Source organism: Hypanus sabinus, chromosome 4, assembly GCF_030144855.1.
Source record: "Hypanus sabinus isolate sHypSab1 chromosome 4, sHypSab1.hap1, whole genome shotgun sequence".
Taxonomy (NCBI): Eukaryota; Metazoa; Chordata; class Chondrichthyes; order Myliobatiformes; family Dasyatidae; genus Hypanus; species Hypanus sabinus.
The window spans coordinates 58,159,154-59,312,586 of NC_082709.1; the positions used below are offsets into that span (position 1 = coordinate 58,159,154).

Below are 1,153,433 nucleotides of genomic sequence, written 5' to 3' on the forward strand. Positions count from 1 at the left end.
GGCAGGAGGCAGTGAGTGGGAATAAAAGAGGCTTTTTCTGGTTGGCTGCCAGTGGTGAGTGGTGTTCCTCAGGAGTCAGTATCGGGACTGCTACTTTTCACATTGTTTGTCAGTGATTTAGATAATGGAATTGATGGCTTTGTGGCAAAGTTTGCGGATGATACGGAGATAGGTGGAGGAGTATGTAGTGCTGAGGAAGCAATGCAATTGCGGCAGGACTTGGACAAATTGGAAGAATGGGCACAAAAATGGCAGATGGAATACAGTGTTGGGAAATGTATGATGCAAAAGGAACAATAAGTGTGAACTATTATCTAAATGGGGAGAAGGTTCAAACATTAGTGGTGCAAAGGGATTTGGGATTTGGAAGGTTAATTTACAGGTTGAGTCTGTAGTAAAGAAGGCAAATGCAATGTTGGCATTTATTTCAAGGGGAATAGAATATAAAAGCAAGGAGATAATACTGAGCCTCTATAAGACACTAGTCAGGTTGTATTTGGAGTATTGTCAATGGTTTTGGATCCCATAACTCAGAAAGGATAAGTTCTCATTGGAGAGAGTGCAGGGGAGATTCACAAGGATGGTTCCAGGAATGAAAGAGTTAACATATGAGGAGTGTTTGGCAGCTTTGGGCCTGTACTCACTGGAATTTAGAAGAATGTATGGGATCTCATTGAAACCTACTGAATGTTTGAAGCACTAGATAGGGTGGCTGTGGAGAGGGTGCTTTCTTTGATGGGAGTATCCATAACTAGAGGGCACGGCCTCAGAATTAAGCTGCACCCTTTGGAACAGAGGTAAGGAGCACTGTTTTCGGCAGAGAGTAGTGGATCTATGGAATACTCTCTCACAGACTGCAATGAAGGCCAAGTCCAAGGGTGTATTTAAGGTGGAAGCTGATCGTTTCCTGATAGGTCAGGGCATCAAAGGATACGGCAAGAAGGCAGGTGTGTGGGATTGAGTGGGATCAGGATCAGCTGTGATGGAATGGTGAGACAGACTTGATGGGCTGAATGGCCTAATTCTGCTCCTATGTCTTTTGGTCTTATTATTGTCTAAGCCTGATTTATAGTGGTCAAGACTTAACTTTCTTCTGATTTATCAAATCCACCCAATGTTATATGTATTCAGGAAACCTGGTTGTTGCACATTTCAGTTTTTCTTTGCAGGATTATATTGTAATCAGACCTGAAAGGTTAGCTGGTAGAGCGGGTGGTGTTTCAAGTTTTATAAGGGAGGGGATAGGATCTAGAGTTGTGGCTGTGAATGAAGTGTATGAGGCACTTGTAGTGGAAGTATTTGATTCAACTGGTAGGGGTATTAGAGTGGTAAAGTTTTATACCCTTGAAAGCTCTCAATTGATTTGTTGGGAAGTGTATCTGGATCTAGCTCACTAAGGGTTGTATGGTGTGGGGATTTTAATGCACATAGTTCACTGTGGGGCTGTTCGCAGAGTGATGGTAATGGTTTGATTGTATAAGAATTTTTAGATATTTCCCATCTTGTGTGACTTAATGATGGGAGAGGTATGAGATTTAATGTTCATAATAGTTCTGAAACTGCTAAAGATTTAGCTGTAGTTTTGAACTGGCTGGAGTGAGTGAGTGGGAAGTCATGGGAGATGAAACATTGGTAAGTGATTACTTTCCTCAATTTATAAGCTTGAGTTTGGATTTGTAAAGGGACAGGAGAACTCTTTTAGGTGGAATTTTGGTAAAGCAAATTGGGAGAAGTTTAAGATCTTATGTGATGGGTGTTTGTCAGGGCTGAATGTTGAGGATGATGTGGGTGTCTGTATCAAAAGATTATGTCACATTATTCCTCAAACTGCAGTGGGAGTGATTCCTATTAAAAGGGGCACTAATAGACAAAGGCTGTACCACGGTGGACTGAGGAGTGTGCAGAGGCAATCAGGGAGAGAAATAAGGTATTTAGGACAGTTAAGAAGTATCACTCTCAGAGTGACCTTAAAGGAAAGTGGTGAAGATTGTAAAAAGGTTTACTGGAGGTCATACTCTGATAGTATTGGAAGAGATTTTAAACAGATGTTTGGGAAATGATTAAGAAAATGGGGGGGGGTGGGTGAATCCATAGGGCCAATAACATTCAAGTATTGATTAAAAAAGGAAATACGAGGTGTGATTGATAAGTTTATGGCCGAAGATAGAAGGAGTCAATTTCAGAAAACCTAGCACATTTAATTTTCAACATAGTCCCCTCCTACATTTACACACTTAGTCCAGCGGTCATGGAGCATACGGATCCCTTCTTTGTAGAAGTGGTTCACAGCAGGGGTGATTGATAAGTTTGTGGCCCAAGATAGAAGGAGATGAGTTATACAGTTCTCGTTACATGCATGTGCAGTTCAACTCTGAGTGAAAATGTAGGAAGTTTGAAGTCAATAACTCATCTCCTTCTACCTTAGGTCACGAACTTATCAATCACCCCATGCTGTGGACCACTTCTGGAGGTCCAGGACGCTGACTTCTACCAAGAAGGGATCCGTATGCACCACAACCGCTGGACTAAGTGCGTAAATGTAAGAGAAATAAATGTGCTAGGTTTTCTAAAATTGACTCCTACCTTAGGCTACAAACTTATCAATCACTCCTCGTACAATTGTTACCCGAATGGAGAAAGTTGAATTACTGGCTTGGTCATATGCTGCAAATCATAAATCAAGACAATTTAAGTGAAGAGGCTAAACAATGAAGGGATAAGGCTCTAAGTGAATACCATGATGTGTTGCAAGCCAGCTGTAGCAACAATAGTATTAGTGAGGTAGAGTTTTCTTTGTGTGAATTTAAGAAAGCTATTAATAGGACAGCTTAGATGCCTCAGGAAAGGATGATGTATCTTATTGTATGTTTAAACAAATGGCTGACAACTCTTTTGAGATAATAAAATTCTTGAATCAGAGTTTGGGCTATCTTCCCTCCTCATGGAAAATAGCAGTAGTAGTGCCTATTCCAAAACCCAGAAAACCCCCATCAGATCCTTCTATTATAGACCAATATCAGTAACAACCCATTTGTGTAAGCTTATGGAACTTTATGGTATTAGAATGGTTGAAATATATTTTGGAAAAAAAAGGAGATTATGGTGTTCTATCAGAGTGGATTTTGGAGGGTGGAGTGACATTGGATTCAGTTTTATGTTTGGAAGTTGATATTAGGAAAGCACAGATGAGTAAATAAGTTGTAATAGCAGTATTCTTTGATATTGAAAAAGTATATGATATGTTATGGAGGGAAGATCCTTTGTTTAAATTATGGAAATTAGGAGTCAGAGGAAGGCTATATAATTTTTTTTGTTTTATTTTATTTGGATGGTCGGTGCAGGTAAAGGTAGGTAAAGTATATTCAGGCGTCTATGAGATAGAGAATGGGACTCCACAAGGCAGTGATAGTAGCCCTTTATCATTTAATATTATTAATGATATTTTCTCTGAGATGGTTTCTGGGGTGAGTAAATCATCATCTGCAAAAAGTGGAGCATTATGGATTAGAGGTAGAACTGTATATAGGATGCAATTAGCAATCAATGAGGTCAAATAGATGTGGTTTTAAGCTTCCAGTAGCTAAAACACAAGTATGTGTTTTACAAAGGGTATCTGTAGACCTGCATTTGATTTGAAATTATATGGTCAAACTCCTGAAGTGACAGTGGTGAGATTTCTCAGCATGTGGCTGGATGATAAGCTGACTTGGAAGCACCAGACCAGTAAAATAATTGATCGAGGTAGAGCGGCTTTAAATGTCCTTGGGTGTCTGTGGGTTTTCTTGGGGTGCTACATAAAATCCTTTGTTGGCCATTTATATTTGTTTAATTAGATCTGTATTTGATTATGACTGAGTGGCCTATGGATCAGCTTCATCTTCAAATCTAAAATGTTTGGATGTGATGCAAGCACAGGCTCTAAGACTGTGTTGTGGTGCAGTAAGGTTGTTTTGTTTTGGCTTTACTGGTTGAAATGGGACAAGTGCCATTGCAGTTATGGAGTTTGAAGTTGTTAATATACTGGATTAATTTGAGGAGGCAGAGAAATGATCACTGTTAAACTGTGTTGGAAGACTGTTGGGAACATTACAAGAAGAGTGTTTTTAGTTTTGGATGGCTGGTTTTTTGTCACGCTAGGAATATTGGTTTGCTGGATTATGCGATATGTCCCACTGTCGCTTTCTTGGTAACCCCCACCTTGGTTTTCCCCCAATGACTTTAGTTGATTTTGGATTGCATGGTTTATTGAATCCCAAGGATCCTGGTATGCCTGAGAGTCTGTTGGTTCATCAGTTATGTTAAGGAAAATTATTGTGATATGTTAACCATTTTTACTGATGGATCCAAAGGTAATTTGACTGGGAATGTTGATATTGCTGTTTTTGGGCCTGAGTTACAAGTAACAATAAAGACAAATCTTACCAATCATTTATCAGCATATACTGCAGAATTGGTTGCCATCACATTGGGCTCACAGTGGGTGGAGGAAATTTGTCCTTGCAAAGTTGTAATTGGTTCGGGTTCAAAACAGGTCATTCTAACAGTGGGTCAGATTTACTGCTGGAAGTTCTTCAAATTTTATTTCTTATTCAAAGTTTTGGTTTACATGTCTTAATGGGTTCCTGCACATAGAGTTGTTGAGGGGAATGAGCAGGTTGATTACTTAGCTAACAAAAAGCTGTTACAAGTCCGACTGTGGATCTAGACCTTCCACTTAGCAAATCAGAGACTAAGCAATTGGGAGGACTAAGTATTAATAGATTATGGCAAGCCTTGTGGGATAATGGGCATAAGGGGAGACACCTCAACCAAACAGTTTTATGGGGGAAGGGAATGTATTGACTCGACTTAGAATTGGGCTTAAAATTTCCTTTTATCTTGTTGGAAAACATCACTCTGGGGTGTGCAGGTGTTGTCATCATTATGAAACAGTTGAACACCTTTTACAACGTGAAGCGTACAAGGTTGAAAGACAGCAAATGCAGGCTGTACTACTAACTTTGAGGGTTGATAGTTTTCATTTAAAACTTTAATTTAGTTCACAATATTGTCTTTCATTAGTTACAATCTATAGGACTTTTGGGGTAAATTAGTTTTGTTTGATAATGAATTAGTTGTGGTTTTATTTCCCAACTCTATACCACACTCCAGTCCAGTTGGTGGTGTTAATACACCTTTAAGTTGGACTGCCAATCACCATTATAAGTCAGAAGAAATTAATTTGGGGTATCATATTAAAAGGGGGTGAATACTTGTGCAATCAATTATTGTTTTACATTTGTAATTAATTTAGATCATTTTGTAGCGATCTGTTTTCACTTTTTCTGTTGATCAGTGTAAAAAAAAGTGACAAATTAAATCCACTGTGATTCAATATTGTAAAACAAAACGTGAAAACTTCCAAGGGTGGGGGTCAGGAGGGTGAATACCTTTTATAGGCACTGTAACTCTATGAACAACTGCAGATTTAAAATGGTTCTGTGTAAAACATGGACCTGGGACGTATGTTAATTGTAACTGGGCACATTGCTGAAGGGACATCAAACTCACCCTCGTCCCCCCCAGCACCAAACACAATGGTCCCACAGCCTCATCTTTGACCACCCATGTTCAAAAATGTTCAAAGATTTTTTTGTCTTACAAATACAAATGCAGCTTTTTAATGCTTTTTTTTCTCTTCAGTTAACACACAATCATGTTCTGGAGTCAGACAGCCAGAGACACGAGAGTTATCCTAACCGTAGTTTCACCTGTCAGATGTGGTGAGTATTGTCCACAGGATGGGTTATAACTCTGGTATAGCCACCTTTTCTTAACAAACCTCAGCTCCCACCCCCACACCTAACAACACCCAAGCAAAATGTGTTCATTAATTCAATGCCTGACAGCTGTATTGGAGATCAGATATCTGGAGATGATAGAAACTGGAGCCAAGAAACGATGGCCCAATTAGGATGGACTGTAATCTCTGTAATAAGCAAAATAAACACATCTTAACTACATTACAGTTTTATAACAAAAGGACCTGTCAAATAGATTCAGACATTTTCAAATTGAGGACTGATTGTTTTCTTCAGGAGTGGCTGCAGATGGGCTTTGTACTCCGTACATCATTCACCAGTTATGTCGCATTCTTTCAAGGACTCTTTACAACTTGTTCTCAGTATTATTTTTATTATTTGCTGTTTGCATATTGGTCATCAGTTATTGTTTACAAGGTTTATTTATCGTCAAAGTATGCAGATACAGTACAACTCTGAATTGTCTTCTCCAGATAGCCATGAAGTACAAATTGAAAAAATAAGAATCAAAACACAGACCCCAGAATCCCCTACCCCCTCTCCACAGATAAAAACAGCAACAGTAACAATCCCTGACTCCCTCCCCACGGAATAAAACCAGCAAGAACACTTCCCCTGCCAAAAACATCAACAATAACTATCCCTGACCTCCCCCCTCCCCCATGGAAAAAGCAGCAATAATAACAATTCCCTTCCCCCTCCCCACAGAAGAAGACAGCAATAAAAATCCTGATTCCCCTTTCCCACAGAAAAGAACACAGCAACAATAAAAAATCCCAGACCCCCACTTGCAGAAAAAAAGACAGTGACGATAGCAACACATCCCCCAAACTCCTGCCCTCAGAGAGTAAATACAGCAAGTAACTGTCTCACTTGGGGGGGGGGGGAAGAACTGCAATAGTGGTATCAACACACACACACGCCAAGAGAAAGAGAATGCTGAGAAACTGATGGGCATCAATATAAAGTACAGTCCAATCACACAAATCTCAGAGCATTGAACAATCCTTCCATGACACAGATCTCACAGCTGGTCCGAAGGGTGGCCTCCATTGGGAGCAATTGCCGACCCTCTGGCCTCCTTTGGGGGCGGTCGCTGACCTGCTGGCGTCTGTCAGGAATGCTTGCTGACCGGGTCCAAACACCTTCACCTCGATGTTTCAGTCTTCCTCACTGCTTTGAGATGGAGTCGTTCATGACCCTGCATCGTCTTTTGATTTTCTCCACGAGGCCGCTCTCTGGACATAGCACAGTGCTGAATCCTTGATCGAGATCCAAACTGTACGTTATTGGCACCAACAAGCAGAAGGTGTAGAAAAACTGAAATAATTTAAAAGATTTGCAATCTGGAAGGTGGTACTCAAGGAATCATTGTCTGCTGGTGCTGCCTTGACCAGATAATATAGTTGTTTGTAAATTCTGTTGTATTTCTTTATTTTTCTATAAATAAAAATGAATCGCAAGATAGTACAGTGGATTCTGGTTAATTGGGCCATCAGTTAATCAGGACAGATACTTATTTGAGACGACTCTTAAAGAACAAAAACAAATTGAGAAAATAGCTGGGATCCATTTCTTTATTTGGGACTTAATTGGGCCAGGAGAGTGTTGCTGAACAATTAGCGTTAGTTGCGTGCACTCGTGGCCATTAGACACTGCAGTGTGCTTTTGCAAACAGTTTTTAAATAGCATAATTTGTATGTGGTTGTGTTCAAAAAGCAGTGTTCTTTGTCACTGATAGAAATAAGCAGTAAAACAATTCAGAACCGTTTTGCTCACTGTGGTTTCAAGCATTCAGTCTTGCAGATGCCAGAAACGGCCGGGAGTGAAAATAAAACTACTTCACTACTTAAAGTCAGGAACCATGAAGAATTTGAAGGTATCAACAATCTTGAATATTGCAATGAAAATGAAGATTTGGAAGATACATTTGTTTAAAGGATTGTATGAAGGTAGTTCATGATCTATATAAGGTGTCTGAGCTGATTTTGCTCATTTACAGTCAATCAGAAGAATATGGCAGCATACACTGGATGATACTATTAGGAACCAATTCACAGTTTTGTAGTACTGCAATAACATTGGTATTGTTCTAATTTGTTCTGTATTTAATTTAAATACATAATTTGTTACTCAGTTAAATGGTGGTTTGCCTTTTTAAAAAAAATATATACCTTTTTAACTATTTCTCTGAAACTTCTAATTGGGGCAGCCACTTAATTGAGCCAAAATGTACTGGTCCCAATGTTTCCCAGTTAATCAGAATGCAGTGTATCTCAGATAACATATGTAATTTGATAATACATTTAACTTTGATCTCTCACCAGGAGCTATAGGTCTTGTAGACCTATAAATGCATCTATTTTAATGCTAGGAACATTGTAAGAAAGGTGGATGAACTTAGAGCATGGATTGATACCTGGAAATATGATGTTGTAGCTATTAGAGAAACATGGTTGCAGGAGGGGTGTGATTGGCAACTAAATATTCCTGGATTTTGTTGCTTCAGGTGTGATAGAATCGGAGGGGCAAGAGGAGGTGTTGCATTGCTTGTCTGAGAAAATATTACAGCGGTGCTTTGGCAGAATAGATTAGAGGGCTCATCTAGGGAGACTATTTGGGTGGAATTGAGGAATGGGAAAGGTGTAGTAACACTTACAGGGGTGTATAATAGACAACCTAATGGGGAGCGAGAATTGGAGGAGCAAATTTGTAAGGAGATAGCAGATATTTGTAGTAAGCACAAGGGTGTAATTGTTGGAGATTTTAGTTTTCCACACATTGACTGGGAAGCCCATTCTGTAAAAGGGCTGGATGGTTTGGAGTTTGTAACATGCGTGTAGTATAGTTTTTTGCAGCAATACATAGAGGTACCAACTAGAGAAGGGGCAGTGTTGGATCTCCTGTTAGGGAATGAGATAGGTCAGGTGACGGAGGTATGTGTTGGACAGCACTTTGGGTCCAGTGATCACAATACCATCAGTTTCAATATAATTATGGAGAAGGATAGGACTTGTCCCAGGGTTGAGATTTTTGATTGGAGAAAGGCTAACTTTGAGGAGATACAAAAGGATTTAGAAGGAGTGGATTGGGACAATTTGTTTGATGGGAAGGATGTATTAGAGAAATGGAGGTCATTTAAAGGTGAAATTTTGAGGATCTTTATGTTCCTGTTAAGTTGAAAGGAAAGTTTAAAAGTTTGAGAGCGCCATGGTTTTAAAGGGATATTGGAAACTTGGTTCAGAAAAAGAGGGAAATTTACAATAAATATAGGCAGCATGGAGTAAATGAGGTGCTCGAGGAATGTAAAAAGAATCTTAAGAAAGAAATTAGAAAAGCTAAAAGAAGTTATGAGTTTGCTTTGGCAAGTAAGGTGAAAGTAAATCCAAAGGGTTTCTAAGCTATATTAATAGCAAAAAGGATAGTGAGGGATAAAATTGGTCCCTTAGAGAATCAGAGTGGACAGCTATGTGTGGAACCGAAGGAGATGGGGGAGATTTTGAACAATTTCTTTTCTTCGGTATTCACTAAGAAGAAGGATATTGAATTGTGTAAGCTAAGGGAAACAAGTAGGGAAGTTAAGGAAACTATGACGATTAAAGAGGAGGAAGTACTGGTGCCTTTAAGGAATATAAAAGTGGATAAATGTCTGGGTCCTGACAGGAAATTCCCTAGGACCTTGAGGGAAGTTAGTGTAGAAATGTGGGCTCTGACAGAAATATTTCAAATGTCATTAGAAATGGGGATGGTGCCGGAGGATCGGCGTATTGCTCATGTGGTTCTATTGTTTAAAAAGGGTTCTAAGAGTAAACCTAGCAATTATAGGCCTGTCAGTTTGATGCCAGTGGTGGGCAAATTAATGGAAAGTATTCTTAGAGATGGTATATATGACTATCTGGATAGACAAGGTCTGATTAGGAATAGTCAGCATGGATTTGTGCATGGAAGGTCATGTTTGACAAATCTTATTGAATTTTTTGAAGAGATTATGAGGAAAGTTGACGAGGGTAAAGCAGTAGATGTTGTCTATATGGACTTCAGTAAGGCCTTTGACTAGGTTCCACATGGAAGGTTAGTTAGGAAGGTTCAATCGTTAGGTATTAATATTGAAGTAGTAAAATGGATTCAACAGTGGCTAGATGGGAGATGCCAGAGAGTAGTGGTGGATAACTGTTTGTCAGGTTGGAGGCTGGTGACTGGTGGTGTGCCTCAGGGGTCTGTATATATGACCTGGATGATGGGGTGGTAAATTGGATTAGTAAGTATGCAGATGATACTAAGGTAGGTGGTGTTGTGGATAATGAAGTAGGTTTTCAAAGTTTGCAGAGAGATTTAGGCCAGTTAGAAGAGTGGGCTGAACAATGGCAGATGGAGTTTAATGCTGATAAGTGTGAGGTGCTACATTTTGGTAGGAATAATCCAAATAGGACATACATGGTAAATGGTAGGGCATTGAAGAATGCTGTAGAACAGAGTGATCTAGGAATAATGGTGCATAGTTCCCTGAAGGTGGAATCTCATGTGAATAGGGTGGTGAAGAAAGCTTTCGGTATGCTGGCCTTTATAAATCAAAGCACTGAGTATAGGAGTTGGGATGTAATGTTAAAATCGTACAAGGCATTGGTAAGGCCGAATTTGAAATATTGTGTACAGCTCTGGTCACTGAATTATAGGAAAGATAGCAACAAAATAGAGGGAGTACAGAGAAGATTTACTGGAATGTTACCTGAGTTTCAGCACCTAAGTTACAGGGAATGGCTGAATAAGTTAGGTCTTTATTCTTTGGAGCGTAGAAGGTTGAGGAGGGACTTGATGGAGGTATTTAAAATTATGAGGGGGATAGATTGAGTTGACGTGGATAGGCTTTTTCCATTGAGAGTAGGGGAGATTCAGACAAGAGGACATGATTTGAGAGGGGGGCAAAAGTTTAAGGGTAACACGAGGTGGAATTTCTTTACTCAGAGATGGGTAGCTGTGTGGAACGAGCTTCCAGTAGAAGTGGTAGAGGCAGGTTCGGTATTGTCATTTAAAGTAAAATTGGAGAGGTACATGGACAGGAAAGGAATGGAGGGTTATGGACTGAGTGCGGGCCAGTGGGACTAGGTGAGTGTAAGCGTCGGCATGGACTAGAAGGGCCGAGATGGCCTGTTTCCATGCTGTAATTGTTATATGGTTATAGACAGTTCTGTGAGCAACCCAGGAGAAATATTACTGAACATTAAACAAAATGTGTATCTTCTATTCTGATTTGTTTGTCGCAGGTGAGGGGAAAGATTATGACGTCTGTTGGGGAGGGGGTGGAATTGAAGAGAAGAAAAAAAATATCTGCAGGAACAGGTCCAACTAAATTTGGCAACAGTAGTTCTATTCTTCAGCAGGCCTGCACTTGGACCTTTAAGTGGGAACAAGAATAAGAATGTGCTCTGCGACCCGAGTTATCTCTTGCTCCTTCTGGATCCACTTCAGTGTAAATCTAAAGAGATTTTTGGGGAGTCGCTCTGAAAGCAGATGGTCAAGGCCAGTACATTCAGCCTTGCCCTGAGAGCCCCTAATGGGCCCCATCAACCCCAAAGGTATAAGACTTGCACAGTGAAACTAGTTGTAATAAGGTGGGTAGTTGGCTGAAATTACAACAAAAGCCCATCAGATTGGAAAGTCCTGACATATGTCTGTTTATAAATGTCCCTTGAATCACTGACAAGCTTAGCCATTGTAAAGAGCCAGAAATATGCAGTACCTGTCACACTAAAATCTTAACTTCTGGGTGAGTTGAAACTCCTTTTTCCTCAGCAACGGGGAAGTGAGCGAGCTGGAATTTGTAACAGGTGACCTATCCAATATTACCTGCTTGTGTCACTTTGATTCCTTCCCTTATCCATTTAAAATGTATCATAAATGGTGTCTGTGCTCACACCAGGATCTACCAAGGATTGTTTGTGAAATATCTTCAAAGGAACTGGGATGTCCCTTTGATATCACAAAGAAGAGAAAATCTACAGATGTTGAAAATTGAAGCAACACACATAAAATGCTGGAGGAACTCAGCAGGCCAGGCAGCATATTTGCAAAAGAGCAAAGAGTTTATGTTCTGGGCCCTGAATGGTAGTGAGGGGCAGGGGTAGCACTTAGAAACATAGAAGCCCTTCAGCACAATACAGGCCCTTCAGCCCACAAAGCTGTGCCAGACATGTCCTTACTTTAGAAATTACCTAGGGTTACCCATAGCCCTCTATTTTTTAAAGAAACATGTACCTATCCAGGAGTCACTTAAAAGACCTATCATATCCGCTTCCACCACCATCGCTGGCAGCCCATTCCACGCAGTCACCACTCACTGCATAACAAACTTACCCGTGACATCTCTGTACCTACTTCCAAGCACCCTAAAATGATGCCCTCTCGTGCTAGCCATTTCAGCCCTGGGGAAAAAGCCTCTGACCATACACATGATCCATGCCTCTCATCATCTTATACACCTCTGTCAGGTCACCTCTCATCCTCTGTCGCTCCAAGGAGAAAAGGCTGAGTTCACTCAACCTATTCTTATCCTTACTTGTTCCACTTGTAAGGATTAGTGCCAGGAGGGAGATAGTGGGGAGGGTTGAATGAACAAGCAAAAAGTAAGGGGAAGAAAAGAGTCGAGGTAGCTGTGAGAGTCAGTGGGTTTATAAAAGATCATTAGGTAAGCCGTCTCCAATGATAGAGACAGAGAGATTGAGAAAGGGGAGGGAGGTGTCGGAAATGGACCAGGTAAATTTGAGTGCCGGGTGAAAGTTGAAGGCGAAGTTGATGAAATTGACGAGCTTCGCATGGGTCAGGAAACAGTGTTGATGCAGTCATTGATACAACTGGCCTGAGAACAGCAAACCTACAGTTTGGCTCTTACTCTGGTTTGCTGGCCAGTAAACAAAAATAATTCATTGTTATTTCCACCACAGTATCGTTGGAAGAAACTCCCATAGCTTGCAGAAGTCTGAAAAACAGAAATCAAAGTCTAATGAGTTTCAGATCATGTAATTTGTGAACACATTGGAATACATGGTAAAACACTTCCAGCATCTCATGCAGTTGGAGCAATGGGGTGGCAAATTTTGCCCCCAGAAATGTGTTAACCATATGCTCTGTTAGAGAGGTACAAATGCCCCATCAAATTAAGGGCCTTCAGACCTCCATTTGATGTATTTGTGTCATTCTATTGTTTAATTGGTACAAGTGGAATCTTTCCCTTTGCCTCCTCCACTTATGAGCTTGTTCCTGTTGCATATAAACTCAGCACAGGAAGTTAAGCTGGTCAATCTGTCAGATCAAATCTAGAATAGCAACAATTATTCCATGAGGTAATTTATATTTCCTAGAGAATTGTTTATAGATTTCCTTACTTTCCTTTTTATTCTCTCATTTAATGGAATATTCTTTTCCCTGTCTTTGGAGACGGTTCTTTACTGAGAAAATTGGAATTTTCTTTACAGAGTTTTACATAGATTTGGTTTCCTTGACAATTATTAAAACTATACAGGCACTACTGTCAGGATTAAAATCAATGGATATTTATCAAATAGTTTTACCCTAGAAAGGGGCACGAGACAGGGTTGTGTATGGTCACCACTACTCTTCACATTATATCTGGAACCATTAGCTCAATACATCAGACAAAATGAAGATATCAGGGGAATTACTATTAAAGGGACAGAGCATAAATTGGCCTGTTACGCAGATTACATTTTGATCTATCTAGGGCAACCAACATACTCTTTACCTAAATTGATGCAATTCTTTGAACAATATGGTAAATTATCAGAATACCAGATCAACATAGATAAAACCCAATTACTTTCATATTACTATAGCCCCCCCCCAAGAGAAATTGAAAGTAGATATCCCTGGGCATAGCAAACTGTCTTTCAAATATTTGGGCATCATTATGCCAAAAGATTTTGCAAAATTATCAGAATGTAATTACCAGACTATATATAAAAAAATTAAGATGTAGCAAGATGGAACCTAATTCCTTTTTTTTTCAGTCTCAGTTCAAGGATTGAATCTATTAAAATGAATATACTGCCCAGACTGTTATATCTCTTTCAGACCTTATCAATAATTAATCAAAATCAATTAAATGAATGGAACAACGTGTTATCAAGATATATATGGCAAGGTAAAAGGCCTAGAGTTCGTCTCAAAACTTCGCAATTAGCCAAGGAAAAGTGGGGGGATGGGGCCTACCCCCTCTTAGAGATTATTATTTTGCAGCACAGTTGAGAGCTGTGATATGTTGGTGTAACCCATCATATGACGCTCAATGGAAAAACATTGAGGAGCGGGTACTTCCCTTCCCCATACAGGCAATTTTAGCTGATAACAACCTGCAAAGGTACATAAATACTATTGATAACCCATGGGTGAAATGGACTCTTAAAATATGGAAAACTATTATAAAAGAATATAAACTAGAGGGAGATATTGCAATTCTTAAATAGTGTGCATTTGACTTGGATTTTACTTTGAATAAAGTGGATGCTAGATTTAAGGACAGGACAACTAAAGGAATAACAGTTCTTTGCAATATAATGAAAGAAGGAACACTGTTCAGTTTTGAAATGCTTAAAGAGAAACATTTATTAGAAAAACAAGACTTTTATTGGTATTTACAGATGCAACAGTATGTTAATAGGACGGTTAAAAATGTAACCAAGGCAAGTACATGTTTGATGGAGTTATTTAGAAAAGCATATAATTCAGATAACGGTAGTAGAATCATTTCAAGCGTGTATAAGGGTTTGTCAAATCTGAAAACACATTGAACTTCATACATTAAAACAAAATGGGAGAAGGAAGGAGGGATAATTATATCTGAGGAAGAATGGACAACAATATGGAGGTATCAATGGAAGTGTACCGGTTCACAGAAATGGAGAGAGTTCGGATAGAAAAATTTGATAAGATATTTTATTACACCCTCTCAGAAATCCCATTATGATAGTAACCCCCCCCCTCCCTGTTTGCTGGAGAAATTATGGAAATCAAAATGCAAATCATATTTTCTGGGAATGCCCCGTTATCAAAGACTATTGGAGGGGGATACACAAGGCATCTTTAAATGTGAAATCCCTTAGAAAGTAAGACCATATATTTTGGGTAGATACCTCAAGAGTGGTTGAAAAGAGATAAATATTTAATGAATATACTGCTGGAGGCTGTTAAAAAGACTCTTACAAGAGATGGTTATCACAGGAGAGCCCAACTTTAAATGTAGGATGGAAATTACAATGGACGTTTACAAAATGGAGAAGTTAACAGCATCTGTTAATCATAAGTTGGAACAATTTGATTCATTCTGGGAAAAATGGTTTAACTACATAACACCTCATAGGCCTGATTTTATTCTCACAAATCAATGAATATGTTGTTAAAAAAAAAGATGACTCCCTACTTGTACATAGTTTTCTCCTTTTGTTTGTTCTTTCTTTCCTCTCTTTTCTATAAGTGTGTACCTCAGATAGATATTATGTGGAGATTTGTGGCAAACATGACTATATGATATATATGTACAATATCTGAAGTACATCTTATGGAAATATTTGATGATGAACTTCAATAAAAAATAAATTACAAAAAAAAGAAAACAGATAGAAGCCCCAGGTCTGGTTTCACTGAAGCCCTGTGGATTTGTAGCATAAATTCCCATTATTCAAACCTTTTATAATAAAAGGGGTAACTGAGTTTGAATGTTTGTGGCAATATTTCATCAGGCCTGCAAGGGTGGACTTATTTTAGGTAGATGGCTTTCTCAGTGAGCTTTAATCGATTTTTATATTGTGAAAAGGGAAGGAAGGCACTTTAGGGAATATTCTGGAGTTAAAATGAATATAGCAGATATTAATTCAATCAAGCAAGAACCAGTCTTCACATTTTATTGTAAATTGCAAGCAACAAACTGAAGTTACAAGCCCACAGACTGAGAGAGATGGTTTACAAAAAAGTGACCATGGTATATTTGTACATGCATGAGTCAAATATTAAGACAATGGGGTTGTGTTAATTGGCCTGCATCAAACCAGGCAACATGGGCTACCTTATTTGCACCATTGTGACTTGAGTTCAAGCTGGCAGACCAGACTGATGTTGACACTTAACATATCAAACATGGTCACAGGTAGAGGCAATCAATAGTTTTTTGTGTACTCAGAGGCAGCCCTGATAACACTGATTGTAGGTGTCTGGCTCTTTGCCTTCAGAAGTTTTTAGACTATCTGTGTGAATTACTTAGTGACTAGGGTGTTTAAGCATCCAGAGGTGTTTCCCCACTGTACAGATGTAATATAAAGGTAGCATTGTCAATGCAAAATAATGAAGCATAAAATATTGTAACTATTGAGATTGTATTGAAGCACCTGCTGTTACCTTTGATCTTAAGGGAAAATGGGATGTACTTTTGGGTTGTAAACCTCTGTTGAGAGTCTCCATGAGAATGCCTGCTTGTTGTGATGAATAAAGACTTTCTATATCACCAGCTTCAGTATCCCTCCTGTGACTTTGATTACAGTCACACCAGGCAGTGAAAAGTCCTTGATAAAGAAATGTCAGCAGAGGCATCGTGTAACATTTGCTTCTGATTTCAGTAAGATTCAATAACTCTGTTGTGGTTCCCCTGGCGATTGACTTCAGTGGACAATAACCCTGGGCATAGTATTATGAAATCCTTAAAGTAGAGAAGGTGGCCATTTGGGACATACTGTTTGTTCCCTTTCTCCTCTCTTTCTTTGTTGACTTGAAATTTTATTCCCATCAAGTACATCAAATTCTGTTTGAAAGACACATCATGCTTTCAGACAGAGCATTGTAGATCATGCCAACCTTGCCTGACACCTTATTCTGGCATCCTCAGAATCAGGTTTAATATCACTGGCATATGTTGTGAAATTTGTTGTTATGTGCCAGCAGTACTTTGCAATACATAATAATAAAAACTAAATTACAGTAAGTGCAGTATAAGTAAATAATTTTTTTTGCAAAAAAAGAAAAAAGTGGTGAGGTAGTGTTCATGGGTTCAACGTCCATTTGGAAATCTGATTTCAGAGGAGAAACTGTTCCTGAATCATTGAATATGTGTGCCTGCAGCTCCTGATGGTAACCATAAGAAGGGGGCATGTCCTGGTGAAGGGAGTCCTAAATGATGGATGCCACCTTTTTGAGGCATCTCCTTTTGAAGATGCCCTTGATGCAGGGGAGGCTAGTGCCCATGACGGAGCTGGCTGAGTTTCCCACAGCTTATTTCAGTCCTGTGCAGTACCACTCCCCATATCAGACAGTGATGCAGCCAGCTAGAATGCTGTCCATGGTACATCTATACAAGTTCACCAGTGTCTTTGGTGATGTACCAAATCTCCTCAAACTCCTCATGGAATATAGCCATTGTCGTGCCTTCTTTGTGACTGCATCGATATGTGGAGCCCAGGATAGATTCTCAGAGATGTTGACACACAGGAACTTGAAATTGCTCACCCTTTCCACTTCTGATCCCTCTATGAAGATTGGTTTGTGTTCCCTTGTCTCATGCTTTCAAAAGTCCACATTCAGTTCTTTGGTCTTACTAATAATGTCAAGTGCAACATTGTTGCTGTATCACCTCTCAACCAGCTGATCTATCTCACTCCTGTACGCCTTCCTGTCACCATCTGAAATTCTGCCAACAATAGTTGTGTTGTCAGTAAATTTAAAAGTGGCACTTGAGCTGAGCCCAACCACAGTCATGGGTGTAGAGACAGTAGAGCAACGGGCTAAGTACACATTAAGTACACATCCTTGAGATGTGCCAGGGTTGATTATCAGCAAAGTGGAAATGTTATTTCCAATCTGCACAGACTGTGGTCAGACAGTGAGAAAGTCGAAGAACTAGTTGCAGAGGAAGGTACAGAGGCCCAGGTTTCAGAGCTTTTTGATTAGAACTGTAAGAATGATTGTGTTAAATGCTGAGCTGTAGTCAATAAACAGCAACCTGATGTAAGAATTAGTATGGTCCAGGTGATCCAAGACCACATGAAGATGATTCTTCTGTCAATGGATGTGGTTAGAATCTGGCTTTGTCAGTAATGCTGGAATCCTGATACCATTCTAGTAACTTTCTTCTGTTGTCTCTCCAAGGCCTTCACCTCCTTTCCAATCTGCAACATTATCTCACCAAAAACAGTCAGTTCAACTCAATAAAAATGATTTGCCTTTTAGATACCACACTAGCTTTCCTCGATTGATCCACAAGTAATTAAGTATATGAGGAGTGACTGGCTGGAACACCATGCTATTCTGCTAAAGAAATCCACTTTTACTCTAAATAAGTCACAGCGTAGCTCATTCCAGATTGTTTGTTGCTTTTACTCAACTTTCAATCAACCCCAGATTTGAGCATTAACTAATTGATCAACTAACTTCTCACATTGATGATGATTCTTACCTTTGCTCTGTTATTTCAAGTAAAGATTTAGCTGCTTCTGGATCTTTCTTCAGGAACGTTTGGTAACTAGATAAGGATTTAATAAAACCCATAATCCATGAGATAGATACTCGGTGCTTGATTAGAATATTGTCAACTCTGGAGGCACAAAAAAAGGAAAAGCAGTTCAAATACAAAACCAGAAAATGCAAAAGCCCAGCAAGCTAGATAGAATCTGCACAGAAATGAAAGTTAAATTTTTATAACATGTATTAGTTTTCACTAAACAAAATGTTTTCTTTTTAAAGTATTAGTAATGAGATCTTACTTTTAATATCTGGTGAAACTGTTTTCCAAGTACTTTGGCTTGATCAAACTAACCTTAAGTTTATGTTTGCTATTTAGTTAATGAAAATACATTACCTTTAATGAGATTGAATCCAATCTGCCATGTCTTAGCAAACACAAGGAAATCTGCAGATGCTGGAAATTCAAACAACACATACAAAATGCCCGAAATGTCGACAGTACTTCTTCCAGTAGATGCTGCCTGGCCTGCTGTCTTCCACCAGCATTTTGTGTGTGCTGCCATGTCTTAGCTCATTTCCCCATCTAATCAAATTCTTCCTTCAGTTTCATTGTCTTCTACAATTGTTCTGATATTACATACATAGTTAAGAGCTCTCTTTTAACATACTTAATTTTGAAATTTATGACTTCAGATTTCTTCTGGGTCTAGTGGAATAAAGAGCTTCTTAATAAAAACAACTTACTCACACACAGTAACCATCTCCTAATCCTATTCCCACCTACCCGCTTTCACTTAAAATTTCCTCTGTTGCCTTCAATAACCTTTAAGCTGTTATTTTATTACAACCAAGTCACACAAAACGCTGGAGGAACTCTGCAGGACAGGCAGCATCTATGGAAAATAGTACAGTTGATGTTTTGGGCCGAAACCCTTGAGCAGGACTAGAGAAAAAAAGCTGAGGAATAGTTTAAAAGGTGGGGGAGGGGAAAGAAAAACAAGGCGATAGGTGAAATTGGGAGGGAGAGGGATGAAGTACAGAGCTGGGAAGTTGATTGGTGAAAGAGATACAGGGCTGGAGAAGGGGGGGGGGGAGTTGGTGGTGGTGGTGTCTGATAGGAGAGGACGGAAGGCTAAGGAAGAAAAAAGTGGGGAGGAACACCAGAGAGAGGTGATGGGTGGGTAAGGAGGTAAAGTGAAAGAGAGAAAAGGGGATGGGGAATGGTGAAGGCAGGGGCATTATCAGAAGTTTGAGATATCGATGTTCATGCCATCAGTTTAAAGGCTACTCAGATGAATATAAAGTGTTGTTCCTACAACCTGAGGGTGGCCTCATCACAACAGTAGAGGAGGATGTGGATTGACATATTGGAATGGGAATGGGAAGTGGAATTAAAAGGGATGGCCACTGGGAGATCCCGCTTCTGGTGGATGGAGCGTAGATGCTCGGCGAACTGGTCTGCCGATGTACATTGGGTCTCACTGATATAGAATACTTAAAAAGATTAAAGATTAGTAGTATTTGTCACATGTGCATTGAAACAGACAAGAAATGCATTGTTTTTGTCAATGGCTAACACAGGTCAAGGATTTGCAGGGGGTAGCCTGCACAGCATCTCCATGCTTCCTGTGCCAAAATAGCATGCAGATGTTGGTAAGACAACAGACAGAATTGAGCATGGTACAACTAGCATCCTGAACTGCGTATATTTCAATGCAAGAAGTATCATAGGAAAGGCAGATGATAATGTTGATGAGGTAGCTCGTTTACAAACTGAGGCAATGCACAGTGAGGAGAATCTGTTGATAGGACAACATTGCAGTCAACAGGATGAGTTGCAGTGTAGAAGGTGGATAAAATCAAATGGGTGAATAAAGGACTGAATGTGTTGTATTTGAATGTGCACAGTACACGGATTGAGGTATCTAGCACAATTGCAGATTGGCAGGTGGGCATCACTGAATCATGGCTGAAAGAAGATTGTAGCTGGGAGCTTAATGTCCAAGGATACACATTGTATCAAACGGACAGACAAGAAGGCAGAGAGAGTGGCATTGCTGTACTAGTGAAAGGTAAAATCAAATCTTTAGAAAGAGGGGACATAGGGTCAGAAAGTGTTGAATCATTGTGGATGGAGCTAAGGAATTGCAAGGGTAAAAAGACCCTGATGGGAGGTGTATACAGACCCCCAAACAGTAGTAACAATGTGGTTGACAAATATTACAACAGAAGTTAGAAAATCCATGCCACAAGGACAAGTCATTGAGATTTCAATATGCTGGTAGATTGGGAAAATCAGTTTGGTGCTGGACTCCAGCAGGGCGAATTTCTAGAATGCCTAGCTTGTGGTTGTAGGGGGATCAGCTATTCTGGATCAGGTGTTGTGCAATGAACCAGAATTGATTAAAGAGCTTAAGGTAAAAGAACCCTTAAGGTTAGATGATCATATGATCGACTTCACCATGATATTCAAAAAGGAGAAGTTAAAGTCAGCTGTATCAGTATTACAGTGGAGTAAAGGGAATTAGAGAGGCACAAGAGAGCAGTGGGCCAGAATTCATTGGAAGGGAACACTGGCAGGGATGACTTCAGAGCAGCAATGGCTGGAATTTCTGCAAACAGTTTGGAAGGCACAGGGTATATACATCCCAAAGAGGAAGTAGTATTATAAAGACAAGATGACACAACTGTGGCTGACAAGAGAAGTCAAAGACAACATAAACCAAAAAGAGGGCATATATTAGAGTAAAAATTAGTGAGAAGTTAGAGAACTGGGAAGCTTTAAAAAACACACAGCAGGCAACTAAAGTCTTTAAAAAGGTAAAGATGAAAACTAGCAAATAATATTAAAGAGGTTACCAAAAGTTTCTTCAGATACATTGGGTGTTAAAGAGAGGTGAGGATGAACATTAGACTGCTGGTAAACGATGCTGGAGTTTTAGTAATGGTGAACAAGGGAATGGTGGACAAACTAAATAAGTATTTTGCATCAGTCTTCACTGTGGAGGACACTAGCAGTTTGGTGGAAATTCCAGGTGTTGGGGTCATGAAGTATGTGAAGTTACCATTACTAGAGAGAAGACAGATTTCACCTGGATCAGATGAAAGAGTTTCACCAGGGTTCTGAAAGAGGTGGCTGAATAGATTGTGGAGGCACTAGTAATGATCTTTCTAGAATCACTAGACTGGAAGACTGGAAAATTGTAAATGTCATTCCACTCTTCAAGAGACAGGTGGAACAAAGGAAACTATAGGCCAGTTAATCTGACCTCAGTGGTTGGGAAGATGTTGGAGAGAGTTATTAAGTATGAGATCTCAGGTTACTTGGAAGCAAATGATAAAATAGGCAGTAGTCAGCGTGGTTTCCTCATGGGAAAATCTTGCCTGACAAATCTGTTGGAATTCTTTGAAGAAATAACGAGTGGGATAGAAAAAGGAGAATCAGTTGATGTTGTGTTTGGATTTTCAGAAGGCCTTTGACAAGGCACCACACAAGACTGCTTAACAAGCTATGAGCCTGTGGTATTAGAGGAAAGATGCTGTCAAGGATAAAGCAGTGGCTGATTGGCAGGAGAGAAAGAGCGGGAATAATGGGAGTTTTCACCTATCACCTTTCCTGTCTGGCTGCTGGTGACTAGTGGTGTTCCACAGGGGTCTGTGTTGGGGCTGATTCTTTTTACATTATATGTTAATGTTGTGGATGATGGAATCGATGGCTTTGTTGCAAAGTTTTCAGATATGAAGACAGGTGGTGGGGCAGGTAGTTTTGATGAACTAGGCAGGCCACAGAAGGGCTTAGACCGATTAGGAGAATGAGCAAAGAAATGGCAGATGGAATACAGTGTCAGGAGGTGTATGGTCATGCACTTTGGTAGAAGAAATGAAAGGTAGACCATTTTCTAAATGGAGAGAAACTACAAAAACTGAGGCACAAAGGGACCTGGGAGTCCTTGTGCAGGATTCCTTAAAGGTTAATTTTGCAGGTTGAGTCTGTGTTGAGGAAGGCAAATGTGATGTTAGCATTCATTTCAAGAGGATTAGAATATAAAAGCAGGGATGTAATGTTGAGACTTTATAAAGCAATGGAGTGTCGTGAGCAGTTTTGGGCCTCTTATTTTAGAAGAGATGTGCTGAAATTGGAGAGGGTTCAAAGGGGGTTCACAAAAATAATTCCAGGATTGAACAGCTTGTCAAATGAAGAGCGTTTGATGACTCTGGGCCTGTATTCACTAGAATTCAGAAGAATGAGGGGTTACTTCATTGAAAGTTATCAAAAGGTGAAAGGCCTTGATAGAATGGAGGTGGAGAGGATGTTTCCTATAGTGGGGAAATCTAAGACCAGGGGATTATAGCCTCGGCATAGAGGGGCGTCCTTTTAGAATGGAGATGAGGAGGAATTTTGTTATCCAGTGAATGGTGAATCTGTGGAATTCTTTGCCACAGGCAGCTGTGGAGGCCAAGTCTTTATGTATATTTAAGGCAGAGGTTGATCGATTCTTGATTGGTCAGGGCGTGAAGGAATACAGGGAGAAGGCAGGAGATTGGAGCTGAGAGGAAAATTGGATCAGCCATGATGAAATGGCAGAGCAGATTCAATGGGCCAGATGGCTTATTTCTGCTCCTATATCTTATGGTCTTTCCACAGGGATTGCTCCCTCTGTGATTCCCTTGTTCACTCACCCCTCTGCACTAATCACTCTCCTGGCACATCCCTGCAAGCAGCCTAGATACTACACCTGTCCAGTCACCTCCTCCCTCACCTCCATTCAGGGGCCCTAAACTGTCCTTCCAGGTTGAGGCAACACTTCACCTGTGAACCTGCTGGAGTCGTCTATTGTGTCCAATGCATCAGATGTGCCCTCCTCTACACTGGTGAGGTCTGTCGTAAATTGAGGACCGTTCCGTTGAGCACCTCCGCTCCATCTGCCAGAAGTGGAGCTTACCAGCAGTTAAACATATTAATTCCAGTTCCCAGACTTGTTCTGACACGTGCCAAGATGAGCCCATCCTTACAGTGGAAGAGCAGCACCTTAGTCTCCAACCTGATGGGATGAATATCGATTTCTCCTTCTGGTTAGAAAAAGTTAGTACAATTCCCTCCCCTCTTGTATCTCACTCTGGCCTCTTACCTCTTCTCACCTGCCTATTACCTCCCTCTGGGTCCCCTACCCCTCCCCAACCTCCTATGGTCCACTCTGCTCTCCTATTAGCTTCCTTCCCTTCTAGCCCTTTACCTTTCCTATCCACCTGATTTCACCTATCACCTTTGAGCTATCCCCCTTCCCCACTCTTTATATTTTATCATCTTCCCACTTCTTTTCCCAGTCCTGATGAAGGATCTCAGACCGAAACATCGACTGTTTATTCATTTCCTTCCAATTGTACAAGGCATTGGTGAGGCCAAATTTGTTGTACTGTGTACAGTTCTGGTCATCAAATTATAGGAAAGATGTCAACAAAATAGAGAGAGTACAGAGGAGATTTACTAGAATGTTACCTGGGTTTCAGCACCTAAGTTACAGAGAAAGGTTGAACAAGTTAGGGCTTTATTCTTTGGAGTGTAGAAGGTTGAGGGGTAGCTGTGTGGAACGAGCTTCCAGTAGAAGTGGTAGAGGAAAGTTTGATTTTGTCATTTAAAAAAAAAATTGGATAGGTATATGGACAGGAAATGAATGGAGGGTTATGGGTTGAGTGCAGGTAGGTGGAACTAGGTGAGAGTAAGCGTTCGGCACGGACTAGAAGGGCCGAGATGGCCTGTTTCCGTGCTGTAATTGTTATATGGTTATATGCTGCCTGACCTGCTGAGTTTTCTCCAGCATCTTGTGCGTGTTGTTCTGGATTTCCAGCATCTGCAAAATTTCTCATGACTAAAATCCAATTTCCATCAGTCCAGATAAAGTCTGAAAAGTTATTCATCAAATCCTATTCACAATTATCTTTGATTATTCTGCAGGACAGCTTCTTAGCTAGAATATAACCGGAAGATCCTCTGAGATAGCATCCCACCTCTGGTCCACTCCGAGAATGATGTATCAGGAAAGGAGGGTCTTCAAACCTGCCTCAGTACCGGGATTCTGATTTAAGCAAAGCCTGTGTATAGTGAATAAAGTATCAATTGCTACCTCCGGGAATGATTATTCCAGTAAAGACCCATCTGAACTGTTTACTGCTTGTATCTCATACACAGGGGTGGCAAGGTAGCATACTGGCTAAACACAGCTCTTTACAGCGTGCCAGTTGTAAAGTCAGGGTTCAATTCCCATTGCTGTCTGTAAGGAGTTTGCCTGTTCTCCCCGTGACCACTTGAGTTTTCTCCAGGTGCTTCGATTTCCAAAGACACGCAGGTCGGCATTAGTGAGTTGTGCACATGCTATGTCGGTGCAGAAGCCTGGCAGCTCTTGGGGGCTGCCCAGCACAGTCCTCACTGATTTGATTTGATGTGATGACACATTTCGCTGTATCTTTCGATACATATGCAGCAAATGAAGCTAATCTCTCCTTAATTTCATTTTTCCCCTTCATCCCTCTGATTCAAATACAAGGATCATCAGGTTCCTTCGTACGGCAACATTTTGCACACTCATTCCCTTTAAATAATAACTTGCTTGCTTACTTCTCCCTCTAAAGTGGATAATCCTAATTTTCCCCACATGATATTCCATATGCCAAACTTCTTCCCCATTCACTCAATCCAAATAAATCTCTTTGCTGACTCTGTCCTCCTCACACCTCCCTTTGCATCTTCAGTGAACTTGGCCCAGGTGCTCTCAGTTCTTTCCTTTATGGTATCAATATAGACTGTTAATAGCTAAAGTCCCAGCACTGATCACTGTGGTACCACTCTCCCCCCCAAAACATTGCTAATTGACTCCTGATTAGGTCTTGATGAAAGGGTCTCTGCCCGAAACATTGATTGTACATTTCCCTCCATAGATGCTGCTTGACCTGAGTTGCTCCAGCACTTTGTATGTATTGCTCAAGAATTCCAGCAACTTCAAAATTTCCTGTGTTTGTGATTTACTAATTGACTCATTTAAATTGGCCATTGATTTTCTGTAAGTTGAACAATCCCTATTCATGTCACACTCACGTCCCCATCTACATCAACGGAGTGTACATCAGTGGAGTGTTTTTCAAGCTTCAAATTCCCTGGTGTCCACATTTCCAAGGATCTCACCTGGTCCCTGAACTCCTCCATCCTGATCAAAGAGGCACAACAGCACCTTTATTTCCTGTGGAGCATCAAAAAAGCTCACCTCTGTCCCAGGATACTGACTGACTTTTACCGCTGTACCATTGAGAGCATACTCACCAACTGCATCTCAGTGTGGGGTGACAATTGTCCCGTATCGGACCACAAAGCACTCCAGCGGGTGGTGAAAACTGCCCAGCAGATTATCTATACCCAATTGCCCACCATTGAGAACATCTACCATAAACACTGCCTGGGCAGGGTGAAAAGCATTATCAAGAATGCATCTCACCCTAACCATGGACTTTTTACTCTCCTCCCATCCCGTAGGTGCTACAGGAGCCTCCGCTCCCACACCAGCAGGCTCAGGAAGAGCTTCTTCCCTGAGGCTGTGACCCTGCTGAACCTCACATCACAGCGCTAAGCAGTATTGCACCCATGTTGTACTGTCTCAGTACTTCTATATTTGTGTGCTGTAGCACTTTTTATTTGCAGCTATTTTGTAAATAACACTATTCTTTGCATTTCTGGTTAGATGCTAACTGCATTTCATTTGGCTTTGTATCTGTACTCAGCACAACGACAATAAAGTTGAATCTAATCTAATACTCACAATCCTGTGTCCTACCTTGTGCAGTTATCATATATGTAGCACTGTACCAAATAGATACTTTTTTGATTCCAAAGGAAAATTAAGTCTGGAAATACACAGTGCCTATATAAAGTATTCAAACCCCCCCCCCCCCCCCGGAAATTTTCATGTTTTATTGTTTTACAACATTGAATCAATGGATTTAATTTGGCTTTTTGATGCTGATAAACAGTAAAAGACTCTTTTGTGTCAAAGTGAAAGTTATCTAAATTAATTACAAATATAAAACACTAAATCATTGCACAAATATTCACCCCCTTTAATATGACACACCACATCATCAATTGGTATTAGAAGTCATATAATTAGTTAAATGGAGATCACCTGTGTGCAGTCAAGGTGTTTCGATTGTAGTAAAATACACCTGTATCTGGAAGGTCCAACTGCTGGTGAGTCAGTATCCTGGCAAAAACCACACAATGAAGACAAAAGAACACTCCAGGCAACTCCGTGAAAAGGTTATTGAAAAGCACAAGTCAGGAGATGGATACAAGAACATTTCCAAGTCACTGAATATCCCTTGGAATACAGTTAAGTCAATCATTTAGAAATGGAAAGAATATGGCACAGTCGTGAATTTGTCTAAAGCAGGCAATCCTCAAAAACTGAGTGACCATGCAAGAAGGGGAATAGTGAGGGAGGCCACCAAGAGACCTATGAAAAACTCTGGAGGAGTTACAAGCTTCAGTGGCTGAGATGGGAGAGACTGCGCATACAAAACTGTTGCCCAGGTGCTTCACCAGTCACAGCTTTATGGGGAAGTGGCAAAGAGAAAACCACTGCTGGGAAAAAAAACTCTCATGAAATGTCTGCTACATTTTGCCAGAAGGCAAGTGGGAGACTCTGACGTCAGCTGGAAGAAGGTTCTACGGTCTGATGAAACCAAAATTGAGCATCTTGACCATCAGTCTAAATGCTGACTTTGGCATAAGCCAGACACGGCACATCATCCCTTCCCTGAACCATGGTGGTGGCTGCATCGTGCTGTGGGGATGCTCATTTACCAGGCCCTGGAAGGCCTGGTGAAGGTAGAGGGTAAAGGAACGAAGCAAAATACAGAAATCCTGGAGGAAAACCTGATGCAATCTGCAAGAGAACCACAGCTTGGGAGATTTGTTTTCCAGCAAGACAATGACCCCAAGCGTTTTTGTTGATCAGTGCCAAAAAAAGCCAAATTAAATGCACTGTGATTCCATGTTTTAAAACATGAAAACTTTCAAGAGGGGTAAATACTTTTTGTAGGCACTGTAATTACTTTGGATTCTGTTATCCACTTGTGGTGAACTGCATATACCTGTCTGGACACGCCCCACTGCTGACTGCTCCTGTGGCTCCTCCCACTGACCGTGGCTCCTCCCACAGACCCTGGTATAAAGGCGATTGGGGCCTGAGCCCTGCCCTCAGTCTCCAGGATGTAGCATGGTGGTCAACTACTGCTTGTTGTTTCTTCCAGTCAATAAAAGCCGATATCTCGCCTCCTGTCTCAGAGTTATTGATAGTGCATCACCACTCTATATGTTACATCCTCATAAATCTCTAGGGATTTGACAAGCATGATTTTCAGAGAGCCATACTGACTCTGGCCTTAAGAACAATAGAAATCGAGTATTTGATCATGCTAAACAAAATGGCCAAAAGCTTTCTGTTCTCTCTTCCCGGCTTCTTATTTCATCCCCTCCCCCACCCACTCATTATCTTCCCTCAACTGGCTTCACCATCATCTGCCAGCTTGTACTCCTCTTCCATCATCATTCCTTTTTGTAATCTCCACCCCCCCCCGACTTTCCAGCCCTCATGAAGGGTCTCAACCGAAACACTGACTGGTTATTCCCTTCCACAAATGCTGCCTGTTCTGCAAGTTCCTCGAACATTTTGTGTCTGTTACTATAGCTTTCTGCTTTGTTTTCATTTTTTTTTTAGTTAAAATGCTGAACATTATTAAATAGAATGAAAGAGAACTTAATGAAGTTTCTTCCTCTAGTGGGTTAGTCCTGAAGGGGGAGGGGTTATTATCTTAAAGTGACTGTTTTGCCATTTACAAATATTGGCAGGATTCCTACATTGAGTTTTTAAAGACAGTTCAAGAAATTTTCAATATTATCTGGTCTAACCTTTCTTTGTCTAAGAATGTAATAGCTTCAAATATTTCTTTGTATTTATTCCAAGACATCTGTGTTCTTTCACTCTTGTAGGGCTCAAATCTCTCAAACAGCTGCAAATAATTGATGAGAAAAATTATGCACTGTATTAGTCAATAACAATTGTTAAACTAATAACTACATTGAATGTTGGCAACAAAAAAGCATATCCTATATTTTCAAGCCCTGTAGCAAAATTGTGACTGAAGCATTTCTGGGACTTAGTTTAAACAAAACAAAGTCTGTTCACTAGTTTGACAGAAAGGCCATATGTTCAGTGAATTTCTAAAAGACAGAGCCTACCCAAGTTATGAATAGATTCCATTTGTACAAGTAGCCACTAGTCCATTTTATCCTAGAGTCTGAAAATATACAAAAATCCAGTACAAAACTACACAAAAATACAAACCAGTAATTCAGTTTTTTCCCTCTATATTTGTCATGTATTGTATTGTACTGCTGCTGTAAAGTTAAAATTTCACCACCTATGTTGATGATATTAAAACTTGGTTCTGAAAAATCACTGATTACAGTAACCATCACAGTATTGTAATGAATAGCACATCCAATAAGGAAGAACAATGAATAAATGGAGGGAGGGAGGGGAAACAAGTTCTGTCATTCATAGTGGTGAACATACTGTATGCCAGTGAGTTGAATTTAATAATATCATGGGAGCTTGTTTGTATGTAGAGGTGTCCAAAGGTCGGGTGTTTATAAACTGGGAACAATCTGTGGACAAAATGAAAATTAGCATTTGTCCTTTTGTCTACAGATATCATCAAAAATGATTTTCAGCTCAACAGTCCAGCGTGAAGAGGATAATGGAAAACTCAGACCAGTAACATTAGTTTGAAATCTGTGTGAAACATACTCGAAGATGAAAATACAGGAAAATTGCCAGAAACCTTGATTAAGGAGGTCAGAGCAGGACACTTATAAAACAATCAAGCAAAATTAACGTGATTTCATGACAGGGAAACGATGTTTGCCATATTTGCTTGAGTTCTTTGTACATAGAAGTAACATAAACAAGATAGCTAAGGGAAAACAATACATGTAGTGTATTGAGTTTCCAAAAGGTGTTCAATAACGAGGCCCATAAAAGGTATTTGCACAAGGTAAGAGAGCATGGGGTTGGGGTAAAATACTGGCACAGATAACTAATGAAAAGCACAGTTAGAATTAATGTGTGATTTTTGGATCAGTAATTAATGGGAAGTCCCAGAGGTCAGTGCAAGTACCTCAAATATTTACAATCAATCTTAATGATTTGTATCAAGCTGGTGAATTTTCTGTAACTCAGGTTTTCTAAAGTTTAAAAATGGGTCCTGATGAAGGGACTTAGCCTGATACATTAACTGTTTATTCCACTCCATAGATGCTGCCTGACCTGCTGAGTTCCTCCAGCATTTTGTGTGTGTTGCTCTGGCTTTCCAGCATCTGTAGAATCTCTTGTGTCAAAGTCAGTGTAACAAGTTTTGAGGAGGTTACAAAGAGTTAGTAAAGGGGTATGTTTAGCAAGTGGTCAAGAAGGTGGTCAATGGAGCACAAGATGGGGAAGTGCATGATCATCCTTCTGAAAAGAAAGAACAAAAAATATTTTTATCTCTTTTTAAAAAGGAAATTAGTCATGATATATTGTGGTAAAAAGAGATTCGGGTGAAGGTCCTAGTCCTTGCCATTATAAAGAAAGCACAACAGCGCCTCTACTTCCTTTGAGGTTTGTGCAGATTCGGCTCGTTATCTGAAACTTTGACAAACTTCCATAGATGCACAGTGGAGAGCATCCTGACAGGGTTCATCAGAGTCTGGTATGTCCACAAATGGAAAAGCCTGCAACAAGTGGTTGACAGCCCTCCCCACCCTTGAGCACATCTGCAGGGAGTGCCGCAACAAGAAAGTGGCATCTATCATGAAGGACTCCAACCATCCAGACCTGGTTCTTCTCTCTGTTGCCAGTGGTAAAGAGGTACAGGAGCCTTAGGTCCCATACCAGCAGGCCCAAGAGCAGTTATTATCCTACAACCATTTGGCTCCTGAACCAGCTTCACGTCACTCATCTCAATTCACTCTCAAGGACTCTACCACTCATGTTCCCAGCATTATTTATGTTCTGTTATTTGTATTTGCACAAATTTTCCTCTTTTGCACATTGTGTTTTTTTTGTCAGTCTATGTGTAGGTTTTCAATGACTCTTGTATCTCTGATCTACTGTGAATGCTGGCAAGAAGGGGCTGCACAGTGGCTTAGCGGGTAACACATCACTTTACTGTGCCAGTGATTCAGGTTAGATTCCCGCCGCTGTCGTATTCTCTCCCCTGGGTGTTCCTCTGGGTGCACACGGGTTACTTGGTCCTATGGGTGTCATTGGGCAGGAAGGGCCTGTTACTGTGCCGTATCTCAAAATTAAATTAAAAAGAATTTCAAATTAGTATATGGGGATTATATATGTATTTTGATCATAAATTTACTTTGAACTTTAAAATGCAGATACAACAAATAATCAGAGTGTGTGCTCTGTGAGAGATACTGCATATGAAGTAGAGACGTTTGGATCCAACTTTCCAAGGCACTGGTGGGACCGTAACTGGACTACTGCATACAATTCTGGGCTCCGTATTTACGGAGCTTGCAATAGAGTGCGTACAGAAAATATTTACTGGGGTGAAGAAGTTAATCTAATGAGGAAGAGCTTTTAATCATTGCAGTTTAGAATGAAAGCTAAAGCGGACAGGTAAGATTTTGAAGGACCGTGCTGAGGGGATTTATTCCCAAGTGGGGCAAAATACAACTGGGAGTCATATTTTCAGAATAAAGAGTAACCCATTTCAGATGCAGATGAGGAGGAAATTTTGTTCTCGGGGATCATAAGAGTTCTCTAACTCAGTGAGCTGTGTTGACAGAGACTTGGAATATGTCCATAGTAGAGACTGATAAACACCTGAACTATTTCATTCAAGGAGTTTAAGGACAAAGCAGAAAAGTTGAAGCCAATGTTGGATCATGATCTTACTGTGTGGTAAAGTAGTTTTGAAGGATCAACTGTTTTACAGCCTCTCCTGCTTCTTATGTTCAGCCTTACTGGTCTAATCACAATATTGACATAATCTTACTTGTTGAAACTAAGATAAATGTTACGCAAGGCATAGAGTAAACATACAGTTGGTTTGGAAATTTAAGATTAAAACTCATACCCTGATAAGCAATAGAAATATACCTGACCACTATAACGTAAAAGCTTTCTGAGAATTTCAAGAGACACAAAGACGTGCCTGTTTCAGTTGCAATGACATTTGACCTCTTACCTCTTCCACAATCTGAGTCAGGTGCTCAGAGCAGTTGTTATAATGCATGGCAAATGGAAGTTGGTAGTTATGGAGAGCCAAGCAGCCCTTTGGCTTCAGAACCCTGTCAACCTCCTTAAGGAACGTCTCCACATCAAACCAATGTGCTGCAGCCGCCGCTGTGACCAAGTCAACAGAAGCATCCTGGAAATCTAGCTTCTCCGCCACACCCTGTCTGTGGAAAACAATCACACGTACAGAGATACAACATTGTCAATGATCCGCTGGCTTCTATGGGAGGGATCTGATTCTATTTCAAATATAAAGAAATATCTATTGGCAAAAAATTAATTGGCTACCAAACTAGGTTGGATAGTTCCAATGTTTTGGCTCTGCAAAGATAATTCACAATTCACGTACAAGATGGAAGAAAGTGCACTAATTTAGTGCAATTTATGCTATTGGACAAATTGTTTACTCTGATAGCATATGCAGTCACACCACAAGTATGCAGAGCAGGTAGTGGGTGTCATATTACACAATATTGATTGACGCCAACCCCGCCAAATGGGCCAGGAAGATCCAGTTAAACCAGTGCGATTATTATGCATGGATTCCTTACATATAACACAACCCACAACTGTGTAATATGAAGGGATCCTCAACCATCAGTAGTTCTCCCAGCGACTGAGTTGGGACAGAGTTGCGTCTGTTCACTTTGCACTCTCAGTACCACAGGGAGTGAGCTCTCCATACGTTAATTCACATACTTTGGCTCAAGCTAGTGCTTTGGTGGAATGTAACAAGAGGGAGGAGGAAGAAGGGAGCAGGAAAGGCTGACTGGTGGAGGGAGAGGAAAGGCTTCTCCGTACCAGGGTTTATCCAGCGGCATTGTAGAGAACAGCTTTGTGAGAACAATAAGCAGCACTTCAGTTAAGATGATCTGAAAGTGGGCATCTTGCCCATAACATGCCTTTCAGCCGCCACCACAATCTGTTACCAGCACTTCACTAGTACCTCTGCTCCATTCAAAACGTACAGATGGGCGAGAGTGCAGCTGATTATATGAAGCATCATCCGGCACATTCCTCTGACAACTGTTCTCCTGCATGTTAAAGCCAGTTACTGGAATAAATGATCTCTGAATAACATAAACGTGAACAATCACAAGAAAGTTACAGCAACTCTAAAAACCTAAAGAACAATTGCTTATTAACTCATCTCCACTTACAAGCAGCAAGCTGACATCAGAGCAGTAATTGAAGGCTTGACAGGAGATAGGAAATATGCAAGAGCAGAGAGTGATAAGTCTTGGAGTCAAAAGGGTGAGGTTTGCCAGAAGGAGTTGAAAGAGAAGATGAATAATCTCTCTTCTTGTACCCACCCTGTCACTAATCCCTTACATTACATGTGTCAGGACACTGGAGCAGAGATCCAATCGCAGACCCAGTACTGTGCACACGGTGATATAAATTGAGTAACAAATCCCAAGGTGCAAACAAAGTCAGGCTCAAAGTTTAGTCAGAGATCAAAATATCCAGAGAAATCCAAAAACCAGAATTGGGAAACAGGCAGAGTAAACACACACACACCACACACACACACACACACACACACACACACACACACACACACACACACACACACACACACACACACACACACACACACACACACACACACACACACACACACTACAGACACAAATGCTGGAAAGGCTCAGGAAAATTCACTGGCACAATCTGGCAACAAACAGGTGAAAACACAGAACTGAAATACACTGAGCAATAAACAGAGAGGCAGATGATAGGTGGAGCACAATGAGACAGAAGTGGCAGCAAAACAGGTAATAATGAGAAGCAGATGAGAGATGGCGTACTCAGTAATACGGGGGCCGGAGTAGAGCAGGAGCGGGGACAGGAGCACATGGCAATACAAAACTACAGAATGACGGCTAGGGAGAAACACACAAAAAGACGAAGTTCAGCTGGAGGTACTGACAACATGGTCTATGAGGCCAAGAATATTAATTCTTTAGCTGAACACCCAGAGGTTGCACCCATTTTACAGTTTTCACTTCTATATCCGTTTTCACCCTAACTGGCCTTAAAAAATTTTTCAGTTTATATCACTAATTTTCAGCACACGCATATTAAGCGATTACCTATAGGAAACGTTATCGAGTCCACATGTCTTCTTGGCCTCTTCAATCTGAGCCTCGCTCACGTCAACTCCAACCACGGTGTCAAAGAAAGGAGCTAGTCCCCTGGAACTCTGGCCAGAACCACAACCCACATCCACTGCAAGGATGAATGGCTTCCCCTTCTGTAAAGGGAAACATGGTTCAGCCAAACACTTCCCACTCCGCTGCAAATACGTCCTCAATAACACATACACTTGCACAAGATACAACTGCACCTTCAGCAACAAATTGGACAGCATCTTTAACGTATGACTCCACAAAGTATTTTATAGGAAGAAGACTGACCCATATAAGGAGATGTTTGGAAAGTGAGAAGTGAAGAGGGTGAGAAGTTTTGAGATGTTATGGCTTGGAAAGCTGAAGACAATTCTGACAGAGGTGAAATAATGGCAGTCAATGTTGTTGAACTGGAAAATATAGACATTCTAGAGGTTGCAGAGGTACAGAAGAGCAACACTTTACATTTATGTCCCCATCTTTGAACCAACTGCAACTAGAAACAGTTTCTCTCCGAAAATTCTATCAAGTCACTGTGATCTTGCAGGACAAATGAAAAATGTTTAAAAACTGCTCACTGTAGGAGTTCTGAAATAATAACAGAAAATGCTGAAGGTTGTCGATAGGTTAGGCAGCATCTGTGCAGAAAGAGGATTAACATAGCAGGCAGAACTGGAAAGGAAAATCAAGTTTCCTCTCAACCTTTGCTATGGGGAAAACCATTATGGCTATCACAATAGTTATGCGATCACTCAAGCTGAGTATGATGTTCTAAGGGGTTGTCTATTGGTGGGCCCTCAGGTGGCTGTACAGGCCAGTCCAGGATCCACATATTCTTGTGCAGTGTGGGCACGAGTAAGTGGTGGCTGTGGTTAGTGGTTGGGTCTTCTGGTTGTTCATTCTCTCCGTTCACAGCTGCTGCTTGTTCTCTGTGGCATAACAGTGGTCGTTCTCATGTAGCACAAATCCCTCTTGAACAGATTTCCTCCAGGTTGATCAAAATGGAGAATGCCTGTGCATGACTTTGCTCAACGTGGGGAGTCCGATGTGAGGGTGGCCACCACATGGTCCTTGACAGGTTAGTGTCAGGGTCCAGTGGCATGATGACTCAAACTCCTCACTGCTGCAGCCTTCCTCTACTTTCACTGCCATTGTGATGCATGGTCATCTTCTGCCCACTCCACCTCTGAGGTTTTGGTTAGCAGCTTCTTTGTCTAGAACACCTTGCTTGACAGTGCCATGGTAACACTACCATAGGGCATTGCTCTTGGGATCTCAGGAACTCATAAGCCTACCCACCATGACAAGGTGACAAACCTCAAAGAATGGTTCACAGTATTCCAGATGTGACATAATTAATATCAGTGCCTATCATACCATATACGTTTCTGTATTTATGCCTCCTCTTATGAAGGCCAGGATCCTAAGTACTTTACTATTAGGACAGTTTGGTTCCAAGGAATACCTTAGAGGAGGAAAGAGAATTTGATTGGTATAGGTATTTGTAAAGTAAATTATGAAAAACAAGCCTCTTGATAACTGAAACTACAGCTGCCCGAGAAGCCACACCACCAGGTTCAGGAACGGTTATTACCCCTCCACTGTCAGGCTGCTGAACCCATAGAGACAACTTCACTCAACTTCACTCGCTCCATCACGGAACTGTTCCCACAACCTCTGGACTGCTGAGTATGTACTTTCATTAATTTTATTATGGTTATTGAATTTACTGAATATATCCAGTAGAAAATTAATCTCAGAACTGTATATGGTGACATGTACCATGTACTTTGATAATAAATTTACTTTAGACTTTGCCAGTGGTGAAAAGATTAAATGTCCGAAATTTCAGATACCTTAAAAGATTGTTTTGTTTGCAAATCAGATCTCTTTGATATTAGGACCCAGTGCCATTTTAAGAATGTTGAATGGGTATCCAGCTCAGTAAATCACATGAAGGACAAAGAAAAGGCTGTTTAAAGTTATCAATGTAGCTAATAGCTCTCCTCTGCATCCCACAAGAGACTTCCACAAGATGGCACCGTAAGATTCTAAATTCCACTGCAAGGGATTTATTGCTAACATGTTGAAGGCCGGGTTGTCACCCTTTCCCATTTTAGGAGGCAGTTGGTCATCAAAATGGGAGGCACAGAAGTTATAACAAACAGAAACTCTCAACTCGTGAAATGGTGAAATTTTATGGCAGATGTTATTCTTTCCTCTGCATACAGGTAGAGGCTAAAGCAAGGCTCTGGAGACGAGGACATTAAAAGATGTGGTCACGGGAGCGGAGGAACAGCTATGGGCTTTGCTTCAGATTGGTGGACTGGGCTGTGTTCAAAGTAAATTTATTATCAAACTACAAATATGTTTCCACATACAACCCTGAGATTCATTTTTTTGCAGGCAAACTCCATAAACCCATAGTAGAATAATAACCATAATAGAATCAACGAAAGATTGCACCAACTTGGGCATTCAGCCTATCTGCAAAAGACATAAACTGTGCAGATACAAAAAGATAATAATACTAAATAATTAAGCAATAAATATTGAGAACATGATATAATGAGTCCTTGAAAGTGAATTCATAGGTTGTGGAATTTCAATGACGGGCTAGTAAAATTGAGTAAAGTTATCCCTTTGGTTCGAGAGCCAATTGCTTAGTGGTAATAACTATTCTTGAACCTGGTGCTGTGAGTCCTGAGGCTCAAATCCCTTCTTCCTGAAGGCAGCAGCAAGAAGTGAGCAGGTCCTTGTTGATAAAAGTCCCTGATCATGAATGCTGCTTTCCTGCAATAACATTTTGTGTCGATGTGCTCAGTGATGGGGAGGGAAATACCCATGATGGACTGGGCTGTATCCACTACTTTTTGTAGGATTTTCATTTTCAAGCATATTAGCGTTTCCATACCAGGCTGTGATGCAGTCAGTCAGTATACTCTCCAGTACATGTATATAGAAGTTTGTCGAAGTTTTAGATGTTCATGGTGAATCTTCGCAAACTCCTAAGGAAGTAGAGGTGCTGCAGTGCTGTCTTCATAATTGCACTTATGTGCTGGGCCCGGGACAGGTCCTCCAAAATGATAACATCAAGGAGTTTAAAGTTGATAACCCTCTCTACCTCTGACCTTCCGATGAGGACTGGCTCACAGACCTTTGGTTTCCCCCTACTAAAGTCAAAAATCAGCTCTTGGTCTTGTTGACATTGAGTAAGAGGTTGTTGTTATGACACCACTCAGCCAGATTTTCAATCTCCCTCCGAAATGTTGATTCATCATCACCTTTGATTGAGCCAACGATAGTGGTGTTGTCAGCAAACTTCAGTATGGCATTGGAGCTGTGCTTAGCCACAGATATAAATGTACAGTAAGCAGGGCAGGGGGCTAAGTACACAGCATTGTGGTGTACCTGTGCTGAAGGAGTCTGTGGAGGAGATGTTGTTGCCAATCCAAACTGATGGGGTCTGCAAGTGAGGAAATCATGGATCCAATTGCACAAGGAGGTATTGAAGCTTATTGACTAGTTTTGAGGAGATGATGGTATTGAATGCCAAGCTTTAGCTGGAGAGCATCCATATGTTTACATCTTTGCTGTATAGATGTTCCAGGATTGAGTGAAGGGTCAGTGAGATGACATCTGCTGTGGACCTATTGCTCCAGTAGGCAAATTGGAGAAGATCCAAGTTGCTTCTCACGCAGGAGCTGATATGTTTCAGAATCAGTTTTAGTATCATCAGCATATATCGTGAACTTTGCTGTCTTTGTGATAGCAGTACAATGCAACACATGATAAGAGAAGAAATTACAGTAAGTATATAAATATATTAAATAGTTAAGTTAAATAAGTAGTGCAAAAATAGAAATAAAGTAGTTCATGGGTTCATTGTCCATTCAGAAATCTGATGGCAAGGGGACGAAGCTGTTCCTGAATCATTGAGTGTGTGTCTTCAGGCTTCTGTACCTCCGACCTGATGGTAGCAGTGAGAACAAGGCGTGACCTGGGTGATGCTGAGCCCTAATGATGGACAGCACGTTTTTAAGGCATCGCTCCTTGAAGACGTCCTGGATACTGTGGAGGCTAGTTCCCACGATGGAGCTGACTGAGTTTACAACTCTCCGCAGTTTATTTCGATCCTGTACAGTAGCCCCACCCCCCATACCAGACAGAGATGCAGCCAGTTGTAACGCTCTCCACAATGCAACCGTAGAAATTTGCGAGTACTTTTGGTGACATACCAAATCTCTTCAAACTCCTAAAGAAATACAGCTGCTGGTGTGTCTTCTTTGTAACTGCTTCAATAGGTTGGCTCCAGGTTTGAACTTCAGAGATGCTGACACCCAGGAATGTTAAATTGCTCAGTCTTTCCACTTCTGATCCCTCTATGAGGACTGGTGTGTGTTCCCTCGTCTTACCCTTCCTGAAGTCCACAATCAGTTCTTTGGTTTTACTGACATTGAGTGCAAGGTTGTTGCTGCAACACCACTCAACTAGCTGGTACATCTCACTCCTGTATGCCCTCTCATCACCATCTGAAATTCTGCCAATAATATGTTGTATCAGCAGCAGATTTATAGATGGCATTTGGGCTGTGCCTTGCCACGTAGTCATGGGTGTAGAGAGAGTAGAGTATTGAGCTAAGCACACACCTCTGAGGCACGCCAGTCTTGATTGTCAGTGAGGTGGAGATGTTATATCCCATCTGCACAGATTGTGGTCTTCCAGTTAGGAGGCTGAGGATCCAGATGCAGAGGGAAGTACAGAGGCCCAGGTACTGGAGCTTTTCGATCAGAACTGTACCTTGCTTTATCAGCAACCTCCCAAAATAATTCATCACATTGAATGTAAATGCTACTGGATGATAGTCATTGAGGCAGGTTACCATGTTCTTCTTAGCCACCAGTACACTGAAGCCTGCCTGAAGCAGATGGGTACCTTAGACTTCCAAAGCGAGAGGTTAACAATCTCATGAAACACTCCAGCCAGTTGATCTGAACTATGGATCAGAAGGAATAAACTATGGTTGTCACAGACTTTATAAAAACAGTTGTAGGCAAGTGTAGCCCTACAAAATCATTCAGAAATTTACCCAACCAGAGGCCCTGGATGAACCATGAGATCCACAATCCGCTGAGGCCAGATCAGAGGTTTCAAGTCTGGTGACCAAAAAAGTTGCAAGAGGTTCAGATACGATCTCCGGAAAACCATCTCATGAGTAAATTGGTAAATCCGGACTAAGAATGAATCAATGAAGGATGCTCGATGGCAGTGGCAGGGCTTGAATGCTATCACCTCTTACAAAGTGACATCAGGATGACAACAGGGCTTTGTTCCCAGATGAATTCAATGCCTTCTATGCTCAACATGACTGTCAAAACATAGAGAAACTATCACAAACTCCCACAGCCCCCGATGACATTGTGATTTCGGTCTCCGAGCCCGACATGAGGAGGGTGAACCCATGGAAAAAATCTGGCCCAGATGGGATATCTGGCTGAGTACTAAAGACCTGTGCTGATCAACTGGCAGGAGTGTTCATTGAGATCTTTAACCTCTTGCTTCAGCAGTCTGAAGTATCTATCTGCTTCAAGGAGGCTTCAATTATACCGGTGCCAAAGAAGAATGTGGTAACCTGTCTCAATGACTGTCATCCAGTAGCACTTACATCCACTCTGATGAAGTGCTTTGAGAGGTTGGTGATGAAACGTATCAACTCCCGCCAGAGGAGACACTTGGATCCATTCCAATTTGCCTAACGACACAACAGGTCCACAGCAGATGCCATTTCATTGGCTCTTCACTCAATCTTGGAACATCTCGACAGCAAAGGTGCATACATCAGGATACTCTTTATTGACTACAGCACAGTGTTCAATACTATTATCCCTCAAAACTAATCAATAAGCTTCAAGACCTCCTTGTGTAATTGGATCCTTGATTTCCTCAGTTGCAGACCCCAGTCAGTTCATATTGGCAACAACATCCCATCCACAAGGCTGTGTGCTTAGTCCCCTGCTATACTCACTTCACAGTTAATACTGTGCGGGTAACCACAGCTCCAATGCCATTCTGAAGTTGGCTAGCAATTTTAGTATCATAGCCCAAATCAAAAGTAGCGACGGATCAGTATATATGAGAGAAGATTGAAAATATGGCTGAATGGTGCCTAACAACAGCTTCTCACTCAATGTCAGCAAGACCAAGGAACTGATCATTTACTACAGGAGGAGGAAACTAGAGGTCCATGATCCAGTCCCTGTCGGGGATCAGAGGTGGAGAGGGTCAGCAACTTTAAATTCCTCAGTATTATCATTTCCGAGGACCTGTCCTGGGCCCAGCACGTGAGTGCAATTACAAAGAAAGCACGACAAAGGCCCTACTTCCTTAGGAGTTTGCAAAGATTCAGCATGTCATCTAAAACTTTGACGAACTTCTATAGATGTGTGGTGGAGAGTATATTGACTGGCTGCATCACAGCCTGGTACGGAAACACCAATGCCCTTGAACAAAAAATTCTACTGAAAAACAGTGGATATGGCTCAGTCCATCATAGGTGGAGCCCTCCTCAGATGTCGCAGATGAGGAGTATCCATCATCAGGGTCTCCTACCTCCCAGGTCATGCTCCCTTCTTGCTGTTGCCATCAGGAAGAAAGTACAGGAGCCTCAGTGCTCACACTATCAGATTCAGGAACAGTTATTACCCTTCAACCATCAGGCTCTTGTATCAGTGGGGTTAACTTCACTGAACTTCACATACCCGTCACTGAACTGTTCCCACAATCTATGGACTCACATTCAAAGACCCTTCATCTCATGATCTCAATATTGATTGCCTATGTATTTATTATTATTGTTATTTCTTTTTTCTTTCACATTTGCACAGTTTTGAACACTGGCTGTCCACCCTGTTGGGTGCAGTCTTTCATCAAATCTACTATGGTTGTTGGATATACTGAGAATGCCCACAAGAAAACAAATCTCAGGGTTGTGTATATATGTACTTTGATAATAAATTTACTTTGAACTTTGTACTTTAACAGTTGAATTCTGCCTTTCATCCAAATTACTAGTCCTTTTGCCATGTCTTAAATTATAGGTGATTATTGTCAAATGTGGATGACAGTTCAAGTTTGTGGTTATTCATGTGTACATATGTACACTGCCAAATGAAACAATGTTCCTCTGGACCAAAGTGCAGAGTACAGTACATTTAACTCAGACACAACACATAAAGTAACATTTCCACAAATAATCTAACAAATAATAAAATATATTCCAGAATTATGAAACTAGATATTCTTTCTAATAGAACCATTCAATGTGTACTGTTCCTTTAGAAGAATTAAGAATATCTCACTTTATTTTCATGACAAAGTTAATGATCTTTCCCTCATGCCTTGGTACAAATTTTAATCTCTCATGGGTAATGAGGCATGAACCAGCAGTTTAAAGTGCAACTGAATGAACAGGGTGAACAGAAGGAAACCTTTAAAACTCCTTTATCTTTTAACTTGATGCAAGCATATGTTTATGCACCGTTATTCACATTTTTAGAGATTCAGTTAAAAATAATCCTGATTTAATTGTGGCTTCTGTTAGCATGTAAAAGATCAGAATTCAAAGCTCTTTCCTTTTACTGCAGTGGTCAGATGCTAATCTTATTTCCTGGCATTTATCTCCTATGTTTTTTTAGTTCTCTCACCTTTTTCTCCAGGTATTTGAGGATGAGGCTGTTAGTTTCAGTAGGTGCACAGGGTCTGTATTTCTGATACAGAGCAGCATGTTCCTTCCCCTCGAAGAAACATGTGGCCATGCTTGTGTGAAATAAAACAACCAAACTCCTCACCAGCAGGCGTGTTAAACACAAGTAATTCTCTGTCTGATGAAAGATCTTCCACTTGAAACATTAACTCTGTTTCTTTTTCTGCACAGATTGCCCGAGTGCTTACAGCTTTTCCTGTTCAGTATTCTTACAGTCACTTTTCTCATTTGTCAGATCAGCAATGAAAAACCAATGAGCTTCTGAGGCAGCTCCTGGCCTCTCCAGCCCATTGGTTCTTTCATTTCCCTGCTGTCAGTTGGCAAACATATCAGTATGCAGCTGAAGAGGGCAATGTGGGTGACCATGAATAGAGAAGATTAAACTCAAGAAAATTATTGCCAGTTTGCTGAGTTTATTGGAAGTGCCTTTTATCTCGCTGAAGCCGTACTTATTGAGCAAGCAAGTCGTGTGAGGAGGAGTTACACAGAATGTCTTGAAATTATAAAGTACTTTTAAAGAACGTTGGACTAGATCAAACTGCTGCATAGTGAATGAGGTGAAATGAATGCTCCTGTGTACCATGTTCAACAATTACATTACAAATGTTAATGAAAACATCTGCAACACCAACTGCAAGGGTTAACACCCGATTCACATAATTTGTCATAATACTTCCTTGCGCATGAAGCTAATTAAAATAACAATAGAAATGATTTTGTTGTTGTGGGTGTTAATGAACAGCTGAGACAGGTGGGGGAAGTGTCTTAAATCTCCCTAAGGCTGGAATACCCCTCAATCTGATTAAGGTCAGAATAGCCACATCACTACCTTGCTGAATTTATATCTTAAGGACCTTCCCACCTACCCAAACTACCTGACCTGAACTGTATCTGCTGAAACCAATTTGGATAAGTTCCGACCAGGGACCCCACAAAGCCTCCAGCAGGCACCCCGTCCTGCCCAAACTGCTCAGTGTGACACCTTCTGTCACTTAGCTGTCTTGGTCCTTCTGAAATTCTTTGCTGTCTTCGCTGGGACTTTAAACCACTCACTGAGGTGAAAGTTGATAGATTCAGCTCCTAGCAGACAATGCCAGATAAGAAACTATATTTTTTACTGGCAAACAGCTGGTCAGAAGGTGAGAGACTTGACTTTTGCCGAAGCATTCTGCTGGTAGCAACCTTCCAACCAGAAAAAAGAGATACAAGCAATTACTTCCTATTGGTAGATTAGACTGGCCCACCTATTGACCTATTGAACTCAATTGACTTTATTTCTTAGATCCTTCACATACATGAGTAAAAATCTTTGTTACATCTTTGTTAAATGTGCTATGTGCAATTATAGTAATTTATAATAAATAGAACAGTCAATGTAATTTAGAGTACAGTCAAATCAGTGTGAGTTCATCAGTCTGATGGTCTGGTGGAAGAAGCTGTCCCGGAGCCTGTTGTGGTACCGCTTCCCAGATGTTAGCAGCTGGAATAGATTGTAGTTGGGGTGACTCGGGTCCCCAAGGGCCCTTTTTCCACACCTGTCCTTGTAAATGTCCTGAATCATGGGAAGTTCACAACTACAGATGCACTGGGCTGTCCGCATCACTCTCTGCAGAGTCCTGCGATTGAGGGAAGTACAGTTCCCATACCAGGCAGTGATGCAGCCAGTCAGGATGCTCTCAATTGTGCCACTGTAGATTTCCATTTCATAGTTTTCTTGATGTTTCTTTGTGCCAGTGGATGGCATTGTGAATGGGAAACGTTGTGGCATTTCCTGAAGTTCAAAGCCTTACACCACTAAAATCTATTTACAACACTTGCAGGGAAACATTACAGGTGGGTGGCATTTGGGATTGTTTATAGTTAAAAACCACAAAACTGTGCTGGGAACTTCGCCATTAGTGCACCTGCCATCAATGGCCATCAGTGCCTGTGCTGATGTTGAGTGGACGAGGCAGCTTCATAGCGTGGCTTCATTGGAGAGCCACAGCAGAACTTGCAGAAGGTCAATGCTGCCTTTTATTTTTGTATTTGTAGAAGGAAACTGCTTAATTGATGAGATCTAACTGGGTATTTTCAGAATATGATGTTGTACGCTCAAGCACCAGCTAAGGTCCGCAGAGTGTGTTAGAATTAACAAGGAATACTTCATCAAGTATTGAGGTGCTGTGATACTCATTCAATGGGTAGTGTCAGTGGTGACAGAACTCCATTTTTGGAGATATCATTTGGCAAGTCACTCAAGGCAAGCCGGTGACCAAGGGGAAGAAGACAAAGAATTAGCCAATATTTCCTATATTTTTATGCTGAGTAACGTGTTACGAATGTGAAGCAACTCTGAGGGGCCGAAGGGTACAAAGTCGCCCCCTCCTTTTCAAGAATCGCAAGATCACTATTATTTCGAGTCTGAGACCCAGGAAATGAGAGAGAGAGACATCCAGAATACACAAGGTTTGGAATGTGTCCTGGCCTCAGTGGAACGAAACCACTGATAACGGCCATTGTCTCTTGGAGACGGAATTGTGTATTGAGTACTGTACTATTCATTGAAACCCCTCAGGGGACAACCAGAGTGGTCTGGTTGAGGGATTGTATCATCCCAACCTGATTGACATCTGAGACCCCGTGAGTAAGGATAAAAGAGGGTCTGGGGAACAACCCCTTTAGACGCACCAGGAGAAACGCTAGAAATCCAGTGACAGCATTTGATAGCGAAAGCCGGTGGAGGCTTGTGTGCGTCCTTCCCCTGCCTGGGTTGGCAGGCTCACCATGGCAGAACGGTTTAGCTAAAGGAGAGGTCACACTTGAACGGCCACAACAACGAGACACCTGACGGATCGAAATCATAAAGGAAAACCAGCAAGTTATTCTCCTAAATCTCTCTCTTTCTCCAACAATTGCAACACAGCAGTCCCCAACGGCTGCAGCCTGCATGAACTGAACGAACTATATATTTCCATCGGACAATACATTTATCCCCTAGACAACGATAGGGCTTATTTCTTATTGATTATTATTATACCTGCACTTTTAGATTTAGTTTTGACGACGTATATTAGCTGTATATTTGCATTGATATTATTTTTGTGTATTTTTACTAATAAATACTGTTAAAAATAGTATCATCAGACTTCAATGGATGTCTCCATCTTTGCTGGTAAGTGACCCAGTTACGGGGTTCGTAACAACTTGGGGATCTCGTCTCGAGATTTGATACCAAATTGGAGGGCCAGTGAATCTGGCTTTTAAGTCCAAACTTGGATCTGGTTGCACAGGTAACCAGACGGGAAACCAGCAAAGATGGACGTAGACAAAGTTATAGAAAACCCGACTCTGGAGGCGCTAGAGGCTGCCACAAAGTCAGACTTGATAAATATTGCGAAAGGACTAAATCTTGCAGAGGTGAGGTTGTCAATGAAAAAGCAGGAGGGTGCGGAGGGCCATAACTCAGTATTATATTGTGAAGATTGTGTTTTCGGCTGAGGTATTGGAAAATATCCCTGACAAGGTACCAGCTAGTGGGACGGCTCAGTTAGAGTTGGAGAAATTGAGGCTGGACGTGGAACAGAGGAAAAGGGAGTATGATCTCCAGCTAAAGGAGTTAGAGGTGAAAAGGGAGAAGAAAAGAGCTGAAAAAGAGCAGGAAAGATCTGAAAAGCAGAGGGAGCATGAAATTAAGTTAAAACAGCTGGAAGCAGCTGAAAAGGAGAAGGAAAGAGCTGAAAAGGAGAGAGAAAGAGCTGAGAACCAAAGGGAGAAGGAGAAACAGAGGCAACATGAGATGGACATGGAGAAGTTAAGGCAAGAGCGAAGAGCTCAAGGGTCAGACCAAGAGGAGAGATTTAATGTTAGTAGGGAGTTTAGGTTAGTACCTCCATTCGAGGAGACGGATGTTGATAGTTATTTCTTGCATTTTGAAAAGGTGGCAGTGAATCAGAAGTGGCCCAGAGAGCAGTGGGTGGCGTTGTTACAAAGTGTGTTAAAGGGGAAGGCACAACGGGCATATGCGGCATTGTCCATGGAGGAGGAGGAGTCTGAGAAAGTAAAGGAGGCCATTCTTCGGGCCTATGAATTGGTACCTGAGGCCTATAGACAAAAGTTCAGAAATTTAAAGAAAGGGTGGAATCAGATGTATGCAGAGTTTGCCTATGAGAAGGGCGTGCTCTTGGATCGTTGGTGTGCAGCAGAAATGGTGGAAGAAGATTTTTGGCATCTCAGGGAGTTAACTCTGATTGAGGAATTTAAAGGTTGTGTTTCAGATAATATCTGGATGTATTTGAATGAGAAGCCGAATAAGACCATATCCGAATTTGCTAGGTTCGCAGATGAATATGCCCTAACCCACAAGACAAAGTTTTCCTCGAATAAGAGTTACCAGAAAGACCGTGGGAATGGTAGAGAAAGCCCGCCGGCTGAGGCAGAGATCCCACTGGGAGCTAGTGGTGAAAATAAGGAGGAGGAAAGGCAAGATGGCAGGAGGGGTCCTGGCTTGACCTGTTTTAATTGTGGAAAGGTGGGTCATATTGCATCTAAGTGCCTTGCTCCGAGGAAGGAGACAGGAAAAGGGAAAGCAGCAGTCCCTACAGGATGTATTGTGGTGATCAGTAAATTGACGAGAAAGCCCCAGGTAGACAGAATATGAGAGGGGCCTGAGAAATTTATTTCAGGAGGAACCGTGTCTGTGAAAGAGGGAGACACACCAGTTCCAGTGCGGATCTGGAGAGACACTGGAGCTGAGCTGTCATTGATTCGCAGTAAGGTACTAGATTTTGGTCCCAAGATTGGAGAGGTAGCTTTGAGAGGCATAGTAAAAGGGACAGAAGCTGTGCCTTTGCGTAGGATCATAAATTGTGAGCTGGTATCTGGACCAGTTGAAATAGGGGTGCGATCAGAATTCCCGAGAGCTGACATAGACATCCTTCTGGGTAATGATTTAGCTGGTGGGGAAGTTTGGTCGGCCATGGAGCTGACGAGCCAGCCTGTAAGTGTTGAGGACCCGCCCCTAGATACCACGATCTATCCTGTATGCGCGACCACTCGCAGCATGTCGAGAAAGGCAGCTGAGAAAGAGGCCAGTATCGATTTGGCCAAGACGGTTTTATCGACCCTGTACCAAGAGGGGTTAGAGTGTGGTAAAACGGAAAATAGGGAGGTGAAAGAGTGTAAGGGAGAGGAGGTAGACCTACCCTTAGCCAGGAGGGAATTTATAGAGGCACGGAGTAAAAATGAGAATCAGATAAGGCTGTTAGAAGGTCCAGGGTTGGACATGGATGATCTGTCTGGTTTGACAGAACTGTTTGAAGAAGCTGAAAATTTTAAATGTGTTCCCGATAATGAAATGAGGGCAGTCCTAGATGAAAGGGATGCCATTACCTTGAAGGAGTCTGTTGGGTTGGCAGATGAGGTTGTTTCTGCCCGCAGGGTTGAATTTACTCCGGAAGGGAGTTGCCCAGAGAGTAACTGGGAGGATCAGGGGAACTTAGAATTTGAAAAGGGGACGGGAAGAGGCAGATGTCCCGTTTGAATGTGTTCAAGATGTGGATGCAATTGGTACTGAACCTAGTAATGGAACCCAGGAAAAGTCTGAGGTATTTGATTCAGTTGAAAAGGAATGCAGTCCTTGTGGGTCAGATGTACTTGGTTCAGTGAAGAAAGGGTTAACCATGGTACTAGTGGGAAGTGAGAATTCCCAGTTGTTTGTGTTCGAAGGTGTGTTAAAAGTTAGTGAGGAGATAAAAGGTGGTGAGGTGAATATTATTATTGAAGGAAAAGGGAAAAGCGTAGTTCCTAATTTGAATGAAGAAAATTTAAAGTCTGGATTGATGCCAGAAGCAGCCACCAGGCTACAGAGACAATGGCTTGGTAACGTGGTGCCTGCGAATCAATTACAGGTTGATTTGGACTGTAAAGGTGCCCCACTCGCTAATGTTATTGAAGGGTGTGCTGTGAAGAGGCAGAATTTGAAATATTGTTTGGACAAAGAGGGATCGCTTGCAGATTTTAAACTGAAAACCAATAGAATGAAGGGTCCTGAAGATAAAACTAACGACTTGCTTAAAAATAAAGAATTGTGTGGAAATTCAGCAAATGGGCTAAGTTTGGAAAACATTGTTGATAAAATAACTCCTATGAAAGGAGCATAAAACCTATTCCACATTGGTATACAAGCTAACCACATGGGAGTTAACTGGAAAAGGGGCGAGGGTTGACGGGATGCCACTTTAAATAACAGGATCTGGTTTTAAGGGATTTCGACAAAGCATGTAACTAATAAAGACAACACAATGGAAGATTGACTGTTAAGTTTGAAAGTAAAATAAAGATTAGTATTTGCATGAACTTTTGTAGTATACACGTGATCTAAGATCACAACCCTTTAGTTTTTGTTTGCTGAAGAAAAGGAATAAAAATAGGTGGTTATTAAATTAGAGTCTGATGCTACACAAATTTATTAAGGTACAAGATATTAAGATAAAGGAAATGATAATGTGCTCGCTGACTGTTTATCTAGATGCTGAATGGAATGTATAACTGTATTACTCTGTAGTGAAAAAAAAACGCTTTTGTATTGTGTTAGATTCTGAAATCCTGTAAGACTCTGTATTAATTAATTTTTACCTGTGGCAAAAATCCTAGAAGGAAGGGGGTGTTACGAATGTGAAGCAACTCTGAGGGGCCGAAGGGTACAAAGTCACCCCCTCCTTCTTGAGAATCGCAAGATTGTTATTATTTCGAGTCTGAGACCCAGGAAATGAGAGAGAGACATCCAGAATACACAAGGTTTGGAATGTGTCCTGGCCTCAGTGGAACGAAACCACCGATAATGGCCATTGTCTCTTGGAGACGGAATTGTGTATTGAGTACTGTACTATTCATTGGAACCCCTCGGGGACAACCAGAGTGGGCTGGTTGAGGGATTGCATCATCCCAACCTAATTGACATCTGAGACCCTGTGAGTAAGGATAAAAAAGGGTCTGGGAACACCCCCTTTAGATGCACCAGGAGAAACGCTAGAAATCCCGTGACAGCGTTTGATAGCGAAAGCCGGTGGGGGCTCGTGTGTGTCCTCCCTTGCCTGGGGTGGCGGGCTCACCACGGAAGAATGGTTTAGCTAAAGTAGAGGTCACACTTGAACGGCCACGACAACGAGACACCTGACAGATCGAAATCATAAAGGAAAGCCGGCAAGTTATTCTCCTAAATCTCTCTCTCTCGCCAACAATTGCACCACAGCAGTCCCCAACGGCTGCAGCCTGTATGAACTGAATGAACTATATATTTCCCCTAGACAACGATAGAGCTTATTTCTTATTGATTATTATTATACTCGCACTTTTAGATTTAGTATTGATGACGTATATTAGCTGTATATTTGCATTGATATTATTTTTGTGTATTTTTACTAATAAACACTGTTAAAAATAGTATCATCAGACTTCAACGGACGTCTCCATCTTTGCTGGTAAGTGACCCAGTTATGGGGTTCGAAACAAATGTTTTCACAGGCTAACACATTCCAAAGCTGTTATCAATGAAACATTTGATATTCTGTTAGAAGGCTGTTGTGTGTGTAAAGGGGGTATCTTCTTTTTCATTGTTACTGAGTATGTTACTCAGAATGGCTTCTTTGTTTTGTTAAAAGTAGGAATGTTTTTTTGTTGCGAGAGAGTGCTGGAAGCTTGTGTAACCCCCTGGGTCGCCTCAGGCTCGCTCAGCTCACTTCCGTCTAGGGGGAGCAGCCTTCGGCTCAGCCAAACTGGGTAATCAGCTGGTGTGGATGCTGTGTGATGTCCCCGCCTCGCCCAAAAACAGACAGCAGCAGATATGCAATTAAATGAGTACGATTTATATAGGTTACTATAACTAAGTGACTAATAACGATACAGTATATATGAAGAGAAAATTAAAGAAAAGGCGCCAAACTTATCAAAGTCCAAACCACTTCGTGCACAACCGTTGGAGCTCAATTACTGAAGTCTTCTGGCCTCCATTCGATCCCCCCCGAACTCCTCAATTCGCAGCTCAGGACCATCCGAAGTGGTCAACCAAGCACATCTAGCATCATCTCCTCTCCTCGGGGTACCTCCTGGCATTGGACCCCCCCCCCTTGGGGTCCATTCCTCGCCCCGTTTACAGCATCGCGTCCTCTCTCTCTCGACCCCCTCGCGCCGATCTCTCCAAAAGCCCGCCAACAATAGCTTACAGACTCAGAAGAAAGAACAACATTAATCCCAATTGGTTAACAAAGGAATACAATTTTCCTTATCAGTAAATTTTAACCCAAACAAGCTTCCAGCACTCTCTTGCAACAAAAAAATTCCTACTTTTAACAAAACAAAGAAGCCATTCTGAGTAACATACACAGTAACAATGAAAAAGATACCCCCTTTACATGCGTTTAATATTTCAGTAGTATTTGAGTAATTTTGTATATTGTTTGATTAAGCATTCTTGCTCATTTTAGTAATTCACTATGGGTTACATGTAAAAATAAGTATATTGCATATGTCATGATGCTGCTACGTGATACCTGCCCACCTCGCTCTCTCGACTCCTTGTTTTTCTTCCAATTAGTTTAATGTTTTGAAGTTACAAGACATAACAGTGGCAATGAGGTATTTTTAAAATGAACCCAAGACAACTACCTACCATTTGAAGTGCAGTGAGACATTTGAGTTTTAAACTAATTGTTTAAAAAAACAGTGCAGCAAGTGAGAGAAGTGATCAAATTAAAAGAAAAGCAGAAAATGGAGGAGTTCATGGGTTCATAAACAATGAGTACTATGTGATGATAATCATAAAAAGAAGTGCAGAATTGGCTGCCTACATCGAAAAGATTGACATGTTCAATTGCACAACACGTAACAGGTTTTTGCATACTGATCAAATTGAACAGTATTTTGAAGTGAATGAAATAGCCAATGAGAAGTGAGTGCCTATTTTGCTGAGTGCATTAGGGGGACGAGCAAACAGTTTGCTTAGGCTACGTCCACACTACACCGGATAAATCCGTAACTGAAGCTTTTTCTCTTCGTTTTTACCCTCCATCAACACTAAAATGGTGTCTTCGCCCCCCGAAACTGGAGGTTTTCAGAAATGCTCTCCAAAGTGTGTAATTTTGAAAACGCCGGATTAGCCGGAGCAGTGTGGACGGGGTAACCGGAGAAATATGAAAACGCTGTCAGTGGGCAGTGCGCCATTTCATTGTTTTCTTGAACACAAGCTGACAATTTCAGAATGAGAAACGAGACTGATGCCAGAAGAGTTAGAAATATACTCACCAAATACTTTGACCCATAACTTACTGAATAAATAAGTATACTCACTTTGCCCTGTTTTCTGTCCTTGCTCGTATGAAGGTGGTTTACCTATTTATGCAAGTACTTCTCTGACAATAGATGTGTAACAGCCTCACGTAACATTGTATGGAAATACAAGATAACACTGACGCAGACGTGTTTTATACATTTAACAAGGTGCTTTATTAATGCAACAGCGTTAGTCAGTTTTTCAATGTTTGCCGTCAGCCGGGTCAATCTGTCCGTGAACTCCCTGTTGGTTGCCTCCGTACACTCCAGTATTTGTTTTTTTTTACTTTTACGTTCTCCTGCATGAAAGCCAACAGCTGTCCGTCATTTTAAGTTTTTCTAGTCTCTTAACTGCACAAACGCGCACTTTCACAGCGAGATTCGACACCAAACACGTTGCTTGTTTTTGGTAGATGTGCCCTGCATATGCCCAGTAGGAGGAGATTCGCCAAAATCTCCGTTTCAATGTGGACAGAGATATTCTTTTAAATGCCTAGTGTGGACGCCTATCGTTTTTACGCGAAACCGGCGTTTTCAAAATTATCCAGTCTAGTGTGGATGTAGCTTTAGAAGTTTAACTACTCCCACCAAACCAGCTGAAATCAGCTTTGTTTATATCGTGAACGTAATGCAGGAACACTTTGAAGTGAAACCATTGTTGATTGCAGAAAACTTTAGGTTTCATATGCAGAATCAAAAAGAAAGGAGTCTATTTCAGCATACATAGCTGAATTGAAGAGATTCTCTGAGCAGTCTCGGTTTACTAATGGGCTTAATGATGCACTAACAAATCGTTTAGTTTGTGGAATTGAAGAAGAAAGGATTCAAAATAGCTCCTAACTGAAGCACAATTTAAATTTTAAAAAGCAGTTGAAATAGCTGTATCAATGGAAGTGGTAAATGGAGACACAATTGAGTTGCAGTCAGGAATGAAAGTGAGGGAGTCAATGGAGAGACGAAAACAGAGAATTTGTCAGATGATGTTGTAAATGAGGAATCCAAGAGGAGAGATCATATCATAAAGAGAGCAATAGAAAGATTAATAAGAATACTCAAGTGAACTAAATGCTCCTTCCCACGATAAAGATGCACAAACTAGAAGAAAACAGAAGGAGGAGAAAGGCGTCTGGAGCTGTCAGAACCACTTCCAGCAGTCTCAGAGTCAACGCCTACAGCCACGGTGATGGAGACCCCAGGATCTGAGATTGTTTCACAGCCACAAGTCTCACCTCCCAAGCAGAGTGAATCTCCTTGTCAGGAAAGATGTTACCCCATGAGTAAGAAATTCGTTACCATGATTAAATCATATTGGGCCTGAATGGGACAATTTAAAAATTTACTATGCTGTGGACGTCTGTATATAGTAATTGTATTATATAATATAGTGTATATAGTTGAGATGCAATCTCTATTAAGTTGGAGTTTATAGCTAAGCGAGGAGGAGTTGTATTTTAATATTTCAGTAGTATTTGAGTAATATTGTAAATATATTGTTTGAATAAGCATTCTTGTTTGCTTTAGTAATTCATTATGGGTTATATGTAAAAATAAGTGAATTGCATACATGATACGTTACCACGTGATACGTGCACACCTTACTTAAAGTAAAGAACAAAGTAAGACTCAGATTTCTTGGCTCTTTGTTTTTCTTCTAGTTAATTTAATGTTTTGAAGTTAGAAAACAGAAAGGTAATCAATCATTCTCTAATTCCTGCTCTGATCTCTGTGTTGAGATCAAAGTAACAAAGTGGCTCCATTGTAGATTTGCTTGTCAAGATCATAGTTGTATTGATCTTCCTGTGACATTGCTTCTATGGACGCTGATATTCTGATTCAAAGGTTAAAGTTCAAAGGAAATTTATTATCAAAGTACACATATGTCACATATATTCATCTTCTGGCAGAAATTCACAGTAAATACAAAGAAACACAATAGAATCAATGAAAAAACGCACACAACGAAAGCAGGCAAACAACTAGCGCGGAATAAACTGCACAAAATACAAAAAAAATCCCTAAATAATAATAACAATATATAAATAAACAAGAAATATCGAGAACATGAGATGAACAGTTCTTGAAAGTGAGTCCAAAGGTTGTGGGAACAATTCCGTGATGGGGCAAGTGAAGTTATCCCCACTGGTTCAAGAACCTGATGGTTGAGGGGTAATAGCTGCTCCTGAACCTGGTGGTATGGGACCTGTGGTTCCTGTACCTTCTTCCTGATGGCATCAACGAGAAGAGAGCATGGCCTGGTATGTGGGAGTCCCTGATGATGGATGCTGCTTTTTTGCAACAGCACTCCTTGTAGATGTGTTCTGGTGAGAAGGGCTTTTTCCATGATGGACTGGGCTGTATCCACCACTTTTCCTAGGATTTTCTGTTCAAGAGCATTGGTGTGTCTATACCAGGCTGTGATGCAGCCAGTCAGTATTATGCTCCACTGTGCATCTATAGAAGTTTATCAAAAGTTTTAGATGACAGACCGATTCTTCACAAACTTCTAAGAAAGTATAGGTGCTGCTGTACCTTTTTTGTAACGGCACTTGTGTGCTGGGCCCAGGACAGGTCCTCTGAAATAATAATACTCGGAATTTAAGGTTGCTGGCCCTATCCACCTCTGATCAACTCATGGACCTCTAGTTTCCTCATCCTGTAATCAATAATCAGCTTTCTGGTTTTGCTGACATTGAGTGTGAGGTTGTTACTGTGACACCAGTTAGCCAGGTTTTCAATCTCCCTCCTATATGTATATTCTTCATCACCTTTAATTCGGTCAACAACAATATGGCGTTGGAGCTGTGCTTAGTCTCACGGTCATCTGTATAAAGTCCGCAGATCAGTGGATTAAGCACACAGTCAGTGCTGATGGAGATTGTGGAGATGCTGTTGCCAATCCAAACTGACTGGGATCCCCAAGTGAGGAAATCAAGGATTCAGTTGAACAAGGAGGTACTGAGGCCTAGGACTTTGAGCTTATTGATTAGCTTTTTGTTGAATGCTGAACTAGAGTCGGTAAAGAACATCTTGCTGTATGCATCTTTGCTGTCCAGATGTTCCAGGGTTGAGTGAAGAGCCAACAAGATGGCATCTGCTGTGGATCTGTTGTGTCGTTAGGCAAATTGGAGTGGATCCAAGTCACTTCTCAGGCAGGAGTTGATATGCTTCATCACCAACCTCTCAAAACACTTCATCACAGTGGATGTGAGTGCTACTAGATGATAGGCATTGAGGAAGGTCACCACATTCTTCTTCAGCACTGGTATAATTGAAGCAGGTGGGTAGCTGAGACTGCCGAATCAAGATGTTAACTATATCAGTGAATGTTTGAGCCAGTTGATTAGCCCAGGTCATCAGTACTCGGTCAGGTACCCCACAACTGGGCCGATGCTTTCCATGGGTTCACCCTCCTGAAAGATGCTCTCGTGTCAGGCTCAAGAGACTGAAATCACAGGGTCATCGGGGGGGGGGGGGCTGTGGGAGTTTGTGAAGGTGCCTTCATGTTTTGTCGATCAAAGGGAGCATAAGAGTCATTGAGCTCATCTGGGAGTGAAACCTTGTTGTCACCTATGCCACATGGTTTCGCTTTGTAGGAGGTGAGAGCATTCAAACCCTGCCACAGCTGTCCAGCATCCTCCTGTGATCCAGGTTTGGTTCGGAACTTTCCAGAAGCTGGAACGGCACCTTTGTACAGTACTCAGCTGGTTGCCACTGATCTGGCCCTCAGCAGACTGCAGCTCTCTTAGTTCATCCAGTACGTCTGATTGAGATATTGGAGCAACTGGGTAGTGTCAGTCCAGCAGACATTGGTGTCTTCTTCATAAAGGTGATGCAGGCATCCTTATCACCCCTGACTCAGACAATGTCACAATCTAACAGGCGCCAGTGTTTGGACTGGGGTTTGTTGGCATGAGATCTGGTACTTTGTGCCTCTGGTGAACAGGAATTGTATGACAAGAGTTTTGCTCTGTAACACCAATAACCAGCAAGGAGATGCCAGATGATATATAGATTCCCATCACACCCTTTCAGATATACGGTACTGTGCACCCTAGATTTATTGTGTGGTTTCAGATGGCACAGCCTCCTCAGAGCCCTGATCTCAACAGCAGAGAGGCTGTCTGGGATTACTTGGAGAGACAGAAGCAAGCAAGACAACCCAGGTCTGCAGAAGGACTATGCCAGGTTCTCTAAGAAGCTTGGGATAACCTGCCAAGGAATCAGTGGTACCTGGAGGAGAAAACTCTTGCCACCGTTTTCAAGGCTCTTCGTATGAGGCCATCATTAGACATAGGAGCAATATTGGGCCATTCAGCCTATCAAGCCTGCTCTGCCATCCCATCATGGCTGATGTATTATCTCTCTAATAAGGTGCCCTGAGCAGAACCCCTGTCCACCCTGAGAAACAGCCTTCCTCTTGCTGCATATTACTTTGAAAAGGATTTCCACATCCATCCAAGAAACCTGTGTATCTCTAGCTCCCTCTCCCTCAGCTTATCAGTCACCTGTGGCAGCAATGACATTTGTTGCTGTAGGCTGGCTGCCATGAAAATGGATTGAGTGTGGGCTCTTCGGAAACACTCGTTCTGTGTGTAAACCCGGCAGATATTACTTCAAGTTTGTTCTGCTAACTGGTAACACCAACATTCAGCTAAAACACATGAGGAGACAAATTTCCCCCCAAAAAGCCAAAATACCTGAAATTGTACGCAAAACGCTGGTTTTGAAAACAGTGTTGAAGATCATTCAAAAAATCCTGAAAGTGGTGCAAGAGTTCTCTCCTCCGGCTACCACTGATTTCTTGGAGGGACAGAGAAATCTTTGTCAAAGTACTCAGGAACTACAATGACGTTGGTGCAATCTCATTCATGTGTGACTAACTCATTCATGTGTTATATCAGCACACATATCTGATAGACTGTGAAGGGAATTTATAGCAACACACACACAAAATGCTGGAGGAACTCAGCAGGCCAGGCAGCAGTTATAAGAATGAATATACAGTCACTGTTTTGGGCTGAAACCGTTCATCAGAACTCAAAAGGAAGGGGGAAGATGCCAGAATAAAAAGGTGGGGAGGGGGGAGGAAGGGGGATGGCTAGAAGATGATAGGTGAAGCCGGGTGGGTGGGAAAGGCAAATGGCTGGACAAGAAGGAATCTGATAGGAGAGGAGAGTGGACCATGGGAGAAAAGGAAGGAGGAGAGGCACTAGAAGGAGGTGATGGGCAGGAGAGGAGGTCAGAGTGGAGAATGGAAGAAGAAGGAAGGGGGAGGAAAGAGAATATTACTGGAAGGAGAAATCAAAGTTCATGCCATCGGTTGGAGGCTACCTAGACAGAACGTGAGGTGTTGCTCCTCCACCCTGAGAGTGGTCTCAGCATTGCAGAAGAGGCGGCTGTGGACCAACATGCCCTAACAGAAATGGGGATAGGAATGAAAATCGTCAGCCACCAGGAAATTCCATTAGTGACAGATGGAGCGGAGGAGCTCGACCATGTTGCTCCGCCCCCCCCCATCCAATTTACATCTGGGCTCACTGGTCGAGGAGGCTGCTTCAGGAGCACCAGATACAAAAGATGACCCTAACAGATTTGCAGGTGATGTATCACTTCACCTGGAAGGACTGTTTGGGGCCCAGACTGGAGGTGAGGGAGAAGATGAGTGGGCAGGTGTAGCATTTCTGTCACCTGCAGAGATACGTGCCAGGAGGGAGATTAGTGGGGAAGTACAAGTGGACAAAGGAGTCATGGAAGGAACTATTCCTGAGGAAATCTGTGAGTGGGTGTGTGGGGGGATGTATAGATGTGTTTGGTGGTAGGGTACTGTTGAAGGTGGTGGGGGTTGTGGAGAATAATGTGTTGGATGGAGTGGTGGGCAAGGACAAGATGGGAAGATGGGGATGCCCAGGAAATGGAGGAGATACGAGTGAGGGCAGCATCACCTGAACTCTCCTGTGTTTTGTTTGAGTTACATGGAAGATCTGTTTGGCCCTTTATCTTTAAGGGGTGTTTTAAAGGAGAAGGATGTGCTGGGGAGAACTAGAGAGGGATTTTCACACCACTGAATCTTTAAAACAGGGATAAATTCTTAAATTTTTGAAAAACTATTCACACCTACTGCTTAAATTCTCAGCATCCACTGCTTACACAAAAGAATTTTGTCCTTCGTTGTAGTATTGTCAAACGTTGATTATCATGTGGATTTACTGAAGAGAAGGCAGAATCTTAAATGAATGCCTCAAGAAATATCAGACTTGTGAACTGTGCATAGAAGCAGAGCACAGACCAATGTGCAGACTTTGAACTGCTGACCTGCCTTTCAGCAACAGGACGGCACACGTTTTAATAACAAAGTGCATGTAGGTCACTATGGTTCAGCGGTGAAGTACAATCAAATTATTATAGTTTTATTTTTCAGGCAAACTACGTCATTGTATTAGAAACCACTTCTATAATTGAAGCCAACCGTTAAGTAATTAAAGCAGTGGGGAGGGGAGGATGGGCAAGAGTGCTTTTCGAAAGTCTGGTGCAGGTCTCCTGAGGACCCCCAATATTAATTGCTATCCAATTTACAGCTGTGCTTCAGTTCGCAAGCAAGTCTTTGTGCGTGATAATTCCTTCCTCAGTCTTCCTCTTTCCCTATTTAATACCCTCCTTAATTGCAACCTCTTTGACCAAGCTTCAGTTTACCTAACACTGCCTTCTGTTGTAGGTTTTATCTGATAACACTCCTGTGAAATACTTTGCATTCTTTTATTATGCTAAAAGAACTATGTAAATGTTATCTCCACACTGGAGAAAAGATACTTTTGAAGTATTTTTAAAAGTGTGACAACAATCAGTACAGTTGCACAGTGTCAGTTTGGACTTTGAGTTCCAAGGGAATGGGCTTCATTCCAGCAACTGTGATAAATTAGTTGAAGTTATTTAGGGCAAATCTAACTGAACAGAGAAGAGGGAGGGGTGGTCCTGATAGGAGTTTCTTTTTATGCACAGTGTAACTAACTGATGTTCTTGTTTACCCATACATTGGTAGTGATTGGGGTTGGATTTGGCAAATGGGAACTTTATGCTGAGAGCAGCGCACCGGCTATGAGATCAGAGTGTGAATCCCGCTGCTATCAATAAGGAGTTCGTACAATCTCCCCGAGACCACGTGGATTTCCATGGGGTGCTCCGGTTTCTTCCCAAATCCCGAAGGTGTACGGTTAGGGTTAGCGAGTTATGGCATATGTTATGTTGGAAGTGTGGTGACACTAGAAGGCTGCCCAGCACAACCCTCACTGATCTGACTTGATGCAAATGATGTATATTTCAATATTTCAACGTATCCTGTGGCAAATAAAGCTAATCTTTCATTTTAAAATTGCATATTTCTTTATACAGCTCCTCCTACCGTGTAATGAAAGTGAATATTCAACATTTAGTTGTTGAGGTATCCCTGAGGTGGAAAAGCAGCTGGAGGTTGGGTGTGTTAAAACAAGGACATGAATAGAAAGAGAAATGGCCTCTCGAGCCTGCTGTGACATTCAAAATTGTGCTTGATCCCCTACCGTGTATAATCCCCATAACCCCTGATTTCCCAAGAGCCCAAAAAACGGTCAATCTCAGCCTTGAACAGACTCATTAGCTAGGCAGCTATGACCCTTTGGGATAGAGAATTCCAAAGATCCACAAACTTGTAATGAAATTTCTCCTTGTAGCTGACCTGTAATCCCGAGGCAATAATCCTTGTCCCCTTCCAGGGAGAGAAAAGGCCCTTGGCATCAAACCTGCCAACTGCTCTCAGAATATCAGAATTTTAATGAAATTGCCTCTCATTCTTACATCTAGAGTAAAAGTTAGTTTTAAACTCTCCAGATATGTACCCAGAATAATTTAGTTCACCAATTTACTTCCCAGCTCTTTACTTCATCCCCTCTCCCTCCAGGTTTCACCTATCATCTGGTGTTTCTCTCTCCCCTCCCCCCCCACCTTTTAAATTGACTTCTCTAACTTCTGTTAATGCGCCTCCTCCCCTTCTTATACCATCCCTGACATTTTTAGTTGTTTGCCTGTTCTCCATCTCCCTCTGGTGCTCCCCCCCTCCTTTCTTTCTCCTGAGGCCTCCCGCCCCATGATCCTTTCCCTTCTCCAGCTCTGTATCACTTTCGCCAATCACCTTTCCAGCTCTTAGCTTCATCCCACCCCCTCCGGTCTTCTCCTATCATTTCGCATTTCCCCCTCCCCACACTACTTTCAAGTCTCTTACTATCTTTCCTTTCGGTTAGTCCTGACGAAGGGTCTTGGCCCGAAACGTAGACAGCGCTTCTCCCTATAGATGCTGCCTGGCCTGCTGAGTTCCTCCAGCATTTTGTGTGTGTTGATAGGTTAGGACTTTATTCATTTGAATGTAGAAAATTGAGGGGAGATTTGAAAAAAGTATATATACAAAATTATGAGGCTTATAGACAGGGTGAATGCAAGCAGGCTTTTTCCACTGAGGTTGGGTGGGACTACAACTAGAGGTCATGGGTTAAGGGGGAAAGGTGAAAAATTTAAGGAGGACATGAGGGAAAATTCCTTCACTCAGAGAGTTGTGAGAGTGTGGAACGAGCTGCCGAAGAAGTTTGAATGGCAGGGTTGTAGAGAGCTATGTTTCACATGCAGGTCGAAGAGAGTAGGCATTTTAAGTGGTTCAGCACAGACTAGATGGGCCAAAGGGCCTGTTTATGTGCTGTTCTTTTCTGTGGCCTCTGTAGCTCTATATCTGAGGCAAGTACTATATATCCTTCCCGAGAGATTCAGAAACAGAACTGTACTCAGCGTCCTAAGTGCATTGTTATTCACATTCCCAATTTGACCCCATGTAAGACTTAGACCCAATGCTTCAACATCAAAGCTTTTAAAGAGAGTTTAGCTTCATCTGCCACATGCACATTGAAACATTCTGTGGTGTTTGCTTCGAGTCAAATCAGTAATGATTATGTGGGGGGGGGGTTGCAATGCTTTCGGCACCAACACATCATGCCCACAATCACTAGCCCTCACTGTACGTATGTCTTTGGACTGTGGGAGGAAACCAGTCCACCAGGAGGAAACCCACACGGTCACAGGGAATACGTACAAACTCCTTACAGGCAGCAGAGTGTTAAACTCCACAAAATACATGGGTTTCTTGGAGGGTGCACAGTATATATTTTGCTCTAGTCTTGGTGGCACAGTGATGCAGCTGGTAGAGTTGGCGCCTTTGTTCCAGCAACCTGGGTTCAGTTCTGACATTTAGTGCTGTCTGTGCAGAGTTTGCATGTTCTCCATGTGACTGCACGTGTTTCATCCAGATGCTTGGGTTTCCCCCCATATTCCAGAGACATGCTGGCTGGTAGTTCAAGTGTCCTCTCTAAATTTTCCTTGGAATCTGTAGGACTTAGTGATGGAAGTGTGGGAGAATAAAATGGATTAGTATGGGCTAATGATGTTGGATGACTGACATATATCTGTTGAGTGGAAGGTCTTGTTTGCCTGCTCTATGATGATATGGGCTAAAGGTTTTGTTTCTGCGCTGTATGACAATATGAGTAGTTCGGCTATAGTTTAGACTGTGTTCATTGCCCTGCCAGCGCTAAATGAGAATTTTCTTCAGCATCAGTCAGAAAAATAGGTTTTACTTCTGCCTTCAGTTGGCAAGGTGGTAATTTTACAATGCATTGTACATTCCTTGAACTGAAGGACAGCGATAAGGGTTGTGCTGTCTTTACGACAGTTATTTAGTTTATAATATTTTCGCTTAGTAATTTATTCAATAGTATTTTCTAGTTAGAATTAGAAGTGTTTAAAGTATATTCATTGCATGTAAAATATATCGGCATGCGATGACGTCACATCCGGTTTCGCCGCGTCTTGTGGGAAAATACCGGTTTGAAATTAGCGCGAGGGTGGGGGCTCACCACGAGGCACACCTGAGCAGAAGTTGTTTTGCAGGCATGAGAAATCACAGTGAGAGCAACGCTGTAAGTCAATAGATAATCGATATATTGAACTAAGATGTTAATGCCGATCCTGTTAGAAGTAACGACGGTAGATAATGTTTATGCTTTCATTAGTTAAAGAGTCGCGGATAGTTTGCATGGAAGTGTATTTAAAGTAGTCAATGGAGCAGGTAAACTCTCCCTGTATACTGCACCTTAGTGTAATGTAGTTATAGTCACCTTTGCAAGTATTTACACTTGAAATGTGATATTAAGGAAGGAACAAATACTGTATCAATCTTGTATTGTTTTATCAACAGTTTTCACCATATGTTAATGTGAAGAGTGAACAGTAAATGGTTAATCTTACTGCGATCTGGTTCTTATTAACTGGTTTATCTCGACATTGAATTCGGCGTTATCAGTACACGCGAAGGAGAACGTTACAAGGGTGTCTTGTTCAAACATGGAGTTACATGGCAAGCAGCCAGAAATTAGGCTGCCACAGAAATGTACTAGCTCATAAGACACACAAACACCTGACTCTTCTCAATCTAATACAGTATGTGTATAAATGAATCCTGTATATGTTTGAAGAAAGGAAATAATCACAGGGAAGTAACATTATTAACATGTGTACTTAAATGCAAGGCACCCCAGTGACCTTTGCTGAATGGCAGGAGAGTGACATGGGCAGCAATAATGATATGTAATATGTCAATAGGTCAAACATCCGTGCAAGCCTGAAGATCAAAGTCAAAGTCAAGCCCAATGGTCAAAGTCTCTGAGTTGGTTAGTCCGGAAGTTGGGGGCCTGATTTCTGGGAACCTGAGCCAGGGAATGAGGGTGGAGACCTGTCTGTGTGTGTGGATCAGTGGGACAATGGGAGGGAGGAACGAGGACTCTTTTGTGGTTACATTGTTTTGTTGCTGTGTTGTAGTTGCTTGTGTGTTCTGCTGTACACAGTGGGCATGATACGTTGGCACCAGAACGTGTGGTGACACTTGCAGGCTGCCCCCAGAATTTGCTTAGGTTGTGTTGGTTGTTAATGTAAATGACACTTTTCCATTGTGGGTTTCGATATAGTCAGACTAGAAGGATTAATGATTTACAGAATGGACCAAACTGTGGACTTGGGTAAAGCAAAGGGAGGAGGTGTGTGCTTATGATTAATTCTTGTTGGTGCTCCAACTTGGCAATTCCATCAAACTCATGTTTCCCCAACTTGGAACACTTAAAGATCAAATGATTTACCTCAGGAATTCTCCTGTGTAATCCTGACTTCAGTTTACATACCACCAGTGACCGTAATCAAGCACTCACAATGCTGCACAATACTATCTCCAAACAAGAAACAGCCCAGCACGTAGGAGCAATTGTAAAGAAAGAATGGGAGCACCTCTACTTCCTTAGGAGTTTGAGAAGATTTGGCATGACATCTGAAACTTTGACAAACTTCTATAGATGTGCAGTGGGGAGTATATTGACTGGCTGCATCACAGCCTGGTATGGAAACACCAATGCCCTTGAACAGAAAAGCCTAGAAACAGCAGTGAACACAACCCAGTCCATCATGGGATTATTTTTACTGGAAATCAATATTCTTTGATAATAAATGTAATTTGAATCTTTGAATCAGGTTGGAGGGTACCCAGGGTGTTGCTCTTCCACCCAAGGGCGGCCTCACCTTGACACAATAGGAACAGGAATGGGAATTGGAATTAAAATGCTTGACCACCGGGAAACTCAGCTTGTGGCGGATGGAACGGAAGTGTTCAACGAAACGGGCCTCAATTTGTGACGGATCTCACCGATGTGGAGGAGGCTGCATTGGGAGCATCAGACACGATAGATGACCTCAGCAGATTCGCAGGTGAAGCGTTTCCTAATCTGGAAGGTGCCTGGGGCCCTGAGTGGAGGTGAGGGAGGAGGTGAATGGGCAGGGGTAACACTTAGGCCGCTTGCAGGGATAAATGCTGGGAGGGATGATGTGTTGGATACAGAGTCTCGTGGCATGGTTGGTAAGGACAAAAGAAACTCTGCCACTTTTTGGGCAGTGGGAGGATTGGGTGAGGAGATGCAGATGAGGGAAGAAGGGAACCCCTATTCTTTGAAGAAGGAGGTCATCTCTGATTCCCTGGAAAGGAAAGCCATGTCCTGGGAACAGATGCGGTAGAGAAGAAGAAACTGAGAAAAGGGAATAGCATTTTTACAGGACTTAGGGAAGAGGCATAGTTGAGATAATCATGGGAATTGGTAGGTTTATAAACAGTTTATCTCCAGGGATGGAGTCAGAGCGATCAAGAAAAGGAGGGAGGTGTCAGAAATGGACCAAGTGAATTTAAGGGCAGGGTGGAAGTTAGAAGCAAAATTGATGAAATTGACAAGCTCAGCATGGGTGTATGAAGCAGCATGACTGCAGTCATCAAAGTAGCAGAGGAAGAGGTAGAGAGCATTATCGGGGAAGGCTTGGAACATGGACAGTTCTACATTGCCAACAAAAAGGCAGGCCTGGCTGGGGCCCATGGGTGCCCACAGTACCCCTCGAGTCTGGAGAAAGTGGGAGGAGCCAAAGGAAAAGTTGTTGAGGGTGGGGACCAGTTCTGCCAGATGGAGGAGGGTGGTGATGGAGGGGAACTGGTTGTTTCTTTTATTGAGTAAGAAGCAGAGAGCTTTAAGGCCTTCTTGATAGAAGTGTATGGGACTGGACATCCATGGTGAAAATGAGGCGGTCAGGGAAAGTTACTGAGGAGACTGGGAGCATGGAAAGTGTTGCTGATGTAAGTGGGAGGGGACTGAACCAAGGGGGATAGAACGGAATCAATATAGAGAACACGAGTTCAGTGAGCCAGGAGCAGGCAGGGACAATAGGCCTACCCAGACAATCAAGATTGTGGATCTTGGGTAAGAGGTAGAAGCAAGCAGTGGGGGTAAGGGAACTATGAGTCTGGTGGCAGTGGATGGGAGTTCTCCAGAGCTGATGAGGTCAATACTCATTTCTCTCTCCTCACCTTTTTATTCTGGCTTCTGACCCTTCCTTTTCAGTCTTGATGAATGGTCTTAGACTGAAATGTTGACTGCTTGTTCCCTTCCATAGATGCTGCCTGACCTGCTGCATTTTGTGTGTTTTACTCTGGATTTCCAGAATCTGCGGGATCTCTTGTGTTTATGATCCCCAGTTAGTGCTGACCCTGCTGCTGTTTTTTACAGGAGACAGCTGCAGGCTTCTAAAGCACCTGCACATTTCGGGTGGCCAGACCAACTTAATATCAAGTTCAAGTTTAATTGTCATTCAACCCATACATGAATACTGTACAGTCAAACAAAACAGCGTTCCTCCAGGGCCAAGCTGCAAAACGCAGCACTAACAGCCCACAACACACATGGCACATATACAGAAGTTATGATAGCAGGAAGACATACAGTCACAAAAAAATAACATAGCCCAACTTGCTGATTGGCACAGCCTGTAGATTGATGGTGCAGGAAATATTGACTTGGTCCAGCTTGTTCCCCACTGAGCAAACACTAGAGGGCAGCACCAACAGGAGCCCCCAACCCACAGAGGCCTCTGCTCTCTCCCACACTGCCCCAGCATCTCCTCTCCTGGGTGACGGCAACAGGCGACACTATGGCACGAGGGCCTGATCAACTTCACTCACCCATCACTGAACGCTTCCCACAGTCTATGGACTGACTTTCAAGGACTCTTCATCTCATGCTCTGAATGTTTATTGCTTATTTATTCATTATTTTTTTCTGTATGTGCACAGTTTTTTAATAATTTGCACACTGGTTGTCTGCACTGTTAGTGTAGTTTTTGATTGATTCTATGATTTATTTTCATTGTTTGAGTCTATTATGGTCATTGGATTTATTGAGTAATGTAGAATATTACAAGAATACTACACGTGTTGAATCTCAGGGTTGTATATGGTGACATATATGTACTTTGACAATAATTTACTTTGAACCTTTGGTCTATGCAGCAATCAAGGCAATAACACAGCTCCTACGCTGTTGGTCTCGCCAATGAACCGGGGAACTGTACTTGTAGTATTCTACATTATCAACATCCAGCGGGGTTTTGCGATCACAATAAAAGTGTCCAGGACTATCATTTGCACTGCCTGTTGTACGCAACACCTCCTCTGCCCGACACCAGTGTGCAACAAGTCCAGACAACAACACAGTATGCAGCTCTGTCACGATCAAGCAACTCGCTGATGGGGTGGACCTGCAGTACTTGATGCTCTCAATATCCAACAGTGTCTTGAGATCGTAAAAAAGATGTAAAAGATGAGCGATCACACCTTTGATTGGACCCGGAGAGGCCATTGGGCTTCTGCGCACTGCCATCTTACCCGAAGCAATGGAACGTGTATGAGGTTGGAGAAATCTGTCCATCTCTCTCTCGGCTGATTTAAAATCAGGCACCAGGGGGCTCTATAAGCCACCAACATTGACATCCCCTTCTCTAGGGTCACAGCATGAGGTTGTGAAAGTGTATGTGGTCACCTGCACACAATACCATCATCCTGCCCTTCGTTCAGTTTGTTATCAGGGTGGCGTCCAATACCATCATTACATAAATATTTAACTGATCCTCTTTAACACTTCTGGTGACTCAAGTACCAAAATCAGCTCATTTCAAATAGTACCGCCCAACACAGGATACTCAATAGAGATATGATGGAGCCTCCTAAAGGTTTTGAAGATTATGAAGAGTGAAAAAGACTTTCAAGATAGCTGGCAAGGCAGTGAGAACAGTGAGTTAGAGCAACGTTTGAAAATGGAATTTTGAGGCACTAACCTCTGTATCTATTAGTGAAAAAATTAATTTCAAAATAGAAAAGGATATAACTGAGGCATGCAGATCAAGGCAATAATTTAAGCCTACTTTAAGAAGACCTCTGCAAGACACAATAGGCCAATTAACCCTTTTCTAATCTAAACTTCTGTGGCTCAAGGCAGAATTCCAGACAAAGACCTAGCTTTCTTGTTGGGTTGGACTTCAAGTACAGGTTGAGTACCCCTTATCCAAAATCCAAAAAGGTCTGAAATTTGAATTATTTTTTAAGTGCTGACATGACATCACAAATGGAAAATTCCGCAAGGTGCTGCTGAGACTGGCAGGCAATGCACCACAGACAGTTCTGAGAAGTGACCTCACATACGTAATGAACAGAGGTGAATGAAAAATAGAAAATCACTGCATAAGGTGAAAAATGAAGCTCTTGATCATGTACTGAAAGAACGGATTCATCAGCATCACAGTGAACATATATTGCTTAACGGTATGCTGATCAAAAGTCTATCACAACAACCTGAAAATTGAAGGTAATTGTGAATATTCAACAGGCTGGTACAGAAATTTAAGAAAAGGCACGGCATTAAAAATTTTTAAAGCATCTGTTGATCACAAAAATATAACACCAGAGAAGTCTATGATGCTGATTGTTTTTATAACTTACACAATGGCATTAAATTTTTAGATTTGCTGATGAAAATCTAACACCAGAACAAGTCTACAATGCTGATTATTTTTGTACCTTACATAAAGCCTAAAAAAATGTAAAATACAGTGTACTATAACCTTTTAATCAAAACACAACATCGTAGGTGGAGACTGAAAGCCTGCCTTAGTTTGTTGCTGTTCAACAGATGATTCAGGTAGCCTCCTGATGCTGTTGTGCTGTTTTTGTTACCCGGCACTCATCATATTTCCACTATATTAATGGTGTGTAATAATTTTTACTGTTAAGTACATGTGTGATGAACAAGTGTAAGACAAAGGGTGATTACCGGTAGCACATAGATTCAGAGTCAGAAATGATGGTGATCCCAAGCTATCTCATTATATATTCCAAAATCCAAAATCTGAAGCATTTCCAGCCCGAAGCATTTTGGTTAAGGGATACTCAACTTGTACCTGTTTTGAAATTAAAGTTTTGCTTTAGTGAATGTGTTTTCAAAATTGTAAGGGAACATTCGTGAACTGGCGGATAAACTGGAAATGATCATTTCTGCCTCAGAGTATATAGGAATTGCCCAGAGTCTTGTACTTTCAGGAGTCATATTTTGCATAAAAAAGAGATTGTTGCGGTTGTTGGAACCTGATTATTGCAGAACCAGGGGCCTAAAATCATAAGACCATAAGACATAGGAGCAGAATTAGGCCATTCCATCATGATTTATATATTATCCCTCTCAATCCCATTCCCCTGTCTTCTCCCCATAACCTTTGACACTGTTACTAATCAAGAACCTATCAACCTTTGCTTTAAATATTCCCAATGACTTGGCCTCCATAGCTGTCTACGGCAATGAATTCCAGGGATCCACCACCCTCTGACTAAAGGAATTCTTCCTCATCTTTAATCTATGGGGACGTCCCTTCTGTGCCTTCTGGTCCTAGGCTCACCCGCTGTAGGAAACATCCTTTCAATGTCCATTCTGTCTAGGCTTTTCAATATGCAATAGGTTTAATGAGATCCCCTCATTCTTCTAAACTCCAGTGAGCACAGGCTCAGAGCCATCAAAAATTCCTCATACATTAACTCCTTCATTCTCATGAACCTCTTCTGGACTCTGTCCAATGCCGGCACTGTCATGGTCCGGATCGGTTCCCCTTTAAATTTAGTTAGGTTGCGATCCGGACCATTGACGTCTTTTTCCCTTTTAATTTCGTTTCACACCTCCCTTGAACTTGGTATCAAGGCAATCAAGGTAATCTACCCACGACCGGAACCGGCAGCTTATAAGCCCCTGGCTTTAGCCGTTCGGGGCGAGTGTGTTAAGAAGCCTTCGCAAGTCGCCGCCGCTGTTACGACAAGCCAGAGTGATCCAGCCCGCATCGGAGTACCAGCAATTCACCTTCCGTCACTAGAGTGGGTCCGGGCAAGGTCAATCTACCAGGGGTGAGCGGAAGGTGGAGTCCTGACTCGTTGTCCATGTTGACCCCTCGAAGAAGTCCTGGCTCGATGTCCATGTCTACCCTTCGAAGAAGTCCTGGCTCGATGTCCATGTCTACCCTTCGAAGAAGTCCTGGCTCGATGTCCATGTTGACCCCTCGAAGAAGTCCTGGCTCGATGTCCATGTCTACCCTTCGAAGAAGTCCTGGCTCGATGTCCATGTCTACCCTTCGAAGAAGTCCTGGCTCGATGTCCATGTCTACCCTTCGAAGAAGTCCTGGCTCGATGTCCATGTCTACCCTTCGAAGAAGTCCTGGCTCGATGTCCATGTCTACCCTTCGAAGAAGTCCTGACTCGATGTCCATGTCTACCCTTCGAAGAAGTCCTGACTCGATGTCCATGTCTACCCTTCGAAGAAGTCCTGGCTCGATGTCCACGTCTACCCTTCGAAGAAGTCCTGACTCGATGTCCATGTCTACCCTTCGAAGAAGTCCTGACTCGATGTCCATGTCTACCCTTCGAAGAAGTCCTGGCTCGATGTCCATGTCTACCCTTCGAAGAAGTCCTGGCTCGATGCCTGATCTGAAGGAGGAGTCCTGGTTCAAGATTCCCTGTCCTGCGTTTTGGTGTCCATGTTTCTGGCTGCAGTGATCCATGGTATCCAAGTGTCTGGTGGCGGTAAATCAAGGTCCCAGTTCCCAAGTCCAAGGTCCGCGGCTGTCCATGTTCCCCCTGTCCAAATCCAAGGTCCGCGGCTGTCCATGTTCCCCCTGTCCAAATCCAAGGTCAGTGGCTGTCCATGTTCCCCCTGTCCAAGTCCAAGGTCCACGGCTGTCCATGTTCACTCTGTCCAAGTCCCAGGTCCCTGGCTGTCCATGTTCCCCCTGTCCAAGTCCAAGGTCCCTGGCTGTCCATGTTCCCACTGTCCAAGTCCAAGGTCTGCAACTGTCCATGTTCCCACTGTCCAAGTCCAAGGGCCGCGGCTGTCCATGTTCCCACTGTCCAAGTCCAAGGTCCCTGGCTGTCCATGTTCCCACTGTCCAAGTCCAAGGTCTGCAACTGTCCATGTTCCCACTGTCCAAGTCCAAGGTCCACGGCTGTCCATGTTCCCCCTGTCCAAGTCCAAGGTCCGTGGCTGTCCATGTTCCCCTGTCCAAGTCCAAGGTCTGCAACTGTCCATGTTCCCACTGTCCAAGTCCAAGGTCCACGGCTGTCCATGTTCCCACTGTCCAAGTCCAAGGTCCACGGCTGTCCATGTTCCCGCTGTCCAAGTCCAAGGTCTGCAACTGTCCATGTTCCCCCTGTCCAAGTCCAAGGTCCATGGATTGTCCATGTTCCCCCTGTCCAAGTCCAAGGTCCGTGGATTGACAATGTTCCCCCTGTCCAAGTCCAAGGTCCACAGCTGTCCATGTTCCCCCTGTCCAAGTCCAAGGTCCACAGCTGTCCATGTTCTTACTGTCCAAGTCCAAGGTCCACGGCTGTCCATGTTCCCCCTGTCCAAGTCCAAGGTCCACGGCTGTCCATGTTCCCTGTTTCCCAGTCCCAGGTCTGCGGCGATCCGTCCCTAGTCCGCTAGTCCAAGGTTTGTGTTTCTCTTTGTCCTCCATTTCCCAACCCTCTGTGTAGCGAATAATAAACACTATTTTATTGCACCTAAGAAAGACATGTTTGTGTCCTGCGTGTGGGCCCTCTCCCAGCACCCTTGTCCCCTCCTCGCCACAGGCACATCCTTTCTTAGATAGGGGACTAAGGCCACTCACAATACTCCAAGTGCAGTCTGACCGTTGCCTTATAAAGCCTCAGTATTACATCCTTGCTTTTATATTCTAGTCCTCTTGAAATAAATTTTAACATTGCATTTGCCTTCCTCACTATTTACTCAACTTGCAAGTTAACTTCTAGGGTCTTCTGCACAAGGACTCCCAAGTTGCCTTGGTATCTCTGAAAACAGTCCACTGCTTTATTCCTTCTACCAAAGTGCATGACCGTACATTTCCCTGCATTGTATTCCATCTGCCACTTCTTTGCCCTTTCTCCCAATCTGTGTCAGTCCTTCTGTAGACATTTTTGTAGCTCCTTAGGGCAACGTCCTATACTCAACCATAGTCAGCTGTGTTATCAATAATGGTCTCAGCCTGAAACATCGACTGTTTCTTTCTCTCCATAGATGCTGCCTGACCTGCTGAGTCCTCCACTATTTTGTGTGCGTTGCTCTAGATTTCCAGCATCTGCAGAATCTCTTGTGTTTATAATCATGTCCCCTGACTCATTATTACATAGGGTCAAATTATGAGTGTTTGCTGTTTCGCTGTGTTCAGTTCCATTTGCAATTCCTTAGCGGGGGAGAAAAAAGACATGCAGTATCCTCAAACACCAAGACCTGATTGCCATTCAGGCATTGAGTGAAAAGCAGCGAGTTGTCTTTGCTGTACAAGCGCTGGACAGTAATCATTCCAACACGAAAGAAGGAAGAATTCAACCTCATATTCAGATTGATGTCACCTATGGTGGTGTCATCACCTGGGCAGTTTATCCAGCTCTTCTCCCTGTAGTGTTCAATCAGTGGACCTCATCTACAGAACCTGTGTATGAGAATCTGTTCAACCTCTGCTGCCTACATAGGAGAACATAGTTGGTCTTCAATATGCAGATTATACCCGTTCGGGTGTGTACTTGGAGGCTGAGCTCCGAGTTATTATGGCCTCTTTTAATAAACTGACTTAGGGAATGGGCCTTGCAATTCAATGCACAAACAAAGGTATTTTATCTCTCTTCCATTAGAACTGAGGTATCTGGGAATACAGGTCCATAGTTCCTTGACCTGGTGTCACAGGTTGATGAGGTTGTAGGGAAAGCTTTTGGCACATTGCCTTCATAAATCAAAGTATTGAGTACAGGAGTTAGAATGTTATGCAGAAGTTGTATCAGATGTTGATGAGGCCTGAATTGGAGTATTATGTGCAGTTTTGGTCACCTACTTCAGGAAAGATATCAGTAAGTTTGAAAGACAATGGAGAAAGTTGATAAGAGTTTTGCTGGGACTTGAAGACCTGGGTGATAGAGGAAAGCTGAATAGGTTGGGAATTTATTCCCTGGGGTGTAGGTCAATAGGTCAGAGAAATGTATGCAATAGACATCCTGAAATTCTTTTTCTTTGCAAACATCCACAAAAACAGAGGGGTGACCCAAAGAACGAATGTCAGTTAAAACGTAAGAACGCCAAAGCCCCCTCCCCAACTTCCCCTCCCACGCACAAGCAGCAGTAAGACAATGACCCAACCACCAGCAAGAAAGCATCAACACCCCCCCACCAGGCACTCAAGTGTGCTGCAACGCATCGATAAAGACACAGACTTGCAGTTCCCCAAAAACCACTCGTTCACCTGGTAATTTGCCTCTCTCTCCCTAATAAGGAAAAAGGGGTGTCTCCATTTCACAGCGAGAGGGGAGACGTAACAAAGCAGCTCGCTGATCTGCGAGGTTAAAAGTCTGTTGTGCTGCTTTTTCTGAGCTCTGCGCCCAGAGAGTTGACCCCAGGAAAGGGCAGTCTTCCAGATACACAACCCCCGGCAACCAACCTGCTGCTCCCAGTGTTCTGTGTTTTCCTGCGACGCTTCAATCAAGGGCATCAGCCTAGAGTCAGCACGTCCCCAGAGCCACGGAATCCCAGAAGCCTGAAGGCGCGCTCGTCTCCCAGGATGCATCCTTGGGTTATCAAAAAGCTGCCGGTCGTGAGGCCCTGAGAGCGGCTCCCATTCTCGCAAAGAACTGAAGTCAGAGTAAAACTCCAGGTCAGGGTCTTGAAAACAACCTCCCCATCCCCACACACCCTGAACAGGAAAAAACAAGGTATCAGAAATAGAAATAAAGCTGTTTCCAAAGATGCCAGCAAAGGAGTTGCCATTTAGAACCATCTTAATTTCGTTCAACCTGTGTAGGAGAATGAGGGGTGATTTGATAGAGGCACTTGTAAATGTGGCTGGAATAGACAGGGTAAATGCAAACAGGCTTTTTCAACTGAGGTTGGGGGAGACAAGAACTAGAGGTCATGGGTTATGGGTGAAAGGTGAAATGCTTAAGGGGTACATGAGAGGGAACTTCACTCAGAGGACGATGAGAGGGTGCAATGAGAGGGTGCCAGTGGAAATGGCATTTTCAACATTAAGATAAGTTTGGATAAGTGCATAGATGGGAGGGGTACAGAGGGCTATGGTCCAGTTGCAAGTCAATGGGATTAAGCAGAATAATAGTTCAGCATGGACTGGGTGGGCCAAAGGGTCTGTTTCTGTGCTGAGGAGCTCTCTGACTTTACCCTCACTGTATAACATCACTGTACAACAATAAAGGTCTGCAACATATTATAATATTGACTTTACCACTTCAAAATCCTTATATGTTGACTTGAATCAAGTCCTGATTTCTCATTAAGTATCATCAGAAATTCATCCCCAGTTTAAGAGGTATATTAAGGACCACTTGAATGAGATAAGTGATCCTGCATCTCACCCATTTTATATCTGAACTGAATGTTCAGTCAAGACAGAAGCAGAATGATACAAGAACTAGTATCTTATTCTGATCAAATCCAGGAACCTATGAACAAAATCTCTAGGAAAATTCTTCAGCACTTTTTTTTTGAAAATGCAATGCTCTGCATTACCTTGAGAGCCTGCTTCTGATGACTTTTTCATTTTACCTTAGGATTGAAATGGGGAAGAGGCAGTCAGTCGAGTCTATGCCAGCTGAGTGTTCCCATCAGTACCATTTCTTGATTTATTTTCCTGTAGCATATTCTCACCTTGATTCTCCTCCCACTCACCTAAGTTAGTGGTGATTTACAGCCCCTTCCCAGTTCTCACTTATTAAACTACTTTAGTTTCCACAGATGGCATTTTGAGGAGACCATTGACACGCTTTCACAACTATAAGTCGCGATGCCTCAATATTCTGTGCATTCATCTTGCCAGAGAAACAGCAGATCTTCTAGGATCGACTAGATTCTGCTTATCCCTGCAATAGGAATTTGCTGTGGTCTGTTGGAGTGACATGCAATAAAGAACAACATTGAACAATTATAAAGAATTATATAACAAATAAAGTTGGAGGTTAAAATACAGAAATGTTATAGAATGAGCACCAATACGTAAGTAACTAGAATGGTTGATCTAATGAATTGCTTGGGGAAGAAACTTTTAAGATGGTGTGTACTTTCTGTTTTAATAGTCTCATAGTGCTTTCCTTAGGGAGCTTTTGGAAAAGACACTTTTCTGGATGGATAGATAGAACATAAAACATAGAAATTTACAGCATATTACAGGCCCTTCGGCCCACAATGTTGGGCCGACCATGTAACCTACTCTAGAGACTGCCTAGAATTTCCCTACCGCATAGCCCTCTATTTTTCTAACCTCCATGTACCTATCAAAGAGGTTCTTAAAAGACCCAATTGTATCTGCTTCCACCACCGCTGCCAGCAGCACTTTCCACGCACCCACCACTCTCTGTGTGAAAAACTTACCCCTGACATCCCCTCAGTACCTACTTCCAAGCACCTTAAAACTATGCCCCTCGTGCTAGCCATTTCAGCCCTGGGAAAAAAAAACCTCTGATTATCCACACGATCAATGCCTCTCATCATCTTATACACCTCCATCAGGTCACCTCTCATCCTCTGTGGTTCTAAGGAGAAAAGGCCAAGTTCACTCAACCTATTCAGAATCAGAATCAGGTCTATTGTCACCAACATGTGATGTGAAATTTGTTAACTTATCATAAGTTATGCCCTCCAATCCAGGCAACGTCCTTGTAAATCTCCTCTGCACTCTCTCTATAGTATGCACATCCCTCTTGTAGTGAGGTGACCAGAACTGATGTAGAGTTGTCAATGATTTTCCTGCCTGCTTTGTCCAGTGTGGTGATATCGTGAGTCAGGTGTCAGAACGTGATTGGACTGAGTTGTGAGCATGCGCAGAACTGATAGAATGTTCAGGAAGCTTGTGTGTTAAACGTGTTTGCTGTTTGCTGTTAAATAAAAGTTATAGTTTTAATTCTTCCAGAATATGGTTTGTTCTTAGTAACCCACGGTACGTACAAAGAACACAGTACAAAGTACGTACTGGACACATTAAAGTCCTGCAGTGATGGTAGACTGGAGCCAATGACAGTTCACTGAAGTGTCTGTGCTGTATATTGTGAGAGGATATTGTGGCAAATGGAACAGTAATGGAGGATGTGAGGATGCACTCTCTGATGGCACTGTAGAATTGCACCAGTGTGTTCTGAGGAAGATGGCAGAATTGTGGAATAACCTTTCAAATGAAGGCATTAATTCACTAATTTTGGCTGCAGTGGAATGTTATTTGATTAGGATTTAGTGGTATTTACCAACACTAACGCCGTGAGGATAGCTTTGCAGAGCCCATTCAGCAAGTCCTGTTAAATCTAATTTTGAGTCTGAGAGCATGTGGTCCTTCTGGTTTCGTTCCTATTGCTGTGTTCTCGGAAGGAATGTTGTTGAATCCATGCTTTCCCTTCAAGCATATCAGCACATTTCTTGCAGATGTTGGAAAGGCTTTGGAGAGTCAAGAGATGAGTCACTCACTGCAGGATATCCAGCCTCTGGATGTTGACAGTCGGAGGCTCGGTGATGGTAATGCCACTGGATGTCAAAGAAGGTGGTTCGTGTCTCTCTCTCGCCATTACCTGGCATGTGCCACAACATTACTTGCCATCTATCTGTCGACTGTTGAACATTGCCTTGCCTTGTGGCAGGTCTTATCTCAGGACAGCACTGAATATTCTGGCAAATAGCCCCACATCTGACCCCATGGAAATGGGGTCACCTGAAGATGCTGGTCCTAGGAAGTTTCTGTTTTGAAATTTTGTAGCAATGGCTTGAGGCTGTAATATTTTCCAAATCTGGTCTGATTTCAGATTTTAATATAGTGCCAGACTTAATCTATCCTCCACATACATAATTATTTAGTACAGACTAAACTCAACAATAACCTAATCAATGTTGGATTGAGACACAGGTTATTATTTGATCTCGAGATACACCATGGTAACAGCCTTTCTGACCCAATGTGTTTATGCCACCCAGTTTTACCCATGTGATCATTTAAACGACTAACCTGTACAGCTTTGGAATATGGGAGGGAAGTGAAGTACCCAGAGGAGACCGTAGGGCTCACGGGGAGAATGTACAAACTCCTTACAGACAGAGCTGGAATTGAACCCAGGTTGCTGGCATTGTAATTGCATTACGCTGTCTCCTGTACCACTGTGCCACCCAAGATCAGAACATTCAATGCATCAATAAATATAAAGTCACAAGGGATTCTGCAGATGCTGGAAATCTGGAGCAACACACACAAAATGCTGGAGGAATGTTGTGTGTTGCCTGATTCCAGCAGAGTGTGTGTGTGTGTGTGTGTGTGTGTGTGTGTGTGTGTGTGTGTGTGTGTGTGTGTGTGTGTGTGTGTGTGTGTGTGTGCGTGCGTGTGTGTGTGTGCGTGTGTGTGTATGTGTGCGTGTGTGTGTATGTGTGCGTGTGTGTGTGTGTGTATGTGTGCGTGTGTGTGTGTGTGTGTGTGCGCGTGTGTGTGTGTGCGTGTGTGTGTGCGTGCGTGTGTGTGTGCGTGTGTGTGTATGTGTGCGTGTGTGTGTGTGTGTGCATGTGTGTGTGTGCGTGTGTGTGTGTGTGAGTGTGTGTGTGTGTGTGCGCGCGTGCGTGCACGTGTGTGCGTGTGTGTGTGTGTGCGTGCACGCATGTGTGCGCGTGCGTGTGTGCGTGCGTGCGTGTGTGTGTGCGCGTGTGTGTGTGCGTGTGTGTGTGTGCGCGCGCGCGTGTGTGTGCGTGTGTGTGTATGTGTGCATGTGTGTGTGTGTGTGTGTGTGTGTGAGATTAACTATAATTATAGTTATTTTATTTTAGTTTTTCCTCGTCTGTCCTGATGCTTCTCACTGTGGCTTGATATCAAATGTGGTTTCATTTGACACTGGTGATGTGCCTTCTGACGTTTCATTATGCCAGTTATCACATAAATGGAAGTTGTCATCGTAGCTTGAAGTTGAGTAGCAGAAAAAGGCAGTGAAAGTTGTCAGATTATCTTTTTAAAAAAACTCAGTTCATTAGCATCCTTCGGAGTTGAGAATCTTTGGGTGGAGTAACTTCAGTCCCTCACAATGTGGTAAATTTTTAATGTGATTATGGCTGGCTCATGGGAGCCACAAACATTCCAGGAAGAAATCTAAAAATAATTAAACTACTGCCCTTGTAATAATATCAACAAATGTTTTTCCTCTCACTCATACAACAGTGTTAGGGTATTGTGGTACAGCATGAATATTCAAAACAATAAACAGACCAAAATTCCCATATCAATCTTTTTGTTTTCTAGACTGAGATTTCAAACAACAATTTTATTTGAGCAAGCTGACTGCCAGAAGAATGAATCATTAACAAACTTCTAACCCATTGATCTGGAATGCCCCTCTGCTGCTTTAGAGCAGACATTTGCCTTTCCTTTAAAGCAAGGTAATGCCACTAAAATAAATAGAGATAATTGTTTAGAAATTCTACCTTGTCGATGTGCATTGTATACTGTCTGTGAAATTCAGAGGCAGAGTTCATCTTGCTGACATTAACGTATGGCTTAAACACAAGTGATTCTGCAGATGCTGGAATTCCAGAGTGACACACACAAAATGCTGGAGGAACTCAGCAGGTCTGGCAGCATTTGGAGTCCTGATGAAGGTTTTGCCCCTAAGCTCCGACTCTTTACTCCTTCCCATAGACGCTGCCTGCCCTGTTGAGTTCCTCCAGCACTTTGTGTGTGTCACTGCTACACAGCAATGTTCAGAGTTACTGATCAGGGATGAATTTCTGAACAGTAGTGTTTGCTATGAGTCATTTCAGAGTCTAACTGTGTAAAGAGCACAGAATGAAAAGGTTCTTCTAGGTTTGCAGTTGAAACATGAAGAAGACTTTCAGCAGTGGTATTAATACTTCTTTCCTGATCTATGCCAAACAGTAACTCACACGACAAATTAGAATTAACTACAGAAATTTAATAAATACAACCTCAGAAATGTTTCTGTGGAGGGGAGCCAGAATTTAGGCCCTAGACGTACAAGGTCAATGAACTGCTTAGGGCAAATGTCTTGTTCTGTTAATAATATACAAATGGAAATAACTCAGTTTGTGTGAGAGGAGAACTGAAGATAAAGGCGTGAGACTGAGAAAGAGAGAGAATGAGTGAGCGAGGGGGGAAGAGAGAGAGAGAGAGAGAGAGAGAGAGAGAGAGAGAGAGAGAAATAGAGAATTTAGTTGGTTCATCAAAATAACCTAGTACTTAGGAACAAAGCTTTCAGTCCAATTGGTCTGTACTTTGTATTTATGTTCCAGAGAAATCTCCAACTGTACTTCATTTTATTGCTGACTGATAGCTGTTGGAAAGAGTCAGCACAAAATTAAATCACCAATTTTTTGCCTTGCCTTCACTATGAGAAGTGAGACTTACTATTTTCTGATTGCTCTTGGTATGTAGACTTTGCTGGCAAATCCATTTCTTTTTGGCTCTTTCTAAAAGCTTTAAGAATGTGGTGAAAATCCATCCTTCTGGAACACTGCCATTTCTGAGCTTCTGCAGTTCTTAGGGTATTGTTAGGCGGGGGGGGGGGGGGCCAGCATTTCGACCCGATGAAAATCAGGTTCAAAGAATCAGATAGCTAAAGAGCAGCCACACTTATTTCTGCAAATTCCTCACCTTCAAATGCCTGTCCAAATCCCTTTTAAAATTATTTATGGAATTATTCCCAAAGCCTTTACAGACTTCAGCTATTTCCTTTCTGAAAAATATTCTCACTTGCTCTTTGACTTTTGTGCCAAAGACTTCAAACGGCTCACAATAGATACAATTTCACCATCTTTCAAAATATTTCTGCATCTTGAAGAAGCTTTATGAAGGCATCAAACCACCTTACCATCCACAACCACTTGTGACATGAGCACCAGGGATACTTGCCCTAATCAGGATGGTGGGTGAATTAAAGAATTCAAGGGTATGCCCTGTACCTGGTTCTACATCCTTCAAAATGTAACCCGTTATGAATTTAAAGGTGATGTCAAAAAAGACAAGTTGAATTATTTCTATGTATGTTACAGTAAACTAATGATGGAAGAAATTAACAAAGTTCAAAGTTCAAATTTATTATCAAAGTATGTATACCATATCTAACCTTGATATTCATCTCCTTGTACGCAGCCACAAGACAAAAAACAACACAACAAAGACTGACAGACTTCCGATGTGCAAAGAGGACGAATGATACAAATAATCAGAATAAATAAAGATATAATACATAAAAAATGAGCCGCAGATTTCCCAAATCTGCGGAGTATGCTCAGCACTGAGGCAAGTTCAATTCAATTCAAGTTTAATTGGCATTCAACTGTACGTGAATACTCATGAATGCAGCCAACAAAACAGCGTTACTCCGGGGTCAAGATGCAAAACACAGTACCAACAGTCACACACAGCGCAAAACACACACAGGACAGCAGGCACAAATGGTATCACAGTCGTGCAATAAGAATCCCAAAACTCGCACCATCAATTCATGGTCGAGCACAATAGAGCCTGTCTCACACTGAGCGAACACTGGGGGGGGGGCAGCACCAACTCCAGGCTGCACACCGAGTCACACCGCCCCCCCCCCCCCCCCCCCAGTGGAACACAATCTAGTCCAGGAGCCCAGTGGCTTCAGGACAGCAACAGCTCCCAAACCGGATGACATGGGACTCCCACCCAATGGTAGTAGTGAGAAGAGAGGCACACAGAAAGTTCTTGCGTACGTATGAATGGAACAGTGCTATTGATGAAGACTACTGAACTAAATTCAGGCATTTTTGGTGAGTTTACTGAAAACGTTATCAACTCCACTGCTTCGAAATTAGGTGGTAATAATTGAAAATATCATATCGGTGGTCATTTCATTCCATTTTTGGTCATGAAAGCTGCTTTAAGTTCAAATAAATAGAAAATCAGAGTCACAGAATGGAAGGAAGCTCTTTGACTCACTGAATCAACTTCCAAGGAATAAGGCAAGGCTAACTGTTGTGTCACAGGAGAGCCTGAAATAAAGAAGGCGGTATGTACTGACCGTATATAAGCCAGTTCCTTCTGAACTTTTTATTCACATCTTCCACATGATATACATATTTTAAAATGTTCATCATAGCTTTTGCAAAGGTCCTGCAAGGAGATCTCAGTGGGGCGTTCAAAACCATAAACCTCAAAGAATTATTAGAAGCAAATTGGATCCACTAACAACTATAAAATGAGGGTGATTGACAAAAGGTATTTTTAGTGAGCTGCTAATGCTCTCGTGAATTCACAATATTATTTCATTCATAAGTATGCGATGATTTTGGAGTCGCTATGCACCAAGGGGCATCACGCCAGTCATGCTCTAAACAAGAGTAACTGTCCTGTTCTCTCCCCGGCCCTGTGAATTCTTTTCTCTCAGATGCTTACCCAGCTCCCTTTTTGAAGCTCTGGGTCTATCACTACAACAGCTAATGCAGTCAGCTCCAAAAACATTTCCCTCGAAGTCATACACCACCCTGACTTGGATATTTATTACCATTTCTTCATTGCTCTTGGCTGTAAATTCTGCAACTTCCATTCCAGTTGTGGGAGGTGCGTCCTCAGTTGTGTGTGGGTGTCTCAGTACCAACTTCCATTCCAGTTGTGGGAGGTGCGTCCTCAGTTGTGTGTGGGTGTCTCAGTACCAACTTCCATTCCAGTTGTGGGAGGTGCGTCCTCAGTTGTGTGTGGGTGTCTCAGTACCAGCTTCTCCAGGGAGAGGAATGAGCCTTGCCCACAGTGCTGAGTCCAATGTCCGCAACTGTCCATGTTCCCACTGTCCAAGTCCAAGGTCCCTGGCTGTCCATGTTCCCACTGTACAAGTCCAAGGTCCGTGGCTGTCCATGTTCCCACTGTCCAAGTCCAAGGTCTGCAACTGTCCATGTTCCCACTGTACAAGTCCAAGGTCCCTGGCTGTCCATGTTCCCACTGTCCAAGTCCAAGGTCCACGGCTGTCCGTGTTCCCCCTGTCCAAGTCCAAGGTCCGTGGATTGTCTATGTTCCCCCTGTCCAAGTCCAAGGTCCGCGGCTGTCCATGTTCCCCCTGTCCAAATCCAAGGTCCGCGGCTGTCCATGTTCCCACTGTCCAAGTCCAAGGTCCATGGCTGTCCATGTTCCCCCTGTCCAAGTCCAAGGTCCGCGGCTGTCCATGTTCCCACTGTCCAAGTCCAAGGTCCGCGGCTGTCCATGTTCCCACTGTCCAAGTCCAAGGTCCGCGGCTGTCCATGTTCCCCCTGTCCAAGTCCAAGGTCCCTGGCTGTCCATGTTCCCACTGTCCAAGTCCAAGGTCCCTGGCTGTCCATGTTCCCACTGTCCAAGTCCAAGGTCCCTGGCTGTCCATGTTCCCACTGTCCAAGTCCAAGGTCCCTGGCTGTCCATGTTCCCACTGTCCAAGTCCAAGGTCCGTGGCTGTCCATGTTCCCACTGTCCAAGTCCAAGGTCCGTGGCTGTCCATGTTCCCACTGTCCAAGTCCAAGGTCCCTGGCTGTCCATGTTCCCACTGTCCAAGTCCAAGGTCCGTGGCTGTCCATGTTCCCCCTGTCCAAGTCCAAGGTCCATGGATTGTCCATGTTCCCCCTGTCCAAGTCCAAGGTCCGTGGCTGTCCATGTTCCCGCTGTCCAAGTCCAAGGTCCACGGCTGTCCATGTTCCCCCTGTCCAAGTCCAAGGTCTGTGGATTGTCCATGTTCCCACTGTCCAAGTCCAAGGTCCCTGGCTGTCCATGTTCCCCCTGTCCAAGTCCAAGGTCCCTGGCTGTCCATGTTCCCCCTGTCCAAGTCCAAGGTCCATGGCTGTCCATGTTCCCCCTGTCCAAGTCCAAGGTCCATGGCTGTCCATGTTCCCACTGTCCAAGTCCAAGGTCCATGGATTGTCCATGTTCCCACTGTCCAAGTCCAAGGTCTGCGGTTGTGTGTGGGTGTCTCAGTACCAGCTTCTCGAGGGAGAGGAATGAGCCTTGCCCACAGTGCTGGGAACCTAAAAAGTGAATCAGCAAATCTTCTTCCCTTCTCCTATGTGAACGCTAGAAATTGCGAATGGAGTAAAATCCTGAAAATATTTCACATGGTCATGTTATGCCAACAATTCCAGTAAAGGCTGTTTGATGGGGATATAACACACTTCAAGTCAAGTCAAGTCAAGTCACTCTTTATTGTCATTTCGACCATAACTGCTGGTACGGTACACAGTAAAAACAAAACAATGTTTTTCAGGACCATGGTGCTACATTAAGCAATACAAAAACTACACTGAACTACATAAAACAACACAAAAAACTACACTAGACTACAGACCTACCCAGGACGCCAGGTCATGTTATGCCAACAATTCCTGTAAAAGCTGTTTGACGGGTATGTAACACACTTATCACACTGTCAACATCACTCTGCTCAGGAGCTGCTGCTGGGACTGAGTGTGATGACTGGAAAATAGTATACTATTATGTGGTACTTTTCAAAGAAGATTGAAGGCATTCCCTGTCATTTTCTACCTTTCCTAGAAAGCTCAGATTGAATCATGTATTAGTCTGAAAGAAACTCTTTTCCTAAATGAGTGAGCTCAGAAGCCCTCCGGGGGCATCTGCATTAGTATTGTGTGGGTTTGATTTCACTCCCAAATAAGAGCGCTAGTGATTTTGTCTTGGCCTGTCCACGATTATTCTTTTATCATGTAAATACATCATTCATTCTGTAAGTTAGGATAACTCATGCAGATCAGAAGATAACAGGGTGGCACAATAGTGCAGCAGTGAGCACATTGCTTTATAGTGGCAGCCATCACTGATCAGAGTTCAGTTCCCGCCCTTCCCACTCTCATGGGTTTTCTCTTTTCTCCCACACTCTGGAGATGTACAGGTTAGGACTGGTGAGCTGTGGACGCGTGATGTTGCCATGGTGACACTTGCAGGCTGCCCAGCACCATCCTCACTGATTTGATTTGACACAAGCGATGCATTTTCTTTGTATGTTTTGATGTGCATGTGACTAATTGTAGGAGCCATGCATCTGTTTTTGATCTGCATTGTATTCTGTGTTGTGTATATATTATGTGTATTATGGTAACAAAGCACATGAATGGTAAAAGCAAAGGGAATAAGTTACGTATTCGTACTTTGTTCTGGGTAGTTTGGATCTGGGATTGATGGAAATCATATCTTTGTTGACTGCTTAGTTACACTTAATTATGCTTAACTTTGTTTAATTGCATTTAAAGTCACTTAACTCTTTGATTAAGTCCACTTAAATACATTTCATATGGCTAGCTTTAGTTTCATAAATTTCATCGCTTCAAGATTGTTTTGCTAGTTACTAATAAAGGATCAAATGCAGCTCTTTGACTTTTGGGACATTATTATTGGAGCGATCACAAGGAAAGCGGTCCATGAGGGTCGCCAGCAGCTTTGTTTTGTTAGAGTTTGCCTCTGCACTGATCTTTAAATCCATGTTTATGTACTGGTAAGGAGGGTACCAGAAGTGATTGAATTGTACAATCTTAAAGTGGAAAAATTGGAAACTTTGATGTGGAAGTATTGGAAATGAGGACAAATTGTTCTTATAAAACTACAATGAATGAAGAAAACACTCACAGATTGTCAAAGGTATGATGACTGTCTCCTTCTGAAATACTCACCATTGCAAAGCCAGCTTTGGGTTAATTCATTTTGTTTCCCAGTGGTTTGGAGCAGGAGCTAGCAACACACAGCCTGTAGTAGAATCATGTACAATAAAGACCCTTCAGCCCGACCAGTACATGCTGACCACCGTGCCCACCCAGCCAGTCACAATTTCCTGCGTTCAGCCCATTTCCCCTGAGTCCCACCACCCATGCACCCATCCAACTGCTTCATAAATGATGCTGTTGTAACAGCCTCAACCACTTCCTCTGGCAGCTGTAAGGAAAATATTTTAAAATTCATTCCCTGTTCTTTTCTGATTCAGCATCAAGAGGTGTCTGCAAACAAAGGAGGCTCTGTGCGAGCATTCAAGGTTATAAGAAATTACTTTATCAGAGTAATGTAATGAATAAAATACGGAAAGAAAGCAAAACTATTGATAAAGTAGAAAGAGACAAAATAATATTTATCAACCAATTACCAAGCCACGCCACATAGTACTCTGCCAAAGGGAGCTACAAATGTCTGGCTGCTTTATCTGTCTCTCTCTCTCTCCTTTTCTCAATATCTTTGTCTCTATATCCAGTTCTTAGCAACAGCTGTGACCCAGCCTAAGAGAAGATTCCCACTTACACAAAGAAATTTCTCCTTTTTTTGACCCTTCAAGACCCCTTACTCAAATATTTTTCCAGACAAACATGTTTTCCTCTATTATCTGCTCTCAAGGCTGTAGACTGCTACTCACACAGAGTTCCCAAAGCCTTGCTGTGGACTGGTTCCCTTGTACTTTCTCAAAACATTCCCACATCCCAGACTAACAAGATTTTGTTTTACCGCCTTCTATTTGTGTTACACATTTTAGTATGTACCAAAGAGGAATCAAGTTTAACTCTTCGCTCACGGCCACTCATTCTACACACTCACCACCCTCTGTGTGAAAAGCTGCCCCTCAGGTCCCTTTTAAATCTCCCCCTCTCACCCTAATGCTATGCCCCCTGGTTTGAGCCTTGCCTACCCTGGGGAATAGGCTCTTACCGTTCATATTTCTATGCTCTCATAATCTTAAGCACTTGTGCAAGGTTGTCCGTCATTCTCCTATGTTGCAAGGAATAAAGACTAGCCCAGCCAATCTCTCCCTATAACTCAGGTTTTCTGGTCTGGGAAATATCCTCGTGAACCTTCTCTGCACTTTTTCATTTTTAACCATATCTTTCCCATAATAGAGCAACCAAAACCGTACACAGTACTCCAGGTGTAGCCTTGCCAATGACTTACACAGCTACAATATATTGACACGACTCGTAAGCTCAAGCTTTGACCGACGAAGGCCAGCGAGCTCAAAGCCCTTTTCACCACCTTGTTTACCTGTGAGGCTGCTTTCACCCAACAATGCATTTGTACTACCAGGTCTGCCTGTTCCATTACTCTCCCTATTGCCCTACTGTTCATAGTACACATCCCACTCTGGTTTGTCTTCTCAAAATTCATCACCTCACAAACCCTGTGATGAAATCCTTGTGCTAACTGATCAACATCCCCTGTAATCTATAATAACCTTCTTCAATATCTATAACATCTCCTAATATTGTGACATTTGTGAGTTTACTGATGGGACCTTGTGTATTTGCATCCATTGTTGGCACATGGCCAAGTGGTTAAGGCATTCGTCTAGTTATCTGAAGGTCGCTAGTTCGAGCCTTGGCTGAGGCTGCATGTGTGTCCTTGAGCAAGGCACTTAACCACACATTGCTCTGCGACGACACCGGTGCCAAGCTGTATGGGTTCTAGTGCCCTTCCCTTGGACAACATTGGTGGCATGGAGAGGGGAAAGCCTGCAGCTTGGGCAACTGCCGGTCTTCCATTAAAAAAAACCTTGCCCAGACTTGTGCCCTGGAAACTTTTTAAGGCGCAAATCCATGGTCTATCGAGACTAACGGAGGCCTACATACATTTGCATCCAAATAATTTTATAAATAATGGAAAACACCCACCCTTGTGTAATTGGCCTTCATTCCAAAAATAATCTTCAACCATCTCCCTTGGCTTCCTACCCCTGATCTAAACTTGAATCCACCTGACAAGCTTTCCTTGGATTCCATGGGATTTAACCTTCCATACCAGCCTAGCACATGGGACCTTGTCAAAGGCCTTGATAAAGTCCAGATAGACAAGATCTACTCTTCCGCTGACCTCTTCAAGAACTTGAAAAGGTTTGTCAAGAAAGACTTCCCATGCACAAAGCCATGCTGACTCCTCCTAATCAGACTGGTAGATCCTATCCCTGAGAATTGCCTGCAATAGCTTCCCCACCTTCCCCACCAAAGCTACCAGGCTGACAAGCCTGTAGTTCTCTGGTTTGTCCTTGCTACCTTCCAAAAACAATGGAATGATATTAGCCACCTTACAGTCTTCAGGAACTTCAGCAGTGGCTAACAATGAAGCAAATATCTTCTCTAGCCTTCCACAAAGACTGAGGATGCACTCAGTCAGGCCCTGGGGATTTATCCATCTTCATGCTGACGATACAACCATTGTTGGTAGAATCTCTGGTGGTGACAAGAGGGCGTACAGGAGTGAGATACACCAACTAGTGGAATGGTGCCGCAGCAACAACCTGGCACTCAACATCAGTAAGACGAAAGAGCTGATTGTGGACTTCAGGAAGGGTAAGATGAAGGAACACGTACCAATCCTCATAGAGGGATCAGAAGCGGAGAGAGTGAGCAGTTTCAAGTTCCTGGGTGTCAAGATCTCTGTGGATCTAACCTGGTCCCAACATATTGATGTACATACAGGTAGTCATAAAGAAGGCAAGACAGCGACTATACCTTATTAGGAGTTTGAAGAGATTTGGCATGTCAACAAATACACTCAAAAACTTCTGTAGTTGTACCATGGAGAGCAATCTGACAGTCTGCATCACTGTCTGGTATGGAGGGGCTACTGCACAGGACTGAAAGAAGCTACAGAAGGTTGTAAATCTAGTCAGCTCCTTATTGGGTACTAGCCTATAAAGTACCCAGGACATCTTTAGGGAGCGGTGTCTCAGAGAGGCAGTGTCCATTGTTAAAGACCTCCAGCACTCAGGGCATGCCCTTTTCTCACTGTTACCATCAGGTAGGAGGTACAGAAGCCTGAAGGCACATGCTCAGTGATTCAGAAACAGCTTCTTCCTCTCTGCCATCCGATTCCTAAATGGACATTGAAGCTTTGGACACTACCTCACTTTCTTTTAAATATACAGTATTTCTGTTTTGGCACATTTAAAAAAATCTATTCAATATACAAAACTGATTTACTTGTTTATTTATTTTCATGTTTTATTTTGTTTATTATTATTGTAGGGGGTTTCTTCTTTTATGTTACAGCTAAGGCTAATAAAATGCTTCTTTGTTATGGTAACTGGTGAGAGAGAGCTTTCTCTCACAGCTTGTTTGGATTATAATTACTGATAACGAGAAATGTATTCATTTGTTAACCAATTGGGACAGATGTTATTCTTCCTTGTGGGTCTGTAAGCTATTGTTTCGCAGACTTTTGGGGAGGGCGCGAGAGGGTTAGAGAGAGAGAAGATGCGATGCTCTAAACTGGGCAATGGAACGGACCCCGAGCAGGGGTCTGAGGCCCAGGATTTTCGGCGAGGAGAGGAGGCGAGGACAGATTCACGTGGAACATCTGGTCGGCCACCGTTGTTGGTCTCAGGCGGTGGGTCGAGGAGGTCAGAGGGGATCGAATGGTGACAAGAAGACTTCGTTAACTGAGCTCCAACGGTTGTGCACGAAGTGATTGAACTTTGATAAGTTTGGCGCCTTTTACTTTTCCTTTTATACTGTATCTCTATCTCTATCAAGTACATAGTTCCAGTAAGATCTATAAAGTGTAATCATTTAATCTCAAATGGTATACTGTCTGTTTTTGGGCGAGGTGGGGACATCACACAGCATCCACACAAGCTGATTACCCAGTCTGGCGGGGCCGAAGGCTGCTCCCCCCAGATGGAAGCGAGGTGAGTGAGCCCGAGGCTTACCAGGGGCCTACATTATCTTTCTCTCTCTCTGCTAGATTATGTATTGCATTGAACTGCTGCAACTAAATTAACAAATTTCACATCACATGTTAGTGATAATAAACCTGATTCTGATTCAGATGTGCTGTAGGGCTGCAAAAACCTCTTCCTTAATGATGTGAATGTTCCCCAAAGCTTCTCCACTTGTTTCCATTATCTCTTGAGCAACCATGATTTTCTCCTCAGTAAACACTGCGGTGAAACATTCATTAAAAACCCCACCTTTCTCCTGGGATTCAAGATGTAGGCAGCCATGCTGATCTCTATAGGACAGAAGATCAGAACTCCAGAACCAGACAGAGCTCAAAGCAAGCTGTTCCAATATAATAATGTCATCTCCCTGACAATTTGGAAAACTGACATGCTCAGATCACAAAACAGAGCCAAAACAATACGGCAGAGTGATTAATCGAGTTGAGAATGATGTTCTCCTAAGGGGTTGTCTATTGGAGGATCTTCAGGTGGCTGTAGAGGTAGATCTGGGATCCCCATATTCTGAGAGGCTTCCAGACTTGGTAATCCACTTTGTCACTTGCTGATCGCCTTGGGACTTAATCCAGGAGGTAGGGTGGATTCCCGTAATGGTGAATGCCAGTGTATGAATTTGTTTAACGTTGGGAGGCTGATGCATGAGCAGCCAATTCCTCCGCCTTCACTGCCATTGTGATGTGTCATCACCTCCTGCCAGCTCCACTGTTGAGGTCTTGGTTGGGTCGGGTCACTCGTTGTCTGGAAGTTGCCACCCCACCCCCCGATCTTTCTGCTCTGGCATCGCTCTCAGGATCCCAGGAACTCATAAGCCTCTCCACCACAACAAGGTGATGATCCTCGGAGAAGATGGATAAGCATCATCCAACCAGTCTACGTTCAACCATCAGCAACACTATCAATGTCACAAACACAAAATGCTGGAGGAGATCAGCAGCTCAGGCAGCATCGATTGAAATAAACAGCTGACGATTCGGGCTAGAATCCTTCATTAGGACAGGAAAGGAAGAAGGCAGAAACTGGAATAAGAAGGTGGGAATAAGGAAGTGAATACAAGGTGATAGGTGAAATCAGGTAAGGGAGAAGGTGGAATGATGAGAACTAGGAATAGGTGGAAGGGATAAAGGGCTGAAGGAGAAGGGATCGGATAAGCGAGGACAGTAAACCATGAGAGGAAGGGAAGGAGGAGGGGCACCAGAGGGAGATGATAGGCAAGTCATGAGGGTGAGGGAGGGGAAGAGAAGGCTGAGAGAGGCATCAAAATGAAGGAACTCTGGGTAGTCTCCAACCTGATGGCAGGAACATTGATTTCTCTAACTTCTAGTAACCACTCTCCTTTTTGTTACACACCTTGCCTTTTTCTTCTGGATCCGTAGATGCTGCCTGACTTGCTGGGCTCCTCCAGCACCTTATGTAAGTTTCTCAAGATTTGCAGCATCTGTGGAATCACTTATATCATTGACAATGTCACTAAGCACCTTTAATCTCCAAGAACCTGCGTGTGGAGATGAAAGGGGGTTCTGACAGGACCACCCGACTGCAGGATTCATCGAAGTTCTGGCAAAATCACAGATCAAAGTGAGGAACAAACAACCACACTTGATGTCAAGGACGGGTATAGCATCAGAGAGCCCGGATGAAACTGAAGTCAATGGTATCGGCGAAGTACTGAAAGGTGACAAGCAGAACCAGATTAGTGAGGGAGAGGAGAACCAGAATATGTGGTGTTTGGGTGGTAGCTGATGCGACCAGCAAGGGGAGGAGAGAGAAATGACCACAGGGAGTGTTGATTACCTGAAGATGGAAAATCCAATGTCATACATAGAACATAGAACAGTTTAGCACAGTACAGGCCCTTCGGCAGGCAATGTTGTGCCAACCCCTTAACAATCTAAACCTTCCCTCCCACATTTTTCTTTTATCGTTGGGCCTAAGAGTCTCTTATATGTCTGTAATGTATCCACCTCTACCAACACCCCTTCCAAGTCCCCACCACTCTCTTGTGTGCAACACCTGCCTCTGATAACCCCTTCCCCCTCCAACACCTTGAAGTTCATGCTAGTAAACAAAACATTCGTCATAAAGAGAATAAGGTGGATTTCCACATTTAACAATATCTCAAAACAAAGCATGCAACTAACCTCAGTAAAATGTTTCACTTTAGTTTGTCCCTTCTTTCCATTGTTGAAAATAATCATATCAGACTTTTGTCCAGTCTATTTGGTTGTAGACAAACCAGCCAGAATATGAGCTGCTGTTCCTTTAGCCATTTGGCCAATTAATTACATTCCTTATTTATCTGATTCCAACATGTGCAGGCTTTGTGGCAAAAAAGCACAACAGCGTCTCTTTCACCTTAGACGACTGAAGAAGTTCGGCATAAGCCCCCAAATCCTCAAGACCCTCCACAGGGGCACTTTTGAGAGTATCCTGACTAGCTGTATCACCGCCTGGTACGGGCACTGCACCAACCTTGATTGCTGGGCACTACAGAGAGTGGTACAGACAGCCCAGCACATCCATGGATCTGAACTTCCCTTCATTGAGGACATTTACAGCAGCAGGTGCAGAAAGAAGGGCTGGAAAAACATCATCGGGGACACCAGTCACCCCGAACATAAACTGCTTCCGTCTGGCAAACAATACCACAGCATTAAAGCCAGGACCAACAGCTTCTTTTTACAAGCCATTAGACTTTTAAACTCTCATGTCTACTTTGCGATGGAGTCACAACACAAAGGTTTTTACTCCGTCATGTTGTGGGACAGATGTAAGATTTAAATAAATTCTAAAATTCTTGCTTCAAGACTTTGTTACAACCTGCCCCCTCCCTACCCCCATGTGGCTCCAATTGACCCTTTCTTTCCTTTTTGCCTATCTGCCTCTACCTATTACAGATCAGCCACTGTCTCTGAGCTCCACTCGTCCCTCAACACCCCCCACCCCTGGCTCATCGTCCCTCTGCCCATCATTTCACCTAACATCTACCAGACGTTCCCTCAGACCCTCCCTTTCTCATGTTTATGCCAGCAGTCTCCGATCTACGCTCTCTGTCCTGTTGCAGGCTCTTCATCTGAAACTTTGACCATCTCTCTGCCCCCACAGACGCTGCTTGCTCTGCATTTCCAGCATCTGGAGTCGCTCTTGAATTTGCACCTGCTGACTCCCCTCCCCCAGCTTTCTTTCAGCTCCAGATTCCAGCATTTGCACTCACTGTGCCTCTGAGTTAATTTCAATTCATCACTATGGTTTTTTTCAGCTCATTTAAACGTGGCTTTGAATTTTTAAGTAAGGTACTGTTTGATTTATGGAGAGTAAGCACTGAAGGAGAGGAGCTGAAGTCAGGATCACTTCCCTAAAGATTTGATCTAAATTAATTCTTCTGATTTAAGCTAGTCACAATAATTGGTATCTTTTAATATGTAACCATGACTACTATGCTACGCATGAAAATGTTCAATAGTTGGTTAAATTTGGTAAGATATTGAATGAAAGAAATTAAATTAATGCTTTGGCAATTCTTTTTCAACAGTGCGAGCCCCATGTTCATACATCACCTTAATGTTTGCTTTCCTCTTTTGAAAGAAGGCACTTTGATAATCTTCTAATGCTAGAATTGGCTTAGCTGCACACCAGTCAGCCACCACTCCAACACAAAGGTAATTCAATTTCGCTACTGCTAACCAGCTTAGAAATACAGATCACGGTAATGGAGAAGAGGAAGCTGGGTTAGCAGCTTTGCTGCTGAGTACTTAATCAATGAAATATTTGATGAATAACTTCCAAGTGCATTTGCTTAATAATCTTCCAGCTGACAGAAGTAGGCATTCATTTATATTCATGAATAAGCATTGTTGCATTTATTTACTGCGAGAAATGTCCCCTGATAATGGCCTTGATAAATAAACCATGTCTTTAAATTCTTAATTTATCAAATGCATTTTTTTGAAGATCAAAAAAATCCCACAAAGCCATTAATTAGGGGAGCACAGGGAAAGGGTAAATATATATTCTCCACCAAGCAGGGTGCCAACACCAGGCCTAGGTCATCAGACAATGTATCTTGGAAGCGGTTTGAGGACAACCTAGATTGCATCTTGGAAGCTAGGTTGGCAGGATCTGTCTGCAGGAAAATTGACTCCCTCACAGCCGTTGTAATCAACTTTGCTAAAGAGTGATTTGTTCCATTGGAGAAGAAAGAGGATCTTAAACCATTAAGACAACCAAACAGGAAGGAAAAGGAGATTTGCCACCTGAGAAGTGAGATAAAGACCCTAAACAAACAATTCAAAAAGAAGATGTCAAAGATCTAACCAGCAAACTGCGGGAACAGATGCACAAGCTCAGGAGGGTGGAGGTTAAGGGAGAAAGAGAGGAGAGCGCAGTTTGTTTAAAAACCTATTCTGGTTCACCAGAATCTTCTCAGTCAGTGAAAATCTGGCACCTCAACCAGCTCAAAGCAGGAGGTAGGAGAATTTCTGCGGAAATCACACAATGATCTCTGTAGAAACAGGGACTAGAATTCAAACCAGGTCCAGCAACTGAGCTGAAGGTGGCAGAGCCCACGTGGCAGGAGTCTAGGCTATCATCAAGAGAGCAAAGTCACCTACCACCAGTTCCAAGTGATATACCTCTCTCCTTGGCAGCTGTGATATACCCTACAAGGTATGTAAGAAATGCCCAAAACTCTTCCAGAGGTTGTGGAAGATACTGAGAAAGATTTGGACCAAAGGCTGGAAAATGGCTGAAGGATGCTTTGTTCCCAAGGAAGATGATTCCTCTGCAATCATCCAGTTTAGAACAATCTAGCCTCCTTAGTGTGCAGTGCAAAATATTCTTCTCAGTGCTTGCAAGAACACTGAACTCTTACTTAATGGAGAACCACTATATCACCACTTCCATCCAGAAAGGTCGCATCCCAGGATTTTCTGGGTGCCTTGAACACACCTCACGAATCACCCAATTGATCTGTGGGGCCAGGCAGTAGAAAGACAACCTAACAGTTGTGTGGTTAGACCAAGCCAATGCCTACGGATCAATTCCACACGTCCTCATCCAGGTTTTCCTGGACAACTACCATATCCCACCAGTAACACAAGACATAGTTATTAGGAAGATTCATGCTATGCTTCACTTCAGCCCACTTTGCAACCAGGTGGCAAGATCTCCAGAAAGGGATTCCAACCAGTTGTACTATCTCCCCATCTTGTTTATCATGGGTATGAAACTCCTCGTATCAGAGCAGCAGAAATAACCTGAGGCCCGGTGTCGGAGCCCATTATCCAAACTACAATACATGGGTTTGTAGATGACGTAACTGTAATCCACGTCCAAGCAAGATGGGTATTGGAAACCCTGGACAATGTAGCTGCCTGGGCTAGGATGATCTTCAAGGTCAGGAAGTCTAGATGCAATGTGATCAAAAAGGGCAAGGTTACTAGCAAGTACAGGGACAAGTCATTTCATCCATAGCGGGCAACCCAGCAAAATGTCTTGGAAAGTGGTTTAATGCAGCAATAATGGACAGCACCAACATCACTGACACCGTAAACCAGACTGACAAGTGGCTGAAGAAGACCGACAAATCTGGACCCCCTGGTAAATTTAAGATACGGCTGTACCAAAATGGTCTTCTACCAAGGCTGCTCTGGCTTTTCGCAGTGTACGAGTTCCCCATGACCACTGTAGAAGGCATCGAAAGGAAAGTCAACAAGCACCTGTGGAAGTGGCTGGGGATACCCCAAGTCTTTCTTCAGTGGGGCTGTGCATAAGTTCAGGCCAGCTACAGCTCCTGTTGTCATCGGTAGTGGAGGAGTTCGAGGTGGCAAAGTGTAGAGTTGTGTTAATACTGAGGGGTTCCGATGACAAGCTAATAAATCAAACAGGAGTCACAACAAGATCATGCCAAAAGGGGGCTATCAACTTGGCTGTAGACCAGTCAGTGTGCTCTCTGCAGTTGAGAGACATCATTGGCAACCCATTCCTGGGACAGCAAGGAAGGCATCAGCTCAGCACACCTCCAGTGAGGGGGAGTGCTAGTGCAAGGGATAGGTGTGACGCTGTCCAGGCAGTGGTACAGAACTGCAAGGACGAAAGGCAGTTATCAAAAGCAGTGGAGTTGGAGTCACAGGGCACCCGGACGAAATGGGATCTTTCCCAGCGTAAGATCACTTGGGCAGAGCTTTGGAGACTGGAGCCCTTCTGCATTTCTTTCCTCCTGCAGTCCGTGTATGACACTCTCCCTACACCATCACAGCTGTGATCCATTGCTTCCTTTGAATCTGATAGTGTTGTGTGTTCGTAGCAAAGGGAACCATTCATCACGGTACGATAAAAAAAAAGACCTGTTTCATTAGAATTGTAGACATCTGCATAAAATATTTTGAAGTAAATCGGGGAGTTTTGTAGATTTTCATGATTCTGCATTTATAGCATCAGCACTCCCTTTCAAACAGTGTGCTTTCTTGAAATTAGTGTGGTACCTACATTTCCATCAAACTAATCATCTGTCTGTTGCTTCAAAGTCATTGTGATCCAACTTCTTAGCTAGCTCCTCTGACTCATTTTTATAGTGGTTCACCTCATCCAGTTACAATGGAAAATCATTGACCGAGGACCCTCTTCAACATCTGCATCCTTATCTTCACGTTTTCATTTGTGGGATGTTCCCTGTTATCCCTCGCGTAATGCCCATTTTTTTTGCACTTTATCTTGCTGATGTATCAAGCGTGCAATTGTAGATTTCAGCACTCCAGTTATCTCTGCCAGCTGACGATGAGTGGTGTTCGGCGGATGGTTTCTAGCTGGGCAATTTTTTTTGTTTGTGTCTAATCTTTTCATGGCAAGAGTCTCAAAAAATCTTTAAAGTCCAAATTAAAAATCACTGCTTTTTGAATTGTTATCAGTCCAAATGGATAACATAACGCAAGCACATACAACCGACACAACTTTTTGCTCTAAGCTCAGTGTAGTGTTTAATGGCCACACAAGTGCACGTGCTAACCGTCTCCTGACCCAGTTAGGTGGCATAATGTCTGAAATAAATGAAGGGAATCCCGGCTATTTTCTTGATTTGTTTTTGTTTTTTAAGAGTTGACCAAAATAAGTAGCTGTCCCAATTAACTGATTGCTCAATTAACCAAAATCCAAGGTATGTATTCCTTGTTGTAATTTATATCATATTTTATGTGTTGCACAGTACTGCTGCAGCAAAACAACAAATTTCATTATTGTATGTCAGTGATAATAGATCTGATCCTGGTTACACTAGACAACAATTTTTTTTTCAGAAGTGTTGCTTCCTCAGAATTTTTTTGTTATGATAGTCCGCTAGAAGCTGAACAGAAGCATAACTTCTGTATCACATAGAAATTTGGAGAAACAAGAAATTAACTTTTATTGAATATAATGTTTTCAATTGCATAATGGTGCTGATGTTTTGCAATAGTTCAACTAAGCTAAAAATGTTTTGTTGATGATTTTCCTTTGTCCTCAGTGTCTGAGAGCCGGCTGGTGGCATCAGCGCCGGAGTTCGAATCCAGACGGCTCCCTTGCACGCCTTCCAGCTGTGCTGTGTTGAGCATCGAGCTTGCAACTTGGCCTCATAAAAACAAGAAAGCCTGCTAAAAAAACCACCGTCATGACGGCGTCCCGATGACTCCACTCGGAGTTAAGGGCTTTCACCTTCTTCAGTGTGTGAGGCTTCTCGCTGAAGTGTCCAATAATAACCAGCCATCATTGATGATGGATTCCAGTTGCCCTGATACCGTTTCTCCATGACCGCAATGTCCTGGTGAAACCTTTCACCATGCTTGTCACTGACAGCACCAAGATTTGCAGGGAAGAAGGCTAAATGGGAATGCAGAAAGTGAATCTTTAGTGACATGTTGCACTTCATTGTTTTGTTTGCTTGAAGCATGTTGTCAACCAGCTGCACGTAGTTTGGTGCTCGGTAGTTGCCAAGAAAATTTTCAACAACATCTTTTGATGCCTTCCATGTGATTTTCTCTGGTCCCACTAGAAATTCTTCAAATTGCCTGTCATTGATTACCTGTTTGATTTGTGGACCCACAAAAACACCTTCCTTAATGTTGGCATCAGTTATTCTGATTTGAATTATGAATGAAATAGCAATACAAAAAAAAGGAGTGTGGTGGGAAATTCTCATGGTGATTTTCATGATCAGCAGCCTAAAATCCTTAAGGTATACCCAAAAGTATTCGGGAAGCAAAACCTTTGTTGTCCAATGTTACCCAGTCTCCACTTCAGTATTGTTCCTGTGAGCCGCTCTACTAAAATTAGTTTTCATAAACTAATATCCTAAACTACAAAAATAATCCCAATCAAAAATGATATTATTGCTTGAAGGGCCATTAGGGAACCTGAAGTTAAAGAAGTACTGTATAAATGAAAATATTTACTTTAATCTTGTGTTAGTTGCACTGTCCTGGCAAAACGAATCCAAGCACGATGAACTCTGCACTCATTGTCTCTGACAACTTTATTATTTCTGACTCTCAGCTCAGATAATTTGGTACCTCTAGTGAAGTTTTTCCAATATATCCAACCTATTTTAGAAGATCTGCCATGTGAATTCACTCTTCCTCTGCAATGTACATGGATGATACAGAAAATTAAACCTTGTGGGACTTCTTGTTTCTACAATAAAAAGGTATGTAAAGTCACATGTATGAAAAATAGAATTCACAATTAATAATTTACTGGGGCAAGTTATATGAGAAACCTTTTCTGTACACAGTGTTCTTAGATGTCAGAAGTAACTGACATTTGAAATGCTGCACGACGGAGGTTGTGTTCCAGCTCAATTATTGTATGATTAAATTGAATGCAGCCTTTTGTTCTTCTTGAATCTATTGTTTATTTTGCACAATTGTACAGTGACTATCCTCAGTGCAAGTGACAGTAACAGCAAAATTTCCTGAATGTAATAACATTCAACTGTTTACTACAATGAAGGGAGGAGTGAGTGCCGAAGAAGAAAACAGTACCTTCCTGAGGGATTCTTATTCTCTGTGAAGTATAAAAACGTGCAGTCGAACACTACTGCTATCGATATATATTTTATTTAGTCCTACAGGATGGACAGTATCCTGAGAGGATTTATTACTTACAAGAGTGTTTAACCTTCAAAAACTATTTCACCTGCTGCAGTATATCATGAGGCTGTGAAATGCCCTGCGGGGTTGCATATGTTAGTAGCTTATTAATACAGAGAATATTAAAAGAATGACTAAAAAAGCGAGAAAAAGATCTGTTTGAGTTATTAGATTTAAGAATGAAGAGGGCATTTGCTACTACAAGAATAGAGAAATATAAACTCACATGCTTATTTTAAGAAGGAAGCATAATGTACACAGTATGTACACAATGTACATGCAATAGTGTAGTGTTTGTGGATGATCGAGTTCAAAATTCCACAACCCAAATTTAGAATTCAAAGTAAATTTATAATCCAAGAACATATATGTTACCATATACAACTATGAGATTCATTTTCTTGTGGGCATACTCAATAAATCCAATAACCATAATAGAATCAATGAAAGACCGCACCACCTCACCAACAGTGGACAACCAGTGTGCAAAAGACAGCAAATACAAAAAGAAAGAAGAAAAAAAAATAATAATCAATGAATACATACATACATACATAAACTATAAGTATTGAGAACATCAGATGGAAAGTCCTTGAAAGTGAGTCGATAGGTTGGAGAAACAGTTCAGTGATGGGACAAGTGAAGCTGAGTGATGTTATCCCCTCTGGTTGATGGGTAATAAGTGTTCCTGAACCTGGTGGTGTGAGTCTTGAGACCCCTGTGCTTTCTTTTTGATGGCAGCATCGAAGGAGAACATGGCCTACATGCTAGGGTCCTTGACGATGGATGCTGCTTTCCTGTGACAATACTTGGTGTAGATGTGTTCTATGGTGGGGAGGACTTTAACCATGATGTACTGGGCTCTATTCACTACTTTTTGTAGGATTTTCTCTTCAAGGGTATTGGTGTTTCCATACCAGGCTGTGATGTAGCCAATCAATATACTCTCCACTTTGGTCAAAGTTTTAGAAGTCATGCCAAATCTTTGCAAACTTCTGAGGAAGTAGAGGCACTGCCATGCTTTCTTTGTAATTTCACTTACATGCTGGGCCCAGGACAGGTCCTCTGAAATGATAACACCGAGGAATTTAAAGTTGTTGACCCTCTCCATCTCTAAACCCCTGATGAGGACGGGATCATGGACTCCAGTTTCCTCTTCTTGGTCAGTAATCAGTTCTTTGGTCTTGCTGACATTGTTGTTATGGCACTACTCAGTCATATTTTCAATCTCCCTCCTTTGATTCAGCCAACTTGAATATGGCATTGGAGCTGTGCTTGGCCTCTCAGTCATAAGTACAAAGCGGATAGAGCAGGGGGCTAGGCACAAAGTCTTGTGGTGCACCTGTGCTGATGGAGATTGTGAAGGAGATGTTGTTGCCAATCCAAATTGACCGGGGTCTGCAAGTGAGAAAATCAAGGCGGCATTGAGGCCAAGGTCTTGAAGCTTATTGATCAGTTTCAAGGGGATGATGGTATTGATTGCTGAGCTGTAGTCAATAAAGAATATCCTGATGTTTACATCCTTGCTGTCCACATGTTAAGTGAAGAGCCAATGACACGGCATCTGCTGTGGCCCTCTTGTTCCAGATGGCAAATTGGAGAGGATCCAAGTCACGTCTCAGGCAGGAGTTGATATGTTTCATCACCACCCTCTCAAAACCTCTCATCACTGTGGATGTAAGTGCTACTGGACAAATCTAAACGATAATTGTTTTATGAATACTGTATTATTTTTATTCTATGATACTTTATGATGTCAGAAACACAATGTAAATGCAAGTTGTTGTCAGTGGGTATCTTTTTGTTCTTTTCTTTCTGTCTGAATTTATATTCTTTCCAGGAAGAGCCCACTTTCAAATGAATATTCCCGATGATGGGCACAGTGATTTATCCTGGCAGGAGCTAGTACCTCTGGGGCAGCAGATGGAACTCATCTCTGTATCAGAATAGTGAATCAAATTCACTATGGCATTATGTTTAACTTTACTCAGAACTGTCCATTCTTACAAAAATAGGCCTATTTTGGGAATATTCTTAAACAGCTGCACATGCTGTTATCTCAGTTGTTGTCTTTATTACTCTAGGTTTTGATGTAAAGTATTTGGATCAGGGATTGAGAATTTGTGATCATTTAATCCCTCATAGAGAAATAATTCAGTATTTTTTTTGTAGTTTTCTCAGAACCCAATCATGGAAACAAAGTGAAATTTAAGTAAGTCATTGGAGACTTCTGCATTATGTTAAAGTTCATGATGAAATATGTATGATCTGGGATATGTTTATGGTTAAAGAACAGAAGCTGAACTGTCTTTTATTGCACATAAAATGAAGAAGACAGGTTACCAAAATCTTATACAGTTAAAGTTGTATTAAAATCCAGCTCAATTATCCCCATTTTTCAATGTTTCTTGCTCTCAGTGATATGAGACCAATAGCTCTCAGCTGCTGGTGCCTTTTCCTTCAAACTTGCCCACCCCTCCTTCTCCGCCAGATGTTGGTGTAACCCTCCTGTCCTCAATAGCCAGCTGCTAATGGATTGGCTACCCATATAATTATTTACTCAAAATTCCTGCTAGCCTGAAACATGACAGGATTAGTGGGAGAATTCCTAACTCAAGGATTTTTAAATGTTGTGTTCAAGTTAAAGAAAAGATTTCCTCCGTTGTGACTTCAAAATGTTCAACAAGGAAACAATTTACCATGAGGGAATAGAAGGATGAATGGGAACCTATTCATGTTACCTAATTGTGTAAAAATCTGTCAAGGGGAACAAGCTAAGATTGTTTTTGTTACCACACAGAACACTTTCAGAGGTGTGGATTGCCGGTGAGCTCTGTCGGGGGAATGGCTTGATGGTTTTTTCGGGGAACTCTGCAAGTTTAGCCTTGGCCACACTTCTGATGCTGCTCAACCTTAAGTGGGAGAGCGGATGAGAAAGGAATACTGTTTTATCTTTCTCATCATTACCAAAACATTTTATGCAAGATCAAAGCCAATGTAGCTATTGAGTTGATGAGGAAGAAGTGCTCTGCGCTCCTTCCCCAATGAATGAATGAGAAGAGACTGGTCAGAATTAAAGTCCAGAAATGGGAAGGGGAAGAGGAAGCAGAGAAGAAACTGTCTGCAACACAGGCTGGTGTGGAGTCTCTAATGCACGGGATCACAAGCTGCAGTGGATTACAGACTCATTCAGGAAGAAGCTGTTCCTGAATCACTGAGCGTGTGCCTTCAGGCTTCTGTACCTCCTGCCTGATGGTAACAATGAGAAAAGGGCAGGCCATGGGTGCTGGAGGTCCTTAATAATGGACGCTGCCTTTCTGAAACACCACTCCCTAAAGATGTCCTGGGTACTTTGTAGGCTAGTGCCCAAGATGGAGCTGACTAGATTTACAACCCTCTGCAGCTTCTTCCGGTCCAGTGCAGTAGCCCAACCACCCCAATACCAGACAGTGATGCAGTCTGTCAGAATGCTCTCCACGGTACATCTATATAAGTTTCTGAGTGTATTTGCTGACATGCCAAATCTCTTCAAACTCCTAATGAAGTATAGCTGCTGTCTTGCCTTCTTTATAACTACATCGATATATTGGGACCAGGTTAGATCCTCAGAGATCTTGACACCCAGGAATTTGAAACTGCTCACTCTCTCCACTTCTGATCCCTCTATGAGGATTAGCATGTGTTCCTTCGTCTTACCCTTCCTGAAGGGCACAAGCATTGTTGAGGACACCTTCAAGAGTTGATGTCCCACCAAAGCGATATTCATCATTAGTGACTCTCAAAATCCAGGGCATGCCCATTTCTTGTTACTACCATTAGAGAGGAGCTACAGGAGTCTGAAGACCTACACCTAACTATTTTAGAAACAGCTTCTTCCCCTCCGCCTTCAGATGTCTGAATGGTTACTGAACCCATGGCCACCACCTCATTATTCCTTTAAATAAGCTATTTATTTCTGTAATTTATAGATTTTTATATGTTTTTTACACTGTACTGCCACTGCCAAACAACCAATTTCATGTCATTTGTCAGTGGTAATGGACTTGATTCTGAATGAAAATAGTAGACCTGGCTAGGAAAGGAGTCAGGAAGAGGATGAGGAATTGAGACTGCGGGTCAGAATAAGGAGGAGGGATATTGTCCAGGTCAGTAGATATCAGCAATGGCTAGGAGATTTCTAAAGTTGTCTTTGCAATGTAGTTCTGGTTTTCCCAAATGTAAATGGGGGTGAAAATAATTTTAATGCTCTCTTGGCAATTTATCATTAATTTATCATATTCCTTTGGATTACTTGTTTTCAATTTTAGAATAATGAACCCTTGCATGCTTAGATTTGTCTGTTTTAGAGGCTATTGCTATTTTTTTTGCTTACAATCCTATATCTGTGTCAGTTTCCAGAAGTTGCACTACATCATTAGCCAGCAGGTCCACAAACTTGGGGAGTATGTCTTATGAGAATAGGTTGAGTGAACTTGGCCTTTTCTCCTTGGAGTGACAGAGTATGAGAGGTGACCTGATAGAGGTGTATAAGATGATGAGAGGCATTGATCGTGTGGATAGTCAGAGGATTATTCCTGGGGCTGGGATGGCTATCACGAGAAAGCACAGGTTTAAGGTGCTGGGGAGTAGGTACAGAGGGAGATATTAGGGGTAAGTTTTTTACACTGAGAGTGGTGAGTGTGTGGAATGGGCTGCTGGCAGCAGTGGTGGAGCTGGATACAATAGGGTCTTTTAAGAGACTTTTGGATAGGTACATGGAGCTCAGAAAAATAGTGGGCTATGGGTAACTCGAGGTAATTTTTCAGGTAAGGACATGTTCAGCACAGCTTTGTGGGCCAGAGGGCCTGTATTGTGCTGTAGGTTTTCTGTGTTTCTAAACTTGTTCCATAGTCTCCTAAACTCAGCATTGACACTCACCCAAGTCAAAACCTCACAATAACTCAATTACTTCTGCCCCAGTGATTAGAAAATCTTCTCAAGACATGAATGAACTGAATAATTGGATAAAAAGATTCAGTTAAGCCATAATTAAATAGGAAGTTCTTTGGAAAACTTAACATTTAAAAGTTGGGGCAATGAACCAAGTTTACTCGGAATTGAGATGATGTGCCAGTAAATACTGACACTGATACAACAATAATTAACTGTTTTTATAGCTGGAGATTATTTTGTCAGAATCAGAATCGGGTTTATTATCACTGACATAAGTTGTAAAATTTGCCATTTTGCGGTGCCAGTCCAGAGCAATACATAAAAATTACTACGTTACAATAAGTATATATAAAATAAAGAACCAGTGCTAAGAGAGCAAAACAATTAACGTTGTCAAAGAACAACATCGGGTTAGAATTCTTTTGTGGATATCAAGTATTAATTTAATTACCTACAATAATACATACAATATATCGGAGAGGATCAGATTGCAAATTAAAACACTTTAATATGGGACACATCTGGTTATTCTGACTAATCGCCACATGTCTGCTGGATAATGCTTAATAGAAAACTGCTCCTCAAGCACAGGACAATAGCACCCTAATCCATTTTTTGTCTCTGCCTATAAGCCAGCTCGTGGACAGGTGTAGGCTGAATGAGATCATGACGTAATCAAATTCTTCAAAGCCCACTTCCTAATTTGTACCTCTTGTGGAAAGAGTCTTTCATCAGTCACCTACTTAAGCTGATTGCAAATGAATCCAAATAATCGCATTAATTTTATGCAATAAATTCTGGCTTGACTGCACTTTGCTTCTTGCTTCTCTTTTGTACCAGATTTATCAAGGACAGAAGTTTATACTACAGTGGATTCCAATTAATGGGGACACACTGGGGCCTGTACATTTTAGCCCAATTAGCTGGTTTCAAGGAAATAATTTTAAAAAGTACTAAAAAAAGACAAACTACTATTTGAATAAATGACAAATTGTGTATTTAAATGAAATACAGACCAAATTCAAACTCTACCAATATTACTGGTGGTTGTCCAGCGTATCCAAAGATGGCAGGAAGTCTGTACGGGAGAGCTTTTATGAGGGGTAATTGATAAGTTCGTGGCCTAAGGTAGAAGGAGATGAGTTATACAGCTTTCTTTACACGCACATGCAATTCAACTCTGAGTGAAAATGCAGACAGTTTGAAGCTAATAGCTCATCTCCATCTACCTTAGGCCACGAACTTATCAATCGCCCCTGCTGTGGACCACTTCTGGAGGTCCAAGATGCCGACTTCTACAAAGAAAGGGTCCGTATGTTCCACAACCGCTGGACTAAGTGTGTAAATGTAGGAGGGGACTATGTTGAAAAATAAATAAAATAAATTTGCTAGCTTTTCTAAATTGACTCTGTTTACCTTAGGCCACGAACTTATCAATCACCCCTCGTAAAGTGGAAAAGCCATTGCACTGGGCGGTTCCACTCTCTCATCCTCAGAAGCCCAGTCCAGTGGTATAAGCAGACGTCACAACTGGGGTCTTCCCTGGTGCAACCAATGACCATGACTACTTCTGCACCTCGTCCTGCCCTACACGCTCCAAGTAGTGTTGCAGAATCGCCTTTCTGACCATTGGATCTCACTCTAGATCTCATCCGCCCAGACGACTGGAGCTGACTTTCCACGCTAGGACAGGCATGTCCCTGTCTCACTGGGGTAGAGGTTAGCACAATCGCTTTATGGTGCCAGCAGGCTTCAGTTCACACCACTGTCTGTAAGTAGCTTGTATGTACACCCCGTGACCAGTTTCCTTCCATATTCCAGAGATGTACAGTTTGGGGTTAGTGGGCTACGGGCATGTTATGTTGGCATTGGAAGAATCGTGCCACTTGTGGCTGCCCAGCACAATTCTTGCTGATTTGACTTGAACGCATTTCACTGTTTCTTTTGATCTACATGTGACAAATAAAGCTACCCTAATTCATGAAGAACAGAACTGCATTTCTGAGCAAGGACAGCCAAGACTTGGGTGGAAACATGCTGGCGGTCATGTTGCCATGCTCTTTATGCCCTTGTCCTTCTAGCTGGTTGAGATCATAACCTTGGGAGAGGCTGCTGGATTATACTAGAAAGGGAACTGCAGAACTCCCGCCTCAGAGGATTGGGAGTCGAGGACATGAATTGTGAAGGTGGTGGATTCTCATCGCATTCTACAGGGGTTGTATCGAGAGCATCCTGAGCAGCTGCATCACTGCCTGGTTCGGGAACTGAACCACCACATTCTACAGGGGTTGTATCGAGAGCATCCTGAGCAGCTGCATCACTGCCTGGTTCGGGAACTGAACCACCACATTCTACAGGGGTTGTATCGAGAGCATCCTGAGCAGCTGCATCACTGCCTGGTTCGGGAACTGAACCACCACATTCTACAGGGGTTGTATCGAGAGCATCCTGAGCAGCTGCATCACTGCCTGGTTCGGGAACTGAACCACCACATTCTACAGGGGTTGTATCGAGAGCATCCTGAGCAGCTGCATCACTGCCTGGTTCGGGAACTGAACCACCACATTCTACAGGGGTTGTATCGAGAGCATCCTGAGCAGCTGCATCACTGCCTGGTTCGGGAACTGAACCACCACATTCTACAGGGGTTGTATCGAGAGCATCCTGAGCAGCTGCATCACTGCCTGGTTCGGGAACTGAACCACCACATTCTACAGAGGTTGTATCGAGAGCATCCTGGGCAGCTGCATCACTGCCTGGTTCGGAAATTGTACCATCTCGGATCGCAAGACCCTGCAGCAGATAGTGAGGTCAGCTGAGAAGATCATTGGGGTCTCTCTTCCCGCCATTACAGACATTTACACTACACGCTGCACCCGCAAAGCTAACAGCATTATGAAGGACCTCACGCACCCCTCATACAAACTCTTCTCCCTCCTGCCATCTGGCAAAAGGTATCGAAGCATTCGGGCTCTCACGACCAGACTGTACAACAGTTTCATCCCCCAAGCATTCAGACTCCTCAATACCCAGAGTCTAGACTGACAACTACATCACTTATTATTATATTGAAATTTGTCCTCTACTGTGCCTATTGTCTTGTTTATTAATAATTAATTAATTAATTATTGTGCTGCCCTGCACTGTTTTGTGCACTTTATGTAGTCCTGTGTAGGTCTGTAGTCTCGTGTAGTTTTTGTGTTGTTTTACATAGTCTAGTGTGGCCTTGAGTTGTCTCACATCGTCGAATGTAGTTTTGTGTTGTTTCATATAGCACCATGGTCCTGGAGGAATGTTGTTTTATTTTTATTGTGTACTGTACCAGCAGTTTATGGTTGAAATGACAATATAAAGACACTTGACATGACTTGGAGATGGCAGTCAAGCAGGTTGTATTTGATTTGGGTGGTCTTGAGCTTTTTGAAAACTGTTGGAGCTAGACTTATTCACACAAATGGTATCATATCATCTTCCTGCTCATTGACTTCAGAAGGGGAGTGAGTGTGGGTGCACATGCTGCCGTCTACATCAATGCTGTTCAGATTGAGAGGGTGGAGAGCTTCTCACGTTCCTGGGTTTGAACATCACCAATAGCCTGCACTTGTTGACATGTTCAAGTCATGGCCAAGAAAGCTTACCAACGTCCCTACTTCCTCAGGAGGCAAAACAAATTCGGCATGTCCTCATCGACTTACCTCCTTCTATCGCCACACCGTAGAAAGCATTCTGATGGATGCATAATGGCTTGGTATGGAACCTGTTCTGTAAATGACCGCAAGGAACAGCGCAGAGTTGTGGACACAGCCTAGCACATCAAAGGATACAGACACCCCACAGAGGACTCCATCTATAATTCTTGCTGCCTCTGTAAAGCAGCCAGCAAAATCAAAGAGCCCACTCAGCCTGGGCATTCTCTCCTCTCCCCATCTCCCAATGGGCAGAAAATACAAAAGCCTGGAAACACATACCTCTAGGCTCAAAGACACGTTCTATCTCACTGTTGTCAGATTCTTGAATGGGCTTCTTAAGCAGTACGTTAAGCTGGACTCCTGTCCTCACAATCTACCTCATAATGATCTTACAGTTCACTGTTTACCCGCACTACAGTCTCTCTGTTACTTTTACACTTTATTCTGCAATATTATTGTTTAATCTTATGGAACACAATGCACTGTGTAATGATTTGTTCTTCGTATAATCAAAATGCAAGTCAAGCTTCTTACTGTAACTTGGTATACATAGCAAAAATAAACAAAAAAGAGGCTTGTTGTTGGGGACACACACAAAGGAATGAATCTCGTCGGTTCGTGCTTACATCAGGCCAAAACAGACAGGATGGGCCAAATGCTGTAGCTGTTTTGTCAGGAAGGTGAGTTACTCACAGTAGAATATTCATTCTCAGACCTGCTCTTGTAGCCACAGTATTTATGTGGCCATCTTAACTGAGTCTCTGATCAATGTTAACCCTGGGATTTTGATTGTGCAGAACAGTGACGGTGATGTCATTGAATTGTCAAAGGGAGGTGAACAGTCCCTTTCTCGTGGAAGACATTCACTCTCTCTCATATGACAAACGTTGCCATTTAGCGCAAGCTTAAATGTTGCCTTTGTCTTGAAGCAGCTCATGCTGACATGCAGCAATTTCTGAAGAGATGAAAATGAAATTAAACATCACAAACATAGAACATTACAGCACTGTACAGGCCCTCCAGCCCATAATGTTGTGCTGACCATTTAACCTACGTTAATCTAACCTTTTCCTCCAACATAGCACTCCTTTTTTCTTTCATCCATGTGCTTACCTGAGTTTCTTAAAATGTCACTAATGTATCTGCTGCTAACACTATCCATGCGTTATTCCATGAGTAAAGAACCTACCCGACATCCCCCTACATTTTCTTTCAATTGCATTAACATTACGCCCCCTCATATTAACCTTTTCTGTCCTTTTAAAAAGATGTTGGTTATCCACTTTGTCTATGCCTTTTATCACCTTGTACACCTCTATCTAGTCACCTCTCACCCTCCTTCGCTCCAAGGAGAAAAGCACAAGCTTGCTCAGGTTTTCTAGTCCAGGCAGCTTCCTGGTAAATCTCCTCTGAATCCTTCCTATAAAGCAGTGGTCAGAACTGAACACAATACTCCAAGTGTAATTGTGCATTCATCAGTGAGTAATTTCGCAAGCAAGAGTTTTGCCAAAACAGCCGACGATATTTGTATAGCAATGTAAAGGAGCTGGAAAGATTGACTTTGAGCAACCATAAACAGCTTCCTTTTATGTGAAACTTGATTCCAGTCATCGGAGTCTTGTTCCCTTGATATCCTTTGAGTTCAGTGTTACTGGATCTCCTTGAGGCCACACTCAATTAAATGCAATTTTGACACCAGGTCAGTCACTCTCATCTTCCCTACAAAATGGCTGTAAACTGCTTTGTGTATTTCTGGCAATTGTGCGAAAGTCAGGTTGATGTTCTACCCCTGTGGCTTGATACAAAAAATAGCTGCTCTCAACTTGGACAAAATCTTTCAACTTATTCCCGTAGTCTAAAAAGGATTTGCTTCCTGCTGTGTCCCAGCCAAACTATAACTATTGCACAGCTGTGAAAATTGTGACCATTGTTCAGAAATCTCCTTCTGACATCATTTCTTATAATAGTACCCACCAGAGGAAGAAGCCGCATTTAATGTGTGGGTTTTGGACGCCAACAAGCAAAGTTTCTTGCTTGCATTCTGCTTCCTCTCATCTTTGTGCCTGCAGATCCCAGTAAAAGTTTTATATCACAGTATAAGTAATATTCCTAGTGATCAGTAATTTGTTGATTTAAGGACAGTATTTTGTGACGAACGGTTCCCTGAACTGCAACAATATGCATTGACAATCTGTGACAAGTGTGTGTTTAATACTTCTGTAATTGAGTAATATTGTAAATATATAGTTTGATGAAGCATTTTGTTTGTTTATGTAGCCCTCAGGTTCTGTCAGCTGTGCAAGTCTAGGGAAGCCAATCTCTCACCCCGCCAAACGTGTGAGATTGAGGTGTAAACTCGCCCGAGACCCTGTTTGGGTGGATGCTGTGTGATTTTTTACACTGTTATAAATCAGTACCATGAAATAACAGACAGTACACTATATACAATTAAACAATTTAGCTTTATAATTCTTCATTTGACTAAAGGGTTAGTAAAGAGAAAGCAAAAAGGGCCCATTTTAATGAAACAGCCTAATATACACAAGTTGGAGCTCACAGTTTCCACTTTGTCATTCCTCCATCAAATTCCCTCAGCTTAGCCAACTCATGGCCCTATTCCAAGTCCACTCCTATGATCTCTCCTCTCTTGCATCTTCTCTCTACCTTCCACTGAACAAAAGACCCGGATCACCTCGGTGTCAGGCACACAGCACGAAAACACACTCCCTGCATTGAACAGCTCACATTCCAAAGTACCCATTATCTCTAACTATAACCCAAACACTGCTTCTACAGAAAGGCCATTACATTAGCAGTGAAACCTTTCCCAGGGTGCTACATTTAAGCAATTCATTACAGGTTATATGTAACAGTACATAAATGCTGTATGTTGTCATCCCACCACGTCATATGTTTACTTAAAGTAAAATCGAAACTAAGACAAGTTCTCCCAGGCTTCCATCTTTTCCTTTCAATTAGCTTAATGTTTTGGAATTACAAAACAAAGCAAAGGTGACAAGGATGGTATTAAACAAACCCGAGATGACTGCCTACCCATTGAGGCACAACAAGATATTCAAGTAAATAAAAGAGTGCAGAACATATCCATTCAGTAAAGGAGACAGAGTTTAAAAAGAAAAGGCAGAAACCCGATGCATTCACAGGTTCATAAACAGTGAGTACCAGGTGATAATAAAATTACATTTAAAAAAAAGCAGAAATAGCTGGCTACATCAGAAAGATTGATGCACTCGATTGCACAAAAAATAACTGGATTTTGTACACTGAGTGGATTGAGCAGTATTTTAAAGCCAATGAGAAGTTAGTGTCAATTTTACTGAGTGCATTGAGTATAAAGGGATACAGTTTGCTTAGACATTTGGCTGCTCCAACCAAACACGCTGAAGTGAGGTTTGCAGATACTGTGACAGTAATGCAGCAGGAACATTTAGAAATGAAACCATCGTTGATTGCAAAATGCTTTAGGTTTCATAATCAGAATCAAAAGGAAGGGGAATCCAGTTCAGCATAGGTGGCTGAATTGAAGAAATTATCTAAGCATTGTCAGTTCAGTGATGGGCTCAATGATTCACTGAGAGATCATTTAGTTTGTAGAATCGCACAAAAAAAGCATTCAAAGACACCTCTGACTGAAGCACAACCTACAATTAAAAGAAAAGTTAAAATCGTTGTATCAATGGCAACAGCAGCCAGAGGCACAACTGAGTTCAGGACAGGAATTAAAGTGAGCAAGGGTTTGCATACACCAGACAAATGCAGAATTAAAGGCAAACTTGCAAAAAATACAACAAAATAGGACACTTACATTGAACATGTTGGGCAGACCAAATAAATGGACTGCACAGGGAAGAGAAAAAACTAGAAAGTTCAAGTTGAAGTTTCAAAAAAAGCACTATTCTGGATCCTATTGATGAAAGATCTGATAATGATCACAAGACCGAGTAGCACTGAGATTTACAATGTGAAAACTAGTAAGAGACAAGCTATATGGTCTACACCAGAAGGGAAAGGCAAATTAAGTAAAATGGAATTGGATGCTGACATCAGCTTTCCGGTCATTCCACAAAATGAGCTTCAACGGCATTTCAGAACAACTGAACTAAAGCCTGCAGATATCTAACTAAGAGTTTATACTGGAGAAAAGATAACTCCTGTGCGGATGACAATTGTATCAATTAAATACAACAAGCAACTAGCCACATTGGGCATGAGTGTGGTAAAACCAGGTGGGCTAGCATTGTGGAGACATGATTGGCTGTGACAACTACAACTTGATTAGAGATCCATCCACCATTGGCATGCCACATTCCTTGTAATAAAAACAACTAAAAGCAACTTAAGAAAGGTATTTGATGATGCCATAGCAGAGTTCAAGGATGGCATTGGAAAACTCAAAGATATCAAGGGTAAAATAGTGTTAAGTGAAAGTGCCATACTCATGTTTTACAAAGCCTATCTGGTTCCTTATACTATCCATGATAGAATCTAGTCAGTGAGCTAGATTCCTTGGAGGCTAAAGGAATTCCTTCCCAGGTTGAATGGAGCCCATGGGCAATGCCAGTGGTCCAATTAGACAAGAAGAATGGGTCTTTCAGGATCTGTGATGATTTTAAGGTCATTATCAACCCAGTTCTAGTGATCTGAAGGTTTGCTAGTCCGAGCCTCAGCTAAGGCAGTGTGTTGTGTCCTTGAGCAAGGCACTTAACCACACATTGCTCTGCGACGACACCGGTGCCAAGCTGTATCGGCCCTTGCCTTTCCCTTGGACAAAATCAGTGGCGTGGAGAGGGGAGACTTGCAGCATGGGCAACTGCCAGTCTCTCATACAACCCTGCCCAGGCCTGTGCCCTGGAAACTTTTCAAGGCACAAATCCATGGTCTCTCGAGACTAACAGATGCCTATCAACCCAGTATTGTAAATAGGTCAATACTCTCCACCAAGGATGGAGGATATCTTTGCACACCTTTCTGAGGGAAGCACTTCAGCAAAGTGCACTTAGCTGAGGCCTACCTACATGGAGATGGAAGAAGACTGCAAAATGTTTCTCGTCATAAACACTCACAAAGATCTTTACCACTATAATAGGCTTATTTTTGTAGTAGGAGCTGCACCTGCACTCTGGCAGAAAGCTATGGACCAGATGCTGCAAGGCTGCCCAGGCACTCAGTGTTACCTGGATGACATCATTGTTACCAGTAACAATGACAAAAAAATCTCCAAAACCTCAAAGCAGTGTTAAAAAGGTTAGAAGATTATGGGCTCAGAGCACAATGCAACAAATGTGAATTCTTTGAACCAATCCTTACTTACTATTGTCACACCACTGATGCACAAGAGCTACATAAATGTGCTGAGAAAATTCAAGCAGTGGTAGATACCTGAATACAGAACCACATGTTACAGTTGTGGTCCTTTTTAAGATTTGTCAAGTACTATAACACATTGGTTATGGTGCTCCACCTTTGAACTCATCAGTGCAGATCAGGAGGAAATGACAATGGGCAAAGCTGTGTCAAGTGGCTTTCAAAAAGGCAAAGGAGGTGGTGACATCAGACACTGTACTCACACGTTATGATCCACGTCATCCTGTGAAGTTTACCTGTGACATCTCACCTTATGGTACAGGTGCAGTCATGTGACATGAGAGATTGAAGTGAACGCTCCATAGCCTTTGCATCATGTTCCCTTACTACTACAGAGAAAAATTATGCACAGATTGACAGAGGGGCCTTGAGTCTGGTTTGGGATGTAAAATGTTTAACCAGTACTTGTATCAGAGAGAGTTTACCCTCATTACTGATCATCAATCGCTCGTGTCCATTTTCAATCCCCAGTAGAGTGTTCCACTAACAAAAGCATGATTGCAGAGGTGGACTCTGTTTCTTGCAGGACCCAATTTAAAGATCAAATTCAAGAGGACAACTAATCATGGAAATGCCAATGGATTGTCTCATTTACCCTCGGAAAAGGAAATAAATGAAACATTTACAAAAGACGACATTCCTCTTGACTTATTCGCCCTAATGCAAATCAAAAGTCTCCGTATTACAGCAGAGATGATCCAAAGGGAAACCAGAGAAGACCCCTCACTCTCTCAGGTCTAAATGGCTGGAATGTGCAGCAGAATCTCCAGTCCTCCTAGTTTTACTGCTGCTGGGATGAACTGGTCCTTTGCAGGGATTGCCTTATGTGGGGATGGAGAGTTGTTGTACCATCCTTGCTGAGAACTAAAGTGTTGGAGGAGCTGTATGATGGTCATCTCGGCAAAATTTAATATCCGCGTACATACACATCACAGCATACAACCCTGAAATTCTTTTTCCTGCAGGCATACTTAGCAAATCTATAGAATGGTAACTGTAAACAGGATCAATGAACAACAGACTGCGCAAATGTTCTCCTGGGCTCCTGTCTCTTCCTTTCAATTAATTTAATGTTTTGGAGTTACAAAACATAAACACAAACTTGAATAAATTGCACATTCTACATATGAGCTCCTCATGCCCTGTGCATTTGGAAAAGAACTCACTTCCTATAGTTACTTACACAAACCTTACACAACTGGTTTAAATTAATGGATTAGCTTTGAAGATGTTTTCTTTAAGATTTTAAAACCCAACCCACTCACTCACCTTGAATATTATTCAGTGAACCATTTCCCTTCCCACCCCCTCTTACAGAAGCAGACTGTGATTTTTTCGGGTATTGCACAAGTCCTTTAGAAAATGTTGGAGAATATGCTGCCAAGCTAGATTACATTTTCTGGTAGATTATCATGTTGGACAATAAATTAGCTATATTTCTGAAGATAATTAATGATAATTTTGTTTATTTCAATGTTCCTCATCCCTGGCCCTCTGATAGTCAACCCTTCTTATACTACTGGCCATTCAAAACTTGGCACCTTCCAGTGGCACTGCGCAGAAATGAGAGCTTGTATTTTAGACCTCGGTAAACATTCTGCTTGCTACAATTCTGCTTAGACACAATCCAGTCATCAAAGTTTTATTTTTAGTTACAAATATGCATTTTATTTTTAATCAATGCTTATAGATCACAAAATAGTACAAAACAGTGTAGGACTTTGGCCCACAATGTTGTGCTAGCCTTTGTGCTCATCCAGAAGAATAAGATGCATGGGATCCAAGGTGAATTGACCATTAGGATTCAGAGCTGGCTTAACCATTGGATTAATCTGACCCTTACCTCCCACATAGCCTTCATTTTTCTATCACCCGTGTATCTAAGAGTATCTTAAATGTCTCTAATGTATCTGCCTCTACCACCACCTCTGGCACGAGGTTCCATGCATTCACCACTCTCTGTGAAAAACCTGCGGCTGATAACCCCCCTCTGCGAGCAAGGTCCTTAATGAGTACCAGGTGGCCCCTGTTTTTCCAACATTTGCCTTACGACACCTCGCTGTTACCAAAGACCTACATTAGTTACCTGTTTTCGCTAACAGAACAAACATGAGGAAATCTGCAGATGCTGGAAATTCAAGCAACACACACAAAATGCTGGTGGAACACAGCAGGCCAGGCAGCATCTATAAGGAGAAGCACTGTTTCGGGCCGAGACCCCTTCGTCAGGTCTAACTGAAAGGAGAGATAGTAAGAGATTTGAAAGTAGTGTGGGGAGGGGGAAATGCGAAATGATAGCAGAAGACTGGAGGAGGTGGGATGAAGCTAAGAGCTGGAAAGGTGATTGGTGAAAGTGATACAGAGCTGGAAAAGGGAAAGGATCATGGGACGGGAGACCTCGGGAGAAAGAAAGGGGGGGGGGGAGCACCAGAGGGAGATGGAGAACAGGCAGAGTGATGGGCAGAGAGAAAGAAAAATACAACTAAATATGTCAGAGATGGGGTAAGAAGGGGAGGAGGGGCATTAACGGAAATTAGAGAAGTCAATGTTCATGCCATCAGGTTGGAGGCTACCCAGCTGGTATATAAGGTGTTGGTCCTCCAACCTGAGTGTGGATTCATTTTGACAATAGAGGAGGCCATGGATTGACATATCAGAATGGGAATGGGACGTGGAATTAAAATGTGTGACCACTGGGAGATCCTGCTTTCTCTAGCAGACCGAGAGTAGGTGTTCAGCGAAACGGTCTCCCAGTCTGCGTCGGGTCTCACCAATATATAAAAGGCCACACCGGGAGCACCGGATGCAGTATACCACACCAGCCCACTCACAGGTGAAGTGTCGCCTCACCTGGAAGGACTGTCTGGGGCCCTGAATGGTGGTGAGGGAGGAAGTGTAAGGGCAGGTGTAGCACTTGTTACGTTTACAAGGATAAGTGCCAGGAGGGAGATCAGTGGGAAGAAATGGGGGGGACGAGTGGACAAGGGAGTCGCGTAGGGAGCAATCCCTGCGGAAAGCAGAAAGAGAGGGGGGAGGGAAAGATGTGCTTGATAGTGGGATCCCATTGGAGGTGGCGGAAGTTACGGAGAATTATACGAATCAACCTCCTTACATTTCCTTACACTGTTATGAAACAAGGCAGCGCGCGGAAAAGGTGCTCGACAGCCGAGCTCCTCCCCCGGAACTTCCCCCGGAAGCCGCCATTGCTTAAACACGTGCCTGTGAGCATCTGTGCTTTGTGTCGATTTATTTTGTGCATCCATTAGCAAGATGAGTTCTAAGGTATCGGAAAAGCCTAAAATAGCATGTAAGAATGTTACACTTAGCGTAAAACTAGACATAATTAAGCGTTTCAATCGTGGTGAACAAAGTAAGGACATAGTGAGTTTGGCTAAGGGGTTGTAGAAGTTGACGAAGATGATGTTGAAGAGTTTTTGGCATCCCATGACCAAGAACTGAGAGATGAAGAGCTGATGAAGAGGAAAGGATAACAATTCAAGCTGAATGCTGAAGGAGAAGTTGTCCAGGAACTGAACGGGAAGCAATTGCGTGAGATTTTCGCTGCGATTGACAATACTGCAATGATTGCAGAAAAGTATGACTTTAATTTTGAAAGGGTGCGCAGGTTTAGGGCATATTTGCAGGATGGTTTGAGTGCTTACTAAGAACTGTATGATAGAAAAATGCATGAGGCTAAGCAGTCAAGCATACTGTAGTTTCTCAAGCCATCCACCATCAGCCACAGCAGACGATGAAGCTCGACCTTCGACATCGAGGCAGGCAGACATAGAGAAGGTGACCTGCCTGCCCTGATGGAAACAGACAACAATGAGATGACACCCCAGTCTCCCACCACCCCAACCTCCGACGACTCCGCCTAACACACCATCATCAGTGTCCGGACTGTCTTCCCGATTCCGGTAAGTGAAACTACACCGTACATTCATTATTTCTACTTTATATAGGCTGTGTATTCTTATGTGTTATTTGGTATGATTTGGCAGCTTCATAGCTTAAAGGTTACTACCGAGAGCGCTTGCGTGAGATTTTTGCTACGGTGGACAGTGCGGCAATAATTGCAGAAAAGTATTCCTATTTTATACAGTCTGTGTATTTAACTTGATCATTCCTGCTTTTACTATATGTTACTGTTATTTTAGGTTTTATTTGTTACTTGGCATGATTTAGTAGGTTATTTTTTGGGTCTGCGAACGCTCACAATTTTTTCCCATGTAAATAAATGGTAATTGCTTCTTCACTTTACGACATTCCGGCTTACGAACCATTTCATAGAAACACACCTTTGAATAGCGGGGGAAAACCTGGGTACTTTACATCGGTATTTACCAACGAGAAGGACATGGAGGATATGGAGATAAGTGCCAAGAGTATTAATATACTAGGGAATTTTGAAGTAAAGGAACAAGTTGTGTTGGGTCTCTTAAAGAGCATTAAATGTGGATAAGTCTCCAGGAGCTGATTCAGAATCAGATTCAGATTCAGATTCAGTTTATTGTCATTTAGAAACCACAAATGCAATGCAGTTAAAAAATGAGGCAACGTTCCTCCAGAATGATATCGCAAAAGCAAATGACAAAACAGACTACACCAGAAAATCCACATAATGTTTGGCAATCCCCAATCCAGAGTCCGGAGAGGCTGCTGCGTATTAATATCGCGCTACCATCGTAGTGCGTTCCCCGGAAAGGAGCTCCAAATCCACCAGACAAACAAGACCAAAATCTAAAGCTACAAGACCTGCACAAAACCACATAGTTACAACATATAGTTACAACAGTGCAAACAATAGCATAATTGATAAAAAAAACAGACCATGGGCACAGTAAAAATAGTCCAAATATGTTAAAGGACTATAAGTTCAAAAGAAATCACCACAAAGTTTCCACAAGTCCCCAGGGTCCGGACGGACTCGTCATCCCACGCACGCGGCAGAAGGGAATACCCCCGCTATGGACTTCCATGGCACCGCTTGACTCAGCCTCACAGATGCAGCACACAATGAAAGCTCCATCAAACCTAGCCTTACAGACGCAGCACACACCGAAAGCAAGTGGACTCCAAGTCCGTTGAACCTCCGAGCCGATGACCATCCCCTCCGGCACAGCTTCTCCAAGCTCCATCCTCTGCCGAGTGTATTAAGACGGCCCTGCCAATGACCATCGGCAACGTGACCCCAAGGACTGGGGGCCTGTTATTCCCAGCAGAGTCCTGGACCTCACAGCAGCAGCAGCAACGAAAGAGATCTTCCTGGAGATTTCCCGGTGTTTCTCCGTGCTCCTGCGTACGTTTTCAATCGATTATGATTGTGCACGGCACCCCACTTCACAAATAACAGATAATCAGTTCCGGAGTGGCCGCTGCAAGCTGCGTTGCGCCGCCATCTTGGAAATCGTGATGAAATATACTTCAGGTTATTGAGAGAGGCAAGGGAAGAGATTGCTGGGGACTTGACCAATATCTTCATGTCCTCTCTAGCCAATGGGTGAGGTCCTGAAGGACTGGTGAGTAGTTAATGTTGTTCCATTATTCAAGAAGGGAACCACGATAATCCTGGCAACTGCAGAGTCTCACATCAGTAGTAGAGAAATTAGTGGAGAGAACTATGATATTAAGGATAGGATTTATTAGCAATTGGAGATCCATGGCCTAATTGGGGAGAGCCTTTGTGCATGGCAGGTCGTGTCTTAGCAACTTGATAGTTTTTTGCGGAGGTGGCGAGGGTTATTGATGAAGATAGAGTTGTGGATGTCATTTACATGGATTTTAATAAAGCTCTTGACAAGGTCCACCATGGGAGGTTTGTCCAGAAGATTAAGATGCAAGGGATCAATGGTGAATTGGCCATTTGGATTCAGAACCGGCTTTTCCACAGGAGACAGAGGATAGAGTTTGAAAGCATTTTTACTAGCTGGCAGTCTGTGATTCGTGGTGTTCTGCAAGGATCTGTACTGAGATGTACTATATAAATAACCAGGATGAAAATGTGGATTGGTAGGTCAGTAAGTTTGCAGATGATACAAAGATTCATAGTGTTGTGGTTAGCATAGAAGATGGCACGGAACACAGCTGTATATGGATCAGTTGCAGATATGGGTGGAGAAATGGCTGATGGAGTTTAACCCTGCCAAATGTGAAATGTTACACCTTGGTAGGTCACAAGCAAAGAGAAAGTACACTGTGAAGGACAAGATCTTTACCAACCTTGATGAGCATAGGGATCTTAGAATTCAAGATCATGCCTTGCTGAAAGTGGTTACACAGGTTGGTAGGATGGGTTAAGAAGGCATATGGCAAGCTTGCCTTTATTGGTCAAAGCATTGAATTCAAAAACCAGGAAGTTATGTTGCAGTTTTATAAGTTTAAGATGTAAAGAAGTTTAAGTTATAGTATAGATTAAGTATAAGATAAGGTTTCTGGTTTAAGATGGCTCTGGTAAAACATAATAACACCTTATTGGCAGCAAACAGATCTACTAACTACTTTATTAATCACACATTATGAATGTAATCACACTTGATAAATGAATGAATTATGGGCTTACTCTCCAGTAACTGTCATTCCCCCCACACACACACAAACGGATCAGTTAGTAGAACTACAACATTAAATGTATGTTTCTACTGATACCTCCAACCTGTGCTGAAATAAATAATTTTCTGGAACAGCTATGAATTCATTATTCTTTATGAGTGATGAAATAATTTATTCCTGATTATAAAAAATTTGGGGGAAGTTTGTGCTGCACATTCCACCCATTGCTCCAGGTGAACTGCAGACTGAAGGTTGATTCTTGGCGTTCAGCCATAGATTTTACTGTGTACATTAACAGAAGCTTCTCTAGATCATGCAAATACTTCCTTCCCGGGTAGTACATTGAATTTGAGGCTGCATCTCTCCAGCTGCAAGGGCACTCAGTGGTGATGTGAAATTATTGATGTGTGTAAGGTGCTCTGCAGGTGGTTGACCAAGTTGCTTCATTAACCATTACGCCATCAGGATGGTATGCCCATGAAATCATCTGTAAGGCAAATGAATAATCTAAATGTTTACCTTGGATTATTACTGCAAATCCGTTTAGTACAAAAAAATGCAAGACTTTACCATCCCACACTCAATTTTTCAGCTAAGTTTGTCACATGGACAATTTCAAGTTAAAATTCTTGCTCTCATTCATGTCTGCAATCATGGGTTGTAGTATACAGCTTTAGAGGTTTCAAGTAATTACCTCAGCAGGAAGTACACATATATGCTTTCCTGTTTTATAAAGGTGTTTACTTCTGATTGTTTTGTTTGTGTGTGTGTGTGGTGGGCATGGAAACAGTGTTTGTTTGTGAATGCAAAAGTGACCAGCTGGAAAAATAGGCTGAAAAATGGCAGATCGAATGTAATGCAGACAAGAATCAGAAACGCGAGTATTTAATCGTATATCCATTGAGAGCTCTGCTGCCAGGTGAGTCACCACTTGAGGTGCCCAAGCGTGAGGTGTTGCACTTTGAGAGGGAAAAATAGAGTAGGACTTCCACATTGAACCCCGGAGCACAGAGGAGTGTGGTAGAACAAATGGGATCAAGGAATACAGATCCATAATTCCTTGAAAGTGGCATCACTGCTAGATAAGGTCATAAATAAGGCTTTTAGTACATTTGACATTCACAAATCAGGACATTGAATACAGGAGTTGGAATGCTTTGGTGAAGTTGCATAGACCTTGGTGAGGCTGAAGTTTGTGTATTGTGTGCATTTTTGGTCACCTACTTACAGGAAAGATGTCAATGTTTGAAAGGGTGAAGAGAAAATTCACATGAATGCTGCCATGGCTTGAGGTCCTGAGTTGTAGAGAAAGGTTGAATAGCTTAGGATTCTTTGGAGCACAGGCAAGTGTGGGGGGGATAAGACCATAAGACACAGGAGCAGAATTAGGCCATTTGGCCCATTGAGTCTGCTCTGGCTAATATATTATCTCTCTCAACCCCACTCTCCTGCCTTCTCTCAGGTAACCTCTGAAGCCCTGACTAATCAAGAATCTATCAACTTCCACTTTATCTATACCCAATGACTTGGTTTCCATTTCCATCTGTAGCAATGAATTCCACAGATTCACCACCCTCTGGCTAAAGAAATTCCTCCTCGTCTCCATTCTAAATGGATGTGCCTCTATTCTGAGGATATGAAGCCTGGTCCTGAACTAGCCCACTTTTGGAAATATCCTCTCCATATCCACTCTATCTAGGCTTTTCTATATTCAATAGGTTTCAACTAGATCCCCCATCATTCATAGAATATAGAACCCAGACCAGTACAGTCCAGGAACAGGGCCACACTGTTCTGCCAAACTAGCTAAGCAGCTAATCAAGAACACCCAAACACTTATCCCTCCTACCTACACAACACCCATATCTCGCCATCTTCCTTACTTCCACGTTCCTATCTGAACGGCTCCAAAAAACCTCTAGTGTATTGGCCTCGACCACCATACCAGGCAGGGCGTTCCAGACATCTATCACTCTCTGAGTGGAAAAACTCCCTCCCTCTGGTGTTAGATATTTCAACCTTGGGAAACAGATATTCCCTGTCTACTCTATCTACGTCTCTCATAATCCTGTATCAGATCTCCCTTCCGGCTCTGACACTCCAGAGAAAACAACTGAAGTTTTTCCAGCCTCTCATGACAGCACAGGCCCTCTAAACCTGGCAGCATCCAGGTGAACCTCTTCCACACCCTCTCCAAAGCCTCGATGTCCTTTCTATAGTGGGGTGACCAGAATTGTATGCAATACACGAGATGTGGCCTAAGCAGAGTTTTATGAAGTTGCAACATAGCATCCTGAATTTTGAACTCAGTGCCTCAAATAATGAAAGCAAGCATTCCATAAGCCTTCTTAACCACTTTATTGGCCTGTGTTACCATTCTCAAGGAGCTATAAACTTGGATCCCAAGATCTCTTTGCTCAGCAACACTGTTAAGGATCTTGCCCTTAACAGTGTACTGTTTACTTGCACTCACCCTACCAAGGTGCAACACCTCACATTTACTTGGGTTAAACTCCATCTGCCATTTCTCTGCCCATATCTGCAAATGATCTATGTCACACTATATTTTTTGTCAGTCTTTTAAACTATCCACAACTCCACTAATGTTGGTATTATACGCAAGCTTACTAACCCACACATCTAGATTTTCATACAGGTCATTTATGTACATCAGAACTAACAGAGGCCCCAGCACTGATCCCTGGAGAACAGACCTCCAGCTCAAATAAGTCCCATCAACCACTACCCCCGTCTCCTATGCACAAAATAGTTCTGAATCCAAACAGTCAGAATGCCACGGACCTCATGCATCTTAATTTTCTGGATTAGCCTCCCATGAGGGACTTTGTCAAACACCTTACTAAAATCTATGTAGACAACATTCACATCCCTACCTGCATCAATCTCCCTCATCACCTTGTTAAAAACCTCTATCAGGTTGATAGGACATGACTTGCCCCTCACAAAGCCGTGCTGGCCATGGGTTTCCAAATGCTCATATATCCTATCTCTAAAAATTTTATCCACCAATTTCCTTACGACTGATGTGAGACTCTCTGGCCTATAGTTCCGAGGATTTTCCCTTGTTCCCTTCTTAAGTAAAAGTACAACATTAGCCACTTGCCAGTCCTCCAGGACTTTGCCTGTGGCTAAAGAGGACACAAAGATAGTGGTTGAGGGCCCAGCAATCTTGTCTCCTGCCTCTTGGGGTAAATCCATAAGACATAGGATTTTATTGAAGTGTACAAAATAATAAATAAGGTGAACTTGTGTAGGATTTCTCCACTGAGTTTGAGACTAGAACAAGAGGACATAGGTTTAGGGTGAGAAGTGAAATATTTAAGGGAATCTGAGGGTGAATCTCTTCACTCAGAGGCTAGTGCAAGAGTGTACTGATCTGCCAACTGAAGTGTTAGATGTGAGTTAATTTATAATATCTAAGAGAAGTTTGATAGGTACACAGATGAGGGGTATGGACAGCAGTGATCTGGGTTCAGGTAGATGGGACTAGCAGAAGATCAGCTCAGCATGGACTAGATGGGCCGAAGGGCCTACTTCTGTGCAGTAGTATTCTATGGCCCTATGACTTGTCATCATAGTTTCAATGGAGAAAAAAAGCTTTAGAGTCTGAATTAACTAACATTACAAACAATCACCTGTCTGCACTCATTCTCTTTTGGTTCTTAAAAATCAAATAATGGGCCTGGATAGTGCAAAATTTGAAGTGGCGAGTGAGAGAAGGCATCATTGTGAGGTGGGAGAATTTGAAAAGAACAAGGCTCATCAGGAGTGAGTTTTATTTAAGCCAATTAAAAGGTGTAAAGGGAGCAGCCATTGTTAGAGTTAGAGTGGGAGACTTTGGCTCAGCTAGTTTGGGCAATAACAGGCAGATGTTCTAAGAAAGTTTCTAGTAAGTTTTTTTTCTCTTTCTTTGTCTAGGGCTAGTGCACTGAGAATGGGTCCAGAGTTAGTCGTATGTTCGTTGTGTGAGACGTAGAAACTCTAGGAGGCTTTCAGTCTCTCCGATAACTACATCTACACAAAGGTCATCGAGCTGCAGCTCCTTTAGAGACTGTTTTAAGGAATTGGAGCTGCAGTTCGATGACCATTGGTTCATACGGGAGAATGAGGAGATGATAAATAGGATAAATACACCTAGGACAGCTAGTAGATAGGAGTCACCCCTAACTTGCAGGAGACAGGAACCTGGGTGACTGTCAGGAGAGGGAAAGGGAGTAGGCAGCCAGTGCAGAGTACCCTTGTGACCATTCTCAATAATAAGTATGTTGCTTTGGATATTGTTGCAGGGGATTGATCTACTGGGGGAAGCCACAGTGACTGCGTCTTTGGCACTGAGTCTGGCTCTGTGGCTCAGAAGGGAAGTGGGGAGAAGAGGTGTACAGTAGTGACAGGGGATTCCATAGTTAGAAGAGAAGGCAGGTGATTCTGTGGATGTAAAAAAAGACACTCAGATGGTAATTTGCCTCCCAGGTGCCAGGGTTAGGGACGTCTCGGATCAGATCCACTGCATTCTAAAGGGGGAGGGTGAGCAGCCAGAAGTTGTAGAACATATTGATACCAACGACACAGGTAGGAAAAAGGAGGAGGTCCTGAACAGAGAGTTTAGGGAGTTAGGTAGAAATCTGAAAAACAGAACCCTCCAGGGTAGTAATTTCTGGATTGTTTCCTGTGCCATGTGCCAGTGATGGTAAGAATAGGATGATTTGGCAATTAAATGTGTGGCTGTGGAATTGGTGGCTAAGGAATTGGGTTTATACTTTCTGGACCATTGGGATCTCTGCTGGGGAATGTATGACCTGTACAATAAGGATAGGTTACATCTGAACCCGAGGCGGACCAATATCCTTGTGGGCAGGTTGCCTAGAGGGTTTAAACTAATTTGGCAGGGGAATGGGAATTGGAGTGATGAGGCTGATGGAGCTGTTGGTATACAAGTAGAAACTGTAGTGAGACTGCGAGGAATGACAGGCAGATGATAAAAGCAAAATTGTAGTCAGTTGGATGAGTTGAAGTGTAATATGGGGATAAAATTGAAAAGGGTGATGAATACAGGATGAAAAGTGTTATATTTGAATGCACATAATATCAGGAATAAGGTAGATGATCATGTAGTGCAGTTAGAGACTGGCTGGTAGGATATTGTGGGCTTCACTGAGTCGTGACTGAAAGAAGATCATAGTTGGGAGCTTAACATCCATGGATATGCATTGTAACGAAAGGACAGGCAGGTGGGCTGAAGGTGTGGGATGGCTCTGTTGGTTAAAATGTGAAATCAAATCCATCAAAAGAGGTGATACGGGATCAGAAGATGTGGAATCCTTGTGGGTAGAATTAAAGAACTAAAAGGGTAAAATACCCTGATGGGATTTATATACAGGCACCCAAACAGTAGCCAGGATATGGGATACAAATTATAACAGGAGATAGAAAAGGCATGTAAAAGGGGTAATGTTATGATAGTCATTGGGGATTTCAATATGCAGGTAAATTGGGAAAATCAGGTTGGTGCTGGATCACAAGAGAAGGGATCTGTAGAAAGTCTATGAGATGGCTTGTTAGAGCAGCTTGTGGTTGAGCAATTCCGGATTGGATGTTGTGTAATGAACCAGATTTGATTAAGGAGCTCAAGGTAAACAAACCCAAGAGAGCCAGTGATGAAATTTCTGGGGCCAAGAGTAGATTCTGAAAATCAAAATAATCTTTAGCATTTGGCTGAGTCATTTTCAATATGGCAAAAGGTCTAGAAATTAATATATTGCTTAAAAACAGACAGTGCTAATTAGTTCAGCCATGTCAATCCCTGCTCGAGGATTAGGAAGCAAAACGCTGGTTTGAAGAATTATGAAGCAATGAATAAGAAGATCACAATGAACAGGGAAAATAATGAGCTTAAAGGCAAAAAGCAGAGAGGATTTGTAAATATTTTATTGCATTTTTGGGGTAGTAGGCAATGGTGCTTTGATTATATATTAATAATGTAGACATGGGTGTGCAGGGTAACATTTCCAAACTTGTAGATGACATAATACTTTGGGAGTGTGGTGAACACTGAGAAGATTGATTGCATGAAGGCATACTGAAAGAACAGAAAAATTACAGGTCAAACCTAATAAAGACAAATAAAGACAAGAAACACCGTGGCAGGAGAAGTGAGGGAGAGCAATATAGCACAAAGGCACAGTAACAGATGCAGTGCACAGAGAGGTGACTTATTGTACATGTGCATAAGTGGTTGGGATTGTTGAGAAGGTGGTGACCAAAATTTATAGGATCCTGGAATTCATAAAGAAAGGCAAAGGATACAAAACAGGGAAGATATGTCGGATCTGTATAAACCATTGGTTCCTTCCCAGTAGAGTGGTTATCGTATCCATTTTGATATTCTGCAATTACTTTATTACCTTGTCCTTTCTCTTTAATTTTCTCTGCTTTCCGTCATCAGAACCTTTTTATCTACAGCTCTGATTATCTGATTTACTAGTAACCTGCTGAGGCCTATCCTAGCAGAACAACTCTCTTTTCCCCTCAATACTGATGTCAGAGCCCCATTCAGACCAAAGTCTAAGCCAGATATTTAATTATCTGATTTTAATGTGGATGTGGCTCACATTGTAATCCAGAGATTATTCTTGTGGCTGGTTATGTTGCTAGTTTGGACCCCGGCTGCTCATATCCCTCAGCAGGAATTTCTCCTTTTTCTTATTTGTGCCACTGGTACTCTCATGGGTCATGACAATCATATCTTTCCCCTGGCAGTCTAGTTGTTCTCAACACTGGCACCAAGCAAGCAATACAGCCATGGGGTCTTGTGTTTCTTGCTGCAGAGGACAGTACCGATCCCCCTAACTATACTTGTCCCTGTTGTTACTACTACATCTCTTTTAACTCCACAACACGAATACTCCTTGTACCAGGGTGTTGGTACACGGTCAGTTTGCTCATTGACCTGCAGTCGGCTCATCTCCACACAGTGTGATTGAAACATTACGCCAGTTGGACAAGTGCATGGGCTGAGGCTCCTGCAACGCCTTCTACATCCACATTCCTACCCTATTCACGCTCACTCATGCCCTCCTGTCACTCCAGACTGACCACTTCTACTGTGTTTATTCTTTGGATTGTGACTGTCTCCTGGATCAAAGTGTCTCAGTAACTTAACCCCCTGCTGATGTGGAACTTCCTCAAGCTGCAGATGCATATACAGATCTGGTCACCGTGGACCCCAGTGGTTCCCGTCAAAATAAAACCATAAGAGTTGGGAGCAGGCTTTCCTTTCTGGGCTGGAGGAGATGGATGCTGTTCTGTCACCCTATGCTGATATATCCGCATCACGATGGCCGATGGATCAGGTTTCGCCTTCCCTCAAAGGGCAGGTGGAGGCCATTCAAACTCAAGCTTATTCTCGACAGAACACTGTTGTCACCTGGTACAGGCAGGAAATGCCTGGTTACTTTTCAAGAATAGAGAGATGCCCTCAGGATCTGGTCACTCTCCATACTGCATGAGAAGGTGGATGAATCCCAGGAAAACATTGCTGCCCTTTGGGAACAAGTTGTTCTATTCCTGTGTTTGGCAAGTGCATGGAAGCATGAGGTCACAGCGCATGAGAGTCCCATGTCTTTGTGAGGCTGGATCATGTCTCCTCGCTCAGGATGTCATTCCTCCTTTCACTATTTGTCCTTGCCTAAACTCCACACACAACTACCCTCAGCTACAGACACAGATAGTGGGATGTTGCAGACAGAAGTCAGCCCTTCCAAGGAAGGAGTTTACCATCATGGGTGGCTGCTCAGAGAGGAGGGCAGCTGTCCAATGCCAAATGACAGCAACTACAAGGGCAACACTGCGCACTAGCACTTGACCATTAAACAAGCTGTAAAGCACTAAAAAAGGGGAAGCATTAGCAGGTCTTTTAAAAAATATCAACATCACCGCAAACTTTTATTTGGATCCATGCTTTCGTTTTTAATCTTCTGATCAAACGTTTAAGTGTCAAGTGGAGCAGGTGTGCAGGCTCCTGCGGAAGACACTAAAGCATTGTACAGTGTCATTTTTCATTGCAATGCTTAGCTCCCATTCAGCCTTAATCAAAGAGAGGGAGCTCATAAACAGGCATTGTTCCAGCACCAAAGGGAGCAATGTGACTGGTGTGCACAGAGCGCCCAGAGACAGGATTATAGGGAGACCCATGAGTCTGATGTTCCCATCCAACTCTCTTGCTGTGAATACCTGATCTGTAAGGGAAAACAGTTGGATGGAATGAGAATGTCATCCATAGATTTATCCATAGTGACGATTTTACCATTCCGTCACAAAAGATTCCAGTCAATGACATCGATTCTGGAGTGGATGCAATTATTGGGCCGGCGCGCTCCATCAGTCAGTTCTCTCATGGTTAATTCGTGTCTTAATTTCATTAATACCCACAGGCCATGCTCCTGGATCCCATTTCTTAACAGTCTATAACCTATTCGGTCCTGAAATTTTTAAACAATCCTCAGCCTTAGCAGTTTATTTCAGAGAAATTATAGAATAAAGTACTACTCTTGACTTCACTCTAGAATGGGCAACTTGTTTTTTATTGTCTTGTCTGTTTGGTCAGGGCTTCAAACAATCCCCTGCCTCCGTCCCATCTCTTTGTCCTATTTAATGCTTTAATCACCTTGAACACCTCTACTAGATTGTCCTCGTACATCTCTATACTTAGGGGTACACAAGCTGAGTCACTGCAATTTATCCTCTGTTCAAGCTCCTTAGCCTTGAATCTGCACTGCAGCCTCCATCTGAACATAGTGTATTGCATGGGCCTTACCCACCCTTAAAAAAACTATAATGCAGCTTTCTGAAATGTGAGATCCGGTACTTTTTAATAACCGCCAACATTCCATTAGCTATTTTAATTTTTTTTATCCTTTCAATAGCTGTTAGCAATTTTGAACATCTAAATGTCTCTGCTTCTAAGCATTCTGAAAATAATCCTTTTATCTTCATAGTTCATGATCTCATATTTCACTGGACTGAACTCCATCTGCACAAAATTGCCCATTCACAATCTTTCAATGTCTTTTTTTATAATATTGTGCTCTTGAAATCATATTAAACCCCCATTAAGTGTTTCCTTCTGCTGCTTTCATCAATCCAATGAAGATCACAATCTTCAATTGTGATGGTCACAGTACAGCATTATCAGCTTTTCCTTGTGTAATGCTGTGACGTGCCAGTTTCCCCTCATGATTCAATTGTAGATCTCACAGTTGCCAGCACTTAGCCCTATGGCTGCAGTCTTGGCTTTCAGCCATTAAAAGGACAAAACAAAACATAACCCTTCCAGCTACTGGATTGTGAAGCTGCTTAAAGAAGAGATGCGGGCACGGTTGGAGAAACATTGCACAATGGACTTGCGTGTCGTGATCTGATCTGTTTTGTTGCATTCCGCCTTGTTCTGCCAAGCATTGTGGGCATGCTCTGTTAGCACTGGAATGTGTAGTGACACTTGTGGGCTGCTCCCAGCACATTTGTATGTTGTGTTGGTTGGCGCAAACCTCACATTTCACCGTATGCTTCGATGTACATGTGATAATTAAATAACTCTGAATCTGAAGGGCTTGTACAGATCAGTGGAAACATTGTTTAAGGAAGACAAAGTCGATGTGCAAAGGATGTTTCCCATGGTGGGGGAGTCTAGGACAAGAGGGCACAGCCTCAGGATAGAGGAGCGTCCATTTAAAACACAGATGCAGATAAATTTCATTCGCTGGGGGTGGTGAATTTGTGGAATTCGTTACCACGGGCAGCTGTGGCGATCAGGTCCCTGGGTGTATTTAAGGCAGGACTTGATAGTTTCTTGATTGGACACAGAATTAAAGATTACGGGGAGAAGGCTGGGGAGTGGGGCTGAGAAGGGGAAAAAATGGATCAGCCATAATTGAATTGTGGAGCAGACTCAATGGGCCAAATGGCCTAATTCTGCTCCTTTGTCTTATGGTCCTATGGTTTAAGGTATTTTTTGACCTATGGGAGTACTGCAGGGCCACAAACAGGTGCTCCGGCAGGAGATTGTGAGGGGGATCTCCGAAAGAAGTAATATGACATAAGTATAGTCTGTGAGTATTGTCTATCAAAATCTGCATTCTGAGGAAACCTTAAATTAAACCAAGACATTACACCGGCTCCTGTGGTCTGAACAAGCACCTAAAGACTTCTTTCATTGAATGTGGACTTGGGTGACCTCACCACTTCCCCATTCCCTACCCTCCTTCATTCGCTAATGCAGCACTGATCAGAAAACTATGAAATGTGGCAACAGACAGAAATTATTCTGAGGCTATTATTGATAGCTTGCTGCACCTGCAAATGAACCTTTCGCAATTCATTCACAAATACTCCCAAGTCTTTCTGCACATGCTGCAGTCTTTTACCGTTTACATAATAATCTGATCTTCCATTTTTTTCTTTCCAATGTGGATAACCTAGCATTTACCAAGATTGCACTCCATCTGCCAGACCCTTGCCCACTCACTTAACCTATCTATATCTCCCTGCAGACTCTCCATAATCATTCAGTTGAGTGTCGTCAGCAAACTTAGATATGCTACACTCAGTCCTATCTTCCAGTTTGTTAATATATATCATGAACAGCTCACCGCTCACCACTGATTGCCAACCAGAGAAACACCTATGTATCCCAACTCTCTGCTTTCTATTAGTTAACCAATCCTCTATCCATGCTAATATATCACCCCAACTCTATGCATCCTTATCTTATGGGTAAGTCTTTTATGTGGCACTTTTTTGAACGCTTTCTGCAAATCCAGGTAAGCAACGTCCATCTGTTCATTAGATCCTCAAAGAACTCCAATAAATTTGTTAAACAGGACCTGCCTTTGCATGATGGATCCATTTCTTTCTAGGTGACTCGCTATTTCTTCTTTAATGATGGCCTCAAGCATTTTCCCAACTACAGATGTTAAACTAACTGGCCTATAGTAACCTACCTGTAGCCTACATCCTTTTTTGAACGGTGGCATGTTATTTGCTGCCTTTCAGTCTGCCGAGACCTGCCCAGAATCAAGAGAATTTTGGTAAATTATCACCAAAGCCTCAACTATAACCTCTGCCATTTCTATCAGTACCCTGGGATGCATTCCATCAGGACCAGCAGACTAACACTGACTTGGAAGTAATAATATTAATTAGGTTCTTGCTAGTAAATAAATAGCTATTTTTCAGATCAATGTAGTTCAAAATCAATCTGGAGAAAAATTTTGGACATTATTGACATGTATAAAAATCACTATTTGTACTAGAAAGAAATGTTTCTAGAAGCCCCAGAAGGTTCACTAGAAGTTTGAAGAGTGAATTTCCTGCCTGGAGCTACAAGGCCTGAAAATGGACGTAATTCTGCTCTGTGCAACACTATTTTTTGAAAATATGCAAATGAATTTCCAAGTCTCAGCACTTATTTAGACAATTTACTGTCCAACACTGAGCAAATAATCACTCACAGGTACTCACTGATGTCTAGTCTTGTCTCTTCTCTTCTGTACATAATTTATAGAAATTAGAACGTAGAAGTGTTTGTTTAATAACCAAGCCAAAAATCACCGGATGTGATGAAACTATCAGCTTTAACCTCAAAAAATGAAATCTACAATAATTTGTACAAATATCACTTGTTTACACCTCCAAAACTATAGCCCAAAGATTGACTAAGAATTTGTGTGTCTATTAACGGTTGATTGTCGTTCCGAAAGGAGAGGTTTGTCTGGGTATTACAGGAAAGAGGATGAGGAATTCAATGAGTTTCTGTGGATTTCCTGTGTGAAATACTTCCCCCTTCTCTTGAGTAATTGCAGCAAAACCACAAGTCCTTCAGAATTTAGCTTGCGGCACACAGCCAACATTGACAGAAACGCTTTCCTTTCAGATTTATCTAGAATTCACCAGCCTTTGCTGATGGTTCAATGACATGGTGAGTGTCAGTCCTGAGGGTCTTGTGCAAATGTTCAATCTCCAAACAGCTGATGCAGTAGTTAGGATTTCTAAGTCCTTGGATACAGTCCTGTCCATGATCAAATTCCATTGCTAGAGGTGGTTTGGTAGATAATAACAGAGTTGTGCTATACTTTAATTCCTCCCTAATTTCTGATTTATTAGTAGTGTAACCCTCGTGTTGGAATTCTCCCAAAAGGGAAAACATTGTATCTACTCATACTATGGAATTAAACATCTTCATTAATTAAAAAGTCCTTAGTCAGGATAATAGTCAGCTTTCTCTTTTAATTAAGTACCAATTAGTGTTTCCTGATTGCTTTCTCAAGAAATATCACTAAAATTGTTTGTTTATTTATTACTATGGTGAGACATTCCGGTATGACTACTGAATTTCTGACATTACCAATGGTGACCACACTTCAGGTGTAACTCATTGGCTATAAAATGCATAGGGATATTTTTGTCCTTCCCTGCTCATGGAGTTTGAGATGAATCTTGAGGATTGAAATGAGGAAGGCCCTCAAATGAACAATAAGTGATTTTAAAGTAAAATAGCAAAAGCCTTTGGGATTAAATAAGAAAGCCTTGTAAAACAATGATACACCATAACTGGTCACATGACATCATTGTTCTGCAGAACTGATATTGGAGAACCTCACATCAGAATGTTTATACACAAGTAAATACAGACTTCAGTTTAAAATACCCAATTTTTTAATTGATATCACTTAAAATAATGCCTAGAAAATACTGCCAGAATAAAATTTGACAAGTGACTTGCAGCAGATGGGATGTGTCTCACATTAATCCTGCAAATTAACCCTGAGAGTACTGAATGTCCTTTGTAATAATCAAAATACGAACAGGTGCCATATGCCAGAAACATTCTACAGATTGTCAACTAATATTTTGCGTGGAATATTCAGAGAAATAGTTGGCATGTTTAAATATTTATTAAATCAATTTGAATTATTCATGGGATTATCTTTTGTAATTCTGTCAAGGATATGATCTACCTTTAGGAGTTGAAGTTTTAATTGTGTTTAAATCTTGAATGCATAAATTGTGAATCTCCATGGGGATTCTTATTATTATCAGTGTAACATTGGTTGGACAGCTGTGAGAACTCTAGACAATAGTGAAAATAGTGCTTATGTCATTACTCCAAGGATTATGTAGCAATTGCTTGGTTAACTTACACCTGAACGCCTGGAGTAGTTCCTGGGCACTGCGCCTCAGAAAAGATTTATTGACCTTGTAGAGGACAAGACACCCCCTCGTGTATACATCAAGTGATCTGACTGAAGATTTTGTGATTATAGAATAAATGGAGGGAAATTAATCCTCATGAGGATAGTTCAGAAAAAAGATATTATTCAGTACTTTAAAAATAAAATTTATGACTGATGAAAAGAAACACTTCTTAACAGAAAAGTAATGATGAATTTGAAACTCTCACCCTAAGAAAGATGCTGGGGTTGGGATAACCAAAAATTTCGGAACAGAGATGGACGTTTTTATAAAAGGAAAAGGAAACCAAGATTGTTGATGTATTTAAGGTACCAATTGGCCATGATTAAAACGTAGAGGAAGATAGAGCAACTGGAGACCATTCAGTCTTAGATTCTTTGAAATCATGGCTGCTATGTTTTCACAGTAGATTTAGTTCGTTTCTCACAGAATGCTTGCAAGATCTTAGACTTAGAGCAAGCGTTTGCTTTATTTTATAGGGGGTTTCTATTTTTCAATCATCCACCATGTGCAAAAGATTTTGGGTAATTTCCCCTTCAAAAACCTCACACTGATTTTAAGGTTCCATCCCCTTGTCCTAGTCACCTCACCTGCATACAAAACCTTGATTATCCAATGAATGTCCTCTGAATTCCCTTTAAAATTCTATAAATCTCAATAAAAAGCCATATTTTGTGTTAACAAACATTGTTAACATTTAAATATTTCTTAAATCTTTTCCCTCTCACCTTAACCTGTGCCCTTGGATTCTTGATATGCCAACTCTCGGAAAAAGACCAAGGACATTCACACTACCTGTGCCCCTTTAGAAGATCATCACTCACTTTCCCTCACTCAAAGGAATAATATCCCAGCCTGTCTAACCTCTTCTTATAATTCAATCCCTTAAGTCCTGGCAGCATCCTTGTCAATTTTTCCTACCATATGGATCCTTATCAAAGGCTTAATAAAGTTCATATAAATCAGCCTACTGCCATGCCCTCATTAACTTCCTTGGTCACTTCGTCAAAAAACTCAATCAAGTTCGTAAGGCATGATCAAAGTCATGCTGACTACGTATCTTTCCAGATGTACGTAAACTTTTTCCCCAGAATCCTCTCCAGTAGTTTACCTACCTTAGATGTTAGACTTACTAGTTTTACAATTCCCAGAATTTTCATTGCTGCCCTTCTTAGAAAAAAGCTCTCCACTCACTACCTCCAGGCACTGGCACCTATGGCTAAAGGCGCAAATATCTTAGCCAAGGCTCCCCCTAGTTCTTTTCTGGCCTCCCACCGTCTTCTGGGGTAACTTTGGTCAGGCTCTGAAGATTTGTCTGTCTTCATACCTTTAAACACATCCAGCAAATCCTCTACTATAATGCAGGCTATTCCCGATGCGTCTCCATTTACTTTCGTAGTTCTGAGGCCTTCATGTCTTTTTCCACGGCAAAAAAAAGAGGAGAAATATTCATTAAAGGCTTTGTCCATCTCCTGCGGCTCCACGCAAAGTTCTTTAGTCTTTGAGGGGCTCTATTCTTCTCTGTAGTTGCTCTTTTTCCCTTTATATATTTACAAAATCTCTTCGGATTTTCCTTAACCTTCTCTGGCATTGTTATTACATGCTCCCTTTCCCCCTCCTGATTTCCTTCTTGAGGACACTTCTGCATCCCCTATACTCTTCCGAAGATTTACTTGACCCCAGCTGCCCCTGACTGATATGTGACCCTTTCTTTATCCTTGTCTGGGCCTCAATATCCCTCATCATCCAGGGTTTCCTACTCCTACAAGTCCTGCTCTGACTGTTAAATTCCAATTTGCGGTATAACTAGGATGACATTCCATTAAACATTACATTAAACTTAATTACTTTAAATAGCAGAGCACTGCATTTAATGATCCAGCTGTATGAACTACATAAGTCTCCTTGTACACCCATTTTAACTTTCTAAGAGCCTGTTTTGGTCCAGGTTGGATATCCTACTGTCTACTCGCACTGAAATCAATTTCCACAAATTTGCCTACTCACCTAATCTAACATGGTTTCTATATCATTTTGTGCTCCCATATTTTCCTTCCCACTAATTATTGACACATTTGACAGGCCTCAATAAATGACAATGCTGTGTAATCTAAATTGTTAATTAGTACAGTGAGTGAATGAGGCCCTGACACTGAAATTTACAATTACTTCCTTCCAATATAATTGCATATTTATTAGTGTTGCTACCTTCTACTGTCACTATTTACCCAGGACAACAACTTCCTTTGAATTCCATCAGTTTCATTTTATTATTGTATAACTTATAGAAACTCATACAAACCACATTTGGAAGAAAAGTACCAGTTGATGTGGATTATCAATTTTATTGTATAGCTGTTATACATATCAATACATTGGAAATAGTTCCAGAAGTAGCAATGGTAATCTTTGCAAATTCCAAAACAGATATTTTTTCACAATAATTAGTGTTTTAGATTATTTTAAAAGAAATTGAGATGAGTTGCTGGGTGGGGGGGGGGTGGTTTAGGTTAAGTTGTGGCCGTGTTTAATAGTGTCAGGAAGTGTTTAGAGCCATTATGGTAAAATAAATAACATTAGTAATTACACAGTGAACAAACAGATTTAATGCCTTTGAAATATAGTAATTTGTTTCACACAATATCAGAGGCAACAGTTCAGGTTGAAAAAAAGATAAAGGAAAGTAATAGCATTCAGTCGTGGTATACCCTCTGCATTTTTAGAGTTTTATCACTTAACGGAAGGTTTTGAAGTTTTAAGTGACTACAATGCAGATTCAACAGAGAACTGCCTATTATGAAGAAATCCATGATGAAGACTTGAGAAATTGTGGCTTTCTCATTTACGCCACACACATTGAGAAAAAAATGAAAGGATAGGGCATAGAAGGAAACTATTTACAGTCACTGGAGATGATGAAATAATTGCCCACAGACACACAAGTCTGCAGGATTCACTTCAGAAGTACATATTTGAAAAAAGCCAAATAAGGTGCTTTAAGTAAAATACTGGAGTAGTTATGTGATATTAACTGAGGCCTCAAGTGTAGTAACTGAGCCCTCCTAATTGTGGACATCAGTCTTTTACGTGATGCATACTTTCTCTTTACTTTTTATAATTTATTTTTCATAGTTCATTGTTTCATATTTCCTTACAACATGCAGCACAAGAAAATCCTTTGGCCCATTGGGTTTACACAATCCTATCAATTTCACTCCCCCACTTACTTTTCCATCAGCTATTCTCTCTTACAACTTCTCGTGGCATTGTCCACTTATGCTTCAGATGGTAATATTTGACAGTGATGAACATCATGACCAAACTCAATGTCCGCAACAGCATGCTTCTAGCAGGAGTGCACTGTGGGGACCTCTTCAGGACCATAAGACCATAAGGCATAGGAGCAGAATTAGGCCATTCAGCCCATCAAGTCTTCTCTGTCATTCCATCATTGCTGATTTATTATCCCCCTAAACTCCCTTCTCCCCATAACCTTTGATGCCATGACTAATCAAGAATTTATCAACCTCTGCTCAATGACTTGGCCTCCACAGCTATCCATGACAATGAATTCCACAGATTCACCACCCTCTGGCTTAAGAAATTCCTCCTCATCTCTGTTCTAAATGGATGTCCCTCTAATCTGAAGCTGTGGCCTTTGGTCCTATACTCACCAACTTTAGGAAACATCCTCTCCATATCCACTCTATCTAGGTTGTTCAATATTCAATAGGTTTCAGTGAGATCCCCCCTCACACATTCTTCTAAACTCCAGTGAGTACAGGCCCACAGCCTTCAAATGCTCCTCATATGTTAACCCTTTAATTCCTAGAATCGTTCTCATGAACCTCTCCAGTGCCCGCACATCTTTTCATAGATAAGGAGCTCAAAACTGCTCAGGATACTCCAAGTGCAGTCTGACCAATGCCTTATAAAGCTTCAGCATTATACCCTTGTTCCTATATTCTAGTCCTCTCAAAATGAATGCTAACATTGCCATAGCCTGACTTATCACTGACGCAGCCTGAAAGTTAACCTTTAGGGAATCCTGCACCAAGTCTCTTTATGTCCTCTGATTTTTCAAAATTTTCTTCCCATTTACAAAATAGTCTATGCCTTTATTCTTTCTACCAAAGTGCATAACCATACAATTCTCTGCACTATTTTCCATCTACCACTTCTTTACCCATTCTCCTAATCTGTCTAATTCCTTCTGAGCACATTCTGCTTCCTTAACACTACCTGCCCCTCTGTCTATCTTCATATCATCTGTAAACTGGCCACAAAGCCATAAATTCTATCAGCTAAGTCAACAACATATAATGCGAAAGGAAGCAGGCCCAACACCTACCCCCGCAGAGCACCACTAGTCACCAGCACCAGCATTTGAATATGCCCCCTTTATTCCCACTCTTTGCCACCTGTCAGTCAACCAATCTTCTAACCATGTTGGTACCTTTCCTGTAATACCATGGGCTCATATCTTTTTAAGCAGCCTCACGTGTGGCACCTTGTTAAAGGCCTTCTGGAAATCCAAGTAAACAACATCCACTGACTCTGCTTTGCCTATCCTGCCTGTTATTTCCTCAAATAATTCCAACAGATTAATCAGATGACATTTTCTCTTAAGGAAACCGCGCTGACTTTGGCCTATTTTTCTCATGTGCCTCCAAGTATCCCGAAACCTCATCCTTAAGAGTGGACTCCAACATTTTCCCAACCACTGAAGTTAGGCTAAATGGCCTCCCTCCCTTCTTAAAGAGTGGGGTGACATTTACAATTTTCCAGTCTTCTGGAACCATTCCAGAATCTAGTGATTCTTGAAAGATCATTACTAATGCCTCCACATTGTCTTCAGCTGCCTCTTTCGGAACCCTGGGGTGTATTCCATCAGGTCCAGGTGACTTGTCTACCTTCAGTCCTCTCAACTTCCCACGCACCTTCTCCTTAGTAATAGCTCACTTCTGCCCCCTGACACTCTCGAATTTCTGGCTTACTGCTGATGTCTTCCACGGTAAAGACTGATGCAAAATACTTATTAAATACTGCTGCCATTTCTCCCTCTCCAGAGTAATTTTCCAGCCTTGCCTCTCTTTTACTCTTGATATATCTGAAAAAAACTTTGTTTTCCTCTTTTATATTATTGGCTAGCTTAATTTCATATTTCATCTTTTCTCTCCTTAGGGTTTTTTAGTTGTCTTCTGTTGGTATTTAAAAGCTTCCCAGTCCTCTAACTTCCCATTCGTTTTTGCTCTACTCTATGCCCTCTCTTTTGCTTTTATGCTGTCTTTGACTTCCCTTGTCAGCCATGGTTGCCTCATCCTCCCTCTTTGGCATGTACCTCTTCCTCAGTGACTCAGTAACTCACCACATCCATTTTCTTACCCGTTTGATCTTTCAAAAGAATGAAAGCCAACTCTGAACAAAATATGATTTTCCCCTATTCTGAAATGATGTTGATATGAAATTATTTTTAGCTGCATCACACTTTCTGGTATGTGCAGGTTCACAACATAATTCTGTTTACATATTGGCACTGTATGATAAACTCAGTCACCAAGGTTGGTTTTGAAATGCAAAGAATTGCAGGCAAATATGGAAAAGAAATCTTCTGAAGTTGGAATTAAGATATTTGGTGAGGCCAATGAAAAGGATCCTTTGCTCTGCATCTTGCTCCCTGTAATTTATCTTTCATAGTGTGATTTAAGGTGAACTAAACATTTCATTTGACCTGATCCAAGAATATCTGATGCACTCACTGGGCACTGAAGCTCAGAGAGTGTTTCATTCCCCACCTCTGACATCTTTAAAGCACAGTAAAATTTTCCAAAAAAAATATACAGCCCAGACTTAAAGCAGTGCGGTGCTAACTAATTCCAGATGAAGTGCGTGAGCATTTCAGCCAAATTTCTGTCAAAGGTATGAGCTAGCATACTTATCTGGAAAAAAAGCCAGGTGCTGGAGTTCCAGAGAGAGAAAACGACAGGGAACTTGACTGAAGATAAAGGAAAACAACCAGCAGTGGTGGTGGGGATGGGGAGATATAAAAATAAATGGTAGAGAGCTAGAAAATTCCAAATCCAAACAGCAGGTTTATTCTCAATCGATCTGTGATTGGAAATTGAGTTAAGTAATCACATTATATCCCTTTAAACCATCAAAATTTTTCATTGTGAGGGTTCTCTCATGAAGAAGCTTATTTATGCTTCAAATCCTCCTAATATTTCTGCTACCTCTCTGCTTCTTTTGCATTTACTCATTCTCTTTGTCCATCTCTTAGGAACCGGCCTTGGATGAGAGCAATAAATAGCAACTCAGGACAAAACAGTTAAAGGAGCCTGAAATCTTGCAGTTGGGGCTCAATTACTCATGCCTTAGTCTTTTGATGTGTCATTATGAGATAGGTGTACAAAAAAATTAACCCTGCCATTATCCCGTCTGTTCATTCGGTTTTTTCCCAGCTGGGTGTTTTCGAAATACAGTAGTATTTTATCACAAATTTTAAAAATTATTTTTTTACAGAATGTGAACAGCACATGAAATGACAGCATGTACTATCATTCATGATTAATCCTAAACTGAGGAAGAAGAGTCACCATTTGATAGGCTTAGCACAAATATAGCCTGGACCAAATAAGGGCAAAGGAGAAAACAGAAAATTCTACAAATACTCAACCAATCAGGCAGCATCTGTGGGATGAGAAATGGGGGTCAGCATTTCAGGACAGAACTGAAAAGGAGAAAAAAATAACCTTGCAATGGTTTGTTCGTTGATTATTATTGTCATATGTGCATTGAAAAAAAGTGGTTTACTTGCCATCCATAAAGATGATTTCATCACCTCAGTACTTTGAGGTGGTACCAGGGAAAAGCAGACACAGAATGCAGAATATAGTGAAACACTCTGGTTCCGTCAGCTGCGTAAGTCTGAGGATGACAATCTCTGGCCCCACCAAAAGTGGGTGATTGAAGCACCCAACACTCCCCGTTTGTGTGGATGCTGTGTGATTCATTATCCTGTTACAAATAAGGACCTCGAAATAACAGACAGTACGTTGCATACAATTAAATGATTTAGCTTTATCATTCTTAATTTGACTACAGGGTTAGTAAAGAAAAGGGCCCATTTTAATGTAACAGTCTAATATGCACAAGTTGGGGCTCATGGTTTCCCCTTTGCTGATCCTCTTTCGATCACCCCGGGCTTCGTCGAATCATGGTCAAGTCCTACGACCTCTTCTCTCCGGTATCTTCTCTCACCAAACAAAAGATCCAGCTCCCCAGGTGTCAGGCACACAACACGAGAAACACATTCCCTTCATTGGGACGGCTCACATTCCAAAGCACCCATTATCTCTAACCATAACCCAAACACTGCTTCTATAGAAAGACCATCACGTTGGCAGTGAAGCCTTTCCCAGGGTGTTACAATAGTGCTGCAGAGAGGCAGGGGCAGGGAGTGTCTCTGATCAGTTATTTTGTCAATGTTCTCACCCTCTAATTGCTCCCATTCAATCATTCACCAGATAACCTCATTCCTCCTCCCCTCCCTGGAGTTCTACTAGTTTCATTTCTCTCCTTTCTGGTTCTCTAAGGTCTCAAACCTGAAATGTCGATTCTGTTTCTCTTCCCACAGCAGCAACCTGATCTGCTGACCATTTTGGTGTAGGTTTATCTGTTCACCCTTTAGATTTGATTTTCAAAACCAGCAGATTGCTTTCTTTGAAGAATATTGGTTATCCAAGTGGTTCTTTTCCAAAAATCTGGTAGCTTTGTGATTACTATAACTATCATCAGGTTTGTATTGCAGACTTACTTAATTATAAGATTTGATATAATTAGTTGTATAAGACGCTGGTGAGGCCTAATTTAGTGTGATTTGTGTTGTCTACCTACAGGAAAGATAGCATTAAGATTGAAAGAGTATAGAAAAAGAAATTACAAGGATGTTGACAGGATTTGAGGACCTGAGTTATAGGGAAAGGCTGAATAGTTTAAGACCTTATTCCCTGGAGAGTAGGAGAATAAGGAGAGATTTAATTGAGATATACACAATAATAAGGGGAATAGATGGGGTGAGTGTAAGCAGGCTTTTTTCACTGAGGCTGAGTGAGACTAGATCTAGAGGTTACAGGTTAAGGGTGAAAGGTGAAACATTTAAGGGGAACCTGAGAGGGAGCTTCTTCATGAAGAGGGTAGTGAGAGTGTGGAATGAGCTGCCAGGGGAAGTGATGGGTGCAGGTTTGATTTCAACACTCTAGAGAAATTTGGTTAAGTAAGTGGATGGGAGGGTTATGGAGGGCTATGGTCCAGGTGCCGGTAGATGGGACTAAGCAGAATAATAGAACTCTGCAGCACAATACAGGCCCTGCAGCCCACAATGTTTTGCCAGACTTTTAACCTACACCAAAATCAATCTATCCTTCCTTCCTCAATAGCCCTTCATTGTTCTATCATCCACATGCCTATCCAAGAGCTTCTTTAATGCCCCTAATGTACCTGCCTCGACTGGCAAGATGCTCAATGCACCAGTCTCTGGATAAAGAACTTACCTCTGACATCTTCTAATCACATTAAAATTATGCCTTCTTTTATTAGCCATTTCCGCCCTGGAAAACATCTCTGACTATCTACTCAATCTATTCCTCTTTTCATCTTGTACACCTCCATCAAGTCATCTCTCGTCTTCCTTTAGTCCAAAGAGAAAAGCTCCAGTTTAGCACAGATTAGATAAGCCTGTTTCTGTGCTGTAGTGTTCCATGACTCTAAGATTTTTAATCCCCAATTATCAAATTGGATCTCAAACTCTTGTAGAATAATGTATTCATAGTTTACAAGTACAATTCTAACATTTGCAATTTTCAGAGCTGGTAAATTAGAAACTGCTAATGATCTAGATCTTGTAACTAAGCTTAGTTTGTAAAAATAAAAAATGACACTGCCACACAGGCTACAGTACAGGCAGAGGTTACAGGCTATTGATCGATGTTTAATTTGCCTGTAATTATCTGATTTGGCCAATTGGTAGCAATTGTAAGGAGGCGGGAGACTCCAGTCTCACTTAAAAGATTCAAAACCTAGGCTAGCACACTCTGAGTGGTATGATGAAGTATCATCATTTGATGCCCCCATCTGCTCTCAAAGATGAATGTGAACTTCCACAGATACTTCTAGGTAGCTTCAGTCATATTTCACAGCTTCCTGCCCACTGTTTCATTAAAAGTGTTTCAGAAGCCCATTACACTCAAAGGAATCATTGCACCTTTTTCAACATTAGTAGAGAGCTTGGCTGCTTTCCCAAATGTACAGAGCTTCAAAGACTGCACTCAAGCACATTTATAATCCTCAGCTCTTCAGCAGTTGATCACCAGAATGTGATAAATGCCATCTTCCCAGCAAGCTCCCATGACAACTTCATTTGAAGTCAGTCCATCATGCCACCATTAGTTAAGAAGGCAAACCTTCTGCATGGATACTTCATAAGTAAGTGTTTTTTTTTTGCCATGATTCCTCACACCAGAGTATCAAACAGAGCAAAGGTACAATGAGAGCCATCCTGAATCACGCAACCGAGTGCAGAAATCCCCAGGTTGAGACGAGATTTTTGTTCACTTTATCAGCCAGTGGGTGCTTTACACTGCTCACCCAATAGGGTCTCCTGTACTAATATAATCTGCTGACGCTGCATAACTGCTTTGAATTGAGCAGTGTCCTAGCTGGGGAATATGTCAGAGGAGAAGGAAGACCCATTAGAAAATAGAGGGATATGCCTGAGTAGGAGACTGTCAGCATCCAGCTGATTCAGAGAAGAACAAGCCTACTTCGGGAGAGCTGCTGGAGACTGCTGACTTTCTCAGCTCACAGTGTAACTAAAGCAGAAAATTGCTGAGTATCTTCCTAACACCAACCCAAACAAAGTTATTATACGTCTTGTTTTTCAAAAGCTCTGAAAGTCCTTTCTCAGCTAAAATTAGCCACATTTTTGAAATGAAGCTATTACATGCTAGTCTTTTGGCATAATCCTTAATTTGATTTAACATGAACAAGACGCTAGCACCAACCTTGATATTAATAGTTACACAATATAAGGTCATTGACCTGAAAAGTTAATTCTGTTTCCAACTCCTTGGCTGCTATGTAGCCTCCTACATGTTTCCAGAACATGTGGTTTATGGCTCTGTTTTCCAGTATCTATAGCTCTTCAACTTTCAATTAAAACTTGTCTTATTATCACACACCTTGCTGTTAAACAGTAACATTGCTTTGTAGAACACTATCAAATTTCATTTCCACTTTTATATTTCTCTGTGAACACCACCACCTGCCATACTCACACCTTGGTCCTCATCATCCCATCTGTGCTGTGCCTGCATGTTTGCATGCGTTGTTGCATGAGGCACTGCAGATCACAAGACATGGGCAGTGGGAAATAAGGCTTTGTCCACAGAGCTTAAGAAGGAAATTAAGAGAGCCAGAAGGGGCCATGAGAAGGCCTTGGCGGGCAGGATTAAGGAAAACCCCAAGGCATTCTACAAGTATATGAAGAGCAAGAGGATAAGATGTGAAAGAATAGGACCTATCAAGTGTGACAGTGGGAAAATGTGTATGGAACCGGAGGAAATAGCAGAGGTACTTAATGAATATTTTATTTCAGTAGTCACTGTGGAAAAGGATCTTGGTGATTGTAGTGATAACTTGCAGCAGACTGAAAAGCTTGGGCATGTAGATATTAAGAAAGAGGACGTGCTGGAGCTTTTGGAAAGCATCAAATTAGATAAGTGGCCGGGACTGGATGAGATGTACCCCAGGCTACTGTGGGAGGTGAGGGGGAAGATTGCTGAGCCTCTGGCGATGATCTTTGCATCATCATGGGGACGGGAGAGATTCTGGAGGACTGGAGGGTTGCGGATGTTGTTCCTTTATTCAAGAAAGAGAGTAGAGATAGCCCAGGAAATTATAGACCAGTGAGTCTTACTTCAGTGGTTGGTAAGCTGATGGAGAAGATCCTGAGAGGCAGGATTTATGAACATTTGGAGAGGCATAATATGATTAGGTGTAGTCAGCATGGCTTTGTCAAGGGCAGGTCGTGCCTTACAAGCCTGATTGAATTTTTTGAGGATGTGACTAAACACATGATGAAGGAAGAGTAGTAGATGTAGTGTATATGGATTTTAGCAAGGCATTTGATAAGGTACCTCATGCAAGGCTTATTGAGAAAGTAAGGAAGCATGGGATCCAAGGGGACATTGCTTTGTGGATCCAGAACTGGCTTGCCCACAGAGGGCAAAGAGTGGTTGTAGCAGGTCATATTCTCCATGGAGGTCGGTCACCAGTGGTGTGCCTCAGGGATCTGTTCTGGGACCTTTACTCTTTGTGATTTTTATAAATGACCTGAATGAGGAAGTGGAGGGATGGGTTAGTAAGTTTGCTGATGACACAAAGGTTGGAGGTGTTGTGGATAGTGTGGAGGGGTGTCAGAGGTTACAGTGGGACATTGATAGGATGTAAAACTGGGCTGAGAAGTGGCAGATGGAGTTCAACCCAGGTAAGTGTGAAGTGGTTCGTTTTGGTAAGTCAAATATGATGGCAGAATATAGTATAAATGGTAAGAATCTTGGCAGTGTGGAGGATCAGAGGGATCTTGGGATTCGAGTCCATAGGACACTCAAAGCAGCTACGTAGGTTGACTCTATGGTTAAGAAGGTGTACTGTGTATTGGCCTTCATCAATCGTGAAATTGAATTTAGGAGCCAAGAGGTAATGTTGCAGCAATATAGGACCACACTTGGAGTACTGTGCTCAGTTCTGGTCACCTCACTAAAGAAGGTGGAAGCCATAGACAGGGTGCAGAGGAGATTTACAAAGATGTTGCCTGGATTGGGGAGCATGCCTTATGAGAATGGGTTGAATGAACTCGGCCTTTTCTCCTTGGAGCGACGGAGGATAAGAGGTGACCTGATAGAGGTGTATAAGATGATAAGAGGCATTGATCGTGTGGATAGTCAGCAGCTTTTTCCCAGGGCTGAAATGGTTGCCACAAGAGGACACAGGTTTAAGGTGCTGGGGAGTAGGTACAGAGATGTCAGGGGTAAGTTTTTTACTCAGAGTGTGGTGAGTATGTGGAATGGGCTGCCAGCAACGGTGGTAGCAGTGGATACAATAGGGGGAGACTTTTGGATAGGTACATGGAACTTAGAAAAATAGAGGGCTATGGGTAAGCCCAGTAATTTCTAAATAGGGACATGTTGGGCATAACTTTGTGGGCCGACGGACCTGTATTGTGCTGTAGGTTTTCTGTGTTTCTATAAAAGCACATGTATTGTTGTTTAAACATTTATCACAATCAGAATAAAAAAGAAAAAAAAACTTTTCCACAGCATTTTTCAGCGGCATTATTCAACTGTATGGGAACCTACAACATGTGCCAGGTGAGGGCCAGAGACAATGTGCAGCAGCAATTTAGTAAACATTCCACAGTGTAGCTAATTATAAACCATAGATCATAAGACATAGGAGCAGAATTAAACCATTCAATCATGGCTGCTTTTTTTTCTCAACTTTATTCTCTCATCTTCTCCCCATAACCCTTAATCCCTTTACCAATCAAGAACCTATGAATCTCTGTCTTAAATTCACCCAAGGACATGGCCTCCACCAACCTCTGTGTCAATGGTTTATCATCCTCTAGCTTTAGAGAATCCTCCTCCCTTCAGTTTTAAAGGGATGTCCCTCTATTCTGAGTCTGTGCACACAGATCTTATGTTCTCCTATGAATAGAAACATCATAAAACCATAAAATATACTGTAAGAGAAGAATTCAGCACATCAAGTCTGCTCTGCCATTTCACCATGGCGGATCCATTTTCTCTCTCAACCTCATTCTCATGCCTTCTCCCTGTAACCTCTCATGCCCTGACTAATTAAGAACATCTGAATCTCCAGCTTAAATACACCTGATGACTTGGCCTCCATAGATGGCTGTGGCAATGAATTCCATAGATTCACCGCCCTCTGGCTAAAGAAATTCCTCCTCAACTCCCTCTATTCTGAGGCTGTGCCTTCTGGTCTTAGACTCCCCCACTATAGGAAACATCCTCTTCAAATCCACTCTAACTTAGCCCCTTAACATTCAATAGGTTTCAATGTAATCCCTCCTCACTCTTCTAATTTCCCCATCAAATGCTGCTCAGACGATGATCCCTTCATTCCCGGAATCATTCTCATGAACATCCTCTGAACTGCCTCCAATGTCAGCACATCCTTTCTTAGATAAGGGGCCCAAAACTGCTCACAATATTCCAAGAGAGGTCTCACCAGTACCTTCTACAGCCTCAGCATTACATCCTTACTTTAATATTCTAGTCCTCTTAAAATGAATGCTAAAATTGCATTTGCCTTCCTCACCACTGACTCAACCTGCAAGTTAACCTTTAAGGAATCCTGCACGAGAATTCCCAAGTCCCTTCACACTTCGGATTTTTGAATTCTCTGCCTGTTTATTCCTTCAATTAAAGTGCATGACCATACACTTCCCAACTGTCTTCCATCCGGCACTTCTTTGCACTTGCTTCCAATCTGTCTGAGTCCTTTTGCAGACTCCCTGCTTCCTCAACACTCCCTGTAATGATCAGTGTGTGCAAAAATCTTGTGCTGTGCAGTTTTCTGTCATGTGACAACAACATGTGCTCACTGAATAATTTCTTCAATAAAAACAGTATAAATAAACAGTATAAATAAGATCTGCAGACAAACTCCATGTTGTCGACACCATCTGTATCAGAAACCAGAAAAAGAAATGTGCTTGTGTATAATCATGAAATATATTTAACATGCCAATGAGGTAGAGGATGACAACATTTTGTGTGCAGCTTAAATTCCTTTGTGTGCTAGTCGCAAAAGATATGTGCACTAAAATACATGCACATCTCAGAGGGAATATTGCTGCCCCTCCACATATTTTTGTATTGTCTACAAATTTGTCCACAAAGCCAGCAATTCCATCATCCAAATAATTGACATATAACATAGAAACAAGTAGTACCAACATTGACCCTTGAGGAAAACCACTAGTAACCGACAGCCAATCAGAAAAGGTTCCCTTTATTTCCACTCTTTGCCTTCTGGCAATCAGCCAATACTCTATCCCTGCTAGTATCTTTCCTGAAATCTCTTCAGATACCTCTTTCAGAATTCTGGTTTGGTCCAGTTGATCTATCTTCAGATCTTTCAGCTTCCCAAGCAACTTCTCCCTAACAAAAGCAATTGCACTCACTTCTGCCCCGACCTTCTCGAATGTCTGGCATGCTGCTAGTGTCTTCCACAGTGAAGATCAATGCAAAATATTTATTTAGCTCATATGCCATCTCCTTGTCCTCTATTACTACCACTCCAGTGTCTTTCTCCAGTAATCCGATATCTACGCTCGTCTCTCTCTTTTACTCTTCACATATCTGGAAAAAACATTTGGTATCCTCTTTGATGTTACTGGCTAGCTTAACTTCATATTTCATCTTTTCCCTGCTTATGACATTTTAGTTGCCTTCTGTTCATTTTTAAAAGCTTCCTAATCCTCTAACTTCCCACTAATTTCTGTTCTTTTATATGTCCCCTATTTTGTTTTTATGTTGTTGGTGGCTTTCCTGTCATCCACAGTTACATCATCCTGCCTTTAGAGTACTATTTCTTCTTTGGGATGTAATTATCCTGTGTCTTCCAAATTTCTCCCAGAAGCTCCAGCCATTGTTGTTTGCCATCATCCCTGCTAGTGTCCCCTTCCAATCAAATTAGGCCAGATCCTCTTTCATACCTCTATAATTACCTTTGCTCCATAGTAATACTGATACTTCTGATTTTAACATTTCCTTCTTAAACTGCGGGATGAATTCTACCATTTATGATCACTGTCTCCTAAAGGTTCCTTTGCATTAAGCTCCCTAATCAAATCCAGTTCATCACACAACACCCAACCTGGAATTGCCTTTCCCCTAGTGGGCTCTAAAAAGCTATCTCATAGGTATTCTACAAATTTTCTGTCTTGAGATCCAATACCAACTTGATTATCCCAATTTACCTGCATGTTGAAATCCTCCATGACTATCGTAGCATTGCGCTTTTGGCATGGATTTTCTCTCTCCTGTTGTAATTTGTAGCCCACATCCTGACTACTGCTTGGAGGCATGTGTATATCTCCCATCAGGGAGTTTGTATCTTTGCAGTTTCTTAATTCTACCTGCAAGGATTCTACCTCTTTTGGACCTATGTCATCTCCTTCTAAGGATTTAATTTCATATTTTACCAAAAGAGCCACACCATCCTTCTGCCGATCTGCCTGTCCTTACAATACAATGTGTATCCTTGGATGTTAAGCTCCTAACTACGATCTTCTTTCAGCCATGTTTCAGTGATGCCCATAACATCATGCCTACTAATCTCTAACTGCGCTACAAGGTTATCTACCTCATTCTGTATACCGAGAGCATTCAAATATAACACCTTCAGATTTGTATTTGTCACTTTTTGAGTTTGTCTCAATGTTACACTTCAACTCATGCCACTGACTGTAATTTTGCCCTATCATCTGCCTGACATTCCTGACAGTCTCACTGCACACTGCAACTGATTGTATAACAGTTGTCCCATCCTCAGCACAACACAAACCCTGGGGCCATTTTCCCTGCACTAACTATGCACTAACAGATGTACAATGAAGAAGAAACATACCTTGCCCAAGCCTGCTGAACCAAAACCTCCCTACTCTAATATTGGTCCACTCAAACAATGGCCATTCTTCACAGCCCTACCTTATTTTTATTAGCCCTTGCTAATAAATCGTGATTCATTTGTATTGCTAGAAAAAGCTGAAAGCCTGCAAATGCTCTTTTTTAAAACTCTTACCCTGACCCTTGTGTAGACTTCTCTCTTAATTCAATTGGGCAACGTGGAAAAAGCTGAATGCCCACGAATAATCTTTACATCCACCAAAAAAGCAAACTAATGGAAGAATTCAGCATGTCAGGCAGCATCTGCAGAGGGAAATGGTCAGCTGACATTTCGAGGCCCTTCACCTGGGCTTTCACTGGAGATCAATGTGTTACTGTGTCTTCAGCACACAGCTGCAACCTTTATCTTGGTTGGGAGTCATTTTACTTGAAACTGGAAGATTTCTTGGCCCACAACAGTGCAGGTAAATCTATTTCTAGCAAGAACTAAAGTTACTTCTCCAATTAGTATCTCTTTGTCGAGGACAAGGTAAATGAGGTGACAGAATATCTTTTTCCAGAGAGTTCAGGTTTAAACTGATTCTCTCCTACCAATTTAGACTGATTCTCTCCATCACCCCTAAAATTATATTTCTACTTCAGTTGTCTCCTGGTATCTCTGAGTGTGAATCAATTCCCACCAACTTTCAAATTCATCCACCAGGATATTCATTTAGGTCTAGAAAACTGCAGCTTAGTAACTATGCATTTGAATAGTCATATCATATGAGGAAGCAAAAGGTTCTAGAATGACTTCCAACAGTACTAACATTTAGTGGTCAGATTCTCTGGCTTAACATGAGTTAGCACAGGATCAGTTCTTGGGATATTTTCAAACTGTCAGTCAAATGCAATCGTAGGAATAATACAAATAAGTATAAAAGTATCTGATTATAAAATGGCCACTAGCTGAGGAACAAAATGGATTCTAGCTGCAACATTAAATGGATGTTGGCTCTGTACAAAGTAGAAATTACCAGCTGGAGCTTGAAAACAAATATTTTTTAAAAAACTGGCTGAAAATACATTAGGAGATTTTATCTGTGTCAGACCAGAAGAAGCAAGGAAATATCCTCATCAACAAAGGAAATTAAACATTGTGATCCATTAAATATGAAAAGACAACTTCCAAAAGGATCGGCAAACAAAAAGATCTCGTTACGTTAACCTGCCATGAAAATAATCCAGAAAAAGCAGATTTCAATGCAACTCCCTTTTTCTGTTTCTTTTATTTCAATAGGGAGCCAAAGAGGAACAGATATGGGAAAATGGCTTGTTGCCAATGTTAGGACAAGCCACAAGAAAAAGAATATCTGCCAGATAGGGTTTGATTCTGTTCTGTATCATTCAGCTGTATGGTGCTTATCCATTACTTGTGATTATTCAGGGCAGAGGCTGATGCAAAGCCAGCTGCGTGCTCCGGTGATTTGTAATGTTGGAATGCTGGTGATGCATTTAGATTGGGCTGTTGATCTGTTGGACTTGCACAAATAAGCTGCTTGCCTTTGTCCTTGCCCTCTCTCTCTGGGGAATTTACCTTTCAGCACCCTCAGAAATTGAGTGACAAAGAATAAAACATGAATCCAATTCTGCTGAAGGACAAAAGACAAAATGGCTTTGAAGATAATGATGTTACAGATTAGCCAGTTTGCTGAGCAGCATAATTTGATAGAGAAGCTTTCTTACATTCCATAAAGGCCATAATTCTACATTATCATGAAGCATTTAGAATTTCTTGATTTACATCATTTGCTGACAGAAGATGGAACATGATTTGCAAATGATAATTCTGTAATCTAATGCAAATGGAATTGTGGGTCAAGTATTTGATTAACTTAATGGCAGCGCAGAATCCTAAAGGAAATAGTTGCTTGAAAAACAGCAATGTTAAAAGATAGAGAAAACTGACAAGAGACTGGATTGCACTGAATGACTTGACAGGGAAGTATCAAAATTGAATGACTATATTCTAACATTCTATAACTATGATGCACAGTTTATGGGTCTAACCCAGTCCATTTCAGAATCTGGTTTAATATTGCTGGCATATGTCGTGAAAATTGTTAACTTCGCAACAGTAGTACATGATCATATGGAGAAAAATACTATGAATTACAGTAATTAAAAAATGTAGTGAGGTAGTGTTCAATGGGTTCAATATCCACTCAGAAATCAGATGATAGAGGGGATGAAGCTGTTCCTGAATCACTGAGTATGTGCCTTCGGGCTTCTGTACCTCCTCCCCCATGGTAGCAGTGAGAAGGGGGCATGTCCTGGGTAGAGGGTGACCCTAATGATGGACACCGCCTTCCTAAGGCATCACTCCTTGAGGATGTCTTGGATACTACAGAGGCCAGTGCTCATGAAGGAGCTGACAAGTCTTCGAACTCTCTGCAGCTTAATTCAATGCTGTGCAGTATTCCCCCCACCCCACCCCCAGCCCTGCCTGATGGTGATGCAGCTAGTCTGAGTGCTCTTCATAGTATATCTGCAGAAATTTACAAGTGTTTTAGGTGACACACCAAATCTTCTCAAAACTCCTAATGAAATATAACGGCTGTCTTGCCTTCTTTATAGCTGCATTGATATGTTGGGACCAGGTTAGGTCCTCAGTGATGTTAACACCCAGAAACTTGAAATTGCTCATTCTCCTGTCTTCTGATCCCTCTATGAGGACTAATGTGTGTTCCCTCGTTTTACCCTTTCTGAAGTCCACAATCAGCTCTTCGGTCTCACTGACATTGAGTGCAAGATTTTTCCCATGCCCACAGTTGCTCTCAGCACTTTCGGAAAGGTTGAGATCCAGTAGGAATGTCTATGATTGGCAGTGAACCTCATGTCAGACAAATAGTAATTTTAATGCTCTGGACAGGAGTCTGCAGAACTTTAATGTGACGAGTCACTACTGGTGATCGGGATGCCATGAATATCTGTGAAAAGTGCTGATATTCACAAACATTCCAAAGCAATTAAAACTATTAAAAATAATCAAACTAATAAACATTATTTAATAGTGTTAAATTTGTAAACTAATTATAGCATTAGAAACGCTTAACCCATAAAATATATTTTAACAAGTCATTAGCTCAATTAATTCCAAAAATCTAATTGAACTGAAACTTGCTTCAATTTCTAAGAGTTGTTACTGTCCTTTGAAATGAAAGAAGTTGCTGAGCTACATCTAACGTAATGTGTTTAGTACCCAAATTTCCATGTGTAACTGCTGTTGAAGCTGAAGGAAAGTGATCCTCTACCAGTTTATGAGGATTCTGTAATCAGAGGTCGTGTGGAACGATGGCACTTAGAGCCTTCCCTTTTGTACACAGTAAATGGTTCTCAAAAGCTGTCAACCTGTCCCTTGCTAAATTAAAAAAAAGAACTGAGCATCTTCTTATCACTGTTCTATAGCGTCAGGAGCTGAAGACTGCAATAACATTGGCTTTGGCTTAAATTCAGCAGCTGCATTTGGGAAGTTGATCTTTTATAGTTCTCCAGTAAGAGGACTGTTCAAGTTTTCTGATGCCACCAGTGTGGTGGCTCTAATCAAGGGTGATGATGAACCAGTATACAGGAGACAGACTGAATATTTGGCTGAGTGGTGTCACAACAATAACCTGTCACTCCATTTTAGCAAGACCAAGGAATTGATTGTAGACATCAGGAGAGGGAACCAGAGGTTCATGAGCTAGTCCTCATCAGAGGTAGAGAGAGTTAGTAATTTATTTTACAGGCAGGCCCTTCCAGCATTCCGAGCTGCACAGCCCAGCAACCCTCAATCATGAGACAATTTACAATGACCAATTAACCTACTCACCAGTACATCTTTGGACTGTGGGAAGAAAACAACACTCAGAGGAAACCCACATAGTCACGGGTAGAATGTACAAATTCCTACAGACAGTGGCGACAATTGAACCTGGATTGCTAATACCATAAAGCATTGTGCTAACCACTATGCTACCGGGCTGCCCCAATTCCTGGATGTCACTATTTCGGAGGACCTGTCCTGGACCCAGCATGTAAGTGCAATTGTGAAGAAAGCTCGGCAGTGCCTCTACTTCTTTAGGAGTCTGTGAAGATTTGGCATGACGTCTAAAACCTTGGCAAACTTCTATAGATGAGTGGTAGAGAGTATATTGACTGGCTGTGTAGAAACACCAATGCCTTTTAACGGAAAAGGTAGTGGTTTCATCCCAGTACATCACAGGTAAACCCCTCCCAGCCATTGAGCACATCTACATGAAGCACTGTCATCGGAAAGCAGCATTCATCAGAGATCCTCACCACCCAGGTCATGATCTTTTCTCATTGCCATCTTCAGGTGGAAAGTACAAAAGCCTCAGGATTTGCACTATTTGGTTCAAGAACAGTTACCGCCCCTCAACCATCAGGCCCTTGAACAAAGGGGATAACTACACTCACTTGCCCAGCCATTGAGATGTTCTCACAACCAATGATCTCACTTTAAGGGCTCTTTATCTTGTTCTCATTATTTATTGCTACTTATATTTGGATTTGCAGTTTGTTGTCTTTTGCATTCTGGTTGAGCTTCCACTGATCCACTGTCATAGTTACTATTTTGTCAATTTGCTGAGTATGCCTGCAAGAAAATGAATCTCAGGGTTGTATACGGTGACACATATCTCTCTTTAATCCTTTTCGCTCCTTATGGAGCATAGGGCCTCAACAGAAGTCCTCCACTTCCTGCGATCTCTAGCAGATGTTTTTGCAGTCTCCCAAGTTTGGCCAGCGGCTTTCAGTTCATCCAAAAGCCTACGTCTCCAGGTTTGCTTTGGGCGACCTCTTCTTCTCTTCCCTTGTGGACTCCATTCGAGTGATTGTTGAGTGACATTCGACTGGTTCTTCCTCAAGGTGTGGCCGACCCATCTCCACTTCCTCCTCCTTATCTGGAATACAATGGGCTCTTGGTTTGCTCTCTTCCCTAGGTCTAGGTTTGACACTCTGTCGTACCACTTGAGGCGGAGGATCTGCCGGAGGCATTTGTTGAGAAAGGTCTGGATCTTGTTGCAGCTGGTGTTAGTGGTTCTCCATGTTTTGGATCCATATAGCAGGATGGCTTTCACATTGGAGCTGAATATACGGAGCTTAGTTTTGACAGAGATGGCCGTAGATCTCCAAACAGGTCGCAAGGTTGTGAAGGCATGTCGGGCTTTTCCGATCCTTGCTCTGATGTCCTCATCTGTACCTCCTGATTTACTGATTTTGCTTCCAAGGTAGGTGAATTTGTCTGCATCTTCAGCTATTTGTCCTTCAATCCGTAATGGCTCCTCTTGTTTGTTATTAATGCGTAGAACTTTGGTCTTCTCCTGACTGATCTTAAGGCCTACTCGCTGTGAGGTCTCTCCCAAGGAATCTACTTTCTTCTGCATATCTTGAAGCCGGTGTGAGAGAAGAGCGAGATCATCTGCAAATGCCAGGTCTTCCAATTTCCCTGTTAACATCCACTGGATGCCTCTCTCTGAGCCAGCATAGGCTGTTCTTGTAGCCCAGTCGAGTACCACAAGAAAAAGTAGAGGCGACAGCAGGCATCCCTGTCTGACTCCAGTAGTGACCAGGAACTCTTCGGACAGTCTCCCATTGTGGATGACCCTGCATGAGAAGCCATCATAAAGCTGCTTGATGATATTCACCATCTCTTCCGGTACACCATAGTGTCGTAAGATGCTCCACATTGACTTTCTGTCCAGGCTGTCAAATGCCTTCTCGAAATCAATAAAACACACATATAGTGGAGATTGCCATTCTATTGTCTGCTCCACAATGACTCTAAGTGTAGCTATCTGGTCAATGCATGATCTCTCTTTCCTGAACCCTGCCTGCTCATCTCTAAGTCTCTGGGCAGTGGCGTCTTTCATCCGCTCCAAGATGACCCTGGTGAGAACTTTGCTAGGAATGGACAACAAGGTGATCCCCCTCCACTTGCCACACAGTGAAAGATCTCCAGATTTTGGCAGCTTAACAAGGAGGCTCTTCTTCCAATCTGATGGGATCTCTCCTGTTCTCCATATCAAATTCAGCAGTATATGCAAATAGTCCACCATAACCTCTCCACCCTCTTTCAATGCTTCTGCAGGAATGTTGTCTTCTCCAGCAGCCTTGCCGTTCTTCAGGCTTTTCAGGGCTTTTCAAATTTCTTGCTTGGTGATTTCACCTATATTGATGTTGTGGATCTCCAGGCTCCAGGTCAGGTGGGTTCTGTGGTGGTGGCCTATTCAATACTTCCTGGAAGTGTTCCTTCCATCTCGCCAGCTGATCTTCAACCAAAGTGAGCAGATGGCCTGTCTTGTCTCTAAGAAGTCTGTTGAAATTGCTTTTCTTCCCTCTCAAAAGTTTAGTTGTCGTGTAGAGTTCCTTGAGGTCCCCTTTACTGGCCGCAGTTTCTGCTTGCTCTGCTATTTCATTGAAGTATGACCTCTTGTCCTTTCTGAGCTGTTTCTTCACCTCCTTGGCTATCACGTTGTACCTGTTGGCAGCGATTTGTTTCTGTTGCCGGGTTCTGGCCTGATTCAACTCCTGTTTGAGCTTTTTCCTCTCCTCCACCTTCTGCCACGTCTCATCCCTGATCCAAGGTTTACTGTTGACTGGTGGTCTTCCCAGTATGTCTTCGCAGGCTCCTACAGTGGCCTGCTTGAAGGTAATCCAGGCGTGTTCCGCTGTTCTCTCATCTTGTTCCTCTACTTGAAGAGCCCCAAAGCGGTTTTGCAAGGCGATATGGAAATCTTTCTTGTTCTCTTCCATCTGTAGTTTTCTAACATCAAACTTTATTCGCGTGTTCTGTTGCTTCTTCTTGGCTGACAGCTTCATCTTCAGCTTTGCAACAACCAAATGTTGGTCAGATCCAATATCTGCTCCTCTTTTGGCTCTCACATCTTGCAATGAACTTCTCCAGTGCTGGCAGACTATGACGTGATCAATCTGGTTCTCTGTTTGATGGTCAGGCGAGACCCAGATTATCTTGTGGCAGCGTTGGTGGGGAAAGAAGTTACCTCCAATGGTCAGTTCATTGAAGGCACAGAAGTCGGTAAGGAGTTCTCCATTTTCATTCATATTCCCCAAACCATTCTGGCCCATCTCCCTCTCCCTGCCAGTGTTATCGCTGCCTACTTTGGCATTCAGATCTCCCATGACGATCAACATATCTTGCTTAGGTACCTTTCCAACTCCTGCTTGAAGCTGGGTGTAGAAGAGATCTTTTTCTTCTTCCTCTGTGTTGTTAGTCGGGGCGTAGCACAGGATAATGGATACCTTCTGGAATCTGGACTCGAACCTGTTGTGATGATACAGTCGGACTCTGCTCTATTGCCAGAATAGAGCAGAGTTTCTCCCATTTGCAGTTTGGTCTCACCAAAAGTATTCCACCTTGCTTCGCACATGCCCAGGAGTGTGAGGTGGTATCGGTTCATCCCCTTCACTGCCTGTGCACACCTACCTGTCTCCCAAAGCGATCTCACATTCCATGTTCCGATTAGGATAGATTTCTTCTGTGAGAGCAGCTTTGGAACCTCCATTTTGGTTTTACTCGGGTGAAGGAGGATTGTCAGCCCTGCAGCTTCCTGACGGGCTTGGTTGCAGCGCGTCATCAGCCTCCTGAATGGGGCCCTGCTTTTCCCGAGATCTGGGTTAGTGGTTGACAATCTGTTGACAGTTTCTGTAACAATTGCTTGTTTTCCGTGAACGGGTTGTTAGCCCATTGCACAACCCCCAACCTGGAGGACCAGGGGTTTTCTGTCAGGGTCACCTTCCCCTGAGCGATGGCATTTCCATGCTAACGAGCTCACCCTGCCCGGGTTTGAAATCAGAGCTTACCCTCTCCTAGATAGGCTGCCATCCAAGGCTAACGAGTCCTATCTACCCGGGTTTGGAATCGGAGTTCCTTCTCCTAGGCTATGTTGGTTCACAGCACCTTCTTCCATATTATCCGGTGCACCCCTCACACGAGGGATTCCCCCATCCACCACCCAGGGGATGCGCCTCAACGCCATATAGCCCCAGCGCGAGGGACACATATGTACTTTGATAATAAAATTTACTTTGAAATTTGAACAGTTGCCATGTTACTAATATGCAAAAAGCCCCAGAAGTGTTTTTGAGTGATCTGGTCTCTTGGGAATGAAACCAAATGAGTGGAACAGCCGGTGTGTAGAGAAAAAATGACACACACAAGTTAAGGAAGGAAACAAAAAACTTTATATGTTCTGTTTTACTTTTTCTTTCAGGATCAACGTGAGCCAAAAATGAGTAATATTCATGCACTTAGACAAGTTGCCACATTCTATTTTTTCCATTTTGTCTTATGATGTGGAAGAAAGCCAGTTCAGCCCATTGAGTCTATGTCAATTTGCAGAGAAATCTCAGTCCTAATCCCCTGCTAATTCTGCCTCTAACTGACTTTCTCCATGTTCTGATTACTTCCCTCTATATACTCGTGGCAATTCACATTTCCAATTATCCTGCAACCTCCCCATCTTTGAGATCTGGGAGGAAACCAGAGCGCACAGAGGAAACCTGTGTAGTGGTAGAGAAAAACAAGCAGACTCCACACAGACAGTACCCTGAGGCCTGGGCCGCACCCAGGTAACTGGAGTTTGAGGTATTGGCTCGATTATTGTTGATGGGTGAAAATTCTTGAATTTCTTATAAAACAGCTTTATAGGAAAACATTCAATGCAACTCTGTTTCTGGTTGCCTGCAGGACTGGAGTCTAAACTTGGCATTGACTGCAAAATGAGACTGGATACTGCTGGTTATTTGGGAGCTATATTAGCATAATGAATGTAGCATATTAGTGTGGCATATTCAGAAGACAGTAGACAGGTCATAATGTTAATTGTCACTGCAAAATGGGAGAGCAGCACTTCAGGTTAATGCCTATGTTAACCTTGCAAAGCTAACTATGCTTTGAGTAACTCGAAAGATACCCTGGCTGGACTACTGAACAGAATCGTCATCTACTCGTACAGTGCCTTGTAAAAGTACTCAGATCCCAACCCTTTGTTCACATTAATGAGCATTACAACCAGGGGTTTGGATCAATATTAATGAGAATTTTTATTTTGTGAGGCACATCATCCTTTTTTCACAGTAGAGACAAAAAAAGGTAAAATTCTTTTTTTTTGTAATTTATTTTTTTTATTGAAGTTCATCAAACAAACATTTCCATAAGGTGTATTTCAGTCATTGTACATATATATCATACAAACATATATATCACAAAACCTCCACAAAGTATTTATCTGGGGTATACACTTATAAAAAAGAGTGGAAAGAAAAAAACAAGCAAAATGAAAGAACTATGTACAAGTAGGGAGTGATTTTTTTTTACAACAGATTCATTGATTTGTGAGAATAAAATCAGGCCTATGAGGCATTATGTAGTTAAACCATTTTTCGCAGTATGAATCAAATTGTTCCAGCTTATGATTAACAGATGCTGTTATCTTCTCCATTTTGTAAATGTCCATTGTAATTTCCATCCATGTATTTAAAGTTGGGCTCTCCTGTGATAACCATTTCCTAGTAAGAGTCTTTTTACCAGCCACCAACAGTATATTCATTAAATATTTATCTCTTTTCAACCATTCTTGAGGTATATATCCAAAATATATGGTCTTACTCTCCAAGGGTAACAAAGATGTCTTGTAGGGCATTGTGTATCCCCCTCCAATAGTTTTTGAATACAGGGCAGTCCCAAAAAATATGATTTTGATTTCCACAATTTCTCCGGCAAACAGGGAGGTTACCATCATAATGGGATTTCTGAGAGGGTGTAATAAAATATCTTATCAAGTTTTTCAATCCGTACTCCCTCCATTTCTGTGAATTGGTACACTTACATTGATACCTCCATATTGTTGTCCATTCTTCCTCAGATATAATTATCCCTCCTTCCTTCTCCCATTTTGTTTTAATGTATGAAGTCGAATGTGTTTTAAGATTTGACAACCCCTTATACATGCTTGAAATGATTCCTCTACCATTATCTGAATTATATGCTTTTCTAAAGAGCTCTATCAAGCATGTACTTGCCTTGGTTACACTTTTAAGCGTCTTATTAACATATTGTCACATCTGTAAATACCGATAAAAATCTTGTTTTTCCAATAAGTGTTTCTCTTTAAGCATCTCAAAACGGAACAGTGTTCCTTCTTTCATTATGTTGCAAAGAACTGTTATTCCTTTAGCTGTCCAGTCCTTAAATCTAGCATCCAATTTGTTTGGTGTAAAATCCGAGTCATATGCACACCATTTAAGAATAGCAATATCTCCCTCCGGATTATATTCTTTTATAGTGGTTTTCCATATTTTAAGAGTCAATTTCACCCATGGGTTATCAATAGTATTTATGTACCTTTGCAGGTTGTTATCAGCCAAAATTGCTTGTATGGGGATGGGAAGTACCCACTCCTCAATGTTTTTCCATTGAGCGTCATATGATGGGTTGCACCAACATATCACAGCTCTCAACTGTGCTGCAAAATAATAATCTCTAAGAGAAGATAGGCCCCATTCCCTCCTTTTCCTTTGCTAATTGCAAAGATTTGAGACAAACTCTAGGCCTTTTACCCTGCCAAATATACCTTGATAGCATCTTGTTCCATTCATTAATTGAATTGATTAATCTCTATTGGTAGGGTCTGAAAGAGATATAACAGTCTGGGCAGTATATTCATTTTAATAGACTCAATCCTTGAACTGAGACTGAAAAAAGGAATCAGGCTCCATCTTGCCACATCTTCCTTAATTTTTTTATATAAAGGCTGATAATTACATTCTGATAATTTTGCCAAATCTTTTGGCATAATGATGCCCAAATATTTGAAAGACTCTGTGTGCCATGCCCAGGGGTATCGACTTTTAATTTCTCTTGGTGGGCTATAGTAATATGAAAGTAATTGGGTTTTTAATCTACGTTGATCTTGTATCCTGATAATTGACCATATTGTTCAAAGGATTGCATCAAATTAGGTAAAGAGTATGTTGGCTGCCCTAGATAGATCCATCATCCGCATAACAAGCCAATTTATGCTCTGTCCCTTTAATAGTAATTCTCCTGATATCTTCATTTTGTCTGATGTATTGAGCTAATGGTTCCAGATATAACGTGAAGAGTAGTGATGACCATGCACAACCCTGTCTCGTGCCCCTTTCTAGGGTAAGACTATTTGATAAATATCCATTGATTTTAATCCTAGCGGTAGGATTGTCATATAGTGTCTGCATAGTTTTAATAATTGTGTCTTGGAAACCAAATCTATGTAAAACTCTGTAAAGAAAATTCCAATTAACCGAATCAAATGCCTTTTCAGCGTCCACGCTTATCACTATTGCTTCAATTTTATTTTTTTGTATATGATCCATAATGTGAAGTGTCCTTCATATATTGTCTTGAGTCTGGCATTGTCATATAAAACCTGTCTGATCATTACGTATCAGTATGGGTAGAAACTCCTCTAATCGTTTGGCCATGATGGAGGTAAATAACCTATAATCTACATTAAGAATGGATATTGGTCTAAATGACCTGCATTCCATTTGATCCTTGCCTTCTTTCGGTGTAGCTGATATTACCGCTTCCTTCCAACTGGGTGGCATTTGTGCCTTTTTCAGAGCCCAGTTCAGTGTGGGGAGTAAAACAGGAATTAACTCATTTTTAAATTCTTCGTACCACTCTGCCGTATACCCATCTGATCCTGGTGACTTGCTTAATTTAAGCCTACTAATTGCAGCTTTTAATTCAACTTCAGTTATGTCAGCGGTCATCCTTCTATTTTGTTCTTTGCTTAAAGTGGGTAACTCTAGAGAATTCAAGAAGGTGTTAATTTGGGTTATGCTTCCCCCTGGAACTTTGGAATATAGCGTTTTGTAAAACAGTTCAAAAGCTTCTTGAATTTCACTTAGCTCATTTTTTATCATTTTCGTTCTTGGGTCCCTAATTCTATGAATTGTATTTTCTGCTATCTTTTTTTTCAGTTTCCACGTCAGTATTTTCATCGATTTCGATCCACTTTCATAATGCCTCTGTTTCAGAAACATTAAGTTTTTCCTGATTTCTTGCGTAGCCAAATTATTTATTTCATTCCTAATTCTTTTAATTTCCCTTAATGTATCCTGTGCCAAATTCAATTTGTGTTTTTTCTCTAGTTCCTTCAGCCTATTTTGTAATTCCTCTAATGTTTTATTCCTTATTTTTTTCTTATATGAAGATATCGCTATAATTTTCCCTCTTAAGACTGCCTTCAGAGTATCCCATAAAATGGGAGGTGAAAGCTCTCCATTATCATTAAATTCTGAGTAGAGACCAATTTCTTTTTTAATTTGTTCCTTAAAGTATGGATCATTGAGTAGACTTGAATTTAGTTTCCAAATAGTATTCTTTGGTTGTTGGTCAAAAATCAACAGATAAATATATAGGTGCATGGTCACTTACATCTATTGTCCCAATTCCACAGGTGTTTATTTTGTCTTTGTCTTTTCCAAATGTTATGAAATAATCTATTCTTGTATATACAGAATATGGAGCAAAATAATGAGTGTAATCCCTTCTGTCAGGGAAAAGGTCCCTCCATATATCAATTAAACCAACATCCTCAAAAAGTGTATTCTTATGTAAAGATTTTGTTTCATAGGTTTTTCTATTGGAAGAGTCTAAGTTTGGTTGTAATTGTAAATTTAAGTCTCCCCCACATATCAGGAGACCTTCTGTTTCCGTTACCATATCAGTAATTTTCTGAAAGAAACCAATATCACTTCCCGGGGGTGTGCATATATTCAATAGAGTAACTGAATTGCCATCTATATTCCCCCTTACCAGAATATATCTGCCTTCTTTATCTCCCATTTTGAATATTTTTTCAAAATTTAGCTTACTTGAGATAAGAATAGCAACTCCTCTCCTATGTCTTGATTTATATGAGGAGAAAAACAGATTAGTGAAGCATTTTCTCTTTAGTCTTTTATGCTCATTAATCACTTAAATAAGTTTCCTGTAAATATACTACATAGGCTTGTTCTATTTTCATTTTGGATAAAATTCTCTTATGTTTGATTGGATTTAATAGCCCATTTACATTAAAAGAAATGAATTTTACCTTGTCCTTAGCCATCTGTATTTATCTGTCAATGTATCATTGAAATTAGAATAAAACTTAATCGATCTACTCCCTGAACAAATAAGAACCAAGAAACGCAAATAATAACAAAAATGGCAATGAACGTTTGATTCCAAGGCTGAGGTCTCTAGTAGATGACCCTGCGTTGAGCTAGAAGAGATGTCCAGCTGTGGGGGATAACCCCTCCTACTTGTGAGTTGAGGGCCCCCATTGCAGTATTCATAAAAGTCAGTGAACAAATCCATTACACAGAAAAGATTTCCCTGTGTACTCCTATATATATAATATAGATATACACGCACACACAACAAAAAATATATATATTTATTTATTTATTTATTTTTGCATACACATATACACACACACATATATACATATACATACACACACACACATTACACACATACACATATTTGCACACATATATTCTCATTTTGGTAGGGGTAAAGGAGTAAGTAAGTGAATAAAGAATAACAACTAAGTAATATAGAATCCACATTATAATAAGTATTTCTCGAGATAGGTATATCACCGTTTACTTTTGCTTCTGTTTAGCTTCTCAGCATTTTTAAAGTTAGCCAAACCTTATGGCTCTTCTGAAAGGGGTGAGGACTGTCTTTGAGAAACTCCTGGTCTCTTCCTGATATGTTTCTCTTGGCCTCCTCCTGTCTCCTGTCTTCTCGATTCTCGCATTATTTCCCAAGTGGAGCGGGATAATTCTTCAGTCAGGCTTTCACTCGTTTTATGACAAACACTCGAAGTTTAGCAGGGTACGGAGTTTGAAATCTAATCTTATTTTGCTTTAGTACTCGCTTTACTTCAGAGTATTCTTTGCGTTTCTGGAGGACCACAGTGGGGTGATCTTGGCCGAAATATATTAATTTATCCTCTAAAAGCACTCTTCTTACCCCAGGCCCTTCGTAGAATCTCCGCCTTGGTGCTGTACCGAAGGAATTTAATTATAATTGATCGTGGCTTTCTATCCTAGGTAGATTTTGGGACTAGCGCGCGGTGCGTTCTCTCGATTTCCAGCTCCATAGCCGGGGGAAGATCCAATGTGTCCCGCAGTAACTTTCCGACAAACTCCGTCATAGACGGGCCTTCTGCTCCTTCGGGAACGTTGTAGATTCTGATATTTTTCCGTCGTGATCTGCCCTCCAGATCAAGCAGTTTACCTTCTTGGTGATGTATGATTTTTATTGTCTTGCTCAGTATCCGTTCCACGTTTTGAACTTGATCTTCCACCTTCGCAATTCGAGTCTCTGCCACTGCTATTTTTTGATTAACGCTGGCGAGCTCTGCCTTAATATCACGGAGCTGCTGCTTTATATCTTTCTGGACCTCCATTATTTCTTTCAGGATTTCAAAGATTTTCACCGCTTCGACTGAACAAGGCCCGGCGGCAGCCTCGCTAGCACACGGTCGGGTCAGAGAGACGCTCGCTGCACTCCTCTCGGCCGCAGGCTCCGCAGTGTCACTTTTTTAATTTCCATTTCTTCTCCCCATTCTTGCCCCTCTTTTCAGTTCAAATATTTTTTGAAAAATATTATATTTGATGGGTTAATGGGGTTTAATGCGTGTTTTTCTGGAGGAGCTTGTGACTTAAGTTGCCAATCTCGACAATGACGTCACTGGAAAACCCAAAAAAAGCATGGAAAGCTAAAAACTGAAATATCGTCAATTCAAAAGTCATCATCCCCCTTTGCTCAGTATATAGCTGAGCCACCTCTCGCAGCTATTACAGCCAGTAGTCTTTGTGGATAAGTCTCTATTAGTTTTGCACAACATGAGGGAGCAAGGTTTCCCCATTCTTCCTTGCAAACATGCTGTGTTGTGCCAGGTTAGTTGGGGAGCGGCAGTGGACAGCAAATTTGATGTCTAGCCAGAGATGTTTGATCAACATAAGGCCAGGACTGACTGGGCCACTCAAGGACATCAATTTTCTTCATTTGAAGCCACTCCATAGTTGTTCTGGCTGTGTCCTTTGGGTCGTTAATCTGCTGAAATATAAATTCCTCCCCAGTTTAAGCTTTCTGGCAGAGGCTAGAAGGATTTTATCCAGGATCTCTCTGTATTTAGCAGCATTCATCTTCCCATCAATCCTGACCAGATTTCTAGTCCCTGATGCTGAAAAGCTTCCCCGTAGCATGATGCTACCTCCACCATACTTTACAGCAGGATGGTTTTACCTGGCCGATGTGCAGGCCACATGTATCACTTATTGTAGAGGCCAAGAAGTTCCATTTTAGTCTCATCTAACCATAGGACCTTCCTTCACATCGGTATAGTATCTTAAGTGATGCTTTGCAAAGTCTTTGTGGGCAAGCATATGCTTTTTTTCCTTGCTACTCTTCCATAAAAACCCTTTTTATGCAAGGCCTTAGAGATTATGGAGCCAGGAACTTCATCTCGAGTTGCAGCCACTGACTTCTGCAGCTTCCTCAGAGTGATTGTTGGCGTCACATTGACCTCTCATACATTCTTCTCTGGTGACTAAGATTGGAGAGACAACCTGGCTAGGCAGTGTGGCTGTCTTCAAATTTTTCCACTTTTTCACGATAGACTGCAGCTGAACTCTGAGGTATGTTGGGTGCCTTTGAGATGGTCTTGTACCCTCCCCCAGATTTGTGCTTCTCCATTATCATTTCCCTGACTGGTTTTGAATGCGCTTTTGTCTTCAATTTGGTTTGGTCTGTTGAAAATCCAGCATACTGTTGGATGTTACAAAGAGAGATGGAGTATTTATTCTTATGAATTAATTGAAAAGTGGTGATCCTCCAGTTTTCTACATCAGCAAATTGGATGAATTTATGAGGTATTATACAGGATTGCACCTGAGGGAAGCTAGTATAATAATGACAAAGGGGACGAATACTTTCTCAGCCTCACAAATTTGGTTTTAATTTTTAATAAATTGTTGACAGATTTTGGAATTTTTCTTTTGATTTGACATGATGAACAATGTTTTGTAGATTCACTCAAAGAGTTCTACTTCAATATATTTCAGACAATGAGACAGTAAAATGGAAAATAGTTGTGGGGACACTGTATGTAGGTTGCTGATAGAGTTTTACTGACTGTTCAGATTAAATGATGGATTGGTGGTTTCTGAATAACTCTGAAGTTGATAAAAGGCCAGATGTTGTAGTAGCTTGGCTTGCATCCAAGGCTTCTGTGCCAACCAGTTGCTCCCAAAGATGAGAGTGCTGCAGAGCGGTGGGAATATCCAGAGAGCAGACAGAAGCTGCTAAAAGAGAAAGAAAAGCGAAACAGGGCCAAATTCACTTGGGATCTTCAGGGAATAATTGTCCTTCATAAACCTCCATAAGTAACCGTGAGTGAGTTTGTTATTTAGTAACAAGGTCCTCACTGAAACATGTCATGTGCTCTGGGGATAACATTGATGTATTGAGCATCTGTCAGTCTGGATCCACAGCTTGCTACACAAGGGGGAGATCACAGATGCTTTCTATTCCAGGAGTGATGACTGCATTTACATCAGCCCTAGCTTCAGGCTGCACCCGCTAACCATGAGAGACAGTAACCTGAGCTGACTGCATAATGGGCAGGCGCACTGACATTGTTTGAGTGCAGAGTGAGAGTTGTGAAATAACGATAGCTGTCAACCTGAGCAAGTTTAGTGGCTTTGTGCTTCCTGCAGCAAAAATCTCTGCTCAGGGGATGGGGTGTCTCAGCAATCTTAGTAATTCTATAGGTACAGGTTGGTGGACCACTGTGACACCCTTCAGCCATGATGGCAGCAATGTGAGCATGTGTGGCTGAAATCTGAGTTTACCTAATGGCAATCTTCGTTTCCAAAGCAACACCTTGTCATTGGATGGCATTTGTTTACGTTGCAGTACAAGATGAGGCATTGTTCTTTAGATCTGCCACGATGCTGAGTCATAGGTGAGTTAATGGCATTGACAAGCATTAAATTCTGGAAAGGAGCCAAGCTCTACACAAAGCCCTCTATGAGATTTAACACTTTATATGAAATGAATGGTTTTTAACTAACTGGGCACTCCTAAAAGCCTTTTCCTGTCATTTGTCCTTCCTATGGCCTCACCTGAAACCACTACAGCAGAGTTCACGTGCAGATTCCGCTCTGGCCATTTGGGACCTGTGTCGTAATTTTGCCCCTTCCTGACTGCGAACCAATCAGTAATCCATAACATGTTGATTGCTTGCTTTTGCCAATTTTTAATTCTATTTGGCATCAGTAGCTCAGCTGCAAATGTTAAGACTGTGTGACAATGTATCTTCATCTCTATCAGTTAGAGATTGGCAGGTATGAAGTTGTAGGCATCACTGAGTCATGGCTGAAAGAAGATTATAGATGAGAGCTTAACATCCAAGGATACACATTGTATTGAAAGGACAGGCAGGTAGACAGAGGGTGGTCTGTTGGTAAATATGAAATAATTTATGAAAGAGGTAACAGGATATGAAGGTGTAGAATCCTTGAAGGTAGAGCTTAGAAACTGCAGGGTAAAAAGATGCTGATAGGAGTTATATAAGGCCTCCAAACAGTAGCAAAGATGTGGGCTACAAATAACAGATAGAAAAGGCATGCCAAAGGGTAATGTTATGACAGTCATGGGGAATATCATGTGGTTAAATTGGGAAGATCAGTTTAGTGCTGGAAATCAAACGGGGGAATTTGTAGAATGCCTACAAGGTGGCTTCTTAGAGCAGCTCATGGTTGAACCCTCTAGAGGATCAGCTATTCTGGAATGGGTGTCGTGCAATGAACCGGACTTGATGAGAGAGCTTAAGGTAAAGGAACCCTTAGGAGCCAGTGATGGATTTCACCCTGCAATTTGAGGAGAAGCTAAAATCAGATTTATCAGTATTACAATGCAGTTAAAGGTAAGAGAGATGCTGGCCAAAATCGATTGGAAAAGGACACTGGCAGGGATGACTGCAGAGCAGCTAAGGCTGCAATTTCTGGGAGTAATTCAGAAGGGGCAGGATAGATATATTGCAAAGAAGTATTCTAAGGAATGATGACGCAACCATGGCTGACAAGGGAAATCAAAACCAGCATAAAAGCCAAAGAAAGGGCATATAATAGAGCAAAAATTAGTGGGAAGTTAGAGGACTGGGAAGCTTTTAAAAACCAACAGAAGGCAACTAAAAAAAGTAATTAAGAAGGTAAAGATGGAATATGAAAGTAAGCTAGCTAATAATATTAAAGAGAATACCAGAAGTTTCTTCAGATACATTAAGTGTAAAAGAGAAGTGAGAGTGGATAATAGACCACTGGAACCCGATGCTGAAGAAGTAGTAATGGTGGACAAGAGAATGGCAGACAAACTAATAAGTATTTTGCATCATTCTTCACTGCAGAAGACACTAGCAGAATGCTGGAAGTTCGTGATTGTCAGGGGGCAGAAGTGCATGAAGTTGCCTTTACCAGGGAGAAGTTGCTTGGGAAATTGAAAGGTCTAAAGGTAGATAAATCACCTGGACCAGATGGTCTACACCCCAGGATTCTGAAAGAGGTGGCTGAAGTGATTGTGAAGGCATTTATAATGATCTTTCAAGAATCAATAAATTCCAGCATGGTTCCTGAGGACTGGAAAATTTGCAAATGTCACTCCGTTCTTCAAGGAGGGAGAAAAACAGCAGAAAGAAAGTTACTGACTAGTTAGCCTGACCTCAGTGGTTGGGAAGATATTGGTGCCTATTATTAAAGATGTTGTTTCGGGGTACTTGGAGACACATGATAAAATAGGCCAAAGTCAGCATGGTCTCCTCTAGAAAAAATCTTATCTGACAAATCTGTTGGAATTCTTTGAGGAAATAACAAGCAGGATAGACAAATTAAAATCGGTGTATGTTGTGTACTTGGATTTTCAGAAGGCCCATTGTATTACAGGAAACATACTAGCATAGATAGAGCATTGGCAGGAGGCAGAGAGTGGGAATAAAAGAAGCCTTTTCTGATAGGCTGTTGGTGACTAGTGGTGTTCTGCCATAATCAGTGTTGGGATCATTTCTTTTTACATTATATGTCAATGATTTGGATGATGGAATTGATGACATGGTTGCCAAGTTTACAGATGATATGAAGACAAGTGGAGGGCAAGTAGTGTTGAGGAAGCAGGGAGTCTGCAGAAGAACTTAAACAGATGAGGAGAATGGGCAAAGATGTGACAGGTGGAATAGTGTCGGGAAGTGAATGGTCATGCGCTTAGGTAGAAGAAGTAAAAGCATAGACTGTTTTCTAAATGTAGAGAAAATTCAAACATCTGAGATGTAAAGGAAGTCCTTGTGCAGGATTCTGTAAAGGTTAATTTGCAGATTGAGTCAGTGGCGAGGAAGGCAAATGCAGTGTTAGCATTCATTTTGGGAAGACTAGAATATAAAAGCAAGAATGTAATGCCAAGGCTTCATAAGGCACTGGTAAAGCTTCACTTAGAGAATTGTGAGCACTTTTGGGCCCTTTATTTAAGAAATGATGTGCTGACATTGGAGCAGGTTCAAGGGAGGTTCACAAGAATGATTCCAGAAATAAAAGAGTTACCATATGAGGACTGGTTAATGGCTCTGGGCCAGTACTCTCCGGAATTCAAAAGAATGAAGGGGGATCTCATTGAAACCTATCAAATGTTGAAAGGCCTCAAATAGATTGAATGTGGAGAGGATGTTTCCTTCGTTGGGGGAGTCTAGGACCAGAAGGCATAGCCTCAGAATAGAAGGACATCCATTTAGAACAGAGATGAGGAGGAATTTCTTTAGTTAGTGGGTGGAGAATCTGTGGAATTTGCTGCCACAGGCAGCTGTGAAGGCCAAGTCTTTGGGTATATTTAAGGCAGAAGTTGATAAATTCTTGTTTGTCAGGGCATGAAGTGTTATGGGGAGAAGGCAGGAGACTGGGACTGAGTGGGAAATGGATCAGCCGTGATGAAATGGCAGAGTAGACTCAATGGGCCAAATGGCATAAATCTGCTCCTATATCTTATGGTCTTATGGTCTTCATCAGTTTCTTCTAATGTCTGGTTAAGTTACAGTTCTGGATTTACATAATAAAGAAGTGGAAAAGGGCAAGGCTGTAGCATAGGGATTATTTAGGGAGGACTGGAAGTAATAGGTTTGATGCAGGCACAGGGGGAAGAGGTGGCTCATATCATCTATAGTTTGTAAAATCAATAAGTATTATAGGATAAGAAATAGGTGAAGCAGGATTAGGTATGGGTATATCACTTTAACCTACTGCTTGTCTTGGATTCTTATGTCCTCGGCATTGCTTAATGCTACCACGTCTGCACCTTGCTGGCTAAAATCGCTGGCCCTGTCATCTACCAATTTATCCTGTATGAGGAAGATATGGACAAATGGGATCATGTAATGTTTTTGGGTGATATATCTGCCAGGTACCTCCTGTACCTAATAAAGTGGCCACTGGGTGCAGAATCAGAATGAGGTTTGATATCACTGGCATATGTTATGAAATTTAACTTATTGGCAGCAGTACAATGCCATACATGATGATATAGAAAAAAATAAATAAGTAAATCAATTAGAGTAAGTATATATGCGTATATTAAATAGTTGAATTAAAAATAGTGCAAAAACAGAAACAATAAAAAAGTGAGGTAGTGTTCTTGGGTTCAATGTGCATTTAGGAATCGGATGGCAGAGGGGAAGAAGCTGTTCCTGAATCACTGAGTGTGTGCCTTCAGACTTCTCTACCTCCTTCCGGACGGTAATGACGAGAAGAGGACATGTCCTGGGTGGTAGTGCCCTTAATAATGGGCACTGCCTTTCTGAGGAACCGTTCCTTGAAGTTATCTTGGACACTATGTGCATGTTCATGGTCTTCTGCTGCTTTAACCCAGCCACTCCAAGGTCGACATATTGTGTCTACAGAGATGCTCTGCTGCACACCACTGTTGTAATGTGTGTTTATTTGAGATACTGTCGCCTTCCTGTCTGGGCATTGTCCTTTGATCCCTCACATTAACAAAGTGTTTTCATTCACAAAACTTTTTTTTTGTTTTTGATTTTGCATCGTTCTTTGTGAACTGTAGAAAATCCCAGGAGATTGAAGCAAGAGGCTGAGAGTCAAGGAGTAAAGGAATCTTGGAGAGAAGTCATTTTCTTTTACACTGCCCAGGGAAAAGAGGCTAGACTGCGCAGGCGCGTGACATACAGTGCCAAAGGTTTAAAAAGGAGAGGAATTTTCGATGGTCTTTTTTAAATCGAAGCAAGAGGCTGAGAGTGAAAGAGTAAAGGAATCTTGGAGAGAAGTCTTTTTCTTTACACTGCCCAGGGGAAAGAGGCTAGACTGCACAGGCACATGACGTAGAGCACCAAAGATTTTTAAAAAAAGACCACCATATACAGCAGGCAGCAAAGTGAGAGGGAGCAGAATGGGATGGCTTTGGCTCAACAGGCTTTGGTGTGAACAGGCAGAGACAAGGGGAGGTTCCAGTAAGTTTTGATTTGTTTGTTTAGAGTAGAGAGAATTCCAGGCAGGATGTTGGAATGCTCCTCTTGTAGGATGTGGGAAGTCAGGGAGACCTCTGGTGTCCCTGACAACGACACCTACAAGAAGTGCATCCAGCTGCAGCTCCTAACAAACTGCGTTAGGGAACTGGAGCAGGAGCTGGATGACCTCCGGATCATTCGGGAGAATGAGGAGTTTATAGATAGTAGTTTCAGGGAGGTAGCTATGCCAAAGGAGCAGGGCACAGTTAATTAGGTTACCATCGGGTGAGGGAAGAGGAAAGGCAGGCAGAGCAGGGTTCCCTTGTGACCATTCCCCTCAACAACAAGTACCGATTTGGATACTGTTGGGGGGAATGCCTTACCTGGGACAAGCTGTGGCAGCCCCATCTCTGGCACTGAGTCTGGTTCTGCAGTGCAGAAAGGAAGGGCCAAGAAGAGGAGAACAGTAGTGATAGGGGACTTGATAGTTGGAGGTTCTGTGGTCATGACAGAGACTCCCGGATGGTTTGTTGCCTCCCAGGTGCCAGGGTCAGGGATGTCTCTGATTGCGCGCACAGCATTCTGAAGTGGGAGGGTGATCAGCCACATGTCATGGTACACACCGGTACCAACGACATAGGGAGAAAGAGTGAGGAGGTCCTGAAGAGTGAGGACAGAGAGCTTGATAGGAAGTTAAAAAGCAGGACCTCGAGGGTGGTAATCTCAAGATTGCTACCTGTGCCATGTGCCAGTGAGGGTAAGAATAGGATGCTCTGGAGGATGTACACGTGGCTGAGGAACTGGTGTAGGGGGCAGGGTTTCAGATTTCAGTATCATTGGGACCTCTTCTGGGGCAGGTGGGACCTGTACAAGAGAGACGGGTTACACCTGAACTATACGGGGACCAATATCCATGCAGGGAGGTTTGTTAGTGCTGTTGGGGAGGGTTTAAACTAGATTTGCAGGGGGATGGGAACCAGAATGCCAGAGCAGATAGTGGAGCAGGGGTGAAAATAAATGATGATAAAAGTTCAGGCAAAGTCACAAATAGAAAGTTTGTGTGCGGTGGTAATAATCTTCTGAGGTGTGTCTATATCAATGCGAGGAGTATTGTGGGGAAAGCTGACGAGCTGAGGGCATGGATTGACACATGGAATCACGATATTATAGCCATTAGTGAAACTTGGCTACAGGAGGGGCAGGACTGGCAGCTCAATGTTCCAGGGTTCCAATGTTTCAGACGTGATAGAGGCTTAAGGATGAAGGGTTGGGGGGTGGGGTGGGATTGGCTTTACTAGTCAGGGAAAATGTTGCAGCAGTGCTCAGGCAGGACAGATTAGAGGGCTTATCTACCAAGGCCATTTGGGTGGAGCTGAGAAACAGGAAAGGTATGACCACATTAATGTGGTTGTATTATAGACCACCCATTAGTCAGTGATAATTGGAGGAGCAAATCTGCAGAGGGATAGCAGACAACTGCAGGAAACATAAAGTTGTGATAGTAGGGTGTTTCAATTTTCCACATACTGATTGGGACTCCCATACTGTTAAAGGTCTAAATGGGTTAGAGTTTGTAAAATGTGTTCAGGAAAGTTTTCTAAATCAATATATAGAGGTACCGACTAGAGAGGATGCAATATTAGATCTTCTAATAGGAAACGAGTTAGGACAGGTGACGGAAGTGTGTGTAGGGGAACACTTTGGTTCCAGTGATCATAACACCATTAGTTTCAACTTGATCATGGATAAAGATAGGTCTGGTCCTCAGGTTGAGGTTCTAAACTGGAAAAAGGCCAAAATTGAAGAACTGAGAAAGGATCTAAAAAGCGTGGATTGGGACAGGTTGTTCTCTGGCAAGGATGTCGTTGGTAAGTGGGAGGCCTTCAAAGGAGAAATTTTGAGAGTGCAGAGTTTGTATGTTCCTGTCAGGATTAAAGGCAAAGTGAATAAGAATAAGGAACCTTGGTTCTTTAGGGATATTGGAACTCTGATAAAGAAGAAGAGAGAGATGTATGACATGTATAGGAAACAGGGAGCAAACAAGGTGCTTGAGGAATATAAAAAGTGCAAAAGAATGCTTAAGAAAAAAATCAGGAAGGCTAAAAAAAGACAGGAGGTTACTTTGGCAGTCAAGGTGAAGGATAATCTTAAGAGCTTCTACAGGTATATTAAGTGCAAAAGGATATTAAGGGATAAAATTGGTCCTCTTGAAGATCAGAGTGGTCAGCTATGTATGGAACTAAAAGAAGTGGGGGAGATCTTAAATGGGTTTTTTGTGTCTGTATTTACTAAGGAAACTGGTATGGAGTCAATGGAAATGAGGCAAACAGGTAGTGAGGTCATGGAACCTATACAGATTGAAGAGGAGGAGGTGCTTGCTGTCTTGAGGCAAATCAGAGTAGATAAATCCCCAGGACCTGACAAGGTATTCCCTCGGACCTTGAAGGAGACTAGTGTAGGAATTGCAGGGGCCCTGGCAGATATATTTAAAATGTTGGTATCCACAGGTGAGATGCCAGAGGATTGGAGGAAATCCTCATGTTGTTGCGTTGTTGTCATGGTCTGGTCCATGAAGTCTGCATTCCGGTCTTGTCAATGTCCTGTCCTTGCCTTGGTGGGGTAAGTCAGGCTGGCTTTGCTGTTACCCTGCAGTTGGATCTGTCCCTTCCTGTCCTTGCCTCTGTTGGGTAAGCAAGGCTATCTTTGCTGTTACCCTTCCCTTCCCTTCACCTTTCTCCTGAAGCCTTGCCTGCAATCTTGCCTGTATCGCAGTCAAGTTCTTCTGCCGGAGCAAGGCCGGGGCCTCGCTGTGTCTAGATAAGGAACTGTCTGTTGTTGTTTAGAACTGTGTTCATGCCTTTGCTAGGTAGGTCCGGCCGTTTGCCACTACCCTGTGTTGGGAGCCATCTGTCTGTGCTCTGTGTACGAGTCCCAGCCCTATGTCCTGCTCCCTAGGAGGGGTCCTGACTCTGGGTAGAGTCCCAGCCCCAAGTCCTGTTCCTAAGGAGGGGTCCTGGCTTTGTGTTCTGTGTCCCTGTGTTCCTGTCTTTCTCAAGACCAAGGCTCCGTGTTCAGGTGTCCCAAGATCAAGTCAAGGTTTTGGGTTCTTGTCCTGTCCATGTGCCTCATCCTTTGCAGGAATTCCACATCTAGTCATGCGGCTAAGCCTCGAAGAGCCCAAGCCTCATCCGAGCCCGAGTCAAGACCTAGGCTCTGGGTTCTTGTCCAGTCTCTGGCTCAGAGTCCAAGCCCAGCTCCTTGTCCTGGTTCTGCTTTCCTAGCCAAAGTCCTAGTCCAAGTCTGTGTTCCTGTCCCATCCCTAAGCCGAATCCAGTCCAGTTCCTAGTGCGTCAGTGTCTGTGTCTTGCATTTGAGTCTGCTCTCAACATCCCCCTTATGACAGTTGTTTATAAAAGGCTCTAAAAGTAATTTGGGAAATCATAGGCTGGTAAATTTGACGTCGGTAGTAGGTAAATTATTGAAAGGAGTGCTAAGAGATAGGATCTACAAGTATTTGGATAGACAGGGACTTATTAGGGAGAGTCAACATGGCCTTGTGCATGGTAGGTCATGTTTAACAGATATATTAGAGTTTTTTGAGGAGGTTACCAGGAAAGTGGATGAAGGGGAGGCAGTGGATGTTGTATACATGGACTTCAGTAAGGCCTTTGACAAGGTCCCACATGGGAGGTTAGTTAGGAAGATTCATTCGCTAGGTATACATGGTGAGGTAGTAAATTGGATTAGACATTGGCTCAATGGGAGAAGCCAGAGAGTGGTAGTGGAGGATTGCTTCTCTGAGCGGAGGCCTGTGACTAGTGGTGATTTGCTGATGATACAAAGATTGGAGGTGTAGTGGACAGTGAGGAAGGTTTTCAAAGCTTGCAGAGGGATTTGGACCAGCTGGAAAAATGAACTGAAAAATGGGAGATGGAGTTTTAATACAGACAAGTGTGAGGTATTGAACTTTGAAAGGACAAACCAAGGTAGAACATATATGGTAAATGGTACGGCACTGAGGAGTGCAGTAGAATGGAGGGATCTAGGAATACAGATACAAAATTCCCTAAAAGTGGTGTCACAGGTCGATAGGGTTGTAAAGGGAGCTTTTGGTACATTGGCCTTTATAAATTTGAGGATAAGAGTTGGAATGTTATGGTGAGGTTGTATAAGACATTGGTGAGGCCAAATTTGGAGTATTGTGTACAGTTTTGTTCACCAAATTACTGGAAGGATACTAATAAGGTTGAAAGAGTGCAGAGAAGGTTTACAAGGATGTTGCTGGGACTTGAGAAACTGAGTTACAGAGAAAGGTTGAATAGGTTAGGACTTTATTCCCTGGAGCATAGAAGAATGAGGGGATACTTGATAGAGGCGTATAAGATTCTGATGGGTGTAGATAGAGTGAATGCAAGCAGGCTTTTTCCACTGAGGCTAGGGGAGAAAAAAACCAGAGGACATGGGTTAAAGGTGAAGGGGGAAAAGTTTAAAGGGAACATGGGGGTGGCTTCTTCACACAGAGTGGGAATGTGGAATGAGCTGCCAGATGAAGTGGTAAATGCGGGCTCAGTTTTAACATTTAAGAAAAACTTGGACAGGTACATGGATGAGAGGGGTATGGAGGGATATGGTCCAGGTGCAGGTCAGTGGGACTAGGCAGAAAAATGGTTCAGCACAGCCAAGAAGGGCCAAAAGGCCTGTTTCTGTGTTGTAATATTCTGTGGTTCTATGGTTCTATCAGTGGTTTCTGAATTAATCAAACCACCCCATCTGGCACCAACAATCATTCCACAGTCACTTAGATCACATTTCTTCCTCTTTCTGATGTTCGTTCTGAACAACTGAAACTCTTGACCATGTCTGCATGCTTTTATGCATTGAGTTGCTGCCACGTGATTGGCTGATTAGATATCTGCATTAACGAGCAGTTGTACAGATGTACCTACTAGAGTGGCCACTGAGTGAGGATGGCAATGTGTGAGCTGTAAGCAGTGAACCTGACGTTCGCAACATTGCTACGCATGTGTGATGGGAACATACAAACATGAGATACAAGTCCTAGCTGGTAGATGAAATGTGTTTATGGTTCTATACAGAGATGGGTAGACACATGACAGATCAAATGTAATGTGCAAATGTTAGGTGATTCATATAGCAAGGAAGAAAAGCAAATTAACTGCGTGGCAACATTTGCAAATGGTTGCATGAGCAGTGAGAGTTGCAGGCCTATTTTCACATCGTTTCAAAGACAGCAAAACAAGTTAAGATGGCCATTAAAGTATTATGGATCCTTGGTTTTATAAATAGGAGGAACAAAGCTAGGAAGTTGTGTAAAACTGTCACAGATCTCAAATGATGTACCATGGTCAATTCTTGACAATATACTTTTAGGAAGGATGTCAAGGCCCTGAAGAGGGTGCAGAGCAAAATTACTAGGATAACTGCAGAGATGAAAAATTCAGTTATTTGGTGAGACCTGAAAAATGGAGGTTATTCTATTTAGTACAGATGAGAAATTTTAATAGCAATATTCAAAATTCCAAGAGTTTTTGATAGAGTAAATATTTCCAGTGGTAAAAATTGAATAATCAGAGGAAAGACATTTGTGGCAATCAGCTGAGAAAAATGGAGCCTTGAAATGTTTTATGCATCAGTCCTTTATGATCTGGAATGCATTGCTGGAAGGGAAATGTAAGCAGATTCAACACCAATTTAAGAAAGGAAACTGGATAAATATTTGAGGAGTGAGAAATATGAAGCAAAAAAGGACTTCAAAGAAAATCGCTGGCTCTCTGCGCTGAAATGAATATTATTATGCTGATTTATTCTACCGTTCTATATAAACTGCACACTAATCAGGCTGTTAATAAGCAGTTATTTTATCATGCAGCCAGGTTAGTTTACAATGATAAGTGAAGCAAATTAAAAAAAATTTGGAGATTCTCTAGCAGTCATATAAAATACACTGGATTTTCAAGTCAGCGACAAGCCTGTTATTCTCATGGGTAAAAAAAATACATTTAGATTTTGGTGATCTTGTTGGTTGAAAGTTAAAAGAGCAGCCGCCAAAACAAATCCTGAACATCATAACAGGAGGGAAAAAGGATCAGATGATTAAGTTATGGTTGTAGCTGTCAAGTACTTTTCCTTGTTTGCTGTGGATCCCACAGTAGTCAAGCCCTTTAATTCCACTTCCCATTCCTACACTGCCTATAGGCTCCTCTACTTCCATGAGATGCTGCTCTTTGAATCTAGATACAGATTAGAGGGACAGCACCTCATATTCCACCATGGTAGTCTCCAATCTGACAGCATGAGCACAGATTTCTCTAACTTTCGATAGCCGCACTCCTCCATCCCACTCTGTTTTCCCTTTCCCACCAACCCCATCATCTCTTCTTTCTCTTGTCCCGCCCATCACCCACACATTCCTCCCTCTGGTACCTCTCCTCACTTCCTTCCCTTTACTCCATGGTCCACTATCCCCTCCTATCAGATTCCATTTTCTTCAGCCTTTTGTCACTTTCATCCATCACCTCCCAGTTTCTTACATTGCTCCTGCTCTCTTCTCCCAACATCTTCCCCCTCTCATGTGCTTTAACTTAGCAATCTACTTGCTCCATCCCCTCCTTTTACCCTTTTATACTGGTTTTTCCTTTCCAGTCCTGTTGAAGGAACTAGATGTGAAAATTTGACTGCCCATTTCCCTCCATAGATGCAGCCTGATCCACTGAGTTCCTCCAGCATGTTGTGTTTTGCTTCAGATTTCCAACAACTGAAGTCTCTCGTATCAAAGTTATGGTTATAAAAGGCTTAAAACAATATGCATGCTTTGGAGACATTGAGAAATATTGAAAAACTTTTAACAATTTTAGAAAACTGTTAGAAAATGAAGCTCTTTCAAACCATTAAAACCCCTTAAAATTCTAAGTTTAGAATCAAAATCAGAATCATGTTTATTATCACTGATGTATAATATGAAACTTGACATTTTGCAGCAGCACTGCAGTGCAGAAGCATAATAATTACATTGTTACAAAAATAAATACATTGTGCAATAAATTACTAATGAAATAGTGCTTAAGGGAAAGAAGCTGCTCTTAAAACATTGAGCATGGGTCTTTAGGCTCCTGTACTTTCTTCTTGTTGGTGGTAATGTGAAGACAGCACGTCCTGAATGGGGAGGGTCTTTGATGATTAATGCTGCTTCTTCGAGGCACCAACTCTTGTGGATGTCTTCAATGGCGTAGCGGGTTGATCCCATGATGGAACAGGCTGAGTCTACAACACTCTGCAACCTGTTGGGATCCTCTGCATTGGATCCTCCATATCAGGCTGTGATGCAACCAGTCAGAAAGCTTTCAACTGTGCATCTGTAGAAATTTACAAAAGTGTTTGGTGACATCCAAATATCCTCAAACTCCCAATGAAGTAAAGCTATAGTGCATCTTCTTTGTAAGTACCTTAATTTGCTACGACCAGGATAGATCCTCTGAGATGTTGTCTTCCAGGAATTTGAAGCTGTTCACCTTTCCCACCTCTGACCCCTCAAAGAAGGGCGTGGGTTCTCATGACTTCCCTTTCCTGAAGTCTAGAATCAATTCCTTGGTCTTGCTGTCATTGAGTGTGAGGTTGTTGTTCCAAAACCACTCAGCCAGTCGACCTATTGCCTCCTCATCGCCTTCTGAGATTCTGCCAGCAACGGTTTTGTCATCAGAGAATTTGTAGCTGCTGGTTGATCTGTGCCTAGTCACACAGTCATGAATGTAGACAGAATGAGCAGTAGAATAGGCAGGCATCCCTGAGATGTGACTGTGATGAAGAGGAGATGTTTGTTACTACTGATCTGCACTGATTGGGTCTCTGCACCTTCCTCTGCCACTGGATCCTCAACTTCCTTTACAGATATATAAAGAGTAAAAGAGAGGCGAAGGGAGATGGTGGACTGCTGGAAAATGATGCTCAAGTGGAAGTAATGGGGGATAAAGCTGAACTGAATAAGTACTTTACATCAAGCTTTACTGTGGAAGACTGTAGCAGCATGCTGGAAGATCGAGAGAGTTGGTGCAGAAGTGAGTTCCATTGCTATTACTAGGGAGAATGTGCTTTGGAAGGCAAATCAGTCACATGGAGCAGATGGACTACACCCAGGGTTATGGAAGAAACACAGGCTGGGAGTACCGTGGAGGCATTGGTAATAATCTTTCAAGAATCACTAGATCTGGCATGGTACTGGAGGACTGTAAACTTGCAAATGTTATTCCACTCTTTAAGAAGGAAGGAGGCAGAAAAAAGGAAATTATAGGCTACTATGCCTGACCTCAGTTGTTGGGAAGATGTTTGAGTTGATTGTTAAAGATGAGGTCTGAGAATACTTGGAGGCACATGATAAAATAGGCCAAAGTCAGCATGGTTTCCATAAGGGAAAATCTTTCCTGATAAATCTGTTGTAATTTTTTGAGGAAATAACGGACAGGATCAACAAAGGAGTATCAGTTGATGTTGTGTACGTGGATTTTCAGAAGGCCTCTGACAAAGTGCCACACATTCGGGTTATTCCCACTCTTCTCCTCTCCCAACATCTTCCCCCTCTCATATACATTCACTTAGCAATCACCTGCCCTTGCTTCAACTCCTCCTCCTACCCTTTCATACTGGCAATGTTCCCTCTTCCTTTTCCATACGAATGAAAGATAAGAGCCCATGGCACTACTGGAAAGATACTGGCATGAATAGAGAATTGGCTAATGGGCAGGAGGCAAAGAGTGCGATTAAAGGGAACATTTTCTGGTTGGTTGCCAATGACTAGTGGTGTCCCACAAGGATCAGTATTTGTTACCACTTCTTTTTATGTTATATGTCAATAATTTGGATGATGGAATTGATGGCATTGTGGCTAAGTTTGCAGATGATACAAAGACAGATGGAGGGGCAAACAGTGTTGAAGAAGGTGGGAGGCTGCAGAAGGAGTTGGACAGATTAGGAAAATGGGCAAAGAAGTGGCAAATGGAACACAGTACAGTGTTGGGCAGTGTATGGTGATGCAGTTTGGTAGAAGGAACAGAGGCATATACTGTTTTCCAAACAGGCAGAAAATACAAAATATCTGAGGTTCCAAGGGACTTGGGAATCCTTTTGCAGAATTCACTAAGGATTAACTGTTAACTTATTGGCTGAGTTGGTGGTGAGAAAGGAAAATCCAATGTTAGCATTCCTTTCAAGAGAACTAGAATATAAAGACAAGGATGTAATGCTGAGGCTTTATAAGGCATTCACTTGTAGGATTGTGAGCAGATTTGGGCCCTTTATCTCAGAATGGATGTGCTGAATGATTCCAGGAATGAAGGGTTATTGGATGAGGAATGTTTGATAGCTCTGGGCCTGTATTCACTGGAATTTAGAAGAATGAAGGGGGTTCTCATTGAAACCTATCAAATGTTGAAATATAGTGGATGTGCAGAAGATGCTTCCTATAGTAAGGGAGTCTAGCACCAGAGAGTACGACCTCAGAACAGAGGCTTGTCCATTTAGAACAAAGATGAGGAGAAATTTCTTTCACCAGGTGGTGGTAAATCTGTGGAATTTATTGCCATGGTCTGTGGAGACCAGGTCATCGGGTATATTTAAGATAGAAGTTCACAGATTCTTGATTAGTCAGGGCATGACAGGTTACAGTGAGAAAACAGGAGGATGGACTTGAGAGGGAAAATAGGGCAGCCATGATGAAGTGGCAAAGTTGACCTAATAGGCCAAATGGCCTAATTCTGTTCCTACATTTGATGGTCTTTATGGTCTGTGGAAATTTGCATTTTTGTTCTCATGATGGTCTTCCATAGATTGTACTCAATTTCTTTTAAGATTCTGGTTTGCTGTTCTTGAAACAGCAGACTGCAAACCTCCTGGTTCACCCATGGCTTCTGGTTTGGGTATGCCTAGTATGTTCTTGAAAACACACAGTCCGTAATGAAGTCAGTGATGGCCAAGGCATATTCTTTCAGATCCAAGTAAGAACCCCTGAATGTAGTCCAGCTACTTATTTAAGGCAGTCCTCAAAATACTCCTCCACTTCCCAAGACTATACCTTCGCTGTTCTCACCGCTGGTGCTGAAGTCTTCGGGCTCTGTCTAGGTGTTGGGAAGAGAAATACTACCGGGTGATCAGACTTGTCAAATTGCAGGCACAAGACAGCACCGCAAGCTCTCGCGATGATGGTGTAATAGTGGTCAAGTGTGTTGGTTCCTCTAGTCCCGTGGGTGACATGCTGGTGGTCGTCTATCAGAGACTTCTTCAAGCTGATTGAAGTCCCCCACCATGCTCAGAAAGTCACCAATGTATGCTGTCTTGTCACTGTTGATCATACTGCTCAGCTCCTGCTGGGCCAACTTGGCATCTGCCAGGGTAGAATGTACACTGCTATCAGGATGATGGTGAGGAAGTCCCTCAGCAGATGGAATGGACAGCGCTTGACCACCCGAGGTACCAGGTCAGAGTAGCAGAACTGTCATGTCTGTGCACCATGATGAGTTAGTCGTGAAGCAAATGCCATTGTCTCTGCCTTTATGTGATAATGCTGTTGTAAGGTGCATGGTGAAGCCGTCAGGCTGGAATGCTGTGGGTGAGATGTGAAACAGAGTACACAACAATCCCTGATATCCCTCTGGTACTGCAGTCTTGCTCTAAGACCTCAAATTTATTTTCCAGAGTGTACATTAGCCAGAAAGATAGTAAGGAGGGGGGCCTTTGGGTCACGTGTTTCAGTTTTACCTCCCTGGCGGCCATATTTTCTGAGACAATGGAGATGTCCATTAAAAGCTACTTTAAAACTCATTAAAATATTTAAAAGAATAATATTCACAAAATTAATTTTTAAATCTTTTAGAGGGAAGATACACTCTTCTATACAGATCCTGCAGCTACATTCTATTCAAACCAAGGGGAAAAGGTCAGTTGAACCTCCTCTGGCAGAGAATTTTTCAGTGAGTCTGTAATATAAGCACAGGGTAAGTGGAAAAACATTTTTTTTGTTCAGAGATACAGAATGGTAACAGGTCCCACCAACCCAACGAATTGGCACTGCCCAATTACATCCATGTGACCAATTAACCTACTAGCCAGTAGGTCTTTGGAATGTGGGAGGCGACTGGAGCATCTGGGGAAAACCCATGTGGCCATGGGGAAAACAGACAAACCCATTCCAGACAGTGGCGGAATTGAACCTATGTTGCTAGCACTATAAACGTTACACTAACGGCTACACTACCATTCCACCCCTTATGTCACACCCTGAACAGTCCCGCAACATGGGGCTTCTGCCAGATTGATGGCTAAGCACCTACAGTAATTTTTATCCATATCCACATTCACACGCACACCCCCAAAATAGAGCAAACTGCACTAAGTAGGGTTATATTGGCGATAGCTGACAGTTTTGCTGAAATATTCCTACAAAATACGGGTTAATAACAATCTAATTTTGATTATAATTGACTATAAAATATGATCTCATAAAGATCTCTAAAATGGATTTAAGGGGCAATTAGGGTATGGAAATTCTGTATCTTGTCAAAGATATTCAGATCCTATAAGTTAAATAGCAAAATCTTCTGCAGGAGTGTAATATACAGTCCTTCCCAGATCCCTATAATTCTCAACTAGGATGTTACTGAAGCAGAACTTTGAAATTAATGCTCATCTCATTTACCATCAATTCTTTGATTGCTCCAGTCCAAGCTTAAATAATGTTAGTGTAAATGACCATTTTAAATCAAAAACTCTGACATTAATGTTCACTTTAACTTCTTTTGAAATGAATTTTTCAGTCAATTTTGTCTTCCCAATTCAACTACTGAACTAAATCATGTTCTTGTCTCACTTCTGCCATCAGGTAGAAGACACGAGTGCCTCAGGATTCGTACCACCAGGTTCAAGAACAGTTACTACCCCTCAACCATCTGGATCTTGAACAAAAGGTGATAACTACACTCATTCAATTTCTGGTGTTCCCACAACCAATGATCTCACTTGAAGGATTTGTTATCTTGTTATTTCATATTCTCGTTATTTATTGCTAATTATTTATATTTGTATTTGTAGTTTGTTGCTCATTGATCCTGTTTACAGTTACTAGTCTATAGATTTTGCGGGTATGCCTGCAGGAAAAAGAATCTCAGGGCTGTACATACTCTGATAATAAATTTTACTTTGAACTTTGAAGTCTTAATAATGTAAAATAAGAACTAGCTCCAAGTTATTGACTCTTCCTGCTGAAGATTACCGAAGATGACAATATAATTTATATAAAATACTTCAAGTGATAATTTGTAATGATATTGTAACAGAACATCATATTCTGTTGTAAATCCATGATAATCCTGTTTGTTATTACCAAAATTTCTCAGACTTGAAGGTTCTAAAATTCTAGAGAGATGAAATGATTGCAGGGGGAATCATCTTGGATAAGGTCCCTGATGATCAGAAGGAGAGGGGAAGCAAGGGACTTGACTTGTGGGGGAAAATTTTTGTCAGCATGGGAAGTAAAGGTAAAAGTTGAAACCAATAGAGGGGAGGACAGAGGCTTCCTTGTGGGAGCATACTCCTGCTTTCTAACACCTAAGGAATGCTGTAAAAAGCATTTACCTTCTCGAGCTGGTGATTTCCACTTTCCTTTTGCTAATAGATTTCCCTTCCCTGGTCAAGCTAAACTTAAATAGGGTTACTCTCCACATAGCTAAAGACTGATTAAAACTTGTTTGTTGTTTCCTACCTCTGCAAGTGGGTATATTTCACAACACTAACCCCAAGTTGATGACATAATTTCCACCTTAGAAGATTTTGAATACTCACATCTCATCTCCTTGAACTTCTGCCAACACCTTGGAGGTTAAAATAGAAAACAGTGATTCCATACAATGAGGCATTTATGTCTTGTCCATTGGTATTCTGCAAGACTGTTTACTAAGCAGAACTAATGATCTGATGTAAGTTGTTTTTTTTTAATAATTCTCAATAATGGAGAAGGCCATTCAGCCCACTGGATCTGTGCCATCTCATGAAGCTGCCTCGTCAATCCTGCTTCCCCATTTATTTCCCCACAACCACTTATCACACACGTGCCCATATGCAACTTTTTGATTGTCCCACCAGCCATCTACATTAAAGGTAATTTACAGCAACCAATGAACTTGCCAGTTTGAATGTCCTTGGGATGTGTGAGGAAACTGGTGCACCAGGGACGATTCATGAAGTCACAAAGAGAACATACAAATTCCAAGCAGACAGCACAGAAGGCAGAAATGAATCTAGGAAGCTGGAGTTGAGAGACTCCGTGCTTTGCTTGCAGCACCACGATTCATCCTTGTACTTGGTATGGAAACTTTTCAGAGGCAAGAAGAACTGTTAAAATAAATTGGAATAGATTGCATTTGTGATAGATTCACAGGTTCATAGAAACAGCAGGAGGCTTTTCAGTACATTGTAGTAATGCCAGCTCTTCATAATCTTGCCAGTTCTGTTCTCTTATCCTTTCCCACCTGCTCTGAAAATTATTCTCTCTTAAGTGTCTGTCCAAGTCCCTTTCAAAGGTAGTGACTCTATTTCTACCACCATTAGGGAAATTCATGTCAGCTTGTAACTTTTTCTCTACAAAAAAAAAACTTTCCTCATACCCCCTTGAACCTTTTTCTCAAATTTAACTTTGTGTCACCTTTTTCTTGAACCATCGTCAAAAGAGAACAGCTTCTACGAAGAATGATATTAACAATATATTTTCATGTGGTACTTTCTGAAATATCATCTTGATGCTATAAATAACATGACAACTCAAACTTGAAGTAAGTGCTAACTAAAGTCATAAGATTGCCTAAACCATCAGTGTCTCTTCACAAAACTACCTTTAAGTAGTGGACATATTTAACAACTGAGGTTCCACTGCAACAAGTTCCATTAATTAACAGTCAGGTTAAAAGAGCAGCAGAAGACAGCTTCCCCTGTGCAACACTATTGCTGGGAAGTCATAAGAAAAGTATTAGATACCCTCACTTAAATTTACTGAGATCTTCCATGTAGAATGGGAATAAAATTTACTGTTTATAATAAGAATAACCATGACCATATGGCTCGGCACAGTTCAAACGTCATCTATAAATTTGCTGTTAACACCAACGTTGCTGATTCTCAAATGGTGATGAAGAGGCATACAAGAGTAAGATAGATCGATTGTTTGAGTGATGTCACAACCTCACACTCAATGTCAGAAACACCAAGGAACTGAGGGTGGACTTCAGGAGGGTGAAGTCAGGAGAACGCACACCAGTATCAATGAAGGGTCAGACGTGGAAAGAGTGAACATCTTCAACTTGCTGGGTGACAACATCTAACGGGATCTATCTTGGGCCCAATACAGTGGTGCAATCATAAAAAAGGCATGCCAGTGACTCTACTTCATTCAAAGTTTATCACCAAGAACTTCTACGTATGTACAGTTGACAGCATTCAGTTTGGTTACATCACAGCCTGGTATGGAACGTCCAATGCATAAGATTACATGAGGCTGTAGAGGGTTGTAGGCTCAGCCTAACCCTCCTTCTCACTGAGGACACCTTTAAAATCCAGTGCCACAAAAAGGTGGCATCATCATTAAGGATTCTCACCACGCAGGACGTGCCCCTTTCATGTTACTACCATCGGAGAGAAAATGCAATAGCATGGAAGTAGCCACTCAGTGTTTTAAGAATAGCTTCTTCCCCTCCATCATCAGGATTCTGTATGGTCCATGAATACTGCCTTCTTAGTTCATCTTTGGCTCTATTTGTTTATGTTTTGTAGCTTATAATAATTTTGATGTCTTACACTGTACCACTGGCACAAAATTTTTAAAAAAATTCAGAGATAATAAACCAATTCTGACTTTATAGTTTATTTATAATAGAATTTCATTTTTAGTTTTCCACTCACATCCCTCTCTGATTCTTGTTCTTCCTTTACACTCTATCTTTATAACAAGTAATTTAAGTTGGAACTGCATAGGTTGCCCCTGGGAGGCTAAATGAAAAGGCATTAATCCAGTTGCTAGCCCTCCGTTTTTAATCAGTCCTGATTGAGTGATTCCAGAGATTGTAGTGCATTAGGGGGCAGTTCAAAGTAAATATACTATCAAAGTACATATATTATCATATACAACCATGGGATTCATTTTCTTGCAGGTGTACTCAAAAAATCCTTTAACCATAATAGAATCAATGAAATACCTTACCAACAGGACAGTGTGCAAAAGACAACAAACTTCAAACACAAAAAGAAAGCATAGAAATAATAATAATAATAATAATAATAATAAATAAGCAATAAATATTGAGAACATGAGGTGAAGTGTCATTGAAAGTAAGTCCACAGGTTATGGGAACTTTTCAGTGAAGGGCAGAGTGAAGTTATCCCCTCTAGTACAAGATTCTGATGGTTGAGGGGTAATAACTGTTCCTGAATCTGGTGACTCCTCTACCTTCTTCCTGGTGGCAGCAGCGAGAAGAGAGCATGTTCTGGGTGGTGAGGTGTCCCTGATGATGGATGCTGCTTTCCTTTGACAATGCTCTATGTAGGTGAGCTCAGTGGTGGGAAGGGCACTACCTGTGATGGACTATGCTGTATTCACTACATCTTATATTAAATCCCAACCTCATCAGCAATTTGCAAATCCCAGAGATGAATAAATATTACCACTTCTTTCTGTCAGTCGAGGCCATCAGACCTTTTGAGAGTCCACAACATTTTGATTTTTCTCATGTTCAACATCTACACTATTTGTGTGAAACATCTAGGAGTTCATCTGTGGCCAGAGATGCACTAATTCATCCGTCCCCTATTCACCAATGAATGGGTTGGTTTGGCAATCTGTTGCTTACAAAATCAGAAAGGCACACAGTCCCAAGGAATGGCAAATGAAGAATTGGATGCATCAGGGACCTGGGAATGTTAGGTCAGAGAGCTTCAAGAGTTGTTTTCGTCAGTGTTACAAATGGAAAAGTCTTTCTTTTCCATGCTGCACGTGTTAGATAACAGATATAGCTGAGATAGGGGATCATTGCGAGAGCAGTGGAGATTGGGGAGGTAGCTGGAATAGGAAGAGGGTGGAGGTGAGGGTCAGATGGCAGCAACTAATGAAAGTGGTGCCTGTGACTGATGGTTCAGGAAGTGAGCCAAAAACACGATTGGTCAGTTAAGAGTGTGTGATTGGCTATGGGAAGAAGGAGAACTTTGTATGGGGCTTGTGAGCTGGGGAAGAGTCATGTATCAGGGGAGTGTGAATGGTAAATCAGACTGCTGTGAGCAATTTTGGGAGGGGGACTAGTATACTGCATGGTGAGACGTGGTGAGTCATGAGTATGGAGAGAGTTGAGAGGATGTCGTGATTCAAGTGTTTACAGTTAGGCAGTGTGGATTGCATTGCTGCATTTTGGAGTTTGATTTGAGGAACTGAGGTTTTCAGTTTGGCTGGAGGCACCAAGCAGTTGAAACAGGCATGGGTAGAGTCACGCTTGAATTGAACTGAATTGTTTTGTTACTGGCACATGTACCAAGAGAGAGTGAAGAATTTTGTGCTCCATGCAGGCTGATCCTGTCATACATAGGTGCACCAAGTTTGAAAAATAGAAAACAGAATGCAGAATATATTACTGTAGCTACAGAGGCAGTGCAGTCCAGAACAGAGTCTGATTTATTAGATAGTGTGAAATTTGTTGTTTTGTGGCTCAGCACTACAATGCAAAGACCTAAAATTGCTGTAAGTTACAAAAGTAAGAAAGGAATAATGAGGTAGTATAAGAACAGAAATTAAGAGTGGAATAATTTCTGTTTAGAAATCTGATGGTGGAGGGGAAGAAGCTGTTTCTGAATCTCTGGGTGTGGGTCTTCAGGCTCCTGCATCTCTTCCCCTATGGCAGTAATGAGAAAATGCCATCTCCTGGGTGGTAAGAGTGTTCAGTGGTGAATGCTGCTTTCTTGAGTCACTGCCTCTTGACATGTCATTGATGGTGGGGGAGGTTGTGCTTGTGATGGACATGGCTGAGTCTACATTGCTTTATTAAATTCTGAAATTGCAATATCACTTTCCAATGACATGCTACATTTTGGTTTAGCAGTTCTCTTCAATGTCCCTCAGCCAAGGCTATCTGATAAATGTTCATATTATTTAGGAAACTTTACTGCACTTTATAACATGATGTGATAGTCAGTAGTAAGATCAGCATTTATTGTCCTTGGGAAAATGGTTCTGATCCAACTTCTTAAATTCCTGCAGTCCTACTGAAGGGTAAGGAGTGCATGATTTAGAACCAGCAGCAATGATTTATTTCTTTATGAGGCATGGTGTGTAAATTGAAGGGGAATCTACAGGTAGTCGGTGGAACAACTGCTCTTGTGAATGAACAAGAGTGTGAAGTGTGCATTTGGAGGAGTTTAGGTGAGTAGCATGTTAAAGGTGTGCACAGGACACTTGAAGCGGATCATGGTTGCATGTAGTAAGACCCAGCTGACATTTAAGCTGGTACCAAAAAGGAGTAACATTTGTGCCCAATAATGATCATACCCAACAAGAGAGCATCAATTCATCTACCCATGACTGTCGCTGGCAATGGCAGTGAATAAGTCTCCAATGATTAACCTGCAGTGTCCAGAAACATAACTGAATCATTTAGGTAAATGATTTGGTTAGAAGAAATGATTGCAAATGGAATTCATTATCGTGTAATCATCCGACCTGAGAGTGAAAGGAAGGTAACTGATGAAACAAGATGTTTGAGCCGAAGGCACCATCCTGAGTAACAGCTGCAACATTGGTCTGGGATGGGAAGATTGACTTTTAACAACTACATCCACCTTCTATTATCCAAGGTATGACTTCAACCATTGGAACATCTCCTTGATGCCCATTGACTGGTTTATTCACTGATACCACCTGAGGTTGAATGTACCTTGGCTTCAAGAGTACCCACTCAGTTCTGACCTTTGAAATACAACTCTTTGGCCCATGTTAGGTCAAAAGATGTAACGATCTCTGAATAGTCTTGGTGAGACCCAAACTGGGCACCAGCAGACAGATTAGAGACAACCAAATGAGGCCTTTGGCTGACTGTGATTATGCTAATCATTCAGCACAGGTCTACACTGAATCTATCTATTTGTTTGCCCTCTTGCATGCCTTCGACTTCCCCAAATCCCATTTTCCTGTACCCACTACGCTAGGGTAATTTGCAGTACCAAGCAACTGACAACAATCAGTACATCTTTAGCATGTGGAAAGAAAACCAAAACATCTGAGGAAAAGCCAAGCTGATCTGGGGAGAGTCTGTAGGCACTACACAGACAACACCAAGGTCAGAATCAAACCGTGGATCTGTGAAGCAATGGGGAAGACATATCCCTAAAGCATTCTCCGCTCATCAGCTGTTGAGCCGTGCACCATCAGAGTAGGAATGCAGAGCTTGGATCAGATGATTCTTCAACCACTTACCTTTGACTCACATACCAAGTCTGCCATTTAGTGCACACCCAGAGCTGTGTTGCAGCTTTGGCATGCAGCAACCTCGTTCCTAGATGTGCCTGATCCCCTAGCTTGATGGTGAGGGCAGAAGGATACGCTAGGCCATTCCTGTGGAAACGCATTTCTGCTATTGCTGTTAGCTCCCAAATGTCTCATGAATGCATCATTTTCAAAATTCGAAGTAAATATATTATCAAAGTACATATATGTCACCATGTACAACCCTAAGATTCACTTTCTTGTGGGCATACGCAGTAAATCCAAGAAACACAATAGAATAAGTGAAAGACAGCACCCAACGGGATGGACAAACAACCAATGTGCAAACGACAACAAGCTGCGCAAAACAAAAGAAAAATAATAGTAATAAGAAGAAGAATAAATAAAAAATAAGGCAATAAATATCAAAAAACATGAGATGAAGCATCCTTGAAAGTGGGTCCATAGGTTGTGGGAACAGTCCAGTGATGGGGCAAGTGAAGCTGAGTGAAGTTAACCCCTCTGGTTCAAGAGCCTGATGGTTGAGGGGTAATAACTGTTCCTGAACCTGGTGGCTCTGCTGTTAGAGACCACACAATCATTATAGCATTTCAAAGGTGATAGTTGGATCTTCTGTCCTGATAGTTTAAATTCATATAGGAAATTCTGCAACACTAGAATATACAAGAGCAATTATAGTTAATAAAGAATCCTTGTACTCAATATTATAATATGGCAAATGACACAGTGACTTATGCAATATATAAATCCCATGTACTGCAGTTATAATAAAGTCTTACTCAGTCTTCATAATTTTACTAGAGGAATTAATATCAGCCAGGCTGTCAGGAGGGAACCCCTACTGTTGTTTAATGTAGTACCATAACTTCTTTTAAATCTAAAATACAGAAATTCTGACAAAGTATCATTACTTCAGTATAGAGTTAACCAGGGAAGTTGTCCTGCCTTCTAATAATTAGACCAATTGAAAAACAGTAATTCAGACCTCTGCTTGGATTCAACTTGGTTAAAGTATAAATCTAAAGCTATACACCTAATTTGTGCATCGAACATGATTTCATAGGCAGAAAACATCCACAAGAAACAGTAAAAACAAATTGGAGACAAGGACAGTGCCCTTTTCCTGACATTCTGCCATATAAAGCACCATTCTTCGTTGTACTCCTAGAAAATGAGTTTCAAGCGTTGCTTGGCAGCTGTAAAAAAATTCAAGTTCAATCAAATTATACAAAAGACATTAAAATGTATATGACTCATTTCCTAGCCACTTATATTGTTGTTTTCTGTTAGCCTTTAAGGCATTTGAATCTTTGTATTAAAACACTGTAGTTCTGTGCAACTGCCCAAAGAAAATCGTCCTCATAAAGTGTGCTTGAAGGAAAATAAACGGACAGTCAAAGAAAGGTACTTGGTCATGAGGTTCTAAAAATAAACCAGGAAATTATAGGCCAGTGAGCCTGACATCAGTCATGGGTGAGTTAGGGAAAGTATTCTAAGGCACTGAATATATACGTATTTGGATTGGTATAGACTGAATCAGGATAGTCATCATGGTTTCGTCTGTGGTAGGTCATGTCTAAACAATCTTATAAGAGTTTTTCAAGGAAGTTACCAGGAAAGTTGATGAAGGCAAGGCAATGGGTGTTGTCTATATGGAAGGCAAGGTATTTGACAAGGTCCCACATGGAAGATTGGTCAAGAAAGTTCAATCACTCAGCATTCTAGATGAGGTAGAAAATTGTATTAGACTCTCGCTTTGTGGGTTAGGCCAGAGTGTGGTAGTAGATGGTTGCCTCCCTGACTGGAGGCCTGTGACTAGTGGAGTGCCTCAGGGATCGGTGCTGGGTCCATTTGTTTGTCATCAATATCAATGATCTGGATGATAATGTGGTTAACTGGGTTCGCAAATTTGCAGCTGACACCAAGATTGGGAGTGCAGTGGACAATGAGGAAGACTAACAGAGCTTGCAGCAGGATCTGGACAAGCTGGGACAATGGTCTGAAAAATGACAGATGGAATTTAATGCAGATAAGTGCAAGGTGTTACACTTTGGTAGGACCGACCAGGGTAGGTCTTACACAGTGAACGGTAGAGCACCGAGGAACAAAGGGATCTGGAAATACAAGTCTACAATTCATTGAAAGTGCCGCCACAGGTAGATAAGATCATGAAGAGAGCTTTTGGCACATTGGCCTTCATAAGTACAAATACTGAGGACAGGAGGTGGGATGTTATGTTGAAATTGTCTAAGACATTGGTGAGGCCTAATTTGAAGTATTGTGTGCAGCTCCTACAGGAGCTTTGTAAACAAGATTGAATGAGTATGTAGAAAATTTACAAGGATGTTGCCGGGAGGACCTGAATTATAAGGAAAGATTAAATAGGCTAGGACCTCACTCCTTGGAATGTAGAAGATAGAGAGGAGATTTGATAGAGGCATACAAAACAATGAGGGGTATAGATAGGGTACATTCAAGCAGGCTTTTTCTACTGAGATTAAGTGGGACTACAACTAGAGATCATGGGTTAAGGGTGAGAGGAGAAATGTTTAAGGGGAAACTTCTTTTCTCAGAGGGTCATGGGAGTGTGGAACACTGTAAGTGGTGCATGCCAGCTCAATTTCAACATTTAAGGGAAGTTTGGATAGGTACATGGATGGTAGGGGTGTGGAGGTCTATGGTCCCCGGTGCAGGTTGATGGGGGAAGGCAGTTTAAATGGTTTGGTGTGGACCAGATGGGCCGAAGGGCCTGTTACTGTGCAGTACTTTTATATGATTCTATGACTCTATGTTCTTATGTCTTCTTGAAGATAGTGCATGTCTCTCTCTGACCTTATAGTAATCAAGATTTAAGAACAAAAAAAATTAGTGCCTCCTGTGTAAAGGAAGCCACAAGAAGAGAAAGATTTCACCACTAAAGTATATTAACACATGAACAAACATAATTTTGACTGCTTCCTTAGTGCCTTGTCAGGATCATGTGATCCATTTTCATTGATGCTACATGAAATAACAATAACCAGCATAATTGCCAATGGCCAAGGCCATTGCATGTTCAAGAGAGGATAAAAGTTCTATCCAATTGTAATTGCTCCATAGGGCTACCACAATTTTGAGATGATCTTTTGTCTCCCTCAGGGAGTATAATTAAACATTCCATTTGAGCTACCCTATTATCCAATAACAGTTTCCTTCAGCTGTGCAACACTACCTTGGACTTGCAATGGAATTTCAGGCTAGATTGTAACCACAAGTCCTGAAATGTGGCTTGTGCTCAAATGATCAAATACTTAACTATGACGAAATTACAAAAATCAGAAAATTCTGACAGGTTGGGGACAAATGAAAAAGCCTGTAAATTTAACAAGAGTAACAACATTGTTAGTTGGTATCTTGTCTTTCAACAACTGCCATGCTTTTTCTGTATTTCATTGCTATCCAGAGAAGACGAATATCAGAGTTGTATTGCACATACATACAATAAAATTAACCTTGAACATAAAGGATATGAACCCTTATTTATATTTTTTCAATAATTATTAATAAATACACCTTGCTAAACTTTGTGACCTCCATGGAAAGTGTTCAGTTGCAGCTGCTGGAGAAATGCCACCAGATCATAACTAATATCTTTTTTAATATCAGAAAGATGAAAGAGTGAACAATGTTTGCAGTTGTGCAGCCCCATGGGCAGTGAAATTAAAGAAGCACAAGGGCACAAGGGTAACAGTTGTTACCATTGTTGTATATTAACATTTATTAAGCATGACCACTTAAGAGATGATTTTACATTGATCAGGTAGCAAGTGTAGAACAAATAAGTTATAAGCTCCCAATTTCTCCAGAATTTAAATTACTTTATGCTGTTCTTTCTAATATTTATCCTTCGTAACTACCTTAAGCATTCCCATTTTCAGTTCCAACCATCCAGCATTTTCATCGCAGTCTCAATAATCTGGTCAGAATCAAAATATGGTTTAATATCACCAGCATATGTTGTGAAATTTGCTATCTTTGCAGCTGCAGTACAATGCAATACATAATAATCAAAACAAAACAATGAATTACAGTAGAATATATATTTTTCTTTAATAGTTAAATTAAATAATTAATGCAAAAAAAGAAATGAAAAGCTAGTGAGATAGTGGTCATGGATTCAAAGTCCATTCAGAAATTGGATGGCAGAGGGAAAGAAGCTGTTCCTGAATCGCTGAGTGTGTGCCTTCAGGCTTCTGAACCTCCTACCTGGTGGTAGCAATGAGAAGAGGGCATGGTCTGGGTGGTGGGGATCCTTACTGATGGTCATTTCTTTAGGCACCGCTCCTTGAAGATGTCCTGGATACTATGGAGGCTAGTGCCCATGATGGAGCTCACTGATTTTACAACTCTCTACAGCTTATTTCAATTCTGTCCAGTAGACACCCCCCCCCCCCACCTCAATACCAGACAATGTTGCAGTCAGTTTGAATGCTCTTCACAGTACATCTGTAGAAATTTGTATTTTTGCTGACATACTAAATATCCTCAAACTCCTGCTGGTGTTCCTTCTTTGTAACTTCATCAATATGTTGGCTCCAGGTATGAACTCCAAAGATGTTGACACCCAGTAATGTTAAATTGCTCACTCTTTCCACTTCTGATCCCTCTATGAGGACTGGTGTGTGTTCCCTCGTCTTACCCTTCCTGAAGACCACAATCAGTTCTTTGGTCTTACTGTTGCTGAGTGCAAATTTGTTGTTGCGACACCACTCAGCTAGCTGCTATATACCGCTCCTTTACACCCTCTCATCGAGATCTGATTCTGCCAACAATAGTTGCATCATCAGCAAATTTATAGATGGCATTTGAACTGTGCTAGCCAAACAGTCATGGATAACATCTGCTTCCCTATCCTAATAATCCTGGTCTCAAATTTTCAATTTCATTTTCCCTATAATGGGGAACTCAGCCCATAAATGAATAGTTCTCATGCAAATACGTCAAATGTGCTTTAGTCCTACAAACCCTGTCCCAAAAAATTGCTGAAGTTTCAACAATCTTCCCATTTATTCTGCTCAAGATGGCGCTGAGCTGCAGTTCCCGCCAAGGTTGTGGCTGAGTCTTAGTTGTTATTTTTTAAGGTCATAGGGACGTCTTTGAGGACAGAGAGGGGAGTTAGAGGTCAGGTTAGGGTTTAGGGACAGGGATGTGGGGAGTTAGGCGTCAGGCCTCTGCTCTGCGCTTGAAGTCCAGCGATGTAGACAGGTGATGGAGGACATTCAGAGTCTAGGCATCTATTCCATGTTCGGAGGCCTATAACATGGATATGCCCCCGCTTCGTGTTCAAAGGCCAGTGGGATTGAATATGTCCGTGCGAACTGAAAGCACGAGGTCTGGACAATCAGCACTTCCAGTGTTTGAGCCTGGCATTCAGTGTACTGTCATTAGCTAGCCCAGGGGTTGATACCAAAGATCAGAGCCTGAAGGTCAAGTGGAAGTCCGGAAGCTGAAACCTGACAGCCGAAACCTGAAGAGTGGAGACCAGTCCTGGAGTTGGAGGACTGTCCGTGCGTGTGGGTGTGAGGGAGGGAGGAAAGTGGCTTGTTGCTTGTAGTGTTCAATTTTGTTGCGTTCTGTATCATTCTGGTGAGCATGTTGCGGCTGCTTTGTTTGTCACTGGAATGCGTGGTTGCCCCCCAGTACCTCCCTGGGTGTGTTGGTTGTTATTGCAAATGACACATTTCACTGTATTTTCTGATGCAGATGTGAATCAATAAATGTGAATCTGAGTTGAACAATCACAGCTCCATTAATCCTCCCAGCAATCACCTTCTCATCTATATTCATGCCAGACACATCTGATTAATCAATTTCCTCATGCCTCAACAACTTCTACCCTGTCACAATATTCTATGTCTAAATTATATCTTTATTCGATCCAACTTTTCCTTTTGTTCAATGGCTGTCCTAATGCAGAATGCAAAATTTCAGCTGATTTCCTAAGAGTCAGCATCAGCAGTAATCTTTCCCTGCTGGAACAGAGGAGGACATAATGATGCAGAGAAGAATGAGAACACTGCTATGGATCTTTGAGGGTAGAGGTAACCGGAAAATTGAAATCATATTTTCATATAAGTTTATAAAAATCTAGAGATTAGCAGTGCTACAGGTTCAATGTTATTTAGTTATCTGTAGCCTGCCCTGTAAAATGTTACTCTTCCATTTTAGACCACCTAGAATGCAGAAGGTTCTGTTATCAAAGAGTTTTGGCTGATAGCCATTGAAGTTCAGAGTAAATGTATTATCAAAGTACATATAGATCAGAATATGTAACCCTGAGATTCATCTTCTTATGGCATACTCAATAAATCCATAATGGTATAATAGCCATAATTGAATCAGTGAAAGACCACAGCAATTTGGCATTCAGCCAGTGTGCAAAAAACAACAAACTATTCAAATGCAAAAAAAGAAATAATAATAATGAATAAATAAGCAATAAATATTGAGAACACGAGATGAAGGGTCCTTGAAAGTGAGTCCACAGGTTGTGGGGACATTTCAAAGTTGAGAAAATAAATTTGAATGAAGTTATCCTCTTTGGTTCAAGAGCCTGATGATTGAGGGGTGATAACTGTTCTTGAACCTGGTGGTGTGAGTCCTAAGGCTCCTGCACCTTCTTCCTGATCGCAGCAGTGAGAAGAGAGCATGCCCTGGAAGGTGGAGGTCACTGATGATGGATGCTGATTTTCTGCAATAATGTTTCATGTAGATGTACTCAATTGTGGGGAGGGCTTTACCCGTGACGGAGTGGGCCCCATCCACTACTTTTGGTAGGATTTTCCATTCAAGGGGATTGGTGATTCCATACCAGGCTGTGATGCAGCCTGGCAGTATATTCTCAACTACACATCTATAGAAGTTTGCCAAAATTATAGAAGTCATGCGAAATCTTTGCAAATTCCTAAGGAATTAGAGGCGTTGCGGTACTTTCTTCATAATTGCACTCATGTGCTAGGCCCAGGACAGATCATCTGAAATAAAACACAGAGAAATTTGAAGTTTCTGACCCTCTCTGCCTCTGATCTTTTGATGAGGACTGGCTCATGGACCTCTGGTTTCCTGCTCCTGTTGTCAATAATCATCTCCTTAGACTTGCTGACGTTGACTGAGAGGTCGTTGTTATGGCACCACTCAGCCAGATTTTCAGTCTCCCAACTAAATGCTGATTTGTCACCACCTTCCCTCACTTCCCTCGGAGAGGCTGCTAGTTTGGGACGTTTCCTTCAGAGAGAAGGCTGCTTTGTGCCGCTCTCCTTGGAGAGGCTGCTGGTTCGTGTTACTGCCCTTGGAGAGACCACTAGTTTGTGTCATTTCCCTTGGAGAGGTCGCTGGTTCGTGTTACTGCCCTTGGAGAGACCACTAGTTTGTGTCATTTCCCTTGGAGAGGCTGCTGGTTCATGTTACTGCCCTTGGAGAGACCACTAGTTTGTGTCATTTCCCTTGGAGAGGCTGCTGGTTCATGTTACTGCCCTTGGAGAGACCACTAGTTTGTGTCATTTCCCTTGGAGAGGCTGCTGGTTCATGTTACTGCCCTTGGAGAGACCACTAGTTTGTGTCATTTCCCTTGGAGAGGCTGCTGGTTCGTGTTACTGCCCTTGGAGAGACCACTAGTTTGTGTCATTTCCCTTGGAGAGGTCGCTGGTTCGTGTCGCTGCTCTCGGAAAGGCTGCTGGGTCCTGATACTCTTGGAGATGTTATTGAAATCCTGAGATTTACGGGTTGGACTGTAGCTCATATTTGCCTCTTCCAGTTCTATGTTTATGTCGTGTTCTCACCCATTCTTTCTTGTTGCTAGTTGATGGTCTGGAGGTTTGGGGTTTGATGTTCTGACCTGCCAAGGAAGGGGTTGAGGGGGTTTGGGGTTTACGACATTTTGTTTCTTTCTCTTTTCATATGGGGGGGTTTACAACTAGAAGGTGAGATGGGGGGATTGATGTCTTTCCTTCAACTCTATAGTTTTCCATATTTTATGGCTGTCTTAGAGAAGACAAATCTCAGAGATGTATTCTGCGTATGTACATTGATATTAAAATGAACCTTTGAATATTGAACCTTTGATTCAGTATATGACAGTGGTGTCATTAGCAAACTTAAATGTAGCGTTAGAGCTGTGCCTAGCCTCACAGTCATTAATGTAGAGTGAGTAGAGCAGCTGATGGTAATTGTGGAAGAGATGTTGTTGCCAATCCGAATTGTTGGGGTCTGCAAGTGAGGAACTCAAGGATCCAATTGCACAAGGAGGTATTCAGGCCAAGGTCTTAAAGCTTATTGATTAGATCTGAAGGAATGATTGTATTGAATACTGAGTTGTAGTCAATAAAGAGCATCCTGATGTATGTACCTTTGCTGTCTAGATGTTCCAGGGTTGAGTGAAGAGCCAGTGAGGTGGCATCTGCTGTGGACCTGTTGGTCCAATAGGCAAATTAGAGCGGATCCAAGTTGCTTCTCAGGCAGGAGTCGATGAGTCGCACAAAAAATTAGATCCATTTTTGTAAAGTGTTACAGGCTATTATTATAACCACAGCAAATAAAGTGGTTTGGAATCCTTGTTTTGCAACTGAATCAGACATCCAATTAGTTTAAAAAAGATAACAATACAAGTGAAGCACAAAGATCCTGGTTACATCCAATTTGATGATTACACAGGCTAATAAGGAATGTATCCCTTATAACTATTCTGAACAGTTGCATTGCTACATACACAGAATTTTGGAGGAACTCAGCATCCATGGAAATGAACCGACAGGTGACGTTTCAAGCCAAGAACTTTGCATTGCTGGCAGCCTGGCTGTATTACCAAAAAGAGTTTAGACATCCTATCATGGCTAACCAGAGAGAGTTTATATGAATCAAGTGCATCCACAGCCACCTCATTCACTAGTATCAAATGTGGTTTCACAGAATTCATGTATTCATCCTTCACAAGTTGTTCTTACTTGTGCTGCATGACTCATTCACAAATTGAACCTTCCTATTCCTCCTTTCAGCTTTGTCACTTCGAAATCTGAAAAAGGACACGGTTAGCTTGATGCAGCTTAAGTCAATTAAGTATTTCTCAATAATCTTCTCTATATACATCAGGCTCAGTTGCTCAGGCCTTCAGGGTCATTTAGTAATTTTAGTTTAAATTTGCATAGTCTTCCAGCTTTGAATCTAAAGGATTATCCTGAAAACTTTGGTAATCTAAATGTAGGAACCCAAATGAAATAGAGATTTATTTTTCTCTTGATGTCTCATAGAAGCCATAGGGTTTCTTGAGAATACATCTAATGTTCATCAGCTCCCACCAGCTCCTGCATTTCGGGGGGGGGAGGGGGAAACACACACAAAGCTAAACTGGGCCATTGTTTCAATGAAATTATTTCTTCAACCAATTTTGACATCATATTATATTTAATTAGGGTGCTAGTACCTTCATTCAAGATGAGGTTTCAAAGGCCGGACATTTAAATGCTCTGTCTTCTCTTTCAGGTGAATGTAATACACTATTTAAGAAGAACAGCTCTCTGATGTCCTGGTTAGTACTTGTCACTCAGTCAATACCACAAAAACAGGCTATCTGGTGATTATCACATTGCTGCATGAAACTGACTACACACAAGCTATGTTACAATCCTGACTCCAATATAGTTAATGAGTTCCACAGTTCTGAAGTTATGAAAGCTTCTGTATAAAGTTAGGTCTTTTTTAATGAGTACACCAAATTGTACATGAAAAATAGTGTAATGGTCACTGGCAGAATGCTCTCAAGCAAGCATTTACCCATTTTACGGAAATCAAATGAACTAATAGAACCTTGTTTTCTCTTATTTGGCCTTTTTTTTTTAGCTTATATTCTTTTTCATAGCTAGCTTTAGTAGTTTTAATTAGATTGTTTCCAGTTTTTTTTTTGCTTGAGGATAATATTTATAGAAAAATTAATATTCAGAGATTGGTAATTACAGGATAAACAACTATCCCATTCAGAAAGTTTATGTGTGCAGAAACTTAACCCCAAACCCAGACAGGGAACTGTATGGAAATGTCATCTAACTTCGACAGCAGGGAAGTAATTGGGCACCCATAGCAGACATTCTTACTCCCTAACTTGAAATGCAGACAGCTTGTAACTTCATCCACTCTTATAGTCTTTCATCATACAAATGACATCAGCGTTCCATCTATTAAAAAAAAAATTGCAACTTGGCATGAAAAGTAAGGAAGAATTGCAATTATGTAACTTTTGTAGTCTGAGATAATTTCCAATGAAGTGCTGCTGAAGTGTAGCCACTAGTGTAATGGAGGCAAAGCAGCAGCCAAGATCCAAAAAACTGGAATGAGGACATTCTAGAATTATTCCCACATATTGGAAGTTAGAAAATCCAAACTCACCATTTAAGAAAGAAAATAGGGAACCACAGACTTGTTAATCTAGCATAGTAGAAGGGAAAACTTTTAGAATCTATTATTGAGGAGATGGTTGAAGAGCACTTGGAAAATAACATGATTATTGAATGAGGGGTTAGTGTTTGGGGCCTAGCTGTTCAGAATGATTTAGATGAGGAGCCCATGTGTAATACATCCAAGTTTCTGATAATACAGTCGCCAAGAGGATATAGAAAGGCTTTCATGAGTGTTAGCATGTGGAATATAATGTTGAAGACTGTGGAGTTGTCACTTTAATAGAAAAAAATATGAAAACAATATTTTTATATGGTGAGAAATTGAAAAATGTTTGTGTTTGAAGGGGCTTAGTGGTCTTTACAGACATCGCTGCAAATTAACTTGCAGGTGTAGCGAGCAATTAGAAAGATAATGGTATGTTGGCCTTTATAAGAGTATATGAATAGGCAAAATAAAGTTGCCTAACTGCAGTTATATAAGTGTAACCCTCAGGTTCATCTAGCGGCTTAATCTAGGGGAAGGCAGCCTCTGGTCTGGCCAAACTTGAGAAGTCTCGTTTGGGTGGATTCCAGTGAAATCAGTCCCGAACAATACCCTGGGGGCTCATCTGGGATTGATTTCGTTGGATGCTGCGCAATGTGTTCCTCTGTTACAAATCAGCACCATGAAATAACAAACAGTACACAATATGCAATTCAACGATTGAGCTTTATAATTCTTAATTTGACTATAGGGTTAGTAAAGAAAGAAAAGGAGCTCATTCTCAAACAGTCTAATGCGCAACGTAAGAGCTCACGGTTTTCCCATCTGTTTGTTCTCCATTGATTTCCCCCAGGTGTCGTCGACTCCCGGCCCCATTCCAAGTCCACTCTGTCCTGCAGTCTGTGACTTCCCCATTCTGGCATTTTCTCTCTCCATCTTCCGCCAAACAAAAGACTACAAAACCTTCTCTCAGGCACACAAGAAAGAAACTCAAGAATATTATGAACATGTTGTTCTCCCCATCTGAGAAAATATATACTCATAATGAAAGAGCAATAAAGGTTCACTTGATTGAGTTCTGGGACAAAGGAATTGTCCTAAGATTAAGCCTATTCTTTATAGAATTTAGAAGAATGAGATGGAATCTCATTGAAATACAAATTTTTTACAGACCTTGATGGGCTAGGTGCAGGGATAATGGTAGCCTCACTGTGGTGACTTGCATCCAGGTATCACAATCTCAGTATAAAAATACAAGATTTAACACTGAGATTATGGCAATTTTCTTCATTCAGGGATGAAAAAAATTCTCTAACCAAGTAGTTCATTGCTTTGTATATTTAAGACAGAAATTGGTAGCCTTTTGCATATTAAAGAAATGAAATGTTATTGTAATAGAGCAGGAAAGTGTTGCTAAAATGAAAGAACAGTCATAGTCTTATTGATTGAAAAAAATCAGATCAGAAAGACCAGAAGGCCTACTCCTGCTTTTATTTCCTGTGTTCATACGTATCGGACTGAGAGTACAGGAATTTTGCTTAACGTCTCACCTAGAGAAGAAGACACATCTAATAAAGTAACACTCCCTCATTGGGTTGAGTTCAAGCTAGAGTTCTGCACCAAGTTTTTGAAATGGAAAATGGAACCACAACCTTCTGACCCAGAGGTGACAATGTACCCACAAAGCCATGATAAATATCATGACTCAAGTAAAATCACAGTCTTGTGTAACATAATGTCCACACATTTTAATTCCACATCCCATTCCCATTCTGATATGTCTATCCATGGCCTCCTCTACTGTCAAAATGAATCCAAACTCAGGTTGGAGGAACAACACTTTATATACCAGCTGGGTAGCCTCCAACCTGATGGCATGAACATTGACTTCTTTAACTTCCGTTAATGTGACTTCTTTAATTTCCGTTAATGCCCCTCCTCCCCTTCTTACCTCATCCCTGACATATTTAGTTGTTTTTTTTTCTCTGCCCATCACTCTGCCTGTCCTCCATCTCCCTTTGGTGCTCCCCACCTCCCCCTTTCTTTCTCCCAAGGCCTCCCATCCCATGATTCTTTCCCTTCTCCAGCTCTGTATCACTTTCACCAATCACCTTTCCAGCTCTTAGCTTCATCCCATCCCCTCCGGTCTACTATCATTTCGCATTTCCCCCTCCCCCACTACTTTCAAATCTCTCAGTATCTTTCCTTTCAGTTAATCCTGATGAAGGGTCTCAGCCCGAAACTTCGACAGTGCTTCTCCTTATAGATGCTGCCTGGCCTGCTGTGTTCCACCAGCATTTTTTGTGTGTTGTTAACATAATATCCAAGTATCTTTCTTAAGCAACCAACTTGATTCAATGTAATCATTAAAATGTCCAAAAATACATTGACATCATTTTACTTTACAAAATGTGCAAAATAATATTTGATATCTATTATGTCTGGCCATATGGTGAATGCAATATTTTGTTTTGAGATCCAAACTGACCTAGATTGAAAGTGCAATTCAGCATATAACCACAAAATCGCAACAACTATAATAGTAAACACTGATAACCAGTAATCACAAATTGTGCCAATGGGTGAAGTGCTAGATATTGATAGATGGTCTCATCCATATTTCATTTGAGTGTGGCGTTATGAATGCATTGCTTGCTCTTCTAAAATTATGTTGCAAATCATTTTTTCAGAAGCCCATTAAATAGGATTGTAGAAAACTACTGTTTGATATTATTGTGTAAAAGCCAGGTAAATTGAGGGGAGATCACTGATCAAATTTGAATAGGTTTTTTCTTGGGATATCTCTCATAAAGCAGATTACAAATTGATCAAGCAAACATGAAGAATTGTAAGGCTATTGTTCTTTATGCAGATTGTCCAGCTGCATGAACTCAGTTGCTGAGTTTATTTACAGTAGAAAATATGTAACTACTAATGAATTTGAGTTAATTATAGTTTTATCTAAAGTGAGGTTAAAAAAATAACTGAGTTACAGAAGTGTTTGGTACAACAAATTTAGCAGTTGCTGGGGAATAAACTTTCGAGATCACCAACATCATGGCATTTCCATGTAGCTAGTTATTATAAGAGTTTGTTTCAACCCATTTACCCATCTAGCAAAATTCTCCTAACTATACCAATTGATTTCAGACCCATTTTTGGCCAATAGGATGCAAAACAAAATTAATCATTGTTACTATGACATTCTCATACAGTGCATTGAAAAAGCATTCATCACCCACAAATATTTTCACATTTTACTGTCTCATTTTTAAAATTTAAAATATATTGAAGTAGGATGTTTTGAGCTAATCTACAAAACATTGTGCATCATGTTAAATCAAAATAAAAATTCTAAAATGTCAACAATTTATTAAAAATTAAAAACCAAAATTGTGAGGCTGAGAAAGTATTCATCCCCTTTCTAATTACCACGCTAACTTTCCTCAGGTGCAATACTGTATGTTACCTTGCCAACTCACCCTATTTGTTGATGTAGAAAATTGGAGGATCACCTGAATAAATACCCTCTCTCTCTGTATAGACCAACAGTCTGGTAGATTTTCAACAGATCAAACCAAAATGAAGACAAAAGAGCATTCAAGACAAGTCCAGGAAATGATAACAGAGAAGCACAAATCTGGGGAAGAGTACAAGACCATCTCAAAGGCACCGAACATACCTCAGAGCTCAGTGCAGTCTACCTGAAAACGTGGAAAAAACATGAAACCACAGCCATACTACCTAGCTCAGATTACCCCTCCAAATGTAGTCACTGGAGAGGAATGGCATTTGTATGAGAGGTCAGTGTGACACCAACAGTCACTCTGAGTGAGCTGCAGAAGTCAGTGGCTGCAACTGGAGATGATGTTCATGGCTCCACAATCTCTAAGGCCTTGCACAAAAAGGGTATTTATGGAAGAGTGGCAAGGAAGAAGCCCTGGCTAAAAAAATATATCCGTGCCATAAAGTAGTGGTCTCCAACCCATCAATCACGATCGACTGGTTGACTTTTGAGACTTTCCCAGTAGATCCTGAAAAAAAAGGAAAAATAAATACACAAATACTTTTGAGAGATTGTTTCCAGGTTGTGGAGTTTTAGTTCCGTTCTTTCTGCCCAGTGCACATGCGTTTAGCTCCCCTGCACTACACAGTATAATTCAGTGGTCCCCAACCACCAGGCCGTGAGGAAACGATATGAGTCAGCTGCATCTTTCCTCATTCCCTGTCACGCCCACTGTTTAACTTGAATACACACGAGGTCATCAGTCACCTAAATGCAGTGACACCCTTGCACCAGGGATCACTGGTTGGTCTTGTGCAGCCGGCGGGAAGTGCTGTTGCTACTGGCCTGGAGCGCGGACAGATGGGCACCACCTCTAAACCTGTTCACCACACCGAATGTTCGTGAGGAACCCGGTGCTAAAATATTCGCAGACCTCATTCAGGCTCAGGGTTCAGTAAGTAGCAGAGCCACTACCTCGCTGTGATCTACTGAAATAAACTTTTGTCGGCCGATAGATTCTACAAGTGGGGTGGGCGTGGGCCTGTCGCACTCCTCGCTCACTGGGTCGGTCGCTCTCTCCGGACTGCGACTGCCGCGGTCCCGGTATGGGGACCTCCGGCCCTGACCTTGTCCTCTCACCCCACCCATGACCAGATGACCTGGCCAAGGTGTCTGGTGGCGGCCGGCAGGAAGCTGGGAGTTTGTCTAACGAGGCAATGAGGCCCTCAAAACTGCTTCGGTACCCTGAGTCCGAGCACCCTGCACTTAGAGACAAACCCGTTGAGTTTTCTGAGCGGAAAAAAAGGTGAGCAAGCGGGACAGAAGCTAAGTGCCGAGAGGCCGCAAAAACTAAATTGCGGAATAGACTGGACATAAGGAACCTGCTTCGAGTATCGCTGTATTCCGGTTGTGTTTAACCTTTCCCCCACCCCCCCACCCCCACCGTCAGCCGGTTGGCAAGAATATTGTCATTATTAAACCGGTCCGTGGTGCTAAAAAGGGTGAGTACTCCTGGTGTTTATACATTAATTCTACTTCCAGGTTGCAGGGTTTTACTTCTGGTTTTTTCTGCCCTGGTGCACATGCAGGTAGCTAATCGATCTGGGGTCGATCTTGCCTTTACTAAGGCCGAGGTAGGGGATCTTGGGCTTAAAAAGGTTGGTGACCACTATCATAAAGACTTTGCAAAGTGTCATTTAGAAGACATTGTAAAGACGTGGAAGAAAGTCTTGAGGTTGGATGAGACTAAAGTGGAACTTTTTGGCTTCAACACCAAGCAATACGTGAAGCGTAAAACTAACACTGCACATCAGCCAGGTAACACCATCCTGCTGTAAAGTATGGTGGAGGTAGCGTCAAGCTATGGGGTTGCTCTACAGCAGCCGGGACTAGAAATCTGGTCAGGATTGATGGGAAGATGAATGCTGCTAAATACAGAGAGATCCTGGATAAAAACTTGCTGCCCTCTGTCAGAAAGCTTAAACTGGGGAGGACGTTCATCTTTCAGCAGGACAATGACCCGAAGCACACAGCCAGAACAACTATGTGTTCAAATAAAGAAAATTGATGTCCATTCAGAGCCCTGACCTTAACTTGATCGAACATCTTTGACAAGAACTCAAGGTTGCTGTCCACCATCTCTCCCCAACTAACCTGGCATTGCTAGAGCAATTTAGCAAGCAGAAATGGGCAAATCTTGCTCCATCACATTGTGCAAAGCTGACAGAAACTGTCCAAAAAGTCTACTGGTTGTAATAGCTGTGAGAGGTGCTTCAACTAAGCACTGAGCAAAGGGGGGTCGGGGTAAATACTTTTGAACTGCTGACATTTCAGTTGTTGAATTTTAAATTTTTCATGCTTTACAATTTCCCCAGCTTTTGTTTTGGGCTCTGTTGTGAAAATAGGAGCACATGATTCACAAATAAGAATTCTCAGTTAAAACGATCAGATTCTCAGGTTGTAATACTCCTTTATGTGAACAAAGAGTTGGGGGGGGGGATGAATACTTTTACAAGGCACTGTAGTCCTTTTTTAAACTGTTTTAACATTCTGACACTGTAACAATGGATTTTAAGGGAGATTATGTGGATAGAACATCAAGTCACTGGCCACAGTAGCTTCTCTCACAGCTGCCATTTTTCTCCAGCAACAAAGTTTGGATGGGCAGCCTGACTAGGTGGGGTGGCTGTGGTTTCATATTTTTACCACCTTTTCAAGATGGACTGCACTGAACTCTGAGGTATGTCTGGTGCCTTTGAGATGGTCTTGTGCCAATATATTTTAAATTTAGAAAATGAGACAGTAAAATGTGAAAATATTTTTGGGTGCTGAATACTTTTTCAAGGCACTGTAAACCAGTACTGTATATGGTTTTAGAAACATCCAGTTTACAAAACACTTGCCTTAGGGAATTCTTCTAGAAGCAAATTCTTACGCAATTCGGGGACTTTTTTAGAGCGCTCTACATTTTTTTCGTAATTACTGTATATCATCACTCCCAACCCCATTCCATGTCCACCCTCTTCTAAGGAATGATTATTGCAACTCAAAGCTATTCTGGAAATTGACAACAGAATCTTGTCTGATCCCTGACTGAAATGAGCAAACACGAATTGCTGATTACAGTTTAAAATCTTACCCCCATCTTTCCAGTGAAAGCAGTTTTACAGAAATCTATGCTGTTGAACTGGTTGGTGTTTAGGAGGCAGACTTCAATACTGCTGCCAGAATGACAATCAGCAGATTGAACATGGCCCTGGAAAGTCAACTGCACATTCCTTGCTTCCTGATTCATCAGTCCAATTGTTGAGAGGCTGGAGTTGGGTAAGAAGCAGTTGGGTGTAGAGTGCTGTTGGACAAGAAACTATTGGGAGTAGGGATGCTGTTGGGCAATAGGCTATAATTGGGTATGGGGTTTCAGGCAAATGCATAGAGTTGGTTGTGGAGAAATGTAGTGGATTTGGGTGAATAGTTTCAGTTTGGGAGAGAGGTTAGTGATTGAGTGGGTGATTAGAGAAAATGTGAGTGTGGTGAGAAGATTGGTGTTGGGGAGAAAACAATGGTGTTGAGTTAAGGAAGCACTTGTGTTGACTGGGGGCTAGAGCTAGTGAAGGTGTATTTGGGATGTGCGTAAAGTTGTGAGAAAACTTGAATTTGGGAGAAAGCTTTGGGTGAGTGGTTGAGAATGAATGAAACGTAGTCGAACTATTTGATTAATTCAAGTTAGAGTAAAGAAGGGGATGGGAGTGGAATTAGATAAAAGGCAGTATTGTAAAGAGGCTGTGCAAACACAACCATCTTTGGCACTTCTCATAGCTCAACAATTGTCTCTAACTTGTCAAAATGCCTGTGCTGCAGCAGGTTTGGAAGATCAGAAATTAAAATTTTGAAGAACAAGGTCACTGTATTTAATCCCCATTGCTTAGGCACTGAATTCATCCCTCAAATGAACAGATGTGATGGAATGTCTGTGCAAGCATTTCAGCTTCCCCCAACTGTAACTCTACCTCAGCTCGTCCATTAACAAAAGTGCCTAGCTTATGCTTGTTTTAAATTCTAGACTATTCCAAATCATAAAAACTTAAGGTCATTCAAAGTGTTCTTAACTGCAGCAAGTTCTGATCAATCATACATTTTTTCATGTTGGATTGTGTTCTTGATTTACAGAGGGTGGAGCTTTGGATGACGGCACCTAACGGCGACTGCTTTACCTGCATCTTCGGAAACAGCTCTATTTCTATTTTAATATCTCTTCTTTTCCTTTTCAGGGTTCTTTTGAAAATCCTGACCTGGAGTTATACGCTGACCGGTTCTTTGCGGGAATGGGACCCACTCTCAGAGCCTCACAACCAGCCGCTTTTCGATATGCCAAGGACACGGCCTACAAGGACTAGTACACCTTCAGGGTGCCGGATTTTTGTAGCTCTGGAAGTGGGCGGATTCGAGGTCAGTGCCGCCCTAGAAAACTGGTGTGTCATGGGAGTACACAAAGGCGGAAAGCAGCGAGCTGGCGGCTGGCCGTGTGCCCAGAGACCTGAGATCTTTGGGCACAGAGCTCAGAAAAAAGCGACGCAACAGACTTTTAATACCATAAATCGTCGCGTTGTTTTGTTATGTCTCCCCTCTTGCTGTGAAATGGGGACATCTCTTTTTCCCTTATTAGGGAGAGAGAGAGACTGTGGTATGTCAAATTACCAGGTGAACGAGTAGTCTTTGGGATGCTGCAAGTCTGTGCCTTTATTGATGCTTTGCTGCACACTTGAGTGCTCAGTGAGGGGTGCCAATGCTTTTTTTGCTGGTGGGGGAGGGGGTCATTCTTTGGGGCACTCCTCTGTTTTCGTCGATGTTTGCAAAGAAAAGGAATTTCAGGATATATATTGTATATATTTCGCTGACATTAAATTGAAACTATTGATTACAAAATTCTTATGATTTTATGATTATGAATTCTTATGATTATCCAAATCATTCAAATAACCATTGTTTCCTGAGTTCTAAATTTGCCTACTGTCTTTCAAATCCTCCAGTATAGCCATGCTCCTTCAGACCTGTCCTCGAATATAATTGTCCTATCGTTGGAGATAATGTCGTCAGCACAGGCTGGGTAACTGCTTTCCTAAGTCCTTCTGTCTTAACTTTATTTTCTCCATTAATAGTCCCCTTATAATCTCCCTCTTCAGTCCTCACGAAGGGTCTCAGTCTGAAATGTTGACTGTTTGTTTCCATGGATGCTGCCCGACCTGCTGAGTTCCTCCAGTGTGTTGTATGTGTTGCTTTGACCCCAGCATCTGCAGAGTATTTTGTGTTTAAGTTAGACTGAAATCTTTAAAATTTACCTTTGATCTGAAAAATCAAAATGCCATCATATTATTTAAATATTGATTATTTTTGAAAATGCTTCCATGGATCTCTGCCTCTTTATCTCATTTTCCTCGTTTGCTTCTCTTTGCAGCGTCCATCTTCACCAATGTTTCTGTCAGTCACCATAATGATATAATAAGTGGTTCATTGTGAGAGTAAATAAACAATTCCATGTGAAGTTAAAGACACAAGTGAATGAACAACAGCTGTGGCATGCCGTTACATCCTATGAGGCAAAACCTAGCAAATGGCAGTGATGCTTCACTTCCCGATGAGCTCAATGCCTTTTATATATGCTTTGAAAGAGAGAATAACACTGGATCAGAGTGCATTCCCACAGCATCTGGTGACCCTATAATCACAGGCCCGCATTGGAACATCCTTCAATCCTAGCAAGGCATCTGACCCCTGTTGTGTACCTTGTCCACTGCTGAAAACCTGTGCTGACCAACTGCCTGGAGTGTTCAAGGACAACGTTAATCTCTCATTATTGCAGTCAGAGGTTCCCACCTGCTTTGAAAGGGCAGCAATTGTACCGATTTCCAACAAGAGCAGGGTGACATACTCACAATGCTGAAGGAATCGATGACTCTCATCTGGGAGCAATCGTATCTACAATAATAAAGTGTTCTGGGAAGTTGGTTATGGCTAGAGTTAACTCCTGGACCCTCTGCAGTTCACCTACAGCCACAGGGAAAGCAGTCTCACTGGCTCTTCACTCTGCTTTGGATCATCTAGATGTGAGCAAAATATCTGGCAGATCACTGTTTATTGACTACAGCTATGTGCTCAACAGCATTAGCCCCTCATCAGTAATAATCACCACACTTCAAAACCTGGGCCTTTGTACCTCTCTCTGCAACTGGATCCTCGACTTTCTTATCAGGTGGTAAAGATCAGTAATAACATTTCCTCCTCGCTGACAATCAACACAGCTACCCCTCAGAGATCTGTGCTTTACTCATTTACTGCTCTACTCATGACTGCGTGACTAAGCACAGCTCAAACACTATCTATGACTTCACAGATGACACCACTGTCATTGGTAAAATCTAAGATGGCAACGAGGTGTGCAGAGGTGGTTGTCACCTCAACAGTCGCAACTCAAAGTCTGCAAGACCAATGAATTGATTGTGAACCTCGGACTGGAAAAGTCAGAGCACACACCAGTCCTCATCAAGAGATCACCAGTAGAAAGGGCGAGCAGCTTAAAATTCCAGGACATCAAAATATCAGGGAATCTATCCTGGGCCAAAACTTTGATGTAATCATGAAGAAAGCATGTCATTGTAGCTGAAATTTGCAAGGAGTTTGAGGAGGTTTGATACATCGTTAATGACCCTTGTAAATTTCTAGAGATTCTCACTGAATGCATCATAGCCAAGTTATCATGAACCCTGCAGGCCTGTGTGCCTGAATTTGTTAATTGTTGTCTTATCTAGAATCATTAAGCACTTGTACTTTCTGTTTAATGGTGTCATATCTATTTTGACCAGCATGGGTTTTCCACGTACTGTGATTCTTTAAAGCGGACTCCCAGTTAGCGCCCATCGCATTTTGAGAATGATTCGTCTCACGGTATCACTCAGTCAAGCCACCGAAGTTCTGGTGGAATTGCTATATCTCCACACGGGAGTGTTTCACTCCTCCACAACTGGGTTCAGTCACTTGTCAGTGCACACCAGGGCCCTGGTATGGAGGCTCCAACGCACTACATTGTTAGAAGCTTCATATGAGAGCAGGCCCAGCTGGTTCCATCTCGGGGACAGCCCTCCCACCACTGAGGACATCCTCAAGAGGCAATGTCTCAAAGTGGCAGCAATCATCACTGAAGACTCTCATCATCTGGGACATTAGAGAGGAGGTACAGGAGCCTGAAGAACCACACTTAGTGATTTAGGATCATGACCACTACCACATTGACTCTTTTCTTTGCACCTTATTTTGCAATTTATAGTAATTTTATGTCTTTGACTGAACTGCTACTGCAAAACATTAAATTTCACATCGTGTGTCTGCGATAATAAACCTGATCCTGATTCTGAAACACCTTGAGATGTTTATGCAATATTAAATATGTTAAATGTGCAAATTGTTGTTATCAGGAAAGAGAAATGCATAATCGCCGATCAGTTGAATTCCTAGTTCCTTTCTGACCTCTGTTCTGACACAAGGGTCTTGATCTGAAACATCAACAATTATTCTCCACCACCAGTTCACCCTCCCCATATGTGCCCCCAACCTCAGTTCAAGTCAAATTTAAGTTCAGGTTTAATTGTTAATCAACCATACATGAATACAGCTAAACAAGACAGCGTTACTCTGGGGCCAAGGTACAAAACACAATACCAACAGTCATACAAAGCACCATAGCATGCGTAAAATAACAGTAAACATACAGTAACACACAATAAATGAATAACATAGCCCAAGTCCCTGAGTGTCACGTCCTGCAGATGGTTGGTGCATGGGATGCTGTTGGCAATAACCCACAGCAGTCAGATCCTGATGTGGTTAAAAAAAAAGTGCAGCCCACTGCTCAGTTGCTGCTCGATCCACTAAGTTCCTGTAACAGTTTGTTTTAATCTTGTTCCAGATCTGAAATTCTACCATCTGTAGTCTCTTCTGTCTCCATGAACACCTTATTTCTGCCATCCACAGTCTCCTGTGTCTCTATTAACACCTTACTTATATCGCCCTATTGTCCTTAATTGTTATATAATCGCTTTTATCATCAACCCTATTTTGTTTTTTCCAAAGCATAAAGCCTTTTTGATAAGATCATCAGAAGATAGGGGTTTCAGTACATGTTGTCCATAAAGATTTCAGAACATATTGACAAACAAGAGAAAATCTGCAGTTGCTGGAAATCCGAGCAACATACACAAAATGCTGGAGGAACTCAGCAGCGCAGGCAACATCTATGAAACAAAGTACAGTCCACGTTTTGGACCAAAACCCTTCAGTAGTACTGTGGGTTTTGGCCTGATACGGCGACTGTACTCTTCTCCATAGATGCAGCCTGGCCTGCTGATTTCCTCCAGCATTTTGTTTGTATTATTCAGAAGGCATTAAATAAGATTCTTAAAAAGAGGTTATCTAAACCCAAAGTTTTATCAGCATTGTTATTATCAGTATTACTGCAGATGCTGGAATCTGCAGCACAAAACCAGGTTCAACCACAATTACTACCCCTCAACCATCAGGCTTTTGAACCAAAGGGGATATCAGCACTCATTTAAGGACTCTTATTCCTATTATTTCACGCTCAATATTTATTGCTATTTACTTGTATCTGCATTTGCACTGTTTGTTGTCCGTTGACCCTGTTTACAGTTACTGTTGTAAGTATGCTGGCAGAAAAAGAATCTCAGGGTTGTATGTGTTGACACGCATGTACTCTGATAATAAATTTTACTTTGACTTTTGACTTTGAAAACAAGTCTGATGCTGAATCTTGACCTACAATGTTGACAAATCAAAGGTTCAAGAGCTTCAAAGGTTCATTTATTACCAAGTATGCAAGTCTGAAATTCTTCAACTCTCCGAACAGCCATGAAACCAAGAAAGAAAAGAAAGGCAGCACAATCATCAACCCTCAAATCCAACCTCCCTGAAAAAAAACAAATCAAAACGGATCAGGCACATTGACCTCCAAATCCCCTCCCTGCCCAAAAAAATGAACAAAACGGATCAGGCACATTGATTCCCAAATCCCTCCTCCTGCACAAAAAAATGAACAAAACGGATCAGGCACATTGATACCCAAATCCCTCCTCCTGCACAAAAGAATAAAGAAAACGGATCAGGCAAATTGATTTCCAAATCCCTCCACCCGCACAAAAAAAATGAACAAAACGGATCAGGCAAATTGACCTCCTAAATCCCTCCTCTTACCCAGAAAAACAAACAAAATGAATCAGGCACATTGAAAAAAAGACCCAAAAGCCCCTCCCAAAAAAAAAGCCAAGAAGATTGGGTGAAAAAACACAATATAAAAACTATAATACTAAAAAAAGAGTCTATAGTCCAAAGTCCAAATCCAAAATGCAGATAAAACCTGAACAACACTCTCTGCAGTGGCAGGCACTCCCCTCTGCTTCAATCTCCCTTATCGCTTTAATTGGCAAACAATGGGGCTTTAATCAGTGAAATGGAGCCAAATATCAGCTGACGTGCTATCCTGCAGCCTTCTTGCCACAAAGGTTGCTCACGCTGCCTCTGCCTCCCGGAATCTACATAGAGACTGCAGAGAGCTGAAGCTTCCAAACGATCTCTAAACAACAAAACACATGCTCCAACAGCTCCAGAGTCACACTCAAGTTGAGAAACAAATGCAAAAGACATAAAAAGAAGTTAAAAAGATTATTTATGATCTATCCAGAAGATGTCAACCAAAGGATCATTGCAAGCATGCGCCATCTTGACCGGAAGGTTCATTTCCTTACTTTCCACAGATTCTGCTCAACCTACTGAGTTCTTTCAGCAGTTTGTTTTCTTTTGCATTTGGAAAATATTAACTGATCAACATGTGATGTATGTCCCTCTCCATGTGTTTGGGTTTTTTTATTGCAATTTTTCTTTGATAATATTTGGTATTTCCCCATTTTTTTAATGATTCTTCTACAATGAATTCTCAAATGTGGAAGAAAAACTGGAACACACACAAAATGCTGGTGGAACACAGCAGGTCAGGCAGCATCTATAGGAAGAAGCACAGTCGACGTTTCGGGCCGAGACCCTTCGTCATTTCCCCCCCCCCCCCCCACTACTTTCAAATCTCTTTCTATCTTTCCTTTCGGTTAGTCCTGACGAAGGGTCTCGGCCCGAAACATGAACAGTGCTCCTTCCTATAGATGCTGCCTGGCCTGCTATGTTCCACCAGCATTTTGTGTGTGTTGTTTGAATTTCCAGCATCTGCAGACTTCCTCGTGTTTGCTCAAGAAAAACTGGAGTTGTGTTTTTACTTTTGCATGGTATAAAGTCTGAAAGTGCTTCAAATTGTTCAGACAGAAGAAATGTGCTGATTAACTAATGGGAAGGCAAAAATTGTGGCACATACAAATCAAAATTTCAAAGGTCAAAAGTTCAAAGTAAATTTATTATCAAGGTACATAAAGTCACCTTATAAAGCAAAATAAAATTTATTATTAGAGTATATATATGCCACCACATACAATCTTGAGATTTTTTTTCCTGCAGGCATACCTAGCAAATCTATAGAACAGTAACTGTGAACAGGATCAATGGACAACAAACTGTGCAAGTGCAAATATAAATAAATAGTAATAAATAACAACAGCATGAAATAACTAGATAAAGAGTCCTTCAAGTGAGATCATTGGTTGTGGGAACACCAGAAAGTGAATGAGTGTAGTTATCACCTTTTGTTCATGAGCCTTGTGGTTGAGTGATAGTAACTGTCCTTGAACCTGGTGGTATGAGTCCTGAAGCACCTGAATTTTCTGCCTCATTGTAGCAGCAAGAAAAGAGTATGGCCTGGGTGGCGAGGATCTGTGATGATGGATGCTGCTTTTCTATGGCAATATTTAATGTAGATGTGCTCAACGATTTGGGGGGGGGGGTCTTTACCCATGATGTACTGAGCCGAATCAACTGTCTTTTGTACGATTTTTTTGCTCCAGGGAATTGGTGTTCCCATACCAAGCTGTAATGCAGCCCAATGGGCACACTTTCCACCACACACCTATAGAAGTTTGCCTAGGTTTTCGAATCTCTGCAGACTCCTGAGGAAATAGAGGTGCTGTTGTGTTTTCTTTGTAATTATATTTAAATGATGGGTCCAGGACAGGTCCTACAAGATAGTGACTCCCAGGAATTTGAATTGACTGATTCTTGCCACCTCTAATCCTCCAATGAGTACTGGTTCATGGACCTCTGGTTTCCCTCTCTTGAAGTCAACTATCAGTTCCTTGGTCTTGTTGACATTAAGTGAGAGGTTATTGTTATAATGCCACTCAGATAAATTTTCAGTCTCCCTCCAATATGCTGATTTATCATCTCCTTTGATATAGTGGTGTCATCAGCAAACTTGTATATGGTGCTGGAACTGTACTTAGCCATACAGTTGTAGATGTTAAGTGAGTGGAGCAGGAGGCTAAGCACACCTCCCTGTGGTGCTCCTTGCTGATGGAGGAGATGCTTTTGCCAATCTGAACTGGCTGGGGTCTACATGTGAAGAAATCTGCAATCCAATTGCACAAGGGGGTATTGAGACTCAGGGTTTGGAGTTTACTGATTAGTTGAGAGAAGATGATGGTATTAAATGCTATGAGTTGTAGTCCATAAAGAGCATCCTGATATATGCACCTTTGCTGTCCAGATGTTCTAATGCTGTGTGAAGAGCCAATGGAGTGGCATTGCTTCAGTAGGCAAAATGGGACAGATCTGAGTCACCACTCAGGCAGGAGCTGATATGCTTCAACGCCAGCCTTTCAAAACACTTCATCACTGTGGATGTAAGTGCCACTGGGCAATAGTCATTTGGACAGGTGACCCCACTCTCCTAGGGCATCGGTATGATTGAAGTCTGCTTAAGGCAGGTGGGTACCACATACTGCCCAAGCGAGAGGTTGAAGATATCCTTGAACATTTAGTCAGCACGGGTGTCCAGTACTTGGCCGGGGACTCCGACCAGACCAAAAGCTTTCCTTGGATTCACTCTCTTATTAGACAGAATGATCTAGAAGTGTGGCAGTGTTAAAATGTGGTTGCTATTTGCTGTTAAATAAAAGTTCTAGTTATGTTCTTCCAGAATATGTTTCATTATTAGAAACCCACAGTATGGTGTCAGAACACAACATGGTGTCAGAAGTCGGTCTGGAAGAATGATACATTTTGCTAACATGGGAGAAGCGAAGATAATCGAAAGAAAAAAGAGTGCAAACTTTTTCATTGTTTGCTAACAGCTTTAAAAATGGGAGTTTTTCAACCCCCATCAGCACTTCAGCTGACTGGAAACGTTGCTGAAAACTGGAAAAGATTTAAACAGCGTTTTGAAATTTATTTATCGGCGATTGGAGCAGAAAATAAATCGGAAAAATGAGAGCTGCGATTCTACTCCACGTGATTGGTGATGACGCAATTGAGGTATATAACCATTTTACTTTTGAGAATGGAGATAATTTGAATTTAAAAGCGATAATTGTCAAGCTTAAAGCATTTTGTATGCTGAAGTGCAAATTGACTTTTGAATGGTACAAATTCTTTACATGCAAGCAGAAAGCTTGTCAAACGTTTGATCAATTTGTTACGGAATTGAGAAATCACAGTAAAACATGTAAGTTTGCAGAGCTGATGGACTCTCTTATTAAAGACAAAATTGTTTGCGGCATTCTGGATAATGCTCTGAGAGAAAGACTCTAAAGAGAACCAGACGTAAATTTGGAAAAAGCTTTGATCCTCTGCAAGGCTTCGGAAACCGTAATGTCACAGGCTAAAGAGCTTTTTATTGAGAGCTGTGTCGATGCTGTGGAAAAGTGCGAACATATTAGGAAAATAATAAAACGGCAACAAAACTGACAGAGAGCAAAACGTCATCTGTGGGTACTGTGATCACTGTGGGCGGCAACATCAGTCAAAAAAGTGTACAGGTAAATGTGCAATGACTGCGGTAAGGTTAATCATTTTTCACGCTGTTGCAGAAGTAGAAAGGAAATAAAACACGTAAATGCAGTGCTTGAAAATGAACGCAAGGAGTTTTATATTGATGCGCTTTGTGAAAACAAACAAAGGAAGAATGACTGGACTATGCCATTGCAAGTGAACCAAAACATTATGCAGTTTAAACTTGATACTGGAACACAAGTAAATGCTCTTGCAGAATCTGAGTTTAATGCATTAAAGTCAAGATCAAAGTTACATCAGACAAATATAAAAGTGACGGTATTCAGGTGCAGACATTTCGGTTAAAGGAACATGTGTGGGCAAAGTATCACACAAAAATAGTGTGCACACACTTTCATTTGTGGTCGTGTCTAAGAATGTACAGTCAATACGGGGTTTATCTGCCTGTGAGAGAGTGAATTTGGTGAAAAGAGTCTTAGTCCTGGACAGTGACACAGAGTCAGAATACAGTGACTTGATGAAAGAGTATGGGGACTTGTTCAAAGGGCTTGGTTGTCTTCCAGGAGAGCACACGATTAAAATAGACAACACAGTGCCACCCACAGTAAATCCATGCAGAAAAGTGCCTTTTGCATTGCGTGATGAACTGACAGAATGGAACAGCTAGGAGTCATTAAAAAAATTGATGAACCAACTGAATGGGTCAATTCTCTTGTTATTGTTGATAAGAACAATGGAAAACTAAGGATTTGCTTAGATCCAAGAGACTTGAATTGAGCCATTAAAAGAGAGCATTTCAAATTGTCACAGTTTGCTAATGCAAAGTACTTCAGTAAATTAGATGCATCCTCTGGATTCTGGCAACTTAAACTAGGTGAACCAAGTTCAAAGTTGTGCACCTTTAACACTCCTTTTGCCAGATACTGTTTTCTTAGGCTTCCATTTGGAATTGCATCAGCTCCTGAAGTGTACCATAAAACTATTCACGCGCTATATGAGCACATTGAGGGTGTAGATACTTCCATGGACAATATTATTGTTTGGGGATCATCTAAACAAGAGCATGATGCCAGATTCAGACAAGTCTTCGAGGCAACACGCAAGGCAAACCTGAAGTTGAATAAAGACAAATGTCAGCTAGGAGTGACTGAACTTACCTTTGTGGGTGATATCATCAGCAAAGAGGGAGTGCGTCCTGATACATTGAAGGTTTCTGCTATTGAGAACATACCAAGGCCGCAATGTAAAAAGGATGTTCAAAGGTTTATGGGAATGGTCAACTACATGGGAAAATTCATACCCAATCTTTCGGAACAGCTTGCTCCATTGAGGCAGCTAACAGAAAAGAAAAATAGATGGAGCTGGAATCATGAACAGGAGAAGGCATGGCAAAATCTCAAGAAAGTGCTCACTAAAGAACCTGTGTTGAAATTCTATGATGCTGAGAGACCCATCAAAATCTCATGTGATGCACCTCAGGCAGGCTTAGGGGCAGCATTATTCCAAAAACATGATCAGGATTGGCTACCAGTGGCATGTGCATCTCATGCATTATCCGATCCAGAAACAAGATATGCCCAAGTTGAAAAAGAATTGCTCAGCATTCTGTTTGCTTGTGAGAGATTTCAACAGTTTGTGTCAGGGCAATCTATTGATGTTGAAACTGATCATAAGCCTCTGATTGCATTGTTTAACAAAACTTTAAGCGACTGTCCTTTGCCAAATCAGCAAATGATGATCAAATTGCAAAGATATGCATTGAATGTGTCATACACACCTGGAAAATTCATGTACACGGCTGACACACTTTCCAGAGACAGTCAGGGATGTTATTGATGTTCAGGTATTTATTGAAACTGAACATAGAAACTGTACCTGTTGTTCCTAAAAAGTTGGAACTGCTGCGTCTTGAGACAGAGAAGGACAAAATTCTCAGTCAGGTAATACAAGATGGCCAGATATTAGGTATGACTGTACCTCAGTGGTACAAGATTATTGGAACCACAGATCAGAACTGTCCGTTGTGGATGGGATATTATACAAAGGTAGTAGAATTGTGATACCTAAAAGATTTTGAAAAGAAATGCTTGAGAAAATTCATGAAGGCCACCTGGGTATTGAAAAGTGTAAGAGAAAGGCACGGGAAGTGATGTTTTGGCCCAGGATGAATCAAGAAATTCCAGAATTGGTGTCTTCTTGTCAAATATGCTTTAAGTACCAACCTAGCAACCCTAAGGAGCCACTGCATCCACATCCTAGTCCTCAGAGATCTTATCAGAAGGTAGGTGTTGATCTTATGTAACTGACAACAAAGATTATCTATTAATAACAGGTTACTACTCATTGTTTCTTGAAGTGTTTGGTTTAAACAGAACAACAGTAGAGAATGTAATTACATGCATGAAATCAGTGTTTTTCAGACATGGTGTACATAATGAAGTTTTCACAGACAATGGTCCACAATTCAATGGTGAATGCATGAGACATTTTGCTCATGAACGGGGCTTTGTTCATACAACATCTCATCCATTTTTCCTTCAGTCCAATGGATTAGTTGAGAAGTCAATAGGAATTATCAAAAAACTGATGCACAAAGCAAAAGATAGTGGAGGTGATTTTTATAAAGCTTTGTTAGCCTATCATCGTGTTCCACTTGAATGTGGATTTTCACCTGCTCAGCTCTTGATGGGATGCCATTTGAGATCCAATTTGCCAACAGATGAGAGCCTTCTAAGAATAGAGGGAGGTGAACAAGCAAAAAAATGGAAAGATGAACACAAAGCAAAGCAGAAAATATACTTTGACAGATGTTCTCGTCCATTACCTGAACTGCACCAAGGAGATGAAGTGAGGACACAAGACAAAATGAACACATAGACACGAAAGCTGCAGTACTTGGAGAAGTACAACCCAGATCATACATGTTCCAAACAGAAGAAGGAGCAGTGTTAAGAAGAAATCGCAAAAACCTCAATGTCAGAGTTTCCATTAACTGATGCAGACCAGACAAAACATGAAAATTACAACAAAACACAAGAACTGTGTGAACCACTTGGAAGGTGTACTCGTGTTCGTAAACCCCCAGAGAGACTGATAGAGACATGTTAAATTATGCATTTGTTTTGATTAATGTTGCTAATTGTTTTCTTTTTAAGGAAAGGAAGATGTGGTGATATCACGTGTCACGTGTAAGAAAGTGATTGGAGGGAGTTCTGAGCATGTGCAGAAATGACAGAATGATCTAGAAGCGTGGCAGTGTTAAAACATGGTTTCTGTTTGCTGTTAAATAAAAGTTCTAGGTATGTTCTTCCAGAATATGTTTTGTTATTAGAAACCCACGGTATGTATGAAGAACACAACAAAGGCAGCCTGCACATCATCTTCAGATAATGAGACCAAAGGATCATCAGGAGACGTGGGGGTGTGCGATGGTTCCTCCCTGTTCTGGTGGTCAAAGCAAGCATAGAAGGCATTGAGCTCATCTGGAATCAAAGCTCTGCTGTCCCCTTTGTTGCAAGATTTAACTTTGTAGGAGGTTATGGCATTCAAACCCTGCCATAGCTGTCAAGCACACCTCATTGGTCTAGTGTGTTGGGACCTCTGGTGCAACTGGTTACGTGCTGGTGATAACTGGGCAGGGTTTTCTTCAAACAGACCAGGTTAAAGTCACTAACTATGATATGAAATGAGTTGAGATGGGCTGTTTCTTGCCTGCAGATGACATCGTGCAGTTTCACAAGTGCTTGCTAAAATCTGCCGGCCACTGGTTGTATATAAACTGTGGTCAGGATGATGGATGAGAACTACTGAGACAAATAGAATGGTCTATATTTAATCACTGGGCATTGGAAGTAGAACCCGAGATTCATTTTCTTGTGGGCATACTCAATAAATCCAAAATAGAATAATAACCATAGTGGAATCAATGAAAGACTGTTCCAAACTGGGCATTCAGTAAGTGTGCAAAAGTCACAAAGTGTGCAAGTACAAAAATAAAGGCATAATAATAATAATACATAGATAAGCAACAAATATTGAGAACATGAGATGAAGAGTGCTTGAAAGTGAGTCCATAAGGTGTGGAAACATTTCACTGATGGGACAAGTGAAGTTGAGTGAAGTTATCCCCTTTGGTTCAAGAGCCTGGTGGTTGAAAGGTAATAACTGTTCCTGAACTTGGTGGTGTGAGTTCTAAGGCTCCTGTACCCTCTTCCTGATGGCAACAAGGAGAAGAGAACATTGCCTGGATCATGGGGGTCCCTGATGATGGATACTGCTTTCCTGCAATAAAGTTTCATGTAGATGTGCTCAGTGGTGGGGAGGGCTTTATTTGTGATGGACTGGGCCATATCCACTACTTTTTGTATGATTTTCTATTCAAGGGCTTAGGTGTTTTCATAACAGGCTGTGATGCTGCCAGTCAATATACTCTCAATTACATACATATCGATAGAAGTTTGTCAAATGTTTGCAAACTCCTAAGAAAGTAGAGGCTCTGCTGTGCTTTCTTCGTAATTGCACTTATGTGCTGGGTCCAGGATAATTCCTCCAAAATTTAAAGTTGCTCACTTTCTCCACCTCTGATCCTCCCATGAGGACTGGCCCATGGACCATTGGTTTTCTCCTCTTGAAGTCAATAACCAGCTCCTTGGTCTTGCTGACATTGAGTAACAGGTTGTTGTTATGGCACCACTCAGCCAGATTTTCAATCTCTCTCCTACTGTAATGCCGATTCATCACCACGTTTGATTCAGCCTATGACATTGGTGGCGGCCGCTGAGAGATCCCGCTTGTTCTGGTGGTCAGAGCATAGATGCACAACAAAGCAGTCTCCCAATCTACATTGGGTCTCACTGATGTACACCAGTCCACACTGGGAGCACTGAACACAGTAAATGACACCAACAGACTCACAGGTGAAGTGTCGCCTCACTTGGAAGGACTGGTTAGGGCCCTGAATGATAGTGAGGGAGGAGGTATAGAGGCAGGCCCATTTTAATTCCACTTCCCATTCCCATTCCGATATATCCATCCATGACCTTCTCCACTGTTGTGATGAGGCCACTCTTGGATTGGAGGAACAACACCTTATATTACATTTGGGTAGCCTCCAACCTGATGGCATGAGCATCAATTTCTTGAACTTCCAGTAATGCCCCCCAAAAACCACCCACCCCTTCTCCATTTCCCATCCCCTTTTTCTTTGCTCACCTCATCTCACAATCAACTTCCCAGCTTTTTACTCATCCCTCACCTCCAGGTTTCACCTGTCACCTGGTGGTTCTCTCTCCCCTCCCCCCACCTTTAAAATCTACTCTTTAGCTTTTTTTCCCCGGTCCTGCCGATGGGTTTCGTCTTGAAATGTCGACTGTACTCTTCCATAGACGCTGCCTGGCCTGCTGAATTCCTCCACCAGAATCTGTGATTCCCTGCAAGTCAGCTGGGGGATCCAGAGTCTAGTGTTTGTGATTCCCCAAGGCTGAAGATGGCTTGGATGGGGGTAGGAGGACTGTGTATGTGCATTGGTGGAGGGTGGTGGCCAGGAGGAACAGGGCTTTTACACCGCTCTTGCTCTGTTGCTTGGCATGCTCTGTTTTGTTGTCGGTTCTTTGTTGTTCTGCTGAACATTGTGAGCATGCTCTGTTCACCAGAACTTGTGGGCTGCCCACAGCACATCCTTGGGTGTGTTAGTCGTTGACACAAATGACACATTTAGACCAGAAGACATAGTAGCCAAATTAGGCCATTCAGTCCTTCAAGTCTTCTCTGCCATTCCATTATGGCTGATTTATTCTCTCTCTCAAACTTATTCTCCTGCCTTCTCCCCATAACCTTTGAGGCTCTGACCAATCAAAAACATATCAACCTCATCTTCAAATACACTCAATGATTTGGCCTCCACAGCTATCTGTGCAATGAATTCCACAGATTCACTACCCTCTGTCTAAAGAAGTTCCTCCTCATCACTCTTTTAAATGCACATCCCTCTACTCTGAGGCTCTGCCCTCTGGTCCTGGACTCACCCACTATAGAAAACATTCCACACCCACTCTATCTAGACCTTTCAATATTTGATGGGTTTCAATGAGATCCATCCTCATTCTTCTAAACCCCAGCAAGTACAGACTCCGAGCCGTCAAATGCTCCTCATGAATTAACCTTTTTCCTTGAATTATTCTCGTAAATTTGCTCTGAACCCTCTTCAATGCCAGCGCATCTTTTCTTTGACGAGGGGCCAAAAACTGCTCACAATGCTCCAAGTCAAAAGCTGTGAAACAGAAGATTCGTAATCTGCTGAGGGATAGATCTTGGATAACCACACCTGCACCAGATGGACCAAGCTGCAGCTCCTCAGAGAACGGGATAAAGAACTGGAGCTCAGTGATATTCGGCAGGTGAATGGGTGACCACCAAGAGAGGGAAGGGAGATGGGCGGCTGGTACAGAGTACCCCTGTGGCCGCACCCTTTGATAACTATTATACTGTGTTGGATACCCTTAGGAGGAGGGGAAATAACCTATACAGGGGAATTGCAGTGACTGGGTCTCTGGCACTGTGGCTCAGAAGGGAAGGAGCTAGTGGTGAAAGGAGATTCCATAGTTAGAGGAGTTGCTAGGAGAGTCTGTGGACACGGTAGAGAGATCCAGATGGTATGTTGTCTCCCAGGGGCCAGGTTAGGGACATCTCAGATCATGTCCACGACATTCTGAAGGGGGAGGGTGAGCAGCCAGATATCTTAGTACATATTGGTACCAATGACATAGGAAGGAAAAAGGAGGAGGTCCTAAAGAGAGAATTTAGAGAGCTTAAAAACTGCATCTCCAGGGTAACAATCACTGGAGTACTGCCTGTGGCATGTGCCAGTGAGGGCAAGAATAGGATGATTTGGCAGACGAATGCATGGTTGAAGGACTGTTGCATGGGGAAAGGTTTCAGATTTATAGATCATTGGGAACTCTTCCGGAGAAGGTTTGACCTGTACAAAAGGGAAAGGCTACACCAGAACCCAAAGCGGACCAATATCCTTGCAGGAAAGTTTGCAAGAGCTGTTGGGGAGGGTTCAAGCTAATTTGGGAACTGGAGTGACATGGCTTTAAGCCTGAATGGGTATACCACAGCTTTCACTGATTTCTTTAAGACTTGTGAAACCCCACTGTTTTCTTTGGCTGCATCTGTCTAGGGAAGTCATACTCCAGTCCTGCCAAACCTGTGAGACTGAGACGGCTCTCCCGTTCCAGACCCTGGTTTGTGTGGATGCTGTGTAATTTGCAACCCCATTACAACTCAGTGCCAAGAAACAACAGACAGCACACTACATACAATTAAAAGAATTACATTTATGAATCTTAACTAAAAGGTTAGTAAAGAAAAGAAAGAAAAAATCAAGAAGGGTTCATTATAATTAAAAAGTCAAATGTGCACCAGTTGGAGCTCAATTCACTGATCTCGCCGTCTGGCTCCATCGAATCACGACCTCCCCACTGGGTTGTGCCTTACGAACAGTTCTCTCCTGTGTCTTCTCTCTTCCTCTCACGCTGAACAAAAGACCCAGCTCACATTCCAAATTATCCGTTATCTCTAAGCATAACCCAAACACTGCTTCTGCAGAAAAACCATTACATTAGCAATGAAACCTTTCCCAGGGTGTTACACTTGTGTGGATGAGAGTGTGCCTACGAGAACTTATAGTACATACACAAATCAAAAGCCATGGATGAACAAGGAGTTTCATAGTGTACTGACAGCTATTCTGTGGCATTCACATCTGTACAAGAAAACCAGGCATGGCTTGCAGAGAGCTATTTCAAGAGCTAAGGAACAATTCCAAGCAAGGTTGGAGATTAAATTGGATACACATCAACTCTGGCAGGGTCTGCAGGCCATTACTTCCTACAAAGTGAAACCTAACATAATGAATGGCAGCGGTGCTTCACCCTCACATGAACTCAACACCTTTTCTGCACACTTTGAAAGGGAGAATAAAAGTACAGTTATGAGAATCGCTGTAGCATCTGGTGGCCCTGTGACCTCTGATTCAGAGGCTGACGTTAGAACATCTTTCAAGAGGGTAAACCTTCTCAAGGCAAAAGACCCCCGTGGTATACCAGGTAAGGCTCTGAAAACCTGTGCCAGCCAACTGGTCAAAAGTTCCCACCTGCTTCAAAAAAGCAAGAATTATGCCAGTGTCCAAGAAGAGGAGAGTGAGCTGCCTTAACGATTATCAACCAGTAGCACTCATATCTAAGGTGATGATATGTTTTGAGAGATTGGTTTTAGCTAGAATCAACTCCTGCCTAAGAAAGGACCTGGACCCACTGCAGTTTTCCTATTGCCACAATAGGTCTACAGTGGATGTAATATCATTGGCTCTGCACGCGGCCTGGGATCACCTGGACAATACTATTCATTGCTGTTTATGGACTAAAGCTTAGCATTTACAGTTCTGATCAAAAAGCTCCAAAACCTGGACCTCTGTACCTCCCTCTACAGCCGGATTATTGACTTCCTCACTGGAGGATCTCAGTCTGTGCAGATTGGAAATAATATCTCCAACTTGCTGATAATCAACAGTAAGGATCTCAAGGATGTGTGCTCAGCCCACTGCTCAATTCTCTCTACACCCATGACTGTGTGGCTAGGCATAGCTCAATTGCCATCTATAAATTTGTTGACGAAAAATGGTGATGAGAAGGTGCACAGGAGTGAGATAGGTCAGCTGGTTGAGTGGTGTTTCAGCTTCAACCTTGCTTCAGCATTAGTAAGACCAAGGAATTGATTGTGGAATTCAGAAAGAGTAAGATGAGGGAACAAGCGCTGGCAGTTCTCATCAAGGGATCAGAAGTGGAAAGAGTGAGCAAATTCAAGTTCCTGAGAGTCAATGTCTCTGAGGATCTATCCTGGGCCCGCTATATTTCTGCAGTTACAAAGAAGACATGGCAGTTTGGCATGGGAAGTGGGAGCTCAATCAACTACATCATGAGCTCTAGACTCCCCAGTGTCCAGGACATTTTCAAGGAGCTATGTCTCAAAAAGTCAGCATCCATCATTAAGGATCCTCAACACCCAGGACATGCCCTCTTCTCATTGCTACCAACAGGGAGGAGGTACAGGAGCCTAAAGGCACACACTCAATGATTCAGGAACAGCTTCTTCCCCTTTGCCATCCAATTTCTGAATAGATATTGAAACCCATGAACACTATCTCACTACTTTTTTTACACTACTTATTTAATTTAACCTTTTAAATACTTCTTACTTTAATTTACAGTTTTTATTGTTATGTACTACAATGTTATGCTTCTACATAACAACAAATTTCATGGTATATGCCAGTGATATTAAACCTGATTCTGATTCTGCAGTCTGACCAATGCCTTATAAAGTCTCTATATTTCATCCTTGTTTTTTATATTCTAGTCCTCCCATCGCATTTGCCTTCCTTACCCCTGACCTAACCTGAAAGTTAACCTTCAAGGAATCCTGCACAAGTCCCTTTGCACCTCCGATCTTTGAATTATCCTCCCATTTAGAAAAGAGTCTTTGCTTTTATTCTTTCCACCAAAGTGCATGACCATACACTTCTCTACACTTAAATTCAATCTGACACTTCTTTGTCTATTCTCCCAATCTGTCCAAGTGCTTCTGCAAACTCTGTTTCCTCAACACTACCTGTCTCTCCACCTATCTTTGTATCGTCCACTAACTTGGCCATAAAGCCAGCAATTCTATCATTCAAATCGTTGATATACAATGTGAAAAGAAGTAGCCCCAATACTGACCCCTGCAGACCCACACTAGTCACTGGTAGCCAACTAGAAAAGCCCCCCCTTTATTCCCACTCTTAGCCTGCTGCCAGTTAGCCAATCTTCTATCCAGGCCAGTATATTTCTTGTAACACCATGGGCTCTTGTCTTGTTTAGCAGCCTCATGGGAAGCACTTTCTTATTTCTTCAAAGAATTTCAACAGATTTGTCAGACAAGATTTCCCTTTCAGGAAAGCATACTGACTTTTGCCTTTGTTTTTAATCATGCATGTTGAAGTACCCCAAAAGCTCATCCTTAATAATGGACGCCAACATCTTCCTAACCAATGAAGTCAGGCTAACTGGCCTATAGTTTCCTTTCTTCTGCCTCCCTCCCTTCTTAAGAGTGGAGTGACATTTGCAATTTTCCAGTCCTCTGGAACCATGCCAGGATCTGTTGATTGTTGAAAGATCATTACTAATGCCTCCACAATTTCTTCAGCCACCTCTTTTAGAATCTGCATGTTTCGATGTACATGTGAAAATAAGTCTGAAAGAAGAGAGAAGCATTGGGCTAGAAAAGAATATAGCACAAATATGCCAGAATTATATCAATGATCATAGAATTAAATGATCCCAACGTTTCCGCTTGCAGTGCCTGGAGGCTGAGCTTCAAGCCATCAACTTATTCAGCAGAAGCATTCAGGAGGGTGGGCCTTACACTCAATAGCTGCAAGACAAAACTGCTCATTTTATCTGCCTCCTGCTCACAGTGCCCTCCAACAATAAGACCATGTACCATTTATTTCTTGCATTCAGGAGCTTTCTCTTGGCAGACATTAATGAGAGAATTTTCCACTGGCTTCTGCATGGCAGCACTGAAAACGTCAAGACCATAGACCTGGCACAAAACTTTTCAACCAACAGGAATAACTCCTGCCCTTCTTTATGCTCTCAGAACTTGGCCACCCATAGCAGGCACATCAAGGTATTGGGAAAATATACCACCAATACCAACTTTGGAAAAATTCTCAAATTTACTATAATGTGAAGTGAACATATCAACATCTCCCAGCCCAATATCCCATGCATTGAAGTCTTGGTTACAGTCAGCTGCTCATGTCACTTACATGCCTGACACCAGAGTCTCGTACAGGGTGTGCCAGAGTGAGTAAGTGGGTCGTCTCTTCCTATGACAGAACTTGGAAATGAGTATCTCTCTAATCCAAGTTCTGTCATAGGAAGAGATTACCAGGCAGACAGATGAAAAGGTTCAAGGATGTCCTCTTTCTTCAAAGAACAGTGTTTCCTTTTCTCCATGTTCGATGTTGCTCTCACTCACTTCTCCCCCTTTTCCTGGACATCCATGCTCACCCTGTCTTCCTGTTGCCTTAGATAAAATTCCTCTTCTCATCACCTACCACCCCATGAGCCTCCATATTCATCATTCTCTGCAACTTCTGCCATCTTCAATGGGATCCTACCACCAAACACATCTTTACTTCCCTGCCCTTCCTCGTACTCTCTGCTTTCTGCAGAGATCATTTCATCCATTATTCCTTTGTCTATTTGTCCTGTCAGATTCCTTCTTTTCCAGCCCTTTGCCTTCATCCCTCCTCCCCCACCAACTGGTTTCACCTATCACCTTCTAGCTTGTCCTCTTCCCCTCCCCCCACCTTTTTATTCGGGTGTCTTCCCCATTCCTTTCCAGTCCTGAAGGGTCTTGGCCTGAAATGTCAAGTGTTTATTCTTCTCCATAGATGCTACTTGTCTTGCTGAGTTCCTCCAGCATTTTGTGTGTGTTGCTCCGGATGTGCTCAGTCTTCTTGTGGTAATTCAACATCAGTAATGGATTGTGATTTTCTGACTTCTGACTACATACTCAAACTGGAAGACTATTCAGGGTGGTATTGGGACTCAGAGGTGGAGCACTAGGAGCACACAGACACCCTTCTGTAATTGGTGGAAGGAAAACAGTTCCTTCAACTATCCACGTACCAATTCTGGGTTCTCTTGTACTATCTGTGGAGTAGCCTGTGGTTCCCACATTGGCCTTATTGATCACTTTAGGAAACACAAAACTAGATTGAAGATTATCCTTGATCCCAAAGGACTGGATAAAAAAAAATTATGAGAATAGGTCTCATAAATTTAAGTTTGAAATGTCATTCAAGAGGGGGGAGTTCAGCATTTTTATTTGATAATGGGATTAGCAGAATCAACTCAGAAAGAATAGTGGGAATTAGAACGCTGTCAGTCAATTGAAAATTTCAAAGATAAAATTTAGAGATTGTTATGCAGTATATTGAGAAAAGGCAGTTAAATGTTTTGAGGCAGAGATCAACTTTGTTCCAATAAAGCTGCAAGATTGTTCCTGTTTCTTTGTTGTTATGCTGATTGGATGATAAACTGACATTACTATCTTTGTTTGCTTCAGGCTATTATCTCTTTTGTCATTTAATCTGTCCTCCTATAACCCTTTCACAGGCCTTTTTGTCCTTTCTTCCTCCTCCATCTCTTGCTTTATCTCCACCTTTTCTCATTTTTGATAGAAGACTCGTAGCCTGAAACATTAACTGTTTATCTCCCAACAGAATCTGGCAGACTTAACATTTGCTTTTAGATTTGAAAAGCTACCATTATCTAGCTGACAAAACATGTATAATATGGATGCGTTATACCGATTATACTCTAAATGTGTATGTTATATTTCACTAGACTCTTATTTCAAATGTACTCGGGCCCCATGTACAGTAATTGTATTAAGACTACTCTAGTGTTCAAACACCTTTGCAAATGAAGGCTCGTGTCCCTCTTACTATCACTTAATAGGTTTTTACCTCTCCAACAGTTGCGTGGGGTCACCTACTGTATGTGCTCCCAATGTAGCCTCCTATACATTGGTGAAACCTGACATAGATTGGGGGCCGCTTTGTTGAGCACATTCATTCCATCCGGAAAAAAAAACAGGATTTCCCAGTGGCAGCCATTTTATTGCAATTCCCATTCCCATTCGCATACATCAGTCCATGGCCTCCTCTTCTGCCAAAAAGAGGCCATTCTCAGGTTGGATGAGCAACATCTTAAATGCAAGTGGTCAAAGTGCCACATCTGCCCATTCACCTCTCTCCTTGCCTCCATTCAGGGACCCAAACAGTCCTTCTAGGTGAGGCAACACTTCATCTGCGAATCTGCTGGGGCCGGCTATAGTGTCTAGTGCTCCCAGTGCAGCCTCCTCTACATTGGTGAGGGCCATCTTAAGTTGGGAGACTGTTTTGTTGAGCGCCTCCACTCCATCTTCCAAAAGAGGAACTTGTTGGTGGCTAAACATTGAAATTCCAGTTCCCATTCCTGTTCTGACATGTTGGTCTATGATGAGGCCACCCTCAAGGTGGAGGAGCAATGCCTTGTATTCTGTATGAGTAGCTTCCAACCTGAAAGCATGAATATTGATTTCTCCTCTGATTAAAAAAATTCCCTCCATCTTCCCTTTCTTCTATTCACCACTCTAGCCTCTTAAAAAGTAGATGCCCCTCCTCCTTCCATTCTGATGGTCCATTCTCCTCTCTTATCAGATTCCTTCTTTACCTTTCCTACCCACCCGGCTTCACCTATCAGCTTCTAGCTATCTTCTTTCCCCTCCCCCTCCATTTTATTCTGGCGCCTTCCCATTTCCTTTCCGGTCCAGATGAAAGGTCTCGGCCCAAAACATTGACTATTTATTCCTCTCCATAGATGCTGCCTGACCTGCTGAGTTCCTCCAGTATTTTGTGTGCCTTTCTTTATGCCAGCTCTCCACCTTCAGTCCTGGTACAGAATCTTGACTTGAAACATCGACAATTCGTGATGTTGCTGTGGTGAACTACATATACCTGTCTGGATATGCCCCCCCCCCCCCGCCCCCTGCTGACTGCTCCTGTGGCTCCTCCCACTGACCGTGGCTCCTCCCACTGACCCCGGTATAAAGGCGATTGGAGCCTGAGCCCTGGCCTCAGTCTCCAGGATGCAGTGTGGTGGTCAATTGCTGCTTGTTCTTTCTTCCAGCCAATAAAAGCCTGTAACTTGCCTCACGTCTCGGAGAGTTATTGATGGTGCATCAGTTGCTTGGCCCGCTGATTTCCTCCAGCAGTGTCCTTCTTGCTTCTGATTCCAGCATCTGTAGTCTAGTCTACCTGATCACTCCTCATTTCCCAAAACCAGTCTAGTGAATCTTCTCTGCATTTCCTGTATGGTAAGTGTATCCTTTTAAAGGTAAGGAGATGAAGCTGAAACTCAATACTGTGGGTGTGGTCTCACCAAGTTCAAAGGTACTTGCAGTAATTTATGTTGACACCTGAAATCCTCTTATAATAAAGACCAACATACTACTAGCCTTCTCAATCATTTGCTGCAATTGTATGCTGCCTTTCGACATATATATAAAAAGTTTGGGTACTGTTGTGCATCATCATTACCCATTTTAAATACTTTACTTTTCTAATTTGTGCTCCAAAGTACTCTAAATAACTTCACATTTATCCACACAATATTGGATTTGCCATGTTCCAGTTCACACTGTATTCTCTCCCCCTAGTCCCAATTCCATCTAGTTTTGTATCGTCAGCCAACTTCAAAATATGATACTTGGTCTCCTCAGCCCAATCCCTTTAGTCAAACCTTGGTCTCCTACAGTTCTGATCGAAAAGTTACAGAACCTGGACCCCGGTACCTCCCTCTGTAACTGTAGCCTCGACTTCTTAACTGGAAGCCGCAATCTGTGCGGATCAGAAGTAATGTCTCCACCTCGCTGACCATCAACACTGATACATGGGATGTGTGCTTAGCCCACTGCTCTGTTCTGCCTACACCCATGACTGTGTGGTTAGACACAGCTCAAGTGTGTTTGCAGAAGTTCAGATGGTGACGAGAGGACATACGTGAGTGAGATATACCAGCTAGTTGAGTGGTGTTGCAGCAACCACCTTGCACTCAATGTCAGTAAGACCAAACAAATGATTGTGGACTTCAGAAAGGGTAAGATGAGGGAATACACACCAGTCCTCATAGAGGGATCAGAAGTGGAGAGAGTGAGCAGCTTCAAGTTCCTGGGTGTTACTAATTCAATGGACCTAACCTGGTCACAAAATATCAATGCAGCTGTAAAGAAGTCAAGGCAGCAGCTATATCTCATTAGGAGCTTGAGGAGATTTGGTATGTCACCTAAAAAAACTCACATATTTCTACAAACAAGAGAATTTCTGCAGGTGCTAGAAATCTGAGCACACACAAAGTGCTGGAGGAACTCAGCAGGCCAGGCAATATCTGTGGAAAAAAGTACAATCAACATTTCAAGCTGAAACCCTTCAGCAGGTCTGGAGTAAAACTGAGGAATAGTTCCTCCAGCATTTTGTGTATGTTGCTTACATATTTCTACAGGGGTACCGTGGAGTGCATTTTAACTGGCTGCATCACTGTCTGGCATGGGGGGGGGGGGGGTACTGCACAGGATTGACGTAGGCTGCAGAAAGTTGTAAACTTAGTCAGCTCCATCATGGGCACTAGCCTCTGAAGTACAAGGAGTGGTGCCTCAGAAAGGCAGTGTCCATCATTAAGGGTCCCAACACTCAGCCATGCCCTCTTCTCATTGTTATCATCAGGAAGGAGGTACAGGAAACTGAAGCCACACACTCAGTGATTCAGGTATAGCTTCCTCCCTATTGCCATCTGGTTTTTAAATGGACATTGAACCCATGAACACTACATCATTACGTTTTTAAAATTTGTTTTTGCATTGCTTATGTAACTATAATATATATACTTAGTGTAATTCACTTCTAAAAAATATATTATCATGTACTGCATTGTATTGCTGCCGCAAGGTTAACAAATTTCACGACATATGCTGGTGATATTAAACCTGATTCTGATTCTAATCAATGTGGTAAATCATGAATAGCTGATCACAAGCACCGATTCCTCTGTTATATCTCTGGATACAACAGTTAACCGAAGAAAGATTAATTTAGTCTCACTTTTTAATTTCTGTTTGATAACCAATTTTAAATGCACATTATCCCTCAATCCAAAAGGTCTAACCCTGCGTATCAATCTCCTGCGTGAGACTTTATTGAAAGCTGGCTGAAAATTAAAAAAACACCACTAATGGTTTCCCTTCTATATATTCAATTGGATGTAACCTCAATGAACTCCATTAGGTTGGTTGAATATGATGTTATATTATAGAGATATAAACTACGCTGCTCACTCGGTAATTTGTGCTGGGATGACATTGTATGGGTACGACTGTGCTTTGCTGGGATGACATTGTATGGGTACGACTGTGCTTTGCTGGGATGACATTGTATGGGTACGACTGTGCTTTGCTGGGCACGTGTTAGAACTCTGCTTGTGAAAGGTATCTTTACTGAGACTGCGCTGTTGAGACATTTCCTGGATGGATTTGCATCGGAATTATCATTGTCCAGTTGGGGATTAAGCAGAATCTGAGCTGGCGCGACATTACCAACATGTGCTGGGTATCGGGCTGCTATAACACAGCTGGAACTTTGGGACTGTGCTGCAACTGTGCTGAGCAGAATTTTGCCTGAATGCTCTGGGCTGACATTGCCCGATGCTGGGTCAGCATTGTGCGGGTCTGAGTTCCTCCCGCTGGAGTGACTTTTGGAGCGTTGCTAGGCCCGCTTTGCCCGGTTGAGGGCTGCGCTGGGCTGGGCAGAGCCGGGCCGGGCCGGGCCGGGCCGGGCCGTGACGTCACGGGTAGTGCGGCAGCCGCGGCGGCGGCTCGGGATCAAGTGCGAGCGGGAGCGGGAGCGGGTCGGGGTTTGAGCGGGAGAGCCAGAGCTCAGCCGGGCTTCGAGTAAGTGCGCCGAATACGGGCCATTGCGGGAAACCAGAAACCCCAGCCTTGTGGTGAACCTGGTCCGGTCCGCTGGGAGACTAGCAGCGCGATGTGAGAGAGAGTCAGAGTCGCCGCTGCAGACAGCCACCCGCAGTCGAAGGAGTGGGGCAGAAAACACGGGCAGAGCGGCGGCTTATGGAGCAGATTCTCGCTGGATCCTGTGTCGAGACTGTGGGACTGTTAGCGGAGGAGAGTGCGTGCGAGGTGGTGGATGGTGGGTTGAGACTGTGTTATAGTTTGGTGCTTCCCCAACCCCTCCCCTCCTCCCCTGTTTTGGTGACCCTGCCTACCTCACTCTGTGTCCCTGTATGTGTGAGCGCTTCCCTACCCCTCCTCTCACCCAGCCGTCCTTGGGTTTCGGTGAAATGATGAATTACCAGCAGCAGCTGGCCAATTCCGCGGCCATCCGAGCCGAGATCCAGCGATTCGAGAGCGTCCATCCCAACATCTACACTATCTACGACCTGCTGGAGAGAATCGAGGACCCCATCCTTCAGAATCAGATCAGGGATCATGTCATCAGCATCGAAGGTAAGGAGTGTTTACGGACTAGGGAAGGGATGATCGTTATGGACAAATACAAAAAAAAATTAATGAATTGTTGGCAGGGGAAGAGAGACAATTACTGTAAAATGGATGACTGTCAAGAACTTTAAAGTATATTTTTCAACTTGCCTGTGGGCTGTTGTATAACCAATTTTCCATAATACCATGCCATTCAAAAATTCGAGAGCGTGTGAAAAAATAGTTTTATTTCACGTGGCATTATTAGTCAGTTTGATTCAGTTCTTCAGGTGGCATAACGAGTAGATTGTTGCATCTCGCAATTTGAGGCCTGTTACAGTTAGCTGAATTAGCTCCAGTTAGCTCCAATTTACTGAATGCAGCACTTATGTGCCAGTAAAATTATACTTGGGTAAACTGAAAAAGTTTTTAAAAATACTGTTTAATAATTGTTATGTGGAATCTTATGCAGCAGTTTGTTAGTGAATGAGAGAGTTTTTGTTTAAAGCCATGGTTAGAATTGTAATGATAAAATGTCATTCATGCGCCAGTGTATCCAGAAGGAAGTTGTCATTTGAGCCATCTGTCGCTGCTTTATGTTATGTTGAATATTTTTCTTATAGTGTTAATGATTAATGTTATTTTTCAATTTTGTTCAAATTGCATCAGAACACAAAATGGTCTCACTATAATAATCTGCACTAAACCAAAAGGAAAATAATATTTGAAACAAAATTGATGAATTTTACTTAATCTTCCGCAATGAATATTTACAAGAATGTAATAAAGGTTTGACTTGAACAAGTAAAACAAACTAGTTCATTTAAAACGTTATTGTTATATTATCATAGGCACAATCAGTGGTATATTTTCAAATTCATTTCCTTTTGAGTTCTTAAACTAAATGCAGTAGGATGGTTTATCACTAGGTAAAGATTGGTAACAGATTGCCAAAACAATAGATGGAATTTTAACGAGCAAGAGGACCAATATGCAATTGAAGAAGACACGCTCTGGGGCTGAAACCTGCGCAATTCAGGGGAATTTTAACTTCTTCAGACTTTTGTTAGGCTCTGTTATGTAATGCAGTGTTGTGTTAGGTGTATATGGGGAACCAGTAGCAAACATCACTATTATGGGAGTGTGAAAATTAAACTGCTGAGGGAATCTTCCTCATCAAAATATGGTGTCTGGGAGATTCTCATTTCTCTTGCATCAAATTTTATTATGTCTTTTTACATCAGAATGTGAATGGAACAAGAAACCATCTATAGAATAATATAATGAATGTGACCTTGGTGTACTGGTATAAATTATCTCTTAATGGCTGGATATAATTTAAGCATGTTATATCCCTTTGTGCTTTAGAACTGTGTCCCAAGCCAGTTAATTGAACTTGTGACTTCATTTTTTTCTTGCATTAATCAGTACATGAGCTTTGTGTAATTTTATATGTGATCATATTAGCCGCTTGTGACTTATGGATTTTTTTTCTCAGTTTTAACCTTATGTAGGTAATTGCTGATTTCAATGTTCTATTTTAATAGCCCTGTTTAAACTGAGGTAAGAATACTTACCAGACATTTAGAACAAAGCTGGTACAAACTTTGCAAGCTATATTTTTTTTAGAATAATAGGTTAAAGAAAGGATCAAAGAGGAGGAGGAGGTGGTTTAGTGGAATATTCTCCAGTGGCCGCAGTGATACCGAGCACAAAGGAAATTCATAGTGTTTTTTGGAAGTCAGCCATATCATCACCAAGACATTGCTGCAGGTGTTTTTTTTTGAGCCAAATATCTTTAGTTAGTGCTTCTAAGACAGAAGTGGGGATGTTTGTGTTCAGGATATTTTGTGGTAGCTGAGGCAGTTTCTGCACATAGGAAAGAGTTGTACAAAATTCAGCCATGAGCTGATTAATTGGAGTTGGTTTAAGCCGTTTAATGACCATTTCCAGTAAGAGAGTCTAAAGTGCTTCCCCTTGACATTCAACAACGTCACCGTTCCAAAACACCCACTGTCAACATCCTAACTGCGAACCTTGACCCAAAGCCTAACTGGACATTCTGTATGAATACTATTGCTGTAAGAATAGGCTGCTGCCTGTGGCATGATACAAGGCTGATCTCTTGATTTCCACAAAGCTTTTCCACTATCAGACTTTCAAGAATGCTCTCTCCGTTGCTTGGAAAAGTTTAGGGTCAGCAACATGCAAAGAAGTTGATACCTGGGACAATTGGATTGTATGGACCTTTGGATTTGCACTCTTTTCACTGTGTCAGAAATTTTTGACAGCAGCTTTGCCAGCATCCTTCACCTATGACCTCTACTGTCAAGAAGGATAAAGTCACAAGACATGAAAAAACATTACAACCTAAAATTCTCCTTCAGTCAGAGAAGTTGTAATCACTGTTTCTTCATTTTCAATGAAACATTATTCAGGGAATACTTACCAGCACTATGGATTTACCTTCAAATGGATTACAGTTATTCTAGAAGAACAGGTGACCACCAGCCTCCCGAAAGATATCTGAAGTTCACTGAAACCCTCTCTCACTGCTCGCCCTATGTGATCTCTGCTGCCGTCCAACTCTTCAACTAGGTGTACTCAGCCAGACCTGTTAGCTCAGCCTTTGGAAGGGTCTTGGCCTGAAGCGTCAGCTATAGATGCTGCCTATCTGCTAGCATTTTGCGTGTGTGGCTTTGGATTTCCAGGGACTGCAGACTTTCTCTTGTTCATGGAGGATAATTAGCAATATGTAACACATGCTAGTTCACACTGCATTAATTTTTAAAAAGCGTCAAAAGTGGCTAATACTTAAATCATGTTCTTGCTTTCTATGCATTTTTAAAGGATATTGAGAATTGTCATTTTTGTTCTGAAAATTAATTGCTCAATATTTAGTTAAATTACACAGTTCAGGAGGAAATATGTGAAAGTGGGATTGAGACAATATTGCACAGAGCAGTTTGGTATGATGTTAAGATGGAAGTGTTTCATTACAATTCAAATACCTCAATACTGATCATAAAGCTATGCTCATCAATAATTGCAGCACAGTGTCATCTGAAACTCTGATGTATTAATGTGACTGGGACGGGGGATGTAAAAAAAGATTACCTTTATTTGACATGTATACATCAAAACATTGAAACATATGGTGAAATGTATAGTTTGCATCACAGACAAACACAGTCCCAGGACATGCTAGGGTCAGCCCCGAAATGTTACCATGCTTCTGGTGTCACCGTAGCATGCGCACAACTTTGGAATGTGGGGAGAAATCAGGCACCTGGAGGAAGTGCACACGGTCAGAACATGCAGACTCCTTATAGACAGCAGTGGGAATTGAAACACAATCTCTGCCACTGTAAAGCATTCTACTGGCCACTGCACCATCACACCACCTGTTGTCATTATGTCTTATGGCCAGTGGTTAGGCAATACAGAGTTTAGAAGAATGGTGGGTGCGAATTGATTTTAGAAGAATACTGGACGATCTCATTTAAATATAAAAAATAATAACAGTGCTCAGTGTGATAGATTTGGCATGATGTTTCCCTGGACCAGAGGTAACAGATTCAGAATAAGGAGTCAGCAATTCGGAACTGGTGTTGTATCTTGAGAATTCTCTATCCAGAAAGTTTGTGGGAGGCTTGTTCTCTGGGTGTATTGACGGCAGAGATTGATATATTCTGCCTGGATATATTCAGTGACTGAGCCCAAGGAAATTGTGGGATGTCGGGGTTAGTCAGACAAGTGGTGCTGAAATAGCAGATCCACTCTGATCTGAAGAGTGGTGGAGGAGGAATGAAGGATTGAATGGCTGCCTCTTGCTCTGATTTCCTATGATCATATGTTATACCGACCCACTTAGCCTGATCAGCAATCATTCATTTCAAGGCTGAGAGGAGCGTTATAGCCAGATACATTTTTAATTCTCAACACAATGGACTCATCTTCAAATCTATAACTGTTTAAGAACTAATTAGCTTTAATAATGATATTTTCACTTTTATGCTTGTAAGCAATAATTCCTGGAAAAGCAGTTTCAAACTCAAATAGTTGGCTTGATGGAGAGTGCTTGAACTTTTTGCAGGCAATAGAGGAAAAATAAATGCATTTTATTGAGGTGTGAGAGAGAACAATAAAGAATATGTTTAATGTTCCTGGATTTTAATAGTGATATTTGTGAGCTTATTTCAGGTATACCTGCTTTTGCATTTATTCTATGCAAAAGGAGCTGTTGCACAGAAAGGATACCTGAGCTATCCACCAGTGGGAGTGTACTATCTACCTTATCTTTTCCTCATCTGAAGCAATAGACTTCAACAAAATACAAAACCGTGCATCAGGACTGCGAATGGAATGATGAGATGCTCAGCATAGAGAGGAGAAGGGGTGAAAGGATTCCGAGGCACCAATTGATGTTACTCAGCCTGCTGAGATCCTCCGGCACATTCCAGCATCTGTAGTCTTTTGTGTCTCTATTTCATGTTCAATATTATTAAAGACTTTCTAAAAATGCAAATACACATCAAATGGATTTCCCTTATCTATTCTACTAGTTAGTTCTGAAATTTCAGTAGGTTTTTCATAATTTCATGTTGACTTTGTCTATTCTTGTTTTTATTTTCTTGTATACATTAACTCAATCCTTTAAAATAGACTCTGACATTTTACCAACCACTGATTTCAGACTATCATTTTGTTTTTTTCTTTTTTTAAACAATGATGTTATACTTGCTGTCCTTAAATCTGTAGGAATTATTCCATAGACAGCAGACATTTAAAAGTTGAGAACCAGTATATCCAGAATTTCCATGGCGATCTCTTTTAGCTTTTTGGGATGCAGATATCATCCTTTGGATTTATTAGCATTCATTTTTCCATCTCTTATTTTCAACCTAATACTAATTCTCTTTAATACCCTTTCTTGGTTCCTTAGCATTTCTGTGAATTATTTGTGATTATCTCTGGACATAAATTATTTGTTCTATTATAACACCATTTCTTTATTCCTCATTATAAACACTCCTTTTCCTGAATATACATATGTATGTTAAGCTTTATCTATCTTTTGCATATGTGTAGAACTTTTTACAGTCCACTTTTATATTTTCTACGAGGTTTTAAGTAATTTATTTTTCCCTTCTAATCAAATTTTTGACTTTTTGTTAAATCCTTGTGCTGTAAATCCTCAGGCCTGCTACTTTTTCAGGTTGCTTTAGGTGCCCCTTTTAATTAAGGATTTAATACTATCCTTACTACGTATATAAGTCATGGTTGGGTTACTTTTTCTTTTTGTGTTTTAGTGATGTAGTTATTTTATCTCTCCCTTAAATGTTAGCCATTGTCTATCACTGTTATGCCTTTTTAATGAAGTGCCCTATCTGTCATTGTCATCTCACTCCTCATACCTTTTATAGTTTCCTTCCTTTGAATATAGAATCTTAGTTTTAGTTTGAATTGCTCCACTTTCCATTTTAATGAAGAATTCTGTCATGTTCATTCCTGCAGGATTCAGGTTATTAATGAAACCTTTCTCACTGAGCAAAGCAATGTACCTCAACTAGGAAGAACTGCTCAAATTGTCTTCTCAGTGGAGTTTGAAAGTATATGACAATAACTCAAAACAAAAGTATATTCTATACATAGAGGCATCAAAAAGGTCAAAATTCTGATATTTTGTTGTTTTTGTTTTGAACCAGAAGTTTTATGCTTATGAATAAAGGATTTGCACAATTTATTTGTATACTTTGCACAATTACAATAGTTATAAACTGGAATTGTCACCTGAAAAAACTTCTTGTTAAGATTAAAGAAAACATTCCATTGATTATAATAGTTTTAAAAGTACACTAACAAACTGCTTGAGACCTTTGCTTTAATTTTTGTATGATGATGGCAGCTACCTAAAAGGAACCAGAGTTGTTCATGTGTATTTTTATAATTGACATTCAACAACAGAAATTAATATACCAAAAAACCCAGAAATTTTGATTTCTGAGACATGGCTGTGCAAATTTTCAACTGAAATTTTAATGAGGGTGAAGAGAGCCAAGTGGGCCTTACTAAAATACTTGTTATTTACAGTAAGAATTTATCTAAGTTTAGCTTTGTCTAAGTTCCAAAGATCATAACATGTAAAAGAACTGTTTATTAACTGCTGTCAATGTTTTGCTTTGGGTGATTTAAAAAAATGAGTGACTCGATGTGCTTTTAGAGTATTACAGGGTCATGGTCTGATTCCACCCAAATGCATTTTTAATGCTAATCATATTAATGATATGTATCGACCAGGGTGAAAATGTATTTGGCTGAGTTAATAAGTTCACAGAAATACAGAGATCAGTAGTGTTGTGGATAATATAGACAATCTGTTGCAGATATAGGCTGAGAAATGTCAGATGGAGTTTAATCGGGCCAAGAGTGCAGTCTTTAGGCAATTAAGTGTAGAGTGCCAGTACTCTGTTAATGGCAGTGCCCTTAACTGAGTTGATTTGAGGGGCCTTGGGTCTAAGTCCATAGCTCCCTGTAAGCGGCTGCACAGGTTGATAGGTAAAGCAGGCCTGATGCCTTTATTAGATGAGGCACTGAGTTCAAGAGCTTGGAAGTTGTGTCGCAGCTTTGCAAAACTCTGGCTAGGCTGCATTCAATTCTGGTTGCTCAATCATAGGAAGTCTGTAGCTGTTCTGAAGAATGTGCAGAAGAGGATGCTACCTGGATTGGGGGCATGTGCTGTAAGGAGAGATTGATCAATCTTGGATTGTTTTCTCTGTAGTAGCAGAGATTGAGGGGAGACCTCAGTTAAGTATTTATTACTAGTTTAATTAATTTGACACAACATTGTGGAACGAAGAGCCACTTCTAGCGTTGTACTATTCACTGTTCTAGTGTCTTCACAAAGGTGTTAAGGCACATGTAGTGATACATTTACATGGCAGAGGACTTAATTTTGTATTTGATCATTTTAAGGCAGCAGATAAAACATAAGGGACAGCCAGTGACTTTGTTATATTACAGTAGGGCAGGCACACCACATAATGACCAGTGCACTGATATTTCCTCTTGTGTTAGAATATAGAAATGGGCATTATTTGAAAATTAAGGAGTTACTTATCAAAGAAGGGTGATGTGATTCTCCCCCCCACTTTGAATTTTCTGAATCATTGGAACTCTTCCTTAATCGTCAAAGAAGAGTATTTGATTATTTTTAAGTTGGATGTAGATCAATATTAGATTAGCAATATTAGGGGTGAAAGTTTACTGTGGATAGTCAAAGGAATGTGAAGCTGAGTGTTCTATCGGATTCATTATGGTCTTGTTGAATGGCAGAGTAATTGAGATGCCAAGTGACCTAACCTGCTCATATTTGCTCTGTACTCTGGAAAGGTCTAGAGAACGGTCACCTTGATTGGAAAGCTGAGTTAGCGACTCATTTCCACAAATTTGGCTACTTTACTACATTTTTAAAAAAAAATTTTTAAATTAGTTTTTCAAAACATTTTACAAATTAAAAACCCCAAATCCCAATGAGGAACATTAAAACAGTGCAAAATTAAGCATACAATAACAATATGCTACAAAGGAAGAGAATTTAGCAAAAAAAAGCACCTGAATTAAAGACAAGTAAGCTTAGTGTCCTCCCCAAGCCCCACAACACAAGAAAAAACAGCAGCAACTCCAGACCAACCACAACACAATATAGAGAGTATACGTCAGGACAGCCAAACTCCCAGACTGTGAATACACTCAGCAACAGAGGATAATAATGCCTTCTACCAGAAAAAAAAAGGAGCTGAAAGCAAGGGACCGAAAAGAAAAAAAAACCCTAGTCAAGTGGAAGGTTATGAAAGTACTCGATAAAAGGTTCCCAGACCTTTTGGAATTTTAGATCCGAATTGAGAACTGAATAATGAATTTTTTCGAGGTCCAAACAGGCCATGATGTCGTTAAGCCATTGAGCATGAATGGGCGGGGCAACATCTCTCCATCTGAGGAGGATCAAGCGTCTAGCCAGGAGAGAGGCAAAGGATAATATTCGGCATTTGGTCGGACCCAGACATAAATCTGTCTCGCCCCAAAAACCGAACAGAGCAATTAAGGGATTTGGTTCTAGGTGCTGATTCAGAATACACGATAACGTAGTGAAGACATCTTTCCAGAATTTCTTCAAGCTAGGACAGAACCAGTACATATGGATGAGAGAGGCCACGCCCCTCTTGCATTTATCACAGAGCGGACTAACGCTAGGGTAGAATCGAGATAGTTTAGATTTAGACAAATGGGCTCTATGAACAATCTTAAACTGTAAAAGGCAGTGGTGAGCACAAAGAGAGGTTGAGTTAACCGATTTGAGAACTGAATCCCAGCTCTCCTCAGATAAGGAGATATTTAAATCCTGCTTACATTACTACATTATCTGAAAGGACACTGTCTATATTGGACCAGAAAACGAACCTGCTTGCAATGGCTTTGAAGCTGATTATTCCTGTGGTCAAGATCTTTTCTCTTAAGGTATTGCTTAATGAACCACTATGCCTGCACTTTTGCTGACTTCCTATCTGATTTGAAGTAGTGATCTGTACATGGGTTAAGTTCTGACCATTCTTTCAATGTTCATCCATGTGTATGAGTTCCAGTGACTGAATTTGAAAGTACTATTGACTTTGTTATCAATTTGTGCTTAACTGTGTTCACTCCTTTTGAATGTGAAAAGTCTTTGGCATATCGTTAGGCTTTTCTATATTGTATGTGTCATTGACATTAATTTTCAAACAAAGGTTCATTACTGTTGAATGCAAAGCATGTATTTGCATCATTTCTGTTTCACCGTGTGCTCATGTAATCTAAACACTTTTTCCAAGATCGGAAAGTTTTCATCTTGTGTGCTTTGGCTATCAACAGACAATCTTCCATGCAAATGCAATGACTCACGACAAAGAACATTTTACCTGTCTTGGCCTGGAAAATGTTGGGAAAAGACTCAGAAGTATGAATAGAGCCCTTGGGTTTTTTTTTTGGGTTCTTTAACAATGTTAACTATTGGGTAGGCTTGGGAAATGTCCATTTTTCAGAATCCTTTTTATCTGCCAAATCCATGTACAATTGTGAACTGGGTGGTGTATATCTGTCATTCACCTTGATCCAATGGAACATTGTAGTGTCGACATCTGCAGAGTTTTGTTGGCCCTAGGAACAGTCCCATAAATATGATTGAATCAGTCTGTTCTGTATTCACAAGAACACCATTGTATTTTGTCTTACCCAGTTTCTTCCCAGCCTGACTCTTCACAGTATGTGGGACTGGTCTGAGCACGCCAAAGACTGGCTTTCCATCTTATCTATGTGAATGTGCATTGTACCTGTTATGTGAATTTAGTGTCATTGAGCATATTAATTATCATATCTTTCCAACAATGTGCCAAGGGTTGACTTCAAAACATTATCATTGAAAACATACTTCCAGTTCAGGTTTATGGGAAAGGACTAGTTGAGACAACTTAAAACTGGCTTGTTTTCATAATTATCTCAGAAGACCTATCCTGGACCCAACATTGCAAAAATTTTTGCAACATTGCAAAAAAAGGTGTCTCTACTTCCTCAGGAGTCTGAGGAGATTCAGCGTGTCATCAAATATCTTGGCAAACTTCTATAAATGCTGGTGGAAAGTGTGCTAACTAGCTGCATTATAGCCTGGTATGGGAACACCAATGCTTTTATGTGGAAAATGCTACAAAAGGTAGCGGATTCAGCCCAGTACATCTACATAAAACAATGCCATAGAAAAGAAACATCCATCATCAAAGATCCTCACCACCCAGGCCATGCTCTTTTCTCACTGCTGACACCAAATAGAAGGTACAAGTGCCTCCGGATTCGTACCACCAGGTTTAAGAACAGTTACTACCCTTCAACCATCAGGCTCTTGGAACAAAAGGGGATAACAACACTCATTTAAGGACTCTTTTATCGAGTTAGTTCATGCTTTATTTATTATCTGCATTTGTACAGTTTACAATTCCTGATGGTTACAGATCCTAGTTTCAGTTACTGTTTTATAGATTTGCTAGGTATGCCCATAGAAAAAGAATCTTGGGGTTGTATGTGGTGATATGTATGTACTCTGATAATAAATTTTACTTTGTAAAAACGAGAAAGTCTGCGCTGGAAATCCAAACAACATAGACAAAATACTGGAGCAACTCAGCAGGTCAGGCAATCGGCATTTTGGGCCAAGATCCTCCTCCAGGTTTGTTGCTATGCTGTGTAGCTATATTGTTGTTGAGATGTGAAATCTGGAGCAAAAAACAACCTGCTGGAGGTACTTGACATATAAAGTAGCATCAGTGAAGGGACATCATTTCAGGTTGAGACCTTGCATCAGGACTGATGGGGTGGGGATTGATGAGCAGGTGTGGGAAATGAGAAAGGTGTTTGGAGAAGGAGGCTGGTAGGTGCAGGTAATGAAAATTACTTTTGTGCAGATGGATCTGGATGGGGCAGTGCAGAGTGAAGGTTGATGAAAGAGACTGGAAGGTGATGGGTGGAACGGTGATGTGTGTGGAGAGGGCAGATGAAGTCAATTGGGAAGGGAGGGGGAGTTTCAAGAAATGGTGGGTGATATGTGGAAACAGGTGTGGTCTTTTGTTTTGGGCAGATCGAACCAAGTAGGGCAAAAGGAAAGGGAAGATAGATACAGAGTGTGGAAGGTGACAAAAGGTACCTGATAAGGGAGACATGATAAGCAGATGGAGACAGATTTGAGGGGGAGGGGTGTGGTGGTTGGATAGAAGGGTTATGCTAAGGGAAAAGATAGGTTTGTGGGTGAAGGAGATGAAGGAGGAAAAAAATCCAGTAAATGGGATGGAAAAGTTGAACAAAAAGCGAGAGAACCAAAATGGATCGGTCGGGATGAGAAGGGAACACATGGGGTGTGGTCACTTGAAATTGGCCCTCAAATATACCAGCCTATCCGTGTTATACGCGAGGGATATGTTCCTCACAGTTGATGCATAGTATGGAAAACTCATTATGTGAATAATTATTTAAATGGAGAACATAGGGATGTGTTCTGGGGGGTTTCCTAAATAAGTTTTATCTGTAATTTATTCACATTTTCATACCAATACAACACAAAAGCAGAGCCACAAGGCAGCATTCATATTATATTTCATCAATTTAAGGTAATATTCAACATAATAAATCGTAGGAAGTTAACATACTAGGGTGTACAGTACTCACTGACAGTGGTAGGTGTGTAGGCTCCGGGAGATGAGTAGTTGTGCAGTGGGCAGCTTTACGTGGATTGTCAGGATTATCAAGGACAGCAAGGGATGAAGGAAAACTCACAGAACTCTCTGGCAAGTTAGTGGAACTCTCAGAACTTTCTTCTTCATCGTTGTTATCACCTTCGGCATTGGAACACTTAAGCAGAATCAACCTGTCCTTTGCTGCCTTGAAACCTGACGCAGTCTTTTCATCCTTACTTATGTAAGTACATTTCGACATATGCTTTCAAAAAAGCCTGGTCCTGTCTGCATTAAACACCTGCTTTGGTGTGATGCCGAACTCAGCTATCATAGCCCACAACTACACAGGGTAGTGTCCAACAGCTTTGTGGTCAGCACTAACCTACTCACCACGCACAACTAAGTTGTGAAGCCTGTGATGATTAACAAACTTAAAAATCCATCCCCTACTTGCATTAAAGCTAACAATATCACTTGACACTTCCTCACTAGCCTCTGAACAAAGGTGACCATAAATTTCCAAAGCTTTCACACAAAGATGATTGGCACTGAGTGTTAGTTTTTTTTCTTTGTTTCTTGCTCAATGTACAAACTCAACATTTTCTCCATTTTTGTCATAATCTGGTGATGCATTTTGGTAACAATCTTTGAAGACACTTGAGATGAATCCATCACTGCACTTTTTATTTTCTCAGCAATTTCCTTTATGTTCCTGAACGTGGACTTACCCAGGCTGAAGTAGTGTCGCAGAGCTGAGTTACCTTCACCTGACGTGGCCCTGTTCATAATTTCCAACCTTTTTTCAAGTGTTAAAGCGGTTCTCTGCCTCTTGGCTGATGGCCCAGGACTTGACATAGGACGCTTTGGAGGCACGGTTAAATATTTCAAGCACAAAATCATTACACCATAGGTAATAACAACAAAAGGTTAAGAGCACAAGATCGCACATCCACACGCTGCCACTACCAATGCGAGACTGGAGGGAGTGAGACCATGAGGCGTGCGCGCATGGCTTGTTTTGGTGGAAAAGCAATATGTCTCGTCCCACACGATACAGATTGGCCAACGGCCTCGCATACTCCACTGCACACGCATGCGTAACTGAGTTTTGGACACATTTAAGGAGAAGTTGGTAGAAATAGGTATGACACACAACTGAAAACACATTGTCTGAAGACGCGTATAACGGGGATAGGGTGTATATGGTTGTGGTGGGACAGCATCCAGAATGCTATTGTTCATGAAGTTTCCCGCTACCTATACTAACAGTGGTAGCAACATCTAACAGTTGGGTAACAGCTTTATCGTGTGAGAGGTGGTTAAGCAGACTTGCATATGCTGTCCAATTTCTGAAGAATGAGGAGTAAAATTTATAGAATTATTGCAGGATTGGTGCTTCTTCCAGTGTGATATCTAGAATCAGGGTTTCATTCTCGAAGTAAAAGATGGGCCATTCAGGATAGAGGTGAAAAGGAGAAGGTAGAGAGCCTTTAGAATTCTTTTACCAGAAGGGCAGTGGATACTTGTTTGCTGAGTATATCCAGGACAAAGGGATAGATTTATGGAAGTTTGGGGAAGCAGGGAATATGGTGTCAGTACAGGAAAGTTGTAATGATGTCACTGAATGATGGAAAGCATAAAGAGCCAAATGGCTTCCTATTCCTTGTGTTGGGTACACCCACGTACACTTGTAATTACAGTGGATTCTGGTTAATTGAGCAGTCTTCCATTCGGGACACATCTTAAGCAGGAGACTGTTGCAGAAACAAGAGAAAATTTGCAGATGCTGGAAATCTGAGCAACACACACAAGATGCTGGAGGAACTCAGCAGGCCAGTTAGCACCTATGGGGGGGGGGGGGAAGTACAGTTGATGTTTTGGGCCGGAACTCTTTGGCAGGACTCAGAAGTTTCTAACCAGAGTGTACAATTTTTAAATAACAATGTCGGTTGCATGTGTTTCTGTTCAAAAAGCAGTCATTTTCCTTTTTGCCTCTGATAATTGGCAAGAAATTAGTAGTAAGCCAATTCAGAAGTGTTTTGCTCACCATGATTTCAAGCATTCAGGCTTGGAGATGCCAGCAACGGCTGAGACTGAAAAGGAAACGACTTCACTACAATATTGAAACTATGAAGAATTTGAAGGTATTCACAATAATCTTGAATGTTATAATCAAAATGAAGATTTGGAGGGTGCAGTTGTCTAAAGCATCGTATTATGGCAGTCCATTATCTGCACTAGGTGTCTGCTGATTTTGTTCATTTACAGTTAAAAGAACATGGCAGTGCACAATTGCACTAGATAAATTCCTCTGATAACTATTGGGGAACTAATTTTATAGAATAGTAGTATTGTTAGTGTTCCAATTTGTTCTGTATTTCACATTTCACTTAAATATATAATTTGTTACTAAGTTATACAGCAGTTTGTCTTTTTTATGTTTTTAACTGTTTCCATGAAACTTCAGCTAATTGGGTCAGCAGCTTAACTGGGCCAAAATGTAACTGGTCCTGAATGTGTTCCAGTTAACTAGAATCTGCCTGATTATGGTTTATTTGGAAGGCAACAGATTTAAACAATTTACTTGTTGAGATTTTAAATTGACAATATAAATGTTCCAGATCGTCTCTGACATTGTGATAATTGCTGCAAAGCCAGCATGTCATATGGTTCCCTTGTTTAACGAGAATTACAGTATGGTCACACAGATTCATAGAGAACAGCACGTCCATACTCAGATATACTCCGCAGTCTATTGAAGTAAAAGTATAAAATTTAAAAACGAAGATGGGTGCCATTGGCTTATATTGGAACTCAGTAAAAAGTGAGTAACAATAATGTTGAATGATAATTTGCTGTCTTTTGTTTGATATTTTAATACTTAAGACTTAATTGCACGTCTCACAATGAACGTGTGAGTCTAATTAAAATCGTGTGTGGCATCTGAATGAATTGTTTTTTAATCAATGTGGTGGTAACTGCTGTTGCTTTAAGGCTTTAATTATATAATTACTGATCTACAAAAGACCTGAGTCATGTGTAACACTTCCTCCAACTCTTCATATGTCTTTTGTATAGGATGGCTGTTGTTCGGTTTCCTAATCATCATTTCAGATGACAGTCACTTGTACTCTGTCTACTTGGCTACTTTGTTGGAAATTCTTGTGGCATTTTTAAAAAGCTGTTGTTTATAGAAATTCTTATCTACCATGACATTTTTGAGTCAAACAAGTTTTCCAAATCCACCTGTATGGACAAGAGATCTTTGTTATGGCTTTCAGAATGTAAACGCATTTGTTAGGCTTTAAGTAACTTGCATTGCATCTACCTAGTTATGTTAGGGCATGTTCCAAGCATCCAAACAGGAATAGCTGACGATAGTTTATCAAGATGTACTGATTAATAGCAGGAAAGTAACTTGAGACCTAATTGCTTTATTTATCTACTTCGGAAACAAATTTTGCTAATTCTGTTTTTTTTTACTGTAACCAGACTTCTCACATGTAGGCAGATGGTGGAGTGTAGAGAGAGTGGTGACATTATTTATGTATTCTGATGTACTGTGAATTATCCCCAATGTTATTTTAAGACTTTAGATTTTTACTTTGCTATTCAAATGTGTAAACACTGATTTTTCACTTTGAGGTATCTCAAGCTTTCCACAATATATGACACTGGATGCTAAGGGGTCAACACTATAATGAACAACAGCAGAACAATGGAGATCTTACCTTTTTGTTTATCAGCCAGAGCCAAGCAGTGCTTCATGAGCAATTGGTGCCAATAATGCAGGCTGATTATATTGGTTGCTGACTAACACTTAGTTGCTGGAGGCAGAGGAAGTGAATCATTTTTGTAGTGATCTGATTGCTGAGATGTGTGTATGTCAACTTGCTTCTGTATTGTAGAATTATAGTGAAAAATAGTTCTTAAATTTCCCACGAGCCAAACTTTTCAGTGATAGAACATTTAATGGCACCTGTCACTTCATTAGATTTGCTCTTTAAAGACCCTAATGGAAAATTACTGAAAATGCAAAGTAACTATGTTGCAGTAATGAGAATGGAGCAGGTAGCTATGGATGCCCAACAATCAGACAGGAGGATAATTAAGTAGGTAGACAAGAAAATTAAAGTGAGTGAATGCAAGTGGCAATGGTTAAAAAGGGTCTGGTTAACCTTGTATATAAAATATCAGAGCAATTGTTAGAGGTTTTGACATAGTGAAGTATTTAGGAATCTAGTAATTGAATTGCAGTAGTTTACAACCATGACACTGCTAAGAGGGTTAGTGAACTTGAAATGACAAGAGTTCCTGGTAATTTTATTTTGTATCCTACTGTACGAGTACATCAGTTTCATGAGATTGAATATATTTCAGTGATTAGATATGATTATTTTATGTCCAGTAATTTCCAATGTTGACATTTGTCTGACATTGCCTTGCCAATTACACTATAAAAATGAAAATGCATTACTATAATTTTAACATTAAAATCTGGCACATTATGTTGATGGATAAATGCATTTCATGGCAAATCAATGAATTTTGACAACTTTATTTTTATACTTACTAATTTTAACATTCAAGAGATTATAATAACATCTGATATAAATATTCAATCTGTTGATTTCATTGTTTTGCTCATTGACAAGGTTTTGGGAGGAAAACATAATATTGCAACATTTTTTTGAAAGATCTTAAGAATGATAATATCCTTTGTTGGAAGAGCTAACTGCAAATTAATTGACTAGGTCAGGGGTGGTGAACCTTTTTTTAACAGTGTGTGCCCAAATTGTTGAAAATTCTCTTTTGTATCATGGTAATTTTGAGCAGAGATTGTCATTGAGTTTTTCCCCAAGGAAAAGGAAGGAGTCCTGTTGCTTGTATACATGTATTCATTGTTTTACTGTTAATAAAAGTATAACAGATTGAAATAAATACAGCATTTTAGAAAATCTAAGAAAAAATATTAATCTTTTAAAACATAGCATTATTTCTTTATAATGTTATTGTACCTCATATAACTTGGGAATTGTGACTGCGAAATTAAATTTTCTTGGAGGAACTGAACTAGATACAGTATTTATCATTATTATCAATGAATATCCAGTGTTCTGTCCCAAATGATACAAGAAAAAATATAAGCACAACGAAGCCAATGCTAACTGGCCCAGCTGTTTACTTTTCAAATACTGAAGTGCACAAGATATCTGCAAAGATTTCAAAACGTAAATTTCAATGTTATGTGGTCTTGCTTCCATCTGATTGGCAACAAGCTAGTGTGGGGTATTTCCTGTGAAGACATGTCACTGTTCTCGCTTAGTAAAACACAAATAATTTGCCGCTTCATTTGTCAGTAAAGGTAATCAATATGTATCCTTTTTGTAGTAGTTATTTGAAAACAAACCAAAACCCCTGAGAGTCTGAGTACGGGGTGGTGGGGGGGGGGGGGGGGGGGAGGTGTTGATGCACTTCCAAAATAAGTTCAAAGATGAAAAAAGTATATTCGATCCCTTATTATGAAACCAGCAAAGACAGATGATCTTACAGCTTAAAAAAAAGAGACTAAAATTAGCAAAAAGTGAAATAAAAGTAATTATTGTTACAATTAGTGTAACCAAGTAGTCTAATAATGTTCCAATAAGCGGTCAACAAAAAAAAATCACCCCCAGTTCTCTCTTTGCGTCTAACTAGGCTAAACTAATGTAAGACAAAGCGTGAAATTGTAACTATACTCTCATATCACTCCCCAATACACATAACAAATTTCCCATTATAAATATGCAACACAAGTACATTACAAACTGAAAGAAAATAGAAACATGGCTCCTACAGTCCATTCCTTAATTATTACACTATAATAATTATAACTACATTACTACAGAAATAGGAGACATGAAATCTTCAAGGATAAACATCTTAACATTTATACAAATGTCACCTTTCTTCTTTCTTCTTCCAATCAAGTCTTGGAACATTCATCTAGGTCAGGGGTTACCAGCACTTAGCTCAGTACACAGTGATCTTTCCCACTACTCTCTGTCCAGTCAGTAAGTCAAGTCAAAATAATGAAGCTTCTAGATTTGTAGCTTCTCAAACCTCTGTCTCCTGCAGAATACAAATCTTGGTTTTAGGTTGGCGCAGACAGCTGGTCTTGGGCTTGATGCGCACCTGCTGCACCAATCCTCTTCTGTCTGGAAAAACTTGAATTACTCCTCCCACGATCCATGAGTTTTGAGGTGCTGTGTCATCAAATGTAAGCACAATGTCTCCTAGGAGGAAATTTTATACCTAACCATTTCTGGTGTTCTTGAAACTGTGGTAAATAATTCTTGGCCCACCATTTCCAAAACAAGCTTGACATGTATTGGACCTGCTTACATCTATGATAAGCATAAATGTCTTCCTTTTGGAATTCTCCTGATGGTAAGGATGGTGAAGTCTTCAGAAGCAATAGGTAGTTGGGCGTTAATGCTTAAAAGTAATTGAGCTGTGCCTAGCTACACATTTGTGGGTGTAGAGAGAGTTGAGCAGTGGGCTAAACACATATCCTTGACTTAGTTGTGCCAGTATTGATTGTCAGCGAGAAGGAAATGTTATTTCCAATCCATACTGGATTGTGGTCTCCTGATGAGTAAATCAAGGATTCATTTGCAAAGTGAGGTACAGAGGCCCCCAGGTTTTGGAGTAATCTTGTCATGGTTTGGAGGTGTGTGTACTTCAATGACCTAGAGAGCTAGGTTGGCTGGGGTCAGGGTTCTATGCTTTTGGCTTTTAATAGGGTCACCTATGATAAATGGGTCAAAGAGTAGAGGCAAGACTAAGAGTGGTCCACCATTCCATGTTCAAGGGTTTGGCTCAGGGCTAACGACCTTGACTGGTAAAACAAAACTGTTACACAAACATCAATGAAGAATCCTTCTACATCTGATGGAGACCTAGATGGAGGACCTTGAATGCTGCCCTAAATGGCACACTGTAATGGGCAGATGGTGGTGTGGTAATCAACAGACAGCAATCTGATATATAGGTTTTGTTAATGTCGAGATGATCCAAGGCCAACTGGAGAGCCAGTGAGAATGCATCCGCTGTAGACCTACTGTGGTAATAGGCAAATTGCAGCTGGTCTAGGTCCTTGCTTAGGTGGGAGCTGACTGTGGCCATGACCAACTTCTCAAAACGCTTCATCACGGTAGATCTGGGCCTGATGCCCTGAGAGGGTTCATCCTCTTTGAAAGATACTCTGATGTCGGCCTCCGAGATGGAAATCACAGGGTCACCAGATGCTATAGGGATTTGATAGGTGTAAGTTTATTCTCAAAGCATGCATAAAAGGCATCGAGCTTGTCTTGAGAGTGAAGCATCATAGCCACTCATGATATTAAGTTTCACCTTGCAGAAAGTAATGGCCTGCAGACCCTGTTGGAGCTGTTGTGGATCTCTCTGTAACTTCCCTTTGATTCCCTCTCTAACTTAAATCAAAAAATTTTTTTGCTCTTAAAATAGCCTTTCATAGATTGTATCTGGGCTTTTTTATAGTTCTGGATCATTGGTCTTGAATGCCACAGATTTAGCTCTCAGCAGACAGTGAATCTCCTGGTACATCCATGTGTTTTGGTTTGGGTGTGTTCACACCCTCATCCACACAGTTTTGATGAATATGGTGACAACTGTGGTGTATTCATTCTGTTTTGAAGACAAATCCCTGAATACTGCCCAGTCCATCAACTCAAAGCAGCTCTGAAAATTATTCCCATACTAATTTCAAGTCTTTGCATAGGAGAAAGGTAGATGATTTGCAATGTCCTGTCTATTCATTTAGACATCTTTATCCCCTGAAGGTTCTCTATGTCCATATCACAGCTCCAACTGATTTAGTTTTGAATCATTAGCAGATTTTTGGGATGTTGCACTTAATCCATTCATCAATGTCAATATACTATGGATTCTGTTTAAATGGGGCAGCCATTCATTTGGGACAGCGCATAAGAACAAAAGCTAAATTGAGAAAATAGTCAGGATTCCCTTCATTTATTTGGGACACTATGCTGCTTAATAAGGGCAAGAGACTATTGAACAGTTTCTAACTAGCAATATACACAAAATGCTGGAGGAGCTCAGCAGGAAGGGTCATGGCCTGAATTGTTGACTGTACTCCTTTCTGTAGATGTTGCCTGGCCTGCTGAGTTCCACCAGCATTTTGTGTGCGTTGTTTGGATTTCCAACATCTGCTGATTTTCACTTGTTTAAGCTTCTAACTAGTGATAGTTGTGTGCACTTTCATGGTCGTTAAGCACACCGTGCGTAAATCCATCAGTTTTTAAATAGCATCAGTTGATTGTGTTTGTGATCAAAATACAGTGATTTTTGTCACTGATAGTTGGTAAGAAATAATCAGTAAGACATTCAGAACTGGTTTTGCTCTCTGTGGTTTCAAGTGTTTAGGCTTGGAGATGCCAGAAATGGCTGGGAATGAAAATGAAATGATTTCACTACTTCAAGTTAGGGATTACGAAGAATCTGAAGTACAGTATCGTCAATCATCTTGAGTGTTAGACTGAAAATGAATATTTGGAGGATGCAATCATTCTAAAGCATTGTGTGAAGGCAGTCTATTTATTATCTGCACTAAGTATCTGCTCTGATTTTGTTCATTTGCAGTCAATCATTAGAATGTGGCAGAAGAAGTCCTTCATTGATAACTATTAGGAATTAATACACAATTTTATAGTACTGGAGATGTATTGACAGCATTCCAATTTGTTCTGCATTTCATTTGATTACATAAATTGTTACTTTTACTCAGTTAAATGGTAATTTGTCTTTTTTTTATACCTTTTAACTATTTCCATGAAACTCAGGCTAATTGAGACAGCCACTTAATTGGTCCAAAATGTACTGGTCACAACGTGTCCCAACTAACTGGAATCCACTGTATATTGTAACGAGCAGGGGCTCAAGTATTGAACCCCATGGCACCCTATTAGTCGTAGCCTCTGATGCGGGAAAAAAATACATCTTTAATTCTACTCGAGTATCCCAGCATATTCATAGTTTTAAAAGTTTACCGAATGTATTCTTCTTGTAATTCTGCACTAACAAAAGGGAATGAAGCTGAAAGAAAACTGAATTTGAAATAAAAAGCACTCCAAATCTCATAGAAGTAACATTTTTTGTACTATGTTAAGCTGAAGGAGATTTCTAATTATTTGACATTTGAAATGAGTATATAGAAGTACTCATTTCATTTGGAATATAAATTTTGAGTAAGGAAATATTCTGAATTGAGTTTATAATTGGGGGATGTCATATGGCACATTGCAATAAATGATTTGTCTCTGGGTGCCATTTGGGCTAGCAATAATTGTGGTGAGGTGTTTACTAGCTCAAGGTATATTCTGTGGCTCAGTGCATTTTCCGCATTGTGACGTGAACTGTTGCATTGTCTTTTTGTACATGATCATATTTGTGGAAGTGTATAATTGTAAATAATTATTGTGCGCATTTTAAGGAATGAAATGAGAGCAATTGAACTCAACAATTACTGGTGGTTTATTTAGTAGAAGTTTGCAAAGTCAGGCATTGTTTATAAATCATGCACATTTTTTAGTGATTAAGGGAGTTCCGGCTAGGGCTGGATGCAAGTTAGTGTATGTGGGAAGGAGGTGTATGACTCCAGCTTCCTGTCAGAGGTGCAGATATTTGATCTTGTGCATTTCTCTGCTACCTTCAGTCTGCAACAGGATATGAGAATATGTGGTCTCTGCAGGTGAAAGTTTAGATGGATTTAACTTTTCCCTTTCCCTGCCAACTTCCTTTCTTCTTAGTAAATAAACTGCTTTCCAGTTCGAGGGTTCTGTCTCGGATAAGAATAAAAGAGACCATTTGTCTAGTTTGTCATTGGCGCCTTGCTAAGTAAGTTGATTTCATTCTTGTCTTCGTCCAGTAACCACGTGTGGTGGACCAGGAAAACTGCCACTGGATAATCAGCAGCATCTCAGCCTAAGTTTACTTTGATTGGGAAGTTGACTTGAAAGTCTTTGAGCCACATACTGACTACTTTGTTCCCAGGTCTAAGGGAGGTAACATTGATATACCTGAATGAGGATGTGCAGAATATGAGGTTGTAAAACTGAATAGTTTATCATTATAACAACATGTATATTGCATGATTAATTTCAATCAATAAAAAAATGTAATACAATTGGTACCAAACATAATTCCAAGCCATATGACTGCTACATGATTATTGTCAAAGTGAAATTTACAGTGATATAGCTATGGATTAGTATATCTAATATGATTGATTCTTGGTTATCCAGGTCAATAAAGCCTCTGTCACCCCAAATAGATTTTTGGATTAAGCTTTTTAAAATTTCCAATTGAGAAAGCGATGTTGCTGCTTGTGGACTTTTGTAACACTGACAGAGAAGTTGTTTTTCTTCATGGTAATTTATCTATTTTCATTTTTTCCTACTATGCCACCAAGTATTATTTTTAATGAAAAGGCACAATGTTGCATCTATGCAGCTGAGTAATGTATTTGATGCCTGGCAGTATAATGATGGCAACTCAGTGTATTCCATGAGATACGAGTGGAATGATGGGTTGTCAGTCTGTGGGGAAAAATGTGGTATGGGTTGATCATGGATTTGGAAGCATGGTATATTTAATTGTGTCATTTCCTATTCTTTTATAAAATATTATTTAAACTGAAACTACAAAAGGCTAAATGATGAGGGAGGGGGAAGCAGAACACCTGTCTAAAGTTGACTGAATTAATAATTCTGCAGTTAAGAGGAAGTATTTATCCAACTTGCAAGCATTTATTTTTATTTTTACACCTTGGTGTTTGCAATTTCCATTCCAAATGTGTTTCATGTTCAAATGTTCACAGTTGTAAATAAGGGACGGCTTACTAGTTAAGCATAATAAAGGAATTACTAAGTGTGGGAATATGTGAATCTTCGTATTCAGCACTTACCTGCTATTTCAGTCAAGTTAAAATTGGGTGTGGGGGCAGTTAGCTTTTTGTTTTGTATTTCATTATAACATTGCAATGAATGGATTAAACTCTGAAGTAATAAGATACAGGTTGCATAAAATGCTTTGCTTCCTTTTAATGGTTGAGGTGGATTTCTTCAATTAAATGTGTAGCTTAGGTATTTGATTCAGGCATTTCAACGTAAAATGTTGGGAGTTCTTTGTAACTTAAAATTTTAAATTGCCTTGCATTTTTTTGCTGAATCACATGCTGAAATGTGCATTTAAGTAAAATTGATCAGGATAGCGTGTCTTAAATCTACACTTCCACTCAGTACCAGTCTTCCTGTATTTGTGATCCTGGAAGGGATTATGGAGCTGCTCTTGTGCCCCTTACAAATTGACAGTGGTTACCATAGTTGGTTGATGGGTATGTGTGCTGTTTTTACTTGTCACCTCTCGTACCCTTCTAATACTGGATGGAGCTTGCAAAGGTCTCAGCCCGAAATGTCAACTCTATTCTTCTCCATAAGATGTTGCCTGACTTGCTGAGTTCTCCAGCATTTGGTGTGTGTATCTACAGAATCTCTTGTTTTTAAATCTATTTTTAATCATCTTTAGTGTTTCTAATCAATTAAAACTCTGCTTTGTATTGAGTTGATTTTTGTCACACCTTCCTTCCAGTATTTGAATATCAGCTGTTGCTTAAGTGTTTCTTCCTGTTACTTGTGTGAAAGTTCTGTGTGCAAGCTTTAAAGAAAGGCTACCTACTTTTTCATTTAATGCTATGATACTGAACATTAATTTGGATAACACTCACTGCTCTTCGAGTTTGCTTGCGCTGTTCATCAACAACTTTCATGACATATGCCACTGATATTTAACCTAATTCTGACTCTCAATACCATCTATAGTAGCACTGTGATTTCAGAGTTTTCAGATACCTACGTGATTATTTTCTCACCAGCAATAGGAAAACCCATGTCAGTTAATGAAATCTCACATAGCAGAGCTGTCTCCCTTGGTACACCATCTACAGCTGCCCTCTATAGAGGATTTTACAGGAGTTAAGGATAAAAAATTATTGGCCATGATAACATAAGAATGCTAACAAGGCTAATGGCATTTACTATTATTACAGAGTAAATTGAAAGCAATTTCTCATAAATGCTGTATACCGATTTGAACATAGATATCAGAAAGTTGCTATTTGATTTGCCCTGCACTTCAGCAGACCTCACTTTCTCACCAGATCTGGTATTAAAGCATGAGATTAAGGGTGAATTTCCAGTATTTAAACTTAAATAGCTGAAGTTGTGACCACCAGTAGTGGGACAGATTTAGGAAAATGAATGAATTGGAGAAATATGAGTTAGTGAAAAGTCTCAGGCTTGAAGATTTTATTAATAATAAGCTCTTGAGTTTAAGTTCTTAGCCCTTAAGTTTAATGCTTTTTTTTATGTCTTTCTGTTTTAAAGTACTTGGCTATTGCTGCTGTAAAGGATTTCCTGAAATGTGCTTAAAATAACTTGATGTTTTGGATTTTTTCGTTAGACTTTTCTGAAACAAAAGGGTAAGATTTAAGCTCTTCTAAATTATCCCTGTGGACCAGTGATTAATTCAATCTTCTTGTTATAATCACTTAAGAACAGTGAATTTGGTCAGTGCCTCAGATATAATTAAGTGGGCTATTTTCTATTACCAAAGTACAGTATATTTGGAAGTGTAATCTGGATTTTTTTTGCACACAAGCTGGTGGAAATATCTAGCTTTCTGTTTTAATAGCTTGTAGATGCTTGGACAATTCAAATGTCCAAGACTTTTTAAATTTGGTTGTCAATGATATGGAGCAAAGTTTGATAAATTGAAATGCATATCATCCATGATCTAATGAAATGACTGAAAAGAAGCTGGAGTTGAATGCTTAAGCCTTTCTTTTCTAAGATAAGGTATATCTGAATGTTCTTATCCTGTCACGTGCACAATCTGATTATTTAATTTATTTTTGCAAATTATTTCTAGTAAGAAGTGATGTTTTAATGAAGTGCCGATGCTAATTTATAGACCTTGGTAATGTGTTGCCTTGAAGATGTAAGATCACAAAGGGCACAGATAATGAATTCAGTCAGTGGTTCATCATACAGATCGGAAAGCTCCTGCTTTGGCCCCCTTTGTGTGCCAGTTTATTTTATGGTAGTAGATGGGTACAAGGCAGTACAGTTTACCTTGGTGTTCCTGACTTTGCGGCATGACTTATTACTTACTTTTGATGTATCCCAACTTATTTGAGGTGCGAAACATGAAATTTAAGTAAAGAATTGTCCTTGATGCCCTTTAGACAAATTGTATTCATTTCTTGAGTATTTTTCATGCATGAGTTCAAGATGGCTGCAGATATCTATTGAAACAAATCACTGGGGAAGCAACACTTCGATAGAACAAGAAAATAGGAAAATGGCAAGTTTAACAAAAAAAAACAAGGTATTTGAAATTATTGGTATCTTTGTTGACCCTCCTTCAGGGTGTAAAATAGTAATTAGTTGTCAGCAGTTTCAAAATGTATGGCTCAACTTTGCACATGCACTATAAGATTCTTATTTATTGAGTAGGAAATCTTTGGATGTACAATAGATTTAATAGTAAAGAATGTTGAATGAACTTGTGCAGCACTTTGGCCACATTCTGTTATGATTGCCATATTTTGAATAGGATATTATGCTGCTACAAAATTAAGTGAAGCTTGCTATGTGACACTGAAGTTAGAGTGTTGAGTTCTGTAGAGAGAAATACTAAAGCTGATGTAGTTTCTATTGGGGAAGATCAAGATGGTGTCTCATTTCATTATGTTCTTTAGAAATATTGATGAGTTTAATCATTAAACATATTTTGGTACCAATAATGCAAAAGGAATCAGTTGAAATTGTAGAAAAGAAACTGGAAATGTGAAGATAAGTTAGAGAATATTTGGAAATGGGCTAACCACCTTGGTGACTGAGCTTGCAGTAGTAGGGAAGTTCCCTTTTACCTCCATCCCTTATTTAGAAGGGAGGGGGGCAATAGACAAGACATTATATGCCATTTAACTGGACTTCAATGGTTGGTAAGATGTTGAAGTTCATTGTTAAGGATGAGATTTTGAGGTACTTGGAGGTGCATGATAAAATAGATCAAAGTCAGCATAGCTTCCTTCAGGGGAAGTCTTGCCTGACCAATCTGCTGGAATCCTTTGAGAAAATAACAGGCAGGATAGACAAAGGGTGGTCAGTCCCCCCTCCCCTCTCCCATCTTTCAAATGTACTCCTCAGCTTTTTTTCTCTAGACCTGCTGAAGGGTTTCAGCCCAAAGCGTCAACTGTGCTTTTTTTCCATAAATGCTGCCTGCTGAGTTCCTCCAGCATTTTGTGTGTGTTACTCCGATTTCCAGCATCTGCATATTTTCTCTTGTTTGTCAGTCGATGTTGTTTACTTGGATTTGACAGGGTAAAAGCCCATGATATTACTGGAAAGATGCTAGCATGGACAGAAGATTGTCTGAAATGGCAAGAGGCAAAGAGGGGGAATAAAGGGGGCTTTTCCTGATTGGCTGCTGGTGACCAGAAGTGTTCTGGAGGAGTTATTGATGGGTCTGCTGTTTACATTATATGTTATTGATCTGGATGATGGAATTGATGGCTTTGTGGCCAGGTTTGCAGATGATACCTAGACAGGTGGAGGGGCAGATAGTGTTAGGAAACTGAGTCTGCAGAAGGACAATCATATTGGGAGAATGGGCAAAGAAATAGCAGATGTAGGGAAGAATATGGTTATGCACTTTGGTAGAAGGAACAAATGCATAGACTATTTTCTAAATGGGGAGAAATTCAGAAATTAGAGATGCAAAGGAACTTGGCAGTTGTCTTGCAGGATTTTGTAAAGGTTAACTTGGGGGTGGTAAGGAAGGCAAATACAATGTTAGCATTCATTTTGAGAAGATTAGAATATAAAAGCAAGGATGTAATGCTGAGACATTATCAAGCATTGACCAGACTACACTTAGAATATTGTGAGCAGTTTTGGGCCCTTTATCTAAAAGAAGATGTGCTGGCATTGGAAAGGGTCTGGAGGAGGTTCACGAGAATGATCCCGGGAATGAAAGGCTTAATCCACAAGGAGCACTTAATTCCTCATTGGAATTTAGAAGAGTTTGGGGGAATCTCACTAAAACCTATTGAGTTATGAAAGGCTTACATAGAGTGGATGTGGAGAGGATGTTTCCAGTAGTGGGGGATTCTAGGACAAGCGGGCACAGCCTCAGAATACCAGGCTGCCCTTTTAGATCAGAGATGAGGAATTTCTTTAGCCAGAGGGTGCTGAATCTGTGAAATTGATTGATGGATATATTTAAAGCGGAGATTGATGTGCTCTTGATTAGAAAGGCTGTCAAAGGTTATGGAGGGAAGGCAGGAGAATGAGGCTGGTAGGGATAATAAATCAGCCTTGATGGAATGACAGAGCAGACTTGATGGGCTGAATGGTCTAATTCTGTTCCTGTGTCTTATGGTGTGATTTCAAAAATAAATATCTGGAGATTGAGAAAGAATTGGGGAATACCTATGTGAACAGTGATGCATTGAAAAGAGCTGTGTGGAGTAAAATGCACTTCTGTCCTTTATTATTAATGGGATTATAATGTACTGGAATCTACTGATGATTTGGGCATGTCTTAAAAATTCAGCATTGAATAGTAGCCTGTAACTGCTCATGGTGAAAGTCACTCTTTTACGATGAGGGAACAAAGCTCATATTTTTATTTTCTCTCTTACTGCTATCTTGATTGAGTCTGACTTGGCAAAGTCTCACGTAATGCATTATATTTGTTTACTGGGGGAGGGAGAGCAGAATCCGTGGCTTTTTTCAGGTACAATTTATTAATTTTATTTAGAGATACAACTCGGTAACAGGGCCTTCAGGCCCAACAAACCAGCACCACCCAGTTGCACCCATCTGACCAATTAGCCTACTTTTCTGTACATATTTGGAATGTGGGAGGAAACTTGAACACCCGGAGGAAATGAATGCGGGCACAGGGAGAATATACAAACTTCTTACAGGCCGAAATGAACTGGTTTCTGGAATGGTCACAGCATTGCGCTAACTGCTGTGCTACCATGCCACCCCAATACGATTCAGACTTTTAAGCTATACTTTGGGTGCTATAGTCAAAGGACAGTTTCTCATGGAAAGGGGGGCATTATTATTTTTAAAAATTTGTTAACTTAAGGGTGTGGATGTTGCTGGAAAGCCAGTTTTTTGACTGTCCCAAGTTGCCTTTGTAAGAAGGAATAGTGAACTGCTTTCATGTCCTGCAAATTTGTAAGTGATTTATTTTATATTAAAAGAATTATTCCTGAGGTGGCTTTTATTTCATCACACCTCACCATGTTGCCTAGTTGTTCTTAATAAACTGAAGCATTTAAGCCTGTCTAATCAAACTTTTTTTCTGTGAGAAATTTTCTTTTTGAACTGAATGTAAAGCTGTGTAGCTGTACAGGAATTGCCATTCTTTGCACTGAACCCCTGGAGGAAAAGACTAGATTAAATGTGCCGAATTGCTGCATAATCACCTGTAGACTATTGTGGAGCAAATTTATTCCTGCTATTACAATATTGTATTAAGGGATACAGCTGTACTGTACAGTCAGTGTGATAAGTGATAGCTTGTTGGCATTATTGCAGATTTACAAGGAGAAGGAACAATATTACAATATTGTATTATTTTGAACAATACAAAAAATGACCTTGAATGGTTTTTAAAAAATGCTCTTGCCATACAAAATAGATAGAAATAATCTGTTTTGCCTGGCTGTATGTGATATAACTAAGCATATTTGTTATTCCTTGCTTCTCAAAAGAGCATTACGTTTAATAAAATGTCCCAGGTTTTGTGATAAAACTTGTAATCTGTTGGTTTATTTTCATTACTTAATTCTTTAACTTTTCTCTAGTAGTGTGGGCAGCACTTTGGTGTTTCAATGTTTAATCAAAGACAAAATAAAATATTATTCTAAGCTTTTTGAAAATGTGTAGATAGATTTTGAAGGAGTGTGTTCAACAGGATGAGCCAAGTAATTCTGAAGTGATGGCTAAAGGCATGCCTGTTTTTATGTACTTTTATATGCTGTTTAACTGGTTATTCATAAGCTGTGGAAAGCACCAATTTTTGCTTTGAATTTATATTGCACTTACAGTTTTATGAAATCTAACTCTTGAGCCAAACTGTTCCTGAGAAAGTATTTGGAAATCGAAATGGCTGTTGTGACTCATTGTTCTCTGGTTGACCTGTGACAGGGCATAGGACAAAAACTGAAATTGAAGCCAATTGTAGAGAAAGGCTGAGTATATACAGTTGTTTCAGTATTGCAGCTGCTGTTTTGAAATTGAGCAAAGCGTATTTTAACTGCTACTAGTAACACACCTCAAGATCCTGTTCCTGTACAAATGATAATGTGGGGATGTTGGTGTGCTTTGAAATGGTGTGTTCAGTCAGCCAGCAATTAAGGTTTTGGATAGAAGGGTGCTGGGTTTGAATCAGGCTATGCAGGACTCTTAATTGTGGGTGTTTCATTAACATCTCCAAATTTATGCAAGGAGCAGAATGATATAAGAGTGAGGTAATATTGGCTTATAGTAGGAACCATTTAATTCATCAACTTTTATTCTTTTTTTTCTTTTTCATTAAAACAGTGACTGGATTTGAGGGTTGGTAAAGACAGTGATCTAATTGTACTGTGGGAATGTAAGGAGGAACAGTTTTGTCAGAATTGAGCTAGTCTTTAGTTACCTGCTCTTGAATATAATCCTTGTTTAGTGTTTTAGCTTACATGCATCTCCTGTGGTTATTTTTGGGACTCCTATCAAATGTAAAGACACTGTTAATTCAAGTAGAAATTTGCTAATTAGTCTGAGAAATTAATGGCAGAATGCTAGTTAATAGTGGTGTACATGACTGAATTAAAGTTTATTATTCAAGCATGACAATGTTTTTGGGTATTATTTGACATAGTTAATAATTCAGCAGAGTGTGTCATTTTTATGAGACATATTAAATATAAATACAAAACTGGATCTTTCCAATGAGAATGGGTTATATTTTTGTAATGCACCATGCACGGACAATGACAAAGAAAATAATTGCTGTGTTTGAGTGACAAGAAATCTTGTTAGAAGAGTGATGTTTAATGAACCCATTATCTCCCTGGAACAAAGTTTGTGAAGTGACAAAATACTTCTGAAATTAATGGCTACTTATGTTTTTTTTAAAGAATGCCTATTAATCTTTTATATTTTGCTGTAAGTTTGGTCAGAATGCAAAATAAATTAATTTTGATTTGGGCTGAGATACTTGGGTAAATTTGCTTAATTGTCAGAAAGAGGTAGCTAAAGCCTTGTTTTAGAAGTCTTTTCTGAGGGCTGCTAGTGTTTGATTTTCTGTGAAGCATTCAATTCCTTTAAATTTTTAACGGCTTATTTATACAGTGGATTCCAGTTAATTGGGTCATTGGTTAATTGGGGCTGTCACTTATTTGGGATAACTCTTAAGGAACAAAAACTAATTGAGAAAATAGCTGTGATTCCCTTTGTTTATTTTGGATACGAAGTTGCTTAATTGGGACAGTTGACCTGCTGAACAGTTTCTAACTAGCATCAAGTTGTGTGCATTTGTGTGGCCATTAGACAGTACACCTTGCTCAGAGTGGAAAATCTTTAAATAGCACCAGTGGCATGTGTTTGTGTTCAAAAGGCAGTGATTTTTGTCACTGATAATTGGCAAGGAAAAAACAGTAAGACAATTCAGAACTGTTTTGCTCACTGTGGTTTCAAGCATTCAGGCTCGGAGATGCCAGCAATGATGTTAGACATTATGGAGTAAAGAGTTTTTAAATGGCATCAGATACGTGTCTTTGTGGCATGTTATCCACTTGGACTGACAGGTGCTGATTCAAAAAAAGCGGTAACTTTTGATTTAAAAATTTTGACTTTTTGCAGGAAGGTGATGAAGACAGTCCATTATCTGCAGTAAGTGTCTGTGCTGACTTTGTTTATTTACAGTCAATCAAAAGAACATGGCAGCGTGCACTGGATTAATCCTTCCGTCATTAACTATTAGGAGCTAAATCACAGTTGTAGTATAGGCAATGTTCTAATTTGTCCTGTATTTCATTTAAATGTTACTCAGTTAAATAATTTGTCACTCAGTTAAGAGATAGTTTATCTTCATTATTTTTAACTATTTCCATGAAACTTTGGCTAATTGGGGCTGCCGCTTAATTGTGCACTGGTCTCAACTAACCATAATCCACTATCTTCTCAAATTTCAGTTGCTGTTGAATGTTCCCTAGAATATAAATTGTGCAAATTGGACTGTCTTCATGACCAAGTTTGGTTTTGCATTGCAACCCATCATTATGGACGATCCAAGTTAGTGAGCTACAGTTCAGGATCAAATTTGTTGAAATCTATCCTTATGATTGTGATAAAGTCTCAATATTAGCTATTTGACCAAACACAAGTTAATTTACAGATTCAATTATGTAAATGTTAATGATGTAAAGAAGGGAAAGTACTGTTCCTCAAACTTGTATTGAGCTTGGCTGGAATAGTGTAAGAAGCCAAAGATGGGTCAGAGTGGGAATGAGATGGTGAATTAAAGTGACAGATAATTGGGAACATAAGGTCACCTAGAGGAACACAGAAGGCCAGTCAGCATCTATGGAAAAGAATAAAGAGTCGATGTTTCAGGCCAAGACCTTTCATCACATTGTGTATTTACTACTCATTCCTCTGGCCTCCCCGATTACAGGGCTGGCTTGCAGAATACCTCCATTCAAGAGGGCTGGGGAACCACAATATGGAAATTATCCATTATATGCTTTACCAGCGTCCTTTGTAAATTATGGTGGTTAGTTCGATGTGATTTTCTTGCTTCCACATCCCCACTCGAAATTGATTCATCAAAGAGAATTGCAGAGTTCTTCTGGCTTGCTTCTGATTGTCAGATTTAATTTTCTGAGATCCTCTTGTGCAAAGTACCAAATCTATAACTCAAAGATAATTGTTCAGTGCTGTAATCTACATTATTTTCATGAATCTTCATAAAGCTGTTGTTCTGATCTTGATGCAACGCTTAGATTATGTTAAGGTCTTGATGAATCTTAAATAATTTTATCCATTTTTTCATAATTTCAAATGTTTTTGTGAGAGAAAAGAATGATTTGGTTCTTAGTAGAGTCTAACATTTATGTGCATTATCTTGCATAACCAGAATTCTCTTATGGTCTTATTTTTATACTAGAGGTCTTACTATGTCACTGCATTGGTTTAATCTGGTTTTGCTATGTATCATTAGTGAATTGAATTGCTGAGTGACATTTTTGATTTATGGGCATTGTTCTCAGTCAGAAGAAAAACTTGCACGCATCTTTTAAATTGTATAAAATATCAATGTTGGCTGAGTTGAAGTCTTGGCTACTTAATGTGATGCAGTATTGTTTCATGTTAACAGTAACATGTCAGAATTGCATAGTTGATGTTGGCTGCATTACATCTTGAATGTCTGTTTTTCAGAAGCCATTTGTTGCCCTATAATAAATTGGAATTAGTGCAGGGATGCCATAGTGATAAACATACTCTTTATGTAATAGTGTTTTGAGGATTTATTTATCTTTCAAACTGGTCCACATGTGAAATTTATATTACTGACAGTACGGCCAGCACACTTCAGCAATGTAAAGGTTGCAGAATATCTTGAAATGCAGTTGAATATTTTGTCCTTTGGACCACAGCTTTAGACTCTGGTAGAAGTGATGCCTTCAGCTATTCATTGTCATCAGGGACTTCATTTCCAATGTGCTGTGCAGTCAGATATATCTGGTCTAGGTTTCTGTGCCTAGAATATACAAGATGCGTGCTCAGCTAGGGAATCGGCTTTTTCATCTCCACTCTATGTAGTTATTGTAAACTCTATGTTTTAAATGGCTTAGTGATATGAGATGATCTTGAGAATTCGGGATTGCTGTTCAAATAACTGTTACTTCATTCGTGCAGTTCAGCAGCGTGTTCATCAGTTAACTATGAGAGATTCAATGTGTGTTATTTAAAATGTAGAAGTATTTTTATAAATGTTGCTGTAAATTATTTTATGGTTTATGCTGAAACAATTTCAAAGGATTTTTTAATTGCTCATGATGCAAGAGAAACTTGGGCTCTTTAAGAGACTCCTTGGGATTATTTTCAAAATTTTTTTACATAATGGCATATGTTTTAATAAGTTCCTGTTCAGGTACTGGGAACATTTTAGATGTTATCCCTCAAATCAGCAAGTAGCTCCTATCAAAGTAAAAGATATTCTTTTATTCTCCTGGGTTTACGTTCACTCCTTTATCTTCTTGACCTCACTATTGTTTTTGACACTCTGTCACGCAAATCTCCAGTGCATATCTCATGTCTGTTCCTTTAGGCTATTTTCACTTGACTCTATTCTTAATTAATTAATCACAGTCGGAGTATCTCTTAACAATAGATTCTAATGTACATCTGTGTAGGCAACTTCCCAAGTAATCCATACACACTCAATTCCCTAAATATAACTACCACTTGTCGTCAAACCTTATTTGTTGCAACACACAAGTAAACTGTGACTAATATTGGAACTAATTATTAGCACTTCCACTCTTGACTATCGTGCTGGTGAATGTGTAGTCAATGGAAAATAAAAGTGAAAACCCCAGAGCAAGATCATTGTGCCAGAGGGACATCAGGAACTGCTGTATACTTTGCTTTACGGAAGCATGGCTCACCTTCGCCTTTTAGAATGCAGTGTTGCAGTTTGATGGCTTCAATATTCTCTGCAAAGTCTGGAGAGCTCAGTCTTATAAAGGTAGAGGAGTTGGAGTGTACTTTATGATTGACACGCCATGGCACACAGACGTGGTGGATCTGTCTCAGTCCTGCTCATCAGACCCGGAACATCTAACAGTCAAGTGTCATCCATTTTATCTGCGGATGTTTTCTGCCATCATCTTGGTAGCGGTGTACATTCCACCTCAGGCCAATGTCAGACAGGCTCTGGACTGTAATCAGCAGTCAGAAAACAGCATGTCCTGATGCCTTCCTGATCTTTGTGGGGGATTTCAATCAGGCCAGCTTGAAGAAATCTCTGAACAACCACCAACAGCATATCACCTGTGGAACCAGAGTAGCCAACATACTATTATACTACCATCAAGGACACTTACATTGCCAAACTTTGGAAAGTCTAATCCCCTGGCTGTACCTCTACTCTGGCATATAGGAAGGTACAAAAGATCTGAGAACCAGTGGTGAAGACCAAGGAGGTATGGTCAGTGTAGGTGGAAGAGTACTTACAGGACTGCTTTGAATCAGTGGATTGGACAGTATTCAGGGATTCATCTTTGAATGTGATGAATATTTCATCAAGAACTCTCTGGATGTGTGTGTGCTTTTAGACCATACTGGTCACACCCAAAGCAACCGTGGATGAACCAGGAGATTTGTAGTCTGCTGAGGGCTAGATCTGTGGCATTCAAGACCGGTGATCCAGAACTATACAAGAGGGCCAGGTAGTTTGAAGGTGAGAAAACAATTCAGATTTGGATGCACATCACCTCTGGCAGGGTTTGCGGGCCATTACTTCCTGCAAGGCAAAATCTAACATCATGAGTGGCTGTGATGTTTCAGTCCCAGGTGAGCTCAACACCTTTTATGCACGCTTTGAAAGGGAGAATAAAACTACATCTGTGTGAATCCCTGCAGCATCAGGTGACTCTTTGATCTCTGTCCAGGAGGCCAATGTCAGAACGCCTTTCAAAGAGGTGTTTGGCCCTGATGGTTTACCTGGCAAGGCACTGAAAACCTGTGCCAACCAACTGGTGGTAATGTTTAAGGACATCTTCAGTCTCTTACTGCTGCAGTCGGAGGTTCCCACCTTCTTCAAAAGCTGACAATCATACCAGTATCCAAGAAGAAAGTGAGAAAACGGACTTTTAAGATCGTAAACCAGCAGGTTGTTATTATGTCTCCCACTCGCTGTGAAAATGAGGGACATCTCCCTCTCCCTTGTCAGGGAGAGAGAGAACCTGTGGTTTGTCAAATTGCGGATGAAATGCAAAGCTTTTGGGGTAACTTTGGTCTGTGTCTTTGCTTGGGCTTGGTGATGGTACCTGTGTGCATTTTCTTTTTGGCGGGGGGAGGGGGATCGTTGCTCGCTGCCGCTTACGCGTTGGGGGGGATCTGGGGGGGCTTTGGGGTTCTCACCTTTGACTGTCATTCATTCTTTAGGGCACTTTTCTGTTTTTATGGATATTTGCGAAGGAAAAGCATTTCAGGATGTATATTGTATATACATTCTCTGATGTTAAATTTGACCTTTGAAGCTTTGAAGAGCAGCGTGGGCAGCCTCAATGATTACCGCCCAGTGGCACTCACATCTACAGTGATGAAGTGGTTTGAGAGGTTGGGCATGGCCAGAATCAACTCCTGCCTAAGCCAGAATCTGGACTCACTTCAATTTTTCCTATCACCTCAATCAGTCTACAGCAGATGCAGTCACAGTGGCTCTCCACTCAGCCTTGGATCACCTGGACTATAGCAATACCTATGTCAGTCTGCTGGTTATTGATTACAGCTCAATGTTCAACACCATCATAGCTTCAATCATAGTTCTAATCAACAAGCTCCAAAACCTTGGCTTCTATACCTCCCTCTGCAACTTGGATCCTTGACTTCCTCACTGGGAGACCACAGTCAGTGCATGTCAGAAATAACATCTCCTCCACATTGGTGCACCTAAAGGATGTGTACTTAGCCCACTGTTCTCTGTCTACACCCCCAATCATGACTAGGCACAGCTCAAGCACCATCTATAAACTTGCTGAAGACACAATTGTTGTTGGCATAATTTCTGATGGTGGCGAGGTGTACAGAAACAAGCTAGATTAGCTAATTGAGTGGTGTAACATAACAATCTTGCACTCAATATTAATTGGACCAAGGAATTGATTGTGCACTTCTGGAAGGGGAAGTTAAGGGAACACACACCAGTTCTCATCGAGGGATCATCAGTGGAAGGGGTGAGTAGTTTCAAGTTCCTGGGTGTCAACATCTCTGAGGATCTATCCTGGATCTATTCTGGATCCAACATATTGATGCAATTACAAAGAAGGCACTGCAGTGGCTATATTTCATTCAGAGTTTAAGGAGACTTGGTATGTCACCAAAGACCCTCGCGAGTTTCTACAGGTGTACTGTGGAGAGCATTCTAGCTGGTTGTATCATGCATGATATTTGGCTGCCATTGTGTAGGATCAGGAAAAGCTGCTGAAAGTTGTAAACTTAGCCAGCTCCATCATGATCACTAGCCTCCTCAACATCGAGGACACCTTCAGAAGGCGATGCCTCCAAAAGGCAACATCCATCATTAAAGACCCCCATGTCCCAGGACAAGCCCTGTTATTGCTAACACCAAGGAGGAAATGCAGGAGCCTGAAGACACACACTCAACATTTTATGAGCAGTTTCTTCCCATCCACCATCTGACTTCTGAATAAACCCTTGTACATCACCTCTGTGTTTTCTTTCCTGCTGTTTCTTTTACAGTACTTAATTTTAAAAATACATTACTTATTGTAACTTGTAGTTTTAAAAATTGTATTGCAATGTACTGCTGTTGCAAGACGATAAATTTCACAACATATGCTAGTGATAGTAAACCTGATTCTGAGTCTAGACATTGAATTTTCACTTGTTTTATTTTTGTTCAACTACAATCTATCAACTGCTAATCTCTTAGCTATGGTACAGATATCTTCTGTTTTAAAGTATTCTATTTTTTTTAAAAAAAGCCTTTTAATACATCTCTGTTCAAAATGTCTGAAGTGATTATTTTACAGGAGTTCCATATAAATGTTGTACTATCTAGCATGTAGTTATTTGAATAGAATTGCAGATTAAGAATATAATGTTAACAAGTTGGCAGGGATCATTTGGATTTGTACTGGATATAGTTTTTCAGGGCAGAAGGTAGAGGATAATCAATGCATATACCTATAAAAACCCCTACTGCAAAAGTAAACTATTGTAGGTTCTGAAAATCTGAAATAAAATAGAAAATATTTTAAGGTGATTGAGGAACGTGTAGGGGGTGAGTTTTATATGCAGATTAGTGAGTGTATGGAATGCCCTGTCAGGGGTGATGATAGAGGCATCCTCATTAGAAATATTAAAGAGGTTCTTGGGCCCATGAATAATAGAAGAATTTAGGGTTATATAGGATGAAAGGGTTAGATTGATCTTAAGAGTAGATTAAAGAGTTGGCACAACATTGTGGGTCAAAGGGTCTGTACTATGCTGTACTGTTCTATGTTCTTTTGGAACTGCTAAGAGAAACCCTCAGTGTTGTGGTGATGTCACGTGTCAGAACGTGATTAGACAGAGTTCGGAGCATACGCAGAAATGACAGAATGATCGAGAAGCTTGTATGGTTAAGACGTGGTTGCTATTTGCTGTTAAATAAAAGTTCCAGTTATGTTCTTCTGGAATCTGTGTCTTTATGAGTAACCTACTGTACATATAAAGAACAGAATATGGTGTCAGAAGTTGGTCTGGAAGAATAATTTGTTTCACTAACACAGGAGAAGCGAAGATAATCGATAAAAAGAGCGTGAACATTTTTGCTGTTTGCTAACAGCTTTAAGAATGTAAGTTTTGCAACCCCTATCGATGCTTAAGCTGACTGGAAATGTAGCCGAAAACTGGAAAAGATTTAAACAACATTTTGAAATTTATTTATCGGCGATTGGAGCAGATAATAAAACGGAGAAAACAAAAGCTGCAATTCTACTCCACGTGATTGGGGATGACACAATTGAGGTATATAACCATTTTACTTTTCAGAATGGAGATAATTTGAATAAAAGTGATAATCGACAAGTTTGAAGCATTTTGTATACCGAAGCACAATGTGACGTATGAACGGTATAAATTCTTTACGTGCAAGCATAAAGCTGGTCAAACGATTGATCAATTTGTTACAGAATTGAGAAATCAAAGTAAAAGATGCAAGTTTGCAGAGCTTACAGACTCTCATTAAAGACAGAATTGTTTGCAGCTTTCTGGATAATGGGCTGAGAGAAAGACTGTTAGGGCAAGATTTGAATTTGGAAAAAGCTGTGGCACTCTACAAAGCTTTGGAGATCCTGATGTTGCAGGCTAAAGAGCTTTTTATCGAGAACGGCAGTGTAGACGCTGTAAAGCGCGAACATATTAGAAAAAATAATGAAGCGACAACGAAACCAACAGAGAGCAAGACGTCATCTGAAGGAAAAGAACTTTGTGATCGCTGTGGGCGGCAGCACCGACCTAAAATGTGTCCAGGGTATCGGAAAGTGTGCAATAATTGTGGTAAGAGTAATCGTTTCTCATGCTGTTGCAGAAGTAGAAAGGAAATAAAACAGGTAAATGCAGTGCTTGAAATGAATGTGAGGAGTTTTATATCGATGTGCTTTGTGAAAACAATCAAAGTAAGAATGACTGGACTATGCCATTGCAAGTGAACCAGAACAAAATTCTGTTTAAATTGGGTACTGGAGCACAAGTAAATGTTCTTGCAGAATCTGAGTTTAATGCCAAGACCAAAGTTGCATCAGACAAATATAAAAGTGACTGGGTATTCAGGTGCAGACGTTCCAGTTAAAGGAACATGTGTGGCAAAAGTATCACACAAAAATATGGTGCACACGCTTTCATTTGTGGTCGTGTCTAAGAATGTACAGTCAATACGGGGTTTATCTGCCTGTGAGAGAGTGAATTTGGTGAAAAGAGTCTTAGTCCTGGAGAGTGACACAGAGTCAGAATACAGTGACTTGATGAAAGAGTATGGGGACTTGTTCAAAGGGCTTGGTTGTCTTCCAGGAGAGCACACGATTAAAATAGACAACACAGTGCCACCCATAGTACATCCATGTAGAAAAGTGCCTTTTGCATTACGTGATGAACTGAAAACAGAGCTTGACAGAATGGAACGGTTAGGAGTCATACAAAAAATTGATGAACCAACTGAATGGGTCAATTTGCTTGTTCTTGTTGATAAGAAAAATGAAAAACTGAGGATTTGCTTAGATCCAAGAGACTTGAATCGAGCCATTAAAAGAGAGTATTTCAATTGTCACAGTTTGCTAATGCAAAGTAGTTTAGTAAATTAGATGAATCCTCTGGATTCTGGCAACTTGAACTAGATGAACCAAGTTCAAAGTTGTGCACCTTTAACACTCCTTTTGCCAGATACTGTTTTCTTAGGCTTCCATTTGGAATTGCATCAGCTCCTGAAGTGTACCATAAAACTATTCACGCGCTATATGAGCACATTGAGGGTGTAGATGCTTCCATGGACAATATTATTGTTTGGGGATCATCTAAACAAGAGCATGATGCCAGACTCAGAGAAGTCTTTGAGGCAACACGCAAGGCAAACCTGAAGTTGAATAAAGACAAATGTCAGCTAGGAGTGACTGAACTTACCTTTGTGGGTGATATCATCAGCAAAGAGGGAGTGCGTCCTGATACATTGAAGGTTTCTGCTATTGAGAACATACCAAGGCCGCAATGTAAAAAGGATGTTCAAAGGTTTATGGGAATGGTCAACTACATGGGAAAATTCATACCCAATCTTTCGGAACAGTTTGCTCCGTTGAGGCAGCTAACAGAAAAGAAAAATAGATGGAGCTGGAATCATGAACAGGAGAAGGCATGGCAAAATTTCAAGAAAGTACTCACTAAAGAACCTGTGTTGAAATTCTATGATGCTGAGAAACTCATCAAAATCTCATGTGATGCACCTCAGGCAGGCTGAGGGGCAGTATTATTCCAAAAACATGATCAGGATTGGCTACCAGTGGCATGTGCATCTCATGCATTATCTGATCCAGAAACAAGATATGCCCAAGTTGAAAAAGAATTGCTCAGCATTCTGTTTGCTTGTGAGAGATTTCAACAGTTTGTGTCAGGGCAATCTATTGATGTTGAAACCTATCAAAAGCCTTTGATTGCATTTTTTAGCAAACCTTTAAGCAACTGTCCTTTGTGAACTTAGCGAATGATGATCAAATTGCAAAGATATGCATTGAATGTGTCATACACACCTGGAAAATTCATGTACACAGCTGACACACTTCCCAGAGCTGTGGATTCAACAACAAAAGACAGTCACAGGAATGTTATTGATGTTCAGGTATTTATTGATATGGTCATAGAAACTGTACCTGTTGCTCCCAAAAAGTTGGAACTGCTGTGTCTTGAGACAGAAGGACAAAATTCTCGGTAAGGTAATACAAGTGGTAATGAATGGATGGCTAGTTAATAAGCATGATTGAACCTCAGAAGTACAAGAGTATTGGAACTACAGATAAGAACTTTCTGTTGTGGATGGGGATATTGTACAAAGGTAGCAGAATTGTAATTCCTAGAAGTCTCAGAAAAGAATTGCTTGGGAAAATTCATGAAGGCCACCTAAGTATTGAGAAGTGTAAGAGAAGGGCTCAGGAAGTGATGTTTTGGTCCAGGATGAATCAAGAAATTCCAGAATTTGTGTCGTCTTGTCAAATATGCTTTAAATACCAACTTAGCAACCCTAAGGAGCCACTGCATCCACATCCTAGTCCTCAGAGATCTTATCAGGAGGTAGGCATTGATGTTTTTGTAAGTGACAACAAAGATTATCAGTTAATAACAGATTACTACTACTTGTATCCTGAAGTGTTTGGTTTGGGCAGAACAACAGCAGAGAATGTAATTACATGCATGAAATCAGTGTTTTTCAGACATGGTGTACCTGATGACGTTTTCACAGACAATGGTCCACAATTCAATGGTGAATGCATGAGACATTTTGCTCAGGAATGGGGCTTTGTTTATACAACATCTAGTCCATTTTTCCTTCGGTCCAATGGATTAATTGAGAAGTCGGAATTATCAAGAAACTGATGCACAAAGCAAAAGATAGTGGAGGTGATTTTTATAAAGCTTTGTTAGCCTATCGCCGTGTTCCACTTGAATGTGGATTTTCACCTGCTCAGCTCTTGATGGGATGCCATTTGAGATCCAATCTGCCAACAGATGAGAGCCTTCTGAGAACAGAGGGAGGTGAGCAAGCAAAAAAATGGAAAGATGAACACAAAACAAAGCAGAAAATATACTTTGACAGATGTTCTCGTCCATTACCTGAACTGCACCAAGGAGAGGAAGTAAGGATACAAGACAAAATGGACACGAAAGCTACAGTATTTGGAGAAGTACAACCCAGATCATACATGGTCCAAACAGAAGAAGGAGCAGTGTTAAGAAGAAATCGCAAAGTCCTCAAGAAAGAGCCGACTTCAGAGTTTCCATTAACTGATGCAGACCAGACAAAACATGAAAATTACAACGAAGCACAAGAACTGTGTGAACCACTTAGAAGTTGTACTCGTGTTCGTAAACCCCCAGAGAGACTGATAGAGACATGTTCAATTATGCATTTGTTTTGATTAATGTTGCTAATTGTTTTTCTTTTTAAGGAAAGGAATATGTGGTGATGTCACGTGTCAGAACGTGATTAGACAGAGTTCGGAGCATGCGCAGAAATGACAGAATGATCAAGAAGCTTGTGTGGCTAAGATGTGGTTGCTGTTTGCTGTTAAATAAAAGTTCTAGTTATGTTTTTCCAGAATCTGTGTCTTTATGAGTAACCCACGGTATGTATAAAGAACACAACAAGTGTTTCAGATTATTGACCTTTCATCAAAATCACTGGAAGGATACATAATGAGACATTAGTGCTGTTTCTCTTTGTAGGAGCAATTGAGTATTTTGTGCATTTTCTGTTTTACTTGTAAGCCTTGCCTGAACCTCGATAAACTGTGCTGCAGCTATTTAGCTGGCAGCTCATCACACAGCATATTAGTATTTAGGCCTCTGTGATGAATTCTAGTCCACTCAATATTTTATTTTTACAACTATTTTACTACTTGCACTGATAGTAAAATTATTTTAAAATAAAACTGGTACTACAAATTCAGGTTTTTATTTTGGTTTAATCTGAATAATTTCCCCCATCAGTTGTTGGGTAAGCCTTTGAGTCATGTGCACCGTCTGACACATGCAGAAACAAGATGTAGTTTTCCTTGTCCTATCTTTTTGTTCATGCTATTAGCCTCAGTAGTGAATAATTCATTTCTAGCATCACTAAACAAATCTTTCATTCCTTTTCATCCACGGAAAAAAAACATTAACCTTGTTTAATTCACCTGCTGAGTATTCCAGCATTTATTTGTAGTGATTAGGGAGTGTGGGCATCATCTTGGTGAAGTCTTAAATAATGACATGACTGGTTCTCAAGGAAAAAAACCTGAGGATTAATGCGATTTGATGAATCATAATAGGAGAAGTTGAGTAAAGGAAATTGTGTTGCAAATGGTACTGCCAGTATGTTCAAGTCAGTTGCATTTTCTGTAAAAAAATAAATAAATCAATTGGTCACAAATTAGAACAGCAATGTTGCAGTGCAGCAACGTAATGCTGTCAAAAAGAGGACAGATGAATGGTTTCCAAGTGTTAATGTGGTGTAATGGGGGTGACCATTAACAAGATCAGTTGGCAGGCAGCCTTACACACAGTTAAATTGCTGCTTGGCACAAGCAGCAACTTTTGGAAACAGACATGATTTTTTATTATATATTCTGTTTCAAGCAGCCATGTAGGGATGCATTAATCCATTTCCTGGTAGGCCTTTTATGAGGTAATTTATGGCAGGTGCACCACTTGGACTTCATTGCATGTGACCCAAGGTTCTATGTTACTTAGTGTACTTCCATTACAGAGTTACTTTATGTGTATTTTCAGTACTGTGGTGAACTGATTCTGCATAATTGGGTCACGGGGCAGCCATGATAAAGATTCTTGTTCTTTCATGTCATGACAGAGATAAATATCTGTTGCTCTTTTTAATGTGGAATGTGTGCCTCTCAGTTCAGTGTGAACTCATTGGAAATTAATAACTATAGCTGCAAGGCAAAGAAATCTCAAATGGTAACACAAAATGCTGGAAACACTCAGCAGGCCAGACAGCCCTTGGAAAGAAACAGCATTTATGCGCCATGCCATTTCATCCGACTGAAAGATGCTGGTGAAGAGCAATGGAATTGAATACTACAGCAAAATAATAAAGATTGACTGAATGACAGAGGGCTGATGGTGAAGTTTGGTGACAGGATACAAGCATAGATTAAGAACAGAGAGAACATTGGAGTGTTGGGTTGAGATCTAAAATTGTTAAAATCATTGGCTCTGGAAGGGCAAGAGGAAAGATATTATCCAAGTGAAATCATGTTATATTTTCAATCAAAACTACCTTTGATACCTACACTACACGTTCATTTTTGTTAATTAATACAGGCCAAATAATGAAACGCAGTCCTGATGAAGGTTCTTGGCCTATAACATTGACTGTTTATTAATTTCCATTGATGCTGCCTGATCTGCTGAGTTCCTCCAGCATCTTGTATGTTTTGCCTTGGATTTCCAGCATCTGTATTTTTCTTATGTTTGCAAATAATAATGAGCCAGTAGCTCATTCAAGTGGTTATTTTTCATAAATGGCTTTCCATTTTGATCATATTGTAGCGGTGTGCTACAAACAGCGCTAAAATTACGACACGGAGTCGGTAACTGCAGTCGAAGGAAAAACTTTATTCGAAAACTTCAGCCTCACTTTTAAGCCTCTGTCAACCGGCCCCCCATGGCGAAGAGGCTCCAAAGCTCTGTGCTCGCAAACCCCCGTAGGCTATCTAATTGTGAGTCGGTTCGCATACGCTAGGAAATGAGCCGCCACATAACCCCCCCCCAGAACCGGCGATACACCCCCCAATGTCCACAGCCTGGGCCAGAACCTGCTTGGGAGGTCGGCCTCTGCGCCGAGGCGCCGGAAACTCGGCCGGTTGCGCCAGGTCCACATGGGCCGGCTTGAGGCGGTCCACCGTGAAAACCTCCTCCTTCCCCCCAACGTCCAGCACGAACGTGGACCCGTTGTTCCGGAGCACCGTAAACGGCCCCTCGTATGGCCGCTGCAGCGGTGGCCGATGCCCGCCCCTTCGTACAAACACAAACTTACAGTTCCGTAGGTCTTTGGGTACGCAGGTCGGGTGCCGCCCATGCTGTGAAGTGGGTATGGGGGCCAGGTTACCGAGCTTCTCGCGAAGTCTGCCCAGGACTGCAGCGGGTTCTTCCTCTTGCCCCCTCGGGGCTGGTAGGAACTCCCCGGGGACGGCCAGGGGCGCGCCGTATACCAACTCGGCCGACGAGGCGTGCAGGTCGTCCTTGGGCGCTGTGCGGATGCCGAGAAGGACCCAGGGAAGCTCGTCCGCCCAGTTGGCTCCTCGCAGGCGGGCCATGAGGGCCGACTTCAGGTGACGGTGGAAACGCTCCACTAGCCCGTTCGACTGTGGGTGGTAGGCAGTGGTGTGGTGCAGCTGAGTCCCCAAAAGGCTGGCCATAGCTGACCACAGGCTGGAGGTGAACTGGGCGCCTCTGTCGGAGGTAATGTGGGCTGGTACACCAAAGCGGGATATCCAGGTGGCGATCAGGGCTCGGGCGCAGGATTCGGAGGTGGTGTCGGTGAGCGGGACCGCCTCTGGCCATCTTGTGAACCGGTCCACGATAGTCAGGAGGTAACGCGCTCCGCGCGACACTGGCAGGGGGCCCACGATATCCACATGAATGTGGTCGAAACGCCGGTGGGCGGGATGGAACTGCTGCGGTGGGGCTTTGGTGTGCCGCTGAACCTTGGCCGTCTGGCAGTGCATGCACGTCCTGGCCCATTCACTGACCTGTTTGCGGAGTCCGTGCCAAACGAACCTGCTGGAAACCATCCGGACAGTTGTCCGGATGGAGGGATGTGCCAAGTTATGAATGGAGTCGAAAACACGTCGCCGCCAGGCTGCGGGGACGACCGGACGGGGCTGGTTGGTGGTGACGTCACAGAGTAGGGTCCTCTCACCTGGGCCTATGGGGAGGTCCTGGAGCTGCAAACCAGAGACTGCAGTCCTGTAACTCGGAATCTCCTCATCTACCTGCTGTGCCTCTGCCAGTGCCTCAAAGTCTACCCCTTGGGAAAGGGCATGAACGGTAGGGCGAGAGAGCGCATCCGCCACGACATTGTCCTTACCCGAGACGTGCCGGACATCCGTTGTGTATTCAGAGATGTAGGACAGGTGGCGTTGCTGGCGGGACGACCAGGGGTCGGACGCTTTCGTAAACGCAAAGGTAAGTGGTTTGTGGTCCGTGAACGCAGTGAAGGGCCGACCTTCTAGGAAGTACCTGAAATGCCGGATTGCCAGGTAGAGCGCCAACAGTTCCCGGTCAAAAGCACTGTACTTGAGCTCGGGTGGCCGCAGGTGTTTGCTGAAAAACGCCAGGGGTTGCCAGCGACCTGCGATGAGCTGCTCCAGCACCCCACCGACTGCCGTGTTTGATGCGTCCACTGTGAGGGCGGTAGGGGTGTCCATTCTGGGATGTACTAGCATTGCGGCGTCAGCCAAAGCTTCCTTCGTTTGAACGAAAGCGGCGGCGGACTCCTCGTCCCAGGTAATGTCCTTGCTCGGACCCGACATCAGGGCGAACAGGGGGCGCATGATCCGGGCAGCTGAAGGGAGGAAGCGGCGGTAGAAATTGACCATACCTACGAATTCCTGAAGGCCTTTGACCGTGGTGGGTCGGGGGAAGTGGCGGACCGCATCTACCTTAGCGGGCAGAGGGGTTGCCCCGTCTTTAGTAATCCTGTGGCCCAGGAAGTCAATGGTATCAAGTCCGAACTGGCATTTGGCAGGGTTGATTGTAAGACCGTACTCACTCAGTCGGGCGCAGAGTTGACGGAGGTGGGACAGATGCTCCTGACGACTGCCGCTGGCTATGAGGATGTCATCCAAATAGATGAACGCGAAGTCCAGGTCCCGTCCCACCGCGTCCATTAACCGCTGGAACGTCTGTGCGGCATTCTTCAGGCCGAACGGCATGCGGAGGAACTCGAAGAGGCCAAACGGGGTGATGAGAGCCGTCTTGGGGACGTCGTCAGGATGCATCGGGATTTGATGGTACCCTCGGACAAGGTCGACCTTGGAGAAGATCCGGGCGCCGTGCAGGTTTGCCGCAAAGTCCTGAATGTGCGGCACAGGGTAGCGGTCCGGTGTGGTAGCCTCGTTCAGCCTGCGGTAGTCGCCGCACGGTCTCCAGCCCCCCGTCGCTTTGGGCACCATGTGCAGGGGGGAAGCCCAGGGGCTGTCGGACCGCCGGATGATCCCCAATTCCTCCATTCTCTGGAACTCCTCCTTCGCCAGTCGGAGCTTGTCCGGGGGAAGCCGCCGAGCACGGGCATGGAGGGGTGGTCCCTGTGTCGGGATGTGGTGCTGTACGCCGTGCCTGGGCATGGCTGCTGTGAACTGCGGTGCCAGAACCGATGGGAACTCCGCCAGGACCCTGGTGAAGTCGATGTCGGACAGCGTGATGGAGCCGAGGTGAGGGGCTGGCAACTGGGCCGCGCCCAGGGAGAACGTCTGAAAGGTCTCGGCGTGTACCAGTCTCTTCCTGGGCAGGTCAACCAGCAGGCTGTGAGCTCGCAAAAAATCCGCACCCAGAAGCGGTTGGGCTACGGCGGCCAGTGTGAAGTCCCACGTGAACTGGCTGGGGCCGAACTGTAGCTGCACCTGACGGGTGCCATAGGTCCTTACTGTGCTGCCATTCACGGCCCTCAGGGGGGGACCCGGTGCCCTGCTGCGAGTGTCGTAACTTGTCGGAGGTAAAACGCTGACCTCAGCCCCAGTATCGACCAAAAAGCGGCGTCCCGACCTGCTATCCCACACATACAGGAGGCTATCCCGATGGCCAGCCGCCGTAGCCATCAGCGGCGGCTGGCCCTGGCGTTTCCCGGGAACTTGCAGGGCGGGCGGCAACGGCGGGCTTCTGCGCCCCACCGCTGGTGGTAGAAGCACCAGTGTTCATTGGGCCGGGGGTTAGTGGGCTCTGCGGCCGGGCCTGGACTGGTTTGCTGCCGGGAGCGTGGCTGGGTGATCTGTGCGATGGACGCCCCGCTCACCTTTTTGGCGTTCCACAGCAAGTCCGCCCGGGCTGCCACCTTCCGGGGGTCACTGAAATCCGCGTTGGACAGCAGCAGGCGTATGTCCTCGGGCAGCTGCTCCAGGAATGCCTGCTCAAACATGAGGCCTGTGTGTCCCTCGGCCAGAGACAACATCTCGTTCATTAAAGCCGATGGAGGTCTGTCGCCCAAGCCATCCAGGTGCAGTAAACGGGCAGCCCGCTCGCGCCGTGAGAGTCCGAAAATCCTGAGGAGCAGGGCTTTGAATTCCGTGTACTTGCCGTCTGCCGGGGGCGACTGTACGAACTCCGCGACCTGGGCAGCTGTGTCCTGGTCGAGGGAGCCCACCACGTAGTAGTAGCGGGTGTCTTCTGAGGCGATCCGGCGAACGTGGAATTGGGCTTCGGCTTGCTGGAACCATAGGTCCGGGCGCTGTGTCCAGAAACCCGGCAGTGTCAACGAAACCGCATGAACAGAGGCGGCGTCGGTCATTTCTGGTCCAAAAATCGTTTGGACCGTCGGGGTCACCAATTGTAGCGGTGTGCTACAAACAGCGCTAAAATTACGACACGGAGTCGGTAACTGCAGTCGAAGGAAAAACTTTATTCGAAAACTTCAGCCTCACTTTTAAGCCTCTGTCAACCGGCCCCCCATGGCGAAGAGGCTCCAAAGCTCTGTGCTCGCAAACCCCCGTAGGCTATCTAATTGTGAGTCGGTTCGCATACGCTAGGAAATGAGCCGCCACAATATGTTATTTGCAGGTTTCTCTGGTGTTGCAAACACAAAGTCTGCAGATGCTGGAAACCCAAAGCATCACACACAAAATACTGCAGGAACTTAGCAGATCAGGCAGCATCTATGGAAAAGAGTGAACAGTTGATGTTTTGGGCTGAGACCCTTCGTCAGGACTGGAAAGGAAAGGGGAAGATGTCTGAATAAAAGGTGGGGGTGTGGGGAAAGGTGATAGGTGAAGCCAGCTGGTGGAAAAGGTCAAGGGCTGGAGAAGAAAGAATATGTTGGAATGGGATTTGTATTGTTTGACCACCGGGAAGTCCTGCTTGTGGCGGACGGAGCAGAGGTGTTCTTTGTTGAACCATCTACGCTGAAGGCAGTTTATGTAAAAACTAGCACTTACTAGGGACATGGGAGAAAACTGAGGCATGCAGAGGGAATGCATATGGCCTCCGGGCAAACATAGTCCAGACTGGAGGTCAGGATTGAACCCAGCACACTGAAGCTCTGAGACAGCTGCACTACTTGCAGCTCCACTGTGCCATGGAACTTACTTTCATTCCAAAAAAAACAGGTTGCAGAAGGAGAACTCAGATTGAGTTTTCAGCTTTGAATAGAATCGAGCCTTGTATGTCAAAGGACTTCTGAGCAAGATTTAGCAAATCCTCCACCATTTGATCATGTGCCAAAAATGTTCTTTTATTTGCTGTTCCAAAACTTTTAAACTGGTATTTAAAAATTACATGCATTTTTCCTGAAATATGCCCCTTGGCAATGTCTACAGAAATGAGATCTACTTCACATATATGTCAATGCCATTCAATTCTATTTATTTTGTTTAACGATACACTACAGTCAAAGGCCCTTCTGACCCAGTGTGCCCGTACATCTTTGTAATGTGGGAGGAAACCAGAGTACTCAGAGGAAACCCACATGGAATCGGGGAGAACATACAGACTCCTTACAGACAGTGGTAGAATTGATCCCAGGTTGCTGTTCCTGCATTGTCATCATACTAATTGCTATGTTATCATACCGCCCCAGTAAAGCTTCACAACCTTTTTTTGATGTCCATTGCCTTGGTTGGAATGCTATTTTCAGATTGAATGGCTTTGACTACATTTACCTAAATGTAGTATGCCTAGCTAACATTTTGATTGAAATATTGGGGGTTCAAGTCCCAGTCTGGTGGTGAGAGCACAGACGCTAGTGTGAAATGCCTGAGCAGAAGAGAGGGAATATTGCAAATGTTTTTTTAAATGAGACATGATACTGAAGTTGTACCTGCTCTATCAAGTGGAAATAAAGAATCCCTTTGTACCATTTTGTAGAGGATCTTGAGAGTTATTCCTGGTAGTAAATAGAAAGTGCTAAAAGTATGCAGAAGATCAGGCAGTTTTCTGTGGAGGGAGTCACAATTAGTGTTACAAGTCAATAGCCCTCATCAGATATGTTGAGAATTCCCAGCACTTCATTTTTATGTTGAATTTATCACATTTGCAATTTTCTAATTTTTGAATTAATTTTGTTTCCTGGCAATTATTTTCTCTTTAATACAAGAAAAATAGACTATCTGATTATTATCGTATTGCTAATTGTGGAACCTTGCTGTGTTTCATATTCAGATTTATTTATCAAGTCTTCACACTAAAATGTGTCGTTTGCTTCAACAACTAACACAATCTAAGGATGTGCTGTACACCACTCATTCCGGCGCCAAGATAGCATGCCCATAATGTCAGGCCTCTAACTCACAGACTTTCAACATCAATCCCAGGACTCACCAATCCTGGGAATTTGAGCTCTAGGCTTCAAGTTCCAGACTCACCCGGAACTTGCCAACCTGGGGGGAATCGTAGGCCTGCATAGAACTCTAATCCCAGGACTCGTGGACCCTTGGGATATCGCTGACCTAGGGGATCACCAGCACCAGTCCATGGGGCCCACCAATCTCTATTGTTGACCACAGGGATTGCTAGTTTTTGACCTCACCGTCTTCTGGCCATAATTTTTTTCAATATATACTTACTGTAATTTATAGTTTTTATTATTATTATGGAATGTCCTGCTGCTGCAAAACAACAAATTTCACATCATATGCCAATGATATTAAAACTGATTCTGATTCTGCCCCAACTCATCATTTTTACTACGCCTGATCTCCACCTACCCTCATCCCTGTCCCTAAAACCCTAACCTGTCCCCTAACTCCCAGCACTGTGCCCAAAACCATTCCATAAACCTAAAAAGCAATGAAATCTATGCCACAACCTCAAGACATCGCAGCTCAACTCCATCTTGTGTTAACTCATTGAGACTTCTCACATAGTCAATATATTCAAAGTGGCTATGAAAGTTCTTACCCTGTAGTAAGAAGGATAATTGAAAACACTTTCTTGGGTGGAAGTCCTTTATACCAACTAGAAGCTATGAAAGATGTCCTTTAACTGCAAGGCTTTCTTTCATGTGAAAGCATAAACTGAATATCTGGGCTTTATTACAAACTGCAGTTATCTTGCAATCCTATCTTCTTCTGATCATATCCTTAAGTTATGACATGAATGATGCAACACAGTTGGGAATTGGGGCTCCAAAGGTTAAAAGTAACCTTCCACAAGAAAAACTATTACACTTCTAGCTAATATAATTGAGGACAAATTTTTAAATCTATCTTTTGATAATTGAGAACAAGTGAGATGGTGTTTTTTGTTTGGAAAAGTTCTTCACCCAAAGAATTTTTATTATTGATATTGGTTGCCCCAGTTTAATTTGAACATTCCTTTAATTTCCCTTCTTGGGATCAGTTTATATCCCAATTCCCAAGAAGGGAAATGTAAAGGGATTTTCAAATTATCGAACAATTTCACTAGTTTCACATGCTGGCAAGATAATGCTAAAAATCATGCAAGGAAGACTCCAGCAATATATGGAACGGGAACTGCCAGATGTACAAGCTGATTTTAGAAGAGGCAGAGGCACCAGACAGCAAATTACTAACCTACACCGGATAATGGAGAAATTAAGGGAATTCCAGAAAAGTATTTATCTATGTTTTATTGATTACTCTAAAGCCTTCAACAGTGTGGACCAGAATAAACTATGGCAAATCCTTAAGAAATGGGAATACCTGGACATCTGATCTGCCTTATGAGAAACTTGTACGAAGATCAAGAGCAGCAGTTAGAACTGAACACAGAACAACAAACTGGTTCAAGATTGAGAAAGGAGTATGACAAGGTTGTAAACACGAGGAAATCTGCAGATGCTGGAAATTCAAACAACAACACACACAAAATGCTGGTGGAACACAGCAGGCCAGGCAGCATCTATAGGAAGAAGCACTGTTGCCGTTTCGGGCTGAGAGTCCTGACGAAGGGTCTCGGCCCGAAATGTCGACAGTGCTTCTCCCTATAGATGCTGCCTGGCCTGCTGTGTTCCATCAGCATTTTGTGTGTGTTGACAAGATTGTATACTGTCATCCTACTTATTTAATTTATATGCTGAACACATCAAGAGGAATGCTGGTCTAGAGGACTCAAATGTTGGAATCAAAATTGCTGGACAAAATATTAACAACCTCAGATATGCAGATGATACTACTCTAATGGCTGAAAGTGAGGAGGATCTGGGGAAGCTTCTAATCAAAGTTGAAAGAAGAAATTGCAAAAGCTGGCATGTTGCTCAATATTATAAAAACTAAGATTATGTTGACCAGCCCTATTAACTCAGTGCTAATTAATGGAAAGAAAGTGGAGGCAGTGATGGATTTTGTCTTCCTCTGTTCAAAGATTTCTATAGATGGTAACTGCAGCCATGAAATTAAATGACACCTACTTCTGGGGAGAGCAGCAATGGTAAATTTAGATAAAATACTGAAGAGCAGAGACATAACAATATCTACGAAGGACTGTATAGTCAAGTCTATGGTATTTACAGTTGTGATGTAGAGCTGTGAGAGCTGGTCTTATTAGTAAGGCTGAATACAAAAGAATCGACGCTTTTGATCTTTGATGCTGGAGGAAAGTGTTAAGAGTTCATTAGACCGCAAGAAGATCCAACAAGTCAATACTTGGAAGAAATATAGCCAGACTACTCAGGAGGAGACTCGGTTATGAGACTAAAGCTCAAATATTTTGGCCACATCAGGAGAAGACAGGATTCTTTGGAGAAGACTCATGTTAGGTAAAAGAAGGAGAGGATGACGGGCTACGATGGATAGATAATATTACTCAGACAATGCATATGACCTTGGGAGATCTTAGAGAGGCAGTTTCCAACAAGAAGGCTTGGTGTATAGGAGTCCATGAGGTCACAAAGAGTCGGACTCGACTTAACGACTGAACAGCACCAACAAATGCCCCAGTTATTTCCCCATTTATCATTACTTATTTTTGCATGCATAAACCTATCCAGTAAAGTTGCTGAGAATGATCAGGATAGAAAACCTTTCTAATGCTCATTCATCATTTAAAATAGATTATTTGTAAGACTTTTCCTTCTCTGTAAGGTAGCAAAACATAGTATAGAAGAGCAGAACAATCTTAGTCATTCAGCCGTCAGTCCTGTCTGAAATATGGTACTTGCTGTTAAGATATTTCTTCTTTGCAGACTTGTTTGGTTATCCTGTATTAACTCAGCTATGACTGTGGTATGCACTCCTCAGTCTTTGCCATCTTGGGCTTCTGAGAACATTTCCCCAAGATATGTGTGGCAATATATGGTAAAAATTATAATTGACTTAGCCATTTTGTTCTCATTTGATTTTCTGTCGTGTATTCTGCTTATTTGTATTATCCTTCCTTTTAATCCTGCAATATTTATTGGTTTGGTGGCTAGTGAACACGTGCTCATGATGGAGAATGACAATTGCATTGTCATTTCTACAGCAATCTAACAAATGTAATTAATCTGTGCAATGGATTACATTGAGAAATTAAGGAAGATTAGTTGTTACAATACTGTAGTTCTTGCTTTTCAGTTTATTGCCGTTAAAAAAAAAGCACGTTTTTATCAAGTTTTGTATGACATGAAGGCGATTAAATTGATATGGCAGTACACGTTTTGAATGGAGTTATCACATAGTAAATATAAAATTTTGCCTACCATGTGTTGCTTTTAATTCATAAGTTCTTGGGAACCTTGTCAAGATACCAGCTCCTCCCACTGTATCAAATCCGGTATAATGTTAATTACCAGTTTTTCAGCAGCAGGAATTAATAATAGTAATTGAGAATTTCATACTTAATTTTGTGGAACCTCTTGACTAAAAGCAGTTGACTAAGCTGTAGGGAGGAGTGCTGTAATTACAAGAACAATAGTTTCATCAGCTATTTACTTTTTCAATGAAAGTGCAGCATCGAGTTTAATGTTTAATGATATTAGCAAGAATAACACACCCTTTCCCTTTGCTCTCTTACCTTACATCTTTTCTTGTCTGCTGTTCCTTTGATTTCCATTCCTTGGCTAAGTAACTGAACTATGCTCTGGCTTTTAATGCTACAAAAAAAAGAGAAACTTTATCTTACCTACCTTAGCCTTGTATCACAACACAGAAGAAGGGAAGATGTTCCATTTTCTGCCAGCAACCACAGTAAGGAAGTTACCAATTAACACTGTGTGTACCTTGATTATCCTTTCTGCCTTCGGAATGCGATCACTTGAGTTGAGTATGATGCTCTCCTAAGGGGTTGTCTATTGGTGGGCCCTCAGATGGCTGCAGAGGCCAGTCCAGGATCCATATATTCTTGTGCAGTGTGGGCAAGAGTAAGTGGTGGATGTGTTTAGTGGTAAGGTCTTTTGATTGTTCAGTTTCTCCTTTTGTAACTTACCTGTCATTTAGTATCTGCAAGGAATTCCCAGGCTTTTCTACATTTATTTAGACTGAGTTTAGGTGAACCTTCCAACAGTGTTCTTGAATTCAACCTTTTTTTTTGATACATGCAAGAAGAGAAAAGATGCTTTAGAAATATTTTTGGTGAAGGAACTATAGGGCAGATGGTAAAGAATACATGAAAATTGAATCCATACACTTTTAGAAGTTAAGTGGAGTTGGCCAAAATCAAGGTGGTGCTGAGTTTGAATTTTACTGGCTGATTTCCCTTCAAGTCAACCAATAATCTAAGGAAGTATTGTGCTGGGGATTGGTTGTTGGTGTACTTGCCTGTATTTCAGAAAGGTCTTTAATTTAAATTTTAGCATTGTCACAATGGTTTTCAAGAAAATTTTTTAATGAAAAGCCATCGAACCTTTATCTGCTGCTGGAGTAGCTGAGTTATCCAACAACTTCTGATTTCATACATTAAAATGCTTCATTGAGAAATTATTTTATATCTATTAATTACTGTACTTTATAATTACTGTAGATATCTTAATTCATTAATAGAAAATACTGGATTTCACTGTTAATATTTGAACATATTTTTGCAATTTTGTGGCATTTAGAGTTGCTTTACATCTTTCCACTCCCTAGTTTGGAGTTTGAGAATGCCATACGTTCGGATACTGTTCATAGACTTCAGTTCAGCATTTAACACAATCATCCCTCAGAAACTGATTGGAAAGCTGAGCCTACTGGGCCTGAACACCTCCGTCTGCAACTGGATCCTAGACTTCCTGACTGGGGGACCTCAGTCAGTCCGGATCGGGAGCAGCATCTCCAACACCATCACACTGAGCATGGGGGCCCCCCAGGGCTGTGTTGTCAGTCCACTGCTGTTCACTCTGCTGACCCACAACTATGCTGCAACACACAGCTCGAATCACATCATCAAGTTCGCCAATGACATGACTGTGGTGGGGCTCATCAGCAAGAACGACGAGTCAGCTTACAGAGAGGAGGTACAGTGGCTAATGGACTGGTGCTAACGGACCTATCTCTTAATGTGAACAAAACAAAAGGGATGGTTGTTGACTTCAGGAGGGCACGGAACGACCACTGTCTGCTGAACATCAACGGCTCCTCGGTAGAGATCGTAAAGAGCACCAAATTTCTTGGTGTTCACCTTGCGGAGAATCTCACCTGGTCCCTCAACACCAGCTCCATAGCAAAGAAAGCCCAGCAATGTCTCTACTTTCTGTGAAGGCTGAGGAAAGTCCACCTCCCACCCCCCCATCCTCATCACATTCTACAGGGGTTGTATTGAGAGCATCCTGAGCAGCTGCATTTCTGCCTGGTTCGGAAATTGCACCATCTCGGATCGCAAGATCCTGCAGCGGATAGTGAGGTCAGCTGAGGAGATCATCGGGGTCTCTCTTCTTGCCATCACGGACATTTACACTACACGCTGCATCCGCAAAGGAAACAGCATTATGAAGGACCCCACGCACCCCCTCATACAAACTCTTCTCCCTCCTACCGTCTAGGAAAAGGCACCGAAGCATTCGGGCTCTCATGACCAGACTGTGTAACAGTTTCTTCCCCCAAACTATCAGACTCCTCAATACCCAGAGCCTGGACTGACACGTTACTGCCCTATTGTCCTGTTTATTATTGTTATGCCTGCACTGTTTTGTGGACTTTATGCAGTCCTGTGTAGGTCTGTAGTCTAGTGTAGTTGATTTTTTTTTCTCTGTTGTTTTTTGTACTGTGTCATGTAACACCATGGTCTTGAAAAACATCGTCTCATTTTTACTATGTACTGTACATAGCAGTTGTGGTCGAAATGACAATAAAAGTGACTTGACTTGATATTTCAGAATCTGAATCAGGTTTAATATCACTGGCATATGTGGTGAAATTTGTTAACTTAGTGGCAGCAGTACAATGCAATACATGATAATATAGAGAAAAAATAAATGAATTACAGTAAGTATCTATGTATATTAAATGGTTAAATTATAAAGTGCAAAAACAGAAATAATTTATAAAATGGATGTCCTTGCTAAATTTGCTGAACACATGGGTAAATTTCAGTAAGTAGAGGAGTTGACAATGCTGAATGAACAACGTAGGAAATTGTCTATGACATACCAGTATTCTGTAGGGAGTCTTTTTTTTTTTGACAAGACACTTTTCAATTTCTTTGGTAAAACCTTCGCTTGTTTGAAGGAGTCCAAGTAACCTGTGGCTTTAACTATTTTGGATAATACAGATCAAGCAGAAAGCAGCTTATCTGGGCACCTGTCCAATTTGTTTGGAAAGATTGGCCTATATAAGTAAAGTCAAAATATTTCTTCCAAGATCTTGTTGCCAATGTCCTTAGAAGGGTTAATTAAATTCTAATTAATATTATATCCTAACTGATATTGCTAATTGCGAAGGAACATGCCTTTGCACCGAATGCATGTTGGCACAATGTCTGTATTGTTCAGCTCTTTCATTAGAGTTTATCCAGCACAATACTGGTAGGACTGCACTTTTGGAAGTGCCATATTTCTGATTAGATATTAAAACAAAGTTCTACGTGGACCTAAAACATCCCATATTAATCCTTTGAGGAAGAACAGGGATATTCTCTCTTGTTTCCTGGCTCATAGCTATACATCAGAAAACAGCAATGAAACAGGTAATTTTTTCATTTAGTACTTTTGCTTTTTGTGTGCGCTTGCCATTCTCAGATTAGCTGCAAGTCCTCTACTTTGTTTCTCATATGTTCTGGAGTAGACTGGGATTGTGCAAAACACCCTTTTAATCTTTGTTTAGTTAAGTAAATGATAAAAAAAAAAAAAAATAGCTTGCCTTCCTCTGGGCCATTCTTTTTTAATATGGATAACTTCCACTGGGCTTTGAGATGATTGTTGAGACTGATGTGGGATCAGCAATTTCTACCACATACGGAGCAAGTCATGCTCAATAGAATGGCTTCTGGGTAGCTTTGGGATATTGTGCACTTCATCCTCAATTTAGCTTTGGCTTGTGCATGTGCTTGTAATAAGACTTGGGTGCTCAGTGCCTTCTTCGTTTATATGCCTGTATTTCCCATGAGTTAATGAGAACATTGCATTATTTCAAAGAGGCTTTGCAAATGCCTAGAAAGTGTTCCATCTGTCTTTGTATATGTGGCTGATTTCCCCTGTCAACCAAATGTGGTTTGGCACGATCAGATGCTTGATACTGCAGATATCAAATAAGGACACTGACACAGGACTTGATGGATGTGAGAAGACATCAATCGTAGCTGCTCTTGTGTGTTTTGAAGTGTCTGCTGTAGGGAACAGAAATAGCAATGCTCCTTGGACCATTAATTTACTGCTTGCTTAAGGTCTCAACCTTCAAGTGTTCTTCTTTTGTCAGCCAAGCACCGAAATGGATATTAGATTTTGTCATCGGCATCAGCTATTACAATGGGGTAGCTCCCTTGCCTAGCAAAGCCATGCATATTTTTTGGAGTCTGTAGTTGTGGAGTCAATTTTGTGCAGAAGGGACAGGTTGGTAGACAGTTTTTGTCTTTGTGCATTGGCCCATGTTTCAGCAAAGAAAACAGTGCTAATCTGGTCCTCAGTATCCATCGGTAAGCTTTGCCTGCAGGGCAAACTTAGGTAGTCTTGGCTGTACAGTAGAGATAATGAAGATGGAAGAGTTCATCATTCCCATCCCAGTACAGTATTAAACAGAGTTGATGAAATGGTACATCCTTGTTAAGCACTAGCCTGCACTGGGAGAGATTCCATACTAGAGCTAGAGAGATGAGAGACTGCAGGTGCTGCAATCTGAAGCCAAAAGCAAACTGGTGAAGTAACTTAGTGGGTCAGGCAGCATCTGCAGAGGGAAATGGACAGTTGACATTTTGGTTTGAGACCCTTTGCCTGGCTTGCTATCTGAAATTACTGATTTTAGTGCTGAGTCATGTATTTCTCTGTTGTAGCAGTGAGGCCCCTCTATAATTAACAATCGGATTTATCTTCTTCCTTGAATATAGTAATAATAACTTTTTCAGATCCTCCTGAGATGCTCTCCTCTATTAGCTAACTATTATCAAATGAGCCTCAGTGTTTTATAACCATATAAACATATAACATTTACAGCACAGAAACAGGCCATCTCGGCCCTTCTAGTCCGTACCGAACGCTTACTCTCACCTAGGCCCACTGACCTGCACTCAGCCCATAACCCTCCTTTCCTGTCCATATACCTATCCAATTTTTTTTTAGGTTTTGTAGTAGAAAAGCCTGCAGTTTATTCGTAGGTGCTAATTAGGGTGAACTCTGCAGCCTCTGTTGATTGGGAGTCACCAGGCTATCTATGAGGTACATTGAGAATAGAGATTTCTTTGGAGATCCTTGACATCTACGACATTGATTTTGTAGTACTTACATTTCAGTTGCCATTGTGTTGAGTTCAGGTGGTTGGAGGTTGGTATATGCTCAAATAACAGCTATCATGGTGCATGTGATCCAGATGTCCTGGTGACCTCTTAGATGAACAATGATTAAGTTTACTTGTTGTCAATGTTTATATAGGGGTTGTTTTTGTAAGGTCTTGCACTTGGCTTTCTGATGAAATCGTAATGGTTTTGACAAAATCACATTCTAAGCTTTTGATCAGGAGAACGACAGTGAGATTTACAAACCCCATTTCCAGAAAAGTTGGGATATTTTCCAAAATACAATAAAAACAAAAATCTGTGATATGTTAATTCACGTGAACCTTTATTTAACTGACAAAAGTACAAAGAAAAGATTTTCAATAGTTTTACTGACCAACTTAATTGTATTTTGTAAACATACACAAATGTAGAATTTGATGGCTGCAGCACACTCAACAAAAGTTGGGACAGAGGCATGTTTACCATTGTGTTACATTGTAGCGGTGTGCTACACGCAGCACTAAAATTACGACACGGAGTCGGTAACTGCAGTCGAAGGAAAAAACTTTATTTGAAAACTTCAGCCTCACTTTTAAGCCTCTGTCAACCGGCCCCCCATGGCGCAGAGGCTCCAAAGCTCTGTGCTCGCAAACCCCCCTAGGCTATCTAATTGTGAGTCGGTTCGGATACGCCAGGAAATGAGTCGCCACAACATCACCTTTCCTTTTAATAACACTTTTTAATCGTTTTGGAACTGAGGATACTAATTGTAGTAGATTTGCAACTGGAAATTTGGTCCATTCTTGCTTGATATAAGACTTCAGCTGCACAACAGTCCGTGGTCTCCGTTGTCTGATTCTCCTCTTCATGATGCGCCATACATTTTCAATAGGAGATAGATCTGGACTGGCAGCAGGCCAGTCAAGCACACGCACTCTGTGTCTACAAAGCCACGCTGTTGTAGTCCGTGCAGAATGTGGTCTGGCATTGTCCTGCTGAAATAAGCATGGACGTCCTGGGAAAAGATGTTGCCTTGATGGCAACATATGTCTCTCTAAAATCCTACTATACACCTCAGAGTCAATGGTACCTTCACATACATGCAACTCACCCATGCTGTGGGCACTGATGTACCCTCATACCATCAGAGATGCTGGCTTTTGCACCTTTCACTGATAACAATCAGGATGGTTGTTTTCATCTTTGGCACGGAGAACTGGATGCCCGTTTTTTTCCGAAAACTAGCTGAAATGTGGACTCATCTGACCACAGCACATGGTTCCACAGTCTTTCGGTCCATCTGAGATGAGCTCGGGCCCAGAGAACTCGCCGGTGTTTCTGCATAGAGTTGATGTATGAGTTCTGCATAGAGTTCCTCCTTGCGTAATACAGTTTCAAGTTGCATTTCTGGATGCAGCGACGGACTGTGTTAAGTGACAGTGGTTTTCCAAAGTACTCCTGAGCCCAGGTGGCTATAGTTGTCACAGTAGCATGACGGTTTTTTAGGCGGTGCCGCCTGAGGGCTCGAAGACCACTCACATTCAACAGTGGTTTCCGACCTTGCCCTTTACGCACTGAGATGTCTCTGAATTCTCTGAATCTTTTCACAATATTATGTACTGTAGATGTTGAAAGACCTAAATTCTCTGCAATCTTGCATTGGGAAATGTTCCTTTTGAACTGACTAACAATTCTCTCACAGATTTTGGCACAAAGGGGTGAGCCACGACCCATCCTTGCTTGCAAAGACTGAGCCTTTGATGGACGCTACTTTTATACCCAGTCATGATACCTCACCTGCTACCAATTAGCCTGCTTAATGTGGAGTCTTCCAAACAGTCCTTTCAGGTGAGGTACCACTTCACCTGCGAGTCAACTGGGGTGATATACTGTATCCGGTGCTCCCGATATGGCCATTTATACATTGGGGAGACCCGCTGCAGACTGGGAAACCGTTTCGCCGAACACCGGCGGTCAGTCCTCCAGCAGTGGTGGGACCTCCCTGTGGCCACACACTTCAATTCCACAGACCACTCCCACTCCGACATGTCTGTCCATGGCCTCCCCTACTGTCAAGGTGAGGCTGCACGCAGGTTGATGGAGCAATACCTTATCTCCCACCTGGGTAGCCTCCTACCTGCCGGCATGAACATCCAACTCACAGACCTCCGTTGATACCCCTGCACCCCACCCCCCCCTTACCTCCATCCCTATCTATCATTTCAGTCTGGTTTTCTTTCTCTCTCTCTTTTCTCCCCCCTCACTATAATCTCCCCCCAGCCCTACCTTTCTTTCTTTATTTCCCATAATTCTCCACCTTCCCCCTAGCCCATTTCCCTCCAACCTATCACTTCCTAGCTCTCTACTTTATCCCTCCCCCCACTTATCCCCCCTTGACCATCCCATGTTGCTTCACTCCTGATGAAGGGTTTCGGCCTGAAACATGGTTATTACCTCCTCCTATAGATGCTCTCTGGCCTGCTGAATTCTGCCAGCATTTTGTGTTTTTACTTGAATATTCTGTGCACTTTTCAATCTTATTTTAACTCTGTCCCAACTTTTGTTGTGTTGCAGCCATTTTTTTGCACAAATTCTAAATTTGTGTATATTTACAAAAGACAATTAAGTTGGTCAGTAAAACTATAGAAAATCTTTTCTTTGTACTTTTGTCAGTTAAATAAGGGTTCACGTGAATTAACATATCACAGATTTTTGTTTTTATTGCATTTTGGAAAATATCCCAACTTTTCTGGAAATGGGGTTTGTAGTTTTTCCTACTCTTTCGCCAACTGGACCATGTTATGTTTTGTCACTCCAAAATATTAAACTAATTAGAAGGAAAAGACAGGAGTCTGAAATGTGAGTCTAGTGTAGTTTTACTTTAAGCTAGGCGCACACGTATCATGTAGTAGCATCATGACATCTGTTATTCAATTATTTTTACATATGGCCTGTCTTAAATTATTTAAATGAACAAGAATGCTTAATCAAATAATATAGTTACAATATTACTCAAATATGATGAACTGATACAGAGGTTTGGGCCTACTCCAGTTGCTCTGGGGAACCGGATCTATGGACTCACTTTGGTTCAGAATACTGTTGCTTGCTTCTACTGATTGTATGATTTGTGCTTTTTTTCCCTCTTTCTCTATGCACTGGATGTTGGTCTTTCTTTTTTAATTTGGGTTCTTTCTAGTTTCTAGCTTTGTGGCTGCCTGTAAGCAGATAAATCTTAAAGTGTATAATTTATACATTGATAAATAAATGTACTTTGAATATCAAATACACAACAGTCCTCCCTGCTAAGCTATAAACTCTAACTCAACATAGAATGCATCTCCACGATATACAAAGTATACTATATAACACAATTACCATTCAGACACCCACAGAATAGTACATTTTAAAATTGGTCCTATTGAGGGTCAAGGATTTAATCGCTGTACAGGATTTTTTACTCTTGTGGGAAAACGTCTTTCCTACCAAGGGGGATTACTCCGCTTAGCAGGTGAGACTTGTGGCTATGAAAACAATCGCAGGTTCTGCAGCCTCCTCTGTAGTGGTCGTAGGAGTTGACCCTGAGACTGCAGGATGTGGTTCCCACAGCTCTGGGCAACTTTCTGTCATTTTTCTTCTTTTAGTTTGTGCATCTTGATCTTGGGAAGGTGCACTTAGTTCACTGGAGTATTCTCTTATTAATCTTTCTCTGGTTCCCTATACAATCTTAACTCTGCTCTTTGTTTCCTCATCTATAACATCATCTGACGAATCCTCTGTTTTCATATCTCCATTGACTCCTTCCTTTTTGGCCTTCCATTCATCCAGATGGACTTTGTGTCTACTTTTATAAGCAATTTTTGTCTCCCATTTGAAGTTCATGCGATAGCCTTAATGCTCTCAGGGTAAATTCTGTTTTTTTTTTATATACTCACAGAAGCCGAATGCTTGCAACTTTCCTGAAGCTCTTTGAACTCTATTCCAGCTTAAAACCAAGACACAGTTCACATGTAACTGCTTGATTAACGCATCAGAGGCTTTCTTAGATATGTTGCTTACGAAAACTGTTTTGTTGGCCCACTACTTTCATTTTTACACTTTCTCAGAGCAACGTGGTCTTTCCTTGATCCAGTATGCTTTCCAATCAGATGCACAGAGGTTGGCACCAACCCTGTTTTTATATACCAGTATAACTTCTTAGCTGGATATTTGCAGGCTTCAGTTCAGTATCTTTGAAATGGCATTCAAATACATCTTGCGGTATAATTGAAATAGCTGAGCCAGCGTCCAATTCCATCTTAATTTACTGTTCACTTCTGATGTTAGTCTTATTGCTAGACTACTGTTAGTTTTCACATTGCAAGTCTCAGTTACCCTGTCCTATGTTACTCTCATCATTATCATATTTTTCATCAACAGTATGCAGATTACAGCTCTTTTTGAAACTGCAGTCCAGTTATTTTTGGCTGCCCGACATGCTCTTTCTTTGTGTCCAACTTTGTTGTATTTTCTGCAAGTTTCAACTTTAAACCTACATTGGTCTGGTGTATGAGCCCCTGGCACAATGGTAACACAATTTGTTTGGCCAGGCAGCTTTCTGTTTAGACATTGCAATTTTGTTCACGCTGACCTTCATTCCAGATTGCAACTCAATTGTGTCTCTATCTGCTGTTTCCATTGATACATCTATTTTCAACTGCTCTTTTAAATGTAACTTATACTTCAGTTAGGAAGCATTTTTGAATGCTTACGTCTAAGAGTATTGTGTCAAGTTTTTGGTCACCTACCTACGGGAAAGATTAAAAAAGATCGAAAGAGTGCAAAGAAAATTTACAAGGATGTTTCTGGGACTTGAGAACCTGACTTTTATGGAAAGGTTAAATAGGTTATGTCTTTATTCCCTAGAATGTAGAAAAATTAAGGGAAGTTTTGATAGATCAAGTCAAGTCACTTTTTATTGTCATTTTGACCATAACTTCTGGTGCAGTACACAGCAAAAGTGAGACAACGTTTTTCAGGACCATGGTACTACATGAAACAGGACAAAAACTACACTGAACTACATGAAAACAACACAGGAAAAGAAACTACACTAGACTACAGACCTACCCAGGACTGCATAAAGTGCACAAAACAGTGCAGGCATTACAATAAATAATAGACAAGACAATAGGCACCGTAGAGTATACAAAATTATGAGGAATATAGATAGAGTAAATGCAAGCGGGCTTTTTTCACTGAGATTGGGTGAGACTAGAAGTAGAGGTCATGGGTTAAGGATAAAAGGTGAAATGTTTATCAGGAAGCTTCTTCATTCAGAATAATGAGAGGATGGTGAGAGTGTGGATTGAGCTACCAGTACAAGTGGTAGATGTGGGGTCAATTTCAACATTTAAGAGAAATTTGGATAGATACGTGGATGGAAGAGATATGGAGGACTATGCAGTCAATGGGACTAGGCAGATCAATAGTTTGGCACAGACTTAATGGGCCAAGGGGCATGTTTCTATGCTGTAGTGTTCTATGATTCTATGACTGTTTTAGAGTTTGGTCTTGGCCCAGGATTTGGGAGATCCAAGGTGACCAGGGTCTTTTGTGTGGACTTGTAGTGTAACATGCTAGAAAATGTAAAAATATAATTCTGTTTAGTAAAATCCATGACATCATGTAATATATCTTTTTTAAAGCTGATGCATCTCAAAGGCCAAATCCATTGACCTAAAGAAGCCGTATAAATAATTCATCGCACACGTATTTAATGAAACAATGTAGGGATATATCCTTTTATGATTAATAACATTAATCTACTCAATTATTTCTTATTCCATTCAATATTATAACTGCCAGTTACTCACTCTAACTGCATTGGCACAAGAAGAAAGCAATAGAAAAGTTTGCTGGCTTCCATTTGTTGTTGAAGTCACTGATACCTTCATTACTCTTTGTGACTTTGTATATCAAACCCAGTTGCCAAGATGTTCTAGGTGTTTCAGCTATCTTGTGTTTCATATGAAAATATTAGTTAGACCATTAGCAGAAAGATGCAAACAAAAAAGGGCTATAAGGAAGTAAACTGTTGTCCAATTTATCCAATTAATTATGATTTTTGGCTCATTCCTTTCTTTAACATTTACTTTTTATAGGTGATTTGATATTGTACAGTGATGCTACCCATTCCTATTTATGAAACATCTCCCAGCTTATCTTCTTGTTTTTGTCCCTTCTAGACCTGATTTGCAAAGCACTTGCATAGAACTCTTCCATGAACCTGCCTTAAGTGTTTCTTCATTCTGAAAAAAAGATGATTAAAAATTAAAGAATTTAAAAAACCATGTTGAATTATGTTTGCCTTATCATTGAACAGAGGAAATTTAATCACATGTTTGCAGTGACATAACAACATTCAGGCACAAGAGGTCTTACTATTACAAAGGTGTGGTATAGTCCTCAGCATACACACTTGCAGGTGGAATTGAATGATGTGCAGTCATCAGCAAAAAGAGCTTTGCCCTATGATGCCAAAGTTCATTGAAGTTGAAAATGGTTTGGCCTCAGAATTTGCCGTGAAGTAATCTTGCTATAACATACTTGGATCAGAGTGATTGATATATAATGACTTTAGTCACCTTTCTTTTTGTGAGTTATGACTCCGTCTGTTGCAGTATTTTCTTTGTTGATGCCTGGCAATCCGTTTTATTGGGATTCTTGGCCAAATGCTGTTTTGCGTTGGATTGTCAATGTTATATTTTTAATGTTAAAATAATAATGTGTCCATATCCAAAATGGCCCTTGAGCATATTTCCTCATTTCACATCCATCAGCCTTAACCACCACCCCAAACCTTAACCCTCACCAACATTCATATTAGGTCTTCTTTCTGCATCAACCAATCCAGTCTGTTACCACACTTAGCAAATAAGTAATCTGCTGCTGTGGAATACATCTTCTCACTCTCTTTCCCTTCCACCCATTTCCAGCATTGCAAAGTGAGCCTTCCTTCTATTAGCTATCTGGATTACAAGCAAACAAAAGCCTTTGACTGTATGTGCCAATTATAAACCAATAGTAATAATAAACCAATTCTAATGCAAGGTTATTTCTCAGTTGGGTTAACAGTCATGCACCTTCTCCTAGCTCTTTCCTCAGTAAGGAGAGAAAATGCAATACCAGACCTTTCACCACCCTCCTTCCCATTGCCCACAGCTTCAAGCATTCTTTCCAGATGATGTACTTAGGATAAAGGGAGTCCAACAAAGGATTCTGGAGTGTCTTGTTTGTTTTGAGAGCGGTTTAAATTGCTTCACTCTGCTTTTCTATCAGACTTTTTCTCCAGCTCTTTACCTTTCCCACCAGTTGACTTCACCTATCACTTTCTCGTTATCCTTCTCCCCACCCCCAACCTTTTTATTCTGTCATCTTCTCCCTCCTCTCCAGTCCTGATGAAGGGTCTTTGCCCAAAACATTGTTTACTCTTTTCCATAGATTCTGCCTGACCTGCTGAGTTTCTCTAGTATTTTGTGTGTTGCTCTAGATTTCCAGCATCTGCAGAATCTTGAGAATGACATAATTTTTGTTTGCCATGTTCAAAGTTCAAAGTGCATTTATTATGAAATTATGTATACTAAATACTGCCATGAGATTTGTCTCCTTGCAGGCAGCCACAAAACAAAGAAACCCAATAGAACCTTTTTTTTAAAAAAACAGTCAAACACCCAATGTGGAGAAAAGAACAAATCGTGCAAACAATAAAAAGTAAAAATGTGCAAGCAAATAACATTCACAACTAAAGTTCACGAAAGTGAGCGAAGCCATTTCATCACCGCATCCGGACCAGGAGCCTGTTAGTTTCAGCCCACAGCCTCAGTTCAGTGTAGAGATGAGTAAACTTCATAGAGTGTTGAGCTGAACACCGGCCTGTCCCTTGCCTCTGGCCCCTGACTTTCATTCTGCCCCAGCACCTATATCTACCAAATCTCAGCTTGTTCTTCGCACTTGGACCTTAGCCCTGCTGCTTTGATTTTTAATGATTTAATTTATAATATTTATTTATAAATTATATTTATGTTATAATTTATGTAATGTATCAACCTTCTATAAAAAGCCAATTTTTATTAGATTTATTCTCTGGGTATATATGTCCATGACAATAGACCCAAACTTGAGCTTGATATAAATTTTGAATTCTATGATATTGCTGATTAAGGATTTACCCAGCATTGGGACTTCAATACTACAAATAGCTGTTTCCCAAATACTAGGTGTGCTGTCTTTACGACAGTTATTTAGTTTATAATATTTTTGCTTAGTAATTCATTCGATAGTATTTTCTAGTTAGAATTAGAAGTGTTTAAAGTATATTCATTGCATGTAAAATATATCGGCATGCGATGACGTCACATCCGGTTTCGCCGCGTCTTGTGGGAAAGTACCGGTTTGAAATTAGCGCGAGGGTGGGGGCTCACCACGAGGCACACCTGAGCAGAAGTTGTTTTGCAGACATGAGAAATCACAGTGAGAGCAACGCTTTTTCACCATATGTTAATGTGAAGAGTGAACAGTAAATGGTTAATCTTACTGCGATCTGGTTCTTATTGACTGTGGTTTATCTCGACGTTTAATTCGGCGTTTCGTTACACGCGAAGGAGAACGTTACAGTGAAAAAGCGGCATTATCAGGTGTTTCAAGTGCTGCAATGTCAGCTCGATCCAGCATCAAGTCGATGGTGTCCAGCGACAAGGGCGGTAAACCGACATCAAGTAAGTCCACCCAGGCAAGAGCCAAGGCAGAAGCCGCCAAGGTGCGACTGCGTTACGCCAGACAAGAAGCAGTTTTGAAAATGAAACAGGCCACCAGAGAAGCCGAAATCCAGAAAGAAAGGGCCGCCAGAGAAGCCGAAACCCAGAAGGAACAGGCCACCAGAGAAGCCGAAATCCAGAAAGAAAGGGCCACCCGAGAAGCCGAAACCCAGTTGGAAATGGCAAAAATATCGACAGAGTTGCAAGTGCTGCAGCTAGAAAGAGAAGAAAAAGCTGCCATGGCGGAAGCAGGGTACATAGAAGAACCTGAAGGGTCGCGTGATCTGACCAAAGTAAGATCTACTTTAGAAAGGACCAGACTGGAACGCACAAGCGACTATGTACAATATCAAATAGACAGGCAGGCTCGTCTCCCCTCTCCATATGTATTCGATAACTTCCCCAGCTACGAGGAACCTCAGAGAGTCACAATTGCATCACATCCATACAAGGAAGAAAATTTACCCTCGCGGCTCCGTGATGAAGTCAAGAATGAAAGAACCGACAACGCTCCTTCACCCCCACAACAGGACGGCGGGGAGGGAGAGGTTCACTCCAGGACAACAATTGTCAGCTCGAACTGTACAGAAGTTTGCGGTCAAACTCAGTCAAGCCGTTCTTGTTCCAAGATCTGCCTCACTAAGGTGTACCCTAAAGAAGCACAACAAGACGTTACCAAGTGTAAAGTAACCGACGAGACGCTAGGTCAGTCAGTTTTCGTTCGAACCGAGCACGGAAACAAACTTGCACAATCAGCTCAAGATACCATTTCTTTAAAAACCAAAGACACCAAGGTCTTCAGAGATGAAGCAAATAATGGGGTTGCCCCATTGCCTTTCAGAGAACCAGCGCTCACCAGATAACAAAGAGCAGGCAGTCAAACGGTTCACGTCCTTACAGAAAACCCGGAAAAGGAAACCTGAGATGCAGCAACGCACCCGATTGGCCCACGAGGTACTGTGCACCCTAATGGCAGAGGTCACAGCCATTATAAACGCACAATCATTCCTACCTGTGTCTTCTGACCCAGAAAACCCCTTCATCCTTTCACCATCAACGCTCCTTACGCAGAAGGCAGGAGCACCTCCTCCACCAGGAGACTTCTCAGACAAGGATTTGTACACAAAGCAATGGAGACAAGTCCAGGCTCTGGCAAATCAGTTCTGGCCTCGCTGGAGACAAAAATATCTACCTTTGTTGCAACAGAGACGAAAGTGGACAGAACCCTGCAGGAATCTTCAAGTTGGAGACTTAGTCCTGCTCAGGGACAAGCAAATCGCCCGCAACAGCTGGCCAACGGCCAGAATCACTGCTACATTCCCTAGTGGGGATGGACATGTCAGGAAGATCGAACTGAAGACTACCGACCAAGGCGATGTGAAAATTTACCAAAGGCCAGTTACAGAAGTTATTCTACTTCTACCCAATGACTGATTAAGAGACTAAGTTTTGTACTCTGCTCATTGTGACCTTACGAAGGTCAAGCGGGGAGTGTGCTGTCTTTACGACAGTTATGTAGTTTATAATATTTTTGCTTAGTAATTCATTCGATAGTATTTTCTAGTTAGAATTAGAAGTGTTTAAAGTATATTCATTGCATGTAAAATATATCGGCATGCGATGACGTCACATCCGGTTTCGCCGCGTCTTGTGGGAAAGTACCGGTTTGAAATTAGCGCGAGGGTGGGGGCTCACCACGAGGCACACCTGAGCAGAAGTTGTTTTGCAGGCATGAGAAATCACAGTGAGAGCAACGCTTTTTCACCATATGTTAATGTGAAGAGTGAACAGTAAATGGTTAATCTTACTGCGATCTGGTTCTTATTGACTGTGGTTTATCTCGACGTTTAATTCGGCGTTTCGTTACACGTGAAGGAGAACGTTACACTAGGCTAACTAAGTTTAAATTCATTAAAATAAGTAATATATAGGTTAGGCTTAAAACAGTTGAATGGCAAAAGAACGAGTTGCCAGCGGAAGGTGTGGGTGTAGCTTTGATTGCAACTTTTAAGAGAAGTTTGGATTGGTCTGTGAATGGGAGGAGAGTGGATGACTGTGTTCCAGCTGCAGGTCGATGGGACTAGGCAGAATAACAGTTTGCCATGGATTAGATGGATTGAAGGTCCTGTTTTCATTTGGTAGTGCTCTGACTCTATGACCCCATGACTTTGTGACCACCAGAAAAATGGCTATTTTTTAAGAATGTGATTTTGGATATTCATATGTTGAACATGCTGTTTAGGTTCAGATATATTGGAAGATAGCCTGTGGCTCTGCAGTTGTATCACTAAATAATTGATGAGGGCTCTGAACATTTGCTATCCAAATTTCATATTATTGCTGCACACTCTGAGTGAAAACTTTTTTGATTTCTTAGCTTCATTTCTGGATTGTGTACCTCCTCAGTATTTTTAAGCTTTCCATTGTTGACCGTATCTTCACCTGCCCAGGCCTTAAGCTCAGGAAGTTTCTCTCCAAAGCTTTCTGTCTCTCTACTTTTTGCCTCCAAAACCTTTCTTTGACCTGATTTATGATCATCTATCATGTGACTCAAAATCAGCTTTTTGTGGTTCATCTTCCTTGAGTTGTCCAAATTGCAGAATAAATGCAAACCTGGATATTATTTGCATGGTTAGAATGTGTGTGCTAGCCTGAATTTATTTTCAGAGTAATAGATCATTTAAAGATGGAGTACATTGATGTGCTTTCCATTTTGAAGTAACTTGAGCATTTTATAATGGAGAAGAGGACTCTTGTATCTGTGACTCTTGGCTACTACCATATGATTTGGAATGTTCCATTGATAGCTGCAGTCCTTTAAATGTTTCACCAATCAACTGCAGCATGTGCATTTTACTTGAGCAGAAAATTTAAATGTGCAGCCTCATGAAAATACTTTGTAGTGGTGGAGACTCTGCTTAATTTGCATTTTAACTTACATTTAAAAAATAATTTGACCAAATGATTCAGAAGTGCTGCAGTGGTCCTTTACTTGCGGTTTTGAGGTTTTACAAGATCCGTATTCATTGCTATATTTTTGCTAATGGTCTGAAAACAAAATTGTTTTAACAGTAATGGTGATTGTGCATTTCTTTGCGGGGAAGGTTTAATAAACACAAGTAACTGGAAAACAAATGATTGCAGTGGTTATCAGATCAAGGTTGCTCAATTTCTGTACTTTGTTTTATCTGATACTGCTGAATTATTAAAGTTGATAGTACACACATACACATACTGGATATAACATACACTTGGGGGAAAATAATACCATGAAAAATGCTTGTATTCTTGAAAATGTGCTGGGAATCCAGACTAGAAAGTGAATATAGGCTATTTGTTTTAAAAAATACTGTTGCTAATTTTAAATGTCATTGTTTAAACATTTATTGACTTGTATTCTATATCCTCTACTGCAATGAGGAGATCAGAGGTAGAAATGGGGGGAAAATGGCTTGGGGGAATAGTTAGGACTGGTTCCTGGTATCTGTCCAATATTTATCTCTCGATCTACATCACAAAACAGATTCATCATCATGTTGTTTTTGCAAGTCTTTGCTGAGTGCAAATTGCCTTCCACAGCAGGGAATGCACTTCTTGCAATTCTACTTGTAATAGTATAATGGTAAATAAAGCTTTTTAACATGTATTGAGGTTTTTAAAGGTTAAGTTCAAGATGTTATCTGTGTGCAAGTGCTCTTAGCCACAGTGAGATTATCAGCTGTGACACTGAGAGTTCATTGCTTTCTCTAAGGATGGCCTGCAAGTCAGAGCAGGAACAAATTTGACCACTCCTGGTTTTGTGACTTTGAGGTAGAGAGCAGATTCATTCACTGATGAAAATAATGTGTATAAAATCTTTATAATCTGCTGTAGAGATGTCTGTGAAGTTGATTTTGAATGGAAATTCAAAACAAAAAATACCCTTTATCAAAATGCCTATTTCTATGTAATTTAGATGTAATATCTCAAATGTCTCAAGACATTCTTGCCATAGAGGGAGTACAGAGAAGGTTCACCAGATTGATTCCTGGGATGGCAGGACTTTCATATGAAGAAAGACTGGATCGACTAGGCCAGGGGTCAGCAACCTTTACCACTGAAAGAGCCACTTGGACCCGTTTCCCACAGAAAAGAAAACACTGGGAGCCGCAAAACCCGTTTGACATTTAAAATGAAATAACACTGCATACAACGTTTTTTATGCCTTTATGCTATGTATAAACAAACTATAATGTGTTGCATTTATGAAATTGATGAACTCCTGCAGAGAAAACGAAATTACATTTCTGCATGCAACAAAAACATTTTGAACTCCGAAAAAAAGACGTTGGGTTGAAGGTTACTTTTAAGTAAAATACTCAACGTCTATTTGAGTCCTTCTTGTATTTATGAAAAACGCCAAACTTAAATTTGCCGCCAGCAGCAAACCAAAAATAACATCAGCCAGCTGTCAGCCTGAAAAATAAAAGGACTATTTCACTGAACAATGAAAAAATATGAATATACATAAAATAATAGGCAATTAAAATATTTATCATACTTGGTTAATGGGATTTCTGCTCCTGGACCTCAGCGCACAGCGTCTGCACATCAGGGCTGTATGACGTCACCTTCATCTTTACACAGGATCGCAAGCTGTCATCTGTGAGGCGTGCGCGATGTTTGTTTTTAATAAAGTTCATGTTGGAGAACACCTGCTCACATACATATGTGGATCCAAAGATCGACAGGACTCCAAGCGCATACTTTTTCATGTTTACATAAATGTCGGGCATAGCATTCCATGTTTCGAACACAAGTTTGTCCGGTTTTGGAAGGTTTTCAATATCACTCCATTTGTGATTCTGAGCAAGAACGGCCTTCTGACGGGCAACATCTTCAAGGTCTGCTGTCAAGCGTCTAAACTTGGACACCCATATGTCTTTGTCGGCTATGTCGGCCAGTTCCATCTCAAGATCAGGTTGACTCACACCTGCCAATGCAGTCGTATTCAGTAGGGAAGGATCGATGCTTAAGGGAGTGACCGGGAAGGATAATGTGTTTTTTTCCTCTCTGAACTCACAGAAGCGTTTCCCAAACGATGTTTGCATTGCGATGATTGCAGAATGTAAATACTCCGAAATTATCATGTCGTGACCTTGTTTGAACTCTCTCAAATTGGGGAAGTGAGACAAAGTGCCTTTCTGTAAATCTCTGGCAAGCACTGTCAATTTGCGCTCGAATGCCAAAACATCCTCCAACATGTGCAGGGCTGTGCGTCCTTTCCCCTGAAGAGCTGTGTTCAGCGTGTTCAGGTGCGCTGTCATGTCTACCATGAAGTGTAGCTTTTCCAGCCACTCTGGCTGTTCCAGCTCAGGAAAGGTGAGCCCTTTGCTGCCCAGGAAAGTTTTCACTTCTTCCAGACACGCGACAAAGCGTTTCAGCACCTCCCCTTTGGACAGCCACCGGACTTTGTTGTGCAGCAGGAGATCAGAATATGCGCTTTCCATCTCGTCCAGTAACAAATGGAATTGACGGTGATTTAAACTTTTTGCCATTATTTTATTGACAATCTGAATGACAACATCCATTACTTCTGTGCATTCCGGAGGAAATGTTTGAGCGCACAGTGCCTCTTGGTGCAAGATGCAGTGAAAAGTCAGCAGCTTTCTGTCCAGCGACTTCTGCAGTAAAGCCACAAATCCCTTGTGCGTTCCCGTCATATTCGGAGCCCCATCAGTAGCTACTGACACCAGATGGGTGGTCTTTATTCCTTTGGCTCTTAAACAATTCAAGACAGCCTCACAGATGTCCTCCCCCCGTGTTTGGTCTTTTAGAGGTATCAACTCAATCAGTTCTTCCTGTGGCCCGGCAGAGTTTACATACCGGCAGAACAACGCTATTTGTTCAATATCACCTTTGTCTTTAGACTCGTCACAGGCAATTGAGTAGGCCACAGCTGAATTGATGTCTTTAATTTGCTGTCTTGTGATGTCTTCTGCCATTTTTATGGTTCTGTCTTTGACAGTCTTTGCAGAGAGGGGCATATCCCTGATTTTCTGCACAATTTCACTCTTGTTTTTAAAGTCCGTGAATAGATGTTCTGAAATCTTAATGAAAGATTCTTTTATATATTCACCATCTGTAAACTGCTTCCCGTGCCTGACTATTTCCTGAGCGGCAATATAACTGGCGTATGTCGTTGATTTTCCAGACTTCATCCATTTCTGGAAATGATTTTTGCTCAGATCAACCTTCCGCATCAGTTCCGAAACGGCTTTTTTTCTCTCATCTCCATCCGGATATTTTTGAGCAAAGGCTGCGTGTTTACTCTGGAAATGCCTTGCGACATTTGACTTTTTGTTGTTTGCTAGTTTCTCATTGCATATTAAGCATACCGGTAAACCAGTCTCGTCAACAGTGAAAGGAAATGAATCTGTCCACGTATCATTAAACGTTCTGTTTTCTTCAGTCACTTTTCTTTTTTTAGAATTCTCCATAGTTGGCTTACCTTGGATCGAAAAATTAAAGAAATCGCGCACTGGCGGGTGTCAGGTATTGGCAGTGGTGACGTATATTAATAGCGATAAAAACACGTTGTAGCGGTGTGCTCACGCAGTCAGTAAACTGCAGTCGAATAACTTTATTCGAACTAAACAGCCTTGCTTTTAAGCCTCCCTCAACCCAGCCCCCATGGACGCAGATGCTGCAAAAGACGCGTACTCACAAACCCCCGTAGGCTATCTCCCTTAGCCGGAATGCTGGCTAATTGTGAGCCGTTTCGGATGTGCCAGGAAATGTGTCGCCACACTTAGATTGTACAAGATCACCATAATCTTCAAATTTAGAATTACATTTCAAAAGCTAACAAACTAACATAAAATACATTTTAATTAAATACTGACCAATTATTTCCCAAAGCCACAGGGAGCCGCAGCACAGAGGTGAAAGAGCCACAAATGGCTCGGGAGCCGCAGGTTGCCGACCCCCGGACTAGGCTTATTCTCACTGGAATTTAGAAGATTGAGAGGGGGGGATCTTATTGAAACGTATAAAATTCTAAAGGGATTGGACAGGCTAGATGCAGGAAGATTGTTTCCGATGTTGGGGAAGTCCAGAACAAGGGGTCACAGTTTAAGGATAAAGGGGAAGCCTTTTAGGACTGAGATGAGGAAAAACTTCTTCACACAGAGAGTGGTGAATTTGTGGAATTCTCTGCCACAGGAAACAGTTGAGGCCAGTTCATTGGCTATATTTAAGAGGGAGTTAGATATGGCCCTTGTGGCTAAAGGGATCGGGGGTATGGAGAGAAAGCAGGTACAGGGTTCTGAGTTGGATGATCAGCCATGATCATACTGAATGGTGGTGCAGGCTCAAAGGGCCGAATGGCCTACTCCTGCACCTATTTTCTATGTTTCTAAATGAAAAAATACTTTTTTTAAATGTCACAAATATTTTAATGGAACTGTACTGGGAGAAGTAATAATTACACTGTTTCTCTTTGATTATATCTTTTTTTAAAGCCTTTTCCCTCCACACCAGAAGGAATCTTTTGACAGTTGGCACAAACATGTAACCTTTAATTGAACCATTGAGTCTTGGTAAATTATTAGACCAATAAGTTTTGAATCAGTATTGCAGTATCATTAGAACTTGTGTCCTAATCCTTTTTACTTGTATATGTGTTTGACCATGGGTCATTTGAAAAAAAACATTTTATGACTATTTCTCTTTTGAACTAAAATTACTAGGTTGAATATTTTAACGAGGTTGATTGTTTTTGGAGCTGAATTTTCGGTGACTGAGTAAAGGTGGGAGTTGATGAAGTGTAATGTTTGATGTGATTGTACTTGAGTAGTTTTAAGTGTTTAACAATGAATACAACAACTAATATTAAAGTGGTTTCACTCTCCCCCTGGTTTTGATTATGCTTTCTGCTCGGTTGAGCAATACATCCATAAAAAGAGCAGTTCATGTGTAAGAAGAAATAATTCAACAACTCAGCCTTTAATTACAATATTTTACCTAAGGATTTAATTACATAACAATAATCTTCATCATGGAGCAGTTGATTTTGGCAAATTATGCCAAAAGCACATCTTAATCTCACAGCAGGGGTTGGAATTAACAATTTCAACGCTGATACACAACAGATTTTAAGAACTACATAGAATTATTTTAACAGAAGTTATTAGCTAGTTATTAATTATGATGACTTGAGGAACATGTCTACAAGCTCCAAAAAGCAACATACTGCAGTTGTATTGGAAAATTAATTAAATACAAATGCTGGAAACATTCAACAGCTCAGATTGTCTGTTATAGAGGAGGAGGGAGTTAAAATTTTTGACATTTTCTCTGAATTTCTGCATGGCTTTTTCAAGGATTTTGTGTTCTATTTTAGGTTTGCTCAGTTTTCTTGAAAGTCGGACCATCATTTTAGCCTTCTGTTCCAATAATGTTTCTGTTTTGTCTGTTGAATGAGAGAGTAGCTTGTCACTAGTGAATTGCATTTGTTTTCATTATTATTGTGTAGGAGATACAACATATTAGAAATGAATATGATATTCTGATTTTTTTCTATATATTGTCAACTAGGAAAAGCAGTGAAATATCTAATAGTCTCTGACCTCTGTTGTAAGCTGTATTCCACAGCAACATCGTAATAATACATATGTTAGTATATTCCTTTGCTAGAACCCTTAACTCTTGACTCTTTCGTTTCATTCCTAGTTTAATAAAGAAAGCTTGCCTTTATTTAATCTGCTTATCTATTCATACCCTCAATTCAAAGACATTCATTTGTACCCTGAAAGTGGTTATTTACTGTGTTCTTTGACAAAATGAAAAGCCATGTGCCTTAATTTAGAAAATTATTCTTTTGTACGTATGCTATTGTGGTGGGTATGAAATTGTAAAAGTATGAACAGTGACATGGGTTATTTTGGTCATGTTAGTTTAGTCCTTGACACTGGGAATGCTCCCTGCTATTGGATATTGCGTCAGGATCTATATCTACCCTAGTAATGCACTTATCATTAGTTTAACATTTCATCTGAAAGTCCAAGTATCAACTAAGCTCGTGTGCTTAAGGATTTAGCATGAACACATGACTTGCCCACTCAGCAGGGGAATTATTATCTTGAGCACATCATGTGGGCTGTTATCATTGCTATTCTGAAGGACTGTGCTGTTATTTGGACATGTCATTCATTAAAAGAGGGTTTGCCTGAGGATGTTCAAGTGGATGTAAAAATTCTCCAGTGAAGTGATGAAACCAGTCTAAAGAAAACTATCTGAAATCTCCATCTATATCCCAGCTATCAAAACATTTGTGTTGTTTGTTGAACTTTGTTAGAATGGAACAGGGAATTCAGTTAGGAAGTTACCTTTGTAAAATCCTTTGAGACATTTTGAGAGTGTTTGAGGCATTGTGTAAATGTAAATTCTTTTGTTTCCCATAATTTTTATTTCAATTAGTAGAGATCTGAAAAAGAATATACTCATTTTAGATCCCAATTTCATTTTGGTGACTGGACTCGGGTGCAGGAGCTGCCTGAGATACTGTCCATTGATAGTGAGGGCTGATATATCAAGGTACCGCCTTACTACACCTTTATTTTTTCCATTAAAAAATATATACGTTATGAGAAAGTCAGCTTTAAATCTTAGTCAATAACTAGAAAGGATCTGTTTTTAAATTCCACATTGTCAAACCCACCTTGGTTGGTGAAGTATTTCATTCAAGTGTGTCAGGAAAGCTAGTCCGTGCCTCCAGTGTCAAGGATTATGTTGCAGCAGTGAAGCTGATGCTCTTTATAAACAAACCTGCTATGTGTCAACTTTTACAACTCACATTTTTGAAATTAATTTGGCCAATAACAAACATTAAGTGGGTAAAGGTTTCTTTCTTTCTTTTTAAATCTTTGTATTAATTTTCAAACATAGGCATAATGATAGTAATACAGAGAGATTGGGAATACATAATTAATAAACAGTATATACGAGTATAAGCTGTAGATAACACAAATGTACTAAGCCTCCCAAACTCATGATGTATTTAACATGATAGTAAAAAAAACATCCCCAAAAAAACCCCCAAATTAGAAATAAAAAAACTAAACTAAACAAAGCTGGGCTATTATATTACAATGGATATAATTAGTAATGTCAATAACTCTGCTCCCCTATCCAGATATTTAAGGATAATAAAAAGGATTCAGAAAAGGTCGAGTTACCTCATATGAAAGTGTAGGTAAAGGTTTCTGCTGTGTTATTTTGATCCTCAGCCCCATCAGCTCCTTTGGGGTTGCATTGTTGATTTTTGGTGCAGAATGTGAATTTTGTGCATTCTTTTTGCTGAGATGACAACAAACGGAATCACCCAGATTTAAAAATAAATTATAGCAGGATGCTGTTTCGTTTTTGCTGTTTCTATTGTGGATTTCAACTGGGAGAAAAGACAATGGAATTTGAGTAGTTCATCTTGCATTGAATGTTGTATGTACATGTAATTACCATGAGTTTCTGTACTTTGAGCTGGAGAGTATTGGCAGTATTCTTTGAAAATTGCTGAATCCTTTTTCATCTTTCTAGCTAACACCCAAATCCATCTTGCTTGCCAAATCTTTCATTGAGCTGAACACTGTAAAAAAAAAACATTTTTTTCCAGACCACGGTTTGATTTACAGTAATTTAGTGAACTAACGTCTGCAAACACACGGATCATTATTGCAAATTGATTAGTGCATATATAATCTCCCACAGCAAAAATGCCTTAATCTTGTTTTATACTTGTCCTCAGAAACTGACCATGCACGAAAAATGCCTGCACCCCAAGATATAGATGTATTACAGAGGACTGACCGTTATTACTTCTGAAATTACATGTATTATGTAGCAACGCATTTTCACTGTTTAAACTTTATTATATTTGCTCTCAGGATGATTTATTTTGGTATATTGAATGGAATTGAGAAAAGAACAGCATAGTACAGGCCTTTCAGACCTTATATTGTGCTAATATAAATCTACTTCATTATCAGTCCTCCCTTCCCACATACACAGCCCATAACCCTCCTCCTTTCTTGCATCCATGTGCCTGACTCTTTGAAATGTCCTCATTGTATCAATTTCTACTACAGCATGTTCCAGATACCCACCTCTGAAATCTCCCTTAAACTTTCCTCCACTCACCTTAAAAGGATGTCCTCTCAGAATCAGGTTTATTATCACCGGCATGTGTCGTGAAATTTGTTAACTTAGCAGCAGCAGTAGAACAATGCAATACATGATATAGACGAAAAAAACACAATAATTAACTATCAATTACAGTATATGTATATTAAATAAACTAAAATTGTGCAAAAAACAGAAATGCAATATATTAATAAGTGAGATAGAGTCCAAGGGTTAATTGTCCATTTAGGAATCGGATGGCAGAGGGGAAGGAGCTCTTCCTGAATCACTGAGTGTATGCCTTCAGGATTCTGTACCTCCTACCTGGCAGCAGTGAGAAAAGGGCACGCCCTGGGTGCTGGAGGTCCTTAATAATGGACGCTGCCTTTCTGAGATGTCCTGGGTACTTTGGTACTTGTTGGCTAGTACCCAAGATGGAGCCAATTAAATTTACAATCCTCTGCAGCTTCTTTCGGTCCTGTGCAGTAGCCCCCCACTCTCCCCCCCCCCCCAATAACAGATAGTGATGCGCGGTACATCTATAGAAGTTTTTAAGTGTATTTGTTGACATACCAAATCTTTTCAAACTCTTAATGGAGTATAGCTGCTGTATTGCCTTCTTTATAATTACTTCCATATATTGGGACCAGGTTAGGTCCTCAGAGATCTTGATACCCAGGAACTTGAAATTGCTCACTCTCTCCACTTCTGATCCCTCTATGAGGAATCCTCAACTTCCTCATCTGAATCATTTATAAACATCATAAAGAGCACATCGCAGAACAAAGCCCTTTGGAACACCAATATTTACCTACCTCTAGGTTGAATATGCTTCTCCTACCACTCACTGCCTTCTGTGGAATAGTGAATAGCTAATTCCAAATCTGCACATCCAGGTTTCCATGGATCACAATGCCTTGTGACTTCCTGCCATGGGGAACCTTGTCAAACGCCGTACTCAAATTCATACACGCCTCTTCCATCACTCTACCTTCATTAGTTTGTTTTGTCACTTCCTCCAAAAACTCGTGAGGCATGGCCTGCTTCTCACAGAGCCTGCAGATTATTGAGAAGTCACACTTCTCAACAACCAAGCATGCTGTGGAATTACAGTATGATTATACTTTGCTTTCTGAGCAAGTAAAGCAAGATTACAGGTCACAGACAGACTGTTTTGTAAGTCAATTTCTGATAGATAGCTTTCCACTTAATAGCCAGCATGACTTGGGAAATAATTTGTATTTGATTTCTTGTTCTGGTTAAGGTTGAGGTGAAATTTCTTCACTGTGAGTGCTGAACCTTGGGAATTTTTTTTATCTCAGGAGACTGTGGTGTTTTTATCTCAGATGTTTGAATAAACATCTTTAAGTTTATTCAAATCCAAAATAGATTTCTGAATACTAAGGGAATTGAGAGATATGTGAATGCTGTAGGAAAAGGCAAGTGTGGTAGAAGACCACCAATAATCTCAATAAATAATATGAACAGACAGGAGTAGGTGACCAATTCTTACAAATATGAACAGCTTTATGTGTGGCTGTGGCATATCTTCTACCTACTGGTGACCGACTCCTGATGGCCTAACGGGTTTATGTACAATGTGATATGCTGTTGACCTCTCCACTCCCTGAAGTCTTTAATTTACTTTGAAGCTGCTCATGTTATCATAATTAAATGGTGGTTTTACAAATTATCCTTTACCACTGAATTGGAAGTCAGAAGTATGAAAACAGAACGAGTTTGTAGCTGCTGACTCTATCTTGCACTCTTTCTCTTATTTTTAATTCTACAAGTGTGTTCTGCAGCTGGCGCACTGCTGTTGTTTTCCATTGTATAGTTACTATTCCTGTAGATTTTCCCATTGCTTGTATGTTGATATCCATGGGGAGCCTTGCCTGTCTGCAGACCAGGTACCCTAAATCCCTGTTCCCATTACACTTAGGCTCACACTTGTCATTCCCTATCTCTTTTTCCCCCTTACTTAAATTTTAGTGATCATGTACACACAGAGACCACGTTATTTTCTATCTTTTGTACCTAATAAAGAGGCCACAGAGTGTCTGTGTTCTCCTACTGCTGTAGCCCATCAACTTCAAAGTTTGATTTGTTGTGCATTCAGAGATGCTGTTCTGCACACCACTGTTGTAACGTGTGGTTATTTGAGTTATTATCACCTTCCCATCATCTGGAGCCAGTCTGACCATTCTTCTCTGACCTCTTCATTAACAAGGCATTTTCACTCACAGAACGGCTACTCACTAGAAATTCTTTGTAAACTCTGGAAACTGTTGTGCATGGAAATTCCAGGAAATCAGCGGTTTCTGAGATTTTTGGACCACCCCCTCCGGCTCCAGCAATCATTACACAGTCAAAGTCACTTAGATCATATTTCTTACCCATTCTGATGTTTGGCCTGAACGACAACTGAACCTCTTGATCGTGTCTGTGTGCTTTTAAGCATTGAGTTGCTGCTAGCAGGTTGGTTGATACTTGGATTAATGAGCAGGTGTATAGGTGTGCCTGATAAAATGGCCACAGTGTATATCTGAAGCTAAACATTCCTTCAGTTTTTCTTTGGATATGAATTATGCACTGTTAGTGATGTGCTCATTAATGACATTAAAATAAAAGTCACAGACAGCAACAAGATTGACATGCTCTTTGCAGCAGAGGAGCCTTTGCAGAAGTTCCTATTTCCTCTCCCTGACCCAGGCTGGTAAGATATAGAATTGAATGAGTTATTCTGGTCTGCTTCACTTGGTACTTCACTTGTACATTTATTTTTAAATTTAGTAGGTATTGACTCCTCATCTCTATTCTCATCACCAAGTTGAATAACCAGCTGGCTTTATTGTTCCTTATGTACGTAGAAAGTAATCCCGCACTTGCCTTCTGGTTTCCTCCTCCTTTTCTGTGCTCCAGTTGCTAGGTCCATTAGTATTTTCACATCTTTGTTATTATCTGCACTCTGTGGAAATAAAGTAAGATATTGTGTTTAGATGTTGTGATTGATGTGCTTGCTCTTATAGAAGCAAGTAGTTATTCTATGTGTTATTTACTTAATTGAGAAAATGAAACTATTTCTCAGTCTTCCAAATGGCAGTGAGTAATGGGAAGGAAAGGCAGGCAAGGATTTTATACTGCAACAGTGATAATTCACATTCTGTTCTCAGAAATGAGCGGGGCATTTGCTAGCAGCTGGATAATCAAGGACAAAACATGCATTCAGTCTCTGTTGGAGATCTTCATGGCACTGTATAGATTTACTATTCCCAAAGTCTAATCAGCTATTCAGACTCTACAAAAGGCACATGACTGCAGGATTCCATCTTGATAGATGCTTTTGTGCTCTTTAAAAACATGCATGTGAATAGTGCTGTTTGGGAAGGTTTGTATTGCAAAAAAAATGGCTGATAGGTACAGAGGCACTGAGCTCTCATTTAATTAGATCAGACTTTGAGGAGAAATATTGTGGTTGCAAGGCTGTAGTTTATCTATAGTTCCTTTTTGGTATAGTTTTGGTATTACTTTCTGGGCTTGTAAATTTGTGTGTTCCTAGTGACTCTTCATTTACACATTTTATCAATGAAGCTTTAGCCATTTTTTTTCTTGCTTTGTTTTAGCTTTATTTGATGTGATATTAATGTTGTTTTTGAGGACACAGAATGGCACTGTTTGATTTGTTAACTTAGTCACAGCAGTACTCATCCAATTGCTCTTGGCCTAAACACAACAAAGCTGACACAATAATTTATTACATCTACACGACCAATTTCATAGGTTATTAAAGGCCAATAGGGTCTAAGTATCATCCATTAATTTTTATTGGCACAATTTTTGTTGGTGAAAGGGCAAGTCTACGGGAGCTTAATGAAAGCATTAAGAACTGGGTGGATAATTAGTACTTTTACTTTTTGTGCAATCCTAATTTGGATCTTGAATGGTGGTGTTGAATGAACATCAGTGCAGCCGGAATCTTTGTTGACATTAGCGAACATTGCCAACCTGTGTGGATTCAGGTAACGCAGGTTTATTTTGGTGAGTAAAAGCTGAAGCCTTTTTCCTGGTTAATCTTTCTTTGAACCATTTGGGCATGATTTCATTCTGTGTGGGTAAAATATCATAGGAACAAAGGAAGATCATTTACTTCCCCAGATTGATTTCCTATTGTTAGGTCATGGCTGCTCGTTTACCCATGGTTTCTCTGCATCCGTTAGTAGCCTTAATGAAGAGATACCTATTGATTCAAATTTTGAAAATTTCAATTATCAGACTTCACTGATCACAACTCCGAAATGATTCCACAACCTAAAGACTACTTTCAAGAACTCTATAACTCAATGCTCTCTGTAATTTTTTATTTGCACAATTTACTTTTGTTTGCAAATTGCCTATTTGTCTGACTTCGTCTATGTATAGTTTTTCATATATTCTATTGTATTTTTCCTGTAATACCTGCAAGAAAATGAATCATAAAGTATATGGTAACATATGTGCTTTGATAGTATGTAAGAACATAAGAAATAGGAGCAGGAGTAGGCCATCTGGCCCATCGAGCCTGCCCCGCCATTCAATAAGATTATGGCTGATCTGTCTGTAAACCCAGCTCCATTTACCTACCTTTTCCCCATAACCCTTAATTCCCCTACTGTGTAAAAATCGATCTAACTGTATCTTAAATATATTTAGTGAAGAAGCCTCAGCTGCTTCCCTGGGCAGAGAATTCCACAGATTCACCACTCTCTAGGAAAAACAGTTTCTCCTCATCTCCGTCCTAAATCTTCTCCCCTAAATCTTGAGGCAATGTCCCCTAGTTCTAGTCTCACCTACCAATGGAAACAAGTTTTCTACTTCTATCTTATCTATCCCTTTCAAAATTTTGTATGTTTCTATAAGATCCCCTCTCATGCTTCTGAATTCCAGAGAGTATAGTTCCAGGTGACTCAATCTCTCCTCATGGGTTAACCCCTTCATCCCTGGAATCAACCTGGTGAACCTCCTCTGCGCTGCTTCCAAAGCCAGTATATCCTTCCTCAAGTATGGAGACCCGAACTGCACGCAGTACTCCAGGTGCGGCCTCACCAGTACCCTGTATAGTAGTAGCATGACCTCCCTGCTCTTGAATTCAATCCCTCCAGCAATGAAGAGCAACATTCTGTTTGGCTTCTTAATAACCTGTTGTACCAGCAAGCCAACTTTTTTGTGATTCATGAACAAGCACTCCCAAGTCCCTTTGCATAACAGCATGCTGCAATCTTTCACCATTTAAATAATAATTTAGTCTTCTATTATTCTTTCCAAAGTGGATGATCTTGCATTTACCAACGTTGTATTCCATCTGCCAGACCTTGGCCCACTCACTTAACCTATCTATATTCCTCTGCAGACTCTCCACATCCTCTGCACAATTTGCTTTTCCACTCAGTTTAGTGTCATCAGCAAATTTTGCTATGCCACACTCAGTCCCCTCTTCCAAATCATCAATGTAAATGGTAAACATCTGTGGGCCCAGCACTGACCCCTGCGGCACTCTACTCATCACTGACTGCCAACCAGAGAAAAACCCATTTATACCAACTCTTTGCCTTCTATCGGTTAACAATCCACTATCCGTGCCAATACACTTCCTCCGACTCCATGCATCCGTATCCTATTTTTATAAATAGGATACAGACAAATGGGTCTCTTGTGCGGCACCTTATTGAACGCCTTCTGGAAATCCAAGTATATGACATCCATCTGTTCCCTTCTATCCACTGCACTCATTATGTCCTCGAACTCCTGTAAGTTTGTCAAACAGGACATGCCCTTTCTGAATCCATGCTGCGTCTGTCTAATGGAACCACTCCTTTCGAAATGTTCTGCTATTTCTTCCTTAATGACTGCTTCAAGCATTTTTCCAACTACAGATGTTAAGCAAACTGGCCTATAGTTGCCCGTCTTTTGTTTACATCCTTTTTTTAAAGCAAGTGGCGTGACATTTGCTGTTTTCCAATCTGCTGGGACCTGCCCAGAGTCTAGAGAGTTTTGATAAATGATTACCAACGTGTCTACTTAACCTCTGTCAATTCCTTCGGCACCCTGGGATGCATCCCATCAGGACCAGGGGACTTATCTACCTTCAGGGCCTCTATCTCTTCAGTGACGGTAAGTTTTTTTTATCAAGGTCCTCACCTCCCATTTTGTCCATAACATCCTTCTTTGGCATATTAGATGTGTCCTCCGTGACGTGACGTGAAGACCAACACAAAATAGTTGTTCAATGCCTCAGCCATTTCCTTATCACCCAATATCAATTTCCCCTTCTTGTCTTCCAAGGGACCTACATTGACTTTAGCCACCCTCTTCCACTTTATATATAGTGGTATGCAAAAGTTTGGGCACCCCTGGTCAAAATTTCTGTTACTGTCAATAATTATGTGAGTAGAAGATGAACTAATCTCCAAAAGTCATATAGTTAAAGATGAAACATTCTTTTCAACATTTTAAGCAAGATTAGGGTATTATTTTTGTTTTGTACAATTTTAGAGTGGAAAAAAAAGAAAGGAGCACCATGCACAGGTTTGGGCACCCCAAGAGATTTGAGCTCTTAGATAACTTTTACCAAGGTTTCAGACCTTAATTAGCTTGTTAGGGCTATGGCTTGTTCACAGTCATTGTTAGGGATGGCCAGGTGATGCAAATTTCAAAGCTTTATAAATACCCTGACTCCTCAAACGTCCCACTGATCAGCAGCCATGGGCTCCTCTAAGCAACTGCCTAGCACTCTGAAAATTAAAATAAATGATGCCCACAAAGCAGGAGAAGGCTATAAGAAGATAACAAAATGTTTTCAGGTAGCCGTTTCCTTAGTTCGTAATGTAATTAAGAAATGGCAGTTAACTGGAACGGTGGAGGTCAAGTTGAGGTCTGGAAGACCAAGAAAACTTTCTGAAAGAACTGCTCGTTAGAATTGCTAGAAAGGCAAATCAAAACCCCCGTTTGACTGCAAAAGACCTTCAGGAAGATTTAGCAGACTCTGGAGTGGTGGTGCACTGTTCTACTGTGTAGCGACACCTGCACAAATATGACCTATATGCAAAAGTCATCAGAAGAAAACCTTTCCTGCGTCCTCAGCACAAAATTCAGCGTCAGAAGTTTGGAAAGGAGCATCTAAACAAGCCTGTGCATTTTAGAAACAAGTCCTGCGGACTAATGAAGTTAAAATAGAACTTTTTGGCCACAGTGAGCAAAGGTATGTTTGGAGAAAAAAGGGTGCAGAATTTCATGAAAAGAACATCTCTCCAACTGTTAAGCACAGGGGTGGATCAATCATGCTTTGGGCTTGTGTTGCAGTCAGTGGCACAGGGAACATTTCAGTGGTAGAGGGAAGAATGAATTCAATTAAATACCAGCAAATTCTAGAAGCAAACATCATACTGTCTGTTTAAAAAGCTGAAGATGAAAAGATGATGGCTTCTACAACAGGATAATGATCCTAAGCACACCTCAAAATCCACAATGGACTGCCTCAAGAGGTGCAAGCTGAAGGTTTTGCCATGGCCCTCACAGTCCCCTGACCTAAACATCATCAAGATATGGATAGAACTCAAAAGAGCAGTGCATGTAAGATGGCCCAAGAATCTCACAGAAGTAGAAGCCTTTTGCAAGGAAGAATGGGCAAAAATCCCCCAAACAAGAATTGAAAGACTCTTAGCTGGCTACAGAAAGCGTTTACAAGCTGTGATACTTGCCAAAGGGGGCGTTACTAAGTACTGACCATGCATGGTGCCGAAACTTTTGCTTCACGCCCTTTTCCTTTTTTGTTATTTTGAAACTATAAAAGATGGAAATAAAGTAATCTTGCTTAAAATATTAAAGAAATGTTTCATCTTTAACTTCATGCCTTTTGGAAATCAGGTAATCTTTTACTTGCTTAGCTACTCACAGTAACAGAAATTTTGACCGGGGTGCCCAAACTTTTGCATGTCACTGTATTTGTAAAAACATTTGCTATCTGTTTTTATATTTTGTGCTAATTTACTTTCAAACTCTATCTTCCCTTTCCTTATTTCTTGTTTAGTTGTTCTCTGATGCTTTTTAAAGTTTTCCCAATCCTCCAGTCTCCCACTACTCTTTGCGACTTTGTACACATGAGCTTTTAATTTGATACTAACTTTTATTTTCTTAGTTATCCAAGGCTGGCTGTCCCCACACTTACTGTCCTTACTTTTGACTGGAATATATACAGTATAGTAATTTGACTTTTGACTCCTTAAGTATTTTTGAATGGAGTTTCAAATTTCGTATACAGATTGGGAGAAATTGCTGAGGATTTCACTTCAAACCAACCAAATTCTAATTCTAGGAGTCTACTTTCTTAGTTACTGCTAGAGGTGTTAATTTCATTTTCCTGTTAAGTACCTTTATTATTTGAAAAACCTTGATCAAATTACTTGTTGTGTTTCTGGACACATGTGAAAGCAAACTAATTTAATAACTGGTTTTAATAATTTAATCCTTTAAGCCTCATTGAAGCCGCACAATACATTTTGCCTGAAGTGTGGCGTTCCTAAATACAATTATAAACAATATTTAAATTTGTATTCCAGAAGGAGGTCAGTGTGTTTGTGCTCATGAAATCCATTCTCTGTGATCACACCAAGGCCTTATACAAATGAAGATGAATCCTTACTTTATTATTTGCCCTCAAGATAGAGGATACCATTCCATGAGTCTTTTGCATTATCTTTGAGGAATTTTGCATATGGACATGTAAATCTCTTTGCTGTTCTGTGACGCCCATTGTTTTGGTTTAACAGTAATATTCTAATTTTTCTGTCATCCAAACTCAATAATCTGGCACCAAATGAAACATCATCATAGTGTAGCCCACTCAGAGCCCATATTCTTAATAATCTGTGGTCTGTGTCACTTTCAAACCCCAATATTAATGGTGGGTGTATGGAATGAGCTGCCAGAGGAAGTGATTGAAACTGGTGCATGAACAATGTTTAAAAGACATTGGGCCAGATAGATAGATGGGGAAGATTTAGAAGGATATGGACCAAAAGCAGACAAATGTGACTAACTTGGTGTGGGGGTGGGGGGGGGGCAGTGGACTTGAAAAGTTCTGTAACTCTACTTGTCCTGTAGTATTAACTGTGAATTTGTATTACAAGTTCATCACAATATCAATATAAGTTGAGGCTCTGGTACAGATATATGGGGAAGTTTACTTGTTATACCTTGATACTAACCTCTGTTCTTTCTTCTACTTCCTAGAAATTTAATCCAAGTCCTTCCTAAAATATTATTAGGAGGTCTGTGTATCATTATCCATTGCTAGTGACCTTGAAACATTTATCTAGGTTGGTAGTATTGAATCTTGCTATTTCAAGTCATTTGATACTTGTGCTCAGTCACACTGAGGTTCATGACAGACTTGGTAATTGAAGCTAAATTGCTATTAAATTGACAAGCCCATAGTTTATTGGTCACTCCTTCCTCCCTACCCCCCCCCCCAATTTATGGAGTGACATTGCAGTGTAACAATTCATAAGACCAAGTCCCAAATCTAGACTACCACAAGCTATTCCACTTCAAGCATCTGAGCTTTGCCCCCACCATGACCATGTGAGAAGTATTATTTCTTGGATATCTTCTAATCTAAATGACTTTTTTTATTTGCATTAAATTTCTTTCCTTTATATTTCTTTATAAGGATTGATTGCATGAGTAGATAATCCTTGTTTTCTGCTCTGGTGACATATACAAAGTACCATCTTTTTGTTAAGAGGTCATCAATTTGAAACATTAACCTTTTCACTCTATAGATAGTGCCTGACCCGCTGAGCATTTTTGTTTGCAACTTCTGATTTATTTTGCGAGTTCCTTTAAAAACCTCCCCTCAATAGACGCACATTCCTTTTTGTTGGTTTACTTTAACAAGAACAAATTCATAAGATTCCATTTATTTAGCAAGTTTACTCTTTTGTGAGCTGAGGGGTTTATAGTTGTCACATTGAGGGATTGGAAGCCTTGGGAAGCTAACATAAGGGTAATTGAACATTGTGCAGTATTGGATTTCTGCATTTAAAGTAATAAAATACAATAGCCCCTGTGTAATAAAATTTCAATTATTATCTTTTGTGATCCTAACAATTGTGGGTCATCTCTAATGCTGTTGTATACTGTCCTCCTAACGGGGAGCATATATGAGAGGGAGATCCAGTTTGCAACATTTAATCTTCATTGCATCATTTATGAGTAAATACACAAAACTCCCATTTTTTTTTCTCCCTCCTTGCATTCTACTGATAGCCAATACATACAACAAGATATTATCTCTTGGCTAGAGAGCTTTAACTCAAGAATCACTTTCAAGTGTGCACCTCCTGATGTATTCTCAGAAATTATTATCTCCCTGTGGTTCCCCTCCTTCCCTTTCTTCCATAGTCAATTATCCCCCCTCATCAGATTCCTCCTTCTTTAGCTCCATACTTCCACGAATCACCTTCCAACTTCTTACTTCATTTCCCCCTCTCCCATCTACCCATCTTTCCCTGTGTGATCTCACATATCACCCACTAGTACATACTCCTTCCTCTCTCTCCCACCTTCTTATTCTGGTTTCTTCACTCTTCCTTGCCAGCACTGATGAAGGGTCTTGGCCCGAAACATGAACCCTTTATTCTCCTCCATAGGTGTTGTGTTCCTCCAGCAAATTGCTGATCAAGATTACAGCATCTGAAGAATGGTTGTGTCCAAAAGTTAGATGTAAAGATGGCCTTAGCTTCTGAACTGAGGGATGTGAAAAGATAAATACTATTAAGATTTGAAAATGTGAACAGATTAGTGCAAGGGAACAGCACGATTTGAGCAGAGCTCATTACTGCAAAATCCTTGTATAACATTACTTCTTTAAATGGTAATTTCTTTAAACCTCATTGATTAAGCTGCATTTAGAAAACATGCAAAATGTTTCTTCTAATTAATTTACAAGGATTTTTACCTGGGACTTGGTATTGAACTATGTAACTGAGTCCTAATTAACATTATGAGTTTACTAATTTAGCTGATCTCTAAACAAGGTGAGGTTGAGGTCAGGTAGGCTTAGGTTTTTCTGTTGCTTCACTTAGTTGGAGGTTTGATCTTCCATGATGTACTGCTTTTGTATTAGAATAGGAATGAAAATGCTGGAAAATCTCAACAGCTCAGACAGTCAACTGTTGAGAGCATCTACATAAAACCTTGCCAAAGGAAAGCAGCATCTATTATCAAAGATGGTCACCACCCAGACCATGTTATTTTCTCACTGCTGACATCAGCCTCAGGACTCGCACCAGCAGGTTCAAGAACAGTTAATACCACACAATCATCAGGTTCTTGAACAAAAGTAAGGCTTGCACTAATTTAAGGATTCTTTTATCTTGTTATTTCATCCTCATTATTTATTGTTATTTATTAATTGCATTTGCATAGTTTGTTTACAGTTTATAGATCCTGTTTACAGTTACTGTTCTATAGATTTGCCAAATATGCTTGCAGAAAAAGAATCTCAGGTTTATATGTAGTGACATGCATATAAATTTTACTTTGAACTTGAAAATTTGAGTCTCTGTGGAAAGAGAAACAGATGTGTCTGGTTCAAGACCCTTAACCAGGGCTGATAATTCTGACATTCTTTCCACAGATATTGCCAGACTTACTGAGTGTTTCCAGCTCTTTCTGTTTTTATTTTAGATTCCCAGCATCAGTTGGTTTTTGTAGATTTGTTTTACTACTGGTGCTGTTTCCATCCAAAGTGTAAGAGAGCGGTAATTTGAGTAAATTCTGGTCATTGACATGGTTATAGTTGAGATTTGTTTATTATCACATGTACCATGGTACAGTGAAAAGTTTGTCTTGCATATTGTTCATACAGATTGTAAGGTAGTAAAACAATAATTGCAAAATAAAGTGCATTGCAGGTATATAATAAAGTTCAAGACCATAATAAGGTGGCATGTAAGGTCAAGTGTCCATCTTATGGGTGCTTTTCAGTAGTCTTTATAACAATGGGGTAGAAGCTGTTCTTAAGCCAGGGCTGTTCAAACTTTTTGTATCTTCTGCCCAATGGGAAACGGAGAGGGGAAAATATCTGCAGTGAGTGGGGGTCTTTCATTCTGGTGTCTGCTTTACTGAGATAGTGAGAAGTATAGACAGAGTCCATGGAGAGAAAGCTGTTTCCATGATATGCTTCACTGTGTCCACAACTCTTGCAGTTTCTTGCGGTCACGAGCAGAGCAGTTACAAAGTAGGCATCAATCAGTTATTATGTCAATAAACTTGCTTCTATTTAGCCAGAATGGTTTTGACTGTGCAATTTCTGTGTACTGGTTTAAGTTCTGATTGCTCAGAAGTTGAGGACCACAGCATCCTTTTCAGCTAAGTAAAATTATTTTTATAAAACAAATTAACAAATAAAATTAATGTGACTATTATGTTGTGGCTCAGAAAGTGGCATGATGCAATCTGTTTTCAGTGCTATGGAAATGAAATCTTTATTGATTTTGAATCAAAACATTATTTCAAAGCATTCAAAACATTATCTGTACAGCTATTAAAATGTATGTAAATAAAACCTACATCTGTAAATAATTATAAAATAAAAATGGATGAAGCAAAGTTCCTCCATATTGAGCACCTTAGAGGAAGCACTAAGTTGATGGACAGTTTTGCCCGTCAGCTCAATGCCTTGTCTTAGCCAATGCCTTGGCCAATAGTCTTGATCTTATCCTTGCCAATCTACCTGTTGTAAATGCGTCAGTCCATGACAGCTTCTGCAGAAGTGATCCCATCTTCATGCTGATGGGACCCTCCACTGTATTGTAAAACATTATTAAATGGATTTGACTCAGATATGCTTCGCCAAAACTGAGCATCCGTGAGACACCATGGACTTTTAAGAATAACAAAAGGGTATGCCACCTCAATTTGTAATCTCGGTGTGGCTTATCCTTCAATCCCTTTTCAAACTAGTTCATCATCTCTGTTTTTAAGAGGGCCAAAGGGAATCCTTGGAAGTCAACTGAAAAATGTGACTTCAAGTTGCAATATAGAAATGAAAGTATTCTAAACAGTATGTAATCGACAGAGCCAAGCTATTCCACAACTAGCAGATACCACCTACAATTTACAATCCCATCACATACTTACTTATGAAGGGTGTTGGACAACTAACAAAAAGAGAAGACTTCAAGACTATTCCCATTCGCCATGGTGGGGTGGGGGAAGACGGTGAGGAGAGTCGAGGCAGGGGGTAATAATGTTCAACGACTGACAGATGAAGGGTCTCGACTTGAAATGATGATTCTGTAGTATCACTTCATAGATGCTGCCTGACCCAGTGAGTTCCTCCAGTATTTAGCCTGATACTCCAGAAATTGAGATAAATTGCAGGTAATATTCAGTTCCATTTGCAACTATTCAGTAAAGAAATCAATTTGTATCTGTGTATAGAAATATGTAGGTAACATTCAGGCTCAGGCTGATAAGTGGCAGCTAACATTTGCATCTCTTAACCAATGTGAGTGAAGATTCATTCATGCTCTAATAGTTGATTGGTACCTTATTCATCCCCTTAAACAATCACTTCTTCCAATGGACCACTCTGGCTTTGGCTTTGGGTATATATCACATAAAATGTACTGGATTTACTTACCTGGGTTACTCTGACTGCAGCATCCAAACCTGTGTGGTTGGCATCATCAAGAAGGCAAAGAGTAGCAGGCAAAGGGCTCTGTCCAAGTTTCACACCATTCTGACATGGTTCACTATTCTTTCATCATTGTCTAGTGTTGAGTACAGAGAGACTGCAGTGCTTCCAAGATTGTATGTCTTTGCTATCAATGTCACCTCAAGGGCCAAACAACACACACAAAATGCTGGTGGAACACAGCAGGCCAGGCAGCATCTATAAGGAGATTCACTGTCGATGTTTCGGGCTGAGATCCTTCGTCAGGACTAACTGAAGATACAGATACTAAGAGATTTGAAAGTAGTGGGGGAGGGGGAAATGCAAAATGATAGGAGAAGACCGGAGGGGGTGGGATGAAGCTAAGAGCTGGAAAGGTGATTGGCGAAAGTGATATAGAGCTGGAAAAGGGAAAGGATCATGGGACAGGAGGCCTCGGGAGAAAGAAAGGGGTGAGTCGGCTGGTGTGGTATACTGCGTCCGGGGCTCCCGGTGTGGTCTTTTATATATTGGTGAGACCCGACACAGACTATGAGACCGTTTTGCTGAATGCCGACGCTCGGTCCGCCAGAGAAAGCAGGATCTCCTAGTGGCCAAACATTTTTAATTCCACATCCCATTCCCATTCTGATAAGTCTATCCATGGCCTCCTCTACTGTCAAGATGAAGCCACACTCAGGTTGGAGGAACAACACCTTATATACCAGCTGGGTAGCCTGCAACCTGATGGCATGAACATTGACTTCTCTAACTTCCGTTAATGCCCCTCCTCCCCTTCTTACCCCATCCCTGACTTATTTAGTTGTTTGTTTTTTTTCTCTCTCTCTGCCCATCACTCTGCCTGTTCTCCATCTCCCTCTGGTGCTCCCCCCCCCTTCTTTCTCCCTAGGCCTCCCGTCCCATGATCCTTTCCCTTCTCCAGCTCTGTATCACTTTCACCAATCACTTTTCCAGCTCTTAGCTTCATCCCACCCCCTCCGGTCTTCTCCTATCATTTTGCATTTCCCCCTCCCCCCACTACTTTCAAATCTCTTAGTATCTGTCTCTTTAGTTAGTCCTGACGAAGGGTCTCGGCCCAAAACGTTGACAGTGCTTCTCCTTATAGATGCTGCCTGGCCTGCTGTGTTCCACCAGCATTTTGTGTGTGTTGTTTGAATTTCCAGCATCTGCAGATTTCCTCGTGTTCATCTCAAGGGGTTGGTCCATAAGTGAAAGCCTTACCATAAAAAGAATATAAAAAAGAAAAGACCACCCTCGGCTGATTATTGAAACTTGAGGCAGAGTGAGAAGACGCCACAATTGCTTCTATTATGTGGGGGAGGTGTGTGGCTTTGTTCCATTTAACCTAGGTTCCTACTTTGTTTGTACAATAATTAACATGGTAATCTGTTTACTGCATGTGCTGCTGGTAATTGTTGGGTCTGTGTGCACCAGCTGTTTCACTGGGGTGCCATTTGCCACCTTCTGTTGGGGGCTGTTACTGGAAGATATATATAATGGTTGCAATCCAGACAAAGGTTAAGCCCAACATATTTGTACTGCAGTTTATTGCAAGAATTGATATAGTTTAATCATTTACATATTTTCTAAGAATTGGGAAGTTGTTCTGTGATGTAGTTAAGTAGTGTTGAGTGACTAGAGGTGAATTATTCCCGCTACACTTTCACAATGCCGATGGTTCAGTTTGCCTTATCTTCATTTTAGAGTGATATTGTCATGGAAGGACAATAACTCTAGTTATCTTGTGTCTCTCACTTCCATATGTTTTTTAAAATCAGATCACCCCTCAGCCCCCTTTGACCATTAGAAATATATTTATTAAGTTAAAAAAATTAACATAATTTTTCTTGTATAATTGTGTGCAAATTAGAGGACATTTGCCTGTCAGAAGAATGACTGTTTTCCATTCAGGCTGACTGGTGTTTTGCTGCAAAATTTGGCTGCTCAGAGTTCTGGGTTTTTTCTTTTTTTTGTGAGTCTAGTATTTCAATGCAATTAATAGTTATTTTAAGCCATTTGTTTAGAGTTTTATTGTTTTGACTACTGGAGAAAAGCAATTCGCAATCTGCTGTTGCTCTTTGAGTGAAAGCTTAGGGTCACAAGGAAATTCTTCTAGCTGACCAAGCAGACCACCGAGGCCAGAGACTGGACAGAGGAATAATGTGTAGCCATACTGATAGGAAGTGCCAACCTATTCGGACTGCCTGGTCCATCTTAAAAGGTGCTTCTGACAGTCAAAGGGGGCTCCATTTTGGGTACTGACCATCGTAGTATCCAAGGCTTCTTCAAGGAGTGATGCCTCAGAAAGGTGGTATCCATTACTAAGGACCCCCATCACGCAGGACATGCCCTCTTCTCATCAGAAAGCCTAAAGACACACACTCAGCAATTCAGGAACAACTTCTTCCTCTCTGCTATCCGATTTCTAAATGGACATTAAACCTATGAACACCACCTCACGGTTTGTAATATATATCATTTCTGTTTTGCACCATTTTTGATCTAATTATTTAATAATCATATATATACTTTAATTTTTTTCTTTATCATGTCCTGCTGCAGCTAAGTTAACAAATTTCATGACACTTGCTGGTGATAATAAACCTGATTCTCTTCTGTTTAGTTTTATGGTTTCTGCTTGTAAAAGTTTGTCAACCCTTTTATTTCCACACTTCCTTGCATGAAGCAGTATTTGAGTTCGCTTTTTTCCTTTGAAGTGTCAAAAATTGTCATCCATGGGTCTCTTTATTGATTGCATTACTTTATGTAAAATAGACAGGGATTTGTGAGCCTCCAAGGACAAACGGCCCCCTGAGGCTTGCAGGCTTGGTGCCAAGGCAAGAGATCATAATAAAGATGCAAAGAAATGAATGAGATAGATCAAACATGAGGAAATCTGAAGATGCTGGAAATTCAAACAACAACACACACAAAATGCTGGGGGAACATAGCAGGCCAGGCAGCATCTATAGGGAGAAGCGCTGTCGACGTTTCGGGCCGAGACCCTTCGTCAGGACTAACTGAAAGGAGAGATAGTAAGAGATTTGAAAGTAGTGGGGGGAAGGGGAAATGCAAAATGATAGGAGAAGACTGGAGGGGGTGGGATGAAGCTAAGAGCTGGAAAGGTGATTGGAAAGGAGGTGTCGGAAATGGACCAGGTCAATTTGAGGGCAGGGTGAAAGTTGGAGGCAAAGTTAATGAAGTCGACGAGCTCAGCATGTGTGCAGGAGGCAGCGCCAATGCAGTTGTCGATGTAGCGAAGGAAAAGAGGGGGATGGATACCTGTATAGACTTGGAACATGGACTGTTCCACAAAGCGAACAAAAAGGCAGGCATAACTGGGACCCATACGGGTGCCCATGGCTACACCCTTGGTTTGGAGGAAGTGGGAGGAGCCAAAGGAGAAATTATAGAGTAAGAACTAATTCTGCTAGACTGAGGAGAGTGGTGGTAGAGGGGAATTGGTTAGGTCTGGAATCCAAAAAAAAGCGAAGAGCTTCGAGACCATCTCGGTGGGGGATGGAGGTATATAGGGACTGGACGTCCATGGTGAAAATAAGACAGTGGGGGCCAGGGAACTTAAAATCATTGAACAAATTCAAAGCATGAGAAGTGTCACAAACATAGGTGGGAAGAGATTGAACAAGGGGGGATAAGACAGTGTCAAGGCATCCTGGGGCTTTCCTTCTTCCACCATTAACTCTGCTCTCAAACGCATCTCCCCCATTTCCCGCACATCTACCCTCACCCCATCCACCCGCCACCACTCGTGATGGGGTTCCCCTTGTCCTTACCTACCACCCCACCAGCTTCCAGGTCCAACATATAATTCTCCGTAACTTCCGCCACCTACAACGGGATTCCACTACCAAGCACATTTTTCCCTCCTCCCCCCCCTTCTGCTTTTCACAGAGATCGCTCCCTACGCGACTCCCTTGTCCACTCGTCCCCCCCACATCCCTTCCCACCGATCTCCCTCCTGGCATTTATCCTTCTAAGCGGAACAAGTGCTGCACCTGCCCTTACACTTCCTCCCTCACCACCATTCAGGGCCCCAGACAGTCCTTCCAGCTGAGGCGACACTTCACCTGTGAGTTGGCTGGTGTGGTATGCTGCGTCTGGTGCTCCCGGTGTGTCCTTTTATATATTGGTGAGACCCGATGCAGACTGGGAGACCATTTCGCTGAACACCTACACTAAGTCCGCCAGAAAAAGCAGGATCTCCCAGTGGCCACACATTTTAATTCCATGTCCCATTTCCATTCTGATATGTCTATCCATGGCCTCCTCTATTGTCAAAATGAATCCAAACTCAGGTTGGAGGACCAACACCTTATATACCGGCTGGGTAGCCTCCAACCTGATGGCATGAACATTGACTTCTCTAACTTCTGTTAATGCCCCTCCTCCCCTTCTTACCCCATCCCTGACATATTTAGTTGTTTGTTTTTTTCTCTCTCTCTGCCCATCACTCTGCCTGTTCTCCATCTCCCTCTGGTGCTCCCCCCCCCCCTTCTTTCTCCCAAGGCCTCCCGTCCCATGATCCTTTCCCTTCTCCAGCTCTGTATCACTTTCACCAATCACCTTTCCAGCTCTTAGCTTTATCTCACCCCCTCCAGTCTTCTATCATTTTGCATTTCCCCTCCTCCCCCACTACTTTCAAATCTCTTACTATCTTTCCTTTTGGTTAGTCCTGACAAAGGGTCTCGGCCCGAAACGTCGACAGCGCATCCCCAATGAGATAGATCACTTTTTTCCACTTTTATCACTTTTATTTTAAAGTTTTAAAAAATGCTGAGAAATCAATGGAGCTGATTTAAAATGGAACCTATTGTGTGTCATCTTCGCATAAACGACTTTCTTTTGAGTTTAACTCCCACACTTCCTTTCTCCGAGAGTTCTGATGTTAGAGAAAGCTTTCTCTCAAGCACTGGTCAGTGAATTCTGTAGGTGCTAACATATATCTGGAGCTCTTGAAGTTGGGATCAAATTGTGCAATCCTGTGAACCTTGATCAAATCTGTTTTTCCTCTGATTACTGGGTATGAGAAGGAAAGTTGGCTTGGCTAATCTTGCTGATGGATGCATGTAAAAAAACAGCTGGCCTATTTAATTAGAAGGGAGAAAATAACGGTTAGGGAATTTATTCCCCAATATTGTAAGCAAAATTAAAGGCATCTGTTTCTCCATAAGTATAGGGAAGGATTAAAATGAAATATTTATAATATAAGAAACAGTAGTTTTGTTGTACTCTGTAGTGGGAAACACCATTTGAAAAAATGGTACAAGTGTATTCTCTCCACAGGTTTCAGTCTGGTCTCTGCTGCTATGCGATATTCCTGGTAGAGAACTGCCGTACTCAGATGAGGGAGTACAGAGGGAAGGAATCATCTGTACTTAGTGTCCTTGTCTTGGAATCACTGGCTTTTTGTTGAAGGCAGTTCTTGCCAAGAATGTAAGAAATTATTAATTTTAAAATAAATAACTGTTTACTAGTTGAAGAAACCCTCTTCAGTTGGCATTAGCACTGGAGAACTGGGGTTGTAGTAATTTGATGCCATAATGTAATGAATGGTTTCAGGCACTGATAATGATTTCTGACCATTCCAGTGAACAGGATGCAAAGTGTGCCCTGAGTATTGGAATTGTCAAAATCAACAAAAGCGGATGAGGGTGAAGATGTCAAATGGACATTTACATTTCTGAATCTCTATGGTGATGCAAAGGTTAAGTATTGTTCTTTGTGATTGGGTTTTGCGGTAACAATAAAGGTCAATACAGAAACCATGGGGATGGGTGGGTGGATATTTTGTGACATGGTTTCTAATAATGGTCTCACTCTGCTTTGAGAGATTGCAGGCCAGAAATTCCCAGCATATGTTGCCGCCTAAATCATCCTTGAATCATTTTGTGTGTCCACCTGGTAATCTTTTGCTGTGACCGAGCTTGGAATAGAAGGTCTTTTTTATTTAGAATCCTTATACTGAGCTGAGCTTATGTGGCCTGCCCTGACAGAGTGTAATTAGGGCCTCGATGGAACTGACTTGATAAACCTGTGTTTCCAGAGTTTTGAAGGGTTTTTCCAGAAACAACATTTTGTCAGTATTTTTTTTTAACTGCCAAGGTGCCTACTGTAGATGATTCCCCCCCCCCACCCTCCACCTCTATGCAGAGATTACTGCTTCCCAGTGAGACTATTAGTTTTATACCAGGTCTGAGATCTTTATCTTCAAAAGCTTTCCTGGATTAACCAAAGGCTTTGCCGGCACCTTAAAGGTGATGGTTGATATCATCACCAATGTCTGCTTCAGCTAAGGTTGAAAATCTACCCATAACCTACTGTGGTTTCTATGTGATTCTGGATTTACCAATGTGCTCTACATTAAACTGGCCCTGCAAGGGCAATTAGGGATAGGTTCAAATCATCATAAAATGAATTTCAGTGTGGTGAAGAGAAAAGCAGAAGTTTTTCAAAGTTAATTTGTAAGATACACTGATACATGAAACTATTTGAGCATATAGTTTCAGCAAGAAACTTGGAAGGCAAATGTGTTGGAGTTCATTGCAAAGTGTGATCGGATACAGGAAATCTTGTCTCATTTGTACAGAGCTTGGTCACAACAGGAGCAGTTTGTCCAGTTGGTCTCTGTTCATAAGGAAGGCTATATTTGACAAAGTGATAATGCATCACTATAGGATAGCCCAAGTATTATGGGGCTGTCTTATAAGGATAGGTGGGCTCTGCTGTTTGTACTTTATAGAATTAGAAGTAATCTCTGGAAAATATATAAATTTCTCAGGGTGAGGGTTGAAATAATAAATGTTGTGTATTTCCTTCCCTTATTTGAGAACAGAGAGTGAGAAAACATTGTCTGAGGGTAAGGTGTTGTCATTTAGGACTCAAATGTTAGGAATCTCCTCCCAAAGTATGGTAGATGTCAAATTGTAGTTTATATTTGAGGTTATAATTGTTAGTGATTTGGTCTCAGAATTCAAGAATGTTGGGATCGTATGGGATTATGGTCTGAGGCTGAGAATTGGCCATGAATTTTCTGAATTCAGGTTTGAAGGTTTTTAATTCTTATATTAAACTAATTTTATCAGGAGGGAGAGTAGAAAATAATTACCTTTTTACTATCAAGGGAGGAAAATTAGAATTTTTCCAGAACTGCTGCTGCATATCTTTATATTGACATGAAAATTTTTTTTGTAAATATTCATTCTGACTTTGGAGGCAACAGTAATAACTGGACGGAAAATAACCTTACTAAAGAGTTAACTATAGTCAGTGGTTTTAGTGACAAATGGGAAGATCGGAAGTATGAAAGACAAAGCTGAAATTCAAGTAAGGGTTTGAGAGCAGAGAATGCTATACTGGTGAGTAGGAATTCAAAAGGGGATACTTTGCATCCCGATCAATAGCAAGTGTCCATAAAGATGAATAATTGACCTCATGTCATCAGGCCGTTAAAATTAATCTCAATTATGGTTAATTTTAATGTTTCATATTGCTCTGGGGAAAAATAAATTAGGTAGCCGGTGTGTTCTTGGAAGCAAAAAGGACGTGCCAGCAATATATTTATACAGCATCTCTAATTTAGAAAAGAAGTGCTTCCTAGAAGTATATTGAAGTAAGTTTGGCACCAGCCACATAAGATATTTGAAGCAGTAGCTGATTTGACTTTAAAAAAAAGCCACAGAGCTTACTATCATTTGGAGAGCAATGACTTTTAACAGGGTATTCTGCCACTTAGATGTATTTAGATCTATATTTTCAGCTCCAAACAACTGCCCTGGTTTTATAATGCACATACACTCTTCTACTATTCTTAGTTTTGAGTTTTTCAATTGGAGAGCTGATCATCAAGCACCTCAGGGAGGAATTTATAGATTCCACTATCCATCATATGAAGAAGTGATTTCTGACTTTTCCGAACAGATCGGTTCAAATTTTGAGTTAGTGTCTTTCCAGACAGTCCCATAAAACAATCTAAGCTTTTCTTTATCCTGCCCATTTTTAAAAAATCAATCACCTCAATTGGATTAATCTGTTGTCCTCCATATGCAAGCTTGGTTTAAAAAGACGTCAATTTACACATTTAACCCTTTAGTCCCAGTACCTTTCTGTTGAATCTAAGATGCAGTCTTTCCGAAACACAAATCTCCATTCTTGATCTGCAGAGTCCTTTCCTGCATGCAATACTTTCGCTAGGTGTAAACTGTAAGAACATACTAGCAGGCTGGCCAACAAAGAGGGGTTTCTGCTATAGCACATGTTCCTGTAAAGTGAATTGGATTTAAGTTGATTTGAATAATGGAATATTATTTGTATTACATGGGTCCAATTGGTTATATCATGTTTTGTATTGGGAACTAGAGAACCACTTGAGCATTTTATTTTGGAAATTTACAAGCAGAAATGAGCTGTTTTTGGGAGAAAAAGCAGTTGTAGGACAAAACTCTTTCCATGTAAATTCCTTGCAGAAATCAGACTTCTTAACACAGGTTTCTAGTTTCACTGCAGGAGATAATTGGAAACTGACAAGCAATCAATTCTATTGGCACTTCTGTAAGAATATTTTATTACACAATGTGATGTCCAGCTTTTGGGTATTTTAGCCTGCAGTAACAAAATAAATTTACAGGTCCTGTGGAAGAATACAGTGGATTCCAATTAATTGGGCCATCAGTTAATTGGGGCAACCATTTATTTGGGACAGTTCTCAAAGAACAAAAACCAATAAAGAAAATATCTGGGATTCCCATCATCTATTTGGGACATTATACAGACTAATTGGGGCAAGAGAATGTTGCTGAACTATTTCTAACTAGTATCAGATGTGTGTACATGCATGTCTGCTGGACACTGCACTGTGCCTAGAGCAAACTTTTTAAATACAGTAGTGTCAGTTGTGTGTGCTTGTGTTCAAAAAGTGATTTTTGTCATTGATAGTTGGTGAGAAATTAGTAGGAAGACCATTCAGAACTGCTTTGTACATTGCGGTTTCAGGCTTCTGAAGTTCAAAGCTCAAAATAAAATTTATTATCAGAGGACATACATGTCACCACATACAATCCTGAGATGCTTTTTCCTGCTGGCATACTTAGCAAATCTATAGAACAGTAACTGTAAATAAGATCAATGAACAACAAACTGTGCAAATGCAAATACTGTATAAATAAATAGCAATAAATAATAAGATCACGAAATAACAAGATAAGGAGTCCTTAAAGTGAGACCATCGGTTGTGGGAACACCAGAAATGGAATGAGTGTATTTATCCCCTTTTGTTCAGGAGCCTTGATGGTTGAGGATTAGTAATTGTTTTGGAACCTGGTGGTGTGAGTCCTGAGGCACTTGTACCATCTACCTGATGTCAGCAGCTAGATAAGAGCATGGCCTGGGTGGTGAGGATCTTTGGAGATGGATGCTGCTTTTCTACATCAACATGTCATGTCGATATGCTCAATGGTTCGGAGGGTTTCACCTGTGATGTACTTGACCAAATCCACTACCTTTTGTAAGATTTTCCACTCAAAGGCATTGATGTTCCCATACCAGGCCATATGAAGCCAATTGGCACACTTTCTTCCACACATAGAGATGCCAGACATGACCAGGAGTGAAAATGAAATGATTTCACTTCTACAAGAAGTTAGGAATTGCAAATAATTTGAAGGTATCGACAATCATATTAAAAGCTACAATGAAAATGAAGATTTGGAGGATGCAATTGTTGATAGCATTGTAAGAAGCTAGTGTATTATCTCCCACTAAGGTGTCTGCACTGATTTTGTTATTTACTGTCAATCTAAAAAAATGTGGCAGAGTACAGATACACTTGATGAATTTTTCCATGAATAACAATTAGGAACTAATGGAATCAGAATCAGGTTTAATATCACTGGCATCTGTCATGAAAATTGTTAATTTAGCAGGAACAGTACAATACAATACCTGATAATATATTAAAAAATAAGCAAATCAGTCTTTATTTTAATATATAATCTTTTATTATGCCTTTTTAACTGTTTCCATGAAATCAACTAATAGGCGCAGCTGCTTAAATGGACCAAAATATACTGGTCCCGACATGTCCCAATTAACTGGAATTTACTGTATCTCCTCTATTAGAAGTCTGAAACTCTCGCCCCAACACCCTTTTTACTATTAACAGAATTGAGTTAATTTAAATGTGATTTAATTAATTGTTTCTTTGCCATATTATTTTTCAATAATGTAAAATTCAGAGACATTAACAAATTCAGTGTCCTTGATAGTTGATTATGTTCGGGCCAGGGCTTAACTTGCTCTGAAGGTAATTTTAGTGGTGGGCCTCATACTGTAGTAGATCTGCCCAGACAATTGGCAGCTTATTTTCCAGTTGATGATTGTCCATCGAGAGACGAGCTCTATATAAGGTTTTTTTTCTTTGAGAATGGGCTTTTAGTGAACTTGGTCAGCTTGTGGGCCATGGTTTGGTGTCACCCACCTACCCTTGATTCCCTGGATCAAATTTTTAAACTTTTTGAACACGCATTTAATTTTTCCTTTTTTTGGCTCAATATTTTAGCAACTTTTCAAAATGGGGTTATTTACATCGTTATTTCCACTATCAATCTATGATATTTAATTTTCTTTATAATGCTAAGTTTACTGACTACACTGAATGTTGGATTTTAGAGCCAGTCTGAGTAAATTTGGAATTTAGCTTTTTGTGTGAAGATGATGGATGGCACACATAATGGAATTAAATTTATTTTTAACCTCTTAACTCTCAATTACCAAATGAGAACGTATGATTATCAATATCTCATCAGATCATTTGCATTTGAGCAATGTACTTCTTTCTTCTGTGCACATTTTGACTTTTGTCTAGTTTTGATATCTGAAGTTTTAAACATCTTAAAAATATTTTCAGCTCTAAGGAAGGGTCACTAATCTGAAACATTTGCCTCAGAAAGATGGTCAGTTTCTGTGCCAGCTCTGAAATAGTGAATATCAACTTTCAGCCAATATTTTGCATATATTCAAAGGAAGTTACAACATCATCTTAACAGCAGGGTACTAACTATTAATAATTTGTGTTTGCTCAATAATTCTTACCAGATAGCTTTGACTTGGTTAGTAAGAAAATCAACTGCTTGTATTTATAGGCTTGATATCTGTCATTTAGCTACAAATTCTGGTGTCCAAACACTCAGAATTCTGTCAGTGTTATACAGAATCCTTAAAAAATTAAGAATCGAAGAAGTTTTCTTGTCTCCAGTAACAAAAGTAACTTTTCAGTGAGCTATATCATTTTCAGAAAAACAAACTGAGAATTCAAAGATTTGTTATGAGTGTGCCAGCATCGAAGTAATGAATGTTCAATTAACACTATCAATAAAAAATGCCTTGAAGTTATGGCTGATAAATCAATGAATGTGGCACGTTGGCAGAATGTCATTTATCCCATCGTCCATATTGTTAGTACTTAAGAACAATCTAGCTCGTTTCTGTTCTCTCCTCTTCCTGTGGACCTGAAGATTCTTCCTTTCAGAATCTTAACCAGCTTGATTTTAGAGACTAAAACTGAGTTTGTCTCCATTTCCAGTTCTAACCATGGCAGTGCAAACCAAACACTAACCTTTTATTGCATAAGAATTTTTTTTCTCCCGATCTCACTTTTGGCTCTTTTGCCAATCCACTTCATTCTTTGTACCCCAGTTCTTGACTTCTCTGCCAACAGGAACAGTTTCAGATTGTGCTCATCATGTTTTTAAATAACTTCGATCATATCCCTTCCCAAACCCTACCCTACCCTACAATCAACCCCTGAGACCAGAGTCTCTAAATTTTGGAATTTTTTGGCTATATCATAACTGGATCCTCTTGAATGCATTTACAACTTTCTATAAGTGTGGTGCCCAGATTTTGATGAGTATTCCAGATGCAGCCAAGCCACTGTTTTTCCTTTGAAGGTTCATCACAATGTACTTTGTGTTTCTGTTCATAAAACCCAAGATCCTTTTAAAGTGTTTTAGGAAAAAAAAACTTTCTCAAGCTGCCCTGCCACTTTAAACAATACAGACACAGGTGCAAAGTAGAAAATTGAACAATTTATTTGTGCATGGCAAGTTCCCACAAGCAGTTTGACAATCATGAAATTATTTCAGTTTTATCTTTAGTTTTTGTTGAGTGATAAATGTCTACTGCTTTATAAGACTTAAGGCACAGGACATAGGACCAGAATTAAGCAATTTGGCCCATCAAGTTGGCTCCACCATTCCCTCTTGGTTGATTTATTATCCTCCTTAACCCCATTCTCCTGCCTTCCCCTGTAACCTTTGACATCCATACTAATCAAGAACCTATCAACCTCTGCTTTGAATTTACTAATATAATATAATTTACTCCACAGCCATCTGTGGGAATGAATTCCACGTAATGGAAAGTTTTGTTTGTTCATTGCTTAATATTAATATTAATTACATCTTTTATAGAAAAGAATCATTAATGTTGCATTTATAGTAGTAATTAGCCAATGTGCATTGGCAATTAAAAGTTAAGATTGTTTATTATAAGTTAATACCTCTCTAAAATGAGTATCACTGCTCAGTAGGACAGCTAATTAAGTTCCATTAAGTAGCGAAGAATTAATTGTCTGGATTTTTGAGCTACAGCTCACTGTGGGATAGCTAAGAAGTGAAACGTATTTTCCCAAATGTATAGTATGCATGTTGGCATTCACAGTAGTGATTTCATGCTGATATTCCATTATTTTAAAATGTGGGTTGTTTCCTGCAGTCAGGAGAATGAGCTGCTTTCATAAACTCTGCTTGTGCTATAGTTATGGAGTGAGTGCAGCTAAGGTTCAATTGTTTGATGAATTGTAGGGCTGATCTGAATGGTGCTGCTGATGACTGAAGAGAGATTGGATGATTGGGTTTACCTGCGAGTGGGAATGTCCAGAACTCGGATTCACAGCCTAAGGATATGGATCAAGTCATTTAGGACCCAGACGGAGGAGACATTTCTTCAGCCATAGAATGGCGAACCTGTAAATTCTTTACCATGCAGTGTAACAGAGGTCAAAACATGGATGTTGTTCTAATGGTTAAGTACATTGCAATAAATGGAGGGAAGGCAGTAGCAAGGTGCTGAATTTGGATGATTGCCCTAGAAGATATTGAATTGGTAGAGCAGGGAGTAAGTGCCACATGACCTACTTTTTTCATCGATTCTGGGTATGTGTGTAGTACTTTGTCAAAAAGATTCAGCCCGGCTAAGCTGACTGAGCAGTTGTCTTGCACATAGATTATCATATTGCTGAGCAGGGCAGGGTTGTAGAGAGATTCTTGCTGAGTATGTCCCAGATTATTTAATCACCAAATGCAGAGCAGTCTTGAATTGATTGTTGATAGTATGTTGTAATCCCTAGTGAGATGGTCACCAATTATCCAATATCTAATCATCTAATCCAATCTTCAGTGTTGAGGATGATTATTCTGTTCCTCAAGGATTCCACCATTTTGTAAGTTAAAGCATTGTGCTTACAATTCCAGTAGGGACTGGCCAATCCAGTCCCATAAAACTAAGCACAGTTCACCAGCAGTCCATTGCTTTTGCAAGTTTGATTTGTCTTGAAGAATAGATAGATCTTATCAGCTCATCTAGAGTGATGTAGTCCTCCATTACCTGCATTCACCAATAATCTGCCAGGTCTTGCTCCACTTTTTCTCTTCCTGGATTTACATGCTACTATTTCCTAAATTTCCTGTAAGGTAAAATTTAACAGCATAAATGGCATTGCCGCTTCAGTCTCTGAGCTCAATTTATATACGCTGTGAAAGGGAGAATAACATTTAGCCATTGTGACTCCCCATAGCATCCAATGACCTTGTGATCTCTGACTGACAGGCAACCGGAACCCTTCTAAGGTATCAGGCCCCGGCTGTATACCTGATGCAACCTGGTCAAGATGGTGCCAAGCATACACTTCGTCAGTCAACATCTTTCAGATAGCAAATGAAAATACCTTTTTTACTACTTTTGCATCTGTCTTTCACCTCAGATGTGTTTTTGGGACTGCTAGAGCCCGTGATTTACAGTTTGGAGATAGCGATTTAGCGCTTTGCTGTCTTCAGAAGATTCTGGGAAGTAAGTGCATACTCAGATGGCCACGATGTGAAGAAACTTTGAGCCGATGTTCGACTCCATTTTGCCGTTTAAAGTGTCCATTAATTGTTGATTAAAGCATTGAGGAAGATTAAGACGTTGAAGTGAATGCAGAAGGCAAGCAAGTGTTTCAGCCCTGACTGCATGCTTTTTGATCGCTGCTGGAGAAGGAGTCTGCGAGCAGCCTATTACTGTATGGCTCACTGTGGCAGGCGTGTAGGCCTGTCTGCCTCTTGTAGTGTCCCTCCCTTTCAATGAATGTCGGTGATGTTGGAGGATGGTATTGTAGTTCTGTGTTTATGGATTGGACTGTTGCATTTGTGGACTGTGGTTTTCAGACTTACGGTTTTTATATTGTGTGTGTTTTTATCGCCCGTTCCTTTTCTGTTTTGAGGGGATGGGGTTTGGGGGTTGATGTTCTATTTGTGTTCTGTTAGTTTTTTGTTCGGGAGAGGATTTTATTTTTGGGGGGCGGTCGATGTCCTGTTCTGTTTTGTGCAGGGGAAGGGGTTTGATGATCAGGGTATTGTTCTTTTTTGTACCAAGGTTTGATGTTTCTCTCTGAATGACTTTGATATTCTTTCTTTGTTTCATGGTTTTCTGAAGAAAACTAATTTCAGATTTGTATAGGAATACATGCTTTTATAATAAATGAACCTTTGAACCTGTGCTGATTAACTGGCTGGAGTGTTCAAGGCCACCTTCGACCTCTCACTGCTGCATTAGACATTTCACTTGCTTCAAAAGGGCATTGAACATACCAGTACCCGAGATGAGCAGGGTGAGCTGCCTCAATGACTATTGCCTGGTAGCACTCATATCTATAATCAGTTCTTTGAGCTTGTGCAAGGAGCAGGAGAACATTGGGCTCTGAAGTTTTTAGAGCATCTGAATTGGTTCATTATTGTTTAACAAGAGTTGATAACTGTTTAGAGTTTCCTGTGTTTTTTCACAAGTGACTAGCTCTTTGTAATGTGGTCTCCTGCTGTGTTATGATATACTTGTACACGCACTCTTGAGCAGACGATTAAAGTTGGTACGCATGTGCCGTTGTTTTTATCTGAAATATCTGTCTCGAAACATGGTGGCAGTGTTGGTGCTCGGGAAATTGCTTTTTTCAACTGCAGCACCTGATTTTTTTTCAACTTGCAGTTGGCGGCATAATAATAGCGCAACTCTGAAACATTGGAGGGTGAGCATAAGAGTAGAAAATTATCAACCGAGAGGAGTAACTAGCCACAAATAGAGATGGGTGCAGTAGCAATGCCTGGAGGTGAGGCAGCAGAATTTCAGCAGCACCCAGCACCTGCGGGTGACCCCGTGCTGGGGAACCATGGTTGGGGCAGAAGTCCTCTCAGCGGCATCTGCCCGCCACTGGCCGTGATGGTCAACTGGGGACTGATATACAGATGGAAGGCATGGCGGCAGATGTAGAACAAGACCACCATTGGATGCAGAAAGGATGTGCAGAGTGAAACTGTGTAACCCCATGACGAACCGCAGGTATTCTGTCGAATTTGTTGTGGTCACGGACGACTTTACACCATTGCTGGGAAGTGGGGCCTGCCAGCAAATGAAGCTGATTACGGTCAACGATGACAACTTTTGCAAGGTGCTTGCATCTACACTCAAAGAAAAACAATGCACACCAGAAGAACGCTATGTTTGATGATGCACTCGGGGAGCTTCCAGGTGCAGCCCACCTGTAGATTGGAGGAAGTTCAACCCACGGCGTTACCCCACGACGTCTGCGTCACGCTATGAAGTAGAAAGTGAAAGCTGAGCCTGCTCAACTGGTAGACCGCAAGGTCCATGAACCTACAAGGTGCGTTAGCCAGCTAGTGGTTGCAGAGAAGAAGAGCGGCAATCTTCCTATATGCATTGATCCTTGACCATTGAACAAAGCACTGAGGAGAGAACACTACTCCCTTCCGGTAATAGAGGACATTTTGCCAGATCTTGACCAGGCTAAGGTTTTCAGTAAGCTTGATATGAGTTTTGCATTCTGGCAAGTGAAATTGGACAGTGAATCAAGTGTGCTCACCACCTTCAGCACACCTTTTAGGCAGTGTAGATGGCTCAGACTTCTGTTTGGAATCAGCGTTTCATCAGAGATCTTCCAGTGCAGATTGCATCAGGCGCTGGAAGGACTACCGGGAGTGATCTGAGTCGCAGACGACATTCTGGTGTATGGAAAAAGGGAAACGCAGGGAAAGGCAATTGCCGATCATCACGTGAAACTTGAGCAGCTATTACAGCATTATGCAGAGCAGCATATCAGGCCCAACAAGAGCAAATCTGTCTTCAGAGCGACAGAGATACCCTTTCTGGGGCATCTCATCACAAGTGAGGGACTTCAGCCTGATAAAAGGTCGCTGACGTTCTCAACATGCCAGCACCCACAGATGTGCAGGGAGTGCAGTGACTGATCAGATTTGTCAACTACCTGAGCCGTTTCCTACCAAGTCTCTCAGATACCCTTGAGCCAATAAGACAGCTGACAAAGCCAGATGTAGCATGGGAATGGTAGGCTGAGCAGTAAAATGCTGTCTCCAAGGTCAAGCAGATGGTATCTGAAGCACCGGTGTTAGCATACTATTCTAAGAAAGAGCTAACCATCCAATGTGACACTAGCAACAAAGGCCTAGGGGCAGCACTCCTCCAGAATGGGCATCCAATCGCATATGCAAGCAGAGCGCTAATGGACACAGAAACGTGTTACGCAGCAATTGAAAAGGAAATGCTTGCAATCGTTTTCGAACTTGAACGTTTTCATCAATACACTTTTGGCCATTTCACAAGAACACTCTGCGATCACTAGCCACTCGAAATGATAGTTAAGGAGCCATTGGTGAAGGCACCAAAGTGCCTACAGGGAATACTTCTTCGCCTGCAGAGCTATGATTTCATCAAGGAAAGCTCATGCACCTCGCGGATACGCTATCAAGAGCAGTTAGCGGTACTCCAGGCCAGGAGAACAGCTTAGACAAAGTCAACATCCCATCGCAACTGCCAATCCGCGATGAACGTCTAGAGCAGATTGGCATAGAAGTAGCGAAAAATGACTCACTACAGATGTTGAAACGCATAATCATCAGCGGATGGCTGAGCGAATGTGACGTGCTACCAGAGCAACTCACACCTTACTATAGCTATAGGGATGAGCTCGCAGTCCAAGACAGCTTAATTTTCAAAGGTGAGCGTGTCATCATACCGCAAAGTGAGCGAAGACAAATGAAGGAAAGAATTCATTCATCGCATTTGGGCGTAGAAGGATGCCTCAGATGCGCACGCGAATGTCTTTTTTGGCCGGGAATGAGCAGCAACATCAAGCACTATATTGCTACATGTGATGTTTGTTGCACATATGAAATGAGTCTGCAGAGAGAATCGCTTATGAGTCATGAGGTACCTGCTTGGCTGTGGGAAAAGATAAGAGTATCTCGTCACCGTTGATTACTACAGTAATTTCTTTGAGGTAGACCTTCTTTGCGATATGACCAGCGCAGCCATTATTCACAAATTGAAGGCTAGATATGGTAGCCCAACATAAGTGGTTAGTGATAATGGGCCACAATATGCGTCAGTGGAGTTTCACGGGTTTGCACGAGAATAGGATTTTGAGCACTTGTGTAGCAGTCCCAGAAATAGTAAAGTGAATGGAAAAGCTGAATCAGCAGTTAAAACAGCTAAGCGGATCCTCAGAAAGAACAACAAATTGTGAGCAGATCCCTACCTCACACTTCTAGACCATTGCAACACACCTTCGCAAGGGCTCAGTGCGAGTCCTGCCCAGTGTCTGATGAATCGCCGCACACGCACGCTCCTGCCTACAACAGCGAGTTTACTGGAACCCAGAGTTGTACGTGAATACAATTGTATGAAACAATGCATCCAGCAGCAGGCGGACAATTACAACAAATCAGCCAAAGATCTTGCCCCACTCGACGAAGGGGATACAATGCACATGCAACCCCTGGTGCAAGGTAAAAAGAATTGGGAGAAAGCAATTGTGTGTTGGCGCCTTGATGAGCGTTCATACGTAGTTCAAACCCCTTCAGGATCGAAAGATGGCTGAGGAACCACTTGAAAAGTTAATCACACGCGATCAGGCAAAATCAGGTCAAACAACCGAGATCAATGACCACAGTGTGCCTACCGCATCAAATGCAATAGCCAAACACCAGCAGGGACTAATGACACAACACAAGCACTAATACAAACGTTGAAACATGCAAGTAACAAACAGGACTCGGACAAAACGGTAAAATCTCATTCTGGCCGTACAGTGAAAAGGCCACAATATCTAGAAGACTTTGTCCCACATTGAATAATTGCATGAACAATTGAACGATAAGTCCGTGACACTATTTGGCTTTTTAATGTCATGTTTATACTTAAAGAAGGAGCATGACTCATTTGAGGTTGTGTAGTTTGTAGTTTGAAGTTAAAGTCGAATTTTAGTATGTTTTATATTTTGTATATATGCTCATACAGACGGAAATAATGAGTGGTATGTATTTGTGACAGGCATAAGAGACATAAGGCATGATTAAGGAATGCTTTGAAAGTTAATATCATTAAAATATACTGGAAAGCAGCAGAGAAATTGAGTTTAATTGACAATACAATTGTCCTTTGTTTTGATAAAAAAGGGAACGTTATGATATACTCGTGAGCAGATGATTAAAGTTGGTGCGCATGCGCCGTTGTTTTTATCTGAAATATCTGCCTGGAAACATGATACTTTATGTTTCCGTTTATTTTGATAGGCTTGGGGATTCTGTGTTGCTTGTATTATTTAGGTGGACGGCTGATTAAGAGCTAATTGCGGGACCCTAGTTTTGAGAATGTTTTGTCTCAAGGAATCGCTCTGCTGAGCCACTGATATTTCGTTGGAATTCTTCTGAATAAACTATTGTCTCTGTTTCTACATTGGAGTCTGTCTCTCCTCCGCACTTGGGTTCTGACATTGCCAGTGTACATTGTGACACATATCTACTGTGGTGAAGTGCTTTGTGAGGTCATTTATGGCTAGAATTAACTCCTGCCTGAGTAAGGATTTGGACCCACTGCAATTTGCCTCAAGCCACATCAGGTCGACAGCAGATGCAATCCCACTAGCTCTTCATTTAGCCTTGAAACATCTGGACAAGCAGTACCTACATAAGGCTGCTGTCTATAGATTGAAGCTCAGTGTTAATCAGATCTTCAAAACTTAGGTCTCTGTACCTACCTGTAACTTAATCTTCATCTTCCTCATCAGGAAACCACAGTTAGTGAGGAACAGTAATAATATCTTTTCTTTATTATCCTTCATTAAAGACTGTCACAATCTGGGTCATGTCCTCTTCTCATTCCTACCATTGGGGAGCAGGTACAAGAATTTGAAGACCTACACTCAAAAGTTTTAGGAATGGCATCTTCCACTCCACCTTCAAATTTCTGAATGGCCTATTAACACCATCTTGCTATTTCTCTTTTGCACTGTTTCTTTATTGTAACTTAATATGTCAAATTTCACATCATACACCAATGATAATAAACTTGATTCTGATTCCAATCTAGTTCTTGCTGCAGTGTACTGATCAAACAGTGTTGTAGTGCTGCCCTCATTTGACAGACATGGTGTACTGCAGGCTAGTTTATTTTGTATCACACAAGAATTCTGGAACTCAGCTGGTCAGGCAGCATGTATGGAAATTAATAAGTAGTCAATGTTTTGGAATGAGGCTCTTTTTCGGGACTGGAAAGGAAGGGGGGAAACCATCAGAATAAAAAGGTGAGGTCAGGGGTAGGAAGATTAGCTAGAAGGTGATGTGGCTTGTGGCGGAGCACCTCGATATGATTAAATATTCCTGTTCAGCCTGCTACATCTGAGTATCACAACTGTATCCAAGGTCTGTACAGTAAATGATAAAGATGTTTGAAGGCGTTTGAATAATCTATTGCTGCCCAAAACCAACGGAAATAATGCCGACTGTGGCCGTAAGATCCTTGCTAGGAGGACTCATCATCAGAAAGAAGTGTGGCTGTCACTTGGGGCTGCAAGTGCGTTTTTTCTTAAAAAAAAAGAGGTTTTCAACTTCCATTATTGACTATCTTGCTGGCAAACATACAGTCTCTGGTGAATAAAAGCAACAATTTCAGAGCTAGAGTGCTGCATCAGAGAGATATTAGGGCAACATGTGTCCTTTGATTCACAGAATCCTGGTTAACCCCTCCCATACCAGACACAGCAGTTCAGATTGACTATATACTGTCAAGCTAGCACTGTTGAATCTCTCAAAAATGGGGTAGTGTATGCCTCATGATCAACTCCTCGTGCTATACCAATGTGTCAGTGATGTCCCAGTTTTGCTCACCAGACCTGGAATACCTTGCAATTAAGTGCCGGCCATTTTACCTGCTGCAGGAGATCTCTGCGATCGTTTTGGTAGAGGTGTGCATTCTACTTCAGGTCAATATCAAACAGACTGTAGATGAACTGAGCAATGTGATAAACATGAATGAAACCCCACACCCTTGGGGTATTTAACCAGGCCAGCTTGAAAAAGTCACTAAACAATTACCATCAACAAATCACTTGTAGTATCAGAGGAAACAATAGACTGGACCACTGTCACACTAAGATCAAGAGTGCTTACTGTGTTTTTCCACGCCCACACCTTGGAAATTCTGATCACAATTCTACTCTCTGGGTATAGGCAGAGACTGAATACTGCAGCATCAGTAGTGAGGACTAAGAAGGTTTGGACAAGGGAAGCACAGGAGTGTTTACAGGAATGCTTTGAATCGGTGGACTAGATTCATCTTAAAATCTGGATGAGTGTACCACGGTTGTTAGTGACTTCATTAAAACCTGTATGAACGAGTGTGTGCCTACGAAAACTTGCTGTATATTCCCAAGCCAAAAGCCGTGTATGAACCAGGAGGTTTGTCATCTGCTGAGGGCCAGATCTGTGGCATTCAAGTCTGGTGAACCAGGTCTGCACAAGAAAACTACGTATGATTTGTGGAGGGCTATTTCAAGAGGGAAGAGACAATTCCAAGCGAGGCTGAAAGTGACATTGGATGCATGTCAACTCCAACAGGGTCTGCAGGATGTTACTTCCCACAAAGTGAAACTCAGTAGCATGAATGGCAGTGATGCTTCACTCCTAGATGAGATCAATGCCCTTTATACTCAATTTGAAAGTGAGAATATAACTACAGCTGTGAAGATCCCTTTTGCACCTGTTGACCCTGTGATCTCTGTCTCGGAGGCCAACATCAGGCTGTCTTTCAGGAGGATGAACCCCCTCAATGCGGCAGGCCCTGATGGAGTACCTGGTAAAGCTCTGTAAACTTGTGCCAACCAACTGGCAGGTGTGCTCAAAGACATTTTCATCTTCCCATTGCTATGGTCAGAAGTTCCAATTTACTTCAAAAGGGCAACAATTATACCAGTGCCCAAGAGAGTAGTGTGAGCTGCCTTAATGCCTTTCATCCAGTAGCACTCACTTCTATAGTGATGAAATGCTTTGAGAGGTTGGTCGTGGCTAGAGTGAACTCCTACCTCAAGAAGGCCTTGGACCTACTGTAATTTGCCTATCACAATAGGTCTATTGCAGACACAATTTCAATGACTCTTCACATGGCCTTAGGCCATCTGGAAGATACAAACACCTATGTCTGGATGCTGTTTGTTGACTATAGTTTATTGTTAAACGCCATCATTCCTACCGTCCTGATCAATAAACTATGGAACCTGGGCCTCTGTACCTCCCTCTGCAATTAGATCCTTGAATTCCTAACTGGAAGACCACAGTCCGTGCGGGTTGATAGTATAACTCCTCGCTGACGGTCAACCCTGGCACACCTCAGGGATGTGTGCGTGGCCCACTGCTGTACTCTCTCTGTACCCATGCCTGTAACAGCTAGGCATAGCTCAAATGCCATCTATAAATTTGCCAATGATACAGCCATTGTTGGCAGAATTGTTGGAGACGAGAGAGCATACAAGAGCATGATATACCAGTTAGTTGAGTGGTGCCACAGCAACAACCTTACACTTAACATCAGTAGGAACAAAGAGCTGATTGTGGACTTCAGAAAGGGCAAGACGAGGGAACATGAACTGATTCTCAGAGAGAGATCAGAAATGGAGAATGTAAGCAATTTCAAGTTCCTGGCTGTCAGTTTCTGATGATCTAACTTGCCAGAACATTCTGACACGCTGCATTACAGTCTGGTCTGGGGGGGGGGGGGGGGGTGGGGGCGCTACTGCACAGGATCAATAGAAGCTACAGAAAGTTGTAAAATTAGTCCGCTCCATCTTGGTTACTATCCTCTGGAGTATCCAAGATGTCTTCAAAGAGCAGTGTCTCAGAAAAGCAGCATCTATTATTAAGGACCCCCATCAACCAGAATATGCCCTCTTCTCATTGTTACCATCAGGAAGGAGGTACAGAAGCCTGAAGGCTCACACTCAGCAATTCAAGAACAGCTTCTTCCCCTCTGCTATCTGATTCCTAAATGGACATTGAACCCAAGAACACTACCTCACTGCTATTATTTCTGTTTATACATATATACACTTACTGTAATTGATTTACTTTCCCCCCCCCTATATTATCATGTATTGGATTGAACTGCTGCCGCTGAGTTAACAAATGTCACAACATATGCTGGTGATAGTCAACCTGATTCTGAAGTCAGGAGGGTGGCAAAGCTAAAGGACTGGAGAAGAAGAATTCTGATTAGTGATGAGAGGCGATCATTGGAGAAAAGAAGGAGAGGCACCGGGGGAGATGATAGGCAGGTGAAGAGAAGTGGTAAAAGGCCAGAGAGGGGAATAGAAGAAGGAAGGAAAAGGAAGTTAAAATTACCTGAAGGAGAAAGCAATGTTCATACCATCAGTTTGAAGGCTACTCAGACAGAATGCGAGGTGTTGTTCCTCCACCCTGAAAGTGGCCACATTGTGGCAAAAGAGGAGGTTGTGGACCAACTTGTCAGAATGGGAGTTAATGTGGTTGGCCACCGGGAAATTAAGATGCATGGAACAGAGGTGCTTGACAAAGTGGTCTCCCAATTTATGTCAGGTCTCACCATAGGGACCCCGGCAGATTTGTAGGTGAATTGTTGCCTCACCTGGATAAACTGCTTGGGGCCCTGATTGGCAGTCAAAGAGGAGGTAAATGGGCGTAGTGGTTAGTGCAACACTTACTGTTTGGGGCATTGGAGTTCAGAGTCCAATTCCAGTGTCATCTGTAAGGAGTCTGTATGTCCTCCCTGTGGAATGCATGGATTTTCCCTGGGTGCTCTGCTTTCCTCCCACAGTCCAAAGATGTACTAGGTAGGTTAATTGGTCATTGTAAATTGTTCTGGGACTAGGTTTTAAGGTTAAATTCAGGCTGTCGGGGGGGTTGCTGGGCCAGCACGGCTTGACGGTGTGGAAGAGCCTACTCCACACCGGATCATGAAATAAATAAAATTCTGTCAGTTGTGGGGATATGTGCCAAGAGGGACATCAATGGGGAGAGACAAATGGACAAGTGAATCACAAAGGGAGCAATTCCTGTGGAAAGTGGAGAGGTAGGGCAGAGGGCAACTTGTATTTGATGGGAGGATCCTTTTGAAGATGGCAGAAGTTCCAGAGGGTGATGTGTTGGATGCAGAGGCTTATGGGGTAGTACGTGAGGACAAGAGGAACTCTATTCTTGTTAAGGTGGTGGGAAGATGGAGTGAGTGTGGATGTTTGGGAAATGGAGGAGATGTGGATAAGGGCAGCTTCAATGGTGGAGGAAGGGAAATGCTGTTCTTTGAAGGAAGAGGACAGGAAAGGAAAGCCTCAGCCTGAGAACAGATATGGTGGAGAATAAGGAACTAAGAAAACGGAGTTGTATTTTTTGGAGGAGACTGCACGGGAAGAGGTATAGTCAAGATAGCCAAGGGAATCAATATGTTTATAAAGGACGTTGATAGACAGTTTGTCTGTAGAGATGGAGACAGAGACTGAGAAAGGGAAGAGAGGTGTCTGCCTTCAGCAAGGTAGAGGCTGGAAGTTTACATTGGAGTAGCGAGTTTCACAACAAAGTCTGTTATGAATAACTTGCATTTCCTTTTTAGAAAAATTATGGTTAAAATGTGGTTTAATGATTTATCTTTCTTGTGCTATCCCATGGATTAGAAAATTGGCTAGGGTTTGCTTTTAAAGGCATTCTGTTAACACACAAGCACCTACCCTGACAGTCAATTATTAATGTTCAATCCCAGTCATTTCACTGTTCATAACTATGTCATTACAAATTATATTCTTAAGCTTACATTCCAGGTATGAATTTTGGTTGTTTTTTAAATATTTTCATTATTCCTGTCAGTTGAGACCTGCTTTCTTGCACAAGTCCTGACCAATTCATATGAGTGAATGCTTTGTATGGTTTAGGACCGCACCATGCAGTTCACATTTGCTGAATAAATTAGGGTAATAGTCTTAGGAGGTCCTGACTATTAAGAGGAAAATAAAGTAAATTCAAATAAAACTTCCAAGAAATTAAAATCTACAAAATGTCATGAACTAGTATTGAATATAAATTGTTTTCTCAGACGATGGTAAGATCAAGTTTTAAGCACAGAATGTCAGCATGTGTGTGAAGTATATGGCCCTTCCTTTTCCATACACAGATAATTAATGCAGTTTTTATTACTTAGATATTTTAGTATACAACATTATTTCATAATTTCTACATGCTACAGATTGCAAAAGATGATTAAAATCAGTTGAGCCGAGACTGAAGCATACAAGCAATTGAATATTGGGCTCAAATTGCATCTTACTATACGATCTTTATCCAGCCCAAGTGGGGCTGAGTATTAAAAAGGAAAATTACACCTGAGCAAATTCACCTAGAACTGATTATAGACTTCACAAGAGGGAAACCAGAGGTCTATGAGCCAGTACTCATTGGAGGATCAGAGGTGGAGAGGGTTAGCAGCTTTAATTTTTGGGTGTTACTATTTCAGAGGATCTGTACTGGGCCCAACATGCAAGTGCACTTGCAAAGAAAGCATGGTAGCGCCTCTTGGCGTTGATGGAGATTCAGCATGACATCTAAAACTTTGACAAACTTCTATAGATATGTAGTGGAGAGCCTATTGACTGGCTGCATCACAGCCTGGTATGTATATACTAATGCCTTTAAATGGTAAATCTTACAAAAGGTAGTGGATTTTGCCCAGTACATCACAGGTAAAGGTAGCCCAACCATTGAGCACATTGACATGAAACATTTTCATAGGAAAGCAGCATCCATCATCAGAGATCCTCACCACCCACGTCATGTTCTCTTCCCATTGCTGCCATCAGGTAGAAGGTAAAAGAGCCTCAGGACTCTCACACCAGGTTCAGGAATAGTTATTAACCCTCAACCATCAGGCTCTTGAACAAAAGGGGGATAACTTCACTCAGCTTCACTTGCCCCATCATTGAAATGTTCCCCAACATATGATCTCATTTCAAAGACCCTTTATCTTATTTTCTTGTTATTTATTGCTGTTTATTTATACTTGCATTTTCACAGTTTGTGGTCTTCTGTACTCTGGTTGATCTTTCATTGATCCTGTTACAGTTACTACTCTATAGACTTGCTGAGTATGCCCTCAAGAAAATGATTCTCAGGGTTGTATATGGTGATATGTATGTACATTGATGATAAGTTTACTTCGAACATTTGGGCAGCAGGATGTTTCCATCCAGCTTGCCTTAGTGAATGGTAAGCTGTGTGTATTTGCTGTTCCCCAGCCTTCTCTTAACTGGAGCAAGTACTCAAAGCTGGCTCCTGAGACCTAGCTTAAACATCCGCAGAGAGCTGGTCAAGCCATGTGCTCAGGTATCCTGACTATCAACCTGTCAGAGTGGCAATTTTGTGAATACTTATAATGTTAGCAATCCACAAAAATGATATAAAGCAATAAATCACACTAATTAGATTGATTATAAAATTTACATTATTAAATTTAAAGATTTAATGAAAGTATAACATTTTTCTATTGATGTTGAATCTATTAGTAACCATTCCCTTGCAACTGAAAGGAATTGAAATGAAAGGGGTAACTGGAAATGAGCAAAATCTAAATTGGCATTGGTTTTGTGCCAGTCTTCCAGTGCAGATGATGGGGATGCTGCTGGAGATGGTTTATGAGGTGTCCAACATCAGATATAATTGGATTAGCAACAATGAGGACCTCTAGCAAACTTTGATTTGTGCATTTGTGTGTGGCCCTTGGTAGAACTTAAGATTTATTTTTTCCTGGAAGAAAAGTAGAATTGTGCATTGCCGATGTAGATATATATTTTTAAAAATCTGACTTCAGAGAAGTAGCCATGTATTGTCTCTAAGATGATAAGACATAGGAGCAGAATTAGGCCATTTGACCCAACCAGTCTGATCTGCCATTGGATCATAGCTGATATATTATTCCTCTCAGCTCCATTTTCCTGCCTTCTCCCCATAACCTTTGACATCCTTACTAATCAAGAACCTGTCAATCACCGCTTTAAATTTACCCAATGACTTGGCCTTCACAGCCATCTGTGGCAATGCAAGAGTTAAGAAGGGGCAAGATGGCTTGACTTTCAGTCCTGTATTACTGGGTGGTTTATTGTTGAACCTGTAATATCTAATACATGTAGGTTACCCTGTGTTTGTTTGAGATTTTTAATAACTTTAATTAGTGACCATCTCTCCTGCTTTCAGGATAAATCTTTGCTGAACCCTGCTTAAGTTATAAGGTAGTTAAAATTGGATGAGCTGATTAGATGGGACTTTGAATAAGCTATCCATTAATATGTTTGTCATTGTGAAAACTTGAACTCTGATTAATGTCCAAAGAAAACACTTATTGTTGTTTATAATAATGCAAATTACATAAAATGTCTTTCAGCAGGGATAAAGCAAAGTGATATGTCTTTGACAGTCAAGCCCGGTCATTAAACTATTTCCAGCAGAGCATTTGAGTCATGGAAGCAATGCTCTGTACTGACTTCATCACAATTCTCTCCCAACTGATTCTTTATTTGCCTGAAGGGAACTCTATTCTCTTGAGAACAGAAGACATAGTTTTCCACTCTACCTGCTCATCAAAGGTTTCAGTTCGCCACCAGGAAACCCAAAGGTTGATATGTTATGAACTTCAATCATTTATTAACTGGTGCAATAAAAGTTCATGCACCAAGGATTTGTGTGTCATTTTAGTGGTAACTTGAAAAGTTCATTTGCCACATTGCTTCCAGGTCCCTCAGAAACTGAAAGTGCCACTTCAAGGACCCCTATGGCAGATTAAAATGACTTAATCCAGTTCCTTTGTAGATCTCTCTCGTTACTGTCTTTCTTATTAACTTGCCTTTGATTCCAAATGTGCATTGCTTTTAAAATATCTCAAGCTCAGAAGGATTATCAATATTCAGTATTTTTTGCATATCTGTTCAATTATCAACTGAGGAAATTCTAAATACATTTTTTGATGTGATTGTGAGGTGCAGTTTTCTTCGGTTATGCTGTTTTGTGCGAATCTGTGCTGCTGTGTAGCAGAGTAGTAAATGCTCTTGAGTGACTTGTATTGAAGGGATTTAATTTTCTGCCGGTAGTATATAGTTGTGAACAGCCACTTCCAGGTGCATTATTTACTTTAAAAATGCAGTATGTCTTTGAAATTTTTGATCAAATATTGAATGCATGTAATTTTTGTATTTGAAATTTTTGTCTATAATGTTGCAAGATATAAACTACTGAGTGTTATATTAAGTATATTGCTATATTTAGTTGGGTAGGTAGTGGATTATGTTTTTTTCAGCATGCAAATGGAGCGCACTTATAAATTTCAAACAATTGTGTTTTTTAATCTGTTGCTTATTTTTATTGACACACTGGATACACTGCACTCAGTTTCTATAGTGATTGTTTTACAGAATTTTCAAAACCAAAGGAGGATTTTAAGCTCAAAATATTTAAAAAAAAACAAGATGCTGGAAAATCTCAACAAGACAGGCACCATCTGTGAAATGAGAGGCAAAGTTTTGGATTTGCATTGCTTATCTGATTCATCCCTTTCCATACAGATGCTTCCTAATCTGAGTTTCCCTCCAGCATTTTCTACTTTTATTTCAGATTTCCAACACCAGTTTTTTTTATTATTTTAATTTTCATCTCATTATGTTTGTGTCAGCTCATTGGAAGTTTATCTAATACGTCTACACTTCTATCTTTCATATGACCCTACAAAAATTTCTTAAATTGGAGTATTTATCCAATTTGTTTTGAAATTTGAATCTACTTTCCTGACTCTTTCAGGGATGATGTACCACATCATCTTAATTTGTTGGATAGAATAAATGTTCTCATTGTCTTACTTTTGGCTCTTGCAGTGATTATCTTAAATCCATCATGTCTGCTTATAGACTTTGTCATCAGAAACAATCCTTGGCAATAACTTCTTCCTGTGAATGCTTTAAAAATCCCTCTTAAACTTGAAAAGCTCTGTAAAGTCTAACTTCCCTGATGTATTTATATCACTAAATTTGACTTTACTATTATCAAGCAGGTAAAACTTTACAGAAGGATGTCAAGGCTTCAGAGTAAAGTGTAATGTCAAGAATTGTTTACGCTGTTGTACTCCAGTCATGTACAATAAAACCAAAAATTCTGTACTGTTTTTATTATTAAAATTGGTGTGAATTTGAAACAAATATTAAAATAAGAAAGCTTCTTTTGTGCATTGAATGAATCTCATGTCAGAGATTTTTCTTTCTCTTGTTTTACCCACCAAACCTACCAATCATCTTTGTCCTAAAACTCTAAAAGCAAACTTCAGCATTCTATCTTTTACAAAAGCTTTTTTTATTTTGAGTGTTTATTTCAGGAATCAAATGGTATATATCATTTGTCCTGGGAGAGGCAGACACAAGTCTGTCCGTTCGGGAGCCGGGGTTGGATCAATCTTCGTCTGGCTTCTCGTCCACAGCCACTCCAACATGGGTGGCCCTGAGTTGGCATCGCCTCATGGAGTCCTTGAAGCACGTAAACCTCCACATGACATCAACGTATTGATCCAGGATACACTTACATTTCCACTAACACCAGCCAAAGTAAAATCTGCCTTACAAAGCATTAATTGGCAAAGGCCACTGGCATCGACGGTATCTATCCAAAAATGCTGAAACATCTTGGAGAAGAGAGTATCAAGTGGCTAACTAGCTCTTTCACTGATCCCATAACACAAGGAAAATAACCCAACATTTGGAAACGTGCCAAAGTCATTGCAATACTTAAACCAGGAAAGCCTGCAAACGATCCAGCAAGTTAATGACCAATTCCTCTTCTTTGCTGTACCTGCAAACTTCTTGAGTATATTATTTTATCCAGAATATTACCTCTGATAGGTCTTTACATACCAATCGAACAAGGTGGCTTTTGACAACCCCACAATACTAATGACCAAATTCTTGCACTCCCACCATACATCGAATCAGGCTTTAAGCTCAAAAAGAAAACTGGAGCAATTTTTATTGATTTATCCACTGCACACAACTCCGTTTGGAATCAAGAATTAATGTTAAAACTAGCCTGAATCATCCCTTGTGAAAAGATCCTACGTCTCCTCCACAGAATGACAGACACCCGTTCCTTCTTCACCTGCCTAAAGTGACACCAGTCGCATTGTGAAATTTTGCAGTGGCGCACCCCCCCACCCCCGCAAGAGTTAGTTCTCTCTCCAACCTTGTTCAGTCACAGTGACCTTGCTGAAACCGCTAAAACTCCCTGAAATCTTCTAAATTTGGATATGTGATGACTAGGCCATAGCCTCCCAGTTAAATGATGTTTGAAAAAATTCTTTGAAAAAAAAAACCTTACCCAAGATATCAACTTCCTATCCAACTAGTTCTCAAAGTGGTACCCAAGTATGAACGTCAATGAAACAGTAACTTCCATATTTCCGCTGAACAACCAAATAACCAAACTTCAACTTAATATCAAACTATTTGATAAACGGCTACCCAGAGATCCACACACACAAAGTACTTAAGAGTTGTACTAGGTCAAACTCTCTCATACAAGATCCACCTTCAAAATGTGGCAAAGAAACTAAAATCCAGAACAGCCGTGACCAGGAAGATGACAGGAACCAAACAGGGTGCTAACCAGTTAGTCCTACGAACATCTGGCCTAGCACTGTTTTCTCAGTCATCGAGTACTGTGCACCCGCCTGGGAGAGAAGTGCTGTCACGAGCGTCATCAATATACAGCTCCATACTTCTATGAGAATAATCTGAGAAGCCTTAAAATCCACACTGTTCCAATGCCTCACAACAATGATCTGAATACTACCCCTGGAGATTCGTAGAAGAGCAGCTTCAGCAAAATTCTGCAAGCATGTCCAAAATATGCCCAACAATATTCCAGTTCATTAAGATTGAAAATGCTCCTCGAACTTCCGACTCAGATCCTGAAAACCTTTCTACAACTTGAAAAACCTTGACTCCTATGACGAACACACTGAATGGTGCCAATACTGGCACATCAATATGTCTCTCCTGGTGGAAATCTGATTGATGACCCCACCTTGTTCCTCCCAGGCTTCACTACAACTAACAGAAAAGGCTGGACAGCCACAAATGGTCAACATGTCAACATGCCAAAAGAGTGCAAACACTACACCGATCAGGTGCCTGGCCAACCCCAGCTTTCATCTCTGGTGCCCTGACCCAGGACATCCTCCACCTGGCCCAAACGTGCCCACTCACCAAGATCTGAGACAGCTTTGCCATGGTCCATTTGATGTGGCCACGAGCTGCAGGAGTGGCTTGCCAAAAAACCAGTTAGAAGTGTGAAGAAAAAACACCTGCCATGCAAAACAACAACGAAGAAGTTCAGAGTGACCCAACATGCTCAGGAGCCAAATCACTTTTTGATACACAGCGTCATTATCATGTAGGAAAACAACAAAAGTTGTTGCTTATTCCCTCAGCAGGGTTGCACACATAGCAAAAGCATAAATAATTGGTCATTTCTTGAGTGTTTGACAATGACCAGAAACCAAAGTAACCACCAACTTTCCTCCACATGGGGAGAGTAGAATGTACAGTACTTCGATGTCCAGTTCAAAATGCCTTCAACTCTGATAAATGAAAATCAAGAAAATTGAGGATGCTGTAAATCTGAAATAAAAACACAAAATGCTAATAAAACACCACAAGCCAGGCAGCATCTATGGAAAGTGAAATGGTTACCCTTTCTGGTCTATAAAGATGAGTCCATCTTATCTATTCCCCTCACAATTGATAAATCTCTATAAGGTAACCTCTCTGCTTCCTTTGCTCAGGGAGAATACAGTCCCAGGCTACCCAGTCTCTCCTCATAAATCATGCTCTCAAGACAGGAGATTTTTGCCACACAATGTTGTTAGGCAATAGATTGCCAAGACCAGTGAATGGAGAAAAAAAGTACAAATAGATTGAATCTCATTGAATGGTGGTTTGAGAGGCTTGCCTCTTTTCCTCTCATTGTAGTTTCTCCACTACGAATAATGGGCAGAACAGAGTATAGCGATAATTTGTTTTTTAAATGCTGTACAGCTTTGCTCATGAGCAGGTGATTATATCCAGAAACTTTCATTGCCTTTAACTATTCAATTTGAATTCCACAAGGTGGTGCCAGTGAGATGTTAAAAAACCTACTGTCATAAAATAAAAGGTTATTGAAGCTCTTGAAGTACTTTTTTCTCAGAAATATGAGATCTAGTAAGTCCGTAACTTCTGCACCCTTTGTTTTTGTGGCTGTGGCCACTATATACTACAAGGCAAGGCTTGCAATTACTGTCTATTGCTAAATACCCTTGAAGGAATTGAGCTGCCATGTTGAACCATTGCACTGCTGGTAAAGGTGATTCCATGGCATTGCTGGGAAGGGAGTTCAAGGATTTAGATCTAGCACCATTGAAGGAACTTTGACATATTTTGAACTGTAGATGACTTTGAGTGGAAGTGGACCCTGTGGGTTTACAGTGTTTTGATGTGCCTTCTGTCTTTGTCTTTGTAGATAAAAGTGGCAAATTTAGGAGATGCTGTTAAAATTGACTTGACAGCATAAAAATTGTTAAAATTGAGAGTAACTGCCTTACATAGCATACATGTTACTCGTGGTGAATTGTTGGTGGAACGAATAAATGTTTTGGGCTGAAGATGGGGTGCTCCATCCTGGATGTTGTTGGGCACCTTTTTAAGTATTGTTAGAGTTGCACTTGTCTGAAAAATGGAGATCAAAGTTAAAAGTTCAAATAAATTTATTATCAAGGTATGTATATTGTCACCATATACTATCCTGAGATTGATTTTCTTGCAAGCATTTATAGTAGACCAAAGAACTACAATAGAATCAATGCAAAACTAAACACAAAGACTGACAAGTAAATAATGTGCAAAAGAAGACAAACAATACAAATAAAAAGTAAATTAATAATATTAAGTGGTTGTAATGTCAATCAAGGTGGGTCCATATTTTGTGTAATTAGTTCAGTGTTGGGGTGAGTGAAGTTATCTACGCTAATTCAGGATCCTGATGGTTGAAGGGTAATAACTGTTCCTGAACCTGGTGGTGTGGGACCTAAGGCCCCTGTATCTCCTTCCCAATGGCAGCAACGAGGAGCAAGCATGGCCTGGGGGGTGGTGGCCTGCATGATTCATCATCATGGGAAGGATTTGGTTTGCCAGGAGACATCGCTTGCTTCAGGGTACAGAGAATGGTAGCTCCTGTGGCATGGGGAGAATCCTGGTTCAGTGAAGAGGACCACACTGCAAGCAGCATTGGCAAACTTAAAGATTCCAGTCTGGTGAAGCAGCAGTACAGGAATAAGTGCATACTAACCAATGCGAACATCAGGATAGAGCTATGCGATCCTACACTCAATAGGAAACAACACCACTGTTGGCAGAATTTCCGATGATGGAAGTGGGATGTACAGGAGTGAGGTAGATTGGCTGGTTGAGTGGTGCTGCTGCAACAATGATCTTGCGCTCATAGTCAGCAAGATGAAGGAGTTGACTGTGGATTCCAGGATCACACTTGTCCTCGTTGAGGGGCCAGCAGTGGAAAGTGTGAGCAGCTTCAGGTTCTTGGACATCAACATCTTGAAGGATCTATCCTGGGACTGACATAGTGATGTGATCATGAAGCAAGCACACCAGCAGCCCTGCTATGTTTGGAGTTTGAGGAGATCTGGTATATCATCAAAGACTTTTACACATTTCTGTAGATGTACGTTGAAGAGCATTCTGACTGGTATGAAGGCACCAATGTGCAGGATTGGGAGAGGCTGTAGAGGGTTTTATAGACTTCAGAAATCATTTGGATTCTTTAAACTATAAACATGCTAGTATAAACCCAAAGTTAGTGAAAGAAATGGGGTTAGTTTCATGTCATTAAACTATTATAAAATATTAATTCTTGTTTCTCCCTTCGCAGATAATAATTTTCTTTTACAGTGTGCTGATGTATGTCTCCACAATTGCAACTTCAGTCTTTTTCAGTATCTTTAGTAAAATTTTCATATCTGCATAACTTCAAAGATTTTTTAAACATTATTTGAAATGAAATTGAACATTCTTAACATTTGATCAAATAATGTTTCAATTTAAGTATTGTTTTGGGATATGGTTATTAAAGCCAAGATTCAAAATATTTTAAACAATCTTCCTGACTAAACAACATCTCATTTAGAAGGTTTTGTATATGAAATTTATTTGAAAGGTTAGAACTGAGTCGTCTTCTCTTCTCACCAATCGCTTTTCATCTAACCAGATGTTAATTTGCTTAAAAGTAATTTATTCCAATTGTAAGACTGGGATAGAACTCTTTTATCTCTCTCTTCTGGCTGGGGAAACCTCAGGCTATCAAATTAGTACTGGCAGATTAACTGAATTAGGATTGCTGTAGTGTGTTGACTAAGAGATTGATCAATTCAGATTTTCTGCATATGGACTCCATTCTGTCTCCAGAGAACTGCCATGTATAAAAGATTTGGTATCTTTAAAAGATGCTCCATTGGCATACTAATTTGCTGAATCCTTTCTTTTTGTTTGCTGATTGACCCAATTTTGCTTCACCAGAGACATTGAGCAACATTACACACGAATTTCTTAAACTGTTGGCAGTGCCATTTAGCTAAGGGTAGGGAGGGAAGTTCACCTTTGGCAGTAACCATGTTTCCTGTGACCTGCCAGTAAAAAAGGATTTTCTGATTTTAGGAGTTGAAGAGAAATGTTATGTTACAGTAAAATTATTCAGGGTCACATTATATAAAAAAGAAACATTGAATCAGCAAGTAATTTTATTCTTTCTGTTTATATTTCTTTTGCAGTCGATGGGAAAAAATATTGGCGTTAAAATGGGATGCCAGTTAGGTTTTATTCAAGAACAATTTCATTCATATGATCAGAAGCAAATTATCTAATTAAAAGATGGATGTATAAAAGTATAAAGTTGACAAGTATTTCAGGTTCTGGTAGCTGTTTATAATTTCAAAGAATATTTTCTGCTTTTTGTGTTGCTGCTTGCATGAGCTACTGTAGTCCAGGGAAATATCTCATACGCCATATATGCGCAAGCAGTATATGCCATAAATGTGCAGATTGAATATATTTACCAGCCATGACATTTTAACTGCGAAAACTGATGAACAATCATGCATATTTATGCAATGCATCATAATGGAGTTTGTAATGTTGATCTTGGGCATTTACATGTAGAGATTTCATGAAAGTTTTTTTGCATAGGCTGGGAAAATGCAGTGTACCATACATGGAAATTTTGATGGAGCCAAACAGGGATACTTTCCTGTGACAATTGCAGGAATTTTTGGAAATATGCCCAATTTTGCAGGAGGTTGAGTTGAAATGTCTTCTGCATTTTTGTTGTACTGGAATTTCATTTAACTGCCCAAATCTGTAAAGTCCCAGTAGTTTAATGAGATTGCATTATGATTTGACAATATTGCATGAAAGCTGTTTTCCTTTGGTTTGTGATCTGTGATGTCATTTGAACAGAACCTCTGTGTTTACAAATCACTCTGCTCTGTATTAGGCTAGAGTTTTAAGTTGAACTAAAAGACTTATTAAAAATACTGAGCTTCAAAAGGAGGGTTTACTCATAATCTAATGTTATTGTGCTAGGCAGTCTTGGGACAGAAAAGATACTGCATTTAATATTGGGTTGCTTTTATATTGTGGACATTTATAATCAGCTTGCCTATTCTGGTTTCTAACTGCGTACCTCTGAATTAATGCTGAGGAAGAGGAAGTAGGTCAAGAAAAGTGTCCTTCATGCAGTGTTTATCTTAATTTGATGTGCTGTTTTGTTGTGTGTTAGCACAACACTACAACATCAGAGTGGAACCCAGATGCACTTAGTGTTTGTAATATATTTACATAATTAAATCCAGTAGATTTGGTTAAATAATTCATGTAAACTGTGGGCCCTGGTTTATGTAATTAGATCTCAGGGGTAATGGTGTTGACAGTTTATTTTGCCAGGTAATTCATAAAATGAGGTTTCTTTTACAGTAACTCTAAGGGGCAGATGGTAAAATTGTTTGCATGTCAGCCTTGATTTAAAAAAACATGGGAATTGCCCTTTATGAAAAATCGGTTGTTTTGCTATTGGTCAGTTTTTCCATAATGTATGGCTGTGAGATTGCCATATTCTCACTCTCAGCCATATGATTTTAACCAGAGCACCACCCCTACAAAAAATGATTTTGCTGCATTTGCCTACCATTGCTACACACGTAATCTCGTTCCACCAGTGCCCAAACTTCTTCATCTGCCATGGATGACCCATAGCTTACCGTCTGGTTAGACATGAAGTCTGAAGTTATTTTTGGGCCATATCACAATTTCTGCTGCATATGTTGTAATTTAGTTTTCTTTCCCTGCTGTTTCTTCCAGTTTAAACCAAACAACAGCGATCTGAGTGACAAAATAGTGCACAGATTGAGACACTATACAGACAGCCCTCCTTATTCATGGGTTCTGCATGCGCGGATTCAACCAACCACGGATCAGGAAAACCCAGACGTTCTTTCTCTAGCACTTGTTGTTTGAGCATGTACAGACTTTTTTTTCCTTGTCATTATTCCCTAAATAATACAGTATAACAACTATTTACATAGCATTTACATTGTATTGGGTATTATAAGTAATCTAGAGATGATTTAAAGTATACAGGAGGATATGCATTGGTTACTGCAGATCGGGAATCGAAAAAAAAACCTGAAGTTCTCTAAGTTGGAACAAGTACATCGATATTATTTAGCATCAGTTAGTCAAGCGTTTGTCTTGGTATATAGTATATATTTTACCTTTCTATGCATATAAAACACTTAAGAAATGTATGTATTTCAATTAAACCACTGTGTTGCTTAGTAATAATTGTAGCTTTCATTGGGGCAGGGCCTTCACATGCGCTATTTTTCTCACTTTATCCTTTAAAATTGTTCTGATCGTTGACCGACTGTAGCCTAACACTTTTCCAATGACTGATAGTGTTTCACCTCTTTCTGATCACTTTATTATTTCCACTTTATTTTCAATCGAAACAGAAACACTGCGGACGGCAGGTCCCGAGCTTCCCCGGGTCCTAAAGTCCACACACTGAGACAGGTTAAATAGGGGACTTGAGCATTTAAAAAAAAATCTGTTGGGGGGGGGGGGTCTCGAAACCAATCCCCTGCGGATAAGGAGGGCCCGACTGTACACACTGTTATTATGGAGACCACTGATCTCCATTCTTCTTGTGTCTCACTCCATGTTTGTACTACTCTGATAGCTGCCTGAACCTTCCATGATCTTTGAAGTCTTCATTCAAGAGTGTTTCTACTGTATCCTATCTATTTATGCTTAAATTACTATAACATCCAAAGATACCAACTTATTTTTGAAGGCACAGTACTTTCACTTTTGTAATTAAAATCAGTTCAAGATAATGGTTTGAAGTGTAAAACACTAATTTGAAAACTTTATTATTATTTTATTCAAAAATATCTAATTAGTTTGTCTTCCCTTGAGATAATGTATCTGAACTCTACCATATTCTGTTTATTCTGTCTAGTATTGGGACTTGAACTTGCTTGCAGAATGTCAATGATTGATTAACAGTCATTAAGCCGAGTAGGAAAATTTGCAGCAATTGGAAAATTGGAGTCACCCCCTCCCTTACTACCACAGTATGGTTGGAAGATGTGTTATTGTTGCATTGGCATTGTTTAGTATTAAATATACAGAGTGGTTCCCATTAAAATTGAAAATGTATGTGTATTCAACTGATGAAAGGTCAACCTAAAATGTTATTTATATTTCTTTTTTTCCGGATGTTCAGTGTTTGCAGTATTTTGTCTTTAGAGCTTCATTTCTATATGCAGACATAACCATGCAGGTGGGCTCTACTGTTAATTTCTAGCTCATGAACCTACAAAATCGTGTCCCAACTCCTACACTCAGTGCTGTGACTGATGAAGGCCAGTGCGCTTGTGTACTTGTGATGTGATTTGAACAAACTTTGTACTTCAACTCCTAGGTCCCTTTGTTCCATTGTAATTTCTAGCACCATACTATTCATAGTGCAAGACCTACTCTGGTTTGACTTTGCAAGATGCATCACCTCTCACTTATCTTTATTGAAATCTGCTTGCCACTTTCATCCCATTTCCCTAACTGATCAATACCACTTGTAATCTATGATGACCTTCCTCACTATCAGCAGTAAGTTTATGTCATCGGTAAACTTGTTGATCAAGCCTTGTGTATTTGCATCCAAATTATTTATATAAATAATTCAGCGGTGGGCAAGTTGTTGGCAAAGATTATGAGGATTTGGAGAGACATAATCTGATTAGGAGTAGTCAGTATGGCTTTGTCAAGGGCAGGTCATACCTTATGAACCTGATTGAATTCTTTGAGGATGTAACAAAACACATCGATGAAGGTAGAGCTCTGGATGTAGTGTATATGGATTTCAGTCAGGCAGTTGATAAGGTTCCCCATGCGAGGCTCATTTAGAAAGTAACGAGGCACGGGATCCACGGAGAACATGCTTTGTGGATCTAGAATTGGCTTGCTCGCAAAAGGTGGTTCGTATTCTGGATGGACGATGGTAACCAGTGGTGTTCCACAGGGATCTGTTCTGGGGCTCCTCCTCTTTGTGATTTTTATAAATAACCTGGATAAGGAAGTAGAAGGGTGGGTTAGCAAGTTTGCTGATGTCACAAAAGTTGGGGGTGTTGTGGATAGTCTGTAGCGTTGTCAGAGGTTATAACGTGACATCGATAGGGTGCAGAATTGGGCTGAGAAGTGGCAGATGAATCCAGGTAAGTATGAAGTGGTTTATTTTGGTAGGTCAAATTTGAAGACAGAATATAGTATTAATTTTAAGTCTCTTAGCAGTATGGAGGATCAGCGAGATTGTGGAGTCAATGTCCATAGAACACTCAAAGCTGCTGCATAGGTTGACAGTGTTGTTAAGAAGGCATATGGTGTTTTGGCTTTCATCAACCGTGGGATTGAGTTGAAGAGCTGTGAGATATTGTTACAGCTATGTAAGACCTTCGTTATCCCCACTTGGAGTACTGTGTTCAGGTCATCTCGTCACAGGAAGGATGTGAATAATATAGAGAAGGTACAGGGGAGATTTACAAGGATGTTACCTGGATTAGAGAGTATGCCTCTTAAGAATAGGTTGAGTGAACTTGACCTGATGATGAGAGGTGACCTGATAGAGGTGTATAAGATGATGAGAGGCATTGATCGTGTGGATAGTCAGAGTCTTTTTACCAAGTTTGAAATGGCTAACACAAGCAGGCATAGTTTTAAGGTGCTTGGAAGCAGGTACAAGGGGGATATCAGAGCTAAGTTTTTCACACAGAGAGTGGCACTGCTGGCAGCGGTGGTAGAAGCTGATGCAATACAGTCTTTTAAGAGATTCTTAGATAGGTACATGGAGCTTAGAAAAATGGAGGGCTATGCACTAGGGAAATTCTAGGTTTCTGCTAGAGTAGGTTACATGATCAGCACAACATTGTGAGCTGAAGGGCCTGTAATGTGCTGTAGATTTTTATATTTCAATGTTTATAAATAACAAATAGCAAGGGTTCCTCCACTGTCACTGGATTCCATTCATATAAGCAATCCTCACTTGCTACTTTCTACCTCCAAGTCAAATTTGAATCCACCTGACTAGTTCTTCCTGGCTTCTAGACCAGCCTACCAAGTGGGTCCTTGTCAACGGGCTTGTTGAAATGCAAATAGACAAGATCCTCTGCCTTACCCTTGCCTATCTTTTTGGTTACTACTTCAAAACCAAACTCTAAAAGATCCATCAAAAGCTACTTCACACACACAAAGCCATGTTGACTCTCCCAAATTAGGTCCTGTCTATGCAAATGCCAATAGATCCTATCCCTCAGAATTCCTTCCAGTAACTTCACCATTACTGAAACTTCCCCCACCGATCACCTCCCAGTTTCTCACATCGTTCCAACCCTGCCTACCTTTCCTCTCTCACCTGGATTGATCTATCACCCACCACCTTGTGCTTCTTCCCAACTGCCTAAACTCATTGTATGCTTCCTTCTTTTTCTTGACCAAGAGCTTCATTATCTCTTACCAACCAAGGTACCCTAATCTTGCCAGGTTACCCTTCACTCTAACAGGAATACACTGCTTCTGAACACTTGCTGTCACACTCTTAAAAACCTACTACTTGCCATTCATTTCTTTCCTTCAAACAAGTTCACCCAATTGTCGTCTGCTAAATCCTGTCCAATTTCTATGAAATTAGCTCTGCTGCACTTAAGGTCCCTAACCTGTGGAACTGTCCGAACCTTTTACAACACTCTCTAAAAGCTAATAGAATTATCGTCACTGGAGCCAAAATGCTCCCTGAAAGCCACTTCAGTTACTTGCTGCCCCAAGGTAACGTCTAGTACTGACTCAGAAAGCTTTCCTGGACACATTTCCCAAATTCCACATTGCCCAAGGTGACCCAGTCCATACTGGAGAAATTAAAATCGAATATTATTAATATAATAAAATATTAATATCTCCCAACCCTATCATTCTTGCAACAATGAGTAATTTCATTACACACCTGCTCCTCAAATTTCCACTGCTTATTGGCCCCAACAGAGAGACCCTTCTCTTGTTTCAAGCACTTGTTGGTTCTGTGTGAAGGGAGTTCATTTTAGTTTACTCTTCCACTTTGCTTCTGGTTTATTCAAGGCAGTAGTTCATTGTCTTTCTTCGATCAATTATCAGTGTTTTCCTGTATAAAATATTTGATGAGCAAGGATGAGATTGATCTGAACTGCAACAGAAACCAATGGTGTCTTAGAGTTTGTTGTGTATTTAATATTTTGGTAATATATGAGTAATATTGTAAATATATTGTTTGATTAATCCTTCTTTGATTACATAATACATTGCGGACTATATGTAAAAGTTCATAAATGGCATACGTCATTATGCTGCCATGTCACATGCGCGCACCTTGCTTAAGGTAAAACTTAACGTACATGAGTTATTCCTGGCTCTATATTCCTTTCATTTTGTTTTTATGTTTTGGAGTTACAAGATATAATAGTGTTCAAATTCATTCCTGAGTTTTGGTCACTTGGAGCAAAGCTTTGCTCTTAGACACAGGGCCTGCAAACATTAGGACAAAAAAGGTAGAAAAGTTAGGAAAATGGTGCACTTTGCAAGATAAATTGATCTTCTTTAATGGCTATTTGGCCTTAAAGAAAGGCTTGCATTTTTATCGTTTCTTTCACAGCCTTGGGATTTTCTAAATCACAACAATTTTTTTTTGCATTTCCTGTTCCGGTGATGTATGAAGTGTAGTTGGTTTGCAGAGCAAAATCCTATAAGCAGCTATTGGCTGATAATTTTATAATGCAATGTTGGCATTAATTTCAAAAGGATGAGAACATAAAAGCAAGAGTGTAATTTTGAGGCTCAGTAATGTAGTGGTGAGGCCTCATGGAGTATTATGAACAGTTTTGGCCCCTTATCTAAGAAAGCATGTGCTGAAATTGCAGAGGGTTCAAAGGTGGTTCATGAAAATGATTCTGGTGTTGAAAGGCTTATTGTATGAGGAATGTTTGATGGTTCCGAGCCTGTACTCACTGGACTTAAGAAGACTGAGGGGTGGGGGGAGGGGCACAATATTGAAACTTATTGAATGTTGAAAGGCCTCAATAAAGTGGAGGTGGAGAGGATGTTTCCTATGGCAGGGGAGTCTTAAGACCAGAGCGCAAAGGCTCTGAATAGAAGGTTGCCCATTTAGAACAAAGACGAGAAGGAATTACTTTAGCCAGAGAGTGGTGAATCTGTGGATTTTGTTACTACAGGTGGCTGTGGGAGTCTAAGTCATTGGGTATAGTTAAGGCAGAGGTTGCTAGATTTTTGATTAGTCAGGGCATGAAGGGATATAGAGAGAAAGCAGGAAATTGTGGCTGAGAGGGAAGTGGATCAGCCATGATGAAATGGTGGATCAGCCATGATGTACCAGTTAGTCTAATTCTGCTCCTTTATCTTATGGGCTTGTGGCCTAATGATCTTATCAGTCCTGATGAATGGTCTTGGCCCAAAACATCGACTGCTTATTTCTGGCCATAGATGGTGCCTGACCTTCTGAGTTCCTCCAACATTTTGTGTGTTGTTCTGGATCTCCAGTATCTGCAGAATCTCCAGGCCAACTCTTATTTTTGACCTGTGACGGTAGTCAAGTCAAGTCAAGTCAACTTTTATTGTCATTTCGACCATAACTGCTGGTACAGTGCATAGTAAAAATGAGACAACGTTTTTCAGGACCATGGTGTTACATGACACAGTACAAAAAACTAGATTGAATTATGTAATAAAAAAAACACAGAGAAAGCTATACTAGACTACTGGACTGCATAAAGTGCACAAAAACACTGCAAGCATTACAATAAATAATAAACAGGACAGTAGGGCAAGGTGTCAGTCCAGGCTTCGGGTATTGAGGAGTCTGATAGCTTGGGGGAAGAAATTGTTATATAGTCTGGTCATGAGAGCTCGAATGCTTCAGAGCCTTTTCCCAGACGACAGGAGGGAGAAGAGATTGTATGAGGGGTGCATGGGGTCCTTCATAATGCTCGTTCCTTTGCGGATGCAGCATGTAGTGTAAATGTCCGTATGTAAATGTCTCTGGTTAGTGTAGATACACTAACCAGAGTAAACGCCTTGCATCTGGTCCACAGAGTAGTGTAAGAATTTTATATGTTTCAAAGAGATTACCCCTCCTAAACTTTAGCCAATGTCGGGCCAATCTGAAAATAGCTCCTACCCACTGCCTTCCCACCCCCCCATCACTAACACTCCGAATCCAATCCCAAAACTCAATCCGGTGAACCTTCTATCACAACAAGCAAACTTTGATATGTTACACTTGGCTCCCCTCTTACAAATTATTGATATGCATCTTGTTCTAGTTGTGAGCATTGTGGAATTTTTTGCATGAATGTCTTCTAACCCTATAATGACCAATAAATTTCGAATGTGAGTACTGTCCATTCTCAATCTGCACCAGTATAATATTGTAATCCTATGTGCTCTAAACTTTGTTTTAATAGCCGCTAGTGTGGCATAATACTGAAGGCCTTCTGAAAGTCCAAATTAATTACATCCACTACTTCCCCATGTATCTATCCTGCTAGTTATCCTCAAGAACCTTTCAATATACTTGACAAATATATTTTTATTTTCATAAGTCGGTGCAGACTCTGCCCAATTCTGTTAATGATCTGCAGTCACTTCCTTCATGACAGATTGTAGTAGTAAACTGGAATCAAGTTTCCTTTTCTGCCTCTATCCTGTTTCTTACTTGTGGGGTTGCATTTACATCTTCCCTATAGGAACTGTTCTAGAATCTATGGAATTTTGGATGATAACCAATGCATACACTATCTTCAAAATGCCCCTTTCAAAACCCAAGAATTCAAGTGATTTGATCTTCACAATGTTATCATCTTCTAGTTCCATTCATTTCTCCAGCACTTTTAAAGTAGTACTGATTTATTTTATTTCCCTCTTAACTTGTGGACCTCAGTGAGGTTTTTAATGTGTTCCCTGAAGTAAGACAAAATATTTGTATAACTTTTCTGCACACATTTCCCAAAATCATTTCTACTGCACCAGTCTTAAGAATATTTTAATTTCTTCTTTTAAAGCGTCCCTCCATATTTTAAAGCAGAGGTTTGATATTTTGCTTATATGCTGTCTTTCCTTACTTACTCATAGTCATTCTTTGAATTCTGACATTTTCCTAATTCCCACCCTTATCACTCTTTTTGGTGGCATTAGAAACTTTTTCCTTTGATCAAGTATTAACTAGCTATGGTTGAACTACTTGTTAGGTTTTGTGCTTTAGAGAATGCATTTGTCCTAATTAGTGCATCTATTGCCTGTATGCTGTCATACCTTTTAACATAATGGACTGGCATTATTCCTATGTGTTATTCTTGTAATAAATGCCTCTTTGATTCTGGAGTGCTTTCTAAATAAATTGCAAAATCATTTCAAAATCTTGCATTTGCCTTTTAAACTTTGAAGTTGAGCTAAGATCATTGTGATGGACTTTTTTCTAAATACATGATGGTACTTCATAGCTACATCAGCATTATATGTTCTTACCCTTTTGACAGTCTTTTGAGCTTTAATTTAAATTGATCTAATTTATTGTAAGTTGATAATTGGGGAGACTCGCATTGGATTATTTTAGCACTTCTGTTTGCAGAGCCTTTTGGCACCTGGTGTGCTTTCAGTGCTGAGTTCTCTGTCAGCTTTATTGGTATGAATGAATCCATTATGCATTCCTCATTTGTGTTCTGTAGGGCCAAAAATGATAACTCCAGTTCACCTTGAGGCTGCATTGTTCAACTTGAGCTTTGGTGTGAAAGCAAAGTAATCGGCCCATAAGCCGTCTGCTTTTAGTGTACATCTGTGGGAGTACCTTCACTGGAAGCAGTGCAGCATGTCAAGGCAACAGCTCACCACCCACTTCTCAAGGATAATTATGGATAGATAATAAATGCTGGCCTGGCCAATGAACGCCCACATCCTGCAAAAAAAAATCAGGAAGTAAGACCTGCATCCTATTTAATCTCCCAAGAAGTTTGCAAAGTTCATCACTGGCCCAAAGGTAGTTAATGAAAACTGCAGAACATTATTTTCCTCTTGATTATTTTTGCATCATAGTGTCTCAGGTGATCATTGCCTGTGATTTCAATAGTTGTTTCTAAATATAAAACATGGGTTTATTCCACTAGACACAGGGCATTTCTTTCATTGCTGCTCTTGGCTGCTGCTGCTTTGATATTGTTTCATGTTCTCTTGTTCTGCGTACAGTATAATTAAATTCTGCCTGCCTAAGTTTTGCGTGTGTCAATGAAAGCAAACCAGCAGATGCTGAGGAATAACATGAGAGCAAAAATCTGGCAGAGCTTGAAAGACTGACTGTTGGAAATGCTGAATATGGTTGTACTATTTACTTGAACTAAGAGTGAGCTTGCTATAATTTGTGGTGCAGGAATACCTAACATTCCATTCCTTATAATATTTGTCAAATATCACTGCATATTGGTAATCTGTGAAATCCATTGCTCTGAACAACTATGTGAACAATTTAACTAGGTCACTTTTCTTCTTTGTCACATTCAGATTGCATAAGTGTACTTGTGCTTCTCAATTTGAGAGCTTATTTCTCTTTAGTGCATTCTATCTTATTCACACAGTTACTCTCTTGTCATATTCTCTTTTCCTCTCTACCCACTCTTCCCCTTCCCCCATAGTTATTGCTTTCCAATTCACTGTATGCCTGGTTGACAATCAGTGGTGGGCTGGGTTTTCTAATTTGCAAAATTTAAGAAATCTGATTTTCTCCCCCACACCCCCCAACCCTCCAAAGGTAAGTGAGAGATGGATCTGTGTGGGTTACAGATCTTTATCTACAAACACTGAAATGTCTGAGGTAAAACTGGGTCAATTGTCCCCTCTGATTTTAGCATACACTGAAATTTATGTGGCCTAGAAATACTGTATGCTTTGGGCTGATTCTGTTTTACAGTATTATTCTCTTATCCGATTGTAAGAGTAGCAAAATGAAGGCTCGGTCTAACTGGACTCTTGTTGCCAGAGGCAGAGAAGTTGGGAGAAACCTAAACTGGAAGATAAAATTACAGAATCATATAGAAGAGAGAAAGTATCAATTTGACTATGTCTACTAATCAAATTAATTGTCCACTTAGTCTTCTGCCTTGCACTTGCCCTATGGACTTGCAGTTTTCCTTTTCAATAACAATGGATTCTGGTTAAATGGACCTTCAGTTAATCAGGACATCCCTTTATTTGGGGAACTATTAAAGAACGAAAACTAATTGAAAAAATAGCTGGGATTCCCTTCATTTATTTGGGATACCATGCCATTTAATTGGGGCAGTAGACTGTTGCCAAACAGTTTCTAACTAGCATTAGTCACATGTGGTTGCATGGCTGTTAGACACACCATGCTTTGAGCTAATGGGCTAAAAATAGCACCAGTTTTATGTTCTTGTGTTCAAAAAGCAAGCATTTGTTATCACTGATAGTTGGTGAGAAGTAAGTAGCAAGAGAACTGAGTTCTGTTTTGCTCACTAAGGTTTAAAGCATTCAAGCTTGGGCATGCCAGAAACGGCCAGGAGTGAAAATGAAACAATTTTACTACTTCATTAAGTTAGAAACTATGGAAAAATTGAAGGTATCAACAACCATCTTGAATGTTACAATGAAAATGAAGACTTGGGGGGTGCAGTTGTTGACAGCATTGCATAAAGGCAATCCATTATCTGCACAGATTTTGTCCATTTACAGTCAAAAGTATACAATGCCGTTGAATTCCCCCATTGATATTAGGAAGTAATACTGTTCTAATTTGTTCTGTGTTTCATTTAAGTACATAATTTGTTATTCATTTTGTCTTTTTTAATGCCTTTTTAACTATTTTGATGAGGCAGGTGCTTAATTGGCCAAAATATACTGGTCCCAATGTGTTCCAATGAACTGGAATATGCTAAAGTGTGAAGTAAGGTTCTATTTGGTCAGTCGTTGTAACAGCCCACAATGCAATAGACTCAGTTTATCTGAGCCGAAGACAATTAATTAATCTTGTGCAAAAAATATTCTGAGGCCATGTGAAGTCCTTCTGCTGCCAGCATAGCAGATTTTGTGATGGCTTTGCTCAGAAACTAGTTTTATTTTTGCACTATGTTTGCACATTGAATTTTAATATGGTTTTATCTGCCTACACAGAGGGGATTCGGGAGAGAGTAGGCAGGATACCCAGAAACCATGGAGTGACAGGTCTTGTAGTTAATGAAATGCTGTCAATTCAATTCCAATGGTGTTTGTCACTGTGGTAAAATAATGGTGTTGTCAATATTGCATACACAGTGTGGCTTTTATATTCTCTGAATCTGGGTTTAGCCCAGCTGACACTATTAATGATGCTCAAGTATGAATAATTTTTAGATGGAAGCTCTGCCCGATGTGGTTGTTAATCGCAATCTTTGTCACGGGTATCAAATATGACGTTGCTTTATCTGGCGTGTTGCTTGTTACTGAAGTTATGGCGGTCTGTATCTATGCTGTGTTTCATTACATCAGTGTTCATGCATTATGCAGACAAATTTTAAAAGGAAATGCATATCCATGCCTCATTTGAAATAATTAGAAAAATAATGGATGATCGTGGTATCTGGAGGCTGCTGTCATGGCAACAGTGGCAGAAGAGCTTTATCTATTAATGAAGGAGTGCAAATTGGCTTGAATTATATTGTCATCAGCTGAATAGGATGGCTGATAATTTGAATTAAAAATGTTTTATCAGTTTTTTTTTTGTAAATTAAATTGAATGTACATAATATCCATCTACCCTGGTGTTCTTACACTCAACTGGACAAATGACTTGAGTTTTTAATGAAAGAGTGGATGCGAACATTGTCACAGGAGCTTCTTGTTTATACAGAAAAAAATGTTAAGTACAGGAGGCCACTCAGCCTATTTTGCTTGTTTCTACCTTTTTAGATAGGGCTCCTGTGTTATATTATTTGTTATTTCCTTGTAGCCTTGATACACAGTGCCAATAAAAGGTATTCATGCCCCTTTGGAAGTTTTCATGTTTTATTGTTTCACAACATTGAATCACAGTGGATTTAGTTTGGCTTTTTTGACACTGATCAACAGAAAAAGACTTCTGTGTCAAAGTGGAAACGGATCTTTATAAAGTGATCTAAATTACAAAATGAAGCACAAAATAATTGATTGCATAAGTATTCACCCCCTTTAATATGACATACCAGATTATCACTGGTGTAGCCAAATTTGTTTCATAAGTCACATAAATAATTAAATGGAGATCACCTGTGTACAGTCAAGGTGTTTCAAATGATTGTAGTAAAATACATCTGTATGTGGGAGGTCCAACTGCTGGTGAGTCAGTATCCTGGCAAAAACTACACCATAAAGACAAAAGAACACTTCAAGCAACTCCACGAAAGGGTTATTGAAAAGCACAAGTCGGGGTGGAGTTTCAAGATGGCGGCGTAAGCATCTGCCTTTTAGGCGCTCTTTATTTTTTTAACTATAATCACCCTTTAATTAGACCTTTTCGAACTTAATCATATGAGTTGCTACCTTTGATTGACCCTTTTTTCCTAAAATAATAGTTGATCTAATCTTGTCAAACCTAAAATGGCTACAAGTAAGAAATCGGCTAAGGATCCTGTATCCATCGACGCAATTGTTGGTCTTTTGGACACTAAACTGGATGTTAAATTTGCGGCTATGGAAAGTAAATTGGACAATAAACTGGATGCTAAATTTGCGGCTCTGGAAGGCAGACTAGAAGGTAAATTGGACAGTAAACTGTTAAGTTTTGAAAGGAGGATTACTTCGAAAATATCCGATCTTGAAGGAGTTGTTAAATCGCTTGAAACTAAGTTTCAGTCGCAGGCGTTAGAGGTTCAACAGCATGGAAATAAGATCACGACTCTTGAACAATCAATTTGTGAAAAAGCACGTATAATTGAAGTGTTAGAGAAGAAGATAGAGTCGACTGCTAAAACTTTAGATCAGTACAAGTTTAAAATTACTGATCTTGAAAATCGTTCTCGCAGACAGAATTTGCGCATCATCGGAATTCCCGAAAAAGTTGAGTCCGGTGATTTAACTGAATTTTTCTCTAAATTACTGTGGGAAATTTTCGGTGGTGAAGGTTTGAAAAATGAACCTGTTATTGACCGCGCTCACAGAGTTGCGAGGCTTTCGTCTGTGTCTGATAAACCACGAGCGGTGATTGTTCGCCTTCATTATCCTCGTGAGAAAGAGCTTCTAATTCGATTAGCTCGTAAAAAAGGTATGATCTCCTACAGAAATTATTCATTTCGAATAGTTGAAGACTATTCGTATGAAGTTATGAAAGCCAGGATCGCTTTTAAACCAGTGATGGCAGAGATTCATTCGTTTGGTTTTAAACAAGCTTTAATGTATCCAGCGAAGCTTAGAATGGTGCTGCCCGACAACAGTCTACACTTTTTTATCACTCCTGAAGAAGCGAAGAAATTTGTTGAAGAATATCGATCCTCTAGTGCAACTTGAACTATGAGTTACATTGAAGATTTTTTTTTTTGGAGAGAGGATGTTATTTCATTTTAAGTTTTAACCCTGGAAGTTGGGTTATAACTTCTTATTTTGAACTATGGGTCTGGGTCTTTTTTTTTACTACTATTATTATTGCTTATAGATGCTGTTTTAATTTTTATAATATCCTTTTTTTATATACGTTTGTATTTTGTAATAATGAATTATTTTTTTTCAAAATGTCGTTTCTTCTTCCCATAAGTCTTTACTTTTTATAAGCGTTTATTTGCTTGCCTGTATTTAGAAATGGAACAAAGGTTTTGAATTCTTTTTCTTTAGTTTTTTTTTTAAATATGTTGTAGTGTCTATTAAATCTTTTTTTTTATAAAAATATTCTATTTTGATAACTTTTTTACTATATTTTCTTATTAGATTGCTGAATTTATATTCATATTTTGTAATATGGCTTTCTCAAAATGTCGTTTCTTCTTCCCATAAGTCTTGGCTTGTGAAACGTCATCTTTGTATCTGAATATGGAATTTCTTTTTTAAAGGTGTATCACATTTTTAAACTTTAATGTGCATTTTTTTTTATTAATGATCTTTCTGGTTTTACTATTTTAGTTTTTTTTTGATTTGTCTGATATGGGTGTGTATGTGTATGTGTATATATATATATATATATATATGTAGGTATATATATATATATATTTTTTTTTTTTGCAACTCTATATTTTAATTGGGGTGTTATATAGTTTTTTCTTAAAAAATTTTCTTATGGAGCTGCCATCTTGAAATGGGGGTAATATTAGTATTAGTTTATGCGCCTGCCGCTTGGCTTTCTTTCAAAGGGTGGGGGGAGGGGGGAGGGATCTTTTTTCATGCTTTTGCTTTTTATTTTTTTGCTTTTAGTTTATGGGCTGACTTTAAATTGTTAATATTGTTGAGGTGTCAGGATCTCCGGTTGCTCCTGAATCAATTTTCCTTCTTCCTAAATTGTGGGTTATGTGTCTTTTTAACCTTTTATGATACACACAATTAATATTGGTATGATGGATAAATCTATTAACTTTATCTCGTGGAATACTAATGGTTTAAATCATCCGATTAAACGTAAAAAAATATTTAAAGTATTCCATAGATTGAACGCTAATATTATTTTTGCACAGGAGACCCACATTAGGAGGGAGGATAATCAACGTTTTTTTAGGTTCTGGAAAGGTCAACAATTTCACTCAAATTGTACCGCTAAAATTAGGGGTGTGTCTATTTTTATAGACGCCTCAATTTCGTTTACACATTATGAAATTATTTCTGATCCACAGGGTAGATTTTTGTTGATAACTGGTTCACTTTTTAATCGGAAAGTTGTTTTAGTTAATATTTATGCTCCAAACTTTGATTGTCCTGAATTTTTTAAACGTTTATTTACTTCTCTTCCTAATTTGAATGAATATATGTTGATTATGGGTGGAGACTTTAATTGTTGTTTGAATCCTTCGATGGATAGATCTAAACCTATTCGAACTCTTCCGAATAGATCAGCTTTACTTATTAATTCTTTTATGGTTGATTCTGGAATTACTGAAATATGGCGGTTTTTGAATCCTAAAGGTAAAGAATTTTCATTTTTTTCACATGTATATCATAGTTATTCTAGAATTGATTACTTTCTTATTGATCATCGTTTATTAACAGATGTTATTGATTGTAAATACGATTCTATTGCTATTTCGGATCATGCGCCTTTGAAGTTATCTATCAAGATTTCGGATTCTTCTATCAATACTAGATCTTGGAGACTTAATGCTACTTTACTTCAAGATCCAGAATTTATTACCTTCATAAAACAACAAATTGACTTATTTTTTTCAACAAACTATAATGAAGAGATTGATAAAGGAATACTTTGGGACTCTTTCAAGGCTTTTATTCGTGGACAAATTATTTCATATTCCGCTGGTAAAAGAAAACAAAGATATTCAGATATAGCTTTATTGGTGGATAAAATTAAAGAAATTGATAAGATTTATTCCGTTACTCCTACCAAAGAACTTTATAAGAAGAGAGTTGAGCTTCAAATGGAACATAGTTTATTATTATCTTCTTCAATTGAGAATCAATTAATTAAGACTAGGGCTCAATTTTATATTCATAGTGATCGAACTGGTAAATTGTTAGCTAATCAATTAAAAGCTATTTCGACTAAGCGACAAATTATTAAAATTCGTAAACAAGACGGTAATTTAACTACTGATTATAAAGAAATCAATAACACTTTTCAAGATTTTTATAAATCTTTATATCAATCAGAATTTGACGGTGACCGGTTTACGATGGATAATTTTTTTAATAATTTGAATATTTCTAAACTGATAGATGAAGATTGTAGCTTGCTTGATGCTCCTATTTCTATGGATGAAATAAGAGAGGCTATCTCATCAATGAATTCAGGGAAAGCTCCTGGTCCTGATGGTTTTATTGTAGAATTTTTTAAAACTTTTTCTTTATTGCTTTCTCCTTGGCTATGTGAAATCTTTAATGATGCGTTTGTTAAGAAGAGATTACCTCAATCGTTTTATGAAGCTACTATCTCTTTAATTCTTAAAAAAGATAAAGATCCTACCTTATGTGCATCTTATCGCCCTATATCATTATTAAATGTAGACTCTAAGATTCTTACAAAAATTTTAGCCATTAGATTAGAAAAGGTATTACCACAGATTATTTCAGAAGATCAAACTGGTTTTATTAGGAATCGATATTCCTTTTTTAATATTAGAAAATTGATTAACATAATTTATACTTCATCTCCTACAACCCCAGAATGTGTTATCTCATTAGATGCTGAAAAAGCCTTTGATAGAGTTGAATGGACATATTTATTTAATGCATTGAGAAACTTTAATTTTAGTCCTAATTTTATATCATGGATTAAATTAATATATTATAAACCTGTTGCTTCTGTTCTTACAAATAATTATAGATCCTCTTTTTTTCAATTATCTCGTGGTACGAGACAAGGTTGTCCTTTAAGTCCTTTATTATTTAATATTGCATTAGAACCTTTAGCTATTGCTATTCGTGAGTCTCCTAATATTTTTGGTATTACCCGTAATGAGAAGTTATACAAATTATCGCTTTATGCTGATGATTTGTTGTTATATATTTCTAATCCTAGTAGGTCTATTCCTGCTATTTTATCCTTGTTGGCTCAATTTGGTAGTTTTTCTGGTTATAAGTTAAACTTAGATAAGAGTGAGTTATTCCCTTTAAACGCGCAAACTTTATTGAGTGATAGGATGCCATTTAAAGTTGTTACTGATAACTTTATCTATTTAGGTATAAAAATCACCAAGAAATATAAAGATTTATTTGGACTGAATTTTTTACCTATGCTTCATCAAATTCAGCAACTTACTACTAGATGGTCTTCCTTATTTTTATCATTAGTTGGTCGGATTAATGCTATTAAAATGATGATTTTACCGAAATTTTTATATTTATTCCAAGCTTTACCAATTTTTATTCCTAAATCTTTTTTTGATAATATTGATTCAAAGATTTCCTCATTTGTTTGGCAAAATAAAAATCCTAGGTTAAGCAAAAGGCAATTACAAAAGTCTAAAAAAGATGGTGGTCTAGCTTTACCTAACTTTAGATTTTATTATTGGGCGAATAATATTCGTAACCTAATGTATTGGAAACTAGATTTGGATTCACCTGTGTGCCCACAGTGGGTAAATTTGGAATGTAGTGAGGTTAAGGGATATTCTATATTTTCCGTTCTTGGTTCTTTTCTTCCTATTGATTTAGCCAAATTCAATAAACAGATATCTAACCCTGTTGTTAAACATACACTACGAATTTGGTTTCAATTTCGCAAATTCTTTAATCTGAAAAACTTTGCTCTGGACAGCCCTATTTTATGTAATTTTTTTTTCAAACCTTCATTGACAGATCAAGCTTTTAGTATATGGAAAAGGAAAGGTATAAAATGTTTTCGTGATCTTTTTTTTGAAGGTACTTTGATGTCTTTTGATCAACTATCCAACAAATTTGAATTACCTAAATTTAATTTTTTTAGATACTTACAAATTAGAAATTTCTTACATAAAATTCTTCCATCTTTTCCTAATTCAACTCCATCGGATTTTTCAGATTTGATTTTTACTTTTAATCCTTGTCAGAAGGGATTAGTAGCTTTTATTTATAACATGATTATGAAGATACAGCCAGAAATATCGGATAGAATTAGACAAGAATGGGAAAAAGAACTTCGATGTAATATATCAACAGATAAATGGGAAAAAATTTTACAAATGGTTAATTCCTCCTCTATTTGTGCTAAACATGCTTTAATACAATTTAAAATTGTACATAGAGCTTATATGTCTAAAGATAAACTTGCCCGATTTTATTCGCATATTAATCCTCAATGTGACAGATGTCACTTAGAAGTGGCTTCATTGACTCACATGTTTTGGACATGTCCCACTTTACATAACTATTGGAAGGACATTTTTGATGTCATTTCCTCAGTATGGAATATCGATTTACAACCCCATTTTATTACTGCAATTTTCGGTATACCAAATGAAGATGGCAATCAGCTTTCCCCTTCAATCAGACGAATGATTGCTTTTGTAACATTAATTGCCAGAAGGTCTATATTACAAAACTGGAAAGAAGTAAATCCTCCTACTACATTTCAGTGGTTCTCCCAAACTATTTCTTATCTGAGTTTGGAAAAAATCAGAAGAACTATCTTTGATTCTTCAATTAAATTTGAAGAAACCTGGGGACCATTTATTCGACACTTTCATATGAATTAATTTGGCTTATTTCAGATCCTTTTCTCTACTTATACTTGTTCAGGTATGGAGTTCTGGAGTTTTTCTTGACACCTTTATATATTTATAAAGTGCTATTATTGCCCATGTTAGTTTTAGTTTAGTATTTTTGTTCATTATATATTTTCTCTCATATATAATTTCAATTTTTTTTTCTTTTTTCGACGATTATTTTTGTTTTTCATATATATTTATATAGACTTGATTGATTTATGTACCTTTTGTTGATGGATGTTTTAATAGGATATTATTATCCTATTACTAATGTAATCTCAAGTCTATTGAATCTGTAATCTATTCATTATTTTGTGTTGTTTTTTTTATATATGAAATTTAATAAAAAGATTGAAAAAGAAAGAAAAGCACAAGTCAGGAGATGGATACAAGAACATTTCCAAGTCACTGAATATCCTTTGGAGTACAGTTAAGTCAATCATCAAGAAATGGAAAGAATATGGCATAGCTGTAAGTCTGCTTAGAGCAGGTTGTCCCATGCAAGAAGGGGTTCAGTGAGGGAGGCTACCAAGAGACCTATGCCAACTCTGTAGGAGTTACAAGCTTCATTGGCTGAGATGGGAGAGACTGCACGTGCAACAACTGTTGTCCAGGTGCTTCACCAGTTGCAGCTTTATGGGAGAGTGGCAAAGAGAAAACCACTGTTGGGGGGAAAAAAAACTCACAGGAAATCTTGGCCAGAGTTTGCCAAAATTTGCCAGAGTAGGAGTCTTTGAAGTCAGCTGGAAGAAGGTTCTATGGTCTAAAACCAAAATTGAGCTCTTTGGCCATCAGAATAAACACTGTTTGGTATAAGCCAACACCACACATCTTCAAAAGCACACCATACCTACCACAAAGGATGGTGGTGGCTGCATCATACAGCAGGCCCTGGAAGGCTTGTGAAGGTAGGGGATAAAATGAATGTAACAAAATACAGGGAAATCCTGCAAGAGAATTGTGACTTGGGAGAAGATCTATTTTCCAGTAAGACAATGACCCCAAGCATAAAGCCAAAGCCATACAGGAATGGCTTAAAAACATGAAAGGTAATGTCCCAGATTGGAGGTGCATCTACAAAATACTGACTTGAAGGGGGTGAATACTTAATACAATCAATTATTTGTGTTTTATATTTGTAATTAATTTAGATCACTTTATAGACATCTGTTTTCACTTTGATACAAAAGAGTCTTTTTCTGTTGATTAGTTTCAAAAAAGCCAGATTAAATCCACGGTAGGATTCAGTGTTGTAAAATAACAAAACATGAGAAGTTCAACCAGGGTGGGGTGGGTAACTACTTTTGATAGGCACTGTATTCTGCAGATCTTGCACCTTGGAATGCAGTGTAATAGCTCTCTGTAAGTAGTGTCACAGGTAGTTAAGATGGTGAGCAACTTGTTTGGCACACTGGCCTTCATCAGTCAGGGCACTAAATATAGGAGCTGGGAAGTTATGTTGCAGTTATACAAGACATTGGTGAGTTGAAGTATTTTGCAGTTGGAGTATTTTGTACAATTTTGGTCATCTTGTTAGAGGAAAGATGTTACTAAACTGGAAATAGTTCAGAAAAGATTTACCTGGATATTGTCTGGACTTGGAGGGCCTAAGTTAAAAGGTAAGGTTAGGATTTCACTTGAAACCTAGGAGACTGAGAGGTGACCAGATAGAGGCTTATAAGATCATGAGATACATAAACATGGCAAAGATACATAGGCTCTTTTTTTTCCTGCAGGAAAGGGGTGCTAAAAGCAAGAGGACATTGGTTTGAGGTCAGAAGTGAGAGATGTGAAAGAGACTTTGGGGGCATATTCTTGATGCAAAGGGTGGTGCATATTTGGATTGAGCTGCCAGTGGTAGAGAAGGGCACATTAGCAACCAGTCATGAGACAAAGTCATTTTTATTTGTCCTATTAGAACATATGAAATAGAAGGTGGCATAAATCTTATAGCTTAATGTGGTCATGACTAGTCCTGAATCTCAAGCCCTTTCTCTTATGTAATGACTAGGTTCCTTAATTCTGAGTGATGATTCCTGGATAGATAAATTGGTTTATTGGTGTCTCATCTACTGAGGTACAGTGAAAACATGTCATGCATACCATTGATACAGATCCATTAATTACAACACAGTATCGAGATAGTACAAGGTAAAACAATAATAGAGTACAGAATAAAGTGTTACTGAAACAAAGGAAGTGCAGTGCAGACAGACAGTAGGATACAAGGCCTTAACAAGGGAGATTGTGAGGTTGAGGGAACCATTCAATAAACTTATAACTGCGGGATAGAAGCTGTCCTTGAACCTGGTAGTATGTGCTTCCAGATTTTTGTATCTTTTACCTGATGGGAGAGGGATAAAGAGAGAATGTCTGGGCTGGATGATGTCCCTGATTATGCTGGCTGTTTTCCCAAGGCAGCAAAAAGTGTCGACAAAAGTCCATGGAGGGGAGATTGGTTCCCATGTCCACCACTCTCAGTACTTTGTGCAGAGCAGTTGCCATTCCAAATTGTGCTGCATCTGGATAGGGTGATTTCTGTGGTGCATCAGTAAAAACTGGTGAGGGTCAAAGGGACATGTTAAATTTCTTTTGCCTCTTGAGGACGTAGAGCCACTGGTGCACTTCCTTGGCCATGGTGTCAACATCGAGGACAAGCTATTGGTGATGTTCACTGTTAGGAATTTGAAGCTCTCAACTCTCTTCTTGACCTCAGCGCCACTGACGTAAGCAGGAGCATATGCACCATCCCCTTCCTGAATTCAATGAACGACTCTTTTGTTTTGCTGATGTTGAAAAGAAGGTTGTTGTCATGATGCTATGTCACTCAGCTCTCTGTTTCCCTCCTGTGCTCTGGCTTACTATTTGAGATGCTGCTCACTACAGTGGTATCATTTGCAGATGGGTAGAGCAGACTATGGGTTTGGCATATTCTTAACAACTAGGTCATTTAGGGGAGCAGTGGCTTGAATTTTGCAGTTAATGCCAAGGAATCTAGTCTTAAAAAGAGCTTTCATCTACTCAGAAAGACTTGGCTGGTTCCGAAATATTGATAATGTCTAATCTGGATATGTCTTTGGATCTAGTACAATCTGTAGACTCCAGCAAATAAAATTGTCAAGTGGTTGATCCGTCAATAGAACAAGAAATAAATTCTAATTGTCTTCATTATTTCATAGAAAAATAAATGTAGATTGGTTCATAGGTATGGCATTAAGATGGAAGTTAATGGATGCTACATTGCCATGCCTGGTAGAGGTACTGGCTCGTAACTCTAGCAGCTTAGTTTCAGTATTTTGGTGTTGTCAGTGGGGGATTCATGAATTCTCCCCATATCAGTGTGATTTTCCTCCAGGTGCTCCAGTTTCCTTCCACATCTTGAAAATGTGCAGGCTGGTAGGTCAATTGTCGACAGTGAATTATCCCTGGTGTAGATGAGTGGTGGGAAAAGGGAATGTGGGAAGAATAGGTAATAGTAGGATTAGTGTGAAAATTGGTGCAGACTCTGGACTGAAGGGCCTGTTTCTGTGCTGTATTTCTATACAGATCTATGAAATACCATCCAATAAGTGTCATTCTGAGAAAATGCTAAACCACATGGATAATATCTTCAGTGCCAGAGAGTTTGTTTGGTTATATTTATGACTTAAATATAGTGCAGTGGTTTCAGTTTTATCTCCACATTTTCATTCTATTATTTTTGCATTTATAGTGCAGGAGGTTAAAGTTCACATCAGATTATTGATTGAATTCAGCTGTGAAGATTACAATAGCACAAACTGTGAAAAGTTACCACCAACTATCATTTCTTCATTTATTCTGTGGGTTGCAGCCTATTAATTTACTATTGTGATGTATGCCATGGCGGTTTTAGACCATTTACATCATACAATTGGATTTTATAGTCATGGAAACTCACTGTAGTGAATGTCATTTCACATTGTAACCCCTTCCTTTGTTTTATATAGAGATGTACTTAAATTGCAATTTAAAAATGTGTAATTGAGATTGAAGGTGCTTTTCAAATTGGAGTTCTTTTTAGGTATCGTGACTTTGTATGAATGAAGTTTAAAATGTATGTGTGTGAACTCACTGAAAATATATACTATAGAATTGCTATTAATGGACAGACAAATGTATAATAAATTTCCCTGTCGAATAGACAATAATACTGTTACATAAGGAGCAGATAGGACTTTGCAGCAGTTTCAATGATTAGTTTTTTTGCTAGGATTGCACATGAAAATTCGCCTTTACAATAAAGTGTATGGTTTTGATCATTAAAATTCTTTTAGCGCTCTGATCTTACCGATGTTGGAGTACAGTTTAGATTTTACACATTCCATGCTTCTGTGCCTTCATAACCATCCCAGCTCCATACTCTACACCTCCCTCACTGGGTGTACTTTTCATTTGAGATCTACTCTCACATTCCAAGGCCTCCTTAAGAACTGCCTGTCCAGCTGAGGTACTCCAAAGTTGTCTTTTTGCTCCTGTTTAGAGTTTCCTTTCAAGACCCCTTTCCAAACTGAGAAATTTTATTTTGTTAGTACTGCAGATGGACCGTTCGTGGGCAAAAGCCAAATTCACAGTATCTGATATTGACAAGAAGTAACAGAAAATAAATGGTAGTCCAGTTCCCAGTACAATATACCCTTTTATATGTATAGTAATTCAGCCCCTTAATAATTTCCTCAAATGTGCTGTGGTCTTTCAGTAGTTTATTTCCTGCCACCTAATTCAGGAATAGACTTGTGAGAAATTGAGTGAGCGGTACGTTCCATTAGGGCTCTGGAATCACAGCACCATTTCTCTACACATGGTACAAAATAAGCAAAAATGTGAAGATTGTTGGTCAGTTGCCAAATGCCTCTATTTAAGTACTTGGCCAGCATTTAAAATTAGGTCTGGTCATTACTTGTTTCCTTTAGTTCTGTTCAGCTACTATGGACGTGTGTCTTAGAGTCTGAATGAGCAGCAAAACAGTAAAAGGAGTATTTTTGTCAATCCAGGAATTCATCACTACTGAAATCTGTTGTTACTTGATTGTGTTTTAGAGGCTACAGATAAAAAGAGTCATAAAACTAAAGCTATGGTCTGCACTTAGATATTTACTACAGCTGAATATCTTTTTATGGTTTAAGTATTGAATGTGCAAGTGCACCATTACAATACAAATACATCCTTATTTTCTTTCTCGCCGTGCTTTGCCACCATGCAATTCTATTCTCCCCCATTGATGTTACATCAAAAGACACCAAAGAGTGGGGTACGAAATGAACACTTGCATCTCTCTGTTAAAGAGGATGAAATAGGATCAAAAATGTGGTGAAGGTATACTAATTGTTGGCAGAAGAAGTCAGGGTAGAACGCATCATAATTTGCTGTGATAAGTAAGCACAGAGACAGATGTTCTGCCCACAGCATTTGCAGTCTTCCACAGATGTAGAAGTGGTGCTAGACCTGCAGAGGTTTGGAGAGAGTAAGTACATCTGCTGTAGTCAAGTTGACATGGAAAGTCAAACACTAAACGGAGCAGCACAAGAACAGGCCCTTCAGCCCACAATGCCTCTGCCAACCATAATGCTAATCTAAACTAATCCCATGCGGTGTATCCCTCCATTATATGCGTCCATTTAAATACCTCTTAAGTGTTGCTGTTGCATTTGTTTCCAGCACATACCTTTGCAGCTCATTCCAGGTTCCTAAAAATCTGTGTTTTGAAAGAAAAAGCTTTCTTCTTAAATCTTCATTAAACTTTACCCCCTCACCACTAAAATATTGTGGTCAAGAAATTGACACCTCCATTATGGGGGAAAAATGTATCAGGTTACCCCTTGGCTTCTGATACTCCAGAAAAATCAGTCCAAGTTTGTTCTTCCTCTCCTGATAGATAATACTGACTAATATCCTGGTGAATCTCTTCTGCACCCTGTCAAAAGCCTCTGTGCCCTTCTTGTAATGTGGGTACAAATTACAGAGTCTCTGTATCACAGCCAGTTGTGGTGGGGGGGGGGGAGTGCAGCCACTGTTATATTTAATGAATTTAGTAGAGTTATTTGATGCCTAATAAATTAGCATCAAATTTATCATTTTGATATGCTTTTGATTTTCAGAAGGTGGTAGATGAAGGAACAAGGACACCAAGAGGGTCAGGTAGAGGGTTTGGTGGTTTGAGTGTATGTGGAGAGACGTTTGAAGAAGATGGGATCATTTGAGAAAGCGCACTTTAAAAGCTTGTCATAAACAGAGGGATATGGTTCAAAAGCAAGTAATACAAAATCTCCTAAATCACTTTTGGTCCCAGAAACAAGATTATGTTTAAATTTGATACATGTTTAAGAATGCGTATTAAGGATATGGAATGGGTAGAGGGGGAATTCCTAGAATATTAGGAATGTGGATTTTTCATTACAGGGAAAGACTTTAGGTGCTTTGGTTGGTCTTCAAACAAAAAAGCATGAAGAAATTACGGAGTTCAGCATCTTTGTGTTGTTAATTTGCCAGACTGAGATAAAGGGGATCGGAGGATGTCAAAAGCAATAAAAGAGCAAATGGTAGAGGCTTTGATCATTACAAAGATCTTCACCTAAAGGAATTAGAAACATAGAAAACCTAGAGCACAATACAGGCCCTTCGGCCCACAAAGCTGTGCTGAACATGTCCTTGCCTTAAAACTACCTAGGAATACCCATAGCTCTCTATTTTTCTATGCTCCATGTACCTATTGTTCCTGCCTCCAACACCACTGCCGGCAGCCCATTCCACGCACTTACCACTCTCTGCATGTAAAAAAAAAACAACAGCAACTTACCCCTAACATTCTTCTGTACCTACTTCCAAGTACCTTAAAACTGTGTCCTCCCGTGCTAGCCATTTCAGCCCTGGGAAAGAGCCTATGACTATCCACACGATCAATGCCTTTCGTTATCTTGTACATCCCTATCAGGTCACCTCTCATCCTCCATCACTCCAAGGAGAAAAGGCCGAGTTCATTCAACCTATTCTCATATCCAGGCAACATCCTTGTAAATCTCTGGATTGTTTTGGATGATTCATTCAGTCTTTATCCCAGGGTAGGTGAGAATAAAACTAGGAGCAGTTATAGTTAAGGCAAGGGAGGGAAGATTTAAAAGGTACCTAAAGGGCAGTTGTTCATTCAAACGGTGGTGGGTGTATGCCAGAGGAAGCTGTAGAAGTAGAGACAATTATAATGTTTAAAAGGCATTTAGACAGACTTTGAAGAGAAAAGGTTCATTGAGATGTGGGGAAAATGGGACTAGCTCAGATAGACTTCTTGGTTGGAATAGGTGAGTTTGGATGAAGAGCCCATTTCTGTGCTGTCTAACTCAAACTGATAAGGTGGTATTATTGTTTATAAAGAGGGAGCAAGAGGTGCACCAATGTCCTTTCAGTCTTTGGATGACTACAGGTTGCCAAAGATGAGGAAAGTAATGGATAAACCTCTGAGGGAACTATAGACCTTCATCTTAAAAAAATACAGAATCACAGATCTTGTAAGATACCAGAACACTTAGATATGGTAGCTAAGAAGGCATATAGAATACTTTAGTAGGCAAGGCACAGAATAAAAGAGATCATAATAGACTTGATTAGAACATTAGTTTGGCCACACTTCACTGCTGCATGCAATTATGGTAACCAGATTATAGCAGAGGTGTGACATTATTGATGGGGATCAGATTTATAAGGATGTTGTCAGGGATGGAAAAGTTTAATTATGACGATAGATCAGCTGGATCAACATTGTGTTCTTTAGAAGAGAGAAGGCCAAGGGAGATTTAATAATGTATGAAATTGAGAAAGATTGGTTAAGAAAGACTCATCTCAGGAAAGAAGTTAAATGGGTCGGAGGGTTCACAGGTTTAAGATGATAAGGATTGTGTGGGAAGTTGAAGTTTTACCACTCATTGTGGTGGGGTGGCCTGGAGTTTTATGGAGAAATGCAGGTTGAAGCATAAACTCCTGTGACCACTTAACAAGTTTGCTGAGGAACTCATAATGCATTATAATCCACAGTGGAATTGGTCTTAGTAGTTTATTATTGTTTGAATAACAATGATACATTGAAATGCATCCTCCTTTATTGTAAATTTATGATTGTACAGTAAAGGACAGTCAGCATGGTTGATTTTTTTGAAGAGTTATTAAGTATAGTCACTGAGTTAATATATTTGATGTTGGCTGCTTGAATTTCATTAAGGCCTTTGACAATATCATGGCAGATTGATCAGAGATGTGCAGGGAATTGGTAGCAAAATTGGTGCAGTGGCAGGAAGCAAGTGGTATTGTCTAATATTATGTGACTGGAAATCTGTTTGTAGGGTTTCACAGAGGTCAGAGCACCATCCTTAGCTTTTCAGTGTCTATAACAATAATTTAGGTTTAACTGTAGATGTTGAGATTAAGTTAGAGGATATGTGGTTGATAGTGAAGAAGAAAGCTACGTGTCGGTCCATGATGATAGGTAAAAAAATTGGGTGGGTAAAAGTAATTGATCTCATTCAATTCTGACAAATCTGAGGGAACATTTAGGAGGGATCGAAGAAGGAAGCAAATACTCAGTAAATTATAGTATAGAGGTTTGTAGAGAAAGAGGAAGACTTCGTAGTAAAAAAAAAAGTCATGCTAGAAACTGTAATGTTGAACTGGCTGTTGCTGGTCATGATGATATAGGAAGAGGGGCTCAGAAGAGATTTGTGAAGACGTTGCCAAAGATGGAGAACTTCAGCCTTGAGAGCCTGGGACTGACTTCTTTAGAGTCAAGAAGAAAGTTTGTTGAGATTATAAGAGAGGTCTAAAAATGCTGAACAGTAAGGAACCTCCTTCACTCTCACATGTCAGTAACTAGGAGGCACAGATGTAAATGAATTGTTAGTAGGATCAGAAGGGATTTAGTGGAAAATGTTTTCATCCTAAGATGAGTCAGAGTGATAGAAGCTGAAAACCTCATCATATTTAAAATGAACATTAAAGTGTAGAGCTTTCAACTGAGAGGATTTATTTGGTTGCATGGACATGATGAACTGAAGTGTCTCTTTAATTGTTGTAAATTATAATGATTCTATGAAGCTGGTAATTAATATTACTTACTACACCATTCAGTCAAGAGAAAGCCAGACCAATTGGCAACATTCCATTAATCATTTTCCAATGGCTCGGCAGGATGATACTACAGATCTTTTAGATAAAATAATTTCCCTAATTTTTTCAGAGCTATTATTTTCAGTTATAAAGTAGGATTCTTTGTGAAGTAATTGCTGAGCTTAATGTTGAGAGCCATCAATGGTAATTCAAGCACTTGAGTTCCATTTATTTTTACCTATTTGTTTGACAGTGTTCTGCATTTGTTTTCACATAAATTTATTAAAATTGTAACTGAAGTAGCTGATGTATAAAGCAACATTCACCAATATATTTGCTCTCTGTATATCTTTTGCTTCCACATTTATTGATCAAGGCAATGTGTTTGATGCTGAGATTATTTTCTCTTCGTAAATTAGATATTAAGTTTCAGAATAACCTTGGGAATTACTTTGTATAGTTGCCTAAAGTGTAATCTGTAAAAGTAATACTTCTTCCTCGGAACATCTTCTGATTTTCCCTTTTCCATTTACTGCTTTTGTCCAGGTACAGCCAATCAGGATTCTGGAATCTAGTAACTATCCATTCATGGATAAATTTCACATAGAATACTCTTCAATGATTTTAATCATTATACAAGTTAAAAATAGACTTGAATACAAACACAATAAGTGAAAGCTGGTGTATAATGAGTAAAGTTTAAAAATTAGAATTTGGTATCTTTGCCATTTTGAAATAATAGTGTAAGGAAGTATATACATGCACAAAGCTGTATTTTTTGAGCAGATAGTTTGCCAGAGAATAGGTATAGTGCAGAACAACATTAAAACCCCATTCAAGCCTTGTGCATTTAAGTATAACAATGACTACTTTGTAAAAACCTTAAATACAATCAGTGATATTAGTTGATTATGTAAGAGATGACTGTAAATAATACAATCCATAAAAACATGCTAGATCAATCCAAACGTGCTGGATCAGTTCCTTCCAGGTGAGGCACCTGCGAATTTGTAGGGGTTGTCTGTTGTATCTGGTGCTCCTGATGTGGCCTCCTGTACATCGGTGAGACACCACATAAATTGGGGGACTGCTTTGTCTAGCACCTCCGCTCCACTTGCCAAAAGCAGAATTTTCCAATGACCAACAACACACACAAAATGTTGATGGAACACAGCAGGCCAGGCAGCTTCTATAAGGAGAAGCACTGTTGACATTTCGGACCGAGACATCAACAGTGTTTCTCCTTATAGATGCTGCCTGGCCTGCTGTGTTCCACCAGCATTTTGTGTGAATTGTTGTTTGAATTTCCAGCATCTGCAGATTTCCTTGTGTTTGCACTTTCCAGTGACCAACCATTTTAATTCCTATTCCCATTCCCATTCTGACATTTCAGTCCATGGCCTCCTCTTATGCCATGGTGAGGCTGCTCTCAGGGTGGAGAAGCAACACCTCATATTCTGTCTAGATAGCCTCCAACCTGATGGCATGAACATTGACTTCTCCTTATGGTTTTTAAAAAAAATCCTTCTGCTTTCCCTCTTTGCTTCTTCACCTCACCTGCCTATCACCACCTCCTGATGCCCCCTCCTTTTTCCCTTTCTCCTATGGTCTACTCTTCTCTCCTATCAGATTCGTTCTTCTTCAGCCCTTCACCTGCCTTCATCTATCATCTTCTAGCTATCTTCCTCTCCCCCCCCCCCACCTCCCCCCAACCTTTTCTGACCTGGTGTCTTTCCCCTTCCTTTCAAGTCCTGAAGAAGGGTCTCAGTCCGAAGCGTCAACTGTTTATTCTTCTCCATAAATTCTGCCTGTCCTGCTGAGTTTCTCCAGCATTTTGTGTGTGTTGCTCTCAATCAGCTCACATTAGCTTTAGAAGTTCTGTGAATAAATCTAATGTTTGTGTCAATTCAATAGAATGACAGGTGATTCCATTAGTAATTTAATTGTCTTTACTGTAGAAAATCTGAGCTAATCTTTGTCACCATACTGGACTCATCTGTGAGAGCACGCAGACACAATAGCCTATTTCAGATGTGCTGCAATCTACCAATACTAAAACGCACTTCTGTTGTCTTCTTTCCTTTTTTTTATCACAATAGTTCATGTTGCCTGCTAGTTAATTCAGGTATTGCCTGATTGATTCTGGTTATGTCTCTGGTATACTCGATAATGATTTTTTTAATATCAACAAAAGTTATAAGTAATATGAGAAGTAGTAATTAAAACGGCCTTTTGAAAATTCAACTAACTGGATTAAATATTTTATAACCATTACTTTGTATCCATCTAAAAACCAAAAAATTATACAACATGCTGACTAGCAATGAAAGGCAAGTGAGCACCCATCTAAGTATTGTGCAACACATAACATGCTGGAGGAATTATGTGTTGCAGGAATGGATTTTCAATATTCCTGGATTTCAGTGCTTTAAAACGGATAGAGAGGGGGAAAAAGGGGAGGAGGGGTGGCATTACTGGTCAGGGATACTATTACAGCTACAGAAAGGGTGGGTAATGTAGCAGGATCCTCTTTTGAGTCAGGATGGGTGGAAATCAGGAACAGGAAGGGAGCAGTTACTCTTATTCTATAGGGCCCCTGGTAGCAGCAGAGTTATCGAGGAGCAGATTGGGAGGCAGATTTTGGAAAGGTGCAAAAATAACAGGGTTGTTATCATGGGTGATTTTAACTTCCCTAATATTGATTAGCACCTGATTCGTTCCAATGGTTCAGACGGGGCAGAGTTTAAGTGTGTCCAGGACGGATTCCTATCACAGTATGGATTATGATCAGAGATTAAGGGAGCTAGGGGTTTACTCTTTGGAGAGAAGGAGGATCAGAGGAGACATGATAGAAGTGTACAAGATATTAAGAGGAATAGACAGAGTGGACAGCCAGTGTCTCTTCCCCAGAGCACCACTGCTAAATACAAGAGGACATGGCTTTAAGGTAAGGGGAGGGAAGTTCAAGGGGGATATTAGAGGAAGGTTTTTTACTCAAAGTGGTTGGTGTATGGAATGCACGGCCTGAGTCAGTGGTGGAGGGAGATACACTAGTGAAATTTAAGAGACTACTGGACAGGTATATGGAGGTATTTAAGGTGGGGGTTATATGGGAGGCAGGGTTTAAGGGTCCGCACAACATTGTGGGCTGAAGGGCCTGTACTGTGCTGTACTATTCATGTTCTATGTTAATTCAGCAAGTCAAGCAACATCTATGGAGTGGTTGAAACTCATGACATTTTTGGCTGCCTGACTTGTTGAGTTCCTCCAGCTTTTTGTATGTGTTGCTCATATCATAACATAATTCAAGGAACTGAAGTAGTAGGTGGAAAGAGGGAAATATTTGCTGGTAGGATTAAAGCACAAAATCACATCACAGGGGTGAAAATTGAGATCCCTCTCCAAAATTAAAGTTGTGGTCAGGGTTTAAATGAAAATGGCTAAAACTGAAATTGAAGGTTTTTTTTTAAAAAAGAAAAAAGTGGTAAGAATTACAGAACCAAGGCGGGTAGGTGAGGTTGATACGGAATTGTAATCCAACTTTTGCTTCTATGTAATAAAAATACAAAATAATGGCCATGCTCAGCATTTGTGGAGAATGAGACAGACCTATATTTCCCAGTGACTGACATTTCATCTGCAAATAAGAAGGTCACTTCTCCCTCCTCAGCTTCTGTTTCCAGAAAGGCTACAGTACACTCATCATAACATCTAACAATAGAAAGAAATATTTGTGTTTTATGGCACCTTTCCTAACCACAACACTTACTAAAACTAATAAAATGCCTTGTAAATATTCATTCTGTCATAATGAAAGAAGCAGTCAGATAGTACTGAGCAATTTCTACAATCTTGGTGGTAATAACTGGATTATTCTGTTTTGGTGTTGATTGAAAGATGACTGTGGGGTCCAAAACTGATATGGGAAAGATGTAAATTGAGAGCTCTCTCCATGCCTGAAGAATGGTTTTAAGCTACTGTGTACACATACACGCATCTATTATGCCTCAGGGCTAGAATGGAGGCAAGTTTCAAAGGACTTGAAGCAACGTCTAGTAAACTTGCATGAAATATCACATTAGCTGATTGCCATGGGTTTACATTTTAACTTTGATATCTTAACTTTCATGTCTGATTTATTCATATTTTTTGAATTAAACATTACTTTTTAGAAGACGAGGGGTCATCTTTGAGTGATGCCTCTCAGAAGCCAAAATGATTTCAACTGCTATATATTATTCAGAAAGAATGAAAAACAACTGCCTTAAATTTGTGACTCAGATTCTGACCAAACTCTCAATGGGGAGCCTGGAAGAGTGGCTGCTGTAGATTGGGTAGGGTTGGAGCTTGGCTGTGGGGGTGGGGTTGTTGTTGGGGAAGTGATGCTGAGATAGGGAAGAGGATTAGATTACTCTGTATTGTGGGGTTTGGATGATGTTCTGGGACAGAGGAAGTTACTAGATGCTGGTGATTGCTGTTGATATGAGAAAGTGAGCGGATAATCTAGAAGGGGTGCCTTGGAGAGGGCAACACTTTTTAAAAGAGAGGGTAGGGGGGGAGAAGGATTTGCTCTTGGAAATGTTTAACGGCTGCCATTATTCTGCAAAGCAAAAAAGTTTACAACATTTTTACATCAAGTATCAAGTAAATATTATGTGTCAGTCTTCACTGGAAGTTATTAGCAGTATGCCAGAAATTCGAGTGTGTCAGAGGGGCAGGAGTGAGTGTTGTTGCTATTACTTAAAGAGAAGATATTTGTGAAGCTGAAAAGTCTGAAGGTAGCTAAGTCACCTGGACCAGATGGACTATACCCCAGGGTCTGAAAGATGAGGCATTAGTAATGATCTTTCAAGAATCACTAGATTTTGGAATGATTCTGGAGAATGGAAAATTGCAAATGTCACTCCACTCTTTAAGAAGGGAGGGATGAAGAAGAAAGGAACCTATAGGCCAGTTAGCCTGACCTCAGTGGTTGGGAAGATGTTGGAGTCCATTATTGATGATGAGGTTTTGGGGAATTTGGAGGCAGATGACAAAACAGGTCAAAATCAGCATGATTTCCTCAATGGGAAAACTTGACTGACAAATCTGTTGGAATTTTTTTAGGAAATAAGAGGCAAGATAGACAAAGAAGTGTCTGTGGATATTGTGTACTTAAATTTTCAGAAGGCCTTTGACGAAGTGCTGCACATGAGGCCGTTAACAAGATAGCAGCCCATGGTATTACAGAAAAATTGCTAGCATGGATAGAAACAAGAGAAAATCTGCAGATGTTGGAAATCCAAGCAAGACACACAAAATGCTGGAGGAACTTAGCAGGCCAGGCAGCATCTATGGAAAAGAATACAGTCGATGTTTTGGGCTGAGACTCTTCATCAGGACTGAAGGGAAAAAAGATGAGAAGTCAGAGTAAGGTGGGGGGGGGGGGAGGAAGAAACGCAAGGTAATAGGTGAAACCAGGAGGGGGGGGGAAGGGTGGGAAGTTGATAAGTGAAAGAGATAAAGGGAGAGCCACTTGTCTGTGGTGTTTATCAAATTGATTTTAAAAAATGATCATTTTTATCTGTCATGGCTATTGAAAGATAAAATAATTTTGCTACACTTAAACGTAGTGCATTACTTTTTCAGAGGTGGTGAAAGCCTGTAAGAAGGTGATTGTGAGTTGTCAAATCTGCCCAAGCACTAATGGGCATTAGATGAGAGATTTGGTTTTGCTGTGTGCACTCTGTTGATGGCCTGAGCATTGCTGTACATTCACACATTTGTTAAACAGCTCAGGCACAACTCGGCTATGAGCACAGATGTTAAGATAATCTTGGTCTTGAAGTTTTTAAACTACAGGAACATGGCTGTTTTAAAGATGGGTTAAAAATTAAATACCCTGGGCATGGATCGGAAACACTGCATCATTGCAAAAATTTATGAAATTATGTCCAAAGTGTATTAGTTTTTAACTTTATGTCAAGAAACTTTCAGGCTTAACAATACAATCTTTGTTATATTCTGCTTTTTTAGTAATTGTAGGGGTATTGACAGCTCCATCATATTATGGACGGAAGGGCATTTTAAAATCTATAGTGCTTCTGCCAGCTGCACACACTCTGTGCACAATTATATAATATGAATGTACAGAGGTCAGTGATATTTCATTCTGTTTATGTTTCATTACAATCTTTGCTTGAAGCTCAAGCAGAATTGATATAAAATGTTAGTGAGATTTGTCTATAGGTCTGTAATGATATAAGGTGTAGTATAAATCAGGAAATGAGATTGTATTTAGTAAGTGTAATAGCATAATCATGAAGTCTTAAATCTACATGTAGAAAATTAGTTGTTACTGTGAAGTGGCAAAATTCATGGGTCACTTACAAGATGTTTTTCTGGATCCATTCATTTGCTAGGTTTTGACCTGGCTGTCTCCTCTTTTTCATGGTGGCAGTGTCTGTATTATAGCTGCTGTGTTCACATGCAATAGGGGGATCTGCAATGTTAACTGTTTCTCTTTCCACAGATGCTGCCTGACCCATTGAATGTTTCCCACATTTTCTGTTTTCATTTTAGGTTGGGGGTTCAAGTGGCTCCTAGTGTCCAGGGGCTCAGACTTCATACTGAGAACTGAAGCTACCTGTGCTATTTTATACTTAGTGGCCACTTGTTGGGTGCAGCTGTACACCACATTCATGCATATATTTAATCAGCCAATCACGTGAGACCATCTCAATGTATAAAAGCATGTAGATGTGGTCAAGAGGTTCAGTTGTTGCTGTTTAAACATCAGAATGGGGAAGAAATGTGATCTGAATTACTTTGAACAGTGGAATGATTGTTGGTGCTAGATGGGGTGGTTTAACTATCTCCGAAACTGCTGATCTCCTGGGAGTTTCATGCACAGCAGTTTCCGGAGTTTACAGAAAATAGTGGGGGTGGGGGGAATCCAGTGAGCAGCATTTCTGTGGGGGAAAATGCTTTGTTAATGAGAGAGGTCAGAGAAGAGTGGCCAGACTGGTTCAAGCTAACTGGAAGGGAACAGTAACTCAAATAACCACACGTTACAACAGTGGGGTGCAGAAGAGCATCTCTGAACCATGCCAAACCATGAAGTGGACGGATTACAGCAGCAGAAGATCAAACTGGGTTCCACTTCTTGGATCTAATAAAGTTGCCACTGAGTGTAAGACCATAAAACATAGAAGCAGAATTAGGCATTTTGCCCATAGACTATTTGCTACACAGACTACAGCACTCTCAGCCACCTGCCTGCAATCTTACTCTCTCTTGAGGCCACTCTCCTAACCCTGTCGCTGGCTGTATTCCTAGCTGCAGTTTTGCCTCCTACCAAGGAAGTGCTTGCAGGGTATCTTGCAGATAACTGGAAATCTTTTGAATACAAATGAATCCTTCGTTGTGTTAATATTGACAGGTAACTTTTTATTACAGTTTTACTTTAGAGAAGCAATCAACGGTCTTACTTTTCTAAAGTGCTTCTCATAACCTCCAAGGCAGGCAAAGAAATATTTGAAAGCCACGCAATCACTCTCAAAGTCTGACGTTTGCAGCAAGCCTGTAAATAAATACGTTTGTAGTTGAATGATTGACCTTTCTTAAATGAAAGTCATGATATAATTGAAAGCCTCAAATTTAATGTGGTAAGCTTGACATTTATGACTATCAATTGAATCAGCTGGCTTTTCACTGAGTGGTATCTATTATCTGTCGTAGCTAATGTTAGCAACCTTCCTTTTCACTTTATCCGACGTTCTATTTGAGAAGCTATATGATATATACCATTCAATGGATTTTTACATTTATGACCTGTAACGTGTGATAACATTGCAGAATTGCTACTTTTACCTTGCTGTTCTGGCTGAAAACATCCTCAATTCAGGCCTGGAATTTCTGTATACCTGTCATCTGGCCTTTACTAACTGAGCAGTTGGGATCCAAATTTCTTTAGAACACATCCAACCATAATCATACCAAGAATTCTTCCCTGATAAAATATTACTGTGTTGCATGCAGATCTTTTAAAATGTTATTTTTTTTGTATATAGATTTTACTTTTTACAAAACAAAACCATGAAAGGATATCACCTTGGAGAGCAGTGTGTACATATTTTTAGGTGTTATAGCTAGACCTGAGTTAATTTAAAGGAACATTTTCAGGCTATCTCCAAAGGAACCAGAGGCAGTAATTTGCAGTCTTTTGTAGGATTTATATTCCATCACAGTTTCATTGTTCAGTTTTGCTGGTCTTTTCAATTGGCTTTAATGGAATTTTCCATAAAGTGTTTTGTTGATTTTTGTGTGGAAAACTTAAAATGAACCCAGGACTTTATACTTCCTATCTTCAAAACTTCCCCTTGGTCTTCAAAAGCTGCCTACTATATATACCAATAGACCACAATATTTTTGTGTGGAGTGGCAGATTTACAGTCTGTACCACTTCTGAGGGATACTCAGGAAAAATTGAATTATTTTAACTACCAATAACTGGATACTGATATTGTTAGCCTTGTTTGATTATACAAATGCTGTAGGTCTATCTGTTGTTCTATCAATTTCTTCTCTCAGTCACTACCTTCTCAACTCTTCAGTCTTTTCTGATCCTTCACCTCTCAGCATATTTCCGATGTATCTTTCCAGCCTGCCAGATCTTTTCCAACCAGTACTGCATCCCAGTGATATGCAGTGATACAAGTATACTTGCCAAAATTAGGAAGGCTTATGCTTTTACATTGAGATTAAATAGAATCGTAGAGAAATATTGCACAGATACAGGCCCTTCAGCCCATTGTCCATGCCAAACATGTTCACCTATCTTTTCCTAATTTCCTGTGTTTGGCCGATATTCCCACAGGCCTCTCCCCTCTATGTATCTATTCAAGTGCTTCTTAATTGATATTTACATGCCTCTGGCAGCTCATTCAGTACAATCATCGCCCTTTGTATGGAAAAGTTGCTCCTCAAGTCTCCCCATAGTTTTGGACTCCCCTACCCTGGGGAAAAGACATTGGTTCCTCTCCACCTTATCTATGCCTCCTATAACTCCGGGCCCTAAGTTCTTGGTAACATTCTTGTATATGTTGTCTGCAGTCTTTCCAATTTAACCACATCTTTCCTATAACAGGGTGACTAAAACTGTATACCAATGATTTGTACAATTGTAAAATAATGGTCTAACTCTTATACTCAGCACCCTGACTGATGAAGGCCAGCATGCCCAGTGCCTGGTGAATCACGCAGTCAACGTGTGATACTGCTTTCACCGAACCATGCACTTGCAGTCAGAGGTTGGGGGTGGCAAGATTGTCTCTGAATAATAAAGTAGTAACAAAGTTATAGGCTTCTTAAGGAAAAAGGGTGAGTCCTGTTGCTTATTTACATACATGCATTGTTTTGCTGTTGGTAAAAGTATAACAGAGACAGGTTGAAATAAATGAAGCATTTTTGAAAACCTGTTCAAAATTATTAATATGTATCTTTTAAAAAGAAAATCAAAAAAACGACAATTTCTAAATAATATTTTTATTTTACCTCATATAACATAAAAATGTGAAATTGTAAGACTTGGTGCATATTCATAGAAGATCAAAATAAGGAAAATAAACACACTTTTTTCTCAGTAAGGCTTTTATTGCTGCACTAATGATGACAAATATTTTATATCCAGCTTGTATTGTTTTGAGAGTTATGCATGTTTCATCATATTTTATATCCAGCTTGTATTGTTTTGAGAGTTATGCATGTTTCATCAATAATTCTACTCCTATAGTTAGACTTGACCACGTTCACCACTGAAAACAATGAATCACTTGAATATGTTGATGAAAATACTGTTAATGTTACAATTGCAAGATTTCTCAGACAGTCAAAACTTTCAGGAATGGAATTTCAAAGATTCAGAGCCTCATGGTCTGGATTTTTACGCTTTAATCCAGCCACTAACCAATCTTTCAATATTTTCTAGTTCTGCTCTTTAAGTTGAAAAATTTTTGCCTCCAGATTGAGCTGCTTTGTAAATCAATGAATTGCATTTTAAAAAAAATTATCCAAATCAGTCCACTGAAACATTTGCAAATTCAGTTTGTCTGATGTTATGCTGTCTGCATACTTGATAAATTTTGCAGTTTCTGCAAAATGATGCTCCAAAATTGCATCGGAATGTTCCAGTTATGGCTGTAACGGTTGAGACCCCAGGATGTTCCTGTTAGGGCTGTAACGGCCGAGTCAGCAGGGCCAGTCCACACACTTTGCCTGTTAATCTTTCCATGCTTTGTAAGAAGTTAAACGGAATATTCTTTTCCTTCCTTTTTACTGTACCCTAGCTATCCTGGTTGCGAAATTTGCTCGCACTGGCTTCTGTTTTATCCTATGACTTGTTCCTGCTCGGACTTGTGCCACACCCGCCAAACTAGTTTGTAGCACTGGCAAACCTTCCTTCAAGGACACTCATCCCTCTCTACCTCATTTGAATATATCTTTAAAACGAAAGAAGCTTTGCATTGAAACATTCAGTGAAATATGTTGTTGCGACAAATCAAATCAGTGGGGATTGTAAGGGGGCAGCCCGCAAGTGTTACTGCACTTCTGACACAAAACAATAGTATGCTCACAGCTCACTAACTCTAACCCTAATCCTAACCATAGGCCTTTGGAATGTGGGAAGAAACTGGAGCACGCGGAAGAAACCCGAGCGATCCCGGGGAGATCGTGCAAATTCCTTATTAATATTGGTGGGAATTGAACCATGATCCTACAGGCTAGTGCTGTAAAGCAATTGCGCTAACCACTATACTACATAAAAGATTATTTGGAGTACCATGTGCGTATTTGACTCCAGGAAGGGGCTATTTGACTTAGAGATAATACAACTCAGATTAACTCCCATTTATTTCTGGAAGGAGGGTGGTGGTTTGTCAGTTGAAGGGAATTTCTCAAATTGGTTTCCAAATGTCTTCATTTATTACACGTGAACTGGCTGGGTGAAGGTTGTGCCAAGTTGATGAAGCTTGATTTAACTTTGGTAAGAGGATACTGTGTGAAATGGGGAAATGTCATGATTACTGACAATAGCAACACACACAACATGCTGGAGGAACTCAGAAGGTCGGGCAGCATCCATAGAAACGAACATTCAACGTTTTGGGCAGAGACCCTTCATCAGAACTGAAGAGGGAGGGGACAGGGGCCCTATAAAGAAGGTGGTGGAGGGTGGGAAGGAGAAGGCTGGTAGGTGTCAGGTGAAAAACCAGTAATGGGAAAGATCAAGGGGTGGGGGAGGGGATAGGCAGGAAAGGTGAAGGAGGAATGTAAAGGGAAAGCACTGAGGGTAGTAGAAGGAGGCGGAAGCATGGGCGAGGTGATAGGCAGCTGGAGGAGGAGGCAGAGTGAAACTGGGATGGGGGAAGGGAGGGGGAGGGAATTACTGGAAGTTGGAGAATTCAATGTTCATGCCAAGGGGCTGGAGACTACCCAGACAGTGTATGAGGTGTTGCTCTTCCAACTTGAATTTGGCCTCATCATGGCAGTAGAGGAGGCCATGTATATCCGAATGGGAATGTGAAGCAGAGTTGAAGTGAGTGGCAACTGGGAGATCCTGTCTGTTGTGGCGGACTGAGCGGAGGTGCTCAATGAAGCGGTCCCCCAATCTGCGTCGGTCTCACTGACAATAGAGTGCTTTGCAGAGGTTTGTCTTTATCCTCATTGACTTGTATTCAATGCCTTGGTACTTTAAACTAACTTAAATGAAAGGATAGTCTTTGACTAAATTTGTTTGCTGTTGTTGAACCTGTACAAATTGCTTTTGATCAACATCTAAAGGATTTTCATGTCCAGAGTGCCAGTGCCCAGCTTGTATTGGAGTTTTGGAACTGAAGAAACTAGCAATTGGGACTAATGTGACATCAATCACAGGTTTTTATTTATACTGAGTTCTGATTTCAGCAGGCTGTGGCATATAGAGTAACGTACCCTAGAAATTTAGAAATTATCTCCATGTCTCCCCACTTTTGCATAAGAGTACTTTTTTATTGTGTAGTCTAATACTAACATTCCAATTCCTCAGCCTCTTAATGTGCTCCTCACTGTCAATATGTGTTCTGGAGTTCCATTGTATTCAATCTGGTGCTGAATGCCTAGCTAGTCGTGGACTATCTTTCCCAATATCCTGTGGTTTATTACCCATTCTGTTTTGTAAAATTTCTGTAAAGTACAAAGGCTTTTCATTACTTTGAATTTGCAACTTAAGTGGAAGTTGCTGTACAAAAATAGCACTTTATTTTCATCTGAAATTGTGGCATCTGGGTTATGTTGCTTTTGTACTTGAATTCTCATAGTGTTCAGTGGTGGGAATTTCAGTCCCTGGTCTCCATAGGGCTTTGAGTAGAATGGAAAGCAAGATGACTATGAGAGAGCAATCCATGAAACTGCAAGTTTTCTGTTTGAGCAATAGCCCCATGAAATCCTTTGGACAGTAATTCTGATGACTTCAGTACTGCACAGGAAGTAATCAGGAGCCAAACATTTAATTTTTATTGCAGACGACTTTAAGTGCACACTTACTGAAAGAAAAAGAATCTAAATTTCAGATGCAAACATGGGAACATACTTATAACCTCATGTGGACTATTAAAGGGGTTATTCCTGAAGTGAGTTCCAAATTTCCACCCTTGTGTATTTTATGTTTCCCCCCCCTTAGGAATTGAGTTAATGTATCTGACCTAACTAATTTTTGTTAATGCCACCTGTGAAGTAGACACTTAGTAATCAAATTTATCTTCTCGACCACATATTTCTTCTCCCAGTTTTTGTACTGGATACGATGCCTGTCTCTTAGTGGTATGAGTGTGGAGAAAAAATGTAAAATCGTGCGTATAGTTTCAATGCCTGACAAAATCAAATTTCCAATTTTTAAAACAAAACTTTGCTTTGGTATAATTATCAAGCACTGTTCATTAGCGAATGTAACCACCTTACTTAGTTTTCGTCACTACAGTTTACCCCATTGAAACTCCAATATCAAATTCACATGATTGCATTCAAATTCTTGTTCTGGTCGAACCTCTCCTTATCTGCAAGGTATTAGTTAAAACACAAAGAATACTATGTACAGCATTGGTCTTATTTAAGGAAGGATATTTGTGCATTGTAACCAGTTCAGAGAAGGCTCCTGTGGAATTTGCGAGTTTTCTTATGAGGAAAGGTAAAGTAGTCTAGGATTACGTTTGCTGGCATTTGGAAAAGTGAGGGGGATTTGGAGAGGATGTTTTCTCTTGTGGGAGAAATTAAACTGAGAGGTTACTGTAAGGGTTGTCCATTTGACATCAAAATAAACAAATTTTTTTTTCAGGCTTTTTTTTGGGGGTATTGTCACTTTTCTTCAAAAGACAGTGAAAATGGAGTCTTCCAGCTTTTACTAAGGCTGTGGTCAATCGGTTTTCATTAAGCAAGGAGCTGGAAAAATTGTGGGGAGGCATGAATGTGGATTTGAGGTAATCATGATATCAGCCACGATGATAGTAAATGGCAGGTAAAACCTGAGGTTCTGAACGGCCTGCTTTTGAGTCATAGGTTTAAGTCATACAATCTTTAGAACTCTGGCTTTCATTTAATTCACTCTCTCATTCCACATTTTCATTGCCCATGATTGGGAACTGTACATTCAGTTGTTTAGGTTATGATCAAAGGGATTTCATTACATAAACTTCTCTTCTTCTGCCTCTGTTTAAGAAGCTCCTTAAAACTTATCTCTTGAATAAAAATGTTTGGTTGTTTTCTGTAATAACTTTTAAGTGCAAGAACACTGTAAGACCACACAGGAATAGTGTGTTGTATTTATTCTCTGTTGTGCATAAGTACCACAACCAAAAACAAAAATAGCTTGTCTGAACCACACATGCTGGAGTGATCAATAGTGAGTGTGATTTTTATTTTATCTCAGTATATTTAACCTGGGTTATAATAATTCCTTTCTTTAGCAGAGTGCTATTTACAAGCATCTCTTGCGTTATGGCTGAAGTATTTATGAAAATTTCCTTCTGTCCGAAGTCAGATTCATTTATTTATCATGTAAATGTCGAAATGTTGTTTGCGTTAACAACCAACACATCCAAGGATGTGCTGGGGGCAGCCTGCAAGCGTTGCCATATATTCCTGCGCCAACATAGCATGTGCACAATATTCAACTGAGTAACATAAGCAGCAACAAATACAGCAGCAGAACAGAACAAAGCAACACGAGCCAAATCACTACCCAAAAATTTGAGGCAACAAATAAAATTGACTCTGATAGAATTTATTCACTATTTTTTATCCCCAGAATAAATATTTTAACACTTTTCTTGACACATGGAGCAGGTGAGGTAGTTTTGTGTTGCAGAAAATCATGAAACAGTACATTAGTTAAAATGTAGCACCCTCTGTAATGCAGGATTCACCTGTATTGATTGATTATGTCCTTGATAGGTCCTTTGTGCTGCTTCACAGTTAAGTTCATATAAATGCAGGTTATTATGAGTTCAACTTGATGTAGTGTACAAATTACACAGCTCTAGTGGAAAATATACGCACAGCTTCCTCAGAGTCCACAGCTTATTGATAAGTTTATGAGTTCACGTTCCTGTTTCTATAGTTAGCAAGTTATGAGAACTGGATCAATGAGGGCACATGCATTGACGCTGTCATAACAGAAATGATAGAAACCACATCACTCCCTCCAGTTATATGTTAAAGATCCTTCTGGTTAGAAATTCTTTGCTTGCAGCTTTGTGTGGGCGATAATAGTGTGTCAGGCACCACATGTTGGCAGCTTTTTCTTTGTTTTAGTTTGAAATTTTCAGAGAGCTTACTCTGTGCATGAAGTGGATGGGGGAAAAAATCATCTGAAGTTGAAAAAATTTGCTGTAACTTTGCAATATTCTTTGTGGCGAATGTCGCTGAGCTTAATTTTCCTTTCTGATCACTGCCTTTTGGCTGGCTAACTAGGACTGGGAAAGGAGAGGGTCTGAGTTCTCTCTTTGGTATGACCTGCAAAAAAGAATGGAAGAAAACAGTCAGGTAATCTAAAGCATAAATAACTTGTGTTCATACATAAAAGCTACAATTTATTCTGTAATCCTGGGTGGAGTGAATACATTGACTGTAACATCAGTCACTGAGGTGAAATCCTAAATAGTGATTTTAATTCGCCTTCATTTAAAGAGATATGAAGTAATCAGAGGAAAAAGGTATTGGTGTCTGATTAGATTAAAACAAATGCACTTTATTCAAGGAGTCTGGTTTAGATTGATGTGAATCTAGAAGAAATGCTGAGATTTTTGTACTGGTGTGTTGATGACTTTATATTTTGACATAATGAAGATGAATAGAGAGACATGTACTTCTTTACAGGGTGTGCACTACACAGATGTGGTTTCCATTCAGGAAATAGGAAATCTGTTTCTATTAATATTAAGCCCAATGTCTAAATTTGAATTGGGAAACTGAAGCAGTTGTTCCGAATTTGTTCTCACAGATAGATTCACAATTGAGAATGAAATGCTCAAGGGGTTTGGTTGTAATAATGAAGATTTGTGGGGTTTGATAAAATGAAATGACTGCTAAATTTAGAGTTCCCTGGATGATGAGGTCTATTGAGGGCAAGCCAGGGCAAAAAGGAACAGCTATGTCAGATATTAAAGTGCAGGAAGGGTAGGAGTGAAATGAAAAGAGGGTAAAGCAATTTCTCCCCTTTCCCTCTTTTAATGCTTGCAGGAGTTGTACTGAGAATGATAGTTTTACAAGCACTAAGGGCTTTTGTACTTTCCCCCCTCAATATTTTAGGAGCAACTTCTCCCACTCTGCCATCTGGTTTCTGAACCGTCCATGGCCACTGCCTCACTATTTTGCTCCCTTTTCATACTACTTATTTAAAATATTTTCATTGTTTCTTTTAGTAATTTTTTAAATATATTGCATTGTAGTGCTGCCACAAGACAGATTTTTATGGCAGATGTCAGTGGCAATAAACCTGATTCTGATAAAAGTACAACTTAGGTCTTGCCCCACGACCACTCATTTATTATTTTTCCCTACCCCTGCCCCCACACCCCCCTTTCCTGACTTCCCTCTTTCCCACCCTGGGTCTCAGTTGAGAAGAAGGTTTCTGCTTCCTGGTGTTAATCCCACTTCATTCCTAATGTCTTAGCTGAAATTTGCTAAATTAGCAATAACTAGCAAGTTTCAACAGAGATTTTCTTGTCTGTGGGTTGCAGGTCATATAGTTTCCTGCCTGAATATCTTTGTTAAGGTCATCTTTAAGTGGCGTACACAGAGTTCAAATGATCATGTATCAAAATGATACAGTAGGAGACCATTCAGCCCATAAGGTCCATGCTAGCTCCTGGGGAGCAATCCTATTACTCCTGATCTAATGGTCCATACTTCAGTGTATAGCTTCAGCTTATTCTCTGTAACACATGTCTATCAATTCCCATTTGATTCTTTTTGCTGTAAGCCACACTGAGGGAAAACTTAGTGGCCAATTAATCTACCACATGTTTGGGATTTGGGAGGAAGCTGGGACACATGGTGGAATCTCATATTATGCAAACTCTGAGAAGACAGATTCAGATTCATTTATCACATGTGCATCCAAACATACAGTTAACAACTGGGCGACCCAAGCATGTGCTGGGGGCAGCCTACAAGTGTCACCGCACTTTCTGGCACCAACAGAGCATGCTGACCATAGTGAACGCAACATAGAATAACACAAGCACCAACAGCACAAAGCAAGACAACAGCAAAACAAACCTCTTTCCCACCCTCCTCACACAGGCCTTCAACCTTAGGACAGGCTGCTTTCAGCCTTCAGCTCCAGACTGCACCAAAGATGAGATTCAAATGTCAGGCTCCCGGAGCTGTAAATTTGAGTTTTCAAATGATTACAGAAAGAAGAAAAAAAAATTATCTACCCTTCCCCCCCTCCCCTTAACCCCTCCCCCCTAACATCCCTATAGAAGAAAAGAAAAAGAAGATTAGCTGAGATATAAACCTTAAGTTCACTGAATTACAGAACAGGCAGTGTTAAAGACTAATTTCTGGTTCTTCCATACCTCCTAATGGTGTAATTGTAAATACTGTCCCCTATCCCACTGGCATGAATGAATTTCAGGTTGTTCAAGCATGCAAGTTATTTGTGAGCTTCAATCTTTCCTGTTTTGTTTTGATCCTTCCTTGCCATTCTACCTCTTGTGTGGGCTGAGAATCGCAGTGTTAAAAACGTTTATTCATCTCCAAGTGGGGGAAGTACATGCTAAGGACACGGGGAATCATGGATGGTTAAGGATCACTGCTGCACACAGTGACTAAATAATTGGACAGAAATCTTTTTTCCCACCATACAGTCTTGTGTTAAGTGTTATGGTATTTCCTGGACAGCTGGTACTGTTTAACCACTAGTTTTAAGCAGCAAAAGCCAAGACTGGAAAATTATTTCCAATTATAGAAAACTGACTTCCTTTAGGTCAATTTATCGGATTTTGATCTTTCATCAGGCTTGGTTGTTGAAAATAATTCATTTTTTATTGTCCCAATGTAACTGAAAAAATATACATTTCAAATATGCACCTTAGCACTTAGTACATCACTTTGCAATGCTGATGATCACTGGTCGGGTCAATTTCTGCAGCTACGTGTAAGGAGTTTGTACGTTCTCTCCGTGACTATGTGGTTTTCCTCCAGGTGGTCCAGTATCCTCTTCCATTCCAAAGACTTACAGTTAGAGTTAATGAGTTCTGGCCATGCTATGTTAATGAGGAAAGCATTCCGCACTTGCGGGCTGCCCTCAGCACAACCTTGCTGATTTGATTTGCCACAAATGACACATTTCACTGTATGAAATCTTTGACTCGAGTTGGAGTCAGTAACCAGTATTAAATTGTTAGTTTCCATTGGATTTTTCTATCTTCCTACCTATAGTCACATGTAATTATCAAAAAAAAATTCTACCAAATTTGCCAAAATTTATGAATATAAGATGATTTGTCTTGAGGACTCTGAAAGGTGATTTGTTTGTTTAAAAGCATGTTTCCTTATTTGTTCAGATAATTGAAAATCATCTGTGGATAACTCACTAAAATCGCCTCAAACATCAGGCAAGGAGGAAATTGTTAGTGATTCCAGTGATCTTGAAATATGTTTCAATGTGGCTTTCTTGTCATCTTCCTTCACTAAGTGTTTTGTTAAACTTACCTGCTCAGTGCTTCAGTTTGAAATGAAGACTGTATCTTCTCCTGTTTCTGCATTTATTTATGGATACAGGAGGATATTCTTTAAAAATGTGGTCAATGTTGGAAATTTGAAATAAAGCTAAAAAAAAGCAGGCCAGTTAGAATAGGAAATAAAAGTGAAGACATTATAGAATGTCTAATATTTCATTGGAATAAGAACAAATAGGAATGGGCGTATCTCATGCAGTTGTCGAGCCATTTGACCAGCACTGTTTGACCAGCAGTTGTTTGACCAGCAGTTGACCAGCACTGATCTTTCTGATCTGATCCCCATATCTCTTTATTTAATGTGCCCAAAAATCCAGTTATCTTGTCCTCAAAAACTTGAACAACCACGACTTTGTGTGATATTTGTACTCTAATATTCTAATTACAATATTCTAAATCTGTATATTTGTATATCTGTGCACTTGTAACGCTACTGTGACACTGTAATTTCCTTTGGGATCAAAAAGTATTTATTGTAAGTTTTTTGTACATTCACTGCTTTCTGACTAAAATATAATCATAAAATGACACAGATAGATTGACAGAGTCCTTGCTGGTGGTTTATGCGCCATCTGAATCACCTTCCCTCTCTCTTTCCTAATCTATATCTATTGCCTTTGCCCTCATGCTTGACCTTTGTTAATTTTCTTTGCATCGTCCCTGCATCTCTGTATCATTATGTTATCCTGATCTGTATGCAAACTTAGTAAGTGTGTTCTAACCAAAGTTTAATAAGGTTTAATATAATTTCCCTATTTTTTTATGTTTTCTATAATTAAACCTGAGGAAGCCATGCTTTGCTTTTTAATTACCTTGCTAACTTTGGTGCAGTCTCTAATGATCAGAGTATTTGTACATTGAAGTCCTATTTTGTTTCCCTTTATCTCAGTTCTTTTTTTTTATTAGTTTTTCAAAACATTTTACAAATTAAAAACCCCAAATCCCAATGAGGAACATTAAAACAGTGCAAAATTAAGCATACAATAACAATATGCTACAAAGGAAGAGAATTTAGCAAAAAAAAAAAAGCACCTGAATTAAAGACAAGTAAGCTTAGTGTCCTCCCCAAGCCCCACAACACAAGAAAAAACAGCAGCAACTCCAGACCAACCACAACACAATATAGAGAGTATAAGTCAGGACAGCCAAACTCCCAGACTGTGAATACACTCAGCAACAGAGGGTAATAATGCCTTCTACCAGGAAAAAAAAAGGAGCTGAAAGCAAGGGACCGAAAAGAAAAAAAACCCTAGTCAAGAGGAAGGTTATGAAAGTACTCGATAAAAGGTTCCCAGACCTTATGGAACTTTAGATCCGAATTGAGAACTGAATAATGAATTTTTTCGAGGTCCAAACAGGCCATGATGTCGTTAAGCCATTGAGCATGAGTGGGCGGGGCAACATCTCTCCATCTGAGGAGGATCAAGCGTCTAGCCAGGAGAGAGGCAAAGGATAATATTCGGCATTTGGTCGGACCCAGACATAAATCTGTCTCGCCCCAAAAACCGAACAGAGCAATTAAGGGGTTTGGTTCTAGGTGCTGATTCAGAATACACGATAACGTAGTGAGGACATCTTTCCAGAATTTCTCCAAGCTAGGACAGAACCAGTACATATGGATGAGAGAGGCCACGCCCCTCTTGCATTTATCACAGAGCGGACTAACGCTAGGGTAGAATCGAGATAGTTTAGATTTAGACAAATGGGCTCTATGAGCAATCTTAAACTGTAAAAGGCAGTGGCGAGCACAAAGAGAGGTTGAGTTAACCGATTTGAGAACTGAATCCCAGCTCTCCTCAGATAAGGAGATATTTAAATCCTGCTGCCAGGTCATTTTGATTTTATCCATGGGGGCCTGTCGTAAGGCTGCTAATTTATCTCGGATGATTGATATTAAACCTTTACCTAGTGGATTCATGGAAAGAAATAGGTCCATAGCATTTTTCGCAGGCATTTCAGGAAAGTTAGGAATTAAAGGAGCAATAAAGTGTCGGATTTGGAGATATCTGAAAAAATGAGCATTGGGCAAATTGAACTTAACAGAGAGCTGCTGAAAAGAAGCGAAGCGATTATCAATGAAAAGATCTTCAAAATGTCTAATGCCCTTCCTGTACCAAACCTGGAATGCTGAATCATATGTAGCAGGTAAAAAAAGGTGATTATGAGCAATAGGGCTGGAAACGGAAAACCCCTGGAAACCATAGCATTTCCTGATCTGAGCCCATATACACAAAGTGTGTCTAACAAGAGGATTAGCTATTGATCTGGGCAGACTACTTGGGAGTGCAGAGCCAAGAAGTGCAAAGATAGATATCTCAGTTCTAAATGGATGCCCATTTTTCTTGTGACTAAACTTATTAGTTTTAAACATTCCAGCCAAGGCAAACAAGTTCTCAGCATCCACCTTGATGGGTCCAGAAAAGTCTTGGGTTGCAAAGGGAGCAGAAGTGATGGTTTCAGTAAATGGTGGAATAATGAAGTACCTTGGATGATTTTCATTGCTGAGAAGTTATGTTTATTAGGACTTTTAATAGTTTGAAGGTTGAAATTAGAGTAAAGACCCATGGCTTACACATTATGCTTAGATTGAGCTATTTACCAAGTATTCAGTGATGATTATAGTTGTTGCTAGTAGTCTGGTACAAATTGCAGTTGGGTTTGATGGAATAGACCACTCACAGGGTTTTGCAAGACTTGCGGTTGAAAGAGACATATTTGCGACAAAGCTGTCCATCACTGTAATGTAGTCACATGGCTACTCCACACACTCCCACTTTAGTGTGTGAGAGTGAAAGCCACAATTGGCAAACATCTCAACCTGTGAAAAATAACATTCAGTCTCAGACTTCACATTTTGTTCATGATGTATTTTTTTCCCTTGCCAGTGAAATTTGCATCTAGCCCAGTCAGATTTGTTTGCTGGCTGAAATACAAAGCAGAGAATTCTGGAAATACCAGCAAATTAAGCAGCACTGTAAAAAGAGAAGCAGTGACCATTCCAGGTTGATAAGTTTTTGTCGGATGTAGAATTTGATATCAGCGATATCTTAAGTTGCAGAGATGGAGAGGAGGGTGCAGATGGAAAGAACAAAGGGAATGGCTGATGGGGCAGAAATCAAAGAGACTAAATGATGTAGGTGGTGGTGAAGGCATGCTAGGTACAGCTGATCTGTCTGGAGATGTAAGTAGAAGAAAGAGACAGGAAAGAGGAAAACCAAGCTGGAACCGTGGTTCAAGAAGCCACAGATGCTGCAAAGTTGTTCTGCAGATGGGACAAACTGCCTGATGTTATTGAATCCTGATAACTCTAACATGTCTAGCCCAGAGATAAAATGCTTTTCCTTGAACATGAAGCGTGACATTATTAAACCACCATTATTTAGTTGGAATGGAATTGTGAATTAAAGTGACAGAACTGGAAGCTCAGGCTCAGAAATGGATAAGTTCTGCAAAAAAAAGTCACTGTCTGTTTTTGGTTTCTTCAATATGGAGGAAACCACATTGTGATCGCTGAATGCACTGTATTCAAATGATTCAAAGTACATAATTATCAAAGTATGTACAAATTATACAACCTTGAGATTTGTCTGCATACAGGCAGTCACAAAGCAAGAAACTCAAAAGAATACGTACACAATGCTGGAAGAACTCAGCAGGTCAGGCAGCATCCGTTGGAAAAGAGAAAATGCCACTTGACCTGCTGAGTTCTTCCAGCATTGTGTACTTGTTCTTTGATCCACAGCATCTGCAGTTGTACTTTTGTGTTAAGAAACTTGAAAGAATCCATTAAAAAAAACAACACTCAATGCGCAGAGAAAGAGAAAATAAAACACAAATCATGCAAAATAAAAGCAGGCAACAGCATTCTGAACCATATTGAGTCCCTAGCCCCGATCTGTGGGACGGCTGGAGTAGGCCCATAGCTTCTGTCTCAGTTCATCACGTAGAGGGGCAAATCGCTGTAGAGCTTGCAGACATGAAGCACATAGCAGCCGGAGCAGTCTCACAGCCTCAGCGCCGCGGAGAGCGGAGTGAACATCGCGGAATGTGAGTGAATTGCTAAGGCAGTATCTCTGCAGGTTAAACTGGCAAGGTATTTTCTTGTAAATTATTCAAAAATATTTATTCAATTGTTGCTTAGTCTTGCAATTTCGACCTCTTTTTAAAAGATCTAATTAATGGCAGATTAATTATTAATTGCTTAACCGATTTAATCTTTATAATGATTATTATGTGTTTTGGATGGTTTTACTTCTGAGACCAAATTTGGAGGTATGTTTTGTGATCTTAGAAGGATTTTTAAAAATATATTTCAACTCCTGTGAATTGTCTCTGCTCAAAGCAAGTAAATTTTAAGTTTACTGTTAACAGTGTGCAGAAATTGCAGTATGTTTTAAATACAGTAGAGGCTCCAAGTTATGTTGATTTATTTTGAAGTTAGTTACCATTTTTTGGGGGGAGTAAATGTGTGAAAACGTGTCAGGGTAAGATTATAAAAGTTATGAAGGTTCAAGTTAAAGTACATTTGCATCACCGTATACAACCCTGAGATTCGTTTCCTTGCAGGCACACACAGCAAATCCAAGCACAATACAGTAGAATCAGTGAAAGAACAAACCCAACAGGATGGACAAACAACCACTGTGCAAACGACGACAAACTGTGTGAATACAAATCAGAGAATGAATGAACAGATAAAGCAGCAATAAATATCAAGAACATGAAATGAGTCCTTGAAAGTAAGTCACTAAGTTATGGGAATAGTTGAAATTGAATGTTGGGACACGTGAAATTGGGTGAAGTTATTCGCTCTGGTTCAAGAGCCTGATGGTTGAGGGATAATAACGGTTCCTGAACATAGTGGTACAGTTTCTGAAGCTCCTGTAGCTGCTTCTTGATGGCAGCAGCGAGAAAAGAGCATGAACCTGGACGATGGGGGTTTTTGATGCTGGATACTGCTTTCCTGTATCAACATTCCTTGTAGATGTGCTCAATGGTGGGGGAGGGCTTAACCCATGATAGGCTGGATTATAGCCTCTATCTTTTGTAGATTTTCCATTCAAGGGTACTGGTGTGTCCATGTAGGCTGTGTCAATATACTCTCCACTATACATCTATAGAGTTCGTCAGAGTTTTAGTTGTCATGCTGCATCTTCGCAAACTTCTAAGGAAATCTAAAACAATACATCTTCAGAATGTATTTTTCTGTGTAAGAAGAGTAGAAAATATTGTACACTGAATCAATGTGACTGTATTTTATATTCCAAATAGTTATCCACAGGTTTGATTTATTGAATTTGTTATTAGAAAAGAGTTCTATTGGCTTGTTTATTAAACAAGATTTTATCTGCTATATTTACTTAATTACTACCAATAAAATGACAAAAGAGGGAATTATTCATTTCAAATACCAAATAGAATAGCTTAAGAGTACAGGAGATAAACCAAAAAATTTGAAACTACAAAAATCAAATTGTATGATCCTACTTTGTCTCCTTCTGAGATCTCGAGAGTATGATTCTTTATTTTTAAGCAATTTTGCTTTACTCTGTTGTTTAAAGTAGCAGTTTATTGGACATGTATATATATTTTTAAAAAAAACAGGTCCAAATGACATTTCCTAAGTGGTATCTCTGGCCCAACCATTTCTTTGTTGCTTCATCAATTCTTTCTTTTGTTACAAGACTCGATATACAACTGTTATTGCAGCTGCTAAAACTGCTGCAGAAAATGAACACTTCATGACAGATTACAGGAGATCTGAGACGACACCTAATCAAGAGGAAAGATGAAATTCATACTTTACAAGTTATAGCACTGATGGTCTTCAGTAAACAGCTTTAACTTGCTCATCCTTGGTCATTTCATGCTCTTGATATTTATTGCTTGCTTGCTCATTTATTTATTTATTTATTATTTGTATTTGCACATTGTTTGTTGTCCATCCTGTTGGATGTGGTCTTTCATTGATTTTATTGTGTTTTTTTGTATTTACTGTGATTGCCTGCAAGAAAATTAATCTTTGGGGTAGAAAATAGTAACATATTTCTACTTTGATAATAAATTTACTTCGAACTTTGGTCATCAGAGGAATTATCATTGCCAATCCACAGTTTGTGGGACAGAGGTTGCAGCTGATCTACAGATACAATTAGAGCTTAATATGGGCACTGTGCCGATACTTTAGAGTGAGTGGCCTATTTCTTGATGACACTGGAAGAAATATTTGTCTTAGATACCCAGTGTTAAATGCATTTGTATCAGATGTTAGTTGCGCTCATCTCTGCATGGTCAGCTCCAGTGGTACAGTGGTTTGGGGTGAAAATTTTAAAGTAGTCACTCTTGTTCAAAGCTTTTTCCAATTATTATAGATAGCAAGTTGGTCAAAACAGTGCTAAACCACGCTTAGATGAATGATGCAACAATGGCTTTAAATATTTGTAAGAAGAAAACACTTAAGTTGCTGCATTGACCATGAAGAAGAGTGATGGAACGAATTGCATTTGTATTTCAACTTTCATGTCCATTCTAGAAAATATCAAAACAATTTACAGCCAACAGAATACTTCAGAAATGTACCCAAACCTGCAGAGCAGTATAGAGTTAATTGAAATTGGTGGCAAATTTGTTAATTTGAAATTCACTTAATTTAAAAATAATATGCAGTGAGTACATAAAGATTTTGAGTTGTGGTGTCCTTTCTACCTGGGAGATTTGATGTGATCAATCCCCATTAGTACAATTTTAGATTGAAAAAACGGTGACAAGTTTAGAAGGGGGCAATCAATCATCTTTAAACAGATGCTCCTCATTCAGTTATTCACATTGAAACTTTTCCTTCCTTCTCATCTCTCTGTATGTTCTTTTAACAATCAGATTTGGAGTATGGCAAACCTATTTATTCAGTAGAATTTAATGCACTTCTGATGTTTAGTCACTGATAGCATTGTGTTTTGAAATACTGTGTAGTTTACATTTTAGTATATCTTTGTGTGGATTTATGTAAAGCAGATGATTTCCTTAGTTTTGAATAGCAATTATTTCATCATTAAAATGCAGTGTGCTCTGTCACCAGCTGTGGCTTTCAAAATATTTGAATAAAATGTTATTTTCAAATTTTCTTTCTAAGCCTTCTCATTTTGTCACTTCTTTTCAAATGCCTTGTCAAAACCTACCTGATGGATTGTGACAGTGGTACACTCTCGCCCCCGTCCCGTTCAGAACCCTGTGAAGCTGAAGAGCAGCAGTGCAGGTTACTAAAGATAAAAGAAATGAAAACGGAAAGCTACTGAAGCCGCAGATAATTAATGTCAAGTTTGATGTAAGGTGCTGAGCAGTTTCAGAGTACTCAGATGGTAATAGTGAATTCATGGACTGTCAAAAGAGCCTAGTTTACTGTGGAAAGAGAATTAGAATCTCTGTTTAAGAATAAAATTTGAGCGAGTGTATCACCCACTGTAAAGATTTTTTTTTAAACCCAGAAAAATCAGGGAACTGGGAGATCAAATGTGTACAAGTGAGAAAGATCTCCTATAAAATTTAAGAGTAGTACATTGGAAATGCTGAACAGATGTTGGTAGAGAATTTATGGGCTTCAAAGATGGTTGTTAGGGGATGTGTTTGGGTGAAAGTGGAATGCAGTATTTTGGGAATAGTTTTAACAATGTAATAATGTTGGAATTTCTTGACATTGTAGTGAAGAAGGTTGGAAGATAATGTAGTTGGTAATTGGCAAAAGGTGTATGGGGAAACAATGCATTGTAACTCAGGGCATCAGGGAAACAATTGCAACATTTGTCGAGAAACATCTACTCTTTATTCCTCTCCATTGACGCTGCCTTACTTGCTAAACTCCACCAGCGTTTCATGTGTGATACTCTAGATTTCCAGCATCTGTACAATCTGTTGTGTTTATGAAACAGCACTGCTTTGCTTCCTCCAGGGTTGTCACAAAATCTCTGACCAAATTTCAGTGGACATTCGGCAGATTCCCCAACAGATATTTAATGCCTGCTTATTTGGTAGTTTTAAAAAGTTGTTATCTTTTTGTGGGGAAATTAAATGTGCTTGTGAATGTAAGCCATTAATGAAGCTACTAAATTGATTTCAAGAAAATAATTCTGACTTCTTAAAAATACGTTGTGGATAGATTTGTATTTATTGATGTACATTGAATGTGAACACATAGTTTGTTTAACAGAGATTCTTAGTGATCCTTTTTCTTTGTCACACTGATTTTGGTACTGTTCACCCTTCAGTAATGTTCTACTTTGCTTTCTGATGAGAATGTGTACTTTAGGCTTATTTCATTAACTGCTCTAAGTAAGGTCACATAAAGCGAATGATGGCCAAAATAATTTATATAATATAGCTCTAAAAACATTTATTTAGTTTCTTTTTGCCTCGCAGGGGCAAGTAATGAATGATATTTGTGTTTCCATTTTACTTGCAGCACTCTGTGGCTGTCAAGAAATCCTTTCCATAATGCATGCCATTGATAGATTTTGAATGAAAATCTCCAGATGTAGGCATCAATCAGATTTCATCTTTTGAAAGTACATAATCTCCTTATAGACTCGAAAGCGTTTTTAATCACTGCAGATCCCCAAGTAGGTAGTGAACCATTTCTTTGTTATGTTTTTGTTTTGTAAAATGGCTTTTTTTATTGTGTATCTGTAAAGGAAATGAAATATTGCTGTCTTTTAATCGTGTACGACCTGCGAGTGAAAAATATAGTTAATAATTGCTATGTAATTAAATTTTCCTACTGAAAGTGGGGAAGGCAACATGAAGTGCAAAATTACTCTATCATCTCTCATGTTATGTTTCCCCTGAGCTCAAGAGAATGAATTAGCTGGTAGGCTGAGGGTGACACACTCGCAGCCCTCTGACATTCTTGCTTTATGTCAGCTATAGATTATATTGGAGCTATTGAGGGCAATTATTCCCTCTTATTTCTTTCTCCCCTAAATGATGAAACAGAGATGGAAACTGTGGAATGCAAACATCTAATCGGCACCTTGGCATGATCCCTAGCGTTTGTTGACCTCTGGTGTTTGGTTTTCCGCACATAAGCTGGTTTGATTTTATTTCAAAATTTGTTATTGTCAGGCTTATGTTATCAGGCTGCCTGCTTTGGGTATCATACTGCATAGAAACTGTCCATTTGGGCTATTTCTAGCCTTTGTGTATATCTACCTAATCCTATCTGTCCACATTGGGTCTGTATTCTTGTATGCCTGACCTATTCATCTATCTGAGAAGAGTGGTGGCATGTTTGTACCTTGTCTGCAGACCCTTAAGATTATTTGTTTTAATTGAGGAACTTCAACCACATGAGGCAAAGCTGCAGAAACTTCAGCTGAGAGTCTAGTGTTCAGGTTGAAACAGAAAACCTTGGACCTAAGTGTTTCTGGCACTTGTGTGTGATATGCTGATGCAGGGAACCTGCTTGTGTAGGATGGTGCACAGAGTTTCACAATGAAGCCCACAAGAAACCTGACCAACAGTTAATTTGGCTTTAATTGAAGGGCTCTTCTGGCCAGGCCAGTAATGTTAAGGAAAGTAAGCCTTGGGTAATTTCTAAGGTAAAGACATGTTTGGCACAGCTTTGTGGGCCAAAGGGCTTGTATTGTGCTGCAGGTTTTCTACGTTTCCATGTTTCTAAGGCATAGGAAACAAAACTAACTTAAGCATAGAAAGACCCAGCAAGAGCACAGTGGATAAATCATTTATTTTAGTGGTGTTAGTAGAGGATTAACTGTTTGCTAAGTCAAAGGCAATAATGCCATGATTTTATTTAAAGTCGTACCCTGTTATATTTTGTGACTTCTTTGGAAAACGTTGGGCCTTGTAAAGTGTATCCATTGAAAAACAGCATTTCCAACAGTGCAGCACTGCCACCATATTACACAGTGGTGTCAGATCAAATTGCAAGTGTCTGGAGTTGGTCTTGAATCCAGATTCTAGAACCTTCTGACTCGGGTAACAGGGCTGCCAAGTGAACGTTTTGCTGGCATTGAATACCAGATGTCCTTAGTGACAGTTGAAATTGAAGGTGCTATCTTGACTTTAATTTGATATATATTGCCTGCTTGAAGTGCTTTAAATAAGTAATTTTGCAGAGCAAAGTAATGTGTCATCAATGCAGAATCTGTATACCCATGTGGGTTTAGGACTAATCTCCGAATATTAGAATATTGTTGTAGTCCAGTGCATGCGCTTTTTTGTGTTAATTCTTCATAAAAATGCAAGTAGATATAATTTACTTTTGATAGTGTTTTGTAAATTCTGTGTCTACAGAAAATTGTATTTGTGTATAATCATCTGGTAGTAATTTTGGAATGAAGGTTTGCAAAAATCCAATTTTGCCATGAAGTTAACCAAAGGCTTTAGGGTAACTCCCTGTGTTATTTGAAAGATGGTATCTTCCCATAACTGGCTTGAGACAGCTTGTGTAAGGTTTCCTGGAAAATAGGAAATGGACTTCAGTTTTTAATTGTATAAAGAAATTTTTATCTATCTTTTTGTAATTATTTGACATGATGTAGTTTATTTTTCCCCAGAGGATTTTTGGTTTGGATGCTTTTTGGAGAAAGTAACTAAACAAAGTTGGGGAAAATAGCTGAAACTTTGGTATTACTTTGATAATTATATTTTTCCCATACTAGTTTTGAATGTCATGTAGAACTGTTCAGCCTGATGGAGAGTTTAAAAAAAAAGCTTGAAAGCTAGGATGTCGCGAACTCTTCATAGCCAGTGAGTTATTGCTGCAATATTAGACACATTAACCAGATTTTATACAGCAAAATTCGTGCAGATTGCAATGTGATGCTGGTTTAAATAAGCAGATTAGGTTGTTTGTTGAGGAAAATTATTGGCTGACAGAGGAACAAGGTCTTCTGATCGCGTTTGAAATGGGACACTGATTTCTTTTGGACATTGGTGTAGTATCTCATCCACAAAATAGCATCACCCATTAGCTAGTCAGAGTCCTGTGATCACCAGTGGTAAGACTTGAACCCATGGTTCTCTGCAACAGGTGAAAAAGCAACCAGTTGATCCCCAACTGAAGTTGGAATGATCTGTTCTACTTTCATTGCTAGTTAGCTACAAGTATGGCAAGGTTAGATAGCTTCCGTTTATGTTTAGTGTTCAATGCAGATCTACACCAAACTTTAGCATCAGCCAGTGTGAAAACATCCAGACGATGACTGAGAAATAAAATGGTTTGCCACATGCTTCTGGGGCCAAGCTAAGATGCTTATTGAGAGTTCATGGGGCAGAATTTTGCTTTGCATTTCTGTGGTCATTATGATTTGAATTTGTTGTTGACAGTGGATTGATGGATAACACAAAAATTTGAGCATGATTCTTTTTCTGTGATCAATGATTTACTGAATGACTTTTCCACATGCGCCATCTATAAATACTAATTTATTTAAGATTATTGGCCAGGTTGCATATTGTTCAGACTGTTAAATAGATTAACTCAGGTAGGATATGATTCCATTGGTGACATCTGCCTTCCACTTCTGAATGTAGGTAAGTGGAAACCCAACTCACTGATCTTGTACTGTGTGGTAAGATGTACAACCTAATGCTTTTATGGAGAGAAAGAAAGTGTTGATGAAAGGTCTAATGAAAAGTCATTGGCTTGAAAAAATCTATTTCTCTCTCCACAAAACTGCTTGACTTGCTGCATACTCCAACAATATCTGTTTTTGTAATTTTAGATTGTAATTACATCTCCTTTGTTGCAGGTAAAGCAGAATTGCTGCTGTTGTAAAGCAGAATTGATACGTGTAAGGATGATTTAAAAATCTAAATATGGGAATTAGAGGTTGTACAAATGAAATATAAATCTAGGAACAGAATTTATTGCTTAAAAATTGGAATAACATCATTTGCTAAGCCTTGTCAATTAATTCCCATCTTCTAATCTTACTTCCTCTGAAGGCTGTGTTATGTGGTCAATTGTTGAAAACAGTATTTGGAAATTAACCAAGATGTTTAATAGCATTTCAGTCTGTTAAACCAGATGTTGACTTAAGATGGAGTGCACTTGGAAATAAGGAGTTATTGTAACAAAGGTGTTTATCTGCAACTGGTCATTTTAAAGCGCGCGCGCGTGTGTGTGTGTGTGTGCGCGTTACACTGGTTGTTTCCATTTTAAATACAGATGTAATAAAAGGTGAAATTGAAAACAATTGACATAAGTTGCAGCTGTTTGTAATGACTAAAAGCTGAAGCCTGGAACTAAAACTGATGGATTGTTACAGGCATTAGGTAACTAGATGTTTGACTGAAGAGAAACACCACTACTTGTTTACTTTGAACCACTGGGAAAAGGTAGCTAATGTTAATGTAGGTCCAATTGAGTAGAGTGTAAAGTGGAGAAAGTTGCTCATGCCCATTACTGTACATGAGCTGGTATTACAGGGCCTGCACCACAGCAAATTGCAGACAGATATTAATCAGTAAGTGGCACAAGAGTATGAATATCTTTTTGGAAAAAAAATCATTATTGGTCTTAAGACAGTGTACATTGGAGACCAGCAATTGGTATATGCTGTAGCAGCTGCAATTCTAGGACTTGGGAAAGGAAAGCAGGTTTTATTTTGTACAGTTTGTATGACTTCCAGTTGCAGTGTGTCTTGGTTATATGAATGAACGCTAGACCCTTCTATGTATAGTGATGGGAGTGACATTGGTGAATCTGGGATTGGGATCTGAAAGGTGGCGTCTTTTTTCTGCATGTTTTCCACAAGTTAGTTCTGTTGGTTTGGGGTGGTGGTGGAATAAAACTGTTTTGATTGTGAATAGGTGTAACCACCAATTATCTTGATAATGGCAATAGCTTACAACATAGCTAAAATCATAGACTCCAGAAGGATTGCTTTGGTCGTTGCCAGTGATGCCCAAATCTCTTACCAAAGTTAGCATTTATTGTAAGTACAACAGATTCTGCAGATGCTGGAAATCCAGAGTAATATGGAGCACAAAATGCTGGCGGAGCTCAGCAGGTGAGGTCACATCTTTGTTGTCTATCCCAACATCACCATGAAAAGGTAGTGAACCATCATCTTGAACCACTGCATTTCTTCTGATGAAGGAAGTCACATGCTACTGTTGAGCAGGTAGTTCCTGAATCTCGACCCAATGATGATTTGGGAGCAGTGATATAGTTCAGAGTGGGAATGGTGTACAGTGTAGAGGGGAACCAGCAGGTGGTCGTGTCCTCATGAACTTGAAGCTTCTGTCCTTGGTGATAGAAGTCATGGGTTTAGGAGATTCTGTTGGTGGGAGGTGGGGTACCTGTCAAGCTGGATGCTCTGTCCTGAATGGTTTCAAGCTGCTTGTGTGTGTTTGAAGTTGCATTCATGTAGCAAAGCAGAAGGTTGTCACTCACACTCCAGATCTGAGCCTGTGTAAAACAGTGATGTCACTCACTTGTTCACTGCAGGATGCCTATCCTGAGACCTGCTGTTGTAGCCAGAGTGTTCATGTGGCTTGTGCAGTTGAGTTTCTGGTCGTTGGTGACCCTGAACATTGATGCCAGGGGTCTTGGCAAAGACAATGCATTTGAACATCAAGGGTAGATGGTTAGACTGTCTCTTGTAGAGGATTGTCATTGCCCGACACTTAATCAACTGTTAATTTCTAGTTATCAGTCTGCAAGTTGTTTAGGTCTTGCTGCAGCAGGAATGGTTGCTTTGTTTGCCGAGGAAATGCAAATATAATATTCAATTCCATAATCATTGGTGAACTTTCCCAATAAAAGAAGCAGCTGCAAATGGTCAAGCCAAGATCATTCTCTGAGAAATTCCCATGCAATTCTGAAAATGAGATAGCATCTCCGGAATTCACTTCTTAGATTCATGTTTGGACCAAGGCAATAATGAGGTTTGGATCCTGGTGGTCTTGGCAAAGATTGAAAGAGCAGTGCTGAGCAGATGTCATTTGATACACTGTCAACCACACCTTCCATCGATATGTTGATTTAGAGTAGACCAATTTGACTGTAATTAGTCGTATTTGATTTGTATTGTTTTTTTTATGAAGAACACCTACCTGGGCAATTTTCCATATTGTTAGGCAGGTGCCAAAGGTTATCATCTTTGAGGCAGGTACTTCTTTGTGATTTTTTTTGCCTGATTTTAAAAAAAAATTTGTTTTGCTTTGGTTTTGGGCTTCCAAGATGCCTGATGAGGCTAACAAAAGGACCTGCAGACTCATCCACAAATAGATTAGGTGGTGCCTGGCGGGGTGGACCCTTGGGTGGTTTGTGAATGTCTTCCTTGCACCATTTACATTGGGCTCTAGAGGGCTGCAGATTCATGGCCTTGATTTGAGGTTGTCAATAGTATCTCAACTGCTACCGTTCCATTTTCACTGATCATGTCACATTTTCTGAAGCTGCTTTGACAACACCCTTCAATACCTTCCTCCATTTTGCTGATTATCTATTCCCGTAACAAATCTAGGAAGAGAATGCTTTGTTTCAGGTGTCTGGTCTTGGGCATGTAAGTGGTGTGACCTGCCCAATGGAGCCCACTGAATGTAATAGGAGCAACACACTATCTGCTGGAGTAACCTAGCAGGTTGAGTAGCATCTGTGGGGAAGGGTATTGGCAACATCTTGGGCAGAAACTCTGCATCAGGACAGTGTTATGTTGGGAATATTGGCCTGGGTTTGCCTCTCGTTCCAGTGAAACCTCTGCAGTGCCTTGTGATGCCTGGTCCGGGTCTCAGAAAAGCAAGCAAGACCACCCCCCCCCCCCCGTTATTTTTAAAGAAATGCGAGGTGAAAAAATAAATTTTGTGCTGGTTTATTTATGAATCTGTGAGAGTGGATTTAATTCTATGTCTCAAAATGTGGGTAGTGATTTACGAATTCTGTAAAAGTGAATTTCCGTTATCTGCAGCCTTGTGTTTTGAAGGGCAGGATCACGGTTGCAGCTGCTGGAGCAGCTTGGTCAAAAGCATGGTTGCCAGAGCTTTTCAATGCTTATAGCTGGGATGTTGATTGAACATTAAAAAAAATTCTGCAAATGCTGGAAATCTGAAATAAAAAACACAGAAAATGTTGTCAACTCAGCAGGTCAGGCAGCATCTGTGGAAGCTCTCCACAATGCTTCTCATGTTAACTCAGTTTTTCTTTTCAGAAATGCAGATTTAAACAAAAGCTTTGCTCCAGACTTGTAAACTTAGTTGCTAATCACTCAGTGAAGTGTGTGAGATCATGGACTTTGCAATTTTGAAAGTTTTGTGCTGATCTCTATGTTTTAAGTGGATCACTTGGAGGTTATTAGGGACAAAAGGAGCTGGGGTTCTTCATTTTAAAAAAATTGCTCTGCTGGTAAGAGTAGATGTTTGCTGCAATGGCTGTACTGTGTGGCATCTCAGTATGTTTCCTACGATGACTGAAGTTAGATGCATTGTACACTGTTGTACTGAGGGACGTAGAACAAAATGTACCACATTTGATTCATGACAACTTTACTTAACGGGGTCAGTGATTTTATTGTTCTAAGACACTGAGGACAATTATGTAAAGAAGGGTTAAAATAAACAAGAATCCTTGCTTCCTATTTGCTGTTCAAAGACTGAATACTAGTCTGGAAATTGAGTAGAATAAAACTGAATTCGCATGAGTAACATTTGAGCAAGGTTCCAGTTCATAGAAGTGAAACCATTTGGAAACTTTTTAAAAAAAAATTAGTAAATTAATTTCTGGATTTTAAAAAAATAATAATTTTATCCACTGAAGAGGTTTAATTTTATATAAAACCTCAAAGTATGCGTGCCTTTATCATTAAGAGTAAAACTGATTATCATGCTTTGTGAATAATAAGAGCTGCACTGAGAGGGAGCATCTTTTAGATGAGAGATTAATCAGAATCAGATTTATTATTACAGAACATATTGCATGTTATGAAATTTGTTAATTTGCAGCAGCAGTACAGTGCAATACATAAAAATTCTAAATTACAATAAGGAATATGAAAAAATAAGTAGTGCAAATCCTGTCTTCTGTCAAGTAGGTGTGAAAGATCCCACAACAGTATTTAAAGACAAGCAAGAGAAAATACCTTTTGTGCTTTGCACTTAATTGAATTTTAAAACTGATATGAAAGGCTGGAATTCTGAAGTAAAACAGAAAATGCTGAAAAGACTTTGCAAGTCAAGCAGTGTCTGTAATGGGAGAAAGTTGTTTTGAATTAATGAATTCTCTTTAGAGTTTTGAAGCCATTATTATGTGGTTAATAGCAACTTGATATTTGTGGGAGCTTGCTACACATAAATTGACTGCTACGTATTCCACATTGCAAGAGTGACCCGCAGCTAAATGTAAGTCATAGAAGATGAAACATTATGGAATTCCCTGAGAGTGATTTGAAAGTGATATATAAATGCATGTAATATTTTTAAAAGTTGAGATTAATAATACTAAATATAGTGTTGCTTTTTGCAGGGATTTTGCATTGCAGATCAGCTCTCAATTGCCGATGTACATTATATCCTGCTTGCATTGCTCCTTGGCAACATGCTTTCCTGCAACCTGTCATGTTCTGATATTGTCAGTGGGGTGCATCTCTGAAGAACATATGGTGTTGAAAGAAAGGAAGGATAAATAAGAAGTCAGGAAACATTAGTTGAAGAGTTTTGTGTTTATGGAACATGCTGGCTTTCATTCAGCATAGGGAACCATCTAAATACCAAACTTCCAAAGTAACTGACTAGTATAAAGATTGATGTAAATACTTTGGAGTTTCAGTCAAATATTTTTACAATGAGAAAATAATGTTTATTCTGAAAATTCCACAATGTAGTGTTTTGTGAGGGAAGGTTGGGTGAGTATTTCTGGTTCTGTGTGTTTAATACAATGGTGTTTTGGGCAGGTTATAGTACCAAAAAATAGCATTATGATACTATTTGTTGTATCCTTTCTTGTGACAGTTTGGTTCAAAATAACAATGGTCATGTGTTCAAAATATTTTATAAAAAATATACAAATTGATAACATTTGTTTAAGATATTTTTCAGTTAGAATCCTGCCACCCTTATTAACAAACCAAATGTTTTCAATTAGCTATGCTTTCAGTACCACTGTAAAACTTATTTTTATAGCATTAAATTAAATCACTTAAAGCAAAAAGCCAATCACCAAATAACATGGTTAATGTGGGTATTTACTTTATACTTTTCTTTCCTTCCCTCACATTTTAAACAACTTTTACTTATTGATAAGCTTGTCCTGGTAATTCTCGGCTGCTTTGTGAGAATTCCATTAAAATTCATTATATGCAAGATCAATTAAAAGGTATCTCTTAACATTTTTCAGATCATGACAAGCAACATTGCACTGTTACATGCCTATTATGCAAATAGTCATCCTGTAGTAGTACTTGCACCTTTCAATATTGCTGTGAAATACTGGACAAGTTGCATAATAACCATGGATATGTGTGGTCCAACCACATTGCCCTAATTTCCACTTCTACTGTATTGGAAAAATAACTAGTTCATTTTGTTGAAAATACGGATCTTGTGATGGTTTGTTTTTAAAAACACATTTAAATAAAAGTACTAACATCTGGGTAGCATCTGTGGTAGGCTAATGTGGGTTCAAGAAGTTGGTTGGTCACCATCTCCTGAACAGTTGGGATGGGCAACAAATGGATTTCAGGAGCACAAAAATCCAAGAACCCAGACTTCCTGAGAGCCAAGAATTGAAGTTGGCTTATTACAGAGAGAGAGGTTGTCTTGAAAGAAGACTTCGAACATCTCAAGCAAAACCCAGTCTTTTAAGTTGATGTCCTTGATGGCATCCTACAACTCAGCGATACTTGGTTCATCAAAATGTTGAAAGGATTGCCCAAAGATGAAAACACATCAGGGCCTCAACAGCACAATCCCCGCTGAAGCCTGAGATCATAGTGCTGAAATACTTTGGCTGAAAGTTTATGACCTCTATACCTTCATCTGGGAAGAGAACATGCCAGAGGAGCTTAAAGATGTGATAATTATTATCTGCAAGGGTGGGTTACTGTATTTATGGAGAAGTCTTCCTAGTCCCTATCACAGCTCAAAGTTCTGCCTTATTGACCTCCTGTTATAGCAAAGGAATTTTTCCCAGAGTGATACCATTGTCTGTGTCACTCCAAAAGTATCTGGATTATACTGTAAAAAAAATCCAGAACAATTGTAGTGAACAACAATATTTACTGTACAGGTTTGTCACACACAGCAGTAGAAGAGACTCAATGTCGCGACTCTCAGGCTGGAGGGACAACACCTCATATTCTGTTTGGTAGCCCCCAACCTGATGGCAATAATATTAATCTCCCTAACTTCCAGTAACTTTTCCCCTCTCCCTGGTGTCGCCCTCCTTCCCTTTCACCAATGGTCCACTCTCCTCTCCTATCAAATTCCTTCTCCAGCCCTTTACTTTTTCTACCTCTCACCTCTTGGCTTCTTACTTCATCATCCTTTCCCCAACTACCTGGCTTCACCTATCACCTTCTAGCTTGCAGTCCTTCCCTTCCCACCACCTCCTTATTGTAGCGCTACTCCCTTCCTTTCCAGTCCAATGAGGGGCCTTGGCTTAATGTTTATTCCTTTCTGGAGTTGCTGTCTGAGTTCTTCCAGCGTATGTGTGTATTGCTGTGGATTTTCATCATCTGCAGAATCCCTTGTGTTCACAATTTTTCAAGATTGTTTAAAGAGATTAGCTTTATTTGTCACAGTACATTGAAATATCAAAACATTCAGAGAAACACATTGTTTGTGTCAATGACCGACACAAGGATTGTGTTCGGGGCAGCCTGCAAGTGTCACTGTGCTTCCAGCACAAACATAGCATGCATACCATTTAGTTACCCTAACCTACATGTCTTTGGAATGTGGGGACAAAATGTAGAACTCAGAGGAAACCCACTTGTATAAGGGAAGAACACAAAATCTCCTTACAGACGATGGTGGGAATTGAGCCCTGATCATGATTGCTGGTGCAGTGAAGTAATGCGCTGACCAATGTCCTACCGTGCAGCCCTGACATCAATTAGGGAAATGCAATTTATATTTTCTGATGATCTATTTGTCAGGCTCAAGGAGTTAGAATCGGACTGATGTGTATTCAATTGCTCAAGAAGATTTGGTGACAATGTAAACAGTTGTCATTGCATCATTCACTGTATAGCCATTGTCTTCCTTCAATGCTCAATACAAGAGAGCTTGCCTGTGACAAACAAGAATGCTACTATGTCTGGATGCTGGAAAATCTTTTGCTGACCAGAGGTTTTCAAGTTCTTGTCCCTCTCAAAACTAATATGCTAGGTGAGGGAACCATCCACGTTCTTTGAGTGGTCTCCAAGAAGGCTGGGCTGCTGCAGTGTAAGATTTTTTGGCGGAATGATTGCATACAATTTTAAACGAATTGTGAGATATTGCCAGCGATCAGATTTTCAAAAATGAATAAATGAAAGACTCTGAAATCACTTGCAGGAAGACTCAACTGTTGTGAACAGCATTAACGTTGCCTTGAGGAACAGTGTGAGAAAGCTGTGTCTGAATCCTCCAGTTATTGGCACAAGCTCTGGGCCTAAAGGTGACAGAATTCTACTCGTTGGTCTGATGCAGGGAATCATCTAGAAACTTCTTCAATAGACAGATCAATGTTGCGGTGAGGTTGGCTTCATTCTATGTCACTGACATGGGTAGCTTATAGTTTCATTCCACATAGTCTAAATGTGTCCGTGTAGTTCATTCTATTGATTCATTTTCAAGATCTGCGTGTTACCCTCAAGACCAGCATTTATTGGCCATCTCTACTCACAGCAGAGTAAGTTGTTGTAGGGTAATTCAGTACTGATAATAACCACAAGTGATTCTGCAGCTGCTGGAATTCCAGAGTAGCACATACAAATTGCTGGAGGAACTCAGCAGATCAGACAGCATTTATGGAGAGGAATAGAGTCGATGTTTGAGGCAGAGACCCTTTGTCAGGAATCATTTTGAGAGTAATCCAGTACAGAAATGACTGTTTTAGCTGTGCTGACCATCAGACACCCATCCTCTCCAATCCCATTTTTTTCCCCTCTGTTGCACCTCCATTTCCCCTACCTTGCCTCTCCCCTCACCATTCATCTACACTGGTAGTCATTTACTTCAATCAGTTAACCTGCATCGCTTTGGCATATGGAGTAAACCCAGGAAAACGTATGAACTATACACAGACAGCACCAGGTCAGATTTAGAGCTGGGTCTCTGGACCTGCGGAACAGCACTACTACCTCCTATGCTATTCTGGTGATGCACACTTTCTTTCTGGACTGCTGGGACTCATTTTGTGAAAATAGTCCAGCAATGCATTTGTAGGGAGTTCGAACATTTAGACCCAGTACTGATGAAGGACCAGGGTGTATCTCTGAATCTGGATAGTGAATACTTTGGAAGGAACCCTGCAGGTGGTGATGTTTTCATCTGCCTTTACCCATGTCTGTGTTGGTGACAGAGGTTTGTGAGGAGCTGTTGAAGTAGCCAGGGTAAGTAACATTTTGTAGCCAGTACAAGCTGCAGATACTCTGTGCTAGCGTGGGAGAAGGAATGTTGATATGATGCCAGTCGAGTACTAACTGGATGGTGTTGAGTTTCCTGAGGGCTGGAGCTGAATTCATCAAAGCCAATGGAGAGAGTGCCTCCATGCTCCTGATCTGTGGTTTATTCAGGAGGCAATGGGGGTGTGTAGATCATCGGTTCTGGCCAAAGGAGTAGCTTAGCACTTCAGTGCAAGGGTGTTTATTATGTGTGTCAAAAATAAAACTTAAATTAGTGAAAAGAATACTGACAATATCCACCATAAAGCACAATAATAGCTTCATACTATTTTTCTCCAGTGTGAACTCCTGGCAGCCCTGATCTCCCCCCTCACTTGGGGCAAACAGCCTTTTTTTTCTTGGCACAAGGATATACTATCTTCAATTACCAACAAAAATTAACTTAAGACTACACATGAAAACATTAAGACTACATATGTACACATGTTACATATCCCCATTACTAAAGAAATGTATGGTGGGAATGGCACCATAAAGCCAAACTGAGTGCATCAACTCGGTTTAGGATCCATTATGAGGATATGCAAGGGAAGACCAAGTGTACACTCAACACGACAAGGCAATGTTTGTGTGTGTACAAGGAGAGCATTTACGAGCACTCTCTATCACATGGTGTCTGGAGGTGAGTCATTTGCTACAATGTATTCAGCCTCCGATCTTTCCACCACAAGGACTTCAGCCCAAAATTTCAACTGTTTATTCCTCTCCATAGGTGCTGCCTGACTTGTTGAATTCCTCCAGCATTATATGTGTGTGTGTGTGTGTGTTACTCTGGATTTCCAGCATCTGCAGAATCTCTTGTATTTTTGTAGCTAGTTAGATTGAGTTTCTGATCAGTGGGAAATTGGTGATGAAGAATTCAGAAGTTGAAAGGAAGGTGATTAAAGGATATGGTTTGAAGGAGAGGCTTGAATGGGAAATGACAAGAAATTGATTTTATTGTTTGACTGTGGTAAATAATGAGAGAGCAGCAATGTAGCAATGTCATTACAGAGCTGGAAAATGTCCAAGTGGGAAGGAGTACAATTCCAAAAAAAGCATCATATTTGGGGTGATGGGGTTGAAAACCAATATCAGTGATCGAGGACTTGGATAAATGGGAACGTGGTTGAGAAATTCTGATAGTCACACAGTATTAGTACAATGATTTGATTTTGTGGAATTTAACTATGCAGTTTAACGTAGGATATTCTGACACTGTTTTGTCCTGTGCCATAGTATACATTTTTTTGTTTTCAAAAGATTTTGCTCTGGACTTTCCCAACACCCCTAGCTGATGTGATACAGCATATCCAGTGACCACCATTGTCAAAAATTAGTATTTTTTTAATTAAAAAGTGTCCACAACTTCATGGACAGTAGTTGCCTTTACTTTTGCTATGGTTGATGTATGCCTCTTCAGCGTGGACCTGGAAACTTTGCTCATTACATGTGTTTCCTTTAGTAATGAGATCCAAGATGGTTCGCACTTTTTCTACTTTAAAATGGAGGTGTGCTAACACTATTAATAGCACCATCAAGGATAGAACTTTTTTGTAACTTGGGGTAAACTAACTTTTATTTTTGTTCACTGACCCAGTGCACTACAGTACAATATGTGATTTGGGAAGTATTTTTATGTGACATTAAATGGCTTTAATTAAGGTGATGTTTGGCTTCCCGCTTGCTGAAATTCCCAGAGGAGAATGTAGCTTCATAAATAGAATGAGTTACAGTGTATAAATAATTCTCATGTTCCAGAGAGCTTTTTGGAAAATGCATGTTTTTATTTATTTTAATATATTAATGTTTTACTTTGCTATAAAGTTAGTTATTGAATTTATTATACAGTTATATTAAGTTATTATTGGGTAATTTGTACTTGAAGGGAATTCCAATAGCATTTGTTTTCTAATTTTCCACTCTGGCTTTATGGGGGCTGCAAAGAGAAGAGCCATCAGTGCTGTCACAGGGGCTGCTGAGCGAGCCTCCAGATGGCTGTGGATCACGAAGTATGACCGATGCTGCTGGGATGTAAGCTGGGGCCTGACCAACCCTGGCTGGGTCGCCTGGGTGAGAGTGTCTATAGAAAGACCCAAAACACCTCATGACCCCAGGTTACATCACTGATCGTGTGTCCCAGTGCACCCCAGGATGCATTCCAGCATCAGTATAATGGTTATTTTTTTACTTAAAATTGTTTCCAGGATAATGAGTTTGTATCAACAAAATATGTTAAATTGTGTGTTGATTACAACACTTTTAGTTTGTTGGTTCAGACTATTTGTCTACAAGCATAAATGATTTTAGAATAACTTAGTTTACAGAATAAGTATAGTTTTAAGTTGCATTTATTCTGAATGAACAGTGGCATAAATAATGAATGAAGTGATGAAGTTCTAGTTCTTGATGTAAAGGTAATAAACGTAGTGGATATCCATAAGGCCATGGGATATAGAAGCAGGATTAGTCTATCTGGTCCATCGAATCTGCTCCAGCATTTCATCATGGCTCAACCCCATTCTGCTGCCTTCTTCCAGTAACCTTTGACGCCCTGACTAATCAAGAACCTATCCACCTCCACCCAGTGTAAATGTGGAGAGAAACATGCTTGGAGCATATTTTACATAGCACTGTGGGTTCAACTATAATAGAGACAAGAAACATTTCACAAAATGTTTTGCATGTAAAACTTATTTCTTTCTTTGTACAAGGTTTTTAACAGCTATTCAATAGTAATTCCAAATATGAGTTAGTCTGACATATGTACCATACAGGACCAAGGCTACTGATTTTTTTTTATTGAAGTGTTGCTATGACCGTTTGTTTCATTGATTTAACTGCTCCAGTTCTCCCCTGACTGACAACAACCTACTTTTTCCCCCAACCTTCTCCCCACCATTATTTTTTGCCTCCAACATGTTTTAACTCCTTATTCCACTTTCCCGTTTCTGTGCACATTTTCTGCCCTATTCATTTGCACATCTCACCTTGTTTCTTGCATTCTTCCTCTTTCCATGTTTTTCTACTCACCCTGTTGTTCTTTTTCATTTCTCCCTCTTTTTCCCGCTGCTTCATCATTTTTTCTATTCTTCATTTTTCATCTATCCCTCTATATCCACAGCTCACTATTTTCTACCAGCTCACATTCTTCTACCCCATTCCATTTTTACACTCTTCACAATTTTCCTCTGTCCTGTAATTTCTCCTGATTCTTCACCCTCTATTCTCCCATTTCCATTTGTTCCTCATTTTATGCCATTCTCCCCTTTCTGCCTTCCTATCCCCATCACCTGATTTTCTAATTTTCCACCCCACCTCATCTTCCCCTATTTCTTCACACCCACTTTTCCTTGACTTTTGTTTGTATCTTTCCTGATTTATCCTGTTTCTTCTGGCTTTTCCTCCTTGCCCAATTTTTTTCACCTTTTAAATATGAGTTACTCTGATGCTCACTCTCTCTAAATCCTCCATACATTACGTTTGAATCACTGTCGTACATTGCACCTCAAACCAGCAATATCTCAGTTTTTAAAATGTTTATCTCTGGTCTCAAATCCCTATGTTGTTTTGCTCCCTCATACCTTTGCAGCCACCTGCACAGCCCACTTGGATTTTTATACTCCTTCAATTCCGTCCTATTTAATTCTTCCTCTGGAGGACCAGTGTACCTTAAAATAAATAAATAAACTTCATTCTGTTACCGATTTCCCTTGTAATAACTCGATGCATTTTTGTAACGAAATTATCTAATTGGATGGCATACAAAAGTGACAGTAATGAACCATTTACCATGCTGGAGGGGATGTCCCTTGGAGCTTTACTGTTCTGCTTTCAACCCTGAGAATTCCCTTGCTCTATTTTTGAGCATCTCTTCTTATGCCTCCTTATTTCAAGGATCAAATTCTGTTTGCTAAAGCTCCCACAGAGCCAGTTGAGTTATTATACTGCTTTAAACTACCATGTAAATATAGATTGTTGTTAATTGTAGTGCTTCCACGATTCTGTCTGAAATCGGCTGCCTTGACAAATAACAGGGATGGAAACCAAGGCCACTGTGATTGATTTCAGCTTGTGTTATACCACAAACCTTACAGGGCTAGGGTTTTATTTAGAATTTCTTTGGAGCTACTGAAATGAGAAGTAATTTGCCAGTTTGGTAAGGCTTTTGGAATTATTTTCATGATGTATCGTACTTGATTAGAGCGCTTAATTGATACTTTGCTTGACTGAGCATTTCCGTTTCTGTCAATGTGGGGAAACCAGTTATTATGTTATTATTTTGAGTCAGGGTCCTTTCTCTAGCATTGTTTTCCATAACTTTTATTTTTGTTAGAATCGTGCAAATAGTGGATGTTTATTGACACTTTCAACATTATTGCAAATAATAGGATTTGAGTTTGTGATGTTCTTTTTGCACTAGTTTGCAGTACACTGCTCCAGATAAACCCTAAAAAAACAGTGAAATTTAGAAATGTTTCAGCAAATTTTCATGGTTTCCTAAATTTCACTTTACGTTTTCGAAAAATGCGTTAACCGCAGAACTGTACGCTGTTGACGTGATTTAAGGTGTCCTGTTGTTTGAAAAGCTCGCGTTTTGTCTAAATCCATTCCCGCGGTTCGGCGGAGATCCAGACCGGTGTTTGGATCTCTCTCTCTCTCTCTCTCTCTCTCTTTCTCTTTCTGTCTGCCTCTTCCCCCGCCCCCGTGAGTCGGTGCTTGTACACGCCGGCTGGCGGATTGCAAGTCGCTGCTCGGCTCATTTGGGAAGATGCTTGGCTCGGTGGGAGCCCGGAAATATTCTTTGATTGTCCAGCGCTGCAGGTCGCAGGCGAGCGATCTACCATTGAACCCACTGCACGCTTACATGCCGGAGGAGGAGGGGAATTAATGGCAATCAGTTCGGCCGCACGGGTTCTCCGCACACCTGAGCCCGTGTGCACGCTGCTCCCTGTGTGAGGTGGGTCTGCATCCGCTCCGGCTGCTTGCCCGGTCCTCTGCTCTAATAGGCAGGAGCTGGAGAGGAGCCATGTACCTTCTGGATAGCGAGCCGTACCCCGAGATGATGAAGAGGGGCACTCCTCAGAGGAAGACGGTCTATCGCATCTCACTTACTCTCGTCAAGCGGGAGGCCACCCCGGCCGAGAGCGGGAGTAGAGCTCCTCCTTCCCCCCGACACCAGGGGGCTTCGGAAGCCGGTGGGACTCAGAGGCCCGGGAGCCTGTGCCCGGCCGAGGGCAGCGAAGCAGAGGATGAATTTGAGGCGCAGGGAAGCCTCCGGAGCTTTCGGACCTTCAGCACCGGACACCTGGAACTGGGCAGACTGAAGGTGGCCAGGAGGTCCCGCGATCAGGCGTGCAAACTCAAGGGCACGCCGAGCAAAGACCTGGTCACCTTGAGGCGTAGAGATGGAGCTTCAGTCAGACCCAGCAGCATGCTGGCTGCCGTGGATGTTGAGTTGAAGAACAAAAAAAATTGGACCGAGCGATTGGGAACAGGGACTGAATCCAGAGATCAGGTTCCTGGGCGAAAGAGCCCTAACCAGGCAAAGGACGTTCAGGATGGTGGAACTTGCCCCGAAGCAAGTGAACAAGGAGATCCGACCAAAACAATTCGTGCGAAGGAGTTCTCGCCATCTTCGGAGCCCCCCGATGCAGAGGAGCCTTTCCCTAGGAAATCAGGTGGTAGATCTGCTTTGAGGAAAAGCGAAGTAACCACGAAAAGAAATTTAAATGATTCATTGAAAAGCATTTTGAAGGATAAGGAGTTAGTGGCAGTATCTTCAGAGCCTGATTTTTCCAAGCAACCCATTTCACGAGGAGAGCCTGGTTTATTATCAGTGGCCCCTGCAGGAGATTCATCCTTGGCTTCTGAATCTTCTCGTGTCGAAGCTATTAAGCAAACCCCGCCGTTATCGTTAGCAACGGACAAACGACACCCAAGTCTACTCAGAAGAAGCTTCAGCTTCAGTTTCAGGCATTGGAATGGAGAGTTGGTGAGATTTAAAGCGTTATCAAAAGAGAAACATCATGGCAGCTCCAGCTGCCTCTCTGGCGCGGAAGCTGCGGGTGAATTCAAAATCCAAAAGCCGTATTGTGGCGAGACTTCTACGAATGAGAAACGGAACACCTTGGACGTCGGAGAAGTTCTCAATAAAACGGACCCACTCTCTGAACAAGAGCGGTGGGAGAGGGGTAAAAGGAAGAACAGGACTTTAGATAATAGTGATATTCATAAGCTCTCTGAAAACCGGGAAATGGGAAAGGACGGTTTTATAACAGGTGGCGTGAGATCCAGTTCCCAAGAACACAAACTCTTCAGGTTTTTCAGCGGCATTTTCTCAAAGCGCGACGGCACTTCAACACCTGTTACAAGTCCATATGGAAAATCACACAGAGATTTTGTTTCCAAATCCAGGGGGTATCCCAGTAGCCACAAGAAAAGCGGCTCAACTCTTGAGCAGTCCAGCAGCGAGAGCATTGATGAAAATACTTCTCAAAACGGTATGGAATTGATTGTGCTTTGCTCTTTGGCGCGATCTTCTGTTAATTTGTTCGGATACTTGCGTGGTTTTATCTCTTTAAAAATTGATAGGAGCACCAGAAGGTTAGCATACATTTGCTGGGAGGTGGGGGTGGGGGGAGGTGTAGGTGAGCAGTAATTTAAGCGATGCGGGAAATGGGAGCTGCTCTACGAGCGAGTTTATCAATAATTGTTGTTAAAATGATGCAGAAGTGTTTCTACAAAAATATGATGGTTATTAATTCTGACCATTTGAGTCTCTAATGGATTTCGTTCAATTTCTTTTTAGGAAAGGCAAGAACAATTTAGCATTAAGATGGCTGGTACTTTCTGTGCATTCGGTAGCCTGAAAGCTTGTAATTACAGAACGTAAAGAATTATAAAATACAGCATTTGTGACTGGTAGAAGAAAATTATTTCGTGGTTAATTTTTGAAGAATAGTAGTCTGGCGTTCTGCACCATGACTGATAATTTGGTATATTACAGCTCAGTTTTTATTCATTTGAGCAAAATTGAATAATGAAAATTCCATATATTTCTCATCCATTTCGTTACCAAATAACATTTAGCTTAAGTTCTGTTCTGTAGTAGAAACAAAAATATTTTAATGCATTTACTAAATATCATTGTTTGATGTTGTTCCAAAGGTATCAGGCTTTTGAAAACTAAAAAACATTTTCTTACCTGAAGTTTTTTTTAGTATTCTCTCCACCTCACTTGGCAATTCTGTACACTGTTCTCTGCAGTGTTTTAATTTGGGGCATGTTTATAAGTGACTTTGCCAAATGTGAAGGAGTTTTGATAGCAAGATATTAGATGTGCATTTTAAGGAAAGCATTGGTTGTGTGACATTGATGGTTGGTGAACATCATTCTAGACAATTACTGATTCTTCCAATGAGTAATTATCATAGAGTTCCATTAAGAATTAGGTAGAGACTTTTCCAAGACTTCTGTCAGAAATGGGATTTGATTTGCAGCTAGACTTGAAATCAGGTAGGGAATGGTATTGCTTTTTCTGCTACTTTGAGATCTTGATCACATAAGATTAAGCTAAAATGGAATTGGGTCAGGGTCTGTTTACTTTCCATTTTGTTTTACTGCCTGTTTAGGGCAGCAATGGAGGTCCTCCATCTCTGCCCATAACAATGCACACAGATATAGAAGGATTCTTCATTGCAGTTTCTTTAACCGTTTTTATTGACCAGTCAGGGTTGTTAGCCCTGAGCAGAACCCCTGTACCTGGAGGACTGTAGGACCACTGGCTTCTATCATTTGGCATGGGTGACCCCACCAAGAGCCAAAGCACAAGGCCCTGACTCTAGCCAACATAGTTCTCTGGATCATTGAGGCAAGCAGTCCTCCAGATCCTACGACAATGTTGTTATCCTCTTGGAGGGTTCAGTTTCCAAGCAGAGTGAATTTTGAAAGTTTAATGTGAGATTGTACCAGGCTTTAAATATTCCAGCCAGAAAGCTATCATCCTTGCATCTAAACTATCAATCACTGAAATATTCAGGAAAACAACCACTCAACCTGCTCATTCTCTTTAGCAAACGTTTGTTGCACTCCCTCTTCTGCAAATATGCCCTTGCAGTAGCTGAGTGACCAGAACTCTGCATAGGATACTGGCTTGGCAAAAAATCAAATCCCAGACTGCTATCACTTTTTCATCAGCAGTAGCAAAGGCAGATCCCTTGTTATAAAAAGTGGGAAATGTCATTTTGTGATATCTGAAACCCAAGATTGTTGGAAATGTACATTAAACTATTCAAATAAGAAAACATAAAGTCCCATCTTTCAATAGTTAAAGCATGCACTTAATTAATAGTATGCAGCATCATACTTATTGGACAAGCAAATCTTTTTCTGGGCCTTTGATCCAAAGACACTACCGGGTAGTTCAAATTTAAAATCACCTGGAATTTAGGAAGAAGAGACTACCCTCAATAGCAGTAACATTGAAAGTACTGGATTCTTACAAAAATTCCACCCATTTCACTAATGTCTTATAAGGAAAAAAATCAGTTATCCTTATTCAGCTTGGGTAATATGTGACTTGAGACTCAGCGTGACTGTGAATGACGAACTGCCTATTCAGTACAAGGATAAATGACAAATGTCATCTTTGCTAGTGATATCCAGATTCCATTAACTAATTCATGGCAACAAAAATCATTGTTGACATGTAGTTAACAATCCTTAATTTTAAATCCTAGTAGTGTTACTACTTTGGCAGACAAATGAAGAGCTCTGGTAAGAAATCTAATGTTTTTCTGATATTGGTCTGCAGAGATAAAAGGTAGTGGACTCTTAGTGACTTGGATTGAAATGAAAATCTGAGAACAAAAAGAAGAAAATGGTGGTTTGTTTTGTACAGGAAATTAGCAAAAAGTGGCAAAAATTGTAAATGTAGTTTGATTTCAGTTCTGTCCCTGCGAATTTTGAATGTGAACTCAAGCATTAACACACATTTATTACACAAGTTTCCTTGAAGGATGGCACTGATTTCAACAAGTTATTAGATGAAAAAACAAAAAGAAATGGTTTAAAGCTGGCTCTCAACTGTTGCCAGTTTCCATTGCATTGCCCCTTCTTGCTATTCACTCCTCACATGAAGAAAACAGCATGGGGGAAGATTGAGAATTTCATTTAATATGCACAATATGTATTGATGCTGTATTTTGACATATGTAACTTTTTTTCTTGAATTAATAATTCAATTCCCTTGACAAGCCCAGAATTAGCCTTTGCCACTTTCCAAGTTTAAATACATGAAGTGTTGGATACCCAGTGTGAAGTTGTTTTATTAAGTCTCTAAATTTCCTGTTATGTTTGTTTGATTTTGTTAATGCAAAAGCATTCTGATATGTAGAGCCAGCTAAGCCTTTGGATGTTGGATACACGATGTGAGCCATGATCTTTCCTTTAATTGCTCAGATCTGGCTGGGCTCAAAGGTCTCAAACTGTCCAAGTCTTAGTCTCCGCTCTGCCCAAGAAGTAAGACCTGATGAGGTTTGCTTTTATGCATTAGATCCTGCAGATGTGTGAAATGGAGAGTAACACGCACAGAAATGCTGGAGGAACTCAGCAGGTCAGGCAGCAAATATGGAGAGGAATAAGCAGTTGATGTTTAGGCCAAGACCCTTCATCAGGACTCAGAAAACAGGTCTACTTTAGCATTTTACCCAAGGTCCTGGTGAACTTGGACAATGTCACAGGCCTGTGCTCTATTCAGCATCAAATCAGCATCTCAGTGAAGTCAAAGCGTACCTCATGGGAAGTAGTAATCTGTCCTCCTGGGTTTTTCTGAGATTGGAGGTGGGTGGGAATGAACTCAAATTAATAGAGTTGCTTAAAATGCTCAGGGCACTACTATGTTGCCTCACTGTTATATATGTACAACATTATAACAACATTATTAAATTGAAACATAGAGACAGAGGAAAATAGGAGCAGGATTAGTTCTTTCGGCCCTTCAAGGCTGCTCTGTTGATCATGGCTGTTCTGTCTCAATACTATACCCTGCTTTCGCCATGTAATTCTTGATGCCTACAAGCACCACAGTATGTGCGCTTGCAACACTGTGTGTCAGACAGAGTGGTCAGCAGCACTGGGGCTCCACAGGAGACTGTCCTGTCTCCCTTTCTCTTCACCATCTACACCTAGGACAGACTTCAACTACTGCACAGAGTCTTGCCATCTTCAGAAGTTTTCTGATGACTCTGCCATAGTTGGGTGCATCGACAAGGGCGATGAAGCTGAGTACAGGGCTACAGTGGGAACATTTGTCACATGGTGTGAGCAGAATCATCTGCAGCTTCATGTGAAAAAGACTACGGAGCTGGTGGTGGACCTGAGGAGGACTAAGGCACCGGTGACCCCTGTTTCCATCCAAGGGGTCAGTGTGGACATAGTGAAGGATTACAAATACCCGGGGATACGAATTGACAATAAACTGGACTCGTCAAAGAACACCGAGGCTGTCTACAAGAAGGGTCAGAGCTGTCTCTATTTCCTGAGGAAACTGAGGTCCTTTAACATCTGCCGGACGATGCTGAGGATGTTCTATGAGTCTGTGGTGGCCAGTGCTATCATGTTTGCTGTCGTGTACTGGGGCAGCAGACACCAACAAATCAACAAGCTCATTTGTAAGGCCAATGATGATGTGGGGGTGGAACTGGACCCTCTGATAGTGGTGTCTGAAAAGAGGATGCTGTCCAAATTGCATGCCATCTTGGACAATGTCTCCCATGCACTCCATAATGTACTGGTTAGGCACAGGAGTACGTTCAGCCAGTGACTCATTCCACCGAGATGCAACACGGAGCGTCATAGGAAGTCATTCCTGCCTGTGGCCATCAAACTTTACAACTCCTCCCTCAGAGTGTCAGACACCCTGAGGCAACATGCTGGTCCTGGACTTATTTCCACTTGGCATAATTTACCCATTATTATTTAATTATTTATGGTTTTATATTGCTATATTTCTACACTATTCTTGGTTGGTGCAACGGTAACAAAAAACAATTTCCCTCGGGATCAATAAAGTATGCCTGTCTGTCTGTCTGTTTGGAAATCCATTTGCCTCCTCCACATTGAGTAACTTGGTCTGCATTGTTTTCTGTGAGAATGAGATGGGTCCCCATTTTTGATTTGGTTTAGGTAGATCTGGTTAAGAAAGTAATATCTGTCAGGGATTGAAGAACGCTCTGTGATCTTTCAAACTGTCTTGGGATCTTTTGCATCCACCTGAAAAATTGGGATCAGGCAGATGTTTTTTAGTTTAATAGCTCATCTGAAATGCATTAAGCTGAAATTTCAACATTGTATTGTAGTCTCAGACTTGAATATGTACTCAAAGTCAATTTATTATCAAAGTAGGTATATGTCACCATATACTACCCTGAGATTCATTTTCTTGCAGACATTCACAGTAGAAATAGAATAGGATCAAAGAAAAACTACCCCTGAAGAGCAACCAATAACCAATGTGTAAAATAAGACAAACTGTGCAAATACAAAACATACTGAGAATATGAGTAATGATATCCTTGAAAGTGTGTGCATAGGTTGTGGAATCACCTATGTATTGAAGTCAGATAATGTATCCTGAATGACAGTCTGATTAAGGCTCACAAGAGCTATCAAATAAATACCTTTTGCTGGCAGTGATTAGAGGGTAATTCCCTTTTGCACTTAATTGTGCTCTGAAATGCAAAGTGCTTTTGCATTTCTTTCCTCCCTTGATGCAAACAAAAAGAGCGTAGAAACTAAGTTTCAGAATTGTACAATTTTTTATGAATATCATCAATGTGGGAGGTAAATAACTCATCAGTGCTCTTTTATTACCTCAGTAGGAGTTAATATTTGAAAAAAAACAACTTTGATTTTACAGTTCAAATTTATTTTGAAAGAGCAAACATATATTTAAGCTTCAAGTGCTGAAATTTCAGATATCTTGTTGAAAATAATGAGTAATCTGATAGACTTTTACCAAAGAATGGAAAGAACTCTAATCAGCCTGTGGGAATTTGAAGTGAATGTGGTGGATAAGATTAATTAAACAAGTAATAATTCTGAAATAGGTGCAAGGCATTGGCCTAAGGTGCCTGCACTTGTGTCCTCCCTCTTCTATATGCGCGCGTGTACTCACACACACAATATTTGTGTTCTGTGAACGCAATAACACCTAGAATTTGCAGAACATTTGATGGTATTACAGCTACAGATGTTCCCCCTGTTACTGCAGGGCTCCATTCTGAGAATTGTTTGTAAGTCGGAAGTGAACAAGAACAGTACATGGGAGGGACTGCAAAAAGAGCTGTGATGGGGTGTGTGATGAACGGCTACCAGTCAAGACTGAGCAAGTCTACTTTGCACTCGAGTTCTGCTCAACCCAACCCTTGCAGCTCAGTGATTGGATAGTGACAAGGGGAAGGAGGGGCATGCAGAAATACCCTATGTCCCCCTAGCCAATGATACCCACAGCCATTTCCATCCATCCTACCAGTACATATGTATGAGATGTCCTGAACTCAGACATTTCTAAAGTAGGGAGGGCTTGTAAATTGATCATTGGAATAAATGCTTAAGTTTATCAGGATATAAATTTTCTTTTTTCTTAATTAAAAACAAAAGCTGTGTGTAACATCTATTAATATTAAAATGCTTAATTATGCCATTCACAGCACAATCCTTTGTGGGACTGAACCCTACAGTCCGGTTAATGACTGGTGTGGTCAGTTTCTGCTGTGTTTAGAGATGTTTTGTTCCTGAGGAAAACAGTAAAAGTGATCCAGGTTGTGGAAACTACTGGTGTGCGCACAGTGGATAAGGATCGGATGGAATTCAAGTGTGATGAATTCCCATCGTTGATGTCAAGAATCCAGAGAGCAGAATATGAGGAGTGGCTGATACAGGGGTTTCAGAAGATAGGAGGACAAGTACAATCTGCATGTGGATGCTTTCTCAGATATTTTAGCAAGAAAGTTTGGTGTTTTTACCATATAGCAACTTTTTGAAAGCATCTTGAGGGGCTGTTTAGAGTTAAGACCATAAGGTACAGGAGTAGAATTAGGCCATCTAGCCCATCGAATCTTCTCCATCATTTCATCATGGCTGATCCCATTTTCCTCTTAGCCCCAATCTCCTGCCTTCTCCCTGTATCCCCTCATGCCCTGACTGTTCAAGGAACTATAAACCTCTGCCTTAAATATACCTACAGACTTGGCCTGCACAGCTACCTGTGGCAACCAATTCCACAGGTTCATTACTCTCTGGCGAAATAAATTCCTCTTCATCTGTGTTCTAAAAGGAAGCCCCTCTATTCTGAGGCTGTGTCCTCTAGTCTTAGACTGTCCCACCATAGGAAACACCCTCTCGGTGTCCACTCTATCAAGGCCTTTCACCATTTGATAGGTTTCAGTGACGTCATCCCTCATTCTTCTGAATTGCAGTGAACACAGACCCAGAGCCATCAGACATAGTGACAACATAGAACAGGTCCTTTGGTCCTTAACGTTGTGCTGAGTTAATCAAATGGCCAGCTAAACTAATCCCTTCTGCCCACAGAATCTCCACATCCTTCCATTTTCTTCCATTTACGTGCTGTTTGAATGCCTGGATTGTATTTGCCTCCACCAGCACTCCAAGTGGTGCATTTCAGGCACCTGTCATTCTCTGCAAAGGATATACGCTCTCTCACTTGACTTGCATTCCCTCTGGTATTAGACATTTAATCTGTGGGGAAAATCAATATGGGCTCTCTACTCCATCTATGCCTCTCTTAATCTTATCAGTGTTTTCTGTTCCAGGAAAAACAACCCAAGTTTATCCAATCTCTCCTTATAGTACATACCCTTGAAACTAAGTAGCATCCTGGTAAACCTCTTCTGCACCTCTCCAAAGCTAACACCTTTCTTATAATGGGGCAACCAGAATGGAATACAGTACTTCAGGTTCAGCCTAACTAGAGCTTTATAAAGCATCTGTGGAGGGAATGGGATAGTTGACTGTTTTGGGTTGAGACCCTTCAGCAGTCCATACCTGATATTTTGACTGTCGCATTTCCCTCTACAGATGTTGCGTGATCCAAAACATGATAGCTGCTTTTAAGGTTACGTACGGTTCCAAAAATAAGCGGTCACGTTGCGTTTGGATTGCAAATATTGTTATCAGAATAAGATAATATTTACATGGAAACATAGCTGGAAATTTAACCTCTGGATTATCTAAATACAAATGTGATTTAAATTTACATTAAGTATTGTCTAATGAAGCTGTAGTATTATGCATATAGTAACATGCTGCACTGCAAAATAATGAATGTTAGAAATAATGTACTAATTGAAGAACTTGAGGGTTTCTAATTTTATTCAAAGAATTGGAAAGTCAATGCAACATTTAATTTTTAATCCAGGTTATAACTTGTCCCCAAAACTTCATAATCATCACTCCTGCATTCCAACCCCTTTATTTCACAAAATGGCTCAATTTTTTCTTACCCCTTCAGCCCAGAGAGAAACAGTCCTCCACCCAACTTCCCCCTGCTGGTATAAATGGATACTTTGCCACCTGGCGACTTCTGCCCTATTGCTCCCTTATCAGCTCAACATCTCACTCATCTACTCCAGAAACCAAGTTAAACCAGAATTTACAGGATTGTTTTTCTGTTTTTATTTGGCCTCAGATCTATCACCAACTCAGCACTGAAACCTGCTTTCCACTTTATCATTGCAAATGACAGGAGATTACCATTGTAATGAAGAAACCAGATGACTAAACAGCATAGTATATTTACATCTTCCTAATGCAAATGTTGCTTTAGACCAAATTTGTAGATTTCTTGACTAGATTACCAAATTTGCAACAACATAGCAGTTCACGACTATAAGCCAGTGCCTTGAACTGTAAAAATTTTCTTATGTTTATTGATAGAGTTTAATATTAGATTGGAATATTTATCTTGCTTAGCCAATAATTTTACATTGTTAAACATTCTGGCTGATTGTAGAAGTGGTTCTGAGTGAGGAATGTGTTGATTACTTCAGTGCTCTTAGCAAACTCTCCATTCTGGTTATTTTATTGAGTTGCATTATTTTTGTAACATATATTTGCTTAAAAAGACGTACTTGCAAAATACACATTTTTACGCTATTTATGTTCCGTATAAACATACATATATATATATATACAGCCACTGTACCTAATCCATGTGCTTTATTAACTTTTAAATGGTTAAGCTTTTTCTTTAAGGAACATTTATGCACAGTTGAATTCATTGAATATATTGGGATCTTTGCAGTTATTTAACTGTTCTTCAGACTGATACCCTCTTTCCCTCATTAGTGTGGGGCTCGCTAATTTAAATTTCAACAGCACTCTTCACATTGAATTCTACTAACCATAAGCTGTTTAAATTAAGGAAGGAAAGAAATATTTCAATATGTGGAACCTTATCTTTGTCACACAGGATTGAATACTCCACATAAAATTCAGTCAATGTTATTAAGTCAGTATTTCAGATGTACTGAATCTGAGGAATTTGATTGCACATTATTGATTTTTATTTTGTAGCTCAAAATGGAAAACAGAACTACCAGTGTAGCCAGATAGTTACTTAAAGAGTAGATGTATGTTTTGTTTCAGTTCAGTATTTTATTTCCAACGTGTACCTTTAAAACACAGTTTTGACATACTGTGTATTTTTCTCTTTGTCATTGGCAAGAGAGGAAGTTTTAATTATTGTTGGCTAGTCAGCCCTTCCTCTATCAGGGAACTATCTGTGGAATGCAGCATTGTATCTACCTTTCCAGGCATCCCTGCTGCTCACTGACCCATCCACCTTCTTTCCTTTTGTTGCTGTGCTGTGCTTCATCAATTCCATTGTTTTGTCAGATGTGTTTGTTTACTTGGAAAGCTTAAAAGATATAAATCTATATCAATAGGCAAGAATAAAACCTCTTAAAAATACTCTTTATATTGATGCTATGCCTGGAGAAAGCTTGCAGCTCCCCACTGACATCTGACTTTACTTCTCTTATTGTTGTGCAATACTTGAGATAATCAGAATTTTGATGAAATCTCTTTCGATGGATGTCAGTGATATCATAGGTTGTGCATTTATGGGCTGGCCTATTGCATTTATGGATTATGGACTTCTTTCCAGACTTGGTTTTTATATTCTGTTTTTTTTTAATTGCCCGTTGCTCTTCCATTTTGTTGTGGAAGGAGAGTGTTTGGGGGTTGATGTTCTGTTAGTTTTTTGTGCAGGGAGGGGTTTGTTTTTTTTGGGGGGTTGATGTTCCTATTCCATTTTTCTGTTGTGTGTGAGGGGGTAGGGTTGATGAACAGGATGCTGTTCTTTCTTATACAGGGAGGGGTGAGTTTAATGTTTCTTTTTGAGCAACTGTCATGTTCTTTGTTTCATGGCAATCTGGAGAAGACAAATTTCAGAGTTGTACAGGGATACCTGCTTTGATACTAAAGGACCTTTGAACTTTTGAAATATTCCACCCAGTATTAAGTTAATATATGTTTATGGACGAAAATGGTTAATATCAGAAGTGAAAAATTGCGAACAGGAACGTGTAAAGGACCCTGCAGGATTCCACCCCATAATAAAGATGATACTAATTCTGAGCCAGTCGTTAGGGAGGGGTCTAGAGTTCATGGCTGACTTAAACATATCAAGGACACAAACAAGCCCACCTTTGTGTGTACACAATACTTGTGTGTTTAGCATGCCCTTGCAGGAGCCGTTAAGTTTGAACTTTTGCACATGACCCTGGCTCAGAAGCAGTGGGTATTTAATCTATACCAGACCACCGTCCGGGTAACTCATTACTAGTGTGTATGAGAGTGAGCAAGATTTTGCCATTTGACAAAAAAATTTAAATGTATCTTATGTATATCTCTACTCCACCCCCTCATAGTTTTTTCCCCTTAGGTTGGATGAAACTAGAACTAGAGGTCATAGGTTAAGGGTGAACGGTGAAATTTACAGGGAGTCTGAGGGGAAACTTATTCACTCAGAGCGTGATGCGAGTGTGGAATGAGCTGCCAACCGAGGTGGTAGATGTGGGTTGAATTGTATCATTTAAGGGAAGTTTGGATAGGTAGATGGATGTAAGGGGTTGGAATGGATATGGTCCAGGTGCAGGTAGATGTTACTAGGCATGTTGGCATGAAGTAGCTGGAGCAGAGAGTCTGTTTCTGTTTTGTAGTCTCTGACTTTGGTGTAAAATAACATTTGCTATGGTGGATTGTGATTAGCTGTGATAACATGGTGTTTTCCTGCACTCTGTAATGATCTAGCAAGCTAATATATATAATTCAATAGTTATAACACATTGAGGATAATAAGTTCAAGTACTGGTTTCAACCTAGGCACAGAATTTGGAGAAGGTAAAGCCACTTTTAATTTGATCAACTTTGCAAACTTTGAGAGCATCGGGGGATTAATGCCTAAATGGAGAGTGTGCCTCTGTAGCTTAGCCAAACTAGCAGCTGGACATAATCATATGCATAGAATCCTTGCTTAAGGAAGTGTGTCAGACTCCTCCATCTCAATTCCTGGGTATGTCCGATCCTGTCTGAGGTGGTGGTACAGTTACAGTATGTGCAGGTGGGAGTGAAATAGTCTTGTCAGCCCTTGGACTCCAAGCCTTGTAAAGGATTACAGCATCAGGGCAAACTTGTCAAGTAAATCCCCGATTACCGACTGTCACCTGCCCTCGGTTGACGAATCAGTCCTCTGTTCTTCAGAGAATGGATAGGCTGGGTTTGTCCTCCCTAAAGTGGAGGTGGCTGAGATTTTACTTGAAAGATGTGTGTAAAGTTATCAAGTAAAGTCACTTTTATTGTCATTTTGACCATAACTGCTGGTAAACTACACAGTAAAAATGAGACAATGTTTTTTCAGGACCATAGTGTTACATGACACAGTACAAAAACTAAACTGAACTACGTAAAAAAAACTACACTAGACTACAGACCTACCCAGGACAGCATAAAGTGCACAAAACAGTGCAAGCATTACAATAAATAATAAACAAGACAATAGGGCAACAAGGTGTCAGTCCAGGCTCTGGGTATGGAGGAGTCTGATAGCTTGGGGGAAGAAACTGTTACATAGTCTGGTCCTGAGAGCCCGACTGCTCCGATGCCTTTTCTCAGATGGCAAGAGGGAGAAGCGTTTGTATGAAGGGTGCTTGGGGTCCTTCATAACGCTGTTTGCTTTGCAGATGCAGCATGTAGTGTAAATGTCCGTAATGGCGGGAAGAGAGACCCGATGATCTTCTCAGCTGACCTCACTATCCGCTGCAGGGTCTTGCGATCTGAGATGAAATTTATGAAACTTGTTCTGTGGCAGTTAGAGACTAAAGAATCACAAGAAATTGATCCACTAACCAAATCCACTGTCTCCTCCTCACCAATTTATCTGTAGCATGTGCATCTATCAAAGGTAGCAGTAATATGAGTGACCACACTGCAATCCTTATGAATACAAAGTCCTACTTCACACAGTGGTCTCCATGTTACTTCCTACCATCATGGCAAATAGCACAGAGTCAGAACCGATGCACCAACTCAGAATTGGTTACCCATGCGATGTAGTTGACCAACAGTAGAAATCTGTCATGCCATAGTCTTCTATATATTATATTCCCTTGTGAAATAGGCATTTTGACTCATTGAGTCTGTGCTGGTTTCCAGAACATTCCTTCTCTTAATTCTGTGCAACTTATTTTCTCACACATCCACCAATTGACCCTGAATGTCCTACCACCCACCTGAGATATAGGTAATTTATAACATCCAGTTAATCTGCCAGCCAGCATGTCTTTGAGGTGCAAGAGGAAGCTGGAGCACACAGAGGAAACAAATGTCCAAATTTCAGACATCACGTTTGGAGGTCAGGGTTGTACTTAGGATCCTGGAGCTGCAAGTCTGTGCCACTGACTTTCAATCTGGGATCTAAATCAAACCAAGATGTCAAACTGGAGGTCTGTGAGGAATACAAAATAGTATGCTGGGAGCCACACCAGGCAAAGATGTTGAAGTTGAGTGAGGCTCTGTGCCTACTAAGCTGCAACAGTTGGATGGAGCAAAGTACTACATCTCCAGCTGGTGGTGTCCATAATCACAAAGTGAGGAGGGAGACTCAGGAGGAAAAGCCAACAATATGGTTGGAGTTGACAGTTTCTCTATATCTGGCAGAAGGTAATACAAAAATGTAACACTTGAAAGATCTATGCGTTTTCGTGTACAAATGGCGGGATTAATGATGAGAACTAGGTTAATTTTGGTCATTGCAAATTGTCCTGTAATTAGGCAAGAATTAAATTGGGGGATTGCTGGGCGGCACAGCTTGAAGAGCATATTCCACAAAGTGCTGGAGGAACTCAGCAGGCCGGGCAGCGTCTAAGCAAAAGAGTAAAGAGTTGACGCTTCAGGCCGAGACCCTTTGTCAGGACTGGAGAAAAAAAGGGAAGACAAAGTAAGAAGGTGGGGGAGGGGGAGGAAGAATTGCAAGGTAGAGGATGATTGGTGAAACTGGTGGGGGGGGGGAGTAAAAAGCTGGGAAGTCAATTGATATAAGACATACAGGGCTGGAGAAGGGGGAATCTGATAGGACAGAAGGCCATGGAAGAAGGGGAAAGAGGAAGGAGCACCAGAGGGAGGTGATGGACTGGTAAGGAGATAAGATGAGAGAGAGAAATGGGAACAGGGTATGGTGAAGCCTGGGGGGGGGGGGAGCATTACCAGAAGTTGGAGAAATCAATGTTCATGCCATCAGGTTGGGGGCTACCCAGATAGAATATAAGGTGTTGCTCCTCCAACCTGAGCGTGACCTCATCACAGCAGTAGAGGAGGCCATGGACTGACCTGTTGGAATAGGAAGTAGAATTAAAATGAGTGGCCACTGGGAGTTCCTGCTTTTTCTGCCGGGCTTAGCAAAACGGACTCCCAATCTATATTGGGTCTCATCGATATACAGAAGGCCGCACTGGGAACATCGGATACAGTATATGATCCCAGTAGACTCAGAGCTCACGTTTAACCTCACCTGGGAGCACTGTTTGGGGCCCAGAATGGTAGAGAGGAAGGAGGTGTAGGGCAGGTATAGCACTTGTTCCACTTGCAAGGATAAGTGCCAGGAGGGAGATCAGTGGGGAGGAACAAATGGACAATGGAGTTGCTTAGGGAGTGATCCCTGTGTAAAGCAGAAAGGGGAGGGTGGGGGTGGGGAAGGAAAGATGTGCCTGCTGGTGGGATCCCAATGGAGGTGGCAGAAGTTATGGGGAATTACATGCTGGACGCAGAGGCTGATGGGGTGGTAGGTGAGGACAAGAGGAACCCTATCCCTGGTGCAGTGGCAGGAGGACGGGGTGAGGACAGGCATGCACAAGATGGAAGAGATGCGGTTGAGGGCTGAGTTGATGGTGGAGGAAGAAAAGTCTCTTTCTTTGAAGGAGGGGGACGCCCCCCTTCTCAATTCTCCCTCCTCCACCACATCCGAGCTCTGGATGAAGCTTTTCATTCCAGAACTAAGGAGATGTTCTCCCAGTGGTCATCCATTTTAACCACAAACAAGAAAATTTGCAGATGCTGGAAATTGTACAACACACACAAAATGCTGGAGGAACTCAGCAGGTCAGGCAGCATCTGTGGGGAAAAAAGTACAGTTGATATTTAGGACTGAAACCTTTTGGGCCAACTATTTTAATTCCACTTTCCATTCCCATTTCAACATGTCAGTCCATGGCCGCCTCTACTGCTACAATGAGGCCACATTCAAGTTGGAGGAGCAGCACCTTGTATTTCATCTGGATAGCCTCCAACTGATGGCACGAACATCGATTTTTCCAACTTCCAGAGACTTCTCTCTCCTTCACCATTCCTCATTCCCCTTTCCTCCTCTCACCATATCACCTCCTTCTAGTGCCCCTACCTCTTCCTTTTCTTCCATAGCCTTCTGTCCTCTCCTATCAGATTCCCCCTTCTCCAGTCCTCTATCTCTTTCACCAATTGGCTTTCCTGCATTTTGCTTTACCCCCCCCCCCCCCCCCACACTCCCGGTTTTACCTATCACCTACTACCTTGAATTTCTTCCTCCCCTCTCCCCACCTTACTCTGACCTCATCTTTTTTTTTCCAGTCCTGATGAAGGGTCTCGGCCCAAAACGTTGACTGTTTGCTCTTTTTCCATAGATGCTGCCTGGCCTTTGTTTTGTGTGTGTTACTTGGATTTCCAAAATCTGAAGATTTTCTCATTTGTGAGAGCCCATTCTATGCCGTGTTTCAACAAACAAATAAATAAATAAACAAACAAACTTGAAATGACAAATGAAGAGTAATCCATCCCTTGGTTGCTTTCTGTTCTGTAGGAGTGATTTTGTTGTTTCCCCTTATGGCTGTTTTTGTTTTTGAAGCTTTTCGAGTATTGCGCTTAATTACATTATCAGTTTTAAGTTCTGTGATATTTTTGTGGACAACACTCGGAAGCAAGTTAAGATTATGTTATTTTCTTAGCAACGATGATCCATCAATCATCTTGGATCAGTTCCAGCATTCATTCCTAGAGGTCTTTCATCTTTACTTCTGTTTAAAGGAATCTAATTCTTTTCAGCTTGCTTCTGTAACATTATTCCTAATCATGTTGTTCCTCCTCTCAAGGACCATGAATATTGTCTATATACACACATGGAACTCCTCACAGCTCCTTCCAGGAGAGAGGGAACCTTTACCCCTCTTTTCATATGTAGTTTAATTCATATTGGATCACCAGGGTGGGAACTCCTGTTTCCACTTAGAGTAGAATATGTCACTGGAGGGCATTTCGCTACAAATTTGTTTCTTTAAATCCTTCTGATTTTTAGGTGGTCTGCAACATAGTCCCATTAATATGGTCAATTTTAAAAATCCCTATTTTTGTCATCTTGCCTCAGTATTTGAGGCCTCCAGTATATCCTCTGAGCATTGCCATAAGGTTATCCACGATGAATAATGCCAACTCTCCCCTTCTCTCATGTCTAAATCAACTGAATCCCAGAACGTTGAACTTTTATCCTGCCCCTCTGATAGCCAAGTCTCACTACTGGTTACAACATCATAACAACACACGCTGGTCCAAGTAAGTTCATCTGCCTTACTGTCAATGCTCCTATTGAAATAGGCAACTCAGAACATTAGTTCCACCATGTTCATAACTTGTTGATTTCTGTCTATACTTGTGGGCTTGGGACTGACCGACTCCACTGCTGTTCTGGCACTCTGGTTTCTAACTCCTTCAGCTTTAATTTAACAACCCCGCCATCTGGTGCAGCATTATCAAACCTTCCACGAAGGATATTGAATCCCCTCCAGTCCAGATGAAAATGATCCTGTTTGATCAACATGTCTGAGACCCTCACTCCTGCACCTTCTCTTTTGCCACATCAGAATTAGACTTAATATTACCAGCATATGTCATGAAACTTGTGTTCTGTGGCAACAATACACTGCAATATATAATTATAAAAAACATAAATTGCAATAAGAAATATAAATATGTATATAAAATATAAATTGTGCAAAAAGAGTTTAAAAAAACATGAGAGAGTGAACATGAGTTCATTGTCCATTCAGAAATCTGATGGCAGAGGGGAAGAAGTTGTTGCTGAAATGTTCAGTGAGTGTCTTAAGGCTCTTGTATTTCTCCCTTGATGATAGCAATGAGAAATGAGCATGTCCTGGGTGATGATGATCCGTAAGGATGGATGCCATCATTTTGAGACATCGGTTTTTGAAGATGTCCTTGAAGCTGAGGAGACTGGTGCCCATGATGTTGCTGGCTGAGGTTACAGCTCTCTGCAGCTTGTTTTTCTGATTCTGTGCATTGGCCCTCCATACCAGATGGTGGATGCAGCCCGTTAGAATGCTTTCCATGGAAATCTGCAAGTGTCTTGAGTGACATACCAAGTCTCCTCAACCCCTAATTAAATATAGCTGCTGTTGTGCCTTTTATGTAACTGCATCAGTATGTTTGGCTCAGGATAAATATTCAGAAATGTTGACACCCAGGATCTTGAAACTGCTCACCCTTTCCCTGCTGATTCCTCGATGAGAACTGGTATGCGCTCTCTCTACTAACCCCTTTCTGGAGTCCACAATTGATTCCTTGGTCTTACTGATGTCAAGTGCGAGGTTGTTGTTGCGACACCACTTGGAGTGGCTGATGACTGGTTGCTGAAGGCAGTACAGTAAGTAGATAAGATGACCTAAAATCTTGCTGCAACATACTTGCCTTTATTGACCAAGCTGGGAGGCTGTGCTTCAACTGTATAAACCAGAAGTTGGGCCACAGCAAGAGGATTGTGTGTGAGCCTGCTCACTATGTTATAGATATGATGTGAAAATTTTGGAGGGTGCAGAGGGTACGTAAGAAGAGATTGTCTGGGCAGGACAGTTATTGCTTTGAGGAAGAGACTGACTGGACTGCCTTCTGTGATTTTGGTCTCTCTGGATGTCTATCCTTTATGCCTGCAGTCTCACAATTGTATAATGATGTTCACGAGGATACTGTTGGTTAGGTAGATGCATTGCAGTAAAGTGATCCTGCAGAGTGAGGACATTTCTCTGTAATCTTCGGATAAACAAGCCTACCACTATCAGTATTAATAAGAGATTACATATTGCTAACCTGCCAACTCAAGCTCCAGTAGATGACTAAGGCAAAACACTCAGAACTATGGAATTTTCATTGATTTAAGGGGTTTGTGATTTATGAATCCAAAGTTAGGATTTCTAATCCAATTGCAGCAGCTGGGAAATTTAAATTCAAATAATCTAATAAACATGGAATTTCATAAACAGCTAGTCACAGCATTGGTGTGTAAATACCAGATTTTTCATTAAAAAATCATGAATCCCTAATGTCCTTTGGGAAAAGAAATCAGCCATTCATTTATCCTGGCCTGTTTGTAACTCAAAACACAACAGTGTGCTTGACAGTTCAGGGACCATTTGGAATAGATAACAATGCTGACATTTCCAGCAATGTGCAGATCCTGCGAATGAATGAATGAATAAATAAATAAATAGATAGATAGAGAAAGCCTTAAAGAGTGTCAAAGCATTTCTTCCTGTTGTGCCTGTTATCTGTTTAAATACTGGAACTGCCTGTACGTAACTGCACATTTACATTCTGATGAGTCGCAGTAGCTATAGGAGAGTATTGTTCAAAGGTCAAAGTAAATTTATGATTGAAGTACATATATGTCACCATATGCAACCCTGACATTAATATTTTTGTGGGCATTCACAGTAAATACAAGGAACACAATAGAGTCAATGAAGGACCAAACCCGACGGGATGGACTAACAACCGATGTGTAAAAGACAACAAACCGCGATTACAAAAACAAGAAAAAATAAGCAATAAATATTGAGAATGTGAGATGAAAAGTCCTTGAAAATGAGTCCTTGGGTTGTGGGAGGGTGAATTTGAGTGAAGTTATCCTCTGTGGTTTGAGAGCCATTTGTTTGAGGGCTAGTAACTGGTCCTGAACCTGGTGTGAGTCCCGAGGCTTCTGTACCACCCTCCTGATGGCAGGAATGAGAAGAGAGCATGGCCTGGATTGTGGGGGGTCTCTGATGGATTCTACTTTCCAGCGACAGCACTCCATGTAGATGTGTTCAGTGATGTGGAGGGCTTTACCTGTGATGAACTGGACTGTATCCTCTACTTGCAGGATTTTCTATTCAAAAGCATTGGTGTTTCCATACCAGGCTGTGATGTATCCAATCAATATACTCTCCACCATACATCTATAGAAGTTTGTCAAAGTTTTAGATGATATGCTGAGACTTCATGAATTTCTAAGAAAGTAGAGGCACTGCTGTGCTTTCGTCATAATGGCATTTACTTGCTGGACCCAAGACAGACTGTTTGAAGTTATAATACTGATGAATTTAAAGTTACTGATTCTTTCCATTCTGATCCCCAGTTGAGGACCACGGGTTTCCTCCTCATGAAGTCAGTAATCAGCTCCTCCATCTTGCTGATGTGGAGTGAGAGGTTGTTGTTGTGGCTCCACTCAGCCAAAGTTTCTTCTTGCTATCCATAGGCAGTAGATGAGATCGTGGTATGGTGCTGAATGTGCTGCCTCTGTGTTGAACTTGAGATGCTCATAGGATGAGATACATTCAAAGGATGGATTATTCAGTTAATAGCCAATTTGTTTCCCAACTTGAACACTCTGTGCTGAGAAGTAGGTGACTGAAACTATTGCCATGCAGTTTAAAATACAAAATCTTAAATTTAGTTACAATCTTTCACCTGTTTTCTATGATAGTGTCTTCACAAGATAGCGTCAAAATATACATTTTTAATAATGCAAACATTTAAAAATGTCTTTGTTTTTATGTAAAATCTATAAATCTTTCTTGTTTTTTGTGTGTGGGGGAGGGGGATTTGGGGGTCAATATGCCTGTTTGTGTTTGTTCTTTTGTGCAGGGTTGAAGGATTTGGGGGTTGATGATCATCCTACCATTCTTCATTGGTTTTGTGGCAGCCCGGAGAAATGAAGAATTTTAGAGTTGTATACTTTGATAATAAGTGTACCTTTGAACTTTTGTATAACATTGCTGTCAATCTGAAATATTGAGTTGGACAAATGGGCCAGTTTTGCAGTGTTTTTTTTCATCATTATCTTTTTGTTATAAAGAGAGTAAAACCACTGTCATTTCCAGCATAACAGTTTAAATTGAAATGCAAATAACTTCATTCATGGGTTATTAAGTAATGGTGATCTGTTACCTGTTTGTTAATTGATCTGCTTTATAATATAACATTATATTTAAATACAGTAAGAGTTGATTTTCCCTTTTGTAATTTTTGTTTGAAAAAGAGGGACACTGCGAGCAGTGGATAGCAACTCTCAATGATTAAAATTGAACTCAAGGATTTTCTAAGGTTCAGATGGATGTCATTGTATGAATTATGATAAGTAGGGTGATTTTATACAAATTTTTAAAAAACTTATCAGCCGGATTGTATTTGTGATCTTCTATCTGAGACTGAAGGACACAGGAGGACATTTGGCCCATCAGGTCCTTGTCAGTTCCCAGTGGAGTAATTCTATTAATCCCATTATCTCCTTTCATTTCTCTGTGCCCATCTAATATTGTGTTTTGGATGCTTTATTCTTGGGAAACGATTGGCTTTTAATCCTTTTGTTTAAATTCTCTATTTGTGATTTAAGTGGCTTTTGTTGAGTTCAGGAAACAGAGGTTTGTGGTTCAGAATTTAAAGCTAAAATCTTAAGCTGTGGGTATAGAGAGAGAATTGTTACTTTTTTGTATAGCGGCGAGATCTTTCATTGGCAATGGAAAGATTAAGGTCATGAGGTATCTGTAAAGAGAGAAGCAATGTTTCAGCTCAGTGATGTTCTTAAGTGAGAAATGTTAGAGGAAAAACAAGTTTCAAGGGCAAGGAGGAACTAAAAGAAAAGTCTGCAATTTATTGTAAGGGAGCGCCACTTAGATGACAGAAATGCTGATGATTGCAAGGCAAAAAGGAATGAACATGAGGAAATGTGGAAATCTGTCTTGGGATCAGCACATAAGTGCCATTACAAGGATGGCACTGCAGTGCCTCAACTTTCTTAGATGTTTGAGCAGTTTCTGCATGATGTCTAAAACTTTGACAAACCCATGTAGATGCACAGTAGAGGGTCTTCTGACTGGTTGCATCATGGACTAGAATGGAAACACCAAAGCCCAAGAATGGAAAAGCCTCTAAAAAGTCAGGACTTTTTGGAAATGCAGCCCAGCCCATCATAGGAAAAGCCCTCTCTACCATTTCAAGTTCAAAGTACATTTATTATCGAAGTATGTATACAGTATACAACCCTACATATCTACAAGAAGTACTGCCACAAGAAAGTAACTTCCATTATCACAGACCTCCACCATTCTTGTTGCTATCATTGGGAAGGAGATTCAAGACCCTTGGGTCCCACACCACCAGGTACAGGAACAGTTATTACCCTTCAACCATCAGGCTTATGAACCATTGTGGATAACTTCACTCACCTTAACACTGAACTGATCACTGAGTACAACCTGTGGACTCATTTTCAAAGACTTTACAACTCATGTTCTAAGTTTTTATTTATCAGTTATTTTGTATTTACACAGCTTGGTTGCTTGTCAGCCTTTTGTGTGTAGTTTTTCTTTGATTGTTTTGTATTAATTTGTTCTGTGAATGCCTGCAAGAAAATGAAACTCAGGGTAGTTCAGTATATGGTGATGTATGCACTTTGAACTTAGAATATTGTATGAAGTTACTGAACTTGGTATTATGTTTGGAAAGTTGCATGATAATATGCTTCCTTGGAAGATAAGATGCTGCTCTTCTGGTTTGCTTTGAACTCATTGGAAGAGTGCAGGAGGCTGACAAGGCAAAGTTGAAATGGGGCAGACAATTAAGTGACAATTGAATGACAGCACTGGATCTGGCTTGTAATTATCAAGGATATTCTCTGAAGCAGTTGTCCAATGTGTCTTTAATCCCCAATGCAGCAGAGACAGGATTATGAGCAACACACAGCATGTTATAAACTGAAGGAAGCTGGTGTGATATCTATTTAGTCCAATAGATGAATTTTGGACCTTGATTCTGAAGAGAGCATTGGGAAGAACAGATGAGGCATGTCCCATCTTTGTTTATAGGAGCTCTTTTGGAAAGAGCTAAAATGTTTGGGTAAGCTTGGAGTGGGCTATTGTGTTGTTCAGGAAATGTTCCCCTTGGAATTTTTGTAAAGAAGGAATAATGTGTTTGACAGTGGTGGAAGATGATCCATCAAATGAAGGAATGTAAAGGTGTTTAGGGAGGAATATGAGAATAATGGATATCTAAAAACAAGAAAGGGAATGGATTGAAAGTGAGAAGTTGGAATGTATCTTTAAGAATCCTTAGTTGAGAAAGTGGTCATGAATTATTTAATGCTTTTTTCAAATCAATTGCAACATCTTGCTTTTTATTAAATGGTTAAATCTTTTTAGTATTTCATATCATTTCAAAGGTTTTAATTTTTGGCTCACCAAATTAATTTCTTCATGCTGAAGCTGAAAATTTACCTCCATTTCCTCTTTCAGATAAACATACTTAATTATTTTCCAGTATTTTATTTCGTATTACTTTTCCATTCTTTTATTCTGTCCCCTAAAGTTCATTTGAGAATGTTTAACTTTTTTTCTTGTAGGTATACTCATTAACAGAATGAAGATTGGCACTGATGCTCTTCAACCTAACAAACCTAGATTCAAGTTAAAACCTGAGCTGCTGAAATTTATAACTGAGCCATAACACACACAGTGCTGACAGATGATGATGTTGGCATGAAACGTCGACTGTACTTTTTTCATAGATGTTGCCTGGCCTGCTTGAGTTCCTCCAGCATTTTGTGTGTATTGCTCGGATTTCCAGCATCTGCAGATTTTCTCTTGTTTGAAGGTTCATAACTGAATGCAGTTGGGGATATTTTGGGTTGTGGGTCATTGAAATTACTTTACGTAAATAGCTCCACATTGAACAATACTCTTGGAGTCAACAGAAGGTAATTGGTTCAAATCTTAGGACCCAAGGCAAGTGTTTAAATTGACTTCCCTTTGGCTTTCAGAAATTACCTTAAGATTTAGTCAGAAGCATTTTTATCTCTTTGCCAATTTATTTCTGAAGGGAGAAATTATTTTCCACTAACAATCTTCTAAAAATAATAAATAGCAGACAAATGTTTATTATATTTGACTTCATGTTCCGATAGCAAAATAATTATCTGTAATAAAAACTGAGTATAAAGTATTGTTTTCAGGCCATGTAAGAGCTAGATTTCTGTCTTTACTGTGGTGATGGTATGTTTTGTGGTTAAAAAGGTCTGCAGTTACAGCGATTTGTGATGCTTTGTATGTGCTTGAGTAATCAAACCAGTTTGAACCTGGTCGATCAGGCAAGATTATTAAACAGTTGAGAGTAAAAGATTATAACAAAAGCACATTGTAAGGGCTGCCTTTATAAAAGTGTGTGTGTGTGATGTGCAGCCTAAATATTTAGGTGCATTTTCTAAAACTAAAAGGTGACCACCTCAGTCTCATTGAGTGATGATTGCACAGACTTTAAGCATCAGGTTTTATAGCCCATTGTTGCCGATTAAGTTGCATGAGATCTTCAACAAATTGACAACTCACATTGTGAAGTTACAATATCCACATAATTGTGAAGACTGTAACGCTTCTGTGAATCTTCTAAATTATTGTTTCTTGCATAACTTGTATAAAGTCACTTAGAGTATAATAAATTATTTGAGGCGCTTCTTTGAGGTATTGTGGCTTGATATTATTAAAATGACTACTTTCTCATAATTAGATTAAATATTCTTTGTTTAAATAATCAATTACAGATTATGTGTAAAAGTACATTAATTGCATACATCATCATGTTACCATGTGACACGTGTGCACCTCGCTTGAAGTAAAGATGAAACTACACCCGTATTTTAGATCTCCCTGTCATCTTTGAATTAATTTATTGTTTTGAAGTTACAAAACATAACAGCAGTGACATACCTTTTTTAAAGTATGAGGTTTTTTTTTACTGTGGTTGGGGGATTAAATGTGCTATTACTGCCTTGTAGCTCCATTAACAGTGTAACATCATTGATTGATCATTCTCAGATAGTCTCGCTTTTCCATGTTCTGGCACCTTGATATACTCTCCGATGCAGTTCCTTGCAGGCTGGGAGCTGTGAATATACAAGAGTAGAAACCTTCCTCATTAATTTTCTCTTGGTCTCTTCTTGCTCTTGTTTTTCCCATGCCATCTGTTCCTCCCACACTGCTGTTTGCTCCACAATTCCTTCCCTTGATATTGTGTGTGCTCCCTGACTCAGAAGCAGGCTCATGCTGCCTGTCAAGTCTTGTTAGATCTACCTAAGCAAGTCCATTTGAGACCTCGTGGGCTTCTGGTTTCCTCCCTCATTTTAAAGGCGTACGGGTTGGTAACATGGGTGTAATTAGGTGGCACGGGCTTGTTGTGCTGGAAGGGACTGTAATTATGCTGTATCTCTAAATAAAAAAAAAATAATTTTCACTTCCCATGGTACAGCAAATTCTTTCATATCCTTGGAACACCGAATCTGCCTCCATTATTTGCAGTTACAGTGCATTCCACAGTTTAACTACTTATATTGTCATTTTTCTTTTTTTTTGTGTGTGCCATACTTTGCCAGAACCTCAGCGACCACTTATTTTTTCAAGTGGTTGTCTTGGAGGAAAGATTCTGTGAGTGGTCCCCCACATTCTTCTCACAGCGCAGTGTTTGTTTTGTTTTGTGTGAGGCCGAATTGTGAGCTCGACACTCAACCCGGCGTGGATGGAAATCGTGTCCAGTTTCATTCATTTGTCAACCATTTTTATTCTAGGTAATCTAGTTCTTGACCCCTTAGCAGTGGAGTAATTCACCAGCTAGTCTATGTATATCATATGTAATTCTAAATACCTCTGTCAGATTTCCTTGCAAATTCCTTTATTCCAGAAAGAGCATCCCCAGCTTTGAAAGAGTCCACTAAATGTCCTTAACAAATCATTTTCCTAAACCTCTTCAACATCCTCACAAAAAACTTCACATTTATCCTAAAATGTGGTAATTGGACATTTCAATAGGTTTCAATGGGTACATTTAATAGCAGAGAAATGTACACAATATACTGAAGTTCTTTTTCTTCACAAACATCCATGAAAGCAGATAAGTGCCCCAAAAGATGAATGACTGTTACGCTAGAACCCCGAAGTCACCCCACCAGCTCACCCCTCCCCCACACAAGCCAGCAGCAAGGCAATGGCCCCCACAAGCAAAAAAGCATTAGCTCCCTCCACTGAGCACTCAGGCATGCAGCAAAGCATCAATAAAGACACATACTTACAGTACCCCAAAGGCTACTCGCTCACCCGGTAATTTGACATACCACAGGCTCTCTCTCCCTAACAAGGGAAAAAAAAGTATTCCAGTTTCACAGCGAGAGGGGAGACATAGCAAACTACTTTCTTAATTACGATGTTAAAAGTCTGTTGTGTCGCCTTTTCTGAGCTCTGTGCCCAGAGAGTCAGTCCCAGAAGGTCATAGCTCTCCGGACACACAATCACCAGCAGCTAACCCGCTGCTCCCGATGTTCCGTGTTCTCCTGTGATGTTTCAGTCAAGGGCACCAGCATAGAATCAACACATCTCCAGAACCGTAAAAATTTGGAAACCTGAAGGTGCACTCGCCTTCCAGGCTGTGTCCTTGGGTTATCAAAAAGTGGCTGGTCGTGAGGTCCTGAGAGTGGGGACCCATTCCCGCAAAGAACTGAAGTCAGAGTGTAACTCCAGGTCATGGTCTTGAAAAGGTTAAAAAAAAATAGATATCAAAGATAGAAATAGAGCTGTTTCTGAAGATGCAAGCAAAGGAGTCGCCATTTAGCACTAGTTCCAGGTGTTCACGTTTCATATTGGTTCATCATGACTTCTGTGTTGTTGTCTTCAACGGCTCTTTATAAAGCCCAGGATCACATGTACGTATTTCTATGTCTCTGCCTCTGTTAGTATCCTATACACGTTTATCTGGTATCATGTACTTCTTTTAGAATTGTGCCTTTGAGTTTATCCTGCCTTTCCTCATTCATTCTGAACAAAATACGACACTTCACCTGTCATCCTTAGCCAGCCAGTGGTGTAATGTCATCAACACCCAACTTCAAGCAAGTTCGAATCTGGCCAGCTGCTAGCGCACTTTCCGTCGTGCTGGGTTGAGCGTCGAACTAGTAACTCGACCTCATAAAAAGCAGACGAAATGCTACAGAAACAACAAGGTTGCCATCTGACATGCCAGATAGACGCGGAGAGGAGCAACATCATCATCTGTCATCATTAAAACTCATCTGCAGCCCATCTGCCATTCTCCCAGTCTTTCTGGATATCTTTGAGGTCTGTTCCTTCTGAAAATTCACTACATCACCATATTTTGTGTTACCTGCAACTCGGAAATTGTGCCATTTTTTATCATAGTGATTTTATGATTTTATAATGATAATAATGATTTTATCATGAAAATCATTGATTCTAATACCAATCCTCAGAGGTGCACAGTATGTCCAAGTCAAAAAAAAACATTTCACCTCTACTTTCTGCATCCTGTTTTTAGCAAATTTTCTGTCTATGCTGCCAGTCAATTTTATTTATGGCCTTCAGTTTTGATGACAAGCCAGTGCACAGTACATGATAGCATATCAAATGCCTTTTGGAAGCTCACATGTACAATACTAATTACATTTCGCTCATTATTTCTCTCTGTTACTTCATTAAAAAGAACTGCAAGTTAATTGGACATGATTTTACCTGAACAAATCCATGGTGGAGTTACTGTATCTAATCAATCCACACTTGTCTATGTTATTATCTAACTCTGCTCGTGTTTATTGTTTACCGATCTCTCCCCGATTCACTGGTCTTATTTTTGGAGCTGGGTTGCCCCTACACTCAGCTGTTAATGAGCTGTAACATTTGAACAAGTCCGTGGGCACCACCACTGAATCTATAGCTGTCTGAAAGGTTATGGCTAAGCCTCAATCATTTTTGCTCTTCTTATTTCCCTCAGCAGCCACAGATGTAATCCCATCTCGAGATTAATTCTATGTCCCTGATAACTGCTGAACAGCTGTACTAAGTGAAATGGTTATTTTTGCAAATTAAATTTAATTATTAAAAAGGAACATGATAATGCTCTGTTTCTATCTCATAAATTTAATAATTTACTTTCAATAATTAAATTATTATGTTCATATGCATGCAGTTTATAAAGGAAGGAGATGCAGGAGCCATGTTCAGTGTTATTTCCAGATTGTATTAATAACACCAAGTACATTGTACAGAAGACGCATATGAGCTAAAAGAATTGCAAATTTATAAAAGGGGAATATGATGTATGAACAGTAGTTATTAAGTAGTAGATTTGCCTTTTGAGATCTAAATTTGTTCTGCAGTATAATGAGGCATTGTACATTTTGATTTTTGATGTGATGTCTGCAAAACATCTACTGACGCCGAAAATCTGATCTTCCTGAGGATTATCAGCTCTGGGAAGGTGGAGGTGCTTCATTGTAGATGGTCAGATAGGTTCATGCCTGAGAACTCAGTTTACATTGTTCGTGTGGAAACCTTAAATATATCTGCCGTCCCCCACAACCTCTCCCATTTGTATCACAACATAACTAACGTTTGCAAGTGCAATGCATTTGGATAGGGTATGCAGTTTTTAAGCAAGTAGCTTTGATTAGATGAGAAGATGAAAGCAAATATACATGGGACCACATATTTTTGAGGGAAAAGGAATATATTATGCTTTAATGCAAATTTATTGCTTTGTTCAAATTCCTCTGATATTTCAGCATTGTGACCTCATTCTGTCATTATATTTTCCTATTTTTAACTGAGTTAAAGAGTGTAAGTATTACTGACACAGCCATGATTACTTTGCTTTTGATCAGCTGCTTGTGAGTCCCATTGGAATGCCTAAACACAAGAGGTTCTGGAGATACTGGATATCCAGATTAATGCACACAAAATGTTGGGGGAAGTTCAACAAGTGTGGCAGTATCTGTGGAAAGGAATAAACAGTCGATGTTTCAGGCTGAGACAGGCACAAAACATTGCTTGTTTATTCCTTTCCATAGATGCTGCCTGACCTGCTGAGTTCCTCCAGCGTTGAAATGCAAATTTGTTTGATGTGAAGTTTAAGTTGTGCATGCATTTTAAGTTGTTCCAGAACAGACAGCAATTAATTTCTGTTGGGATAGTATATGGTTAAGATGAAGACTTGCAGGTGGCAGCATTTCCTAATTTATGGTTGGAGTGTATGCCACAGTGCCTGTAGAGGCTTTATTGCCCTTCTGCCTGAATGATGCTAGACAGCAAGCAGCTGTGGACTCCTTATATCATGGCTATTTGCCCAGCTAAGTTGCATGCTGTGCTGTAATTGCATAGTGGCATCAGCAGGATAGTTAATAGGTAATGGATGATATACCTAGGAAAGCAAAGCATAGAGGTTGGTTTTCTTTTGCTCTCTCAAATCCTGGTCTATGTGTAAATGGCCAGTGACTTAAAACTTGACAAATACTGGAAGAGAACTGTAACACTGCACATTCCATTCTTTTTTTGGACTGCGCTCCACACAGCACAGGGCTCACAACAGAAATATTTCGAAAGAAAACATTGTGATTCTTGGATAGGTCTCAAGGTATTTCTTTGTAATCTGAGGAGTACTGTACTTGTATAGCTCTGCATGGATTGAATAGTGGCAATCAGCCCTGGTTTTTTTTTCAGATCGTGATGCATCTTTATCCCTGCAAAAGACTGCAGACACTTGAATCATTTTATAGCTTACTATTAAAACAACAGCTTACAATGGCTTGTTTGGCCATTCTCACATGATTGAAAAGGTGCTCCACAAGGCAAAGTTTGACTTTGACCAAGTAAGGAAATAAGCAAGCAGTTTGAGGCAATTTTTCAGGAGCATCAGAAAGAAAGCTGGCAGCCTTCAGGAAGGAATTCCTGACATTGGGGCTAAGAGGCTGATGAATTGGCCACCACTGGTGGAGAATGGAAATTGGGCTGCATAAGGCTAAAACTGGGAAATGCAAAGACTGAAGAAAATTACAGGCATAGAGACGAGTTGATGCAATGGAAGGATTTAATATGTATTTTTAAAATTTAAAGTGTTACTGGATCTGGAGCTAGTGCATGACTTGGGAGTACAGGGTGAAGTGGCATAGTGTGTAGATAATGGGTATTTTAATTAATGCAGTGGACGATAATTTTCTTATCTTTAATATTGAATGTAAAATGTTTTTCAAATTCCTGTAAGTGGGTGTGAACTGGTCTCAGCTTCTTGTGCATGTAAAATCGTCACCATGAAACTGCTGATAATTCACAGTTTTTCACCAGTGTGTCACACTCTGGGTGATGGAGAATGCTGAAGAAAATGTCATTGCAGACAATTGGAGAACACATCTGAGGTTAAGTGGGACAAAGCATATAAAAACATTGCTGTTTTTCTGATCAGCAGAAGAGGCTGGAATTTGGCTGTTTGATGTGGTCTATTGTTATGAAGTGTTCCAGCCCTTGACATTGAGCAGGAATCTTCCCTGTTCCTCCTCCTCCACTTATTTCCAGTTTCCACCACGCACCATCCCTTATCACTTAAATAAAGACAGGTTTTCACTAGCATAAGATTACACTGACCTTTCACTTGCAACAACTCTTTAATATTTTGCCAGAGCTAAATTTTAGCTGCAGAAGAATTATAACAATATCTCCATTATTTTGCAACCAAAACCCTCTGAACAGCCAAGACAAAAATGTTGGTCTTTCAACGTCTGTCTAACATGACATTGCGTTTTAACAACAATGACATGAGTATTGTCTTTGATGTCCTACTGAGTTCCAGCATGTGGAGTTCTGACTTGCTTCTTCTTCAGTTGGTTTCCATTCAGGTGTTTATCACTTCCTTAATCGAACAGAATGAAGAATAGGTATTTTACGTTCAGAGTGGTAGGTGCCTGGGATGGGTTGGCAGATGTAGTACTGGAGAGGCAGTTTGGTGGAGTTTGATGTTTTTAGATATACACACACATGTGAAGGGAATGGAGGGAAACTGGCGATACACAGAATGAGGACATTTAGTGTCAGCACAGCATTGTGGGGCGAATGGCCTGTCCTATGCTTTACTGTTCTACTAAGGAGCATAGTTGTCCAAGGCAGGTGGTTTCCTGCTCTGTCACTCTTTTTGATAAGAGTTCTGTGCAGATTCTTGCCCTTCAAACATGTCTTCCTCTTCTGGCTGGAGATTCTGTGGCGTGGTCACATGGAGTTGACCATGAATTCCGCACAATGAAGAGATCGGACAGTGCTTTAGAACTTTTATTTGTTCCCGTTTAAGTTGTTGTCTTTTCCGTATGATATGAATGATGACTAAAAGTTACAAACAAATTCGGGGGCTGTCCCAGTTCTTCGCAGAAGTGATGTTTTGGTTTTGTATTGAACTTGGAACAAAATTATCATCATATTCTAGGACAGACTCATGTTCTGCTGGTGCCCACTGTTTGAGAACGGGTGGATACAATGCATTTGTTCTCATCTAGCCACGAATATCAGCTTGGGAGAAGGGAAGGCATTTGAGATGGATGTATCTCGGTGCCTGAACATATGACTGGTGAGCTTCACCAAGCACCAATACAGTCCATTGAAAGCTGTGGAACACTTCAACTTTGCATCCCCATCCTCAACCTCCTTAATTGGGTCCCTAGAGATCAGGAATGCAAGGCCAAAGTGCATTGAAAACTTAACGACCTGGCTGCACGCCTTCTGAAAAGTGCACATTCTGTGTAATCGTGGAATGCACACTCCTCCTGGCCATTGAAGTAGTCAACCTGGGAATCTGAAAGTCTAATCCATAGGGCTCCTATACGTAACACACTCATATACACCAGGTAATATACATCTCCACTTGGCTAACTTAAGAAAAGAAATGGTGAATTATTGAAACGTACAAAATACTAAGATGAGAGGCTGCTTCCTGTGCCTGGAGATCCTTGAATTAGAGGGCACAGCATAGGGATGAGGAGTTGGCTGATGAAAATTGTAAAGATTTGGGATTCTCTATTCCAGAGGGTTGTGGCCCCCTCAATCACTGAATATGTTGAAAACTAAAATAGATTTTCAGATACCAAAATTTTCAGAATCCAGCAATATCAGGATCAGGAAGGAAAGTAGATTTGAAGTTGTGATTTAGCAAACAACTTTTTGTTGGGGGTGGGGGAAGCATATTTAGGTGTAAACAGAATCAGGTTTATTATCACCGGCATGTGACGTCAAATTTGTTAACTTAGCAGCAGCAGTTCAATGCAATACATCATATAGAAGGAAAAAACACAAAATAAAATAATAATAGTAAATAAATTAGATCAATTACAGTATATGTATATTGAATAGATTAAAAATCATGAAAGAAAATGGAAACAATATATACTTAAAAAGTGAGGTAGTGTCCAAGGGTTCAATGTCATTTTAGGAATCGAATGACAGAGGGGAAGAAGCTGTTCCAGAATCACTGAGTGTGTGCCTTCAGGCTTCTGTACCTCCCGCCTGATGGCAACTGCGAGAAAAGGGCATGCCCTGGGTGCTGGAGGTCCTTAATGGGCGCTACCATGTATTTCAGCATCCCAGTTCTTATGTTCCATGTTCACTGCACAAAAGAAGTCTGTACCTGTTGTCTGTTTTCCAGCACAAGGCAATTCAACAAAAAATGGAGATCAATAATTAACAGTAAGAATATTTTGATGACTTTGATCAGTAAGCAGCAGTGAATGAGGAATGAAATGGTGGCTTCCTTTGCATTTCACTAACATGCTCTGTTTACTATCTCCAGTATCAGAGAACTCTTCCAGTTTGTGGCTTTGTAGTAATTGTTATGCTTTCTTCGAGATTGTCACAGTAAGTAATTGTTCTTTACAACGAGCCTGTAGTTCTCAGGGATAGGTATATAAGCATAGATATATTGACTTTCAAATGGTAACACTTCTACTTAATTGGGTAATATAGTTTCCCAGTTGTTTTACATTAATGTCTTTTTCTGGAGAATCAACTGATATTGGTTACTTAATGTGAACTATAAAGTAGCTTTATGCATTGCTTTGAGGTTCTATTACTTAGTAATCTTTCCAGCTGAAAAGATTTTATGGATGTACTTTGTTGAAAAGATCACAATTCATTGTCTACAATTATGCAATAAAAAGCAAGTTAAATTGTTGACATTGAGCCTGCCCACTTGCTCTCCCCCAGAGGTCATATGAAGCATGAGAAGATTTTGAGAATGATGAAAATGCCAATCATTCGCAATGGCAGTTACAGCTATTGTACCTAGAAATGTATCAAACTAGACAAAGAAAATACTAATTATCCGGATTTTACCAACCTTTGCATGTGTATTATTCTTCTGGAAGTAATAAGGAGATTTTTTTCCCTTGGCTAATGCGAAATTCTGTTTCTAAAGTAGTGTTCTTAAAAGCTCCATTTAACAAGAGCTGTAAGCCTTAAAGGTAGAAGAACTTCATGATTTAAAAAAATTAGCACAGCTTGGAATGGAGGCTTACATTTGCACAACATCTTTAACAGCCTGAGGATGCTGTACCTTCACATTAGTGCTACTAATCTGTGGTTGCTGTTATCCTGTGGAAGTAGTGTGGCCATTTTCCCTAGAACAAACTCCTGCAAGCAGAATTCTGATAACAATTAAAAATCTCTTTTTGGGTAATGGTGATTATAAGGTAAATACTTGTCTGCCCTGATCTCCTTTGGAATAATGCTCTGGGATCTTAGCATTCTTGGGAGTAGCACAATATTGTAACAAGTAGGGAGACACCTCATTGCTCTCTACCACAACCCAATTTTGATCCAGTCTGTGTGGTGTTTGCACATTTGTCTGTGACTGTTAGTGTTTTCCTTGGGTGGCCTGTTTTCCTCCCGCATCACAAAGATGTATGTGTTTGAAGGTTATAAATTGTCTCTGTTGCAAAAATGGCTGGCTGGTGGGAGAATCAGGAAGGTGTAAATGGTCATGGGAATACGATTAATCTGAGGACTGGCAATGTTTTGATGGACGAATACCTGCCTTCTGTGTCTTAAGAAAATGTGGACATTATAAAAATCCACTACTCAGGGGAATTACTTAGCATATCTGCACATTTGTTCTCTCACATTCAGCTCAGCCTTCCTTGCTCAACTTGCACAACCCTCATGCTGACTGACTTCACCAGAGCTCCTATCACACCAGGTTTATAAACTAGAGACACAGGAGGTTGCTGATGTTGCTATCTGGAGAACAGTTTTCTGGAAGAAGTCACAGCAGGGGAATCAGCACCTTCTACTAGGGGAAGGTGGGAAGGAATTGCTGATGTGCCGGGTTGAAAGGCTGCATTGGAGCCTGATGCAGGGTCTTGACCGAAAACCAACATTTTTTTTCCCTTTCACAGATGCTGCTCAACCTGCAACAAACAAACACGTTGCAAGAAATAAATCTTGTTTAATGCTGAATTTATGAAGACACGTATTACTATTATTCTGATAACTTTTTGCCTTAAGTATATAAATTATTATTGCCAGAATTTAAGCATGAAGTGTATATTGATTAGAATATTGTTTAAAATTAAAAGCTACTTAAAGCAAAAGTAAAAACATACTTTCAGATACAACATCACTCTTTAAGTAGATGTCCATTGTTCATGACTTTAAATGTAAAAGTATTATGGGTTGAATGAGGGTTATGTGAATCTTTCTGATATTGTGGAAAGTCTGGTATTAGAGATCAATGCAAATTATAATCATTCCCTTATTTCATGCAAAACATCTAAATAATAGATTTTAATTATTTCCATGTTGATTCTGTTTGGTCAGGGGCTTATTTTAACCCTTCTGCTTAAATTACACATATTGAAGAATTACTGGTGACTATTTTCATTTCAGTTAATGATACTGAAGGAAGTCATTTGATTCAGTTTGCTCTTGGAAGTGACTCCATTCAGTCCCATTTCCCACATTTTTTTTATAAACTCATTTAAACATAGAGATGAATTGGTATTCATATGTTTTTAAAGCTCTTATGGAATCTACCCTTAGAACTGTTCTTGTGAATCATTTCCAATTCCTATTCTCTGAGCAGTTTGTGATTTAAAATTTTGTTTACTGGCCAATGACTTGAGATAACTTTCATCATTCGTTAAGTGGTCAAAAGTGTTTCAATGCAACAAGTCACAGTTTCTATCATAATGAGAGTTCTTCCTCCAGAGTATTATTTTATTAAATCACCTATAAACATGGCTTTTGTACATTAATTAATCTCTATAACCACAGTAAACATTAGAAAGACTTGGCAAATTGGGTAGCATCTGTGGAAAGGCAAAGTTTTTTTTGAGTTGAGGACCTGTCATCAAAAACTGAGGTTTCCTTGTTGCTCCACAGATCCTGCCATAACTGCTTGGGTAAACAGAAGTTTCTGTTTTTAATTCTAACTTCAAGCATTTGATATGTCTTTGCCGCCCTCTTTTCCTGCTCTCCTCCCCTCTTCCCACCGCCCTCTTCCCCCCCCTCCCCCGCCATTTTCGCTGCCCTCTTCCCTCCTGTGTCATTTAGTTTGGGGGAAGAGTCTGAATTACAAAATAATTTGAAGTTAACAATTTAGAATGTCAAGAGCACTTATTGCCACCCACTACTCTGTTCAACTGATGTGTGTTCCTGGATGTCACTGCTTGAATTTGCACAACTTAGAGAACTTATTTAGACCCTATTTCTATTTGATTTGTTTGACATTTCTGCATTAAACATTTACACTTTTTTACTGTCCTTTATCAAAACAATTTTTATTCTTCATTTGTTTAAAGATTATAACCTAATGATGTTGGACTGAATTTAGGACAATTGTTAAACAACTGTATTTTAAAGGGATGTAAGGAAAGTTGAAGAGAGCCACTGTATTTCAAAGATTCAAAGTATTTGAAGTACATTTATTATCAAAGAATGTATAAGTTGTATAATCAGATCCCTAGAGCCACCTAGAGTAGACCTCAAGCCTCGGTATTCTGTTCATCACATTTGTGGGGCAAATCACCGCAAAGTTTGCAGACACGAAGCACAGCAGCCGGGGGGCAGTTTCATAGCCGTAGCATCACAGTCTATTTGGGCCAGAATTTAAATTGTCTGAATAGCAGATCTTGCCTCGTATTAGGACCGGGGCTTCGCTGCGGCAAATTGCTCCATGCTGTGGAGAGAGAATGGACATCGCAAGAGCGAGTGAAATCAGCCTGAACTTCACATCTGGTCCCGACACCCGAGCTTTCCTGTCTATCTGGGCCGGCATTTAAATTGTCCAAGCACTGGGTAGTACCTCACTCTAGGACCTGGTCCAGGCCCTACCTAGCCTAGTGATACATTTTCTGCATATTTTAGCAAAACTTTTCACAAAGGGTAGTCAGAAAGGTGAAAGCTAATGGAATTTGTGAGGAAGTGCCAAATGGAATCCAAACTTGGATCAAATACTGAAGTGTTTTATTAACTAGAATACTAATTCTTTATCGCATGGCCCAAAGTGTCTTGCTTATCCTGATCCATATTTAAGATTAAATTTAGGAACCATGATTTTCTGGAACAGATAGAAAAATTGTGGTTGATAACAAAGGGGGATAAAAAAAAACTGGTTGACACTGGAAGAGCAGTTATCCTGATATGTAGACACTTTGATTGTGAGGTTTAAGACACAGGATTTCTAATGTTTCTCAGCAGTGAGAGCAGGACAGGTTCACTACCTGTCAGCATTGGTTCACAGGGAGTATGGAATCCTGCTGGTGACTTTATTTCCATTTCAAATTTATTCACAATTTTAATCTTCACCCAGGTGACATACACCCATTGTAGGAAATCCTTTTCAGCTCAGTGATCTTCTGCATGATGTAACTAAAGTTGTAGGAACAACACATAAATTGTAGAATGAACTAACCATGCTCATGTGGTTAATAAGAAGGTACTGGGAGCACCTCTGGAACAGTGTCCCTGGCTGGCATTGCACATCTGGCTTTACAGCATGGGCTGGGTATGAGTTTCCATGGAGGCGAGTGTTTATGGAATTGGGGAGTTCGGTTCCTGTATGCTTGTTGCTCAGTTTCTGAGATAAAGTTTTGATAAGTTCATAGTATAAGTGGGACTGGGTTATTATTAATAATAATATTTTTTAGCAGTTAAAAAAGTTGATTCCCTGATGAATTCTTAAAGCCCTTTGTAAAACAGTTTCCTAAGTAGACAATCTGTATTAAATAAGTAATGAAGTTTCCATGCCAAAGTGAATTCTCTTTTGGCAATTTCAAAAGCACCAAGATCTTGTTCACCAACTTTCTCCATCCTGCCCTCACCAACTATTCAAGATATCTGCTCCACTTGTTAATTGGCATAGTAATAATCATACTTCTACAGAAAAGGGTTAGCTTTATTTGTCACATGTGTAAGATATTTAATACTTTGGTAATATTTGAATAATGTGCATATAATATTTGATTAAGCAATCTTTGTTTACATAATTCATTGCAAGTTTTATGTACGAAGTACATGAATAGCTTATATCATTATGCCACCACCAATGTATGTGAGCACCTCAGTGATGTAAAAACACTGAACATATAAGAAGTTATCCTAGGCTCCCATGTTTTGCTTTCAGTTAGTTTCTGGAGTTACAAAGCATAACAGTGGTGATGAAGATATTTTAAAACAAACCCAAAACAACTGCCTACCTTTAGGAGATCAGCATGTTATTTTCTTTGGAAGGGGAGAGAGATGTTCAAATTTTTAAGAAAAATGCAGCATGTCCTTCTTTAGAAGGGAAAGAAAGAGAGTCAAGTTAAAGAAAAAAGGCAGAAACAGGTCAACATTGGCAAGCAATGACTACGGCCACGGGTTCATGATCAGTGATGATAATTTTAAAAAAGCAGAAATTTCTGGCTATATTGGAAAGATAGATGTGTTTGCACAACAGATAACTGGATGATGTATTCCAAACAAATTGAGCAGTATTTTGAAGCAAATGAAATAACTAATGAAAAGCGAGTGCCAGTGTTACTGAGTGCACTGGGTTAAAAAGCATTCAGTTTACTTACAACTTTGACTGATCTAACTAAACCAGCCAATCTAAGCTTTGCTAGTAATGGGAATATAAAGCAGGAGTATTTAGAACCGAACCATTGTTGATTGCAGAATGCTTTAGATTTAATATGCAGAATTAAAAAGCAGGGGAGTCCATTTCAGTTTACATGGCTGGATTGAAGAAATTGTGTGAGCATTGTCAGTACCAAGATGGGCTTAATGATGCCCTGAGAGATCATTTAGGTTTGGAATCTTGAGCAGAAAATATTTTAAAAAGTTTGAAACCGCAACACAACTCACATTTCAAAGAGCAGTTGAAATTGCTGTAGCAATGCGAACAGCAGCCAAAGATGCAATTGAGTTGCAGCTTTGAATGAAAGCGAGCATGAACAAAATTGCAATTTATAAACAGAAACCTGCCTGGCCGAACAAATTGTGCTGCCATTGTGGCAGAGGCTCACTTATACAGACCAATGCAGGCTTAAAGACAAAGCTAGCAGAAAGTGCAACAAAGTAAGACACATACAAAGAGCATGTTGGGCAGATAAAAATAAATGGACTGTACAGGGAAGAGAACAAAATAAAAAACCAAGTTGTGGTTTCAAAAAAGCACAAATCTGCATGATGCTGATAGAAAATCTGATACTGATGAAAGTGGCACAGGACAGGATAGTCTTGAGATTTACAATATGAAAACTAACAAGAGCCAAGCATTATGGCTTAGACTAGAAGTGAATGGCAAATTAATTAAAATGGAGTTGGACACTGGATTGGCTGTTTCAGTCATTGCACAAAATAACTTTGAGTGGTATTTCAAAGATACTGAAGCCTGCAGATATCTAATTAAGAAAAGATAACTTCTGTCAGATTTGTATTCATAGCAGTCATATACAACAACCAACAAGCCATATTAGGCTTGTTTGTGGTAAAAACAGGAGGGCCAGCATTGTGTGGGTGTGATTGGTTGAGACAACTACAACTTGATTAGTGATCCATCTGCCATTAGTATGCCTCATCCCCTGCAATAGAGTCAACTAAAAGCAAATTTAAAAAACTTACTCTAATGCCATAGCATAGTTTAAGGATGGCATTGGAAAACTCAAATGTATCAAGGGTAAGATGGTGTTAAATGAAAATGCCACACGCATGTTTTACAAGACCCATCCAGTTCCTTATACCATCTGTGATAAAGTAGCCTGTGAGCTAGATCACATGGAGGTAGAAGGAATTGTTTCTAGGGTTGAGTGGAACCAAGTGCAGTGCTAGTGGTCCCAGTAGCCATGAAGATGGGCCTCTCAGGATCTGTGATGATTTTAAGGTCACCATCAATTTAATACTGTAAGTAGATCAATACACTCTGCCCAGGATGAAGGATATCTCTGCAAACCTTTCTGGAGGAAAACACTTCAGCAAAGTGGACTTAATTGAAGCCTACCTACAGATGTTCCTTACCATAACTGCTCACAATGGGCTTTATTGGTATAATAGGCTTATTTTTGTAGTAGGAGCTGCACCTGCACTCTGGCAGAAAGCTATGGACCAGATGCTGCAAGGCTGTCCAGGCACTCAGTGTTACCTGGTGATGATGACAAAGAGCATCTCCAAAATCTCAAGATAGTGTTAAAAGGTTAGAAGATTATGGGCTTAGAGCATGACACGTGTGAATTTTGTAAACGTAGCAACAATTATTGTGGTCACATCATTGACGCACAAGAATATCACAAGTGTGCTGAGAAAATTGATTGCAGAAAACCAAAGGATGTGTCACAGCTGCAGTCTTTTTTAGGATTTGTCAATTACGATAACGGGTTCCTGCCTAACCTGATTATTATACTCTACCCCTTGGTGTAAAACATTTCAACCAGTACTTGTATGGGAGAGCGTTTACTCTCATTACTGAGTATCAACCACTGGTATTCATTTTCAGTCCACAGAAGGGTGTTCCATTAACGGCAGCAGCACGAATACAAAGATGGGCTCAGTTTCTTTGAGGACACAATTACAAAATTGAATTCAAAGTTCAGCATTCAAAAAGTTCAAAGTAAGATTTATTACCTGAGTGCATACACGTCACCATGTACAACCCTGAGATTCTTTTTCTGTGGGCATACTTAGCAAATCAAATACATAGAACAGTAACTGTAAACATCAGGAACTGTAAACTATAAGCAAGTTGTGCAAATGCAGATATAAATAAATAGCAATAAATAACAAGCATGAAAGATCAATATAACAGAGTGCTTAAAATGAATGTGGTTATTCACTTTTGTTCAAGAGCCTGATGGTTAAGGGGTAGTAACTGTTCTTGAACCTGGTGGTGTGAATCCAGAGGCACTTGTACCTTTTATCTGATGGCAGCAGCGAGAAAAGACCATGGCTTCGGTGGTGAGGATCTTTTAATGATGGTTGATGCTTTTCTACGGCAAGGTTTCATGAAGATGTGCTCAATGGTTGGGAGGACTTTACCTGTGATGTACTGGGCCAATCCAGCTTCTGATGGACTGAGAAAAAGAAGTTAATCTCAATGCAGCATAGTCCACAACCAACAGCTCACCAGAAATGCATTTCCTGGGTTGTCCCTTGCATTCACGCTTGGATCTCCTCAAACCCAATCTCAGGAGGAGTATGCAGGACAAACAGCTGAGACAAATTGAAGGTTCCTCTAACAAGGAGGTTCAGTTTCACTCCTGAACAAGCAGGACAAGGAAGACTAGGGACTAGGATTCATTCACATCACATTGATTTAGAGTTAGTTTGTCATGGTTTCCATTGTGATAGAGCAGACAAAAAAAGAAATCTTAAAAGACAAACCTAAAGTAAATGTATCTGTTATTCCCAAATCTCTTTTCATTGACTATACAAAAGTAGATTAGGAATACAGATTTCATCTTGAATCATCAGTTACTGAGGTTATTGTTGATATTATGTAAAACATCATATCCTAAAGCAGGATTTTAAATAATCTGCCTTCATCAAATAGGGTTTTGATGAATTCTCTTTGCTTGGGTAACTTCAATGTAAAATGTTTTTAATTTTTTTTTTCATTTTCTTTTATGTACACATCATGAATGATTCCTGCGATTTATCCCAGTATCTAATTATAGGCCTGTGAAGAACTGTGTGCAGTACAATTCACATGTCTTCCCCTTTCCCTGTGATTCTGTCCTAAAGCTTTCATACTGTGCTCCAGCCCTTTCCTGGTGACATATGTTTATACTCACGAGGTTGAATGAGGTAGGAAGGTATGCAAAAGGTGGATAATGCCCAGTCCGTCACAAAAAAATGTCCTCCCCAACATTGAGCACATCTTCAAGGAGCACCTCCACAAGAAAGCAGCATCCATTATCAAGGACCCCCATTTCCAGGCCATGCTCTCTGGGAAGGAGGTATAGGAATCTTAGGTCCAGACCATGAGGTTCAGGAGCCGTTATTACCCTCGACCAGCACAGGTAACTTCACTCACCCCGACTTTGAACTGATTCCACAGCCTATAGACACAATTGCAAGGTCTCGATGATTTATAAACACTAGAGTATCTGCAGCTGCTGGAAATCCAAAGCAACACAAACAAAATGCTGGAGGAACTTAGCAGGTCAGGCAGCATCTCTGGAAAACAGTACATTTGACGTTTTGGGCTGAGACCCTTCATCATTTTCTGTGTGTTGCTCTATAACTCATGATGTTCTCAATATGATTTATTTGCTTATTTATTTGTCTTTAAATTGTATTTGCATAGTTTGGTTTTTTGCACAATGGCTGTCAGTCTTTGTAGTTTTTCATTGATTTCTTTGTATTTCTTTCTTCATCTGTGAATGTCTAGAAGAAACTGAATCTCAGGGTTGGATATGGTGGCATATGTGCTTTGATAATAAATTTTCTCTATACTCATGTCCTTAGCTTCAATGTAAACTGCTGAAAATGCACAAAGCTAGCAAGGCAGCTTGTATAATTTATACGAGACAACCTTCAAAGACTTGGCCTATTTAAAAAATTTCTAAGAATATTTGTATAGCTATATTTGTTACCCATGGAAGTGAGTCTGTTCCTCAAAGCAATAGTTTTTAAAGGAAATAAATGCTTACTTTTTTAAAGATGAATAATTTCTTGCTAGAGTGAAAGATTATCTTGTCCTGTCATTGCTGTTCTTTAGCTGAAGGACAATAGTGTAGTTTTGGTGGTTGGTCTTGTGCTCTGCAAATGCCAGCTCCTCTTACAGTTAAGAAGCTGTCAAATTGGAGCTATGTAGCAAATGTTTGAATGTGTGTGTAAAGCACAGGAGGGGCAGTGTGTGATGAATATTGGAGATGTAATTAGTATGATTCACTTGCATTTATAGGCAAGTTATTATGCTGCGAAATGCACTGCTAGGTTGATGGATTCAGATCTAATCGTGACTTAAACAAGGGAATAGGTTACATACTGCGGGATCATGGGAGCAATGAACATCTTTCATTGAGCTGACAGAGGTATAATGGTTCATATTGTAAAATTACTGCTGTCTATTTGCTGTGGAAACTTACTTCAGGCACCTTGGAAAGAGAGTTAGATGACTAAATGTTCTGTTATCTCCATTGTCCGTATAGTCCTAACCTCAGGACGCCCATTATGTGGTATTTCCTGCACCAGCATCAGGACATGATACACAGTCTCGACCTGAAACATTATCATTTCCCTTTCTCCCACAGATGCTGATCAACCTGCCATGTTCCTCCTTCAGCAGACTGTTTTTGTTGCTCAGTGACAAACTAGTTCCTTTCCAAGAAATGAAGCACATTCTACCTGTCATTGAAAGATCTTTGATCTCCTCTCTGGAGTGCAGGACACACGCACAGTGGAATGCTTGTTTTTCTTTTGGAAAATGATAAGGAAGGAATATGCCGAGAGTGGTTCTGCCTTGGGCTAGTAACACAGACATTATTCTGTGTAAATTGTATTCTCTCTAGGGGGAAAATATGTTATTCTTTTGCACCCAAATGCTTAGCCTGGTGTTGATGAGCCATTAAACTTCCATGTGTAACAGTCCCTCAGTGATTCTTCCTGGACCCAATGGATCATAGACCTCAATGATCACAGTGATTTCTGTTAAAGCTGATGTGTGACAAGCCTTGTGTGTTGATGTCATGAACATTGAAGATAAACTACTACTGTCCCAAAAAACAAATCTGGAGACTTCATTCTATGTTGCAATTTTCCCTTCTGTACAAAGTTTTAAATCAGTCTTTTTGCCAACAGGAATTTTTAAATGTCCATTGCAGAATTAGAAAGATATAACTCGGTCTCTGGAAATTCTGGCTCTTATTCTATGTAGATAATCTATATTTACTCTTCATTTAAAAAAAGACATTGTCATATTATTAGTAATTTTGGCTATGGGTGGAATGATTGTCAGAAGTTAGGAATACTCCAGTAATGCTTTACACAGTTTGTCCAGAAGTCATTCAACAATAGAAATTTAGCTTTGGTGATCTATTTATATATACAATGGATTCCGTTTAATTGTGACCAGTACATTTTGGCCCAATTAAGCGGCTACCCCAAACAGCTGAAGTTTCATGGAAATAGTTAAAAAGGTATATAAATACTCACTACCATTTAACCAAGGAACAAATTATGTATTTAAAGTGAAATACAAATTTAGAACACTACCAATACTACTACAGTACTATGAGACCAATGTATGAGTTCCAAGTAGTTAGCAAAGAAATTCATCCAGTGTACGCTGCCCTTTTGATATTCAAGTTGTTTGTTGATACCTTCAAATTCATGGTAGTGCCTAACTTGTTAACATAGTGAAATCGTTTCATTTTCACTCAGCTGTTTCTGGCATCTCAAAGCTTGAAACCATCGTGAGCAAAACCAGTTCTGGATTGTCTTACTGCTTATTTCTTGCCAACTATCAGTGACAAAAATCACTGCTTTTTGAACACAAATGCAATCACACTATTCAAAAGCTATTCGCTCTAAGCATGGTGTATTGTCTAACCGCCACGCAAGTGGGTGTGACTGACACTAGCCAGAAACTGTTTGGCAAGAGTCTTCTGTCTTAACTAGGTGGTATAGTATTTCAAATAAACAAAGAGAATTCCATCGATTTTTCTCAATTACTTTTTGTTCTTTCAAAGTTGTCCCAGCTAAGCAGCTACCTGATTAACTGATGGCCCAGTGAACCAAAATCCGTGTATTCAAAAACAAAATTACCAATAGGAAGTTATCTTAATACTGCATTTTATTCACTGATGATTATTTGTTTTTTTTAAATTATGTGCATTCAAGTTAGTTGGTTATTCCATGTTACAATATTAAAAAATCAATTCTTTATTGCCAATATTAATGTGCATTACTGCTTTACTGAAATGATCATTCAATTCTAGAAGAATAAAATGGCAACTTTGTCTTCTGTTATGTTCGTCAAGGGATGTGGGCTTTGCTCAGCCAGCATTTACTTGCCCATCTATATTTGCCCTTGAAGACGCTGCTGCGCTGCCTTCTTCAACTATTGCCATCCTTGAGATGTAGATATATTTACTTTGATGTCAGGGAGAGAATTCTGGGGTCTTCCAGGGAGACAACACCGATGTACTTCCAAGTCTGGAAGGTGTGTGGCTCTAACTGTTTCCAGGTAGTGTTGGTCCTCTGCCCGGCTCCTCTGTATTAAGCTGGGGGAATGATGTGCAGCTTGGAGGATCACACTGAGATAGTGGTCCTTTCTGTGGTTTTGCGCACTTCATTGTGGGCAGCATAGTGCTTTTTTTTTAAAAAGGAGTTTCTGATATGTGCAGAATGTTGTACCATTTTCTGTCACATGCTTCCATGCCAATTTCATTCTGTGCCTCTAAAGCTTTTTTTACTGAGGAGTGCTGAATTTTGAAGCATGAACAATGTTGGGTACTTGTGGTGAAAGTTCCAATGGCAACTGCCAATTATTGTGATGGACATTTTGGCCTTTTATTTTGCCTTTCTGCTCAATTACAACATAGATCAGTTGTGCCACACATTTTGATTGTTACTAATGTTCATTATGTTGCATAATACATTGTAGTAAAATTATTTAAAATCTTAATCACAATTTTCTTGTTTTGCACTATCTACTTTTGGTCTGAGTTATAGAAATGGCATCCACAAGAATGTGTGTGTGCTACTGCACAATCCGATACCTTGCAGTTCAGGTCACTCAGCGTGTTTATAGGAGAGTGATACCAGGAGTAAAGTGTGATTGGGTCTGCCATTGATTTGCAGCTGAAAATGTTACATCTTATGGGAGTAAATGTGGAATTATCTTTACATGCACAAGAAAACAATATGCCTTTTTACATTTGCAAGAAAATGTTTGCAAACCCTTTAGAATTACCTGGTTTCTGTGTTAATTTCTCATAAAATGTGGTTTGATCTACATCTAAGTCACAATAATAGACATACACGATCTGTCTAAACTAATAACACACAAACAGTTATACTTGTCAATACCGAGTACACAATCACAGTATACGTTCAAAAGGTTTGTGATCCTCTAGGTCAGGGGTCAGCAACCTTTACCACTGAAAGAGCCACTTGGACCCGTTTCCCACAGAAAAGAAAACACTGGGAGCCGCAAAACCCGTTTGACATTTAAAATGAAATAACACTGCATACAACGTTTTGTTTTGCCTTTATGGTATGTATAAACAAACTATAATGTGTTGCATTTATGAAATTGATGAACTCCTGCAGAGAAAACGAAATTACATTTCTGCATGCCACAAAAACATTTTGAATTCCGAAAAAAAGACGTTGGGTTGAAGGTTACTTTTAAGTAAAATACTCAACGTCTATTTGAGTCCTTCTTGTATTTATGAAAAACGCCAAACTTAAATTTACAGCCAGCAGCAAACCAAAAATAACGTCAGCCAGCTGTCAACCTGAAAAATAAAAGGACTATTTCACTGAACAATGAAAACATATGAATATACGTAAAATAATAGGCAATTAAAATATTTATCATACTTGGTCAGGTTGACTCACACCTGCCAATGCAGTCGTATTCAGTAGGGATGGATCGATGCTTAGGGGAGTGACCGGGAAGGATAATGTGTTTTTTTCCTCTCTGAACTCACAGAAGCATTTCCCAAACGATGTTTGCATTGCGATGATTGCAGAATGTAAATACTCCGAATTTATCATGTCGTGACCTTGTTTGAACTCTCTCAAATTGGGGAAGTGAGACAATGTGCCTTTCTGTAAATCTCTGGCAAGCACTGTCAACTTGCGCTCGAATGCCAAAACATCCTCCAACATGTGCAGGGCTGTACGTCCTTACCCCTGAAGAGCTGTGTTCAGCGTGTTCAGGTGCGCTGTCATGTCTACCATGAAGTGTAGCTTTTCCAGCCACCCTGGCTGTTCCAGCTCAGGAAAGGTGAGCCCTTTGCTGCCCAGGAAAGTTTTCACTTCTTCCAGACACGCGACAAAGCGTTTCAGCACCTCCCCTCTGGACAGCCAGCAATAAAAACACGTTGTATCGGTGTGCTACACGCAGTCAGTAAACTGCAGTCAAAGATAGCTTTATTCGAACTAAACAGCCTTGCTTTTAAGCCTCCCTCATCCCGCCACCCATGGGCGCGGATGCTGCAAAAGACACGTACTCACAAACCCCCGTAGGCTATCTCCCTTAGCCTGAACGCTGGCTAATTGTGAGCCGGTTCGGATGTGTCAGGAAATGGGTCGCCCGCCACAACGTCTTATTTAGATTGTACAAGATCACCATAATCTTCAAATTTAGAATTACATTTCAAAAACTAACAAACTAACATAAAATACATTTTAATTAAATACTGACCAATTATTTCCCAAAGCAACAGGGAGCCGCAGCACAGACGTAAAAGAGCCACATGTGGCTCCGGAGCCGCGGGTTGCCGACCCCCGCTCTAGGTTAATGCCTTCTACAAAAACTATTTGGAGTTGTGTGTTCCAGTCAATTAGATGAGATTGGAGGTGTTGTTATAGAGGTGCCTTGCCCCATTTAAAAAAAAGACTCACACAGTCAGGTTACTGACAGAGCCTGCTCTTCTCAAGGAAGGTCTGTTTATGTGCTCCACGTCTCAATCAAAACAACTTTCAGAGGACCTTAAAAGAAGAATTGTAGAGATGCATGAATCTGGAGAAGGCTACAAAAGCATTTCTAAAAAATTGAGAATTGATCAGTCTACAGTGAAAGAGATTGTCTACAAATGGAAGAAATTTGGTACTGTTACTACTTTCACTAGGAGAGGGTGTTCTGCAAAGATCACACCAAGAGCACAATGTGCATTGCTGAAGCAGGTGGAAAATAAATCCCATGGGTAACAGCAAAACACCTGCAGAAATTGTTAAATTGCTAAAGTCTCTGTTCATGTGTCCACTATAGGAAGAACACCGAACAAGAATAATGTTCATGGAAGGACGCCATGGAAAAAACTACTGCTCTCCTATAAAGACATTGCAGCACATCTCAAGTTTGTAAAAGACCACCTGGATGTTCATAACACTTCTGGGACAATGTTCTGTGGTCATATGAGACAAAAGTTGAACTTTTTGGCAGAAATGCACACTGCTATGTTTGCAGGAAAAAGGGCACTGGACACCAATGTGAAAACCTCATCCCAACTCTGAAGAATGGTGGAAGGAGCATCATGATTTGGGACTGCTTTGCGGCCGCTTTGCCTGGCCAGCTTGCAATTGTTGAGGGAACAATGCATTCAAAATTCTATCAAGATATTTTACAGGAGAAAGTCAGGGTAGCGGCCCGTCACCTGAAGCTTAATTGAAGTTGGATGATGCAACAAGAAAATGATACGAAACACAAGAGTAAGTCACAACAGAATGGTTTAAGAAGAAGAATTATGTTTTGGAATGGCCACATCTGATTCCAGATCTTAACCCAATTGAGATACTGGGGCATGAACTGAAAAGGGCTGTTCATGCAAGCTATCTCAGAAATATTGATGAACTGAAACAGTTTTGTACAGAGGAATGGTGTAAAATTCCTCCTCACTGTGCAAGTCTGGTCAGCAGCTGCAGGAAACATTTGGTGGTGGTTATTGCTGCTAAAGGAAGTTCTACCAGTTATTAAATACAAGAGTTCACATACTTTTTCCAGCCTGGACTGTGAATGATTTAACAGTGTTTTGAATAAAGATGTGAAAAGTACAATTGTTCGTGTGTTATTAGTTTAGGCAGATTGTGTTTGTCTTTTATTGTGACAAATGAAGATCGGACCACATTTTATGAATAATTAATGAAGAAAATCAATAATGAGGTGGCCTACAGAGAAGAAGTCATCTCAGTTGATACAGTGGTGTCAAGAAAACAACCTCTCCCTCAATGTTGCAAAAACAAAGGAGCTGGTTGTGGATTACAGAAGCAATGGAGATGGGCTAACCCCTATTGATGTCAATGATTCTGGGGTTGAGAGGGTAAACAGCTTCAAGTTCCTCGGCATCCACATCACCAAGAACCTCACGTGGTCTGTGCACACCAGCTATGTGGTGAAAAAGGCACAGCAGCGCCTCTTTCACCTTGGACAATTGAGGAAGTTTGGTATGGGCCCCCAAATCCTAAGAACTTTCTACAGGGGCACAATTGAGAGCATTTTGACTGGCTGCATCACTGCCTGGTATAGGAACTGTACTTCCCTTAATCGCAGGACTCTGGAGAGTGGTGCGGACAACCAGTGCATCTGTATTTGTGAACTTTCCATGATTCAGGACATTTACAAAGACAGATGTGTAAAAAGGGCCCATAGGATCACTGCGGACCCAAGTCATCCCAACCACAATCTACTCCAGCTGCTACCATCTGGGAAGCAGTACCACAGCATAAAAGCCAGGACCAACAGGCTCCGGGACAGCTTCTTCCACCAGGTCATCAGAATGATGAACTCATGCTGATTTGAGTGTTCTCTATATTACATTGACTGTTCTATTTATTATAAATTACTATGATTGAACATGGCACATTTAGATGGAGACGTAACAAAAGAATTTTTCTCATGTATGTGAAGGATGTAAGAAATAAAGTCGATTCAATTCAATAATTGCAAAGGGTTCACGAACTTCTTTTTCAACTGTATGTACTCTGTATCCTGAGATCAAAATTAGTTACTATATAAAAAGAAATTCATGACAGGAGCATTTTGTAATTCCTTAGAATGGACTGTTGCAATCTGGGATAATCAGGATTGACCAGGAACTAATGTAGCCTCAGCTGTTTCTTGGAGAAGCAGAATTTTTCCACAATCTTTTCATCATGGTGGGTGGAAGTTGCAGTGCAATCAGTAACTACTAAAACACAATGCTTTTGAAATGTAGAAAAGCAATATATTTTTTGCTTAATGGCCATTACTGCAGTGTTAGCTTGATGGGCAATTCTTTGATATGTTGCCATGAAGTCTATCCTTCAGTGATATGATGGGAACTGTGGGAAGCATTTCCATTCATGATTGCATAGACACTTCCATTCAGTCCTGGGCTTCATGCTGTTTTACTTGGTACAGTGTGTCCAAATAGATCTGTCTGAATTGGCCCAAACAATAAGCTATTGTATACTTCTAAGCATAGCTTTATTCATAGTTATGAATTTAAACTCAGTCTTTTAAACTGTGCAAGAGTGGAACAATGCCTGTTACATCTGTTGACTTTGTTTGCCAAAAGCAAATGAATCAAACAGACACATTTTTTTCCCTTTCCACATGCCTTACTAAGACAGACTGTTAACATTTCAGGTGAATTTGCTTTTCACCTCTTTCTCCCAAAAACAAAATGAAGTAACCTATATACTTTGATGGAGTCCCTATATTACTTATCGGTTCCAAAATAACTAAATTGTGTGCATTTTATATTCATTTGTAGAAGTTGAGTTATGTGGTAACAATGTTGGCTGCATTCTTGTTGGGGATAAGCATCAAAAAATGAAATAATGGAATTTGGATGAAATCCCTGGGCTGACTTGCGCTCTCCTTCTGCTTTCCTGCCCATCATACACCTGATCTCTCAGCCCAGTTCTAACTCCCATGTTTTTGTTTGGAGGGTTTCGCAGGAAGTTTGGTCTCAATGCAGTTGTTTCTAAGTTCTTTTCCGGCTTAGTTTAGGTTCAGTATAATGCAGGTGGTTTAAAAATTATTGTCTGCAAATGGGAGAAAAATCCAAACTGTTTATGAAATCTTCATTGATAACAGCAGATATCTGAGATCAAAGCAGTGAATGAGGAAATAAAATTTGACACTTTAGAACGAAAACAACTGATAAAGGGATTAAGCTACCATGTTAAGAATAAGCTATTATTTCCAATCATTCTCTCTTTCCATTCCTTGATCCTGATGATGCCAGAGACCGAGAAATACATCAACTAATTCCATGACTGACATTTCTTTGAACATGTATCTTCATGTGTCAGGAAGCTTTGTGCATGAACATAATCCTCCTCTCAACCATATGCATGATAGTTTTATGAAAAATGTTTGTAGTGTATACAGTGAAGAACCGAGTTAAGCATAAAACAGAACACAGTAACTATGAAATCTCTATTCCATGGTATGACGGTTTCATTACCATTATTTGCATTCTGGATATTGTGTAATAGGGAACCAAACAAAACCAGAGACATATCATGCCCCTTAGAATGGTGACCATACCTCAAACCAAAACCAGATTCATTGTCTGTATGAAAAGATCCCACAAGGCACTACCAATATCGGTCCTTGTATTTTTTTTACTTACCAAAATGTTAGTCCTATATAGAGTGCATTATTGATCATTCTTTACCCCTGTCATTTTCCCCTAGGTCAAGATAGCTGAACCCCCCCCCCAACCCCATTATCTATTAGATTGAATCTGAAAGATGCATTGAACTGTGTTGTTTGCATGATTTTAGAATCTGCATCCTTAGGAGGGGGCAATATCAGAAAATGTATCACAACTGGAAAAATACTTGTAAAGCATAGCAATTTTTTGGGGCTCTACAGTTTCATTGGAAAAGTAAAATGGTAAAAAGTAAAATAGTAAAAGTAAAATTTATTATGACAGGATTAAATTGAACTCCAATTTAAATATTTTATGCTATAAAAAGTGACCTCTTGTGACACCATATCCAACACCTTGAACATTCACTTCCTCCACCAGCATCCTGTGGCTCCAGTGGGTACAATCTTTTAAAAAATATACCTTCCGTTGCTTGCCAGTGTTGGATGCTCTTTCAGTAGCACTCAGGGACTTTGCATAGTTTTTGTGTGGAGTTATAGATAGCAATTTTATATTGCAGGACTGGAGGAAAAAAAGCTGAAGAGTAGATTTAAAAGGTGGGCGATGGGAGTGAGAAGCACAAGGTGATAGGTGAGACTGGAAGGGGAAGGGGTGAAGTAAAGAGCTGGGAAGTTCATTGGTGAAAGATATAAAGGACTAGAGAAGGGGGCGTCTGATGGAAGAGGACAGAAGTCCATGGAAGGAGGAAAAGTGAGGGATGAGCAACAGAAGAAGGGGATGGGTGTGCAAGGAGATAAGGTGAGAGAGGAAAAAGGTATGGGGAATGATGGAGGGGCAGGGCATGACTGAAAGTTCGAGATATCGATGTTCATACCATCAGGTTGGAGGCTACGCAGACGGAATATAAGGTGTTGTTCCTCCAACCAGAGTGTGGCCTCATTGTGACAGTAGCGGAGACCATGGATTGATGTATCAGAATAGGAATAGGAGGTGGAATTAAAATGGGTAGTCTCTGGGACCTGCTTTTTCTGATGGATGGAGCATAGGTGTTTGGCAAAGCAATCTCCCAATCTATGTTGGGTCTCACCAATATACAGGGGGCCACACTGGGAGCACTGAGCTCAGTAAATGACCCCAATAGACTCACAGGTGAAGTGTTGCCTTTCCTGGAAGGACTGTATGGGGCCCTAAGTGGTAGTGAGGGAGGAGGTGTTGCTTTTGTTCCGTTTGCAAGGATTAGTGCCAGGAGGGAGATCAGTGGGAAAGGACAAATGGACAAGGACTGGAACTTCTGGTAATCCGTCCCCCCCCCCCACCCCACTTCTATTCCCCATGCCAGATGTGATCGAGGAAATCTTTGATCATGTTGGCTGTGAGAAGTACAGGTAGAGTCCATATAAATTTATGTCCATGTTGTGCTGAGCTGTGCCCACAACTCTGTGCAGTTTTCTTGCGATCATGTACACTATGTACAGAGCAGTTATCATACCAAGCTGTTCTGACGTCAGTGTGGTTGGACCAGGACAGGCTATTGGAACTTGAAGTTTGCAACCCACTCGAGTTCAACACCGTTGATGTAAACAAGAGCATGTGCGATCACCCCTCCTGGAAGTCGGTGATGCTTTGCTGATACCGAGAGAGAGGTTGTTCTCGTGACCAAGTCTGCAAACTTGTAGATGGTTTTAGGGCAGGACTTGGCAAAGTAATCATCAGTGTACAAGGAGTAGAGTAGGGGGCTGAGGACACAAGCATGTGGAGCAGCAATGTTTAGAATAATCATGGCTGAGGTGTTGCTGTCTATACTTACTGACTGTGGTCTGTTGGTCAGGAGGTCAAGGATCCATTTACAGAGGGTCTGGAGATTGGAATGGTAATGTGCAGAGAATAAAATGTGTTAGGGTCAGTTTAGTGTAAAAATGAATGTTTGATGGTCAGTATGAATTCAGTGGGCTGTTTCTGTGTTGTATAACTTTGATATTTAATTTCTGAGATAAGGGTATTTATGAAGTTATACCATTTTTGTTCAAAAATAATAGGTATGTTTTGTCTAAGGCTGAATCTTTATACACTTAAGACTGTTTGCAATGGATTTGTTCTCAATTTCTCTTTTGTGGCTACAGATTTTTTTTTATTGATCTTACAGTGATTGCAAAGTATTGATCGTGAATTCGAACGTAGTGCCATGGTTTCCATGCTGCAAATCGTTGTTTTAAATAGCAGATTAATAAATGGGGGTGAAATGAAGAGACTCTTCAATTAGCACCTCTTCATGTGCTTGGCTCAGCTCGGAGGAGTCCACGTTGAGAAGCAGCCCTGAGCCCTCCTGGATGCCCGATGAGTGCAGCTTGGTCTCAGTGGGAAGCTGAACCCATTCGGCACCAGCAGTCAGGGCGAGAGAACTTCTGAGGAAAAAGGAATGCCCTGGAAATCTTATCTCAAGCTTTGTATCAATATCAGAGCAACGTAAATATGCCTTGTCCTTCAAACAGTGGCCTCAAATGAATGGCCTCGTTGGAGGCAGCCCGAATGTTCATGAGAGCTGTGGTTTGTGATGATGGAAGCATGTGCCGAGCTTGCCATGTTGTATGGTTGCCACGGTAACGTGCTTGTTAATGACTTGCCTTTGAAAATGGTTCTGTGTCTGCAGGCGAGCTGTGTGCAGTTCCTCCCGGATAACAACAAAAATGTTTCAAAGGCGGACACATAATCATATCTTGTTTATTTTTAGCTAGGTACAATATCATTAACTAGTTGAGGCCACCACTTCTCTCTTCTGTTACTCTGTTTTGGTTTTTACATTTAATTGCAGTTTTAGAAACAGCACATGTAATGACTACAATATGTCCTTCTGGTTGGAGAGAATGTTGATCAGTTGGCACCCAGTATTTCCCTTAATTGAGCTGGCTCTAGTTCATTTTATTTATGCACCCTGTAGTTTTGAACAGTAATTTTCAAATCTTTGTATGTGTGAATCCTCCCTTGGATTATCCACTTCCCCCATCTCTATCTTCCAAATGAAAAATATCCAAAGGGAAAAATATAATGTTATTACAAAGGTTTTTTAATGGTTTCATAGTCAGCTTTGGGCAAAAAATCATACTGATAATTAAAAATGCATGGATACCAGAAAATATTTTATTCTAGGAGCAGCAGTTTTTAAAAGCCTTTTTTTTTTTAAGTTGTCTAACCTCCTTTGTATAATACTCATAGGTTTTAGCTTGGCTGAGTTAGTGGGCTCTCTCAAACTGGCGGTAACTTGTCATCAGTGAGGCTGTGTTGTGTGCTACTTGCTGACCTAGTGCACTCTTCAGGTGCCCTGTTGGCCTCTGGTTGTTGGACTAGCGAAAGCTGCATGATCACTGTACGTTTGAGGGCTTTGTTAATCAATTACAGCCACACATGCTGGAAAACGTGGAATTCTGTCTAATAGATTTTTAACTTGGTGTTGTTGGAAAAAAAATAGAATTTAGAGTTTTTGACCAAGATTGAATGATGTGGTGAAGGATGCTGAATTGGAAGGCTGTACCATACACACCAAATGTAGGATCTTACCCTGAGGACAGTAGAGACCAGATCATTAAGTATTTTTATGTGGAGGGATAAATATCTGAAAGATTGAGGAATTGAACGTTAGGAAAATGGTGCAGAAGTGGCCAGCATAGGCCAGCCACAGTCATATTGAACAGCATGGCTGGCTTCATGGGCCTTGTGGCCTTCTCCTGCTCTTAGTTTATTGTGTTAAATGCAAATAAAAGAAATGGTTCTTTTCCTACCCCAGTGGCTTCTTCATCGTCCCTATTGTTTGGTTTTTTGGACTGATGTCAATCCGTCATAAAACTTGCTGTATTGTAGGACCATGCTGCTTGAGCCAATCAGAGCTTTTGCTATATATCTAATTCAAAAGCTTACTTGGTGATTGGATTTTTAAAAATTTTATAGTCCAAATATATTTTAAAAAGTTATGTTAAGACCATGTTCGGATTCAGTCTAAAATACATTACAATTCTCCTGTATGAAGGGTCTTGGCACAAATCATTGTCTCTTTTTTTTCCTCTCTGTAGATGCTGTTTGACCTGCTGTGTCCCTCCAGCATTTTGTGTGTTCCTCTACTTACAGTTGCAAGAAAAAGTTTGTAAACCCTTTGCATGCATGGTTTTCTGTATCAATTACTTATAACATGTGGTCTGATCTTCATCTAAATCTCAAAAATAGTCAAACACAATCTTTCTAAACAAATAACACAGGAATGTTTATGTGTTGTAGGTTTTCTATGTTTCTATATTTCTAAAATTTATATTTTTCATTGAACACATTGTTTAATCATTCACAGTCCAGGCTAAAAAAAAAATGTGTGAAGCCTTGTATTTAATAACTGGTAGAACCTCCTTTAGCAGCAATAACCTCCTTCAACCATTTCCTGTAGCTGCTGATCGGACTTGCACAATGGCAAGGAGGAATGTTAGACCATTCCTCCATACAAAACTGTTTCAGTTCATCAATATTTCTGGGATATATGAACAGCCCTCTTCAGGTCATGCCACAGCATCTCAAATTAGTAAAGGTCTGGACTCTGACTTTGTCATTCCAAAATATACATTTTCTTATTCTTAAACCACTCTGTTGTGGTTTACTCTTGTGTTTTGGATTACTGCCTTGTTGCATCATCCAACTTCTATTAAGCCTCAAGTGATGGACCACAACCCTGACATTCTCCTGTAATGTCTTGATATAATTTTGAATTCATTGTTCCCTCAGTGATTGCAAGCTGTCCAGGCCCTGGTGCAGCAAAGTAGCCTCAAATCATGGTGCTCCTTCCACCATGCTTCACAGTTGGGATGAGGTTTTGGTGTTAGTGTGCATTGTTCTTTTTCCTCCAAGCATAGCAGTGTGCATTTTTGCCAAGCAGTTCAACTTTTCTCTCATCTGTCCACAGAACATTGTCCCAGAAGTGTTATGGGACATCCAGGTGGTCCTTTGCAAACTTGAAACATGCAGCAATGTTTTTTTAGGAGAGCAGTAGTTCATGAACACCATTCTTGATCATTGTTTTTTTTATTAGTGGACACAAGAACAGCGAAGTTCCAGAGATTTCTGCAGGCCTTTTGCTGTTACCCTTGGGTTCTTTTTCACCTCCTTCAACATTGTAAGTTGTGCTCTTCGTGTAATTTTTGTGGGATAAAAATTAGGGAGAGTAGCAAGTATATTGAATTTCTTACATTTGTAGACAATTTCTCTTATGTGGACTGAAGAAAACTCAGGTCTTTAGAAATGATTGTAGCGTTTTCCAGTTTTGTGCATCTTTACAATTCTTCTGAGGACCTCTAAAAGTTGTTTTGATTGAGACATGGTGCACAGAAACAGATCTTCCTTGAGAAGAGCAGGCTATCAGTAACCTGACTCTGTCTTTTTTATGGGACAGGGTATCACTACAACCCATACCTCCAATTTCATCTCATTGATTGGAACCCCTGGCTCCAAATAGTTTTTGTAGAAGACTTTATCCAGAGGTTCACATACTTTTTTGAACATGTAGTGTGATTGTTTAAATGGTGTACTTTGTATTGATGAGAAAAAGTACAATTGTTTGTGTTATTAGTTTAGGTAGATTGTGTTCATCTATTATTGTGACTTAGATGAAGATCAGACCGTATTTTATGAGTAATTAATGCAGAAAACCAGGTATTTGCAAAGGGTTCACAAACTTTTTCTTGCAACTGTATATAAATGTGCTTTTATTTGTGTGCATCTTTATTGGATTGGAAATGTATCGATGCTGTCCTGCCAACTGTTGGCAGGTTAATACATTACGTGTGCAACATGGAGTTTGGCATGAACAGTTTTAGCCTGTCATTATTTGGCCCACTGACTTGCTGTCATTGCCATGTAGATATAATGGTGACAGTCAGTGCCCAGCACTGCTCTGTTCCAGTTCCAGCAATTTTCCAACATTTGTATCTGGGCCATGCAAATTCCCTATAGATGCTGCCTGGCCTGCTGCGTTCCACCAGCATTTTGTGCGTGTTGTTGGGATTTTTACACATCCCTTTAGAAAGTAAGTTGTTGTGCAACATTCAGATTAAGTGCCTACCACAAAGCTTGCATTTAACTACGTTGCAGGTTTTTCATGTGGAATCAATCCAATCAAAATGAAGTGTATTAGGCTTTAATCTAGCAATTAATGGTGGACATTAGTGTAGAGCAGGAGTCCAGGGACCCCTCAGATAATGGTAGGGGTCCATAGGATAAAAAAAGGTTAGGAACCATTGATGTAGAGTGATAGTGCAAAGTGATTTGAACTCCTGCAGTCTTAGATGTTAATAGTAATATTAAAATGTTGCACTTTGTACTGAAGACTGAACAGTCTGCAGGACTGTATGTCTGTCCATCTAGGTACCATATCCGATGCAGATGTTGGTGACCATGGTTTTCCATACAGATCTATCCCTCATTCTTCAGACGACTTCCATTTCCTCAATGTGTAGCCACCTGGCTAGGCTATTGATGTACATAAGCCAAGGACAGACTTCTATACTCTTCTTAAATGCTTAAATTCTGTAAAATGAAAAGGAATCAACTGCATTAGTAAAATTGCACTGGGTTATATTGAGGAATACATCCTGATGGGAGGAAAATATATGCAGTGTTTTATTTTTTCTGTTGGATTCAACAAATTAATTGTACAAGATATAATTTGTGTTGGTTTAGTTGCAATTTTAAAGCACAATTTCCTAATTATTCTGAGACAAGTAATCAAATTTCAGTGTCTAAGTATAAATAAAGATTATTAAATATTTTCCAGATCATGTAAAAGCAAATTTAAAAAATATATATATTGTCCTTCTGGTGCTTAGGCTGCCCTGGTGTGCCCTATGGCCTCTTTTTGAATTTAATCAGTATTTTATATTCTGGTGACAACTTATAAGAAACACAATCTGTGGAATGACCTGAGGTCAAGAAAAAACAATCTGAATGAAAGGAGCACAATGACTAGAAAGTTGTTTGAAACACAGAGGATATGAAAGCTCATATAAAATCTTGCAAATTTCCTCATCTTGTCATTGATCTGTAATTCAGTTTCAAGCATTTGAACCTGAACAAACTAGCATTTGCCAGTTTTCATAATGTAGTTTAATTATGAGTCCTGGTTAGCCGTAACTCCCAAGCCACAGATTCCATACCCATCCCTGCTCAGGGTCTTCATTCCCTCTGCTCATTCAAAACTCTCCTGACTTGAAGTTCCATAGAACCTTTACTCTTGATCATTGAGAAATTCCAAAATGTGTGATTCCTATCTCTTGTTGAGATGCATACCATTGTGACCTTTCTGTACAATTCACTTGAATCCTGGAACCTCTGCTGGACTGTCCCCTTTCCATCTCCACCTGCTTGCCCTATGCAGTCCTGGAAGGTTAAATTTTCAGCTACCAGCATCATGCCTTCTTTTCATTCCCTGGACCTGGACTCATTCTCAACCTCTCCTTTACAAACCTTCATCATCTCTTCAGTTAAGATTTTGCCATCTCACCTTTGGCTCAGAATTTATTTTCTGTTTGTGCATCTGTGAAGAGCTTTGGATTTTTTTTTACTGTGCTTCAAGGGCGTTGTATAATTGCTAGTGATTCTTGCCATCACAGGCCCATTGGTGAAAGCCGTCATTGTTGCCTGATTTATTATCGGCATTTTAAGAATGTCCCGCACCATTAAAACAGACGTTGTGCAATTTAATCCCAGCTCTATGTATATCATTAAGAGCTGGAAGATATCCTGTCTTGGCTTGAAGTGAGTTACAATGAAATATCATGTCAATGCGAGGTGTCATACATAGAAGCAGAAATTTGCTTTTGCTCAATGAGGCGGCATATAAATGCGAGTGTTTGTTACTGCAGTGTGACACTAATTGGAAATGTTTGCTGCTTTCAAAGCTGGCAGAGTGACCAGCTGTTGCCCAGAGTGTGCTTAGATTAGCCAGTTTTGTCCCGGGAGGAAATTCTAATCTGACTCGCATCAGGCTAGTTGCAGCAAAAGAGCACAGACAGACATTAACCTGACTTGGTTCACTGAGAAGGCTCCTGTGTTTCCCAGCCATCTGTAATGGCTTTGTAATGAAGTGTGTTCGCTGGCAGTGCTTTTCCTCTCCATTGTAACTTGTTTCCTGCACTATATGATATCTCTAATATGAGCAAGGATCATTATTTGTAGCCCAAGGGCTCCATTTGTGACAAACATTCATTAGCAAACTCTTTGAGTAGGATTGTATCCACATTTAGTTATTTATTTTCTTCAGCCTCTATAATTGACCCATTTCCTTTATTCTTTGTTTCAATAATAGAATGTGACCTTGTCATTCCCTTCACCAAAACAAGAGTCAGCTATTTTTAGTGAAGGTATTGATTTTCTGCTAGTTTTTCATCAATAGGAATAATAGTCTACCTTATTTTTTCTAAAATAATTTCATGAAATCTTTTATGTATTTGTAAAATTAATTGTTTAATAAAATACGCTCTTTAGTTTAACATCCCTTCACAGCCATGCTATAGTCTCCTGGCCCTGAATGATTCTGTTGGAAATCTATGTTCCTGCATTAAGGCTGCAGTAGTATTGTCAATACCAATATGATTGGTGTATCTGTACATGGTTTATATGTTTTTTATAAACTGCCTATTCAGACAAACTATCTTATTAATGTTTGCTTACTGAGCAAAGAGTTTATATGTAGAGTTTAATTTATGGTCCTTCATTTCTAAGGCAGGTGGCATCACCTATTAAATGTATTATGTAAAATTCAGTCATCTGTTGGAGTTTGTAGCATGATTTCCACTCCTCCTCGACTGGCCTGTCTGACCTTCCACTGTGCTGCTGCGCTTGTTACTTAGTCCAGGATTAGAGCTCAGTCATCCAGAGCTGAAGACCCCAGTGCATCATAACTATCACCTCAGCTTCACTGGCAACTATGGCTGGTGAATTTAGTGCAGTTCCGTTCATTTGAAGATATTTGCTAACCTGGTTTGTGAAGTTAAATGGTTTGGTGTTTTTCTCCTTTAATAGTTTACCTGGGTTAATCAGCTTTTTAAATGTTTAAAAGATTATTTCTCTTGTTTTTAATTGGCTCTGATTATCAGAGATAGATAGGTGATCAGTGTTGTCTAGGGCAGAGCTTAGGATTTACTGCCTGATGCTTGGTTGCAGTTTGTGGACAGCCGTAGCAATGAGACATCAAAATTGGTCAGACCCAGAGTGCTGCAAAAGTAAACAGGAGTTCAGAATGTGAGCTGGGCAGAGCACAGTCAAGCCCAGTGTTGATTCCTGGACTACCAGGAGAAGACTCAGATGATCTTTTGGGATTGCTGATCCAGGAGAGAAGGGAGTATTTGCTTCTTCCTCAGAAATTGCTAAGATTCACCTGCTCATTATGCACAAAAAATTGTTGAGCCATCAGTGCTTTGAAATGGGTCTTGACTGCATATTGACCTGTGATTGTGAATGATGTGGTTGCCTCATTCAAGTTTTCAATGCAACTGTAATGGTCTCTACTCTGCCGGCTCGTTGACTGACTCTTGTAGAAACGATAGTGTCTGGTGCTATTTCTATTAATTCTCTGAGAAACATCAGCTAAGACATTATTGGTAGTACTTCTACCCTTTGGTTTCAGATTTGACTCCAGAAACTTCATAAAGTCTAGATTAATTTGCCCAGTGTTGTTCATTCTTCAGAAGAGATGTTGAACTGACAGGAGACCTGTGCATTTTGGTGCTATTTAAGATCTTCGGGAACTATTTGATAAGAAGAAACTAACCAAATCTTTCTTTCTGTAAACATTGATGGATTATTGTTCACTTTGATTATAATCATTAGTTTGGGTGTAGGATCATGTTTTGGTTTGTGAAGTTTACTTGGAAAGAACGTATTCTGCGGAGTATCAGAATACCTTGCACAACTTCTTCAGCTGGGTGCACCGGAGTGGTCAGACTGAATTATAGTGACATAGAATTGTGATGTAAGGAGTTCAATTCTGATTCCCATTCCCATTCTGACATGTCAGTCCATGGCTTTCTCTGGTGCCATGATGAGGCCACCCTTGAGGTGAAGGAGCAACATCTAACATTCTGTTCAGGTCGCCTCCAACCTGATGGTATGAATATTGATTTCTCCTTCTGGCATATATTAAAAAAAAATCCCTCCCCTCCCCTCTTCTTCCCCACTCTGGCCCCTTAACTCTTCTCACCTGCTTATCACCTCCACCTGGGTCTTCTCCTTCCATTCTTTTTCCTATGTTCCACTCTGCTCTCCTATCAGATTCCTTCCTCTCCAGCCCTTTCCTACCCACCTGGCTTCACCAATCATCTTCTAGCCATCCTCCTTCCCTCTCCCCACCTTTTTTTTAAAAAATTCTGATGTCCTCCTCCTGTCTTTCTGGTCCTGAAAAAGGATATCAGCCCAAAATGTCAGCTGTTTATTCATTTCCATAGATGCTGCCTGAGCTACTGAGTTCTGGCAACATTGCTTGTGAGAAGAAAGCCTGTTATCCCATTCTACAGACTTGAGGTCAAATCTATGAGATAAATCGTTTTTGTTCATTTCAGGTTCATAGATTACAGACAGACTCCTGCAAACTGAAGTCACACAGTTATATTCTAAAAATGACAAATATCAGTGCTTTTTACTGTAGTCAAACCAAACTTTGTGAATTAGTTATATAAAAACTAGGATTAGTTAACTCATGTAGGTAAGGATTTAGTAACCTTTGTAAACTGTTTTCTGTTCTTGTTTTTCTCTCTCGGTTGTTATTTGCGAAGGGTAGACAAATGTTGCTTTGCCTTTTGCAAACATTCTTATCGAGTTTTAATTTTGGCTATGGGCTTGTGTTTTGCAGATGCATTTGTGAACAGCCAAGAGTGGACACTTAGCCGATCTGTGCCAGAACTCAAAGTGGTGAGTACTGTCACCAGCACCTTCAAATAAGCTCTTGGGAATGATTCCAACAGAGTTGCTCACTGCAAAGGTTCGGAAGATATGAAAGCTAAAATTAGCTATTTTTATTCAGTGCCCTTTGCCAAGGTTATTTCATTTCCTCATCTCCTTAACTGCTGTTATGCCCCAGTTCAGCTTTGAAAGCAGAAACACTGCTACCTATCAACATGGCCATTTAGAGTTTATTCTGCATATTCCAATGAGTGTTGGTCAACTATCCTGTTCTTGGAGACAAATAGCTAGGATCCTGCTCTTAATGTACATGCTTGAACAAGTTTAGCTCTAGCAGTATCAAAGCCAAGCCGAATTCTGACTGTGCCTACTCATATGAGTTGTACAGATTCTAATTGGTCCTTGTGGAAAGTGACCAAAAAAAGATATTCTAACATTGTTTACCATCTCAATCCAAACCACTTTTGCTCTCATGATCAGACAGTAAATTGAACCTCTCGTGCCTTTTGGTTTAATGTTGTATGACATAATAATCTGCATTTGTTTACTGAGATTTGAGAGGAGTAAAGTTGACCATATGTACACATGACCACGTTATTATTAGATACACCGGTACACTTGCTCATTAATGCAAATATCTAATCAACCAAACACGCAGCACCAACTCAATACATAAAAGCATGCTGTCGTTGTCAAGAGGTTCAGTTGTTGTTCGGATTAAGCATCAGAATGGGGAGGAGATGTTACGTAAGTGACTTTGACTGTGGAATGATTGTTGGTGCCAGGTGGGATGGTTTGAGTATCTCAGAAACTGCTCATGTCCTGAGATTTTCACTTACAAAAGTCTCTTGAGTTTACAGAGGATTGTGTGACAAAAAAAATCCATTGAGTGGCAGCTCAGTGGGTGAAAATGACTTGTTAATGAGAGAGGTCAAAGTAGAACAGTCAGACTGGTTCAAGCTGACAGGAAGGTGACAGTAACTGAAATAACCACACATTACAATAGTGGTGTGCAGAAGAGCATCTCTAAATACACATGTTGAAGTGGATGGGCAACAGCAGACATAAACATACACTCTGTGGCCACTTTATTAGCTGCAGGAGGTATCTAATCGAGTGGGCACTGACTATAATTTCAGCCATAGTTGAGTGTGTTCAGTATTTCTAGCGTTGTCATTATCAGAAGATTTTAGTGTGTATTTATCCCATTTAATACTTTAAAACTGTGTAGTGAGTTGATGTGATCATTTAATGATAATGCATGTTGGCTTTGCAGTGTGAATTGTTGACTTTAAAATTGTTGCTCTGACATGGAGCTGCAAGCATTTTCCATGTTTGATTTTGAGTTACTGATTAAAGTCATGATCACAGATTTTGATATGCACCTGTGTTTTTAATTAAATTTGGAAGATGCATAACAGACGTTTTCTTTATATTCTACTTAGAAATAAATAAATGTTATGTGTGTAGCAGAAAAGTCCTAATTATACAAGAGTTTTTGAGTGGAATTTCCATGCTAACCCCTCCTTTTAATCTCCAGTACATAGATTGTTTGGACTGTTCATCTGTTACCTTATCCTAGTGATGTAATTGCTTGCATGTCCACTCTCCCCTACAATGGATTCTTTGGTCTTTATTTTCAGGCCAAGCTATACAGCATTCAAAAGGAGTTTAGCTACTTTTCTCGTGCTTTTCTCAATCAACATGAAGCAAGTGGAGGCAGTCATTTATTTGCTGTATTTCTGATTGTTGTTCTTTGGCCACTTTAAAGTCTAAAAGAATCAGAGATGCCATCTTATCTGCAGACATTCTGAGCTTTATGTAAAGTGAACATGTGGTCACCTCCTCTTCAATTACTACAAAAAAAAAAATAGTTCCCTTGACAGTAGAATGGTGAGGGCAGAATTACCCTTGAGTGTAATCATCCATCTCTCTCTCCTCCCTCTCCCCTCTCCCCTCTCTCACACGTGACGAATTATATAGTGGATTTAGGTGGGAAGCTCAATAAATATATTAGGTGGTAAGAGAAGGAAGGATGTGCTGTCAATGTGAGATGAGATAAAGTGGGAGAAAACCCATTTGACACACATTCAGCACAGTGGGTAGAGCCACTACCTCACAGTGCTGGAGACCTGGGCTCACTCCTGATCTCAAGCCTCTGACACTACTCGGGCACAATGATGTAGCTGCTTCCCCACGGCTCCAGAAAGCCAGGTTCAATTAGATTAAAAGATGTTGTGGTAGATAACCAGTGGCAGAAATATTTCATAAGTTTTTAAATGTTTTAAAGACTATTGGGTGCCTCACTGGTGTAGCAGTTAGAGCGATGCTGTCACAGCTTGGGGTTTCGGAGTTCAATTCCAAAGCCATTCATAAGAAGTTTGTATATCTTTCCAGTGAGCGTGTGTGTTTCCTCTACGTTGCTCTGGTTTCCTCCCACAGCTCAAGGAGTTAGTATCTTTAGTAGGTTAACAGACAATAGACAATAGGTGCAGAAGTAGACCATTCGGCCCCTCGAGTCTGCACCGCCATTCTGAGATCATGGCTGATCATTCACTATCAATACCCAGTCCCTGCCTTGACCCCATATCCCTTGATTCCCCTATCCATCAGATATCTATCTAGCTGTGATTAGGCTAGAGTTACATAGGTGGGTTGCTGGGTGGTGCAGTGTGTTGAGCTGGAAGTGCCTGTTCCATGTTGTAATTCTAAATCTAAAATACTAAAAAATAAAACAAGATTCCATTGAGAAGTAAGGACTCAACATGATAACTAATCCATTCGTAACTAACTGCAGTCAAGGCTAGTATGCCAGGCTTGGGAATTGGGATTTTTGTAGACAAGTAATGGCAAAATACTGATAGGAAAATATAGAAAATAAACCAGCACGGAATACATAAACATGTTGGAGTTCTACATTATTAGAAGGAAAAGTTGGTGCTGGTCCCTTAGCATCTAGGACAGAGATTCATTAATAATAAGAGGAAAATCAAGCTGGCAGATATAATGTTATCTTTTGAGACTTTCAACTAGCAGGATGGATAATGGGGAAACAGTAGAAGAAATGTATTTAGAATAAAAGCAGAAAATGTTGAAAACACTGAGCAGGTCAGGGGGCATTTTGGCAAAGACCAAGGGCCTACATCAGGATTGAAGAGCAGACAAAAGAAGCTTGGGAAGCAGCAGGGAAAGCAGGGAAGGGATGTTAATGATAGAGTAAAACCAGGGTGATCATAACAGTAAGCTGTAAAAAAGGTTATCTGTTTAGTGAGTGAATGGAGGGCAGTTAGAGAACAGGAACATAGACACTATGCTGTGGACGTTGAGAAGCGCAGAGAAGAAAGATGCATTCAGTGGGTCAGGCTTGGGTGTGTCCTCTACTCCCAGAGATTAAAGTATGTTGGGGTGGAAAGCAAGCAGAGCCAATGAATACAGATGGATTGCTGATGCAGACAGAAATCAAGTCTATCTAGACAGTGTAAATGGGCAATTGATGGTTGCATAGACTCAGTGGGCCATTGGTGCTGTTTCATCATTACATCTCTCTGTGACTACTATTGAGTCCAGAATATGGCTGAGTTTAGATTTCTGAAAGGCATTTGATAGTGTCATTGTAAAAGGTTACTGCCCAAGCTCAGGGTTGATGGGATTAAGGATAATATATCAGTGCTTCTGGCGAAATGGTTTGGTGGCAGGAATCATATCGCAGATAAATGAGTCATTTTCAAGTTAGCACGTTGTAATTTCAGGCATCATTGCTGAGCCCTCAGCTGTTCGTAATGTGTATTCACGGCAGGTGAGGGGCCATTCTCACCCACTGACAATTTATTGCAGAGTCGGACAAGTTGTGAGGCATGCAGTGTTTGCAGAGAGAAGTAGATAGGTTAAGTCAATAGGCAAAAGTATGGCAAATCAAGCGTACTGAGAGGGTTGTATTCATTTATTAAATTTTTATTGTATCAAAATCAGCTCTATTATCACTGATGTGGTGAAATTAGTTGCATTGTGGCTGCTATACAGTACAAGACATTAAAAATAGCTGATAAAATATAAAAAATAAGTAAATAGTGCAAAACGAGAGTAAAGTAGTGAGGTTGTGTTCATGGTCCACGGACCCTTCAGAACTATGATGGCAGAGGGGAAAGAGCTGTTCCTAAAACATTGAGCGTGCATTCTCAGGCGCCTGTACCTCCTCCCTGATGGCAGTAATGAGAAGACAGCATGGCCTGGATGGTGAGGGGCTTTAATGAGGCACTTTTGAATATATCCTCCATGGCTAGTCCCTATGATGGAGCTGGCTGAGTCTACAATCCCTTTGCAGTTATTTCATTCGGTGGCATGATCAGCATAGCCATTAAGGGTCAAAAGCCTATTCACATCGTAACACAGAACTTTCCTCTGCTATTTCTTGGTTATTTTCATGCATTCATTAGCTGCTATAGTTTGCAGCTCTAAATGATCACTTTAGTGCCAAGTAAAGAAATTTCTCAAAGGAAGGGACAAAAATAATTTTGCAGGCTTTTCGAATATCAAAGCTTTAGTGCTGAAATGCAAAGGAGTGGAAGATAAGTTATGTAGGGTTCTGTTTGCATCATATATAGAGAACTGCCTTTTGATCTCTGGATGGATTAGTGGTCACAAATGGGACTCGAGCAGATTTCCTATACTCTTGAACCAAAAAGGAAAAAATTATGTGGACAAATTACCCAGACAAGGCTTACACTCATCTCTGTAGATATATACTTAGGTTGATCAAATGAGTGGATAGGCAAAGCAAGAGAGGTTATTTCTTCTGGTATTGGAAATGCAGAACAAAGGTCTGGATCACTTAGCTTAGAGCTTGAGTTTGGGCAGCACTTCTTCGCGCATGTCGTGGAAATATGGTGTTCTACCTCTAAAAGTCAGTTGTGATAGTGGAGGTCAATAGAAGTCTTCAAAACCATGATTCTTTTAGTCGTATATTAAGGAGCCAAGGCAGGGGTTAAAATGCAGATCAGCAAAGATCTGATTAAATAGGGGAATTAACACAAGAATTGAACAGCCTGCTCCTATTCTTGTGTTACTATTGACACTTGTAATTAAAGGTCACTTATGGCCTGTTATTAATTTTCTTAGAGATGTATAGGAACAGTTCTGTGATAGATATGAATAAAACAATGAACAGGAGAAAATCTGCAGATGCTGAAAATCCAAACCACACACAGAAAATGCTGGAGGAACTCAGAAGGCCAGGCAGCATGTATGGAAAAAAGTACAAAGTTTCAGGCCGTGACCCTTCAGCAGGACAGTGAAAGTGTGACTTTAGGACCCAACATTTCTTTTTCTAAGTGGAATCCACCTTATCTAACTTCAGTTAATCTTTGGAAGTATTACCACTTGATGATATAGGCGACTGTCATGTACCATGTCTTAATTCTCAGATAAGACATTATTCACCTTTGACCTTGGTCTTTAGTGCTGTGGAACAAGTTCTGCATCAAAGTTATTTTTAGTCCATTTCTGCTTCGTATTTTGCAAGCTGTAAGGGCATTGGCATCCAGAGCACCACTTGAGAAAATGACTTGCATGTTTGTAGAGATTCCATCTTTAGGGTGTGACCATTGAAGTTTGCAGTATCCTAAAGCTGTAGGTAGAATATAACTAATGATCCCTTGTGTCTACTTAAAACATTTGAGTAAAAGTAAGTATTCAGGTCAGGTGTTCTAGACCTTGCAGATAGAATGAATGCCTTTTTTTGAATTATGCTGAGTATAAATATGTAAAAAGAATACTCTGCTATTGCAGGCATGAAGGCAAAATTTCAGGTTTTTATCAGAAGGATCATTTCCATTTCAAAAATCCTGCAGGGCAGGATTAATCTCTAATTGCCTTGTGGAAGCAAAGTGTTTCAGAGCTTAGAGACGTGACCACAGTGAAAGTCAGTTAGACAACATTGGCCAAGAACTTGAGAATGCTAATTGTGAAAGTGGAAGAATTTTAAGAAACAGCTCTGTGTTGTTTACTGATCAATACTACTTTTCATTTTAATCTGCACCCTTTTGTCCAATGTCACTGTATTTATATGCTGCCTCTTGGCTAGGAACCCTTCCAAAATGCTTTCTGATTGAAGCTATAGTGGAGAGATTAAATTTGAAAATGAACAAGTAGTTAGAATTACAGTACTGTGTAGAAGTCTTAGGCATTCTGTAAAGTGAAGATGCTTTCAAAAATAATGAAGGGTAAAGTTTCTAAATATCAAAAAAAACTTTAAAGAGCAGCAAACAATAGAAAAATACCTAAAATCAATATTTCGTGTGACCACCCTTTGCCTTTAAAAGGGCATCATTTCTCTTAGGTATGCTATCGTGCAATATTATAAGAAAATTGGTTGGTGGGTTGTTCCAAGCATCATGGAGAACTTGCCACAGTCTTCTGCAGACTTTGGCTGTCTTGCATGCTTCTGTCTCTCCGGGTAATCCCAGACAGCCTCAATGAATTTGAGATCAGGGCTCTGTGGAGGCCATACCATCTGTTACAGAACTCCTTGTTTTTCTTTTAGCTGAACTTAGATCTTTATGACCTTGGCCTGTTTTGGGGTTTATTCTCCAGCTACAGAATGAAGTTGGAACTGATCAGGTGTCTCCCTGATGGTATTACACGATGAATGAAAATCTGCTTATACTTCATAGCACCAAGGATTTAATCAATTCTGACCTGGTCACCCACTCCATTTGCAGAAATGCAGCCCCAGTCCTGCAAGGATCCTCCTCTGTGTTTCACTGTTGTCTGCAGACACTTATCCAGCTCTTCTACTGACAGACTGCCTCCTGTTTGAGCCAAAAATTTCAAATTTTGACGTGTCAGTCCAGTGCACATGCTGCCATTGTTCAGCAGCCCAGTCCTTGTGTTTTTGTGTTTAAGTGAGCCTCTTGGCTTTGTTTCCAGTTTGGAGGAATGGCTTTTTGTCAGCAGTCCACTTCTGACAAGACTTCTGTGGACTGTAGACGGGTGTACTTGGATTCTGGTGGTTTCTGTGAGTGCAGAGCTGATAGCAGTGCTGGGCCTCTTCTGATTTAGAAGAAACGCCAGTTTGATGTATCTCTCATTTACTGCACTCAGTTTCCATGGCCAACCACTGCATTTCTGGCCCTCAACCTGCCCATTTCTTTGTTTTACCAGAAGCACATCTTGAAACACCTGCCTGCTGCAAAATTTCTGCTTGGGAGAGACCTTACTGATATAGGATGACCATCTTTGTCTTGTTGCTATCTTCAATCTTGCCATGATGTAAGAATTGATTATTTGAATTGTTACATTTGCTACACCCTCAACTTTTAGTTAGGTTGTTCTTCGCCCAGTTTGATTCCTTCTACACCCGTTTCTGTTCCAGTTTAATCAGTTTAATTCATTCAGTTCATTATGTCATTGATCATTAGCACCCATTTATTATCTTTGTTCAATCATACACTGGGGTATATACCTACTAAGCAATGACATTTTTTATGTGAAGAGTGATCTGTTATTTAATACGTTAATTTCTTTAAAGAATTACAAAAAATTCTCTAACATACAATTTTTTGGAAAATGAATGCTTGAAAATCTAAAATTTGCTCTTTTCTCCTGACGCACTAATGCAGAAGGCAAAATAAAATCCAAATTAAAATTTGTATTAAAAAAAACTAGCTGTCTAAGACTTTTGCCAGTACTGTATATGAATGGACAGAACTAGATTATAGAAGTAACTGGATGCCACTGTAAAGGTCAGCAGAAAACATTGTGTGGAGGCTACACCAGCAAGTTGTAAATTGGAACACAGGTTTTGTGATGTATTTGAAATTGCAGAGTATATAATGTAAAATGCTGACCAGGGTTGCTTTGGAATCATTATCTTAACGTTGCAAAGATGTTGATATGGGCTTTAACAATAGAAAGCTATGGGAGAAGCAGAATCAGATGATGTAAAAGGTGGAAGTACCTGACCTTAGCATGGAAATATGGTTGGAGCTTATCTAAAGGTTAGAGATGAGACTAAGATCAAGAAAAGACTTGTTGGTTTAACATGCTACCTTGGGGAGGTTTGGAACTTGTGGTCAGTGGAAAGAGTTTATGGTGATGACCAAAGCAATGTGTTTCCAATATTCAGTTGGAGCAATTTCTTTTTCAGCCAGTACTATCTGGCAAACAGGTGGTTGGAGAAGAGAGCAAAGGAGCTGTGTGGCATTGATATAAGTAGAAAATTGAATAATTTTATCTCTGGAAGTAGGCTGGTTGCTAATTTCTCTTCATTACAACCCAAGTAACTTCGGTCTACAGCTATGCTCTTTAAGAAGTGTATTGATGGTGTTAATTTCCTTGCAAGCTGTAACGTTTAATCTGCTTCCTGGATTTTCAATTTAACATTGTAAATGTCACAGCCATTGTCTAAATATTCTTTGTCTTTCTCCTTTGTAAATCCTTAATTTGGGTCACTAAGGTTATTTTTCTTTTCATCCTTTATTTTTTCTGATATTAGGTGTCTACAGACGGGATCAAACATATCTTTATCAATACAAATTAAATATTCAGCCCATAATTTACTAAGCAAAGATTCCTATTTTTAAAAAAAGTAGAAATGAAAGCTGTCAAAAGCATTCTGAAATTTAGAGTCTAAAGTCTGTGTGCCATGACATAGAACAGTGATTCCCATTTTGGGATTCACGGTCTCCTCAGAGGTGATGAACAAAGTTTGCAGAGTCTTGAGGGTTGTTTAGTGCTAAGATTAAAACATTCACTAAAAAAGATGGCAAGATTCTATTCTGTACGCTACTGCAATTACTGTTTGGTCAATCTCTGGATCAACCCTAATTCCTGAAGAAACTTGGCCCATGACATCAGGCATTTCTGGGGTGGGGTGGGGGTGCTTGTCTTACTGACAATGACTAAACGAGGCTTCCTTTCAAAAAGTTGAAGAACCACAGATAAAAAATGTAAAGCAGATTTCCATTTTGACTAACAAATAATATTAAAACTTACTAAAATTTCTCTTGCCACATTCAAACCTGTGGCAATAACATTCATCTATCTGCCATGTGTTTGCTGACATATTTGCTCACAGACTTGTTTCTGTATTTCTGTATTGTTCTCTGGTTTTGCAACTTCTTGACATCTCTGCAGCACAGGGTTCTTTGGAATCATTGCCTTAGCTCCCCAGGCCCTGAACTCTCCACATTTCCTCTGTAAGATGCTTGTAAGACCAATCCCTTGATCTGTCGTATCACATTTTAATATATTAGGCTTGGTTTCTGGTTGCATTCCTGTGAATGATCAGGGAACGGTTTGTGGTATCAAAAGTTCTATATAATTTTTGTTTTAGCGTGCTGTTGTTAGTTTTATGTGATTTGAGGAGCCATTTGTTCACTTCAGTAACACGTCAGCATGGATGAGTTGGGCCACGGAGCCTGTTTCCATGCTGAATAACTATGACTCAGTGATTTTTTTTTTCTTGCCTAAATGTTTTGCCTGAACCTGATCCCCTGGAATCCAAACCATCCACGTATTGCACTAGTAACACTGTAATGAGCACTGTTTTTTCCTGCTTCCATTATACGCCCAACCAATGAGAGATGATCTTTTCTGAAAATGGTTATGGTTTCAGTGTAGCAGTGACTAATGTGTAAAGAACAGAGGACCAGATCCAGATTAGTTTATTGTCATAAACACCGGGATACAATGAACTTCCTTGCTCATGTGAAACTGACAAGAGTAAGCGGTATATATTGTAGTAATAAATACAAGAATAAATGGTGCCAAATGCAAAACAACAGAATGGTGTAAAGACTAGTGAAATCCAAAGAAGTGCACAAAGAAATGCTGAAGCGACCATAACTAAGAAGAAGTAGAATTAAATGTGGTAAGACCACTGGGAAGAGGATGGATTCTGAAGTCAGGCAGCAGTGAGGAAGAAGCACTTAAGTCCAGTCATTCAGGTTTTCAAACTCTTGTATCTTCTCCGAGAAGGTAGAAGAGAGAAAATGGAATGGCCAGGGTGGTAGGCATCCTTGATAAATGCTATCTGCCTTCCTGAAGCAACACACCATGGATGAAAGGAAGTGACGAGAATGTGATGGACTGAAATCTCTTCTGTTGTATCATAATGTTATCTTGATCAATGGAACTCCATTAACAATCCAAACTTAATGAAGTTTAGAGTTTAACTTGGACTAACACATGCATCTAGAACATGTAAAGACGGCGTATGGCATGCTTTCCTTCATTGCTAGGAGCATAACTTTGGTTAGATTGCACTTGGAGTATTGAATGAGGTTCTGGTTGTCCCATTATAGGAAGGATATGCAGGCTTTGGAGAGGGTTCAGAACACGTTTACCAGGATTGCCTGATTAGAGGCTATAAGCTATCAAGAGATATCTATGACTAGAATATAGCATGAAATCTGATGGAGACTGAAGGATTCCATTTAATTATTCATTCCTCTGATAATTTGCTCGAGGTTTTGTAAGTTTTACTTGTAAGATTAAAATCTGCTTTCTTTCACCAATGTGGAGATCTGTTTTTGTATAAACTCTGAAGCCATTTTTTTCACTGAACTGGACTATCACTGGTCTGAATCTCCATTCCTTAGTGGGAAAGAGAAGGCTGGTATGGCAACATTATATTTTGCAGCTGAATATAATTTACTTTCTCTTGACATAAAACAGAGAACAGGATAGTTGAGGATCAGGCCCTTCAGTGCCCCTGATGTCTCTGCCAATAGTGATGCCAAATTAAATTATCCCTTCTGCCTGTGTATGATCCATATTCTTCCAGTCCCTGCATATTCATATGCCTATATAAAAGCTACCATTCTGATCTATTTCAGTTACCACCGTGGCAATGCATTCCAGGCAACTACCACACTTTTGAGTTTTTTTAACATAGTTTGCCTTGCATATTTTGCATATTGCCTTTTTAAAATGTTCCCCCTCTCACCATTTTCAGCTTTTCTACCCTGGGAGGGAAATTCTGTGGCTGCCTACCATATGTGTAACTCTCGTAATTTTATAAACATCTGTCAGGTCTCCACACGGCCTCCAATGCTGCAGCAAAAATAAACAAAGTTTGTCCAACTGCTGGTAGTTTATACTCTCTAATCCAGGCAGCATTCTGGTAAACTGACTGTGAAGCCTCCTCCTCCTTCCTATAATGGGACAACGAGTACTGCTTGCTATATTCCAAGTGCAGCCTAGCAACTGCAACATGACAGCCTTGTGTTTATGTCATATGCTCATGGTAATGAAGGTAAGCATGTGATCTTTACCACCCAGTCACCGCTTTCAAGGAGAAATGCATGATGTCTGTACATCAATGCTGCCATTAATTGTATACTTTCCCCTTACATTTAACCTCCCAAAGTGCAACACCTCACACTTCCCCAGATTGAACTTGATCTGCCTTTTCTTCATCCATAACTGTAACTGATCTATATCCTGCTGTATCTTTTGACCTCCTTCACTGTCCACAACACCAATATTTGTGTCATTTGCAGACTTTCTTTCTGAGCCATCTACATCTCCATTGAGTCATTTACATACATTACAGACACCATTGCTCACAAACCTCAGCTGGTCATAGACATCCAGCTAAATAACTCTTCCATTTTTACCCTCTGTGTTCTATGAGAAGGCCAATTCTGAATCCAAACTACCAATTAATTCACTGTGGACCCTATGCACCTTAATCTTCCTGATCAGTGTACCATGAGCGACTTTGTCAAATGCTTTATGTCCATGTATCCGACACAACCCATCTTCCTCAGGAACTCATCTCTTCAAAAATGCTCAATCAAGGTTGTAAGATGTTACATGCCCCACACAAAGCCATACTGACTATGTCTAGTTAACCTATATTCTTCCAACAATGAGTAAATCCTATCCCTAATAATCCTCTCATAGGAAGCAATCATTATTTCTCTCCTTTAACCAATTATTTTTACCAAGAGAAAACAAGATGATGTTTTTTCAATTTCAGGTTTCCCTTTCGCAGTCATCATTGGGAGATTTCTCTTTGCTGGGGAATCTCCATTCGATAATAATTACATATTTGCAGGTGATATAATCGCCAATGTTGGAGCTGCGCGCACGCCTTAACAAGAGCTTGTGCAGCTTAACTATGGCTTTCAAGCGTATGTCCTATCTGGACCCAACTTCATCTATATCAGACCTTCACATCTTTGTGCAGGCATGCTGATATGGAGCAGAACTCAGACTTGCTTGTCATACCCCTACCTTTCTCTCAACCCCTGTGTTGCTGCACTGGGTTTCCTATCCCAACGCCTCCCCTGTTTTCATTCCAGTTTAAACCCTCCTGAAAAGCATTGGTCAACCACCCCTCTGGTTTGGGTCCAATTTTGTCTCTTATGCAAATCCCTTCTGTGCAGGTCCCATCTGCCCTGAAGGCAGGTCAATGATCAATATATCGGAAGCCCTCTCTCCACACATTTAACTGCACTATCTTTGTGTTTGATGAGATAAGATGATGCTTTAGAGCTTCTTTATAGTCTGTAGTTGTGCATCATTTCATTCACAGTTTTGCGTAAATCCAATGGCTATAAATGAAAAATTGAGGTAATGACTACTCTGACCAGGAATCTACACATTTATCAAAGGGATTTTTTTTTGTTAATGACAGTATTTTGAATTTGGTAACTGTAACACATTTATCTGTATTCAGATTCACCTATTATCACCTATCATTATCTCATTGGAAAGGGTACAGAGGAGATTTACCAGGGTGCTGCCTGGTTTACAGAGTATGCATTATGGTCAGAGATTAAGGGAGCTAGGGCTTTACTCTTTGGAGAGAAGGAGGATGAGAAGAGACATGATAGAGGTGTACAAGATATTAAGAGGAATAGATAGAGTGGACAGCCAGCGCCTCTTCCCCAGGGCACCACTGCTCAGTACAAGAGGACATGGCTTTAAGGTAAGGGGAGTTCAAGGGGGATATTAGAGGAAGGTTTTTTACTCAAAGAGTGGCTACTGCCCTAGTCTGTGGTGGAGGCAAATATACTAATGAACTTTAAGAGACTGCTAGACAGGTATATGGAGGAATTTAAGGTGGGGGGTTATATGGGAGGCAGGGTTTAAGGGTCGGCACAACATTGTGGGCTGAAGGGCCTGTACTGTGCTGTATTGTTCAATGTTCTATATTACTCAAGCATCTCTGTTGTTTCTTTGGTAAAATCAAAGAGAATTTTATATATTTAAATATGATGTTCAAACTGTAAGGCATTGGTACAGACGAATACAATGATTGCTTCTTCTTGCAGTGATGACACCAGATGAGTTTGTGCTGCTAACCAGTTCTACTCCATCAATAAGTTCTAACCTCTGCTTGACATTTTGGTTTCTTTTGGCATTGAGTGAGACTGTAAGATTGTGCCAATTTATAAGTATTTTTTTTAAATTTGCGTCTATAAGCGAGGTAAGACATATATACTGAATGCACATATTTAACCAGGAAGGGAGAACAGATCAAAGCTCAGTTGATAGCACTTTATATTCGATGTTACTAGGTTCTGTGCTTAAGAATATTTGAGCATGGAAATCTGAGCTGACACTTCAGAGCAGTATCGAGAGACCCTTGTATTATGGAATTACACAGCACAGAAATAGACCCTTCACATTCTGTCCATGTTGTCCACCTGAACTAGTCCTGTTGAAAGGTCTCATCCCAAAATGCCAACTCTTTATTTCCCTCCATAGATACAGTCTGACCTCCTGAGTTCTCCAGCATTTTGGGTGCAATGCTCAAAATCTCCATCATCTGTAGAATCTATCATGTCTTTCATTTGTCTGTGTTTGGCTCAAATTCTTCTAAATCTTTTCATGACCTGCCAAAATGTGTTTTAAAAATTGAATAGTACTCCCCTCTATGACTTGCCCGGCAGCTCATTCCACATACCCGTCAACTTGCCTCTCAGGTTTCCTTCAAAACTTCCCCCTCTCGCTTTAAATTTTTGCCCTCCATGTTTACACTACCCTACCTTACCCTACCCTGGACAAAAAGACTGATTGTTCTCTTTTCAATGTTATTGGAGTTGGCATTTTCCAGGTGAGTGAAATACAGTGTATAAAATATAGAAGCATGAATAGACCATGTGGTCCCTCAAGTTTGCTCTGTCAGTCAAGTAGAAAATGAGAGATCTTCTAACTTAAGTGTACATTCCTGTTTAATCCCCTGATTCCTGTAGTATCTAAAAATGTACATGTCTCAAAATTGAATGTACCTAACAAGTGTACATTTACTAGCTTCTTGGGTGGTGAATTCCAATGATTAATCCAACCTATGTAATTAAGTTTCTCCTCATCTCAGTATGAAGTAAAACTTCATGGTCAGAAATCTTTAAACAGGGTACCCACTGCCCATGTTCCCACAAAGGAAACCAAGGCCAGAGCCACTGAATGACCAAAGCAGTGGTTTGGTGCAACAAGTTAAATATGTTCATGACATATGATGGGTGAATAGTTCAAAAGAGAGTCAGTCTGAGTACAGTAAACTGAGAGGGCAAGTTAACAGGAAAATACAAGAGGACACGAGTTACAAGTACATGGAGGGAAATGTAGTAGCTTTTATAGACATGTTAACAATATTATAACAAGGAGAGGGCCAATTAAGGACAAAAATCTGTGAATAGTTACTGATGAGCTTTTTGTATCAGTTGTAACCTGGGAAGTTAATGTTACCAAAATCTCAGTGAAATTGGAAATGTTCAACATTAATGGGGTGAAAGTTAATAGTGGTAAGGATTTGGCATGGCTGGTTATGCCTAAAGTAACTAAGTCAGCAATTCCAAATGTAATGAGTGCTTGGTTGCTGATGGCAATGAGTTTGATGTGCTGAGGAATTTCCTACAATTGACCAATTCTCCCTGCATAAACAGAGGAACTGTTTGAGCAGTGATTCTCAATGGGGGGTGGTTACGTGTCCTATGGGGGCATTAGGGGAAATAGAAGTCATCGGGGAGGTGTTCAAGATTTGGGGGGGGGGGCACGGTAAGTGACACCTTAACTTGAGGCACAAGACCTGACCAACCATTAGTAGAACAAGCACTTCCAAAAAAAGGGATGAGGCACTGAAACACATGAAGAACCATAGCTCTGCAGGCAGTGAGTGCTCATTGTTACAACACATCTGAAACTTGGCAATCTCATCCAAACTTACCAAACAGACATTATTGGGGTTGCATAAATTAGCAAATGGTGCCCAACAGTTCCCCTTGACTTGCAGGATGGACTGAGTTCATGCAATTTAACAGTTGGTTAAATCGAGTATACCCTCTTAATTTTCTAAACATATCTACGGAAAACAGGTCGCGAAATGATAGCGCTGGCCATTTCCAAATGGTAAAATAGAGCCAATCAGTAAACCTGTTGACCCAGAGGATTTCTCTTGAGGTGTTCAGTGCAACCTCGGCTTCATATGTGGGGTTAGGAACCACCTTTGGGGATTATGAGACCTTACGTGACTGGTCATTTGCGCTAACTGGAATAGTGTAAAGGTAGCTTGCCAAACACTAGCTCTATCCTGACTAACATTCAGATTCCAATCTGAATCCTTGTCGACGTAATTTTCCTTGTTGTGATCGTCTTTATCTTCACCTTGCCGTCCCTTTATGTGCTGCTACCATCATTTCATCCGTGTCAACTCGCTGTCGTCATCAGCATCCAATAGGCATTCCCAGTTCGTGTTCATTTTAAATTTTCATTTATACCAGTTAATGATGGATAAATACTTACGGCGCTATCTCTGAGTCTGAAGACAGTGAAGCCATGAATTCTGATCCTGCTAAGAAACAGAAACTACAGAAAGTGCATCAATACAATGTTACATACCTGGAGTATGGATTTATTTCATTCCCATCAGATCAGCAATGCCCCGTGTGTTTTGTTTGTAATACTGTACTATCTAATGGAGCCAGGAAACCATCAAGGTTGCAGGAACACCTCTGTAAAAGGAATCCTGAAAAGGCTACTTATGGTATTACTCAGTTCCAGAAGATGAAAGAAGCATTTGAAAAGAGTTGTACACTCAAGTCATTTGCCAAGAAAGCTTAAAAATGACTTTGGTAGTGGTCTCATTGCTTCATATAACATTTCCAAAATGATAGCAAAATGTGGAAAATCTCAAACAATTGGTGGAAGTTTAACAATGCCTACTCACCACAGTTTGAAAACGGATACCGGTATTTTAAAATCAATTTCTCTGAGTAATAACTCTGTAGCTCATTGTATTGATGAAATGAGTGAAGACACCGAGTATCAACCTTGCATAGAGCTACAAAAAACAGAATTTCAGATGCAATTGGATGAGTCAACTGTGTGACACATGAGGCATTTATGAAAAACCAAATTCCAAGTCTGCTTTCAATCCATTGTGTAATACATTAGCATCTCATAGTTAAAGAACTCAGCCAGCAACTTTTTTTCAAGCATGAGTCTTATAATATCTGTTATCAACAAAATTAAAGCTCATCTAAGCTTTAGATAGCTAGATGAGCAGAATAGCAGAATATTTTGCCAGCAATGCAGAGGTAATAATAAAGAGGTGGAACGCTTGCTTCTTCACGCTAAAGTACATTGGCTGTCAAAGGGCTGCTTCTTAAAATGTTTCTTTGATCTTTTTGACACTGTGGTTGAATTTTTGCTCAAAGTCACCAAGAGCTTGGAAAACAAGATTGAACTTCAATGTGGAGTTGTGGCATACCTAGCTGATCTGTATGACAAAATGAACGTTCTAAATATGAAATTGCAGGATGCAAATTTCAATTTAATCCAGGCAAAAAGTGCAGTGTCCACTTTTCTCAGGAAATTGGAAATATATAAGCAAAGCATTGGGAGAAGAATGTCCTCACAGTTTCCCTGCATGGAAAGTATGGCACTGTCTTTCACAGATGGTGATTTGTATGAGTACTGCTTACACCTGTAGTCATTGAAGAAGCGTTTGCAGAATCGCTTCAAGGATTTGAACGATCTGAGAATTCTGGATGAGGTAATTCACCCATTTCTTTGCAAGGTGGAAGAATAGGAAGAGAGCTTGCAGGAAGAAATTATTGAAATTCTGAATGATGAAGAAAAAAATGCTTTTCAAAAATGTCGGCTATTGTGGTACGTGGCTACACTGTCATACAAGTTTCCTGGTTTTTGGAGAAGAACCAAACTGTTCTTCATTGCATTTCCATCCTCCTACCTTGTTGAAAGAGGCTTCAGTGCAGTGAACTACATACTCACAAGTATGAAGGTGCTTTGGGGGATGTTGGCAAGTATGAAAGTGATTTAGGGAGGAGTTGGGCTAAAAAGGATTGGGAAACTCTGTTAGAGGATTGGAAAAATTGACACTTGTATGAAAACCTGTGTTCAGAAAGGGATTTAAAAACATTTTGGGCATCATCTGCAACATGTTCATTTTAATCTCAGTGTTGGGGAAGCATATAGAAACTACTGGAAAAGAAATAAGGCAGCACATGAAGATTATTTGAGTTAAGAAGGGGCTGCAGCATGGATATGTTAAAGACAACCCATCTTTAACTGAACTGATTAAAATTTATGATGAGCTAACAGAAGAGGTTTAATTTAGAGAAGTTTTGGGAGGCAGTTAGACACACAGAACAGGCAGGGATTGTATGCGTATGGGCGTTGTGCAGTTTAAATTGACACCTTGGTTGGCACAGACATTGTGGCCTGAAGGGCCTATTTCTGTGCTGTACTGTTAAGTTCTATAAACTGTTCTGTATTTGTGTAAGATTGGTGAAGGATTGCAGTAGATGTTGTCTATATCAATATTCAAATATTTTTCAGCAAAATGCACAATAAAAAATGCTCATGAACAGAAAATGGAGAGTAGCGGATAATGTTTTCTTGGAATAAAGCTGGTGGGCAGTGGTGTTCCCTAGGCATTTGTACACCAATCTTGTAAATTCATGACTTGGGTATGAGTCTACAGAACAGAATTTCACAGTCAGTTGATGGCGCCAGGTTTGGGGTTATAGTAAACCCTCAGAAAGAGAGAGTAATGGACTGCAGGCAGACAAGGAGACTCCAGAGACTTCAGATACTGGAATCTTGAGTAACAAACAATCTGCTGGAAGAATTCAGTGGGTCAAGCAGGATCAGTAGGAGGAATGGAATTGCCAATGTTTTGGATTGAGACCCTGCCTTGGGACCAAGTTTGGCAATCAAAATGGCTGAGATCTGAATTCAACACAATGTAAAGTCATTAATTTTGGCTGAAGGAATAGCAGTGACTAAATAGCCAATGTGTCAAGGGATGTAAGAACAGGGATACAGTTGTGTTATGTGCACAAATCTTTGAAAGTGGCAAGGACTTGGAGGCAGTGTTAGTGCACAGAGATAGAAAGTGTTAATGAATAAAATTGTAGAATTTAAAAGGTGGGAAGACAGCTTTAGCTTCAACTGCAGTAGCATTGTATATCACTCATACATTTCTACAGATGTACTGTGGAGCACTTTCTAACTGGTTGCATCACTGTCTGGTATGGAGGGGCCACTGCACAGGATTGGAAAAGCCTGCAGAAAGTTGTAATCTCAGCCAAGCTCCCTTATGGGCACTAGCCTGCCCCACATCTGGGACACTTTCAAAAGGCGATTCCTCATAAAGCAGCTTCGATCATTAAGGACCATCATCACCCAGAAGATGCCCTCTTTTTATTGCTACCATCGAGGAGGAGGTACAGGAGCCTGAAGACGCACACCGAACATTTCAGGTACAGCTTTTTCCCCTCCGCCATCAGACTTCTGAATGGACAATGAATCCATGAACCTCAGTATTTTTCCTTTCTTTTTGCACTACTTATTTAATTTAATTTTCTTTATTTATGCATACTTATGTAATTTTTAGTTTTTTTATTACTATGTATTGCAACATACTGCTGCCGCAAAACAAATTACACGATATCAACCCGATTCTAATTCTGATTCAGGGAAGCAAGCCATTTAACCCACATGAATCTGCATTAATCAAGCAAATGTTTATAAGATCCCATATTATTCTCACTAAAATTCCCAGATTCTGGCACCTACCTGCACACCAGGGGCAATTTATATTGGTAAGTCAGCCTACAGAACCACATGTCCTTGGGAAGTGGGAGGAAACTGGAGCAGTTGGAGGAGACCTGTGAAGTGACAGGGAGGACATGCATACTCCACACGGCCAGTCCCTGGGGTCAGGATCCAGCTCTGGTTGCCAAGGCTGTGAAGCAGCAGTTCAACCAGCTGTGTTGTGTATTTAATACTTCAATAGTATTTGAGGAATCTTGTATATACACTAGATAGTTTGATTTAGCATTCTTGTTTGTTTAAATAATTCATTGTGGGTTCTATGGATAAATATGTGAATTGCATATGTCATGAAGCTATCACGATACATACATGCCTTGCTTAAAGTAAACACAAAGTTAGATTCGCATTTTGGACTCCTGTGTCTTCCTTTGAATTAGTTTAATGTTTTGAAGTTGCAAACCATAACAAGGTGTAACTGCACCTGCAGGAATTGAGTGAAGCCCAACATTTTATTCGTTAACTGGAATATAAATTGTCAATGGTAATTTTAATTGTTTATTTGAATCCGGATAGGAGCTTGGTGTATAATTTTTACCATGTCTTGGTGTAGCAGGGAGTATGTGGTGCTTGCTATTAGCTTTTAGTCACTGCATTTTGATAATTATCAATTTATCACCATCAATGTCTAGCTCCCTTCTCATTACTACCACCTAGGTGGAGGTACAGGAGCTTGAAGACACACTCAGCATGTTAAGGTATAGCTTCTTCTGCTCTGCCGTCAGATTTCCAAACATTGGAACCCATGAACATTACCTCACTATTTTGCTCTCTTTTTACCGTGCTCATTTTTAAATTTCTTATTGTAACTTTTGGTAACTTTTCTGTGTTTCACTGTACTGCTGTCACCAAACAAATTTCATGACATCCATCAGTGAAAAGAACCTGAGTCTGAAGTCCATGAACCTCAAACTAAAATACTGTGGTGAATCAACTAAAATGTGAAATTTGTTAACTTTAAAGCAACAGTACAGTAAAATACATGATAAATCAAGAACAACAGTCTGAGTTACATAAAATAAGTAGTGGAAAAAATAAATTAAAAAATAGTGAGGTAGTGTTCATGGGTTCAATGTCCATTTAGAAATCAGGTGGCAAACGGAAGGAAGCTGTTCCTGAATAAATGAGTGCGCCCCTTTAGGCTTCTGTACCTCCTTCCTGATGGTATCAGTGTGACGAGTGCATGTCCTGGGTGGTGGGGGTCCTTAATGATAGATGCCGCCTTCCTAAGGCTTTGAAGATGTCTTTGATACTATGGAGGCTAGCACTCATGATGGAGTAAACACGAGGAAACCTGCAGATGCTGGAAATTCAAACAATACATACAAAATGCTGGTGGAACACAGCAAGCCAGGCAGCATCTATAGGGAGAAGCACTGTCGATGTTTCGGGCTGAAACCCTTCATCAGGACTTAAAAGCAAAAAAGTGATGGAGCTAACTAATTTAACAAGTTTCTGCAGATTACTTCGATCTTGTGCAGTAGCACCCCCTTCCCCATACCAGACAGTGATGCAGTCAGAATGCTCTCCATGGTACATTAGTAGAAGTTTCTGAGTATTATAGTTGACAAACCAAATTTCCTCAAACTCTTTATGAAATATAATCACTGTCTTGCCTTTATAGCTGCATCAGTGTGTTGCATCCAGGTTGGGTCCTCAGAAATATTGACAGCCAGGAACTTGAAGTTGCTCACTTTCTCCAGTTCTGATCCCTCTATGAGGATTGGTTTGTGTTTCCTCATCTTACCCTTTCTGAAGTCCACAGTCAGCTTTTTGGTCTTACTGATGTTGAGTGCAAGGTCGTTAGTGCGACACCACTCAACTAGTTGGTATATCTCACTTCTGTATGCCCTTTTGTCACCATTTGAGATTCTGCCAACAAAAGTTGTATCGTCAGCAAATTTATAGAAGGCATTTGAGCTATGCCTAGCCACACAGTCATGGGTGTAGAGTGAGTAGAGCAGTGGGGTAAGCAGCCATCCCTGTGGTGCCGCAGTATTTCCTGTCGGCAAGGTGGAGATGTTATTTCTAGTCCGCACAAGCTGGTCTTCCATTGAGGAAGTTGAGGATCCAGTTGCAGAGGGAGGTACAGAGGTCGAGGTTCTGTAGCTTACCAATCAGGACTGTATGAATAATGAGCTATAATCATTCAACATCTTCTGAAAAGTCTAAATGCATCCCCAGATTACATCTCTTTGTGCACCCCAGTGTCGTTTGTTGTATTGTAGTCCTTGCCCTCTCAGATCTGGATCATTTATTCTCCAGACACAGACAGCTTTCATTTCCTTTCCCCACATGCAAGAGGAAAAGATCATAAATTATGACATTGTTAGGCTCCAGGTCAGCCATTCTGACATCAGTGTAACTTTACCTTACGTGCTTTACACCATTATGCTGAGATGGTAACTTAACAGCTAGTACAGGAACTTAATAACAATTGTTCGGGGAAAAGTATCACAAGTACTGGTCTGATGTTTGCATGAAATGCCAGCAGTTCCATGCTTTAAACTCTCACTGTTTATCAGTGTCAGTGCTGGGAAGTCTGGACCCTCATTTGTATGCTGGTGATCACCTTTATTGCTGACAGCTGTTCAATGTTTCCCTAACTGTGTGAATGCGAGGTTACAGCAACTCCGTGGAATTTTACCCAGGAATCTAGTATCACTGGTGAGTCTAGTTATGCTTTCCAGCAATTTTTGTGGACTGGCCTTGCAATGGGAGGTTTACAGAGCGTAGTAACATAGAACATAGTAGGAGAGCGTCAAGACTAATATCACTGTTCCAGTTATGTGTAAGTAGGTATCAAGGCGGTAGTGTAAAATGAAGAGAAACAGTAAGAAGAAAGATGTCTCATGCGATGAGAAATTCTGATTTGAAGTATCTGTATTAAAACTGCACTGCATTGATTGCCTGTGAGTATTCTGTTTAGACAGCATCTTCACCCCTCACCCAGTGCACACAATCTTAGGTACTGTTGGTTTATATTGGAGCCCCAATTGTAACAATAATATTTGCTCATGACAGCATAGGTTTATACAGTATGAATAAATTAGTACAAGTATTCCAAAATGGGAGAACAGTTTGATAAAAACTGACTCTGCACCAAAAAAGCAGATACCAGGATGGTGGTCATGTCCTGATTTTCGCCGTCCAAATCCTGAATTTCCTGAGGCACACTGTCACTGTCTGCGATCAGGTGATTGTGATCAGCTAATTTGGCAGTGTCCGTCACAGTAATCAAAGAGCTGTTTCAAAAAAAAATCTAACATGATAAATAGGATCAACTGCATTTGGCATATGTGGCACACTAACGTGTATTAGGAACTTGCTGTGATTTGTTGGTCAGGGTGTGACATGCAACAAAAAATAACATTCAAAATCATAAAAAATTATATAAAAATAAAGATAGAGGTTTAAGTACAGGTATGGAATAAAATGTGTGTAAATACATAAATGCCAGTGTGTATTCAGAATGTTATCAAAAGTGGTTTAAGTATTTACAGTGCATTGCAGTGACGGGGGGGGGGGGTGCAATAACTAGACGGTTGATCAGATTAACTATCTTGGGGAAGAAACTTAAGATATTGTGAGATAAAGATGAGAAAATCTACAGATGCTGGAAATCCAAGCAACACACGCAGGAACTCAGCAGGCCTGGCAACATCTATGGAAAAGAGTACAGTCAACATTCAATGGCTGAGACCCTTCATTAGGACACCTTATGAGTGTTGATGAAGGGTCTCAGCCTAAAACGTTGACTTTTTTTTCCCCATAGATGCCTGCTGATTTCCTCCAGCATTTTGAGTGTGTTGTTAAGGTAGTGTGAGTTTTCTTTGTTTTGTTAACCGTATAGCTTTTTCCAGAAGAGAGCTTTCAGAAATAGCGGTTTGAAGGGTGTAGTGTCTGTTTTTCGACGGAAACTACCCAGGGTGGGTTGTGTCTGCAATGACTTTTCATTGTACTCAATGTGTATTCAATATGAAGGCAGAACTTTGTCTTCCAGGCAATCACTCTACTGTCACCAACTGATGAACTTGCAGCAATTAAATGGATATGGGTAAGGTGGAATTCAAGTAGGATTCAAGCAGTTGTTTTAGTCATGTCCTGCTGTGGTACCAGGGTTGTAACCTTGTCCTCGAGCACTTTACCAGATATTAATGATACTGATGGCCAGGTTACTCTTAGTGATGGGCATTCATATCCTCACCACAATTATGTTCTGTACAACCTGCTGCTTGCTGGGTGTTGTTGTATTCAGGATTTTAGATCCTTTCAACTTTCCCTGGGTCTGGAGTTCATGAAGGCAGCAGATTTTCATCTCTGTTGTATTTGGCCAACAAGATGGATTTTTAACAATCATCCAGTAGCACATTTTTAAATTGTGTAAGAAAGAAAACAAGCAGGAAGAAGCCATTTGGCTCTTTTTGCCTTCTTCAGTAAAATCATGACTCATCTTTTACTTCAGTGTTATTTTCTTTCCTTTATCACAGATCTCACGATATTCTAAAGTTTTGAATGTCATCAGTGAGTCAACCACCAACATCATCAGTAGATGCTCTCTGAGAGAAGAATTTTTTTCTCATTCTGCTCTCAATGGGTGACTTCTTTGACTGTAATCCCTGGTTGCACACAGTCCATGCAGATATATTGATTTAGCTGGGAGCAGAAGCACATTGCCAAGAAAACTATAGCTACACTTTGCAGTCTCAACCATCCCACATGGACAAGGGGTGTGGAAAAATCCACCCCATGAGTGTTCCCGGCAAGTCGTCAAGTCACTTTTTATTGTCATTTCAACCATAACTGCTGGTACAGTACACAGTAAAAATGAGACAACATTTTTCAGAACCATGGTGCTACATGGTACAAAAACTACACTGAGCTATGTGGAAAAACAACAGAAAAAAGAACTACACTAGACTACAGACCTACTCAGGACTGCAGAAAGTGCACAAAACAGTGCAGGCATTATAATAAATAATAGACAAGACATTTGGCACAGTGGAAGGCAGTAAGTTAGTGTCATTCCAGTCTCTGGGTATGGAGGAGTCTGATAGCTTGGGGGAAGAAACTGTTACATAGTCTGGTCCTGAGAGCCCGACTGCTCCGATGCCTTTTCTCAGATGGCAAGAGGGAGAAGCGTTTGTATGAAGGGTGCTTGGGGTCCTTCATAACGCTGTTTGCTTTGCAGATGCAGCATGTAGTGTAAATGTCCGTAATGGCGGGAAGAGAGACCCGATGATCTTCTCAGCTGACCTCACTATCCGCTGCAGGGTCTTGCGATCTGAGATGAAATTTATGAAACTTGTTCTGTGGCAGTTAGAGACTAAAGAATCACAAGAAATTGATCCACTAACCAAATCCACTGTCTCCTCCTCACCAATTTATCTGTAGCATGTGCATCTATCAAAGGTAGCAGTAATATGAGTGACCACACTGCAATCCTTATGAATACAAAGTCCTACTTCACACAGTGGTCTCCATGTTACTTCCTACCATCATGGCAAATAGCACAGAGTCAGAACCGATGCACCAACTCAGAATTGGTTACCCATGAGATGGACTTCCCTCAGCCTTCACAGAAAGTAGAGACGCTGCTGGGCTTTCTTTGCTATGGAGCTGGTGTTGAGGGACCAGGTGAGATTCTCCACCAGGTGAACACCAAGAAATTTGGTGCTCTTAACGATCTCTACAAGGAGCCGTCAATGTTCGGGGGGAGTGGTCACTCTGTGCCTTCCTGAAGTCAACAACCACCTCTTTTGTTTTGTTCACATTCAGAGACAGGTTGTTGGCTTTGCACCAGTCTATTAGCCACTGCTCCTCCTCTCTGTAAGCTGACTCATTGTTCTTGCTGATGAGACCCACCACGGTCGTGTCATTGGCGAACTTGATGACGTGGTTCGAGCTGTGTGTTGCAGCACAGTCGTGGGTCAGCAGAGTGAACAGCAGTGGACTGAGCACACAGCCCTGGGGTGGCCCCTGTGCTCACTGTGATGGTGTTGGAGCTGCTGCTCCCGATCCGGACTGACTGAGGTCTCCCAGTCAGGAAGTCTAGTATCCAGTTGCAGAGGGAGGTGTTCAGGCCCAGTAGGCTTAGCTTTCCAGTCAGTTTCTGAGGGATGATTGTGTTGAATGCTGAACTGAAGTCTATGAACAGCATTCAAATGTACGTGTCTTTTTTGTCCAGGTGGGTTAGGGCCAGGTGGAGGGTGATGGCAATGGTGTCATCTGTTGAGCAGTTGGGACGGTACGCAAACTGCAGGGGGACAAGTGAGGGGGGCAGCAGGGTCTTGATGTGCCTCATGACGAGCCTCTTGAAATACTTCATGATGATGGATGTGAGTGCAATGGGTCGGTGGTCATTTTGGCAGGACACTGAAGACTTCTTTGGCACGGAGATGATGGTGGTGGCCCTGAAGCACGTTGGAACAGTGGTGTTGCTCAGGGAGAAGTTGAAGATGTCAGTGAGAACATCTGCTAGCTGGTCTGCACATCCTCTAAGCAGTCTACCAGGAATATTGTCTGGTCCAGCAGCCTTCCGTGGGTTGACCCTGCACAAGGTTCTTCTCACATCAGCCACAGTGAGACACAGCACGGTGAATCACACCACCATGAGACGTATTGTGATTCCTTCTTCATTACTGACTCAAATTCCTGAAACTCCCTTCTAAAACATGTTACTGGATTTACCTTTGCAATTCACAGAGAGTTTTCCCAGAATTATCTTGGAAGTTACATTAACGTGAAGAGATAGGCTAGCTGATGACACTTGTCCTGTTAATAAAAATGGAAAGCTTAATACTGGCTTCAACTTTCTGCATTTGACAACATCTCAGCAATTGCAGGTAGTATTTTTTTAAGTTTATTGCAAAGACAGTGAACTGTGTACTGCGGGATTGTACTTTTCCAGTATAATACACTGTCATCAAGCACTCTAAAGAAACAATTGTTCTTTTACAATTGGTAAACCAGGACTGGGCTGGCCGGTGATGTAGTGGCATCAGCACTGGTTTCTGAGGCAGATGGTCCTGAGTTTGAACCTGGCCACAGCAGTATTGCATTGAAGAAAGGCCTGCCAATCTACTTCTGCATCTTGCCACAGAAGCCCATTAGACAACTATACTATCCATTGGGTCGCCATGAGTTGGCAACAACTCAACAACAGCAACAAACCAGGACTAAAGAGCAAAATTTTAAACTAGCATTTTACAGATAGATCCTGAATCAATATTGGAATGTATTTGATTTAGCTGGGAGCAGAAACTCATAATTTAAAAAAGTAATTTGTTTTTTTTTCGGGGAAGATAAAACATGAATACTAACTTAATCTTTTAGGGCATGGAAGCTGCTATGCAAAATGCTAATTATGGGTTGGTATGCCACTTACCACTCACTTTGATGTTGTTCAACAAAGCATAACACTTAAGGATATTCCACAAACAGCATTTCAAATAGAAACGGTCCATTTATTAAGTATGTGAACCATTCAGTATTTTGGAGCTCACTTGTGTGTAAAAAAAAAAGAAATAGAATCAGGAGTGAACCATTGGGACCCTCAAACCTGGTCTGCCATTCAGCAAGTTTGCAAATGAACCTGGACTCAAGACTTTGATCTCCAGATAGAATCAGAGAGAAATACAGCACTAAAGCATTTCCCTCAGGACGCTTAGTTTGTGCTGACCATCAGCCAATCATTCATTCTTATCAGACATTAAATCTTGTTTTTTATTCTCCCCACTTTCCTATCAACTCCCTCTGGGTTCTACCCCTCACCCACATAGGAGGGGCAACTTACAGCGACTAATTAACTCCTAACCAGCGTGGATAATTTCACATCTCAATTCTGAACCGATTTCCGCAGCCTACAAACTCTCCTTCAAGGACTCCAAAACTCTTGTTCTCAATTTTTAGTTTCACATTTTGTCATCTTTTGCACATTCATCAGTTCTTCATTTTTGTACAGTTTGCTCATAAATTCTATTGCATTTCTTACTTTTCCTGTAAATGCCTGCAAGAAAAGCTGAATCTGAAGGTGGTATATTGTGACTATAAGTCTCCTGTGACTTTGACCTGAACACCTTTTGGATGTGGGAATAAACCAGAGCGCGTAGAGAGAACTCTCACAGCACCAACCAGAATCAAAGCCAGGACACTGGTGCTCTGAGGCAGCAGTTCTCCTAACTGCACCACCCACAGTGATCACTTCTCACACTATCAAAACATCCATTGCTTCCAATACAAGCAATGAACAAGAAACCACCCTATGTGGGTAGAGGATTCCAAAGCTGTGCAGCCATCCATGCGAAACAATTTTCCCTCTTCTCTGACTGAGCTTCCCCTGACACCACGGCACAGTTCAACTAGCTTTTACAGTCAGTAGGTTTCCACTGGATTTTATTTTCTCGCAATGAATGCCAACAACATTTTAAGGGGCAGGAGAGGGTCTGTAGGTTGTGGCAATCAGTTCAGAACTGAGATGTGAAGTTGTCCACACTGGTTAAGAGTTTATTAGTTGCTGTAAATTGCATTCTTTGGCGCTGTATCACCATTGAGACTACGCTGCTGCTGGTATCTGGGATGTGCAAGGCCAGCAAGAAAGGTCCTCCACAACAAGACAAGGAAATGTTATCTTGGAAGTCTAAGGTGCTGATTTTAGGATCTTTGAAATGGGGTCATTCATAATGACTGCTTTAGCACGTTGTAAAAGTGTGCACCACAGTTTAACTAGCTTGACATATAGGAGGGTTAGGATTCCAAGAAAATTAAATAAGTTGAAAGGCATAATTCTAATATTAAAAAGAAGACCTTTTATTTCACTTCACACAGACACATACAAAGGAGGCTGTTTTTAAATCTATAAACAGTAAAATTGATGTAGAAAAAAATCTTTGAATATGCATTCATTGAGTTGGACGGGTGCGGGGTGCACACATGACTCTGTGAATGAAAAGTGAGATATGAAGCAGGGCAATTAAAGGGCTGCCAGAAAACATGGAAGGTGTTACACCCTATCAACGAAGTGAGCTATGGAGATGACTGTGGAGGTGCAGAGTGAATATCAACAAAGGTTCAGAATCTTGGGCATGGGTCCATCACAGTTGATGGAGCAGGCCGTCACCCAACCTCCTGACGTCCTTGGCTTGGCACTGCAACATGCAACAGTAAAAGTAGATTCCAGGCCAATATCCTGCCTTGGGAACCCTCGGCAAATGAATTAGTTCCTGTGGCATCAACTTATATGCTAATAGAGTCTGTAAATTGTATTATTGTGAAGTTCAGTGCTGTTCAGCTGCACAGGAAAATTAAATGTAAATCCTATTGATGAGATGTTGTGTTGAATGCTGTTTTAACAGGGTACTGTGTATCAATTCCACAGCCAAAATTCTATTTTGTTTCAGGAGAGAAGTTGCATGGGGGGTGAAGTTTGGATTGAATTGACTTTATTACTTACATCCTTCATATACATGAGGAGTAAAAATCTTTGTTACGTTTCTGTCTAAATGTGCAATTTATAGTAATTTATAATAAATAGTATGCACAACGGAATAATCAATATAGTATAGAAATACGGTTGTGTCAGCAAGCACTCTGATGGCCTGGTGGAAGAAGCTGTCCCAGAGCTTGTTGGCCCTGGCTCTTATGCCTGCGGTACCATTTCCCAGATGGTAGCAGCTGGAACAGTTTGTGGTTGGGGTGACTCGGATCCTCAATGATCCTTTGGGCCCTTTTTACACACCTGTCTTTGTAAATGTCCTGAATAGTGGGAAGTTCACATCTACGGATGCGCTGGGCTGTCCACACCACTCTCTGCAGATTTCTTAGTGCATTCCTTCTGATTGTTCATACTTTACAGTGAAATATATTGACAACAGGGTTGAAAAGCTCTTCAGGAGTTCCCAACCTGAGGTTCACAGCCCCCTTGGTTAATGGTAGGGGTCCAGGGCATAACAAAGGTTGGGAACATAGAAGGAACCACAGCTGTATCTATTGACTGTGCTTAGGCACTTCTGACCGTTGTACAGTGGGACAGCTGGAGATTTCTTTCTCTTTTGGGTCATAGGATGGAGGTAATTAAAAACAGGAGAGGGGAGGGAATTCTGCTGGGAGGTAGTACTGCCCTGCATTTTAGCACAGAACTGCACAGCCACTGTACTTGAGCTTTTCTTAATGGGCACTTCGATAATCTTGGGTGTTTGAAGACCAGTGCTGTAAAAACCAGCTGAACTCCTCTTTAATTTTATAGTTTACTGTCAGTTGTAGGGTGATAGTGGTTCTCTCCCACTTCTCTTGCTTTTTGTCATTAATTGTTGGGCCCCGTTGAACCTCAGATACTGAACAATGTAGGAGCTACAGGAATAGATGCTGCCTTTACATAATGAGGTAATATTTTCAGCAGCATGACTGTGTCTCTAAAGAGCACGTAAGAAGAAAGAACTTGCATTTATGTAATACCTGTCTCAACTCAGGAAGTACATCATGAAGCACTTTTAGCCAATGAAATATGCGGCAATTTTTTCATAGAACATAGAACAGTATCGGAGAGGAACAGGAGCTTTGCCCCTCAGTCATGTTGGGCTAATTAAATTAGTAATCAAATCTGCAACTTTATAATCATTTCTGCCCACACAATGGCCATATCCATTCCCTGCACATTTATGTGCTAATGTAAGAACTTATTGAACATCTCTATCATATTTACCTCCACTACCACTCCTCCCAGCACATTCCATGTACCCAACACTGTAAAATAAACTAGTCTCATACATTTCCTTTGAACTTATTCCCTCTTACTTTAAATGCTGCATGTCCTCTGGTATTAGAAATTTCAACCCTAGAAGAAAGATAATGATGATCTACTCTCTTTGTGCCTCTCATAATCTTATAAACCTCTATCAGATCTCCCTTCCGGTTCTGTCACTCCAGAGAAAACAACCCAAATTTGTCCATCCTCAAAGCATATACTCTCTAATCCAGGCAGAAAACCTCTTCTGCACCTTCTCCCAAGCTTCGATATCCTTCCTATAATGGGACAAGATTTGAATGCAATACTCCAGAAGTGGCCTAATTGGAGTTTTATAACTTCCTGACCCTTAAACTCAGTTCCCTGAATAACGACAGAAATCCCATGTGCCTTTTTTTTTACCATGCTGTCTACGTGTGCAGCCACTTTCAGGGAGCAACAAACTTAAACTGCAAGATCCCTTCGCTCATCAACACTGTTAAGGGTTGTAGGATTCTGGTGTATTTCGAATCCCAAGTTCTTTTAGGAGTCAGGGAGGAGGCATAAAACATGTTATTTAATGATTGTTTATTTAGAATTATAGAACAAAGAAAACAGAAGCAAGATAGTGATAGTGGTCTTTCTACTTTGACGAAAAGTTAAAGAAAAGGAGAAGGTGTCCCCGGTACAACACCTTTATACTGTGCAGACAAGGAAAATTCCATAGGTAAGAATAATCCATTTAGAAAATACTCTAATAAAATCAACCAATGAGAAAATACTCCTTCAGATCAAAGAAGCTAAGAAGTTTCCAGAATTCTACTTTGGACAGGTGTATTAAACTGTTAAGTATATAAAGGCTACTTAAAGTGTAAGCAGATAATTAAACTAAAACTGAAAGGAAATAACAAAATTAAATAGTCGATCCAACAGGGACTTGCAGTTAATAATGAACATTCCCTTTACATTTGACCTCCCAAAGTGTAACTCCTCTCATTAGACTGGATTAAATGGCCATTTCTTTACAAATTTATATCCCACTGTATCATTTGACAGTCATCTACACTATCTGCAACATCATCAGATTCAGATTCATTTGTTAATCATACGTATGTCGAAACATACAGTGAAATGCATCATTTGCATTAACAACCAAAGCAACCCAAGGATGTGTCATGGTCAGCCCACAAGTGTTGCCACCAATTATTGTATTTACTAACCCACCCATTTATAATTTCGTCCAAGTCATGTATTCATGTATATACAGTGCCCCCCCCAGAAGTTTTCATGTTCTAATGTTTTATTGACTTTTTTCACTGATCAACAGTAAAAGACACTTTAGTGTCAAAGTGAAAACAGATCTCTACAAAGTGATCTAAATTAATTGCAAATATAAAACACAAAATTATTGATTGCAAAAGTATTCACCCCCTTCAAATCAGTATTTAGTAGATGCATCTTCGGCAGCAATTACAGCCTTGAGTCTGTGTGGATAGGTCTCTATCAGCTTTGCACATCTGTACACTGCAGTTTTTCCCCATTCTTCTTTACACAACTGCTGAAGCTCTGTCAGATTGCAAAGGGAACTTTTCTAGCCCTTTTCAAGTCCAGCCACAAGTTCTCAATTGGCTTGAGATCTGGACACTGACTTGGCTACTCCAGGACATTAATTTTGTTGTTCTTAAGCCATTCCTGTTTAGCTTTGGCTTTATGCTTGGGATCATTGTCTTGCTGGAAAAGAAATCTTTTCCCTAGCTGCAGTTCTTTTGCAGACTGCCTTATTTTTTCCTCCAGGATTTCCCTATATCTTGCTGCAGTTATTTTATCCTCTACCTTCACAAGCCTTTCAGGGCCTGCTGCAGTGAAGCATCCCCACAACATGATAGCCACCACCATGCTTCACGGGAGGGATGGTGTGTTTTTGATGTGCAGGGTTTGGCTTACGCCAAATGTAGTGTTTAGACTGATGGCCAAAAAGTTCAGTTAATCAGACCATAGAACCTTCTTCCAGTTGACTTCAGAGTCTCCCACGTGCCTTCTGGCAAAATTTAGCCAAGATTACATGTGAGTTTTTTTTCAACAATGCTTTCTCTTTACCACTCTCCCATCTTAGCCACTTAAGGTTATAACTCTTCTAAGTTGTTATAGGTTTCCTGGTGGCCTTCCTCAATAATCCCCTTCTTGCACGGTCACTCAGTTTTTGAGGATCTGCTGTGCCATGTTCTTTCTATTTCATGATGATTGACTGAACTGTACTCCAGGGGATATTCAGTGACTTGGAAATTCTCTTGCATCCTTCTCCTGGTTTCTGTTTTTCAGTAACCTTGCGATGTTGCTTGGAGTGCTCTTTTGTCTTTGTGGTAGTAGTTGGACTTTCCAGAAATAGGTGTATTTTTAAGACAATCCATTGAAACACTTTGCCCGCACACGATGATCTCCATTTAGCTAATTATGTGACTTCTAAAACTAATTGGCTGTACCACTAATGATTGGTTTTGCCATATTAAAAAGGGTGAATACCAATGCGATCAATTTTTTGTGTTTTATATTTGTAATTAATATAAATATCTTCTTGTAAAAATCACTTTGACACAGAAGAGTCTTTTTCTGTTGATCAGTGTCAGAAAAAACAAATTAAATCCACTGTGATTCAGTGTTGTAAAACAATAAAACATGAAAACTTCCATTGGGGGGGTGAATTTTTTTTATAGGCACTGTATTTTCGAAACAGGAAAGGTCCTGGTGTGGATCCCTGCAAGAACACCTCTAGTCACAGATTTCCAATCATGACAAGTCCCATTGGCTATTGCCTCTGTCTTCCATGGCAAGCCCATCTGAATCCAAACAGCCATTATACATGGATGCCATGCATCTTAATCTTCTGGTTGAGCCACCCCACAAGGGAACTTGTCAAATGCTTACTAAAATCAATGTAGACAACATCCACAGCTCTATCTTTATCACAGTAGACATCCTACTTCAGTTTGTATAAGCTCGTGGGTATTTCAAGTGGTGTGGTTTTGCATGCACAGAGCATCTCTAGGTACTGAACGGTTCTGTTTTTGCAAATGTCCTTAAGTTGATTTTGACCATAAGTTGGAAAATGTGTAAGAAAGATATTTGATACTGTAAACTGGTTGCATCATGGCTTGGTATAGAAAGACCAATGCCCAGGGACAGAAAAGTCTACAGAAAATGGATGCATTCCAGTCCATCACAGGAAAAGCCTGCCCCGTCATTGTGTACATTTACATGAAGTATTGCCACAAGAAAGCACACAAAAGACCCCTGCCACATGCACAGTACATTCATCATGTTTATGAATATAATAGTGTCATAGGTGTCTATTTGTATGTTTAAGTGTCCATAAGTTGGGTGTTTGTGAACCAGGTCTGATATTCAGAGTGTGATGCTTTCTGTTGGACTCCTCCGCTGTGGAATGCAATTTCACTGATGTTGCTTTTGTCTTTCAGGGGATTGTGGGTAACTTAGCCAGTGGCAAGTCAGCCTTGGTCCATCGTTATTTAACAGGAACCTATGTGCAGGAGGAGTCACCTGAAGGTAAGTGAGAGTAGTTGCATTTTACTGATGTATTTCTGTTGCAAGGCCCAGAGGTGAAAAAGAATCTGTGTTGTGTACCTAATACTGGTACCCAAACCAAAACTAAAGGAACCTGACCAATCAAGAGTTCACAGGTGCTTCCAGTGGCACAGTCGTTCAGTCTAGGTGCTAATGAAAGTATTGCAACGATCACACAGTAGCTACGAATGGTGTAATGTGTAATTTATATAAATCATGTAATCATCATGGAAACGATGTATGATAGAGAGTTGAAAGTTAATCAACGATGATCATTGCTTTAACATGACGAATGCCTATTTAAGCTAGGAGTATTTGATTCTCCATCACCACCTGGAGTTCATATCACCTGGGCAATTGCTGGAGCACAAGCTGAAGTATTAAATTTGTGGCCTAGTTCCCAGTGTGATGGAATAGGTGTGAATATTTAAACTGCTTCAAGCTGTGCTGACTATCCCTAATCAACTCCTATCTTTTCAAATGTGTTGATCTATCTTGTACCTCTGAATCCCTTCTAGTAACTTAACCCTTAAAAATGTTGTGCTTAATGGTCAACAGTTTATCTTTGCTGCCCTTCTTAAATAAAGGCACAGCATTAGCCGCCCTCCAGTCTTGACACCTCATCAGTCACTAACGATGATGCATGTATGTCAGCCAGGGTTCCCACATTCTCTTTTCTAGCTTCCTCTGCTTTTCCTGGTTATACAGTACCTGTTCAAGCCCTGAAGGTTTATCTATCTTCATTCATTTAAAGATATCCAGCACCACCTCTTATGTACTGTAGACTGTACTGAGACATCCCCACTCTCAGGGTTAAATAAATTGTGTAAAGATGGGGTTCCAGCACTAATCCCTGAAGCATACTGCTTGTTACATCTTTCCAACAGAAAATAGCTATCTATGCCTATTTCATTTTTCTTGCCAACCTGACATATGAGGAATGGCCCTTTGAATAAGAAAATTGTGAGCTTCACATCCCATATGGTTTATCTAACATTGGTTACTGAAACGTCAGAAAGACTAGTTATTGGATATTCATGGAAACTCTATATAGTGCTGAGCTTAATTTTAAGTAAATTAACTTACTTATCTGGAATAGGGCCCATCTTGACTAATGTCATTTAGATACATGCAGTTCACTTATAGATCTTATTAGAAATTATGATGGCTTTCATACTGAGTCCCTGCAACTTTCTGCAGATTAGTTCTTTGTGTTCTCAGAACTACCTCATCACATAATTCTTGAGCACGCAGTTCATTAAAAAGAATCCAACTTCCTGCATCTTTCAATGAGACTTTGAAGGAAGTAAAACTAAATGAGAGGTTTAATGACACCTACTTATATAGTTGCATTGCACTCTCTCCTTCCATTTTAAAAGTGTTAATTAGAGAGATTTATATTCTGCCTTTATCTTCAGAGTAATGAAAACATTTATGATTAATTTGTCACATATGAAACTAACATTTAATATTAATTTTATTCAAAGTTCTATTCATTTCTTTTCTCCCAATCCTTAAATCATGGTGCTCTTTGAACATGTTATCTTCCTATTGTCTTTCCACTTTGAAACTGCCTTTTAATTGTACAGTTGTTGCTCTTTGTTGGTTAGTGTGTGCTACCAAAAAGTAATACATTACTGTTTACACGGTTATTTTCAAATATCTTCTTGCTAAAGTCCACAGTTGTTAATACACGTGTCACTTTTTTCTTTTGAATTGCAGTCTGCTAGTGTTTGAATACTCAACCCACTATTTTCAATAACATGTCTGCAGACTATTTCCAGTGTTGTACTTCCTGAACAGGCATTCCATTAGCAATCATCCATAAAAGCTCTCCTAATTGTTTTTTTATTATTGTTCAATGCAAAAATTAAATTTTATACACTAATTTAATTGTAAAATGCGGAGTTAAAATTAATTTGGCTCTTGAAGTACACTTCAGGCACATGACACTGTTGCAACAGAACACAATGCTGCATTAATCCAGCATGGTTTAGTTGGCACAAAACCTTATCCTTGGTCTGCTTTTGGAAGGAGGGAGGGAGGAATGGAAAAGGATTCATTTTTTTATGCCAGCTTTCTTCCTTTTTTGTTCTGCTGAAGGAACTCAGAAACTGTGGTTTTGCAATGGCCATTCCTTGTTTGTGAGCTTGTTAAGAGCTCATTGCTCTTATCCTAGGAAAGAAGTCTCAGTATTGTATTCTAGAGTTTGATTGGTCAATTTCAGAACACTGGCATCTCATGCATCCCTGTACTCTCACAGCATAAGTAAATCTCACAGGATAAGTAATGACGTTAAGTTTATCTTGGCCAGTTCCATGTCACAGCTGACTTGGCATAGAGGAGAAATGAATGTTTGAAAATGTGGCCTTTACAGATTGGCATTCATTCTTTTAATCAGTTCTAAATGCAAGAAAAGTCCAAGCTTTTGTTTTATAATGAAGAAAAATATATCTATGTCAACTAAAATTTAAATAATATGCCATTTTTTATTGGTGCCTTCAATTGTCAATATTTCCTTCATGTTATGAATTTTCAAACCACTTAGATCTTGTTTTGAAACTGTACTAAATTAATTCAGCATCATGATCTGTTGCAATGATGCCACAAGTGATTTTCAAACTAATGTTTGACTTAAAACAAAATTGCTGTTTCTCAGCTAAAAGACTGAATGGAAAGCAACTTATCATTGATATGTTAGGGTTTATGTAGGTTATGCACAAATGCGCCAGCAAGAGAGAATAAGAATCACTGCTCTAACATTTGTTTTTGGCTTACTGGCATACACTAAGCAATTTAAGAGCAGGAAATAGTTATGGAAATGTTTGCCTTCTGTTGTGCTGTTACTCATGACTGGCTGTTCCGTTCTTTTCAGACATGGATGCAGGTAATTGTGCTCTGTTTAATCGAGGCAGCAGCTATACTTCAGGAAGGAAGATGTCCCCGCACTCTACAGTAGAGTTCTGATTGTTCAGTGTGCCCATTCATGTAGTGTTGAACATTACAGTCTGTTGTGTCCATCAGGCATGTCACATAGTAGATCCATGTTGTTTTGTCAGAATATTGATTCTGAAGGCAAATAACTGTCTGCATTTGTGTTTTCAGTCTGACTAGTCCAGCTCTATAAATCCACAGTCCACTGTTTTTTGACTAATTATCTGTATTTTTTACTAATTGACTTGGCAAATTATGTTGTCATAGTAACATCATACCACCTGCAGTGTACTTGAGGGAGAACCAATTCAGTAATTAGCTGTATCATCCTGATTAGCTTTGTCTTTGGATTGAAGGAGTCTCATTCCATGGAAACATTTATTCAAGGTTTTCACACAACGGCTGCCTCAACCACTGTCATATCCGCCATCCGTGTCCCCACTAGTAGGAGACAAGGAGGCAGCTACTATATTAGCAGATTCTCACTTTGTTTATAGTTGTCAGCAGTTTCTCTCAACCTGGAAGGTAGGTACTGTCAGAATTAAGGTACTTGAGAAAAAAATATGAATGTAAATAAAACTCTATGAAGCCTTAATTGTTTCCTTAAGACTGGTAGGCAGCGGTATGAGCTGAGGTTCAAAAGTAGGGTTGCATTTTGATGCATGCCAAAGTGTCAGTAGTTTGGAACGGAGGGCATGTGCAATAAACAGGAAAGCAAAGTTGTCTTAAGACCATAAGACATAGGAGAAGAATTAGGCCATTTAGCCCATCAAGTCTGCTTCGCCATTCAATCATGGCTAATCCTTTTCTCCCCCCACCCCCCCAACCCATTCCCTGGTCGTCTCCCTGTCTAGCCTTTGATGCCGGGTCCAATCAAGAACCGTAGTCTTCAGCCATTGTTTTTTTTAAAAGAAGATTAGCTTTATTTGTCACATGTACCTCTCGCCACACTAACATAGGGTATGCCCACAACTCACTAACCTTAACTCATCCGTGTTTGGAATGTGGCGGGAGACCAGAGCACCAGGAAGAGACTTGTGTGGTCATGGGAAAAATGTACGCGTGTGTTACGCAAACCACTATTTTATTGTGCCACCCCAACTTTTAGACATTCCATACAAGAGTCTGAGCAAACAAATCGAAGCTGAGGAGATGGTGCACATTGAAGGATATTGTCTTGTGGACAAGGTATTAAACCACTGCAATAACTACACTCCCAAGTGGTTTAAAATGCTTTTTGAAGGAGAGCAAGAGTATTATTTTTTCTCTCTCTCTCTCTCTCTCTCTCTGTCCCCCTCTCCCTCTCCCCCTCTCTCCCTCTTCCCCTCCATACACACACACTTCACTCAGCCTGGGGCATGTTCACATTGTTGTTTGCTGTATTCAGTTATCTCACATGAATACTGAGTTCAGAAGTATTTTTAAATTTTGTTCATTTAGAGAAACAGTGCAGAATGGCCCTTCGAGCCGCACCACCCAGCAGCCCCTGACAGAACATAGAAGCCATAGAAAGGGTGCAGAGGAGATTTACAAGGATGTTGCCTGGATTGGGGAGCATGCCTTATGAGAATAAGTTGAGTGAACTCAGCCTTTTCTCCTTGGAGCAAAGGAGGATGAGAAGTGACCTGGTAGAGGTGTAGAAGATGATGAGAGGCATTGATCGTGTGGATAGTCAGAGGCATTTTCCCAGGGCTGAAATGGCTAGCATGAGAGGGCACAGGTTTAAGGTGCTGGGAAGTAGGTACAGAGGCTACCGACATTACCACTCTCTGGGTAAAAAACTTAACCCCTGACATCTCCTCTGTACCTACTTCCAAGCACAATGCAATCACTGTAACATATGATTGCCCAGTTATAAAAAGCACCATTTTATTTTAATATGCAGACAAAGATGACTTGCATCTTACTTCCCTTTCAGAACATAAGTAAGCCTCTGCCGGCGACAGTGGTGGAGGTGGATACAATAGGGTCTTTTAAGGGATTCCTGGATAGTACATGGAGCTTAGAAAAATAGTGGGCTATGGGTAACCCTAGCTAATTTTCAGGTAAGGACGTTCGGCACAGCTTTGTGGGCTGAAGGGCCTGTATTGTGCTGTAGGTTTTCTGTTTCTATTTAAACCCAATTTAACCCTTAGCTAATCATGGGACAATTTTTAGTGACCAATTAAGTTTCCCAGTATGCCTTTGGTGGCTGCATTGGGCTTACTTGTGTTCTGAATGGGAAGTAAGATGCAAGTCATCTTTGCATATTAAAATAAAATGGTGCTTTTTATAACTGGGCAATCATATGTTACAATGATTGCATAACTGTCATTATTGAATTATTTTTTATTCAGTAGTGTAACTTTCCTAACAGCAGTCATAGAGTCATACAGCACAGAAAATAGTCCTTTGGTTCAACTGGTCCATGCCAAGCAAAATGTTCCTAACACATGAAGAGCCTTTGATGGCTCTGGGCCTGTACTGGCTGGAGTTGAAAACATCTCATAGAAACTCACTGAATATTGAAAGGCCTACATAGAGTGGATGTGGAGAGGATACTTCAAATAGCAGGGAAGTCTAGGAACAGAGGGCACAGCCTCAGAGTACAAGTTCATCCCTTTAGAACAGAGATGAGCAATTTCTTAAGCCTGAGGTAGTGAATCTGTGCAATTCATTGCCACAGACAGCTTGGGGCTAATAACTGGGTATAGAATGAATTACAATTAATTGGGCCATTGGTGAATTGAAGCAGCCACTTATTTGGGACAACTCTTAAAGAACAAAAATTAATCAAGGAAATAGCCAGGTTTCCCTATGTTTGTTTGGGACACTATGCCACTTAATTGGGACAGGAGACTGTTGCTGAGTGGTTTCCAACTAGTGTCAGTCATATGCTTTCGTGTGGCCATTAGACAAAGGCAGTGATTTTTTAATAATCGTGTGATTTATTGATTGATGAATACAGCGCCAAACAGACCCTTCTGGCCAAATGAGCTGCACTGCCCAGCCACCCTAGCCTAATCAGGAGGCATTTTATAATGACCAATTAACCTATGTCTTTGGATTGTGGGACGAAATCAGAGCATCCACAAGAAACCCACACACTCACAGGAAGAGTGTATCAACTTCTTAGCAAGTGTCAGAATTTAACTCTGAACTCTGATGCACTGATCTGTAATAGCATTGCGTGTGCAGTCACACTACTGTGGTTCTCCCCCCCCCCCCCCCCGGTAATTTTTTAAACTATTTTGATCCTACTACCCTACAAGTGGGCCTAATTTAACCTTGTCTCCACTATTGCAATTACAATGCCCTCAGTAGAAAGTGACCTTTTGCTGAATTCTGTCCAACAGCTCCCTACCCAGATGCTGAGGTGAATTATATAGCTCCTAAGCAAATCATGTAATTTTCTGTAGATATGGGCTAATGTTTGGAATTTTTTCTTAGTTTCACATTGCCAGTTTACCAAATGAATCAATGGAAAAAATCCTCACTAGCAAGATCCAACGCAACAGCATTGTTGACAAAGTATCTCGAGTTCTGCTGTCTTTAAAGGCAGTAAATCACCCATCCCAGAGAGCATTTTATTTGGAGGAGTGAACATTGTTGGACATTAGCATTGTTAATTTACTGTCTGTAACACAAGCATAAAGAGGGCATTGGGTATCTGTTAAACATTCCTTTTTAGCCTGCTCTATTAAATTCTTAATGAAATATTAATTGCCCCTCAGCAATCTGTGCTGTCATCTGTGATTACAGAAGATGGCATTGACGTTGCTCTCCAAGGTGCTATCCTCCATTCAAAAAGCTTTTATGCATTATACCACTTTTTTGATAATTAAATGTACTGCGCCAACCTAAATGAATTGGACCAGAAGGACTTACTGATGTGATTCTGGAATTAATTATTCTACGAACATTAATATTTCTTGCAGCTTAGTTTATGAATTACTTTGTGATACAAATCCCTCATGGGAGGATCATCAAGAAAATTAAGATGCATAGGATCCATTGTGAATTGGTCATTTCCGAATTGGTTTGCCCATAGAAGAGAAAGGCTAGTGGTTGATGGGATTTCCTCTGGCCGGAGGTCTGTGATTAGTGGTGTTCTGCAGGGATCTATACTGGGACTTCTGTTTGTGATATATATAAATGACTTGGGTGAAACCATAGACCATAAGATATAGGAAGCAGTATTAGGCCATCTGGCCCATCGAGTCTGCTCCACCGTTCAATCATGGCTGATCCTTTTTTTTTCCCCCCTCCTCAACCCCAGTTCCTGGCCTTCACCCCGTAACCTTTGATGCCATCTCCAATCAAGAACCTATCAATTTCTGCCTTTAACATACCCAACGACCTGGCCTCCACAGCTGCATGTGGCAACAAATTCCACAAATTCACCACTCTTTGTCTAAAGAAATTTCTCCACATCTGTTTTGAAAGTTCACCTCTCTATCCTGAAGTGGTGCCCTCTTGTCCTACACTTTCCCACCACGGGAAACATCCCTTCCACATCTACTTTGTCTAGGCCAGGGGTCAGCAACGTTTACCACTGAAAGAGCCAATATGGACCCATTTCCCACAGAAAAGAAAACACTGGAAGCCACAAAACCCGTTTGACATTTAAAATGAAATAACACTGCATACAATGTTTTTTTTTGCCTTTATGCTATGTATAAACAAACTATAATGTGTTGCATTTATGAAATTGATGAACTCCTGCAGAGAAAACGAAATTACATTTCTGCATGCAACAAAAACATTTTGAGCTCCGAAAAAAAGACGTTGGGTTGAAGGTTACTCCATAGGTAGCCTACCTTGGATCAAAGAATTAAAAGAAAGCGCGCACTGGTGGGTGTCAGCCATTGACAGTGGTGATGTATATTAATAGCGATAAAAAACACGTTGTAGCGGTGCAGCGCTACACACAGCACTAAAATAAAGACACTGCAGTCAAAGGTAACTTTATTCGAACTAAACAGCCTTGATTTAAAGCCTCCCTCAACCCGTCCCCATGGGCGCGGATGCTCCAAAAGACACGTACTCACAAACCCCCGCAGGCTATCTCCCTTAGCCGGAACGGTGGCTAATTGTGAGCCGGTTCGGATGTGCCAGGAAATGGGGTCTCCACAACGTTTTTAGATTGTACAAGATCACCATAATCTTCAAATTTCGAATTACATTTCAAAAACTAACAAACTACGGGGAGCCGCAGCACAGAGATGAAAGAGGCGCATGCGGCTTCGGAGCCGTGGGTTGCCGACCCTTGGTCTAGGCTTTTCAATGTTCGAAAGGTTTCAATGAAACCCCCCCCTCATCCTTCTGAATTCCAGTGAGTACAGACCCAGAGCCATTAAACATTCCTTGTGTGATGTTTCATTCCTTTCATTTCATTCATTTCAACCCTTTCATTCCCGGAATCATCCTTGTGAACCTCATTTGGAACCTTTACAATGCCAGCACATCTTTTCTAAGATGAGGGGCCCAAAACTGTTCACAGTACTCAAGGTGAGGCCTCACTAGTGCCTTATAAAGCCTCAGCATCACATCCTTGTCCAAATAGGTGGGCAGGTTAGTAAGTTTGCAGAGGATATGAAGGCAGGTTGCGTTGTGGATAATGTAGAAGAATACAGGGGGATCAGTTGCAGATATGGGTGGAGAAATGGCCGATGGAGCTTAACCCTGCCAAATATGAAATGTTACTTCGAGATCAAATATAAAGCAACAATATACTGTTAATACAAAACCCTCAACAGTGTTGGTGTGCAGACGGATCATGGGGTCAAAACTTCCTGAAAGTGGCTGTACAAGTTGATAGGGAAGTAAAGAAGGCATTTTGCATGCTTGCCTTTATTAGTTGTGGAAATGAGTTGGAGACAGGGAGTTATGTTGCATTTTTACAAAACTCTGGTTAGGTCACATCTGGAATATGACGTTCAATTATGATCGCCTCATTAGAGGAAGGTTATTGAAGCTTTGTATAGATAGATGCTCCTTGGATTAGATGGTGTTAGCTGTAAGATGAGGTTGGACAAACTAGGGGTGATTTCCCTGGTGCATTGGAGTCAAAAGGGAGACCTGACCAAGGTTTTGAAAAATATGACACATAGATGTGGTAAACAGCGAGTTTCTCTTTCCCCCAGGACAGAAATGCTGAACTCTAGATTGCATGCATTTAAGGTGGGAGGGGGTTAATTTCAAAGGAGACACGAAGAGCAGGTTTTTTCACAGAGATGAATGCCCGACCAGCAGTGGTAGTGACAACAAAAATGTTAGAGGCTTTCAAGAGGCTCTTAGATGAATGTGCAGGAAATTGAAGGAGATTCGTTTAGTTGGGAATTTGATAACTAATTTAATTTGTTCAGCACATGGTAGGCTGAAAGGCCTGTTCTGTACTGTACTATTCTATGTTCTAAGTCAGTGGTCTATCCTGAGTACCAAATATAGTAAACAACATAACAAAAAATCATCTTCATTTCTGATGTGATTGCATTTGATGTAAAGATTTTGACTAAGATGCTGAGTAAATTCCTTGTATTTTGTTGTAAGTATCATCACAAGTACTTTGGGAATGATTTAGCCTTGTGTTCTTTTAACTATAGGTAGGGGCATTGATTGTCCCTTACTGATGATATCAGTCTTCTCTGCAAGACTAATTATCACCTTGAATGAGCATTTTTTTTTAGTTTAGTTCTGTTACTGATTTATTATCTTCCCTTAGGAGAACTTGTCACCATCTCCTGCTGCCTTCCTTTTCACGTCATGGAATTTCACACTCTTTCTCTTTCTCTTCTCACTTTTTTTCCTGATATATTCTCTGGAAATTGATCGCAGTTCATACGCAATTAATCTTTCAAAACCCGAGACATCTAACTTTTGATGAACCTGGAGAAGAATGCATGGAGATCATTAATTTATAAATAAGCAAGGATGACATTCGATTGGAAAATCTTTCATACTTATTATCAATGAGAGACAAATACTCAACCCTCCATTCACTTCAATGTACCTGTTTTTGCATCTACCTTTGTTACACTGGTCCTCTAAGATTACTTTCTAAATTCTTTCATGCTGAATATGAATGTGACATGGTCCAAGTCCAAGGGCTGTTATGCAGTGAAAATTAGTTGCTTCCCCCATTCGTGGTCCTGTCTGGTTTGGCAACATCAGCTATGATCCATTCTCATGGATGCCCCTTCAAGATTATTTTTAATAGTAAGGATAACTCCCAGGCTTTTCTCCTTAGTCATCTCCGACTTGACCATATTAAAGGGCTTTGTAGAAGTCTTTGTGACCAAATAAGAGGCTCTCCAACTTGAAAAATATCTCAGTACATCTTGGTGCCAAACTTTACTTGATAACCTCTTGTGAAGAGAATTGCAAACCTTAGCCCCATTCATCTTATTTCACATTGAGTACTGTGTGTCAAAGTACAAACATTAATCCACATGCCTTTGGGATGTGGGAGGAAATTGGATCACTGGAGGGAACCCGCACGTCAAAGTGAGAATGGGCAAACTCCACTCCAGTGGCGCCTGTGGTCGGGATTGATCCCAGGCCTCTAGCTGAGAGGCGGTGGCTCTGCTAGTTACATTTCTGTGTCATTATGTGGAGAGCATCATATTCTCAAATGTGCCATCAATATTTAGGCTGATTAGCTTGATAGGTCTGTCTAGACCTATAGCCGCGGCTCCCTTACCAGGACAAATGATAGACCTTCCCAAACATAAATCAATGCACTTACCTTCAATGAGGTGGTCTGTAAGTGAGGGCTAGCCAAGGGCAAGTCTCACCCTTTAAAGCATGGGGCTGGGCGCGATAATCCAATTAAGGTTTTGTAGGCCGGAGTCTAGTTTCTGAGTAGTGTCCATAAACTGATTTGTTTGTCTATTCTCTCTAGCTATTATATCATGTTGCTCTACATATATTTGCTAGAATTCTCTCATTTCACTGAACATTCAGCCTAACACTACCCATAATTAAGCTAATGAAATAAATTATCGTATCAAGTTGTTAATTAATATCTCAAAGCATGCTATTACCAGCTTGAAAAATGCCTCAAAAATGTATGAGAGAATAGATGTAGAATTAGATTTCCATTGTTAAATGTGTGAGAGAATAGGGGAATAGATGTAGAGTTAGATTTCCATTGTTAAATATATGAACGAATAGATGTATGGTTACATCTGACTTGTGGAGCCCTGCATTTCCGTTATTGCTGCGTACAAAATAGTAACAAAGTTAACACAAATCTGGACGGGTGACTATCATCTGTATAGAATAGCAAGGAGCTACCAGTCATCATAGAACATAGAATAGTACAGCATATTACAGGCCCTTCGGCCCACAATGTTGTGCCAACCCTCAAACCCTGCCTCACATATAACCCCCACCTTAAATTCCTCCATATACCTGTCTAGTAGTCTCTTAAACTTCACCAGTGTATCTACCTCCACCACAGACAGGCAGTGCATTCCATGCACCAACCACTCTCTGAGTGAAAAACCTTCCTCTAATATCCCCCTTGAACTTCCCTCCCCTTACCTTAAAGCCATGTCCTCTTGAATTGAGCAGTGGTGCCCTGAGGAAGAGGCACTAGCTGTCCACTCTATCTATTCCTCTTAATATCTTGTACACCTCTATCATGTATCCTCTCATCCTCCTCCGCTCCAAAGAGTAAAGCCCTAGCTCCCTTAATCTCTGATCATAATGCTTACTCTCTAAACCAGGCAGTATCCTGGTAGATCTCCTCTGTACCCTTTCCAATGCTTCTACATCCTTCCTATAATAAGGTGACCAGAACTGGACACCATACTCCCAAGTGTGGCCTAACCAGAATCTTATAGAGCTGCATCATTACATCGCATCTCTTAAACTCTATCCCTCGACTTAAGAAAGCTTTCTTAACTACCCTATCTACCTGTGAGGCAACTTTCAGGGATCTGTGGACATGTACCCCCAGATCCCTCTGCTCCTCCACACTACCAAGTATCCTGACATTTATTTTGTACTCTGCCTTGGAGTTTGTCCTTAAAAAGTGTACCACCTCACACTTCTCTGGGTTGAACTCCATCTGCCACTTCTCAGCCTACTTCTGCAACCTATCAATGTCTCTCTGCAATCTTCGACACTATCCACAACACCACCAACCTCTGTGTTGTCTGCAAACTTGCCAACCCACCTTTCTACCCCCACATCCAGGTCGTTAATAAAAATCACGAAAAGTAGAGGTCCCAGAACAGATCCTTGTGGGACACCACTAGTCACAACCCTCCAATCTGAATGTACTCCCTCCACCACGACCCTCTGCCTTCTGCAGGCAAGCCAATTCTGAATCCACCTGGCCAAACTTCCCTGGATCCCATGCCTTCTGACTTTCTGAATAAGCCTACTGTGTAGAACCTTGTCAAATGCCTTACTAAAATCCATGTAGATCACATCCACTGCACTGCCCTCATCTATATGCCTGGTCACCTCCTCAAAGAACTCTATCAGGCTTGTTAGACACGATCTGCCCTTCAGAAAGCCATGCTGATTGTCCCTGATCAGACCATGATTCTCTAAATGCCCATAGATCCTATCTCTAAGAATCTTTTCCAACAGCTTTCTCACCACAGACATAAGGCTCGCTGGTCTATAATTACCCGGACTATCCCTACTACCTTTTTTTGAAAAAGGGGTCAACACTCGCCTCCCTCCAATCCTCCGGTACCATTCCCGTGGACAACGAGGACATAAAGATCCTAGCCAGAGGCTCAGCAATCTCTTCCCTTGCCTCGTGGAGCAGCCTGGGGAATATTCCATCAGGCCCCAGGGACTTATCCGTGCTAATGTATTTTAACAACTCCAACACCTCCTCTTCCTTAATATCAACATGCTCCAGAACATCAACCTCACTCATATAGTCCTCACCATTATCAAGTTCCCTCTCATTGGTGAATACCGAAGAGAAGTATTCATTGAGGACCTCGCTCACTTCCACATCTTCCTACTTTTATCTCTAATCGGTCCTACTTTCACTCCTGTCATCCTTTTGTTCTTCACATAATTGAAGAATGCCTTGGGGTTTTCCTTTACCCTACTTGCCAGGGCCTTCTCATGCCCCCTTCTTGCTCTTCCCAGCCACTTCTTAAGCTCCTTTCTTGCTACCCTATTTTCCTCAATAGACCCATCTGATCCTTGCTTCCTAAACCTCATGTAGGCTGCCTTCTTCCACCATTCTTTATCTTCCTCACCGGACAAATTTATCCCTAACATCCTGCAAGAGATCCTTAAATATTGACCATGTGTCCATAGTACATTGCCCTGCAAAAACATCATCCCAATTCACACCTGCAAGTTCTAGCCTTATAGCCTCATAATTTGCCCTTCCCCAATTAAAAATTTTCCTGTCCTCTCTGATTCTGTCCTTTTCTATGATAATGCTAAAGGCCAGGGAGCAGTGATCACTGTCCCCCAAATGCTCACCCACTGACAGATCTGTGACCTGACCCAGTTTTTTACCTAATGCTAGATCTAGTATGGCATTCCCCCAGTCAGCCTGTCAACATACAAACTCTGCCCCATCTAAACCCTTGGAACTAATCAAGTGCCAATCAATATTAGGGAAGTTAAGTAACCTGTGATAACAACCCTGTTATTTTTGCACTTTCCCAAAATCTGCCTCCCAATCTGCTCCTCGGTGTATCTGCTGCTGCCAGGGGGCCTATAGAATACCCCCAGTAGAGTAACTGCTCCCTTCCTGTTCCTGACTTCCACCCATACTGACTGAAAAGAGGATGCTGCTACCCTTTCTGTAGCTGTAATAGTATCCCTGACCAGTAATGCCACCCCTCCTCCCCCCTTTCCCCCATCTCTATCCCTTTTAAAGCACTGAAATCCAGGAATATTGAGAATCCATTCCTGCCCTGGTGCCAGCCAAGTATCTGTAGTGGCCACTACATCATAATTCTATGTATGTATCCAAGCTCTCAGTTTATCACCTTTATTCCTGATGCTTCTTGCATTGAAGTACACACTTTTTAGCCCTTCTACCTTACTACCTTTACCCCCTTTATTCTGCTTCTCTTTCCTCAAAGCCTCTCTATATGTTAGATCTGGCTTTACTCCATGCACTTCTTTCACTGCTCTATCGCTCGGGGTCCCATCCCCCTTGCAAATCAGTTTAAACCCTCCCGAACCACGATGGCAAACCTACCTGCAAGGATATTGCTCCCCCTCGAGTTCAGGTGCAACCCATCCAATCTGTACAGGTCCCACCTTCCCCAGAAGAGATCCCAATGATCCAAAAATCTAAAACCCTGCCCCCTGCACCAACTCCTCAGCTACGCATTGATCTGCCATCTCCTCCAATTCTTACTATCACTATCAGGTAGTACTGGCAGCAATCCTGACAATGCCACCCTTGAGGTCCTGTTCTTCAGCCTTCTGCCTAGTTCCCGAAACTCACACTTCAGGACCTCATCCCTCTTCCTGCCTATGTCGTTGGTACCAACATGTATCACGACTTCTGGTACCAGGATGTCATGCACCCGGACAGAGATGCCTGGCACCCGGGAGGCAACAAAAAATGCGGGTGCCCTTCTCACGTCCACAAAATCTCCTGTCTGCTCCCCTGACTATAGAGTCCAATGACGACAGCTCTCCTCTTCTCCATCTCATCCTTCTGCACCACAGGATCAGACTCAATGCCAGAGGCCCTGCCACTGTGGTATTGACCACAGTTTCTAACCTGCACTTGCAGCCACAATGTGATCCAGAATTTCTGAATTAGACACAGTGGTTAACTATTCTACAGAATATTTGAAGACGCTGAGGCTGGATGGCAAGTGGAGTTAGATAATGACAGATTGCAATGTTACAATTCAAGATTATTTCCTAAAATTAACACAGATTAAATGCAAGCAACACAAAATGCAGGAGGAACTCAGCAGGCCAGGTAGCATCTATGAAAAAGAGTACAGTCGATATTTCGGGCCGAGACCTTTCATTGGGACCTACAAAGTAAATTTATTATCAATGCGTGTATATGTCACCGCGTACTGCTTGAGATTCTTTTTCTAGCAGGAATTCACAGTGGCACAAATAAATACAATAGAATCAATGAAAGACTACACATGAAGACTGCCAAACTGTGCAAATGCAATAATTAATTAATGGATCACCAACACTGGCAACATGAGTTGTAGAATCCTTGAAAATGAAGCTGTGAGTTGTGGAATCAGTTCATTGTTGATGTGAGTGAAGTTATCCACACTGTTCGGGAGCCTGATGGTTGAAGAATAGTAACTGTTCCTGAACCTGGTGGTGTGGGACCTAAGGCTCCCGTACCTCTGCTCGATGGGAGCATGGTCAGGATATCAGGATCCTTGATGATATATAGCCCATGCATAAGAATAACCATTTGGGAAACCGACAAGGCAGATTATCTGGCTGCTGCGGAGCTACAGACGTCTTCTACTGGGTGGGAACTGATTTTGCAATAACATCACTGCCCCTTGCAACATTAAACACCCTGGTTTAACTGCATGTTGTCCTGGTTTGCAAATGTTTTTATTTAAATATATTGCGAGCCAGCCACATTCCAACTTGCAAACTGTTTGGGTTACCAACAGGAACAGAACGTTGGTGTAATCTAGGAACGATTGTACGTTGTTACTGTGTTATTAACGCTCTGTATATATTCAAACTCCGTGCATCCCACAAGGTCATTCACTCATGCCTGGATCTTCATTGCTGTGCAGCATCTCATACTTTTCCCGAACTCTCTGTCTTAGCCATTCCCCCTGCTTATGTAGCAGACCGGGTTTGGATGTTGTTGATAGATTCAGTTTTCTGTACCATAATTCAATGAAAACTTGAAGTGAAAAGGACAGCAAATGTAATCTTAATGAACAGATGTAGCAGCAAACTTTAACTTTACCTACTCAGATTAACAACGATGATGTAGAAGGACTGAGATTAAGGCCAAAAGAAGAAAATTGAAAACAGTTGAACTCTAAAGGAAGAGAAGCAGTACATTTAAGCACATTTGGTATGTTTTGTAACAATTGCAGCTTAAAGTGAGATTGAACAGTTCAAATTGTTCCCTTTTAACATTTCATTTCATTAATGAATTGTTAGGACGGACTCATCTTAAATTCCAGTCTACTTTTGAGTGCTATTCATCTTAAATTCTAGACTACTTTTGAGTGGTATTCATTGACAATTATTTCGTAAATCTGTCCATAGAGTAAAATATCATTTATCTCAATTGATGCGATAAGACGATGAAAACCTTGCAATGTTGCACTATAGGAGATATTGCTGACCTTAATGATCTAAAACTGAGTTTCCTGATCTCTCACTCCTGTAAGATACAGACACTCATTTGCTTGGGTTTGGCAAACTGGCTGTTGCCAGTTGCCTTGGAGGAGGTTGTGGTGTTTCACCTTGTTGAATTGCTACAGTCCTGGTGAAGCTACTCCCACCATGCAGGAATCAAGGGAGCTTCAGCACTTAAACCAAGCCAACAGATTTCCATGTAAGGATGGTGTGGAGTTTGCAGTGGTGGTGTTCCCACGGCATACTGTCCTGATCTTATAGTGTTGAAGAATGCAGACATGAGAGGTACTGCTGGAACAGCCTGAGTCAGTAAGTAGAAAAGTCATTTTGTATCGGCACAAACTACAGCACTGTGTGCTTGTCCATGGCACAGGGAATGAATATTTAGGGTGCTGGATGTGTCACCTATGGAATTGTTTTTTTTTCTGACTGCTGTTAAGCTTCTTGAGTGTTGTTGGAGCTGTACTTACCCAGGCAAATACAGAATATGCCATCGTGTTCCTTACTATATTGAAAGATGTTGAGGTGCCAGGAGGTGAGTTACCACCACATGATTTAGATTTGTTTATCACGTACATTGAGGCATAGAGTGAAATGCATCGTTTGCATTAACAAAGAACGCACCTGACTATGTCCTTTGGGGCAGCTGTAAGTGTTGCCACACATTCCAGCACCAACATAGCATGTCGATGACGCTTGGACAAACAATGTAGAACATAACCAAATAACATAGAACATGTTCCACACAACATTACGGACCGAATGGCCTGTTCCTGTGCTGTATTGTTCTATGTTACAAGCAAATGAAACATACCAAGCAGCAACAGCAAACAAGCCTTGTTCTTCCCTCTTTCTCAACCACCCACTGATGTACCAATACCTCTAACCCCAGGACGGGCTGTCCTCTTCAGCTTACACCAGACTCGTGGATTTGCAGGCAGTGGACCCCAACTTGCTGACCCAGGCTCTGGCCATCAGTCCTTGAGCCTGGACTTCGGGGTTTATCGACCTTCGGGCTTTGATGTCTATCCTCTGATTTGCTCTTGTCATCACACTGTTGATGTAGCTGATCCAAATGAGATTTAAGATTGGTGGTGATACTCGATATGTTGACAGTGAGCGATCTGGCGATGGGTGTCGAGGTAAGGTGATTAGATTCCACACTGTTAAAGATAGCTGATTGAAGTTTAGAACAGAGCGATCCCAGATTGGGCATCAGTGAGCAAGTTTGATAGCACCGTGACTGACACTTTCCAGGACTTGAGTGATGATTGAGAAGTAGACCAATGAGTGCTGATTGGATCCATTCGATGGCCTCTATTTTGTGAAGTGATCGTATATGGACAATTTTCTGCAATGCCAGATAAATCCTGGTGATATAGCTGTTGACTAGCTTTGATTTTAGCTCTACAGCTGGCTCCTGATCTGGCTTTCAGCTGCTTCACAGAATGATGAGATATAAATTGAATTGGCTAAAAACTTGCCTTCATGATGTGGGGGGAGGTGGTTCTCAAAAATAATAAACATGAGATTCTGCAGATGCTGGAAATCCAGTGTAACACACACAAAATGCTGGAGGAACTCAGCAGGTCCTCTTTCTCCCATGGTCCATTCTTGTCTTCTGTCAGCTTCGTTTTCCATCCCTTTAGCCGTTCCACCTATTAGCTCCCAGCTTCTCACTTCATCCTCTTTCCCCAACCCAACCACCACTACCCCATCCTCACCTGGTTTCACCTATCTCCTGACAACTTATCCTCCCACTTACCCTCCTTCTTCTGACTTTTTTCCTTCTTTCTAACCCTGTCCTGATGAAGGGTCTTGCCTGAAAACATTGGCTCTTTATTCCTCTCCATAGATGCTGCCAGACCAGCATTTTGTGTATGTTTCTCAGGAAGACAGGGTGAATGGTCCACTTAGCATTTCTGGCTGAACGTAGCTGCATTGTTACCTTCAAGCACGATGGCTGGCAATTCTACACAGAACTGATGGCAAAACCCAGCAAAATTCATACCACTGCTTAATTAAAAATTAATTCAAACTCCAGGTTTGAATTGATGAATATTTCTGTTCATTTTGTCAATTACATTTATGTTTTATACTATAAATATGAATTTGCATTTTTATGCTTATGCATTACCAAGTATTTTTTGGAGTACACAGAAATTGCTTCAGCATTTTAAACAATATGTACATGTTCTTCCCCTTGTCAAAACTGTTTCTGGTGTTCTGTTAGGGTGTGTGTGGTATGGGCAATGACATGTCCTACAGCAGTGTGTATGGATGCTGGATCCTTCTCTGTGTTTATGTTTGTTAGACGGTGGGTGAGCTTGCTGCCTGATTGATCTACTCGCCTGTAGAGAGCACCAGCCTTTGCCAAGTCATAAATGTGCACAGTCGGCAGCACTCGAGGTCATTCAGCCCATCATGCTGGCTGCAACTCAGTGAAAGGAATGCCTGCTCAGTCTCCATGGTTCCTTGGCAGCAAATGGAGACTGGGACTTGTGAGCCAGAAGATAGTAATCAAGATTACATGGCCTCAAACTTCAAGCAAAGATGAATTGCCCTTTTTTAAATCTTTTCACTTGCATACCATTTGATTGGTAATTATGCACTTACAATTTATAGTGCGAGATGTGAAGTCCATGACCAATCTTCAAAAGCTGTTTAATTTCTAGATAAATGTACAATTGTTTCACCTTCTGCTTCTGAAAATACTATTATCTTAATGTAAAATATTTAAAATATTGTTGTATCAGTAAGTAGTCAAAGATCTGTATTTAGAGTCTCAAAGTCATAGAGCACTTCAGCACAGAAACAGGCCCTTTGGCCCATCTAGTCTATGCTAAACTTTTGTCAGTTTCTTTTGATTAAAGAACTCTCAAGATGGTGGAATAGCACTTTGAAGAAGCTAGGTTTACACCCTTTTTCTGTGACTTTCATCAGCTCTTGAAAGGACCAGTTAAAGACACAGCAGGGATACCCAGATGCCAGCAGGGCTGTGATTTATTAGCACGTGGTCAGGCATTCTTTGAGAGTCCTGCAGGTTGGCAGCAGAAATTGTTTATTTGGCTTCATTATTATCTGAACAATTCAAAATAGATTTTGTATTGTCTAAGTGCTAACTTTGCCCTGCAATGGGTATCCATCTATTAATTGAGCCTGAGAAAACAATAGATTTTTTTGCAAATTGATCCTTGTTCATTTATTTTTTTAAATGTCTTGTACTCTTTACTGAAGTTAGAAAGTTCATTCTGGGCCACTGTTTCCAGAGCAAGATCTGGAACAGAAGTATTCCCCATCCAACGTATTGGTTCCAGTCAGTGAGAAGAACCTGCAAGATCTCTTGAGTTGACGATAACAATTTGTGTTTCAGAAGTACCCACCATGTGGTACAATGTCAGGAACATTGCAAAAAAGTTAGTAAACAAAATATGACGCTGAAGTGTGAAAGAAAGGGTTCACCAGGATGTTGCCTGGAATGGAGGATTGTGCTGGATGACTGGATGACTGACCCATGTTGTGGTCACGCTACTGTATGGTGTTGCTGGAAGCATGGAGACACTTGTGAGCTGCACCCAGCACATCCTCAGACTGTTGATGCAAACAATGCATCTCACTGAGTTTCAGTCTTAGTTATAGAGGGGTACAGATAACATGGTCAGAATAGCTTCCTCATGGCAACTGGAGGTCACAGGTTTAAGGTGTGAAAAGGGATAAACGCAAAAGGAACCTGAAGGACAGGCTTTACCACACAGAGGGTAGTGGTTATCTGTAACACACTGCCAGGCAGAATAAATGCAATTGCAATGTTTAAAAGGCATGTGGACAGATACTTGGCAAGGCAAAGCATGGAGGGATATGGGTCCTGTACAGTCAAATGGGATTAGCAGAGTTGGCATCGTCACTGGTATGGTTGAGCTGGAATAAAACGGCCATTTCTGTGCTTTGCATTTCTATGACTCTAAAGGTATTTTAGGTGGATTATCAAAACCTTGGCTGAAGGTGTATGTGGATAGAATGAAAGGAAGATGGAGAGGTGTACGGAAGAACTCAGTTTCTCCGATCATGGCAGTCTGGTGGTTGTGATGAAAACTGGGACTGAGCGATGAGACATTTGGAAGCACGCTGATACCTTAGAGAATTGTGAAGCTGGATGAGGTGGAATGAGAAATCTATGCCACTTGGACCTCTTCAAAAAAAGATCATGCATATTGTTCCAAAACAAAATCCATCATTATTTAATGGGATTGTTGGTTCTGAGCTCAGTATAATACATGCAAAAGCAAGGAGCTCAAATGTCACCATGGCAACCAACTCAAAGCATCTGCAGCCTGGGTTTCATGTAGAATAAAGGCACCAAAACAAAGAAGAAAATACAGCTTTTTTTTTAAAGAAGATAATACTTATTTCACATGTAAAGGATACAAATGCTTCAAAGTAGAAAGTAATATGTAAAATTCAACTGAAAATCGTGATCGGAAATGTTGAGTTATTAAATAGCATCTGATCCTTGCCCCTTTCCACCCTTGTCCAGCTTTGTATCCACCACTGCATGACCCAGGGCTGAGTATGTTCCCCAACATGATATCTTGTGTAACGTCTAACTACAAGCTTTTCCTTCTCTCCTGACTTCCCCACAATGACCACCTTAGATGTTCACTTAAACTGATTTCCACAACTTTGCCTGATCTTGGGATGGAACTTGCAGCCAACACAGTGTTTGTGGACACTGTCTCTGTTTTGCTTCCCCTTCTCCCAATTTCCCTCGGGATCAATAAAATATGTCTGCCTGTCCGTCCAATTTTCATTTGCTGTAGCAGCGTCTGGCCTTGATTTACTTTCCTTTTTTCCAGAGTCAGTATTACATATCGTAATATTCATTGTTTTACAGCAGCAGCACAGTACAATACATAAAATATATAAATTGCAACAAAACATATATAATTAAATAAGTAGTACAAAAGAAGAGAGAAGAAATAGTGAGGTAACGCACAGAAACAGTGAGGTAGTGTTTAATGGATAGTTCATTGTCCATTCAGAAATCCGGTGGAGGGGAGGAGGCTATTGAGTGTTCATCTTGAGGCTCCTGTATCACCTCCCTGATGGTAGTAATGAGAAGAGGGCATGTCCTGGATGATGAAGTTCTTAACAACAGATGCCACCTTGTTGAGCAATCGCCTTTTGAAGATGTCCTCGGTGGTGGGGAGGCTAGTTCCCATGATGGAACTGGCTGAGTTTGTGACTCTCTGCAGCCTTTTCCAGTTCTATGCAGTGGCTCGTCCATATCAGATGGTGATGCAACCAATTAGAATGCTCTCCACTGTACATCTTTAGAAATGTGTTAGTCTTTTGAAATAGGAGAAACTAAACCATCTGCCCTTTGATTATGTGGTGTTTCATTCATTCCTTGATCTATTTAAAATCAGCTCATCATGCATGAACTATAGTTGCATCAATCACACTGGAGTGGGAAATTCATCTCAGGTTTCTTCGCTTGATTTTTATTGATCATTGCAAGGAAGTATTGATTAATGCAACTTGAACTTCTATGGGATCAGAGTTGGAGGTGATGTGTGTTTAATAACTGGCTGACATTCAGTTTATGTAAGGTGATGAGGAAAAGAAAATGAATGGAGAAAACCTGGAGATAAAAAGGCTGCCATCATAACATCACAAAGTACTTCTTAGACATTGTGTAATGTAGAAAGTAGGCATTAAGTGCAAACAATGAAATAATGGCCAAAAGATCTGTTTTAAGTATGATGATTGAGGGATAAGTATTGGGCAGGATACCCGAACTCTCTCTGGAAATATTGTTGAGAGATTTTGTTTATATCCAGTGGAGAGAGTAGATGAGAACTTATTTTTAGTGCCATTGAGAAGATGGCATCTCTGACTATACAACACTTCCATAGGCTATTGTTTGAGTTGGGACCTAGATTTTGTGTTAATTATCATGTCTGTGGGAGGAAAATTGCTAAAACTGTCAACTGAATCTTCATCCACTTGGAACTGCAAGGTTCTGCAAGAAATTAGGATGCACTTAGGATGAACAGAAAAGGAATGGCGTGTAGATTATATATGGGAAGATGTGGTTGATTAGTTAAAAATTGGCATTATGGTTGGCATTGACATCATGGACTAAAGTGCCTTTTCCTATGCTGTACTGTTTTGTGAATTTATTTTAAAACACTTGTTTTAATTCTCTTATTTTTTTGCAGCTGCGTAGTTTTTGAAAGTACAGTAGCCTATATTTATAGTGAATGGGAAACAGTTTTCCAAGCTGCTTTGCTGGAGCATTTTTGACCCTGAGCCACTGGGGCAGCTGTCAGAACAGATTGCTATCTTGGTTTTATGAAGCAGCAAAGAGTAGAGGTTTGGGGGGGAAATTCTGGAATTTACCACCCGAGTCAACGAAGGGACAGTGGGAGGTGCCACACACAGCATCCTGAAGAAGGGTCTCAGCCTGAAACATCGACTTTTTATTCCTCTCTATAGATGCTGCCTGACCTGTTGAGTTCCTCCAGCATTTTGTGTGTGTTACTCGGAAATTCCAGTATCTGCAGAATTTCTTGTGTTTATCTCATGGAGACAAGAAGGAAGGTTGAGATGCTGAAGAGGACAGTAGGAGGCTGCAAGGAAAGCAGATGGTGAAGCAGGGAGTGATTTGTAATTAAGGATGAGACTTTTTGCAATCGAGATCTTGTCAGAATGAGAGCAGGTGGAAGTCACCAACACAGTCATGGGGGAGGCCAGCAGAGGAAGCTCCTAGCACAGGGGTCAGCAACCTTTACCACTGAAAGAGCCACTTGGACCCGTTTCCCACAGAAAAGAAAACACTGGGAGCCGCAAAACCTGTTTGACATTTAAAATGAAATAACACTGCATACAACGTTTTGTTTTGCCTTTATGCTATGTATAAACAAACTATAATGTGTTGCATTTATGAAATTGATGAACTCCTGCAGAGAAAACGAAATTACATTTCTGCATGCAACAAAAACATTTTGAACTCCGAAAAAAAGACGTTGGGTTGAAGGTTACTTTTAAGTAAAATACTCAACGTCTATTTGAGTCCTTCTTGTATTTATGAAAAATGCCAAACTTAAATTTGCCGCCAGCAGCAAACCAAAAATAACGTCAGCCAGCTGTCAACCTGAAAAATAAAAGGACTATTTCACTGAACAATGAAAACATATGAATATACGTAAAATAATAGGCAATTAAAATATTTATCATTCTTGGTCAGGTTGACTCACACCTGCCAATGCAGTCGTATTCAGTAGGGATGGATCGATGCTTAGGGGAGTGACCGGGAAGGATAATGTGTTTTTTTCCTCTCTGAACTCACAGAAGCGTTTCCCAAACGATGTTTGCATTGCGATGATTGCAGAATGTAAATACTCCGAATTTATCATGTCGTGACCTTGTTTGAACTCTCTCAAATTGGGGAAGTGAGACAATGTGCCTTTCTGTAAATCTCTGGCAAGCACTGTCAACTTGCACTCGAATGCCAAAACATCCTCCAACATGTGCAGGGCTGTACGTCCTTACCCCCCTGAAGAGCTGTGTTCAGCGTGTTCAGGTGCGCTGTCATGTCTACCATGAAGTGTAGCTTTTCCAGCCACCCTGGCAGTTCCAGCTCAGGAAAGGTGAGCCCTTTGCTGCCCAGGAAAGTTTTCACTTCTTCCAGACACGCGACAAAGCGTTTCAGCACCTCCCCTCTGGACAGCCAGCGATAAAAACACGTTGTAGCGGTGTGCTACACGCAGTCAGTAAACTGCAGTCAAAGATAGCTTTATTCGAACTAAACAGCCTTGCTTTTAAGCCTCCCTCAACCCGCCCCCCATGGGTGCGGATGCTGCAAAAGACACGTACTCACAAACCCCCGTAGGCTATCTCCCTTAGCCTGAACGCTGGCTAATTGTGAGCCGGTTCGGATGTGTCAGGAAATGGGTCGCCACAACGTCTTATTTAGATTGTACAAGATCACCATAATCTTCAAATTTAGAATTACATTTCAAAAACTAACAAACTAACATAAAATACATTTTAATTAAATACTGACCAATTATTTCCCAAAGCAACAGGGAGCCGCAGCACAGACGTAAAAGAGCCACATGTGGCTCCGGAGCCGCGGGTTGCTGACCCCCGTCCTAGCACCTTAAAGGCCAGTTGAACAGCTGGTTGAGCAAGTGCCTTGCAATAACAGAGCATGGAATTTGCACGTTCCCACTGTGACCCTCTGGGTTTCCCTGAGTCTCCAGCTGCTGCAAGTTACCCTAGTGTGAGCGTGAGTGACACAGTTTGGGGTGATACTGATGAGAATGTGGAGTGTAAATGAGTAGTGGAAGGTTTGCATGGTCTTTGTGGGCCATAGACCTTTTACCTTGCTATATCACACTATGATATTATTTCTCCAACTTCAGATTATATTAGCATTTCAAACCAAAATACAATCTCCTCCTACCTAATTATACTATTTTTCTTAAACCTCAGCCTTCAGGTTGCAAACTCAACTTCTGGTGGAAATAGATTGTCCCCATTTAATCTCTCAGAATCATTCTTGACTTGAAGCACTTCTGTTAATTCTCCACTTAACCTTTGCTGCTGCAAAGTGACAGGCTCCAGCTTGCTTAACTTGCTATGTAATCTTCCATCTACAGAGGTTCAGTATAAAGGCAGGTACTATCGGGCCCACTTAGAGCAGAGATTTGATGCGGGGGTTCTGGTAAGTGCTTCTGCCCCACTTTTCTCCCATGCTGGTGAAAATGTCCCTTGCTGAACACTTTTGAAAGCACCAGCACTCCTTTGTATTCTGAGCCATGCAATTATTTGACATGAGTCTTTGTACCAAATATTGGCAGATTATCCAGCAGAGGAATGCATCGTGACTAGGGAGTTTCACAGATTCACCAGATGTCCTCATGCTGGCTTTCCATGGGGGGAGGTCACTGGATAGAGATTAGAAGCCAATCCACCGAGACATTGAACAATTAGTCAATACAAGGGTCACCAGGAATTACAGAAATCATGCTTTCAATTGAAAATGGCCTTTTGTTTTTTCTGTTGGGGGATAAAAACCAATTTTATGATTTGTTCAAAATCCTGCTAACAGAGTTAGAGGTCATATTCACTGCCTGCTTCCTCATTTCTCATTCTCAGCATTCGTGCCCAGTGCTGTGATATGCAGTCAGCACTAATTTTACTCTGGCAGATTGGATTGCCTGACTCACTGTTCCTGTGTAGAGGGTGCTAACATATGGTGCTAGGAGAAATCTGCATCACCTCCCCCTCCAGGGGCAATGGCCCCTGTTTCTGGCATGCGTGCGAGAGATTTGTTAGTGCTGTTCTGCAGTTTTCCCATTTTACTGTTACAAAGGCTTTCTGTGCTTAATTTCAACAAATTGCCAAAGCTGCCATAAGATGCCATTGTCTTCTGTTACATTGCATTGTCCTTCCTCACCACAATATGACACCTTCCTCATTTTTTATATAAGCAGAAATAAGTCAAACATCATTAGAGCGTTCACAGCACTTGTGTCTTGCTGGGATCGTGACTAACCTTTGTCTGGGACTTGTTCTCAGAGCTCCTTGCTCTCACAGGTTAACAGTCCATTTACCAAGAGTCTTGACAACAAATTACAGGTGATATGTTAAAGATCCAGCTATTATTTAATCTAATTTTTTTTTAAATTGCAGAACAGCAGCAGATGCTGGAAATACTCACCGGGTCCGGCAGCACCTGTGGGTAGAGGAACAAAGGTCGGGCCCCTTCAGCTAGATATAGTGTCCTAGACCCAAAGTATCAACACAAAGTTCTGCAGAGGCTAGAAATCCAGAGCAATGCACACAAAATGCTGGAGGAACCCAGCACATCCTTGTGCAAGCAATTCAAGCCCTTCTCATCCCTTCTCTTCTCACCTGCCCATCATCATCCCTCTGGTGCCACCACTCCTTCCCTTTCTACCTTGGTCCACTGTCCTCTCCTATCAGATTCCTTCTTCAGCTCTTTACGCTTCCTACTTATCGCCTCCCAGCTTTTCACTTCTTATCCACCCCTCCCTCACCTTCCCCCCCCCCCTCACCTGGCTCCACCTATCACGTACTCCATTCCTTCCCTCCACCTTCATATTCTGGCTTCATCCCCCTTACTTTCCAGTCCCAATGAAGGGTCTTGGCCTGAAATTCTGACTCTTTATTCCCTTCCATAGGTGCTGCCTGACCTGCTGAGTCCCAAATATATTAACTGTTTTATTTCCACAAATGCTACTTGATGCAAACCTTATTAAACATTTACATTTTTTGAAAGCTAGGACATAAGGTGATTTTGTGGGCTTTTGGTATTTTTGTCCTCCCTCTTCGAAGAAATTAATTATAGATGAGTTGATATTATGGGGGATGCTGACAGTCAAATGATTCCTTAACTAGAAATCATTTAATTAATCAGATTTGGGTCAGGGCCCAGTGGAGTGGAATGCAACAAGACTGGAGAACCTTCCTCTGCCTTCACAACTGTTGCGATCTGTCATCGTCTTCTGTGAGCTCCACCAATGAAGTCTTGGATGGATCGCTCTTGGTCCGGAACCTGCCCCTTAACCTCACAGCCATAGGTGACCCTACTAGGAGCTGAGCACCAGATGGCATCACCCTCAACATCTCAGGAACTTGCAAACCTCTTCACCAGAACTAGGTTATGAATCTTGGAGAAGAAAGCAGGGTGTAGAACTTTGGAAGGGCTCAGGTTTATGGGAAAGGAGAAAGTTAGAATAGTCAACATTTTTGTAAATAACAAATGCACTAGAGTCCATGCTTGGTTATTACATTTGTTCCTTTTGTGCAGTTCTGATTCAGTTCCAAATCGTGAACAGCTCTAGGCCCTCTTTCCTCCTTCCCTAAAACGTTTGGAATATCTATGCTTCCCATCTCTGGCCATGCATCACAAACTTCCATCACTTCCTCGTAGGTGAAGTGCCATTCTCATCCCAAATAGGTCACTGTTCTGATTAATTACTTTCTGACCAGTAGACTGTGAGAGAAAATCCCGTTTTGGTTAGATGATTCACTTCTACAGCTGACCACTGGGTTTGCAGATACAACTGCTGTTGATTTGAAAGATGAATTAAAGCCTGTTAATTTTGATCAATGGAGCGTGAGCAATTTTGGGGTAATGTTTGTAATTTTTTATTGTCTTGTCACACCCATGACTCCATCATTGACAACTTATTCCCTATTAAAACCATTATTCTCTCTTGCTAGATAGAGTGGACATGGAGAGGATGTTTCCTATAATTGGGGAGACTAGGACCAGAGGCCACAGCCTCAAAATAGAAGGATGTCCCTTTAGAAAAGAGATGAGGAATTTCTGTTTAGTCAGAAGGTGGTAGATCTGTGGGAATCATATTTTAAATGGAGGTCAATAGGTTCTAGGTAGTAAGGATGTCAAAGGTTACAGGGAGAAGGTGGGAGAATGGGGTTGAGGGGGAATAATGAATCGCATGATGGGATGGTGGAGTGTACTCAATGGGCTGAATGGCCTAATTCTGCTCCTATGTCATAATGGTTTTGTAATCTAGCACATTTGGAACCTTGGTGGATTATTTTTAATGGACTTTTTGATGCTCTTTCAATTAATAGCCAAACATTCTATTCATTTAATTGTTACACCATATGATAATATTTCCAATAAGCCATGTAAGTTCAAAGGGAGCAACAGAACAGGGGTCCTGATGAGTAGAAAGGGAGCAGGAAACCATCACGTGATGAGCCAGATGCCCAACCATCAGGATTTCTGAATAGTTGAGTACATATTTTTAGATTATTGAATTCCTTTAGTCAGATTTCTGCTTTACCACAGACTAAAAATGACCTTGATTAAAGTCAATGTTAACATATGATGTGATTGTGACAGTCTTGCTTCTCTGTCCGCAGCTGTGGATGAAATGTTGAACCATCCTGCTGTGATTTCTCACCATGAATCTCCAACTCGATGGGGTTGTGTTTAATTAGATCCTATCTTATTCCAGCCAAGTAACAAGAATACTAGCAGCACCGTGTTCTCTTCCGTTTGTCACATTGTCACCAGCAAATGTCTACGATCTATGGATACCCACATAGAAAGTCCTGTTGGACATTGGTTGAATACACCCCCACTTTTTCTCTCCCACTACCCACCTGTTCACTCTCAGTTTCTCTGCTTGGCTGCCATCTGGCACTGGATTCACAAACTTTCATTGTGCCTAAGAATGCCAGTTTTTGGTCTGCATCAACAATTCAGAATCATGTTTATTATCACCAACATGTGTTGTGAAATTTGTTAATTTAGCAGTAGCAGTTCAATGCAATACATATACATTAAGTGTCAGGTTGTTGCGGCATATAGAAGAAAAATAATAATAATAAATTATTTTCAATATGTGTATAACCATATAACAATCACAGCACGGAAACAGGCCATCTTGGCCCTCCTAGTCCGTGCCGAATCCTTAATCTCACCTAGTCCCACCTACCCGCACTCAGCCCATAACCCTCCACTCCTTTCCTGTCCATATACCTATCCAATTTTACCTTAAATGACACAACTGAACTGGCCTCTACTACTTCTACAGGAAGCTCATTCCATACAGCTATCACTCTTTGAGTAAAGAAATACCCCTTCGTGTTTCCCTTAAACTTCTGCCCCCTAACTCTCAAATCATGTCCTCTAGTTTGAATCTCCCCTACTCTCAATGGAAACAGCCTGTTCACGTCAACTCTATCTATCCCTCTCAAAATTTTAAATACCTCGATCAAATCCCCCCTCAACCTTCTACGCTCCAATGAATAGAGACCTAACTTGTTCAACCTTTCTCTGTAACTTAATTGCTGAAACCCAGGTAACATCCTAGTAAATCGTCTCTGCACTCTCTCTAATTTATTGATATCTTTCCTATAATTCGGTGACCAGAACTGCACACAATATTCCAAATTTGGCCTTACCAATGCCTTGTACAACTTTAGCATTACATCCCAACTTCTGTACTCAATGCTTTGATTTATAAAGGCCAGCATTCCAAAAGCCCTCTTCACCACCCTATCTACATGAGACTCCACTTTCAGGGAACTATGCACAGTTATTCCTAGATCTCTCTGTTCCTCTGCATTCCTCAATGCCCTACCATTTACTCTGTATGTTCTATTTGGATTATTCCTGCCAAAATGTAGAACCTCACACTTCTCAGCATTAAACTCCATCTGCCAACGTTCAGCCCATTCTTCTAACCGGCATAAATCTCCCTGCAAGCTTTGAAAATCCACGTCATTATCCACAACACCTCCTACCTTAGTATCATCGGCATACTTACTAATCCAATATACCACCCCACCATCCAGATCATTTATGTATATTACAAGCAACATTGGGCCCAAAAGAGATCCCTGAGGTACCCCGCTAGTCACCGGCCTCCATCCCAATAAACAATTATCCACCACTACTCTCTGGCATCTCCCATCTAGCCACTGTTGAATCCATTTTATTACTCCAGCATTAATACCTAACGACTGAACCTTCTTAACTAACCTTCCATGTGGAACTTTGTCAAAGGCTTTGCTGAAGTCCATATAGACTACATCCACTGCCTTACCCTCGTCAACATTCCTCGTAACTTCTTCAAAAAATTCAATAAGGTTTGTCAAACATGACCTTCCACGCACAAATCCATGCTGGCTACTTCTAATCAGATCCCGTCTATCCAGATAATTATAAATACTATCTCTAAGAATACTTTCCATTAATTTACCCACCACTGATGTCAAACTGACAGGTCTATAATTGCTAGGCTTCCTTCTAGAACCCTTTTTAAACAATGAAACCACATGAGCAATACGCCAATCCTCCGGCACAATCCCCATTTCTAATGACATATTAAAGATCTCCGTCAGAGCTCCTGCTATTTCTAGACAAACTTCCCTCAAGGTCCTGGGGAATATCCTGTCAGGACCCGGAGATTTATCCACTTTTAAATTTCTTAAAAGTGCCAGTACCTCCACCTCTTTAATTGTCATAGGTTCCATAACTTCCTTACTTGTTTCCCACACCTTAGACAATTCAATATCCTTCTCCTTAGTGAATACCGAAGAGAAGAAATCATTCAAAATCTCTCCCATCTCCTTCGGTTCCACACATAGCTGACCACTCTGATTCTCTAAGGGGCCAATTTTATCCCTCTCTATCCTCTTGCTTTTAATATAACTGTAGAAACCTTTCGGATTTACTTTCACCTTATTTGCCAAACCAACCTCGTATCTTCTTTTAGCTTTTCTAATCTCTTTCTTAAGATTCCTTTTACATTCTTTATATTCCTCGAGCAATTTCTTTACTCCATGCTGCCTATATCTATTGTAGACATCCCTCTTTTTCCGAACCAAATTTCTAATATCCCTTGAAAACCATGGTGCTCTCAAACCTTTAACCTTTCCTTTCACCCTAACAGGAACATAAAGATTCTGTACCCTCATAATTTCACCCTTAAATGACCTCCATTTCTCTATTACATCCTTCCCATAAAACAACTTGACCCAATCCACTCTCTCTAAATCCCTTCGCATCCCCTCAAAGTTAGCCTTTCTCCAATCAAAAATCTCAACTCTAGGTCCAGTCCTGTCCTTCTCCATAATTATATTGAAGCTAATGCTATTGTGATCACTGGACCCGAAGTGCTCCCCAACACATACATCTGTCAGCTGACCTATCGCATTCCCTAACAGGAGATCCAACACTGCCCCATCTCTAGTCGGTACTTCTATGTATTGTTGCAAAAAACTATCCTGCACACATTTCACAAACTCTAAACCATCCAGCCCTTTTACAGAATGAGCTTCCCAGTCTACGTGTGGAAAATTAAAATCTCCCACAATCACCACCTTGTGTTTTCTACAAATATCTGCTATCTCCTTACACATTTGCTCTTCCAACTCACGCACCCCATTAGGTGGCCTATAATACACTCCTATCAGTGTTACTGCACCTTTCCTATTCTTCAATTCCACCCAAATGGCCTCCCTAGAGGAGCTCTCTAATCTATCCTTCCAAAGCACCGCCATAAGATTTTCTCGGACAAGCAATGCAACACCTCCTCCTCTGGCCCCTCCTACTCTATCACACCTGAAGCAACTAAATCCAGGAATATTTAGTTGCCAATCACACCCTTCCTGCAACCATGTTTCACTAATAGCTACAACATCATAATTCCAGGTATCAATCCACGCTTTAAGCTCATCCACCTTTCTTACAATGCTCCTAGCATTAAAATAGATACATTTAAGATACTCTCCATCTCCTCCTCTCTTTCCATCCCTAACAATGCATTCAAATTTATTATCCTTTTCTTTCTTCTCCCCTACATCTTCGGGCTGAGCGCATCCCTTCTCCATCACCTGCCTTTCCTCCCTCACACACTGTCTATTTACTTGCTCCACTGGTGAACTAACCTCCTCTCCCATAGTCTCCTCAAATAGTCTCCCGCCCCCCCCCCCCATCTTACTAGTTTAAAGTCCGCCCTTTAGCCCTAGTAAACCTCCCCGCTAGGATATTGGTCCCCCCACGATTCAAGTGTAACCCGTCCTTCTTGAACAGGTCACTCCTGCCCCAGAAGAGGTCCCAATGATCCAGAAACTTGAATCCCTGCCCCCTGCTCCAATCCCACAGCCACGCATTCATCCTCCACCTAATTCTATTCCTACACTCACTGTCGCGTGGCACAGGCAGTAATCCCGAGATTGCTACCTTTGCAGTCCTTCTTCTTAACTGCCTTCCTAACTCCCTGTACTCTCGTTTCAGGACCTCTTCCCCTTTCCTTCCTATGTCATTGGTACCTACATGTACCACGACCTCTGGCTCTTCACCCTCCCACTTCAGGATATCTTGGACGCGATCAGAAACGTCCCGAACCCTGGCACCAGGGAGGCAAATTACCATCCGGGACTCCCGGTCACCTCCACAGAAACGCCTGTCTGAGCCCCTGACTATTGAGTCCCCTATTACTATGGACCTCTTTCTTCTAACCCTACCCTTCTGAGCTACAGGGCCGTCCTCTGTGCCGGAGGCTCGGCCACTGTCACTCCCACCAGGTAGGCTGTCCCCCCCAACAGTACTCAAACATGAGTACTTATTGTCAAGGGGTACAGCCACTGGGGTACTCTCTAGTACCTGCCTCTTCCCCTTCCTGACTGTAACCCACCTATCTGCCTCCCATGGTCCCGGAGTGACCACCTGCCTGTAACTCCTCTCTATCACCTCCTCACTCTCCCTGACCGGGCGAAGGTCATCGAGCTGCAGCTCCAGTTCCCTAACTCGGTCCCTCAGGAGCTGCAGTTCGGCGCACCTGGCACAGATGTGGATGTCCGGGAGGCTCGGAGACTCCAGGATCTCCCACATCCGACACCGAGAACAACAAGCTGCCCTCACACTCATACCTCCCAAATAACTGAAAATACAAGAACTAAAAGATAAGCCTACTGTGCCCTCTTCCGCCTAAGCCCTCTGAGCCCAAGCCCTACACTCTGCGCCCGGCTCACTCCGCTGCCCGCAAACAAAGCTGCCCGCTTCTTAAGGCGGCATTCTTTATATATCTTCCCTCCTTCCCGGGCCTCCTTCACGCGCCTGCGCAGTCCCGCCTCTCAGAACTCCGATCTGAGAAGCAATTGGACAATTTGAAAATGGCCACCGCCGCACTTCCTCTCAAACCTCGCTGTCCTCTTCCAAAAGAGAACTACCTCACTCAGTATCTCCTTTATATATCTTCCCTCCTTCCCGGGCCTCCTTCACGCGCCTGTGCAGTCCCGCCTCTCAAAACTCCGATCTGAGAAGCAATTGGACAATTTGAAAATGGCCGCCGCCGCACTTCCTCTCAAACCTCGCTGTCCTCTTCCAAAAGAGAACTACCTCACTCAGTATCTCCTTTATATATCTTCCCTCCTTCCCGGGCCTCCTTCACGCGCCTGCGCAGTCCCGCCTCTCAGAACTCCGATCTGAGAAGCAATTGGACAATTTGAAAATGGCCGCCGCCGCACTTCCTCTCAAGCCTCGCTGTCCTCTTCCAAAAGAGATTTTGGAAATTTAAAAAATAGATTTTAAAAATTTGCAAAAACAGAAATAATATATATTAACAAAGTGAAGTGGTGTTCAGGGATTCAATGTCCATTTAGGAATCGGAACGCAGAGGGGAAGAAGCTGTTCCTGAATCACTGAGTGTGTGCCTTCAGGCTTCTGTATCTCATACCTGATGGTAACAGCGAGAAAAGGGCATGCCCTGGGTGCTGGATGTCCTTAATAATGGAAGCTGCCTTTCTGAGACACTGCTCCTCGAAGTTGTCCTGGGTACTTTGTAGGCTAGTACCCAAGATGGAGCCAACTAAATTTACAACCTTCTGCAGCTTCTTTCGGTCCTGTGCAGTAGAACCCCCCACCCCGCCATACCAGACAGTGATGCAGCCCGTCAGAATGCTCCCCATGGTACATCTGTAGAAGTTTTTGAGTATCTGTTGACATATCAAATCTCTTCAAACTCCTAATGAAGTATAGTCGCTGTCGATATGTTGGGACCAGGTTAGGTTGTCAGAGATCTTGACACCCAGGAACTTGAAACTGCCACTCTCTCCACTTCTCATTCCTCTATGAGGTTTGGTATATGTTCCTTCGTCTTACCCTTCCTAAGTCCACAGTCAGCTCTTTTGTCTTACTGACATTAAGTGTCAGGTTGTTGCGGCAACATCACTCCACTAGTTGGCATATCTTGCTCCTGTACACTCTCTCATCACCATCTGAGGTTCTATCAACAATGTTTGTATCATCAGCAAATTTATAGATGGTATTTGAGCTATGCCTAGCCACACAGTCATGGGTATAGAGAGAGTACAACAGTGGGCTAAGCACACACCCTGAGGTGCACCAGTGTTGATCATCAGCAAGCAGATGTTATCACCAATCCGCACGGATTGTGGTCTTCCAGTTAGGAAGTCAAGGATCCAATTGCAGAGGGAGGTATAGAGGCCCGGGTTCTGTATCTTCTCAATCAGGATTGTGGGAATGCTGAGCTATAGTCGATGAACAGCATCCTGGCGTAGGTGTTTGTGTTGTCCAGGTGGTCTAATGCCGTGGGAAGAGCTATTGAGAGTGCGTCTGCCATTGACCTATTGTGGCAACAAGCAAATTGCAATGGGTCCAGGTCCTTACTGAGGCAGGAGTTCAGTCCAGTCATGACCAACCTCTCAAAGCATTTCATCACTGTTGATGTGAGTGCTGCCAGGAGATAGTCATTAAGGCAGCTCACTTTTTTTTCTTAGGCACTGGTGTAATTGTTGCCTTTTTGAAGCAAATGGGAACTTCTGCCCGTAGCAGTGAGAGGTTGAATTGCAATGTTTCAGCCATTACCTCTATCCCTTTTCCTTTTTCCTGCAACTCTGTGTGAAATGGAGCAATCTTCGACCAAACACTACCAACACCATTTCTGCCTCAGCTAGTCCATTGTTGAAAACCTTATCCAGTTCAGTAAACTCCTTTTTAAACTTCCCTTCTTTTATTCTCGATAGATCTGTGGTTGTCCAGAATTCTGCTTCCCATTTCCTAACCTAAACCATCTTGCAGTCTGGCTCATTGTTAAGTGCAACTTTGATTTCAGAATTACTGTCCTTGTCTCCGAGTTCCTCATGATCTTGCCCCTTTACATATTTATTTATTTGGAAACAGTGTGGAATAGGCCCTTCCAGTCCTTTGAGCCACACTACCCATCAATCCCCTGATTAAATCCTAGCCTAATCACAGGACAATTTACAATGACCAATTAACCTACCAACCGATATGTCTTTGGTCTGTGGGAGGAAACCGGAGCACCTGGAGAATACTGATGTAGTCCTGTAGTGTTGTGCTAACCACTACGCTACCATGCCACAGAAGAACCTTCATTGTCCTGTGGTCACTGAGATAACTGTGCATCGTACCCTGGCCTCATGATTATCCCTGAATTTATTTGGTCTTTTTGCATGGAGTTGCCAGGATCCTGAGTTCTTAACCTCCCTTTCTCAACCTTTGCTTCCTCCTTTTACATACGCTTTAGAAGCTACCTTCTTCACCAAAGATCTGTTTCATCATTCTGTCATGTGGCTCAGAGAGAATACTTGTTTTATGTTCCTGAAGCATCTTCCAATATTTTGTTGCATTAGCAAGCTTTATAAAGGGAAGCTGTTAGCATCAGGAGTTTCTTTTCCAATCTCCAGTACACTTCATCTCTGCAAAGGAAGGTACAAGTGATAGTACATTGTGTTGCTCTTCATCCCAGTGCTGTTTGCTTCAGTTCCATAATATAGGCTGACTGCAAAGATTTGGTGATTTCTGAACTAGACTTGTGTGTCTGGAGAGATATTCCCTAGGTTCCAAATACCCAGCAATCTCAGAAACAGCACAGAAGTATTGGAGGAAAGCATTTGTGATTGGGAGGGTGGGGAATCACGTCTGCTTGAGAGACTGTAATTGTGCCTGTCTGGGGCATCCAGGAATAGTTGTCTATTCAAACCTGAGCTGTTGGGGATTGTGCAGGTGGACTGGGCAGATGAGGTCAGCAGGGAGATAGATCCAAGGTGGTTCTGTAATGTTTTGTGGAGAGCGAGAGGCACAGAAGTCGTGGTCATCCACTGTAGCCAAAGAAAACCCCAGTTGTGACGACCACTCGTAGCACTGGACCTCAACTTCTGAGGTCGAGAAAATGGAACTGCCCCAGTGCAAACGCTTTTCCAGTTTAAAAAAGAACTCTCTCACACAGTTAGTGTTATCTGATACAATGGATAACCAACCATTCAATCATTCACCCTTAAATTGTTGGTTTTATTCTGTTCACTGGGTACACAGAGCAGAGGCTGATGTTCCCTTATTTCTGAATTGTTCTTGAGAAGGTGGCAGTGGGCAAACGAGCAACATGGGTGGTAGAGTCACTGCCAAAACCCCTGATTTTGATTCTGACCTCGAGTGCTGTGTGTGGAGTTTACACGTTCCCCCTGTAACCATGTAGGGTTCACACTGGTGCTCCATTTCCCTCCCTTCCCAAAGGCATGCATGTTGGTAGGTTAGTCAGTCAGTCGATGTTAATTGCCTCTGGTGTGTAGGTGAGTGGGAACATGGGAAAATAAAATGGGATGGTCTAGATTGGTGCCTCATGGTTCGAATAGACTCGGTGGACTGAAGGGTCTGTTTCTGTGCTGTATGATTCTATGATTTGAATAGGGACCTTTTCACCATTTGACTGCCTTGTAGAAATGTTAAGGGTCTTATTTTCGCCAGTCTTACCAAGCCATTGACCTAATCTAGGGGCCCCACAGTAGAAAGCCATGCAGACATTATATTAAATTGGCTGCTCATAAATATGTTCTGTTGCTTCTTATGAATACAAAAATAGTCTTTTTCACTGCAGCTTGTCTATCCTTTCTGGTCATTATCAGCTTGTGTGTCCTGTGTTATCAGTAATCCATCTAGCCCATGGTATGAATACGTCCTGTCGTTGGCATCACCTCTACCTTGATGTGTGCAATTTTCTGTGCCTGGTAGCCTTGCCCTGCCTTTCACTATGAAATGTTTCTGTGACAGGTGGCCGCTTCAAGAAAGAGATTGTGGTGGACGGTCAGAGTTATCTTCTGCTGATCAGGGATGAAGGGGGCCCTCCAGAGGCACAGGTAGGTATTACTGGGAGTAACTCGTCCTCACTAAAACCATGCAAAATCCCATCTGAATCTCTGCATGCTTTTTAGTACCAGAGATGGTACTGTTACATCATATTAAAAATAATGCCGAGGTCATTTTGTTTTTTAACCTAATGAAGTTCTTTTCTGTGAGAAAAGGGGTTATGTAGAATTTTCCATTAAAGGGGATTAAAGTTGTTTATAAAAGAATTACATTGTAATGAAGATTAAATCCACTTTGAATTTGTATGACTACGCATGTGAAATGATGAATGATTTCCTAATCTTTAATTGTCTTTGAGAATCAGGATGTTTCTGGTGCAGAGATTAGCAGTCACTGAAACACAACCCATTTGGTATACACTGATCAGTCCCGTAGTTAACTTGCATGATAATTTTATAATTACTTTCCATCGCTCTTTTTTTCGGTCTTCCAAGGTTTCCAATCTGCTATTTGGAGCTAGTCTGAATCATCGACTGGTTACCCAAACGCTTATTTACTAACTTCTTGGAGACGGTGTGGGCAACACAGAACAGGAATCTCAAAGAGTCACACAGCATAGAAACAATAACTCCATGCACCCACTTACAATGATCCTATTTGTTATATTTTCCCCACATTTCCATTACCTTTAGAGCACATTGGCGTCACGATGTATTATTGGCTTATCAAGCAGGTTTGAATAGCTTTAAAATGCATCAAAATGGAGAAATATGAAGACTTCTTTTAATGAACCATTGTTGCAGGATTTCCACTGAAGTCAGTAAAGGGGGCTTCATTAAAATGCTCAAATCTTTGGACCCCCTCAAAATCTAGTTGTAATACTGAGTTGGTAGATTTGTTTATGAATTACTTTGGAAGTTCAAGTGGAACTGCTCATTGTCTCTGGTAGCCACTCAAGATAAAACAAGTGTCAGTTTGGTTCCTGTTGGGGCACCATCTTGCTGAATGAATGAGCAAACCTGTGGGAAAAGTCTGGTTGTGGATTGGGGTTTAGTGCTGCAAAGCAACAAGTTTCATGACGTGTGCCAGTGATATTAAACCTGATTCTGGGGTTACCAAAATCTCAGTGGATCCCCTGCTGAGTACCAAAGCTGCTGTATCAGATTCAAAGGAAGCTGCTTGACGTTAATTAAAGTAACTGTTTTGCAGTAAACTTGGGTGAATTAAATGAAAGGTAGATAATCCTTGAAGACTAATAGTCCAGTAAACTCTTTGTAGTCAAAAGATCTGTCAGTTTCCTGCGCCCCCACCCTCCCCACCACCCCTATCTCTTCATTCTGGCTATCTTCCCTCTCCACTCTCAGTCTTGATGCAGGGTCCCCGTCCAAAACTTCAGCAATTCCTTATACTTTCCCCCTCCCTCCACTTGCTTGCCCTTCGAATTCCTCAAGCAGCTTGCTTTTTGTCATAGTTAGACGTGCCTGTTGCTTTTGGAAATTTCACTTCTGGCATTCCTTTAAATGTAGGTGCAACCCTCTCACCGCAACTCCTGATAAGCCAGGCTCATTAGCTAACCCTGGCTGACAGCTACGTGACTCAGTATCGCACAGGTAATGGTGAGAAGGCCACTTTCAATAAGCAACACGTCTAGGGTCAGTACGATTTGGGTTTGACCCAACAGGAAAGTTGGAATGTTCAGATGAGGGAATGAAATTTGGGCTGAATGCTGCCCCATGCAAAGTAGTTGTTCCCCACCAGGAAATAACAGACCAGAGCATAAAATTAAAAGTGGAAGTTTATTTACCAATATTACAAACAGTTAATGGAAAAAGGGTCCATTACAGTTAAACCAATCTAAATATGCACATAAATGTTGGAGCTCGTCTCTGAAGTAGTTGGGCGTATCGCTTTACTCATGGTACTGAACCCACATCACCAGCTACAGTTTGAACTTTCATTGAAGAACGTTAAAACAAACCAGTTAACCCAGAAATATAGATACTTCCTCTTTGGAACTATTCATAGTTACAGCAATAAGGTTTCCCCATCAGGCAGGGTTCTCCAAACATCCTTCCTTGTGCTCTTTGCCACACCACCTTCTCTTCTAATGCCTCCCAACAAAAGACCCAAACCCAGACCACTGTCCCTTCGAAATCTGATCCCACCCAGCTCTGTCGAATGTTCCACTGGACAGAACATTACCAAGACAAACCCGACTGGCTGACGCGACATTCCTAAGCTAAGTAAATGGCTCCTTATTTTAGCTGAAGGCAAAACACCAGTCTATGAAGCTTAACTAGCAGAAACACAACGCGTTTTGCAGGAAAGCTGCTAAAATAGAGTACCTAACCACATAGTACAATGAAACATGTTCTCAACCAGGGCATTACATGGGATTTTGAAACTAAATGGCAAATTTACAAGTGCATCTTGGAGTTGATGGCTAGTGGTGAAATTGAGGTCAAGTGGTGAGAAATAAACTGAGCCCATTTTTAAAATCCGCATTGTTGATATTACAATGGCTTAAGCGCAATTTAAAAGAAAACCTAAGAGACTGAGAATGCCAGAGGAAACCTGAGATTTATTCTGTGTTCATGTCATTACCTGTTTGCAGATGTTAGATGGACGTTATTGGGTTAAAAGGCATTCCTGCAGAAAGCAAGAATAGGAAAGCACATCTATAACCACTTAGTGTTTGCCTCGTGAGGAAAACTTTGCCATTTTCAATCATGGTCATTTTTAATGATACAACCATGAAGCTGGGGGGTTTATTTCAAACAAATTCTTCAGGATCATTAGCAGATAAATGGTGAGATGATTAGAAAGGGAACCATTGATAGCTGGGTCTGTTTCAGTCGATTTCTTATTGATGGATTTGATTTTTTTGTAGTTCGCAATGTGGGTGGATGCTGTTATATTTGTCTTCAGCCTGGAGGACGAGAACAGCTTCAACGCAGTCTACTACTACTACAGCAGGATGGCTAATTATCGGAGCACCACAGAGATCCCCATGGTTCTGGTTGGAACGCAAGGTGAGAGGACATTGCTGGAGTTCTGTAACATCGAGCAAAGTTGCACAGACTTGAGCTGAAATATTGTTTATGTTGCTTGACTTGAATGGCCAATCTAGGGATCCAATAAAGGTGTTTGTTAGCACCACGTGCAAAAGTAAGTTCAGATCCAGATAGGATTCATTCTGTGGTGCACCCGTTAAAAAAATTGGTAAGAATCACAAGGAATGTGTTGCATTCTGAGGAAGCAGAGGCATTTCTTTGCCGTAGGTCAACGTGGACGAAGCAGTTCAACTTGACACTCTTGTCTATCTCAGCTCCATCCCAATTCCTGAAGTCAGCGGCCAGTTTCCTTATTCTGCTGACATTGAAAGAGAGATTTGTCTTCTTTACACCATGTCCCAAAGTGTCAAGACAATTTCAAAACCTTGTTTGCAGAGTCTTTTGAATGTCCTGACAAAGAAGAATTTATACCTTGAACTTGGCTATCTGTGGAAATGTTCACTTTTGGTTTTAAGTTAAACTTCATAGCTAGAGTTGCACGAGGCTGTGTACTTGTATTTTTATGGACAGCACTGCCCTCTGCTGGCTAATAATGCTCATGAACATGAAGACTAACCTCTGGTTTTGCTACTTAAGGACTGGAATTCATCAAGTTACAGAATCTCAGCACAGGAGACTGTCAGACCCTTTGCTGTTGTGCTGACTCTTTTGGAAGAACTATCAAAATTTAACATTTAAGCAATATTTGAGGCGCTGATGAGCACTCGGGATGCAAGGATATAGAGCATTTACAGGCAGATGGTATTAGTTTAAGTAGTTCCTCTACGAAGAGGAAAAAGTTCCTGACTATCTAGCCTAGCATTGCTCCTTTGTAGATTTATATCAGATCACTTCACAGCCTCCTTCTCTCTAAGGAAAACAAGCCCAGCCTCTCTGATCTCCTCTGATAATTAAATTTCTACAATCCCAGTGAATCTCCTCTGCATTCTGTCCAGGGCAACAACACCTTTCAAATAGAGTGGTGGCCACAACTGCATGCAATGCAGTGCTCACTTGACAGTATTTTGTAGAGCTGTAAAAGGGTGTCCCATTTTTTATAGTCAATGCTGTGTGCTTTCGTCACCCCATCTGTTTTGTCTCTTTAAAGCAAGCATGGGCTTGAACCCCAAACCTTCTCTGTTTATCAGCATAATAATTTTTGAAAACAAAAGTTTATTCACTAACAAAAGTACATAGAATAATCAGGGGATCACAAAGCTATTCATTATTTCAAATTAGTATATGCTTACTATTATCCACAAAACACTCAAGCCCCTCCAGGGCCCACCATTCTGTGAACTCCTTCACTCTGCCCAATGAGACTATGTGCTCCTTCTCCAAGGGCACATAGATGTAACCCCAGAAGAAGGACCAGCAGTCCTTTCTGATAGAGTCCTCATCAACAGTCCACCATTATTGACTGCATATGTCCTTGCCCTTCTCTGTCTTGCCGAAATCCATCTTCATGCATTTGTAGGAATTAAGGTCCAAGTGTCTATATTCTATCTGATCTAGGTCCCTGTGATTTGATTGGGATTTCATTCACAAAGTGCAGTATATGTTAACATTCTGTCAACATTTTGTCCCTCTGCAGATGCCATCAGTACAGCCAATCCACGGGTGATTGATGATTCCAGAGCTCGTAAACTCTCCAATGACCTGAAGCGATGTACATATTACGAGACGTGTGCCACCTACGGCCTGAATGTGGAGCGCGTCTTTCAGGACGGTGAGGCATTTGTTTTCTTGCTTAATTCTGACGGGCTTCACACCAAGTTGCTGGGTCAGCAGAAAGTGTCCTTTAGCTCATGTAGTAGGCTTGACACCTTGAGACTGGTACGTGGAGGGCAGCCGGCAGTCAATGGTGTACACCTTGTGTCCCTAACTCAGAACCTTTAATTCCAACAGGACTGAGACTTCACCTCCATGCTCTGGAAGTGAATTTTTTTTTAAATCACTATTCCATATATTGTGATCAGATGCCCTCTGTCATTTCTGTTTTTATTTCTCTCCCCTGTAGTTAGGCTGGGGAGAAAAACAAAACAGGATTGTACTTACTACTCGTCTCCCCTTTTTTGCTTCCTTTTCTGAACCTCATTCTCTGTGTACTCTTCAAAATCCTTCTATATTCCCAAGCCCTCACCCCCTTCTCCCCTACTTCCTTTCCTCTCCCCACACTTTCCCACATCCTGAATCCTTCTATCCCTTTATCGCCCCCACTCTCCTACCTTCTGGTCCCTCCCACCGCATCAGTTTCCTCTCTCCCCTTATCCCACTCTCACTCCCTCACCCAATTCCCCCTCACACTCACCTATTAATTTAGCGGGTAAATATGTGTTTTAACAATGCACTTTTCCTATCAAGACAAAGCATGGCTCTCAGAATTTTGCCTTCTGTCCAGGGACAGAGGCCTCACAACACTGCTGGAATATTCCAGGATTCAGGGACCCACTGACATTTCATCAGCCATTTATTCACACAACCAAGTAGTTAACAATGCCTCACTGGGGTGAGGCTGGAGTCACTTGAAGACCCAGCAGAGATTTCCTTCACTATGGGATATTCATAAGTCAGATTCTTAGATACAGTGATGTTGTGTAAGAGGACATTGAGGAAAATTAGCTCATGGGAATGCATGGAATCTTTAGGATTATGAATATCATTGCATTATGGGTATCATTGTATTCCAAAGTCAACACACCTGACAATGCAGCACTTGAGGTGATGTGCTCACCTCTCAGCAGTGGGGCTTGATCCTGTCACCTTTGAGCTGAAGAGTAAGTTTAGGGCAGTAATGTAGTGCAGACTCCGACAGGAAGAAATGTGCCTGCTGGTGTAAGTCTCCATTCAGAGTCAGGGATGAGCAGAAAGCACAGGAACAGAATGTTGCACATGTTCCATTGGCAAGGGTCTTGAGCTGCAAGTACGTTTCTCCCTGAAACTGACAGTGCAAGCTGATGGGATAGTAATGAATGCACACGGCATTCATTGGTCAGGGCACCGAGTATAAAGTTGTAAGTCGTGCAGCAACCGTACAAAACTTCAGTTCAGCAGCATCTGGAGTGTCATATGCGGTTGTGGTTGCTGCATAAGTGGAGCGTGGGAGAAGGTTCAGAAGAGGTTCACCAGGATGCTGTCTGCATTGGATGGGATGATAGATTAGACAGATTTAGATTCTTTTCTCTGGAGTGTCAGGGGAGACCTGATGGAAATGTCTAAGATTTTGAGAGGGATAAATAGGGAAGATGGTCTTTTTCCCTGGGAGGATATATCAAACACTACAAAGCAAAGCTTTGAACTGAAGGGAGAAAGTTTAAAGAAGATTTACAAGGCAATTTTTTATTTTACAAAGAGTGGTAGGTTTCTGGAGTGTGCTGACAACAGCACACAGGCATTGTTTAAGGGGCAGCAAGAGAGTTCCCCATCAACTTGTTCACGTGCCTGAGAAATACAGATAGATTAAATTGGCTTGTGTTCATCACAGACACCGTGGGCTGTTCTTCTTCCTGAGCTGTTCTGTGTTCAGCACAGATGTCGTGGTCTACTCCCTTGCTGTTCTGTGTTCTAAGTAAATAAATTATGGACGTATGTGCACTTGCAAACTTATTATTTCCAGGATCATTTTAATGAGAAAGGTTGGAAGGAAAGGTGTGCCAGTCTTGTTAACAATTGGGAAAAAGGCAGTCAAGAGTTATAGTGCTCAGAAACATGTCCTTTGCTGTGCTTACCACATTGATTGTGACTGTCTTGCCGTCCTGCGGGACTGCCATTTGTATTTGATCCATATTCATATGCTGTGCCTTATCTATTCAGGTGCTGTCTAAATGCCTCTTAAATATAACTGCAATCTGATTCTATCATCTTCACAGGCAGCAATTTGTCTGTGTAAACAAAAAAAGTTGCTACTCACATCCTTTAAAAATCTTGCCTTAAACCTGTGCTCTCTTGTGTTTGACACCCCTGCTATGGGAAAAGGTTCTGACGAACTGTCCTATCTGAGCCTCTCGTACAAAAGCCTCAGGTCACTCAGCTTCTTTTGCTCCAGGTGCCATGGTAGTGTAGCAGTTAGCGCAATGCTATTACTGCTTGGGACGTCAGCTCGGAGTTCATATCGGGTGCCGCCTCTAAGGATGCTCTAGTTTCCTCCCACAATCCAAAAACGTACCCATTAGTAGATTAATTAGTCACTGTAAATTGTCCTGTGATTATGCTTGTGTTAAGTAAGTGGATTGGAGGGCAGCGGGGGTCATTGGGGCAGGAAGGCCTATTCTGCCCTATCTCTAAAAAGATAGACAAATTAATCCAATGTGGCCTGTTCAATCTGTCCAATCCCAGCGAATCTCCTCAGCAGGAGGGAAAGGTTCTCAAAATTCAGAAAATCAAGTTGAATCAGCCAAGCAGGGGTAGTGATTAGGGAGACCACACTAGGATAATGATTAGGGGCACCACACTAGGGTAGTGATTGTGAGACAACATTAGGATAGTAATTAGAGAGACCAGAACTAGGGTAGGGATTAGGGACTCCACACCAGGATAGTGATTAGGGAGATCACACTAGAGTAGTGATCACTAGGTAGTTATTAGGGGCATCACACTAGGATGGTGATTAGGGAGACCACACAAGGGTAGTGATTAGGGAGAGCACACTAGGGTAGTGATTAGGGAGAGCACACTAGGGTAGTGATTAGGGAGAGCACACTAGGGTAGTGATTAGGGAGAGCACACTAGTGAAGTGATTAAGGAGACCACGCTAGTGAAGTGATGAGGGAGACCACACTAGGGTAGTGATTAGGGAGAGCACACTAGTGAAGTGATTAGGGAGACCACGCTAGTGAAGTGATTAGGGAGACCACGCTAGGGAAGTGATGAGGGAGACCACACTAGGGTAGTGATTAGGGAGAGCACACTAGGGTAGTGATTAGGGAGAGCACACTAGTGAAGTGATTAGGGAGACCACGCTAGGGTAGTGATTAGGGAGAGCACACTAGTGAAGTGATGAGGGAGACCACGCTAGGGTAGTGATTAGGGAGACCACACTAGTGAAGTGATGAGGGAGACCACACTAGTGAAGTGATTAGGGAGACCACGCTAGGGTAGTGATTAGGGAGACCACGCTAGGGTAGTGATTAGGGAGACCACGCTAGGGTAGTGATTAGGGAGACCACGCTAGGGTAGTGATTAGGGAGACCACGCTAGGGTAGTGATTAGGGAGACCACGCTAGGGTAGTGATTAGGGAGACCACACTAGTGAAGTGATGAGGGAGACCATACTAGTGAAGTGATGAGGGAGACCACGCTAGGGTAGTGATTAGGGAGACCACGCTAGGGTAGTGATTAGGGAGACCACGCTAGGGTAGTGATTAGGGAGACCACGCTAGGGTAGTGATTAGGGAGACCACGCTAGGGTAGTGATTAGGGAGACCACGCTAGGGTAGTGATTAGGGAGAGCACGCTAGGGTAGTGATTAGGGAGAGCACACTAGTGAAGTGATTAGGGAGACCACGCTAGGGTAGTGATTAGGGAGACCACGCTAGGGTAGTGATTAGGGAGACCACGCTAGGGTAGTGATTAGGGAGACCACACTAGTGAAGTGATGAGGGAGACCACACTAGTGAAGTGATTAGGGAGACCACGCTAGGGTAGTGATTAGGGAAACCACGCTAGGGTAGTGATTAGGGACACCACGTTAAGGTAGTAGATAGCCCACTGCTTGACAGCTCGGGGTATCAGAGTTAAATCCCAGCGTGCTCTGCCAGGAGTTTGCATGTGGAATGCATGGCTTTTCTCTGACTGATCCAGTTTCCTCCCACAGTCCAAAGATGTACAGGTTAGTAGGTTGATTGGTCATTGTAAATTGTCCTGTGATATGGCTCGGGTTAAATCGGGATTCCTAGGTAGGACCAAATCCACACTGTATCTCTAAATAAACAAACAGCCCCCAAACAGAGGAGGTAATGCAGGCAGGGTTAAATCAGGAAAGGCAATGTGCATGAACACAGCAATCACAGACAGGGGTTTTATTCTGAATGAAGGCAGGGCAAACCACATTCGAAGTAATAATAATGGGGAAGATAAATTAATGAGGTGTATTGAAAAAAGCAGCCAAAGAGTGACAGACCATCTTGAATTGTATATAATGCAACAAGACGTTAACTGATGAGGTAGTAGTTAAGAGAACATTAGACTTAAGGAAATAACGGTATTTGCTTGGTAGATCTTTGTATAAAGGTTGCAAGTGATGCAGAGGGACAGTTTGTGCGGCTTATGCAGCTGTAATTACTTCAATTGAACAGCAGAGGGCATATGGACATCCAAAATAAGTAAATCTAGTAACTCCAGGCAGATTTAATCAGAATCTGAAAGAAGTTCATTATCACTGACATTTGTTGTTTTGCGGCAGCAGTGCATGAAAATTGCTAAGATATAATGAGAAACTTTAAAAAAACTAAGTAGTGCAAAATGAAGCCAAAAGTGCTATAGTGTTCACGGTCCATTCAGAAAACTGACGGTGAAGGGAAAGAAGCTGTTCCTAAAAAGTTGAGTGTGTTCCCTCAGGCTCCTGATGGTAGTACTGAGTAGTGGGTGTGTCCTGGATGGTGAGGGTCCTCAATGGTGGAGGTCACCTTCAAAGTTCAAAGTAAATTTCTTATCAGAGTGCATATATGTTATTATTTACAACCCTGAGATTCATTTTCTTGTGGACGTACTCAAAAAATCAGTAATAGAATAATAACCATAATAGAATCAATAAAAGACCACACCAACTTGGGTATTCAAGCAGTGTGTCAAAAACAATAAACTGTGCAAATTCAAAAAGAAAGAAAGAATAATAACTAAGCAATAAATATCGAGAACTTGAGATGAATTGTCCGTGAAAGTGAGTCCATTGGTTGTGGGAACATTTTAACAATGGGGCGAATGAAGTTATTCCTTTTAGTTCAAGGGCCTGTTGGTTGAGGGTTAATAACTATTCCTGATCCGAGTAGTGAGAGTCCTCAGGCTCTTGTACCTTTTTCTTGATGACAGCAATAAGAAGGGAGCATGACCTGGGTAGCAGGATTTTCTTGAAGCACCACCTTTTGAAGACTCAATCTTTGAAACGCATCTGACAATGCAACTCGTGTGTTATGTAGCTAATAATAAACTTAGCCATAGACTGGCTAAACAAGGCTCCTTCATCGCGCTGGTATTCCAGCGAGCTATCCTCTGGTCCTCTTCGGGACATATGTAGAACTGGTTGACCTCTTTGGAACTGTGGTCACTTTACTTCATTCATGGAGCTGCAGTGTGCAGAACGTGCATTTTCAACCTGCATTTGGAGACCTGTTTACCAAAGTTTGTTTGAGGGAATATGGATTAAACAAAGAACAATGTGAACATCAGTACCAAAACATTTGTTTATTAGAATTTCTTCATGGCTATTGTATTGTGTAAAACCAAAGCAAAAAAAGAATTCCAATAGAAAGACTTCGTTTAACAGTGATTGTCTCAAGAATCTTATTACCCATTTTGAGGGCCTTTTCCAAATATCCTTTCCATTTAGCAAAACCCAGTGACAGTACTTCCCCTTTATCAGGTGTACTCTTAACTGGAACCTTCCGACTACAGTGCCTATATAAAATATTCACCACCCTGCAAGTCTGCATGTTTTATTGTTTAACCACAATGGAAAAAGACTATTCTGTGTCAAACTGAAAACAGATCTCTACAAAGTGATTAAAATTAATAGCAAACATAAAATACAAAATTATTGATTACATAAATATTCACTCCCTTCAACTCAATATTTAGTAGATGTACCTTTGGCACAATTACAGCCTTGAGTCTGTGTGGAGAGGTCTCTATCAGCTTTGCACATCTGGACACTGTAATTTTTCCCCATTCTTCTTTACAAAACTACTCGGGCTCTATCAGATTGCATGGGGATTGTGAGTGAACAGTCCTTTTCAAGTCCAGCCACAAATTCTCAATTGGATTCAGTTCTGGACTCTTGACTTGGCCGTTCCAGGACATTAACATTGTTTTTAAGCTATTCCTGTGTAGCTTTGGCTTTATGGTTGGGGTCATTGTCTTGCTGGAAAATAAACCTTTTTCCAAGTTGCAGTTCTCTTGCAGACTGCATCAGATTTTCCTCCAGGATTTCCCTGCATTTTGCTGCATTGATTTTACCCTCTACCTTCACAAGCCTTCCAGGGCCTGCTGCAGTGAAACATCCCCACAGCACGATGCAGTCACCACCATGCTTCAAGGTAGGGATGGTGTGTTTTTGTTGATGTGCAGTGTTTGGCTTACACCATCTATAGCATTCAGTCTGAATGCCAAAAAGCTCAATTTTGGTTTCATCAGACTATAGAACCTTCTTCCAGCTGACTTCAGAGTCTCCCACGTGCCTTCTGGCAAACTCTAGCTGTGATTTCATGTGTTTTTTTTTTCCAACAGTGGCTTTCTCTTTGCCACTGTCCAAATCTCCCATCTCAGCCACTTGACTTCACACTTGATATTATCTGTGTTTCAGTTTTATTTAAAATTCACTCAGAGTAGTGTACATTTCTCGGGATTTTCCTGAAGATATTTTACTGGGAAATGTTTGCAATCTCTGCATAGCTTCCAAACATCAGCTTACTATTTTGAACTAAAAAGACCAATGTTTAAATTAGGATAAGCCTATCAGTGATGGTTGTGATTTTAAAAATTGAATAACGAGAAAAATAAAATTCCAAATTTGTGGCTTGTTTAGATCACTCAGTCTTGCGGATAATTACATAAAAACCCTGTAGGCATTTTATTTTATTTAAAGAAATAAACAAAGCTGTATATATTAGATTTTTAAATAACCATGCTCCGTAATCTCATGTTCTTACATCAGGATCCCTATTTAGTAAATGACATATAGCACTGACAAGGGCTGGATCGTTTTGCCTGCTTAGCCCTGAATGCCAAGGAGCATTGTGAAACAACCTAAGAATGTTTATGCAAACCATGAGCTGGTGAATTATTATTTCTTGATATAATTCACTAATTAATATCGGGTGTCGAGCCTCAAGCTTCTTGGCTTGATCTTCTATTTCCAGGAGGTGGCGACATTCCAGGGGATGTTGCTCCCTGAGGTCCACCACATGAGAGGTATCGTTCAAGCATACAAGATCCTAAGCGGGTTTGATGGGATAGATGCTCGGATGTTTTCACTATTGGGTGATATATGCGCAAGGGATGTGGCTACAAAATAAGGGACTTGTCACTTAAAATTTCTTTCAGGGGTTGGTGAATCTGTGGAATTCTCTATCCGGACTTTGGACAAAAATCCAGCACCCTCACTTGTGGCAGATGTTAGGTTCCTTGACACCTGTCTTCTAATATTGCGTTGCTGAGCGAAAACGCTTCTTACTGCACTCTGGAAAGCCACTTACTGTCTGAAGCCATTGGGTGTGAATGATGGTCATTATGTCACCCTGTTTACTGATTGACCATGTGGCGATCGACACTTTGGGTTTGTCCAGTGGTTTATAAAAGAGGCAGGATGTGAAGAAGCATGCACACTTTGAGAACCAGGTCGAGTGCACCTGAACATCCTGTGATGAGCTTCTATAGACATGAAGGAACCGCAGAGTGCACAGACTGTTGATTGTTGTACTGGATCCTGATGCTTCTGTCATCCAAAGGATCTTCAGAAACCAAGAATGAAGCATAAAACGTTGCTTACAACCATCTTATTAAATGTTACAAGCACAAAAACAAAAAAGAGGAAGCTAAGAGAACAAAGGAAAAGAAGAAAGGAACAAGGAGTTATGGTCACCTCGTGTTCAGACTGGAGATAACAAAACTCCCAGTGATAACAATTAACCTGTAAAGTAGCCACATTCAAGCAGCATGACACTTGCTACTGAAAACGAGGAAGTTTCTAGAGAGATAGAGAAGCAACCGTACTGTAATTACTGGAAAATTCATGTATCTAGCTGATTGTATAAAATACAGTGCCTATAAAAAGTATTCAACCCCCTTGGAAGTTTTCATGTTTAATTGTTTTACAACATTGATTCAGTGGATTTAATTTGGCGTTTTTGACACTGATCAACAGAAAAAGAGTCTTTTGTGTCAAAGTGAAAACAGATCTCTGCAAAATGATTTAAGTTAATTACAAATATAAAACACAAAGTAATTGATTGCATAAGTATTCACCCCCTTTTAATATGACACCCCAAATCATCACTGGTGTAGCTAATTAGTTTCAGAAGTCACATAATTAGTTAAATGGAGATCTGTTTTTGGAGGCATATGAGAGACTCTGAAGTCAGCTGGAAAAAGGTTCTATGGTCTGATGAAACCAAAGTTGAGCGTTCTGGTCATCAGACTAAACGCTATGTTTGGCATAAGTGAAACACTACACATCAACAAAAACACACTACATCCCTACCATGAAGCATGGTGGTGGCTGCACCATGCTGTGGGGATGCTTCACTGCAGCAGGCCCTGGAAGGCTTGTGAAGGTAGAAGGTAAAATGAATGCAGCAAAATACAAGGAAATAGTGGAGGAAAACCTGATGCAATCTGCAAGCAAACTGCAATTTGGGAGAAGATTTCTTTCCCAGCAAGACAATGACCCCAAGCATAAAGCCAAAGCTACACAGGAATGGCTTAAAAACTACAGAGTGGCCAAGTCAGAGCCCAGAACGCAATCCAATTGAGAATTTGTGGCAGGACTAGAAAAGGACTATTACTCAGAATCCCCATGTAATCTGACAGAGCCTGGGCAGTTTTGTAAAGAATGGGGAAAAATTGCAGTGTCCAGATGTGCAAAGCTGATAGAAACCTATCCACACAGACTCAAGGCTAATTGCTGCCAAAGGTACATCTCCTAAATACTGACTTGAGGAGGGTGAATACTTATGCAGTTAATTGTTTTGTGTTTTATATTTGTAATTAATTTAGATCACTTTGTAGAAATGTTTTCACTTTGACACAAAAGAGCCTTTTTCTGTTGATCAGTGTCAAAAAAGCCAAATTAAATCTGCTGTGATTCGGTGTTGTAAAACAGTAAGACATGCAGACTTCCAAAGGGGTGAATACTTCTTATAAGCACTGTACAAGCACGCATAGGAAGGTTAAACTTCAGGAAAATAACAATTCTACCTCCTAATCCAACAATTGTGAAAACAGTGATTTAAATGGACAGAGCTATTGAGTAGTGTGCCACCAAGCACCAGCCAACATTCACCCTACACCGATGGGATCACAGAGAAAATGTGCAAACTCCAAACAAACAACACCCAAGGTCAGGACTGAACTTGGTCTCTGTGAGTCAGCCCCTCTACTCACGGCATCACTGAGTAGCTCTGTGGAAAATGAGAATGTTTCTTCAGGCCAATAAAATCATTGAACTGGAGGCTGGGAGCAAAGATGCTTGCCGAGGAAGCATAGGTGAATGCAAAGTGATCTTCTTAGTGGAAATTTGATCAGATATTTATGATGCTTGCAAGTTTCTTTTCAGGTTAATCACTGCTCCACTTAAGAGAGGAATGTAGAAGCTGCAATATCATTGCACCATCCTAATAATTATGGGCTTGGAACCTGTAATCAGAGGTCAGGAAATGATTAACACAACTCTCATCATTCCTCTGACCAACCTGTCACAGCATTGCAACTGTAGTGTCTGTTTTAAATTGCATACTGTGAAGTAAGTGTCTGTACAAGTGACTGAATGGACACATTTAGTCTAAGTGATATAATGCTCAAAATTTAGCACCTGACCAAATGATGCTGGAGGATAGTAATAGGGGACAGCGAAACATTCCTTCCATTAAGTTCTGTCCTCTCCTATGAGATTTCTTCTTCTTCAGCCCTGTATCTCTTTCACCTATCAACTTCCCCACCCCCCAGTTTCACCTCTCACCTTGTGTTTCTTCCTCCCCTCCTCCCACCTTCTTACTTTGACTCCTCATTTCTTTTCCTCCAGTCCTGCCCGAAACATCGACTGTACTCTTTTCCATAGATGCTGCCTGGTCTGCTGAGTTCCTCCAGCATTTATTGTGTTGCTTGGTATGTGCCTTCCCACGCAACTTAATGGGGAAGTTTGCTCTGTAAGGCAGGCATTGAAGAAGGACATTTTGGAAGATTGGTTGAACTTGACTATTGAACACTGACTCACAGTGTTTCTAGTGTTTCTAGGTCGGTATCACAGCAGGATACGTCTGCTGAATTGTCAATGAATTGGAGATTTGGAATACCGTTGGGTCTAGTCAAACCCATGGAAGGGAAGGCAGGGGAGAGACAATTAAAACCACAATAATGGTTACAACAAGAGGTTCAAGTTGGAAAATGGGTTATGTAATGACAATTCTCAGTGGGAGATGAGATTTAATAGCACCTGACAACAGTTGTTGGGTTTGAGTTAGATGAATTTTCAGTATGATGTACTTGCATTTTACCTATGTCAGAGTGATTTGCTTCATATCAATCACACTTGCCATCTGCTCTTGAGCAATATTTGGTGTTTCGTTACTAAACAATAATAAGGTTGAGATTGTTACTTTGCACTGGTCAAGTATGGAAATAATTATAGTTAAATTCATGTGAAATTAGAGGAAGGGAAATTAGGGGTTGGGAATTATCTCCTGGCCAATATTTATCTCTTAACCCTATGTCACTGAGACTGATCACTGTTATCTCATTGAGTTTCCACGTGTACACAGTGCCATTTCCCACATCAAACCAGGAGGATCCTTGTAAAGTATTTTTGCAACATTCTGAAGTTGTGGAAAGGTACTGTGAAACTGCAAGTCCTTTTTTCATACTCACTTTACAGATGAATTAATGTAAGAGCAAGGATGTTACAAGTATATAAAACATGAGTTAGGCCATACTTGAGTAATGTATATAATTTGGCAGGATGGATGTAGGAAAGATGTGATGGTGCTGGAGAAGATGCAGAAGTGATTCTCCTGGAATGGAAGGATTCAGTAATTTGGAGAGAATGGTCAGACTAGCTTTCTTTTTCTTGGAGCAGAGGATGGTGAAGAGTGACCTGGGGGAAGTATACAAAATCATTGGGGATATGGAAAGAGCAGATCATAAGAACCTTTTCTCATGGTAGGAATGGTTAAAACTAAAAAAGAATAGGTATAAGGTGAGAGGTAGGACATTTAGAGGGAATCTGAGACAAAATTTTCCGCAGAGTGTGTGTGGAATCTGGAGACAGGTACTCCCACAACATTTAGGAATTGTCTAGACAAGCCTTGACTGTCGAGGGCGGAGAAGGCTACAGACCAAATGCAGGTAACTGGGACAAGTATAGACTAGTACAGTGATCGTATGTGTGGGCCTGGTGGGCTCAAGGGCCTGTTTCTATGCTGTGTGACTACAAAAGTGTAATCAGTACATCATCCCAACCAGTAAAGTCATTCAACATACCTGCAATAACGCAGATATATGCAATTCTCTAGTTTGCCAATTGATTGCATTCTGGAGTCAAATGAAACGAAGATATTACCTGTTCCACTGTGGCTGTTGAGACCAGTGCTATTGATTTGAAAGCTGATGCTTAAACGTGTCGAATCGTTTTGCTATTATATATTGGAAGCGACAGTCTGGATAAATGAAAGATGTTGAACAGTCTTTGGGGAGGTATGTGCAACCGCTCATAATTAATGAGATAATAAAATGCAGATGCCACCAATCTTGTTTGTTACAATTCCCACAATGATGGGAAAAGTCATTGCAAAAGAATGAAGGCAGCAGCATTTTGTGAACAGGGACGGGAACTTGAAATGCCTTTTGCTAGGCCCCTGCAAGATACGTTTGTAAACAAGTTCTAATGGCAATGTGTCTAGCATCCCCAGCCTTAATCAAAAGAAGCTTCAGTAGCGATCAACCCTTGTGGGTGTTTGTGCACAGACCATCCCAGTTCAATGACAAGACAGGTGCACTCTGTTTTCTGGGATGTGATGGTGGAATGGAAAATTCAATGGATGCCAGTGTTCCTTTTCATCCACCCAAAGGATGCTTGTTCCACAGCCATGGCCAGAATATTTCCAGGAAAATGATCAAGTCAGTGGAGCTACAGATACTTGTGTTTGTGTAAGTAGAGTGAGTGGTAGTCCGATAGTAGGATTGTTGGGTTTGACCATGTTTGCATCGCATTGGGCTGATGAATGACTTTTATGTTATAAACATTAAAGAGAAAGTTGCTTGCTGCTTTTAATGAGGATATGCAGCCACAGAGCAAGGAAATGAGTTCTTCAGTCCATACTGACTATCAAGCACCTTATTTACACTTCCACTAATCCCATTTTATTCTCCTCACATTCCCACCAACTCCTCCCAGATTCCCACAACCACTCCCGCACTAGGGACAATGTGCGGCAGTCAATTCACCTATAGATCTGCACGTCTTTGAAATTTGGAAGGACGAAATCCATGCAGGGACAACACACAAGCTCCATGCAAGGGAATTACAAGGCATCTGGCTGCAAGACCCTACAAAGGATAGTGAGGTCTGCGGAGAGGGTCATCAGTTCTTTCCACCTGTCTGAGATGCTTACCGGGAGTGCTGTGTACGTATTGTCAATGATCCTCCTGTTCATCCAGCAATCTCTTTGAGCCGCCGCCCCCCCCCCCCCCCCGCCTTACCATCAGGCAGAAGGTACTGTAGCATTAGGACAAGGTTAGATAGGGTGGGAAGCAGCTTTTTCCCCCAGGCCATGAGACTACTGAATTCCATATATGAAGCATCAGTAGCATTATACTGATTACTTGTTAATTTGTGAGATAAATGCACTTTATTATTTATTAATTTATTTGTGGTACTATTACCTTATGTGTAAGTGCTACGTACTGTGTTGTGCACCCTAGCCCAGAGGAACGTTGTTTCTTTTAATAGTATGCACGTATACAGTTGAAATGGCAGTAAAATTGAACATGAATTTGATTCCATTTCCAGCATCCTCCTCCTGTTTCAGAATGCAGTAACTCTTCTCACCGGGACTCCACAGTGTTTGCCCTTCCCTTTCTTTGCTTGCCCTTTTCTCTCCAACTACCCTCATTAATCCATCAACCCGACAGCTCCCTGAAGAGTGGAATCACTTGGCCCCACCCTACCTGTGATATTTTCTTTTTCTTATCCATCCCTCCCTCACTTTCTCTGCGACTTAAAACCAACTGGAAATGTTACTCTGTTTCCTTTTTATAGCCACTCCTCAATCCGCTAGATGTTCCCAGTACTTTCTCTTTTATTTTAGATTGTAGCATCCACACTTTAAAAAAAATTTTGGTTGTCTTCTCAGTGGAGCAAGAGAGGTGCTGTACATTGAGGTTTTGGTAGACCTGCTACTGCCCACATTACTAGCCTCATTTGGAACCCAAGTTTTTTAGCATGGTTGTGCCAAGTAAGGTAATGAAGAGTGACCTCAGTGTGGACCTGGCCACTTGCGAATTCAAAGATCATTGAGGCCAGATACTGCCTGTTTGGGGTTGGGAGACAGTGTATGTGCATGGCTGGGAGGAACAGGTTTGCTGTTGTTGCTTCACTGCCTGCTGTGTTCTGCGTTTTGCTGAGCAGCGCAGACGTGCTACGTTGGTGCCGGAAAGTGTGTGGCGATGCTTGTGGGCCACTCCTCGAGTGTGTTGGTTGTTAATGCAAATGACGCATTTCACAATGTTTCAATGTAAACATGGTCAATAAATTTGAATCTTGAAAAGCCAATTGCCCCATCTGATCTGTACCATGACATCTCATTGCAGAAGTGGCTGGGGTCAGGATGACTCCTACCATCACAGCCATTGAGGAGATAGTGGACAATAGACTGTTGTGGCGCTTCTGCCCTTCAGGACAGTGTCTGTTCAGAAGGCAATGGCGTCACAGTTAATGTTGGGAGTGGGGCACTGAATCTGTTAGCCAGTGTATATTCTTCAAAACCATGTTCAACAGATTGAAAAACTTTGCCAGTAGTCAGGAGGAGGTTTGCTTGCTCTTCTTTGACCGAATGTACCAAGATGTTCTAGGGAACAGAGTCATGGTTCAGAACTCCATGCTGCCGGGTCTGGTCTACGTTTCCAGTGTTATACCGAGGGTGATGAAGTCTGAGATATTGCCTGGTTGTGTGAGTTTGACCTAATTGGCTGTTCCTTGACGAACTTGGGGACGGCTACCCTTCTCACAGATAGTGTGAAGAGTACATGACAGCTTTGACCAGGCTGCCTGCATGTGTCTGTTGAACTCAATACCCAGGTTTTATTCTTGCTCTCCATCATTGAAATGGGCTGATCGACCCCAGTGGCTTCCAGGCCATTTCAGATGGCAGTTTATGAGTTATTGTCCAAGTGAGGATCTTTAATTTCCTCCTCTCAAGTACAGGAATAAACCAGCAAAGTTTTTTTTTAGCAATCTGGTGGTTTTATATTGCTGCCTTTTTTTAATTACAGATTTATTTAATGAAGTGGTTAAATTTCCCAGCTGTTATATGTGGTGTCCAACTCATTAGTCCAAGCCTTGGAATTGCTAACAGAATAACTTTAACTGCTCTCTGGTCAAACTGTGGGATAAACACTGGTCAGTATTATTGTGAATGCTTTGATACTTTATTCAGTTCGAACTTTGAACTTTGTTCTGCAACTCAGTCCTTAGGACCTTTTATCATCATTTGACAAGGCAGGAGGGGTCTTCCTTTTACGTATTGTTCAAAAGACTGCATTTCTGACAGTGCACTGTGCAGCTTTTCCTCAGTACTGGCTGAAATTTTCTTGCTGAAGACTGGGATTCGACATATTTCCTTCATATTTTATTAAAACCAAGTAGGTCCCAGATTAATAATGCACTGAGTTGTCTCTGCATTTGTGGTCAGTTTCACAATCCATCTCTCCCTTCACAAGCTTTTGTCAGCATGTGGAAATTGGGTTATGAGCTGGAAAATAAGCTTGGCTACTTTCAGAAAGCAGCTTCGGAGGAGAGCTGAACTCAGTGAGGTTCCAGAGACTGGTGTTGCTGCATGGACCCAGCTCAACACAGAACTGGAAAGAATCAGGGAGAGTCCATAACCCTAGCTTGAATTAATACTAATATTATTGATATGCATTTGTTTTTCAAGCTGTGATTCTCCAGCAGGGCTTGATATAATGAATGTCATTTGTGATCCTTAACAGGCAAATGGAATCCAGTAGAGGGGCATTGAATCAGCTTCATTTTGATGTCTGCAGCAGGAGAATTCAGAATGTGAAACCCAGCTCCTCTCCCAATGCCTGGGAGCACCTGGGGGTGGCACAACAATGCAGTGGTTATCATAACGCTGTTACAGTGCCAGCGACCCAAATGTTCAATTCCTACTGCTTTCTGTAAGGAGTTTATACATTTTCCCTGTGGCCATGTGGGTTTCCTCCTCATGCTGCAGTTTCCTCCCACATTCCAAATACACACAGGTTATTAGGTTAATTAATCACATGGTGTAATTGGGCTGGAAGGGCCTGTGCAGTGTGGTATCTCTGAATAAAAAATAAATCAATATGAAGCACTTGTGTGAAACATTGAAAGGGCCGTATTTCTGTCTTCAGCCTGGAACCTTTGGCTCTGCCTTCATTCATGGTGTCCACTGGGATGGGCAGAACTCACTTCCATGCAGGCTCTTCAGGTTCTGAGGTGGCTGACGAGGCCAAAGTGGGAACCACAGTTTATAAAGGGCTGAAAGAAAATCAGAAACACACCCTTTGTAAGTTCAAGACAAGGGAAACCTAAACTTATTAATATTCAGATCTGAGTAGTAATCCATCGTGGAACCACATGAACATTTCCAGTCACCCCTCTTTCAATGCATGCTCCATCTCCATTCAAGCCTGGGCACCACTGACCATTCCTGACCACTGCCGGCTGCTGCCAACTCCTCAGCAGTGGTTCATCCCTCTCACCCCCAACACACTCACTGCTGGTCATCGTCACAGTCCCTCCATTCGCCGGTCGTCACAGCCCGTCCACTGACCGATCACCACTATCACAGTCTGCCTGCTCACCTACCATAGGATATAGGAGCAGATTTAGACCATCTGGCCCATTGAGTCTGCTTCGCCATTCCATCATGGCTGATCCTTTTTCTCTAATCTTCCCCTCAAACCCAGTTCACCAGCCTTCTCCCTGTAACCTTTGATGCCATCTCCAATCGTGAACCTGTCAATCTCTGCCTTAAATACACTGAACGACCTGGCCTCCACAGCTGCATGTGGCAACAAGTTCCACAAATTCGACACATTTTAGTTAAAGAAATTTCTCCGCATCTCTGTTTTGAAAGGGTGCCGGTCTATCCTGAGGCTGTGCCCTCTTGACCTAGACTCTCTCACCATGGGAAACATGTTTTCCACATCTACTCTGTCTAGGCCTTTCAACATTCAAAAAGTTTGAAATCCCCCCTCGTCCTTCTGAATTCTAGCGAGTACAGACCCAGAGCCATCAAGCGTTCCTCGTATGATAACCCTTTTTATCCAGACTCATCCTTGTGAACCTCCTGTGACCCTCTGCAATGCCGGCACATCTTTTCTTAAATGAGGAGCCCAAAACTGTTCACAATACTCAAGGTGAGGCTGTACCAGTGTCTTATAAAGCCTCAGCATCATATCCTAGCTCCTGTATTCTAGACCTCTTTAAATGAATGCTAACGTAGCATTTGCCTTCCTCACCACTGACTCAACCTGCAAGTTAACCTTTAGGGAATTCTGCACAAGAACTCCCAAGTCCTTCTGCACCTCAGATTCCTGTATTTTCTCCCCATTTAGAAAATAGTCTGCACATTTATTTCTACTATCAAAGTGCGTGACCATGCATTTTCCAACATTGTATTTCATTTGCCACTTTCTTGCCCATTCTCCTGATCTGACTAAGTCCTTCTGCATTCTACCTTTTTCCTCAACACTGCCTGCCCCTCCACCACCTTCGTATCATCTGCAAACTTGGCAACAAAGCCATCTATTCCATCATCTAAATCATTTATAAACAGCATAAAAAGTAGCGGTCCCAATACCGGCCCCTGTGGAACACCACTAGTCACTGGCAGCCAACCAGAAAAGGATCCTTTTATTCCCACTCACTGCCTCCTACCAACCAGCCAATGCTCTAATCATGGTAGTAACTTTCCTGTGATACCATGGGCTTTTAACTTGGTAAGCAGCCTCATGTGGCGCCTTCTGGAAGTCCAAATATACAACATCCACTGCATTCCCTTTATCTATCCTACTTGTAATCTCCTCAAAGTACTCCCAACAGGTTCATCAGACAGGATTTTCCCTGAAGGAAACCATGCTGACATTGTCCAATGTTGTTCTATGTCACCAAGTATTCTATCACCTTATCCTTAATAATTGACTCTAACATCTTCCCAACCACTGAGGTCAGGCTAACTGGTTTATAATTTCCTTTCTGCTGCCTTCCTCCTTTCTTAAACCATGGAGTAACATTTGCAATTTTCTAGTCCTCTGGCACCCAGAGTCCAATGATTTTTGAAGGATCATTTCTAATGCCACCACAATTTCTAACGGTACCTCTTTCAGAACCTTAGGGTGCAGTTCCTCTGATCCTGGTGACTTATATACCTTTAGGTCTTCCAGCTTTTTGAACACTTTCTCTCTTGTAACAATAACTGCACCCACTTCTCTTCCTTCACACACTACAACATCAGGCATACTGCTTGTGACTTCCATAGTGAAGACTGGCGCAAAATACTCATTTAGTTCATCAGCTATCTCCTTGTCTCCCATTATTATTTCTCTTGCTTTATTTTCTTGCCGTTCTATATCCACTCTGATTTCTGTTTTATTTTTAACATCCTTGAAAAAACTTTTACTATCCACTTTGGTATTATTTGTTAGCATACTTTCATATTTCATCTTTTCCCTTCTAATAATCTTTTTTAGTTGCTCTCTGTAGGTTTTTAAAAACTTCCCAATCCTCTACCTTTCTACTAAATTTTGATTTGTTGTATGCCCTTTTACTTTTACATTAGCTTTGACTTCCCTTGTCAGCCACGGTTGTACTATTTTACCATTTGAGTATTCATTTTTGGAATACATCTGTCCTGCACATTCCTCATTTTCCCCAGAAACCCACGCCATTGCTGCTCTGCTGATATCTCTGCCAGCAGCTCCTTCCAATTTTTACAACACACATCATTTTTACTTTGACCAACTGTAATTACTCTCATACCACTGTAATTTTCCTTATTCCACTGAAATACTGTTACATCAGACTTTTGCCCTATTAATTTTCAATTTGAACACAATCATATTGTGATCACTGGTTCCAAAGGTTTCTTTTACCGTAAGCTCCCGAATCGCCTCTGGTTAATTTCAAAACACCCAATCCAGTATAGCTGATCCCCCAGTGAACTCAATGACAAGCTGCTCTAAAAAGCTACCTCTTAGGCATTCAGCAAACTCGAGAACATTACCAACCTGATTCTCCCACTCAACCTGCATATTAGATCTCCCATGACTACTATAACATTGCCCTTTTGGCTTGCCTTTTCTATTTCCTGTTGTGACCTGTGGTCCATCTCCCGGCCACTGTTGGGAGGCCTGTATAAAACTGCCATCAACGTCCTTTTACCCTTGCAGTTTCTTAACTCAACCCACAAGAATTCAACATCTTCCAATCCTGTGTCACATCTTTTTACTGATTTGATGCCATTCTTTACCAGTAGAGCCACGCCTCCCCCTCCGCCTACCTTCCTATCCCTCCAATACAATGAGTAACCTTGGACATTCAGCTCCTAACTACAACCATCCTTCAGCCACAGTTCAGTGATGGCCACAACATCATACCTGGCAATCTGTAATATTGCAACAAGATCATCCACCTTATTCCTTATACTACATGCATTTAGATACAACACCTTGCTATCTTTTCTGATTTTGCATCCCTAATGATTTGATACTCAGCCTGTTGGCTGCAACTAAGTCCCATCACCTGCCTGCCCTTCCTGACAAACTCACTGCAATTATCACAGTCACAATCCGTCCACTCACCCATCGTCACAGTCCGTCCACTCGCCCATCGTCACAGTCCGTCCACTCGCCCATCGTCACAATCCGTCCACTCACCCATCGTCACAGTCCGTCCACTCGTCCATCGTCACAGTCCGTCCACTCGCCCATCGTCACAGTCCGTCCACTCGCCCATCGTCACAGTCCGTCCACTCGCCCATCGTCACAGTCCGTCCACTCGCCCATCGTCACAGTCCGTCCACTCACCCATCGTCACAGTCCGTCCACTCGTCCATCGTCACAGTCCGTCCGTTCACCAACTGTCACAGTCCGCCCACTCGTCCATCGTCACAGTCCGTCCACTCGCCGGCCGTCACAGTCCGTCCGCTCGTCCATCGTCACAGTCCGTCCGCTCGCCCATTGTCACCGACACTCACTGACTGTCACCAACCCAATCCGTCCACTCACCCATCGTCACAGTCCGTCTGCTCACCCATTGTCGCAGTCTGTCCACTCACCCATCGTCACAGTCCGTCCACTCGCCGGCCGTCACAGTCCGTCCGCTCGTCCATCGTCACAGTCCGTCCGCTGGCCCATTGTCATCGACACTCACTGACTGTCACCAACCCAATCCGTCCACTCACCCATCGTCACAGTCCGTCCACTCACCCATCGTCACAGTCCGTCCACTCACCCATCGTCACAGTCCGTCCACTCGCCGGCCGTCACAGTCCGTCCGCTCGTCCATCGTCACAGTCCGTCCGCTCGTCCATCGTCACAGTCCGTCCACTCGCCGGCCGTCACAGTCCGTCCGCTCGTCCATCGTCACAGTCCGTCCACTCACCCATCGTCACAGTCCGTCCACTCACCCATCGTCACAGTCCGTCCACTCACCCATCGTCACAGTCCGTCCACTCGCCGGCTGTCACAGTCCGTCCGCTCGTCCATCGTCACAGTCCGTCCGCTGGCCCATTGTCACCGACACTCACTGACTGTCACCAACCCAATCCGTCCACTCACCCATCGTCACAGTCCGTCTGCTCGCCCATTGTCGCAGTCTGTCCACTCACCCATCATCACAGTCCGTCCACTCGCCCATTGTCGCAGTCTGTCCATTCACCCATCGTCACAGTCCGTCCACTCGCCGGCTGTCACAGTCACTACCCACCCACACACCACATGTCACCGTAACAGCCCATCCACTCACTGTCCACCACAGTGTAACAGCCTATCTGCTTTCCACTGCAACTCACCCACCTACTACTCATGACACCATTTGACTTGCGTGATTGAACTTTCAGTAGTGGGTTGTATGTATGATATTTACGGGATATAACAGCAAATTGGGTGTGCGGCAAGGTAACAAACAGGGTGTTCAGGGTACTGCAGTCAGAGAATATTGTCTATCGTTATCCGATCGCTGACTGTCCCTGTTCTAGACTCGTGCTGCTTGTTATTTTTAAGAGTTTGGTTTTAAACAGGAAATTGATGTTGCTTTGCCAGCAAGCGTTCTTAAAGAAGTCATGAGTATCGATAGAAAGCTGATGTAGTTCCAAAATCTTTCCAAGTGGGAGCATTGAACAATGGAGATTATGTGATAATCATCACTCAATCCAGTGAGGAATTCTGGAAAGACTCCTTTGCCTTGGAGTCCTGAGAATAGCTGAGGAAGATGGGAAAACTCCATTTCTGAGAAAGCAATGTCAGCGGAGAAGGTGTGGTGATAGGATTAATGTGAGGAGGCCATGTGTAAAGTAAAATCACTGGGACAGAGGCTGTATATTGCATGTGACATTCAAAATAGTGGTAAGCCAAGAACGCTTTAGTTATGGATCAATTGATGCAACCTCTGTAGTGGGGGAAGGATGCTTGTTCACATTCTACAGATTATTCCAAGTGAGCATTTGAAGGCCTGGGTGTTCTTGGGAGAATTAACATGGTCGATGAGCCATATCTCACCACCTGCTGGAACTGTGGTCCAAGTGAGCCTGATTCTCTCATTGTTGCATAATTGCATTGTGTACAGCAATAAATAATTGCATTTATTTATTTTTGTAGAGTCAGTGGCCACTTTATTTGTTACACCTGATCACCTCATTAATGCAAATATCCAAGCAGCCAATCACATGGCAGTAACTCGATGCATAAAAGCATGCGGACGTGGTCAAGAGGTTCCAGTTGTTCAGACCAAACATCCGAATGGGGAAGAAATGTGATCTGAGTGACTTTGGCCATGGAACGATTGTTGGTGCCAGTTAGGGTAGTTTGAGTATCTCAGAAACTGCTGATCTCCTGGGATTTCATGCACAACAGTCTCTAGAGTTTACAGAAAATGTTACAGAAAACATCCAGTGAGCAGCAGTTCTGTGGCAAAAATGCATTGATAGAGGGTCAGACTCATTCAAGCTGACAGGAAAGTGACAGTAATTCAAATAACCACATGCTACAGCAGTGGTGTGCAGAAGAGCATCTTTTCTTGAAGTGGATGGGTGACAGCAGAAAACCATGAACATACACTCACTTTATTAGGTACAGGGGTTATCTAATAAAGTGGCTTCTGAGTGTATGCATACCTTGACAATAAATTTACTTTGAACTCTGAACACTGAACTTGAAATGTATTGACATAGTGAGTTGAGAGGGTCAGGCTGTAAGGACAGCACGTTGCTACAGTCAGTAGAGCTGCTACCTCACAGATCCAGTGACCGCAGTTTAATCCTAACTTTGGGTTCTTTCATTGTGGCGTTGTCACAATCTCCCTGTGACCAGGGAGATTTCCCCCAAGTGTTCCGATTTCCTGCCACTTCTCTAAAGGCATGTGGATTGGTAGGTTAACTAACTCCTGTAAATTTCCCCTGGTGTGTGGGTGAGTAGGACATACAGGGAGCTGATGAGAATGTGGGGAATATAGTGGAATTAGTGCAAGGTTACTGTAGAAAATGTACAGGCCCTTCAGCCCACAATGTTGTGCTGACCTTTTAATTTACTCCCAAGATCAACCTAACTCTTCCCTCCCACATATTCCTCCATTCTTCTATCAGCCATGTGCCTATCTTAAGAGTCTCTTAAGTATCGCTATTGTAAATCTCTGACTGTCCGCTCTATCTCTGCTTTTTAACATCTTGTACACCTCTATCAAGCCACCCGTCATCCTCCTTCACTCCAAGAGAAAATCTGCAGATGCTGGAAATCTAAGCAACGCACACAAAATATTGAAGGAACTCAGGCAGCATCTGCGGAAAAGAGTACAGTCGACGCTTCGGGCCAAGGCCCTTCATCAGGACTGGAGGAAAAAAAGATGAGGGTAGACCTGGTAAATCTCTAAAGCTTCCACATCCTTCCCATCATGAGATGGTCAGAACTGAACACAATATTCAAAGGGTATTCCACCAGGGTTTCATAGAGCTGCAACATTACCTCAAAGCTCTTCAACTCAATTCCTCTGACTAATGAAGGACAATACACAATATGCCTTCGTAACAACCCAATCGACTTGCACAGCAACTTTGAGGGATTTATGTACGTAGATCTCTGTCCGTCCACACTCCGAAGAATCCTGGAAATGTAAGTGTTTCATAGATAGAAGGGCCGAATTGTGCGATTGTATCTCCCCATGACTCTTGATAACACTGCACCTCACAGTAGCCTACTGTGCCCTTGCGAGAGATGAGATTTGAAGGGTGAAGTGAGTCCCACTGGAATGGAGGTGGTCTTTGATCTTCAGCTGCAGTTCCAGGCTTTCAGATGAAAAAGCCATTAAGTGCTGGCAGGTACACTCTACACAGCCTGGACTATTTGCCTCAGGGTCTGCATTGGTGAGGTTGATAATCACAGTGAAGACCCTTTAGATGGCTTGCATTCAAAGAGCTCCTTCTGGCTCAGATGGATTTATAACATGAATAAAAATTTAGGAAGTCTGAATAGGTAGTGGTAATTTTGGAACAAGTTTGGCCAAAAGAGCAAGGTTCTGGAAATGAATGTTGATCACGTTCTTTCATCCTCTAATGTCATTATTAACCTGATAATCTGCCTGCGATCTCGTCTCCCTTCAAATATGGTTTGTCTTCCTGATGTTGAAAGTGGATAAGATAGAAAATGCTCAATCCAGCCTCACCTCACTGGAATAACACACTCAAAATGCTGGAGAAGCTCAGTAAGTCGGGCGACATCTATGGCAGGGAATAAGCAGTTGATGTTTTGGCTGAGACCCTTCATCGGGTCTGGGAAAGAAGGCAGAATGGAGGGGGGGAGGTGAGGGAGTACGTGCTTGACAGTGATAGGTGAGAAGGAAGTGGGGGTGGGGGATGAAGTGAGGAGCTGGGAGGTGAAGGATGGAAGAGGTGAAGAGCTGAAGAAGGAATCTGGTAGGAGAGGAAGGTGGAGCACCAGAGAGAAGTGAGGAGAAGAGAAGGGATAAGAGGGGAAACAGAATGGAGAATGGAAAAAGGGAGAAGGTGCTGGTGGTGGGGGGAGAAATTGTCAGAATTTAGAGAATTTGATGTTCACGCTGTCATGTTGGAGACTACCCAGACGGAATATGAGGTGTTGCTGCTTTGTGCTGAGAGTGGCCTCGTGGCAGTGGAGCAGGCCATGGACTAACATGTCGAAATGGGAATGGGCAGTGGAAGTTCTGCTGTTGTGGATGGAAACCTCTCCAGAAAGGTATCTGGGATAGTTTAAACCTCTCTCTCCCATTCAGCCAAACTCTCTGTTGCTTTGAAGTTCAGACAGCTGGAGGCCTGTCCCAAGCAGCAGGCAAAATCCTATCAAACTGCCTGGTGCCTATATGTGTTATGGCAATGATGCAGTGTTTGTGCACCACAGTGCATCCCAGTAGTGGGAGGGAACAAATGTAGTGCTGTGTAGTGGCCCACTGGACAGCAAACTTCTTGAAACTGCAGCGTTCCTCAGGTATCACTGCAAACTATGGATTCTGGATGCCTGGGAAGATCATATGGATGAAGGAAGTCTGTCCAGTTAAATAAATGTGCCTTCAATTACGTACATAATGAGCATACTTAGAAATAAATGCCAGGAATGTGGTTGAATCCATGTAGTTATGGTGGGTGTGATTAACATAACATGAGCTGGAAGGATCTTGTTTATTGAAGTTAAATAAACTCTAGCATGATAGAAAATTTGGTATCGCAGCAACATCTCTAGGAAAACAATAAGCAGCAAAACTTTTCCTTCCTGTTATTCTTCAATTCCTTCTGTAATGGGATTTAACATTCTCTGGGGAACTTCCATTTGATCAATAAGCAAATGGTTCTGCAGTGACAACAGTATTGAGATCATTTTTAAAATATTTGTTGACTGTGACTTGAGCTATAGTCAATGGTGAGACTAATGGATATTTTTTTGGTAAGAGTGCAAGCAGATTTTTGGCTGGCTGTTTAGTCTGAACGTTTTCATGAGAATGCAATTATAAATTTGTCCTTAAGTCAGATGGGCAACTGTCATGGCGGTTTACAGCTCAGCTTGTTCCTTGATTTAAGGTTAACCAACAAAATTCCTCACTTGGCAAGGGATGCCTAACAACTCCCAGACAAGACTGTTTCTCCCCACGCCCCATAGAGAAACCTTACACAATATATATGTGTGTGTAGGTGTATGTATGTATATATGGATAGTTTGTTTCAAAGGAAATCAAAATTGGCTTTTTGATTCCATTATTTCAGCGTGAGATCATCAGAATGGGGAAAAGTCATGACTATTATCAACATGATGAGCTGCCACATATGAAAAGACCCAGAATTGGCTCAGAGGCTGTCTTGATGGATAGCAGCATGGTTCAGTTCTGGTTTCTACTTTCAAAATTCAAAATATATTCTTTATTATCAAAGCACCAAATACAACCCTGAGATTAACTTTCTTGCAGACATTCACAGAGGAACAAAAAGAACAATAGAATCAATGAAAACTACACCCAAAGACTGACAAGCAACCCATGTACAAAAGAAGACAAATTAAGCAAATAAAAAAAATAAATAGTAAATAAATAATATTGAGAACATGAGTTGTAGAGCCCTTGAAAGTGAGTCCATAGGTTGTGGAATACGTTCAGAATTGAGATGGTTCAGAAGCCTGATGGTGGAAGAGTAATAACTAGTCCTGAACCTGGCAGAGTGGGACCAAAAGTTTCCTTACTGATGATGACAGCGGGAAGAAAGCATGGACTGGATGGTGGGGGTCCCTGATGATGGATGCTCCTTTTTTGCAGCAATGCTCCTTGATGATGTGCTCAGCCATCAGATATCTGGACCTGAGCTTCATTGTGGACTTGGCCTTTACCACAAACTAAGAAATCAAAAAGCTTCACAGTTTTAGTGTGCCCATCAGGTTGGGGATGGGTGAAACTGACAGTGAGAATCCCATAATTATAAATGAAAATCAAAAACAAAGGACTGCAGATGCTAGAATTCTGAAATGAGAACAGATGTTGCTGAAAACTCTCAGCAAATTGGACAGCGTTCGTGGATAGAGGAACAGTTAGCATATCACATTGACATCTTTTATCAGAACTGGGAGAGAGAGATAAACACGTTAGCTTTAAAGGAAGTTTGTCGCAAAGGGACTTGAGAACCTGGGTTATAAGGAAAGGCTGAATACGTTATGACTTTATTCCCTGTAGCGTAGTAGAGTGAGGGAGATTTGATGGAGATATACAAAATTGTGAGGGTATCGATAGGGTAAATGCAAGCAGGCTTTTTCCAATGAGGTTGATTGAGACTATAGAACTAGAGGTCATGGATGAAGGGTGAAAGGTGAAATCTTAAGGGGAACATGAGGAGAATCTTCTTCACTTGGAGGGTGATGAGTGCTTTGGAACGAGTTGCCAGCGGAAGTGCTGGATGCCAGTTCGATTTAAATGTTTATGAGAAGTTTGGGTAAGTACATGGATGGGAGGTTGTGGAGGGCTGTGGTCCAGGCACAAGTCAATGGGACTAGGCAAAATAATAGTTTGCTACAGACTAGATAGGCAAAAGGGCCTGTTTCTGTGCTCCTATGACTTAAAAAAAACCTTATTCTGACCCTGACTACTGCTCAACTAACACAATACAGTCTCGCTCTATCAACAATACTCAGTTCCATTCATCCTTCCCCCTACCCCTGCCTCCGTTACTACCTAATTTTTTTTCTCTCTCCCAATTTTGCTGGCACGTCTATAACTGGAATATTAACTTTTTTTTCCTCCATGGATGCTGCCTGACTTGCTAAGTGTTTCCAGCAGTTTTTGCTTTCATATCCCATTACTGTAGGTTGTGTGGAACAGAAAAAACATTGAATCAAATGTAAAACTTTGTAAGAAAGAATCTACAGGTTGTGAATGGATAACGTATGATTGGAGCACAGGTAGTTTATCCCTCCAAAGGCCAAATTCAGTCTCTTGAAGTAACAATTTGCATTTATTGTCAAATTTTTACTCCTTCAATCTATTGTTATATCAAACTGCATTAAAAGATATTAGAACAGGTTCAAAACCACTATCACAAGGTAGAAACACGTTAAAACTGAAATCCAATCTGAATCCAAGCTCTCCTCTGGCACTCCTTTAACAGAACATTGCGAGGCAAAGCCAGGTGCTTCACATTGACAATCTCAATGGTGGAATTGTCTCCTGTGTCCCATCAGCTCAGGTGGCAAGGGAGCAGAGGGAGAGGGCTGTACAACTGAAGTCTGTTTCTCTGTTTAAAGAATAGTATGACCAAAGGATCTATTCTTGCTGATGTTAATTGAAAATAAGCATTGGCCAGAGTCTGAGTAGTACTTCCCTCTTTCTTTGCATCATATTTGGGTTCTCTTTGCATGCATTTGGAGAAGGAGAGTTAGAGAGAGACTCTTTCCATTCCCTGTTCTGGCTCCCCTCTTACTCCTTCTGTTCTTCTCACTGCCTACTACCTCCCTCTGATGCCTCCCCTCCTTTCCTTTCTCCCATACTCCACTGAGCTCTCTGTCAGATTCCTCCTTCTTCATCTCTTCTGCCTTTTCCACCTCTTACCTCCCAGCTTCTTATTTCACCCACCTCTCCTACCCGCCTATCTTTCTCCTCACCTGGTTTCACCTATCTCCTTCTCCCCCTACCTTCTTATTCCGGCATCTTTCCCCTTTCTCTCCAGTCCTGATGAAGGGTTTCAGCCTGAGATGTCGACTCTTTGTTCCTTTCTATTGATGCTGCCTGTCCAGCTGAGTTCCTTCAATATTTTGTGTGCACTCATGAGATAGACAAGGCAATGGTTTTGTGTCTTCTGAACTAGCACCACCTCCAACTGTCCATTGCTCTTGAAATGTTGTCCTACGAGCCATCCTTGATATAGTGCTCTAATTTCTGATCATAGACAGTAATCTGAAATGGTCATGGCATATTTATTGTCCTTTTTTCCTCCTTCCTTGTAACAGTTGCCCAAAAGATAGTAGCTACACGGAAGAAGCAGCAACTCTCCATTGGACCATGCAAGTCTCTGCCCAATTCTCCGAGCCATTCCTCTGTGTGTTCTGCACAAGTCTCCGCTGTTCACCTCAGTCAGGTGAGTGGTTGCATCTGGGGTCAGGAGTTGAGTGGGAAATATTTCTGAGAAACTAGCAATCCAGGATGAGGTATACACTCCCATTCCAGTAGGATCGGCATCCTCCCTGAGCTCTGCATCAACTTGGGATCACACCAGAATTCTTGGACATTCTAGAATCTGATAAGAAACAGCAGTTTATATTATTTCATAATGGAGTATCTTGTAGAAAGAAAGTACGAAATAAGTGCTTCTTAAGCCGTTCAAGACAACGTAACTTAATTGTTTTTTTTCTCTGTACTGTAGACAAGCAATGGAGGAGGGAGTTTAAGCGATTACTCCTCTTCTGTCCCTTCCACACCGAGCACGAGTCAAAAGGAACTTCGAATCGACATCCCTCAAACAGCTAACACACCAACTCCTGTTCGAAAACAGTCCAAGCGGCGTTCTAATATATTTGCTGTGAGTATTTACCTCTATACATGGCTGTGCTTTGAATAAATAATGGATTGTCTCTGAAGTGGTACTCAAATAACTGAATAAAATGTTTTCCTTTAATTTGTTAAAGGAATGGATAACATAGAGGGTGTAAAGTGCATGTCTTTGTTTACTGGTGGTTACTTCTCTTTCTGGTGGAGTTAATAGATGAAAGGCTTCTTAGAGGCCTTGCCTTGGTGGACATAGAATGTGTGATGCACCTTGGCAAGAATCTAGAAGGGTGACCAGTCTAAGAGAGATCGGGGAAGTAGTTTGTCCTCTCGGATGTTCAGGAGTCTTTGGGGCTCTTTCTCAAAAGACAGTAGAGGAAGAGTCTTCAAGTAGTTTTAAGGCAGAGGTAGATGGATTCTTGATGAGCAAGGTGATCATTGGGCACCCCCTGTATATGGGAATGCATAGGTGAAATCACCTTCTTGGTCACAGCATTGAGGGAGTAGACACCACTTTGTTAATCACGCCCTTTAATAATAGAGTGCCTTCAGTCCTGCATGTTGGAGCAGCAGACACAAGGAGCCACATGAATACTCCTGCTTCGGATTTACATGTTGACACATGTACAGGTCTGATCTGATGATGCTGGAGGACAATGAGATAAATACAGGCTGCCCCCAATAACAATAACAAATGGGGTCCACTTTCACAGACTACTATAACTGAATAGTACAAGCCCTTTGGCCCACAGTGTTGTATCAACGTTTAACCTATTCCAAGATCAATTAAAGCCTTTCTTCCCACATAGCTCTCCACTTTTCTTTCTTTAATTCATTGTAAAGATCCTGCAAAATCCTCTGTACCCGTTTTTATCCATAATTTGGAAAATACATAAAAATAACTAGATGTGGTAATCTCACCTTCACAGTAATGTAATGCATGACATCAAAAGTACATGTGATAAGAAAGAACAGTGGCTGAGAGTGGAGAGAAAGGGGAAACTAGTCCTTCAGACTTCTAAGTTCATATGTACAGGTGTCCATAATTGGGCATTTGTAACCCACGGATGGCCTGCACTGACTTTCTCTGGGTCTCCAATTTAATTGAAGTGACTACTTTCAGAACAGCTTTAATTGTGTGACCAGCAACCCTCGCTTTGAAAACTTGTTTGTATTCATTATTGAGAATTTGGCACATGGCTTAGGCACAATGCACTCACGGTGAAATGACTTGCCTCTGTTTCTGCAATCTGCTCATGCCCGTGTAGGTTTACCTGTGAATCAGTGCAGCAGTAATTTGCCCAGTTCTGGCCAGCAGAGATGTCCTGGCCCGACTCATCACGTTACATGTGGCTAACATTGTCATAAATGGTATTCTGGTTTGCTTATCTTAAGTGCACAATTAAAAGTAGTAAATGCTGCAGGTCATTGATCCAAAATGTTAACTGAACCTATTTTTTGCAAGAGTTTGAGTAGGTATTCTTAGAAGTTTTTCTTCCTATTTAAGATTTACTTCAAACAAAACTTGTGCTTTGAGGTACTGCTGCTGTACTGGGTTTTGCCAGCAGGTGGCCTCACTCAGCTGCAGAACAGCTAGAATGGCCTCTGAACAGTCATCACTTCCCCATGGACACGTTTTATTAATGTTTGTTGCACATCTTAACCTTAGATCTAGAGTGTGGATCTTGAAAATTGCCCGAGACCCTAATAGATTGTAGCAAAAGAAATATAAATTAACATTTAAAGTCTGCTGAAAGTTAAATGACAATTAAGCAGTAGTGTATTAGTTAACACAAGGCTTTGCAGTACTGGCAAAACGGGTTCAATTCCCACTGCTACCTGTAAAGAGTTTGTACGTTCTCCCTGTGACCGTGTGGGTTTCCATCGGGTGCTCCAGTTTCCTCCCACTGTCCATGGTCAATGTAAATTGTCCTATGATTAATATGGGGGGGGGGGGTGGTATTGCTGAGTGGTGAGACGCAAAGGGCCGGGAGGTCCTGTTCCATGTTGTATCTCAAAAATAAATAAATAGATTCAGGTTGTTTAAAAGCAAAGTTGATGTTTTAGTTGTAATACAATAGGGCATGCCCAAGCTCTTACTGCCTTTAACACAGAAGCTGTAATTCATTGCACAAATCAATATAGCTAATTTACACTGTTGTAGCTTGAATTACTCTGGTATGCACTGAGATTAGAGGAGAATTCAATTAATAATCTATTACCCCCCCCCTCCCATCCCCCTCATTAATTGAAGTAAGATTTTAAAAAGACAAATTCCCAACTTGAAGCAGACGTAAGAATGATTAATTTATTTTCCCATTCCTCCATGGAGAGGACTGCATCTTAAAGGTTGAACATCATGTGAGCTCCAGGATATGGTGTACGAATAGTAACCTATTTAATTCATTGTAAAGAAGCATCGCTGCGATGCAGTAGAACTGAAGGGCACAACAGAGAGTCAGGTGCTGTAAAGAAACAGAGGAAATGGCTTTTCATGGTGAGGATTTTAAGCTCATTATCATGAATTGTGCAGTTTTATCCCGCATTCACCAGAGCCTCTGGAAACGGGCAGGTTATGTTTTTTTGAACTTTCAGTATATTTGTGAAGATCATCTGTGTCTGTATGACTCTAACGTAAGGTGCTTCAGGTCCACTGAAGGTCATAGTTGTGAAGCTGAGGTGATTAAGGAACCTATGATTGAATTCTGTTGAACAAGAGAAGGTATTGTTTGAACAGTTACTGCAATGGTATATTGGTATGGACACTGTCATTCACGCTAACTCCCTCCCTGTGGACGGTTGCCACAATAGATAAATGACAACAATCCCCCAATCCTTCGAGCCTCAAAGATAAACTAATAAAAATGTGATCTGTTTCAGAAAGCTGCAATCAGCACTTCATGCCTTATGAAAGTGTAAGTACACTTTTGATGTACCAAGATCCTAAACGCAAGTTTTTATTGATTTCTGTAAATTACTTCGGTCTGTCTCTCTGGGTCTTGGCTTTCCTAGTCCCAGCTTTCTCCTTCAGCAATCATGTACCCTTCTTGTATCTTGTCTATCAAGTTAAATCTTGTTCCTTGGATTGGAGTGCCATCCCTGGCCATATTTGCCATCTAGTAGTCAGTAGAGTAGTTGTTCAAACAATACATTCTCTTGTTCAGCAAACTTTATTCATGGATTCCTTCCTCACCTCAACTTCACAACTATGACCTTTAGTGGACCTGCAGTACAGGACCTCAGAGTCATACAGACGCAGACTTCTTCACAAATACATTGAAAGTTCTGAAGTACACAACTTTGCCATTTCCAGATGAGTTGACTTGTGTTGGGGGAGGGACGGGGGTGTTGACAATCGTCCTTCCAACTTGCCTTGACTCTGCAGCGTTCAGATTTCAGCCATTGGGTGAACAAGGAAGTGTTTGCCAAGGGTATAATACGGAAGCAAGCAGAGGGGAAAGCTGTTTCGGACAAATAGATAATCTTTGCAAGCCGTTAGGCACTCATCTTGGTAACAGCATTCACCAAGCATTGAATGAACAGACTGCCTGTACCAGTACACTACTTTGTTCGCTGCACCCTTTTGCATAGGTTGAAAGCATACTCTCCACCCCAGATTAATACCTCTTTTCAGTTTCTGAGAGTTGAAAATACAAGTTTTTGTTTTAAGCTAATAATTTAAGGACTTAAGTCCCTGTCCCTCTTTCTTATGTAGTTCAGTGTTTTCATTAAGCTGTCATAATTGTGCTACTCAAAGATAAAATTTGTAGCCTAGACCCTTCCACTCAAAATGCTCCTTGGGATTTTAATCCATACTGTATTACAAAGGGTATTTTCTGTATCCTAGTCTCGAAAAGGAAGCGATCTAGACAAAGAGAAGAAAAATCTGGACACCAGAGCAGACAGCATTGGGAGTGGCCGAGCAATCCCAATTAAACAGGTAAGGGGCTGTTTCTCCCTTCTCCCCGCTGCTCCTTTTAATTAGAGGCTTTGAACGCCATAGTTTTGACACTGTAACTCACCTCTTGTTTCTGTTTGTTTGATGCTTTCCATTTTGTTAGCACAGAAGTCACACACTTGACATCAATTAGCCAGGCTCTAAATGTGCTAAAGTAAAACCATTAGAGTAAGATGGTCACGACACAGTGGGAAGTTTTAAAAACTGGGCCTAATTAACTGAAATGTGCAAGCCCAATATGCATATGGAGTGCTTCCAGCTTTGGCTGTTTCAAAGGCCGGCTTTGTAGGAGTGCCGTGATTAGCACTGAGCAGACGAGAGCCTGAGTCCAGCCACCAGACAGAATTCTTGTGATCTTGTATGTTGTTTGACTTGGCCCCAGTTTGCTGATGCAGGAGGACATCTGAACACAATTTTCTCGGTTCCCGAAGCAAAGGCAATTAGCAGAGATAACAATGGCCTGGACACTGACTATTTGCTCATCTGCAATCTCCATTGGAAAGGATTTAGCAGAACATCATTCTTATAAAGTGTAAATTGATTGCTTTAATATTAGGATTGAGGAGACTTGCTTTCACCGATTGCATGTGCATTCTTTGTCTCAATGTCATTCATGCAGTCGAGCAAAGGAGATTCTTTTATGATTGTATGCAGGTTGTACAGGAAGATTTATTTCCTCTCCTCTCTTTTTAGTCCTCACTTGTTTGAATGAAACAGAATGTTGTGTTGACGTTCTGGGTTTACATTGGCTTTGCACGTGAAATCATGCTGAGTTTCTTCTCTGCCTGAAGTACAGAGCACAGTCAGAGTTTTGTTTCTTTTACAATGAAATCCATAGAAATCCATAGATTAAAAAAAATTAAAGTTTTGTATTTTTTCTCCAAGTGGTAATTCATTACTACTAAATTTTATACATGCCCCGGTGTCACTTACTTTTGTAGTTAACTCAATATCCCAGCTATATCCTGCACAGCAGGCAGCTGGATAATTTACACAAAAAAAACAAATATTGTTCTGCATCATGGTCATTGCCAGGTGCTTGAACGGAGGATAGCAGATCCCAAACCGAATTTGGCTAAGTTCTAACTGAGAGGAACAAAGAATAATGGATAATTAAAGGTTTTTATTTTATTTGAGAAGTCAATTAGTTCAGCAAAGCAAACACGTGGTACCAGTAACACTCCAATAATCCAGCACTACTGGGACTTTGCCAATGCCGGAATAGCAGATTTTCTGGAGTATTAATACCCACACAGTATTACACGGTAGAATAATAAATTTCCCTTCCAACTCATTTAAAGGCAGCATTCTGTCTCTGGCCAGTTTCGACCTCTGGATCATTTTATGGACTAACGACTGAGCAAGATGCCAAAGTGTTGGCATAGTTGAACGATCAGATACTGGGTTGTCTGGATTTTATTGTACCTGGAAGTAGGCAAAAGACTAAAAAATAATCGAGGGATATATAGTGGAAAAGAATGATGGATACGTGTGAAACTAATCAAGGAGTGCAAGATATCAATTAACCCCCGACAGGGAACATTGAACAGTTTCGAATTGTCGTCGTAACCATCAATTAGTTTACAGTTTTCTCTGACTGCCCATGCTGTATATGATATTTATTTCTTGTGGTCCTATACTTGTGTTGCAGTTACTCCAGGTCCTATCTGCACGTTGATTTCCACCTATGAGCTGTGATAGTGAGCCTAATATTACCCCAGCCTTTCAAAAGTGTCACTTGCAGTTAATTATCAGGAAATTCTTTGACAATCTATATTAGATTAATGGGCCAGCACCACACATTGGCTAGCTTTGATTTTTGGGCTAACTAATTAGCGTAATGCATATTTCCATTGTATGAATAGAAGTAGCTGAGATGTGAAACGTGTCACGCAGTCTCTGTACAGTTATTTATCTAATTATTTCAATTGTTAAATTTCTGTGGTTTCATGCAATAGATTGATTAATTAGAATATTTATTCACTGAACTGACAGCTGCATTCAAATAAATTAGTGCAGGACTTTGATTAATTTCAGTGGAACGTAAATTTAATGTTTTCTGAAAAAGTGTGAAAATGCTTTAAAAGTACCGGAGAGGGGGGTAGAATTGCAAGTGTGTCCGCTTTGTCTTGACTGGGCTTGTCATTTATTAATTTTTCATAGCAGGAGAATTGTACATACATAATCACTTGATTGCAGTGGGAGTTGGCAAGTTCCTGTGGTCTCATTTGCATAAATCTTGTTAAGTCAATGGCAGTTAATGAAGTACAAATGAGCTCAAAGAAGGTGACATGGAAATGGCTGATGGCAGATGGGAAGTCTGTTTATGTGATCACAGCTGTGTGTGCGCGTGTGTGTGTATGTGTGTGTTTGTGTGGGTGTTTGTGTCTGGCTACCAGTGCGATTGGCTTTCACAGCTTCACCATGCAGTTACGAATGCCAAGGCTCCTCAAACGCAGAAATGTCCTCACTTTCACGCCCATCCACCGACCTTCCAAGTACAATTCGATTGTGGGGGAAAAAGAGAAAGCTGCTGGAGGAACTCAGTAGGTCAGGCAGCGTCTGTAGAGAGAAACAAGCACTGGATGATTTGGGTCAAAACTTCCTCATAGAAGTAAGACATTAAGAGCTATATTGAGAGAAGAGGATTAGCACTTGAAGCACAGGGTGGAAAAGTTCAAGTTACTTGGAAAGGGATGATGAGTGAATTGCACAGAAGAGAGTGTAGAAGATAATGAAGTGAGTTAGTGTAGAACAGGAAGCTAGGCATATCTTCGGAAATGCTTGAATCGGATCCTAAAAGTAAAGCTGATTGGAGTAAACTAGGAAACCGATAGAAAGGGCAGTCAGAGTAGCATTAAGTTTATGAGAGCGGCAAAGAAAGGGTCTGAAGAAGTGCATTGCTACTCTTTTTGTAGCATAATTATTTCTAATATTTCGTACATATGCTGTAATTTACAGTATATTTTCTGTATTGCACCATACTGCTGCCACAAAGCAACAAATTTCATGACATATGTCAGTGATAATAAACTTGATTCTGATTCTTCAAGCAAGGTTGTTTCTCTCTAATGCAGTTGTGGCCTCCATGTTGCTAAGGAGCATGTAGATGCAGTCTATGAGAAAACACCCTGGAGGACACAAGTTCTGTTTAAAATAAAATCACTTAGTGTAGCTCACTGAGTTTCTGATTGTGTGGTGAGGATGGGAAATGGTAGTGATCAGACTAATGCAGTGCCTTTTAGAGGTTAGCACAGAGGACTTCATATTTGCTTTCAAGTCATTGCATGAAGGTTAGCAAACGTTCGGAACGATGCAAGGTCAAGGACCTATTGTATTTATGAAATGTATTTTTTTGCGTCTCTTTGCTGATTCACACATTTCAACACCTTATCCCTGCAACGATATAAAAGATCACAGAATAAATGATGTTCCCTTTAATTCCTCTTCTCCCACTCGTCTCTTCCCTTCAAAAAAAACCAGAGTCTGATTATGCCCCTGTAATGTGCCATCTGATACCAATAAAAGCTGAACAATGATGTATTGAATTGACCTATTGAAGGTTGGTGCATTAATCTGCAACTAATGCCCCTTTGTGTTAAATTCATGCCTTAGGAGGCAGTGTTTCAGTATAAAACAGAGAGCATACACTCTCTGTATGTGAAGTGGAATCGGTTTATTTGCCTTCTTCCAATGGACGTTAGCAACATGTGATGTTCAGCTCACTATTTTATCCTGACACCCCAGTCCACTCACACAGGTGACTGTCTGCCACCTGAGACCTCCTCTCAGATCAAGGAAATTGTATTCTAACTATGAAAACAACTCTTTAGGGTCTACAAATTTTCATAAACAATTGTTCCTGAATCCAGTCCTCAACACAGATTTTAATTCAGCAGCGTGGTTACACAGTGCTTAGCATAAGGCTTTGTTTGCACCAGCTGTAAGATGGAGGTTCAAATCCTGCCGCTGCCTGTAGGGAGTTTGTACATTCTCTCCATTACCACGTGGATTTCTTTCAGGTGCTTCGGTTTTCTCCCACACTCCAAAGGCGTATGGTTTGGTTTAGTGAGTTGTGGGCATTATACATTGGTGCTGGAAGCATGGTGACACTTTCAGGCTGCCTAGCTTGATCTTTGCTGATTTAATTTGATTTGATGCAACCGTCACAATGTACATGTGACAAATAAAGCTAACAAACCATTCAGACTAGTTTAACACAAAACTTAAATTGGAAGTAGATAGAAATGAACAGTTGTCTCCAAATGAATTCCCTTTCAAATTAAAGGTAGCGATAGTTTTATCATACTGCATTACTGTGGTTATCTTAATTGAATGTTGTGAAGCTGATGTGCTGGGGTTAGTCATCTGTGTGGATTACAGACGGAGTCTGGAGAAACATCTGAATAAATCAGGTTTTTAAAAAAAAGCAGAATGCTGTCATTTCCAGGGGGATTGACGTTATAAGTTGCCTCTGCGCCAGTGCGAATCCAGCTCTTGTCTTGATGTGGGATTCAGTGCACTGCACTGCTGAATGAGTCTCAGCTGATGGGAATCTCTTGTCATACCTGGGATGCTGTCTTAAAATTAATACTGATTAATCCAGACTGCCTACACTGCAGGGATTGGCTTTTTGTCCGGGTTTCTTCACCCTTTTTTAATGTTGCAAGATAACAGCTCTTTTTAAAGGTAGCGACCTAACAACCGTTGTGTTGGCATTAGATTCCCAGTTGTGTGAGCCCGAGGAATTAGCGCCTGTAATGACCTCGGGAGATACAATTTTAATATTTGAAATTAAAGTTACCATGTATTGTGGAATTATTTGTGAAATGGTTAAAGCCCAGTGCTTATCATATGATGTGATTTCAAGAGGCTTTAAATTATTGATGTCCTCTATTTCCTGGAGTAACTGAAATGGCCAATGCTGTCTTAAGTCCTACACACAAAGTAAGCTTTAACTGTGGATTTAAATAGAAGACTTTTGGGTAAGATTATATCTCTTAGCAAACAGGACTGAGGTTAGTAAAAGTACTGCTTTGGTGAAACTGTAGCATGGCAGTTAGTGTAACAAGCATTGTCTAAGGAGTTTATATGTTCTTCCCAACAACCACACAGGTTTCCTCCCACATTACAAGTTCATACAGATTAGTAGATTAATTGGTCACATGGGTGTAATTGGATGGCATGGGCTTGTTGGGCTGGTAAGTCCTGTTACCGTGCTGTGTCTCTAAATAAAATATAAAATAAAACTACAGTTGACTGATTTGCAGTATTACATGGAATAGTTTTCTCATGATTATTTATCTTTAGAAGAATTCTCTTTTCCCTCAAGACCACAGCTGCCAAGTTATTGTTGTCTATGACCTCCGTGCTGATTTATCCATGTTATCTATTAATTAAGAAGCACTTTCATTTTAAACTTCTCATCCTTGTTTGTATATATCCTTCCGATGGTTTCATCTCTCCATCTATCTGATTTCCTGTAGCCTTATAATTCTCCAGTATGACCTTTTAAACGCTCCTGAATCGCTCTGAAATCACTCCACATTCATGCCATGAGCTGGCAGTATCTATCTGTGCAGCTCTCTTCCAAGTCTTGCTAGCCTTCATCTCTTTTCTCACCTAAGACACAGTTAAAAAAACTTATTTCTTGAGTTTTTAGTTGCTTGGCTTAATATCTATGTTCTTACATTGCTGGGCCTTAACCTTCTGCTTGAAGAAGCTCCTGTGAAGTACCCTGGAATGTGTTAAAGGTAGTTGTTGAACATACTGCAGGGAGGTGAGGGAAAGTGAAAGCAATGGAAGATAGAGCAAGATGTTGAAAGGTCCAGATGGTAAAGGATTGTTTGCCTTACTCTTGCTGTTTAAATTCTGATGAAAGAACTGGGTAATAAATGAACTTAATATAATGAATGCATGGAGTGCAGAATAGCTGGAATGTGTTACTTTTTGAATACAGAAAGGTATTATTTTAAATGATGAAAGATCAAAAGCTGTTGGTGGTCAGAGTGATCTAGGTGACCTTATACACAAATCACTGAAAGTTAATAACCAATTAAGAAGGCAAATAGCCTTTACTGTAAAAGGACTAACATCTTGTTCCAATGACATTAAGCCCTCTTTAGGTGTGTCTGGAGTAACATTTACCTGTCCGGTCACCCTATCAAAGGAGGGACATATGTACTTGAGGCTAAGGCAGGACAGCGAAGGTTCACCAGGTTAATCCCTGAGATGGATGGGGGAGCGGTTTGCCATAAAGCAGCAAGATTAAGCAGAATGCTTCTGTACTCCCCTCACCTATCAAAGGACAGATGCTGTACATTTGAAGCTAAGACAAAGGTTCACCAGGTTAATTCCTGAAATAGGGGGTTGCTATCATGGACGAGATTAAAACAGACTGAGCCCATACTCTCTTAAATTTAGAAAATAGACAAGTTACCATACAAAAGCCCAGCATGGGGGACGAGAAAAATGCAGAGTTAGTATTTCTACGAGCTTGATCAGCCATTAAAGATGGATGTGGGAAGAAACTTTGGAGTGGTGACTCTAGAATTCTCTATCCAAGAGAGCCTCTGAATGCTTGGTCACCATACTTGTTGAAGACCTACACGTTGGAGGCAATTTACTGTGGCCAACCAACCACCCAACCCATACATCTTTGAACCACCCAGATCACCCAAAGGAAACACAGGTTGAACGTTCATACTCCGCGCAGACAACACCCAATATTAGGATTAAGCCTGTGTCACTGGCGGAGGCTGTACCTGCTGCACCAGTCTGCCACCTTGATCACACTCATCATGGAAGATAGAGCTGATGCAGGGATGTGGCACTGAGGTGGATTAGCCTTAATTTTCTTGAATAGCAGAGCAGGCACAGAGGGCTGAATGGCCTCCACCTGCTTTAAATTCTTATGTTCTTTTCCAAAAGCCACAACTGTTCAGGGTTCTCTTCAACGTATACCTGCAGAGCACTCTTCAATGTGTAAGTGGCTTGGGAAAATACCTATGCCACTTACATCAATATGCCTAGACTGCGCCATTTTGGGCATAGTGAGAAAATGATGGAACTCCTCTGACTTCTGGTATTTGCCCACTCCACCCCACCCCCCTCACCATTCCCATTTCCCTTTCTCATCTGGTCTCCTTACCTGCCCATCACCTCCTTCTGGTGCTCCTTTCTTCCATTTCCCCCTTCCCTTTCTTCCATTGCCTTCTGTCCTCTCCTATCAGATTCTCTCTTCTCCAGCCCGTTATCTCTTTCACCTCAATGGACTTCCCAGCTATTTACTTCACCCCTCTCTCCCACCTTCTTACTCTGACTTCTCATCTCTTTTTCTCCCAGTCCTGATGAAGGGTCTCGACCCAAAATGTCAACTGTTTACTCTTTTCCATAGATGCTGCCTGGCCTGCTGAGTTCCTCCAGCATTTTGTGTGTGGAACTTTTCAGTGGAGAGGAAGATATAGTCAGTGGTTAGGACCAGTGATCTCTCCACAGATGCTATCAGAGCTGCTGAACCTCTCTTTCATTTCAAACTTCCAACATCTGTATCACTTTGTGTCTGGAGTGTCATGGAGATTTGTTGCTGTTCAAAATTTCTCAGCTAAGCCCACCTCAGTTTATGGTCAGAATTTTCCTTCTCTTTGCTTGTCTGCGACCTCTTCAGGCTCAGGTGTCAGACCCGATCCACTGCTGATCTGTCCAGTAGGACCCACGTTACACAGGGCGTTCACATTTTTTGCATATTAAATTCTTTTTTTCCAATATAGTTTAAAAATGTATCAGAAATTAGACAAGTGCAGATATTAATCACATTTCCTTGAGAATAAAATGCATTGAAAAGAGGTTAGCCACTTATTAGAAGTTGGTTTCGAACAAAAGAATGATTCTGTTCTGCATTTGAACCCATTCTGTTTTACAAGTTGTACCGGCTCCCCCGTTAAAAGTCGCAGTGAATCAAATTAAATTATACGGTTGATAATGAAAAAGTAAATGTATGAAGAAATGGACCCCGATTAAAATTCCCATTAGTCTCTCTACATTGTTAATGTATCTTCACAGGGAATATTAGGACACTGATGGGAAGACAAAAGCAGCGGGAGCAAGATTCTATATTTGAACATGAATCTATTTCAATGGCATTTTGCTTTGAGGAGTTTGAGAGTCGCTGAAAGCAGCCAGGAGTCGGTGTTAAAAATTCAAGCCCTTTAAAGTGCTTATTGTGTGTGTTTTACTGAAGTTGCGATAATAGTGTCTTTAATAGGATTTTTCTTGCTCTGAATATAGCTTTCCTTTAAGAGAAATCTTGTAACAAGGTTATGAGCAATTGTTGAGGTATTTGTACGACATAGAGATGAAGTGTGACCCTTGTAAACTCCTCCTTAAACTTTTTATTACCATGGGACTGAATAATAAACCCCTTTTTTAAAAAAAAAATGAACTGCTCGTGGAACTGTTAAAAGCCTACACGTTGCTCAGTGTAAAAGATAGTCTCCTGCAAGCAGCCAGTGATAAAACTGGGTCTCAACTGGAGCATTAATTGATTTGAAAGTTCCCTCAGGCTGACTTGCTTGTTTTTTTTCCCTCTGCTATCGTTTACGTGATGTACTCAATATTCCCATTACAGTCAAAATATTTTTTCCGAGTAATTAGATAAACTGTGTCTGTACACCGGAAATATGTGCTGTGTTCTTACTTGGGATTTCTGAACATAAGGCAATAAGTCATAGGAACAGAATTAGGCCATTCAGCCCATCTGGTCTTTTCTGCCATTCCATCATGGCTGATCCCTCTCAGACCCAGTCTCCTGCATTCTCCCCATTACCTCTGATGTCCTATCTAATCAAGAACCTGTCAACCTCTGCTTTAAATATACCGAATGACTTGGCCCCCACAGCCACCTATGGCAATGAATTCCAAAGCTTCTCTACCGTCTGGCTAAATAAATTCCTCCTCATCTTTGTTCTAAAGGGATATCCTTGTATTCTGAGGCTGTGCCCTCTAGTCCTAGACTCCTCCACTATAGGAAACATTCTCTCTGCACCCAGTCTATTTAGGCCTTTCAATATTCAATAGGCTTCAATGAGATCTTCTCTCATTCTTCTAAACTCCAGCAAATACAGGCCCAGAGCCATCAAATGCTGCAGGGGTAGGATTATATAGGACTACAGGGGTAGAATATCTGAATGTATTCAGATTCTTCATCTCATCCGTGGAAATGCAGGAAAATTCAACATGAATACGTTTCATACTGTTGACTGTGCTTGCCCTCTGTATTGTAAAAAAAAAATTAAATCAATTGGGACTAGTTATTGCAGTGAGTCAGGAGTTCAGTGGTCGGTCTAGTATGGAGGGACCACTGCACAGATTTGAAAAGAGCTGCAGAAAATTATAAACTCTGCCTGCTTCATCATGGGTACTAGCCTCCTCTGTATCCAGGACATCTTCAAAAGGTAATGCCTCAAAAAGGCAGCATCTATCATTAAGAACCCCCATCACCCAGGACACGCCCTCTTCTCATTGCTGCCATCAAGGAGGAGGTACAGGAGCCTGAAGATGCACACTCACTGTCTCAGGAGCAGCTTCTTCCCTCGAATGGACAATCACCCATGTACTCTACCTCATTATTTTGGCTCTCTCTTTTTGCACAACTTATTTAATTTTCTTTTTATAATCTGTATTGTAATTTATTGTTATTATTTACGTCTTGCAATGCACTGCTGCAGAAAAACACTCAAGTTTCATGACATAAACCAGTGATATTAAACCTGCTTCTGATTCTGTGTCTGCCTCAGACTGATGAGGATGGAACACTCCACTCCCTAGCCATGTTGAACTTGTGGCTTCCTCTCTGAATTTGTGTGATCCATTGAGTGAATAGAAGCGATCTTTTTGATTTAAAAAAAAATTACTTCTCTGCAGTTACAGGCAAATTACTTTCTGACTTGGCATGGCTTCCCTAATTGAATTTACAGCCTTAATTCAGCATTGGTACTATCCTGAGAATGCTTCTTTGAATAGAGTGTAGGGATCTTCATTGTGCATCTTTACCTCATGAGAATATGTGGGAAAATGTTACTTTATCCTATTACTAGCTTTCCTAATAATCATAGACATACAGTCATTGTAAAAGTAATGACTTTAATACTTTAACACGACTCAGTGCAAAAAAACAAACCAAGGGGGCAAAGACTGCAATTTACTTTAAATCTATCATTGTACTTTTCATTGTTTAAAAAAACAGAACCTATCAAGCCACTGAGCTCCACTGGCCTCTTCTGGCAGATGCAACAGACAATGCCAACATTTATTGTCTATCCCTATTTACCTGTGTACTGACAGAGTGATAAAAGTCAACCGCAGTGCTGTCTCTGGAATTGCAAATTGGTTAGACTTGGCAAAGAGGGCCCATCACCTTCCTCTGGTGCACTCCCAGCTTCCATGTCTCCTATGGTTAATTATCCTCTCCTTTCAGATTCCTTCGTCAGGCTTTTACTTTTTCCACCAATCACCTCTCAGCTTCTTACTTCATCCCTCTTTCTCCACCCATGTGTCTTCACCTATCAGCTCTCAGCTTCTTACTTCATCCCTCTTTCTCCACCCATGTGTCTTCACCTATCATCTTCAAGCTTGTACTCCACTTTCTTATTCTGGCTTCCACCCCCTTCCCTTCCAGTCCTAATGAAGAGTCTCAGCACAAAAAATGTTGATTGTTTATTCCCCTCCATTGATGCTGCCTGACTTGCTGTGTTCCTCCAGCACTTTGTATGTGTTGCTCTGGATTTCCATCATCTGTAGAATCGCGTGTGTTTAAGATTTCCTCCCTGAATGGACTTTACAACAATCCAGTAGCTTGATGAATGCTGTTTCTGAGATGAGCAATTTTTAAACTGCAGGTTTATTCCTTGAATTGAAATTCACAGATATCTGAGTGGGATTTAAACTTGTATCTCTGAATCAGTACCAATCACAACTTTCTCATTTGCCACCGTCACCATCCCTATCACACAGGTCCAATACTCCTCCCTCCCAATATAATTTTTCTGAAGTTTTAGCTCAGAAGCTGAGCAAGTTACAAAAGTAAACAGAGTGATTATTTTATCCTCTCGGTAATTTTGTACAATCAGATATTCCTGTGTCTTTCTCCACTGCACTGACCAGTTTAACTCCACTACAGCATTCACACACACGCACATGCACACCTCTTCTCCGTGCACACACACCAACTATTCTTTCCCCAGTTCAATTCAGAACTTTCATTTGCAAGTACTTCCCACAGATTCAGGGCATCACCAAGTATCTTGCAGCTAATAGAGTCCTTTTTGATGTATGGTCACTGGTAGTCACAGCAGTTATCAGGAACATAACAAGCAGCAAATACGTGATGACCTGATTGAACTATATCGGCCCAAGCCTGTCCTGCTCTACTACACATTGCTCCTGGGATTTTTTTTTCATTTCACTTGAGACTTTCAGCAGGGCAGCATTCAAATAATTCTGCAGGCCCTGAACAAACCTGTCAGCCCAGCTTTTTGACCTGAAGTCTTCCGAGTGGCACGTGAAGCCACGATCTTGAAAGAGAGTCTGCTTGAATTTACTCATATCCAACCCACAGATCTGGCAGCACATTTTGTTGCTTTCTCCTGCTTGATCGAGGCAGATTCATCACCCCTGTGATGTATATTAAGGGACTCCATCTGGATTCTGCAGGAATTGAACTAAGGTGTCTCCAATCACCCACTTTGTGTATTACAGTGGTGAAGAACACCAGGTGGCTGAAAGGAAATTATAAGGGTTTCCCCCACGATACAGGTTGCTCTTGTGTTTTTCTAGGCACTTAGCTCGGAATGCATGTAGGCTGACCTCTCCTGTAAAGGTCGCAACAGAACGCATAAAACTAACCACAGATGGTTAAAATCTGAAATTTAAAAAAATGAAAATGTATGAAGTACTCTGAGATAGTCAGTGCCTGTGGAGGAAGAAACAAAGTCAGTGTTTCAACTGAGAGGTCAACAACCCAAAGCATTAATCTTGATTCTCTTTTAACAAGTGATGCCTAATCTGCTAAGTATTTTTTGACTTCATCCTATGGCAGGTTTACTTCAGAGGGTGATTAGTATGGTTTTGTTGAATTCAGAATCCCTATAAACCCTCCCTGAGCTGGAGAGAATTTGAATGTTAAGTAGTCATTATCCTATCCACTTAGAACCAACTGTCGGTGCTCAGAAGGTGTAGGAGCTGGAGTTCAGCTCTGCACGTACTACAGGACCTCCACATGTTTGCCGCAGCTATGTACATGAAGAACACGTGCGTATATGTTGAATACAATAAAAAGAGCTGTGCTACAATTCCTCTGAGCCAGAAATAATTACAGTTGTATTGTCATTAATAAATTGGCAGAGATTTATGAGCATTGTTTACTGACTATGTTTGCACAGTGAAATAGTACCAGCAGCTGTTTTGTGTGTCTAATTAACAGCTAATTATCAAAAAACAGTTTGTGTGTTTGCCAATAAACTGACTCATACATTTTGCAGAGAACATTTGTAAATTAATTTGCATGGTCAGAGGACAGTTGAATGAATGAACTTGGAAGCTGGAAGAGAAGCCAGGATATTGGTGTCTACAGAGGGAAAGCTGCTCCAATGGATGGATACACTCCATTTGATTGGTCTGTAACTTCACAGACTGGGGTTAAACAAGCAGCTTGAGACACACAACTTGTGCAAAATTTATCTTATTTAGAAGTATGGATGATTTTTTAAAAATTGATCCTTCATCTTGGATGTTGCTGGTAAGACCAGATTTTTTTTAGCCTTCCTTAGTTGCTTTTTCCCCAGCATAGGTGCCATATTGGTGACTTGTCCCTGACTTAAATGATACTTTGCAGGCAGTGAAATAACTGCCAAAAGCTCCATTCTGGGAAGACCTGCATGGCTACTAAAACAAAAATGTCATGCCAAGTTTTTATCCCCCATGGAAAATCTGATCAACCATTCTAGTTACCCCCCACCACTCTGTTCTATCTATTACTCCCATCAGTGCACTGCAGTGTAAACACTTCATGCAATGCACTGTACACGTTTTAAACCACACTTTATAATGTTTACATTGTAAATATATACTGTTACGAATGTATTTATGCACGTTTTATTCAGTAACTCTAACCTATAACTTTATATTTTATATTATTCTTTATAATTGTTGAAAGGTGATTTTTGGTTCAGGTCGCACTGACACACCATAGCGAATTTCTAATGCATGTGAGTGTGCATGGCAAATAAAGTGGTAAGGGCAGAAAATGCTGAAAGAGTCGGCATCTGTGGAGAGTGAAACACTTTGGGTCTGAGACTCTTTGTTGGAACTGAGAAAGGGAGAAAACAAACAAAACATGCAATGAATCTCCTGAGTGTTTTGAAGATTACACAAATGAGGTTGATTTCAGAAGGCAGATAAGGAGCTCACTCTTACCAATGACAAAATTACAATAATCCTAACTGGTAAAATTATTGTTGTTCACGAATGGTCCTTCAACAAAAATAAACTTGTTATTGAGTCTCAAAGTTAATAACCTAAAACAGGTGCCATATAGATAGAGAAACACCTTAAAGTAACTTAAATTCATGCTGGTGTGGTTTTATCACTAACATGGCACTCTTAACCCATTTACACTAATTGCATCTACCACATCCCTTACTGATACAGTGCACCAGCCTGTGCCACTTTAGTTCATCTCTGCCTAAACCAGACTAAGTTTAAAGTTTAGAATTCAATTTAAAGGTAATTGAATTTTCTCTCTGTCTCTCTTGAACTTACTAATGTGCCACTCAGATCTGTGAAGCAGATAGTGGAACAAGCAACTTAAGGCCAAGCCGAAATACATTGGGCATATGCATTGTTTTTTAAGTTAGGAGGGAGGCAGCGCACCTGGAGAAATTGAGGGAGGGAATTCCAGATCTGCACCAATACGGTTCAGCACTATATCTGCAAATACTTTGTTCACATTGGGTCATTGATCCAACTTCTTTATGTTGTGTTTAATTTGTTGCAGGAAGCCTCAAACACTGTCTTTCTTTTGTGAAATGTGTCTGTATTCTTCAACTCAACAAAGTGAGGTGTTCCTGCTGGGCAGCTGTTCTACTCCCAATTTAACCATAGAGGGATGCAGTCCAGAAACAGTTCCTTAGCTTTTTGAGTCCATACAGACCACCATTTACACTAACCTTACATCAGTATAATTTTTATTCTCCCCATATTCTCATCGTCTCCCTCTCCAGATTCTACCATCCTTCTCACACCATGAGCAATTTACCAATCCACTCCTCTTTGAGACATGGGAGGGAACAGAGCGAATGGGGAAACCACAGGGAGAATGTGAAAACTCCACAAACGTCACCGGGGGTCAGGATGGACCTGGGACTCTACTGCTACAAGACACGCCACTGTTACGCCACTGTGCTACTCTAAACTGCCATTAGTTAGAAAAATGTGGGTGAGAAGAAAGTTGCATTTATTTAGGCTTGAAGAACCCTTGTTTTTCTAAAAAGTGGCTGTGACTGATATGTTACACTGCAGTACAAGCAGGATTTGTGATCAGATTACCAGATCGGGACATAAAGTCTGGGCCTCTCACTCAGATGGGCTTAATATTAATGAAATACAGTTCAAGCAATCAGTTGCTCGAGGGGTATTCAGTACAGGAATCCTGGAGCATGTTACTCAGTAGAATGACAACATTCTCCATATGGTGCCGTCCCGGTGCTGACAAAGCCCAGTCCCTTCTCACCATTGAGCACATCTGCAAAGAGCACTGCCACAGGAAAGCAGCATCCATCAGTAAGGACCTGCACCAACCAGCCATAGAACGTTGAGTCCCACACCACCAGATTCCTTCAGGCTACTGAACCAGTGTGGATAACTTCATTCATCTCAACTCTGAACTGATTTCACAACCCATGGACTCATGTTCTCAGTATTATTTATTTTTGCACATTGGTTACTTGTTGGTCTTTGTGTGCAGTTTTTCATTGGCTCTATTGTGTTTCTTTGTTCTACTGTGAACATCTGCAGGAAGATGCCTCAGAAGGTAATACATGGTGACATATACCCACTTTGATGGTAAAATATACTTTGATCTTTGAATGTAGGACAGGGACTTTCCTACAACAAGGTGATGTATTAGTGGTTCTATCCAGTAAATTACAGGACTATGCAACAGCTTTCATTTATGTAGTTCTCCACCATTGGAAATCATCCTTGACACCTTCCAGAATCCTTTAAAGAAGCGCATACTGAAAGAACTAACTTAAAATCTAGAAAACATACATTTGGCACATGCACTGCTTTTTTAAGAGAGAAGAGATATAGTACGTTTGGAGAGACTTAGGGAGAGAATTCCAGAACTTTATAGCAGACAGTTGAAAGCACAATACTACAGAGTGTTGCATTTTCTGTTGTTTGAATTAAAGATTCTAAAATATTGTGACAGATTTTTTTGTAACTGTCAAACCTGGGGATGACCTACAGAAAGGGTTAAATATGTTTGTTTCTAAACTGTATTTACTCTGCATCTCATTCCATTATCTTCCCATTAGAAGCTGACAGGCTATAATTTCATGCCTTGCTATGAAAGATATCCCAAAGTCTACTGGTTCACTAGGTCAGATTTTAATTAAATAAACACTATCTTAATGCTGCCGGTATCTACTTAATACTTCCTATTCAGTTTGAAATTTAAAGGAGGAAAAATTTGCCTTGTGGGATTTTTAAACTTTTTTTTTAGTTCCTTTTAACGTTATAAATATTACATGAAGCTTTTGAGTGTTAGCACATAGAATCAGAAAAGAAGAGTTATATCATTGACTCTGAGATACTTCATTCTTAATTGCAACTGGGACACATATTATTACCTGTCCCTTATTTGACTAGATTCAGAATTGTTTCTGAACTTTCCTGGATTCATCCTTGAGACATGGACATGGTGGACACTGGTATTTATCAACGCTGCATAGTTGCCTTTGAGGAGGCAGTGGTGTGCTAACCTTTGAGCAGCTGCAGTTTGGATACTTCCAAATAGGGACTGACAGGCTTTAGCAAAACGCTGAAAGGCAATGCATACCCAAGTTAGGATGGGGCATGAATGGTAGGGCAAGCTGGAAATGCTACTGGCCCCATATGTTTGATTGGTGATACAAGTTTGTAAGTTTGAGAGCTGCAGCTGATAGTGTTGCTGCAATCAGTACATCTTGAAAATTACACAGACCACAACATTAGTGAGGGAAGTCGATGGGTGAGCATGGGTTACTTGTCCGCTGAAAGAACTTCTCGAGGACACTATTGAGTCTCTTGAGTGCAGCTGACGCTCCTGAATTTTAAGGACAAGGAGAGAGTGGGAAGCAGTGACTTGTTGCAGGATATCCAGCCTCTGAACCTCTCTAGTCTTCCCATTGAATGCCAAACTCTACTTAAAATATATGATACAGAATCAATGAAGAAATGGGAGTTGGCATCGACCCTTGGTCTTCAGACTTTGCCATTTGGTTCCTGGCTGGTCTTCCAAGCCAGGCTCCTGGTCCCTCCCCAATCACTTTTGTGTTTGGAAATCCATCTATCTCCTCCTTAAATTAAATACAGCAACTTGACCATTTATGTTTTCTGTGGCAGGAAATTCCACAGTTCGCCACCCTGACTGAAGAAATGTCTTCTCACCTCATCTCTGGATGATTTGCCCTCAATCCTGTGACTGGATGTAGAAGCCTTCTAATCCAGAGGAAATATAACCCCCTGTAAGAATTTTATATAGATCAATGAGACCTTATTTTTCTCAGCTGCATAAATGCAGGACTAGATGATTCGATCGCTTCTCAGCAGATAAGCACGTAGGTTCTTGGAATATCTCTCAAGTTTTGGTAATTTAAAAACCTTTCAGAAATGTCCAAGTTAATCTGCAACTAAGCTCTTAAATCAAAGCTGTCACCTCATCTTTTGACATGGGGAGAGAGGACCCCAGAAAGAAATTGTCTTGTAATAATTTGGAGTTTAATCAGACTGCAAACTTCACGTTGATCTTTTGAAGTGGAAAAAGAAGGCAAGGACTCCAGAACCCTCCTAACTTTCATCCTCCACTTCGATCCAAGTTCAGTGATCCACCTTGGTTTCTGATGTGGCAGACATGAAATTTCTCATGGTCAGTTTCAAATCTTTTTGATGGCCTTGCTCCACACCATTTCTGTAAATTCCCCTAACCTGACAAATCCTTTCTAACTATGGATCTTGTGTCCATTAACAACAGCCTTTCCTTCAGTTGCCAAGGGCCAAGTGTTGTGGAACACTCTAGATAAGCCTCACTATTTCCTTCTCTTTCTGAGCATTCCTTTGGACAAAATGTCTTTGGTGCATTATTTCCAGTCTTAACAAATTATGTGATATGAGGCTAGATTTAGCCTGCCGATCCATACATTACTTTTGTGCATTTTTATTGCACTATCAAGTAAAATAAGAACAGGTTTAAAATCTCATGTTTAATTCAGCACAGTGTTGGTATCTTTTCCATTTACGATATGAGTAAAGGAATTGATTTGTATGGATAGATAGATTTTACATTGGATAGATTTTGCTCCATGTTAGATTTTTTTTTTGTCTGGTGATTCATAAACTCAGAAAAATTATGAGAATTCTGCACAACTATTTTTATTGTTGATGATTTTGTTCATCTGTGTGATGTCACTAAGTCAACTACGGAGATATAAGGTGAGAAGAGCAAGTTTCTTTCCCTCAAAATTTATTAGCAGGGAAGATGTGCTTTTAAAGTTACAGAGAAACATAATTCTGAAGCAAGCACTTCAGCACGCTAGGACTCTGCCAACCAACCAAGAACATTTTGCACTCATCCTATCCTAACTCATTTTATTCTTCCCCAGATTCTACCAATCACCTTACACACCAGGGCCAATTAACCTGCCAACTTGCGCATCTTTAGGACATGGAAGGTAACCAGAGTGCCCAGGGAAATCCCACACAGTCAGAGAGAGAACGTACATACTCCACATTGACAGCACCTCGGATCAGGAATGAATATAGGTCTCTGACATGCAGCTGTGGCTCAACTAGCTGCTCCAATGTGCTACCCGTACAAGGTGCTCCAATGTGTTGTCCTGTACTGGAAGCCCCACTATGCCCCTCGAGCCCCACTGTACCCTCCCTCCCCTCCCCATACTGGGGGCCCCACAGTGCCTCCCCCTCCCCCATACTGGGAGCCCCACTGTGCTCCCTATATTCTTAATAAAGAAAGCAGAACTTACACTTGCACTGTGTCACTTGAATTCAAAATGCATTTTTACAGCCACTTTGTACACAGAGGTCCCATAATTTGCATTGAGGTAATGACCAAGCGCTTACTGCCCGTTATGCCACTGGTGTTTAGGGCAGCAATGAAGGTCTTTCATTTCTGTCCTCGGTCAGTTTTGGTTTTGGTCTTGTTAGTGTTCAGAGCTTCCTTTGTTGTGCCAGTAGCTTCCACTTGGTTTTTACTACTGTCTGTCACGTAAGTCCTGGGTTGAAACTCGGGGATACCATCTCACTCAGATGTAGAAAGATTCTTCATTGCTGTTTCTTGTAACAGTTTTGTTTGACCAGTCAGAGTTGTTAGCCCTGAGCTGAACCACTGAACCTGAAGGACCAGTTGTCCACTCTTAGCCTAGCTTCTACCCTTTGATCTGTTTGACATGAGTGACCTTACTAAGAGCCGAAGCATAAAGCTCTGACTCTAGTCAACATAGCTCTTTGGGTCAAGGCACACAAGCCTCCAAACCCAACAACAAGGTTGTGGTCCTCTTGGAAGAATAACCAAATAGTTTCAGTAATCTTGAGATGGGATAAAGATTAGTCTAGGAATTGGAAACATCCCGTGTCCTATACAATTTGAAAAGTGCTTTGGGACCTTTACAACACAACAATTTGGGAAGCCAGTGTATGAACTCCTCATCCAAAAAGTAGCACTTCTGAAACCTGGCCAAGTTGTGTATTGAAGTCCCCTTGTGGCAATTGAACCCATGATCTTTTGTGCAACCTTCAGTGGATTGTATGCCAAGGTAGTGAAGGTTGTAGTCAGTGCATTACCCTGCAATGTTCCAGTAACCATACAGTAACCTGAATGCCAGGCTATGAATCTGAGAGGGTTAAATGGCAGAACCAAATCAGCAGTGATTGTGTTCTTGATTGTTTGTGAGAAAGTACTAGCAGCTCACTTTTTATCTCTTAATGAATAGAGACTGCTGAAGTAAGGTTTGGGTAATTGAGTTTATAATTAATTACCCATAACCCTCATCAGATAAACTGGTTGCAGTGATTTTTTTCCCTCTTTTTCCACACTCCCTGGGGCCTGCCCTTCTTTGTCCTTGCCTTGACAGGTTGCACTTATCACTGTTCTTCTTAAGGCCTCTACCCTCTCTCTGTATTCTGTGGTCAGTTCTCCCTTGTTGTGTGTGAGCTTTACAATCACAGTGACTGTCTGGGGGTCAGATGATGAATTAGCCATAGGAGGTAACGTTAAGCCTTATTACAGATCAGCTGGGTGATAGGACAGAACTGTCACTATTTGTCCATCTTTCTGCATTGGCACTGACTGGCGACTGACAGCTCAAGACAAAAGGAACTACTGTCTGAGATTTTAAAGAAACCAAGTCAAAAAGTATTCATTCCACAAAAACAGTCGCTTTCTTCTTAGATTGTTGGGATTTAAAGGACCTTGCCTGCTTTCTTTGCTACCTGAATTCACATTCACTCCACACATGAGCCAGAGTAGGCCTCTCATGCATATAAAATCTGTGTGACATAGCACTGAAACAGGCCCTTTGGCCCATTATCTCTGGACTGACCATGATGCCAACTTAATGTATTTCTATCTGCCAGCAGTTCATATGCCTGTCTAAATGCCTCTTAAATATTGTAATCATATTTATTGCCAACACTTCTCCTGTCAGCACATTCCAGACACCTATCATTCCCTGTGTATGAAAAAACTCACCTCTGCCAATCTCCCTTAAGTTTCCCCCCACTCACTTTATAATTATGCTCTCTATTATCTGGCCGTTTCCACCCTGGAAAAAAGACTCTGACTACCTTATCTATGCCTCTACCAAGTCACCTCTCATCCTCCGACATTCCAGGGAAAATAATTTGTTTGTCTAATCTCTCCTTATAGCAGATACTGTCTAACCAAGCAACATCCTAGTGAATCTATTCTGTGCCCTCTCCAAAGACTTCACATTCTTCCCTTAATCTGGCTCACAGTACTCGAGAAGTGACTAATTTAACTTTTACACAGCTGCAGCACACTTTCTGACTTTTCTCTCAAATATTTGTTTTCTAAATCTCTAAAGATGAATTCAAGCATATAAAGGATAAGTTAATGTTAAATTTAATAAAATATGAAATTGGTGTATAAACAGAAAACAGTGGAAATATACATCAGGTCAGACAGCAGCAATGGAAAGAAAAACAGAATTAATCTTCAAAAGAACTGGACAAAGACAGGGAACTGTTCTAAAGTTTCAGAGAGAAAAAGCAGAGATGAAAGGAAAGTAATTTTTTTCTTCTCTTCCCCAATTCCACCTTTCTCAACAACTTTAAATTGGTTTTGATGGAAGTTCATTGGCACACAAATGTTGATTCCTGTTACTCTTTCCTGGATGCTGACTGCCCAGTGGAGCTTTTCCAGCAGTTTCTATTATTACTTCCAATTTCCAACATCTCAGTTTCTGTTTTGCTGTCATGGAATATGAGCTTTTGGTTGTGCACTTCCTCTTTTATGCATTATATTGATCCATTAACCAGCTTGTTTTATCTAAACCCTCCTCTCATGTTTCAGGCTGTTTTGCATTCTGAGCCGTACTTTTGTAAGTTCTGAGGTTTAGGAAACTGAAAGAGAAGCATGGTATGCTTATAATTCAGAAAGTGTGGTCCCTAAAACTCTTTAGATATGCACAGCGGTAAACTGTGGATGAAAAGCAGACTGTAAAATTAGTAGGGACTGGAGGTGCAAATGTTGATGGAAAGCCCCTAAACCCCACCATGTGCCATTCAGCCTGTTCTAACTGTGCCCCTGTTTGATTAGATCATGCCTGTGCATATCTTATCTCTGCCTTACTATTTCATTCCCTGTCTAATACCCTTATCTTAACAATAATCCTTCAATCTCAGTTTTATATTTGTCAGGTGAACTCAGATACTGCTCTGGGAAAGAATTTCCATTTTGCTTTATGTGAAGGAATGTTTCCTGGTGTCATTTCTGAATGGTTTGGTGAGTATTTTAAGATAAGCCTGGTTGTTCAGAATTTTCCCTACGCAGAAGTTGATTCCTCTTTAGCCAATCAAATCATGAATCAACCTGGATTACCCTTCATCTATATTGGAAGAAGTTCAGGACAAGTCTGTACAAACTTAATCCACAAGCTGGTGAGGTTTGTCATTCACAAAATTTAGTGCAAATAGATATAATTACATAAATGATGAGCTTTGTTTTATGGACCAGTGTACAGTTTGACTTCCTCCATAAATGTCCAAAACAGTCCTAAGCTAATGACCATGTGTGCAAGGGTTAAATTGTATTTTAAGGTGAGCCACAAGGATTACCTAAAATTCTCTAGTTTCAAAGTGTGTTTGAAATTCTTTGAAGTTGGTCTCCTTGATGCGATGGTTTAATTTACAGGAAGTGGATTCCCTTAATAACTTTGTAATTTTTTTGTGTAGGTACTTGTTATAGATTTTTGAGTAATCCTCTTTCCCTCAGTTCCCTTTCCCAACTATTTTCATGGTTTTTCATGGTATTTGGTAGTTTTGTAAATTTGTGTGGTTATCAGAGAACATTCTCATTTGGCTCTCTTCTGAGAGCAATGTGAACCAACACATTAAGACATACTGCACATCCAGTCAGTAGATTTACTGGAAGGAAACAAATTTGCATTCTTCTAGCTCCTTACAGAACCTCAGGATATTCCAAAGCTCTTTCCTACCAAAGAGGTTTTTTTCAAGTGAAGTTACCAGTTTAAGGTTGGAAACACAGCAAGATCCCAGAAGCAGAAATGTGAAACACGTTAGATCGCTGCTTATCAGTGAAAGAGTGAATGATAAATTTTGTCCCAGGATGCTGGGCGTAACTTTACTGCTTCTAACCAAAGCAGCACCTTGCGTAATTTACCCCCAAATGAAGGAGGTAGTCATCTCATCAGGAGGGACAGGGTATCCTCAAAGCTACTCTGCAGTGTCTGTGTGCGTTCTGGTGTTTGTCCTTTCTGAATCTTGGAACTTCAGTTTTCTCCAGGGTGAGAGGGCAACCACCAGGGGATTGTGGGTAGACTAGAAATTTCTAATCTAGAGTTTATTAAGTAATCTTCAGTTGATGACAGTCTCAAGGGCACACACGCTCAACCCTCATTTACAGTGTTACATTAACCTGCTATGGACAAATATGTATATTTGTCGTACAGTTTTAAAGGATCGTTATATCCACAGAAGTTAGTAGATCAGTTAAAATGCCGAGATTTATGAGTATATAGACCCTATTTTATAGAGTTGTAAAACATGGAAACTAGTCCAGCCCACGAAGACCACATCAAAGCACCCTTTTACATCAATCCCATTTCTTCCCATATTCCCGCCAATTCTCTCCAGATTTTACCACACTCTAAGAGAAATTCACAGTAACCAATTGGCCTACCAATGCATCATTTTGAGATGGTGTGGAGGGAGGAAAACTGGAGCTTTCAGAGGGAGGGGTGTGTGGACTCCACAGAGAAAGCAGATGAAGCCCAGTTCGTTAGGGCTGTAGGGCAGCATCACTGTGCTGACCTTCATCATCAACACCCCCACAACGTCCATGAAAAAAAATTACTTGCAGCATCATCACAGGCAGAAAGCATCATGTAAGCAGCATCCACAAGAAAAACAATTTATACATATTTTTTTACAAAAAGGCACAAAAAGCAAAATCCAGTTTGATGCCGACGTTGAAAATGCTGGAAATGCTTAGCAAGCCAGGCCACATCTTGGTCATAAAACATTGATTCTGTTTCTCTTCCCACAGATGCCTCCTGACCTACTGAAAATTTTTTAAAAGTTTTCACAGACTTTAAATTGTTAGCATCCTGTTTTCCTGTACCACTCAAAATGTATTAAGTGGGTGAACATGACTTCATTGACATGTCAAGAGAACAGTATGAATTTCTAAGGTTGTGCTGCTAGTTTGTGAAATCATTGGTAGAATTGTTGCCACATCACTAATTATCCCAGAGCATTCCTTTTTCCCTTTGTATTCCTTGAGATCCCAGATGAATTATTTGCAAACCCCCAGATAAGATTAATGTGGGACCTGCAGAGTCCCTCACAGATGGGGCAAGAAGTACTTGGTGTTATGGGAGTTATGGTGGTTTTGAGTTGGGATTGTCCTGCTGTTTGTTCCATGTGCTTTCAGCCTGGAAGTTCTCAGTATCATTCCAGATCCTCCTCCTACTTTGAGGATTCAAAGGCCAGGGATCCCATGGATCAATATATTTCTGCATCTTCTAGATGATACTTAAAGCAGAAAGAATCTGGCTTGTGTGAAACTCAGTATGCATTTATATTGGTGCTTCTTTACACTTCTGCTAGCTTGATGTCCAATTTCTAGCACTCCTTCATTGGTGGCTCTGAAATTCTCTACATTGCACTCTTCCTCCTTGAGGGAACCCCATAAAACCGGTGATAGTGCTTTTGGTCCAAAAATGGTGCCAAATACCGATCGATCATGGCCTGTGAAGTATCTTTGGGAATTTTACCTCTAAACAGCAAAATTGCCATAAGCCATGTTCTTGTGTTTACGGTTGGCCCTTTCATCTTGCCGATGGAATTGTAGGCCTGGTTTCACAGCCTGTCTAACAGAAAGTAAAGCTAGCTCCTTAAAGAAGCTGAGTAACTATCCTCAGGTGCTGAATAAACTAGCAAGAAACATAAAAATAACTTGTGTGCTTTTCTGCAGTAAGGAAGAAAGGCTGCATGGGTCCCTTACAGGCAGAAACGGGAGAAATTGTAATAGGGAAAAAGAAAGGAAGGGTTATTTAACATTGTTCTTGGCTGTCTTCTAAAACCCTGCGAGAAATGTGAGAAACTAAGAAGATGAAAGAGTTCTTTATACAGTAAGTTAGTATTGGAGAAATGAAAACTGAATCCAAAAAGTCCCCAGGCCTTGACCCTTTAATATTCAGAATTAATGAGTGAATTGGTTCAGATCTTTCAGAATATTCTCAATTTTGGAATGGTGCCTGGAAAGTAGCAATTGTAACCAACATCCCACTCCCCAACCTGCGCCCCATTCAGTGACGGAAGTAAGGTAAGATATTGACATCAGTAATATGAAGGAGTGGTAACAGGTTACTTGCAGAATCCTTAGGGCGAATCACCATATATTTATGTCTGCCTAAACATTCTTCGAGGGTGTTAACCAATTGTGTCAGTAATGGTGAATCAGTGAATGAGACCTGTTTCGACTTGCTGGTGTCCACAGCAGGTGAATAGAGGTGGAACTAAGATTGTTAACAGAATAAAAATAATGTGGGAATGGAAAGGTCTTTTTTTGGGCTGACAGTAAAGTACCACAGCAGCGAGCTTCAGCAAATTATAATCTACATTGGTAACCCAGAAGAGGGAGAACATATTCCATGATTCCTGACAATGTGACATGCAAAATACTGGTGGAACTCAGCAGATCAGGCTACATCTACAGGGGGAAATAAAGTCTCCTGATGAAGGGTCTCAACTCAAAACATTTTGACATTAGACAGTTTATCTCTCTCCACCCTCCCCAATAGCTGCTGCCTGACTTGCTGAGTTCTTCCGCATTTTGTTTGTGTTGCTCAAGATTTCCAACATCTGCAGAATCTCTGGTGTTCTGAAAATCCGAAGGAATACAACCGATTTAAAGTGTACCCTTCACCCCACCAGGTTCAATCCACCAATTATACCTACCTGCATTAATTCTATTTGCCTGGCTTTGGTCTAAAGCCTCCTGTGCCTTGGCGATTCAAGGTCTTGTCAAGATGCTTCTTAAAAGTTCTGTAAGTTTCTGCCTCTACCATCTCTTCAGGCATTTGACAGGAGTTATCATTAAACCACAAACAAGAGAAAATCTGTAGATGCTGGAAATCCAAACCAATATATGCAAAATGCTGGAGGATCTCAGCAGGCCAGGCAGCATCTATGGAGAAGAGTACAGTCGATGTTTCAGACTAAGGCCCTTCATCAGTATCATCAAACCAGGTGTAGTTACCTAGAATGCAGGCTGGACTTCTGCATTCACTGTTGAACTATATTCATAAGCTTCAGTTCCAGAAAAGCAGTGTTTTTCCATTGCTTTTGCTGACTACTGTGTACATCTTCCCTAAACCTGTGTTGAATTGTAAACTATTTATACAATAGAGCTTAGTTGAAAATGGTTTACATCTTAAATTCAAGGGTGTGATAGCTGTATAGCTGGACCTCTGGGCTGTATCTGCCTCCAGGTTCTAGAGCAGAAAACAGAATTTCATTGAGCCATTATATCATCTAATTCCCGTAATCTATGGAGCAATTAAAGTAGTGTATGTGCCATGATGAATTGTGAGATTTAATCATCTGGTGTCGGTGAGGAACCATAAGGCTGTGTTTCAGTTGCTGTGTTTTTATTCTTGAATGTTTATAAATCGGGAACAGTGATAACCTGTTCATTATCTGACAAAAATACCACAATGCATTGAAATGAGTCACACCTGATGTCCATCTTAGATGCAAAAGTACATCCATTTGAGTGCCAGTGGCAGACTAGGAATTAATAAATTGCTCTGTAAATGGTGCAGATACTTAAGAAAAATTGGTCAGCTAATTTAGCACAGCTTGAACTAAGGGTACCTATAGCCGGCTGTAGTCTGGAGTAATGTTGTCGGAGCCTTTATTAATTGCACTTTGCAAGCAGTGACAGTTTTGTTGCTACTGGCAACTTTCTTCATTAAACTTAAAGCCTGTGTCAAATCCCATTAGCTGAACTGTGGGTACATTACATTTGTATTCTTCACAATCTCCCAGTATGACAGTTCCAGTTGTGCGGAGACAAGGCGGGGGAGACGTGTTTTAATGTAATAAACCGTAAAGACCACCATCGTTAGGACTGAAGTGTGCCAATCACAATGAGTGGCACAACACTTACTGGCAGTTGCCTTTTTAACCAGTAGAGTGTTTTACCTCAGTTTTTAATTTAAACAAGATTGCTTCCCCCCATTAGGATCTTGCTCCGGCTGTATCTGCTTTGATGAGCAGGTTGTATGATGAACATAGCACTGAGAGAGGAAATGACCAGGATAATGATGAGGAGGTCAGTCCTCATTCTCCAACCTTCTGAGAGAGGATGCAGCTTATGGAACTACTGCACCTGAAATTCCAGCTGTTCATGGCTGAGAGAATGAACTTTCTGATCTGCTATACCTGTATATCATCACTGAGTGCTTTAACCATGGTTCACAAGAGGTCTTGGTTGCCTCTCTTTGTATGGATGAAGATTTCCTTAGCACAGGCGTGAAGCGATCTTAAATGTTGTTTACAAATGCTTCACTGAATGCATTAAAAGCTTCATCCCCTGCACTGGCCGACCAGATGAAAACAAATTGCTTTGCTTGTATGTTTCTTTCTAGAACCAACTCTGAAATTTGATAATGAAACTAAAGATACCGAGAAGCTGAGTTAAATGGGACTATAATAAGTGTTCAAGATCATTTCACGTATTAAGGGTCAATTAATATTACAGAGCAGAAAGGAAAACTCAATATTTCACATAAATAATGCATAAATTGGGGCAACACAGTAGCGTAGCAATTAGCACAATCACTTTTCAGTGCCATCTTTCACCAATTGGGGTACAATTCCTGCCACTACTTGTAAGGAGTTTATATATTCTCCACATGACCATGTGGGTTTCCTCTGGGTGTTCTGGTTTCCTCCCACATTCTAAAGACATAGAGGTGGGAGATTGAAAACTTAGCTGAGTTGTGTAATAACAACAACCCCTTACTCAATGTCAATAAGACTAAGGAACTGATTGTAGACCTAAAGAGAGGGAAACCACAGGTCCATGAGCCAGTATTCATTGGAGGATCAGAGGTGGAGAGGGTCAGTAATTTTAAATTCCTGGGTGTCACTATCTCAGAGGACCTGTCCTGGACCCATCATATAAATGTAATTGCAAAGAAAGCATGATAGCACCTCTACTTTCTCAGGAGTCTGCAGAGGTTCGGCATGTCATCAAAAACCCTGGCAAACTTCTATAGATATACAGTGGAGTGTGTGCTTACAGCTCGATATGAGAACACCAATGCCTTTGAGCGAAAAATCCTGCAAAAGACAGTGGATTTGGCCTATAGTACATCGTGGGTAAAGCCCTTGCACATTGAGCACATCTACTTGAAACATTGCTGTGGAAAATCAGCATCCATCATCAAAGATCCTCACCCCTGGCCATGCTCTTGTTGCTCCCATCAGGTAGAAGGTTTAAAAGCCTCAGGATTTGCACCACCAGGTTCAAGAACAGTTACTACTCAACAACCATCAGCCCCTTGAACAAAAGGGGATAGCTGCACTCATTCTCTTTCTAGTTTTCCCACAACAGATGATCTAACTTTAAGGACTCTTCATCTTGTTATTTCATGCTTTCGTTATTTATTGCTATTTATTCATATCTGCATTTGCAGAGTTTGTTGTCTGTTGATCCTATTTACAGTTACTGTTCTATAGATTTGCTAGGTATGCCTGCAGGAAAAGCATCTCAGGGTTGTATGTGGTGACATGCATGTACTCTGATAATAAATTTGGTGTTACTTTAAAGATATGGTTTAGGGCTAGTGGGTGCCATTTTGATGCTGGAAGCATGGTAACAGTAGCATGCTGTCTGGCACAATCCTCACTGATTTCATTTGACGCAAACAATGCATTTCACTGTACGTTTTGATGTTTTGATGTACATTTGACAAATAAAACTAATTTCTTACTTTAAACATAGATCAGATTACTGATGCATTCTGTCCAAGTATTTGGTCACTTTTAATGTGTATCCAAGCTTTTGAGAGCTCTGTTTCAAACTTTTATATTTAATCATGGTGAATTGTTAAATTAATATGTTCTCAGTGAAACATGAGAAATGTTATTCGCTTAGTGGGTGTTCTTTAATGGGTTGCAATGTTTTAGAAAAGCAAAAGGATCTGTGAGCAATGTCAGAACAAGTGATCGAACTTGTTCTGACCCCTGAAAGTAATTAAGGTGCTCAGCAACTACTCTGTGCTTTTAATTAGGTTTTCATTCTTTCCTCTAACAGTTGATGTACCGAGAGAGTAGATTATAATCTTAATACCATTCATACCATCTCACGTAATCAAAAGCAATCTTGTAGCATGGTTTTCAGTCACCTAGTGAGCACATCATTTGCCTTCACAAGTTTAAATATGACCAGTCAAAAAAAACTACCACGGCAGGAATCCAAGACCATTCACTAACTGCATAAAATATTCATGAATTATAATGGAAAACATGATAAAGAACGTAAGACTTGTATTTGTATAATGAAAGCAGAATGTGTTGGAACTGCTTGGCAGGCCAGGCAGTGGCTGAGCTGGAGAAACCCATTTAACAATTTTCTGCTTTGAATGAAATTCTACCAAAGCATTAATTACCTGACACATTAACTCAGTTCTTCTCAGCACAAATCCTGTCTGACTTGCTGAGAATTTCTAGTATTTTCTGTTTTGTTTCTCAGATTTCAGTATTTCCAGTATTTTGCTCAGATATCTTTACTGTCACCAAACAATTGATACTAGAGCATACAATCATCACAGCGATATTTGATTCTGCGCTTCGCGCTCCCTGGAGTACAAATCAAAGTAAATATAATAAAAATTTAAATTATAAATCATAATTAGAAAATAGAAGAGGGAAAGTAAGGTAGTGCAAGTCAGGTCCAGATATTTGGAAGGTACGGTCCAGATCTGGTTCAGGATCTGTTCAGCAGTCTTATCACAGTTGGAAAGAAGCTGTTCCCAAATCAGGCCGTATGTATCTTCACGCTCCTGAACCTTCTCCCGGAGGGAAGAGGGTCTTGTCCTTCATTATCCTGGCAGCACTGCTCCAACAGCGTGCAGTGTAAAGTGAGTCCAAGGATGGAAGATTGGTTTGTGTGATGTGCTGGGCTATGTTCATGATCTTCTGCAGCTTCTTCCAGTCTTGGACAGGACAACTTCCATACCAGGTTGTGATGCACCCCAGAAGAATGTTTTCTACAGTGCACCTATAAAAATTAGTGAGGGTTTTAGGGGACAGGCCAAATTTCTTCAGCTTTCTCTGGAAGTAAAGGCACTGGTGGGCTTTCTTGGCAGTGGACTCTGCTTGGTTAGACCAAGTCAGGTCATTTGTGATATTCACCCCGAGGAACTTAAAGCTTTTGACCTGTTCCACCTGCGCACCGCCGATGTAGATGGGGTCATGCTACTCCTTCTGAAGCCAACAACCAATTTCTTCGTCTTGCTGACATTGAGAGATAGGTTATTGTCTTCGCACTATGCCACCAGGTTCTTAATTTCCTCTCTCTACTCAGACTCATCATTACCCAAGATACGGCCTACAATTGTGGTGTCATCAGCAAACTTATATATTGAGTTCGATGGAAACTTGGCTACGCAATCATGGGTGTACAGTGAGTACAGCAGGGGGCTGAGTACACAGCCTTGTGGGGCACCGGTGCTCAGAGTGATTGTAGAGGAGAGCTTGTCCCTAATTTTTACAGCCTGGGTCCTGTCCGTGAGGAAGTTGAAGATCCAGCTGCAGATCTGAGTGCTAAGACCCAGGTTCCGGAGCTTAGGAATCAATTTATTTGGAATGATGGTATTAAAGGCAGAGCTGTAGTCAATGAAAAGGAGCCTTACATTGTGGTAAACTATGTATACCTGTCTGGACACGCCCCCCTGCTGACTGCTCCTGTGGCTCCTCCCACAGTCCAGGGCAGTCATCCAGCATGGACCTGGTCCGTTTTACTGCTAATAAAAGCCTTTTAGTATTTACTCTACTTCCAGTCTTTTGGAGTTATTGATAGTGCATCATACATGTGCGTCTTTATTCTCCAGGTGTTCTAAGGAGGAATGTAGTGCCAGAGAAATGGCATCTGCCATTGACCTGTTGCTCTGGTAGGCGAATTGCAAAGCGTCGAGGTTGACCGGTAGGTTATGGTTGATGTGTGCCATAACCAATCGCTCGAAGCACTTCATAGCAATTGATGTCACAGCCACAGGTCGATAGTCATTCAGGCATGCCACCTTTCTTTTCTTCAGCACCGGGATTATCGTTGCCTTCTTAAAACACGAGGGGATCGTAGACTGAAGCAGGGAGCAGTTGAAGATGTTAGCAAACACTCCAGCTAGCTCGCTTGCACAGGCCCGGAGAACCTGTCCCAGGACGCCACCTGGGCCCGTCACCTTCCTTGGATTTATCTTCAGGAAGGCTCTTCTAACGTCTTCCTCGGTGACGATGAATCTCGATGCCACCAGGTCCGGTTGAATCTTGCGTGGAATGCGTTAAGTTCAACAGGAAGAGAAATGCTACAGTTATTGATATTCCCAGCCTTTTCTTTGCGCCCAGTGATCTCATTTAGACTCTGCCATAGTCTACTGGCATCCCTCTGGTTAGCCTGGGCTTCCAACTTGGCTCGATATTGCCTCTTGGCGCCCTTAATGGCTTTCCAGAGTTCACACCTGGATTCCATGTAGCGACTGGTATCCCCAGCTCTATCCTTCAAAAGGGACTAGACCTCATAATTCATCCAAGGTTGTCTTGCGAGACACACAGTCCTCTGTGCATTTTCAGATAAAGTCCGTGACAGCTGAGGCATACTCATCGAGGTCAGCTGCCAAGTCCTAGAATACTAACCAATCCACCGATTCAAAGCAGTCACGGAGGATCTCATCCATTTCCTCTGTCCAACGCGACACCACTTTTGACACCGTGACCTCCCACTTCAGTTTCTGTTTGTAAGCTGGGAGGAGGAGCACGGCCTGATGGTCCGATTTTCTGAAGTGAGGTCGTTGGCCCTCACTTTAGAGTTGTTACTGGTGTTGGTGTACGGGACACAGCAATTCATTTGTGAGCGGCAAGTTTTCATAAACAGCAGTAGAATTACTGATGTAGTCTGAGAGATAGGTATTAGTCAGGGTGTGGTCGGCTGACCTGACTTGAGATAAAGAAGAGGGGACCTTTCAGTGGCATTGTGCCAGAACAGGTAGTACAGCCACCTCACACTTCAGTGACTTGGGCTCAGTCCAGTACTGTCTCTGCAGAATTTGCATGCTCTTCTTGTGACTACGTGGGTGCATCCAGCTGCCCTGTTTTCTTCCCACATGCCAGAATTCTGTTCTGGGTTAATTGCCCCCCCCCCCCCCCCCCCCGTTGCCTATTTGTGTATGTAAGTGGCAGAAGGCTCAAAGGGAAGTGGATGGGACTATGAGAGGGAAGGAAGTAGCAGGAATTCAGGGAAACCAGACACATGTAAATAGGGGCAGTAGGCCCTTCAGCCCCTTGATCTCTTCCATCATTCAGTATGATCGTGGCCTCAGGCCTCAAAGCTTCTACTGTATCAGTTCCAGTTGTCCTCAGTTTCCCAATCTTCCAAAACTTCATCCACCTCTATGCCAGGTCCCTCCAGTTAAACAGATCCCACAGCTCATTGAGGAAGAAGCACTTTGGTACTCTAGCTGTCTCCTAACTCCACCCCTGTTTTTCTCCTTTACAGTGGCACAACCAGCCTGTTATCTTGCATTCCTCCACAGTCCACTAACCATTTCCAACTTCCCACTCCCCCCATCCATTTTATTCTCTCTCCCCCTCTCTCCGTCTCTCCCTCCTCCTCCATCACCATCACCTCGCCGCCTCCACTTTCAGTTCTGGTGCAAGGCTTTGATCCAAAACATCAACAGTTCCCAAGTGAAGGTGGGAGAGACCAGAAAAGGCAACAATGAAGGGAAAAATTGATAGAATACATCCCAAACATTAGCTAAATTGGAGCAAAAATTATAACAGCCCCCATGTTGCAGATGGTAAACCACCTCAGCATTGCTTTCATCTGAATCCTTATTGGCAGTGTTGCCTTTGTTATTTCCTCTTAGATAAATATGTAATTTATTACATTGCACACACAGTCCAACTGTTGACTAACTCGGGTGCTGAAGGGCAAGTGATGGAGTTTTAATTGGTGGGCACGGCTCCCTGGGAGCAATCTGAACACCACCTCGTGTGCAAAGGATGGTCCCTGGGGAGAGTTTCGCACCACTCATCATCAGTTGTTTGTGCTGTTGCTGTAATGATCAAAGGGATTTAACCTGATAGTGTGAGTTACTGCCCTTTGGCACCCGCATGCTTCAGCCTCCCTGACTGATTGGCTCAGTTAGCACAGATCTCTGGTGGCAAGCGCAATCAATAAATCTTTGTTGGTAAATAATTGCTATTGAGCAGAGTTTTAATATAAATTTATGAGCAGTGTTTTATCATTGCTGGTGGGTACGGTGCATTGCTGAGTGATAGATTTCAGATATTAGTTACATTTGTTATATATACAAGGTTTTAATTCAAAATGTTTTCTGCTTATTAAAGTATTGTAGACTTAAGGCTCAGCCTTTGCCTTTTCCCCATGGGTACAATAATGGGAATTGATGATTCTCAGGCAATCTAGAAATTGACTGTGGGATGTACTTTCCACCCTATGCCCACTCAGAGCAGTGTTACCCATTAACCTTCCCAGAGCAAAGTAAACTGGAGGAGGGGAGAAAAGGGTGGGGGGAGTAAATTCAGACTTGAAGTCTCGCAGATTCCCAGTGTCAAATATGATTCATTGGGCAGTGTTCCTGACTCGGAATTTGGAACTTTTTCCCACTGTGGAGGCTTGAACACAAAGCTCAAAGCTGATTCTGAGGGAGTACTGCACTGTTGAAGGGCCTGTATCTTGGATAAGAAGTTAAAGCAGAGACCTTACTCTTTTAGTCAGTGAAGAAGCTATTCAAACATTTTGAGAGTTGTGTGCAGAGTTCAAAACTGAACCGGGCAAATGCTTACAAGGAAAGAAAATTGGCAGAGGTACATGAATAGCGACGGGCTGCTGTTGCACAGAGGACTGATTTGATTGGGCCAAATGGCCCCCTGTGGTTTTATCTTTCTGTGATTTATCCACCATCAATCCATCACACAATGTCACTCAGTTGTTTTCATGTAGCGGTTTTAGTGGGGAATTTCTGAAGAATTTGTTTGTTACATTTCTGAAATTTTAGAACTTCTTCCAAGAGCTCCAATCAATGAAAACTATTTTGGAGATGTCCCAAGGTAGTACAAGTTTTTTTTTGCCTTCTGACTTCATGTGTTTTCTTAGCAGCCTTTCTTTCCAAGCATTACCCTACCTGGTTTATCTGTGATTCATTTTTGATAGGCATCTTCTTGCAATTTTCATTTTTCATTATTTGTTTTCCCTTGCAACATTTTTGCCCCAGATCTGCGGATAGAGCATTTGAAGTTCAGCACTTTGAAGTTTGTGCTTGAGCCTCTGGAGTAAGGGAAAGTTCCAAAGCAGGAAATTCACATTTGACATTATGAACTTGGAAGTTTAAATTTTACTTTTCACCTTTTTTTTCCCATCTCCAAGTTTCATTTGCTCTGGATGATTTTGCAACTCCTAAGCATGCAACTAACTATAAGCTGAACCACCGAGGAGCTCAGATTGATTCTGACCTGGTTCAAGGTTCTTACAATGGCCAACAACTCTGACCAGTTTACAAAATTACATCTGACTAGGCTAGAGCCAGAATAATCTCAATGTGATGTAAAATTGATCCCTTCAGCCCTTGGGCTGAATGCAACCTATCTGTAAACTGCTCAAAGACATTCTTTCAGATCAGATAAGCAAACGAGCCATCATATCACCCAAAACACGATGTAATGATAGGCATTCTCTGACAGATCTGTAAATGGTTCCTTGAGCTGCGAGCATCTTACTGATAAGAATCATCTCACTGCAAGCACGTTTGGAGAACCCATTTCTGTCTGAGTGGTGGAGACGGATTGTTGGATCATTTATGAACCATATCGGACCAGTTGCAAGAATGGGCCAAGTGCACTTGCAGCCAATTGATCATGTGGTTTATCGATTGGCCCTCCTATGCACAGAGGGCTCACTCTTTTAGTGCGTTGTTTTGAGTGCTTGTGTTTTCATCTGGGCAGATCCGGTTTGTAGCTCCCATACTGTAAGCATGCACCATTACTAGCATGACTCAGTAAAAACATTTAATCCTACTAATCTGTTGTCTTACTTTTTCTGTGAATATGTAACAGTGCAAAGGTACTGATTGCAAGCTTGCTTGTGCTTACACTGGTACTGACTTTACTGCAGACTCTACCCCTCTCCACAAAGCAGTTATATGTTCATTTTATCATTATTTGCTGAATGTGTTGCTGCTTCTAAAGATACTTTTAGATGTAATCGGATTTAATTGGAATTGATTTATTATTGTCATACGTACCGAGATACAGTGAAAAGCTTGTCTTGCATACTGTTCATACAGGTCAATTCATCACACAGTGCATTGAGGTAGAAAGGATAAACTGTAACAGCAACAGAGAGAGTGCAGAGCAACACACAGTGCTGGATGAACTCAGCAGGTCAGGCAAGAGAAGGATAAACAATGGACAGAAAGTGCAGCGCAGGTAAACAAAGTGCAAGAAATAAAAGGGATGACCTTTATTGTCACACGTACATTGAAACATGCAGTGAAATGTGTCGTTTGCAGCAAAGACAAACACAGTCTGGAGGCAATCTGTAACCATACCTCTGACACCAGCATAGCATGCCCACAACTCACTAACGCTAACAGTACATGTTTGGAATGTGGGAGGAAACCAGAGCACCCAGAAGAAATCCACACGGTCACGGGGTGAACATTCAAACAGTGGTGAGAATTGATCCCCGATCGATGATCACTGGCGCTGTAAAACGTTGCACTGACTGCTACGCTACTCTGCCATCATAATAATTTTAACAAAGATCATGAGAAAATGAGCCCATCTTACTGTACGAAGAAACCATTTAATACTCTTGATAACCATTTAATACTACCTTGAGCCTGGTGGTACACGCTTTCAGATTTTTTGCAACTTCTTTTCAATCGAAGAGAGAAGAGGAGAGAATATCCAGGATAAGAGGGGTCTTTAATTATTATGGCTGCTTTTCTGAGGCAGCAAGTATAGACAGAGTCCATGGAGGGAAAGCTTATTTTCCTTGATGTGTGGAGCTGTGTCCACAACTCCAGTTTCTTGTGGTCATATGTAGAGCTGTTGTCAGACCATAATTTGTTGCTGCAGGCTTTTAAATCCAATGCTGTGAAGTGTCTGTCTAAATTATGTGCTTATGACTCAGGAGGGGAACTTGATCACATAATCGAGTCTATCACAGGCAAAGCCCTCACCACCATTGAGCACACTTACAAAGAGCACTGCCACAAGAAAGCAGCATCCATCATCAAAGACCCTCACCATCCAGGTCTGCTCTCTTCTTCTACTACCATTGGGCTATGGGTATAGGAATCTTAGGTTCCACACCACCAGGTTCAGGAACAGTCATTATTCTACAACTATTAGGTTCCTGAACCAGTGTGGATAATTTCACTCACCTCAGCTCTGAACTGATTCCACAACCTACAGACTCACTTTCAAGGACTCGTTATTTATTTGTTTGTATGTTTAAACATTCTCTTCTTTTGCACATTAGTTTGTCAGTCTTTGTTTATGTATGCTTTTTTCATAAATTCTATCGTATTTCTTTATTTTCCAGTAAATGCTTGCAAGAAAATTAATCTGGTGATGTATACGTATTTTGCGAAAATAAATTCACTTGGACTAATCTTATTCAGAGTGTTATCACTGAGCCTCAGTTGGCAATCAATAGATTGCACATTGAACTGTAAAGAAAGTGATACCTTCCAACAATTAAGCACTTGTGGAAGTAGGACACACTGCAGAACTCACCAGGACTCTTTCGAGAGTATCTTCCAAACCCACAATCCCACCAGCTAGAAAGACAAGGACAGCAAAAGCGTAGGAACACCTCCACATGGAAGTTGCCTTCCAGGTCTCATGCACCATCCTGAAATGGGAATATATCACCATTCCTTCACTGTTGCTGAGTCAATGCCCTGGTAGTCCCAGGGGTGGGAACGTACACACCACAAGGACTGCAGTGATTCGAGAAGGCAGTACACTGCCACCTTCTCAAGGGCAGTTAGGGGTGGACAATTGAAAGCTGGCTTTGTCTGAAAAACCCAGACAAGGCGTAGCAGTTAGCATGATGCTTTGCAGCATCAGCTTTAAGATTGGGGTTCAATTCCTATCGTAGTCTGTAAGGAGTCTGTACATGCTCCCCTTACTCAGTGGGTTTCCTCCAGGTGCTCCAGTTTCCTCCCACATTCCAAAGATGTACAGGTTAGGATTAGTAAGTTGTGGGGTTGCCTTGTTGATGCTGGAAGCTTGGCAACACCTGTGAGTTGCTCCCAGCACTTCTCGAACTGCGTTGGCCATTGAGGCAAAATAACACTTTTCATTGTATGTTTCAATATTTCGATACATGTGTGACAAATAAAGCTAATCTTTGGCAAAGACCGAAATAAGGTTTTTGTAATTCATTATGTGTAGCTGTCCTGCTGTCCTGAGGAATTCCTGCATTCACATTCTGGGGCAGACATCCGTGGCTCCAACAGCCATCTTCCTCTGAGCAATATATAATTCCAGCCCGGGGCAGTGGGGGTTGGGGGGGATCAGTGGTATTTGTTCCTTTTCTCTCATGAGCATCTCACTTCACCACAACAGCTTGATCCCACGGGCAGTCACTCATTCTCACCTCTAAAATCCCAACCTTTGAGCCACATGTTACTGTGTTAAAATCTAAGCTAAATATCAGTGAGCAGATTATTGACATGTAATTCAGCTTAATGAAATTGCTGGTGGCATCTCCACTGTGTAGTTGATAATTGTGGATGGAATCCCTTGGCACTCTTCCACATTGTCAGTGGCTGTCAGGAACTGCTTTGGAACATGGAGTCGACAACACGGAAACTTACACTTCAGGCCAACTTGCCTATGCTGACCAAGGTGCCTTCCTGAGCCAGTCCTATTTGCTGGCATTTGGCACACCACCCTCTAAATGTCTCCTGTTCATAAATAGTTTAATAAAAAATGTGCTAGTTCCAGAGCTCGAGTTAGTGCAGTAGCTGGGTTGCTGTCTAATCCTTGTTCTGTCCTGTGCTTCTGCCATTCTTCACATTGTATGGAGTGAATTGATTAACACTGGGTTCTGTGCTGGCAATTACTCAGGAAAAAAACCCATATACTCAACAAAGATGCAAAGACTTTGCTTGGTGTGACTGTAAAGTGCTTTGGAAAGGTTTGCAAGGACTGGCACAGTGACACAGCGGGTAGAGCCGCTGCTTCTCGGCTCCATGGCTAATACGAGGGGGCATAACTCTGAGGTGTTGGAAAGAAATTATAGGGGGGGATATCAGATAAGTTTTTTTTACACAGAGAGTGATGGATGCATGGTACACCCTGCCAGAGGTGATCGTGCATGTAGATACATAAGGATATTTAAGAAAATGTTAGATAGGCACATGGATGAAAGAAAGATAGAGGACTATGTGGGATGGAAGGATTAGGTTGATCTTGGAGTAGGTTAAAGAGACAGCACAATATTGTGGGCCGAAAGGACTGTGCTGTACAGTTCTATGTCTTATGTCCAGTGGTCTGTGTTCAAGAATGATTTTTGATGTTGTTTGTGTGGAATTTGCATGTTCACCCCCTGACTGAATGGTTTCCCCCAGGTGCTCCAACTTCCTCCAACATCCTAAAGAGGTACAGGTTACAGTCAGAAATTGCTCCATGTGGGGATGAGTGGTTGAATCTGGGAACACGAGGAAAGCAGAATGGGTGCTTGATGCTGGGCACAGACTCGGTTGGTTGAAGGGCCTTTTTTCTGGATGTATCTCTCACTCCCTCTGAGATTGCAAAATTGAATAATTGTCACTCATTTGATTTTTTTTCCCAGCATTATGGTACTTGAACAACAAGGTAGACCATGTAACACATGAAATAAGTTATGAAGTTTTACCTGTAAACCACTTTGGTCACTGTGAGGTGATGAAATGTCTGACATTATATTGACCTTTTCTTCAGTTAGGATCCAGAATAGAATGTCAGTCGTATTGGAGTATTGAGAGGCAGGTCACTGTCCTCCAGTGCTGCACCAGCTGAGAGTTAAAGTCTACTTTGCTAAAGCATAAAGCATAACCCTTGCTTTTCAATGGCACACAATTCCCCACCTGTGATGGTTTTCAAATTGTATATTGGCAGTAGGTTTGTTTGTGAACCTCAGAACCAACCTGCATCTTGGAGGACCACTTGCTGCATCCAGTATCCCAGCTTTCTATGTCTTTTTTTAGATCTGATTCTTCTAACACTATCCCCATCAGTCCTTCATTCTCTACCTATGTTAAACTCACAACTTTTACACAGGTCCGTAAGACTTGCTGACAGGTCCTCCAATTATCATTGACCTGATTGAGACAAATACTTAATCCTTGCAGACCAGCAATGTTCTACTCTTCGTTGATCTGCAGCAATTTCCACCCAATTTCCTACTTCCCTGCTGCAAATCTCCAACACTGATATTTGTTATTTTGCAGTTCCTCAACCCAACTGACCTGTCTCTCCCTCGTTTTCCACAATTGAGTTCGCTTCTATGTTGGAGTGCTCTCCCTAACCTCTTTACTTTTTTCCTCTTGTATTTCTACCACTCTTTCTGTTCTGATTTAATTATTTTGCCAGTCCTCTTTTTTTTAATAGAAGTCATGGTCTCACCAGGAGATGTTGTCATGTTTACCAGGGTCTCACCAGGAGGTGTTGTCATGTTTACCATGATCTCACCAGAAGATGTTGTCATGTTTACCTGGTCTCACCAGGAGATGTTACCATGTTTACCAGGGTCTCACTAGGAGGTGTTGTCATGTTTACCATGGTCTCAACAGGAGACCATTTTTACCATGGTCTCACCAGGAGATGTTACCATGTTTACCTGGTCTCACCAGGAGATGTTACCATGTTTACCATGGTCTCACTAGGAGGTGTTGTCATGTTTACCACGGTCTCACTAGGAGGTGTTGTCATGTTTACCATGGTCTCACCAGGAGATGTTACCATGTTTACCATGGTCTCACCAGGAGATGTTACCATGTTTACCTGGTCTCACCAGGAGATGTTACCATGTTTACCACGGTCTCACTAGGAGGTGTTGTCATGTTTACCATGGTCTCACCAGGAGATGTTGTCATGTTTACCATGGTCTCACCAGGAGATGTTACCATGTTTACCACGGTCTCACTAGGAGGTGTTGTCATGTTTACCATGGTCTCACCAGGAGACCATTTTTACCATGGTCTCACCAGGAGATGTTACCATGTTTACCATGGTCTCACTAGGAGGTGTTGTCATGTTTACCATGGTCTCACCAGGAGATGTTACCATGTTTACCTGGTCTCACCAGGAGATGTTACCATGTTTACCACGGTCTCACTAGGAGGTGTTGTCATGTTTACCATGGTCTCACCAGGAGATGTTACCATGTTTACCACGGTCTCACTAGGAGGTGTTGTCATGTTTACCATGGTCTCACCAGGAGATGTTACCATGTTTACCACGGTCTCACCAGGAGATGTTACCATGTTTACCTGGTCTCACCAGGAGATGTTACCATGTTTACCATGGTCTCACCAGGAGGTGTTGTCATGTTTACCATGGTCTCACCAGGAGATGTTGTCATGTACCATGGTCTCACCAGGAGATGTTACCATGTTTACCACGGTCTCACTAGGAGGTGTTGTCATGTTTACCACGGTCTCACCAGGAGATGTTGTCATGTTTACCATGGTCTCACCAGGAGATGTTGTCATGTACCATGGTCTCCCCAGGAGATGTTGTCATGTACCATGGTCTCACCAGGAGATGTTGTCATGTACCATGGTCTCACCAGGAGATGTTGTCATGTTTACCTGGTCGCACCAGGAGATGTTACCATGTTTACCACGGTCTCACTAGGAGATGTTGTCATGTACCATGGTCTCACCAGGAGATGTTACCATGTTTACCGTGGTCTCACCAGGAGACCATGTTTGCCATTTTCTCACCAGGAGGTGTTGTCATGTTTACCATGGTCTCACCAGGAGATGTTACCATGTTTACCATGGTCTCACCAGGAGATGTTACCATGTTTACTGTGGTCTCACCAGGAGATGTTGTCATGTTTACCATGGTCTCACCAGGAGATGTTGTCATGTACCATGGTCTCACCAGGAGACCATGTTTGCCATGGTCTCACCAGGAGGTGTTGTCATGTTTACCATGGTCTCACCAGGAGATGTTGTCATGTACCATGGTCTCACCAGGAGATGTTACCATGTTTACCTGGTCTCACCAGGAGATGTTACCATGTTTACCTGGTCTCACCAGGAGATGTTACCATATTTACCACGGTCTCACTAGGAGGTGTTGTCATGTACCATGGTCTCACCAGGAGGTGTTGTCATGTTTACCACGGTCTCACCAGGAGATGTTGTCATGTACCATGGTCTCCCCAGGAGATGTTGTCATGTACCATGGTCTCACCAGGAGATGTTACCATGTTTACCACGGTCTCACTAGGAGGTGTTGTCATGTTTACCACGGTCTCACCAGGAGGTGTTGTCATGTTTACCACGGTCTCACCAGGAGATGTTGTCATGTTTACCATGGTCTCACCAGGAGATGTTGTCATGTACCATGGTCTCCCCAGGAGATGTTGTCATGTACCATGGTCTCACCAGGAGATGTTACCATGTTTACCACGGTCTCACCAGGAGGTGTTGTCATGTTTACCACGGTCTCACCAGGAGATGTTGTCATGTTTACCATGGTCTCACCAGGAGATGTTGTCATGTACCATGGTCTCCCCAGGAGATGTTGTCATGTACCATGGTCTCACCAGGAGATGTTGTCATGTACCATGGTCTCACCAGGAGATGTTGTCATGTTTACCATGGTCTCACCAGGAGATGTTGTCATGTACCATGGTCTCCCCAGGAGATGTTGTCATGTACCATGGTCTCACCAGGAGATGTTGTCATGTACCATGGTCTCACCAGGAGATGTTGTCATGTTTACCTGGTCTCACCAGGAGATGTTGTCATGTACCATGGTCTCACCAGGAGATGTTGTCATGTACCATGGTCTCACCAGGAGATGTTACCATGTTTACCACGGTCTCACTAGGAGGTGTTGTCATGTTTACCACGGTCTCACCAGGAGATGTTGTCATGTTTACCATGGTCTCACCAGGAGATGTTGTCATGTACCATGGTCTCCCCAGGAGATGTTGTCATGTTTACCTGGTCTCACCAGGAGGTGTGGTCATGTTTACCATGGTCTCCCCAGGAGATGTTGTCATGTACCATGGTCTCACCAGGAGATGTTACCATGTTTACCGTGGTCTCACCAGGAGACCATGTTTGCCATTTTCTCACCAGGAGGTGTTGTCATGTTTACCATGGTCTCACCAGGAGATGTTACCATGTTTACCATGGTCTAGCCATGATGATGATGACCATAGAAAATGAAAGGTAGAGTTTTAATTTTCTCTAACTACCATCTATACAAATTTCTCTTCGATTTTGCTTTCAGTTTGTTTGGTTTCCCACTATCCCAGTATCTGTCTCAAGCCTGACAGTCTCAGTGGAGCTAAGTACTCTCATGGGTGGCCGTGTGATAAGAAGTGAGAAAATAAAGCAGGTTTTTTGCTTCTGATCTCTGTGAAGTGACCTTGCATTATCATGAGGTTGAGAACTCATTGAGGTTCAGTGCAATATCCTATGCTTAGAATTTTCACTCACTACCTGGTGAGGCCCACACAGTTGTGTTGATAGTGATCACAGATAAAATACAAGGATGATGTCTGTGGAGCATTCCTCTGTTAACGGTCATGTCCACTCAGAACCACTTTATTAGGTACCTCCTGTAAATAAAGTGGCCACTGAGTATACATTCATGGTCTTCTGCTGCAGTAGCCCCATCCACTTTAAGGTTTGACATGGCATATGTTCAGAGATGCTTTTCTGCACACTACTGTTGTAACATGTGATTATTTGAGTTGCTCTCTCCTTCCTCTCACTTTAAACCAGTCTGGCTATCTTCTGACCTCTCTGAAAACAGGGTGTTTTCACCCACAGAACTGCTGCTCACTGGATTTTTTTTTTCGTTTTTCATACTGTTCTCAGAAAACTCTAGACACTGTTGTGCATGAAAATCCCAGGAGATCAGCAGTTTCTGAGATAATCAAACCCCCCATCTGACACCAACCATCATTCCATCAGTCAAAGTCACTTATATCACTTTTCTTCCCCATTCTGATGTTTGGTCTGAATGACAGCTGAAACTTTTGACCATGCCTGCATGCTTTTATGCATTGTGTTACTGCCACACGATTGGCTGTTTGGATATGTGCAGTAATGAGCGGGTATATAGGTTTACCTGATAAAGTGGCTAAAGTGGATTTTGTTTTAATTAAAGTGAGGGGTTTAACTGCTCTGGAACACCATTAGGGGTAATACATAGCTAGTAGAGCCACTGGCTCAGAGCACTAGAGGCCCAGGTTCGATTCTAGTGTCCAGTGCTCTATGTGTGGAGTTTGCACCTTTTCAGTGTGACCATGTGGCTTTCCTCCGGGTGCTCTTAGTTTCCACTTCCATCCCAACGATGTTTGGGTTAGTAGATAAAGTGGGAGTACAGTGATTTAGCCCTGAGACTGACACAGGATATTCTGGATGTCGTTCTAGGGGGTGGAAATATTATCCAGTGGGTAAATTCAGGGCTTTCACATTCAGAGTTCTAAAAACAAAAAATTTATTGCAGAATATCATGTATTATAGAGCCACAAAGCAGAGGTGGCTGAGATGGTTTTGCATTGAAATGGATTCTCCTGGGAAAAACATACAACTGCTTTCTTAAATCTACTTTTTCATTTGTTTTAGGGAATGCTGCTTAAGAGGAGTGGGAAGTCACTAAACAAAGAATGGAAGAAGAAATATGTAACGCTGTGTGATAACGGTGTCTTGACATATCATCCTAGTTTGCATGTAAGTACATAACCTCGTCTGGCTCTTCACAGGCTTGGGTATTCCCACTTTGTAGTTCGTCCAGATGTTGCAGCATGAATGTGGCCTGTTCCATTATCTGAACAATTGTGAATTAAACTCATAGTGAGGTTATCAGTAATAATCTCTATTTCTATTGGAGGGAGAGTCAGGGGAAGATGGTTAGGTCTTGGCCTGAGAACGCTTTCATGAATTCCTTGTGATTTGTGTGATTTACATGGCCATTCATTTTGCCTTAAGAACGGTGTACAGATCATGTTTTGTTCCTATTTGTTGATGGGATCTATTGGTCAGTCAGTGGGGAATAAGGCCCCAAGAACAAAATTGCAAGGAGAAATGGGGAGGGCAGGAAGGCACTTTGGGAGATCTCCAAGAATTTTCATGGAATGAAAATCTCTTTTGCAAGAGATATCCAAAACAAATGTTCCTCACCTCAGTTTTTTAAACAACCCACTTCCCAAAAATACTTCCTCTGAACAGAAATCACTTGATGCCATGTTACCAATTCTCTGCAGGCAAAGTTTGGTGTGTAGTCCTTAAACAATGGAAGTTTATTGTGGAAGGAAGAAGTGAAAGACAGTTGGTGTGTACAGGGTGAAGTTAAGGAAAGCAGAGTAGAGGTTTGTGGAAATGGGAGAGTGAACCAGAACAAGCTTGAGGAAGTGAACATAGAACATAAGGAATAGGAGCAGGAGTAGGCCATCCTGCCCATCGAGCCTGCCCCGCCATTCAATAATAACATGGCTGATTGCCCGTAAACTCAGCTCCATCTATCTGCCTTTTCCTCATAACCCTTAATACCCCTACTATGTAACAACCTATCTAACTGTTTCTTAAATATATTTAGTGAAGAAGTCTCAGCTGCTTCCCCGGGCAGAGAATTCCACAGATTCACCACTCTCTGAGAAAAAGAGTTTCTCCTCATCTCCGTCCTAAATCTTCTCCCCTGAATCTTAAGGCAATGTCCCCTAGTTCTAGTCTCACCTACCAATGGAAACAATTTTCCTACTTCTATTTTATCTATCCCTTTCAGAATTTTGTATGTTTCTATAAGATCCCCTCTCATTCTTCTGAATTCCAGAGAGTATAGTCCCAGGTGACTCAATCTCTCCTCATAGGTTAACCCCTTCATCTCTTGAATCAACCTGGTGAACCTCCTCTGCACTGCCTCCAAAGCCAGTATATCCTTCCTCAAGTATGGAGATCAGAATTGCACACAGTACTCCAGGTTTGGCCTCACCAGTACCCTGTATAGTTGCAGCATGACCTCCCTTCTCTTGAATTCAATCACTCTAGCAATGAAAGCCAACATTCCGTTTGTCTTCTTAATAACCTGTTGTACCTGCAAGCCAACTTTTTGCAATTCATGAACAAGCCCTCCCAAGTCCCTTTGCACAACAGCATGCTGCAATTTTCCACCATTTAAATAATAATCTGGTCTTCTATTATTTCTTCCAAAGTGGATGATCTCACATTTACCAACGTTGTATCTCATCTGCCAGACCTTGGCCCACTCACTTAACCTATCTATATCCCTCTGCAGACTCCACATCCTCTGCACAATTTGCTTTTCCACTTAGTTTGGTGTCATCAGCAGATTTTGCTGTGCTACATTCAGTTCTTTCTTCCAAATCATCAATATAAATGGTAAACAGCTGCGGGCCCAGCACCGACCCCTGCGGCACCCCACTCACCACTGGCTGCCAACCGGAGAAACACCCATTTAGACAGACAGACATACTTTATTGGTCCCGAGGGAAATTGGGTTTCGCTTCAGCTGCACCAACCAAGAATAGAGTAGAAATATAGCAAAATAAAACCAGAAATAATTAAATAATAATAAGTAAATTATGCCAAGTGGAAATAAGTCCAAGACCAGCCTATTGACTCAGAATGTCTGACGCTCCGAGGGAGGAGTTGTAAAGTTTGATGGCCACAGGCAGGAATGACTTCCTGTGACGCTCAGTGTTGCATCTTGGTGGAATGAGTCTCTGGCTGAATGTACTCCTGTGCTTAACCAGTACATTATGGAGTGGATGGGTGACATTGCCCAAGATGGCATGCAACGTAGACAGCATCCTCTTTTCAGACACCACCTTCAGAGAGTTCAGTTCCGCCCCCACAACATCACTGATCTTGCGAATGAGTTCGTTGATTCTGTTGGTGCCTGCTACTCTCAACCTGCTGTCCCAGCACACAACAGCAAACATGATAGCACTGGGCACCACAGACTCATAGAACATCCTCAGCATCATCCAGCAGATGTTAAAGGACCTCAGTCTCGTCGGGAAATAGAGAAACTTATACCAACTCTCTGCCTTCTATTGGTTAACCAATCCACAATCCATGCCAATACACTTCCACAACTCCATGCATCCATATCTTATTTATAAGTCTCTTGTGTGGCACCTTATTCTGGAAGTCCAAGTATATGATATTCATCTGTTCCCCTCTGTCCACTGCACTCATTATGTCCTCAAAGAACTCCAGTAAGTTTGTCAAACAGGACCTGCCTTTTCTGAATCCATGCTGCATCTGTCTAATGGAACCCCTCCTTTCTAAATGTCTCGCTATTTCTTCCTTAATGACAGTGTCAAGCATTTTCCTGATTACAGATGTTAAGCAAACTGGCCTATAGTTGCCAGTCTTTTGCCTACATCCTCTTTTTAAAAGTGGAATGACATTTGCTGTCTTCCAATCTGCTGGGACCTGCCCAGAGTCTAGAGAGTTTTGATAAATGATTACCAACGTGTCTACTATAACCTCCACCAATTCCTTCAGCATCCTGGGATGCATCCCATCAGGATCAGGGAACTTATCTACCTTCAGGCTCTCTAGCTTGCTCATCACAATCTCTTTAGTGACAGTGATTTTATTGAAGTCCTCACCTCCCATTTCGACCATAGCATTCTTCTTTGGCATATTAGACGTGTCCTCCATCGTGAAGACTGACACAAAATAGTCGTTCATTGCCTCAGCCATTTCCTTATCACCCAATATCAATTTCCCCTTTTCATCTTCCAAGGGACCTACATTGACTTTAGCCACCCTCTTCCACTTTATATATTCATAAAAACTTTTGCTATCTGTTTTTATATTTTGTGCTAATTTACTTTCATACCCTATCTTCCCTTATTTCTTGTTTAATTGTTCTCTGCTGTTTTTTAAAGTTTTCCCAGTCTTCCAGTCTCCCACTACTCTTTGCGATTTTGTACACATGAGCTTTTAATTTGATACTATATTTTATTTCCTTGGTTATCCAAGGCTGCTCTCCCCACACTTACTGTCCTTACTTTTGACTGGAATATACTTTGGTTGAGCATTGTGAAAAATCGGTGAAAGTATTCCACTGTTCCTCAACTGTCCCACCAAATAGCCTGTGCTCCCAATCCACATCAGCCAACTCCTCCCTCATCCTGTTGTAGTCTCCCTTGTTCAAGCATAATACACTAGTTTTAGATCTAACTATTTCATCCTCCATCTGAATGCGAAATTTGACCATACTAAGATCACTCTCTCCAAGAGGATCCCTGACTACAAGATCCTTAATCTTACCTGTCTCATTGCACAGGTCTAGTATTTTCCCTTGTAGGTTCACAAACATGCTGCTCAAGAAAGCCATCATGGATGCATTCTATGAAGTCCTCCTCAAGACGTCCTTGACCAACCTGATTCACCCAATCTACGTGGAAGTTGAAATCCCTCATGATAACTGCCGTTCCATTCTTACAAGTGGTTCCTTTTTAAACCTCCCTGGGCTTCTTTCAGTCCTGAGCTTCTCAGACATACTTCTGATAATGCCTACCATATAGCAGGACCCTTAGTGATAGGCACATTGGCCATTATTAGTATTACTGTGGACAGGATGGAATATCTTGAATTAACCAGCAGCTAGATACTCAGATTGTAACCCTTCTTATCTCATAAATACTTGCTTTTCAACTGAAGTCGCTAGATTAGGGCCAGGGGAATGAACTGCACTGGTTGTTCTTGTCCCCATTTCCATCTCCAGTGCTGGAAAGATAGAAAAATATATACCAGCAGGTAGACCATGCATATTGCACCATTATATGACTTGGAGGTTTACCAAATATGTCTTTGGCATATTTGGAAGCTTGGGATTGAAGTTTACTCTCGAACAAGCAAGCATGTAGTCAGTCATCTGTAGTCCTGGGTATATCACTGTCACTATCGCTCATATTAATTATATCACAAATGCATGCTTGCGTTTCCTAGCAGAAGTGTTATAAGACATAGGAACAGATTCAGGCCATTTGACCCATTGAGTCCCTCTGCCATTTTCAACACAGTTGATTTCTTAGCCCTCTCAGCCCCATTCTCCTACCTTCTCCCCAAAACCATTGACATCCTGACTAATTCAAGAACCTATCAACCTTTGCTTTAAATATTCTCAGTGATTTGGCCTCCACAGCCCTCTGTGGTAATGAATTCCACAGATCACCACAATCCTCATCTCTGTTCTAATGGAATGTCCCTAGATAGTAGTTGGCAATCTAAACAATTTTATTCACTCCTGTCAGTTTAATTCAACACCTTCCAGCTGATTCACAGCACGAAAGAAAGATTCAAAGAGAGGGTCCTCATCACTGAAGAAATGTAGTTGAGAATGGATCTTGTGGAATTTTGTATGGTATTAAACAAAACAGCTGGAATATTCGTTAAGGTTTATTAGGAGCTTGAACTAAAGAAACAAAGGTTAAAAGGTAAAAATTTGGACAAATGATAGGAAGAACTTCAAACAATAGATATTCTTCAGGGTGTGGAGATGAAGCCCTTCAAGTGAACTGATAATTGAATTTGAGCCTTTTGTACTTGGAATGAACGTGCCCAACTCAAACTCTCCCTTACCTCTTTCCACTTTGTGCTCAAATCTTAATCAATTTGTATAACTGAGCATTCGTGAGATTCGTGATGAGCATTGGAACTATTCCCTGTATTCATGAAACAGTCAAGAGTTTAACTCAAAGCGTTGTTTAATACATCAAACCACAATTCATGACTAAAATCAAAATGAAAGATGAAGCATTTGTGTGTACAGGTAGTCCCCAAATTACGAACGTCCGACTTACGGACAACTTGTACTTATGAACCGATGAAGGAGAATGCTGTTCGCCATTTTAAGTCATTGTTGTTGACACTGTGTTGAGTGTTCAACTTTGTATTTGGCTTAAATTTTTCTTAGTAAGATTCACCCCGACCCCTGCCCCCCCCCCCCCCCCACAGTGAGATCAGCGCCGGGCTCGAGAATGGAGGTTCCGGAGTTCAATTTAGTGACAGACCGCTCCCGTGCCGGGTTGATGTCGAGCTCACAACTCAACCTCGTAAAAATAACCAGTCACCTCCAGTTTAAATTCACACGCGGAATATTGTGGAGGATCAAATACCCAAACCCAGCACAGCCCCCAATTGTGCCATTCAGCCTGTCTCAGTGCGGCAGTCCTTAGGACCCAGCAAACCTCGGGAGCCGGTGGAACTCAGGACCCGCCGCCCGCAGTGTTTCTGTTCCATTGACGGGAAGCGATCACAATTGAAAATAAAATAGAAATAATAAAGTGTTTGGAAAGAGGTGAAACACCATCAGTCGTTGGAAAATTGTTAGGCTACAGTCGGTCAATGATCGGAACAATTTTAAAGGATAATGGATAAAGTGAGAATAATGGAGCATATGAAAGGCCTTGCCCTGATGAAAACTACAATTATTACTAAGCAACGCAGTGGTTTAATTATTGGAATACATACGTTTCTTAAGTGTTTTATACGCATAGAAAGGTAAAATATATACTATATACTCAGACAAATGTTTGACTAACTGACGCTAAATAATACCGGATGTACTTGTTCCGACTTATATACAAATCCAACTTAAAGACGGACTCAGGAACAGAACTTGTACGTAACCGGGGGACTGGGGTCTGAGTCTATAGAATGCTCAAAGCAGCTGCGCAGGTTGACTGTGGTTAAGAAAGCATTGGCTTTCTTATGTGCATTGGCCTTCAATCGTGGGATTGAGTTTAGGAGCCAAGAGATAACGTTGCAACTATTTAGGACCCTGGTCAGACCCCACTTGGAGTACTGTGCTCAGTTCTGGTCGCCTCACTCCAGGAAGAATGTGGAAACCATAGAAAGGGTGCAGAGGAGATTTACAAGGATGTTGCCTGGATTGGGAGCATGCCTTATGAGAATAGGTTGCATGACCTCGGCCTTTTTTCCTTGGAGCGATGGAGGATGAGAGGTGACCCGATAGAGGTGTATAAGATGATGAGAGGCATTGATAGTGTGGGTAGTCAGAGGCTTTTTCCCAGGGCTGAAATGGCTAGCATGAGAGGGCAGTTTTAAGGTGCCTGGAAACAGGTACAGAGGAGATGTCAGGGGTAATTTTTTTACACAGTGGTGAGTGCGTGGAGTGGGCCGCCGGTGATGGTGGTGGAGGCGGATAGGATAGGGTCTTTTAAGAGACTCCTGCACAGCTACATGGAGCTCAGAAAAATGGAGGGCTATGAGTAACCCTAGCTAATTTCTAAGGTAAGGACATGTTTGGCACAGCTTTGTGGGCTGAAAGGCCTGCATTGTGTTGTAGGTTTTCTATATTTCTTTGTGGCTTGAAGGGCCAGAGGACCTACTCCACATTGCATCACTAAATAAATAAATGTAAGCTCTGCAGAAAAGACCATTTTGGGTGAAGTTGAATATTTTCCCTATTGTGCTCTCACTGCCGATTTAATCATTATAATTAAAAATTGCAATAACCAGTGACACCAATGAGCTAATTCCTTAGCAGCTATTTACGCTACTGGCTGCTCTGTCTAATGTTTAAATTTTTGTTTTACGGAAATGAAGCATGATTAAAGTAAACCTGGGGGGCGATTGTCAAAATGATGTCTCCATCTGGAGCAATTTCCAAATTAAAAAATGTACAATGAATTCCTTGTGTGAACGATTTGAAGCATTGTCTGTATCCCTCTGCACTGCTGGTGTTTATGACGATCAGAAACAGGCTAAGATGCTCACTGTGCTGTACCTCCATTCCTGGAATATGCAGGCTTTACTTTTGTTTCTGGTAAGAAGCATGTGTTATCATTTTGAAAACTTCCAAATAGATGTAGCTACTTTGTATTTTTGCATGCCTCTTTCTTCCTGAACTTTAAACCTTTTCTCTCAAAAGAATTCTGTAGAATTAAAATTTTAAACACAGGAATGGTGCCTGGTCTTTAAAGCCTTTCTGCTGTTCTGGTCAGCTAGGGCAGTCGGCGTTTTGGTGTGTTACAGCGAGGAATGATGTGCTTTCGGTCAGAGGTCCCCAAGGGGAAACATGTTCTCCCTGTTAGAACAAAGAGGGAGACGTAGAAAAGTTGAACAAGTCTACTGGTCTTTTTGAATGGGCTTGATTTTCAGCAAACTTTTTTTTGCAAATTGTGAAGCCTTAACCCAAAATTAGGCGGGTTATGCTTTCTTCTCTTCTGCGGGATGGCTGGGTTCAGCTGGTAGCCTGTTCAAGTAGATGCTCAGAGAAATGTCTGTGAATAGAACTGAGCATGTCATGCAATTTTGTGCTTTCCTCAGATTTTTATATGTTTTGGATATTTTGCTCTTTTGATTATGTACACGTCAAATGTGAAATATAGTCCATCAAAAACTAATCTGGAGGCTCTGCTTTTGGGCTTCGGTAGCTGCTGTAAGTTGTGCAAGACACAGCTGATTGTTACATTAGGCTAAGCTGCAAATTAAATGAACCATGTCTTACTTAGATTTAACCAGCTTCAGAACTGTCTGCCCCCGCCCCCAGGCCTATTTACAGTGTTTTATGCCTTTAAAATTAGTGCTGCTTCACTCTGGCTGCGGGCTCTGTCTGTTGTGTCTTTGAACTCCAGAAGCAACAAGGTCCTGGACAGTCTTGGCAGTGTGGCAGCTTGTTTTGTGTCCATTCAACTGTTGGCCCTGACAGTAACAAAAAAGTGTGGGTGTGGGGGTGGTGGTTGGGTTGGGAACCAGGGGTGGATGCAAATTGGTCCCATTCATTCTGTGAAACAACTGTTTTGCTTGCAGTAGTTACATTTTTGCAGCCCCTTTTCTCTGGACGTTCTTTGCCTTCTGGCTATTGTAATTTGCGGCTGTGTTTTTGTATATCTTATTATAGGGCAAAGAAACAGGCCCTTTGACCCCTCACATCCATACAAACTTATCTATGCTTATCTATGATAATCCACTGCCTGCATTCATTCCATATCCTTCTATACCTGTCCAGATACCTCTTAAGTCTTGTTACTATACCTGCCTCATTCTGTGAACAATTTATCCCTCATATCCCCCTTAAAGCTCCCATTCATCTTAAATCTGTGCCCAACTAGTCTTTGACACCCCTACCACAGGAAACAGATTTTGGTTATTATCCTATCTCTACCTCTCATAATTTGTATCATTCTTCCTTTGCTCAAGGGAAAACAGACCCAACCTAGCCAAATTCTCCTGATTTATAGCCTTCACATTTCATTAGTGAGTGAATTTGTGGTGACATCGGTCCGCAGGAAGTTAACCACGCTTGTGGAAGGGATCATCCAATCTGAAACACCTACCTGCATGATTCCATACACCACTGCTCCGAAGCTGCTGACTGCCCATTTGTTTTCCTCTTTGCTCCATGCCTTGGATGGAATGAACTCCTTGCTGCCTGTAGCGAAACAATAACAAGGCTCTGAACAACTGTTGAGAGGGATGTCTGCCCAAAACAAGAAGTGGGTTAGGATAAGAAACAGTTTCTTTTGAATGACTCCTGTAAACGAGGGTACCTTTCATGGCTAAGAGCTTTACAAGCAGTGGGGTACTTTTGGAAGCATAATCACTTCTCAAATGGGGAGATCTCATGGATTTATTTTACCTGACAAAATGCCCATAATTGCAACGTATAATCACTGGATTATTTGTTTCATGTGCTGAGGTTTAAATATTGGTCAGGGTTGGAACCCCTGCCCCCAAAGCAGACCTCCTCCTAAATAGAATCCTGAGATTTTTTTTCCCATTGACCTGAGAGGGAGGTGTGTTAAGAAGTTTAACCCTAGCTATCCCTTCATCATAGAGCAGTATCTTTAGTGCTGTGGAATTCCCAGTGTCATGTTACCAAAACTATAGAGAGGCATTTGAACACATCTACATCAGAAGGTAACTTCTGCCACCTTCAACGAGATCCCACTACCAAGCACATCTTTCCCTCCCCCCCCCCCCCCCGCCTTTCTGCTTTCTGCAGGGATCACTCCCTACTCGATTCCCTTGTCCATTCATTCCCCCCCATCCCTTCCCACCGATCTTCCTGCTGGCACTTATCCTCGTAAGCGGAACAAGTGCTACACCTGCCCTTACACTTCCTCCCTCACCAGACAGTCCTTCCAGGTGAGGCGACACTTCACCTGTGAGTCAGCTGGTGTGGTATATTGCGTCCGGTTCTCCCAGTGTGGCCTTTTATATATTGGTGAAACCCGACGCAGATTGGGAGACTTCCGCTGAACACCTACGCTCTGTCCGCCAGAGAAAGCAGGGTCTCCCAAAGGCCACACGTTTTAATTCCACGTCCCATTCCTGTTCTGATATGTCTCTTCATGGCCTCTCTACTGTCAAGATGAAGCCACACTCAGGTTGGAGGAACAACACCTTATTAACCGGCTGGGTAGCCTCCAACCTGATGGCATGAACATTGACTTCTCTAACTTCCATTAATGCCCCTCCTCCCCTTCTTACCCCATTCCTGATGTATTTAGGTTTTTTTTCTCTCTCTCTGCCCATCACTCTGCCTGTTCTCCATCTCCCTCTGGTGCTCCCCTCCCCCTTTCTTTCTCCCTAGGCCTCCCGTCCCATGATCCTTTCCCTTCTCTAGCTCTGTATCCCTTTTGCCAGTCACCTTTCTGGCTCTCAGCTTCACCCCACCCCCTCCAGTCTTCTATAATTGCGCATTTTCCCCTTCCCCTCCTACTTTCAAATCTCTTACTATCTTTCCTTTCAATTAGTCCTGATGAAGGGTCTCGGCCTGAAACGTCGACAGTGCTTCTCCCTATAGATGCTGCTTGGCCTGCTGTGTTCCACCAGCATTTTGTGTGTGTTACATCAGGTTCTTCTCCCTCTCCCCTCTCCACTCCCCCTCTGCCCACTCCCCCCTCTGAATCCCCTCCCTCTCTAAACTTCCCCTTCCCCCTCCCCCTCTTCCTCTGAACCCTCTTCCTCCCTCCCCCCCTCTATGGACATTAACCTAAGGTATCTTCCACACTGCCAGGAATCCTGACATTAGCTTTGTCCAGTGCCTTCAAATTTTATCTTTCAAAGTGTATCACTTCAGGTTTTCCACACTGAGCTCCATCTGCCACTTCTCCGTCCAACTCTGCATCCTGTCTTTATCCCATTGTAATCTATCCACATAGGTTCTACACTATCCACCTCTCCTCTAAATTTTGTGTCATCTGCAAACTTACTAGCCCACCCCTTCATTTTCTCATCCAAGTCACTTATAAAAGTCACAAAAAGCAGGGGATCCCTGAAGAGATAGATCCCTGTGGAACACCACTTATCACGGACCTCAAGACAGAATACACTCCATCTACTACCATCCTCTGAATTCTCTGAACAAGCAAATTCTGATTCCACACAGCCAAGTTTCCATGGATCCAATGCCTCATGAATTTCTAGATGATCCTGCCGTGAGGAAATCTTATAAAACACCCTACTAAAATCCACCTTACCACTTCCACTACTCTGCTTTAAATACTCAATAAGGCTTGTGGGGAACATGTCCCTCAGAAAGCCATGCTAACTATCCCTAAAAAGTAGTTTTCTCCAAACACTTATAAATCCTGTCCCTAAAAATCCTCTCCAGTAATTTGCCCACCACTGGGGTAAGACTAGATGTTGCTGCCTAATAGCATCATAATTAGCTGCCCACCAATGAAATTCTTTCCCGTACCATAAACTCCTGTCCTTGTCCAAGGCTATGCAAGGTTGTGGCCACTATCTCCAAGGTGCTCACTCACTGAGAGTTATGTCATTACCTTGTACTAGATCCAGTATGGCCTGTTCTTTAGTCAGCCTGTCCACATGTTGTGTCAGGAATCCTTCTGGACACACCTAACAAATTCTGCCCCTTCTAAATCTCTTGCACTAAAGAAATGCCAATCAATATTAGAGATGTTGAAGCCATTATGTCTACACCTTTATTCTTGCATGTTTCCAAGATCTGCCTGCTAATCTGCTCCTCAGTGCTATTGGGGTGGGAGACTCTATAAAATACTCCCAATAGAGAGACTTCTACCACACTGACTCAGTAGATGATCACTACACAACTTCCTCTCTTTCTGCAACTGTGATACCAACCCTGATTAGCAATGCCACCCCAACCTCTTTTACCTCCTCACTTTCCTTTTTGACATACCTAAACCCTGAAACATCCAGCGGCCATTTCTTCCCTTGTAACAGCCAAATTCTGTAATGGCCACAATGTCTTAGTTCTATGTACTGATCCATGTTCGATGTTCATCACCCTGATTCCTGATATTCTCACATCAAAATCATTTCAACTCATCCAACTGGTTGCACTTATCCCCTATCCGCTGCCTATCCTTCCTCAACATTGTATCTACCTTTACAGTCACTAAATGCTCCATCATCTGACTTATCATTGTCACTTATCATCTGACTCCATCCTCTGCCAAATTAGTTTAAATCTTCGCCAACAATTCCAGCAACCCTGCCCATAAGAACATTGGTCCCTCTCCAGTTCAGATGTGACCTGTCCCATCGTTATAGGTCTTACCTTCCCAAGAAGAGATCCCAATGATCCACAAATCTGAAACCCTGCCCCCTTCACCAGTTCCTCAACCACACATTCATCTGCCAAATCATCATATTCTTACTCTCACTGGTGTGTGGCACAGAGATTACTACCCTGGAGGTCCTGCTGTTGAGCTTTCAACCTAACTCCCAATGTTTTCTCTTCAGGATCACCTCCCTTTTCCTGCCAGTGTTGTTGGTGCCAATATGTACTATGATTTAAGACTGCTCACTCTCGTCCTTAAGAATGTTGTGGACCTGATCAGAAATGTCCCTGATCCTGGTACCTAGGAGGCAATATACCATACAGATGTCTCTTTCATGTCCACAGTATCTCCTATCTGTTCCCCTAACTTTTGAATCCCCTGTCACTACCACTTCTTCCACTTCCTCTCTGAGCTACAGAGCTAGGGTCAGTACCAGAGACCTGGTCACTGTGGCGTTCCCTTAAAAAATCTTCCTTCCCCAAAGTATCCAATGAGTTATGCCTGTAATCGAGGGGAATGGCCACAGGGTACCCTGTACTATCCGCCTGTTCCCTTTCCTTCACCTGACATTCACCTGCCTCTTGCAACTCAGGCATGGCTGCCTCCCTGTAGCTTCTGTGTATCAACTGTTCAGTCTCCTGAATGAGCAGAACTCCAGCTCCAGCTCCCAAACCCAATCTGGCTGCAGCCAGATGTACTTCTTCCAGGTGCAGACATATGGAATACTGGAGGTCTTCCTGACTTCCTACATCTTGCAAGAGTAGCGCACCACTTCCCTCAGAATCATAATGTTAGGGAGAATGTCCATCAATAATATTTTTATCTCCTGCTCCTGATCCACTTGTGAAGGCTCCTGATCCATTGACATGGCCAGGTCTTGTGTACTTGCTCCTAACTTCCAAAAACATAACTACAAACTTACCTTTTGCAATCTCCCACTGAGAAATCATAGCCTTGATTGAGCAGAAACTGAAAGCTTTAAAACACCAAAATTTTCAAAAACAGTTGCAATCATTGAAAGCACTTAAAGAAATATTAAGTTAAAATATTCTACAGAATAGGCAACAGGATAGACAAAGGAGAATCGGTTGATGTTGGACTTTCAGAAGGCCTTTAACAAGGTGCCACACATGAAACTGCATAACAAGCTGCAAGCCCATAATTTTACAAGAAAGATTCTAGCATGGATAAAGCAATGGCTGAATGGCAGGAGAGAAAGAATGGAAATAAAGGGAACCTTTTCTGGTTGGCTACTGGTGACTAGTGGTGTTCTACAGGGGTCTATGCTGAGACTGCTTTTTTATATTATATGTCAATGACTTTGATGATGGAATTGAAGGCTTTATGGCAAAGTTTGCAGACGATATGAATGTAGGTGAAGGGGCGAGTAGAAAGGCTACTGAAGGACTTAGATTGGGAGAACGGGCAAAGAAATAGCAGATGGAATATAGTGTCGGAAAGTGTATGGTCATGCGCTTTTGTAAAAAAAAAATGAAAAGGTTGACTATTTTCTAAATGGAGAGAAAATACAAAAAAAAACTGAGATGCAAAGGGATTTGGGAGTGCTTGTACAGGATTCCCTGAAGGTTAATTTGCAGGTTAATTCTGTGGTGAGGAAGGCAGATGCAATTTTAATTTTCATTTCAATAGGACTTCTCGTTAGGTCACATCTGGAATTTCCAGTTGGCGGACGATGTCCTTCCATGCCGCTCTGACATATTGGGAAATCATGTACTCGGCAGGTTACAGCAGTGGTTTGCCTTTCCAGTCTGCTGGGTGAGTTTAAAGAGATCACCAGCTCTTGCAGTGGATGACCAGGGAATCTTAAGTGCCTTGTCATGCTCTTAGCACTCCACCAACGCCTACTGGCCTGCCTTCTTGACTGTTGGACCATTAATCGGTCTCCTCTGCTCAATCTGCCAAGGCCAGACTTCACACGCTGGGATAGGCAGATCCCCTACCTCACTAAGGGTCAAAGACCCATCAGTTACCCTCACCTGGTTTGGCCCGTCTGCCGAGACGGTTTACTGGAGTGTGGCCACTGTGCGTGTTACAGCTACTTGGAGCCACAGGTGAGAGCTGAGTGCCAGGTAGGGACCAAAGGTGGACGAGCTGCCCTGATAAAGGGCACTGCAGGCCCCCACCAGAGGTGCTACCCCTCCCTAGACACCCCATACACCCCTCAATAGGACTAGAATATGAAAGCAAGGATAAAATGTTGAAACTTTGTAAAGCACTGGTGAGGCCTCATCTGGGGTATTGTGAGCAGTTTTGGGTCCCTTATCTAAGAAAGGATGTGCTGAAACTGTAGAGTTTCAAAGGAGGTTCACAAAAATGATTCCAGGGTTGTTGGCCTGTCAGATGAAGAGCATTTGATGGCTCTGTGCTTGTATTCACTGGTAACCTCATTGTAACCAATCAAATAGTAAAAGGCCTCAGTAGAGTGGATGTGAAAAGTATGTTTTCTATGGTGGGAGAGTCTAAGACCAGAAGGGACAGCCTCAGAATAGAGGGGTGTCCTTTTAGAACGGAGATGAGGAGGAGTTTCTGTAGCCAGGGAGTGGTTAATCCTGGAATTCTTGGTCTCCACAACTGTCTGTGGCAAAGTCTTTATGTATATTTAGGGCAGATGTTGATAGATTCTTGATTGGTCAGGGTATGAAAGGATACGGGGAGAAGCCAGGAGATTGAGGCTGAGAGGAAAATTGGATCAGCCATGATGAAATGGTGGAGCAGACTAGATGGGCCAAATGGCCTACTTCTGCTCCTATATTATATGGTCTTAATTACTGACCAATTTAAATGCTTTGCATTCTAAAACAGTTTTTAAAAACTCCAAACACTAAAATGTCTTTTAAAATTTGTAAATGAAGAGTCCAATAAAGTTCCTACAATTGAGTAAATTTAATCTGCAGTCCTGCCATCAGCGTCCATTAAAGTAAACACTTACCTGAGGATCTTTCAGCTGATCTCATCTGTTTAACTGAGAGAAAGGGGTGAGTTTTCAATCTGAACAGGCATATTCGATCTCAGTACTAGGTCAATCATGACGACTTACTGCCCTGACTGAACTCCTCAGCTCCAGTGTCGAACCGCGGTCAGCTCACCTACCACCAGAAAGTGACAGCAACTTAAGGACCTGGGTTCCCATCTGATGCCAAATGCCAAAGTTGCTGTTCATTACGTGGGGTGTCCTCTGACAGTTCTGTTGATGATCCCCTGCACATCCGCACCAATGTTTGATATAGACAGCGTAATATTTAAAGGTGAAACGAGGTAACTCTCGGAAATGCTAACCACCCTTTTGTATATTCGCCTTATATGAGAGTGAGCAAATCAACTGTTCTAGCCTCCCAATTAGTGCTTTCCCTAATTTGAGTTGTTTAATTGTTAATGACACCCCAAGGTCTACACACAATTAGATTATTAAGCATAATTTCAGTTACCAGACAATTAAGGAAGCTGGAGCAGGAGATAAAAATATTATTGATGAATATTTTGCCTTACATTAGGGAAATCGCAAACTGAGATTACAGGGGAAAATACATTGTTTGAAAACGCATTTAGGAATAGGACTCCCAGCTGTTCGGTTTTGGACTAGATAGACAGGTTTCTGAATGAGTTGTCAGTATTTTCTAAATATGCCAGCAGGACATAAGAAGATTTGCCTCAGCCATATCTCTCAGGGGCACAGATAGTAGAGTCGCTGCTCACAGCTCCAGTGACACAGGTTCAGTCTTGACATTGCTAATGTCTGTGTGGACTTTGCACATTGCAGCCACAGCTCTAAGTCTAAGTGTCTCCAAGATGGCAGGTTAATTGGCTGCTGTAAATTGCAATGAGTGATAGATTGTGAGGGGGGTTGATGGCAGTGTGGGAGAACAGAATGGGATTAATATAAAGTGGGTGTTGGTTGGTTCGAACTATATGTCTCTTTGACTCCTTGCTTGTTTCCTGATATAGAACTGTTGGTGAAATAAGAATGAAAGTATGTAGCATGGCTTGCTTTATAGCATCCTCTGGTTTGTGTGTGAGTGGGTTATGGGTTCAAGTCTATCTCCAGAGATTTGAGCCTGTATTCTAGCCTGACATTTGGACTCAGACTGGTGGAGGCATTTTTCTTAGATTTCAAGGCAGTTCCCACAGGGACACATCTAAATGTTGAACTAGTGCATTCTTTCCAGTGTTCAGGAAAATGTTTATCCACCAAAACCAGCATAATCTGAGCAGGGATGTGGCTATCTCTTGTTCTTTCAAAAGTAGAACAAAGATGTGCCCACAACACAGAGCTGAAGGATGATGACAAGATGGTTGCTTTGCTTGTATATTTATGCAATATCCAGCCATGAAGTTTCTCTAAAGTGTGGACAGATCTGCCCCTATTGGGCAGTAAGGGATGTACCAGGTCAACAAACTTGACCACAGTACATGCAAAATCATATGCTTTCAGCTTCAATTATCTTAGCCAGAGGAAACACCCGCCCAATTAGAGCCCATAGCAATTTAGTATGTTGCAACAAGATCATTTCTCTTTTAAACTCGAGTGCCAAAAAAATAGAAGTAGCTGTAGGAATCAGAAATCTCGGAAATTGGAAAAATTGGTTTCCTTCATCAGCTGGGCCCAGGCAGCAGCAAATGCAAAAGTGCTGCTTCCAATTTAAAGGTTTCAATGATGCTGAGAGGATGGATGAAGCATTGTCAGCATCTTCTCCCAAGCCAAACATCCCCTGCATCAAATCTTCAATTACACTTGTTCAGCTCTGAAGTACATCCCCATACAAGATCTCTTAAGACATAGCTGAGCTCCACTGTGCCAAGAAATCACTGGTGGGCAGAGGCAACATTTGAGGATGTTAACAACACATTAGAAGACAGCATCTTTGGAGGGAAATGGACAGTCAGTGCCTTGGGCTGAGACCCTTCAACCTGAAACTGCCTGATCTGCAGAGTTCCTCCAACGCCCTGTGTGTTGCATCTGATTGTAGCATCTGCAATTGTGTATATCTGATGTTTCTATTGATGCGTGGGAATCTCTGACCTCTGTGACTATTCTGTACAAAAATGGAACATTCAGGAGAGCCTTGAGTCTGAGGAATACACAAGCCCAGCATAAAACTCACTTCCTCCCAAACTATTCAGTCTCCTGTTAGCACAGTCAGCTGCTCCCATATTGCTGGCATCGTCCACTTGAGAGCCTGTGACACGGGAATGGAAACAAGTCCTCAGTCCTCTATCCTGAAGGATAGTCTGAGGAAAAGATTGCATCATTCATAACTCCAGAAAGGCTAGAGCAATCTTTTGAAATAAGTGTGGGACACTGCATATAATGTGGGACAAACGTGACCAACTTATGCGAGGAAGGTCCTTTTAACATCTACCTGCTGATTTATTCCCCTCCATAGACGCTGCCTGATCTGTTGATTTCCTCCAGCACTTTGTGAATATTGTCAAGATTTTTTGCATCTGCAGAATCTCAAACAACATCACCTGAAAATTTCCCCTTTTTTGCTTTCCCTCGTACCCCATCTTTGCTCCTCCTCCTTCCCTTTCTTCTCCAATCTGAAATCCTATCAGATTTTTTCTTCTTTGGCTCTTCACCTTTTCCACCTATCACCTCCCAGCTTCTTACTTCATTACTCACCCACTTTCCCCCTCTTCTGGTCTTCTTGCCAGCTTGTACTTATTCCCCTCCCCCACCTTTTTATTCTGGCTTCTGCCCCCTTCCTTTCCAGTCCTGATGAAGGGAATTGGCCCAAAACCTTGATTGTTTATTTCCCTGCTGACCTGCTGAGTTCTCCAGCATTTTGTGTGTTGCTCAAGATGTCCAGCTTCTGCAGATTCTCGTGTGTTTATGGCCAACCGGGTTGTGTCAGTGATGTTAGTTAAAGGTTGAATGGGCATGGCAGATTGATACAGTGAAACCTCTTAATTGTGGGGTGATCTGAAGTAGAGAAAAAGGTGAATTCCCCACCCCCACCACCCAAAAAAAGCATCTAGGAAGGGAAAAATACATTTTATGTGTATTGAGATTATGAAGTCCTGAAGCCATGGTACTATAAATTATTCTGGTCATAAAGCCATACAGCACAGGGAACACCATTCAGCTCATTGTATCCATACAAAGGATGTGTGCACACATCACCTGAGATGGCCACTGATATCGGACATGAAATTTATTGTCTTGATTCAGCAGTGCAGACATAAAACTATGATAAATTGCAATATAGATAGTGCAAAAAACAGGATAATGAGATAGTATTTATGGATGCAAAAAGTGGTTCCTGAATCATTGAGTGTGTATTCTTCTTCGGACTTCTTACCTCCTTCCCAAGGGCAGTAACAAAAAGACAGAATGTTACTGATGGTGAGGGTCCTTGATAATGGAAGCTGCCTTTTTGAGGCACTGCATCCTTGATGGTGGGGATGGGGCCTGTACTGGAAATGGCTGAGTCTACAACCCTGTGCAGCTTGTGATTCTGTGCATTGAGCTTCCAACCAGCCAGAATGCATGTCATTAGGAGTCTTGGTGACATACCAGATCTTCTCAAACTCCCTAACACAGTAGAACTGCTGAGATGCCACCTTTGTGATGGGCTCAGGACATCCCAGAAACTTAAAACTGTTCACCCTTTCCACCATTCACCCCACACAAGGACTGCTACATGTCCACCCGACTGCCCTTTCCTGGACTGTAATCAAGACCTGATCTTACTGACATAGAGTGTGAGGGTGGTGTGTCACCATTCAGTCAGCTGATCTATCCACTCCACATTGCCGTCTGAGATTTTATCAACAGCAGTTGTGTCAGCCACGAATTAATGAATGACATGTGTGTTACGCATGCAACCTTAAGGTGTTTTTGTGTTGATTGTCAGCAAGAGAAGATGTTTCTGATCCACACTGTCTGTGGTCTCCCGATAAGCAAGTCAAGGATTCAATTGCAGAGGGAAGTATAGATGCCCAGCTTTAGAAGCTTGTTGATTAATACTGAGTGATGATGGTATTGAACGCCAAGCTGTAATCAATCAACAGCAGCCTGATGTGTGTTTTGCTGTGTTAGTGCAACACTGTTGCAGCTCAGGACATCTTGAGTTCAGAGTTCAGTTCCGGCCCCATCTGTAAGGAGTTTTTATGTTCTTTCTGTGACCGCATGGGAGTCCTCTGGGTGCCACATCTTCCTCCCACAGTCCAAAGAAGTACCAGTTAGTAGGTTGATTGGTCATTGTAAGTTGTCCTGCAATTAGGCTGGGGTTAAGTAGGGGGATTGCTGAGCAACGAGGCTCATTAGACTGGAAGGGCCTGTTCCATGGTGTATCTCTAAATAAAGTGGAGAGCCAGTGAGACTGCATCCTCTATAGATCTATTGTGGGAGTAGGCGAATTGCAGTGGGTCGTGATCCTTACTCAGGCAGGAGTTAACTTGAGCCATGACCAACCTCTCAAAGCATTTTCTCACAGTAGATTATGACTGCTACCGGGAGATAGTCATTGACACAACTCCAGAGCCTGCCTCTGCACACAGGCGCACTAGAAGATCTGACACTAAGGGTGAAGAAAAGTTTAGCAGTTTTTCCCAGTATTTCTGTTTACCACCATCAGAATCACTGGCAAAGTGATAATTCTGCCATTTATTTTTCTGTTGGTTGACTGTAACAATTTGTCTGCTATTCATAAATACACAAGGTCCTTCAACTTGTGGAATGCTCTGACCAGGAAATACTTCTATTGAAACACTTATGTATTTTTTTTAAACTCCAGTTTACTGGGAATGTTCCCTCTAATGTTGTGTTGGGCTCTGCAGTATGAGGCATTTTCGATCTGTTTCAACAGCTACTGTCATATGCATCTTCCAAGCTGATGTGCACCAACAGTTCCTATGCCAGGGAAAGCCCTTCTGTGTTCCTTCAACATGCTTGATATTCTGTTCAATATACAAAATTGTCAAGACCAATCTTTGCTAATTTTTTTGTTCAAAGCTCTGTGCAATGGGTTTGTAGCACTTAGATCCCCAGGTATTCAGATAGCATCCCAAACTTTGACAACATGTTATGTAAATTCGGTTTAAGGTCCCTGTGTCAGAGACAGAAAGGTAAAAGACAAAATGAAAGCTGACTCCCTCCGAGTCTGTGAAGACTTTATGAAGCTTCAGATGAACCTGTGAAATATCTTGGTCTATCAATCACCATTTGTGAGAAACTTTCTGTTAAAAAAAACCCCTGCAGCTTTTCTAAATTGATTGTGATCCCCATTCGGTAGTTTCTGTTGTAAATGTGTAAACAAATCTGACACTTAGTGTTTGTGTGTTTATAGTTTCACACAGAAAAAGGCATATACAAATCTGCTTATTCTGCTTAACACTGGACTGCTGAGATATATCTATATTTAAATATAACAAAGTCACAGTTTCTGTTTTACTCAAAAGATACAGCTGAAACACCCCCAAGCCTTCCCCCTTCGGTGTTCTGGAGACGCAAGAGATCGCTGATGCTGGAATCTAGAGCAAAAGACAAACTGAGGAAATCAGCTGGGGGTAGCACTTATGGAGACAAACAGTTAATTTGACATTTCAGTTCAAGAGGAGTGCTGATGCAGAATCTCGCTCCCAAACACCAACAAGTGTTTTTCCTTTACAGGATTTGCTTGACCTGCAGAGTTCTTCCTGTAGTTAGTTTTTTGCTCCCTTGTTACTCATTCTATTTGAGGCATATTGCCGCTGTTGTTGGTATGCTGATGGACAATGTGGGCCTGCAGTTTTAATTCCTAGGTTAGGGGAGGTTGAGTTAGCATGGTAGTATCTCAAAGTAAGTCAGGGCGTATCACCATTTCCAGATTTTTTCTACTACTTTAAATGTTTTATAATCACAACTTTGATTAAAAACAGACTTTCACTTATGGCATATGTAGAGGTTTTGGAAACAAATCTCCTTAGCTAATCCACATTTGAATGAAACATGCCTTTCCCCTTGAAAGTAACATAGCAACTCTCCCTTATGTTCAACATTAAATACTTTACCCCCCCCCCCCCCATTAATTATATGGGAGTGCTCCATTTTAAGTCAATAGTGCTTTGTGTTTTTTTTTCCTCAAAAACTTTCCGTAAAATGGTCGTGTCGATTAACAAGAGACACAGCTGTAAAGTGGCAGGAGGTTATTCTGGAGAAATCTGTATTGGTGCAGCAACTGTCTTGAGAGTCGTGGTTTTGTGACAGAATCGTGGATCGTGAGCAGGTTTCCCTCACTGCACCTCATTTCCATCTGGGGCATCAATTAACATGTTTGTTGAGGCTAATTGAATGAAACTTAATCATAGTTCTTAATTGCTTGACTATGTGAAAAGAAATCACATTAATGCAGCTAATTAAGTGGATGGCAATAGATGCAACATAATTAGGAGTCAAATGTAAAAACAAGCGACAGTGTAGGAGCAAAGAGGGTGGATTTCTGCACCCGGTTACCTCATTTATTGATGCTCTCCAAGCAGAACAATGGCCCAGAGGCTCTCACAGTTATGTTTTTAGGTATGATGAACACCAATAAATGCAAATAAGTTTGCAATTACTATTTTCAAGCTGTTAAGGGGCAGAGGTTTGCAAGGACCACACTTGTGGAGACTTACATCGAGTAGTCTCCAGTGACTTGTTAAGAGTTGTTTGAGTACTTTGGTTTGAATTGCCCTTGTGTCCTGTTAAGATCTTTCTGTTCTGATCAGTATTGAAACACAAATGACACAACTGATTGCAGAGACAGCATTTGCACATGAAAACCAGGGGAGAAGGTGTCAGTTTGGGATACTGCCTTGTTTATAATAATTGGAGCTTGATGTTGATAAATAACGCTGCCAGTATCTAGGCAGCTTGAGTAGGATAAGATTTTTGCAGTGAACAAAAATAAATGCTTTATTTTAAGCTATAGGTATCTGTATGAAGATAATCTAGATTAATACAATATTTTAGAAAACTCGGCTTGTTTCGGACAAAAGATGTGGACTTTAAGATTTTGTTACTGTGGTGTTTGCATTTGTTGTATTTGGTTGCCTCTCATTAAAAAGCTTAATTGTTTATTGCACTTTAACTTTACCTTAATCCATTCTGTTTCTTCTGATTTGGAAAGGCAATTCTAGAGCATTTGAATACTAACACTTTTACTTTAACTTTTCTCATCTCAAGGATTACATGCAAAACGTCCATGGAAAGGAAATTGATCTCCTTCGGACTACCGTCAAAGTCCCAGGGAAGCGACCACCTCGTGCCACCTCAGCCTGTGCCCCCATTTCCAGTCCAAAAGCAAATGGTTTGCCCAAAGACCTGAGCAGTTTGCATATTTCACAGAATGCAGGTAAGCAACAAAATGCACTGTTGGACATTATGTTCTCTGCATTATTTATTTAGTTGGGGTGGTGGTGGTGGTTGCACTTTGGTTGCCTGTCAGTCTTTGTTTCTGAACAGTCTTCTATAAACTCTATTGTGTTTCTTCTTCTATAAATGGCTGCAAGAAAATTAAACTCAAGGTAATGTAAACACAAGAGATTCTGCAGATGCTGCAAATGCAGAGTGGCATACATTTTGTGTGTGTTACTCAATACTGTATATGGTGACATTTATGTACTTTGATAATAAATTTACTTTGACTTTGAATATTACTTCCAGGACTGGGAGCAGAATTTTGCTTACCAGCTTCTCTGGAATGATCCTGGATTGTAGTAGAACAGGGACTATGTTCAGTTCGTACTGATGGAACTAGTTCCTCAATTTGAGCAACTTTGCCATGCATTAATTAACATACAGTACCCAGAAGAAATTCAGTCTCCCAGAGTACGTTACAGAGAAGCTGATATGATCCACTCCCCTTTTCATTTGAAGTACCTCTTAATCCATGCAAAATAATCTTCATTGTTAACCATTGGAGGATCCAGACATTTCTCAGACAAAAAAGAAGTAAGAAAAAATATGCTTTACTAAACAAATGTTCTGAAATCTACCCGAGTAACAAGCTCAACCAAAATAGGACTCTCTTTTGGACAGCAGTCGTATGATATAGCTATTAACTGGAACCTACCACTTAAAAGCTTATAAGGATCTGAATTCTCGCAAAGAGATACAAACTACTCCAGAAATTTGGCACCCTTGAAATGTTGGTAGTCCCGGACAGGCAGATTTTCCGGACTGTTGAATGATACTCTCAGTACCCAAATATGCATTTATTTTTCATTTTACCTATTATGCAGCAGTATAATAATTTCTTCAATAAACCCAGTGAGTTTAAATGGAGGAGGAAATATTCAAGCACTCTGGGCCCTTACTCTGGCAGGAAAACCTTCTCCACATTCCTGAATCCTAGTATTCCCGACTCTGACCTCAGCTGCATTCTGGATCCCTGGCTCTGATCACACACCCCACTTGTGTTCTGGACCCCGGTTTGTATCCTGAACCAGATGCTCAACCATCAGAATTACTGAACAACCGGATGCTGGTTTATTGGAGTTAGTATCAGACTATGGTCATAATTGGAAAGGTTGGCATGTAATGCTAATCCCAAGTTATTCTGCAGGAGGTGGAGGTGAGACACCATGAAATCTCACATTATTTGTGCAAAAGGTATTTTAGAAATGGTTCTTTGGGAGTTTATCCAAACAAGCTCAGAATGATGTGTAACTTTGATGTGATGAGATTCCCAGGCACCTTCTATACTTATCCAAGATAGTCAGAATTGCAGGTTGGAGAGGTGTTGCTGAAGCAGAACAGGTGAATTTATGGGGATAATTTAGAAAAATAAATTTGTAGAATTTGACTATAGCAGCACCATGTTGCTAGGATTGAATTGGAGTAGAGGTGTGCCAGAAAAGCCAGATGAGATAAAAATAACAAGACAGTTCTAGGCAGTTTCTAGAGTGGGTTACATGGTCAGCATATTGCGGGCCGAAGGGCCTGTTATGTGCCGTAGATTTCTTATGTTTTATGCTTGAATCTAAGAGAGGAGAGTCAGCATTCCTCTTAGAAGAAATGAAGTGCTTCAAACATCGGACGTCAGATATTTTCAATAAAGATAGAAAATGCTGGAAATAGCAAGGCCGAGCTACACCTGTGAAAAGAGAAATGGTGAGATCACAAAAACCTGAATACTCTAATAAAAACTGTTTTTAAAAAAAAAACTGCTACCCAAATACTTGGAAATCTCGATGACGCAGCATCTGGCTCACTAAGTAATGTTTACCGTGCTCCCTTTCAAACTAATGGGGCCCCGGTTCCCGTACTCCTTTTCACCTCACTTGGTTCACTGGAAAACAGACAAACCAACCCAGTTGGAGGCAAGTGAGTTACTGACAACCTTCTGGCTCACACATTAAGGATTGTCACTCAGGGCTAGGCAGTGGCTGGGAGCCAGTGCCTTGTGGAAATGGATACATCACTCAGAGTGAGTGAGCACCTTCAGAGGAGGAAAGGTGGGGGGGGTGAACTGGGATTGATATATCATAAAGTAGCACTCCATAATAGATAATACACAATCTTGTCATCTGTAGTTATCTGGCATATTGGAAAAGTAACATACACTCTGTAGATTTGAAGCCTACTCTTCTAATCTTTTAACTTCACGTTTGTAATTTTTTGCTTTCCAATGTCTAAATTCTGATGCTCAAACAATTTACAAATGATGGGTTTGATCTTAACTCAAATCTAAGCACGGAAAGCCATTAGCTGACGTGTTTTGACTATTAAACACCTTTCTTATGTTAATTCTTAACCCCTTATAAATTTCTGTCAGAACCCTCCAGGACATCATTAACTTATTTATATGTATTTACACCAGCTGGTAAACATTTAGATCTCCATAGCAGTCCTGCAAATGAAAATGTGTAAAACACAGACTTCAGTTCAGTGCGGATTAACTAGAGTTGTAATTTTCTTGTTAATTTTTTATTTAATTAGATAAAATCCATTTATAGCAGGTGTGAACTTCAAACACATAAACTTTCAGCCAGTTACCAGGTAACATGCTGCAAAAGTCCTGCTCAGCAAGGATTGCACACTTCTTGCCATAGAATATTGATCTATAAAGGCTAGAAAATACAAGCCCCCTTTACTCTGACTATAAGAACTTCGTCCAAACCATAAAACCAAAATAATAGCATGAATATTCAGTGACCTAGAATACTAATTATTGTCATGAATATTAATGCAATCAGACTTTCTTTCCAGTCAGACGTCTCTGAAGATGGGACTGTAATGAGAGCAGTTAGGAGTGAATGCTGTTCACATGACAGTGAGTCGGGTAATAAGGATAGCTTGATTAGCACTGTTTTCAGAGATGAAAGAACTCACGTGGGGTGTGGGGGAGGCGCTCGTTGCCTTGTTGAGCACTGCTGGCTGTGTGCCGCTGACTCAGATTAATGAGGCCTAAGAGGTGCATTATGAGCAGTGGCAAAGGTTTGATCTAATGGATTCAGTCATTTTTCCTTTGACTGACAGACTTGGAGAAGTAATTGCCTGTATAGGAGAGCAGTTCATTGGCAGTCAATAAAGAGATCCTATCGCTTTATTGTTGTATTATTTCGGCTGTGGTTCGTGGTGTCAAAGCTGTACTGTTTAGAGGCAGAAGAAAACATTAAGATGTATTTTCATAAATTCATCTCTCATATTTTTTCAATAATGCTGTCTAGTCTTCATGCTTGGATGGAATGACAAAAAAATTCTTTTATTCCATTAACATGGTTCACAACCTCTTCTGTGTAGAAGTAGAGTTAAAAACACACCTCAGCTTCAGTCAGCCCTTTCGGATATTGCTGTACCCCAGCGCACTGTGAAAATTCTCATTCCTCACCTTGTGCTTGTCTGCCCTGACAAGGGCCTTGTGAAGTTTAACCCTGTTTGACCAGGGTGACACAGCTCAGTGGCTGTCTCTGAATTCTGCTGTGACGTACCAGTTTGCAGTCAAGGGTCGTGTAATGGGAGCAGGCCATTTGACCCACCCCATCAGAGGACACCAGAATTGAGACTTTCCAGCCCGCTCAAGTTCAAGTTCAGTTTGCGTTCAACCGTACACATGAATGCAGCCAGGAGAAGCAGTGTTCCTGTGGGGCCAAGGTGCAAAATGCAGTACCTACAGTCACACACAGCACAAGGCACATATACCACATACAAGACATCAGTAAAATGCAGTCACACAAAACAAAATAGTCCAACACCCTGAGCCCATAAGTTTTGCAGAGATCTGCAGTTGGCAGCTTGTCTTCTGTCGAGCGAGCACGGGGGGGGGCAGCACCGACTCCAGGTTGAATGCCACGCCACACTGCCTCCAGTGGAACCCAACAACTCTGACACCTCTCTCCTGGGCAGCTGTAAACATGAGACACCGTAGCTTGAGGCCTTGTCCACGCTACAACTGAGGCCACCCAGCTCCCCTGCTGTCCACCAATAATCAGTGAATCAGACTTGCAGCATTCCACATTAACGGTCCAATGGGGTCTTGCGATCAGAAGGAAAGCAGCTGGGAAGATCACTACTGTTAGACTGCACACCGACTCCTCCAACGCCTCTCTGACGCAGACAGCAGCACAGTCTGCACCAAGTCCAGCTCCTTCAGCTTTTGTGCCACAAGCAACTCACTGAAGGGTAGGCCTAGATAGATAGATACTTTATTCATCCCCAAGGGGAAATTCAACATTTTTCCAGTGTCCCATACACTTATTGTAGCAAAACTAATTACATACAGTATTTAACTCAGTATAAATATGATATGCATCTAAAATCACCCTCCCAAAAAGCATTAATAAATAGCTTTTAAAAAGTTCTTAAATAGTTTACTGAAGTGCATTGAGTGGTAACTTAAGCTCAGTCCTAACCCCAACACTTTAACATGTCTTGCCCCTGGTGGTTGAATTGTAGAGCCGAATGGCGTTGGGGAGTAATGATCTCTTCATCCTATCTGAGGAGCATTGCATTGACAGCAACCTGCCGAGGATGTTCAGGGTTTTCCATGATTGACCGTAGCCTACTCAGCGCCCTCCGCTCTGCCACCGATGTCATACTCTCCAGTTCTGTGCCCACGACAGAGCCCGCCTTCCATACCAGCTTATTAAGACGTGAGGCGTCCCTCTTCTTAATGCTGCCTCCCCAGCACGCCACCACAAAGAAGAGGGCGCTCTCCACAACTGACCAATAGAACATCTTCAGCATCTCACTACAAACATTGAATGACGCCAGCCTTCTGCAGTACTTCCATTTTTTAATGTCCAGCAGGGTCTTGCGATCTTAAAAGATCTGTTTAAAAAAGAAATGGCACCTTTGGTTGACCCTATAGAAGCTGCTGCAATCAATTGCGCCGCCATCTTACTGCCATCACTGTGTTCCAACTCTTTAGATAAAGCAATCCACAGTTAGAGTGTATTCTTAGTTCTTATTGGCCTATACATTTTCAGAGGCATAAATATTAAGATAATTGAGAATACTATCTCAAGGCACAATGGAGAGAGTTAATGCATAAAAAGTTTGTTTCAGTGTACAATTTTGTCTATGTCTATGGAATACTTTACCCCAGTACTGTATAGATAGTAGTTTATTGATACCAAAGGAAATTACAATGACACAATAGCATTACAAGTGCACAGATATACAAATACTAGAAAGAATACAAAATAAGTTATCTCAGACAGTCTGACAGGAGGAGTCGTCAATTCCCTGGCTATAGGTTGACTCATTGAGCTTAATGGCCGAGGGTAAGAATGACTTCAAATAAGCGCTCTTTGGCGCAGTGCAGTTGTCTTGGTCTATTACTAAAAATGCTCCGCTCTTCAGCCAAGGTGGCATGCAGAGGTTAAGAAACGTGGTAGCTTTCCAGATCAGAAGTGGCATATATGCAATGCATTGTTCAAGGCTGCAAATACTGCAGGTGTCCTGGGCAGTGCTGATCCTACATGAAAACACTGTCCTGATGAAGAGTCTCGGCCCGAAACGTCGACTACTTATTCCTTTCCATAGGTGCTGTCAGACCTGCTGAGTTCTTCCAGTATTTTATGTGTGTGTTACACTTAATAAAATTGATCTCTCACTAAGTTCGTTTACCGCTTGTGGGACCTGACTGTGTAAAGGTTAACCTTTCTATTCACCCTTATATCACCACACTCTCATATCCAGAACCCCAGACTTTTCCAAAGCATTTTAAAGCCAATATAGAACATAGAACATTACAGCATTGTACAGGCCCTTCAGCCCATGACATTGTGCTGACCCTTTAACCTACCCCATGTTCAGTCTAACCCTTTTCTTCTACTTAGCCTTCCATTTTTCTTTCATCCATGTGCCTGAGAGTCTTGTAAATATTTCTAATGTATCTGCATGTATCCCTGGCACCGCACTCCAAGCACCTATCCCTGCCCTGCCTCTGACATCCTTCCCCCCATATTTTCCTCCAGTGTTACAATAACACGTACAGTCACAAAATAATAATAGCTCAAGGCACTGAGTGGCATGGCCTGAAGATTGATGATGTTGTCCTGGAGCTACGTTTCTGCAAGAACAAGCACGCAGCAGTTCATCATCTCGCGCTGGGTCAGCCACAGATGAAGGCAGTCCAGCTTGTCTTCCAGAGAGCGAACACTGAAGAGCAGGACTGATGGGAGAACAGGCCTGTAGGGACTATCTTCCAACCCAGCACAGATTCCAGCATGCCCACTGTGTCTCTGTTAACTGTTATGCCACCTCTGGTGTCTCCTTCCCTGTGCAGCATCAGGGCCTGGTCCGTGCAACAACCACCATGCAGCTCCTCTGCCACTGGTCTTGCCAATGAACCACACCCACAGTATTTTGTAGTACCAAAGCCCAACAGGGTTTTGCAATCACGAGAAAAATGTTTAAGACAAACATTGTTTGTTGGACATGGAGAGGCTGCTGCGACTAAGCGCGCGTGCCACCATCTTACTGGAAAACCACTCAATCTATGTCTCTTATCATCTTGTACAATTCTGTCAAGTCTCCTGTCACACTCCTTTGCTCCAAAGAGAAAAGACCAAAGATCAGGCTCATTCAACCTGTCCTCATGAGACATGCTCTCTAATCCAGGCAGCATCCTGGTGAATCTCCTCTGCACCCTCTCTAAAGCTTCCACATCCTTCTTACAATCAGTGACCAGAGCTGAGCACAATACTCCAAGTGTGGTCTAACCCAGGTTTTATAGAGCTGCAATGTAACAATGAGCTATTGTTGTTACCAAGGAGACGAGGCAGTCAAATTAAACAAGCATGATCTATGACATAATGAATCAGTTAACTGCTTTTCATTGTTTTGGTTGAGAGTCACCTTGTTGTGAGCACCCTTGCTGTTCAATGCAGTCAGGCCCTTGTGTCCCTTTATTCAGCTTAACTTCTCCTGCCAGGGTCATTCATGATCCTGTTTCTCAGACATTTTCCTCTTTGTGTTGTTTATTCCTACAATACAATGCACAGATCCACTTCCACAGAAGTCAAGACTGACATTGCAAGTGCATTTCTGAAGTAGTACTGCACCTGCTAAGGTTTGATCTTTCATATGCTGTAGGTCAATAAAGTGAGGCCCCAAATTGCATTTTCAAGGAGATCTGTGGCGCCACTTTAAAGAAGAGCAGAGAAGTTATTGGAAAAGAAGTATCATAGGTTCCACAAGAGTAAGGCTTTAATCATATATCACCAATTATAATGATCCAATTATGCCCTCTTGCATTCAGCCTTCAGTTAATACCTCCTAAAAACTGACATTGTCAGATTGTTTGTGATGCCCGCAATGCTTCTTGCAAAACAGTAAAGTGAAGAATCTTGTGGTTGTGAATAACTGTAGATCTGCTATCTTGTATTTCTTTGTAACACAAGAAAATAGGAACAGGAGGAGGCTATCAGACATCCCAAACCTTCCTTATTATTCAATGTGATCTGAGCTGATGGGGCCCAAGGCCTCGACTTCTTCTCTGTGTCAGATCCCTAAATGCCTTGATCTTTTTATCTGCCTCCACTTTAATTACTTCTTTTGATCCAGCCCTGGCAACTCTCTAGGATAGAGCATTCCAGAGATTCAGTACTCTGAGGAAAGATACTTCTGTGGATCTCTGTTTTAAATTACCTTTTACCTTCAAAATATGTCTCATTATTCAAGATTCTCCCACTGGTGAAAACATCTCAACATCTACCCTGTCAAGCCACCTTGGGATTCAAAATGTTTCAAAAAGAACATAGAACATTTCAACACAGTACAGGCTCTTTGACCCATGATGTGCCAACATTTTAACCCACTGTAAGATCAGTCTAACCCTTCCCTCCTAAATAGCCCGGTATTTTTCTATCATCCATGTGCCTGTCTAAGAGGTTCGTAAATGTGCCTAATGGATCTACCTCCACCACTAATCCTGACAGAGCATTCCATTTAGGCCATTCTGTGTGTAAAAAGAAAAAAAACCTCCCTCTGACATCTCCCCCCCCCCCCCCAATAATTTCCTCCATTCACCTTAAAATTATACCCCCTTGTATGAGTCATTTCTGCCCTGGGTAAAAGTCTCTGGTTATCCACTCATCCTCTGCTATTTATTACCTTGTACACTGCTATCAAGTCTCCTCTCATCCTCTGGTCTAACAAGAGTTTTACTGAGCTGCAACATTACCTTGTGGCTCCTAAATTCATTCCTCCAACTAATGAAGGCCAACACACCACAAACCTTCTTAACTACCCTATCAACTAAAACCTGCTCATGAAGAGTGTTGTCACACTCTTAATGTACTGGTCCTAACATGCTGCAGAACGATTCATTCAAGTTTTGCAGAACTATTTAGGACACTAACTCGTTTATATTCCTTCTCTGCTGCTACCTTATTTCTTTCCCAATTCCAACATGACTTCGGTTAAGGAAATAGATTTTTGGTCTTGTTCTTCAAGGGAAGCTTGAGGGCAGTCTGCCATAGCAGATATACACAAATCTGATAAAGTGTGAATACTTGAAGTCATCTCCCATTGCAGTGGATTGTCAAGTTACTTTCATGCTAATTGTGTGTGCTAACCCGGTCATTATTACCCCAGCAAAGTCTGGGCCAGTGGTTTCAGAATGTTTGCACATTGTCACCAAACTAAATCGTTGTTCATTCATCCCTCAGCTGTGAATATAAATATTGCACCAGGAATAAAAAGTTAGCTGGAGGTGTGTTAGCACTGGTGATGCAAGCTGGTTAAATGTATATATAAACTGTATCAGACTTCTGTTTGATTCAGTTCTCTTTGGTGTTATGTGTCCCATTCCTTAATTGTTAATCATGTAGACTTGCAGTATGTGTTAAGCTGTTTAAATTTCATTATTTGCTTTCAAACTGCTTGACCAGCAAAGAAGGGTTTTACAAGAAATAAAATAACTAAATCAATACTGTACCTGGAACAGGCAAAAATGAGTATTTTTTTTATTATAGGCCAGTCACTGATCGGGGGTGTTATAGGCACAGGAGATACAGTGGAGACATCACTACCCAAAATTAATTTTATTTAATGCAAATCAGGTTTATATCCAGTACTTGTGAAAAAGGGTATGTTCCACCTCAAGATAATTTACTGCAGAAATTGGCTTGCAAGTATTTTGGCATTCTTTGATCAGGAGGTCAGAACAGCTTTTCATTATAGTGAATAAAGCAGGCACAAGTGTCATAATAAATGGTCTCAAGGGAGGAAAGGGTCCTGTGTTGCTTAGTGGTGTTTGAGTGCCATGTCAGTCATGTACGCAGTGCTCTCTGACCTTCAGAGTGAGTTAATGGCCATTTCATTAAAACGGGCAGATCGGCACTGTAAACAGCTGCTGGCAGGTGAAGCCTGTTTCCAACATCTGACTGAGCTGCTGGGCTAGAAAGGGAATGGATGCCAAGAGTTTGAGGTTTGGCCCTCAACAAGATAGATATGATTTGATTCACAGGCTGTCTCTTTCTTGGTTATCACTCAGGACAATTTTACAAAAATACTAGCTGACATCTGAAAGCATTATTTTTTAAAAATTGTCACTTTTATTTAAGTAGCTGTAGAGGTGGTGCTGAGTGAATAACTGGCCTTTTCATCCTGACAGTGTCTTCATAACATGACCAGACATTTCCTCCTGTTACAGTGGTTTTCCCACTTCTCCTGTGGAGTTTAGTACTGTTTTAAGCACAGAAATAGGAACAGATAGAGAGAGCATGGAGACAGTGGTTGTTTTCACTTCTAGTTGCTGAACACAGGAAAAATAGTGATCTAAATCAATTATTCACCACTCCTCTCCTATCCACACAGCTTCCCCCTCACCTGGTCTCGCCAATCACCTGCCAGCTTGTACTCTTTCCCCTTCCTCTTCTAATTCTGGCTTCTGTCCTCTTCATTTCCAGTCCTGATGAAGGGTCTCATCCCAAAATATCAACCGCTAATTTCCCTCCTTTGATGCCATCTGGCATGCTGAGTTCCTCCAGCATTTATGTATGTTGGTTTATACCATTTATTTCTTCTCATTCCTCTTTCTTATTACATCAATGTTTTGATCCTTTTCTCTGTATTAATGGATTTATGTGCTTCCATTGCTGGAGGAGAGATACATTGTTTATTCTGAACTCCCCTTTAACCCCCAGCAAATGGAGGCATAATTTTCTTTAGAAAATGTCTGCATTTGACACAAATGTTATCTAGACAAATTGCAAGTGGCAAGTAGTTGCAGTAATTGCGTGTGTTTCAGAGTATGCTTAGCTTGTTAAAAAAATCCAACAATTTATTAATGTTGAAATAAGTAAACTTGCTAGGAATACTCATCAGGTTGGGCAGCACCCGTGGAAAGGTTTGAACTGGGAAAGTGAGAAAGCAAGTTAGTTCTTTCAGACAGTGTGGAAAGGGAAGTATTACTCTGAGGCCTGGTAGCTGACCAGGTGACTCTGCTGCTTCTCGACCTGTCTGGTTGATTGATTAATAGAGAATAGTGTGTGGTGGAGGAGGAGGAGAGAGAGAGAGAAAACAGTGGATGATTAAAACTGAAATGCAGGTAAGAGGTTTGTTGAAACCTGAAGCCAAGGAGAGAATGCTGAAAATACCCATCAGATCAGGCAATGGGTATGGAGACAGATTGTACATCAGGATGCTCTTCATTGACGTTCAGCTAGCATTCAATACTATCACCCCTTTGAAGCTCATCAGTAGGGTCCAGTACCTGGGCCTCGATACCTCCCTGTAAACTGGATCTTTGCTTTTCTAACTGGCTACCCCAGTTCATATGGATTGGTAGCAATATCTCCTCCACACTCACCATCAGCACCACAAGGCTGTGTGCTAATGTCTCTGATTCATTCACCTTATACCTGTGACTGTGGCTAAATACAGCTTCAGTGCCATATTTCAGTCTGCTAACAACACCATTGTTGTTGGCTGAACCTAAGGTGGGGATAAATCGGCAAATAGGAGGAAAATTGAAAATGTGGTTAAGTAGTGCCAGAAAACCTTGCACTCAACATAATCAAAACCAAAGAGCTGATTATTGAACACAGGAGGAAGAAGGATCAGAGATGGGGGGGGTCAATAGCTTAAAATTCCTTGGCATTAACATTTCAGGGGACATGTTATCTCCTATCGCAAAGAAGACACAAACAGTGCTTCTGCCTGGAGCAGGGGTTCCCAACCTGTTTTATGCCATGGACCAATACCAGTAAGCAAGGGGTCCGTGGACCTCAAGTTGGGGTTGCGTACATTTGGATGTCACTAAAAGCTTTGACGTAATTCTGGATGCATGGTGGAAAGTATACTGTCTGGTTGCATCACGGACTGGGATGCGCAGGAACGGAAGGGACTATAAAAAGTGATGGAAATAGTGCAGTGCATCACATGCAAAGCCCTTCCCACCACTGAGCATGGAGCACTGCCACAAGAAAACAGTTTCCATCATCAAGAACCCCCACCATCCAGGCCATGACTTCTTCCCTCTACTATCATCTGGCTGGAGGGACAGGGCTCTTAGGTTCCACCCCAACAGGTTCAGGAACAATGATTACCTATAACCTTCAGGCAACTGAACCAGCACGACAAACTTCACTTACCTCAACTCTGAACTGAATCTACATCCGACAGACTTCAAGTTCGCTTCAAATCAAGCAGCATCTGTGGGGTGAGAAATATAAGAAAGGTTAATGACCTCTCATTGGAACTGGGAGAACTTAGAAGTGAAATGAATTGTATATAAACCTATAAAACTCATGTTCTCAGTATTTTTTTTGCACATAGGTTGTTTGTCAGTCTTTGTTTATATATGGTTTTCTGTAAGCTCTATTGTATTTCTTTTATCTGTAAATGCTTGTAAGAAAATGAACCTCAAAGTAGATTATATAGTACTATGCACTTTGATAATAAACTTACTTTCAACTTTGAACTCTGAACTACATTGGAAGAAGTGCAAGTGAATAGCTGCTTGGGTCCTTGGGCGATGGGTATAGAAATGGTAAAAGAGGTCACAAAGGAAAGTGTCATAAGAAGATAAGTGGTTGGTGGAATTTCAAGCCTGTGCATATCTCCAAGTAGCCTCTGAATACTAGATAGCAATTTACAGTGTGTAATATAGCATTTGAAAGTACATATGGCACTAAAATACAAATGCTGGAAATGTACAGCAGATAAGCATCATCTGTGGGGTAAAAAATATCTCAGATCATTGATCTCTCATTGGAACTGGGAAAACTTAGAAGTGAAACAAATAGGTTAAAGAGAAAAACAGAAGGAATGGAAAGTGTCAAGATGGAGACTCAGGGAGATTAAATGGCATAAGTGGTGGATGAGGCTGACGTTGCTTTAGTGCTGCATTTTAGGATTGGAATTACAACATTGTAACTTTACCTTTAGAATGTATGGCCCTTCATTCTCTGGAACTGGCGAGAGAGAGAGACTGACATGGTGTCACAGAATGGTATTATTTCACTTTATATGAAAAGGTGCAAGTGTCTTGCACCTTAGGCTCGTAGTTTTGCTCAAGGTTGTTGGATCTGATCCCAATGAGCAATTGTCTCTTTTTTATTGGGCAGAACCTGAAGCCAGCAAGTTGCTTGCTTTTACAGCTGACTGCAAGATAAATACGTTTCCTTTTCAGGATTGGCAACATATCAACATGCTGCCCAGAGCCATCCAATACAAAATAACAACAATGCAGTGCAGTTATAGGATATTGTGAGCTAAAACAATGCTCACCTTACAAAACAATGAAGAACTCTGGCAGCCACTTAAGTCATGCTGGCTGTCAAACTTAACAAGAATATTTAATATTGGTTGGGTTGAGTTATTCTCCGATCATGGCAATTTACTTGGAAACATTTCGTCACCGTATCAGGAGACATCATCAGTGCACTGTTGTTTGTGCTGAGTCCTCTGAATGCTTGGCCTTTATATACTTCAGCTGATTGGTCCTCATTTTGGAAACTCTATTGTGATGTGGGGACAGTATCTTGTCACTGATAGTTGCGCGGTGAACGTCGTGCATTGTGGTTTGGAATTTTGCCTGCATTGGCTCATAAATACGATCGAGGTCTACATGTTTGTTTACAGAATTGTTCACAGAAAGCCATTCTTTGAGGAATTCTCTTGTATTCCGCATGTTTGCTTGTGTCACGACTTTCACTGATGCCCAATCAACTTTGTGCCCTTCTTGATCTTCATGGATAGAGTCTCAGGAAAGTTGGTCATGCCACTTTACAGCCAGCTGATGTTCATGGGTCCTTGTGGATAGTCTTTTCCCAGTTAGGTCAACGTAATATTTGCTGATGATGTCTCCTCATATGGTAACAAAATGTTTACAAATAGATTGCCAAGATCGAAGAGCAATCCAACCACCTGAGCTACACATTTTCTGAATCATTTCCATATTTAATATTCCTGACATTTAGAAACATACAATAAATGTTAAGAATGAAACATTTTTATAAATTACTTTTGTTTAAATTAAAACAGTTAAAAATATTTGATTCACTTGCAGGTTCATGCAATGTATATTAACTACTTTTTAGAGACACAGGAGACTGGAAATGCTGACTTCTTGAGCAACAAGCAAAAAGCTGGATGAGCTCAGTGGATCAGGTAACTTCTGTAGAGAGATGTGGACCCGCTATCTCGACCTGAAAGGTCACTTGTCCATTTCCCTCCAAAATGCTGCTTGACCCACTGAGTTCCTCCAACTTATTGCTTGTTAACTAATATTCCAGCTTTCTTCCTGTCCCCATCCATTGAACTGAATGGATTTCCTGAGGCTGTAGCAGGTTTAATACATAAGTGTGCCAGGGAAATGTACTCTCATTGCACTCTGCAAAGCACCAGCAAAGAGCAACTAGGCTGGGCTGGAATCCTCCAAACCACATAGCTGGTGTGTTTGCGCTAGGAAATGAGAAAAAAATACCAGCCCAGCAAGTAACACACACAAAATGCTGGTGGAACGCAGCAGCCCAGGCAGCATCTATAGTAAGAAGTATAGTTGACGTTTCGGGCCGAGACCCTTCATCAGGACTAACTGAAAGAAAAGATAGTAAGAGATTTGAGAGGGGGAGAGGAAAATCCAAAATGATAGGCAAAGACAGGAGGGGATGGGGTGAAGCTAAGATCTGGAAAGGTGATTGGCAAAAGGGATACAGAGCTGGAGAAGGGAAAGGATCATGGGACGGGGAGGTGTAGGGAGAAAGAAAGGGGGAGGGGAGCACCAGAGGGAGATGGAGACAAGCAAAGTGATGGGCAGAGAGAGGAAAAAAAGGAGAGGAAAAAAGGGGGGAATAATAAATAAATAAGGGATGGGGTAAGAAGGGGAGGAGGGGCATTAACGGAAGTTAGAGAAATCAATGTTCATGCCATCAGGTTGGAGGTTACCCAGACAGAATATAAAGTGTTGATCCTCCAACCTGAGTGTAGCTTCATCTTGACAGTAGGGGAGGCCATGGATAGACATCAGAATGGGAATGGGACATGGAATTAAAATGTGTGGCCACTGAAAGATCCTGCTTTCTCTGGCAGACTGAGCATAGGTGTTCAGCGAAACAGTCTCCCAGTCTGCGTCGGGTCTCACCAATATATAGAAGGCTGCACAGGAAGCACCAGACGCAGTATACCACTCCAGCCGACTCACAAGTGAAATGTTGCCTCACCTGGACGGACTGTCTGGGACCCTGAATGGTGGTGAGGGAGGAAGTGTAAGGGCAGGTGTAGCACTTGTTCTGCTTCCAAGGATAAGTGCCAGGAAAGAGATCGGTGGGAAGAAATGGGGGGGACGAATGGACAAGGGAGTCATGTAGGGAGTGATTCCTGCAGAAAACGCAGTGGGGAGGGAAAGATGTGCTTGGTAGTGGGATCCCATTGGAAGTGGTGGAAGTTACGGAGAATTATATGTTGGACCCGGAGGCTGGTGGGGTGGTAGGTGAGGACAAGGGGAACCCTATCCCGAGTGGGGTGGTGGGTAGATGTGCGTGAAATGGGAGAGATACATTTGAGAGCAGAGTTAATGGTGGAGCAAGGGAAGCCCCTTTCTTTAAAAAAGGAAGACATCTCCTTCGTCCTGGAATGAAAAGCCTCATCCTGAGAACAGATGCGGCGGCGACGGAGGAATTGGGAGAAGGGGATGGCATTTTTGCAAGAGACAGGGTCGGAAGAGGAATAGTCCAGGTAGCTGTGAGAGTCTGTAGGGTTACAGTAGTTATCAGTAGATAAGCCGTCTCCAGAGATGGAGACAGAAAGATCAAGAAAGGGGAGGGAGGTGTCGGAAATGGACCAGGTAAATTTGAGGGCAGGGTGAAAGTTGGAGGCAAAGTTAATGAAGTCAACGAGCTCAGCATGCTTGCAGGAGGCAGCGCCAATGCAATCATCGATGTAGTGAAGGAAAAGTAGGGGGCAGATACCCGTATAGGTTTGGAACATGGACTGTTCCACAAAGCCAACAAAAAGACAGGCATAGCTGGGACCCATACGGGTGCCTATGGCTACACCTTTGGTTTGGAGGAAGTGGGAGGAGCCAAAGGAGAAATTATTGAGAGCAAGGACTAATTCCGCTAGATGGAGGAGAGTGGTGGTAGATGGAACTGGTTAGTTCTGGAATCCAAAAAGAAGCGGAGAGTTTTGAGACTTTCCTGGTAGGGGATGGAGGTATATAGGGACTGGACATCCATGGTGAAAATAAGGCGGTGGGGGCCAGGGAACTTAAAATCATTGAAAAAATGCAAAGCATGAGAAGTATCACGAACATAGGTGGGAAGGGATTGAACAAGGGGGGATCAAACAGTGTCGAGGTATGCAGAAATGAGTTTGGTGGGGCAGGAGCAAGCTGAGACAATGGGTCTACCTGGACAGACAGGTTTGTGGATCTTGGGTAGGAGGTAGAAACGGGAAGTGCGGGGTGTGGGAACTATGAGGTTGGTGGCAGTGGATGGGAGATCCCCAGAGCTGATAAGGTTGGTGATGGTGTGGGAGACAGTGGCTTGGTACTCCTTAGTGGGGTCACGATTGAGGGGTAAATAAGAGGAGGTATCAGCGAGTTGTCGCTGTGCCTCACTTGGCAAGGTAGAGGTCAGTATGCCAGACTACAACAACGCCCCGCTTATCAGCGGGTTTTATAGTAAGGTTGGGATTGGTGCAGAGGGAGTGAAGAGCAGAGCGTTCGGAAGGAGTGAGGTTGGAATTGGAACAATAGACAGTAGGTGCAGGAGTGGGCCATTCGGCCCTTCTAGCCAGCACCGCCATTCACTCTGATCATGGCTGATCATACACATGCACAGTCAGTACCCCATTCCTGCCCTCTCCCCATATCCCTTGACCCTGCTATCTATAAGAGCTCTATCTAACTCTCTCTTGAATTCATCCAGAGACTTGGCCTCCACTGCCTTCTGGGGCAGAGCATTCCACATATCCACCACTCTCTGGGTGAAAAAGTTTTTCCGCATCTCTGTTCAAAATGGCCTACCCCTTATTCTTAAACTGTGGCCTCTAGTTCTGGACTCACCCATCAGCGGGAACATGCTTCCTGCCTCCAGCGTGTCCAATCCCTTAATAATCTTATATATTTCAATCAGATCCCCTCTCATTCTTCTAAATTCCAGTGTAAAACAAGGTGTGGTGAAGTCAAGATGGTTGATGTCCCGTCGGCAGTTAGCAATAAAGAGACCCAGAGCAGGCAGAAGACCAGAGCGGGGTGTCCATGAGGAGGAGGAGGTTCCAGCAAGTTCTGTCTTTGGCTAGTCATAAGAAGAACATACCCCTTCATTATACTGGAGGGGTTGGGGGAAGGACAAGTGTGTAAGCACAGTGGAAGCAGATAGCTTCTCCTGCATTTGGGGTAATATCTGTTGAGAACCCCAAATCACTTGCATTTTTGCAGCTACATTCAATGGCCACTCTATTAGGTACACCTGTTCTTTAATCCAGATAACTAATCAGCCAATCATGTGGCATCAACTCAAGGCATAAAAGCATGCAGACCTGTTCAGAAGGTTCAGTTGGTGTTCAGATCAAACATCAGAATGGGGAAATATGTGATAGAAGTCACTTTGACTGTGGAATGACTGTTGGTGCCAGACGGGACAGTTTGAATAGCTCAGAAACTACTGATCTCCTGGAATCTCACACACACCAGTCTCTAGAGTTTATAGAAAATGGTACAAAAACATTCTGTGAGTGGCGGTTCTGTGGCAAAGATGCCTTGTTAATGAGAGAGATCAGAGGAGAATGGCTAGTTTAGTTCAAGCTGACAGGAAAGCGACATTGACTCTAAATAACCATTTGTTACAACAGTGGTGTACAGAAGAGCATCTCTGAATGCACAACACATCAATACTTGAAGTGGATGGGCTAAAGCAATGGAAGACTGTGAACAGACACCCAGTGGCCACTTTATTAGCTACAGGAGGTATCTAATAAAGCCTCAGCATTACATCCTTGCTTTTATATTCTCCTTGGTACTGAGCAGTAGAGAATCAGCCAGGACTGTTGGATTGCAGTAGCAAAGTTCTCACCTTCTTCAAGACACATATCCAGATTCCATTGATGATTGACAGAAATTGGAGTGAGAAACAGAAAATACTGGTAATTCTCAGCAGTTCATGCAGCATCTGTGGAGAGTGAAACAGGGTTAACATTACTGTAGATCCTATTTAAAAGCTTGTGTTTTTTTTTTATCTCTAATACCCCTTTAAAATCTGTGGTAGACTGTTTCAGAAACAGTTCGCCTGACGGCAATCTAATTTAAACCAGACTCACTAAAAATATTTTGTTCCACCTTCACAATTCTTTTAACTTTGTCCTCTGCTTAACAGGAATTTACCTCCGTTTAGCTTTTAACGATTCATTATAGAGCTTTTCAAACATCTGTGACAATTTGTGAGCTATAAACTCCCAGAAGTATCACTGACATGAGTAACACATACAAAATGCTGGGGGATCTCAGCAGGTCAGGCAGCATCTGTGCAAAAGGATTAAACTGTCTTGTTCATTGTTTGTTCCTTTCAATAGATGCTGCCTGATCTGCTGATGTTCTTCAGCATTTTATGTGTATTACTTGGATTTCCAGCATTTGCAGAATCTCTTGTGTTTATCAAAGGGATGATTATCTTTTGTCTAACTTTTCTGACAGTCGTCATGTTATACAGCACAGCAACAGGTCTACTGGCCTACTTCACCTATGCCAACCATGTTGCCCATCTCAGCTGGTCCCATTTACCTACATTTAGCTCGTATCCCTCCAAATCTCTCCTATTCGTGTACATGTCTAAATGTCTTAAACATGGTACCTGCCTCTTCCACTTCCTCCGGCAGTTTGTTCCATATGCTTAGCACCCTCTACGTGGGGGGAGAAAGGTTTGAATCTTCTTTAAACCTTTTTTTTCTCATCTTAACGCTGGTTTTAGAGACACCCCTACCAAGGGGAAAGGACTGTGGCCATTCATCTTATCTATGCCTCTGCCCTAGCCTATCCAGTCTCTCCTTATAATTCAAGCCCTTCAGTCCATGTGAACCTTTTCTATACTCTTTGCAGTCTAGTGGCATTCTTCAGTATTAGCTTGGATCATGGTGCTCAGGTCTCTGCATTATTTTTCCCAACACAAATATACAGTAATTCAAACTAACGTGTTGGTAGGTTGGTTTGAGTATCGCAGAAGCTGCTTGTCTGAGATTTTCATGCAAGTAGTTTCTAGAGCTTGCAGAGAATGGTAGGAAAAATAAAAACATCCAGTGAGTGGCGGTTCTATGGGCAAAAATGCCTTCTTAATGAGAGAGGTCGGAGGAAAATGGCTAGACTGGGACTGGTTCAAGCTGACAGGAAGGTGACTAACTCAAGTAGAGCATAGTGCAGAAGAGCTTCTCTGAACGCACAACATGTCGAACCTTGAATTGGATGGGCTAAAGCAGCAACAGACGACCAACATACATCCAGTAGCCACTTAATTAGGTACCTCCTGTACCTAATAAAATGGCCACTGAGTGTGTGAGCTTTGGCCTTTATTCAGTGAAAGAGGGTTAGAGTTGATCCATTTAACATATAAGGATCTCACAGGGCTTGACAAGGTAGATACTAAGAAGTTACTGAAAATCTTGAACTGATGGTCATGGTTTAAAAATAGATTGCACTTAGGAGAGTAGTGTGTGAATTTCTTGGGAGCGTTGAAAATAAAACCAGAGCAAATATAAAGGCCAAAAGAGGTTAACATCGACAAAGCACATACCCTTAGTGGCCACTTTATTAGGTACAGGAAGTAGCTACTGAGTATATGTTTGTGGTCTTCTGTTGCTGTAGACTATGCACTTCTAGTTGGATGTGCTGTGTGTTCAGAGATGCTCTTCTGCACAGTTATTTGAGTTTCCTTGTCAGCTTGGAAATCTGACATAAAAACAGAAAATGCTAGAAATAACTCAGCAGGTCAGGCAGCTTCAGTGAGTAGAGACATTGAGTAAATGTTTCAGGCTGTAAAGACCCTTTGTAAAACAAGAAGGGCGAAGAAATTTATTTTTAAGTTGGAGAGAGTAGGGAGAGATGAATGTTCAAAGGGAATATTCTGTGACATAGTGAAGCTGGGGTCACTGTGGGGATCAGTTGTTAGATGGTGAGAGAGAAGTGCAAGATTGCACCGCAAGTCAGGATTTGCTCTTGGAGAGAAAGGAGAAACAGCAAAATAAAAAACTTGCAGCCAAAATTGCTGGTTCTGATACAGCAAAAACAAGTTACTCGATGTTGTTAAATTTAGTTGGGTGTGATGTGGAACTTCCTGTGACGGTGGTGCAGGTAGAACTTCAGGACTTTGAGGAGCAAATTGAAAAATCATAATTTGCATGACTGTGGGGATTAGGACTGGATGAAATTCTTGGAGCTGATGCAGGCTCAATAGACTGAGTAGTCTCTTGTACTGTAACAGCTGTCTGATTCTGTAACCAAGAGAGCAAAATCAGTGGAGTAACTTAATGAGATTTTGAGGTTTGATCTTGGTCAGTTCATTATTCAGACAGCAGGTCACAACCTAATCCCAATCTCCCTTGAAAAGTTGAAATCTGTGAATTTCATGACTTCCTCGACCAAAAGCAAGAGAGCAGTAAGCCAACTCAGTGTGTGAGGGAGCACGTATGATAAATCTTCTCCTCTGTGTTTCTGCCCTTGGCTCATGACTCATCTACTTTAGTTTTGTGACACACATCCCCCCCCCCACCCCTTGAATTAGAGGTGGGGGCAAGCTAACTTGCTTTGCTTGGTTTACTCAAAATTAAAATCCATTACAAACCAGCAGAGTGCTCTCTTATGTAGGCGGCATTTGTAGATAACATGAGGGTTGATACATCTACAAACGTTTGTACTATTAGTTAAGCTATTTCAGCCTTCGAGTTAGTCACTAGAGTGGTAAATATTGAGATGCCATTTACAAATTTAGATTAGTCTATTGACTGGCAAGAGGAGATTAATCCATTGCATTGTATATCTTCTGTGTCTAAATATATGCAAATACATTGAAAAATACATTTTTTTTTCTGATGAGGCATTTTCAAACTACATGCTGGTTAAACCTAAGATTGTTCTTGGAAGAGTAAATAGACACTGAGTCTTAAAAGTTAATGCTTGAGCAGGTGAATTAAAGCACTGTCTATGTGATACATTTTTATTTCCTGAAAGGGCAGGGAGATATCAGAGGGCTACAGAGACTGAGGAGAAAATTGAGATCTATGAACTTGCTTGAAAGCCAGGAATTGTCAGTGAGGCATTGTAATGAGTAACTTTGCTGCTGGATTACGGGGCAGGAGAATTTGTGGTGCTTTTCTGAGTCACAGCTCTTTCCAGATGTACTGTGAGGTATATTGTATGTGAGCATTGTGAGGGAAACCGTTTAAATGCCTGTGATCCCCACATTGTTGTAAGATATCCTGTTGTATGAGGAATGCTTGATGGCTCTAGGCCTGTATATGTTGGAGTCTAGAAGAATTGAAACCTATTGCACACTTAAAGGCCTAGATGAAGTGGACATGAGGAGGATGTTCCCTGTGGTGGATAGTCTAAGACCAGAGGCCACAGCTTCAGAATTCAAAGACATCCCTTTAGAACAGAGATGAAGGAAGAATTCATTTGGGTAGTGGGTAGTGTATCTGTGGGATTCATTGCCACAGACAGCTCTGAAGGCCAAGTCATTGAGTATATTTAAAGTGGAAGTTAATAGGTTTTTGATTAGTAAGAATGTCAAAGGTTATGGGAAGAAGGCAGGGAGAATGGGGTTGATAATAAATCAGCCATAATGGATTGGTGGAGCAGACCTGATCGGCCAAATGGCTTAATTCTGCTCCAGTGTTTTATGACAGGACTAAGAAGGTAATTATTTCTGATTAAAGGTTAGTTTCATTTGTCACATGTACATAACTAATTTTTTGAAATGTGTGAGGAAACTGGAGCATCCTGAGGAAACCCATGTGGTTATACGGAGAGAGTACAAACTCATAGAAAAGATAGAAAAAAGCTTTTCAACCCATATAGTCCATGCCGAACTATTTAAACTGCCTACTCTCTTCAACCTGCACCCAGAGCATTACCCTCCATACCCCTACTATCCATGTACCTATCTAAACTTCTTTCAAATGTTGATATCGAGCCCACCTACATTGACAGCTCATTCCATACTCTCAAGACCCTTGGAGTGAAAAAGTTTCTCCTCATGTTCCCCTTAAACATTTCATCTTCCACCCTTAACCCATGCCCTATGATTGCAGTCCCACCCAACCTCAGTGGAAAAAGCCTACTTGCATTTATCCTATCTATAGTCCTCATAATTTTCTGTATCTCTATCAAATCTTCCCTCAATATTTTATGTTCTAAGGAATAAAGTTCTTACCTATTTAATTTTTCCTTATAATTCAGGTCCTCCAGTCCTGGCAACATCCTTGTAATTTTTTCTGTACACTTTCCTGTAGGTAGCTGGTCAAAAACTGCACACAGTACTCCAAATTAGGCTTCACCAATGTCTTAACATAACATCCCCTCTCAAGTACTCAATACTGTGATTTATGGAGGCCATTGTTCCAAAAGCTTTCTTTACAATCCTATCTTCCTGTGACGCCACTTCAAATAAATTTTGGACCTGTATTCCCAGATCCCTTTGTTCTACAGCACTCTTCAGTGCCTACCGTTCACTGTGTAAGACCTACCCTGGTTGGTCCTCCCGAAGGACAACACCTTGCACTTTTCTGCATTAAACTTCATCTGTCATTTCATCCAGCTGGACCAGATCCCTCTGCAGGCTCTGATAGTCTTCCTCGCTGTTCACTACAACCCAGCTTGTCATCCACAGATTTGCTGATCCAGCTAACCACATTATCATCCAGACCGTTGATATAGATAACAAACAACTGACCTGGCACCAGTCCATGCGGTACTCCACTTATCACAGGCCTCCAGTTAGACTCTACTGTCACTCTCTGGCTTCTCCTACAAAGCCAATATCTAATCCAATTTACTACCTCATCTTGAATGCTGAATGACTGAACCTTCCTGAATAACCTCCCATGCGGACCTTCTCAAGTGCCTTACAACATGTAGACAACAGCCACTGCCTTGCTGTCAACGTTTCTGGCAACTACCTTGAAAAACTCTATAAGATTGGTTCGACACAGCCTACCACACACCAAGCCATGCTGACTATCCTTGGTCAGTCTATGTCTATCCAAATACTCATATATCCGGTCCCTTAGAGTACCTTCCAATAACTTTCCCATTACTGGTGTCAGTGTCACTAGCCTATAATTTCCCAGTTTATTTTTAGAACTCTTCTTAAACAATGGTACAGCGTTAGCTACCCTCCAATCCTTCGGTACCTAGCCTTTTGCTAAGGATGATTTAAACATCTCTTCTAGGGGCGCCTACTATTTCCGCACTTGCCTCCCACGTGGTCAAAGAGAATGCCTTCTCAGGCCCTGGGGATTTATCCATCCTAATTTTCCTCTAAACATCAACCACCTCCTCGTCTGTAATCTGTATAGGGTCTATGACCTCATTGCTGCTTTGCCTCACTTCTTTAGACTTGATGTCTGTCTCCCAAGTAACTACAGATTTTAAAAAATGCATTTAAGTTCTTCCCATCTGTTTTGGCTCCATGAATAGAATATCATTCTGATCTTCCAGAGGACCAATTTTGTCCCTTGCATCCTTTTGCTCTCCACATATCTGTTGAATCCCTTAGTATTCTCCTTCACCTGATTGTGGAGCCATATAAAAATGCAGCACAGAAACGCCCTTCAGCCTATCTAGTTCATGCCAAACTATTTAAGCTGCCTACTCTCATTGACCTGCAGCCAGACCACAACCCTCGATACCCCTACCATCCACATAACTACTGAAACATCTCCTAAACATTGAAATCAAGCTTTGCTGCACCACTTGCACTGGCAGCTAGTTCCACATTCTCACGACCCTCTGAGTGAAGAAATCTCCCCTAATGCTCCCCTTAAACTTTTAACTTTTCGTCCTTAACCTATGACCTCTTATTGTAGTCCCACCCAACCTCAGTGGAAAAAGCTTGCTTACATTTACCCCTCTGTCTAGGGCAACCTCATGCCTTCTTTTAGCCCTCCTGATTTCCTTAAGTGTTCTCTTGCATTTCTTAAACTCCATAAGTACCTCATTTGTTCCTACCTGTCTATACGTTATGTGCCTCCTTTTTTTTTCTTAGCCAGGGCTCCAATATCTCTATAATGGTTCAATTTAATATCAGAGAATGTGTGCAATATACATCTGAAGTTTTTGTTCTTTGCAGACATCTGTGAAAACAGAAGGGTACCCCAAAAATGAGTGACAGTAAAAATGTTAGAGTTCCAAAGACCCCCCCCCCAACATCCCCCTCCCACACACACGCAGCTACAAAGCATCGACCCTCCCCAACCCCCACTTATTTCAGTAATTAGCACCAGCACCCACAACCTACCAAGCAAGCAATAACAAAGCCCCTGAAAGAGACCATGATCTGCAGTACAACAAAAGCTGTTCATTCACCCAACAGTTTGACATACCACAGGCTCTCTCTCAATCCCTGATAAAGCGGCACACTGACTAACAACACAGCAAAAAAATCACTCACTGATTTACGGTGTTAGAGTCTGTCACATCGTTAATTTTTCCCTGAGTACCCCAACTCAAGAATCAACAACAAACTCTCCCCACCAACAAGAGAAAGAGAGAGAGAAAAGGATAGTCCTTTGACAACTGATCTGTTGTTCCCAATTATCCGTTTTTTCCTGCAATGCTTCATTTGGCGGTACTGGCATAGAATCAATCCATCCTCAGAGTCATGGCCTTGGAACCCCAAACGCACACTCATCCTCTAGGCCACATCCTTGAGATATCAAAAAACGACAGGTCAGTGAGCCCTGGTGACGGGAACCAACATCATAAAGAAGTGAAGTTTGAGTGAAGCTCGAGGTCAGAGTCTTCGACAAAACCCCATCCACCTTGAAAAGGAAAAAGAGAGACATTAAAGATAGAAATTAAGCTGTTTCCACAGATGAGCTCAAAGAAGCCGTTGTCTAGCGCCATTGTACCTCTGCCCAAAAATGAAGGTTCCCTAAACTTACTATCTTTACCATAGGAGCTTAAAAATGTTTTGAAGTTCATTTATCCAACTTGTATCACTCCATTTCTCAACATAATTATTGTGCTAGAAGAGCAGAGAGAGGTGGGGAGGTTTAAAAAGGCAATTTCAGATCTTGAGCCCAAAGTATCTGAAGATGTGTCTGCATCATTGATTAGAATTGAAGAAGCATTAAAAATATTGATAATTTGTCCATTGCAAAATGAAAGCAGAGGCTTGGATGAACTAAAGTTTACATAAATGCAAAGCCTCTGGTTTTGTATCCACTCCCATATGGAGGAGTTTGCTTTTAATAACAAGAGGAACTGTACCAGTGTGCTGTATACTGAACCCGATGGCACTTCTGTGCTCTAATGACCTGTCGCACTTTCTTTCCACCTTCAGGTAATGTAACCCCCACAGGATCTGCATCACAGATGGCAAGTGGAATCAGTCTGGTGTCCTTCAACAGCCGCCCTGAAGGAATGCACCAGCGCTCTTACTCTGTGTCCAGTGCAGATCAGTGGAGTGAAGCCACTGTCATCGCCAACTCTGGCATCAGCAGCGGTAAGTGAGACAGTCAGCTTCATCTAGGTTGTGATGGGTCTCCCTCATTTGATTCTACTCTTCACCAGACAGGACAATAATGAACTAGATGTGTTTGAATGGCAGTCTAGTAGTTTTGTGCTCACCATTACTAATACTAGCATCGTAGTTTAGATTTAATTAATCAACTTTAGAGTTTCTGTGGATCATCAGTTCAGGCCTTCTGTGATTTTGTATCCTAGATTTTGTTTTTTTTTTTCAGAACTGAATGTTTTAACTAATCTGCCAGAACCTTCTGACATTCTGCAATGTTTAATTAATGGTAAAACACAGACCTGTATTAGGATCTAATTGAGAAAGACACCTCTCAGCTGGTCATCTCTGGCCTGGCTTTTTGATAATCCAATTCAGCTGAAATGTCACTTTCATGGCTTTGCAAATGGTTTTCACTTTGTATTTCTCCTTATCTTCTCTGAACATTACAACTGTCTGCTCCAAAAGTCCTTCTAGTTCTTCTAACTATCTCAGAAATACCAGTAGTAATGCAGAATGAGAGCATTTGTGAAGAAAAATTCTTGGTTTTATAACAGAAAACCTTTTCAAACATTGGAAATTGTTAAACAACTTTCCAGGAGATTAAAGACCAAGAAATTGCCAAATTTCTCATCATTTGATATGTATCAGTTTAGAACTGGGGTTTCCACTATCAATGCAGATCTACCTGGTTCCTGTATGCAGTTGGAAATGAACACACTGTGGCTATGGCTTTCTCAATGGTTCACACTTTTCAGAGAAATAGTATCTCGTTACAGTACATAGTATTGCAATTAATATTATTAATAGAAATTGTTTCTATCATTTCAGAAACCTGTAGTTAGGAGTGGATATCTACTAAGGCATATAGTGTCTTTCCAAAGGAGAAAGTCTAGGAGATTCTACCACTCATCAATACATTAGGAACAAAAAACCTACCAACCCACATGTCTGGGATGACTACAGGAACACTTGAAGAAATCCCATGTAGTGAAAGGGAAAATGCTGCACACTCATCACAGATCATACTGAAAGTCACGATTAAATTTGGGTCACTGGAGCTAAAAGGCAGCATTTTCAAGCAGAGTAGTTATGAACAGGAATTCACTGTACATCAATTAAATCCAAAGTTTCAAAATGATTAAATACGTGAGAGAATAGTTTGCAGGGCTGTGAGGGAAGACAGAAGGAATGGGGCTGATGGGATTGTACTAGGACCCAGCATCGTCAGCCAAATGCCTTTCTCCTGTGTTTTAATTCCTTATGATGGGTGGGAGGTCATTATTGAGGCAGCTGAAGACAAGTAGTCCAAGGATTGTGCCCCGAAGACTCCTGGTGATAACCTAGATTGTTGATTGTTTCCCAAACACCACAGCTGTCTTCCTCGGTGCTGGCGATGGTAACCATGTTGGAAGTTTTCTCCTCATTTTCCCATTGCCAAGGACTTCCAGGGCTGTTTATCGTCATAGTCAGATGCAGCCCTGATTTCAGGAGCAACCACATTCACCGCACACCAGGATTCTGCATTTGTTCATAACTGGACTGAATTTGCTGCAAGATCAAGAGCTGAGTAACTGGTGGAGTCTAAACTGAGCACTGACAGGGCGAATAAGTTTCACTTACTCCTACTGTCATCAACCAGGGCCATTGAAGTAATTTTCATTGTCATGCAAATGCAGGCCCTTTGGCCCACCACGTCTATGCAGAGCACCCATTTACCAGCACATGGTCAGTCACTTACTAATCCTTGGTAATTCAAGTGCTTGTTCTATTGATTCTTAAATGTCTCTGTCTCCACCACCCCATCAGGCATTGTCCAGATTACAATACTCTTTGGATTGAAAAAGAATTCCTTCCTTGGATCCTTTCCAAACCTACTCCTGAGAGGAAACCCATGATCCCTCCACCCCCAACCCCCAGTCATATACAACTCTGCCATGGGAAAGTGTTTCTTATTTACCTACCCTTTCTGGGCCTCTCATTGTAATCTGACAGCTACCTGGATGAGGTTGCACTCTGCTGTTTCAAATTTAGCTGGAGAATTATTGATGGGTCAGCATCATCTATCATCAGATCCACAAACTGCCAATGTCATTTGCACTATTGGTGACTTTGCAACCATGAATAATTAATTTTCATATAATTACTACATTTCACTCATGAAGTAGCTGCTTACTCAGATATTTCAGAGCCTGCACAATTTCTGCTTCACTTACCCGTATCCTCTCTCAGCCGGACACCAAGGACCCCAGGACACTAGTTCTAAGAATGATAGAATCATTCCCCTCAGTTCTAGCCAAAACACATCCCACAGTCATCATAACTGGGAAAAAAAGATCATATGGGGGAACTTCTTTGCAAATTGACGGCTGTATTTTCTTCACCATAGTTGTGACAGGTCATTGAAACATGCAGTGTAATGTGTCATTTGTGCCAAATCAAATCAAATCAGTGAGGATTGTACTGGGTAGCCTGCAAGTATCACCAGATTTCTGACCCCAACATAACATGCCCACAACTCACTAATCCTAACCCATACACCTTTGGAATGCGGAGCAACCAAGCAACCATCAGGAGAATGTACAAGCTCCTTACAGGTGGCAGCAAGAATCAAGCCCCAGTCTTACAGCCAGTGCTGTAAAGCTTTGTGCAAACCACAGTTGTGTGGGGAGGAGTAGAGAGAGCAGAGGGAATGTGATAGGGTTCAAATCAAGGTAGCAGAGACTTTATATTTTGCCATTTGGTGAAGAAGTAAAAGGAACAATTAAAACTGAAATCCTCAGCAATCTCCATTGAAGAAAGGTGAAGAAAATGGTTATCTGAAATGATTGAATTCAGTACTGAGTCCAAAAGCAACAATGTGGCCAATTAGAAAATGAGGTGCTGTTGTCCAGTATATATTGGACCTTCTTGGAATAATGGGGGTCAAAATCGAAATGATACTGGGATGTAGGTCTGCAGATGTACTGAATGATAGCTTTTATCTTACTGGACAATACAGCCAGTATATATGGCTGAGTAACCCACGTCTGTTTCAATGTTCCTGCAGCTGGAAAGCATACATCATATCAGAATTGATCAAAATCACTACTGAGCATCAGTATTGTGGGCCTAGAATCATTGGAGTGCTCAATTTTGTGTTCATTTGCAGAAATTAATCATCATTTACTTTGAACATTCCTGTTTGCTTTTGAGAATATGATGTTAGCTGCCATCGCAATCCTTCTGGTGAAGGTACCTTCAGTAGTTTCAATGCCTAGACCAGGGGTCAGCAACCTTTACCACTGAAAGAGCCATTTGGGACCCGTTTCCCACAGAAAAGAAAACACTGGGAGCCACAAAACCCGTTTGACATTTAAAATGAAATAACACTGCATACAACGTTTTTTTTGCAAACTATAATGTGTTGCATTTATGAAATCGATGAACTCCTGCAGAGAAAACGAAATTACATTTCTGCATGCAACAAAAACATTTTGAACTCTGAAAAAAAGACGTTGGGTTGAAGGTTACTCTTAAGTAAAATACTCAATGTCTATTTGAGTCCTTCTTGTATTTATGAAAAACGCCAAACTTAAATTTTCCACCAGCAGCAAACCAAAAATAACGTCAGCCAGCTGTCAACCTGAAAAATAAAAGGACTATTTCACTGAACAATGAAAAAATATGAATATACGTAAAATAATAGGCAATTAAAATATTTATCATACTTGGTTAATGGGATTTCTGCTCCTGGACCTCAGCGCACAGCGTCTGCACATTAGGGCTGTAGGACGTCACCTTCATCTTTACACAGGATCGCAAGCTGTCATCTGTGAGGCGTGCGCGATGTTTGTTTTTAATAAAGTTCATGTTGGAGAACACCTGCTCACATATGTGGATCCAAAGATCGACAGGACTCCAAGCGCATACTTTTTAATGTTTACATAAATGTCAGGGATAGCATTACATGTTTCGAACACAAGTTTGTCTGGTTTGGGGAGGTTTTCAATATCACTCCATTTGTGATTCTGAGCAAGAACGGCCTTCTGACGGGCAACATCTTCAAGGTCTGCTGTCAAGCGTCTAAACTTGGACACCCATATGTCTTTGTCGGCTATATCGGCCAGTTCCATCTCAAGATCAGGTTGACTCACACCTGCCAATGCAGTCGTATTCAATAGGGATGGATCGATGCTTAGGGGAGTGACCGGGAAGGATAATGTGTTTTTTTCCTCTCTGAACTCACAGAAGTGTTTCCCAAACGATGTTTGCATTGCGATGATTGCAGAATGTAAATACTCCGAATTTATCATGTCATGACCTTGTTTGAACTCTCTCAAATTGGGGAAGTGAGACAATGTGCCTTTCTGTAAATCTCTGGCAAGCACTGTCAACTTGCGCTCGAATGCCAAAACATCCTCCAACATGTGTAGGGCTGTACGTCCTTTCCCCTGAAGAGCTGTGTTCAGGTGCGCTGTCATGTCTACCATGAAGTGTAGATTTTCCAGCTACTTTGGCTGTTCCAGCTCAGGAAAGGTGAGCCCTTTGCTGCCCAGGAAAGTTTTCACTTCTTCCAGACACGCGACAAAGCGTTTCAGCACCTCCCCTCTGGACAGCCAGCGATAAAAACACATCGTAGCGGTATGCTACACGCAGTCAGTAAAATGCAGTCAAAGATAACTTTATTCGAACTAAACAGCCTTGCTTTTAAGCCTCCCTCAACCCAACCCCAATGGGCGTGGATGCTCCAAAAGACACTTACTCACAAACCCCGTAGGCTATCTCCCTTAGCCTGAACGCTGGCTAATTGTGAGCCGGTTCTGATGTGCCAGGAAATGGGTCGGCACAACGTTTTATTTAGATTGTACAAGATCACCATAATCTTCAAATTTAGAATTACATTTCAAAAACTGACAAACTAACATAAAATACATTTTAATTAAATACTGACGATTTATTTTCCAAAGCCACAGGGAGCCGCAGCACAGAGATGAAAGAGCCGCATGCGGCTCCAGAGCCGCGGGTTGCCGACCCCCAGCCTAGACCCATCCATGATGAAGGGGCAGTGATATATTTGCAAGAGAGGAGAAGACCTTTGGGAGTTGTGATCCCATGGGCTTACTGCCCTTCTAGATCACGAAGGTCAGAGTTATTGCAGTGTATGTTGTGGAGGTGCACTGAGGCAGTTGTGCTGGTGGGCATGAGTAGGTAATGGATTTGGTACTAGTCACTCAAGCTGCTTTATCTTGGGGTTGGGTTTTGAGTCTGTGCAGTGTTGTTGGAGCTGCACTAATTTAGGCCTGTGGGACATATTCCATCATACTTGAGCCTAAGAAATTTCACTGCAGTAAACTCAGTCTCTCACTTGCTTTTGTAGTCTTGGTATTGTGTCTGCAGTTAGCATCATGCCAGAATTATCTATGGCCTTACTGCATTCTGTAAAGTGCGCTACATTAGAACATAAAAGCTGGAAGCAGTGGGGCAGTCAGCCTCTCATTCACCAAGATCATGGCTGATCTACCTTAACATTTGTACCTAGCCTGTTCCCCAACCACCCCAGTCTGCCTTTTGGTTCCCCTCTTATTCAGAAAATTACACTGGACAAATTTCCTCAGAGGTGTTGCTTCCTCAGAATGTTTCGTTTGGCTATGATAGTCCGCTTGAAACTGAACATGAATATAATTTCAGACTACTTGTATCACATAGGAATTTGGAGAAGCAAGAAATTGAATATAATTCATTTAATTACATAAGTGTTGACACTTTGCAATAGTTTACCTAAGCTAAAAATGTTTTGTTGATGATTTTCATTTGTACTCAATGTCTGAGGCTTCTTGCTTAAGTGTCCCAACAGTAATCAGCCAGCATTGATGGATTCCAGTTGCCCTGATACTGCTTCTCCTTGACCCCAATGTCCAGTGACGCCTTTCACCATGCTTGTCACCAACAGCACCTGGATTTGCAGGAAAGAAGTCTAAATGGGAATGCAACAACTGTGAGGAGTCCAGGCTTTGTCTTGGTCACCAATTTTACACCAAAAGTAGAGTTCATAGCCTTTCTTAATAAGAGGAGTCATGCTTCATCTTTAAGATTTAAGTGTATACTAACCACAAATATAAAAGAAAGTATTGTGGCTGTTGCATCATTGGCAAGACACTTTGCTATCACAAATACTCTCGAAAATACAATTGCTTTATTATAATGAGTACATACAACATGCTATGCACGAAGAGCATGTGCATCAATGTGATTGTAAACCGAATGCATGTAAATGCAATGCACAGAACAATGTGTGGGTGATGCCTTTCTATAACCTGTCCTGCCATGCAGTATCTGTCCTGCCTAAGTATGCCCAGACATACCTAGAGAAGATAGAAAACTTTTCAGCTTACATTGTGGGCAACATTTTAATTGACTTGAATTATGAATTGAATGACAGATATAGGTGATACAAAAAAAGGTACATAATAAGGACATTTCATGGTGATTTTCATGATCAGCAGCCCAAAGTCCATAAGATACACTCAAAAGTATTCAGGAAACAAAATCTTTGTTGTCCAGTGTTATTGATCTCTTTTCTGAATACTGTTTATGGCAGAGCTTCTACATTCTCTTGGGTTGAACATTTCAAAGGTTCAAATTCAAAATTTCTCTGAGTAAAGAAATTTCTCTTTTATTGCCCTAAATAGCTAAACAAGAATTTCAGATTATGACCCTCCGCTCTGAGACCCCCTCCTGCTCTGTCAGATATTTCAATGAGCTCACCTCACATTCTTCTGTTTTTTTTTAAATTTATTAGCTTTTCAAAACATTTTACAAATTAAAAACCCCAAATCCCAATGAGGAACATTAAAACAGTGCAAAATTAAGCATACAATAACAATATGCTACAAAGGAAGAGAATTTAGCAAAAAAAAAAGCACCTGAATTAAAGACAAGTAAGCTTAGTGTCCTCCCCAAGCCCCACAACACAAGGAAAAACAACAGCAACTCCGGACCAACCACAACACAATATAGAGAGTATAAGTCAGGACAGCCAAACTCCCAGACTGTGAATACACTCAGCAACAGAGGGTAATAATGCCTTCTACCAGAAAAAAAAAGGAGCTGAAAGCAAGGGACCGAAAAGAAAAAAAAACCCTAGTCAAGAGGAAGGTTATGAAAGTACTCGATAAAAGGTCCCCAGACCTTATGGAACTTTAGATCCGAATTGAGAACTGAATAATGAATTTTTTCGAGGTCCAAACAGGCCATGATGTCGTTAAGCCATTGAGCATGAGTGGGCGGGGCAACATCTCTCCATCTGAGAAGGATCAAGCGTCTAGCCAGGAGAGAGGCAAAGGATAATATTCGGCATTTGGTCGGACCCAGACATAAATCTGTCTCGCCCCAAAAACCGAACAGAGCAATTAAGGGGTTTGGTTCTAGGTGCTGATTCAGAATACACGATAACATAGTGAAGACATCTTTCCAGAATTTCTCCAAGCTAGGACGGAACCAGTACATATGGATGAGAGAGGCCACGCCCCTCTTGCATTTATCACAGAGCGGACTAACGCTAGGGTAGAATCGAGATAGTTTAGATTTAGACAAATGGGCTCTATGAGCAATCTTAAACTGTATTAGGCAGTGGCGAGCACAAAGAGAGGTTGAGTTAACCGATTTGAGAACTGAATCCCAGCTCTCCTCAGATAAGGAGATATTTAAATCCTGCTCCCAGGCCATTTTGATTTTATCCATGGGGGCCCGTTGTAAGGCTGCTAGTTTATCTCGGATGATTGATATTAAGCCTTTACCTAGTGGATTCATGGAAAGAAATAGGTCCATAGCATTTTTCGCAGGCATTTCAGGAAAGTTAGGAATTAAAGGAGCAATAAAGTGTCGGATTTGGAGATATCTGAAAAAATGAGCTTTGGGCAGATTGAACTTAACAGAGAGCTGCTGAAAAGAAGCGAAGCGATTATCAATGAAAAGATCTTCAAAATGTCTAATGCCCTTCCTATTACCAAACCTGGAATGCTGAATCGTATGTAGTAGGTAAAAAAAGGTGATTATGAGCAATAGGGCTGGAAACGGAAAACCCCTGGAAACCATAGCATTTCCTGATCTGAGCCCATATACGCAAAGTGTGTCTAACAAGAGGATTAGCTATTGATCTGGGCAGACTACTAGGGAGTGCAGAGCCAAGAAGTGCAGAGATAGATAATACTTTAGTGGAGCTCAGCTCCATCGCCACCCAGTTAGGGCATTTGGGTTGGCCATGGAAGAAAGACCAGAAGGTAGCACAACGTATATTAGCTGCCCAATAATATAAACGAAAGTTAGGTAAAGCCATGCCACTTTATTTTTTAGATTTTTGGAAATGGATTTTATTAATTCTAGAGCGCTTATTCTGCCACAGATATGACAAAATAATAGTCTAAGGAATCAAAAAAAGATTTAGGAATAAAAATTGGGATAGATTGAAATAGGTATAAAAATTTGGGGAGAACATACATTTTAACAACATTAATACGACATAGATAGAGGTGACCATTGTACCAGACTCTGTTTTATAGCATATGAAAGATTGGCAAAGTTTTCACGAAAGAGATCTTTAAACTTCCTTGTGACTGTAATTCCAAGATAAGTAAATTGATTATGGACTACTTTAAAAGGGAGATCATGAAATGTTAGTTCTTGTGCTTCTTTATTAATTGGGAGAAGTTCACTCTTATGTAAATTAAGTTTATAGCCAGAGATCTGGCTAAACTGGTCAAGAAGTGAAAACATTAGAGGTAAGGATGTAGACGGATTTGAGAGAAAGAGCAATAAGTCATCAGCATAGAGAGAAACTTTATGCTCAACACCCCCTCTCCAAATCCCAGTCAATTCAGGGCAGTTTCAAAATGCTATCGCCAGAGGTTCCATAGCCAAATCAAAGAGAAAGGGACTTAAGGGGCATCCCTGACGGGTGCCACGTTTGAGATTAAATACTTGGGATTTCTGAAAATTGGTTAAAACAGAGGCAGTAGGGCACAGGTACAGCAATTGGATCCAAGAGATGAAATTTTGGCCAAGGTCAAATTTTTCTAAAACTGCAAAAAGGTAGTTCCACTCTATACAATCAAATGCTACCTCACATTCTTCTAAACTCTAGAGAGTTGGGTTTTGCTTACTGAACACTCCTCATGTGATAGGTACAGAACAAAACATTTTCTTCGCCCACATATTTTTTATATCAAATGTGTACTTTAGTAGGTGCAGTGACATAAATTCTGCTCAATACTCCACAAGATAACACTAAGGACCAATATAAATGTAGTAACAAGATTTTTGTTCTTATGCTCGTATCTTTTAGTAATAAAGTCCAACATACCATTAACTGTCGTAGCTGTCTACTGAACTTGCATGTGACTTTTTCAATGACTCTTATAGCAGGACATTCAAGTTTTTTTAAACAAATGTATTTTGTATTTCCCTGTGTAAACTGAGAACTTTCTTTTTTTTTTACACTGAGTTACAGACTAAACATTGTACCATGAGTGAACATCCCTACTTCTAACCTTGTGAGTGGGGGAGGGAGTCAAATGATGAAACATCTGAAAATGAATGGGCCAAGACCACCATCTGAGAAACATCTGCAGCAAAATCCATTTCAGACTGGAGCAATGTCCAGAACCCAGAACCATCATTCTTTATGTGAAGTATGGCATCAAACAGTGGAGGACTTTCCTTTGGATTCTCACTAACTTCTCCTTAACTGGAGTTCTATCATGCCATCTTCAGTCAAAGGTTGTCAGAACCCTCAGAATAGTTTGTCAGAATAGTTGAAACTATTCATTTCAACTGTTTTGTCCACAGTAATCAAGCTTTGCCTAACAGGCAAAGGCATTAGTTGCAGTGGACCAATTATTCTTGATATTTCCTTTGAATTTCCAAGAATTTCAATATCATTTCTTGTGACTGGCAATGAAGAGAAGGAAGCCCGAGCTGAGATCTGTTCCTGAAATGGGCTTTGGGGAAATAGAGAGGAGGAAATGACTGTGATGCCTTGATCCCATATTGATTCCAATAAGTAATGAATGGCAATTATGTATTACTGATACTGGACAAGACTTCCCTGGTTTTATATCAAACTGAAAGAGAAATTAGTTATTGATGTTGCATATACTTTCATTTTAGTTTTAATTGGAAAGAATGTGAAGGGAAGTCAGTGATATGTTTCTAAAGGAAATGCATTTATCAGTCATTGAAAGTGTCAGCTGCTTAACAAATATACATTTGTGTTACTGAATTATTGAACATGGATCAAGCTCATTGACTGCAGATGAATTTACATTCTGGTCGTTACAACACCACTGCAACCTCCAACCGTAACCAATTTAATTTGTTCATGATTCAGGGAGTCATGGATATAACAGGCTGTCTGTAAAAGAAAGGGGCGTTCATTCTGCTTGCATAATGCAAATAGAGTGCAGTGTGGGAACCGAGTTAGACTGTTACTTTACAAACCATAGTTAAGTAGCAGCAGTGCCGATATATGCAGATTTAAAGCTTGGCTTCTGAGCAAAAGTACACAAAACTATTAACAAAATTTCCACTTTGTCCAACTTAGTACAACTAGAACAGAAGTCTAAACTAAGTGCTGAGGTAAAATCAAAAGGAGTACCTTAATATTTAGGCCCATTCAGATAGGCCTAAGAAGATCTCCTGTTCGATTAGTATCTCTGCTCAAAGTCAAATGATATCCGAGGTCATTCAGAAATGGAATTGCCAGTCACAGTACATAAATACAGGTGCTTGTGTGTAGAATTAGATTAGAAGAAAGGCAAAGGATAAGGTGATATTTAGATTTTTTTGTGAGGTCATTTGTTAATTGTTTTGTTTGATTCTTCTGTTGGTGCTTTGCATCTTGGTCCATGTACAGGCATTCGGTGTCCCCAGTAATTGGTGGGTTGAATTTAAGGCAGGAACTTAAGCATTTAGCAGCACTAACAGTTACCAGCAGGGGAAATGTGTTCTCAGATCTCATGGCAGTCAGACACAGTTTAAAAAAAGGAGTACTGTGTCTTCATTAGTGTCTGGGAGCCTTTGAGAGAGACTCCCAAATTTAGTGGATATTTTGTATGCCAGGTCTCTTTGCTGTCCTTATTAACCAGCTACTGGGGTCCCCTGAGTGTTAGCCATTTAAAGCGACGCCTTGTATCATTAGATAAATTGCACTGTAGGAGGCAGAGCAAGGGAGTAAGAGGTGCTAGTTAAACTGAGAAAATGGGGCCAAGAGCAGGGCGCCTGCCTGCAGTAACTGCTTGTGTAGATTTATCACAGGTCGCTTCGATCCAAGGCTTGGGCTCTGCTACACGTTCCACTGTTTATCATGCTAATGGTGTCACACAGACTGAGCGCATCAACTTATAACAATTTCCGAAAGAGATTTTGCTTCGTCCCTAAGTGAACAAGCAGTTTGATTTCATCGTGCAATGTTTAACAACTATAGCCAGTGATACTTGTCTGTTGATTTTCCTGTAACCATTATGGTTATAGTCACATTTAGTCTTTAATGATCTGGATGAAGCAGTAATGATGGATTGTTCTTGTGTGGCAAGGCTGAGAGAGATTGAGTTTAATCTTTAGTTATTATTTCCAGTCTCTGATAGCACCATATGCAGTAAATTGTGCTTATAGTAATGTAGTCACTGGTGAAGTTCAGTTGCCTTTACTCATTGCTGTACGTATTTAAAGGAGAAGCTAGTTAAAATGCATGGGAGGAAGGAATGAAAGGATTGGTTGAAATGAGGCAAGGTTTAATTAAGTGGTTTGTGGGAAGATTTGTGTGGAATGTCCTGTAATAACTAGAATAGACCTGTTGTTCTTCAGAACTTTGAATTCACCGTAAATCATTCCGAGGTAGATTATGTGCTATGGTGACAATTTTACTCTCGCCTGCAGCCATTCCAGTGTTACACATATAAATGAGAAGTGATAATATTTTCTTATTCTGATTAGATGGATGTTGCAACTGATGGAACTGATGTTGGTTCTGAAACTTGATATGACATTAAGCCACAATGAAGATTGGTAGACGTAGAGAAGCAGTGGTTGACTTTGGAATCCTTCCCCCTCCGAGCCACCATGAACTCCTTATTTAACTTGTGCTATTTAGCAATCACATTCTCTTGACTGGATTTTAGATTGGACGCTCTGTGGGGATTATGTAAATCATGTTTGACTTGATTAAGTGACAAGCAAGAATTGTGGTTAGCACAGTCACTTTACATTGTTAGCGATCACCAACCAGGGTGGAATTCCTGCTGCTGTCTGTAAGGAGCTTGTACATTCTCCCTGTGATCGCTCCGGTTTCCTCCCACGTTCCAAAGGTGTATGGTTAGGGTTGGTGAGTGGGCATGCTAGGTTGGCACTGGAAGTGTTATGTTAAAATAACCATTGTTATTTTGCGGGCTGCCCCAGCACAATCTTCAGACTGTGTTGGCTGTTGATGCAAAAAGATGCATTTCACTGTATGTTCCTATGTGTGAAGGTACATGTAACAAATAAAGCTTATCTTGATTATCCTTGTGTCCATCCATTGCTGTGCTGCAATGCCAGACTAAAGGGCTCACTCATAATTTTTCTCCATGCACAATGGTGAGGAGCATTTATCAATGGTCTGTTTTGGAAACCTGCGTATAAACAGTGCCAGGCAATGGTGCTCTCCAACTCATGAAATCTTACAGCATTAGAGTTGGTCTTTCGGCCAACTATGACTGACAAAGTTTCCAGTTTGTCCACTGCCCTGATCTTGACCCTTTGTCCTTTTAAGATACTATTCCTTCTACCACTTACTTCGAGGAGCACATTCCAAACCATCCAATTGTCTGTGTAAAAAGAAAATTTAACTTCCACATCCTTGCTGATTCATCTATCAGTTCTCTTAAATATATCTCTTCTGGTTATCAGCTCTCCTGCCAATGGAGATATTTTACTCTAGCACAACTTCTTTGTAAATTGAGATGTCTCCCCTCCAGGCAAATATCCTGGTTTCTGTAGTCTGGTGAAATAATGTCCCTGGTATCATTTCAAAAGCAATTTTTAAGCTGTAGAGACGTAGAGTTTTGTAGTACACCTGTGGCCCTTCAGCCCATTGCCTCCATGTCAGTCTTTCTGCTCATCTTCTCTAATCCCAATAGATCCATATCCTTCTGTCGTATCTATTCAAGTACCAGTCTAAATACCTCTTTACCCTAGTGATGGTATCTGACTCTTCACCTTCCCCGGCAGTAAATTCCATTTATCAAACATGGGCACCACGATAACATAGCAGTTAGTGTGACACTGTTGCATGTCGGGGCTTTCTGGAGTTTGGAGTTCAGTTCTGACACCGTTCTGTAAGGAGTCTCTGTGTATCCTCCTAGTGGAATGAGCGGGTTTTTCCTAAGTGCTCTGGTTTCCTCCCACAGTCCAAAGTAGGACAATTGGTTATCGTAAATTGGCCCAATTGGGGTTAATCGAGGTTGTGGCTCAAAGGGCTGGAAGAACCTTTTTGGGCAGATAAAATAAATAATAAGTAGACCATTCTCTGTGTTTAAAAAAAATGCTTCCCCTTCAGATTCCCTTTAAATCTCCTTCCTCTGAACTTAACCCTGAGTCCTGTTATTTTGGATACTTCTACCATGGGAAAGTGATTCTCTCTACTCTCTAATAATTTTATATACCTCTATTGGGTCACCTCTCCTCTCCTCCCACACCCCATCCCCCTGCTCCAGGGAAACATGCCCAGCCTATCTGATCTCTCCCCATAACCGAAGCCCCTCAAATACACACATGACCCTGGTGAATCTCCTCTACACATCTTCCAGTGCAACTATATCATTTGTATTGTGAGATGATCACAAGGAAATATGATCAGAATGCATACAAACCAGTATTTTGTAAAGTTGCAAAGTAATGTTTATATTCTGTGCCCTGACTTATAAAGACAAATATACCATATGCTTTCTCTGCTACTCTCTTTACATGTACTTTCACTGATAGAGAATTGTGGACTTAATCCTCATGATTCCTCTCTTCATCATTCCTTAGAGCCTTTCATTTATTAATTCTGTCCATCCCAACTGATTTTCCAGAATGTATTATCCACACTCTGGATTAAGTTCCACTGACCAACACTGCACCCATCTTTCCATCTGATCTATATCCTGTCATGGTCTTAGATGATCTCCTTTGCTATCCGTAACATCACCAACTTGTGTGTCATCTGCAAACGTACTAATCATTTCTCCTACATTATATCAGATTGTTGTCTGATTTCCACACACTGTTACTCACCATAAGCTCAGTGCTAGCATCTTCTGAACTAATGGATTACTTTCTGAGATGCGTGTATTGCAAGATCCACACCTTCCCTACCCTTTTGTTTGACATTGCCAATCATAGAAACTACAGTGCAAAAACCTCACTGTCAAAACATCACTCCGCCAAATTTATGTAAAATCTTGCAAAATTTCATCCAACAGTACCAGCCACTGATAGCCACTGCACTTCACATTTTCTTATGGCATAAAGAGGGCCATTCAGCCCTCCAAGTCTAACCTGGCTCTCAGAAGAATCCCATTAATCTTATTTCTCTACTTATTTCTTGGTAACCTCTCACACAGTTCTTGTAGGCCATACTTGCTATGTTGCTATCACTGGATAAACTGTCTGTTCCCTCTAGTTCCCACTACCTGCTTGGGAAACCAATTGGACTTCAAATTATATCCCTGTAATCCTTTCAGACCCTCAGGATATCTCAAAGCACCTTATTGCCAATGAAAATTATACCCCAATATCAATAAATGCAAGAGATTCTACAGATACTGGAAATCTTGAACAACACCACACACAAAATGCTGGGGAACTCAGCAGGTCAGACAACATCTGTGAAGGGAAATAAGCAGTCAGTGTTACAGACTGATGCCATCGGAGATTAAGCTAGAGACAGTGTAGAAAAGATTCACAAGGACATTGCCTGGACTGGACTGGAGGGCTTCAGTTATAAGGAGAAACTGGATAGTCTGAGAGCTTTTTCTGCAGCAAAGGAGGCTGAGGGGTGACCTTATAGAGGTTTATAGAAGCATGAGGGGAGGAGGTAAGGTGATGGTCACAGTCTTTTTCCCAGGGTGATGGAGCCTAAAACTAGGGAGCAGAGGTTTAAGGTGAGAGGGGAATGATTTAAAGGGCAAGTTTGTTCCATGAGAGTGGTGGGTATATGCAGTGAGCTTAGATGAGTTGGCCAATGGATCTGTTTCTGAGTTATATAACTCGATGACTAAAGGCTGTGGCAATAGTGCTGCAGAAATTATGCAATGTAACAGCCAACATTGTCTGGTGGGTGCTGAAAGACAGCAAAAGAAGTACCTTCAGCAAGTCATAGACTTCAAGAAAAACTTTGGAAATCAATTACTGCCAGAAACTTGATCTTATCCATTTGTTATTTTCTGGATTGTATAGATTTTATTATTTAAAGTGGAAGTTTTTACTATTATTACATTCTGTGTACTGTCAAGGTAATACAAGTTAGAATTCTGATATATCTAAAGTTGTATTCTCCCACGTGATTGCCATCAAGTTTTGAACATTATAAACCAATAATGTTTTTTCAGTATTGAACTTTGCTTGTTTTCCAAAGTACTGCATCTCTTATAGCTGAACCCTGTCTGGTATTGATTGAAATGCAGACCAACAGTAATTAGAAGTCCTGTCAATAATTTACATTAGTCTTAAACTGTGTAGACAGCTCATTGCATGCCTTTTACTTTGTTCAACTTCTTTTATTGGCATTTATTTTTTTAATTCATTTTGAGCATGTGTATCCCAAAGGCAGAGTATTTATTGCCCATCACTAGTAAAAAGAAAAAAGCACTGAAATGCTGTTATTCACAACCTTAGGATATCCCAAACCATTCTTCTGTCAGTGAAATTTGTTGTGGGCCAGATGAGCTCTTGTTATTAAACTTGTATTAGATCAATTTTATGTTTAAATTTTGTTTTATAGGATGTTATGTTGAAGTTGTGTGCAGTTCTCATCACCTATCTGCAAGAAATATATCAATAAGCTGGAAAGAGTACAGAGAAAATTTACAAGGATGTATTCGGGACTTGAGGAAAGGTTGAGTAGGCTAGGACTTTATTCCCTGGAGCACAGGAGAATGAGGGAGATCTTATAGAGGTATACAAAATTATGAGGGATATAGATCAGGTAAATGTATGCAGGCATTTTCCCCTCAGGTTGGGTGAGATTTGAACTAGAGGTCACAGGTTTGGGGAGAAAGGTGAAATATTTAGAGTCATAGAAAAGTACAGCACAGAAATAGGCCCTTCAGCTCATCTAGTCCATGCTGAACCACTTAAACTGCCTACTCCCATTGACCTTCACTGGGACCATAACCCTCCATACCCCTACCGTTCATGTACCTATCCAAACTTCCCTTAAATGTTGAAATCGAGCTTGCGTGTACCACTTGTGCTGGCAGCTCGTTCCACACTCTCACAACCTTCTGAGTGGAGAAGATGCTCCTCATGTACCCATTAAACCTTTCACCTTTTACCCTTAACCCATGACCTCTGCTTATACTCTTGCCCAACCTCAGTGGAAAAAGCCTGCTTGCATTTATCTTATCTATGCCCGTCATCATTTTGTGTATCAAATCTCTCCTTGATCTTCTACATTCTAAGGAATAAAGTCCTAATTTATTCAATCTTTCCTTATAACTCTGATCCTCCAGCCCGGCAACATCCTCGTAAATTTTCTGTGTACTCTTTCAACCTTATTAATATCTTTCCTTGTAGATAGTGACCAAAACTGCAAACAATCCTTCAAATTAGGCCTCACCATTGCCTTATACAACTTCAACATAACATCCCATCTCCTGTACTCAATACATTGATTTATGAAGGCCAATGTGCCAAAAGTTTTCTTTATGATCCTATCTGCCTGTGACTCCACATTTCAATGAATTATGGACCTGTACTCCCAGATCTGTGTTACAACACCCCTCACTGCCTTTCTTTTCATTGTACCCCTACCCCTGACTGGTCCTATCGAAGTGCCACACCTTGCACTTATCTGCATTAAATTTCATCTGTCATTTTTCCAGCTGGTCCAGTTCCCACTGCAAGCTCTAATAGTCTTCCTCATTGTCCACTACACCCCCAATCTTGTTGTCATCCACAAATTTGCTGGTCCAGTTAACCATGTTATCATCTAGTTCAATGATATAGATGACAAACAACAATGGTCCCAGCACACCACTAGTCGCAGGCCTCCAGTCAGAGAGGCAACCTTCTACTCCCACTCTCTGGCTTTTCCCACAAAGCCAATGTCTAATCTAGTTTACTACCTCATCTTGAATGCCAAACAACAAAATTTTTTTGACTAACCTCCCCTGCAGGACCATGTCAAATGCTTTGCTAAAGTCCATGTAGGCAACATCCGCTGCCTTCCCTTCATCAACTTTCCTGTTAACTTTCTTGAAAAACTTGTAAGATTGGTTAGATACGATCTACCATGCATGAAGCCATGCTGACTATCTCTAATTAGGCCGTGTCTGTCCAAATACGTATGTATTCAGTCCCTTAGAATACTTTACAACAATGTTCCCTCTAATTTTTAGTAGTGTGTGCAAAAATCTTATGTTGTGCAGATTTTTTTCTGTGACAAAAGTATATGCGCACTGAATGCACACATGGCACAGTTTATGTAGGTTTACAAAATATTTGACATAAAACTGCACAGAATACTGTAACAACAAAATAACATACATATTTAAGTCACTTAATTCGAACGCATAATTTTTTGCTTCGCCAGCCGTCTGGGAGTTGAACATACTTTTCCATATATTCATTAATGTGTTGAACTGAATGTAAAGAGTTATTCATTTTAACAGCTAACAGCACAATGTGGATAAGAATTTTGATCTCCTCTGGGTTTGATCGTTTTCGCTGTTGTTCATCTGCACTCAACCGTAATGTGTACAGGTAATGACAGGTTCTGTTGCCTGAGCTTTTGTACACCATCCAAATGCGATTTACTTGCCAAATGATGCTTCAAAAAGTCAAGTTTCCAAATACCATCCCACTTTTTTCCACTAGCAAATTCTCCAGCAACTTTCGCATTACCACAATACAAACAGATAACTCCAGTTTCCAAATCCTGCATAAATATTTCTCGTAGCTGGACATTCATGATCTCAAGGGCTTTCGATGTAGCAGTTTCTACTATTTTGTTAATCCATTCAATTTTAAACAAATTTGCAGTTCTTTTGCTCTTCATGCCCTTTGCTTCTTTTGAATAAGACATAGTGAATCAATATCTTTTTCAATAAAAACTTAGTAAGCTATCTGCAGGATTTGTAACAGATCTTTGTAAACTTTACAATATGAATGCTGTCTGCCAAAGACAGCTACTGCCGTGATGTAGCTGTACAAACTGGAACAGGAAAGGTGAGGTGACGTAAATTAAGTGACGTGCATTGTAGTATTTGAAAAACCGACTAGCTAGTTAACAGAAACATTCAGCTGGAAGATTATTTTCAATAAGTATGATTATTAATTACTACATTATTTTAGGTAACTAATCTTTTGAGTGCACATTAATTTCCTTCGTGTGCTGGTTGAAAAACGTGCACGCACACAGCTTAGAGGGAACATAGCTTTCCAATAATTTTCCCACTCCTGATGTCAAGCTCACTGGCCTATAATTTAAGGGAAATCTGCTCTTCACTCAACTCTGGAACATCTGGACAGCAGAGATACATACATTGGAATGTTCTTAATTGACTACAGCTCTACATTTAACACTATAATCCCCTCAAAACTAATCAATAAGCTCCAAGACCTAGGCCTCAATACCTCCTTGTGCAAGTGGATCTTCAATTTCCTCACTTGAAGACCCAGTAACACCTCCACAATCTCCATCTGCACAGTGGCACCACAAAGCTGTGTGCTGAGCCCCTTGCTGTGTTCATTTTACTGTATAATTATGACTGTGTGACTAAGCATAGCTCTTATGCTGTAATTAAGTTTGTTGACATTCGTATTCTCATTTGCCAAATCAAAGTGATGAATTAGCATATAGGAGGGAGATTGAGAATCTGGTTGAATGGTGCCATAGCAACAACCTCTCACTCAAAGTCAACAAAACCAAAGAGTTGATCATTGACTATAGGAGGAGGAAACCGGAAGTCCATGAGCCAGTCTTCATCAGGGGATCAGAGGTGGAAAGGGTTAGTAACTTTAAATTCCTTAGTGTTATCATTTCACAGGATCTGTCCTGGGTCCAGCATGTAAGTACCAATTACAATGAATGCACCGCAGCATCTCTACTTTCTTAGAAGCTTGTGAAGTTTTGGCATATTATTAAAACTTTGACAAACTTTTATAGATGTACGGTGTGAGTATACTGGTTGGTTGCCTGGTATGGAAACACCAAAGCTCTTAGTTGGAAAAGCCTACAAAAGGTAGTGGATACAGTTTTGTCCATCATGAGTAAAGCCCTCCTCACTACTGAGCACATATAAAAGGAGTACTGTTGCCAAAATAGTAGCATCTACATTCAAGGATCCCCACCATCCAGACCATGCTCTTTTCTCACTGCTGCAATCAGGTGGAAGGTAGAAGGTACAGGAGTGTCAGGACCTACACCACCAGGTTCAGGAATAGTTAATACCCAACAACCATCAGACTCTTGAACCCAAAGGGATAACTTCATGCAACTTCACTAACCCCAACACAGAAGTGTTCCCATAACTTAAGGACTCACTTTCAAGAACTCTTTGTCTCATGTTTTCGATATTTATTATTGTCATTATTATCATTTGTTGTCCTTTGCACATTGTTTGTCCATCTTGTGTGAGGTTTTTCATTGATTCTATTTTGTATCTTTGTACAGTATTTACTTTGAATGCCTGCAAGAAAATGAATCTGACTGTAGTATCTGGCAACATGCACTTTGATGATAAATCTACTTTGGAGGGGAACTACTTTAAGAGGGTGGTGTGAGTGTGAAATGAGCTATCAGTGGAAGTCCTAGATGTGGGTTCAAATGTTAAGCAGTGTTTGGATAGGCACATGATGACAGAAGTATGGAGGGCAATGGACCTGGTGCAGAAAATCAGGCCAGCACAAACTATGTGGACTGAGGGGCTTGTTTCTCTGCTGCAGTGCTCATTAACTCCATGGAAATCTGGAATTTAAACACAAAATGTGATAAATGGGCTACATTTCCACTCCACTTTTGTGTGTAACTCCACCTGCTAGAGCACAGTTTCATGTGCCCCTTATCCACTTCCTACTCTATGTTCCCATTCATTGGGGTTACAGTTCCTCTGCTTCCTATCCACTTCACGAAAAAATATTATTCTATAGTGTGATATTTAAGAGAAGAGTGAATTAATTGTGCATTGGAACATTAAATAACACCTAGTAGTCTAGAAAATGTGCAGGTAAGGAACTATCAAAGTCCAATATGCCAGGTTGGTTTTTTGGGAGGGAGGAGGGAGAAAAGTGTTTCCACCTGTGAGGAGCTATAAGTAGAGGTGATGAAGATATGATCATCACTGAGAAATTCCAGTTGGGTAGTCAGCTGAATGAAATGTGGAAGTTGATAGGTGGAATAGTTGAGAAGTAATAGCACTTATGCATTTAAGGAAAGCTTAGGATATATGCAGGGATGAAATGATATGCCGGTGATGGATGATTATGTGGAAGGTAAGCATTAGTCTAGAGTGGATGGGCCAAATGGCCCATTTTGTGCTGTAGGGTAAATGTTGTTCTTTATTCAAGTCAAAAACATCTTTGAACTGTGTTGGATCTGGTGACTTTGATCCAAAGGTTCTTTGGAAGTCAAGAATGAGGCATAAAACTTGATAGTTTTATTAAGTGTTACTAGAGCCCAGAACAAAGAAAGAAAAAGGAAAAGAAGTCATGGCCATCTCATACTCAGCTATAAAGCATATTCCATTGTTAAAATGTACAAGATTCAATATTATTTAGATTACATTGAAATATACAATGAAATGCATCATTTGCATTAGCGACTAACGCAGCCAATGGTGTGCTGGGGTCAGCCCATAGATGTCGTCACACATTCTGGCATCAACGTAGTATGGACACAATGCTCAGCAGAACAACATAACATACAAGAAGTTCCATTCTTCCATCTCACCCACACACCTACTCAGTCTTTTAACCCCAAGACAAGTCTCCAGCCTCCAGCTTCCAGCAACTTGGACTTGCAGACATTGAGGTTCACAAACTCTGCTCCAGCCAGCAGGCCCCAACTTCTGACTTGACCATCACGCCTTGATCACTGAACACTAGGCCTCAAACTCTAGTTTACCAATGACAGGACCCCAAACACTAAGCCTCAAATTCCGGTTACACCAATTTGCCAGGCCAGGGGATCATCAGAACTACTTTCTCCTGGAGCAAGGAACTCTGACCTATGCAATAGCCCGATTCAGGTGGCATTACACCTGCTGCAGAAAAATTAAGAAGCTTCTAGAAAATACAGAATCAACTACACTACAGATACTAAAAAAAAATCACTGATTAGAAAAAATTATAAGCATAGAAAAGTTGAACTACAAGAAAAATAACAATTCTACATCCTGATCCATAATTATTCAAAAGCAAGTTAAAAATAGAGCTATGGTGAAGCCAAGCAGCGGACCACTCTTTGAAAGTACTCTTTCTGTAAATTAATGTCTTCATTGTTTATTCAATTATGAACTAACATCACAAGTTATCTGTCTCATTTACATTTCACTTGGTTAAAGTCTTGCAGCTTTGAAGGTTCTATCTTATTCTGTGAAGAGGAAAAGTATCTTGACATAAGAATTCATGTTGAAAAGGATGCAGTAATAACATGATATCAGTGGACAGGATTATCGCGGATTTCACTGCCAATACAAAGCAATATTTCACACATGTGAAAATGAAAAAGGAAGATAATTCATTTCTGAAACAGCACTAAAAGTGTCTGTCACTTAAAAATTGAAAGCTCTCCATGAGTTACCAGCTTCCACTCAATGCCTTTATTTCTGATTTGCTTATCTTAAGCAAAGTCTCTGAAATAGGTAACATTAATGATATTGTAAAGAGAAACTTCCCTTAAGTTGGTTTACTAGCTTGTGCTTTTATCTAATTATTTAAACCTTATATTTTTTTCCAGATTTTTTTTTTCATAGCATTTATTGTATAACCCTGAGATACTTTTGCAGGTGTTAACTGGCTGTACTGGAGTACTTTGCATCTCAGTGATGTGTTCCCATGGAAAGATTTATCTTTTTCCAAAGCCATAGTTATTACTGAATTGGTAGACCCTCTTGTTTACTATTGCCCATGGTTTTCTGAATTCAGAGCATTGCTACAGATCAAAACACCCAGAAATCCAAAATTGAATCAATATTACCCTACAAATCTCCGTTACTTCCTTCACCCAGATCTTCACATGTACCTTTACTTTTATCAAGGTCCACTTTTTTCACTTCGAATATAACCTCACTTGAAACATCTCAAAATAAAACACCATAAAATCCTCTACTGCCAATATAGAGTTCTTCAGGATATCCGTTTTCTTCCAGTGTGGTTTTCTGTTCCTGAACATATCCCCAGCCAAGTTCATCCAGCCCACTTGAGCTGTCAGGCCCAATAGCTTTCCCCCAGTCTAGCAGCCTCTGTCACTATCTCTATTGAAGTTGATTTAATTCCCTTAATCTGTCCAGCTCAGTAACTCTATCCTGCTAGTGAGTAGTATTGATGATCACGTCTGTTTAATGAGGTCGATTGATCTCTTTGACATCATAGGGACTCAATAACTCTGGCAAGTTTGTTTTTTTTAACCATCTCATCAAGATTTACTTTAAAGAATAGTGTTTGAAAGCAGACATGAACAAAGCATTGCTGAAGTTCCAGAAACACTTTTGCTACAGATTTTTAATGTCAGCGAACAGTGACCTTCAGTCATTTAAGGTTTCTGACTGCCTGTAGTGTCCCAAAATGTGAAATGGTTATATACGGACGGACGTAGGAATTCAACAAGTAATCAGTGTGCATAAAGTAAATGATTGTGGAAGAATCTGAAGCCAGACCTGACTGCAGAGTGCCAGTGAAGACATCTTTGATTTGAAAGCAGGCTTGAAAATGACAAGAGGTCATGTTAATTGAAATAGCCTGATTTTGATTGGCTCCACACTTTTCATTGTGAAGTATTTGAATCTTCTCATTGACAGGAGGCAAATTGATTTTAATTGTTACATGATCCTGAGGCTTAAGCATGTTCTGTTCGTTTCCGATAGCGTTCGTAATCACTGATCAAAAGCACCATTGTAGGATCTTCAGTGCACTTCAAAATGTCATCTCAATTGCCTATCTATTGATCCTGCACAGCTTGGCTCCAGCTTTTGGTACTCCTATCCCTGTTATTCTTGCTCCTTAACTACAGCATTTCCTCTTCATTTCAGTATTGCGTGGGCTCAAAGTCATAGAGCAATGCAGCACAGTTACAGACAGGCCTGTCGGATCCATGCCAATCACTGTGCCCACTTAGCTAGTCCTGATGTCCTATGTTTGGCCCAAATCACTTCCAGCACCAACCCCACCCCATGTACCTATCCAAGTGCAACTTAAATGATATTGTTGTACCTGCCTCAACCACTTCTTTTGACTGCTCATTCCATGCATGAAAAAGTTGCCTTTCTGGTCCTTTTTAATTCTTTCCTCTCTCACCTTAAATCTATGCCCCTTAGTTTTGTACTCCCCTAGTCTGGAAAAAGCACCATTACTATCCATATTATCCAATAACTCATATTTTAGACCTTCATTCTCCTATGTTCCAAGAAATAGTAACCTAACCTGGCCAAGCTCTCCCTCAGGATCTCCAGTCCTGGCAACATACTCCAAGATCTTTTCTGCATTCTTTTCAATTTAACCACATCTTTCCCATTATAGGTTGACCAAAACTGTACACAGTTTTCCAAATGCAGTCTAATATTGACTTGTACAACTGCAACGATATGTTCTAACTCCTATACTCAGTGCCTGACTGATGGAAGACCACCCTTTTTACCATCCAGTCTACCTGTGATACTGCTTTCAATAAACAGTATGCTTGTACTCCCTAATCCCTCTTTTCCATTGCATTCCCTGGTGCCCTACCATTCACGAAATGTCATGATTTAATTGTAGCCATTGGGCTCCTGGACTGGCTTCACTCACCTCAGCGCTGAACTGGCTCATTAGGCTCCTCAACCAGCTTCACTCGTTTAACTTTCCAGATTGCTTCTCCTTCACCCTTAACTGTCTTGAAATCCATTTGCCACTCCTTGGCTCACTTCCCAAAATAATCTAGATTTCCTTGTAATCTACAATAACCTTCTTCACTATCAATAACACCCCCTAATTTCGTGTCATTCATCAATTTGCTGATCAGGTTTTGTCCATGAGCATCAAAATCATTCTTTATAAATAAGAAATAACAATGTTCAAAGTACAGTATGTATAGTACCTACAACCTTAGGATTCATCTTCTTAAGGCAGACATCAAACAAAGAAACAGAATAGAACCCATTAAAAAAAATCCCACACAACAAAGACCGTCAAACATCCAGTGTGCAGGGAAAAGAAGAACAAATCATGCAAACACTAAAAATAATAAACAAATAACACACAGAACATGAACCACGGGTCCTTGAAAGTGAGTCCCATGGCCACAGAGCCAGTTCAGCACTGAGGCAAATGCGAATGGTTGCAGGCCACAGTTACAGAGTCATTTCAGCACTGAGGCAAGTAAGCCTTGTGGAGTAGGAAGTTTGTCCTTCATCCTCAGCCTTGGCATCTCAACCTTTTTAATCTGGCTCAATGCTTAAATCAGCCAAACATCGTTTTGCTATTCACTCTCAGGCCTGGGCCCCGTTGCTTTGATCCAGCCCCACGTCTGCTCCAGCAATGGCCGCCACATCCATACCTACATTCCCAAGAGTCCAGGTTGGTGCATCCTTCAGCGTACTGCAAAAATGCCAGGTCATTCAAAAATTCAGTTCTCAATTGCAGGCTGTGGATTGCAGTGATCATAGTTCACAAAAAGTGTAATTAATACAATAGTTAATTGTTTTGTTTGTTGTAGTTTTGTTTATCTTGACCAACAAATATTCCAGCACTGACCCCTGCAGCACACCTTTAGTCGCCAAGAAACAACTTTCTCCCAGCACCTGCTGCTTCCTCCCTCTGAGCCATAGTTCTTCCTGGATTCACCTTCCAAACCAGCCTACCATGCGGATCTTTGTCGAAGGCCTTGTTTAAATCCAACTAGGCAAAATAAAATGAATGCATAGAACCAAGTTTCCGCACTTACAACCTAGCACTGCTAGAGTAGAGCTTGAATACAACCTTGACTTCTGCATCTTTCTTTAAAGACACCCCACACAGAACATTTATTTGTTTTGACAGGTGGTTGTCTAAATTAAGAGCTCTCATCAATAATTCTGCACCAACTTTTGTTGACAGGTTCAGTCACGGAGTTCCTTCAAAACACAAATATGAGAGAAAGTGACAAAAATTGAGCCCTTTCTTCTCTCTCCTCAGACACTGAAACAAATTTTATCATACCTTTAAACATTGAATGTCAAACTTTGTAGCTTGTGCAGAATGACGTTGTCAGGCCTTTAAGTAGAAAGAAATATGTCCATCACAAAGTTACAGAGGGATACAGCATGCATGCAGGCCCAACAGCTGACCAAGTCTGTGCTGACCCTCAAGAACCCATTTACATTCATTCTACCCTCACTTATTTACTCAGCTCCACTCAGATTCTGCCACCCATCTACACACTTACCAATTAGACTAACAATCTGTGTGTTTATGGGATGTGCGCGGAAACAAGTGTACCCAGAGGAAATACATTTTCTCGTGAATTCCATATAGACAGCTCCAGAGATCAGCACTGATCCTGGATCATTGGAGCAGCAATTCTGCTACCAAGCCCCACTGTCTTGACATGGTTCTCTGAGACTTCCTACAGCACGTATAATATTTAGAAAATATGGCTGTTGTTGTGGAGACCTAAGTGACTGCAGACACTCATATCTGGAGCACAAAACATGATGCTGGAGGAACTCAGCAGGTCAGGCAGCAGCTGTGGAGAGAAATGAATAATCGATGTTCTGGGTCAAGACCCTTCATCTGTACTAGATTGGACCTGAATGCTGGTAGGTGACATGATGGTCTACCATATCCCAGTCAGGCTGTTAAGATTAGGCTAGTAAAAAGCTTCAAGTTTGATGATCGCATTGGGGTGATGTTATGAATCATTCTGCACAGATAATTCTTAGGATCAGATCTGAAGAATACTGTTTGTTGAATTGTCTTCAGAGTACAATCAACCAGAGATGAGCCTATCCTGGTCTAATTTCACTTCTGGAAAATCAGTATGATTCAGTGCCTAGAACACCAAACTTTTCCATTGTATCTTATGATCATTAATATCTTTATACCTTTCTTACCAAAGCAGGGATTAAGCAAAAGAGTGCTACGGAAGGTGGTATAAATTACCTCTTGGGTTGGGTTTGTTGAACTCTACATTCCATGATTTGGGTCAATTTACTTTTTTTGCTGATCTTATTGCCGACTTCTTTACAGTAGTTTTGTTTGTTTAAAAATTTCCTGTAAGTTCAAAATCAGTGCAATACAAATCTCCCTCACCTCTGCCCCAACTCTCAAAAGAACAGCCAGTGTGATCTTTATTCTCAGAGTTCTAATTTCTCTCTCTGAGGGTGATCACCAGTGGCAGAAACTCGAGGCCTTTGTGTCATTACAGCTGAGGCGGGACTTGATTAGTCTTTTGGCCTAGAGCCAATCGGAATTTGGTTGAAGCTGCTCCAGCAGATTTTACACAAAGCTAGTCTTCAAAGCTAGCCGAAGCTTCAATCCCCGCAACGCCTCAAAGGTAGCAATGCCCATTTGCTACTTCACTGCACCACCTGCTTCCCATTCAGTAATTTTTTTATTGTTACAGTCTATTTTGTGTTAAGGTGCTCAGGAGTGGCGCTTACTACTTCAGCCAGCTTTCTAACTACATATTTGGGTACTTGCATTGTCCTAATGGCCTCCTGGCATGGAGGGCTGCACACACAGTTGATCATGATAGAAGATAATGACAAAGAGGACCGTTAATCGTGTACAGTTAATTGTAAGGTCTGAGATGGCATCTTGTCAGCAGAGATAAGTTGTCACTTTTCCAGTTCAGCTGAAACTAAATGATTGTAAAATAAGTTATGGGTGTCCTTGGGCCTGTCTGGGGAATGATGGCTGAGAACACATTCTGGTCCCATCAGTCTTGGGCAGGCTGCTTGATATTTATGTGAACTGAATGTTATTTTATTCACCCTCTAGTCATGCTTGTCAGCTTTCAGAGTGAAAAGTGAAACCACTTTCCCAACTCGTACTTCAAGTGTCGAAATGCGGCTATTGCAGATTATTATATTTTTTTTCTGTACAGCGATGCCCGATTGGGAAGAACGAATATGTAATGCTGAATATTTGAAAGGGTCGCAAATGGACCTCCTCTCAGAAATGAAAGCTCTGAGTTTTAATGTTTCTGTCAAAGCTGGTTTAGCAGCAAAAATGATGGTGTAGTCATCTAATTTCTACCCCTTTTTTTAGATAACTTGTAGCAATCAACCTTTTCACACTTTGATTGATACAAGGCAGGTGCCTATTTTAAATTCAATCCAAGTTAGATCGTTGCTTTAGAGGGAGGCAGAGGAGACACTAATTTACAGTCTCAGAATGAGGCTGTCTTTACTGCCTTTTCCAATGCTACAACGTTAAATTGATGGAACTCCACCTGTTAGAAAGCAAAAGGGTGGTCATTTGACAAGAAGCTGGAGTGCTGCGGGTTGCTGCATAAATCTTTCTTTCATCGTTTCCATGGGGCAGAAACAAAGTTGTTCCCCTGTAAAGCTGGGAGCCACATGGAGTGATTTTGGGGACTCATCCTTTAAGAGCTCACAGTAAAAGGTGACTCAGTAGGCCAAAAAGGAAGTTTTGTTATCGTTTTTCCATCAACCTCCCCCATTCCCAATTTGGCAAATTGGGTTACCTCACAGTGATAAGTGAGTTTGGAAGAAAGAACCTCATCAGGTTCTGAAAGGATTGGACAGGGTGTGTGCTGTGAGAATGCTTCCTCCTGGAAAGAGTGTAGAACAGAAGATCATGGTATCAGGACAAGTTCAATCACATAAGTTTGAGGTAGGAGGGGAACGTCCCTCAATAGTTTGACTCATTGGTATTCTCTACCCCAAGCAGCAGAAACTGCTAATCCTTCCAGTTTAATTGATCCAGGTCAGAGATGGGCAAATTTTCCCTCTGCAGGGGGATCGAGAGGTATAGGGATAGGGAAGAGCTGAAGCCAAAGAAAGATTGGTCATGCAAAGTCTAATGATCAGCATCTGCGCTATTCCTGCCACTCTGTCAGCAGAGCAATGCTGCTGGTGTGTTTTTATCTTCAGTTACAACACAGGGTTGCCACTGACAAGAGAGGTAGGGTAGTGACAAGACATCCTATCTTATCACAGCAAAAAATTTGCACTCAACATCAGTAAGACCAAAGGGCTGATTGTGGACTTCAGAAAGGGTAAGATGAGGGAACACATACCAATCCTCATAGAGGGATCAGTAGTGAAGAGAATGAGCAGTTTCAAGTTCCTGGGTGTCAAGATCTCTGAGGATCTAACCTGGTCCCAACATATCAATGTAGTTATAAAGAAGGCAAGACAGCAGCTATACTTTATTAGGAGTTTGAAGAGATTTGGCATGTCAGCAAATACACTCAGAAACTTATATAGATGTACCGTGGAGAGCATTCAGACAGACTGCATCACTGTCTGGTATTGGGGTGGGTGGGCTCCTGCACTGGACCGGAAGAAGCTGCAGAGGGTTGTAAATCTAGTCAGCTCCATCTTGGGCACTAGCCTACTAAGTACCCAGGACATCTTCAGGGAGCGGTGCCTCAGAAAGGCAGCGTCCATTATTAAGGACCTACAGCACCCAGGGCATGCCCTTTTCTCTCTGTTACAGTTAGGTAGGAGGTACAGAAGCCTGAAGGCACACGCTCGGCAATTCAGGAACAGCTTCTTCCCCTCTGCTATCCGATTCCTAAATGGACATTGAATCCTTGGACACTACCTCACTTTTTTTTTTAATATACAGTATTTCTGGGTTTTGTACGTTTCTTTACGTTTCAATATACATATAATTTATTTATTATTATTTTATTCATTTTTTTCTCTTCTATATTATGTGTTGCATTAAACTGCTGCTGCTGCCAAGTTAACAAATTTAACGAATCATGCTGGTGATAATAAACCTGTTTCTGATTCTGATTATTGCATTGTACTGCTGCTGCTGTTAAGTTAACAAATTTTACAACATACGCTTGTAATATTAAACCTGATTCCTAAAATAAAATTGTTGACTGCAGCTTAAACAATTTATTCTCTAAACAATTTCTTCCTCTTTTCAATTTTTCTCTGGTAAGGTCTGCTTAGCATGTCACCAAAGTGGTCATTTCCCAAGTGTGCGAGGATACAGGCTTTTCATAATGAAAAGAAAAATCACAGCTCAACTCCTGTCTACTTTCCCCCAATAGTGAGGCAATTCCTGACCGAGGTCATTGGATTTCCACTATGTGGGGTTTCTGGATGTGGTTCACGGAGCAGAGGAGAGGAGAAGGGAGAAGAGGCTGCACTGGATGTGACTTCAGTTCATCTGCATACAGTGTAGTACGATATAACACCATAAGACATAGGTGCAGAATTAGGCCATTTAGCCCATCGAGTCTGCTCTGCCATTCCATCATGGTTGATCCCGGATCCCACTCAAATCCATACACCTGCTTTCTCACCATATCTTTTGATGCCCTGACCAATCAAGAAACGGTCAACATGCATCTTAAATATACCCACGGACTTGGCCTCCACTGCAGTTTGTGCAGAACGTTCCACAGATTCACTACTCTCTGACTAAAAAAATAATTTCTCCTTACCTCTGTTCTAAAAGGTCACCCCTCAATTAGGACTTTGAATATTAAACACTCTTATAATACAGAAAATGAAGCAGATAATATGTACATAAGCAACCTGATTTGCTTTGTATTTTGCAATACTAACTACAGCACATGTGGTTGCTTTGTTACTGAGGGGTAAATGTTGGCCAAGATACCCTTGCAATTTTTCCTTGCCTCCTTAGAAAATGCACATAATCCCAATTTTGAAAGGACTGCACTTCCTGGATAATGTCTCTGAATTGGGATATGATCCCAAAGACTTCTATCCCTGAGGAAAATGCTTAGCCACTGAGCCATGAGCAAGTACAGTAAGGGCAACGTACCTCTCACAAATAGAAGCAGGTTATTTTTTTTTAAATGAGTGAATCTGTTCTGTGTAGCTCTACAATGCAGTCCATTTTCCTGCTGTACATCACTGTAATGTGTAATAAAAGTAATCTTGCATGGAAAGATAACATCTTGGAGCTAATACTTGACAACTCCTGGGATGTACTTCAAACCTCTGTGCCAACACATTATCCAGCTGTAAAACCAAGCCCTGAGCTTAGCAATGTCTATGAGGAGTATGCCATAGCCCCTCAGGGTGGAATTTCTCCATTCATATGTTACATAGAGTGGTAGTCATACAGGGCTATAGTAAATATGTGTTTTCAATTGGAGGGGAGGCATCAAAATATTAAATGTGTGGATTTTTTGTGGGTTCTATTGGGAGCAATTTAACTGCACTGCCACTGGGGCTTAAATGTACTATAATGATCAACAAAACAATCAGGAATGCAATTGTTCAACTGTTTCCAGATGGAAACGGAGCTTTTCTATGCAAGCTCTGTTAATGGAGAATAACAGGACGCTCACTGTACTTAGTGTCCACATCTTTCTGGTGGCTTATTCTACTCACAATATACTGTAGTGTATTAACAAAACAACTGAATAAATTCGTACTTTATGTGTAAAAAATCATGACCGTCAAGTGTATAACTGAGTGGATTCCATAAATATTTCCCTTGTGAATCATTATTGGGGAGAATAAAATGTGATGAAGGTAAATGAGTAGTTGATGGTCAGCTCAGGCTCGGAAGATCCTGTTTCCATGCTGTATGACTCTTTTAAAATTGTAATCTTGCACTGTGAAATGTAGCAAAATACTTGGAGGAGACTTCATCTGAATTAATAGCAAGTCATTGTCATCTTGTCACAATTTTAAAAAAATAATCTTTCACTTTAGTTCCAAGTAATGTATATGTTTCAATGCACACACAGCCTGGGAATCCAGTGAACAAGGATGTGTTTTCTGTGTCAATTGTCCGTACTGACAGAGAGAAAAGTGAGTGACTCTAAAATAATCAAGGGACTCCAACTGTACATGAATGGAATAATCAGTACACAGGAGTGAGTAGTAGAATAGCAAAAGAGAAACTGGTCAGGTTGGTCAGGTTAGACAACCAAAGTAGGAGCAAAGGAGTGCAAAGGGTGTTAATATTTTAAAATTGATTGCTTGCAATCAGAAAATGCATAACAGAATATTGCCCATACCTGTCCTTGACATGGAATTGTAAACCAGTTGAAAAGACATTGCTTGACCGTTATTGGGGACATCACAGGGAAATTGTAGTTGGTGCTGTCTCCTCATGGCTTCAGATTTGGTCCTGATTTTTGATGACGTCTGTGGAGAGTTGACACATTCTCTATTGTGACCCTGCGGGCTTCTGTCAGTTGCTCTAGCTCCCTCCCAAATCCTCCAAAAAAAAAAATAGGCTGGTAGGTTAATTGTTGTAGTGAAAAATTGACTGCTGTAGTGAAAGAGTGGAGGAATGGGGATATGAAAATGCTCCTGTGATAATGAACATGGATCGGATGTGCTGAGTGACCTGTGTTATATGTGAAAGAGGAAAGATGTGCATAATGTAAGGGGAATGCAATTCAAATAGGTTATTTTACCAGTAGCAGTATAAAGATAATAGCATTTCAGTGCCTGTGAGGGCACATCAGAAGTGTCCTATGAATCTAAACTCGCCACTCTTTCCATGCTAACTGGAAGCTTGCTGTAAGGAAATATGGTTGACAATAGAGCTGTAACATTAGAACTAGAACTATAATATTCCATTAAATTTTCTAAGGCATTTCATTTCCATTTCTACCTGTTCTCTCTGAACATGGGCTCCAATTGAAGATAATGAACAACTGAATCTGTTCCAGGGTATGTTAATACTTGGCAACAGAGTTATTTTATCTCGAGCAACTCCAAATGTTATGATGTAAAATTATGTGAATCATGTTACTTTCTCTTGTTTTAGTTTTCTCCTTTCCATCTTCTTTGAAGCCAACCAGCTCCCCACTCAGAAACATACTCACAACAAGAATTTCCTGATCTTTTTACTACCCCCCGCACCTTTGAGAGTACAACCTGGGGACGTCCCTTGCATAGAGTTTGCATCTCCAAATAACCTGTACTATGTCAAGATTATGAACTAAACTCTGCCGCCTTTTTCTACAAAAACACTGTTGCAACCTGTTTCTTAAAATATTTTTTACATGACTGTTTAAGGCATAGAACTCCTATTTCTACTGAGGTTTACTTCATCGGTTTTGTATTGATTAGTGATTCAAATGATCTTGAATCAAACTAGTCTAAATGATTACTGTAACATTAATGGTGTTGGAAAAGAAATTATTGCAAACTATGGGAATTGTACAGAACATATGGCAAATGCCTACTTAATAATACTGACTTAAATACTGTCTCAGATTCAGTTCTTCCCGCTGCATTGCACTAGTGCACGTGAAAGAGCCAGAGTTTGTTGTCTTTTGCACACTGCTTGAATGCCGAAGTTGGTGCAGTTCTTCACTGATTGTATTATAGTTATTATTCTTTGGATTTATTGAGTATGCCCGCAAGAAAATGGATCTCAGGTTTGTATATAGTAACTTATATATACTTTGATAATAAATTTACTTTGAATTTTGAGGAAGGAAAATTAGAGATTGGAAAAGAACTCCCAGAATGCCAGGATTGTGAAGATATGATATTTCTTACAATTTAGCTGATAAATTTTGCATTTCCTTGTGTACCAATTGGCTACTGAAAACTTTATCTGGAATTAATTTTGACTGTTTAGTCAAATAGGATGCTTCAAACTGAGGTTCGCATTTTGTTTTAAAGTAGATGAGTAAGATGGGTCGCACATGATTGAAGGGTAATCAATGGCTAAAGCATAGGTACCAATGGATACATTTGATATATTTTGGAATGCATCTAAGATGAGTTGGTCATATTAAATCCCAATCTTTATTGATTCCAGGGACCTTGAGAGAAACCAATTCTTTATTTTCCCCATTTGTGTAAGAGTTGTCTCCTTGTGCCCAAACCTTGTACAGGCAGTCCCCAGGTTACATATGAGTTCTGTTCCTGAGTCCGTCTTTAAGTCGGATTTGTACATAAGTGGGAACAAGTACAGCCGGTATTATTTAGCGTCAGTCAAATGTTTGTCTTAGTATATAGTATATATTTTACCTTTCTATGCATATAAAACACTTAAGAAATGTATGTATTCCAATAATTAAACCACTACTTTGCTTAGTAATAATTGTAGCTTTCATCGGGGCAGGGCCTTTCACATGCTCCATTACTCTCACTTTATCCTTTATCCTTTAAAATTGTTCCGATCGTTGACCGACTGTAGCCTAATGCTTTTCCAATGACCAATGGCATTTCATTTCTTTCCAAATGCCTTATTATCTCCACTTCATTTTCAATTGCGATCGCTTCCCATCAATGGAACAGAAACACTGCAGGCAGCGGGTCCCAAGCTCCGCTGGCTCCCGAGGTTCGCTGGGTCCTAAGGACCACCGCACTGAGACAGGCTAAATGGAACAAGTGGAGGCTGTGCTGGGTTTGGGTGTTTGATCCTCCACAATATTCCGTGGGGGAATTTAAACTGGAGGTGGCAGTGATTTTTTTTACGAGGTCGAGTTGCGAGCTCGAAATCAACCCGGCACGGAAGGTACGAGAGTCACTGGATCGACATCAACCTGGCATGGGAGCGGTCTGTCACTGGATTGAACTCACGAACCTCTGTTCTCCAGCCCAGCGCTGATCTCACTGCGCCACCAGCCGACCGGAACAGAGTAGGTGGGGAGGTCAGGGTGAATCTCAGTAAGAAAAATTTAAGCCAAATACAAAGTTAAACACTCAACACAGCGTCAACGGCAACAACTTAAAATGGTGGACGACTTTGCGATCCAACTTAAAATGGCAGATGGTGTTGTGATCCAACTTAAAATGGTGGAAGGCATTCTCCTTCCTCGGTTTGTAAGTACAAGTTGTCCGTAAGTCGGACGTTCGTAACTCGGGGACTGCCTGTATTCCAATTTCAAATGATGAGGTTTGGATATATTAATTAAGTGCTGGAACTGATCGAGGAAGGTCTCATTTTTTTGTTTTCTGTTGAAGATACTGGCCTGGGAGACTCTGTGTGTTCAAGCCCCAGTATATCAAGCACCACCAGTCCCAAGCTGGAGCCTCCACCTTCACCCCATGCCAACAGGAAAAAACATCGCAGGAAGAAGAGCACCAGTAACTTCAAAGCAGATGGCATCACGGGCACAGCAGAAGGTAGTTCACTGTGTTAATACTCCCTGCTGGCATTAAGTGAGATGTGCTAGAACTCGTTGATTTAAGGAAGGCAAAATGTCCAATGCTTAGTTTATTTCTTGTATGTGCCTGTGCTTAAATTTGAAATGTTTCCCAAATATATTGCAGTATAATGCAGCAGTTATGTGAGCTTGCTTGTGTACTGTTATGTAGAATTGGTTCAATTTAATGATCACTGGTATTGCCACTGTTGTCTGTTGGAGAAGGTTGGTAGGTTACAGTTTCAAATACTCAACCCATGGTATGTTCCTGAAAACATCCTTTTATTTTTGTGTATGAGTGCAGGTATCTGCTTTTCCTTTGGGAGAACAGGTGACTCACTTGACAAGGTACAGGGGTAGATCAATTGTTAATCATTTTGACTGGCAGGAAAACCACACTCCTCTCTCTTCCTGGTGTCAGCACTGACTTCACCATTTACACTGTGTTTGTTGTTCTTGTGAAATGATGCACCAGCATTAAGGAGTTAGAAGCCATCACCTCATCTAACAACAGGCTGGATATTCCATCAAGAGAGATCATAAGCTAAAAGCCCAATTGATTTTTTTCCCACTCTCAATAACTGCTCATTTTCTGGACAATTGTGAGTCCTCCATTTCTGTTTTGTCAGAAATAGTATAATTAGCAACAGCATTCCCATCAATGTACAGAAAGAGCTTACCATAGATAGTCACGTTACACAATCCTTAAAAGTTGACCCTTCTTTATCCATGTAGTCTCATGCTGGGTGGTATGATTTCTACTGAGAAAATCCCTATACTCCAAACTGCTGCTGATCACTTTGCCACACTCACCATCCAGAGCACGCCTGTCTTAGTAATTCAGCACTGCCTCTGCAAATCAAAATCATACACCATTCTGATGTTGAAATAACCCACCACACTTTTCATCATAGTAGGAATACCCTACCCAGTAGCACTGTATCTGCGCCTTCATCTCAAGGGCAATAGTAGGTTAAGAAAGCTGCTCACTGCCACCTTCTTGAGGGCACTATGTATGTTGCATTAGATACTGACTTCGCTGCATGCCCTTTTGGGAATAAAATGAAATTAAAAAGACAGGAACAGAAACGGAAGACATTCAGAATGTGGAATCTTTCCTTAGTCTTGACTCACCCCAGATTTGCAGCTGAGGAACAGGTGGATTTGAGATAAGATTTTTGGAAAGACCCACATGCATAGCTTGTCTTTAAAATGGCTCTTAATTTGCAGAGGGCCCAAGTTAAAACAATTACTTCTTGGTTCTGGGTCATCCTCAAAGGCTATGTCCCAATGCTGCGTCCCGAACGTTGGTAAAAATACAAGTGAAGTGTGGAATTGGTCACGCAACCCATTGGCCTGATATATTCCTGGTATATTGTTTGACAACATGTTGTAAATTTTATCTACAGATATATGATGAGATGATTCAGTGTTATGCATCACAACAGTGCTGATTGGAGAACTGAATGGTTCTGGAGCACATCAAAATGTTATTTTGGTACTTTTAAATGTTGATTTTCCACTACAAGGAACAATTCGTTTAAAAGCCTTAAGAATATCAGTCAAAGTTGCCACATGATGTAAGTGTATTAGGGCAAAACTATTCTTCCTTGCTCATGTATATTGCATGCATTAAAAAGCTCACTCAATAAGGCTTTTCCTGTTCTAGGGAAAAGAACTCAATGTATTTCTAGTGTGATACCTTTCAATTTTAGTTTACCACCTCAAAGTATCAGTGTTCTTGAAAATGCGAAAGTTGTTACTTGTGATATTGCGATGTCTGCTAGCAGAGATAGGCAAATGGTTATTTATAAGTCCTGCAGCACTTTTTAAATGCTGGCTTTCTGGCCCTTTAAAAAGTAGTAAACAGTTGTTTCTGTGCCACCTTCTTTTTGGGGCTCAGTGACAAGACGGTTCCTGAATTGGTAGATGCTGACTTACTATTCACATTTGTTCTGTGGAGCAGATCAAATGGACGTGACCTGCAAGTAAGTAATCTGAAGAGTCCAGGCTTTAGAAGAGTCACAAATGAAAAATTATCGTCTCTTTCTTTAAACCATAAAAATTGCAATTACCAGTGTAGGAGATTAAATCAGCAAGCATAACCCAAAATATTAAATTGATAAGAAATCATGTTTTTTTTTGCATTTCCATTTCACACATGCTCAGATCAGCTAATCAATCGTTAACTCACGGGCTTTTAAAGTTCACTATTGGTTCCAGATATTTGAAACCTCCATTAGCATTTCTTTCAGTGGAGAGGTTTCACTGAATGTAGTTATTCAGTCATTATTTAAAAGTTAAAATCCAAAGTGCCCAAAGTCCTCCTGAACTACAAATCCCAGACAGCAGCTACAAGATGAAATATGGAATTGCTATTTTCATTCAGTGTACTGTGAGATGGTGAGATATTTGCTTCCAAGTCACATAGTAGTGGATCAACGTACCATTTTGTAGACTAGCGCACAAAATCTAAATTGATCCTCCAATGTGGTTCTGCATTTAAATATCACACAGCCCAGGTTGAAGAACAGCAAAACCACCCGTCTTCCTTGCCTGCATTTAACTCTTGTTGCATCAAAAGCACCAATTTCATTGCTATATTGTGGCTAGAGTGAAGTTATGTTACAATAGCTGCCACACCACTGAAATTAATGTGAGCATCATGAGAATGTTAAACATGTTTCATAAAGATATACTCCTGAACAAAATAGAATGCATCGTCTTTGTCACATCCAAATGGGATAACTGCCCACTTCCCCACACGAATTATAGATTTATCAATGTAAAGTGTGCTGTGTATATTTTCTAAACATAGTTAGATAGTCTGACGATGTAATCTTCATCTCCCAATTGCACAATCTAGTACCATTTGTAAACCTGAATATAGTGCCTCTTATTCCTTCATCCAAGTGATTAATATATATATTGTGAAATCAGATTTTCCAGTGCAGACCCTGGGGACATGACTTTACTCCTCCCCTCTATGTATTGCTAACATTGCCAATCTATGAATCTCCATTGAGCTATCAGATGGCCAACAGCCCACAGACACCTGTTGCTAAGTAACTTCTGATCCAAGCTCTTTTGTTTTTCCAATAGTTTTCCTTGCAAAGACCTCTCAGGTGCATTCTTGAAGTTTGTATTGACAGTAGTGTGTTCTCTTTATTCAGTCCTCTTTCTGTGCTCTGTGACTCTCTGACATTCTCCAGGAATGTAACGAGATTAGTCAGGCATGATCTGCAATTAATAACATTCTTTGATGAACTCAGTATTTGCTGAGTGATGTCTCTGTCCCAGATGATAGGCTTTAATAATTTCCCCCACAACAAATACAAAACTGACTTTTTAGTTCCTTGGATTTTTTTCCTTCCGTACTTATAAGACATTTGACATTTTCCATTCAAAATAAATAATTCTTGAATCTGGAGATTTTCAAAAATAATGTCTTGGGATGGAAGCTATCAGGCGCTGAGATTAGCAAACCTGAATTACTTTTATATTTTATTATGTTTTTGTCACCATGAATGGAACTGCAAGGTCTCATTTATGATCAAGTTTGCCATTTTGTCATTGGCTGTTACAGCTTTGTGTGGATTAAATGAATATACATTCACATTACCCCTTCCTTTCTTTTAATATATTTCCAGTATTTCTTACTCATATTATTTCTGTTGGGGATGTTTCCCCTATTCTCTTACTGCAGTTAATATTTTTGTTCATGCACTTCATGACTTCTTTTAGTTCTCACACTAAATCCTTAAGACCATAAGATATAGAAGCAGAATTAGACCATTTGGCCCATCGAGTCTGCTCTGTTATTTCATCATGGCTGATCCATTTCCCTCTCAGCCCCATTCTCCTCCTGCCTTCTCCTTGTAGCCCTTCAGGCCCTGACTAATGAAGAATCTATCAACCTCTGCCTTTAATATACCCAATGACTTGGTCTCCACAGCTGCCTGTAGCAATGAATTCCACAGATTCACAACTCCCTGGCTAAAGAAATTCCTCCTCATCTCCATTCTAAATGGACACCCCTCCATTTTCAGGCTGTGGTCTTAAACGCCTCCGCCATAGGAAATACCCTCTCCAAATCCACTCTATTGAGCCCTTTCAGCATTCAATAGATTTCAATGAGGTTACCCCTCATTCTCAGAATCATTCTTCTGATTTCCAGTGCATAGAGGTCCAGAGCCATCAAATGCTCCTCATATGACAAGCCTTTCAAACCAGGAATCATTTTTGTAAACCTCCTTTGAACTCTCTCCAATATCAACACATCCTATCTTAGACAAGGGACCCAGATCTGCTCTCAGTACTCCAAGTGAAGCTGACAAGTGCTTTATAAAGCCTCAACATTACATCCTTGCTTTTATAGTCTAGACTTCTCAAAATGAATGCTAACATTGCATTTGCCTTCCTTACTGCCAACTCAACCTGCAAATTAACCTTTAGGGAATCCTGTGCAACCACTCCCAAATCCCTTCACACCTCAGTTTTTTTGTACTTTCTCCCCATTTAGAAAATAGTCAACTCATTCATGTCTTCTACCAAAGTGCATGACCATACATTTCCCGACACTGTATTCCACCTGTCTAAGTTCTTCAGTAGCCTCTCTACTTAAACAAAGCCACTTACCTTTCTACCTATCTTTTATTCTTCCACAAACTTGGCCACAAAGTCTTTAATTCCATCGTCCAGTCATTGACATATAATGTGAAAAGAAGCGGTCCCAACACAGACCCCTGTGGAACACCTGCAGCCAATCAGAAAAGGCTCCCTCTATTCCTACTCTTTACTTCCTTTGTCTATCCTGCTTGTTATTACTTCAAAGAATTCCAGCAGATTTGTCAGGCAAGATTTTCCCTTGAGTAAACTATGCCTATTTTATCATGTGCCTCCAGGTACCCCAAAACCGCATCCTTAACAATCAACTGCAACATCTTCCCACCCACTGAGGTCAGACTAACTGGCCAATAATTTCCTTTTTTCTCTCTCCTGTCTTCAAGAGTAGAGTGACATTTGCAATTTTCCTTTTACTACTTATGCCTTCACAATCTCTGCAGCTTTCTCTTTCCGAACCCTGGGATGTATGCCATCTGGTCCAGGTGACTTACCTACCTTCAGATCTTTCAGTTTCCCAAGAACCATCTCCCTAGTAATGGCAGCTTAACATACTTCTACCCCCAACACTCCAGAATTTCTGGCATACTGCTAGTGTCTTCCACAGTAAAAACTGCTACAAAATACTTATTCAGTTCATCCACAATTTTCTTGTTCCCCTATTAGTACCTTTCCAGCGTCGTTTTCCAGCAGTCTGATATCCACTCTCGCCTCTCTTTTGCACTTCTTGAAGAAATTTTGCTATCCTCTTTCATATTGTTCAGTAGCTCATATTCCATCTTTTCCTTCTTTATGACCTTTTTAGTTGTCTTCTAAGTTAGTTGTTTTTAAAAGCTTCCCAATCCTCCAACTTTGCACTAATTTTTGCTCTATTGTATGCCCTCTCTTTGGCTGTTACAATGGCTTTGATTTCTCTTGTCAGTCACGGTTGCATCATCCTGCCTTTAGAATACTTCTTCCTCTTTAGGATGTGCCTATCCTGTGCCTTCCAAATTGCTCCCAGAAATCCCAGCCATTGCTGCTCTGCCATTATCTTTTCCAATCAGTTTTGGCCAGCTCCTCTCTCATGCCTTTGTGATTCTCTTTATCCACTGTAATATTAATACATCTGACTTTAGCTGCCGCTTCTCAAATTGCAGGTTGAATTCTAACATATAATGGTCACTTGTCCCTAATGGTTTCTTTTTGTTAAGCTCTTTAATCAATTTCAGTTCATTGCACGACACCCAATCCAGAATAGGTGATCCCCTACTGGACTCAACCATGAGCTGCTCTTAACAAGCCTTCTCGTAGGCACTCTACAAATTCCCCTTCTTGAGATCCAGCACCAACCTGATTTTCCCATTCAACCTGCATATTGAAATCCCCTATCACTATCATAATATTGTCATACATTTTGGCATGCATTTTTTATCTCCTGTAGTGATTTGTAAACAACGTCCTTTCTAGTGTTTGGGGTTGGGGGGGGGGGGGGGGGTTCTTCTAACCCTTGCAGTTCCCTAGCTCTACCCACAATGATTCAACATCTTCTGGCCCTATGTCACCTCTTTCTAATTTTTTGTTTCATTTTTTGCCAATAGAGCCACCCCACCCCCTCTGCCTTACCTGCCTGTCGTTTTGATATAATGTGTATCCCTGGATATTAAGCTCCCAGCTATAATCTTTCAGCCACAATTCAGGGATACCCACTGCATCATAGTGCCAATCTGTAACTGTGCTACAAGTTCATCTAACATATTCCATATATCGTTAGTATAAAAAACACCTTCAGTCCTGTATTCACCCTTTTCGATTTAGTCCACCTTTTACATTGCAACTCACCCTGTTGACTGCAATTTTGCCCTGTCATCAGCCTCTCCTTGCTGAGAGTCTCACTACACATTGCCTTTGTTTGTAAACCAAACCTCATCCTCTGCACTATCACTCTGGTTCCCATCCCCATGCTAAATTAGCTTAAACCCACCCGAACAACTCGAGCAAACCTGCCTACAACGATATTGATCCCCCTTGAGTTCAGGTGTAACCAGTCCCCTTTGTATAGGTCATACCTTCTTCAGAAGACACCCCAGTTATCCATAAGTCTGAACCCCTGCTCCCTGCATGCTTCTCTGCCAAATCATCCTACTCTTACCCTCACTGGCGCGTGGCAAGGGCAGCAATCCAGAGATTACTACCCTGGAGGTCCTGTTTTGCAGCTTTCCACCTAGCTCCCAGAAATCTCTCTTCAGGACTTCCTCATCTTTCCTCATCAATGCCATTGGTGCCAACATGTACCAAGACTTTCTGGCTGCTCACCCTCCCCCCCCACCCCCCCCGAAAATACCATGGACCTAGTCCAAGACATCCCTGACCCTATCGCACCCACAGAATCTCATCTCTGTTCCTATGACTCCAATCAACACTGCAGTCCTCTTCACCTAAGCCACAGCAGCATACTCAGTGCCAGAGACCTGTCCCTGAAGTTCACCCCTGGTAGGTTGTGCCCATTAGCAGTATTCAAAGTGGTATACTTATTATTGAGGAGAACGACCACAGGGATATTCTGCACTGGCTGTGCATTTCCCTTCCTTCTTATGATCACCCAGTTACCTGCCTCCTGCTATCTAGGTTTATTCAGCTTGCATTAATGTGAGCTTTAGCACAATTAATAAAATGATTGCATGCTGTGCATTCAGAATTTCAAACTTTGACCCTTATCCATCATCAGTAACGTTCCATACTAACCAACTCTATTGGCCCAGACTCTCTTCGGTGGTCTGATTTTCACCAGAAAAAAAATTGAAATTGCCAATCAAAAGATTGATAGAAAATACAGAACCTATATGCCTCTTAGGTGTGCTTGTTTTAATTCAGTATTTGAAATATCTTTCCCTGATGTTTCCTGTTCCTTGCAGGTGACCTTGTTCATTACCCTTCTGCATCTTGTCTAGATAGTCAGCCTTTGTATGTTTGGACTGTGTATCTCACCAGGCTATGTTCAGTTCTCAGATAACAGCTAGTCCACACAGAAGCTTTCCCAAAGGTTGTGATCAAGCAAGGAGAACTGGACTTATTTTCATCCTAGGTGACACCCAGGCTGAAATTGGGTAATCTGATTTCGGATGAGAGAACCCCAACAGGACTTGCTTAGGCACCACACAGAGACACTACAGAATGTGGATTCATCAATGTCCTGAATAACTTCTTCTCTTCTTTCATAAGCACAAAAATATGGTGATGATGCAGATATCCCCATTCCATCTCTTACCCCTTATCTTTTCTGCAAATTCAATGTGTGTTCTCTATAGGAAAGGTACAGACTCACTTTTCTCTGTCTCTCCCTCTATCTCTCTCACTCTCTCTCTCTCTCACTCTCTCTCATCTCTCACCTTTCCTCTCTCTCCTCTCTCGCTCTCTCTCATCTCTCACCTCTCCTCTCTCGCTCTCTTCTCTCTCTCTTTCCTCTCTCTCTCCTCTCTCTTTCTCTCATGAGATAGTACTGACTTGCTGGTGTCTATCCTTGATTTTACCCTGGTTTTAGTGACTAATAAACCATTTTCATAGACGATAATGTAGGGTTCTTTATAAATTACAGATTAAGAGCAGATACAATCTTGTTTCACCATGTTCTACAATGTATTCCCAAGGGCCCATCAGGTTCACTCCCAAGGTTTAGTGACAACTGGTAGACGACTGCATTAACCATAGCAGCAAATATTGTTTCAGTGGCATCAGTGTTAACATTTGTCATTGACAATTGTTCACCAAAGGAGTACTACAAAATAGATTGTCTGTTTGTTAGCTCATAATTTCCCAACTGCGTGAGGTTAAATACACAACTGACGTGGCTCCTTAAGCACATGTGAGTATCCAAATTCAATAAACTGTCTAGCTAGTATATTTAAAATCCATAAATCACTGAAGGTCAAGAGACTTTATTGAACCTTCACTAGCGAGGGGGACATCATTCTTAGCTTAACACAAAACTACAGGAAGGGAGCATGAACTTACTAATGGTATGATTCCTGTTTCCTTGATTCCTTGAAGATTCCTTGCTTAGAAAATAAAGTGAATTGTTCATAAAAGTGAACTTACAATATTTTTCATTGGCTTAATGGTTGATGCAATATTAAACAGACTTGCATTAAGAAACCATTTAGATAGGATTCATTCTAATCCGTCACTCAGCCAGGTTTTGAAACCTGACCTCTTTGAGAACCACATACAAAGACTTATCATAAAATTATAAAATTACTGAAGCACCTGGAATAGTAACTATGATTAATACAGGACCTTTGTCATGGTGAACTGTTATTTCACCTTCTTGTGCTTTGAACATTTTAATTCAATCCACACTGGCCCATCAAATAAAAGTGCTCATAATCTTTCAATTTTGATTGAAATATTTCTGCTAAATGCTTTGTAGTATTGGTGAGGGAAGTAATTAAGTGATGGCTCTATAACAACATTGCAAGCAAACAGCATTGGGTTGTATTGTTGAAGTTATAAGATAATTGCAAAACCTGGAGCAATAACTGATTATTACAGGACCCTTGTCATGGTAAGCTGTTATTCCACCACCTTGAGCTTTGAACTATATACTGTATCTAATGATTAAAAGGAGGTAGAGGTTAGGTTAATTAGCCTTTGTAAATTGCCTCCTGTGTTTAGGTGAGTGGTTGATGGGGATGTGGGGAGAACAAAAATGGCATATTGGTGTGGTCGATGGGGCAGACTTGAAGGGTGAAAGGCTTGTGTCCGTTCTGTATTACCCCAAAAGTCACTTTACTAATAAGTAAGAAATACCAAGAACATGAGATGAAGAGTCACTTTCAAGACTCCTCGTCTCATGTTCTCAATATTAATTACTTGCTTGCTTATTCATATATTTATTTATTTATCTGTTTATTTTTGTGTTTGCATATTTTGTTGTCTTTTGCACACTAGCTGAAAGCCCAGTTGGTGTGTTTTTTCTAATGATTCTATTGTGGCGACCCACTTTCTGCGCACGCGAACCGGGTCACAAATAGCCAGCGCGCGGGGGGAGACTTTGGTAGTGCACCTCTGATGTCATTTCCGCCCAGAGAGGGTGGACGCTGCGAAGTTTAAATAAACTAGTCTCAAAACGACTTACCGACTGCGTGTCGTTGTCTCTAACTCTGTGTGTAGCACATCGCTACATTGGTGACCCCGACAGTCCAAACGGGATTTGGACCAAAGATGACCGACTCTTCATCTGTTCACGCAGTTTCGCTAAAACTGCCGTCTTTCTGGATGCTGCGACCAAGCGTGTGGTTTAGCCAAGCAGAAGCCCAGTTCCAGATTCGGCAGATATCTTCTGATTCCTCGCGTTACTATCACATGGTGAGCGCCCTTGACCAGGAGACAGCTGCCCAGGTTGCGGATTTCATACAGTCGCCCCCGGAAGAAGGCAAAATATGAAGCATTCAAAGCGCAGCTCATTGGCCTCTCGCGGCGTGAGCGGGATGCCCGCCTGCTTCACCTGGACAGCTTGGGAGACAAACTGTCGTCGGCTTTGATGAACGAGATGCTGGCCCTGGCTGACGGACACAAGCCCTGCCTCATGTTCGAGCAAGCGTTCCTAGAGCAACTGCCCGAGGACATACATCTGCTGCTGGCCGACGCAGATTTCAGCGACTCCCAGAAGGTGGTGGCCCGGGCAGACATGCTGTGGAAAGCCAAGAGGGAGAGCATGGCATCCGTCAGTCAGATTACCAAGCCACGCACCCAACAGCGAACCAGACCAGGCCTGGCAGGGGGGTGCACACAACATAGAGGATGGAGTGAGGAGGACAGTGAACAGTGGTGTTTCTACCACCAGCAGTGGGGCACAAAAGCCCACTGTTGTCGCCCGCCCTGCAAGGGCCAGGGCCAGCTGCCGCTAATGACTATGGTGGCTGGCTGTCAGGACAGCCTCTTGTAAGTCTGGGACAAACAGTCGGGACACCGTTTCTTGGTCGACACCGGAGTGGAAATCAGCGTCTTGCCCCCAACAGGGTACGACACCTGCAACAGGAAGCCAGGACCCACCCTGAGGGCCGCAAACGGCAGCACGATACGGGCCTATGGCACCCACACAATGCAGCTGCAGTTCGGCGCCAGCCGGTTCACGTGGGACTTCACACTGGCTGCGGTGGCCCAACCACTCCTGGGGACAGACTTATCACCCCATTCGGCCTGTTCGAGTTCCTCCGAATTCCATTCGGCCTGAAGAATGCTGCACAGACGTTCCAGCAGCTAATGGATGCGATGGGACGCGACCTGGACTTTGCGTTCATCTATTTGGACAACATCCTTATAGCCAGCAGTAGTCGCCAGGAGCATCTGTCCCACCTCCGCCAGCTCTACTCCCACCTGAGTGATTTCGGCCTCACGATCAACCCGGCCAAATGCCAGTTCGGTCTTGATACCATTGACTTCCTGGGCCACAGGATTACCAAAGACGGGGCAACACCTCTGCCCGCCAAGGTAAACGCGATCTGCCACTTTGCCCGGCCCAACGCGGTCAAAGGCCTGCAGAAGTTCGTTGGTATGGTGAACTTCTACCACCCTTTCCTCCCCTCAGCAGCCCATATCATGCGCCCTTTGTACACCCTGATGTCGGGTAAAGGCAAGGACATTACTTGGGACGAGGAGGCCGCGGCCGCTTTCGTTAAAGCCAAGGAAACCTTGGCAGATGCCGCAATGCTGGTGCACCCCAGAACGGACATTCCGACCGCACTCACGGTGGACGCATCCGACACAGCAGTCGGTGGGGTGCTGGCAACCCTTGCGTTCTTCAGCAAGCACCTACGACCACCCGAACTCAAGTATAGTGCTTTCAACCGGGAGCTGTTGGCACTGTATCTGGCAATCCGGCATTTCAGGTACTTCTTAGAAGGCAGGCTGTTCACCGCGTTCACGGACCACAAACCGTTGACCTTCGCGTTCACGAAGGTGTCTGATCCCTGGTCAGCTCGCTAGCAGCGACATCTGTCCGACATCTCCCGAGTACACTACGGACATCCAGCATGTCTCAGGAAAGGACAACATCGTGGTGGATGCACTCTCCAGACCAGCTGTCCAGGCCCTGTCCCTGGGGGTGGACTATGCAGCACTGGCGGAGGCGCAGCAGGCAGATGACGAGATGCCCAGCTACAGGACCGCAATCTTGGGTTTGCAGCTGCAGGACTTTCTCGTAGGCCCAGGTGAGAGGACCCTCCTGTGCGACGTGGCTGCTGGGACGATGGGGCGAGATTGGCCGGAGGCGGCGAGTTTTCAACTCCATACATGGTTTGGTGCACCCATCTATCAGGACAACTGTCTGGCTGGTCTCCAGCAAGTTTGCATGGCACGGACTTCGCAAGCAGGTCAGTGAATGGGCCAGAACGTGCGCGCTGTGCCAAACAGCCAAGGTGCAGCGGCACACTAAAGCCTTGCCGCAGCAGTTCGAACCCACCCACCAGAGGTACAACCACATTCATGTGGATATCGTGGGCCCCCTACCAGTGTCCAGAGGAGCGCAGTACCTCCTAACGGTGGTAGACCGGTTCACGAGGTGGCCAGAGGCGGTCCCGCTCACCAACACATCTGCTGATTCCTGCGCCCGAGCACTGATTGCAACCTGGGTAGCACGCTTTGGGGTACCAGCCCACATTACCTCCGACAGAGGCGCCCAGTTCACCTCCAGCCTGTGGTCGGCTGTGGCCGGCCTGTTGGGAATGCAACTACACCACACTGTTGCCTACCACCCACAGTCGAACAAACTAGTGGAGCGTTTCCACCGTCACTTGAAGTCAGCTCTCATGGTCCGCCTGAGAGGACCTAACTGGGTGGACGAGCTTTCCTGGGTCCTGCTTGGAATTCGCACAGCGCCCAAAGAGGATCTGCATGCCTCGTTGGCCGAGTTGGTGTACAGCGCACCCCTGGTCGTCCCAGGTGAGTTCAAACCAGCCCCAAGGGGAAAAATGAAGAACCCGCAGCAGTCCTGGACAGACTATGCAAGAGGCTCGGCAACCTGGCCCCCGTGCCGACTTCACAGCACAAACAGACCCCGACCCATGTACCCAAAGACCTGCAGGACTGTAAGTTTGTGTTTGTATGAAGGGGCAGACACCAGGCACCGCTACAGCGACCGTATGAGGGGCCGTTCAAGGTGATCAACAACGACGGGTCCACGTACGAACTGGACATTGGGGGGAGAGAGGAGGTTTTCACGGTGGACCGACTCAAACCAGCCCATGTGGACTTGGCACAGCCGGTCGAGGTTCAGGCACCGCGGCACAGAGGCAGACCTCCCAAACAGAGGCTGATCCAGACTGTGGACATTGGGGGGTGTATCGCTGGTTGGGGGGGGGTTATGTGGTGACCCACTTTCTACGCAGGTGAACCGGCTCACAAATAGCCAGCATGTGGGGAGAGACTTTGGTAATGCACCTCTGATGTCATTTCCGCCCGGAGAGGGCGGGCACTAGGGATTAAATGCTAGTGCCGCAAAGTTTGAATAAACTAGTATCGAAATGACTTACCAACTGCGTGTCATTGTCTCTAGCTCTGTATGTAATACATCGCTACACTATTATGGATTTATTGAATATTTTTAAAAATTTTATTGAGATAAAATGCAAAATAAGCCCTTCAGTCCATGCTACCCCTTCCCCCTGATTTAATCCTAGCCTAATCAGAGTACAATTTACAATGACCAATTAAGCTACGAACCAGTAAACAGAGCACCCGGAGGAAACCCACACCATGACAGGGAGAACATGCAAGCTTCTTGCAGGCAGTGGTGGAAATTGAACTCTGGTCTCCTGTTCTGTAAAGTGTTGTACTAACCACTTCACTACAGTGCCACCCCCAGGGTTGTATATGATGACATATATGTACTTTGATGATAAATTTACTATAAACCTTGAAATTTACTTCATCATCCTGGGAAGTTGATGAAGGCAAGGCAGTGGATGTTGTCTACATGCATTGCAGCAAAGCATTTGACAAGGTACTGCATGGGAGGTTGGCCAAGAAAGTTCAGTCGCTCAGCTTTCAAGATGAGGTCATAAGTTTAGACATTGGCTTTGTGGGAAAAGACTGAGAGTGGGAGTAGATGGTGCCCCACTGCTTGGAAGTCTGTGATTAGTGGAGTGCTGCAGGGATCGGTGCTAGGTCCATTGTTGCTTGACATCTATATCAACAACCTGGATGCTAATGTGGCTAACTGGATCAACAAATTTGTGGATGACACTAAGATTGGGGGTGTAGTGGACAGTGAGGAAGGCTAACATGACTTGCTGGATATGAACCAGTTGGAAAAATGGGCTGGAAAATAAAAGCGGATGGAATTTAGTTTAGACAAGTGAGAGGTGTTCTACTATAGTAGGATTAACCAGGGTAGGTCTTACACAGTGAACGTCGGGCACTGAGGAGTGTGATAGAAAAAGGGATCTGGAAATAAAGGTCCATAATTTATTGAAACTAGGGTCTTGGGTAGATAGGGTTGCAAAGAAAGCTTTTGGCACATTGGCCTTCATATTGAGTACAGGAGATAGGATGTTATGTTGGAATTGTATAAGACATTGGTGAGGCCTAATTTGGAGTATTGTGTGCAGTTTTGGTCACCTACCTACAGGAAAGATGTAAATACAATTGAAAGAATCAGAGAAAATTTATAAGGATGTTGCCCAGTCTGTAAGACCTGAGTTATAGGAAAGGTTGAATAGGTTAGGACTTTATTCCTTGTAACATGGAAGATTAGTTTCACCTATCACCTTGTACTACTTCCTCCCCTCCCCCCACTTCCTTACTCTGGCTTCTCTTTCTTTCCAGTCCTGATGAAGGGTCTCAGCCTGAAACATAGACTGTTTACTCTTTTCCATAAATGCTGCCTGGCCTGCTGACTTCCTCCAGCATTTTGTGTGTGTTGCTGAAGACTGAGAGGAGATTTGATAGAGGTATACAAAACTATGAGGAGTATAGATAGAGTAAATGCAAGCAGGCTTTTTCCTCTGAGGTTGGTTGGGACTGCAGCCAGAAGATATGGATTAAGGGTGAAAGATGGAATGTTTAAGGGCAATATGAGGGGATACTTTTTCACTCAGAGGATTGTGAGTGTGTGGAACAAATTTCCAGCACAAAAGGTACATGTAAGCTTAATTTCAACATTTAAGAGAAGTTTGGGTAGGTACATGGATGGTAGGGCTATGGAAGGCAATGGTCAGTGAGACTAGGCAACTCGAAGGGTTTGACATAGACTAGATGGGCCAAAGGGTGTGTTTCTGTGCTGTACAATTTTATGACTATAATATATTTTCTCTCTCTCCGTTCTGAGAGCAAATATTAGGCTTCAAATATTAGTTCTTTTTTCAGCTTTTTGGGTTCTTCAGATTTCCAACATCTGCAGTTTTGTGATTTTAAAAAAAATCACCTTATTATCATCTCGTAGTTGATTGTGGGATCTTGCTTTTGCAACAAGTCTGTCACATGCTTTGAATATTCGGTTTAACCAATATAAGATTTTGTTTAACTGTCCCAAACCCTATCAGGAAAATTGTATTTTTTTAAGAATTAGTTTTTCGCAGTTAAAAATTATGCCTAAAATTATCCACTCTGCTAATCAGCTGGGTAATAGTGGGGGTAAAAGGACCAGTAGAGAAAATGTTCGAAACAAAATGGGACAGAAAAGCAAAATGTTTTTGTGAAAATGTAGCTTGTATTGATGAAATAATTAAGGTTAAGCTGTAATTATTATCATTATCCATTTTGATTCAGTTGTACTTTATAGAGTTGCAAAATGATGCAAGTCTTGATTAATTTTTTTTAATTACCTGAAATACCCAACTTGCAGAACATTAATAGAAGCTGAGGAAAAAGTTCCTGAAATCAGTTAAAATTAAAAGTTGTGTAAGATTCAAATCTGATGTATTCCCAGCATTGTAATACTTCAGTAACTAATTAATTGGCTTGTTGATGAGTCCCAGCTTTCACAAGATGCAACATAAGGACAAACCCTTTCACTTCAGATCCTGAGGGAAATTGTCACCTCTCACAAAATTCTGAGCAGCTCTGGAATGTGGCTGTTGAACATTAGCAGAGAAGCAGCCCATGTGTCCCCCTCCCAGGTTTCTGCCAGGAGTTTATAATCCATTTAAGCCTCCTTCCCCCCCCGCCCCCCGACTAATTTACTCCATCTTGGTCTAAGAGCAAGTCTTCCTGATTGTGTATGGTTTCCCTGAAATTAACAGCAATCTGCATGCTTTGTGACAACAACTTTCAAGTTGTAAACCCTATCACGAAAAAGCTTGACTTCCTGAAATGGAATATTCTATAAGTCGAGGCAACATACGGTGCAGCTGATACCTCAACACCAGAGACCCTGGTTCATACCTGACTTCGGTTGCTGTCTGGGTGGAGTTTGCATGTTTGTCTGGTGACCACGTATATTTTCTCCAGGTCCTTTGGTTTCCTCCTATACCCCAGTAAGATGCAGTTTTGTAGGTTAACTGGCCGCTGTTAATTGCCTCAAGTGTGCTGGTGAGCAGTGGAATCTGAGGAGATGTGATGTAAATTTTAAAAACTAGTACTGATGTAAATAGGTTGATGTTCAGCAGAGACTCAGTAGGCCAAGGACCTGTTTCCATGCTGTATGTTTCTATGACTCTATCTATTTATTGATGTCTATCCCATAATTACCAGCCTTAAATTTGTTCAGTTCACATGTGAAACACTTTCTCAACATCAGAGTCATAATTCTGTAGATCTTACTAGTTCCCTAGAGTGCAGAGTATAATTTGATTGAAGATGTACTCTGACATATGGTAGCCATACTCTCACATCGATTTCCAGCCTAAAAAATGAAGTCGTGGGGTTGAAGGATTAAAAGATTTTGAAGATTAGCTTTATTTTGTATACTGAAACATACAGTGAAATGCATCATTTGTTTCAATGACCAACACATCCAAGGATGTACTTGGTTGTCTGCAAGTGTTGCCATACTTTCAGTGCCACTATAACATGTCCCCTGTACGTGTTTGAAACATGGGATGAAACCAGAGCATCTGGAAGTAACCTTGTAGTCACGGAGACTATGTACAAATTCCTTACAGACTGAGGTGAAAGTGAGCCCTGATTGATTTTACAGATGGTACTGGAAAGCATTGTGCCACCATGCCATCATTAAAGAAATTTCCCTTTTGAAGTGGTGATAAAACACCCAGTGACAGCATAGACCATGTCAGGGAAGTGATGGTAGCGTCCATGGTCTGTTTTTGTTTCTGCTCACCAATTGCACTTTGTAAGCGTCATTGTTTTATTTCAAAAGCAGGTTGCTGTGTGGCAGCTCCTTTGTATGAGATTTGATTGACAACAGTTTGGCCTTACCTGTTCCCACATAGTCTCCTGAAGATCAAGTCAGAGAAATTTGGCTCAGAAACTGGTCCTTTGGCCCACCAAGTCCACATTGACATTCATATGCCACCTATGTCAATTCTACACTGATCCCTTTTTAATTCTCTACACATTCCTTTTAACTCCATGCAGATACCCCCACACTTACTCACTAAGGTCAATTTACATCAGCCAATTAACTTACATAACTATGGGAGAAACCAGAGTACCTGGGAGAATCCCACACTTTACACACAGATAGCATCCGAGGTTGGGATTGAACTCAAGTCTCTGGCACTGTGAGATAGTGGCTCTACTTGCTGTACCACAGTACTTTGATGATTCATGCAGAGGGTGCACCTTCACGGATAGGTATACAGTGCCCAACTGCCATTCTTCCTGTGTCAGGTTAGGGCACAATTGTTAGTGGGATATGTGACCTCATCTGGTTATAAAAGCAATCCTCATCAGATACCCAAACAAGGCTCGGTTCAGTTCATCATAGTCGGGATTAGCAATCCTATTTATTCCCTCTACGAATCCAGAACCAGTGTTGTTACGTCTCATTTCTTGCTGGGTCAGAAGCTTTGGGGATCAACTCCCAAATCGACTACTAAACTTCCAATGTAACATAGCCTCATTACAAAGGTGCTTCAGAATTGGCCATAAAGAAATTTAGGCCACCATGTGATTGTAAATATTAATGCAAGATCTTCATTTTTTTTTAATTTAATATCATTATACTTTTTCCTTCCTTTCACTATTAACTTGAAATGAGCCTGTCTAGCATTTGTTGGGATTGAAATTGAGGTCCTTGAGATCTGTGGTTTTTAGATCCAGAGCAATGTCTCTAGAAACATCAGGAATGCAAATTCCGTAGTCTGTAATACTTTTCACTCGGGATTTTGCCATGATGAGTGGAGGGGGGGGGCGGAATGAAGCATCTTAGTATGCAGGAATAGGTTGCATCAGCAGTAACATTCTATTTCAGAAACGGAGATGAAAAGGAATTTCTTTAGCCTGAGTAGTGAGTATGTGAAATTTATTGCCACACACAACTGTGGAAGCCAAATCATTGTTTATATTTAAAGCTGAAGTTGATAGGTTCTTGATTAGTAAGAATGTCAAAGGTTACGGAGAGAAGGCAGGAGAATGGAGTTGAGAGGGAGAATAAATCAGCCATGGTAAAATGCTGGAGCAGACTCAATGGGCTGAATGGCCTAATTCTGCTCCTGTGTCTAATGTTCTTAGGGCACAGATTCCTGTCAGTACATTGTCTTATATACAGGATAAAGAATTAACATAGAGTAATGTGAAGCAATATGACTTCACTTGAATCTTTGTCCTGTGGAATTGAGAGAGTGAAAGGATCTAGCAGATTGATAATATTTTAAGACAAAAAATCTTCCCATTTCTATACCAAAATTCCAAATAATCTTGCAGCATGATACCTGCAGTCCCATGTCTGCTCTTCTTTGATAATCGTAGGGTCTTTTATAAGGAGCAGAGAAGAGATTTCACACGAACGATAACAGCTCAAAAATGCAGAGCGTCTAAGCAGTACACTGTAAAGATCCACTGAGCTTCAATGCTCAAGTTTTGGCTTTTAATCGACATATGACATCCATCTCAAATGTCCTTTTGAAACATCATTTTCTTGAACCATCACAGTTGTGTAGTTATGGTTCTCTACCCACACAATTAGGAAGAGAGATTCTGGAAAAAAAGAACAGGACTTTTTAAACTCTGGATTCTCAGTGTGTTTCCATGGAACTGCCCTTCCTTCTGGGTGATTTGAGATGATCAGTTTGGGCATTGCTGCTCTCGGAAGGTACTGCTGGATACACCAGAGATATGTTGTTCAGGTGGTTGAAGAAGGAAAGGTTTGCGGTCGAAGTGAAGGTACTTATCCATGGTCTGGTTGGTCCTGATATTGTTGGACTTGTTCTTGAATGAGTTTGGAGCTGTGCCCATCTCAGTGAGTTGAGAATATGTCATCAGTCTTTTTAACAGTGCCTTGTGGGTGATGGATAGCCTCCAGAGAATCAGAAAAAGTGTCACTTGCAGATAATGTGTCCTGCTCTTGTCGCCACAGTGTGCATATGCATGTGCACGTGCTTAGTCCAGTTCAGTTTTAACTCAATGGTGGTGGTGGGGTTGCTGATAATGGTAATGTCATTGAATACCAAGAGAAGGAGATTGAACGTATTTAAGATGACGGTTGCTTTGCCCATGTGTGGCATGAAAATTATTTGTCACTAACTAGCCAAGGATAAGAATTCTGTCAAGTTCACGCTGAGTGTAAGGACAGACTCCATAATTATCCGAAAACTTGTGAAGGGGATAAGCCATTGCAATCAGCAGTGAACATCCGCACAAGGACAGTCATTGGTGAAGCAGTTGAAGATGAATCTCGGGCGCAGCCTGAGGATTTCCTGTTGCAGTAATGTCTGGTGTTGCAACGGTGTCATTTTCTGGATGTTATCAACACATGAGTATTTGGGATATGAGAGGAAATTCCTAGCATCCAGAGGACAACCACCCAGTTGCAAGGAGAGCATGCAAACTCCACACAGACAGCGCCCAAGGTCAGGATTAAATCAGGGCCATCAGAGCTGAGAACAAACAGTTCTTTTATCTCTGTCATTGTGCTGCATCCAGTGAATTCACCTTTACTAATTGGAATTGGTTTATTATTGTCTCATATATCATGGTACACTGAAAAGCTGCTCTTGCATGCTGTCCATATGGATCAGATCATTACCCAATGCATTGAGGTGGAACAATGTAAAACAATAACAATGCAGAATAAAGTATAACAGCTACAGAGAAAGTTCAGCTAAACAATAAGATGCATGATCATAACACGGTGGGTAGATTGTGAGGTCAAGAGATTGTACTAGGAAACCATTCAATAGTCTTATAACAGCAAGGTTGAAGCTGCCCTTGAGCCTGGTGGTAAGTGCTTTCAGACCTTTGTATCTTCTGCCTGCTGGCAGAAGGGAGAAGAGAGGATGTCTGGGTGAGTGGGGTCTTTGATTATGTTGGCTGTTTTATTGAGGTAGTGAGTATTATAGTTTGGGTGCATGGAGGCGAGGCTGATTTCTGTGAAGTGCTGAGCTGTGTCCACAACTCTACAGATTCTTGGGTCCAAATGCAGAACCTTCGTACATCCAGATAGGATGTAACAAGATGTTTTTATAACTCCTTGCCATCATTCTTGTCTCTTTTCATTTTCATCCTGGAGTTCGGCTCTTTAGTCATTTTTGGACCTAATCTGTGATGTGGTTTGGAGCTGCAGTTCTAACAGAAGGAGAAATGAGCTGTGGTCAGCGGGTGTGTGGGGTACTGAGACAGCACTGTTGACTCTCTGTGCTTTCAGGCTTTTGTATTTTCTGCTCTATGGGAGGGGGAAAAGTGAGAGTGTATGGTGTGGGTGCGTGGGTCTTGGATTGCGCTGCTTTATTGAGGCAGTGAGAAGTATAGAAAGTGTATATAGAGAGGGGCTATATACTGGTTTCTAGAGATTGAGAATAGGCTCATGACATAGTACATGGTAATTGGAAGTCCTGTTCTTTGAGGGTGGGTTATTCTTGTGTTGGGTTTCTGAGGACAGCTTGACTATGAGCGTAGCTACTTCTATTGTACAAGGCTGCAATATTGTAGCCTGGATGAAGTTGAGTTCTATAGCTTTTACTTTAAACCAAAGGTTCCAAACCTTTTTTTATGTCATGGATCTCTACCATAAACCAAGGGGACTGTGGGGCCCAGGTTGGTAATCCCTTCTTTAAATAACTCGTTCCTGATAACATGCTCAGTGTGTTGAGTTTTTCAAAGACTGGTGTCTGTAATGGTGTGACTCAGGAGGAGGCAGACATTTATGAGCACGAAGTTTGTTTCATTTGTCTCATGGTATCACTGGCAAGGTAGACTGTAATCAGCCATCCTAATCAGTGCTTGTGATGAGTCCTTTTAAACTGCTGTGATCCTTTTCGTGAAGGAACTCCCACAATTCCGTTAGGTAGGGATTTCCATGAATTTGACCCAGAAATTATGCCGTATTTACTAGTCAGAATGATTTGGAAGAGTGTTTGCAGGATTGATGTTCTTATGCACCTGTTGTTCTTGGCCTTCTAGTTGGAAGTGGTCACCAGCTGAAGACATTGGCAAAAACTTCAGCTCTGGATTCTGCCCACACATGCTTGTGGTCTACCCTCATTGAGGTTTGGCAGACACTTGGAAGCTCGTACTCCAATATACTTATCGAAATGCAGAGCACCAGTTGTAGGATTGCTTCATTCTGTGGATTGAGCATGTTACCTTGATTTGTTTAGCATTCCTGTAGTTCATGCTGTAGCTTCACAAATTTCCCATCAAACTTTTTACAGATCTCCCTTAGTTTGAAATACCTCTGTGCTTTTAAATGCTAATGTTTGTATCTTGATCAAAAAGCCAGTTTATCAATCCAACATATGGTTACCTGAACTCCTAACATAAAAATAATTGCTGGGGTAGGGCTTCCACTTGCAGTTAAATTTCAAGGTAAGCTGGCAACACCTATGCCTGTTTTCCACATGACAGTGTGGGTAGGATATTGAGAGAGAAGCGGGTCCCTTTAGTGGATGCTTCAAGGACCTGCAGTTCAAAATTAAAACTTCAAGCAAGGAGAATGTGATAAAAACCTTCTTTACAAAAAAACTGGGTTATAATTTGGAGTTTGCTGGCTATCGGTTTGTGGAAACAGAATCAGTAATTAACTTCATAGTCATGCAGCAACGCAGCACAGAAACAGGCCCTTTGGCCCATCTAGTCCGTGCCAAACTTTTATTCTGCCTAGTCCAATTGACCTGTGCCCAGACCACAGTCTTCCATGCCCCTCCCATCTAGGTACTTAGCCAAACTTCATCTTAAATGCTGAAATCGAACCCACATCCGCCTCTTCCACTGCAGCTTGTTCCACACTCTCCTCATCCTCACATGGGTTTCCTCCCACATCTCTCTGCGGGTTGTTAGACTAATTGGGCACCATAAATTATCTGTGGTTGATTCTGGGAGAAGTTGAAAGGAATGTAGGCTAATGTTGGATTGATGTAAATGAGCGCTAAATAGTCAGCATGGACATGGTGGGCCAATGTGCAGGTTTTGATTCTTTGAGGCTGCAATGAGTCATGATGTAAGATGATTCTATCATTCTGTAAGTGTTTGTTACCAAGCCTTTTTAAGAAGAGTGACAAAAGAGCCATTGAAAATTTTAGGGTCATTCAATATTTTGGGCTTGGTTCAGCAAGTTGTGGGCATGCTATGATGGTGCCAGAAGCATGGCAACACTTGCGGGCTGCCCCTAGCAAGGGGTTCCCAATGGGCCCCTCGGTTAAAGGTTGGGAACTCCTGCTGTAGCACAATCCTCAGACTATGTTGGACAAAACAACACATTTCATAGTATGTTTCTTTGCTCATGTGACGTACATCAAAGCATATAGTGAAATGCATTGCTTAATCTCTCAATCTTTTATCTTTTACCTTTTTTTACTGGAGGTGAGTTATTTTTTAATTTTAAGGAGTAGAAAGCTATTTTGATATTCCTGTCCTCCAATTGAATGTGATGTTTGGTTTGTGCCAAATCCATAGAGGAAATTATCAGGCACAACATCAGAAGAATGCCTTACTGTAGAGTAGAGAATAGCAAGCCATTCACCTTGTACTTGTATAGAGGCAGATTTAGGGAGCCACAAGGACATCAGAATGGGGAGAGCTCATCAATAAATCTGTGTACTTGCAGAAGAGGAGTGCAGCTGAGTTTTCCAAAGTGTTTCAGCCACTTTCAATATAGCTGACTGACACTGCCTCGTTCCTAGGTGGAGGTGTTTCCACATCTCCTGCTGAAGGGTTTTAACGCAGCCACAATGAGATTTTAAAAAAATTGTTTTATTTCTCGTCAAACTACATCTGCTCTCTGTTCCAGAACACACATTCTGCTTTGTGTGCTCTGTTATGATCTTTAAACAGCCCTTTTGCCTCTTTGCTTTAATGGACTGCAATCTCAAACATAGTAAAATAAAAGAAAATTACTCCTGTGAAGTATGAGTCTCTAACCTGAAACCAATAGTATGCACTTCATACTGCTTGACAGTAATGATCATATTATGGCACTCTAGACCTTGAAGAGATTTCATGATGTGTTCAAGGGAGGAGAGTAAAGATATGTATTCTGTAATCAAGTAGCACTCAATATTCCACGGGTTTTGATCACACACTGATTGGCCACAGTTTTAGCCCATCTTTTAGTCAATTATGCATGGTCTTTCTGCACTCGTCATAGTCAGAAACACTGATAGCATTTGTCTGCACGTTGGCACATAGCCAGGATGGCAGTAGGCAGCACAAAGTCATTCTGCAAATGGATGGTTATAATTTTTAATTGATTGAAATTTTTAGAGTAGCCTAATAATTAATGAAAGTGGAGGGACTAAACTGAAAATATTTACGATGAGAGCAATCTGAGATGTGCTTGAGTCTTCAGGAGTGTGGGTAGGGGCCTTCAGTGATACCCCCTCTCCATTCTTCCTCCGCCCCCTCTCCCCTTCTCCCGCCCCTCTCCCCTACCCCCCCACTCTCACACACATACACTCTCTCTCTCTCTCTCTCACTCACTCACTCACCCACCCACTCACTCACTCACTCACTCACTCACTCACTCACTCACACACACACACACACACACACACATTTTTGGCTTGTTCAAGCAGCATTTATTTACAAAAAAATAGAGGAACAAAACATCTTTTGGCTGTGTCCATTCAAATGTACCAGTACAAGTATTAATAATTTTGTTATGGTTTTGCTTGAGTAACTATTAGCACAGTTTCCACTTTAAGCAAGGCTGTATCTTCACCCAAACACTTCTCTCAGTCTTTATCACTATATTGATGCACATCTTCTCCAACAAGTTGGCACAGGACAAAGGGTAAAAGGACCAAGCTGTGCCATCTCTACCATGGTCATTCCAGCTTTAGTTATTGATCTGCAGTATCCAAACAGATTTGTGAATTATATGCTCAAAGGTTGAGTTCCCAGTGACCATTAACTCATTCACTGGAACATATGAAGTCATATGCCTTACATTTAACATCCACTATTCAACCCCATCACAATAAAACAGGACTGGGAAACATGGGCCACTTTCCTCAGGTCCAGAGCATCAATCAATGAGGGCAAGTGTCAATGATGAAATTCTCAATCTCTTTCAGCACACCAGTGAAACCTCTGGCCATCTGTGGAAAACTATGCCTTACAATCAAGGTTCCAAACTGGCATTTGATGATTCCCATGGCCAACTGGTCTATCTACTTGGCTGTATGCTTCAGAGGCAATGGCTAACTAGAGAAAACACCTTAAAGCACGAGATGTTACCAGAAAAATTTCCATAAAATCCATCAAATCTACTAACAGTATAAATAAACAAGCATCAGCATCTTCAGGCAGGCCAACATGTGCAGGATTGAGGTTCCAGTCTACTGCATGAGGTGGCCAGGGTGTTCACATACAAGACACCAAGCTCCTATGACCAGGTGGATGGGGAGACAAATTCAAGGAAGATCTAACAGCCTCCTTCCATTCCCATCAACTTCAGGAAATCCTTGGCATGTAACAGCACAAAGTGGGGAGTGAACTTTGGGGATGGTTTTGAGAACTGCAAGTCCATTCATCAGGAGTACATAGGAATCATAATGTGTGCACCACCTCCCATCTCCTTACTCTGGTAAGCACATTCCCAACAATGCATCTCATACTTGCCTCATCAGCCAACTTGGAATCCACGGGAGTTATCATCCTTGACCCCAAGAGACTTATTAGGTTGAAGAACGGCAAAGGTCTCCTAAAGCACTATAAACCTTTAATGCATATTTTAAAAAAGTAAAAGCATCTGTAGGTACTTAAAGAGATGAACATGGATTGTTCACAGAATGAGACAGGAGCATTTATAGTCATGGAGTCATATGGCATTTTGGCACAACCTGTCCATGTGTGAGAGGAAATGAGAGCACACACAAAAGAAATCCACAGGATCACAGGGAGAGCATGCAAACTCTACCTAGAGAGCACCAGGAGGTTGGGATTGAATCTGGGCTACTGCAGCTACGAGGCAGTAGCTCTATCAGATGTACCACTGTTAGTATCCTTCTCTAAGGAAGTGATAGCGTGCTCCTTAGAAAATAATATGATTGAACACAGCAACCATGGATATTTGAAAGGCAAGTCATGTTTGATAAAACTGTAGAGATATTGAAAAGTTGTAACTAACAAAATAAAGAAGCCAGTAGATGTGATCTACTTAGACTTTATTAAACAAAAATAGAACATGTGGGTTTGGAGGTGATAAATATTTAAGATTGTTTAACTATCAGGCAAAAGGTTGTAGGACCAAATGTTACTTGTGGCATTGCTCAGGGATCAGTGCTGCTTCCTGCTTCCAATTCACATCAGTGATGTCGATGAAGAGATGAAGAATAATTTGTTCATGTTTGTTGGTAAGGGGCTGGTGTGGATTGTGAAGGGAATCCATACAGGCTAAATGAACACGAGGACGTGACAAATGAAAGAGACTGCATAAAAATGTGAGATTGTTAACTTTGGTAGAGAGAAAATAGATAAGTAGGATATTTTTTAAACAGCATGAAATTGAAAGGCCTTTGGGTGTTTAGAGAGGTAAATGTGTCCTTGTACACAGATCACTGAAAGTTATTGTGTAAAGAACACCAAGCCATAAGGAAGCCAAATGTTGGGAAATCAAAGATTAAAATTTAGAATTTATTTAAATCTTATATCTAGCCCACAAGGGAGTAAAAATCTTTGTGTTATGACTCTGTCGCAACAAACAGACATGTGAATTTAAAAGTCTTATGGCTTGTAGAAAGAAATGACTAGGGGTTAGTACAAGAAAGTGATTTTGAAGTAGAAAATCAAATTGATCTTAATAAGCTCAAAGACCAAAGCCTATATTTTTCATTTCTCTAGTTCATGATTGAGAATTGATGTAAGTACAAATATTGCAGTTACGTGGATTCCTGCTGAGACTACTTCTGGAATATTGTGGACAGTAAATATCTTCCAACATGTAAGGTTATTCTTCTGATGGAGGGAGAGCAGTGATGATTCACCAGGTTGATTCTTGGATGAAGATTTGTCCCACATTAAGCAGACAAGCCTATAATATCTAAAATTTAGAAGAATGTGAGGTGATCTTTTTTTTTAATATAATTTATTGAGATACGACGTGATATAGACTTTTCTACCTCTTTGAGCCGGGCCACCCAGCAACCGCTGATTTTTCCCTAGCCTAATAACAGAACCATTTACAATGACCAATTAAGCTACTAACAGGTACGTCTTTGGACTGTGGGAGAAACTGGGACACTCAGAGGGAACCCACACACTCCACGGGGAGGACGTGCAGACTCCTTACAGATGACGCTGGAATTGAATTCTCAACTCCAGTGCCCCTAGCTAACCACTACTCTGCTGTTATTGAGTGTTTGCACGTACTCCCTGTGACTGTGTGGGTTTCCTGCAGGTGCTCAAGTTTCCTCCCATGTTCCAAAGGTGTGAAGGAGACACAAGCAATTGAGACACTGGAATATTGGGCAGAAAGGTAAAGCTACTGAAAGAACTCAGCAGGTCAAGCAGCATCTGTGGAGGCAAGGAGATATTCAATGTTTAAGTTTGAGTCCCTGCATCATTCATAATTCAGAGTCACAAAGACTTGTGGGTTGGTAAGTCAATTGGCCCATGTAGATTGCCTGTAGAAAATTGTCGAGTATAGAGTCTGGGGGGGGGGGGGGGGAGGGGGACATGGGGAGAATAATAAAAGAATAAGATTAGAGTAAAAGGATGATTGAGGGTCAGAACGAATACTGTAGGCTGAAGAGTCTGTCTCCCAGCTATATGTTTCTATGACTCTGGTACTGATCAAAAATTGAAGCGGGGTGTTATCACTCTTTGATGCCCATCATGAATGAGAATAGCCAAATTTCCTCTTTTGATGCCATATGTTTCTTTGATTCTATGGCTTTTCTTCAAAGTTCACAAATATATTAGAGCCATTGAAGGTTTAATATTCTCTCCCTTCCCATTGCCTTTATTCTTACTCTGCAGAGGGATCATGTGTCCCTTCCTCGTAATTTCTCAATAATCGTTAAGAGGACTGTTGAAAATGGAGACGTTCCAACAGTTGGATGAAGCTAAAGCACGTGGAGGACCATGATTAATCATTGGATTGGGGCTTGCCTGGAATCTCCCTGTGTGTGCCCTTATATCTCACTCCCTGGCATCTTAGCTAGAGCATAAAATATGTTCTCTGGCCTGCTTTTCCATAAATCCAAGTCCTACATTTATCTAAATCCTATATTTTTTATTTGTATTCACCACTGCAAATTAGTCAATTTTCCCTTTGTGTACTTGGTATTTTAGATATCATGGTAATTTTGTGAGTTAACCTTTAATTTGAATTTATTGTGCCATTTGTGAACATTAGTAAATCAGTGGAGAGTTATAAAAAGAGGACAAACAGTCTTGGTTTAATCCTGACATTAATGGCTGTGTAATGTACAAGTAAAGTTTGATTTTATTTTGTTTTGAACAGTCAATAGGTCGCCGTGGGCTTCTAAAGAAGTGATCTTTTTTTTTCTTTCACTCAGTTGATTATAAAGCCCTGAAGTTCAAAATTCCCTGTTGTCAGGGAGTCAGTGACATGGAATATAAAGTGCAGGGAGTTTGTAGGAACTGCTAACGCCCCTGGTGTATTGACATAATCTATTTCTGGCACAGAAGAGCATGCCTTAGCTGCCTGATATAAAGGCCTTGCTAATGGTTTTCATTTCACCCTCAGTGGTTTGTGAATTGATTGGGGGGCGAGACCAATGAAATACCGCACGATCTTCAGGCTTTAGCGTGAGATAGTACCGTCGCTTTCAGCAATACTCAATTATTGGCCCCGTTAGCAGCTATAAAACATAAAGAAGGAGGTTACTGTGATTATTTGGTGTCTGTGTGTCCATCTGTCACACAAATAACTCTGTCCTTTTTATTAATTGGTCATAAATCAGATTTTATAATGGAAATCTCTTTTAAAAGACCATATCCCCTTCGTGTTCAGTCAAAGATGTGTGTAGCTTAAATGCTGTCAATAATGGTTATATTCAAGATTGTCTGCAGCTGCCATTTGAAGTTTCCTGGTGCAATTGGGCACGTTTCTAACCACAAGCCACCTTGTACTCAGATCACTGTGGCAAGGGTGGATATGATGTGAGATGCAGATGTGAACCTTATTTTCTAGCTGCAGCAGAGAGCACAATGGTGAAGCTAATAGAGTGGCTATACCCCTCCCCAACCCCCAACTCCAGGAGCCCAGATTCAATCCTGTCCTCAAGTTCTGTTTCAGTGGGGTTTGCAAGTTTTCCTCAAGTCCTCCAGTTTTCTCCCACATCCCAAAGACATACAGGTCTGTCTATTAATTGGCCATTGTAAATTAACTCTGGTGTGTAGGTGAGTGGCAAAATTGTGGCGGAGAGGGGTGGTTGGTAGGGATGTGGGGGCAAAATAGAATTAATGCAGGATTAGTGAAAGGGTGTTTGATGGTCAGAAGGCCTCTTTGTCAGAAGGATTGTTTCTGTGTTGTATCCTTCTATGACTGAGATGTCCATAGAGTCACTTAGCATTGACATAGGCCATTCAGCCCAGCCAGTCCATGTCTACCAAGATTCCCATCTAAGCTAGTCTCATTTGGTCCATATTCCTTCCTATCCAGTTACCTGTCCAATTGTCTTATAATTATTGTTAACATGCCTCCCTCAGCCACCTCCTCTGGCAGCTCATTCCTTATGGGAGAAAAAGGTTACACCTCAGGTTCCTGTTAAATCTCCCTCATCTCTCCCGAAGCCTATGTCCTCCAGTTCATAATTTCTCAATTCTAGAAAAAGACTATGTGCATTCACCCTTTCTATGCCCCTCATGATTTTAAACACCTTTATGATATCATCCCTCATTCTTCCACACCCCAGTGAATGAAGTCCCAGCCTGCTCAGTCTCTCTGTAATTCAGGCCCTTGAGTTCCAGCAATGTCTTCATGGATACCCTGTGAACTCTTTCCAGCTTAATGTAATTTTCCCTCCTGCAGAGTGACCAAAACTGAGTGTGATATTCCAAATGCAGTCTCGCCAACATCTTGTACAACTGAACATGGGATCCCAACTTCTATACTCATTGCTCTGTCTGGTGAAGACCAGCATGATAAAAGCCTTCTTCACCACCCTGTGTCTCTGTGACCTCACTTTCAGCAAATTGTGTGCTTGTACTCTTCTCTGTGGCCCCTGGGTGGTTCACCAGTGCTCTCAGGGCCCTGCCATTCACGATGAAAGCCCTACTCCTATTTATCCTCTTAAAATGTAGTAATGCATCTCACTCACTCAAATTAAATTGCATTTGCCATTCCTTGGTCCACTTACCATCGAAATTGGAGTTGATGTGCTGGAATGTTATTTGGGTTTTGGCATTGTGAAGTTAGATGAACTTTACAATATTGTCACATTTCTGCCGCCACTTTTAGTTTAGATGAGTAAATAGTGAGTCTCAATAATGGTATACTGAAGAATGGAAAAATAACAATGTACGTCCATTCTCAACTGATGCTGTTATTTCACTTTCCATTAAGGGGTCACTAGCTTTCTAGAAAGGACTTCCCAAATTGAGATTATTCCCAGGGAGACAGGATAGACTCTTTACTCCTTTATTCTACCGTGCAATTTAATTACAACTGATCTGTATGTACCTCAGGGTAGCCAGTTATTTGAGACAACTCTTGAAGAACAAAAACTAATTTAGAAAATTGCCAGGATTCCCTTCATTTATTTGGGACACTCTGCCACTTAATTGGGGCAGTAGACTGTTGTCAAACAGATTCTAACTAGCATTAGTCCCATACACTTCTGTGGCTATTAGACGCCACACCGTGCTTCGAGCAAATGGTTTTAAAATAGTGTCTGTTATGTGTGTTTGTGTTCAAAAAACAGTCACTTTTGTCACTGTTAGTTGGCGAGAAATAAGCAGTAAGACAATTCAGAACTGTTTTGCTCACTGGCGTTTCAAGCATTCAGACTTGATGCCAGAAATGGCCAGGAGTGAAAATGAAACTATTTCACGACAAGTTAGAAACTACTATACAAAGAATTTGAAGGTATTAACAATCATCTTGAATTTTACAATGAAAATGAAGATTTGGAGGATGCAACCATCAATAGCATTGTATAAAGGCAGTCCATTGTCAGCTCAGCGTGTCTGCACTGAGTTTGTTCATTGCGTACACTGGGTGAATTCCTCCGTCAATAATTATTAGGAACAAATACACAGTTTTATAGTACTGTAGTAGTATTGCTGATTTCTAACTTGTTCAGTATTTCATTTAAATACATCATTTGTTTGCCTTTTTATATCTTTTTGACTATTTACATGAAACTTTCAGCTAATTAGGGCAGCTGGTTAACTGGGCCAAAATGTAGTCATTCTGGTGTGTCCCAGTTAACTGGGATCCATTGTATCCAGAATTTGCTGTGGTGTGTTCGCGTGACTGGCAACAAAAACAACAACATTTAAAAATTATAAGAATAACAAATAAACTTTGAGCTTAATATATGAATATGGAATAAAATGTGCACAAGTACATAACTACCATCACGTATTTACAATGTAAACAGCATCATAAAAACTGGTTTAATACTGGTTTAATGTGTTTTCTGTGTAGTGCAGTGACTGACGTAATAGATGGGGGGTGATTGAGGTGAATATCTAGAATGGTTGATTAGATTAACTGCTGGAGAAGAAACTTTTAAGATGATGTGAAGAGTTTCGTTTTAATAGCCTTATAGCTCTTTCTAGGAAGGAGCTTTTGGAAAAGGCAGTTTACCCCAACCCTACATTAATCCCATTATGTTTTCCCTACAATTCCATCACATCAAGATTCTACCCCTCAGCAGCACACCAGGGGCAATTTTCAGCAACCAATGAACTTACCAACCTGCACACCTTTGGGAGGAAACTGGAGCACCCAGAGGAAACCCACACAGTCACATGCAGACTCCACATAGTCGATACCAGGGGTCACATTGAACACGTCTGGTGCAGTGCAGCAGCAGTTCTAGTAGCAGTGTCATTTTGACTTAAGCAGCCAAAGTCAAGTTCATTATTATATGCACATGTATGCACAGGTGCAACAACACAAACAACTTGCAGCAGCATCACAGACACATCGCATCAGAGCACTGTTCAAATTTTAAAGTTAAGTTGCTGTCAGATAAAATCTTCCAGTTTATTTCTATCAGTTCTGCCAAATTTCATCATCATAAATATCTCTGTTAAAGCATCAGTCAATCTTCTGTATTGTGCAGAATGCAAACAGGTCTTTCAGGGTTAAAGTATAACCCCAGGATGAAATTTAAGACCTTCTCAATCTGTGCGATTGAATTTCTAGCCTGATAGTGTATTTATTCTCGTACCTGTTTTGGGAGTGGACTTGGAATGTAGTTTACTGATCAAGTAGCATACAGGGAAATCAGGCCAATACAGCTGAAGATGCTGGGAATCTGAAATATCAACAGAAAATGCTGTAAGCATACAGAGACCAGACAGCATTTCAGGACAGAACATCAGTGTTAATATCTAGCCTGAAATGTTAACTCTGTTTCTCTTTCTGTAGATGCTGCCTAACCTGCTAAAAGGCATTTGGACAGGTACATGGATGGGAAGGGTTTTGTGGGATATTGGCCAGGCGTGGATGGATGGGACTAGATTAAATGGGCTGGTTGATGCTGGAGTACCCGTTTCCATGCTGCCTGACCTACTGAGTGTTTTTACTCTAGCACATAACATGCCCATTTGAAGTTGGATTCTATTAACATTTGGGAGAGTGTTTCAGGGTGTTGCATCAAATCATTGAGGCATAATGAAAGGACATGATGCCATGCTTTGGTACAGTTAGGGAACATGAAAATTGTTGCGTTCCCTTGTGTTAGTTTCCTGTTAGCAGACTCCCAATCCTCACATCTGGGGACTACTTCTGCCATTTGTAGGAACATATGTGTGTATGTACGTTGGACTAGTGAACTTAATAAGTACAGTTATTGAGTGTTCATAGTCTCAAGATTGCCTGTAATAATCAGAAAGTGCTGGGAAAACTGAGCACATCAGGCAGCATCGGTGGAAAGAGAATGAGGTAACATTTCAGGTCAAAGATCTTCCACCAGTTCTGATGTTGTCAACCCGAAGTGTCGACTGTTTCTCTTTCCACAGATACTGCCTGACCTGCTGAATTTTTCCAGCATGCTCAGCCTTTTTAGGGGCTGCCGGGTGGGCTGTTCGGTTAGCAAGTGCACAAGGCAGAGGGAATAACATTTGAATATAATATTTGAAGCAAAAGAAGTTTTTAAAAAGTTGCTTCAGCCACAAGCACCATAAAATGATCTATCAGTTCTTGAGATCTAGAGGAGATGGACCTTGTAAGGGAACAGAAGCTATTCAGAGAGCAAATATCTTTTGCTGAGCATGGTAGGCTGATCAAGGAACAGTTCGTGCATCAAGCTACCAGAAAGTCTTTTGTCTTTAATTAGGGCCCAACATAGATCATCCTCTCCGTAGCTTGACAAGTGTGGGAAAAGCAGTGGGGAAAAAGGAGAGTATCCAAGGGAACAGCTTTTCCGACTTAGCAACGTCCCCATTTCATCATCCCTCTCTTCATCCGACAGCGAAAATAAATTATGTTTTCCGACAATTTGGCAATTCTTTGAGATTTGTTTGTAATGAAAGCTGTACAGTAACTTTCCAATAGCACTGTTTAGGAAGGTTTATTTTATGTAAAGCACCAGGCCCCAGCAGTCGCATTTAAACAATTAGATTGCTGTTGGATATCCTCACTGCTGGTAGGTTAAACAATTATACCTTTGATAAGTGTGGCTTGTAATTTCATTCCGCGGCTTCTTTGAAACCTAATATTGTAATTGCCCCTGTCATTTGTAGTGGTTTATATGGCAAACTCTTTAAAGTTGTTACGCCAGTTCCTGGCCGTTTCCTGTCATTTGAGAAATGAGGGCCCTGGACATGTTTGAAGTCAAAACTCCAGCTTAGAACTACGTACAATTTACAACATGGAAACAGGCCATTTGGTACAACAGGTTCATGCACCACATGAACCTCCAAGCACCTTACCCCGTCCTCTCCCTCTACATGTGACCTTTTATGCTGTTCTTCCTCAAGAAATCACCTGTTTTGCCTCATGTTACTTCCAACTACTACATCCTGTGGATGCTAGTATCCCATTCTAGCCACTTCTAAAATCTTTGTTGCATTTATTAATTATCATCTTGCACTTATGATCTATAGTTTTAAGACTCTCCTATGGACAAAAACATCTTCCACATGTCAACCCTTTGAAATGGCCATAATTTTGAAGCTGTTTCATTGGAGCATACTTCCATCCTTTCACTTCTGGTAGCATTTCTTGTTGTTTTCTAGTGTTGTTATATTGAGTCTGCCCCAGTCCAAGGAGAGCAATGTCTCTGTGCTTTCCAGACACCTCTGAAAATTATTCTTAAGAGCCTTTATAATTCATTTTTGAATTTGACTATTTTATCACTCTCCAGGTCATAACTGTTTTCTGCGTGAGAGTTTTTCCTAACCTCCTACTTGTACCTTTCTCCAAATGTTAATACACAGTATGTAGTTCCTGTTCTGTCCACAAATAGGAGCCATTATTCTCTTAAAAAAAAACCCTGATCCATTATCAGATCTTCTTTAAGCTTCCTTTGCTCCTAAGATTATAGCTCTTGATTTCTCCATTCTAACCCACTAACTGAAATCACTCCTGCCTGGAACTATTTTAGCAAATAATTTCTCCAATCCCTCCATCACCTTCACATCAATTTCAAGCTTAATTGTCATTCAACCATACATGAATAGAACCAAACGAAACAGTGTTACTCCTCTAGTTCAGTAAATTGAATGTATTATGCAATTTATGGCCTGACTAGTGTTTTCTTCCTGCTACTGTACTAAATGTTTTTAGTTGGAACCCCAAGACTCCATGGCTTTTAATAACCACACACTCAAAATGTCCTCCTACTTTAAAAGCTTGTTGCACATGTGCATCCAGTTCACCCAGTCCTTATACGCCCCTCAGAAATGCACTCTTTGGTCTATATTGACTTTGTTCTTTGTATCAAAATATATCTCGTCACAGTTCACTACGTTAGTTTTTATCTATCATTGTCTGCCAATCAGTAGCAACTTGATTCTTCACTGTGATGTTATTACTGCATGCGATACTTCTGGGTATCACCCATACATTTCAAAATTTTACCCTGTACACCCATCTCTGAGACTAAAGTAAATATAAAACAAAAATGCTGTCCTAAACTGTATCCCACTACTTTGTGCGTTATACTTTTCACATCTAAGCTATTGATGATCCTTAACTTCCACAGACTTCAATTTTTGCAAATTGCTTTTCATGACACATTGTCAAATGCCTTCTGAAAATTTAGATGGGCAACATTTCCCGTACTCCCTTTGTCATTCTCTGTGACCTTATCAAAATATTCAGCTAGGTTAGTCAAACAATAATTGTCTTTAACAAATCTGTGCTAGCTCCCTTTTAACAACACATCCTTTCCCAGTGTCTCAACATTTTCACTGGTAATTGTTTCTGACAGAAGATATCCTGACTACCCTGAGCTTTCCTAGTGTGTTTTCCCATTCCTTTTTGAACAAGGCCATTGCACCTCCAGTTCTCTGGTATATCCTTTTTTTTTTGTATTTGTACAGTTTGTCTTTTGTACATAAGTTGTTTGTGAGTCTTTGTGTATAGTCTTCATTGATTCTATTGTATTTTATTTTTTCTGCTGTGAATGTGTGCAAGAAAATGAACCTCGGGGTAGTGTATAGTGACATATAGGTACTTCGATAATAAATTTACTTTCAACTTTTGAACTTAGATATCCATCCCTGTATCAGGAGAGCTTTGAAATTGAGATAATCTTCATCCCTATGTCCAACCAACGTCAGATGCATTTTTTACTTCATCTGTTATCTCTGCTACCTTCCATTGTGTAATTTAGGCAGATCCCTCTTTTTGGTAAAGATAATGAAGTATTGATTTATTATTCCAGCTGTACTTTCTGTCTTTGTACATAGACCACGGCCTCTATCCCCAACAAGAGCATGTCATTTACAAGTTCACTTGTAGGTATATATAAGCTAAACAATCCATGTTGCACTGGGATATACATTCCTGTTGCTTTCCAAAATGGCTCTAAAGCATTGCCTATATAGGCGATTAAAGTGCATTTGTTGATGTTCCGACGTCATCCGTGTTCCAAATGAACCATGCATATTCATTAGTCAGAATCCATCAGCGCAAGCTGGGAAGCTTAAATTTTATAATTGGCTGCATATTGTTCTCTATAGTTTTTTCCCTAATGTAAGATTGAGTTTATTATTGTTAAGGGTTAAAAATAGCATGATTAAGTCATGGCACATTAAATTTATCTTTAAAACTCTTGCCTCTAAGACTCTCTTGTCTGTATTTCAGGAAGTTCATATCAGCTTTGTAGTTACATAAATTGTAAATGAAAGCTTGCCTCTTATTTGACCTAAATTAAGCAATTGCCTACTTTCTAATGATCACAAACTCAATTATTAATCTATAGAAGACCCTTTGTGCAAATTTATCTTAAAGTCACATTGCTATCAGTGAGACTTCTAGGTGACATATTATAGTCATATTTGGGAGCTTAAATCATTAATTGCATGCTTGATGTGGCATGAAGTTGCAGAAAACTGCAAAATCCTTGCTTTAATCCAGTGGTCTTGCTATGTTATACTGGGTTAAGACAATAGTAGGGTTTTGTAAATAGTATAAATTACAGGCCCTTGACTCATTATGACAGAGTTCAGCTCCTTAGAATAGTTCATAACCCCAACAGTTCGTAAACTAGAAATGCAGCCAACGAAGTTGTTAACCCAGGGTTTAACACAACCAATCAGATTTCACTGCAAGATGAAATAATATTGCTATGAACCAAGTTTCCACATGGCAGAAGATTCCTGCAGCCCCACAAATCCATTATATCATCAAGTTGTACATATAAGTTGAGTGTTTATAACCTAGTAGCTAACTTGCATAGTGTTTGCGGTACAGGAATTTCTCTCTGCTGGCATTGTGTCTACTTCATCCAACCCTATTGACGTATCCTTCCACTTCTTGCTACTTATGGGCAGCGAGGAGTTTAAGTAGCTTCCACTAAAATACATCTCTATTATTCATCTTGTCTAGCCCTTGAGAAGCGAGTTTCACGTTCCCCCTGCTGTTTGGGTAAAGGAGTTCCTCCTGAAATCTCCCTTGGTATTGGGGATACAAGATCCTTGGTTTTATAAACAGAGTGAAAAAGAGGGAAGTTATGGCAAACCTTTCTTCATCACTGGCTGGCCACCAAGTGGAGCATTGTGGGCACAGTATTTAACACAGGTTGTCAGGGAAGAAAGACATTAGTCACATGTAAAAATATGTAATGTATATTGAAATTAGCATTTTTGTGATCTGCGTCTTCGGGCATGCGGTGCCTACTGTCAAAGGTGCCTTCAACCAGCAAAGTAGTTATACCATTGCATTAACAAGAACTAGTTTTGAACCATCAAGTCAGTAGCCTGTATTTCAAACTGTTCATGCCAACTGGGCAACTTAAAGCAACATGCAGCAAATGCTAGAGGATTTCAGCAAGTCAGGCAGCATCTATGGAGGGAAATAAACAGTGGATGTTTCAGACCAAGACCCTTGTGTCTCTGGGAAATTAAAATTCAAGTTCTTAAATTAATCAAGCCAAATGAACAGTTGGTAACAATAACATTAATTATGAAACTTGGGAGGTGGGGTTCACCTACTTCAGTAATGTCACTTGCAGAAGGAAGTCTGTGACCAGTCTAGGCTATCTGTGACTTCAGACCTGCCAACGTATTTGTCCCTTAGCTGCCTCCTTATTTCAGGGACAATTAGGAATGGCCATTAAAGAGTGGCATTGATGGCAAGATGCACCTCCCGTGAATGAATGAATGAATGAATGAATTAAGACCATAAGACCATTCAGTCCATCGAGTCTACTCTCCCATTTAATAATGGCTGATTTATTTTCCCTCTCAACCCTATTCTCCTGCCTTTTCACCATAATCTTTGATGCCCTTTATAATCTACAACTTCCACTTTAAATATACCCAATGACTTGGACTGCACAGCCATCCATGGCAATGAATGTCACAGATTCACCATCCCCGTGTAAAGAAATTTCACCTCATCTCTGTTCTAACGGGACATACTGTATTGTGAGTCTGTGCCCTCTGGTCCTAGCGTCAGAAGAGTGATCTCTTCCTAGGCATCCAGTGTTGCCTCTGAGTAACTCATTCGTATTGGAGAAAGGAACTCCTAGTGGGCCCTTTGCTTTGGAGACTTGCTTCTTCAGTGTTTTCTCACTGAGTTGATGTATATTGCAAAGGATCTCTCATTAGTTCACCCAGAATGGAGGATTACAGTCAGATTATGTTATGTGTTTAGGGTCAGCTGTGCTTATATCTGCCCACCAGTGATGAAATGTGCATTTGGCTTCTGCCCAGCATGGTGAAATGATTCCGATTTGCACTTGTTTATGCAACACCAGTTCAGATTGACATTATTTTTAATTGGATTATTTTTCCATTTTACTACTTTATCTCTTTATGGGGCCAACTGTAAGCACATCTCATAAACTCTGAAAATTTCCCAACCTGTCTACCACTTCCCTTTTAAGAGCTACGCTTTCAATCTAACTTTTCTTGCTATTTGCTAAGCATCAAACTTCTCGCAAAGAATCTTCCTGTGAAACTTCAGGAGGCATTTCACTGCTCAAAGGTTCCATGTGAAGTTATTGCTGACATCTCCTTTGACACTGCATTGGTGGTTCAAGGATGCAAAATATACTTTGCTTTAAAATGGGACCGAGAAGAGGCAGATGAATGCTTTAATTCATTGCTTGCTTAAATTGTCCTACAATGAATCGTGTGCTTTAGTTTCTGTACAGCCTTTCCCACACATCGATAATTGTTCATTAGGTCGGACCAGGTCTCTGGCACCTTGCATGTTATCACAGTGCTCTGAGAACTGATGGAGGCTGATCAATGCAAGGACCAAAGGGAATATTGGAAGGTTTGACATCCAGGCTGCTAAAAGTTTTAAATCCTGTCCCTTTGCTAATAAAGGAACCATTCATTGATTGTAACATGTCTGTACAGCAAAAAGGCATAAAGATTCAGTTCTTTGCTGCAGGATGCCTTTCCTTTAAACGTGACATAATACTGGATGTTTCATTTATGGGAGCATCAATGACAATTTGTCTTGACATGGTGTACCTTGCATTGGCGTAGTAGTGAAAACAAGCATTATCATGTCGGCCCTCCATTTCACTTCTTTTCTAGTTTTTGTTTCTAATGAAGTCAATTGGAAGGGATAGAAAACAGCTACTGCTGGTTTTACACTCCACTGACATCAGTTAATTTGCTGCAAGGCTTTGAAACTCTTGCCCTTGGGTTGTGATTTCCTGGTATTGTGCTGGGACCTAGCAAAGGCATTAAAACTCTATACTCAGTGACTACTTCACTAGATACACCAGTGCATCTGCTTATTATTGCAAATATCTCATCAGCCAATTATGCAGCCAAAACTCAAAGCATTGAAGCATGCAAACATGGTCAAGAGTTTTGGTTGACTATGTATCAAATATCGGAATGAGGAAATGTGACCTAAGTGACTTTGACCGTGGAATGATTGTTGGTGCCATACAAGATGGTTTGAGTATCTCAGAAACTGTTGATGTCTTGGGATTTTCACCCACAATGGTCCCTAGAGTTCACAGGGAATAGGACAAAAAAATCTAGTGAGTGGCTGTTCTGTGTTAATGAGAGAGGTCAGAGGAGAAAGGCCAGACTGGTTCAAGTTTGGTCAGGAAGGCGATAGTAACTCACAAACAATCACACATTTCAACAGTGGTGTGCAGAAGAGCATCTCTGAATGCACGTGTTGAACCTTGAAGTGGTTGGGCTACAGCAGCAAAAGATCATAAACATACACTCATTGGCCACTTTATTAGGTACCGGAGGTAGCTAATAAGGTAGCCACAGAGTTTAGATGTGGCAGCTCACAGATACCGAGATATTTTCACAGCCCCCAAAACAGATGCTGGGGCTGAAGTCTGAAACAAGTGGAAGTGTGTTGGAAGTTTAAAAAGTGAAAATCCTTTGCTAATTAGAACCCAAGAGCCAGGAGTCTGAGACCTTTTGGTGCATCTCGTCATTGGGTGGCCTTCATTATCAGCTGTTCTACTCACCTTCTGTAGAAGCCTTGTATCTCCTAGGTAACACGCACAAAATGCTGGAGGAACTCAGCAGGTCAGGCAGCATTAAAAAAAAAAGTGAGGAGGCTAGCTAAAAGGTGATAGGTGAAGCCCAGTGGGTTGGAAAGGTAAAGGGCTAGAGAGGAAGGAATCTAATAGAAGAAGGTGAGCCAATGGATAAAGGGAAGGAGGAGGAGGAGGCACAGTGGGAGGTGATAAATAGATGAGAGGAGGTTAGAGGCCAGAGTGGGGATTAGAAGAGGGAGGGGGGACAGTTTTTTTTACAGGAAGGAGAATTCAATATTCATGCCATCAGGTTGGAGGGTACCCAGGCAGAATATAAGGTGTTGCTCCTCCACCTTGAGGGTGGCCTCATCATGGCATGAGGAGACCATGTCCTTTCCAGTCCTGAAGAAGGATCTCGGCCTGAAACTTTGACTGTTTGTTCATTGGGTGATGCTGTCTGACCTGCTGAGTTCCTCCAGCATTTTGGGTGTGTTGCTTTGGATTTCCAGCATCTACCTCCTGATTTCATAAACACAAGAGATTCTGCAGATGCTGGAAATCCAGCACAACACAAGAGCAAGGAGTACAAGAGCAAGGATGTCTTTTTGCATTTGTACAGGGCCCTGGTGAGACCACACCTGGAATATTGTGTACAGTTTTGGTCTCCAGGTTTAAGGAAGGACATTCTGGCAATTGAGGAAGTGCAGCGTAGATTCACTAGGTTGATTCCTGGGATGGCAGGGCTGTCTTATGCAGAGAGATTGGAGAGATTGGGCTTGTACAAGCTGGAATTGAGGAGATTGAGAGGGGATCTGATTGAAACGTTTAAGGTAATTAAAGGAGTTGATAGGATTGAGGCAGGCAATATGTTCCAGATGTTGGGAGAGTCCAGTACCAAAGGGCATGGATTGAGAATAAGAGGTCAGTTATTTAAAACAGAGTTGAGGAAGAGCTTCTTCTCCCAGAGAGTTGTGGAGGTGTGGAATGCACTGCCTCGGAAGACGGTGGAGGCCAATTCTCTGGATGCTTTCAAGAAGGAGCTAGATAGATATCTGATGGATAGGGGAATCAAGGGATATGGGGACAAGGCAGGGACTGGGTATTGATAGTGAATGATCAGCCATGATCTCAGAATGGCGGTGCAGACTCGAGGGGCTGAATGGTCCACTTTTGCACCTATTGTCTATTGTCTAACACACACACACACACACACACACACACACACACACACACACACACACACACACACACACACACACACACACGAACAGCTTGAGGAACTCAGCAAGTGAGGTAGCATCTGTGGAGAGGAATAAACTGCCTAAGTTTCAGGGTGAGAACCTTCATCAGGAATGAATCTCAGAGTCTCCTTAATGCAATTCTTGCTATCTCCCCAACATTACTCCTTCGTGAGTAAGGGGTATGGAAGGCAATGGCCTGGGTTTCCATCAGAGCACCCAAAGGTGGTACTGGGCCCAACACCCAGAGTGAGGGAGGTACAGAGGGTAGAGGACCAAGTGTGTGCTCCAGACTTGACTGCTTTACTCCATTTGCTCCCAGTTAGGCACATATCCAATTAGGAGGAGGTATAAAGGAAAGGTGTGGTTGGGAGAAGGGGGAAGAGTATTCCCAGGCAAATCTTTGCTTGTGCTATGCATGCATCCTGTTCATTGATTGGGTGCAGGGTATAGGCATAGATGAGAATTTGATCGCCAGTGACCAGATAATGTTGGGCCAGATGCATACAAAGCTGGAAATACAGGAAAACATTTTGTTTAACATTCATCAGGTTTATGTATTTATTTATCTGCTTGCTGATTTATTTATTTGTAGCGATACAGCGTGAGAGTAGGTCATCCAGCTGAATGAGCCCATGCACCCAGTGGTACCCATGTGACCAATTAACCTACTGATCCGAATGTGGGAGGAAAATAGGGGCGCCTGGAGGAAACCCATGCGGTCTCGGGGAGAAAGTGCAAACTAGATAATTAAACGGTGGAGGGAATTGAACCTGGGTCACAGGCACTGTAATAGCGTAATGCTAACTGCCACTCTACCGTACCAGCCCTTTTATGCATGTGTTGGCCCTGATTTAGGGTCACATGAATACAGAGCAAGTGTGGTCTCAGGGGGAGTATTCAAGTACAGGCATTCGATTTGATATTATTACTAGACAAATGTGCCTTGGACTAGTCCTATGTTTTGTCTTTTCATGGATGCTGCTATATCTGCTGAGTTCCTAGTATTTTCTGTTTTATTTCAAATCTTTCTTTAGAGAAAATTGAAGGTAAAAAGGATCAGCCACAATTGAATGGTGGAGCAGACTCAATGGGCCAAGTGGCCTCATTCTGTTCCTATGTCTTATAGCCTTTTGCATCTAAAGGAAATTCACCATGCTAATTGCTGGGGTGACAGAAAGGCTGGATAGGTTGGGTCAGTATTCCTCACAGTTGCTGAGAATAACTGGGGATCTTAGATCCTAAAGGGACTTGACAAGATAAATATTGACTCTCCCACTTGTTTTCACTAGTGAGAGAGTCACAAACAAGGTGACACATCAGTAAGATCAGGGCTGTTCATTTAAAACTGAGGTGTATAAAAAAATTCTCTGGAATTCTGTGCCCAGGGGTTGGTAAAGGCCAATCATTATATTTAAGCAGGAGAAAGGTAAATACTTGAAAGGTCATCAACTGGGGGTTTTGGGAACTGGTACAGAAATTTAAAACCAACATCGATCAGCCATGACCGTGTTGAAAGTGGGGCAGATGGCCTACTCCTCCTCCTCTGTCTGCAGGGTTTTTTTTCCTGATTTTCATTCAGTGTTATCTACACTTTAATGTTACTGTGCCAATTTTGCAAAAGAGAGCCATGGGGAAGAAAGGAACAGTGTGTCCAAATGCAATCCCTTTGGATAGCAAGCGAGTGGCTGCATTACAGGGAGAACATTAAATGGCAATGAAGAAATTAGCAATGATACTTGCAGGCAAATTGAAGGAGCATGCATTACCAAGATGAATGATTGAAAGGTAGACCAGGATAGAGAATAATCCATGATGATAAGATTTGGTTTTAAATACGGTGGAAAATGGAAAGACTAGATCAAATTTGAGATGAGATATAGCATCATTTAGTGCAAGTGCATAGATAATAAAAATGAGTCAGAACAAACATAAAGAAGACAGAAAAGATTATAAGAAATATGTTCGGGGGAGAAAAGGGCAGAGAGAAATAGCAAGCCTTCCACAGAGTAGTGAAAGAGTAATTAATGTAAAAATGTAGCCCTTAAAGACTGATGGAAACTGACATGGTGATGAAGGATATGTAGATATTAATTCAGTACTTTGCCTGGTTATTTTCTTTTGTTCATCCCGTTGAGTCTATGCTAAATCCAAGAACAATCCCATTCTCCTACTTAGTTCTTTCTCCTGCCAATTAACTCCACCCTCCACCTCTCACCACCGATTTACAGTGGCCATCTAACCACCAACTGGCATGTTCTCGGAATGTGGGAGGAATTCTGAGTACTAAATGTTCAAAATTTCGTACTGAAGTTCAAAGTAAAGTTAAAATTTCAAAGTAAATTTATTATCAAAGTACATATATGTTACTACTTACAATCCTGAGATTCATTTTCTTGTGGGCATACGCAGTGAATCTAAGAAACACAATAGAATAAATGAAGACTGCACCCATCAGGATGGACAAACAACCAATATGCAAAATGTAACAAACTGCAAATACTACGTAAATAAATAAATAGATAGCTAGCTAGATAGATAGATAAATAAATAAGCAAGCAAGCAATAAATATTGAGAACATGAGATGAAGAGTCCTTGAAAGTGAGTACAGAGTTTGTGGAAACAGTTCAGTGATCAGGCAAGTGAAGTTATTCCCTCTGATTCAAGAACCAATAGTTGAGGGGTAATAACTGTTCCTGAACCTGGTGGAGTGGGTCTTGAGGTTCCTGTACCTCCTTTCCCAATGGCAGCAGGGAGAATAGAACTTGGCCTGGAGGGTGAGGATCCTTGATGTTGGATGCTACTTTCCCATGACAGCATTCCATGTAGATGTGCTCAGTGGTGGGAGGGTTTTACCCTTGACGGACTACTGTATCCACTATTTTTTGTAGGATTTTCTGTTCATGGACATTAATGTTTCCATACCAGGCTGTGATGCAGCTAGTAAGTATACTCTCAACCACGCATCTATAGAAGTTAGGCAAAGATTTAGATGGCATGCCGAATCCTTGCAAACCTCTAAGGAGGTAGAGGAGTGGCCATGTTTTCTTCATAATGCACTTGCATGCTGAGCGCAGGACAGATCCTCTGAAATGATAACACTGAGCAATTTAAAGTTGCTGACCTTCTCCACCTCTGATTCCCCCGATGAGGACTGGCTTATGGATTCTGATTTCCTCCTCCTGAAATCAATAATCAGCTCCTTGGTCTTGCTGACATTGAGTAAGAGGTTGTTGTTGTGGCACCACTCGACAGATTTTCAGTCTCCCTCCTACGGTATATGCTGATTTGTTACCATGTTTGATTCGGTCAACACCAGTGGTGTCATCAGCAAACTTAAATATGGCATTGGAGATATGCTTAGCCTCACAGTCATAAATGTAAAGCAAGTAGAGCAGGGGACTAAGCACACAGCCTTGTGGTGCACCTGTGCTGATGGAGATTGTGGAGGAGATGTTTTTGCCAGTCCAAACTGACTGGGGTCTGCAAGTGAGGAAGTCGAGGATCCAGTTGCACAAGGAGATACTGAGGTCAGGGTCTCGGGATTTATTGATTAGTTTTGAGGGGATGATAGTATTGAATACAGAGTTGTTCCAAGTCTCTTCGCAGTCAGGAATTGAAATGCTTCATCACCAGCTTCTCAAAGCATTTCATCACAGTGGATGTAGGTGCTACTGGACGATAGTAATTGAGGCAGGTTACTTTGTTCTTCTTAGGCACAGTATATTTGAAGCCTGCTTGACCTCAGACTGCCAAAGCAAGAGATTAAATATATCGGTGGACACTCCAGCCAGTTGATCAACACAGGTCTTTACTACTTGGCCAGAGACCTCATCTGGGCCTGATGCTATCTATAGGTTCACCCTCCTGAAGGATGCTCTCAAGTTGGCCTCAGAAACCGAAATCGAAAGGTCGTCAGGGGTTGTGAGAGTTTGTGAAGGTTCCTCCATGTTCTGACAGATAAAAGCAAGTAAGGTGAACAAGCAGACTATGCCGAAGATCAGGATTGAACCTGGGTCACTATACCTGCTGCACATTATAGCACTCTATAAGAATACATATGGATACTAGGAACACAGCAACATTGTGACTACGTGACTGTTTATGGAGATTATTGTTTTGAATAAAGAGAGTTTTCAGCTTGTCTGTCAAACTATTTGGAAAGCATACCGTAGGACTAATACTGGACGCTGCCAGATGTGGAGGTTTATTTTTTTAAAAAAAGATCTCAGGCAGTTAGTCTGATTAAAGTTGTTGGCAAGCAACTGGACTCTGTCATATGGGATGAAATTACTAAGCACTTGGAGAAACATGAGCTAATCATGACTAGTCAGCATGCATTTTGAAAGGGCATGTTGTACATAAAAATCAAGTAATCTTATACACATTAGGAAGCTTTATCCACATAATTCTGCACAGCTTCTCCCTTCAGTTTTTTTTCTCTCCAGCTTGTGTATCCCATATGCCTTTGCTTGACAGAAGTCCATCAACTTCAAATCTGAAATGAACAAGTGACGTGGATTGACTTTCATTTACAGAAAAGAGTCAAAACGTCTGGATTTTTTGTTAATTTGCCTTCTGTGGGGAGTTCACACGTTCTCCCTGTGACAATGCATATCCTCCTACATCTCCAAGACGTGATGGTTGATAGATTAATTGGTTACTAGAAGTTACCCCAGTCTTGATTGGAGAATGTTTGGTGTATTAATGCGGAAGTGAGGGAGAATATATCACAAGTAGAGGAAAGGCACTGATGGTGTTGCTGCTTTGTCTTAATGAAAAATGTAACATGAATGTGAAACAATTTGTTTCTATCAACCAAAGTTTACCTTAATAGTTACCCTTTGATCCAGAAGGTTAAGATCCATAATGACTTGATCATTTGGATTCTGAGTTGGCTTGCCCATAGTAGGCAGAGGATAGTGATCACGAGAAAATCTGCAGATGCTGGAAATTCAAACAACACACACAAAATGCTGGTGGAACACAGCAGGCCAGGCAGTATCTATAGGGAGAACGTTTTGGGCCGAGACCCTTCATCAGGACTAACTGAAAGGAAAGATAGTAAGAGATTTGAAAGTAGTGGTGGAGGGGGAAATGCGAAATGATAGGAGAAGACCGGAGGGGGTGGGATGAAGCTAAGAGCTGGAAAGGTGATTGGCGAAAGTGATACAAAGCTGGAGAAGGGAAAGGATCATGGGATGGGAGGCCTCGGGAGAAAGAAAGTGGGGGGGGGGACACCAGAGGGAGATGGAGAACAGGCAAACAACTAAATATGTCAGGGATGGGGTAAGAAGGGGAGGAGGGACATTAACAGAAGTTAGAGAAGTCAATGTTCATGCCATCAGGTTGGAGGCTACCCAGCCAGTATATAAGGTGTTGTTCCTCCAACGTGAGTTTGGATTCATTTTGACAATAGAGGAGGCCATGGATAGACATATCAGAATGGGAATGGGACATGGAATTAAAATGTGTGACCACTGGGAGATCCTGCTTTTTCTGACGGACCGAGCGTAGGTGTTCAGCAAAACAGTCTCACTAGAGGGTATAGCTTTAAGTAAGGGGATAAAGTTTAAAGAAAATGTATCAGGGCAAGTTTTTTTACACAAAGTGTGTTAAGTGTGAAACAAGTTGCCAGGGATTATGGTGGAAGCAGATATCAGGGTCGTGTTTAGGAGGCTTTTATATAGACACAGAAATATGCAGAGAATGGAGGAGTATGGATCACGTACAGGCAGAATGGATTGTTCAAATTGCTATCATGTTCAGCAGAGACACTGAGGGCCGGAAGAGCCTGTTCTATATTTCTTGTCACCGTTAGCTGGCAAAATACTAAGGAATACAGTCTGCTCATTTTTAACTTTTGATTTATTATCCCTCTCAACCCCATTCTCCTGCCTCCTCCCCATATCTCTTGACACTCTTACTACTCAAGAAACTACCAACCCACACTTTAATTATACTCAATGATTTGTCCTCCACAGCTGTCTGTAGCAGTATATTCCATAGATTCACCACCCTCTGGCTAAAGAAACTCATCTCTGGTCCTAGATTCCCCTTCCATAGGAAACAACATCCACTCTATCTAGGCCTTTCAATATTCGATGGGTTTCAGTGAGGTTCCCCTGCCCCATTCTTCAAAACTCCAGAGAGTAAAGGCCCAGAACCATCAAACACTCTTCATTTGTGAACCTTCTCATTCCCGGAATCATTCTGGGCCCTCTCCAATCCCATAAGCAGGATGTTTCTCACATGGGAAAGTATTGAGGCCAGCATCTTTCCGAAATGTCAATTAAGACAAGTGATTTAGTGTTCATATATAATAAAGGTAGGTAAAGACATTGGAATCTACCTGTGAAGCTGCTCTTGTGCTGTTTGTATGGCAGATTGTGGGTTTGTGAAAGATAGAGAATCAATGCACTGAAGCAGAATTCCTTATCAGTTGATTTCTGTTGGGTCACCATTACAGATGGATGTTTTATTAAAAACCTTGAGTATGATATTCCCACAATCAAATAACCTGCCAATGCATGCTGATTAGACCTGCTTGAAAGATTAGCCAGTTCAGCAGATACTCGAGGGTGGCCACTACCAATGAAACTGTGGTAACCGTACTCTGCAAAGGCAGGCAGAAAATAAAAGGGCAAAAAATGTGCACTTTTGGTGTTGTGTTCCAGGTAGTTTTTTCTTTACTGATAACCTGATATACTCACAAATTTAGTTTCTAAAATGTGACCTTACTGATGTCCCACTGTAGGCAGTGAATTAGACTAACAACTGTCTTCTGAGGGAGCAACAAATGTACATACAATATAATAGTTCATGTACACTTGTGGGAGAAAGGATCCAAATACTGAGGGAGATCTCTGCTTTCACTTTCTGCAGAAAATCCAGACTCTGGCACTTTGTCAAAATTCGTCATGTACTCCAAGAGCATAAATGCTGGTGAAAGGTGACGATGGTGGGAGACAGTGGCCTAATCTTGGATTCACCCATATTAAATATAGATAGTCTGCTGTCTTTCAGAAAACCAGACTGGATTACTGTCCCTCTGTATACCGGTGCCAACTAGATCAAGGTTCATAATACATTTATTATCTATGTATATATAACATATACAACCTTGAGATTCACCTTCTTGCAAGCAGCCACAAAACAAAGAAGCATAATAGAATCCACGGAAAAATCCCACACGGCAAAGACCATCAAACATCGAATTAGTGAGCAAAAAAAAGAAATTGTGCAAAGAATTAAAAAGTAAACAAGTAGCACAGAGAATGAACCGCGGAGTTCCAAGAAGAGAGCCCACAGCCACGCAGCCAGTTCAGTGCTGCAGCCAATCCCGGAGCCCGACGGCTTCAGGCCACAGCCTCGGAGCCAGTTCAGTGCTGAGGTGAGTAAAGCCTCATGGAGTAGTGAGCTGAACACTGGGTCATCCTTCATCCTCGGCCTCAGTGCCTTAGTGTGGATTGGCATTTAGATCAATTAAGCAATGGTTCATTTTCCACCCAGGCCCCACCACATCTAACTGGCCTGGAGTAATGTCCATCATTGCCGTACCTGCATTCTCGAGAGTCCATTTTGCCGAATCCCTCAAGATATCATAAAAATGCCAGGTCATACAGGAGGTTCGAAAGCACATCTCCCAAAGGGAAATTACAGGCTGCAGATTGCGAAGATCATAATCTAGAAAAAGTATAATTAATAGGGTAGTTAGTAATTTTGTTTGCTGCCCACAAAAGCATCACCATGTCTCGCCAGTGCCATTATGGGATATGGCTGCTTCACAGTGACTGAGTAATCTCTTCCCATAATTCAACCCTTAGTGTCCTGACAGATTTTGGTAAATCTGAATTTCAAGGTAGATCCTAGACAACTGCTTCCTTCCACCATTGAATGCTGATTTGTAACTCATATGCAGGATCCTTCTGGCCCCATTATATTGATTATATGATCCATGTCTTTTTATCAACCCTTCAGTGAGAAGATGGAGGAGAAGCAGAATTGAGAAGGACAGTGGAAAAAAGTGAGGTGACTTTAGACACTGTTAGTTTGCCTGCTGTGGAGAGTTTACAGTCTCCCAGTGACTGGATAGGTGTCTTCCCACATCTCAAAGCCATGATGGTTAATTAGTTCCTGTAACTTACAACCCTAGTGTAAGCAGAAGAATTGACTGACTCTGAGGAGTTGAGGAACTATATATATATATGACCCTAAACACTGTGTCAAAGTGTTTGTTTAAATCTCCACATTACGAATTACGTATCTGATTTCCAAAGCCTTCTTAGAAACACCCTGCACTACATAGCAACCATTTCCTCTACAACCACTATTGTGTCCTTGCTCATGAGCAAGTGGCTTTGCCCACTCTGCAAGTTTATAAGCTGTTAGTTGCCATAACATGAATAGGTAGTAACTGCATTTCAGAAGGCCTTTGCCAAGGTGCCTCACATGAGGCTGCTTAACAAGATAAGAGCCCATGCTACTGCAGGAAAGATACTAGCATGGATAGAAGATTGCCTGACTGACAGGAGGCAAATAGTGGGAACGAAGGAAGCCTTTTCTGGCTGGCTGCCAGTAACTAGTGGTGTTCCACATGGGTCTGTGTTGAGACTGTTTCTTTTTATGTTATATGTCAATGATTTGGATGACAGAATTGATGTCTTTATGCCCAAATTTGCAGTTGATACGAAGATAGGGGGAAGGCAGGTAGTTTTGAGGAAATAGAGAGGCTATGGAAGGACTTAGACAGATTAGGAGAATGAGCAAAGAAATGGCAGATGGAAAACTATGTCAAGAAGTATGCAGTCATCCTCTTTGGTAGAAGAAATAAATGCTTAGTCTATTTTCTAAATGGAGAGAAAATTTTAAAATCTGAGGTGCAAAGGAACTTGGGAGTCCTCGTGTAGGTTTCCCTAAAGATTAATTTGTGGTTAGAGTCAGTAGTGAGGAAGGCAGTTGCGATGTTAGCATTTATTTCAAGAGGACTAGAATATAAAAGCAAAGATGTAATGTTGAGGCTTTTTAAAGCACTAGTGAGGCCTCACTTGGAGTACTGTATGCAGTTTTGGACCCCTGTGGAATTCATTGCCACAGAAGGCTGTGGAGGCCAGGTCATTGGGTATATTTAAACAGAGGTTGATAGGTTCTTGATTGGTCAGGGCATCAAAGAATGCAAGAGATTGGGGTTGAGAGGGATAATAAATCAGCTATGTTGGAAGGTGCAGACTCCATGAGTGAAATGGCCTGATTGTATTCCTATGTCTTATGGTTTACATGCAATGAAATCCAAACTTTTATCAAGTCTTTCTGACTATTAACAGCATTCTCGTATGTACAGCAACAACTTTTCATTTATTTTGCTCTTTCAATGGGACTTTTGGACTGTATTTACAAGGGCAGCCATCTTTAAAGACTTTGCACATAGACCCCAGAGTTTCTGTCTTCTGATAACCCTTCCAGATTGCAACACTTAATTTATATTTCTTCATTTCATTCTTTAGAACAAAGGGGTTCAAGTATCTCTGCCTTAAATTTCACTTGCCATGCTCCTGCCTATTTCAGTTGTTTCTGATCTCCTAATCCTGCTACTTACTCACCTTGTTATTTTCTACTCGTCTACATTTGGTTTGTCTGCAAAGACTGAACCGATGCCTTACATACCCTAGACAAGGTCAGTAATATATATTTTTTAAAAAGATGGATCCCAGTATGGATTCCTGGTGATCACCTTTTTACACTTCCATCCAGCCTGAGAAACAACAGTTGGTTACTCCTCTTGGCTCTCTGTGTGTTGGGCAGTTTTCTACCTGCAATTTTCCTGTCCTTTCATTTCTGAGAGCAGTTATCCTCATCACCAGTCCTGTCCTAACCAACCTTCCAAAGACCATAATCTCCAAAGAGGAACATGACTAACTGAAGAAGTGGGAGCCTTGGATTGTGTTTTTCCCATGCTCTCCTAAGTGCTGATGTCACCTATACTAGTTATAATATGGAAACACAGCAACAACTCCATTTATAGTTTCCACAAGTGACCCATTATGAGGTAATGATTAAATAATCAATTTTATGTGATGTTGGGATATGAGCGATAACTCCTACTTTTTGCCCTTGTGTCTTTTGCATTGACCGGCAAGGGCAGCTCAGGTTAAGCTCTCTTTCAAAAGGAGCACCTGAAAAAAAGCAGTGGTGAGGGATACTTATATTGGCTACACTACACCGCCTTCACTTGGCTGCAAAACAGTAAGGCAACGTCATCCAGAAATTCCATTAGATAGGGAATACAATTCATCTTCTGTATAATCATAATTTGAGTCATTGAGAACAAGCATCATTCTGATGGAGCTCTTGGCCTAGTACTGCAACCAAATTATTTGCTCAAATCTCTGGAGCAATACCTGATTCCACCCTTTGGATTCAGAGGTGACAACTATGTGGAAAATTCTCTGTTACATTTCTTTGGAATGAGGCAGCACAGTTGCCAGTTTAATCTAAATACCTCAAAGTGCCAGTGACCCAGGTTAATTCCTGATGCCGCAAAATTTCTCACTTGTGCTGCTTCCAGCAAATCCTTGGGCATATTGGTTGTTAATGCAAACAGCGTGTTTCCATGCACACATGGTAAATAAATCTGAATATGTGTATTAGCAGACCCCTGTTCTTGAACTTCCATTTTTGTTGTGCTTACAAATCCTCTGGAAGTTTCATTGGACTGCACACTAACTTGCATATATTTATAAAGGCAACTGCAAAGTCAGGTAAACTGGTGGAGAAGCAAAGATGCGTGTCAGATGCAAAGATTAAAATTGAAGACATATTTCCAAGTACATTATGTTTTTGGAGTGACATTATATTCTGACAGTCAGTCAGAATAAACATTTTTTATTCTTTTTGTTTTTATTTAAAAGAACACTTTCACATTGATGCCAAAAGGCCACCTCATTTTCCTCTGCCAAGGTGGAATTGTTGCTGGATTCCTATTATAACAGGGGTTTGGATGTAATGCAACCTTTGTTTGTTTAGAATGTGGTCATACGTCCTCAGCAAATGTTCCCTGGAGCAGCAGCCACATCATTCAGTGCCATCCAAGCAGCTTCAGCCTGCTAAAACATCTGAAACAGCTTTCTCTGCGAGGACAGTGTAGAATCCAAATCAGGTTTGCTGTCACTGACAAATGTCGTGAAGTTTGTTGTTTTGCGGCATCAGTACAGTGCAATACGTAGAATACACTATAAGTTATAATAAGAAATATATAATTTTAATTAGTACAAAAATGATGTTCATGGTCCATTCAGAAATCAGTGCTGGAGGTGAAGAAGCTGTTTCTAAAACATTGAGTGTGACTTCTGGCTTCTGTGCCTCCTCTCTGATGGTAGTGATGAGAGAGGGCATGACCTGGGTGGTGGGGGTCCTTAATGATGGATGTCACCTTCATGAGGCATTGCCTTTTGAAGAAAAGGAAGAAGATTAATCCAGGTTAAAATAAATATATTGGTGGGGGGCACACAAGTGCAGTTGTGTTGTGTGTTTTTAATGCATTAACTTTGGGCATCAGTGATATGGTTAGGGGTTATTGCCCACTCCTAGTTGCTCTCAAGGGAATGCTGACAAGCTACATGTGTCAGGTGAAGTGAATTTGTCGCACAGAGAGTTTTAGCATTTGGAACCAGTGACAGCAAAGGAAGGGCAATAGATTTTTTAAGTCAGGATGGGTGCTGCTTGTGGGGAATCCTGCAACACAGAAGTGGTGGTGCTCCCTTCTGTCAGAAGCATTTTCCCTTGGTGTCTGTGGCCAATTGCTGCAGAAGATTTTGCCAGTAACATCCTGCAAGCAGTGTGCACCAGTGGTGGAGGTGGGAGACTGAGTAGTCAGGGTTATAGATGGAGGCTAACCAAGCTGGTTTCTGTAGTCTAGGCCTCTGCTCTGGTCTTGAAGTCCAGTGATGTGGGCAGGTGATGGAGTCCAGACCTCTGCTCCAGCTTTGTGAATGGCTGACGAAGAACAGCCATGCATGTCAGGCTGTTCCAGGTCAGTGGGTCCCAAGATCAGATGTCTGTGTGAGCAGAAGGCATGAGTCAGCACACCTGGCATTCAGGATCCGCTCATCAGACAGTCCAGGGGTCGAAACCAAAAATCGAAGCCTGTGAGTAGGTCAGAAGTCAAAATTGAAGGCCAAGTCGTGGAGGCAGGAGGTTGTGGTTTTCCATTGTGTTCCTAGCTTGTTTGTTTATAGCTTACATGAAGACTTGGAAAATTCAGAGGTATGGAATGCTGTAGTTAGCTGCTCTTCAGTAACAATAAGGTAGCCTGGGCTAAGAAATCTATCATGTTGGGTTTACAACACACTCCACTGAGCCCAGATACCATTTTGGTAAAGCTACGCTACATGCTGTTTTTTGAGTACCTACTTATGGGGAGAACCAGTACATGCAGTTATAGAGTCACACTCCAAGTCCATGCCAACTCTTTACACCATTTCCACATTAATCTTATTTTATTAACCCCAAATACTCACCCACTTCTCTTAGATTCTCCCACTCACTGCACATCAGGCACAGCAGTGACCAATTAACCTACCAATCTGCTCATCTTTGGGATGTGGGAGGAATGTGGGTGTCATGGTACACCAGGTACTGAAGGCAAACATGCTAGCTGCAGGGAACTTTTCAGAAGGCAAAGAGTATTTTGACCTTCATTGCAAATGGATAGAAATAAGGAAGCAAGAATATTTAATTGTACATGGTTTTGATGAGTCCACATGTGGAGAATTGCGTGCAGTTTTGGTCTCTACATGAAAAATGCCTGTACGCGCACTTAAGTTGTCAAGGCATAGTAAGCTACAGACCGTGTGCTGGAGGCTGGGATTAATATGGATGGCTTCCCAATGGTCAGCATGGATATGATGGGCTGAATAACGTGTTCCATGCTGTATAACTCCATGGTTCTAAAGGATATATCTGGTATGGAGGGAGTGCAGAGAGGTTCCGGCAGCCGTATGATTGTCCAGAGAAGAGATTGGGTCGACTAGGCCTACATTTACTGAAGTGTAGAGTAATGTGAGGAGATCTCATTTGGAATCTGTAGAGTTCTAACCGGGATCAACAGGCTGGAAGTGAGAAAAATGAATCCCATAACAGGACCAATCTAAGGCCAGGGATCATAGTTTCAGGGCAAGGAGTTAGTTATTTAGAATGAGATGATGAGAAATTTTATTGCTGAGGTGAATCTGTACACCTTTCTCTACCACAAAGGGCTCTAGAGACCAAGTTGCTGAATATGTTTAAAAAAGTTTAATTGTCATTCAACTATACAGTCAAATGAAACAGCTTTCCTCTGGGGATAAGGTGCAAAACACAGAACCAGCAGTCACATACAGCAGAAAAACAGTCACAAAAAATAGTACAGGATGAGTGCCCCTTATCCAGATCGCTTGGGGCCAAAGTGTTGTGGATCTTGGATTTTTTTTTAGATTTTAAAATATATAATGAGATAACTTGGAATCACCATCATTTCCTACTCTGAATTTATGTGCTACCAGTAAGCAGACTTTGACTTACACTTGTTCATCACACGTATGTACTTTACAGTAAAAGTTGTTACAAACCGTTGAGTGCCGGGTAACAAAAGCTGCACAGCACCATCAGGAGACGACCTGAGTCAGTTGTGAACAACCATCAGTCTCCATCTACAATGCCATGTTTTGAATACACTGTGTTTGAATTTTACTTTATTTTTAGGTTTTGATGGAAGGTATAAAAACAATTAACATTGTAGACTTCTTGTGGTGTTAGACTTTCATGATTAGTAGACGCTTTAAATTTTTAATGCTGTGCCTTTTCTTAAATTTCTGCAACCATCCTGTTGAGTATGCACTGTGGCTTTCAATTTTCATTTTGCTGTGATAGATCTTTGCTTGTTTCATTATCAGCATACCATTAAGCCACATGTGTTCACTCCGATGCTAATGATACACGATTGAAATCTTCGTTTTTCACTTTATTTATTATTTATTTTTATTGAGGTACAGCGTGGAGTAGACTCTTCTAGCCCTTTGAGCTGTGCTGCCTGTTAACCCCCAATTTAACCCTAGCTTAATCACGGACAATTTACAATGACCAATTATCCCATTACTAGTACATCTTTGGACTGTGGGAGGAAACTGGAGCACCTGGAGGAAACCCACATTGTCACAGGGAAAGCATACAGACTCCTTACAGACAGTGGTGGGAATTGAACTCGGGTTACTGGTACTGTAAAGTGTTGTGCTGACCACTATGTTACTGTGTTACCTGATAATGGAGTTTGTCTTTTTTTCATTGATTTCTGTTCACTGCATACGTAAGGTCACTTCTCAGAACTGCTTGTGGTGCACAGAGGCCTGCGCATCACCTGGAAACCTTTTCAATGTCTTGTGTAATTTTCCATTTGTGATATCATGTCAGCTCTAAAAAAAATTCAAATTTTGGAGGATTTTGGAATTTCAGATAAGGGGTATTCAACCTGTATTAAAAATAATAATAATAATAATAATAATATAGCCCAAGTCCTTGAGTGGCATGGCCCGTAGATTGATGGTGTATGGAGCACAACGTTTCTGCATGAACAGTCTGAAGCAGTTCCACATAATGCATAGGTCAGCCACAGACGAATGCAATCAAGCTCGTCTCCCGTCAAGCGAACAGTGGATGGGAGGTGCCAGCCTGCAACCCAGCACAAAATCCAGTGGCACAATGCCAGCTCTGATGTCTCTCTCCTCAGTGGCCACAACAGGTCACCCCGATGTGTGAATGAAGCCTGATCCGCACTACAACTGAGGCCATACAGCTGCTCCACGGTCAGTTTCACCAATGAGCCAGTGAATTGGACTCGCAATATCCTACATTACCAATGTCCAACAGGGTCTTGCAGTCACTGTTGACAGTGCCTTCTTCCGTGGCTGGCTAAAGCAGGTTGCGACACGGTGTGTGGCAAGTCCAGCTCTACCACTATCCAGCAGCTCACTCGTGGGATACACCTGCAGTACTTGATGTCCTTGCTAACCAGCGGTGTCTTGCAGTCATTAAAAGAGAGAAAAAGGATGAACAATTGCATCTTCGGTTGGACCCAGAGACACCATTGCGTTCGAGTGTGCAACTATCTTACTGGAAGACCATAGATAACACAAAAATCATCATGAGGTTTAGGGAGATTGGAGATATGGCAGTGAGATGGAATATCAGCCATGATCCTGTTGAATGACAGAGCACTTTCAAGGGGTCATATCACCTACCACTGAACCCATTTTCCTGTTTCTACACATCCTTTTTAAGGTACTTTGCTTATATTGTTTGCAGCGTCTCAGCTTGAGCCTCTGTGTCCTTGTTCACCTGTGCTTTAGATATAGAGGCCAGCATTCCATCATAATTTTGGTTACGTTCTTTGCCCATCCATGGCATTTCACTGACCCTCTTGAGCATGGACCCTCTTGTGTTTGTTCGGACCTTCACCTCTTCTAACTTTTCACCATTTATCTATCTTTTCAGGTACATAATGGATGACCACTTATCCTTGCAGTGAAATGTTTTTGCCAAAGTCATGTTACATTATCTCAATCCTTATAATCTAATGTATTCACTGACACAGCTCAATCTCTTTGAGATGGTCCTTATTGGTCAGTCAAGTCTTTGTACCTATTGCCCAATGGTAGCTATGAGGAGCTATGATCATGGCCCGGATGGTAGGGATCTTTGATGATGGATGGTGCCTTCTTGAGGGCTGTGCCTGTTATAGATACTACTGAAGGTGGGCAGGATCTGCCTGTGATGTATTGGGCAGAATCCACTGCTGTCTGCGGCTTCTTATGTTCTTGCATATTCAAATTGCCAAACCAGGTCATGATGCAACCAGTCAGGACACTTTCAACTGTATACCTGTAGAAGTTTGTTGGAGGGGTCGGTGACAAGAAAAAGCCTCCTTAAAAGGTCAAGGTGCTAAGATGCCTTCCTTGTGAATGTGAAGAGAATAACAAATGGGATTAATGAAGAATTAGTGTAAATGGGTGGTTGAAGGTTAGTGTGGACTCAGTGAACTAATGGGTCTGATTCCATGGTCTTTTTTGTGACATTGACTTGAAAATATATTGCTGGTCTTTCATCATCTCTAGGACTAAATCCGTTTTCAATAGCACAAAGGGATCATCTTCATCCAAGCAACTACAGCAGCCCAGAACGGCAACTCCTCACCACCTTCCCAGCCACATTTTAGGGATGGGCAATAATCACTGGGCCTTCCAACACTGCTAGGGCCCATCAATGAATGAAGATAGAAGATTATACCCTTTTGCTTCTACATTTATTTATATATTTTTTCTTCTATTTCCTTTCTTTGTTGATCTTCTTCTATTCTTCACAAATGTCAATGGAAGCTAATTGAAAGCAGGCAGAAACTCCCTAATCCAATACCATTGAGACCTGACTAGTGCCAAGCTACAAAAAAATCCAAAAATATTAACCCCAATCATCTCTACTGAGCAGGAGAACTGTTCTATTTTAGTGCACACTCCAAGTTAACATGGTTCTGAGAACTGTCTGTAATCAAAAAGTCCATAAGTCGGAAATATTGCTGGTTGTGAATGAAAAAGTTAAATGGTTAATAGGTTAATTAGCTACAGATTATTACACATCTTAGTTAATTTTAGATCTGAGAGTTCAGTAAATCAGTACAGATCTGAACTGTACTGCACATTCAAAATACACTGGACGACGGGAGTCATCAGATCTCAGAGTGCCAGACTAGAGAGCTTCAACCTGTAGTAACCTGTTAACTGCTTCAAAAAAAGAAATTGTCTGGAGTCAGGGATAGGACTCAACCTTTTTTGTGAATGGCTGGTCTCCACTGCACTAGGCTTTGGCTCTGAAGTCAAAAAGAGGGAGAAATATATTTTAATGTCTTGCTTAATTTCTTTGTTTATTCATTCAAAAATTTGAATAAAAATTGGAATTAAAGCAAAAATTGTTGGAAATATGCAAGTATTTGAAGAGAAACGGTTTGCATTTCAAATTGGTTCTGAAACAATGTCGTCAAGCTGAAACCTTACTGTTGTTTCTCTCTTTGTAGTTGCTGCCTGATTTGCTAAGTATTTCTAACACATACAGTATCTTTCACATTTCCGCTTCCACTTTAATTTGTCCTGTTATAGTTTCCCTGACTGTCAGCTGTTGGACATTATTACGTCATGCTAAGTACAACATTTTGTGTATGTTTTATGTACTATAAAAACTGTTGCTATTTTTGATGGTTCAAAGATCCAACTCATCATATGGATATGACTGCATGATTCAGCTTAGACTTTCTAGTCACATGTGGAGGGACTGGCCAGAAAGTTCCATCAAACTAAAATTTACTGCTTGAGCGTGGCCTCTTTTTCAGTCCTGACTTCTGAAAACCAAAAAAAAGATCCTGAGTTTGGAAAGCAGAAGCCAAGCAATTAAGTGCCCTCTCTCCTAATTGCTGTGTGAGGTTTAGCGAGACCCCACTCCCTCCCCCTTGCTAGTTGCCTACTTTCTCACTGTACTTTGACACCTCTCTCTCTTTCTCTCTCCATTTTGTCTTTCTCCCTCTGCTCCCTGGACGCAGCCAAGCGTAAAGCATGGAAACTAAACCGTGTAGGTAGCTTGCGAAATATATACAGCAGCAGCAGCACAAGCACCAACACAGAAGGTAATGAATTAAAGAAGGATGCAAAGTTAATACTGACCAGCCAGCAGAAAGCTTGGTTGGGAGTATAACTTGCCTACTTGTGTGGGCTTTGATATTGTTTGTATTTCTTTTTAAGCTTTATTTAACTGCATCATTTATGTCATACATGTTCCTTTTTTCCTTACTTAAATTTTGACCTTTCCCTCTAGCTGTAGGATAGTGATGTTTAAATTACTTCAAGAAACACATTTCCATTCTCCCCACCCCACCCCCAATCCCGACTTCAGCACATGTTGCCATTCGATGTAATATTTTCCAAGTTATTGCAGTTTAAGGTGCAAGTAGCAGGTGTAATGATCTGTGGCAAAATACAATCGTGTGCTGTGACATTTAAGTACAGTATTTAATTTGTTTTGCGAAACATTGCCTGTAATGCTCTTTGTAGTTGAGCTCCAATCCAGGGCTGGTGCATGCTAGGTCATTTGCATGTGCGAATGCTTTATAGTCTATGCCTGTTATTCCGTACCGCTGAAGGTCACCTGAGTCAAAGTTCATAAATTGACTTGAAACGCTTTCAGCAAAGCCAGCAATCACACGTTTGTTTAATAGAAGATTGAATTTTTCATTTGTACACGAAAATTATAAATTAGGTTGTTTTTTTCTTATACAAAATGTCAGGAGGTCAATTTATTCAACTGCCCAAAATCCATTTCAAAGCTCTTTAATACATGTAGCCCGGGAATCGTACGTGGTATACAGTATGTATATCTGGTCACATTCCAGTAAGTCAGCTATAATGGGTAATGTCACTTTAAATAGAAAGCAACTGGATCAGGTAATCATAAGCCCGTGCCCTCTTATTAGGGTTCTTCTGTGGTAGATTTAGTTTAATAATTTCCTGATTGCCATTGTTTTTTTCTTCAGAATTTCTGGTTTGCAGATACAAGATTCCAGCACGTTGAATGGGGCCTGAGGGCTCATTGCGTAGGTTTGTGTGTGAACTTGCATCTCAAATGGAGGATTTTGTTGCTTTATATATAATTGATTCAAGTTGGCTTTAGAAATACTTCACTGTACAATATTTTGTCAATTGGCATATGAACAAATGATTGAATCTGTTCATAAGCTGTGCAGTTGGCAGCAAGTGATTGAAGCCCCATTGTAACTGTGTGCTCCCAGCAAGATTTCAAAGGCCAGCATTTGCTCAGAGTCCTTAGCTCAAAAGGTATTATTTATTACAATAGTTTGATAATTCCTGCATTAATAATTTCTATAACGTTTGAGCAGGAAATACTGTGCAGTTCTAACACCTGAATGCCTTTATATGGGTTCCTCTTCCATTTTGAAAGACCTGTTGCCTCCTGCAGTTATCCAAAGTACTGCCCTGTGGTATATGTCTGCATCTTTATGGGAATTCAGTGAATTTAACAGCACAGAGATAGGCTTTTGGCCAGTGTTTGTGCTTTCCCTGTAAACCTCCTCTCACACTATTTAATCCACCACTACCAACATCACTTGTCTTATTTTACATCCTCCTGCCTGCACAGCATCACCTCAGTGTTCACTTCAACCATTCACAGGAATACCACACTCCTACCCCTCTCCAAGTAGAACAGATTCTACTGAGTTTTGTGGTAAATTTATTAGTAACTACAACCCCTGGCTTTGGACCACCACCCTAAAAGAACGTTAAACAGTATAGCAAAAGAACTGGCCCTGTAGTCAAACAATTCTGCACCAATTATGATGCCAGTCTAACCTAATCCTATCTGCCTGTACATGGTTTGTATCGCTCTACTTTCTGCCAGTTCACTCTGTTTCTCTAAATGCCTCTGAATTATTGCTATTGTATTTGTTTCTGACACCCCCCCCCCCCAACCCCGACAGGGTGTCCCAGGAACCTTCCAATCTCTGTTTAAAAATATTTCCCTCACAAATCCCTTTTAAACTTTCCTCCTCTCACTTAATCCTCTGCCCTGAAGTATTTGACATCTCCACCCTATGCCTTTCAAAGCTGAATATTCTTCTATCAGGTCACACATCGGCCTGTGATATTCCAGAGAAAACAGTCCAAGTTTGTCCAGACTCTCATTGTAACTAATATTGTCTAATCCAGTCATCATCCTGGTGAACCTCTAATGTCTCCACATATATTCTGTACTGTGGTGACTCACACAATACTCTAAATGTGTCTTAGCTAAAATTTTATACAATGGAAACTTGACCTCCTGACTTTTATACTCATTGCCTGGATGGATGAAGGCATGCATGCATGGTTCATGCCTTTGTTAATGCCCTATCCACTTGCGTTGCCACTTTTATGGAACAAAGGAATTGCACCTCATGATCCCTCTACATCAGTATCGTAGACATTGACTTTGCTCTTGCATTTGGCCTCCCAAAGTTCATCACCTCACATTCACTGAATTAAATTCTAGTGGGGTTTAATCTGTGTGGAGATTGTTTCCAGTAGAAACCATATTCTCGGTGTTATTTATTTGTTGTTGTTATTTGTTTTTTTTGTATTTACACAGTTTGTCTTTTGCACATTGATTGCCACTCTTTGCTTGTGTGTAGTTTTTCATTGATTCATTTATACTGTGAATGCCTGTAAGGAAATGAATTTCAAAACAATATATGATGACGTCTACATACAGTACTTCGATAATAAATTTACTTTGAGCATTCTGGAATCTCACTGGGTCACCACTGAGTAGCGACAAAGTACAGCACGTTTGGTCTTTCTTTGTTCCACACTCTCACTTCTGGTATCAACTATGTGATCATCATCACACCTTTTCCGATGCCTCCATCTTAAGTATGTTTGACAGAAAGTTAAAAATTTCCAAAAAGCCTGAAATAGAAAAAGGAACCTCACTGTACATCATTTGATTAACAGAAGGTTACTCAATTTTGTTAACTCAGTTTGCAGTAGATGATTGTCCAGATGCTGTGATGACTTTTTCTGAAATTATAAACAGGAGTAAGTAATCTTTTGATGCCCTGTAATGCTAGCTATCAGGTTGCAAAGAACTTCCTCTGAAACCAGGTTGTTTTCAAAGCCATTTTCAAAATGATACCAGAAATTCCTATTTATGCATCTGTTGTCTCTGTTCAGCTGATGGAAAAAACAGTGGTCAGTTTTCTCCTATGGGTAATTGTTTCCAAATGTGAACCCTTCTCTTCGAGCATTTAACTTCTGATCCCAATATCAGTACATTAGCCAGTAAAATTTCAGTGGCTAAATTTCATTTGAGGAGTCCTATCTTGTTGGATTTAACCTTGTTGGCCAGATACCTTTAACACTTTTGGGTGCTTATCGTTAAACCTCCCATGTTAATGATCAATTAATTGCTTGACCATATTTCCCAGCATTTCCCCTTTGATTTTTACATGGTCTGAAGTGATTGAAAAGCAAATTGAAATGAGTTACAAAAAGGCCTCGGGGGTTCAAGCAGGTGTACCCACACACTGCACTGAGTTCTCCACTTGGTAAGACTTTCCTTTTGTTTCCTTTACAGAGCAAGAAGAGAATTTTGAGTTTATAATTGTGTCTCTCACGGGTCAGACATGGCACTTTGAAGCTGCTTCTTACGAGGAGAGGGACGCATGGGTCCAAGCGATTGAAAGTCAGATTTTGGCCAGTTTACAGTCATGCGAGAGCAGCAAGAACAAGGTACTTTCCCTGCTTTAGTGATTTCCTTTATCAATCTGTTCATTGTGATACTGACGATTTTGTGATCATTATAGATATGTCTAATTTCTTTCTATTGAAGAGATCAGTCTTTTGTAGCTAGTTAAATTTATATCTTCTATGTTTTATATCTAATGATACTGAATTTGGTGTAGCCACCTCCAACATAGAGTGATGGCAGGGTGATGGTGTGGAGAGAGGAAAGTTTTCTTAAGGCTTTATGGGAAGATCAAAAGCTAGTATAAAACTTGGCAGAAATACTGCAGAAAAAGGTAGAACTCTGTTTCGCTTTCAGAATCTTAACTTTGCCTTGCATACAGCACTCTGATCTGTGGAAAACAATACAAAGGGTTTGAATTGGTTTACAAGATGAATTAAGTACTCAGGTCAGGAATAAAACAGCCTTGCCTTTTCACAACACTTGTCCACTTTGTGCCATTTGTCCATGCTTCTAGCAAAATTTAAGTTCCTTGAGTAAGTTTGAAGTGGCGCACCTCAAGGATCTGTGCTTAGTCTACTGCTCTACTCTCTCTACACCCACAATTGTGTGGCTAGGCGCAGCTCAAATGTCATCTATAAACTGCCAACAACACAACAACTGTTGGCATAATTTCAGATGGTGACAAGGAGGCATACGGAGTGAGCTAGATTAGCTGGCTGAGTGGTGCCGCAACAACAACCCTGCACTGAATGTCAGTAGGACCAAGGAAATTGTGGAGTTTAGGAAGAGGAAGTTGAAGGAGCACACACCAGTCCTTATCGAGGTATCAGAAGTGGAAAGGGTGAGCTGTTTCAAGTTCCTGGATGTCAGCATCAGTGAGGATCTATCCTGGGCCCAACATACGGCACAATAACACAGAAGGCAAACAACGTCTATATTTAATTTGTAGTTTGAGGAGAATTGGTATGTCACTCACAAATTTCTACAGATGTACCATTCTAACTGGTTATGACAATGTCTACTATGAAAGGCTACTGCACAGCATCAGAAAAGGCTGCAGAAAATTGTAATCTTAGCTAGCTCCATCATCGGCATTAGCCTCCCCAGCTTTCAGGACAGCTTCAAAAGGCGATACTTCAAAATTGTAGCATCTATCGTTAAGGGCCCCCATCACCCAGGGTAGGCCCTCCTCTCTTTGCTACAATCAAGGAAGAGGTACAGGAGCCTGAAGAGACATACTAGGTGTTTCAGAAACAGCTTCTTCTCTTACACCATCAGATTTCTGCATGGACGATAACCCATGAACTACCTCACAGTAATAAACAACCACAATCTGTCTAAACTAATAACACACACAATTGTACTTTCCATGTCTGTATTGAACACAGTGTTTAATCATAGTCCAGGCTGGAAAAGGTATGTAAACCTTTGTATTTAGTAATTGGTAGAACCTCCTTTAGCAGCAATAACCTCCACCAAATGTTTCCTGTAGCTCCTGATCAAACTTACACAACAGCGAGGAAGAATTTTAGACTATTCCTCTATAGAAAGCCGTTTCAGTTCATCAATATTTCTGGGATGAGCAGCCTTCTTCAGGTCATGCCACAGCACTTCAATTGGGTTAAGGTCTGGACTCTGACTTGGCTAATTCCAAAGCATTTTTTTTTCTTTTTAAACTGTTCTGTTGATTTACTGTTGTGTTTCGAATCATTGTCTTGTTACATCATCCAATTTCTATTAAGCTTCAGGTGATGGAGCGCTACCCTGACATTCTCCTGTAAAATGTCTTGATACAATTTTGAATTCATTGTTCCCTCAACGATTGTAAGCTGGCCTGCCCCTGAGGCAGCAAAGCGACCCAAACCATGATTCTCCTTCCACCATGCTTCCCAGTTGGGATGAGGTTTTGGTGTTGGTGTGCAGTGGCCTTTTTCCTCCAAACATAGTGCTGTGCATTTCTGCCAAAAAGTTCAACTTTTCTCTCATCTGTCCACAGAACATTGTCCCAGAAATGTTATGGAACATCCAGGTGATCTTTTGCAAATTTGTGACGTACAACAATGTTTAGTTTTGGAGAGCATTGGTTTCCTCCATGGTGTCCTTCCATGAACACCATTCTGGTTTGATAATTTTCTTATAGTGGACACATGAACAGAGACTTTAGCAAGTTCGAGAGTTTACTGCAGATCTTTTGTTGTTACCCTTGGGTCTTTTTCACGTCCCCCAGCATTGCACATTGTGCTCTTGGTGTGATCTTTGCAGAACGCCCTCTCCTAGGGAGGGTAGCAACAGTACTGAATTTCTTCCATTTGTAGACAATTTTTCTTATTGTGGACTGATGAACACTCAGGTCTTTAGAAATGCTTTTGTGGTCTTTTCCATTGTTTTGCATCTCCCACAATTCCTCTGAAAGTTGCTTTGATCGAGGCATGGTGCTCATAAACAGATCTTTCTGAAGAAAAGCAGGCTCTGTCAGTAACCTGACTTTGTGTGTCTTTATCAGGACAGGGCACCTTTACAACCCACACCTCCAATCTCATCTCATTGATTGGAACACCTGACTCCAAATAGCTTTTGTAGAAGGCATTGGCCCAGAGGTTCACATATTTTTCTGAAGCTTGGCTGTGATCGTTTAAATGGTGTTCTCAGTATTGGTGAGAAGTAGTACAATTGTTTGTGTGTTATTAGTTTAGGCGGATTGTGTTTGTCTATTATTGTGACTTAGATGAAGATCGGACCACATGCTATAAGAAATTAATGCAGAAAACCAGGTAACTGCAAAAACACACACACACACACACACATGCACACACTCACACTCACTCACTCTCTCCCCCTCTCCCTCCCTCCCCCTCCCCCTCCCCCTCTCCCTCCCCCTCTCCCTCCCCCTCTCCCTCTCTCCCTCTCCCTCCCCCCCAACTTTTAAATCTTCAGTAAACTGCAGCTTTTTAGGAGAATTAGAACTTGTGTGAATCAGTGCTTCCTGACATCACTGGCTGGCATCTAGCCTAAAGCTATGCTTTATCCACTTACAAAAGCCTACAAAATGTTGTTATGTACTTCTCCTAACCTCTGGATTATAATAAGAATGTATTCTGTTGTGAATCATCAACTGCTTTGCTTAGTCTGTTCTCAAAGGGAGAATGTTTAACAGTTTGATGATCAGGGTTATGAGGGAAGCAAGTAGCAAAGATTGGTGATTTAATTTCATTTTTCTACAGGTGTCTAATTCTGAATATACACTACTCTACATTTTGAGTGAGCTCTTTCATTAATTGCTCAGTTTCAAGGTGTTGTACATATGACGCAAGAGCTTGTGCTTTTCTTTGTGAATAATTATGAATGGGTTTGAAGTCAGTTCTTGCTTCAAGGGAGCCGCTGACTTGAAATGTGTCCTAAAGGGCAAGCAGATGGGGAAGAATCAGAGTGTAATCTGTCCCTTTGATGGTCCACTTATCTATCCATTCAGCCTCCCCTCCCCAACTCATCCATTCTGAACAGGTGAAACTATCTTTGGTTTCGATAATAAATGTCACTTGACAAGGGTTGTCCTTAAGAAGAGCAAAGGGCAGTAATAATTAGGTAAGCGATCTATCGGAAAGTGGTAGCCAAAACGTTTAATAATTCTCCACAGGAGCATCAGTAATGAGTGTGCCTGTTTGCATTTGTTCACGGGGTCATTCACCGTCTTATTATTTTGCTTTTATAGTCACGGTTAACAAGCCAGAATGAAGCCATTGCCCTTCAGTCGATCAGAAATATTCGGGGCAACTCTCAGTGTGTGGACTGCGAAGCACTAAGTAAGTGATGAAATGGTGTTTTCTCTCTAAAATTGTTGCTCTTCTAAATCCCTGTACCATTTTGCATCAGACAAGTGAGGGTTTCAAGGATGTAACCATAAAATGAAAGGGAACAGGAGGTGGCCATCATCTCATCATGTCTATGTGGTGTCTTTGAAACAATTCAATTAGTCTCACTTCCCCGCTCTTTCCCCAAAGACCTACAAATGTTTCTTTTTTTTTACTTCAGATTTAATTCCCTATAGAAAGTTATTATTGAATCTACTTCTACCAGCCTTTCAAGTCATGCATTGTTACAAACCACTGACTTGAAACAAAAATCTCCTCATCTCCCCCTCTGAGTTTTTCACCAATTACCTCAAATCTGTGCCCTCGTGTTGCTGACCCTTCTGGCTGTGAAGATGGTTTGTCCCTTGTAGATCCATTTATTAAATTTTCTTTAGCTTTTCCTGCATTAAGGAAAGAATCCCCAGCTTTTAAGATCATAAGACATAGGAGCGGAATTAGGCCATTCGGCCCATTGAGTTTGCTTCACCATGCCCTCATGGCTGCTTTACGAATTGGGTCTTGAAAGAGAATCTTAAATAGGTAGGTACATGGAACTTAGAAAAAGAGGGCTATGTGGTATTCTAGGCAGTTTCTAGAGTAGGTTGCACGGTCAGCACAATCTTGTGGGCCGAAGGGCCTGCAACATGCTGTAGGTTTCTATGTCTATGTCTATTATCTCTTTCAACCTCATTCTCTTACCTTTTTCCCATAACTTTTGATGCCCTTACCATTTGAGAACCTGTCCACCTCTACTTTAAGTATACCCAATGACTTGGCCTCCACAGCCATCTGTGGCAATGAATTCCACCAATTCACCACCCTCTGGCTAAAGAAATTCCTCCTCCTCTCTATTCTAAAGAGACATCCTTCTGTTTGAGGCTGTGCCTTCTGGTCCGAGATCACCCCCACAAATGGGATACCATCTCATTCTTCTAAACCCTTGCACATACAGGGCCAGAACCATCAAACACTCATCATACATTAACCCTTTCATTCCTGGGATCATTTTTTTCTTGTCTCTCCACATCCATAGCAGAATTCCAGCAAATTTTCAATCTTTGTCAATCCCAAGTAACAGCCCTCCACCCTGTGTCGCAAGCCAGCAGAATTGATCTTCGTAGCAACTCATGGTGATAACCAGAGGTGATTCTGTTAATTTTCTAGGTTTTTCCCCTCTGGCAGAAGGTTTGATGGTGACCTAGTTCCAAAAGCTAAGTTGAACACTAAATTTACTATTAAGTGAAGGAATGCCATCAATTGATTCATAAATATATTTATTGTTAATTGATTTTATTATTATTACAATGAAAACTCTTCATAGTGCAGAATGAAGTAGACAATAAGATGCAAATCATCATGAGGTAGATTGTGAGGTCAAGAGTCCATCTTATGTCACACTACCACAACTCTCGCAGAAGTCATTGAAGCTCAGTGTTCAGACAAAAAAAATGTTATGGCAGAGGAATGCCATATGTGGATAGATTGTCTGAAGGGAGTATATCTAAAGAAGAAGGACTTTTGATCAAAAAGGTTTAATTGTCTGATTTGATTATTTCAGATCCAGACTGGGCCAGTTTGAACCTTGGAGCCCTCATCTGCATCGAATGTTCAGGTATTCATCGCAATCTTGGCACCCACCTATCACGTGTCCGCTCTCTTGATCTTGATGATTGGCCGGTGGAACTCATCCGAGTGATGTCATCCATTGGGAATGAAATGGCAAATGGCATCTGGGAAGGAAGTGCTCAGGGACGTACCAAACCCTCACTGGATTCCACTAGGTAAAGCTTATGTTTCTATTTATTGAAATAGTTGCTGAAATCTTCCTTTAGACCATTGCTGAGTGCATTTGGATGGTCCCACATGGTGTAGTGTCACCTGCCCTTCTTTAACCTTGCCACCTCTCCTTTTGACAGTACTTGTTACTTCAAGCTTTTGGTTAAAGTTGTAGGTTGTATCACTTCTTGTTTCTGTCCAATTTAGTGGCTTGATGTCAATGTTTATTTGTTTAAAGCCTGTAAAATGCTGTGGGATAGTTCACTGTGCGATGGGTGCCAAGTGGGCAGTACAGGCTTACCTGTCTGCTGATCGGGGAGAGGAATGGTTAGTATTTTTCTGCAGCATCATTCACTGAATGCAAAAATATTTCTTGGCATTTCAAGTGATTTAAGTAACATCTACTGTACTTCCAATAAACAATGCACAAAGCAGAACTGAGTGTAGTCCTGCAGCTGGTGGGTTTTCTAAAGAGACAATTATCTATCATAAATCTGGCAGGGTAGATATGGAGGACTCAGTGAATACAGTATATCTGGATTTTCAAAATAGTGACATATTACACACAATTTACATTCAAGGTTTATTTGGTTTGTGGTAACTCTCCGTCAAGTAATGAATTGGGGGTTTCATGTCCAACTGTCTTCTGAAAGTCAGTGCATCTGCCAAGGCAGCTTCCTCTCAGTGTAACTTAACCTTTTGCTGAAATCCTAGTATGGGGCATCAACCCACAATGTTTTGTCTCAGGGATGAGGGGGTACTAACACCAGCCATGACTACAGTCCTGCCTTAATCTTCACACAATCACATGGACACAGATGCAGGCACTTACATTGACAGCTGTCACGTTCTCCTTCGGGTGTAACGAAACGCCGAATTTAACGTCCGGATAAACCACAGTTAATAAGAACCAGATCGCAGTAAGATTAACCATTTACTGTTCACTCTTCACATTAACATATGGTGAAAACTGTTGATAAAACAATACAAGATTGATACAGTATTTGTTCCTTCCTTAATATCACATTTCAAGTGTAAATACTTGCAAAGGTGACTATAACTACATTACACTAAGGTGCAGTATACAGGGAGAGTTTACCTGCTCCATTGACTACTTTAAATACACTTCCATGCAAACTATCCGCGACTCTTTAACTAACGAAAGCATAAACATTATCTACCGACGTTACCTCTAACAGGGTCAGCATTAACATCTTAGTTCAATATATCGATTATCTATTAACTTACAGCGTTGCTCTCACTGTGATTTCTCATGCCTGCAAAACTGCTTGTGCTCAGGTGAGCCTCGTGGAAAGCCCCCACCCTCGCGCTAATTTCAAACCGGTGTTTTCCCACAAGACGCGGCGAAACCGGATGTGACGTCATCGCATGCCGATATATTTTACATGCAATGAATATACTTTAAACACTTCTAATTCTAACTAGAAAATACTATTGAATGAATTACTAAGCGAAAATATTATAAACTAAATAACTGTCGTAAAGACAGCACACTCCCCGCTTGACCTTCGTAAGGTCACAATGAGCAGAGTACAAAACTTAGTCTCTTAATCAGTCATTGGGTAGAAGTAGAATAACTTCTGTAACTGGCCTTTGGTAAATTTTCACATCGCCTTGGTCGGTATCTTCAATTCGATCTTCCTGACATGTCCATCCTCGCTAGGGAATGTAGCAGTGATTCTGGCAGTTGGCCAGCTGTTGCGAGCGACTTGCTTGTCCCTGAGCAGGACTAAGTCTCCAACTTGAAGATTCCTTCGGGGTTCTGTCCACTTTTGTCTCTGTTGCAACAAAGGTAGATATTTTTGTCTCCAGCGGGACCAGAACTGATTTGCCAGAGCCTGGACTTGTCTCCATTGCTTTGTGTACAAATCCTTGTCTGAGAAGTCTCCTGGTGGAGGAGGTGCTCCTGCCTTCTGCGTAAGGAGCGTTGATGGCGAAAGTATAAAGGGGTTTTCTGGGTCAGAAGACACAGGTAGGAATGATTGTGCGTTTATAATGGCTGTGACCTCTGCCATTAGGGTGCACAGTACCTCGTGGGCCAATCGGGTGCGTTGCTGTATCTCAGGTTTCCTTTTCCAGGTTTTCCGTAAGGACGTGAACCGTTTGACTGCCTGCTCTTTGTTATCTGGTGAGCGCTGGCGTGGTTCTCTGATTGGCAATGGGGCAACCCCATTATTTGCTTCATCTCTGAAGACCTTGGTGTCTTTGGTTTTTAAAGAAATGGTATCTTGAGCTGATTGTGCAAGTTTGTTGTCATACTTCGTTAGAGCGAAGACTGACTGGCCCAGCGACTCGTCGCTTGCCTCGCGCTTGTTAACGCCTTGTTGTGCTTCCTTGATGCACGGGACACTCGGGCAGGGTCGAAAGATTGAATGGCGGCCACTCTCTAGCACATTGGTCTTGAGTGTGTTAACCATCGGTTTGTGTACGTCACCGAGACACACCTCTCCTATCACCACCCAGCCCAGATCCAGACGTTGCGCGAAGGGGGCGTTGAGTGGTCCATTGATCTGCTGCCTAACCTTGTGTACCTGGATAACATCTCTTCCTAATAGCAGGAGTATTTCCGCTTTCGGATCCAGTTCTGGGATGTGTTTGGCGATGTGGTGGAGATGCGGCTGGTGTAGCACCGCACTTGGTGTCGGGATCCCAGCGCGGTTATTCATGATTTCATTGCACTCTAAGAGCGGAGGGAGACAGATGACGACTTTACCATCCAGGGACTCGATCTGGATGCCTTCTGCCTTCCTTCCTTGGGTTTTCATGTTGCCTGAGCAAGTTTTGAGGTAGTATGGGAACCGCTCACTCTCAATGTTGAACAATTTAAAGAACTCTGGACTGACTAGTGAACGATTGCTCTGATCGTCCAGAATCACATAGGCTTTGATGGCCTTGTCTTTGGCTCCTTTAGGGTACACCTTAGTGAGGCAGATCTTGGAACAAGAACGACTTGACTGAGCTTGACCGCAAACTTCTGTACAGTTCGTGCTGACAGCTATTGACCTAGAGTGAGCCTCTCCCTCCCCGCCGTCCTGTTGTGGGGGTGAAGGAGCGCTCTCGGTTTGTGGTGACAGGTCGGGATGCATGGCCTCGACGTGATCTGGGCTGCCACATTCCGGACACTTCACGGCGATCGTACACTCTCTGGCGAGGTGAGAGGTTGAGGAACAGCATCTAAAACATATTCTTTTCTCCTTGAGAAGAGCCGTCCTCTCTTCAAGGGGTTTTTCCCTAAACATTCTGCATGCTTTCAGGGGGTGAGGTTTGTTATGCAATGGACAATACTTGCCAGGGTCGTTGTTAGTCGTAAGGGCTTCGGTCTTGAGCACTGACACGGGTTTATCAATGTTGAAAACATTCGAAACGGATCTGCCTGGCTTGGTGTAAATCGAACTGCTTCCTGGACCTACAAGGCTAGGGTCGTTTCGCCTCTTCGCCTCCTTGCACACAAACCTAGTGAGGAGCTCAAAGGGAGGAAATCGACCATCGTGGTCTTCCTTGTACTCTGAGGCAACAGTCAGCCACTTGTCCTGCAGCCCAAATGGAAGTTTGTCCACAATTGGTCTAATCCCGGATGGAGTATCTAGGAATACTAGACCAGCTGAATAGCCATCTTCTTTGGCGCCTTGGATCTCCATGAGTAAATCTCCGAATTCTCTTAACTTAAAGTGATCTTTGGCTGACACCTTAGGAAAGTTTTCCAGACGTCGATATAGCGCCCTTTCAATAATGTCGGGGGACCCATATCTCTCCCAAAGTCTCTCCCACGCTTCGCTTAAGGCTAGCTCGGGTTTGTTGATGTACACTGAACGCATGCGTCTCACCTGGTCGCGTGATTCTTTCCCCAGCCATTTCGCCATAAGGTCCAACCTTTGGGTTGCACTGAGCTGGACCCCGTCAATCACGTTGGTGAATGTGGAGAGCCAAGCACGGTAATTTTCGGGTTTATCGTCAAACTGGTACAGTCCCGAAGTGACGAGATCCCGTCGTGCTAAATACTGCAGCGTGGGATCGGCTGCAAGCGGCATGTGGGCTGGAGAAGTGCGTTGGCGCCCATATGACTGAGAACGCACGTTTCTCATGGAATTTGCCATCCTGGATTCAACCTCCGCGTCTCTTCGCATCGAACTTTGTAACTTTGGTGTCAAAGTATATCGGTTGTCAGCTCTTTCATTCTTGACTTCATCGCGGGGCCGCGAGGGTAAATTCTCTTCCTCGTAGCTGGGGAAGTTATCGAATAGGTATGGAGAGGGGAGACGAGCCTGCCTGTCTGCTTGATATTGTACATAGTCGCTCGTGCGTTCCAGTCTGGTCCTTTCCAAAGCAGAGCTTGTTTCGGTCAGATCACGCGACCCTTCAGCTTCTTCTATGTACTCTGCTTCCACCCTGGCAGCTTCTCCTTCTCCTTCTAGCTGCAGCACATGCAACTCTGTCGATATTTTTGTCATTTCCAACTGGGTTTCGGCTTCTCTGGCGGCCCTTTCTTTCTGGATTTCGGCTTCTCTGGCAGCCCCTTCTTTCTGGATTTCGGCTTCTCTGGTGGCCAGTTTCATTTTCAAAACTGCCTCTTGTTTGGCGTAATGCAGTCGCACCTTGGCGGCTTCTGCCTTGGCTCTTGCCTGTGTGGACTTACTTGATGTCGTTCTACTGCCCTTGTCGCTGGGCGCCATCGACTTGATCCCAGATCGAGCTGACATTGCAGCACTTGGAACACCTGATAACGCCCGGGTGGGCTTACTTGATGTCGGTTTACTGCCCTTGTCGCTGGGCGGCGTCGACTTGATGCTGGATTGAGCTGACATTGCAGCACTTGAAACACCTGATAATGCCGCTTTTTCACTGTCACGTTCTCCTTCGGGTGTAACGAAACGCCGAATTTAACGTCCGGATAAACCACAGTTAATAAGAACCAGATCGCAGTAAGATTAACCATTTACTGTTCACTCTTCACATTAACATATGGTGAAAACTGTTGATAAAACAATACAAGATTGATACAGTATTTGTTCCTTCCTTAATATCACATTTCAAGTGTAAATACTTGCAAAGGTGACTATAACTACATTACACTAAGGTGCAGTATACAGGGAGAGTTTACCTGCTCCATTGACTACTTTAAATACACTTCCATGCAAACTATCCGCGACTCTTTAACTAACGAAAGCATAAACATTATCTACCGACGTTACCTCTAACAGGGTCAGCATTAACATCTTAGTTCAATATATCGATTATCTATTAACTTACAGCGTTGCTCTCACTGTGATTTCTCATGCCTGCAAAACTGCTTGTGCTCAGGTGAGCCTCGTGGAAAGCCCCCACCCTCGCGCTAATTTCAAACCGGTGTTTTCCCACAAGACGCGGCGAAACCGGATGTGACGTCATCGCATGCCGATATATTTTACATGCAATGAATATACTTTAAACACTTCTAATTCTAACTAGAAAATACTATTGAATGAATTACTAAGCGAAAATATTATAAACTAAATAACAGTGAATACAGTATATCTGGATTTTCAAAATAGTGACATATTACACACAATTTACATTCAAGGTTTATTTGGTTTGTGGTAACTCTCCGTCAAGTAATGAATTGGGGGTTTCATGTCCAACTGTCTTCTGAAAGTCAGTGCATCTGCCAAGGCAGCTTCCTCTCAGTGTAACTTAACCTTTTGCTGAAATCCTAGTATGGGGCATCAACCCACAATGTTTTGTCTCAGGGATGAGGGGGTACTAACACCAGCCATGACTACAGTCCTGCCTTAATCTTCACACAATCACATGGACACAGATGCAGGCACTTACATTGACAGCTAATTCAGATTTAAAAAGTCTTTTGTGAGGGGAGGGGAGGCCATTAATATACTGTAACTGTTGTAATAAAAATAAAGACGTACATGGCATGCTTTATCCAGCCATTCTCTCGGCATTAACAAATAATTGTTTGGAGTTCATTTCCCGTGTTTTACATTTGTATATTTTGTTTAACCCAGTTTTTCCTGAGTTTTTCCTCACTTTGCGTGCCTCTTCCTTCTCCTTCGTGCTTCTATTACATCTCTAATTTCTTTCCATAACAGGATCCTTCTTTGCTTCCCATTGTTCAGGGTTCAGGCGTTCTCCCGGTTCACTCTTACTTTGTGTCATCAACACAATATAACTTTTCTCTTTGTCACTATATGCTACAGATTAGAAAATTGTTTAAAAGTCATGTTTGTCAAGTTGATCCAGCACTTGCAGTCTTTTGTGACTTCAACTCTATCATACTTCGGTGTGCGTGCACTTACGAGGGCAGGGTAGTGCACTGTCTTATTTCAAAACATGGAAACTGCTGTGATGTCAAATTGTTATATTCGGGCTCAGTCTCATACCCAAACCGACTTGCAAATTGTATAATGAGGCAAAATCAAGCTGATGTGGTTTTTAGCAGTGCCTTGCTTTTCTTGTAATATTCTCTGCTGTTCTCAGGGTGGTGTTAAGTAAAATTCTGAGTCTGTTTCTGAATACATTAATTGACCCTGGCGGTCATCATGTTAAAAGTCTCTGATTCCCACTGCCTCCAAAGTTCATTCTTTGTGTGTAACATGGAAGTGAAAGTGCAGGGTAAGATTGGTATCCTTGCATGATTTTTTGCCATCCCAGGTCAAGACAGCACTTTTAGAATCATAGAGAGATATAGCATGGAAATAGGCCCTCGACCCCCTTGATCAGTTTACACTGATCCCATCTTAGAAACATAGAAAACCTACAGCACAATACAGGCCCTTTGGCCCACAATGCTGTGCCAAACGTGTACTTACTCTAGAAATTACCTATGGTTACCCATAGCCCTCTACTTTTCTAAGCTCCATGTATCTATCCAAGAGTCTCTTTTAAAAAACCCTATTACATCTGCCTCCACCACCGTCACCAGCAGCCCATTCCATGCACTCACCACTCATTGTGTAAAAAACTTACCTCTATACTTACTTCCAAGTACCTTAAAACTGCCCAATTCCATTTTTAATTTTCCCCACTAACTCACCCCATTTTCTACCACACATTAGAGGCAATTTACAGCCTCTAACCTGCCAATCTGCACGTCTTTGAGATGTGGGAGAAACCCAGGGCACCAAGCGAATATAGCACTGCTATGAAAGTTGTCACAGTCCGTTTCCATTTTATTGCAAACACCTTTTGAACTGCTAGTTTCCACCATTTAAATGGATTAATATCTAATACCTAATACTTTTATTAAGTTTTGATAACAGCTATTAATGGATGATAGTCTTTTCTGAATAAACATTTTAAAAATAGCATTTCAAAGGCAGGCAGTAATATGGAGCTCCACCCCCACCAAACCCTATCCCTGGAATACTTGTGTAGTTGCTTAATTGACTTCACAATGACAGAAAAAGGATCCTTTTAGGAGCCAAATAACAAATTCCACAATATCTGATTCTGCCTGAAGTTTCAGATCAAACTCAGACAATACTTGGCAATTTAGAGCGTATCTGCACTTTTCTTCTTCACGTGCAGAACCTCCTTATTCCCTCTGCAGTCTGCCTTTTCCCTGTTGTAATCTAATTGTCACCTTCAGTAACTGAGTAGAGTTGGCACTCTGGGACTGAATGGCTGAATGTAAGCTCCAACCCCTTGAGCTTCATCTGACATTCAATTAGATCATGGCTGACCTTTAATCTTTAATTCAGCCCTCAGCTTTTGGGGAGTGAGTTCCAGGTTTGTGATTTTAAATTATGCCCACTTGTTTTGAACTTCCTTCACAGAAGAGGCAGGTTCTCTGTACTCCATCGTCTTCAAGCCATCTCAGTCAGCAAACCTGTCTGTTTGAGGGTCTCTGTCACATTGTGTGGGGAGTCTCCATGGTGAAAACATCATCATTCCACAGCTGTGCAGCCTCTACAACAGATTGAGGCCGAGGAATCAGATCTTCTCACTAATGATTTAAATGTCACTTTCAGCTGTGTGATCTGTGCAAGATTTGGAGAGAGTCTAGCAAGTGACCCATCTTAGGCTTACTCAGATTCTGCAGATGCTGGAAATCCAAAGCAATACACACAAAATGTTGGAAGAACTCAGCAGATCAGGCAGCATCTATGGAGAGGAATATACTGTCATCATTTCAGGCCGAGGCCCTGATGAATACTCTCTGCCCAAACATTGATCGTTCATACACTTCCACAGATGCTGCCTGCGTTGCTGAGTTCCTCTAGCATTTTGTGTGTGTGTTACTCCAGAGCTTCATGATGTGGTCCAGTCTGTCTCAATATGAGAGAGGTAGAATGTTTTGGGTTTCCCTCATCATGTTTAACACACTTGTCTTTATGATTATAAATAGCTTTTTGCAGAAATGCTTAATGCTGTACACTGCAAAAACATGGGCAGAAATTACAGTTTTGATTACTGCAACACTATGATTGGTTATCACTGGGTGGACATTTGAATTGTTTTTAAGGAACAGAATGGATTCATGAATTTATTACATTGAATCCAGTGGTGATACAAAACAGCAGTGATAAAACCTATGTAAATGCTAATTCTAGTGAGATTCATAAGGATTCTCAAATAGCAAGCAAGTTTTAATTATTGTCAGATTGAAAAGACTTGCTTAGGTTCAGGCTAGTTTACCACTTGTGAAAACATCTCAACATCTATCCTGTCAAGCCCTGTAAGGATCTTGCTTGTTTGAGTAAGGCCACCCCTCATCCTTTCAAAGCCCTAAAATCTCCAGCCTGTCATCAACTCTGTGAGAGAGGCAGCCAGTGGCGCTCAGGTGAATGTGTGCTTGGCTTCTATTCAAACGCTTTCTGTCCATGTTTCACCTCAGAGATTTCATCCGGCACTTGCAGAGACTGGTGGAGTGGGTTTGAGGAGCCATTGAAGCTGCCATCTTTTAACTAGAAGACATTGATGAGGCTGAATAGAGTATTGTGTGAAGTTCTGGTCACCTATCTACAGGAAAGATATCAATAAGGTTGAAAGATTGCAGAGAAAATTTATAAGGATGTTCCCAGGAGTTGAGGATCCAGGTTATAGGAAAATGTTGAATAGGTTAGGACTTGTATTCCCTGGAGTGAGGAGAATAAGGGGAGATCTTATTGAGGTATGTGAAATTGTGAGGGATATAGATAGGGTGGGTGCATGCAGGCTCTTTCCCCTCAGGTTAGATGAGACTAGAATTAGAGGTTATAGGTTTAGGGTGAAAGGTGAACTATTTAGGGAGAGTATAAGGGGAACTTCTTCACTCAGAAGATCCTTCAAGTGTGGGCGAAGTGGTAGATGTGGGTTCAGTAGTAACATTTAGCAGAAGTTTTGTTAAGTACATGGATGGGGAGGGGTTTGGAGAACTATAATTCAGATGAAGGTCGATGGGACTAAACAGAAGATTGGGTCAACATGGACCAGATGGACCGAATAGCCCGTAAATGTGCTGTTTGGACGACTGTTAATGGCATTGGCCCAAAGTCCTGCCTACCCTTGCAGTGATCCTCAAAGATGCCATGGCATTGTTTTGAAGATGAGCCAAGGAATTTGCCCAAATCTTCTCCCAGAATCAACATTAAAGCAGAAAACTATCTGGCAGTTTCACTTTGTTGAGTGGCTGCTCCATTTCTATTCGTAATCCTTAGGTTCGGCCAACATGCGTTTGTCTTGGGGAAGACGGCCTCTGGCCCAGCCAAACTGAGAAATCTCGTTTGTGTGGACGCTGCATGGTGTGTTGCATGGTTACAAATCCATACCGCACAATATCAGACAGTACACCATATGCAGTTAAACGATTGAACTTTATAAATCTTAATCTGACTAAAGGGCTAGTAAAGAAAAAGGGCCCATTTTAATTAAACAGTCTAATGTGCACATTGGAGCTCACGGTTCCATCCATTCGTTCCCATCGACCTCTGAGCGTCACTGACCCTTGGACCCTCACTCCAAGTCCACTCCGTCCGGCGGTCTACCAACTCTCTCCACTTGCATCTTCTCTTGCTGACAAAAGACCATGAAATCCCTTCTTGCAGACCCACAAGAAAGAACAACATGCTTCTCACTAGATGGCACACATTCCAAAACCCCCGTTATCTCTAGTCATAACCCAAACATTGCTGCTGCATAGAAACCATTACATTAACAGTGAAACGTTACAGAGAGGCCATTACATTAGCAGTGAAACATTACAGTGCGTTTACACACTGAGTGCAGGTTACAATTCTGAAGTGCTGTAATGATTGTAACAAACAGCAGCCAGATAGGATTTAGTTTTGTCCAGGTCGTATACAACTGCACGAGGAGTGATTGATAAGTTCATGACCTACAGTAGAAGGAGATGAGTTATTAACTTCAAACTGTCTGCACAATCAGTCAAAGAATTGGCCTGCATGTGCATGTAATGAGAGCTGTATAACTCATTTCATTCTACCTTAGGCCACGAACTTATCAATCACCCCTGCTGTGGACACTTTCTGGAGGTCCAAGATCCATATGCTCAATGACCGCTGGACGAAGTGTATAAATGTAGGAGGGGACTATGTTGAAAAATAAATGTTTTAGATTAGATTATGAGGACACTCAGTCCTCATTTATTGTCATTTAGTAATGCATGCATTAAGAAATGATACAATGTTCCTCCAGTATGATATCACAAAAACACAAGACAGACCAAGGCTAACTTACAAAAGCCACATAATTATAACATATAGTTACAACAGTGCAAAGCAAATCCGTAATTTGATACGGACCGACCATGGACACGGTAAAAGGAAGTCTCAAAATTCTCGATAGCCCATCATCTCACGTAGATGGTAGAAGGAAGAAAAACTCTTCCTTCAATGAACCTCCAGAGCCACAGTTATGCTAGATTTTCTAAAATTGACTCCTTCTACCTTAGGCCCTGAATTTAACAATCACCACTCGTAATTCTCCCAGTGTCCCTTGTGACTAAGTGAGATAGAGAGGAAGGAAACGGGAGGGTACCACATGTAATATTTAACACTCTCCTCTTTTAATGACCACACTTGGGCATGTTGATTTTTACTGTTATCTTTCTGCAGTATAGTGGTGTCCAGCCACTACGCTTTACCTCCTGACGAAGTGGGGCGGCATAATGACATAGCAGTTAGCACAATCAGTTTATAATACCAGCACCCATTGATAGGGTTCTATTCCTGCCGCTGTCTGTAAGGAGTCTGTATGTTCTCTGCATGAGGGTTTCCTCTGGGTACTCCAGTTTCCTCTCACAGATTAGAGTTAATGAGTCTTGGGCATGTTATGTTGGCACCAGATACATGGTGACACTTGCGTGCTGACCCCAGCACAATCCTTGGACTGTGTTGGTCATCGACACAAATTGATGCGTTTCATAGTACGCTTCCTAGTTTTGATGTACATGTGACAAATAAAGTTAATCTGTATCTTACCTCTTGCTTCATGCAACATAAGACGCAGACTTCCACAGCTACTTGCTGCAGCTGGATGTTTGTCAGGCTTACATATTGATCAAATGCAGTGCAGGAAAAGAAAGTTTAACATCGCAGTAAAGCCATCAAACTGTAGCATCAGGACGAACTTCTCCTGGAATGTGGGCACTGGTAGTAAGACCAGCACTATGACCCTTAGAAAGGTGTTCGCTACAGTCAGTATGGTCAATGTACTTCCATAATGCAGTAAGGTAGGGAATTCCAGGACTTTAATACAATATTTAGATTGAGCAATGATAAAGGAACCCAGCAGAATTGATTCAGAAGAACTTAAAGCCAATGGTGTTCCCACTATAATTGCCTTTCTTGCCTTTCTAGATGGTGGGATTGGAAAGTGCAGTGGAACGTGAGATAAATGTCTTTGTGCTATAATTTCAGTATGACAGTCCAAATGATGATCTGATCCCATCTCCTTCCTTTTTGCCTCACCCCTCCCTGGCATTAATCAGTTAATGTCACCTGGAAATGGATTAAATAGTTCCCTGCAATTATCAGAATGTGGCTGAAACTTCCTCAAAGTAACAAATTGAAGCTGGCGTCTGCTGAAAGACTATTGACTTCCTACTCTTTACATAGGGCCATTACTTCTCTGTGCCACCTTTTTTTAATTACTGGTGAGCAAAAATCTTTCAGCTCAGATTGTGCGAAATTTTCATTTTTTCTCCTTTATTCAATACTGTGCTTTACTTGTCGAGGGTTGATGAGAACAGGGATCAAATTTGATCAATATAGCCAAAATTAACACAAGCTTGTTCCAGAATTTATTTATTTAAAGCTCTAGTAATTTTCCCTGACAGTTCAGCTCCTGTTTTTAGAATGCTGAATATGTATTATATTGGCTAATCCAGAATTAGATAGGGGAAGAGACGTCAATAACAAAGTAATTTACTATTCGTTAAAGGAGACACTAACTCCAAGATCCAGTGCTCTAAACGTTGGAGGAACCATAATAACAGATAAGTAATGTGAATACTCAAAGGAAAAGCAAACAAGTTTAGATGGTAGAGTGTGAAAAGTCAGTAACATTAGTGATTGGTGCTTTGGATGTCTGAGGTATTAATACCCTTCTTGTCATCTTAGACACTCAACCATCCTGTAAAAAAATACTGATGCAGACCAGAATCCAAACATGGAAAGAAAAGCTTTCTCAACCACCCAATGTAAAAACCATCAAAAAGAGTCATCAGACTTGTATTCACTCCAGTACAGAAGATTAAGGCTTAAGGTATTTAAGGTGATTATTTGATTTTATAATTTGAGATGTGATGGAGGTATACAAAATTATGAGGGATATAGATAGTGTGCTTTTTCCACTGAGGTTGGGTGAGAGTAGAATTAGAGGTCATGGGTTAAGAACAAAAGGTAAAATATTTAAGGGGAACATGAGAGAGAACTTCTTCATTCAGAGGGTGGTGAGAGTGCAGGAATGAGCTGCCTGTGGGGGTAGTGAATATGGGTTTGATAGCAACACTTAAGGGAAGATAAGTACATCAATGGGAAGAATGTGGCGGGCTATGGTCCAGGTGCAGGTCGATGGAAATAGCTTAACAAATAGTTCAGTTTGGACTAGATGGGCCAAAATGACTGTTTCTGTGCTTTAGTTCTTAATTATTCTATGACTAAGTATAGGTTGATCTCTTCATTTGATTCTGTGACCTACAGTTCTGGACAGCCTAGCCAATGGAACCATTAGCTTCATGTCCATCCTGTTGAGCCCCTTCAGGAGTGTGACCATTTCAATAAGATTGCTTCTCAGTCTTCTGAACTCAAGCTTAGTCTGCTGAACTTCTCTTCAAAGAGCAAACAGCTTCCCACTCGTTTTGGCCAGCATTCCGGATCTCTCCAAGGTCACCTGGCCAGGGTCAGTGAATGGATCAACACTCAAAGAAACGTACGTGCCAGAAGACATGGACTAATATATTTTTTGCTTCTTGATGACCTACTCTTGCACCAAGTCATTCAATCTCAACTACCCATGTGAACTTTACACACACTACCTGTGATCCCATGGGTTTCCCAGTTTCGTCCCACATCCCAAAGAAATGCAGGTTGGTAGGTTAACTAGCCACTACAGATCACCCCTCATGTGCAGGTGAGGGTAAAATCTGGGGGCAGTTGATGGTAGAGTGAGGAGAATAAAAGACACTAGGGTAGGATTTGCATAAAAGTGGGTGCTAAATGGTCAGTATAGAACTGTGGAGGGATGAAGAACCTGCTTGAGTACTGTAAAACTCAATGGGTGCGTGGCATCCTGCTAATTCTCGCTGGTGTTGATACTGATTAGTGATATCAATTGTTGCCCAGTGGGGAGAGTCAGGAGGAAGAACCCTCTCAGGTAAAATGAGACAACCTCAACTCTAGGTAACCAAAAAGCCTCAAGGCCTCAACCACTGCACCTTAGAATTGATAGTTGCACCACATTGATGGTAGTTCCCCTGCTGTCAGCTTCAAATGCCTGGTGTTGTAAGAGGGAAGCAAACATTTTCTTTGAAGAAGTGTGCCTGGTGAAGGAGTGTGCAATGTGCTGAAAGGATGTTTACAGGGTCTGCTGTGCAGGGCAGTAAGTCAGGATTGAGGGGTGTGGGGGAAACGATGAGGGGGGAGTGCCTCAGTAATGTGCAGGACTGTGAGTTGTTCTGCCTCTGTCAAGAGGTGCTGATGGAGGTTTCCGTCGTGTTGGTGCTGCAGCCACAGACAGGTTGAGACCTCTGTGGTTGGGATGGTCACAGCAGCCATCATGTTCTGCGCTGCTGCTTTTTTTCCGGGGCATTTTCGAGCAGCAGCTTGCAGTAGGGAGCAGGTTGTTTGTGACTTCTGCAGAATTCTCCCCCTTTCCCATCAGCGGAGAAGCAGGCTGTGGCAGCTCACTTTAGTTCACTGTGTCTTTGCATCCTGCCTGTGCTCACTTGTGTTTGAACACAAAAATAAAGGAAAATAAGAGCAGGTGTAGGCCACTTGGCCCCTCAAGCCTGCCCTGCCCTGCCATTCAACATAATCATTGCTGACCTTCTCCTGAATTCAGCTCCTCTTCTGTGCCAAGTCCCCATAAACTTAGTTTCTCAAACTTACAAAAATTTACCCACGTATACTTCTAATGAAAAGCGTCCACAACCCTGGTTAATTCCAGAGGTATATTTGAAAGAAGAAATTACTACAGACCTTAGCTTTAGATAACCTGCTCCTTACTTTGCAACTCTGCCCCCTTGTCCATGACTCTCCTGTTAGTGGATGCATCTCAACGTTTCCCTGTCAAGCCCTCTTACGTAGGATTATTAATGTTTCAATGAGATCATAAAGGTTTCTGCTCAAAAATTCTATTGATGGGTGAAAACTATTTTAAGCCAAAGAGCTTTATTGGGTCACTTTGTGGCAGCATTGTGCTTTTCTGTAACTTTAGAGTGGTGGTGTGCCCACATGACACGTGTTTGTACAGGATTGTTATGTCTCGCGTTATTTGGGGTTTGTGGGTGTTGCATACACTGGAAGTCTAGGCTGTTCCACATTCCTAGATAGTCATTACGGTAAGATCTGTTGGTAAATTAGTGGTGGCACTCAAACCACAACACCTTCACCAACCAAAATCAGTCTGCACTGGCTTCTTCATTAGCTGGATTGCTGCCTTCTGATTCCTCTTTCTCGTAACTCCCTCCTTCGTTCTCTCCATCATCTTTCTTGACTCACATCTTTTCTTCAAGCCCCTGCCCCAGCTCTCCTTTACATTCTTTCTACCTGAGCCTTTTTGCCTGGACTAATCCACTGCAAAATTCTGTCCTTGTCCCCATTTCCCTGCAAACCTCAAAGCCAAAGTAGCATTATTTTCAAAGTATGGGACATACATGTATTTCACCATATACTACCCTGAGATACATTTTCTTGCAGAAATCTAATAGGAAAATGAAGAAATGCAATAGAATTTATGAAAAACTATACATAAACAAATACTGACAAGCAACCAATGTGCAAAAGGGGACAAACTGTGCAAATTTAAAATGACCAAATACTCACTTTAAAGGACTCATGTTTGTATTATTATTAATAAACAATACTACAACATGAATGGCAGAGTCTTTGAAAGTGAGTCGGTAGGTTGTAGAATCACTTCTCTGCTGTGGTGCTCTTCTCAAATATCACTTTCACCCCACCCCATTCCTGCAGCTCTGCCCCCGCCAAGCTTCCTTGTGTTCTTCTTACAGGTGGGAAAACTTGCTGCCAAATAACTTGGGCCTCTGTGAGATAGGAACGCCCTTGGTCAGCTTGTGATTCCAGGAGTCAAGAGAGGGTAAAATCAGAGATCAGTAGGTTCTGTCGTCTGCCTATTTCACAGAGATGATGATACAGCTTGGTATATGATGTTAAAGGACACCAATAGCATTGGTATGAGGGGTGATATTAAAGGAACTTTACCTTTGTACATCAGTATGTTAGCCAGAGTGAATTTTAGAAGACATTGCTCCAGGAATTGGTAAGGTGTGTTGGTAACCATAGGGGATTTATGGTGTTACGGGAATTGGTCCTTATTGATATGTTATAGGTCACGGTAACTGCAAGAGTAAAGGATAAAATAGTTCTAAAGCTTCAGTATTGACATGCCAGGGGAGATCAGGTCATGTGCACCGGTGTATTAAGAGACTCCAATAACTTGAGCAGGCCCATGTCCAGTTAAAAGAGGGAAGTCTTCCAGGATTGTGTCAAAGATTAAAAGACATGGTAGCCCCAGAGGGCAGTATTTGTGGTTAAGAACACAAATCCTATTACAACTGGAAACATGGACTGAGGTGATGATCACAGCAGCCAGTGCAGAATATGAAACAAGACAGTGATGGCTGTAGCCAGTGTGGGATGCTAAAGGAGACAAATCAGTGTGATATTCAATAAACCTGCTATTTTCAATGTGACATTAAATGGAGGGAATAACACTAGGGATTAATATGTGGGGTTTAATGCAGGCACTGACTGTAAGACTTGTTGTGATGTTAATGATGACAATAAATCCAGGGGCCACTGTTTTATTTATTCCATCATTAAATACTGACATTAACAATAATTACGTATTCAGTGCTGTGAAGATGGTTTTGATCCTCTTGCGCTGTTGCTGACTGCAGTGTGTGTCCTACACTAGTACTGGGTTGGGAGCTCTATGATTGTGACCCAACAACAGTGAAGGAATGGATTATTCCCATGCCATCTTATATCACACTCCTCAGAGAAGAACTTACAAAGTGGAGTTGTCCTGAAAGTTTTTTTCAGTTGGTAAAGGATTTGTTTGAAGAAATGTCAAAGAAGCCTGGATCAACACACACACAAAATGCTGGAGGAACTCAGCAAGTTAGGTAGCATCTGATATCGCCTGACCTACTGAGTTCTTCCAGCTTTTCAACGTTAAAAGTAAATTTATTATCAAAGTACATTTATGTCACTATATACAACCCTGAGGTTCATTTTCTTGAGGGCATGTTCAATAAATCTATAGAACAGTAACCATAACAGAACCAATGAAAGATCGCCCAACTTTGGCATTCAACCAGTGCAAATACAAAAAGAAAGAAATAATAATAATAAATAAATAAACAATAAATATTGAGAACATGAGATGAAGAGCTCTTGAATGCAAGTCCATTGGTTGTGGGAACTTTCAGTGATGGGGCAAGAGAAGTTATTCCCTTTGGTTCAAGAGCCAGATGTTTAAGTGGTAGTAATTGATCCCAAACCTGGTGGGGTGAATCCTGAGACTCCTATATCTTCTTCCTGATGGCAACAACGTGAAGAGAGCATGTCCTCAGTGGTGGGGGTCCCTGACGATGGATGCTGCTTTCCTGGGACAGCATTTCCTGTAGATGAGCTCAGTGGCTGGGAGGGCTTTACCCGTGATAGTCTGGGGAGTATCCACTACTTTTTGTAGGATTTTCCGTTCAAGGGCATTGGTGTTTGTTTTGGATTTCCAGCGTTTGCAGATTTTCCTGTTTCTTAACGAAAACCGGTTGATTGCTGCTGTGTCTTTATGGATGGTGTGCACTGGAACCCTTTGTAAGGAAGGAGTGAATATTCAAGAAATTGTTGGGTGGCAGAGAAAATTTACAAGGATTTTGCTGAGACTTGACGATCTGAGTTACAGGGAAGGGTTAACCAGGTTAGGAGAATGAGGAAAAATTTGATAGAGGTATACAAAATTATCAATGGTGTAGATTTGCTAGATTGGCTTTTTCCTTTGAGGTTGGGGAAGACGAACTAATTAGTTAAGGGTGAAAGGTGAAATATTTAAGGGAAATCTGAGGAGAAACTCCTTCACTCAGAGGATGGTGCAAGTGTGGATTAAGCTGCCAGAGGAAGTGGTGGATGCTGGTTTGCATTCAAAATTTAAGAGAAGTTTGGGTAAGTGCATGAATGTGAGGGGTATGGAGGGCTTTGGTCCAGGAACAGGTCAATTAGACTACGCAGAATAATAATCCCGCTCAGATAGATTTAATGAGGTAGCCTGTCCTGCTTCCCTGAGCAGATATTCCACAGATTCACTACTTTCTCAGAAAAGCAGTTTTGCCTCATATCCATCCTAAATCTATTCCACCAAATCTTAAGGCTTTGTCCCCTAGTTCTAGTCTCAGTTACCAGTGGAAACAACTTTCCTATCCCTTTCATAATTTTACGTTTCTATAAGGCTCCTCTCAATCTTCTGAAATCTGGCAAGTATAGTCCAGATGACTCAATTTCTTCTCGTATATTAACCCCCCTCATCTCCAGAGTCAATCTGGTGAATCTCCTCTGCACTGCCTCTAAAGCCAACATATCTTTCTTCAAGTTAGGAGAGCAGAAATGCATGAGTTATTCCAAATGCAGCCTCACCAGCACTCTGTACAGTTGCAATGTCATCTCCCTGCTCTTAAATTCAATCACTAGTAAGCGAAGGCCAACATTCCATTTGCTGCCTTGAACCTGCTGCACCTGCAAACCAGCATTTTGCAATTCATGCACAGGCACTTCCAAGTCCCTTGGGACAACAGCATACTGCACTCTTTCATTATTTAAATAATAATCTGATCTACTTTTCCTTTCAAAGTGGATGATTTCACATTTGCCAGCATTGTACTCCACTCACATAACCTATCTATATCTCTCTGCAGACTCTCCGCACCCTCTGCACAATTTGCTTTTCCACTCAATTTAGTGCCACGAGCAAACTTAGAAATGCAGCACTCGGTCCCCTCTTCCAAATCATTAATGTATATCGTGAAAAATTGCAGGCCCAGCACTGACCCCTGTGGCAGACCACTCACTGCTGACTACCAGCCAGAGAAACAGCAATAATAAATGAGAGAGGAATTCCAAGGGTTAGTGGGATTGTTAAAGGAGGCAGCAATTTTAGGTACCAATGATATTAAGAGGCAAGAGATCTGGAGGTCAATGTTAAATGAGGCAAGAACTCAAGGAGTTACTGTCCAAGGTTTACAGGAGACATTAAATCTTGCATGTCAGTGCATTGAAGTAGGAATTTATTCTTAGAGTCAGTGACTGACTTTGGACAGCTTTAACTCCAGTGCAGTGATCAAATTAATTTAGCAGAGAGCTCTAAGGCCTTCCTTAAACAGGGATAGAAGTGTTTATAGGGACCAAACATCCATAGTGAAAATGAGGCGATTAAGACCAGGGAACTGAAAGTGGTTGAAGAGATCGAGAATATGTGAAGTGTCACAAATGTTTACGTTCCTCCAGCATTTAGTGTGTTGCTGTTTAACTCCAACTCCCCACCTGATGTTAAAGGAGGTAGTGCCTCTAGGGTTCAGTGTGTTTAAAGAAGCAGTGTGTTATTTTAATGAAGACAGTATTTGAGATACTATCTTTCAGGGTTTCTCTGTTAGCAATTATAATCTAGGAGTCATTGGTGATGGCAAAGCACATTGTAGGCTCTGGACATCTGTTTAAGGATTTGAATTCTGTAAGACAGCATATGAAATTAGAGACAACATTAATTTGTTACACAAATGAGATTTAGGCATTGAAGGAGACAGTACTGCGTAGGCTTGGTTGTCATCTTAAAGGAGAGAGGAGAAATGAATTTTATGTAGGAAAGTGAAAAGAACTATGGGTTCAGTGAAATACAGAAAGCACCATCTCTGCACTCAGTTACAGAGTTAATGGAGGCACCAACTCTCAGGGTTAGTGTCTGACATCAAAAAGCACGGAAACCCTAGGTATCACTGTGTTAAACGAGTAAGCAAATCTCAGGGTCATTATGTTAAAAGTTATAAGAATTTGGAGGTCTTTATGACAAATAAAGTGAGGGTAACTTGCATTGGTAAAGAAACTGGGAGATTTTGTAGTTTGATGATATTGGTGCTTATTGTTTAAAAAAAATTGGAGGCATTCAAGAATTGATGTGAATCCATGTCCCAAAATGAGTGGGATTATGGAGCAAATGCTTTTGTTTTCTTAAAGTTTGGTAGCATCTGGGCAAATCACCCCTTTTAAAAGGTGCTCCTAAATATATCCCTGAGCTTTATACATTACTAGCTGAGTCAGGCATGAGATTCATGGCTTAAGATGTGTTGATGTGGTGGAACCAACATGCCTGATGTACCCCACTGTGCATTCATAACAGAGTGAGAGAGGATTGTTGAAAGGGCTTCATCACGTGCAGATACTGTGGGGAAAAATATTTCAGTAAAATCATGTGATTAATTCCAATATTACAAGATTTGTCAACAACCATGGTTTTCATCTTCAAATTGAAATGCTTTTAATTACTGCATGCTGATGACACTGGGAGTCTGCGCACAGGAATTAATTGTCCAAACAGAGCAAGTGAGTTCAATTACTACATCAGCAATAAAACAAAACCTGGGATCCTGTTATTAAAACAGGAGTACACAGCAGGATAGCATCTGGAAAAAGAGACAGCTTAATGTTCTCATTCTATCTTGCTGACAGAGATCCCTTCACTGCTTCTAGTGAAAAGATGCTTGACAAGTAGTCAACACTCATCTCCCTGTCAAATGTTCCCTGATGAGCTATATTTTTTTTTGTTTGTTTTTATTTTGTTTGTCTCGATGGGGAAATATCCAGGCTAACATTCAGAAGTTGTTCTGACGAGCATGCTATTTTGGCACCAGAACGTGTGGTGACACTTGTGGGCTTCCTCCAGCCCACCTTCGGTTGTTTACACCGACAACGGATTTCACTCTATGTTTCAATGTACACGTGACAATTAAGCTTCAGTCTTGAAGTTCAGGTTGATCTGAGCAGAAGTTGAAAAAGAGCTTGTACACCTGTCGTAGAATCATGAAGGCATACAGGGCAGAAACACTGAGTGTGCACTAACCATCAACCACAAATGCTTACAGTGTTCCAACCCTCCCATCACTTCACTCCTAGAGTCTACAACACCCCTACACACCGAGGGCAATTCATAGTGGCCAGTTAGCTTGCACCACTTTTGGAATGTGAAAGGAAACTGGGGCACCCAGAGGAAACCCACGATAACAGGGGAACGTGCCAGCACCACCAGTGAGGATTAAACTTGAGGCATTGGAGCACTCTACTAGCTACACAGTTTTTAGTTATTAATTCTCAGGTTAGGTATGTGTAGTAAGTAAGCCAACATTTCATGCACACTCCTAATTGTCCTTAGAAGTTGCTGGTGAGCTGCCTCCCTGAACCTCTACAAGTTGTGTAGTGAAAGTCTTACCAAATTGTTAGGAATTGAGTAATTCCAGGATTTTAATCCTGAGAACACAAGACAATAGGACAGGTATAGGCCATTTGCCCCTCAACCCTGTCCCACTGTTCATTATTATCATGGCTGATCTACCCAGGCCTCAACCAGATCCTCTTTCCCCTTAAACCTCCCTCCCCTGACCTTTCAAACATTTAACTGCCTTCTCTTGAAATACTCTTAATGACACAGTTTCCACTAATCTCTGGAACATGGGACATACGAAGAGAAACCGGGAGTTTGTTATTCTAATTACTCCTTCATTGGTTAGAAGTTGACAGGAAGCACAGCGGGTTCTCTCAGCTCCAGAGACCTGGGTTCAGTCCTGACAGTCCTTCAACCCAGTTAGGTGTGAGGTGGTTCATTTTGGAAGGTCAAAAATGATGGCAGAATATGGTATTGATAGTAAGACTCTTGGCAGTATGGAGAATCAGCGGGATCTTGGAGTCCCTCAAAGGGCACTCAAAGCTGCTGCGCAGGTTGACTCTGTGGTTAAGAAAGCATACAGTGCATTGGCCTTCATCAACCGTGAGATTGAGTTTAAGAGCCGAGAGGTAATGATGCAACTATATAGGACCCTGATCAGACCCCTCTTGGAGTACTGTGTTCGGTTCTGATCGCTTCACTATAGGAAGGATGTGTAAACCATAGAAAAGGTGTAGAGGAGATTTACAAGAATGTTGCCTGGATTGGGGAGCATGCCTTATGAGAATAGGTTGAGTGAACTTGGCCTTTTTTCCTTGGAGCAACAGAGGGTGAGAGGTGACCTGATAAAGGTGCATAAGATGATGAGAGACATTGATCATGCGGATAGTCAGGGGCTTTTTCCCCAGGGCTGAAATGGCTAGCACAAGAGGGCACAGTTTTAAGGTGCTTGAAGTAGGTACAGAGGAGATGTCGGGGTAAGCTTTTTACGCAGAGAATGGTGAGTGCATGGAATGGTCTGCTGGCGATGGAGGTGGAAACGATAGGGTCTTTTAAGAGACTCCTGGACAAGTACATGGAACTCAGAAAAATAGAGGGCTGTGTGTGGGTAACCCTAGGTAATTTCTAAGGTAAGGACGTGTTCGGCACAGCTTTGTGGGCCAAAGGGCTTGAATTGTGCTGTAGGTTTTCTATGTTTCTATAACATTCAATGCTGTGTCTATGGAGCTTGCAAGTTATCCCTGAAACTACAAGGATTTTTCCCCCAGATGTTCTGGTTTCTTCCCAAATCCCAAAGTCATGCTGGTTGTCAGGTTAATTGCCCACTGGAACTTGTCCCTAGTGCATGTGAATATTGGGAGATTCAAGAGAATTACAGAGAATATGGGAAAGAATCTGTTACAGAGAAACAAATGGGGAGTGGGATTGAGAGCTGGCATAGAGTTAATGGGCTAAATGTTCTCCTAGGTCTTAACGAAATAGAGGAGATCATAATTTTGGAAACTAAATTTTACCCTGTAAGGAATTTCAGTTATTAATTATTTGCTGGATTTCAAGGTGATGGATGGAGTGGGAATGATAAATGCAGGAAGACGGTCTTATTTTCTGTCAGAATGGTTAAAGTTCCTAAGTGTGACAGCAAAAGTTGACTGTAGCTCAGTGTAAATCAGTAATGTCACCTCAGAGTGATGAGTTCATGGGTTCAAGCCTATCTCCAAGAATCAAGGATCAACTTTGCCTTATACATTTATATGTATTTGGAATTTGCTGTGGTGTGTTGGTCAGGCAACAAAAAACAATGACATTCAACAATTATAACGACTAAAGTTCTGTTAATGAGGGAAGAGACATAGGGAACAGATGCTAAATTATAAAATTATACCATTATGATAATTATAAACAATTATTTAAAAATAAACAGCATTATAAAAAGTGTTTTAAAGTGTTTACAGTACAGTGCAGTGCAGTGGCTGAAATAATAGAAAGGGATGTGGGGGGCTAACTAGACTGGTTGATCAGATTAACTGCCTGGGGGAATGAATTTTTAAGATGATGTGAAGTCTTCATTTTAGTAGCACTATGGTGCTTTCCTGAAGGGAGCTTTTGCAAAAAGTAGTTTTCAGGGTGGATAGTGTCTGCAGAGCACTGCACATTTGGAGTCAGGTCTCTGCTGCTGTGAGATTGCAGCTCTAGAACCTGCGACAACACGCCACTGTGAGGCAGTTTAAGGAGCATCTTAAAGGAGGGGAGAGAGAGGCAGAAAAGTTCATCATTTTAGAGGCCCAGGCCTTGGAAAATGGCCGGTCGCAAGTGGTGGAGCAATGTAAATCAAAGTTCAGCAACCAGCAAGAGGTTGTGGGGCTGGGGGAGGAGGTCACAGCATAGGGAGCACCAGGGTCACACAGGGATAGGAACAGAGGGCTTAGAATTTAAACACCAAGATGTTTTCAGTAAACTTCAGGTGGGGTGGGGGTGGTAGTTGGCTAATGAGATTAAAATGAAGGCTTCCTTCAAAAGCATTTGCATCTCAAGAATAAGCCAGAACATAGTTTCAGGATTTAAATGGGTGCTTTGGTGAGAGGAGGAAGGCTACTGACCCTCTGCAGTTGGCTGGCCAGGACCTCATCTGTATTTGGATGGCATCTGCTCCCCACATGTCACTTCCCTCATTAACAAGCAATTGAATTAATTAAATGTCACTCAGAAACTCGCATAACAAGCTACTGGCAGGGTCCAAATTAGCACTGATAATCAGGGATGATTTCCTTATTACGATTTCTAAGTAGCAAGCAGCTTCAGATGTTTATACTTCTGTTAAGCTGCTACGCAGGCTTTGTTTTCATCCCCCCACTTCTTGCATTTGCCTAGCCCCGGGTTTATGTGAAAACAGAGGTTATTTTACCTATTTAATTTTCTTTGAGCAGAGAGCATGGCCAATTGGTACACTGCACAAGCATACTGCTTGTGAGTGCCGGAGCCCTTTTGTATGCCGAGCTCGCTGATAAATTAAAAGCCCCCTCGTGGTCTCTCAAGTGAGTAATAGAGGCAGAAATTTCATTTTGCAACTGGCTGATTTAATGATCCAAAGGGTAATTAATGGCCTGATTATCTTAATGTTAAATATGTCCGGCAGCAATTACAGTGACCTCCTGCTTGTCAAGGTCCAGCATCGGCTCTTCTTTCAATTAAGTTCTCCCAGGCTTAATGGTATGAATAAACTCCTCCAATTTTATCATTTCTGCACTTGGATATTTAAGCTAGTAAGGCTTGACTTTATTTTTTAATCAACCCTCTTCTACTTGAGTGATCAGAGTAACGACAATTATTATGGGGCAATTTTGCCTTTTTTTTTCTATGCTAATGCTTGGAGGGGGAATTATCCTGACCACCGCAGCTTGCTATCCTGCTCTGCGATCACTTGTCTCTCTCTGTATTAATTATCACATGAACATTACTGTTTTTTCATTTGACAGATTTAATTAATTGGCATGAGCACACAAAAATGACAGGGCCTCTAATTGTAACTCACCATAAATTACCGTCATCTCATGTCAGTGGGCATGGTTCAGTCCTCGTAATTTGTTGGTGTTTTCCATTTTGAATTTTTACGTTCTCTCTGTGGGATTGTTTACTTCCCTCTGCATGGAACCTTTTCAAGAGTATAATCTTTTCAATATAAAACAGAATTGCATTTATACAGTGCCTTTCTGGACACGACAACGTGTTTTACAGTCAATTAAGTTTTTGTTTAAAATGTAATCACCGTTGAAAAGTAAGGAGCATAACAACCAATTTGTGCACAGCAAGGTCCCATAAATGGTAATGTGATAATGACCAGATAATCTGTTTGTCCCAACATTTCTGGTATTGGTGTTGGCACTGCTAGGATTTTCTCTGCTCTTTGTATAGTGCTGTGTGATCTTTCGCAGAAGGAAGCCACAGCTCTGTGGTGGTGTTACTATTTCTGGATTAATAGATTCAAGTTCTAGACAGAATAACAGTTTGCCACGGACCAGATGAGCCAAAGGGTCTGTTTCTGGGCTGTAGCCCTTGATAACTCCTAACTGGGCTGTTGTGTTCTATAACCTGATGTTGTCTGGTCCCAGGCTGATTGGATCCTTGGGTGTTACCACCAGGAAAGCATCCCAGTGTCATAAAGAGAACAGTACTCTGAGTCCAACACAAAAACAGGCCAGTTCCCACCAATGTTTCTCTGGTGACACGCCTGTTCCTCAGTACCATGCCCCAATGTAAACTGATGGTGCACTTTGCAAACCCAGCCCATGAATGCAATCTTATCACCAAGTCTGGGAGTTTCATTCCAGCTCCCACCGGTAAACTGCTGGCATTCCTGCAGCAGGATTAGTGGCTAGTTTGGGAGCATGTTGATTCCTGATCCTTGGGGATCTTGATTAGTAAAGGTGCCTAAGGTTACGGGAAGAATGGCGGAGAATGGGGTTCATAGAGATCAGCCACAATGGAATGGCGAAGCAGACTCACTGGGCCGAATGTCCTAATTCTGCTCCGATGTCTGTGTTCTTAAATCAGAGATGAGAACAAAATCTCTTGCATTCTTAACCAAAAGACAGTGCCTCTGACACCTCTAGCATAGCAGATGCTCCACAATAAATCCAACCAGTTCTCTGGGTGTGCAGTGAGGAGCTGCAGCTGAGGTACACTTCTTTCTCCCTAATTTCTCACAAATTACAGGAGGAGCATTGGATTGGTCCAAGTTCTTTGGCCACTTAGTCACACCTCTTTTGGAGTACTGGTTACATTAGAGACCCTGGGCAGCACTGTAGCATAGCTGTTAATGCAGTCGCTTTATAGCACCAGCAATTACTGATCGGAGTTCAATTCATGCCATTGTCTGTAATGAGTTTGTACACTCTCCCCTGACCACTTGGGATTACTCTGGGTGCTCTGGTTTCCCCCCACATTCCAAAGATGTATGGGTTAGGGTTAGTATGTTGTGGGCATACTACGTTGGTGCTGGAAGTGTGGCTACACTTGTGTGCTGCCCCATCATAGCCTCTCTGATTTGACTTGATGCAAGCACCATATTTCACTGTTATGTTTTGATGTACATTGGACAAATAAAGTTAAATCTTTGTTTTTAATCTTTATCTTTAGATTTAAGATCTTAAATCTTCTACTTTAACCACTACCTTGTGCAATCTAAGGTCCTGAAAGAATTCAACACAGGCAGAAAATACCCGCCTGTTGTCACTCACAAATTACCCTCCTTGCTGAAGCCCCTTGTTCACCAAAAAGTGGAGCCATTCAGCCCATCCAGGTCAGCACTGGCTCTTTGAAAGCAGTGCAGGCAGCTGTTGGGTAACAGAGATCCCTACATGTGAACAAGTATTAAATTCAAAAAGCTAATATTTATACATAAGTTCATTTCTCTGAACAACAGAACTAGTTTTCTCCCTCTCACCACTCTCAGTAATTGTTCTTTAGTAAGCAGTCTTACGTGCTTTTGATGCTATTAGTTACAATACTATTGAGGTGTGTTCACCGTATTCAGTGATTTTTGTGTATTTTCTAACTTATGGTCAAAATCAATTTAAGGACATCGCTCAAAATAGGAACTGTTAGTTACCCAGTGTCAGCCTCTATCTAGTTTGTCCCACAACCCTCATTTTTTCTCCACGGTTCTGCAACCTTTTGATGGTTTTAAACAGATAATGAAAAATAGTTGAAACTAAGCCAGTGTTCTTCAGATTGCTTCACAGAAAACTCAGTGAAAAAACGTGCTTCTGGTGTTAATGGTCCATGTTCCCACATTCCAATCAAAAGGCTAAGAGTGTCTGCTAATGACAGTTAACATGCACAATTAACAGAAGGCAAATTGATGCATTAATTTTTAATATTTCTAATCCAATGTAACTACTGAAGAATGGATTTTCTGGTCAGCTCTGCGCTCAAGCAGCTGACCGATCCTTTATCTCTACGTCATGTGTGTGGATTCCATGGCCAATATTCCTTTCCCAAGCCATGCCAGATCCTTAACAGCCAGGCTAGGCTAATGCCATTGGGAAGTCATGGGAACAGTACCCCTGGGAAAAAAACTCCACCAGATGCCTCAGTCAAATATACTAACTTAGTTTACTGTGAAATGTGTAAAAAAAATCCACGAATATTTCTGAACATCACTGACATTGAAATGTTCAAAAACATTTTAAAAAATTAGTGCAGCATTAAAAAATTCATGCCTTTTAAAAGGTAAATAAAGTAAACAAAGATCATACTTAAGAATTAAAATGATTAATTTCAATTCAAAACAGATTTAATAGTATATTGTTACTTAATGCAATGAAAACTGTAATTAACCAGCAATTCGTGTTTTTTTTTAGATTATTGGATAGCCCCTGTGAAAATCACTGAGCCAGTTCTGTAAATTAAACCCTTGTGTTTAACAGATATATGAGCGGAGCTAAGTATGACCAAGGTGTCAGTGAAGGGTTCACATTGATGTTTCCAAATAGATAAATGCTCAGCAGACTGTCGGGTAAGCAACACGGTGTGAGGAGACTTGTTTTCATGATCATCCAGTTGTGATATTGCAGGTGCTTGGAGATAGCTGGGCTTGTTCACCTAACTGAAGCAAGACTAGTCCATAAAACTCTGCCTCTTTTAAGGTGTGAGGAGTGGAAAACCAGCTTTTGAAACTATGAATATAATTGTAAAACTAACCAGTGTATGGTCCAGAATCTGAACTGATGCTGAGTGTTTGTGGTGATCAGTGTGAGTACTAAGCATAGTTGAGGTTAAAGCTGTCTGAATTATTGTTGTGGCTGTTTAGACTTTGGATTCAGTGATCATAATTGTTCTGCTTGGTCTGAATTAGATTAGAAACCGAAGTAGCAAATCTGACATCATCTGCAGCAGTTTTTAACATCTCACAAGTCTCTAATAACATTCAAGAATCTTAGAACTACATTTTAAATGATATTCTGAGCGTTGTGATTTCTTTGTGAGTCAGCTCTTCCCAATGATGGTGTTGAACAGACATAGAAATGAGATATCATTATGAGATTAACTCTCAAAAATCATTACCACAATGTGTGTTTGGTATTAAAACAAAAGTTACCTCTTCAGGGACTTTAAAGGCTTTTAGGCTTTGTTAGTTTTATGCCAACTATTTTTCCTGATCTTTTCTTTAATTTGAGTTAGAGGGTTTACTTTAAAGAAAGAAGCTGTATTTGTTTCATGCCCTTCATGACTCCTGGGCTTCCCAGTGCATCCTGCATTAAAGTTTGAAGTCTAGTCATTATTATTGTCGTAGAACAACAAATAATGTGACACAGTGGAAGACCACGTAACCTTTAGAGTGTGTGTAAGATCTTTAAAAGGACATTTCAGTTGGTCCCTCCCCCATATTCCTGCAATACTTTCTGCTTTGGTATTTATCAATTTTCCCTTTTGAAAGCTACTGTTGCATCTCTAACCAACACCCCAACTGAAAATACATTCCAAATTCTAACTACTCATTTCTTTAGATTCTGTTACCTAACACCTTAAATTCATGCCTACTAGTTCTCAAAACCATCAGCTATGGGAATATTGTCTAGTTATTAACTCCAACTAATCCTTTAAGATTTTAAACACTTCTATCAAATTATCTATGTATGCTAAGGAACTCAGCAGCCATCTTGCCATTGTCACAGATACGGCACAGAAAGAGGCCCTTTGGCCTGCTGAATCCATGCTGGCCATTAACCACCATTAATCACAACTAATCCTACATTAATAGCACATTCCCATCAACTTACTTCAAATTCTGTCACTCACCTACATGCAAGAGGTCAAGAGACCTACCAACCCCACATCTTTAGATGTTGGGAGGAACCTCGGGTACCCACAGTCACAAGGAGAATGTGCAAACTCCACACAGACAGCACCTAAGATCAGGTTCAAACCCAGATCTCCAGCACTGTGAGGCAGCAGCTTCATTAGCTGCACCATATTAAAGAGTGATATCCCAACAAGGGCTAATTTGATTGGTATCAAGTAAACTGGTTTGGTGGTCTTAGTTGAGGAATAAGTGCTGGTCAGGAAGGAAAATCTTCTGACCTTCTGCAGAATAGTCACATTGGATAAACATGAGAGGGTAGAAAAAATACAACATCATTTATGAGAAGTATTATCAGAACACCCTTGGTATCTATCACATGGTATTAGAAGAGGCAAAGGCAAAATTTGTAACTCTCAGACATTATCATGTGAAGACAGTCTTGCATATACCTCCTAAAGAGACAGATCCTTCCATTTCTGAGCACTTTGGTTACCTGTTCACTGAAAACATTCAGAAAACTGTTCATGATCCAAAAATAAGACATGAAGGCCTAGGGTTTCATTATACATTGAAATATTTAAATATTAGATCTTTTGTACTATATTTTAATAAGCCACTGTCAGGAGTTTTAAAATTGAATTTATTTAACAATCCTGGAACAAAACTGTTACTCATTTACCCTACTGTCGTGAAGATGACATACCATTTGACATAAAATTAACAGAATTATAGATAGAACAAATAAATTTCTTATTCTCAGGAAATTTCAGTCAAGTGTCCAGGTAGGTTTGTTGAACTATATTTTCCTCCATTAAATCTAAAAAGGATTAGGAGTCTCGAAATAATGTCATAAATTGTTTGATTTACTGGTAAAAAGATTAGGCACTGTGTTTGTTCTTTACAAATGCTGCTTCAGTGTAACTTCTATTATATAAAAAAAGCAAATTAGTGATCTGGCCTGGTAAGAATTGGCAGAAGAAATAGTTACTAGTTTTTTTTATTTATGATTTCTGTGAGCGATATCCTGCACTAGATTCAGAATATGTGGTGACGTTCTGATCCATTTGAGACTTTTACCCCAAGGGCGTTTTATTATTTGTTTTATTCCTTGTTGTCCATTGTATTTTGTGCCTGTGCTAAGCATTGGTTGAAGGGGGTTTGTGTTGATGTTGAATACCAAGAGCTTCCTGTTTCTATGGTTGCTATTTTGGAGCAGGAACAAAATAAAAGCTTTTTCCCCATCACATCATCTAATAAGCAACACACACAATGCTGGAGGAACTCAGCAGGCCAGGCAGCACCTATGGAAAAAAAGTAGAGTCAATGTTTTGGGCCAAGTCCTTTCGGCAGAACTGCCAAAGGATCTCAGCCCGAAACATCAACTGTACTCTCTGTATACCTGCGACTGTGTCGCCACCCACTGCTCCAATCTGCAAATTAAATTTGCTGACAATACTACATTGATTGGCCTTATCTCAAATGCTAACAAGGCAGCCGTCAGAGAAGTCATCACCTTGACACAATGGTGTCAAGAAATTAACCTGTCCCTCAATGGTCGTGAAAACAAAGGAACTGGTTGTGGACTACAGGAGGAAGGGAGATAGGCTAACCCCTATTGAGATCAATGGATCTGGGGTTGAGAGGGTGAACAGCTTTAAATTCCTCGGCATACACATTACCGAGGATCTCACATGGTCTGCACGTATAGACAATGTGGTGAAAAAAACACAACAGCACCTCTTTCACCTCAAACAATTGAAGAAATTTGGCATGAGTCCCCAAATCCTAAGGACTTTCTACAGGGACACAATTGAGGCATCCTGACTTACTGTATCACTGCCTGGTATGGGAACTGTACTTCCCTCAATCACAAGACTCTGAAGAGTGTGGTGTGGACAGCCCAGCAAATCTGTAGATGTAAATTTCCCACTATTCAGGACATTTACAGAGACACGTGCATAAAAAGGGCCCAGAGGATCATTGTGGACCTGAGTCACCCCAACCATAAACTGTTCCAGCTGCTACCATCCGGGAAACTGTACCGCGGCAATTAAAGCCAGGACCAACAGGCTCCAGGACAGCTTCTTCCACCAAGCCAACAGACTAATTAATTCACGCTGTTACAATTGTATTTCTATGCTACATTGACTGTCCTTTTGTACATACTATTTATTACAAATTGCACATTTAGACGGAGACGTAATGTAAGGATTTTTACTCCTCATGTATGTGAAGGATGTAAGAAATAAAGTCAATTCAATCTGCAGAGTTTCTCTTGTTCAGCATCAAATAAGACCCACTTAAATGCCAGACAATGACCATGTCCAAGAAACCTGGAAGTCAGAGAGAGCGTTGCAAAGGGATCAGAGATTTGCGGCAAAATTATTGGAGAGGGGGTCATGAGGGTGGATGGAGAGTTTCAGAAAGAAAATTATGGGGGAAGGGGTTCGAAGAGAACATCACAAGAAGAATTGAAAAGAGAATCAGTAGAGGCTGATGGTCAGAGAGGCTACTGGCTATACAGAAATTCCCAAAGAGAAGGATAGAGTGAAGCAATAGAAAGTGTTTTTCAGATCTGCTATTGATGCCAAGACAAAAATTGTTCATCAAAAGTAACTCATTTATGAGCAATTTCAAGATTGGATTCTTCAAAAGATTTTCCTCTTCTGTTTCCTGAACAGCTATTTTGGAAACAATTGATGATTTTGTTGTAGACATTTAACATGTTTCAGATTTTATGTTCCAGTACTTTCAGGTTTACCATATCTTATATCATGTTAATTTTTGTCAGTAAAGTTAGGCGGTGGAAAAGGCATGCTTGTGTGAAGTTGGCATTGAGAGAAGAGTGCATGGGCCATGTAAGGAGGAGGTTTGTAAGAGAGAATGTGGTGTGGGGAGTGAGAGTCAACCTAACAGATGGTGGATGGGGATGCAGAAGCTGCTATCTCACAGCTCCAGCGACCTGGACGCAGTCTGTCTGTGTGGAGTTTGCATATTCTCGCCTTGACGCTGTGGGTTTCCTCCATGTGGGGTGGGGGGGGGGGGGTCAGTTAAGTGACCACTATAAACTGCAAACAGTGTTAAGTGAGTGCTGTTGTATGGGGGTGGGGAAAATTGATGGGAATGTGAAGAGAATAAAATGAGGTCAGATAGGATTAGTGTAAGTGGCCCACGGACTCTTTCAGTGCCATCTGACTCAAATGACTGGATTATGGGGGCTGTGGTAGAGAGGATCCAATTCTAAAATGTTGATGCTTCTTCAAGAAGCACAAGGAGAGCAGCTGGATGGAAACACCCTCTCCTTCAGAGCAACACACTCAAAATGCTGGATGAACTCAGCAGGTCAGGCAGCATCTATGGAGAGGAATAGATAGTCAACAAGTCAACATTTCAGGCTGAGACCCTTCATCGGGGCTGAAAAGGAAGGGAGAAGTCAGAATAAGAAGGAGGGTAGGTGGGAGGAGGCTAGATGAGGTGGGGGAGAGGGGAAACAAAGTGAACGAAGAAGAAGCGGAGAGTAGACCATGGGAGAAAAGGAAGGAGGAGGGGCACCATGGGGGTGAAGAGTAGGGAGAGGGGGGAGAAATTACCTGAGGTTAGAGATACTGTCCCCTCCACATTCTGGACAATATGATGATTGGCGTGACAGGGTGGACTGAAGGAACCATTTCTGTGTGGTATGTCTCTAGGACTTCATGACTAAATTGCTCATCATCCTGGCTTTGATATAAATTGCCTTTTTTTAACCTTTGTGGGTCGAAATTGTGGAACTCCCTTCAGGACTCCATTACAAAACTGCTTTCATCACCAAGACTGCAATGGTTTATAAAGGCAAATTCATAGGGACCTCTAGGGATATGGACGATATAGAAAGATTCCAGCTTTATCTGCGTTATTTGAGAAGTGTTAAAGTTATTCATCATTTCATGGCAGTTATAATCCAATTATTCCATTTGGTACGCAGGAGGAGATTTTCCCCCATCAGGACATCAAACAGTCTCTGCCATTCAGAATTATTCAGCACATAAAGGGCCTTTTGGTTCACTGTGTCTATGCTAACCTCCCTACCCATCTATACGAATCCCATTTGCCCACATTAAATCCCATATTCCCTGTACTTTGCTTATTTGAGTGCCTAATTAAAAGCCTCTTAATTCAGTGATTGTATATAACTCCACCACTTACCTGGCAGTGAGTTCTGGAGATGAATCATTCTCTGTGTAAAAGAAATTTTCCCCTGAAATCCCTTTTAAAACTCCTTTCTCTCACTTTAAATCCTATGTTATCTTGTTTTTGGTACCTCTATAATGGGTAAAACAGATTGACTATGTCTGCCTCTCTGATCTTATATATTTCTATCAGTTCACCCTTAGCCTCTTTCACTCCAGGGAAAATAAACCAGCCTATCCAATCTGTTCCCATAATGAAAGTTCTCCAATCCAGGCAATATGCTGGTGAGTCTCCTCTGCATGTTCTCCAGTGTATCCACATCCTTCCTCTAATGTGGCTGAAAGTTACAGGAATTGCATACAATATTCCAAGTCTAGTCTAACCATTGTGTTGGAGGCAAGAGAGTGTCGGTGCCAGAATATAGAGCAGCACACAATCTGCTGGTTGGGCAACTGAGTTCTTCCATCAGATAATTTGTCCAACCCATGTGTTGTGAAGTTGCAATGTAACTGCACTAATTTCTTAAAGATTTTTTATCTTTATCTGAGAATACCATTAACAATCCCTTAAAGGTATTATTATAACCTCAAACCAACCCTAAGAGGTAGAATCAATCCCTTTATATTAAATATCCTGATACATGAAGGCAAGTGTGCTATTTGCTGCCTTCACCACACTATCTCTACAACTACGTTCCATTTTCAGTGAATGATGGACTTGAACTCTGTTCATCGATATCCCTTAGGACCCTATATTTGTCCTATCCCTAACATTCAGTTCTATCCCTAAAATGCATCACTTTGCACTTGTGATTAAATTCCTCTTGGGCTTTCAGCTCTGAAAAAAATTGTTAAAAATGCAAACTAACAAGAATTCAACATAAGAAATAGTACATCAGGGACCTGAGCAGAGAGAACAACCAACAGAGCATCTCCTTAAGGGCCGAAATTTAAGGAAATAAACAGCAGTAAGAATGAGAAGGGATGGGGACTTAATTAGAATAAATTCAAAGTCATCATGTACAGAAACAGAAATAAAGAAACTAGAAGGGTTAGATTCAGGAAGCAAAGTTAACATGAAAATGAGATTAAAAAAACAAAACGAATCTTCTAATTTAATAAATTTTAAAGAAGTCCAAAATATAAAAACATGAAAGAAAGAGGTTCCACAGTGAACAATGATTAATTTTCTGCATCAAGAGAGCTGACTGGCAATAATTAACTAATGTTGTATCATTGAAAGTGATATACCATAATTTCTGTGACGAGTTCAGTCCACAGTTACTATTGAAGAACTGCAACCTCACATCTTTTATATGAAGATAGAAATTAGCAGCAGGAACAGGCCACTCAGCCCCTCCATCCTGTTCCACCATTTCATATGATCATAGCTAATTTGATATATATCAGTGATGAGGCAGACACCAAGATGCCTTTTGTGTGAAGCTAATGGTAGAGGAGCAGAACCCTGTCATCAACCACGGATATAGGCTGTTCAAGTATTGTTGATAAATACATAAATACAATTTTTGTGGTGGCAACAATTCTGACCTTTGAACAGTTTTCTCCAAGACATTTTTTGCTTTTTCAGGAAAAATGCAATATATAAAAACAAAAAATATTGACTGCTTTTAAAAATTGAATGGAAATATAGTTACTTTATAGTTCTGCAAAAGATTTGAAGTAAATCTTCCAACATTTAAACACTTACAGCATATAATTGTAGTTTATAAGTTGCCGTATTTTAAGCAGAGCTTTGTTCTGCTGAGTGATAATAAGCTACAACCTTCAATTTAGCCACAGCAGCTATATTTAGAGATACACCATACACTAGTGTACATAGAGCCATACGAGCTGTTAGCAGAGATTCATTCTGTGCTTCACAGTATACTGAGGTGTTCTGTACTTTTGCTGATTCTCCATGGCTTTTGATCTCATTGCAGTGTGCTTTTGGGTTCTGCTGCATTCATAGTGGTGATTAGCTCTAATTGTCATGCCCTGACTTGTGCTTTTGGGTGGCATGATCAATGGAAATTAGCCGAATAATGTTCCAGCTAACTTCAAATTTTCTTGTTGTACGGGTTTAGTTATTAGACTCTCTTTAGAAAAAGAGAAGGGATTTTGTTAATGCTATTTAATATTGCTCGCAAATCTCCGCATCTGGTGAATAGTTAGATTAATTGACTCTCTGTTTATTTTTAAAATGTTGTTTATTATCCCCTAAATTTCCATTTCTTTGTTATGCTATGATGTGAGAAACATACCCAGTGGTCCCATCTATTTATGTAATCATTTTAGTTTTCATCTTCAGAGAATTGAGTACAAACTGTCTTATTTAAAACAGCTCCCAACATCAAGGCTGTTAATTCCATTTTGATTTGTTATAGATGCAGATCTTATTTGCACTCCGGTTAATTATGGAGCAATCAAACTTTAGCTCTTAACACTGTAATTTCCTCCTTTGGCAAATTTAATTAATCACCCTTGACTCCGCTCTTCTGGCAGAGATCGAGAGGTCATTAATTAGTCACATGTTGCTATTTTTTCAGCCCAGCTCCTGTTGAGGACCATTGCTCTCTCATCTCCTGTGTCCCACAAGCTGCTCACAGACGTCCAGTGACAAGGGGAGGTTTAATAGGAGTCACAAAATCCCCAATAGTTGTCAGTCACCTGCATGGATAGCAAATCATTCTGTCTAACCCAATATATTCCAGTGATAAGTCATTCAACCTGGTTAGGGGAATATGAAGTGTGGGTGAGATCAGTTTGATCAATGTAACTAGCTGATTGTACTTGTCATTCCACTGCTATTATCAGCCCTGCCATTGATAAGAACAAACCTCTTCACCGCATCTTAAGTAGCTTAAAACCGGCTTGACAGACAGCACAGTTAGAACATTAAAAATAATTAGATTCCATGGCCTAATTCATCTGTAAAATATTCACTGATAGAATTAGCCAGATAATTTTTTTTACATGGCTGAATAATATCCTTATGATTGGCTCATTCGCCTCTAATGAGCGACCAAATTTAGTCTCCATGTTTTATCCTGGAAGCAGAAAATCTAAATAATTCTTTCAGCAAATAGAAAATTTTATTGACGTTATTTTTAACAACCGCGTTGATGGAATAAAAATGTCAAAATACACATGGCAAAGAAAAATATTTGCTGTAAGTTCAAAGTAATGAGTTTAGATGTTGCTGGGGGGGGAGGGGGTAACTCCCTGGAATATTAAAGAACAGTCCTGCTCACATCCTCTGTACATTGTAATTGCTGTTTATGACATTTAGCCAGAGCTTAATGGATCGGAGAACACGTGTAAGTTGGAAGCCGAGATTAAATGTTGAAGGTTCTTAAAAGTCTGATAAAAAATGCAGTTTTGTCCTTGCATGCTTCCATTTTTATTAGCAAATACTGTGAATGTCACTTCTGGCTAAGTGTGTGTAGAGACTTCAGCTCTAACACACAGATGTTGCCAAGTGCAGAGCAAGTCGTGAGCTTTCTTTTGGCGATGTTAATCTGAATCCCTGTATTTCTCAGTAGAGGGCGCCACAGTAGTATAGCGGTTAGCACAACGCTATTACACTCGGGGCATAACAGAGTTGGGAGTTCAATTCCAGTGCCATTCTGTAAGGGGTCTGTACATCCTCCCTGTGAAATGCATGTGTTTTCCCCAGCTGTTCCAGTTTCCTCCCACAGCCCAAAGACCAACCAGGTAGGTTAATTGGACTTTGTAAATTGTTCCTTGATGAGGTTGGGGGTTGCTGGGGTGGTATAGCTTGAAGGGCCAGAAGAGCCTGCTCCACGCTGTATCGCAAAATAAATAAATCAATGATCCTGTGCTCTGCTTAAAAACCAAGATTTCTGCTTTCTCTACATGGCGCTTTGTACGTTCAAGTGATGGGGCCTGAATTTTCTCAGTGCTTTGAATATCATTGATCTGTGTGTATATGGTACTCCAGGCTTCATGTAGATTGGGATCTTTACAAGTTGACTGAAGTCAAAAATGTACTTCGCTTGTTTCTACACATCTTTGCTGAACTTGTGTTGTGCTGTGCAAAACAAATATATCCAAAACAATACAACTTTCTGCAAGTCCTTTTTTTAAAATCTGTGCTAATGACAGAAAAGCAAACATTCAAAATGCTAATGTTTTCAGCATGCTATCAATTTGATGTGAATATTACTTGTAATTAAAAGCTGTGTTATAAAGTATCCATTCTTTCTAATTTTTCCTAATCCTCTCCAAAAGTGGGATGGGGACACTTGCCCCTAAATCACACAGTGTTCCTTCTCAGGTGTAAACTTCAGTCATATCAACGTGATGTTCCATTGCATTAGGCATGGTAACTAAGTCCAATGACAGTACGTGCTTCCATTTTTTTAGCAAATACTCTAAGTGTCACTTCTGGTGAAGTGTGTGTAGAGACTTCAGCTCGAAAGCACATTTGATGTTCCCAAGTGTGGAGCAAGTGGTGAGCTTTTGGAGGAGATGTTAATCTGAATCCCTGTCTGCTTTCTCAGAGAGGGAAATGGCACCAACTTCATACAGAACAACAAAGTTATGCCATATGCCTAATATTCTGGACAGTAAATGTCCTTCAGTTAACAGCACTGAACAAAATGATCATTATTCATTGAATGTTTTTGAGAATATATTGTCAATTGGCCACTGCAGTTCCTGCATTAACTTGCAACTACATTCTCAAAAATTCCACTAGCTGTGCAGGGCTGTAATTGTGAATGCAAAGCTCTCATCTTATTCACTGAATGAGAGTAGCATCAGATTTCTTTATTAAATTTAAACCCTCTCTCGTGTTTCAACACTGAATTATGGTCCCCGAGTGGCATTCCAGCATAGCTAGCCATCAAACCTTTTGCCTTCCTGTCCCTGTATAAGCCTTAAATTCACTCTTCTGTCAAGGGTGGTGGTGGGGGGTTAGTGGATAGAATCCAAGATTGAATTTGGATTTGTAGGATTATTTCCTCTGCTGACGATAAAACAAGTACTTTTACTGGAGTGTGCAAAGAAGGAAGAGATAACTTATCAATATTTGAATGTATGTTCAGATTCATTCTAATGCCGTTTTATGACATAATTGAAATCTATTTAAGGAATTTATGTCTGCCTCTGACTGACAGTGATTGGCAAGTGACTTCTAATGATATACAGGCTTTCAGTCTCCCTTGATCATTTCCTTAAAAGCTTGCTTGTTTGGGTTACCTTCAAAGAAATTGATGTTCGGCAGAGGGGGGGAGGGGGCTTTGGGGATGTGAAGGCTGGGGAGGGGTGAAGGGGCTTTTCCTTTCCCTCCTTGCATGGGAACAGCTGGCGATTACCATGCAGCCCACAAGCCAAACAGCAAAAGGTTGGTAAACACTTGGCAGGTTTCGGGGAAAGGGGAGGTCAGCAAACTCAGGAAGCTGATTTCTGAGCAAACAGTCCACACAAAGGGAGCACAGCAGCAACAGAATGCCACACACTCCCCCTGAATAGCCCCAAGAAAAGACTGAAAAGACCAGGCCTTGCTTGCAGCTGGGAATCCAATAAATTGTTTCAGGAAGTGAGCCCATCCAGGCTAATAGGGCAGTGATTGACAGTTGCTTCTCATTACAGTTTCATCGGAAAAAGATGCATTCTAATGTTATTAGGGAGTTCCGATAGGAATAAGATGCAGATGATGCCTCTGGGTCAGGAAGTGCTCTTTGGACAGGGACTTGTTTAAAGTTTTTGAATGTTGAACATAGCCACAAAGTACAACAAAGATGCAAAGCTTTGAAAGAGAGTTTGTTTTGATTCAGTGTGCTCCCAAACCAGATCAGTCCCAACTTTAACTGCTGTTCTCTGCTATGTTTGATCATTTCAGTGAGGAATAGGACATTACAATTTGATTCATATTTAGAAGGGCTTACATTCCTGTAGTAGCTTTCACAGTCTCCCAGTTTCACAAAGAACTTGCTAGCCAATAAAGTACTTGTAAAGTGTAGCCACTGTGCTATTGTAGGAAGCGTGGCAGCCAGTGGGTGTACAATAATGTCACTCAAACAGCTCTGAGATAAATTACTAAATAATCAGCCTTCACTGATGTTGTTTGAGAGGTATAAGGCATAGGAGCAGAATTTGGCCATTCAGCCGAAGTATTAACCTGGATCTTGTTTGAAATTGTGCTATGGAATATTTTCCATCAGACAAGACATACGTTGTGGGTTAGCTTCTTATCTGAAAGACCGTACCTCTGACATTGGAGCACTCTCTCTTTCTGCGCTGGTACAGGGTTATTAGCTTTGAGTTCATGCTCAAGCAGGGAGTGATATTTGAAACCACAATTTTCTGACTGACTCAGGGATAAATGTGCTGCTAATCCTGAGTAAACACACACAAAATGCTAGAGGAACTCAGCAGGTCAGGCAGCATCTATGGAGAGGAATAAACAGTCAACGTTTTGGGCCAAGACGCTTCATCAGGGCTGGAAAGGAAGGGGGAAGAATCCAGAATAAGGTGGTGGGGGGAGGGGAAGGAGTACTCGTTGGCAGGTGATAGGTGAAGCCAGGTGAGGGGGAAGGGGGGATGAAGTGAGAAAAGCTGGGAGGTGATAGGTGGAAGAGGTAAAGGGCTAAAGAAGAAGGGAGCCATCCCCCCCCCCACTCCTCCTCCTCCCTTCCTTTCCTGTCCTGATGAAGGGTCTCAGCCAAAATGTGAACTGTGTCTTCCTCTCCATCAATGCTGCCTGATCTTCTGAATTTTGTGCTGTGCTGCAGATTTCCAGCATCTACAGAATCTTGTGTGTGTTTGGTTTAGGCACTGATCAGTGTTTTACTGTGCTAGAAGTAGCAGAGCTTGAAATCAGTTGAGAATTCATTTATAGAGCTGTCGAGAGGTACAACTCAGAAATGGGCTATTCAGCCCTTGAACCTGTACTATCAACTCTCACTTGCACTCATCGTACGCTCATTTCTTTTTTTCATTCTCCCCACTTCTCGGCAAATCCTCCCCCTCCCCCCTGGATCCTACCACTCACTTAAACACCGGGACAATTTATGGCAGTCATTCAACCTACTAGCCTACCTGTCTCTGGGACACGGGAGGAAACTGAAGGAAACAGGAAGCACATGGTTAGGGATTACGTGCAGCCTCCACACAGACAGGTCAGGATGGAATCTGGTACAGAGCTGCCGATGCTCCACTAGCTGTGTCACTGTGCCACAAATTGGTCCTCGTTTGTCTCACAGAGGACAGCAGAAGTACACGTGCACACAGTCAACATGAATGTCAACGTGCAAAGCATAGAGAGACTGGCAAACAGATGCTGGCAAATAAGCTAGCAAAGCTCCCAAAATGCTCTCAATTAAAAATAGAGAGCTGAAGAACCAGCTGTGAGCAAAAGCTAAGGCCGAGGGAAGACCTGCAGGTTTCAGTGCTGGTGGTTAGCTGCTGAGAACCAGAGCTAATTCCACAGCCCTACTTCATGGTCATCCAAGTCTTGTTTTTTTTTACAGATACAGCATGGTAACCGGGCCTTCTGGCCAAATGAACCTGTGCTGCCCAATTTGTACCCATGTGACCAATAAACCTGCTGACCCATATGTCTTTGGAGCGTGGGAGGAAACTGGAGTGCCCAGAGGAAGCCCATACAGCCACGGGGAAGACGAACAAACTCTTTACGGACAGTGGCGGGAATTGAACCCAGTGTCTGGCATTGTACTGTGCGACTGCCCCATGGCTTCCTCCTGTTTCGGTTCTTTATCGAATTTTCCCTTAAGAGATGTAATGTTTGCTGCCTCAGCCAGTCCCCTTGATAAAGCAATCTGTGCACCATTTCTGTGTAAAAGAAATTTCCCTTAACTATCTCACTTTGTAACTATTTTAAATTAATGACATGAACTCTATTAATCAGACAAAGCATTTTTCCTATTCACTCTCTCAAATTCTCTATTTCTATTCATTCCATCTAAAACTGTCATAATCTTTAGTCTTCAGCTCCAATTATAAAAAGGTCCCAGAATCTCACCTCTTCTTTCACAACAATGGTTTCTCATCCCTGAATCCTTCCTATGAGCACTGATGGTTTTCATCCCTTCTACCACATAGCTAACCAGAATCTCTCACAGAACTCTTAACAGGTGCCTTGCCATTAAACATTCTTTTTGTTTACTCAGACTGAGAACAAGAGGGCACTGGTTTAACGTGAGAGGAAAGATTTTTTAAGAGATTCTGAAAGAAAGGGTTTTTTTTATACACGAGAATTAATTGATATCTGGAACATTCTGCCCAAAGAAGTGGTGTAAGCAGATACAGGCATTTAAATTGGCAAGGCATTAAAGGATATGGACCTAAATGCGATTGGAGAAGATGGTAAAAAGGTCAGCATTGACAGGAATACAACTGTACTGAGTGACACTATGGTTGTTATAATTACGCTGTGTTTATAAAATGCAAAATGGCGTTAGCATCTTTTATAATTACATTTGTCAAAACTTGCCCCTTCAAGACATGTTGAATTTGAAGCCTTGTTCACCATGGCCCTTCCATTGATCGTGCCTTCTGTCTCCCACAATGTATTGCCTAACCACTGCATTTTAAGTTACTTCTCCCTGTTCCACTTGCCAATTTCCATTTTTCGGAAACAGCCTCTGCCCACCACACTTCCTGTAAACTCTCCTTTCTTTGACAATGGAAGGAGGTGTCCACATTTTACAAGGAAAAATCCAGCTGGTAAAGGTGCTACTATTCTTATCATTACAGCAGACTACATGTTGAACACTAACAACTAAAATAAATTCTTAATGATGGCATTTGTCTGGACCAAGACTGTATATCGGAGCTTGGAGTTGATTAGTCACTCTGCCAGACATAGTTATGCTACCAGAAGAAAAATGTTTATCTTGAGGCCAAAGCCACCATCTTGCTGAATTTGCATTGTGGTAAAGCTAATCCTGGGGAATCTGGAGAAACAGAATAGGTTAAGAGTAAACTTCATTGCATTTTCAAAAGTTTGATAGTTTTTTGGTAGAGTGAACAAGAAGAATGTATTTCCACTGGGAGGAACATCATATTTAGAGTATAGTGATTTAAAATAATTGGATGACAATATTTTTTAATGCAGTGAGATACAATGTGCATTACACTACCTAAGCCCTCCCCTTCTCTCTTTTTCTATTCCCCATTCTAGCTCCCCTCTTGCCCCTTCACTCCCATCACTTCCCTCTGGTGCCCCTCCCCCTTTCCTTCCATGGTCCACTCTCCCCTCGTATCAGATTCCTTCTTCAGCCCTTTACCTATCACCTCCCAGCTTCTCTTTGTAACCACTCTGTGACCCACCTACTTACCCCTTCACCTGATCTCACCTATCATTTGCCCAGTTTGTACTTCTTCCCCTTCCCCCCTACCTTCTCATTCTTACTTCTTCCCCCTCTTCTAATCCTGATGAAGGTTCTCAGCCTGAAATGTCAACTGTTTATATGTCCTCATTGATGCTGTCTGACCTGTTGAGTTCCTCCAGCATTTTGTGTGTGTTGCTCAGAATTTCCAGCATCTGCTGAATCTCTTGTGTTTACATTCAGTACTATCTTGAAAAGGGGACAGGGTTACAAATGTGAAAAGGAGAAAATTGTTGTTTCTTCAGGAAACAAAAGTTAATCAAATGACACTTTCTAGGCTGCACAGGCATGAGAGGCAAAACTGAATCAGAATCAGATTTAATGTCACTGGCATATGTTGTGAAATTTGTTGTTTTGCTGCACCAGTACATTGTAATACAGAATAATAAAATAACTATAAATTACATGAAGAATTATATATTAAAATTAAATAAGTAGTGCAAAAAGAGCAGAAAAAGGGAAAAAAAAGTTACTGAGCAAATGTATATGGGTTCATTGTCCATTCAGAAATCTGATGATGGAAGAGAAGAGGTTGTTCCTAAAATGTTGAGTGCGTGGCTTCACGTTCCCAAACCTCCACCTTGATGATAGCATTGAGAAGAGGACATGTTCTGTGTGATAGGGGTCCTTAATGATGGATGGCTGAGGAAGTTCTTAATGCCAGATGGCTCTCAGTTATGGAGAGTTGAAGTGTAAGTCATCCAACGCAAGCTCTTCAGCCCACTGAGTTCATGTCTGGAACTGAACTATTCCTCTTGAGGTTCTCCCTTCTAAGGGACAGGAGGAAGTGAAATAATATCACACAAAGGGAAATAAATTTCTTCTTGATCACAGCCTTTTGAATTGGTGGTAAACTGACATCACCGCTTCTCAGTCACTGGGGTACCAATTGCATGGCTGTCCTAGCATCCCCCTTCAGTGTAAACAAACTTGTATTCTTCTTTCCAACTCACCAAGAGCAAGAATTTGAATTGACTGAGTATCTATCATCAGTGTTTAATTTTTTTTTAAATACACTGAGTCTGATATTAGTGAGCTTTGTGGCAAACCAAATGAACATTTGGCTGTTTACACTTAGTGAAAAGGGCAGAAAAATTGTAGAAACTTTCCTGTGTATATACAGCACAGGAGGGGGGCCATTCAGACTATTGTGCTCTTGTATTTCTTTGAGATTTCCAATTCGTCTCCCTCCCGCCCGCCCCCCCCCCCCCACCCAATCTCCCTTGCAAAAGTTTCTCTTTCAAGCAATTGCCTGGTTATCTGCTTTGAAGAATACATTTTTCTCATTCCCCTTTTCATCATAGGGAAGAGCCTGAGGGTTTGCGACAAATTGTTACTGTAAGTACTGGGTTTCGAGGAAGGTTTTAAAGGATTGGGGGAGGGGGTGAATGGTGGAAGAAAGGAAAGGATTTAGTGTTGGGACTACAACTGCTCACACTTATTACATATCACTGTTAAAAATTAAAAGACTTAGAGTGGACATGGAGAGGATGTTTCTAATAGTGGGGGGAGTCTAGAACCAGAGGGCACAGCCTCAAAAGGACATCTCTTTAGAACAGAGATGAGGAAGAATGTCTTTGGCCAGAGGGTGCTGAATCTATGGAATTCATTGCCACAGATGACTGTGGAGGTCAAGTCATTGAGTGTATTTAAAGTGGACGTTGATAGGTCTTGATTGGTAAGGGCATCAAAGGTTATGGTGGGGTGGTCAGGGGGCAAGTCAGAAGAATGGGGTTGAGAGGGAAAATAAATTAGCCAAAATTGAATGGCGGAACAGTTGTTGGGCCGAATGGCCTAATTCTGCTCCTATAATCTGATGGCCTTATGAACTAACTATAGGTGCACAAGAGCACAGAACTGCAGGGCTGAAGATTATCGACACAGGACAGCGTTGTGTACTGAAGGCTGTAGTAAGCAGGGCATTACAGTGGCATGGCTGGTAGAAGTGCAACCACAAGGGTTCAGTTCCAACCTCCAGGGCTGTCTGGGTGGAGTTTGCATGTCCTCTGTGTGACTGTATGGGTTTCCCTTGGTGCTCCAGTTTCCTCCCACATCCCAAAGGCACGGAGGTCAGTAGGTTAACTGGGCAGAAAAAACTGACCAGTGTGCAAGTTAGTGGTAGAATCTGTGGGTAAGCTGATGTGAATGTGGGGGAATAAGTTAATGCTAGATGGTCAGTCTGGTCTCACTAGGCCATGGGTTTGTTCCCAGGGTGTGTATGACTTCATTGACTCTTGACGTTATAGAGCGGATGCAGTGCAAAACTTGCAAAATCTTCGAATGTGATACCTGATTGCAGCTTTTATGAGGAAAGGTTACAAAAGCTAAGGCTTTTCTCTTGGGAGCAAAGGAGGGTGAAAGGTGACCTGATAGAGGTGTACGATACTAAGAGGCATAGATCAAGTGGATAGCCAGATACATTTTCCCAGGGCATATACAAGAGGGAGCATTATTTTAAAGTAATTGGAGTAAGTATAGGGGGAAGAGGTCAGAGCTAAGTTTTTTACACAGTAGTGTGTGCCAGGGGTGGTGGTAGAACCAAAACATTAGGGGCATTTTAAAAACTCTTAGATGGCACATAGGTGGTTATGTAGGAGGGGAAGGATTGATTGATCTTAGAGTAAGTTAAACCTTCAGCACGACATCATGCCTTTTCTGTTCTGTGTTCTATGTTTGTGTCTGAAGTATTTAAAGTTCAGTTGTTTGGAAGTGGGAGCTAGCCAGGGTGATGAAGGCTGAAGCTGAGGCAACCAATGTTAGAAAAAGTTTGGAGGTGAGAAAGGTCAGTGGAAGAATAGTTGACAGCATGCTGCAGATTTGCAGAAGAAGTTGTCTCAATAATGGATGATGTATGAAACCCTGGAGCATTTTTCAGAGTGAAGCAAAGCACTCAGGTAAGCCTGGCTGACAGCCAAGAAGTGGAGAAGGATGCACTGCAAGAATGCACCATTCTGGGAGGCCTGTCACTGACAATCCTTTGGTCTGTAGTTTTCCCTAAATGTCACTCATGGCTGTATAGATAGTAAGCTTGTTTATTAGTCACAAAACCTTTGGTCAACTCTAGAATCAAAGCTGAGGTTCTGGTGTAATTGAGAAAGGTCTCTGTACCATGAAATTTGCCGCCTTTAAACGTAAAGGTAAACCTTCTCTCCCCTTATAGCTGAGCATAAAAGATCACATGTTATGATTTTGAAATCTGGCCAATTTCTATACTTCAGCCAGCAATGTTTAAAGAAACTGTCTTATCATTATCCTGCATTGTCTGTGGAAGCTTGCAATGTACAATGCTGCAGTAATGATGATACTTCATCGGCTGTTCCCTGGCGAGGTTGTGACCAGAGTGGTATAAGTATACTTCCTTTCTGATGTAAATCTGATTGCTAGCCTTCACTTGTTGGTCTCATTGACTCCACTAGAGAGCTCAGTCTTGAAAAATTTACTCCACGATAATGTGTTCATAGCATCTCAGCAGACTGTCAGCATAACATAAAGCTTTATCTTTGCTATAGTGACTGGTCTGACAATGTGTACATTTGCTCCATTCTGATTTTTGGTCAGAATATCAATGGCAGTGTTGCACTGATTAAAGATCATGTCTGATCGGAGGGTTGGCGTAGTGGTAATCACCACTGGATCAGTAATCCAGAGACCCAGTTATATGAGTTTGAATCCCACCAGGGCAGATGGTAAATTTGAATTCAATTTTTTAAAAATCTGATTACCATAAAACCATGTCAATTGTCATAAAAACCCATCTGGTTCACTAAAGTCCTTTAGGGGAAAGGTCCTGCCGTCCTCACCTGATCTGACCTGACCTATATGTGACTCCAGATCCACAGCAACGTGGTTGGCTCTTAAAAATAGGGATGGGCAATAAATGCTGGTTGAGCTGGCGATGCCCACAAACCATAAATGAATAAATACATTAAAAAAAATTCTTGCCTGTGGTATGTTATTCATGTTTTGGATCACCTGACTATCTCTGTAGGAGCAAAGCTACAAGATGTCCTTTGGTCCTTATCTAGTAACCAGTACCTCCTTTCTGTCCCCTCCTAGACTCCTCCTTCATCCCTCCTCTCTTGAAGGAATACACCTCTTGATGCACCAAGTTACACTCCAACTCTGTTCAATGTAATTAGGAGTAACCTCTGATACTATTTGGCACTTGAGGCAAGGGTAAGAGGTGGTTGTAGTGGAAACAAGGGATTACAGATAAGATTGAGACTGCTGATGAAATTTTACATTGGGTCAGGGTAATTGAGGAAAGGCTCAAAAACAGGAGTTCCCAAGCTTTTTTAAGCCATGCACCCCTACCATTATCCAAGGGGCACGTGGATCCCAGGTTGAGAACCCCTGTTCTAAAAATAAACCAGGAAATGATAGGCAGGTGAACCTGACATCAGTAGTGGGAAAGTTATTGAAGGGTATTCTCAGGGACTGATTAGGGATAGTTACCATGGCTTTATGCATAGTAGGTTCTGCCAAACCAATCTTATAGAGATTTTTGAGGAAGTTACCAGGAAAGATGATGAAGGCAAGGCTGTGGATGTTGTCTACATGAACTTCAGCAAAGCATTTGACAAGTCCCACATGGGAGGTTAGTCAACGTAGTTCAGTTGCTTGGCATTCAAAATGAGGTAGTAAATTAGATTAGACATTGGCTTTGTGGGAGAAGCCAGAGAGTAGTAGTAGATGTTTGCCCCTCTGACTGGAGGTTTGTGGGGTGCCACAGGGATTGGTGCTGGGTCCATTGTTGTTTGTCATCTATATCAATTATCTGGATAACAATGTGGTTAACTGGATCAAATTTGCAGATGACGCTAAGATTAGGGCTATAGTGGATAGCGAGGAAAACTATCAAAGCTTCAGCAGGATTTGAACCAGTTGGTAAAATGGCCTGAAAAATGGTAGATGGAATTTAATGCAGACAAGTGCAAGGTATCAGTAGTACCAACCAGGATAGGTTTTATACAGTGAACAGTAGGGTACTGAGGAGTGTGGTAGAACAAAGAGATCTGGGAAGATAGGTCCATCATTCATTGAAAGTGGTGGCACAAGTAGATATGACATTTGTAAATCAAAGTATTGAGTACAGGAGATGGGGTGTTATGTTGAAGTTGTATGAGACATTGGTGAGGCCTAATTTGGAGTATTGTGTGCAGTTTTGGTCACCTAACTGCAGGAAAGATGCAGATAAGATTGAAAAAGTACAGAGAAAATTTATAAGGATGTTGCTGGGACTCAAGGACCTGAGTTATAAGGAAAGATTGAATAGATTAGGATTTTATTCCTTGGAACATAGAAGATTGAGGGGAGATTTGATAGAGGTATTCAATATAGAACGTAGAATTATATAGCACAGTACAGGCCCTTCAGCCCACAATGTTGTGCCGACCCTTAAACCCTGCCTCCCATGTATCCCTCCACCTTAAATTCCTCCGTATACCTGTCTAGTAGTCTCTTAAATTTCACAAGTATAGCTCCCTCCACCACAGACTCAGGCAATGCATTCCATGCACCAACCACTCTCTGAGTAAAAAACCTTCCTCTAATATCCCCCTTGAACTTCCCTCCCCTTACCTTAAAGCCATGTCCTCTTGTATTGAGCAGTGGTGCCCTGGGGAAGAGGCACTGGCTGTCCACTCTATCTATTCCTCTTAATGTCTTGTATACCTCTATCATGTCTCCTCTCATCCTCCTCTCCAAAGAGTAAAGCCCTAGCTCCCTTGGTCTCTGTTGAGGGGTACTGATAGGATAAATGCAAGCAGGCTTTTTCCACTTAGCTTTGGTGGGCTATAACCAGAGGTCGTGGGTTAAGGGTGAAAGGTGAAATGTTTGACGGGAACGAGGGGAAACTTCTTCACTTAGAGAGGGTCCGAGGAGTGTGGAACGAGTTGCCAGCACAAGTGGTGCATGGGAGCTCAATTCCACGTTTAAGAGAAGTTTGGATAGGTACAATGATGGTAGTGGTATGGAGGGCTATGGTTTGGATGCAGATCGATGGGACTAGGCAGTTTAAATGGTTCAGCACAGACTAAATGGGTCAAAGGGCCTGTTTCGGTGCTATACTTTTCTATGACTGATTCTATTTGTCGGTCATAGTGCTCTGGTTCTGTACTCACTGGAGTTTAGAAGAATGGGGGGGGGGGGATCTCATTGAAGCCTATTAAATATTGAAAGGCCTAGATGGAGTGGATGTGGAGAGGACACCCCTTTAGAACAGAAATGAGGAATTTCTTTAGCCAGAGAGTGGTGAATCTGTGGAATTCATTGCCGCAGATGGTTGTGGAGGCCAAGTTATTGGGTATATTTAAAGCAGAGGCTTATAACTTCTTAATTAGTAATGCTGTCAAAGTTTACAGGGCGAAGGCAGGAGAATAGGGTTGGGACAGATAATAAATCAGCCATGATGGAATGACAGAGCAGACTCGATGGGATGACTAGCTTAATTCTGCTCCTATATCTTATAGTCTTACACTGCACATGCTTCAGGCTTAGAAGGCCAGGGTTTTCTTTTTTTTAATAAAAATTTTTTTAATGAATTTTCAAATGGTTACAGAAGGAAAAAAATTTATCAACCCTTCCCCCTCCCCTTAACCCCTCCCCTCTAACATATCCCTGTAGAAAGAAAAAAAAAGAGAAAAAAAAGAAAGAATGAATGCCTGGATATCGGAAGATCCCCACATGCTCCATGGAGTTCGTAATAACTTTAATATATATATTTATTTCTTTCCCCAAATAACCAATAATTTTATCTTCGGAGCACCTATATATTTAATCCTATCTTTTGTAAATAAGGGCGCCAAATTTTCAGAAATATTTCGTATTTATCTCTTAAATTGTAAGTAATTTTTTCAAATGGAATGCAGCTGAAAGCTATGTCCATTTTCATTTTCTTAATGTATGTTAAAATTCTTTTTCTTTTCACCGGTCCATTAAGCCCATTAACATTAAAACTTTAAAAATTCAGTAAATTAGTCATTATTTTTAACAGATTTACTCCAGTCTATAGTAATACCTAACTTTTCAACTTTCGTAGTACCTTGGGGAATCTTTTTAAAATTCTCCGTGTTGCTATGTGTCTCCCCCTCCCCCCCAATTGTCCAGGCAAAGAAAGAAAGATTAAAGAAAAATAGATTATAAAGAAAAAAAATAACAAAATACCCCCCTACTAATGTTGTGAATAAAGAAAAAACACAACATTACCCCCTCCGTTGTGCAGGTCATGGCAATCACTATGATTACACACGTGAATCCCGTAGCAATCGATCCAAAGTTCCCCCAGCTCCCCCGTAACATAAAGTATATATAAGAGAAGAAAAAATAATATCACTACTCTCGATCAATATTTCTCAAATTTTTACCTTTCTCCCCCGTATCATATAATTAAGAATATATTTAAATATTCTTCTGTCCTTAAATATCCATCAACTCCATTCACTGTCCCTGTCTTCATCTTTAATCCATTTCACTTTTAAATCTTTGGCTGTGGTTAGCGAATATTTGGGAGTTCTTGTGCAAATTCTTCCGCATCCCAATAATCAGTAAAAGATCTTTTTCCGTCATCAAAAAAATTATCAGGGTTGCCAGGTGGCACAATATAAATTTGTAACCCTTTTCCCATAAAACTTTTTTCGCTGGGTTAAATTCCTTCTTTCTCTTCAAAAGGTCATAACTTATATCAGGATAGAAAAGAACTGTTTTCCCTTCTATCATCAATGGCCCGTTTCTCTTTCTGGCACGTTGGCAGCCGCCTTCAGGATCTTTTCTTTATCTTGATATCTTAAGCATTTTATCAAGATTGATCGTGGGTTTTGATCAACTTGAGGTCTTGATCTTAAGGCTCGGTGAGCCCTTTCAATTTCAATTAACTGGGTTCCTTCTTCCATTTCCAAAATTTCCGGAATCCATTTTTGAAAAATATTTATTGGATCCTCTCCCTCTATACCTTCTTTAAGTCCAACAATCTTAATATTATTTCATCTGTTAAAATTTTCAAGTACATCCACTTTTTCCAACAACCGTTTTCTTTCTGATGTCCAGACAGGTATATTATCTTCCATTTTATTCACTCTATCAATGGTGTCTCCTGTTATTTCTTCCAAGTTTTTAATTTTCTTGTCCATTTTGTCCTGTCTTTTCATCATTTTATCAAACATAATCTTCATATTTTTTAATTACTTTTAATGCTTTTAATTCATGCATGATTTGCACCAAAGATTTTTTTGTCTCCAATATCACCTCCAACCTCTTCCTGCTGCTCCTCTTTGTCTCTTCATCTTCGTCTGATTTATCCAGAGAATCTGATTCCACCTCATATTCACTTTCGCTTTCAGTTCTGATCATAGCTGGGATTTGTAGTTTGGGTTGCTTGTGTTTGCGCATAACCCTTCATGCATGCACAATTCCTGTTGCTCTTTTTTTTGGAAATGGTTGATGTTGCTGCAGTTTCCTGTTCTGTATCGCCGGAGGTCAAATGCACTTGAGCCCGAGGCTCTTTCATGGCTGCCGGCCTTGATTCTTTTCCAACTTGTGTTGTCTTCAAAGTAGTAGTTTTCTTCTGCTTCTGAGACGTATCTTAAGACAATCCTGAGTAGTTTATAAGTAATTTTTTTAAAGTATTTACTAACTTTTCTTCACTTAAACATTATTTTATTGGTTTTTTACGGGAGAGCTGGATTTCCACGTCTCGATCCTACGTCATCATGTGACGTCCCCCAAGGCCAGGGTTTTCGTCCCACTGTAGAGACTTAAGCACATAATTCAGGCAAGCTTTGCACTGCAAAGTTAAGCAAAGGTTGCACTGTCAGGGGAAGCCATTTTCATGATTAAATGTCAAACCAGACTCTGTGGGTGTGGAAAGTCCGTGAAACAATTCTCCTGAAGGAGTGGCAAGTTCTCCTGTGCTTCACTACAGCACTCTTCCTCTGGGGCTGTACATCAGGGTTGAAAATAGCTTCCTTATGGTTTTGTGAGTTCTGGATTGCTGATGACTCAAATATGTGAACCATAATCCCTTCATAAAGAGGGTAGGAGGTGGTTGATGGGTGGGCAGGAGGATAGTTTTCGACTCCTTCCACTGCTTACAGAGTTTCAACATGCTCCTGGCCCAAGCTTCTCAACATCAGCCTGAATGCTCCTGCTCCACTTTGAGGAAGCTTTTAAATACTTTTCTCCATTCACTTGGAAATCTCATCCTAATACAGGGCTCAGGCTAAAGTGGGAGCTTGGTGTTAAGTAAGGCTGCCGCTTTCAGTGCACTAGCACACCTTTTGAAGAGAAATATTTGAACCCATGATCTTTCAAGACCTCAGGCCTGGCACAAACTCATGGTTTTCTGAACAGCTGTGCTCACTAGAAAAATGCCACCAATAGTGTATGTGCAAAGAAGAATAGCGAGCAAGATCAGTATCTTCTCCTGGGCCAATATCCCCTACCAGTGTGACCCTGGTTACTGTCATTCATTTGGTCATCATGTTGCTGTTCTTTATGGGATCTGGCTATTGCTGATTCTGCAGAGGGGCAGGACTTTTGTGATATCTTGAAGTGTGAAAATGGCAATAAAAATGTGATTTCTTTTACATTGAAGTGAAGTTTAAGAGAAGTTTTTAATGTGTGATAGCAAATATGATTGAACAGCAAAGAGCATGTCACTGAATAAGATGCACAAGAGAAGGTTTGTTCTGATATTGAACAAATACCAGAAATACAGTATTACTGGTCCCTGTAAAAATTACTAATAATGGACGTTTATACAGAGCAAATAAGTTCATGAGAAGATGATGACCATATAAGGCATCAATGGCGTAAGCTCATAAGACAAAGGAGCAGAAGTCGGCCATTTGGCCCATCGAGTCTGCTCCGCCATTTTATCATGAACAGATCCATTCTCCCATTTAGTCCCACTCCCCCGCCTTCTCACCATAACCTTTGATGCCCTGGCTCCTCAGATACCTATCAATCTCTGCCTTAAATACACCCAATGACTTGGCCTCCACTGCCACCCATGGCAACAAATTCCATAGATTCACCACCCTCTGGATAAAACATTTTTTTCGCATCTCTGATCTGAATGGGCGCCCTGCAATCCTCAAGTCATGTCCTCTCGTAGTGGACTCCCCCACCATGGGAAACAACTTTGCCACATCCACTCTGTCCGTGCTTTTCAACATTCAAAATGTTTCTATGAGGTCCCCCCTCATTCTTCTAAACTCCAAGGAGCACAGGCTAAGAACAGTCAAACGTTCCTCGTATGTTAACCCTTTCATTCCCATAATCATTCTAGTGAACCTTCTCTGAACCCTCTCCAATGTCAGCACATTCTTTCTTAAATAAGGAGCCCAAAACTGCACACAGTATTCCAAGTGAGGTCTTACTAGTGCCTTATAGAGCCTCAACATCACATCCCTGCTCTTATACTCTATTCCTCTAGAAATTAATGCCAACATTGCATTCGCCTTCTTCACCACTGATTCAACCTGGAGGTTAACCTTAAGGGTATATCCTGCACGAGGACTCCCAAGTCCCGTTGCATCTCCGTAAGTAGTATTAATTCTGTTTTAGTTAATTAAACAGAGTTAGCCATAAGCTTTGGAAATAAGAAAAACTATCTGAGTTGTTACTAGGAATCTTCCCAACTAGTGGGTTATGAAAGCCTGAGAAGAAGTGCCAGAGTTGGTAGAGCCACAACCTCATAGCTCCAGGAACCTGGGTTCTGGCACTGTCTGTGTGGAGTTTGCATGTTCTCCCTGCGACAGCATGGGTTTGCTCTGAGTACTCCAATTTCCTCCCATATCCCGAAGATGTGTGAGTTGGCGGGTAAATTGGCCACTGTAAATTGTCCTAATGTACAGGTGGGTTCAAAATAAATTGATTATCGAATTATGTACATGTCAACATATATTGTTTTGAGATTCATTTCCTTGCAAGTAGAATCTGAGGTAATTGTTAGGAATGGGGGAGAATAAGACAGGTAGGCAAGGACTGGTGTAAACCTTAGTGCCAGATGATTGGTATGGACACAACAGACCAAGGGCATTTTTTCCATGTTGTATTTCTGTACAATTCAGGCACATAATATAGAAAACTGAATGGGAATAAGAGTGGGTGAAGGTTCGAAATGGTTTGCGCAGACACAACGATATGTATTTATAGTCTAGTAAAACGTCCTCTGGCACCCACTGGAATGGTATCAAATCACATGACACAAGCCACATAAAAATTATCAGGACTAAAGATTTGATGAAGGAATAGATTTTAAGGAGACTTATGAAAGAGGAAAGGAGCTTTTACATGGGAGGGTTATATATGATTCAGTAGCAACCAAAATGTAACAGGTTTAATGAAGGGACCAACCTGAAACATTAGCTTTGTCTCTCCCCACAGATGCAGCCTGACCTGCTTTTACCAGTGCTTTCTCTTTTTATTATTTCATTGTAGATTTCCAGCATCTGTAGTTTTTTTTTGCTTTTTGAATTTCAACAGAATGTAAATGAAACCAGACCAAAAAAAAACTTGAAATAAAGAAAACTTGCAGGGCTGTGGGGAAAGATCAGAGAAGTGGGGCTGTTCTAATGGTGATTACACATCAAAAGTACTTAATTGGCTGTAAATTGCTTCAGGCTATCCTGACTCTGTGAAAGGCGCTGTGTAAATGCAGGTTTTCTTCTCTTTAAAGTTAAATGAAATGCTTTATCAAAGGGCTGACATAGACATCTTCAGCCAAATTGTCCCTCCCAGTGTTGTAAGGGTCTTTGAAGGTGGTTCAATTGAGAGATACAAGGAATGAATCAAGAGAAATGAAGGAAAGCATGTGTTGAGTGGCTTTTGTTGCAAAATAGTCTACAGCAAACGCAACCTTAGTTGAATTATTCAGAAAAGTATTTGTAGGGACAGAATTATGATTCAGTATCGAATGGAGGGATGCAGAGAAAGAAGTGGGTGGAACTGAGTAACTTAGTCCCAGAGCTTAAGCTGCTGGCCAGGTTAGATGGGTAATGAGACAGCTGGAAAGGGCTGCAGCCCACGGGTTGTCATATATACAAGCAGCTGAAAGTGGAATGTATGAGTGAGCCACAGCAACGAGGCCCTAATGAGGCAGCATCTGTCCTATTACCATGTGTACATGTGCAAATGTTAATTTCCTATAAACGACTGCATGTCCACTTACTTTGATTGAATGCCTATATCAAGCTCGCACGCAAGGGCGAGGGAAGGAGGTCAGAAATGCATTATAATGTCTGGGTTTAGACATTTATATTCTGTTTCTCACCGTATTGCACAATCCTGTGTATCCATCTGGAGGGAGAGCGCGGGTGAATGCAATACCACTGTCTTGTGCTTTATACTTACCTAAAAAACACCATCCTCCTGCTGTTCTCTGCCTTTTGGATAGAGGAAAGAAAATTATAAATAGACAAGCATGAAAACACTGTGGGGAGGGTTAGGAGTCCTCACTGGGTGGTTGATGTGGGGACCAGAGCAGGTAGGGAGAAGGACAAGCATTTTCAATTTTTTTCCTTTCTAAATCTGTTTACGCACCAAATTCGTTGTTGTTAACTTAATCCAAGAGCAGAATAGGTTATGTGGAGTCAGGTAAGGAGATAAAGATTAGCTTTATTTGTCACACGTATATCGAAGCTTACAGTGAAATGCGTCACTTGCACCGATGGCGAACACAGTCTGAGGTTGTATTTGGGGGGAGTCCATGTCTCGCCATGCCTCCAGTGCCAATATACCATGCCTACAACTCACTAACCTTACTAACCCATACGTCTTTGGACTGTGGGAGGAAACCGGAGCATCGGGAGAAAACTCCTTACAGAAAGTTTCAGGAATTGAACCCTCGATTACTGGTGCTGTAAAATATTACCGCTAGCCACAATGCTATCATGCTGCCCTCAAGGGACATTATATCCCTATAAACTCAGGAGATTCTGCAAATGCTAGAAATCTATGTAATACACAAAATGCTGGAAGAACTCAGTAGATTGAGCAGCATCTGTGGAGGGGAATAAACAGTTGACATTTCAGTCCAAGACCCTTCATCTTGGAAAGAAGAGGGTAGAATAAGAATGTGGGAGGAGGGGAAGGAGTTCAAGTTGGCAGGTGATAGGTGAAATCAGGTGAGGGGGAAGGTGGGTGGGTGGCGGGAGATAAAGTGAGAAGCTGAGAGGTGATAAGTGAAAGAGGTAAAGGGCTGAAGAAGAAGGAATTGGACAGAGAGGGGTGTCGATCATGGGAGAAGGGGAAGGAGGAGCAGAACCAGAGTGAGGAGAAGTGAAAGGGGTAAGAGGGAAGGCAAAATGGGGACTGACAAAAGAGAGAAGGGGGAGAGGGAGAAATTACCAAAAGTTAGATAATTTCACAAAAATGTGATTTGAAGGATAAAGTGTTCTTCAGACAGAGTGTGGTTGATATCTAGAATGCACTGTCAGATGAAATGGTGGAAGCAAATACAATCGCTATGTTTAAGAGCCATTAAGACAGATGCTTAAATAAGTGAGGCATAGGCAGATGTAATCCTATTGAGGGCAAATGGGATTAGTGTAGATCAGGGGTTTGCAACCTGCGATCCACAGACTCCTTGCTTAATGGTCCATGGCGTAAAAAAGGTCACATGGATGTTATAGGCAATAAATATTCCTATTCTTTTAGACATGGTGAGAGGGGTGGAGTTATAGAAACATAGACATAGAAATCTACAGCACATTACAGGCCTTTCAGCCCACAATGTTGTGCTGACCATGCAACCCACTCTAGAAACTGCCTAGAATTTCCCTACTGCATAACCCTCTTTTTCCAAGCTCCATGTACCTATCTAAGAGTCTCTTTCAAGACCCAATTCGTATCAAAACACAACGAGATAATGAGGGGTTGTGATGAGAAGAAAATGTAGGCAGAGGTGAGTAAAGGAGTGGATGTTTATTGAGCCAGATTGTGTTGAACCCATCAGTGAAGATGCACAAGAGAGGTCAGCTGTTGCTTGCTGAAGGCTGAAGTACAGTACGTCAAGTTCCTTGGGTCTGTACCTTATCGAACCAACCCTAGACTCACTTAGGTGTTTAGGGTCTCAAGGAGAGATCAAGTGGGTCCAAACTGGATCTCCAGTACATTCCAGTTTCGGTGTGACATAGAGTCATACAGCACAGAAACAGGTCCTTTGGCCCAGTGTGTTTATACTAATGATCAAGCAGCTTTATCTATACTAATCCCATTTGCCGTCACTTAGTCTGTAGTGTACTGTGCCATGGTGATACAAGTGCTCATCCAGATGGATTTCCAGCATCTGCAGGAGAGTCCCTGCCAACACCAACTTCTCAGGCAGTGCGCACCAGATTATAGTCACAGTCTAGGTGGAAAAAAAATCTTACTCAGATCCCCTGTAAATCTATCTGTGTCTTCCCTCCTTAAATAAATGGCCTTTGGTCTGATGTGCAATGGAACTGGCCAGCCCTTCTTCATGGAACCATTGGCTTGGCATCGACATGATCCAGCCTCGTATCTCAAATTTTAACTGGTGTGGGATTAGACATCCGATTGGATCATTCATTCACAGGTTGCTGTGGTGAAACTTTGCATGGAGATCCTGTTCGGTGTAATATTCTTCAAATGTGCCGTCAGGGCCTTTGGTTCCTAATTTCAACAAATCCAAGCTTTCTTAATGTGCTGTGATTTTTACTAGACAATCATGTTGGTGGTGGAGGGGGTAGTATGTTTGAAATACACTCAGTGGCTATTAGGTACATTTGTACTGCTTGTTAATGCAAATATCTAAAAAGCCAGTCATTTGGCAGCAACTCAGTGCATAAAGGCAAGCAGACCATGATCAAGAGGTTCAGTTGTTGTTCAGACCAGACATCAGAATGGGGAAGAAATGTGTTCCAAGTCACTTTGACCATGGAACTGCAGGGTGGTTTAAGTATCCTAGAAACTGCTGATCTGCTGGGATTTTCACTCACAACAAAATCTAGTTTACAGAGAATGGTGTGGGGGGAAAAAACAAAAAAAAACATCCAGTGAGTGGCAGTTCTGTGAGTGAAAATGCCTTGTTATTGAGAGAGTCAGAAAAGAATGGCCAGAATAGATCAAGCTGACAAGAAGGTGACAGTAACTCAAATAACCACACAGTACAACAGTGGTGTGTGGAAGAGCCTCTCTGAACGCACAACACAGCGTGCCTTGAAGTGGTTGAGCTACTGCAGCAGAAGACCATGAATGTGCACTCTGTGGCCATTTTATTAGGTACAGAAGGTATCTAATAAAATGGCCACTGAGTGTAATTTAAGCCTGAGCAATGGGTTTTTGGTGGGAAGGTTAACTAGACAATTAGCTCCATTGGTTTGGTCTTGCACATCTATTAAAGTTCTTATTCTTTATACCTCATAAAACACCTGACTAGTTTGAAGAAAATATTCCCAATATTGATTGGCAGCAGCTGGGATATTTATTTCTCTTGTAACCGATTGTTCGTAAATCTTACTTTGTTTTTTTTCCCTGAGGCTCCCGCGAAGATGAGATTTACAGCAGTGAGCTATCTGCAAGATTTCAGTAATTAAAGAATAAATATCCATGTAACATTATGCACTATCTCTTGCCGATTGTTCACAGTACTATATCCAGCTGCCTTTGCTTCCTCCTAGCAACCTAGCTCGGGTGGGAAGGCATGCATGTGAGAAGTCAGTCAACTGCTAAGGACTTCCTGCGCCTTATTCAGAACCCTGCCCCTGCAGAGAGGAAGGATTCTCTGTTTTCTTAACATTGTTTCCAGCTCCTCTCCTACACTTCCAGAACAGTTCCCCACTTTGCCCAAGGCACAAAGGCTCTTGGGAAATTCCTTACTGCTAGCTTTTTCTTCCTTCCAGTGAGAATTGCACAGTTATATGCCATCCTGCTCCCTGGGTCACCAGGTAATTCATTCTGTGCTCTGGTGCTCTACAAAGAGTGCTGGAACATGGGAAGTGTTGTACAATGTGTTTTACTAATATTCTGCAGCATATAGAGCACTACAGTACAGAAACAGGCCCTTCAGCCTGTTGGAGACGGTTGTGGAGTGGAGGGGAGCATTAGAATGTATGTCTGTACTTATTCTCCTGGTCAACAGTTATAAATCAAGCCTCCCCCTGGGAATTAATAGATAAATTTTAATGCCAGATATTCAGCCTTAAAAGTGAAAAAAACATACTTTAATCTGGATGTAGCTCTGCTGAATTAAAATAGTGCAGACATTTCAGATTTATATCTGTGGGTGGATGTAGGTTCTTAACGCAGGCTGCCCATTTGGACAGAGTTTCTAGAACGTGGTGCTTATAGATTTTGAAATCTGGTGGGTTAGTACTACAGTAACCTCTGACCCTCTTTTGTCATGTCCACTTCTACCATCCGGCCCTGGTCACTGATCCTTGAGGGCCTGGTGATTGAACAGCAAAGAGTCACTGGGCTAATCCCCAAACCCAAAACAGAATGGAGCACAGGAGCAGAAGGCTACTCATCCCCTTACATTTCACTGCTGTATGTCCTAACTCCGTCTTGGAACCTTGTCCCCGAAGCCCTCATTTAACAGTAATCTGTTCATTTCCATTTCAAGAACTTTTAAGTTAGCGTTGAAAATTGACGGCTTCTTGAAAGAGATAGTTCAATGTGCCTCCTAATATGGAAATGCTCAGGCAGCATCTGTGGAGAGGGTTAAACTTTCACATCAGTGTTTTTTAGTAAAACAGGTTTTAGGATACAGGAAATGGTGCAGGGAAGAGATTAATGGAGGAGAGATTAAAGACACAGTGGCACAATTAGTAGAGCTGCTGATTCAAAGGGCTAGAGACAAGCTGGAGAAAATCTGCAGGTGCTGGAAATCCAAGCAACACACACAAAATGCTGGAGGGGCTCAGCAGGCCAGGCGGTGTCTATGGACAAAAGTACAGTTGATGTTTTGAGCCAAGACCCTTTAGCAGGACAGGAGAAAAAAAGATGAGGAGCCAGAGTTAGAAGGTGCGGGAAGGGGCTAGGGATGTGGGTTCAGTCCTGTCCTCGAGTCCTATCAGTGTGGAGTGTGCATGTTCTACCTGTGACTGTATAGGTTTCTTCCCTCATACCAAAGACCTGCAGGTCATTGAGTTAATTGATTGCCATAAATTGCTTCTGATGTGCAGTTAAGAGGTAAAATTTGAGAGGAATTGTTGAAAGTGTGGTAGGAATAAAATGGGAATAATGTAGAATTAGTGGAAATGGGCCAGCAGGCATTTAAGGGGCTGAATGGCCTGTTTCCACTATTCATATCTCTATGTGTCACCAATTACTGAGGCTCAGATGGTGAAAAGCAATCAAGGAGTGTGGACACAGGAGATTCTGCAGATGCTGAAAATACCAGAGGCATTCAGCAAGCCAGGCAGCATCTAGAGAGGGGATTAAACAGTCAATGTTTCAGATGAAGCCCTTCATCAGGACTGCAACCACTAGTCACTGCAGTCACCCTGCAGCTAGTTTTTTCACCACCTTCCCCCTCATCCGGTCTCACCTATCACCTGCCAGCTCATACTCCTTTCCCTCCCTCCCTGCAACCACCTTATCCTGGCTTCTTCCCCCTTCCATTCTAGACCAGATGAAGTATCTTGGTCTAAAATGTCAACTGTTTATTCCCCTCCAGAAATAATGCCTGACCTGCTGAGTTCCTCCAGCATTTTGTGTGTCTTGCTCAAAGAGCATGGAGCAAGTTTGATTCAATTACAGAAAGTACCTCAGCAAGCACAAGGCGCACACTATTCTGTTGTTGCAGCTCAGACTTTACAGTTATCAGGCATACTCCTTGGTAGGTTAGTTGAATTGATCCTAGTGTGTAGGCAAGTGGTAGAACCTAGGAGAACTGATGGAGGTGTCGGGAGAATGAACTGGGACGAGCGTAGGACTAATATAAACAAGTGCTTGATTGTTGCCATCATCTCATTGGACTAAAGGGCTTGTTTCCATCCAGTCTTATTCTATAGCCAGTGGTGGAGCAAGTCAAAAGAATATAGTAATAATACAAGTCAAGAAACAGCAGATTGGTCTAGAGCAGGTGCTAATAAAGACAACAGAATCGTGAATTAAGTTTGACAGGCTTTAGTGCGCCTGGTCAAAAACCGAAGTGCAGTTTCTCACATGTTTGAGAGAGAGTGGAATGGAGAGCTAAAGTGACTGGAAACTCAGGGTCATGCTCCCAAACTGAATAGAAGTTTTCTAAATAAGGATTATCCTGTCCCACTTAGAGACAGTAATATAAGGAAAATAGGAAACTCCTAGATAAGTACATGAATATGAGAGAATGGAGGGATATGGACCATGTTCAGGCAGGAATAATTAGTTCAGCATGGCTACATGGACCAGAGAGTCTGTTCCTGTGCTGTACTGTTCTATGTTCCATAAGTAGGCACTAGAATCCTCAAGCTTGATCCACTATTCAACATGATTAACCCCAGGCCCTCAACTTCTTTCCAGTCCTCAAAGCCCTCAATTCCTGTTTATCTGTCAATGTCTTAAACTTATCTAAGAGAAAACAGGGCAGTAAATTCCTTAGTTTACCCAAGGTAGAGGAGAGGGCATGGTAAGCAGCAGAATTAGTTTAGTACATAGAAAGAAAGATATGCCAAAATATTGTTGATACTTGGAAAAGAGCATCTAGGATGCTGTACAACATGGAGATAAAAGGAGAAATATGGGGCTTGTGGGTGCGAGAGAGTTTGCAGTGGCAATGCAGAGGTAAACCAGACTGCTCTGGAGGGAGCATTCTCCTTGGAGTATGAAAAGTAAAGGAGAGATATGACTTCAGAACTGATGGAGAATACTCATTTGAATGGTGGGGAAGAAGGTGAGACCAGTAAGAGGCTGCTATGTTGAGACGTAAGGAGGGGACAAACTGAGAGTTGAAGTGTGGGAAACAAGCCAAGGGAGGGACTACTAACAATATTGGGACACCTTCAGCTAAGGAAAAAAGAAGATATTTTGTAAACACATCTTCTTCTGACCCTGAATTAATCATTGTAATCTTGTTATGACTCTTCTTTCAGAGGAAATAGCTTCCCTCTGAGTACATTAGCTATTCCATTACTGATCTTAAATACCTCATTTAGATTGGCATTTATGCAACACACTCTCGTAATTTAACCTCTTGCAACTATACTACTTTGGTATATTATATTACGCCTCATCCTTGGTCAGTATTATCTATCCTTTGAAGGACTTTGTGACCAGGACTGAATGTTGTCTGTGTTTTGCTGTTTTATTCATTGAGTAGTGGTGAATGGAATTGAACACTGAAACCATCAGCAAATAGCCCATTTCTGACCTTGAGCAGGAGGGGAATTCATTACCTAGGTATCTGCTCTGAGATATCACCCTTAATTGGTGCAAGTTGTGATTCCAGTCACTGGAACACTCTCCCTCCGACATCTAACTTTATTTTGGTCTGAGTGCCTTGATACTACAATTTGATCAAATGCGATTCGGTGACACCCTGGAATTTAACTCTTTGCGTCTTCATGATTAGAGCCACAGTGTTATTTGGTCCCATGGTCTTGCTATGTTCAGTGTTCTCAGATGTTGCTTAACATCATGTTTAAACATAGAAACATAGAAAATAGGTGCAGGAGTAGGCCATTCGGCCCTTTGAGCCTGCACCGCTATTCAGTATGATCATGGCTGATCATCCAACTCAGAACCCTGTACCTGTTTTCTCTCCATACCCCCTGATCCCTTTAGCCACAAGGGCCATATCTAACTCCCTCTTAAATATAGCCAATGAACTGGCCTCAACTGTTTCCTGTGGCAGAGAATTCCACAGATTCACCACTCTCTGTGTGAAGAAGTTTTTCCTCATCTCAGTCCTAAAATGCTTCCCCTTTATTCTTAAACTGTGACACCTCGTTCTGGACTTCCCCAACATCGTGGCCAATCTTCCTGCATCTAGCCTGTCCAATCCCTTTAGAATTTTATACGTTTCAATAAGATCCCCCTTTAATCTTCTAAATTCCAGTGAGTATAGTGAATAGTAAATCAAAATGGCTTCTGTAATCTTCAGCATCTCAGTAGGAGATCAAGATAGGTCATCAATTGGGTGCCTCTGACCGAGTGTGGTTATAAAGGCCTCAGCATTGACCTTGGCTCTACTAGGCCCCAAGGTCAATTAAGGACAGAGTTGTTCTTGGAGCCACCTCCTCCCATTAACTGTTCAGTTGTTCACCACCATCACAACCCAATGTAATGGGACTCTGGAGCTTTGATCTGATTCTTTAGTTTTGATATCATTTTGCCTTGTTTGAAAAATAGCATTTTCTTTGAACCATCCCATGTGTTTCATATATGGGGAAAATGCTTACTCAGGAGACATGCAAAAGCTAATGTTCTAAAATGGTCATGAGACTGAAAAATCTGAAACAATATGTTACACAGTGAGAGTGTGGCATGACTCAGGAGTTCAAATTAACTGTAGGTAAATTTGAGGCCAGTGTTAGAGGTTTTGCTTTGGGCAAAAGTGTTCAAAACATAATCACAGGTTACAGTCTTATCTGCATATCTATTTATCCTCTCCAATAGTACCGTGTCCCAAGTGGTGTCTGCTGCGGTGTTGTTAATCTCTTCCTGTCATAGGACTGGTGCCAGTGCTTTTGGACAATAATGCAAGACAAACTGTAGAACAGATAACAAAAGAATAATTGGTTACTGAAACCAAATGAGTGCATGATCTGTCTATGTGTAAAACCTGGTGGAATAGTTTTCAATGTTGTATTATTGCCATATGTTTGCTTTTAGGAAGTTGTTGGTCAGATTTTGTTAGTTAGCCAAGTTGCAATATATGTACTGGTATCATTCATCAGTAAAGAAATACAAACCAAAAGAGGATTTATTTTATTGTGCTTGTTCTTTCCCTCACATTTGCATAAATAATGCACTTCGTCTAACTTTTCAAGAAATGCTGGGCCTGTTTTTTTGTCTCCGCTATTGACTGTGGAAATCAATTATACAATCTCACAACTTGCCATGTAAAGAACTTCCTCTTGATCACTGATCTAAATCTCTTGCATTTCATCTGTGTTTATGGCACCTTGTTCTAACTTTCAACCACTGGAAACAATCTGATTCTATTGACCATATCCTACTATCACATAATTATATCACATAATTATCTGCATTATCCCAGTGGAAAAAATGCCCATAATTTTCAAGTCATTACTCATAATATTTTCTAATACCCTACATCATTCGAGTGTAGCTGTAATGCACCTCGTTTAAAACCTCTGTATTGCTCTTCTGTCTTGAATCTCAGTACTGTTCAAGGAGAGCTATAATGTAATTGTAATACACTTCATTATAGTCTCATCAGTTCCTTGTATTTTACATTCTGCACCTCAGTTGCTTAGTTGTGACAATGGTGGAGAACAGTGGGAATTATGAGATGTAATTTGAGTCCCTCTGCAAAATATGCAGCTTCAATTCAGTTCAGAAAGGTGCCAGATAAAGGCCAGCAATATAATGAAGGATTCCACCCACCTTGCCATTGGACTGTTTGTCCTTCTCCCATCAAGGAGGAGGCTAAACAGTATTCATGCCAGGACCAAAGACAGTTACTTCCTCAAGCCATCAGGTTGGTCAATACCACCACCCGTTTACCCACCTCACCATCACTACATACAGTGCACATCACCTAGTGTCCCGTTATGTACATACAATCAGTCTGTATATATAACAGTTACTTGTTTAGTGTGTTTTATAGGATAGCTTTTATTTATATTCATTGTGTTCTTTATGCTTATTGCATCAGATCCAGGGTAACAATAATTTCATTCTCCTTTACACTTCTGAAGTATGAGCATGAACAATCTTGAAAGGACTAAGTCAACACTGTTAGGTAGAGTTCTGTGCGAGTGGCACAGTAGCATCACAGTTAGCACAATTGTTTTACAGTGCCAGCAATCACCCATTGGAGTTTGATTCACACCATTGTCTGTAGGGAGTTTGCACGTTCTCCCCATGACGGTGTGGCTTTCCTCCAGGTGCTCTGGATTCCACCTACGTTCCAACGATGTATAATTTGGGTTAATAAGTTGTGGGCGTGTTATGTTTACGCCTGAAAGGACGACAGCACTTGTGGGCTGCCCCCAGCACAATTCTTACTGATCTGATTCATCGCAAACAACACACTTCACTGTATGTTTCAATGTACCTGTGACAAATAAAATCAGTATTCACCATCTATCAAATATTTCTTCAACACTCATGATTTTTGCTCCTAATATTTTGAATGTAAATCCTAAGACGGTGTGTCACCCACGATATACTTTCACTTCAATTTATATTATTGTACCTTGAGTTTTGGAGATACATCATCATAATTTTTTCTTTCCATATCAGATTATTTTCATGTACAGTTCAAATCCCATTTGGGAGTATTTTTGACCCAATGCTGCTTATGATAATCTCTTAATATAGCCCAGTTATTTTCAGGAATTGGCATGAATGATTGGTGTATATGTCATTCCGTGAGGTGCTTATTATATTACTCCATTACGCTCATTGCTGTATCAGTACAATTAAGGAAAACAGGTTGAGAATTAAACAGATCACATAATTAGTTCTGGCAGGAAGCAACTGAACATTTTGAATATAAACTAATATCGGAAAGGGTAGCTACAAAAAAGTTAATACAGAACTGAACTAATTTGTCATAAATTAATTCCTATCATTAAGATCCTTCTAATTAGTGACTTTCTATAAACCCTGTGCTTTGACTAAAAGTTTTCTAAATGTTAGTCTAGCCAGTGCTTGCAAAGCATTTTATGTAAACTTTGATGATTTAGTGAATTTTCTTGTGAAAATGCAAGGAAAGAATTAAGAAATGCACTTTGAAGAGTCACATTTCTCATTATAAACTCCAATATTATAAGAATACAGAAAGATTAATGGATAATCATCTCCTGTAATCTTTTGGGACTTGAGTGAAGTCCCTCTATTAAATACTTCTCTGTCACATCAGTCAATTTCTCTTCATGCATATCTTACTTTATTCGTTTTTGTACTTTAACAAAAGAGTATTTATTTAGGAAATGTGCAAGGAGGAATTCAGTTCATCTGCAAAGCTCACTTTGCAACAGTTAATGCTAAAAGGTGTCTAATAAAGGCACCCAGCCAACAGAATAGGAGTCAGCAAAGCATTTGATTGGTGATATCTCAGGTTGCTCTGCTCGTAGCAGCTTCACACCCAATCACACCACATTTGGGGGGCCAACAACTTACAAGAAGCAAGCGAGGCGTATGCTATTTTTAAAAAATAGTAAATTAATTTATTATTATGCGGACCAAGGTACAGTGAAAAACTTCTGTTTGCCATCCACACAGATCATTTCATCACTTCAGTGAGTGCATTGAGATAGGACAAGAGAAAACAACAGAACACAGAGTGGAGTGTTACAGTTACACAGAAGGTGCAGCGCAAGGAGGCAATAAAGTGCACGGGCCAAAACAAGGTCGATTGTGAAGTCAAGTCCATTTTGTCCTACAGCATGAAGAAACAGTCCTTGTGATAGGGCTATGGTCTAACCAGCCCCGGATCATACAACTGCCTTATGGCATCAGGGGTCCAGTTTAGGGCTTCACCACATAGGATTGAATTAGTCCACATGAAGCTTTAAATACTAATATACATTTTGCAGAGTTAAAGTTTTTTTTCCATGAGTTTTGCAGCTGGCGGAGAGGGAACAGTTCCATTTGTGACACTGTGCCCAGCTTCTTCTTGGTGAGGAGTGGTATCTCTGAATCAGACCTCAGAGAAGTTCTCCCTGCCCTGTTTGAGTCTGGCCTGGTCTGGTAGTGAGGCAGACAGGACGTTCGGGTGGCGGTGAAGATGTGACCATGGATCCTAAGTCTCCCCTCCCCCTGCTGCCCTCTCTCACCACATGCCAGCTCCAGTCTTTCATGTCAGTTCACCTCCACTACCAGTGCCCCCCAACCAACTCACCACTTCGCCCAGCCCTCTGCATTCACTTCTGAAGTACAGTTCCCCACAGGACCAGAACTGGATCCTTGTCGACTGAGGTTGTCTGGGCCAGATAGGATGGGTGGTCACCATCCTCTCTTTCACCCCTTTATTCGTCACAGAGTCTCAGTGCAGATAATGTGAACACCCTCCAAAGCCCTTGATATGTTGGTTCCTCAGTAGTATCCGAGTTTAATTGTATTTCCACCCAGTCTGGTCTCTCTCTGCATCCTGTAAACTTTAACTGCTCTTCAAGACCCTTGCACAGCTACCCCAGTATAGCCTCTGGGTCCTGCTCTCCACTCAGTTCTGTGGGGATCCAGCTCTTCTTGAAGCTGCCTCATCTAGGAAAGAGTTAGGAGCAGACTTACTAAGTGAGATTGGGACAGTGGTGGGACAATTGCAGATTGGGACATTGCCAGCTAAGTCAGGGCAGGTGATAGCACAGTGTGCCCACTCTCAATTTTGGGCTTTATACATAGCATTTCTCACAGCCTCTGGAAACCCGGGGCATTTTGCAGCCAAGTCATGCTTCTGCACTGTTGTCAGAGTTAGAGTAAAGCTAACACAGACAAAGCTCCATCGTGGACTCTAGCCTCCCCATCATCAAGGACGTCTTCTTAAGGGGATGATTCAAAAAGGCGGCATCCAACAAGAAAGCCCCACTACCCAGGACATGCCCTCTTCTCATTACTACCATCAGAGAGGAGGCATGAAGACACACACTCAAAGGTTTAGCGTAAACTTCTTCCCCTCCACTATCACATTTCTGAATAGACAGTGAACCCGTGAACACCACCTCACTTTTTTTGCTCTCTTATTGTACTTATTACTACTTAAGTAATTTTTAAAAATATATTTATTATAATTTATAGTACATCGTGTATTGAGCTGTACTGTTTTAAGGTGTTTGGAGGAAAGTACATGAGGATGGCAGGGATGGGTTTCTTACAGAGAACACGGTAAGTGCATGGAATACTGCACTGGGGTGGGATAGAGGTAGATGCATTAGGAGACATTTAAGAAACAGGTAGGCACAAGGGTGATATAAAAGTGCAGGGGGAAGGGTTAGATTGATTTTGGAGTAGCACAGTATCGTGCGCCAAAGGGGCTGTACTGTGCTGTACTGCTCTATGTTCTGTGTTTGAAGTTGTGACACCATGTGAAAATCACACCCTTTACTTAGGAGTGGTGTATTCGCAACAAAACAGACCAGGTCACCAAGAATAACTCCACCAGCCATCTTCAAAATAACATTTTGCAAGAAAAGTGATGTTTCAAAGCATCTAATCTGCAAGGCATTGTCAGTGCTAGCAATGGTCAGTCACAGTCATAGTGCTGAGGCTTGAGTCCAGCCCTTCCAGCTGAGGTGATAACTGCTACCATGATGGCATTATTCCCATTGTCCTTACTTTATGAATCAGTTGCTTTCTATTAAGGAGTGGTGTGCACTGCCAGAGAGGAGATTGTAGTTTGCATAACTGTATGCCACTGTAGTGGTGTGAAACAGGGAACGAAAGCCACAGGCATACACAGGATGAATACAGAACTGAAAACAGAGATTCTGGCACTTAACCCCTCATAGAACATTACAGCACAGTACAGGCCCTTCAACCACAATGTTGTGCTGAACTTTTATCCTACTCTAATGTCAATCTAACCCTTCCCTCCCACATAGCCCTCCATTTTTCTATCATCATTATGCATATCTATGAGCCTTTTGAGTGCCCCTAATGTATCTGGTTCTCCCACCACCCTTAACAATGCATTTCACACACCCACCACTTTCTGTGTTTAAATAAAACTTACCTCTGACATCCCCCGATAAGCTTCACTCCAACCACCTTAAAATTATGACCCTTCATACTAGACATTTCCACCCTGGAAGAAAGTCTCTGGTTGTCCATTCGATCAGTGTCTTTTATCATCTTGTGCATCTCTGTCAAGTCGACTCAGATTTGGGTTTGAGCTTCGGGCTGATCACCCTGAGGTTTTACTGCCAGTCTCAGAGTATTTGGCGCATACTCTAGAGGCAGCCCTGTGCATTGCGGATACAAGTCCCTACCTGAATAACCAAAATCCTGGAAGCACACATTCTGCAGACGCGGTAGGTCAATGCACTGTAGATGATCTGTCCTGGGAGCTTCTGGATGTTCGGTGTGGTAGGCAGGCAAGAGCCTCAATCCTGTGGTTGTATAATGTGTTGGTACTTTATAACTGAGAATGGCTGTACAATGTGGCTATGTAAGCAACCATTTGTACACAAGCTCATTATTTATTAAGCTACTGGATGAACACCCAGGCAAATTGGAGAACCAGAAGAAAATGTTCATATTCTCATAATGACAGCATTGGTTAAGGTTGACAGCATTGACCATTTCCTGAAATTTTAATTCATTTTAAAACACTTGAGTAGCTGGGTTTCAACATCTCCCGCGCTGATATCCCAGTTGGGTTGGGCATAAATAGGATTGGGGTTCACCAGCTCAAGGGGGGAATTCTGTACTTGCAACATTTGGCAGTAATTGTCTTACTCTTAGCCCGTACAAATAGTGTAGCTCAAAACAAAACCTTCACCCACTGATGTGAAGCCAATTAAAGACAGCTTGGTTTTTAACCCTTACATCTTTGCAGCACCTCTCATCTATACATATGAATTTTAAAATATCTCTTTGTCCCATTGTCTTCTTCTGCCTCTATGCAAACAGATTACAGTAAGGAATAATGGTGTATGACAGAAGAAAAAGAACTTAATCTTTGGGCTTTATTTTCTTCCTGCCTTCCTCCAACCCGGCCCCCCACCCTCTCCTACTTTCCGAATCTTCGATGCTTCAGTAATTTGATCTTTAGCTCATTAGCTGACAGGGATATAAACCTCCATACTCCAGAGGGTTGGGAAGCAGTTAAGCAATCTGCAGCTGATGACTGGGCCCTGGGACAAGGCTTCCTCTGGGAAAATTAAAGCCTCTATTTTGAAGAATTAGATGTAGGTCTCTGAGCTGGGCCTTAGCAGCACAAGGATGACAACTATTTACACGATAGATACATCGAGTCAAGGTGACTGCAATGCTGAAATGTAGCCCCTTTAAAGGATGGGGTTTAAAGCAATGTAACAAGCTTAGTGTTATTGTGAAGGATGTTACAGCAACATTGATCAGAAAGCTATTGATTTGCTATTGCGTTGTGCCCAGCTTTATAATGAGCTAAGAGCCTGTGTAAAGGTTAGAATGAAATACAGTATAGAGCTAATTTAGGATTATTATGGCAATAATATCATTGTTGAAAAGCAGTGTAGCGTTTATATGGCCCGAGGCACTAATTCATTCAGGCATTTAAAAAATAGAAGACCCTATTAAATACTACAACACCTGAATGAAATTACTGTGTGTTTTTCATGTTTAATTTATGTATGGGAAATGTTCTGTGTGATCCTTAAACAGAGGAGTTTGGAGAAAAAAACTGTTTCGATGTTAACTGTTCAGAAAGTAAAGTTGTATCTCGTGATTAGCTGAGTGTAGTTTTGGATCAATAGGGCAATGCTATTGGTGGGGGTCTGATAGTGAAGGAGTCTTATCAATGATCCTCTTACCTTTCTCCATGTTTTTCTCTAGAAATAATTTAGTTTGAACTGTGCAATTTCGTAGAGGAAACGGAATTAGCTGCATTAGAATTGTTCGTGAAAGTACGAGATTAATACCAGCGGCAATATAGTACAAAGTTAACACACCTTCCCGTCCTCAGGGCCAGTGCACCCTGTCCCATCCTCACCCTCAGGGCCAGTGCACCCTGCCCCCATCCTTTCAGTGATGGCATCTGCTCAGTGGATTGAAACAAAGAATGCCCCGTTACTTTTGAGTTTAACAAGATAACTAGTGCCTGGTGAAAACTAGCCACTTCAGTTTGCAGAGTAGCCCATCCAAAGCACTAACTTTTCCCCCAAGTAACGCACACAAGATGCTGGAGGAACTCAGCAGTTCAGGCAACATCAATGGAAATGAACAAACAGTTGATGTTTCAGGTCAGGACACTTCATCAGGACTGGAAAGGAAGGGGGAAATGCCAGAATAAAAAGGTGGGAAGCAGGAGAGCTAGAAGTTGATAGGTGAAAGCAGGTGGGTGGGAAAGGTAAAGGGCTGGAGAGGAAGGAATCTGATAGAGGAGAGTGGACCATTAGAGAAAGGGAAGAAGGAGGGGACCCAGGGGGAGGTGATGGGCAAATGAGAGGAGGTAAGAGGCCAGAGGGTGGCAGGGGGGTTATTTTTTTCCACAGGAGAAGTCGATATTCATGCCGTCAGTTTGGAAGGTACCCAGCTGCTCCTCCGCCCCAAGTGTGGGCTCGTCATGGCACAAGAGACAGCCATGGACCAACATGTCCAAACGGGATTGGAAATCGAAATAAAAATGTTTGGCCACTGGGAAGATCTGCTGTTGGCAGAGTGACAAAGCAGTCTCCCAAATTACGTCTGGTCTCACTAGTGTAGAGGAGGCGGCATCGGGAGCACCGGACTCAATAGACTAACCCAGTAGATTTGCAGATGAAGTGTTGCCTCACCTGGAGAGACCGTTTGGACCCTGAATGGAGGTGAGGGAGGAGGGGAGTGGGCAGGTGTAGCACTTGGGCGGCTTGCAGGGATAAATGCCTGGAGGGAGATGAGTGGGGAGGGATGAATGGAGGAACAATCTCTGTGGAAAATGGAGAGTATGGGGGTAGGGGGAGAGGTTTTACCTCTCACAGTTCACAAGCCGATTTTAAAATTAGAAGTTGCTGAGTAGGTTATGCCATAAAATAGCAAACTCTATGGATACCGCATTGAAGGTGCAAATTCAGACCTTATTATTATTTATTTGAAAGCTTCATTGGCAACATTTCGGTGGAAGCTGCCTGTTATGGGGGAATATTTTTTACTGGGGTTCCTTGTTACTGAGGAAACCATAAACAATGTACAGACTGATGAAAGGACCGGGTTGGGGGGTCCGTTATATTTTCTCTGCCTTTAAAAGACTCTGGCACTGTTGTGCTGTTTCTTTAAAGAGAAGAGAGCCTGTTGCCGAGTTTGAATGCAAGCACAGAGGCAGGAGGGCACTGCTCTGATTCACTAGGCCCGCTCAGTTCTTTGTGCTGTAAGAATTGGCACAATGTCGGGTCAGAGTTCAGGCATTTTATAGACACAGCCATGTCCTGTTAATAGATTGTGTGGGTTGCTCTGTGGTCTGTATGATATAATAATACTCTTGTGCCTATGCGATGATGTCCCAACTCCTTTCTTTAAACAAGTGTGTTTACTTTTTGATTCCACTTTCATTTTCCACCCCCACCCCCAAATATGATTCTACCTTCCGCAACTAGTTCCCATACCTTCCCATCTAATTAAACACAGCAGCTTCCCACTCTTTGTTTTGCTGTGACTAGACTAGGATCAGTAAGTCGCTATGTGCAGGTTGCGCTTTTTCTCGGTACTCCAGTCTACAGCCTAGACACTTCCTCCCAGGCGTTATATTGCTGCAGTTATTTGGCAGCCTCTGCCGGTGCCCACCCATCTGCACACCCCTTCAACCCCCTCGTCCCAATTCCCTTGACTGTAAGTGGTAGAGTACGACAAAAGCACACCAGTGGCTATATTTCACTAGGAGTTTGAGGAGATTTGAAATGTCACCAAGGGCAAGCAAATTTCTGCAGGTGTACCACGGAGAGCATTCTGACTGGTCATATCACTGTCGCGTATGGAGAGGCAAATTCACAGGATCGAGAAAAGCTGCAGAGGATTGTAAACTCAGCCAGCTTCATCATGGGCATTAGCGTCCTTCACTATTGAGGACATCTTCTAAAAGCAATGCCCCAAAAAGGCAGCATTACAGAGTCCACGTTACCCAGACAATACCCTCCCCTCATTGCCATCATCAGGGAGAAGGTACAGGATCCTGAAGACACACACTCAACATTTTAGGAACAACTTCTTCCTCTCCACCATCAGATTGCTGAACTGTCCATGAACCCTTGCGCTCTCTTGTTTGCACTATTTTATATCTGTATATTTCTTATTGATTCAAAAAAAGATTCAAAAACTTTATTGTCATTCTAACCGTACATCAGCTTTGCAGGGCAGAATGAGACGGCGTTTCCCAGGAGCAGTGCAATCATAACATAGCAAACGCAACACTAAATAGTAAAACACAACAGCCACATGTCAGTTAAAAACAAGTTATAAGTGTCCAGTGCAAGTTAAAAGTGTCCAAAGCCGAGTCAGGTAGAGCAGCTATTTAGCAGTCTGACTGCCTGTGGGAGGAAGCTGTTTAGTAGCCTTGTGGTTTTAGTTTTAATGCTCCTGTAACGTTTACCTGATGGCAGAAGAACAAACAGTTCATGGAGAGGGTGTGAGGGGTCTTTAATGATGTAATTATTGTAATTATATACTGTATTTCATATTGAATTCTATATAATATCTTGCATATTGCACTGTACTGCCACAAAACAACAAAATTGCAACATATGTGAGTGACGATAAACTGATTACAATTCTGACTTGGTATTTTAAATAAAAATGCAAAGAATGTCAAAGGGGATACAGGGGTGCCCTGCTGGTGCAGCTAGTAGAGCTGCTGGAGACCAGGGGTCACTCCTGTGCTGTTTGTGTGGAAGCTGACACATGCTCCCTGTAAGGTGCTCCATTTTCCAACTTCCCACACTGTACCCACTGTAAGTTGCCTCTAGTGTAGGTGATTGGTAGACAGTGTAGGGAGGGCAAAGTAAAAATGGGGTTAAGGTAGGATAAGTTTAAATGGGAGGTCAATGGTCAGCACAGACACGTTTGGAACTGTGCTGAACCATTTAAACTGTCCACTCCCATTGACCTGCAGCAGGACCATAGCCCTCCATATCCCTGCTGTCCATGTACCTATCCAAACTTCTCTTGAACGTTGAAATCGAGCTCGCATGCATCACTTGCGCTGGCAGCTCACTTTGCACTCTCACAACCCTCTGAGTAAAGAAGTTCTCCCTCATGCTCCCCTTCAATGACTTTGCATAAATGACCAACTGTGAAGGATATTAAGTGAGTAGGAGATAACAAGGATCAACTTCATTCACCATACGTGTATTAGGAATTTGCTGTGGTGTGTTGGTCAGGGTGCAACATGCAACCAAAAACAGTAACCTTCAACAATTATAGGAATAAATAATTATATAAAAATAAAGTTGCAGGTTAAGGTAAGGATATGGAATAAAATGTGCATAAATACATAAACACCAGCAGTGCAGTGAGTTGAGGTATTGTGGACAGTATGCAAAACAAGGAGAAAAACTGAAAAGTCGAAGAGAAACAGGTTGATGAAAGAAAACAATTAAGCATAAACAGCAACTCCCCAAGCAAATTATATCATAGTTATAGTGCTCCTTTTTAATAAAGGTAAAATGCAAACTATTCCATTATTTTAAACAGTGCAACAGAACAAAAAGAGAATAACTGCATTAGTTTGTATGTTCTGGAATCAGAATCAATGCTTCCTGCAATGAGGAAGAATTTGGAATTATGCAATCCACCCAGGGTCTGGCTACAGGTCATACTTACCAAATATGTTAACTTTGACTAAAAAACAATAGGTTTATGTCAATAATCTGTTGTAGAAAATGGCTTCTAAGAAGGAAATGGATGAGGTACTGCGCAAATAAAACCTACAATTAAATAACACTTTTATCAAGAATTCAACCACAATAGTCTAGTGATATAAAGCTTGATTAAAATGATATGTTTTCAGGAGCATCTTATGGGAGGAGAGAGAGGTGTAAAGGTTTAGGGAGGACTTACCCCATGTGATGTGAACTAGGAGGGAAAGTGAAGCTTACAGATGATAGTGACAGAATGGGACTTTAGTTTGAGATAGCAGGTTAATATTAAGAACAGATGAGTGTAAGAGGAAGAGAAGGTGGGTATGTGAGAGGTGATGCTGACTGAGATGGCTAACAGAAGTGAAGTCTGCAGCTGTCAAAAGTATTAGGCGTCACCACACAGCCAAGAAGAACGGGGCAAACTCAATGTGTGTTTTACACCCCACACACAACTATTGTGAGCCAGCCAAGCTATTGGTGAACTGTCAGCATTCCTGAGAAGTGGAGTGAGTGAGAGAAAAATCTCCCAGTTGTACATAGCTCCCCAGCCCATTCATTGTGTCATCGTGGTCCTGCCAATCACCCAGGCTGTGGTAACACTCTAAAGGTGAGTGAACTTTTGTTGTGGTTGCTTTCTTTCTTTTCTCCCAGATGCTGTGTTGATGTCAGAGGTTACCACAGGTCTTTTTGGAGGGTTTGAGAGCAGAGGGAGTGGGGCGGATTTTATTCTTCTCGATTATTATTGAGATGAGAAAGGACTAAAATAATGGTCTGGTCTCTTGGGTAACAACAGCTCATGTGATGAGCCAAGGCAACGGTGCTGATATCCAGCAGACACACTTTTAATTAAACCACTGCCACAACCCACTATGTAAGGATAGATATAGGAAGAAGTCAGGTTAACCTCTGGTTAGGAGGCTCTCCGCAAGGAGGCACCATTCACAGCAGAGCGATCAGATTAACCCATGCAGAGAAAATTACATTTGAAAACAAAGTCCAGGATATCACATTCTGGAATTATCCTCAGCCAAGAATTCATGAGAAAGAGAAGGAATAGCTGATTTCTTCCCCCTTCCTTTCCAGTTCTGATGAAGGGTCTCGGGCCAAAAGATTGACTCTTAATTCCTTTCCATAGATGTGGCCCGACCTGCTGAGTTCCCCAGCATTTTGTGTGTATTTCCAGCATCTGCAGAATCTCATGTTTGTGAAGGAATTAACCAGTCTCTTTCAAAATTACAAAAAAAATTCTTTTGTTATCTTCCAAACCAAAAAATAATCAGCAAACCACAAGTGAATCTCATTGTTGCAGGAAGCTGCCATTTAGCCTGTTCCAGCTCTCAGTTCCATTTTTTCTGCTCTTACCCTGTAGCCCTACAGGTAAAAATATGCATCCTGTATGATGTTGACAATTGTTGAATCTGTTGTCACTGCCTTTCGAGTAATGTGCTCGAAGTTCACAGCAGAGAGGTTTAGGTTGCAGGGAGATTGTCCAGGGATTCTGGGTGTGATCAAGAGGCATGAATCTTAATCCCACCAGATCAGGTCTTGGGTGCTTCCTGAAAGTGGCAATGCTAATGGAAAGGGTGCTAAATGCTTTCATTGCTCTGGGCTTTGAGCAGTGGAAATCGAGAAGTCAAAGCTCCCTTAAAGCTCAACTGCCTCACTTAACCTGCATCAATCCATGATTCTGTAAATGACGCATTCCCGTAGCATTTGCATCTAGCTCATTAAGACTATACTTTGATAACTATGAGAGATCAAGGCAGCAGAGACTGAACAGGAATTATTATTCCTGTTCTCTCCTGCCCTGTACTGGTTTGTTGAGCCATCGATGCACTGCAGATTGATACATTTTGGATTTCACTTTGGAAGGAATACCTCTCTCCATCTTAGTAATAGAATTGGGACTCTGTAATATTTGGATAAAAGCAACGTAATCTGCCCCATGTAGATCAACAGTGTGTTTGGCAGTAGGTCACAGTGGAGGTTTGATAAGGCATCAACAATGAGCTTTTATTTAACCAGCAGTTCATCTCCTCCTTGGTATTAGATTGACTATATTACCACAGGGAAACACTCTGTGCTACATGAGTTGCACTGCAAACATTTTAGATAGTCTGTACTGATTTTATCACACAATGGTTAGGGAAGGTATTACTAATTTTATTGCATTTTCTTTTTATATACTTTTTTATGAATGAAATATATTTTTGAAATATAAAAACTTAAATGTAAAGAATCATCTGCAGGTTTGCCCATAATTCTTGAGGATTATTACTTAGCATGTCCTGTTCTAACAAGCTGAATGCAATAATATGGGGATTTCAAATTAGCCAGCTCTGTTCTGTGTTTTATTGTGTTTTATTTCCCGCTACTGACCTGCTAAGTATGTCCAGCATTTTTCACTTATTTGTTTAAGAAATTCACTGTTTTGAAACTAAGTCTGTTTCAATGACTGCTGTTATGGTTGCTTATTAAGACCAGACCAGATTGAAGTACTGGATAACACACACAAAATGCTAGAGGAACTTGGCAGGTCATGCAGCGGCTATGAAAAGGAATAAACAGTCAACATTTTGGGGTGAGACTCTTCCTCAGGATGACGCTGCCTGACGTGCTGAGTTCCTCCAGCATTTTGTGTATGTTACTCTGGATTTCCAGCATCTGCAGAATCTCAGATACAGGAACAGTTTATGGTATGAAGAATCAGGAATCAGTCTATAGGTAGTTAATACAGAGATTTCTCCTAAGGTCTGCATGACGGCCAAAGTTTCAATACCACATCTGTAACCTCACCCACGGTTGCGGACTAAGAGTCAGATGATTGCTAGGTGAGAACCAAACAAGAGACTAATTGCATACCAGCTCCTCCTTTCAACTCCTTGATGATGCTGGAGTGACAGGCTGTCAACTGTCTGCCATTATGTTGTGAAACAATGATTAGTCATTGTATATACAGTGACCCAGCTTTCGGCCTGACCTCAGGAGCTGTGTGTGTAGAGTTCGCACAATATTTCTGTGACCACGTGGATTTTCTTCAGTTTCCTCTGACGTGCTAAAGATTAACCATTCAACTGTTTAGGTTAGGTCATTGTAAATGTTCCTTGTATGTTGGCGAATAATGAAATCTGGGGGAATTGCTGTAAATATGGGGAGAATATATTACAAAGTAGGAATCGGAATGCACTCAGGGCCAGCATTGACTAGATGGGCCAAATAGCCTTCTCCTATGTCGTAATAAAGTATGAAACACAGATCATCTTTATGCAGTAAGATCCGACTAGAAGCAAAGTGATAAATGACTAGATCATGTCTTAATGTCATGTTGTTTGTGGGATGAATGTGAACCAGGAGACAGAGAGAACTCTGCTCTTCAAAGCAGGAAAATGGGATATTTTAATTTCAAGTTTCTGTTTGGGTCTAAGGATGGTATGGTAGCGTAACAGTCGGTGAAACATTAATTACAGCTCCAGCTGCAAGATCAGGTTTCAGTTTCCGCCGTTGACTGTGAAGAGTTTGTACGTTCTCCCAGTGACCATGTGGATTTCCCGTGGGTGCTCCACTGTCCCCCCACATTCCAACGATGTACGGGTTAGGGTTAGTGAGTTGTGGACATACTATGTTGGCGCTGGAAGTATGGTAACACTTGTGGGCTGCCCCCAACACAATCCTCGCTGGTTTGATGTGACACAAATGACATACTTCACTATATGTCTTCATATAAATGTGACAAATAAAGCTAATCTTTAACCTTTCTTTAAAGTAACAACAATTGCAAAGCAATAAGAGGCACAGCCTCTAACTGGGAAAAGAATCACAGATGGCTTTTGCTTTGTGCAAACGGAGTTTCTAATGTTGTACTGGCTAGAAGTTTGGGGGCCCGCATTAAATACATTAAACTATCCATGTTCAGCAGAGGGAATTGGGAGTTCACTAGAAAAATAGAAAATGGTGTTATTTTCATTGTTCTTTATCATTTCCTGTCAGCGCCTCCTGATGCACAAATACTCCTGTTCCTCACGTCACTTTGTGTATATACAATCAGTCTATGTAGATAAGCTAACCTTATGTATTTGTTTTTATTGTGTTCTTTATGCTTGTTTTTTTTTTGCTGAATTGGATCTGGAGAACAATTATTTTGTCCTCCTTTACAGTCGTGTACTGAAGGATGAAAATAAACAATCTCGAATCTCGAATCTTGAACTTTTCAAGTTAATGTAGGAAGAAAAGAAAGTAATTCTTGATGCAACGTAAACCACCTCACATACTTCAGAACCAATAATGCCTCCAAGCCATGTCATGAAGCACTTCTGTTAGCAAGCCTACCTTTGCTAAAATAGTGATTTTAATCTCATCACATTTCAAAAGTGAGGAAGGCTAAGGGGCAATCTAACTCAGTGATTAGGATCATTAAAGGTGGCTAGAGAGAAGAATTTCCTCTGTGGGAGGGAGCAGACACTGCACCGACTGATGATAGCAGGAAGGGCATCTTTGCATGATGGAAATCAAACTGTGTTGTGGGCATGCTGTATTGGTGCTGAAGTTTGTGGCGACACCTGTCGGCTGACCCCAGCATGCCCTTGGGTGGGTGTGTGTGTTATTAATGCAGACAACACATTTCACTATGTGCTTCCATTAACACGTGATAAATTTACTTGAATCATGAATCTTAAAACTCAGTCCCCTTCTGGCTGCAGAAGCCCATCTCCCTGGCTAACCAAGATCTCTCTGCAGTTCATTGAAACCTACTTCACCATCAGCATGTTTCTATATGTCGATAGGTTCTTGATTAGTAAAGTTAGATCAAAGGTTACGGGGAGAAGGCAGAAGAATGGAGTTGAGTGGGATAATAAATCAGCCATGATGGAGCAGATTCGATGGCCGAATGGCCTAATTCTGCTCCTATGTCTGATGGTCTATGGTAAGGATAATAGGATATGTTCCAATCTGAGGTTGATGATGGTTCTGCCTAAATGTATTTGGGCAGTGGGCCCTGGCAAATGATTGAGCTCTGATCTGGTTGGCTCTGGTATTGCATCCTATCCCTTCGTTCTCTGCCAAACTTGAATATTTGATTTTTCTCTTCATCCTTTGCGTATTTCCTGCTGCATTCCATCCTTCAGATGAATATTCTTCCGGGGGCATCATTCCCTGATTATGTGGGATGTGCCAGAACACCCCAAAGGTGTGTTTCCCTTTTGATCCACAGGACAGTGTACATTGCCAAGAAGGCTGACGGAGCAACAGCGGATACAGGGAGCTGCACTGCCAGTGGGGATCATGTTATATTGTTGCACATCACCCGGCCATGAACTGCTATGTCTTTACTATGATTGTGATGCGGCAGTGAACTATTTCATATTAAAGAGGCCTAGGTGTAAGGTGAGAGGAAGGAGATTTAAAGGGGATCTGAGAGATACATTTTTAATACAGAGAGTGGTTAATATCTGAATAATGCTGCCAGAGGAATTGGTGGAATTGGATACAATCACTACTTTTAAGAGGCATTCAAAAAGATTGCTTGAATAGGCGGGGATAGAAGAAGTACAGACCTATTGCGGGCAAATAGTATTGGCACAGATGCACAGAAATGTCAGCATAGTGTTGGATTGACCCACAATTTGAAATATCCTCTCCATGTCCACTCTCTCTAAGCCTTGCAATATTTGGTAGGTTTCAATGAGATCCCTTCTTCTAAACTCCAGCAAGTACAGGCTCAAAGCCATCAACCCCTCCTCACACATTAACCCTTTTATTCCTGACATCGTTCTTCTAAACCTCCTCTGGATCCTCTCCAATGATGGCAGCACATCCTTTGTTATATATGACATGTCTATTCACTTGCAGACCTAGACTACTTTGAATGAAAGGTGGTAACCAAAATATCTGCTATGCAGAGGCATTTCTCAACCGAAATAAAGGTGTGAATGTGGAAGTTGAGGTAACTGATGTGGAAGCGTTTAAGAGAAAGATGAATAAGTGAAGAAGAAAAGAAAAAGCAAGCATGTTGATAGGTTGTGAAATTGGGGCAGGTGCAGCAGAAACATTAGCATAGATCAGTTGGGCTGAATGGCCTACTCTTGAAATGTAAATTCAATGTAATTATCTAAATATAGAGGTTGACCCCACTTTCATATTGTACACAATGTAAAAGCATTGAAATGAAAGCATGGTCCTGAATCCATTGCTGAGGAAGAGGGTTTGGCTCATTGTGATCGGGATGGTGCTACAGTGTGGGGCAGGGTGGTGCTAAAGGAGTTGTAAAGTTTGAGAGCTGCCTGCAATCCAGGTGAAGCTAAGGTCACTGGGGTGTCATTCCAACCCACCAGGAAATGGTGCACAGCTAATCCAGTTAATCTATTTACATTTGCATTTTAATTCGGATTAGAATGGACACAAGACTGGATTACAGATAAGAGTGTAAACACAGCCTCAGCTCCTCAAAGTACAAATCCCCTTTAACCTTTCTGCTCAAGAGGACAAATAGAATGGAACTGTTAAGGTCACCGCAAAGTCAGTTTCCACCCCTTCCCAACCCAAAGCAAATCTTCCGTGATTCTCGAGGATAAAGAAAACTGGAGTATCCTCTTTAATTTTCTTTCTCTCATTACACCCCTCCCAGGCGCAAAGAATACAAACAGCTCACCTGATTGCAAGTTTCTGTTGTCAAGTCATTGGATACCAGGTTATCTCTGTGAGAGACACCTTGTGTTGACTTTGGCTTGTGCTCTGCTCTCTGGGCACCATCAAACTTCTCCATTGAACCAGCCTGTCCCAGCCCCATTTAGTCCAACTGCTGCAACTTGCTCTACGGGCCTGCACATTCCTTTTCTGATTCATTAACTTACCAATTCTCTTCTGCGATTCGTTATTAAAACTGCTACTGTCTCTCTTTCAGGCAGTGCCTTACAGTTCACAATAGCTTATTTCACAACAAAACTTCCCTCATTACAAATTACCTTAAATCTGTGACTTCTACTTACCAAACTTACTGGCTTAGAAAGCAATCTCCTTACTTATGCTATCAAAACCCTGCATGATTTTGGAAAATGTACCCTCGCCCTTTTCTGCTGTCGAATGTTCTCAAGACTCTGGGTGTACTAAACCAGTCATTCCTGGCCTCCATGCAGTATCTGCTAATTCTTCAGATTCAGATTAATTGATCACACATACATCGAAACTTACAGTGAAATGTGTCATTTGCTTTAACAACCAACACAACCTATGGATGTCCTTGGCATTCTTTCTTCACACGTGTGCATAGCCACATTACAGGAAGGATGTAGAGAATTTGGAGAGGGTGCAGGCTCAACGGGATGCTGCTTGGATTAGAGGGTATTAGCTATAAGCAGAGTTTGTACAGACTTGGTTTGTTTGCTCTGGAGTGTTAGATGTTGAGGAGAAACCTGAAGTTTACATAATTATAAAAGATACACAGTCAGAACCTTTTTCCTAGGTAGAAATGTCACGTACTTGAAAGTATAAATACAAGATGTGTGTTGAAAGTTAAGGGAGATCTGATAGGCAAGTTACTTTAACACAGAACAATAGGTGCCTGGAGCGTGTTGCAGGGAGAGGTGGTGGAAGCACCACAATGGTGGTATTTAAGAGACATTTCAAAAGGCACACGGATAAGGACAGGAAGGGAACTGAAGGATATGTATGTAGATGGGATTATTGTGGTCAGCACAGACATGGTGGACTGAATGGCCTGTTCCCATGTTGTATTGTATCCTGTTCACACTTTCTCCTTGTTTCCCTTGATTCCACTGACAATATAAAATACATCTACGTCCTTCTTCAATGTATTTAATGACACAGCCTTCAGTAGCAAAGGGTTTCACTGATTCACCACCCTCTGGATGAAGGGGTTTAGCTTGATCCTGATTCTAATTGGCATATCCCATATCCTGAGGCCACGATCCCTGGTTCTGGACTCCCCTGCCATTACAAACATCCTCCCTGTTTCTAATCAAACAAATCCTATTTCTGAGAAGCCCATTCTTCTCCAATTAGGCCAAAGCAACAATCAGATACAAAGACCAAAACTGCACACAAAACTCCAGATGTGGCCTCCCCAAGGCCCTGCACAGATGAAGCAAGACATCCTTGTTCTCAAATTTTCTTGCAACGAGGTCACTGTATCATCAGACCTTGAATCTCCTTTGCTAACTCTCATGAGAAGCATTTTGTAATATTTTAAAACACCCATAATACAAATTTGTTACCATCACAACCAATGCCTCTTCTTATTGAGCAAAAAATCGAATATGTCGTTTTACTTGAAACAGCTTTTCAACTTGTCCTTTCACCACAAACAACTTAGATCTGCCTGTTCTGAAGCAATTTAATTTCTGTTTTCTTTCCTACCAGACTTTAATCTGCTCTGTGTCTAATTGTCCTGCTGAAGTTTGTTTTATTCTCCTCAGTAAGCTTTGGGCCATTTGTACACAGTTGCCGGAGCTGCTGATGTGCCATGGGGTTGATACAGATGTGTGGATGTGCTGGCTGGTAGTTGCTAAGTGTAAACTGTGAGGAAGACATTCCCAAATCACATTCTCACACAAACACAAGTACAGTGAAAAGAATCATGTGTCCTTTTCCATGAACTTGTTAATAAATCTGTTGCTTGTAAAACTCGAAATAATAGCAATTGAACATTTGACATTAACACTGTCCAAATTCAATGTTTCTTTTAAATGTTGGGGGGGTGGTGGGATGTGGGGTTACATTTATAGTCCATCTCTAATTTGTACTGGAAAAACAATTTTTTTCCCTGAATTCAAAACTTTGTTCAGATCGGAATAATATAAGTTACTTGATGAAGTGGTGACCCATGCACCTATCCTTTCATGTTAGGTAGCAAACCGCATGTTTGAGAGATGCTGCTCTCCAATAGTGCACAGTTACTGAGAAACAGTATGGTAAAGCTCATTCAATCTGGCATCATTGGGGCTTCAGTAGTATGGACCAGTAGATTTCCTACCATTAAAACCCCAAACACATCATCTGTTTTTTTTAACACGTTAATATAAATTTCACACTGGGTCGGGTGAAAGGGAAATGCACGGGCGCTGTGGAACCTGGCTCTGGTTACAGACCAGCCCACGTTCCTGACCTCTGGTAGTGTGGACCCAGCTCTGGGCCATGCATGGTCCATAACCTGGTCCATTACTCTAATCACACATTCTAGGTTCTTTCCACTCTGTACTCTTGGCTCATCCCATATTAATGAGTGAGCCAGAGGCCAGATTGTCAGGATTTATAAACAATGGTATTTAATGTAAATAATCAGGCAAAATTTTTACAAGGGATTTTTTTTTACAGAAATAGTTTTATGAAATTTATTTCTCTCTGTACACCCAGGGAGGAGAAGGAGCGCTGGATCCGTGCCAAGTACGAACAGAAGCTCTTTCTGGCCCCACTCCCATGCTCCAATGTTCCCCTGGGTCAGCAGCTGCTACATGCCACGGCCGAGGAAAACCTGCGGACAGTCATCCTGCTCCTGGCCCATGGTTCCAAGGACGAAGTAAATGAGACTTTTGGAGATGGCGATGGACGCACGGCCTTACACCTGGCCTGTAGGAAGGGGAATGTAGTCCTGACACAGCTACTGATCTGGGTAAGTCTGTGGCACAGCAGCATAATTAGAGGAAAGGCACGTTGCTATCACTTCTTGCAAGCTCAGAATGTCCCAAAGCACCTCATGCCCTGTTCTGACAAAGGGCCTCAGACCTCAGGTGTTAACTCTGATTCTTTTCATTGTAAAGTAATCCCTTCCCAACTCAGTTCTAAATGGTAATCTCTTTATTCTATGCTTCCTTGTTCAAGAACTTCATAGAAAACTGCCTCTTACCATCTGACCTCCCAGTTCTTCTCAAAATGTTTTTACATTTTCCAGTGAGTTAAGAGGAGACAATATTAAGGATAGTCAGTTAATCAGGCAACTGAGTGAGGCAGCTTTTCAGATAGATGGCCTTTATTTCCCTCACATAGTAATGGCCTGGTTGGCTGCGTGTTCCCAGCATTCTGTGTTTTTATTTCTGATTACAGTAGCAGTGTCTTGCTCTGTGGTGGTTGTTGTCTTTAATGAGTACAAGTCAGCCTTAAACAGTATCTTCAAAGAAGACAGCCTTTGCATTTCAGCAATCATTCTCGTAAAGCACACTAACACAGAGGCCACAAGTGTGCTCACTTTTCTAAATGAGTTCTGAAGGAGTAGCCTAAGCAGATGATGTACGCTTATATTTTACCCCCGTCCATTATTTTCTGTAACTGTCTTTAACTGGGCATTTTAAGTGTGTTTTGGAGATTCAGCTTACGCCACACTGACTGTTTCTCTCCTGCCTGACCTGCCAGTGGCATCCTCAGAAACTTGATTTCCCTTCCGTACACTGTGCTGACTGTCCCTAACGGTGTTGCAAGTGCCTTGCTAGCATGTCCTTCAGCTGAATTTTGACAACACATTCCAGGCTAACTGATCAGTGGTTCTTTTTATTATTTTATTTGGAGATCCAGCTCAGTAACAGGCTCTTCCAGCCCAACGAGTCCACCCTGCCTAATTACACCCATGCGACCAATTAACCCACTAACTAATACATCTTTGGGATGTGGGAGAAACCCAGGGCCCCCGTGTGAAAACTCATGTGGTCATGGGGAGAACATACAAAGTCCTTACAGACAGCAGTGGGAATTCAGCACAGGTTACTGGCACTGCAAAGCAATGCACTAACCAGTATATTATGATTTTACCCTGTGTTGGATTCTATCCATTTTTCCTGAAGCGAAGTTATTATATTTGCTACCTCTTAATCTGCTGGAAACATTGCAGAAATAATGGAATATTATTACCATTACATCTGCTGTTTCTATGGCCATTTCCTTTCGAACACTGAAATGCATGCTGTTGGTCATAAGCATTCGTCTAGCTGTAATCCCTGTAAATCCTCCTGTATTTTCTCTGGAATAGAAATTCATTTTAACATCCTTGTCATTTGACTCATTTTTGGTGTATCTTCTCCACTGAAGGCAGAAACCAAATATTTGTTTAGTGCTTCAACCATTTCCTGCTGCCTCTGTGGGACATACTGTTTGCTTTCTTCTTTTTAATACTTCTTGCCAATTTATCTTCTCCCATTTTATTTTGGGCATTTGTTGCTGCATCCTAAAACATAGGCAAGCCACAGGCATACTAAATGTACTTGACAACAGCACAAACTTCTTCTAATTTAATGTCATCACTAACCTTAGTTAGCCAAAGATGGATCGCTTCTCTTGTAGGCTTTATATTACTCAATAAAATGGGACATTTGTTGAGAATTTGAAATATTTCTTTAAATATTTGCCATTATTTAACTACTGACAAGCCTTTTGATCTAATGTCCCCATCTACCTTATTGAAAAATATTCCTCATACTTGCATAATTGGCCTTATTTCAGTTAAAACCCTTAATATGTCAATGTTCAGTGTCTCTATAACTGTGAGCACAGTTCTCTCCAATTGTGACCACTTTCCCTGGAGGATTAGCAATTAACCCTGTCTCATTACAAAAAGGTGAAAAGTAGCCCGTTTCCTAGTAAATTGCTCAGGCAAGCTGACCCGAAGTCATTCCATGAACTTGTCCTCCAAGCTCTTTTTGTCAATTTGATTTGCCTGGTCTTTATAAAGAATGTGATTATAGTGTTACCAGTTTATATTTTTATTGATGCTTTTGGAGACAGAGTAACTGTTTCCCACCATAGTCAGTGGTTTTTGTCCCTGTTTTCTGTAAACTCCCTGTACCCCACCCATCACCCTTATCTTATTTAAGTCATATAACATCAGATCCATACGTTAACCTGTCCTTCAGGAACACCCTCAACTCTTTCCCCCCATCCCACATTAGCTTAAAACCCTAAATGCCACTGTGCTACATAACACACATAAAATACTGGAGGAACTCAGCAGGTCAGGAAGCATCTATCAAAAGGAATAAAGAGTTGACATTCCTCCAGCAAGACCTGTGTACAACTGCGCTGTGTTCACCGGGACAGCAGTTTAATTGATCCCACCCTGAACTGTCACAGTAAATCAAAACCTTGTTGCTTCACACTATTTGTTGACATGTTTAATTTTAACAACCATTCAGTTTGGGATTTAAAACTTTTAGGCAGAGGCAGGATTCCCAACCCTGGATGTAATCTTGAGATTTTAATTTCGTCACATGTCCTGGTCACATTAACAACGTGTGGGGAGGTGAACTGTTAGGACAGGAACTGTTTTTTCCAACATGTTCCATCCTGTGCATTTGGTCAGTCTATGTAATACTTTACTCCAACAAGGTGCTACTTGCTATATCGTTGATCTTTGCTTCAGGGATGCTGTTTGATCTCCAAATAGCACCTTGTAGGAGTGAAGCAGTCTACGGTATTGCCAAGGTCACCTGAACTGCTGAGTTCCGTAGCAGATTTCTTTGCTCCAGATTCTAACAGCTGCGGCCTCTTGTGTCTCTGGGTTACTGCCGACCTGACTCATAGGTTATGATGTGGATTAAATAGTTGTAGAATGAAGGGAATATTTGGGAAACAGCAACTGAGGTAGAATTTGATTCAGAATAAGAAAATGTTAGGGATAATAGTATTGAGAGGACTGAAAAGTAAAAACAAAGATGTAATGCTGAGGCTTTATAAGGCCGCGCTTAGAGTATTCTGAGCAATTTTGGGTCCCTTAGCTAAAAAAGGATGTGCTGGCATTGAAGGATCCAAAGGAGGTTCACGAGAATTATCCCAGGAATGAAAGAGTTAATGTAATATCAGCATTTGAAACCTATAACCCTGCATTCACTGGACCTTAGAATAATGGGGTGGGATCTCACTGAAAGACCTAAGCAGAGTGGATGTGGAGAGGCTGTTTCCAATTGTGCAGAAGTCTAGGACCAGTGGTCACAGCCTCAGAATACAAGGACGTCCCTTAAGAACAGAGATGAAGAGGAATTTCTTTAGCCATCTGTGGAATTCATTGCCACAGATGACTGTGGAAGCCAAATCATTGGATTTGCTGTATTTAAAGTGGAGATTGATATTTCCTTGATTAGGAAGGACGTCATAGATTACTGGAGAGAAGGCAGGATAATGGGGTGAAAGGGATAATAGATCAGCTATGCTGGAATGGCAGAGTAGACCCAATGGGTCTAGTTCTGCTCCTGAGTGTTATGGTCACTGGATACACCAGAATCGAGAGAAATAGAACGAACCACCCAGGTTAAATGGAAGAGATACAACTCTTGAACAATAACAAGAGTGGTAAAGTGCTCCACTGCTGTGAGCCATGTTGGGACATCTGAAGTTGTGAAATGCACCATAATAATTCAAATCTGTTTTTCCGTTTTCTAAAAAATTGGGAATGTGCGTAAATAAAATCAGACAGAGTAAAAGGGAGCATGATTGAAGGTGGGCTTCCATTGAAAAACTGTACAAATGTAATACTTAAAGAAAAATACTGAGTAATTATAGAGCAGGTGATTAAAGTGGAGGAATTGAGAGTGAGTCAAAGAAGGGAGATTGAAAAATCTAGAAGGTTGCGCAAGGTTTCTTCCTCCCAGTATATTATTGCAGTGTGACTGGATGCAGGAAGCAGACCCAGAGGTAATTTTCAAGAGAAGTGCTAAATGCTAAAGGAGAGAGAATACAAGGTGATAATGGAAATAACTGAGAGCTTATTCAAAGAGACATACCAGGATGTAAAGCCAGCTTCTGATTCCCTGAATCTTGAAGAAAGTAAAGGTTGTCCCCAGATTCTGTTCCCGAGAACTCTTCGGAACCCAGACAATTCACAAGCTGGAAATGCTACCATGAAGTGTGTGGAATGGGCTGCCAGCAACAGTGGTGGAGGCAGATACGATAGGGTCTTTTAAGAGGCTTTTAGATAGGTACATGGAGCTTAGTAAAATAGAGGGCTATAGGTAAGCCTAGTAATTTCTAAGGTAGGGACGTGTTCGGCACAACTTTGTGGGCCAAAGGGCCTGTATTGTGCTGTAGGTTTTCTATGTTTCTATATTCTAACCAAGCAGAAGATGCCTGTGACCCCACAGAAGCTGACAAATCCAGAGCACAGGTCTCTCAAATTCTCACTTGTATGCACATTAGTCAGGCATTGATCATCTGTGGAGGACGTGTTATAGAAAGAGTTAAAGAACACTAAATGAGCTTGCTGCACTAACAGTAAGAGGATGGTTAAGGCAGAATGAAGTACAGCTATGATTAAACTGGGGACCAAGTGAGTGGCTAAAATTAGTGTTCTGTTTCATTTATCAAAGGGATGATGAAGTTTGAAACTTGAATCTCCAGATTTGGGTGGAGAATTAGGAACTTTGCAAAATTTGTCAGCCAGACTTGATCCTGGGGGTTGAAGTGTTTTGTGTGGGAGACTAGGGAGGCTGTGCTTTTATTCCCATCTTCACGCCTTCTGCCCCACTGTCTCTCTAGTCTCTGGAAAGAAGATTATCCCTAAGAACTGATGTTTGCAATAGGTCTCAATGTGCAATGCAAACACGTGGGATTCCTAGCTCTGATAAAGAACCCCTTAGTAGCAAGTGCTAACTCGGTCTAATGTAGTGATAATACCTTAAAGTTAGAACTCAGCCATTGTGTAAGAATCTGAAATATGCTGCCCAAAACAAAGTGGGAGTGACAGAGAGGTGAGTGAGTGCCAGGTGAAAAGAAAAAATGTAAGGTTTGGTTTTATTGAGTAAGAGCAATGACGTAGTAGAGTTAGGGTGGTGGAGTTAACCTCAAGATCTAATTGAATAGACCAGGCTAGAGCTAAAGTAACTATACGCTAACTTTCATTCTTGCCCCTACAGTACGGAGTGGACGTCATGGCACGCGACGTTCACGGAAACACTCCACTGGCCTACGCCAAGCAAGCAATGAGTCAGGAGTGCATTGACACTCTCCTTCAATACGGCTGCCCCGATGAACACTTTATTCTGCTGGCAACTCCCAATCTATCCAGTAAGACCAACCGAAACAACAACAACAACAACAGCAAAGGCAGGCAGATGGAGTCGAAACTGCCCACGGTCATTTGAGCAAGAGCTCATCAAGTGTTTAGAGAGCAGCACTGAACATCTCCCTTTACAGCCTCATATCTGTGAAACCTCATTCCACTCGTGATTATGTTCTCGAAAGGATGCAAAACCATGAAGGCCTGACAAAAGTGGGGGGGAGGGAGGTCAAAAGAGGGAAGGGGGTAAGGGGAGGGGTGAGGATAAGAGACAAGCAGCCACAAATCAGCTGATTACCTGAATGACATGAGGTCTTGTGCAGTTTGACTAAAAAAAAGCAAGATGCAGCACACGTCAGGAATTGCCCCAGTTCGAGGATAACCAGTGGAGACTACGATCTGTATTAAAAGCTCATGGCCCAACTGGGTCAACAGGGCAGAGGACAAGGGGAAAAATTGGAACCCTGGACGTTGACAATTAATTGTCAGTACATTTCACCTCTACCAAAACAGGTTGATTCAGCTCTTCTATGAAGGGCCCCCGCTGACATAAATCAGGTGAGAGCGAGGAGTTTGTCAGGTTTGAAGCTCCAATGATGGTATGTGTCAAATCAGTTGTGGCTAATCTGTCCAGGGAGAATACTGGCTTCATTACGCTTGTATAGTTGAGTTCTTCCAGCATTACCACTGTTTAATAGAACATGATTAGTCATCATAGAGGAAAGCATATTAGCTGAGGAGGTAGTTACATGGCACGGTTCAATGACTGCTTGGATGTGATTGCAGTGTTCGCAGGAGCAGCACATTATCTCAGTCATGCTCCTTCTAGTCCTTTGAGCCCTCCTTCCTAAATCCATTGTCATAATTTAGTGTCTATTTAATTTTCAGTCCTCTTCCTCGCCTCTCTTCACAATGCAGCCTGTTTAGTAAACGGAGACTGCTAGTTGCAAAGGGTCAGTCAGGTGCTGTGCTGGGAAGCAGAACTGTACCCTGTGTGTGATTAAACGGCTGGAAGCCTTGTACAGTGTGCTTGCTTGCAAAAAGAAAGGGGATTGATCAGTGCTGGCCTCATCTCACAGTCACTGCCTTTCTGACCTGCACTGCCATTGGTAGCTTTTTCCAAAATGGATAGATTTGGCACCTTGTTTTGTGAGGTATTTCCAACATGGTTCTCTGTCCCATCTGTAAATATAATGTAAACTCTGATGCTATAGTGTTTATATGTTGTACATAATATTGTTCATTCCATTGAGATTTTAGCCTTTTATTCTGGAGTGGGAAGTGGGAGGGGATTACTTGAAACTCAGATTGGATTTCTGTATACCAGCCACTCTAAAATGGGTGCTCGAGTCTGCGAGTCACTCTACTGGCTATGTGTCCTTCTGGCTTTTTTGGGGGGGTGTCTGGGGGAGGGTGCGGCCCATGAATGGGAGCAAACTGTGAGAATGATTTGGGCCACTGATGCACAATTTAAACTCCAGTCATGTTTACACTCCAGCGTTGTCCAAATAGGAGCTATTGTTCCAGTTCATTGCATTAGTTCTTTGGCTCTGGAATTATTGTGTTTAATCAGCAGAACTCCAGCAGATCTAGGCTTTTTAATTAGTGCTGAGAGAAAACAGCAAGTTACTCGCAGGCCTTCCTCTGACTAACTTGGGCCTGGTAGTTAACTGCTATGTACAGACTGGCATTCGTTTTCCAGTGCACGGTGTCTCGCTAGTGGTGTGAGCCAGAGTCGGGATCTGTATGGAATTTACCAGGAGGATCATTCCCCATTCCAACATTCCAGGATGTGCTCCTTGGAACCCAGCTGCTGACAACCCAAACCAATGCTGTGCTTTGATTCCCATCTTCTGCCCCTCTGCCTCTCCTCCAGCTCCACCCCACCAAACACCTCCACCCTAGTGATTCCCCTCATCTGGAAGGGAGGATAGATTTTCACTGACTGAGGGCTTTCTTGCCCTGACACTTGAACCTGTCCTGCCGGAGCCCCCTCCACCTCATTTCTTATCACTGAGACACACTGACAGAGGGGCGGTGTTGGGTGTGGGCCACTGTTTCCCACTCTCACTCCGAAGGGGGAGCTGTCCTCGCTGAAACCTACTCACAATATTACATCATATGTCTTTCCAAGCTGCTTCATTGTGGACTGGCAGGAGCCGGTGTGTGTCTGTGCTGCTTGGTTTCAAACCATACTGCGTTGTAGAGTACATTGCTGTTGGATTCTAAAGGAAAAGACGGTAGGAAACTCCAGCAAGGTTTCTCGCAGTAAATTGTTCCCCATCCATCCATCCGTCCCGACGATCCAGATTGGCCTAAAGCATGGAGGCTGGAGTCATCCAGATTGTCCAGTCAAAAGCTGTATCAAGAAACAGCAGCAAAGGGCAGCCATGCACACTCCTAGACACAAAATTGACACGCATTACATGTAATTGATTAATAGTGTGTGTGGGCTTTGGTAGTGCAGTTCCCTCAGTTTAGATTTAAATCCAGTTCTTCTTGGTGTCTAGTCTGCATTTTATGATAAAAGTTGACAGCCCAAGTTTATTGAGTATAGTTAAAAAAAGGGAATCAGCTTTCTTCTAGTTCCCTTTTTTGTAACAAATGGTTAATATAAGCTTCACAGATTGAACAACCTTCATGATCAGTATCTTATCTTAAAGCATTAGGTGACTTCTGAGTCATAAACATAAAATAGTACAGGCCCTGTGGCCCACGATGTTGTGCTAACCTTTTAACCTACTTCAAGATCAGTCTAATCTTTCCCTCCTATATAACCCTCCACTTTCCTATCATCCATTTGCCTACCTAAGAGTTTCTTAAATGCCCATAATGTATCTGCCTCTACCACCAAGCCTGGCATGTATTTCACACACCCGCCACTCTCTATGTAAAGAAATTAACCTTTGATATCACCCCCATACATTCCTCCAATCATCTTAAAATTATTCCTCCTCCCCACATCCCCACCTTCCAAGTACTTTCTGTAATTCTCTCGCCAAGTCTGGACTCGAATGAAAACTATTCCATCCATCTGAGCCATTGGTCCTACTCCTTGTATTTCTTTTTCTTCCCAAAGTAGTCTCTCGAGCTCTACCCCCCCCCCCCCGCCCACTGTTGATCGTTGGTCCAACAGTCTGTACACATAACACAGTGGCATTAACCGAGTGATCGGTCCAGCATTCCTGGAACTCCACTATAAGATGTCTCCAAATGGGAGCAGTGTGTAAAAGCAGCGCATTTGCCAGTGATGGTTAGTCATTGAATTATTTTCACACTATAACAACATCCAAGCAGCGTATTTGGATTGCGATTGTTGGATTACTGGGGTCTACATGCTCAGCATTGCTGTTTGGTAATCCCCAAGTTTCTGGTTTGTTTAGGGATTCCAGCCCTAAAGAGTGCCAAGCCTAAATATAAATGTATTCCTAATCATGCTTTATAAACTGCGCCAGAATTTACAGTACCTGGAATCAGTTTATCTGCTGTTAACCTGGAATGTATCTGTAAGGAACTGTTAGCTGTTGGTTATTTCTCTGTGTAAATACGTACATGATGGACACTGTCTGAATGAATGAATTTGTTTAATATTACCTCATTTTGGCAGTTCATGTTTTGCAATGACTAGATGCTTTATTTATATGTTTCTAACAAAAAAAAAGCTGTGTGCTGTTGCCTGTATTTTACCAGTGGAGTTTATTAGGCTGAGTTATGATTGACCATACCAGTATGTATTATGATTTTGTAGGTCAACTGTACAGTACTCTGTTAAAGACTGTAAAGTAATGCAAGGAGACAAATCTCTGTAATTGTAAAATGTCTCTTTTCAATAAAAAAAATCTTGATATGTTGCTTCCAGAATGTTTGGTTCCATAAAACATGGTGGTGTTCACACAAGCAATTCGCAGATTACAACAGAATTCATTTCCTGAGAACCCATTATAACCCAAACTGTTCCTAAGTGGGAAAAGTCACAGGAACAGCCACGACGGGAGAGCAGCCCCACACCAAGCTCGATGGCTGGGAGGGTGAGTGAGCCTCTGCACTCCCCAGTTCTGTTCGTCTCGACCCAGCTCCTGATTGTTACAACTCAAGGTTGGGGGTGGGGTTGTGGAGGGAGAAGGTTCTGCACCCCCACAGCAGCCAACAAATCCGTCCATATGTACCCCCACCACTCTCTTAGTGCTTGTTCATACACCGAGTGGCCATTTTATTAGGTACAGAAGTGGAAGCCAATGTGGTCTGCTGTTAAAGCCCATCCACTTAAAGTTCCAGTTTGTGTGTTCGGAGATGCACTTCTGCACACCACGGTTGTAATGCGCGGTATTACTGTCACCTTCCTATCAGCTTGAAGCAGTCTGGCCATTCTCCGAACTCTCATTAACAAAGTGTTTTCACTCTCAGAACTATCACTCACTGGATGTATTTTGTATTCTCTGTAAACTCTAGAGACTGCTGTGCATGAAAATCCCAGGAGATCAGTAGATTCTGGGATATTCAAACCACCCCATCTGGCACCAATAATCATTCCACAGTCCAAGTCACTTAGATCCCACTTCTATCCCATTCTGATGTTTGGTCTGGACCTCTTGACCATGTCTGCATTGAGTTGCTGCTACGTGATTGGCTGATTAGATATTGGCATTAACAAACAGGTGTACCGAATAAAGTGGCCACCGAGTGTATGTATGGGGTGTCCATAAATTGGGAGTTCCTAGTCCAAAAAGGAGTTGCAGTTGGTGTTTGCAGAAGCTTTCTGTGCTTGAGTTGCCAGTTTCTATTACAGTTTACTATGTATTGTATCTCCTGAGATGCAAAGCCTTGAGAGATCCTGAAGTGAGAACTGTGATATAAATCTTGTCTATAAATATAAATTATGAATTTCAATCTAATGGAAAGTGCTGCCAAAAATTTAACATCATTGGGTAATGACAGGGAAGAGCACATGCATATATAACATACAAATTTCAGATATGTTCTGCCAAGATGCAAAACCAATAATCTGATTAGAAAGACAGCACAGAAACTTCTCTTGATTAGGATTTGGGTTTGCTGGAATATGATGGCGTAATATTACTGACAGTAACTAAATAATGGTACAGAATGATTAAAGAGAAAAGAAATTAGCTTTATTTATCACACGCAGATCAAACCATACAGTGAAATATATCATTTACATTTGAGGATCGTGTTGGGGTCTGCCAGCAAGTGCTGCAACACTTCCAGCACTAGTACAGCACAACCACAACTCACTGACCCTCGCCTGTACACCTTTGGAATATGGGAGGAAACGAGGTGCTCACCGGGAGAACATACAAATTCCTTACGGACAATAGCGGGAGTTAAACCCCAATCAGTAATCACTGGTACAGTAAAGTAATTACACTAACCACTATGCTACTGTGCTATATTTCAATACTGCAGGGATGTGGGAAAGTGTGCAGTGTATAACTCCTATTGTAACCTTGCCTTTAGAGTCATAGGGTCATAGAGCGTTCAGCCCACCTCCCAGTTGCACTGATCCCCTTATATTTTACCCAAATTCCCACCACTTCCTCCTGCCCCAAATTCCACCACTCACCTACACACCAAGGGCAATTTGCGGATGCTTAACCTGCCAGCCTGCATATCTTTGGGATGCGAGTAGCAATTTGTTTAAATTCATGACACAGGTTGCACGTGCAAACACCATATAGTCAGAAATGAACTAGTGAGGGAACGGCTGTGCCAGGAGCCCACTGTGATGCCCTTTGCCAAGTCTTGAAACTAAATGCCCAGCACCAGGAAACAAGGTCTAAACCCATTCCCAAGCTGTCCATTTTATTGGGCTGTGCGGTGTTGAGTCCAGGAATAAAGACCATAAAACATTGGAACAGAATTAAGCCTTTGAGTCTACTCCACTATTCCATCATAGCCGATTTATTATCCCTTTCAACCACGTTACCACATTCTCCTGCCTTCTCCCCATAGTCTGTGATGTCCTTACTAGTCGAAAACCTATTAACCTCCACTTTAAATATACCCCATGGCTTGACCTCTACAGCTGTCTGTGGCAATGAACTTCACACATTCATCACAATCTGGCTGAAGAACTTCCTCCACATCTCTGTCTACTGTAATATCCTTCTATCTGGAGCTATGCCCTCCAGTCCTAGACCACCCCCCCACCCATAGGAAACATCTTCTCCATGTCCATTCTATGATGGTAGACGTTCAGCTGAATATTATAACAATAATTCAGAGAGTACTATCATAGTCTACTGAACTGTATTATTAATAATCCTATCAACTGTATCATTGTTAGCCTTCTTCAATAGTCAGTCCTCAAAATATGAGATTTAATCCTTTCATAATACTGTACAATGATCAATTATTGTCTGAATACTGCTATGGATAATGGTCTGAATCCTCTTACAGTCAGTCCTCTGAAGACTATTTATCAATGTTCCACTAAAAGTCTCTAAAATCATGTTGTAACATCTCACCATCGTCTGTCACTGACGTCAGCCCTCTATTCCTTCTGACACTTAAACACTCAATTCTCTCTTGCCACTACAGCAAATTATCTGAATATTTTTAGATAATACAAAATATACATTCTCAAATACTGCTATAGTTAGTCCTTCAACTATGGCATTAAACATTTAATAAAATGATTGTCATAGATTGCCTTACTGGCCCAACTACTATCATAATGTGGTCACAATTCAATTTATAGATCGCTATAGCAGAGAAACAGGTCCTTAAGCCCATTGGGTTGTGCCAAGCTGTTATTCTGCCTAGTCCTATCAACCCACACCTGGACCATAGCCCTCCATACCCCTCCCATCCATGTACTTAGCAAACATCTCTTTAATATTGCAATCGAATGCACATTCAACAGTTTTGCTGGCAGCTCATTCCACACTTGTGCCACCCTCTGAGTAAAGAAGTTACCCTCAGGTTCCTCGTAAAATATTTCACCTTTCACCCATAACCTATGACCTTTAGTTCTCATCTCACCCAAACCCATTGGCCAGTTTGCATTTATCCTCTCTATATCCCTCATGATTTTGTATCCAGTGACTGTAGGCCACAGTAACAGCCTGAATGGTGCAACTGTTGCCTCAGTAATCTTTGTTCTGATCTCCCCTCCCAAGAGCAGGAGCTGATACCAGAAGGGCTGGATGAGGAGAGGAAGAACTAAATACAGAAATGGATCACAGAGTTTGGCCTGTTCTCCTTAGAGCTCTCTATCACTTTACTTGGAATGGTGTGACATGCTACATAGGACCATAAGACCATTAAGACACAGCAGCAGAAATAGGCCAGTTGGCCCATTGATTCTGCTCCATCATCCCAACATGGCTGATTTATTATCCTTCTCAACCTCAACATCAACTGCTTATTCCTCTGCATAGATGCTGCCTGACTTGCTGAATTCCTCCAGCATTTTGTGTATGGATTTCCAGCATCTGCAGAATCTCTTGTGATTGTGCTGCATATTGAACTACGCAGACCAGGTTGGTCCCACTGAGATAGATTATATTGCTCCGGCTCTTTTGAGAATATTTAGTCCCCCGGGTAGGGACTTGAGTTGTTTGCATGAGTGACTGCAGGTCCTCCATACCTTGGGACTTCTTCCCCCTGCTACACGCTCTTACAAACTGGTCAAAAGGTGGATCAGATGGCTTTTGATTGAAGACTTCACCCAGGGCAGTACAATGGTGCAGCTAGCGGAACTGCTGCCTACCAGCACAAGAAGTCGGAGTCCCTCCTGACCTTGGCAGCTGCCCACGTGGAGTTTGCATGTTCTCCCTGTGACTGTGTGGGATTCTTCTGGATGCACTGGTTTCCAATTGTGCAACTTGTTGTTGAACTTGCCTAAGGACCATTCGAAACACGTAGAAAAGCCCAAGGTTTTTAGTGTTTTTATATATGATTCCCTACTTATTATTGAGGCAGATCACTGTTCCTTCATCATCCCAGGTACCGGTCCTGGAGCTGATTTCTTATGGACGTCAAGTACTGAGTCGGTGAGAATCCAAATAAAAGCCATTCCCCATTCAGGAGCAATTCAGCACAGATCAGGTCACAAAACTAGCAGTGTGATTCTTTTTTATGTGGGTGCCTCAGTAAATACAACCAGTGAGATTTATATTAACAATCTACCCTTTCACAGATAGATCACTTGAAGTATAGCCTCTATCAAAAGATTGGTTTGTTTTTGTGCTGTGTGTTCCATATAAATCTATGTAACTATAACACTTCCATAAAAAACGTTCAACAGTAATACCGTCACAAAGGTCTGAAACAGATGACCAAGAAATACAAATGCCGGAAACAAGATATATTGCACGTAAAGAAAGAATCGTCATTCTTACTTATCAGTTTGATAATGCTGTGTATTTAATGTTTACAAAGAGTGTAATGATATATGTTTAGAATAATTACTCTTTTCATTAGATATTGAAGAAAGTGCTATTGTTTACTTCACATCTCCGGCCCGTGACACTAAATGAAATAAATGAAGAATGATGTGTCTGTAAAATCCAGCAAAAATTTCCATGAAATCCACGGGGCTCTAATTATAACTCATTGGGTAATTTTATTGTTAATCAGATTACCCTAAGGATGCCAATAGCGGACATTGAAACCTCCCCGGAATCCTTATTATAACACATCCCACTGGGATGCACAAAGGGACAGCAGAATATCTTTCCTGAGACTTTTGTTCAGTAGGCTGCACAGACTCGCCGATAATCTGATTGCCTGCAAATTAAGAGTTTCTTATCTAATCCTTTCTTCCCTGGCCAGGCCATGCATGCAGTTACATATGACAGGGCAATTGAACTCCTTGCTTTACAACATCCAATACTGGATTTAACTTTTGCTGGGACAAAGTAGGGCCCGTTCTCCTCAAGAAAGCAGAAATAAAGACTTGCATTTGAGCAGCACTTCTAACAACCTGAGGCTGTCACAACACATTTACAACTAATGAATTACTTTCTGTTGTGGTAAAATGCTACACAACAAGCTCCCACCAATAGAAATGTGATAGTAACATAATCATTTTATTTTGTGGCGAGCGTAGATTAAAACTGGCCAAGCAGCAGGGATAACTGCTGGGAGATACTCTGCTCAGCAGGGATAACTCCACTGCTCTTCTTGCGATAAAGAGGTGGGATTTATTTTGACTTTGTATCCAGACAAGTCCTCAGTTAAAGACCTCACCCCCAATGGCATTTCTTGTGGAGTGGCATTCCCACTGTCCTGCACCCTAGATGTGTTTTATCCTGAATTTGTCCATTTGCAGAGCGTGCTCTGCATCAGTTTGGATTCTGCTGTGCTCTACAGAGATGCATTTTAAATTGTTTTTATTTCAGATTTATTTATCACAGGAACATGGAAGCATACAGTGAAATGTGTTATTTGCATTAACACCCAAAGCTCTGCTGGGGACTGCCTGCAAGTGTCACCACACATTCCAGCACCGATATAGCAAGCCAACAATGTTCCATAGGACAATACAGGCGGCAACAATGACACAACAGCAGCAAAACAAGCCCCTTTCCCATCTCTCCCACTCACCCATTCACCCTGGTAGTGCGATCCCTTGAGGTGAGTATGATGTTCTCCAAAGGGGTTGTTCTCTTAATGGAGAGTGGAGTGTGTGACTTTGTTTAGGGTGGGGAGGCTGCTGCACGGGCTTGCACCACATGGTCCTTGACAAAATCAGGGTCCAATCGCATGGAATGCAAGATGACTGGGGACCCTTCCTCTGGCTTCACTGCCGTTGTCATGAGTCATCAGCTTCTGCCAGCTCCCCCACTGAGGTCTTGATTGGATCCCTCTTTGCCTGGAACTTCCCCCTTCACCTTATTGCCGTGAGTGACCCTATCAGGAGCTAAGCTCCAAACAGCATCGCTCTCGAGATCTCAGGCTCTCACGAGTCTCTCCACCACGACAAGGTGACAATCATTGGAGAAGACTCGCGTCTTTCCTGATTTGGATTGTTATTTTATTTCTAGTTGCTGGATCTCACTGCTTACTTGTGGGTTCACAGCTGTTGAATTTTCATTATCACCTGGTTAAGCAATTAGCTTTCATCATCAGGGTGGCCATTTTATATTGCTTGTACATTTTATTTAGTATTAAAAGCACTTGATAGAAGTTGAAGGAATTTCAATCAATATTTAAATCTGTCTTTCATTAGAATGCTGAGAAGTACACCAGCACTTTGCATGCTGTAACGTGTTGATGGACAAGAAAACTGCCTTCAACTAAACTAAACTGGGAATGAAGTTTTTGAGAAAACAGGGAGAGCTCTTGAGCAAAGGCAGAATACTTACAAACCCACCAAGGCAGCCCACCAATCAATGTTTTGTGGAAAACCCATCATAAGTTTAAAAAAAAGTAACACAAAGATGTCCATATACCATTGAGATATTCAGATCAGGAAACTTTGGATGATATTCCGGATCTGACCTCACAGGATGGATATTTTACAGATGGATCTGCCCCCCCCCCCCCAGGGCTAACGTTTCCTCTCCCAGTTGCCTGCCATTGACTTCCACCTGATTCGAGAAACAGACCATTCGAACATATGAAGCCACTTTATTAAATACACCTGTACACCAGCTCATTAATGCAAATATCTAATCAGCCAATTATGTGGCAGCAGCTCAATGCATAAAAGCATGCAGACATGGCCATGTAGTTCAGTTGTTGTTCAGACCAAACATCAGAATGGGGAAGATATGTGGTCTAAGTGACTTTGACCGTGGGCCAGCAGGGTGCTTTGAGTATCTCGGAAACTGCTGATCTCCTGGGACTTTCATGCAAAATGTTCTCTAGAGTTTACAGAAAATGGTGCAAGAAAAACACCTGGTGAGTGGCATTTCTGGGGACGAGCATGCCCTGTTAATGAGAGCAATCAGAGGAGAATGGCCAGACTGGTTCAAGCTGAGAGGAAGATGACAATATCTCAAATAGCCGTGTGTTCCAAAAGTGGTGTGCAGAAGAACATCTCTGAACGCACAACTCAACTTGTAGTGCACAGGCTACAGCAGAAGAGGACCATGGGTATACGCTTGGAGGCCACATTATTAGATATAGGACGTGTGTAGTAAAGTACCAGTGTTTGTATATCCAGTTTAAAATTGGTGACTTCAAGGGAGAGAGGAGAGTGGAGTTTGAGTTGTCCTCAGGACACTTGAACAGACCCTGCAGCTGGCTCCTCAGCCCATATTCTGGTGCCGACTCTCCCACTGTCTTCGAGACGTGCTGGAGGTGATTATCTGATGGAGACCAGTGTTCAGTGCTTAAGCGGACAATTCGGTCCTCAACAAAAATTTGGGAACTTTACAACAACAGGGTAAGTTATCCCAAAGTGTTTAAATCAGACTAAATTTGACAGCAAGCCGTTAGAGTCTAGGAATATTTGTAAAGAAGAGCTAGGGAGGACATTCAGAGCCTAGAATCGTGGCAGGTAATGGCATGGATCAGCAGTGACAATTATAAAAAGCAATAGCCTGCCCACCTCTTACTGACTTCAGTGACACAACATGCTTCCCACAATCTTTGCTCCCTAAGTGGAAGCTTCAGCCGGACCAGACCTGCCCTCTCCCCTGAGCCCTCGAGGCATCTTTGCCACCTATCACATCCAGTCCTCGGCTGTGATGGGGCAATCGTAGCTAAGCACCCGTGCAGTTGCAAACTCAGCAACACTCATGAAATTGCTTCATAGTTAATCAATAAAGCACTTTGAGGTGCTTATGCATCATGACACATTAGAATCATCAATATTAATATTATAATTTGATGCACATTGGTCTGATAATGAAAAAGTCAGAGCTGCAGTCTCTCAAAACGGGTCAGAGGCACATTGCCTTTGTCAACAAGTTGCTCAGGCTCTTGTGTGTGTCCCTATTCATGGCACAACTCCACTATCAGTTTATTTCATGAGGTGACAGCAGTATAATGACAGGAATACATCAATTACAAGCAGTTACAATTACTCCAGGAGCTGTTAGCATCCCCTCAGTTGACTGAAAGAGACAAGATCCACTTTGAAAAGCTTCTAAATCATATATCATTGGGTTTTGCATATCTCAACCTTCCTATAACATTTCAGGCATTTTGAGCGGTCCTTTGTACAGTGATTAAAATTAAACATGATCCCATACTGGGTGTTTCAATAAAGGAAATCTTTGCCCCTGTAGGAGAGTGGATAAGCAAAGGATTTGGATTTAAGGTCTCTGGCAAAACAAGCAGATGGAACAGGACCAGGATATTTTAAATTATTAAGCCATGATCTTATTTTATATATAAGGTTTATTTATTTTTAATTCATTTTGTGAGCTTCATTGGTTACTATCTGGCAGAACTGGGTACTTGTAGTAAATTAAAAGAAGCTATTGCATCAGATTTCAATTTCAACTACAAATTGTAACTAAATTGGGAATGTCAATAAATAAGACCTGGCTGCTCCAAATTACACATTGCTGCCCAGTTTACCTTTTGGCTGCCCCACTTTAAAAAGTTTAAGTATATTGTCAAGTAGGAATTTGGTTTACATTCAGTGGGTAAGCCTGAAAAATTCTAGCTCTAGTTATAATCAATGAAATATGATGAGGGACCTTGCGGAGTATAAGATAGGATTAGTCTAACTGAGTACTTGTTGGTCTGCGTGGTGGCCAGAATGCCTGTTACCACACTTATGATTCTAAATAGAAAGCGGTCATGGGGCCAGCATGGACACAAGAGGTCTGTGCTGTATTATGGTAAAATAAAATCATTATTCTTCAAATTATGTTTTAGTAATTTTTTTTTAACCAGGTTCTGTCATCCATCCAAGCCCGCACCTTTCCAAAGTACCCATCATCCTGACCCACCTGCCATAGAAGATGATCATCTCCTCTCCATTACCTGGCCATTTGGAAATCCTGATGACTCAGTGTCACTGAGCGGTAGCATTACTCCAACAAGACCATCTTAATTTAGTACGTTTGCAGTGTCTGCCAGGATCTCCGAATGGCGACTTCCCATCCCCACATCCATGGCCTCCTCAACTGTCACGATGAAGCCAAATGCAGGTTGGATGTTAATTGGCCTGTCCTGGGACCCAAGTACAAGGAAGATGTTCCCACAATCTATGGACTCACTTTCCTAACATTTATTTTTATTATTATTTCTTTCTTTGAATACTTGCACAGCTTTTTGTCTTTTGCAGCACACTGGTTGAAGGTCCATTGGTATGGTCTTTCATTGATTCTATCATTGTTATTATTCAATTATGGATTTATTGAGTATGCCTGCAAGAAAATGAATTTCGAGGCTGTATATAGTAAAATATATATATTTTAATAAATTTACTTTGAACTTTGAACTAGCTTCTTTACTTTCTTGGAACATTAAAGAGGTCATGGAACATGTCACTAAGTATTCTTACAGATTTCTACAGACATACTGTTGAAAATATCCTGACTGGTTGCTGCATGGTTTTGTATGGCAGGAATGTAAGACTCTGCAGAGTGTAACAGGCTCAGCCCAATACATCATAGGCATATCTCTCCCCACTGGACAACAATTTTTTTCAAAAGTGTTGCTTCCTCAATATTTCTTTTTGTTTGTGATAGACTGCTTGAAGATGAACACAAATATAATTTCAGAATACCAGTATCACGTAGGAATTTGGAGAAACAACAGATTAACTTTTATTGCATATGTGTTTAATTGCATAACGGTGCTGATGTTTTCCAATAGTTCAACTAAGTTAAAACATTTTGTAAATGATTTTCATTTGACTCAGTGTTTGAAGCTTCGCGCTATATGTCCAACAAAAAATTCGCCAGCATTGATGGATTCCAGTTGCCCTTGTATCTTTTCTCCATGACCGCAATGTCCTGGTGAAACCTTTCACCGTGCTCATCACTAACAGCACCAAGATTTGCAGGGAAGAAGTCCAAATGGGAATGCAGAAAATGAATCTTTAGTGACATGTTGCATTTCATGGTTTTATATGCTTGAAGCATGCTTTCAACCAGCTGCATGTAGTTTGGTGCCCTATAGATGCCGAGAGAAATTTCAACAACTTCCTTGAATACCTTCCATGTGATTTTCTCCGGTCCCACCAGAAATTCTTCAAACTGCCTGGCATTGATGACCTGTTTGATTTGTGGACCAACAAAAATGCTTTCCTTAATCTTGGCATCAGTTATTGTGGGAAGCATCTGTCTCAAATATCAAAATCCTTTGTAGAAATGTTTGTGCCTGGTGATAGCAAATTTCTGAACCCTATAAATATTACTAAAACCTGTCCTGTCATGCAGCAGCCACGCTGCCCAAGCATGCCTGGGCAAGATAGGAAACTTTCCAGCTTACGTTGTAGGCAACATTTTAATTGACTTGAATTATGAATTGAAATAATAAACATAAATGTATTAAAAATGGTGCATGTTAGGGAAATTTCATGGTGATTTTCATGATCAGTAGCCCAAAATTCATAAGATACACCTAAAGGTATTCAGGAAGCAAAATCAGTGTAGTTGCCTCTTTGAGGTAGCTACAGGAGGAGCTGCCTCAGGAGACAACATCCACCATCTGGACCATGTCATTTTCTTACAGCTACCACTGGGCAGGAGATACCTGACCACCACACCACCAGGTTCAAGAAGAGTTACTTCCCTGAAACCATTCGGTTCTTGAACCAACCTGAACAACCCTAATCACTGCCTCAGTATAACAATACTCTGGTTACTTTGACTACTTGCACTACAATTAACATTTTGTTTTATTCTCATTGAAGTTTTTGTTGCAAAAATGATATTTGTTTTTCTTGTGAATGGTGTTTATCTGTCGCTATTTGCCTGTGATGCTGCTGCTAGTTTTTCAATGCATACAGTACATGTAATATAGTGCATATGACAATAAAGTATCTGACAACAAACTCAACTTTGACTGGATGATTATACTAGTACATTTATCAGTGAGTACAATGGCTCAGGAAACACAACAGACCTGTCTTCAGAACTAACAGTAATTCTAGACTGAAAGCCCACACAGCTCTAATGTTTTGCACTTTGTAAGATAAACAAGGTCCTTTAAGGTTGTTTTAGCTGGGGGAGATATTGGAGATAAGCTCCCACTACATATTGATTGCCTCCCCTGATGTGCGTCTCTGCCTCAAATAGCCTCTGACAAACAAGTCCACCTCCTGGCCTTCTCATGGTGGATCAATTTCTACGAGCGGGAGGAGGGGCAAGGCCCGGTTACTGATGCCTTAAAACCAGATGGAGCTCGCCATCCGAGGTTGGTAGCTCACCTAGGAGAAGGAAAACTCTCATTTCAAACTTTCACTGCCTCGCAGCCATACCCTCTCGTGGGGGAGGCTTCAGGAGTAAACCAGGTGCAAAAATCCAGGGCTGGAGTCCCTAAGGAAGTCCAACGTTGGGTTCAATGCTGACTGCAACACCGCTAATGCCAGACTGTATTAGTCTCTGCCATTCCTTTGGATTCTTCAGGTGCATGAAGAGGGGGAGACTGCTGCGTGGGCAACAACTTGCTCTCCATATTGTACTGCTCGTGTTTGCATAACGTGTAGACAGCTGGGATGCAATACCCATGGCTGAACCCAACCAGCAGAGGGCCAGTCAAGATAAGCAAGGGTACAGCATGTTCACTGTGAATAATCTTGACATATAACCTCATTCTCTGCTGATGTTAGCTAATGGTGTACAGGCCTTTTAACTGGGTGCATTGGATGCCCGTACACAAGAGCTCCTTTGGTCTTTGCAGCTTCATGAAGCAATTGGTCAATATTCCACCCAAAAATTAGTAAGTCTAAATGTACAGCAGAGAACATGTCTGTGTTGTATTTCACTTCTAAAATATATGCCGTAAGTGCTTAGATGTTCCTGGCAGTAATGTTACCTGGAACACTCATGCATATGTGTCCATAATGCATTGGAGGGTTGTGACTAGTGGTGTTCCACAAGGATCAGTTCTGGGACCTCTACTTTTTGTCATTTTCATTAACGACCTGGATGTGGGGTAAAAGGATGGGTTAGCAAGTTTGCAGATGACACAAAGGTTGGTGGTGGTGTGGAGAGACATTGATAGGATGCAGAAGTGGGCTGAGAAGTGGCAGATGGAGTTCAACCCGGAGAAGTGTGAGGTGGTACACTTTGGAAGGACAAACTCCAAGGCAGAGTACAAAGTAAATGGCAGGATACTTGGTAGAGTGGAGGAGCAGAGGGATCTGGGGGTACATGTCCACAGATCCCTGAAAGTTGCCTCACTGGTAGATAGAGTAGTTAGCTTTAGCTTTCATAAGCTGAGGGATAGAGTAACAGTCATGAAGTAATGATGCAGCTCTATAAAACTCTGGTTAGGCCACACTTGGAGTACTGTGTCCAGTTCTGGTCGCCTCACTATAGGAAGGATGTGGAAGCATTGGAAAGGGTACAGAGGAGATTTACCAGGATACTGCCTGGTTTAGAGAGTGTGCATTATGATCAAAGATTAAGGGAGCGAGGACTTTACTCTCTGGAGAGAAGGAGGATGAGAGGAGACATGATAGAGGTATACAAGATATTAAGAGGAATAGACAGAGTGGACAGCCAGCGCATCTTTCTCAGGGCACCACTACTCAGTACAAGAGGACATGGCTTTAAGGTAAGGGGTGGGAAGTTCAAGGGGGATATTAGAGGAAGGTTTTTTACTCAGAGAGTGGTTGGTGCGTGGAATGCACTGCCTGAGTCAGTGGTGGAGGCAGATACACTAGTGAAGTTTAAGAGACTACTAGACAGGTATATGGAGGAATTTAAGGTGGGGGGTTCTATGGGAGACAGGGTTTAAGGGTCCGCACAACATTGTGGGCCGAAGGGCCTGTACTGTGCTGTACTATTCAATGTTTCTATAATTGTGACCTGAAAAAAATTGGTCCTGAACAGTCCAGGCTGCATCATCGCCTGGAATGGAGGCGCTAATGGGCAAGGTCAAAAGAAGCTGCAGAGGGCTGTAGACACAGCCAGTTGCATCATGGACACTGCTTCCCAACCGTTGACGACACCTTCAAGAGGTAGTGCCTCAAGAAGACGACATCCTTGATTGAGGACCCTCATCATCCGGGACAAGCCCTCTCCTCATTACTACCATCAGGGAGGAGGTACAGGAGCTGGAAGATGCACACTCAATGTTTTAGGAAAAGATTCAACCTCTCCACCATCAGATTTGTGAATGGTCCATCAACTTTACCTCACTATTCCTCTTTAGAACAATTTGTTTATTTTATTTCTTATTGTTAACTTTTTTTTGTCTTGCACTGTACTGCTGCCACAAAACAACAAGCTTCACATTATCTATCAGTGATAATAAGCTTGATTCTGATTTCCTTTCTGAGTGGTTCCATCCATAGACCCTCCTCACACGGACCCACAAAATCCACACTAGCTAGAGCAGATCTTCTAACATAACCTCCTCAACTAAACCATATCCAACCTAGTCACAACACAACACAATCCCACCTGGGCTTAAGCTGTAATTACTCAAATCTAAAAATATATTTTATTGGTGGTTTAACGTTGAGTTGATGCTAGTTTGTTTTAATTTGTTATCAGTTTTCATTGCAGGATTAGTGGTCAGTTGCTACCAGAATTTACTGACAATTTAATTAAGAGTTAGTATTTGGTTTTATTGGTGTTTTAAGAATGAGTTAATTAACATTGAAGTTTGTTTTAAATTTTTTTCTGTGTTGTGAATTACTGCAGATTTCTACAGATCTAGTGGTGAGCTTGTGTAGTATTTTTATTGGTAATGTGCTGGTTTAATTGATTTCAGTCTTTTTTTGCATTAGTTTCTGTTGTTTCTAAGTTTTGAGCTGACATTAATATTCAGATTGTATCTGATTTATTGGCTGCTTAGTGCTGGAATATTATTGAGTTTACTGGAGATTTTGTGTTTCTATAGAATTGGTTTTAATGAGTGGTTTAATTATTACTGTATATACACTGTATCTCTCATCTGCTGCACTCAATTTCTGTGGTAGCCTCTGCCTTTCTGGTCTTCTTGCCTGTTTCTTTGTGCTTCCTCAGAAGAGCTTGGACAGCACATCCTGAAACTCCTGTCTGCCGCTAAATTTCTGCTTGGAGAGACCTTACTGATGCAGGATGGCCACCCTGTGTCTCATCGCTATCTTCACTCTTGTCATGATGTAAGAATTGATGATTTGAGGGTTAAACTGTCACATCTGCCACATCCTCACCTTCTGGTTGCTCCTTTGCCCGGTTTGATTCCTTCTACACCCATTTCTGTTTCACTTAACCAGTTTCGTCCATTCAACTCATTATGTCATTGATCATTAGCGCTTGTTATCTTTGTTTAATCCTGCACTGGCCATAAATCTACAAAGCAATCAAGTTTTTATTTAAAAGTGGTCTATTATGCTATTTTCTTCAATAAAATACACAAATGTCTCTAGCGTTTAATTTTTTTGGAAATAGATGCTTGGTATCTGTAGCTGAGTGCTGTTTGTGGGATAGTGGTGAGTTAGATCTAGGTTGGATGGATATTTATATATTCATGTTAAGCTACATGTCTAGGGTCAACCACAGAATTAGAGATAGTGTTTAACATTGTGCTGCAATGTCCTGTGTTCTACGTACACTGTGGTCCTTCCACTGCCGCTGCTGTACAAAAAGGCCCAGCTCTCTTCTCTTCCTGACCCCCCTCTTGCCTGGCAACAGCTTCTGAAGCCACTAAAGTTACCGTAACTCTGGCTGACACCAGAGGCCCTGCAGGTGCTAGAAACACAGCGCAATGCTGCCTAACCCGCTGTGTTCCTCCAGCAATTTGTTTATGTTGCTGTTAATTCTGGCTGAAGGTCCAGGACTGTGTTTCCTTCACAAAGAAAAATTATGGGATTTGAGGGACAGAGAGGAAAATTTAAGCACATACTATGTATAGAGCACCTTGCACGGCTACTGACTGGGCATGACCGTGCTCTGCTGTTTTGTTGCCCAAGCAGGTGATACAAGAACAAGGGATCTCATGGTAAAGTTAGCACAATGCGATTGGGGGTAATTGAGAAGTTAGCACAAGACCCTTGGCTCCATGGTCGGTAGAGCTGAAACGCTCCAATGTTCAAGGACAGGGTTAGGGTATCAAAAGATCGGAGGGCAACGCAATGGAGAAATGGGTTTGCTGTGTTAACTTTTTCAGCTCCAACTGCGGTTCCCGACAATTGCAACAACTTGTTCATATCTTAAGACGCATGGCGGTCTTGTCTGCTCGGCATCGTGTTTGGAGAGGGCATGCATTTAATATGTTGGCAGCGCAGTGACGCTTACCAGTGCGGCTGGAAACTTTTACAGGGGGCAACTCTGTTGCAGACTTCCTGAACTTCGTTCCCTTTATAAGCTTCACGCCGGGGCCCCCGATCCGATTCACTGAAGCTCAATGACTGAGTCAACAATAAAGCAAGAGGTTTTTTTTAAAACCAAAAAGTGAGTTTGCAGATCGGGCGTGGAACATCATCCACATTGATCCCAGCTATTAATGGGGATCAGTTTAGTGTAATCTCGCTTTATCCATTGTAATTCAGACAGCGGCTCGCATTCTCGCAGCCGCAGAACTAGAGAAGGGGGGTCTTAAACAAGTGGCGGTCACATCACAAAATGCGGCGCTGTCAGCGAGACAAAGGCAGTGGGATCGCATCAAGTGTCCTAAAGCCGATTAGGGTTTATGCACTACCGGGAAGGGAAGGGCGGGGAGGGGTGGGGGATCCAGGGACCAAAGGAGAGAGAGATCAGCTCTGACACCGCCCCGTAGTCCTGTGCGTGATTGGACTTGTGCATTCCTTTAGAAGCCGCCCACATTCACGGTGGTGCCACTTTCCCAACCCCATAGACAAGGAGCTGGGCGCATACGGGGGTGGGTTCCGAGCTGATGTTCCACATTTACAGCTCATCATGTTGTTGGGACGTCCCCGTGTGGAGGCCGATGGGCAGGGTCCCTCGTGAAGGGGCAGGTGCGTTGGCTGGGATACCCATCGCCTGCCTTGGGCGCCGAGACCATCACTCCACCTTCACTTTACAAGCCGGGGCTTCGGCCGGACTCATCCTTCATCAGCCACTGTCTACTTTTGTTAGTGTGCTACAGTGACTGTAGTCTACTTAGCCGTGCACAGAGCTAGCGGGTAGTGGTCATATCCGGAACAGTAGATCAGTAGTATTACACATCTGTAAGAAAAAGCTCAGTGTTCTCAAGTAATAGTTTCCATGGGCGAAGATGTGTCTGTTTACGGCCACTGTAACAATCAATCTACATCAGTAACATCGTTCACTTATGAAAAGACGTGTGTACATGGAACAATTACAGCAGTTGTACACGTGTTACAACAGTTGGACACGTGTAACAACCAATGTACATTTCGAACAAGCAGAGTACACCTGTTCCAGTCAGAGTACACCTGTTCCAATTGGTGTCTACCTATACCAGTCAGAATCTACCTGTACCAGTCAGGATCTGCCTGTACTGTTTAGAATACACCTGTTCCAATTGGTGTCTATTTATATCAACCAGGGCACACCTGTTTCAGTCAGAATCTACCTGTACCAGTCAGGGCCACTCGTACCAGTTAGAGGACTCCTGTTTCAATCAGAGCCCGCCTGTTCAAGTCAGAGTTCACTTGTACCACCTGTACCAGTCAGTGTACGTTTGTTCACATCATGTCCATCTGTACTACTGCACAGTTAAAATAATTTACACCAGTAATAGGGTAATCTGAGGGTACCTTTACTGGAAGTAAAGCAAGTCCGTCCGTAAGAACCGGTGTACATATTTAAAAAAAAATGTCTCATAACAACGAGTTGCATTGGTAACAATGTTTGCACATCGGTAATAGTTGGTGTACATTTCATAACCCTGAACATCGGTAACTTTCAGTGTCTAATGAGTGATAAAAGTACATTCGTAACACTTAGATTCAGAATAATCATTAACTGTGCGGATCAGTTGTAGTCAATGAAACACGGGGTGTAATTCAATAATAATCAGTGGCAGTGTTCGTCTGTGAGCGTCAATCTCCACAGCACTGGATCTGTAACGGTCAATATGCGTTAGAGTGAAGATACATTTGTGGCGATTCGGGTCGCAGTGAGGCAGTGTCATCTGCACAGGTAATTTCAATCTTTAACAATTAGGGTAGGTCCAAGGCGTCTGTCAGCATTAATGATAGCGAGTGAAACAGTCACTAGTTGTCTGTAACAGGCAAAGTGTGTGTTGTAGTACCCAGGGACAGACACTTGCATTCTGCGTCACCAGTAACCGTCATCACCCTCAGCACAACCCTGTATTTCTATTGGTTACGTACAACAGGAAAACAGGCCATTCGGCCCACACATCCTTCTTTAGTCTCGTTGTGTTTTCTGGTAAAAATTCTGTATACCTTACGTTTAATTTGCTTACCTTTCTCGAGAAAAGCTGCTTATATGATGCTGTATGCCTGGGATGCAGCTGCAAGTAAGTTTTTCTTTGCACTTGTGCATGAATGTACTTGTAAATATGCAAATCAACTTTGCTCTTTGATCTTGGATCCTTGTCAGGGTTTATGTTTAATTTCACCCAACCACCCATTTCTCTCTTATGTCCAGATTCCCTAAAAATGGGTCTATTACTTCCACCTCACTTGCTTCTTGTGCCAGTTAATTCCGTATTCTCAGCACTCCCTGAAGAAAGTTAGAACTCCGCAGTCTCTTATTCGCACATTCACTTTGATTTTCAGCACGGCGGAGACCGCTGAATCTCCCTTCTTAACTTCAACCGCCGCACCATGACAAAGTCGCGCCGATTTCCGTACTGCACTGTTCTGGATTATTGATCTAGAAACTCGAGTTCGAGTCCCATCACGGCAGCTGGGGAATTTAGATCCAAGTGATGAAATAATCCCTCCCCCCACCTTTTTTACACACAAGACGCGACGTAACGACCATTCAGTTCGGCGGTAAATGGAGGTGGGAAATGAATATCCGCCGCATACGGGAATGAACAGAATAAATCATTTTAACATACACGTTCAGCAGCTCCGTGTCCTCTATACCTTTTGAGTAAAAGGATGCTGGATTTGTGTGCTACGCTCCCAGCCGCGAACTGAACACAACCTCACTGATTTTCAATCTCTTCCCTTTAGAAACGAGGGACAGTGTGCGACGTGCTTCCCACTTAACTTGGTTAATGCTTAGATCTCGTTATATTTCGTGATCTCTGTATAACTGCTGTATTTCCTATCCAACTTTTTAAAATAATTGGTGCTAATGCTGCACAACGTTTGCTCCAAAATGTCGCATTTCAGGAGTAAGTGAAAGGAATGGCGTCTGCACAGAGATGAAAACCAAAGTTAGGCTGTAATTCACCACTAAAATGACATCCAACAATTCACATCTGAAAGCTCCGTGCGCAGCTCTTTGACCTTAAGAGCGTGTAATCATTTCAGATTAAATACAATCAAATTCTTGTATCCTTTTTTTCTGACTGGAGCAAAAATCAAACATTAACTCGCTCCTCATTCCGTGCAGCTACTGATATTGGGCGGATGATGATAACTGATGAGTTTACATTTCGAATGTAAAGGGGATTATAACTTCATACAATGAACTCGTCAGTTTACCTGATAAACCGCTCCTGTACCAAGAGAAGTTTCACAAATACTGTTTGCCCCTCTCTTTCTCTGCGACCCTATCTGCTCCGGAGTTGTCTATGTTGAAATAAATACTTTTTTGGGGTATTGATCGTAAATGAAAAACGTCCTGTTATCTCCAACCTGATCATTATAAACCTTGAGCATTATGATTTGACAGGTTCCGAGTTTACGAATTGACTGTCTGCTGGCTAAACGAATCTTTTAAAACAGAACAGCGACTATGTCGTGTAAGAGAATTGGCGAGAGAATCCGCACTTCACACAGAATGCTAGAGAAACTCAGCAAGTCGGGCAGTTTCTATGGAATGGAACAAATAGTTGAACTTTCCGGTTGAGACCCTACATCAGGACCTGGTGAAGAGTCCCGGCCTGAAACGTCAACTGTTTATTAATTTCCATCGAAGCTGTCTGACCTGCTGAGTTCCTCCAGCATTTTGTGTGTGTTGCTCTGCATTTCCAGCATCTGCAGAATCTCTTGTGTTTTAAATTAGCACTTGATCGTATGGCTACGAGGGTTTTAAACAGTGGGTGCGTTTTGTAGTTCAGCAGCTTAAAGAGTTGTAAAGTTAGCTTGTCAAAGAATCACACTGTTCCACGTGGGTTTCCAGATGTAGAAAGACAGCTTCGGTTTTATGGTCATTCGAGGGTAGTGCAGTCGCTTAATGCATACGTGAAGCAAAGTGAGGCGAAGAACGGGTCTCTATTATTACTCATCTAATGGGTTTTTATTACCTTCTATCTCTCTTCATTTTAACAGCGAATATCACCCGCACATATATTAAAACTCCCTCGCAACGCACCCGGCTATGCCAAGACAGAGCTAGACATCTTCTATTAACCCCTGGCCACACTGCATGGGCATTTTCAATTAACTCTAGAGTTTTGTTAATGAATGGAGACCAGACTGTCATGATATCCAATTATGAAGACCCGGTTTTACTTTGAGAAAGTTATAATTTAGAAAACAATCAAACAACTCTTCCCCGTGTCCGCTGCGTAATATTATCACCAGGAGCACTTCGCAATGATTAAGCACTTTCTCCGGGTTGTTTGATGGTTTTCGCCGCTCCGACGTTGCAGCGAAATACGGGCGGTGCTTTGCGGGAGAACAGGAGAGCGCCGTTCTTCCGGCTAATTGGAGAAGGAATATCCCCGAAGTTAGTTTCCGCTCCTTGTGCCATCTGACAATTTGGGAGACGCAGGGTCAACTTTCCTGTTGGGGGGTGGGGGGAGGGGCGAGAAGACAGAAAGACGAGCGACACTACACAGTGCTTCCAGTCCTCATTATCCTGGCACTATTAAACCAGGGAATGTCAACACAAACGGCGCGACATGATTTTGATAAAATGATGCACAGTACAAATTTTGGATAGCATTCTTGTGGACAATTCTAATGTAAATATTCCCGCCTTTGCTTTCCTTTGAAAAGGCTGTTTTTTTTCCCCGCAGCTTTAAGTTCCCCACTAACATCAAGCATTCTTGGGCTTTGTCATGCCGGTTTAACTAAACCCCATTTCAGAAGACGGAGCGCATTTTCCTTTTTGATATTATGTAAATTACTTGACTCCGTATTTTAAGTCTTTGTTTGTATCTTCCTCAATACAGATAAGAGCACTTCCAAACACACACAGCACGGAATAATAAGGGAGTTTGGGAAACTCGCTTTTCTGCAACGACGGAATTGACAAACTAGCTCTGTACGATTGAAATGAAGCATGAATCTGCATTTTCAGTTCCCAAGTCATGGTTACAGATAAATATCCTATGCCATGTTCAGTCTCTAATTATTGACACCAACCCAATAGTCCCAGTTAATGAGGTAATTGTGATATAAATGGAGATTAATAAACCCCTTTAGACTGACCAGTGATTCTGTGATCGGACGGTAATTCCTTTCACAGAAAGGAAATCTGGGGAGCTGGGGATATTGTGTTAACTATGCGAACAGAATTAACTCCACTATCAATTATGTGTTATTAATATCTATACCTCAATCAAAGTAGTTCAGTTATCCGGTGCATTCTCCAGTGCTGGCATTTCTGGGCAGAATTCTGACTTTAAACAATAAAACAAATAGACTCTCACAGCCCCCGCCTCGATGTGTTGAATGTGAGTTATTGAAGGGGGAGGTGAAATAACCAGCTCGGAGCTCTATTCATTTGAGAAAGCATCGCGGGCCAGTAACTATTAGGACGAGCTATTCTTTAGACTCCCATCAAAATTAATCATTGGGACTTAATTTTAAGCGCAGACAAGTTGCTGTTAATTTAGTGCAGCGTGTATGAGATGTAATGAAAAGCGAGGTGCTAGCCATCTCTCCTGGGGCCCATTAATCACTGGGCTGCGACGGTCGGGGTTGATTACAATTTGCAAAAAAATTCATTAAAAGCCATGGCGATTGACAATTTTTATCTCTCCCTGCGATCTGACTCATTAGGCAGCCAAATTAAAGCGCTGATGATGGCAATGGTGACAGCGATCAAATGCCTAGTTGTTTATCTTGTACTCGCTACATCCTGTCGTGTATCGTTTATTTGGGGTCAGGGTCAGCCACAATACAACACTGTCACTGTCGCCACTAACATTTTGGAGGGAGGTGGAGCTGGGGGAGGGGTGCAGAGACGACTTTGTTTTTTTGTGGTAGGAGGGAATTAGATGATATGTGGCCAGGGTAAATTATCTGCCATCAATCGTTTTGACCTTCTGTAAGGGTTGATTTAGTTACAGGGGGCATCAGGAACACCGGCGGATCTTTGCCAACTGTTCGCCGGAGTTTTTTGTACGTCCTTTATAAAATCGATTTGTAGATTATATTTTCTCTGCAAAAAAAAGTGAAACAGGATGAACTTCCCGAGGGGGTTATTTACATCGGCACAGTTCCAACACTCGTTCCCCCTCGTTCACCAGCTCTTGTGAACGGAATTCTCAGTGAGAAGCAATCCTTAAACTGCATTGGTAATCGCCCTAACGTGGCTTCATCCACGCAACTGGCAGTTTATTTTTAAACTCTCATTATATCTTTTTTCCCCATCCAAATAGCCAGCAGGCTAAACTCTTGTGACAATTCGCCCAGCTTGTCATGAAATTCCCAGCTGTTGTACACAACGATGAGATTTTAAATTATAAGGATTGTTACAACTGGCTCTCATTCTCAATTAGTCTTATTTTAATGCTGTTCCGAATGTTTCTCTGACAAATCGCACCGATTTTAGTTTGGGGATTAAATCCGTACAGATCGGGCCCATTGGCGAATACTTGGGTCTTTTAAAAGTATCTTAGATCTTATTTATTCGGTCACAGAAAGCTAGATGTTTTCGGGGAAGTAGTTAAAGGTGCCGATAGAATGGATTTTGGAATTATTTTCTTATTAATTATAGATTATGTATTAATCAGTATAATCCCTTCAAAATAGTTCAGCAACCGGAGTGTTCTCAAGTCTTGACACTCATTTGCATCTTTGCAGAGTTTGTTCTGTAAATTTAAATATTACATTCGTACTGCTCTTGTAGTTAAGTAACTTAAAGCGGGTAGAGGTTTGTTGTTACCGGGCAGTAAATTCACACCCATATCAGATCGATTTGATAGCCAGCACATTAACAACCCGTGATTCCGGCGAAACTTTCTGATTGTCCGGAGATCAGTAAAGTCCGCTCTCCCGAGTCGGGGCGTTCACATTTCTTTTTTTTAATTTCAGCTTCAAAATTTCACTTTAAATCAGTATCTCACTACAATGTACCAGATTACCACTCCCCCCACCGCACCCTTCACTTTACCAAAGAATATACCTCGAGTGTTTAACCTTTAGTCACGCAAAACTTAGCAAGCGCTGATTGATTTTTTTTTATGGAACCAACGCTCGGTTTTATTCACAAAGCATTTTTGTACGTTTTTGGGAGAATTTTCATCATTTATAAGAAATTTGCTACAATTATTTTCCAAAAAGAAAACGTAAAATAAATTAACAACATCATTTCATATAGTCACACTCGTCTTTTTTTTTCTCCTTTAAAAATGAACTGCAATTTCAAAAGCGAATTACGCCGAAAAAAATATATATTAACAAAAAGATCTATCACAACGACCGTGTCCTCATGAACATTTAAAAATGACATTAAATAGCAATATTTCACGGAATTTACCTTTTGGCATATGATGAAACAATGCAAAGTGGTCTAAACACCAATGGAAGATGGATTTAATGTGAATCTTAGTATCGCGGTCTCTTTCTCTCCTGGCATGTAGTCGTTCGCGATATTCCCAGTGCACACGTTTTGGTCCACGAAACAGTTAAATACCGTATAGAGTTGATGCATTTTCTCAGTTCTTATATACAAACAAAGCATAATTATTTATTTATAATAAATAGGGATCTGTCTGTTGTAAGTCTTGGGTTTTTTACCCAGGAAGTTAGTTTGTTTCTCTCTGTGTATATGTGCGTGTGTACGCGCGCTCTGCCCCTAGTCTCGCCTGGTTGGAAAGTTTTGTCTCAGGGTCTGGGCTGCTCCAGTTGCTGATGCTGGCTTCTGATCGCAAATCTACTGACGTGCACTGGGATTGGCACCACGATTTTGGGGTTCCTGGACGGTTCTCCCGACTTGGAGTTGGCGTTGCCCGCCTTCACCCGTTTCCACTTGGCCCTGCGGTTCTGAAACCAGATTTTGACCTGCACTTCGCTCAGTTTGAGGGCGTGAGCGATCTGAGATCTCTCGGTCAGCGAGAGATACTTCTTGCAGTGAAATTCCTTCTCCAGTTCCAGCAGCTGTTCGCTGGTGAAGGCTGTTCTCCTCCTCCGGTTCTTGCCTGTTGCAGTGTTTGTTGGGGTGGTAGTGTGGTGGCTGTGTTCCTCCAGGCCGACGCCGCTCTCCTCTCCCTTGTGAGCAGCCTGCGATGTGATGTTCTCATCAGAGCTATAATCGAGATCACTGTCCATGGAAAAACTCTCATCTTTGCTTTTGGGTTCTTCGTCCACCTTTGATTCTGCTTTTTCTTGTGTCCTGTTAGTCGTGACGGCACCTGGAGGGAAAGAGAGAGGGGGGAAAATACAACATAATTTGACATTTCAAACTTATCAATAATCTATGTGCCTAATTAGATTACAACTAATTATTTAAACTTAATTCTTTTCTCTAAACTTCAGAACACTGTTTTGTTATTCATCATTTTCACTTATCTTTTTAAAATGAAGAGCTATTTGCGATCACATTTTTCAAAAAATGTATCGGAATTAATTAAAGACACGCTGATAAAATGGTTCAGAATAACTGTTTGAATTTCTAGAGTTCGGGTCAATTCAAACACGCACTAGTTCATATGTTAATAACACGGCCCGAACTACAGTGAGGCAAGATGCAAAATTTCCAAAGGCTATTTATCCCGCATCTCCGTTTAATTTTGCAAATTCATCCGAGATAGCGTGTCCGCTCTCTTTCAACTGTAACTCGTGTTAGTGGCGCATAACAATGTGCAAGTTTTGTTTCAAAGCTCGCTGTTTCACCAGGACGGGAGAATGCAGTCGGCATGTTTTGTAATGCACCCGATTGAACTTATAATCAGTGGAACTCTGAATGCACGGAGGCTTTCTATCGTGGAGGCTGTTATTAATAAACGGCGACCGTGAACAATTCTGCGCTTTTGCCGGTGACAGTATTCTTTTACGCAACGATGATCTTACCTATAACTGCGTGCACGGCTTCGGACACCGGGAAAGACAGAGCCGGGGTGTCCTTACACAGAAACGCTTTGGTTTCTTCTCCATCCTGTTGCACCCCGCCTTCAGCCTTGTCCAGGGTCACCAGAGTCTGCATGAACTTCCTGGCCGGCTCCTGGTTGGGGGAAGACGGGAAGCTGCGGCTGCCTTCGCCCGTGCCCGGTAACGTGGCCATGAGGGTGGTGACGGCCATCCCCTGGCCCAGGCTGGTGCAGAAGCCGTTGGACAGAGAGCCGGTCAGGTTGCTCACTTGGTGGTGGTGAGGACTTGGCACGGCGTGGAGGTTGTGCTGCAGAGAAGGCTGTGGAAGGGCTGGTGGGGGCAGGACAACCGGTCTGTAGGGCATAAACATAGGGTAGCCGGTGTAGACGAAGTGACCGGGACTGGGCTGAGGACTGGTGCCTATCAGGGAGTCTATGCTGAAGGCGGTGCCGGTTCCCAATGGTCGCTGCATCACAGTCAACGGGCTGAAGTCGGCGCACATACAAGCGAAGGGTGCCCAGATGCGGCGAGGCTAGTCAAGAAGGACGGGCAAGAGCTGAGCAAGTCCAAGGTGCAAAGGCTCAAGTCAGTAGCCCGATGGTCCGAGGCTCCGATTTCCCCTGGATATCATCGCTCTCCGGGATCCGGGGGCTCCTTCAAGATCCGAGTGTGAAATAGGCTCTGGTTGGGGGGGGTTTCGCAGCCAGGGGTCACATCCATCAAAGCTTCAAATTACGCTCCGCTTTTTCTCATTCACATTTTCCTGAAACTTGCAACGTTTGTCTGTCACGTGGGACAGCATTGCCCCTGATGATTGGTCGAGATGGAGGAGAGGGGGCGTGATCTCTCCGCGGTCCCACCCAGCGTAGCAACCCTTCGGTACTGCATTTATTGTACGATATTCCACTTGTTCCCTCCCCGCAACACTTTTTTAATGTCTCTGTACCGTTAACGAAAACCGGGGCCTTTAGACAGAAAATGCAAACACTTAATTGCACTGAAAACTTTAATGCTACAGTAAGTGCACTATTAGGGATCTGAGGCAGACCACTCGTCCCATCTCTGCGTGGCAGCTCTTTGAAACATATTTCTACTGAAAGCTCCTTTTCACCAGTATCCCAGAACATACTGTATTGGCGTTTATATTCATTTTCAGCAGATCCATAACGTATTGTTTTTATAGGATCTTGTACTCTTCCCAACAATTGATGTGATTTCAGAGTGAATCTATGCCGAAAGTGACGGGGAGATTTAACCACCGTCTCAGTACAAACTTCTACAGTTACACAGTCCTTGTGGCAAATGTGTTGCGTCCCGACATCCTTTCCATCAAAATATACACACGTTCTTGGAGGAATGAAAGGCTGGGAGAATGGTGCCGACAGCATCTCAGGAATTGTAGTTTAAAGCGCGAAAGTGTTTAGGCCTCCAGAGCGGATTGCAACTACAACTCCCGTCATGCCCTGTAATGGAAGCGCATGCGGTTTACGTAAACTCGCGAGCAGGTTCCAGATTGGGATTGATTCAGTGCTAATCCAATTGCTTCAACAACTGCAAAAAACTATTTAATCCATTAAGTAGTTGTGCGGTATGACATGTGTCCAAGCTAAGCAATTCGAAAGCATAAACTCCTTTAAACACACACACACACGATTTGCAGTAATTTTGAGTTAAATGGACAATAACCATACATTAATGGGAATGAATTATACCATTCAGTCTATGTGTTGAACGGGTTTGAGTCTTTTAGACATGGCTGTGTCACCCCATCACCTTCTGGCTCAGGGTACGTGAAGGATGGTGGCCCTCGTTCTCTTGTGTTTGGCTTGTCCGGGACTCGCTCACAGACAGTTTCGGTCCCCAAAACAACACAGAGAGGGACACAGGGGTGATCCAGCTGCTGGAGCCGGGTTTTGCATTTAGAGAGCGTCCTGCCTTATTACCCCGGTTATTTACAACCTGCCGCTCGCGATCATTGCAGCATTACCGCGGCTCTGTTTGCAGCCGTTTGGGGGGGGGGGGGAAATAAACGTGTTGGGATAATTGTATTTAGGGGCGAGGAGACCAATTGTCAGTCTGCAGAGCTGGAAGAGAAGAATTGGCCCAGTGTCCGGGAATATCGGGATTACAAAGAGCTTGTTGTGCGTGAAGTACAGGCATCAGACACACCAATTTGCGAGACGCGGCCCACTGAAGGTCTGAGTTAAACTTTTATTCATAGCGTTTTTAACTGAAAGATAGAAAAGACTCCATGTGGTTCTAAATCAGCCGCTGGCCAACTTTGAAATCAGTGCCCAGCAATTATGTAAACGAGTTATTCACCAACATGATTGCGTTAAATCGATACGGGCTGCTCTTTTACAATGCGAATCTCTCGAGGCTCCCAGAATAAGTAGGCATTTACTCCTGGATTAAAAAGTAAAACACACAACCCGACAAAAATGGTAAGAAATGAACGCCGGCTTTCATTTAGTTTTACACAACCCGATCCCGATTTAAAATCGTTAAAATAATAAACATGACAAAGAGAAGAATGCCCGAGTCCCGAGTCTTTCAGAAAAGAGAACCGACAGAAAGAATATGTGAAAGGTGAAGAAAAGTGGGCGTGATAATTAAAAAAAACGACCTGCTCTTTCGGCAAATCAAAAGCGAAAATACCGGAGAAATAAAGGACCAGTTAAGAGTGAAGATTAGAAATATATGGGTAGGACTTCGCTGAGTTTGGAAAAAATAGATACAGACTGTGACTTGGGAGGGAATTGGCTGAGAATCCCAAGATACACACTGTGGCATGGGGAGGGATTTGGCCGAGAAAACGAGCAGAGGGAAAGATTGTGAAGGATAGAGAACGGTCGGGCTGTCGGGGGGGGGGGGGGAAGGCAAACTCAGATATAAGAAAACGTCAGTTTAACTACCCCCTTTCCCGGCACACTGGCACCTTCAGCCTCTGGTGAATTTGGGAGAAAGACACCAATGAGTTCGGGCTATCAAACTCATTCAGCGCGAAATTCGATTTGATCACATTCCCTGAAACGTTGGTCAAAATGGGGGCATTTCTAAAATTCCATCTGTTCCATCACATGGTTATTGATTTCAGTCCTGCACTTTAAGAAATTTCACAGAGCCAGGAGCCTATTGAACTATGATTAACAAAGTAAACATTGGCGGCCAAATGAAACGGGAGATGAAATACCAGTCTCGGTCTAAAATATCAGAAAGTCAAAATGTCGGGAAAGTGCGTCTGTAAAATTGCAAAAGGTGGATAATCTTAAAATACAATATAGCCAAGAACGGCGATCGTTTAGTAATGAAACGGAGCCTCCCATTGAACACAACCTCAATGTATCGGCTCTCTTGGTAGAGCCCCTTTCTCCCGGCCGGCGATCCAGCGGGTGTGATCGAGGCACCAGGCCACTAATGATAGGGGTGGAGTCTCTCGGTAATTCAGATCACGGAGTGATCAGGCAGAATGGGAGAACGAGTCTGTCAAAGTGTGGGATTCAGGGGTTTGACAGTATACTTATGGCTTCTCATTATTTTGTCACTAACCATTCTTACAGGGGCTAGCTTGAAAAAAAACTCAAACTCATTTTCTCTCTCTGCCTCTCTTAGCCATCCCACCCTGTTCGGACAACGGCCCCCTCCCCAACTCTGGGAATTGTTTAATCTACAATCGGGCCTTTTATTTAATCAGTTCCTTTGGACGAGTCTTGCGTCGTTCGGGCGCATCAGCCGCAGAGCGCAGCACGGACCAAGTGTACATCCCTGCCGTTTGTATGCATTTTAAGTGACATCCAAAGGTTCCCTTCCGAACAGCGAGAAGAAATTGGGCAATCATATATAAGCAGAAATCATAATTTTTCTGTTTTCCCAGTCAGAAGGTCAATGGGACCTACGGGTTTGTGCCGGCTCTTTGAAACTATCCCTTCCTCCTCTCCCATTACTTATCCAAGTTGAGCTCCTGCAAGTTTTTACTGAATCTGCTGCCAATGCGTTTGTTAGGCCGACAAGGTCCTTAACTTGCTGCCTTTTTTGTCAATGAGGTTATCTGATCCAATGAATAATGTCGAATATCTCCGCCAACAAGGAATCGTGTTTATCAGAAATAAACGAACCGATTATCGGCGAAAGTTGTTGACGGATGTCAGTGATTCCGCGGAAAGACGAAGTGTTGTGGATGGGCAACAAGGTGCCTTTAGTGACGATACTGTCAACTGTGGTTTGGGATGAGGAGTGTTTGTATCGGTATAGGGAAGGGGAGAGGGTTAGGGGCAGGGCGGGGTGCGGTCTCGATGGTAAGAATGATAGGGAAGGGGGAAATCAAGAGATGTGCCCGACTGGCGGATGAACTCCGAAGAGATCAGATAGCGAGCCATCCTCTGCTCTAAAAGCCGCCTTGAATCTGCCACTGGGCATTATTTCTCTGCAAGGAATGCGATTTCCAGTCCCACCCACCCCCCCCATGACCTCTGAAGGACACCCCAAACTCGTCTCTGTTAAATTAAAAGCCAACTCATTGTTAAGATTACGGTTTTAATGTTATTTTATGAAATACAATTATTAAGGACACTTCGATGCGTTCCTTGGAGATTCATTGCGAACTGACCCATTCGCCTGTTTCAGGTCAATTAGAAAACGCAACAGTCGAACTAATTAGCGATCTCTGCCGATTGGGAGGAAGAAGTCATTAAATCGATTATTGCAAATCAGGCAGACTCGGATTTAAGTGAGAAATTGGCGCGATTACATGACAAACAAACCATAAAATAAGGGGTGAGGGAGCGCGAGATAAGAGAAAGAAACGGTTTCCGCGTGTTTTACTCGCTGTTTCCAACAATCGTCGGAGTCTGAGAGGCAGCGAGTGACAATCACTATAAAAGTTGTGAATTTGTCACCACAGAGCGAGACGGGCCACTTTATCTCACAGCGGGCCGGCAGCCTGGCGTTTCATGTGTCCAATGAAACCTTTAATCTGGGATTGAAATTGTGGGTTGCCTTTATCTAATTTCTACAGTTCATTGTTTTCGAAGATCAGAGCTATGCTAATCCCACAGACAGCTGTAAAGGGAGCAATCCTGGGGAATGCCGAGGGGAAGGAGACAGTGGGGTATCGCGATCCTTCCTGTTTAAACGTATAATGCAATGAAGAGAACGGTGCGTCACACACTTGTTCCAACACTACTTATCTTTTACAACAATTCGGCTTCCTTCTCCAAATATTTCTGGCCCACGATCTGATCTTTTCATAATCAAATCTACATTTCAGAGCATCGGAGACCCTTACCTTCATTGACGTAGAGGGATAGTATCTGGAAACAAAGCTACGCACTGATTACCCTAATGAAGGGCCTTGGCCCGAAACTTCCCCACCACAGATGCTGACTGACCTGCTGAGTTCCTCCAGCATTTTTATGTGTATTACTCTGGATTTCTAGCACCTGCAGAATCTCTTGTGTTCATATACTAATTATTATTATACTTTCAGGAATAAATTTTATTTTGAAACAGTAAGTAAAGATTCTTTAATACTTATTAACGTTTGAAGGACAAACCGCCGTAAAATGGTTCTTCTCTGTTGTACCGAGTGGGACATCACGTGAAAGTACAGAGACGTCTTAACAAAAAGGACAAGATGTTACTCTTAGATTTTTTTTCTGTTTAGATCACGACTTCAATACTTTACCGGTATTTATATGTGTGTGCTGTGTCTGTTGTATCTGGGGACAGATGTTACGAACAGATGTTCTGTCTGCACACACCAACTTTGCAGATGTTTTCTTCCTCGTGAGGAGTGTTTCTCAGTTTAACACACGGCATGGGCTCACCTACTCATTTAAAAGTCTTTAGTAATACGTGGCAGTAAATGACAAAGTTGTGCACGCTAACATTATAAAGGGAAAGATGCATCCGGTTTACAAACGACACTTGTTTAAAAAAAATCCCAAAGTTGTTAGAGTGGGCATTAAAATGTAACAAAGTTGCCCGGTACACTACGGCTACTGTGAATTCAACGCACTTAAACATCTGCAAAACATCTGTAAGAACCGGGCTGAGCTTTGATCAAACAAATTCCTAAACCGGCCGACCCCCTATAATCAGCGAATTGCAAAACAATTACATTTGTTATAGTCTGAAAGGACTCCGAGAAAACATGTCCTGCATTCAACTTTAAAGAGGGGGAATGAAACAAGGAGTGAAACCCACGCCAATCAGTCAACACGTCCCGTAAAGTTCAGTACGTGTCCATTTTGCCACAGAGCCCGTCTCGCTGAAATTTTGCAACTGATGCACACCATTTACGTTCCTTGTAAATATCACCGGCTTAGTTTTTTTTACACAAATGGACAGAGTGAATTTGGGAGGCGCTAGCGTGTTTAAAAACACGTGGCGATATTGTTGAATACAGTTACCACGAGCCTCAAACGCAATTGTCCCCTTCTGAAGTTGTCACCAGCCGCAGATCGCTTGGGCATTTGAATGGCCTTGGTCAACTCTTGCGAAACGAGTTCTATTTCCACAGGTTAAAGCATGCAATGAACTTTTCAGAGCCGATTTATACTACAGGTCGTTTCCCCACCCCTCAACCCCCTCCACCCTTTATCGCCTCTCCAGCCACCTACCTACCTGTTACTGCTAGCAGAGACTAGGATTGCAATTGGGTGGGTGGGGGGGTGAGGGTGAAAAGTTATAAAAAAGTCATCTGTTACCCCATATCCCACGGGCTCCCCCAACCCCGAAGGAGGGAGTGAGGAAAAGAATTATTACTATCAGAACCGTCCAGAGAGATTAAGCCCTAACACGGCAGTCTCCTTCATATATATACGTTTATAATACCTCATACATGTTCCATATTATATATATCATATATCGATGAGAGGTATTTAATTATATATATAGCGCACACTAATCTATCTGTCTATCGAATATAAATGATACCTCACGTCAATGGAAAATGGTGGCGTTTTCCCCTGATCCCTGACATCAGGGCTGTACTAGTGCCTCAACCCTTGCTGAATGTGGGAGAGTTGCGGAAAGATCCCATAGTAACAATAAAATGCAACTAGAAGAACGGATTGGAAATAAGGGAGAGGTTTTTATACGGGGCAAGGGAGCGAGTACAATGCCATTCTCAGAGGCTGTGGCTTTGGCGTGTGAAGGAGTTCCTGTGATAGCTGGGCGGACCCGCGTGTGGGGGAGATTCGGTCTGACGATTCAGTCTGAAATTCGGACTTCACCTTCAGACCAAGGGCAAAGAATGCAATATATCATGGGCTCCTGGCCTTTGTTTGAGGACATTGCTCAGGAATCAGTACAATGTGTAGGATGGGTTCATTGATTGCTTATCAGCTGCCGTCCGGTCCCTGCATTATTGCCGGGGAATGCTGGTCCACGCTTATAATCATACCCCTCCCCCACGTCCCCATCTCCCCACTGCCTCCATCTCCCAGCACCAAAGGCTATTGCCCCAATGGTTAGCAATACGTGGAGTGTTGCCTGTGCTCCCCCCACAACCACGCCGCCGCCACACTCTCGTCTAGATAGTCGATTTATATCACACGCGAATTAATTCAAGTTTTCTGCAGAATATAGTACAAACTCCCAAGTTGAGCATTACCTTTTTAAAAGCTGTGGCACAATCAGGCTGAGACATTTTAAATGCAGTGTTATTCAATTACATTTGACGGATTGAAACACATAGACTCGATATATTACCATGAAATGAGTCATGGGTCATTTAAAAAGTGAATTTAATCGCACAGTCATTAGACAAATAGTATACCAGACACTTTTGAAATTGTAAATCATTACCCCAAACGCATCAATATATGAACTGGAGTCTTAATGATTTATGATAACATTATAAAATGTTCAAGGAGAATATGTTTTTTTCTCATCAAAATTTCTCTCAAAATATTTGTAATTTGCTGCATTCTGTGTAATACGAAAATGTTACATTAATGCTAATGCATTTTAAATTGACAAAGTGTTTTGCCTCTTGTTTGGTATGTTAAATGTTATTAGAAAGACGAGGTTGTGATGACAAAATAGATTTTAAAAAAAATATATAAAACTGTCCGTCGATCCGTGTCATTAGCAAACCCCTGTACCAATTAAACACATTGTCTTGTTAATGTCTCGTGTTTTGATGTTTTTTTTTTGGAGAATATGTGCATAAGCTCTTTACCGGAAGAATCTGCTTGTAATCGGGGAAAACATTAAGGGCAAAACGTAAAACTGTTGGCACAACAAATGCGAGGAGGGTGTCTTCTCGAGACATGCCCTCCGCGACCAGGGGAGGCGAGTGTCACTCCGAACGTGGAAGGGGAGCCGGTGGAAGTTGGACACTTCCCACGGGTCTTAAAGCGGAATTGATACTGTCGAGAAGAGTGACGTTCGTTTCTCGACTCGTTCACCCCGAGTATTATGCGAGCCAAATTTCCTTGAAACATGCAAACCGAGGATCGACTCAGCCGGTTTATTGTAACCGCTGCCGTTTCTGTATCGTATTGTGCTGTCAATAATGTCTGAATTTCAGAGAGAGGGAATTGCATTGGAAATCCGTCATTGTGAGACGTACGCCACCATTTAATCCCTTCAATATCTACATCTAACTGGAATCACTTCCGTTGCCATCTGTTACCAAGTCGTGCCCGAAGTCCGCTGTTCAGGGAAATTCTGCCTTATTCCAAGGGATCCGGACAGGTCACTGCAACGTGACAAGAATGAAATATCTCTCCAGTTCCTGAAATAAGGTAGCAAGTATCCTTTTTAATGCTGTGGACAACTTGGGCGCTAGTGGGGTTATCCCCACTCACGATGGTGCTGTCCTTCAAGAGTCGTGACCAATGGCCAGCCGGCTTTCATTGTCAATCTTGTAGCACCATCGCCCCCTTCAGGACACACGGCACTCTGCAACGAGACCATCTGACCAGAGGAGCTGACCCCATTAGGAATCTCACATCAGGGCAACAAGGAAGCGGGCCAGCAGAGGGCAGAAACAAGGAAACAAACTAGAATTCTTCTTAAACACAAGGGATTCTGCAGATGTTGTAAATTCAGAGAAACACACACACAAAATGCTGGAGGAACTCAACGGTTCAGGCAGCATCTATGGAGAGAAATAGGATAGGATTTTTCTTCTAAGGCAAAACATACATTAGATAGCTTGTGGTGTTTGTAACCATACCTCAGCATGTTGTTCAGATATGCAAACCCACCATTGGAAGGTTACCTTGGAAAAGATGTTGGGAAATTACTTTGGATGTTGATGCTTTGACTAATCATGTGCAATTCACATATATATGCACGTACAGTGTACACTTTACTCACACTGCAGCCTACCTCCCGATATTACTGTTGTTTAACTTCATGTTTGTTAAAGTGGCACAAAGATTCCCCTTCCCAACAAACCTCAAGTTCTCTCATCAGTGCAGGAGATTCCTCAGCCAACCACGTTTGTCCCGAAGCTTACTTTCAACATTTTCAACTCACCCACCAGAAGAAATGGATTATTTCGATCAACACCCCTAACTCCTTTAATCATTATAAACATCTACATTTCATCAGAGAGATTCCCTCAAAACTATGAAAATGGACAAGGGAGAGCCAGTGGATGTAGTGTACCTGGACTTCCAGAAAGCTTTCGATAAAGTCCCACATAGGAGATTAGTGGGCAAAATTAGGGCACATGGTATTGGGGGCAGAGTACTGACATGGATTGAAAATTGGCTGGCTGACAGGAAACAAAGATTAACGGGTCCCTTTCAGAATGGCAGGCTCTGACCAGTGGGGTACCGCAAGGTTCGGTGCTGGGACCGCAGCTGTTTACAAAATACATTAATGATTTAGATGAAGGGATTAAAAGTAACATTAGCAAATTTGCTGATGACACAAAGCTGGGTGGCAGTGTGAAATGTCAGGAGGATGTTATGAGAATGCAGGGTGACTTGGACAGGTTGGGTGAGTGGGCAAATGTATGGCAGATGCAGTTTAACATGGATAAATGTGAGGTTATCCACTTTGGTGGCAAGAACAGGAAGGCAGATTACTATCTAAATGGAGTCAAGTTAGGAAAAGGGGAAGTACAACAAGATTTAGGTGTTCTTGTACATCAGTCAATGAAAACAAGCATGCAGGGACAGCAGGTAGTGAAGAAAGCTAATGGCATGCTGGCTTTTATAAGAAGAGGAATTGAGTATAGGAGTAAAGAGGTCCTTCTGCAGATGTACAGGGCCCTGGTGAGACCCCACCTGGAGTATTGTGTGCAGTTTTGGTCTCCAAATTTGAGGAAACACGTTCTTGCTATTGAGGGAGTGCAGCGTAGGTTCACAAGGTTAATTCCCGGAATGGCGGGACTGTCATATTTTGAAAGGTTGGAGCGACTGGGCTTGTATACACTGGAATTTAGGATGAGAGGGGATCTGATTGAAACATATAAGATTATTAAGGGATTGGACACATTGGAGGCAGGAAGCATGTTCCCACTGATGGGTGAGTCCAGAACTAGAGGCCACAGTTTAAGAATAAGGGGTAGGCCATTTAGAACAGAGATGCGGAAAAACTTTTTCACCCAGATAGTGGTGGATATGTGGAATGCTCTGCCCCAGAAGGTAGTGGAGGCCAAGTCTCTGGATGCTTTCAAGAGAGAGTTAGATAGAGCTCTTATAGATAGCGGGGTCAAGGGATATGGGGAGAGGGCAGGAACAGGGTACTGATTGTGTATGATCAGCCATGATCACAGTGAATGGCGCTGCTGGCTAGAAGGGCCAAATGGCCTACTCCTGCACCTACTGTCTATTGTCTATTGTCCAGAGAGTATAGGCCCCAAGCCAAGTAGCCAGTGACACAGACTTCCTTTGGCTTTTGAACTTCTTGCAGTGCTTGCGTTGCAGTGAAGCAGAAGATGATAGACTGAGATCCAAAGGAGTTAATACACCAGGTCCTCTGGCTCCAGGAGAAGATATCCATGTAAGCGCTTTGGGATTGGTAGCTGGGGAATGAGGGTGGAGCACTGCTTTCCAAACAGCTTCCTGGCAGCGAATCGGCACAGGTGTTGCAAGGAGCGGGGGCCAGAGGCTAAGGCAAAGAGGGACTCATAGAATGGCCGGTGCATCTAGAGAGTAGAGAAGAGTTAGCACTCACCTTGAGATCCGTCACTCAGTGTAACCATGCCATTAAATGGAATGTGTTCTTCCGAATGGAGAGAGGTTAAGGGTAGGAGGCGGTGTCTAGTACAAGAGGTCACAGGTAAGAGGCAGAAGGTTTAGAAGGGATTTGAGGAGAAAATGTTTCATACAGGAAGCATGGTGGGGCACTTACGTGTTGGCACTTGTGGGCTGCACCCAGCACATTGCCAGGTTGTGCTGGTTATTAATGCCAAAGATGTATTTCACTGTATGGTTTGACATACACGTGATAAATAAATGAATCCAAACCTCGTGTCATCCACTTTCTTGGTGAACCATTCTTCATTCTACTACAGATGTAGCATTAGAATTCAATAACCAAAAATAGGCACCAAAAGATTGAGCAGAGGACTGTTTTCACCACAGATGAGTTTTTGGCACAAAATTTTTGTGCCAATTTTTGCCACAATATTGCGTGTAAGGGTAAGGGATGTCGTTACATTTTTACAAAACTTTGGTTAAACCAGACCTGGAGATGTATGTTCAGTTCTGTCCACTACTCACTGAAACCTATCGAATATTGAAATGTTGAGATAGAGTGGATGTGGAGAGGATGTCTCCTATAGTGGAGGAGTCCAGGACCAGAGGGCACAGCCTCAGAATAGAGGGATCTCCATTAAGGACAGAGATGAGGAATGATTTCTTCAGCTAGAGGGTGGTGAATCTGTGAAATTCATTGCCACAGACGGCTGTGGAGGCCAAGTCATTGGGTACATTTAAAGTGGAGGTTGAGGTTCTTACTAGGGACTCAAAGGTTGAGAGGGATAAGAATCAGCCGCGATGGAATGTCGGAGCAGACTTGATGGTCAGAGAGGCCGAATTCTACTTGGATGTCTTATGGTCATTAGACCATAATTTGACCATTCTTATTAAAGAAGCAGGTGAAGGTTGCAGAGGAAATTTATCAGGATGGTGCTTGTGATGTATTGTATCCATTAAGAGGTGAGGCTGTATTGGTTTTCTTTTGAATGGAGGAGGCTGAAGGATAGCAGATAGTGCAGGTGGAGGTGTGCAAATCACAACATTACAGGTATAAGGTTTCGAAGGGATCTGAGGGGAAACGTTGGATCAGACATGCATTGCCTGAGAGGTGGTGGAGGTGGAGACCCTCAAGACATTAAGAAGCATCTATACAAGCACTTGAATCATCAAGGCACAGGAAGCAACGGACCGAAAGCAATGGATGAGATAAGCAGAATGGTTAGTCTGGGCATTGTGGGCTGAAGGGCCTGTTTCATAGAACAGAACAGCACTGTATGGAACCTTAGGCTCATGATGTTGTGTCATAAACCTACTCTACAATCAATCTAAAAGCCTTTCCTCCTACATAGCCTGTAACCCACCACAGAGATGAGGAGGAATTTCTGTAGCCAGAGGGTGGTGAATCTGTGGAATTCATTGCCACAGACAGCCATGGAGGCCAAGTCATTGGGGATATTTAAAATAGAGGTTGATAGGTTTCTGATTAGTAAGGTCCTCCAAAATTACAGAGAGAAGGTAGAAGAACGGGGTTGAGAGGGAAATGGATCAGCCATGATGAAATGGCAGAGCAGACTCGATGGGCTGAATGGTCTAATCTGCTCCTATGTCTTATGAATTTATGGTTACAGATGGAAAGTGAGCTAACCCTCCCACCTCCACCCCACAATGTCCCGAGTCCCACTCTGCACCATAATGTATTATAAGACCATAAGACACAGGAGCAGAATTAGGGGATTTGGCCCAAAAGATCTGCTCCAGCATTTCACATTGCTGATCCAATTCAATTCTCAGCCCCAGTCTCCTGCCTTCTCCCTGTATCCCTCCGTGCCCTGAATAAACAAGAATCTGTCAACGTCTGCCTTAAAAATAACCAATAACTTGGTTCCACAGCCACCTGAGGCAACAAATTCCACAGATTCACCACTATTTGGCTAAAGAAACTTCTCTTCATCTCCATTCTAATGGAGGTTCATTTATTCTGAGGCTGTGTTGTCTGATCTTAGACTTCCAAACTACTGGGAACATCCTTTCCACATCCTCTCTATGGAGGCCTTTCAGAATTCAATAGGTTTCAATGGCATACTCCCCTATCCTAGGTCCTTCAGCCCTTAAGGAGGCTTCCAGTTCAGATAAGTGAATGAAAATGTCAGAAATAGGATCCCCTATGAAGTTACTGTGGTCACCTTCAGCACAATTGTTGTAACGTCACTCAAATACAAATCATTATTCATTCGAGCAATCTTTAATCCTGCCTAGGTGAGTCCAACTAGTGCAAGGCAACGTGCTTTCATGCTTGCTGGAGAGAGGAACGATCCCACAATGACAGGAGAAAGGTTTGATTGCAGTAGCACATTACTCGGGGATATATGATTGAAAGAGCACAGAGAAAATTTACAAGGATGATACCAGGACTTGACGGCCTGAGTTAAAGGGGAAGGTTGAACAGGTGGGAACTTTATTCCCTGATGCGTAGGAGAATGAGGGGGAGATCTGTTAGAGGTGTACAAAATTCTGAGAAGTGCAGACGGGGTAAATGCAAACAGGTTCTTTCCACTGAGACTGGAAAAAGAGGTCATAGATTAAGGGTGAAAGGTGAAATATTGAAGGGAAACCTGAGGGGGAGCTTCTTCACTTAGAGGGTGGTGTCAGGGTGGAACTGACTGCCAGTGGAAGCAGGTGAAGGTGTATTTGATTTCAATATTTAAGAGAAATTTGGATAAATACATGGATGGGAGGGGAATGGAGGACTATGGTCCAGGTGCAAGTCGATGGGACTAGGCAGAGTAATAGTTCAGTATGGATTAGATGGGCTGAAGGTCCTGTTTCTGGGCTATAGTGCTCTATGAGTCTATGACTCCAAATAATGAGTGGACATTGGGGAAGGAGAGTGGGAAGAGTAAACAACCAGTTCCAACACTTTCCACTGCCTCATGGAGTAAGTTGGGCTAGCCTTCTCTACAGTGGAACAATCAGTGCATAACAAGTGGAAATCAGACAACTAATTTCAGTGTCTATATGTTTGTCAGCAATTAGGAAAGTTATACCAGAGGAGTTAGTCTGAGACCAGTCAATTCATCACCGTGTATACAGGTTTTCATATGGGACACAGTTAGTACCCAGGTGAAAATATATTGGACACCTTTCTCCAGGAAACAGAAGGGGACCTGACAGAAGTCTTTAACATTACTGAGAGCTTGATAGAGGTTAGACATGGAGGAGTTTCCACTTGTGAAATAGTCCAAAACAGAAGACTCTTAACCTGAACTGGAGGGGGACTAACATCCTTGCGGGAAGGTTTGCTAGTGCTGCTCCGGGGGTTTAAACTAGATTTGCAGGGGGAGGGGAACCAGAGTGTTAGAGCAGATAGTGAGGTGGAGGAGGATAATGGATATGCGAGAACTGCAAGTATAGAGCATGGAGTAAAGCCAGATCTAGCATATAAAGAGGCTTTGAGAAAAGAGAAACAGAATAAAGGGTGTAAAGGTAGTAAGGCAGAAGGGCTAAAGTGTGTGTACTTCAATGCAAGAAGCACCAGGAGCAAAGGTGATGAACTGAGAGCTTGGATACATACTTGGAATTATGATGTAGTGGCCACTACAGAGACTTGGCCGGCACCAGGGCAGGAATGGATTCTCAATATTCCTGGATTTCAGTGCTTTAAAAGGGATAGAGAGGGGGGGAAAGGGGAGGAGGGCTGGCATTACTGGTCAGGGATACTATTACAGCTACAGAAAGGGTGGGTAATGTAGCAGGATCCTCTTTTGAGTCAGTATGGGTGGAAGTCAGGAACAGGAAAGGAGCAGTTACTCTACTGGGTGTATTCTATAGGCCCCCGGTAGCAGCAGAGATACCGAGGAGCAGATTGGGAGGCAGATTTTGGAAAGATGCAAAAATAACAGGGTTGTTATCACGGGTGACTTAACTTCCCTAATATTGATTGGCAACTGATTAGTTCCAATAGTTTAGATGGGGCAGAGTTTGTTAAGTGTGTCCAGGACGGATTCCTGTCACGGTATGTTGACAGACTGACTAGGGGGAATGCCATACTAGATCTATATTAGGTAACGAACCGGGTCAGGTCACAGATCTGTCAGTGGGTGAGCATCTGGGGGACAGTAATCACCGCTCCCTGGCCTTTAGCATTATCATGGAAAAGGTAGAATCAGAGAGGACAGGAAAATTTTTAATTGGGAAGGGCATATTATGAAGCTATAAGGCTAGAACTTGCGGGTGTGAATTGGGATGATGTTTTTGCAGGGAAATGTACTATGGACATGTGGTCGATGTTTAGGGATCTCTTGCAGGATGTTAGGGATAAATTTGTCCCGGTGAGGGAGATAAAGAATGGTAGGGTGAAGGAACCATGGGTGACAAGTGAGGTGGAAAATCTAGTCAGGTGGAAGAAGGCAGCATACAAGAGGTTTAGGAAGCAAGGATCAGATGGGTCTACTGAGGAATATAGGGTAGCAAGAAAGTAACTTAAAAGGGGGTGAGGAGAGCAAGAAGGGGGCATGAGAAGGCCTTGGCGAGTAGGGTAAAGGAAATCCCCAAGGCATTCTTCAGTTTTGTGAAGAACAAAAGGATGATAGGAGTAAAGGTAGGACCAATTAGAGATAAAAGTAGGAAGATGTGGAAGTGAACGAGGTCCTCAATGAATACTTCTCTTCGGTATTCACCAATGAGAGGGAACTTGATGACGGTGAGGACAATATGAGTGAGGTTGATGTTCTGGAGCATGTTGATATTAAGGGAGAGGAGGTGTTGGAGTTGTTAAAATATATTAGCACGGATAAGTCCTCGGGGCCTGACGGAATATTCCCCAGGCTGCTCCACGAGGCAAGGGAAGAGATTGCTGACCCTTTGGCTAGGATCTTTATGTCCTCAATGTCCACGGGAATGGTACCAGAGGATTGGAGGGAGGCGAATGTTGTCCCCTTGTTCAAAAAAAAGTAGTAGGGATAGTCCGGGTAATTATAGACCAGTGAGCCTTACGTCTGTGGTGGGAAAGCTGTTGGAAAAGTTTCTTAGAGATAGGATCCATGGGCATTTAGAGAATCATGGTCTGATCAGGGACAGTCAGCACAGTTTTGTGAAGGGTAGATCGTGCCTAACAAGCCTGATAGAGTTCTTTGAGGAGGTGACCAGACATATAGATGAGGGTAGTGCAGTGGATTTAGTAAGGCATTTGACAAGGTTCCACACAGTAGGCTTATTCATAAAGTCAGAAGGCATGGGATCCAGGGAAGTTTGGCCAGGTGGATTCAGAATTGGCTTGCCTGCAGACGACAGAGGGTCGTGGTGGAGGGAGTACATTCAGATTGGAGGGTTGTGACTAGTGGTGTCCCACAAGGATCTGTTCTGGGACCTCTACTTTTTGTGATTTTTATTAACGACCTGGATGTGGGGGTAGAAGGATGTGTTGGCAAGTTTGCAGATGACACAAAGGTTGGTGGTGTTGTAGATAGTGTAGAGGATTGTCGAAGATTGCAGAGAGACATTGATAGGATGCAGAAGTGGGCTGAGAAGTGGCAGATGGAGTTCAACCCGGAGAAGTGTGAGGTGGTACACTTTGGAAGGACAAACTCCAAGGCAGAGTACAAAGTAAACGGCAGGATACTTGGTAGTGTGGAGGAGCAGAGGGATCTGGGGATACATGTCTACAGATCTCTGAAAGTTGCCTCACATGTAGATAGGGTAGTTAAGAAAGCTTATGGGGTGTTAGCTTTCATAAATCAAGGGATAGAGTTTAAGAGTCACAAGGTAATGATGCAGCTCTATAAAACTCTAGTTAGGCCACACTTGGAGTACTGTGTCCAGTTCTGGTCGCCTCAGTATAGGAAGGATGTGGAAGCATTGGAAAGGGTACAGAGGAGATTTACCAGGATGCTGCCTGGTTTAGAGAGTATGGATTATGATCAGAGATTAAGGGAGCTAGGGCTTTACTCTTTGGAGAGAAGGAGGATGAAAGGAGACATGATAGAGGTGTACAAGATATTAAGAGGAATAGATAGAGTGGACAGCCAGCGCCTCTTTTGCAGGGCACCACTGCTCAATACAAGAGGACATGGCTTTAAGGTAAGGGGAGGGAAGTTCAAGGGGGATATTACAGGAAGGTTTTTTACTCAGAGAGTGGTTGGTGCATGGAATGCACTGCCTGAGTCAGTGGTGGAGGCAGATACACTAGTGAAATTTAAGAGACTACTAGACAGGTATATGGAGGAATTTAAGGTGGGGGTTATATGGGAGGCAGGGTTTAAGGGTCGGCACAACATTGTGGGCTGAAGGGCCTGTAATGTGCTGTACTATTCTATGTTCTATGTTAAGTATGAGATACTCTCCAGCGAATTTGTTGCTATATTTTAGGAGAAACCTGTTTAGTTTGGCAGTGAAGAAATGGAGAACTGTTGCTGAGGCACGTTGCATGGAAAGTTTTGAGGAAGTTGGATAAATATATGGTAAATTAAGGCAGGTGGGTGATATAAAGCAAGATGCAAGAGGCTAAACTGCCGGAACGAAAGTGAGAGGTCTATTTGGGTATTGTACGTTCTGGGTAATGATATGGATTAACAGAGTTGATAAAAATTTATGTATAATTCTTGTAAACCATTGGTTCAAACACAAAGGTGTGATTTCCTTCATGCTGTGCTGTAAGATTCAGTATTTTTCACCAGAATGGTATACCTGAAATATTTCCTCTGGGACAGCTTCCATCCACTCTTCTGTGACCTGAATTTGTTGGTAGGAGTTAAACAAGACTTCGACAGTTTTGGGAGAATCCGCACAACTTTTCAGCACCTGGAAGGAAAACAAGTTCCTGAGTGTTTGTAAAAAAAATCAACCCTTGCTTTGATCCGAACTCATGCATCGTCCTTCACACCTTTGGTGTTCTGTGAGACAACGATGATTGCACTTCGCCAGAGAGGCTCCTCTGCATTCCCTCCTCTTGGATACATGAACCATTCAGTTCCTTGTGGATGGAGGCAGAGAAGTGAGCAACAATTTGACCATGGTATATCAGACTGCTGTATCTGAGGCTCACAGAGACTGCTTTGCCGCCTTTGAGCCAGATAATACAAGCTCCCTATTCGGTCATTTGCCTGACAAAAGGCAGATGTATAAAACTTTGATGGTCCATAATCCTGATGATTTGACATTAGCCTCATCAGGTGATATCAACACATACCCTTCCAACTCACTATGACCCTATACCCTTCTCTCCCCTTCAGCTCACTAGGTCCTCCATTTAATCTGGTTTTACCCATAACCCTTTAATCTTCCTGGGTTCACAGTATAACACATAAAAACTGTAATAAAAGTGTGTCACAATATTACAGTCTGCCTAGCACAATACCTGCTGATTTGATTTGACGCACGCACATTTCACTGTCACTTTCGATGCACACTTGACAAACAAAGCTAATCTTATAAACGGAAATAGCATCAACAGTCCAGAAAACTGGTCGTGAAAGCTCTGAGTGTGCTGGATTACCTGAGTTTCACTTAGAATTCTGCCCACTGTGTCCCTCAGATTGAGCGGTATCCTTCGTTGTTCCGACCTCGTGTCGAAAGGTTCCAAACACCTTCGCTGCCTCAAGGCGTCAAGAGAGGGGTTACTACAGTAATACCGACCCTTCCCCAGGATATGGACACATTTGGGAGACCAGAGGGATGGATTTGCCAAGTACTTTGGGGTCTGCAGCCATCTGCTGCCAGTTGGGAATGGGCATTTCAGAACCAGAATCAAGTTTAGTATCACCGGCGTATGTCGTGAGATTTGCTTTGTGGCAGCAGCACATTGCAATCATCATCATTATTATATATCGTGTCGTAAGATGTGGGCGACCTTGGTCCCACGATCACGATCATTGTGGCAAACATTTGCCATTGCCTTTTTCTGGCTAGAGTCTTTACAAGACGGGTGACCTCAACCATTATCAGTACTCCTCAGGGATTGTCTGCCTGGCGTCCGAGGTCAGATAACCAGGATTTGTGACAGGCACCAGATGCTCATACGACCATCCACAATCTGCTCCCATGGCTTCGCGTGACCCTGATTGGTGGGGGCGAGGGGTCACCCTGCCCAAGGGTGAGCTGCAAGCCAGTGGAGAGACATATTTCTACCCCACCACCCAACTTTGCAATACATAATAATAATAATTATAAGTTACAGAAGGTAAATATAAAAAAGGAAGATTAAATTAAATGAGTAGTGAAAAAAGAGAGGAAATAATACTGATGTAGTGTTCATGGGTTCATTGTCCATTCAGAAATCTGATGGCAGAGGGGAAGAAGCTGTACCCTATACACTTCCCAGCACTGTTTTCCATCTGCCATTTCTTTGCCCTTTCTCCTTCTGTAACCTCTCTACTACTTCAACACTACCTGCCCCTCCACCTACAGTACCTTTGTATCATTTGCAAACTTGGCCACAAAGCCATCAATTCTGTCATCCAAATCATTAAAAAAAAGCAGTCCCAACGCAGGCCCCTGTGGAACTCTAGTCACTGGCAGCCAACCAGAAAAGGCTCCATTTACTTTACTTTACTGTCACCAAACAATTGATACTAGAGCGTACAATCATCACAGTGATATTTGATTCTGCGCTTCGCGCTCCCCGGAGTACAAATCAAAGTAAATATAATAAAATTTTAAATTATAAATCATAATTAGAAAATAGAAAAGGGAAAGTAAGGTAGTGCAAGTCAGGTCTGGAAATTTGGAAGGTACGGCCCAGATCCGGGTCAGGATCCGTTCAGCAGTCTTATCACAGTTGGAAAGAAGCTGTTCCCAAATCTGGGCGTATGTATCTTCATGTTCCTGAACCTTCCCCCGGAGGGAAGAGAGACAAAAAGTGTGTTGCTGGGTGGCTCGTGCCCTTGATTATCCTGGCAGCACTGCTCCAACAGCATGCAGTGTAAAGTGAGTCCAAGGATGGAAGATCGGTTTGTGTGATGTGCTGGGCTGTGTTCACGATCTTCCGCAGCTTCTTCCAGTCTTGGTCAAGACAACTTCCATACCAGGTTGTGATGCACCCTAGAAGAATGCTTTCTACAGTGCACCTATAAAAATTAGTGAGGGTTTTAGGGGACAGACCAAATTTCTTCAGCTTTCTCAGAAGTAAAGGTGCTGGTGGGCCTTCTTGGCAGTGGACTCTGCTTGGTTAGACCAAGTCAGGTCATTTGTGATATTCACCCTGAGGAACTTATGGCTTTTGACCTGTTTCACCTGCGCAACACCGATGTAGATGGGGTCGTGCAGTCTGCTCCTTCTGAAGTCAGCAACCAATTCCTTTGTCTTGCTGACATTGAGGGATAGGTTATTGTCTTCGCACCATGCCACCAGGTTCTTAATTTCCTCTCTCTACTCAGACTCATCATTACCCAAGATGTGGCCTACAGTTGTGGTGTCATCAGCAAACTTATATATTGAGTTCGATGGAAACTTGGCTACGCAATCATGGGTGTACAGTGAGTACAGCAGGGGGCTGAGTACACAGCCTTGTGGGGCACCGGTGCTCAGAGTGATTGTAGAGGAGAGCTTGTCCCCTATTTTTACAGCCTGGGTCCTGTCTGTGAGGAAGTTGAAGATCCAGCTGCAGATCTGAGTGCTAAGACCCAGGTTCCGGAGCTTAGGAATCAGTTGATTTGGAATGATGGTGTTAGAGGCAGAGCTGTAGTCAATGAAAAGGAGCCTTACATATGCGTCTTTATTCTCCAGGTGTTCTAAGGAGGAATGTAGGGCCAGAGAGATGGCATCTGCTGTTGACCTGTTGCTCCGGTAGGCAAATTGCAAAGCGTCGAGGTTGACCGGTAGGTTATGGTTGATGTGTGCCATAACCAATCGCTCGAAGCACTTCATAGCAATTGATGTCACAGCCACAGGTCGATAGTCATTCAGGCATGCCACCTTTCTTTTCTTCAGCACCGGGATTATCGTTGCCTTCTTAAAACACGAGGGGATCTTAGACTGAAGCAGGGAGCAGTTGAAGATGTTAGCAAGCACTCCAGCTAGCTCGCTTGCACAGGCCCGGAGAACCTGTCCCAGGACGCCACCTGGGCCCGTCGCCTTCCTTGGATTTATCTTCAGGAAGGCTCTTCTAACGTCTTCCTCGGTGACAATGAATCTCGATGCCACCAGGTCCGGTTGAATCTTGCGTGGAATGCGTTAAGTTCGTCAGGAAGAGAAGCGCTACAGTTATTGATATTCCCAGCCTTTTGCGCCCAGTGATCTCATTTAGACTCTGCCATAGTCTACTCGCATCCCTCTGGTTAGCCTGGGCTTCCAACTTGGCTCGATATTGCCTCTTGGCGCACTTAATGGCTTTCCAGAGTTCACACCTGGATTCCATGTAGCGACTGGTATCCCAGACGTAAAAGCCACAGCTCTATCCTTCAAAAAGGACTAGACCTCATAATTCATCCAAGGTTTCCAGTTAGGGAACACCCGGATTGTCTTGCGAGACACACAGTCCTCTGTGCATTTCCAGATAAAGTCTGTGACAGCTGAGGCATACTCATCGAGGTTAGCTGCTGAGTCCTAGAATACTAACCAGTCCACCGATTCAAAGCAGTCATGGAGGATCTCATCCATTTCCTCTGTCCAACGCGACACCACTTTTGACACCGTGACCTCCTGCTTCAGTTTCTGTTTGTAAGCCGGGAGGAGGAGTATGGCCTGATGGTCCGATTTTCCGAAGTGAGGTCGTGGGACGGAACGGTAGGCATCCTTGACTGCTGTGTAGCAGTGGTCAAGTATATTCGGACCTCTAGTGGAGGAGGAGACATGTTGGTATAACTCTGGCAGCGCTTTTCTGAGGTTGGCCTGGTTAAAGTCCCCGGCTGTAATGAGCAAAGCCTCCGGATACCTGGTCTCAAGTTCACTGATGTTGGCATAGAGTGTATTCACAGCACACTCCAAGTCCGCCTGGGGGGGAATGTAGACCGCTGTCAGTATGACCGAGGTGAATTCCCGTGGCAGATAATAGGGACGACACTTCACCGACAGATGTTCCAGGTCCGGTCTGCAGGAGCTTGTCAGTGCCACTGTGTCCGAGCACCACGCAGTGTTGATCAGTAGGCAGACTCCACCTCCCTTCGTCTTGCCCGAAGACGCTGTGCGGTCCATCCGATGGATCGAAAATCCCTCTGGTTGGATGGCACAGTCGGGGGTGGCAGAGGAGAGCCAGGTCTCCGTGAAACAGAATACACAGCAGTTCTGCATCTCCCTGCAGTAGGTGAGTCTCCCTTTAAGATCATCCACCTTGTTCTCTATGGCTTGCACATTAGCTAGTAGGATGGTGGACCCTAAAGCCCCTCAGCTTCAATCTGACCAGCAGCCCAGCTCTTTTCCCACGCTTCCTCGGTAATTTGTGCATCTTTCCAGGTTTCCATCGATGCAGTGTGTTTGTTGGCAGCTCTTTGAGGTTGGTGGACGCGTCCCACAGGGATCGATCGGCGGGTCACGTCGTTGGGCGCTCCAGGTTGGGCTGAGTGACGGGGAGGCTCCGCTGCCACTTCCAACTGCCGGGGGCCCAGGCTGTCGATCAGGTCGGGCCCGAAGCCGACACTTAATCCCGGAGGGCCGGGCTGCCGGCTGAAACAAGTCCGTGAACTGAGTCACGGTTGCGGAGGCCTAAGCTCCAGCCGAGCCCCGGGCTCGATTTCCGAGGTCGGCGGTGGAGGCCTCACTTCTGGCAGCTGTGGATGGCCACCAACGGACCAGGCCATTTATTCCCACTCTTCGCCTCCTGCCAATCAGCCAATGCTCTATCCATGTCAGTATCTCTCTTGTAATACCATGGACTCTTAACTTGTTAAGCACCTTGCCAAAGGCCTTCTGAAAATCCAAGTACACCACATCAACTGTTTCATTTTTGTCTATCCTGCTTGTTATTTCTTCAAAGAATTCCAACAGATTTGTCAGACAAGATTTTCACTTCAGGAAACCCTGCCTGTTTAATTATGTGCCTCCAAGTATCCTGAGACACATCCTTAATAATCGATTCCAACATCTTCCCAACCACTGAAGTCAGATGAACTGCCCTATCATTTCCTTCCCTCTGCCTCTCTCCCTTCTTGGAGTGACACTTGCAATTTCCCATTCCTTTGGAAACATGCCAGAATCCAATGGTTCTTGAAAGATCGTCACTAATGCCTCTGCAATCTCTTCATTGACTCTTTCGGAACCCGGGGGTGTACACCATCTGATCCAGGTGACGTACCAACCTTCAGACCTTTCAGCTTCCTTCTCTCTTGAAATGGCAACTTGACATCACTTCTGCCCCCTGACACTCTCAAACTTCTGGCACACTGCTAGTGCCTTCCACAGTGAAGACTGATGCAAAATACTTACTCAGTTCGTCCGTCATTTCCGTGTCCTCCAGTACTACCTCTCCAATATTATTTTCCAACAGTTCCATATCCACTCTCACCTCTCTTTTGCACTTTACGTATCTGAAGAAACTTTTGGTACCCTCTTTAATATTATTGGTCAGCTTACCTTCATATTCCATCTTTTCCTTCTTTATGAATTTTTTAGTAGACTTCTGTTGATTTTTAAAAGCTTTCCAATCCTCTAACTTCCCACTCATTTTTGCTCTATTATATGCCCTCTCTCTGGCTTTTATGTTGGCCTTGACTTATTTTGTCAGTCACAGTTGCATCATCCTGCCTTTAGACTACATCTTCTTTGAGATGTATCTACCCTACCCCTTTCGACTTGCTCACAGAAACTCCAGCTATTGGTGTTCTGTCATCATCCTTGCTGGTGTTTCCTTGCAATCAATTTTGGCCAGCTCTTCTCTCATGCCTCTGTAGTTCCCTTTACTCCACTGTAATACTGATACAGTTGACTTTAGCTTCTCATTTTCAAATTGCTGGGGAAATTCTATCATATTATGATCACTGGGCTCTCAGGGTTCCTTTACCTTAAGCTCCCTAATCAATTCTGGTTCATTGTACAACACCCAATCCAGAACAGCTGATCCCCTAGTGGGCTCAACCATGAGCTGCTCTAAGAGGCCATCTGATAGGCATTCTACAAATTATTCCTCTTTGGATCCAGCACCAACTTGATTTTCCCGATCTAACTGCATATTGAAATCCCCCATTCCCTTTTGGCATGCATTTTTTGTCTTATGTTGTAATTTGTAGACCACATTTTTGCTACTGTTTGGAGGTCTGTATGTAACTCGCACCAGGGTTTTTTTACCCTTGCAGTTTCTTAGCTTGACCCACAATGATTTTATATCTTCTGATCCTGTGTCACCTCTTCCTAATGATTTGATTTCATTTTTTGCCAACAGAGCCACCCACCCCCTCTGCCAACTTGCCTATTCTTTCGATACAATGTTTATCCTTGGACGTTAAGCTCCCAACTATAATCTTCTTTCAGCCATGATTCATTAATGCCCTCAATGTCATACATGCGTCTCTAACTGTGCTACAAGCTCACCTACCTTATTCTGTACATTGTGTGCATTCAAATATGCTTTCAGTCCTGTATTCATCACCCTTTTCAATTTTGTCCCCCTTTACGTTGCAACTCATCCCATTGACTGTAATTTTGCCTTGCCATCAGCCTGTCCTTGCTAACAGTCTCATTACATACTGCCTATGTTTGTAAACCAACTACCACATCCTCAGCACTATCATTCCAGTTTCCATCCACCTGCCAAATTGGTTTAAAACTTCCCAAACAGTGCTAACAAGCCTGCTCACAAAGATATTGTTCCCCCTCAGGTTCAGGTGTAACCCATCCCTTACTCTAGAAATCTGAACCCCTGCTCCCTGTACCAGTTCCTCAGCCCCACATTCATCATCCTATTCCTACCCTCACTGGTGCGTGGCACAGGCAACAATCCAGAGATTACTACACTGGAGGTCCTGCCTTTTAACTTTCTAGCTAGCTCCCTAAAATCTCTCTTCAGGACCTGCTCTCCTCTCCTACCTATGTCGTTGGTGCCAATACATACCAAGACTTCTGGCTGCTCACCCTCCCCCTTTAGAATGCCACGGACCTGATCTGAGACATCCCTGACCCTGGCACCAGGGAGGCAACATACCATCCGGTATCTCTGTTGCGACCACAGAATCTGATCTCTATTCCTCTGACAATGGAATCTCCTATCATCACTGCACTGCTCTTCACCTCTCTTCTCTTCTGATCCACAGCAGTGCCAGAGACCTTGACTTCCCCACCTGGAGCCCACAATCAATTGCTTGGTCTTACTGATGTTAAGTGTAAGGTTATTGCTGAGACACCACTCAACCAGCTGATCTACCTTGCTCCTGTATGCCTCCTCATCAGCATCTGAAATTCTGCCAAGATTAGTTGTGTTGCTGGCAAGTTGCATTGATGGCCTATCCGCACAAATGTGGATGTACAGAGAGTAGAGCCGTTGGCTAAGCATGCATCCTTCTGGTGTGCCAGTGTCGACTGTCAGTGAGGAGATGTTATCTCCGATCTGCACAGACTGTGGTCTCCTAGTGATTATGTTGAGGATCCAGTTGCAGAGGGAGGTACAGAGGCACAGGTTTTGCAGTTTGTTGATTAGAGCTGAGGGTATAATTGTGTTGAACACTGAATTGCAATAAATATTGCTATTGTCCAGGTGATCTAAAACCAAGGGGAGAGCCAATGAGATTGCACCTGCTGTAGGCAAATGGCAATAGGTCCACATCCCCTTGCCTTCTCTCCACAGTCCAAAGCCACAACAACTGATGAGGTGGGGTGGTCCAGGTCAAGATGAATAGAGCTGGGAGCACTAAGCAGATTCACTTGCTCACTCACTGATCCAGGATGGTCACCTCTCATCCTCTGTCGCTCCAAGGAGAAAAGGCCAAGTTCCCTCAACCTATTCTCATAAGGCATGCTCCCCAATCCAGGCAACATCCTTGTAAATCTCCTCTGCACCCTTTCTATGGTTTCCACATCCTTCCTGTAGTGAAGCGACCAGAACTGAGCACAGTACTCCAAGTGGGGTCTGACCAGGGTCCTACATAGCTGCAACATTACCTCTCGGCTCTTAAACTCAATACCACGATTGATGAAGGCCAATGTACCGTATGCCTTCTTAACCACAGAGTCAAACTGTGCAGCAGATTTGAGTGTCCTATGGACTCGGACCCCAAGATCCCTCTGATCCTCCACACTGCCAAGAGTCTTACCATTAATGCTGTATTCTGTCATCATATTTGACCTACCAAGATGAACTTATTATTTAATTATTTATGGTTTTATATTGCTGTATTTCTTCACTATTCCTGGTTGGTGCGGCTGTAACGAAACCCAATTTCCCTCAGGATCAATAAAGTATGTCTGTCTGTCAAAATGAACCACTTCACACTTACCTGGGTTGAACTCCATCTACCACTTCTCAGCCCTGTTTTGCATCCTATCAATGTCCCACTGTAACCTCTGACAGCCCTCCACACTATCCACAACACCTCCAACCTTTGTGTCATCAGCAAACTTACTGACCCATCCCTCCACTTCCTCATCCAGGTCAATTCTTCCTTTCTCTGGGTGGCACAGTAGTCAGTGGCAGGATTTACAGCACCAGCTGTGAGGTTAGGGTTCGATTCCTGCTGCAGTCTACAGAGAGGCTGACTGTGACTGTGTGGGTTTCCTCTGGGTGCTCTGGTTTCCTCCCACATTCTGAAAGACGTACAGGTTAGGTTTGGTGATCCGTGGGCATGCCACTCTGGCACCCTGCAGGCCTCCCCCAGCACAATCCTCACTGATCTGATTTGACGCAAGTGACACACCTCACTGTGTTTTTCCAATGTACATGTGACGAATTAAGCTAATTTTTAATCTTTAATCTTTCTCTGTTATTGCTATCAGGAATGCTGAAACCTGCCATAATTAGCTTGATTTATTTATTATGATTGCAAATTTTTCTTTTGCCGTGATGTACATCCCTGTAGGTGTCTAACTGCCACTGTCTGTACTCAGTACATAGTAAGTACTCAGAGATTTGCTGATGGGTTGTTTGAGAATGGAGCCCTGGTAGAGTTGGCTGTCAGAGGCAGGACAGGGAATGGCTGGTTGGGAAGGCAGTTGCTGAGCTGGATATTAAATGAAAGATTGAATGGCCTCCAGCTGGCTCTGTGCACCGTGCCCCTGAACATGGGTCATGTTCTTGAGTTGCTGCAAATTTCTCGTATCACCACGACTTTCATTTGGACCTGGTTTCCTATAAATGTCTTTCAAAAGGGTCACTCATGATTAGGTGTAGGCTTCATTGTGATTGTAAAGAACATAAAGTCCCAAATAGGGAGAGACTTTGCTTATGACATTGCAGTGTTTCAGGCCCTATTTTGTGTTAAAGGAAAATTTGAAGCAGAGATGAATCTGTCATGGTCCGGTCCGTGATGTCTGCTTTCCGGTTCACAGTCCGGTCCGTAAACTCCGGACTCTGGGTCTTCCGGCTGTCCCTTGTTTCAGTTGGGCTTAATCACAGGCACCTGATGCTCATTTGAGGCTGGAATAAAGTGGCCCTGGGATCGAGTGTGGGTGCTGGTTTGTCTTGTCAGTATCCTGTCCTTGCCTCTGTGGGGTAAGTCAGGTGGTCTTTGCTGTTATCCTGAGGCTGGACTGTTCCCTTCCTTTCCCCTTCTTTCTGTAGCCCTTAGCTGGAGCCTCGCCTATTCTTGCTGTCAAGTTCCACTGCTGGAGCAAGACTGGAGCCTTGCTGTGTCCAGATCAGGAACTGTCTCTTTGTGTCCTCCCCTTTGCTAGGTAGGTCCATCTGTTTGCTGCTACCTAGTGTTGGGAACTGTCTTGTCATGTTCAGCTTTCTGTGTATGAATCCTGGCCCTATGTCCTGTTCCCAAGGAGGGGTTGTGGCTCTGTTCTGCGTTCCTGTCTCCCGAGACCGAGGCTCCGCGCTCCGCGTTCCTGTATCCCGAGACCGAGGCTCCGCGCTCCGCGTTCCTGTCTCCCGAGATCGAGGCTCCGCGCTCCGCGTTCCTGTCTCCCGAGATCGAGGCTCCGCGCTCCGCGCTCCTGTCTCCCGAGACCGAGGCTCCGCGCTCCGCGTTCCTGTCTCCCGAGACCGAGGCTCCGCGCTCCGCGTTCCTGTCTCCCGAGATCGAGGCTCCGCGCTCCTGTCTCCCGAGATCGAGGCTCCGCGCTCCGCGCTCCTGTCTCCCGAGATCGAGGCTCCGCGCTCCGCGTTCCTGTCTCCCGGGACCGAGGCTCCGGGCTCCGCGTTCCTGTCTCCCGGGACCGAGGCTCCGCGCTCCTGTCTCCCGAGACCGAGGCTCCGCGCTCCGCGTTCCTGTCTCCCGGGACCGAGGCTCCGCGCTCCGCGTTCCTGTCTCCCGAGACCGAGGCTCCGCGCTCCGCGTTCCTGTCTCCCGGGACCGAGGCTCCGCGCTCCGCGTTCCTGTCTCCCGGGACCGAGGCTCCGCGCTCCGCGTTCCTGTCTCCCGGGACCGAGGCTCCGCGCTCCGCGTTCCTGTCTCCCGGGACCGAGGCTCCGCGCTCCGCGTTCCTGTCTCCCGGGACCGAGGCTCCGCGCTCCGCGTTCCTGTCTCCCGAGACCGAGGCTCCGCGCTCCTGTCTCCTGAGATCGAGGCTCCGCGTCCATCCCAGGAGTCCTGCATCCTGCTCCCACGTCCAGTCCTGTTGCCTTGCCATGTCGTGTCCTCGCCTGGATCCGGAGTGTGAGCCTGAGTTAAGGCCCAGGTTCCGGGTCCCTGTCCGGTCTCTGGCTCGGAGACCTTGTTCAGGTTCCAAGTTCCTAGTTCCTTGTCCAGGCCCTGTCTCCTAGTCTCGTCCAGGGCCTGTGTCCTGTCCAGTGTCGTTTCTTCCTCACTTCCCTTGCTTTCTTGACTCACCCAGTCCTGACCCCCGTACTTCAGTGTCTATGTCTTGATTTTGGGTCTGCTCTAAGTGTCCACTTTAGAACAGAAACACCTATATGTTGTAAAGAAAAATAATTGAAACAAATGCACTTTTGTCTGGATGCTTGCACCAGGTATCAAAGCCTACATTGACTCTCAATGTATTGTTTTAAGATTTGAGTCCTGGTTTTCAGTTCATTCCATCTCTCTGTACCGTTTGTAAGCATGAAGATTTGTCTTCACACACTGTGTGATCCTGACACTGAACCTCCATGTTTGCTAGATGGATTAGCCTCACATGTCACATGTACATTGGAACATACAGTGGGATGCGTTGTTTGTGATGAATCAAATCACCGAGGGTTCTGCTGGGGGCAGCCTGCAAGTGTTGCTTCTGACGCCAATGTAGCATGCCCACAACTCGGAAACCCTAACCGTGTGTCTCTTGGAATGTGGGAGCACCCAGAGGAAGCCTGCATAGTCACGAGGGAGAATGTACAATCTCCTTACGGACAGTGGTGGGAATCGAGCCCTGATGGTGCTGCTGGCACTATAAAGTGATTGCGCTAACCACTATGTTACTTTGTGGTACCGTTTTCATCTTTTCCCCTTATTAAAAACTTTCCTATTTTGAACAGCTAGCTCATTGATGGGTGACACTCTGGTGTGGTGGGTAGAGCTATTGTCCTGCAGCCCCAGAGATGTAGGTTCAACCCTGACCTCGTGTGCTGTCCAGGTGCAGTTTGCCCATTCTCCCTGTGACCGCGTGGACAACCTCTGGGTGCTCTAACGTCCACAAAGGTGTGCAGTTTGACATTGTGGGGGTGTGTGCGCGTGGTAGAATCTGTGAAAGTTAATGAGAATAGGATGAATGTAGGATTAGTGTCAACAGGTGGTTGATGGGCCTTTATCCACGCTGTACCTCTCTATGACAGCCACTCATCTTTGAGTAGATGCCATGACAGCTTTCTCTGGAACAGTGAGCACTGATGTTACCTTCAGAAAGGCTCCTGGCCACACCCTGTGAGATCCATGATTGAGTAAAGTTTGTACTGTGCACTGGGGTTCAAGCTCTTTCTTGAAAGGTGCAGCCTGTATGGCATTGGCCAAGGGAGAGCAACCGTTGTAGTCAATGGCGTTGATGTCTGCTCCGTGCTTCAGCAGCAGTTGGACCAGCTGGACGCTGGCATTTCTGGAAGCCTTGTGCAGTGGGCTCCGCTTCTCCGAATCGACAGAGTTCACGTTGGCGCTGTACGCGATCAGGAGCTTGCACACTTGGAGATAGTCTTTCTGCTTTGCCAGGTCCGCTGCACTGGCACAGGCGCAGCTCAGCGGTGACACCTGGTGGACATTCAGGACATCCACAGAGGCCCCGTATCTGAGGTAGAGGTGGGCATGAGTATGAAGACCCTGCCTGGCCACTACATGCAAAGGGGTCTCCTGATCCTCCTCGGTCAACTGGTTGACATCTGCACGATACTTTAGGAGCAACTTTGCACACCTAGACAAGGGAAGAAAACCGGGAAAGCATTACTCTCATATTCACCTATAACTTGAGGACAGGGCTTTCCTCTTTGGAGTGAAAGAGGATGAGAGATGACTTGATAGATGTGTACAAGATCATAAGAGGCAGAGATTGAGTAGATAGCTAGAGACTTTTTTTTCCCAGGGCTAAAACAGCTTATACAAGAGGGCATAATTTTAAGGTGACTGGAGGAAAGTATTGGCGGGATGGCAGAGGCAAGTTTTTCTACAGAGTGGTGGGTTGTGGAACAGCCTACTAGGGGTGGTGGTAGAGGCAGGTACATTGGGGAATTTGAGAAACTCTTAGATAGGCTCATGGATGATTGAAAAATGAAGGACCATGTAGGGGGCAAGAGTTAGATTGATCTTAGAGTAGGTTAAAAGGTCAGCACAACATTGTGGGCTGAAGGGCCTGTACTGTACTGTAATGCTGTATGTTCTATGTCCAATTATAACTAAACCCTGAAGTTCCCTCTGTAAATCTGACTCCAGTTTGACATGCACTTTAAAATGTAACTCTTTATCTATCTTGTATCTGCTTTTGTGGCACAGTGTCCAATCTTGTGCATTTGTCTCTCTGTTAAGCAGCCTCAGGCATTTTTATTGAAATCACTAAACAAATGTAAGTTGTTGGCAATGATAGGTCTTAAGTGCGATGATTAGTTATTAGCTCCTGTTGCCTTGCTAAGTAATGGTGACTGAAATACTCTGGTCTCACCATGGGGCCTGTCTGTATCGACACGGCCAAAATCTCCTTCCCTGGTGTCTTGGCATTCAATGCTATTTGAAAAGAAGTAACAGCAAAACACAAGATGACAGAGGAACCCAACAGGCCAGGCGGCATTTATGGAGGAGAATAAACAGTTGACGTTTTGGGCCGAGGCTGTTCATCAGGACTGGAATGGAAGGGGATAGAACCCAGAATAAGATGATGGGGTGAGGGGAAGGTGTACACTGGTGGATGATGGGTGAAACCAGGTAAGGGGCTAAGTAAGTGGGTGGGTCTCAGGCTCTCCATTCTCCCTTGAGGATGCTCTTCTCTGCATCTTCAAGGTGAGGCATTGTACCAACTCCTACCCCACTCAGATCGGCTTATTCTTATTGGACCAATCATTCAAGGCACATGTGGTAATGTCAGAATGGGTTCTGCACCAGGAGTCAGCTGGTTGACCAGCATAGCTGACAATCGGGCACAACGTCTCCCAGCAAGGCCGTCTAGAAGCGGGCACATTCGGTCTAGCTGGAGGTGGGGAGGCTGTATACAGTCAGAGCTGATCATGGGAGTGCGTGGGTTGGAGCAAAAAGTAATGGAAGTTGGGATCATTGTGGTTAGGCTAGACGGAAATGTGGGAGGGTCGAAGATCAAAGGTGGAATTGGTGAAGGGAGGTCAAGAGGACAGCCAAGGTTAGGTAAGCAGGTGTGGGGAAGGGGTCATAGATGGCTGAATTATCAATAGACATTGGATTTGATAATCAGTGATTATGATTGATCAATGGGGTGTGTTGGTGATGTCACAGACATAGTGCCACTTAGTGCCACTGCATGGTAGTACAACAAGAATTTTGACCTCCGAGATCAGAGTTCATTGCCAAGACAGAGGATGAACCCATTGCAGGCTTGCAAGTAGATGAAAGATCTCTTATAAAATGACTCACCTAGAACCCATAGAATCTGACAGTATTTTGTAAAAACCAGGTGTGTGCTTCTAGCATCTAATGTAGAGGATGGAGGAATGTTCCCAGTTCTCAGAATATTTTTGATTAAGTTTCTCAAAAAAAATTGTTAACTGAAGCTGATGAGGGCCTTTTCTGGTTGGCTGCTGGTGACTAGTGGCTTTCTGCAGGGGTCAGTATTAGTTCTGATACTTTTCACGTTATGTGTACATGATCTAAATGATGGGATTGATGGCTTTGAGGCTAAATTTGCACGTGATACAAAGATAGGTGGAGGGGCAGGTAGTGTTGATGAAGCAAAATATCTAGAGAACAGGCATTCAGAGAATGGGCAAAGAAGTGGCAGATAGAATACAGTGTAAAGACTCGTACAGTCATAACACTTTGGTACAAGGAATAAATTGGAGGTGCAAGGGGACTTGTGAGTCCTGATGCAACTACCTAGTCCAACCTACTGAGTAGTCAGAGACCTAGATAGAATGATGTTGAAAAGATGTTTTCAATAGTGGGAAAGTCTAGGCCAGGGACACAGCCCCAGAATAGAAGTATGTTGCTTTAGAATGGAGATGAGGAGGAACTTCTTTAGCCAGGTGTTGGTGAATCTGTGGAATTCATTGTTCTAGATGGCAGTAGACACCAAGTCATTGGGTATATTTAAAATGGAGGTTGATAGGTTCTAGATTAGTAAGGATGTTCAAAGGTATGGGGAAAAGGGAGAAGGAAGAAGAATGGGGTTGAGAGGGAAAATAAATCAGCTGTGATGGAATGGCACAGCAGACTCAATAGACTGAATGGCTTAGTCCTACTCTTATGTCTTATGGTCTTATATTCTGGGAACATCGCTGGCAAGAATGTTACAGTGTGAGGGAGGGGTGAGAGCAAACAGGGGAAGGAGAACGACAAGGAGAACTTCAAAATCCAGAGTATAATCCAAATCAGCCACATCACAAATTAATTGGACAACTCACTTTGGAGATGTTGGTTTTTTTTGAGGTGTGGGCATTACCAGCAAGACTAGTATTTTACTGCCCATTGGTCATCGCCCTTTCGAAGTGGCCAGTGAAGTGCTACAGTCCTTCTGAGACAGTACTGGCACAGTGCTGTTCTGAAGGGAGTTCTCCACGGAGAGTCCAGTAATACTGAAGGACTGGTGATAGATGCGCTAGTCAGGATACTGTACGATTGGAAGAGAAAGCTGGAGATGGAGATACTCCTGTCTAGCTGCTGCCCTTGTCCTTGGTGGTGGATGTTATGAGTTTGGGAACTTCTGCCATGGTGACCCAGGAGAGTAACCGCAGCCCAGTTGGCTGATGGTACAAACAATACTCATGACACACCGCCGGGGCAAGAGATAATATTTCAGGTCATGGCTGAGGCACAAGTCAAGCAGGATTCTTTACTTTCACACACATACTAATAGCGAATAAAAGCTTTCTCTCCAGTGCTGGCTCTCTGGGCCTGCAACCCCACAGTGGTACACAGGCATCTCAGCCCTGATATCTGGAGGCACAGATGCTTTGTGTGCAATTTGCTTCGTAAGAATATCACATTCTGTTCACAAGCTATTTTTTTTACATAATTCCCTGCACGGATTAATTCAGACTTCGACTTGAAGCACACAGTGTAGAAAGATATCCATTCACCCTTCACTTGCCCTTGAAACAGCAAAATCTGTGAGTCTAAGTTTTGTTAATATTGGTAAACGTTTAATAAATATCCTTTAAAGGAAGTAATATGTTTATCATTTATCACTATTAAGCTATCAACTAGTTCCCTCTGGTCCACGGGGGGGGGGGGGGTGTGTATGTGTGTGTGTGTTATCTTGGTTAACACTGATAGTGAGAAAAAAGATCGATAGCATATTCAGGTGTGTGATAATTCTGTAATGAATTTTATACATATTTTACTTAACTTTCTGCAGTCTCACAAGTAAGATTTCCTTCAAAACTTTGAAGGAAGCTTCTGACTCGGGTGATTTTTGAGGTGTTTAACTCACTGCATAGCTTTGTACTTCCACACTGCGAGGGCAGAGTGAAAAGGTAACTGGTCTTTAAAGGCATCACCCGCAGATTGAAGACGCGTCTAAATGCCTTTGCCTTCTGACGTGAGCAATGCGATTGCTGAGCCCTGAAACTAGGGTCAGAATGTAGTGCTGAAACGTTGGCAAAGCTGCAGAATGAACCCCCCAGAGCTGAAGTGGCAAAACGAGAGCAGCGTATGCATAGCACAGAGTTGAAATGCGAATGGAGGGAGCATGTAGAGACCTGGGGAAAGCTGGTGGAGGCCACTGAGTGTGCTCAAGGAGAAGCGTGAAGCTGAGGCTGCCTTAACAGAGGCAAAGGTGTATAACTTAGACAGTGGGAAGGCAGCTGAAGGACCGACCACTGGAGCAAAAGCCCCCTGATACAACAGAGAATGAAATCAAATCAGGAGACAAAGGCAGGAACGAGCTTCCTGACATGCTTCACACCAAATGTTTACCCACTCCTCCTCCTGAACCTGCTTCAGATTCAAAGATTAACCCCCTTTTAAGGTAGAAAGTGAGAAGTGTTCAAGGGCACCCAGCGTGGGTGTTCCCCACTTCATGAGAGCACATGTGGGCTGAGAGCACCTTCCACCAGGAGCCACTGCAGAACCAACGTGCACAGCCCTCACTCACTACGGTGATTAATCACCACTGGGCAACAGCTTGACTGGGACTGGCCAGAGAAGCTCTGATGCAGAGTCAGTCTGAAAGTGGTCAAGACAGTCACCCGGAGAGTGGTGGAGGGTAGCAAGGAGGACTGGAGGAGCTGGAATAATATATTGCAGAACATGAATGGACACGCAGTGCAGCGAGCACCACTGGTCTCTGGGGAACTGAGCCGAGAGCCCATTGACAACACAAAGTATTAGACAAAGATACAGCTCTAAGTTCAGGACCAGCAGCTTGGGCTACTGGTTCCAGCAGGGCACCAGCTGAGCATTCACCAGGTGTAGCTACTTCCTCATACACTAAAGACTTGTCCTGGAGCATCAGTGGTCACTGGAAGAAGAGCCAGTGGAGTTGTTGTGGAGTTAGTAGGAGGCGAGGTCTGCTTACCCTTGCCAACCCTCATTGAGTGTGACCCTACTCCCAACAACCGGGATGAAATCCCTATTTCTGAAGCTTCACGTGGTCGCTCACACCTTAAGGACATCACTGACGAGCTTCTCCCGCTCGACTCTTCTGCTAAGGTTCTCAAGAACAAGCAAATATATTGGAAAGTCAATGAATCTTGAATCTACGGTTCTCCTGTGTCTTCGCAGAGACCACCTGAGCACAATCGTATGGCCAACAACTGAACCTCGGTTGGGTCACGCTGCATGAAGTCTGCCTCAGTCCACTGTCAGCATACTTAACACTAACGTCCTGGAGAATGGATGTCAAACTCATCTCAGACCCTGTGAAAGTCACATCTATATGGAAGGGCAGATGGCAGGAGTAGCTAAAGATGGCCTTTGCAGTGGCTGGTACATTTGTAGGCAAGCTCTCAGCGCAGAGCAACTGAATTAGGCAAAGGTTAGAACCCCTTTCTTTGTTCAAAGACAGGTGTACGCAGAGGGAGTGCAGAGTGTCACAAAGCAGGATCTCCTCCCAATCCAAGGTTATTCTAGTAAACTCTGTCCCTTCCTTAATGCTGAGGGTTTTGTGAGTCGGAGGGTGTGATTAGAGAGCACAACTGCAGAGGTAGCTCGCTCATTGCTCATTCTGGGTGAGCAGCGGTCAGCTCAGCAAATATTACCGCCAGCAAGTTTGTCATCAAGGCTTTCATTTTCGAAATGAGAATGGTTAAAGACTGTGCATTAAAACTAGTTTCTGAGACTTTCCTTTTGCCAAAGACATAATGAACTGGTTTATTGACTTTTTGTTTCAGTAGTTAAGTGTGACTTATGGATGCCAGGCTGGGAGTTTTCTGGCCTCAGCGCTGTTTGTTTTGTAAGAACATCACTCCCAGTCTGTAAACTGTTATTTGTATCTTTTGATATAACTTCCTGCATGGGTTAATTCAAAGAGTCTTCCGTTTTGTTAGTATTGGTAAACATTTGGTAGATGTACTTTGAAGGAAGTATTATGTTTATGGTTTATCACTATTAAGCTATAGTTGCGCCACAAGTTCATTGTGGTCTACACGACATAGATATGGAATGGTGCATGCGTGTATTACCTTGGTTGACACTGATCATGAGAGATACCAATATTATTAGTATATTCAGGTGGGCAACCATTCTTTATTGAATTTAATATGTGTTTTACTTATCTTTTTCACAAGTACGATTGTATTAAAAACCCTGGTGATGTTTGAGAAGGTGTTTAACTCACGCTATAGCTTTGTGTATCCGCATTGTGAGGGCAGTAGAGTGGACCCTGTGGGGTGGGGGGTTGTGGATGATGGCACATTCTGAAACAGCACAACATTGTGGGTCAAAAGGTCTGTACTGTACTAACCCTTTATGTTTTATGTTCCATGGTCTATAAAAGAGGAGGTGGACCTTTATTCTGCTGTCCCAATCAATATTAATTCACCCAGCGTATTACCTACATCCAATGTTGATAAATCCCTAGAGTCTGTATCTCACAACACAAAAGCATAATAACTTAAGGGCAGGCCATTCAGCCCCTCAAGTGTGTTCCACCATTTGTTTTGTTGGTGGCCGATTGAAGCCAGGCTTCAGCTCCCCATCTCCTTATCTCTGCCAGTTCCCCACAGCGATTCCCTGATCTTACAAAAATTGCCTCTTTAATTACACCTTCTGATGCAGCCTCTGTAACCTTCCAAGCAAAGGAATTCCAGAGTTTTGGCACCACCTGTAGGAAGTCCCTACGGACTTCAGTTCTAAATGATGGCATCTGTCTGTCTTGAAGGACAATGGAGGATTTTTCACAAGCCTGGGCGGAAGTTATAGAGCTCCTGAGATGCCCAGTTGTCCAGATCCCCCTCTTGGCCTCACCGGTGTAGTCCAAAAGAAAACAAAGCTATATGTTTGGCACCAGTTTGGCTGCAGGAGCTTCCGGAAGGATGTTCAATGACTTCCAGGGGTCTTAGGGGCTCCACTCTGGATTTTCTGTCTGGGTTTACTCCCGTAGCCTTTGTCTTGCCCGAGGCTGCCTACAGGACGGTGGGACTATTTACCCAAAGCTGTGGAGCTGGTTCACGACCACAAGTGTGTGTCCACACGCCGGTGGGCCTGCGTGCTACGTGTGCAAGGGCCAGACCTCCTCCCTGTCCTCTATAGTTCAGCCCAAGTCCAAAATCCACCCTGTCAAGCACCAAGTATATGACATGTTTCAATAAGATCTCTCCTCATTCTTTTAAACTAAATCATGGATGTATTGGCTATCACTTTCCAGAACTTCATGGATTATGGGATAATTTCACAGAGCAGGGGTGAAATATAACCGTATCATTTAAAACAAAAAGAAACATGAGGAAAAACAGGAAACTCTGGTCATCCTTACAAGTAGGAGTGGGGAAAATGCCAGAGGCTATTGTAAAGATTGAGATGACAGGACGTTAGAAGATGTCAATGAGATCTAATAAAGTCAGCCTGGATTTCTGGAAGGGCAATGGCTTTTGACAAAGTTACTGAAGATTTTTGGGTTGTATTTGGTCGAATAAATAAGAGAAAACCAGAGTTGCACTTGGATTTTCAGAAAGCCTTTAATGAAAATTAAAGTGCATGGTGAAGGGAATAAAGAATTGGAATGGATTGAAAATTGGATTGACAGTCAGGAATAAATGGGTCATTTTTGGCATGGCAGGAAAGTAACTAGTAAAACACTGCAGAAATTAGTATGAATAATGCCAATATTTTGGATGAGGGAACAGAATGTAACACGGTGAAGTTTGACAATGACTGAAAACTGGCTGGTAAAGAGGGATAGAGACTGCAAGGTGACTTAGAGGGGTTGATCGACTGGGCAAAACCATGGCAGCATTACAAGGGTATGTATAACATGTGAAGCTATCTGTTTTTGTCAGAGAAACTGGAAGGCAGCATCTGATTTAAATGGTGTTAAAATGGGTAGTGTTGTAGTTAACATAATGTTATTAAAGTGCCAGCGACCCTGGTTCAGTTGTGCCGCTGTCTGTAAGGAGTTTGTATTACCTTGTGGGTTTCCTCCGGGTGCTCCAGTTTCCTCCCACATTCCAAAGATGTACAGGTTAGTAGGTTAATCAGTCACATTGGGTGGCCTGAGCTCGTTGGGGTGGAAGGGCCTGTTTCTGTGTTGTATCTCTAAATAAAGTGAGAGATGTTACTTTACAAAGGGACTAAGTATTCTTATACGCCTGTTGTTGAAAGCAAAAATGCAGGGGTATCGGGCTGTGAAGGCAAATATTATGTTAGTCTTCATTGCAAGAGGAAGTCTTGTTACAATTATACAGGAGACAATACTTTGCCTATCATTCTTCTCATCTAAAAAGTACCTGTACGGAGGGAGTGCAACAGAGACTCACCAGATGGGTTCCTGGAATGATAGAACTAGTGTGCGAGGAGAAATGGGTTCACTATGCTTGTATTCAGAAAAGAGTAGACGATAGGATCTCATGGAAACCTACATAATTCTAGCACTGCTCAGCACGATGCAAACAGGAGGATTTTACTTTTGGTCGGGGAGCCTAGAATCAAGTGTCAGCATCTTCAGTTACAGGAAAAATCTTCAGGACTGAGATGAGGAGAAGTGTCTTCACTGGAACAGTGGAATTCTCTGCCTCAGAGGGCATCACTGAATATATTTAAGAAGGAGACTGATAAATATTTAGATACACACAGCATCAAGATGGGAGACTGAGGATATGTGTGTTGGGGGGGGGGGGATCCTGAATGATGTAGCAGGACTGAAGGGCTGAATGGTTGTCTACTGCTCCCATGTTTTTAATTTTTTTTGTTTATATTGTCTTACTACTTATTTCCTTATTTACAACAGTTGCCACATCTGAAGAGTATCCAAGACTAAAGGAAGCTTTGGGTGTCTAGAGGCTGTGAAAGTCACTATGGTCAGTGGTGTTGAGGGTAGTACAGAAGGTTGTCATTGGTTACAACTGGACATTGCTAGGGTTCAGAGCTGGGCTGGGAAGTGACAGAGTTTAACCCAGAAAAGTGTGAAGAGATTCACTTTGGAAGGTTAAACTTGAGGGTAGAGCACGGGGTTAATGGCAGGATTCTTGGCAGTGTGGAGGAAAGGAGGGATCTTGAAGTCCAGATCCATAGTTCCCTCATGGTTGCAGAGCAAATTAGTCGGGTGGTTAAGAAGGCTTGCGGTGTGCTGGCCTTCACTGGTCACGGGATTGAGTTCAAGAGCTGTGAGGTAATGCTACAGCTCTATGAAACCCAGGTTGGACGTCACTTTGAGCACGGTGTTCAGTTCTGGCTACCTCATTATCGGAAAGATATGGAAGCTTTAGAGAAGATGCAGAGGAGATTTACTAAGCTGATACTTGAATTGGAGAGCTTGTCTTATGCGTACAGCAAACTCAGGCCCTGCTCTTTGAGGCAAAGGAGTATGAGAGGTGACTTGATAATGAAGTACAAAATGATAAGAAACATGAACAAAGTGGACAGTCAGGGACTTCTCCCCAGGGCAGAAATGGCTAAAATGAAAAAAGTATAATTTAAAGTTGATTGCAGGAAAGTACAGAGGGGAAGTCAGACATAGGTGTTTTACATGGAACACAGTCAGGGTGGTAGTAGAGGCAGATATATTAGGGGTATTTAAGAGACTCAGATGGGTTCTCGGAGGGCTATGTGGGAGGGAGTGGTTCAACTGATCTTAGACTAGGCTAGAAGGTTGGCACAACATGGGTCGAAGGGCCTGTTCTGCGCCGTAGTGTTCTATGTTCTACATGGATTTGTCCTTTCAAAGCACCATGTGCCTCCACCTGGTAAAAGTTACCAGGCACTGCTTGCTGTCACTCACCAAAAGGACTGAGGAGTGTCGCAGAGGTGCAGGGGGGCCATTCCATCCTCCGTCTGCAGCCTTGGGTTTGCTCCGTACTGGAGCAGCAGCTCCACGCAGTCAGAGTAGGCGTTGGCGCAGGCCAGGTGTAGGGGGCTCCTGTTTCCGGGAATCAGGTTGGGCTTCGCTCCGCGCTGGAGCAGATACTGGAGGCAGCTGGTGTAGCCACGGCTCGCTGCAATGCACAGGGGGCTGGTCAGCTCACGCTTGTACTCCAGGGACCAGAGACCTGCAGTGTTCAAATTTCACAGTAAATTTATTACCAAACTATATATCTCACCGTATACTACCTTGAGATTCTTTTTCTTGTTGGCATTTACAGGAAATTAAATACAACGGAATTTATGAAAACCATACATAAACAAAGATGGACAAACAAGCAAGGTGCCAAATTGATGGTTGTAGGGTAATTACTGTTGCTGAACCTGGTGATGTGGGATCTAAAGCTTCTGTGTCCCCTGACCAATGGCAGTTGCAAGAAGAGATCATGGCCTGGATGGTGGGGGTCCTTGATGACGGCTGCTTTCTTGTGGTGGGCATTCCTTATAAACGATGGGGTGTATCTAACACTTTTCGTAGACTGTCCCAATTCCTAGGCATTGGTGGTGCAACCAGTCAGGATACTCTCCACTGTGCATCCATGGAAGTCTATCAAAGTTTTAGATGACATGTTGAATCTACACAGACTTCTAAGAAGGTAGAGGAGCTGTCATGCTTTCTTTGTGATGTCACTTATGTGCTGGTGTCACGAAAGAGGGAGTGTCAGCATCACTGTACAAGGCCCACCAGCAATATGTCGCCATGATGCACCGTCCATTGCCTTGCCCTTACCCTAAGATGCGTATCTCTGCAGTTCCACTCACCAGGGTGTACAGTGTAGCTCTCAGGCACTCTCTACTGACTTATCCAAGCCGCAGGTCACACACAGTTGGTGTAAGTATATCAGATGTCATAGTTTGAGGGTGAAAGGTGAAATATTAGTGTGGAACTCTTCACTTCGAAGGTTGAGTGAGTATGGAATGTTGGCCCTGTAACGTCTTGTGACACTTGTGGGCTGCCCTCAGCATGTGCACGGGTATGTCGGTTGTTAACACAAATGATGCATTTCACAACACTGATTGGCCTAATCTCAAATAATAATGAGGCAGCCTACAGAGAAGAAGTCATCACCCTGACACAGTGGTGTCAAGAAAACAACCTCTCCCTCAACGTCACAAAAACAAAGGAGTGGTTGTGGACTACAGGAGGAATGGAGACAAGCTAACCCCTATTGACATCAATGGATCTGGAGTTGAGAGGGTGAACAGGTTTAAGTTCATCACAGGACTTTGGAGAGAGTGGTGTGGACAGCCCAGCACATCTGTAGATGTGAACTTCCCATGATTCAGGACATTTACAAAGACAGGTGTGAAAGATCATTGAGGATCCGAGTCACCCCAACCACAGACTGTTCCAGCTGCTACGATCTGGGAAAAGGTACCGCAGCACAAAAGCCAGAACCAATAGGCTCCAGGACAGCTTCTTCCACCAGGCCATCAGATCAGTTAATTCACTCTGACGCTACTGTATTTCTATGTTATACTGACTATCCTGTTGTACATAGTTTTATTATAAGTTACTATAACTTTCACATTGCACTTTTGAATGGATACGTAAGGTAAAGATTTTTACTCCTCATGTATATGAAGGATGTAAGTAATAAAGTCAATTCTATTCGTTTCACTGTATGTTCTGATGTCCGTGTGATGAATAAATCTGACTCTGAGTCTGACTCCCTCTGTTGATTTGTGCCTTAACTCTGTCTGCCATGTTTGGTCCCATGATTTACAATACCCTTAGCAACAAATATCTTTTAGTTTTGGTTTCAAAACTCTCAGCTGGCTCCTCCATTCATACCCACATCAGCCATAGTCACTGTTCCCTTGAAGAGGTGCTGGGTCTGGTGCAGTGGGGCAGGCATCACCTATTGCCCATGTAAATATTCCCATAACAGCTGGACGTTTAAGCTCACATGTTCTATGGCTGGAGTGTCTGCGGTGTCCAGGGAGAGGTAGTGCCTCTGGCCAAGGGCCTGTCCTGTCCATTCCGGGGTAACTCACTCACCTTTGGTCCTCACCGGACACTCTGCTCTCACCTGTGGCTGTAAGTAGCTGTTTGCGTGCGACAGTGGCCACACCCTGGTACACCACTTCGATATGTGGGCTAGCTCCATAATCAAGTTCGCAGACAACACCATGGTGGTTGGCCTGATCAGAGGGGATGACGAGATGGCCTGGAGGGACGAGGTCCAGCACCTGGCCGCGTGGTGTGCCAGCAGCAACCTGGCCCTTAACACCCAGAAGACCAAGGAGATCATTGTGGACTTCAGGAATGCTAGGAGCCACACTCACGTCCCATCTACATCAGTGGAGCTGTAGTGGAGCGTGTATCAAGCTTCAAATTCCTTGGTGTCCACATTTCCAAGGATCTCACCTGGTCCCTGAACTCCTCCATCCTGATCAAAAAGGCACAACAGTGCCTTTATTTCCTGTGGAGCATCAAAAATGCTCACCTCTGTCCCAGGATACTGACGGACTTTTACCGCTGTACCATTGAGAGCATACTCACCAACTGCATCTCAGTGTGGGGTGACAATTGTCCCGTATCAGACTGCAAAGCACTCCAGCGGGTGGTGAAAACTGCCCAGCAGATTATCTATACCCAATTGCCCACCATTGAGAACATCTACCATAAATGCTGCCTGGGCAGGGCAAAAAGCATTATCAAGGATGCATCTCACCCTAACCATGGACTTTTTACTCTCCTCCCATCTGATAGGTGCTACAGGAGCCTCCGCTCCCACACCAGCAGGCACAGGGAGAGCTTCTTCCCTGAGGCTGTGACCCTGCTGAACATCACATCACAGCGCTAAGCAGTATTGCACCCATATTGTACTGTCTCAGTATTTTTATATTTGTGTGCTGTAGCACTTGCTTCTTATTCGCAGTTATTTTGTAAATAACACTATTCTTTGCATTCCTGGTTAGATGCTAACTGCATTTCATTGGCTTTATATCTGTACTCAGCACAACGACAATGAAGTTGAATCTAATCTAATCTGAACCAGGTGAGGGTAGGCACCAGCCTTGTACCCCAGTGAGAAAGGGACATGCCTGCCCCAGCACACAAAGTCAGCTCTGGTGGGCTAGACAGATGAGATCTACAGTGAGATTGAACGGAGGTTCTGCAGAGCTCCCTGGAGGGCAAAGGGCACAGAAGACATCAGAGACACCCACTGCAGCCAAGAAAGAGCCCAGTTTGTGAAGCTTCACTGGACTAGACTTCTGATGTTGAGAGAGTGGTACTGCCCCAGTGCAATGACTTTTCTGCTTTAAAAACAGGTTTCCTGTCATCGTAGGACAGAATGGACAACCACCATATGCTCCTCAGCCATGGTTATGCTATTTCCTGTCCAACATCAGCAAGGTTTGTGAATGGGACAATCTGCTGCCTCTCTGATAAAAATAGGGTAGTGAACACTAATAGTAATTAAACACTCCAGGAATAGTGTAAATGTCTGCGTCTGATAATCCTCCAGCTCATTATTAAGAACACTTTTTAATTATTATGATGAGGAGCCCTAGGGCTCTCGCCAATTTTAAATAAATTAATTAGGGTGTAATTTAACACCACAACAGGCTGCTTGCTGTAAAGTTTATTATGGTGTATACTGTGGAAGGAAGAATGTATTCTTGTGTTGGGTAATGTATCAGCAAGTCACGGAGCCACAGGGAGAACACTAGGTTTCCTCCTCTGGCAACTGCTCCTCGTAGAAGCACGTTTCCCCACCCAGCCTTTCAAAATCTCTGCTCTCAATCTCTGGCCTTTTGATCGATGCCGATTTCAATGATACCACAACTGGAGGCAGTCTTCAGCTCCACTGGGCCATCCTTCCTAAATCTTTCTACCTCTTGTCTCCTGTCGTCTCCTCCTCAACTATCCTTAAAGCCTTCCTCTTTAACCAAGAGGTTGGTCTTGGGAAATCGCACCAGTCCTCACTGAGGGGTCAGCAGATGAGCAGCTTCAAGTTGCTGCATGGCAACATCTCTGAAGATCCTTCCTGGGCCCAACACGAAGGCAGTATAGCCACTCGTGTGTGGAGATTTGCTATGTCACCAAAGACGACCAAGTTTCTACAGACATACCGTGGAGGGCATTCTGGCTGGTTGCATCTCTGCCTGGCGATGCAACATTATCAAGAACTCTTTTTAATTATCATGATGAGGAGCCCTAGGATTGCACAGGCTTGAAACAAAACTGCAGAGGGTTCTAAGCTTAGGAAACACTAACCTTCCCATCATTGAGGCTTCATCAAAAGCTGATCTGAGTTATCTCAGATCAGGAAGCACAAGATTAAGGTCAGAAGTAATAGGCTTAGAAGGGATCTGCGGAAGATTTTTATTCAGCCAGAGGTTGGTTGGAATATGGAATGCACTGGCCTAGGAGGTAGTGGAGACAGACTCTCAGAACATTTAAGAATCACCTGGAACAAGGATTAGAAGGCTATGGATCAAGTGCTGGTAATTGGAATTGGTAGAGATAGATGAAGGGCCTTGGCACAAAACATTGATTGTCTACTCTTTTCCATAGATGTTGCTTGACCTGCTGAGTTCCTCCAGCACTGTGTGCGTGCGTGTGCGTGCGTGCGTGTGTGTGTTTAGGATTTCCAGCATCTGCATACTTTCTTGTGTTTGTGCAGATAGGCCAGTACTGGTATAGTGGGCTGAAGGGCCTGTTTATGAGCTGTGTGACTGGCTTTGAAGTGTGTTTTGCAGCTAGTGAAGTGCTTCAAAGGTGCAGTCACTGTGTGCTGTAGTAAACATGGAAACCAACACAAGTGACAAAGAAGGATTAATTGCAAAATGGGCAGATTTGCTAGAGCTGTTGGGAATGGTTTAAGCTAATATGGCAGAGCGATGGGAGCCAGGATGATGGAGCTGAGGATGAGCCAGCAGGTAGATGATGGGTGTACCGTGAATGTAAGGAAGGAGAAGCTGATGATTGAGTACAAATGCAGACAGAGCGAAGAGCTAAATTGTTCCACTGAGGCAAAATTTAAAATTTAAATGCTAGAATGGTGGAGCAGATTCGACGGGCTGAATGGCCTAACTTGGCTCCCATGTCCTCTGGTCTAATGGAGCTGGATCTCAGCATTGTACCTGAGAATATTATCACAGAGCGCTGGGCATTACTGACTGTGAACATACAGTAGCTTCGATAGGTTAAAGATTAGATATCTCCACTTGGTTCACACAACAGTGCAGCTAGTCGAGCCTCTACCTCATGCCTCCAGTAACCCGGGTTCAGCACCGGCTTCCAGCGCAGCCTGTGCGGAGTTTGCACGCGACCGCATGGGTTTACCCTGGGGGATCAGCTTTCCTTCCACATCCCGAAGGTGTGTAGGTTAGTGGGTTTATTGGCTATTATATGGCGGAATCTGAGGAGGTGGTGATTTTTAAAATTCAAGATACAGTGTGGTAACAGGCCCTTCCACCCCAATGTGCCCACGTCACACAATTACCCCCATGTGACCAATTAACCTACTAACCAATACGTCTTTAATATGTAGGAGGCAACCACAGAGCCTGGAGCAAACCCACACAGTCACAGGAAGAACGCAGAGATTCCCTACCACAGTATCGGAATTGAACCCGGAGCACTGGTGCTGTTATGCTGACTACTACACCTCCGGGCAGCCCCAAGATTAAACTGGGATTAGTATAAACGAGTGCTCGCTGATCGGTACAGACTCGAAGGGCAGAAGGGTCTGTTTCTGTGCTGTGAGACCTAACCAATTTGCAGCTAATAGATTTGCTCTATTCCACTTATGCTGATTCAATGTGCTGTGTGCTCCCTCTACAGTATTCAGAATGAACTTCAAAAACATTAGGGCAGCATCTAAGATTATTACCTTGGGCACATCAAATCTGCAGAAGTAAATGTTGGAAACCTGAAAATAAACAAAATAGCCAAGACTGAGAATTACAGCAGGCTGCAGTGAAGAACAAATGCCATCACGTTTGGGCCTGTGACTAATTTTAACCGGTCTTTTCAGGTGTGGAATATCCTGCTGATTACATTTTGATGTTTGCATTGACATCATCAGTTAGTTCAAATGTCTTATCATGTATGGTATACTTCGGTTTGAAGGTGTTTTCCTGTTGTTGGCGTGCGTTATAACTTTAAACACGTATAGATCCACACTCTGTGGCTCCACCATCATGAAGTGCTTTGAGGTGCTGTACGCAGCATGCATTAACTCCAGTCTCGCAGAAAATCTTGACCCATTGCAATTCACCTACTGCAGAAATAGGTTTATGCAGAGGCCATTTCCCTGGCTCTACACTAATCTCTGGATCATCTGGACAGTAAAGATATCCAAGTTAGACTATTGCTTGTTGACTACAGTTCCATCTTTAACACCATAATTCCCCATCTTCAATAGCAAATAATTCCAAACAAACTCATTACCAAGCTTCTAGACCTGAAACTCATCAACTTTCTTTGCGACTCAATGCCCAGCTTCCTGACCAACAGTCTACAACCAGGAAGGACAGGCAGCAACCTCTCCAGCACGATTACCGTCAACACAACAAGGATGTGTCTTTAGCTTCCTACTCTACTCCCCATGACTGTGTGGCCAGACTCTGCTCTATCTCCATCTACAAGTGATGATACCACCATGGTGGGCAGTGACTCAAATAACGATGGGTGGAATACAGGAAAAAGATAGGAGCTCTGGTGACAACAATAATTCCCTCAACGTCAGCAAGTTGGTTATTGACTTCAGCAAGGGGTTGGTGCACATGCTCTTGTTTGTGTCAATGGTGCTAAAGTTGAGAAGGCTGAGAACTTCAAGACCCAAATAGTGAACAATACCTGTAGTATGTCCTGGACCTACCATGTTGACTCTGCTGCAAAGAGAGCTCACCAGCAGCGCTGCTTCACCAGGAGGCTAATCAAAAAATTGGCATCTCCCCTTTGACCCTCACCAAATTTTATTGATGCATAGAAACATAGAAAACCTACAGCACAGAACAGGTCCTTTGGCCCACAAAGCTGTGCCAAACAAGTACTTTCTTTAGAAATTACCCAGGGTTTCCCATAGCCCTCCATTTTTCTAATCTCTATGTACCTATCCAGGAGCCTCTTAAAAGATCCTATTGTAACCACCTCCACCACCGTCGCCGGCAGCCCATTCTGCACATTCACCACTCTCTGCATAAAAAAACTTACCCCTGACGTCTCCACTGTACCTTCTTCCAAGCACCTTAAAACTGTGCCCTCTCATGTTTGCTATTTCAGCCCTGGGGAAAAAGCCTCTGACTATCCACACAATCAATGGCTCTCATCATCTCATTTACCTCTATCAGGTCACCTCTCATCCTCCATCGCTCCAAGGAGAAAAGGCCGAGTTCACTCAACCTATTCTCATAAGGCATGTTCCCCAATCCAGGCAACATCCTTGTAAATCTCCTCTGCACCCTTTCTATGGTTTCCACATCCTTCCTGTAGTGAGGTGACCAGAACTGAACACAGTACTCCAAGAGGGGTCTGACCAGGGTTCCAACAGCTATAACATTACCTTCTGGCTCTTAAACTCAATCCCACAATTGATGAAGGCCAATGCACCGTACGCCTTCTTAACCACAGAGTCAACCTGCGCAGCAGCTTTGAGTGTCCTTTGGACATGGACCTCAAGATCCCGATGATCCTCCATACTGCCAAGAGTCTTATCTAGATGCACCATGGCTTGGCAATGCTGCCTGTGACTGCTGAGAAATGTGGAGACAGTTCAGCACTCTACGGAAACAAACCTCCCCTCCCTGAACTCTGTCTACACTTCTTGCTCAGTAACGCAGCCATCACAATCAAAGACCCCGGCCAACCCAGACATACTCTCTTCTCCTTATCCACTGGGCAGATGCTCTTGAGCCTGAAAGCACGTACAACCAGGCTGAAGGACAGCTTCTACTGTGCTGTTATAACACTGTCGGTCCCCTAGTACAATGAGATGGACTCTTGACCTCACCGTCTATTTTATTATAACTTTGCATCTTATTGTCTGTCTGCACTGCACATTCCCTGTAATGACACTTTATTCTGCACTGTTATTGTTCTAACTTGTTCTACCTCAATGCACTGTTGTAACGTATCGATGCGTCGGAACAGGTCACGAGACAGGTGCAGTGGAAAACCTCTATCTTCCTCATCATTATGTACCATGTCATATGACATGGGTGATCACAACTGTTCTTGGCAAATTCTACAGAACCGCTTGTCATTGCCGCCTTCTGAGCAGTGCCTTTTCAAGATGGGTGACCACAGCCATTATCAATACTCTTCAGAGATTGTCTGCCTGGCGTCAGTGGTCGCATAACCAGGACTTGTGATATACACCAGCTGCTCGTACGACCATCCGTCACCTGCTTCCATGGCTTCATGTGATCCTGATTTTGAGGGGGGGGGGGCGCTAAGCAGGTGCTACACCTTGCCCAAAGGTAACTTGCAGCCCAGTGGAGGGAAGGAGCTCCTTACACCTCTTTTGATAGAGACATATCTCCACCCTCCACCCAGTATGCATGACAATAATAAACCAATTTAGCAACTTATTTCATGCAGTCATAGTGAACCATCAGTTATGCCATCAGGATCCAGGGAAGTTTAGCCAGGTGGATTCAGAATTGGCTTGCCTGCAGAAGGCAGAGGGTTGTGGTGGAGGGAGTACATTCAGATTGGAGGGTTGTGACTAGTGGTGTCCCACAAGGATCTGTTCTGGGACCTCTATTTTTTGTGATTTTTATTAATGACCTGGATGTGGGGGTAGAAGGATGTGTTGGCAAGTTTGCAGATGACACAAAGGTTGGTGGTGTTGTAGATAGTGTAGAGGATTGTCAAAGATTGTAGAGAGACATTGATAGGTTGCAGAAGTGGGCTGAGAAGTGGCAGATGGAGTTCAACTCGGAGAAGTGTGAGGTGGTACACTTTGGAAAGACAAACTTCAATGCGGAGTACAAAGTAACTGGCAGGATACTTGGTAGTGTGGAGGAGCAGAGGGATCTGGGGGTACATGTCCACAGATCCCTGAAAGTTGCCTCACAGGTAGATAGGGTAGCTAAGAAAGCTTATGGGGTGTTAGCTTTCATAAGTCAAGGGATAGAGTTTAAGAGATGCGATGTAATGATGCAGCTCTATATAACTCCAGTTAGGCCACACTTAGAGTACTGCGTCCAGTTCTGGTCGCCTCACTATAGGAAGGATGTGGAAGCATTGGAAAGGGTACAGAGGAGATTTACCAGGATGCTGCCTGGTTTAGAAAGTATGGATTATGATCAGAGATTAAGGGAGCTAGGGGTTTACTCTTTGGAGAGAAGGAGGATGAGAGGAGACATGATAGAGGTGTACAAGATATTAAAAGGTATAGACAGAGTGGACAGCCAGCGCCTCTTCCCCAGGGCACCACTGCTCAGTACAAGAGGACATGGCTTTAAGGTAAGGGGAGGGAAGTTCAAGGGGGATATTAGAGGAAGGGTTTTTACTCAGAGAGTGGTTGGTGCCTGGAATGCACTGCCTGAGTCAGTGGTGGAGGCAGATACACTAGTGAAGTTTAAGAGACTACTAGACAGGTATACGGAGGAATTTAAGGTGGGGGGGAGGTTATATGGGAGGCAGGGTTTGAGGGTCGGCACAGCATTGTGGGCCAAAGGGCCTGTAATGTGCTGTACTATTCTATGTTCTACGTTCTATGCAGGTGGATAGGGAAGGGAGGCCGGTATCAGGTGGGAACCTGCCACAGAACACACAACGTCCCAGTGAAATGCTCCCAGCACTTTAAATTCCCATGACACATATACAGTAAAGTGGAAAGTTAGAGGCAAATTCATCCTTTTCTAAAGTATCCAATGAACAGATAGTTTGCTCTGATTCTGTTAGTGAAATTGAAATGCTCTGATGGTGATTGTTTGGGTATAGTATCTCAACAGCGTGATTAACTCTTGAGTTATCTGTGCAATACAATAGAATACAATGTGAGGGATGAACACATTGGCTCAACATCAGATAAATATTTGCTTTTATGTGTGAAAAATACAGTTTCATGTTAATGTTCTTAACTTGTACTTGTTGTCATTACAACTATTTCATGGTATCCTTCCGTTAGATCTAGAGATGATGTTATCCGGAAGGTTTTTCAGGAGTCAAGAATGAGGGATAATCTTATTGTTACTGCCAATACGTATATTAGATGCTCCTCAGAGGTTCAGGTGAGACTGTGTCAGCCTGTAACAGCAAGCAACCGCTGCTGCCTCATTCTTGACCTCTGAAGACCTCCTCGATAACATCACTAGCGGATCTAACAGTTTGGCGTAGTCGGCAGGAGACTTGAAAGGATTAAGATGTGGAAAACCCAAGATGAGACAGAAGTTTTCAGAGCAGTCATTCAACAGGAGGTGATACTTTCCTCTTTGCTTTCCTAACCATTACAGAAGTACCTAATTCTTACTTCAGTACACTATTTAACGGAAGTCTACGGTTAAAGTTAAAAAACCATAAGACATAGGAGCAGAATTAGGCCATTCAGCCCATTGAGTCTGCTCTGCCATTCCACCAAGGCTGATCCCAGATCCCACTCAACCCCATCCGCCTGCCTTCTCGCCATATCCTTTGATGCCCTGACCAATCAGGAAACCATCAACCCTCCATCACAATCTGTGGCAGAACATTCCAAAGATTGCCTACTCTCTGGCTAAAAAAATCCTTCTTACCTCTGTTCTAAAAGGTCGTCCCTCAGTTTTGAGGCTGAGTCCTCTAGTTCTGGATGCCCCCACCATAGGAAACATCCTCTCCACATCCATCCTATCTAGTTCGTTCAACATTCAGTATCAATGAGATTTCCCCCCCCCCCCCACATTCTTCTAAATTCCAGTGAGTACAGGCTCAAAGCTGCCAAACATTCCTCATGTGTTAACCCCATCATTCCCGGAATCATCCCGTGAACCTCCTCTGGACTCTCTCCAATGACAACACATCCTTTCTGAGATATGGGGCCCAAAACCATTGACAAAACTCCAAATGTGGCCTGACTACTGTCTTATAGAGGCTCAGCATTATCTCCTTGCTTGTATGTTCTATTCCCCTTGAAATAAATGCCAACATTGCATTTGCCTCTTTTACCACAGACTCAACCTGTAAATTAACCTTCTGGGAGTTTTGCACAAGTCCCTCTGCACTTCTGATATTTGAACCTTCTCTTCTCTTAGTTAATAGTCCATACTACTGTTCCTTACCAAAATGCATTACAGGTATTCCACCCCCCCCCCCCCACAAAGGTAGAGCATTCCTATGAAACCTTAAGCTGAAATGGTGTAAAGTGAAGAACCATTAATTTATATGGAAAAAGTTTTTGTAAAAGCGAAAATCCTCTTTGTAATGCGAAAACAGTTTACTAATGTAGGTCTTTTGTAAAAGCGAAGTGGCATAAAGCGAACATTCGTAAAGCGGGGGACACCTGTATCATACATTTCCCAACACTGAATTCTATCTGCCATTTTTGTCTAGGTTCTGCTGCAATCACGTTGCTTCCTCAGCACTACCTACCCCTCCACCTATCTTTGTGTCATCCGCAAACTTTGCCACAAAGCCATCAATTCCATTATCCATGACCCCTGAGGAAAACCTCTAGTCACTGATAACCAACCAGAAAAGGTCCCCTTTATTCCCACTCGATGCTTCGTGCCTGTCAGTCATTCCACTATCCATGCCAGAATTTTCCACCATAGGGTTTTATCTTCTTAAGCAGCATCACGTGTGGCACCTTATCAAATACCTTCTGAAAATCCAAGTAAATGACATCCACTGCCTGTCTTTTGTCTACCCTACTTATTACTTCCTCGAAGAACTAACAGATTTGTCAGGGAAGATTTCTCTTTACAGAAACCATGCTGACTTTGGCCTATGTTATCATTTGTCTCCAAGTATCCCAAAATTTTATCCTTAATAGACTCCAACACTTTCTCACCCACTGAGGTTAGGCTAACTGCCCAATAATTTCCTTTCTTTTGCCTTCCTCCCTTCTTAAAGAGTGGAGTGACATTTGCAATCTTCCAGACCATGCCAGAATCAAGTGATTCTTGAAAAATCATGACCAATGTATCCATTATCTCTTCAGCAACCTCTCTCGGGATTCTGGGATGTAGTCCATCTGATCCAGGTGTCTCATCCACCTTAAGAATTTTCAGTTTGCCTGGCACTTTTTCCTTTGTAATTGCAATGGTACTCACTCCTGCTCCCTGACACTTACGGACCTCTGGCACACTGCTTTTCTTCCATAGAGAAGACTGAAGCAAAGTACCCATTAAGTTCATCTACCATTTCTTTGCCCCTATTATTACCTCACCAGTATCATTTTCTAGTTGTCCAATATCAACTCTCACTTTCCTTTTACTCTTTATATAACTCAAAAAACTTTTAGTGTCCTGCTTTATATTATTGGCTAGTTTGCCCTCATATTTCATCTTTTCCTTTCTTATAACTTTTTTAGTTGCCTCTTGTTCGATTTTAAAAGCTTCCCAATCATCCAACTTCCCACTCAGTTTTGCTACCTTATATGCCCTTTCCTTGGCTTTTATGTCGTCTTTAACTTCCCTTGTCAGCCATGATGGCCTGTCCCTGCCTTTTGAGAATAATTTCTTTTGTGGGACCTATACATCATGTGCCTTGTGAATTATTCCCAGAAACTTCAGCTATCTCTGCTGTGTCCTCACCACCGCCAGTGTCCCCTCCAATCCACCTGGGCAAGCTCCTCTCTCATGCCTCTGTAATTCCTTTATTCCATTCCGATTCTGAAACATATGACTTGTATTTCTCCCTCTCAAATTGCAGTATGAATTCAATCATATTATGATCACTGCCTCCTAAGGGTTCCTCTATACTAAGCTCTCTAATAAGATCTGGGTTATGACACAACACCCAGTCTAAGACAACCTTTCCCCAAGTAGGCTCAAGCACAAGCTGCTCTAAAAAGCCATTTCATAGCAATTCAACAAATTCCCTCTCTTGCGATCCAACACCAACCTGATTTTCCTCATCCCCTTACATATTGAAGTCCCCCCATACTATTGTGTCATTACCCTTATTACATGCCTTTTCCAGCTCCCTTTGCAGCCTCAACCCCACGTCTTGGCTATGAGTTAGAGGCCTATACTTGATTCCCATAATATTTTTTTTATCCTTAACTTCACCCACAAAGATTCATCATTCTCTGACTATGTCAACTCTTTCTAAAGAAGTAATTCCACCTCTTACCAACTGAGTTACACAACTGCCTTTGCCTTCCTGCCTGTCCTCTCAATACCAAGCATATCCTTTCATGTTATGTTCCCAACTCTGGCCTTCTTTCAGCCACGACTCAGTGATGTCCACAACATCATCCTGACCAATCTCTAACTGCGCCACGAGTTTGTCCACCTTATTCCAAATGCTACATGCATTTAAATCCAACACCTTTAGTCCTGCATTTTTCACCCTTGGTACAATTTAAATCTTTGCTTGTCTGTATTTGTACCCAATTATTGGCTTGTCTTTCCTTATATTCACGTTACACCCATCACCTACTTGTAAACCTGCTGGCTCATCCTCAGCTCTATCATACTGGTTCCCATTCCCCTGCCATATTAGTTTAAACCACTCCCAACAGCTCTAGTACATCTGCCTGCAAGAAGATTGGTCTCCCTTGGATTCAAGTGCAACCCATCCATTTTGAACAGGTCACATCTGCAGCAGAAGAGGTCTCTATCCAGAAATCGGAATCCTTTCCCCCGCTCCTATTCTTCAGCCACACATTTATCTGCCACCACATTCTATTCCATTCCTCACTGTCACGTGGCACAGGCAGTAATCTAGAGATTACTACCCTTGAGGTCCTGCTTCTCACCTTCCTTCCTAACTGCATTTATTCTGCTTTAACCCAGGACCACTCAACTCTAGCCTATTCTATTCTTTGTTTTTCAGTGATGTTAAACAGTCCTGTTTGGCTGTGCATTGTCCTTTTATTAAAATCTTACACTTCATTATGAAATGTCTGCCTTTTGCTCTGTCCTATTGGCATTTGTGACCAAGTACAGACACTTCACACAGTTTGATGGTGTGAATAGAAACAGTGGTGGCAGGTACAGAGGAAACATGAGTTGTGTTAATGCATCACAAGTAGAATGACAAAAGAACCAACCAATCCCCTCCAGCACTACTCCCTCTATCAGGCTGAACTGATCCTCACACTCAACAATTTTTTCTTTAACTACTTCCGCTTTCTCTAAACTCAGTTGGCAGCCATTTGTACCCAGCTATGCCTGTTTATGTCCACGTTCCAAGCCTTCCCCAGGTATACTACCCAACTCTCCCTCTGCTACATTGATGACCTCATTCATGCACCCATGCTGAACTCAACAATTTTACCAATTTTGCCTCTAACTTCCACCCCATCCTTAAGTTCACTTGGTCTATCTCTGACATCTCTCTCCTTTTTCTCGATTTCTCTGTCTCCATTTCTACAGAGAAACTGTCAACTGACAGCTTTTATAAAGATACTGATTCCCACAGTTATCTCTACCCACCCCAGCTCTTGTAGAAATACTATTCCCTTTTCTCAATTTCTTTGTCTCCGCTATATGTGCTCCCTGAACGTAACTTTTTACTCCAGGACATCAGAGATGTCCTCCTTCTTTCAATAATGGAGTTCCCCTTGGTCTATTGGTGTTGCCTTCACCCACATCTCCTCTATTTCGTGTACATCTTTCCACTGCCTTAATAGTGATAGTTCCTCTTGTCCTGACCTACCCACCCCATCAGCCTCCTCATCCAACAAATTATCCTTCACAACTTCCGCCAACTCCAAAGGAATCCTACCATTAAAATTATCTTTACCATCTACCTTCCTACCCTCCTCCCCCCTCACTTTCCACAGGGATCGCTTCCTCCATGATTCCCTTGTCCATTCGTCCCTCCCTACTAATTTCCCTCCTGGCACTTATCCCTGGCACTGCACCTGCAAATCTGCTGGGGTTGTCTATTGTGTCTGGAGCTCCTGATGTGGCCTGTCCTACACTGGTGAGAACCTTCGTAAACTGGGGGACTGTTTCATCGAGCACCTCCACCACAAACAGGGCTTCCCGGTGGCCAAGCATTTTAATTCCGATTCCCATTCGCATTCTGATGTGTTGGTCCGTGTCCTCCTCTTGTGCCAAGATCAGGCCACCCTTGGGAGAGGAGCAATACCTTATGTTCCTTCGGGGTACCCTCCAACCTGATGGCATGAATATCGATTTCTCCTTCCGGTCAACAAATCCTCCCTCCCCTACTTCCTCTGTTCCCCATTCTGACCTTTTACTTCCCCTCTCTTGCCCATTGCTTTCCTTGGGTTCCCTCCTCCCATGGTCCACTCTTCTCTCCTATCAAATTCCTTCTTCTCCAGCCATTGATCTTTCCTACCCACTCGCTTCACCTATCACCTTCCAGCTAGCCTCCTTCCCCTCTTCTCACCCGCCTTTTTTATTCAGGCACCTCCCCCTTCTTTCTCAACCCTGAAGAAACATATACTGTTTATTCATTTCCATAGATGCTGCCTGACCCGCTGATTTCCTCCAGCATTGTGTGTGTTTGTGTGTGTGTGTGTTGCTTTGGATTTCCAGCATCAGCAGACTTCCTCATGTTTACAAGTAGGATGCATTGTTTTAACGCTACAATGAATCTTGAGAGATAGCTACCAACTGTATTGTATTTCTGCATATACTTTTATGAATAAACTATATATTAGAAGTAATAAAATTCTGCACAGTATCTTTCCCTCAAAGATCATCTGGTCTTTTATCCTCGGTGGTTTGAGGGAGTGATGCACCATCAATAATTCTCGGAGACGTGAGGCGAGATAGGCTTTTATTGGCTGGAAGATAGCACCGTCAGCAGCAAGAGACCATCACACAACATCCTGGAGACTGAGGGAGGAGCAGAGTCTCCAATCGCCTTTATACAGGGGTTAGTGGGAGGAGCCACAGGAGCAGTCAGCAGGGGGAGTGTCCAGACAGGTATATGTAGTTCACCACCGGGAGCGTGGTGTGAACAAGCTTAGCTGTAATACTCTCGAGATTCGTTCTGTGCTGCAGCAGTTGTTCGCAGGCAGTGAAGCATCCTGGGATATCCTAAGGACAAGACTGGCCCACTGTGCAAGGCACACAGAACAGTCAACCAATGCTCCTTACCACACTCGTTCTATCCTTCTGTCCCTCTCTGTCTGACTTCCTTTCAATTTACTTAATGGTATTTTGGCTCTACCACTTTCCATGGAATAAAATCAATGGTCTCCCCTGGCCTGGGTACAGGTGATTCTCTTAAAATCTGTATTGGATTTCTTAGAGATTACCATTTATTCGTTGTACCCATGTCTGGGCTGCTTCACATCACTATTTCTATGCATGCCATCAACCATGTTTATAAATACTACTCTACAGCAGCACAAGCCCATTTGCAGCCATGCATACCAATTGCCCTCCAAATCTGACTGTTGCAGTATCCAGACCTTAGGCAGCCAATTTGAAAGCCACACTCTTCTCCCTTTCTTTGATGGTCGTTTGACAGCTCCCTGCTATCAAAGGTCTCTTCAATATTTCTGATGTTTCTAAAACACAGGAATCATAGGCCCTCTCAGCCCTCCCCATGCATGCAGACTATCACAGTGATTCTATTTGCCCGCAATAGGCTTACATTCCTCTACACCCTTCCGAGACAACGTCGTGATTGTACTTGGCTGCTCTGGCAGATAGTCACTACTCTCTGCAAGGAAAAAAACTTACTCCTCAGGTCTCTTTTAAGCACCCCCCCCCCCTCACCTTAAACATGTTCCCTCGGGTTCTAGACTCTATTACCATAGGAAACAGACTTGATCAGCCCCAGCTATGCCCCTCATCATTTTAGAAACCTTTGTACTCCGCCCCTCAGCCTCCAATGATGTTCCAGTGAGAATAAGCTCAGGCTATCCAGTTCCTTCTTATAGCTACAGGCAACATCAAGGTGAATCTCCTCTGCCCACTCTTCAATGCTACCTCAGCCACTGTACTGCAGCCTAGCCAATGTATTCTAGGGGACTGTCCACCCAGGAGTGAATCCAGCCTCCCTGATTGCCCATTCAGTTCCACAATGTCCATTGATAATGCCGACGTTTCTCCTGAGCGGCAGGGAGCAGCAGCAGTCTCCCCTTCCCCTCACTGTGTCTATTTACACCCCACCATTCCAAAGCCAAGATGGCCATGCACAGCAGGTACCTGAGATGCCGATCGCCAGGGGTTTTGCCTGCCACTCCATCTCATCGTGGCAGATGTCGAACAGCAGGTTGACGTCTTCGTGGTAGTCGCTAACCATAGACTTCAGCAGCGGCAGATCTCCCTGCACCAGTGCGCGGTGGAATGTCTCCGGGCCTTGGCGCTTCACGGCGCGGGAAGGCATGATATGCTGCTTCTGTTCAAAGTGGAGGAATATCTGTGACCGGTTCACAGGGTCTCTGTCCATTGCCTGAAGAGCTGTGTGTCTGGAGTTTATTTTAGCCTTGTCTCCCCACTATTATACTGAAGGACACTGGCTATTGTTATGCTATAAATACCCTGGTATCACTCAGCTCACCCACCATTGTGCCGCTATTAATAGTCTGCAGTCATGCAACAATCTCAATATTGGCAGTGCTGGGAATGGGTGCATGACTTGTCTCATTCACGTATGTACAGCAGACAAATAAATTTTACTGAAAACTTTTCAATTGTCCCATCTGCTGTTGGCTGTCCCTCAGATCAGGGCTGTGCGTGGCTTGAGCTCAGTCCATTGAGGACAGGCTGTCCAGCGATACTAGTACTCAGAACCCAAGTTCCAGTTTATTGCCATTCAACTGTAAGCATATGTACGGTAAAGAAAACAGCAGACCTCAGGGACCAAGGTGCGAACACAGGACATATCACATTCAGCACACAAAAATAATATCAACAGATTAAAAAAAAGTATTCTGTAGATGCAACAGACACAGAACGCTGGAGGGACTCAGCAGGCCAGGCAGCATCTCTGGAAAAGAGTAAACAGTCGATGCTTTGGGCCGAGACCCTTCATCAGGGCCATTCTGTACAAGTTGACATAAAGTGCACTTTGACATATAGTTAAACATAGAATAGTTTTACTGATACTGCTGCTGTCATATATACTGTGTTCAGAAAGCTCACAGCCTGGGTGAGAAACTGTTACCCACCGGAACACTGGTTATGGTCTGATGACTTTGTGTTGGTTAAAACACAAAGCTCTGGAGGGACTCGCAGAACAGCCGCAAGATGCCAGAATTTTGTGTGTGTTACTCTGGATTTCCAGGATCTGTGGAATCTCCCATGTTCATGAGGAACTCAGCAGATCAGGCAGCATCTACGGAGGGAAATGGAGAGTTGCCATTTTACAATGAGGCCCTTCATCTGGACCCAAGTTCTGCTCAGAGAACTCAGAATGATAATCAGAATAGGTAAAGGCTCTTGATGTGAAGTGGTCCGTTATTTTCCACAGATCCCAGCATCTGCAATCTCTTGTGTCTGCATCTTGCTGGTTAAAGTCAGAGTCAGTGTTGCCCAAGGACCTGCTGGGGAAGTCAGAAAAAGCATTCAACAACTTACCACGTCAAGAGCTTTGGATTTCCAAAGGAAGAGATTTTGAGAGATTTAAAGAGAGAGCCTGACTAAACCCTGGACTTGGCTTTGGGGAAGCTGGGTAAGACAAGGATCAAGCTCCAGAGTTAAGGAACTGTAGGCAGGGAGGCACTTGTGAGATGGCAAATGTCCTTAGCTACCACTGGACACCATTCTTGGGTATAGTACAGGATGTAGGACTGTAGGAGGGTATGGCCCACTGAAATGACTGGAGACATCACCCAACTGTTACATCAGGAAATGGAATTCACATACATTTTAGGATACAGTATCACCAGAACATAGTACTATCAGACCATCATGTGAATAGTACCTGACGTCATACCAGAGTGAAAGGTCTGGAAGCTAACAGGAAATGGTACCTGGACACACTGCCAGTGCAGAGTTCTCAGAGACTGTAACAGATGCTCCAGTGGATTTGAAACTTTGGTGTGTACCAGGGTCTACTGCCTGGATTTTGTTCCCTGATACAGTAACTCAAACATTCCCTGGATGAGGTACCCAAATCAATGCTACCCTGCATAACACTTGACCTTGACCAAAGGGCCAAAAAGCGATATTGGGATTCGACACCCAGAAATAGGGACTGGATACACCACCGGCTATTTACCATAAGGTATAAATAGTATTGAATCCAGTTCTGAGACATAGTCCAGCGTCCAGTGTTTGAATGCAGCTCCTGTGTTTCAGGCTGAGCTCTTCTCAACCGTAGGTTTTTGGAACGCTGCGTTCGGAAGAAATGCCACACCATTGCTGCACTTACTCTGTGAACATCCAAAACCCAGTGGCGTTACTTTGAAGGAAAGGATGGAGATATTGCTGGAATTCCGATTCATACTTCTCTCTCAACTAGCAACTAAAATAAAGCCCTTGCTGCGTATGGATCAGTTTATTGTGTTTACAAGAGTAGCCACTTTTGAGGAGATCTCCATTGGCTGTAGAACACACAAGGACTTTCTGACAGGCACAATAACAGTGCAAGTTACTTTTCTCCTGAAGAATGAAACATTGTCAGCTAAGCCACATTGGCTCTGCCATGATAATGCCTTGTAGTTTCGAAGGGGATTCAGGTTCAGATTTAGTTATCACATGTACATGGAAGCATACAGTGAAATGCATCATTTGCGTTAACAATCAACACCCCAAGTATGTGCTGGGGGCAGCCCGCAAGCGTCACCATACACTCTGGTGTCAAGGTAGCACGGCCACAATTCTTGGCAGAACAACACTGAACACAACAACAGCGAATGTAAGCCCCTTTCCTCCCTCCAACCCACCCACAGACGCGGATGGTCCTCCAACTCCAGGACAGGCCTCCGGATCCCTAGTATCCGGTCTTCAGCCTTCAAATATCAGGCTTTGACTCTGGACATCCGATCGACCTTCAGGTTTATCGACCCCCGGACTGAACTCCTGGCTCGCCGGCTGACCGGCCTTCACGCCTCCTGCTTGCAGTGACATCTGATCCAGTGACTCACCATCCACGGACTCCCCTTGTCATCGAATGATGACCATTCAGCTGATTATGACTACAAAACAATTACTAATGACAATTTTTGGTTTGAAACTCCACTGTTGTCACGGTGGGATTTGAACTGGGTTACCAATGCATGTACAGAACTACTATATACAGCAAACTTAGCTGAAGGGTATCTGAGGGACATGGTGCGAGAATGGCAAGCTTCAAGACTAAAGGTTGTTTATCGTCATTCTTCAGTACACGAGCGCAAAGGAGAACAAAATGATTGTTACTCCAGATCCGATGTAGCATAACAAAACACACCGAGGATAAAAACACAATGAATATACACATAAAAGCATTCCTATAAAACACAATGTACAAGTAACTGTCATATGCGTAGCCTGATTGTACGTACATAAGGTGATGTGTACCGTATATAGTGGTGGGTATATGTTGGAGGCATTCACCAACCTGAAGGCTTGGGGGAAGTACAGTAACTGTTTTTGAGTTGATGTGAATGTTGTGTAGCCTCTTCCTTGATGGGAGTGGGACAAACAGTTCATAAGCAGAACAGGTGGGAGCCTTCATGATATTGCTATATGATACTTCTCCCGACATCGCTCATCCCAGGAAGCTCTACTAATATCAACTTAGAAGGCAATAGGACAAAGGGACATAATGAGTGGCCTCATCCAGGTGATTGGCTGCAATGCTGATAGAAAGTCAATGATCTAAGATATGAATAGAACTGTTTGCTCACAGCGATCAGAATACAGATTTACATAAAAGCAAGAGATTTTGCAGATGCTGGAAATCCCAGAGCAACACACTCACAATGCTAGATGAACACAAGCATTAATAGTAAATGTACTTTGAATTTTAGGAACTCAGCAAGTTGACGTTTCAGGCTGAGACCCTTCATCAGGCCTCATCTTCACGAAGAGTCTCAGTCCGAAACGTCAACTTTTTATTCCTCTCCATAGATGCTGATTGACCTGCTGAATTCCTCCTGCAGTTTTGTGTATGTTACAGGCTTACTTTAACAGCAGCAGGTGGGACACTCAATAATGTTGCACACCGGTTCACACTGAACCACCCTGGTCTCTCATACTCACCACCTTACCACATCTCCAGCACGGTTCACAAACTGACCGCCAGCATTAAGCACTATGAGAATCCCACTGACGTCATGCTTCTTGCAGGAGAGGGTGATGTGAAACCAAAAGCTGTAGGTTGTTACTGGAGGAGGAGGAATATGCCTGTACTTCTGACAGAGTACCATCCACTTCAAAGTCAACCAGCAACCTCTCCCACGACAGTCCATTGTGTCAAATCTTACGCTCTTTGTCTGTCCTGCTTTTCCCATCACCTAATTCTGAAAAACCAAGTGCAGAAGCTTGCATTAGCTTCTTCTCTTCCTGTCCCAAACTGGTGCATTACCATCTGGTAGAACCAGAAAAAGCTGCAGCAAGTTGTAATCTCAGCCAGCTCCATTAAGGATATCTTCAAAGACAATGCCTCAAAAAGATGGCATCAATCATTATGGACCAGCACAGCCAGGATATCACACAAGAGGTACAGGAGCTTGAAGACACACTCAACATGTTTGGAACACATGTTCCCCTCCATCATCAGAACCCACAGACATTATTTTTTTCTCTTTTGACACTACTTATTTGTTTTTTTAATCTACGCTCTGTGGCCACTTTATGGAGGAATGGAGTCAGGCTAACCCCTATTGACATCAATGGACCTGGGGTTGAGCTTTAAGTTCCTCAGCATCCACATCTCCGAGGACCTCACGTGGTCTGTACACACCAGCCGTGTGGTGAAAAAGGCACAGCAGCGCCTCTTTCACCTCAGACGGTTGAAGAAGTTTGGTGTGGGCCCTCAACTCGTAAGAACTTTCTACAGGGGCACAGTTGAGAGCATCCTGACTGGCTGCATCATTGCCTGGTATGGGAACTGTACTTCCCTCAATCGCAGGACTCTGCAGAGAGTGGTGTGGACAGCCCAGCACATCTGTAAGTGTGAACTTCCCACTATATAGGACATTTACAAAGACAGGTGTGTAAAAAGGGCCCAAAGGATCATCGGGGACCTGAATCACCCCAACCACAAACTGTTCCAGCTGATACCATCTGGGAAATAGTACCGCAGCATAACAGCCAGGAGCAACAGACTCTGGGACAGCTTCTTCCACCAGGCCATCAGACTGATTAATTCATGCTGATACAACAGTATTTCTATGTTATATTGACTGTCCTGTTGTACATACTATTTATAATAAATTACTATAAATTTCACATTTAGACGGAGACGTAACATAAAGGTTATTTACTCCTCCTGTATGTGAAGGAAGTAAGTAATAAAGTCAATTCAGTTCAATGAGGTGGCTCTGTACACCTGCTCATTAATAGCATGTGAACTAGAAGCTAAATTCCAATTATTTGGCCATTTAGCTCAATGTGAGGTCTTGTTGTGCATAAATTACTTTATTGTGTTTACAAGGGTAATAACATTTGAGAAGCTCTCCATTGGCTCTAAATCTCTTGAGGACATTCCAATAGGTGCCATAAAAATGTGAGTTATACATCTCCCGGAGGATGGGGTGCCAGCTAAACCACATTAGCCTTGCCATGATATAGTTGGGCTTGCTCAGTAAATAAACTTGTCACCAGAAGCATCTGACTGATGCAGCGGGCTGACTCTGGCACCGTTGCCACCAGGGCTCCCACCGGTGCAAACTGTTAGAGCCTGAAGCTCACCCTTATCCCTTACAATAAGAAATCAACCCTCCACTCCCTCTTAGTCCTCAGCCTAGGGAAGTGGGCTCACACGTACCAGTGCGACAGGTGGTCAAAAGGCTCAAAGTTGGCAAGGGAGTACTCCCCATAAGACCCTACGGCTTCAGTGCTGAGAGGGCTGGCTTTAAATGCAGGTGTCTCATTTTTTATGACCTTATATGTGTGCAGTCAAACTTGGAACAAGATAATGGGTCACAAGCTCTTTGAGCTTCGCTGTGATTTGGCTCTTTTCAATGCAAGTGTGCTTTTCTCCTATGCAAAGTATTCCAATATTCCGACCAGCACCTAGCAACAGGGCACTGATATCTTTCCAGCCCCATGACTTCAGTGTTGTAAGAGGCTAAAAATAGCGGGCTGAGTCTGTGTGTTTTCAATGTGCTTGTATCAGGACTCCAGACAGTTCAGGACACAGGTCTGGGAGTGGCATGGTGGTGCAGCACTTAGCACAGTCACATTACAAGGCCAACGGATCAGGGTTCAATTCCCACCACTGTCTGTATGGATTCTGTTTGTTCTCCCTATGACCGGGTGTTTTTCCTCTGCCTGCTCCAGTTTCCTCCCACATTTTGAAGACATACGGTTAGGGTAAGTGAGTTGTGGGATTGCTGGAAGCACAGCAACACTTGCAGGCTGCCCAGCACACTCCTCACTGATTTAGTTTGATGCAAAAATTGCATTTCACTGAGCATTTTGATGCACCTGTGAATCTTATCTTTCAGAAAGTAATAAGGAAAATCCTGCTTGACAGCCCTACTGCAATTTTTTGAGGAAATTACAAACAGGGTAAACAAAGGAGATGTAGTAGATGTGGTGTACTTAGATTTTCAGAAGACCTTTGACAAGGTGCCGCACATGAGGCTGCTTAGCAAGATAGGAGCTCATGGAATTACAGGGAAATTACCAGCATAGGTGGAGTATTGGCTGATCAGCAAAAAACAGAGAGTGGGAATAAATGGATCCTATTCTGGCTGGTTGCCGGTTACCAGTGGAGTTTCACAGAGGTTGGTGCTGGGACTGCTGCTTTTTACGATGTATGTCAATGATTTCGTCTATGGGTTGAATGGATTTGTGGCTAAATTCGCCAATGATACAAAGACAGGTGGAGGAGTGGGTAGTGTTGAGGAAACAGAGAGCCTGCAGAGAGACTTAGATAATTTAGGGGAATGGGCAAAGAAGTGGCAAATGAAATACAATGTTGGAAAGTGTACGGTCAAGCACTTTGGTAGAAGAAATAAACGGGCAGACTATTATTTAGATGGGGAGAGAATTCAAAATGCAGAGATGCAAAGGAACTTGGGAGTCCTTGTGCAGGATACCCTGAAGGTTAACATCCAGATTGAGTTGGTGGTGAAGAAGACGAATGCAATGTTGGCATTCGTTTCTAGCAGTATGGAATATAAGAGCAGGGATGTGATGTTGAGGCTCTATAAGGCACTTGTGAGACCACACTTGGAGTATTGTGTGCAGTTTTGGGCCTCTTATTTTAAGAAGGATATACTGACATTGGAGAGGGTTCAGAGAAGATTCACCAGAATGATTCCATAAATAAAAGGGTTTCCATATGAGGAACATCTAGCAGCTCTTGGGCTGTATTCCCTGGAGTTCAGGAGAATGAGGGGGAATGTCATAGAAACATTCTGAATGCTAAAATGCTTGAACAGATTAGATATGGGAAAGTTATTTCTCATGATAGGGGAGTCTAAGACAAGAAGGCACGACTTCAGGATTGAAAGGTGTCCATTTAGAACAGAGAAGCAGAGAAATTACTCTAGTCAGAGGGTGGTAAATCTGTGGAATTTGTTGCCACAAGTGGCTGTGGAGGCCAAGTCATTGTGTGCATTTAAGGCAAAGGTAGATAGGTTCTTGATTAGCCAGGGCATCAAAGGGTATGGGGAGAAGGCAGGGGAGTGGGGAATTGCATCAGCCCATGATTGAATGTTGGAGCAGACCCGACAGGCTGAATGGCCTACTTCTGCTCCTATATATGCTTTATAGCAGTTATATATGGTCAAAAAAGAAGTAGATGCAGAGAAGATGGGTAAAATTCCCTGCTGATTTTAAAATAAAATACCCAGCTTAATTCTTTACAAACACCACCCTCAGAGTGTGAATGTCCAATATAAACCTGGCATTCATGGAACTTGCCTTTAGTCAGTGGGCTGCCTTGCTGCCAACAATCCTTCTCTCTCCTCCCACACCCAGAGTGCTGATAAACAATTTCTCTAGGTTTTGAGAAAGTCTGGGTAATTCCAATGAATTTGAGAATGTTTTCTCTGCTGCCCATATCTAAATTTGTATTGCTCCTTCAGACCCATGCTCACTGATCTGTCCTGGATCCCAATCTCCAAATGCCTCGATAATTCTCATTCCAGGTCACTCTCACCTCTCCCTCTCTCTTTAACTTCCGATCAAGATATCTTCCCTTCCTCAATTTGTGACAGCTTGCCCATGTCTGACTTTCATTACTCCAGCAGCTTGGGTCCCAGTCCTTGAGATTCACTCCCTCAAACTCCTTGATCTTTTTACTCCTTTAAGACACTGTGTAATCCCAAGTGTATGATCCCTTGCTTTAATAATCCATTATGGGGGCAGTTGAAACAAATTATTTTTTCTATTAATGTTCCCCTGTAGCACCTGTTGGAGCAGGAGGTTAAGGTGATTTACAGTCATATGCCAAAGGAAGATAAGTAAGTCTAGCGTTGCTGCGGCAACAAGCCCACCCACAAAAGCAAAATGCATTCATGATCAGTCACTTCATCCTACAGAACCTCTAAAGTGTTTGTAGAAGATCCATTGCTGCAAATTCATTCCTATATTTCCACAATCTTTCCATCTTCTTAAGCCCATCACGCCTACAGGGGCATAGAAATGTAGAAACATAGAAAATAGGTGCAGGAGTAGGCCATTCGGCCCTTCAAGCCTGCACCACCATTCAGTATGATCATGGCTGATCATCCATCTCAGAACCCTGTACCTGTTTTCTCTCCGTACCCCTGATCCCTTTAGCCACTAGGACCATATCTAACTTCCTCTTAAATATAGCCAATGAACTGGCCTCAACTGTTTCCTGTGGCGGAGAATTCCACAGATTCACCACTCTCTGTCTGAAGAAGTTTTTCCTCATCTTGGTCCTAAAAGGTTTCCTCTTTATCCTTAAACTGTGACCCCTCATTCTGGACTTCCCCAACATCGGAAACAATCTTCCTGCATCTAGCCTGTCCAATCCCTCCAGAATTTTATACATTTCAATAAGATCCCCCCTCAATCCTCTAAATTCCAGTGAGTATAAGCCCAGTCGATCCAGTCCCTCTTCACATGAAAGTCCCGCCATCACAGGAATCAATCAACCCTATCAATCAATAGGGTCCTCAGAGTCCTCTGTCCTGGAACAGTCTTTCAAGTTATTCCCAGGTGTAGCTCATCCCAGGGATGTGGTCTTTGGAGTTTCTCTAGCGATGGATTTTGATGGAATGGGGCTGCTAGCCCCATGTCCAATCCTCCTCCTTTTGCAGCTGGGCTTTGGACCGTCCATGGTAGTTATCTTTCCATCAGGTATGACATTCCACCGGTCCATCTGCTGTCTAATTCATCAGCAATGGAGATAGACAAGTTATCAACCTTAAGAACTCCATCTCAGTGGTTAAAGAGAGCTCAGAAGTCATGGCTGACTGGGAGAATTCCTGCCATACAATCTGAGGTTATGGGTTGACACTCACAGATCTAGGGAGATGTTTCATTACAGTACCCGAGGAAGTACTGTGCATGAAAAAAATTGCCTTCTGCTCGAGCTGTTTTACTGAAACCCCATCAGGCCCCTCAGGGTGATAGTAAACCTTCCACAGTATCATTGGGAAGGACAGAGTGGTGGTAAACCTACACCTGAACTATTACAATGTTTTGGTCCCAAGGCAAGAGGATATAGCATCATTGGAGGTACAGGAGCTCAGAGGAGATTCACCTGGCTAATTCCTGGGATGACATGGTTGACATATCAAGAGAGGCTAATCAAGTTGTGTCTGGGAGCTTGGATGAATGATTGGGGACTTTACTAAGACACAAAAGATCCTGACAGGATAGATGTCAAGATGTTTTCACCACTGAAAGAGTCTCAAACAAGGAGAGATAAGAAGCTGTTCATTTAAAACCGAGATGCATAGAAATTTCCCTTTTCTCTGGATCACTGTAAGTATTTAAGATAATTATTTGAAAGATTGAGGGAATCAAGTGCTGTGGAGATCTGGTAAGAGGAGGAGTAGAGGTCTGAGATAGATTAACCATAATCATATTGAATGGCAGGGAAGGATGAAAGCATCTTTTCTTGCGTCCTTGAGTTCCTGGCCAATGCTCCTCCCTCAATTAATTGTTGGTTATAATTACTGAAGTGCCTTGTGATGTTCTAAAACTCCTTCTTTCAATTGAACTGTATGCAGAAGACAGCTTGCAATAAGATTATTTCTTTCACAGCTTCAGGTGGCCTAGAGCCATTCTACAGCCAATGAAGTACTATTCAAGTGCAGAACTTTTTTAACTGCAGGAAACACATTGGCCAATCTGTGTGCTGCAAGCTCCCACGAACAGCAATGTCGTCATAACCCGATATTTTGTGATTGATTGACAGTAATAGGACTTGAGTCCTTTTTTGTTTAAGGGTGTTTTTTTTCCCCCACTTCCACAAAATCCAGTATTTTTTTGACTTAACAAAATTGTCAACCAATGTGCAAGTTTTAAGACAGCATGAGTGCATTCAAATTCACATTACATTCAAAGTGACAATGGGTGACAAAGTCATTAACATCACACCACAGAGCAACACGTCTGGGGATTGGTCAATGGCCTACATCTGATTGAGAAAGCAATGCAATCTTAGACATTATAAATTAAAGTGAAATTTCCCCATGGTTTTCAACAATTGCTGACATGGTATTATATTGATGCTAGTAAAAAAGATCGTTTCCTTGTTGAGGAGCAGGATCTAGTTAAAAATGAAAAATTCAAGCTCCATGCATTAATAAGCAAGGCACATTGGTATTGATAAATACAGAACAAGGAACACAACACAGGAACAAGCCTTTGGCCTACAATGTTGTGCTGAACATTCCTGCTGCCTACACAAAGGCCATATCCTTGCATTTCTTGCACATTCACATGCCTATCTAAGAGCCTCTTGAATGACCCTGTCGTATTTGCCTTCACTACCACCCCAGTTAGCTCATTCTATGCACTCACCGTTCTGTTTTAAAAAGCTTACTCTGCACATCTTCTTTGAACATACCCCGTCTCCCAGTAAACATAGGCCTTCTGGTATCAGACATTTCAACCCCGGGTAAAAGATACTGGTTGTCTATCCATGCCTCTCATAATCCTTTAAACCTATCAGATCTCCTCTCAGCCTTCACTGCTCAAGAAAACAACACAGGTTTGTTCAATCTCTCCATATAGCATATGCCCTCTAATCCAGGCAGCATCCCTGTAAACCTCTTTCCAAAGCCTTGACATCCTTCCTATCTTGAGGGTGATGAGAACCTAATACAATAGTTTAGATGCTGCTTAACTAGAGCTTTACAAAACTAAAGGTTTTTGCAAACCCAAGGCGACCCCTTCCAGTTCGTCTGTGAAACGGCTTCTTCCTCTTCTTTTCTCACGTCTCTCTTCACTTTTCAAGATGGCTGGGGTCCTGTCGGAGTCCGTGATCCGGACTTGCAGATCAGGCTACAGTTCTCCACGGGTGGTGGGCTTTCATTCTTGGACTTGCTGTGCAGACTGGTGCTTTGCTATCTCCAGGTGCGGGCCCCATGGACAACCCTGCTCCTGGCTGACGTCACTGATGGAAGTGTTGTCGGAGCTTGAAACACTGAGACAGCAGGCAGTGTACACTGCTGTTAGAAGGCCTAACAGCCTCTCTGTCAGTCCTGGAGACAGGGGATTCGGGCAAGCAACGCGGCAGATCATAACATCAAAAGAGCGGGCTCCTGGTCTCCCGCTCTTGTTTGTTGCAGAAGCAATCTCTCGCTCTCCCTCGCTAGTGAGAGAGAGCTTGTCTGAGATGCTGAAGTGTTGGGATGGACAATAGATTTTTGACGGACTCTTTGGGGGCTTTGCAATTGCTTGCATGGTGGATGGGGGTCGGTGCTTTTGCTGGAGCAAGTGGGGGGAGGGCAGGGTTGATACTTCTGCTGCTGCTTGTGCATGGGAGGAGGGAGGGGGTGCTTTGGGGGTTCTGATGTTTCTGTCATTCATTCTTTGTTTTTTTTCCGTTTTGTGGATGTCTGTGGAGAGTAAGAAATTCAGGTTGTGTATTGTATACATTCTCTGACATTAAATTGAACCATTAAACCAATGAACAACAGTAACCTCCTGACTCTTGAACTCACTTCCTTGACTAATAGAGGCAAGCATGCTAAATGCCTTCCTGAGCACCCAACCTACCCGAGTAGCCACTTTCAGGGAGCTATGAATTTAGCCCCATAATCTTTCTGCACATCAACACTGTTAAGGGTCTTACTTTTCATCTCCAAATGTGTTAAAATCCATCTGCCATTTTTGTGTCCATATCTGCAGCTGACCTATGACTTTGGCGGTCTCCTACGCTATCTACAAAGCCGCCAATCTCTGTATTGTCTGCAAGCTTGCCAAGCCATCCATGCACATTTTCATCCATCACCAGTCACAGGGCTCCAGCCAGAATAAATACCATCCACAACTACCTCTGTCTTCTATGGACAAGCCAATTCTGAATCCAAATGGCAAAATCATCGTGGATCCCATGCATTTTAATCTTATGGATAAACCTTCAATGAGGGACTTGTCAAATACCTACTAAAATCCACATAGACAACCTCTACAGCCTCTTCATCACCTCAAAAAAAACCAATCAAGTTAGTAAGACATGACCGCCCCACATAAATCCATGTTGACTATCCCTAATTAGTTCATGGTTTTCCAATTGCTCATAAATCCATTCCATAAGATTCCTCTTTAGTCTATTAGACTCACCGGTCTATAGTTTCCAAGATTATTCTGTTTCCCTTATTGAGTAATGGAACAACATTAGTCCTTTGGGACCTCTTCTGTGGCTATAGCGGGCATATAGATATTGGTCAAGGCCCAATGTGGTGAACTACGTGTGCCTATCTGGACACGCCCCCTGCTGACTGCTCCTGTGGCTCCTCCCACAGACCCCTGGATAAAGGCGATTGAGGCCTGAGCCCGGCCTCTCAGTCTCCAGGATGTAGTATGGTGGTCACTCACTGCTTGTTCCTTCTTCCAGTCAATAAAAGCCGATGCCTCGCCTTTACGTCTCAGTGAGTTATTGATGGTGCATCACCCCAGCAAAACCATCAGACTTTGAGGACTTATTCACCTTAAGAGACCCAATACTACCTCCTTTCTCATCTTGAAATGCTCTAGAAAATTAGCATGCTGCACACTGATCCTCTACGTCCTTCTCCTGGGTAAATACTGATGTGCAAATGACTTATTAAGGACTTTACACACATCTTCGCATCCAAGCAAATGGTTCACCCTTTATCCTTGAGCTGTCCTACCCTCTCCCTAGTTCTCCTCTTGCTCTTGATGTATGTATAGAATGTTTTGGGATTCTCTTTAATCCAGCTTGCTACGGACTTATCGTGGCCTCTTCTGGCTTTCCCAATTCTCATCCTGAGTAATTTTCTGGCTTCTTTATAATCCTTCAGGGCTTTGTTTGAATTAAGCTTCCTAAAATCTTACATAATTTTCTTTTTGACTAAATTCTCCACCTCCTACTAAAAGGTGGGTCACCTGGCCAGACTCATTACACAAAACCAGGTCCCGTACTGCCCCTCCTTTTCTTGGACTAACTACATTCCAACTTGAGAAACCCTCCTGGACGCACCAACCAAGTTCTGCCCCATCTAAATCTCTTGCATGAAGGTGGTGCCGATCAATATTGGGAAAGTTGAAGTCAACCATGACAACACCTCTGTTGCTTTTACACCTTTCCCTAATCTGTTTGCACATCAATTGCTCAGTGTCCTGCTATGGAAGTCTGTAGTATAGTCCCATCAGAGTGATTGCATCTTCCCTATTTTTGAGTTCTAAGCACATACACTCTGCCGAGTGCAGAGGGGAAACAAAAGAGCCCCATTAGCAAGACTACATTCTAACTTGAATGAAATGTGACAGGCTGACCGAGCAAGACGAGAGGGTCCAGCTGTGCAGACGGTTCTTTCATCCAGTCATCGTTGGAAAGCTCGATGATGGCGTTGGCACTGTGAGCCCGCTGCTGGAGAAGGAAACTCACTCCTTCTGAGTCATCCTGATCCAGGGTGTACTTCAGATCCCGGACAAACTGCGAAGCAACGGGGTGATCGGGGACCAGCTCGCATTTTGGTTTAGTCTCCTGCATAGCTGAGCTCATGGAAGGCTGGGAGGAGAGGGGGCAGTGAGCTGCTCAGATTAGATCAGAGGCTTGGAATGTGTGGCTCAGGTTACAGAATCACGTGGCAGAAGCAGTCTGCATAAGGCTGACCTGCTCCCAAAGGTAATGAATGCTCTTTCTGTCTGAAGCTGAACTTGTGGTTCCTCCCATTGTAGCTCTGGGTTCAAACGCTTGATTAATTCAATTTTGATCCAAGGTCGAACAGAAGACATTGAATTGATTATACCTTTATCCCATCTAATTAAAATCACCAAAAACTCACATACAACGCATATCTCGCCTTGTTTACCCAACACTACAATGTTAAAGCTCTCATCCCTTTTTTTAATAATTCCAAATCCATGTTCTCCAATTTCCCCTGCCCTTCTCTGCCTCTGGATCCACCCACCAGGTCCATAAGGTCAAAAGTTCTCTTTCTAACTTGCCCTTTCTCTCTCTCCCCACATTGCCCTCCTCCTTGAAGACACTCTTTCGAAAACTACCTCTTGACCAAGCTTCCAGTTGCTAATTTTCATGCCACCTTTGTGACTGGCTGTGAAATGTTCCATTTTATCTGAACCTCCCTGATAGGCACCCTAGGTTATTTTAATATGTTAAACACATCAAGGAAATGGTAATCTTGCTAGTCTCACTACATCTTTACAAAAAATCTCTAATATGCTACTGAGAACAACCATTGATAAGACTTAAACAAAATGATTTCCATTTATTTTCAGTGAACACTTGCAAATGTGAATAAATGTGAAGTTATCCACTTTGGAAGCTGGAACAAGAGGGCAGAGTATTGTCTGAACGGTGTAGAGTTAGGTAAGGGAGAAATGCAAAGAGACCTAGGAGTCCTAGTTCACCAGTCAATGAAGGTGAATGAGCAAGTGCAACAGGCAGTGAAGAGGGCAAATGGAATGTTGGCCTTTGTTACAAGGGGAATTGAATACAAGAGCAAGGATGTTCTTTTGCATTTGTACAGGGCCCTGGTGAGACCACACCTGGAATATTGTGTACAGTTTTGGTCTCCAGGTTTAAGGAAGGACATTCTGGCAATTGAAGAAGTGTAGCGTAGATTCACTAGGTTGATTCCTGGGATGGCAGGGCTGTCTTACGCAGAGAGATTGGGCTTGTACACGCTGGAATTGAGGAGATTGAGAGGGGATCTGATTGAAACGTTTAAGGTAATTAAAGGATTTGATAGGATTGAGGCAGGAAATATGTTCCAGATGTTGGGAGAGTCCAGTACCAGAGGGCATGGATTGAGAATAAGAGGTCAGTTATTTAAAACAGAGTTGAGGAAGAGCTTCTTCTCCCAGAGAGTTGTGGAGGTGTGGAATGCACTGCCTCGGAAGATGGTGGAGGCCAATACTCTGGATGCTTTCAAGAAGGAGCTGGATAGATATCTGATGGATAGGGGAATCAAGGGACATGGGGACAAGGCAGGGACTGGGTATTGATAGTGAATGATCAGCCATGATCTCAGAATGGCGGTGCAGACTCGAGGGGCCAAATGGTCTACTTCTGCACCTATTGTCTATTGTCTAAATAGTGACGATAATTCTGAAGGCGAGAAACCGAGGCATTTGGACTGCGTTTGCAGATAGATGATAAGACGTCATGTGACTGTCATCCCTGGGGCACAGAAGTTGGAACTCAGTCTGGAGGGAAGTGGATACCCCGGATTTCTGATGAAAGGGATATGTCTGCTGCTGGAAAAAATACAATGCTATGTGGATTGAACAGCAAATAGTAAACATTATGTGGCTTCATTTGTACTGAGGTTCTACAACCTATGGACTCACTTTCAAGGACTCCACAACTCATGTTCTCAGAATTATTTATTTGTTTGTTATTTTGTTTCTCCCCCCCCCTTTTTTTATATTTGCACAGTTTGTGGTCTTTTGTACATCGGTTGTCTGTCCACTTTCGTTGTGTGTGGTGTTTCATGATTCTATTGTGTTTCTTTACAGTTAGTATGAATGCCCACAAGAAAATGAAGCTCAGAATATTATTTGGTGACAAAGATGTACTTTGATAATAAATTTACTTTTAACTTTGGTTATTTATATTCCAGAATTCCTAGAGTCTTACCGCATTGAATCAATGCTGATCTACACTGATCCCAATTTTATTCTCCCCACATTCCCATCAACTCCCTGCCACTCCCCTACACACTAGAGTCAATATACAGTGGCCAATTAATTTACCAACCTGCACATTTCTGGGATGTTGGAGGAAACCAGAGGTTCCGGAGAAACCCATGTGGTCACAGGGAGAAGATTCAAAAACAAAACAGGCAGCACCTGAGGTCAGAATTGAACCTGCAACTCTGGAGCTGTTAGACAATGGCTGTGCTGGCTGCACAGCTGCATCACCGGGTGTACTGCCTGGCATATCGAACATTACTGAGGGCAGGGCATCCATGCCCAGAGGCCTCGCCTGCTACTCAGACCCAACTCTGGCCCCTGGCTCCATTGCCCAACTCAGCTTTACAGCTAACCAGAGATGTCAGCCCAAGAGCCAGTGAAGCCATGTCCTCTCCGCGGACATTGCTTAATAACCCGAGCACAATCTGAAAAGCTGAAACTGCAGTGAATATTCAACAGGTGTTCACAAAACGTTTCCGCACGAAGAGAAAACTTGCCCTGATGGCTTGTGCTTGCTTAGGGAGAACAAGTGGTGCTTGTATGAAGATTATTCCTGGCTGGTGGATGTGAAAGACAAGCGTGGACCCCCACCCGACAGTCCTTCTTAATTTTCTTTGACAATATTCCAAATGAGAGCTTTCATAAATCTTCCATTTGCACTTTGTTGTTCTGCCAACAAAAATTCTGAAGGAAGTCTATTTCCCTCTGTCCCACCCCCAACCTTCTATGGCAGCTCATTCCACTTCTGGGATTTCTCTGTGACTTCTCGAACTATAACTCTCTGGATCCTAGACTTGTTCTGTTTCTGTGATGTGTCAAGGTCATTGAGTAATATTTCTTTCCCTGTTCTTAACAGAAACATCTTATTAATACAAGAGATTCAGCTGGAGATCCAGAGTAAAGCACACCAAATGCTGGAGGAGATCAGCACGTAAGGCAGAATTGTCCTTTCAGGCCAAGATCTTTCATCAAGGCTGCATCTTATTCATATTGTTGACCATCTGACATTGAGCAAAACCCTGATTTTGATAATGCCTTCAATTTAAAATTCTCTTCCCTTTGAATGTAAAAGCTCATCAAAGATCTTACTGGTCTGACACTGTTCAAATGTTTCACTGGTTGAGCACAATTACGTCATAGAGACATACAGCACAGGCTCTTGGGCCCATCATCCCCATGGCAACCAGCAAGTTTCCATCAATACTAATATCATACACCAGAAATGGAAATCTCAGCAATGTCTGAGCAGGCTGGAAACTTCAATGTTGAGGCTTCCTCCAGTGGCTGAGCAGTTGTTTAACATTGTCGTTACTTGTCAACATTTGCGTTTGAACCTCTCTGTGGCCTTGCCCTGCCTAACTTTACAGCCCTCAACTCCTTCAGTTGCAGTCTTTCATCAACCACAGCTTCTAATCGCTCTACAATTGGCTCCTCTGCCTTGAGATGGATCCCTAAACCTCCCTGTTTTCCCTGTCTGTCCCTCTTTGTCTTCCTGATGCTCCTTAAAGTATTTCCTTGCCCAACCTTAGGATAATCAGTCCCAAGATCTCCTCAGGAGGCACAGGGTTGAGTTTGGTTTGACAATGTTCCTGTAACATCCCAGTGAAGAGATGAACATTGCTGCTCTGTTTGCCCCATGTCCAACCATACTCATTACATTCACGGTTGCTTAGGAAGAGACCATTTAGTCAAAAGCCATACTGTGTTGAGATTCACTCCAGAGCTGATGCCGTTTGAAACCCCAACCAAAAAAACCCTGGCCTCAGCCTGTGCAGAATAACTTGCTCCATTGTCAGCAACACACACAGTGGTGGGTCTGTGCAGGGAACTGGGCAGTTGATGTTTCAGGTTGAGACTGAAAGAAAGAGGGATGAATGCCAGTACAAAAGGTGGAGGGTATGGATTTCCATTGTCACTCTATTTTTAGAGTGACACTCCATTGTCACTCTATTTTTAGGATTGCCACAACGAATGGTCTTAAAAAGGAAACTCAGGGTTGAACAGTTTTGAATGTAGGTTAAGTTACACTAAGCAGGCAACTTCAGGAGCTGGGAAAAGGATTTGAATTAATTCTTTTGCTCAATAAAAATACCCAGAAAATTCTGTATATTTACATCTTAAACTATAAACATACAAATCATAAAACAGTTTCTGTGGCCCCTAACTACCTGAAAAAGCTCTCTTGTGAAGTTTCAAAAGAGGTTATCTGAATGATGAGATTATTAACAGCAGACATTAAATCCTAACACAGAGCAGTGTTACTTTCGTATGATTATATTTACACTGGCTGGCAAAATACCATCTTTCAGTGATGATAAGTACTCAAGACAGGCATCAGCTTTTCAATGGCTAGTTTACTGAAGTGCTTGTTGGTAAATAGCACATGATCTGTTTGTAATCTACTAAATTGAAATCACTCTCTGAAAATACTAGACAGACTAATCATAGGCAGCTGTCAGCAGGATTGTAAGTCGAAGCAATAGTGATTTCTCATGCAAACTTTGTCATAACATGGTATATACTGGTGAAAAACACCATGATTCAAATATAGTAGCTTTATTGGAATTGATTTATTCCTGTCACATGTACCAAGATGCAGGGAATAGCTTGTCTTGTAGGTTGAGATAAAGTCATTACACAGTGTATTGAGGGAGAATAACGTAAAGCAACAGCAATGCAGAATAAGGTGTAAAAGTACTGAAAAAGTACAGTGCAGGTAAACAATAAAGTGTAAGATCATAATGAGATACAGTAGATTGAGGTCAAGAGTCCTTCTTAAAATACAAAAGGTCCATTCAAGAGACTGATAACATGGGATAGAAGATGACCTTGAGCCTGGTGGTATGTGATTCAGGTATCATCTGCCTGATAGGAGAGGGGAGAAGCGAGAATGCCTGGGTTTTGAATTGACTTGATTACTTACATCTTTCGCATACACGAGGAGTAAAAATCTTTATGTTACACCTTTGTCTAAATGTGCCATGTGCAATTTATAGTAATTTGTAATAAATAGTATGTAAACAGGACAGTCAGTATAGCACAGAAATACAATTGTATCAGCGTAAATTAACCAGTCTGATGGCCTGGTGGAAGAAGCTGTCCCGAAGCCTGTGGTCCTGACTTTTATGCTGTGATACCGTTTCCCAGATGGTAGCAGCTGGAACAGTTTGTGGTTGGGGTGATGTGGGTCTTCAGTGATCCTTTGGGTCACTTTGGTGGAGACTTTGATTATGGTGGCAACTTTACCAAGTCAGAGGAAGTATAGGTAAAGTTCATAGAAGGGAAACTCATTCCTATGATGTGCTGAGCTGTGTCCACAATATTCTGCAGTTTCTTGTGGCTAATTACAGACCAGGTGCTATACATCCAGACAGAATGTTTTCTATGGTGCATTAGTAAAGTTTGGTAAGAGTCGACGGGGACATGCCCAATTTCTTTAGCTTCTTGAGGAAGTAGAGGCTTTAGTGAGCTTTCTTGGCTGTGATGTCTGCATGATTGGAGCAGGACAGGCTATTGATGTTCACATCCAAGAATTTCAAGCTTTCAACCCTCTCATCCCAAACGCTGTTGCTGTAGACAAGTGCAGGTTCAGACACCTCCCCCCCCCACACCCCCTTTATGAAGTCAATGAGCAGCTCTTTTGAGATTGAGGGGAAGGTTGTTGTCATGGCACCAAGTCACTCAGCTCTCTGCCTCCTTGCAGTACTCCGACTCATTGTTATTTGAGACACTGCCCACCATGATGGTATCATCTGCAAACCTGTAGATGGAGTTAGAGCAGAGTCTGGCCACACTGTCGTGTGTATACAGGGAGTAGAGTAGAGGGCTGAGGATGCAAACTTGTGGAGCACCAGTGTTTTGAATCATCTTGACATCACAGACTTTATCAGCAAGTGTGTTTGAGACAGTGTACCAAAGGAGGAAAATGTGGGTGTTCCCAAACTGGAAACCATTGAATAAGGCACCAATAAGTGGCGACTCATTGTGTGCGGCTGTGGTAGGAATGATCAAACATTCCCATTTTGGACTACTACAGCTGAAGTCCCCAGTTAAAGCCATGGGTGCTTTAGTAAGCAGCATCATTTTAAGCTGCTTAAAATCACCTATCAAAACTCAAAACCAGGGATATCGGTAGATCCCAGATGGCAGACTTGGGTCACGAGTTCACTTCCCTTTTAAAAAAAATGGAGGCGTGGAAGATGAGCTACCCCCACTGGTTCAAAAGCCTGATGGTTGAGGGGTAATAACTGTTACTGAACTGGGTGGTGCAGTTCCTGAGGCTCCTGTACCTTCTTCCCGGTGGCAGCAGGGAGTAGAAAGCATGGCCTGGATGGTGGGCATCTTCGATGATAGGACACTGCTTTCCTGCAACAGCACCCCATGGAGGTGTGCTCAATGTTGGGAGTGTTTTACCAGTGATAGACTACTGTACCCATTACATTTTGGAGGATTTTCCATACAAGGGCATTGGTGTTTCCATACCAGGCTGTGGTGTAACCAGTCACTAAACTCTCCACCACACATCTATAGAAGTTTGTCAAAGTTTTAGATGTCACGCCAAATCTTCGCAAACTTCTAAGAAAGTAGAAGCGCTGTTGTGCTTTCTTTATAATGGCACATAATGCATCCAGGACAGATCTTCTGAAATGAAAACACCAAGAAATTTAAAGCTGCTGACCCTCTCCACCTCTGATCCCCAGTGGGGACTGGCTCATGGATCGCCAGTTCCTCCTCCTGAAGTCAATAATCATCTTCTTGGACTTACTGACATTGAGTGAGATTGCTGTGCATCACTCAGCCAGATTTTCAGTCTCCCTCCTATATACGGATTCATCACCACCCCTGATACGACAATGGTGTCATCGGCAAACTTAATTTTGACGATGAATCTCCGTGAACTCTCTCTACACTTTGTGCTGCTTCGGTAAAGCAGCCAGATTGATCAAAGAACATTTGGACATTCTCTTGTCTGTTCCCTCCCATTGGGCAGAAGATACAAAATTCTGAAAGCATGTAGTACCAGACTCAAGGACACTTTCTAACCCATTGTTATCAGACTATTGAAAGGTTCCCTGGTACAATAAGATGTACTCTTGACAATCTACCTCGTTGTGACTTTGCACCTTACTGTTTCGCTGTGCTGCACTTTCTCTGTACTGTGACACTTTATTCTGCACTTTTGTTACTGAAATACCTTTGACTAACTTCAGCGTTGTGCTGAAGGGAGTGCTGATGTCAGAGGAGGCTCAGTGACTTGTGAGCACAACCTGATTTCACGCACACCGAAGTCCCTCTGACTATCACCACTGTCTTTATATCACCATTTAACAAATACACTCCTTTTCTGTTACGCACAACACAGAACATTTTGACTTGGACGTGTATTGTTGCTGCAATTCCCTTGTCAGTGGCACTGTGGGAGTACCTTCATCCTAACTTCCGCAGTCACTCAAGGTGACAGCTCATCACCACCTTCTCAAGGGCAATCAGAGAGAGAGAATAAGTGCTGGTCTTGCCACTGATCCCTACGTGCTGAAGATTAGATATATTAAAAAAATACCTTGCTGAGAGCAGATGGTAGCTCTGAAACACCCCCCCCCCTTTACTTGCACAGGACTCCACTAAGTAGCACCGGGTCATTGTCTCCTGCAACCTCCTTGACTCTGGAAACCTCCCACCCACTGCCTCCAAACACACAGTTCTCTTACCTCGTACTGCTCATTTCTACCTCCTACCCAAGAGGTAGCAATTCCTCTTTACCTCTGTTCTAAAAGGTCACCCCTCAATTTTGAGATTGTGGCCTTTACTTCTGGATACTCCCACCAGAGGAAACATTCTCTCCACAGCCACCTTATCTAGTCCTTTCAATATTTGGTAGGTTTCAGTGAGATCCCCACACATTCTTCTAAATTCCAGCGGGTACAGATCCAAAGCTGCCAAATGGTCCTCATATGTTAACCCCTTCATTCCTGGAATCATCCTTGTGAATCTCCTCTGGACTCTCTCCAACGACAGTACATCCTTTCTGAGATAAGGAGTCCAAAACTGTTGACAATACTCTAAGTGTGGCCAGACTAGTGTTTTATAAAGCTTCAGCATTATCTCCTTGTTTTTATATTCTATTTCCCTTGAAATAAATGCCAACATTGCGTTTGTCTTCTTTAGCACAGACTCAACCTGTAAATGAACCTTCTGGGAATCTTGCACGAGGACTCCCAAGTCCCTCTGCACCTCCAATGTTTGAACCTTCTCCATATTTAGATAATAGTCCGCACTATTGTTCCTTTTACCAAAATGCATTATCAATCATTTCCCAACACTATATTCCATCTGACACTTCTTTGCCCATTCTTCCAATTTGTCTAAGTCCTGCTGCAATCACATTGCTTCCTTAGCACTACCTACCCCTCCACCTATCTTTGTGTCATCTGCAAACTTTGCCTCAAAGCCATCAATTCCATTATCTAAATCATTGACAAATAATGTGAAAAGTAGTGGTCCCAATACTGACCCCCGAGGAACACCACTAGTCACTGGCTGGCAGCCAGCAAAAGCCCCCTTTATTTCTACTCACTGCCTCCTGCCTGTCAGTCATTCCTCTATCCAGGCCAGTATCTTTCCTGTAACACCTTAGGATTTTATCTTGTTAAGCATCTTCATGAGAGGCATCTTATCAAATGCCTTCTGAAAATCTAAGTAAATGACATCCACTGCTTGCCTTTGTCCACCCTGCTTGTTACTTCTTCGAAGAATTCTAACAGATTTGTCAAGCAAGATTTCCCTTTACAGAAACCATGCTGACTTTGAATTATTTTATCATTAATATCCAAAACCTCATTCTTAATAATGGAGTCCAACATTTTCCCAACCACTGAGGTTAGGCTAACTGGCCTATAATTTCCTCTCCTTTATCTTTCTCCTTTCTTAAAGAGTTGAGTGGTATTTGCAACTTTCCAGTCCTCCGGGACCATGCCAGAATCAAGTGAGTCTTGAAAGATCATGACCAATGCTTCCGTTACCTCTTCAGCAACCTCTCTCAGGACTCCTGGATGCAGTCCAATGGGTCCAGGTGACTTATCCACCTTAAGACCTTTGAGTTTCCCTAGCACTTTTTCCTTTGTGAAAGCAATGACACTCACTCCTGCTCCCTGGCACACATGGATCTCTGGTACACATCTAGTGTCTTCCACAGTAAAGACTGAAGCAAAGTACTTATTAAGTTCATCTGCCATTTCTTTGTCTCTATCTTGCCACCATCATTTTCCAGTGGCCCAATATCAACTCTCACCTCCCTTTTACTCTTTATATAACTGAAAAAAGTTTTAGTTACCTGCTTTATATTATCAGCTAGTTTGCACTCATATTTAATCTCTTCCCTTCTTATAGATTTTTTAGTCGCCTTTTGTTGGATTTTAAAAGCCCACAATGATGCCCTCAGTGATGCTCTAAAATGTCATACCAACCAGCCTCTAATTGCACCATGAGTTCTTCCATCTTATTTCAAATCTTACGTGTATTTAAATACAGCACCTTCAGTCCTGCATTCTTCGCCCTTGTGAATTTTGCCTCTGTGGTACAATTTAAGCCTTTGCTCTGTACCCAATCATTGGCTTGTCCTTCCTTACATTCATATTACATCATCTATTTGAAAACCTGTTATACTGACTCCCATCTCCCCGCCATATTAGTTTAAACCACTCTCAAGAGCTCTGGAAAGCCTGTCCGTAAGGATATTGTTGCCAATCTAAACTGACTGGTGTCTACAAGTGAGGAAGTCCAGGATCAAATTACACAGGGAGGTACTGAGGCTAAGGTCTTGGAGGTTATTGATTAATTTTGAGGAGGGTTCCCCACTCATCTCCCTCCTGGCACTTCTCCCTGCAAGTCTGACAAGTGCTACATGTGCCCCTACACCTGCTCCCTCACCATCATTCAAAGCCTCAAGCAGTCCTTCCAAGTGAGGTGAAACTTCCTCCAAGTCTGTCAGGTTCATCCTGTGCTCCCAACGTGGCCTCCTCTACATCAGTGAGACCCGGTGCAGATCGGGGAACTACTTCACTGAGTACTTACACTCTGTGCACGGCAAGAGATAAGATCTCCCAGTGTCCACCCATTCCAATTCTGACATATCGATCCATGGACTCCTCTAGTGCCGTGATGTGGCCACGCTAAAGAAGGAGGAGCAATACCTCATATTTTGTCTGGGTAGCCTCCAATCTGATTGCATTGTTTTGATCCCAGCCCCCTCCTTTGTGAGAATCGCAAGAGCACCCGTTGAGGGGGGGTCAGTAGACCCAGGAAGTGGGAGAGAGAGAAATGTGCCGAAGAGCACGTTCCACCCGGGATGCAAAATAAGGCGACAGTGACTATTGTCTCATGGAGACCACGTGAAAAGCCCTCGGGCAAGGTGGGCTGGTTGAGAGAGAGATTGCATCATCTCAACCTGATTGACACCTGCGACCCCGTGAGGAAGTATAAAGAAGAGTCTCAGGTGGACAGCCCCTCAGACGCACCAAGAAGACACGAGAGAGTGATCCCGCAGCAGCGGGAAGCTATTCTGAAGGAAGCCACGTGCGTTAGATTCCGGGATTGGAATTTGTGGCTGGAATCACAGAAAACGGCTTTTAACTAACATCGGGGAGAGGGAACCAACGCTCCCCTGATTTCACGGAAGCTTCATAAAGACTCGACAAGTTTTTTCTCTTCTCCCCAATCTCTCTCTCTCGGTCGCCCCACGTGAAACCCAGCGATTCCCAAAAGGCTGAAGCCTGCAGACTTCTGAGTGACTTTTATATTTCCAACGGACAATCTATTAACCCCTAGACAACAGTAGAGCTCACTTCTTAATGATGATTATTACTATACCCGCGCTTTAGATTGAGTATTGACGATGTGCATTATCTGAATGTTCGTATTAACCTTACTTTTGTGCCCCTTTATAAATAAAAACGTTTGAAAATAGTGACATCAGACTTCAACGGACCTCTCTATCTTTGCTGGTAAGTTATCCAGTTACGGGATACATAACAACTTGGGTTTCTCGTCTCGGGATTTGACACCAAATTGGGAGGCCAGTGAATCGGGCTTGTAAGTCCAAAACTTGAATCTGGTTACGAGGGTAGCCAGATGGGAAACCAGCAAAGATGGATGTGGGTGAATTTATGAAAAACCCGACTGTGGGGGCGCTAGAGGCGGCCACCAAATCAGACTTGTTAAATTTGGTGAAGGGGTTGAACCTCGCAGAAGTGAGGTCGTCCATGAAAAAGTGGGAGGTGCGAAGGGCCATAACTCAGTATTACATTGGGAAGAATGTGTTTGAAGCTGAGGTATTGGACGATATCCCTGAAAAGGTACCATCAAGTGGGACGGTTCAGTTAGAGGTGGAAAAATTAAGGTTGGAACATGAAATTAAGTTAAAAGAGCTGGAAGCGGCTGAGAGGCAAAGACGGCATGAAATTCAGCTAAAGGAGCTAGAAGCAGTCGAGAAAGAGAAAGAACGGGCTGAGAAAGAGAAACAGAGGCAACATGACTGGGAAATTGAGAAGATGAGGAACGAGCAAAGAGATCCAGGGTTAGACCGAGCGGAGCGGTTTAATGTTAGTAGGGAGTTGAGATTGGTTCCCCCGTTTGAGGAGACAGATGTTGATAGTTATTTCTTGCTTTTTGAAAAGGTGGCAGTAAATCAGAAGTGGCCAAAAGAGCAGTGGGTGGCGTTGTTACAAAGTGTGTTAAAGGGGAAGGCCCAACGAGCATATGCGGCGTTGTCCCTGGAGGAGGGAGACGCGGAGTATTATGCTGAAGTAAAGGAGGCCATTCTCCGGACTTACAAATTGGTACCTGAGGCCTATAGACAAAAGTTTAGAAATTTAAGGAAAGGGTGGAATCAAACATATACCGAGCTAGCCCATGAGAAGGGGGTGCTCTTGGACCGTTGGTGCACCGCGGAAAGGGTGGACGAGGATTATGGGCGTCTCAGGGAGTTACTTTTGATTGAGGAATTTAAAAGTTGTGTTCTGGAGGAGATCCAGATGTATTTGAATGAGAAGCCGGATAAGTCCATTTCAGAGTTTGCTAGGTTTGCGGACGAATATGTCCTAACCCACAAGACAAAGATTTCCTCGAGTAAAGGTCCCCAGAGAGACCGTGGGAACGATCGAGAAAGTCCGACGAGTGAGGCAGAGGTCCCACCGGGAGCTAGCGGTAAGGTTGAGGGGGAAAGGCAAAACGGCCAGAGGTTTCCGGGTTTGACCTGTTTTAGTTGTGGAAAGGAGGGGCATATTGCATCTCGATGCTTTGCTCTGAGAAAAGAGATAGGAAGAGGGAAAGCCGCAGTCCCTATCAGGTGTGCCATGGTAATCAGCAAATCGACCAGAGAGCTGAGGGTAGACAGAGTATGAGAAGGCTCTGAGACTTGTCTGTAACACGGAACCGTGTCTGTGACGGAGGGAGACACACCAGTTCCCGTACGAATCTGGAGAGACACGGGAGCTGAGCTGTCTCTGATTAGCAGTGAGGTACTAGAATTTGGTCAGAAAACGGGCATGGTAAAGGTGGAAGGAATAAATAAAAGGATAGAAATGGTGTCCTTACATAAAGTCATTCTGGATTGTGAGCTGGTGTATGGATCAGTTGAAATAGGGGTGCCATCAGAATTCCCGAGAGCTGACGTGGACATCCTGCTGGGGAACGACTTAGCAGGGGGTAAGGTTTGGTCAGCAATGCTGCCGACCTGGCGACCGACGAGTGTGGTGGCCCCGTCCCTAGCGCCCAAGGACCATCTCGCCGGCGCGGTCACTCGCAGCCTGTCAAGAGAGGCAGTTGAGAATGAGAGCAGTTTACATCTGGCCAGTTTTGATTTGGCCGAGACGTCTTTGCTGACCCTGTGCCACGAGGGATTAGAGGGTGGTAAGACGAAGAGTAGTAAAGTGAAAGGGGGTAAGGGAGAGGAGATAGATCTGCCCCTAGTGAAGAGAAAGGTCCTAAAGGTAGGAGATAAAGATGAGAAACAGATAAAGCTATTGAAAGGTCCAGAGTTGGACATGGATGATCTGTCTGGTTTGGCAGAATTGTTTGAAGAACTTGAGAGTTCTAAAGGTGTTCCCGATAATGAGAGGAGGGCAGTCCTAGATGGAAAGGATACCCTTGCCTCGAAGGGGTCTGCTGAAAGGGCCGAGGAGGTTGTTTCAGCTCGCAGGGTTGCGCCTTCCCCGGGTGGGAGCTGCCCAGAGAGTAACTGGGAGGATCGGGGGAAGTTAGAATGTGAAAAAGGTACGGGTGTTGAAAGCCTGGAAGAGGCCAATGTCCCGTTTGAGTGTGTCCGAAATGGGGATGCAGGAGGTGCTGAACCTGGTAACGGAGCTCAGAAGAAGTCTGAGGTATCTGACCCAGTGGAACGGGGCGGCCGTCCTTGTGGGTCAGATGGACTCGGTTCAGTGGGAAAAGGGTTAACCTTGGTAACCGGGGGAAGTGTGAGTTCCCCGGTGTTTGTACTCGAAGGTGGGCTCAGTTAACGCAGAATTTAAGAATGGGGGGATGAGGATTGTTGTTGAAGGAAACGGAAAGTCTGTAGTTTCCAAATCGAAGGAAGAAATCTTAAACCTGGCAGATCGCTCACAGAGTGAGCTGGGGAATAGCGGGGCCCCCCACTCTGTTCTTATGCCAGGATGGGGTTTGAAGAGGCCGCCTTCGACAGACTACTTGAGCGAAGAGTTAGAATCAAACACCAATAGCTTGAAGGGTACTGATAAAAGGGCCAGCCACCTGGGTAAAATCAAAGAACTGGGTGGAAATGGTCTAAGTTTGGGGCATGGTGTTGCTAAAATAACCCCGATGAATGAGGCCGGTGGGAGTTCACCACGAAAAATTACTCAAGTTCCCCACGGGGGGGGGGGGGGGGGGGCTCGACGAAAAAGAGGCGACGGTTAATGGGGATGCCATTGTTAAACAGCAAAGCAGGTTGAACGGGTTTGCGCCAAAGCCTGTGAATAATAAAGACAGCCCCTTTGGAGACCTGCCGGTTAAGTAAAATGACTGAAACGATTAATATTTGCATAAACTTTTGTAACTGCACCTAAGCTAAGGTCACACCTCCTTAGTTTTGTTGCTGAAGGAAAAAAAATAAATAGGTGGTTATTGAATTGAAGTCTGATGCTACAAGACTTTAGTACGGTACGCGATGTTAAGATATTAAAGAAAGGGACACTGTAATCGTTAACCATTTAGATACTGACTTGAATGTATAACGGTAGTACTCTGTGAAAAGAAAAACTTATGTATTGTGTTAGATTCAAAAATCCTGTAAGACTGTGTACCATTCGGTTTTAACCGCTGGTAAAAACGTTTTAAGAGGGGAGGTGTTATGATCCCAGCCCCCTACTTTGTGAGAATCGCAAGAGCACCCGTTGAGGAGGGGGTCAGTAGACCCAGGAAGTGGGAGAGAGAGAAATGTGCCGAAGAGCACGTTCCACCCGGGATGCAAAATAAGGCGACAGTGACTATTGTCTCATGGAGACCACGTGAAAAGCCCTCGGGCAAGGTGGGCTGGTTGAGAGAGAGAGATTGCATCATCCCAACCTGATTGACACCTGCGACTCCGTGAGGAAGTATAAAGGAGAGTCTCAGGAGGACAGCCCCCTCAGATGCACCAAGAAGACACGAGAGAGTGATCCCGCAGCAGCGGGAAGCCATTCTGAAGGAAGCCACTTGTGTTAGATTCCGGGATTGGAATTTGTGGCTGGAATCACGGAAAACCGCTTTTAACTAACATCGGGGAGAGGGAACCAACGCTCCCCCGATTTCACGGAAGCTTCATAAAGACTCGACAAGTTTTTTCTCTTCTCCCCAATCTCTCTCTCTCGGTCGCCCCACGTGAAACCCAGTGATTCCCAAAAGGCTGAAGCCTGCAGACTTCTGAGTGACTTTTATATTTCCAACGGACAATCTATTAACCCCTAGACAACAGTAGAGCTCACTTCTTAATGATGATTATTACTATACCCGCGCTTTAGATTGAGTATTGACGACGTGCATTATCTGAATGTTTGTATTAACCTTACTTTTGTGTCCCTTTATAAATAAAAACGTTTGAAAATAGTGACATCAGACTTCAACGGACCTCTCTATCTTTGCTGGTAAGTTATCCAGTTACGGGATATGTAACAACATGAAAATCAGTTTTTTCTCAGTAATCTTGCTTTCCCCTTTTCTCTTTTGCCATCCTACATTCTGGTTTCACACCTCCTCATCCCTTTCCCTCCCCTGCCCATCTTCTCCCTTTCTCCCATGGTCCACTGTCCTCTCCTATCAGATTCCTCCTTCTTCAACCCTTTACCTCGAAAACCTATTACCTCCCACCTTCTTACTTTATTCCCCTTCCCCCTCACCTGGTTTCACCTATCACCTGCCAGCCCTATCCCTCTGGTCAACTTCTTTCGGCTTCTGCCTCCTTCCTTTCCAGTCCTGGTGAATGGTCTTGGCCTGAAATGTTAACTGTTTATTCCCCTCCATAGGTGCTGCCTGACTTGCCAAGTTCCTCAGCATTTTGTGTACCCAAGATTCCTAGCATCCACAGAATCTTCTGTGTGTACGAAAAAAAACCTGGTTTATCTCCTATTAACTCATTTACTAATTCCTTACAACATAAGTTATGCTCTTAAATTTAATGTAGAATAAATCATCCTATTTCTTTTACAGAATCAGAATCAGGTTTAATATCACCAGCATATGTTGTGAAATTTGTTGTCTTTATGGCAGCAGTATAATGAAATGCATGCAAATAATATAGAGAGAAAGTCAGTTGAAGTTGTTGTGATTTCCGATGTGGAAGTTTGGAAATTGGCTTTTGTGTCAGTAGTAGCTACTATTTGGTTACATTTGTAAAGGGCTGTGCTGAAATGGCCCAATCACCTGGTTCATAATTGAAATGATCACGTGTTTCAATTCCAGCTCCCTTTAGTTTTGGTAGTGGGATGTACCTTGAAGTAGGTCTTGACCCTGTCTTGTAGTCGAGTGAGATGTGTTACGCCTGTGCCCAACTCTGAGGGGCTGAAGGGTCCCAAAGTAGCCCCCTCCTTTTTGAGAATCGCAAGATCACTATTAAGTCAGGTCAGGAGACCCAGGAAATGAGAGAGAGACGTTTGGAATGTCCTGGCCCCTCAGCGATACAAAGCGACGGGAAACGGCCATCGTCTCTTGGAGACGGAGTTGTGTATTGAATACTGTGCTTCGTGGAAGCCCTCAGGCAACGTGGGCTGGTTAGGGGATGGCATCATTCCACCCTGATTGACATCTGAGACCCCGTGGGTGGGGATAAAAGAAGGTCTGGGGAACGGCCCCTGGGACACCAGGAGAAACGCTAGAAGTCCCATGACAGCGTTTAATAGCGACAGCCGGTGGAGGGCCCACGTGTGTCCTATCCCATTGCCCCAGGATTGAGGCCCTACCACGGAAGGCGGCTTAGCTACGGAAGAGATCACCACCGACGCCATTTTGAAGGATCGACATCATTAAAAAGGAAAAAGCGGGCAAGTTTAAACATCTGTCTCTCTCTAACCAAAAGCTGCAGCTTGAATGAACTAAAGTGACTTTTATATTTCCATCGAACAATACATTATCCCCTAGACAACGATAGAGCTATTTCTTATTGATTATTATTATACCCGCGCTTTTAGATTTAGTATTGACGACGTATATTATCTGTATGTTGGCATTGATATTATTTTTGTGTATTTTTACCAATAAATACTGTTAAAAATAGTACCATCAGACTTCGACGGACCTCTCTATCTTTGCTGATAAGTGACCCAGTTACGGGGTAAGTAACAGGTGAAAACAGGAGCCTGTGACCCACCAACAGGTGCAGCACTGCATTGTTTCTTAAATGACGGGCTGTGCTCTCCAAACTTCAGGAACCATCATCTGGATGCCCAGCCTGGGACTGTTGTGAGGGAGGAAGGGGCAAGACACTTTGAATGATCTATGACTACAAGACCATAATACATAGGGGCAGAATTAGGCCACTCAGCCCATTGAGTCTGCTCCACCATTCTATCATGGCTAATTTATTATCTCCCTAAGCCCCTACTCCTAACTTCTCCCCATAACCTTTGATGTCCTTACTAATCAAGAACTATGAACCTCCACTTTAAATGCACCCAATGACAAGGCCTCTACAGCCATCTGTGGCAATAAATTCCACAGATTCACCATCCTCTGTCTAAAGGAATTCCTCCTCATTTTTCTTCTAAACAGATGTCCTTTTATTCTGAGGCTGTGTCCTCTGGTCCTAGACACCCCACTATAGGAAACATCTCTCTGCACATCCACTCTATATTCAGCAGGCCTTTCAATATTTGATAAATTTCAATGAGACCTCCCCTCAATTCTTCCAAACCAGTGAGTACAGACCCAGAGCCACCTCATACATTAACAGCTTCATTTCCCGATCATTCTGGTGACCCTCCTCTGGACGCCGTCCAATACAGCACATGTTTTCTCAGAGAAGGGGCCCAAAGCTGCTCACAGTACTCCAAGTGTGGTCTGACCAGTGCTTTATAAAGCCCCAGCCTTTATATGCGAGCCAACTCAGATCTGACAGAAAGATGTTGGCCTTGGCTGCATTAGGGTGGGGTGGGCTGCAAGGTGAAGCATGGCAATGGCTGCATTAATGTTCAGCCCAGCAGCCAAAGACACAGCAAAATCCCACAAAGCAGCAGCCTGCTCTCTGACAAGGACCCAGCGTTGCTATGAAATACTTTCACCTGTGGCACAGTGGCACAGCTGGTAGGACTGCTACCTCCCAAATTCTAACAGCCTGCAGGTCGGTAGGTTAATTAGCTATCTCCCTCTCATTCTCATCTTCTCTCCCTCCTTAACCAATTTCCATTTCCTCTCTCACCTTCAGCATGATGCAGTCCACTTCCCACTTCCTCTCTAATATGTCACTACAAAGATAACAAAATACCAATCATTTTATGAATTTTTTTCCCACGACTACATGTGGAGTTATATTGAGTAATGATGGTGTTGTAGAAACGATATTATTGAGGGTGACATGGTAGGGTAGTTGTTAGCTTAGTGATATTACAGTGTCAGTGACCTGGGTTCAATCCCTCTTTTGTTTGACACCTTCCTCCTGTGACTGCGTGGGTTTCCTCTGGGTGCTCTGGTTTCCTCCCACATTGCAACGATGTACGGGTTAGTAGGTTAACTGGTCACATGGGTGTAATTAGACTGTGCCAGAAGGGCCTGTAACCGTGCTGTACCTCTAAATATATAAACAATATTTTCCCTCAAGATTTATAAAGTGCTGCCTTTTGATGGGATTCAGAAGTACTTCAGAAGGAAGGATTTTACCGTGTTATAGGGTCATTGGAGTGACAGAGGAGGAAGGGAGTTAGATAGAGAATACAAATCAAAGGACTAGAAATCTGGCATGAAATCAGGGAAATATTCAGTAGGTCAGGCAGCATCTGTGGAGGGAGGAACAGCTGATGTTAATCTGTCATTGAAACTGGCCTGATCTGAAACAGATTGGAAAGGCTGATATCTAAAATGGTTGAGTTCAGTGTTAAGTCCAGGAGCTGTAACGTGTTGAATTAGAATACGAGATGTTACTTCAGCTACATTTGACTTTGTAGACCAGTCGACAACTTGGGAGGTCGCATTGGTAGTGGACTGGAGAATTAAACCGGTAAACTCAAGTTCAGAAGTTTAGGGAGCACAGTGTCAGACTTAAACACTGAATGGCATTCTACAATCTGCATCGGGTGGCTCGAACATACAGAAAACCACATCATGGGCACTAGGCGCAAAACAATAAACATTTACGTTATTCCTGGACAGAAAGCCTGAATCATTAACTCTATTGCTCTCTCTATATTCGCAGATTTTACACTTGCAGTTTTCCTCATTCTTTAGTAATCAATCTGAAGCATTGCTCCTCTCCTCCTCTCTCCATGAATGCTGCCTGACATGTTGAGTATTCCTGCATTCTCTGTTTTTGTTAGTTACAGAGGTACTACAGTTAGCGTGAACCATAACCGTTCTTTCATAATGGTTGAGATCCTACTGTGCTGGCATTTCAACTCAATTAAGAAATTCAAATAAAAGCTGCCATTAAAGGCGAGAGTTTGTAATGATCAGCTAAACCACCAGCACTTTTCAGGTACCTGCATTATGCTCTGTGTACATGGTGCTAATCTGTATCCATTCACCAATCAACACCAATACGACAATTTGCAATCAACGTCATGGCATTGCCTGCTCTGTGGAAATTATCTGAAGCAGTGATTGCTTTGTCTTTGGTTGTAAAATGCTTTGGGACTTCCTGAGATGACGAAGAGATTTGTATAAATATGGTTCTTTCTTTCCATATATGCACTGTGTCAGGATATAATTGTCTGATTAAACAGGGTTTGAACACAAATCCAGTCATAGTCATAGACCAATACAGCATGAAAACAGCTCTTTGACTCAATAATCCATGCCAATCAAATTGCCCATCCAAGCTAGTCCCATTTGCTCGTATTCAGTCCATATTCCTCCAGTGCTTTCCTATCCCAGCACCTGTCCAAATGTTTTTTGTATGTTGTTACTGCACCTGCCTCAACCCCTTCCTCTGGCAGCTCGTTCCAAGTAGGCACCACACACTCCGTGAACAAATCTCCCCATGATCCTTTTCAAATCTCTCCCCTTGCACCTTAACCTATGCCTTGGGAAAATGACTGTATGCATTCACCTTATCTATGCCCCTCATAGTTCTATACACCAGTCTCTTCAGTCTCCTAGGCTCCCAGGTATAAAGTTCTTGCCTGCCCCAACCCCTCTCTATAACTCAGGCCCTCAAGCTCTGGGAACATTCTCATCAATCTTCTTTGCACTCTTCCTGGCTTAATGATGTTTCTTTTCAAACATGGTAACCAAAACTGTACATGACACTCCAGATGCTGCCTTGCTAATGGCTTCACAACTGTAATCTGATGTCCCAACTTCTATACTTAGTGCAACACACAGTGACTGCCGGGAGAACTTAGCAGGCCAGGTAGTATCTATGAAGAGAAATGAACAGTTGCTGTTTTGGGCCGAGACCCTTCATCCAGTCTGGAATGGAAAAGAGCTGATGAAGGGTCTCGGCTTGAAATGTAGCCTGCTCATTTCCCACCATAGATGCTGCCTGACCTGCTGAGTTCCTCTAGCATTTTGTGTGGGTTGCTCAAGATCTCCAGCATTTGCAGAATTTCGTATGTCTCCTGTACTTAGTGCTCTGGTTGTTAAAGGTCAAATACCTTCTTCCCCACTCTGTCTCTCTGGAACACCACTTTCAGCAAACCGAGTAGAACATAGAAAACCTACAGCACAATACGGGCTCTTTGGTCCACAAAGATGTGCCGAACATGTCCTTACCTTAGAAATTACCTAAGGCAGGGGTGTCATACTCATTTTAGGTCACGGGCCGGATTGAGAAAAATGCGACTTCATGCAGGCCGGATCAGTTGTGCACGCGCAAATGCACGCGCGCATGCTCCCACACCTTTTGTTGCCTTCATTTTTTCAACCTGCTCTCATGTGTCTCAGTCTCTGCTATATCTAAAATTGTTTAACTTTACTAATTTCATTTTTTATGAAGCAGATTGCCTAGCAAGCATTCTTTTTATGATTGGTATTAACTTACAGACGTAGATTACAAGAAAGTAGGCAACGAGAAAGAAACGATGCTATTTCGGCTAAGATTGTTTTGGGAGCCATACCTTTTCCATTAATAAACCGTTTGAAATCAAGCATTAATAAATACAAATGTAGACCTAACACAGGGGTGTCAAACTCAAATACACAGTGGGCCAAAATTAAAAAATTGGTACAAGTCGAGGGCCGGACTGGTTCAGCGTTTATTGCAAAACTTATTGAAATGAATTTATTACACATATTAACCTGGAACTAACAAAGCTTAGGTTATTGCCTACAAAAACAACATTGAACATTAAATAAATAAAAAATCAGTTGCATTTATTTCTTATGACTTTATCTGCAGCTTTTCCGGAGTAATTTCTAATGAAAATATTTTTCCACAGGCCAACACTCTGTGATTCACACTAGTCTAAGCCAGATACTTGGCATCTCATCTTGGATGCAAGTTCATCAATGTTTGGAGTCAGGCTCTGAGCTGAGGAAATCCTCAGAATTGAGTGAAGGTGTTCATCAGAAAGACGACTCCTGTGTGATGTTTTGTTTATCTTCATCAAAGAGAACAGTTGTTCACACAGATATGTGCTGCCAAACATAGAGAGCATTTGAGCAGCTTGGGTACGCAGCTGGAGCATTGTGTCGGGAATGAAACGTAGAAACTGTGCAGCGCCCACCGAGTCATACTTTGCCTTGAGTGTGTCACTACATTGGAGTTCAATCAGCTCCATTTGTATGTTGGTTGGTGCGCTTTCCACGTCAGCTGCAAATGGATTACTGAGCAGTTCAAACCTGCTTTTTGGGCTTCAAAGTCGGCAAATCGCCGTGTGAAGTCGGCACCAAGTATGCTAAGTTTTTCAGCAAACTTTGCACGTGGGAACACTGCGGTAGAAACCTGCTCTTTCATAGTTTGGCAACACGGAAAAAGGCTCAAGTTTTCTTGCTGCATCTGCATCTCCCACAGGCGCAGCTTGGTTTTAAAAGCCCTCACTGCAGCGTACATGTCTGTGATCACACGACCCTGCCCCTGAGGCTGCAGGTTGAGCGCATTGAGATGGCTCGTGATGTCACACAGAAACGCCATTTCACAAAGCAACTTTTTATCCCGGAGCTCTGTTGTGTCTTTCCCTTTGCTTTCCATGAACTGACAGATCTCCTCATGCAACTCGAAACATCTTTTCAGCACTTTTCCTTGGCTTAACCATCGCACCTCTGTGTGATAGGGCAAATCATTATATTCTGAACCCAACTCCTCCAGAAACGACTTGAACTCGCAGTGATTTAAACCTTTGGCTCTTATGAAGTTAACTGCTCGTGTTATGGTGCTCATTATATGTTCCATTTTCAAGGCTTTGCCACACAACGATTCCTGGTGTATGATGCAGTGATAAGCTGTCAGCTCACCTGCACCGTTTTCCTCCCGCATCTTCTCCCGGATCCTGCCCACCAATCCACTCTTTTGACCGCACATCGCAGGCGCTCCATCTGTCGTCAGTCCCACAAGTTTATCCCAAGGCAGCCTCATTATATTTACACATCTGGATACCTCTTCAAAGAGATCTTTTCCAGTAGTTGTGCCATGCATTGATCTTAATCCCAAAAGTTCCTCTGTTACACACAGACTTGAGTCCACTCCACGAATGAAAATTGACAATTGGGCAGTATCAGAAGTGTCCCTGCTCTCATCCACAGCAAGGGAATATGCGATGAAATCTCTTCCCTTCCCCACCAGCTGTTGTTGTAGATTGGTGGCAAGCTCACGTACACAGTCAGCAACGGTGTTTCTGCTCAGGCTCACATTTGAAAATGCTTGCCTTTTATCCGGGCACACGACGTCGCAAACTTTCACAATGCAGTTTTTAACAAATTCTCCCTCATTAAAGGGCCGGGCTGATTTAGCGATCTCTGCTGCCACAATAAAACTAGCCTTCACAGCAGCCTCACTTTGTGTTTTGGCTTTTGTGAACATAGCCTGCTGTGACGCCAGACTTCTTTTCAACTCTTCTACCTTCTGGAGCTTCTGTTACTTGTCCAGATGCTTGTATTTGTCGTGGTGTTTCGTTTCATAGTGTCGTCTTGCGTTATATTCTTTAATTACAGCCACACTGTCTCTGCACACAAGACAAACAGGTTTGCCCTTTATATCTGCGAACATATCCTCTGCCTCCCAACTCCCTTGAAAACCCCTGTTTTCAAAGTCCACCTTTCGTTCAGCCATTTTTGGGGTGAGGGATAGCTGCAAGTTGACCACACGTGACTAGCGCCATAAGGATGCTGATGAGAGAGTAACCCAAGCGCGAGCAATGCACTGGCAGTGCATTGTGGGATTTGTAGTATTAGTGGTGCGTGCAATATATTGGCGGGCCAGCTCTAATAGAGAAAAAAATTATTCATTAATGATATTCAGGAAATAAACCAGGGAAACCGAATAAACACCAAAAACCCTGAAAACCTGGTACTTGAATAAACTCAGCATTAGCCATATCATATGCCCTAGGCGCTTCGATTACTGGGGCCAGCTTTAATAGTAATTAGATATTATCTCCCGGGCCAAAGATAATTCCACCGGCCCGCGGGCCTTGAGTTTGACATATATGAACTAAGGTTACCCATAGCCCTCTATTTTTCTAAGCTCCATGTACCTATCCAAGAGTTTCTTAAAAGATCCTATCGTATCCACCTCCACCACCATTGCTGGCAGACCATTCCACGCACTCACCACTCTGTGTAAAAAACTTACCTCTGACATCTCCTCTGTACCTATTTCCAAGCACCTTAAAACTGCCTTCTCATGCTAACCATTTCAGCCCTGGGAAAAAGCCTCTGACTATCCACACGATCAATGCCTCTCATCATCTTATACAACTCTAACAGGTTACCTCTCATCCTCTGTTGCTACAAGGGGAAAAGGCTGAGTTCACTCAACCTACTCTCATAAGGCATGCTCCCCAATCCAGGCAACAACCTTGTAAATCTCCTCTGCACCCTTTCTATGGCTTCCACATCCTTCCTGTAGTGAGGCGACCAGAACTGAGCACAGTACTCCAAATGGGGTCCTATATAGTTGCAACGTTATCTCTCAGGTCCTGAACTCAATCCCATGATTGATGAAGACCAATTTTTTTTAATTGAAGTTCATCATCAAACAAACATTTCCGTAAGATGTATTTCAGACATTGTACATATATATCATATAATCATATATGTCACAAATCTCCACAAAGTATTTATCTGAGGTATACACTTATAGAAAAGAGTGGAGAGAAAAAACAAGCAAAAGGGAAGAACTATGTACAAGTAGGGAGTGATCTTTTGTTTTTACAACAGATTCATTGATTTGTGAGAATAAAGTCAGGCCTATGAGGCATTATTTAGTTAAACCATTTTTCCCCGTATGAATCAAATTGTTCCAAATTGGATAAAATTCTCTTATGTTTGATTGGATTTAATAGTCCATTGACATTTAAAGAAATGAATTTTACCTTGTCCTTAGCCATCTGTATCTATCTGTCAATGCACCAATGAAATTAGAATAAAACTTAATCAATCTACTCCAAACACAGATAATAACAAAAATGGCAACAAATGTGTGATTCCAAGGCTGAGGTCACTAGTAGATGACCCTGCGTTGAGCTAGAGGAAATGTCTAGCTGTGGGGGATAACCCCTTCCTACTTGTGAGTCTCATTTTGGTGGGGAAAAAGGAGTAAGTGAGCGAATAAAGAATAGCAACTAAGTAATATAAAATCCACATTATAATAAGTATTTCTCGAGATAGGTATATCACCGTGTACTTTTGCTTTCATTTAGCTTCTCAACATTTTTAAAGTTAGCCAAACCTTATGGCTCTTCTGAAGGAGGTGAGGACTGTCTCTGGGAATCTCCCGGTCTCTTCCTGATATATTACTCTCGGCCTCCTCCCATCTCCTGCCTTCTCAATTCTCGCACTATTTCCCAAGTGGAGCGGGACAGTTCCTCAGTCAGACTTTCCCTCATTTTGGTGACACTGACGGGCAAACCTTTGGCCTTCATGTCTATAGTCGCCTCTTCTACCGTCTGGTACAACCGCGTCCCATTGTCATAAAACACTCTAAGTTTAGCAGGGTACGGAGTTTGAAATCTAATCTTTTTTTTGCTTTAGTACTCGCTTTACTTCAGAGTATTCTTTGCATTTCTGCAGGACCGCGGGGGTGGGGGGGGGGGTAATCTTGGTCGAAATATATTAATTTATCATTGAAAAACACTCTCTTCTTACCCCAGGCCCTTTGTAGAATCTGCGTCTTGGAACTGTACCGAAGAAATTTAATTATTATAGAGTGTGGCTTTCTGTACCGTGTGCTTTCTTAACCACAGAGTCAACCTGTGCAGCAGCTTTGAGTGTCCTATGGACTCAGACCACAAGATCCCTCTGATCCTCCACACTGCCAAGAATATTACCGTTAATACTATATTCTGTCATCATATTTGACCTACCAAAATGAACCACATTATACTTATCTGGGTTGAACTCCATCTGCCACTTCTCTGCCCAGTTTTGCATTCTATCAATGCCCCGCTGTAACCTCTGACAGCCCTCCACACCATCCAGAACACCCCCAACCTTTGTGTCATCAGCAAACTTACTAACCCATCCCTCCACTTACTCATCCAGGTCATTTATAAAAATCACGGAGAGTAAGGGGTCCCAGAACAGATCCCTGAGGTACGCCACTGGACACCAACCTCCATGCAGAATATGACCCATCTAATACCACTTTTTGCCTTCTGTAGGCAAGCCAGTTCTGGATCCACAAAGCAATGTCCCCTTGGATCCCATGCCTCCTTACTTTCTCAGTAAGCCTTGCATGGGGTACCTTATCAAAAGCCTTGCGGAAATCCATATATACTACATCTAATGGTCTACCTTTATCAATGTGTTTAGTCACAGCCTCAAAAAATTCAATCAGGCTCGTAAGGCATGACCTGCCTTTGACAAAGCCATGCTGACTATTCCTTATCATATTATGCATCTCGAAATGTTCATAAATCCTGCCTCTCAGAATCTTCTCCATCAACTTACCAATCACTGAAGTAAGACTTACCAGTCTATAATTTCTTGGGCTATTTATACTCCCTTTCTTGAATAAAGGGAGTTATGATACAACACCACAACTCTCCAATCCTTGGGAACCTCTCCCGTCCCCATTGATGATGCAAAGATCATCGCCAGAGTCCAGCAATCTCCTCCCTCGCCTCCCACAGTAGCCTGGGGTACACCTCATCCGGTCCCGGTGATGAATCCAACTTGATGCTTTCCAAAAGCTCCAGCTCATCCTCTTTCTTAATAACTACATGCTCAAGCTTTTCAGTCCACTGCAAGTCATCCCTACAATCGCCAAGATCCTTTTCCGTAGTGAATACTGAAGCAAAGTATTCATTAAGTACCTCTGCTATCTCCTCTGGTTCCATACACACTTTTCCACTGTCACACTTGATTGGTCCTATTCTCTCACATCTTATCCTCTTGATCTACACAGACTTGTAGAATGCTTTGGGGTTCTCCTTAATCCTGTCTGCTAAGGCCTTCTCAAGGCCCTTTCTGGATCTCCTAATTCCATTCTTAATTTCCTTACTGCTATTCTTATAATCTTCTATATATCTGTCATTATCTAGTTTTTTGAACATTCCATAAGCTTTTCTTCTTGACTAGATTTACAACAGCCTTTGTATACCATGGTTCCCGTACCCTACCATCCTTCCCCGACTCATTGGAACGTACCTATGCAGAACCCTACGCAAATATCCCCTGAATATTTGCCACATTTCTTCCGTACATTTCCCTGAGAACATCTGTTCCCAATTTATGCTTCCAAGTTCCTGCCTGATAGCCTTGTGTTTCCCCTTACTCCAATTAAACATTTCCCTGACCTGTCTATTCCTATCCCTCTCCAATGCTATGGTAAAGGTGATAGAATTATGATCATTATCTCCAAAATGCTCTCCCACTTAGAGATCTGACATCTGACCAGGTTCATTTCCCAATACCAGATCAAGTACAGCTTCTCCTCTTGTAGGCTTATCTATATACTGTGTCAAGAAACCTTCCTGAACACACCTAACAAACTCTACCCCATCTAAACCCCTTGCTCTAGGGAGATGCCAATCGATATTTGGGAAATTAAAATCTCCCACCTTGACAACCCTGTTATTATTACAACTTTCCAGAATCTGTCTCCCTATCTGCTCCTCAATGTCCCTGTTACTATTGGGTGGTCTATAAAAAACACCCAGTAGGGTTATTGACCCCTTCCTGTTCCTAACTTCCACCCACCAGAGACTCAGTACACAATCCATCCACGACTTCCTTTTTTTCTGCAGCTGTGACACTATCTCTGATCAACAGTGCCATGCCCCCACCTCTTTTGCCTCCCTCCCTGTCCTTTCTGAGACAACTAAAGCCTGGCACTTGAAGTAACCATTCCTGTCCATGAGCCATCCAAGTCTCTGTAATGGCCACAACATCATAGCTCCAAGTACTGATCCACACTCTAAGCTCATCTGCTTTGTTCATAATACTCCTTGCATTAAAATACACATCTCAAACTGTCAGTTTGAGCGCGTCTCTTCTCTATCACCTGCCTATCCCGCTCCTCGCACTGCCTCCAAGCTTTCTCTATTTGTGAGTCAACTGCCTCTTCCTCCATCACTTCAGTTCGGTTCCCACTCCCCAACAATTCTAGTTTAAACTCTCCCCAATAGCTGTAGCCAGGATATTGGTCCCCCTGGGATTTAAGTGCAACCTGTCCTTTTTGTACAGGTCACACCTGTCTCAAAAGAGGTCCCAATGACCCAGAAATCTGAATCCCTGCCCCCGCTCCAATCCCTCAGCCACATATTTATGCTCCATCTCACTCTAGGCCTATACTCACTGTTGCTTGGCACAGGCATTAATCCCGAGATTACTACCTTTGTGATCCTGCTTCTCAACTTCCTTCCTAACTCTCTGTAGTCTGCTTTCAGGACCGCCCCCCTTTTCCTGCCTATGTCATTGGTACCAATATGTACCACGGCCTCTGGCTGTTCTCCCTCCCGCTTCAGGATATCATGGATGCAATCAGAAACATCCTGGACCCTGGCACCTTGGAGGCACACTACCATCCGAGTTTCTTTCCTGCGTCCACAGAATCACCTGTCTGACCCACTAACTATAGAGTCCCCTATCACTGCTGCCATCCTCTTCCTTTCCCTACCCTTCTGAGCCACAGGGCCGGACTTTGTGCCAGAGGCACGGCCACTGTTGCTTCCCCTAGGTAGGCCCTCCCCCAACAGTACGCAAACAGGAGTACTTGTCCTTCTTGGTCGCTCTGTTCTCCAATGCTTCCCAAGGCACTTCTGTTTACTTTGAAAGTCCTACCCTGATTTAACTTCCCAAAATGCAATAACTTGCACTGATCTGAATTGAAAGCCATTTGCCAGTCCATGGCCCACTTACCTAGCTGATCAAAATCCACCTGTATTGTTTGATAGCCTTTTTCACTGTCTACAATACCATCTTTTTTAATGCTATTCATAGACTTACTAACTATGCCTTATACATTGTCATCCAAATTATTCATATACCGTACAGTAAATGACAAAGTACAGTGGTGTAGCACTGACTCCTGGAGAACACCACTAGACTGAAAAACAACCCTCCACCAACACCTGCTTTCTATCATCAAGCCAATTATGGATCCACTCAACTACTGTGACTCTCTTTGGATCTTGTGCAATTTAACCTTCCAGATTAGCCTTCCATTTAGGATCTTGTCAAATGCGTCGCTAAATTCTGTATAGACAATATCCAGTGTCCTGCCCTCATCAGCCTTCTGGGTTAACTCTTCAGAAGAATAGCCAAGATCGCCTAGGCAACCAGAAGACGAGCAACAGTGAGCTGCCTATCGGTGTGCACAGACACACCAGCCACCCACAACTGGTGGATGTAAGATCCAAGTGAGAAGCAGATAGAATGAGCTATTTCAGCATTTATTTTCCATGGATGTGCTTCATGATTTCTATCTCTCTGGGCCCAGATCGATTCCTGTTTGGATCAAGCGAAGGAGACCACAGATGGCCTCTAAAAGCCCTCAGTGGGCTTCTGGTTTCTGAACATTCGAGCCCTGCTGCGTTACTTGTATCATCGACTACACATGTGCTTAATTCTTCTACGTATTTAAGTCGTGTGAATTGTGCTGTTATTTACTCAGTCTTTGAGTCACCATTTGATAGTATACCTGTCTTGTAGTCAAGTGCTGTATTCCTTTTGAGTGGGTTCTTGTGTTTGCTTTGCTGTTTCTGTATGTTGGGCATATTTTATTTTTGATCAGGCCATTGTGTGTGTTTTTTTTGGAATTGCTTGCCTGCTCCTTTTTGACTCCTGTTTTTTTGTAATATTGAACCACTGCTCAGCCTTCTGATTTGGATAATTACTTTTGTTTTGAAACTGTGCAGGAAAGGCAAGGTATTGAGTAAAGTTCCTGTCTGAATATTAATTTTGGCCTCCTGCGATCTCGGCACCTGAGTTCCTCTCGCTCAGCCCCTTCGTTACAGTGGTAGAATAGTGGACTGCTGCACTGGAGACCTGGGTTCAGGCCCAGACAGGCCTGACATAAAGGTACTGGGCCACAGTGTTGACCAGGTGTAGCCTCTCAGCACTGGCCATCTGAAGGTGGATAACCAGTGCATGTTACACTCTCTTCTTCTGAATCCTTTCCCTTTCAGTACTTCTCCCTTGGACCTCAGTCAGACTTTAGTATTTGTTTTATATTTCCAAGTAGTTCAAAATCATACATCACAAAAACCGGCCCTTCAGCCCATCTAGCCTGTGCTGAACTGTTATTCCAATTAGTCCCATCAGTCTTCATCCACCACCTCCACTGGCAGCTTATTCCACACTTGCACCACTCTCTGAGTGAAGAAATTTTCCTTCAGTTTCCTGTTAAATATTTCACCTTTCACCCCTTTACCAATGACCTCTAGTTCTAGTCTCACTGAATTTCAATCGTAAAAACCTGCTTTCATTTGCCCTAACGATACCCCTCATAATTTTGTATACCTCAGTCAAATCTTCCCTCATTCTCCTACGATCCAAAGAAAAGTCTGTAGTCATTCAAGAAAAGCTGTAGTTTCTCTCCTCTGCCTTCTCCTATTTCTTTTCCAATCAGAACCTCCCCAGCCCTGAACTTACACCCTCAGAGACACCCCATGACCTTTCCATTTCTACACATTGCCTCAGAGCAAGAAATGCCAAATACTGGGGCAGTTTTGAAATACCTTTTCATTGCAATGTTTGTTTGTAAATAATGAGAGCAGAAAGTCATCCAGAGGAAAACATCTGTCAGAAAAAAATTATGGGGAAATTTAATGTGGGTGGAGAAACTACAAGAACCAAAATCAGGATTTTTTGCACTGATTTTGTTGTAAAATCAGTTGTCTTGCAGCAACAGTACATGCAATTTATAAAATATACTATAATTGATGGTAATATAAGAAACAAGGGTATATATTAAAGAATAAACTTGTACAAAAATACTGAGGTAGTGTTCAAGGGCTCATTGTCTATTCAGAAATCTGACGGCAAAGAAGGAGAAAATTCTTAAGCTCAGTGTGCGTCTTCAGGCTTCAGTACCTCCTCTTTTATGATAGTAATGAGAAAAGGGCATGGTCTGGATGGTGAGGGTTCTTAATGATGGATGTCACCTTTCTGAGACATTGCCTTTGAAGATTTCCTTGATGGTGGGGCGGCTAGTGCCCATGATAGAAATACACCCTCCTGAAGCTCTTTCTGATCCCATCCAGTGGCCCTTCCATGCCAGGTAGTGATGCAACCAATTAGAATACTCTCCACAGTAATTCGCAATGGCAATTCACAAGGCAAGAAACAATATACAGAGTTAATGGATTTATACCATAACTTTGTAACTAACAGCAGCCATTGTGTCTCATTTTCAAATGAGGCAATGAAACCGTCTGGGGTCCTTGAACATTCGAAGAGAATACACTTTGATAAAGCAAGCAAGAACTTGCTTATTTTTGGTCACTTAGTGAAAATTTTAAGAAATGGACAACACTTCAAAGCATATTTGCCAGCACTTCCCCATAAAACCGTAAGGTTTGTGTGCTTCATACCACATTTCATTGCTAAATTTGGAAAGCCCCCACAATTGGAGAATTGATTCTGCCAGCAGTAAGGTAAGTTCTGAGTATGCTTTTACATAAGTTACCAGACCAAAGAATTAAAGTGATTCCACTCTGCAACAACCCTGTTCAAAGATGAATAGATGAAATGTCTGAGAATGTGGAAAACACATTGTGCAACATTCTTAGGACAACAGAATTTGCTCTGCAGTTGGATGAGTCAACTTCGTCAGGCAGTGAATTTTTGCTTCTTGGTAATATTCACTTCATAAAAGATGAAAGCATGGTTCAAGTTGTTATTTGCAAGGCGACGAGAAATGCATACAAAGGGAGAGTTAATATTTTGGGTTGTTGAGCAACCTATCAAAGAGAAGGAGAGTCTGCTCACCAACACTTGTGCAACAGATGGGGCACCATCATTGTCAGGATGCCACTGTGGGGCTTATGACTTTCTTGAATAAAGCTGTACTTAACATGTTTACAATTCACTGTCAAATTCACAGACAACATCTTGTCGTTAAAAACCCAAGTGATCAGCTGCACAAATCGTTAAATACTGCTAAATAAAGTAGTAATACAGTGGTAAATAAAATTAAGTCCCATGTCTCTCTATTTCAAAAGCTTTGTATTGGGAATAATGAACAGTTTGAATGCTTGCTGTTGCACACAGAAGTCAGACGGTTCTCAAAAGGAAACCGCTTGAGACAGTATGGGCAGAGACTGAAGACTGCACCAGTAGTGTGGACCAGGAAGGTTTGGACAAGAGAAGCACAGGAGTGCCTACAGGACTACTTTGAATCAGTGGACTGGACTGTATTCAAGGATTTACCTTCGAACCTGGATGAGTACGCTGCGGTTGTTACTGACTTCATTTAAACCTGTATGGATGAGTGTGTGCCTACAAAGACTTCCTGTACATTCCCAAACCAAAAGCTGTGCATGAACCAGGAGGTACGTCATCTGCTGAAGGCTAGATCTGTGACATTCAAGTCTGGCAACCCAGGTCTGTACCAGAAAATTAGGTATGATTTGCAGAGGGCTATTTCAAGAATAATGTGAGCTGCCTATTACCTTGTAGCAGTTCATATCAACGGTGGTGAAATGCTTTGAGAGGTTGGTCATGACTAGACTGAACTCCTGCCTCAGCAAGGACCTGGACCCATTGTAATTTGCCTATCACCATAACAGGTTAACGGTAGATGCAATCTCAATGGCTTTTCACACAGCCTTAGACCACCTGGACAACACAAACACCTACATCAGGATGCTGTTCATCGACTATAGCTCACCATTTAACACCATCATTCCCACAATCCCAACTGAGAATTTACAGAACCTGGGCCTTTGTACCTCCCTCTGGAATTGGATCCTTGACATCATTACTGGAAGACCACAACCTGTGTGGATTGGTGATAACACCTCCTCCTTGCTGACGATCAACACTGGTGCACCTCAGGGTGTGTGCTTACCCCACTGCTCTACTCTCTCTATACCCAAGACTGTGGCTAGGCATAGCTCAAATACCATCTATAAATTTGCTGATGACACAACCATTGTTGATAAAATCTCAGGTGGTGACGAGACGGCGTACAGGAGTGAGATATGCCAACTAGTTGAGTGGTGTTGCAGCAACAGCCTTGCAGTCAACATCAGTAAGACGAAAGAACTGATTGTGGACTTCAGGAAGGGTAAGACGAAGGAACACATACCAATCCTCATAGAGGATTGGAGAGAGTGAGCAGCTTCAAGTTCCTGGGTGTCAAGATCTCTGAGAACCTAACCTGGTCCCAACATACTGACGTAGTTATAAAGAAGGCAAGATAGAGTCTATACTTCATTAGGAGGTTGAAGAGTTTTGGTATGATAACAAACACACTCAAAAACTTCTATAGATGTACCGTGGATGCAGTCTGACAGGCTGCATCATGGTTTGGTATGGGAAGGGGGGTGATGGGAGGGGGCTACTGCACAGGACTGAAAGAAGTTACAGAGGATTATAAATTTAGTCAGCTCCATCTTGGGCACTAGCCTACAAAGTACCCAGGACATCTTCAAGGAGGGGTGTCTCAGAAAGGCAGTGTCCATTATTAAGGATCTCCAGCACCCAGGGCATGCCCTTTTCTCACTGTTACCATCAGGTAGGAGGTAGAGAAGCCTGAAGGCACACACTCAGTAATTCAGTAACAGCTTTTTCCCTTCTGCCATCTTTTTCCTAAATGGACATTGAACCCATGAACACTACCTCACTTTTAAAATATTTTATATTATTATAAAATAATATAAAATAACATTTTATATTATTTCTGCTTTTTGCATGATTTTTAATTTATTCTATATACTTTGTTACGAATTCCCATAACTGGGTCACTTACCAGCAAAGATAGAGATGTCCGTTGAAGTCTGATGGTACTATTTTTAAAAGTATTTATTGATAAACGGCACAAAAAGAAGATTAATGCAAACATACAGATAATATACGTCGTCAATACTAAATCTAAGCGCGGGTATAATAATAACCGATAAGAAATAACTCTATCGTTGTCTAGGGGTTACTGTATTGTCCGATGGAAAGATAAGTCACTATCAGTTCGTTCAAGCTGCAGCGTTGTTGGGTTTAAAAGTGATGTGGTTTAAACTTGCCCCAGGTCTTTTAAGATGCCAATCCGTTGCGTCAGGGGAGCGGGCTTCCCTGTTGTTAGCTAAAAGCTGTTTTCCGTGGTGCCAGCCACGGAATCGAACGCACGTGGCCTCCTTCAGATTACTTCCTGCTGTTACGTGGTCGCTTAACGTTTCTTCTGGTGCATCTGAGGGTCTGTTCCCCAGACTCTCTTTTATCCTGACTCACAGGGTCTCATATGTCAATCAGGTTGGGATGATGCAATCTCTCCACCAACCTCCCCCTTGGTTCATTGCCTGGGGCTTCGATGCATCGCACAGGATGCAATACACAAGGCTGTCTCCAAGAGACAATAGCCGGTATCAATGGGTTCGCCTCTCAGAGGCCAGGACACATTCCACTCTTTGTGAATTCTGCTTATCTTTCTCTCATTTCCTGGGTCTCCTGAATGGACTCAATAGTGATCTTGCGATTCTCACAAAGGAGGGGGCTACCCCGCACCCTTCGGCCCCTCAGAGCTGTGGTACATTCATAACACCCCCTTTCTTCAAAGCGTTTTCACCAGCGGTGAAAACGAAGTAGTACAGAATCTTACAGGGTTTTAGAATCTAACACAATACAAAAGTTTTTTTTAATAGAGTAATACAGTTATGCATTCAATTCAGTATCTAAACAGTTAACGATTAGTGTCACTTTCTTTAATATCTTAACATCGCGTACCGTACTAAAGTCTTGTAGCATCAGACTTCAGTTTAATAACCACCTATTTTTATTTCTTTCCTTCAGCAACAAAACTAAGGAGGGTGATCTTAGCTTCCGTGCATCTACAAAAGTTTATGGAACTACTAATCTTTCGGTCATTTTCAAACTGAACAGGCAGGCTTCCAGGGAGTTGTCTTTATTATTCACAGGCTGTGTCGAAATCCCGTACAACCAGCTTTGCTATTTAAAAATGGCGTCCCCATTACCCGTCGCCTCTTTTCCGGTGAGGTCCCATGTGGGGAGCTTGGGTAATGTGGCAAGATATAGGAATTATTTTATCAACAATGTGTTCCAAACTTAGACCATCTTCTGAATTTCCACCCAACTCTTTAAGTTTACACAGGTGGCGAGCCCTCTCGTCAGGACCCTTCAGGCTATGTGTTTCTCGATCGACCGCTTTGCTCAAGCAGTATTTCAAATTCTGCCTCTTCACACCACCCTCTGGGGCCCCTTTTCCTTTCACTTCAATCTGTAATCGATCTGCAGGGTTTAATATTTCTTCATTCGATTTGGGAACTACAGATTTCCCGTTTCCTTCAATAATAATATTTATCTCCCCATTTTCGAACTCTGCATTAACTTGCAACACACCTTCGAGCACAAACACCTTGGAACTCTCACTTCCCACGATTACCAAGGTTAAACCTTTCTTCACTGAACCAAGTCTATCTGACCCACCAGGATGGCCGTCTCGTTCCACTGAATCAAATACCTCAGACTTTTTCTGAGCTCCGTGACTAGGTTCAGTACCATGTGCATCCCCATCTTGGACACACTCAAATGGGACATTGGCCTCTTCCGGGCTTTCAATACCCGTACCCTTTTCAAATTCTAAGTTCCCCCCGATCCTCCCAGGTACTCTCTGGGCAACTCCCTTCCGGAGTAAACTCAACCCCGCGGGCTGAAACAACCTCATCTGCCAACCCAGCAGACTTCTTCAAGGTAATGGCATCCTTTTCATCTAGGGCTGCCCTCATTTCATTATCAGAAACACCTTTAGAATTTTCAACTTCTTCAAATAGTTCTGCCAAACCAGACAGATCATCCATGTCCAACTCTGGACCTCTTAACCGCTCTATCGGTTCCTCATCTTTATTTTCTGCCTCTAGGACCTTTCTCCTCCCTAAGGGAAGATCTACCTCCACTCCCTTACCCTCTTTCACTTTACTACTCTTCGTTTTACCACCCTCTAAACCCTCGTGGTACAGGGTTGGTAGAAACGTCTCGGCCAAATCAAAACTGGCCAGATTTAAATTGCTCTCATTCTCAGCTGCCTCTCTCGGCAGGCTGCGAGTGACCGCGCATGCGGGATAGATCTTGGAATCTACTCAACCCTCACAGGCTTGGTTGTCAGCTTCACAGCTGCACCCATCTTTCCACCCGCTAAGTCATTACCCAGAAGGACGTCCACGCCTTCCCCCGGCAACTCCGGCAGTACCCCCAATTCCACTGGTCCAGACACCAGCTCACATTTCAGAATGACCCCACGCAAGGACACCACTTTGGTCCATTTTCCTATCCCTCTCAGGGCTACCTCTCCCGTCTGAGGACCAAAATCTAGCACCTTACTGCTGATCAACGACAGCTCAGCCCCCGTGTCTCTCCAGATCCATATGGGAACTGGTGTGTCCCCCTCCCTCACAGACATGGTTCCGTGTGACAGACAAGTCTCAGACCCTTCTTGTACTCTGTCTACCCGGGGCTCTCTTGTCGATTTACTGATTACCACGGCACATCTGATAGGGACTGTTGCTGTCCCTTTTCCTGTCTCTTTCCTCGGAGCAAAGCACCGAGATGCAATATGCACCCCCCCTTCCACAATTAAAACAGGTCAAGCCCGGAAATCTCTGGCTGTCTGGCCTTTCCCCCTCAACCTTACCACTAGTTTCCGGCAGGACCGCTGCCTCAGCCGGCGGACTTTCTCAATCATTCCCCCGGTCTCTCTGGGAACTCCTATTCGAGGAAAACTTTGTCTTGTGGTTAGGGCATATTCATCGGTGAACCTAGCAAATTCCGAGATGGACCTATGCGGCTTCTCATTCAAATACTTCCGGATATCCTCTGAAACACAACCTTTAAATTCCTCAATCAGAATTAACTCCCTGAGGCGCCCATAATCTTCTTCCACTCTCTCTGCGGTGCACCACCGGTCCAAGAGCACCCCCTTCTCATAGGCAAACTCAGTATACGTCTGATTCCACCCTTTCCTTAAATTTCTAAACTTTTGTCTATAAGTCGCAGGTACTAGCTCATAACTTCGGAGAATGGCCGCCTTTACTTTGTCATAACTCTCCTCCTCCATGGCCAACGCTGTATATGCCCGCTGTGCCTTCCCCTTTAACACACTTTGTAACAGCGCCACCCACTGACCTCTGGGCCACTTCTGATTCACGGCCATCTTTTCAAAAAGCAAGAAATAACTATCGACATCTGTCTCCTCGAACGGAGGTACTAGCCTCAACTCTCGACTAACATTGAACCGCTCCTCTCAGTCTGACCCCGGAGCTTGTAGCTCCTGCCGTAACTTCTCCATCTCCAAGTCATGTTTCCTCTGTTTCTCTTTTTCATCTGCTTCCAGCTGTTTTAACCTCATTTCATGCTCTCTCTCTCTCTCTCTCTCTCTCGGCCCTTTCCCTCTCTTGCTCTCTCTCAGCCCTTTCCCTCTCTTGCTCTCTCTCGGCCCTTTCCTTCTCTTTCTCTCTCTCTCTCTCTCGGCTGCCTCCAGCTGCTTTAACTTAATTGCATGTTCCAACTTTAATTTCTCCAATTCTAACTGAGCCATCCCACTAGTGGGTGCCTCTTCAGGGATATTTTCCAATACCTCATCTGTAAACACATTCTTCCCAATATAATACTGAGTTATTGCCCTTCGCACCTCCCACTTTTTCATTGACAACCTCACCTCTGCGAGGTTTAACTCCTTCGCCAATTTTATCAAGTCCAATTTGGAGGCCACCTCCAGCGCCTCCAGAGTCGGGTTTTCTATAAATTCACCCATGTCCATCTTTGCTAGTTTCCTGTCTGGCTACCTGCATAACCAGATCCAAGTTTTGGACGTACAATCCTGATTCACTGGCCTCCCAATTTGGTGTCAAATCCCGGACGAGCCCCCAACTTTGTTACGAATTCCCGTGACTGGGTCACTTACCAGCAAAGATAGAGATGTCTGTTGAAGTCTGATGGTACTATTTTTAAAAGTATTTATTGATAAAGGGCACAAAAAGAAGATTAATGCAAACATACAGATAATATACGTCGTCAAAACTAAATCTAAGCGCGGGTATAATAATAACCGATAAGAAATAACTCTATTGTTGTCTAGGGGTTACTGTATTGTCCTATGGAAAGATAAGTCACTATCAGTTCGTTCAAGCTGCAGCGTTGTTGGGTTTAAAAGTGATGCGGTTTAAACTTGCCCGGGTCTTTTAAGATGCCAATCCGTTGAGTCAGGGGAGCGGGCTTCCCCGTTGTTAGCTAAAAGCTGTTTTCCGTGGTGCCAGCCACCGATTCCAGCCACGGAATCGAACGCACGTGGCCTCCTTCAGATGACTTCCTGCTGTTACGTGGTCGCTTAACGTTTCTTCTGGTGCGTCTGAGGGTCTGTTCCCCAGACTCTCTTTTATCCTGACTCACAGGGTCTCAGATGTCAATCAGGTTGGGATGATGCAATCTCTCCACCAACCTCCCCCTTGGTTCATTGCCTGGGGCTTCGATGCATCGCACAGGATGCAATACACAAGGCTGTCTCCAAGAGACAATAGCCGGTATCAATGGGTCCGTCTCTCGGAGGCCAGGACACATTCCACTCTTTGTGAATTCTGCATGTCTTTCTCTCATTTCCTGGGTCTGCTGAACGGACTCAATAGTGATCTTGCGATTCTCACAAAGGAGGGGGCTACCCCGCACCCTTCGGCCCCTCAGAGCTGTGGTACATTCATAACAGTATATACTGCAATTGATCTATTTATCTATCTATTTATTCATTCATTCATTCATTCATTCTTCTAGATTATGTATTGCATTGAACTGCTGCTGCTAAGTTAACAAATTTCACATCACATGCCGGTGATAATAAACCTGATTCTGATTCTGACTTTTATGACTTCTTGAGACTGATAAAATCCTTTGAAGACTCAAATGCTTCATTCGGTTATCAACTCGAATATTTGTCTTGACATTGCTTATTTGTCAGAATTATTTGCAAAGTTTAATGAAATTAATCTTCAATTGCATGGAAAAGGTGTAAATCTTATCAAAGTTAAATCAGTTGTTAACCCTGTTTAAGTGCAACATTGTCCATTGTGACCTTTTCTAGTTTCTGGGCCTCTCTGAGTTGGAAGAAAAAGAATGAATACCCGATGATCTTCAAGATGTGCTCACCTGGGTGAGCTGCAATAAAGACACATCAGGGAGACTGCAGGATCTTCTCTCGATCCAAATTCCAGACTAGGTAATAATCTATTTCTGAACACTTATAATGAAGAACTAACAGGAAGGACAGAGGAAAAATTGATCTCACTACAAAATGACTTTGATCTGAAGCCTAGGTTCAAAAAATCATATCAAGACTTCCAACTGCTGAAAGAAATCTCTGAACGCTATCCTGCACCGTGGAAAAAGGTCAAGACGTTCCTTGTTGCCTTTCCAACATCAGATTTAGTGGAGCACGGTTTCAGTGTAGTCACCAAAGTTCTTACAAAGCACTAGACAGACTGCAAATTGCTGAATGTGGGGATCTGAGACTCCTGAGTGACACTCAGCCTTATGTTGAGAAGCTGATATCACTGCACCAAGCCCGTCCATCTCACTGAAAGGTGAAAAAGCAATGAAGTGGTGAATAGTTGGACTACTAATGTACACTCTAAAATCATTGATGAAAATTATTCTTACTGAAAACTGAATGAAGAAATTATTTTCTTTGCGCTTTAGATAGATTGGGAAAATCTTTGCAATAATTTGTCACTGTTTTGAATTTGCAGTTCTTATTTTTTAGTTGTTCACTGTAACAAAAAATTCTTTGTAGTTTTTATTTCAGGTTGGAAAGGGAGAGTGGGGATGTGGTCTGGGAACCAAGGGCAGCAGTAACCCAAAAATATTTGGGAACCACCGTAGAAGGCTAACAATTTAAAATTAGCACACTGCCACCACCGAGTGGAGAACGTTTAACTCAGCAAGTAGTGGTAACATTGTAAACAGGAGAAAATCTGCAGATACTGGGAATACAAAGCAACACGCACAAAATGCTGGAGAAACTCAACAGGTCAGGCAGCATCTATGGAAATGAATAGATGGTCGACATTTTGGACCAAGACCTTCTTCAGGGCTCTTGGTAATATTAAAAACCTGGCAGTTTGTTATTGACGCTCATGACAGTTCCTGTTGTATAGACAGTCCTCATCTTGTGAAAAATTGCACACAGTTTGAATCAGAGTTAAAGACATAGAATCACACAGCATAGTAACAGAACCTTTGGCCCATTACGTTCATACTGACCAGTAACTGCCATTCTACATTCATAGACTAATGCAGCACAGAAAAAGGCCCCTCAGCCCAACTCAACAACACCCACCAAGATGCCAATCTAAGCTGGTCCGGTTTGCCCTCAGGGTCATAGCAGGACGGGGTCTGTGCACTGATTTATCCCACTTACTACCACTTGGCCCAGAGTCTCAGAGATCCAAGCGCCTGTTTAGATACTTTATAAATACAATGAGAGTCAGGCGGTGTATTCCACATTCAAAACACCCTTGTGGTGGAAGAGTGCTCCCTCAAATCCCCTCTAGATCTCTAACCCTTTACCCCATGCCCTCTGGTTACAAACGTGTCCGTTATATTTATTCAAGGGACGTGAACATCACAGGCTGGGTCCATCCTTTGTTGAACTTGAGAAGGTAGCTTCCAGCTGCTGCCTTGAACTGTTGCAGTCTTCCACAAAATGCTGCAGGAACTCAGCAGGCCGGGCAGCATCAGTGGAAAAGAGTACGGTCGACGTTTTGGGCCGAGACCCTTTGGCAGGACTTTAGCAGGTCCTGCTGCTGCAGAAGGGTCTCGGCCCAAAACGTCGACTGTACTCTTTTCCACAGATGCTGCCTGGCCTGCTGAGCTCCTCCAGCATTTTGTGCGTGTTGCTCAGATTTCCAGCATTCGCAGATTTTCTCTTGTCTGTGCTGCAGTCTTCAAGCTGTTAGGGAGGGAGAGCCAGGACTTTGGTCCAGCGATGGTGAAGGAAAGTCAGGATCGTGTGTCCTGGAGGGCAAGTTGCAGCTGGTGGTGTTCCAGTGCTTTTGCTGCCCCGGCCCTCTAGCTGAGTAGAGGCGATGGGACTGGTATGTGATGTGTAAGGAGAGGTGGTGAGATGCTGCAATGCATGGTGAAGATGACACAAAGTGCTGCAATTGTGCATTGATGGTGGATTGAGGGAAAAGCTGTGGATGGCTACCCAGCGAAGCACCTGTATGGTGTCAAGCTGCTTAGGTGTTGTTGAAACTGCACTCATCCAGGCGCCTGTTATAGAGAGAGGTTTCCTGGTACCTGCTCTGTCCGCATCCCTCGGGATCTTGTGTAGCAGTACCAGGCTCCTCCCGACGTTCCCGACTAATTAATTCTGCTGTGATCCAGTGCGGCAGATGTCATGGGAACTTCAGTGAATCAGACCGTGGAAACAGGACACAGTTGTACAGCAGTTTACTCCACTTAACCCCACTCCAAGCCAATGCATGGTCGCCCCATCACTACATCGGGGATCTGCACCACCAGCACCAGCCAAGATCACCCCCATCCTCTTGCTCCAGTACTCCACGACTTGTTCCGATTCCACTGTTGGCATCCGAGCATTCACATGCACATCCAGTCTCCAAAACGCCTTACCTAAATATCCCGTGCTTTCCTCTCACTCTCGATCTGAATCAGGCCACAAAGCACACAAGCCTTCAGCCCTTCAGTGTCCATGATGTCATCGAGTCCGACTCATCAGCTTGCTGAGCCTTGATTCAGATGCTGTGATTGTCTCTGCCTCGATCATCTTCTCAGGCAGAGTGTTCAGATTCCAGCCACCCTCGTTTCACACGTCCCTTTCATACCCCCCTTTCATACCGCACCCTAAACCTGCGCCCTCTGGGTGAAAAATGTCGTTTCACACGTCCCTTTCATACCCCACCCTAAACCCGTGCCCTCTGGGTGAAAAATGTTGTTTCACACGTCCCTTTCATACCCCACCCTCAACCCGTGCCCTCTGGGTGAAAAAAGTCGTTTCACACGTCCCTTTCATACCCCCCTTTCATACCGCACCCTAAACCTGCGCCCTCTGGGTGAAAAATGTCGTTTCACACGTCCCTTTCATACCCCACCCTAAACCCGTGCCCTCTGGGTGAAAAATGTCGTTTCACACGTCCCTTTCATACCCCCCTTTCATACCCCACCCTAAACCTGCGCCCTCTGGGTGAAAAATGTCGTTTCACACGTCCCTTTCATACCCCCCTTTCATACCGCACCCTAAACCTGCGCCCTCTGGGTGAAAAATGTCGTTTCACACGTCCCTTTCATACCCCCCTTTCATACCGCACCCTAAACCCGTGCCCTCTGGGTGAAAAATGTCGTTTCACACGTCCCTTTCATACCCCCCTTTCATACCGCACCCTAAACCTGCGCCCTCTGGGTGAAAAATGTCGTTTCACACGTCCCTTTCATACCGCACCCTAAACCTGCGCCCTCTGGGTGAAAAATGTCGTTTCACACGTCCCTTTCATACCGCACCCTAAACCTGCGCCCTCTGGGTGAAAAATGTCGTTTCACACGTCCCTTTCATACCCCCCTTTCATACCGCACCCTAAACCTGCGCCCTCTGGGTGAAAAATGTCGTTTCACACGTCCCTTTCATACCCCACCCTAAACCCGTGCCCTCTGGGTGAAAAATGTTGTTTCACACGTCCCTTTCATACCCCACCCTCAACCCGTGCCCTCTGGGTGAAAAAAGTCATTTCACACGTCCCTTTCATACCCCACCCTAAACCCGTGCCCTCTGGTCTTTCCAGCCATGTCCCTCCCCGCAATGGCGTCAACAAGTTTGTCTCTTTGTGATGAAATTTATGCAGTAAGACTTCTGTGTACGTTGGAGTTTCTGCACGTGCTTCCTGGCTGATAGCACATCCTTCTGTTAACCCTTTCCATCCTGTCTTTTATTTATACGTGTTGTGGCTTCGAGAAACTGATGCTTGTAGAAGGTGAGGGAGTATTTGGAATGCCGGCTCCAGCTTTGGTCGCCCTGCTTTAAGGAAGATGTCATTAAGCTGGAAAGAGTGCAGAGGTGAGTTATGAGGACGTTGCCAGGACTCAAGGGACTGAGTTATGGAGAGAGGTTGAGCAGGTTGGGATTTCTTTTTATTATCTCTTACAAATGAGGAGTGATTTTACAGAAGGGCGTAGATATGGTCAAAGCAGAGTCTGTTCCTCAGATTTGGGGAATTGAGAATCGCAGGGCATAGGTTTAAGGGGAGAGGGGGAAGTGTAATAGGAACCTGTAGGTCAGCTTCTTCAGCCAGAAGCTGGTCACTTTTAAAAACCAACCGAAGGCAACTAAAAAGGCTATATGGGGTGGGGAAGGGTAATGAAATATGAAAGTAAGCTAGCTAATAACATCAAAAAGGATACCAAAAGCTTTTCAGACATATACAGAGCAAAAGAGAGAGGTGAGAGTAGAAAGACACGAAAATCTTCAGATGCTGGAATCCACACAACACGCACAAAATGTTGGAGGAACTCAGCAGGCCAGGCAGCATCTATGCAGAAGAGTAAACTGTTGACATTTCGGGCTGAGACCCTGAACCAGGACTGGAAAAAAAAGGATGAGAAGTTAGATCATGAAGGTGGAGGGAGGGGAGGAAGAAGTACAAGGTGGCAGGTGACAGGAGGTGGGAGAGGTGAAAAAAAGGGCTGGGAAGCTGATAGGTGAAAGAGATGAAGGGCTGGAGAGGGGGGAATCTGATTAGAGAGGACAGAAGACCATGGAAGAAAGGGAGGGGGGAAATGCACACCAGAGGGAGGTGATGGGCAGGTAAGGAGTTGAATTGAGAGAGGGAAATGGGATTGGGAATGGTGAAGGAGGGGTACAATTAATGGAAGTTTTAGAAATCGTCATTCATGCCATCAATTTGGAGACTACCCAGATGGAATATAAGGTGTTGCTCCTCCAACCTGAGCGTGGCCTCATCACAGCAGTAGAATATCTTTGATGGTGGGTAGGCTGTTTATTAATTGTTGTACTGCCCTACACTTTATGTAGCCCTGTGCAGGTCTGAAGTCTAGTGCATTTTTTATGTTGTTTTATGTAGTCTAGTGTAGTTTTGTGTTGTTTCATGTAGTGCCATGGTCCTGGAGGAATGTTGTTTCATTTTTACTGTGTATTGTACCAGCAGTTTATGGTCAAAATGACAATAAAAGCAACTTGAACTGGAACTAGTGATGCATTGGGTAGTTTTGATTACCCTAGAGCCTCCTTGTCCACAATTTCTGCACCAAGCAGTGATACAGGTTGATATGGTGCCCTTTACTGCACACGTGTAGGATGACATGAGGATTGATGCGAAAAGGCCAGCTCTCTTCTGCCTCTGCAGAAAGCAGAGGTGAGCTTTCTTCACTGTATAGGATGTGCTCTGAGACCTTGAGAAGTTGTGTGTGCACTCCCAGGAGTTTGAAACTGCTCACGGTTTCCACTGCTGAGCCACTGCAAAGGGAGTCGTAAGTGTGCAAACTCTCTTGGAGTTAATAAACATCTTGCTTGTCTTGTTGACATTAGAGAAGAAGTTATTTGCCTGGTACCAGACCTTTTGAGCTCTTCAACCTCCCCCTCTGTAGGCCGTCTCATCACAGTTGGTGATGTGGCCCCTCCTCTGTCCTGTATTTGGCAAACTTGACAATGTGATTAATGGGGTGTTTGGCTGCGCCATCGTGTGTGAGCAGGGTGTACAACAATGGGCTCAGCACACAGCCCTGAGGAGCAACTGTGTTGAGGATGATGGGGAGGGAGGAACGGTTGTGCATCCTGACTATCTGAGGTCCATTGCTTAGAAAGTCCAACACCCAGTTGCACAGTGGGGTATTTAGACTGAGGAGCTGGAGTTTGTTCACCAAGGTCTGTGGGACAATAGTGTTGGATGTTGAACTGAAATCTAGAAGCAACATTCGGACATACGTGTCTTTGCTTTTTGTATGTGTCAGGTCCAGATGGAAGACAGATGGTTCTATCAGTAAACGAATGGGTTGCATTAACAACATTGAAAAATTACTTGGACAGGTATGTGGATGGGAAAGGTTTGGGATATGGGCCAAAGTCTAGCAAATGGGACTAATGTAGATGGGAATCTTGGTCGTCATAGGGCAGCTGGGCTGAAGGCTCCAAGTAGTTTGCATCATGATTCTAAATAGTTACTGTTGATGAGTTGGTATGCCCAGAGTTCAAACCTGGAGTCTGTCGTCCTGCTGTTGGCCAGTCCCGGAGTCGATATAAAAGACTGAAGCCTGAAGATTGATCAGAAGTCTGGAATTTGAAGTCTGCTGGCCAAAGCTTGGAGATGAAGTCTGGCGGCCTGTGCTGGAGTTGAGGACTGTCTATATGGGTGGGAGTGCTTTGCTGTTGTTATTTGTTTTTGCCTGTTGTGTTGTGTCTGCTGTTGACCTGCATTGCATTGTGGGCATGTTATGGTGGACCTTGAGGTGGTGGTGACACTTGTGGGCTGTCCACAGCACATCCTTAGGAGTGTTGGTTGTTAATGCAGACTATGTACTGCAGGGTATATGTTAAATAAACCTGAATCTGAATCTTGTTCAGCATCAGGGTCAATTTCAGGGGTCAGGGCTACTGGTGATTTCCTCCTATGCCCACCTGCCTGTTGACCATTCACTCTAGTACATTCTGATACTAAAGCAACATCCAGCACCCAGGAGGCAATGTTGGGATGGAATTGTGGGTGCCAGTGTTGAGGAGGTAGAGGAGAGAAGGTGGTTGAGAAGTTAGAATCATAAATCTTTGGAGCTGGCTGGCATGGTGAATGAGGCAGTTTAGAAAATGTGTGGAAAACTTTACCAATAGCTACGTGTACAAGGAAGGCGACTGTGCCTCTTGTAGGGCATTAAGTGTAAGATTCCTGCTTTTATGTAAAATGTAGTTCTGAAGCCCTACCTGCTATTTGAGGGGTCCATAAAGGATTCATGGAATCGACATTGTGTACTTCTCCTATCAACATAAAGTTACATCAAATGACAAATTTTAAACTTTTATGGTTTCATTTGTGGGTAGTATTTGACTGCAGACATATAAATAAAAACTTCATTGTTTGGGTAATCACATACAATGAATCAGCATGTGAATCAGGTTTCCTGACACTTGCCATTTTCTAAAGTCTGAGTGCAACATCACATCCAGTACAACAGCAAATAAGGATGACCAGGGAGGGCTTGCAGTTCCCCAACTTGCTACCAAAGTCTTTGCTGAATCCCAAAGCAAGGCTGTTATAATGGACATTTGCAAACTTGGTGCTTCTCCATTAGAATGGAAAGTTTTTAATTACGCAGTGGTCTTCAACATCTTCTTAAGGACATTCCAAATTCTTTACAGCCACTGATTACTCTTGAAGACTCTGTTGTAATTTATGAAACAGATTATCTAATATATATACAGCAACCTCCCTTAACCAACGAACTACTCGGCTGCTCATATTAACAGGGATGAATAATGACTGAGACATCAAGAGTAACTCGCCCACAATATATTATAAACAAACTTGAGAGAGCAGACTACAACATTCGACCTGAAAGGTAGCACTGTGGCACTTCCAGTGAGTATCAATCTAAAGTGCAGCTTCCGGAATGTTCTAAGAAGCTTAAAGTTGAGGCCTGCCATTGGTTGAGTTCGACCATGGATGTCCCGTCCTGGCTGTCTACGTGATATGGAAGCCAGAGCAGCATGATTTGGAGAGCAAGCTGTTGCCCATTTAGCGGGCTCCACACAACTGATGAATCCAAAGGGACGGCAGGGACTGATACAGTTTGATACCAGTGGCATCGTAGGAGTTGCCAGTCAGCATTGAAGTCGACGTAGGACTGCATTAGGGACTCCTTGGATTTTTCCTTGGGGTTTACTGCCAAAGTCTTCCCCATGGTTGGGTATAGCTGTAAGGCAGCAGGAGATCAGAGTCTTCCTTCTCCTAAAAGAGCTACCAACCACAGCTGACAAACCTGATCTGCTCAAAGTGACTGGTTTTAAGGTGCTAGAAGCCCGCCTTTGCCCCTCCTCCTGTCAGTAGAAACAGTTCTGCCAGGCTTAGTAGCTAAATCACACATGAGGGTCAGGAGCTGAACTTGGTTGTCAGAGGCTATTTGGGAGCATTTAGAGGGAGTTTACCCCCAATACTACCCCCAACTATAACAATGTTATGGAACTAGAAACTTAAAAATAAAACCAAAAATACAACAAAGATCAGATAATCATTGTGGTTATCAATTGTAAATTAAAGTGATTAAAGAATTGCATTTATAGACCATTTTACACTAAGACCAGAGCAGAATTAGACCATTCAGCCCATCATCTGCTCTGCCATCTCATTATGGCTGATTTATTATCCCTCTCAACCCCATTCTTCTGCCTTCTCATGTCCCTCACTAATCAAGAACCTATCAACCTCTCCTTTAAATATACCTTGACTGAGGACACCCAGAGCTTGAACAATTCAAAATTACGTTCTCAATTCCTGTATGAAAGTTCCTGTGCTTCCAGGCAAAGCAATCCAAGTCAAAGCAGGATCCCAGAAACAAAAGATAAAAGCAAGTAGAGCAGGGGTTTAAGCGCACAGCCTTGTGATACACCTGTGCTGATGGAGATCATGGAGGAGAAGTTGCCAATCTGAATTGACTGGGGTCTGCAAGTGAGGGAATTGAGGATTCAATTGTACAAGGAAGTATTGAGTCCAAGATCTTGAAGCTTACTGATCAGCTTTGAAGGGATGATAGTATTAAATACTGAGCTGTAATTGATAAAGATTGACGCATCCAGATGTTCCAGGGTTGAATAAAGAGCCAAGGAAATGCATTTGCTGTGGACCTTTTTGTGCTGGTAGGCAAATTAGAGTGGATCCAAGTAGCATCTCAGGCAGGAGTTGAATTGTTTCATCACCAGCTTCTCAAAGCACTTCATCACTGTGGACAATAGTCATTGAGGCAGGTTACCACATTCTTCTTAGGCACTGGTGTAATTGAAGCCTGCCGTCAGTACCTCCAGTTGAACCTTGTCTTTTTGTGTGTTTCCCCCATTCATCAGTCTGTGGTTTTGTATTGCCATGTGCTCCAGTCCCCACTCCTGCTCTACTCCGGCCCCCGTATTACTGAGTACGCCATCTCTCATCTGCTTCTCATCATTACCTGTTTTGCTGCCACTTCTGTCTCGTTGTGCTCCACCTATCATCTGCCTCTCTGTTTATTGCTCAGTGTATTTCAGTTCTGTGTTTTCACCTGTTTGTTGCCAGATTGTGCCAGTGAATTTTCCTGAGCCTTTCCAGCATTTGTATCTGAACTCTACGGGTCCGAATATTGACTCTGCCCGTTTCCCGATTCTGGTTTTTGGATTTCTCTGGAATTTTTGATCTCGGCCTGAACTTTGACACTGACTTTGTTGCCCCCTCCGTATTTGCTACTCAGTAAATATCACAGAGTGCACAGTACTCGGTCTGTGATTGAGTCCCTGCTTCAGAGTCTTGACACATGCTTGAAGCAGGTAGGTAGACTGCTGAAGCAAGGGGTTAATGATATTGATGAACGTTCCAGCCAGTTGATCCACACAGGTCTTTAGTACTCTGCCAGGTACTCAGTCAGGGCCAAGCGACCTCTATAGGTTCACCCTCTTGAGGGATACTCTCATACTGAAATCAGAGTCATAGGGGGGCTGTGGGAGCTTGAGAAGGTTCTTCCATGTTTTGATGGTCAAAAGAGGCATTGAGCTCATCTGAAGCAAAGCATTGTTGTTGCTGGCTAACAGGGCTCTGGTGAAGCTGCATAGGTCAACCCCCTGTACAGTGGATACAATGGATTACAGAAACATTGATCTCCAACCATACCATCAATTTTGTGAGAAGAAGCTCACCATCAAGTGAGCACGTGACACAGTGCAGGGAAAGTCAACAGGATCCTGCACTTCTGTCACCTTGGAAACCTGGAATGTGAGAACATCAGGCAGGAAAATCCACCGCCATAGCAAATGAGATGGATGTCATCTGGAGTGACTGGACTGACAGATGGAATAAGTATCATCTACTCAGGCCATCAGAGTATTGATGCCCCACATACAGTAGAGAGGGTGTAGTCTTCAGGGTGAACCAGAAGCATGTCAAGCCATGATCACATGGGAAGCCTTGTCCCAGTATCATCACTGCTAGCTTTAAAACCAAGCACAAGAAGATAACAGCTCGAGTTACACACCAACAAATGACACCAATGAAGAAGATAAGGATGAACTTCACATCACACTCAGTGCAGTCATCAGCAGGGAGAAGGAAAATGACCTGACCTTTGTTATGGGAGATTTTAACACCAAAATAGGCAGGGATAATGCAGGATATGACCAGGTGATGGGGAAACAGACTCGGAGGAATGAACAAAAATGGGGAAAGATTTGCTGAAACTTGAGCTGACTTCAAGCTAGTTATTGGAGGAAGCTTATTCCCACACAAGCCAATACCCAAGGCAACATGAATGTCACCAAACAAGGTAACAGAGAACCAGATTGACCATGTATGCATCGCAAAGAAGTTTTGAAATTCACTCCGTGGTGTGAGAATGAAAAGTGGTGCAGATGCTGGGTCAGACTACCAAAGTACAGAAGAGGCTACGTACCACCCAATCAGTGACTGAGAGCTACCTGAAAGACTCAGAGATTTTCCCTCACACTTTCCGATTGATTCCACTTGAGAACCTTGATATTGAAGACAAATGGACTGCTGTCAAGGAAGCAATAAATGAAGCTCGTCAGGAACTGCTGGAAAAAAGGACTTTTGAGCAGTTGGTGTAATCCTGGAGTGGATTACACCAGGAACAATGAAAACAACCAATAAGAGGAGAACATTAAAAGGAAAGTGAAATAGAAGCAGAACTGGGAATGAGAAAGTTGAGGCATGGAGGGAGTATGACAAGAGTGGACATGGAAGTGAGGAGAAATATCAAGGGGAACAGTTGAGAATACATCAGCACCCTTGCATCCCAAGCAGAAGAAACCTCAGCAAGAAGGAACTATTCAATACTACCAAGAAGCTTGCTGGCAAATTCAACCAGATCAAAACCCAAGTGAAGGATAAAGATGGAAATACCCTAACTAAAGAAGAACAAACAGTTCCAACACTGGGCACAGTACTTCAGTGAACTTCTGAACAGACCACCTCCTCTGGAATCTCCTCTAATTCCAGCAGGACCATCAAACTTGGCTGTCAGCAGTGGCTTCCTTCAAAGAAGGAAATTATACAAGCAATCAAGAGGCTAAAGTCAGGAAAAGCAGCTGGCCCAGACAGTGTACTGCCAGAGGCATTGAAGGCAGACCCTAAACTTTTGGCTGATACCCTATGGGCTTTGTTCTGCAACATCTGGGGCAAAGAAGAGATGTAACAAGAGAGGAAGGAAAGTCACATAATGAAGTTTCCAAAGAAAGGTGATCTTTGAAATTGTAAAAACTACAGAGGTATATCCTTAACGTCTGTGGTTGGAAAGGTACTAAATAGAATTATTCTGTATCACCTTCAACAAGCTGTTGACACAACGTTAAGGGACCAACGAGCAGGCTTTAGGAAAGATTGCTCCTACACAGAGCAAGAGCTACCTTAAGAATAATCATAGACCAGTTAATCGAATAGAATACTTCTCTCTAATCAACTTCATTGACCATGAGAAAGTCTTTGATGGCTTAGACAGAAACTCCCTATGGAAACATATGAAACATTAGGGAATACCACAGAATTTATTAATATCATCAGGAACTCTTACACTAACATCTCATGCAAAGTCATTGTGCTGTCTTTACGACAGTTATTTAGTTTATAATATTTTCGCTTAGTAATTCATTCAATAGTATTTTCTAGTTAGAATTAGAAGTGTTTAAAGTATATTCATTGCATGTAAAATATATCGGCATGCGATGACGTCACATCCGGTTTCGCCGCGTCTTGTGGGAAAACACCGGTTTGAAATTAGCGTGAGGGTGGGGGCTTTCCACGAGGCTCACCTGAGCAGAAGTTGTTTGCAGGCATGAGAAATCACAGTGAGAGCAACGCTGTAAGTTAATAGATAATCGATATATTGAACTAAGATGTTAATGCCGATCCTGTTAGAAGTAACGACGGTAGATAATGTTTATGCTTTCGTTAGTTAAAGAGTCGCGGATAGTTTGCATGGAAGTGTATTTAAAGTAGTCAATGGAGCAGGTAAACTCTCCCTGTATACTGCACCTTAGTGTAATGTAGTTATAGTCACCTTTGCAAGTATTTACACTTGAAATGTGATATTAAGGAAGGAACAAATACTGTATCAATCTTGTATTGTTTTATCAACAGTTTTCACCATATGTTAATGTGAAGAGTGAACAGTAAATGGTTAATCTTACTGCGATCTGGTTTGCATTGGCTGTGGTTTATCCGGACGTTAAATTCGGCGTTTCGTTACACCCGAAGGAGAACGTTACAGTGAAAAAGCGGCATTATCAGGTGTTTCAAGTGCTGCAATGTCAGCTCAATCCAGCATCAAGTCCACGCCGCCCAGCGACAAGGGCAGTAAACCGACATCAAGTAAGCCCACCCGGGCGTTATCAGGTGTTCCAAGTGCTGCAATGTCAGCTCAATCCAGCATCAAGTCGACGCCGCCCAGCGACAAGGGCAGTAAACCGACATCAAGTAAGTCCACACAGGCAAGAGCCAAGGCAGAAGCCGCCAAGGTGCGACTGCATTACGCCAAACAAGAAGCAGTTTTGAAAATGAAACAGGCCGCCCGAGAAGCCGAAATCCAGAAAGAAAAGGCTGCCAGAGAAGCCGAAGCGGCTGCCAGAGAAGCCGAAGTGGCTGCCAGAGAAGCCGAAGCGGCCGCCCGAGAAGCCGAAATCCAGTTGGAAATGGCAAAAATATCGACAGAGTTGCAAGTGCTGCAGCTAGAAAGAGAAGGAGAAGCTGCCATGGCGGAAGCAAAGTACACAGAAGAAGCTGAAGGGTCACGTGATCTGACCGAAGTAAGATCTACTTTAGAAAGGACCAGACTGGAACGCACGAGCGACTATGTACAATATCAAATAGACAGGCAGGCTCGTCTCCCCTCTCCATACGTATTCGATAACTTCCCCAGCTACGAGGAACCTCAGAGAGTCACGATTGCATCACATCCATACGAGGAAGGAAATTTACCCTCACGGCTCCATGATGAAGTCAAGAATGAAAGAACCGACAACGCTCCTTCACCCCCACAACAGGACGGCGGGGAGGGAGAGGTTCACTCCAGGACAACAATTGTCAGCTCGAACTGTACAGAAGTTTGCGGTCAAACTCAGTCAAGCCGTTCTTGTTCCAAGATCTGCCTCACTGAGGTGTACCCTAAAGAAGCACAACAAGACATTACCAAGCGTAAAGTAACCGACGAGACGCTAGGTCAGTCAGTTTTCGTTCAAACCGAGCACGGAAACAAACTTGCACAATCAGCTCAAGATACCATTTCTTTAAAAACCAAAGACACCAAGGTCTTCAGAGATGAAGCAAATAATGGGGTTGCCCCATTGCCTATCAGAGAACCATGCCAGCGCTCACCAGATAACAAAGAGCAGGCAGTCAAACAGTTCACGTCCTTACGGAAAACCCGGAAAAGGAAACCTGAGATGCAGCAACGCACCCGATTGGCCCACGAGGTACTGTGCACCCTAATGGCAGAGGTCACAGCCATTATAAACGCACAATCATTCCTACCTGTGTCTTCTGACCCAGAAAACCCCTTTATACTTTCGCCATCAACGCTCCTTACGCAGAAGGCAGGAGCACCTCCTCCACCAGGAGACTTCTCAGACAAGGATTTGTACACAAAGCAATGGAGACAAGTCCAGGCTCTGGCAAATCAGTTCTGGTCCCGCTGGAGACAGAAATATCTACATTCGTTGCAACAGAGACGAAAGTGGACAGAACCCCGCAGGAATCTTCAAGTTGGAGTCTTAGTCCTGCTCAGGGACAAGCAGATCACCCGCAACAGCTGGCCAATGGCCAGAATCACTGCTACATTCCCTATCGAGGATGGACATGTCAGGAAGATCGAATTGAAGACTACCGACCAAGGCGATGTGAAAATTTACCAAAGGCCAGTTACAGAAGTTATTCTACTTCTACCCAATGACTGATTAAGAGACTAAGTTTTGTACTCTGCTCATTGTGACCTTACGAAGGTCAAGCGGGGAGTGTGCTGTCTTTACGACAGTTATTTAGTTTATAATATTTTCGCTTAGTAATTCATTCAATAGTATTTTCTAGTTAGAATTAGAAGTGTTTAAAGTATATTCATTGCATGTAAAATATATCGGCATGCGATGACGTCACATCCGGTTTCGCCGCGTCTTGTGGGAAAACACCGGTTTGAAATTAGCGCGAGGGTGGGGGCTTTCCACGAGGCTCACCTGAGCACAAGCAGTTTTGCAGGCATGAGAAATCACAGTGAGAGCAACGCTGTAAGTTAATAGATAATCGATATATTGAACTAAGATGTTAATGCCGATCCTGTTAGAAGTAACGACGGTAGATAATGTTTATGCTTTCGTTAGTTAAAGAGTCGCGGATAGTTTGCATGGAAGTGTATTTAAAGTAGTCAATGGAGCATGTAAACTCTCCCTGTATACTGCACCTTAGTGTAATGTAGTTATAGTCACCTTTGCAAGTATTTACACTTGAAATGTGATATTAAGGAAGGAACAAATACTGTATCAATCTTGTATTGTTTTATCAACAGTTTTCACCATATGTTAATGTGAAGAGTGAACAGTAAATGGTTAATCTTACTGCGATCTGGTTTGCATTGGCTGTGGTTTATCCGGACGTTAAATTCGGCGTTTCGTTACACCCGAAGGAGAACGTTACAGTCATACTTATGGGAAAACTGTCAGTGAGCTTCAATGTCAACATTGGGGGTGAAGCAGGGATGTTTGATGGCTCCTTTCCAGTTCCTGTTGGCAATTGACTGGATTATGGAACAAACAACAAATAAGAAAGGAAATGGAATTGAGTGGACTATGTGGTGGCAGCTTGATGATCTGGAGTTTGGAGTGACATTGCCCCACAGATGCAAGTGAAATCAACGCTCTTGACTACTAACTCCACCATGCTAGCTCTAGACTAAATGGAGATAAAACAAAAGTGATGAAGATCAACTGCACCGGCAAAGGACCCACAGTGATGAGAGATACAACCCTGGAAGAAGTGAATCTTGGAAGCATTATGATTGTATATAGTAGGACAGATGAGGATGTCAAAGCCAGGATCAACAAGGTCAAAATAGCATTCTACATCTTGAGAATGCATATCAAGGAAAATCAAATTCAGAATCTTCCACTCTAATGTTAAAACAGTGTTCCTATACGGCTCTGAAACCGGGAGAACAACAAAGAAATGATTACAAAAACCACAGGCTTTCAACCTATGCCCAAGAAGGATGCTAATCATCTGATGGACTGACACAGTAACCACCCAGACACTGTGGGGAAACACCAACCAGGAGTCCATAGACATACCAATACACAAACGGAAACGGAGGTGGATTGGCCACATCTTGAGGGAGTCAACCAACATTACCAGACAGGAAAGAGGACGGAGGAAAAAGGGATGTCCAAAGAACACATGGAGGGAGGATGTCGAGGCTGAAATTAGACGATCGGGACACTCCTGGTCCACCCTTGAGAAACTGGCTCAGAACAGGGGACGATGGACTTGGGAGGTCATTGATGGTCTATGCTCCACTGGGAGCTAAGGGTCCAAGAAGAAGGAGAATTGGGTAGAGATTTCTTCCAACAAGCCTGATTAAAGTCCCAGACTATGATTTGATAAGTGTCAGGATAGACTTTTTCTTGCTTGATGATGGAAGGATTCAATATCTTGAGTGCCTGAGTAATGTTGACTTTTACATAAGAACATAAGAAATAGGAGCAGGAGTAGGCCATCCGGCCCATCGAGCCTGCCCTGCCATTCAATAGGATCATGGTTGATCTGTCTGTAACTCAGCTCCATCTACCTGCCTTTCCCCCATAACCCTTAATTCCCCTACTATGTAAAAATCTTTCTAACTGTATCTTAAATATATTTAGTGAGGAAGCCTCAACTGCTTCCCTGGGCAGAGAATTCCACAGATTCAGCACTCTGTGGGAAAAACAGTTTCTTCTCACCTCTGTCCTAATCTTCTCCCCTGAATCTTGAGGCAGTGGTAGAAGGAGATGAGTTATGCAGCTCTCATTACATGCACATGCATTTCAACTCTATGATGATTATGCAGAAAGTTTGAAGTTAATAACTCATCAGGGGGTGATTGATAAATTCGTGACCCAAAGTAAAAGGAGATGAGTTATTAACTTCAAACTTTCTGCATAATCACGCAGAGTTGACCTGCATGAGCATGCAATGAGAGCTGTATAACTCATCTCCCTCTACCTTAGGCCACGAACTTATCAATCACCCAATCTGTGGACACTTTCTCGAGCCCAAGATCCATATGCTCCATGACAGCTGGACTAAGTGTGTAAATATAGGAGGGGACTATGTTGAAAAATAAATGTGCTTTCTAAAATTGAGTCCTTCTACCTTAGGCCTCAAACTTATTAATTGCCCCTCATATATACTTTGATAAGTTTACTTTGAACTTTGAAAAAATGTTTCTTTGCTTCACCTATGGTCTTTTAGCTAATTGTTTTTGATTAGTAGTTTGGAAATTGACCCCTCAGTGAGTGGGAACTATTTCTGCAGATCTGTTCTATCAAAGGCCTTCAAAACTTTTGAACACGTTTCTCCCTAACTTAACCTGCTTTAAGAACAAATTTAGTGTCTTCTACCACCACAGACAGCTGTTTTGCATTCCCGTCATTAGGTTTGCTTAGAATTCAATTAAACTACAGCATAGTTATTTGAGGGCAGGAATGTGGGCGTATCCAAAAACAGTTTTACTCAATCACTATTTCATCAACCTCTCAGTTCAGAGCTTTTGCTGCATGCAGAGTTGGTCCCAGTTCATCGTTACCATGAAGTGCTGGTTAAAATACATCCCTCTTCTGCACATATTCTTCTTGTTCCTTCACAGCTCCAGGACTCAGTACAATGGGTAAGTGATTCCAATGTTACTCTTGTTATTGATAATATCCTTTAGTAACTTCTTAAGAGAAAGAAAGTTTACTGTCCTTCAGAATATCATGAAACATTATACAGAAAATGAATTTTCTCTGTAAAGCAGTTTTAAAGGTTTGCTTTATTTGTTGTATGTGTGCTGTTTCCGTCAAATCAGATCAGTGGAGGCATTGCTGGGCAGCCTGCAAGTGTTACCACAGAACCTACATTGCATGTCTTGAACCCTAACTGTACATTTTTGGGATATGTGAGGAAAGCCGAGTGCCCGGAGGAAGTTCACGTGATCACAGGGAGAACACACACATTCCCTACAGGCAGTGGCAGGAGTTGAACCCTTCATCAAGGGTCACTGGCTCTGTAACAGTGGAGCACTAACCACTACACTACCAGGCTGCCTTAAGAAGGGGAAAAGATAACTGCAAGCTCCATGAACTGATAATGTGATAATGACTAGATAAATAGTTTATCAGTAATGTTGAATGAGAAGTCAATATTATTCAAAGAAGATCATTTTGATCATCAATATCAGGAATAAGTATTGGCCAGGGCAGACCATATAGTTTATCAATATCATCAGGAGATATCTCTGTTGCATTTTGCTATACCATCATAGATACTTGTATATCAATCTGAGAGAGCAGATAGGGCTTTGAAATAGTTTCTCACTTACAAATAGATACCCCAGACAGTGCAGTACCCTCTCTGTTGGGACTAGGCTTCTTTCAACGGCTCTGGAGGGGTCTCTGAACACATTAGCTTCTGACTCAAAAGTAAGGAGCAATACCTCAGTTTAACAAGATTGTTACAAAGTACGGCAGTGAAGTTTCCCAGGCAATGCTAATGATCAGATTCCTGTTTGAGTTTGTCGATCCTGGAAGGATGGCTAGTACTGCAGTGTGACACTTCTCAGGGTAGACTTGCAGCTCGATGCTGGGCAAAAGTAAATATTCACATATTTGTGGAGCATAGAACAGGCACAGTAGGTTAATCCAGTGCCCGAGCAACTATTCACTCTTCAACAAATATCAACAAATGTTCCTTCAAATCACTGTTGAGTGATTTAACCACCAAGGAAAAATCTTCTCTTGATAATCTGGTGCATCAAACATATTGTAGAATCAATTCTTGGCCCCGGCTCCTCTTGCAAGTAACTGTAGAACATATTGCTGCACTTTCCCTTACCTAATCCCTGTTCATGATCCATGAGACCATAGGATCAGGGTTAAGAGGAAGGCGTTTTAAAGAGGATCTGACAAGAAAGGTCTTCTTACACAGAGAGCAGCTGATATATGGAACTTGCTGCCAGAGGTGGTGGTGGAATCAGATACTGTGAGACGTTTAGACAAACACTGAAATAGGAAATGACTCCTAACATAGGCCAATGAGATAGAGTACTGGCCAAGGGATCAGTTTGACAGTCCGCAAAATCTCGCCTCCATCCTACGCTTGAACGAGGCATCACATCCTGATATTAACCATTGGATCTAGAACAGATTCCTATCACCTAGGACACACACTTTCCTTATTACCACCATCAAAGAGGAAGACACACTCAACATTTTAGAAACAGCTTCTTCCCCTCCACCATCAGATTTCTGAATGGACAATGAAACCATGTACACTACCTCACTACTTTTTGCACTGCTTACGTAATTTATTTTTATACATTTTTTTGCAATTTGTAATTCATTATGTACTGCACTGCACTGCTGCTGCAAAACATTAAATTTCACAGCATAAGCCAGTGATATTAAAACTGATTCTGATTTTGACCCATTGCAGACAAGGGTTAGTGCCAGATAAGGCCTTGTCCAGTTGTTATATACCTCTATCACCCATCAGAAATGTCTTAGCACATCCAACACTTTGTGGAACAAAGAAACAGTCAGTTCCCTACACCAATGCTCTCATCTGCCCAGACCTTGATCTTATCCTACACAAAAAAGCTCCCCTCCCCCAACTGAACATTATCCCCAACTTCACTTGCTTCATCTGCCAGCTCTAACTCCCCACTCTCCACTCCTCCTTTCTTCTTTATCTTGGCCACCTTTCCTTCCTACTCTGTCTCCATGAAACAATTCGACCTGAAACATTGACCATCCTTTTGCCTCCGCAGATGCTGCCTAACCCGCCAAGTTCCTCCAGCAGTCTGTATTTTTTCACCCCAGGTTCCAGGATCTTCAGTCGCTCACATTTCCGGGAAGGTGTCAGTGCCACAATGCTTTCCTCAATCCTTCAGATAACAATGTTGTATCCCACTACAATACAACCTCTCTCAGTAGTGCAGCTAAGTGGGGAAATCTGGCACAAAGACAGCCAAGTCCCTTTGCACCTTGGATTTCTGGATTTGCTCTCGTTTTGCCCACAGCAGCCTAGCGACTGTCTTTCAAAGGGGCATGGATCGTTCAGCTCTATCAGTCGGGGTGTGGGACCCAAACCCTGAGGGACTGTTAGCTCCATTTACTTTCTGCCAGAGACTCCATACGGAGGTGCCCTGATGTACGGACACCATAATGGCAGCCTGAGTAAATGAGGAGCCAGGGACAGGGCCTGAGTTGCTGCTTCCTTGGCAGCCTTAAATGCTTGCTGCTGCTCGACCCCATTCAAAAGCTGCCTTTTTATAGTTACTTTATGTCAGGGTTCGAACAGGACAGTTAGGTGTGCTATGTGCCGCCTCCAGTAGCCCAATAGGTCTCTTTATTGGTTGGGGAAGCCATTAGAGTAGTATTCCTTTGTACTTCATCTGGGATCACGGCGTCCTGATTCACATGGGATTCTCATAACCTGACTTGGTCCTAGTACCATCTGTGGGTTAGCTGTTTGTCCTCTATCCTCCACATTCTGACTCAGATTAATTTTGTTTATCGCATGTATGTCGAAACGTGAAGTGAAATGCATCTTTTGCACTAACGTCCAGCCAATCACAACCTAAGGATGTGCTAGAGGCAACCTGCAAATGTCACCACATGTTGCAGTACCAACATAACACTCCCGCTATGCTTGACGGAACAACACACGGCACAACACAACAAATCAACTCAACAAACAACAGAACAACAGCAAAGCAAGCCCCCACCATCCAGCCATGCACACACAGTGCAGTACAGGCCTCCTCCAGGCTCGCACATTTACAGTCACTGGGCTAGTAGAATCTCAGGTGGTGATGAGAGAGCATACATGAGCGAGATATGCCAAATAGTGGAGTGGTGCCACAGAAACAACCTGGCACTCAACGTCAGTAAGACAAAAGAGCTGATTGTGGACTTCAGGAAGGGTAAGACGAAGGAACACGTACCAATCCTCATAGAGGAATGAGAAGTGGAGAGAGTGAGCAGTTTCAAGTTCCTGGGTGTCAAGATCTTTGAGGATCTAACCTGGTCCCAACATATTGACGTAGTTATAAAGAAGACAAGACAGCAGCTATACTTCATTAGGAGTTTGAAATAAACACCTGTGGAATTGGGACAATAGATGTAAACGACCATGCACCAGTATATTTATCTGTTTTTGACCTACAACCATAGAATACTATTTGGAAACTAAATTCAAGTCTACTCAATGATCCATACTTTAAGGAACAAATTAAAAAAGAAATTGGTCTCTACTTAGATTTTAATGATAATGGAGAGGTTTCACCTCCCATTTTATGGGATACTCTGAAGGCAGTCTTAAGAGGGAAAATTAAAGCCATATAAGAAAAAAAAAGGAATAAAACATTAGAGGAATTACAAAATAGGCTGAAGGAACTAGAGAAAAAACACAAATTGAATTTGACACAGGATACATTAGGGGAAATTAAAAGAATTAAGAATGAAATAAATAATTTGGCTACGCAAGAAATCAGGAAAAACTTAATGTTTCTGAAACAGAGACATTATGAAAGTGGATCGAAATCTATGAAAATACTGGTGTGGAAACTGAAAAAAAAGATAGCAAAAAATACAATTCATAGAATTAGGGACCCAAGAACGAAAATGATAAAAAATAAGCTAAGTGAAATTCAAGAAGCTTTTGAAGTGTTTTACAAAACGTTATATTCCAAAGTTCCAGGGGGAAGCATAACCCAAATTGACATCTTCTTGAATTCTCTAGAGTTACCCACTTTAAGCAAAGAACAAAATAGAAGGATGACTGCTGACATAACTGAAGTTGAATTAAAGGCTGCAATTAGTAGGCTTAAATTAAGCAAGTCACCAGGATCAGATGGGTATATGGCAGAGTGGTACAAAGAATTTAAAAATGAGTTAATTCCTGTTTTACTCCCCACACTGAACTGGGCTCTAAAAAAGGCACAAATGCCACCCAGTTGGAATGAAGCAATAATCTCAGCTATACTGAAAGAAGGCAAGGATAAAATGGAATGCAGGTCATTTAGACCAATATCCATTCTTACTGTAGATGATAGGTTATTTACCTCCATCATGGCCAAACGATTAGAGAAGTTTCTACCCATGCTGATACGTAATGATCAGACAGGTTTTATACAACAACGCCAGACTCAAGACAATATATGAAGGACACTTCACATTATGGATCATATACAAAAAAATAAAATCGAAGCAATAGTGATAAGCGTGGACGCTGAAAAAGCATTTGATTCGGTTAATTGGAATTTTCTTTACAGAGTTTTACGTAGATTTGGTTTCCAAGACAATTATTAAAACTATACAGACACTATGACAATCCTACTGCTAGGATTAAAATCTGTGGATATTTATCAAATAGTCTTACCCTAGAAAGGGGCACAAGACAGGGTTGTGCATGGTCACCACTACTCTTCGTGTTATATCTGGAACCATTAGCTCAATACATCAGACAAAATGAAGATATCAGGGCAATTACTATTAAAGGGACAGAGCATAAATTGGCTTGTTATGCGGATGACATTTTGATCTATCTAGGGCGGGGGTCGGCAACCTGCGGCTCCCGAGCCATTTGTGGCTCTTTCACCTCTGTGCTGCGGCTCCCTGTGGCTTTGGGAAATAATTGGTCAGTATTTAATTAAAATGTATTTTATGTTAGTTTGTTAGCTTTTGAAATGTAATTCTAAATTTGAAGATTATGGTGATCTTGTACAATCTAAGTGTGGCGACACATTTCCTGGCACATCCGAAACGGCTCACAATTAGCCAGCATTCCGGCTAAGGGAGATAGCCTACGGGGGTTTGTGAGTACGCGTCTTTTGCAGCATCTGCGTCCATGGGGGCTGGGTTGAGGGAGGCTTAAAAGCAAGGCTGTTTAGTTCGAATAAAGTTATTCGACTGCAGTTTACTGACTGCGTGAGCACACTGCTACAACGTGTTTTTATCGCTATTAATATACGTCACCACTGCCAATACCTGACACCCGCCAGTGCGCGATTTCTTTAATTTTTCGATCCAAGGTAAGCCAACTATGGAGAATTCTAAAAAAAGAAAAGTGACTGAAGAAAACAGAACGTTTAATGATACGTGGACAGATTCATTTGCTTTCACTGTTGACGAGACTGGTTTACCGGTATGCTTAATATGCAATGAGAAACCAGCAAACAACAAAAAGTCAAATGTCGCAAGGCATTTCCAGAATAAACACGCAGCCCTTTCTCAAAAATATCCGGATGGAGATGAGAGAAAAAAAGCCGTTTCGGAACTAATGCTGATCTGAGCAAAAATCATTTCCAGAAATGGATGAAGTCTGGAAAATCAACGACATACGCCAGTTATATTGCCGCTCAGGAAATAGTCAGGCACGGGAAGCAGTTTACAGATGGTGAATATATAAAAGAATCTTTCATTAAGATTTCAGAACATCTATTCACGGACTTTAAAAACAAGAGTGAAATTGTGCAGAAAATCAGGGATATGCCCCTCTCTGCAAAGACTGTCAAAGACAGAACCATAAAAATGGCAGAAGACATCACAAGACAGCAAATTAAAGACATCAATTCAGCTGTGGCCTACTCGATTGCCTGTGACGAGTCTAAAGACAAAGGTGATATTGAACAAATAGCGTTGTTCTGCCGGTATGTAAACTCTGCCGGGCCACAGGAAGAACTGATTGAGTTGATACCTCTAAAAGACCAAACACGGGGGGAGGACATCTGTGAGGCTGTCTTGAATTGTTTAAGAGCCAAAGGAATAAAGACCACCCATCTGGTGTCAGTAGCTACTGATGGGGCTCCGAATATGACGGGAACGCACAAGGGATTTGTGGCTTTACTGCAGAAGTCGCTGGACAGAAAGCTGCTGACTTTTCACTGCATCTTGCACCAAGAGGCACTGTGCGCTCAAACATTTCCTCCGGAATGCACAGAAGTAATGGATGTTGTCATTCAGATTGTCAATAAAATAATGGCAAAAAGTTTAAATCACCGTCAATTCCGTTTGTTACTGGACGAGATGGAAAGCGCATATTCTGATCTCCTGCTGCACAACAAAGTCCGGTGGCTGTCCAAAGGGGAGGTGCTGAAACGCTTTGTCGCGTGTCTGGAAGAAGTGAAAACTTTCCTGGGCAGCAAAGGGCTCAACTTTCCTGAGCTGGAACAGCCAGAGTGGCTGGAAAAGCTACACTTCATGGTAGACATGACAGCGCACCTGAACACGCTGAACACAGCTCTTCAGGGGAAAGGACGCACAGCCCTGCACATGTTGGAGGATGTCTTGGCATTCGAGCGCAAGTTGACAGTGCTTGCCAGAGATTTACAGAAAGGCACTTTGTCTCACTTCCCCAATTTGAGAGAGTTCAAACAAGGTCACGACATGATAATTTCGGAGTATTTACATTCTGCAATCATCGCAATGCAAACATCGTTTGGGAAACGCTTCTGTGAGTTCAGAGAGGAAAAAAACACATTATCCTTCCCGGTCACTCCCTTAAGCATCGATCCTTCCCTACTGAATACGACTGCATTGGCAGGTGTGAGTCAACCTGATCTTGAGATGGAACTGGCCGACATAGCCGACAAAGACATATGGGTGTCCAAGTTTAGACGCTTGACAGCAGACCTTGAAGATGTTGCCCGTCAGAAGGCCGTTCTTGCTCAGAATCACAAATGGAGTGATATTGAAAACCTTCCAAATCCGGACCAACTTGTGTTTAAAACATGGAATGCTGTGCCCGACATTTATGTAAACATGAAAAAGTATGCGCTTGGAGTCCTGTCGATCTTTGGATCCACATATGTATGTGAGCAGGTGTTCTCCAACATGAACTTTATTAAAAACAAACATCGCGCATGCTTCACAGATGACAGCTTGCGATCCTGTGTAAAGATGAAGGTGACGTCATACAGCCCTGATGTGCAGACGCTGTGCGCTGAGGTCCAGGAGCAGAAATCCCATTAACCAAGTATGATAAATATTTTAATTGCCTATTATTTTATGTATATTCATATTTTTTCATTGTTCAGTGAAATAGTCCTTTTATTTTTCAGGCTGACAGCTGGCTGATGATATTTTTGGTTTGCTGCTGGTGGAAAATTTAAGTTCGGCGTTTTTCATAAATACAAGAAGGACTCAAATAGACATTGAGTATTTTACTTAAAAGTAACTTTCAACCCAACGTCTTTTTTTCGGAGTTCAAAATGTTTTTGTTGCATGCAGAAATGTAATTTCGTTTTCTCTGCAGGAGTTCATCAATTTCATAAATGCAACACATTATAGTTTGTTTATACATAGCATAAAGGCAAAAAAAACGTTGTATGCAGTGTTATTTCATTTTAAATGTCAAACGGGTTTTGCGGCTCCCAGTGTTTTCTTTTCTGTGGGAAACGGGTCCAAGTGGCTCTTTCAGTGGTAAAGGTTGCTGACCCCTGTCTTAGGGGAATGCACTCCAGAAATGTGGAGGTTGTTTAGGGAGCTCTTGTGAGGGGTTCTGGATAGGTTTGTCCCTTTGTGGCAAGGGATGGATGGTGTGGTGAAGGAACCATGGTTGAGAAGATAAGTGGAACATATAGTCAGGAGGAAGAAGGAAGCATACTAAAGATTTTAGGCAGCATACTTGAGAGTTATAATGTGGCCAAGAACGAGATGAAGAAGGACCTTGGGAGAGCTGGAAGGTGACATGAGAAGGCCTTGGCAACTAGGTTTAAGGAAAACTTCAAGGCATTCTACACGTATGTCAGGAGGATGACTCGAGTGAGTGTAGAATTGATCGGGGTAAAGGGGGAAATGTGCCTGGAGACAGAGGAGGAGCTAAATGAATACTTTGCTTCACTGTTCACCAGTGAGAGGGACCTTGACAAATGTAGATCAGTGTAGAACCGACTAAGGTACTGGTGCATGTTTTGATTGAGAAAGAGGTAGCATTGGAGCTTCTGAACTTGTCTATTAGGATAGACAAGTCAACGGGGCTGGATGAGAGATATCCCAGGCTACTTCAGGAAGTGAAGGAAGAAACTATTAGGATATTGATGATGGTTGCATCCTCTCTGGCCACAAGAGTGGTACCAGGAGATTAGAGGATGACAAATCTTGTTCAAGAAAGGTAAAAGGGATAATTCTGGGAATTATAGACCAGTGAATCTTACATCAGTGTTCAAACTACTAGAGAAAATTCTTCGAGTCAGGATTTATGAGCATTTGGAAAAGCTTAATCTTAATAAGGACACACAACGTGGCTTTGTGAATAGCAGGATGTGCCTCGTGAGCCTGACTGTATTTTTTTGAGGAGATGAAGGTAGGGTAGTGGAATGCGGTGCGTATGGACTTTAGCGAGACTTTTACAAGGTTCAGCACAGTAGACTTGTCCAGAAAGTCATGTGGCATGGGATCCCTGGAAAATTGGCTGCATGGATTCGGACCTGGCTTGCCCACAAATGGAAGAATGTGTTGGTAGATTGAGAGTGTTCTTTCTGCCTGGTGATCAGTAAGTCAGTGTATTCCACAGGGATCTGTTGGACTCCTGGTCGTTGTGGTTTTCATAAATGACTTGAATGGGGTAGTGGAGCAGTGGGCTAGTAGATTTGCAGATGATTCAGAGTTTAGAGGTGTTGTGGATAGCGTAGATGGATGTCTTAAGTTACAAGCAAAATTGAATACAATACTCCAAGTGTGGTAGAGATAGGATACAGAGTTGGGAGGAGAAGTGGCAGATGGAGTTTAATCCAGAAAAGTATGAGGTATCCTCTTGGAAGATTGAGCTTGAAGGCAGAGCACTAGGTCAATGGCAGGATTCTTAGCAGTGTAGAGGGAACAGAGGGAACTTGAGGTCCAAGTCTATTGGTCCCTCAAAGATGCTGCATAAGTTGATAGGGTGATTAAGAAGGCATAGAGTGGGGTGGCCTTCGTCTGTTGAGGGATTGTGTTCAAGAACCATGAAGTAATGTTGCAGCTATCTAAAACTTGGGTGAGTCCACACTAGGTTTCATTGTGTTAATTTTTGATCACCTCATTATAGGAAAGACATGGAAGCTCTAGAGAGAATTCAGAGGAGATTTAACAGGATGCTGCCTGCATTAGAGATCACGTCTTATGAGGAAGGGCTGAGTCCCAGGAAAGTAAAGGTGTTTTCCCACAGCATACTGATAAACATATAATACACTTGTGGGCACATCTAATACTAGGTTTATAAGTATATGGTCTGCTTAGCACACCATTTCAAATGCTCTTTGTGGCTGTTTGATGAGATGCCAGTGGAGCATATTCATGGGTGACATGAACTGGAGGCGTCTTAATTGTGGGGATCTTTCCCTTGTTTGCAAACTGCTTCAAGACGCAATACAATGGATAAGTAAATGAAGGAAATCAGCATTCAAGTTATTTATTAGTAATTGTTGACTAGCCAAGAGTAGCAATAACTTTATAAACATTGTAGAATTTCTAGACTTTGACTCAACTCGTTCAAGGCTCCTACCTAAGCATGAACCCAGAAACACATGAGATGCTGGAAATCCAAAGCAACACAAAATGCTGGAGGAAGTCAGCAGGCCAGGCAGCATCTACGGAAAAGAGTAAACAGTCTATGTTTCAGGCTGACCCTTGGTCAGTTCTGGAAAGAAAGAGGAGAAGTCAGAGTGGAAGGGGAGGAAAAAGTACCAGGTGGGAGGTGACAGGTGAAACTGGGAAAGGGGGAGGGGTGGGGTAAAGTGCTGGGTGTGACAAGTTCCCAGGAAGGATATATGGCTGTGGTAGTGGGTCTGGGTGAGCACATGGTCAAAGAGGTGCAGGGCTGCAGAGATCGTGGTGGGTGGGGAGCAGTGAGAGCGAGTATCACTGAACTCCTGTCGAAGGATGTTTTCTGTAGTGGGGGGAGTCTAGGACCTGAGGGCACAGACTCAGAATACAAGGATATCCTTTTAGAACAGAGAAGAGGAGGAATTCCTTTAGCCAGCGGGTGATGAACCTATGGAATTCATTGCCAAAAATGGCCGTGCAGACCAAGTTATCGGATATATTTAAAAGAAAGATTGATAGGTTCTCGATTAGTAAGGATGTCAGTGGTTACAGAAAGCAGGAGAATGGTGTTGAGAGGGATAATAAATCAGCCATGATTCAAGGTAGAGCAGACACGATGGGCCAAATGGCCTAATACTATTCCTATATCTTATGCTGTGACATTGCTCTGACTACTAAGTCCTGTTTCATCTTCCACACTGCACAAACATGTCCTCCTTTGATTCAGCAGGGTTTTAACAGAAAATGTTCAAGAGCTCCTGGACAGTCAGGTTCAGGGGGACAATGCTGTGCTTCATAGCATGGAGCAGGTAACTACACCAAGTACCATGCAGTGGCTGAGGCAAGACTTGGACAAAAAACAGAAAGCAGTTTTTGTCTACACACTTGGTTTTCAGGTCACACTTCATAGTTTTTCTCTCAGACTCTCAGATCTATTCCAGGATGGATCAAATGAAGGAAAACCACAAGGACTTGGTGACACAGCATCTGCTGGGTGTAACCTACCAGAACCGGCCCATGTATTATCTGATGGTAGCAAGTCTTTTGTTCCTCCCACTCCCCATTACAACTCCCTCTGTCAGCTTCTCCCCAACAAGTCCTACTAAGGTCCACTCTCAATCAGATACTCTAACCAGAGGTGTGAGAATTTTCTAATGTTTCTGTTACAATTAATGTAGATTATTCTCTGCCAATTTCATTCTGTAGTTTGTTTTACCTTCAAAATTTTAAGTTAGCTCTAGAAATATGAATGGATATAGGTATACTCTTTATAAGAACACAGATTTATTATATAAATTGCATGAAATATAAAGAAACAATACTTAATAAAGACAATGGTCACAGTTTTCCCCTAGCAAAACAGCATCCATTATCAAAGATCCTCACCACCCAGACCCAAATTTAGTGGCAACTAATTGGAGTCACTTTTAATGGGACGGATGGAAACTACATGGGAGTTTTGAAAGTAGATTGCTTCAGGTTTCAAGCTGTTTCAAATTATGACCAGTGCTCTAGATTCACCTGTGAAGTAGAAGACAAATTATTATTATTAGCAAATTATGTGCAGTAAATTATTTGCTGATCATAGAAGCACCTACAGTGCAATACAGGCACGTCAGCCCACATGTACTTACTTTACAAATTACCTCAGGTTACCCATAGTTGTCTATTTTCTAAGCTCCATGTACCTATCCAGGAGTCTCTTAAAAGACCCTGTTGTATCCAGCTCCACCACTGTTGCCAGCAGCCCATTCCATGCACTCACCACTCTCTGCATAAAAACTTACCCCTGACAACTCTTCTGTACCTACTTCCCCAGCAGCTTAAACCTGTGCCCTCCTGTGGCAGCCATTTCAGCCCTGGGAAAAAGCCTCTGATTATCCACATGATCAATGCCTCTCATCATCTTGTACACCTCTATCAGGTCACCTCTCATCTTGTCACTCCAAGGAGAAAAGGCTGAGTTCACTCAACCCATTCTTATGAGGCATGCACCCCAATCCAGGCAACATCCTTGTAAATCTCCTCTGCATCCTTTCTATGGTTTCCACATCCTTCCTGTAGTGAGGCGACCAGAACTGAGCACAGTACTCCAAGTGGGGTCTGACCAGGGTCCTATATAGCTGCAACGTTACCTTTCAGCTCCTAAATTCAATTCCACGATTGATGAAGGCCAATGAACCAGGTGCCTTCTTAACCACAGAGTCAATCTGCGCAGTTGCTTTGAGCGTCCTATCGACTCAGACCCCAAGATCCCTCTGATCCTCCACACGGCCAAGAGTCTTACCATTAACACTAAATACTGCCATCATATGGCAGATTTCCCCCCTCACTATAATCTCCCCCCAGCCCTACCTTTCTTTCTCTTTTATTTCCTATAATTCTCCACCTTCCCCCTAGCCCATTTCCCTCCAACCTATCACTTCCTAGCTCTCTACTTTATCCCTCCCCCCACTTCTTATCCCCCCTCGACCATCCCATGTTACTTCACTCCTGATGAAGGGTCTTGGCCTGAAACGTCGTCACTGCTGAGTTCTGCCAGCATTTTGTGTTTTTAAAAAGAAATATGGGCTGTTTATAATATCTAAGAAAAGAAAAAGAATCATAAGTGTCATCAACTCCGATCCTCTCTACATGTATATAATCAGAAAAAAAAGAAAGAAATAGGTTTGGAAAAAGGTCAAATTACATCATATGAAAATATTGAATAAATGGCTCTCAAGTCTTTTCAAATTTAATAGAAGGATCATATATAACGCTTCTAATTTTTTCCAAATTTAAACATAACATAGTTTCAGAAAACCAATGGAATATGGTAGGGGGATTAATCTCTTTCCAATTCAACAAAATAGATCTTTTAGCCATTAATGTAAGAAATGCACTCATCCGACAAGCTGAAGGAGGTAAGTGAATTAGCTGTATCATTGGTAAACCAAAAATTGCGGTGATAGGGTGAGGTTGTAAATCAATACTCAATACCGTTGAAATAATATTGAAGATATCTTTCCAATATTTTTTCAAAGACGGACATGACCAAAACATATGAGTTAAAGAAGCTATCTCAGAATGACATCTGTCACAAATAGGATTTATATCGGAATAAAAATGAGCTAATTTATCCTTGGACATATGAGCCCTGTGCACAACTTTAAACTGTATCAATGAATGTTTGGAACGTATAGAGGATGAATTAACCAATTGAAGAATTTTTTTCCCATTTCTCAATAGGTATAGTGAACTTAGGTTCCCTTTCCCAATCATTCTTAATTTTATAAGAAACACCTAAATGTATTTTCATAATTATATTGTAAACAGTTGCTATTACACCTTTCTGAAAAGGATTTAATTCTAAAATTTTCTTCAAAATACCCATAGAATCCAGATTTGGAAAAGTAGGAAATACAGTGTTTAAAAAGTTCCTAATCTGTAAATATCTTAAAAAAAAAAGTGGGATCTAGGCAAATTATATTTATTAGATAATTGGTCAAAAGACATGAAACAATTATCCAAAAATAAATTGGAAAATCATAGTATACCTTTAGTCTTCCAAGCTAAATAGGCTTGGTCCATAATAGAGGGATGAAAAAAGAAATTAGATATACACTGTAATAGGAATTGCTAAAATAAATTGATTCAACCCAAAGAATTTCCAAAATTGAAACCATATGCGTAGAGCGTATTTAACTATCGGATTGTCAATTTGTTTATGCAATTTAGAAAAAGCAAAGGGAAGTGAAGTCCCTAAGCCAGAATCCAATGAAAACTCTTGTACAGATTTGGTTTTCAAATTTACCCAGTGAGGACTAGAAGATATATCCAAGTCCCATAACCAACGTTTCATATATCAGATATTGATTGCCCAATAATAAAATCTAAAATTCGGCAAAGCCAGTCCACCTTTTTTAGACTTCTGTAAATATCTTTTACCTAACCTAGGATTTTTATTCTGCCATATATATGAAGAAAGTTTTGAATCAACATTATCAAAAAAGGATTCTGGAATAAAGGTTGGTACCACTTGAAATATATATAAAAATTTAGGTAAAATAATCATCTTAATAGCATTGATCCACCCTATCAGTGACAGAGACAGTAGTGACCATTTAGTGAACAAATGTTTAATCTGATCAATTAAAGATAAAGATATCGCTTTATTTAATAAGCCTTAAATAAATCCTTTTTTTTTTGTAATTTTAACCCCTAAGTATATAAAGTGATCAGTAACTAATCTAAAAGGTAAACTTCCATAAATTGGAACCTGCATATTTAGGGGAAACAGTTCACTCTTATTAAGGTTCAGTTTGTCACCAGAAAAATTACTAAACTGAGCCAACAGGGATATAACTGTGGGAAAGGGCTTCACAGGATTAGAAGTGTATAAATAACCATTCATCTGCATATAATGATAACTTATGTATCTCCATCCCACGAGTACCAAGAATGTTAGGTGATTCTCGAATAGCAATTGCTAAAAGTTCCAGGGCAATATTAAATAGTAATGGACTAAGAGGACAACCTTGCCTAGTACCCTGAAATAAGCGAATAAAGGGAGATCCTTGATTATTAGTAAGAACTGAAGCTACTGGGTGTGATATCAATTTAATCCAAGATATAAATATCGGACTGAAGTTAAGTTTCTCAAGCACAGTAAATAAATATGGCCATTCAACTATATCAAATGCTTTCTCAGCATCTAATGAAATGGCACATTCTGGGGTACTACATGAAGGAGTATAAACAATATTCATTAATCTCCTAATATTAAAAGATAAATAACGGTTTTTGATAAATCCAGTTTGGTCCTCAGAGATAATTTGAGGTAATATCTTCTCCAACCTAGTCACCAGTATCTTGGAAAAGATCTTAGAATCTACATTCAACAGGGATATCGGTGGGGGGACGTCACGTGATGACGTAGGATCGAGACGCTGGAACCCAGCCCTCCCATAAAAAAGTTAATAAATTAATGTTTAAGTGAAGAAAAGTTAATTAATACTTTTTTAAGGTTACTTATAAACTACTCCGGATTGTTTTAAGCTATGCCTCATAAACAGAGGACGAAGAAAACTGCTACCGCAAAGACCGCTCAAGTTGGAACAGAATCAAGGCCTACTTCTACCGAAGAACCGCGGACTCAGGTACAACACACCACCGGTGAAACAGAAAAGGAGACTGCGGCAGCATCGGCCATTTCTAAAGGGAAAGATCAACGAGAACTGCGCAAGCGTAAAGGAACGAGCATGCGCAAAAGAGAGCAACCAGAACTACAAAACCCAGCAACGACTGAAACCTACAGTGAAAGTGAGTCTGAGAGAGAGCCGGACTCTCTGGAAAAATCAGACGAAGATGGAGAAGATGAAAGTTCCTCTGAAAATACAAAAAAGACTTTGAGGCAAATAATGCATAGATTACTAAAATTAGAAAAAGTAATTAAAAGTAACCAAAAAGTAATTACAGAAAAAATAACAAATATGGAGGCTATGTTTGATAAAATGACAAAGAAACAGGAAAAAATGGAAAAGAAAATTATAGATTTGGACGTCAAAATGGAAGAAATGGAGGGAAGAATGAAGAGGATGGAAGATGATAATGATGCCTGGACATCAGAAAGAAAACAACTCGTGGGAAAAATTGATAAACTTGAAAATTTTAGTAGACGCAACAATATTAAAATTGTTGGACTTAAAGAAGGTACCGAAGGAGAAGACCCAATAAATTTTTTTCAAAAATGGATTCCTGAAAAATTGGAAATGGGTGAAGAAACTTTAATTGAGATTGAAAGGGTGCACAGAGCCTTAAGACCAAGATCTCAAGATGATCAAAATCCGCGATCAATTTTGATAAGATGTTTAAGATACCAGGATAAAGAAAAGATTTTGAGGGCGGCTGCCCAAGGCGCTAAAAGAAGAAAAGGTCCGTTGATAGCTGAGAAACCAGTTCTTTTTTATCCTGATATAAGTTATAACCTTTTGAAGAGAAAGAAAGAATTTAATCCAGTTAAAAAGGTTTTGTGGGAAAAAGGTTATAAGTTTTTAATGCGTCACCCAGCAACACTGATAATTTTTTTGGAGGAAGGAAAAAGATTTTTTTCTGATTATCAAGATGCGGAGGTGTTTGCACAAAAACTTTCATCTCTTCGTTAATTAAAAGCAGAGATTTCTAAATGTAATGGTTAAAGACGAAGACAGAGAAAGCAAATGGAACTGATGGACATTTAAGGACGATATAAGGGAGAAAAGTAATATTTTAGAAATATTAATTGAGAATAGTATGTTTTTTTTATATATTTTTTTATGTTGCGGGGGGCTGGGGAACTTTGAATCGGTTACTACGGGATTCACGTGTGTAATCATGGCGATTGCCATGACCCGTACAATAGAGGGGGGTAATGTTGTGTTTCCTTTCTTTCACAACATTAGTAGGGGGGTATTTTGTTTTTTTCTTTATTTTCTATTTTTCTTCTATTCTTTTGCCTGGATGATTGGTGGGGACACACATAGCAACATGGAGACTTCTAAAAAGATTTCCCAGGATACAATGAAAGTTGAAAGATTAGGTATTATTATAGATTGGAGTAACATAAATAAAAATAATGACTAATTTATTGAATTTTTAAAGTTTTAATGTTAATGGGCTTAATGGACCAATAAAAAGAAAAAGAATTTTAACATACATTAAAAAAATGAAAATAGATATAGCTTTCTTACAAGAAACTCATTTAACGGATATAGAACATCAGAAATTAAAAAGAGACTGGGTTGGAAATGTTATTGCAGCTTCATTTAACTCAAAGGCAAGAGGAGTTGCAATTTTGGTTAATAAAAATTTACCAATTAAAATACAAAATGTATTAATTGATTCGGCAGGAAGATATTTAATTATACATTGTCAAGTTTTTTCAGAACTATGGACTCTTATGAATATTTATGCACCAAATGAAAATGATGTAAAATTTATACAGGAGGTCTTTTTGAATTTGGCTAATGCACATGATAAAATATTAATAGGTGGAGATTTTAATTTTTGTTTAGATCCAGTTTTAGATAGATCAACAAAGGCTATTACAAAATCAAAAGTAGCAAAATTAACTCTATCATTGATGAAAGATTTAAATTTGATTGATATATGGAGAAGAATCAATCCAAAAGAAAGGGATTATTCATTCTATTCAAATAGACATAAAACATATTCAAGGATAGATTTTTTCCTATTATCAACAAATACTCAAGATAGAGTGAAAAACATGGAATATAAAGCAAGAATATTGTCTGATCACTCTCCTTTAATAATGACAATGATAATGATAGATAAAGAGGAATCAATTTATAGATGGAGATTTAATTCAATTTTACTAAAACATCAAGATTTTTGTGATTTTATGAAAAAGCAGATTCAGTTCTTTTTAGATACAAATTTACATTCAGTTGATGATAAATTTATATTGTGGGAAGCAATGAAAGCATATTTGAGAGGTCAGATAATAAGTTATACTTCTAAAATTAAGAAGGAATATATGATAGAAATAGATCAATTGGAAAAAGAGATTATAAAATTAGAAAAAGAATCTCAAAGAAATATGACAGAAGAAAAACGAAGACAACTTATTAATAAGTTAAAATATAATACACTCCAGACATATCGAACAGAAAAAGCAATTATGAGAACTAAACAGAGATATTATGAATTAGGTGAAAGATCAGATAAAGTTCTTGCATGGCAGTTAAAAACAGATCAGATTTCTAAAACAATAAATGCAATTCGAACAAAAGTGAATGAAATTACTTATAAACCTCTAGAAATTAATGAGGCTTTTAAGAATTTTTATTCTGAGTTGTATAAATCAGAATCAAAGAATGATGACGTTAAGATAGAAGAATTTTTATCACAAATAACTCTTCCAAAATTAAATACAGAAGAACAGAAGGGATTAGGTATGTCTTTTACATTGAAAGAAGTTGAAGAAGCTTTGGGATCACTTCAAAGTAATAAATCTCCAGGAGAAGATGGTTTTCCACCTGAATTTTATAAAAAGTTTAAAGATTTATTAATTCCTCCTTTTATGGAGTTAATATATCAGGCGGAAAGAATGCATAAACTTCCAGAATCTTTTTCAACAGCTATTTTAATAGTATTGCCAAAAAAAGACATTTTAAAACCAGCATCATATAGACCTATTTCTTTATTAAACACCGATTATAAAATAATAGCAAAAATCTTATCTAATAGATTATCTAAATGCTTACCAAAATTAGTGCATATGGATCAAACAGGATTTATCAAAAATAGACAATCGGCAGATAATGTAACTCGGTTATTTAGTATAATCCATTAAGCACAAAAGAGGGAGGAAATGAGTGTGGCGGTTGCTTTAGATGCAGAAAAAGCATTTGATAGATTGGAATGGGATTTTTTATTTAAGGTATTGGAAAAATATGGACTAGGAACATCATTTATAAAATGGATTAAAACCTTAAATACTAATCCCAAAGCTAAAGTAGTGACAAATGGTCAAATTTCAACATCATTTCAGTTAACAAGATCAACTCGGCAAGGTTGCCCACTATCACCTGCTTTATTTGTGTTGGCAATAGAACCACTAGCTGAATTAATCAGAATGGACCCAGATATTAAGGGTTTCAGAGTTAATCAGGAAGAATACAAGATTAACTTATTTGCTGATGATGTTCTACTTTATTTAACAGATCCATTACATTCACTACGCAAATTATCTTATAGACTAGAAGAATATGGGAAAATATCGGGTTATAAAATAAATTGGGATAAAAGTGAAATTTTACCTCTTACTAAAGGAGATTATAATCAATGTCGATTAATAACTCAATTTAGATGGCCAGCAAATGGTATAAAATATTTAGGTATAAGAGTTGATAATGATATAAAAAACTTATACAAATTAAATTACTTACCACTTTTGAAAAAAATTCAGGAAGATATTGAAAAATGGATGGCATTACCAATAACACTAGTAGGTAGAGTAAATACTATAAAAATGAATATATTCCCTAGATTACAATATTTATTTCAATCATTACCAATACAATTACCCCAGAAGTTTTTTCAAGAGTTAAACAAATATCTGAGGAAATTCCTCTGGAAAGGTAAGATGTCCAGAATATCGTTGGAAAAATTGACATGGAAATTTGATCTAGGAGGATTACAACCTCCAAATTTTAAGAATTATTATAAAGCAAATCAACTTAGATTTATTGCATCTTTTTTCAAGAAAGATAAACCGGCATGGATTAGAATAGAATTAGATAAAATAGGAGAAAACGTACCAGAAGATTTTATATACAAATGGGAATCTAAATGGATACGGGAAAAGAAAGAACCTCCTATATTAAAACATTTGATTGATTTATGGAATAAGATAAATGTTGATGATGAGACAAAAAAATCTTTATTAGCAAAGAGATCTTTAATTCAAAATAGACTTATTCCTTTCACAATGGACAATCAACTTTTATATAATTGGATTCAAAATGGGATTAGATATATAGGGAATTGTTTTGAAGGGGGTATATTAATGTCATTTGATCAATTAAAGAATAAATATAAAATATCAAACAACACTTTATTTTGTTACTTTCAATTAAGGGCTTATTTAAGAGAAAAATTAGGTCAAACAATGTTATTGCCGAAATCTAATGAAATAGAAATTTTAATTCAAAAAGGAAATATCAAAAAATTTATATCTTGCATGTATAACTTGATTCAAAGACAGGTAATTAAGCAAGGAGTCCATAAGTCAAGACAAAAATGGGAAAGTGATTTGAATATTAAAATTGAAGAAACAAATTGGTCAAGACTATGTCTTGATAGTATGACAAATACAATAAATGTTCGGTTAAGATTAGTGCAGTATAATTTTCTACATCAATTATATATTACACCACAAAAAATAAAAAAATTTAATCCAAATTTATCGGATCAGTGTTTCCGATGTAACCAGGAAACTGGTACTTTTTTACATTCGACATGGTCTTGCTCTAAAATTCAACCTTTTTGGACAAATTTAAGACTTTTACTGGAACAAATTACAGGAACACAATTTCCTCATAATCCAATATTATTTTTACTAGGTGATATTGAAGGGATAAAACCGAAACTCAAACTAAATAAGTATCAGAAAGAATTTATAAAAATTGCACTGGCAGTAGCCAAAAAAGCTATTGCAGTTACTTGGAAATCGGATACATATTTAAGTATAGATTCTTGGAAGAAAGAAATTTATGGTTGTATTCCATTAGAAAAAATTACTTATAATTTAAGAGATAAATATGAAACATTTTTGAAAATTTGGAGCCCTTATTTACAAAAGACAGGATTAAATATATAGATGCTCTGAAGATGAAACAATTGGTTATTAGGGGAAAGAAATAAATATACATATTAAAGTTATTACGAATTCCATGGAGCATGTGGAGATCTTCCAACAACCAGGCATTCTTTCTTTCTTTCTTTCTTTTTTTTCTATAGGGCAGTTAAGGGGAGGGGGTATGGGTTATATACATTGTTTTTTCATACTTTGTAACCATTTAAAAATGCAATAAAAAAAGTTTAAAAAAAAACAGGGATATCGGTCTATAGGATGCACAATCAGTAGGATCTTTATCCTTTTTTAAAATTAAAGGAATAGAAGCTCTATAAAATGATTGTGGTAATTTACCTAATCACCAACATAATTTTCTCAATTTACCTGCATATTGAAATTTGCAGCCCACATCTTTGCCACAGTTTGAAGGCCTGTATATAACTCTCTTCGGGGTCTTTTTAACCTTGCACTTTGCCTCAATGATTCTAAATCTTCTGATCCTATGTCACCTTTTTCTAAGGATTTGATTTCATTTTCTACCAACAGATCCCCACACCTGCTCTGTCTACCTGTCTGTCCTTTCAATAGAATGTGTATCTCCGGATGTTAATCATCTTTCAGCCATGACTCAGTGGTGTCCACAACATCATACCTGCCAATCTCTAACTGTGCTACAAGTTCATCTACTTTATTCTGTATACTGTGTGCATTCAAATATGACACCTACAGTCCTGTATTCATCAGCATTTTGATTTTGTCCCCCTTTTACATTGGAACTCATCCTGTTGACTGCAATTTTGCCCTATCATCAGCTTGTCCTTGCTAGCAGTCTCATTACACACTTTCTCTGTTTGTAAGCCAACTGCCCTGTCTTGAGCCCAGTTCCCATCTCCCTGCCAAATTGGTTTAAACCCTCCTAAACAGCTTTAGCAAACCTGCCCGCAAGGATATAGGTTCACCTTGGGTTCAGGTGTAGCCCGTCCCTTCTGTGCAAGTCATATCTTCCCCGAGAAGGCATCCTGATAATCCAGAAATCCGAATCCTTGTCCCCGCCACAAATTTTTCTGCTAAATGCTCCTATTCTTACTCTCACTGGTATGTGGCACAGGGAGCAATCCAGGGATTACTACCATGGAAATCCTGCTTTCTCCCTAGATCCCTAAAATCTCTCAGGAACTTCTCACCTTTCCTACCCATGTCATTGGTGCCAATAAGAGTTCTAGCTGCTCTCTCCTACCCTTTAGCATGCCAAGGACCTGATCTGACCCCTGCACCTGTGATGTAACATTGCATCCAGGCGTCTCTATTTCATCCACAGAATCCCATCTCTGTTCCTGACTGTGGAATCTCCTATCACTACTGCAGTCCTGAATTCTCTTCTCTTCTGAGCCACTGTGCCAGACTCAATGCCAGAGACCCAGTCACTGCATCTCCCTCCCCTTGTAGGTCATTCCCTCTCAACAGCATCCAAAACGGAATACCTATTATTGAGGGGAACGCCCACAGGGAACTCTGCACAGGCTGCCCGTTTTGCCTCCTTGTGCTGACAGTCACTGATTTGCCTGCCTCCTGCAACCTAGGGGTGGTGTCCTCGCTGTAAATCCTTTCCTCAGTCTCCCGTATGAGCTGAATGTCATCGAGCTGCATCTTCTCCGAGGAGCTCTTCCTTTTTGTCCCAATGAAGGATTTTGACTGTTCATTCCCATCTGACCTGCCGAGCTCCTCCAGCACATTGTGTATTATTCTGGGAGACCTACAGCGCCCTAGATGACCACATCTGCACCAAGTGCACAGAGCTGCAGCTCTCCAGAGAACGTGTTAAAGAGGCAGGTAAATCAGTGACCGTCAGGAGAGAGAAGGGAAACGGGCACCATAGTACCCTGTGGTGGTTCCCCTCAATAATAACCATTTGGTTTTGGACGCTGTTGAGAAGGAAACTCTGGATCTCTGGAACTGAGTCCGGAATAGCGGCTCAGAACAAAAGAGAGGTGAGGAGGACAGCAGCAGTGATAGGAGGAATAGAGACACCTCGATAGTGTATTGCCTCTCAGGTACAGGGGACTGTAGAGATGCTTCGGATCGGGTCCATGGCATTCTAAAGGGGGAGGGTGAGCAGCTCGAAGTCTTGATACACATTGGCACTAGTGACATAGGTAGGAAAGGCGAGGAGGTTCTGAAGAGAGATTTTGGGGAGCTGGGTAGAAAGCTAAAAAGCAAGACTGCCAGTGAAGTAATCTCTGGATTGCTGCCTGTGACACTTGCCAGTGAGGGTAAGGGTAAGAATAGGGAGATCGGTGGGGAGTCCAATCTGATGGACTGAACATTGATTTCTTGAACTTCTGGTAATTGCCCCCCCCCCCCCGTCTATTTTCCCACCTCCTTATTCTGGCTTCTTCCTCCTTCCTTTCCAGTCCTAATGAAAGGTCTTGGCTTGAAACATCAACTGTTTATTCCCATCCATAGATGCGGACTAACCTGCTGGGCTCCTCCAGCACATTGTGCGTATTGCTCTAGATTTCCCACATCTGCAGTACATCTTGTCTCTAAAAGGTCTTTTAGAATTCTCAAAGAGCATAACCCTGACCCGAAGTTAATCTCATGGCTCTAACTATGACCTAACAGACGAGGAATGAAGAATAAAGAAGAAACTTACCAGATTCTTATCTCGCCCAAGTCTAATGAGCAAAAGCCAAACCCTCCCTACTCTAACACTGTTCCACTGCAACAATGGCTGCTCCACTTGCCCCAGCCTTACTTTTATTCACACTTGCTAATGAATCCCCTTCATTGATTGGTTGCAGTTCAAACTGCGAAAACTGCCGCAAAGTGCTGATATTCAATATTCAATCTTGGACCTGTGTGAAGTTGCCTCGTCTTCTTTCATTCCTGTGACTGACTGCAGTTGAAGCTCCCAAGACATTGGAGCAGAATTAAGCCATTCAGCCCATCGAGTCTGCTCCACCTCTCCCTCATGGCTGATTTATTATCCCCTTCAACCCCATTCTCCTGCCTTCTCTCCATAATATTTGGTGCCTTTACTAACCAAAAACCTATCAACCTCCAATAAGACACAAGAGTAGAATTAAGCCATTCAGCCCAACTATCTCTTGCTTTAAGACGCTTTGAGATAATCTGTGGTTGCAAAATCTCTTCCCAGAAATTGCCTTTTTTCCTTCTACTTAAAGTATGTTGGGATACAGAACATACACGCCACCTTATGGCAACAACATGGAAGTAGATGTGTTCAGCATACATCTGCAGGACCACAGGGGCCTCACATTATATAACTTAAGTCAGGCACCTTAAAGCATAAACTGGGGCTGAAATGGGAGTTGGCACAAAATTTTCAAATTTCATTCTGAGGGTCCATACTCAGTTCTCAGGGGAGGAACAGTGCCACCTTACTCCAGTTTTATGTATTATGGATTGGCCAAATTTTATCCGAGGTTCTAGCCAACAGAATAGAAAAGTGGTAACTAGTAGATGGACATTGAAAAGACAAACAATGAGGGACCACACAAGAAGTGATTCAATAAAATTAGAGCAAATACCATTGGTGTGGATTCAGGGTAGGTTAAGTTCTGAAATTTGGCCAGGTGGAGCTTGACAGTCTTGAACAGCAGCCCGCCTAGGAGAAGGAAAACTCTGATTTTAAGCCTCCGCGGCCACACCCACCCATGGAAAAGGCTTCGGGAGTAAACCCCGAGGAAGCAGTCCGGAGCCAGGGTCCCTAAGGCAGCTTGATGTTGTTTACAACTTCACTCTGGCAACCTCTGTGACGACACTGGTACCAAGCTGTATTAGTGCTTGCCCTTCCCTTGGACTACATCAGTGACGTGGAGAGGGGGAACCCGCTGCATGGGCAGCAGCCAGTTCTTCAAATCTTCCCACCCGGCTTGTGCCCTGGAGAGGACACAGTCCAGCAGGGGTGCAAACCCATGACCCCCGGGATTGATGGCTGCCTACTACTATAAGTTCTAAAAACAGGGAGGAGCTATGGGCGAGAAGCAGTTCTTGGCTGCCAATGTCTGGTTGTGTTCCACAGGGGTTTGTGTTGGGATTGCTTCTTTTTACATTTATATGTCAATAATTTGGATGACAGAATTGATGGCTTTGAGGCCAAGTTTGCTTATGATACAAAAATAGGTGGAGGGGTGGGTTGTTTTTGGGGAAAGAGAGAGGCTACAGAACTCCTGAGACAGATTAAGAGAATGGGCAAAGAAGGAATACAGTGTCGAGAAGTGCATGGCCATGCACTTCAGTGGAAGAAATAGAAGTGTGGCCTACTTTCTAACTGGAGAGAAAATCTGAGCTGCAAATGGACTTGGAATCCTCCTGCAGGATTCCTAAAGGTTAATTTGCAGGTTGAGTTGGTGGTGAGGAAGACAAATGCAATGTTAGCATTCATTTCAAGTGGACTAGAATATAAAAGTAAGGATGTAATGGTGGTGCTTTATAAGGCACTACAGAGGCCTTGCTTGGAGTATTGTGTGCAGATTTGTGTGGAGAAATGGTGCCAGTGAACAATGCAACCAAAGGCAACATCCTTCTGACAGTTCACAAATTACTTTTTTTTAACCACTTTTACTAATTCATCTTCTTTCAAATTTCACTCAACAACTATTGGAGCCTGTGATTTACAATTTGATGGTGCGTTTTCAGCTGATTGAGTGGTAATTTGCTGTCTCAGCTGGTGTTTGGTGAGGTTTCAAGCGAAGTGTATGGCCTGGAGGCCACGAAGCCTGGAGATGGAGCACGAGCCCATGATTGACTCCATTTCTCGCTGATTAAAGCATAGAGGAAGATTAAAATCAACGAAAGCAGGTGTTCAGCACTATCTGCTTGCAAGTGACCAGTCTCTCTCACACTCTGCTCCCAGAGGAAGGTGCCTGCGTTCAGTCAGTCTCGCTCTCTCTCTTCCTTTCACTCGATGGTGCCAGAGTCTTGGGCATGTTGTAATTGGTGCCGTCTGAGGACTGGACTCTAGAGTTCATGTTACGATGTGCTTCTGCTTTCTGGTTGCTCCTTTTTTCTGTTGCTATTTTGTGCAATTTTGATCTGTGGCCTGCAGTCAATGAACAACACATCGTGAGATTGAACTGAACATTCCTGGACTGTCTCATTGACTTTGTGGTTTGACATTTTATATTCTGTGTTTTCATCTTGATTTTTTTTTGTCATTTGCGTGATTTGTTCTTTTTTGCACTTTGGAAGCTGTCTGTTGGAAGTCAAGTCTCAGGATTGTCTGCATAGATACTTTGATAATAAGTTTATCTAAGAAGGGATATGCTGACATTGGGGACGGTTCAAAGGAGCTTCATGAAAACGTTTCCAGGATTGAAAGGCTTATCATATGAGGAGTGCTTGATGGTTCTGGGCCTGTACTCATTGGAATGAGGGCGAATCTCATTGGAACTAGTCAAATGTTGAAAGGCCTTGATGCTGTGGATGTGGAGAGGATGTTTCCTACGGTGGAGGAGTTTAAGACCAGAGGACAAATCTTCAGAATAGAGGGACTCCTACTTAGAATGGGGGACGAAGAAGAATTTCGTTGGCTAGAGAGCAGTGAATCTATGGAATTTGTTGCTACAGGCAGCTGTGAAGGTCAAGGCAGTGGGTATATTTAAGGCAGTGGTTGATAGATTATTGATTATTCAGGGAGAAGGCAGGAGATTGGGGATGAGAGGAAGTTATTTCAGCCATTTTGAAATGGCAGAGCAGACTTTATAAGCCAAAGGACCTAATTCTGCTCCTATATCTATGGTCTTATGATCCACTGCAAAAGGCAGAGCCTCCCAGTGGCCACCCATTTCAATTAGATTTCCAATTCCTGGTCTGACATGTCAGGCCATAGATTCCTCTATTATGATGTTGTGGCCAAGCTCAGATTGGAGAAACTCCTCGGATTCCATCTGGGCTGCCTCCAACCTGTTGGCATGAACGTTGCTTCCTCCAACTTCCAATAATTTCCCCCACCCCATCAAAATTCACTTTTTCTTTCTATTCACCATTCTGACTCCCCTCTTACCACTTCTCTTCCCCTCATTTTCCTCTGGTCCCCTCTCCTTTTCCCCTTTCTTCCACAGTCTGCTCTCCTTTCCTAGCAGATTCCTTCTTTCCAGCCCGTCACCTCTTCCATCTGGAAGCTCTGTGCTTCTTTCTTCATCACACCCACCTTGTTTTGCCTGTCACTTGCCAGCTGGCACTCCTTCCCCTCCGGCATCTTGTATGTGTTACTTTTCTTTCACCCCTGCCCAGGCTCATTGAAGATCGGACTCCAGGAGCACAGTCAAGCAGAGCTTGTTGTTATGGGCACAAGTACACTGAGGTAGAGCTTCAACGAAAGGCTTCTCTGTGGCAGCATCACAGGCATGTGTGTACAGACAACACACAGAGCATGAATTATACATGCAGTTATAACCTACAGTGAAGTAGGAAAGACAGTGCAAAAACAAGGCCTTAGTACAAAACAAACACAAGGACACTCTTTAACGTAGGTCCAGGATAGTATGAAAGGTGGTCTGACGTTCCATTGCTGAGGGAGGGTTAGGATTGAGCATAAGAAATAAAATCAGGAGGAGGCCATTCAGTGGCATTACAGCTTATCTTTTACCTCTGTGCCACTTTCCTGCACTAACTCCAGGTCCCTTGATTTCCCCTATTATTCAGAAGTCTATCAGTCTCTAACTTGAATATACTCAGTGACCAAGCTCCCTTAACTCTCTTGTATGGAGAATCCCTGTGATTCAACCATCTCTGGGTGAAGAAATTTCTGCTCGCCTCTCTCCTGAACCCTTTAGATTGATACCATGCCCCAGCCAGGGGTAATGTTTTCCTTCCATCTACTCTCAGCTCCATAAGAACTGACTACATGTCAGTGAGATTCTTTCTCAGCCTATGTTTCAGAGAGTATAAACTCAGTCTCCTAATCTCTCCATGTAAGACCATGAGATGTAGGACCAGAATTAGGAACTTTGACCCATCGCGTCTGCTCCTCAATTCAATCATGGCTGAGTTATTATCCCTCTCAATCCCTTTCTCCTGCCTTCTCCCCGTAACATAAACATAGAAATCTACAGCAGATTACAGACCCTTCAGCCCTCAATGTTGTGCTGACCAGGTAACCGACTCTAGAGACTACCTAGAATTTCCCTACCGCATAGCCCTCTATTTTTCTAAGCTCCATGTACCTATCTAAGAGGCTCTTAGCAGACCCTATTGTTTCCGCTTCCTCTGCCGCTGGCAGTGCATTCCATGCACCCACCACTCCCTGTTTGAAAAACTTACCCTTGACATCCCCTCAATATCTATTTCCAAGCACCATAAAACTAAGCCTCCTTGTGTTAGCCATTTCAGCCCTGGGAAAAGCCTCTGACTATCCACATGATCAATGCCTCTCATTATCTTATACACCTCTATCAGGTCACCTCTCATCCTCCATTTCTCCAAGAAGAAATGGCCGAGTTCACTCAACCTATTCTCATAAGGTATGTCTTACAATCCAAGCAACGTCCTTGTAAATCTCCTCTGCACTCTCGCTATAGTTTCCACATCCTTCCTGTAGTGAGGTGACTAGAACTGAGCACAGTACTCCGTGGGGTCTGACCAAGGTCTTGTATAGCTGTAACATTACCTCACGGCTCCTGAACTCAATCCCATGGTTGATGATGCCAATGCACCATACGCCTTCTTAACAACACTGTCAACCTGCGCAACAGCTTTCAGTGTCCTATCGACACAGACCCCAAGATCTCTCAGATCCTCCACACCGCCAAGAGTCTTACCACTTATATTTTGTCATCAAATTAGACCTACCAAAATGAACCACTTCACACTTATCTGGGTTGAAGTCTATCTGCCACTTCTCAGCCCAGTTCTGCAACCTATCAATGTCCCGCTGTAACCTCTGACAGCTCTCCACACTTTCCACAACATCCCCAACCTTTGTGTCATCAGCAAACTTACTAACCCATCCCTTCACTTCCTCATCCAGGTCATTTATAAAAATCATGAAGAGAAGGAGTCCCAGAACAGATCCCTGCTGAATTCCACTGGTCACCGACCTCCATGCAGAATATGAACCATCTACAACCACCCATTGCTTTCTGTGGGCAAGCCAGTTCTAGATCTACAAATCAAGGTCTCCTCGGATCCCATGCCTCCTTACTTTCTGAAGGAGCCTGGCATGGGGTACCTTATCAAATGCCTTACTGAAATCCATATACACTACATCCACTGCTCTACCTTCATCAATGTGCTTTGTTACTTCCTCAAAGAATTCAGTCAAGTCTATAAGGCACAATCTTCCCTTGACAAAGCCATGCTGACTATTCCTAATCGGATTATGTCTCTCCAAATGCTCATAGGTCCTGCCTCTCAGGATCTTCTCCAACAACTTGCCCACCACTGAAGTCAGACTCACTGGTCAATAATTTCCTGGATTATCTCTACTCCCTTTCTTGAACAAGGGAACAACATCTACAACCCTCCAATCTTCCGGTACTTCTCCCATCAGTATTGATGACACAAAGATCATCACAACAGGCTCAGAGATCTCCTCCCTTGCTTCCCACAGTAGCCTGGGGTATATCTCATTCTGTCCTGGTGGCTTTTCAAAAGCTCCAGCACATCCTCTTTCTTAATGTCTATATGCTCAAATATTTCAGTCTGTTGTAAGTCATCCCCACAGTTGCCAAGGTCTTTTTCCCTGGTGAACACTGAAGCAAAGTATTGTAGCGGTGTGCTACACGCAGCGCTAAAATTACGACACGGAGTCGGTAACTGCAGTCGAAGGAAAAAACTTTATTCGAAAACTTCAGCCTCACTTTTAAGCCTCCCTCAACCGGCCCCCCCGTGGCGCAGAGGCTCCAAAGCTCTGTGCTCGGAAAACCCCCGAAGGCTATCTAATTGTGAGTCGGTTCGGATGCGCCAGGAAATGGGTCGCCACATAACCCCCCCCCCCCCCAGAACCGGCGATACACCCCCCAATGTCCACAGTCTGGGCCAGAACTGCTTGGGAGGTCGGCCTCTGCGCCGAGGCGCCGGAAACTCGGCCGGTTGCGCCAGGTCCACATGGGCCGGTTTGAGGCGGTCCACCGTGAAAACCTCCTCTTTCCCCCCAACGTCCAGCACGAACGTGGACCCGTTGTTCCGGAGCACCATAAACGGCCCCTCGTATGGCCACTGCAGCGGCGGCCGATGCCCGCCCCTTCGTACAAACACAAACTTACAGTTCTGTAGGTCTTTGGGTACGCAGGTCGGGTGCCGCCCGTGCTGTGAAGTGGGTATGGGGGCCAGGTTACCGAGCTTCTCGCGTAGTCTGCCCAGGACTGCTGCGGGTTCTTCCTCTTGCCCCCTTGGGGCTGGTAGGAACTCCCCGGGGACGACCAGGGGCGCACCGTATACCAACTCGGCCGACGAGGCGTGCAGGTCGTCCTTGGGCGTTGTGCGGATGCCGAGTAGGACCCAGGGAAGCTCGTCCGCCCAGTTGGCTCCTCGCAGGCGGGCCATGAGGGCCGACTTCAGGTGACGGTGGAAACGCTCCACTAGCCCGTTCGACTGTGGGTGGTAGGCAGTTGTGTGGTGCAGCTGAGTCCCCAAAAGGCTGGCCATAGCTGACCACAGGCTGGAGGTGAACTGGGCGCCTCTGTCAGAGGTAATGTGGGCTGGTACACCAAAGCGAGATATCCAGGTGGCGATCAGGGCTCGGGCGCAAGATTCGGAGGTGGTGTCGGTGAGCGGGACCGCCTCTGGCCATCTTGTGAACCGGTCCACGATAGTCAGGAGGTGCCGCGCTCTGCGCGACGCTGGCAGGGGGCCCACGATATCCACATGAATGTGGTCGAAATGCCGGTGGGCGGGATGGAACTGCTGCGGTGGGGCTTTGGTGTGCCGCTGCACCTTGGCCGTCTGGCAGTGCATGCATGTTTTGGCCCATTCACTGACCTGTTTGCGGAGTCCGTGCCAAACAAACCTGCTGGAAACCATCCGGACAGTTGTCCGGATGGAGGGATGCGCCAAGTTATGAATGGAGTCGAAAATGCGGCGCCGCCATGCTGTCGGGACGACTGGACGGGGCTGGCCGGTGGCGATGTCACAGAGTAGGGTCCTCTCACCTGGGCCCACGGGGAGGTCCTGGAGCTGCAAACCGGAGACTGCGGTTCTGTAACTCGGAATCTCCTCATCCGCCTGCTGCGCCTCTGCCAGTGCCTCAAAGTCTACCCCTTGGGAAAGGGCATGAACGGTAGGGCGAGAGAGCGCATCCGCCACGACATTGTCCTTACCTGAGACGTGCCGGACATCCGTCGTGTATTCAGAGATGTAGGACAGGTGGCTTTGCTGGCGGGACGACCAGGGGTCGGACGCTTTCGTAAACGCAAAGGTAAGCGGTTTGTGGTCCGTGAACGCGGTGAAGGGCCGACCTTCTAGGAAGTACCTGAAATGCCGGATTGCCAGGTAGAGTGCCAACAGTTCCTGGTCAAAAGCACTGTACTTAAGCTCGGGTGGTCGCAGGTGTTTGCTGAAAAACGCCAGGGGTTGCCAGTGACCTGCAATGAGTTGCTCCAGCACCCCACCGACTGCCGTGTTTGATGCGTCCACTGTGAGGGCGGTAGGGGCGTCCATTCTGGGATGTACTAGCATTGCGGCGTCCGCCAAAGCTTCCTTCGTTTGAACGAAAGCGACGGCGGACTCCTCGTCCCAGGTAATGTCCTTGCTCGGACCCGACATCAGGGCAAACAGGGGGCGCATGATCCGGGCAGCTGAAGGGAGGAAGCGGCGGTAGAAATTGACCATACCTACGAATTCCTGAAGGCCTTTGATCGTGGTGGGTCGGGGAAAGAGGCGGACCGCACCTACCTTAGCGGGCAGAGGGGTTGCCCCGTCTTTAGTAATCCTGTGGCCCAGGAAGTCAATGGTATCGAGTCCGAACTGGCATTTGGCGGGGTTGATTGTAAGACTGTACTCACTCAGTCGGGCGCAGAGTTGACAGAGGTGGGACAGATGCTCCTGACGACTGCTGCTGGCTATGAGGATGTCATCCAAATAGATGAACGCGAAGTCCAGGTCCCGTCCCACCGCGTCCATTAACTGCTGGAACGTCTGTGCGGCATTCTTCAGGCCGAACGGCATGCGGAGGAACTCGAAAAGGCCGAAAGGGGTGATGAGAGCCGTTTTGGGGACGTCGTCAGGATGCATCGGGATTTGATGGTACCCTCGGACGAGATCTACCTTGGAGAAGATCCGTGCGCCGTGCAGGTTTGCCGCAAAGTCCTGAATGTGCGGCACAGGGTAGCGGTCCGGTGTGGTAGCCTCGTTCAGCCTGCAGTAGTCGCCGCACGGTCTCCAGCCCCCCGTCGCTTTGGGCACCATGTGCAGGGGGGAGGCCCATGGGCTGTCGGACCGCCGGATGATCCCCAATTCCTCCATCCTCTGGAACTCCTCCTTCACCAGTCGGAGCTTGTCTGGGGGAAGCCGCCGAGCGCGGGCGTGGAGGGGTGGTCCCTGGGCCGGGATGTGGTGCTGTACGCCGTGCCTGGGCATGGCCGCTGTGAACTGCGGTGCCAGAACCGATGGGAACTCCGCCAGGACCCTGGTGAAGTCGTTGTCGGACAGCGTGATGGAGCCGAGGTGAGGGGCTGGCAACTGGGCTGCACCCAGGGAGAACGTCTGAAAGGTCTCGGCGTGTACCAGTCTCTTCCTGGGCAGGTCGACCAGTAGGCTGTGAGCCCGCAAAAAATCCGCACCCAGAAGCGGTTGGGCTACGGCGGCCAGTGTGAAGTCCCATGTGAACTGGCTGGAGCCGAACTGTAGCTGCACCTGACGGGTGCCATAGGTCCTTACTGTGCTGCCATTCACGGCCCTCGGGGGGGACCCGGTGCCCTGCTGTGGGTGTCGTAACTCGTCGGAGGTAAAACGCTGATCTCAGCCCCAGTATCGACCAAAAACCGGCGTCCCGACCTTCTATCCCACACATACAGGAGGCTATCCCGATGGCCAGCTGCCGTAGCCATCAGCGGCGGCTGGCCCTGGCGTTTCCCGGGAACTTGCAGGGCGGGCGACAACGGCGGGCTTCTGCGCCCCACCGCTGGTGGTAGAAGCACCAGTGTTCATTGGGCCGGGGGTTGGCGGGCTCTGCGGCCGGGCCTGGACTGGTTTGCTGCCGGGAGCGTGGCTGGGAGATCCGTGCGATGGACGCCCTGCTCACCTTTTTGGTGTTCCACAGCAAGTCCGCCCGGGCTGCCACCTTCCGGGGGGTCACTGAAATCCGCGTCGGACAGCAGCAGGCGTATGTCCTCGGGCAGCTGCTCCAGGAATGCCTGCTCAAACATGAGGCATGTGTGTCCGTCGGCCAGAGACAACATCTCATTCATTAAAGCCGATGGAGGTCTGTCGCCCAAGCCATCCAGGTGCAGTAAACGGGCAGCCCGCTCGCGCAGTGAGAGTCCGAAAGTCCTGAGGAGCAGGGCTTTGAATTCCGTGTACTTGCCGTCTGCCGGGGGCGACTGTACGAACTCCGCGACCTGGGCCGCTGTGTCCTGGTCGAGGGAGCTCACCACGTAGTAGTAGCGGGTGTCTTCTGAGGTGATCTGGCGAACGTGGAATTGGGCTTCGGCTTGCTGGAACCATAGGTCCGTGCGCTGTGTCCAGAAACCCGGCAGTTTCAACGAAACCGCATGAACAGAGGCGGCGTCGGTCATTTCTGGTCCAAAAATCATTTGGACCGTCGGGGTCACCAATTGTAGCGGTGTGCTACATGCAGCGCTAAAATTACGACACGGAGTCGGTAACTGCAGTCGAAGGAAAAAACTTTATTCGAAAACTTCAGCCTCACTTTTAAGCCTCCCTCAACCGGCCCCCCATGGCGCAGAGGCTCCAAAGCTCTGTGCTCGCAAACCCCCGTAGGCTATCTAATTGTGAGTCGGTTCGGATGCGCCAGGAAATGGGTCGCCACAGTATTCATTAAGTACCTCCTCTGACTCCATGCACATTTCCACTACTGCACCTGATTGGTCCTATTCTCAAGTGGCTCATTCTCCTGCTCTTCACATATTTGTGGAATGCCTCGGGGGTTTCTTTAATCCTGCTCACCAAGGCCTTCTCATGGCCCCTTCTGGCTCTCCTAATTCCATTCTTAAGCTCTTTCCAAGCAACCTTGTAATTTTCTAGAGCTCTAACAGTACCTAGTTTCTCGAACCTTTCGTAAGCTTTTCTTCTTAACTAGATTTTCTACACACTACTTACACTATGGTTCTTTAACTCTACCATCCTTTCCCTGCTTCAATGGAACATACTATGCAGAACTCCATGCAAAAGTTCCCTGAATATTTGCCACATTTCTGCCAGGCATTTCCCTGAGAATATCTGCTCCCAAATTATGCTCCCAAGTTCCTGCCTAATAGCATCATTTTTTTCCCCCTACACTAATTACTGAGGGTGCTGGGCTGCCTGAAAGCTGAAGGATTAAAACTTTCCCTGGACAAGTGCCAGTTCTGCAAGACATCTATCAGCTATGTTGGCACATAGTCTCACTGGATGGAGTAGCTATGAATCTGTCTAAGATAGAAGTGGTGACCATGTGGCCAAGGCCCCACACTGTGAGCGCTTTGCAGCCATCCCTTGGGTTCTGAGGTTTGTGAAGGGCTACACGAAAGGGACCCTTTAAATCAGCTTCTGCGCCGTTGCCTTCCCTTGGGGAAGAAAGGGAGGAGACAAAAAGAGAGGAGGGCAAGGATGATCTTGGCCTTTGGCCTTTTAGAGCAAAGTGGGATGTGGAATGTGAAGAGGCCTTTCAGTTGCTGAAGGAACTGCTGACACAAGCACCTGTGCTGGCTTTTGCAGACCCCCCCCCCCCAAATGCCATGTACTGCATATGGAAGCCAGCAGAGAAGGCTTAGGGGTGTCCCAGATCAGGATCAGGGCACAGGGTTGAAACCTGCTGTGTTTGTCAGCTGGAGTCTGTCACCCTCAGAGAAAAACTATCCCATGCACAAGTTGGAGTTCCTGGCATTGAAATGGGCTGTGGTGGATAAGTTGAGTGACTACCTCTATTGTGCCAAGTTTGAGGTGAGGACAGACAACAATCTCCTAATTTGTATCCCGACCTTGGTGAAATTGGATGCCATAGGCAGTGTTGTCTGCCTATGTTTTCAGCCTGAAATACCAGCTGAGAAGTAGGAACTTTGATGCCGATATTTTGGCTTGACATACGTTCTAAGGGCTAGACAGGGTCAAAAAGTGGGAGAGTGTTCCTGTCCCAGAAGTGAAAGCCATGTGCCAGTTTTCAATCATGGTGAGGGCAGAGGGCAGGGCAAGGGCAGAATCAAGTGGTAGATCAATTGGGAGCTTCTGAATGCGCCATTACACAAGTTTACTGTAACCAGACCACTCTGAAGACAAATCAGTTGCCGGAATTGAGCTCTGGGGAAGTGGCAGCTGCTCAGTGAGATGACCCAGGCATTGGTACCATTTGGTCAGTGGTCGAAAAGGGAGATATGGCTCAAACGGAGACGGCAAAACATGTGTTGGTGCCTCTATTACTGAGAGAATGGCCCAGATTGGAGTTGAGGAACCAGATCCTACACCGGGTCAGGTCGCCTCTGGACTGGCTTTGGCATTCCCAGCTGGTTCTACCCCAGAAGTATCGGAGGATTGTGTTGAAGTCACCTCACGATGATTCTGGCCATTTGGGAGTTGAAAAGACCAATGGATTGGCTCAGAGATTAGTTCTACTGGCCCCGAATTAAGCCAGTGTTTGAAGAGTGCTGTAAGTCATGCATTCGAAGTTTACAATGTGTTTCACTATCTAGTCCACGCCAAACCATTTAAGCTGCCTACTTTCATCAACCTGCAACAGGACCATAGCTCTCCCTACCCTTACCATCCATGTATCTATCCAAATTTCTCTTACATTGAAATTGAGATTGTATGCACCACTTGCACTGGCAGCTCATTCCACACTCTCATAACCCTCTGAACGAAGAAGTTTTTCCTCCCGTTCCCTTAAACTTTTCACATTTCACCCTTAACCCATGACCTTCAATTGTAGTCCCACCCAACCTCAGTGGAAAAAGCCTGCTTGCATTTACCCTATCTATACCCCTCATAATTTTGTATACCTCTGTCAGAACTTCCCTCAATCTTCTATGTTCCAAGGAATAAAGTCCTAATCTATTCAATCTTCCCTTGCAACTCAGGTCCTCCAGACCCGGCAACATCCTTGTAAATTTTTTCTGTACTCTTTCAGCCTTATTTACACCTTTCTGGTAAGTAGGTGACTAAAACTGCACACAATACTCCAAATTATGCCTCACCAACATCCTATATAACTTCAACATAACATCCCATCTCTTGTAAACAATGTGCCAAAAGCTTTCTCTACTACTCTATCTGCTTGTGACGCCACTTTCAATGGATTATGGACCTGTGTTCCCAGATCCCTTTTTTCTACAGCGCCCCTCACTGCCCCACTGTTCACTGTGTAAGACCTACCCTGGTTGGCCCTACTGAAGTGAAACCCCTCCCACTTTTCTGCATTATATTCCATCTATCATTTTTCAGCCCATTTTCCAGCTGGTCCAGAGCTCTGATAGGCTTCCTCACTGTCCACTATACCCTCAATCTTGTTGCTGTCTGCAAATTTGCTGATCCAGTTGACCACATTATCATCCAGATCATTGATGAGGATGACAAACGACAATGAACCCAGCAATGATCCCTGTGCACTCCATTAGTCAAGAGGCCTCCAGTCAGAGAGGCAACCATCTACTACCACTCTCTGGCGTCTCCCTTAAAGCCAATGTCTAATCAATTTACTACCTCATCATGAATGCCAAGTGAGTGAATCCTCTTGACCAACCTTCCATGTGGGAACTTGTCAAATGCCTTGCTGAAGTCCATGTAGACAACATCCACTGCCTTGTCTTCAGCAACTTTCTAGGTAACTTCCTTGAAAAAACTCTTATAAGATTGGTTAGACATGACCTGCCATGCACAAAGCCATCCTGACTATCACTGATCAGTCCGTCTATCCAAATACTCATATATCTAGTCCCTTAGAATACCTTCCAATAACTTTCCCACTACTGATGTCAGACTCACCAGACGATTATTTTCTTGTTTAATTTCCTTTCTTTTGCCTTCTTCCCTTCTTGAAGGGTAGAGTGACACTTGCTATTTTTCAGTCCTGCGTAATCTTGCCAGAATCTCTCGATTCTTGAAAGATCATCCCTAACGAAATCTTGTTATGTGTGCCCCTGCTGTGCCATCCTACAAATAAATCAAGCCGAGAATTCAGGTGGTGTGGAGATCTCAGAGAATGCTCCTTCCACACACCTCCCTGGCTTCGCCTTCTTTTAAATCTGTGTTCTTCCTCTGTCTTTGCAGGCATTGGGTCTTCAAGAAACTGCTGCTCGGACGGTTACAGTCTGAATCTGAACCTGAGGTCCGGGCAGCGGCTGAGTTTATCTGCCGACATGAGTCCAACATTCTGTGCTACCTGACCATCCACTCCTTCGGCCAGAAGACCCTGATCCTATATGGGTACACCAGATCAGCAATCAGCAACTATGATGAATTGGTGAGGCATCAGCATCCGCGGTGGGGAACAAAGCAGAGGGTTCCTGTAGCTCTGTAGACAAGGGCAGGGCTTGACTGAAGCAGGGGGCCTTTGATGAATGCCAGTTTGGGTCAAAATCAAAGCTAAAGTTCAAAGTAAATTTAATTATCAAGGTACATATATGTCATGCCTGGTATATGGCATAGTGGTTAACGTGGTGCTATCACAGCTCAGGGTGTTGGAGATCAATCCCGATGTCCTCTGTAAGGAGTCTCTGCAGAATGCCTGGGTTTTCTCCAGTCCTCCCCCCACAGTCAAAAGATGTACCATGTAGGTTAATTCGTCATTGTAAGTTGTCCAGTGATAGGTTAGGGTTAAATCAGAGTTGTTGGGTAGTACAGCTGAAAGGCCCAGGAGGACTTATTCTGGGCTGTACTAGTAAGTAAGTAAATACATAAATATATTCATTTTCTTGCAAGCATTTAGAGAAGTACAGCCACATTTATGAAAAACTATACATAAAGACTGACAACCAACATGCGAAACAAAAGACAAATCCTGCAAATAATAAAAAAAGATAAATAATGTTGAGAATGTGAGTTGTAAGGTCCTTGAACGTGAGTTCATAGGCTGTGGAGTCAGCTCAGTGTTGAGGGGAGTGAAGTTAGCTTCACTGGTTCAGGATCCTAAATGGTTGTAGGGTAAGAACTGTTCCTGAAGCTGGTGGTGTGGGACCTAAGGCTTCTGTACTTCCATCCCTATGGTAGTAGTGAGGAGAGAGCATGGCCTGTTTGATAGGGGTCCTTCATAATGGATGCAGCTTTCTTGTGATAGCGCACTTTGAATAGTCTCAATAGTGGAGAGGGTGATGGCAGGGCTGTGTCACCACTGTGAATCAGTGCTTGTTTTCACTTCAATAGATAGAAACTGGAGGAAACTCATCGTTGCCACTGCTTCATTACCTCACTGGCTCTCAGGAAGATCATACAGCATCCTCTAAAGGCCAACTATAGTCTGGCATGGGCTCCCTCTCCTCCAGCACTATTGAAATAGTCCCATGGTCAGCATCTAATCATAGCTTGTGAGACCTTACTGTGTACACATTGGGTGCTACAGCAAATGCATTGTTAGTTGCATATAATTGGCTGCAAAATACTCCAAGACATCCTGTAGCCATGAAAAACAGTGCAGAAATGCACTGTGTTCTACTTCCATTAGTTTTTCAACATTAATTCATTGCCACAGAAGGCCAAGTAATTGAGTATATTTAAAAGTGTTCTTGATTAGTAAGGGTGTCAAAGGTTGGAAGAAGGCAGGAGAATAGGGCTGAGAGGGAAAATAAACCAGCCTTGATCGAATCATAGAACAGACTGAATGGGCTGAATGAACTAATTCATCTCCTATGTCATATGATCTTATTTCCTTTGCTGGTACAACACCACTTCTATCAATAAACTCTCAATCCCCATGATGCATTTCTGTCTGGAAGACTCTTACTCAGCTGACTTCTCTTGCCTTCCCCTCCCCCTCCTGATGATAATCACTCTCCCCACCCACATCTCCTACCTGATAACCTCCTAACTGGTCTCCAGATTTTCACAGCCCTGTTCACAAAATTACAGTTCTCTAATTGTTCACCAATTGCACAAGCCTTGGCCACCAATAGAATGTTTTCTCGGTATTAGTTTCCTCAGTAGTCTGTAGTCCAAGCACTAGCAACCCACAGTGTAAACTGAGATTCTGAGAGATGGGGTCATGAATATTGCAGCTTACCTCCGGGGGGGGGGGGGTGGGGGGGCGTGTTGGAGTGTGAGAGAGATCCATTTAAAAAAAAGACAGTCTCATGCTCGGAAGGACAGTAAAGGGATGAGGTTGATTGCATAATTACCGCTGTTAATTTGAAATCCATTAAGATATGAAAAATGACCTGTGCTGAGAGTTCTGATGTCAGTTTGTTCTTGCAATGTCCTTCAGAATGAGAGTCCTGACGAAGGGTCTCGGCCCGAAGCGTCGACAGCGCTTCTCTCTATAGATGCTGACTGGCCTGCTGTGTTCCACCAGCATTTTGTGAGTGTTGTTAACAAAAAAGAAACTGTGGATGCTGGAAATCTGAAATAAGAAGAGAAGCATCTGGGGATGTTTAGCAGCTGTGAAGCGAGACAGAGTTAATGCTTCAGTTTGCTGACTTATCATTCTGTTTGGAAAAGTGTAGGCAAGCTCACAGTTTTGAACTTCAGATGTGAATGTTTTCCAATAATATGGCTACTACAACTAGAAGTGGGTGCCTTAACATATTGCTTTGCAGGAAAAATTAATTTCTGATAATCAGATTTCATAAAGGAAACTTGTGGAAATTGGATAACATTGTTGGCATTGATGAAATATTCTGTCAGTTGGTAGTATTGGTTTGTTGGTTAGTTGGTTACTGGATATTGACCCTCCTATGTAGAATCTTAGGGGAGTTGGTGGGAAAGTGGGAAGAGTAACATGGGATTAATGTAGGATTAGCATTGAACTGTCTGATAGGTGAGCCCAAGGGCTTGTTTCTATACTGTAGGCCTTTATAACTTTTGTATTATACTAAATATTATAAAGTGTTGTAACTCCAGCAATACAGTGTGGGGTCACCAAAACAGAGGGGGTTGTGATCTATGTGAATGTTTGAGCCATAATTATAATTCTATTATTAGGCAAAGTCAACAGCATTAGGAAAGAATAGAAAACCTACAGCACAATACAGGACCTTTGGCCCACGAAGTTGTGCCGAACATGTCCCTACCTTAGCATTTGAACTTGCTGGAATTTAGAAGAATAAGTGGGGGCCTATCGAATATTGAAAGGCCTAGATAGAGTGGATGGGGAAAGGATGATTCCTATAGTGGGTGAGTCTAGGACTAGAAGCACAGTCACAGAATAGAGGCACGTCCGTTTAGACAGAGATTATGAGGAATTCCTTTAGCTAGAGGTGGTGAGTCTGTGGATTTCATTGCCACGGACTGCTGTGGAGGACAAATCTTTGAATGGATTTAAAGCAGAGTTTGATAGATTACTTATCAGGGCATCAAAATTATGGGGAGAAGACAGGAGAATGGGATTGAGAGGGATAATAAACCATCCATGATAGAATGATGGAGCAACTTGATGGGCTGAGTGGTCTAATTCTGCTGCTATGTCTTATGATTGTAAAAAGCTAATTTTCATAGCATTTGTACCCTGTATGCCTTATGACAACATAGGACATGCTTTCTAACCCAGGCAATACAGAGGTTTTCTAAAGCTTCTCTAAAGCTTTCACATCCTTCCTATAACAAGGTGACCAGAACTGAATACAACACTCCAGATGTGGCCTACTGAGGAGCTGCATCAATACCTCGTGGCTCTTGAAATGAATCCCTTAACAAATGTAGGCCAACACACCATACACATTCTTAACAACCCTACCTGGGGGAAACAACAGTAGCCCTGACTCTGGCACTGTGGCTCAGAAGGGTAGGGGAAGGAAGAGGATGGCAGCAGTGATAGGGAAGTCTATAGTTAGGGGGTCAGACAGGTGATTCAGGAAAGAAATGCAGATGGTAGTTTGCCTCCCAGGTGCCAGGGTCCGGGATGTTTCTGATCACATCTAAGATCTTCTGAAATGTAAAGGAGAACAGCCAGAGGTTGTGGTACATATTGGTACTAATGACATGGGTGGGAAAAGGAAGGAAGTCCTGAAAACAGACTACAGGGAGTTAGGAAGGAAGTTGAGAAGCAGGACCACAAAAGTAGTAATCTTGAGATTACTGCCTGTGCCACGTGAGAGAGAGTATAGGAATAGAATGAGGTGGAGGATAAATGTGAGGCTGAGGGATTGGAGCAGGGGGCAGGGATACAGATTTCTGGATCATTGAGACCTATTCTGGGGCAGCTGTGACCTGTACAAAAAGGATGGGTTGCCCTTGAATCTCAGGGGGTCTAATATCCTGGCGGGGAGGTTTGCTACAGCTATTGGGGAGAGTTTAAACTAGAATTGTTGGGGAGTGGGAACCGAACTGAAGAGACTGGGGAAGAGGCAGTTGGCTCACAAATAGAGAAAGCTTGGAGACAGTGCAAGAGGCAGGATAGGCAGGTGATAGAGAAGGGACGTGCTCAGACTTATGATTTGAGATGTGTCTATTTTAATGCAAGAAGCATCATGAACAAAGCAGATGAGCTTAGAGCGTGGATCAGTACTTGGAGCTATGATGTTGTGGCCATTACAGAGACTTGGATGGCTCAGGGGCAGGAATGGTTACTTCAAATGCCAGGCTTAGATGTTTCAGAAGGGACAGGGAGGGAGGCAAAAGAGGTGGGATGTGGCACTGTTGATCAGAGTGTTATGGCTGCAGAAAAGGAGAAAGTCATGGAGGGATTGTCTATGGAGTCTCTGTGGGTGGAAGTTAGGAACAGGAAGGGGTCAATAACTCTACTGGGTGTTCATTATAGACCACCAGGGACATCAGGGAGCTGATAGGGAGACAGATTCTGGAAAGGTTTAATAACAACAGGGTATATTTCCCAAATATTGATTGGCATCTCCCTGGAGTGAGGGGTTTAGATGGGTGGAGTTTGTTAGGTGTGTTCAGGAAGGTTTCTTGACACAATATGTAGATAAGCCTACAAGAGGAGAGGCTGTACTTGATCTAGGATTGGGAAATAAACCTGGTCAGGTTTCTCAGTGGGAGATCATTTTGGAAATAGTGATCACAATTCTATCTCCTTTACCATAGCATTGGAGAGGCATAGGAACAGACAAGTTAGAAAAGCTCTTAATAGGAGTAAGGGGAAATATGAGGCTATCAGGCAGGATCTTGGAAGCATAAATTGGAAACAGATGTTCTCAGGGAAATGTACAGAAGGAATGTGACAAACGTTCAGGGGATACTTGCGTGGGGTTCTGCGTAGGTACGTTCCAATGAGGCAGGGAAAGGATAGTAGGGTACGGGAAATGTGTACAAAGGCTGTTGTAAATCTAGACAAGAAGAAAAGAGCTTACTAAAGGTTCAAAAAACTAGGTAATGATGGAGATCTAGAAGAATATAAGGCTAGCAGGAAGGAGCTTAAAAATGAAATTAGAAGAGCCAGAAGGGGCCATGAGAAGGCCTTGGTGGACAGGATTAAGGAAAACCCCAAAGCATTCTATAAGTATGTGAAAAGCAAGAGGATAAGATGTCAGAGAATAGGAACAACCAAGTGTGACAGTGAAAAATTGTGTATGGAACCGGAGGAGATAGCAGAGGTACTTAATGAATACTTTGCTTCAATATTCACTGCAGAAAAGGATCTTGGCAAATGCAGGGATGACTTACAGTGGATTGAAAAACTTGAGCATGTAGATATTAAGAGAGAGGATGTGCTGGAGCTTTTGGAAAGCATCAAGATGGATAAGTCACCAGGACTGGACAAGGTGTACCCCAGGCTACTGTGGGAGGTGAGGGAGGAGATTGCTGAGCCTCTGGCAATGATCTTTGCATCATCAATGGGGACGGGAGATGTTCCTGAGGATTGGAGGGCTGCAGATGTTGTTCAATTATTCAAGAAAGGGAGTAGAGATAACCCAGGAAATTATAGACCAGTGAGTCTTACTTCAGTGGTTGGTAAGTTGATGGAAAAGATCCTGAGAGGCAGGATTTATGAACATTTGGAGAGACATAGTATGATTAGGAATAGTCCGGCATGGCTTTGTGAAAGGCAGGTCATGCCTTACGAGCCTGAATGAATTTTTTTGAGGATGTGACTAAACATATTCCAAGATGGCGGCACGACACAGCTTGCAGCGGCCACTCCGGAGCTGATTATCTGTTATTTGTGAAGTGGGGTGCCGTGCGCGATCATAATCCATTGAAAACGGACATGGGGCACGGAGGAACTTCGGGAAATCTCCAGGAAGACCTTCGTTGCTGCTGCTGCTGTGAGGTCCGGGACTCTGCTGGGAAGAACAGGCCCCCAGTCCTCGGGGTCACGTTGCCGATGGTCATTGGCAGGGCCGTCATAATACACTCGGCAGAGGATGGTGCTCGGAGAAGCTGTGCCAGAGGGGATGGCCGTCAGCTTGGAGGTTTGACGGACTCGGAGTCCGCTGCGGTCAGGTCGCTTTCGGTGTGTGTTGCATCTGTGAGGCTGGGTTCGACGGACCTTTCATTGTGTGCTGAGTTTGCGAGGCTGAGTCGGGCGGCGCCGTGGAAGTCCATAGCGGGGGTATTCCCTTCTGCCGCCAGTGTGGGATGGCGAGTCTGTCGGGACCCTGGGGACTTGTGGAAACTGTGTGGTGGTTTCTTTTGCACTTATAGTCCTTTAACATCTTTGGACTATTTTTACTGTGCCCATGGTCTGTTTTTTTAATCAATTATGCTATTGTTTGCCCTCTTGTAACTATATGTTGTAACTATGTGGTTTTGTGCAGGTCTTGTAGCTTTAGTTTTTGGTCTTGTTTTGTCTGGTGGATTTGGAGCTCCTTTCCGGGGAACGCGCTAGATGGTAGCGCGATATTAATACGCAGCAGCCTCTCCGGACTCTGGATTGGGGATTGCCAAACGTTATGTGGATTTTCTGGTGTAGTCTGTTTTGTTATATGCTTTTGTGATATCATTCTGGAGGAACGTTGTCTCATTTTTTTAACTGCATTGCATTTGTGGTTTCTAAATGACAAATAAACTGAATCCGAATATTGATGAAAGTAGAGCAGTAGATGTAGTGTATATGGATTTCAGCAAGGCATTTGATAAGGTACCCCATACAAGGCTCATTGAGAAAGTAAGAAGACATGGGATCCAAGGGGACTTTTCTTTGTGGATCCAGAACTGGCTTGCCCACAGAAGGTAAAGAGTGGATGTAGACTGGTCACGTTTTGCATGGATGTCAGTGACCAGTGAGTGTGCCTCGGGGATCTGTTCTGGAACCCCTTACTTTTTGTGATTTTTATAAATAACTTGGATGAGGAAGTGGAGGGATGGGTTAGTAAGTTTGCTGATGACACAAAAGTTGGGGGTGTTGTGGACAGTGTGGAGGGCTGTCAGAGGTTACAGGTTGATTGGACGTAAAACTGGGCTGAGAAGTGGCAGATGGAGTTTAACCCAGATAAGTGTGAAGTGGTTCATTTTGGTAGGTCAAATATGATGGCAGAATATAGCATTAATGGTAAGACTCTTGGCAGTGTGGAGGATCAGAGGGATCTTGGGGTCCGAGTCCATAGGACAAAGCTGCTGCGCAGGTTGACTTTGTGGTTAAGAAGGCATACAGTGTATTGGCCTTCATCAATAGTGGGATTGAATTTAGGAACTGAGAGGTAATGTTGCAGCTATATAGGATGCCAGTTAGACCCCATTTGGAGTACTGTGCTCAGTTCTGGTAGCCTCACTACAGGAAGGATGTGGAAACCATAGAAAGTGTGCAGAGGAGATTTACAAGGGTGTTGCCTAGATTGGGGAGCATGCCTTATAAGAATAGGTTGAGGGAAGTTGGCCTTTTCTCCTTGGAGCGACGAAGGATGAGAGGTGACCTGATAGAGGTATATGAGATGATGAGAGGCATTGATCATGTGGATAGTCAGAGGCTTTTTCCCAGGGCTGAAATGGCTAACATGAGAAGGCACTGTTTTAAGGTGCTTGGTAGTAGGTACAGAGGAGATGTTGGGGTTAAGTTTTTTTTATGCAGAGAGTGGTGAGTGCGTGGAATGGGTTGCAGGCGATGGTGGTGGAGGCGGATACAATAGGGTCTTTTAAAAGACTCCTGGACAGGTACATGGAGCTCAGAAAAATAGAGGGCTATGGATAACCCTAGCTAATTTCTAAGGTAAGGACATGTTCGGCACAGCTTTGTGGGCTGAAGGAGCTGTATTGTGCTGTAGGTTTTCGATGTTTCTAACCCTGTCAATTTGTGCGGCAACTTTGAGGGATTTGAAGTGGACCACAAGATCCCTCTACACTTTTAAAAATCCAATCATTAACCCAGTATTTTGCCTTAAAATTTGTCCTTCCAAAGTGAATCACTCCATACTTTGCTGGAGTCTGCCCACTTCAAATCCTGTCAATGTCCTATTGTAAGCTAGGTCCAGGGTAGGACACAGGGTGCTTTGAGAACCTCCTGCAGTGATGGCCTGGATGGAAGTGCCTTTGTATGGAGAATCAAAAAATACGGCTCTAACAGCCTGAATGTTCCCTCTTTCAGATAAAACATCAGGCACCTCACGTGACTGGGCAGCTGGTCTTCAGATTGAGTTTCCCTACCAATTTGAGCTTCAGGGCAATGCGACCTATCACTTCATACTCCCCAAAGATCAGATCCAGCCCTGCTGTGAGGAAAAAGTGGTAGCCATGACAACCATCATCCAGTATGTCAATGATGAGCACTTCCTGAACTCATCTCAAGGGACTGCAGCTCTGTGGTCAGGTCTGCTGTGTTCTTGCTTATTAAGTAAGTACTTTGTCAATTCTTTATAATGTTATGTTCTTTATAATGTAATGTTTACAATCGCAAGAGCACCCGTTTGGGGGGGGGGTGTCAGTAGACCCAGGAAGGAAGATATTAAAGAAAGGGACACTGTAATCATTAACTATTTAGATACTGACTTGAATGTATAACGGTAGTACTCTGTGAAAAGAAAAACTTATGTATTGTGTTAGATTCATAAATCCTGTAAGACTGTGTACCATTCCGTTTTAACCGCTGGTAAAAACGTTTTAAGAGGGGAGGTGTTATGATCTCAGCCCCCTCCTTTGTGAGAATCGCAAGAGCACCCGTTGAGGGGGGGTCAGTAGACCCAGGAAATGGGAGAGAGAGAGACGTGCTGAATAGACCCAGGAAGTGGGAGAGAGAGAAATGTGCCGAAGAGCACGTTCCACCCGGGATGCAAAATAAGGCGACAGTGACTATTGTCTCATGGAGACCACGTGAAAAGCCCTCGGGCAAGGTGGGCTGGTTGAGAGAGAGATTGCATCATCCCAACCTGATTGACACCTGCGACCCCGTGAGGAAGTATAAAGAAGAGTCTCAGGGGGACAGCCCCCACAGACGCACCAAGAAGACACGAGAGTGATCCCGCAGCAGCGGGAAGCCATTCTGAAGGAAGCCACGTGCGTTAGATTCCGGGATTGGAATTTGTGGCTGGAATCACAGAAAACTGCTTTTAACTAACATCGGGGAGAGGAAACCAACGCTCCCCTGATTTCATGGAAGATTCATCAAGACTCGGCAAGTTCTTTCTCTTCTCCCCCAATCTCTCTCTCTCGGTCGCCCCACGTGAAACCCAGCGATTTTCAAAGGGCTGAGGCCTGCAGACTTTCTGAGTGACTTTTATATTTCCAACGAACAATCTATTAACCCCTAGACATCAGCAGAGCTCACTTAATGATGATTATTACTATACCCGCGCTTTAGATTGAGTGTTGACGATGTGCACTATCTGAATGTATGTATTAACCCTACTTTTGTGTCCCTTTATAAATAAAACGTTTGAAAATAGTGACATCAGACTTCAACGGACCTCTCTATCTTTGCTGGTAAGTTCTCCAGTTACGGGATTCATAACAATAACAAGGAAAAAATAAGATATAACTTTATAGAAGTTATGATGTGATAGCTAGGCATAGAATCGTGCAATCATAAACTTAAAAAGATAATCACTCAAAAGATGCAGGCTTCCAGCATTTAATTACCCATCCCTGATTGTCCTTGAGATGATGTTGAGTTGCAGACAATGAGGTGTGGGTATACTCATAATCCTGTTAGGAAGAATTCCAGGACTTTGACGCAGTGACAGTAAAGAAATGGCGATGTATTTCCAAACCACCATGGCACATGTCTAGGAGGGCAACTTCCTTGTGGCTTACAGAATTAGAACATTACAGCACAGTACGGTGTTTCAGCCCATGATGTTGTACTGGTCTTTAAACCCACTCTAAGATCAGTCTAACTCTGCCCTGGCTATCTACTCAATCTATGCCTCATATCATCTTGTACATCGTCAAGTCACGCTCCATCCTACTTTGACCCAAAGAAAAAATCCTAGTGTACTCAACCTATCCTCATAAGACAAGCTCTCTAACCAAGGCATATCTCCTCTACACCCTCTCTAAAGCACAACCTTCCTATAAAGAGGTGATCAGAGGTGAACACAGTATTCCCAAGTGTGGTCTAACCAGTTTTATTGAGCTGCAACATTACCTCACGGCTCTTGAATCATTTCCCCAACTAATGAAGGACAACACACCATATGGCTTCTTAACCATCCTACCAATTTGCGTAGCAACTTTGAGGAATCAATGGATGAGGACCCCAAGATCCCTCTGTTCCTCTAAACGGCTAACTAATCCTGCCATTAACCTTGTGTTCTGCCTTCAAGTGAATCACTTCAGTTTTCTGAATTGAACTCCATCTGCCACTGCTCAGCTCACCATCCTGACCTGTTGTAACCAATGACAATCTTGCGCATTATCCATAATTCCACCAAACTTCTAACTGGTTGAGGTAGATTTGGAAGGAGCTGACTAAGCTGTCCATTTGCAACAGAGGATAACATTTGACCCATTGTGTTCATGCTAGATGAGAACAAAATGCCCATTGGAGGTCTCGGCAAGCAATGCTGCCTTTCCCCGGCATTCATTATATTCGAACATAATAAAATTGCAAATGTTATTCCGCTATTTAAGAAGGGTGGGTGGCAGCAGAAAGGAAACCATAGACCTGTTAGCCTGACATCAGTGGTTGGGAAGATGTCGGAATTGATTGTTAGGGATGAGATTATGATGTACCTGGAGGCACATGACAAGATAGGCCAAAGTCAGCATAGTTTCCTGAAAGAAAAATCCTGCCTGACAAAGGAGATGTAGTAGATGTGATATACTTGGATTTTCAGAAGGCCTTTGACAAGGTGCCGCACACGAGGCTGCTTAGCAAGACAACAGCCTGTGGAATTACAGGGAAGTCACTAGCATGGGTAGAGCATTGGCTGATCAGCAGAAAACAGAGTGGGAATAAAGGGATCCTATTCCGGCTGGCTGCTGGTTACCAGTGGAGTTTCACAGGACTGCTGCTTTTTACAATGTATGTTAATGATTTGGACAATGGGATTAATGGATTTGTGGCTAAATATGCTCATGATACAAAGATAGGCGGAGGAGCGGGTAGTGTTGAGGAAACAGAGTGCCTGCAGAGAGACTTAGATAGTTTATGGGAATGGGCAAAGAAGTGGCAAGTGAAATACAATGTTGGAAAGTGTATGGTCATGCACTTTGGTGGAAGAAATAAATGGGCCTACTATTATTTAGGTGGGGAAAGAATTCAAAAAGCAGAGATGCAACGGGACTTGGGAGTCCTTGTGTAGGATACCCTGAAGGTTAACCTCTAGTTTGAGTCGGTGGTGAAGAAGGCAAATGCAATGTTGGCATTAATTTCTAGGGTACAGGACATATGAGCAGGGATGTGATGTTGAGGCTCTATAGGGCACCCGTGAGACCACACTTTGAGGATTGTGTGCAGTTTTGGGCACCTTATTTTAGAAAGGATATACTGACATTGGAAAGAATTCAGATAAGATTCATGAGAATGATTCCAGGAACGAAAGGGTTACCATATGAGGAACATCTGGCAGCTCCTGGAGTTCAGGTGATGAGGGGGGAATCTCATAGAAACATTCCAAATGTTAAAAGGCCTGAACAGATTAGATATGGCAAAGTTATTTCCCATGGTAGGGGAGCCTAGGACAAGAGGGCACAACTTCAGAATTGAAGGACGTCCATTTAAAACAGAGATGCGGAGAAATTACTTTAGCCAGAGTGTGGTAAATCTGTGGAACTTGTTGCCACGAGTGGCTGTGGAGGTCATGTCATTAGGTGTATTTAAAGCAGAGATAGGTTCTTGATTGGCCAGGGCATCAAAGGGTATGGGGAGAAGGCAGGAGAGTGGGGATGACTGGAAGAATTGGATCAGCCCATCATTGAAATGTGCAGCAGATTTGATGGGCCGAATAGTCCACTTTTCCTATATATTATGGTCTAATAGCATAGCATGGCCCTTCAGCCCATACTGTTGTGCTGACCTTTCAAATTCTATACAGGGAAGCCCGGACAACTGCAACATATTTTTACTTCCCAAGATAAAGATCCAACATTATCTACATTATTCAGCATATCTGGTGCAGTTATTATCCCCACAGTGCCAATAACCAAAGGGTATTTGGATTTTGCAAGCTGTTGATCATATATTAATGATTCCTGTATTACCTTAAACAGCTGTGATGTTTTTGCTGCTGGACTGTCGAGTCATCAGCCGGGTCCACCCGTCTCCAGACGTTTCATCCCCGAACATGGAACATCCTTGGGATGGTGGGACAGCAGAAGGTGATCAATCTTCTACCCCCGGTGCTCAGACTTCCAGTTACTGTCGTCCCTTCGCAGCCAAAGCCAACTGTACCCTCTCTCTGCTGCTTGAGCCCTAGTGTTAATGGCTCTCTTCCTGGTTCTTCCTTTATCCCTAAAGCTGCCATCATCTTCCAGCATGACATGGCGGGATAATCCTCTTGCCCCCACTTTGACAGGGAAGTTTCACATCTGCCAGCCTTGCTGTTCAGCTCCTTCTCCCGCTTCCTTTCCCCAGCTCACCAGACCAAGTTTCTTAGAGACACTTTGACCCAACACTTGACACTCATTTTTCTCTTAGCTCCCCTTTTGCCCTCTACCAGCTCCTCTTGTCCACCACTCTTCCACAGGTCCATGCTTTTGGTTTTTGCAAACCAGGAATAGTTAGGGAAGGAGTAAAGTGAGCTGGAGCTTGATGCCTATCCAGAAGTGAGAAACTACTACTTGTACAATTTTCTATGGCAGGGCAGGAACTGGGCATAAGTACTGGGAAGGACCACACTCTCCTTAATTCACAATCAGGAAGTCACAGAGTAATGCAAAGAAACTGTAGATCCAATAACACAAAGAATCTGTTGGGCACAGAACAGGCCTTTTAGCCCACACTCTATGCAGTATAACTCATCAGAATCACCATCTCAAACAAAAGCAGAAAAAGCCTGATGGACACACCAGGTTAAACAGCCTCAGTGGGGAGCATCATCACCTGCTGCTTTCTCACCCTTATTCTACCCTAAAATCCCACTATTCACAGATAAAAGTTCTTGGATCTATTGGTGTTTCTTTTATACAGTATTTATGAGCCATCATCTTTGTCCACTTAAACACTTGCTAATGCTAAAGGTCTCTACTGAGCCAATCTCTCAACCTTCTTCAGTCCTGACGCCCCCAAATTGTAATCTCCAGATTAGTTGTGAACTCAGAACGACTGCCAACTGGAACGGAGGGCCAGTTGAGGCCTGATGGCCGGAGCCGACGTCTGCGAATCTTTGTGAGGGCCCAATGTCTACGAGTCTGCTGGAGGTCGAAGAAGATTGCCTGTCCTGGGGTCTGGGGTTAGAGAACTGTGTATGTGCATGGGTGGGTGGGAGCAAGGGGGGAATGGAACTGGTTTTGCTGTTGTTGCTTGGCATGTTCAGTTTTGATGCGTTCTCTGTTGTTCTGCCAAGCATTGTGGGCACACTATGGTGGCACTGAAATGTGTGGTGACATTCCTTAGGTGTGTTGGTTGTTAATGTAAATGAGACATTTCACTCTATGTTTCAATGTACATGAGATAAATAAATCTGAACCTGATCTGAACTGGATGGAACATAGAACGGTACATTACAGGACCAGGCCCTTCGGCTCACAATGCTGAGTCAAACTAATTAAATTAGTAATCAAATGGCCAATGATACTACACAATGTCCATATCTTTCCATTTTCCTCACATTGATTTCTCTTAAAAGTCCCTAATGTATCAGCCTCTACCACCACTGTAGGCCGTGCTTTCCAGGCACCCATCACTTTGTGTAAAGAACCTGCCCCTCATCTCGTTTGAAACTACCCTTTCTAATCTTAAATACGTGCCCTCTGGTATTAAACATTTCAACCCTGGGGAAAAGATACTGTCTCTGCCTCTCGTAATCTTATAAACCTTTATCAGATCTCCCCTCAGTCTCCGCGCTTCAGAGAAAACAACCTAAGTTTGTCCAGCCTCTCTTTGTAGTACATGCCCTCTAATTCAGGCAGCATCCTGGCAAATCTCTACAGCACCCTCTTCAAAACCTCGATACAAGAGAATTCATGATAAATAAAAATCATAGGAATACTTGTCTCTCAAACACAATGACTAAAAGCTATTTTATCTCATCATTATGAAACAGATTGCTGCCTTTAATTATATCACAGTGTCTTCAAATACACTTACTTGCTGGTAGTAGGTAGGCCTCCGAAAGTCTCGATCGACCATGGATTTTCACCTTGGAAAGTTTCCAGGGCGCAAGCAAGATTTTTTTTAATGGAAGACCGGCAGTTGTCTAAGCTGCAAGTCTCCCCTCTCCACACCACCGATGTTGTCCAAGGGAAGGGCAATAGGACCTATACAGCTTGGCACCGGTGTCGTCGCAGAGCAGTGTGTGGTTAAGTGCCTTGCTCAAGGACACACACGTAGCCTCAGCCAAGGCTCGAACTAGCGACCTTCATAACACTAGACCAACACCTTAACCACCTTTACCGCATACTTGCTGGTAAAACCCTCTTGAACAGCCAGAAATCATGAAGGCACTAGTTAACCAAAAGGACAAAAACTGAAAAATCTGTGATAGGCGAAGAGCTTCTGGTGAGGTGAAGTACGGTATATAACTGATGGTAAATAATAACAAAGGAAGAAAACATTTGTCTTTTTAAAAAAAATTGACTTTTTAATGTGTGTATTTGTCACTTAAATCATTCATTTTATTTTATAAAAATGTCTGTTGTGGATCTGATCCACATTATTCACACAAAGCTGTACCTGTTCTGTGAAGCCCAACAGTAGCATTCCAGCAGGTGGAAGCATGGCAACAGTAAGTGTAGGAAATACTTAGCTGATCATTCAGCATCTGTGGAGATAGAGTCAGGGTAACCCTTGTTCTCTACACAAATGTTGCCTGGTTTTTGTTTATCCTTCTTATTTGCAGTATGTATGGGGTTTTGCATCTTGTAGGGAGGTAGTTTCTATTGCCAAATTTTTAAAAAATGTACGTTTTGGTTGCCTCCCAAGGAGAGTGCCATGCTGTCAGGGGCTGAGGCAGTTGATCACATCTTGTCCACAGCAGTGTGACTTCTCAAAGGTTATTCATTCTGCAAAGATCGCTCTCCTTAAAAACTGAACTCTTTCATCTTCTGACATCTTTCCAAACTCATGGTCTGACACCTGGAAGATAGGAAAATTGGGGCGGGTGGGGGGGGGGGTTGTTAAAAATATAAAAGTTAGAATAACCCTATCAAAACCCTGTAGCCCCCACCCCTAAGAAACTGCAACATATGTTCTGCCAACAATAAAGGGTTTTGGCCCCAAACTCAGGCAGTGATCCGGAAGTAGATGCTTGAAAATTATTTATCAGCGAACATTTTCCCTTTAATAAAAATCAAAACTGCAGATGCTGAAAATCTGAAACAAAAACCTGAAACATTAACTTTAAACTGCTTTCTACAGATACGACCTGAGTTGCTTCTTGTGTGTTGAAACAGATGTTTAGATGCTCACTGGGAGCATTACATACACAGCTCACGCACACTCCCGAATGACACACAAGTCTGCTCGTCATACATGGAACAGTAAACCAGCGGGCTAGGCAAATAAAATGAAAAACATATTTTCTTTTTTTTCCCATTTTACCTTTTTGAATTAACCTCTACCAGCAATTAAATACTTCTGAACTATAGCCACTGATTCAATTTAGGAAACACAGCATCCAATGAGATGCGCATCTAGTGATGCAAGTTTGTAAAGTATTAGTTGAGACAATGGGTTTAGTACCATTGTTGTTCCCGAGGAGAGTGTCCCAAAAGTGTTACAGCCTCATGAGGGAGATGGGAGTCAGTGAAATATCATCCAATTACACGAACTCTTGACACTGCAGCACTTCCTCAGAACTTCATGGGAAAGCCACTGAAGCAAGTTTGAGAATTAAAATTCAATTCAAACAGATCCTCAAATACAAAGCTGGTAGATGTAAAAGGAAACATAAAGCTGTTTGACAATTGTAAAAACAATGCTCAGAGTTATTGTTGTACTTTATGGAAAGAGACTTTGCCTAGGCTTTGGCACAACCCCCACGGCCCTCACAAAGGGTTCTACTAGATGACTGAATCAAACCACCAGAAATAGATACTTCTCAGAGAAACTGCAGACAAACAGTTGCTTGCCTTAGCAACATCACACACATCATCATCAAATTAAGATAAGATGAAATCTTGGCCTAGTAGGACTGTCAAAAAGAAATACTTCAAATAGCTATTTAACCAAAAGAGAACTGATCTCACATCCACTGAAAACTGATGGTTTCACTTTATATCTGAAATGAGCGTAGCACAGCAGCGTAATGCTTTATAGGGCCAGTGATGGGAGCATTGTGGTTCAGTCAAATTGGATCTCAGATAGTCAGGATACACAACCACTCCTTCATCCTCAACATGGGTGTCTCCCAGGCTGTGTGCTGAGTCCATTGCTGTACACTCTGATCACACATGACTGCACGATCAAACACCTGATCAATCACATCAAGTTCCCAGATGACACAACAGTGGTGGGGCTAATCACCAATAATAACGAGTCGATCAACAGAAAGGAGGTGGAAGAGCTCAAGGCCAATACGGTGCCTATGAAAAGTATTCATCCCCCTTGGAAGTTTTCACGTTCTATAACTTTGAATCACAGTGGATTTAATTTGGCATTTTTTGGCACTGATCAACTAAAAAAGACTCTTTCGTGTCAAAATGACAACAGATGTCTATGAAGTGATCTAAGTTAATTACCAATATTAAACAAAATAATTGATTGCATAAATATTCAACCCCTTCAAGTCAGTACTTAGTAGATGAACCAATTACAGCCTTGAGTCTCTAGCAGCTTTGCACACCTGAATTCTGCCATTTTTCCCCATTCTTTTTTACAAAGTTGTTCAAGCTCTGTCAGATTGGACGGGGGATTGAGTGAACAGCCCTTTTCCATTCCAGCCACAAATTCTCAATTGGACTGAGGTCTGGACTCTGACTTGTCCACTCCAGAATATCAACTAAGTTGGATGAACCTTTGTTGCAATCCCTCAATAGCATTTATACAAGGATCTGTGAGACTACACACAATATTCATGATATGGTCTCACCAAGACTCCGTACAAATGCAACAAGGCATCCCCAATTCTGTACTCAAATCCTTTGGCTATGAAGGACAATATTCCAATTGCTTTCTTAACTGCCTTCATACTTGCCTGTCCACTTTCAACAGGTCCCCCTGTACCTCCTTTCCCAATAAATCACCATTCAGATAATATCCTGCCTTCCTGGTTTTGCCACCAAAGTTATTTCCATAATATTCTACATTTGCTCTTTCATTCAATGAGCCCACCTCAAACTGCAGCACCAGTGCATCCTTCCTCATTGCTCCTACTGCCATTCAGCTTCATGCCATCACATCTTTTCACTTCCTTTATCTAAATCACTAGTTAGTTTTGTGAATTGCCTGGGTCCTAGCACTGACCCTACCACCCACTTGGATAAAGCCTCCTTTATTCTTATCCTTAATTACCTGCCTGCCAACCAGCTCTCCAATGCAATCATGTGCGCTTTAACTTTTGCATGCCAATATCTTATGTGAGATCTTATTGGAGACCTTCTTGAAAGTACTAACATCCACGTGTATCCAAACTGCCATACTGTATCTGGTCTGCTGGTTACATCATCAAAAAGTTATAGTAGAATTTTCCAGCAAGAGTTCCCTATTGTAAACTGCAGGTTAACTGTATCAGATCCTTCCCTGCTTTCCAAGTGCTCTGTTATTACATCTTTTATGATAGACCCTCACATTTCCCCCCACTACTAACAGCAAGATAATCCCTCTACAATTCCCTGCTTCCTTTTTCTCTCCTCTTATCAGTTGGCATGATTACATTTACCTACTGGCCGAACTAAAAAGTATATAGAATTCTGGAAAATGACCAAAATTGCATTTGTGGCAAGTTGGGTGACTGAAAGAATCAAACATTCAGAATACTGAGATTGACAGACAATGCTGGAAATTCTCAGCAGTTTTGGTGAAGGGTGTCTGGCCTGAAACATTAAGACTATGTTTCTGGGTATTCCCAGCAGTTTCTGGTTTTCCTTTTGTTCAGGGACCAAGGCAGGTAGAAATATAGAAAACCTACAGCACAGTACAAGACCTTCAGACCACAATGCTGTGCCAAACATGTACTTACTTTAGAAATTACTTAGGGTTACCCACAGCCCTCTATTTTTCTAAGCTCCCTTGTACCTATCCAGGAGCATCTTAAAAGACCCTATAGTATCTGCCTCCATCACAGTCGCCAGCAGCCCATTCCACACACTCACCACTCTCTGCGTAAAAAACATACCCCTGATATCCCCCCTGTACCTACTTCCAAGCACCTTACAACTGTGCCCTCTCGTGATAGCCATTTCAGCCTGGGAAAAAGCCTCCGACTATCCACAAGATCAATGCCTCTCATCATTTCATACACCTCTATCAGGTCACCTCTCATCCTCCATTACTCCAAGGAGAAAAGGCCAAGTTCCTTCAACCTACTCTCATAAGGCATGCTCCCCAATCCAGGCAACATCCTTGTAAATCTCCTCTGCACCCTTTCTACGGTTTCCACATACTTCCTGTAGTGAGGCAACCAGAACTGAGCACAGTACTCCAAGTGGGGTCTAACCAGGGTCCTATATAGCTGCAACATTACCTCTCAGTTCCTAAGTTCAATCCCACGATTGATGAAGGCCAATACACTGTATGCCTTCTTAACCACAGAGTCAATCTGTGTAGCAGCTTTGAGTATCCTATGGACTCGGACCCCAAGATCCCTCTGATCCCCCACACTGCTAAGAGTCTTACCATTAATACTATATTCTGCCATCATATTTGACCTACCAAAATGAACCACTTCATACTTATCTGGGTTGAACTCCATCTGCCACTTCTCTGCCCAGTTTTGCATCCTGTCAATGTTCCGCTGTAACCTCTGACAGCCCTCCACACTTTCCACAACACCTCCAACCTCATACACCTCTATCAGGTCACCTCTCATCCTCCATCGCTACAAGGAGAAAAGGCCAAGTTCACTCAACCTATTCGCATAAGGCATGCTCCCCAATCCAGGCAACATCCTTGTAAATCTCCTCTGCACCCTGTCTAGTTTCCACATCCTTCCTGTAGTGAAGCGACTAGAACGGAGCACAATACTCCAAGTGGGGACTGACTAGGGTTCTAACAGCTGTAACATTATCTCTCAGCTCTTGAATTCAATCCCATGATTGATGAAGGCCAATGCACCGTATGCCTTCTTAACCACAGAATCAAACTGCGCAGCAGCTTTGAGTGTCCTATGGATACAGACCCCAAGATCCCTCTGATTCTCCACACTGCCAAGAGTCTTATTTAATGCTATATTCTGCCATCATATCTGACCTATCAAATGGAAGGAATGAGGGTGTTGAACAGCAAAGAGCAACCACAAAGCTAAATTTAGTTACTTTGAGAAGACTTGAAGATAAAAGCGAGGATTTTATTATGAGCCTTTATAAGGCATTTAGTCATACTGTGAGCAGTTTTGGGCCCTTATCCAAGAAAAGAAGAAATGGTATTGGACAGGGTCAAGAGGAGGTTCAAGAATTATTCTGGGTTCTGGGATTAAAAGGGTTAAAGTATGAGGACTGTTTGATGCCTCTGGATCTGTATTCATCTTAGAAGAAGTGGGGGGGGGGGGGGAATGACTCATTAAAACCTGTAGGAAATTGAAAGGCCTAGATAGAATGGATGTAATGAGGATGCTTCTCAGAATAGAGGGATGTCCATTTGGAACACAGATGAGGAGGAATCTCTTTAGCCAGAGGGTAGTGGATCTGTGAAATTCATTGCCAGACTTGGCATGTATTTAAAGCAGAGGTTGATAGTTTTATGATTAGTCAGGGAGTTAAAGGTTACAGGGAGAAGGCAGAAGAACATAGTTGAGATTGAAAATAAATGAGATCAAATGATGGAGTGGCAGAGCAGACTCAATGGGCCAAATGGTCCCTCTCCTATGTCTTATGGTCTTAAATAGCCATCACTGATCTGTCTCTATAACTGATGTGAAATTGGAAGACCGTAAACTATAATGACTTTTAATTAGATAATAGTTAAACAAGTGAACTAAAACCTATCCAGAAAAAAATAGCACAATAATGGAAATTTTGCAACTTGTTAGAGTACCAGGAGGTTGAATTTTTATCAGATGTTTTTTTTTCTAAACCTGCCATTTCAATCAGATTGAGAAGTTTTCAGACCAAGGAAGCTGCTGTAAAAACTCACCAATACCACGTGATAGCCCAGTGCCTTGAGATGCCGGATCTTCAGTGCCAGTTTGCCTTTGGGATGCCCTGTCCCAAGACAAAAGGCAGAGACTGGTGCGCACAGCACTGTCACTCTAGAAGACAGAAACAACAGTTACATTGCAAGGAATGTTCCTTTTGTGTTAAGTTTAATAGGAAAATAAAAGATCCACATCATTGTCCCAGAACTTTCTTCAAAGCCAATATTATTTTGTTTTTGTGCTTTATGTTTGAAAAAAATATTTTCTTCCTCCTCCTTTCAGGGTATTTCAGAAGACACAGATTTAAACACAATTGTAGCCTATATTATGTTTCAAACTTACCAGGGATGTAAAGGTCAAATGTGGAGGTACTGCACATAGTCCCTGTACAAGATTAGTCCACTATTCTTTGGGCAAAGCCCAAGATTGATAGAAACTGGAGAAAAAGCACCTTACAATCTGCCTGGGTAGCGTAGAACCCAATGGCATCAACACCAAATTCCCAATTTTCAGATAACTGCTGTCCCTCTATTCCTTTTGTCTCTCCTCCTAATCTAGTTCTTCCTAATCCTGCCCCATCACCTCATTTCTTTCCTCTCCTCCATCCACTCCATCTGCCCATCCTTTGTCTGGGTCCCTCCCCTTACTGTTCCCATCAGCCTACCCTTCCCTTTTCTGTCAAGCTTTGACCATTCTTGGCCCTTTGCTGCCCCCATCTCTAACCACTGTCACTACTTCCAGCCTTCCCTCCTCCATTTGCCTATCACCCCTCCTTACCTGGATTCATTTACTGCTGACTAACTCTTGCTCCACCCCTTCCCTCCACTTTTTTATTCTTTCTCCCCTCTACCTTTCTGTTCAGATAGAGAGTTTCAACCTGAAACAATGACTGACCATTTTGCTCCATAGATGCTGCCTGACCTGCTGAGTTCCACCAGCATGTTGTGTGTGTTGCTCTTGATTTCCACCATCTGCAGAATCTCGTTTGCATAATTGCAGCATTTATACAATTTTTTGCAAAGATCCTTCATTAGCAGAATTGTTTGCAAATATTAAGTTATTCAGAAAGAAGGAAGCTATTGTGCTTAACAAATGAGCATAGTGTTTAAAAAATAATTATTTACAAAAATTTTAAGGAACTGGGAAATTTAAATTAATGGCATACTAAATATTTCTGTACAAATTACGCACAATTGTTACAAGTAGATACCTACTTAGACACGAGTGGATCAATGAGAAGGTTTGAAAGAGTAACCCTTACCTCTGTACGTTGGTACTCTGGACAATTTCATCATCTTCAGGAAAAGCTACTATTTGTTTTCTCTCCTGGTCCAAAGCAAATTCAAAATCTTGAAAGGAGTATGGAAAACTGAAATTAAACCATGTATCTTCTCGTGCATCCTACATTTTTAAAACTCATTTGCATCGAAGCATACAAGGTCTGAAAAATCCAGTGATATGCCATTTGAATCAAGGATGCACCCCTACTTCCCCGTCATCTACTCTGGCAGTATTACCTGTTACCTTCACAGGTCAGAGTCATACAGCCCGGAAACCAGCCGTTCAGCCCACCACATCAATGTCAACCAGTTGGCACCCATCCATTTTTAATGCATCTTCCAGGATTATGTCTAGCAATCAAAGTGCTCAGCTAGACACTTGTTAAACAATGTCTTAAGACTGTAAGACATATGAGCCGAATTAGGACAGAATTTGGTCCACTGAATCTTCTCAGCCATTCGATCAGAGCTGATTTAATTTCCCTCTCAACACCATTCTCTCTGTAACCTTTGATACCCCTACTAATAAAGAACCTGTCAACTCACTTTAAATATACCCAATCACTTGGCCTCCATAGCCACCTGTGGCAATGAATTCCAGATTCACTTCCTCTGGCTAAATAAATTCCTCCTTACATCTATTCTGAGGCTGTGTTCTCATGGTCCTAAACACTTCCACTAATGGAAACATTCTCTCCACATCCACTCTATCTAGGCTTTTTAATATTCGATAGGCTTCAATGAAATTCTCCCTCATTCTTCTAAAGTCCAGGGGACACAAGCCCAGAACCAATGCTACTCACATGTTAACCTTTTCATCCCTGCAATCATTCTTGTAAATCTCCTCTGGACCCTCTCTCCAAAACCAGTACATTCTTTTTTAGACGTGTTCTAAGCTGCTAGAACTACTCAGAACACTTTAAGTGGTCTGACCAATGCCTTATAAAGCTTCAGCATTAACTTTGTAAGCCTTACATTTAAGTCTCTTCCTCCATTGTGCCCATATCTCCATTTAGCAATACAGCACATTCCTCCAGCTCTCATCCTCACCTTCCTTGCTCACCACAGCTGTCTGTACCTCAGCTATGTGCAGACTAAACTTTGGATTGTCCTCCTTAACCTTCTGCCAAGCTGCTGCTTTAGGAGGTTGTGTACAACCTACCTCAGAGAACCAGTTGTAATATCTTCTCACTTGGTGCCGAGTCAAATCTGTCTTGGAAATTTTATGGAGCTCTATAAATGTCAGCTGTTGAAGAGCAGTAAAAGGGTAGCATGGAGGAAGATCTTATGGGGGGGTGGCGCTGAATCTGATGAGCAACACTGATGTCACTAATGTAGTGGCAGAATATTGCTCTCCTAATGCAAATCAACTCTGAGCCAAAGATAAATCTACAACCAGTGTACTAAACCTGGCAATACTTTCTTCTGCATTGATTTTTGATCCTGGATCATATTAAGGTATTGCACCAGTATTTGTGAACTATTAAAATTAATAGTTTTGGTAGTTCTCGTCCTTACCACCTAGCAGCCTAGTCCATTTCAGAGTGGATTCCTTGTGCTGTCTGCTCTGGCACTTGTGTTCGACAGTCCCAGTGTGTGCCTGGACTGGCTCTCTGAACTGATGGTCCCATGGGGCCCAAGCCCCTCCTCTTTCCACACTGCCCTGAAAACTTCACATCTTCACCTTTGGAGGTACAGTACCCTCAAAACATTATGAACCACCCAGGCAGTAAACTCCAGACAGCAGCAACATGGATAGTGGCAACAAAATAGTATCCTCCTGAGCACAGGAGAAATGCTAAGCTTTCTGCTCACAGCACTGGTAACATTTTCGTACATCTCCCATGTTCACTCTCCAAAATCTTAACTTTTAGTAGATTACACTGAACACTTGAGTATGGGGAAGCAGAGAGGCACTGCTGTGGAGATCCAGATTTGATCCTAACCCCAGATCCTGTCAGCCTGGAGCTTGTATGTTCTCACTGACAATGCTTGGGTTTCCTCTGGCCTGCTCCATTTCTTTTTCCCTCACGTTTCAAAGCCGTGCAGCTTGGGAGGTTAATTGGCTGCTGGAAGTTGTTTCTAATGTGTGGGTGAGTGGTACAATCTATTCCAGTTGATGGAGAAAATGGGATTAGTACAAGTGGGTGCTTGATGGTCAGCAGAGGCTCAGTGGACCGAAGGGCCTGATTCTGTACAGTACGATTCTGTGGCTTTCTTCAACTCAGGCCTGGATTTTGTCATCTTGCTAGAGTTCTATACAGTTTCCCTTGGGTGTTCTCATTTCCTCCCACATCCCAAAGATGCGTGGGTCACTTGGTTAATTGGCCGTTATGTTAATTGACCAAAGCAGCAAGAGGAAAACTGCATGCAGACAGAATCTGAGGTTAGGATCAAAATTCACGACATGTGCCTGTGATATTAAACCCGATTCTGATTTGAATCTGGACAGCTGGTGTACAGAATGGTTGACTAGGGGGAGCTGATGGTATTAATGTAAGACCAGTGTAAATGAGTAGTTGATGGTTGACAATGGACTTATTGGGCTAAAGCGGCTGTGCGAATGCTGTACAACTAACTGGAACCCTTTACTCAAGATGCGTGCATACAGTTCCTCTCACACAGACCAATGATTTTCTGGTGGTGCCCTGGAACTCCTTATTGGAGTTCACCAACATCCACTCAAGGCCTCAGCTAGTTAAGTTGGCCATGGACCTGTGGACTGTTGTCAATATGTTCTAGTTATCCTGAGAGATCGATGAATGCTTGTGGATCCAGGAAAGCGTTCTAGATCAGCTCATGTTATTTTAACTAGATTGGGTGAGGGGCTAGTTTTGCTGTTGTTTTGTCGTGTTGTTGCTGCTTGTGATGTTCGGAACACTGTGGACATGCCATGCTGATGCTGGCACCATAATGTATGCCGACACTTGCAGGCTGCCCCCATCGTTGTGTTGGTCAATGCAACACATTTCACTGTATGCTTTGATGGATGTGATCAATAAACGAATCTGAATTTGGTAGAGCTCAACAATGGGGCATGTGAATAGCATGAGAGGAGCACCAAAATCACAGCAAATAACCAATAATGTTTTAGATACCTATCAAATGAATGTTTCTCAAAAGCGACCCACAGCGATACAGACTACTGTCACCCAGGATGGTATCCACCAACTCCTTCATGGCCGAGTTTACAACAATATTGGTTGGCAAGGGTTCTGCGATCCCAGCAACGTCTGGCACGGCAAAGGAAGGATTCTCTAACTCCATACAGAGCTTGATGCACTGAAGCATTCGCTTATTTGACACTTGATTGAAATTGTCTAGAAAGAGGAAGGAGATATAATTAGGAATGATTTAACAAAACAATGCCAAAATCATAAAAAGGATTAAAGTAATCTATGTTGAAGTCCTCTGCTTGTACAGTTATTGACTTGGATATTTTAATATGCTCCAGGACCATGGTACATATGTGGTAGAATAGGCCTTAAATGACGACAGTAGAGAATAGAAAGGAAGTTGGCCAGGAACTGAATTGGGTTGGGGATAGGGTGGAAATTATGAGGAAAGAGACCTCAGTGACAACAAATGGAAGTGATGGGAGCACAGACCGAACGTCAAGAGGAAGGTCTGATGACGACATTAGGAGTGGAATGGGTTCTCAGTAACCACAAAAATTTAAAGATCAATTTACGAGAAAGAAGATGGATACCTGCAAGACCTCCAGTACTAGCCATGTAAGGACTGGTCTTTTAACAAGAAGCCAGCCCTAGTTCTGGACACACAGCTCAGGAAAATATTATTTATAGGGGATGCAATATAGATTCACTACAACAGTGTCTGACTTCTGATGAGTACAAGCTGGCGTGGATGCACCAGGCTTGGATTCCCTTGAATGCAAAAGATTAGTCAGTGATTTAGTTGAGTTCAGCACAATTGAGATTCAAACGAGAGGACATGATTTGAGAGTTAGAGGTCAGAAATTTAAGGGAAACACGAGGGGGTATTTCTTTACTCAGAGAGTGATAGCTGTGTGGAATGAGCTTCCTGTAGAAGTAGTAGAGGCCAGTTCAGTTGTGTCATTTAAGGTAAAATTGGATAGGTATATGGACAGGAAAGGAGTGGAGGGTTATGGGCTGAGTGTGGGTAGGTGGGACTAGGTGAGATTAAGAGTTCAGCACAGACTAGGAGGGCCGAGATGGCCTGTTTCTGTGCTGTGATTGTTATATGGTTATACAATTAAAAGATTTGAAAGAAATAACTAAGGCCTATCCAGCAGACAAGATGCAATAAACTGTTCACACTGTTTAAGAAATACAGATCCTCACTTCCCTTTTACTGTTAGAGAGCTCTGGTGGCAGCAAATATAAGAGTCTTCAGTAGCTGGCAACACCACTTGCAGAGCAGCAAGAACAGAATTAGGCCATTCAGTCCATTGAGGCTGCTCTGCCACTCAATCATGGCTGACTTTTTTCTCAATCCCTGCCCATAATAACCCAAAGACTTGGCCTTTGCAGTGGAAGGAAGCAAGAACATTGCAATTGTGTTAAAAGAGTAACATTGTGCATTTACTTAAAATATTTAAAACATTTATGAATTTTTGGGTATATTTGCAATTATCATTGTAAAATTCATTGGTGTGGTAATGGCTAATCTACCAGCAATATGATAAACAGCTTGATTAAAGCTGGTTGCCATAATGATTTGTTACGGTAACCTGTGACATGAAGCTGTTTGCTCAAGAGAAAGGTATATTTCACTGATACAGTGGACTTCTCCTTCACGCTGAAGTCACAAACTGTGCCAAGGACTGTAAAAGGAAGGATACGCTATCATCAGGGAGCACAACTGTTCGTTATCTCTCAAGATTGATTTAGTGGACTTCCCCTTCAAAATGTGGTTGTTCGAGGGGTGATTGATAAGTTCATGGCCTAAGGTAGAAGGAGTCAATTTAGAAAACCTAGCACATTTATTTTTCAACATAGTCCCCTTCTACATGTACACACTTAGTCCAGCAGCCGTGGAGCATACTGATCTTGGACCTCCACATGCACATGCAGTTCAACTCTTTGAGTGATTATGCAGAAAGTTTGACATTAATAACACATCAGTTAATAACTTCAAATTTTCTGCATAATCACTCAGAATTGAACCGCATGTGCATGTTATCAGTCTACCTTAGGCCACGAAGTTATCAATCACCCCTCTTAAGTGGTATTGCCAGCTGGTGAAGACTATTCCATTTACTGCCACCAGAGGTCTCTAACAGTAAAAGGGACACAAGAATCTTTATTTCTTAAACAGTGTAAACAGGTTTTTTTGCTTCTTTTGTCATTAACTATTTATAAGCAGCAAAATAATTTCCCAAACATATTGATTGGATCCAAACTATATTTATTAATCCAGCACTTTCTGACATATGGACGGACCTCATGAGAGATATGCTGTTATACATCTTTGAAATGGCACATGCTAACGGGGACTGAATGGCCAACTTTCACTCATTAAAACACTGTTCAAAGAGAAAGGACAGTAGAGTTATGGGAATATGTATGTTGCAGCCACTCACTTGAGGACTGGAGCTTGCTCAGGACCTCACCCTGGAAGAGATAGTTTAGCACAGCTGGGGGATAGTGTCCCATTAGACAAAGGTAGTAAACTCCCTGAAGCAACTCCACCGATGAACACTTTGACATATGTGACTGAAACAGTTCGATGAGAGTCTCTACAAATCTACAGAAGGAACACAAAAACAAAAAAAAACTAAATTAAACACATCTTCCAAAACCAGTCAAATTCCCAGGGTCCACCCACAAAATGCTAGAGGAACTCAGCAGGCCAGGCAGCATCTATGGAAAAGTGTACTCAGCAGGACTTGATTGAACACTTCTCCATAGATGCTGCCTGGCCTGCTGGTTCCTCCAGCAGCTCTGTGTGTTTCTTGAGATTTCCAGAATCTGCAGACATTCTCTTGCTTGAAATTTCCAGGATCAAGGATTGAAGTGATCAGAAGCCTGCAAATCAGAATTGCTTCTCTTACCTAATGACAGATTAAAAGTTTACAAAGCAAATGTGTTTTTTTAAAAAATAGCTTTTATGCATTACATTGAATTTATAGCCACATAGGTCAATGTCATAGGTGTTAAAAGAACAGACATAATTGGAAAAAAAAACTGGAAAGCAGAGAGTAGAGGTGAACAGAGCAGTGGCGTATATCTGTCTTTGGTTTTATAATCCCAGCTCTTTTGGATATATACCAATTTCAAAGTTGGCAGGTTACAGAAAATTCCCTGTAGTGAAGGCAGTGACAGAATCTACAAGCTGGTGAACGGGTTGACGTATGGCAGATGCAATTTCATGGAGAGAAGCATCAATCCATTTCAGCATGAAAAATAACAAACCAATTAAAAGATTCAGTCATGAAATGTGCATGACCAGCAAATCCCAATTCTCCTGCTATCTACCTACATAATCTACAATGGCTAATTAACCATCCGATCTGTCCATCTCGGAGTAAACTAGAACTCCCAGAGGAAACTCACACAATCACAGAAAGGACATGCACATCCAGCACCAGAGGTTGGGATTGCACCCGGTTCTTAAGCAGCACTAGCCAATCAATCGTACCATATGTATGTACATAATTCCAAAGGTGCCAGGGTAAGCTAAGGCATTTAGATAGGTACAAGGTAAGGCTGCTTCATAAAACAGATGCCAACACCACTAAATTATGCAGAATCTTTATAAGGACATTACTGAGCCAATTGGAACAGATGGGTTTGTTTATTTCACATGTCACTTCAGCTATATCGAGGAAACAGCGCAACTAAAGGTCTAACAATGGACAAGATGTCCAGAGCACAAATATGGGATAAGAAGATTTGCCAACATTTAACGTCTTTAATCACTTAATTATTTTGCTGCTTATACAACTCACCAGCTGGACTATATCAATCAGTCTTAAGTAACCACTTACTAAAACTTCTTTGTCCAAAGGACAAGTTCTCGGGAAACTCTCTCTGTTCTTTGCCTCAATAGCTACCAAGGGATCTAGATTCACCTGAGAGGGTAAACAGGACTTCATTTCAAGCTTCATATGAAGGAAGATATGCCTGACACTGTTTCATCTCTCTGTACTTCCTTGATGTGTCAAGCTGGGTTATATCCTGGAATGAATCTTCAAACGTACCTCAGAGCTGTGAGCACTTGAGAAGTACTAAATTTCTCCCGCATGGTTCTAAAGACATGGTATGGAGCCCTTCAAGTTAACAGCAAACTTCAGCTGGAGAGGACAGCTATCTCCTGCTTATTAAAATAATCAATTAAGACCCTTCAGATCCATCCTCTGTCATCCTGGTGAGCAGGTGGCAGTAACTGATCTCCACCAAGAAACCCAGAGAGCCTCCCTGAAGCTCACTGTAAACCCCTTAGTGATAAATTTTTAAACACAAGAGATCTGCTGATGCTGGAAATCTTGAACAACACACATGAAATGCTAAGGGAACTTAGCAGGTCAGGCAGCATTTTATGGAGAGGAATGAATAGCTGACATTTTGGCCCAAGACCCTTCATCTAAACTGCAAGGGAAGGGGGAATAAGCCAGCCTTTCCAGTAATGTAAATAAGTCTTGGCCTGAAACATAGACTGTTCATTCCTTTCCACAGACACTACCTGACCTGCCGAGTTCCTCCAGTACCACGTGATGCAATATCTTTAAATAACTCTTGCCAGGTTTGTGACGACATCAGGAAGACCGCGTATCAGGCAAGCCATTGTTATGACGGGACAGAGAGCACATGAGATAAAGGATGAGTGGAACTGAGACCTACTTGATATGCCCCTCTTCCGGGTAATGGTTCAACTGGGAGTAAACACGAAGAGTTGATAGCACATGGTTAAAAGTTAGGGATTCAGATATTGCTGGCACCATCTGTGCGAAGCCATCCATCAGCTCGGTATGACGGAATCCGAACTCGGCAAGCTGTGTTAGCAAGATAATCAGCTGGAACACACAACAGAACAAATTGAAAGTTCCTGCTTTCTCGCACTTATCGCCCTGCAAGTTATGTCTCAGTGACACACCGTTATATAAACCAGCTATTGTAAAGACTAGCTAAAGGATCCCTCCTATCCATTTAACATGTCATTCCAATTTCTGCACTCCCTCGGGTTGCTCTTCCCTCATTAATCCATAAAACCATAGGTCATAGCAGCAGAATTAGGCCGTTTAGCCCAAAGAGTCTGCTCTGCAATTCCATTGTGGCTGGTTTATTTTCCATCTCAATCCCATTCTCCTGCCTTTTCACCCTTACTAATCAAGAACCTATCTGCAGTGGTTGTTCCTATCCACTCATTCAGACACTCTCACATGGGAGGAGTTCACATACTGTACAAGCAGGGATGTCAATAAGGTTCAGTTCAGTATCCTGCATGCTGGCCTCCTGGTGTGCCTTGCACTATCCCTCAATAATGAACACACCACCATTGACTTCCACTTTAAATATACCCAATGACTTAGCCCCTATAACTGTCTGTGGCAATATATTCTACTCCTTAGAAGAACGTGTCTTTAGAACAGAGATGAGGAGGAATTTCTTTAGCCAGAAGGTGTTTAATCTGTAGAATTCATTGTCACGGACAGCTGTGGAGGCCAAGTCATTGGGTATATTTAAAGCAGAGGTTGATAGGTTCTCGATTAGTAAAGGCATCGAAGATTACGGGGAAGGGAGGAGAACGGGCTTGAGAGGGATAATAAATCGGCCTGATGGAATGGTGGAGCACTCAATAAGCTGAGTGGTCTAATTCTGCTCCTATGTCTTATGCTGCTGGCTGCAAGATTAATGCTCACGGAAATCCGTAACTTCAGACATTTTAAGCAACTTGAACAGTCAGCCTTTAGGCATATGGCAACACTACTTATAACTTGTTTCTTTCAACTGCTGGTTATCCCCCTTCTCATGGTCACTGCAGGAAAATAATATCAAGGAGGAAGAGGCCATTCGGTCCATCACACCTCGGCCAGCTTTTTGATAGAGCTTTCACTTCAGTCCCAGAAATATGTTTGCCAGTCGTGAAAAGTAGGCCCTTCACCCGGTTCTTGGAAGTGTTTTACCTGCTTAACCTCCCAGACAGGTAGCATGGAAGCCACGTGGGTGCCAATAGCAGTGAGAAGAGCCGGATTCCGGTAACTGAGGTCCTTACACGACTGTAAGATGTGCACAAGTCGCCAAAATGGGATGCCGTGGATATTGTCTGCAGGAATTAAATGGTTGTATAACATGTATTATATAATTTGAACAGTTCCTTTAATTCTTTTTAACTACTACAGTCAAACAATCCTACATACATCTGCAATGCCCACACTTTTCTCCAACATACTGTCAAGTCACAAGGAAATGGCTCACTTTCCCTGCTCTTTCGTGCTGTCTCCTCTCTGTTGGAACCATCTACACTTCCTTGGTCTCAACTTTGGTAGAACCTAGGGGAGTTGATGGGAATATGGTGAAATTAAATAGTGAGAGTAGGATTGATGTAAAAAAAATAGGTGCAGGATGGTTGGTATGACTTGGTTGGCCTGTTTCCATGCTATCATCATCATTATTACGTGCCGTGTCGTATGACGTGAGCGATCAAGGTCCAGTGTCCATGACCGTTCTTGGCAAATTTTTCTACAGAAGTGGTTTGCCATTTCTTTCTTCTGGACAGTGTCTTTTCAAGATGGGTGACCACAGCCGTTATCAATACTCTTCAGAGATTGTCTGCCTGGCGTCAGTGGGTGCATAACAAAGTCTTGTGATATACACCACCTCCTCATATGACCATCTAAAAGCTGTTCCCTTGGCTTCATGTGACCGAGTGAGGTCATGTGCCAGAAATGGCTAAACTGCAGAAGGGTGAGAATGTGTGAAGTCTACCATTAAATCCCTGATACCTAGCATATTTTAAAAGAAATTTAAATTAAACTTCAAATGAAATAACTGCACACTGATATGAAATTTTGGTTTATATCATTCCATTCTGTTCTGCAAATCAAAAGTACAGGATTCTGGAGATGTGGCAACTCTTGAGCAACGCACACAAAATGCTGGAGTAGAGTAACTCGGGGATGCATATTGACCACATATTAAAATAATTAGTACAGTTGACAAAAAAAAACTTCAGCAACTAACGTTGACAGTGGAGTGTGGGAGCCACAGAGATAAATGAAAATCACAAATGGGCCATTGATCCACTGCTCCCAGTGCAGTGTGTGATGTGACACAGATTGAGAGACCGCTTTGTCAAACACCTTTCATGCTGTCTGCTGCAAAATGCAGGATCTCCCAGTGGGTATGCATTTCAATTTGACTTCCCATTCTGATAAGTCTGTCTATGGCCTTCCTTACTGCCATGATGAGGTCAAACTCAGGCTGGAGGAGCAATACCTCGTATACAGTCTGGGTAGTCTCCAACCTGATGGCATGAACATCAATTATGGTACTCTCCTCTCCCCTCTTTTTCTAATCCCCATTCAGATTCCTTCTTCAGCCCTTCACCCTTTCCACCTATCACCTGAAAGCTTCTGACTCCCCCCCCCCCCAAACCACCTTTCCCCCTCACTTTAGACCATAAGATATAGGAGAATTAGGCCGTTTGGCCCATCGAGTCTGCTCAGCCATTTCATCATGGCTGATTCATTTTAACTCTCAGCCACAATATCCTGCCTTCGCCCTGTATCCCTCATGCCCTGACCAATCAAGAATCTATCAATCTCTGCCTTGATATATTTAAAGACTTGGTCTCCACAGCTGCCTGTAGCAATGTATTCCATAGATTCACCACTCTGTGGCTAAAGATATTCCTCATCCCTGTTCTAAAAGGACATCCCTCTAATTTGACACCGTACTAGACCTTCTCACCTATCACACCTTCCAGCTTGTCCACTATTCCCCCCTCCCCCACCGCTCTTCTTATTCTGGCTTTTGCTCCCTTCCTTTCCAATTCTGATGAAGGGTCTCGACCCGAAACATTGAATGATTATTCCTCTCCGCAGATGCTGCCTGACCTGCCGGGTTACTCCAGCATTTTGTGTGTGTTGCTCAAGAGTTTCCACATCTCCAGGATCCTGTATTTTTGATTTGCAGAACAGAATGGAATGTAAAAACCTTGTTGAACGATTGAGGGTGACTGAAAACCACAATTCAGTAAGTGTAGCAAAGTGCCCTTATGATGTTGAATTGCCCCAAGATATTATACAACAACACAAAGAGATTTTAGGAAGAGGAACCAAAACCTCTATTCTAGAAGATATCACAAGAAGTCTTGGCAGCGGAGGAGGAAAGTGGTGAGGTGATTCAAGAGTTTACGACTCAGGCAATGGAAGCCATGCCCAGGTTGGGGATGTTTAAGAACCGGGAGGATTGGAAGCACTTGTTAGAGTGGAGGCGAACGCTAAAACCATTAGGAACATTAATTGAAAGGGTTTGAAGAGAAGAATGAGAACTCACCGATAATCCTGTTACTGCAAGCCTCTAAGAGTGGGTACGAGCGGTAACCCATGGCTGCCAAAGTGATGAACATGTACTGCGAGTTTGGAAGAGTGAACTGATTCAGCAATGACAGCGCTTTGTTCTGTGGAACAGGAAGCGAGAGGCTGTAAATCATCTCACAGCACTCTAAATCACATTTGGTTAATACTATAAATCAACATGTCCCCACATAACTTGACTAAAGCTTTAAAATAGTGTAATTGCCAATGATATATGATGCATATAAAGCACTGCTTCATATATCACTGGCAATGACACTACCATCAAATGGGAGTAGTGTAACATCCATTTTGTAATTGGTAGTGTCCTCTACACAATACATTAGGTAAGCTTTGCATCACAGACACTTTATTTATTAAGATACAGTGCGGAGGTCCTTCCAGCTGCCTAGCAATCCCCCAATTTTTAATGCTAGCCTATTCAAGGAATAATTTACAATGACCAACTAACCTACCAACTGGTACGTCTTTGGACTATGGGAGGGAACCAGAGCGCCCCGAGGAAACCCATACAGGGAGAACATACCAATTCCTTACAGGCAGTGGCTGGAAATAAACCTGGTACTGGTACTGTAAACTGTTATGCTGGCCACTACGTCACCATGCTGCACCGGATGACTATCATGCTATCTGTTTACATCTGAAAAACAGTGGTAGGACACTCCACTCTTTCAGCCTGTATCACCATTCAGTCAGATGACAGCTGATCTGGGCCTTACTTCAATGTACTTATCTTGATTCTACATTCATTAATACTTTAGAGGCTAGGACGTTTAGGTTAGGTTCCTTGGAGTTTAGAAAGGATGAGAATCACCTGATTATTTATTGGTTTATTTACTCTTGTTACGTATATTGAAGTACAGTGAAAACCTTGCCTTGATTACCATTCATACACACCAATTCATTACAATATGCATTGCAATAGACAATAAGGTATATAACAGTTGGATAGAAGCTGTCCTTGAGCCTTGTGGTAGATACTTTCAGATATTTGTATCTCATGCACAATAAATAATATCTCTGGTAGGTGATGTCTAGTTACACTAAGAGCTTTGCCAAGGCAGCAAGAAGTGTAATATAAGTCCATGAGGGTGAGGCTGGTTTCCATGGTGTCCTGCAGTAACAAGCAGATCTCATGACATTCTAAGCTGTGTTGCACCTGGACAGGATGCTTTCTATGGTGCATTGATAAAAATTGGTGTGTGTCCAAGGGGACATACTGCATTTCTTCAGCCTCCTGAGGAAGTAGAGGCACTGATTAGCTTTCTTGGCTGTGGAGTTACCATGGTTGGACCAGGACAGGTTACTGACACTGTTCATTTCTAAGTACTTGAAGGTCTCAACTATTTTGACTTCAGTACTGTTGACGTAGACAGGAGCATGTGCACCATCCCACTTCCTGAAATCAATGACTAACTCTTTTGCTTTGCTGATATTGAGGGAAAGGTTGTCATGATATGTCACCAGGCTCCCTTTACTCCCACTCAATGTTATTTGACATATAACCAACTATGGTGGTTATTATCTGCAATCTCGTAGATGGAGTTAGAGCAGAATTCGGCCCCACAGTCGTGAGTGTTTGGGAAGTAGAGTAGGGGGCAGAGGACATAACTTTTAGGACCAGTGTTGAGGATATTCAGGGGGGAGATTATTCTGCCTAGCCTTACTGATTGAGGTTTGTTGGTTAGAAAGTCAAAGGTCCTGTTGCAAAGGGAGGTGTTAATCCCAGACCTAGGAGTTTGGAGATGAGTCTTCTTGGAACTATAGTATCGAAGATAGAGCTGTAGTTAATAAGCAATAATCTGATATAGATGCCTTTACTATGTAGATGCTCTTAAATAAAGGACCAGGGAGATGGCATTTGCTGCAGACCTGTTTCAGTTGTTAAAGTTGTTTGGGATGTTGGAGTTAATGAGCACCTTGACCAACATCTCAAAGCACTTCATGATGGTGACAGAGAGCATAAGTTAATTGGTCACTGTAAATTGTCCCATGATTAAATTAGGGTTAATTGGATTTGTCAGGGGCTGCTAGGGCAATGAACTTCAAAGAGCTGGGAAGGCCCACTCTACTCTGTATTGCCAAAATAAATAAATATAAAATAAAACTAATGATAGGTTAGAAGACGGGGCAATTGCTCAAAAGGTAGGTGCAATGTGTAGGAAGGATAAGACATCAATAGAGTCAACTGAATGGGTTGAAACATATTTACTTTAATGTGAGAAGAAGCAGGAATGAGGGTGATGATCAGTACTCGGAGCTACGATGTTGTGATCACTTCAGAAATTGGACTGTCACAAGTACAGGGATGGCTGCTGGATGAATATCAAGGTTGTGTATGGTATACATAGTTTGATAACAAACTTACTTTAACTTTGGATGTTCCTGGGTTGAGATGTTTCAAAATGGACACACAGGAAGGTGAAAGAAGTGGCACTGGTAATCAAGGATAGTGTCACAACTGCAGAAAGGGGGGACATCCTTGAGTGATCTTCAACTGAGTACTGAGTCAGTCAGAAACAGGGAGCAATCACTCTACTGGGAGGATTCTATAGACTCAATCCTGCCCCCACCCCTGCAGTAGCAACAGAGACACTGAGGTGCAGATCGGGAGGCAGATTTTGGGAAGGTGCACAGCTATTGTTATGGATGGCTCCAACCTCTCTAATATTAATCGGCACCTCTTTATTGCAAGAGGGGGCAGAATTTGTTAGGTATGTCCAGGATGGACTTCTGACAAAGTATATGGACAGGCTAACTAGAGGAGAGGCAATACTGGATCTGGAACGAGGCAGTGAACCTAATCAAGTGACAAGTCTCTTGCTGCATGAGCATTTCAGAAACAGACCCCAATTCTCTGATTTTTACATACTGTTGGGCAAGGATAGGAGCAGATGATATGGGAAAGCATTTAATTAGGGAAGGGCTAATTATGATGCTATTAGCATTAATTGGGAGCAGAGGTTCTCAGGAAGTGCACAAAGGAATGTAGAGGGAGCATTTGGAATGGGTTCTGGATCGAGCTGATTCTTTGAGGCAGGGTCGTATAGAAGGACCATGGTTGACAACAGAGGTGCACTATTTAGTCAAGAGAAAGAAGGAAGCATACAGAAGGTTTAGGAGGTAAACATTAAACAGGGCTCTTGAGAGTTATAAGGTAGCCAAGAAGGAGCTTAAGAGGGGATTCAGGAGAACTAGAAGGGAAATGAGAAGGCCTTGGCAAGAAGAATTCAGGAAAAACTCAATGCGTTTTCTTGTACTTGAAGAACAGAAGACGAGGAGAGTGAGGGTTGGACTGATCAGGGATAAAAGAGGAAACGTATGCCTGGTGTTGGTGGAGATGGGGAAGGTTCTTAATGCGATGTCAGTGTAGAACAGCTTAATGTGCTGGAACATGTTGAGATTAAGAAAGATGCAGTGTTGAAACTTTCAAAAATCAGTAGGGATTTAGCACAGGTTACTATGGGAAGTGATAAATGAGACTGCACCTTTGGTGATATTCTTTGTGTCGACTGGCCAAACAGTAGTACCAGAAGACTGGAGGATGGCAATGTTTACTCCTTTGTTCACAAGAAAATGAAGAGGGATAATCCAGGGAGTTCCACATTAGCAGTGGGCAATCTCCTGGAGAGGGTTCTTAGAGACAGGATTTATGAGCATTCGGAGAAGCAGTCTTATCAGGGAAAGTCAACATGACTTCGTGAGGAGAAGGTTGTGCCTTGTGAGGCCGATTGACTTCTCTGAGGAAGAGACAAAGCAAGCTGATGAAGATAAGCTGGTATATGCACTGTAATGTATATGGATTTTAGTAAGATGTTTGACAAGGTTCCCCAGGGTTATCTCATTCAAAAAGTCAGGAGGGCATGGGATCCATGTAAACTTGGGAGTATGGATTCAGAATTAGTTTGCCCACAGAAGGCAGAAGATAGTAGTAGATGGGAGTGTATTCTGGAAGTCTGTGACTAATGGTGTGCTGCAGGAAATGTGTTCTGGGACCACTACTCTTTATGATCTTTTTAAGTGATTTGGATGAGGAAGTGGAAGGGTTTATTAGTAAGTCTGCAGATGACATGAAGATTGGTGGCGTAGAATGTTATCTTAGATTACAACAGAACAGGATGTAGAGCTGGGCTGAGAAGCGGCAGATGGAGTTCAATCCGGAAAAGTGTGAAGTGATACGCTTTAGAAGGTTGAATTTGAAGTCAGAACATAGATTTAATAATAGTAGGATTCTTAGCACTATGGAGGAACAGAGGATCTTGGGTCCAAATCCACAGATCCCTCAAAATTAGCATGCTAGGGTGGTTAAGATAGCGTATGGTATATTGGCCTCCGTTAGTTAGAGGAGTGAGTTTAAGAGCCATGAGGTAATGTTACAGCTCTATAAAATGCTGGTTAAACCACAATTAAAATAAGTGACTAGAAATGAACTCAGTACAATTGGAGTATTGGTTCCAGTTCTAGTCTTCTCATTATAGTAAGGATACGGAAGCTTTAGTACAGAGGAATTTTACCAAGATGCTGCCTGAATTAGAGAATGTGTTTTATGAGAAGAGGATGAGTGAGCTAGGGATTTTCTCTTTGGAGCAGAGGAAGATGAGAGGAGGCTTGATAGAAGTGTTTAAGATAATAAGAGACATTGATAGAGTGGACAGCCTGTGCCTTTTTTCCAGGGTGGTAACAGGCTAAGGTGACTGGAGGATATTATAGAGGGGGATGTCTTTTTAAACACAGAGTGGTAAATGGATGGAACACACTGCCAGGCAAGAGGCAGATACTTTAGGGACGTTTAAGAAATGCTTAAAAGGCACAAGGATGAAAGAAAAATGAAGGGCAATGTGTGAGGGATGTGTTAAGTTGATCTTGGGAGTAGGTTAAAAGATCAGCACTATATCATGGGCTGAAGGAACTGTACTGTGCTGTAGTGTTCTATGTTCTGTAGCCCCATTTCCTGCCTGTTCATGTGTGTGTCTCAATGTCTCTTAAATGTTGCTGTTATCTCTACTTTTACTTCTTCCCCTGGCAGTGAATTCCACCCTCTGTGTAGAAAATCTTACATTATAAATCTCTGTTAAATCTTCCCCCTCTCATCTTAAACCTACATCCTCTAGTATGACATTTATGCCCTGGAAAAAAGACTTTATCTATCTTATCCATGCTTCTCGCAATTTTATAAACTTTTATCAAGCAGTCCTTCAGCCTCTGACTGTCCTAGGAAAACAATCAAAGTTTGTCTAACCCCTCCTTTTAACTAATACTTTGCAATTCAGGCAATATCCCAGTGAATCTCTTCTGCGTCCTCCCCAAAGCCTTTACATCCTTCCTGTAATGTGGCATTTATATCTGGACATAATGCTCTAAATGTGGCTGCACCAAAGTTTTATACAGCTGCAACATAACCAGCCAACTTTTGTACTTAACGCCCCAACCAACAAAAGCAGCAATGTGTGTACAATTTCTTTACCAAGCAATCCGCTTGCCATTTGGATGTGGTTGACTCCACTGCCACCTCCTCAGTCAGAAGGGAAGGACAACAAGGCTCCACTTAAGTGAAGACACCTCCGTTTTGAGAATTAAAAAGCGTCCTACCTCCAGTTTTTTCTTCAGAGGCAGTGGGGATTCTTTACCAATACACCTCATCATGGTCTGCAGAGCCATCACTGTCTTAATGCTTGGGATACGCAGTTCCACAAGTAGCCTGTGAGGAACAACAGCAAATACCATGTCCACGGCTGTGAATGTTTAATATTTCAGAAGCTGGATCAATTTGGAAACATGCACATCTTGGGTAAGCGGAGTAAATACTGGTGTGAAAATTCTATCAGGCCACTTCCTGGCTGCATGCAGGGCTTTTATATCAGGTCATGATAATTTAAAAAAAAAACTGCGAATGCTAAAAATCTGAAATTAAAACAATAAGCACTGGAAAAATCAGCATGGCAGGCAGCTTCTGTGGAAAAGTTAGCTTTACTTGTTACATGTAGATGAAAAATATACAGTGAAATGTGTCTTTTGCTTCGAGAATGTACTGAGGACAGCAGTAATGTTGCCATGCTTCTAACAACAAAATAGCATGCCCACAATTTACTAACTCTAACTTGTATGCTTTTGGAATATGGGAGGAAACTGGAGCACCTGGAGGAAAACACATGGTCACTGATGGCAGCTGGAATTGAACTTCGATGCTACAGCTAGAGCTGCAAAGTATTACACTAATCACTACACTTAATGGTTTGGGTTTCAGACATGAAACAATTACTCTTGTTTTTCTCTCCAAAGATGCTGCCTGACATGCTGAGTATTTCTGGCATTTTCTATTTCACATGATTTATCAGGTTCTACTGGGTTCCTGGACTGAGAATCTTCCAACCTTGGGGCAGATACACAACCAAGTGCAGGAAACACAAAGTTTCTAATCTCATTGTACACAGGACAAACAGAGTAGAATTTTTAATCCAGGAGTATCAAAGGAAAGAATAATAAGACCTTTGTCCAGAATCTGTAATTGAAGACAACATTGAAAACTGTTCTTGCCCTAAATTCTCAAACTATACTTGATTTATACATAAAGCTGAAGATACACTAGGGGCATTACAGATTTATAAAGATAACACGAGTACCTACATGTTATTACCATTGGGGGGGGGGGGGGGAAATGTCTTGAATGAAAACAGTCAGATGACATGACGATGGATTTTTAACATCATTGACAAATAGACATAAAGATGATGTTCTGTGTGGGGGGTGGGGGGGGGCGGGGACAGTTATGCAGGCAGTAGTTCCAGCAAATGGCTTCAATTCTATCCTCGAATGTTGTCTGTGTGGAGTTCGTAGTTTCTGCCTGATCAGAATCAAAATTATCACTGGCATATGTCATGAAATTTGTTGTTTTGTGCAGTAGTACATTGCAATACATAATAATAACTATAAATTAGAATAACTGTGCATTTAATTTATATATATAAATTAAATTAAATAAGTAGTGCAAAAAGTGAGGAAAAATACTGAGGTAGCGTTCATGGGTCCATTGTCCATTCAGAAATCTGATGGCAGAGGGGAAGAAGCTATTCCTGAAATGTTGAGTGTGTGTCTTCAGGTCCCTATACCTCCTCAATGGTAGCACTGAGAAGTGGACATGTCCTGTGTGATGGGGTCCTTAATAATGGATGCTGCCTTTTTGAGGCATCTATCGCCTTTTGAGGATGTCGTCGACACTGGGGAGGCGAGTGATTGTGATGGAGCTGGCTGAGTTTACAACTTTCCACAGCTTTTTCCAATCCTGTGCAGTGGTCTCTCCATACCAGACGGTGATGCAACCAGTTAGAATGCTCTCCATGGTACCTTGGTAGAAATTTTGAAGTGTCTTTGGTGACATACTAAGTCCTAATGAAATATAATTGCCGTTGTGCTTTCTTTGTAACTGCACCTATATGTTGGGCCCAGGATAGATCTTCAGAGATGTTGACACCCAGGAGCTTGAAAGAGTCCATCCTTTCAACTACTGATCCCTTGATGAAGACTGGTGTGTCTACCCCTTTAACCAAATCCTTGGTCTTACTCACGCTGAGTGCAAGGTTGTTGTTGCCAGCTGATCCATCATGCTCCGGTACACTTTGTCACCTTCTGAAATACTGTCAACAATACTTGTGTTGTTGGCAAATTTATAGATGGTGTCTGAGTTTGCTTAGTCACATTGTCCTGGGTGTAGAGAGAGCAAGAGTGTGCCCCAGTTGCCTCCTACATCCCCATATCATGGTTGTTGATTAATTGGCTGCTGTAAACTGCCCCCTGCATGTAGACAAGTAGTGGAGTCCAGGGGAGTTGATGGGAATGTGGATAGAGTAATATGAATGCGGGGTTAGTGTAAATGGGTGGTTGACGGTCAGCATGGATTCACTGGATCAAAAGGTCTGTCTCAATGGTGTACAACTCACTGTGGGAAAGTCAAAATGCAGGAAATTAGGAAAAACCTCTTTACCCAGAGTGTGGTGAAAATATGAATCACACTAAAGAGTTGGGACGTCATATTACAACTGTACAAGACAATGGTAAAAACACACTTGTAATTTTATGTACAGTTCTGGTCAACACACTATTGACAGGATGTCATTAAGCTTTCAAGGGTGCAGAAAAGATTCATAAGGATGTTGCTAGGACTGAAGGGCTAGAATTAGGGAAAATTGGGACTATTTTTTAAAGAAGCTGAGGAATGATCTTACAGACAATTATATAGTCATGAAGGGCATTGGTAAGGTGGATGGTAAGGGTAGGGAAGTCTAAAACTAGAGGGCAAAGGTTTAAGGTGAGAGATGAGAGATTTAGAGGGTAATTTATTTTTTTTATGAAGTGGTGTGTAAATGGCATGAGCTACCAGAGGAAGTGCACAAATAGAAACAAAACTTTTAAAAGCTATTGAGACAGGTACACGATAGGAGAGGTATAGAGGGACACACGTCAAACACAGACAAATGTAACTAGCTCAGGCTGGTATTTGGGTCAGCATGGATGAGATGGGCTGAAGGACTTGCTTCTGTATTGTTTGTGAGAAGCCCTAGATAGTATGGATGTAGAAAGGATGTTTCCTATACCAAGGGTGGAGAATTTGTGGAATTAATTGCCACAGATGGCCCTGGAAGTCAGGTCATTAAAACAGAGGTTGATAGTTTCTTAGTAAGGACGCCAAAAGCTACAGGGACAAGGTGGGAAATTGTGTTGAGGGAATAATAAATCAACCATGATGGAATGCTGGAGCAGACTCAATGGGCCCAATGGCCTAACTCTGCTCCTATGTCTTATGGTCTTCTCAGAAGGAGCTACAATTCTGCTTTATGCAGAGAGCAGAGATTTGTTCATGATTAGCTTACCTCAGGCCTGCCCGCAGTACAGTGACGTTTTTACTCTCCTCCATGTCTCTCAAGCAGCTGGACAGCACCGAGAGAGCCCGCTCATCAAACTCGTTCAGACGCTCCTACAAACAGTGAACACAATGAACACACAGTATGCTTTCTGTAGTCACACATGTCCAAAATTCATCTTGCTGTCTAGTAGTAATACTAATGATGGCAGGTAAAAAAAAAGCCCTGAGTTTAACTGGTATGTTTCAGAAAATTGAGTATTTTTTAACTGTGCACAGACTAATTACTTCGTATGGCACATGAAGGAAAACAAAATACACTTCAGTCACAAACACCAATTAGTCAAACTTCTTTTTCAACATGAAGACTGCATCCTCAGCCCTCTACTCTACTGCACGTACACTCACGAGTGTGCAGCCAGTTTGTGCTCGAACTTGTAGATAGATACAATAGGGTCCTTTAAGAGTCTCCTGGATAGGTATATGGAGCTTAGAAAAATAGAGGATATAGGTAACCATAGCTAATTTCTAAAGTACTTGCTTGGCCCAGCATTGTGGGCCCAATGGCCCAAATTGTGCTGTCGGGTTTCTATGACACCACTTTAGTGGCTGTGTCTCACAAACTGAGTCACAGTACAGGAGGGAGATCGAAAGCCTAGTGACATGATGTCTAGGCCAAAGGTTAAGGGGACAAGGTGGAGAACAGTGTCGAAAGGATAATAAATCAACCATGATGGATGGCAGAGCAGACTCAATATCAGGAAAACAAAAGTGACCTCAGGAAGGGATGTGTATACAGACTCTCCTTTACATCAATAGTGCTGAGATTGAGAGGGTTGAGAGCTTCAGGTTCCCAGAGTAGACATCAATAGCCTGTCCTGGTCCAACTCACTTTCATGGACTCTACAACTCAGTATTATTTATGTATTTAGTTATTATTTGTTTCTTTTTGTACTTGCACAGTTCGTCTTTATTTGCACATTGGTTGCTTGTCACTCATTATGTGTAGTTTTTCATTGATTCTATCGTACTTCTTGGTTCTACTATGAATGTCTGTAAGAAAATGAATCTCATGATACTTGGTGACATATATTGCTTTGGTAATACAGTTAGATGCCACATTAGATGCCACGGCCAATAAGCTCACTGGTGCCGCTACTTCCTAAAGAAATCTGACATATCCACTTTGACCCTCACCAATTTACATCGACGCACCATAGAGAGTACTGTATCCATGACTGCAAGCAACTTCAGAGCTCAGCACCTCACAGCAAACAGCCTCTTCTTGATGGATTCTGTCTACACTTCTTGTGCTTTGGTAAAACATTCAATATAACCAAAGATGCCACTCACCTGGGCATCCTCTCCTCCCAATGAGCAGAAGACAAAAGCAAGTACCAGCATGCAAGTACCGGCATGGCCTTAATACCTATTGTCTGTCTGCACTGCACTTTCCTGAAACTGTAACACATTATTCTGTGCTCTCTCATTGTTTTCTCTTGCACTATTTCAAAGCACTGTTGAAAGGATGGTACGCAGAATTAATTTTTTCCACTGTTATGGCAGTACATGTGACAATAATACACCATTTTACCAATTTTGAAGATCACTGTTCCGTGAAACCACAATTTGGGGTCTTAAACCATATTGAGAAACATCGTCACAATCTCACTAGTTAAATTTCAATTTCTTGAAGGTATGGACAACACTAACGAGGCTGGCATTTGTGAGCCAATCATTGTAGTTCTGAGGTAGTGAGGACCTTTACCTTGAGGCTCAGATTGGGGACCCTAATAAAATCTGTCTGAATTACACAGGCACCCTAAAACCAACCCAACCCTCTGATCACTGAATATACATTCAGTGACTGCTTTGTTAAGTACACCTGCTAGCTAATGCAAATATCTAATCAGCCAATCATGTGGCAGCAATTCAATGCATAAAAGCATGTAGACATGGTCAAGAGATTCAGTTGTCCAGATCAAACACCAGAATGGGAGAGAAATATGATCTAAGTAACTTTGACCATTTTGGTGCGAGACAGGGTGATTTGAGTATCTCAGAACTGATCATCCCCTGGGATTTTCACGCACACTAGTTGCCAGGGTTTACAGAGAATGGTGAGAAAAGCAAAACAGATCCAGTGAGCCGTTCTGTAGGCGAACTTGCCTTGTTAATGAGAGGTCAGAGCAGAACTGTTCAAGCTGACAGTTGACAGTAATTGAAATAACCAAGCATTACAAGCCCAGAAGAACATCTCTGAACTCACAACATGCCGAACCTGGAAGTGGATGTGCTACAGAATAACACTGCAGAGTCCACTCCTGTTCCTAATCACTGATTGTATATTCACCGTTCCGAGGGTTGAGACACACGTCTTCCTTACTACCACCTTGCCAAAAACAAGAATCACACACAGAGGCATGGAAAGCAATGACCAGCTGAGTTAAATCATACTCCTCTTATTCAATGCCCCATCATCATGGCTGAGTATTTCCTGACTAATAGGAAGGATGGAGCCAGCAGAGGTGGTATGCTGTCAGGAGAGAACTTTGACTCCTGGACTCCAAGACTTTCAAAGTAACAAATCACGCAAGGAGAAGAGCTGAGGAGTGCCTGGGCTACAGACTATGCCTTCTCTCCAAGTTCAGCTCACCTGAAACAGAACATTGGCCATTAGCTTTCTTTGTGAAAAGCAGGGAAAGTTTCCAAATCAAACAAAATACACGCAATCCGTAAGATGACAAGGGCAGGAGCAGAATTAGGCTGTTTGGTCCATCAAGTTTCCCCTGCCATTCAATAATGGCTGACTTACTTTCCCTAACTCTGCCAGAAAGGGAAAACAAATTAAAAAAACCAGCCAATTAAGGAAAAACCATGTCAGTGAGAGGAACTTAGGTTGGCATTCAGCTGTATTGGCAGACTAACTGAATATAAGGCATAGTGTAGCCTATTATTTACTTTGGGGGAAATGTGAAAAATGAGGTAGAAATTTAGTATGCGACCCAGACACACGGGCAATCTGTACCATTTCCCCTGACTCTGTAAATTCCTGCCCATCTGCTTTTGATGGGAGTGACAGGACAGCAAATGACACTTGGTCACTAATAACTTGTGGAATAATAGTCAGCTTGCAATCTTCAGCTATCAAACACGGACCGAAGGGACACTCTGCTGGAATGGGATGAGAGCAGCTGCCACAAAAACTAAGTCAATGCAAATCCTGGAATAAATTCTCCACTGGTTGAAATCACACCTGGCGTAAAGGACAGTAGCTGCAATAGTCAATGTTAAAAGTCACTTCTTGGATGAGCTGAAGGAACTATACAACAGTTTCAAATAAGCAATTTATGACACTAATTATGAAAAATTATAATAATTTATAAATAATTCAAATAACCTTTTATCTGGGCTGTATAATCTTTTCACTGCCACCATCCGGCAGGAGGTACAGAAGCCTAAAGTCCTAGCAGCAAGGTACTTAAGTGAAGCTTCTTCCTTCTGGAAATGAGCTATTACAGTACCTTGCTTCTGATTCCCCCCAGAATGTGACACTGTTTCTTATGGAGGCAAAAACTTGGGAACAGAGCACTCAGTCCTGTTCTATCATTCAAATGAATCATAGATAATCAAATCCCACTGATCTGCCTTTATTCTATATCCATAACTTCATCTAATAAAAATCCATAAGTCACAACTGGATAAAAAAAATTCAACGACCCACAACCAATTCCAAGATGCAATCTTGATTAAAGATGCCAGTACAAGAGCAAAGGCTCCTGTTAGTCAGAAAATCCACATCTCTGTTTAGTATAGACATTTCATCAGATCAGTTTTAACCTAAAAGTTCTCCTTGATATAATGGAACATCATTGCTGCACGGTAATTGGGTGGAAGACTCTGCAAATTTAGAAACGCTACCTTCAGATACTTATAGCTAGTTAGTATCTACCATTCCCCACCCCCCCCATTGCACTTCTGTTAACCAGAGGAACTAAAATATAAATGTAAGAAAATGCTTTATTTTAATAAAACTTTCAGTTCCGGTCACCTTATTATAGGAAAGATGTGTAAGCTTAGATAGGATGCAAAGGAAATTTACCAAGATGCTGCCTGGATTAGAGAGTATATAGAGAGTATATTGGAGAGGTTGAGGGAGCTGGGGCTTTTCTCTTTGGAACAAAAGAGGATGAGGGGTGACTTGCCAGAGGTGTACAAGATGATAAGAGGCACAGATCAAATGGATAGCCAGAGATCTTTTTCCAGGCTGGAATTGCTAATGAAGGAACATGCTTTTAAGGCAAATGGTGGAAAGTATGGGGGAGTGTCAGAGATGAGGTTTGTTTTTAAACACAGACATTGGTGGGTAGAATGCCCTGCCAGGGGTGGTGGTAGAGACAGATACAACAGGAACACTTAAACTTAAGAACACTTAATATAGGCATGTGGATGATAGAAATTTGGAGGGCTATGTGGGAGGGAAGGGTTAGATTAATCTTAGTGTAGGTTATATGGTTGGCACAACATCGCGGGTTAAAGGGCCTGTACTATGCAGTAGTATTCTATGTTCTGTAAGGTAATATTGTATCAGAGGAAAATAGCAATAAGTCAGCATACAATTCTGTCAGCGGTCAACAGTAAGACTATGCTTGTACTTACCTGGGAAGCCCTCAGTAGTGTATGAATAAGATGGCTATGCTGGGACACTCCTATTTTTACCAGAGCGAAAAGGCTATAAACCAAGTCACTACATCTCATTAGCCGAACTTCCTTCGAGGTCTGCTGACAAATCTTCTCAAAGACTGGGTGCTCAAACATCAGCTTCCGCTCATAACGTTTCTGATCGTCCGACAATTTCTTTGTGGTTTCCCACATGGCCATCAGGGAGTTGCTGATATGTCTCCAGGTCACGTCAGATTGCCTGTACAAGTCCAACACATCAGTGGGAGAGGTGCACTGCCGAAGCTCATCGTAGAATTGTCCCCAAATTTGTCTCCTCTCTGTCAGTGACATGTTTTTCTGCTCTGTGGAAGAAACCTCAGCGGTAGGTTCTCTGAACTGCCAAGATGTGGCGTTTGCTGACTGGTTGAGGGAAACAGTGGTTTCAACACTAGAGTCTCTGGTTTCCCTGTCATGGTTATTTACATCTTCTGCTTTGCTTGGAATGTGGGAAATCCTTTTGGAAGATTGGAAGTGGACTAAAGTTAAACTCATACAATTATTCAAGTGGTAAATTAAGCCATTTTGCTTCCTTGATGACACAAATCCAGTTTTTTGGACCAAAGTGCTACAACTTCTATATCCAGTTACAGTAAACGTTTGAGGGAAAGAACTGCAGAGTCTTAAAATCCTAACAAGCTGACTGCCAGCTGGATGGGCATTCATGATGATGCACTCACGTTAACTGAAAACAGTGCAACGCTGCTTCCTTACAAGCTGTTACAAGAGAAAAAAAACAGATGGTTAATGTTGCAGTAGTTTTGAAACCTGAAAGGCATTATTAGATGACAATCTCAAAAATATCCCAGATATTTTGAGGTTGTCATTTAAAATACAAAGATTGGTGGCATTGTGGACCATGCAAAAGACTGAAAAATGTTACAGTGCGATATAGATCAGTTGCAGATATGGGTGGAGAAATGGCAAATGGGAGTTCATTAGAGCCACGTGCGAGGTGTTACACTTTGGGAGATTAAATGTGAAGGCACAATACATTGTCAGTGGCAAGATCCTCAGCAGTGTTGATGTACAGAGGGGTTTAGGGGTCCAAAGTCCATTGCTCCCTAAAAGTGGTTGCACCAGATAATGGCATAGTAAGGGTGTCACATGGCATGCTTGCCTAAGAAGCCTTGGAGAAGGTGCAGAAGAGACTTGCCAGGATGTGGCCTGGATTACACAGTGTACCACAGGCAAGGTTGTCCTGTGGGTGGGGGGGGGGGGGGGGGGGTGGCTCATTCTGCCTGCTGAAAGTCGCTTTGTTGTGTTTGGTTACAATTTACAAATTGATCCTACAGTTTAGAAACTGTAGGTGTTTTTCCCGTTGGATAACTGCCTAATGTCCAGTTTCAAATACTGTATCCGGGTACAACATAGTAGTGGAAAGAGCAACCTCAGCCTTAAATACAGCCAAAGACCTGGCCTTCACAGTCGCGTGAGGCAACGTCCCTCTCTTCTGAGGCTGTGCTCTCTGGTTTTAGACTCCCCCAACCTAGGAAAGATTCTCTCCTCACCCTCTCCATCGAGGCTTTTCAAGGTACTTTGCAATGTATGCCCACTTCCTTCTCTGAGTCATCCAGCCGCCTGCCTCCTGCATTATAGGAGTGACTACCTTTCTCAGTTTCCTGGTTAGATGGTGGCGTTCTAACTGAGCTAGCAGAATCTCTTAAGACCAAGGTTGGATCTATGATGCTGTGCTACGTTTTGTGTGTACAACCACGTGTAGCACAGCTTAATTTCTGATTAACTTTAGCCTCTGCCGCCATCTGTCAATACCGCGCGCTGGCTGTTATCCAACAGCCATCCCATGTTGAGCGAAATCAAACATTGCATCTTCAGAACTGAACTACACGCAAGTCACCCTCAATGCCGAGGGACTGAAGGGGAAGAGAGGGCTCTGATAGTGAAGTGCACGAATGTTTATGGTGGCGGATGGGCTAACCCAACCACAGAGGGTGGGCAAAGCCCTTCTCTGGTCGGCAGGACCAGACCTTCATCCCTGACCTCACCCTTTTTCTTTCTCTCTTTTCCTCACCTCATCCACCCCGGCCGACCTCTGGGCGCCGCCATCTTGGAATGTAAAAGTGACGCAATCCCGCTAAAGGTCCTGAGCGGGTTCACATTGCGTCACGGACGGAAGTGACGATTACTTCGTCTGCTTGTTGCTTGTGAAATGTACCAATTCTGTATCAGTGTTCCTCATGCTGATTGTAAAACCTAACTGTAATGTTTGATTGCACTCTTCCTCAGACAAATAATTCAATATGAGCACCAAATGAAGAAATTTAAATCGTTCACCTCTCACCTTAAAGGTCTACCCATCAGTTTTACGTTCCTCGGAAAAAAGACTATAGTATTAACTCTATCCATTATAGTTTTATATAGCTCTATAAGGTCATCCCTCAATACCTTACGTTCAAAGAATGTTCTAGCCAGCCCAATCTCTCATTAACGCAGATCCTCAAAACCTAAAAGCAACCTCGTAAATCTCTGTATTTTCTCGTTTTAATAGGGCGACCAAAATAGTACCACAATGCTCCTAGCACAGTCTCACTAACATCCTGTACGATTGCAACATAATATAATTTTAAAATTAGAGTTATACTGTCCAGGAGTGAAATTGAGAAAGTACTTTTTCGTGGAAGTTGTTGAGAACTGTTTGTTGCGTGTGCACTAAAGATGAAGAATTTTTTAATTAATCAGACATACACAAGGATGATAATAAAGGCAAGCTATAAATAAGAGTGAATGAGAAATAGCCAAATTTATGGAAGTGACGTTTGGGGTAAAACTGCTGTAAATATTTGGTGGATTGTGCAGCTACTGTGGAAAGAGAAACAGTTTTAACAGAAATAGAGAAAGTCAAAAACTTGAACATGCTTTAAGGTGCAAGACAATAGGGAACGATGGAGAGAACAAAGAGAATGCCTGGAACTGGGCTGAGATAAAAGAGACTGAATGCTGCAAAATGGTGGTTCCGGCTGAGCAAAAGTAATCATAGTTGATCTTCCAGGAAATGTTCTATAAAATGTAAATGTAATGGAAATGGAAGGAGATGTAATCTATGTATATAAATATGAATGGGGAGGGGGAGGAGAAAAAGCAATGTGAACAGTGAGATACAAAACAGCATTTGCAGGAAATTGGAAATTGTAAGTATTCAGCAGGTCAGAGTTCAGGAAAAAAAATGAGATTGCATTAAAGGTTAATGAAGTCTTATCATAATTGACCAATTCTGATACAAACAGGCTCATTTGGGGGTTCAGTGGACAAGGTGAAGAGTCAGTATGGGAGTACAGTGGAGAACATAGCAATATACTGAACTGATAATATTCAGCCTTCAAGGCTAGTCTGAGCTTGGCCAGGACTTAAGCGATTCTGATTGTAACTTCAACTCTTTGTTCCCATCTACTAGAAATAGCATCTCACTCCCTTGCTTCTTAAGAAGCTACCTACCTTCTAACTAAAAACTATTTAAAGATGCTAGTTTTGCAGCTATTTAAGGAAGAGAATTCAAATAATTTATGAGCCTCTGAGAGGAAAACATGTATCAACCCTGTGTTCTACATTCTCCCACAAGATGAGAAACTCTCTTCCATCTATCCTCAAGATTATACATGCTTCAGTTAAGTGACTTCTCATTCTTCTAAACTTCAACAAGTACAAACTCAGCCTGCCCATCTTTTCTCGTTAGACAACCCTTCCACTTAAGGAGAAACAAGAGAATGCAGATGCTGGAATCTAGAAAAAAAAATCTGCTGGAGGAACTCAGTGGGTCAAGCAGCATCTGTGAGGGGAAAGAATTGTTGACATTTTATGTTAAAACTCTGCATCAGGACTGATTAGGAATATTAGTTAAATTTATTGTCATATGCATAAATAAATGTATGCACAAGTACAATAAAAACTTATTGCAGCTCACAGACACATGAGCATCCATAAGAAAAACATAAATTAATCATGAATTCTTACATAATTTTTACAAGGAAACAAAACCCGGAACCAAAAAATGTCCATTTTAGTCCAAGATGATCAAAATGGTTATGGTGTTGCTAAATGGCAGTGACTAGGGTTTGGTCAGTTGGTTCAGCAAGCAAATGGTTGGAGGGAAGTAGCTTCTCTTGAGCTTGTGGTGTGGACTTCTGTTCCTCCTGCCCAGTGGTATCTGCAAAAAGATGGCATGGTCCAGGTGGTGGGGACCTTTGGTGGTAGATGTTGCCTTCTTGAGGCAGTGCCTCCTGTAGATACTATCAATGGTGGGCAGAGTCCTGAAGACAGGTCTTGCCCAAAATGTCAACTGTTTATTCTTTTCCATAGATGTTGTCTGACCTGCCGAGTCCCGCCAGTGTTTTGTGTGCGTGTGGCTTTGGATCTGCAGACTTTCTCATGGTTGTGATTCCCTACCCTCTGCTGCTTCTTACATTCCTGCACATCCTCAATACCATACCAGACCATGGAGCACCAGTATCAATCCAGTAAACCTTCTCCGAGGTGCTCCCAGTGCATTTACCTTCATCCAGAAATCCTGTTCACAATATCATACAGTGTGCAGTTTTATTTATTTAAATGTACAGTGCAGTAATAGGCCCTTCTAGCCCAATAAGCAGTACACCCTAGTGACCAATTAAACTATTAACACTGTTATTACTTTCCATTTCGGAGGACCTGTCCCGGGCCCAGCACGTAAGTACAATTACAAAGAAAGCACAGCAGCGCCTCTACTTCCTTAGGAGTTTGCAAAGATTTGACATGACATTATTTTTATTATTATTATTCCTTTTTTCTTTATTTTTATATTTGTACAGTTTGTTTTATTTTGCACACTGGTTGTCTGCCTGTTTGGTGTGGTTTTTCATTGAATTTATTATGGTTAATGGATTTATTGAGTATGCCCACAAGAAAATGAATCTCAGGGCTGTATATGGTGACATGTATGTACTTAAATTTACTTTGAACTTTGGAATAACTTCTATAGATGTGTGGTGGGAGTATATTGACTGGTTGCATCACAGACTAATATGGAAACACCAATGAGCTGGAGTGGAAAGTGCTACAAAATGTCCCAGTCCATCACGGGCAAAGACCTTCCCACCATCGAGCACATCTACATGGAGCGTTGTCACAGGAAAGGAGCATCCATCATCAGGAACCCCACCACCTAGGTCATGCTCTCTTCTCACTGCTGCCATCAGGAAGGAGGGTACAGGAGCCTCAGGACTCACACCACCATGTTCAGGAACAGTTATTACCCAACAACCATCAGGCTCCTGAACAAATATGGATAACTTCATTCACCCCACCACAACATATGTACTCACTTTCAAGGACTCTTAATCTCATTTTTCAATATATATTGCTTATTTAAGTATTTATCATTATCCCTTTTTATAAATGCACATTTTAGAGTCTCTTACAAATTGGCTGGCTGTCTGTCCTGTTGGGTGTGGTCTTTCATTGATTTGATTACATTCCTTGGCAAGGAAGTGAATCTCATGGTAGCATATACATATACTTCGATAATAATTTTACTTTGAAGTTTGAACTCCGAAACAATGGGATTTTATTTTCCAAAATGACTTTTGATGCAGTTCCTTACCTTCTTCTGGAGAACTAAGCAGAGTTCTGTACATCCACCAATTCCTTTTGAATTCCAGCATGTTATTTCTTCAGAGGTCCAATAAGTTACTTGATTTCTCTTTCAAAACTTTGTTAACTTTGGCATATTACTTGAATTTTTTTTCAGATGTCCTGCTCTCCCATCTTTAATAATAAACTGTTCATCCATGGCCGAGGTTAAGCTGTATTTTTCTGTCTCCCAGCTTTTTGAATAAAGGAGTTATATTTGCTGCTTCCAATCTAATGAAACCTTCCCAAAATCTGAGTTTCAGAAAAATAAAAGCAATGATCAATTATTTCACTATAAGCGTTAATTAACGCTTTATAAAGAAGTCAACCCTAACCTGGAGACTTGTCATCCACAGCCCCAACAATCTGCCCAGGTCCCCTACCCTGGTCATTGTAACATTTTCAAGTTTTCCCTTATTACGAATGAGGAGGAACTCTGATGGGCAGAAAGGTACAGAATCGCCAATGCCCGCCCCCCCCCCTTTTTGAGAATCGCAAGATCGCTATTATTTTGGGTCTGATACCCAGGAAATAGACAATAGACAATAGGTGCAGAAGTAGACCATTCGGCCCCTCGAGTCTGCACCGCCATTCTGAGATCATGTCTGATCATTCACTATCAATACCCAGTCCCTGCCTTGTCCCCATATCCCTTGATTCCCCTATCCATCAGATATCTATCCAGCTCCTTCTTGAAAGCATCCAGAGAATTGGCCTCCACCGTCTTCCGAGGCAGTGCATTCCACACCTCCACAACTCTCTGGGAGAAGAAGTTTTTCCTCAACTCTGTTTTAAATAACTGACCTCTTATTCTCAATCCATGCCCTCTGGTACTGGACTCTCCCAACATCTGGAACATATTTCCTGCCTCAATCCTATCAAATCCTTTAATTATCTTAAACGTTTCAATCAGATCCCCTCTCAATCTCCTCAATTCCAGTGTGTACAAGCCCAATCTCTCCAATCTCTCTGTGTAAGACAGCCCTGCCATCCCAGGAATCAACCTAGTGAATCTATGCTGCACTTCCTCAATTGCCAGAATGTCCTTCCTTAAACCTGGAGACCAAAACTGTACACAATATTCCAGGTGTGGTCTCACCAGGGCCCTGTACAAATGCAAAAGGACATCCTTGCTCTTGTACTCAATTCCCCTTGTAACAAAGGCCAACATTCCATTTGCCCTCTTCACTGCCTGTTGCACTTGCTCATTCACCTTCATTGACTGGTGAACTAGGACTCCTAGGTCTCTTTGCATTTCTCCCTTACCTAACTCTACACCGTTCAGACAATACTCTGCCCTCTTGTTCCTGCTTCCAAAGTGGATAACTTCACATTTATTCACATTGAATGACATCTGCCAAGTATCTACCCACTCACTCAGCCTATCCAAGTCTCCCTGTATTCTCCTAATGTCCTCTTCGCATGTCACACTGCCACCCAGTTTAGTATCGTCAGCAAACTTGTTGATATAGTTTTCAATGCCCTCATCTAAATCGTTGACATAAATCGTAAAGAGCTGTGAGAGAGATACACAGCATGTCAGAAAATGAGAGAGAGACAACGCCAGAATACACAAGGTAGAATGTCTCCTATTGACAAAGAGAGAGATGACTGCTATTGTCTCTTGAAGGAGGAATTGTGTATTGAGTACTGTACTATTCATTGAAACCCCTCAGGGGGCAGCCAGAGTGGGCTGGTTGAGGGATTGCATCATCCCAACCTGATTGACACCTGAGACCCCGTGAGTGAGGATAAAAGTAGGGTCTGGGGAAACACCCCTCAGACGCACAAGGAGAGACGCTACGAGACCAGTGGGGGCTTGTGTGTGTGTCCACCCTTGCCTGGGTGACGAGTCCTCCACGGAACAGTCTAGCTGAAGGATGGATATGGATCAAGGTCGTAAAAGGAAAGTCAGCAAGTTTCTCTCTCTCTCTCTCTTTCCAACAATTGCAACACAGTGATCAACAACGACTGCAGCCAGTATGAACTGAACTGAACTTTATATTTCCATTGGACAATTCATTATCCCCTAGACAATGATAGAGCTTATTTCTTATTGATTTTTATTATTCGCGCACTTTTAGGTTTAGTATTGATGAAGTATATTATCTGTATATTTGCATTGATATTATTTTTGTGTATTTTTACTAATAAATACTGTTAAAATAGTATCATCAGACTTCAACGGCTACTCCTATCTTTGCGGGTAAGACACCCAGTTACGGGGTTTGTAACACCCTCCTCTTCCAATTCCAAATTTTCAGCTATTTTTGGGATGTTACTGTGTGTATCCTCCATAGTGAAGTCAAAGGTTCATTTATTATCAAAGTATACAACCATGAATTTCTTCTTCGGGTAGCCATGAAATCATGAAAGAAAAGGGAGCACAATCATCAACCCACAAATCTCCCCCTTCCCACACAAAAAATAAACAAAATCAAAGGTATTTTAACCTAAAATACCCGGTTAATTCATCTGCCATCTCTTTGTTTCTTGTCAGTTACTTCCCAATCTTTCTTTCGATGGGCCAAATGTTCTAATTCAGCTCCTATGTCTTATAGTCTTTTCATTGGATCAATATGCTCCTAAAGTGACAGACGACTGGAAGCTAATGGTCACTGTGTAGACTGAATGGAGTCACTCTGCAAATTAGTCACCCAGTCCACAGCTGCGTTCTCCAAGGAGGAGAGGCCACATTATGAGAAGTAAGCGTAGCTCCCCATGATAGAAAATATACCTTTCACCTAGAAGGGCTGCTTGAATTCCCAGATGGTGGGAGAGGAAGAGGTATTTCGGACTAATAAGTACGCAAGAGCATTAATATTAAGGACCATATTGAATATACATTTTTAGAGAAACAATTTAACATTGGCTATCCCACTGATATTGTGCATTTTTCAATTTTAAAATATTGTTGTTGTAGATCAAGTGAGATATTTGGAGGTGCAATAAAGCATCCAGAAACATGTCTGTCCAAAGTTGTCAGCTTGAACTCAAGTGGAAGGTTTAATACTTGATCTTTGTTGAGTTAATTCATCCCTAAAGCGGGGAGGTAGGTTAATTGGCTGTTATAAACAGCACCCAGTGAGTAACTGAGTGGTAGAATTGGGGGAGGGGCAGTCGATGGGAACAAGAGAGAGGTTAAAAGGAAATTTGGGGGAGTGGGACAAGGGATTGCCAGCAAAGATGGAGTTGAATAGCATGTTTCTTGATCATAGTAAGTAATAAAGACACAGGAGATCAGCAGACTGGAATTCTCTGTCCCACCAGCATCACAAGAACATCTGTGAACTGTTGCTGTCTGACGCTGATGGGACAGAGAATTCCAATCCACTGATCTGGCCCAAAAGAAAACCTTCAGTCTGTTGTATGAATGAGATCCTCAGAAGTGGAGAAGCCAGAGCCAGATTTTCAACAAAAGTTTATAAAAATACCTTTAGAATGTTTTTAACACTGTATTTGCATTCTGGTTTTCTTCTTACTTCTTCGATGATTCATGTGGGGCATTATCTCTTCATGCCATTTTAAAGATTTCTTCCCCCAGGCAGTTAATCTGATCAACTGTTCTAGTTAGCCCCCCAGCCCGGTACTGCACTGTAATCACTTGACACTGCTTTTTATGATGCTGTTCACGTCCTGGTAATTTATGCACATTTTATTCTGTAAATGTACTTTAACCTCTAACTTTGTATTTTATGTAATTCTTTATTCTTTATCATTGTTGAGTTTTGTAGCATGACTAACACACCACGGCAAATTTCTAATACATACAAATGAATAAAGTTGATCCTTGATCTGACTGGATTCACAGAAACAAAAGCTTTTCACTGTCCCTCAGTACGTTTGACAATAATAAACCAATACCAAAAGTAAAACCCTGATATGGAGGTACTCGTTAATGGCTGCATAAGCAACATGTGCTGAAGGCATGGAGAAGCTAGGGGACTGAGAATCTATAAGGGAAGCTAGGGGACTGAGAATCTATAAATTGGCCATTGGTGCATTCAAACCAAAGGAGACTAAGGTATCCCAGCTATGGTACCTTTTGCACACTGCTTTAATGTTGCTGAATTCCTTGTGTCAATAAGGAATGTTGGCTGCCCGCTGAGCTTAGATCAGAGGGTACAAGACAGTGAGCATTCACACCCAGTTCAGAGTTCACAAGCAAAACCCTCAGAACATTTCAACAACCGTGAGAACAAAATACCTAGTAAACTGCCGACTCGTAGCGTCAGGAACCCAGGTTCAATTCTGACCTTGGGTGTGGTCTGTGTGGGTTTTATTTTTAACCCATGTGGGTTTCATCCCGCGCTCTAAAGGTGTGTGTGCTGGTAGGTTAGTTGGCCACTGTAAATTGTCCTTAGAGTGGTAGAGTCCAGGACAGAGGAGATGAGAATGTGGAGAGAATTAAAAATGGCATTAATGTAGGACTAGAGAATAGTTAAAAGCTAGCATGGATTTGATGGACTGAAGGGCTTATTTTTGTTTTCTCTGTCTCCTATATTGTGTGATTAAGGAGGGTAGTAGCGCTGCTACCTTCCATCTTCAGCAAGGCAGGGTCAACCCTGACTGCCCTTCCTTCCTGTAACCACGCAGCGTGCTGGTTTCCACCAGCATCCCGAAGGTTACCTGGCCGGTTTAACAGGCTGTCACAGCTTACCATGTGTGCAAGTCAGGGGAGGGCACTTAAGTGTTGGAATGCGATTGGTAAGAAGGTACTGACCCGGCCAGCCGTATATCCCTATTCGGGAAAGGCTTACTAATACGAAAATGGGAATTCATTACATTTTAAAATTTTCCACTTTGTGCTGCAAAACAGATTACAGAATTCAAAGTAAGAATGTTTTAAATTAGTAACAAATACGTATTTTTTATCTCCTTATAGTGAGGCTACTCCTTTCCAGTGTTACCAAGCTCCTGAAATACAGATGCACCTTCTCATGATTTTCAGAAGACCTCTCACTGATGAGGACAGTGTGTTAAAGTGACCCATCTTAGAAATGTGTTGTTCATTGATGCAGATTCGCTGATTAAACCAGTTCTGATCAAGAATCATATACGTAATCCTATTATCATACATATGAACCCTTGAACAAGTTATATTGTATTTCAGAGGCATGTAAATTATTGCATATATTGAGGTCAACAAACCGATTGGGTTAATGAGTTGTATATAATTAAGTTCTCTTGAAGTAGGCTGAGAGTGATCAGAGCATTGATAACCAACGGAGTAAGATTTCTTTCAGTTTTATTCACATTTTAATTCTAGAACATTTGAAGAATATATATTATAAAATAAATACCTTGCTTTCTAGGATGGACAGGTGAGATCCGAAAGGGGTACAGCGCCAAATGAGGCCATTCAGCCCATCACACCTGTCTCATTCAGCATCCCCCTCCCCCCACCAGAACCTACTCAATTCCTTCCCTCAGGGTCCTGCAAATCTTTCCCTGGAAGAATTTATCCAATTCCCTGTTCGCCACTTGTCTCCTACCCTTTCCAGCAACGTGCTCCAGATTGCCAGTCCTGACGAAGGGTCTTGGCCCGAACTGTGGCTCTTTATTTCCCCACCCCCCATAGATGCTGCCTGACCTGCTGAGTTCCTCCAGCATTTTGTGTGTGTTACTCGGCATTTCCAGCATCTGCAGAATCCCACCTGTTTAGGGTCGTGCATAAGAACCAACCAAATTTCCTGTCCTCTTTGTCCTGCCGATTATTTTAGATGTGCGAGTCCTGCTTACCTGCACTACAGCCAGAGGGATCAAGCTCCCCCTATAAAATCTACAAACACCACTGTTAAATTTTCCTTATTTGATGCCACTCCAATGCAGAGAATATTGTGAAATTCATAGAAACCTTCATTTTGGTGTCCAACATTTTCAAAGAAACCTTCAGTGGGTGGTTCACTTCAATGCTCTGGTGTGTCCCCCAAACCATTCTTCAGTGGGTGGTTCACTTCAATGCTCTGGTGTGTCCCCCAAACCATTCTTCAGTGGGGTGGTTCACTTCAATGCTCTGGTGTGTCCCCCAAACCATTCTTCAGTGGGTGGTTCACTTCAATGCTCTGGTGTGTCCCCCAAACCATTCTTCAGTGGGGTGGTTCACTTCAATGCTCTGGTGTGTCCCCCAAACCATTCTTCTCTTCGTTTACCATTTAACTGCGACTTTAGGAAATCCCACATGGCAACGCAATGCCATTATTATATCAGATGTTTTTAAGCAATTTATATTAAATCTCATGCTGGTTATTTGCAGTGACATCTGTGCATTCCCATTCCAAGATACAATGGTGGAAAATGCAACATGATTATTCCACTACTTAGAAAAAGTACTTTGCAAATGTTATAGTGTCAAGGGAAAGTTCACGATTTTCATAATGTTCTAGACTTCCCAACAGTTTGGTATTTCATGGGCATAAACAACAAACTGCATTTACAACATCTTCACATAATACAATCGTGCATTTTCTCCGTATGACACATAACTGCAACAAGGCTGCTAACTGTGACAATGCCGGCCTGACAGACCAGTATTTGAGCTGCAAGTCAATTGACCACATCGTAATCTCCTCTGAGGTGAGAATGTAAAGATACAAGTAATGGTGCTTTAGAAAATCATTTTACCAATTAAAGTGATAAGTAATTGAAAGGTAGTTAAAGCATTCACTCCTGCCATTACTTCCCTTTCACTTGGGTTCCAGGAGTAAGAATGTAACGTTCTTAGAGAGACTGTGTGTATTAAGAGTGCTTAAAATCAATCCATTTCTCCAGTCAACCAAAGATTCACAGAGGGTTTCACATCATGAGCAGAGTCTTGCTTACAAAAATACTCGACACGAAAGGCATTCACCCGCCCACCCAAGTCAGGCTTCATTTGACAACCCAACCATTTTAAAAAAGGTTGATCCAGTTTAGAGAAATAAGTACACCAGTGAAGGAGGGCGGCCTGTGGTGCTGGAGACTACCAGCCTCAGGCTGCAATATTTTTTCTACTTTACAAAAATGGGAATTGAGGCACAAATCAAAAGTGACCATTAGTGACCAACGTGAAGACATTAAAGGAGAATTGATTAGTTTGGTATATTCTAAAATTCCACGTAATAACTAGTGTTCCTCTTTCACCCTTGTCATTGGACTGAACTGAACACCATGTCTGGAAGCTACACCTGGGCTAGAATCTGAAATATCAGTTCTAGGGTGGTCAGAGTTCCGAGCCAGTTTAGTTTCACAGCGAATTCCAAGTAATGATTAGAATTCCACTCAAATTACAGCTTTAAGCTTCAACCCAGGTCTGGTCCACTGTTTGGTAGAATTACTCCAAAGGTTTCTTGTAGTAAACTGACCCAAGACTCTTCCTGGGAATGGGAGAGGGTTCTTCAGCTCTGTGCATTGAAAACAGTGCTGAGAGACAAATGCAGCTGTGAATGTTTCAGGGAAAGGTGGAACTTGGTGAGACAGTCATCAGTAGCCGTTGGTGTTGGAGTTGCCTCCGAATTCAATTTGTATGAGATTGTAAACAAAACAGCTTTATTAAAGCTTTTCTGCTTGGTGGAGTGTAACTCGATGGAGAGCTGGGCCAGTGGCCCTAGGGAGTCCTGCTCCCTTATCCCCTCCAAATCCAACTTGACCAACCTGTTAGTGCTGCTGAGAGAGTCAGCACTGTGTGCAAAACATGAAATAGATATACATAAATAAATCGAGACCACACAGCACAAACTCCTTGTCCATCCGAATGGTTCATTGGCACCCATTAAAGTCAGCTCTCCTGATGCAGTCAGAAGGGAAGTAATCTAAATAAAAATTAGTAAAGAAAATCACTTAACACGCCTTCATCAGCAATGCTTCCACACTGGCATTCACAGAACAACTTAACTTGGGTTTGTCCTGCATACCTTCTTTTCTGATCATCCGACAATAAAAAAAAAATCTTCATAAGTAAGCAGGATTGTCCCTTCTGATGTGTAAGCTAGTTCGCTGAGGTAAATTTGTTCCAATTCAAAGACCCCTGGAACGGGGGTCCTCTTATTCGGGAGTTTCCATGATCTTTGAAGCTCTGGCCACATTACTTCCTGGGTCAATAGATTTTCAGTCTGAGCACCTTGGAAATGCGTTCCTTGGCGCTGGAGTAGATGAGGTACGAGCCTTCTTCCGTGTTGAACTGCTCCCAGTCTGTACAGCCATACGTCGGCAAGTGATGGACCGGGACAAAGTTTTCGTAGCCCTGCCACCTGCAAGAAAATGTAATCTCTGAAGCAACGTCCAGTTTTACTTTGGAATGTGACTTTAACTTCAAGTTCAAGTTTATTGTCATTCCACCATATACCGGCAGATGAAACAACGTTCCACCAGACCAAAGAGCACAACACAGTACACGTTGATGTCGCAGTGTTGGCCGAACTTGGCAATTAGCTTGTAGGCGTCTCATTACCAGATGAGGTGACATCCTCAGTGAACATCTGCAGCTAATTGCCAAGCTCGGAGAAAACCACAACATCCAACACCTCAACCCAGGCCACCATCCTAAACAATACATATTACTCTCACACAACACACACGTAATGTTACCACCACAAATAGATTAATAAATAATGTGTATTTCTGCTGTTGTGTAGCCAAGTAAGGCCCCAGTGCTCAGCATGGAAGCCTTAGCAATCAAAATCTGACATTGAGCCACATAAGGAAATACTAGAAGCAACCGAAGAGCTGGGTTTAAAGTGGTATCTTGTGGGATTGGGGTGCTGGATGGTGAAGAGAGACCAAGTGTCAGACAAATATGGGGAGAACATTCTAGAAGGGGCTTCGAGAGCTGAAGCACAGCTGCCAGTGATGAGGTGATCTGAAGTCACAGTTGGGCAATCGGAAAGCGTGGAGATAACAAACAGTTCGGGGCTGGATGGGAGGTGGGGGGAGAGAGAGCACTCAACTCAGAGACCCAGGGGAAAAAAAAAATCAAGGGACAGGAATCGTAAGCTCAATCTGCCATCAGGACGAGGGTCAGTGTAGTTCAGTGAGCAGAGAGGGTGTGAACAGGATTTGGTGGGTTACTGTCTCCTGACAGAGGTGCTCACCTGTATATAACACTGTTTAAAAAGAACTTGGAGCCGTCATACGAGTTTGCCACAACCAGGAAGCTGTCATCACCCACCGTGAAGAACTCCCAATCAACAGCACTGGAACAAGAAGAGCAGAGGGATGAGAATAGGGTACAGACTTTACTCCCGCATTCATCAGACGCTACTCATTCCTGGCTCTTTCAAGATGCTTCATAGTCTACTTCCAATCGTATTTCAGTCTCTCCTGCTCCAGTTTCATTCATTCCCAGACCCATTCACAATCAGCCTCCATTCATACCAAGGCCCCTTTGCAAAACCAGGACCCATTCACAATCAGCCTCCATTCGTGCACAGGTGGCAAACCCAGATCCCATCTGCACCCAGGCTTCTGTCCCCTTGTCTGAAATAGTTAGACACACGGCGGGATTGACCGGGTGCAACAATTACGCAATAAGACATAGGAGCAGAATTAGGCCATTTGGCCCTTCAAGTCTGCTCTACCACTCGTTCGTGGTTGATTTATTTTCCTTCTTAACCCCTTTCTCCTGTTTTCTCTCCTTAACCTTTGGTGCCCTTACCAATCAAGAACGCTTTGAGTATATCCAGCGACTTGACCACACAGTCATCTGTGGCAATGAACCCCACAGGTTGGCCACCCTCTGGCCAAAGGAGTTCCTGCTCATCTCTGCTCCATTGAGGGCACCCTCGCAGTCACGGGGGGAATGCAGACTGCCCACACGCACCACCCAAGGTCAGGACTAACCGCTCTCTGGCGCAGTGTGGCAGCAGCCCTGTTACCTGTGTCACCACACCGAGGACCAGAGGGTCGAAGGTCAGTGAGGGGAGGTATGATGTCACTCCTGGGGTGATGCTGTCTGATCCTGTGTTTTATTTGTAGGGGTAGCTGGTCATGAAGGGTTAAAAGAAAATAGAAATAAGAGAACCCACTCAGTCAAACTCCCTCCTCCGGTCTGCATCTTGAAGGAAACCTCTCTACATCGGAAAATGCGGCAGCATTTACACCTGGCTGGGCTGGGGCTCAGCTCGGAACCATGAGAAAATAATTTCTCCCCACAACACCCTGGATGAGGGATGTACAAACAATTCTGTCTGATGTAATTTAGAAGTATGGGAGGTGGGGGAATCTCATTGGAATACGCTATGGTCTGGTAAAGTTGACTGTTTATTTCCCTCCATAGGTGCTCCCAGACTTGTTGAGTTCTTCCAGTACTTAGTGTGTGTTGGAGGGAAGTTCCAATGTCAGCCACCAGATGGTGCTGTTGCTCGCAAAGCTGAACGCTGCTTTGGAGGTTGGCTGGGTCGCTGAGGTCTGAGCTCGAGTGGGACATGAACAGATCGGCAAATATTGGTGTATTAAGATTCAGTTTTAACTTTTTAAAGGGAGTTAAACTAGAAACAGAAAAAAAAACATGTTAGGATTGCATGGAAGGAGACAAGAGTGGGGGACACTTTCAAGAATGTCAGCACAGGAATGATGGGCCAAGTAGTCTCTTGTTTGGTGTGATTCTCTGTGGGCCTGATACTACCTGAAGGTTATACTGATTTCCCAGCGTTGCTACTTTTTGTTTGGTTTGGATAGTCAGAGGAATTGTCTGTTTCATTGTCATAGTCATTGGAAATAACAGCCCAGACAAATCAGGGCAAGGAGGAAGCTGTTCACTCATAGAACACACTTTCATTTTCAGCAGAATGAATTTGAAAATCTCTCCAGTTTAATTTTCCAACATCAGAAAAATCCTGCAGACTCTGGGTAATTCTATAAAGAATAATTATGATAACAATGTGGGCCCGTGCTATTACAGCTCTGGGCATTCTGGAGTTTGGAGTTCAATTCCGGCACTGTTTTGTAAGGAGTATCTGAATATTCTCCCTGAGGAATGTGTGGGTTTCCTCCCACTGTCCAATGACATACAGTACTGGCTAGGTTAATCGGCCATTGTAAATTGCCCCCTAGGGCTAATCAGGGTTGTGGGGTTGCTGGGGTGAAAGGGTCTTCTCCATGGTGTAACAAACAAACAAAACAAATAAATGTCTCTGCAACTGACACTTTATTCGGCACTCTGTTATTGTTTTACCCTGTTCTACCTCAATGCGATGTTGGAATGAATTGATCTGAATGGATGATAGGCCAGACAAATTTCTCATGGCATCTCAGTGCACGTGATACTAATAGACCACTTCACCAATTTTAGTGGGAAGATTGTCAGGACACTGAGGTCTTAGTCCCTGGGATCTCCCTACCCATGCTTAGCTGACGAGCTGGTGTTCACATGGTTGTGTCCTATTGGTTAGACTGGCAGGAGGCAAAGAGCGGAACAGAGGGGGAGCTTTTCTGGTTGGCAGCTGGAGACTGGTGGTGCTCTGCAGGGCCAGTATTGTAACTGCTTCTTTTCACATTGAACAGTATGTGGATGATGGAATTAAAGACATTGTGGCCAAGTCTGCAGACGATATAAAGATAGGTGCAGGGACAGATAGTATTGAGGGAACAGGGAGCCTGCAGAAGGACTTAAACAGATTGAGAGAATGGGCAAAAAGTGGCAGATGGAATGCAGTGTATGGTCATGCACTTTGGTAGAAGGAATAAAAGCATAGTCTGTTTTCGAAATAAGCAGCACAGGTGCAAAGAGATTTGAGAATCATCATCCAGAATTCCCTTTGTGCAGCATTTCCTAAGGGTTAATTTGCAGATTGGGTCAGTGGTGAGGAAGGCAAGTGCAATGTTAGCATTCATTTAATAAGGTCTAGAATATAAAATTAAGGATGCAGTGCTGAGGGGTTATAACGTATTGGTCAGACTGTACAGAGTATTGAGAGAGTTTTGAACCCCTTATCTAAGAAAGGGTGCACTGGCATTGAAGAGGGTCCAGCAGAGGTTCACAAAAATGATCCCAGGAATGAAGTGGTTAACATATGAGGTGTGTTTGATGGCTCTGAGTCTGTAGTTTAAAAGAATGAGGGGATCTGATTGAAACCCATTAACTACTGAAAGGCTGAGATAGAATGTACACAGAGAGGATGTTTCCCATAGTGTGGGAGTCCAGGACCAAAGGGCACAGACTCACAATACAAGGGTGTCCCTTTGGAACAGAGATGAGGAGTTTCTTTAGCCAGAGGGTGATGAATCTGTGGAATTCATTGCCATGGGTAATGGTGGAGGCCAAGTTATTGGATATATTTACAATGAGAATCAGGTTTATTATCACCGGCATGTGACATGAAATTTGTTAACTTAGCAGCAGCAGTTCAATGCAATACGTAACCTAGCAGAGAAAAAATAATAAATAAACCAGTAAATCAGTTATGTATATTGAATAGATTTTTTAAAAACGTGCAAAAACAGAAATACTGTCTATTTAAAAAAGTGAGGTCGTGTCCAAGGATTCAATGTCCATTTAGGAATCGGATGGTGGAGGAGAAGAAGCTGTTCCTGAATCGCTGGGTGTGAGCCTTCAGGCAGAGGTTGATAGGTTCTTGATTAGTAGGGCATCAAAGGTTAATGGGGAGAAAGCTGGAGAATGGGGTTGAAAGAGATAATAAATCAGCATTAAAAGGCAATCCTGAGAACATTCTCCTGGCTGAACCCCCAACGTTGACAAAGAGGTGCCACCCTTTGGAAGCGCCTGCCTTAGGAACAGAGCGGTGAACTTTGACACCTGGGATGTGAAGATTGCCTAATGACCAAGCACGTTATTCCTTCACTCTCAAGTTTTGAAGAATGAAGGAAGTTTTCAATTAAAAAAAAAGAAAAAGAAACTATTTTCCCCTTGCACCTTCACAATGTAATTACTGTATCTGTAAGGATGACGTGCAAAATAAAGTTTTTCACTAGCCTTGGTATGTATGGCAATAACCAATTAATTACTGATTACATAGCATAAATGGAGCCAGGAGAGACACTGTCAGAGAGCAGAGGACCACAGGGTTTGCCTCAACTGGTGGGGGAATCTAGACTTGGGGACTGTGGTCTCAAGCAGAGGGAAGATAACATTGAGGAGGGGAACTTCCTTCAGAGCGGTGGTCAAATCAGAGACTATTCATCATCATGGAGAGGGATAAAGCACATCAAACAGTCCATCAAGCACGTACCCACTTACACCAGTCCTACATTAATCCCATGTTTTATTATTCCCATCAATTCCCTCCGGAGGAAACTGTCCTGGTCACAGGAAGAATGTGTAAACTCCACACAGTTAGAGCCGGAGGTTGGGATTGAACCGGGGTCTCTGGAGGTCTACCCACTGCATCACTACTGCTAAAGTAGACCAACGCTGAGATAGTATAGGAAAGTTCAGCGTTCGAGGGATCAGGCTGGGGCAGGAGCTGGAACGTACTCAGTGGTGAAGCAGGCTTGGCATCTCTGCCTAAAGACCATCAGTAGGGACAGCAGCAGACCACTCAGCCCATCAAGCCAGCTCCACCATTAGTTAGGAACACAGCTGGTCTGCCTTACCTCATGCCAATGGGATGTTACAGATCTCCATCTTCTGGCTTGTATAAATGTGAAAGAACCCTCAATAGTGTTCCCCTTGCTCGAGATATCTCCTTTAATCAGCTGGTCCCAATCTCAGCCTGTTTTACAATATCATTCCGTACACAAACCACCATCTAATCATTGTAGGCAGAGAAGATAAAAGAGTGCCTCGCCATGGCAATGCACATACCTGTAAGTCAGGATGTCCTGAAATTTGACAAACATCTGTGCGGTGATGTTAAGTTCATAGATGGTGGAGTTGATGTTGAAGGAGTTGACTCCGTTTGCTGAGCCGGTCTGATAGCTCTGACTGTTGGCAACTGCAAGAAAGACTCTTCCTTCAACACGGAACATCTCCCAGTCCGTAGCACCGTATGTCTGAGGAACAGAGAAAGAAAGCCTGACTTTTCCTACAGTTCTAAAAACAAACTTGACAACTGTGTGCGATTGTGAAATGTGGACAGATTAAAAAACGTAGGTGTGAGCTGGGTAACTGAAAGTTACTCAATGACATAAATAAGGTAAACATCTCTCTCCCCGTCACTCCAGCGCCATCCCTCACGGTGTGCTGTATTTACAGGCGAACATCTCTCTCCCCGTCACTCCAGCGCCGTCCCTCACGGTGTGCTGTATTTACAGGCGAACATCTCTCTCCCCGTCACTCCAGCGCCGTCCCTCACGGTGTGCTGTATTTACAGGCGAACATCCCTCTCCCCGTCACTCCAGCGCCGTCCCTCACGGTGTGCTGTATTTACAGGCGAACATCTCTCTCCCCGTCACTCCAGCGCCGTCCCTCACGGTGTGCTGTATTTACAGGCGAACATCCCTCTCCCCGTCACTCCAGCGCCGTCCCTCACGGTGTGCTGTATTTACAGGCGAACATCTCTCTCCCCGTCACTCCAGCGCCGTCCCTCACGGTGTGCTGTATTTACAGGCGAACATCCCTCTCCCCATCACTCCAGCGCTGTCCCTCACGGTGTGCTGTATTTACAGGCGAACATCTCTCTCCCCGTCACTCCAGCGCCGTCCCTCACGGTGTGCTGTATTTACAGGCGAACATCCCTCTCCCCATCACTCCAGCGCCGTCCCTCACGGTGTGCTGTATTTACCTTCTTCCATTAGTATATCCTCACCTACAACTTCCATCATCCAGAATGTGACAACAGGAATCCCATCCCTTGTAGATTCCTCTGCATATCGCCCATCGCCCCTCTTTCATCATAACAAGCTCTGTGCAGGAATTAAGCAGGAAATCTCGGCTGGCATTCGAACATAGATCTGACCGAATGCATCAGCTTCAGAGATACTTCGTGTGCTTTGGAGCAACTCCCTTCTCAAGTGGACACGACTCTGTTCCAGCTCCATTCTGAAGAGGACCAGGGAGCTGTTCTGATATTCCAGCCAGTATCTAGTACCCAGATTCTAATAGTTTAAACATATTCATTATCTACTGCAGTTTGCCATGTTAAAAAATTATTTTTAAAAATTGATTTACACCAGTTATTAACCATGTCTTGTGTTGTTGATTGGGAGCTGACTTCTTGGAGACTGTGTGGAAAGGTTCTCCGACACTGCTTCTAGGTAGGGAATTATAGGGTGGTCTGCTTTTGGCGATGAAGGAATGGAAATATTATTCTGAGTCGGGATGGTTGTGACTTGGTGAGGAATGTGAAAGAGACGGTGTTCACTTATGCCTTATCTGGAAAGTTGCCAGGAGGTCTGAAGGAGCTGTCACAGGAGCTTGAGAGATTACAGTGTACTTTATAGACGGGACACGCGACAGCCATGGGGACAATGGGTGGAGGGGAAGCCAAGCTAATACCAGCTTTGTCCTGGATGGTTGAGTCAATCATGACGGCTTTTGTATTTAACTGCACCACGTTTGATTTCTAGCCTTCTCTGCCTTGCCCATTCAGTTGTGAGATTACCTGCTTCCACCAGCTCAGGTGGTGTGTTCCTGATTCCAGCCACTTTCTGTCTGGAACTAAATGTTAGTGACAGCCCAGAAAGTAAACCTACTGCACTTCTCTACATCAGCCCAGCTCTCTAAATCCCTGCACTGAAGCCAGAAGCATGAACTCAACACACACGAGCCGCGGACAAGAGAAAAGCGGAGACAGAGACCAGGAGAATATTAGTCAGTTGCTACAGGAGCACCAATCCAGGTAGATGTGTGTTTGCACTCAAAACCTCAGGACATCTGAATACCTCCAGATCAATAGCGGTCACTGACGCAATGTAGAAAACTACACATAAAAAGCTCGCACAGACACCAATGTGATAGTGACCATGTCATAAAATGATACCAGCAATGAAAGGGTCAACCTATGAGGAGCGTTTGAAGGCTCTGGGCCTGCACTTGCCAGAGGTTAGAAGAAAGAGGGGATTCTGATTGAAACCTATTGAAAGGCTTCGAAAAAGTGAACACGGAGAGGATGTTTCCTATAGTGGGGGAGTCTAGGACCAGAGGGCACAGCCTCAGAATACAAGGATGTCCCTTTAGAACAGAGATGAGAAGGAATTTCTTTAGCCAGAGGGTGGTGAATCTGTGGAATTTATTGCCCCAGGCAGCTATGAAGGCCAAGTCATTGGGTATATTTAAGGAGGCGTTTGATAGCCTCTGATTAGTCCAGGGCATCAAAGGTTATAAGGAGGAGGCACGAGAATGGGGTTGAGAGTGATAATAAAATCAGCAATGAAGGGATGGTGGAGCAGACTCGATGGGCCCAATGGCCTATTTCTGCTCTTAAATCTTATGGTCTAGAACACAGAACAGTGCAGGTCCTTTGACCCACAATTTTGTGCAGACCCATTTACCTACTCTAAGATCAAACAAACCCTTCTTCACCCCCCCCCCCACATAGCCCCCATTTTCTATCATCCATGTGCCTGTCTAAGAGTTTTCTACATGCCCCTAATGGATCTGCTTCTATCATCACCCCTAGCAGGGCATTCCACACACCACACTGTGTAAAGAACCCTCCGACATCCCCTTTTCCCTTTCCTCCAATCGCCTTAAAATGATGCCCCTCCCTTTGTATCAGCCCCTTCCACCCCACGAAGAGCTCCTTAATTCTCTTCAGAATAGAGTCATGGGGTCTCATGTTCCCAGGGCAGACAGGCCTTATTTTAGCATCACCTCCAGAAGGCGACTGTGTTTCAATCCAGATTTTGTGCTTAGGATTTATATTTTATTTATTTAAAGATACAGCACAGAAACAGGCCCTTCTGGGCCAATGAACCCGCACCACCCAATTACACCCATGTGACCGACTGACCTACTTTTGGAGGAAACTGGAACACCCAGGGGAAATCCACGTGGTCACAGGGAGAAAGTACCAACAGCAGTGGGAGCTAAACCCAATTCGCTGGTGCTGTAAGACGTCATGGACTCTGCTACACAACCTTGCCCCTCCGTGATTTCCTTTGACTAAGCGGTCGGGGTATCACCCGCTGGGCCACAGTTAACAATACTGTGCCGCTACACTCTGGGTAAAGCTGAGCACCACCCTGACCTGAAATCCGAGCTGATTGCTGCCTTATTGTGAGGACTTCTTACATATTCAGTATAGTATTACCGAGCAGAGTCCCTGTTTACTCGTGGCAAATGGTTGCCCGCAATATGGTGATGTTACACCTGTTCAGGAGCATGGATTACTCAGAGGTCTCCCATGATCCATCTGAGATGAGAAGCTTGTCTGTCTACCTTCAGATGACTGTGTACCTACCTCACCACCGGGAAGGGCTGGGACTTCCCACAGTGCCCTAACTGGCATTTGATTCTCACCCACACCACTGAAGCCAAGTCTCTGAGGCCTCCTCCAGAGGCTGTTGCTCTTGCTGAGGTCATAAGACTGGTGGCCCCATTTTGCAATGTAAATACCTTCATGGGACTGTCTTCAGAGTAAATTTATTATCAAAGAACATGTACTGTATGTCACCTATATATCCTGAGAGTAATTTTCCTGCACCCATTTACCGGAAAATAGAGAATTAATTGTATAGAGTAAATAATGACACAAACAGACAATATACAAAAGATCACAAATCATGCAATTTTAAAAATAAACAAATGATTAACACGCAAAAGTCTGCAGATGCTGGAAATCCAAAGCAACACAGACAAAATGCTGGAGGAACTCGGCCAGTCAGGCAGCATCTACAGAAATGAATAGATAGTCGATGTTTTGGACCTAAGGAAAGACCTTGGCCCGAAATGTTGGCTATCTATTCATTTCCACAGATGCTGTTTGATCTGCTGAGTTCCTCCAGCATTCTGTGTATGTTGTAGTCGATAAATAATACAGAGAATGGGTTGTAGAGTCCTTGAAAGAGCGTCGATAGGTTGTGCAACCGGTCCAGCATTGTGGTAAGTGAAGGCTTCTGTGCTGGTTCAGGAGCCTGATGGCTGTGAAGAAATGACTGTAATCCTTTGATACACTCCCAAGTAATCGATGAAGGCAAGGCTCCGGTCAGCAAGATCTAATTGATTGATTGTCAGCAGAATGGTCTTCTCCAGTTCTGACGACACAGCGCAGGACAGGCCCTCTGGCTCAACTCGCCCATGCTGACCAACATGCCCAGCCTCTTTCTAAACCTTTCCAATCCACGTAACTACACAAATGTCATTCATACATTGTAACTACCTGCTTCTATCACTTCCTCTGGAAAATTGATCCATATACCCACTCATTCCTGTGAAAAAGATGACCTCAGTTCCCTTTTAAGTCTTTCCCCTCTCATCTTAAACTTACTTCCCCTAGTATTAGACTCTCTTTTCCAGTGTGACTATGTAGCCCCGTCTACACCCTACATGATTTTATCAGCCACCTTCTCTGCAGAAAATGCTCAGCCTACCCAGTCTTCCAATCCAGGCATAATCCTTGTGGACCTTTCCTGCACCCTCTCCAGCTTAATCACATCGTTCCGAAAGCACAGTGACCAGAACTGCATACGTCTGCTAAACAAGGATCAAGGATCACTTTAACCATCATATACATTTATATGGATTAGGAATTTGCTGTAGTCTGTTGGCGAGGACATGAACCATAAAAACATCATTCAACACTTAAGTACAGTATGGAATAAAATGTACATAAATACATACAGTATACCTATACCAGCAGGTACTTACAATGTAAACAACATTATGACAAGTGTTTACAGTGCAGTGAGAGGGGTATTAGGTAGAGGGGACTGGGGTGGGGGGGCGATAACTGGAATGGTTGATCAGATTACTGCCCGGGGGAAGAAATTTTTAAGATGGTGTGATGTTTTTGTTTTAGTAGCCCTATAGCACTTTCCAGAAGGGAAATTTTTTTTTTTGAAAGTGGTAGTTTGTAGGATAGGTGGTGTCCACGATGATTTTTACTGCCCGTTTGATCGTCATTCAGTGATAGTAAACTTCCACAGGGACATGAAATACGACCATCTTTTCTCACTCTTAATTTTTATCTCTATCTAAAGGAGGAGGGGAGCCGAGCACTTACCGGGATTGATTGGAAAAGTCGGAACACTCCACCCAGTTGGATGTAAATCCGAGAGTAGATCCGGGTTGAGGTTCCATTGAAAGTGTTTGCCACGACAAGGAAGGAATATGGTCCGACGGTGAAGAATTCCCAGTCATAGGCTCCAGATGTGGGAATAGTCTGGTTTCTTTCAAACAATCGTGATTCAGGGTTCCATTTGTAGATAATACTGTTGATGTTGTGATTGTCTCCTTAAAGGGAAAAAGCAGATGCCATCAGGTTCAGGAAAAGGATCCAGCTTTTATCGCCTCAGTGAAGGAGCTCCTGTCTACGCAAATGCAAAATGCAGGCTTTTACAGCAGAATTTATGAAAAGCTACAAGAACTGACAAACAAGCAATGTGCAAAAGAAGACAAATCATGCAAATTATAAAAAAAAATGTATGTTACTGAGAACATAAGTTGCAGAGTCTTTGAAAGTGAGTCTATAGCTGTGGAGTCAGTTCAGTGTTGAGGTGTGTGAAATTATCCATACTGGCTCAGGAGCCTGATGGTTGTTGGGCAAACCAGATCCTATCAAGCCAAGCCAGATCCTAGATAGTTCCTGCATGTGGACAAGCTGCAGCTGATGCATAAAAGGCTTGAATTTTGATCATATCTTTCTCAGCCTTGCAATACCCCAAAACACCACAGCCACAGAAGCGTGGTCACAGTTCCTTGGTAGGAGATGCTGCAGCCAATTAGTTTGTATCAGGTTTTGGCAGGCATCCTTGAGGTAACCGAGCAGATCCATTAACCTGGTCATCTCTGGACTTTGGTGCAGCTGGTCTGGCAGATTTTCTGGACTACTGGAGTAGTACTTCAACGCTCCGTTAATTCACGTTTATTTGGAGATTGAACAGCAGAATGGTAAATATTCCAGTAAAAATAGTAAGTTTAATGAGTGCAGGAAACATGGCCTCAGTAGGTTCCAACGAATTGTGGGGGGCAGAACCAGGTGAGTGGGGGGTACATGTGATAACTGAGGCACTGGAAAGTAAAGGGAGGTTGGGAACTGGAAAGTCGGAATTGAGTGTGGCAAACATCACCTTGTGAAGCCCTGTCAGCTGGCGACTCAGCTTCTATTTCCTCCACTGTCTGTAAGGAGTTTGCACGCTCTCCCCATTGCTGTGTGCATTTCCTCCGGGTGCTCTGGTTTCCTCCCACATTCTTAAGACTTATGGGTTAGGGTTAATTCTATTTCTTTTAGAACAATGACTTCCCCCCACCACTATGTATGATCTGATGTCTGTGCATGCGCATTGTTCTCTCTCTCTCACTGTGATGTGAGTACACTAGTTAAAGCAATCTCCCACCTGCTTGCTTTTATTTAGCATGTATGTTGTTGTGCACAGACAGAACATTATTAAGTTATAGGCATGCTATGTTGGTGCAGGAATCATGGTACCACTTGCAAGCTGTCCCCAGCACATCATCTGACTTTGTTGGTCATTAACACAAACAACGTATTTCACTGTATGTTTTGATGTACCTGTGACAAATTAAGCTAATCTTTCTTCCTTTCTTTCAAGTGATGGACCATCACAATTTCTGAAAAGTCAGAGTACGGATTCCCGGAATGTTATTATAATTTCATTTGCGTTCACATACTGAATCAGGGATAAATATTGTTCAGGAGACCAGGCAGAATTCTCCTGCACTTCATTAGACAACGACAAGACTAGTTACCTCTCCCCCTGAATGGCTGGCAATCTAACTTTGATATTTTTTTCATAAAACAACAAATCTGAGTATCAGTTTAGATTTTACACTTGGGCTTCTACAGAGAATTTGTACCTGGATTCAGCTAGCTAGTGAAGCTGGTAAAGCTGCTGTCTGGCAGTGCCAGAGACCTGGGTTCAGTCATTACTGGCCTGTATGTTACAGTAGTTCTATAGATCACTGACGCAGAAAGATCTCAATTTTACTTCTGACTTGTAGCTGAGTTATGATTCCCACGGTGGACAAAGGAATGGACTTTTTTCCTCCTGAAATGTTAACACATCTTTTTGAAATTCTACATAACTCACAACAGGGATTTATTTCATGCCGTCCCAGGTGGCTGGGGCTCAGTGGTGAAGTTCGATGCCTTGAACCCTAACCTCTCTGGACTTCTTATTCCAAAGTTTAATATCAATAGCACAAGTCATAAAAGAAAGGGAGCAAGTATAGGCCACGCAACCCCTCTGACCTGCCCCGCCATTTAATGGGGTATGGCAGATCTATGCTGGTCTCAACTCTTGTGCCATTCCCCATAACCCTCAGTTTTTTAATCTTTTAAATATCTGCAATTCTCTGCCTAAATACCTTGAATGATCTTGGAAGCCGAGAACTACGGAGGTCCCTACTCTCTGAGAGAAGTTTCTACACACCTCAGTTTTAGTGATAGGCTGTCTGTCAACTTGCTTCTGATTCTTCCACTCATGGGAACATCTCAACATCTGCCTCTGGAAGAACCCATATGTTTGAATAGGTTACCTGCCATTCTTCTGGAATACAAATGCAAACTCTCTAGCTGATCTTGATAGGACAACCTCTCAGCTCAGGGATTAGCCCAGTGAAATTCCTTTAGACTGCCTCCAACACTACTCCATCTTTTTTTTTAGGTAAGGCAACCAAAATTGTAAAAGAATTCCAGAAGTGGTTTCACCAACTCCCGGTCCAATTGTAACAAAACAATCCACTTCAAGGTTCGATGTATTGCACATTCTGCACACCGCGGCTGTAACCTGTGGTTACTTGAGTTGCTGTCGCCTTCCTGTCAGCTTGAACCAGTCTGGCCATTTTCCCCTGACCTCTCTGATAAACAAAGCTTCTTCATCCACAGAACTGCTGCTCACTGGATGTTTTTTTGTTTCGCACACCATTCCCCGTAAACTTTAGAGACCATTGTGCATGAAAATCCCAGGAGATCAGCAGCTTCTGTGATAATCAAGCCACCCTGTCTGGCACCAACAGTCATTTCATGGTAAAAATCATTTAGGTCACATTTCTTTCCCATTCTGATGACTGGTCTGAACAATGGTGGGGTGAGGAGAAGCAGGATAGGTGGATAGGTGAAGCCAGGTGGGTAGGAAAGGTAAAGGCTGGAGAGGTCCCCTCCCCCTCCCCTTTCTCCTGTGGGCCACTCCCCTCTCATCAGATTCCATCCTCTCCAGCCCTTTACCTTTCCTACCCACCTGGCTTCAAATTTGCCCTCAGATCTCATTAAGAGTAATGTGATGATGAACAGATAATTGGGTCATCTTCAATTCATTTTGGGGATCCGGGAATCAAAGAGGATCAACTATATTAATATAAAGAGTAAAGAAGTATAGAAGAATAAAGTTAGAAGTATGGATATGAAATACAAATGTGCATAAATATCAGCATGAATTTACAATGTAAACAGCATTGTAAAGAGTGATTTAAAGTAATTACAGTGCAGAGCAGTGATTGAGGTACAATGGAGGGGCATGCGGGGGGGGGGAGCTAACTAGAATAATTGAGGGACTAACTAGAATGGTTGGGGGAAGAAACTTAAGATGGCATGAAATTTCATTTTGTTTTAATAGCCATATATAACTTTCCAGAAGGGAGCTTTTGGAAAAAAAAACAGCTTGCAGGGCAGGTAGCGTCAGCAATGATTTTTCTTACCCATTTGTTTGTTCTGTACACATACATCTAGTAGTAGCAAGCCCAGCATCTACTGCCCACCTAATTGCCCTGGAGAAGCTGGTGGTGACACAAGAGATTCTGTAGATGCTGGAAATCTTGAGCAACAAATACACACAAAGTGCTGAAAGAACTCAGCAGGTCAGGCTGCATCTATTGAAGGAAATAAACAGATGATGTTTTGGATTGAGACCCTCCATCAGGACTGGAAATGAAGGGGGCAGAATCCGGAACAGAAACGTGGGGGAAGGGGGCAGGTGATAGGTGAAACCAGGAGGTGGAAGGTGGGTGGATGAAAAGCAATGATGTGAGAAGCTGGTAGGTGAAAGATGGAAGAGGTAAAGGCATGAAGGAGGAATCTGATAGGTGTGGAAATATACTTGTAGTAACAAAATATAATTTTTGTCTGTAACAAAATGGAACCTGTATTGTACCTGAGTGCTTTGCTAATAATGTTCATGCAACATTATGCCAATGGAAAAGTCCTTTAGAAACTGGAGACCAGCAAATGCGTTAATGGAAGAATACCAATTACACTAATTAAGCAATAGGACAGAAAGCACCCTTGCCTTGAACTAAGGTGTGGATAGCTGCTCTGGTGTATAAAGGAGTGACTATGCTGGCTGATATTTGGAGGCTGTCACCAGTGCTTGTGTGGTGATGGTTTCTGCTTGTTCCAAGTAAGCAAGAGATAATCTGGCACATTCAGGATCTTAGTGATGCCAGGTGAGCTGGTTTTCTAGACTACTGCATACTATTAATATCCCAACATACTATTTTTAAAAGATGTTGCACAGTGGAATATTAAATCTTGCTGGGTACCCAGTAAGTTTCAAGGGAAGACAGGGATGGGTGCCCTGGTGAGTCAGGAGAGCAGGCAGCATACATAATCTGATCAGGCAGGTGCAAAAACTATAAGGAATTCTGAATGGTGGATCACTGGTAATTGGAGTTTTATTACAAAAAGGAAAAGGAAAATTGCTTCCTTTTCCTGCATTTTGCATTCCAGAACAACTTGGGGTATTTATTATCCAAAGGCCCCTATAATTCTGTTATGCATCAACAATTTTGGTTCTTCTATCTTCAGCCAACACCTTTTTGTTCTGCTTTTGGACATCCCTATCACTGCTTCGGAACACCTTACAACATTAAGGACACTACATAAATTCAAATTGTTGTCATCGACAGTACATAAATGCTTAAGGTAGTGAGCAGTGCTCCCCCGATTGATTAAAGATTAAAGAGTAGCTTTTAATAGCTATAAAACCCTTCTGCTACCTTCTCATTCTTCAAGTGCAATTTGGTAGAAATGCAAAAAATGTTGGATGTAACCACAAGAGTTTCCTTTGAAGACAATGTTGTATACAGCTGCATTCTCCCAATTTTACTCTACCAATCTATACCACTTTCACCTGTTTATGAATTTAAATCCCATTCCTATTCCATCATACACAAGTACGATGTTGTGGGAATAACTGAGACATGGCTTCAAGCGGACAGGGCCTGGGAAATGAATATCCAAGGATATGCATCTTATTGAAAGGATAGACTGACTGGCAGAGGGAGAGGGTGGCTCTGTTGGTGAGGAATGATATTCAGTCCCTTGTGAGGGGGAGACATAGAATCTGGGGATGTAGAGTCAGTATGGATAGAACTGAGAAATTCTAAGGGTAGAAAGACCCTAATGGGAGTTATCTACAGGCCCCCAAACAGCAGTCTGGATGTAGGGTGTAAGTTGAATGAAGAGTTAAAATTGGCATGTCGCAAAGGTAATGATACAGTTGTCATGGGGGATTTCAACATGCAGGTAGACTGGGAGAATCAGAATGGTACTGGACCCCAAGAAAGGGAGTTTGTGGAGTGCCTCTGAGATGGATTCTTAGAACAGCTTGTACTGGAGCCTACCAGGGAGAAGGCAATTCTAGATTTAGTGTTGTGCAATGAACCAGATTTGATCAGGGACCTCGAGGTAAAGGAACCATTAGGAGATAGTGACCATAATATGATATGTTTTAACTTACAATTTGAGAAGGAGAAGGGAAAATTGGATCTGTCAGTATTACAGTTGAACAAAGGGAACTATGGAGCTATGAGGGAGGAGCTGGCCAAAGTTCAATGGAACAATACCCTAGCAGGGAAGACAGTGGAACAAAAATAGCAGGTATTTCTGGGAATAATGCAGAAGGTGCAGGATCGGTTCATTCCAAAGAGGAAGAAAGACCCTAAGGGAGTAAGGGGCGGCTGTGGCTGATGAGGGAAGTAAAGGGCAGTATAAAAATAAAAGAGAAGTATAACATAGCAAAGATGAGCGGGAAACCGGAGGACTGGGAAGCTTTTAAAGAGCAACAGAAGATAACAAAAAAGGCAATACGCCAAGAAAAAATGAGATACCAAGGTAAACTAGCCAAGAATATAAAGGAGGATAGTAAAAGCTTCTTTAGGTGTGTGAATAGCAAAAAAAAAATAGTTAAGACCAAAATTGGGCCATTGAAGACAGAAACAGGTGAATTTATTATGGGGAACAAGGAAATGGCAGATGAGTTGAACAGCTACTTTGGATCTGTCTTCACTAGGGAAGACACAAACAATCTCCCAGATGTAATAGTGGCCAAAGGAACTAGGGTAAAAGATGAACTGAAGGAAATTTATATTAGGCAAGGAACGGTGTTGGATAGACTGTTGAGTCTGAAGGCTGATAAGTCCCCGGGACCTGATGGTCTGTATCCAAGGGTACTTAAAGAGGTGGCTCTAGAACTCGTGGACGCATTGGTAATCATTTTCCAATGTTCTGTACATTCAGGAACAGTTCCTGCTGATTGGAGGGTGGCTAATGTTGTCCCACTTTTCAAGAAAGGAGAGAAAAAGAAAACAGGGAATTATAGACCGGTTAGCCTGACGTCAGTGGTGGGAAAGATGCTGGAGTCAATTATAAAAGAGGGTATTATGACACATTTGGATAGCAGTAGAAGGATCAGTCTGAGTCAGCATGGATTTATGAAGGGAAAATCATGCTTGACTAATCTTCTGGAGTTTTTTGAGGATGTAACTATGAAAATGGACAAGGGAGAGCCAGTGGATGTAGTGTACCTGGACTTCCAGAAATCTTTTGATAAAGTCCCACATAGGAGATTAGTGGGCAAAATTAGGGCACATGGTATTGGGGGCAGACAACTGACATGGATTGAAAATTGGCTGGCTGACAGGAAACAAAGAGTAGTGATTAACGGGTCCCTTTCGGAATGGCAGGCTGTGACCATTGGGGTACCGCAAGGTTTGGTGCTGGGACCGCAGCTGTTTACAATATACATTAATGATTTAGATGAAGGGATTAAAAGTAACATTAGCAAATTTGCTGATGACACAAAGCTGGGTGGCAGTGTGAAATATCAGGAGGATGTTATGAGAATGCAGGGTGACTTGGACAGGTTGGGTGAGTGGGCAAATATATGGCAGATGCAGTTTAATGTGGATAAATGTGAGGTTATCCACTTTGGTGGCAAGAACAGGAACACAGATTACTATCTAAATGGAGTCAAGTTAGGAAAAGGGGAAGTACAATGAGATCTAGGTGTTCTTGTACATCAGTCAATGAAAGCAAGCATGCAGGTAACAGCAGGCAGTGAAGAAAGCTAATGGCATGCTGGGTTTTATAACAAGAGGAATTGAGTATAGGAGTAAAGAGGTCCTTCTGCAGCTGTACAGGGCCCTGGTGAGACCCCACCTGGAGTATTATGTGCAGTTTTGGTCTCCAAATTTGAGGAAAGACATTCTTGTTATTGAGGGAGTGTAGCGTAGGTTCACAAGGTTAATTCCCGGAAGGCGGGACTGTCATATGTTGAAAGATTGGAGCGACTGGGCTTGTATACACTGGAATTTAGAAGGATAAGAGGGGATCTGATTGAAGCATATAAGATTATTAAGGGATTGGACACACTGGAGGCAGGAAGCCTGTTCCTGCTGATGGGTGAGTCCAGAACTAGAGGCCACAGTTTAAGAATAAGGGGTAGGCCATTTAGAACAGAGTTGCGGAAAAACTTTTTCACCCAGAGAGTGGTGGATATGTGGAATGCTCTGCCCCAGAAGGCAGTGGAGGCCAAGTGTCTGGATGCATTCAAGAGAGAGGGTTAGATAGAGCTCTTATAGATAGTGGGGTCAAGGGATATGGGGAGAGGGCAGGAACGGGGTATTGATTGTGTATGATCAGCCATGATCACAGTGAATGGCAGTGCTGGCTAGAAGGGCTGAATGGCCTACTCCTGCACCTACTGTCTATTGTCCTCAGACTGATGTGAAGGCTCAGTGCAGTACAGTTGGCAGTGCTATGTCTTCAGTGAGTTATTAAACCCAGGTCCTGACTAGCCCTTCAGGTTGACATGAGAACATAACAAAACTGGAGCAGCAGTGGGTCACCAAGCCTCACCAATCAACAGGACCTTGGCTGATCTCAATCCTCCTTCAGTGTCAGTTTCCCATATCCTTAAAAATTCCTCAAAGGATTAATGTTTGTCAGATAGTAAACATTCCAGCTCTTTCCATTATTCCTGGCTGTCCAAGCCATTAATTAGCACTAAAGCAACGTGACAAAGCAGATGATACAGAAAAAGAGCGAATCGGTCACATCCAACCTACTTCAAAAACAGATTACATGGTAACCACAGGTAATTGAATTTTGCTGTGTGTAATTCATTTGCAGCAATTTCTTTATTTTAACGGAAGTGACCATATACCCAAGAAGCTTGGTAGGCTGCATCAGACTTTGGGACATTCTAAGGCTGTAAAAGGCACGATGTAAAAGGGCCTTGTTTATGCGTTCTGTGAACACGAAGCACCTCATACCTTTCGTGTTAGACCATGAGATGTTGGAGCAGAAATACACCATTCGGCTCGTTCTGCCATTCTGTCACAAGACATAGGAGCAAAATTAGGCCATTCAGCCCATCAAGTCTACTCTGCCATTCCACCATGGGTGATTTTTTTTTTATCCCTCTCAACCCTGTTCTCCAGACTTCTCCCCACATCCTTTGTAATTTTCCGCTGCTGCATGTTCTTACAGGCAAGGTACAAAGTGACCAGTTTACAAGAGTGGGGGCTTGCACCCCTATCTTCCAATCCGAGGTGCCAGCAGGCTGACTTCATGTTCTCATCGCACTGGACTCACTTGACAGAGAACAGAGGTGATTTCCTGAATGATAACACAGCTCAAGGAGGGCCCGTATGCTGTAGCTGTCACATTTAACCTACTGAACAAAGTTTGGTTCGTAGCCATCAAAGCAACCTCAGTTTACTGTCAGGTAATCTGAGCATCAAGGAGCAGGGATGAGGCAGCAGATGCACATCAGGAATCTCGGCAGCTTCTAGAGAGCAGTGGGAAGCCAGCACGTTCAAACCCAACTCCATCGGCACATGGTGATATCTAGTCTATATGGGTGGTCTTGGCAGGTAAGGTTTACCTGACTCCGACATATGCAGCCTCATCAACACTAACACTTAAGCAAAAGAAATGCTTCAATGCCTCTGATAAGAGACCTAGCAGCCATATTTGTGTATTATATATCATTGTGATAGCCACAACGGATCAGGTAGGTTTAACCCTGCAGCACACAGCTGAGATTTTGATCACTGTTAAGGATAGTTGATAAGATAGGCGAGGTCAGAGAAACTTAACTCCAATCTCGCTCTGTTGACTGGGGAGTGTGATCATTCTGATGTGCATTATTTATAGCTGGGTAAAACATAACCAGGAGGTGTTCAATCTGATCAGCTCTGCAGCTCCATTTTCCTGCCTTTTATTGCATCACTTAATAACTTTATCTTATAATCTTCTATTAAACTTAGTTTTGGAATTTCCAGCTGTTCCCTGACCTTAACAAATTTTGGGGTAAGTGTTTGAGATTTCCATTACCCTACTTAAGAATGCGTCCTCTAAATCACCATCTACTCTCTCTATTCATCCTTTCAAAACCTTTGATCATCTTGTGTGCGTATCCAAGGGGCTAAACCACCGTACGTGAACAAATGGTTGCATGTCTATTCTGTGCAATTCATTCGCTTCTAAAACTGAAGTCAAAGCATTATTCTGGCGACAGCATCGGAAGTGCCTGACCCACTCCGTCAGAGATATGACCTTTGTCTTCTCTCTGGCCCAAGCCTCTGCAATTTGTTTGCTGCCTTTCCCAGATCATAGTAAGGTTCTTTAATCTGAAGCACATCAAGACATCAGGGCATCAAAGGATATGGCAAGAAGGCAGGTGTATGGGGGTTGAGTGGGATCTGGAGTCAGCCATGATGGAATGGTGGAACAGACTCAATGGGCTGAATGGCCTAATTCTGCTCCTATGTCTTATGGTCTAAGTGTTAACCCTGTTTCTCTTTCCACATGTGCTGACTGACCTGCTGAGTATTTCCAGCAGTTTCTGTTTTCATTCCAGCTTTCTAGCATGTGCTGCTGTTTGATTTTTATTTCCACACTTGTATTTCTTATCTGCACCCAAACAAAGGCTGCTAAATCCTCTACATCTGCAGTCCCAAAGAGGTACATCGAGGACAAGAATAGGCACATTTGGGACCAACTGACACTTAGAGTGTGAAGCTGTAGAAGACAAGTGAGATCGCGAATGTATAATTCTCATCTGCATTTGAGAAGAAGAACATTGTAATTGAAGAATTCAGGGAGGAGGGTTGGTGGAATTCAAAAATAAATTAGCACTGAAAAGGAGGCATTGGATCACCTAGCAGGTGTAAAGGTGGATGAGTCCCCAAGACCTGATGAGCTTCCTCCCAAACTACAATAGGAAATTTCATGGGCTCTGCCAGAACTTTTCAGATCTTCTCCAGCCACAGAAGAAATACTATTACTTGGGGAAGCAAATATCAAGCTTTTATGCAAGAGAAAGAGCAGGAATATGCCAGGTAATTATGGGCTGTTGGGCCTAGGATCAGTTGTAGGAAAATTACTCTGGACAACGCAGATTTTGTTTCCTGAATACTTTTGGGTGTTCCTTATGGATTTTGGGCTGTTGATCGTGAAAATCACCATGAAATTTCCCAGTTACACACCATTTTTTGAAATCAGCTATATTTGTGATTTTAATCCATAATTCAAGTCAATTAAAATGTTGCCCACAATGTTAGCTGAACAGTTTTCTATCTTGTCTAGGCATTTTTAGGCAGGGCGGGACAGGTTTTAGAAAGGCTATAAATTTCCTTAAGGGAATTCAATATTTGAGACAGACATCTCCCAGAATTACTGATGCATAGATTTTAGGGAGGCAATTTTGCTGGTCCATAAATCAAACAGGCCATCAATGACAGGCAATTCAAAGATCTTCTAGCGGGATCAGAGAAAATTGCATGGAAGGCATTTGCGGATTGTGTTGAAAACGTTCTTGGCAACTGCAGAGCACCAAATTACGTGTAGCTGGTTGACAACATACTTCAAGCATTCAAAACCATGAAGTGAAACATGTCACTAAGGATTCACATTCTGCATTCCCATTTCGACTTCTTCCCTGCAAGTCTTGGCACTGTCACTGATGAGCCTGGTGAAAAGTTTCACTGGGATATTGGGGTCATGGAGAAAGGATATCAGGGCAACTGGAATCCATCAATGCTGGCGAATTATTGTTGGACACTTAAGTGAGAAGCCTCAGACACTGAGAGCAAATGAAAATCATCAACAAAACATTTTTAGCAGAGTTGAATTATTGCAAAACGTCAGCACTGTTATGCAATTAAGTACATTATATTCAATAAAGGTTAATTTCTGGTTTCTCTAAATTCCTATGTGATACAAGCAGTCTGAAATTTGATTCGCGTCCATCCTCAAGTGGTCTATCATATGCAAAAGTAATTTCTGAGGAAACAACACTTCCAGAAAAATTTGTTGTCCAGTGTTATCAGAGAAAGCTCTGAAGGACTGAATTGACCTTGCACTTGGTGAGTCCGGGATTAATAAGGAACAATCAGCGTGGCTTTGGTAAGGAGAGATTATGTTTGACTGAATTTTGGATGCAGTTACTAAATGTGTCATTGAGACACATGTCAAAGGCACAAATGTGCCTTTGACATGGACTGAACTCAGTAAAGCCTTTGACAAGGTCCACAATGGAAAGTGGTCCGAGAGGAAAAAGCATGTGGGATCCAGGTCAATTTAGCAATCTGGATCCAAAAT

The 1,153,433-nt window shown here is 41.8% G+C and overlaps 6 protein-coding genes and 1 pseudogene across 16 annotated transcripts in view; 1 reads left to right on the forward strand and 6 right to left on the reverse strand.

Moving 5' to 3' along the window:
- Positions 1-7,087: 7,087 nt before the first annotated feature.
- Positions 7,088-44,932, reverse strand: si:ch211-93g23.2 (uncharacterized protein LOC100005086 homolog). Of its 6 annotated transcripts, XM_059967164.1 has the most exons (8): positions 41,430-44,932; positions 33,691-33,851; positions 31,548-31,761; positions 28,213-28,313; positions 26,426-26,503; positions 18,250-18,387; positions 12,688-12,774; positions 7,088-7,241 (listed from the first exon to the last, which is right to left on the reverse strand). In XM_059967164.1, exons 1-8 carry the CDS (start codon positions 41,538-41,540, stop codon positions 7,088-7,090), a joined length of 1,044 nt encoding a protein of 347 aa, XP_059823147.1. In that variant the 5' UTR covers positions 41,541-44,932. The 6 variants fall into 6 exon arrangements, with proteins under 6 accessions (XP_059823147.1, XP_059823150.1, XP_059823148.1 ...); XM_059967167.1 differs by lacking the exon at positions 33,691-33,851; XM_059967165.1 differs by lacking the exon at positions 26,426-26,503.
- A 183,375-nt stretch (positions 44,933-228,307) lies between these two features.
- On the forward strand, positions 228,308-877,865 carry agap1 (ArfGAP with GTPase domain, ankyrin repeat and PH domain 1). 6 transcript variants are annotated; one of them, XR_009511654.1, is made up of 19 exons: positions 426,738-428,518; positions 488,372-488,430; positions 521,704-521,791; positions 558,660-558,745; positions 561,586-561,727; positions 563,343-563,477; positions 591,095-591,222; positions 591,508-591,663; positions 595,477-595,569; positions 638,754-638,858; positions 660,852-661,020; positions 686,117-686,278; positions 720,805-720,966; positions 782,861-783,015; positions 786,684-786,774; positions 788,381-788,603; positions 801,171-801,324; positions 801,753-801,981; positions 872,036-872,170. XR_009511654.1 is itself a non-coding variant. In XM_059967178.1 (18 exons), exons 1-18 carry the CDS (start codon positions 229,080-229,082, stop codon positions 877,735-877,737), a joined length of 2,661 nt encoding a protein of 886 aa, XP_059823161.1. In that variant the 5' UTR covers positions 228,308-229,079; the 3' UTR covers positions 877,738-877,865. The 6 variants fall into 6 exon arrangements, 3 of the variants coding, with proteins under 3 accessions (XP_059823161.1, XP_059823160.1, XP_059823159.1); XR_009511655.1 differs by having other exon boundaries at positions 801,171-801,315; XM_059967178.1 differs by lacking the exons at positions 426,738-428,518; positions 801,171-801,324; positions 801,753-801,981 and adding exons at positions 228,308-229,302; positions 877,510-877,865 and having other exon boundaries at positions 872,036-872,291.
- A 26,362-nt stretch (positions 877,866-904,227) lies between these two features.
- On the reverse strand, positions 904,228-906,744 carry gbx2 (gastrulation brain homeobox 2). Its single transcript, XM_059967191.1, has 2 exons — positions 906,001-906,744; positions 904,228-905,342 (listed from the first exon to the last, which is right to left on the reverse strand). The coding sequence occupies exons 1-2, from the start codon at positions 906,518-906,520 to the stop codon at positions 904,816-904,818; spliced, it is 1,047 nt and encodes a 348-aa protein (XP_059823174.1). The 5' UTR covers positions 906,521-906,744; the 3' UTR covers positions 904,228-904,815.
- Positions 906,745-913,887: 7,143 nt separating this feature from the next.
- On the reverse strand, positions 913,888-977,694 carry asb18 (ankyrin repeat and SOCS box containing 18). The gene is made up of 9 exons (XM_059965967.1): positions 977,418-977,694; positions 965,827-965,838; positions 963,563-963,683; positions 946,176-946,443; positions 944,716-944,740; positions 944,366-944,373; positions 936,035-936,539; positions 923,868-923,981; positions 913,888-917,131 (listed from the first exon to the last, which is right to left on the reverse strand). Exons 1-9 carry the CDS (start codon positions 977,634-977,636, stop codon positions 916,946-916,948), a joined length of 1,458 nt encoding a protein of 485 aa, XP_059821950.1. The 5' UTR covers positions 977,637-977,694; the 3' UTR covers positions 913,888-916,945.
- Positions 977,695-998,925: 21,231 nt separating this feature from the next.
- LOC132392273 (general transcription factor II-I repeat domain-containing protein 2-like) lies at positions 998,926-1,000,688 on the reverse strand (annotated as a pseudogene).
- An 84,206-nt stretch (positions 1,000,689-1,084,894) lies between these two features.
- On the reverse strand, positions 1,084,895-1,119,052 carry fastkd2 (FAST kinase domains 2). The gene is made up of 12 exons (XM_059967192.1): positions 1,118,966-1,119,052; positions 1,116,874-1,117,650; positions 1,112,225-1,112,328; positions 1,108,950-1,109,058; positions 1,103,320-1,103,443; positions 1,100,946-1,101,085; positions 1,099,663-1,099,835; positions 1,097,403-1,097,566; positions 1,094,935-1,095,156; positions 1,091,818-1,091,905; positions 1,090,556-1,090,670; positions 1,084,895-1,085,401 (listed from the first exon to the last, which is right to left on the reverse strand). Exons 2-12 carry the CDS (start codon positions 1,117,597-1,117,599, stop codon positions 1,085,324-1,085,326), a joined length of 2,043 nt encoding a protein of 680 aa, XP_059823175.1. The 5' UTR covers positions 1,117,600-1,117,650; positions 1,118,966-1,119,052; the 3' UTR covers positions 1,084,895-1,085,323.
- Positions 1,119,053-1,129,924: 10,872 nt separating this feature from the next.
- LOC132392275 (thrombospondin-type laminin G domain and EAR repeat-containing protein-like) overlaps positions 1,129,925-1,153,433 on the reverse strand; it is a 106,828-nt gene continuing 83,319 nt past the window's right edge. Inside the window, exons 9-13 of the mRNA XM_059966102.1 lie at positions 1,141,593-1,141,822; positions 1,136,294-1,136,481; positions 1,131,624-1,131,725; positions 1,130,448-1,130,783; positions 1,129,925-1,130,345 (exon numbers count right to left, since the gene is read on the reverse strand). Coding sequence (XP_059822085.1) covers positions 1,130,630-1,130,783; positions 1,131,624-1,131,725; positions 1,136,294-1,136,481; positions 1,141,593-1,141,822 — 674 coding nt within the window. The 3' untranslated portion in view covers positions 1,129,925-1,130,345; positions 1,130,448-1,130,629. The remainder of the gene's footprint in view (positions 1,130,346-1,130,447; positions 1,130,784-1,131,623; positions 1,131,726-1,136,293; positions 1,136,482-1,141,592; positions 1,141,823-1,153,433) is intronic.

What these genes read in the sequence shown, in the direction of transcription:
- si:ch211-93g23.2 (XM_059967164.1), bottom strand. Translation starts at nt 41,540, where the DNA reads ATGGCCACATGTTTCTTCGAGGGGAAGGAACATGCTGCTCTGTATCAG. An exon ending in TCAAATACCTGGAGAAAAAG is followed by an intron (nt 33,852 to 41,429) that starts GTGAGAGAACTA and finishes TTCCCTTTACAG; the next exon opens with AAGGGGAAGCCATTCATCCT. An exon ending in CTCGATAACGTTTCCTATAG is followed by an intron (nt 31,762 to 33,690) that starts GTAATCGCTTAA and finishes TGTTTTCCACAG; the next exon opens with ACAGGGTGTGGCGGAGAAGC.
- agap1 (XM_059967176.1), top strand. Translation starts at nt 427,045, where the DNA reads ATGTACCTTCTGGATAGCGAGCCGTACCCCGAGATGATGAAGAGGGGC. An exon ending in GCAGGAGGAGTCACCTGAAG is followed by an intron (nt 521,792 to 558,659) that starts GTAAGTGAGAGT and finishes TTTCTGTGACAG; the next exon opens with GTGGCCGCTTCAAGAAAGAG. An exon ending in CCGCTGTTCACCTCAGTCAG is followed by an intron (nt 591,223 to 591,507) that starts GTGAGTGGTTGC and finishes TCTGTACTGTAG; the next exon opens with ACAAGCAATGGAGGAGGGAG.
- gbx2 (XM_059967191.1), bottom strand. Translation starts at nt 906,520, where the DNA reads ATGTGCGCCGACTTCAGCCCGTTGACTGTGATGCAGCGACCATTGGGA. An exon ending in AGCCGTGCACGCAGTTATAG is followed by an intron (nt 905,343 to 906,000) that starts GTAAGATCATCG and finishes CTTTCCCTCCAG; the next exon opens with GTGCCGTCACGACTAACAGG.
- asb18 (XM_059965967.1), bottom strand. Translation starts at nt 977,636, where the DNA reads ATGAGCTCAGCTATGCAGGAGACTAAACCAAAATGCGAGCTGGTCCCC. An exon ending in GACACTCCTCAGTCCTTTTG is followed by an intron (nt 944,741 to 946,175) that starts GTGAGTGACAGC and finishes CTCGCACACTAG; the next exon opens with TTCTATCATTCCAGGAACCC. An exon ending in GGCCAGGAGCCTTTCTGAAG is followed by an intron (nt 923,982 to 936,034) that starts GTAACATCAGTG and finishes TTTTCCTTCCAG; the next exon opens with GTGCTGAAAAGTTGTGCGGA.
- fastkd2 (XM_059967192.1), bottom strand. Translation starts at nt 1,117,599, where the DNA reads ATGAATGCCCATCCAGCTGGCAGTCAGCTTGTTAGGATTTTAAGACTC. An exon ending in CTGTCTGGGAGGTTAAGCAG is followed by an intron (nt 1,099,836 to 1,100,945) that starts GTAAAACACTTC and finishes TGTGTGTTCCAG; the next exon opens with CTGATTATCTTGCTAACACA. An exon ending in CAGAGTACCAACGTACAGAG is followed by an intron (nt 1,090,671 to 1,091,817) that starts GTAAGGGTTACT and finishes TCTGTCTTCTAG; the next exon opens with AGTGACAGTGCTGTGCGCAC.